The sequence below is a fragment of the Anabrus simplex genome, chromosome 4, assembly GCF_040414725.1.
Source record: "Anabrus simplex isolate iqAnaSimp1 chromosome 4, ASM4041472v1, whole genome shotgun sequence".
Lineage (NCBI taxonomy): Eukaryota > Metazoa > Arthropoda > Insecta > Orthoptera > Tettigoniidae > Anabrus > Anabrus simplex.
Genome location: NC_090268.1, coordinates 422,545,993 through 423,504,870, shown reverse-complemented (window position 1 = coordinate 423,504,870; position 958,878 = coordinate 422,545,993). Strand labels below are relative to the sequence as shown.

General features: G+C 40.8%; 2 protein-coding genes and 1 non-coding gene across 3 annotated transcripts; 1 reads left to right on the top strand and 2 right to left on the bottom strand.

Moving 5' to 3' along the window:
• Positions 1-194,746: 194,746 nt before the first annotated feature.
• On the bottom strand, positions 194,747-687,655 carry LOC136872059 (uncharacterized). Its single transcript, XM_067145916.2, has 14 exons — positions 687,535-687,655; positions 410,387-410,458; positions 287,760-287,994; positions 284,185-284,390; positions 273,577-273,826; positions 266,112-266,377; positions 264,201-264,648; positions 251,945-252,268; positions 245,549-246,181; positions 243,921-244,228; positions 230,794-230,930; positions 223,319-223,496; positions 204,781-204,916; positions 194,747-200,975 (listed from the first exon to the last, which is right to left on the bottom strand). The coding sequence occupies exons 3-14, from the start codon at positions 287,982-287,984 to the stop codon at positions 200,829-200,831; spliced, it is 3,258 nt and encodes a 1,085-aa protein (XP_067002017.2). The 5' UTR covers positions 287,985-287,994; positions 410,387-410,458; positions 687,535-687,655; the 3' UTR covers positions 194,747-200,828.
• On the bottom strand, positions 535,592-535,710 carry LOC136872966 (5S ribosomal RNA). Its single transcript, XR_010860119.2, has one exon. It is a non-coding gene; the product is annotated as a 5S ribosomal RNA (ribosomal RNA).
• A 73,172-nt stretch (positions 687,656-760,827) lies between the features above and the next one.
• On the top strand, positions 760,828-957,002 carry LOC137500506 (trichohyalin-like). Its single transcript, XM_068227425.1, has 14 exons — positions 760,828-760,896; positions 764,490-764,641; positions 790,476-790,728; positions 799,917-800,081; positions 805,702-805,849; positions 827,976-828,076; positions 837,435-837,516; positions 861,678-861,739; positions 867,956-868,066; positions 884,542-884,679; positions 894,276-894,316; positions 902,079-902,172; positions 930,346-930,553; positions 956,718-957,002. The coding sequence occupies exons 1-14, from the start codon at positions 760,828-760,830 to the stop codon at positions 956,918-956,920; spliced, it is 1,827 nt and encodes a 608-aa protein (XP_068083526.1). The 3' UTR covers positions 956,921-957,002.
• Positions 957,003-958,878: the final 1,876 nt, after the last annotated feature.

The following is a 958,878-nucleotide window of genomic DNA, read 5'->3' as shown; positions in this document are numbered from 1 at the left end:
TACAGGAGTTTACCCATTTCACATCGGATAGTAAAATTATATTCTGTGACGTTTGCAGCAAAGAGGTGAGTGAAATTTGTTGTATATTTCCCCCCTAAGGAGTTATTATCAATTTAGCAAAATAAACATGGTATTTTAATTGATGCCTACTAAATTACCTAAAATTGAAGCTGATAAAAATATTTTAGAACCTATTTGAAAATCTATTTTAACATTTAAAAATCTAAAAATTTCAGGTCTAGTAATCACTATTGCATGCTTTTGTGGTGGTTGGAAGTGTAGTTGTTGTCCGAATATGAAGAGAAAAATGTTGGAACAAACACAAACACCCAGTCCCCGAGGCTGAAGAATTAATTAGATGCGATTAAAATCTCCGATTCGAGTGGGATTCGAATCCGGCACCCTCTGAACAGAAGGTCTCAACGTTGACCATTCATCCAAGGATTCGGACAAAACGAAATCATTATTGAGTTTCATTATTTCTATCAGTATTAATATTTAACTTTCGTAGTAGAAGAAAGCAAAGATCATTATTTAGTTTAATTTTCTATCAATTTTAACATACAACTTTTGTAGTAGAAGAAAGCAAATATCATTATTTATTTTAATTTTCTATCAATTTTAACATACAACTTTTGTAGTTTCAAGCTTGCCGCCAAGTGCGCCACTGTCAACATGTCTCTCAGTTTAGTACGGGAGAATACGGAAGTTTCCAGTATTGTCTCCAGTGTATTTGGTAGTATTACTGAAGAGTGCTGAAGGTATAATAATAATAATAATAATAATAATAATAATAATAATAATAATAATAATAATAATAATAATACTGTGAGATGAATCTGTCGTGGCGGGTTTTTATGACCGGATGCCCTTCCTAACGTCAACTTTATCAGAGGAGTTAGTGAGATGAAATGAATGACGTGATATATGATAGTAGGGAGAGGGTGAAACCCTGTGCCGGAACATAGCCTACTCCTGTCGAATAGCACCAAGGGGTTTGCTCAAGGCTCAACGTCCCCATCCGACGGACGAATCACTATCAACAGCGTCATGGTCTCACTCCATATGAGCACTGCGGAGACGTTTGGAATTTAATCCAGGCTTTTAGCACGCAATCTAGTGATTAGAAATTGTATACCACCACCTCCCCTACTCTGCCGGCCAACATTCTGATAGAGAAATTTTTTTCGACCGACGGGACTCGAACCGGCCAACCTCGGTGTCAGACCGTTTAGACTTCAGCGCCTTAACGATCATGGCCACCAGGCGGGCTAATAATAATAATAATAATAATAATAATAATAATAATAATAATAATAATAATAATAATAATAATAATATAGTTATTGCTGGCCTGGTGCAGCCTTTGAATGGCAGACCCTCCAGGGAGGGTGGATCGCACCCGTTGTGTGTGAGAAACTGCGTGTTGTTTTGGAGGATAATGTTCTGAATTGTAGTGTTGACTACTGAGTGCATGACTCGAAGCAGTGTATCGATTCATTCAATTGTCCGAGTGAATCAATTTATATGAACGGCGAGCTCACGCCACACGATTCAGCTGACTCGCATTAGACAGTGCAGAGTGGTGCACTCACGGATCAGTGGAACACTACACACACACGGTTCACTATCGGTACATTGGCGGGGAACGGAACTTCCGCTGCAGCGAGACATACAGAGCCATAGCACACTGAAAGAATAGTACGCTATAACGGACTTAGCTCATTTGAAAATAATACCCACTTTCATTCCCTGTTCTCTTCTTACAGGTAGGTTCAAATACTAAACGGATTTATTTGCAGTGTTAAAGGTGACATGCACAGCGTCCTTGAATGTGATAGTTAAGGTTTGGGTATTAAGGAAAGTCATATTTCCTTCATGAGCTCACTTTATCCTAAATCTGAAAAATAACTATAAATGATAGGTCCTTGATCCCATTTAAAGCAAGTTCATGCTGCATATAAATGCATATATCGGCCATTTTTATTCTTTTGGTCATACTTCGCTCATTGTAATGAAAAAAGGTCATATTTGGTTATATTTTGAGCATTTTTGTTGAAATTGAGGCGTCGTTTTTACAAGGTACATATTATCTGTGGTGACTCTAATGTGCTATGAATCGAATCACTACATCGATTCAGTAACGTGAACGGAATCAAATGAATCGATTCAGTAGAATGAATCAAATATCCCATCACTAGTGTGCTGTGAATGAGTTGTGAGGATGTTGGGGACAGCATAAGCCCGCAGATCCCGGGCCAAGACAATTAACAATTGAAGATCAGGCCGGGAATCGAATCAGTACCCTCTGAATCGCAGGCCAATGTGCTAACCATCCAGACAAGAAGGCGCGCAAAGCTCATGGTGAGGAGGGTAAATCAGATCACAAATGAAGATATACTGAATCTGGTGACAGGAGCACGGCTTGTAAAAATTTGATAAGAAACAGAATGATGGACCACATCTTATGACAGTGGTGGTGGCGAATTTTTTTTTTTTTTTTTTTTTTTTTTACGTCGCACCGACACAGACAGGTCTTATGGCGACGATGAGATAGAAAAGGCCTAGGAGTGAAAAGGAAGCAGCCGTGGGCTTAACTAAGGTACAGCCGTAGCATTTGCCTGGTGTGAAATTGGGAAACTACGGTAAACCCTCTTCAGGACTGCCGACAGTGGGGTTTGAACCCACTAACTCCCGGATGCAAGCTCACAGCTGCGCGCCCCTAACCGCATGGCCAGCTCGTCCGGTGATTATTGTTTTAAGAAGTGCAACTAGTTAACCGTCCTCTCTTAACACTAATCACAGGGTAATAACAGAAGAGGTCCGACACTTCGAAAAATGAATATATCGGAAAAAGAAAGACAAGTTTCATGAAGGGCGAGAAAAGAAACTCCTAGTACTCGTAAACCTAACACAGTCGGGGTCGGAAAAGAATAAGTCGGGTGGCATGGACGAAAGTGAGGAGGCTGACACAAGTTAGTGGAAGGAATGCCAGGGCTCACCTGAGGGCCACGTGGTCGCCAACCCACGCTCCAAAGTTGAGAGCTCCAGATCCCTCTTTCAGTTATCTCTAACAACAGGGAGGGCATACCATGGATATGTTCTACAGCTCCCATCCACAGACACCCAAGACTTGTTCAGGTACTTCTGAGGGTCGTGTATACCCTATGTATAGGCCTAATAAGAACGTTGGAGGTAGACCAAGGCATGAATATAACAGTAGTAGATGTCGTTGTTACGTAGAAATGAAAAGGCTAGCACAAACAGGGTGCCAGAAAGCTCCATCAAATTAGTCTACGACCGGGCGAGTTCGCCGTGCAGCTGTGAGCTTGAATCCGGGAGACAGTGGGTTCGAACCACACTGTCGGCAGCCCTGAAGATGGTTTTCCGCGGTTTCCCATTTTCACACAAGGCAAATGCTGGGGATGTACCTCAATTAAGTCCACGGCCGCTTCCTTTCCACTCCTAGGCCTTTCCTATCCCATCGTCGTCATAAGACCTGTCTGTGTCGGTTCGACGTAAATCAAATTGTAAAAAAAAGTCTACGGACTGATGACGCAAGTAATAACAATATGCATGTCCTTGTCTGTGGTGTAATGGTTAGCATGATTAGCTGCCACCACCGGAGGCCCAGCTTCGATTCCCGCCTCTGCCACAAAATTTGAAAAGAGGTACGAGAGCCGGAACGGGGTCCACTCAGCCTCTGGAGGTCAACTGAGAAGACGGGGGTTCGATTTCCTCCTCAGAAATCCTGGAAGTCATTTTCCGTGGTTTCTCACTTCTCCTCCAGGCAAATGCCGGGATGGTACCTAACTTAAAGCCACGACCGCTTCCTTCCCTCTTCCTTGTCTATCCATTCCAATCTTCCCATCCTACCACAAGGCCCCTGTTCAGCACAGCAGGTGAGCCCACCTGGGCGATATATTGGTTCCCCTCCCCAGTTGTATCCCCGACCCAAAGCCACAGACACTGGACACTGGCCTTGAGGCGGTAGAGGTGGGATCGCTCACTGCGTTCAAGGGAAAAACCAACTCTGGGGGGTAAAGAGATTAAGAATGAAATAAATAATAATAATAATAATAATAATAATAATAATAATAATAATAATAATAATAATAATAATAATAATAATAATTTTGCGTTCCACTAACTACAGTAAGTCCACGAGTTTCAGAGAAGCAAAAGTACCGGAATTTTGTCCCGCAACTGTTATTTTACGTGGCAGTATATCTACCGACACACAGCTTACGTTAGAGTGACCAACTGTTGAAGGAAGGAATTAGGGACAAGATAATAAAAATCGGGGGACCATCCCACAATTTTGGGGGACAGCCATATTTAGGCTGCAATTTTCAAACACAAAAATTGTTATATTTTCAAAAGCACTGTGTTGCCGGTTTTATGACCAAGAGTACTCTTGCTAAAGTAAATCATCTTTATTGATCAATTTCTTTTCCAGACTGTGAGTTAAAAACACTTCATCCATGAAAAAAAACTGAACCTCTTCTTGCAAAGTTTACAAAACGCCTTGTGGACGTTACTTCGATCAGGAGATAAGTATGACGAGTTGGTTTCACACTTCTCATTGTTTGCACATACGCGTTTATTATTCCCTTTTACCTTCTCGGGTTTACATGATGACTTTCTTTTTTGTGACGAAGTAGAAGTACAATCATCACTAACCGACGCCGAATTGGTTTCAAAAATGATAAAAATTTAAAGAACTCCAGTTAATACAACGCGTCTATGATGATGCGCTTCGTGCTACAGAATGGCCATGGACTGACCGTAACCCGGAAGTCGGAAGGTACTGTGTAGAGATGAGAAGAATGCAAGAATGAGGAATGTGGCCTGCAAGCACGAACTTCCTGTTCTGCCCAGACAGATCGGCTCCTATCTGCTACACGAAAACATTGACTCACACTTTGCAGTTTGCTGGATTACAACTGACAAGAACGAAGAGCTGCCAGTAGAAGATAATATAAAGTCGCCTGGATAGTAGCGGAGTTGCTATGGTAACCATTGCGTTAGTGGCTCTGCTGGTGAAAACCCCTTCGCCCCGTGCCTCACCGGTCATGTGCGTTCTTCTCATCTCCCAACAGTACATCCGGAATGCTTCTCCAGTGATGTTATAACCTGATTCTTTGCAATTATAAATCTCATACTGTTGGCAATGGTTACGCTGTGTTTAATTGAAGCTAGATGGCAGGGCAATTGCGTATTGTGGAAATTCATATCGAAAATCGTTCAGATGGAAAACGAAACAATTGCGGCACAAATGACGTCCCGCGCGGGACATTTAAAAAATACCTTAAAATGCGGGACGGTTGGTCACCCTAGCTGACGTGCACGTCTTTGAGCAACTACAAATACCACGGGACTGAGCCGTGATAGAATGTTCCAATTTAGACTGATGAGGGCTCCATATACTGCATTACTTGATTCGAGAAGTGGAAAAAATCCAAAGAAAAGCAGCTCGATTTGTTCTGGGTGATTCCGACAAAAGAGTAGCGTTACGAAAATTTTGCAAAGTTTGGGCTGGGAAGACTTGGGAGAAAGGAGACGAGCTGCTCGACTAAGTGGTATATTCCGAGCTGTCAGCGGAGAGATGGCGTCGAATGACGTTAGTAGACCAATAAGTTTGAGTGGTGTTTTCAAAGTAGGAAATATCAAAATATGAAGATAAATTTGGAAATCAAAAGGCAAAATTAGGACAAATATTCGTTTGTAGGAACAGGAGTTAGGGACCGGAATAATTTACCAAGGGAAATTATTTACGAAAAGACTGGGTAAACAACGGATAGGGAACCTGTCACCCGGGCGACTGTCTTAAATGGAGATCAGTGCACTGCTCCTTAGTAATCTGTCACATATTTACTTCAATATAATTAATTCGCCTTGTGTTCGGTATTATTTGCCATCATGGCTACCTGTAAATGCCGCGGGAAGATCCTGATATATATATATATATATAATAAGAGTTTTGTCCGTACATTGTTCAGAATTTGAAAATAATGGTATTTCTGTATTGGTCATGTCCACAGTACAAGGAAATGTACTTTTTACTTTACTGTAATGTCTGTCTGTCTGTCTGTCTGTCTGTCTGTCTGTCTGTCTGTCTGTCTGTCTGTCTGTCTGTCTGTCTGTCTGTCTGTCTGTCTGTCTGTCTGTCTGTCTGTCTGTCTGTCTGTCTGTCTGTCTGTCTGTCTGTCTGTCTGTCTGTCTAGTGAAAATCGGTATGTAAAGTCGGGGGACGAGCCACTACAATCTAGGCTATTCACGCTGAGTGAAATGGTAGTTTAGGGAAGGCCTAACATGTAATTCTCAAATATTTATATTAACAGTATTCCTATCAATAAATATTACATACATACATACATACATACATACATACATTATCATTATAGACTGTTATGCCTTTCAGCGTTCAGTCTGCAAGCCTCTGAGAATTTACTAAACGTCGCCACAATCCTCGATTTGCAACTAGTGTTGTGGCCTCATTTAGTTCTATACCTCTTATCTTTAAATCGTTAGAAACAGAGTGTAACCATCGTCGTCTTGGTCTCCCTCTACTTCTCTTACCCTCCATAACAGAGTCCATTATTCTCCTAGGTAACCTATTCTCCTCCATTCGCCTCACATGACCCCACCACCGAAGCCGGTTTATGCGTACAGCTTCATCCATCGAGTTCATTCCTAAATTAGCCTTTATCTCCTCATTCCGAGTACTCTCCTGCCATTGTTCCCACCTGTTTGTACCAGCAATCATTCTTGCTACTTTCATGTCTGTTACTTCTAACTTATGAATAAGATATCCTGAGTCCACCCAGCTTTCGCTCCCATAAAGCAAAGTTGGTCTGAAAACAGACCGATGTAAAGATAGTTTCGTCTGGGACCTCACTTCCTTCTTACAGAATACTGCTGATCGCAACTGCGAGCTCACTGCATTAGCTTTACTACACCTTGATTCAATCTCACTTACTATATTACCATCCTGGGAAAACACACAACCTAAATACTTGAAATTATCGACCTGTTCTAGCTTTGTATCACCAATCTGACATTCAAATCTGTTGGATTTCTTACCTACTGACATCAATTTACTCTTCGAGAGGCTAATTTTCATACCATACTCATTGCACCTATTTTCAAGTTCCAAGATGTTAGACTGCAGGCTTTCGGCACAGTCTGCCATTAAGACCAAGTCATCAGCATAGGCCAGGCTGCTTTTTTCCACCTAACTGAATCCCTCCCTGCCATTTTATACCTTTCAGCATATGATCCATGTAAACTACAAACAGCAAAGGTGAAAGATTACAGCCTTGTCTAACTCCTGTAAGTACCCTGAACCAAGAACTCATTCTACCATCAATTCTCACTGAAGCCCAATTGTCAACATAAATGCCTTTGATTGATTTTAATAATCTACCTTTAATTCCATAGTCCCCCAGTATAGCGAACATCTTTTCCCTCGGTACCCTGTCATATGCTTTCTCTAGATCTACGAAACATAAACACAACTGCTTATTCCTCTCATAGCATTTTTGAATTACCTGGCGCATACTGAAAATCTGATCCTGACAGCCTCTCTGTGGTCTGAAACCACACTGGTTTTCATCCAACTTCCTCTCAACGACTGATCGCACCCTCCCTTCCAAGATGCCTGTGAATACTTTGCCTGGTATACTAATCAATGAGATACCTCGATAGTTGTTGCAATCCTTCCTGTTCCCTTGCTTATAGATAGGTGCAATTACTGCTTTTGTCCAATCTGAAGGTACCTTACCAACACTCCACGCTAATTTGACTACTCTATGAAGCCATTTCACCCCTGCCTTCCCACTATACTTCACCAATTCAGGTCTAATTTCATCTATTCCTGCTGCCTTATGACAATGGAGTTTATTTACTATCCTTTCCACTTCCTCAAGCATAATTTCACCAACATAATTTTCCTCCTCCCCATGAGCTTGACTGTTTGCAACACCACCATGATGATTTCCTTTTACATTGAGAAGATGTTCAAAATATTCCCTCCACCTCTCCAGTGATTCCCTGGGATCTGTTATGAGTTCACCTGAATTACTCAAAACACTGTTCATTTCCTTTTTCCCTCCCTTCCTAAGATTCTTTATTACTGTCCAGAAAGGTTTCCCTGCTGCTTGACCTAGCCTTTCCAGGTTATTACCAAAATCTTCCCATGACTTATTTTTGGATTCAACAACTATTTGTTTCGCTCTGTTTCTTTCATCTACGTACAAATCCCTGTCTGCCTCGGCCCTTGTTTGGAGCCATTTCTGATAAGCCTTCTTTTTACGTTTACAGGCTGCTCTCACTTCATCATTCCACCAAGATGTTCGCCTTTTCCCATCTTTACACACAGTTGTTCCTACGCATTCCCTTGCTGTTTCTACTACAGCATTCCTGTATGCCACCCATTCACTTTCTATATCCTGAACCTGCTTACTGTCTACTGTTAGAAACTTCTCACTAATCATATCCATGTACTTCTGTCTAATTTCCTCATCCTGGAGATTTTCTACCCTTATTCGTTTGCAGACAGATTTCACTTTCTCTACCCTAGGCCTAGAGATACTTAGTTCACTACAGATCAGATAATGGTCTGTATCATCGAAAAATCCCCGAAAAACTCGTACTTTCCTAAAAGATTTCCTGAATTCAAAGTCTGTTAAGATATAGTCTATTATGGATCTGTTACCCCTAGCCTCCCATGTGTAGCGGTGAATAGCCTTATGCTTGAAGAATGTATTTGTAACAGCTAAACCCATACTAGCACAGAAGTCCAGCAAACGCTTCCCATTCCCATTAGCTTCCATATCTTCCCCACATTTACCAATCACTCTTTCGTATCCTTCAGTTCTATTCCCAACTCTCGCATTGAAATCGCCCATTAGCACTATTCTATCCTTGCTGTTGACCCTTACCACGATGTCACTCAATGCTTCATAAAACTTGTCAACTTCATCCTTATCTGCACCCTCACATGGTGAATACACGGACACAATTCTTGTCCTAATTCCTCCCACTGACAAATCTACCCACATCATTCGCTCACTTACGTGCCTAACAGAAACTATGTTGCGTGCAATGGTATTCCTGATAAAGAGCCCTACCCCAGACTCTGCCCTTCCCTTTCTAACACCTGTCAAGTACACGTTATAATCTCCTATCTCTTCCTCCTTATCTCCCCTTACCCGAATATCACTTACTCCTAGCACATCCAGATGCATCCTCTTTGTTGACTCAGCAAGTTCTACCTTCTTTCTTCCATAAGCCCCATTAATATTGATAGCTCCCCATCGAATTCCATTTCGTTCGCCAAGTTGTTTCCAAGGAGTCCCTCGTAACTAAAATTATATATTGCCATTGATGCTTTTACGGCCCGTACTTATAGACATTATATAGGCTTTTGAGTTTATGCCGTGTCAAGAAAACAAGATGAAATTCTTTACGTTTCTCAGAGAACTGTGCTCTGCGTCATCAGAAGAAAATCTTGTCTGTCGTCGAGAAAGACTCCTAAAACAAGACAGTCGAGATTTTCTTAATACGGCATAAGCGCAAAAGCCTACATCATGTCTAAAGTTATATATATTTAAATTTCCAATCATTTATGTCTTAGGCCCAATACATTTTTACCGTACCGGCTATGATAACAGATATTCGTGAATTTGTATTTTTGTTGCTAAGTCCATATCAACACCGAGCCACGAGAAAATGGGTAAACAGAATTGAATGAAAATCGGTAATATAGAGTCGGGGAATAACAAACTACAGTCTAATCTATAAACAATTTTATTTACCCTGGATGAAATTGTAGTTTTAAAAGTACTACATAACAAAGATTATAAATAATACAATTTTCGATCATTAAGGTTTTATTCAGTCCGCCTCTGTGGTGTAGTGGTTAGCGTGATTAGCTGCCACCCCGGAGGCCCGGGTTCGATTCCCGGCTCTGCCACGAAATTTGAAAAGTGGTACGAGGGCTGGAACGGGGTCCACTCAGCCTCGGGAGGTCAAATGAGTAGAGGTGGGTTCGATTCCCACCTCAGCCATCCTGGAAGTGGTTTTCTGTGGTTTCCAATTTTCTCACCAGGCTGTACCTTAATTAAGGCCACGGCCGCTTCCTTTCCACTCCTCGGCCCTTCCCTGTCCCATCGTCGCCATATGACATATCTGTGTCAGTGCGACGTAAAGCAACTTGCAAAAAAAAGAAAGTATATTGTCGCTCGCACCGCAGCATTTTTATGAGCAGTATAGATGGCATTTCATAAAAGTGAATGACTTGATAATTGATATTACTTTTAAATAAGATAACATCATTTGAAAATGATGAAATGGCGCATAATATATTAAACATCTAAAGTTTAAAATTAATTTCTAACGGAGCTTCAAGGCTTACTTCAGTATTTCCTATTTGTACTTCAGCTCGATACGACGGCATCTTGTGGCATCAACAATATCTATCACAGCATCGTAGAAATTAGGCCTCTTCATTATGTCACTCAGAAATTTCTTCTCAATCGCAATCAAAGAAAGTGCAGAGAGCCTGTCCTGTACTTGTGAATTTCTTTGGAAGGTGTGTATCTTTTTTAAGGCCGAGAATTTTCTTTCAGCGGAAGCGCTAGCTGCTGGGATGGTGAGAATGAGGTCAATCAATTTCGTTGCTTCTGGATATGCTTTTTTAAGACCACTGGTGTGCAAATATTGGTAGAGGTCATATGCATTATTTGTCACAAGGTCCGGCTCCGTGTAGAGGACACAGACAGTTCACTTTTAAGTTTCATGCAGTCAAAATTTCGTCCATAGGTCTTCACTAACGACTGATAGGCACTGTTCGTGAATTCCTTCGCGAAATTGTTAAACTGGTCAATATCAATAAACTGAAGGAACTCCAGCTTGTTAATGTCAGAAAATCTATCTGATAGTTGCATGCATATGATGTCAATTATTTCCAAATACAATCGGAGATACGGTGTTTTGTCAGTTCCTATAAAATCAGTTCTCTGGCTCTTTTGAGGGTAATCTTACCTCCCTTCATATTCTTGCAACTTTGACCACATAGTTTCAAAAGTGTTTCTGGTTGTCTGCAAAAACCGGCCGATGACCTTCGATGTTAGGCCCCTTAAAACAACAAGCAACACCATCATCATGTCTGCAAAAACGCTTTAAATTGCTGGATCTCTTTGGAGAAGAAGGCAATATCACATATTTTCTTCTGAAGGATCTGATACGGAACATCAGATTGAGGAAGCACTTCAGCAAATAAATTTAATAGGAAATAGAAATCAAAGTCTTGCAGGGTGACAGAGTAACCCTTAGCTTGAATTCTCGTTCCAGCGTCCCATTCGTCTGCGTTATCTTTCATTTCTCTGAAGAGTTCAAGGAGATCTGTATAGAGGAAGGACACAAGTTCAACGAGCCTACCAGCATATATCCATCGGGTAGGCGCTACTGTTGGTAATCGTCTCTGTATTACTTTGTTAAGAGCAGCGGCCCTTTTACAGGATGATAAAAAAGACCTGTTAACCCGGACAAGATCTGAAAAAGCACTTTACATTCCTTGATGTGGTTAACAGATCAATCAATCAGTCACTACTGATCTGCATTTAGGGCAGTCGCCCAGGTGGCAGATTCCCTATCTGTTGTTTTCCTAGCCTTTTCTAAAATTATTGCAAAGAAATAGGAAATTTATTGAACATCTCCCTTGGTAAGTTATTCCAATCCCAAACTCCCCTTCCTATAAATGAATACACTGACTGACAGAGCAAATCCAACACCAAGAAGGAGTGGTCAGAACTTTATGCCAATTGCAGGGTAGACTGACGTCACTGAGGTATGCTCATGATGTGAAATGCACCGCTGTGCTGCGCACGTAGCGAACGATAAATGGGACACGGCGTTGGCGAATGGCCCACTTCGTACCGTGATTTCTCAGCCGACAGTCATTGTAGAACGTGTTGTCGTGTGCCACAGGACACGTGTATAGCTAAGAATGCCAGGCCGCCGTCAACGGAGGCATTTCCAGCAGACAGACGACTTTACGAGGGGTATGGTGATCGGGCTGAGAAGGGCAGGTTGGTCGCTTCGTCAAATCGCAGCCGATACCCATAGGGATGTGTCCACGGTGCAGCGCCTGTGGCGAAGATGGTTGGCGCAGGGACATGTGGCACGTGCGAGGGGTCCAGGCGCAACCCGAGTGACGTCAGCACGCGAGGATCGGCGCATCCGCCGCCAAGCGGTGGCAGCCCCGCACGCCACGTCAACCGCCATTCTTCAGCATGTGCAAGACACCCTGGCTGTTCCAATATCGACCAGAACAATTTCCCGTCGATTGGTTGAAGGAGGCCTGCACTCCCGGCGTCCGCTCAGAAGACTACCATTGACTCCACAGCATAGACGTGCACGCCTGGCATGGTGCCGGGCTAGAGCGACTTGGATGAGGGAATGGCGGAACGTCGTGTTCTCCGATGAGTCATGCTTCTGTTCTGTCAGTGATAGTCACCGCAGACGAGTGTGGCGTCGGCGTGGAGAAAGGTCAAATCCGGCAGTAACTGTGGAGCGCCCTACCGCTAGACAACGCGGCATCATGGTTTGGGGCGCTATTGCGTATGATTCCACGTCACCTCTTGTGCGTATTCAAGGTACGTTAAATGCCCACCGCTACGTGCAGCATGTGCTGCGGCCGGTGGCACTCGCGTACCTTCAGGGGCTGCCCAATGCTCTGTTTCAGCAGGATAATGCCCGCCCACACACTGCTCGCATCTCCCAACAGGCTCTACGAGGTGTACAGATGCTTCCGTGGCCAGCGTACTCTCCGGATCTCTCATCAATCGAACACGTGTGGGATCTCACTGGACGCCGTTTGCAAACTCTGCCCCAGCCTCGTACGGACGACCAACTGTGGCAAATGGTTGACAGAGAATGGAGAACCATCCCTCAGGACACCATCCGCACTCTTATTGACTCTGTACCTCGACGTGTTTCTGCGTGCATCGCCGCTCGCGGTGGTCCTACATCCTACTGAGTCGATGCCGTGCGCATTGTGTAACCTCCATATCGGTTTGAAATAAACATCAATTATTCGTCCGTGCCGTCTCTGTTTTTTCCCCAACTTTCATCCCTTTCGAACCACTCCTTCTTGGTGTTGCATTTGCTCTGTCAGTCACTGTATTTGCCCCAGTTTGTCCCCTTGAATTCCAACTTTAGGCCTATCTTCATATTGTGAATATTGCTGTAATACCAAGTTGAGCCTATGACCTTAGCAGTGAACAAATATAGCCTGGTCGTCCCTGACTAACTTCTGCAACCCACTGTGCTGTCCTACCATCACTGCTGCGCCGTCAAATGTTTCTGCTACTAACTTTTCACAACGCTGAAATTCTTGTGACACTCCAAAGAGATGTTTAGAGAGAGAAACAGCAGAACGATCACCGCTTACATCACTGAGTCTCAGAAATCTATCTTGAATTTTGCCTTCGGGACTAACATAACTTATCTAAATACAGTCGAGAGTTGCTCTGTTAGAAACGTCTGTACTTTCATCATAAAAAAAAAGTAATAAAGTTTGCTTTCTTAACCTCGTCTGTAATTTCGCTAGTCATAAAAGTAGCTATGGCTTCAATAATATCATTTTTTTATATCGGATGAAAGTCCTGAGGAAACTGTAGATGTTTCTAAGTGGTGCCGAAATACGTCATCTTTCTTAGCAATTAATGTTTGTAACTCCCTGTAATTACTTCTGTTATCGGATTCTTCAGTTTCTCGATGACTCCTGGAAGGTAATCCTTGCTTTGAAAGAAAACACACAGTATCTATTAAGTGCTGACAATATGTCTGTTATTTTTACTAGCTTATTATGCTCGTCAATTTTCTTTCTGTAAGCTGTACTCAAACAGAACTCTATTCTGGACATTCCGAACTGAATCATATCGGTAACGGCGTTGATGTGGGTTTGAGACACCTCATGGAGTCTCTTTAAAACTCTGAAACTATCTAAATTGTCCACACCGTCTTCATTCCAAGCATTATTTTCTGAGAAATATAAAATACATGGCCAACAGTACAGTTTATTAATTTTTGCACAACCACATAACCAGTCCAGATTTATGTACCACGAGTCATGAAAATATCGTACTGTTCTTTTCGATTCCTTGAATAAATTGTTAAGAGAAGGCGTGGGTCTACCTTTTTCAATTGTGTTTTTCTTTTCTTCAAAAGTTCACAACGAAAACGGCGTGTTCATTAAGCTTTCCATTATACATGAACATTCTGGCCCCGCCAATTCACTTATTTTTGAGGTGGAAGCGACAGCACTCATTTTAATGTTTAATACGTTGTGCAGTCCTATAGGCTAGGCTATCCTTATCTATAATATAAATTCACACTTTAACAAGAGAAGTCACATCGTATTATAATAGAAAACAATAACACAATAATATAACAATGCACTGTTGAGCGCGGCGGAACGAACGGACGGAACAGCTAGCACCGACGTTATAAGCTTTTGTTTCCACTTTCCACTGTGGTAATACGAGCGGAGAACGTAGTAGGATACAACCCAGTGTCGAGGGGAAAGGGGCCTTGCTAGGCGCAGGCGCAGTGATACTCGCCTACCTGTAACAAGAGATTCAAAGCGTAACCAGTGCATGGAGTCGTAACAGCCTAACGCTCAGCTTTGACGGTGGCAGACTGCTGCGATAGAGTTCTCGTGACATGTCCAGGCGAAGAAACAAAACTATTAAATATTAATATTAAAGAATATTCTATTTTTATATTTTCAAACTGTTACCAGTTTGGTTCATGAACACATTGGTTCATCATAGCACTCCAGCTACTTGCTGTTTTGAATGAGCAGTGTGCACACTTAAGGCAGAGTCTCACTTAGTAGTAGTATGACTTTTTCTAGAATTACAATTTAGGCCTATTCCAAATTATAGCACCACAATTCACTAAATAACTCAAAATTCAACTCTGAAAGTCGTTTCTAAAGAAAAGCTTCTTCCTCTTAACTTTTATTAAATTCTATTTTCATTTTATTCCAAATTAGAACTAAAGAGAGGGTTTCTCCTCTGGTCCAAGTCAGATAGATTTTTCCGCTGCCGGTGAAGTGAATTGAGATTTTCCGACTCATCGGGTACTCCTAGGACACAGATTAGTAAAAGGGCATAGTTTTTGCCCTGGGACTCTCCACTATTCGACCGCCATAACCCCCCCCACCCCCTCCGCCACCGAGGAGTGTTCACTGATCACGGCTGTCTGCGGCTTGGTCATTCTAGCTCTGGAACTTTGGACTGTTAGATCAGCAGCATAGTAGGCCCTACTGTTCGTCAAAAGTGAGAAAATGTGTGGTTTTTCATTTGATCGACTATTTCATATGAAAGCATTGCTTTTAATCGTGCCATTCCTACTGACGTGATTGTAATGGCCTATGTTCATTTCAGTTGGAAAAACCACTAAGACTGTCTTTCTGAGGATGTAAAAAGGCAGGTGGAGAGTGAGTGTCTGCCACTATAATGAAAACTCTCCAACCTGATTGTGACTGATGGTAGGAGAGCAGGCCTAACACTACAATGTGAGAAAAGACGTTTGCTGACTTCTCCGTCGCGTTTCTAGGGTAACGTTAAGAGCAAGGTTCTTAAACACTACTAAAGGTTGGGCCCAACGCGAGACGAGCTGCTATTGGTTAACGAAATGACGTCGCAGAAGGAGCAAAGCAGCCAAGCCCATAGCGCGCAGTTCAGTAGGAATCTCATAATACCAGCAAACATTACAGTTTCTAAGAACTAATTGCACACCAGACACAAAGTTTACTGCTGTTATAAGATTGAAAGAAAGTACAGCATAGTAAGTTTCATTATTTCTGTTACGAATAAGACGTAAATGTAACGTGACGGCACACTGACCAACGCTCGAAATTTATTAACAAATCCAAGTTCCTCTATTTAGTTTGAGGAAGGTTACGTGCTCTCAAATCTGTCAACATAAATATTTAGAGATACGAAATGTTTGTAATATTAAATGTTGACAGCAGAAGTTCCGTAATGTAACTACCGCATGTTAACACACGATATATGACTCACTTCCGCAGATATCGAGTTTAAAACTTAACACATATTATAACAGCAGCAGAAGTAAGTTCATGTTCGAAACCTTGCATAGATATTCCTACTTTTTAAAATTAAATAAGAAAGAACAGGAAAAACACTTAATTAGAACACAGTCCTACCTGTGAGATCAGATGTCATGAAGTGGTTGCTTTTGAAGATAAAATCTACTGCCGTGCCTTTCGCCGATGAGCTGCTATGGAATTTTCAGTCCCTTTCCGAATGTTCATTTGTCGTATGCGTATAAATGTTCTCGTCCTAACATACATTTTTACTATTTCTGGTGGTACAGCGGGGAATTTACTGCTAATTATTTGACACACTTTGCGTATAATATTAGGTATGCGTGACAGTTCAGCACGACCGTGAAAATTAACTCAAATTTCTTTACTTGGTTTAGCCATTCTTCCGGTGGAACGAGTAGACCTCCCCGAGATAACACTTCTATCCATCCCACAGGGGCTGTACCAGAAGATATGGAAAGCATTTCCCCAGTGGGATTTCCCATTGACCTATCATATTTTCTTCCACGGTAGGCGATGTAGCCGGCGAGGTACCGAAATCCCTCTGCTGAACAATCAGGTGTCGCTGTAGATTGCGGTGAATCATTAACGGCACGATTTTCTATCGCAATGTCCGGAATTTCTGTCTCACCTTCAATCATGCGTAATGCTTCAGACATATCCGGTAGTAAATCTACAAGTTTAGATGTCAGTATCACATTATCAGTTTCTGAAATCACTGCAGCTTTATTGGATAACGGAATATTTTCTGAGTTCGCGCCCAGAAGTAACAGTCTCAATCTAAATTTCACCTCGGTTGGTAGCGGATGTTCATAGAAATGCCCGAGTCCTCTTATCTGAGAAAATAAATTTTCCAGACAGTCTTGGTTTAATCGAGCAGTCAAAATGTACTTTATGTTGAGATATTGGAGGTCACTAAAAAGGCCAAATAATGAACGGATGGTCGTCATAAAACCTTTCTGAAATGGAAGCAATTGACTCGATTTACCAACACATAAATTTCCTACGCAGATATATACACTACAATTATACTATGAACACAGAAATTTCATTCCAGCTACTATTACACTCTTCACGCAACTGACGAAAAGAAAATAACTGCACGAAAATACAGTAGGCCACTATAGAAACCAATAGCAATATACGGAAAGAAACTAAGTATAGATATTACTTGGAAATCCTTTCTTTATAAGGCAGACAGCGATAAACAACGAAATAAGATACACGTGCGGTTGTATGCTACACAGTCACTGTGCTCCTTTGATGACGTCACGCGCAGGACGAGAGAAAACTAACATCTACTGCGCAGCCAATCTGGGCCACCCGTGACGCGTTAAGAGCTATGCAATTTATAGTCTTCACCGTTACTGGTTTCTAAATGCAGGCGCCTCGGAATGGCCGCGTCGTTGCTGAGACGATGTCTCGAGTTGCTCCAAGGTCTCGGATTTATGTGATAGGAATCTAATTCAAGAAGACAAACCGACGAACGTCCACAATTGACAGGTAAAATATAATTTAGCTCATATTGCAAGTGATTGTTCCTACGGAAGAGTGGGCCACAATCTGTCTGAGAGCGATCGTGGCATCCTTTGCAACTGGACGCCCTATCGTGAGAGTGGGACACAGTTTTGTTGAGTATAACCTTGAAATGAACTGTTTAAGACTCTAAGTGTCTTAGCGGCGCCTTGTTGCTCTCACATAGGAGAGGAAATATACTCTTGCATGTACTGTGGTGAGTCTTTCACACACATAGGGGATGAACGTTTGGCAGATGCGCTAAATTAATTATGAATCAGTGTTCACAAGATTTTCATTAATCCTGTTCAAGGTGAATTGTAGATCTGAGGTAGGCATAGTGATTGGAATAGTATTACCTTATGCATCACGTATAGTAAGGTATTTACACATATCACTCACACAGGAGAGGAAATATATTCATGCACGTACTGTGGTGAGACTTTCACACGCACAGGGGATGAACGTTTGACAGATGCGCTAAATGAGGATACGCATTCAGACACTGAAAAGACAAATTTATGTAGTTAGTTAGAGAACATGTTGGCACGTGGATACGAACAGTGAATTATGTGATAGGAATCTAATTCAAGAAGACAAACCGACGAACGTTCGCAATTGACAGGTAAAATACTGCTAACATCTGACATCCAGCAGATACATCATGCCAACCAACAACTACCAAACAGATGAAGAATGTTTTACCTGTACAAAAGCGATCCCTACTGACGAAATTACGGTGGAATGCGACCGCTGCAACTCACACGTACACAAAGACTGCTCAACCCTAACACAAGGAGAGTATGACATTCTGAAAAGGAGAAACCGGAAACTCATGTGGTTCTGCACCGCCTGTAAGCGTGCTGCCCAGGTAAAAGAACACGGCTGCATAAACCTAATCGAAGATCTCCAAAAGAGGCTCGACAATTTGAGGGAATACTTGACCCAGCAAATGGAAACCGAGCTAGAAAAGCGAATCAGTAATGCCGTCAGGGCTGAGCTGGAAAACACGATGGGGGCCCACCGCCTATACCAAAAAGAACCAACTGAACCAGAAGTAACAAAAAAGGGAAGGGAAGGAAGTGGAACCAACACCCAAATCAACCATGGAAGAGTCACAACTGCAGTCACAAGGCACAACGAAGCGGAGAAGGAGACAATGCAACAAACCATGCCAGAGGACAAAGTGGTGCGCCACCAGATGGACCAGATGGAGGATATGAATAACAACGGCCAGGAGGACAACGGACACAACAATGCGAATAGTGCAAAAGAAATAAATGACATCTCGCCAGCGGAACAGATAATAATGAACTCGTTCGTAACAGCAGCCAAAATGAGCACGAATGGAGAGAAAGGGAATGGCGATCGCGATAACACGTGGAAGAATGGTGGGAAAAGAAGAATGCAGAAAATGGACGAAGATAGTCTTGTACACAAAACCTCAGACAAGAGCGGGATAGACAAGTATAATACTCAGATGACATGGAAGCCTAGACCAACACCTCTACGAAGGAGAAATATGCAAATCCGCCGTCCTAACGAAGCACAAGCAGAAACACCGCCGAGAAAGGAATATGAGTTGGTGCAGGTAAAAACTCCAGACCTGGAATATGCCAATTTTCCGGAGCAAGTTGCCAGCAAATCAAGTAGACAGCAAACTAGACAGCAATACGCAATGATAAGCACAGGTCCAAGAGTTGAAGAATTGCAAGCGGCAAAGAAGAAAGCTTGGCTCTTTATGGGGCGTTTGAGCCCGCACACAACCTCCGATGTCATAAAGAAATACCTAGAAAACAGAGGAATCAAAGACGACGTTACGTGTGAAGAAATAATAACCAATTACGACACGAAAGCTTTCAAAGTGGGGATTCCATTTGATCTAATGGACAGGGTATATGAAGAGGAATTCTGGCCGAAAGGGATTACAATCAAACGTTTTCAATTTCGATCCTTTCGCCCCATGCGAGACAATGGACGCTCCTTCGAATAATTCGGAAAATAAAATAGTTGAAGGAAGAAACCAAAACTTAAAAGACGCTTCAAGAAGTCTAAGAATCATGATGTGGAATATAGAAGGGCTAAAAGGTGCAATGAATATGAGCCCGGAAAACTTTCTATTAGGGTACGATATAGCAATTTTATTGGAAACATTCGTCACTGACGACTGGCAACACCCAGACTTCTATGGTTTTCATCTTACAGCTAGACAGGGAGAAAAAGGAAGACCTTCTGGGGGGATAACTATCCTCATAAAACCACACCTAACCCCAATATTATCAACAAGGCAACAGAACCATACCCTACTACTGGAAATAGGCGGTCTCGTAATTATAGCCGCTTACTTCCAACCGAACATAACAGCTATCGACATAATGGACGAGCTAGGCCAAATGATCACTCAGAGCAAGCAAGATAAACCAATAATTATAGCAGGTGACCTTAACTGCAGACTGGACATTCCGAATTACAAAGCAAAGCTAGTCCTCGAGAAACTGGAAGAAGAAGGCTTCATCCTGCTAAACAACCCCACTATCCCTACATACATCTCACATAATGGAAAGAGCACAATAGATATTGCACTTACGAAAGGACCAATAACAGGCATCATGACTACAATATGGACAACAAACCAAGCCGTGATTAGGAAACACTTACCAATTGAAATACGTATCCAAGGGGAGTGGGAAAAACTACAGAAAAAGACAATTCACCCCCTTTCAAGGAAAATAGATGTTGAGAAAGTTAAAGAAATGCTAGATTCAACTACACATCTAGACACATTAATAGATAATTCAAAATTGGTTGATGCAACAGGAATAATAGAAGAAATCCTACAGAAGGCCGCCATTCCGCGGGCCACAAGAAGAACAAAGATATGGTTTGATAGTGAGTGCTATAGGCTGAGGAGGGAGACCCTAGACAAATTGCAACAATTAAGGCAGAACTTGAATAATCAAAGTCTAATATACATATACAATGAGAAGAGGAAACTCTACAAAAGAACACTGAAAGAAAAGAAACGCGCCTACTTAGAATCGGAGAGCAAGAAGCTAGCAGAGGAAGCCAAGAAAAATCCGTTCATAGCCCTACACCCAAAGAAACAACAACAGACGCACTACATAGACATGGAAATCTGGGAATCGCACTTTAGTAAGATTCTCAACATCGAAGGTCCAGCGCACCCCAGAAAAGATCTACATACCACTACTCCACATATACAATTAGACTGGGTACCCCTGACCATAGAGGAAACTAGAACCGCTATAGACAGCACCAAAAACAAGAAAGCCGCAGGTCCGGACGGGATCTATAATGAATATGTAAAAGACACTGCACACCTGCTAGCCCCTATATGGACAAAATTATATAACAAATGTATAGAAACTGCTTCCATTCCCGACCAGTGGAGAAAGTCAATTGTAAAAGTTCTATATAAAGGCAAAGGAGACCCAAGAGACCCCAATAAGTACAGAGGCATAGCACTGGAAAACTGCCCCTTCAAAATATTCACCAAAATTATAACAGGAAAAATAAATGAGGAAATAAATGAGCATCTGCCAGAGAACCAATTTGGTTTTAGGAAGGGACGATCTACCCTAAACGCTATTGAACTCCTGTTAAACCAAATCTGGGATGCCTTAGAAGACAACGGAAAATATTACACCATCTTCATAGATTTTACTAAAGCTTTTGACCTGATAAACAGGAAGCTAGTGATAGACAAGCTTAAGGAGATGCTAGGCACGAACAACATATGGACCTATCTCATTACATCAATACTACAATGGAACGAAGTACGAGTTTCGGATAACCTCACTCTATCAGATCCAATAGCTCAATCAAACGGGGTCCTACAGGGTGACCCACTGAGTCCTTTGCTGTTTATAGTTGCAACCGCAGATATCCTAAGAATTACCCAAAAGGAGGGAGTATTTTCTTGCGCGTATGCCGATGATATTGTAATTGGCTCAAGAGACATAACAAAATTACAGGAAACTGTAAATGACGTCCAAAACTGGTGCTCCGAAAACAAGCTGTTCATAAACATCTCAAAAACAGACACCATGGTGTTCAGGAAAGGAGGGAGAGTACCCGCCTCAGCAGAGACCTTCATTCAGGATAAAAAAATTAAAGATAGTATCAGACTTCAAATATTTAGGCATCACCCTGCAATCGAGCGCATATTGTTTCACGAAACATGTCACAGAAAAGGCAACTCAAGCAATGATGGCAATGCATGAAATAAAAGACATTAGATCACTTAGTCTGGAGACAGCAATGTTGCTATTCAGAGTAAAAATTCTTCCAATAATGACTTATGGCATTGAAATTATCTGGACACATTTAACAACGAGGAACTTATCAACCTTGGAAAAGGTGAAAGCGAACTATATAAAGAAGGTGATAGGTGTATCAAAAACGACACGATCTAGACTTGTATATCTCCTCGCAAGGGAATCATTTCTCATAGAAGATCTCAGGACAAGTATGCCACTACCGAACACCGGTGCATCAAAGAAACTGCTAGCAAATCTGACGGAGAAGAGAGAAGATGTCCAACCAGACTTCTATGGCACAGGGGCAATGATAGATCGCTCGTGGACAAAAGCTAATTTTGAATTAAGACATGTCATTACAAGATTAGCAGTTCACGGTTTTCATCACCTACTCTGCAAATCAAAACACTTCCATGACCCAAGTATAGACTGTGAGTGCAAACTATGTGGAAAAACGTGTGAACAGTACCACATTGAATTCTGTACAAGAAGAACAATGTCTATACGTGACTATGCAAATATGTAACCCATCAATGTAACCTATATTCTCTGTTATGGCTATTTGGCTGCATTAAATATATTAATTAATTTATAGTCTTGCCGTCCACACTACCTAACCTAGAATTCTGTATGCAGCGAAGCGCGGGTACTTCAGCTAGTACAAAATCAGTAAAAGTAATGGTAATGGATTTGTTTACTGGGATTACCAATCTTGACCAATTTATTGCTTAAATGGCTAAGAGCTCAGCCATATATTTCATTTCGTATTGTAATTTTCAGTGTAATATATTACCCAACGTGTCAACTACAACACTGTAATTTAGAAGAAATTTAGAATTATTGAATAAATCAAACAATATAATTGAAATTGCCAGAAGCTGCAGCTCATCCTGGCCCTAACTATGCTTTCTAAGTTTAAGTAGGTGCTGCCAGCTAGGGGCAGATCCTTGAACATAGTTCTGAACCTTCTGTTGAGAGTTGATTAATCCTAAATTTTCACTCCGTCCCTTAATGCCATCTTTCAGGCCGGGGAGATTTCGTTCGGTGAAGGGGGTGTTCTCATACATACCTGAGTACAGATCTGGAATCACAGAAACGGATATTTCCGGAATGTTATATTTTATAGAGTAGTAGGGCCTAGATGAGTTGCAGTTTTAATTATTGTGGCGATGGGGTGAATGTACCTCATAGAAAACAATATATACCTATGTTTTAATATAAGGAATGATTTTCATTGGGGTAATCATATTAACGAAGTAATTAAGAAAGGTTACAGATCTCTTCACATGCTAATGAGAGTATTTAGGGGTTGTAGTGAGGACGTAAAGTAGAGGGCGTATAAGTCTCTGGTAAGACCGCAGTTAGAGTGTGGATCCACTGTTAATAATAATAATGTTATTTGCTTTACGTCCCACTAACTACTCTTACGGTCTTCGGAGACGCCGAGGTGCCGGAATTTAGTCCCACAGGAGTTCTTTTACGTGCCAGTAAATCTACCGACACGAGGCTGTCGTATTTGAGCACCTTCAAATACCACCGGACTGAGCCAGGGTCGAACCTGCCAAGTTGGGGTTAGAAGGCCAGCGCCTTAACCGTCTGAGCCACTCAGCCCGGCAGGATCCAGTGTATGGGACTCTCACCTTGATACGAGAACTGGAAAAATATTCAAAAGAATGCAGCATGATTTGTTCTGTGTGATTTCCGACAAAGTAGTAGTGTTACAAAATGTTGCAAACTTTGGGCTGCGAAGACTTGGAAGTAAGGAGACGAGGTGCTCGACTAAGTGGTATGTTTCGAGCTGTCAGTGGTGACTTAGCGTGCAATGAGATTAGTAGAAGAATAAGCTTGAGTGGAGCTTTTAAAAGTAGGAAATCTGAAGATAAAATTGGAATTCAAGAGGACAGATATTGCGGCAAATATTAATTTATAGGACGAGAAGTAGGGGATTGGAAAAAAGATCAAGGGGAATGTTCGATAAATTTCCAAGTTCGTCGAAAATATTTCAGGAAAACTAGGTGAACATTTTCTTTTTTTACAATTGGCTTTACGTCGCACCGACATAGATAGGTGTTATGGCGACGATGGAATAGGAAAGGACTAGGAGTGGGAAGGAAGCGGCCGTGGACTTAATTAAAGTACAGCCCCAGCATTTGCCTGGTGTAAAAATGGGAACCACGGAAAAGCATCTTCAGGGCTGCCGACAGTATGGCTTGAACCCACTATCTCCCGAATGTAAGGTAAAATATTATGAATAAATTTAAATATGGGGTAAAAAATCGATAGGGAATTTGCCACGTGGGCGACCACCGTAAATGCGGATTGATTGATTGATTGATTGATTGATTGATTGATTGATTGATTGATTGATTGATTGATTGATTGATTGATTGATTGATTGATTGATTGATTGATTGATTGATTGATTGATTGATTGATTGATTGATTGATTGATTGATTGATTGAAAGGGTTGGTGGCCATGGCCTATACTAAGAACACTTCCGGCATTCGCCTTAGTACAGGAGAATGGAAAACCACGGAAAACCATTCTCAGGGCAGGCGGCGGTGGGAAACAGCCCTTGCCCTTCTTCCGAACGCAGAGTTGTAGAGTCACGGTAGAGCCGTGGCCAACGGTAATCCTAAACCTACGTTTACAGTCACTTACTTGTAGAAGCTGGCCTAGAGTGATCAGACTTCCCGCTTGTAACGGGATTGCCCTTTCTCTTAGTGTATGTCCCGTTGTCTCGACAAAAATTTAGAACGTGTAACATTGATCAACAAAAATGAGTCTCGGTGAATACCTTATTATACAACACACGTCCCAAGACAACTGAATCATATTGATTCAAAACATGCAAACCATTAGTCTCTGTCACCGACTGTCCTTGAGATATGGGATATCAACCATTTACATATCAATCAATCAATCAATCAATCAATCAATACTGATCTGCATTTAGGGCAGTCGCCCAGGTGGCAGATTCCCTATCTGTTGCTTTCCTAGCCTTTTCCTAAATGATTTCAAAGAAATTGGAAATTTATTGAATATCTCCCTTGGTAAGTTATTCTCCCTTGGTAAGTTATATGTTAAACATGGTGTCAAGGAAACCAATTCGCAGATAGAAGTTTAGCTAGAGCACTGCAGTACCAATGAACTTGGCTTTAGATAATATTAGTGCAAATTTAAGACTGGATGTAATAATAATTTCTTATGGCTATTTCTAGCCGAATGTGGCCCTTATAAGGCAGACCCTCCGATGGGGGTGGGCGGCATCTGCCATGTGTATTGTGGTTTTCAACGTGTTACTGTGGTGGAGGATAGTGTTGTGTGTGGTGTGTGAGTTGTAGGGACGTTGGGGACAGCACAAACACCCAGCCCCCGGGCCATTGGAATTAACCAGTGAAGGTTAAAATCCCCGACCCTGCCGGGAATCGAACCCGGGACCCTCTGAACCGAAGGCCAGTACGCTGACCATTCAGCCAACGAAGACTGCATTATAGAGGTTACATGTTGAATACCACTGATTGTTTAGTGTGAATGGTGACGCATGATAGATCGTGTGATTGTGGTAGGTAGGCTAGTAACATTGTCATTTTACTGTACAGCTGAAGAACACTGTTGTTTCTTTTCATTTATATTCAATCAGTCAATCAATCAATACTGATCTGCATTTAGGGCAGTCGCCCAGGTGGCATATTCCCTATTTGTTGCTTTCCTAGCCTTTTCCTAAATGATTTCAAAGAAATTGGAAATTTATTGAACGTCTCCCTTGGTAAGTTATTCCAATCCCTAACTCCCCTTCCTATAAATGAATATTTGCCCCAGTTTGTCCTCTTGAATTCCAACTTTATCTTCGTATTGTGATCTTTCCTACTTTTATAAACGCCATTCAAACTTATTCGTCTATTAATGTCATTCCACGCCATCTCTCCGCTGACAGCTCGGAACATACCACTTAGTCGAGCAGCTCTTCTTCTTTCTCTCAGTTCTTCCCAACCCAAACACTGCAACATTTTTTTAACGCTGCTCTTTTGTCGGAAATCACCCAGAACAAATCGAGCTGCTTTTCTTTGGATTTTTTCCAGTTCTTGAATCAGGTAATCCTGGTGAGGGTCCCATACACTGGAACCATACTCTAGTTGGGGTCTTACCAGAGACTTATATGCCCTCTCCTTTACATCCTTACTACAACCCCTAAACACCCTCATAACCATGTGCAGAGAGTTTGAACCTTCTTTTTCATTATGACTTTGTTTCTCTCTTTTTTTCCTTTATGTTTTGGATTTATTTTATTTTATTTTACTTCATTTTATTTTATTTCATTTTGCTTGCTGAAATTTGCTTTCTTTCTTCATTATATGTTGTCCAAATCTGTAATTTTTAACTTATGCTTGACTTTATAATAGAATAGAGATTGGATAACGAATAACACAAAAGAAAAAAAACAGCTATAGAAACTAGAGTGCACAAAATGGAATGGATGTTTCACATGACAAAAAATGTATATAACAAAAAATACTTATCCTGGAACAAAAAACTGAAACACTACCAAGCAGTAGTCAGACCTGAAAATTTACATGCGGCAGAAACACTTAAACTAACAAGAACTGGAGATCTCGAAAAACTAGAGAAGGTTGAAAGAAGAATTTTGAGAAAAATACTGGGAGCTAAACAAAATAATAATGCAGAATACAGAGAGCTATATCTGAAAATTGAAAAACTAACTGACGTAATGAGGAAAAGGAGACTACAATTGTTTGGACACGTTTACAGAATGGACGACAACAGACTAACCAAGCGCATCTTCAACCTTCTGAATAGTTACAAATCTAAACCCACATGGTTCATTGAAATGAAAAATGCTGGAATTAAAGCAGATACAATCAAAAACAGAACACTTATTAGAGAAGCAGTTCAAAAGGCAGCGTTTCAGGAGCGGAAGAAATCACCAACTAGAAGAAACTGGACTCAAGAAGAGAAGGAACGACACTCTCGAAGGATGAAAGAAATTTGGAAGCAAAGGAAATCGAACACAATGAAAAGTAACCAAAGTTGATTCATCGTACCCTCCACATGGGTTATTAGAAAGAATAATAAGAAGAATAGTACTTTTATTTTATATATGTATCATCTGTAAATAAGGTGGTTAAATCTAAGATAGACCACCTCCGTGGTGTAGTGGTTAGTGTGATTAGCTGCCAAGCTGGGTTCGATTCCCACCTCAGCCATCCTGGAAGTAGTTTTCCGTGGTTTCCCACTTCTCCTCCAGGCAAATGCCGGGTTGCTACCTAACTTAAGGCCACGGCCGCTTCCTTCCCTCTTCCTTGTCTATCCCTTACAATCCTCCCATACCCCACAAGGCCCCAGTTAAGCATAGCAGGTGAAGCCGCCTGTGCGAGGTATTGGTCCTCCTTCCCAGTTGTATCCCACGATCCAATGTCTCACGCTCCAGGACACTGCCCTTGAGGCGGTAGAGGTGGGTTCCTTCGCTCAGTCCGAGGGAAAAACAAACCCTGGAGGTAAACAGATTAAGAAAGAAAGAATAATTCAAAGAGAGAGCTAAGAGCCGCCATTGTTAAGGTCAAATAAATAAATAAATAAATAAATAAATAAATATAAAAATAAAAATAAAAATAAAAATAAATAAATAAATAAATAAATAAATAAATAAATAAATAAATAAATAAATAAATAAATAATGTGCACTGTCATGGACAATAAAGAAAAAGCAAATGAAAATATTCGGTTTTGCATCAAAAATAACGAAAAAAGTATGAAAACAATTCTCGATAAACGCTGTTCCATGAAAAATAAAACTTTGTCAGCATCTTCTAAAACCTGACGTGATAGCGAAAAACGGTTTTCAGATGTGAAATCAGCATGAAAAACTGCACTGGAAACAGCAAACATCATGACAGATACCTACATCTTGTAAATGAGAGTAATTGTCCTGTTTTATTTTTTTCCCTCATTAATTGGAGATGAAAAACATTTAAAACATCTACAACCGTAAATTGGATTGGTGCCACACTCTGTTGGAAGTTTATTTTAACTACGAGGGCTATAAATAAAATAATGTCAACATTGATAGAAAGTAATATGTAATGAACTAACAAGTACAATTGCATTACATTCACTGTAGTCACCCGCACAGCCTGCCAAATGTGGGGACTGTTGGCAAGGCGTTCTCTGTTGCACTGCCTTCGTGATGTAAAGCCCGTACTGTACTTCCGATGACGTCACACAAAGAGGCGAACTGTTTCCACTGTTCGACCCGTGTAATGCAAGGACATGATGCGTCTGTACCTTTTTTAATTATGAAATATTTACAAATGTTGTATTAATATTACTGGTGGGATCACTAAAACCTGTAATCGCATGATAACTCGTAAGTCAGGTCTATGTAATTTTAGGAGAAGTAGGTTTGAAGTGCGATCTACGCGATCAAAGCTTCAGTGTTTTAGTCGTCAATGTACCCAACAAATAATTATTATTATGCATTAATACTAATATGGAGACAACAAACATGCAATAATAAACTGTACTTCCATACCTCTAGATGGCCATACATACAGTAGGTTTCCTGTGTTTTTGTTGTTGAGACTTCTGGCACTATCCTTCGAAGAAATTCTTGAGACCCTTTCTTTTATACAAACATTTGTATCATTTCTTGTTTAGGAATAGCCCATGTTTTCCCAAATATTAATGCACTGATCATCCGGATGTTTTAGTTACTTCCCCACATTCACGGGAACTGCCGAGGAATGGTTTCTATTCGCATTTATTTTGGGGAGAAAATGCAGCGCGTACTCAACATTACGAACCCAAGAAATAACCACACGTAGGTTCCATTGGTTACTGTCCACTTGCATACTTGTTCTGCATCAGCAATAAAACGCCCTGCTGTAAACCTGTGTAACATGAATGTCAAAAGCAAAACTCATAATCAGCTCTGGGGAAATTAATGAGACATACACCCTTATTCTTCGTAACAGGTATTTTTTCGGTTGAGATTTTCGTTTTTCATAAAGGTAACCTGCCCCCATACGAATAAAATGAAAATTTTAATGTTAATGTCTATTTACTTGTATAGTTGTATTTTCGCCGTGTTACGCACAAGTTCTTAGCATTGTGGCAAATGCGTACTTTCACACACTGTATTTAAATTTGTAGCACATTATATTTCCACAAAAACGTGTTTTCGTATAACAATTAAGTTAATAATTTACACGAGAAGTATTACGTCCCTGGAATTTACATTACTCACCACGTGAAGATACCATGCCTAACCTGAACTATAAGGTGTCATTATCTTAATAACAGCAGTTTACGTAAATCCTGATGTGATAAGAATGCCACCAATTGTTATGGATTACATTCACAAGTACAATTTGTAACATTCACTTAGCTCGCCCCAATTGATCAGCTGATGGGCTTGGCGCGCTTTCTACAGTACGGCCTGCATATTACGAAGGCAGTGTCTGTTGACAGCGACGGAGCGCTCTAGTGCGCCGAGTACAGTCGCCACGTCAGGAAATCGACAGCCTCGGAGGGTTTCCTTCAACTTCGGAAACAGCTCGAATTCATAAGGACTCATGCCTGGTGAGTATGGAGGATGTTCCAAGACCTCTCAATGCCACCGTTGCAATAAGAGCTTGACACTATTTGCGATATGACAGCATCGTGCAACCGTCATATACGGTAATGCATTCTTACGTCAGACTTCACGTAATCCCCGATAACATCCTGATGCATTTTTGCCACAGGCAACTTCGATTTTGAGTGGTACCTTTAAAAGTAGGAAAGATCACAATACGAAGATAAAGTTGGAATTCAAGAGGACAATTTGGGGCAAATGTTCGTTTATAGGAAGGGGAGTTAGGGATTGGAATAACTTTCCAAGGGAGATGTTCAATAAATTTCCAATTTCTCTTAAATAATTTAAGAAAAGGCTAGAAAAACAACAGATAGGGAATCTGCCAGCTGGTCGACTGGCCTAAATGCAGATCAGTAGTGATTGATTGATTGATTGATTGATTGATTGATTGATTGATTGATTGATTGATTGATTGATTGATTGATTGATTGATTGATTGATTGATTGATTGATTGATTGATTGATTGATTGATTGATTGATTGATTGATTACTGTGTAAACAAGGGTTTTACAAATATATATCTCCGTTTTATTCACTCCACAAGTCTTGTTTTTACAGCAATCATTATCTCCTAATTTACTTCGAAATGTATGTAAATAGACATAACGATACGGTGGAGGTAGCCCTTTGCTCCCAGAGAACCTGGAACACTTGTTCCCACTCCTTACAGCTTTCAGATGTTTTTCTTCTTTTTTTTTTTTCCTAGTTTAATGTGCTGTTGTACAACAAATTTCCTTTCCGCACTCACTTTAACACTGCATAGTTTGCAGAACAAAACACGCCCATCTGTTGTAAACATGCCTTTTCCAAATTCATTCACTCGCTGAATTAAAAATACACTTTGCGGTGGCATCACTTTTGGCATTTTTTCTTGCACAGAACTACTATCGAGAATAATTCTGTACTGAAGCCGCAAATTATGTGCATTAATAACTCCCGAAAAGGGAGACATCCTCTATCAGGAATACACACCGGCTAACCGATGGATCGACACCCTAAATGGACTCTCCGGATCAGAGTGCAAAAAAGACGCACTGTGGTTCCTGTGCGGGCCCTCCCTGAACGTAGCCGGGATGGAGTTCACTGCTGACCCTAGCTCACGTTCTTGGTTCATGTCCACATGGGGAGTTATTTAGGAATGTTAGCCACAACAGAATAAAATCTAGAATTACAGCAGCATTCTCCCAGAAAGATTCCGAGGTACATGAAGAGGTGCTATGTGTTGCTGACGCTGGAAGCAACCGGTAAATAGATACAATCGCAACTGACCAAGAAAAGGACTTTGCATATATTCTGGACCCCACCATTATATGAGGTCGACTACAGGCAACCAGCAGAGGTAGACGCGGAGAAGCGAGCAATCTATGAACCAACCATCAGCTGCTTCAAAGAATCATACAACATCTCCTATACGGTATAAGGGTTGAATGACTTTTGATCGGAGCAAGAGGAACCATATCACAATTCTTAGTTGAGGTATTCAAAAGTGTGGACATTCCCAAAAATTTGTACTGTGATTTCGTGCTGGCTATTAAAGGCTCCGCCCACATTGTTAGAAATCACCTCTATAGTACTGCATACGAGAAGGATTAACTCCAGAAAACTCTTCACGGTAAACATACATTCAATCTTTAAGTGCTATGGTATACTTTGTCAGATTTAGGCAGCCTATCATTGTAGGAAGAACAAATAAATAAATAAAAACTGCTGTTTCCAGTCACTAATCGTTTCCATTCATTCTTGACCTTGGCGCGAGGGTGAGTGAATGACTGTTGGGGCGGGTGCCTGTACTTGAGACTCGTTAGGAAATATTTTCTTCTTTTAGAGTTCTGTATTGAACAGGGGCGAAGCGTCAGGGGAGACAGGGTAGACAGCGTGTACCCTTAACATTTTGTGAACGAAATATTGTCCAGTTAATTCAATTACTTTTTAGAACATTCATTATTTCCACATTCGTGACATTATTGTATCCCCGCTTTACTTACTTTCGGCTCACTTCGGCAATGCTAGGGCTCGGATCAGTTACACGAAGCACGTAGGCGGAAGTAGACGCTGTCCATTCTGTGTACTTTCCCTTTGATTTTCAAAGCTTTCAGGTAGAGCAACACTAACGCTATCTGTAGATGCTGACTGTGGAACTATGACTTTTAACCGACTTAACTACAGCGAGATATCTCCTGCGTCTCTTCTTGCTCTCATTGGCTAGTGTTTGGATCTCACTTATAAAGGTGCTCTTATTGGCTACCATCTCAGACATGCTTTTAATGTAATTAATTTGAATTTACTTTATTATAAGACACGTCTAAAAATAAAATAACAATATTCAAATATGAAGTATAGCAAACGTACACCTAATAAATGAATGAGAGCATCAAGTACATGCATTTCCTTGCCCGCCAATATTAGTTACGGTATTATAATCCCAACAACTATTGGCTTACATGTTTAATAACGAACTCCAGAATATGCATACGGAAACAATAAAATTGCTTAACTTGATGCTGTATACTCCGTTAAGGTCAGTTTCTAGTGAGCGCGCTATGAGTGCCTTCAAACGAACTTCAACGTATTTAAGAAATTCGATGACCAACTAGAGACTGTCTAACTTGGGATCTCTAGCTATAGAGAAGGAATTGCGTGGAATCTTAGCAAGACGCCTGACTTCAAGACGAGAGTAATAGTCATAGATATAGTTGACGAAATGAAGGACAGGCGGATTAAACTCATTTACAAGGATATTGTTTAAGGTAACTTGTACGAAAAACTATTTATTTCTTATTTCTCTTATTAAACCTACATAACAATGAAATATATTGCTATTTTTTATTCTAAAATTATGTAATTATTTGACAACTTCCGCTGCCTATTTAGTCTATATTTAAAAATAAAGCAAGGGTACGTAGGGTTAAAGGTTGTTACAGGGTTTGGCTTAGTTTCAGAGTCATTAATATAATATTGAATACAGATCTGTATGCATCGAAAACAAAATTCCATACGGTATAATAATATGACAAAACGAGTTTAATTAAAAAAAATCTCTGTCTACCCCATTACTTGGTTCACGCTTCGCCACTGGTATTGAGTTCCTGCACATATCTTGGAAACACAAGACTCACAGTTACAAATCCCTTCCTTGCAATATTAGTCACCAACTACTGCTGGTCAGTTTACTTGGTCATGGAAGATAATTAGCAAATTTAACCGCAATTAAGAAAAATGTATAATACTCTATGTTATCACTTGTGCACTTTTATCAGTCTGACAATGAAGTATACAGACATAAATTAAAATGATCTAAAAAAATTTCAAAGTGCTATATATTGACCTAAAGCTTTCTTGAAAGTTAAAATAATGACTGATCCTCCGAATCGTAAAAATTACAAAAAAAACTATTATTGTCGTTTGTTACATTGCAGAATGAAGTTCTATACTACTGAGCAATGTCCTAATGCAAAAGGGAAAAATATGACATTTCAACAACATACGCCCCTTATTATTATTATTATTATTATTATTATTATTATTATTATTATTACTGAAAATGAAAATCCACAGCCTGTTTCCAGTCATTCAACCGGGTTAGGAATGGAATAAATGAAGCACCATCTTAGCGGCGAGGATAGGAATTGTGCCGGCTGCCGAAGCCTGTCGCACTCCTCTGGGACAATGATGAATGACTGACATATGAAATGAAATGATATTGGAGATTGTTGTTGGAATGAAAGATGAGGGAAAACTGGAGTACCCGGAGAAAAACCTGTTCCGCCTCCGATTTGTCCAGCACAAATCTCACATGGAGTGACCGGGATTTGAACCACGGAACCCAGCGGTGAGAGGCCGCTGCACTGCCGCCCAAGCCACGGAGGCTCCATTATTATTATTATTATTATTATTATTATTATTATTATTATTTCTTTCTTACTACGTTCACCTTCTAGTGTTGGTTTTTCCCTCAGTGAGGGATCCCATCTCCACCAACTCACGAGCAGTGTCCTGGAGCGTAAGACTTTGAGTCGGGGGATACAACTGGGCAGGAAGACCAGTACCTCGCCCAGGCGGCCTCACATGCTATGCTGAATAGTGGCCTTGTGCGGGGATGGGAAGATTGGAAGGAATAGACACGGAAGAGGGAAGGAAGCGATCGTGGCCATAAGTTAGGTACCATGCCGGCATTTTCTGGAGAAGTGGGAAACCAAGGAAAACCAGTTCGAGGATGGCTGAGGTGGGAATCGAACCCCCCCCCTACTCAATTGACCTCCCGATGGGAGTCGTAATTCTTAGTCTGCACAGATGGTATTTTAAGAGAATATTTCGTTAACATAACGTCCAGATTGTCAATTTTGTGACAGGAAAAAAAAACATGAAAACTTCGCGCTGGTGTATTTTCTCCGTTACACGAAAAAGTATAGAATTATGTATATGTTTTTGGGCTTGGAAGATCAGAAAGCGAGTACAGATTCTTGAGCTGCTCCCCTCTTAGTAGCCTCTTACGATACACAGAGGATACAGATAACGCATCTCTTCTGACTCCATCCCACCGAGCGAGTTCGCCGTGTCATTACGGGCGCGCAGCTGTTAGCTTGCATTCGGGAGATAGTGGATTCGAACCCGACTGTCGGCAGCCTTGAAGACGGTTTGTCCGTGGTTTCCAATTTTCACACCAGGCAAATTATGGGACTGTACAATTAAAGCTACGGCCGCTTCCTTCCCGCTCCCAGCTCTTTCTTAGTCCATCGTCGCTATAAGAACCAGCTATGTCAGTGCGACTTAAAGGCAATTGTGAATTCATATTTTAAAAACTCTACCCACAAGAGAGATTAAAAAGTTCCGATAAATCGAAATAAAATGAGAGAGTCTATAAAATAATGGTAAGGATCATGAATTGTGAAAAAAGGGAATTATATTCTTCTTTTATTATTATTATTATTATTATTATTATTATTATTATTATTATTATTATTATTATTATTATTATTATTATTATTATTTTGCTATTATTTGCTTTACGTTGCACCGACACAGATAGGTCTTATGGCGACGATGGGACAGGAAAGCGCTAGGAGTGGGAAGGAATACAGCCCCAGCATGTGCCTGGTGTGAAAGTGGGAAACCACGGAAAACCACCTTCAGGGCTGCCGACAGTTGGGTTCGAACCCACTGTCTCTCGGATGCAAGCTCACAATAGCGCGCCCCTAACCGCACGGCAAACTCGTCCGGTAATTACATTCTAGAACTCGTGTATATAATATTATTATTATTATTATTATTATTATTATTATTATTATTATTATTATTATTATTATTATTATTATTAGCTAACTATCTCTGCGGTGTAGAGGTAGCGTGCCTGTCTCTTCCTCCAAGGTTCTGTGTTCGCTCTCCGGCAAATTCAATGATTTTAATTTTCGACTGAGAAGTAGAACGAAGTTCACTTTGTAGGAGATTTTCTCAAGCTCTTAGTTAGAGGAAGTCCGCCTCGATGGCTAAATGGTTGCGTTGTGGCCTTTGGTCCAGAGCGTCCCGGGTTCGATTCACGACCAGATCGGGTATTTTAAGCTAATGTGTTCATTCGTCTGGCTCGAAGGCTGCGTGCGTGTGTGTGTGTGTGTGTCGTTCTCATCATTAGAAATCGTCTTAGGTAGGAGCCCATCCTCACAGATATGCAAGTCGCCTATAGGCTGTCTACTAGAAAGAGACCTGCAGCAGGTCTCTCCGAAGGCCATGCGCCATTATTATAGTGTCAGGACCAACCTCGATACCAGCAGTCGCTTAAGTGCGGCCAGTATCCAGTATTCGGGAGATAGTGGTTTCGAACCCCACTGAAGATGGATTACCTAGTTTTCCATTTTCACACCAAGCAAATGCTGAGGATGTACAGTACCTTAATTAAGGCCACGGCCGCTTCTTTCCCACTGCTAGCCTATTCCTAGATCGAATCACGAATGAAGAGATACTGAATCGAATTGGTGAGAGGAGATCGATTTGGCTAAATTTGACGTGAAGAAGAGATAGAATGATAGGACACATGTTAAGACACCCAGGACTTGTTCAGTTGGTTTTTGAAGGAAGTGTAGGTGGTAAGAACGGTAGGGGAAGACCAAGGTATGAATATGACAAGCAGATTAGAACAGATGTAGGATGCAATAGTTACGTAGAAATGAAAAGGTTAGCACAATATAGGGTGACATGGAGGGCTGCATCAAACCAGTCTATGGACTGATGACTCAAACAACAACAACAGCCTATTCCTGTCCCATCGTTGCCATAAGACCTATTTGTGTCTGTGCGACGTAAGAAAGAATAGTTCCTGGAAGAAAACGCTCAGTGAGAAGATGACACTACTGACTAGTGCTGGGGACGGAGCGGAGCGGAGCAGTTGTTGTGACGTCATCACCGGGTAGTACCGAGTGAACTACCAAGTGAATGTCCTGACGCGGGACGTTTAAACACGTTATAGGTATGGCACTGCGAAGGTATTGCATCCCCCTATTAATACCCTTCTCTCACAACGTAACAACTGTAAATAACTGCATATACAGTATATTCACTATAATTGTTATATACGTAACTGCTAGGGAGTAGGAGGTAGTATGTGGAATAAATGCTAGTAACTGGTATAGTTAACTCATTCGGATAGTGAAACAAAGTATGGCGCATACCTACCGAAAGGGTTTGTATACAAGGGGATTGGAAGTTAACAGAAAAGTAATGTATTAAAAATTATTTCGTAAGTTCATGTGATACGGTACACTGTTAATGAGAAGAATAACCTGAATATAAAGAAATCAGAATATAATGAAAAACACTGACATAATTTCATCTACAGGATGACAAAAGTAATTACGTAAATGAACGTTGACTGGAATGTCCTTCTTTGCAAATGTGATTACAAAACATATCTGACAACATACTACTACACGTCCCAATGCCAAACAGCTATCAGTAGAATGCTTCTATAAATACAGTTATTATATATTATATTATATTATATTATATTATATTATATTATATTATATTATATTATATTATATTATATTATATTATATTATATTATATTATATTATATTATATTATATTATATTATATTATATTATATTATATTATATTATATTATATTATATTATATTATATTATATTATATTATATTATATTATATTATATTTGATGTGCCACCACCCGTCACATATGTGCGGCCACAAAATTTGCATTTTGCATGTTTCCTATTATCAGTGATGTCAAAAAACTGCCAGGCATCCGACGGTTTTCGTGGCATTTGTGGAACAACGTTCTGTAAAAATTTCTTTAAATTCCTTTAAATGTTCTAAAAATATAACTACTACTGTATCTACGAATATGTTTAAATATCACACTAACACCACAAATATAATCTAACAGACTTTACGTTATCTACAAAACATAACAAGCGTAGGAAATATATACGTACATTCGAAACACACAGACTGAATACAGGTACTTTCGTACGTGTGTTGTGCGCTACACTGTGCTCAGGTCCTCCGCGAGTACTCGCAGTTGTAAGCGGAGGGGATCGGTGGTGCGCTCTACCGCTACAACCGGATTACTCATCGGTATTACTCGCTCCGTCCGCACCTCTACTACTGACCTAATAAGACATAGACGAATATTGGTTGGCATGGTTGCGGTGGTGGTGGTGGTGGTGGTGGTGGTGGTGGTGGTGGATATTGTTTTAAGAGGAAGTACAACTAGGCAACCCCCATCTATTAACACCAATCAGAGACAAATGGAAGGGATCCAACACTTCGAAAAATGAAGGTATCGGCTAAAGGAAACAAGGACGACGAAGGTTGTGAAAATGAAAGACTCTCTGAGCCTCGCAACCTAATACCGTCCAGGTCGGAAAAGGACAGGAGTTTACGAAGGGAGGTCCGATACGATAGATGAAAGTGAGAAGCCTAATTCCAGACAGATTCCAGCCCGAAATATATCGATGTTATGAAGTGTGATAGATTTACTGGCAAGTAAAAGAACTTCTGTAGGACTAAATTCCGGCACCTCGGTGTCTTCAAAACCGTAAAAGTAGTTAGTGAGACGTAGAAACAAATAACATTATTATTATTATCATTATTATTATTATTATTATTATTATTATTATTATTATTATTAAAATTAGTGTCGAAAAGAGAAAGGTGAAAATCCTGAAGATTGATAAAATGAAACACAGTGGAACCTCAATATCTCGAATCACCTCGTGAGCTAAATTTTATTTCCAGTTATCGAAATTTTGAGATATAGATAATACCGTTTTTGAGCATGTATAGCACATAATTGAATCATATGTACCCACGGGCTTATACTGAATACTTTATTCTTAACGGTGTTTTTGAAAATATACAAATTCTATTTTACTGCATTATTTTAATTATAGCCCTTATTGTAGTAACTTTTTAGAAGACAGGCTAGAGTGCATACAGTAGTGAAACAAGAAGCATACCTCCGTCAACACCTTTGGACAAATCCCTTAGTCCCTTCTGTTTGTTACTGTTAACCTTTCCTCCCTTCACGTTGAAACTTCTCGTCAGTACCACGCAGCCAAGATTCGTAAATGGAGCTTGTCATCCGCGACTTCGGGGGTTACTTTCGTACGTGACCGGTAATTAATTCACGCCAGAGAAACAGCGAAGATTCACCGATTTTCCGATCATAAGAAGTTTTAGTTTTTCGATTCCCGTCATATTAATAGCTCCCAGCATCAGTGTAATCCTTTCTTTACTTGTTAACTGTTCCTCACAAACCACAAATGCCGTATTGCACAGATAATGTTGCATAAAATTCGAATTACAGAGTATTTTTTGCTTTAAAGGAGGAAATAAATACACGTGAAGAATAAAACAAATAGCCGGGAAATTTAAGTTACTTCGAGATACTGAACATCCGAGTAGGCCCTAATGAAGGTTAGAGATATTGAGGTTCGGCTGTACTTTGCAGGCTTCAAGATTACAATATAGTGGGGGCCACAAAACAACAAAAGTTAATCGAGATAAGACCAGAAGTAAAGATGAAAAAGAGGAGCCTGGTACAATTATTGGACCCAGATTAGGTTCTGCCATTGCAGGAATCCCTTTCGAGAGGGATGGGTTATTTCTAGAATTTGTAGAATTATCCTAGGGGCCAAACTAGGCACCCTTGTGTAATAAGAATGTCTTACCTTGTACTGCTATGGTGTGACACTGAGTATGACACCATCTCTCAGAGGCTTTCTTATATAAGACAGCGGGATCGCCCGCCACGCTGTACGATCTAGAGTCCAAGGGCCGTTCGCACTTGGTCCGTTCTTCGTCTCCCACTCTAGGAGCTTCACGACCAGGTAAGAACCCCTTACCTTTTTTTTTTTTTTTTTTTGCTAGGGGCTTTACGTCGCACCGACACAGATAGGTCTTATGGCGACGATGGGATAGGAAAGGCCTAGGAGTTGGAAGGAAGCGGCCGTGGCCTTAATTAAGGTACAGCCCCAGCATTTGCATGGTGTGAAAATGGGAAACCACGGAAAACCATATTCAAGGCTGCCGATAGTGGGATTCGAACCTACTATCTCCCGGATGCAACCCCTTACCTTGCGGTTCAGAGATCAATTGCCATTCCATGAATATCAACTAATTCTCAACACGATATTTATTCTTTACTTTACAGAGCAAGTTGGCTACGTGGTTTGGGTCACATAACTGTGAGCTTGCATACGGGAGATGATGGGTTCGAAGCCCAGTATCAGCAGCCATGAAGATGTTTCTTCCGAAGTTATCCATTTCCACACCATGTAAATGCTAGGGGTATACCTTGATTAAAGCCACGATTGCTCTCTTCCCCACCCCATCGTCGCCATAAGATCTGCCCTGTCTCGGTGCGACGGAAAACTATAGTAAAAAACACAAAGTCTTAATTTTTTTTAGTCAGTCAGTACATTATCTCAACCTCATTGGGATGGTTGATTAATCGCTGACTTTCTGATAACAAGGGAGCGGGTTCGATTCCACCTCACTTCAGGCGGTTTGCAGTGATGGGAAAAGTACAAAGAGGAAGGCATTTGGCTGAATTGCAGTTACCTGAGTAATATTTTACTCAAATAAAATTACACATTACTTTTTCAAAAAAGTAATCAGCAAAATTACAATTAAAATTACAATTGCTTCACAGAATGCCAGCCTTATGAAAATCACTGATATTTTTTCTATAAATGGAGCTGGAAGGACACCAAAGTTTGCAAGGAAAGAGGTATTACCGGTATTCGCCTTTGTGTCTTTTTAGCATGGAGACATTAAGTGACACTAAACATTTAAAAAATCCGAGAATTTTTATTTTAGTTTGGCACTTTGAGCATTTCTAATATTTTTCTTCCTTTATTTATTTATTTCATTGCAAATGTTATTTCCCCCCCCCCCCCCCCACGAACTCCACGAGGGATACCACCTCTACGCCTCAAGGGCAGTGTCCTGGAGCGTGAGACATTTGGTCGGGGATACAACTGGGAAGGACGATCAGTACCTAGTCCAGGCGGCCTCACTGCTGTGCTGAACAGGGGCCCTGTCGGGGATGGGAGGACAGGAAGGGATAGACAAGGAAGAGTGAAGAGAGCACCGTGGCCTTAAGTTAGGTGCAATCCCTGCATTTACCTGCAGAAGAAGTGGAGAAACCCCGGAAAACCACTTCGAGGATGGCTGAGGTGGGAATCGAACCCCCGTCTACTCAGTCACCTCCAGCGGTTGAATGCACCCCTTCCCAGTCGTCTACTACGTTTCAAATATCATGGCAGAGCATGAAATCGAACCCGAGCTTCCGGGGAAGAGGCGGATATTCAAATAATTTTCCATTTATTATGCAAAGCCTCCGTGGCTCAGATAGCAACGCGCCTGCCTCTCACCGCTGGATTCCGTGGTTCAAATCACGGTCACTCCATGTGAGATTTGTACTGGACAAAGCGAGGGCGGGACAGGTTTTTCTCCGGGTACTCCGGTTTTCCCTGTCATATTTCATTCCAGGAACACTCTCTAATATCATTTAATTTCATCTGTCATTCATTAATCATTGCCCCAGAGGACTGCGACAGGCTTCGGCAGCCGGCACAATTCCTATCCTCGCCGCTTGATGAGGCTTCATTCATCCCATTTCTGACCAGGTCGAATGACTGGAAACAGGATGTGGATTTCCATTTATTTTTCAAAATAATTGGTCCTTAAAATTCTCGTCGTTAAGCCTCGACTTCATGGAGAAAAGTACACCTTTGCATTTTCTGCAAAGACGGTCTACAGGGGCACTTGAAGGAATACCTATTTTTTAAATTTTAAGAACATCCCCAACAGCGACGGAGGTAATGGTGATGGTAATTATTGTTTCAAGAGGAAGTACGACTGGGCAACCATCCTTTATATAACACTAATCAAAGTGAAAAAATTGAAGGGATCGACACTTCGAAAAATGAAGGTATCGGTCAAAGGAAGACAAGAGCCTAGAAGGGCGTGGAAAAGGACGACTCCCTGGGATCGCAACCTAATACTATCGGGGTCGAGAAAGAACAAGAGTTGACCAAGGGAGGTCGGATAGGATAGACGAAAGTGAATAGCTTGTCAGAAGTAGTGAAAGCAGTTCTAGAACTCAGCTGAAGGCCCCGTGGTCGCCAACACACTTTCTCAAGTTAAGAGCCCATGAGGATCCTCTTAGTTGCCTCTTACAACGGAATGGGAATACCGTGGGTGTTATTCTACCACCCCCACCCGCAAGGGTGTCAGTAGCGATGAATATTGTAGGATAAGTTTGAGGTCTTTGGATGGACTGGAGATGTAAGAAGTAGGTCTACCTATTCAGCACTGGTAAGGCAGGTGGTTTGTTGCCAAACTCTCGATGCGATGTATATAGATTACTTCAATGTACAGGTTACAAGTTAAAGAAACCACTTTTCTCTTTATGAAAATCAAGTGACCATACGTCTCTTGGTCATGGCCATCCATCAATGGTTGCTAATTTCAGATGGCAATCAGCCATAAGATATAGTCTGCACGGTTGCTAGGTAGCATTGTCTGACGATCCATCCACACCTTACATCACTGCCTGCACGGTTGCTAGGTAAAACTGTCTGACAATCCATCCATACCTTACATCACTGCCTGCACGGTTCCTAGGTAACATTGTCTGACAATCCATCCATACCTTACATCACTGCCTGCACGGTAGCTAGGTAACATTGTCTGACAATCCATCCATACCTTACATCACTGCCTGCATAGTTGCTAGGTAACATTGTCTGACAATCCATCCATACCTTACATCACTGCCTGCACGGTTGCTAGGTAACATTGTCTGACAATCCATCCGTACCTTACATCACTGCCTGCACGGTTGCTAGGTAACATTGTCTGACAATCCATCCATAGCTTACATCACTGCCTGCACGGTTGCTAGGAAACATTGTCTGACAATCCATCCATAGCTTACATCACTGCCTGCACGGTTGCTAAGTAACATTGTCTGACAATCCATCCATAGCTTACATCACTGCCTGCACGGTTGCTAGGTAGCATTGTCTGACGATCCATCCATAGCTTACATCACTGCCTGCACGGTTGCTAGGTAACATTGTCTGACGATCCATCCATACCTTACATCACTGCCTGCACAGTTGCTAGGTAACATTGTCTGACAATCCATCCATAGCTTACATCACTGCCTGCACGGTTGCTAGGCAACATTGTCTGACAATCCATCCATAGACTTACATCACTGCCTGCACGGTAGCTAGGTAACACTGTCTGACAATCCATCCATACCTTACATCACTGCCTGCACGGTAGCTAGGTAACACTGTCTGACAATCCATCCGTACCTTACATCACTGCCTGCACAGTTGCTAGGTAACATTGTCTGACAATCCATCCGTACCTTACATCACTGCCTCCACAGTTGCTAGGTAACATTTTCTGACAATCCATCCGTACCTTACATCACTGCCTCCACAGTTGCTAGGTAACATTGTCTGACAATCCATCCGTACCTTACATCACTGCCTGCACAGTTGCTAGGTAAACATTGTCTGACAATCCATCCGTACCTTACATCACTGCCTGCACGGTTGCTAGGTAACATTGTCTGACAATCCATCCGTACCTTACATCACTGCCTCCACAGTTGCTAGGTAACATTGTCTGACAATCCATCCATAGCTTACATCACTGCCTGCACAGTTGCTAGGTAACATTGTCTGACAATCCATCCATAGCTTACATCACTGCCTGCACGGTTGCTAAGTAACATTGTCTGACAATCCATCCATAGCTTACGCCACTGCCTGCACGGTTGCTAAGTAACATTGTCTGACAATCCATCCATACCTTACATCACTGCCTGCACGGTAGCTATGGTTACACATCCAGCACACATTTTGTCACGTTACGTTACACATATGTTGAAAACATTTCTTAGCGGACAAAATAGGGGTCTCCATGCTACAAGAACGTGTCAAGCAATTTCCTTCAATTGTGTCGAAAGTGGAACGGCTACAGAGCCCGGAAAGGTTTCAAATTGTGAGTCTTGGATAGCTCTATCAAACTTTAAAAAGTAATCGAAAATCGCTTCCGGCCTAAATGCAGTTCCAGAAAAACAGCCTAAAATCGCTTGTTTCTTTACTCATTTTCTTTTTTTTATTCAAATCCTAGCCAAATTAACTTATTCACATAATATTTTCTTTAATGTGTTCCTTGGTTCAATACCCTCAGATGGTTTTTGATTTTTTGAATAATGTCCACGTCGAATGTAGTTGTAAGGGCTTAAGTGAAACTCTGCATTGACTTACATTAGCGCTCGTAGTGATACTGAAGTGAAATAATCCATTGACTCACATTAGCTCTCCTAGTGGTGGAAAAAGGAAAACTGCTTATCTAATCGACCGGAGAACTATGATTAAGAAAAGTATTGCAACGTTTAAGAATAATAAAAGAATACATTGTCATACTTTATTATATTTTATTTTCCTAATATTCGTAGCTCATATCGCTAGGATGTTTTCAGTATTGAGTTGCTTGCCTGAAGCGCTAGAACTGTGGATTTTCGGATGACTCCGATCCATAAAACATAGTTATGTCAAACTCTGGGTGTTTAATTATTTATTTCTAGCTACATGTTTAACGAGGTGCAAACACATCTAAGGTTATAGGCCTACAGTTTAATTTCGTTGGCTTTCAGGACATTAAAGAACTCATATCTCTTAAAAATCCACAGTTCTAGCCCTTCAGGCAGGCAACTCGATGTTGAAAACATCCTAGGGATATGAGCTCCGAATTTTAGATAAATGAAATATAATAAAATATGAGAATATCTTCATTATTTATTCCTAAAATTGGCAATCCTTTTCTTAATCATCGCTATTCGGTCGATTAGCTTAGCGGTTTGCCTTTTACTACCACTGCGAGAGCTAATGTGAGTCAATGCATTGTTACACTCTAGCACCACTACGAGCGCTAATGTGAGTCAATGCAGAGTTTCATTTAAGCCCTTATAACTATATTCGGTGTGGAAATTTTTCAGAAAATTAAAACATGCCTGAGGGTGCTGAACCAAATAATACATTACAGAAAGAATTATGTAAATAAGTTTATTTTGGCTAGGATCAGAATCAAAAAGAAAACGAGTAAGGAAACAAGCGAATTTAGTCTCTTTTTTTTTTCGGAATTGCATTTAGGTCGGAAGTGATTTTTCGAAATTTGATTTTTTAAGTTTGATAGAGACATTCCAAAACCCACAACTTGAATCCTTTCCGCATACTTTAGCCCTTCAACTTTCGGCACAATTGAGGAAAATGCTTAATTTTACATTTTTCATAGTATGGTGACCCCTACATTAAACATTAAAATTAAACATTGTCCGGCTCCATGGCTAAATGGTTAGCGTGCTGCGTTTTGGTCACAGGGGTCCCGGGTTCCATTCCCGGCAGGGTCGGGAATTTTAACCATAATTGGTTAATTTCGCTGGCACAGGGGCTGGGTGTATCTATCGTCTTCATCATCATTTCATCCTCATCACGACGCGCAGGTCGCCTACGGGAGTCAAATCAAAAGACCTGCATCTGGCGAGCTGAACTTGCCCACGGACACTCCCGGCACTAAAAGCCATACGTATTTAATTTAATTCCATTAAACATCAGGCAAATAATACTGTAAAGCATAATGAGCTTATTACATAATGAGGAAAACAAACTGGCAGAATAGAAAGAATAATTATCAAAAAAAAAGTAATCGTATGTCGTGAGATACAGGGTGCAGGAAAATTAACGACATTTAGGCTGCCTGTGTGTCAGTTTTGACGTTCCGTTGTACTCTACCAGATGACCAAATAAACCGGATGACTCTTGGATAATCTATGCTGCGATTTGCTTTACGCCGCACCGACACAGATAGGTCTTATGGCGTCGAAGGAAGAGGAAAGGCTTAGGAATGGAAATAAAGTTGTCTGGCCTTAAATAAAGTATAGCCCTAGCGTGTGAAAATAGGAAACCATGGACAACCATCTTCAGAACTGCTGACAGTGGGCTTCGAACCGACTATCTCTCTAATGCAGGGTGATAGCTACGTGACCTAAACTGTGCAAACACTTGCTCGGTGAGTTTTAATTAATCCAATCCCTGTCAGAAAAGAAGTAAGGCAAGAATATCCTCCCTGCCCAACTCTGTTTAATGCTTTTGGTGAGTTTAAGATGGCGGAAGCTCTAGAAGACACAAGTGTAGGGGTAAAAATCAATGGAATACTCATACAAATAACTAAGTGTGCAGATGATCAGGCCATTATAGCTGCCAGCCATGGGCGCCCGCAAGGGGGGGCAAGGGAGGGCGCTTGCCCCCCCCCCCCCTGAAATTCTAAAAAGTTGATGTTCAATTGTTTAATATCATACCAGATTATTTCATAAACTGAACTTACTGACAGTCATCTAGCATCTGTAATATTCGCAAATTTCTGTAAAAAATTTAATGTTGCTGACGTTATATTGGTATTTATATTCAAGAAAATTGTTAATGTGCCCCCCCTTGGAAAAGATCCTGCGGGCGCCCATGCAGTGCCAGCCCATCAATCAATCACTATCAGTCACTACTGATCTGCATTTAGGGCAGTCGCCCAGGTGGCAGATTCCCTGTCTGTTGTTTTCCTAGCCTTTTCTTAAATAATTGCAATGAAATAGGAAATTTATTGAACATCTCCCTTGGTAAGTTATTTCAATCCCTAACTCACCTTCCTATAAACGAATATTTGCCCCAATTTGTCCTCTTGAATTCCAACTTTATCTTCATATTGTGATCTTTCTTACTTTTAAAGACACCAATTAAACGTATTCGTCTACTGATGTCCTCCCACGCCATCTGTCCACTGACAGCTCAGAACATACCACTTAGTCGAGCAGCTCGTCTCCTTTCTCCCAATTCTTCCCAGCCCAAACTTTGCAGAGTAGCGTTACAAAACTCTTTTGTCGGAAATCGCCCAGAACAAATCGAGCTGGAGAGATCGAGAAGGCAGTGACTGATGATGTTCGCGAGTAAATACCTTGCTCAAGTTTTGGTATTTAATAGATGTTCATAATCGTTACATTAGTGTAAGAGTGATCAGAAGTAAATATTTAGATCACCTACTACATTCTTGTAAGTAAGATACCTGACATTATTTCCGTGGTCCTTGTGTGAAGTGACGAACTATAGAGATAACCTAAAACCCTTTGTTGACCCACTCAAAATGGCCACCTCTCTTGATAGAGGTCGGCATTTATCGAATTCAATGAATGAAAAAATCAATGATATTTTTCCTCAACAGACACCATGCAAGCCAACAAATAATAATAACAACACCGTAAATAACCCTCCACATTCTAACAGTGCATCAGGTAACCAAATGACAACCGTCACAAGTAGGCCTAGTAACGAACGTAATTCAAGGTTAAGCTATTCTGCTGAAATACAGTCGTATCCCTCCAAAGAACAAGCTATTGTAATCGAATCTCATGACGGGATCAGTATCAAGGATTATGTGCTAGCTATAGGTAAACTTACAACCCCTAGCAACATTCGGTTTGTTTCACGTATATCGAACGGAAGGATATGCATCTTTCTCTCTAGTAAGAAAAATGTCGAAGATCTGATATTGACAAACCCTAAGATCTTAATAAACAATGTATCACTGGAAATACGACCCCTTCTAACAAAAAACAAGCGTATTATATTATCCAACGTCTGTCCTGTGATCCCAAACCATGTTATTGAAGAGGAATTGTTAAAACTCGGTGTGAAAATCATGTCTAGGATTACTCCAATCAGAGCAGGTTTGTCAATTCCTGGATTCTCCCACATTTTAAGTTTTCGAAGACAAATGTACATTCAGAATGAAGACTTTGATAAACTCCCCGAATCCCTTCATCTCGAATACGATGGTACAAACTACTGGATTTACCTATCATCCGACTCACCCACTTGTTTTCTTTGCCATACCGAAGGACATCTGACCAAAGATTGTCCTAACAACGTATCACTTCCAAAAGATGAATCCTCTTCCAATAATTTTCCTCAGCTCCAAGAGATTTCACAAAAGTCACAGGTCGAAAACCCCAAAACAAACATCGGTACTTCTAGCTCTTCTAGCTCACTCCCAAAAGATAGGCCTACTCAAGAAGCCACTTCAATGACCAACCCTGACTTAGCACTTAGCCAAGTCTGTAATGATCCTCCCTCCTCCAGAATTCAAATTGAGAGAGAAATTGCAGCACCTATGGAAACACACGCCACCCCTACAACAGTGAATTTTCCTGGATGTAAAAGGCCAATTTCACTAGCTGGCAGTGAAACAACTAATCCAAATCATCCTGATGGCAACAAATCCATACTGGCCTCTCCTGAACAAATAGAAAACCGTAAGACAAATCACACTTCCAAGAAACCCAAGACAGACACGCAAAAATCAATAAGTGATATGCTCCTGCCAGTAAAACAAGTTTTGGAAGCCGACCCATCAATATTCCCCCTCAGCTACCTACAGCTCCAGTCCTTCTTTGAAAATACAGTTGGTGCCAAGGACATATCAGAAATTGCTTCAAACTACACACAAGACTTAGAAGGTCTTGCTAAAGCCCTTCAAAACTCTATACTTACTATACCGATAAAAGCATAAAAAACAAAAGCACTCGAATAGTAAAAAACTACTGAAATCCGCCAGTCAAAGTGAAGACCCAACGCATATCAATGTAACGCCAGACTATTCCGGCGACGACAATTCCTTCCCAGTATAACAATGGAGATAAACCTCGTTCTGCTTTTGGTCATTATTATGGCAACATTACTCCAATGGAATCTTAACAGTTATCGATCACAGTTAGAATATCTACAACTCCCAATTAACAAACACCAACCATCTGTTATCTGTCTCCAAGAAACAAACTTTCAGAACGACTTTGCTGCCAATCTAAGACTCTACAGTGTCTACCACAAAAATAGAACTAATGTGAATCATGCGAGTGGAGGAGTAGCTACTTATATCAAAAACAATATCTATGCCAAAGAAATTACTGTTAACACTAATTTGGAAGCTGTAGCAATTTCAGTCCATCTACCACCTTCTCTATGTATCTGCAATGTTTATATTCCAAACAGTTATTTGTTTCAAGGTGACGATCTACGAAATCTTATCCACCAACTACCTAAACCATTCATCCTAGTAGGAGACTTCAACAGCCACAACACGTTATGGGGTAGCCATAGTTCTGATGCAAGAGGAAAAGAGATAGAAAAGATACTTGATGAATTTGATTTAATTCTAATGAACTCTACTGCTCCAACTCGCTTTGACATAGCCCACGGCACCTGTAGTAGTATAGACCTAACCATCTGCACACCGGACGTAGCAACCCTTTTCAGCTGGTCTGTTTATTCAACACTCCAAGGAAATAGTGACCACTTCCCGATACTAATCAATAATGAAAATTCTTCTTTCAACTCCTCATTTATTAACAACTCCAAATGGAACTTAAATAAGGCAGATTGGACAAAATTTAGGCAGACAGTCAATAAGCACTTAAAAGACTTAACCCCTCCAAATGATTTCCCTTCTAAGCACATAAATATCATTGTTCAAGATTTCACAGAAGTTCTTGTTAAATCTGCAGACATGAGTGTTCCAAAAGTAACCTCAAACTCCTTTAAGAAAACAGTACCTTGGTGGAATGACACTTGTAAGGAGGCTATTAAGAATAAGAATCATGCTTTCTACCTCTACAAAAGAAAACCCACACCTGAAAATAAAGCCCAATTTCAGAAATATAGAGCAATCTCTCGAAAAGAAATTAAACTCAGCAAAAAGAATTCATGGCTATCATTTGTCTCCTCGCTAAGTTCCCAAACCCCACAAAAGGAAATGTGGAATAAACTTCAAAGAATAAATGGCAAATATAATCACTTCTACATTACTTCCCTCAGAAACTCTGTTGATGGAACCTTCATAAACAAACCTCAAAACATCGCTGATAAATTAGCTGACACATTTGCCGAGATCTCTAGTGACAAAAATTATGATCCTGAATTTCTCCATACAAAGAAATCCAGTGAATCCGTTGATCTAAGGAAAGCTATCACTGACCCTAACTATAATCTAAACGATACTTTTCAACTGCAGGAAATAATTACTGAACTTGACAAATGTGGCAAATCTAGTCCTGGCCCAGATACGGTCCCTTATGAATTTCTAAAACAGCTTCCACTAAGTGCAATAAATTATCTTCTGGCCATTTTCAACCACATATGGAGCTCTAAGACATTTCCTGACCAATGGCGAAATGCCATTGTAGTTCCAATAGCCAAACCAGGGAAAGACAACTCAATTGCAGAAAATTATCGCCCTATTGCATTAACTAATGCGATGTGTAAACTCATGGAGAAAATAGTCAACAAAAGATTACGCTGGTATCTCGAGCACATAAATTTCTTCAGTAATGTGCAAAACGGGTTCCGTAAAGCACACTCCACAACAGACACTTTGATAAGTCTGGAATCTGAAATACAGGAAGCGTTTCTCAATAACCAACACCTAATAGCAGTCAGTTTAGATATTAATAAGGCATATGACATGGTATGGAAAGACTATGTAATCAAAGTTCTAATGACACATAATATATCTGGAAATATCCTATATTTCATTTATAATTTTCTCCAAATGCGCCGAATTCAAGTTAGAGTAAATGGAATGCTGTCAAAGGAAGTAGTAATCAACAATGGAGTCCCACAAGGATCAGTTATCAGTGTAACACTGTTTCTTGTGGCAATTAATGGTATAGTCTCTAACATCCACTCACCAGTTAAGTGTTGCCTTTTTGCTGACGATTTGATAATCTTCTGCCCAGGGAAAAACATTACAACGACTGAACTCCTATTACAAGAATCAATTGTAAATATTCAAAACTGGACTAAAACCACAGGATTCAAATTTTCTAAAACTAAAACCAAATGTATTCTCTTCTCCAAAAATAAACATACTATCGCTAACCCTGAATTATATATGGAAGACCATAAAATTGAATCAGTTAAAACTATTAAAATTCTAGGACTTCTATTTGATAACAAGCTCACCTGGACCCCATACCTTAAAAACCTTAAAGACGAGTGTCAAAGAAGAATGAATATCATGAAAATTCTCTCAGCAAAAAACTGGGGAGCAGACTACCATGTCCTAATGAACACATACAGAGCCACAATCAGAGCCAAACTGGATTATGGCAGTATAGTATATTGTTCTGCCAGACCATCTACTCTTAAGATCCTTGATACCATCCAATCTTCAGCTCTTCGAATTGCCCTAGGAGCCCACCGCACCAGCCCCATAGCTAGTATAGAGATTGAAGCCAACGAACCACCACTTGAAATCAGACGTAAACAGCTGAGTTTGACATACGCACTCAAGATAGCTGGTACAAGTAACCAACACTTAAAAAAACACCTAATTTCAAAGAGACATAAAGGAAAACTAACTGGATCTCAACCCCAACCCTTTAACATCAGAATATCCAATCTTCTCAAAGAAATAAACCTCAGCCTTCCACCCATTTTATTTCCACACAACTCACTAGATACCCCTCCATGGAAAACTCATTTGCCTCCAGTCAACTGGGAATTGAACAACAATCTTAAAGCTCAAACTGACACAGCAAAATTCCAACAGTTATTTAATGAAATTTGTAATAGATACTCATCATATAGTGCAATTTATACTGATGGATCAAAACTCAATGAGAGAAATGGTTGTGCAGTGAAATATAAAGACTATAGTAAGCTATACAGATTACCAGATCTTTTCACAGTGTTTACAAGTGAACTGTATGCTCTTAAACAGGCCATGATTCATATTTCAAAAGCAAGCTACAATAACTCATTCATAATATTCTCTGATTCCAAAAGTGCATTAACTTCAATACAAAATCCATCAACAACACACCTACTTGTTAAAGAAATTCAAATGCTGTACCACAAGATCAAGATCGCAGGAAAAAATGTTATTTTTATGTGGATACCATCTCACAGAGGAATACCAGGCAATGAATCAGCTGATCAAGCAGCAAAAGAAGCTACTAGTCTCCCAATCAACGACCGTCAAATTGCCACGCCACATTCTGATATCATCGCTTATATCAAAATCAAACTACACGAACAATGGAAAATGAACTGGCTTAAAACTTCCACTAGCAACCTCCAAAAAATTAAAATGACATCTACAAGAACATATCCTCTCCAAAACCTCACCAGACATGAACAAGTCTTAATCTCCCGACTAAGGATAGGACATACGAAGATCACCCACAACTATCTCCTAGAAAAGAAACAACCTCCCACCTGCAGCAAATGTAACTGCTCTCTCACTGTCAAGCATATCATCTCAGAATGTCAACTGTATGACCATTGGCGCCAACACCACAACATACCTAAAGGAATGGAACTGACACTGTCTTCTCCAGCACTGAGTCATCAAGTCATCAACTTCCTCAAAGACACTGGCTTGCACTCCAAAATGTAATTACATTATACTTATTTTTTTTCTTTACATTTTTATAATTACAATATTATTATTATTATTATTACCATTATTCTGTAATCATATGTAAGAGTCGCGATAAGACCTTGGAGTTAAAGCGACTATAAACAACCCTAATAAAAAAAATAAAAAAATCGAGCTGCTTTTCTTTGGATTTTTCCAGTTCTTGAATCTGGTAATCCTGGTTAGGGTCCCATACACTGGAACCATAGTCTAGTTGGGGTCTTACCAGAGACTTATATTCCCTCTCCTTTACATCCTTACTACAACCCCTAAATACCCTCATAGCTATATGCAGAGATATGTACCCTTTATTTACAATCCTTTGTATGTGATTACCCCAATGAAGATCTTTCCTTATATTAATAATACCTAGGTATTTACAATGATCCCCAAAGGGAACGTTCACCCCATCAACGCAGTAATTAAAACTGAGGGGACTTTTCCTATTTGTGAAACTCACAACCTGACTTTTAACCCCGTTTATCATCATACCATTGCCTACTGTCCGTCTCACAACATTATCGAGGTCATGTTGCAGTTGCTCACAATCTTGTAACTTATTTATTACTCTGTACAGAATAACATCATCTGCGAAAAGCCTTATCTCTGATTCCACTTCTTTACACATATCATTGATATATATATATATGAAAACATGAAGGTCCAATAATACTGCCTTGAGGAATTCCCCTCATAATTATTACAGGGACAGATAAAGCTTCGCCTACTCTAATCCTCTGAGTTATATTTTCTAGAAAGATAGCCACCCATTCAGTCACTCTTTTGTCAAGTCCAATTGCACAGGTAATGCTGTCAAGAGTCCCATCAGCGATGTTGAAGTACGGCACGAATATAAACAACTCAAAAAAAAATATATATGACAGTCTCGAAATTCGCAAAACCTCTTCGCTTAAAGATTGATAACTCAGATATAGAACAAGTCAAGTCTTTTGCTTACCTAGGTCGTAAGATTACAGAGGTGGGATGATGCACCATTGAATTTAAATACCGTCTAGCCTCAGGCGAAAACAGCTTTTATGCCCAAGAGGAAATGACTGTGTACCAGTCAACATGGTTTTCCCCTCCAAATGAGAATGCTACATGCGTTTGTATGGATAGTTGCACTGTATGCTGCGAAACGTGGACACTAAATAAAAATGAAAAGAACGGTCTTGAAGCCTTTGAGATGTGGTGCTATCGTATGATGGTAATGTAACCTGGAGAGATAAAACACCAGACTTCTAGACTCTGTGAACCAACGGAGATTCTTTCTCACAATCCGTAACCGTCGTCATGCATGGTGAGGTCACACGATAGGCAATTCCAGTTTAGTGAGAACTCTGGCAGAAGGCTTCACTGAAGTAAAACATCCACGAGGAAGACCTAGAAATACTTTCCTCAAACAATTCTAGTTGACATCCATGCACAGAATTATGTTTCAATGAAGGAATCGGCAAGTGAGAGGATATTCTTGATTTTGTATGCCAACTGATGAGTTTCAGGACCGTAAGTACCAATGACGATGATGATGATGATGATGATGGTGGGTAAACACTATATCTGTTACCAGAGATCTTTTTGATGCCAACGTCGTAGGACCTGGGTGGAGTGTCCACTTGACTTTTTCGCGGCTTTGGCCCGTTAGCTTATCATCCGAACGCCGACAATGGACCGCTCTGCTCCACACCTCACAGCTCATACTGAGTCCGCTAAGTTAGTGAGTACAAACTATGAAAAATGAAAATCCTCAGCCTATTTCCAGTCATTCGACAGGATCAAGAATGGAATGAAATAAGTCTCCATCTAGCGGCGAGGATAGGAACTGCGCCGGCTGCCGCAGCCTATCACACTCCTCTGGAACAATGATTAATGGCTCATAGATGAAATGAAATGATATTGGGGAATGTTGCTGAAATGTTTTTTTTTTTTTTTTTTTTTTTTTTGCTAGTTGCATTACGTCACACCGACACTGACAGGTCTTATGGCGACGATGGGATAGGAAAGGCCTAGGAGTTGGAAGGAAGCAGCCGTGTCCTTAATTAAGGTACAGCCCCAGCATTTGCCTGGTGTGATAATGGGAAACCACGGAACACCATCTTCAGGGCTACCGACAGTGGGATTCGAACCCACTATCTCCCAGATGTAAGCTCACAGCCGCGTGCCCCTGACCGCATGGCCAACTCGCCCGGTGCTGGAATGAAAGATGACAAGGAAAAACGAGTTCCTCGGAGAAAAACCTGTCCCGCTTCTGCTTTGCCCAGCACAAATGGAGTGATGACCAGGATTTGAACCACAGAACCCAGCGGCGAGGCGTCGGTGCGCTGTCGCCTGAGCCATGGAAGATCACTGAGTACAAACTGTATGAAGTTGTAACTGTAGAAAACAGCGTAATACACTACCTCCCTGAGTAGTCATTCTAGTTTAAAGACGCTGTCCAAGGCTTTCGATATAGTGAAGCGGGGCCGATGACCTTCGATGTTAGGCCCCTTTAAACAACAAGCATCATCATCATCAGATATAGTGAACCATGGAGAATCTGAGAGCAAAACTGAGATACTCGACAACATACGAGAGTGATTGAATTTCTGGCTACATTTCTGAAAACAGAACCCAAAGAATTAGAATAGATGACGCTATAGTGATTAAGAGGAAGGGGGATTTCCTCAAGGCAGTATTATTGGACCTTTAGGTTTTATTATGTATATAATGTGAATAAACAACTAGAATCACAGAAAAGGCTTTTCGCGGATGATGTTATGCTGTGTAGAGTACAGATCGAGCGACTGCATTAAAAGACGTCGACAATGTTGTGAAATGTTCAACAGACAAAGGTTCCCTGTGATTAGAGTGACGAACCGTCCCGCATTTCATGTTTTGTAAATGTCCCGCGCGGGACGTCATTTAATAATGTTATTGGCTTTACGTCCCACTAACTACTTTTACGGTTCTCGGAGACGCCGAGGTGCGGGAATTTAGTCCCACATGAGTTCTTTTACGTGCCAGTAAATCTACGGACACGAGGCTGACGTATTTGAGCACCTTCAAATACCACCGGATTGAGCCAGGTTCGAACCTGCCAAGTTGGGATCAGAAGGCCAGGGCCTCAACCGTCTGAGTCACTCAGCCCGGCGGGGCATCATTTGTCCCGCAATTGTTTCATTTTCTTTGTGAATGAATTTTCGTGTTATTGTCATCGGTACGAATTTTCATAATAGACAACTGTCCTGCCATCTAGCTTCAACTAAATATAGCCTAACCGTTGCCAACAGTTGCAAGTGCAATGAGCAGGTTACAGCATCTTTGGAGAAGCGTTCCGGCTTCCGAGTTACCGTGCGGTCATTCTGTAGCAGGAAGCGCATACATTTTTGTGATTGTTGAAAAGGGTTCAGCTTTGGATAGTGATGACTGTATTTCTACTTTGTCACAAAAATCCACAGTTCTAGCCCTTCAGGCAAGCATCTCAATGTTGAAAACATCCTACGAATATGAGCTACGAATTTTAGGTAAATAAAATATAATAAAATATGAAAATGTATTCTATATTTATTCCTAAAAATTCCAATCATTTCCTTAATCATCGTTATCTGATCTATTACATTAGCAGTTAGCCTTTTCCTAACACTAGGAGCGCTAATGTGAGTCAATGCAGACTTTCACTTTAGCCCTTATAACTACATTCGGTGTGGACATCTGTAAAAAAATCAAGAAAACCCCTGAGGCTATTGAACCAAAAACACATTACTGGAAGAATTATGTAAATAAGTTAATTTGGCTAACATTTGGATCGAAAGGAAAAAGCGATTTTAGGCTGCTTTTCCGGAACTGCATTCAGGCCGGAAGTAATTTTTTAAATGTATTCTTTTTTAGTTTGATAGGGCTATCTAAGATTCACATTTCTTCCCTGGCCCATTAGCCCTTCACCTTTCGGCACAACTGAGGAAATTGCTTAATTTTACGTCTTTCGTAGTATGGGGACCCCTACTTCGTCTGCTAAGACATGTTCTCAGCATAAAAAGAAAGCCATCATTTAAACCCGAGAAGGAAAAAGGGAAGAACGAACGCGTATATCCATATTAATGTAAAGCGGGAAACCAACACGCCATACTTATCTCGTGATCGAGGTAACGTCCACAAGGCGTTCTGTAAACTTTGCAAGAAGACGTTCAGTATTTCTCATGGATGAACGGTCTTCAGCCCACAGACGAAGAGAAATTGTACAATAATGATGAGTTACTTCAGTAAGAACACTCTTGGTCAAGGAAATGAGGAGAAACTGGCAACACAATGCTTTTGATAATGTTGATATTTTTGTCGGTTTAAATTTACAGCTAAAAATGTAGCTGTCATCCAAATTTGAGGAATGTCTCCCTTTCTTGACTGCCTTGTTCCTCATTCCTTCCTTCAACAGTCGGTCATGCTACCTGTGATGGTAAATGGGGTGAAAGAAGTTATACCAAGAGGAAAAGTCCTCACAGTTTAAATTGTTGCGTTGATATGGTGATAGTACCAACTGAGGATGAGTCTGTCTGTCTGTCTGTCTGTCTGTCTGTCTGTCTGTCTGTCTGTCTGTCTGTCTGTCTGTCTGTCTGTCTGTCTGTCTGTCTGTCTGTCTGTTATGTCATCAGCCCAGAGGTTGGTTGCATTACTGAGCCGAAATAGGGAAAAATTTTCTTGCCATGAGTGGGCGACTACCTTTTTCCTGAAACGAACGCTTAGTCCCGCGGCGTCTTTCTCCTTTCAAGCTCTACGAGTGGGTAACAATTTTTTTCTTGCACCGTTCTTATGGGTGACTATTTATCTAGAGCCGTGCTACAGTGCCTATACCACCTTTCGGTCCTACTCAGCAATGAAGAAAATTCAATGTTCGAACATTATCTCAGGGAATAAGTTACATCAGCATTCTTTTTTTTACCGTGAATCCGACTGGGATTACCCTCTCTACCTTTCATTATATGCGAACATCAATTGGAATATTTGGTCATGAAGACTCGGTTTCAAACTCAATTACCATCATCAGGTAAGATATTACCTTAAATTAATCTTATAATCTATAAATAATATAAAATCACTTAAATTCTAAATTATTAATATTTATTCAAAATTATATCATATTTTCAGATGAGCTAAATGTTTTCTAAATATTTTGTATGTACATTGGTATTTCATCCAAACAAAAAAAATCTTGAACTAGTCCTTGAAGTCCATGATAATTAATCAAAAAAACTGCCTCATTATTGCCTATGGTCTCATCCTACCAAATAATTCTTCTCCTAAAATTTTTCATGGATTAAGATTGTTCGATGAATTCATCCTGACTTATTATGAATTACAATCTATCTTCATATTCTCATTCTCTTATTAAAAAAATTATAATTGTATAGTTCTTTATATTGACATTTATAAATTAATTAGATTAATGAATTAGCTTGAAATTGTGTAAATGACACAACAAGAGTAAAATAAAAGTGAAACTTTCATGAATAAAGTCAAATTCTCGTGAAATATAAGATTCTACTGTTAAGCTCCAGCAGAATGTCGAGTTCTGACATACATCCAGTTTCGGTTATTGATATTTTACAAAGTTTCAAACTTAAGAATCCGAGAATATTTTTTTTCTGTTTTTTTTTTTAAACTTTTGGTAAGTAAGCTTAATTATCTGTCTGGGCTCTTCAACTAACTTTATCTTTCAGAAAACACACGCAGAATAAGAAATGTTTCATGATTGTAGCTCGTAATAGCTACCTACGTTAATATATATATAAACACACACACACATATATATATCATTATTCATGACTAGATGTGATCAAAGTATTCCTATGAAACCTGTAAAATCTTCAAGATAGACTCAACACATTTGCATTCAGGTTATAATATGTCGCACCGCTTAATAAATCCAATTATATGTTTGCAATAAGTCAAGGAATACCTTAGATGACAGTTCCTAAGCCATTAATAGTGATTAGCTAACATTACGATGACACTAATTTCATACCTGCCGACACTAATCTAGTGTTTCAGCTTAAATCAACTTAAATATCAAATAGGATGTGGAAATTTTCTTTGAGGTTGCCATAATAGCCTGAGTTGTAGGTTAATTGAGATTAATTTCCGATGACCATACTTCATTAACATCCTGTAAACCCATCTTCAATTTGCCAATACGTCACATATAGATTATTCGAGGTTACGTCGCTTTAAGCATTAAATAAAACCTTAATTCTACACTACGTTACATACACTCTCATTAATTACTTATACGTGAGATTCTTTCCTCAAACGACCTTCCATTTATTATCATTCCCCAAACAAATATTCAAGGATGTCTATTATTTATTATTCGCACTCCCTATCTCATATTTCCATCATATCCTTACATCACCGCATACATAAACTTCATTTGATCTATTCAATGTAACGCTCGATTTGAATAATTCCATATCCCAATGAAATTACAATATTATGGATCGACAACATCTATTTTTGACAATATGCACTTGATTTATCAAAATATATATGTATAAATATAACCCATATTTATTCACGTTTGGCAATAAGTTGGTATTAATGATGATCTAGGTAACCTACGATTCGATCTGCATTACCGGTATTTACTTACTCCAAGTACATTTGAACGGCTTGATTATGGCATAACTCTTTGAAAATCGACTGACAAGACGTTATTATAGTGCTTCATTGGCGAATGCGACATTTCCTACATATGGAAGTTCTTATCTGCTTTTGAAGATTACCAAACACCTTCATCTGAACAGCATTATCAATACGTTCGCGATGAAACTATCTTTATAAGTCATCTCTCGAAGATACATCGATCCATTCCTTACATCAACACAACCAACAAATTACTACATGATACTACACAAATATCTACTTTTGAAAAAAAATACAGTTTTTAAACTTATCTTATTCTGCCTGTGTTTTGGGCTGGGACTGCTGTAATTTCGTCCTCTTATGTGGCGATCATCTCTGGTTTATATCTGCGGCATCTCCGAGTCTTGATCGCTGGACTTGTGTTGTCGGGCAGGGCCGGTTCGGTTCCCGTCTGTCGCCAATCCCATCTCCATTTAGCAGGCCATCACAGCGTTTTCACGTACATGCACGAAAAACATAGATAAATATAACATTAATTCCACGGTCTCCATAGTTATAAAGCCTTCTTATATTCTTTAGGATCTTATGAGGAGAATATGATGACGTAAATTCAACTATTGCAGTTTTAACAACACGAATTGCAGTGTAATTTGCCTATGACCCTATATCTTTACGAGAAATATAACATTTGGACTTCGTATTTTTGTTAATTCTTCCGATAATGTTAGTATCTTCTCTCTAAAATCTGCTATTTCTTTATACAGTAGCTTCTTGAAATCTTCTGTGTATATTCTTCCTTTTTACGATCTTCGAATGTTCCTACTGTTGTAGTGATGGGTAGTTCGCGAACGAACTAGTTCTCGTGAACTACTTCACTCCCACGAACTGTGAAGTGTTTACTTGTCTCTCGAGAACAACGAGCTAGAAAGAGGACTCTTTCTAGCTCGTTGCTCGAGAACCACTTCTCGAACTGTAGAACTTCACGAGTGTGAAGGGAATGGGAAAGAACTTGTTCGCGGACGAACTACTTCAGCGGTTGCAGATTACTCTAGCGGGAAAGTTAAACATTTTGAAGTAGTTGGTGAAGTAGTTCATGAAGTAGTTCTTTCTTGGGAGCGAGAGTAAATGAACTAGTTCCCACAGGTGAACTGCTCCTTCCCATTACTATACTGTTGGTTTATAGTGAACTTTTCTTATATCACGATTACCTGGATTCCGTTTGCCTGTATATTTTCCTTTATGTTAGCGGCCACATGGATTCCATTAGTCTGTATTTCATTACTTCGAACTTTCTGCCGCACGATTTACGGAACTTTACCGCTATTCTCGGCAAATGACGATTTCAATGTCGCGATTCTAAATGACCAGGGCAATGAAATGGTACAATTACCAATTAGCACCACCAATGACTATGCAGTTAGAGGAAAACCACAAAAACCAATGGCAGCACCAAAATGAGGCGTACTAGGGAAAATGATTAGTGAGGTAGTTTGCCATTGCTTTCCCTACTGGGTCTGACAGTGCTATTGTGCATGACTGACCCTATGAACAACACCTTTCATAATAATATTCAGACGCACTGGTTGTGTTCCAAATGTCGTTCGTAAGGCTCAGAATTTGAAGACGTATAAATTGTTTTTAAAAAAAAGCTATATTCGAAAGAGGACCCAAAAACAGGAAAAATGGACTTAAAATGCAGTCCAAGTTCATTAAAAATTTTAATTTAATTTAATTTTAATTACATATTTAATGAAGGAATATAATATTGACAACTGCAAAATTTTAGTAGTATGCAAAAATATATAAGTGTAATACTTCTTTCAGACAGTATGCATATAAAAAAAGGATTTACGTGTTTGTTAAAGAAGTACTTGCTGAATTTAGAATAAAATATTGGTTTCTACCTAGACTGAATTAAGCGAACCCGCAATGGACATCCTGGAGAAAGAAAGTGAAATTAGTATAACTGGAATCATATTTGCTTAACACACTAGGGTTACAGTAACTGGAATTCGGAAATCTTACCTCAGTTGGCTTTGAATTATATCACAGTAGTCACCTCCAGGTTCTTAGGTGTAAAGGATTGTCGGTTTTCAGACACTACGATGTGAAACATCGAGAAAGTTGTCCCACATCAACGGATGTTAAGGGAAGGGTTCATACTTGAAGCAAGTGAGATCTACTTCTTAAAAAACAATCACTTCAAAATTTTGTCCTTTCAGTATTTCCCTTATGATATCTTGCATACAATTTTATACCCCTGTTTTTTCAAGCATTAGTTTCATATTTCATTCTTTCATTTAATTTTCTCTTTTACTACAGAAAATACGTTTAAGAAGTGATGGATGAACGAATGATGATTCGAATTGAGAACGGGCAGTACAAATGTAGTCTAAAGAAGGTGAAGTTGCAAAAACAAAGCCGTTAAGACCTAAAGAGGCTAAAAAAGGAGCTATAGGCCATAAAACACAAATTACATAGTGAAGTACACAACGCACTGATTCCACCTTAGCTACACTTTAATTTTGCATCACAATTATCGTTACACAAATATACAAAACCAGCTCACTCCATCTTTACATTTTCTGCCGCCTTTCTCTCTCGGCAAAGATCGGTTATCTTCGGTTTTTAGTTCAGTCAAGTCCACTACTGGCTGCCTACAGACCTATAGGCCAGAAACGCCGAAAAAGCAACAATAACAATAACAATAAAATCCACCATTTTCTGGCCTGCAATGACCCAGAAAAAAACACATATTATGTTGGGCCTCGTCTTCGAATACTCGAACCCATACCCCAGCATCTTCCATAGTGTCGCAGCCATGGATGAGACTAGGACTACGCTGCCGTATTAGGTGAAGAGGCGATACTCCCACGTGGTGTGTCCGACGTGGCGGATAGGAGTGTCCTAACCGACTTGCCGGCTGACCTGAACACCATAAAATAGCTCTCGCGGACCAGACACACAGCCTTCTGTGGGTGGGGTCGCAGACGAAGAATACACCCACGGTACCCCCTGCCTCTCGTAAAAAGCAACTAAAAGGAGCGACCAAGGGATGATGAAATTAGAACCATGAGACTGTTTGTGATTAGTACCACAATGTGAGGAACGCCATGGATCTACCTTACCAAGGAGTAGTACCCTGGGCGGGTCTAGGCATTACCTGTGGTTAGTACCCTCGTGTTTATCCCACCGTGCCTGGGGGGGGGGATCACTCAGTTTCGCGGACTAATGTCCATGTGAGTAAAGGTGCCGCACGGTACGCTGGAATATGTGCCGGTTCCCCTGTGTTCAGAACGGGTCTGCGTTACCTATGAGTAGTACCACGACACGAAGAACGCCATGGGTCTATGTTGCCCCTGATTAGTACCACTGTGTCAGGAACACCATGGGTCTGCGTTGCCTGGAAGTAGTGCCATTAATGTGAGGAACACCATGGGTGTTTGTTGCCTGTGGGTTCTACCATAATGTGTGCTACGCCGTGGGTTTGCATTGCCTATAATTAGTACCACTAGGTGAGCGGCACCAAGAGAATACGTGACCTGTGATTAGTTCCAGTATGTGAAGAACACCATAGGTCTGTGTTGCTTGCGAGTGGTGCCCTTACGTGAGAAACACCATGGGTCTGTGTTGCCTACGAGTGGTGCCATTATGTGTAATATACCATGGGTCTGATTAGTACCACCATACAAAGAACACCATGATTTTACTTTATCCGTGATTAGTACTTCTATAGGAAGAACACCATGGCTCTGCTTTAACGCTGATTAGTACTATTATGAGGGGCCCGTGACCTGCATGTTGGACCCCTTTTTATAACAAGCATCATCTCAGAAAAGAAGGCAGTAGTGATGGGCTAGCTACGGGATCGAGTAGAATCGAGTAATGTGCTCTTAGAATCGGTATACTCGACTCCAGACTCGAGTCCAAGCATACTAGTGTCGCTATCTGTGGACATATCTTAGAACTGTAATCTATTGTATTGGATTGCACGGCATTCAGGGTCATCATCATCATCATCATCATCATCATCTGTTTACCCTCCACTTAGCGAGGGATCCCACCTCTACCGCCTCAAGGGCAGTGTCCTGGAGCTTCAGACTCTTGGTCGGGGGATACAACTGGGGAGTATGACCAGTACCTCGCCCAGGCGGCCTCACCTGCTATGCTGAACAGGGGCCTTGTGGAGGGATGGGAAGATTGGAAGGAATACACAAGGAAGAGGGAAGGAAGCGGCCGTGGCCTTAAGTTAGGTACCATCCCGGCATTCGCCTGGAGGAGAAGTGGGAAACCACGGAAAACCACTTCCAGGATGGCTGAGGTGGGAATCGAACCCACCTCTACTCAGTTGACCTCCCGAGGCTGAGTGGACCCCGTTCCAGCCCTCGTACCACTTTTCAAATTTTCGTGGCAGAGCCGGGAATCGAACCCGGACCTCCGGGGGTGGCAGCTAATCACGCTAACCACTACACCACAGAGGCGGCCATGCATTTAGGGTCACCCACATAATATTTTTGTGATGTGGATTGCAATATGTTTACTGCTGATGATTGGTTTTATTGAGTCATCGGTCGTCAATAATTTGATTGTTACGATAATTATTATCATCATAGGCAAAATATTTATGACTTACTAACAAACCGTCAACTTGAAAGAGACACGTAGGACCGAAGGAATGCAGATCAGTATTGATTGAAGATGAGCGTAGGATGGGGACAATTTCCACACTGTGGTGGGGACCTTTTCTAACGTCGATAAAGGCAGCGTTCTATTATTATTGATATTATTATTACTTGTATTACTGTGCAGCCTGGAAGTAGCCACCAGGGATTTGTTGATAGCTATGAAATATTATTCCCGCGACGTCCTTGTAGGAAAACGTGTAATAATATTGTGCGAAATAATGACAATATTACTACCAGAGAATTTATTGTAAAGATACATGTGTAGGGCGTTCAGAAACATACATATGCTGTAATATCACTCATCGATACTGTCTAACTCGTTGGCTGAATGGACAGAGTACCAGCCTTCGGAACAGGAGATCCCGAGTTCGATTCCCGTCCGGTTCGGGATTTTTTATCGCTTCTGATTAATTCTCCTGGCTCGGGGACTGGTTGTTTTTGTCCATCCCAACACTTTACTATTCATATTCACACAACACACTACACTACAAATCACCACAGAAACACAAAGTTCGGTTAGAGGCGCGCGGCTGTGAGCTTGCATCCAGGAGATAGTGGATTCGAATCCCACTGTCGGCAGCTCTGAAGATGGCTTTCCGTGGTTTCCCATTTTCACACCAGGCAATTGCCGGGGCTGTACCTTAATTAAGGCCACAGCCGCTTCCTTTCACTTCCTGGGCCTTTCCTATCCCATCGTCGCCGTAAGACCTATCTGTGTCGGTGAGACGTAAAGCAAATAGCAAAAAAGGAAAACAAAATACTGCTTACATCCCGCCGCTATTCTTCGACCTTCGCTCAACTTCTAAAGACTACACTCGGTTTTGTTCCTTTGCACAGTCATGTGCTGCAATGATAAACGTCAAAACGGAGGGTGTATTTTGTTCATTGCGTTCATTGTTTAGCTAGAACAGAACCACGTTCTGTCTGATGATTTGCTTCGTGTACATACATCACATTCCGGACGCCTAATCTTAATACCCTACATTATATCTGCCGAAAGTATGATGTAAGTATAAACTATTCACCTGTCCCCTCGGACGATTGTAGACAGTGAAAAAAATGAAATGGCGTATGGCTTTTAGTGCCGGGAGATTCCAGGAGGGGTTCGGCTCGCCAGGTGCAGGTCTTTTGATTTGACACTCGTAGGCGACCTGTGCGTCGTGATGAGGATGAAATGATGATGAAGCAACACATACACCCATCCCCCATGCCAGGGAAATTAACCAATGATGGTCCCGACCCCGCCGGGAATCGAACCCGGGACCCTGTTACCAAAGGCCAGCACTCTAACCATTTAGCCATGGAGCAGGACACCGTGACAGTGATTTTAAATAATAATAATGTTATGAGTTTTACGTCCAACTACGTACATTTCTATGCCGAGGTGCCAGAATTTAGTCACTCAGGAGTTCTTTCATGTGCCAGCAATTCTACCAATACGAGGCTGACGTATCTGAGCACCTTCAAATATCATCGGACTAAACCAGTATCGAACCTGCCAAGTTGGGCTCAGAAATCCAGATAACTATGCTATCATTATTAGAATAGATGGCATATTCAGTGGAGTGGGTGAGAGACGCCGTGAACGGATATTTTCATACTCTATTATGCGTATGTAGTTGTAGTATTATCTTTCGCAAGTCATCATCAAATTCAGATTATTTATTTTGCTCACTCATTAAGAATATTTATATCGTACCGGTCTATCGCAATCCCATAAAACCTCGGCGACCACTTGTACATCCAACAGCGGGCGAGAGAGCGAACGTGTGACGTCATGCTGTCATCGAGTCTTCGCAAGTGAAACGAGCCCGAGCCTGGACTCGAAAGAGTCGAGTACCGCGATTCCAGGCATCACTCGCGCACATCACTAGAAGGCAGTGTGAATTGGATCCACTGATAGTTTTTGATTCACGGTCATTTTTTCATCAGTATTCGTTTTATGTTTTAGTCAGTGGATACAATGAAGGTTAAAATCCCCGACTCGGCCGGGAATCGAACCTGGGAATCCTTGAACCAGAGGCTGGCATGCTAACCATGGAACCGGACCCACGAGGTTGTAAATAAGGGTTACAGACCTCTTCACACAGTTATGAGGGTATTTAGGGGTTGAAGTAAGGATGTAGTTCACCTCTGTGTTGTAGTGGTTAGTGTGATTAGCTGCCACCTCCGGAGACCCGGGTTCGATTCCCGGCACTGCCAAGAAATTTGAAAATTGGTACGAGGGATGGAACGGGGTCCACTCAGCCTCGGGAAGTCAACTGAGTAGAGGGGGTTCGATTCTCACCTCAGTCATCCTCGAAGTGGTTTTCCGTGGTTTCCCACTTCTACGCCATGAAAATTACTGCCTCTGTGGATCGGTGGTAGAGTGTCAGCCTCCAGATCCCAAGACAGCGGATTCAAACCCGGCAGAGGTAGTCGGAATTTTGAAGGGCGGGAAAGGTCCATTCGACAGTCATTGTCGTACGATGTCGGCATGTAAAAGATCTCTGGTGACACACTTGGTGTTTACCCGATAAAATTAGTTAAATCTCAGCCATAGACGCCCAAGAGAGTTTCGGTTTACTTGGTCTGCCATATAGTAGGCCTAGAGTAAAAATTGAGGAGCAGGCAGCCAGATGGCGTCAAATTGAAATGTCTGCACACGGTAGCTGATGTACCCTCCAAGGCTTCAGTACATAAACAAGTTACCGTGTTTCAGAAGTATGATATTAGAATGGAGCACCTCCGATGAGCTTCGAACTCAGCCCGGTTATCGAAGCCTCACCTTCCCCTACTAGAATGATTCACTAGCTGAGTCGGTATTGCATTTCGGGTTTGACTGGTACGTCCGATGGGGCTATAATTTTCTAATAATCTCAATCGTAGGGGAATGTTAATTATGAGAGGAACACTATTTCATTACTAATGAGAAGAGAAACAATATCTTGTATAACAACTTTACTATACTAGTGAAACACATATTATTCACATGCATATGCCATACAAACACTTTACATATGGTATTGAAGGTGATCTTGACGTTTAAATGTTCGGTAGTCTTTCTCTACACTTCATTATACGTTCAATTATTCAAACTTAAGAGGCGTTCCTTCTTGAACTATTTACACTATCTCAGACTTAGAGAGGCGTTTCCTCTTTAATTATTTTCACTCTACACTTACACTTATCACTTTACGCACATATTTAATCAGTATGGGCATACCCTGCTATAATTCTGTTTACCTGCAGAGAGTTAATATATTCAAATTATATCAAGTTATGATATTGGCCTACTAACATCGAATGAACTGAAATATACGTATGTTACTTATGTGTACACTCCCAATCCTTTGAAAGTCGTATCACAGCATTTCTCTAAGTTAATCATTGCTGAATAGACAATGTAATAAACACGATCGTTTCATTAGGGTTTCTATCAATACACATATCAGGACATTATTTACACAACGTTGCTACCTGTGGACAAGCGTAGAGCGACTCGAATACCAGACATCATAGACAGAGTATCATAGCACTACCTGTAAGAGATGGACAAGAACAAATGCACTTCAAACATACACAATGAGTCACAGATGGTGCAAGTCATTTGCTGCTGGTGACAGTAAATATAAGCTTTCACTGTCTCCTGGAATGAGCCCAGGATCTTCTGAGACGGGGTATATCTAACCTGGAACTCCCTACACGCTGCAAATAATTAAGGAAATAAATTGGAGGGATACTTCTTTTAATACACATCGGAATCTATGCGACGTTGGCAATATTTAAATTGACGCACGTAATCGCTGTGCCGAGAGGAATGAACCAGCTACTTGTATTCTGTTCCCTCTCAACGGAGCAAACACTTTCCTTCGTCCCTTTGACGGGCTCGTTAATCTCCCAGCTGTAACCCGCCCACGACCCACTTCCAACAGCGGGCCACGGGGTCCTTTCATACACTTGCTTCACGACAATTAATCTCATTCTTTCTTTCCAGGCCACAATGGCAGCACATTAAATATCGGCTCTATATCCGGCCGTAATCATCATCCTCGTAGCGCGGTATCCACTTCGCACATATTAATAACAGATTCCAGGGAAACTTTACATTTTTACTGCACAATATACTTCAGGGCTACAGCCTGCCTAGCCATCACGTTCCACCTTTCGGTACCTCGACTACAATGCTGTTTAATGATGAACCCCTGCCACACGGGTCTAAATTACCTCACGCATTCACGAGCTAAGTAGTTTAACAATATATATATATATATATATATATATATATATATATATATATATATATATATATATATATATACCCCAATGTCTCCATCCACTGTTTCACAGCAGCCTTAATTACTAGTAAGGAGGACTCTTTACCAGGTGTGAGGTGGAAAAAAAAAAGTAAATTACTGAAAGATCTTTGACGACTCATATTTGCTATATAGAAGATGATAACTGGAGTCATTCTTACAGAATATTTAAGCCCTCTTTACTTGACAGCACTTCACACTTAATTAATCTAAACTCCTTAGAATTACGTCATGCATTACGAAACCCTTATATAAAAAATGGAAGTAAAATATGGTCGTTCCAAACCATGATGAAGGTATTCCATAAAAGACCCAAAATAAAAATGAAATTATTATTATTATTATCCCTTTGAAATAGCATATTGGCGATCTACGTTACATCTACATGCAAATTTACTCTATATTTACATTAGGAAACGACTTTCAAATCTACTAATGGTTGGAAATGTACTCAGCCTTCAGGATACCACGAACACAGCTTTACAGGAGGGCACGCCCATGTATTTACTCTGCTCTCATGAGGTCATCAGCGATGTGAAGTCCTTTGATGACCAACTGGCAAGTCACAAACATGATGGCTTGATCTCGTGCGAAGTTCCAGACGATCTCTGCTACACCAGGCGAAATTCTGGCAGGCAGCTAGATGTCTCGTTCTCTCTGCTACACAAGGCAAAATTCTGGCAGGCAGATAGATCTCTCGTTCACTCCGACGTTCTTGTAGACTCCTTATGTAAATGAGGGGAAGTTATCTCATGTGAATGCGTTAATTTCTATTACAAATCACAGATTAAATATGTGGTTGGGTCTGCTCAGTAACACAAGCATCAAAACCTAACGTCGGTTCTGTCCCTGAAGCCCGACATTATTCCCTTCTCATCCACCTATAATTTTAATTAACAGCTACTCTAAGTCCTGAAGCTCCACTGGTTCACTTAGAACGTCACTGGTTAGGCCACTAATGTGTTAGCACCCTCGTTTTACACAACAGTAACTCAGGCATACTATATTGCACTTGGTCATACGTAAGTCGGGCTCTCTACTGCGTTAGGGATCGATCTGATGTGGCACTGCCCTTAATCATGCCGACAATGAGCCGTTCATAATACAAATATATAATACAATACAATCAATACAGATCTGCATTTAGGGCAGTCGCCCAGGTGGCAGATTCCTTATCTGTTGCTTTCCTAGCCTTTTCCTAAATGATTTCAAAGAAATTGGAAATTTATTGAACATATCCCTTGGTAAGTTATTCCAGTCCCTAACTCCCCTTCCTATAAATGAATATTTGCCCCAGTTTGTCCTCTTGAATTCCAACTTTATCTTCATATTGTGATCTTTCCTACTTTTATAAACGCCATTCAAACTTATTCGTCTACTAATGTCATTCCACGCCATCTCTCCGCTGACAGATCGGAACATACCACTGAGTCGAGCAGCTCTTCTTCTTTCTCTCAATTCTTCCCAACCCAAACATTGCAACATTTTTGTAACGCTACTCTTTTGTCGGAAATCACCCAGAACAAATCGAGCTGCTTTTCTTTGGATTTTCTCCAGTTCTTGAATCAGGTAATTCTGGTGAGGGTCCCATACACTGGAACCATACTCTAGTTGGGGTCTTACCAGAGACTTATATGCCCTCTCCTTTACATCCTTACTACAACCCCTAAACACCCTCATAACCATGTGCAGAGATCGGTACCCTTTATTTACAATCCCATTTATGTGATTACCCCAATGAAGATCTTTCCTTATATTAACACCTAGATACTTACAATGATCCCCAAAAGGAACTTTCACCCCATCAACGCAGTAATTAAAACTGAGAGGACTTTTCCTATTCGTGAAACTCACAACCTGACTTTTAACCCCGTTTATTAACATACCATTGCCTGCTGTCCATCTCACAACATTTTCCAGGTCACGTTGCAGTTGCTCACAATCTTGTAACTTATTTATCACTCTATAGAGAATAACATCATTCGCAAAAAGCCTTACCTCCGATTCCACTCCTTTACTCATATCATTTATATATATAAGAAAACATAAAGGTCCGATAATACTGCCTTGAGGAATTCCCCTCTTAATTATTACAGGGTCAGATAAAGCTTCACCTACTCTAATTCTCTGAGATCTATTTTCTAGAAATATAGCAACCCATTCAGTCACTCTTTTGTCTAGTCCAATTGCACTCATTTTTGCCAGTAGTCTCCCATGATTCACCCTATCAAATGCTTTAGACAGGTCAATCGCGATACAGTCCATTTGACCTCCAGAATCCAAGATATCTGCTATATCTTGCTGGAATCCTACAAGTTGAGCTTCAGTGGAATAACCTTTCCTAAAACCGAATTGCCTTCTATCGAACCAGTTATTAATTTCACAAACATGTCTAATATAATCAGAAAGAATGCCTTCCCAAAGCTTACATACAATGCATGTCAAATTTACTGGCCTGTAATTTTCAGCTTTATGTCGATCACCCTTTCCTTTATACACAGGGGCTACTATAGCAACTCTCCATTCATCTGGTATAGCTCCTCCGACCAAACAATAATCAAATAAGTACTTCAGATATGGTACTATATCCCAACCCATTGTCTTTAGTATATCCCCAGAAATCTGATCAATTCCAGCCGCTTTTCTAGTTTTCAACTTTTGTATCTTATTGTAAATGTCATTGTTTTCATATGTAAATTTTATTACTTCTTTGGCCTTAGTCTCCTCCTCTATCTGGACATTATCCTTGTAACCAACAATCTTTACATACTGCTGACTGAATACTTCTGCCTTTTGAAGATCCTCACATACACACTCCCCTTGTTCATTAATTATTCCTGGAATGTCCTTCTTGGAACCTGTTTCATTTCCTTTCCTTATATTTCACATTCATATCGAGTACACACGTTCCACGCACTTAGTTAAATACGTGCCTATTTATGTTAATTGAGCTGTCTTAGTTTAGGCATATATGAGGCTCGATGCACGACCCCTTCGACACACGGACAGCGGTCATTACGGTTTCGTACCGTTCCTACTATATTAATTAGCGGCACACTGTACGCGTAGACAGCTTACTCAGATTGTGGTTATTTCCACATATATTCACAAACTTTAATAAATCACTGCATTACACTGCTCAAATTACAGAATTATTTTTCATAAACGACTCACACACAAATCACGACGAACTAGTAACGAACTGACGTTGAACTGGAAATGAACTGGTGGGGTCTGCTCTTCAGCTCCTTACTATATAGGCGAGATGCCCTGAGACCTAGAGTGAGGGAAAAACGCAACACCTTCTCAAAAAGTGCTCCGGTAATACGCAACGTAGAGTGACGAACAGGATATCAAGTTGTAGCTCCTGTATTTCCATTTTCACTGAGTGAATATTATTAAAATAGCTTCGTAGATTCTCACGCAATCTTAAAAGCGTCCTTTTGTCTCTGTTGGTGAATGATGACGAGCACTAGGGTAATCCTTCAGCTCGCTGCCACGGTTGGGACTCAACATATGTTAACCATTAAGACGCGCCTTTGTTACGGCGTAGCTACCGTTCTTTCAATAAAGTAGAGCACTTCTCGGTCTCATAATTATGTATAAAATTCCCTGATTCAAATGAATGTTTGTATGTGACTCTCCGTCGAGTATCTTGCGATTTATAAAAATTATCAGGAGAAAAACAATTGAACTCGATGAGTTGGCAGTGGTGAATGAATGAGGGAAATAGGTTAGTTCTCACGTTGGATATACTCCCTGAGCTCGGCTAGTGACCTAGATTCTCTGTCACGTGATAACGCGTCTCCTTTCATCTCACTCGCGGTGGGAGTGAGAAAACTTCACGTACCAGCGCTCTTGCACCGCCTCGCTGCTAATTTCCAGCAACTAGAGAAGGGTCGCGCGAGTCAGCATACTCCAATCGTATCCCGGAGCGGGTGGAAAAATTCTAACTTGGGCAGTTTTTGTCGTAGAATGACGCTGAAAACGGCATATTTCATCTCCTGGGTATCATGACATACTATAGGTGACGTTGTGAACGGTCACACTGAGGCCATATGATTTAATAAATAAAACCAGGCAAATGCCGGGATGGTATCTAACTCTTCCTTGTCTAACCCTTCCAATATTCCCATCCTCCAACATTACCTCAGTTCAGCATAGCAGGTGAGACAGCCTGGGCGAGGTTCTGGTCCTCCTTCCCAGTTTTATAGCCTCGACCCGAAGTATCACCCTCCAGGACACTGCCCTTGAGGCTGTAGAAGTGGGATCCCTCGCTGGCTCCGAGGGAAAACCAACCCTGGACGGAAAACAGATTAAGAAAGAAAATAAAGAATGTAAAGGAGAGGGCGTAGGCCTATAAGTCACTGGTATGACCCCATTTAGAGTATGATTGATTGATTGATTGATTGATTGATTGATTGATTGATTGATTGATTGATTGATTGATTGATTGATTGATTGATTGATTGATTGATTGATTGATTGATTGATTGATTGATTGATTGATTGATTGATTGATTGATTGATTGATTGATTGATTGACATGCAGAGTGTTTTGAAACATTACCGCCATTGGAAACTGGGATATTTTGAGACTCATCGTCCAGGTAGCAAACTGGTTTGTCAAACTGTCGTCTGGAATTCGGACATATCGAGACACCAGGGGCGTACGATATATCCCCCTCCCCCCTTGAAATGTTGAAGTTTAGAATTTGTGATTAATTGTGGCAACCATGTATATGAAGATTTTTAGGTAGCTCATAGTTTTGCTTTTAATTTGAACTACGTATCTGCCAAAAATGTGCTGATGCTTCCATTAATAAATATTACAGTGAGCTTGATGTGGAATTTCACCTTCAGTCTGTGTTATAGGGCCTATTCTGCAGTTGTTAATACATCGCAGTTCGCAGGTAATTCCCATACGTGTTAGCAAAAAGGGACGACCTCTGTGCGGTCTTTTGATTTTAAGAGAAGGGTTTCTTACCCTTACCTTTACCGCCAGAGTTGAGTGAGAGGAAGTGTGGACATGTGGAGAAAGGGTACAGTTTACACGGAACTGAATGACCCACAGCACGAGGCTTTGTGAGCAGTGGATGACACGAACAAGTGAAATATTTGTGATGCGACGAATTTAGAACTTCAAACGGAGAGAGTCAGACACCAGGCAGTACGCTTTAGGAAGTAAACTAATGATGTCGGTTTCTGTGGAAAGACATTGTTATTACTGATGTGATGTGTCTTAATTAGATAATTTGTGTTATTTTGAAAATTTTAATATAGTGCTTCTAATTTCACAATATGTATCCAACATTATTTTATAGAAAACCTGAAATTTTAATAAGTTATTTAATATCCCCTCCCGAAAATAATTCCTGCGTACGCCCCTAAGAGACTCGGATGTTTTGAGACGCCACCACCACCTCGTGTTGTGTTCATGTATGCCTACTCTGAGTGTCATGCTTTTCAAGACATATGAACATTGTATGCTAGCACCGTACAAATGTGAGGGAAAATATAATTGCCATGACTTATGCCCCAAAATAATGACGAAACCGAGCAGAGTGGCAACGTGTGTTAACGCGCTACGGCTATGGAGCTACAGTAAGATTTGCGTTCGGGAGACCTATGGGTTCGAACCTCACCGCCGGCTGTTCTGAGAATGTTCGTTTGAGTTTTCCTACTTTCACTTCTAGGCAAATGCCGGGAGAGTTCCAATTCATAGGCCACAGCCAGGGACGTAACGCCTGCAGGCGGACCCCGGTCTTAAACAAAAAACAAACAAACAAGAATATACAGGGTGGTCGAAAACAACGTGAACTAGGTATATGAGTATTACAGGGTTGGTCATACTGATAAATAATTTGAAAAAACTTATTCAGTATTCCCCGTCATTGTCATTTTATCCGCCGCTGAATTTAGCCAATCAGATCGCTACGCCGCAAAATTCAAAGGGGTTTTTCGAGGCGGTGTTGCTAAATTTGCATGTAACTTAAGACCGGCTTGACCGGGTGAGTTGGCCGTGCGGTTAGGGGCGCCCAGCTGTGAGCTTGCATCCGGGAGATAGTGGCAAATCCCACTGTCGGCAGCTCTGAGGATGGTTTTACGTAGTATTCAATTTTCACACCAGGCAAATGCTGGGGTCTGTACCTCAATTGAGGCCACGGCCGCTTTCTTCTCGCCCCTTCGTCGCCATAAGACCTACCTGTAACTGCACGAAAAGCAGGTTGAAAAGAAAAGTGTAGTTATTATTATTATTATTATTATTATTATTATTATTATTATTATTATTATTATTATTATTATTATTATTATACCGGGAGGTACACCCCAACGCCGCGCATTTAAATCTAGCGCCTAAAGGAACTCCTCTACTGGAGAAACTGTGCAGTTGAAACTAGACCAACCATAAAGTTACTCTGAAGATGTCACCGCTAAAAAATGATATAATTTTGCTATTATGAAGTTTCCTGAACTGTGTGAATTTCTACTTGTTTTGTTTTCCATTCATCAAGAAGTTTGGACATTCTCTCATAGATCTCACTGCTAAAAAAAGTACGATCATGCACCCTGGTGCGAAGTGAAAGAACTTTTGATTTGAAGAAGTTTTTTATTCATAAGGTTTGTTTTACTAATTGATGTTCATTTATTTGTGGGTTGGCAATATTTATCTTTTCTTTCAGACAGTTTTGAATCCAGCCAATCCCTAATTTCGGTAATTAATTTTCAACCTATCACTGCCTTCTTCGATTTTGAGTGTAACTTTTGAATTGACCAATAAATTGAGAGGGTGTGACTGGTTTATTCGTGAAATGTCTCGAACTTTCCCCGAGGGTTTATAAACTGCGGATTTTCTCGTCTCTTGGCCATTTGATCGTCATCTAACTAAGTGTGTGTGTCAACCAGGAGGCGGGACACGCCTCTTTCATTAGGCAGCCGTACACCGACAAGGTAATGGCCATTTAACATCTTTATTTCTTGCTAGGTCTGCAGTTTAACCCGAGGGAAAGGTCCGAAACTTTAACTATGTAACCTACTTTTCTGAAAATGTAACTTCTGCCGGCTTATGTAATAACTTCATAATATCTTTAACTGTAAATCGGGGATAGAGAGTGATGTGTCCTCTCGAGCTCCCCTTTATATTGGTTTGAGGTGACTACGCTTTGTAACTGGTTTTCTTCCTTTCCGTAATGTCTTAATTTATTCTTATACGAGTCGCCTCCATAGTTTAGGAATATCCCCTGTTTCATCGGTCTAATGCCCTTTAGGTTTTAAGAATTCCTATCTAGGAGTGCAAGTACACACCTCCATTCAATTTGTGTTTCGGGCCATTTAATTAACCTGTTCTGTTCCATGAAGACCCAATAGGTTGGGTATTAAATACATCTGTATTATCCAGAAATTGCAAGTTGATGTTGCCTCGAATAGGCTTGGGAAACTGAGGGCCTCTTAGCTCCTTTTCAAAGTAAGATTACTGTATGCCTCTTGAAGGCTAGATGTTGTATGTTGGGGAGCAAGTGCTCCGTGAATTAGGGGATTTCTGCCCTTGTGTGTCTTGTAAATTTGAGCTCGGAGCTCAAGAATTGTAAAATTAGGGGCTTGCAGCCCGAGAGTGTTAAAGTTTTGAAAATCTTGGATTTTTCTAAGTCTTGTACCTGAACTGTCATTGTTATCTCACTAAGTGAAAAGTTGTTAAGTATGTTGTCTTAAAATATATAACCTGCAGTTTAAGTTTTTAAATACTTTTCTTGACATTGTAGTTAGACCCAATCATCCCGGCACCTTCTATCACCTCTGTTGGTCCACGAATACCCCGGAACAATTATTATTATTATTATTATTATTATTATTATTATTATTATTATTATTATTATTATTAACAAATACATTGCAAATGGAAAATATCCCAGTGGCAATGGTCACTTACTGTAATGTAATAATAAAGTAAAGTTAACATAATTACTCAACAACAACAACAACAACAAAAACAAACAAACAAACAAACAAACAAACAAACAAACAAACAAACAACAAGAGTACAACAAGCAAATATATGGAAAGGAAATATTACAAGAATTTCTACTAGTTTAACATTCTAAATCCAGCCTAATGGCAACAGTATGCAGTAGAGGGTTAACATTATAAGTGATAATAAAGTGAAGTTAAACTGTAATTACCCTACAACAACAATAATAATAATAATAATAATAATAATAATAATAATAATAATAATAATAATAATAATAATAATAATACAAGCGAGAAATACTACTAGTTTAACTTTCTAAATCCAGCGTCATTATATACAAGTTCGCACACAACTTATGTACTTCCAGTACTTAACACTACGAATTACAATACTATAGATTGAACTTACTACTAGCTTAACACTACAAGTGATAATAAAGTCAAGCTAAAAACATACTACCCAACAACTACAAAAACTCGAGTACAAAATGCAATTCCATGGAAAAAAATTATTACAAGAAATACTGCTAGTTTAATATTCTAACTCCAGCATCATGTACAGTTTCATAGACAATTTAATTATTTCCAAAACTTAACACTATGGCTTACAAAACTATAGTTTGAGTTTACTACTAGCTTGACGTTACAATGTTAATAAAGTAATGTTAAAAACATTGGTAATTACCCAACAATAACAACTACAACTACCACAACATGAGTACAACAAGCAATTCCCTGGAAAGAGAATACCACAAGAAAAAAACTCCTAGTTTCACAAACTAAACCAAGCAGAAAATCACAAATTCAGTGTCCGTAATTCACAACTTTTACGTTTTACTTTTCACTAGCACTAATAGTCTTCATAAATGACTTGATACCGGAAGGGAATCTATCAAAGACTGCTGCAGGTAATTTATTCCAATCCCTTATGGTCCCGTTAACAAAGGAAAACTTGCCCACGTCCGTATGCTGGTTTCTGGTCCTAATTTTACGCTACTGATCATTCAGTCAATCAGTCAATCAGTGAGATCGTCTGTCGGGAAAAGGGCGTCTTAAAGAGGGTGAAAATACATTGATCTTAAGAGAAAATCATTCCATGCTGGATTAATGTGGTCAGGAATAAGGGTGGTGGAAGGGAGTGGAAGCTGGGACGAATTAGGTTATCTTATTCATAAGTTCGAAGTAACCGACATTAAAGTAGCGAGAATAATCGCTGGTACAGATGGAAACAATGGCAGGAGGATACTGTATACGAAATGAGGAGAGAAAGGCTAAGTGAGGAATGGACTTGATTGATGAAGCTATTCGCATAAACCGGTTTCGATGGTGGGCCATGTGGTGCGAATGGAGGAGGATAGGTTAACTAGGATAAAAATGGATTTGGTTATGAAGGGTAAGAGAAGTATAGGGACACCAAGACGACGACGAAGATTAGAGTCAGCTTGTAATGATGTAATCATAAGAAGTATGGACCTAAACGAGACCACAGAGATACTGTAGTTACAAACAGAGGATCCTGGAGGTGTAAAATAAATTCACGGAGAGTTGCAGACTGAACGCTGAAATGCATAACAGTCTATAATGAAGATGTATGTACGTAAGACGCTTCAAAGTGAAAAAATGGATCTGTGAACAAACTCTCCGTATCGTCATCAACAAACATCGATAAGCCTAGCAAATATTTTTCTTTCCTGTTCATGATTCATTCTCCGAAGGAGGCGAGCTCATTTACGTGTGATGCTTGACGTTCGCATGAGACAGAGCTCATTCGGGGAAGACGTGGAACTGCGGTGTATGACGTCTCTCCCGCCGTTCACGTATGTGACGTAACGAACACGTCATCGCCTGACCTTCGGAGATCTCCCATTTTAACACTATCATCGAGGGCTAGATTGCAACATGGTAGAAATGAGTTGGGGATATAATATTTGGATCAGCTGAGGAGGGCGGTTAGTTAGGTCGTCCACTACTCTACTAAAAGTAGCGGAATCTCGTACGAGGGTTTTTTTTTTCTTTTTCCTTCTTTGTTACAATTTGCTTTACGTCGCACCAACACAGATAGGACGTACGGCGACGATGGGATAGGAAAGGGCTTATGTACAGCCCCCAGTATTCGCCTGGTGTGAAAATTGAGTACTACGTAAAACGAACAGGTCAGGAATCGAACCCGGTACCCTCTGAACGGAAAGCCTCAACGCTAACCATTTAGCCAAGGAGTCGGAGTCTGAGCCTTTTCCCAAAAAAGTAGGATGCTTCAAGCTGCCTCTGTGGATCAGTGGTACAGTGTTCTCGGATTCACTCCCGACTGAGGTAGCGGATATTTGAAGGACGATAAAAATCCTGTCTTTCCATGACATATTCTCCACCGATAACATTAAATTAAATCACTGTCTTCGTAATATACAGGCCGTACTGTAGAAAGTGCGCCCAGCCCATCAGCTGATCTATTGAAGCGAGCTAAGCGAATGTTACAAATTGTACTTGTGAATGTAATTCATAGGTATTGGGAGAATTCTTTGAATAACTGCGACTGTTGAAAGATAGAATTTTATATTTAAGTATATTGCATGTTTCTTTAAATTTATCACATCAGGATTTACGTAAACAGCTGTTATGAAGATAATGAGACCTCACACCAAATACAGTAGAGACAATACGCGACACTGAGTGAGATATCGAGGGACAGCTATTGGAGCTCTCTCTAGCGAGTAGACCTAAAAACTACTGATTCTGTCATAAGAGCACGTGCAATTTTGTGTGAAGTTTTTGATGTTATTTATGCGTTTTCAGTGAGTTGACATAATTAAATAGTTGCGTGTGTCATTCCTTGATATCTCTTCTCAACATGAGGGGAAAGGTATGCGCTGTGTTTGGCTGCAGTAACTATGAAGTAGAGAAGAATGCGCGGTCGTTCTTCAGGTTCCCTCGTGACAAGAAAATCTAAGTAATATTGTGTTTGCATATATATTCTTCCAGTGACAGAGATTTTTATAGTACTTCATATTCTTCTGACCTGCTCGACCCATATTTTAACTGGCTTAAAATGTAATACGCATATTTTATTGTATAGTGCAGCAGTTAACCTTCAATATCGATGTATTTTTGTAGGTGTGATCTGTGGGTTTTGAAATGTCGCAGAAGTGATTTGGATAAGGTGTACAAGAAAGAAGGGACGTTACGCTTATATAAGAATTATCAGATCTATTCAGATCACTTCCAAGCCAGCGACTTTAAAAATCCTCGACTATACAGCCAAGGGTATGTTACATTTTTGCTCTAATTGTACGTAAATATTCCTCAAAATATCACTATCGACAACATTTTCATACTTTTCTTTCTTTTATCCCTCTTCTCAGATTAAAGCCGGGATTTTATAGATTTTCTTTTTGTTAGTAGGCTTCATGTTAAGAGGAAAATTGTCCAGCTATTAAATGTTAATTCATTGCATCATATGTGTAAGGAATGTGCCGATATTTTTATTGACAAGTGTCTTAATGTGATGATACAATGTTTTTAAATGAGAAAAAAGACAAATCCAACCGTAAGAGTTCAGGCAGGAATGATAAAGCTAAAAAATTAATGCGTAAATGAAAGATCAAGCCATTTCACAGCAGTCCATTTCACACCTTGTTTATATGTCTAATTTCAGTCTTTGAATAATAAACTTATAATTCTTCATTCATTTATCCAGAATTGCTTTAGCAACTTCGAAGTTAATATCTCAATAACACTTAGACGTAATTTATTTATCCATTTCCGTATATACATTTCCAATGATATTTGAATTTAACGCGATTTTTCAGGTCAAGTCACTAGGAGCGCCACCGTCGAATTGGCTTCCATTTTAGCAAGGCTAAATCCGTAAGTGTCGCGTATTGTCTCTACTGTATTTGCTCACATTTTAGGTTAGGTATGTTGTCTTCACGTGGTGGGTAATATAAATTCAACGGATGTAAGTAGTATAATAGACGGGTTCGGCGGCCTCCTCCTCCTCCGGCTCTCGGAAGAGGCCTCCTCCTCAGCCAGTGGCCTCTCACCTCCTCCTCAGCCAGTGGCCTCCCAGTGGCCACCTCCTCCTCCTCCTCAGCCAGTGGCCTCCCAGTGGCCTCCTCCACCTCAGCCAGAGGCCTCTTCCAGTGCTGCCAACTTAACCTAACTAGCGCGAGATAAACAAAGCCACGTGCTTTTTGACAGACAACAACGCACCGCTAACCTCAGTACTGCCATCTTGACGGGCCTAAACCTCAGTAGTGCCAACTTAACCTCACAAGCGCGAGGTAAACAAAGCCACGTGCTTTTTGACAGCCACGTGCTTTTTGACAGATTTGTAAACAAAGCCACGTGCTTTTTGACAGCTGTCATCGACAACAACGCATCGCAAACCTCAGTACTACCATCTTGACGGGCCTAAACCCCAGTAGTGCCAACTTAACCTAACTAGCATGAGGTAAACAAAGCCACGTGCAGCTGTCATCCGCCATCTTTGAGCACAGTGCTGCCCTCTTTAGCTACTTACCTTTGAAATGTGGTGGCGGATAATTTGAAAAATGCTTTTTTGACAGCAGCCATATTGCATCGTGCTGCCCTCTTTAGCTAGATACCTGTGGTAGCAGACAATTCTACGTGACAGCAGCCATCTTTGAGCACCGTGCTGCCCTCTATGTGGTGACGGCAAATTCCACGTGCTCTTGTTTGGAAACAAACCCACGTGCTTTTTTGACAGCTACCATCCACCATCTTTAATCAACAGAGCACAGTGCTGTACTCTTTAGCTAGATACCTTTGAAATGTGGTGGCGGCAATTTGAAAAATTCTATGTGCTCTTGTTGGGAAACAAAGCCGCGTGCTTTTTTTTGACAGCTGTCATCCGCCATCTTTAATCAATAGAGCACTGTGCTGCGGGCAATTTCGTTAGCTGTCATCCGCCATCTTTAATCTAGAGAGAACAGTGCTGCACTCTATGTGGTGGCGGTAAATTCTATGTGCTTTACAAACCTATGTGCTTTTCTGACAGCTGTCATCCGCCATCTTTAATCCAGAGAGAACAGTGCTGCCCTCTATGTGGTGGCGGCAAATTCCACGTGCTCTTGTTTGAAAACATACTCACGTGCTTTTTTGACAGCTGTCATCCGCCATCTTTGAGAACAGTGCTGCCCGGTGACGGCAAATTCCACGTAGAAACAAAGCCATGTGCTTTTTTGACAGCTGTCATCCGCCATCTTTAATCCAGAGAGAACAGTGCTGCCCTCTATGTGGTGGCGGCAAATTGAAAAATTCCACGTGCTCTTGTTTGAAAACATACTCACGTGCTTTTTTGACAGCTGTCATCCGCCATCTTTGAGAACAGTGCTGCCCTCTATGTGGTGACGGCAAATTCCACGTAGAAACAAAGCCATGTGCTTTTTTGTCATCCGCCATCTTTAATCACCGTGCTGCCCGGTGACGGCAAATTCCACGTGGAAACAAAGCCATGTGCAGCTGTCATCCGCCATCTTTAATCACCGTGCTGCCCGGTGACGGCAAATTCCACGTGGAAACAAAGCCATGTGCAGCTGTCATCCGCCATCTTTAATCACCGTGCTACACTCTATGTGGTGACGACAAATTCTAAATGCTTTACAAACCCATGTGCTTTTCTGACAGAGCTGTCATCCACCATCTTTAATCACCGTGCTGCCCCGGTGACGGCAAATTCCACGTGCTCTTGTTTGGGAACAAAGCTTTTAATCCAGAGAGAACAGTGCTGCCCCGGTGGCGGTAAATTCCACGTTCTCTTGTTAGTTCGCGATTTAAAATCTAAGCTAGCTGTAAATCCCCGATTCTCGACAGATTCTTAATCCGAGTTGTCAGGAAGGGCAACCAAGAGCTTAGATACTGCTAGTTTTGCATCAGGGAGGGCGACTAGTCTTAAAAACAAATTCTTGCGATTTAAAATCTTAGTCAGGAAGGACATCCGGCCGTAAAACAATAGTTCGTGATTTAAAATCTAAGAAGTGCATCTAGCTGTAAATCCCCGATTCCCCGTGTTAGACGTTGTAAAACAGATTCTTAATCTGAGTTGTCAGGAAGGGCAACCGGTCGTAAAACTATGAGGTTAGATACTGCTAGTTTTGCATCAGGAAGGATAACTCAACACATTCATGTGATTTAAACACATTTTTATCCCCAAGAGAATCGAACCCGAGACTACCGGGTGAGAGGCATGCATACTGTAGGCTATAGATTTGTTCTACAGTCCTCGAAGTATCAGCACAGTCATTCTGAGCGAGTTGTGTAGAATGCATGTGTTAGCTGAAATTGTACACGTATCTTCCGGCTCGACCTTGAGCTAGGACACTGATAAGCGGCTTGTAACTCGCGAACGTCTTCTTATGTGAGTACCATTCAAGCTCTTAAAACACAGTACTAATTAAGGTTGTAAAATATTCTGAAATAGTCCACCTCTGTAGTGCAGTAGTTAGCTGCTACCCTCGGAGGTCCGAGTTCGATTCCTGGCTCTGCCACGGAATGTGTAGCATTTAGCCTATGTAAGTTCCTAACGTAAACTATCATGATTGTACGGAGAGGTTAAAACACACACAGTGCCTACTCCTATCGAAAGAACCTGCACGGTACCGGCATGTAGGCTTCTCCTGGTGAAGGAGCTTGCACATGGTTTAACGCCTCCTATCAACAGCCGTTACTTAATGCTGGCTTTTTTTGCACACCCCGCCTCACACCATACGACCGGCTGCCCTTCCTGACTAGGATTTTAAATCGCAGTATACGTGATAAATTTGTTGTAGCGGGTTTTATAACTAGATATCCCGGTACCGATACATAGCCTACTCCACTGAAGAAGCCTGCACAAGGCTTATTGCCTCCATCCGACAAATGAATCAGCATCAACACTCTTGTACTCAAAAAAAAATCATTTTCGAAGGAGTCTGCACAAGGTTTAACGTCCCCATCAACAGCCCTTACTTATTGCTAGCTTTTTTGCACACCCCGCCTCACATCATACGACCGGCTGCCCTTCCTGACTAGGATTTTAAATCGCAGTATACGTGATAAATTTGTTGTAGCGGGTTTTATAACTAGATATCCCGGTACCGATACATAGCCTACTCCCGACTAGAAGAAGCCTGCACAAGGCTTATTGCCTCCATCCGACAAATGAATCACTGTCAAGTCTTGTACTCAAAAAATCATTTTCGAAGGAGTCTGCACAAGGTTTAACGTCCCCATCAACAGCCCTTACTTAATGCTGGCTTTTTTGCACACCCCGCCTCACATCATACGACCGGCTGCCCTTCCTGACTAGGATTTTAAATCGCAGTATACGTGATAAATTTGTTGTAGCGGGTTTTATAACTAGATATCCCGGTACCGATACATAGCCTACTCCTGACTAGAAGAAGCCTGCACAAGGCTTATTGCCTCCATCCGACAAATAAATCAGCATCAACACACTTGTACTCAAAAAATCATTTTCGAAGGAGTCTGCACAAGGTTTAACGTCCCCATCAACAGAACTTACTTATTGCTAGCTTTTTTGCACACCCCGCCTCACACCATACGACCGGCTGCCCTTCCTGACTAGGATTTTAAATCGCAGTATACGCGATAAATTTGTTGTAGCGGGTTTTATAACTAGATACCCCAGTACCGACACATAGCCTACTCCTGACTAGAAGAAGCCTGCACAAGGCTTATTGCCTCCATCCGACAAATGAATCACTGTCAAGTCTTGTACTCAAAAAATCATTTTCGAAGGAGTCTGCACAAGGTTTAACGTCCCCATCAACAGCCCTTACTTATTGCTAGCTTTTACACACACCCCGCCTCACACCATAGTTTTATACGACCGGTTGCCCTTCCTGACTAGGATTTTAAATCGATATCCCGACATAGCCTACTCCTACCGAAGAAGTCAGCTTAACACCTCCATCCAACAAATGAATCACCCTCAAACACTCTTCAATAATTCTCGCTACTTCGGAAGATAGCGGGTTCGAACTGGAAGCCGTAAATGTTAGGCGAGGGACCTGCGTGATCGTCATTGCATGATCTAGCCGGATGCCCTTCCCGACGGTATAAGTTGCCAGGATTTGAATCGCGTACCCTGACTAGAAGAAGCCTGCACATAGCTTAACGCCTCCATCCGACGAATGAATCACCCTCAACACTCTCCAATCATTCTCACTACTTCGGGGATAGCGGGTTCGAACTAGAAGCCGTAAATGCTAGGCGAGGGGGGCCTGCGCGATCGTCATTACATGATCTAGCTTTAGCTCAATACCTACAGGTAAGGAATACCGCGTATGTACCCTCGAGAAGTCGAGGATCGCACGCTAACTTTCCAAGGATTGAACTCTTAAATTCTGACACCTCGGTATCAACAGGAGGTTTGAATACGTCAGCCTGCAGGTAGGAGCTCTTGTTTGCATTCGTTCCGACTGTACCGCAGTTGTCAGCTCAGCGATTATCATATCCGCTTGGTAACAAGCAGAATATTTAGCCGCAGCAGTCTGCGCGAAGTGCTCACAGTTCTCTGTATGCGTTTATTACGTACACACGCATCTCCCGTCTGCAGTGAATATTATTCTTCAGCTTAAGGTAAGGTAGAACTGTTAATTACCTTTTTTTTTATTTGCAAAGCAACTTCTACGCTAGACATCTACATTCATATATGTTCTTTTCTTTTTAGGTACCGTTCGAAAGTACGCAACAATATTCATCCCAGTAACAGCCTGCAGCACGTGCATTTTTTTTAAAGGTATGTTTTCGAACTTTGAGTTGTAAAGATAATTAGGTTAGATGATGTACCCTACACTACATTCATATATGTTTTTTCTTTTTTTAGGTACGACCAGAATATTATCATTCGAGTTTCAGGCTTGAACGCACGCATTTTATACATCCGAGTAACAGTTTGCAGCGCGAAGATTTTAAGGTATGTCTGACCTCTATTCGTTGAAACTTGGTTTCTTCTAAAACATCGTAACTTTAGTCTATTGATAAATAGTTGTTCTCTTTAATCCTCACGCTATAGACGAGGTGCGTACATAGCTATGTCTGCCCTCAACAGGCTGAAACTTGGTTTCTTCCGTAACTTTAAGCTAATCATAAATAGTTGTTCTCTTTAATCAACATACTATAGACGTGGTATAATTTCAAACACGTACACATAGCTATGTCTGCCCTCAACGGGTTGAAACTTGGTTTCTTCCGAACATCGTAACTTTAGTCTATTGATAAATAGTTGTTCTCTTTAATCTACATACTATAGACGAGGTGCGTACATAGCTATGTCCGTCCTCAACAGGCTTAAACTTAGTTTCTTCCGAACATCGTAACTTTAGTCTATTGATAAATAGTTGTTCTCTTTAATCCTCACGCTATAGACGTGGTATAATTTCAAACACGCACACATAGCTATGTCTGACCTCAACGGGTTGAAACTTGGTTTCTTCCGAACATCGTAACTTTAGTCTATTGACAAATAGTTATTTTCTTTAATCTGCATGTCATAGAAGAGGTTAATCTTATAATTTCAAACACGCACGCATAGCTATGTCTGACCTCAGCAGGCTGAAACTTGGTTTCTTCCGAACATCGTAACTTTAAGCTAATCATAAATAGTTGTTCTCTTTAATCAACATACTATAGACGTGGTATAATTTCAAACACGTACACATAGCTATGTCTGCCCTCAACGGGTTGAAACTTGGTTTCTTCCGAACATCGTAACTTTAGTCTATTGATAAATAGTTGTTCTCTTTAATCTACATACTATAGACGAGGTGCGTACATAGCTATGTCCATCCTCAACAGGCTTAAACTTAGTTTCTTCCGAACATCGTAACTTTAGTCTATTGATAAATAGTTGTTCTCTTTAATCCTCACGCTATAGACGTGGCATAATTTCAAACACGCACACATAGCTATGTCTGACCTCAACGGGTTGAAACTTGGTTTCTTCCGAACATCGTAACTTTAGTCTATTGACAAATAGTTATTTTCTTTAATCTGCATGTCATAGAAGAGGTTAATCTTATAATTTCAAACACGCACGCATAGCTATGTCTGACCTCAGCAGGCTGAAACTTGGTTTCTTCCGAACATCGTAACTTTAAGCTAATCATAAATAGTTGTTCTCTTTAATCAACATACTATAGACGTGGTATAATTTCAAACACGTACACATAGCTATGTCTGCCCTCAACGGGCTGAAACTTGGTTTCTTCCGAACATCGTAACTTTAGTCTATTGATAAATAGTTGTTCTCTTTAATCTACATACTATAGACGAGGTGCGTACATAGCTATGTCCGTCCTCAACAGGCTTAAACTTGGTTTCTTCCGAACATCGTAACTTTAGTCTATTGATAAATAGTTGTTCTCTTTAATCTACATACTATAGACGTAGTATAATTTCAAACACGCACACATAGCTATGTCTGCCCTCAACAGGTTGAAAGTTGGTTTCTTCCGAACATCGTAACTTTAGTCTATTGATAAATAGTTGTTCTCTTTAATCAACATACTATAGACGTGGTATAATTTCAAACACGCACACGTAGCTATGTCTGTCCTCAACAGGTTGAAACTTGGTTTCTTCCGAACATCGTAACTTTAGTCGTTCTCTTCAATCCTCATGCTATAGGCCTAACTCACAGCCATGTCCAACCTCTATAGGTTGAACATCGCAACTTTAGGCTAATCTCTATTGGTTGTTCTCTTTTCAGAACTTGTTGCATACGCTGTTCACCTAAACACTTTATTCGAAGAAAGAGAAGACACTATGTTCCCATGCGAGCTGTGTAAGGCAATGTTCACAAGACGTGACAACCTTGCACGCCATGTAAAAACAAAACATCATCAGCTATCTGCTTGCGACTATAACCCAACTATGTTCCCCTGCGAACAGTGTAAGGCAACGTTCGTAAGACAGGATAACCTCGCACGTCATATAAAAGCAAAACACCCTAGCATAACATCTGCTTTATGTGATGTTTGCGGGCTGTACTTCGCTAATGTAGAGCAATACCAGGCTCACTTAGCAGAGGTACATCAAATATCTACTTGCCCTCAGGTAGTAGTAGGGAAAAAGCGTGCAGCTACTGATGTAGCTGTAGAAAGTACTAGTAGTAAAAAACCTAGGAAAAATGAACTTCAAACTATTCACTGCGAGCACTGTAACACTGATGTACCATCTTCGCATTTTCAGGGACACTTACGGAGTAATGCGCATAAAAATAATGCGTGTAGAAGTGGTAGTAACGCAAACATCGAGGAAATTAATACAGCATTTTAAAGTAGGATTGCTAGTTACCGAATTCGCACCAGTCAAAAGTTTCAGAGCACTTCAAACTTTTTAAATTGCGTTCAACCGGATGTACAACAGCTTCTTGCTAAATCTTTGTCCAATCATAGTTTATTTAAAGTTAATTTTGAACTTTTCGCCTTGTACATTAAAAGCACGGATGAATCCGAAATAACGGACATTAAATCATTTAATACGAAGAATTTTGTCATAAGTCAGTCGACTAATTTTGGTGATGTACTTAGGGATGTCTCTAACATTATTTCAACTAAGAGCGAGGAATTTCAGGAAAAGGAATCAGGGTGGGCTTTAGTTGAAATAATGTATCTAGAAGTTAACATCAATAAGTACAATCCCATGCGAGGTTCATCGTACATCGAGCTGCCGACATGGATTCAGCGAAAAGAAGCTGTTGTAAACATCCAAAACAATGACGAAGCATGTTTTGCATGGGCGGTGATGTCGGCTTTAAATCCTGCGAAATCAGACGTAGCTAAGAGAACATCATCCTATCCACACTATTCAACGCAGCTAAATTTCGATAGTATAGAATTTCCCGTACAGTTAAAGGATATTAAGCGCTTTGAGGAACTAAATAACATTAGTATCAATGTGTATGGTGTAGAGAAAAAGTCTGTAGTAGGTCCTCTGTATTATACATGTCATAAGAGGAGTACTCACGTTAATTTACTCTATATTGAAAACAGTGAGAATAGCCACTTTTGCTGGATTAAAAATCTGGGTAGACTTGTTGGTAGTCAGTTATCTAAAGATAAGTGTAAAAAGTGGCTATGTGATGGATGCTTGCAGTATTTTAAAACTGAAGATCAGTTAACGAAGCATTCCAAGAATGACTGCAATCATGTACGTACAGAGATACCTACTACAGGCAATAATGTTTTAAAATTTACAAATTTTCACAAGCAGATGTGGGTACCGTTCGTGATTTATGCAGACTTTGAAGCCATCCTCACGCCATGCAACACATGCTCACCTAATCCTGACAACTCTTTCACTAATACTACGCACATGCATGTCCCGTATAGCTTCGCGTATTACATCAAGTGTAGTTACGATAGTACGCTTAACAAGTTAGAGCTGTATCGAGGACATGATGCTGCTAAAGTATTTTTAGAAAGACTTGAAAGTGATGCAGTTCGTCTCGGTCGTATTCTGAATAGTAATATTCCTATGAAGCCACTCACCGACATTCAGTTAAATGATCATGAACGTGCTACAAAGTGTAGCATTTGTGATGGGGAATTTTCCGAAAATGACCCTAAAGTTTTTGATCATGATCATTTAACTGGTTTCTACAGATGTGCCGCTCATTATAGCTGTAATCCTAAGTATAGAGTTCCTAAATTCATCCCTGTAATTTTTCATAACTTATCCGGTTACGACTCTCATTTCATCATTTCACAATTTGGAGCTTCGGATGAAAAAGTAGATATAATCCCTCGGAATAAAGAGCGGTACATTGCGTTTGCAAAGTCTGTAAAAGTAGATGCTGAGCATTCTATAAAACTGAGATTCCTTGACTCGTTTCGCTTTATGGCGAGTAGCCTCGATAAACTTTCTAGTCATTTACAGCCTGAACAATTTACGGAAATTCGACGCGTTTTCCCTGAAGAAGCGCAGTTTAATTTACTTCGGCGTAAGGGTGTTTTTTGTTACGAATATCTCGACTGCTTAGACCGCCTCGAAGAACGTGCCTTACCATCGAAACAATCCTTTTACAGCTCGCTGAATTCAGCAGATATTAGTGATGATGACTATTTACATGCACAACATATCTGGGAGCAGTTCCACATTCAAACGCTGGGTGAATACTCCGATTTATATTTAAAGACAGATGTACTTTTGTTAGCTGATGTTTTTGAAAATTTTCGCTGTGTTTGCAGGAACACCTACAGCCTTGACCCATGTCAGTATTTTACTGCACCTGGGTTAAGTTGGGACGCGATGTTAAAATACACGCGTGTGAATTTGGAGCTGCTAACGGATATCGATATGGTGCACTTTATAAAAGCATCCATTCGAGGCGGTCTGAGTCAGTGCAGCGGCCGGTATTCGAGGGCTAATAATAAGTACATGCCGAGTTTCGATTCCAGTCAGGAATCTCGGTATATCGTTTACCTCGATGCTAATAATCAGTATGGGTGGGCGATGAGTCAGCATCTACCGGTGAGTGGTTTCCGCTGGCTGACGCAGTGCGAAATTGATGCTTTACAGCTACACGCCCTAGGTGATGAAGCTGATAAAGGTTATTTCCTCGAAGTTGACTTACAGTATCCGAAAGAGTTACACACTTCTCATAATGACCTACCGTTCTGCCCTGAAAATATGAAGTCCCCGTACATTGCATCAACGACGAAAATGCTCATTGCTAATTTATGCGATAAATCTAAGTATATCATTCATTACCGAAATTTAAAACAGTGTTTGCAGCATGGTTTGAAGTTATCCAAAATTCATCGCGTACTAGAATTTAATCAGTCACCGTGGCTAAAGCCATATATCGATCTGAACAATAATTTAAGAACGAATGCGGTTAACGAGTTTGAAAAAGATTTCTACAAGCTCATGAATAACAGTGTGTTTGGTAAGACTATGGAGAATGTTGACAAACGCGTTGATGTAAAATTGATTACAAACTGGGATAATATTAAGAAAAGGTATGGTGCTAACTATTTAATAAGTAAACCAAATTTCCACAGCTGCACCATCATACACGAGAATTTAGTTATTATACAGATGAATCGTGTCAAGGTTAAGTATGACAAACCTACCTACGTCGGCTTCACAGTACTTGAATTGGCTAAAACACTCATGTATGAATTCCATTACGATTATATGATGAAGAAGTACGCGCATAATGCGCAATTGCTCTACACAGATACCGATTCGTTTATTTATCAAATCAAAACTGATGACTATTACAATGATATAAAGCCTGACTTGGGTAGGTTTGATACGAGTAACTATCCTGCAGATAATCAATATCATCTACCGCTAGTGAACAAAAAGGTTCTAGGTAAAATGAAAGATGAATGTGCTGGGAATATTATCGATTCATTTGTAGGTACTAAATCCAAGTCATATTGCATAAAACTCTTAAATGAATTACAAATAAAGAGATTGAAGGGGGTTAAAAAGAATGTCGTTCAGAATCAGCTAAGTTTTGAAAACTATAACAATTGCATTAAAAGTAATCCACCTGTTTTGCATAAGCAAATGTCTGTCATTAGAAGCAAGAAGCACCAGTTGTACACTCATTTAATTAGTAAGGTAGCCCTTAATAGCGATGATTGTAAACGGTTTGTCATTCCAAATTCTACCAACACGCTAGCCTGGGGGCATAGTAGTATTGATAAGTACTACTTTACATAAACATTATGCTAGAGGTGTGTGTACTTACGTTACGCTGTCTTACATCACAATTCGGGGAGGAACGCTGGTACGACAAGTCTAAACTTGTACATTCAAGAATTGCATCGAGAAGTACGCTAGGGTGAAATGATTCGAGATAAAACTTGTACATACAAGATGTAAATAAATAATGTAGAATTGGCATATTCTTTTATTTTAGGTTAGGTATCACCTTCCTCCCGCAACTTATTTGCAGGATAGAGTTTTTGTTTATTACTCATAGAAGAAAGAAGGTGATGAGCAGTTTCGTGAGTATAGTTCGGTAAGTATCTCGAGAGCAGAATTTTTTTTGTCAAAAAAGCACATAGCTTTGTAAAGCACGTAGAATTTGCCACCACCGGGGTAGCACTGTTCTCTCTGGATTAAAAGCTTTGTTCCCAAACAAGAGCACGTGGAATTTGCCGTCACCGGGGCAGCACGGTGATTAAAGATGGTGGATGACAGCTCTGTCAGAAAAGCACATGGGTTTGTAAAGCATTTAGAATTTGTCGTCACCACATAGAGTGTAGCACGGTGATTAAAGATGGCGGATGACAGCTGCACATGGCTTTGTTTCCACGTGGAATTTGCCGTCACCGGGCAGCACGGTGATTAAAGATGGCGGATGACAGCTGCACATGGCTTTGTTTCCACGTGGAATTTGCCGTCACCGGGCAGCACGGTGATTAAAGATGGCGGATGACAAAAAAGCACATGGCTTTGTTTCTACGTGGAATTTGCCGTCACCACATAGAGGGCAGCACTGTTCTCAAAGATGGCGGATGACAGCTGTCAAAAAAGCACGTGAGTATGTTTTCAAACAAGAGCACGTAGAATTTTTCAATTTGCCGCCACCACATAGAGGGCAGCACTGTTCTCTCTGGATTAAAGATGGCGGATGACAGCTGTCAAAAAAGCACATGGCTTTGTTTCTACGTGGAATTTGCCGTCACCGGGCAGCACTGTTCTCAAAGATGGCGGATGACAGCTGTCAAAAAAGCACGTGAGTATGTTTTCAAACAAGAGCACGTGGAATTTGCCGCCACCACATAGAGGGCAGCACTGTTCTCTCTGGATTAAAGATGGCGGATGACAGCTGTCAGAAAAGCACATAGGTTTGTAAAGCACATAGAATTTACCGCCACCACATAGAGTGCAGCACTGTTCTCTCTAGATTAAAGATGGCGGATGACAGCTAACGAAATTGCCCGCAGCACAGTGCTCTATTGATTAAAGATGGCGGATGACAGCTGTCAAAAAAAAGCACGCGGCTTTGTTTCCCAACAAGAGCACATAGAATTTTTCAAATTGCCGCCACCACATTTCAAAGGTATCTAGCTAAAGAGTACAGCACTGTGCTCTGTTGATTAAAGATGGTGGATGGTAGCTGTCAAAAAAAGCACGTGGGTTTGTTTCCAAACAAGAGCACGTGGAATTTGCCGTCACCACATAGAGGGCAGCACGGTGCTCAAAGATGGCTGCTGTCACGTAGAATTGTCTGCTACCACAGGTATCTAGCTAAAGAGGGCAGCACGATGCAATATGGCTGCTGTCAAAAAAGCATTTTTCAAATTATCCGCCACCACATTTCAAAGGTAAGTAGCTAAAGAGGGCAGCACTGTGCTCAAAGATGGCGGATGACAGCTGCACGTGGCTTTGTTTACCTCATGCTAGTTAGGTTAAGTTGGCACTACTGGGGTTTAGGCCCGTCAAGATGGTAGTACTGAGGTTTGCGATGCGTTGTTGTCGATGACAGCTGTCAAAAAGAACGTGGCTTTGTTTACAAATCTGTCAAAAAGCACGTGGCTGTCAAAAAGCACGTGGCTTTGTTTACCTCGCGCTTGTGAGGTTAAGTTGGCACTACTGAGGTTTAGGCCCGTCAAGATGGCAGTACTGAGGTTAGCGGTGCGTTGTTGTCTGTCAAAAAGCACGTGGCTTTGTTTATCTCGCGCTAGTTAGGTTAAGTTGGCAGCACTGGAAGAGGCCTCTGGCTGAGGTGGAGGAGGCCACTGGGAGGCCACTGGCTGAGGAGGAGGAGGAGGTGGCCACTGGGAGGCCACTGGCTGAGGAGGAGGTGAGAGGCCACTGGCTGAGGAGGAGGCCTCTTCCGAGAGCCGGAGGAGGAGGAGGCCGCCGAACCCGTCTATTATACTACTGATGTAATACTTCCCGTGGAATTTATTCATTTAATTGTTATCGTATAACATGTTTTTGCGGAAATACAATGCGTTGCGAATTTAAATACGGCACAGTGTGTGAGAGTTCGCAGTTGCCATAAGAACTCGTGCGTAGCATGACGAATATACAACTATAGGTACAAGTAAATATACACTAACATATTCTTCGTATGAAGGTAGGTTACCTTTATGCAAACGAAAATCCCAAAATCCCACCTGAAAATGTACCTGTTACGAAGAACAAAGGAGTATCTTTCGCTCATTTTCCCGAGCTGATGATGCGTTATGCTTTTGACTTTTTTCTTACACAAACTGACGGCAGGGCGTTTTATTGTTGATACAGAACAAGTATAAAAGTGGACAGTAACCAATCGAACCTGCAAATGGTTATTTCTTGGGTTAGTAATGTTGAGTAGGAGCTGCCTTTTCTCCCCAAAATTAATGCGAGTAAAATCAAAACCACCCGTCTCTGTGCTGTAGTGGTTAGTGTGATTAGCTGCCACCCCCGGAGGCACGGGTTCGATTCCCGGGTCTGCAACGAAATTTGAAAAGTGGTGTGAGGGCTGGAACGGGGTCCACTCAGCCTCGGGAGGCCAAATGAGTAAAGGTGGGTTCGAATCCCATCTCAGCCATCCTGGAAGTGGTTTTCCGTGGTTTCCCACTTCTCCTCCAGGCAAATGCCGGGATGGTACCTAACTTAAGGCCACGGCCGCTTCCTTCCCTCTTGCTTGTCTGTCCCTTCCCATCTCTCTATAAGGCCCCTGTTCAGCTTAGCAGGTGAGGCCGCATGGGAGAGGTACTTGTCCTCCTTCCCAGCTGTATCCCCCGAGCCAATGTCTGGCGCTCTAGGACACTGCCCTTGAGGCGGTAGAGGTGGGATCCCTCGCTGAGTCCGAGGGATAAACCGAACCTGGAGGGTAAACAGGTTAAGAAGAAGAAGAAGAAGAAGAAGAAGAAGAAGAAGATCAAAACCAAGTCTAAACATGTAGAACTAAATGCACTTTATTAAATCTAACATTCTGCTAAATTATTTTAGCATTTTTCTGCATTCATTTTAAAATTTTAAAATTAATCCATTGCTGGTAGATAAGATTTAGATGTTGGAAGCGATGCACTTTACTAATTAAGTAATTTCAACAGCCGTAGCCGTGTTGAAATCCCGGATCCCGTGGGATCTCCGAATTTAAGCAACATAGGGCGTGGTCAAGCTTTGGATGGTTTGCCACGTGCTGTTGGCGGGGGGTAAGGGATTGGAGGAGTGGATAGGAAATTGCCACTCTACCGCACGTAAACTTTGGTTCAGGCACACCCATGCGGAATTTCGGACCTGCCTTCGGACAGAATACACCCTTACCTTTAATACTTAAATAATAATTAAGGAATTATTCCTCGGCAATTTCCGTGAATGTGGGAAGTAACGAAGATAACTTGCTGGTGAGTGCATTAATATTTGGGAAAACGTGGGCTATTCCTTAAAAAAATACAAATGTTTTTGTGGAAGAAAAGGTCTCAAGAAAGTCTTCGAAGAATAGTGCAAGAAGTGTCAACGAAAAAACAAGAAAGCTGCTGTATTTATGACCATCTAGAGTTATGGAGTTACGGTCTATTATTATTATTATTATTATTATTATTATTATTATTATTATTATTATTAGAGGAAGAGGTGGGAATATGGAACTCCACTTTGTTTTTAAGCCATATATATTAGACGATAAACTCGATTCATGCAAATGTATGGAATTTTGTATCCATAATCTATTGACGTTCAATCCCTTAATTAATTCTTTGGTATACCAAACAAGGAATTTTATATTTAAGTTTTTGTGAATACACAGCAAACTCGTTTTCACATTTAAGGTGTGGGTAATATGGACCCCAAAGGTGTCATCTGGAAAACTTCAAATTAAACACATAAAAATATTTGTAAATGGCGTTTATTCACAAAATATTGTTAGAATTGTGAGTTTTGATGACAAGCACAGTAGAAATTATAAACTGATGACTGCCAAAAATGATTTACAGTAAGTTCAAGACTGTTGTCCTTTTAACGGCAATAGTCACACACATACGTACTTCTTTGAGCTCCAGCACAATCATTGTGAGCCCATATCTCACAAATTATACATTGGACCCACAATTCCCCTTTTCTGTCATCAGAAAATCTACCAGAACAAACAAGATGCATCTTCTTCATCAGTTTGAGACTCGCCGATGGGCAGTTCCAAAGAAGAATCAGAGGGATCTGAAGGAAAGTTTACAGATTCATCGCTTGAATCCTCACTTGCGGATTTATCCTGTCGAGTCTGTTCCGCTGTTCCTCCTCGTCCAGATCCTTTACCTCCAGGTCCCTGTCCTTTACCTCGACGTCCACGTCCTCGGGCTGTAATTGGATTTTGTTTTTCACTTATTTTCTTAACTGAGGCCTCTAAAGGAGCTTTGTACGGTGATCCAGTTACAAGGGTTGCGGGGCATGATTTTCCACGCCTTTTTGATTTCTTCTTTCTTGAAAATGGCACAGGGCGGATATCACTAGGTGAAACTGGGAGAGCAAGAGAGGATACTGGTGTTTCGTTGGGTAAGGAGTGGTGTGAACATCCAGGAATAGCAGGATCCGAATGCACGAGTTTCATAGATGGAGCAGCTGTGGTGAGTTCTTGGTCTGGTGGAGGAGGTTCTTGTCTTTCGGCTTCTTGCTCGGTGGCGAGAAAGTCAGCGTCAGTGAAGATCGTTCGATTCAAGGGCCAGATTCGTGTTACCTTAAAGCCATTTACTGCAATGGCACCAGTTATACACTGCAGGTAGGCTTTCCCAAAGAGTTCTGCAATATCATAGGGTCAAAAAGGTTTTTCATGGTGTACCATCCACTGCCGAATGTGTTCACTGTAGTGTGCTTTAAGGGGACCCATGAATTTACGGTCCAAATGTTGGAGTTTATGGGTCATATGAGACAGCAGGTAAAGTAGATGGACGTGACGTCTTCCAGCCATGTCGATTATGTCAATGTTTCCCGTATGTGAATAATGTGCATCGATGATCAGCAAAATTGGAGACTTCTCTGCTGGCACAGTCTTCTCAATAAAGTGTTCAAACCAAACTGTGAACAGCTGGTTCTGTACCCATACTGAGGGATGAGCCCTCTAATCAGAGTTTCAGTAATGCTTTTTCTGGGAAAGATAATCATTGGTGGAATACATGAGTTCCCGCACTCATCGAAAATATCACTGTGACCAAAGAGCCTCGCTCAGCAGCAGTAAGAGCGCATATTTGACGTTTCCATTTCAACCCAACAACTTGGGGAATTTTATTTTGCTCTATGCTCAACCCAGTCTCATCCACGTTCCATACTCTGTCAGGGGGAAACCCGAACTGATTACACAGCGCCTCTAGTAGATCATAAAATACTGCAACAGTCTCGCGGCTAAACCTCTTAGCTCGTGCATACGACGTCCCAGTTCGTTTCCTGGTGGCCAGCTTATCACAATGACGACGCATGAAATGGTCAAACCAGGCTCTGCCAGCACATTCGTCTGCAAAAGGATTCTTCACACCATTTCTGACTGCTAGCTGGAATGCCATTTTACAAACATCCATCCGCGTGAATCCATAATATTTGGCTTCCATTAGAAGGAGGTAATTCACACATTCATTTTCTATACACTCTGTAAGGATAGGTTTCCTTCCTGGTTTTTTCACTACCACATTCTCCGGGGAAAGCACAGTATCGAGAGCCAGTCACCTTAATGTTGCTTTTGGAACACGAAACTGCTTCGCCGCTCTCTTCAGTCCCATTTTCTTCTCCCGTACAGCCATAACAGCCTCTTTCATCTCTTCTTTATCCCATAACTTCCTTTCTTTTACACTATTTCGTCTGAAGCGATGTTCGTGGCATATAAAAAAGTGTAAAGAACACCATTCGGATGGAGTTAAAAAATGTACTGTAGTATACCTGTAATATGGAACCCGGTTCCATATTACAAGCATTGAAGGGTTCCATATTATCGACATCGGCATTCTGAAATGAACACTATATATGACATCAACAAATACAACTATAACATTTGGAACTACATAATGAAGTTAATTAAAGCCTGTGTAACAAGCATTCACATTTAAAAGATAGTTGAAAAACGCAAAGACAAAGATATAAACAAAACTTTACGTACCTTTTAAAGTTTTATGAGGAGCCGAAAAATACATCTATTACTCAACTGGCGCCGCCAGCAGTTCCACTAACCATTGGGCAAGTAAACAACTAGTTCCGGCTGTCACCGCTAGGGAGCACCTTATTGTTCTCCAGATAATTAAGGGTTCCACATTACCAGCAGGTTTCATATTACCACTTCTTCCTCTATTATTATTATTATTATTATTATTATTATTATTATTATTATTATTGTACCGGGCGGTACACCTCCACTCCGCTAATTTAAAATGTGCGCCAGTTGAAACTCCTCTGCTGGAGGAAGTCTGAACTTTATCTACGCTATTAATTCTCTACTTTCTCAGAAGATGTCACCACGTGGAAAATTTTGAGTTTTTGAACTGTGTCATTTTTGATGTGGTTTTGTTTCGCTTGAAGTAAGAAGTGTGAACTTTCTCTTCTAGAGGACACTACTGAAGATCAACAATAGTGCAACCTAGTGCGGAGTCAAAGAACTATTTTGTTGGAGAAATTTTTATTTCAAATGTTTGTTCTTTGCTAAATTTTTTCAGTCTTTGGTTAAGTTGGCAATATTAACCCCTTCTTCCCCCTTGTTTTAAATCTAGCCTATCCCGAATTTCTTGAATTAATTTTCCACCAATTATGTGTTTCTTCTTAGTATTGTGTAGGGGGTTTATTGATCTACCAATAAAATCATCGCGGGAGGGTGTTTTCATTCCCCTAACGCCTAGAACCTTCTGCGAGAGTATTTAAACTGCTGATTTTAGGGTCTCCGGGCCACTTCTGTTCCATCTTTCAGTGTATAAAGTACATAGCAGGAGGCGGGAAGCGCCTCTTTCCTCGGCAGCGGTCATCAATAAGGTAATGGCCGATTAATAAATTCTTTCTTTGCTAGCTCAGCAGTTTAACTCTCGGGGCGGGTGCGAAGCGTTCCTCCATGTAACCTTTTCCTAAAATGTAACGATCTTCTCTTCTATTCTCTTTTAAGCTGCATATTGGGATAGAGAGTGCTAACCCTCTCGAGCTCCCACTCACATTGTCTTGAGGTGAACTTATTTTCTCAACCTATTCTTCGTTAATGTAAAACAAATTGCTCTTTTCTAAAGTCACCTCGGTAGTATGGGATTAGCCCTTGCATTAGTGGCCTAGAGCCAGATTAGGTTTTTAAAAACAAGTGTATTAGGAGTGCAAGATCGCCTCCTCTCAAATTGTTATTTTAGAGGTCATGTAATTGCCCATTTTTATTTAATAGACCTCAGTAGGTTGGGTATTTTACCCCTGTGTCTATGTCCAGTGAGGACAACTTGAAGGTGGAGTTTGGTGTGGCCTGGGAGAGGCTTAAATTTTGAGAGCGAGTGGCTCTTTTGAAAATTGAGTGTTGTATGCCTCGTGGAGGCTTTTCTGTGTAATTTGGAGCAAGGGCTCCTAGGTATGAATGGGGTTTTCTGCCCCTCTGTTAAAACTCGTGTTTGGGGTAAAACTGAGCTGATTGCCCAAGCAGTGTAAAATCAGGGCGCGAAGCCCAATTCCTGTAAATATTGTAACTACCCTTTTTGATTTGCTACTTTGTACCTGCCATGCTTGTTATTTCTTTGTTTTTGAAAAGAAAATATAACCTTGTTAAATTTTAAATTAATTTTGCTTTCGTAGCTGGAGACCTATTCACACCCGCACCTTCTTTCACCTCTACCTACCACGGAAAACTCCGTAACAAGTGGTAGCAGAGCGTGGTTGAATGGGTCTCAATTTAGCCCCTTTTGACGGCTAAACATTGTTTGTTCCGAACTCTAACTATTTTCCCAGTTGCTGGAATTTTTTGAGTTTTTCAAAATTGTTCTGTCACCATGCCCGGCCCTCGCGATGTTCTCCATCTTAACTATTTGCGCAAGGAGGAGTTGATCTATGAATTGACTATTAGAAATGTACAATCTGGAGGCACGGTTGCAGTAGACACAAACAAGCTTAGAGAGTCCCTAGATTTGCCCATTTCCATCCCCAATTTGGGAGAGAAAGAAATTGACGACTCTCTTTCCACGATCACGGAGAATATTACTGGGCTAGCTTCTGTAGTTAGTTTTTTTGATGAAAATGATCCTTCTCCTAATCAAATTAAGCGTGTGCAAGCTAGGCTATATCATTTTTCGAATAGGGTTAACGATCTGTTGTCTCTAAAGTTGAATGACGTTCAGAAGAAGGAAGCTAGTACGCTGCTTGAAAATATGTCTGAATTATCTAGCAAGGTCACTCAATTGTTAACAGGGGAGGTTCCTCCCAAAAGCGATCTACCCACCACAGTGAATGCAGGTAGTGAGGAAGCGCCTCCCAAGGGAGAAGTTAATAGGATAACCGTTGCTGCTCAAACTATCCCTGCCCCATTGGACAACGAATCTGAACGTCGTGCATCATTGAGTAACATCCGTTCTGAATTAACTTCCTTGCCATTGAAACCTTTACCTACTATGTCACCCGGGTTTAGCAGCTTGCCTCATCCATTGGCAATGTTGCTCAGAGGTATCTCTAAGTTTTCCGTTAATACCACCAGTGATGTAATTTCTTTTTTAAGATTTCTAGTTGAATTTCAGGATCATGCCCTTGTGTTTTCTCTTTCTCCATGTCAAATTTTGCAAATTATCTATCCGTATGCTATTGGTATTCTCTCAGATAAAATCGTAAGAGCCATTGCCGAGCAATCATCTATTGAGGATTTCCATGCCCATTTGCTAGCTAACTTCATCCCGGCTAGGGCCAGGTCCTCCCTTATTCAGAAGTACTATTACCGTGTACAACGCCTGGATGAAAACTTGGCTGATTTCATACAGGACATTAAGTTTTATACTAGGGTGTTTGCTCTTCATTTCCCTGAGGATCAGATTGTACAAGCTATTGTGGAAGGGATTTCACCACCCTACAGGTCATATTTGTGTTTCGCGGCGTGCCCGCAAACTTTCTCTGAACTTGAAGCATTGGCCGTCTCAGCGGAAGGAGTTAGATACGCCGATTCTTTGCGTGTCGCGAAAGAACCCCCGCCTTCCTTTAGTAATACTCGGCCTCCACCTCGCCGACCAGTCAATCCCCGTAAATGTTATGCTTGCGGGTCGCCTGACCATCTGCGCAACAAGTGTCCACTGATCAAGTCAAGTGGGACAAGGAATGGAGCCGGGTCATCACAAGGCTGTTTTAAATGTGGGGCTTTCTCACATATCGCCAAGAATTGTCCCAATTCCAATAGCACCCCCTCCTGCTCAACTTCTGGTGCCAATTCCACCTATGCCAATAATAAAAAGTGACTAGTGGCTTCGGCTGAGTCGACTAATCCATCTTCCCGAGACTCAGCCCCGGGTAAACAGGTTGTAAATTCAGGGAACGAGCAATTTTCAAATTCATCTTTTGAAGGTCCCAAAGAGTGTCTTAGGATTGCGGCGGATTCCCCCGCACCGGTCCCCTTTCTCAAAATTGAGTTAAATAACGAGCCTATAACAGCTCTCTTAGATTCAGGTAGTGTTTGTTCTATTATTTCGGCTGATTGGTATTCAAAATTGAAATCTGTTTGTAAGCTTCCTAACTATTGTTTGTCGGCGATCCAATACGTTTCGGCTAATTCCTCTCCATTAGAAATTCTCGGTTCCTTATATGTCAAAATTCGTATTTTTCAATTCACATGGAAAGTTAAATTGTTTGTGGCCAAGCATTTGTCTTGCCCCATTATATTGGGAGCGGACTTTATTTCTCACACTGGTCTTGTGCTCGATCTTCAGAGTAGGTCTTGCACTTTCAAATTTGCCTCTAATTGTAATTTCCCTCTATTAAAGTGTAATTCTGCATCATGTTCTTCTATTTCGCCTACCCAGGATGAGATGTTGTTAGACCTTAGACATCTACCTGAGGAGCAGGCTGATAGTATTCGCAAATTGTGTTAGTCGTTTCCCGAGGTGTTCTCTGATACTCTTGGTGTTACTGACCTTATTGAATACAAAATTGAGGTCACGGATTCGATTCCTGTCCGTTTTCCACCTTATAGGCTATCTCCACCTAAACTGAAGGCTCTAAAAGAAATCATCGATCAGATGTTGAAGGACGGTATTATTAGGCCCTCTAAGTCAGCGTATTCTTCGCCTATTTTTTTATTCCCGAAACCCCAAGGAGGCTTCAGGCCTGTCATTGATTACAGGGCTCTCAATCGGAAGGTGGTGTTACAATCTGTGCCCCTTCCCGACCTTCATTCTTGTTTTTCATGGTTTCGTAAGGCCAAGTTCTTTACTATCTTGGACTTGAATCAGGCCTATAATCAAATTCCCCTTGCCGAAGAGTCTAAACATCTTACAGCGTTTGCCACGGACTGGAATTTATACGAATACAACCGCGTGTCTTTCGGGCTCCCCACGGGAGCAGCTGTACTCACTAGGCTACTAGATAGGGTCTTCTCCGACATCAAATTTGAGTACTTATATCACTACTTGGACGATGTCATCGTATTTTCAGAGACTTTTGAAGAACATCTAGATCATCTGCGAGAAGTTCTCGATCGCCTTCGTAAGGCTGGGTTAACTGTTAAGTTGTCCAAGGTTGCCTTTGCTAAGCCCTCTATGTCTTTCCTAGGGCATATTGTGTCACCGGATGGTGTAGCAGTCGATCATTCTAGAACACAGGCCATCCGTGATTTTAAACCTCCCAAGGACATTAAAGGTATCGCCAGGTTCATTGGTATGGTGAATTTCTTCAGGAAGTTTATTCCTAACTTCGCTAATAGAGCGGCGCCCTTGAACCTTCTTCGTAGGAAAGGCATCAAATTCGAGTGGGGACCTTCTCAACAAGCCGCTTTTGAAGACCTTAAATTAGCTCTTTGTAATGCCCCTGTACTTGCTATGCCTGATTTCTCGAAGAAATTCATTGTCCAAACCGACGCCTCGTCGTCAGCGGTAGCTGCAGTCCTTCTTCAAGAGACTGAACTAGGGAGGCGCCCCATCGCCTATGCGTCTAGGATATTGTCGGCTCAAGAAGCCAAGTATTCCATCTATGAGCTCGAAGGTTTGGCAGTCTTATTCGCCTTAGAGAAGTTCCGTCTCTATCTGGAACATGTCAAATTCGACCTGGAGACAGATAATCAAGCCTTAAGCTGGGTCTTAGGTAGGCCGCGTCGTACTGGTCGTATAGCCCGCTGGGCCATCCGTATTTCTGCCTTCCAGTTTGATGTTAGACATATCAGAGGTACCGAAAATGTTGTTGCTGACGGACTCAGCCGTATGTTTTCTAACGACGTCGAGACCCACGAACCGGTCGACAGTTCATCACCTTCCGAGTCCATACTATCTAAGGTTAATGCCATCCTAACAGATGCTCCCATGCTCTTTAGGGATATCGAGAAATACCAACGTGAAGATCCGACGCTGGCTCCGATAATGGAAACCCTTTCTTCTGGAGAACATGTTGTCCCTTATGTTCTGAGGAATGGTGTTCTATGTTGCCCTTCGAGGCATGATAAGATGATGAAAGTTGTTGTTCCAGCGGTTCTTGTACCTATGATCTTCAAGTATTATCATGAGACCCCATTAGGAGGGCATCTTGGTATCTATAAAACTCGTGAAAAGATTCGTGAAATGTTCATCTGGAAAGGTATGGACGGTGAAATCCGTGAACTGGTAAAGGCTTGTAAATCCTGTTTGCTTAGTAAACCGACCATGTCCACCAAGGTAGGCCTCTTGTCGTCTCAGCAAGCGTCGCGCCCCATGGAACGCCTGTATATTGATTATGTAGGACCATTCCCCCAGTCAAAGGGTAATGCCAACAAGTTCATCCTTGTGTGTGTAGATGGTTTTACCAGATTTTCTTGGTTATTTCCGACTAAGCTGGCTACCGCTCAGTCTACCATTACTTGCTTAAATTCTATTTTTGCTTCTTTTGGTCCGTGCCATTATATTGTATCTGATAATGCTAAGGCTTTTACATCTAACTTATTTCGTAAATTCTGTTTTGACTTATCCATCTCTCATGTAACTACTTCTGCTTATTACCCTCAACCATCTCTGGCTGAACGGGTTAATCGTAATCTCAGGTCCGCACTTATTGCCTATCATCATGAAGATCATTCCAGGTGGGACACGTCCCTGCATTGGTTAGCTTTTGCTTTGAATTCGGCGGTTCATGAATCTCATAAGTTCACTCCAGCTTCCTTGATGTTCAAGTTTGTTCCCAACACGCCGCTCTCTAACCTTTGGTCTCTGAGTTACATTCTACCCGAGACAATAGATCCGGATAATATTAAAGATCTTTGGAAGAAGGCGAAAGCCAATCTTAAGGTATCTCATGAAAAGGTTAGGGAAAAGTATGATCGTGGACGGAGACCCACCACTTTGAAGGTAGGTGACCAGGTGATGGTCAAGAATTTTGTTCCCGCGGGCAAGCTTGCCCCCAGATTTCACGGGCCATGCATCATTCTCGATTTTCTTACGCCGGTTACATTGTTAGTAAGCAATCCAGCCACCGAGATGATATTTAGGGTTCACCTGTCCCAGGTGAAACCGGTGTAAATTTTGTGTCAACTTGCTTCATATAATTTGATAGGAATATGAAGGTTATATTTTTTTTTGAGTTCCACTCTTAAGGCATTCTGCTCCTTCTATTTTATTTTATAGGTAAGCATTTCTGTGAAACCTCCCCCGATTTGTTAAACTGCCATCCTGTCCTTGCTACGGCCATTACCACGCTCCCGTCTCCTGCTCCACTACACACAGTGGCTGGCTTAGATGAAATGCCATGGATATCTGCACGCCGCTGGCCCCTCAATCTCTCTGCATGCCTGTGCCCTCAAAAGAAACATGATGGTACAACACAATTCTGCCGCCTAGCTTTAATGTTTCAGTGCCCCCGCAGCCGCGCGGCGCCGCGCCGCAACTGGGTTTGAGGAAGGGCCCCCTCGGCCCCAGCGAGGACGACATGTGCACGGCGAGCCGGAGCTCTCCTCCCGGCCAAGACTGATGTGCGGCGCACGACCTGCTACTAGCCCGCAGCCTGTATATGTTCACCGCGGGCGCGGCGTGTTTCAACACCTCTGCTCCCCTCATAGTGCGGGCGAGCGGTATCTCAGGGTACTTGAGGGGTCCGAGCGGCCTCCTTTGGACGCAAGCTGCAACGGCCGGTCTGGCCATCCAACTTCATCAACCTCAACTACATGGACAGTTACGATAAGCAATGACTACACTCGGGAATTCAACAGCAATATTTGGTGGACATTGCAAAATTTTTCATCACTTTTAAGTATTAAAAGTTTATCCTCAGAATTCTACTTCTACAAACTTAAAAACTATTCTTCATTTGCAACAACAAAATTTTGAAACTAAATCAAACCAAATTAAGAAAATCTTATACATTTTTTTGGCAATTAATCCCCATATCTACATCAAAACTTGGACCTTGTTTTCAAACATTTCATGTGTCACCCCGGGAGGAACTTTTGGGGGGGGAGGTCTGTACCGGGCGGTACACCTCCACTCCGCTAATTTAAAATGTGCGCCAGTTGAAACTCCTCTGCTGGAGGAAGTCTGAACTTTATCTACGCTATTAATTCTCTACTTTCTCAGAAGATGTCACCACGTGGAAAATTTTGAGTTTTTGAACTGTGTCATTTTTGATGTGGTTTTGTTTCGCTTGAAGTAAGAAGTGTGAACTTTCTCTTCTAGAGGACACTACTGAAGATCAACAATAGTGCAACCTAGTGCGGAGTCAAAGAACTATTTTGTTGGAGAAATATTTATTTCAAATGTTTGTTCTTTGCTAAAATTTTTTCAGTCTTTGGTTAAGTTGGCAATATTAACCCCTTCTTCCCCCTTGTTTTAAATCTAGCCTATCCCGAATTTCTTGAATTAATTTTCCACCAATTATGTGTTTCTTCTTAGTATTGTGTAGGGGGTTTATTGATCTACCAATAAAATCATCGCGGGAGGGTGTTTTCATTCCCCTAACGCCTAGAACCTTCTGCGAGAGTATTTAAACTGCTGATTTTAGGGTCTCCGGGCCACTTCTGTTCCATCTTTCAGTGTATAAAGTACATAGCAGGAGGCGGGAAGCGCCTCTTTCCTCGGCAGCGGTCATCAATAAGGTAATGGCCGATTAATAAATTCTTTCTTTGCTAGCTCAGCAGTTTAACTCTCGGGGCGGGTGCGAAGCGTTCCTCCATGTAACCTTTTCCTAAAATGTAACGATCTTCTCTTCTATTCTCTTTTAAGCTGCATATTGGGATAGAGAGTGCTAACCCTCTCGAGCTCCCACTCACATTGTCTTGAGGTGAACTTATTTTCTCAACCTATTCTTCGTTAATGTAAAACAAATTGCTCTTTTCTAAAGTCACCTCGGTAGTATGGGATTAGCCCTTGCATTAGTGGCCTAGAGCCAGATTAGGTTTTTAAAAACAAGTGTATTAGGAGTGCAAGATCGCCTCCTCTCAAATTGTTATTTTAGAGGTCATGTAATTGCCCATTTTTATTTAATAGACCTCAGTAGGTTGGGTATTTTACCCCTGTGTCTATGTCCAGTGAGGACAACTTGAAGGTGGAGTTTGGTGTGGCCTGGGAGAGGCTTAAATTTTGAGAGCGAGTGGCTCTTTTGAAAATTGAGTGTTGTATGCCTCGTGGAGGCTTTTCTGTGTAATTTGGAGCAAGGGCTCCTAGGTATGAATGGGGTTTTCTGCCCCTCTGTTAAAACTCGTGTTGGGGTAAAACTGAGCTGATTGCCCAAGCAGTGTAAAATCAGGGCGCGAAGCCCAATTCCTGTAAATATTGTAACTACCCTTTTTGATTTGCTACTTTGTACCTGCCATGCTTGTTATTTCTTTGTTTTTGAAAAGAAAATATAACCTTGTTAAATTTTAAATTAATTTTGCTTTCGTAGCTGGAGACCTATTCACACCCGCACCTTCTTTCACCTCTACCTACCACGGAAAACTCCGTAACAATTATTATTATTATTATTATTATTATTATTATTATTATTATTATTATTATTATTATTCCTTCGTTGTTTCCATATTTGTATGAATGCATAATAATTATTTGTTGGGTACATTGACGAGTGAAACACTCAAGCTTTGACCGTGTAGATCGCACTTCAAACCTACTCCTAAAACTACATAGTTCTTACTTACGAATTACGATGCGATTACATGTTATATTAATACAACAATTAATTTCATAATTACAATTTACAGATGTATCACGTCTTTACATTGCACGGGTCGCACGGAGGAAATAGTTCGCCTCTTTGTGTAACGTCATCGGAGTTACAGTACGGCCAGTACATCGCGAAGGCAGTGATTAAATCAAACATGGCATCTGCTCAGAAAAATTTTGCTTTCGTTGCCAGATAGCAGCACAATTGGAGTGTCGAAATTGGAAGGCAGGCTATCCAGATGGCACCACTTAATAAAACATGCACCACGGTAGCTGAGACCATAAGATGATGATGATTATTATTATTATTTTATTGGCTACTTGAGATTCTGAAGATGAACGGGATCAGATACAGAAAAAGGATTACCTACAATCTGAACAAAATATCTGCAGTGATAAGAATCGAGAGCTGTGAATAAAAGAAGTAATCCAGAAAAGAGTGAGTCAAGAGTGCAGCTTGTAGCCTTTCCTCTTCATTGTTTATACAGAGCAGGTGGTATAGGAAATCATGGAGGAATTTGAAAAGGGAATCAGAATCCCAACAAAACTCTGAGATTTGCCGATGATAATGTTATTTTATCACAGTCTGTAGAAGATCTAGCGTCTTGGAGAAGGCGTACAAGATGAAAATAATTTCAAAAAATTCGAATCAAAGGTAATGGAGAGCAGCTGAAGAAAGTCAAATGATCCAAGAAATATTAGATTACGAAATAAAATCTTAACGAAGTAGATGAATATTGTTACTTGGGTACTAGAATAACGAAGATGGCAAAATTAAGGAGGGTATAAAGCAAGGAAAGCCTTCCTTAAGAAAAGAAAGTACTTCACTTCAAACATTGATATAGGAATTAGAAATATTTTTCTTTAAGGATTTCATCTAGAGCGTGGTATTTTAAATTATTTCTTCACTTCTCAATATCATCTGTTTTGCGCTACTGATCGTTCTGTCTCGGAAGTAGACTGTATGTGATTCTAGTACACTGAAGAAAATGGAAATTGCAACACCCAGAAGGAGTGGTGCTACATTGTTACAATTAAACATGCAGGACGAGTGTTCGGTTGTTCATCGATGATTACACTTTCAGGTCCCTCTGACCGCAAGTTTGGACAACAATCAATACAGGATGTGCCCACCACGAGCTACAATAAATTGATGAATTCGTCGAGGCATGGAGTCAATAAGGCCCTGGATCGCTTCCTGAGGAATTGTGGCCCATGCTTGCTGCACTGCACGGGTCAGTTGTTCCAGAGTTGTGGGTGGCTGAGGACGGTTGGTCAGTTGTCGACCCATCATGTCCCACACATGCTCAATAGGACTGAGTTCCGGGGATCTGGCGGGCCATTCTAAGGTTCTGATGTCGTGGAGAGCTTCCCTGGAGATGCGTGCAATGTGAACCCGGGAATCGTCCTGCTGAAACATCCCATTAGCTATCTTCGCCATCATAGGGACAACCACTGGATTGAGTACCCTACCAACATACTCTTGAGCAGTCATAGTGCCCTCAATAAGAACTAACTGTGATTTCACATTAAAGTCAATTGCTCCCCAGACCATAATGCTTGGTGTTGGCCCTGTGTGTCTCTCGACAATAAGATCTGGGCGGCCCCTCTCGCCGGTACGTCGGTGCACACGATTCCGGCGATCACTGCGGGCAAGACAGAAGCGCGATTCATCACTAAAGACGACCCTATGCCATTCGTCGACCCACGTCGATCGTTCTCGACACCAGGCCAGCTTTACACGTCGCAGTTGGGGGGGGGGGTCAATGGAACACCTTCTGCATGGACACGGGCTCGTACGCCAGCTGCACGCAGGCGATTACCAACTGTTTGTTGTGTAACGTGGGGTGCCACAGCTGCTCGAATTTGCGCTGCTGTTGCATGGGGTTCCATCCGGGCCATCGGAATGATGCGGCGATTCTCTCTCACAGTTGTCTGTCGCGCTGGGCCTGTGCCAGGTCTACGAGTGTGGGTACCTTCATTTGACCACTGCTGCCATACACGTTGTACCGTAGATGCCTGTCGGCCAACACGTGCAGCGACAGTCCAATTATCCAAGCCCTCTCAAACAGCGACAGTTATTGATAGCGTGCTCTTCTCTGTCGTCGAGGCATGTTTGACGGGGAACACTTCACTGCACAGACGCAAGTCAACTACGCTACACCAGAGTCCGTATACTGGAGTTGATTCCTCCACGACCAATCACATGGGGAGACCTGTAGCAACAATCCAACTGGTCTGAAACTTTGATCGTTTACATACCTACATGGCATCGTTCCACATCTTGAAAATCAATACAAACGACCTATGCCTTCATGGTGTTGCAATTTCCATTTTCTTAATGGTTAGTTGTTGACGAATCATGTTCATACATGCAACAGTGATTTTCCCTACCATGTTGCTTTCATCGTGTTAAATTACTGCCAGTGATATAATACGTACGTTATAATTTCGTGTTAATTACAACAGCTGAGCCAATAATACCGCCATGATTTTTTATGTTACGCACTAAAAATGTTGAAACAATTTACGAAAATATGCACTAAAAATAAAACAAAATACACTTACCAAACGCATTATTTAATTTTAACTCAGTGTTAAATTTATAAACATGTTTCATTCCTTGCAAAATGATGCATGGTAGTAGGTTATCTACAGGTTTTTAAATGTTTCCAGGGATCAGTGACTTTCTCTTGTTGCAAAGAATTAATTTATATGCTGAAAATTATTGTTCTACGTCGACGGTAGTAACTGGACAATACTTGTACACTGGCACTGACTACTCGGAACATTCTTCTGGCAAAGACTGCCTGATTCCACTTATGTAGATGCTTATGGATTGAATCTTCTTCAGGGATTTGAGTCCAACACCGCACTGAGTTTCCTTTTAACCTTTTCTCCAGTTTCACCAGGGACACCATTTAAAGAACTAATGGTGTTTTGAATTAACTGAAGGGATTCCTGTAGGGGTGCACCGCGAGTTTCTAAACGTTTAATCGCCTTCTGCACATGGACGAAACTGATATCTTTATGTATTGATACTCAAATGCGCACTTTGCTTCACGAACACACGCAGTATGACTATCGTCAAAACTTTTAACGACATCTTTCACTTGATTAAAGTTCTGCTGGTAGAACGATACTGCGGATAACCAAGTTCCCCATCTTGTGAGAACAGGTTCCGGTGGAAGAGGAACCTGAGGCAGATGACTTTTGTACAACTGTACACGAGCCGGTGCTTTCAGGAACAGTCTTTCCCTCCTTGAAGTCACTTTGTTGACAGATGGCAAGAGGGTACGTATCTTTTCTGCAGTATGATGCAATCCATGGGCCAAACATATGACATTGATGCGATTTGGAAAAATAGGCTACTCGAAGAGACTGGCCAGCTTTCATCATATACGAAGCTGCATCTGTGACTAAAAGGCGCACTTTGTAACAATCACTCTTCGATTCACTAGGCCAAAGAAGTCGCAGGGAATCGTTAACAAATCTTGCAACTGTAGCGTAGTTGGTTTCGTCTAGACCTTTGCACGAAAGTAAATGAGGTTTGCCGGGTTCATCTGGATATAATTTACCCACTATGAAGTTCGCAATGTATCGACCACACGAATCGGTTGTTTCATCTACCGACATCCTGTAGTGTACTATCGATATATAGGAGATCGATATGTGTGTTGTAAGATCAGAGAGAAGAGAATTGATGTTTATGCTTTGGATGTAATGGCGACTGTCAATAAAGAGGTTGTTTATTTCGTATAAATCGCTAATTATTCAGTACATTGGCGCAGTCGGTAAAATCCATTGGTTAAATCCGTAAACTAAACCTTCAGAAGATATTAAAATGGAAAGAAGCAACACTAGCCCTATACCAATTTTCGATGTAAATGGAGATGTCACCAGCCTTGCTTCTAGATGGAAAAAATGGAAACGTTCGGTCGAACTGTATATTGCCGCAAAAGGAATAACTGATTCTGCTAGAAAACAGGCAATTTACCTACATTCTGGTGGAGAAGGCTTGCAAGACATATTATATTCCATCCCTGAATACAACACTATTCCTACAGGTAAAGCAGTGCATGAATATACTTTAGAATTGTTAGATAAACATTTTTTAGCGAAAAGCAATCCGCTATTTGAGCGGCATATTATGAAGTCTATGAAACAGGATGTTAGTGAAACATCTGACGCCTTTATACCTAGGTTGCGTCAACAAGTTGTCAAATGTGATTTTAAAGATACCACAACAAAAAAAGTATTAGAGGACATGTTTATATGTGACCAGTTCGTAGAGGGTTGTAAATCAGCTGAAGTCAGAAAGAGAATATTGGAAAAATCCTTTGTCACAGTAGACGATTTGGTTGACATTGGACGGGCTCACGAAATGATAAACATACAGACATCACATTTTAGTAAGGACGACGGTTCTGAGCAAGAGGTGTATAGTATGTCAAATAGGAAGAAATATGGGATTTCACAAAGAACTATTTCCAATAGTGGCAAAAACACTGGTGCTCCGCCGAAAACTAGTTATAATATTTATCAAAATAGAGGAGAAAGGAAATGTTATCGCTGCGGGGAAACAAATCACTTAGCAAGTGACCCCCAGTGCCCTGCAAGAAACAAAGTTTGCCAGGCTTGTAATTTAACGGGACACTATCGGAAGTATTGTAGAACAAAAAGGACATATACGTTAGAATCGGGGGAGTCAAATGTTGATGACGAAGTTTCTTACGTGGGCAACGTCAAATATGAAGTCGGCCCTGGATGTAGTAGTGATTTAGACTACACCTTTCTTACAAATGACGAAAAAAACGGGAGACAACGGGGAAGACCACTTGTCTATTGTCAGGGATACCCTTTGTTTTTATTATTGACTCAGGATCTACTTGCGATGTTATTGACCAAGAAACTTGGAAGGAATTTGAAAGGAAGCAGGTAACCGATAAAGTAAAATTACTAAATAGTTCGAAAAGACTTTTCACTTATGGTAGAACCGATCCGTTGGATATTTTAGGAGAGTTCGAGGCGGACATAACGCATTCCAATAGAAAAATTAGTACCACTGTTGTAGTTATTAAAGGTAGGGGACCACCTATTTTGGGACGTTCCTCGGCTATGAAACTAGGAATATTACAAATTTCTGAGCACGTTAACCAGATGGTGGTTTCTGACACATCGAGGGTGGGCAAAATAAAGAATTTTCAGCTTAAATTACCAATCGATCCGAAAGTCCCACCAGTTATTCAACCTCTGCGGAGGGTGCCATTGGCATTGAAACAAAAAATAGCAGAACGTATCCTTGAGCTGGAGCAAAATGACATAATTGAAAAGGTTGAAGGACCGTCAAGATGGGTTTCCCCTCTTGTACCAATTCCAAAAGGTGACAGCGTTAGATTGTGTGTTGAGATGGGAATGGCAAATAAAGCTGTACTAAAGGCTAGTCATCCATTACCAACCATGGAAGACCTACACCCTGAAATTAGTGAAAGCAAATACTTTTCAAAGTTGGAAGTTAGGTCAGCTTTTCACCATGTGGAGTTGCATCCAGACTCACGGGAGATTACCACATTTAGCACATATTTAGGCTTATATAGGTTCAAGCGGCTAATGTTCGGTTTGAATCGCGCAGCTCCTGAGTTCCAAAAGATAATGGAGCATCTGATAAGGAACAAGATTCCTAAAGGAGTTTACGTATTTATTGATGACATTCTGGTGTGTGGGGAAACTAAAGAAATACATGATTCAAGATTTTAAAAGGTTCTTGAAGTTTTTTCGCGAGCACGGTATCGAACTGAATCAGGAGAAGTGTGAATATGGTAAAACTTCAATTAAGTTCTTGGGTCACATAATATCAGGTAATGGCATTAGGCCTACCGAAGACAGAGTGGCGGCTCTGAAGAATTGCAGAAGACCACAAAATGTGTCTGAGCTGAGAGGTTTTCTAGGCCTACTGAACTATGTAAGTAGATTTATTCCGAACATATCAACCATGACAGAACCACTGCGACAGCTTACACATAAATCTACACAGTTTGTATGGAAACAAGTACACCAAGAAGCTTTTAATGAAATAAAAAAGTACTTACATCTAGTTCAGCTTTAGGATATTTCAACCCCAAGGACGAAACGATAGTGATGGCAGACGCTGGGCCAAAAGGACTTGGTGCGGTGCTGATACAACGGAACAATGAAGGGATTCCACGCATAATTTGCTACGTTAGTCGCAGCCTGTCGGATGTCGAACAAGGGTACTCTCAGACGGAGAAAGAAGCACTTGGGATTGTCTGGGCGTGTGAGCGTCTAAGGATTTTCCTGACGGGTAAGCAGTTTTGCCTGTATACGGACCATAAACCACTAGAGGTAATTTTTGGGCCTAGATCAAAACCCTGCGCGAGAATTGAACGTTGGCTTCTGAGACTCCAATCTTTTGACTTCCAAGTTAAGTATGTAAAAGGGAAAAATAACATAGCAGATCCTTTATCACGGTTAAGTGAGAATTCAAGTGGTGAAGCCGAGAAGGACAATTATCTGATGCACTTGGCTACGTATTTGGCACCAGTTGCATTATCTTTGGAAGAAATAGAGGAAACTTCAAAAATTGATCCCACTCTAAAAAAGGTCCGGTCACATTTACAAACAGGGTGTTGGGATCGTAATGACGTCCATCTCCTTCCATTTCGGGCGATGATGTCGCAATTATGCGTCATGGACAATATATTACTGAAAGAAACTAAGTTGGTAATTCCGAAAAGTTTACAAACTAGGGTCCTTAGTTTGGCACACGAGGGTCATCCAGGAATTTTGGAAATGAAAAACAGACTCAGATCTAAAGTATGGTGGCCTGCAATGGACAAAGCAGCGGAACGGACAGTAAGAACATGTCTGGGTTGTCAGATTACCAGTAAACCCGAGAAGCCCGAAAAAATATCTCCGACAGTAATTCCTAAAATGCCTTGGGATCGAATAGCTGCTGATATTCTGGGTCCTTTCCCTAATGGGGTACAACTATTGATCGTGATAGATTATTTCAGCCGTTTCATGGAAGTAACAAAACTAAGTAGTACTGACTTTAAAAGCATAATAAAGGCCCTAGATGGTATTTTTGCAAGATACGGGTATCCTGAGGTTCTCTCAACAGATAACGGCACGAACTTCGTCAGCGCAGAGACGGAAAATTACCTGCAACAGTGTGGAATTCATCACCACAGAGTTACCCCGTTATACCCACAAGCAAATGGCACAGTGGAAAGACTGAACCCAGGGATAACTCAACGACTACATATTGCCAATGCCATGAAATTAGATTGGGAGTTAGAGCTAAACAAGTACCTACTGATGTACCGGAACCATGAGCACCAGACTATAGGGGTTAGTCCGGCGGAGTTATATTTTAACATAAAATTGAGGGACAAAATTCCTGGTCTGGCCCCATAAAAGATAGAAAAAAATATTAGAGGAGGTTGTGGAACGAGACCTTATTCAAAAGTTTAAAAAGGGAGAATACGCGGACATTAGACGTGGGGCCAGAGAAAATAAATTATCAGAGGGCGACAAGGTTTTGATGCGTAACCCCAAAGTAAACAAATTTTCAACCACATTTTGACCCACACCCTTTAAAGTCGTCAAGAAGAATGGCAACGCTGTGACAGTAGAGACTTCGGATGGTAGACAAATAACTCGCAACTCTACCTTCTTCCGGCCTTTTCATGAGCTGTTGTCTGAGGACGAGTCGGGGAGTGTGAAAGAGCAACCAGAGGAATCAGAAGAAGAAGAATATCAACCAGAGAAGAAAGAAGAAGAAGGGAGTCAAGAATCGGGACCGAGACGAAGTCAACGGGAGAGGAAACCCCCAGAATTTTTGTCAGACTACGATTTAAAGTTAAAAAAAAGGAGTGATGTAGTGTACTATCGACATATAGGAGATCGATATGTGTTGTAAGATCAGAGAGAAGAGAATTGATGTTTATGCTTTGGATGTAATGGCGACTGTCAATAAAGAGGTTGTTTATTTCGTATAAATCGCTAATTATTCAGTACACGTCCAGACACAGTTACCTCCTACGCCAGATCGAATCGAATCCACGTCAGAAGCGTGCACTGAAAGTAAATAATTCTCCTTAAGGGTAGATTCATCTGGTATCCTTTGATTAGCAGAATACTTTTCAAGAAGCGAGTGTAGATGTTTTACAAATATCAGCAGGATTTGTACTAACTTCACGCCGCGTTTCCACATCGGTTAAAAGTAGCTGTTGCGTATTCTTAATCTGTTCTTTTGATCTGAGATGTAAAGTTGTTTTCGAATACTGTTCAGTTTGAAATTTTTATCGCACTTTGCACTCTTGTGCAACACATGACAGTAGACTACATGAGCGTCACTTGTACAGTCACTATTGCCTGATATCCACAGTTTAATTAAAAACAGACCTAGAGCTCTTATCTTTACGCATTTTAATTTGGTATATCACTGCAAATCTTGGGAGGCTACTGTAAGGAGGTAGGAATGTCAGAAAGAAGGAAATAGCTGTTGTGAAGACACGACACTGAAAGTACTTTCCTTGGTCAGGGAAGGCTTCTCGTCTTGCCAAGGGATGTACAATATAGAGAGTTCATTAGATTTTTCATTTCGTCAAGAAATCTTAGATAATCGATCACACATAAGAGAAAAATATATCTGTATATGCACTAACGTTCAAAATATGTATCTGCATACTCGAATATGCATTTTTAAATAATACGGGCCATAGTTTTTGGTCTAAAACATAGGTGAGCAATGAGAGAAACCCGCTCCTTGAGCGCTAACAGAGCCGAGAGCAGATAACTTCTAATAGTTCGTGCCGTAAACACTAGATGGCGATATGCGGAGTCAAGGCGCAAGCAAAACCACAGCAATATAATCGTACAGTTCTTTGTCGTTCATTGTTTATGCTGTATTCCTAAACAATCTTTACTGCTGGCCTGCACAGTGGCATATGCTTGGATCAAGATATGGGCTACCACTAGACTTAGCTTATGCCCTTTTCAATCGTTGGTTTAGTGAACAACAAGCCTTAAGCGTTCTGAGCCACAGCCAATAGCCCACGAAGTAGCCAGCTATGTTGCCAAGGCTGCTTCACAAGCTACTGCCCAGGTCTCTCAACACCTGATCAGTGGAGATGATACCTAAGGTTTAGCAAATTATTGTCCGGCTTTGTGGCTAAGTGGATAGAATGTTTCCTTTGGTTCGATGGCCCCAGTTCAATTCTCAGAATCAACCCCCCTACTGTTAATTCCCCTGGATTGGTAACTGATGTGTATGAAGTCTTCGCCATTCATTACATCCTCATTAGTTCACCACCAAGCCTACTCAGACGCCATGCACCATTATTACTATTTATTTTTATTAGGTCCATTATTAGGCTATTATTAAATAAAATGTTTAATTTTATAGCATTACCAGCGGTCGTACGCATCGTTCATTGGTTTATTAGATTCCTCGGGAGATCAGTGGTGCTGTCCGACCCATGATCACGAGTTCAATTCCAGTCAACTAGAGAGCACTAAACCTGAAACCTGAAAGATTGAATTTCAATTTAGCAGATCTACCTATAAATACAATATATTACTCCTATATTACTTCTATATATTACTCCTATAAAAGCAGCCCTTAAGTGTCTTCCTACAACGATGTAGAAGTAAACAATACCTACAGAAAACTTATTATCTTTCTTTTCAGAACCAACACAACAAATATCTAACAAGAGGAAACGAGAAATGGCAGAGGTGTTTAGAAGCTCTGTTAATTCAAAAACAGGCGAGAAAGGACTCCCACTTCGTAAAAGACTGCCATTGAAACTCACACCAACTACAAAGTTTTGAGGGTAGGCTAGCCTTTACAATTAACATCCCACAGCATACGGTAGACAGAAATTTTATACAGCTCAAAGAAGAAGCCGTAGCTTCAATAATGAGGTTACCTTTGAAGGGTCTCGAACCCTGATCCACACTTTACAATTTACAGTTTACAATGGCCTCAAGGGCCTCAAATTTACGTACAGATTTGCAGAAAAGACTTTACGTTAATAACCTGCTGCTGATAAAAGATCGAACAGCTTTCACACTATCTACCCCAGTACACTTAAAAAATGGAAATTGCAACACCATGAAGGCATTGGTCGTTCGTGTTGATTTTCAAGATATGGAACGATACCATGTAAGTATGTAAACGATCAAAGTATCAGACCCATTGGATTGTTGCTACAGGTCCCCCCACGTGATTGGTCGCGGAGGAATCAACTCCAGTATACGGACTCTGGTGTAGCGTAGTTGACTTGCAGTCTGTGCAGTGAAGTGTTTCCCGTCAAACATGCCTCGACGACAGAGAAGAGCACGCTATCAATAACTGTCGCCGTTTGAGAGGGCTCGGGTAATTGGGCTGTGTGAGGCTGGATTATCGCTAAGGACTGTCGCTGCACGTGTTGGCCGACAGGCATCTACGATACAACGTGTATGGCAGCAGTGGTCAAATTAAGGTACATACACTCGTAGACCTGGCACGGGCCCAGCGCGACAGACAGCTGTGAGAGAGGATCGCCGCATCATTCGGATGGTCCGGATGGAACCCCATGCAACAGCAGCGCAAATTCGAGCAGCTGTGGCACCCCACGTTACACAAAAAACAGTTGGTAATCGCCTGCGTGCAGCTGGCTTACGAGCCCGTGTCCCTGCAGAAGGCGTTCCATTGACCCCACAACAGCGACGTGTAAGGCTGGCCTGGTGTCGAGAAAGACCGACGTGGGTCGATGAATGGTATAGGGTCGTCTTTAGTGATGAATCGCGCTTCTGTCATGCCCGCAGTGATCGCCGGAATCGTGTGCGCCGACGTACCAGGGAGAGGGTCCGCCCAGATCTTATTGTCGAGAGGCACACAGGGCCAACACCAAGCATTATGGTCTGGGGAGCTATTGGCTTTAATGTGAAATCACAATCAGTGCTTGCTGAGGGCACTATGACTGCTCGACAGTACGTTGATAGGGTACTCAATCCAGTGGTTGTCCCTATGATGGCGAAGATTGCTAATGGGATGTTTCAGCAGGACAATGCCCGGGTTCACACTACACGCATCTCCAGAGAAGCTCTCCACGATATCATAACCTTAGAATGGCCCGCCAGATCCTCGGACCTCAGTCCTATTGAGCATGTGTGGGACATGATGGGTCGACAACTAGCCAACCGCCCTCAGCCACCCACAAGTCTGGAACAACTGACCCGTGCAGTGCAGCAAGCATGGGCCACAATTCCTCAGGAAGCGATCCAGGGCCTTATTGACTCCATGCCTCGACGAATTCATCAATTTATTGTAGCTCGTGGTGGGCACATCCTGTATTGATTGTTGTCCAAACTTGCGGTCAGAGGGATCTGAAAGTGTAATCATCGAAGCACAACCGAACACTCGTCCTGCATGTTCAATTGCAGCAATGTAGCACCACTCCTTCTGGGTGTTGCAATTTCCATTTTCTTCAGTGTATTACAATGAAATCACATTCAGGAGATGGATCGAAAAAACCAGACATTTTACAGGAGCCGAAGCTCATACTACACGGCCAAGAAAGAAAAAACAAAGGTTAACAATAAAGGCCGAGAACAAAATGAAAATGGAGGCTGAATATACTCAAACTCTCAGAGTTTAGTACAAAATATAAAACCTAACAGGGCATAGGGCCCGATGGCGCAGTGGATAAGCCATACTACTTGGTGATTTTTTAACCCGAAAGAGAAATAGAGAAATTTTTAAAAATCGAAAACTTAGTCGCCAGAAAACAAAGTGAATAAGGGAGACGAGGGTACACACTCGTGCGTCCTTACATTTTATAAAGTCCCCATTTGGGGTGATTACGTTAAGTCCGTAGACTGCCTAGAAACCTACATCTCAAATTCAATACAGAAATTAAAATTTAGGAAACGCAGGTCGACCTAATTTTCACACGTTAAAGAAAAACGCTGAAATCGTCACTTTTTCACACGTAGATAATGTTCACATAATTAGATTAAACTATTGCCATTATCTTATACTGTCGCTTGTTAACGCCAGCCCCAACCTCTGTATCTCCCGAGGAACATCTCCTCGGTTACGTAGCATCCTTTTAGTTTCGATTAAGGTTGACAAATTCGATCCAAAATTCGTAGTATTAATAGGACACTGGCTGACAGTTCTAGAACAATTATTATTCAACGAACGGTTTGATAGGTGGAATCTTGCATTAGAAGGCAGTATCTGATTGGTTGATAATTGATAAAATTTAGAACAGTGGTGACAACTCCAGAACAAATTAAGAAAACAACAGAATGGAGGTAGGTATCAAACGCTAAAACATAAACTTTCTTTATTAATTTGATTACACTACATTCCACTAGGTGGTGCAACAAATCAACAGTGAAGACATCTTGTGAATATACTTGAAATCCTTGGATATGGTAAAGTATCTGCCTCAGGTAGATTTCGCTACAGTCACACGGTATAGAGGGGCTTCAAACTTCAACTCAGTTCAACTATTACCACAATAATAATAATAATAATAATAATAATAATAATAATAATAATAATAATAATAATAATAATAATAATAATAATAATAATTATTGTTACGGAGTTTTGGTGGATCAGCAGAGGTGAAAGAAGGTGTGGGCTGGAATGGATCTAACTACAAGTTCGAAAGATGAATTAAAATTTCAACAAAGGTTATATTTTCAAAACTTAACAATGGTGATATAGAATTTTGAGCGTAATAACAAAGAACAAAATAACAAAATCAGGTACCAGAGTAGCTTTACAAGGAAAGCCCGATTTTCGGATTCTTACCAGTTCTGGGATTCGTGCCCCAAGTTACAATTCCTGAGCCGTCACCTCACAACCACACGTACCCAACGGGCAGAAAACCCTGAATTACATGGAGCTCTTGCTCCCACATTACATCTCAAGCCTCTCTAAGGCCCTTTCATCACAACACCATAAAGAGCTGACCCGCTCTAAATTTTACAAACCTATCAAAGGCAACAACAAACCTCACTCCTAACTGCCCTCAAGGCACACATACATTGAAACAGGGGTATCTAATACCCAACCTACAGGGCCTTTGCATGAAGAAAACAAAACATCAGGACGAGATACTGGCCCAAAGTACAGAAAGAACTGGAGGCTTGAACTTGCACTCCTAAATACACCTTTTAAAACCTAAATGGCTCTAGGCCGATACACAGGGGTTAATCCCAAGCTAGCGAGGTGACCCGTATGAGTAAACTTTTATACATTAAGAAAGCGTAGAAACGGTTATGAAAACGTAGTCACCTCAATTTCAAAATGAAGGGGAGCTCGAGAGGTTAAAGCACTCTCTATCCCCGCTTTACAGTTAAAGAGATTTGTAGTTTTTACATAGACAGAAGAGGAATTTACATTTTAAAGTGGTAGGTTACATATTAAAGGTTTCGAAACCCTCCCCGAGAGTTAAACTTCTCAGCTAGCACGAAATAAAGATGTTAAAAGGCCATTACCTTGTTGAAGAGCTGCTGCTTGAAGAAGGAGGCGCTTCCCGCCCCTGCTACATATCCACACACTGAGTTAGATGTTTTACTAGTGGCCCCGAGACAAGAAAATCAGCAGTTTTTATACCCTCGTGGAAAATTCGAGACCTTTCAACAATGAGTAGACACACCCCCTCAAATTTTATTGGACGACAATGAATTACACATGCAAATTTGAAGAAGAAAGCTATAATTGTAGGAAAATTAATTACAGAAATTCCTGATTGGCTACATTCAAAACAGGTGGAAAGAAAGGTTTAATATTGCCAACCCACAAATGACAGAACAAAATTTAGTAAAGAGAAAACTTATGAATACAAAATTTCTCCAAGAAGGTTCATTCCTATCAATCAATACTGATCTGCATTTAGGGCAGTCGCCCAGGTGGCAGATTCCCTATCTGTTGCTTTCCTAGCCTTTTCCGAAATGATTTCAAAGAAATTGGAAATTTATTGAACATCTCCCTTGGTAAGTTATTCCAATCCCTAACTCCCCTTCCTATAAATGAATATTTGCCCCAGTTTGTCCTCTTGAATTCCAACTTTATCTTCATATTGTGATCTTTCCTACTTTTATAGACGCCATTCAAACCCATTCGTCTACTAATGTCATTCCACGCCATCTCTCCGCTGACAGCTCGGAACATACCACTTAGTCGAGCAGCTCTTCTTCTTTCTCTCAATTCTTCCCAACCCAAACGTTGCAACATTTTTGTAACGCTACTCTTTTGTCGGAAATCACCCAGAACAAATCGAGCTGCTTTTCTTTGGATTTTTTCCAGTTCTTGAATCAGGTAATCCTGGTGAGGGTCCCATACACTGGAACCATACTCTAGTTGGGGTCTTACTAGAGACTTATATGCACTCTCCTTTACATCCTTACTACAACCCCTAAACACCCTCATAACCATGTGCAGAGATCGGTACCCTTTACTTACAATCCCATTTATGTGATTACCCCAGTGAAGATCTTTCCTTATATTAACACCTAGATACTTACAATGATCCCCAAAAGGAACTTTCACCCCATCAACGCAGTAATTAAAACTGAGAGGACTTTTCCTATTTGTGAAACTCACAACCTGACTTTTAGCCCCGTTTATCAACATACCATTGCCTGCTGTCCATCTCACAATATTTTCGAGGTCACGTTGCAGTTGCTCACAATCTTGTAACTTATTTATCACTCTATAGAGAATAACATCATCCGCAAAAAGCCTTACCTCCGATTCCACTCCTTTACTCATATCATTTATATATATAAGAAAACATAAAGGTCCGATAACACTGCCCTGAGGAACTCCCCTCTCAACTATTACAGGGTCAGACAAAGCTTCACCTACTCTAACTCTCTGAGATCTATTTTCTAGAAATATAGCAACCCATTCAGTCACTCTTTTGTCTAGTCCAATTGCACTCATTTTTGCCAGTAGTCTCCCATGATCCACCCTATCAAATGCTTTAGACATGTCAATCGCGATACAGTCCATTTGACCTCCAGAATCCAAGATATCTGCTATATCTTGCTGGAATCCTACAAGTTGAGCTTCAGTGGAATAACCTTTCCTAAAACCGAATTGCCTTCTATCGAACCAGTTATTAATTTCACAAACATGTCTAATATAATCAGAAAGAATGCCTTCCCAAAGCTTACATACAATGCATGTCAAACTTACTGGCCTGTAATTTTCAGCTTTATGTCTATCACCCTTTCCTTTATACACAGGGGCTACTATAGCAACTCTCCATTCATCTGGTATAGCTCCTTCGGCCAAACAATAATCAAATAAGTACTTCAGATATGGTACTATATCCCAACCCATTGTCTTTAGTATATCCCCAGAAATCTGATCAATTCCAGCCGCTTTTCTAGTTTTCAACTTTTGTATCTTATTGTAAATGTCATTGTTATCATATGTAAATTTTATTACGTCTTTGGCCTTAGTCTCTTCCTCTATCTCGACATTATCCTTGTAACCAACAATCTTTACATATTGCTGACTGAATACTTCTGCCTTTTGAAGATCCTCACATACACACTCCCCTTGTTCATTAATTATTCCTGGAATGTCCTTCTTGGAACCTGTTTCTGCCTTAAAATACCTATACATACCCTTCCATTTTTCACTAAAATTTGTATGACTGCCAATTATACTTGCCATCATGTTATCCTTAGCTGCCTTCTTTGCTAGATTCAATTTTCTAGTAAGTTCCTTCAATTTCTCCTTACTTCCACAGCCATTTCTAACTCTATTTCTTTCCAGTCTGCACCTACTTCTTAGTCTCTTTATTTCTCTATTATAATAAGGTGGGTCTTTACCATTCCTTACCACCCTTAAATTTACAAACCTGTTTTCGCATTCCTCAACAATTTCTTTAAACCCATCCCAGAGTCTGTTTACATTTTTATTTACCGTTTTCCACCGATCATAGTTACTTTTTAGAAACTGCCTCATACCTGCTTTATCAGCCATATGGTACTGCCTAACAGTCCTACTTTTAAGACCTTCCTTTCTATCACATTTATTTTTAACTACCACAAAAACAGCTTCATGATCACTAATACCATCTATTACTTCAGTTTCCCTATAGAGCTCATCTGGTTTTATCACCACCACATCCAAAATATTTTTCCCTCTGGTTGGTTCCATCACTTTCTGAATCAGCTCTCCTTCCCATATTAACTTATTTACCATTTGTTGGTCATGCTTCCTGTCGTTCGCATTTCCTTCCCAATTGACATCTGGCAAATTCAGATCTCCCGCTACAATCACATTTCTTTCCATGTCGTTTCCCACATAGCTGACTATCCTATCAAACAATTCCGAATCCGCATCAGTGCTACCCTTTCCCGATCTGTACACTCCAAATATATCAAGTTGCCTATTATCTTTAGAAATGAGCCTTACACCTAGAATTTCATGTGTCTCATCTTTAACTTTTTCGTAGCTTACAAATTCTTCTTTTACCAGAATGAAAACTCCCCCTCCCACCTTTCCTATCCTATCTCTACGATACACACTCCAGTGCCGTGAGAAACTTTCTGCATCCATTATATCATTTCTCAGCCATGATTCAACTCCTATTACAATATCTGGTAAATATATATCTATTAAATTACTTAATTCTATTCCTTTCTTTACAATACTTCTACAGTTTTACAATACTTCTACATTCCTTCACACCAGAGCGCATTATCATAGTTTTTGGTCGAGACATCTGTTAGAGAATGTCCACACTTCTTGATCAATGACAGACAAAAGCAAATCAAAATTCACACAGAGCCATCTTCGGAGAAACTGTTGAGTTAATACAGTTTTTTAAAGTTCAGGTTTTCTCCTGTAGAGGAGTTTCGATTGGCCCAAGATTTGAACTTGCGTCGTCGAGGTGTACCGCCCGGTACAGGCCTCCACCCCTCCCCCAAAAGTCCTTCCAAGGGGTGACACAGAAGAAAACATTTTTTTTCCAAAGCAAAGTCCAAGTTTGTTGCTGATTAGTTGAAAAATTTATAACTTTTCAGTAGTTGGAGGTCTCTAAAGTTGTTTGATATAGGTGGGCGCGACTAGATGAAGTTCAGTTTTAGAATTTCTTTGTAGTAGTAGAATGGCGAAACAAAAATTAATTCATGGAAGAAATGTTGTTCTAAGTCCACCAAAAGTTGATTTGAAGCCAAAAATGTATTAATTACAGACGTAGAGTGTTCATGTAGCTGCAGAAGTGCATAGCTGCCGATTACATTTGATGGCAAGACCTGCCGCGGTTGCCAAAGTTCAGTCGAGTTCGTCCGGACCCCTCAAGTACCCTGAGATACACCTCTCCCGCTACTATGTGAGGGGTAGTCGTGGTGAAGCGCGCCGCAGACGCGACGATTGTTTACAGTCCTGGAGCAGTTTGCGGGTGGTGCGCCGCACATCAGCCTTGGCCGGAAGGAGGGTCCGGCTCGCCGTACACTGGTTGACCTCACTGGAGTGGAGTGAGCCCGTACCCCACCTCAGTGGCGGTACGGCGCCGCACGGCTGCGGGGGCACTGAAAGAGTAAGATCTCGGCTGCAGAATTTTTGTAGTAATATAATGTTTTAGGGTACTGTCTTTGTGGTGAGGCTGAGGGGCCAGCGGCGTGGAAACTTTTATTTTATTTTATTTTAATGCCACTGGCGTGGTTTAGCAGGAGACGGGAGCTTGGTAATGGCCATACGGAGAGGACAGCAGAGTACCCTCAGAGAAGGTTTCACAATATTTATACAGAGCAGATTTAAAAAAACGAAATGTAAAACTATAAGGGGCAGAAGGCCTAAGATTTCGAGAAAAATATAACCTTTGGGGTTCTTACAAGATGTTAAAGATCCAATGAGCAAGTAATTTAAACAGGTTTAACCTAGGACAGGTGAACCTTAAAGATTCTCTCGGTAGCTGGATTGCTCACTAACAATGTCACCGGCGTTAAAAAATCCAAGATGGTGCACGACCCATGAAATCTGGGGGCAAGCTTGCCCGTGGGAAAAAAGTTTTTGACCATAACTTGGTCTCCTACTTTTAAATTGGTGGGCCTCCGTTCCTGATCATATCTTTTCCTAACCTTTTCATGAGAAATTTTAAGATTGGCATTAGCCTTCTTCCAAAGATCTTTAATATTATCTGGATCTATTGTCTCAGGTAGAATATCACTAAGAGACCAAAGGTTAGAGAGCGGCGAGTTGGGTACAAACTTAAACATCAAAGAAGCTGGAGTAAACTTATGGGATTCATGAACCGCCGAATTCAAAGCGAAAGCTAACCAATGCAGGGACGTGTCACACCTGGAGGGGTCGTCGTGATGATAGGCAATTAGAGCCATCCTCAGATTACGATTGACCCGTTCACCAGAGATGGTTGAGGATAGTAAGCAGAAGTAGTCACATGAGAGATGGACAGATCAAAACAGAATTTACGGAAGAGATTGGAGGTGAAGGCTTTAGCATTATCAGAAACAATATATTGACACGGACCAAAAGAAGCGAAGATGGAATTTAAACAGGAAATGGTGGACTGAGCGGTAGGAAGCTTAGTCGGAAATAACCAAGAAAATCTTGTGAAACCATCTACACACACCAAAATGAATTTGTTGGCGTTCCCCTTTGACTGGGGGAAGGGTCCTACGTAGTCGATATAAAGACGTTCCATGGGGCGCGACGCTTGATGAGAGGACAAGAGCCCTTGCTTAGAGGACATGGTGGGTTTACTAAGCCAACAAGTCTTACAAGCTTTTACCAATTCACGGATTTCTCCGTCCACACCCTTCCAAATGAACCTCTCTCTGATCTTTTATCGAGTTTTAAAGATCCCTAGATGCCCCCCCCCCAATGGGGTCTCATGATAGTACTTGAAAATCATGGGCACAAGGACAGCTGGAACCACGACTTTCATCATCTTATCATGCCCCGACGGGCAACATAAAACACCATTCCTCAATACATAAGGGACGACATGTTCCCCAGAAGAAAGGGTTTCCATGATAGGGGCCAGCGTCTGATCTTCACGTTGATATTTTTCAATACCCCTAAAGAGCATGGGAGCATCGGTTAGAATGGCATTAACCTCAGGAGGTATGGACTCGGGAGGTGAAGAACTATCAACCTGTTCAGGGGTCTCTACATCATTCGAAAACATACGGCTTAGTCCATCTGCCACAACATTTTCAGTTCCTCTTATATGCCTAACATCAAATTGGAAGGCAGAAATTCTGATGGCCCAGCGGGCTATGCGACCTGCACGACGTGGCCTACCTAAGATCCAACTTAAGGCTTGGTTATCTGTCTATAAGTCGAACTTGACATATTCCAGATAGAGGCTGAACTTTTCTAAAGCAAATAAAACTGCTAAACCTTCAAGTTCGTAGATGGAATACTTGGCTTCTTGAGCCGAAAGAGTCCTAGATGCATAGGCGATGGGTCGCCTTCCTAGTTCGGTCTCTTAAAGAAGAACCGCAGCCATTGCCGACGACGACGAGTCTGTTTGGACGATGAATTTCTTCGAGAAATCCGGCATAGCAAGAACAGGGGCATTACAAAGAGCTAATTTCAGGTCTTCAAAAGCGGCTTGTTGAGAAGGCCCCCACTCAAATTTGACGCCTTTCCTACGAAGAAGGTTCAAGGGCGCCGCTCAATTGGCGAAATTTGGAATAAATTTCCTGAAGAAGTTCACCATACCTATGAACCTGGCAATGTCTTTGATGTCCTTGGGAGGTTTGAAATCACGGATGGCTTGTGTTCTAGAGTGATCCACTGCGACACCATCGGGCGACACAATATGCCCTAGAAATGACACGGAAGGCTTAGCGAAAGCAACCTTGGACAACTTCACCGTTAACCCTGCCTTACGAAGGCGGCTCAGGACCTCTTTCAAATGATCTAGATGTTCTTCAAAGGTCTCAGAAAATACGACGACATCATCCAGATAATGATACAAGTACTCAAATTTGATGTCGGAGTAGACCCTGTCTAGCAGTCTCGTAAACACGGCTGCCCCGGGGGGAGCCCGAAAGGCACGCGGTTGTATTCGTACAAGTTCCAATCTGTGGCAAAAGCTGTCAGGTGTTTAAATTCCTCTGCTAGCGGTATCTGATTATAAGCCTGATTAAGGTCTAAGATGGTGAAGAATTTAGCCTTTCGAAACCATGAAAAACAAGAGTGAAGGTTTGGAAGGGGCACAGATTGTAACACCACCTTCCGATTGAGAGCCCTATAATCAATCACAGGCCTGAAACCACCTTGGGGTTTCGGGACTAGAAAAATAGGCGAAGAATACGCCGACTTAGAGGGTCGAATAATACCATCCTTCAACATCTGATCTATGATTTCATCAAAGCTTTCATTTTAGGTGGAGACAGCCTATAAGGCGGAAATCGGACTGGAATCGAATCCGTAACCTCAATCTTGTATTCAATGAGGTCAGTAACACCAAGAGTATCAGAGAAAACCTCTGGAAACGACTGACACAACTTACGAATACTATCAGCCTTCTCCTCAGGTAGATGTCTAAGGTCTAACAACATCTCATCCTGGGTAGACGAAACAGATGAACATGATACAGAACTACATTTTAATAAAGGGATATTGAATTTACTAGCAAATTTGAAAGTGCACGACTTGCTCTGAATGTTGAGCACAAGACCGGTGTGTGACATGAAATCCGCTCCTAGTATAATGGGGCAAGACAAATGCTTAGCCACCAACAGTTTAACCTTCCAAGTAAATTTGGCAATTCTAATTTTTGCATACAGAAAACCTACACTTTCTAATGGAGAGGAGTTTGCCGAAACGCATTGAACCAAAGACGAACAATAATCAGGAAGTTTACACAAAGATTTTAATCTGGAATACCATTCAGCCGAAATAATTGAACAAACACTGCCTGAGTCTAAAAGAGCAGTTACGGGCTCATTATTCAATTCAATTTTGAGAAAGGGAACAGGTGCGGGTGAATCCGCCGCAATCCTAAGACATTCTCTGGGACATTTAAATGGTAATGTAGAACAGTTCTGACTTTTCCCTGAATTTTCGTCGGATTTAACCTGGGCTGAGCCTTGAAAAGATGGGATAGCCGACTCAGCCGAAGCCACTAGTCACTTATGATTGTTGGTGGAAGTTGCCCCCGACGTTGAGCAGGAGGGAGTGCTGTTAGCATTAGGGCAGTTCTTGGCAATATGGGAAAAAGCGCCGCATTTAAAACAGCCTGCTCCATTCCTGGTCCCATTGGGTTTAATCAAGGGGCACTTTTTCCGAAGATGGTCACGCGACCCGCAAGCGTAACATTTACGGGCAGTGAAGGTTCGGCGAGGTGGAGGCCGAAAATTACTAGAGGATGGAGGGGGTTCTTTCGCGACACGTAAGGTGTCGGCGTATCTAACTCCTTCCACTGAGACAGCCATAGCCTCTAATTCGGCAAAAGTTTGAGGACGCGACGCAAAGCACAAATATGACCTGTATGATGGAGAAATAGCTTCCACAATAGCCTGTACAATTTGATCTTCTGGAAAATGGAGGGCAAATACTCTGGTGTAGAATTTGATGTCTTGAATAAAGTCGGCAATGTTTTCATACAGACGCTGTACTCGGTAGTAGTACTTTTGAATTAGTGATGACCTAGCTCGAGCGGGGATAAAATTTGCCAGAAGGTGTGCATGAAACTCTTCAATAGTCGATTGTTCGGCAATTGCTCTAACTATTCTGTCAGATAGCACACCAATTGAATAGGGATAAATAATCTGCAGAAATTGACTCGAGGAAAGAGAAAAAACAAGAGCATGATCTTGGAATTCAACAAAATATGAAATAACGTCACTGGTAGAGTTAACAGAAAACTTAGAAATACCTCTGAGCAACATTGCTAAAAGATGGGGCAAACTGCTGAAGCCAGGTGACGTAGTAGAAAGGGGCCTAAGTGGCGGAGAAGCAGATTCAGAAGGTGCATTATTCAACAAAAAGGGAGGAATGGAGGTGCGACTAACGGACTCAGTTTCTAATGGAACAGAAGTTTGTCGGACTTCTACAGTTTTCCTACTTTCTTCCCCCGCGGGAGAATGCTCCTCGCTGACAACGTTTACCAGAGTGGGTTGGTCGGATTTTGGGGGGATTGCCCCAGTTAACAATAGGCTAACCTTACTGGACAATTCAGAAAGGTTTTCGAGAACAGCACTAGCTTCCTTCCTTGGACTGTCATTTAACTTAACAGACAATAGATCAGTGACCCTATTGTAAAAATGAAACAATCTAGCTTGCACACGTTTAAGTTGATTTGGAGAAGGATCATTTTCTTCAAAAAAACTAACTACAGACGCTAGCTCAGTAGTATTATCAGTGATCATGGAGAGAGCGTCGTCAATCTCTTTCTCTCCCAAAGTGGGGATGGAAATCGGCAAATCAAGGGACTCTTTAAGCTTCGAGGTATCGGCCGCAACCTTACCTCCTGATTGAACATTTCTAATTGTTAATTCATAAATCAATTCCTCCTTGCGCAAATAGCCGGGATGGGGGTCATCGCGAGGGCCGGGATGATGACAGAACTTTACAAATTTAGAAAAAAATTAAAAAAACAGCGATTGAGAAAATTGTTATAGAGTTCAAAACAAAGCAAGTTTTAGCCGTCAAAAGGGGCTAAATTGAGACCCATTCAACCACGCTCTGCTACCACTTGTTACGGAGTTTTGGTGGATCAGCAGAGGTGAAAGAAGGTGCGGGCTGGAATGGGTCTAACTACAAGTTCGAAAGATGAATTAAAAATTCAACAAAGTTTCTATATTCAAAACTTAACAATGGTGACATAGAATTTTGAGCGTAATAACAAAGAACAAAATAACAAAATCAGGTACCAGAGTAGCTTTACAAGGAAAGCCCGATTTTCGGATTCTTACCAGTTCTGGGATTCGTGTCCCAAGTTACAATTCCTGAGCCGTCAGCTCACAACCACACGTACCCAACGGGCAGAAAACCCTAAATTACATGGAGCTCTTGCTCCCACATTACATCTCAAGCCTCTCTAATGCCCTTTCATCACAACACCATAAAGAGCTGACCCGCTCTAAATTTTACAAGCATATCAAAGGCCACAACAAACTTCACTCCTAACTGCACTCAAGGCACACATACATTGAAACAGGGGTATCTAATACCCAACCTATAGGGCCTTTGTATGAAGAAAACAAAACATCTGGACGAGATACTGGCCCAAAGTACAGAAAGAACTGGAGGCTTGAACTTGCACTCCTAAATACACCTTTTAAAACCTAAATGGCTCTAGGCCAATACACAGGGGTTAATCCCAAGCTAGCGAGGTGACCCGTATGAGTAAACTCTTATACATTATGAAAGCGTAGAAACGGTTATGAAAACGTAGTCACCTCAATTTCAAAATGAAGGGGAGCTCGAGAGGTTAAAGCACTCTCTATCCCCGCTTTACAGTTAAAGAGATTTGTAGTTTTTACATAGACAGAAGAGGAATTTACATTTTAAAGTGGTAGGTTACATATTAAAGGTTTCGAACCCTCCCCGAGAGTTAAACGTCTCAGCTAGCACGAAATAAAGATGTTAAAAGGCCATTACCTTGTTGAAGAGCTGCTGCTTGAAGAAGGAGGCGCTTCCCGCCCCTGCTACATATCCACACACTGAGTTAGATGTTTTACTAGTGGCCCCGAGACAAGAAAATTAGCAGTTTTTATACCCTCGTGGAAAATTCGAGACCGTTCAAGAATGAGTAGACAAACCCCCTCAATTTTTATTGGACGACAATGAATTACACATGCAAATTTGAAGAAGAAAGCTATGATTGGAGGACAGTTAATTACAGAAATTCCTGATTGGCTACATTCAAAACAGGCGGAAAGAAAGGATTAATATTGCCAACCCACAAATGACAGAACAAAATTTAGTAAAGAGAAAACTTATGAATACAAAATTTCTCCAAGAAGGTTCATTCCTTCACACCAGAGCGCATTATCATAATTTTTGGTCGAGACATCTGTTAGAGAATGTCCACACTTCTTGATCAATGATAGACAAAAGCAAATCAAAATTCACACAGAGCCATCTTCGGAGAAACTGTTGAGTTAATACAGTTTTTTTAAAGTTCAGGCTTTCTCCTGTAGAGGAGTTTCGATTGGCGCAAGATTTGAACTTGCGTCGTCGAGGTGTACCGCCCGGTACAATAATAATAATAATAATAATAATAATAATAATAATAATAATAATAATAATAATAATAATAATAATAATAATAATAATAATAACAATAATAATAATAATAATAATAATAATAATTGTTACGGAGTTATCCGTGGTAGTTAGAGGTGAAAGAAGGTGCTGGGATGAACAGGTCTCAATCTACGAAATTAAAGTTAATTTAAAATTTAACAAGGTTATATTTTCTTTTTAAGATCAAGAAATAACAAATATAACAGGTACTTAGTAGCCTAGCAACAAATCGAGAATGTACAATTACAGTGGTTACAGGATTTGGGCTCCGAAAGCCAGACACACAATTCTTGAGCTATAAGCCCAACTTAACCCATATACAAGATTCAACAAAGGGGCAGAAAACCCCAATCATGCCCAGGAGCTCTTGCTCCCAATTACACAGTAAAGCCTGCTCGAGTCACACAGAAACCAAATTTAAGAAAGAGCAACCCGCTGTCAAAGCTCAAGCCTATCAAAGGCCACACCAAACTCTACTTTCAAGTTGTCCTCTAAGGACATAAACACAGGGGTAAAAATACCCAACCTACTGAGGCCGATTTAGTAAATAAACAGGAAAATTACAAGGCCCCAAAATACAAACTTGAGTGGAGGCGAAACTTGCACTCCGAATATACTTTATTAAAACCTAATTTGGCGATAAGCCGCTTATGCAAGGGCTAATCCCATACTAAAGAGGTGACTTATATAAGGAAACGATTTACATTACATTAGAAGGGAAGAAACGGTTGTGAAAAATAAGTTCACCTCAAAGCAATATGAATGGGAGCTCGAGAGGGTTAAGCACTCTCTATCCCCATATGTAGTTACAGAGGCAGAATTTAGATCAAGAGTCTTTTACATTTTAGAGTAAGGTTACATAGTAAAAGGTTTCGAACCCGCCCCGAGAGTTAAACTGCTGAGCTAGCAAGAAAGAAGTTATTAAAAGGCCATTACCTTATTGATGAACCGCTGCCCGAAGAAAGAGGCGCTACCCGCCCCCTGCTACATAGCTTACACACTGATAGATGTTACTGAAGTGGCGCAGAGACCCGAAAATCAGCAGTTTATATACCCTTGCGGAACATTCGAGACCTTTCAGGAATGATAACACCCGCCCACAATCATTTTATTGGACGGCCAAAAGATTACATGTCAAAACTGAAGAAGAAAACCAGGATTGGTGGGAAATTAATTGCAAAAATTACTCATTGGTCGAATTCAAAACTGGCGGACAGTGAAGGGTTATACAGCCAACCTAAACAATGACTGAAAGAAATTTAACAAAGAACAAACTTATGAACACAAAATTTCTCCAAAAACACAGTTCTTTCACTTCGCACTAGGGTGCATAATTGTAGTCCTTCAGTAGTGCCATCTAGAAGAGAATGTTCACACTTCTTACTACAGGCAAAACAAAAATACATCGAAAACGACACAGTTCAGAACACTTCAAAATTTACAAGTAGGGACATCTTCTGAGAAACTTGAGAATTAACACTGTAGTTAAAGTTCAGGCTTCCTCCAGTAGAGGAGTTTCAACTGGCGCAATGTTTGAATTAGCGGAGCGGAGGTGTACCGCCCGGTACAATAATAATAATAATAATAATAATAATAATAATAATAATAATAATAATAATAATAATAATAATAATAATAATATGTGAGGATCGTCATTAATCGACCATTGCTGATAGAGTTTACTTACAGGTTACCGTACGATAATCAACACACAAGCTGTCCACTTCCTTGAGATATTTCTCTTGCAATCTCCTCGTACACTGGGTCTCGGCCCACAAGTGGCCACGGTTTGTACGTGGTCCGACAGCTCTGCACTTCGACTGGCCAACCGAGCAGAGGAGGTTTGACCTCGGCTCTACCGTGGCTGTACGCCTCTGTATTCCTGAGACGGAGAGGGGCTGATGCCCACCGTCTGCTGTCCTGAGAATGGTTCTCCTGCACTAAGGCGAATACCGGGATAGTTCAAAATATAGGCTGCGGCCGCCGACCCTCTCACCTACAAATACCGCCGGGCTGAGTGGCTCAGACGGTTAAGGCGCTGGCCTTCTAACCCCAACTTGGCAGGTTCGATCCTGGCTCAGTCCGGTGGTATTTGAAGGTGCTCAAATACGACAGCCCCGTGTCGGTAGATTTACTGGCACGTTAAAGAACTCCTGCGGGACTAAATTCCGGCACCTCGGCGTCTCCGAAGACCTTAAAGAGTAGTTAGTGGGACGTAAAGCAAATAACATTATTATTAACCTACAAATACCCTGGCCTGAGAGACGGCGTCACCGTCTAGGAGGCCCACCACCCTGTTCAGCGGAGGAATGAAAATATTTAGTAGAGGTAGTAGTAGTCCTCGTATGCTGACTTTTTATTCATTTTCTTGTGGTACTCTACGCAGCCACTGAACAAAGGCAGGGTTGCGTCTCATACTTAGCAATCAATACACGCACAACGTGGCTCGTTCTGAAGATTCCCATCAATCCCAGCATGGTGGTGGCGGTGGTGATTATTGTTTTAAGAGGAAGTACAACTAGGCAACCATCCTCTATATAACACTAATCAGAGGGAAAAATGGAAGGGATCCGACACTTCGAAAATTGAAGATATCGGTCAAAGAAAGACAAGGGCCACGAAGGGCGTGAAAATGAAAGACTCCCTAGCCCTCAGAAACATAATAGCGTCGGGGTCGGAAAAGAACAAGAGTTGACCAAGTGAGGTCGGATAGGATAGATGAAAGTGAGGAGCCTGGCAAAAGTAAGTGGAAGGAATGCCAGGACTCAGCTGAGGGCCCCGTGGTAGCCAATCCACGCTCCAAATTCCAGAGCCCCTGGGGCCACCTTTAGTCGCCTCTTACGACAGGCAGGGGATACCGTGGCTGTTATTCTACCGCCCCAACCCACAGGGGGAAATCCCAGCATGCCTAGCGGCCTAGCGCGTAACGTTAATGCTCGAATTCCATTGGTCAAATATTTCAAAGATTTGTCAATTCTTTGATGGATTAGAACATGTTCTAATTCACGTTCAGGAACTTTGAAGTCTTCACAAGAATTCTCAAGTATTGCAAGCAATTTGACAAGTAAACTTGTGAAGTATTGAAAAATTCTCGTGAAGTCTTCTGAAGTCTTGAATACAACAGGCTTAACAAGCATCAGTATGCTAACATTTTGATTACTGTATGTTGTCCAATACTTATAGCGTATGTTTCTAGACAACAGTCTGTGCTTCTTTTTTTTTTTTTTTTTTTACGTCGCACGGGCACAAATAGGTCTTATGGCGACTATGGAATAGGGAAGGGCTAGGAGTGGGAAGGAAGCGTCCGTGGGTTTAATTAAGGTACATCCCAGCATTTTCCAAGTGTGAGAATGGGACACCACGGAAAACTATCTTCTGGGCTGCCAACAGTGGCGTTCTAACCCACTATCTCCCCTGCGCGCCCCTAACCACACGGCTAACTCGCTTGGTGGTCTGTGTTTCAACTGAACAATCCCTATACCTGCTGCAGCTCACAAGCAATTGTTTATGCATTTCCTCCTAGATCGTAGCTATGCCAAATTATTTTCTTAATCGTACATCGGAAATACAATACAATCTGTTACCGTGGTTTGGTGGACCAGCAGAGGTGAAAGGTGCCGGGATGAATGGGTCTAACTACAAAGTTAAAGTTAATTTAAAATGTTAACAAAGGTTATATTCTCAGAAGAAACAACAAAATTATAACAACTTTTCACTTGGTGAAATAACAATTTGGAAACAAGACTTTAGAAAGATCCAAGATTTCAGAATTATAATACTCTTGGGCTACAAGTCCCAGTATTATAATTTTGAGCTCCTAGCTCAACTTTTACAGGCGAGCACAAATTGTTCAAAGGGCAGAAAGCCCCAAATACCTGGAGCACTTGCTCCCAAATTCAAATATAAAGCTTCCCAGAGGCACAGTTACCACACTAGAAGAGAGCTGACACGCTCTCAGTTTTTCAAGCCTATTTAAGGCAATACCAGAAACTTACAATTATTTGCCATCAAGGCACAACTTACAAAAAAGAAACAGGGGTATCTTGTACCCAACCTACTGGGCCTTAGCAAAAAAGAACAGGTTAAGTAAATGGCCCGAAACACCAAATTGAATGGAGGCGTGTATTTGCACTCCTAAATATGTATTCTTAAAACCTAAAAGTCACTAGGCCGATGAAACAGGGGCTATTCCCAAACAATGGGGGTGACTCGTATAAGAATAATTTAATACATTACGGAAAGGAAGAAAACCAGTTACAAAACGTGTTCACCTCAAACCAATATGTAGGGGAGCTCGAGAAGGTAAACCACTCTATATCCCCGAATTACAGTTACAGATTTTATTAAATGTTCACATTAGCCGGCAGAATTTACATTTTAGAGAAGTTGGTTACATATTAAAGTTTCGGACCTATCCCTCGGGCTAAACTGCGGAGCTAGCAAGAAATAAAGATGTTAAACGGCCATTACCTTGCTGAAGAACTGCTGCCTGCTGAAAGAGGCACCTCCCGCCTCCTGCTTCACATACGCACACTTAGTTAGATGTTGATCAAATGGCCAAGAGACGTAAAAATCCGCAGTTTGTAAACCCTCGGGTGGGGGGGGGGGGGTTCGAGACCTTTCATGAATAATCAAGCCACACCCTCTCAATTTTATTGGACCATACAAAATTTACACTCAAAGTCGAAGAAGAAATCCAGGATTGGTCGGAAATTAATTCCAATAATTAGCGAGTGGCTGGATTCAAAACAAAAAGAGTTCTTTCACTTCGCACCATGGTGTATGATCATAGTTTTGTAGTGACATCTGTTGTAGAAAGTCCAAACTTCTTGATAAATGGTAACCAAAACACGTTGAAATTCACACAGTCCTGGAGACTTCACAATCACAAAATTACGGTAGTGACATCTTCTGAGTAAAAGTTTAAGGAGGTCTAGATCCAAGTTCACTGTTCCTCCAGTAGAGGAGGTTTTATTGGCGCAAGATTTAAATGTGCGGCATAGAGGTGTACCTACCGGTACACATCTATTGACGATGACTGACCATCTCAATATCTTTGTCACCGGACGAGTTGGCCGTGCGGTTAGAGGCGCACAGCTGTGAGTTCGCATCCGGGAGATAGTGGGTTCGAATCCCACTGTCGGTAGCCCTGACGATGGTTTTCCGTGGTTTCCCATTTTCACACCAGGCAAATGCTGGGGCTGTACCGTAAGTAAGGCCACGGCCACTTCCTTCCCATTCCTAGGCTGTTCCTCTCCCATCCTTGCCATAAGACCTATCTGTGTCAGTGCGACGTAAAGCAAAGAGCAAATATATATACTGCCCCCATTTTTCCCGAGCTAAGCCCAGCCATCGAGCGATGAGTCCCAAGGTGGACCGTTCGATCGTTGGCTATCACTTTCTAGAGGCATTTAAGGGTTGTAAGGATTGATGACCAAGCAGGATAAAAAGAAATATTAAAACAACACTCTGACATTTATTCACATAAGCAAATAAACAACAAAATATTCTTGATGATATTTTTCTTTAACATAACAAAGCTTTCATAATATCGGATTTCTTCCTCGATTTAGAGTGACACGTGTTCATATCTCCAGCTCTACTGTGCTGTAAATGAAACCAAAGAAGTAATTAGGCCACTTGCCTTTTTAAACCAAACATTTGACTGAAAGAACTAAATAAATTAACATGTGTTCAAAGTTTCACCAATTTAAAGTCGTCTCAACACGTGGTTTTTACAATGTACACAACTGAATTAGTCATTTACAGTATTTAATATTGATCAATGACACCAACATGAACTTCAGTAGCAAAGAAAAACTGTTTCCAAAACTCTCAAAATTAATTAATTATTATCTTGATTATTATTATTTTATCATTCAGTTAACCTGTTTCATTGTCACACGATCGTGTTCTTATTAATTCTCCACCGCATCATTTACCTAATGTTCATCATTAGCATTTCAGAGTAATGATTTTTAATTAATTATTAATGACTTATTTTCACAATGTTTCAAAGCAATCATGCGGCTGACAAATTTCTACCTTTGATCTTTGCATTTCATTTCTATTCAAATTAATCTTAAAGTATTTCAGATTTTTAGAAATTTACATTACCAACGTGTGAGCTAGTTAAATAAGTTCTGTTTACAACTCGAGTGCCTTCACAAAGTAACGAGATGATCTTTCCTTTTAAATCTCGCTAATTAAAAAAAAATTAAATTCATTCCTAGTCTTCCTTGACTTAATTTAATTAAACTTTCCCTTAAGGGCATGAAATTATTTCTTAAGGCAACACACAACGATGAATGTGATCCGCGTCACGGCGAGTGCGCGACCAGATCAAAATTAAATGAAATCAACATGGCACAAGAGAAATATACACATTTATACACACACATTCACACTAGGGAAACACGTTTTTATGTACACTATTTACAACGAATCCTGATTTGACAATTTTATTTATGATTTTTATCGATGGTCGGGACGCGTAATGTCTCGCAGAAATAATCCGTGTACAGAAATTCTCCTACATTTATGGTAGCTAGTGATCGAAGTCATGGGTATCACTTGGTAGAAACACATTTCACATATCAGCGCAAGTTCATCTAATTCATGAGATAATAATAGAAGATTCTAGTAAAATCCATAAGCACTACCATCGTGTGGGCTACAGGTTGAATTTACCGCAAGCGTGAGCCTTACTCGCATTATTTTTACTTCCTACCTGTGAAATACACTCGCAAACACGTGCTCCACAAATTATAATCTATCTTGCGCTCCAAATACACAAGAATAAATCAATATCACCACTAATTCATCATTTACTCAATTATGCAACAAATATCCCTCAGGATAGGCCCTATTCCAGACCCTTCATGAACAGAGCACATTCTATCTCACATTTAGGAACTCTACAGTAGTTTTATGGCTCACGAGCGTTTACATCTGTTTTACCCGATCTTTAGTCAATATTATTATTATTTAAGTGATTATTACATCTACTGATTCTCCTGGAATGTCGTAAAATTAGATGACTTCATCATAAAAACAACAAGTGATTTTAAAAGACACTAGGTTCGACCCTATTCACTCAAAATGCACACGCAAATTTTCCGTCCGGTAACTTTCAATATTACAAAGAAAGTAGATTTATCGTGTGGTCAGTGATTATTAAACTTAAGCTCCTTAAGCATGGGAAGTCATTCAAAGACAACCTACATGTCTACTCTAATAGATTCCAAAATTTCATTCACACGTACCTAGTCTACCACGACACCTTAAGAAGTAGGAAAATGAAATATTTCTAACTACAGCAAACTGATAGATCTACGACTTAAGAAGAAAGACCTCTAGTTGTACAAAAGATAAGACAGATAAATTAAATTAAAAGGGTACTCAAGTTTTTGTAGAGTTCGATTCCCGTCGACAGTCAGTTATTTCAGCATACTCCGGCCAGTCTCCTTCCAATTACCAGAGACGCCTTACATTTTTACAGCTCCATGGAGGCTCTGCGATGGATGTCCCTCGATGAAATGATGTTGGTAATTGCGGAATTCTTCATCTTGAGACGTTCAATTCCAAGACGTCTTCCGTTGATTGCTGGTCACAAGCTGTAACTGAGATGACAAAATTAAGTATTTTGCACAAGCACACGCAGAATATAAACAGCTCGTCTACACTGTCACACTTAACTTGGCTCCTAGGCGTTTTTATTCCACAGAATTCACTAATTATCAGACTAAATTCTGGTAGAACGGACGTCGACTTGACTTGAAAATTTTCCTTCCACGTGGTCCGGTAATGTGATGTCTCACGCAGCGAACAAGCATTAAGAAGAGCATAAAGCATTAAGCATTAAGAGAGCGATTCACTCGAAGCAAGGCCTTTTATCTAATTAGCCCAGGGAGGTGTGTTCTTCAGCGAGAACGGTAATTGGCTGATGATCACCTTTAATTTGCGCAGACTATTCCAGAAACAAGCTGGGTCGCGCGTGCGAAGGCAGTCACGTGGTTAGCTATAACCTTGGCACAGTCTCGCTGATGACGTATCGCACCCCTCTGAACGACAAAAAAACTCGTTCTCGGCTCGCCACGACTTCCCAAGTGATGTGTTGCGGCTTCAAGCAGACAATAAAATTTTTGCTTTCCACTTGTTAAAATATTCGTAAGATCGCCAATTTTCACGGGGACATCTCTCCCTTGGTTGGAATATAATTTCGTTTGTAGATGAAATTATAACATGACAGTGTCCATTACTATTGTTCCGGAAAATTGGCTGTCGAATCACCTGGTAATAACTTAATTGAGCTCGCGACAGGTGTGAGACTCGGAGTTCTTCGTTCCGCTCCTGGCATCCAGTAGCCTAGTCTCTCCATACAGGGTGTTCCTCAAGTTTTATTTCCATCTTCAGTAACTTATTTTTCCCTTTTAACAGATGGTTACACGGTGTCAGCTAGTGGTGTAGGTGTTCGGTAGAGTCTATGCGTCGACCTGTATCGCACTTCCTTCTTGAAGTTTGCTGATTTTGCCTTCAGGATTCGTTCTATCTCTTCTCATTGGAGATGAGGTCTTTTCTTAATGGCACCTTGACTGTGCTCCTGACTCGAGTTGTTATGTTGGCTTCCCCGAGCCTTGGCCTCTTGATATTGTAGGCTTTCCGCCCCCACGATATCAGGGTTGGTATCCTGGGTTTGGATTGCTCTTCGCCATCGTTCGTTTTCCTGCGTCGAGTTTTGAAGGTCCTTTAGATATTTTTCCTTTTCTTCTTCTCGCCAGTCTCTCCTTCCTCTTGAGTGGCGGAAGTCCTGGTTTCGCTTCCAGCTCCTTCGGTAATCTGAGTATGGACGCTTCCTCTCGTTACGTCTGGAATATTCCCAGTTTCTAATGGGTCTATTTCTGCGTACGGGCGATCGATCACGAGGTGAATCTTGCCCTCCAGGGTTACGTTTCCACGTTCTCCCTTGGTTGACTGATTTCGATTCTTCCTCCTTATTCGTTGTTACCTGATGGATCTGAGGTTCCGAGTTTCGTCCCTGACGAACTGGTTCTTTGGACGTCATGTCTAATTGTCTTAATAACGCCTCAGCCTGGATTGCAGATTGTGTATTTGAGGCTATCATGATCCTCTGCACATCTGGTGGTAACTGTCGTGTGATCAACTTGACCAACTCAGGTTCTGATGGTGGTGAGTCTAGTTCCCTTAATTTTCTTAATTGGCTGGACAGGAAGTCCGCATATCTCGTGGGCGTAGATGATGCATATTTCCTGGCGTATAACTCCGTCCTAAGGTTGTATTGGACGTCGCTATTCCAGTACTTCTCCAGGAATGCTTTTTTGAAACTTTCGAAATCGTCAAACGAAAATCGAAATGCGACAAACCAGGTATGAACTGAGTCTTCCAGGAATTTTTCGGTGACTCTTAGCTGCCTTTCTGGTGGAATTTTCGCATCGCGAAAGTAATCCTGCAGTTCCCGAATGAAGCCTTTCGGAGTCACGTTTCCTCTAACGTTATTGAATTTCTTGGGCTGGTCTTCGTGAAGACGAATTATATTTACTATTTGCGTCTGGCCGGTTGTATTCATTTGAGACGCGTTTACTGTCGGCTCTGAAGAAATGTCAATTGTATTCGCAGCGCCTGTCCCTGCAGTTGCAAGTGGAGTTGACGTCTGACACGTGCCGGTTACACGTTGCTCCAGTAATGCCTGCTTCTCTAGCAATGAGTTGGTGACCTTGCTAGTGTTCTCGTTCTGGATTTTCAGGAGATGCATTTCATGTACAAGCTCCTTAATTCCATCCGTGTACTCCTTTCGAATCCCTTCGGTTTCAGTTTTTGACTCAGTCGTGACCTTATGTATGGCGTTCATCAGGGTGGGTTTGATGGTTTTTATTTCGCCCCAACTATCCTCCAGTGACTCGTGGATATAATCCATCCGTTCTGAGCTATCGACTTGGGATGTCTCGATTTTGTCGAGAATGCCCTTTTCGACTTGTTGTAGCTTTTCGTTTAATCCAATGAATTTCTTCGCCCAAGCCGTTTTCGTAACCTTAAGGTCCTCTGAATTTGTGTCAATCTTTTCCTCAATATTCAGGAATGATTGTTCAACTTCGCCCTTGTATTTGTCGATTCCAGTTAATATGTCCTGCTGAACGTTTGCCAGTCGTTCACTGAATTCATTGGACATGCCCGCCATAGACTTGGCAATGTTTTCGTTTACCTCCTTTTTCATAGTAGCGAAATCATTCTTGACTATTACGAGCTCGCTCTGCATTGAGGCTAGCTTGCCGTTAAAAAGTTTAATGTCCGAACATATTTTTCCTAAACCTTCTTCAGTTTGGTTTTTAATGTCCGTCAACTTTTCTTCAATAGCTTCCCCGAGAGATTTTTCGAGGTTTATTTGTGCGTCACTGAGATCACTAAGTCCTTTTTCTAAGTGTACCTGACTATTGTGGAGTTCAGAGAGTCCTTTCTCTAAGTTTTTCTCTAAGTTAGTTTGACTATTATTGAGTTCAAAGAGTCCTTTCTCTAAGTTTTTCTCTAAAGTTTTCTCTAGGTTGGCCTGATTTCCGCTAAGTTTTTCCTCTAAGTGAGCCTGATTTTCATTAAGTTTTTTCTCTAAGCTTTTCTCTAAGTTAGCATTGATCCTCTCCTCCATTGCCAACAACATCTGCCTTAAGTCCTCCATAGTTACAATTATTCATTAAATGGCTATTCTGGTATTGGAAGGATTCTAACCGGACTACTGAAATATTGGGAATCGAACTCCATCAAATTTGTGAAGGCACCGATTTGTCGATATCATGAAAGTTCCAAATTTTCACCAATATCGGTCGCAATTATGAATCTAACTTTAATTAATTATCATCGCAGCAAATTCAAATTTCTAATTACCAGCAAGAATCTGTTTTTAACAATATTCATACAAGTTACATGTAACATGTGCTTATGTTAGCCACAAGAATTTGGGCGAATAAATGTGTCAGAGTCAGCCTAATTTACTTGGTCATCTGATCTTGTCAATGTCATAAACACTGGACAGCACAAGATCATTTTCGAGCTTGGATAAGCCAATCTCGAGCCCCACGCTTGGATTAAGCCATCTTAAATGCCCCCATTTTTCCCGAGCTAAGCCCAGCCATCGAGCGATGAGTCCCAAGGTGGACCGTTCGATCGTTGGCTATCACTTTCTAGAGGCATTTAAGGGTTGTAAGGATTGATGACCAAGCAGGATAAAAAGAAATATTAAAACAACACTCTGACATTTATTCACATAAGCAAATAAACAACAAAATATTCTTGATGATATTTTTCTTTAACATAACAAAGCTTTCATAATATCGGATTTCTTCCTCGATTTAGAGTGACACGTGTTCATATCTCCAGCTCTACTGTGCTGTAAATGAAACCAAAGAAGTAATTAGGCCACTTGCCTTTTTAAACCAAACATTTGACTGAAAGAACTAAATAAATTAACATGTGTTCAAAGTTTCACCAATTTAAAGTCGTCTCAACACGTGGTTTTTACAATGTACACAACTGAATTAGTCATTTACAGTATTTAATATTGATCAATGACACCAACATGAACTTCAGTAGCAAAGAAAAACTGTTTCCAAAACTCTCAAAATTAATTAATTATTATCTTGATTATTATTATTTTATCATTCAGTTAACCTGTTTCATTGTCACACGATCGTGTTCTTATTAATTCTCCACCGCATCATTTACCTAATGTTCATCATTAGCATTTCAGAGTAATGATTTTTAATTAATTATTAATGACTTATTTTCACAATGTTTCAAAGCAATCATGCGGCTGACAAATTTCTACCTTTGATCTTTGCATTTCATTTCTATTCAAATTAATCTTAAAGTATTTCAGATTTTTAGAAATTTACATTACCAACGTGTGAGCTAGTTAAATAAGTTCTGTTTACAACTCGAGTGCCTTCACAAAGTAACGAGATGATCTTTCCTTTTAAATCTCGCTAATTAAAAAAAAATTAAATTCATTCCTAGTCTTCCTTGACTTAATTTAATTAAACTTTCCCTTAAGGGCATGAAATTATTTCTTAAGGCAACACACAACGATGAATGTGATCCGCGTCACGGCGAGTGCGCGACCAGATCAAAATTAAATGAAATCAACATGGCACAAGAGAAATATACACATTTATACACACACATTCACACTAGGGAAACACGTTTTTATGTACACTATTTACAACGAATCCTGATTTGACAATTTTATTTATGATTTTTATCGATGGTCGGGACGCGTAATGTCTCGCAGAAATAATCCGTGTACAGAAATTCTCCTACATTTATGGTAGCTAGTGATCGAAGTCATGGGTATCACTTGGTAGAAACACATTTCACATATCAGCGCAAGTTCATCTAATTCATGAGATAATAATAGAAGATTCTAGTAAAATCCATAAGCACTACCATCGTGTGGGCTACAGGTTGAATTTACCGCAAGCGTGAGCCTTACTCGCATTATTTTTACTTCCTACCTGTGAAATACACTCGCAAACACGTGCTCCACAAATTATAATCTATCTTGCGCTCCAAATACACAAGAATAAATCAATATCACCACTAATTCATCATTTACTCAATTATGCAACAAATATCCCTCAGGATAGGCCCTATTCCAGACCCTTCATGAACAGAGCACATTCTATCTCACATTTAGGAACTCTACAGTAGTTTTATGGCTCACGAGCGTTTACATCTGTTTTACCCGATCTTTAGTCAATATTATTATTATTTAAGTGATTATTACATCTACTGATTCTCCTGGAATGTCGTAAAATTAGATGACTTCATCATAAAAACAACAAGTGATTTTAAAAGACACTAGGTTCGACCCTATTCACTCAAAATGCACACGCAAATTTTCCGTCCGGTAACTTTCAATATTACAAAGAAAGTAGATTTATCGTGTGGTCAGTGATTATTAAACTTAAGCTCCTTAAGCATGGGAAGTCATTCAAAGACAACCTACATGTCTACTCTAATAGATTCCAAAATTTCATTCACACGTACCTAGTCTACCACGACACCTTAAGAAGTAGGAAAATGAAATATTTCTAACTACAGCAAACTGATAGATCTACGACTTAAGAAGAAAGACCTCTAGTTGTACAAAAGATAAGACAGATAAATTAAATTAAAAGGGTACTCAAGTTTTTGTAGAGTTCGATTCCCGTCGACAGTCAGTTATTTCAGCATACTCCGGCCAGTCTCCTTCCAATTACCAGAGACGCCTTACATTTTTACAGCTCCATGGAGGCTCTGCGATGGATGTCCCTCGATGAAATGATGTTGGTAATTGCGGAATTCTTCATCTTGAGACGTTCAATTCCAAGACGTCTTCCGTTGATTGCTGGTCACAAGCTGTAACTGAGATGACAAAATTAAGTATTTTGCACAAGCACACGCAGAATATAAACAGCTCGTCTACACTGTCACACTTAACTTGGCTCCTAGGCGTTTTTATTCCACAGAATTCACTAATTATCAGACTAAATTCTGGTAGAACGGACGTCGACTTGACTTGAAAATTTTCCTTCCACGTGGTCCGGTAATGTGATGTCTCACGCAGCAAACAAGCATTAAGAAGAGCATAAAGCATTAAGCATTAAGAGAGCGATTCACTCGAAGCAAGGCCTTTTATCTAATTAGCCCAGGGAGGTGTGTTCTTCAGCGAGAACGGTAATTGGCTGATGATCACCTTTAATTTGCGCAGACTATTCCAGAAACAAGCTGGGTCGCGCGTGCGAAGGCAGTCACGTGGTTAGCTATAACCTTGGCACAGTCTCGCTGATGACGTATCGCACCCCTCTGAACGACAAAAAAAACTCGTTCTCGGCTCGCCACGACTTCCCAAGTGATGTGTTGCGGCTTCAAGCAGACAATAAAATTTTTGCTTTCCACTTGTTAAAATATTCGTAAGATCGCCAATTTTCACGGGGACAATACTGAACCCTTTGGTCCATACTGAAGGATACCTACCATTCTTACCTATCAGACAAAAGTTCATGAAATCTGTCTCTTGGGTCGTATCGGGTTCTTCGTCACTTGCTGAGATGAAGGTAGGATTCAGTAATTCTAATCTATCTACTCAAATGAAAGGTTTGTTTAAAAATGTTCCTATTTATACAAGTATTTCATGAAGCATTTCTGATTTATCAACGATATCATTTAACTCAATCGTGTCCACCGGACACCACAATTATTTTTACACAGAGGAGTCAGAACACTGGTGTGAGCTTTTGACGTAACTGCCTGATGGGCATCCTTACTAAAAACCATTGTCTCAATTATTAATTAAAAACAGGAAAGTATGGAAATCCTTAAATTCGGCTTCCATGTGAGACTACATGTACCATCATAGTGATTCTTTATGGTCCAGCCCTCGTAACACGAACTCTGGGCTCTGGGTATAATTAAGGCAGTCCAATCGGTGTGTGCCACACAGTGGTTATAGGGCATGGACCTTTAATTGAATCGATGTGACCTGCGACTATGTCATGGACCGACATCTAAACTTCTAAGTTACTTTTAAGTCATTGTGGATGATGACCGCAAGGAAAATGAAGATACAGTGGCATATGGCCCTAATCCAAGTCACTGAGGTTGATGATCCCCTGACCATCCAAGTTTCTAAGCTGAAGGCTAAACACTTAAGTTACATCGGTTGATGACCAAAGTTTCCACTTTACTATTCCCAGCACATTCACTGCTCAATCAAACTCATGTAATACAACAATAGCTATGCTCACAATACTTTGTGGCAGTAAAATCCATTACCTTCGGATATGTCCTCTTAATCGTTACGTTAACATTTACACATTCCCCAGAAAACAAACTAAGATTTCCAGAATGCATCTCCAAGTTATTCGCTTGATTTAAAGTTATTTCAAAATGCGGTTTTCACTGAATTCAATAATTGAATAAATTTAAATGATTTAATGAAATCTTAAAAACAACAAAATTTTATTTCCACGGACGGATGGTTTCTTCACAAATTCCTACACAATGCGACGTAAAATTTTTAATCATGTGATGTTTATATGTTGATTCCTGTATCTGGAAAAGAACTATTACATCATTCATGTCCAGTTTATATCTTGTTTCATGACCTCACACTTTAAATCTAATCTAACCCTAGCCATTATTAACACTTGGATAACCCTAATAATTTACGTACAAACCAAAGTAATTCACCGTATAATGTAAGCCAATTACGATGTCATATCTCGTCATAACATTCCGTAAAGTTTGCGCACCCCTCACAGACAAACAATCATCATTACCATCGCTCTATATTTTGGACAACCCTGAATTTGGCTAGTCTTGCTCATTATATTCTAAGTTCGTGGTCTCAAATGCACATTACGTTCTCAATTAAACAAATTTACCGTGTCTAATAACACACACGTTATTCCCGGATGAACATTTCAACTAAATCCAACATTTAACGTTATCCTCTGCCGAGAAATGCAATCTCAATTCAATGCGTAACACACTCTGTATGTTTCGTTATCCGGGCGGCGAACCCCTATCAGCTGACGGCATTTCGCCCCAACCCTCGCTTGGCAGTGATATGAGACATCTTGTCGTTCTACCTGACCGGCCTCTCAGAAGGCAACCTTTAAACTCTGCCGACATAATTACACAAATACGGTATTCTAACCAAAAAAATGCACATAGATTATACTTCAAAATGCCCACAATAATTGTACACGTCGCAAATTAATACCGGCGCGGATTCTTGTATACTGCTTTCCATTCCCAACATTATAAAATCTTCCTCGGACTTCCACAAGTCCCGGCTTCATTAACAGGTCTCCAAAACCTGATTCACAAATCACATTTCGACTCACTCGACAAAACAAACCTCTGTTTCCCAAACTCACGACTATCACTGACAAAAGAACTGGAATAAAATCCTTACTAGAATCCACGACGTCTAATAACGCACAGTGCTTTAATAATGAATAACTTCGCATAAAATGATATCGTATTTAATAACTGGATTTTCACAAAAATGACTGTAAAATTCTACTAAATCTTTTTTTTATTGTCAATCAGACACAGTTTAAATGGGCCTAGAAAAAACGTTTCACTCCGTGACCAAATTCATCACTCTATACTCTCAGCCGACAGCGCACTTCCACTCGATTGAAAATGGGTAACTATGGATTTCTTAGATTATTTACGTCAAAATTCAGACAGAAAAATTTTACGTCGAATGAACATCTTAATTTGACATTACAAAATATAGGCAATAAACACACGGAAATGACGATCTACATTGGACGTGATATCACTTCGAAACTCTATTTAATAACTTTTTACAACATCATACGGCACTCGCAAGACTTCAAAATTTTATCCAAGTGGAAAATAAAACAAATGACCCTTTTTCGTCGTATTCTGACATTTACAAAAACCACATAGGGACGACCAACTGCGTCGTATATACCCCTTTCAAATACATGTAATTTAGACATCATGAAACAAGATATAATAAGTGGTAAGGTGGAAGTCACATACCTTAAGTCACGCCAGCGCTCATCATAGGGCTCACCTGTGACCCTGGCATTTTTGTTTAGCCATTTTTACATTTCTCGCTGTACAGATCATTTTATTCTTCCGGTTTCCTGGAAATAAAGAAAAAAAGAAAATGCCCTTCACTTGTTCTTGTTGAGCGCACACGATGGACTGTAATTATTTCCGCACACGAATTACATTCTTTATTACATACAAATTTATTCGGTACCTTGACCGTCCTATTTGGTACAGTTATTTCCACTTAAGAAAACTATCTCCCCATGGAGTCAAGACCCCAGCCACAACGACTAAAATCTGTTGGTTGGACTTTTGCCGTTCGATTTTACAGAGCAGCTCAACCCTCTGTCTTCAGCCTCGTGATACAAAATGCAGGGGCTTCATCATGGCGTCACTTCTTATTTATAGAAACTTGCCCCTCTCTCCGGGCATCACCCTTTGCCGCCAAGAAAACTTCTGTAACTTTTCTGACTTAACTAAACTGTAATTACAAGAGTTCCGAAGGTGACTACATACTTGCTACATTTCCGGCGGTAGTGTTCATGGACATTTAAAATTTATACATATTAAATTAGCTGGATAAATGACCTCATTTGATATGCACTATATTTTGTCGACTTGGCTTGGGCACGCCATACACACGCGCTCTTCTGAAATAGCCCCCAAAATGACTTAAGATTCTTCCGCCGTCGACACGTGCGAATGACGTCACGTACCCCAGAGCGTGGGACAGAAGGTAGCCACCCCCTCGCCACGTGTCAACTCCGTGCTATCAACTATCGAACTTCTTATTCCAATTGACAATTTAATACATAATATTCTTATGGCACAAAGGTCATGGGTTCAATACATATATCTCTGTCTCCGTGACACTTAGGCAATCATCATTCTGCAGCATAGCGTTTATCGGGACGAACGGTGGTGAGACAGATCTTGAATTTTGGGTGGTCTTTCAACCCGTGAGCGGCCGTCGTCCAACACAAGTTACAAATTTCTTGGAGACGTGGCGTAATGGGCGATTTCCGACAAAAGAGTAGCGTTACAAAAATTTCGCGAAATTTGGGCTGGGAAGATTACGAGAAAGGAGATCGAGCTGCTCGACTAAGTGGTATGTTCTGAGCTGTCATTGGAGAGATGGCGTGGATTGAAATGAAATGGCGTACGGCTTTTAGTGCCGGGAGTGTCCGAGGATATGTTCGGCTCGCCAGGTGAAGGTCTTTTAATTTGACTCCCGTAGGCGACCTGCGCTTCGTGATGAAATGATAATGAAGACAGCACATACACCCAGCCCGGGTGCCATAGAAATTAACCAATGATGGTTAAAATTCCCAACTCTGCCGGGAATCGAACCCGGGACCCTCTGAACCGAAGACCAGTACGCTGACCATTCAGCCAACGAGCGTGGAATGACATCCGTAGACGAATACGTTTGATTGGTGTCTTTAAAAGTAGGAAAGATCACAATATGAAGATAAAGCTGGAATTCAAGAGGACAAATTCGGGAAAATATTCATTTATAGGAAGGGGAATTAGGGATTGGAATAACTTACCAAAGGAGATGTTCAATAAATTTCCAATTTATTTGCACCATTTAAGAAAAGGTTAGGAAAACAACAGGTAGGGAATCTGCCACCTGGGCGACTGCCCTAAATGCAGATCAGTAGTGACTGATTTCTCTTTTCTAAATATAAACTAGGCATAATTTTTCTTGTAAATATTACCTGAAAATTAATTATCCCTGAAGCCCAAATCTTCTACTGATGAGATATAATGTTTACCATGCTCTATTGTCCGGCTCCATGGATCCCGGTTTCGATTGATTAATTAATTCCGATGGCTCGGGAGCTTGGAGTGTGTGCCGTCTTCATCTTTAGAATTCATCATGGGATGGACCCCATCTTTACAGAAGCGCAGATCGCCTATACGGTGTTAAATCGAAAGACCTGCACCAGACCACGCGCCTCTCTGTCTTTTGGTATGGGCTAGAATAAGTTTTACCTGTCTGCCTCATCCTTACTTTTGACAACGTGAAAGTGACTGTTGGTAGTAATGCCTTTCCTTATACAGCCACTACCTGTTACGACTGGTATGAAAGTGTTGCGCGTAGGGTGGATGTGTATGTGGATTTCAATGAGCTTGCCAGAATGATATGCAATAGCACTTTCTGATTCAGTTAGGAAAACACCGGTAAACTACGTGGCTTTTAATTTCTCTAGCACGCCTCTTCATTGACACCTACACTGTTTATGACAGCTGATGGTGGAGGTGTTGACGATCCATCCAGTCCCCACTCCCAGGACACAACATAGATATTTAAAAATTGAGACTTATCTGTATGGTGAAGGTCTACTGGAAAAACCCCTGTATCTGATAATCTCCAGAACATCACGACTTTGGATTATTCCGGACGGTCATAGCTCATTTCATAAGATCTAGTGTGGAATACATTCAATCATGCGTCGTACTATTATATCCACTCAGTAGCAGCGATTAGGGAGTGGGGAGCGAAGGAGCCCTCCCCACTTTGTGGAGAAAAACACATTTTTATTCTATTTTAGCTGCCCGAAACTATGAATTATAAAAAAGAAATGTGCAAACCATGTTGTCTTTTCAACTAAGCCTTTTCTTTAATTTATTTAATTATGAAGAAATATCTTCATAGGAAATATGCACAAAATGTCGTTCGTCGCAGCTAACCGAATTGTACCACAGTCTAATATACTATACCCATATATACAGTATAACCCCGTTTATCCGAAATAAAGGGAGCGGGGCCACTTCGGTTGACGCGCACATGGTAAATATTTTTCGGAAGTTAAATGTCGAAATAAAAATGCATAAACTCTGTTAAGCAATGGTGCATACTGTACATTAACATTAAAATGTTTACATAATGTCATTGTATAAAATCAGCGATTTTCTTCTGAATTTTCTGGGTGCATTGCTGTCGCGCCACCGTTTAATCAACAATACATCAGCTGGTGTAGATTCACTGCTTTGTTCAACAAAGCGCAAAGCAATCTGAAATAATTAAACATTTTTTTGTTACTACTGAACTGAATACTGTATACATTAATGTTATTATAGTACTGTAATTAAAGCGTTTGGTACTGTATTTTAATAAAAATTCGAAATCAATCTTACCTCCAATCCATTAAATCCATCACCTGCTGTAACTCGATTCTCAGAACTGCTATTGTCAAGGTCGGATTCATCTGCATAATTTTCATGACGAATAATACAGTAATAATAATTCCTGCTTGTTCAAAAAAAATGTATCATGGAACGAACTAGAGGATAAGAAACTGTTCTGTTTTATGCTACATGTGCATTCTGGCATGTCATAATACAAAAATAGGATTTGCCCAGTAGCTCTCAGCACATGTATGTATGTTCAGTCCGTCAGCGATGCCGATGGTGGGATCCTCAACAGCTCTGCCATCAGCTGTCATAGATGGCCTAGGCATCACTGAAAAGGCGTACTAGAGAAATGAGGAGTGAGGTAGTTTCCCGTTGCTTTCCTCACCGAGCCAGAGTTGCTATTACATATCAATCTGCCAAGCCCACTGAAATGCATACACCAACCGACCCTATGAACAACATTTTCACACCATTCATTGCAGGGACTGGAACGAAAAACCATCGGAAAATGTGCATTGGGATATGACAATCCAACGTGCTGTCACAAAGATTATATGCATAGAGTCACCGTCGCTAGGCAACGTACATAAGGTAGGTAGAGAACACGAAGGTGGTGGTGGTGGTGGTGGTGGTGATTATTGTTTTAAGAGGAAGTACAACTAGGCAACCATCCTCTATATAACACTAATCAGAGGAAAAGAATGGAAGGGGTCCGACACTTCGAAAAATGAAGATATCGGCCAAAGGAAGACAAGGATCACGAAGGGCGTGAAAATGAAAGACTCCCTAGCACTCGCAAACCTAAAAGCGTCGGAGTCGGAAAAGAACAAGAGTTGACCAAGGGAGGTCGGATAGGATAGATGAAAGTGAGGAGCCTGGCACAAGAAAGTGGAAGCAATCCCAGGACTCAGCTAAGGGCCCCGTGGTCGCCAATCCACGCTCCAAAGTTCGGAACCCCTGGGGCCCATTTTAGTCGCCTATTACGACAGGCAGGGGATACCGTGGGTGTTATTCTACCGCCCCCATCCACAGGGGGAAGAGAACACGAAGGAGCCATTTTACGTCCACGGCGTAGGAAGCCGTTTTTGGTCTTATATGATATGGTGTGAGGGCATATGACGCTGTTGATGGTGATTCGTCCGTCGGATGGGGACGCAAAGTCTTGACCTATTCGAGAGGAGTGGTCTATATGCCGGCGACGGGTTTCATCCTCTTCATTCTTACCATCATTATCATGTCATTCATTTCTTTCAACAAGCAACGTTTACAAGAATAACCCGATGTTCTACGCAGTTACAAGTCTATCGACTACATGGCAGAGCTTTGAAAGACTTGGAGTCACCTGGAGTACCCTCGAACATCTTAGAGCGGACGATTGTGGCACCAATTATCCTTCTTAATTAAGAATACGAGTAGTATAATAAGAGGGTTCTGCCGCCGCCTCCGCCCCCGCCTCCGGGCTCCCAGGGGCCCCTCCACCTCCGCCTCACGGGAGGCCCTCCCAGAGGACCCCTCCGCCTCCGCCTCACGGGGGGCCTTCCCAGAGGCCTCCTCCGCCTCCGCCTCCCGAGGGAACTTCCCAGAGGCCTCCTCCGCCTCCCGCGGGAAATTTGAATTGGTAAACAAAGCCACGTGCTTTTTGACAGCTGTCATCGACAACAACGCATCGCTAACCTCACTGCTGCCATCTTGACGGGCCTAAACCTCAGTGGTACCAACTTAACCTAACTAGCGCGAGATTTGAATCGGCAAACAAAGCCACGTGCTTTTTGACAGACAACAACACATCGCTAACCTCAGTACTGCCATCTTGACGGGCCTAAATCTCAGTGCTACAAACTTAACCTCACTAGCGCGAGATATGAATTTGTAAACAAATCCACGTGCTTTTTGACAGCCACGTGCTTTTTGACAGACAACAGCGTATCGCTAACCTCAGTACTACCATCTTGACGGGCCTAAACCATAGTGGTACCAACTTAACCTCACTAGCGAGAGATTTGAATCGGTAAACAAATCCACGTGATTTTTGACAGCTGTCATTCGCCATCTTTAAACCACAAAGCACCGTGCTGCCCTCTTTATCGCAGTAGCTGCAAATTCGTCACCTGTCATCCGCAGTGCTGCCATCTTAACGGGCCTAAACCTTAGTGCTGCCAACTTAACCTTACTAGCGCGAGATGTGAATCGGTAAAAAATCCACGTGCTTTTTTTGACAGCTGTCATCCACCATCTTTAATCCATAGAGCACAGTGGTGCCCTCTTAAGCTACTTACCTTTGAAATGTGGTGGCGGATAATTTGAAAAATGCTTTTTGACAGCAGCCATCTTTACTCCAGAGAGCACCGCGCTGCCCTCTTTAGCTAGATACCTTTGAAATGTGGTGGTAGGCAATTCCACGTGACAGCAGCCATCTTTAATCAAGAGAGCACCGTGCTGCCCTCTTTGTGGCGGTGGCAAATTCCACGTACTCTTGTTTGGAAACAAACTCACGTGCTTTTTTCTGACAGTTGTCATCCGCCATCTTGCATCACAAACCTCAGTGCTGCACTCTTTAGCTAGATACCTTTGAAATGTGGTGGCGGCAATTTGAAAAATTCTATGTGCTCTTGTTTGGAAACAAAGCCACGTGCTTTTTTGACAGCTGTCATCCGCCATCTTTAATCAGGAGTGCACTGTGCTGCTATCATGCGGGTAATTTCGTCAGCTGTCATCCGCTATCTTTAATCCACAGAGCACCGTGCTGCTCTCTGTAGTAGCGGGCAATTTGAAAAGTTCTGTTAGCTGTCATCCGCCATCTTTAATCAAGAGAGCACCGTGCTGCCATCTTTAGCTAGATACCTTTGAAATGTGGTGGCGGCAAATTGAAAAATTCCACGTGCTCTTGTTTAGTAAACAAACTCACGCGCTTTTTGTCAGCTGTCATCCGCCATCTTACATCGCAAACCTCAGTGCTACACTCTTTAGGTACATACCTTTGAAATATGGTGGCGGATAATTTAAAAAGAAAAATTCTACAGCAGCCATCTCTCGACGCTAATTGCACAAGATGGTGGCTATACATGACTCCTTAAAGGTGCTTATGCAAGATGGCCGCTATACATAGGTTCTTATAAGACTCCCTTGGGATGCTTGCGCAAGATGGCGTTATACAAGGCTCCTTATGAGACGCCCTAGGGATGCTTGCGCAAGTAGGCGGTTGCTCTTATGAGGTGGCTTAAGGGTCCTTGCACAAGATGACTAGAGGCGCCCTAAGGATGCTTGCGCAAGATGGCGGACGCAAAATGGCGGCTATACACGATTCCTTATGAGACGCCTTAAGGGTGCTTGCGCAAGATGGCTGCTGCTCTTATGAAGAAAGCTAGCTTAGAGGCTAACGTGTCATGCTAGTTCGATTCATTAAATTTGGGGCTTAAATGCAAAATGTTAAATATTTCGAAAACGGTGCATCGTAGAGCAAAACGGACAAAAAATTTTCTGCCCAATACCTCGGTTCGCAGTACGAGGAACATGATAGCATAAGAAAAACATAATCTAATGATGATATCAACGGTTCGTTTCCTACTTAGGCCGTTTGGCATTAGCTCTGTTTTAGTTTGTATTGAAGCAAGTCTTCGTAACATGATCAGGTCTAGCTATGATGGAGGGTATAACGTGCCGTGCAGGTTCGATTCATTAAATTTGGGGCTTAAATGCAAAATGTTAAATATCTCTAAGACGGTGCATCGTAGAGCAAAACGGATAAAATTTTTCCACCTGATACCTAGGTTTTCAGTATCAGGAACATGATAGCATAAGAAAAACATAGTCTAATGATGAGATCGACGGTTCGATCCCTACTTAGGCCCTTTGGCATTGGCAGCTATCTAATTCTACAAGATGGCGGCTATACATAGCTTCTTATGAGGCAGCTTAAGAGCGCTTGCACAAGATGGCTGCTGCTCTTATGAGACGCCCTAGGGGTGCTTGCGCAAGGTAGCAGCGACAAGACGGCGACTATACACAGCTATTTATGATACGGCCTAGAGGTGCTCACACAAGATGGTGGCTGCTCTGATGAAGAAAGCTAGCTTTGCGTCGTGCAGGTATCTTTACAGCACTAAACCTCATACCTTTGAAATGTGGTGGCGGGTAATTTGAAACATTCTACGTGCTTTTTCTTAACAGCAGCTATCTTTAAACAATAGCGGCTATACATAAGCTGTTAAGGCCTCCTCTTATGTCAAGGCATAGCTCTATCGAACAAGTTTAAACCTGCATCGGAATAGCTAGAGTAAGCACGTGCTGCAGTGATGACGTCATTATGCATGTTTAGACTTGCAAATCACTAAAGAAACATAACAAGACTAGAATCGAACACTGCACTCTATGCCGTTAACTTTATCATGTGATCGGAACATTGATTGCAGTGTTTAGAACACTAAATAAGTGATCAAGACTAAAATAGAACACTGTACTCGATACAACATGTGTTTAGAACATGTCAGGGGATACCTTTGTTCTAAGAAGATTAGATTACAGCACATTTCTTGTAGGGCTAATAGGCTAAAGGGCTAATGGGCAAAAGGGCTAATGGGCAAAAGGGCTAATGGGCTAAAGGGCTAAAGGGCTAGGGTGCCTCTCCTCTCTTTATCCGGGCTTGAGACCGGCTCTACAACTAGAGGCGGAGTTAACACCCTAAGGAAGGGAGAATGTTGGGAAATAATCTATACGAATATAGCTACTCGATCGACTATATACTACAGATGGATGACTTAGGTGAGGGTAAGCGCTTACTTAATAATACGTACACGACGTAATTCATGCTCTATTTCAAAAATATATTCTTTGTACTGTGTGTAAACAGCATCATGATAGGCTCTTAGCAGTTGTAAACGTTTTACCAGTACGTTGGGGTCTTTACAGTAGCTTATATGTACATAGGGTAACAGAGGCTCGTTGTGAACTTTGAGTCTATATGCAGACAGTTGATGTGTAGGGACTTGTTTTGATGTAATACGTGCTTCAGCAGTAGCGTTTCTAGGTACAAACTTAACTTGTTTCGACAGCGATGAAGCGTTGAAATTTCCTTCTTCTTTACCTTGCATCTCTTCTTGAGATGTTTGCACTGCGACAGAACGTGTAGTAGGCTTAGGAAATGAAGTAAAATCATCAAGCTGTAATGGCAATGAAACATTAAGATTTTCTTCTTCTTCTACTTTCCCTTTACTACTGTTTTGAACAACATCATATCCTTATTATAATAATCATGATCTTGCCTCTCTTTATCTTGAAGTTTGTGCTTAGTAACAGAACTTGCAGCAGGCCTAGACAACAAGGGAGAATTAAAAATCTCTCGCAGAGGTGTACTTTTTAAACATAAATCAGTGTTCGCTGGAAAATGGTTGAGCTCTTTGTATTTTGTTCCCGATGAAGCTACATTACACGCGGCTTCATGACGTTGAGCGTTGTATGCGTTCTTGAACTCTCTTCTACAATGTTTGCATTGAAAAATTGTCCTACATGATATCTCATGACGTCTCCTGTGATAGCTTCGGGAAAATGCTTTTCCACACTCTTCGCAAATATATCTAGATATAGGTTTTTCCATGACGGACTTTTATCTTCTGCTAACAGATTCTTCTTTGAATCTACTTGACATTTGTTACTCTCTACTTCGATGATGCGAACAGCTTAGCGATTAACAGTAAACTAACACAAAAGCATATAACCAAGGTAGCAACAGTAAGGTTTAAGCCCATCAAGATGGCAAGAGTGAGGTTAGCGACGTTCTGTTGTCGGATTTTAAATTCCGCGCTATAACATGCATAAGGTGGCAGCCTTGAGGTTTACCGCCGTAAAGATGGCATCAGTGAGGTTAGCGACGCTCTATTGTCCTTCAATGTGAGGTTAGGGTCCGTCAAGAAGACAGCTGTCAAAAAATCACGTGGCTTGGTTTATTAAACAAGAGCACGTGGCAGTGACGTCACGGTCACGTAGTATGCTGCTTCAGCATGCAAAGTTCAATGTCTACACCTGCGTAGTTAACACTCTGCTATGTTCACAAGATTTTTACACATAACTATTCTTTATGCTTTAAGTTCGTGCACATAGGTTATGTTAAGATAGCAGCACAAGTACAAGCGATGGTGGCACGCTCTGGTAAAAGATGTAGGCATTATCTTAAGGTGATATGTACACGCTTTTAAACCTTGCTATTCTTACTGCTACTATGTTCGCAAGATTTTCAAACATCGCTAATCTTTGTGCTTTAAGTTCGTTCGCATAGGTCATGCTAAAGTAGCAGCGCAAACACATGTGAACGTTGTACATTCTAGCGGGATGTGTTAATACGATAGTTGATGCATGCAAAATCGATAGGTGTTGTGTACACACTTTGAAACTTAACTATTCTTCGTGCTTTAAATCCGAGTACATAGGTTATGCTAAGATAGCAGCACACTCTAGCGGGAGAAGTTTTGTACTCTAGTTGATGCACGTATAATCGATAGGCAATGCGTACACTCTTTTAAAACATTGCTATTCTTACTGCTGCTGCTATGTTCACAAGATTTTTATACATCAGTATCTTTTATGCTTTAAGTTCATGTGTATAAGTTATACTAAGTTAGCAGCATACTTATAAGGTTGTCGTACACTCTAGTGGAAGAAGTTTAATACGAAAATCGATGCATGCAAAATCGATAGGTGATGTGTACACGCTTTGAACTTGGGAATTCTTTGTGCTTTAACTTCTTGCACATGGGTTATGTTAAGATTGCAGCACACACAAGCGATGATCGCACGCTGGCGTGGAAGAAGTTTAGTACGATAGTCGATGCATACATCATCGATAGGTGATGTGTACATGTTTTTGAACATAGCTCTTCCTTGTGCTCTAAGTTCGTGCACATGGGTTAGGGATACACAAAAGCGATTGTTACATGCTCTAGCGGAAGAAGCCTAGTACGATAGTCAACGCATGCATCATCGATACGTGATGTGTACACGCTATTATTTATGCTTTAAATTCACGCACATAGGTAGCAGCACACAATTGCGATCGTTGTACACTCTAGCGGGAGAAGTTTAGTACGATAGTCGATGTATGCAAAATCGATAGGTGATGTGTACGCGCTTTGGAATATAGCTATTCTTTATCCTTTAGTTTAATACACATACGTTAGCAATACACATATGCGATCGTTGTACACTCTGGTGGTAAAAAATAGTCGATGCATGCAAAATCAATAGGTGATGTGTACACGCTGTTAAACATCGTTATTTGTTGTGCTTTAAGTTCGCGCGTATAGGTTATGCTAAGATAGCAGTACAATCTAGCGGAAGAAGTTCAGGGTGATGTGTACACGCTTTGAAACATAGTTATTCTTTGCAATTTAAGTTCATGCACATAGGTTATGCTAAGATAGCAGCATAATCTAGCGGAAGAAGTTTTAGTACGAGAGTCGATGCATGCGAAATCGATAGGTGATGTGTACACGCTTTGAAACATGGCTATTCTTTGCACTTTAAATTTATGGGTATAGGTTATGCTAAGATAGCAGCACAATCTAGCGGAAGAAGTTTAGTACGAGATTCGATGCATGCAAAATCAATAAGTAATGTGTACACGCTTTGAAACATGGCTATTCTCTGTACCTTAAGTTCATGCGTATAAGTTATGCTAAGATAGCAGAAGAATCTAGTGGATGAAGTTTAGTGCGATATTTGATGCATGAGAAATCGATAGGTAATGTGTACACGCTTTGAAACATGGCTATTCTTTGCACTGTAAGTTCATGTGTATAAAATTATGCTAAGATAGCAGCACAATCTACCGGAAGAAGTTTAGTACGAGAGTCGATGCATGCAAAATCGATAGGTGATGTGAACACGCTTTGAAACATGGCTATTCTTTGTACTTTAAGGTCATGCGTATAGGTTATGCTAAGATAGCAGCACGATCTAGCGGAAGAAGTTTAGTACGAGGGTCGATGCATGTAAAATCGATAGCTGATGTGTACACGCTTTGAAACATGGCTATCCATACTGCTGCTCTTAACGACGTAGAGCTAAGGATTGATTACGTTACCGTGACGTCACTGCCACGTGCTCTTGTTTAGTAAACCAAGCCACGTGATTTTTGACAGCTGTCTTCTTGACGGACCCTAACCTCACATTGAAGGACAATAGAGCGTCTCTAACCTCACTGATGCCATCTTTACGGCGGTAAACCTCAAGGCTGCCACCTTATGCATGTTATAGCGCGGAATTTAAAATCCGACAACAGAACGTCGCTAACCTCACTCTTGCCATCTTGATGGGCTTAAACCTTACTGTTGCTACCTTGGTTATATGCTTTTGTGTTAGTTTACTGTTAATCGCTAAGCTGTTCGCATCATCGAAGTAGAGAGTAACAAATGTCAAGTAGATTCAAAGAAGAATCTGTTAGCAGAAGATAAAAGTCCGTCATGGAAAAACCTATATCTAGGTATATTTGCGAAGAGTGTGGAAAAGCATTTTCCCGAAGCTATCACAGGAGACGTCATGAGATATCATGTAGGACAATTTTTCAATGCAAACATTGTAGAAGAGAGTTCAAGAACGCATACAACGCTCAACGTCATGAAGCCGCGTGTAATGTAGCTTCATCGGGAACAAAATACAAAGAGCTCAACCATTTTCCAGCGAACACTGATTTATGTTTAAAAAGTACACCTCTGCGAGAGATTTTTAATTCTCCCTTGTTGTCTAGGCCTGCTGCAAGTTCTGTTACTAAGCACAAACTTCAAGATAAAGAGAGGCAAGATCATGATTATTATAATAAGGATAATGATGTTGATCAAAACAGTAGTAAAGGGAAAGTAGAAGAAGAAGAAAATCTTAATGTTTCATTGCCATTACAGCTTGATGATTTTACTTCATTTCCTAAGCCTACTACACGTTCTGTCGCAGTGCAAACATCTCAAGAAGAGATGCAAGGTAAATAAGAAGGAAATTTCAACGCTTCATCGCTGTCGAAACAAGTTAAGTTTGTACCTAGAAACGCTACTGCTGAAGCACGTATTACATCAAAACAAGTCCCTACACATCAACTGTCTGCATATAGACTCAAAGTTCACAATGGTCCTCTGTTACCCTATGTACATATAAGCTACTGTAAAGACCCCAACGTGCTGGTAAAACGTTTACAACTGCTAAGAGCCTATCATGATGCTGTTTACACACAGTACAAAGAATATATTTTTGAAATAGAGCATGAATTACGTCGTGTAGGTATTATTAAGTAAGCGCTTACCCTCACCTAAGTCATCCATCTGTAGTATATAGTCGATCGAGTAGCTATATTCGTATAGATTATTTCCCAACATTCTCCCTTCCTTAGGGTGTTAACTCCGCCTCTAGTTGTAGAGCCGGTCTCAAGCCCGGATAAAGAGAGGAGAGGCACCCTAGCCCTTTAGACCTTTAGCCCTTTAGCCCATTAGCCCTTTAGCCCTTTAGCCCATTAGCCCTTTTGCCCATTAGCCCTTTAGCCTATTAGCCCTACAAGAAATGTGCTGTAATCTAATCTTCTTAGAACAAAGGTATCCCCTGACATGTTCTAAACACATGTTGTATCGAGTACAGTGTTCTATTTTAGTCTTGATCACTTATTTAGTGTTCTAAACACTGCAATCAATGTTCCGATCACATGATAAAGTTAACGGCATAGAGTGCAGTGTTCGACTCTAGTCTTGTTATGTTTCTTTAGTGATTTGCAAGTCTAAACATGCATAATGACGTCATCACTGCAGCACGTGCTTACTCTAGCTACCCCGATGCAGGTTTAAACTTGTTCGATAGAGCTATGCCTTGACATAAGAGGAGGCCTTAACAGCTTATGTATAGCCGCTATTGTTTAAGGATAGCTGCTGTTAAGAAAAAGCACGTAGAATTTTTCAAATTACCCGCCACCACATTTCAACGGTATGAGGTTTAGTGCTGTAAAGATACCTGCACGATGCAAACCTAGCTTTCTTCATCAGAGCAGCCACCATCTTGTGTGAGCACCTCTAGACCGTATCATAAGGAGCTGTGTATAGTCGCCGTCTTGTCGCTGCTACCTTGCGCAAGCACCCCTAGGGAGTCTCATAAGAGCAGCAGCCATCTTGTGCAAGCGCTCTTAAGCTGCCTCATAAGAAGCTATGTATAGCCGCCATCTTGTAGAATTAGATAGCTGCCAATGCCAAAGGGCCTAAGTAGGGATCGAACCGTCGATCTCATCATTAGACTATGTTTTTCTTATGCTATCATGTTCCTGATACTGAAAACCTAGGTATCAGGTGGAAAAATTTTATCCGTTTTGCTCTACGATGCACCGTCTTAGAGATATTTAACATTTTGCATTTAAGCCCCAAATTTAATGAATCGAACCTGCACGACACGTTATACTCTCCATCAGCTAGACCTGATCATGTTACGAGGACTTGCTTCAATACAAACTAAAACAGAGCTAATGCCAAACGGCCTAAGTAGGAAACGAACCGTTGATATCATCATTAGACTATGTTTTTCTTATGCTATCATGTTCCTCGCACTGCGAACCGAGGTATTGGGCAGAAAATTTTTTGTCCGTTTTGCTCTACAATGCACCGTTTTCGAGATATTTAACATTTTGCATTTAAGCCCCAAATTTAATGAATCGAACTAGCATGACACGTTAGCCTCTAAGCTAGCTTTCTTCATAAGAGCAGCAGCCATCTTGCGCAAGCACCCTTATGGCGTCTCATAAGGAATCGTGTATAGCCGCCATTTTGCGTCCGCCATCTTGCGCAAGCATCCTTATGGCGCCTCTAGTCATCTTGTGCAAGGACCCTTAAGCCACCTCATAAGAGCAACCGCCATCTTGCGCAAGCATCCCTAGGGCGTCTCATAAGGAGCCTTGTATAACGCCATCTTGCGCAAGCATCCCAAGGGCGTCTCATAAGAACCTATGTATAGCGGCCATCTTGCATAAGCACCTTTAAGGAGTCATGTATAGCCACCATCTTGTGCAATTAGCGTCGAGAGATGGCTGCTGTAGAATTTTTCTTTTTAAATTATCCGCCACCATATTTCAAAGGTATGTACCTAAAGAGTGTAGCACTGAGGTTTGCGATGTAAGATGGCGGATGACAGCTGACAAAAAGCGCGTGAGTTTGTTTACTAAACAAGAGCACGTGGAATTTTTCAATTTGCCGCCACCACATTTCAAAGGTATCTAGCTAAAGATGGCAGCACGGTGCTCTCTTGATTAAGGATGGTGGATGACAGCTAACAGAACTTTTTCAAATTGCCCGCTACTACAGAGAGCAGCACGGTGCTCTGTGGATTAAAGATGGCGGATGACAGCTGACGAAATTACCCGCATGATAGCAGCACAGTGCTCTCTTGATTAAAGATGGCGGATGACAGCTGTCAAAAAAGCACGTGGCTTTGTTTCCAAACAAGAGCACATAGAATTTTTCAAATTGCCGCCACCACATTTCAAAGGTATCTAGCTAAAGAGTGCAGCACTGAGGTTTGTGATGCAAGATGGCGGATGACAACTGTCAGAAAAAAGCACGTGAGTTTGTTTCCAAACAAGAGTACGTGGAATTTGCCACCGCCACAAAGAGGGCAGCACGGTGCTCTCTTGATTAAAGATGGCTGCTGTCACGTGGAATTGCCTACCACCACATTTCAAAGGTATCTAGCTAAAGAGGGCAGCACGGTGCTCTCTGGATTAAAGATGGCTGCTGTCAAAAAGCATTTTTCAAATTATCCGCCACCACATTTCAAAGGTAAGTAGCTAAAGAGAGCACCACTGTGCTCTATGGATTAAAGATGGTGGATGACAGCTGTCAAAAAATGCACGTGGATTTTTTTACCGATTCACATCTCGCGCTAGTAAGGTTAAGTTGGTAGCACTAAGGTTTAGGCCCGTTAAGATGGCAGCACTGCGGATGACAGGTGACGAATTTGCAGCTACTGCGATAAAGAGGGCAGCACGGTGCTCTGTGGTTTAAAGATGGCGAATGACAGCTGTCAAAAATCGCGTGGATTTGTTTACCGATTCAAATCTCTCGCTAGTGAGGTTAAGTTGGTACCACTAAGGTTTAGGCCCGTCAAGATGGTAGTACTGAGGTTAGCGATACGCTGTTGTCTGTCAAAAAGCACGTGGATTTGTTTACAAATTCATATCTCGCGCTAGTGTGGTTAAGTTGGTAGCACTGAGATTTAGGCCCGTCAAGATGGCAGTACTGAGGTTAGCGATGTGTTGTTGTCTGTCAAAAAGCACGTGGCTGTCAAAAAACACGTGGCCTTGTTTACCGATTCAAATCTCGCGCTAGTTAGGTTAAGTTGGTACCACTGAGGTTTAGGCCCGTCAAGATGGCAGCAGTGAGGTTAGCGATGCGTTGTTGTCGATGACAGCTGTCAAAAAGCACGTGGCTTTGTTTACCAATTCAAATTTCCCGCGGGAGGCGGAGGAGGCCTTTGGGAAGGCCCCTCGGGAGGCGGAGGCCGAGGAAGCCTCTGGGAGGGCCCCCCGGGAGGCGGAGGCGGAGGGGGCCTCTGGAAGGGCCTCCCATGAGGCGGAGGCGGAGGGGCCCCTGGGAGCCCGGGGGCGGAGGCGGCGGCAGGACCCGCTTATTATACTACTACGAATCCTGCCCTCTGCAATGAACACGACTCTGAATCTGATGACTAATATTATTGAAGCCATTCTCATGATTGAGCATGCCGCGAGCGAAGTAATATTCATTCCTCGGATTCGAATAATTTCTTCGGATATACAGTTTAAGTTTAGATGTCTGCAGTGTTCAAAATAAAATTTCTCTATTGAATAATAAAGCAAGCATGATCTTCTTCTTCTTACTATATATAAAAATGGATGAATGCATGTATGTGTGTGTAAATGACACATCTCCTCCTGAACAACTGGAGCAATTTCAACCAAACTTGGTACACTTATGACTTACTATCTCCAGACAAGCACTGTGGGGGTAAGCCATCCGTAGCTCTCTTAGGGGTGGGGGTCAGGCGGGGGCAAGTCATACAAATAATCGAAAAATGTCGAATCCACAGTTTTCGGGAACGCTGAGATGAGCCGTGACACTCCCAATTTTTCAAAAGTTCAGCTCCCTTTCGCATGGGGGACGAAGGGGCAGTGATATATAAAATGAAACGAATATAATGTCGAATACATAGTTTTCGGGGGTTGCCGAGGTGAATTGTATACTCCGGATTTTTAGTATCAGGAGACAAACCAGGCAGGGGTAAGACAGCCCAGGAACCCTTAAGGGTGGGGGGTCAGATATATAAATTAACGAAAATACTGCCGAATCCATACTTTTTGGGGTCGCTGAGATGAATAGTGACACTCTGGATTTTTTAAAGTCCAAGTTCAGCCCCCTTTGGGGTGGGTGCGAGGGGGGAGTGATATATAAAATTAAACAAAAGTATCGAATACATAGTTTTCGGGGTCGCCGAGGTGAATTGTACACTCCGGATTTTTAGTATCAGGAGACAAACCACGTGGGGATAAGACAGCCCAGGAACCCTTAGGGGCAGGGGAGGCGAGGGGGCTGAGATATAAAAATCATCGAAAATAGTGTCGAATCCATATTTTTCGGGGTCGCTGAGATGAACAGTGATACTCCGGAATTTTTTTAAGTCCATGTTCAGCCCCCTTCGTTGGGGGGGGGGGGGTGGCAATGGGAGAGTGATGTATAAAAATACTCAAAAATAGTGTCAAATCCATAGTTGTCGGGGTCGCTGAGATTAATAGTGAGACTCCGGATATTTTATGAGTCCAAGTTCATCCCCCTATGGGATCAATGGCGAGGAGAGAGTGATGTATAAAATTAAACGGAAATAGTGTCGAATACATAATTTTCGGGGTTGCCGAGGTAAATTGTACACTTCGGATTTTTAGTATCAGGTGACAAACCACGTGGGGGTAGGGCACCCCAGGAACGCTTAGAGGCGGGGGGGGGGGCGGGGGTTATATATAAATATCATCGAAAGTAGTGTAGAATCCATATTTTTCGGGCTCACTGAAATGAATAGCAACATTCCGGAATTTTTTAATGTCTAAGTTCAGCCCTCTTCATGGTGGGGGGCGTTGGAAGAGTGATGTGATATATAGAAATAATAGAAAATAGTGTCGAATACATAGTTTTCGGGGTCGCTGAGATGAGTAGTGACACTCCGGATTTTTAGTATCAGGAGACAAACCACATGGGGGTAAAACACCCCAGGAACCCTTAGGGGTGGGGGAGGGCAAGGGGACTGAGATATACAAATCATCGAAAGTAGTGTCGAATCCATACTTTTCAGGGTCGCTGAGATGAATAGTAACACTCCCGATATTTAAAACTCCAAGTTTAGCCCCCTTTAGGGTGGGGGAGGGGGCAGTGAGATATAATTATAATCGAATATACTGCCGAACCCATAATTTTCCGGGTCGCTGAGATGAATAGTAACATTCCGGATTTTTAAAGTCTAACTTCAGCCCTCTTTGGCATAGGGGGTGAGAAAGGGTGAACAAATAAATTGTCAGAAATGACCGAGATAATGGACGTATGTATGTTCCAGTATGACTTTCAAGTATGACTTACTACCTGGAAAACATACTGTGAGAGTAAGACGCCCCTAGAACCACTAGGGAAGCGGGTGAAATATAATCCATATTAATAAATGAATGAATGTTTGGCGCGATCTATATGTACTGTATTATACATGTATAAATTAAGGCATAAAAATGAAAACAGACGTGAATTAGTGAGACCATTCTAGGCATCTTAGAAGTTTAAAACTTGGTACCAGACTAGCTGACGACTTCAGGATCCCTAGAAAAATCCCAAATTCTCATAATTCTCTGAGGGGTACACGCTGGGAGTTTCAAATCTGCATAAGAACACAGTCGGTGATATTTATCCAGAACCTACAGGTTTTATGGGCTTAAAAGTTTCCTGACAGTCCTGATTTTTAACCCACTCTCCCATATCAAGATGGCAGCACCATCTCCCAGACGAGTTAGAAAATTGAAATTTTGCAAAATTATAGCTTTTAGCATGTAACCGACGGAAAATTTACGAGATGTTTAAAAAATTTATTTTTACCCCCGAAAAATATCGAAATATGGAGCCAATTTTAATGACGGTGCAGTCCTTCTTTTCGATGTATTTCGTGGATAAACGGTAAGCCGTATCACAAAGCGGATGGCACAATCTCCGTTCAATTTGGAGTGATCTACAACTTTGGTCCTATGACCTTTTGTCGTATCTCTATCCCGTATACATGAATTTTTTCTCTATTTCTGGGTTTACCTAAATTTTGCACTTTGTACACGTATAATTGATGGTTTGATTCACTTATAAGAAAGATGGGATCATCAAATTCTACACGAATATTGGCTCACCCAGTATCCATATGTGAGCCAAATTATGTTTGAAGCTGTCACATAAGTATCTGAAAAGTAATTCACTGTGTGAAAATCTCACACAAATTTCACCTTATTCAACGTTAGACAAGTGCATCTGTCGTTATCATCACAACTCCACAACTCGCACTTTACATTGGAAACAACGTCTGCGGACCTCTCTATGCTTTTTCTCGGATAACGCCAATTTACATGCAATTTAAAAATTATTCACTTCATGTACAGTAATTTACTTCGATATCCGTATACAATTTGGAATACCGTAGCGAAGCACGGGTACAATTGTTAGTATTTATTAAAGTACATTTTTCAGACCAACTTTGCTTTACGGGAGTGAAAGCTGGGTGGACTCGGGATATCTTATTTATAAATCAGAAGTAACAGACATGAATGTAGCGAGAATGATTGCTGGTATAAACGTGTGGGAACAATGGTAGGAGGGTATTCGATATGAGGAGATAATGGCTAAGTTAGGAATGAACTTGATGGATGACGCTGTACGCATAAACCGGCTTCGGTTGTGGGGTCATGTGAGACGAATGGAGGAGGATATGTTACCTAGGAGAATAATGGACTCCGTTATGGAGGGTAAGAGAAGTAGAGGGACACCAAGACGACGATTGTTAGACTCACTTTCTAACAATTTAAAGAGGTATAGAACTACTGTAAATGAGGCCACAGCACTAGTTGCAAATAGAGGATTGTGGCGACGTTTAGTAAATACACAGAGGCTTGCAGATTGAATGCTGAAAGGCATAAAGGTCTATAATGATAATGTATGTATGAAACGGAACCTGTTAGTGAGTATAACATTGTCTTCTTATCTACATTCTGTTCTTTGTGATTCCGCAAACACAGTTTGGAGCAGTCGCTTCACATTCTCACCCACGTGATGAGGAACTTCTCAACATGCTACTTCCAAAGGTTACAATTCTAAGTAAACATGAACTGAGGAACGGTGCATTACACTTCGAAAAAAATAAGACGGTAAATAAGCAAAACGGACTGGCTTGCTCCAGTTAGTTCCGTCATGTCTTGAACTTTCCCCGGTAAACAACAGCTGCGCTTTTGGCCCAACTCACACGAGGGCGAGATAACGGTAAGGTAACGGGCATACCTAAGATAAATTTCCGGAGATCAAATCTCTATTGTTCACTTTCTTTCTTAATCCATTTATATTCCACGGTTGGTTTTTTTCCCCGGACTCAGCGAGGGATCCCACCTCTACCTCCTCAAGAACAGTGTCCTGGAGTGTGAGACTTCGGGTCGAGGGAAACAACTGGGAAGGAGGACCAGTACCTTTCCCAGGTGGCCTCACCTACTAAGCTGAAAAGGAGCTTTTAGGTGGGATGGGCAGGTTGGAACGGATAGGCAAGGAACAGGGAAGGAAGCGGCAGTGACCTTAAATTAGGTACCGTACCATTCCAGCATTTACCTGTAGAAGAAGTGGGGAAACAACGGAAAAACACGCCCAGGATGACTGAGGTGGGAATCGAACCCCTATACTAAGTTGACCACCCGAGGCCGAGTGGACCCCATTCCAGCCCTCATACCACTTTTCAAATTTCGTAGCAGAACCGGGAAGGGAACCCGGACCTCCGGGGTGGCAGCTTATAACAGTAACCACTACTGTTGTTCACTTACGTGGAATAGGCTTGTTTGAAAAAGGATTAGGAATGACTGTTGATCTTTACGTAGGTTTTATTAAACAAGTCTCAGCATATAGATATGACTCTATGTTATGTAATACATGAACTAGGTTAACAATAAGTCAAAGAGCATTAAACATCCAAAAGTTCTAATTAGCTACATTCCGTGTAACTAACTTCCATAGAAGTTATATCATCACATTCACCCCCTCCTCAGAACTGAACAAAGTCCTTCAAATAAGCTGGAGGATGAGGGATGTGGCTGCAGCGACGTAGTGGTGTTTCGTCTTGAGTACGAACCAGGGTTCGAAGCGGACTATCAGGAGTCACAGGGATATTGACCTGAGTTGCAGGGCTCCCTTCATTGGAAATCTCATGATCCTCGGTGGATTCACTAGGGTGTGGGGCTGGTCCATCATTCGCTGTGGGAGTGTCTTCTCCTCTCGGTGCCAGGTGCCTAGTAGATACCGTACACTCTCAGCCGTCAGGATACCGGATTAGGGCATAATCGTGATTACCATTTAGGAGGGTAACTTCTTCAACGAGTGGTTCAAATTTAGATTGACGATTGAAGCGATGGAGTAGCACAGTTCCAGGTTTCAGTAGCCATGCACGAGTAGAGTAGCCATTGCTACTGCATCGTGGGTGGCCAAATATGCGCTCATGAGGAGTAGCATTTGTGGCTGTGCAGAGGAGAGACCGAATGGTGTGAAACGCTTCTTGAAGTATGGATTCCCACTGGGTGATTGACAAACTTTTATCTTTAAGGGCAAGTTAAATTGTTCTCCAGATTATCCCATTAAATCGTTCAACCTGGCCGTTACCCAGTGGGTTGCAGGGTGTTGTGTGGCTGGTGGCCACTTCAAACGAAGCGAGAAAGTTCTTGAGATCCTGAGACATAAATGATGAGCCTCAATCCGTATGTATGTAGGATAGGGCTCCAAATATGTTGAAAAGTTGAGTTAGGCAGGAGATGACTGTCGAAGAACTCGTGTCACGACAAGCGAAGGCAAATGGGAAACGAGTAAATTCGTCAATTACGGTGAGAATGTAGCGATTTCGAGTCTTAGTAGGCAACGGTCCCTTGAAGTCCAGATTTAAACGTTCAAAAGGGGCTGTGACTTTGATGTCTTGATGTCTGAAAAACTGAGGTTTTACCTCAGCGCATGTCCTGCATGCAGATGTGACACGCCGGATATCTTCTATTGAGAAGGGAAGACTTTTAATCCGTATCCAATGACCCATTCTTGTGATGCCTGGGTGACAAAGAGATTGATGAAGAGATAGTAGCTTTTCATAATCTGTATTATGATTGATGGAACCGACTCTCGAGAGGGCATCAGCAGCTTGGTTCTGGTTGCCTGGTCGATATAAAATGTCATACGAATAAGGAGATAATTCCAAACGCCAGCGCATTACCTTCTCATTCTTTATTTTTTCCGGAATGTTTTGAATCAGACATGAAAGTTACGGAGCGCTGGTCTGTGATATGGTGAAAATGACGGCCCATGAGGAAGTGTCTCCATTTAGGAATGGCTTCCACAATAGCATAGGCTTCCTTTTCGATCGGTAAATGGTAGCGCTCAGAACCTGAGAGTGTTCGAGAGAAAAATGCAACAGGGCGTTCATTTTGGGAGAGGGTAGCAGCAATAGTAGAATCTGATGCATCAGTCTCAACTGTGAACGGGGCATTTTTGTCAATGATACCAAGCGCGGCATTTACTATAACAGACTTGATAACTTTAAAAGCTTTAACAGCAGTGGCAGATATAGGTAGTGAGGCTTGGCACAGAGGTTGAATTCTTGCCTAAAAGTTTGACACGAAGGGCGAATAATGTGAGAACATGCCAAGCGCTCTCCTAAAAGATTGGTGGTCACATGGAATAGGATAATCTTTGAGCGCTTTCAATCGATCAGGATCAGGCCTAATAGTCTTGTTACTGATTGTATGTCCTAAGAGTCTGATGCATTCTTGTGAGAAGCAGCTTTTCTCAGAGTTGATTATTAGATTATACTTGAGGGCCGCTTTAAGGAATTTATCGAGGTTCACATCGTGTGCATCTTGGTTTGCTCCACGTACTGTAACATCATCTAGGTAAGCGTAGGTATCCGTAAGACCTTCAGCTTGAATGATCTCATCAGTTACTCTCTGGAATGCTGCTACTCCATTTGTCACACAGGATGGTATTTGATGAACTGGAACAATTTTTCACAATTCACGAAAGCGGTAAAGGGACGATCATGCTCATGGATGGGTACCTGATGGTAAGCACTACGTAAATCATGGTACTGAAAACTTAATATCTTGCCACCTGTGTAATTATAGTCTATCGTTGATTTGTAGCAGGGGCTAGGCATCCAAAAGGATGAACTTATTAATAGTCCGAGAATAATCGACTACCTTGCGAGGTTTGTGATTAGATGTCGATACGACATGAACCTGAGCTATATAAGGGGGAATACTACTCTCAATTACACATTCCTTCAGTAGTTTTTCAATTTCAGCTGCAATGAACTGCGAATCACTAGCAGAATAGCGAAGAGATTTAACAACTATAGGTTTACAATCAGGCGATAAGTTAGAAAATAGTACAGCAGGCTTAACTTTGGCTGCCTCTAGTCCTCAAATACGGAGAGGGGGCTTTAGAACCTTCAAAGTCGAACTGGACAGAGGAGTGCATCTTCATTAAGTCACGACCAATTATCAGATCCCAACAGAGGTTAGGCAGGACTGACAATACTATTTTTGAATAATGGTGTCCACACATTTAATATCTACGGTACATTGACCCCTTTAAGGCAGAAACAGGTTCCAAGAAGGACATTCCAGGAATAATTAATGAACAAGGGGAGTGTGTATGTGAGGATCTTCAAAAGGCAGAAGTATTCAGTCAGCAGTATGTAAAGATTGTTGGTTACAAGGATAATGTCGAGATAGAGGAAAAGACTAAGGCCAAAGAAGTAATACAATTTACATATGATAACAATGACATTTACAATAAGATACAAAAGTTGAAAACTAGAAAAGCGGCTGGAATTTATCAGATTTCTGGGGATATACTAAAGACAATGGATTGGAATGTAGTACCATATCTGAAGTACTTATTTGATTATTGTTTGGTCGAAGGAGCTATACCAGATGAATGGAGAGTTGCTATAGTAGCCCCTGTGTATAAAGGAAAGGGTGATAGACATAAAGCTGAAAATTACAGGCCAGTAAGTTTGACATGCATTGTATGTAAGCTTTGGGAAGGCATTCTTTCTGATTATATTAGACATGTTTGTGAAATTAATAACTGGTTCGATAGAAGGCAATTCGGTTTTAGGAAAGGTTATTCCACTGAAGCTCAACTTGTAGGATTCCAGCAAGATATAGCAGATATCTTGGATTCTGGAGGTCAAATGGACTGTATCGCGATTGACATGTCTAAAGCATTTGATAGGGTGGATCATGGGAGACTACTGGTAAAAATGAGTGCAATTGGACTAGACAAAAGAGTGACTGAATGGGTTGCTATATTTCTAGAAAATAGATCTCAGAGAGTTAGAGTAGGTGAAGCTTTGTCTGACCCTGTAATAGTTGAGAGGGGAGTTCCTCAGGGCGGTGTTATCGGACCTTTATGTTTTCTTATATATATAAATGATATGAGTAAAGGAGTGGAATCGGAGGTAAGGCTTTTTGCGGATGATGTTATTCTCTATAGAGTGATAAATAAGTTACAAGATTGTGAGCAACTGCAACGTGACCTCGAAAATGTTGTGAGATGGACAGCAGGCAATGGTATGTTGATAAACGGGGCTAAAAGTCAGGTTGTGAGTTTCACAAATAGGAAAAGTCCTCTCAGTTTTAATTACTGCGTTGATGGGGTGAAAGTTCCTTTTGGGGATCATTGTAAGTATCTAGGTGTTAATATAAGGAAGGATCTTCACTGGGGTAATCACATAAATGGGATTGTAAATAAAGGGTACCGATCTCTACACATGGTTATGAGGGTGTTTAGGGGTTGTAGTAAGGATGTAAAGGAGAGTGCATATAAGTCTCTGGTAAGACCCCAACTAGAGTATGGTTCCAGTGTATGGGACCCTCACCAGGATTACCTGATTCAAGAACTGGAAAAAATCCAAAGAAAAGCAGCTCGATTTGTTCTGGGTGATTTCCGACAAAAGAGTAGCGTCACAAAAATGTTGCAATGTTTGGGTTGGGAAGAATTGAGAGAAAGAAGAAGAGCTGCTCGACTAAGTGGTATGTTCCGAGCTGTCAGCGGTCAGATGGCGTGGAATGACATTAGTAGACGAATAGGTTTGAATGGCGTTTATAAAAGTAGGAAAGATCACGATATGAAGATAAAGTTGGAATTCAAGAGGACAAACTGGGGCAAATATTCATTTATAGGAAGGGGAGTTAGGGATTGGAATAACTTACCAAGGGAGATGTTCAATAAATTTCCAATTTCTTTGAAATCATTTCGGAAAAGGCTAGGAAAGCAACAGATAGGGAATCTGCCACCTGGGCGACTGCACTAAATGCAGATCAGTATTGATTGATTGATTGATTGATTGATTGATTGATTGATTGATTGATGATTTTTGCTGTATGAGTGGTAGAAGCAAGGCCCACTTCTACAGAGGTAGGATGAATTTTTTAATTCAGTTCTCGAGCGACACGGTTGTCTATAAAAGCTCAGATTACTACCAGAGTCGAGCATGCCCGAAAGAGAATGTCCGTTAATTACCACGCCTGTCTTAACCTTAGATATTTGAGAAGATATGCAGAACGAAGTGATCACTGACAATGGGGCAGTTTGTTTTAATTTGCTAGGTTTAACCGAGGTAGACCTGCAAACTGTAGTCCAGTGTCCACGTTTTCTACAGGAACTGCAAACGGAATCTTTGGCAGGGCATTTGCTCCTGTGATACCTATGTAAACCACAAAAGTTGCGTTTAGAAAGCGATGTTGCCAGACGTGAGATCTCCCGAATGCAGGGACGCGGAGCCACGGTAGAGCCGTGGCCACCCTTTCTCTGCTCGGTTGGTCGGTCAGAGTGCAGAGCTGTTGGACCACGGAGCAGTCGTGGTTACTTACAGGCCGAGACCCACTCTGCATCTACCGACCAGCGTTTGAACCTCCCTCGTCATTTACAAATTCCGGCTTGGTATGCAGTCCTACGAGAGCCTCTGTTGTCCTAAGGAAATATTTCCGTGGATTCAAACGTGGACAAGCTGGCTGGTGATCATACAGAGAGTGAAATTCAGATGTATCAACTTTTTTTCTCGCTCTTTGCCACTATCTCCCGACGAATGTCAGGAGGTGCAATCCCAGCAAGGCAGTACATTTTTTCCAAAGGCGTAGGCCGTAGGCAACCAGTGATGATTCGACGTCTCGTTAAGAGCAACGTCTACCTGTTCGGTGACAGGATCTATACCACACCGCGCACGCATGTTCGGCAGCAGAATAACACATCGTAAGTGAAGATGCCCTCAGGGTGCTTGGCTCTGCACCCCATGTGGTACTTGTCAGTTTCCGCACCACACTGTTCAGAACTGACACTTTCTGCTTGATATTGAAGCAGTGCTTCTTAAAGGTCAGAGCACGATCTAAGCTCATTCGCAAGTACTTTGAGGTTGTACCGTGATCAAGAGCGACTCCTTCGCAGGAGATATGGAGTGGTCTAGTAGCTTCTCTTGTCTTAAGATGAAAAGCGCAAACTTGAGTCTTGTTAGGATTTGGTTTCAACTGATTCACCCTGTAATAGGTAGTAAGTTCTTCCAGAGCATCAGACAGCTTGACACCTGTTACCATAGTTGACATTTAAGGATAGGGTTGTCATGCTTCCTGAAAAAGCGGGATTGTCCTGAATTTGAGCATGTGTCCCGACGTACTGACTGAATTTTAAAAAAAATCCCTAAATGTCCTGAATTTTAAAAATCAGAGCAAATTATTTAAAATTTTGCCCAAATGTTCTTGAAAGGGAATGGAATTTTTTTGGTTGGTCATACTGAGGAAGAGTCTGATGTCAGTACCTGACGTTGTCATGGTAACAGGCTTGACCTACGCTGACGCTTTCTATTTCCGCCCGGGAGCAGCGTGTTGAATAATAATGTAAATTATTTCGTATCCATGTTAGCTACTGTAGAAATAAATGGGTTCGGTTTTTAAAGCGATGTGAATCCAGTGAGCAATAATGTGAATTGCTTAAATTGGTTCAGTTCTATTTTCTTTTACCTGACCATAATGCATGCGTGGATAGAAGTTTTTCTTTAATGAATTCACAGAAATAGACTGAAAGTAGAATCTGTTAAATCAATATTATTGCTGCAATACAATTTTAAAGAAATATCTTGGCAGGAATTTCATTATTACACTTTTAAAAATGATGAGTTGCTAAAAAGTGTGTCAAGTTCGGAAAAGTATGATTGGTATCAGCATCAGGACACTTCTGTGTCATAAATATCTTTACGCAAAGTTAAATAAATGCTGTTTTTAGTTTTCACTTATCCATGTTATTGAGAAATGAGCAATTGCACGTGAGCTCTCCCATCTGTTACTTAAAAATCAATGCAAATAACATTGAATATTATATAGTTTTGGAGTGGACTGTAAAATAAGTGTTTTACGTTAAGTATGATTTATTATTTCTCTATTTGATTTTTAACATTAACATCACATATCAAGTGTGTCTTTTGGTAACGGACGGGACAATTCATATGGAATTACCCAAATGCATTCGCTGGAACTGTAGGCGCCGACTTTTGGTCTTGAGTACGGGGGCGAGGATGAAGATATCAAATATCCTTACGGGAGCAAAAACACGATTGCGTCCCCGTACCATTATGCATGGGAACAAGTGCTTCCGTGGAGTTGGCGCCTATGGTTGGAACTTGTCGATGTTGGTGTCCTGAATTTCATCCTGAACCTTATGGCAACCCTATATAAGGATGCCCCTAGCAACCAGTTTTTACTATCCAAAGCAATAAAAAAGACGGGGTCGGAAAAGAACAAGTTGACCAAGAGAGGTCGGGTAGGATAGATGCCATTGAGAAGCCTGGCACAAGTAAACGTGAGCAATGCCAGGACTCAGCTAAGGGGCCCGTCGTCGTCTCAACCCACGCTCCCAAATTAAGAGCCCCTTTTACCCACCTCTTACGACAGGCAGGCGATACCGTGGATGCTGTCTACCGCCCCAACCCTCAGGGGGATCAATTGATCAAGCCACGAAATGAATATGAAGCAAACTTGAAACAAATTAAAACTGGCAACTCCGCTTCCTTCTCCTTCCATCCCACTCACTTCTAGGCAGCGCTTTGAGGTGCTTTTTTTTATTTTTATTTTTTACAATTTGCTTTACGGCTTTATGTCTTATGGTGACGATGGGATAGGAAAGGCCTAGGAGTGGGACAGATGTGGTCGTGGCCTCTATCAAGGTGCAGCCCCAGAATTTTCCTGGTGTGAAAATGGGAAACCACAGAAAACCATCTTCAGGGCTGCCGACAGTGGGATTCGAACCCACTATCCCCCGCATGCAAGCTCACGCTGCCCTAACCGCAGGGCCATCTCGCCGGGTATACAGGTTTTTAACCTATAAAGGCTGAGCTATGCAATGCTAAACATTTTCTTATAAACCTAGACTGGGGACATTTAATGCAGATACAATTCCGAACCAAGTGTTAATGACCTTTAACATTCATCTCGCTATCTTTCCTTTTCTCAGTAAAGATGAGCATATTTTGGCTCTGAACACATGGCTTCATTTATGATACCGTATCGATAATCAAGAAGGAATGAATGTTCAAAGTACAACACATTCACTTTTTTAAATTGCTGTAAAGACCAATGTTCACAAGTACAGTATATTAATTGGTAATCTCACAAATGTTTACATCTACATCAGTACACCGGGAATGACCCTGAAGTTATCTGGACATCAGGAGGCCGGTCTGTTCATAGTCCACCAACTGGAAATATTTCCATTATCAGTACATGCTACAAAATATTTACAGAACTCTAGAATTGATATTCAAACATGTAGGTGGAGTGTAGACACTTCTCCGTCTTTAGTAAGAATGCAAAGAAGAGGGCATGTAAGTCGCTGGTAAGACTCCAACTAGAGTATGGTTCCAGTGTATGGGACCTTCACAAGGATTACTTGATTCGAGAACTAAAAGCATCCAAAGAAAAGAAGCTCGATTTGTTCTGGGTGATTTCCGACAAAAGAGTGGCGTTACGAAAATGTTGCGAAGTTTGGGCTGGGAAGACTTGGAAGAAAGGAGATGAGCTGCTCGATTAGGTGGTATATTCTTAACTGTCAGTGGAGAGATGGCGTGGAATGACATTAGTAGAGGAATAAGTTTGAGTGATATTTTTAAAAGTAGAAAAGATCACAGTATGACTATAAAGTTGGAATTCAAAAGAAAAAATTGGGGCAAATATTCGTTTATAGGTAGGGTTAGTAATTGGAATAATTTACCAAGGAAGATGTTCAATAAATTTCCAAATTCCTCGGAATCATTTAAGAAATGGCTAGGACAACATCAGATTGTCCTAAATGCAGATCAATGTTGATTGATTGATTGATTTAAACGTTGACCACTACACTTAATTACTGATAACCCAATTACGTGATTATTTTGTTCAAGTAGAGTATATTTCCTCTCGGTAATCTCCACTTGAGTAATATACCTCCCTGTAAGGCAGAGATTTCCTACCGGATTACGACAGAATGCTCGGATTACGTGACGCAATGATAGCGGTTCCGCAAAAATTGCATTAAAATATGTGCTTATCTATCGTATGGATTTTATGCCTAGATTATTATTACAGTATAGTCTCGCTCAACCGACCTTCGCTTATCCGACATTCCGTGTGATCCGACACTGGTAGGCTTAATTTGAACGCAATTTGGACGCAATTCTGGGACACCCGGTGTGGAGGGTGCGACCGTGGGACAAGCACTGTCAGTCATGCGGTAGGCCCGGGTTTTTCTCAAGGACAGGTGCAGCGAGTTTTCAGTCATTGTTCAGTGTAATATTGCTTGGGTGCAGATGTTATAGTTTTCATATACCGTATATCCTCTGTGAGTATGGCGAGTAAACGGAAGAAAGTGATTGTTTCTGTGGAAGACAAGTTGAGTGGGTAAAAGAGATTGGTAAAAGGGAAAACTTTTCAAAAGGTGGCTCCAAATTATGGTGTTAGACGTGTTACAGTGGTAGACTGGAAACATAAGAGAGAAGAAATTGAAAAGTGGTGTTCTACCAGGGCAACAAGTGATGCACTGAAAATTAGAAAAACAGTGAAAAATGTGAGTACGAAAAAGTAAGTAAAGCACTATTCCCTTGGTTAACTCAAAACCGGGAAAAAGGCCTGTCAATATCTGGCCCCATTCTGCAAAAAATGGCGGTGTATTTCCAGAAGGAGTTTAAATGAAGGGGGCGCTAATTTTACTGCCAGTGCTCGTTGGCTTGATCGGTGGAAAAAGCGGTACAGCATTAGGCAGCTTAATATCTGTGGAGAAAAACTGTCAGCTAAATCCGATGAGGTTGTGAAATTTGAAACGGAAATTCAAGAAATAATTCTTGCTGAAGGATTAACCGGTGATCAGATTTTTAATTGTGATGTGACTGGGCTGAATTTCAAGATGATGCCATCGAAACTCTCGCAGCCCAAGCCAAGACGTCTACACCTGGCTACATGCGTAGAAAGGAAAGAGTTACTGTTCTTGCCTGTAGTAATATTACTGGGAACTTAAAAGCAAAATTGCTTATTATCGGTAAAGCAAAGAAGCGTAGGACATTTAAACACATTTCTGTTAATGTTCCTGTTCATGTTCCTCCCTCCTAACGTGACGTCATTATGCCGCCAATGGACCAAGATGTGCTGGAAACATTGAAGAGGAAATATCGGCGGAAACTCCTTTCATCCCTGATAGAGAAAATGGACAATGGCAACGACATGATAGAAAAGTTAAAACGAAACCACATGAAAAACGTGGTATACTGCACATAGCGCAGTCTTGGGAAGAAGTTGAAACAACGACATGAGAAAGTCTTGGAACATATTGTTCAGTGAGGTTGAACATCGAGAGGAGGTGGTACAAGAAGACATGGAAAACATTGCTCCCTTACTGAATTGCATTCCTGGCTGTGAGGATGCTACGACTCAAGATGTAAGTGCTGTGCACAAGATCAGCTGTTTGAACAAATGGACCCTCATATTATTGGCCTTGTGAAAATTAACGAAAATGAGGATGATGAAGAAGAAGAATGAGGCATTGCAGAACAAAAAGAGAAAACGGTGACTCACAGTGAAGGATTATCGTCGAAGGCGGGATCTCGCACGAAGAAAACGTGAATCAGAAGGCAAGCAGACATTGTTGACATGGTTCTTTTTATAAGACATTTGGAATGTTTTCGTTGAATACAGCATCTACTGTACAATTGAATTGATAAATCAAGAAATAGAGTACCGTAAAACATAGTAAGACAGTATAGCCTCCTTGTGTGTTTTAGTTCATTTTCACAGTTGTTCTGTATTATCCGACATTTTCGGTGATCCGACGTATTCCAGGTCCCGTTTAGGTCGGATAATCGAGACTCTACTTATTATTATTATTATTATTATTATTATTATTATTATTATTATTATTATTATTATTATTATTATTATTATTATCAAATACATCGCAAATGTGAAATATCCCGGTGCCAATGGTCACTTACAGTAGTGTAATAATAAAGTTAACATAATTACCCAAACAAAGAAGAAGAAGAAGAACAACAACAACAACAACAACAACAACAACAAGAGTACAACAAGCATTTCTATGGAAATAAAATATTACAAGAAACACTACTAGTTTAACGTTCTAAATCTCGCATCATCATATACATATTCATACACATCTTGTGTAGTTCCATTGCTTAACACTATGTCTTACAATACTATAGGTTGAGCTTAACATTACAAGTGATAATACACTGAAGTTAAACCATAATTACTCTACAACAACAAGAACAATAGTACAACAAGCAATTCCATGGAAATAAAATATGACAAGAAGTACTACTATTTTAATTTTCTAAATCCAGCATCATTATATACAAATTCACATATTTCCATTACTTAACAATAAGCGAAGCAAAGCAAAGTCATCTCCCTACAGGCCATGAAGGCCCTTGGAGTATTGGAAGGTAAAGGCTTCCACTATCCCTAACCTCGGCACTTGATGGGGTAGAGTGGTTAGCTCTGGTACTCATTTTTGGTGTAGGCTGAGTGAAACTCAGGGTCATGTGCACCTCCAATTGGAAATCTCGTTTCTTAAATTTTACGACTTCCTTCCGGGTGAACCGAGTAACGCCTTTACCGCCCCGGCTAGGCAGCCCGTAGTACTTAACAATACGGCTTACAATACTATAGGTTGAACTTACTATTAACTTAACACTACAACTGATATTAAAGTAAAGATAAAACATATCTATCCAACAAGTACAACAACAAGAGTACAAAAAGCAATTCCATGAAGATAAAATATTACAAGAAATACTACTAGTTTAACATTCCAAATCCAGCAGAAAATCACAAATTCGGTGTCCGTCGCTAACAGATTTTACTTTTCACTTTACACTGGCACTAATCATCTTCTTAATCGATTTGATACCGGAAGGGAAATGAAATGAAAAGGACTAGCGGAAGGGAATCTATCAATGACTGATGCAGGTAATTTATTCCCATCCCTTATGGTCCTGTTTACGAAGGGAAACTTGCCCACATCAGTACGCTGGTTTCTGGTCCTAATTTCATGCGTGTGATCATTTCTCGATAAGTAGGAGAGAGGTTCCAACATATTCCTAATACTACTCTAGGCAGCCCCTCCCGTGTAGTTCTTATAAAGACCACACGGTCGTGCTCTAGTTCTTCTAGATTCAAGAGTTTCCTAATGAATGGTATTCTTCCTATTCCCGTTTTCCAAACGCTCTCTTTGAACTTTTTCTATGGAATTTATTAAGCCCACCCTGAACGGATTCCAGCACGCAGACCCGTATTCGAGAATCGGTCTTACCAAACATTGATAGCTTTACTTTTGGTACCAGAATTAGCTTTCTTGATATTCCGCATAGTAAAATGCAACCATCTCCAGGATTTCTTAACTAAATTTTCCACTTGCTCTGACCAGTTTACGTCTTTTCTAATAGTAACACCTTGTAAAGTTCCTAACTCCTTTACTAGCTTTACCAACATACTAATCTGAATTTAAATAGAAAAATCTGAAAATTAATATTAAATAAAATAAACAATCGTCGGACCTTGTACTCATACTTAGTTCTTACCTGCTTACTCACACATACGTTATTTGAAGGGCGCCAGGTACAACTCAGTGTAGCAATAACAGAATGAGATTCTTGAATATCTCTAGGGTGTGGGGTAATAAGCTTACTTTTGACAACATACCATATAAGTTCTGGGAAAAGGAGATTGGCGTTCGGTTTCCCCATTAAATTCGAGTTTATCTAATTCTGTCATTGAAATAATACTATGAATTCATTTGATAGAACAAAATATATTCTTTAAATTGTATTAAAAAAATAGTAAGTCTTGTTGCGATAAAACAGATGAGAATATGGAATTATTGCATTGCAATTGAAAGAAATTAGGCATGAATTTGAATTCTTCTTGACCGGACATTTAACAATTTTATACGAAATATATCCCACACTTGTTCACTTGACTGTACCTTCAACACTTTGAGTGTAATTACGACGTATTCCTTTGATCTGGTGTTTACTGTAGATGTGTCACGCCTAATTTGGTGATGTATCCATGTGACTGCTTCTTCTCCATATCATATGACTTCTTGGTAAGTATGTACGGTATGACTTCATCGCAAGTGTATCCTTCTATGACTCCATGGTAAGCCTTCCCGTCCCTATCTTCAACTAAGTGACCGACCAACCGTGGCCTCACTCTCTCAATGACCAATGACTAATGGCTCACTGAGTCTTCTCTATCTCGCTCACTCTCGTTGACTCTCGTTGACTGACCGACTGAGGCCTCTGCATCCCTATGACTTCTTCACTGTTCAGCTTCCGTTTAACTAATGACTCTTGACCGACTGAGGCCTCTCCATCTCGTTCACTCACTGACCAACTGTGGCCTCTCATTCCAATTGAATGATGACTGACGCTACAAGATACAGCCACCTTTTATAGATATTGGTTGAGACAACTACGTAATCTCCAGAAATACCTATGATCTACACCCACATCGCGACAAATATTACACCCTATGGCGAAATCCCCCGCGGCACCCAGTAGGTAACTCCCAGACCGTGAGCTCATCGCTAAATGCTCACGATGGCGTAGCAAGGACTTGGCATTAACGCCAGCAGTATTGCACAATGTAGCAATGTCATATCCACATCTGATATATAGCAATTCATACTGTACATGCTTTCAGTGTTAATCTACACACACGTTTAACTACAATCACGCAAGCGACAAGCATTGCAGAATTGAATTGAATAATAATTATAATACAATAATAGTAATCTCACAGGTAAAATAATAATAATACGGACATAATAATAATAATGATTCAGTAATAATAATAATAATAATAATAATAATAATAATAATAATAATAATAATAATAATAATAATAATAATAATAATGATAATAATACAGATATCACCTTATAACGGGATTTGAACCGTTACAACCTAAGTACTTACAACTATCAACTTCAACAACACTTCGCCCCTCCCCAAGTCCATAATATCTCTTTCCTGTCTACACACACATATATATGCATACATTTAACTACAATCACGCAAGCGACAAGCATTGCAGAATTGAATTGAATAATAATTATAATACACAATTTCTTGCTTTTTCCGCTGTGGATTTTCATTCGATTTTCACGCGCCCATTTCTCAATCGTATCTAAATCCTGCTAAAGCAATAGTTCGTCCTCCTCTGTCTTTATCTCGCGGTATATGACGCAATCATCAGCAAAGAGGCGCACTTTCGATTTTATCGAATCCGACATATCATTCATGAAAAGTATGAAAAGAATTGGCCCAATAACGTTACCCTGAGCTACACCAGACGTAACCTTTAGTGGAGAAGGTAGCGTTTCTCCCACGCGCACCCTCTGAGATCTTCCATTGAGGAGTTCTTATATCCGTTTCACCACTCTGATGCCAATGTCCGTACGCGCTATTTTCTTAAGGAGGATGTCATGTGGCACAAGATCGAACGCCTGAGGAAAATCAATTACTACTGCATCAGTCCTTGACCCATTGTAGAGCTTATCCGCGATATCTTGACGTACGGAACACAGCTGGCTTTCCGCGTTGCTCTGAGCTTGCATTCAGGAGATAGTCGGTTCGACCCCCACTGTTGGCAGCCCTGAAGATGGTTTTCTGTGGTTTCCCATTTTCACACCAGCAAATGCTGAGGCTGTACCTTAGTTAAGGCCACGGACGCTTCCTTCCCACATATCCCATCGTCGTCGTACGATCTATCAGCGTCGGTGCGACGTAAACCAAAAATTTGTAAATAAAGAAAATGGAAAATAAATTACTTTTGCGAGAGTAGGGAAAGCTGGAATGAAGTCATCTCCGCAGAGTGGCCCTATCTAAAGGGGACATTTGGAATTGTTTCTCGATAGGGGACTTGCTGGTCTTGTGCAACTCCCTAAGACCGATACTAGCGGGCGTGCTACCTGATGCTATACAGACTTAGACTCGTCCCTGCTGGAACTACATTTCGCCACTCTGTCCGCTTGGGAGTTGCTGGAGGAAAGCAAACCCTCTGAGTTTGATTCGAAGCCGGCAGAGTTTATTGGTCCGTTACGAAGCATTAGTACATTGAACGACCATGGATGCTTGATTTTAATATATTTTAGGATATGTTAGGTTTATTAAACTAAAAGTTTAGAAGAAAAGACGACAAATGAAGTGTAAAATGTTTGTGAGTTTGCAACACTGCAACAATACCACGCACCGCCCCTGGGTATTGCCAAATCTTCACGTGGCTTATGATCGGTTTGAGAGCGCCAATAGAAGAAATAAACTTCTCCAGCGGAGAGACTTGAACAAGAACCTCCCTGCTGATAGGCTCGCTCCATAGCAAGCACGCTGCGGTGGTACTGGATGAAACCCACGCTGTGTTAGTGTTTGATGCTCATTTCTCGGCATGGCTCTTAAGCCCGACTAAGCCACGTGCAGATTTAGCAAACACCGCCTCCTAAAGCACATTTGAATTCGCCCGCCAAGCGATCTGGTTGGCTAACTTCAGCAGCTGATAAAAATGACAACGGCACGAGATATCGACGTATTTCTTTTTTTTTTTTTTTTTAATCACTTGTTAGTTGGACCAACTCCCTAACGCTCATGTGCTCGGTCAACGTTGTTTCCGACCACTCTGTATAGTAAAAATGCTTTTGGTGGTGAGACTTAATGTTTACAGTGCACTAAGTCTTCTGGCGTGGGTTAGAACAAATTTGCTACTTACCGTCATTGACTTGTCACCTTTGACAACATGAAAGTGACTGAGGTATGAGCGATGCTGGCAATGCCATTCTTCAATAATAATAATAATAATAATAATAATAATAATAATAATAATAATAATAATAATAATAATAATAATAATCTTATTTGTTTTTACGCCCTACTAACTACTTTTACGGTTTTCGGAGACGCCTAGGTGCCGGAATTTAGTCCCTCAGGAGTTATTTTACGTGCCAGTAAATCTATCGACGTATTTGAGCACCTTCAAATACCACCGGACTGAGCCAGGATTGAACCTGCCAAGTTGGGGTCAGAAGGCCAGCGCCTCAACCGTCTGAGTCACTCAGCCCGGCAGTACCATTCTTTATGCAGCCAGTCCCTGTTATGAAAAGTGTGAAAATGTTGCTCATAAGGTCGGTTGGTGCATGCATATCAATGGGCTTGGCAGATTGATATGTAATAACACTTTCTGGCTCAGTGAGGAAAGCAACGGGAAAGCACCTCACTCCTCATTTCCCTAGTACACCTCTTCAGTGACGCCTGATTTCTGAACCAAAGTAAAGCAAAATCCAACTCCGTACAGACCATTAAGACCTGTGGAGTAGTGTAATCTTATTTCTAAGTGAGATAAGAGTTATTAACTTTCAGTCATTGCTCCCAGGAATTAACCTGGTGCTCATTTTTGGTGTAGGCTGAGTGAACCTCAATGCCTTTTGCCACTCCAGAAGTAGAAATCACATTTCAAGCATTCTTCTACTTCCTGATAGAGAATCGAACCCATGTCTTTCCGGGTGAACCGAGCACGCCTTTACCGCCTCGCCCAGGTAGCTTCTAATGGACTAATACAACTAAGAGAAATTAACAGAGGCCTCCAAGGTTCTGATGGTAAGTGGACATTAACCTTAGCTTTTTATGTATGCATGTATCGATGTAAATGACAGCAGATGGCGGAGCTGTGTTGGATCAAACCAGCTTTCGGGCTGAATACTCAACATAGGTACATACATATAGCGAAAATAAAAAACCTACCCCGATATTTTTATCTTCACAGAAAATACAAAAAAAAAACTGAAAATTATTCAAAACAGAAGGGAAGAGTAAATTATAATATCGATATTGACATTCTGGTATCGGTTAATATAATTTTATCAGTCCCAAATGCAATACACTTCCTCAAATATTGACTATGACACAAATGCTGATAAGAGTCCATGTGGGTGTTGCAGTCCTCAACAGAGTTCAGGTTATCACAAACTGCCAGGGAGCGAAGTCCTACAAGCTGTTCGAAGATCACAAGTCCATCTTTACTGAGCTACGTCATCCAGTTACAGCAAGAAGCAAAGAGAAACAAACAAGTGATCTTTGATCCCGGATTAGCTTCACAGTATAATGTAAATGAGGAACTTTATTTTACGTGTGGTAAAGTAAACTCGTGTCCTCATCCAGAGGTGGTGCAGCTCTTTTCAGGCACACCCCCATTGGAGGTGAGCTGCATGTACCATTTGAACCACATACCAGCCCTCCTGCCATTCTTAAATTTCTGGCAGTACCGGGAATCGAACCCGGGCCCCCGCGGACGGCAGCTAATAACACTAACCGTTACGCTACAGAGGCGGACTTACGTGTGGTGATAGAACGTGAGAGGCTCGCGTATAAACGAAGATTTCAAGAGGACTAAACTAACCATCAGGTTGACATTATCAGAAGTAGAAAATATAAGATAGAAAAGAGGAAATTCTAAATATCAGTTAACAATAATAACAATCGCCTCTGTGGTGTCGTTAGTGTGATTAGCTGCCACCCCTGAAGGCTCGGGTTCGATTCCCGGCTCTGCAACGAAATTTGATAAGTGGTACGAGGGCTGGAACGGGGTCCACTCAGTTTCGGGAAGTCAACTGAGTAGAGGGGGTTCAATTCCCTCCTCACCATCGTCGAAGTGGTGTTCCGTGGTTTCCCCACTTCTCCTCCAGGTAAATGCTGGGATGGTGCCTAACTTAAGGCCACGGCCGCTTCCTTCCCTCTTCCTTGTCTATTCCTTCCGATCTTCCCATCTCCCTACAAGGCCCCTGTTCAGCATAGCAGGTGAGGTCGGTTGGGCGAGGTGCTTGTGCTCCTTCCTAGTTGTATCCCGGATGCAAAGTCTTACGCTCCAGGATACTGCCCTTGAGGCGGTTGAGGTGGGATCTCTCGCTGAGTCCGATGGAAAAGCCAACCCTGGAGTTTAAACGGATTAAGAAAAAAAGAAAATAATAATAATAATAGTAATAATAATAATAATAATAATAAATAATAATAATAATATAAATAACATAAATAATAAAAACCAGCCAACCCCATCAAAACAAACAAACCAGTGAGCCAAAACCTGCCATCTTCTCCTCCAAATCGCGATGAAATCAAACGCCACATAAAGAGACTGAAAAATAACAAGACCCCATGAAGACTCCATGATTGCAGAACTATGGAAACATGCCGCGGAAGAAGCAATTGACAACCTACACCAGACGATTGTAGATATATGGGAAAATAAACAACTACCAGAGGACTCGAAGCTAGACTAGCCTTGATCCATCCTTTATACAAGAAAGGAAACATAAGAGATGTGAACAATTACCGTGGAATTTCTCTTCTGTCAGTAGCCTACAAGATCCTGTCACTGTCCATCCTTGAAAGACTAGAACAGCAAGTTGAACACAAACTCGGGGAATACCAAACAGATTTTCGGAAAGGCCGATCAATCAATCAATACTGATCTGCATTTAGGGCAGTCGCCCAGGTGGCAGATTCCCTATCTGTTGCTTTCCTAGCCTTTTCCGAAATGATTTCAAAGAAATTGGAAATTTATTGAACATCTCCCTTGGTAAGTTATTCCAATCCCTAACTCCCCTTCCTATAAATGAATATTTGCTCCAGTTTGTCCTCTTGAATTCCAACTTTAATTTCATATCGTGATCTTTCCTACTTTTATACACGCCATTCAAACCTATTCGTCTACTAATGTCATTCCACGCCATCTCTCCGCTGACAGCTCGGAACATACCACTTAGTCTAGCAGCTCTTCTTCTTTCTCTCAATTGGGAACATGCATCATTTTCAAAAATATTTTTTTTGAAAAGTACACCAATGAAATAGTACGTAAACGTATTACATTGTGGTATGTTGCCTTGTTTTCTACCATTAAAAAAATATTTAATAGTGCCTTTCCGCAAGGCGAGTGAAACGGCCTCTGACGTAAGCGGCGCGCTGTGACGTCACGATCCCGTATCGCATGGAGCTCTACCAGCCGTTGTGCATCAGCCGTTGCTAAAAGCCGATTGTTTATTATTCATGATCGCGAATAACTTCAGAATGACAGAAGAAAGGTTCAAAACAGCACAATCAGACAATCTATCATGTGTAGATGTCATCATTCTTGAAAAATAGTGACTTTTGTGGCCGCAGAATTTCGCGGATAAAAAGCAAGTTTGTAAGTGGCATCTTTTATATACGTGCAATGTACTGTAACCCATAGTATTAGGATAACAACTGAACCTGGATAGATATCACATCACTTTCAACATTTCCTTCTAGACTGATTCCCCTATTAAAGAATAACATTACATTTTCGGGCTTTCAGCATTAGTAAAGTAAGAAATCGGATTTCAGCACTAACATAAACATATAGGTAGCATTATAGTACTAGTCCGCTTCTGTGGTGTAGTGGTTAATGTGTGCCATTCCCGGAGGCCCGGTTTCGATTCCCGGCTCTGCCATGAAAGTTGAAAACAAATAGTACGAGGGCTGGAACGGGGTCTACTCAGCCTCGGGAGGTCAACTGAGTAGAAGGGTTTCGAATCCCACCTCAGCCATCCTCGAAGTGGTTTTTCGTATTTTCCTACTTCTCCTCCAGGCACCTAAGGCCACGGCCGTTTCCTTCCCTCTTCCTTGTCTATCCCTTCCGATCCTCCCATCCTCCAACAAGGCCCCTGTTGAGCATAACAGGTGAGGCCTCTTGGGCGAGGTAATGGCCCTCCTCACCAGTTTCATCACCATACTCAAAGTCTCACGTTCCAGGACACTGCCCTTGAAGTGGTAGAGGTGAAATCCCTCGCTGAGTCCGAGAGAAAACCAACCCTGAAGGATAAACTGATTAAGAAAGAAAGAAAGAAGGAAAGAAAGAAAGATCATAGTACTATAGGGCTATAATCTATCATTCCCAAAAAAATATATATTTATGGTTGGGACAACTGGCCTACCCACTTCCGGGGCCCATGAAAGAGAATTAAATATCTTTGTGGAGGGAAAAAGTTAAACATGATAAAGGTAAATATGACTTCATCTAGTTTTCACAAGTCGGGCGGAGTGGTTCAGACTGTTGAGGTGCTGGCCTTCTGACCCCAACTTGGCAGGTTCGATCCTGGTTCAGTCCGGTGGTAGTTGAAGGTGCTCAAATACGTCAGCCTCGTGTCGGTAGATTTACTGGCACGTAAAATAACTCCTGCAGGACTAAATTCCTGCACATCGGCGTCTCCGAAAATCGTAGAAGTAGTTAGCGGGGCGTGAAGCCAATAACATTAATTACATTTGGCTTTTAACAAGCTGAGCATATCAGGAAAGAAAAGTGTCCTGGTGACATTTTAGTCGTTCAATACAGGAATGTCTTTGGGTGCTGTGACTTTATTTTTTTTTCTGTTTGCTTTACGTCACACCGTCACATAATGGCGACGATGGGACAGGAAAGGCCTAGGAATGGGAACAAAGCGGCCGTGGCCTTAGGTACAGCCTCAGCATTTGCCTGGTGTGAAAATGGGAAACCACGGAAAACCATCTTCAGGGCTGCCGGCAGTGGGGTTCAAAACCCACTATCTCCCGGATGCGAGCTCACAGCTGCGCGATCCTAACCGCACGGCCAACTCGCGCGGTATTTTTACCCTTCGGTTTATTGACTTGGCTTGTATAACCTAAAACTTAGGCTATGTTGGATTATATTTTAAACACCTACATCACTATTTTCACCTGTGTGCAATTATGTTATTTATTTCATTAATATTATGATAATTATTATAATTGAGCATTGTTAACTTATAAGACTCCAACAGACAAGCATTGGTTTTGTGTAGAGTTATACATTTGTTAAATTCACGTCGTTTCCTTTCATGATGTACACGCCTATTCTTTGCTACATTATAGGGTATTTAGACATAGCCTAAATTTCTTTACCAATTAAGCTCTTCAATAAAGACATACATAACTGTCCCATGCCAAGATATATTGGTAGAATTAGAGCTGTCAAAATGGTTCATAACCCCTTTGATTTATTATCTTGACATGGATCACCCAAAACATAGGTTAGGTTTGGAGAATACTTTAATAATCAGCATTATTTAATGCACCGTTTATTACTTTCATATTCCAAGATGTAATTGAAGCATTTAAATAAAGCATCATACATTAAAATTTAAAGTTTTACCACTAGAACAGCTGACATGGAAAAGTGATTTGAAAATTCAAACAAATTCATCTTACGTTAAAATCTTCAAAGAAATAAACTGTAGACTTTTCCGATATATCACCAGCATTTCTCCAGCTCGCCAAAATCCATTTCTCCCTAGTTTTAGCGTCTTTGGAACGTTTATAAACAATTTGTTTGGGATGGTATGCGATGTGCTATTGCACATCGGAACTCTACACCATTTATAAGTTTTCTGCCTCACTGTCTGCGCAGGATTCATTTTAAGTCTAAAATATACCACTCAGATTATTATCCAATGTATAGACCTCGAATTTAACCATCCTAGACACTAACGTAAAGTAGAAATACGCGAAGTGTATCCTGCTTCTCACAGCACACTGTGTTATTTCGTCTGCTAATTCAGTCAACCTGTACGATGACGTCAGGCCAATGAGATCGCGTCCTTGCGTGACGTGACATTTTCGTAGATTTTTATCATGTTTGGAGTTATTATTTGTACATTCTGATCACATTTTTGAATTCTGCATGCAATTTTGTATCAGATTAGCATATTTTTAATTAAAACCCCGGATCATGCATGTTCCCTATTCTTCCCAACCCAAACATTGCAACATTTTTGTAACGCTACTCTTTTGTCGGAAACCACCCAGAACAAATCGAGCTGCTTTTCTTTGGATTTTTTCCAGTTCTTGAATCAGGTAATCCTGGTGAGGGTCCCATACACTGGAACCATACTCTAGTTGGGGTCTTACCAGAGACTTATATGCACTCTCCTTTACATCCTTACTACAACCCCTAAACACCCTCATAACCATGTGTAGAGATCGGTACCCTTTATTTACAATCCCATTTATGTGATTACTCCAGTGAAGATCTTTCCTTATATTAACACCTAGATACTTACAATGATCCCCAAAAGGAACTTTCACCCCATCAACGCAGTAATTAAAACTGAGAGGACTTTTCCTATTTGTGAAACTCACAACCTGACTTTTAGCCCCGTTTATCAACATACCATTGCCTGCTGTCCATCTCACAACATTTTCGAGGTCACGTTGCAGTTGCTCACAATCTTGTAACTTATTTATCACTCTATAGAGAATAACATCATCCGCAAAAAGCCTTACCTCCGATTCCACTCCTTTACTCATATCATTTATATATATAAGAAAACATAAAGGTCCGATAACACTGCCCTGAGGAACTCCCCTCTCAACTATTACAGGGTCAGACAAAGCTTCACCTACTCTAACTGAACCCTTTGAGATCAAGACAGGCGTTCGACAGGGAGATGGGCTGTCACCTCTTTTGTTCAACTGCGTATTTGAGAAGGTAATACAGGAGTGGCGAAAGGCGTTAAAAGAAAGAAACCTTTACAAACCCGTAAGGATTGGGACAAAGCAAAATGGAGTGGAAATAGATTGCTTAGCGTTCGCTGATGATATAGCCCTTATGACAAAAGATTTCGAAAGTGCAACAGAACAGATCAATGTGTTGAAGGAAGTAGCAGAACAAACAGGTTTACAAATTTCCTTTCAAAAGACAGAAGTAATGTCAAATATCAAAGATGATACGGCACAACCAAACACCAAATATGGAACGATAAACCGTGTTAGTAAATGTAAATACCTTGGGGAATGGATTCAGCAAAATGGACTTGACAAAGAGGCCATAGCAGCAAGAATCAAGAAAATGGAAGTCACTTTCCAAACCACCCGCAACATATACAACAAAAAGTGCTTTTCCCTGAACACAAAAATTCGTCACTGCAACACTGTCATCAAACCAGTATCACTGTATGCATCTGAATGCCTTATCCTGTCCGAAAAATGTTTGCTTGCGGATTTAGAGAGAAAAGAAAGAAAGATCCTACACACCATACTTGGTCCAAACTACAAAAATTGTATCTACATTAGGAAATCCAGGCAAGAAGTATACTCTAAGATAGAGAAGATCACGGACACAATGAGTAAAGGCAGAGTTCGTTTCTACGGTCATATACGACGGATGATCGACTCTCGATGGACGAAACGTATCTTCAGTGTATTTGACTCTAAACCAAAAACGGCAATGCCATGGTACGTTAATGTCAAGAAAGATCTCAAAGAACTGGGCCTACAAGCAGAAGATGCACTAGACCGAAATCTTTTCAGAGCAGCCATCAAGACTTTTGGGACTTCGCCGGGACGAAAAACGGGCAACTGGTGCTAAATGGACAGAAGAACGTCGTGCTAAACACAATGAGCTAATGAAGACGATGTGGATCAAGCGAAAAATGAACAAATGCCAGAATGTAAAGTGAGGCTTATCGTGGTCCCTACTTGGCCGATTAGCGAAGTTGAATGAATGAATGAATGAATGAATGAATGAATGAATGAATGAATGAATGAATGAATGAATGAATGAATAATAAAAAAATATTATTGAATAGATTATTAAATATAATGATTATTATTAGCACTGTGCATTGAAGCAGCTGAGCAACAGATTGAGGAACTTTATCATCATGCAGAGTCAATTTAAAAATCAAAATATGTTTGGGTCATCAGTCCATAGACAGGTTTTGCAGCTCCATTTCACCCTAGCCTGTGCTAACCTTTTCATATCCATGTAATCAATCAATCAATCAATCAATCAATGCCACTTACCCTTTTGAGATTCTCTAACCTACCACAACGATTCAAACTTCTAACTTTCCATGCTCCGACTTGCTGAATGTCAGTATTTATCTTTCTGTTGATTGCCCCTCCCGTGTAGTTCCCACCTGGAATTCCAAATGGAGGACTATTTTACTTCTGAAATATTTCATCAAAGAGGAAGCCATCATCAGTACATCATTCATACATACAGAAAGAACTGCATGTCCTCGGGAGTTATTTATGGCTGTGGTTTCCCGTTGCTTTCAACCATGTAACAGAATCAACACAGCTAAGACATGTTAAATATTTTTATAAGGTCATTCAATCAATCATACAGACTGCCATCCTTGCAACTTTTGAAAGCTGCTAACACGCCCCCCCCCCCCTCCCTTCGATGAACCATTCGTTAGTCTGGTCTCTTGACAGATACCTATCTGATCACCTACGAGTCGGCTGTCTGCTTCATTGGGACGTGCAAGCCTCTCCACTGAGACAAGGTCACATGTTTCACAAAATATATGATCAGTCCGTTTAAGATAAAAAGCAACACAAGGTGATGTTCAAAAGGTTTGGAATTGAATCGAGGCTTCTGGCACACAATCTAGTGATTAGAAATTCTATACCATCGACTATCCTACCCCACCAACTAACATTCTGATGGTGAAAATTTTCCACCAACGGGATATGAAGTGGCTAATCATGGTGTCAGACCATAGCAACTAGATGCTAACGCAAGTGTGATAAACTGATATAACTTGAAAACAATAGTCTTTAACCCATGGATAAGTAATGTAAGTATCAAGCTTGAATTATTATTATTATTAATAATATTATGACTTGTGAGGTATGGCTATGAAGTGTTTTCATCCATTTAGTATTAGTATCATTATTATTTATGATCACATTGTTTGTGAGGTTATGTCATGAAACGTGCTGTATATTTATATGAATTTAGTTAATATAAAAACCTGTAATTAATAGTATATACAGTAATTTATTACCTGTATAGGGGAGAGTCCTACAGTACCGGCCGGCTTGCAGAACCGGCCAATGCTGGTTCTCATTTTAGGTGCTATATGGCAGTAGCTTATAGGTAGCATATGAAGGATGCAACATTCCCGCTTGTCATAATTTGGGGGTTTCGTTTAACGTTGTGTGAGATGTGAATGTTGAACGTTGGCCGGCTTACGATCAGGCGCAAAAAGTTATTTTCAAGCCCCAGTTACTCCATTTCTAGGTAAGCTGTTAATTTTGTTTTTACGTATATATTATATACATTCTTTGAGGATGCTATACCTGGTAAGAGTTTCACGACATCGTCTATTAAACAATATACAGTAGGGGAAGTTCCTTCATGTGAGTTTTGTACAGTACCGGCCAACCATATATCTTCCAGTACCGGCCAATTGGATTTTTAAAGAAATAAAATTAAGATGTACAATATAATAGGTTAGGATCCACCTTTCAATACTCCGTAATAAGATGGTAAGAAGTAGTTACAACCTGTTTAATGGGACCGGTTTCAACACATTTTAAGTGTCATCATCAGCCAATTTTCGAAGATCTTAAAACAACTAGCACATTGAATACAGGCAAAAAATTAACAATGTATCATAACGTAGCAATTCAGTAAATGTTCAAAACACAATAATCACAGTCAAGAGAGTAAACAGAACATCACTATCTTGCGCCGAAAACAAATATAGCTGAAGTTCATAAGCAGGTCAAATATTCGCTTATGTAAAGTCGTTGCTAGGCAGGTCTTGTAGGCATTTGTTTTTCCGGCCGAAGAGCAAAAGGTGACGTGAATGAAGTCTTAGGAAAACAGTATAGGATTTAATTTCGTCAAATTTCAAAGTGGATATATAGGTTTTATAAAATAATTTAAAACGTTAAAAAAGAATAAAGCCAAATAAAAATATATTTAAAAAAATAGGGAGAAATAATGAAAGAAATACGAGGTTCAACTCGAAACAACTTGCCGTAGTAATTGATAAAGAAATGATAAATAGAGAAAGGGGGGACGTTAATTAGAGGGTGGTGATGGTGGTGGTGGTGGTGGTGGTGGTGGTTATTGTTATTAGAGGAAATATAATTTCCTCTAATAACAATAACCACCACCACCACCACCACCACCACCATCACCACCCTCTAATTAACGTCCCCCCTTTCTCTATTTATCATTTCTTTATCAATTACTACGGCAAGTTGTTTCGAGTTGAACCTCGTATTTCTTTCATTATTTCTCCCTATTTTTTTAAATATATTTTTATTTGGCTTTATTCTTTTTTAACGTTTTAAATTATTTTATAAAACCTATATATCCACTTTGAAATTTGACGAAATTAAATCCTATACTGTTTTCCTAAGACTTCATTCACGTCACCTTTTGCTCTTCGGCCGGAAAAACAAATGCCTACAAGACCTGCCTAGCAACGACTTTACATAAGCGAATATTTGACCTGCTTATGAACTTCAGCTATATTTGTTTTCGGCGCAAGATAGTGATGTTCTGTTTACTCTCTTGACTGTGATTATTGTGTTTTGAACATTTACTGAATTGCTACGTTATGATACATTGTTAATTTTTTGCCTGTATTCAATGTGCTAGTTGTTTTAAGATCTTCGAAAATTGGCTGATGATGACACTTAAAATGTGTTGAAACCGGTCCCATTAAACAGGTTGTAACTACTTCTTACCATCTTATTACGGAGTATTGAAAGGTGGATCCTAACCTATTATATTGTACATCTTATTTCTCTATTCAATACGGAACAATAATGAAGTTTTTAACTTGAAATAAAATTATATCCACTTCTTATCACTTTACAGTGTGAAATGACCGAGAAAAGGGGTATAATAAAATGAAAGTGTACCGAGGATGCAATGAAGATGGCACTGAACTAAATTATTTCTAACAAAATGACTGCAAGGCAGGCTGCTGAGACTTTTTTTTGCGCCAAGAAGTACGTTAGGAGATCGTCTGAGAGCACTTACAGTTGGTGTGGCTGTGGATCTAACTCCTCAAATGGGACGAATTAAAAAATCCTTTGATTACGACATGCAAAATCACTTGGTTACTTATATAAGATCTAGATAATCTTCATGTCCCTGAGCAGGAAAATAGCTTTTACTGCCTGAAAGCAGTTTTATTATGATTATGTAAATACTAATGAAATGGAAGAAAACACATTATGCATTATGTGTTGTGAGTCATTGGATCAAGAATGGGTGCAGTGTACCAGACGCAAAAACTGGGCGCATGTTAGATGTGTAGACCAAGGGAATATTTTGTATTTTACTTGTAATTATTGCAAAAATTAAACCAGACTTGAAGTTAGTCGATGTCAGTTCCAATAATTATGTGTTGTCGAGTTCATTCTGTATTTGTTTGATGTTAGTAATTTATTAGACATAGATATCTTAGAATATGGTAACTGGCCGGTACTGGAAGAAGATTTTTGCAGTCCTTGGAAATTAAGCTTTGTTGTATTTTTAAATATTATAAACTTTTGGTAAGATTTTATGGAAATCACACCCTGATCTTGCAAAAGCATTGAATGAAGCACAAGATCTCATACCGTACAGCATTTTATTTTTTATAAGGGAAAACGTTAAGGTGGCTGGTACTGCAGGACTCTCCCCTATATGATGTATATTCCACAGTAACATTGTGCAACATATTGTAATATCCAGAATAACACTAGGTAAGATGAGAACTATGGAGAACATTCCTTCCAATTGTAACTATGTGTTAAGCACTCTAGAATTTACTAAAAGATATGCTGTGACATATCCTTCTAGAAGCTTGGCCAGGCAACATATATAAGGAAGCAGTCTTGATGGTGGAGTTATAGTTTAACAGATGTTGTACTTGTGAACTCATGTTGTGTTTAGGCCGACATGCTAATGTAAGCAGTCAGCAGTCAACTGTTTCAAGTTTGCAATCTCCATGTGCTTCGTGATAGGTAGTTGTTAAAAATGTTGGTTTGCTGATGTGTGACAAATGTTTAACAGTTTGTAAATAAAATTATGTGTATGCAATTTGACAGCATTTTGTGTGCGTATTTGTGAATACATCAATGCCTTATCAATCATGGCCAGCAAGCAGGCATTTATTTCCATGGCAAACTGTAATTGACTTTTACCAATAACTTGCCCTTGAGACTGTGATCAGGAAGCATCAAATGAATGTATGAATGTCAGTTTCACTACCATATTTAGCTTCAATATTTGACTGTAGCATTGACATTCTGGTGTCCCACACAAAATAAATCCTTAACTAAAAATAGTTTCTCCTTGATTCTCTTTTATTCAACCCCACTGCTATGCAGCCTGATGTTTGGTAAACTAACTTGATGTGCATTGTACTGGGTTCCAGCCATGCATTTAATTGTGTTCACATCAATGCATTCAAGTTCAAATGCAAATTGTTGCATAAATTAATTTATGATAAAATAAATACCAGTAACCATAATTATGAAAAAGGTAGTGCTGAAGATATTAAAGAGCTGTTAATTTTCTAATGTAAATGCAGGCCTTTTGACCCCACCTAGATTTGGAGAGGGAATATTATCTGGAAATCAGGACTGTATCATTTGAGAAATCAAATAAAAACTGATCACTGTTAATATATTTTACAATCTTTAATCAATAATAGTCTAAATCTTTTTACAAACATGTTTAGTACACTGTCAACCCATTCATATTTACAATTTGTTTTGTATACATCAGAAACTATAAACAAAAATAACAATATATGAATACATTTCCATGTTATTGCACAGATTATAGCAGTAATATCAATGTTAATACACCCAAAACCCTGAGAGTTTCAAACAGTGTTTTGTTTTGAGTACAAACAGAACACAGCCAATCTCATGTTTGTTCACTGAGTAATCACATCACATCAAATAAGTCAGTTTTAATAATAAACTATTGGCTGCAAATTATATTCAGGTCTACTTTGGTAACTCTGGCCGATCATTCTGAAAAGGCATTTTCTTTTGCTCATCAGTATAACTTCTGGGATGCTACCTTAAGCATAGTTGATTCCACATTTACTTTGAAAAGTAATATTTAATTATTATATTTAATACATGGCCTATGTACCGTACTAATTTATAGCTCAAAGACTGTGTTTTTAAGAAAAGAAGTGAGATGTTGAGGCAAGAAATTGAGAGGGGCAGAGGAAGGGGAATTAATTGCAGGATCAAAAGTTTTACAAAATCTACAGATGAATATCCATTATGGCAAACTGTTAAGATGAACCGAGTCAAACTTACAACATGTTACTTTGTAGGAAATTTTGAGACTGCAAAGGAAATTACGATCTAGAATAGAGAAATACTACATGAAATTCCTTATTAGTTTGGACAGCTTATTAATTTAAGCAATGAGAAACACTCCTTAATTGGTAATGAAACATAAAAGTATTAATGGTGATCATTTAAAAAACTAATAAGAAACTAAAATAGACATGAAATTAATGACAGAGAAATACAAAGTCATACACAGTAAATTAAAATCTTTGGAGAAATAAACAATGTAGATGCTTTGTTTCCTTATGAATCATGGGTTCGATTTTTATACTAAAACATCATGTGGTATCTTGAAATGTGGTTAAATCCAAAAATTAGTCAGAGTGGGCAAAGAAAATTTCATATACTACAAACTGTTGATAATGGAGAAGGGAAAGTTTAAAAATTTCAATAGGCAAATAACCATCTTCAGACCCAGCAGAGTTAATTGTAATATTTGTTATAAAATAATCCAATGAAGATTACTTTCTATATTGTTATTTACATTAAACATACTCATATTTGTAATTAACAATTTGATGAGGTATTTTGTAAACAATATTAGAAGTGATTTCCCTGGATCTAAGGTTGATTGTTTTACTGATGTGTATAAAACCCCTTTTTCTCCCCTTAACATTATGCTATGGCCTCTATTCCAGATGTTTATAATTTTTAATTGTGTCATTTATTTCATCTCTCATGCTATTTTGTATCTTTGATTTTAGTTTCTTGTCATTTTATTAAAACACACAACATTACTAACTTTATGTTTTATACCATTTAATAGGAGTATTTACACTGTTTAAATTGAAAGGTCTGATGCCAGAGTGAACTGACTGTATATTTAACATTTTCCATTATTAGCCTATCTTTTTAATTAATTCTGAAGAATGAAGAAAACTACAATTTGAAAATTTTCTATATTCATATATCACTGGTACATTATTCTTGTTACCTTCAAGTTCACAGAGATGTCTGGGCTCCTTATATTTTGCAATTCTGTATTTATAAAGGTAACAGATAAATTCCAATTTTATACCCGGTTCACTTTGGCATGAGACCCTCCAAATTATCACCTGTTCAAAATGAATCTGGAAATTTATCATGTGTTAATCAACTGCAATGTCCAAGTTAATTCACTACAAAAGCTCCTTAAACAAATCTGATGATGGAATGGTACTAACTCATGGGGATCACTGCAAGTACAGTAAAACCTCATTAATCTAGACTAATTGGGGTTCTAGGTTGTCCGAATTAATGAAAGTCCAGTTTAAACAAAAATAACTTTTGAAATAAACCAAGGTACTGTACATATTTAAACAATTTATTCAGTAAAAAGGAATGTGTACAGTACAGTATTTTAAATTTAAGAAATATAATGGTTATTTAGTATTTTTAATTGTTTACTCAACAGCAGGAAAAGGTACAGTAATGGACATTCCTTATTAGTATTATAATTTAATTACAGTCAACCAAAACAATTACTTCAATGTAAACTACTGTATGAGTCATTTTTTACTTTTCAACACCAAATGTCAACATTTACTTATGCAAAATTTTAGTTATTTGAAATCATGTAACCCTCCTTCGTTTTGGTTAATGCAAGTTTTATACGGCACCACACCTCGACACTTAGCCAACATTTGGAAGTGTTTCCAGCTATCCATGGAGGACACTCATGAAATAGTTACAATAGATCTCCGAGGTTCCATTAGCCTCCTGAGGCATCACATATTCAGTGCATAATGTTGTTACAGACAAGCACTTTCAAAATTATGTAATTTCTGTGTTTATACCTTTGTAACATCTCTATCATCCAGCACTGCGGGCAACGTGTCCACCTGTCTCCTGGCGGCCCTAAGTTCGATTCCCGGGCGGGACAGGGTTTTTAATTGTAACGATTAATATCCCTGGCCTGGGGACTAGGTGTTTGTGACGTCCTTAATTTTCCTTTCCTCACACACAACATTCCACACTATTGCCATTCCAATTACATGCAGTTTCATACAACATGGTGCCAGTAGAGGCAAAAGATTGACATGGGTCGACGCCCCGAATAAATAGCATTTTAAAAAAAGTCTATCACATGTGATCCGTATTACCTTGTCATTCATGGCAACCTATTAATACAGGAGGATGGTTTTTGTTTTTTTATATAATAAACCTGTATTTACTTTCTGATGATATAGTGAAAGAAAATACGTGACAGCTTGTTGGACACCATGAAACTCAAGAGAACTCTCAGATTTGAAGCAGATGCACAACAGCCCATTGAAGTCGATGAAGGAAAAAAGAGGATATATTCACTAACCATTCCATAATTACCTCAATAAGTACAACCTTGAGGACATCGAGGTCATAGGGCTCATGCATAGTGCAAGGGGCACCATTCCTGAACTACTGGTCACCTACTTACGAAGCTTTGGTGTGCCGAATGAGACCACTGTGAGGTGGGACATACAAACATTGAAAGCCTCGACAGCAATCTTGAGGCATCACCTCTACCCTCTATCCACTTAGTTACGTCAATTAAAGTAATTATTTACCTGCTGCTTCTTTGTTTTCTCCACATTATCCATAGAATGATTGTTTTTTATTCAGTATTGTAATTAGATTAGGTACTAAATTTATATTTTATGATGTTCTTTATTGGTTTGGCAACCTCAATCATTTGAGGAATAATAATAATAATAATAATATATAGTGATTGTAAAAATTTCACTATCGTCTGATAATATTAAATGAAATATGTTGTTTGAGAGCTTTCAACCCACCTCTGTACAGCTATAGTCAATTGATAAGGGCAGCTGTGTAGAGGGTGGTTGAAAGTGATCCAACAAGGTAATTCATTTACTGTTATCAGACAGTAGGAAAATCAGTATAATTCCATGAAATTTGTAAAGTATAATGAAATGATGCACCAGAACATTATATCGAGCTGCTTTAATTCTGACGGCAGCAGTGAGTCAAAGAAAAGTGAAACAGAATGCAGTATACAGGGTGTATCCCATGTATGAGCAAATGCACCATTGACAATTTTGAATAATTTGCTGGGTTGATGAGTCATTCACAGAAAGTATTTTTATGCCTGTTATTGCCTGGATTATACATTTATCACTCCCTTGGCTAAATGGTTAGCACGCTGACTTTTAACTCTATATGTTGTATAGACCCTCTTTTCTTCCATAGCCACCGACCTCTATACGTTGTATAGACCCTCTTTTCTTCCGTAGCCGCCGACCTCTATACGTTGTATTGACCCTCTTTTCTTCCGTAGCCGCCAACCTCTATACGTGGTATACACCCATACATGGCTTCGCATTTACGGCTATAGCGCGAAGAGTTTTGGAGTTATGGATTTGCAAATTGTTTCATTTCCAAGAAGAAACGTTGGGGTTTATCAGTGTTGTGACTGTTGTAAAATAAGAATTGAAGATCGTTAAACTGTAGTTGTTTCTGCGAGGGTAAGTATTTGTCAAATAAGTCTGAGCACTTGTAATCTCTGCCTGTTTGCTTCATTCTTTCCCACGTAATAAAATAAAGAAATGATGATCGGAGAAGTTTGTATTTTCACGTGATGTTCTTTGCTCTACTTGTACGTTGAGGGTGCGAATAATTTATTGTATTGTCTTTATTTCTCTGCTTGTAATATTTTCGTAACTCTCCACGAGCGCTCTGTGTAGCATCAGTTAGTGCTGCTTTCTGTCATACGATACGAGAACCAGTTGTTCATGGTATATATCTCGCTTGAAAGACGATGTCTCGACCTTTTATCTGAAATATGTATCGAGTTGGTTTGTTTTGTCATGAATGTTATTCCTCTCATTCAGTTTCGTCCTGCAGCAGCTTCATCAGGCCGTGTGACGCGCCGCGCTCAGCCGTGGTTTGACTGACAGTAATGTGCTTGAAATATTGTATAATTCAGACGAAAGTTTAGTCGGAAGTAGTAGTGACAGTATAAGCAGCAGTGATAATGAAATAAATGATGCGGCTGTGGCGTATGCAGTGATAAATGATGAGAGTGACGATGAGGAGGAACCAGCACTTGGAAATTTCGTGTAGGAGACTATTGATAATTATACATGTCAAAGGGAAGTTTTCAACAGTGAATTTGGATTCCTAAATTGCCTAATAATATCCAGACAAGTCACAGGGACAAACACTGAGCAGTTAGGCCTATCTTATCGGGTTCAGCTGGAGGAAGGTTTGTTTACAAAATAAGCTCGCTCGGACGAGGAACGAAATATTCAAGGCCGGCGCGCATCAGATAATACAGTTCCAAGGTTGCAGGAAAGACATTTTATCATGAAATTATCACCCAAGGGTGAGAAATACAAACCTCAGAGACGTTGTATCGTGTGTTCAAAACACGGCAAAATGACAAAGTCGGTGTACTGCTGCCAGGAGTGTGACGTGGGTCTCTGTCTAGAAGAGTGCTTCGAACTCTATCACATGAAACTAAATTACTAAGGTAATATGAAACAATTATGCCATTATATGCATGTACATAGTTCTGTCATAAGGAATTCAAAATTTCATAAATATCGGGCTACTCTTATACTCGTAGTAACGCTTTAAGTGAATCAAGGTATTTCAGTCGAGCGTAGTTGAAATCTCACCCGGCCGCGGGGTAGGAAGCTCCTAAAATGGCTGCGACGCTGAGGGGTTAATACTCTTATTATTAAAGATCATTGGAAAAAAATACGTATGAAAGAATTTCAAAGAATTTCAAAGTGAGAATTTATCATAGTTCAGTGGCAATTGTCAGTGAGAAAGGGGTGAAATTTCTTAACAAATGTTTAAATTGTTTAGCTCTTAAATTTGACTGGATGATGTTTATGTGAGTTACCCAGTGTTGTTCTGTCTTAAGAGCAGATGGAACTGCACTAAAAATTACATAACATAATAAAGACTAGTTAAATGCATAACATACATTTACTGGCATTAACCAGAGATAAAATTAATGTACTGCCAAATATATAGACAAGACATTTAAAAGAGACCCAATACATTCATAAGACTAAACAGGTTGTAATAGTAATAAAAATAAGAATGATAATAATATCTATAGTCTGCAATAAACATGTGGGGTCAACTTTGGCTCCTTTCTCTAAAAGGAATATTGTTCATTTGGCACTGTTAATAGTTGAATTAGTATTTCATAGCTGTTATTGCTACAAAAATATATATATATATCCAAATAGATTTCATAGCTGTTTTTGCTGATAAAAAAGAAGGCAATATCCAAACAACATTGCAAATAACACAAATAAATAAAACAGATTTTGTATTCCAAAGAAGCCTCTGACATATGAACACGTAATTAATTAAACATTTTAACAGAAATGTTTTATCAGTTCAGTCTCTCCTTCACTAACACATGTGGGAGTAATGTAAAAGGCACTTGATACACCTAACTAACTGGTTGAGCAACTTTGTGGGACGAAGAATTCCCAGGATTGAACACAATAGGACGATAACCTTTGTTGTTGCGAACAAACGGCTGGAGTGATGTGAAGCCAAACCTGCTATGGCCATCGCCAGTGGGAGATGAGTGCTCCTGCAATAAAAAGAGTTACCTGTAAGTTTCTCCATATAAAGATCAGATTGTATTTCTCCTTTCAGAAGATTTTGATGGAATGACATAAACAGGACAACACAGTATCTCTGTTCATCATGAAAAGGATCATTTTGTTTCACAAAAAAACTGTCCATATCTATATCTTACAAAAACATCACGTTGATTTGTGACACTCAGCATATACTGCACTTAATCGTGCAATTTTTACTACTTTCTTTTAGCATTTCTTAACCTCAACTCGCGTAATTTTTCCAATTTCCTGGAATTTATTAACCTCAAAATATGTGTGTGGGGGGAATCAATCAATCAATCAATCAATCAATCAATCAATCAATCAATCAATCAATCAATCAATCAATCAATCAATCACTACTGATCCGCATTCCTAGGCTTTTCTTAAATGATTGCAAAGAAACTGGAAATTTATTGAACATCTCCCTTGGCAAGTTATTCCAATTCCTAACTCCCCTTCCTATAAATTAATATTTGCCCCAATTTGTCCTCTTGAATTCAAACTTTCAAATTCCAAATTCCAAATTTATATTTCAACCTATAACTACTGATGGATACCTACTTTTTTAAATTTTATTTTATAGTCCATCTGCAATCTCTGGCATTCCTTGTTTGAAGAGAAAGGTTGTTCCCCTTCAAGAATCTACACAGCCACTTTCTGCTTGGTTTGAACAGCAAGATTCCCATATTATTTTTCTTTGCAAAACTTGAGTGCCTTTAATTATTTTGTGCAAAACTGAATAGTCATTATTTCTTAATACAGTTGTGTATTTTAACAGTTCTTTTCTTTTTCAATTGCTGGGCTGAGTGGTTCAGACGGTTGAGGAGCTGGCCTTCTGACCCCAACCTGGCAGGTTCGATCCTCGCTCAGTCTGGTGGTATTTCAAGGTGCTCAAATACATCAACCTCGTGTCGGCATATTTATTGGCATGTAAAAGAACTCCTGCGGGACAAAATTCCAGCACCTTGGTGCCTCCGAAAACCATAGAAGTCATTAGTGGGACGTAAAGCAAACAACTTTTCCTTTTTTTTTCAATTTCTGGACACAGGCCTGATTTTCATCCCTAAAATAATAAAAGCCATTTTCTAGGAATGCTGTAACTGTTCTTTTAGTTCATGCCAGTAGCACAGGGGCCAGCCCTCTAGTGTAGGGATAGCATGTGTACCTCTTACCCAGAGACCTTGAATTGATTCCCAGCCAGTCCAAGGATTTTAATTCTAGACCGAGGTTCTCTCAGCCCCGTGAGATGAACTGAGAGTTATGTGACATGAGAGGCAGCACACCCAATGATGGAAGCCAAGTAATATAGCTGAGGATCTCTTTGCACCGACCATGTGACACTATCTGGATGAGCAGCAGTTGCCTGAGCAGGCCAAGGGCCTCAATAGCATATATGCACCATGAGTTTGTTTGTTTTGTTTTCAACATGAGGTAACTGTGAAGAAATATTTAAACCTGTACAATTTTTTTTTTTTACTTCATCCATCTACTCTCCAAGGTTGGATTTTCCCATGGCCTCAGAGAGAGATTCCACCTCTACCACCTCAAGGGCAGTGTCCTGGATTGTGAGATATTTGGTCGGGGATAAAATTGTAGATGATGACCAGTACCTCACCCAGGTGGCCTTACCTGCTATGCTGAACAGGGGTCTTATTAGGGGATGGAAATATTGGAAGGGATAGACAAGGAAGAAGGAAGGAAGCGGCCATGGCCTTAAGTTGGGACCAGCCCAGGATTTGCCTGGAAAAGAATTAGGGGAAAACACAGAAAACCACTTTGAGGATGGCTGAGGTGGGAATCGAACCCCTCTATTCAGCTGACCTCCCGAGGCTGAGTGGATCCTGTTACAGTCCTCGTACCAATTTTTTAATTCCTGGCAGAGCCGGCAATATAACCCAGGCTTTCAGGGGTGGCAGCTAATCACACTAACCACTACACCACAGAAGTGGACTATCATCTACATATCTTTTCAGTCTGTCAAACACATAGCAAATACAATGTAAATTAAAACACTAAAAGCATATCTGTAAAACACACACTAACATACAAAGAATGACATGTTTCGTTCTACAAGAACATCCTCAGATTCTATCAAATCACTTAAAATAAGCTTATATATGTACAGTATTGTTTACGTAGCGTAAACTTGTCAATGATAGAGAGATGAGTGATAACATGAAACAGTAATGACAAAAAATAAATTATATACAATTATAATATAGTGAAAAACTTACGTATTTATCTAGACTGCCGATGTTAAGTCTGTTGTCACCAAACACTATTTCAGGACTGTCCTGAAACACATATAGCTATCTCGATCGGAAGCCACATATTTGTATCTTCATGATGATCATGGTGTCAGGACTGTCCTGAAATAGTGTTTGGTGACAACAGACTTAACATCGGCAGTCTAGATAAATACGTAAGTTTTTCACTATATTATAATTGTATATAATTTATTTTTTGTCATTACTGTTTCATGTTATCACTCATCTCTCTATCATTGACAAGTTTACGCTACGTAAACAATACTGTACATATATAAGCTTATTTTAAGTGATTTGATAGAATCTGAGGATGTTCTTGTAGAAAGAAACATGTCATTCTTTGTATGTTAGTGTGTGTTTTACAGATATGCTTTTAGTGTTTTAATTTACATTGTATTTGCTATGTGTTTGACAGACTGAAAAGCCTTTGCTACATTTAACTAAGTCAACACTGGAAAACATGGCTTCATTTTTAACAAATCTACATATCTATAACAACCCATCCTGCCGAAATAGAAAGTGAATATGCATCATAGTATATTGCATTAAAAAATGTGCATTTATCACTTAACAAAGAAAATGAACAAGAAAGACATTCTTGAATGTCACAGGACAGAGAGTGACTTCACAAAGGGAAAGGGAGTCCTCTTTCTTCAAATAAACTTTGCAGATTAGAGTATATCACACTAATTATTACACCACAGAGGCGGACTAAATCTGTAAATCAATGGGACAAAATCTGAATGTCAACAGTCTCTATGTGGCATCATTCAATAACTGTATTATTACAGTTTTTGTGAAATACTAGTACATATTTTTATTATTCAGGAAACTTAACCGACAGAAATTACCAGTGTTTCACCCCAATGCGGCATGGGCTCATCAGTTGAATACCGCACCTTCCCAAGACAGTGGCTGGCAAGCACGCTGGTAGTGACACCACTGCAAGATATACATGTGATAAGCACAATGCATGCTATATTGCCCCCCCAGGCTAGCAGGACCAAAAATATGGCTTCCTTAGCTATCTCGATCGGAAGCCACATATTTGTATGTTGATATAATTGTGATCTGTACTCTAAAGAGCACTCTTACACTGACTACTACTTCTTACTGTTGAAGATATACCATCGATATCTTTAATTGTCATATGATATAATCTTCATGATGATCATGGTGTCATCTTCAAGTTTTTTACTACACACTTATTTTAACGTGTTCTCTTCCATTTGGATGTTTCTGTGTATTTCAATGTTTTATTGTGCCAATTTTCAAATATACAGTATGTAGCTGATGATGGTCCAAGTTGGTTGAAATTAGTACTATAATATAACTAATATGGAAATATGGTCATATTTATCATTTGCCTTTGTACTGAATAGGTGGACCCATTTCACCCTATCAAGTATATCTTTTCTTGTTCCAGTCTACTATCAATGTAACTCTTTTATCTTTTGCTAGATAAACCAAATGACGAGGATTGTCAATAAATAGAACTCCTTACCTGAGGCAAAAATCCACCATTGATTTTAACTTCTTCCTCACTCACTAACGATGTAATTTCCTGCTGCTCCCCAGGGACCGAGTCATCTGGTAAGTTGGAGGATGGACTGGAGGGTTCCCTGACAGGACTCACCGATCTGAAAGATTTATGAACTATGATATAATATTTTGAAACTCTAATCAAGTTAATAAATTCAATATTAAGTATGACATTAAAAATAGGTTTTGAATCTGCTTTCTATGTTTTTATATTCATTATAAATTTCCTAATAGATTTTATCTGAAATTGTAGTCTTGTTTACAGCTTCCACAGAGGTAGCTTGATTTTATTTTCATATTTAACAAATTTCTTTTGAACACATATCTACAGTTGTAGTTCTTAAACTATTTAAAATCATTTTCATCAGTTCCTTCTAAAAGCACCTATTAGATGATACCCACACCAGGACTACTTGATACGAGAACTGGAAAATATCCAAAGGAAAGCAGCACGATTTGTTCTGCGTGATTTTTGATAAAGGAGTAGTGTTACAAAAATGTTGAAAACTTCAGGCTGGGAAGATGTAGGAGTAAGGAGACGAGATGCTGGACTATGTTAGAGTTGTCAGTGGAGAGATGGCTCGGAATAACAAGCTTGAGCAGGGCTTTTAAAAGTAGGAAAGTTTGAATTCAAGAGGAAAAACTGAGGCAAATATTCATTTATAGGACGAGGAGTAAAGGACTGGAATATATTATCAAGGGAAATATTCAATAAATTTCTAAGTTCTTTGAAAACATTTTTTAAAAAGCTAGAAAAACAATTGATAAGGAATCTGCCACCTGGGTGACAGCTCTAAATGGAGACCATTAATGACTGTTTGATAGATGAGCCGCCATGGTGATTTAAGAACAGATATCTTGGCAGTAAAATAATAGCTGAAGGAAAAAGTAAAAGATATACCAGTGATATCTCTTATTGTTACTTTTGTGTCCTCTCCAATATAAACCAAGTGAAAATGATGCCAACCACATAAGCCAAGCCAAAGCAGTCTTCAATAAGAAACTCTTTTCACACCCAAAAATATTGGTTAGGTTAAATATGTTGAATATACTACAGTGTTGAAGTAAAATCTGTACCCTTGGCGTGGATGAAAGAAGACAGATTGCACTGTTTCAGACGTGGGGCTACTGAAGAATGTTAAAGACTTCATGGGTGCATTGGAAAAGTATGGGGTCCATGCCGAAAGATTTTAGCAGTGTCTAAACCATGAATCCTTGGACAATGACATTGCTTTCATTCAAAAGAGGTTGTTTCTTCATCCCTAGAACCTTTGCCTGAGGCACACAAATGCCCCTCCACTCAGACAAGGACCAGCGAGTTGAAAGACACACATTTGTGAATCAGATATTGTACTAGATGGACCTCTTGCAGCGTAATTTCTGTATAATGATCAACTATGATTATTTTAAAAATGACTGAGTGCCCAACAATACCACTCATCATTGTTATGTGTTTTTGGTGAGTCTGCCCCTTTTAGAGCCACAGTTAGTAATTGGTACCGCTAATTTTCCGGAGGACAGGGGTCTCTTGAAGACGAGCCTTGCCCACCAATGGCAATGACCCAAGAAAATCCTGATGCTGTAAGGAAGATGGTCGGAAAAGATCCTCAAATCACGTTTTCAACAATAGAAAAAATCCTTAATATTGTGTCAAATAAAACACAAACCATACCTCATGAATATTAGTCTCAAGAAGCGATGTGACCTTATGGTGCTCCATTCTCTGAGAAAGGGCCAAAAGGACTGTAGGGTGGATTGATATCATTTTATGTTGGAGAGATTTGATGGAGGATAGTCCATGGGCATCTATAACATTATTTCATAATAATTCCAAAACCAAGAGGTGCTTTCCATATATGGACACACCTGCAAAAGTCAGAAGAAGTCGCAGTTCTGCAAAGAAAATGGTTGCTACTTTCTTCACTAAAATGGGACATCTGATCGGTGTGACCATGGATGCCAAGTGGCATATGAATGAATGTCTGCCCAAAGTCATCACCACTTGGAATCCTAAATATCCAAGATCAAAGCCGGGACATCGTCTGTTCCACTACGACAATGCTTCGGCCAACAGGGCTGCAAGGACAAATTTTCAAGTTATGTAACAGCACTGGAAATTTCCAGCTACCTGGTAAGTAACACACACATTCCAGAACATTCAGGAGATCCCGCAGTGCTTACATTACCCAGAGAGGGGTATCGAGTGGAGATTCATCTCCGGTATGCAGTTATCAGACTGTGCCTCTTATAATGGGCTTCTGATAAGTTCACCTGCATACACCCCAGCGTCAGTGGGTAGGGTTTGACACATCCCACTCTGATGAGTCTAGTGTCAGACCTAAGACGAAATGCTGGTTAATAGAGCAAACGCCTGAAAAGCCTTACATCTGATCTGTTTTTGACATGCTCTATTGGTGAAAAATATCTAATTCCCTCCATGGGAATTTAGAATTTTCCATTCAGAATTGCTAGGCGGGCAATAATTCCATTGTGGAGATTTATCTCCTGTATGCAGTTATCAGACTGTGCCTCTTATAATAGGCTTCTGATAAGTTCACCTGCAACTGCGTCTGGCGATCCCGTGCCTGCTCCACCACCTACGTCTTTCAGCTGTGTTCTTCGTGGCGTTGACCTGCTATTGCCGAACACGACCTCTTGCACGATCTTCACCAGGCAGGAGTTCCGGTACGACGCGTCTTCCGCATCCTCAACGCTCAAGGCCCGACGTATATGGTTCGCCTTCAGCTGCCCACCAATGAAGACGTCCACCACCTGCTTACTGATGGCGTTCATCTTCACCGGTGAACCTATCGTGTGGAGCCTTCTCGTTCCCCTCCCTGCACCGTCCGCTCTCCTCCCCACCCCACCCTTTCTCGCTTACTCCCTCCACCGCCACCCACCCAACCGCCGCCTCCTTCCAGCCTCCCGCCTCTCTCTATCCTGGAAATTCTCCGTCTCTTTGCCACTTCCATCACTAACGTCACCACCAACCTCTATTATCTCCTTCTCCAATCCTACCCGTGTCCTTCTCCCTATACCTTCCCCCCCACCACCCTCCCCGTCCCTCCACACTCAAAGTAAATACTATTGTACATATTCACTGTAACAATCTCTTTCTGTAATGCGTGCCCGAGATACGTTACTCTTAATAAAATTCTCCTCTCCTTTCCCTCTTGTGTTTGCGGGGGTTTGCCTGCGCAGGGTTCTTTGGGGGGCTTCGCCCTGGGTCCCGGCTTGTTGTGATGGTGCCCTTACGCCAGATTCCTTAACTTTTTTCCTTTTCCAGTGTGTACGACACACACCTAAGTTTTAAGTTTCTACCTCTTCTATTTTTCCCGCTCTACGGCCTAAGAGCTCCTAAGTAGAGCTGATGGCCCGCCCCTCCTCGCTTGAGGAGAGGAATGAAATAACTTGTTTACGTTATGTTATGTTCACCTGCATACACCCCAGCGTCAGTGGGTAGGGTTTGACACATCCCACTCTGATGAGTCTGGTGTCAGACCTAAGACGAAACGCTGGTTAATAGGGCAAAAGCCTTACATCTGATCTGTTTTTCAGTCAACTCAACAAAGAATATACCGAATGAGTTGGTGAGCTGGCTGTGCGGTTATGGTCGTGCAGTTGTGAGCTTGCACTTGGGAGATAGTGGGTTCAAACCCTACTGTCGGTAGCCCTGAAGATTGCTTTCTGTGGTTTCCATTTTCACTCCAGTAAAAGCTGCGGCTGTACCTTAATTAAGGCCACAGCTGCTTTCTTCCCACTGCTAGCTCTTTCTAGTCCAATGTCGCCATAAGACCTATCTGTGTTGGTGTAACATAAAGCAAATTGTAACTGACAAAGAATACTGCAATGTATTCAAAACATCAACAAGCTGTATGGGATGTACAGAAAACAACAACATGATTCAACCTGGAAGAAGAACTAGATAAGATATGATGGTGATTGGTTTACTTCAAAATATTCTCATATGATATTCCACTGCAACTTTGACCTCACCATTGATTTATAACTTACTTCCTTAACACTTCATGTGGTAACAAGCATACTACTTGTCAAAGCCACACAATTTTTATAGCTACAGATTCTTGGAAGATGTCTCTTAAATATAGACACAGTGTGGTTCTTATAATGCTGACACAGTAATAGCATTGCCAACTCGATTTTTTGTTAATCTTAAAGATTTGTTTACCAACTGAAGCTGAAGTGCAAGCATGCCATGCAAAGTGTTAGTAGCAAAGCAGTGGTCATCTTCATCATGCACGACTTTCACAGAGCTGTTCTCTAGATCAAAACAAAGAAAGCAAAGGCATTTGAAAATATTTCATGAATATCTGTTAAGATAATAATAATAATAATAATAATAATAATAATAATAATGTCATTGCACAGCTGGTGCAGCCCTTGTATGGCAGACCCTCCGACGAGTGTGAGTGGCATCTACCATGTATGGGAAACTACATGTTATTGTGGTGCAGGATAGTGTTTTGTGTGGTATTTGACTTGCAGACATGTTGCGAACAGCACAAACACCCGGTTCCCGAGTCAAGGGAATTAACCACTTGGGATTTAAGTCCCCAATCCAGTCAGAAATCAAACCCGGGGCCTCTGAACCAAAGGCCACTATGATGACCATCCAACCAAGAAGCTGGACATAGATTTGGCTAACAATTTGACAATATACTTCTGTCACACAAGTATTTTCAGGTAAAATTCTTACAAATTTTATTCTGAAAAAAAATTTAACTCGTAACCTCCACAGAAAAATAATTGTTTAAATGACATTAGCAATCTCAACAAAATAAAATATAATGTACTCTAACATGACAGGTCAACTGGGTGATAAATGAAAACACAAATAGAAGCGTTTAATACTCAGGCAACAATTTATTCTACTGCTATTACCTACACACTAACACAGCCATCACAGTCCACAGCTTACACACTAAACAATTTCACAGTCATGCAAATTATGTACTGTTTGTCTCAATAAGCCACTGGCATTCATTTGTCAGTCGTATGCTCCAAAGACATGACATAACACTCATGAAACGCACACACTAACCCAACTTCACTATACACAGACTGGAGAGACAGTTTGCTGACTTTGTTTGGCATATATAGGCAAGCTTAGTGGTTCGAAATTATTCCAGAGAGTGGATGCATCTGGAACACACTTGGTTCAGCCCTCTAATGGCTTCGAGGCTGACACTGTCCTTTCTGAATGGTGGACGGTGCAAGCGGCAGGCCAATAGTTTGGCTCACAGACTATCTCACTCCTTCGACTTCAAACCAAAATGGCAGACATCCCTCAACAATAATTTATTGGAAAATTTTGAAGTGAATTAAACAAAATTATAGAGCTATTTTCATTACACTCATTATGCATCCAAAAAAAGGAACTAAAGGACCCATGGTACAAACACAGTTCTTTAATTTTTAAATTTAATCAGTTTACCCTCCAGGTTGATTTTCCCTCGGACTCAGCGAGGGATCCCACCTCTACCACCTCAAGGGCAGTGTCCTGGAGCGTGGGACATTTGGTCGGGGATACAACTGGGAAGGCAGATGAGTGCCTCGCCCAAGTTGCCTCACCTGCTATTCTGAACAGGGGCCTTGTGGGTGATGGGAAGATTGGAAGGGATAGACAAGGAAGAGGGAAGGAAGCGGCCATGGCCTTTCATGTTAGGTAACATCCCGGCATTTGCCTGAAAAAGAAGTGGGAAACCACGGAAAACCACTTTGAGGATGGATGTGGTGGGAATCGAACCCCTCTCTACTCAGTTGACCTCCTAAGTCTGAGTAGACCACGTTCCAGTCCTCGTACTACTTTTTCAAATTTCTTAGCAGAGCCGCAAATCGAACCCAGGCCTCTGAAGGTGGCAGCTAATCACACTAACCACTACACTACAGAGGCGGATACAGTTCTTTAAAACAATATGTAATAACTCCTGCCATAAGCAATCTCATTTGCACTAGTGGCCTGCAAATCAGAAGAACTACTAGCTGATGCTTAACTGTCTAAATCTCTCATGGTTCTCACGTCCATAACTTTTTCTTCATAGCCATCAACATGAGCTTAAAATGTTACATTCAATAAATGTTGAGCAGAAAGGCACAGATCTTTTCCATCTACCTAAAATCGGAGCCTCAAGTTCAAATGAAATTATGCTTTTCTCTCTCATGAGTGTACTGGGAATACCATCTTTATTCCCACTCACATAAATATGTCTATACAATTTGCTGTGAATGGAAGAGCAAACCACCTCCTTGACTGATCAGGTTGGCTGAGACATCACAGTGTGTTACCGCACTTGTGTGCTGCATAATGTACGGAGTGTGATTATTTTTCTCAAAAGGATCATGAGATGCATCTAGTCAGCAAGACATTGAGAAGTTCTTGAGAATCTCATGACATGCACTCTCCTTCCCCATCTCTATGAAATAAAGTGAGAGGGAAAGTGCAAACATGGAATTTCTTCCACCAATGTTCTTGTGCTCCCAACATGCAATGTTAATGAAGGCCACTATATTAGTAAACAAGCCACAAACCTGTGTTGTAGCACCTAGAAGCTGTCTCCTTTGTGATGTTGGTTTGTTGACTAGAGAATTAACGAAAAGCTAGGGCAACTTTACTTCCTGCATGAACATACAATCCCAGGTTAGATGATATATGTGCACTATAACATTCACAGTGTTAGTCAACTTTCAGCACCATATACCTCCCTTGATCTGGCTGAACTGAGGAGTGGAAGTCAAAAATAGTGATCAGGAAACTTCAGTAAATTTAAAAGTTCAATCTGGCCAAACAAATCTAATCCAGAGAGTATTTCCAACATTTTTTCACAGAAAACACCACAATTGTAGCTGATGAGAAGACCTTGGATTGTTCCTCATTGATATACATAGGCCTAAAAACAAAGTTATATGTGGTCAAAATTGGTGGTTTCATGAAGCCACGTATTTTCCCCTGTTCTACATATTAAGCTTTGGAATAACAACTTGTAAAAAAAAAAAATAGTAAAATAATTTTTTCAACAAGAGTTTGTTATTTAAAGCTATACCGGTATTCAACAACAGCCCAACTGACAGAGAGTTGGTCATGTGGTTAGGGGTATGCAGCTGTGTATTTGCATTCAGGAGATAGTAGGTTCGAACCCCACAGTCGGCAACCCTGAAGATGGTTTTTCTATGGTTTCCCATTTTCACACCAGGTAAATGCTGGGGCTGTGTCTTAATTAAAGCCACGGCTGCTTCCTTCCCACTCCTAGCTCTTTCCTATCCCATCGTCACCACATGATCAATCTGTGTCAGTGTGACATAAAGCAACTTGTAAGAAAAAAAAGGGGGGAGGGGGCGGTAGTGGTATACAATAAAATTATTAGTCACTACACTGGGTTCCAGAAATGCTTGGATTCAATTCCAAACCTGTCTGCAGTGTTCATAATGAATAAGGGCTTATGATTCTTTTGACAGGAATGTGTTTGTCAGGTGGAGACATTAAGCCTTGAGCAGTCCCCTTGGTGTCATTTAATAGGAGTAAGCTATGTGCCAACGCTGGGTTTCACCCTCTCCCTACCTCAACCTCATCTGACGTTCAGACACGCAGATCGCCTATGGGCGTCAAAGTGAAAGACCTGAATCAGGCGAGCTGAACATGTCCTCAGACACTCCAGGTGCAATACTGCATATGATAAATAAATAAACAAATAAATAAGTAATTATTCAATTATTAAGATGGACATTTATTTTTACACTAGTAATTTTTGATTGGCCTCTGAAGCTGTAATAAACTAATACAACAACAAAAAAATCGTCCCACTCTGGAAGTATTTGAAGTTGTTAAGTGATACTAGGTGGTATACCTCCCACAGGAACATAATAATCAGAAATTTTAAAGTAAATATGTTTGGAGAAAGTTTACAAAACTAGTTCTGACATTCATGCCAGTAAAATATTTCACAGTAATTGTGCATGTGAAAAATATTGTGCTCCAAGTCACCTGTAATTCAGCTGTGGATATAGGAGTTTCCCAATTTCACAATGGATGGGAAAAATAAATATTATGACACGCAACAAAGAGATGAATTTAAGTGAAACTATTACACTCTGCATAAAATGGGAATCATGTTGACCTCAATAGGTTATTCAGAATTCAATATCACTTGCATCAGGCCAAAATATTTTTACATTAAAACTGACTACAGCAGAAACACTTTCCCATTTGGGAGGCACTGTAATATTAGGCATGTAAGTGCCTGTATGAAACTTTTAATTTTAAAATATAAAAATACCATTCATTTGTAGTAACACAACAAAAAAAAAATGTTTTTTTTATAAAGAAGTCTGTAAAGGTATATTTCAAGGAACATTCTATTATTAATATTACTTTAAGTATACCACTTGCTTCTGGAGGATAAAATTCTCTGTGTTACATCTTAAATTATTATATTTCAACTACTGTTAAATATAATGAGAATTTTGACAGCCTGTTTTCCCATTTTTATAATCAATATTCATTGACACAGATACAATTTTATTTCAGGTACTGGTACTTGAATTATGATTTTTAGAATCTAGAAATTCGAGGTCTATTTGTGAGTCTCATAGTATTTTGTGAAGTGATAAATATTTCAAGTTTAGTAATTAAAAATGTTGTTCTTCAACCTCAAAATTAATACCTTACAAGAAATAGACAGTACATTTTGGCTGCAACAATACTGTAATATGGCCTACACAGTACAGACCTTTCTCTTAGGGCCATTTGTGTTTACATTCAGATTAACACCTTGGTGATCAAGACCCACAAATACTGCACGGTAGGTGATACTCTGTTAAAATCCTTCCCCTGTCATGGGGAATAAGTAGTATACTTTCTTACTGAACACATGGGTTTCTCTAACCAAAGACACAACCTAAACCTGACAATAATTCAATCTCATATTAGTCGAAGGCAAGACAACCGCTGATTTTGTAATTTACTTTATGGCTGAGAGTTAGCATTATCGAAGGGTACAGAAAGGTCCACCTATTCAATACCATTAGTTTAATATAGTGTCCTATATCACTGGTACTAGTTTCGACCCTACATACATTGGGTCATCTTCAGCCATGATCTAATTGGAAACATATTTTACATACAACCGATAATAAAGAATATAATTTAATATGTCTTAATTTAAAATCTAAGTCTAAAACATTGATTAAGACTGACTACACATTTAAAATTTAAACCAAAATGACACATCAAAACTGCTGTAGTTGGTGTTGAAAAATGTCATCGTTCTTATAGTAACCAACCGAATTTAAATTTAATTTATAAATCAAATGGCTCCAACTATACAGATAAAGAACACCAACTCCCAGATCGACTCAAGAACATTTGGTTACTATAAGAACGACGACATTGTTCAACACCAACTGCAACAGTTTTGATGCGTCATTTTGGTTTAAATTTTAAAAGTGTAGTCAGTCTTAATCAATGTTTTAGTCTTAGATTTTAAATTAAGGTATACTAAATTATATTCTTTGTTATTGGTTATTATTGGCTATCCGGCAAGAGCTGGATAAGGGGAAATGATGATGATGATTATGATTATTATTATTGGTTGTATGTAAATATGTTTCCACTTAGATCATGGCTAAAGATGACCCAATGTATGTAGGGTCAAAACTAGAACCAGTGATATAAGACACAATATTAAACTAATGGTATTGAATATATGGACCTTTCTCTACCCTTTGATAGTAATCAATTGTCAATACGGACCATAATGAAATTCATAACTTATGGGAGTTAGCATATTAACGAGTTCTGAATTTCAAGTATTAGTTTATCTAATATTTGATTATTATTCCTATTCTGGTATTAAGTTTATAATTCTATTTAATTCATTTTTTAAAATGATTTCAATGAAATTTTTTTTCCATGAATGTGTTAAGGGGACTTGATTATCCAATTTTTTTCTCAAAACAACAAACACCGTCACCATCATCACCTGCCATGGGGAGGTCTGGCTGGCAAGAAGAGACCTGAACCAATTCTCTCTATGACAAGCTACAAAGAATGAAGTGCTTCCTGGAGGCTATCCTTTATACCAGCACCTATATAAAATACTGAAGCTCATATATTTCAATAAAACACAAATCACAATATACATAACTAGGGCCCGAACGTTTATGACCTAAAAATGTATTAAAACATAACAATAAATATGAATTAAAAGTTTATTGGTCACATTTTTAAAAATCTTTAATGTTTATATTAACATTATATTGAAAATATACTTTTCAAATCTAGAATATTCAATAACAATAAATAGGTAATTACATTCATTTTATTATTATATTTTGAATTTATTTAATTACTCAGAGGTAACTCGCAACTTTGCACAAAATGAAATATTGTGTAATCTAACATACATTTTAACATAAAAAGTTGGCGTGAATTAAAATCTGACTAAGGTCAGGTATGGTATTATTAGGCCCTATTATTATTATTATGGAGGAATATCACACAATGTGCATACATGAAATAAAAATAAATTTTACACACATGAAACCTACTACTGAGATGCATTTAGGGCAGTCGCCCAGGTGGCAGATTCCATATCTGTTGTTTTCCTAGCCTTTTCTTAAATGATTGCACAGAAATTGGAAATTTATTGAACATCTCCCTTGGTAAGTTATTCCAGTCCCTAACACCCCTTCCTATAAACGAATATTTGCCCAAATTTGTCCACTTGAATTCCAACTTTATCTTCATATTGTGATCATTCCTACTTTAAAACACACCGCTCAAACTTATTCGTCCATTGATGTCATTCCATGCCATCTCTCCATTGACAGCTCGGAACATACCAATTAAATACAAAGTATGTTATAAGTGTTATTTTTAATATCCACCTATTCAATACAAAGAGATCTAGTAAATTAGGAATTAAATCTTATCATAAAAAGTTACAAAGGACATGTTTCACCCATTTTAAGGGCATCATCAACCTCAAAATCAAACCTGAAAGGTGAATAATCAGGATTTTGATTCTTCTTACAAGTTGTAAAAAAAGGTATGAATGTAGGTGTTTGTCAAACATAAAATCATTAGAATGTCCTTGGTTAAAATCGTAGTATCAAGCTGCATGTCACAAGATTACACTCTCCAGAGCGCTGAGTCAATGCGCTCAAAACCTGTTGAGGTTGGGCGAAACATGTCCCTTGTAACTTTTTATGATAAGATTTAAATCTTAATTTACTAGATCTCTTTGTATTGAACAGGTGGATATTAAAAATAACACTTGTTACATACTTTGAATTTACGTAACTTCAATACGGACTTAACATGAGAATTAGTCTAGTAGCTCGTCTCCTTTCTCCCAAGTCTTCCCAGCCCAAACATTACAACATTTTTGTAACGCTACTCTTTTGTCGGAAATCGCCCAGAACAAATCAGGCTGCTTTCTTTTTTGGATTTTATCCAGTACTTGAATCAAGTAATCCTGGTGAGGGTCCCATATACTGGAACCATACTCTAGTTGGGGTCTTACCAGAGACTTATAAGCCCTCTCCTTTACATCCTTACTACAACCCCTAAATACCCTCATAACCATGTGCAGAGATCTGTACCCTTTATTTACAATCATATTTATGTGATTACCCCAAAGAAGATCTTTCCTTATATTAACACCTAGGTACTTACAATGATCCTCAAAAGGAACTTTCACCCCATCAACGCAGTAATTAAAACTTAGAGGACTTTTCCCATTTGTGAAACTCACAACCTGACTTTTAACCCCGTTTATCAAACATACCATTGCCTGCTGTCCATCTCACAACATTATCGAGGTCATTTTGCAGTTGCTCACCATCATGTGACTTATTTATTACTCTGTACAGAATAACATAATCTGCAAAAATCCTTATATCTGATTCCACTTCTTTACACATATCATTGATATATATACCGTATATAAGAAAACATAAACGTCCAATAATACTGCCTTGAGGAATTCCCCTCTTAATTATTACAAGGGCAGATAAAGCTTTGCCTACTCCAATTCTCTGAGTTCTATTTCCTAGAAACAGAGCCACCATTCAGTCACTCATTTGTCAAGTCCAATTGCACTCATTTTTGCCAGTTGTCTCCCATGATCTACCCTATCAAATGCCTTAGATAGGTTAATTGCGATACAGTCCATTTGACCCCCCCCCGAATCCAGGATATCTGCTATATCCTGCTGGAATCCTACAAGTTGAGCTTCAGTGGAATAACCTTTCCTAAACCCAAACTGCCTTCTATTAAACCAGTTATTAATTTTGCAAACATGTCTAATATAATCAGAAAGAATGCCTTCCCAAAGCTTACATGCAATTCATGTCAAACTGACTGGCCTGTAATTTTCAGCTTTATGTCTATCACACTTTCCTTTATACACAGGGGCTACTATAGCAACTTTCCATTCATTTGGTATAGCTCCTTCATACAAACAATAATAAAATAAGTACTTCAGATATGGTACTATATCCCAACTCATTGTCTTTAATATATCCCCTGAAACCTTATCAATTCCAGTTGCTTTTCTAGTTTTTAACTTTTTTATCTTACTATTAAAGTCATTGTTGTCATAGGGAAATTTTAATACATCTTTAGTATTAGTCACCTCCTCTATCTGGTCCATTATCCTTGTAACCAACAATCTTTACATACTGTTGATTGAATACTTCTGCCTTTTGAAGATCCTCGCATACACAACCCCCTTGTTCATTAATGATTCCTGGAATATCCTTCTTGGCACCTGTTTCTGCCTTAAAGTACCTACACAAACACTTCCATTTTTCACTAAAATTTGTATGACCGCCAATTATGCTTGCCATCATGTTATCCTTAGCTGACTTCTTTGCTAGATTCAATTTCCTAGTAAGGTAAGGGTGTATTCTTCCTGAAGGCAGGTCCAAAACTCCGCAGAGGTGTGCCCGAGTCATAGCTTACATACGGTAGGGTGGCCAGTTCCTTTCTGCTCCTCCATTCCCTTACTCCACCAACAACGCGTGGCAACCCATCCAAATCTTGACCACGCCCAATGTTGCTTAACTCTGGAGATCTCACGGGAGCTGGTGTTTCAACACAATTATGGCCGTTGGCAATTTCCTAGTAAGTTCCTTCAATTTCTCCTTAATTCCACAGCTATTTATAAATCTAATTCTTTCCAACCTGCACCTCCTTCTTAGTCTCTTTACTTGTCTGTTATAATATAGTGGATCTTCACCATTACTTACCACCTTTAAAGGTACAAACCTATTTTCACATTCCTCAACAATTGCTTTAAACCCATCCCGGAGTCTGTTTACATTTCTATTTACAGTTTTCCACCGACCATATTTACTTTTTTAAAACTCCCTCACGTCTGTTTTATCAGCCATATGGTACTGCCTAATAGTCCTAATTTTAATATTTTCCTTTCTATCACATTTATTTTTAACTACCACAAAAACAGCTTCGTGTTCACTAATATCATCTATTACTTCAGTTTCTCTATAGAGCTCATCTGGTTTTACCAGCACCACATCCAGAATATTCTTCCCTCTAGATGGTTCCATCACTTTCTGATATTAACTTATTTGCCATTTGTTGGTCATGCTTCCTGTTGTTCGCATTACCCTCCCAATTGACATTTGGTAAATTGAGATCACCCACTACAATCACGTTCCTTTCCTTATCGATCCCACATAGCTGATTATCTTATCAAATAATTCTGAATCAGCATCAGCGCTACCCTTTCCCGATCTGTACACTCCAAAGACATCAAGTTGCCTATTATCTTTAGAGATGAGCCTTACACCTAGAATTTCATGTTTGTCATCTTTAAACTTTTCGTAGCTTACAAATTCTTCTTTCACCAGAATGAATACTCCCCGCCTACCATTCCTATCCTATCTCTACGATACACCCTCCAGTTCCGTGAGAAAATTTCTGCATCCATTTTATCATTTCTCAGCCATGATTCAACTCCTATTACAAGATCTGGTAAGTATATATCTATTAAATTACTTAATTCTATTCCTTTCTTTACAATACTTCTACAGTTCAGCACTAAGATTTTTATGTCATCCCTGTTTGACTTCTAGTTCCCTGCCCCCTTTCTGGAAATGAAAATGGGAAGCCACAGAACACATTCACAGGACAGTCGAAGGTGGGGTTCGAACCCACTCATCTCCCGAATGCAGAGGATGGCTCCACAGCCATAGTACATTTACATGTGCGACCGTTCCACGTGGTTCTTTTGTGTACTTATACTGCCAAAATATCATCAATATCAAAACTTGTGGGAAATGATTCCTAAACTTTCACTTCCACTCCTCAGATACGAGTCAACATAGATAATATGTGAAAAATTCACCTTTTTAAACTAATACAAAATACAATAGAAAAAATAAACATCTGAAAGTACATTTTGTCGTCATCACAATTTGAGGTGGTATTGTCCATTGTAGTCTGGCTTATATAATTTTATGTAGGAAACATAAGTCAGTCAGTCAATAATAATCAATAAATGAGAGAGTCCAATTGTCTTATTCATGTATTTCTAACAGAGTACATTAACAAAACAAAATTCTTTAGACAAAGAGAATAAAGAACTGACAATTCACAATACACTCCTTAGAAATAAACTAAATATGTATATATTTTTTAATGCAGATAATACTTTCCTCATTTTGTAAGTTTTATTATGTCCAGTGAACAGGGTATAGATATTTATTGTATTCAAGTCATTTGTAGGGGCTGCCTGGCCGAGGCAGTAAAGGTGTGCTTTGGTTCACCCTGTCAGGAAGAAGAAAAATTTCAGGAACAAGATTTCCACTTCTGGAGCTACATATGGTCCTGAGGTTCACTCAGCCTACACCAAAATTAAGTGCCAAGTTAATTCCTGGAGCAAAGGTGGCCAGGCATAGAGCTAACCACTCTACCCCACCAAGTGCTAAGGTTAAGGATAGTGGAAGCATTTACCTTCCACCCCTCCAAGGGACTTCATGGCCAGTATGGAGATGACTTTGTTTGACAAACAATTTGTAACTTGGCTAACATCCTAAATATAGGAAGTTTTTCAGTTTGTTATATTCATTTAGAATAGTTAGACAGATTTCTCTAGGTACAAAATACGCGTACCACCAACACTTGTATTATGAACTTTTAAGTCAAAGAAATTAATCTGTGTACAGTAGAGAAAGGAAAAACCAAATTGGATGGCACTACAGCCCCAAAGGGCCATGGACTACTAAGCAACCGCTGCTCACCCAAAGGCCTACAGATTACGAGGTGTCATGCTCAGCACGACAAATCCTCTCAGCCATTATTCTTGGCTTTCTAGTCTGGGGCCACCATCTCGCTGTTAGATGACTCCTCAATTGTTATCACATAGGCTGAGTGAACCTTGAACGAGCCCTCAGATCCAGGTAAAAATTGCTGACCTGGCTAGGAATTGAACCCCGGGCCTTCAGGCAAGAGGCAGGCACACTACCCCTACACTGCAGGGCTGGCACTGTAGAGAAATAGGTACTCCTTTATACCAGACAGAACAGGTAGCACAAACCTATAATGCAGTATAATAGGAAGGATTTGTGTTTTGTTCAATGAAGTGAATGTACTCAAAGCCTAATTTTAAAGCTGTCACTACATTTGGAAAAAATAAATAAAATGTGTATTTCAGAAGTTTACTCTCCCAAACTTCTCACCACTAAAGAGAAAGTCCAATTCTTCTTGTATGCAAAATCAAATCAGAAGAAGTTGCATCATGCTACATCATGCCAGTAGATTCTCTCTTGTTTAGGAGGAGACAACACTAGCACCCCTCAATTGTCTGTATAGTCTTCTTGGCTACAATCACAATATCAATGGTTGCATAAAATTATAAGGTTTTGTCTGGTCTAGGGCAAAACCATTGAAGGAAGCAAGAAACCTGGAATCTTGAAAGTGTGTATCATATACGAAATCTTTCCTTCACCACTCTTGGCCTCCACTGTTCCTGTATTTAATCTACAATTCAAAGTAAAAATTACAATATATGTTGTTAGATTTACAACAAATCCAAACAATCCAAGTTAATGCCTAAATGCTGATGGTGGGACTTAAACTCTGGTCGCTGGGATGGGTAACTGATGCGCTCCCACAAACACTAAGCATACTCTAACACATACGTGTAATGTGTAGTGTATTTAAACCAAAGCAAAATTTTTAAATCTATATTTCTTAAAGAAAGGGGAGTGTCGTCTTAATATTTTGACCTGCAACTCTTCTGACAAAGCTGTGAAACTGCACCAAAAAATTAACCAAATCCCAGATGGCAAGTGCATAATGTCTCATTGTAACATCTTTTACATAACAACATTATACATCATGGAGTGTGGAATGGACTTTTTCCACCTTTTAAAAAATCCGATTACCTCTCCTCGGTTTTAACCCACGATCTTGGGATCTGCTGGCTGACACTCTACCACTGACCCATAGAGGGAGCTGGTTTCTAAGTAACTGTTTTACATGCGGTGAAAAATCTTTTTGGTGGTAGAAGCTGAGTGCGAAAAGCACATTATATAATTTAAAGTTAAAAACTTCATGATCGTTCCGTATTGAATAGAGAAATAAGAAGATGTAAAATATTAGAAGGATCCACCTTTCAATACTTCGTTGTAAGTTGAACTAAAAAGAAGTCACACCTTGTTTATTGGGACCGGTTTCGACACATTACAAGTGTCATCATCAGCCAAATAGTATTAGTTGTTTTAAGATCTTTATATCTTGCCCTACTTTACTGGAATGAAAGATGACAGCAAAAACCAGAGTACCCAGAGAAAAACCTGTCCCGCCTCTGCTTTGTACAGCACAAATCTCACACGGAGTGATGGGGATTTGAACCACAGTATCCAGTGGTGAGAGGCCAGCACACTGCCCCCTGAGCCATGGAGGCTCTTTTGAAGAATGTAAACATATGAAATTCAATATAGCATGAAATTTAAAAGCAGAAACTATCAGTATTCAGAATCTGCTGTTGAACATAAAACATAACAGGGTAAAATTCCAACCATGCGGACACAGAGTAGCTTTTGGCCTACAAGTGGCCATGGCTCTACACCTCTGCATTTGGGAGACAGAGAAGGGCTGGATCCCACTGTCAGCTATCCTGAGAATGGTTTTCCATGGTTTTCCATTTTCCTGCACTAAGGCGAATGCTGAGACAGTTCATAGCATAAACCACAGCTGACAAACTCCTGATGTTCACCACAAATCTTCTCCACCACCAAAAACCTCCCAGCTTGAGAGACGGCATCGCGATCTAAGAGGCCCATCTCTCCCTCTCAGGGAAGAACAAAAACAATTTAGTAGTAGTAGTAGTAGTAGTAGTAGTAGTAGTAGTAGTAGTAAGCCTCTGTGGTATAGTGGTTAGTGTGATTAGCTGCCACCCCCAGAGGCCCGGATTCGATTCCCAGCTCTGCCACGAAATTTGAAATGTGGTACGAGGGCCGGAACGGTGTTCACTCACCCTTAGGAGGTCAACTGAGTAGAGGTGGGTTCGATTCCCACCTCAGCCATCTTGGAAGTGGTTTTCCATGGTTTTGCACTTCTCCTCCATGTAAATGCTGGGATGGTATCTAACTTAAGGCCACGGCCGCTTCCCTCTGTCTTCCTTGTCTATTCCCTTTCAATCTTCCCATCCCCCGCAAGGCCCCTGTTCGGCATAGTAGGTGAGGCCGCCTGGGCGAGATACTGGTCATCCTCCCCAGTTGTATCCTCCGACCCAGAGTCTGAAGCTCAAGAACACTGCCCTTGAGGTGGTAGAGGTGGGATCCCTCGCTGAGTCCGAGGGAAAAACCGACCCTGGAGGATAAACAGATAAAGAAGAAGAAGAGAAATGGCGTTACCATCTAGGAGGTCCACCGCCACCTTCAGGCGCAGAATGAAAACTTGTGTTGTTGTTGTTGTTGTTGTTGTTGTTGTAGGGCCTGCCTGGCTGAGGCATTAAAGGTATGCTCAGCTCACCTGGAAGGACGTAGGCTCGATTCTCCAGCTGGAAGTCAAGAAATTTAAGAAACAAGATTTCCATTTCTGGAGGCACATATGGCCCTGAGGTTCACTCAGCCTACACTAAAATAAATACCAGGTTATTTCCTGGGAGCAAAGACGGCCGGGCATAGAGCAAACCACTCTAACCCATCAAGTGCCAAGGCCTGTACTAAGATGACTTTGCTTCTTCTTTCTAGCAGTAGCAGTCATAGTCATAGTAGTAGTAGTAGTAGTAGTAGTAGTAGTAGTAGTAGTAGTAGTAGTAGTAGTAGTAGTAGTAGTAGTAGTAGTAGTAGTAGTAAGACTGTATTGCATTTCTTGTTACAATATACCTAAAATATAAACTTTAATAATGTCTTCGTCTGGAAAGCCACGTCATTTGGTCTGAGTAAACTATAACTGCAGTGGAATGTGTCCAAGTCACTATATACTTGTAGTAAAATCTTTCACTGACCTGCTACGTTGATGCCGCAAGTGCCCAGGTCTAAGATTTCCCTGCGACAGCTCTGAGTCGCTGCTTGCATTAGAACGACCCGGAGTGATCGCTCCATGAGCAAAAGTACGTCGATAGTTGTCGGATGATGAGGAGCGTGGTGTAGATACACTGCGATCTTGTTCTGTGAATCCAGAACCTGGAGAAAAAATCAGACACTCAAAGCAACAGATCAGGATATAATAATATTTGTATTATTTTTGTGCTCTGTTTCAAAACTGAACAACATGTATTCCGCAAAAGTCTTTCTTCACTTAGTTGACCTACAACTACTCACATTTAGGAAAAGTAACTAATCTTATTTTCTGAGAATTCAAGGCCTTCAATGGGAAGAATATTTTTAAAAAATGTATATTTCATTGAAGTTATGTTTTGACTGAAACTGTAGTAAATATTTATATATGTCTATGCTTTCTTAAGAATCCTCAACCCATGTATTTTCAATCCTCAGCCAGAAGGCAGGTTGGATCCTCAACAGCTCCACCATTATCTGTCATACATGGAAGAGGCATACTAGGGAAGTGAGGAGTGATGTAGTTTCCCATTGCTTTCCTCACTGCAGACTGATACGTAATAGTAAGTTCTGGCTCAGTGAGGAAAGCAATGGGAAACTATATCACTCCTCACTTCCCTATTACCAGGTAGTCCTTGCAGCATCTTGAAGCTCTTTATTGGTAGCGAAGCGTTGTCTACCTAACCATGCCGTCATTTCACGAAAGAGGTGATAGTCACTGGATGCTAGGTCAGGACTGTAAGATGGGTGGTCAAAGACTTCCCATTTGAACTTTTGGAGAAGTTCTTTTGTCACATTGGCACTATGCGGTTGTGCATTGTCATGGATCAGAACCATGCCAGATGAAAGCATGCCTCTTCGTTTGTTTTGTATTGCTCTCTGGAGTGATGCAGGGTCTCACAGTAGACTTTCTCATCTGGCACAGATTGGCGGCAGACTTCTTTGCAGAGGGTATAGGAGCGCTGATCTCTCCTTATGACAAATGCCTCAACCTTCATGGTGACTATGTAGAAAAATAAGTAAGAATGTACAAATCTTCTGGTTATAAAATTATCTTGTTATCTCAATACGTCTATTATTTATGGCCTATCGGAACTTGAAACAAAACAGTCTTCGTAGATTTTTACCAGTGACTTTGGTGTAGTATTATAGTGCAAAGAGTTGAGTATAATTTTGTATAAGCACTTAGGACTGATGACTATAAAACATATAGTCTGTAAATAAATTTAATTCTATGTTAATACTTACAAGAAAGAGAGTTTGAGAGAGAGAGAGAGACTAACACAGATAGGCTAGTTTCGAGAAATCGGCTAGTTCCATGGCAAATTTGGTTGGTATTTGTCTGGATACAAATGACCATTAAATATGAATATGCACAGTGGTAAATCCAGGGAATTTTGCTACTGTATGAAGCTTCCCTTCCTAGACCAGCTCCAGAACCTCATATTCCAACATGATAATGCTCACTCATCTACAACACGGATGTCTCTCAACTTCCTTTGTGATGTTGCTACAATCCCCAGACCTTTCAGCAGTTGATAATTTTAGGACCAGATGAACCTTCACGCAGCGTAGGTAAAAGGTATTTAGAATACCAGTTGCCAGCCCTGCAGTCTAGGAGTAACATTCCTGCCTCTCCCCCGCATGATCTGGGTTCGAGTTCTGGCCATTTCAGGGATGTAAGGGCTAGTTTGATATCCACTCAGCGTATGTGATTACAATTGAGGAGCTGTCTGATGGTAAGATAGGAGTCCCAATCTAGAAAGCCTAGAACAACATCCAGGAAGATCTGTCGTGTTGACCTCAATTCAAGTCATAATTTGCAGGCCTTTGGGCTGAGCAGCAGTTGCTTGGTAGGTGAAGTGCCCATTATGACTGTAGCTCCAAGTGTTTTTGTTTTTTCCTTTCAGCATCATTTGCAACAGCTGTGGCACATTCACTCTTCCTCAATCAATCAATCAATCAATACTGATCTGCATTTAGGGCAGTCGCCCAGGTGGCAGATTCCCTATCTGTTGCTTTCCTAGCCTTATCCGAAATGATTTCAAAGAAATTGGAAATTTATTGAACATCTCCCTTGGTAAGTTATTCCAATCCCTAACTCCCCTTCCTATAAATGAATATTTGCCCCAGTTTGTCCTCTTGAATTCCAACTTTATCTTCATATTGTGATCTTTCCTACTTTTATAGACGCCATTCAAACCTATTCGTCTACTAATGTCATTCCACGCCATCTCTCCGCTGACAGCTCGGAACATACCACTTAGTCGAGCAGCTCTTCTTCTTTCTCTCAATTCTTCCCAACCCAAACATTGCAACATTTTTGTAACGCTACTCTTTTGTCGGAAATCACCCAGAACAAATCGAGCTGCTTTTCTTTGGATTTTTTCCAGTTCTTGAATCAGGTAATCCTGGTGAGGGTCCCATACACTGGAACCATACTCTAGTTGGGGTCTTACCAGAGACTTATATGCACTCTCCTTTACATCCTTACTACAACCCCTAAACACCCTCATAACCATGTGCAGAGATCGGTACCCTTTATTTACAATCCCATTTATGTGATTACCCCAGTGTAGATCTTTCCTTATATTAACACCTAGATACTTACAATGATCCCCAAAAGGAACTTTCACCCCATCAACGCAGTAATTAAAACTGAGAGGACTTTTCCTATTTGTGAAACTCACAACCTGACTTTTAGCCCCGTTTATCAACATACCATTGCCTGCTGTCCATCTCACAATATTTTCGAGGTCACGTTGCAGTTGCTCACAATCTTGTAACTTATTTATCACTCTATAGAGAATAACATCATCCGCAAAAAGCCTTACCTCCGATTCCACTCCTTTACTCATATCATTTATATATATAAGAAAACATAAAGGTCCGATAACACTGCCCTGAGGAACTCCCCTCTCAACTATTACAGGGTCAGACAAAGCTTCACCTACTCTAACTCTCTGAGATCTATTTTCTAGAAATATAGCAACCCATTCAGTCACTCTTTTGTCTAGTCCAATTGCACTCATTTTTGCCAGTAGTCTCCCATGATCCACCCTATCAAATGCTTTAGACATGTCAATCGCGATACAGTCCATTTGACCTCCAGAATCCAAGATATCTGCTATATCTTGCTGGAATCCTACAAGTTGAGCTTCAGTGGAATAACCTTTCCTAAAACCGAATTGCCTTCTATCGAACCAGTTATTAATTTCACAAACATGTCTAATATAATCAGAAAGAATGCCTTCCCAAAGCTTACATACAATGCATGTCAAACTTACTGGCCTGTAATTTTCAGCTTTATGTCTATCACCCTTTCCTTTATATACAGGAGCTACTATAGCAACTCTCCATTCATCTGGTATAGCTCTTTCGGTCAAACAATAATCAAATAAGTACTTCAGATATGGTACTATATCCCAACCCATTGTCTTTAGTATATCCCCAGAAATCTGATCAATTCCGGCCGCTTTTCTAGTTTTCAACTTTTGTATCTTATTGTAAATGTCATTGTTATCATATGTAAATTTTATTACTTCTTTGGCCTTAGTCTCTTCCTCTATCTCAACATTATCCTTGTAACCAACAATCTTTACATACTGCTGACTGAATACTTCTGCCTTTTGAAGATCCTCACATACACACTCCCCTTGTTCCTTAATTATTCCTGGAATGTCCTTCTTGGAACCTGTTTCTGCCTTAAAATACCTATACATACCCTTCCATTTTTCACTAAAATTTGTATGACTGCCAATTATGCTTGCCATCATGTTATCCTTAGCTGCCTTCTTTGCTAGATTCAATTTTCTAGTAAGTTCCTTCAATTTCTCCTTACTTCCGCAGCCATTTCTAACTCTATTTCTTTCCAGTCTGCACCTCCTTCTTAGTCTCTTTATTTCTCTATTATAATAAGGTGGGTCTTTACCATTCCTTACCACCCTTAAAGGTACAAACCTGTTTTCGCATTCCTCAACAATTTCTTTAAACCCATCCCATCCTCAGGAGCACATTAGACATTCTCTCTCTCCATGGCTAACTGTAGCACCATATGGTTCATTACAGACAATGAACCTCATGTTAAATCCATATTGACGGTTGAACTTCTTACAAAATTTTACAAAATTATTTTAATTCTATTTTTACTACTTTTTAATTTTAAACTATTTTAAAACAAAATGAAATGTTAGTTAAATATTTTTTTAAACAACGTGATGACTTTACAATAAAAAGTACTTATAAAATCCTCCTTGTCAATACAAATCAAATCATCTGTTAGAAGGAACAGAGTCTACACATGTTTCAGCCTATTCTCAAGGCCTTGAGAAAGTGATAACCGTCAATACGGAATGAGATTTATAACTTGCAAAGCATGATGAAAGTTAAAAAAAAAACCTGTGAATTGTTGATTGTTAAAACAGTCTTGAGCTGGAGGTCTTTCTGTTTCAATGTTTTTGTTGTCCTTTGGTGTGGTTCAACTGGTATCTGTATACTGTTGCCTTAATTGTTGTGTTCCAACATGGGCTGATATACATGAGCATTATTGAAGTTGAACTGTCTGATTGTAGTGTTACGTAGCCCGCTTGTATCACCCGTGTTCTCCGACTACGGAGTCCAGCTCTCGACTGACTTGCTTCCATAGTCAAGATGCAAGACATGTTGCTACAAGGAAGTTAGCTGTCGTAGATGGCCTAAGCATCACTGAAGAGGCATACTAGGGAAATGAGGAGCGAGACAGTTTCCCATTGCTTTTCTCACTGACCCAGAACATATCAGTCTGCCAAGCCAACTGAAATGCATGCACGAACCGACCCTCTGAGCAACATTTTCACATCATTCATAGCAGGGACTGGCTGCATAGGAATGGCATTACTAGCATCGCTCATACCTCAGTGTTTCCTATGTCTTAAAATCATCCTGATATCTCAATACATCTATTATTATGGCCTATCAGAACTTGAAAAAAAAGCCCACCTTATCAAAGTTATTTATGTAATTTAAGTAATTCATAGACTTTATGCCTATCCTCCTCCCAATATACTTTAAATAAGTTATAATTAAAATACAAGACTTGTCAACTAAATGAATTATTTAAAATTAAATAAAACCCAACATTTTGCATAAAATAAGCATCTCTGCTTAAAATTATAATTATGTCACAAAAAAATAAAGTCTGCACCTACAATTTGAATTTGTATTTCAGCTCCTTCTGTTTGAAACTTCCTTTGAATGGCTGATCTCTTTTTGGTCAGGTGTGATTTAGCTTAACTCCTTCCGGGCAGTGGGCAAAATTATGCTCAGGCCACACTGCGGCCATAGCCCGTAGTAAGGTTTTACAATTCACTAAAAATCGAGAACGAGCTATGCATGCATTCTGTTGGTTAGATCGCGTTTCTTCATGTATTAGTTACGTGAGTATTTAAGCAGATGGCAGTATTATATGTCTAAGTCAGAGAATTTACGATATTTTCGATCAACATGCATCAGTAGATGTTGTCACTCAGTGAGCTCTAAGACATGGCTTCTCGCGGCAAACATGTGCTTGACGAAAGTGATATTTTCAATATTTTATGATATATTATAAGTTTATGGTCAAATGAACATATTATTGACATATGAATTCGAAACAACTTCTTACATTTCATTACGATTGGAGTTCATTTTATGGCCTAGCGCATGTTCCCACGTATATAAAATTTGCGTGAAAACGTAAGATTGTCTACATATTAGTAAAGTTGTCTGTATAGAAGACTGTAATTTCCCTTTCTCAGAAGTCTTCTGTGGTAAATGGAACAATATTTTTACATTCAAGTAACTTTTGACAAAATTTATCAATTAAAATAAAATGGCATAAGAGCTCCCATTTTCATTATTGTAATGCAAAATGCAAACTCGTGTCCTCATCCCGAGGTGGTGCAGCTCTTTTCAGGCACACGCCCATTGGAGGTGAGCTGCATGTACCATTTCAACCACATACCAGCCCTCCTGCCATTCTTAAATTTCTGGCAGTACTGGGAATCGAACCCAGGCCCCCGAGGACGGCAGCTAATAACACTAACCGTAACGCTACGGAGGCGGACATTGTAAGTATTATTATTGTTTTTATTATTATTACGAAAAATGATTATTTTTTATCATACTCATTATTGTTGTTGTTTTGTAATTGCAATGGTCATTTTATATTAGCAAAATAGGGTAAATATAACAGTATTTCAGAAAACTGTACTTGCTTAGTTATCCGTCAGACCTTTTTTCCATTCGCAAAATATGGTATAATATATAAACAATTTTAAAATCTCAAGTGATAGTTGACATAATACAAACAGCGTTTTTCAAAACTAGATGCACAAACAAGCACAAAGAAAAAATAATCATGCAAATATCTCCTACAGGTACAGAGATATAATGTTTTAAATATCATTCAAAATGCCCAGTCCAGAACGTTTGTTAGGGATATTAAGGCCCAGACTAGAATGGGTTAATTATTTGGTGAAAATGTTTGCTCGCTGACGAAGGGAACAAGAGAGGTTCTTGAAACATGTATGGCATTTTACTGATTTAGATTAAATAACTTTTTATAACACTGACAAGGTGGACAAAGATTTTCACCAGTGACAGTGACAGTGACAGTGACAGTGGTGTATTAGTTTTAAGTCAATACAGTCTAAAATCAAACCATAATGGTTAAAATAATACTATAAGGAAGACAGCTTGAGCTGTGCAGGATTAATCTTAAGTTTGAGGCTTTATGATCTAATCTTATGTGCTGTTCAAATCAATGGAAGATGGCTTTCTAATATTAAAAATATCACTTGCAATGAACACGATCCAAACCACATTTACAATGATGAGAAGCTACTAACACAGTCACAGTCAGCTCTCATGCCTTACTCTGAATTTTAGTGGCACATACACTGTCACAGCCCTAGTCCTCTTGTCTAAAGGTGGATTTCCTTTGCAGGCAAGATGTAGTGTTTACAGTGCACTGTGTCTTTTGGTATAGGCTGGAATAAAATTATTACTTTCATTGACCTGTCTCAGTCTTATCCTTGGCTTTGACAATATGAAAGTGGCTGAGGTCTGAGTGATGCTAGTAATGCCATTCCTTATGCAACCAGTCCTTGCTATGAATGGTGTGAAAATGTCGCTCATACGGTTGGTTGGTGCATGCATTTCAGTGGGTTTGGCAGACTGATGTGCAATAGTAACTTCTGGCTCAAGTGAGGAAAGCAACGGGGAAACTACCTCACTCCTCATTTCCCTAGTACGCCTCTTCAGTGACACCTAGGCCATCTATGACAGCTAATGGTAAACCTGCTGAGGATCCAACCGGCCTTCGGGCTGAATACCCAACATATATACATACATAGATGACTTGGAACTTAACTCTGTTCTATCTAATCTGGATACAGACTCTCACCTGTTCCTCCATTGCTCGGATGATGGCTAGTGATGTACACCTGCATGCTCTTTGGCATGTCATATACGACTGGAGGATGTACCATAGCTCGCTTGCTCTCCATGTGAGGCACTGGTTCAGGTCCTAGCTCGTTGTGCCTGGGGAGAACAACACAGAACTAAGTAAACTGTCTGAACATTTACTATGGTTTAACAGGGAGGTAAGGCAACACAGAGGTATAATGAGTACCATTACGCTACAACATATCATTGAATCTGATTCATAAAATATAAATTCAAAGCTGGGGGCATAAAAAAAAAAATACCAACAGAAAGACATAGTTACAGGCATAGTTTTTTCGCATTAATTTATGTTTGATTTTACGAAAAGGAAACAATTTTTCGTATTATTTAATGAAATAGGACTGACCCCATCGCTTTAATCCTTTCCTAAAGTTATTCATAAAAAGATTAATTTATGAGATTTGTGAAGTATTTATGTGAAAGATAAATAAAGAGAAGCAATATTGATAATCATTCATTGTTTCTTATGTAATCTTGATTAGAACTATAATATAGCCCTAATCATGATCACATAACAAATTACCCTTTCACCCTACATAGTCAGAGCTTTCACCCTATATGGCCATACCGTTAAGGGATTTTATAGAATAACTAGCAAATGTACCCATGCTTCGCTATGGTATTCTACATTGCATACGGCTATCGAAGTAAATTACTGTACATGAAGTGAATAAAACATTTTAAACTGCATGTCTCTTGACGTTATCCGAGAAATAGCATAGGAAGGTACGCAGACGTTGTTTCCAATGTAAAGTGCGAGTTGAGGAGTTGTGATGATAATGACAGGTCCACTTGTCTACCGCAATTCACTATGCGTAACATCAGTCACATTTTGATGGGTAAATTTTTCGAGAAGGTAATTATACATTACAATTATACACAGGCGTTGGAGGAGGTCCCCATTCCTACTGCCAGTTAAAGTCGATGTGGGGAGTACTGATTACAACAGCAGACGCCCTCCAGCTGACATTCACTATTGATTTGTAAAGTATTAATTACAATGTCAGACACACCCTCTTCTAGATCGCTACAAATCGACTTCAATGAATAAACGTAGATTGACATACGGAAGTGTATGCATGTTCACCTTCCAAAGTATGTTTTCCAGGTAGTAAGTCATACTTGAAAGTCACACTGGAACATACACACGTCCACTATCTCGGTCATTTTTGACAATTTATTTTCTAACCTCCTCACCCCCTATGCCGAAGGGGGCTGAAGTTGGACTTTAAAAATCCAGAATGTTACTATTCATCTGAACGACCCGGAAAACTATGGACTCGGCAGTATATTCGATTATTTTTATATCTCACTCCCCCCTCCCCCACCCTAAATGGGGCTAGTGTTAGTATTCATCTCAGCGACACTATTTTCGATTATTTTTAAGTTCAATCCCCTCGTCCCCACCACAAAGGGGGATGAACTTGGACTTATAAAATATCCGGAGTCTCACTATTCATCTCAGCGACCCTGACAACTATGGAGTCGACACTATTTTTGATTATTTTTATATACCACTCTCCCATCGTCCCCCCATCACGAAGGGGACTCAACTTGAAAAAAATTCTGGAGTATCATTATTCATCTCAGCGACTCCGAAAAGTATGGATTTGACACTACTTTCGATTATTTTTATATCTCAGCCCCTTCGTCCCCTGCCCCTTTCCTGGGGTGTTCTACACCCACGTGGTTTGTCTCCTGATACTAAAATTCAAAGTGTACAATTCTCCCCGGCGACCCTGATACTATGTCTTCGACACTATTTCCCCAAAGGGGAATGAACTTGGACTTATAAAATATTCGGAGTCTCACTATTCATCTCAGGGGCCCCGACAACTATAGATTCAAAATTATTTTAGATTATTTTTATGTATCACTCTCCCATCAACCTCCCCACCAAGAAGGGGGCTGATCTGAGACTTTAAACAATTCCAGAGTGTCACTATTCATCTCAGCGACCCCGACAAGTATAGATTCGACACTACTTTCGATGAATTTTATATCTCAGCCTCCTCGCCCCGCCTGACCCTAAGGGTTCCTGGGGTGTATTACCCCCTCGTGGTTTGTCTCCTGATACTAAAAATTCGGAGTGTACAATTCAACCTCGGTGACCCCGAAAACTATGTATTCGACACTATTTTCGATTAATTTTATATATTACTCCCCCCTCGCCCTCCACCCTAAAGGGGGATGAACTTGGACTTATAAAATATTTGGTTTCTCAATATTCATCTCAGTGACGCCGACAAATATGGATTCAAAATTATTTTAGATTATTTTTATGTATCACTCTCCCATCAACCTCCCCACCAAGAAGGGGGCTGATCTGAGACTTTAAACAATTCCAGAGTGTCACTATTCATCTCAGCGACCCCGAAAAGTATAGATTCGACACTACTTTCGATGAATTTTATATCTCAGCCTCCTCGCCCCGCCTGACTCTAAGGGTTCCTGGGGTGTATTACCCCCACGTGGTTTGTCTCCTGATACTAAAAATCTGTTGTGTCACTATTCATCGCAGCGACCCAGAAAACTATGGACTCGACACTATTTTCTATTTTTTTTATAATTATATTACCCCACATCGCCCCCACCCCGAAGGGGGCTGAACTTGGAAATTAAAAAATTCCGGAGTGTCACTATTTCAGTGAGCCCGAAAAGTATGAATTCGACACTACTTTCGATGATTTTAATATCTCATCACCTCGCCCCCCCTGCCCCTAAGGGTTCCTGGGCTGTCTTACCCCTACCTGGTTTGTCTCGTGATACTAAAAATCCGGAGTGTACAATTCACCTCGGCGACCCCAAAAACTATGTATTCGACACTATTTTCATTTAATTTTATATATCATTCCCCCCCTCGCCCCACCCCAAAGGGGGTTGAACATGGACTGTAAAAAAATCCGGAGTGTCACTATTCATCTCAGCGACCCCGAAAAGTATGGATTCGACACTATTTTCGTTAATTTGTATATCTGACCCCCTCGCCCCCCCATCCATAAGGGTTCCTGGGCTGTCTTACCCCCACCTGGTTTGTCTCCTGATACTAAAAATTCGGAGTGTACAACTCAACCTCGGCGACCCCGAAAACTATGTTTTCGACACTATTTTCGTTTAATTTTATATATCACTCAACCCCACCCCAGAGGGGGCTGAACATGGACTTTAAAAAAATCCGGAGTGTCACTATTCATCTCAGCGACCCCGAAAAGTATGGATTCGACACTATTTTCGTTAATTTGTATATCTAACCCCCTCGCCCCCCCATCCATAAGGGTTCCTGGGCTGTCTTACCCCCACCTGGTTTGTCTCCTGATACTAAAAATTCGGAGTGTACAACTCAACCTCGGCGACCCCGAAAACTATGTTTTTGACACTATTTTCGTTTCATTTTATATATCACTCACCCCCCACCCCAGAGGGGGCTGAACATGGACTTTTAAAAAATCCGGAGTGTCACTATTCATCTCAGCGACCCTGAAAAGTATGGATTTGATACTATTTTCGTTAATTTGTAATATCTGACCCCCTCGCCCCCCCCTACCCATAAGGGTTCCTGGGCTGTCTTACCCCCACGTGATTTATATCCTGATACTAAAAATTTGGAGTGTAGAATTCAACCTCGGCGACCCCGAAAACTATGTATTCGACACTATTTTTGTTTAATTTTATGTATCACTCCCCCCTCGCCCCCCACCCCAGAGGGGGCTGAACATGGACTTTAACAAAATCCGGAGTGTCACTATTCATCTCAGCGACCCCGAAAAGTATGGATTCGACACTATTTTCGTTAATTTGTATATCTGACCCCCTCGCCCCCCTCACCCGTAAGGGTTCCTGGGCTGTCTTACCCCCACGTGGTTTGTCTCCTGATACTAAAAATTCGAAGTGTACAATTCAACCTCGGCGACCCCGAAAACTATGTATTCGACACTATTTTCGTTTAATTTTATATATCACTCCCCCCTCGCCCCCTACCCAAAAGGGAGCTGAACTTTGACTTTTAAAAAATCGGGAATGTCACTATTTATCTCAGTGACCCCGAAAACTGTGGATTTGACACCTTTTTCAATTTTTTTTATACCTTGCCCCCCCTGACCCCCCACTCCTAAGGGAGCTACAGATGGTTTACCCCCACAGTGCTCATCTCCGGATAGCAAATCATAAGTGTACCAAGTTTGGTTGAAATTGCTCAAGTGGTTTAGGAGGAGATGTGTCATTTACACACATACACACATACATCCATTTTTATATATAGTAAGATGATACGAAAAGATACTTCTGTTGAAATGAGAAATCCTTATTCTGTCTTCTGTTCCCTTCACACATGTGATATTGGAATACAATTTCAAGATCGTTATTTTCCATGAATTTTGCTTCATAGTTACACTTATTGCAAAATAAGTAAATTTTGCTTCAAACTGGACTTCGTTGCTTTAATTTGCTGTAATTTGCAAAAACAAAATCTCTAATTTCTTAACCAGAATCATTTGATTATTATTATTATTATTATTATTATTATTATTATTATTATTATTATTATTATTATTATTATTATTATTATTATTATTATTATTATTATTATTATTATTATTGATTCGTAAAGATATTTCAAAATCGCGTGGTTTTTTTTTTTTTTTTTTTTGCATTTATCGTTCATGCAAAAAAAACTCTAGACATCTGGTAGTCCATACATACAGCAGAGCTCTAATTACCCAATTCTCAATTATTTGAGTTTCATAGTGGAAAAATTGCTTGTAGAATGTGCCATAGCATGCAGTGGAGACTACACATATCTGTGAGGGTGGAAAGTGGTGTACATGTCTGTTGTCAAGGCACATCAGTCACAGGGCACAAAATGAGCCAGTGTCGGTCAGTATCTTCTGCCATACACATGTTTTTATTGACCTGGCAATAAATTGTGCTTCATTTTAAAATTAATACTTGAAGACTACAGGAAAAACCAAGCAGTTATGAAATCAAATCCACAGCCTGTTTCCAGTCATTTGACCGAGTCAGGAATGAAATGAATGAAGCTCCCATCTAGTGGCAAGAATAGGAATTGTGCCAGCTGCCGAAACCTGTCACACTTCTCTGGGGCAATGATTAATGACTGACAGCTGAAATGAAATGATATTGGAGTGTGTTGCTGGAATGACAGATGACAGGGAAACCCGGAGTACCCGGAGAAAAACCTGTCCCGCCTCCACTTTGTCCGGCACAAATCTCACATGGAGTGCCCGGGATTTGAACCACAGAACCCAGTGGTGAGAGGCTGATGTGCTGCCGCCTGAGCCACGGAGGCTTTTGGGGAGAAACAAGCAGTCAAAAAAGCCTAAAATAGAGAAGGAAAAATTTTAATGTTTTTAATTTTGTGTACGGCACAGTCTTGTTTAAAACCTAAAAATAGTATTGAAGAGTTTTCTAGTTGTTCTTTATGTTGATTGTTACCAAAATAAATAAACCACCATTTGACAAACAGTCTAGAAATATCGACTTCTGGAAATGTTCTTGCAATACTCTAAATGGAACACATCCGAACATACAAGAAACAATTGATCGACCAGCCTCTCGACTGGAGTAGATCAAACTTGAATATTCTAATACAGTTTACAAACACTCATGGATAAGTCTACAAAATTCCTTATGTTTCTAACATGGGTCTGGATAATGAATCATTATAGTAAGTTTCCAGAAACCTCCACATGTATCAGAATGATAATCCAAACCTCGTTAATCCGAAAGTCCGGTTAATCCGAACTGAAATATTCAATTTTTTTTTTTAAAGTTCTCCTTATTGAAATGAAAGAACATATTATAGAATGAAGACTTACTTGCACTTTATTAGTCATATTTCACTAGAATAACTTAATGTAAATATAATTACACATCATAAACCATCAATTACTGTGCGTTTATCTTTACAAAGTCTGTTAGTTTCTTTTGCTGTAGTGATTGGGACCTACTCGAAGATGCAGTGTTAAACCAGAATCTCATAAACATCACATCAATGGGCGTAGTAGCGGAGTGTTGCTCGACGTAGCGTACGGTAAGTTCTACAGTTAAAATTGAAATAATAAATAAAGAGGTTCAACCTATTCAATACAAAAGAATAAGAAATGCAGTGATTACATTCTTATTTAATAATAAGTAGAAGTGGTACCAGTTTCGACCCTAGTCCAGGTCATCATCAGCCGATTAAAACATGAAAAACAATGCATAGAAAAAAGAAAATAAAAGATCAAGTTCACTCCGGATCAGTAGAAGAGGCGATATAAAAATGACAGGGTAAACACTGTAAAATTCAGAAGAAGTAAAAGGTAAGTCACTTAAAAGAAACAGTGCGTAATTTTCTGAATGGCAGTATGGCACACGCAGTGTTAGGCAAAGTCTTATAATGGTTATAAAAGTGGAGAACGGTTAAATGAGCTAGCTTGTATACACTGTCAGGCACAAAGTCATAACATAATCGAACACATATGAAGATCCATAATCATGTTGAAGCTGAAAATGAGTAGATCAATTGAAGTAACTTGCCAGCTCCCGGTGATCAGCGTGATATATTCAACAACAGGCACTGTGGTTTCAAACGCCAACGTAAAATGAAGAATAGCTTAATGATCCAGTATTTGCTTCAGTTGCGGGAATGTAAGTATATATAGATACATATAATATAATTCCTGAATAAGTAATTGTGATCCTGTAGAATTTGAATATGAGACTAGTGTAACCCGTTACCATATTTTAGCAGTTTTAGGAGACAAGTTTTAACCTAGTTTTAGTCGTTTTCTCCTCTACGGGTTCTTAACTACCCTACTGTAATTTCATACAGTATTTTATTAATGTAACTGCTAAATAATGGGTATTTCAAATTACAGCATGTACTGTATTGTAGAAACTATTTTCCTCAGACGGTTGAGGCGCTGACCTTCTGACCCCAACTTGGCAGGTTCGATCCTTGCTCAGTCTTGTGGTATTTGAAGATGCTCAAATACGTCAGCCTCATGTAAGTAGATTTACTGGCATGTAAAAGAACACCTGTGGGAGAAAATCCCGGCACCTAGGCATCTCCGGAAACCATAAGAGTAGTTAGTGGGACGTAAAAACAATAACATTATTATTAGGAAATATTTTCCAGTTAATCCAAAAATTTCGTACTCCGAACAGACTGCTGTCCCAATTAGTTTGGATTAACGAGACTCTACTGTATACCCACTATATGAATATTACAGAACTTTCTATAGTTTTCGACTATACAGATTTTGACGTTAGACATATTCACAATACATATTTGAGAATATACAATTTTACAATACACTTAGCATTTAATAAAACAGATAATCTATATATTAAAAGCAGCTTTGGCAAATCTTTCCATTCATTCTTTGGACCGATTTGCTTCATTTCTGTTTTATCTCTCCGGAATTACCCACCGGTGAATCATAAGACATTGATAGGTCTTTAAGTTCAGCCAACATTGAGTTATCATAAAATAAAATAATTAAATGATCACTGCAATAACTGAAGGCGAAGGCTTACCCTAGTCCACAATACGTTCTGTACTTAACAGGTTGCTAAGTGACTAAAACTTTCATTAATATTCTGATATATTTGATTTTCATATTTACTAATATTATTGCATGCAGCCATGTTTCATTACTACCTGTCAAGCAAGAGAGTATACACTTCTGATGATAGAAGAATACTATTCTCTGCTAGATGCTCTTTGATTCTCTGACCTTCTCCAGCTTCTGAATATACTCAACAGGTGGCAGAGAGTTCCTAATAGCTTACATGCTGCTAAGAGAAAAATGTCTGCGTACAAACAGACCCCATCATGACATATGCCTCAGACATTATCTGGGAACACCTATCGAAGGACAATCTAACAACACTAGAAAGAGTGAAGGCCATGTATCTTAAAAATGTTCCCTGTCTGGCAATAAACGCTCCTTAGAAACTAACTTATGGGCTCACAAGACAACGATACTATATAAAAGAACTGCAATTAAAAATACCATTGCCTTCTAGGACACAATACCATGCTTTACATCAAGAACTGAAGGATAAAAACGCGAATATGTGGATAGATTTTTACCAAACTGACGGCATGATGGCATCAGAATGGATGAATTCTGACTACGAACTGTGGCATACACTTCTTACTAAATGTTTATAAAACCATTGAAAAGGACTGGCTAAAGAATATGACTGACAGGCACATCTAGACAAGTTATTGAACTATTTATAATGAGTGTTGTGGAGCAGCATGGGTCCTCTAGTTAAAATATATTAAAATATATTTAGGTTATGTGTAGGATGGCATACATACAACATTCTCCACTAGAAAAACACACAGTTCCCATACATGGCAGATGCCGCCCACTTTCGATGGAGGGTCTGCCTTACAGGGGCTGCACCAGGCTAGAAGTAGCCACACAAAATTACTATAACAATGAACAGCCCATTCATTTGTCAAAGTGACCACAGCCAAAATATCAATAAAGCTCAATTTTCTTCATAACCCTTACAGTTACGAAGAAAATTTATATGATGTTCCTTACAGAAAATGGAATTTCAGGGCCACATGGTGCACTTCATTTTCTTTATAGGGGCAACCGTTTACCTGCTATTTTTATTAATGTAGGGCAAAAGTTGCCCAAATGTAGGACATACCTCAGTAAAATTCCTTACTACTTGGAGATGGTAAAATATATCTAACTCTAAAGTATTCCTTGTGTGACTCAGGACTTCAAGCTATATCCTCACCAAATTTCACCTCAATTGGTCCAGTAGTTTTTAATTGTATCCAGAACAAACAAACAAACAAACAAACAAACACACACATCATATCATTTTTATTAGTAGTATACTACAGAAGTATAGATATAATGGGTGGTTCACCAGCCCCCTTATTTTTTTGGAGATGTTGTTCGAGTCATCAGTCCATAGACTTGTTTGATGCAGCTCTCTATGCCAGCCTACACTGCGCTAACCTTTTCATTTCTACATAACTGCTGCACCCTACATCTGCTCAAATCTGCTTGTCATATTCATACCTCAGTCTACCCCTACTGTTCTTACCCCCTACACTTTCCTCAAAAACCAACTGCACAAGTCCTGGGTGTCTTAAGATGTGTCTAATCATCCTATCTCTTCTTCTCGTCAAATTTAGCCACAACGATCTCCTCTCACCTATCCGATTCAGTATCTCTTCCTTCATGATTCAATCTATCCATCTCACCTTCAGCATTCCTCTGTAAGACTACATTTCAAAAGCTTCTAATCTCTTTCTTTCTGAGCCAATTATCATCCATGTTTCACTTCCATACAATGCCACGCTCCAAACGAAAGTCTTCAAAACCATTTTTCTAATTCCTATATCAAAGTTTGAAGTGAGCAAATTTATTTTCTGAAGGAGGCCTTCCTAGCTTGTGCTAGCCTGCATTTTATGTCCTCCTTACTTCTGCCATCGTTATTTATTTAACTACCCAAGTAACAATATTCATCCAATTCCTTTAAGGCTTCATTTCCTAATCTAATATTTCCTGCATTACCTGACTTCGTTCGACTGCACACCATTACTTTTGTCTTGGACTTCTTTATTTTCATCTTGTACTCCTCACCCAAGACTCCGTCCATACCATTTAGCAACTTCTCCAGATCTTCTGCAGTCTCAGAGACAGGCAACCCAAATAGTGCGTATAACCTAAAGAACCTCATAATTTAGTTTTATGAACACCAAATAACTTGAAATTTCTCCTTATGGTCAATAAGGCTCTCCCCTACCTGTGTGTCATCACTGTAAATTCATCCATGGACCTAGGGAATGAAAAACTACTATGTGCATTTGCACGCCAAATACCAAGAACCATTCTGCAAACATGTGATTTATTGCACCTTGAAATAACACAGGCACCCATAATAGACCGAACTAATAGGTTATGCCACATGTTCTGGAATGTAAAGAAGTTGACTGAACACTGTAAACCATCGTTGAAGACTTTGAAACGGATATTAACTTTTGAGGTAGAACGGGTATACTTACCGGTAAGTACTAAACCTCTAGCAAAGATCATGTATGTTGACTTCATGGCTGAACCCATTAAGGGCTGAAGCACAAGGTGTGTATAGGCAATGTAGTGGTTCGAATCTAGCACGAAGACAATTTTTTTGAACGACAGAGGTGCTCCATTTTAGCTGGGATACAATAATCAATATTTATTTGGTACTGGTTTTGAGGCATGTACGCCTCTGTGGTATTGCGGTTAGTGTGATTTGCTGCCTCCAACAGAGTCCCAAGTTTGATTCCATGAAACTTGAAAACTGGTACGAGGGCTGGAACGGGGTCCACTCAGTCTGGGCAGGCCAACTGAGTAAAGTGGGGTTCGATTCCCTCCTCAGCCATCCTCAAAGTGGTTTTCCATGGATTTCCATTTCTTCTCCAGTCAAATGCTGGGAAGGTACCTAACTTGAGGCCACTCCTGCTTTCTTTCCTTTTCCTTGTCTATCCCTTCCAATCTTCCCATCCCCCAACAAGGCACCTGTTCAGCACAAGAGATGAAGCCGCCTGGTCAAGGCACTGGTTCTCCTCCCCACATGTATCCCCTCGACCCACAGTTTTCCGCTCCAGGACACTGCCCTTGAGGCGGTAGACGTGGGATCCCTTGTGAGTCTGAGGGAAAAACCAAGCCTGGAGGGTAAACAGATTAAGAAGAAAGAAAGAAAGAAAAAAGATTTTAAGGGATGTGCTCTGATTTGGCAGCTTTCCCCTAAGGATGGGTGGGGTAAGGATTGGGAAGGAAATCGGCCTTGGTCTTTTATTAAGGTACAGTGCCTGATGGTGAAAATGGAAAAAACTGAGGAAAACCATTTTTAGGACAGCCAGAATGGGATTCGAGTCAACAACCTCCCGAGTCCAACGCACACAAATAATAATCCACACCTACCAAGTCACATCACAACACTTACGTATTTCCTCACAAAGTTTCCCTATGAGAAGAACATTGAATTGTTGGTAATTTAAGAAGAAAGTACGGTTGAAATAATATGTATGCCAGGCGCTCCATAATGGTAAAATGTTAAATGAACACTGTAAAGCATTATTGAAGACTTTGACACAGATATTAACTTTCGATGTGAAAAGGCCATACATAACTAGTAATCCCTTAGCAAGTGTCTTGTATGTTGAGTCAGTTAAAGGCCCATGATGCAAGGTGTTTGAATACCAGTAATGTAGTGGTTTGATTCTAACCTTATGCATGTATTTTTTTTTCACTGACAGATCATGCCCGATTTTAACGGACACACATTGTTTATGCATACTTATCAGGTCACATCACAGCATGCATTCATTCACTCACGATGTATTCCAGTGACAAGTATGTTGATATATTGCTCATTTATGGGGAAAAAAGGCAGAATGCAGTCCAGTCGCAATGTCTCTATCATGAGCATTTTCCTGACAGAAGACTACCGATTACCAATACGTTCCGAAACCTTGAACATAGATTGTGGTCAACTGGGACACTTGGAAGGGTACCTTCTGTTAGAGATGCTCCTATAACATCTGGTCCAAATGAAGAGGCTGTTTTGGACGCTGTCCAGAATAACCCCTATATTAGTACACGGACACTTGCACAACAGACCAACATCAGCGGGTCATCAGACATGTGTATACTGCATAACAATACATTTCACCCATACCATTTGCAGTTACATCAGGAGTTCCACAGACATGATTTCGATGCTAGAGTAACATATTGTCAGTGGTCATTATGCAATGTGACCAATAATGCAGCCTTATAGTCAAGAGTCCTGTTTTAAGACGAATCACGATTTCACAACAATGGCATTGTGAATTGGCACAATATGCACTATTGGAGCGCGAAGAATCACCATTGGGTAAGACAGGGCCCATTTCAAGTGCAATGGGGAGTAGATATCTGGTGTGTGATCTTGGAAAACTATCTCATCGGAGCATATTTTTTCGACGGACATCTAACAGGAACACGCTACCTTCATTTCCCTCAACATGAACTTCCATGGTTGCTGGAGAACGTACCACTGCGTAAGCGATTACGAATGTTGTTTCAACAGGATGGGGCCCCACCTCACAGATCAGTAGTCGTCCAGAACCAACTTCCTACTTCATATCCAAATAAATGAATAGGAAGTGGGGGACCCATTCACTGGTCCACTAGACCAGCTGATCTAATGCCACTTGACTTCTTCCTGTCACTTAAAGCAGGTAGTGTATGCACAGGAGCCTAAAGATCCTGGTCACCTTCGGCAACTGATCACTGAGGCATGCCAAGCTGTTACACTTGACATGTTACAACGTGCAAGAATGTCTTTACAATGTCGTGCTGAAATTTGCATAAACCAAGGTAGTCAACATTTCGAGCAATTGTTACACTGAATATGCAGGGTAGTCTACATCCTACCTTCAGCATGTCGTAGTCCAACCTGGCTATGTAACATCGGATAAAAACTATCCTTTTCAGGGCCAAATAAAAACTCACCATTTGGAACAGGATGATATGCAGCCATATTACAGTTACTGTAAACGGTGTTAATCAAACAAAAAAAGTGTACCAGCCTGTGAATCAAACCTACTAGCAAACAGGTTGGCTGATGCTACAGCAGTGATGCATGATTTAACCACCTTAACTACCGTGAAACATAGTGTATAGCAAGCACGTTGTAGTCTTTATAGACACTTCCTGTCCAAGCATAAGGTAGTGTCATTCACAGCTTTGATCGTTTTACACGTTCATTATAGTTTAAGTAATAGAAATATCACTGCAGCTAATATTTTCTACCATATTCCTGAGCATTATATAAATGGTATAGTTGTACTAAGGCCATAAATAAGTAGGTAGTAATGTTTCTTGGATGACTATGATATATGCGTTAGTTGGGTTAACTACCTCCATAAAAAATAAGGGGCTGGTGAACCTACTCATGTTTCTATCTTTCAATATAGTTCTGTGGTAAATCTATCAAAGTTGAAGTATTGTTCAGACAAGACAGTTCCACTATCTTTTGACAAACAAATCTCACCTCGCAGGCCGGTAGTCACGGTAATCCCTCCTTGGCTCACGGAATTCAGACAGCACTTGAGTGGTCTGAGTCTTCAGCTCGTTGCTACCGCCAGAGCCCTGCCTATTGGCAGGCACCTTTCCACCACTGTGAGCAGAAGAATGCGATGCCGGAGAGGACGATGGAGCCCCGTCAGGCTCTGCCCTCGTCCCATCGCCCCATCCAGTAGGCAGAGAAGAGTACAAGTTCTCGTCCAAGCTGAATAGTCGTAACTGTTGCCTGATGTTAGCCTTTTCTCGAGCTCGCTTCCGTTGAAACTCTTCTTCCACCTTAAATCATGGGTTTAATGACATTTCATTTATTACCTAATGGACAAACTAACAAACAAATTTGCAAACAAAGTAAATACTCTCTAGTTATAAAAATTAAGACAATAATGCCCTTTTTATAAATAAATTACTAAACTGGAATCAAATATTCCACAGCTATTAAATTCTTTACGGAGAGCAATTAAAGAAACATACTTTAAAACAAAAATTAGGATTTAATGAAATACAAATTAAATAATTCAATGATTATTATTATCATAAACATGAGTGCTAGTACACAGAATGCACTAATATTAAGTTGACGAAGTTTTGTAGGAGATGGGTTCACTGCATTAGCTTTGCTGCACCTTGACTAGTACCATCCTAAGTAAAATACTGCTTACTACATTTTCTCTCAATTGAATCCCTCCTTGCCCTTTTATGCCTTTCTGCAAATGATCCAGGTGAATGATTACAGCCTTGTCTAACTCCTGTAACTACATTCTACAATCATTTCGCACTGCAGCTCTATTGAATTGGTCACTTAATAAACAACATGAGTAAAAATTTACTACTTTTGGAAAATTGAAAAAATATTCCTGGCACCTTTCAGTTTCATTTTAAAAATTAAAAAGTTACAAAGCACACTTCATACATTTTCCATAAGTACAATATGAATTAGAAAGCAATTGTGTCTTCTAGTTAAGAGGAAATTGCTTTTTAAATTATTGATGGTTGTTTCTCAAATTGATTGATGATTTCAAGTAGATCATTAAATTCTGAAGATCTCTGCATCATGTTTATTGCTAAAGAACATGTAAATACTGTACCACTTCTATTCTCAACCTAACAGCTCATGTCTGTAGCAGATTCCTTACTAAAGGTTGAGCATGCTAAAATCTCTTGGTGAAAGTGCTGAACATCATGTTATTGTACACTTAACCTTATTTTTGTCAAATTTAGGATTGTATTTCTTATTTGAATATATTCATTTCAAACACCTACATCATTTCAGCTACAGAGCAGCTATAAAAAGTATAACAAGGGATATAAATGCTGGGAATACAGAAAATTATTTTCTATTATTTATACTTTATGTTATAGATTTTACATCCCACTGACTACTTTTATGGGGTTTGAAGAAGATGAGGTCCCAGAATGTTATCCCACATGAGTTCTTTTACGTGCCAGAATCTCTACCAATACACGGCATGTTTGAGCATCTTCAAATACCACCAACATGGGCTCAGAAGGCCAGCTCTCCTACCGTTTGTGCCACTCTGTCCAGCAAACTATTTTCCAAATTGATAAAGTACTCAGGTAAATGAGAAACAATGTTACCTGCCGCATGGCTTCTAATTCAGTAAGTCGTTGTCGTTCCTTGAGTTCTGCCTCCTTAGAAAGTTTCTCTGCCAGACGTCTCCTCTCGATCTGCCGTACCGTGCTCTGGAACGTGAACCGCCGGCCTTTGCTCCTCTTCTGGGTGTTGCTGTCTTCCTTCTCCTCTGTGATAATATTAGGACTGACACTGTCTCTGTTCCTAATTCCCATCATGTCAATAATCTCTGGAGATGGAGTCCTACCAATCTGCCTCATCTCTGATACAGAAATATTTTCACACGACTTGGACAGATGCGAACTAGAACGTAGGTTTCTGAGTCCCACACCTGCACTGTATGAACGTCCACGAGGCGTTGTACGATCCAGCTCTGGATCTATTGTTGAATACTGTGGTAGATACATGACATGCCCACCGTTGGCAAGATACGAGAAGTCGGGTGATGAAGGAGAAGTTGTGCTAGAGCTCGCAGGATGTTGGGGAAGATTTGGTACGCTGCGGCTCAACACCCAATTACCATCTAGTGCATCACCTCGCTCGTCTTCACGGCGACCTCCAATACCCGTTCCCAATACTGACCGCTTCAGCTTCTTGAGACTGTTGAAGGATGGTGGAGTTTCTCGCCGTATCCGAGTCTAAAATAAAATTTTGATAATATGAAAACAAAAATTGGTTAAGAAAATAAACTTTATCTAATAAAAGATGGAAAATATGTAGTTTAAAATGCCATGAGCTAACAAATTGGAATAAGTCTTCCTTCTGCCATTTTCAGTTTGAAGGGGAAAAAGAAGAAGCAAGATGTGTTTTGTTGTCAAACATTCTATGTTCTATTAGTATGTCCAACCCTTGTCCCGTTCCTCTGTGGGGTTGAGTATGAAGTGAGATGAAACTTCGTAGTGAGTTCTTATGACCAGATGCCCTGACTGATGTCAATCTTATCAGAGGAGTTAATGAGGTGAGATGAATTGAATGACGTGATATATGATAGTAGGAAGGGAGAGAGTGAAACCCGGTGCCAGCAGATAGCCTACTCCTGTCAAACAACAGCAAGGGGTCTGCTCAAGTCTTTATGTCCCCATCCAATGGACAAATCACCATCTGCAGCGTCATATACCTTCATTCCATAAGAGCACTGCAGAGAAGTTTGGAATTTAATCCAGGCTTCTGGTATGCAGTCTAGTGATTAGAAACTGTATACCACCTCCTCCCCTACCCTGCTAGCCAAAATTCTGTTGGTGAAAATGTTTTCAAGCAACTGGATGTGAACCAGCTAACTACAGTGTCAGACCATATAAGCTTCAGCGCTTTAATGATCATGGCCACCAGGTGGGTTTCTCTGTTCTATCAGTATTTATTAGAAATACTGCATTTGGTTACGCCATGGTCTAGATTCCTGTCTTTAAAAGTAGTATACCGGGAACTTTCCTAAGTTCTGAAAGAGCTTCATGGTATGAAATCTTAACCCATTCACCTTGGATGATGAGGCAGGCCTGCCACATCTAGCATGGCCTTCAGTGCTTATGACAGATATCATCTGCACAGCACAGGCAGTTATATTTCTGCTTGTAGTTTGGATACCCCTGCAAGTTCCTCCAATGTTTAATGCCCTATGAATAGCTTAAAACTGCAGATGCTGTTACATTTTGTTCCTTTAAGTGTTAGAATTAGCAGCAATATTGCTTTAGTTCGCATGCAAATATGAATGCATTAAGAGTCTACTTAAAAATGTTTTAGATAGGAGTTCGGAAGTAAGAGAAGAGAGTGTGCGTGATAATAATCATTCAAGTGAGATCGACAGCTTATCCTCTGAAAGTGAGAGTGGGATTATGGTTGATGTAGTAACACCATAAAGAAAAAAAAGGGACGAAAGTGACTGAATATGGATGATGGGAAAATCTGTTAATTCATTCATTGGAAAATGTGAAGAGTCTGACATTTTTCAGAAAAAGTATTAGGATTGTCTTCCATAAAGTTTTCAATATCTTAAGATCATATGTTCAGTAATTGTATGCAAAACAAATGATTACAATTGTCTGATGCCAATAGAAGGAAAAATGGGCAGGTGATTTATGGCGGTTCACTACTAAGGAGGATGAAATACAGCCTTATTTAGCTCTCTGTATTACTGTGGCACACTTTTGAAAGCCCTGTATTCAAAGTGTTTTGAGGTTTATCACACTAAATCATAAAGGACAGAAAAAATCATCTGCATTAAATACAGCATGGAAATATTCCTATTGGGTAAGTAAGTAAACTCGTGTCCTCATCCCGAGGTGGTGCAGCTCTTTTCAGGCACACCCCCATTGGAGGTGAGCTGCACGTACCATTTGAACCACATACCAGCCCTCCTGCCAGTCTTAAATTTCTGGCAGTACCGGGAATCGAACCCAGGCCTCCGAGGACGGCAGCTAATAACACTAACCGTTACGCTACGAAGGCGGACTTCCTATTGGGTGATGGTCTGTGAGAAGGTTTCTTCTGATGAGCACTATAGTGCAAGGCAGAGTTTTCAACTCCTTAGTCACAAGTTTTTGAGTAACCACAGAGGCCTTTTAAATATGAGGCAAATGGTGTAAAAATTCCTGTACTGGTACTTTCTGTTTTACTAAATATTATCACATTATATATCATTTTTATTTAGTCATGCAAGTGATAAATATTTAGACTGTCCATCCGAGGTAATCGTAAATATGAACACAACACTGCTAGTCTGAATTACAGGCCCTTCTTCATCTAAGGAATTGCAGATACAATATATATACCATCATCATCATCATCATCATCATATGCAGTTTCCAGCTGTTGGCTGAAAATATATATACCAGGTGGATACAATTAAACTTTCCCTAGACAACAAACTCAATGTAGAAAATAAGCAATCACATATACAGGAAACATACAGCAAACAAGGGCATAGATAAGAGAAGTAATTAATAAGCAATTGCAACAAAACACTTTATTCTTCTTCATTTCTTCATGGGGTCTCTAAATATTAGTTCCTAATTAGCGTCGACCTCTAAGATCTTTTGCTGCCATGTTTTTCCTTCATTCCAACCTAGATATACCTGCTCCCTTCACAAAGCTGCAGGTTGTTCTTATTGGGTCTTCTTGGATTTTTTTCTCTCTTTTCATCTGGTAGTCCTAGAGTGGAGAGTCTCATTCTACGCAGCGCACCACATTCGAAAAGTATGTGTTCAACTGATTCCTCTGCTTCATTGCATTTCCTACATATGTTGTCTCTTATTACTACAATTCTATGTAGGTGTTTTAGATGTTGATTCCCATAGGGAATCTGAAATATTTGTCCTGAATGAGTAAATTTATAATACCAATATAAATGGTCCGTTATTGGACATTATAAATTTCCAGATAACTCATTCCATGCCAAGCAGGCATCAATTTTTGGTAGTGAGACAAGTCTTTCATAGTGCATTGGCACTGCCGGTGGCTTCAAGTAGCCTGCGCAGTGGCATCCACAGTGTGCACTAGCCATGCGTCTTGGTAGGTGTGCTAGGTACCAACTGATGAGCCCAACCTAGCACATGAGGGCAAAATGCTGGCAACCAGGAATGAGTTAGCTGGAAATTTATAATGTCCAATAACGGACTATTTATATTGATATTATGTAGGTGTCTTTTCAGATGGCAGTGTCCTGTCAACAGTCCTACTACCCAACTTATATTTTCTCTGCTGAGTTTCAACAGTTCTTTAGTATGCTTCTTGTTTGGTCCTTTTATCAGTTCCTTTGCAAGCCTGCATCCTAGAGTATTTTTCCAATTTTCCATTTGTTTCTTTTGTAGCCATTTTCTTATGTAGTATCGGGCTTGTCCATAGGAAATCTCGCAAACAGGTTCTGGGCCTACAAAATGTGTTTCTGCCCCTTTTCTGGCCAGTTTATCTGCCTTTTCATTTCCTTCTGTACCTGCATGCTCTGGTTCCCATACAAAACACTTTAAATGCATTGCCATAATCATATAATATGCCCAGATTTTGTGGATGTCGTTTCTATCACACTACAAAGTGTGCTCGAAATGGCACCTATCTGTGTCCATGATAATCTCAAAGCATAGGACAACTTGCTGCATGGCTGCACTAAGCATGCCCTATACTTCTCTTGACATGCTTCTCTTTAAATCAGCAAAAGCATTCTCCTGATAAATCTGTCTTTCAGGTGCTGGTGAACTGTGCAGTCTCGTAGCATGTAATCAGGATATCAATTTTTATTTTATTTTAACCATTATGGTTTGTTTTTGGCCCATATTGACTTATACAGGGTGTATTAGAACTATGCCGACAAAGAAGAATCAGGGATGCTCTTCGTGTTGTGTTAAGAATAATGGTGCAATCGGATTGGTGAAGAAAAGTTTTCTTTTCAAGAAAATGAGGTTACTTTGAACTCTCTGTATTTGCTACGTCAAAGCACAAACCGCTGCCGTGCTTCAGGGAAGAGAAGGGGAGGGAGCGGAAGTGGGGTGCATGATGAAGACAGAGATAATGCTCTGCACGTTTGTACAAGTTTCCTCATTCAACGTGCACAGGATTGTCCCTGTCTCACAACATTTAGATTAAGTTATATTGTTCCTGTTAGTTACCATTTTTCCAACCTTAATTCTATCCGTATTATCAATTTTACTGAATAAAAATCAGACGGTTCAACTTCAATAATGCTTATGTATATCAGCCTATGTTGGAACACAACAACTAAGCCAATAGTATACAGATACCAGTTGAACCACACCAAAGGACAACAAAACATAGAAACAGAAAGACCTCCAGCTCAAGACTGTTTTAGCGATCAATATTTCACAGTTTCACAGTTTTTTAACTTTCATCATGCTTTTTAAAAACTCTTTACTAACATTTCATTTTGTGTGTTTCTTATGATTTTTATGCATTTTACATGTCTTACTGAGGACGATCCAATGCCGGGTCAAAACATCTTTTTTTTTTTGCTAGTGGCTTTACGTCGCACCGACACAGATAGGTCTTACGGCGATGATGGGATAGGAAAGGGCTAGGAGTTGGAAGGAAGCAGCCGTGGCCTTAATTAAGGTACAGCCCCAGCATTTGTGTGGTGTTAAAATGGGAAACCATGGAAAACCATCTTCAGGATTCGAACCCACTATCTCCCGGATGCAAGCTCATATTACAAGTGATAAAAATCATTTTTGTCCGTATTGAAAGTTTCATAAAGTATATAGGGAAATGCCAACATCTTGTATTGTATTGAATAGGTGGAAATAAATATTAAATATTTTCCTATATACTTTTAGCAAGCTCTTAGCCGCGCACCTCTTGAAATTTCATCTTAATTGGACGTAAAATATATAGTACTGATTAGGAGGATTAAAATAATTTTGTGCAATTTTGTAAGAAGTTCAACTGTGAATACGGATTTAACATGAGATTCATATTCTGCATTCTATATTAATAAAATGTTGTACATATTTCAAGAACCTCAATTATCCACTTTATCAGTGACGATGACCCAATGCCGGGTCGAAACTTGTCTTTTTTTGTTTTTATTTGCTAGTGGCTTTACGTTGCACCGACATAGACAGGTCTTACGGCAATGATGGGATAGGAGAGGGCTAGGAGTTGGAAGGAAGCGGCCGTGGCGAGCGAACATTCCACCAAATAATTTACAGGCTTGATTCAAAACCTACTAACAATATACTCTAAATAAGTTATAAATACAAAATTTGTCATCTAAATAATATATTTAAAATTACATAAAGAACTATAATTACAATAACCAATATTTTCTTCTTAAAATTCTGATAATGTCTCTAAAAACATTGTGTTCATCTAAACTTTAAAATTCTGTATTGCAGCTCCTTCTGTTTGTCTGTTGAAAACGTCTCCAAAATGGCTACCAACATTCTAGTCAGGTGTCATGGAGCTTTCCGTTACATAAAAAACAAAAGGAAATTCAAGTCTTATTTGCAAGAAAAAGGAAAAAGATCCTTGAATTAAAGGTTGAAGTCGAATTAATAAATAGACTTGCTGTTGTGGCTGCTTGTTTACATATCAAATCATAAATACCGGTACACGAAGCCAACATTGACTCATGAATAGATGGCTTTCTTCCAGAAACATGCAAGTCAGTTTTTGTAAATTATTGCTTGTGCCCTATAAACCCGAAAGACAAAATCAGATCCATGGTGTAAAGAAATGAAAAGAAGAGCTTTTTAGTAGTACTGACAAGGTTGACATAGATTTTTACCTGTTATTTTTCAGTGTTGTTATTATCTGGATGTCATTTGCACCGAGTTTGGTACACATGCCACAAATAGCTTCCTGTCTAGAGTGGTTTAAGTAGAGAAAGTTTGATTGTAACCACCTGTTATATATGACATTAGCTAAACTGTGGCTATACAATACCACTGAGAACTTACCATCGGTGAGATGAAGTTATCATTGTCATTATACAGTGCAAGACAGAGACGGTCGTCTCGAGGTAGCGAAAGAGAAAAGACGTGTGAGCGTGGAGAGAATTTTGGCTGCAGCCCTATCGTTGAGACCGGCTGCTGCACTGCATGAAGGGCATCCACACCGCCATCTGAGCTGGATTCTTCTTCCAGATCCTGTTGCGGGGTCCAAGCGTGCTGAGGCACATTCTTACGCACGGCGGGGGCCTCCGATTCCTCAGGACAGCCACCGGGACTGGCGTCACCCGAGATACCAGAGTCTCCAGACTTGTCATGACTGCTGCGTGGAGCCTTGCAAAGGAAAGAGAAGATAACTTGAATCATGAATATGTCTGAAGTAATACAAAGGAGTGATAATACAGTGAGACCATTTGAAGTAAAAACTATTGGGAAGCTTGTCAGTCACTGATGAATGTCAGCAGAGTTCAGCACTAATGCATGAACAATTTTAAGAAGTTTGTTACTTACCAATTTTATGAAAGGGGATGATTCATCATTCACACATTTTTGACACTTCTTTAAATCATTGGGCCCGAGCCACGGAACCGTTCCGTGCTTCGTCTCCGTGGACCAAATGCCGGACCACGGAACTGTTCCGTTGTCTCATTTTACTACGTAATTCAACTTTTCCTCAAGAGATGGCAGAGTGAGTTGCATTTGTGATGTGTGTAGGGACTCTTTCTTTGCAATGTTATATGTTCTTTGCTATGCTTGGTAATATTAGTTTGAAGTGGGCTATCTCTAGCTTTGAGATTTGCTTGTAAACAAGATGGCTGCCACTATAGAACTGATATTTACCGATATATAACCCGCTTTAGGAAGTAATGATGATTAGGAAAGTAATTTTTTAAGTGAAATTAGTAGTAATATTAGTACTAGTGTGAGCAGCACTCCTGAAGAACAAATAGATGTGGAAATCGAAGAGGAAGTGCAAAGAGAAAACTGTGTTACAGCTCACCAGGCAGGCTGAGTACGGCCCCGTGATGCTAATAAAATAAAATGTTTTACAGTATTCCTTGTTCTGCAGTTTGTGGTATGAAAGCCTTTTGTTTTCATGTATATTAAAATCTTTAATGTTCTTGTAAGTAAGAAATTTCTCACAATATGAAGCGACACTATATTTCCTCCAAAATAATCCCAGCGCCAATGCAGTTTCAATCCAACAAATATGCAGGGCTCAGTGGGTTCAGAAGCTTTACATTGCTCACTATAACTTAGTTCATTTTGCATAATGTCAGTTTCCTAGAAGATATTTGGTTTCAGTTCTTCCAGGGTGTATTCGCATAACCGTGGAGGTGAAACCAGCCTTCATGTATGTCCAACCCTTGTCCTGTTTCTCTGCGAGGTCGGGTATAAAGTGAGATAAATCCTTGTAATTCACAAAATTGACCAATTTTAGCCTTATGCTGGTGCATATTGACTAAGCTCATGGAAATAACTACACCAAGTTGTTCATGGGTCCGCTCTGTCAATACTTACTGTATTATAACTTCATTAATTTAATCATCGTACATGTTTCAAGAAATGTCCATTCTCTTCATCAGCAATAATAACATCATAAGCAAAATCTCCTTATTATCTAAGACCCTTTATCATTAATTACAATTACAACATAAATTGCTGCACTGGATGAAGGGCATCCATACCGCCATCTGAACTAGATTCTTCTTCGAGATCCTGCTGCGGGGTCCAAGCATACTGTAGAATGTCTGATCGATGATTGATTAATTTATGAATTACAAGATATTAGAATTAATTATTAATGGAAATGCCATCCAGGCAGGTAAGAAAGCTAACCTTTCTTGCAATCTAAATATACAGGTTGCCAAATTAGGGCACGACTTATCAATAAAACCCCCAAATTTTTAAAATTCACCAAGAAAACTCATAGGAACAAAGGAAAAACTCACGCAACTCAGCTTAAAACTGATAAAATTTGGAAGATGGCTCAAACGAGTCGAAACTTGTTTGAATTTTATTGCTCCACCTAATGATGGATTTATGTTTTGTATCGAATTAGGAGGACACATTTAATTTTTCCTTTGTAAAGTAAATTAACAAAGTTATAATAAATATTGACAGGGTGGCCTTTGGTTGTAGCATCATATACAACCATTAACTCGGCTCAAGGGAGACAGGGCCACCTTGCCTGTCCTCCACTTGAGTAATTCTTGCCTGCCGCATCCACGTCACGGGGCCAAGCATCCTACACTCCAGTAGGCCGGAGTGATAGGATGGCTAAGTTCAGACAGCGACCCAATCCCGTGGGATATATCACGGAACCCATGCCCAGGATTACGGGTGAAGACCTCAATGGCAGCAAAGGTAAAGATGATGATTTGGTACGGCAGAGCTGGTGAAAGAGGCACCCCATCCTCTGGGTTAGTACAGATGGAACCCACTGCCTTGTGGGATGAGAAGGGATTCTCAAAGGTTAAGGGAGTAAAAGCAAAGTAAAAAGCAAAGTCATCTCCATATAGGCCATGAAGGCCCTTGGATGAGTGGAAGGTAAAGGCTTCCACTATTTTTAATCTCGGCACGTGATGGGGTAGAGTGGTCAGCTTTACGTGCGGCTACCTTTGCCCCCAGGAATTAACCTGGTACTCTTTTTTGGTATAGGCTGAGTGAATCTCAGGGCCATATGCACCTCCGGAAGTGGAAATCTCATTTCTTAAATTTTATGACTTCCTGACAGGCTAAGGGAGTAAACCCCGAAAGAAAATCCTTCTTTATGTTAGGCCCAGCGAGCCAGTAAAGAAGTAATTATTTCATTGCTTTCAACGTCCGGACAAGCCTCGGATCGAACATACCAGAAAAAGACTCCATTTCTGGCACTCACTTCAGGAACTAATGATGACCCTAAGAAAGTTGATTCTTACCCTGAAAATGCAAGAAGTTATACCGATCAAAGACATAACAACCGGAACAGACCTTACCAAGAAACCAAAATGAGAGTAGGAACCCTGAATATAATTACACTGACCAACAAGTGTGAAGAGATAGTTGACCTGATGGAAAGGAGGAAGATTGATACATCAGGAATGAGTGAGACAAAATGGAAGGGGGTGAAATCAAAGAAACTGAGGGAAGATTACAAGCTATACTGGCATGGTAACAAGAAGAAAACAAAGAATGGAGTTGGATTTGTGCTACATAAAGATATTGAAGCCATAACAGCTATCACATATATAAATTAAAGAATAATCAAAGCCAGTGTAAAACTTGGCAGTAACAGTCTCACAATAATCGAAGTATATGCTCCGCAGACAGGATATAATGATGACGAAAAGCAAGAGTTCCTTGAGAATTTGATGATGATGATGATGCTTGTTGTTTTAAGGAGCCTAACATCGAAGGTCATTGGCCCCTCCTTGAGAATTTGGAGGACTATGTACAAGAGGATAATATTATGATAATAGGGGATCTAAGTGCCCAAGTTGGAGTAGATAGAACAGGCTATGAAGAGGTAATGGGGCCCTTTGGGTATGGGGAAGGAATGCTGAAGGTGAGAATGTCCTAGATTTCTGTGCCAGAAATAACATGATAATAAAAAACACCTTCTTCAAGAAATAAGACAGCCATAAAATAACCAGATACAGCTGGGATAGAAGAACTAAAACAGTCATTGATAATGCAATAACAGATAGAAAAAGTGGAGAAGGCGTGAGAGATGTAAAAGTTATTCCCAGTGAATGTTTAGACAGCGATCACAGGCTACTAATAGCTGACTTGAACTATAAGGTTGTACGAACACAGAAAATACCAAGAATAAAAGATTGGAAATTGAAAGATGAGGCAAATAAAAAAATCTTTTCAAGAGTTAGTAATAGAAAAGGTACCAAAGAATGGAACACAAAGTGCACAGGAAGAATGGAACCTATTTAAAACAACATTAGTGAGTTGTGCAGCAGAAGTATGTGGCAAAACAAGAGGAGGAAGAAAGAAGAGAGACCAGTTGGTGGAGTGAAAAGTAAAAGAAGCTATTGAAGACCAAAATATGGCAAAGAAACATAAAGATGTTGAGAAGCAAAAACAAATGCAAGGTGTCTTTCCAAAAGATAACCAAACAAATAGCTGACCTCAAACAAATATATGGAGATAAGAAATTATTAGTGAAGAGAATTGTGAAGGAAGAGAAGGATAAGAGTAGGGGGATGCTTACACAAAAACTAGAGGAGGACTCAGAAGGGAATCAAAAGATGCTGTATGGAATATTGAAGAGTGGGAGATCAGACAATGAGGATATTAAAGCAACTAAAACAGATGATGGAATCCTAATCTGGAATATAGCAAACATCAGAGAAGGAATGGGAAACTATTTCGACAAGTTGTTAAATGGCAGTGAAGAAGAGAAGCACAAAAACAATGAACCTATCAACCATAGAGAAGAAGAAAGACCAATTACACAGTCAGAAACAGAAAATGCTCTGAAGCTTATGAAAGGAGGAAAATCACCACGAGGAGGTGGATTATCTGCAGACAAAATCAAAGCGGCAGGCATACATCTCCCAACTCTTATCCTTCTCTTCCTTCACAACACTAGGAGTAATCTGGAGAGAAAGTAAGATACCAGATGAATGGAAAAAAGGATTGATCATACCAATACTGGTATTCAAGAAAGGAAGCAGAAGAAAGTGTACAGACTACAGAGGAATTACTCTGCTACCACACTGCCTTGAGATATTGGAAAAGATCATAGTGAAGAGATTAAGAACAAGGATAGAACATCAGTTTGAAGAAGAACAACATGGCTTCAGAGGCAACAGAGGAACAACAAACCTAACTTTTGCTGTTAGACAACTAATGGAAAAGTACTGGGAAAAAGGGAAAGATCTGATAGTAGTGTTCCTAGATATAGAAAAAGCCTATGACAGTGTTCCAAGGAGCAAAATATAGGAATTTCTGCATAAACTAGGGTTTCCAAATTCTCTAATTGGTATGATCCAACTGCTATATGAAAACTGTGAAAGTAGTGTACAAATAGGGAATGGTAGATCTGAATGGTTCCAAACAAAGAGAGGTGTACCAACAAGGCAGTGCACTACCTCCACTACTTTTCCTAACACTCATGGATGTAATCATTAAAGAAATTAAAGTTGCAGAACCTGGAGATTTGAATGCATTAGTGTTTGCAGATGATGTTGCCATTTGGGGAGAAAAAGAGCAAGGAGTCCAAAGGAAATTAGATTGCTGGGTCAACAAATTTAAGGAATATAAGTTAACTGTGAGTAAGAAGAAAACAGTAGCAATGAAATTGAGTAGAACATCCAACGAATGTGACCTCAAACTACTTTATGGACAGAGAACTGAATGTGTAGAAAGCTTCAGCTATCTTGGAAGTATTGTATAGAACCAGGGGAGTGCTAAATTGGAAATCCAGAACAGAGTGACAAAAGGTTCCATGTTCTTCTATAAGGTATGAAATCTAGTGTGGGACAAAGGAGTTCCCATAAAAGCCAAACAAACAATGTTCAAATCTTACCTCCTCCAATCATGACATATGGTTCGGAGACCTGTGTGTTATTGAAAAGAGACATCAGCAAACTGCAAGCATGTGAAATGAAATTTTTACGATTTGCTATGCAAAAAACAAGAAGAGACAGAATTAGAAATGAGTGCATTAGAAATGACATGCAAGTGACCTGTACGATGCATGGTTGAAATGGTTTGGGCATGTGCAAAGGATGGAAGAGACTAGAACCCCCAGACAATACTTGGAAATGGCAGTACCTGGAAGGAGACCTGTTGGACATCCCAGAAGAAGGTGGCTGCACCATATAAATGCAGACTTTATCAAGAAAGGAACAACACTGCAGGATGTGAAAGGAGAGGAACTCTATAATGACAGGAACCGATGGAGGCATATTGTCCACAAAAGTCCTGCCCAGCCTGCTGGAAGGATACCCAGATGATGATGAGGGTGGACCCATTACCAACCCGGTGTACTTATTTCCATGAACTTTTGTACAAGCTTTTATGATCAGAAGCCATTCCTGACATCAACCTCATCAGAGGAGTTAATAAGATGAAATGAATGATGTGATATGTAATAGGTAAAAGCACTTGGTTGTGGTGAAAAAGTTTACCTAATTTTGTCATTTAAAAAACTATATTTTGGTATATTTTTTGCTATTTTTATTTTGATTAATCAATAATTTTGCTAAATTTTGTTTCCATTTTTCAGCAATAAAAGCTAAATCAAACATAGTTGATAGCATACTTGCAGTAAAACAACACATTTTATTTTTACACAGAAACATGAGAGTTAGGCTTCTGATGAAAACACATATTAGGCCCTACAAGTGTCAAAGTATGGATGTTTGAAAAAAAAAAAAATCTTACCACTTTAAGAAGCAGGGTCCAGCCTACGTATATCATTTACACATAAGTCTGAACAGAACAGAGGTAACATGAATGACGAGGTAATACAGATCACATGTGGTAAATTGAGACATTACAAAGGCATAAACACGAAAACTATGTAATTTTGAAAGTATAATATAAATTTAAAGCCTCCATGGCTCAAGCGGCAACCCGCCAGCCTCTCACCGCTGGATACCGTGATTCAAATCCTAGTCACTCCATGTGAGATTTGTGCTGGACAAAGTGGAGGCAGGACAGGTTTTTCTCCAGTTACTATGGTTTTCCTTGTCATCTTTCATTCCAGCAACACTCTCCATTAACATTTCATTCCATCTGTCAGTCATTTATCATTGCGTCAAAGGAGTGTGACAGGCTTCAGCAGCCGGCACATTTCCAATCCTCGCCGCTAGACAGGGGCTTCATTCATTCCATTCCTGACCCTGTCGAATGTCTGGAAACAGGCTGTGGATTTTCATTTTCAATATAAATTTAAATAAGGTAATGTTTTGTCAGTAATGACATTATGCACTGAATATGTGGTGCCTCAGGAACCTAACAGAATCTCTGAGAGCTATCATAACTATTTTGTGAATATTCTCCATGGTTATCTGGAAACGCTTCCATGTGTTGACGAAGTGCTGAGGTAGTGCTATGACCATTAATCCTATTATTTCAGTTTCTTGAAGATGGTATTTAGATTTGTAATAGGGGATTGTGGGTTCAAAAATCTCTCTTTTGCCTCCTCTGGTTGGCCTCTGTGGTGTTCAATCCGCACAGTTGGACCTTTAGGACTGTGTTCTCTGAAGGCTTTCATACTGATACGACAAGAACTGCCATTCATGGCCAATCTGTGAACTTCTTCATGGACATTGAAGGTTTTCTTCCTCAGTTCTTTGGCTATGAATGATGTTATTTTATGGTGTCGAGTGTTTTGCAGAAGCTCTGTGTGTTTGCAAGATCCTAGGACATGAGCAAGAGTTTCTTTCTCTCCATGGCAGTGCCGACAGAGGTTGTTGTCCAGGGATCTACCGTGCACAGAGCGAACTGCATAAATGTTTGTTATTTTTATCACCCCTCGCCACTCATTAGACAGGCCAATGTGATTTCTGACCAACAAATTTGCTGGTGTATACTCTTTCTATAGTTCTACTCCGAGTCTTATTTGAGTTAGTGAATAGCAGGAGGAGAATTCATGATGTCTTAATTCTTGACAATTTTTTTTGTATCATACACACCATTCTGAGCATTTGTGGTTTTCTGGGCATAAATATCAGAAATATTCATAAGTTTCAAACATTCCTTAGTTTCCGAATGATAATCTCTCAAGGTGTGAGCAATACAGATTATTATTCTTAAGGAGTATGTTACATGAGTTATAAGTTTCCTATGATATTTTGGAAAGCCCAAGGCCTTTGCACTTCTTTTCTGAATAGATCATGTTGTCTTGATGTCTGGTATTTTAATGAAATTTCTTCAACAGTTATTAGCACCTAGTAACTTCTTTCAATCTGTTATATTCACTATGTTATTAACATTCCAGCATTCACTTTGGATTTAAAGTAACACAGTGTTGAAGAGTTGAACAAGGGAAATGTGGTGCAAGGTAGTTTCCTGTTACTTTCTTCACTTAGTAAGATGTTGCCCAAGGTTAGTATATAACAGGTTACCCACAACAGCTGGCTTGCAGTCATTGACTATTTGAGCAAGACGTCACACGGATACCTGCTCTCTGATTGCGGGAGCGCTTTCCAAAGGAATTGCGATATGTTTTAACCAAACAAATATTAGCTCATGTGTCCCCTATACCTGCTCAAACTGACTTTGTAAATAGTAAATAACGAACACAATAATGTACAATACAAGTGCTAATTGTGTCACAAGACCGTAGTTATTACTAATAGGATTTTAGTGGCCACACTACGCTACTGAAATCCAATAAAGTATTCTGAGTTAAACAGAACTGAGCATTACATATGACCAATAAACAAGCAAGCAAACAAAAGAATGAACAAACATTTCTATTATGATAAAAATTAATCTTACCTTAACCGGTAAGTTTCTTCATTTTCTGTATCTTCTTGACTTTCACCTGCATAACGTTGACATGTTCGCTTCCACTTTTTCCTTTTTCCTCATGTTTGTTAAAAAAATTTATACGAGCATATGTCCTCATTTTCACAAATGCGGCCACCAGATCACTACATAAATTAGGATCACTTGCACATATTAAAGAAACTAGGTTCTGTATTACTTCTAACCCTCTTCAGACTGTAAGTTAAGTCCGTGATAAGAACAGAAACGTTTTTCCATATCTCATACAGTTTGTGACCACTCAGCTGTCGGTTCTCGTATGACAGGCTTCGAACCCAGGACCCCAAACAATATGTACTGTTGTATGTTCCTCCAATGTCTGTTTGGGAACCTAAGTGTGGATGAGTGCTTTCGTGGTTTTTAGCCATCCAACCCGCAATGCAATTCAAACCTTCGACCTCCATTTCAGTGTCAGTTTCACCAACAAATACTGGAACAGTATCATATTTGCCTTCTTCAAAATAGCTTCCAGCAGGAGAATATTCTAACTCACAAGACATTATTCTGCAGTTCCTCAGCATTTGTGATGAGATATATTCAGAGGTTTCTGTTCGCGTGTTCTTGTGTTTCTCTATTTTACTGGCATCATTTCTGAGAATAACCATCTGAACATGATAAAGAGCATTCAGTTTTGTAGGGTGGTTGTATAATCCTCCTTGAGAACGGATCTGGGAGCCAAAATTTCTCGAGTGAATCTTGGTTCAGTCGGTGGGATTTCTTCATTCCTAGATTCTGAACTTCTGAGATCAGATATTTCAAGGAGGAGATAGCCACGAGGATAGCTTTCTGGAACACTTGCTTACCTTTCTTCCCCTTGTTCATAAGGCCACATATTTTATCTAAAATTTCGTCTTGTTGTTTTAACTGAAGACCATACGCATTTTTGCTAAGGACTTTAGAAATTGCCGGACTGTAGGAATTCATGAGATCGTATCAATTATTAACAGTTTGAATTAATTCACTTGTGCTTTCAGCAACAGTTGCATCAACTCCTAATTTGAAATGACGTAACGTTGTAGCTACACTGTGTGACATTAATTCTGCAGCTTTTCTTACATTCGTCCTTTCTGTACCCCTACAGTTTAGATGACTGTACTTTAATTTCATGGCTGTCATTCTTAACCAGAGCTTCCACAGGTTCTTTTGAGACAACTTCACCATCAGAAAATTCCCAGAAAATTTGAAGCCGGTGTTGGGAAACCAGTTCCTAATTAGTTTCAACAGATGAGGGGTAACTGCAAAGAAGTACACTTTTTCTGATGTCCGTGGGTTCAAAAACCATATTTTTGTTTCATTGATTCCATATGCTTTCCACTAGCCTTGATTTGCTACCCCATGTCACACACACATGCTATTACTTTGTGCCCTGTTTCTGAAAGATAAGAAATCAAATTGTCTAGTATGTCTTTTGTCATCGTTTTATCGAAATCGGCATAAGTTACTTATTTCCAATTCTTGAACAGTCCTCTCACCATCACAGCTTGGAATTGTGAACTGGGGCCTATAATTTCATCCTTCACGGGATCATATTCAAAAGCACTTTTAACGTGCATTTCGTCAAACTGAAGAACTGAAATTTTCTCGTGGTCTTTATAAGAGACGGCAGCAATCTTTATCATACGCAGAATATCTTCCAGATTTCCACTTCCATTTCGCATGTCAATTTCTGAAGCCCATTTTTCCAACATTGAAAGTCCAGGCAGAGGGTAATGCAGTTTTTGTCTCATATAAATGTAAGTTTTCTTCCCTACACACGTTAAAGTGATAGCCACTGATATGTCTTCATTCGTCCAATTAATGTGTTTGTGCTGGTTTGAGTATCTTTATTTAATTTTCAGTAAAAATTCCTTTCAAACCATTTGCCAGTTTTGTATGGATGCTCTGAACAGAATTTTTTTACCTCCTACATTTAATTAACTCCTTACGCAAATTATTTATAGATACGCGGTTTTGATGTAATTTGCTTTCTGCTGTCTCTAATTTCAGCTTAAGGATGTCGTTAGTTTTTCTTTTGTCATTTGTTTTTTTTCAATCTTTCAATTTCTTCAATCAGGGCCACAGTATTATTACAGACCTGGGTAGGTGGAGTCGCTGGAGAAGGTGGTGAACTTGCAATAGTCATGTTATGTTCTGAATCTTTTAACAATAATTCGTCAGCCATTATCCTACTGCCTCTCCTTTCCTTCTTTCTTAATCTATTACATGACACTTGTTCTATGCTATGCAAAAACCCAAATTTCTAGAGGGAACAGCGTCTTTGTTGAGCACACGTTTGGGAGGAAGCCATAACTATTCGCCCTTTCAAAATCGCTATCAGAAAATTGTTCGGAACACACCCAGCACAAATATGCGTTCCACTTTCCACCATGCCTCAATCTTTGTATCCACTTTTTCCTTAGTTCCTCATTTCTTGGGGAACTGAAGTATTTGAATGACTCTTGGAGGGATCTTTCCTGGTTTTCGCCCAGCTGTTATTGCACACAGCAACCATACACCTCGTACAAGGCATGTTTATATGCAACCCGAGACAAATCAATTCAAGTCAAACACAAAATAACACTGGCATAAGAAGGCAGCTATTCACCACAAGGACGAGTCATAAAAAGCACAATGAAAATATAGAATCAAAACTGCACATATTAAGAAACTCACACTCTACTCACAAACAGTATTACTGCACAGACTTTTAGAGAGACTGGCGGACAAAGTTACTAACCTTGGCACTGAATAACTGGCCGACATCATAACCGAGCATAGCCGAAGCTCTCCGAATGCAGAAACCCCTGTTCTGGGCAACCTGTTTTATACTATCCTTGGATGTTGCCATTACAAATCAGTCTACCTAATGTTGGGAATCTAACCAGTCTTTAGGCTGAGGATCTAACAAACGCACATCCCTGCTTTTATACCTGTACAGACAATTTTGGATTTATATACACTGCCTTAACAAGTCCGAGTATAGATCGGGCATTCTAATTTCCATGTCTACCTCAAGCTTCCTGAAACCTTGTTTAAGATACTGACATTCTGCAGGCAGAACACCAACAGCAAGGTCGCAGGAAGCAAGCCCATGAGGACTCAAGGGAACATCATACATCTACCATATTTCACACAATAGACACAACTTGTTATTCTACAGTTCATATCTACACAAGCTATAGGAAACCAATCAACAAAATCTGAGATGTTCCCTCCTGGTCAAAACTACTCAAAAAGCAACAACAACTAGCAAGTAGGCCATTACACATCACTCCACATCTAGACATAAGATAGAATAATTGTGCTTCACATGTGTTTGACTGGTGCAAACAGTTTTAGTAACCTATTTTACTATGGCATTGATTTAGAACAACAGGAAGGTTAGATTGTGAATTTACTACATTATTTTAAGAGAAGAAGAGTGATATTTAAACAGCAGTGATTTGCTATTTTAGTTATTAGTAAAACAATGTATCAGCTGAAGATGATCTGTATATATCAAAACTAGTCCTGTGATGTATTTTTAGAACTTAAATATGTATATTTATCATTATGCACAGTATTGATTGGGAGGAAACATCCAACATTTATATTTGTGAATTGTGGAGTCATCAATAATACGGGAAAATGAAACTACTATCATAAGAGATTGAGAGTCTTGAGCAAGCGCAATGGCCATCACTACCTCCGGGTAAGAGGCAGGCATAACATCCTAGACCGCGGTGTCGGCAATATGTTCCTAACTTCCTCCGGTAATGTAGTGACATTGATAAATAAGTAATATCTATACCTGAGCAGCAGCTGGAAGTGGAGGAGGTGCGACAGGACGAGCGAGTCTCTGTATTCGTTCCTCCAACAAAACAGGACTCTCCTCCACAGTGGTGGTAGAGCTAGCTGGGGCGTGAGCATCCAAAGCAGAGAGTAAGCGCCACGCTGCTGTGGGAGAGAAGCGTGGGATCTCCAACTGTTTCTTCGGCAGAGTTGGACGCAGCTGCATGGCAATACCACCACGTGTCCCGCCGAACTCATCACCCTCCTCCTCGCTCGATAAACTGCTAGAAGTGGTCGTAGTAGCAGTTGTTGGAGTAGTTGGGTTGGCGGCGTTTGCAGGACGGTGAAGGGAGGCTGCGAATTTCTCCACTGCTTCTCGTTCTCCCTGTTCCATACCAAAGTAGAAGGTCTTTGCAGGCACATCACGGTCCCGCCTTTCTGAGTTTCGTGTTACAGGTGGGGGGATTCTGAAATACAGCAGACAAATTATACTTTATAAGTATCACCATTGCTAGTATCATCATAATATCTACATTTTTTATGTGGCTAACTGATTGTTGTTATTCATAACTGAAATTGTTAAAAATGAAAGGTAACATGCTGCCATTTCTGTATTACTAGTAACTCTTATGAACTTTAGAGAGAAACACTGTCGATTCAGGCCAGGTAGCCACGAGCTTGCACTCAAGAGATAGTAGATTTGTACCCCACTGTTGGCAGCCTTGAAGATGGTTTTCTGTGGGCAAATGCCGGGGCTCTACCTACAGTATATTATACTATGGTTACAGCAAATGGGACCCTCACCAGGATTAGTTGATTCAAGAACTAGAAACAATCCAAAGAAAGGCAGCACAATTTGAACCAGGTGATTTCTGACAAAAGGGTTGTGCTATGAAAATGTTGCGATTTAGGCTGGGAAGACTTGGGAGTAAGGAAATTAGCTGATCGACTAAGCAGTACGCTCCAAGCTGTCAGTGGAGAGGTGGCGTGGAATGACATTAGTAGATGAATAAGCTTAAATGAAGATTTTAAAAGTAGTTAAAATCATAACATAAAGAAAAAGTTGGAATTTGAGAGAACAAATTGGAGTAAATTGAGTTTTAAGAAGAGGAATTAAGGATTGGAATAATTTATCAAGTGAGATGTTCAATAAATTTCCATCTTCTTTGAAATCATTTAAGAAAAGACTAGGTAAACAACTGATAGGGAATCTGCCACCTGGGCGACAGCCCTAAATGCAAACTATTGATTGATTGATTGATTGATTGATTGATTGATTGATTGATTGATTGATTGATTGATTGATTGATTGATTGATTGATTGATTGATTGATTGATTGATTGATTGATTGATTGAAACCCAACATTGTCCTAATACAAGCTTTCAACTACACAATTCATACTGCATAGTTCAATTAGCCTTCTTTGCTTTTCTGTATGATAAACGGATTTACAATGTTTTGCCTACAGTAATATAAAATCATTAAAAAATATTTAACTAAATTTAATAAATAAATCTCTCCACACTCTGTTTAATAATAAACATAATACCGGTACCAATGATGAAACTACACTGCTGGCTAGTTTGGAGGAAGAGCTGGCAAATCTTCTACAGGTTCAGTTAAGAAGGTCTTAAATTGAACCAAACCAAGTGTTACTTATTGGTAGTGGACAGATAGGATGAATTACCTCATCTATTCCAAGTTATATGAAGAATAGATTGCAAGTAAATGTTCCTGTTTTCATTTCTACAGCTGATTGGCCAACTGGCAGTCTTTATCTCCATCATTTGTATTACAAACTGTGGTCATTGCTTGAGGAAATCTATTGATAATATAAGTTAGACAAAAGTATAGACTAGGTATTTTCATTTGTGTACTGGTATTTAAAAAAGCTCTGTTTTCTGATAGTCTCTCTATATAGAACATACATCTCCCAATGTTTCTCTGGAGACTTCTGCTGTGGTGGGGCAGGTTTTCTGCGTGGTGGAAGCTGTGGAGCAGGCTCTATGGGTGGAGTGGGGGCAGATGGTGGCGGGGGTTCCGGTGTTGACTCACGACCCGATCCATCTCCTCGAGGAGCAAGGGCAGCTTGACCAACAGGTGCCTCCCTCTCCCTGACCGACCGATAAGGAGATGAAGGTGGTGCCTCTACCACTGGTGGCCGTAGTCGTTGTGCTGCCTTCAAGAGTTCCTCCTGAAAGAGTAAAACATATAATTAAAGTAGGTCATTAATATATCCACAAGGTGAAAGCAAAAGGCGATATAGGAAATGGAAGTAAGAGGAATTGTTATTTTAGAGAAGGTAAGTTTATTGATATGAGCAATGTTATATATGCAGTGATGAGATACGCACAAAGAAACAGTAATGGGGATGAAGTACAGTTACCGCACTGAATGTCAGTCTTAAGAAAATCACTGTGTTTTTTGTTTTTTCATAGGGCTGGAATGATACTGAAATTTGCAAAGAAAAAAATATTACCTCATTTTTCAAAATACTAAGATGGCTATCATCACTACACAAGATTACATTTTATACACTGGAACTTTCCAGATGATTTTTTTTCCCATAAGAGAGATATAAGTCTAAAATGGGATTGAGGAGAAGAAAAGATGGAAAGAATATAAAGAGAAAAGTGTTTTTAAAAAAAAAATTTAAAAAAAAAAAAAAGAAAGGAAGGAAGGAACTAAGTAACAGCTGTACATAAAAATATAAGACAAATTCAGTTAACCATCTAGTGCTGAAGAGAGTACAAATTTGGAAAACTGAAGCAAAACAGATACTCTGAAGGATATGGAAGAGAACTACCTCTGCAAACTTTTTAAGAGCTAACAACCAGGTATTCCTTAACTGATAGTCAGTGTCCCTGTTAAAATTATTGAGATTTTTGCACTATATATACCAGTCTAAAATCAGATTATGCCTACTGGGATATGGAGAATGTTTCTGAAAATTTAATGAGATGCGCCAGGTAATTGAAAAATGCTACGAGAGGAATAGGCAGTTGTGTTTATGTTTCGTAGATCTAGAGAAAGCATATGACAGGGTACCGAGGGAAAAGATGTTCGCTATACTGGGGGACTATGGAATTAAAGGTAGATATTAAAATCAATCAAAGGCATTTATGTTGACAATTGGGCTTCAGTGAGAATTGATGGTAGAATGAGTTCTTGGTTCAGGGTACTTACAGGAGTTAGACAAGGCTGTAATCTTTCACCTTTGCTGTTTGTAGTTTACATGGATCATATGCTGAAAGGTATAAAATGGCAGGGAGGGATTCAGTTAGGTGGAAAAAAGCAGCCTGGCCTATGCTGATGACTTGGTCTTAATGGCAGACTGTGCCGAAAGCCTGCAGTCTAACATCTTGGAACTTGAAAATAGGTGCAATGAGTATGGTATGAAAATTAGCCTCTCGAAGACTAAATTGATGTCAGTAGGTAAGAAATCCAACAGAATTGAATGTCAGATTGGTGATACAAAGCTAGAACAGGTCGATAATTTCAAGTATTTAGGTTGTGTGTTTTCCCAGGATGGTAATATAGTAAGTGAGATTGAATCAAGGTGTAGTAAAGCTAATGCAGTGAGCTCGCAGTTGCGATCAGCAGTATTCTGTAAGAAGGAAGTCAGCTCCCAGACGAAACTATCTTTACATCAGTCTGTTTTCAGACCAACTTTGCTTTATGGGAGCGAAAGCTGGGTGGACTCAGGATATCTTATTCATAAGTTAGAAGTAACAGACATGAAAGTAGCAAGAATGATTGCTGGTACAAACAGGTGGGAACAATGGCAGGAGGGAACTCGGAATGAGGAGATAAAGGCTAATTTAGGAATGAACTCGATGGATGAAGCTGTACGCATAAACCGGCTTCGGTGGTAGGGTCATGTGAGGCGAATGGAGGAGGATAGGTTACCTAGGAGAATAATGGACTCTGTTATGGAGGGTAAGAGAAGTAGAGGGAGACCAAGACGACGATGGTTAGACTCTGTTTCTAACGATTTAAAGATAAGAGGTATAGAACTAAATGAGGCCACAACACTAGTTGCAAATCGAGGATTGTGGCGACGTTTAGTAAATTCTCAGAGGCTTGCAGACTGAACGCTGAAAGGCTTAACAGTCAATAATGTATGTATGTATGTATGTATGTATGTTAGAGAATGAATGGGATAAATCTAAAGATCTAATGATAACAGTAACAAAACTACAATACTTTACAGGTGACTTTAGGATAAAAATACAAAGAATAATGATCACCTTATAGAGACTCTTGTTTTCTCTGTCTTAAACAAACCATGAAGGTCACCAACATCAATTCTCAAACCTGGGATACACTTGCAAAGGATCATTCACTCTGGCACCAAACCATCTCTACTGCTGTTGAACTGTTTGAGCAAAAGCATTGCAGGCATGAAAAGGTTAAAAAACAACAGTTATGCATACTCCGTCAGATGCAGCCTCATCCTACCTCATCCATTGAGTCCAATCTGTGTGGATGCATGTTTCATGTACAACTAGCTTGTTTATTCATCAGAAATACAAGCACAAATAGCACTGAGTGTTAGTGGATTGTTAGGAGGAGAATTTGTATACTCAGAAACAAGTAGCAGCTGATGACGACCATGGGTAAGCCAGTGATACCTTTGAAATACAGTGCTGGCAGAGGGTTTTACATGTCTCGTGGATGGAAAAACGTACCAATATATCAATCTTAGAAGAACTAAAATCTTCAAACACTTATATACTAGGATTTATCAGAGAGTACTGCAGTTCTTGGGCCATGCCATGACATGAGATGGAGAGAACATTGAAATGATTACTGTGAAGGGCAAAGTCAATGGTTAAAGACTGCATAGAAGGATAGCCTTGACAGTAGATAGACCAAGCAAAGATGATCACTGAAGAATCCCTTTTGAATTCATTGATGAGGGTGAAAAACTGCAGTGGATGGTAAAGTTACATTAAGAACATGAAGATCATCATTCCTCATGGTTACCTTTGTTTCACTTCTATTTTCTGTCATTCTCTAGATTTCTTCTTATCCTACACTTGCGTCTTCAAGACTGAAGACCTGTTACGTTGGTCTCTCAATGAGCATTGAAGCTCACCTTCCTAATGAAGCTGGGAAGTAGAAACAAGCTCATTGGGGCTGAGAAGAGATAGGTGTAGAAGATCTGTGATTGATGAGGAGAAAGTCTATTTTTAGAAGATGTGGTGATTGTCCTTGTTCTTTTGTGTTTTCGTGGCTGTCTTTATTCTATTTATCCCTCTCCAATGCTAACCAGAAATAATCCAAAGAAAAGCAGCTTGATTTGTTCTGGGTGATTTCCGACAAAAGAGTAGCATTACAAAAGTGTTGCAAAGGTTGGGCTGGGAAGACTTGGGAGAAAGGAGACGAGCTGCTCGACTAAGTGGAATGTAATACCAATATAGTTGGTCTGTTATTGGTAGGTGTGTTATTTACCAACTGATGAGCTCAACTTAGCACACTGGGGCAAAACGCAGGCAACCAGGAATGAGTTAGCTGGAAAATTTGTAATGTCCAATAACCGACCAACTATATTGGTATTATAAATTTACTCATTCGGGACAAATATTTCAGGTTCCCTATGGGAATCAACATCTGCATCATAAGTTGTATGTTCTGAGCTGTCAGTGGAGAGATGGCATGGAATAACATCAGTAGACAAATAAGTTTGAGTGGTGTCTTCAAAGGTAGGAAAGATCATACACAATATGAAGATAAAGTTGGAATTCAAGAGGAAAAATTGGGGCAAATATTCATTTATAGGAAGAGGAGTTAGGGATTGGAATAACTTACCAAGGGAGATGTTCAATAAATTTCCAATTTCTTTGAAATAATTTAAGAAAAGGCTAGGAAAACAACAGATTGGGAATCTGTCACCTGGGCAACTGCCCTAAATGCAGATCAGTAGTGAATGACTGATTAGTCATCATCATCATCATTATCATAATCATCTTGTACTATCTCCCGTTGTCCGGGTATGGTAAATGAGCCCCCTCCATCCCATCCTGTCCTTGTACCATTGTTCTTCCACTAACTTGTCCCAATAATGATCTCTCTGCAGTATCTACTCCAATAAATACACACGTGATATTTAAAATCAGCCTTGTCAATACCAGTACTTAGTTAATTATTTGTTATCACCTAATACACCATACATGTTTCAAGGATCTTATTGACCTCTTACTCAGTGGTTTTTTCACACTGCCAAATATCTCTTAAACCTTTTTTCTTATTATTAAACACCAAACACCAAAGTTCTAAACATCTCTTAATTGAAATCTAATATGTGTGATAAATAAAATAAATCATAAATGTCATAAAAGTACACTAAACTACATAATTCTATTTACAATCTTCTTAAAATGTCATCCTTATCTATTACCTAAAAATTTAATAAGTTTATTAAAATTAGAATCTCTTAAAATTTTACTAAAATCTTCCAATTCAGAGATCATGTCAGTTAGAATTGCTGGTATTTCCATCTGTCCTTGAACACTCCCTGTTGTGCATACATAAACATAATTGGCCTTGACCTTAACATTGGGCAACATACCTGTCAGTAGAACATCAAAATGAGGATCAATATTTTTTCCTCTATTAGCAAATTGAGCAAAGATTATTTTTGATACCCAAATCTGAATCTGAAACTCTGTCATTTGTTCTATTTAAAGTTAACTCATTCACTTTGCCCTTGACCTCCATTCGTTTTCATTCGAATCACTGTCAGTAGTCAATACAGACCATTACAAAATAAAACCACAATGGTTAAGTTAATCATCTCTGCAGTATGTCATTCTTTGACTAATCTATCCACTTCTTTCATGGCCTTCCCACTTTTCTACTAAATTTCTTCTTTGCAGTTCTGTTTGCCGGCATTCTCTTCTTGTGACCAAACCACTTCAGTTGATACCTAGATCTTATTGAGGAGTGAATCATCTATTCCTACTTATTCTCTAATCTTCTCAATCATGATTTTGCCTTTCTTGGTTTTCTGAATCAAGTACGGAGGAACTTGATTTCAGCTGCGTGGAGTTTAGAATTATCTCTATTGGTCAGTGTTGTGGTTTTGAGACTGTATGTAAGAACTGGTGTATAAGAGGACTTGTACAATGTCTTTTGTCATGTTTGTTATATTTTATCATGAAAGTTTACATTTATTAATTAGTCTGTTGACAGTGCAAGTGAAATTTGCTCAGTGTAGCTGTATCTTGTGCTTCGTGACTAAATAAATAAATAAATATTTGTTTTCATGGGTAATTGTTGATCCCACAGCAGATGTCTTGCTTGGTGGTAAAATTGGATTGCCTTATTAATTTGGTTGTTTACCTCACGTTTTGCTAGGTTGTTGTTTGACAGAATACTGCCAAAATACTTGAAATCTGGAGCACTATCCAGCTTGGCTTCACTTAGCATAACTAACAGTTCTGCTCCTTCTTATGCTCTGCCATCGCCACCATCTTGGTCTTTGTGATGTTTAGACCATAGTTCTTAAACTCCTCATTCCTCTTTTCAATTTCTCTCACACTTTCTCTTCTGATTCTCTCCAGATCACAACATCATTTGCAAATGTGAAGGCTTTAATATCAGCGAATTCTTAACACATTTTGTAGATAGCCTACTTCTCATGCAGCAGTCCAATGGATGTTTAATAATGAAAACCTTCTTCGTATGGTTGCATTGTAGCTTTAATGCTGACCAGACAATGTATTATTTCCGTTTCCCTTTTCATGTGAGTTACACTACCGCTCATTAATTTCAATACACCCTGGTATTTGAGATTTAAAACACAAATCAAATGTTATTTCTCACAAAAGATAATTATATTAATTTACACATATATAATACAATCACAATCATTATATTTTACTTTCATCAAAGTCTCCTCCTTTGGATTTAATAACTGCCTCACAAACTCGAGGCAAGTGGTCAATCAGTTTCTGTAGGTATCGTGAATCTATATGATTCCACACATCCTTAACAATATTCCAGAGATATTCATTGCTGGATATATTAACTTCCCTGATACGTATGTCTACTTCATCCCAGACCATTTCAATGGGATTACAATCGGGCCTTTGGGACGGCCATACCATATCTTTCAGTACTTTCTGTTTTTCCTTTGATGCAATGTAGTTTGTACAGTATGCCGACCAATGTTTTGGGTCATTATCCTGTTGTAAGGTGAACCCTTTCCCTATTAAGCGCAATCCACTTGGTACTGCATGATACTGAAGTATGCAGTGGTACTGCTTCTGATCCATACATCCTTCTATTTTCATAATGTCGCCAACTCTATCTCTGGCAAAACATCCTCAAACCATAATAGAACCTCTGCCATGTTTAACTGTAGGTATAACACACTGCTGGGCTACCCTTTCCCCTACAAATCGGCGAGCAAATATTCTCCTTCTGGTTCCAAAAATCTCGAACTTCGATTCATCGGTGAATAACACCTTCGTCCACTTTTCCGATGTCCAATTATGATGTTTTCTAGCCCATTCAAGTCTCTTCTGTTTATTTATGGGCCTTAGAAGGGGTTTTCTTCCTATGACACATCCTTTCAAGCTGGCTTCAATCAGTCTCCTTTTTACTGTTGCAACATATATTTTTGTTGTATTCATTTTTACCAATTCTGAACAAATTTGGGGTGCTGTTTGGAATCTATTCCTCTTACTGGTAATTCTGATATATTTATCATCACTTTTAGTTGTTTTACGAGGTCGCCCTGGTCATGGTATGTCCTTATTGCAACCTGTTGTCTTCTGACGGTGAAGGGTGTATTGCACTCTCCTATAGACGCTCTACACTGTTTCGCAATTTGGCAAAGAGATAAACCTGCTTGGCTAAGTACTACAATTGCAGCACGTTTTTCTATGGATATCTTCACTCGTAGAGCCATACTAGCGATGTGCACACTTCAACTGTCACGAAGGAACTGACAGGCAGGAACCACATGTTATGTATCGTAGCAATGTTTGCCGTTCGCTGCAGATATCACATCACTACAGGGAACAACACAGATGCACCAAATGCGGCGTCCGACAGCAAATAGGTAAACAAACATATCCGATAGGTACACAACATTTATGTACACAACATTGGTTGTTGGGTACTATTGTATCTCGATAACCACAAACAAAAATTATGTCATGTGTACAACTGTTGTACTATTCCTTTGCTTCCTCAACCGGACCCATGGTATTAGACCTTATCTACAGAGAACGAGATGTCAATTATTGGGTGTATTGAAATTAATGAGCGGTAGTGTATATGAGCCAGGTTAATCAGAGAATGAACAGGCAACTGTATGATCAATTGTTTCCTGCAGTAATAAAAACTATTCTAACAGAAAATCTTTACATTTGTACAAACCTGAAACTCTGGTGATGACAGGCTTCTCTGAAGTGGTCTGGGGGATGAAGCAGGGAAATGAGTGAAGCGACTAGTCATTACCGGAGACTTGTGCTCCATCTGGTGCTTCTTAGTCTCAGCACGGGTCTTGAAGAGCCGCATACGCCGTGGTGGATCCATCTCCCAGTGGAAGGAGTCAGGTGAAGAGCTGTCAGGCCCATGGGACTCTCCACCAGGGGGAGGAGGGGGTGCCTTGTACTTTTTACGAGACCTGCAATATATATGAGACAATCAATGCTTACATGTAGAGGAAATATAACCCTCAGAATACAAAAACAGAATGGGATGACTTAAAAAAAAAAGGAGAAAATTCTGACTTTTTAACATTGGTTCAAAATACTGTCTACAAAATATATAACCAAACCAAACCCCAGCACTACAGCCCTTGAAGGGCCTTGGTCTACCAAGCGACCGCTGCTCAGCCCGAAGGCCTGCAGATTGTGAGGTGTCGTGTGGTCAGCACGACGAATCCTCTCGGCCGTTATTCTTAGCTTTCTTTACCGGGGCCGCTATCTCACCGTCAGATAGCTCCTCAATTCTAATCACGTAGGCTGAGTGGACCTCGAACCAGCCCTCAGGTCCAGGTAAAAATCCCTGACCTGGCCGGGAATCGAACTCGGGGCCTCTGGGTAAGAGGCAGGTACGCTACCCCTACACCACGGGGCCGGCTACAAAATATATGGAAGAACAAATTAAAGATATGAATCCTCTAGCATATTGCAGGCAAGCCATCTTTCCTTCACAAAATGCCTGAAATGATTGATAATTTGGTATGTGTAATTTTAATTTACAGAACTTAAAACTATTAAATTTCATATAATAATAATAATAATAATAATAATAATAATAATAATAATAATAATAATAATAATAATAATAATAATAATAATAATAATAATAATAATTTATATTTTATGTGGCTACTGCTAGGCTCTCCATTGAGGGTGAGCAGGATCTGCATACCAAAGGATAGTGTTGTGTGTGGTGTGCATGTTGTAGGAATATTGTTTGGAGTGTGAAGAGCTAGGATAAGAAAACAGAGATTTATCTTTTAGAAACAACCATTTTTGAAAGGTGGTTTTATTTCAACAGATGAAAATTATACAGCTTTTCTTTGCAATCCTGAATCATAATGCAATCGTACAGAGAATATTTTCATTATTAAAGACCCATTGGATTGCTATGAGAGAAGCAGGGTGTTTACAAAATGCATCAGGAATTAATTGATTGCCTCCTACAATGGCATCAGTTATTCTCAATTGAATGGCAGCATCAAATGTAGAATGAATTTCTTTAGAAAGTTTGAAGGAGTGAGAAATTTATTTATTTGAAAGGTAAACAATGTTCAAATGAAGAATGTGTACAGTTAGCCTATTGTTAGAATAAAGGATGTATTGAATACATCCTGGTGGTATCATTTTGGAATGTAATAACCTACCACTCTCACTGTATGTTTCTCCTTTTTTTTCCTCGTCTACAGGCTGATGAGAATTTCCAGTACTTTTTGCATTATGGTAAATCTCCTAATTTGTATTTGTTTATTCATAATGGCACCTAGTTCTCTTGCGGGTACGGTATGCAAGTTCAGTGTGTGGATACAAGAGCTCTCGTTTACACCATTCAGCATGTGGAAAGAATGCAGACGATTTGAGGATTCGCCTTGCACAGAATAAAAATTCTTTGAATTTTAAATTTTTATATAGGTGTACTAAGTGTATAATTTTGAACAAGTTTTAAGATTGGTTTGTTTAATGTACTGCTAATTCTTTTTCTTGCCCTTCTTCCTAATTTCTCGGGGTCGGGTGTGGATTTGGCCCTGTTTTACGCCCGGATGCTCTTCCTGACGCCAGCTCTATGTTAAGGGATGTATTCAATAGTGTGTGTGTTTATCAAATATGTCTTACTAGGGTTGCCACCTGTCCCATATTGTTTTTTTTTTTTTTTTTTTTTTTTTTTGCTAGGGGCTTTACGTCGCACCGACACAGATAGGTCTTATGGCGACGATGGGATGGGAAAGGCCTAGGAGTTGGAAGGAAGCGGCCGTGGCCTTAATTAAGGTACAGCCCCAGCATTTGCCTGGTGTGAAAATGGGAAACCACGGAAAACCATTTTCAGGGCTGCCGATAGTGGGATTCGAACCTACTATCTCCCGGATGCAAGCTCACAGCCGCGCGCCTCTACGCGCACGGCCAACTCGCCCGGTCTGTCCCATATTGTACGGGAGGACCAGGGTGTATTCTTTTCTCCCTGGGGAGGACGGCGGTGGTACGGGATATCCCGTATTTGAGGTGAAAATTTTGCGTCTCGTATTATAAACTGTTGTGGTATAAAAATAGGCATTTGTTTTTTCACTAAATATTTTAAAATCCGTATTTGAGTTGAGCGTCTTTGAAGTTCAAAGTAGCTCTATTATTTTTTTCTCTTTGGAGCCTCAGAAGAAGGAAATCTGGTGATGTCTCACCATTTCCTGGTAAAGCTAAGCATGCTGGGTTATTTACCTCGTCTTCTGCCACGTACTTCCGTACGACTTCCATTTCAATTTCTAACGTGACTGTTCATGCTGTTTGAGATAAATCTACGTAAATAGGGAACATGCATAATTTTCAAAAATATTTTTTTTGAAAAGTACACCAATGAAATAGTACGTAAACGTATTACAATGAGCTAAGTTGCCTTGTTTTCTACCATTAAAAAAATGTTCAAAACTGCTTTTCCGCAAGGCGAGTGAAACGGCCTCTGACGTAAACGGCGCGCTGTGACGTCACGATCCAGTACCGCATGCAGCTCTACCAGCCATTGTACATCAGCCGTTACTAAAAGCCGATTGTTTATTATTCGTGATCGCGAATAACTTCAAAATGACAGAAGAAAGGTTCAAAATAGCACAGTCAGACAATCTATCATGTGTAGATGTCATCATTCTTGAAAAATAGTGACTTTTGTGGCCGTAGAAATTCGCGGATAAAAAGCAAGTTTGTAAGTGGCATCTTTTATATACGTGCAATGTACTGTAACTCATAGTATTAGCATAACAACGAACCTGGATAGAAATCACATCACTTTCAACATTTCCTTCTAGACTGATTCCCATATTAAAGAATAACATTACATTTTCGGGCTTTCAGCATTAGTAAAGTAAGAAATCGGATTTCAGCACTAACATAAACATATAGGTAGCATTATAGTACTAGTCCGCCTCTGTGGTGTAGTGGTTAATGTGATTAGCTGCCAACCCCGGAGGCCGAGTTTCGATTCCCGGCTCTGCCATGTAAGTTGAAAACAAATAGTACGAGGGCTGGATCGGTGTCTACTCAGCCTCGGGAGGTCAATTGAGTATAGGGGTTTCGAATCCCACCTCAGCCATCCTCGAAGTGGTTTCTCGTATTTTCCCACTTCTCCTCCAGGCACCTAAGGCCACGGCCGTTTCCTTCCCTCTTCCTTGTCTATCCCCTCCGATCTTCCCACCCTTCAACAAGGCCCCTGTTGAGCATAGTAGGTGTGGCCGCCTGGGCGAGGTAATGACCAGTTGTATCATCATACCCAAAGTCTCATGCTCCAGGACACTGCCCTTGAAGCGGTAGAGGTGAAATCCCTCGCTGAGTGCGAGGGAAAAACCAAACCTGAAGGATAAACTGATTAAGAAAGAAAGAAAGAAAGAAAGAAAGAAAGAAAGAAAGGAAGAAAGAAAGGAAGAAAGAAAGATCATAGTACTATAGGTCTATAATCTATCATTCCCGAAAAAATATATATTTATGGTTGGGGCAACTGGCCTAACCACTTCCGGGGCCCATGAAAGAGAAACATTAAATATCTTGGTGGAGGGAAAAAGTTAAAACATGATAAAGATAAAGATAAATATGACTTCATCTATTTTTCACAAGTCGGGCTGAGTGGTTCAGATGGTTGAGGTGCTGGTCTTCTGACCCCAACTTGGCAGCTTCGATCCTGGTTCAGTCCGGTGGTAGTTGAAGGTGCTCAAATACGTCAGCCTCGTGTCGGTAGATTTACTGGTACTTAAAAAAACTCCTGCAGGACTAAATTCCTGCACATCGGCGTCTCCGAAAACCGTAGAAGTAGTTAGCGGACGTAATGCCAATAACATTAATTACATTTGGCTTTTAACAAGCTGAGCATATCACGCAAGAAAAGTGTCTTGGTGACATTTTAGTCGCTCAATACAGGAATGTCTTTGGTTACTGTGACTTACTTTTTTTTTTTCTATTTGCTTTGCATCGCACAGTCACAGATAGGTCTTATGGTAACGATGGGACAGGAAAGCCTAGGAATGGGAAGGAAGCGGCCGTGGCCTTAATTAAGGTACGACCCCAGCATGTGCCTGGTGTGAAAATGGGAAACCACGGAAAACCATCTCCAGGGCTGCCGACAGTGGGGTTCGAACCCACTATCTCCCGGATGCGAGCTCACAGCTGGTGCTCCTAACCGCACGGCCAACTCGCCCGGTATTTTTATCCTTCGGTTTATTGACTTGGCTTGTATACCCTAAAACTTAGGCTAAGTGGGATAATACACTGACTGACAGTGACAATGCAACACCAAGGAGGAGTGGTTCGAAAGGGATGAAAGTTGGGGAAAAAACAGAGACGGCACGGATGAATAATTGATGTTTATTTCAAACCGATATGCAGGTTACACAATGCGCACGGCATCGACTCAGTAGGATGTAGGACCACCGCGAGCGGCGATGCACGCAGAAACACGTCGAGGTACAGAGTCAGTAAGAGTGCGGATGGTGTCCTGAGGGATGGTTCTCCATTCTCTGTCAACCATTTGCCACAGTTGGTCGTCCGTACGAGGCTGGGGCAGAGTTTGCAAACGGCGTCCAATGAGATCCCACACGTGTTCGATTCGTGAGAGATCCGGAGAGTACGCTGGCCACGGAAGCATCTGTACACATCGTAGAGCCTGTTGGGAGATGCGAGCAGTGTGTGGGCGGGCATTATCCTGCTGAAACAAAGCATTGGGCAGCCCCTGAAGGTACGGGAGTGCCACCGGCCGCAGCACATGCTGCACGTAGCGGTGGGCATTTAACGTGCCTTGAATACGCACTAGAGGTGACGTGGAATCATACGCAATAGCGCCCCAAACCATGATGCCGCGTTGTCTAGCGGTAGGGCGCTCCACAGTTACTGCCGGATTTGACCTTTCTCCACGCCGACGCCACACTCGTCTGCGGTGACTATCACTGACAGAACAGAAGCGTGACTCATCGGAGAACACGACGTTCCGCCATTCCCTCATCCAAGTCGCTCTAGCCCGGCACCATGCCAGGCGTGCACGTCTATGCTGTGGAGTCAATGGTAGTCTTCTGAGCGGACGCCGGGAGTGCAGGCCTCCTTCAACCAATCGACGGGAAATTGTTCTGGTCGATATTGGAATAGCCAGGGTGTCTTGCACATGCTGAAGAATGGCGGTTGCCGAGGCGTGCGGGGCTGCCACCGCTTGGCGGCGGATGCGCCGATCCTCGCGTGCTGACGTCACTCGGGCTGCGCCTGGACCCCTCGCACGTGCCACATGTCCCTGCGCCAACCATCTTCGCCACAGGCGCTGCACCGTGGACACATCACTATGGGTATCGGCTGCGATTTGACGAAGCGACCAACCTGCCCTTCTCAGCCCGATCACCATACCCCTCGTAAAGTCGTCTGTCTGCTGGAAATGCCTCCGTTGACAGCGGCCTGGCATTCTTAGCTATACACGTGTCCTGTGGCACACGACAACACGTTCTACAATGACTGTCGGCTGAGAAATCACGGTACGAAGTGGGCCATTCGCCAACGCCGTGTCCCATTTATCGTTCGCTACGTGCGCAGCACAGCGGCGCATTTCACATCATGAGCATACCTCAGTGACGTCAGTCTACCCTGCAATTGGCATAAGGTTCTGACCACTCCTTCTTGGTGTTGCATTTGCTCTGTTAGTCAGTGTATTTTAAACACCAACATCACTATTTTCACCTGTGTGCAATTATGTTATTTATTTCACTAATATTATGGTAATTATTATAATTGAGCATTGTTAACTTATAAGACCCCAACAGACAAGCATTAGTTTTGTGTAGAGATATAACTTACATTTGTTAAATTCACGTTGTGTTCTTTCATGATGTACACGCCTATTTTTTGTTATATTATAGAGTATTTAGCTATAGCCTAAATTTCTTTACAAATGCGAGCTCTTCAATAAAGACATAAATAACTGTCGCACGCTAAGATAAATTGGTATAATTAGAGCTGTCAATATGGTTCATAACCCCTTTGGTTTATTACCAAGACATGAATCACCCAAAACATAGGTTAGGTTTGGAGAATACTTTAATAATCAGCATTAATTAATGTACTTTCATATTCCAAGATGTAAATGAAGCATTTAACTAAAGCATCATACATTAAAATTCAAAGTGTTACCACTAGAACAGCTGACATGGAAAAGTGATTGAAAATTCAAACAAATTCAACTTACTTTAAAGTGATCTTTAAAAAAATAAACTGTATACTTTTCCGATATATCACCAGCATTTCTCCGGCTCGCCAAAATCCATTTCTCCCTAGTTTTAGCGTCTTTGGAACATTTATAAACAATTTGTTTGGGATGGTATGCGATGTGCTATTGCTCATCGGAACTATACACCATTTATAAGTTTTCTGCCTCACTGTCTGCGCAGGATTCATTTTAAGTCTAAAATATACCACTCAGATTATTATCCAATGTATAGACCTCGAATTTAACCATACTAGACACTAACGTAAAGTAGAGATACGCTAAGTGTATCCTGCTTCTCACAGTACACTATGTGTTATTTCGTGTACTAATTCAGTCAACCTGTACGATGACGTCAGACCAATGCGATCGCGTACTTGCGTGACGTGACATTTTCGTACTTTAATTTAGATTTTTATCATATTTGGAGTTATTATTTGCACATTCTGATCACATTTTTGAATTCTGCGTGAAATTTTGAATCAGATTAGCATATTTTTAATGCATGTTCCCTATTGTGAAGTTATCAAAGCTCATCGACGACATCAGTGTTAAGATGTCAGATGCATTGATTTTCTAGTTCTTATGAACTGTTCCTTATTTTTGTGAAAAATTTTTTAGATAAATGTTCCGTATTTCTTATATCAAAAAAGTGGCAACCTTAGTCTTATGGCTAGTGGTCATCTGAAAATTTGCGTCACGAAATTAGCAATACAAAATATGTGATGCGATGTTACCTAGCAACCGTCGCAGGCTGTCATGCGAAGTACTGATGCATGGCCATGGCCGAGAGAAAAAAAAAAAAGCTCTGTAACTTTGTCAAATATTGCAAATAAATTAATCGTTATCGTTTCATTTACTGAAAAACATATTTATGATTTTCCCAAAGGGAAATTGGACGCCATTTTTATTTGGTAGTAATAGTGTATTGTGTGTAGATGAAGAGATGTGGATGAAGACGAACACAAATACTCAGTTCCCGAGCCATAGGAACAAACCATACGTAGTTAAAATGCCCGTCCCGGTTGGGGAATTGAACCTAGGGGCCTATGAACCGATGCCCCTGTGGGTGGGAGTGGTAGAATAACACTCACGGTATCTCCCGCCTGTCGTAAAAGGGGCCCTACGGGCTTTAAACTTGAGATCATGGGTTGGCAACCACGGGGCTCTTAGCTGAGTCCTAGCATTGCTTCCACTTACTTGTTACAGGCTCCTCACTTTATCTATCTCACCTCCCTTGGTCAACTCTTGTTCTTTTCCGACCCCGACGCTATTAGGTTCCGAGGGCTAGGTTTTCTTTCATTTTCACGCCCTTCGTGGCCCTTGTCCTTATTTGGACAATATATTTATTTTTCGGTGTGTCAGACACCTTCCATTTTTTTCCTCTGATTATTGTTAATAGCGGATGGTTGGCCGGTTGTACTTACTCTTAAAAAAGTAATCACCACCACCACCGAAGGTTACTACGCTAACCATTTTCAGCATTTCTAGAAGTTCGTCCACCCGACTGAATGAATCATTCATCTAACTAGGTAAGTCCAGATTCGTCCTCGTTACCTTTTCTACTCATCATGGTACGATAAATAAGATACGATATTAGCATATCTCAGTTTCTTTCCTTTTCCCAATAGGGGTACAAAAGAACCCGCACGCTATCATACGGAACTTCCCTGGAATTAACGAATATTAGATAGCCTACCATAGATCGTTGGCCTATGCATGTTTTGCGGTAGGCACCACTACAGCGAAAGATCAACTGTTCTACTTTTGATTCTGAAATCTCTCTCATGCCTCCTCTTTTTTGTGAGTTAACAATAATGGCACGTCCTTCATATCCTCCAAATCTCTCGCGGATTTCATCTTGGCTAACCGCAAATCACCCAACCACTTTTCATGATTTCTTATGTTCTACTCCATTCCAGTCACGATTGAAACCTGATGTATGTATCCTAGCATTATAATCAACTTATTACTCTTGGACAATTTGCCAAGGTTAGCGGCTTGAAAATTGAAGAAGAAAACAATAATTCTGAGGTACCTACCGGTAAGCTACAGTACATGTAGACCTACAGTACGAGGGAAACAAATTTCAACACATTCACTTTTCAGTGAAATGTAAAAACTCAGGTTCATATATATAATTTCGTGAAACAATGGTGAGATGCCTTCTCCATGGTAAAATTTCAATGCAGAAGTAAAGACAAGTGGAGATTATAACCGAAGAGCAGTGAGATATACACCGTAGAGATATAGGAACAGGAAGCAGCACTGTTTGAGATTCGAGGTTCATATTTCTGTACTCGTAACGTTCTACAAGTTACGTAGTCTGAGTAGCTATTTTCTGTTGTGAAATATTCCCAACCTCAGAAAAAATTATTGCGAAGTTCGGTGAAATTGAGCGTAGCTATCAACAGGCCCAGTTTTCTCAAAATGCGTAAGCCTAAAGCACCATTTCCGCTGTGGAAGCAAAAAAAGAAAACCAGGTTTCCCTTCGCGAAAATCAAATGATCATAAATACGTCTACCGGCCATGGCCATCCATTAACGGCTGCTAATTTCAGATGGTAACCAGTCATAAGTCATAGCTTGTACGATTGCTAGGTAACAATGTCTGATCATCCATTCATACCTTACATCACTGCCTGCACGGTTGGATGCAAGAACCAGGCAGCTCCATTTTTCTAACTTTTCAGGAGCAAAAAAAAAAAAAAAAACTGTATAAAATAATTATGAATTATGAATGATCATGATGTCAGTATGTTAATTATGACCTCCTTGATACATTTAGTCTGTACTGTAGCAGAATTTTCAATTTTCTTGTCTTTTATAACAATAAATTAATTTTGGAGCCACCTGGTTCTTGCATAGAAAATATTTAATTCAATGATTTGTGTGGTTTTACTTACCAAAAACTGTATTTTTGCTAAATAAATGACCGCATTTCAATATGCAAACACTTCATAATAAGTCACAGAAATTTTAAGAACCTTGAATATTAAGTGTATCCACTATTACAGTATGACAGTTGATGTTATTCACTTCCAGATGAGGTGTTCACATTATTTTCTCTTGAATGGCTGGTTATGTTATTGTAATACCACTTGTCAGTGGGAGGTACATAGCGTTCGGCCAGTGCCATTACATCCCGAAATTTTGCTTCCTTGATGTGCAGGGCTTCTGGATACAGTTTCTGACTCACGTGAGGAAACTTTGGAGTACTGTTCTTTTTCAAGAGAGAAAACTCTTGTAGAGAAAAACCTGATGCATTCATTGAACATTTAACAGTTCCACAAAATTCTTCACTATGAATAAACAACCGATATTTTGAAATGGAGAACTTCTCTTTACCTACACCACTAACATTCTTCTTGAAGGATTCTTCAAAAGTACCTTTATAGTCTAGAAAGCTCTCTCAATTTGTTTGACAACAAATTTTGAGCTTGACCCTCTTATGAGGTTTACATAGTCATTAGGAACATACAGTCTTTCTCTCTTCCGTTTTTTCCTACTATTCCAAAGCTTCGCCACCAGTGACGATGCACTGAACTAAAATCGATAGAAGAACCAGGTGGCTCTTGGAGCTGCCTTATTCTTGCATTAAAATCATGATGAATGCTATCTCCATGTGGCTCCTTTCCTTTCCTATCGCCAATGGAAGTCATTGTAGTTGCATGGTTCTTGCATAGAAATGTGCGCCTATTTGTTTACATTCGATATATATGAAAATGTCCATTTTGACGAAAAGTGGAACTGCCTGGTTCTTACATCCAACCCTTCAATTTTCGGATGAACCTCAGCCATAAGACGTATTTATGTTAAAACTGGTTTGATTTTTATATATCAAAGATCAGACGCCTAATCAGTGAGTAAGCAACTGATATAAGAATTTGATATTGGTTTTATATCCCAGTACGGAAATACGTAAGATAAGTGAATAACAATTAATGATCTGCAGATTAATTGTGGTACCAAAAGTTCAGTGTCGATACACGTATTTCTCCTCTTTGAAATCTGGTAACCCTATGCAGAAGTCTTAAAAAAAAACTATGAGCCCAACATTGCTCATCCTTACCACAAAAAACCTGTGACTTGCCTCTGGACGATGCGCTGCTTGGAGGGGCTGTCATGGCCGTGTTCTCGCGGGAACCGTAGGTCGGGCTCGCTCCCGAAACGCTTGGCCTGCATCGCCAATCCATCCCTGCTAGGGAACTGCTGAGGCTGATGGTGGTGCGGATGATGGGTGGACGTGCTGCGAGAGCGCAGCACCCGAACACCCGTCTGAAACAAAATGATGAGTACATGAAAGCTATTGTAATGTTGCAGGGCAATGGTTGAACGTGTTATATGAGACCGCAGCACCCAAGCACCCGTTCGAAACAAAATGTTATTGTTATTGTAAGGTTGCAGGACGGTGGCTGAACGTGTTGCACGAGAGCGGCAACAGCACACCCGTCTGAAACAAAATGATGAGTACATGAAGGTTGTTGTAATGTTACTGGGCGATGGCTGAACGTGTTGAAAGAACACGGCATCCGAACAGACGTCTGAAACAAAACAATGAGTACATACAAGTTGTTACTGGGCGAAGGCTGAACGTGTTGCAAGAACACGGCACCCGAACAGACGTCTGAAACAAAATAATGAGTACATACAAGTTGTTACTGGGCGATGGCTGAACGTGTTGCAAGAACACGGCACCCGAGCAGACGTCTGAAACAAAATAATGAGTACATACAAGTTGTTACTGGGCGATGGCTGAACGTGTTGCAAGAACACGGCACCCGAACAGACGTCTGAAACAAAATAATGAGTACATACAAGTTGTTGTAATGTTACTGGGCGATGGATGAACGTGTTGCAAGAACACGGCATGCAAACACACGACTGAAACGAAGATTTCTTATAAGTGAATACCCGATAGCTGCTGAAGTTGATTATGTTGTGTGATGATTGTTGAATATGTTACTAAATATCAGCTCGTGAAGATCAGTCTAAACCAAAATATAATACTTGATAGCTCCCGAATATCACAACACCGACGGGTTTTGATCGAACGCACACTGCTACAGCGCAACACAACTACAGTATACTGTATCTGTTTCAAACTATACGCTACGTAGGCCTAATTGAATACTCGATAACTGCAACAATAGCTCAATTCTTTCGTTTATGAACATAGCTGTTCTTTAAATGAATTGCTTAATCTCTTCATTTTAATGTATTACGAAATAATAATTGTGTTATCATTCAAAGGACTTTCTGGGTAGCTGTTCAAACAACAAAAGCTGAAAGCAATCTTACCTAAAATCCGATTTTAAAAGTTTCATGTGATGCATTTAACTATAATCATGAAAAGAAGGGACAAAACGAGTAAAAAAGTACATAACTGCGACTACTTGCTCAAAAAGCAGTGTGTTCTCGATTTGATAGGCTCGATATTAATCTTTCTGTCGTACTTTGGGCATCTTAATTATATATTTCTAGGCCGAGTTTGTTCATTCATAATAAAATATTGTCGGGCTGAGTGGCTCAAACGGTTGAGACACTGGCCTTCTGACCCCAACTTGGCAGGTTCCATCCTGGCTCAGTCCGGTGGTATTTGAAGGTGCTCAAATACGTAAGCCTCGTGTCGGTAGATTTACTGGCACGAAAAAGAACTCCTGCGGGATTAAATGCCGGTACCTCGGCATCTCCGAAAACCGTAAAAGTAGTTAGTAAGATGCAATGCCAATAACATTATTATTATTAAAAATAACAAAATATTTGCCACTTAATCGCCGTTATGCGGAATATCTTGGCAATCCTTTTCCATGCGAGCAACTTGCCTCTTTCTGAATCAGATACCATCCAGGCGGCATGTATAGGCCTACCACTGGAGAGAAGAGAGGGAATGCACGAGTGATCGATGATTAGGTTTGCAGATGGATTTTTCAAGGTCGTTCAACTCGAATAAGTAAAGCTGATGTTTTTACATGATAATGCCACACACGTTTCTATTGCACTCAGCTGAAAAATCACTCAATACACTTCTGAGTATGTTTATCATGAGACGTGTTTCCAAATCGTGAACACAAATTTTTAGCATGAAGCAAAATTTGTAAGAATATTCTTCTTAAATTTTAAAAACGTTACATAGAAGATCTCCGATTCAAACTACACCTGCCATCTACCCTGCAAATGGAGAAGGTACTTGAGCAGAGGCATCTGAAGCAACAGGACATACCACTGGATTTTTACGCAACGGAAGCAATGACCGATAGACGATGGACACAGGAAAATCAGGAACTAAGAAACTTAGTCACAAGACTCGCCGTACACGGCTTCCATCACAACATTTGCAAAAACATAAAATATCATAAACCGAACAAAGAATGCATATGTTCTCTGTGTGAGAAGCCATGCGACAAATACCACATAACACTGTGTAGTAACAGGGAAAAGAGCATAGTTGACTCTAGCAAAGACTAAACCGCCTCGAGCATCTGTAAATCGCAGTATGTTGTGCGACAATATTTCAAACTTACTTTGTAACCTTGAAACCTATTGTTGAATCCCATTATATGGCCATCTGGCTGCAATAAATGCTTATTATTACAAACGTTTATGTTGGATGAATTTACAGAAATAATTTTCTAGGATGTTGAGTTTCATCGGCGCTGAAGTGAGCAAACGCAGAAAACTTCTGGAGATATTAAATATTTGATAGATACTGTCTATGCTTTGCAGTACGTAACGGTTTTGGTAATATCTTGCATTTGTAAGTTATTTAATCTTAATCACTACTGTGTGAATCAAGGGCGCCCATACACGGGGGCAAGGTGGGGCCGCGGCCCCCCTCTAGCTGTCAGGGAAAGGCAAAAATCTAAAGTAGTCAGGTGTTTTCCTTTCAAGAAAATGATTTAAAAGTCATTATTACGTAGAAGTGGTATTACCGTCTCCCACCAATAGGCAGGGTATACCGTGGATTATTCTACCGCTGAATACAAGTCGCCATTTATCTTCCAAAATATTAAAAATACTACGAACCCCCAGGTCTAGCCCCCCCCCTTACAAACTGTCATATGGGCGCACATGGCGTGAATATCCAAATTAATGCTTGAATTCTTTTACTTTACGATAATACTCCTTTCATATCAACCCTATCGGGATAGAAAACATTTTAAAATATTTTTACTTAAAGGGATTTTGTAGGTAGCCTATCGGAAATATTTGAAGTGTGATATTATTCATATTTTCAGTGTATAAGATATTCAAACGGGAGTAGTGCGTCAGCAACAATAATCAGCTATACAGAGAAGCTCTCTTAACTGCCAGCTAGCATCTTCCAGAATCTGATATGTTTTCTTAAAGAGTAGTCTAATATTTAACTATTCTTATATATTAAATCCGCTTTCTTTAAAATACTTTTGTATAGGGGCCTATCTAACTTAAATTCATAAACAGAACCTAAAACATACTGTACATCTTACTTTAAACACTTCGGAAGACTAATCTCAATCGGAATTGTGTTGTTGGATTTAAAAATATATAATGTGTAAGATAACACACAAACCTGCTCATTATTATACACGTTGCCTGACAAAATATCACAATAGATCATAGGAAGACTATTAAGACTGACAACACTTGGCTAAAAATGGACAATACCTGGTCGTCATCCGAGTAGTGAAGGTTAGCAGGCAGTGTCTGCCGACGGCCACTGATAGTGCCTCCATTTTGTAAGATGGCGCCGTTATCGGTGACGCGAAGCCTCTGACCTGGGATCCTCTCAGGTAGGACCTTGAGTCGACTGGGCTCCCGCGGGTATGAGTTGGTCCACTGGCGCTCCTGGTGGGATGGGGTCTGCGCCGACTGGGAGTTGTTATTACCCATGGCGAGTCATCTGCAAAGACCAAACATTACGTCATTCATGGCGCTATACGTAAGATGTTTGGGAAGGATGGATAGGTTTGCCGTTTTCTTTATGGGACACATATGAGGTTATCCACGGAGCTATGAGGAAAAAATGTATTGAGGAATTATAACTGTCCCTACAACATAAACAATCAGAACTATAACAACCATGATAAAATCGTATTTTACAGTACCATGACAAAATCGATTTAATTTAAATACTCCGTTCGATATGGTTCTGTCCTTTGCTGCCACCAGTCATCCAAGGGAAGCAGCCTTCTCATGGGGAAGTTGTATTAATCAATCAGCATAAACTCTCATAACTTTTATTTATGTATCTGCACTTTAAAAAATGTTCCTAAAAGTATCCAACAAAGTTAGTTGCTTCGAGGCCGATAATCTCTTGCGTGCTGCGAAGTTTCGCTGGAGCTTGACGACAAGAAGCTGTGCAGGATCGCATTGCACTGTCATGAAAATCGATCCGGATATCTGACGTTTGGATTATTGGAGTTATATTGCCGTTCAAATTGTTTCCCCTAGATTAAGTATAAACCAGATTATTACTGTATATTTGTTTCGAATTCATTCGGTTGGATTCCAGATCACCCTCAACTTTTTAACATATAAGGCACTGGTTACATGTGTTGAAGAGTTCGCACCCGAGACCCTACCAGGCCGTGGTAAAAGCGGCAGAAGGTGTCTTAGTGCCTGATACGACTGTTACTGTTATGGAAGTTAGATTTACTTTGGTGTACCTATATTTTGAAATGAAATGCTTCATGATGATGATGATAATAATAATAATCATAATAATCTTCTACCAATTTTCCCACAGCTGTAGAGTTGCGGATGCGAACTGTGTCGCACATGTGTACTAGGCCCTGTTTTATGGCCGGATGCCCTTCCTGACGTCAACCCTATCTGGCTTACTTGACTTAATTCCTCTCGTTCCCACTAGAACATAGCGCATCCGTGAATCGTCTCCATTGTGGTCGTCGACTTGTCAATGCTGTAACTTCCTTCCAAGACTTCCCTGCTTCCAGAGCCTCCTCTATAGTCCTCCTCCACGTCTTCCTAGGACGACCTCTCCTCCGTGCCCCTTGCGGATTCCATTTCAATGCTGTGCGTTCTATAGATCCCGCTGGCTTTCTCGAAGTATGACCCATCCATTTCCATTTCCTCCTCTTGATTTCCACTGCGACTGGAACTTGGTTCGTTGTTCCCCATAGCTCGTCATTGGATATAATTCCACCAACCCTATATGGAGGGACGTAATCACTATTGCGTGTTCTTGTGGTGTTTGGTAGTGCAATGTGTTGTCTGAATATGAAGAGGAAAGTGTTGGGACAAAGACAAACACCCAGTCCCCGAGCCCGAAGAATTAATCAGACGCGGCCAGGAATCGAGCACGGGACCTCCTGAACCGAAGGCCTCAACGTTGACTATTCAGCCAAGGAATCGGATGATGATGATGATAATAATAATAATAATAATAATAATAATAATAATAATAATAATAATAATCGTATGGCCTCAGCTACTGTGTGCAGGCACTTTAATTTGACGCCATCTGGCTGCTCGCTCTTCAATTTCGACGTTCCGTTTTATTCTGGGCCTGCTAGATAGCACAGTAAACCGAATCTTTCTTGGGCGTCTATGGCTGAGTTTTAATTAATTTTTGTCGGGTGAACCAGAGCTCATTTACAAGTCGACATCTTATGATATGGAATATCGAATGGAATTTTGTCCGCCCTTCAAAAATCCGATTACCTCTGTCGGGTTAGAACCCGCTATCTTGGGTTTCGGAGAGCGACATTCTACCACTAACCCACACAGGGAGCTAATATTGTTATTGCTTTTACTTCTTCATTTGTGTACCGGCCCCGTGGTGTAGGCGTAGCGTGCCTGCCTCTTACCCGGAGACCCCGGGTTCGATTCCCGGTTAGGTCAGGGATTTCTACCTAGACCTGGGGGCTGGTTCGATGTCCACTCAGAACTGAGGAGCTATCTAGAAAGCCAAGAATAACGGCCGAGAAGATTCGTCGTGCTGGCCACACGACACCTCGTAATCTGCAGGCTTTCGGGCTGACCAGCGATCGTTTGGTAGGCCAAGGCCCTTCAAGGGCTGTAGTGTCATGGTGAGGGATTCATTTGTGTAACTATGCGACTGCATAAGACTTGTTTTCTATGACGTTCTCGAATTTCCATTACGGTGACTAAGTTTAGCATCACTCTCTCGAATAATATGCGCGAGTAACTCAGATAATGGTTTTCTGCTTATAACACAAGTAATGGGAATGGGGAAATTTCTCTTTCACTAATGGAAATTGCAACATAGGAAATATTGTGATCTGTTGGAGTGTATTGCCATTGTTGGCAACATTAGACTAGGTTATTTTACATTAGAATTACCTTTTAATTCGTTTAACGAAGCTAATATCAAATAATAATTACGTACCGTCAATTATGAGAAAACAAGCTTCAAGTTTTACCTCACTGTTAATCTTATGATCGTATAAGTCACGGGAACTGTACGTGGAATTCAAATTATAGGGATTTGTCAATTTTCTATCAACAAATTTCATACAGACCTTAAATGTCTAGAAATAGAACAGTCAATGAAGAAGCAATGGTTAAGTGCTTCTTTTTAAAATTTGCTTTATGTCGCGTCGACATATATAGGTCTTATGGCGACGATGGGATAGGACGACCAGCCAGTCCTCAACAGTTAACCAGAATACAGAAGATCATCAATGAACAGTGAAGATTGTGAGCAACTGTAAAATGACGTCGATAATGTTCTGAGATGGACAGTATGCAATAGTATGATGATAAACGGGGCTAAAAGTCACGTTGTTAGTTTCAAAAATAGGAAAAGCCCTCTCAGTTTAATTACTTTGTTGATGGTGTGAAAGTTTCTTATTAGGAATCATTGCAAGTACCTAGGTGTTAATATAAGGAAAGATCTTCATTGGGGTAATCATGTAAATAGGATTGTATATAAAGGGTACAGACTCTGCACATGTTTATGAGGGTGTTTAGTGGTTGTAGTAAGGATGTAAAGGAGAGGGTATATAAGCCTGTGGTAAGACCCCAACTAGAGTATGGTTCCAGTGTATGGGACCCTCACCAGGATTACTTGATTCGAGAACTGGAACAAAATCCAAAGAAAAGCAGCTCGATTTTTTCTGGGTGATTTCCAACAAAAGAGTAGCATTACAAAAAGTTGTAAAGTTTGGGCTGGGAGGACTTGGGAGAAAGGAGATGAGCCGCTCGACTAAGCGGTATATGCACGTAATAAATCTCATTTTTGATCCGTATTGAATGTCAATAAAATATTAAAATATCAATATATATTTTTTTTTAAATGTTCCACATCGTAATTGGGACATGTTAGGATGTTAGTAATAATGTATAAGTCCTAATTATAAAAAATAATATATTGTACTGAATAGGTGGAGCAGTTTTTGAAAATATATTGATATTTTAATATTTTAAGCGGTATGTTCCGAGCTGTCAGTGGAGAGATGGCATGGAACAACATTAGTAGATGAATAAGTTTGAGTGGTGTCATTAAAAGTAGGAAATATCAGAATATGAAGATAAAGTTGGAATTCAAGAGGACAAACTGGGGCAAATATTCATTTATAGGAAGGGGAGTTACGGATTAGAATAACTTACCAAGGGAGATGTTCAATAAATTTCCAATCTCTTTGATATCATTTAAGAAAAGCTAGGAAAACAACGGATAGGGAATCTTCCACCTGGGCGACTGCCGTAAATGCAGATCAGTAGTGACTGATAGAAAATGAAAATCCGCGGCCTCTTTCCAATCATTCTACCGGGTCAGGAATGGAATGAATAAAGCGGCGAGGGTAGGAATTGTGCCTGCTTCCAAAGCCTGTCGCACTCCTCTGGGACAATGATTAATAATATTGGAGAGTGGTGAGGGAATGAAAGATGGTAGGGAAAACCGGAGTACCCGGAGAAAAACATGTCCCGCCTCCGCTTTGTCCAGTACAAATTCCACATGGAGTGACCGGGCTTTGAATCAAGTCACCCAGCGGTGAGAGGACGGGGCGCAGTATCGTAGTGGTACTGACCAGACCGTGAACGTGCTAAGACCAGTCTGGAGTAGCTGGTAGGGTTTTATATTGGAATATCAGACAACGGCACAACTCATGAAGATATAAGAAAGCACATTTCAGGAAGCGGCATAGATGACGTACGAGATATCATGTCCTTAAACTCCAAAGGACAGAACAAGGCATTCAGAATCGCAGTCCCATTTACTAAAATGGACACTGGACAATCTTGGTCTGAAGAGGTGACTTTTCACCCCTACAAATTCTACTAACAAAGCAACTATAAGATTTTTTTCCTCTTTCAGTAAGATCTTTTTCAAAGCATAAATTTAATTATAAGTACTGTAGTTATAAGTACAATAGAACTGCAATTAACCGGAGAATTGCGGACTGGCATGATCTGATCAGTATGAAATCTATACTGTACTCTGGAACTGCAGGAAGCATGAAGGTCCATTAAAGAACAAAATTCTCAAATATCTGAACACAAAAGTATTCCTAAATACAACATACAATGAAATATTAAAAGAAGCTCTTCATATTACACTACATAAAATAACTTTTATTTGTGTATGTACACTCTTTAAAAAAAAAAAAATTTAAACATATCCAACAATGTTAGTTGCTTCGAGGCCGACAATTTCTTGCGTGATACGAAGTTTCGCAGGCACTTGACGGTAAGAAGGTGCGCAGGATCGCATTGCACTGTCATGAAAATCGATCTGGATGTTTGGCGTTCAGATAATTACAGTTCTATTGTAGTTCATTTTGTTCCCTTGAATTACGTATAAAGCAGATTTTTACTGTATCTAAATCCAGTTGCGCCGATTGGGAATTAGAAGTGGCGGAGGGGTATAAAATGTTATGGACACAAAAAGTACTGGGGGTCTGGGGAATAAAGTTTGGGGTAGAAAACAAACTTGACAAAAAGAAAAAAATACACCTACAAAATGATTTGTTCCTTAAGCTCTCTGAGCGAATTTCGACAGAGAAGTAAAGTTTGACAGTTTACTAACTTAACTGCGGTAATAATTTATTTTCGAGATTTTGATTTAATACTATGCAATAACTCTCTCACTAAAGGAACAATTGCACATGTACGTAACTCAGGTTTTGTGCAATCAGGTAGTAATCGCACTTCTACATGCCACTGCGCGAGTCTCCACTACATGTTGTGGCGTTGAAAAGTCAGTTAGCAGCGTCGAATGACATTTTGCGCGTATTCCCGCTAAGTATTTTTTCAAGATTTAAAGAAATTAAAGGAAAAATTAGACAATAGACAACAGGGTTTGTATAAATTGCTGTGTTTATAATTCCTAGTTTTAAGTGTCTAAACTGGAACAAACATTTATTTTTTCTCCACAAGGTCGTTGGGGGGGGGGGGACACACAGCCTCCCTCGTCCACCCTCTGATCGTCACCACTGTCTAAATAAACTAATAAAAAGCATTTTCCTCCTCAACGATTAACTTCCATAAAAAGTAACGTTCTTCATTATACACAAGTATAGATATTCATACTCACAGATAGAGGGCTTATGTTCTACAAGGAATTGACGGATATATTCTTAGCTCTGATATGTTACTGGTAGAAATAAACTGAGCTCGGTCCTTGGTGCACTGTGCAAGAATTGACACTAAACGGCACACACACACACGCACACACTCCCTCTGTCTTTCTCTTAACGCGGTATGAAACGTAAAACAAACTTTCGTCAGTCCTGTACAACTATAGAGCTTGCAGAATCACCTGTTGTACGTAGAAACTGTACATTCATCAAATTGTGAAAGCTAGACAATTGATTGGAGAGTTATGAACAAATATTACCACTCCACCTGAAGTTTTACCAACAGTCTGTCGCCAACTCAGCAAGCTGAATGATATGCAGAGACCTGATCACGTTTAACTCAAAGGTATGAACAGAGTCATAACATCTTTTATGTCTCTTTGTGTACTCGAGATTAATTTCGCCCGTTAAATACCACGGATGACAATGACTTACAGGCACAGGCGTAGCCAAGACTCTTCATTAGGGCGTGCTGAAGCTCATTCAACCAATATTAGAAATATTTGTAGTTAACAGCGAGTGACGTCGCTCAAAATCAACCAGGCTCTTGAATTCGTCAATCACACCGTTAGAATCAACGGAACTTGTAATGCCTCTCTCTGAACTTCATACAATTAAGGACTCGAACCTGTGTTGTGTTTGGGTAACCCGCAACTTGCCCTTCACAATATTCCGTTCTGAGAACACTCTTCGCAGGAAGAAGTGTTGGGTAGAAAATGTTAACACAGTTGTATAAAAGGCACTGCGAATTTTGTGTTATCCATCCTCACCAAGCACATGACACCATTCTTCTGCAGTGTTATTTGAACTATCCGTCACCACAGCGACAGATGAGTCAGTTTTCAGAAATCTTATGTCTGCTGCTGCACTTAGAAACTTCAACTCCTAAAAATAGCCCATCTATAGTTGGGTCCACGACAGTTGGAGTCTGACATTTGAGCGGCGAAAGCAGTAACTACGAAGTATGCTGCGTTGTCATAGTGACCTCCATCTGCGGCATATCACCATTTCATACAGGCTGAGTGTAGGACTAATGCAATTCAATAAACTTCGATCCGTTCCTAAGCTCCTGCTAATAATTCCAGCATTTAAGACAAAACACGTCATTGCCGATAAATATGAGATTTCATAATCACTAACAAAATCATCAGTTTCCGACAATAACCTCCACAAATGCACGTGTTAAATACAGAATTGAACTGTACAGCTAGCCACTGATTAACTTATAAAACAATAAACTAACAACAAAAATAATATTCCGAAAACAAACACGTAAATACATAACGCAGCAACAGCTAACACAGTTGTAAACTAACACCAGTCCGAATAATATCACAAAACGACTGAGATCAAGCCAACCCACGTGGCGATAACTTCCTTAAATATAGCATCGCTGTTATGGTTGCCATAGCAACAGAACATTTTCGAGTAGCGTTACTCAACTTTTTCACGCCGGTGGCGCTAAATGTCAGACTTCAAATCTCGTCTAACGTCAGAGTCCAACTCTCGTGAGTAGGCCTACAGGTCACTGCTTTAACAAGTTCTTGTTCATAGTGAATTTCATGTGGTTATTGTTTATAAAGCTTTAAGCGAAAAATATAAGGTTGTGCCCAAGCATAGCCCGCAACAAAGCCTATGCTTACAGGGATATTTTTTTAATTCTTGTGATTTCTAGCGAGATGCACCCCTTGTAAGGTAGACCCTCCGATGAGGTTGGGCGGCAACTCTCGTGTACGAGTTGCAGGAATGTTGGAGACAACACAAACACCCAGTCCCCGAACCAAGGGAAATTAACAATTCTGAAGATTAAAAACCTCGACCAGGTCGGGAATCGGACCCGGGGCTCTCTGAAACGAAGGCAGCTACTCTGACCATTCTGCCAAGGAGCCGGACAGAGATAAAGAATAAAATTATCAGAATGAATGAAAGCACGGACCGTTCAGCCCGTAGCTAGCCTATGCTTACAGGGGATAAACGGTCAGCCAATGAAAGAGGGAAGCGACTTGAGGAAAAGCACACTCCCGTGTAAACACAAATTCACTAAATAGCCTGACTGCTATTTTCTTTTTCCTTTACAGAAATGTTATCATAGCATTTTCCTATCTTTCAATCAACCAATCGATTACGTCACGACAAATAGGCTTGAAAAGACATTAAGTAAAATATATAATTTACTTTACGTCGCGCCGACACAGATAGGTCTTACGGCGACGATGGGATAGGAAAGGGCTAGGAGTAGAAAGGGAACGGCCATGGCCTTAATCAAAGCGCATCTCCAGCATTTGCCTGGTGTGGAAATGAGAAACCACGGAAAACCATCTTCAGGGCTGCCGACAGTGGGGTTCAAACCCACTATCTCACAATTGCGCACCCCTAACCGCACAGCCAACTCGCCCAGTAATATGTATATTTTAAAAAATCATTATTTTGTGTTCTTAGGCAAACCCACTTTTGGTCCTATCGAGTAAATATTACATAAATGTCTATCTATCTATCTATCTATCTATCTGAGGGGTATATTTATCGCAGCATTTTATCTTCAGGGAGTGAGGGGAAAGATTCACATTTAGAATAACCACTTTCAGGGCTGGTATCCGAACTTCAAGCGTCCGAATAGCGCAGCTTCTCAGTCATGTCGTGGGACGTAAGTTAACGCGTTCAGCTTCAAATGAAATACAAGAAGAATCTGTAAGTTTCCAATGTATGATAATGCATGATTATTAACAAAAAATTCGTCAAACAAACTCTTAAACGAGAAGTCTCTCTTTGAGAATTCCAGACATCGGAGTATCTCAGTCCTAATTCTGATGGTGACAGTGTTGTTAGCCCACCAATTTGTAATAGTGAAAGTCCACAGCCTGTTTCCAGTCATTTGACCGGGCCAGCAATGAAATGAATGAAGCCCCTTCTAGCGGCGAGGATAGTAACTGTGCCGGCTGCCGAAGCCTGTCGCACTCCTCTGGGGCAATGATTAATGACTGAAAGATGAAATGAAATGATAGTGGGGAACGCTTCTGAAATAAAAGATGACAGGGAAAACCGGAGTACCGGGAGAAAATCCTGTCCCGCTTTCGCTTTGTCCAGCTCAAATCTCACATGGAGGGATCAAGATTTGAACCATGAACCCAGCGGTGCGAGGCCGGCGCGCTTCCGCCTGTCCCACGGAGGCTCTTTTGTAATAGGTTCAAAACACGAACGAACAGCAGATATCTGTGGAATTTCGATTGAAGAGAAGTTACGTTTTCCCTTAATATTAGCAAATTAATATAGATGTTTGCCTTACGAACTTGTTGAGATAAAAATAAATCAGACATGAATTCAAGATGTGAAAGAAAAGGACAAATCTGTTGCCCCCAACAATTTCCTTTTCGTAATAATGAATTTTATTTTAGGCTTCTTGAGCACTGAGCTCGTTGTATTAAAGGGACGGCACTGAAACTGGTGTAGTAGCTGTTTCTTTATTTTGATTTGATGTTTGTAGCCATTCACGGTTTGTGGTTTAGAGAAGCCGTGTAGCACACTCATGAAACATTTGGCACGTCCAGCGGCACCAGAGCGTGCTAGTTAAAGCCAATTAGAACTCGGGCAAAAATTTACACAACTTTCGAAGAGGTCGGCTGGCGGCCAGCGACACTTCAAAGGAGGCTTCCAAAATTTCATCGAGTTGGTGTGAGATTGTGATCATTCGTCTAGATGAATGGTTATCACAAAGGCAGCCGACGTATTAGGAATTTTTGAAATAACGCTCATTTCGTGTGGCTATTGCTAGTCTGGTAAGCAGGGCTGTAGTCGAGGGTATACGACCACAGCTTAACTCCACTCGTTAGAGTATACCTTCTGCTTTGGTTTCTTTTCGTTTTAACTTCGCCGTTCCGTCAGTGAGTTTTTAGCTTGATGAATAACATCATCAGTCGTCACTTATTTGAAATCATCAATCTAGCAGTACTGGGAATCGAGCCCGGGCCCCTGAAGATGCTAACCGTTACGTGACGCAGGGGGGCGAAATAATGATGAGATACCATCACTCGCTGACAAGTATGATTGTCTTCTCTGGGTGCCTGTGTACTCTGAGGCGGCTGGAGAAATCTATCCTAGAAACGTGATCGTTACCGTGCGAGTTAGTCATGCGGTTAGGAGCGCGCAGCTGTGAGCTTGCATCCGGGAGATAGTGGGTTCGAACCCCACTGTCGGCAGCCCTGAAGATGGTTTCCCATTTTCACACCAGGCAAATGCTGGGGCTGTACCTTAATTAAGGCCACGGCCGCTTCCTTCCCACTCCTAGCCCTTTCCTCTCCCATCGTCGCCATAAGACCTATCTGTGTCGGTGCGACGTAAAGCAACTAGCAAAAAAAGCGTGATCGTTAAGGTCAATTCTATATGATCTGACACCGTGGTTAGCTGGTTCGAGTCTCGCTGGTGGAAAAATATCACCACTATGCTGCTGGCCTATGATGTATAATCCAATGCAACATTGTGCAACAAACTGTAATACGCCCAGAACAACGCAATGTGTGGCTAGAATTGTGTAGATACTTCCTTACATTGTGAATATGCTATTGGAGAGGTGCTGGTATACAATTTCTAATCATTAGATTCCGTGTCAAATGCCTGAATTAAATCCCAAACCTCTCCGTGGTGTTCATAAGAGTGAGGGCATATATTGCGTTGTTGATGGTGTTTCGTCTGTCGGATGGAAACGTTAAGCCTTGAGCAGACCCTTGGTGTTTTATGCGATAGGAGTAAGTTTCGTGCCGACGCCAGATTTCACCTTTCCCTTATTATCATCACCTCCCACCCAGACGCGCAAGTCGCCCATGGTTGTCAAACTGCACCAGACGAGCCGAGCATGTTCTCGGACACTCCCGCACTAAAAGCCACGAAATACTGTAAATAAATAATAATTAATTAATTAATAAGTGCACTTCTGTAGTGTAGTGATTAGTGTTATTAGCTACCACCCCCGGGTTCGATTCACGGCTCTCCTACGAAATTTGAAAATGGTACGAGGGCTGGAACGGGGTCCGCTCAGCCTCGAGAGGTCAACTAAGTAGACATGTGGATTTCCGTGGTTTCCCCACTTCTCCAGAAAAATGCTGGGATGGTACCTAAGTTAATTCCACATCCGCTTCCTTCCCTCTTCCGTGCCTCTCCCTTCCTAACTTCCCATCCCCCCACAAGGTCCCTGTTCAGCACAGCAGGTAAGGTCACCTGGACGAGGTAGTGCTCCTCCTCTCCAGTTGTATCACTCCAACCCAAAGTCTCACGCTCCGGAACAATGCCCTTGAGGCAATAGAGGTGGGATCCGAGAAAAAGCCAAGCAAGGAGGGTAAGCGGATTAAGAAAGAATAATAAAATAAATAAAGACAGTCTTTTCAATATTAGTGGCACACACTGTCAAGGTCAACAGCCAGTTCTTGAAGGTACTTTCTCCTGAGGAGCGCCTGTTCTTACCCACTGTAAGCAGTTTACACGTGAGTACTATTCCTGAAGAACTTGCCTACAAATACGAGTTGCCACGTTACAGACATTTCAGGAATGTTCAGAGCTGCAATTGAGGAATTAAAACGCGTACCTGGATATCTGCCAAATAATATTATTAATAATGGCCCACACATGCGGCGAGCTCATCTCATTCATGGCCCGACACAGGTGGCAGACACTCAACTTTCTCACGCAGGCATGTCGGCTCCTCCTAGGAGAAAGTGGCGCGCTCGCTGTGCTGAACGGCAGGTGTGGTCCCTAATAGGGTCATCTCCCCGCACGCATCTCTCTCCAGTCATTTACATACGTAATGCGCGCTCCGGGTCGCATCGCATCGAAAGCATGAAAGCGAACACTGACAGCTGATAATTAACTTCTACACATATCATCTCCCAAGAATGAATACATAAAATACTTTCGGTATCGATATAGGAAGCATCTACCTCTCCTTCGCCCTGCGACAGCGGCTGGCGTGTTATGTAGCAGGGCCGTTTTAATGTAACACCAATGATGTTTAGCCCGCCTACCCTCCTCCGTATTCTCTAATTTAAAAATAATAAATAAACCAAACACATTTTCAATGCTCGAGATGTGTCGGTAAAAATATTACGAAACCATGATAAAACTCGATATCACGTATTTTATAAAAATTCTTATGAGGAAAACCCGTATAACAATGTTGAAGAGCTGGATTGTCAATTTCAAACTCCAATTAAATAATATTCTTTTTAAAGACGCCAATTTTCCTTTTGGGACAATCAAATGATCATAAATACGTCTTTCAATAAATGAAACAAATGTATAGCGATTAATTTATTTGCAGCCTGCCTCTGTGCTGTAGTGGTTAGTGTAATTGGCTGCCATCCCCGGAGGCCCGTGTTCGATTTCCGGCTATGCAAGGAAATTTAAAAAGTGGTACGAGGACTGGAACAGGGTCCACACAGCCTCGGAAGGTCAAATGAGTTGAGGAGGGATCGATTCCCACCTCAGCCATCCTCGAAGTGGTTTTCCGTGGTTTCCCACTTCTCCAGGAAAATGCCGGGATGGTACTGCACCCATACCTCTTGGGTTCGGTACCTAACTTAAGGCCACGGCCGCTACCTTCCCATCTTCCTTTCCCATCTTTTCCAAATTGCCATCCGCCACAAGGCTCCTGGGCGAGCTACTGGTCCTTCTCCGCAGTTGTATCACAGACCAAATTGTTCACGCCCCAGGACACTGTCCTTGAGGCATTAGAAGTGAGATCCCTCACTGAGTTCGAAAGAAAAATCAACCCTGGAGGGAAAACTAAATAACTAACTAACTAACTAACTAACTAACTAAATAAATAAATAAATAAATAAATAAATAAATAAATAAATAAATAAATAAATAAATAAATAAATAAATAAATTAAATAAATAAATAAATAAATAAATAAATTTATTAATTAAAATAAAATAAAAAGTTTAAATAAATTTATTTATATCTAACGAATTTTTTTCGAGAGACATCTGTATGAAATCTGGAGTCGACAATTAGTGTAGGATTCAGTTGATCGAAACGGAGAAACTGACTCAGAGCCTACGAAACTATCACGAATGGAATAATCAGTTCTCTGGAGTGTGACGAGATGAGGTCTCTTTGATGAGAGGATTCTCTCAGTCATGACCACCCACCAATACTTCACATAGTCCGGCTCCACGGCTACAAGGGTTAGCACGCTGGCCTTTGGTTCAAGGTGTCCCGCGTTCGATTCCCAGCCGGAAATTGCCAGGTATCGGAGTATCTCAATCCTAACTCTAACTTAATGATGTAAAATGAATAATAGTATAAACAGTGTTGTCAGCCCACCAGTTTATAGTAGTAGTGAAATTTCGACTAAACAAAAGTTGAATTTCCCATTAAGTGGAGATGTTAATGAAAAATAATACAAATGACATTTTTATTTAAATTTTTATTTGAAGCGTCATTGTCCAAAGAATGAAATTCCAAAATTTCGTAGTGATATTTTGCTGGAAAGTGCCTCAAAACAATTACACATGGTTGGGAAGTGGAGAGACATGCCCCCTCTTATGGTAATGGCATGACTCGTTGGCTGAATGGTCAGCGTACTGGCCTTCATTTCAGACGGTCCCGGGTTCGATTACCGACCGGGTCGGGGACTTTAACCTTCATTGGTTAATTACAGTGGCCCGGGGGCTGGGTGTTTGTGCTGTCGCCAACATCCCTGCAACTCACACACCACAATAACACGCAGTTCTCCACACATGGCAAATGCCACCCACCCTCATCGGAAGGTCTGCCTTACAAGGGCTGCACTCGGCTAGAAATAGCGACACGAAATTAAAATAATGGTAATGGCATACACTACTGTAGGTCTCCTTATATCGTACTCCGCATGATTTTCTTCTAATTTTGTATGAACTGTTCTTAAATAGTGTTCTCCCTTCCTCACTGTACATGCAGATTATAACACTACACATACAGAAGATAGTGACTTGTGTTTACGAAGTTTCAATTGCTGAGTTTTGAAGAAACCAACAATCCCAGCTAGAGAGGACGATAGAATATTATTCATGACCCATAAAGGTACGTATAAACATTAAAACAGGCATGATAATGAGGCTAATGACGCACTTCCACGCACGTTAAGTACGAGAACATGACATCATTAAGATTTCTAGAAAAATAGAAAATTCCCACAGATCGCCAAGGGGCCGAGATGGGGATTTCGAAGGGCTCAGAGGCTAAATTGAGTAAGTACGCAATCGTAAGTATTATTTTCACCCAGTCGGAAATTATTTGTATTGATTTAAACCTTTTGTGGGCTTAAACGTGTCCGGAGAGTACAAATTATTTTAGAATCAAATGTCGAGAATGTATAGAGGAAAAATTTCCAGATATTAAGGATGTAATGATACATAATAGGTGAATAAAGTGATATTGTTTGTTGCCAGTAAGCAAGAGGGCCCGCTATAAATACAGTATAATTACAATAACAGATGCAGTCTGAGATAGTGAGTTCGAACCCCACTGTCGGAAGCCCTGAATAAGGTTTACCGTTTTTCCACTTTCACACCAGGCTACGGTGGCTTCTTTCCCTCTCCTAGACCTTTTCCATCCCATCGTCACCATAGACCTATCTGCGTCGGTGCGATGTAAAGCAGACAGTAAAAAAAATGATAATAATTGTAATTAGATTAACTGGGTCCCGGTTCATCTGTTTCTCAATATTATTATGTAAACGGATCCTTGCATTGGTAAAATATATTTGTCGTTGAACTTTTACTTACAATTATTATTTGCATATACACGAATACGCACAGTCACCACTGGTAAAATATAAAATATTGCCATTTGATTTCGAATTGTCAGCGAATTAAGGTTGTGCATTAACATGATATTTCACAAGTGTGAAATATATTTAACTAACTTGTGATAGGGTTAATTATAAGCTTTCTTCAGTTCATTTAAGCCAAGCGATTTGTCTGATAGGATCGGGTCACGTAGTCGAGAGTTTGCACTCGGGGGATGGTGGGTTCGAATCCCACCATTGGCAAATGGTTTCCGTGGTTTCTAATTAAGGCTGTGGCCGGTTCCATCTCAGTCCTAGCCATCTTGCAGCTTTGCGTCGTCAGAAACTTTCCATGTGTACATGCGACGTTAAATTCTAGCATAAATAAATAAATAAAAAATAAATAAATAAATAAATAAATAAATAAATAAATAAATAAATTCACTAAAGTTAATTTTGAAGTATCTTGATGCCACAGAATTTTTCGGGGGGAAATTCGACCCTAGGATTCGAATCTCAGCCATCTGGATGGAAAAAGAACAGCTAAAACACAGCATTAAATGTGTGTTCCCCGTAATTTTTGATAAAGTGACCTCCATTAAGCCGCATCCTAGCAATGGAATCTTTGATTAAATTATCATGGGGGACAACATTGTCACTTACCTTCGTTCCCTTGAGTGTTAACTCGCGCTTCAATGGGGGGGGGGCTAGAATCCAAAGTTCGAACTCCAATAATGGCCGCAGATGTGCAAACAGTATCCTTCCGCCCTCCCGGATCTGTCCATAGCTACTCCACTGAAATGCTGTTTATAATACAACACTTCGAGATCCAGTAAATTTTAGGCCCAAACAAACTCAGTCACGCACACACGACAAAACTCACAGTAGCAGGTTATTAAATGTTTTTTTTTTGTTTTTTTTTTTTTTTTAATACAAGTTCGTGAACGCGATAAACAATGCTGTCGTGTGGATCAACGGCAGTGTCACGGAATGCCAGTAGCTCTCTACAGAGAACTCATGTGAGCAGAACGTGGCGAATGCAGTGCTTGAGTGCACTGTGGTCTGTTGACGGAACTAACCACACACGTCACGTCGCGAGCTACTGCCGTAACGTAGCGCACGCGTGGCTGACGATACCTGTCTTCCGGGCGACTAACAGGTGATGACCGTTCCTTTTCTCAGCTGGTAGAGCACACGGTAAACAGAACAGCTGCTGTGTTGAAGAAGGTAGCTTATATTTAAGGGCAATCAACAACCCCAACTGTTATGACACACGGTAAGCAGTACGTATGGATTTTTGTTTACAAAGATAATGTCAAGATAGAGAAGGTTACTAATACTAACGAAGTACTGAAATTTACCTACGATAACAATGACATTTACGATAAGATACAAAAGTTAAAACTGGAAAAGCAGCTGAAATTGATAAGATTTCTTGGGATATACTAAAGGCAATGAGTTAGATTATAGTACCATATCTGAAGTACTATAATAATAATTTCGTGTGGCTATTTCTAGCCGAGTGCAGTCCTTGTAAGACAGACCCTCCGATGAGGGTGGGCGGCATCTGCCATGTGTAGGTAACTGCGTGTTATTGTGTGGAGGATAGTTTTATGTGTGGTGTGTGAGTTACAGGGATATTGGGGACAGCACAAACACCCATCCCCCGGGCAATTGGAATTAACCAATGGAGGTTAAAATCCCCGACCCGGCCGGGAATCGAACCCAGGACCCTCTGAACCGAAGGCCAGTACGCTGACCTTTCAGCCAACGAGTCGGACATCTCAAGTACTTATTTGACTATATCAACCATATCAAATAAATGGAGAGTTGCTATTGCAGCCCCTGTGTATAAAGAAAATGGTGGTGGACATAAAGCTGAAAATTACAGGCCAGTAAGTTTGACATGCGTTGCATGTAAGCTTTTGGAAAGCATTATTTCTGATTATATTAGACATGTTTGAGAAATTAATAACTGGTTCGATAGAAGGCAGATCGGGTTCAGGAAAGTTTAGTCCACTGAAGCACAATTTGTAGGATTCCAGAAAGATATAGAAGATATCTTGGATTCAGGAGGTCAATGGACTGTAACGTGACTGACCTATCTAAGGCATTTGATAAAGAAGATCATGAGAGGCTATTGACAAAAATGAGGGCTATAGGACTAGACAAAAGAGTGACTGAATGGGTGGCTATATTTCTAGAAAATAGATCTCAGAGAGTTAGAGTAGGTGAAGCTTTATCTGACCCTGTAATAATTAAGAGGGAAGTTCCTCAAGGCAGTTGGATCTTCATGTTTCCTATATATATAAGATTTGAGAAAAAAAAAGTGGAATTAGAGATAAGGCTTTTTGCGGATGAGGTTATTCTGTATAGAGTAAGAAATAAGTTACAAGATTGTGAGCAAGTGCAAAAAAGACCTCGGCAATGTTGTGAGATGGACAGCAGGCAATGGCATAATGATAAACGGGGCTAAAAGTCAGCTTCTGAGTTTCACTAATAGGAAAAGTTCTCTCAGTTTTAATTGCTGCGTTGATGGGGTGAAAGTTGCTTAAGGGGATCACTATACAAAGTAAATGCCTAGCTTTTAATATAAAGGAAAGATCTTCATTGGGGAAATCACATAAAAGGGGTTGTGAATAAAGGGTACAGATCTCTGCACATGATTATGAGGGTATTCAGGGATTGTAGTAAGGATGTAAAGGAAAGGGCATATAAGTCTCTGGTAAGACCCCAACTAGAATATTGTTCCATTGTATTGGACCCTCACCAGTATTACTTGATTCGAGAACTGAAAAAAAATATCTAAAGAAAAGCAGCTCGATTTGTTCTGTGTGATTCCCGACAAGAATAGTGTTAGGAAAATGGCAAAGTTTGGGCTGGGAAGACTTGGGAGTAAAGAGACGAGCTGCTCGACTAAGTGGTATATTTCGAGCCATCAGTGGAATGATGGCGTGGAATGATATCAGTAGACGTACAAGTTTGAGTGGTGTTTTTAAAAATAGGAAAGATCTCAATATGAAGATGAAGTTGGAATTCAAGAGAACAAATTGGGGAAAATATTCGTTTATAGGTAGGGGAGTTAGGGATTGGAAAAACTTACCAAGGGAGATATTCAATAAATTTCCAATTTCTTTGCAATTATTTAAGAAAAGGCTAGCAAAACAACAGATAGGGAATCTACCAACTGGCCCTAAATGTGGATCAATGTTGATTGCTTGCTTGCTTGCTTGCTTGCTTGCTTGCTTGATTGATTGATTGATTGATTGATTGATTGATTGATTGATTGATTGATTGATTGATTGATTGATTGATTGATTGACAGTACAAATTTGTTAGAATGTGCGACGTAATCTATTTACAGTATATATGTTCGTCTTTCTGTCCTTACTTTTGTATATTAAACTGACTATTGGTTTAAACACCGGGCCGAGCGGAGTGGGCACAAGTGTAAATTCTACGGCTATAGAGCCAAGCTCTGCATTCGGGAGGCGAGTGAGTTCGAATTATTTTCTTTACGATTTGCTTTACATCACAGGGACACCGATAGGCCTAGGTCCTATGGCGATGATAAGGTAGGAAAGGGCTGGGAGGAGTGAAAATGAAGCGGTCGTGATCTTAATTAAGGTAAAGCCCCGCCATTTGCCTGGTGTGAAAATAGGAAACCACGGAAAATCATCTTCTACCGACACTGGGGTCGGAACTCACTATTATACAGCGGCGCGACCCTAACCGCTCGGCGGACTCAAAAACCTACCGCCAGCTGTCCTGAGAATGGTTTTCTGTGGTTCCCCATTTTCATTTCTCAGGCAACCCAGTTTCTTTCACCATCGTCCATTTCATCTTCATTAACACCTGAGTTGCAATTAAGGTCAGGAAGGCATTCGGCCGTAAAAGGTGACATGAAATATCATCTCACCTCACCCCCAGCTCCCTCTGTGGATCAATGGTAGAGTGTTAGCTTTCGGATCGCAAGAGAGCGGGTTCAAACCCAGCAGGGATAGTCGGATTTCTGAAGAACGGAAAAAAGTACATTGGACGCTGTGCGTCGTACGAAGTCGGCACGAAACAGATCTCTGGTCACACATTTGGTCTTTACCTGACAAAATTCATTAAAACTCAGCCATGCACGCCCAAAAGAGATTCGCTTTACTCTGCCATCTAGCAGGCCTAGACTAAACCGGAACGTCGAAATTGACGAGCAAGCAGCCAGATGACGCCTTAAATATAAAATTTGATGCTTTTCTTTTACAGTCGATTTTACGGAAAAATTACACATGACAAAATATATTTAGAATATTATTTACAAACTTTCTTTTGTTATACACCTTGCTCCGACAAAGTGAAAAATAATGGACATATCTGTGTCGGTCGTGTGAACGTTCAAGTTCAAGAGCCGGTAAATACAATAATTCTATGCAAATCATCCTGGTAATGTTTAGAGGGTTTGTACATCTGTCTGTACTCTACGTTTTAAAAAATATCAACCTGATACTTGGTTTTTAGGCCAGAAGAAAGATAAGAAATCAAGAGCAGCAGCAATACAAAAAAGATGGAACTGCGAAGAACCGCAGAACCAGGAAGCCTCTGACAGTCGCACGTACACATACGTCCCTCAGAATCTGCGGAACAGCTTGAGGAGTCGACAAAAATGTAACCATGCACCTATAAAGTGATTGCCCTGTCCTATGTAATGGCGAGTTCCAAGTCCACCGACGGTAGTCGTAAGAATGTTTTTTGGTATCCCATTTCCACACTAAAATCACATTTTTTAACGTCGCTCAAACACGCCGGAGGTTTACGGCGACACAAGGTGGGAAAAGGCTAGGACTGCGAAGGTGGCGGCCGTGCCCCTAATAAGAAACCGCTGGAATATATCTTCAGGGCTTTCGACTCGAATCCACCATCTCCCGAGTGCAAGCTCATAACTACGCGGCCCCAACCGCGCGGCCAACTCGCTCGCTTTTGCCACTTTAAAAAATACCAATATTTCGTTTCCAACCTGAGGTGTGCAGGCACAGTAGAAATTCAGCACAACATTCGAGTGATCCTATTAATCCTGAAATCAGCAATCCTTTATTGAACTGAATTTAAAATTTTGTGTAGTTTGCATATTAATCACTAATTCATCTATTCAGGATCATGCAACACGGCGATCTGGGATCTTACATTCCTAGAATGAATACAGTTAGTATGGAACTAATGGTGTATTGCGTTGTCAGCAAGTGTCGATGAGATATGGTATCCGTTTTCATGTGGCGAGGCTGTTCGCTGCGTCATCTGATTGGTGGGCTTGTGTTTCATACTGGGGCTGACACAGCGACCAGTCTACTACATATTTTAGGTGGTGGGTAGGAGTAGGTGATTCACGTAGTTGGTAGTGCGGTGGCATCCTGCATGTGTGCTGGTTATCCGCGCACGTGTGGGATGACACTGAGTAGATGTAGAGGTAGTTAACTGAGTTAAGTAGTTTTAAGAGAGATGTAGCGGCTATTGTTCTTTTTTGTTTCGTTCTGTCTTTATTACCTGTAAGCCGATGGTGTATACTGGGGAGGGGGGCAATAAAGATATGTATGTATGTAAAAAAAAAATATTGGTGTATTGTATAGGGCTACATTTAATTCCATTCCAGACTCGATAAAAGCTTATCAGAATTTCAATAAATTCAAAAGAAACATTAAGAACCATTTATGGATACAACGTAATACTCTTCGATTTAGTTTGTTTAGATGAAATTATCAGGTTTCAGTTCGAGCTGTATGGTGATGTTTATATAAACTTTTAAACACACAATTGTGTTCTTGAAAAAAAAAAATTCTCTTAACTTAGCAAGTTTTGCAAGCAAGCTACTTTACGTCGCATCGACACAGATAGGTCTTATGGTGACGATGGGACAGGAAAGGGCTAGGAATGGGAAGGAAGCGTCCGTGGCCTTAATTAAGGTACAGCCCCAGCATTTGCCTGGTGTGAAAATGGGAAACCACGGAAAACCAACTTCAGGGGCTGCCGACAGTGGGGTTTGAATCCACTATCTCCCGAATACTGGATACTGGCCGCACTAAAGCGACTGCAGCTATCGAGCTCGGTAGCAAGTTTTGTCACCGGTATATTGTCTCAACTGCGATGCATTTGTTAATACAGAATAATGAATGAAATTCTACAGCCTGTTCCCAGTCATTATTATAAATATTTATCAGCTCTGTATTATCAATAATTCAATCTGTCTTTAATATTGTAACTGTGCCAGCTCTTTAATGTACTGTCTCAATACGAACATCAACTCATGGGATCTTTGAAACAATACAATAAATAAATAAAATAAATAGTTACAGTCATATAGGACCTACAAAAACGTTTGACAGTCTTCATAACCATATTCGTAAGTATAACTTCATTCAGTGTGTTTCTCTTCTGATCTATCTTCTTGTTCTTTCCCCACCCTGTGCATGCATATTATAATTCAACAAGATTCTCTCCATCACAGATTTTATACTTAGGTTTGTGTTGTTTATTCTATTTCTGTCACAAAGTTTGTTTAATCTACCGACGTGTCTCCTAGTGTACCCATGCTAAGGAGGATATTCCTGTTGTACCGGATAATAGTAGATCAACAGATCTGGGACGTAAGGCAGTATTCCGGTAGTGTGCAGCGAGTATGTGGGTCCTGTCCCGCTTCCTCCATATTCTAGTCGTGTGCGCCCTTGAAAGCTGCGGCCAATTGGCAAAATAAGATGTGGTCACAGCGGCCTACTTAGTGAGAGAATTCAGAAAGTTGGGAGACTGAACTGCTGTAACTAAACCTTACGTCACCTAGAGAAGACTCCACACTGTCAGCAGTGCTGCCAAACGATACAACCCTGATCGAATTGTATGATTAAAACGATTTCTCTTAATTCATTCGTTACACAACTCGTGAGTAAAGTGTAATTATTATCTATTTTGTGTTTCTTGGATTAACAATTTCTTTTGTTATTCTTATTTTTTCGTTACCTTGAAATTACTTTTTGGATGTCATTTCTAGTAATATTTTAATGTCATTATTTCTTACTGTTATGTAATTTATTTTAATTTAGGGTCGTTGTTATGTTATGCCACACTTAGCAAGTTTTGCTACCGGTATATTGTCTCAACTGCGATGCATTTGTTAATATAAAATAATGAATGAAAATCCATAGCTTGTTTCCAGTCATTCGACCGGGTCAGGAATGGAATGAATGAAGCCCCCATCTACCGGCGAGGATAGGAATTGTGCCGGCTGCCGAAGCCTGTCGCACTCCTCTGGGTCAATTATTAATGAATAACAGATGAAATGAAATTATACTTGAGAGTGTTTCTGGAATGAAATATGACGGGGAAAACCGGAGTACCCGGGGAAAAACCCGTCCCGCCTCCGCTTTGTCCAGCACAAATCTCACATGGAGTGACCGGGATTTGAACCACAGAACCCAGCGGTGAGAGGTCGGCGCGCTGCCGCTGATCCACGGAGGCAAATACATAATAATAATAATAATAATAATAATAATAATAATAATAATAATAATAATAATAATAATAATAATAATAATAATAATAATAATAATAAAGTTGCAACAGAATTCGAATACAAACCAACTATATTCACCACCATATGATGGAAACCTCAATAAATCAAAAATCAAATAATCATTGATCTGAATTTAGGTCTGTCGTCCAGATGGCTGTGATGTGAATTATTGATGGATGCCCATGACTGCTCTTTTATCAAAGAGGCCTCATTTCATCATACTCGAGAGAACTGGTTATTTTATTCGTGGTAGTTTCTTAGGTATCCGCCTCTGTGATGTAGTGGTTAGCGATGCTGCCACCTCCAGAGGCCTGGGTTTGATTCCCGGCTTGCCACACAGTTTGAAAGGTAGTACGAGTGCTGGAACGGGTTCCACTCAGCCTAGGGAGGTCAACTGAGTAGAGGGTGGTTCGATTCCCTCCTCAGCCACCCTCGAAGTAATTTTCCGAGGTTTCCCACTTCTCGTCCAGGCAAATGCAGGGATGGTACGTAACTTAAGACCACGGCCGGTTCCTTCCCCCTTCCTTGCCTTTCCCATCCAATTTTTCCCATACCCCCCATAAGGTCCCAAAGAGGAATTTGGCGCCATTTATTGGTTTATTTTTGGGTTCAAGAAAGATGATTTTTTTTAAAGAATTAAAAAAAGAGAACTTTTGACGTGTAAGTGCCCTTGGAGAGTTGATCATTATTATATTTCTGTGGAGTTAAGGTGGAGCGGATGATTGAACACTGATCTGGCCAAGTCACGCCTCAGTTGTGCGCTCCAGCATGGCGTAGTTCCGCTCGCTATTGCGGAAAAGAAGCTCTTCAAGTCTTTTGTTCTCGTCTGGAGCGTGGTGAATCGGAAAGTTAAAATTAAATACTGAAACAAACAGTTCTCCTGAGGTCTAGACTGTAGGCGCGTGGCGGTGAAGAACCCTCAATTTTCTCATACGGAATGAGAGTTAGTTAGATGCTGTCCAACTTTCAGTACTCGCTGACTTTTCCTTAGAAAATAATCTTCTTCTTGACCTTTTCTCAATTACTTGGGAGTCGCGCCGAATTGTGGATTTGGCTCAGTTTTACTGGTAAGTCACTCACTTCCCGAACCCAAGCCTATTCGGAGGGGAGTGTTCGCCATTGCATATTTTCGTGATGGTTGGTTGTGTGGTGTGCTGTGTGGAAATGAAGAAGTGTATTTAGATGAACACAAATGTTCTGTCCCCAAGTCATAGGAGTTAACCACACGCAGTTAAAATCCAGAGCTCGACCAGAAATTGAAAGCGTGGTCCTCTGAACCGAAAGTCACCACGATGTCTATTCAAGTGAGTAGCTCGGCTATGTTCCCCAGAAAGTGCAGGCAGATTATTAGGAGTAAGACGAAGAGCACAGATTCTTGAAGAAAGGAGGAAGAATGAAGATATCTGGCTTGAATTTTATTCAACTCATGCCATGCTGGAGAGAAAATGGACGAGCTCAGACACGTGCAAACAATAATGGCTATACACGGGTTTCGTCATAAATTATGTGCGACCGCACGTCGTCATCCCGTGAAAGACGATTGCGTGTCTACCTAAGAACAGTGGAGCGGGGGGGGGGGGAGGGAGGGATTTTATGTTATTTTTTATGTAGGTACTTAATTGGCCATTGGCTGCAATACACATTTCAAATATTAGGAGTAAATAATCCAGTTTTGACATTAAAATGTCTTACGGCTGGGTGTCATCTGAAATTACCGGTACAAAAGTCTGACGCGATGTTACCTAGCAACCATGCAGGCTGTGATGTGAAGTATCGAGGGATGGCCATGACTGAGAGACATAAAGGAGGCTCTTTTAATCAAAGAGGCACCATATTCTAGAGAAGTGATTATTGAATTCGTGGTAGTTGCATAGGCTTTCGATGCAATGAGTCCTAGACTTGTCGACTTCAATTTCCATACAGATCTCGAATACGATTCATTAGATGCAAATAAATTTTGCCATTTGCTTTACGTCGCACCGACATAGATAGGTCTTATGGCGACGATGGGACAGGGAAGGGCTGGGATTGGGAAGGAAGCGGCCGTGGCCTTAATTAAGGTACAACCCCAGCATTTGCCTGGTGTGAAAATGGGAAACCACGTGCAAATAAATTAAACGTTACCAATATGAGTTTCGTTAACTGAAATGAAAATTTGTGATTTTCCCAAGGGAGAATTCGACATTTATTTTCGTGTCCTCATCCCGAGGCGGTGCAACTCTTTTCAGGCACACCCTCAATGGAGGTGAGCTGCATGTACCATTCTGACCACATACCAGCAATCTACATCCTGTTTCCAGTCATTCGACCGGGTCAGGAATGGAATGAAGGCCCCATCTAGCGGCGAAGCTAGGAATTGTGCCAGCTCCGAAGCCTGTCGCACTCCTCTACATCAACCCTGCCATTCTTAAGTTTCTGGCAGTACCGGGAATTGAGCAAGGGCCCCCGAGGACAGCAGTTAATAATGCTAACCGTCACGCTACGGAGGCGGATTCCAAATTAATGACAAGGTTGGTGTAGCATTAGCCGGCCCCGTGGTGTAGGAGTAGCGTCCCTGCCTCTCGCCCGGAGGCCCCGGGTTCGATTCCCGGCCAGGTCAGGGATTTTTCTCTCAACCTGAGGGCTGGTTCGAGGTCCATTCAGCCTACGTGATTAGAATTGAGGAGCTATCTGACGGTGAGATGGCGGCCCCGGTCTCGAAACCCAGAATAACGGCCGAGAGGATGCGTTATGCTGACCACACGACCCCTCGTAATCTGCAGGCCTTCGGGCTGAGCAGCGGTCGCTGTGCAGGCCAAAGCCTTTTCAAGGGCGTCAAGTGTCGTGGGGTTTGGTTTTTGGGTTTGGGTAGGAGTAGCATTGGTTCGGAGGAATAATTCTGGTTGAGGCGAGAACAGTGCTGTTCTCCGGAACTTTCTAGTCATCAGTATCACCAAGAGAGTTGTGGTAATGTCAGTAACCATTAAAAGTTCGATAAGACTTAACAACTTGAAAGCCCATTCAAGAGATACGAGCGTATCGCACCTGGAATGCCTGTGACCATGCATTGCCTGGTGCAGAGAAATCGACGCGAGAAGCAACTTCAAGCGAGGTTTGAGGAATGCTTGTACTGTATCAAACAAAGTCTTGTGAATTAATATTATTTCTACGTTTTATTCCATTTTACCAAATAGTAGTAAAGAAAATATAGCAAGCATCGGGTCTAATAACATACTTATTGGATATCATAGTTGAAAAGACGCAACGCTTCTTATGGATATTGTATTTCTTTTTGCCGTCTCCGAAAACCGTAAAAGAGTAGTTAGTGGGACGTAAAACAAATAACATTATTTATTATTAGTATTTCTTTCTTTCTTTCTTTCTTTCTTTCTTTCTTAATCTATTTACCGTCCAGGGTTGTTTTTTTACTCACTTCTACGGCCTGAAGGGCATTGTCCTGGAGTGTGAGCCATCTGGTCAGGGGTATAACTGGGAGGAGGACCAGTACCTCACCCAGGCGTCCTCACCTGCTATGCTGAACAGGGGCCTTGTGGGGGTTGGGAAAATTGGAGGGAATAGGCACGAACATGGAAAGGGAGCGGCCGTGGCCTTAAGTTAGGTACCATCCCGGCATTTGCCTGGCTCTTTGTCTGAAAGGTCAGCGCCGCGGTCTACGGTTCTTAGGGTTCCAGGTTAGTTGCTCGACCGGGTCGGAGATTTTAGTCGCGCCTGATTAATTCCCTCCGGCTCGGAGACTGAGTATTTGTGTTTGTCTCAATACACAAATCTTGATATACACAGAACACTACCAGCCACTACAGAAACACGCAACAATGAATACACGTAGGGTGAGCACCAATTTGTAATAATAATAATAATAATAATAATAATAATAATAATAATAATAATAATAATAATAATAATAATAATAATAATAATAATAATAATAATAATAATAATAATCGCATGGCCTCAGTTATCGTGTGCAGACATTTTAATTTGACGCCATCTGGCTATCTGCTCGTCAATTTCGACGTTCTGTTTTACTTTAGGCCTACTAGGTGGCAGACCGAGTAAACCGAAACTCTCTTGGGCTTCTATGGCTGAGTTGTAATCCCTTTTATCGGGTAAACAGCAAATGTGTCACCAGAGATCGTTTACATGCCGACATCGTACGGAATGGAGTGTGGAATGGAATTTTTTTCCGTCCTTGAAAAATCCGACTACCTCCGCCGGGTTTGAACCCGCTATCTTGGGATCGGAAGGCCGACAATCTACCACTGATCCACAAAGGCAGCCCGTAGAGCAAGGCGAAGTTCTTGCAGCTGTGATCCAACCAGCACAAGGAAAAATATATTCCAATCAATCAATCAATCAATCATTACAGGTGTCGCCCATGTGGCAGATTCCCTATCAGTTTTTTACCTAGCCTTTCCTTACATTTTTGAAAAACCTGGGACTTTTATAGAAAATTTTCCTAGATAAATTATTTCAGTCCCTTAATCCTCTTCCTATAAATGAATATTTACCCCTATTCGCCCTCTTAAATTCCAACTTTATATTCTTGTTCTTCTTCTTCTTCTTCTCCTTTATCTGCTTAACTTCCAGGGTCGGTTTTCCCTCAGACTCAGCGAGCGATCCCACCTCTACCGCCTCTAGGGCAGTGTCCTGGAGCTTCAGACTCTGGGTCAGGGGATACAACAGGGGAGGATGACCAGTACCTCGCCCAGGCGGCCTCACCTGCTATGGTGAACAGGGGTCTTGCGGGGGGATGGGAAGATCGTTTTTTTGTTTTTGCTATTTCCTTTACATCGCACCGACACAGATAGGTCTTATGGCGACGATGGGACAGGAAAGGCCTAGGAGTGGGAAGAAAACGGCTGTGGCCTTAATTAAGGTACAGCCCCAGCATTTTCCTGGCGTGAAAATGGGAAACCACGAAAAACCACTTCCAGGGTGGCTGAGGTGGAAATCGAACCCACATCTACTCAGTTGACCTCCCGAAACTGAGTGAACCCCGTTCCAGCCCTCGTACCGCTTTTCAAATTTCGTGGCAGAGCCAGGAATCGAACCCGGTCCTCCGGGGTGTGGCAGCTAATCATACTATCCACTACACCACAGAGGCGGACTTTATCTTCACACTCGTATTATGATCTTTCCTACTGTTAAAAGCTCCATTCACGCTTATTCTTCTAATATCATTCCATGCCATCTCTCCACTGTCAGCTCTGAATATACCGCTTAGTCGAGCAGCTCGTCTCCTTACTCCCAAGTCTTCCCAGCCCAAACATTGCTACATCTTCCTATCACTATTACTCTTTTGTGGTGAATTACCAAGAAGACTCGTGCTACTTTCCTTTGGATCTTTTCCATTTCTCGTATCAAGTAGTCCTGGTGTCGGTCCCATACCCTGGAACCATTCTCAAACTGAAGTCTTATCAGGAACTTATACGCCCTTTACTTTACATCCTTACTACAACCCGTCATAACCATGTGAAGAGATCTGTAACCTTTATTTACGGTCTCGTTAATGTGATTAACCCAGTAAAGGTCTTTCCTTATTGTACCGGGGGTATAACTTCTCCGTCAGTTAAACTGCGCGCCTTCTATAAGGCCATCTATGTTATTGAACTTGAACTAATGTTATTCAGGATAGTTGTATTTTCTATCACTAGATGTCTCTATCATCGGTTTTGTTGCTCCCCCTAGCAGGTCGAACACTAACTAATTTATTAAGAAATTGGTATTGTGATAGATGGCAAACCTTTATGTTGTGAAGGTGGTTTGTTCTTATGTCAAAGTTGTTAACACTACTACTGCTTCCTTCTTCCTTAGTTAGCAACCAATCAGAAATGTTGTGAATATTTTCTCTAGCCAGTTAAAATTGGGGGTGTGTACAGGCATCCATCCTATCTGTAAAGAGTTCCGGAAACTTCCCCTCGAAATGCTATAAAAGCTGGGTGCTTTAAGACTTTATTGTCATCTTCATCGCTCCAGTTCAGTGAGTGCGGCGTGTTATTCGGAGGAATGGGTCACAGGTCGGCGCTCGGAAGGTCCCAGCTATACAAGGCAATGGCAGGATTTTCTTAAACATGTGATAGCTCCGGCAGAAAACTTGAGGGAAAGGTTTCAAACCTCTTTCATTTTATGTAACGTTCTAATTTAAAGTTCTAATTTCGGCAAGTCTGAAGACACTGTTTAAGTCTCGGCGGGGAAACATGTGAACTACGGGAACAAAGTTTGATTATCCTCTGTTGATTCCCATTCAACGTGGGAGGGGGTGACTAAAATTTTGTAAATTTCTAAATTCTTAACACACTTTTGGCATTTAATATTTCTCGTTTAGTCACCCCTCTGTAGAATAGGTTTAGCCTCTGTAATTTCGGGCCATAATCCCACTTAGGGGTTTAAGAGCTTTATTAAAGGGAGTGCAAGTGTTTTGCCTTGTTCATGGCCAGATGGAACCTTTTCTTTTTACTTTATGGGCACTCGTTGCCCCTGTTTCAATTGTAATTATTTACAGACCAGCGCGTAACAAACTGTCGAGCAGAAGTGACCTATAAATACATTACTTGAAGTTTGTCAAGCATAACCCTGTAAGAAACGTGTGCCTCTGAGAGGCTGGACTATGTTTGAAGCTCAGACTCCTAGGCTATGTAAATTAGTGGAGCAAACATGTTCGTATAAATAGTATACCTGTTTAGGGCTGTAATGCTCACCCCCTTGTATATTATCTTGTTGATAATTCTCTCTAATTTTGTACCTGATTTTGGACTTTAAGTCGTTGTTGTGGGAGCTGACGAGTTAATTTGTTGTTTATTCATTTTAAAGCAATAATAATAATAATAATAATAATAATAATAATAATAATAATAATAATAATAATAATAATAATAATAATAATAATAATAAATAATTATTTATTATTATTTATTATTATTATTATTATTATTATTATTATTATTATTATAAGTGTGTGTGGGGGGGAATAAAATTTCAAAAGTTAGTGCTTAATCTCATACTCTGGTCATTTTCTTGTCCGCCCATTCGCCCCGCCACCTTCTTACACCTCTGCGTTCCACGACATCCCCGAAACACTTATATTAACACCTATGTACTTACAGCGATCCCCAAGCGATCACCTCATCAACACAGTAATTAAAACTGAGAGGACTTTTCATCTTGGTGAAACTTACAGACTGACTTTTCATCCCGTTTACAATCATACCATTGTCTGCCGACCATCTCACATCATTGTCGAAGTATTTTTGTGGCCTTTTTGACAATCAGCGAAGTAACAGTATTCTGTGGACACAGTTAAGTTATACAATGGTCAACACAAAAGCTACTCGGACTGTCGCGTCGCCCAGCGAATTATAGGTTCCTATTCGAAAGTTGTTTTATATCGAGCTCTCTATGGACTGCTTCAGTTTCCTTTTGAATCACTACACATGTTGGTGGTGTTACTGCTGTTGTTTGAATTATCAGTCCATAGTTTGATGCAGCTCTCAATGCAACCTTATTCTCTGCTAACCTTTTCCTTTCTACGTAACTACTACATACTTTAATCTGTTCGTCATATTCATGCCTCGGTCTATCCCCTACCGTTCCTACCTAGTACACTTCCCTCAAAAACTAATTGAACAAGTCCTGTGTGTCTTAAGATGTGACTTATCATTCTATCTCTTCTTAGTGAGGCTGTACTTTTATCGAGGCCACGGTCGTTGCCTTCCCACTCCTACTCCTTTCCTATCCCATCGTCGCCATTAAGACCTATCTGTGTCGGTGCGACGTAAAGCAATCTGTATGGTGTCTTAGGATGTGGCTTATCATTCTATCTCTTGTTACTGGGGCTGTACCTTAATCAAGGCTACGGCCGCTTCCTACCCACTCCTAGCCCTTTCCTGTCCCATCATCGCCATAAGACCAATCTGTGTCTGTACGACCTAAAGCCAATTATTGTAATATATCGTAGACAAGATGTGTAGACCCGACTTCGGAGGTATGGCCACGTAGTGCGTAGAGAAGGTTCATCTGTTGCACAGACGGCACTTCGCATCGCACCATCTGGAAATAGGCCACACGGTCGGCCCAAGAAACGCTGGCTTCATCGCCTTCAAGAAGACATGAGCTATGTGCATCTTGTTTCAAATGATGCCCTTAATAGAACCAAGAGGAGAGGGGCTTGCAAAACAGCGGACCCTGCTACACTGCGGCAAAACACCAAGGAGAAGATGATATCTTCTTCTGGTTAAATTTCATTCATTCATTCATTATTTATTTATTTATTTACCATAAACCCTTACAGTATATATGGAAGGCCAGGGGAAAAGGACAAGCCCCCTACACGTAGTGCCCCCTGACCTTTGAAATAATTACCTAAATCCTAAAGTAAAATAGTCATATACACTATTCACAGGTAAAGTAACAAAGTATAGCCTAATATATATATATATATTTCTCATTTATACAACCTTTCACTCCCTCGTTCATTCTTCCACATATTCACATGCATTTTCTCACCGTATGTGCTTCCTAACATAACATTTAACTATATTTACATTTCTACATTTAATGTTGGCGGGTAGATCGTTCCAAAGCCGCGCTGAACGAGCAAAGAAACCTAGTTCGTAGGACTCAGTTCGCGCAAAGGGGGGTATAAGACATGCCCCTTTGCCTCTACGGACGGAGCTGTAAGATAAGGAGAGTCGAGGGAATGGTGAAAGGTGAATGGCCCCTAAACCGTTCTCCTCTCTCCAATTGAATTCAGTATCTCTTTATTCGTGAATCGATCTACTCATCTCACTTTCAGTATTTCTCTGTAACACTACATTTCAAAAGCTTCTATTATTTTTCTTTCTTTCTGAACTAGTTAGTGTCCATGTTTCACTTCCATAGAATGTCACACTCCATAAGAAAATCTTCAAAAAGTCTTTCTAATTCCTATATCAGTGTTCGAAGTGAGCATTCTACATGGTCATGAACAAAAGGCTAGAAGACGAAACACTTGCCCTCCTTTAGAAAAGCTCTTAAAAACCTAAATCGGATTATGGCCCGAAATTACAGAGGCTAAGCCTAATCTACAGATGGGTGACTAAACGAGGAATATTAAATGCAAAAAATGTGTTAAGAATTTAGAAGTTTACAAAATTTTAGTTACCCTCTACCAAGTTGAATGGGAATCAACATAAGGTAATCACACTTTGTTCCCTTAGTTTACATGTTTCCCCACCGGGATTTTAACAGAGTCCTCAGACTTGCCGAAAATCTACATTTAGAATTTTAAATTAGAACGTTACATAAAATAAAAGAGGCTTGAAACCTTCCCCTCAAGTTATCTGCCGGAGCTATCACAGGCATCCAGCCTATCTGTAAAGAGTTCTGCAAACTGCCCCTCGAAATGCTATAAAAGCTGGGCGCTATAAGACCGTATTGTCATCTTCATCGCTCCATTTCAGTGAGTGCGGCGTGTTATTCGAAGGTAGGGGTCACAGGTCGGCGCTCGGAAGGCCCAGCTAAACAAGGATTAAGAAAGGCCTACATTGCTTCGGCTAGTCTGAATTCTGTGTCCTCCTTACGTCTGCAATCGTTAGTTATTGTACTACCTAAGTTACAACATTCATCTGCACATGTTACACTACATATATTGTTATGGTCCTAAGTGTTGACATGATCTTATGTTTAACGCTGTACATACGCCACTGTCTGCAATGGATGTCGGAACTTCCGTGGCGTTGAGTAGAGTATCCTGTTTATATTCATATCTGTGAAATCACACTATACTGACATCCTTACCATCTGAGCTATGCTACTAAAAATTGTATCCATGGCCATCCATCAACACTTCACATCACAGCCTGCATGATTGTTAAACAACTTCGAGTCACGCGTTTTCTTTTGCTAATTTCGTGAAGCAAATTTTCCAGTTTCCCCCTACCAGAAGACGTAAGTTATTTGTGTAAAAAAAAAAGAAAAAAAGAAGAAAAAAAGAAAAGAACAGAGCGATCAGAGAACGCTGTGAAAGCTAGGTCATATTCATAGAAGGATTTGTAATCCTAATACAGCATCACTAAGGTTTCTAGTCATCCAATCTTGCATAATAGGAAACGACTTCCGCACAGGATCTTCTTTGTTCTGAATTAAATGAGCGTGATTCCTCAATATTCATTAAAATGCTATATCTTCGCGTTCACAGTGTGACGGGGGAAACCTACTTTCACTTTGGCTGTCACCTTTCATGTATTTAAATACACAAAAAAGACAAAAAGTCACCTCCGTACAGGCCATGAAGGCCTTTGGAGGAGTGGAAGGTAAAGGCTTCCACCACTGTTAAACACGGCACGTGATAGGGTAGAGTGGTTAGCTCTACGCCCGACCGCCTTTGCCCCCAGGAATTAACCTGTACTCATTTTTGGTGTAGGCTGAATGAACCTCAGGGCCATATGCACCTCCGGAAGTGGAAATCTTGTTTCTTAAATTTTACGACTTCCTGACGGGGATTCGAACCCGCCTCGGCCATGCAGCCCCTGATTTAAATATACGTTCCATGGATACTTCACGGGTTTGTCTGTTCCGACCAGAAGTGTTATATTCCGTAGCAGAGCGACGAATATCTCGTGGAGTAAGATCAAAATCCCAAAACATTAAACCAGAGGTGACAAACGTACGGCCTACGGGCCGAGCGCGGCCCGCGACATCATTCCCAATGGTCGCTGGCAAAATTTGAAGTTTTTATTAAGTCTGAGCGTAATTTGTTACGGTTTTGTTTAAGGAGTTGTAAGAAAAGATATAGTCCGCCTCTGTGGTGTGGTGGTTAGCGTGATTAGCTGTCACCCCCGGAGGTCCGGGTTCGATTCCCGGCTCTGCCACGAAATTTGAAAAGTGGTACGAGGGCTGGAACGGGATCCACTCAGCCTTGGGAGGTCAACTGAGCAGAGGTGGGTTCGATTCCCACCTCAGCCATCCTGGAAGTGGTTTTCCGTGGTTTCCCACTTCTCCTCCAGGCAAATGCCGGGATGGTACCTAACTTAAGGCCACGGCCGCTTCCCTCTTCCTTGCCTGTCCCATCCAATCTTCCCATCCCTACACAAGGCCCCTGTTCAGTATAGCATTTGAGGCCGCCTGGGCGAGGTACTGGTCATTCTCCCCAGTTGTATCCTCCGACCCAAAAGTCTGAAGCTCCAGGACACTGCCCGTGAGGCGGTAGAGGTGGGATCCCTCGCTGAGTCCGAGGGAAAAACCGACCCTGGAGGTAAACAGATTAATAATAATAATAATAATAATAATAATAAGAAGAAGAAGAAGAAGAAGAAGAAGAAGAAGAAGAAGAAATATAACTAACTAAATAATAAGTAAATAAATAAAACATTAAACCAAAAGCAACAATTTCCTGGTTTGCTAACGTTAAGAAAGGCCTCGAGGAAATTGGCCTACGACTTGATGACGTACACTAACGAGACCTTTTTAGGAAAAGCATCATGACGTTTGAGACTTTCCGAGATGATAAATGGACAACTGGGACAAAGTGGTCGACTCACCGAACTAATGAACATCTACTAGACAATCGAAAATTGGGTAAACGCCAGAATGTATAATGAAACTTATCGTGGTGCCTAGTTCGCCGATTAGCGAACAACAAATCTTATCTTATAATACATAAAAATTAATGTTTGTTTGTTCGTCTCGAGTGCACTCAATAACTACTGGACCCATTTCGCTGAAAACTTTACGATTTGTTCTTATTACTCTTGAGAGGGTTTAGGAAGTGGTTTGAACGAAATCCGATGGGTAGCTTTGTTTAATGATAATTTTATGTAATTAGTTTAACTGCAAATCCGCACCAAGATTGGATCGACTTGATGGACAGACTGTCGCTAAACCACTCCTCCTAAACCACTGGAGCAATTTGAACGAAACTTGTTACACTTATATGACAAACACTGTGGGGGTAAATTACCCTTATCACACCTAGGGGTGAGAGTGGGAAGGGGGGAATATAAAACTAATCTAAAATAGTGTCTTTTTTTTTCTAATTGCTTTACGTCGCACCGACACAGATAGGTCTTATGGCGACGATGGGACAGGGAAGGGCTAGGAGTGGGAAGGAAGCGGCCGTGGCCTTAATTGAGGTACAGCCCCAGCATTTGCCTGGTGTGAAAATGGGAAACCACGGAAAACCATTTTCTGGGCTGCCGACAGTGGGGTTCGAACCTGCTATCTCCCGAATACTGGATACTGGCCGCGCTTAAGCGACTGCAGCTATCGAGCTCGTTAAAAATAGTGTCAAAGGGGAGGGGACGAAGTGTAAAAATAAGCAAAAACGACCGATATTAGAGTCGAATCCATTGCTGAGAGGAATCGTGATACTCTGGATGCCGTTTAAGTCCAATTTCAGCCTCCATCGACATGGGGGTCCAAAATGACCGATATTTGTGTAAAGTCCACAGTTGTTATTTTTTCGCTAGTGGCTTTACATCGCACGGACACACGTAGGTCTTATGGCGACGACGGGATAGGAAAGAGCTAGGAGTTGGAAGGAAGCGGACGTGGCCTTAATTAAGGTTCAGTTCCAGCATTTGCCTGGTGTGAAAATGGGAAATCACGGAAAACCATATTCAGGGCTGCCGGCAGTGGGATTCGAACCCACTATCTCCCGGATACAAGATGCAAGTTCACAGCCGCGTAACCTTGACCGCACGGCCAACTCGCCTGGTCCACAGTTTTTGGGGTCCGTAGCCTGAATAGTGACAGTCCCAGTGAGAGTTGGAATCGTGTGCATCATATCTATAGCGCGAACCCTGAATACATACAGATATAACTTCTTTAATTATTTGTTTGAAAGGATCAGCTACTTACCAGACCATTTGGGCTGCCACAAGGAAATAATTTAACGCGAAATTATAATCTCAAACTAAAACTTAAACACATGTCAATAACTCTAAATTTACAAGATTTCTTAAACGTTCAGTCAACGTCACAATAAATAAATCTACAAAAAATCACTTCACACAGTTAATACAAATCCTAAAATTAAACATAATATGAGTGCCTGGGAAAAGCCGGCTACAACAGCTACTATACTTAAAAAATGGATTACCGTTTTTGGCAGGAAATAGTAATTAATTTGCCTAGAACAGGACACCACTCATTTAAAATAACTGAATGAAATTAATTACTTCGTGTTGCATTCTACTGTCAGAGGTAGTGTGTTCGCTCCTAAAAAAGACGAGCAAAAAGACGCAAGCCGGGCTGAGTGGCTCAGACGGTTGAGGCGCTGGCCTTGTGACGCCAACTTGGCAGGTTCGATCCTGGCTCAGTGTGGTGGTATTTGAAGGTGCTCAAATACGTCAGCCTCGTGTCGGTAGATTTACTGGCACGTAAAAATTACTCCTGCGGGACTAAATTCAGGCACCTCGGCGTCTCCGAAAACCGTACAAAGTAGTTAGTGGGACGCAAATCAAATAACATTATTATTAAAAGGACGCAACACTTCAGTCTTTGCAGAGTAGATTATTTACTTTATTAAATTCAGTGACCAACTGTGTGTTGTTGTTGTTGTTTTGATTATTATTATTATTATTATTATTATTATTATTATTATTATTATTATCTTTATGATTGGCACTTAGTTCACTACCACTGACATATCCAGAACAATTTCTAATGGGAGAAATGAGAGTTTACAGCAAATAATTCTCAGAGGTAAAACGTAGCAACATTCACCCTTTCATGTATCAACATTTAACAATGTTTAAAGACTTTCCATTTTAATTTACTTTCACTCAAATATTACGGTATCGGGCGAGTTGGCCGTGCGGTTAGGGACACGTGGCTGTGAGCTTGCATAGTGGGTTCGAATCCCACTGTCGGTAGCCCTGAAGATGGTTTTCCGTGGTTTCCCATTTTCATACCAGGCTGTACCTTAATTAAGACCACGGTCGCTTCCTTCCAAATCTAGGCCTTTCCTATCCCATCGTCGCCATAAGACCTAACAATGTCGGTGCGACGTAAAGCCACTAGCAATAAAAAATATTACAGTTATTATTTCTCTACATTTCCGCACCATATCGCATTTTGAGAAGCGTATATTTCATTTCAATCTACACTCACTCACTTATTCTTTGAGGTGTGACTCAGAATTTTGATCTGACTGCCCTCGCACGACGCAAAGTTCTTGAATCTCTCCTTCAGTTAAGATACTTTACGAACTGTCGACTTCACAAAGAAAATAAAACCCACTGAAGATAAGGCTTTGAATAACACATCCTGGTTGATTCTATTTTCTCTCAAAGTAGGAAGTAAGAACTGTTAAGTCTTGTTCGCAGTGTTTGTTATTGGTAGAGGGCAATAAATTTAATAAGCACAGAAATAATTGCAAGCCGTATCAGGCACCGGTGCAGAAGACACTACTTTCTAGCAAGCACTGTAATCCGAGAATGCACTTACCGCTACATGCTGAGTCTGTGTGTGTACGATGGTCGGAACGCAACTCACTGTTGAACATGCGTGTCTTCTCAACGGGGTGAGATGTTTAGAAAGTGGACTGACAGGTTGATCTTCCCGTTGTACTTTACTGAGAGATATGTTCTTCACAGGAGACATTCATCTACTTGCCATTTTCTAATACTTGAGCTGCTTTCGCCTGCTTCATTGCTCGTCATAATTCAACATTAATTCTCATAGAAGTATTCCCAGATACCACTCCTCAATATACATACTAGCTCAGTGGATCAGTAGTGGAGTATCGGATCTGAATATTGTGAGTTTAAACCAGGCAGACACAGCTGGATTGTTAAAAGATGGGGAAAAAGTGCATCCATGCTGGATGCCGGCGCGTAAAAGATCTTGGGTGATACATTTAGTGTTTACCCAAAAATAATAATTAAAAATCAGCCACGAATCGCCCTATAGAGCTCTGGTTTATCTGCCATGTGTATAACAAACCCCACTCAGCCCAAAGCCTTTTTTTTCTTTACGTCGCACCGACACAGATATGTCTTATGGCGACGATGTTATAGGAAAGGCCTAGGAATTGGAAGGAAGCGGCTGTGGCCTTAATTAAGGTACAGCCCCGGCATTTGCCTGGTGTGTAAATGGGAAACCACGGACACCATCTTCAGGGCTGCCGACAGTGGGGCTCGAACCCACTATCTCCCGATTACTGGATACTGGCCGCACTTAAGCGACTGCAGCTATCGAGCTCGGTAAAAGCCTTCAGATTGCAAAGCAATGCGCAGTCAACGCGACGAATCCTCTTGGTTTATTCTTGGCCTTTTAGACCGGGGCCGCTATCTTAGCGTCAGATAGCTCCTAAATTGGACTTCGAACAAGTCCTCAAAATTATCTTTTAAAAAAAGATATGTGTATTTTCTCGCTAAATTAAAAGCATAGAAGCTAGGCTTAGAAGAATGGAGAGCGAGTAGTTGTTGCCCTCTTAGCAGCCTCTTACGACATGCAGGGGTACAGATTATCACTTTCCGTGCGCGTAGAGGCGCGCGGCTGTGAGCTTGCATCCGGGAGATAGTAGGTTCGAATCCCACTATCGGCAGCCCTGAAGATGGTTTTCCGTGGTTTCCCATTTTCATACCAGGCAAATGCTGGGGCTGTACCTTAATTAAGGCCACGGCCGCTTCCTTTCAACTCCTAGACCTTTCCTATCCCATCGTCGCCATAAGACCTATCTGTGTCGGTGCGACGTAAAGCCCCTAGCAAAAAAAAAAAAAAAGATTATCACTTTACGCCACACATAGGGAGATGAAGAGTTCTAGGATCTACGTCCAACAATATGGCAGCTGATCCGGCACACAACGTCACAAGATCTACGACCTGCAAAATGGCCGCTGATTTAGCACACAATCTTACGGTCATAAACATTAGCAAGATACGTATTATGAGAAACAGGACAATCATTCACTACTGATGTGCATTTAGGGCAGTCTCCCAGGTGGCAGATTCCCTATTTGTTGTTTTCCTAGCCTTTTCTTGAATGATTTCAAAGAAATTGGAAATTTATTGAACATCACCCTTGGTAAGTTATTCCAATCCCTAACTCCCCTTCCTACAAACGAATAATTGCCCCAATATGTCCTCTTGAATTCCGACTTTACCTTCATATTGTGATCTTTCCTACTTTTAAAGACACAACTCAAAATTTTTCGTCTACTCGTGTTATTCCAGGCAATCTCTCCACTGACAGCTCAGAACATACCACTTAGTCGAGCAGCTCGTCTCCTTTCTTCCAAGTCTTCCCAGCCCAAACTTGGCAACATTTTTGTAACGCTACTCGTTTGTCGGAAATCGCCAAGAACAAATCGAGCTGTTTTTCTTTGGATGTTTCCAGTTTTTTAATCAAGTAATCCTGATTAGGGTCCCATACACTGGAACCATACTCTAGCTGGGGTCTTACCAGAGACTTATATGCCCTCTCCTTTACATCCTTATTACAACCCGTAAACACCCTCACAACCATGTACAGAGGTCTTTACCCTTTATTCACAATCCCATTTATGTGATTAGCCCAATGAAGATCTTTCTTTATATGAACACCTAGATACTTACAACGATCCCCATAAGGAACTTTCACCCCACCAACGCAGTAATTAAAACTGAGAGGACTTTTCCTATTTGTGAAACTCACAACCTGGCTTTTAACCCCGTTCATAGGTAAAACGACTAGAGAGAGGTGGAACAAAAGGGTTGTATAGATTCCACAAAATTTCTGCACCAGAGTTTCTTTCAAAATTTATATTTTTCTCAAGCTACATTAAAATGGGTAATTTTCCCTCATTTGTTTCACACGTGCTGCAACGTTGCGGAGCGAGCTGTTGGGGTGAATAATCTTACTTTCACTCAGCAGATGGCATTGTAAAACATTCCTGTAGTCCGAGCAAGTGGCTGTGAGGTTTGGCTCACGTAGCAATCAGCTTGCATTCTGGAGGTAGTGGGTTCAAACCCCACTGCCGGCAGCCCTGAAGATGGTTTTCTGTGGTTTCCCGCTTTTCACACCAAACAAATCCCGGGAATGTACCTTATTCAAGGTCACGGTCGCTTCATCCCCATTCCTATCCCATCGTCGTCATAAGACCTATCTCCAAGTCAAGACCCTAACAACCTATTCCAACCTGTACTATTATTAAACCTCCTTACTACCCAGTATTTTTTTTTCTATTTGCTTTACGTCGCACCAACACAGATAGGTCTTATGGTGACAATACTACCCAGTATAAGCCAACCCCAGTCCCACCAACCGCCGTATAAAAGAATAAGTCCAAATCAGACTCACTCCCCCCGCCCTCATACGTACCCAATCTTCCCGTCAAGTTATGAAATTTCTCACTTTCTACAACATCCAGCCTTCAAAACCTTCAAAGCATTGGAACAAAGCAACCATAGGCGAGGTTGACTGTCACACGCTGCAATATTCAATGCTATGTTCAAATTTAACTTCCGCACACTCACATTAACGTAAACGTCCCAGTATACGAAAATGTGACAGTCACTGCGAAACAACCCGATACAGTCCCATTGCTGTACCTAGGCAACATTGGACGTGGACAGTACCTGGATGGGCGATATGGGCGATCACCCAGAGCTGCCACAACCGACACGCATTGTACGCTGTGCTAGCCATATACTCAACGCTCAAGCTCTTGGTCACTTCCTCGCAAATATTTAAAGCATACATAATGCTAAACCATTATACTCATCATATCAGTCTTATAACATTAACATTTAAAAAAAACATATACAGTAAGAAACATATAAAGACCGACAGAGGAGCGCAATTAAGCGCACCGGTATCGGTACGTTACAAACCACCTAGGGCCTACCTCTTCGGAGATAGGTGAAACATAAGGATAACCAGAGTGGCCCAGAACAAGTCGTTTTACTGTCTTTTCATCTTTTCCAGTTCTCATATCAAGCAATCTTGGTGTGGGTCCAATACACTGGAACCATACTCTAATTGTGGTTTTACCAGCGATTGTCTGGCTCCATGGCTAAATGGTTAGCGAACTGGCCTTTGGTCACAGGGATCCCTGGTTCGATTCCCGGCCGGGTCGGAGATTTTAACCTTAAATGGCTAATTGCCTTGGCTCGGGGACTGGGTCTTTGTGCTGTCAACATCCCTGCAACTCACACTCCACACATAACACTATCCTCCACCACAATAACACGCAGTTACCTACACATGGTAGATGCCACCCAACCTCATCGGAGGATCTGCCTTACAAGGGCTGCATCCGGCTAGAAACAGCCATAGGAAATTATAATTATACCAGCGACTTACCACCCTCTCCTTCATAGCCTTACAAAATGAATAAATATATATTGTATATTATTCTTCACGTGCATTTATTTCTCTATTACTTGAAATTAGGTTATTCGAATTTCTCGATTTCTCTAAGCAAAAATTTCGTCCCTTGAAGTAAAAAATACTCTGTGACTCGAATACTGTGCAACACGGCATTTGTGGAACAGTTAACAAGTAAAGAAAGGGTTACAGTGATGCTGGAAGCTAATACGCCGGGAACCGTAAAAACTAAATCTTCTAGTGATGGGAAAATCGGCGAAGCCGCGCTGTTTCTGGATGTGAATTAATTACCGGTCACGTACGAAAGCAACCCGCGAAGTCGAGGATGACAAGCTCCATTTACGAATCTCGTCTGCGTGGTATTGACGAGAAGTTTTAACGTGAAGGGAGGAAAGGTTAACCTTAACAAACAGGAGAGACTAACGGATGTTTTCCCAAAGGTGTTAACGGAGGAATGTTTATTGTTTCACTACTGTGTGTTCTGTATCCTGTCTTCTAAAATGTTACTACAATACGGGTTATAATAAGAGCGGTGCCGTAAAATAGAGTTTGTTCGTAGGCCTATATGTTTGAGTACTGTTAAAAGATAATGTATGCAGTATAAGCCTGTTTACACACATGATTCAATCATGTGCTGTACAGTACATGTTGAAAAACGGTATTCTCTGTATCTCGAAGTTTCGATAACTCTAAATAAAACTTAGCTCCCGAGGTGATTCGATATATCGATATATTGAAAAGATCCGTAACCTTTGTTGACAATATTGTTACTGTGATTACCCCAATGAAGATTGTATTAACGCCTGTTAGATACTTACAGTGATCCTCATGAGGTGCTTTCACACCATCAACACATTAATTTAAACTAAGAGGACGTTTCCTCTTGGTAAAACTTAGAACCTGACTTTTTATGCCAATTTACCATCATACTATTTTCTGCTGTCCATTTCACAAGTTAATCGAGATCGTTTTTCAGTCACTCACATTCCTGTAACTTATTTATTGCTCTATAGAGTATAACATAATCCGAAAGAAAATCAAAAGTGGCGTGAGGTAGGTCAGCAGACATGACTTATTTTCGCAGTAAAAGGATTTTGGAGCTCAAGCTTCACGTCCACTCGGACTGCCATTTGCTTTTCCTGCCTTGAAAATACATCGCAGTACTTCTGTGATTTTGTTCCGCCCCATAAAGTACGCACTTGCTAAGTCCGTGCCGTCTTGAATGTACAATTAACTAGCAGTAACTTTTCTTTTATAGCCCGTAGTCACTTATCTCACGGCCATCAGAATTAATGGTCTTCTCTGTAGGTTAACAAGGACCAATCAACCTAACGGAGAGGCTTGAATAACGATTTAAAACAACTGACTACACAGAGCGTCCTTGGAGCAGAAACACTCCATTGTTTGAAAATTTATTGACTTTCATGTCTCGGAAAGCAAATTTCATAGAGCATTTCTTATTTCTCTGTGATATTCTCTGCTTCGTTTTGTTTATTTCTTTCAGGATTGAGGTATCTTCTATTATTCACTTTCTTCAGATCAGGATTTGGAGGATCGCTGAGAGGCTTAAAACTACCGTACTAAGAATTAAGCACCTGGCATTGACAATGTATCGACCAACTTGTGTTGCGCAGGAGGAGGTTCTCACTAGGTTGCTAGGATGCGAGGAGTCTAGACTTTCAAGAAATTTAAGAATGGCAGGAAGGCTGGTGAAAATGAAAACCTACAACCTGTTGTCCAGTCAGTGACCGGGTCAGGAATGGAATGAATGAAGCCCCCATCTTGCGGCCAGGATAGGAATTGTGCCGGCTGCCGAAGCCTGTCGCACTCCTCTGGGGCAATGATTAATGACAGTCGGTTGAAATTGAATGATATTGGAGAGTGTTGCTGAAATGAAAGTTGGCAGGGAAAACCGGAGTACCCGGATAAAAATCCTGTCCCGCCTCCCCTTTGTCCAGCACAAATCTCACATGAAGTGACCGGGATTTGAACCACGGAACCCAGCGGTAAGAGGCCCACGCGCTGCCGTCTGAACCACGGAGGCTACAGAGATGCTAGTATGTTTAAAATGGTACATGCACCTCACCTCCATTGGGGTGCCTGAAAAGAGATGAACATGAGTTGAGCCCTGCTCCATTGACCTTTGATCCAGGGGGCCCTGGGTTTGATTCCCGACCGTGTCGCAGATTTTAACTCATTGGTTAATTCCGAACTACCTCACTCCTCGTCTTGCCTAGTATGCCTCATTTTGGTACTGCCATTGGTTTTTGTGGTTTCCCAATAACTGCATAGCCTTTGATGGTGCTGTTTGAGGATCCAACCAGCCTCTGGGCTGATGACCTAACAGACAGACAGGTTAATTCCGATAGCTTCGGGCCTGGGTGTATGTGTTGTATTCATCATTAGAATTAATCACATGTAGGGCGCGCAAGTCTCCTATACGGCTTCAATTCCAAAGACCTGCACCAGGCCTCTTCGGAGGCCACATGCCATTAAATCAGGCGACCTAGTGTTATATTTGAGAACATTACTTCTGAGTTTGTTTTTATCATATACCTTGAAAAGTGCATTATAAATATATTTGTTCACAACTGTCATGACGGACAGTTTGACAAAAAGTGGCCTTCAATGGGTAGGAAGGTATAAGGGATTTTGTTATAATGCCTTATGCGCGAGCGACGCGATCTCCACATGCTGTCCCTCCTCCATGGAGCTCTAAATTCAGGTGTATCAAATTACCTTTCTTCAGACTTCAATTACCTCTCCTGCTATCGTAACCACAATACACCATCTGGCTCCTCTCCAACTAGACTACATATCTTAGTCACTCCACTGCTTACAGCTGCTTCTTCGTAGTCACTGATGCTAGGCTGTGGAATAACCTTCCTGACACTATTAGAGGTTTATGTTCTTGAAGGAAATTTAAGTTGGATCGCCGAAATCACTTGCTGAGTACATCCAGCTAAATCGTATGATGAGTGACTGAGCGTAGCATAAACAAAAAAAAAAAAAAAAAAAAAAAAAAAAGGAATATACTTGCTATAGTTGAGCCCACGAGAGTTGAAGTCTGACATTTGAGCGGCGAAAGCAGTAACTACGAAGTATGCTGTGTTGTCATAGTTACCTCATTCTGCGGCTTATCACCCTTTCATACAGGATGAATATTATTAATCAACTATGTTGGCCTAATGCAATTCAGTAAACTATGACCCGTTCCCAAGCTCGTGCTAATAATTCCGGCTTTTAAGACAGAACACGCCATTGCCGATAAATATGATATTTCATATTCGCTAAACTGACAATAACCTCAACAAAAACACATGTTAAATAGAGAATAGAACTGTTCAACCACCCAACGATTAACTTACAAAAAAATAAACAACGAAAATAATGTTCGGGAAACAAACACTTAAATTATTACATAAACCAGCAACAATGAACACAGCTCACACAGTGCCACTCCGAATAATATAACAAAAGCGACTGAGAGCAAGCCAACCACGTGGTGATAGCGTCCTAAAATGTTGCAACTCTGTTATCGTTACCAAAGCAACAGGCCATTTTCGAGCAGCGTTAGTCAACTTTTTCTCGCCGGTGGCGCTAAACGTCAGACGTAAACTCTCGTGGGTCTTAGTATAGTTAAAGGTTTATACAACAATTCCTTATTTTTGTTGTTACTGTTTGTATAATTGTTGTTTCCTTCATTATTACGTATAATACTATGTATCCTATAAGTAGTGAGAATTATCACTAACTTATCTGTATTCTTTTTGTATGAGAACTACTATATTATTTATTTTTTCTCGTAGTTTGTTATTTATTTTACTTTCTTTCTTTCTTTTTTTCTTTCTTAATCCGGTTACCCTCTAGGGTTGGTTTTTCCCTCGGAATCAGCGAGCGATCCCACCTCTACCACCTCAAGGGCAATGTCCTGGAGCGTGAGACTTGGGTCGGGGATACAACTGGGAAGGAGGGCCAGTACCGCGCCTAGGCGGCCTCACTTGGTATGTTGAACATGCGCCTTGTGGGGGAATGGGAAGATAAGAAGGGATAGACAAGGAAGAGTGGCCGTGGCCTTAAGTCAGGTACCATTTAGTGATGGGACATTCGATTCATTTTACTGAATCGATTCATTTGATTCCGTTCACGTTAATGAATCGATACAGTGATCCGATTCACGGCTCATTGGTCACCGCTCCTACTGCATCTGTGTAGTATGTGCTGGTAAGACAGCAGCAACAGTATTCAGTGCTCGTAGCTGCCATCTGGTCTTCATACTATGAACTCCTTTCTTAGAAAAAATGCTAGTTACTCCACTGTAATACATCGAAGGTTTCCGGCGACGCAGGGTGGGAAAGGTTAGGATTAGGAAGGTAGCAGCCATGGCCTGAATTAAAGTACAGTCCCAGCATTTCCCGGTGTGAAAATGGGAAGCTACGGAAAACCACCTTAACGGCTGCTGACGGTGGGATTCGAACCCACCATCCCCCGAATGCAAGCGCATAGCCACGCGATATTAACCGCACGACAACTCGCTCAGTCATTTTTGAAAATATGTATTTTTCTATCAGCTGAGGATTTTTTTAATCGTCATATTTTGTATAGGCTACCCGAGATGTACAGTAGCCCGCTGGTTTTCTGATTCAACATACTGTTACTACGTATTGCGTCTGTCCACATATGATTGAAGTCTTGTGCAACGATGTGACATATGAATATATAAAACAGGTACTTTTGAGTGGTCATGAGCATGACTCATAGTCATAGGGCAGGCTAGAGTCGAGTTTAATTGTCAAATGTCCACTAAATTATAATACTAAGATTCATTAAACTAATAAATAGTATAACCTAATGGCCTACCTACTTACTAGCTACTGCAGAATTATGTTGTGACTACCTCTTTAACACTGCAAATAAATCCATCTATTATTTAAACCTCCCTGTAAGAAGAGGACAGTGAATGAAAATGGGTATTATTTTCAAATGAGCTGAGCTCGAGAGTCCATTATAGCATACGATTCTTTCAGTGTAGCATGGCTCACTGTATGTCTCGCTACAGTGAGCCGATAAGCAGCCGTGTGTATCTTGTGTCTCACTGAGCCGGCTCGTTCACGATTCTTTCGGTGTACCATGGCTCACTGTATGTCTCGCTGCAGCGGAAGCTCGGCTCTCCGCGTGTCCAGTGAGCCGATAAGGAGCCGTGTGTATCATGTGTCTCACTGAGCCGCGCTCGTTCACGATTCTTTCAATGTGCCATGATTCACTGTCTCGCTGCAGCGGAAGCTCGGCTCCCCGTCAACGTCCAGTGAGTGCGCCACTCAGCACTGTCCACTGGGAGTAAGCTGAATCGTGTGCCGTGAGCTCGCCGTTCCTGTGAATCGATTCACTCGGACACTTGAATGAATCGATACACTGCTTCGAATCATACATTCAGTAGCCAACACTAGTACCATTCCGGTATTTGCCTGGAGGAGAAGTGGGAAACCACGGAAAATCACTTCCAAGATGGCTAAGGTAGGAATCGAACCCCTCTCTACTCAACTGACCTTCGGAGGCTGAGTGGATCCCGCTCCAGTCCTAGTACCACTTTTCAAATTTCGTGGCAGAGCCGGGAATCGAACCCGGGTCTGCGGGGGTGGCAGCTAATCACACCAACCACTACACCACAGAGGTGGGCTGTTAATTTTACTATTTCTATTAAATCATTGTATAATTCGAATTGTCTAAATTTTAGAGACAGACGAATAGTACAGTATACGAATTCTATAAAAACGAAAGAGACATCATACACCTAAGTGATGAAGTACAGGAGGCTTACAAACAGAAAGGAGTACGACGGGAATGTAATTTGTCACCAGTTATGTTCAGACTGTATATTCAGAAAGGCATCGAGGAATGCAAGGAGGATATGGAAGGCATAAAGATCAATGGAGTGGAAGTCAGAATGATTAGATTTGCTGATGACATAGCTGTCATTCAGGGAAACGAAGAAAAACTACAAAAAGCATTAGCAAGAATGAACAAGATATTGAAAGTGATAACATGAAAATTAATACAAAGAAGACTGAAATTATGGTATTCAAGCGCCAAAATATTGCAGTCGACATCAGAATGAGTGATTTGCAACTCAGACAAGTAAATGCCTTTACCTAGCTAAGTCCGTAGTCACCAACGCGAGTAAAGCTTTTATCTTGGTTTAAAGCTAAGATAACAGTTACATTTGTGTTCACCAACAACATTATGTCGAATAACGGATATTATCTCGGTTTAAAATGTTACCGAAGAAAGGTTGATGTATCCACAAAGACGCACACAAAATGCTATCAATTGGTAGACTTATTTATTCAGAATTAATTATTTACACAATAACACGCATAACCTTAATCACTGCCGTCACAAACAAAACACGACTACGGAAACATCAACAAACCACCATTCTAACAACTGCCTATCACTAACCACATGGAGACTGCAACCTTGAAACAGTTGACTGCTGACTGCTTACGTTAGCATGTCGGCCTTAAACACAACACAACTCCTGTTAAACAATAACTCCTCTCCACCATCCAGACCGTCTCTTTATATAGGCTGCCTAGCCAGGCTTCTAGAATGATATGTCATAACATATCTTCTAGTAATTTCTAGAGTGCCTAAAGCCTAGATATAATGTAAAGAATATTCTACATCATATATACAAGTAATAATAAATTATATACTATTAATTACAGGTTCTTGCATTAACTAAACTTATATATACATATCTATACATCACATGTTTAATGACAAAACCTCACAAACAATGCTATCGTAAATAATAATGATACTAATAATAGTTAGTGGATGTACGTCACAAGTCATAATAGTAATATAAATAATAATAATAAATAATATTAATTCGAGGTCGATACTTGCATTATTTACCCATGGGTTAAAGGATATTGTTTTCAAGTTACTGTATATCCGTCTATTACACTTGCGTCAAGGTTGGCCGTTAAAACAGGAAATCTAACATAATAGTCTTTCAGGATAGCAGCTCGTAGACAGCTGGAATATTTAACTGAAAGAGAAAATCACAGCGATGTGAAATATGACCAATATTATGCAATAAAACGTCCAAGGTGGATAAAAATAACGCGCTACACATTTAGAAAACTACGATGAGACCGATTTTGAAACACGTTTTAGGTTGTTTAAAGCTTCGACACTAAGTTATATCCGTGATCGAGCATAACCTGGAATTCCCAACACATACTGTAGGTGGGTTTAAAATGAATTCTCTACTGTAGCTTATATCTTGTACGGTACACAACTGGTTGATTTTTTAATGACGAACTAGGGAATATTGCCTTTTTTCAGTGAAATATACAATATGTAGGCTATAATTTGTTTTCTTGTTCTCTATGTTGTTAATGCTTTCTGCTACCAAATTCAATAACAATTCCATCGCTTAGAACGTCATATGAGGCTACTTTTCGTTTCTGGTTAATAGTGGACAATAATTTAATATCAATCATTTGCAAACATCGAATGTAATTACAAACTTGTTTACATTTCAATAGTGGCGACAGCAAGTAGTCATTTGCTTTCCGTGTGTCAGTATGAACAAATGTAAGATTCAGACTGAAAGTAAAACTTAGTTTTGGTAAACCGAGATAATAAATTCTATGGTGAATACAGAAGCGAGCATTATCTGAGTTAATGATATTATGAGAGTTTTGGAAATCTAGGAGGGTAACATCAAAAGTAACTGACGGTTGTGGATACAGGTCTTAGGAAGTAAAATCACTTCAGATGGAGAAAGTTCAGTCGACACAAAGAGCAAAATTGCACGGGCAAAGGTCGCCTATAACAAGGAAAGGGTGCTGGAGGAGGATGGAAAAGATCTCATGGACAGCAAATATCACAAATGTAGAAATTGAGGAGAACAGGTGAAAAAAGATCTTTATTATCAAGAATATGAGAGAGAGGAGACCAATTAATTGGCTATATGTACAGGCAGAACAGTTCTGTAGTTAATGTCATGGAAGGAATGATTCAGGTTAAAAGAGGAAGACATATAATGCAATACTCTACACCAGGGCCTCTCAAACGCCCAAAATCTCACGCGTGCAAATTGAGGCGCAAAAGCTCCGTGTACTGTGCATCGGTTCCACTCGGCTCGGCTCGGACCAACGCTTCGTCTCTGGGCTACTCGGCTTCACTCGGCTCAACTCGGCTGGGATTTGGAGCGCTACGGAGCAAGTGAGGAAGAGGGAGACAGGCGGAGCGAGCGAGACAGGCGTGGGGAAGAGAGAGACAGCGCTATTGCTCCAAATCTAGGAGTGGGGGTCTGCACTCTGGGCAACCAAGCGAAGTCGTCTTTTGCACCGTGCACAGTGCATGCTCCAGGCGCATGCACTCTGAGAGGCCCTGCTCTAGACAGATCAGAGAAGATGAAAGAACAGGCTCATATGAGGACATGAAGAGATTAACAGATGGCAGAGAGGAGTGGAGGAGAAGAATTGCTGCCAACCAATCTTCGGATTGAGAATTAAGAAGACATTCTAAATGAAGTTTCTTATGGCTTTTAGTGCCGGGATGTCCGCGGACATGTTCGGTTCGCCTTTGTATTTGACGCCCATGGCCGACCTGCACGTCTGGATGTGACATGATGTCGATGATGATAATGAGGTAGGGAGAGGGTGTAAACCGGTAAACGGACGGATCACCATGAACAGTGCCATTGCCTTCACTCCACACGAGCAAAGAGAAGAGGTTTGGAATAACTGAGCGCAGACTTTCGGTACGCAATCTAATTATTAGAAACTGTATGCCACCACCTCTCCTACCCTGCAGGATAACATTTCTGTAATGGTGAAAGTTTTCCAAACAACGGAAGTCGAACCAGCTTACCACGGTGTTCAAAACGGTTCGTACTGCAATATGTTGAATGAGTTTTATACGATATCCCTGTGCAGATAATTGTTAATTATCCATTTAAAAATAGTTAATAGTCAAATTACTGATAGTTTTCTGTTTTGCTATTTGTTCATGTTGTTCTTGTGACTGCACGCCTTAACTATCATGGCTACAAGGTGGGCTCTTAAATTAAGTGGGTGTAGACCTAAGCGAGGGCCTTTAGCAATAACTTCGCCACGACTAAGGGCGTTATTTATCCAAAGCGGACCGGCAATGCATAACCAAATTCATACGCTCGTCATCTTACAGAATTGATTGTAGCGTGGATTTAAAAAAATGGTTGACCTAAATGATGCGTTATCTACACAAACACAATTGACCACATGTATATATCGAGATGCCTTTAGTATTATGTTACTGAGATTGGTACACAGCCTCTTTCCGAGATTAAAAAAAACTTGCTTGTGTGCAGACATTTTGTGTAGTAAAATAATGTCTTTTATAGTTTGGGTCATATAGTAGAATGTTCCATCTACGTTACGTTTGAACTCACATCTAGGCGAAGTGTTTATTCCCATATTATATTAACAAGAAGGTATATAATATACAATTTTACATGTTTTGGGCTCGTAGTGAATGGCCACAAGCAGATCCTCGCGGTGGCTGTGCGGGAAAGAGAAACTGAGTTAAGTTTTTTTGCCGAGTCGCGCATGATGAATGGTTCCTGAGTACCGTTAAACTTGTGCTCGCACCTGTGAGATACGACAGGGTTAGGCTAGGCTGCCGAGTACTGGTAAGTTCACTCCACCTGAAAGTCGCGACTGCTCTAGACAGTTTTCACCATTCTTGTATTTAAATACTGTGCGTACTTCCTAGTTGAGACAATTATGAAGAGTTTGATTCATCCGGAGTAAAGTGGGTTAGCATAAAGGAGATAAAACTAGCTAAGAGTCTATCATCTCCCATATGGCCTTGGTGTTCAATCAGCCTACAGCTATCCTTTTTAAAACAGTTCGCACTGTAATATGTTGAGTGAGTTTGATATGATATCCCCATGCAGACTAATCGTCAATTATGCTTTTACAAAATAGTTAATGATCAAATTTTATTACTGATAGTTTTCTGATCCTTGGTGTTGATTGTTGTTTAAGGGACCTTAACATCTATGTCATTCGTTTTACGTCGCACCAATTACAGGTCTTACAGCCGACGATGGGATAGAATTGGTAAGTAAGAAACCGTGGCCTTAATTTAGGTACATTTGCCTTGTGTGAAAATGGTAAACCACAGAAAATCATCTTAAGGGCTGCCGACAGTGGGGTTCGAACCCACTACCTCCCGAATGGGTAATAGCACATTTCTTCCTAAAATTACTTTTAATACAAAGAAAGCCTTTTATAACTGCCAAAACTCCATCACAAAGCATTCTATCCTATTTCGATAAAGGACACAAATAACACATCATACCAGGTAATTTACCAAGCCCGCCTGGTGGCCATGATCGTTAAAGGTTGAAGTCTATATGGTTTGACACTGTAGTTAGCCGGTTCGAATCCCGTTGGTCGAAAAAATGTCACCATCAGAACGTTGGCCGAGTAGGGGAGGTGGTGGTATACAATTTCTAATCACTAGATTGCGTGCCAAAAGCCTGGATTCCGTTTCAAACCTCTCCGCAGTGTCCATATCACACTGTTGATGGTGAATCTTTTTTTTTTTGCTTTACGTCGCACCGACAAAGATAGGTCTTACGGCGAGGATGGGATAGGAAGGGCCTAGGAATTGGAAGGAAGCGGCCGTGGCCTTAATTAAGGTACAGCCCCAGCATTTGCCTGGTGTGGAAATGGGAAACCACGGAAAACCATCTTCAGGGCTGCCGACAGTGGGGTACGAACCGGTGATTCATCCGTCGGATGTGGACATTAAGCACTGAGCAGATCCCTTGGTGATATTCGACAGGAATAAGCTATATGCTGGCGCCAGGTTTCACCCTCTCTCTTTCTATTATCATAGGCTATATCACGTCATTCATTACATATCATTAAATGCTCTGGTGAGATCGACGTCAGGAAGGGCATCCTGTCGTGAAAATTAAATATTAATTCTTTCTCACGGAAGTTAAGCAACACTGGGCGTGGGCAATACTTGGATGGATGACCGGTTGGGAACACCACGTACCTTGCGCCCACTCTACAGCTGTGACGGCAGCAGTGCTGGACCTGTAGCTTAGATACTTTTCAACAGAACAAATATATCCTAGGGCAGCATAGCTAAACTGGTAAGAGCATCCGACGCGAAATCAGAAGGCTGTGGGTTGGGATCCCTCTGGTGTCCCGTTGGTCATTTTTTCTATACTTAAAATCCCATCGGTACACACTGTATGGGCTGAACACGACCTAATACTTAGAAAGTTTATTTCCAGTACAATACGGTCGTGACAATTCAATATTCATTGAATTCGCCCGCAACAGGTAAAATCGGAAGGTTGTGGATTCGAATCCAACTGGTCGTAAAGTCTCGCCACGGAAATTCATCTCACTTCATACTGTACCTGACCCCGTAGTGAAACGGGGCAAGCGCTGGATAAAATACGTTGAAAGTTTATTTCGACTATTACAACACTCCACTACGGTGGCATTCTCTCGACATTCACTGCTCAACAACGACAACACTGCTATCCGAACTCCCAACAAGCCGAGACTGCCATGTGGCGGTCTTCTTTCCGGCCTTCGCGAAGAGAGGCTGTAGTTTTATATAGGCTGAGGATTGGTCATGGAAGATCTACGCACTCTTACCTTCTGCAGAGGGAAGTCTTCCCCAGTGTGTTCGTGTGTGCCGAATTCACCGTGGCCCACGTCCTCACAGGGTGTGCAGATCTCTCTGGACTAAGACGCAATCTCGATCTGCAGGAGACATTCCAACTCATACCAGCCGATGACAGGAACACTGCTGATCTCGTCATTCGCTTTATGTATGAGAGTAGATTAATTAAGGGGTTCTAAATTTCAAATTTTTTGTGTCATTTTCGGCTTCATAAAATGTTTTTAATACATTTTTAAATCCCTCCGTTTAATGAATAGTTTTAAATTTTTTTTCATTTTTGTTGGCACTTAATTTGTTGAGAGAGGATGATTACCTAGTTGTTCTTCCTGTTAAAACAACAATCACCACCACCTGCTAACACTACTCCAATAATTATTACGGCGCACTATACTTGTTCGTGGCGAGGCTGCTTTTATGTATCTGGTGAAAAGTTTCGGTATCTTCGGGGTGCGGCCAGAGTACGAACATTATAGTTTCGCCTTCCAGAAAATCCATGGAGACACCAGACGAAAAGCACAATGCAAGCAGAGGACGTCCCATACCCTCAGGCCGAGCGGCTGCCTCATCCCTTCCAGAAAATACCAGAGGGGCTGGCAGTGGCATGAGCACGTAACAACATAAATATCGTGACGGCATCCGCCGTCTCAATGTGCAACTATGGGACGGGGTAAGCTAGCCACCTCTAACCGCGAGAGACATTAGCATCTCGATACTACAGATAGTCTGAGAGGAGTCAGTCGTGCAATTAGCCTGGCCCCGTTGCCATTTCTGTCATAGGACGTTACGTCACTAGAAGCCTCTTGACCGTGTAGAAACGACAAGAACTGTGTACCAGAGGATTCAAATTCCGGAGATTCTCAGGGGCATCCACTCCCGCGAAGCGTCTGGAAGGGCGGCCTCCCTATAAAAGACACGTCGGACTAGGGCAAGATGGTTCAGTTGGTGCTCAGTCAGAGACGAAACGGTTCAGTTCTGTGAGTAACAGCGCTATGGATTGAGTGCTTCGGAGCACTGGAGTACTGTTGTGAGTGACCTGACGGCGAGTGTGAAAAGTGCAGCTTAGAGGCGGCAGAAAACAGTGCAGCGGAGCGACGTGGATCATTGGTAGACGACTGCTGGGTGAGTGTGAACCTGGTACTGTACCACGTATGGACTTGCGAGACTGTGTGCGTGAGCGTAAACTGTGAAGTGTGCAGCAGAGAGCATTGTACACTGAGTTGATGGTGAACCTGTCCTAGAGTAGGAAGTGACAGCTACAGGAGAGTGTTTATTGTAATTATTTTAGCTCGTATGCGTTAGAGTGAATTGCTAGTGCGACTAGAGAGAATGATTGTGTGACTGAGTAATTATACAGCATATTTTGGTTAATAATAGAGTAAACGCTACCAGTTGTGTTAATTTATCTGCTACCCACCTACATCTGACAATATTAATACTGACAATAATATAACTACTGTATAAATATAAAATAAATTTCAATGTTGAATAGAGAACAGCAACGCTTATTTTGCCCAGATACGAAAAATAAACACCTTTTCCCTTTGCGAAACCGAAATGATCATAAATATGTCCCCCGGCCATGGCCATTCATCAACGGCTGCTAATTTCGGATGACAACCAGTCATAAGACGTAGCCTGCACGGTTGCTAGGTAACATTGTCTGGCCATCCATCCATACCTTACATCACTACCTCCACGGCTGTTAGGTAACATTGTCTAGCCATCCATCCATACCTTACCACTGCCTGCACGGTTGCTAGGTAACATTGTCTGGCCATCCATCCATACCTTACCACTGCCTGCACGGTTGCTAGGTAACATTGTCTGGCCATCCATCTATACCTTACATCACTGCTATCTGTACGGTTGCTAGGTAACATTGTCTGGCCATCCATCTATACCTTACATCACTGCTATCTGTACGGTTGCTAGGTAACATTGTCTGGCCATCCATCTATACCTTACATCACTGCCTGCACGGTTGCTAGGTAACACTGTCTGGCCATCCATCCATACCTTACATCACTGCCTGCACGGTTGCTAGGTAACATTGTCTGGCCATCCATCCTTACCTTACATCACTGCTATCCGTACGGTTGCTATGGTTACACTTCTGTTACACATTTTGTTGCGTCACGTTACACAAATATTCGGATGAATACCAATGGGCTATTCATATAAATCAGCTGTGAAGTCAAATTCAATCACGTGAATGAAAAACGGTCCGCCTCTGTGATGTAGTGCTTAGCATGATAAACTGATATCCCCGGACATAAGACATATTTATATCAAAAGGATATAATTTATTGATGGAGACTGAGAAGAGAACCGACGATAGAACTCTTCATAAAAGCTTCTATATCAGTTGGTTTAAAAAAAAGAATCATTTTAGCAATAACATGTAAACGTCAGAAACTGATTATTGGCAGATGATACATCACCTTTATCATGAAATTTTAAATACTGTATTCTGTTGGATGGAAATTAAAAAATCCACGTTTCCTATTTGTAGCATTAGAACTTCCGTTAAATTTCAATGACTTTCCTAAGCACTAATCTTCTAAGGAAAGAAATTAACGCTACTTCTATCCGGGTTAGTTCTTCAATATAGTATCATTAGAAGAGGCAACCAGAAGCGATACCAATTTTCAAGATTACATCTGGTTATAAATATGAAAAAAGAGAAAAGTAATGCCTACGATCGATATACTGTATTTTCATTCATATCCGACAGAAAAGACATGGTAAAATATTTTCTTACTCACAGTAATTTATCTGTATTGTACATGAATGTAATCAGGAACATCTTTTCTGATGACCTGATAAATGACTGAAATATTACAGGCCTTGAGGAGCTTGCCTGAACTTAACAGGTTAACTCCCTTAGAATATTTCTATAATTATACAGGAGTGCGTTCTTCCAGATTAACTACTCATGAATCAATCTCAAAACTTCTGATATATATTTATGGTCGCATTCATTCGTAGCCCAGAATAGTAACGTGAATGAGCATGAGCATGATGCAAGATCAATCAAAAGTATTCGCCGCAAGCCAATGAAACTCACCAATATGATGTTAGGGGTGTAGGTATCATCCGTCTCCTTAGACGTCACATACTATATACTGGCCGTCAATGAGTAAACATCTTTCATATAAACTATTTGTATGTTCAACCATTGTCCCGTTTCTCTTCGGGGACGAGTATGAAGTGAGACGAATCTTCGTAGCGAGTTTTTATGACCGGATGCCCTTCCTGACATCAGCCCCTAAGAGAAGGTAACGAGGTGAAGTATGATAGTAAGAAGGGAGAAGGTGAACTCCGGTGCAAAGCCAAGCTCAATGCCTAACGTCTCCATCCGATGCACGAATCACCATCAACAGCAGCATATGCGCTCACTACATAAGAACACTGCAGAGAGGTTTGTAATTGAAGCCAGGCTTTTGCACGCAATCTAGTAATCAGAAATTGTAGGCTATACCACAATCTCTCGGACCCTACCGGCCAACATTCTGACATTGACCGCTGTTTCAACCAACAGGACACGAACAGACTAACCATGGTGTCAGACCATGCCAGGACGGCTGAGGTGAGAATCGAACCTCCCTCTACTCAGTTGACCTCCCGAGGCTGACTGAACCCCGTTCAAGCCCTCCTATCATTTTTCAAATTTCGTGGCAGAGCCGGGAACCGAACGCGGGCCTCTTGGGGGTGGCAGCTAATCACACTAACCACTACACCACCGAGGCGAACTAGAACCGATAGTCTAACTATAAATTGGAAAGTGAACACAACTTCCCCTTCCCAGCTTTGTTACCAACCTATGAAGGTTATGAAACATGTAAGCATGGTACCAACTTATGAGAATCAAAACATTCAATTTGTGAACACAGTACCATCCGCTTAAATATTTTTAAAAATTGCTCCGTCAATAAATGGTAGTTATTTTAAAAATTGAGGGAAGAAGGTGCCGGTACTGCGTACCGTCCCGTACAGGCAGAAAAAAAAACACTGTAGTATAAAAGTTCTTGGAAAAATGAGTATCATTAGATCGACGCAGATAACACAAAAAAAATTCTCGCGAAGTCTACGAACTTGATTGAGATATCTACGACGAAATATTTATTTGTAGTCGTTCACGCATTACATACGGTCATTCACCAATATATCTGATTAATTCATGCTTTAATGGGAATTTACATTCACACTCAAAGATCGCCTACTGCTGGATTGATACTGCCCCGCCGACGAAACCAGTCGCCGGCATAAGGTCACTTTACAAAAAGCATCCGGGTTCCCTTAGGCATCTTCCAGTGAAAAATTGGCAGTGATATTAAAAAACAAGAACCTTGGACGGCGCATTGCAAGGCCGCGGAACTGGCTGCTCCGTAACGGTACCGGCAGGGGGGAAAGTTGAAGGTTGAGCGAGCCGGCGCGGCGCGCCTATCCTTGTAGTTTATGGCAACAATACTTGAGGTCACTGACACCTCTGTAATCTCGCTGCATTCCACGGTGTTTGAACCTCGCTTCTCTCAGTAACATGAGTAGGAGCATATTTACATTATCTAATACGGACTGCTAGCAGGATTTCTTCATGCTATTACATACAGATATTCTAGTAATGAATTCAAACCCCAAGATTATTATTATTATTATTATTATTATTATTATTATTATTATTATTATTATTATTATTATTATTATTATATTCGTCTCAGACAAATGTGTGCAGCGATTACACAATTCCCTCCGCTTTCACATTTTATCTTTTAATCTTCTTTCGCCAGTCTTCTTTCATTCTGTGGCTCGTTATTCTTCCGAGAACAACCTATTTGTTCCCCATAGCTTCTCTTTGGACAGATCCCTTATGGGCCGCATTTTCCTTCTAAACACGTTTCTGTTTGCTATAATTGTGCTCCGCTTTGATCCCACACTTTTGTATATCTTGATGGATTTCCTTCATCCACAGAACTCGTTTTTCTGCTTCAATCCATCAAATCAGTCAATGAATACTGATCTGCTTTTAGGGCAGTCGCCCAGGTGGAAGATTCCCTATCTGCTGTTTTCCTAGCCTTTTCTTAAATGATTTCAATGAGATCGGAAATTTATTGAACATCTGCCTTGGTAAGTTATTCCAATCCCTAATTCCCCTTCCTATAAATGAATATTTGCCCCAATTTGTCCTCTTCAATTCCAACTTTACCTTCATATTGTGCTCTTTCCTACTTTTGAAGACGCCACTCAAATTTATTCGTCTACTAATGTCATTCAACGCCATCTATCCGCTGACAGCTCGGAACACACCACTTAGTCGAGCAGCTCGTCTTCTTTCTCCCAGTTCTTCCCAGCCCAAATTTTGCAACATTTTTGTAACGCTACTCTTTTGTTGGAAGTCACCCAGAACTAATCGAGCTGCTTTACTTTAGATTTTTCCCGTTCTTGAATCAAGTAATCCTAATGAGAGTTGCATACACTGGAACCATACTCTAGTTGGGTCTTACCAGACACGCATTAATTCTCATTAATTCGGGCAGGGGACCAACTTTAACAAATGAACAGAGCATTTAGCCATTATACTCCTTACTACAACCCCTGAACACCCTCATAACCATGTGCAGAGATCTGTATCCTTTATTTACAATCCCATTTATGTGATTACCCCAATGAAAATTTTCCTTATATTAACACCCAGATACTTACAATGATCCCCAAAAGGAACTTTCACCCCATCAACGCAGTAATAAAAACTGAGAGGACTTTTCCTATTTGTGAAACTCACTTTTAACCCCATTTATCATCATACCATTGCCTGCTGACCATCTCACAACATTATCGAGGTCATTTTGCAGTTGCTCACAATCTTGTAACTTATTTATTACTCTGTACAGAATAAGATCATCCGCAAAAAGCCTTACCTCTGATTCCACTCCTTTACTCATATCATTTATAAATAAGAAAACATAAAGGTCCAATAATACTGCCTTGAGGAATTCCCCTAATAATTATTACAGGGTCAGATAAAGTTTCGCCTACTCTAATTCTCAGAGATCTATTTTCTAGAAATACAGCTCTCCTGGATGGCCAAGATTTTGTTTTAGTCCTTATCGGTGGCATAGAAAGCCAACCATATGTTTAAATTTCTTGTTTTCATGGGGAATGCAAATTCGCTGGTTATTATTTTCCTATTTCTGATAAACCATTCAGTCAGTTGTCTCTGGAACGTACAGGCATTCTGGTTTGACTACTGGACTGTGATGTCATGATATCATAATTGTATGTATTTGTACTATTTTACTTTGAGATTTTCAGTTGTCAGCGCTTGGTAAAGTTTCTCATTAATTCGAGCACGGGACCAACTTTAACAAATGAACGGGAGACTGGATCCGATACATTTGATGGAGTTTAATTTCGACATCTCCATCCCGTTTTTTCCCGGACGTTACAGAACTTACACGGGACAAAATTCCGACACATCACCCCTCAAAGTCTTCAACAACTGAAGTCACGTTAAAGAAATCTGTGGCTTGGTTCTAAAAGGGCCAGTGTCAAGAAAAAAAAAGTGTTTTTGAACTATGACCATTTGAAGTTTTTCTGATAATTTTGCAACTAATATTCTCATAAACTATTTTAAATACGTGGAAATCATATGATTAAACACTAATTTTTAATCTATTCTTTAAAGATTCCCAGGTCTGTATTCTTCGTCGGTAACCCAACATAATTGACAAGGGCTTGTTTAGTCAAATTTTAACTGTTCGTTTAATAATAATCACAGAGATTGGTCCGTAGCCCAGGAAAAACAACTTTTGTGTCTCATATTACCTCCAGTTACAATTTGTTTAAAATGGCAATGGTCCTTTTAGAATCAAGCCACTGATGTTATTATTATTACTAATATTATTAGAGAGGATAGAAGCATGTAGTTCTCAAGAATGTTGATATCGTAAATATAGCCACGAAGCCCCCAGTTTCACCTGAAATTCGAACCACGGTAAAATTAATTTTAATTTCATGAATCCCACGTGCATTTGATGGGATTCGAACCATGGTCCCCTTGCTGAGAGGCCTGTGACGAAGCTAACTGGATAAAATTACTCTTCTTTTTCTTTAATGAACACAATAAAAATATGAATAAACCTTCAGAGTATAAAAAAAAGAACAACTTTATTGACGTCGTCCATGAGTCGGTACGGCCTGGAGGTCAGTTCACCCCTGCGGGAAGTATCGCGGCTCTGATCTCGAAAAATGAATGGGGAGGGGGGAAACACCTTGACCTTGGATGTGGAAGGTACTGACAGCTGGGAACGCAAGTGCACAGCAAAAAGCCAACTGCTCGTTAACAGCTGTGTGTCTCACGCACATACAACATGCTTCTTGGAACAGGACACTTTTGTTTTGCTTCCTCCTTCTTCCTAGGTTTTAAATTCATTTTTTTTCTTATTCACACAAACAAAAACAGAATACATAAGTTTCGCTCTGAATGAGAAGGTCATTCGGAACACCTATGACGAAGCACTTTGCAAATAACAATAACAACAGAGTGGAATGCAACGGGAAGTATTGAACCCGAGTGACTTAGGCCCATAGTCAGTCATGATTTGATCGGTAAAATAATATGGTACATTTATTGAAATACAGAGGAGTGTATTTGAAAATATTTCGTTTAGGTAATGTCGAAATCAGAGCGAAGGAAGGACGACAGACTGGAGCCTGACGGATTAGCTCAACCCGACAACTTTTAGCTACTTCACAGCAGGGAATATCATTAGTTGGCGTACAAGGAAATACAGAGTCCACAAATAAGTCTTGGTCAGAAAGAGGAAGGGGGGAGAGTCATACAAAGAAAACTCACCACATGAGTAAGACCTTGGGATATTTTTGGTAGGACGGAAATTCCATGACCTCATGGAAAATTACAACGGCTGAGTGTACGTTCGCTAGCCTAAGTTCGAGCAGGTGGAGATTTAAATCACGTGACCGCTTGCCGGCCAATAGTAAAAATTTGATGGGAGACTCAGTGATACCATCTTAAGGAATGATGGATGAGATATTTTCGTAACTACAAAAGTAATCAGTAATAAATTAATATGAGTACGCGGATGGATGTAATGAATTTATTAGATGTCACGCATGGAAAAATAATCAATACTTATTGGCAAATTAATTAAATTGAAGGCTGGATTTCTTGGAAACCGGACAGCTTGAATCTCATTGGCTGAAAGAAGACCACGTTGTCAGGGACGCTTACGAAGGCGCGAAATGTGAGGAGCGAAATCCACCCATATCTCCTAAATCTGTGATCACCTGGAGTTCATATTTTATCCAGCAGATATGCTAGCGGAGTGGATTAATTTGATGTAAATTTTAACTTCCAATTCGGAGTGCAAGTACCGATATTAAAAATCCACCCCCTCCCTCAGGGGTATGACGTCAACAAATCCGCGGGAAAAGGCTTCATCCATATATACGGAGCTGAATTGATCATCGCCAGCCACTTGTCTTGAATCGTTGGAGCTGAATTGACGGTCGCCAGCACACGTGAATTGAATATCGGGAGCTGAACTGTTGGTCGCCGGTAACTTAGAATTCTACGGACGTACAGTCATTTAATGGCGCGAGCATCCGCCAGTGTTTGTAAAGTGTGATCGCGCTCAAGCAACATGTTAAATCTGGAAATAGTTAACGTAGGATAGTGTTTGTTATTTATGAATAATCAGTGACGTAAAGTAATTACCCTGCAAGAGAGTAGTGTAAAATATATCACTATAAGTACGTACATAATAGACTGTGTGACGAACAGTACTTTAAGGAAGTAGTAGCCTGTACTTAGCTATACCGAACCGATGTAATGAACACGTCAAGAATGCCGTATAAATCGGGCGTATCGCGACGGGCGAAATAGTTGACACCTCGTCGTACGTGTCCAGGTCCATTGTGCGGTAGGTGGACGAAGATTAAATAGTGTAAATATATTATATTCTTGGGTCGAGGATAGAAATTTGTTGTATCCAAATTAAAGTATACAGTGTTAACGTAGTAAATGGTGAAGGTTTGTGGTAATCAAGATATGAGTGTAAAATAATAATGCGCCAGGAAATCTTTTGTGAAACTACGCCATCAAGGATGGAGGAGTAAAACGCAGAGAGGGGCTGGATGAAGCCTCTCGTCTGCAAAGCTGCAATGGAATACCGATAACTAAGATGAGTACTAAACTGTAAAATATATTTGGGAAATGTTATCGTGATGGGAAAAATGGGAATAATTTGGTCATACTTGGTTACCTTCTGTAACAAGATGGGTCGCTTAACGACCCCATCCTAAATTTGTAGCACGGACAGTAGTAAATCATAATAATGTAAATAATCGGGTCTTTTATGTATTCAGTTTGTTGGAGATGTAAATTTGTATATATACAGTACCTAACAAAAGTTTAAGACCACTAGCCTATTTCATATAATAATTTCCTGGTCTTATAATTTTGTTAGTAATCTTTTGATGAATATTCTGTGCATAGTTTAGACACTTATACATCTAAATATGTCATTAGAATTGTGATATGATTTTTGTTTTATTAGTTATGATTTTTTTATTACTTTGATGTAACTGAAAAAATCCTACATTTTTGATTATGGAAAAATTTATTAACTTTAAACCGTCTTGTTTATGTTAGTAGTAATTTTTTTACAGTATTGTGTGGGGTGTAGGATCATATTGACACAAGAACAAGAGATCTCAAACATGTTCCTGTCGTTTTATAATTTTTTTTGTACTTTAAGTGAACCTTTAAAAAGTTAATAAATTCTGGCATTTGGTTAAATAACTTTAGCGAGATAACTAATTGAGCCAACGAGACCGAACTTGCATGAGTATTTAGTTCATGTTCTCCTCAACAGATGGGATATAACAAGAGAACCTGCTACGACCCCGACCTTGAATGGGAAACCAGTTTCTTGATACAAGTGACAAGAGCAGGTAGTGGGTATTTCGCAAACTGTGAAAATGGGGGAAAAAACTGTGTCAGAGACATTGAAGTGGCAAATAATTGGAATGAAAAGATGCGGAAAGTCACATAGAACAATCGCATTAGATTTGGGTGTAAGTAAGACTTGTGTAACGAACACAATAAAAAAATTTGAAGAGGGAGGTGCAGTGGCTGACAAACTACGCAGTGGCCGACCTCGAGTAACATCTGTGCGCGAGGACAGAATCATTTGTAAAGCTTCGAAGATGAACCGGAAATTGTCTTTACCTTCACTTAAGCGGGAATTCGAAGACTCTACAAATAAGAACGTATCAGTAATGACCATTTCGCGCCGCCTAAGGGAAAAAGGACTGAAATCCTACGTTCCACTAAAGAAACCGTTATTGAACAACGCACACAAGATGAACAGAAGAAACTGGTGCAGAATAAAGAAAAATTGGTACATGGAACATTGGGGCAAAGTTCTGTTCAGTGATGAATCCCGATTCCAACTGTACAGTTCCAGAAAAGTGCAGGTTCGGAGGACGGCAACGGAGAAATTTCTCCCACAATGCATGGTGCCAGCTGTTCAGGGAGGTGGCGGTTCCGTCATGATCTGGGGTTGCATGTCTGCACAAGGTACCGGAGTATTAAGATTCATCAATGGAACAATGAATTCAGAACAGTACATTGAAACCATGCAAGAAAACATGCTGCCATCCGCCCAGAAACTTCACGGTGGATATTTCGTTTATCAGCAAGATAACGCTCCATGCCACAAATCAGCGACAACAATGGAGTGGTTTGAGGGAAAAGGCATCACATTGTTGGATTGGCCAGCCAGAAGTCCAGACTTAAATCCAACTGAAAACCTCTGGAACATCATAGGCCTTCGTGTAGCTGCAAGGAAACCAAGAAGTGTCCAGGAACTTCGTGAGAAGATTTCCGAAGTTTGGAACGAAATTACGCCCCAGGAATGCCTAAAATTAATCCAGAGCATGCGAAAACGTGTGAAAATGTGTTTGAAAAATAAAGGAGGTGCTATTGATTATTAAGACGAAAATTAGTGTATAATAAGAATGATTTTTTTATTTAAATTTGTTACCAGATGACTTGAAAATTCTAACCAAAAATTCAAAATTTTTGGTAAAAGTGTTCTTCAACCTCAAATACATGGTGAAAATTATAAGGAGAATTGAACTGTAGTGTTATATGTATAATAAAAGTAATTTTCAATGAGTAATTGAATAAAAAAATAATTTTGTTTAAAACTTGATTTCGTAATTTTTAGTCCATTTACATGGTTCAGGGAAAAGTAAACAATGTGGCCACTAACCTTAAATATCTGAAGAAAAACTTTCAGTAGCATTAGACGGTAGTGCCAGATATACTATAAAAGTGATTTTATTTAAAAAATAGTCCTATTACTTTGTTGCTTTTAAAAAAGTAGATCAACCATGAGGGTGGTCTTAAACTTTTGTTAGGTACTGTAGTGTAGTACGTTAAGTCATGCATGCATTCATATTTTCTTTGTAGTCGATAATTTTCTTTACATTTGATTTTGATTATGCTAGTTAAATAAGACCCGATATGTGCTTTTATGTTTTGTCATTTTAACGAGCCATTTAATGACATGGAAGGAAAATCCAGCTTCGCCATACCAAGAGTGTTTTGTTGAAATTAATATGGTCATATTTTCAAAGTGAAGTTGTTAAATTTGTGAGATGCGATTAATAAAATATTTCCAAGTAAATCATATCTGGAGTGTTTAGTGCCAGAATGAATCGAGTTTGTAAAAGGGGTTATGCGTTAAACCATAAGAGTGGACTACCGTATTACAGGCGAAATTATTATTTTTTTTAAATATTAATAATAATAATAAATGAATAATATAACTATTTTTTTAAAGAAGATATTTCTTTTTTAAATATGATTTGGAGATAATAATAATTTATGTGATCAAGTGTTGAGTTTATTGGGAATCATTTAATGACGGGAGGTCGTTTTAATTTGGAATTAAAGTGCGTGATAACTTAATTTGATCGATTAATAATATTCAAATGTAGATCGGTGTTAATAATCCGTACATGTTAATGAACGTGTGGTTTAAATTACGGTCCAATATTTTTTTACGTATAAATGTCGCGTTTTGAAGTTGCGATTCATTAGCCGGAACATGTAGTGCTAATATTACGAGACCATGATTGTCAAATTTTGGTAAATATAATTTCAAGATGTTACGATTATTTGTGGAGAATGAACTAAGGCATAGATCCAAATGAGATAGAAAATGTGAAAGAATTTGCAGTCAGATAATAAAAGGTCGTACGATGTCCGAAATGAATAAATAAGTCAGTTGATAATTCTGTGAGGAATAAATAAATGAATCGAGGAATATTGAGATAGAGAGGAAAATAAATTCCGTACGAGAGACACTTAGGATATTGATATGAGTGTAAAATGTACGGGCAGTGTCACAGAGAAATACTGAGTTACGCAGCGGGTAGAATTCGAACCCGTGACAGCATGTACGAAATAAATAGACTGCACAGCTGTTCGTTGAGATACAACGGATCTAAGGATAATGAGAGTTCAGATTCCACAGAAATGGTCGTATATTGTATTCATTGTAATAACGAGTGAGGACAATCATGATGTCGTGATAATAATAATAATAAATATTGCAGATAAAGGATTGGACCGCCTTAATTAATTGAGCGTTGATAACGATGTTAAACGGGAATCTAATTGAGAATATGCAACCGATAATAATAACAATGTAAGGACGATGTTAAATCACCGCGGTCGGATTAATAATAATTGTCATAATAATAACTGTAATGATGTCGTTGGTTGATCAGTGAATTGTTTGTAATTGCACCGATATCTTAATATATATAATTTGGCGGAAGTGACCGGTCCATTAATAATAATAACCTCTTAAGTGACGTGAATAATAATAATATCTTGAGTCACCTATTAATTAATAATAATAATAATCACGAGAGGGATATAATAATAATAACAGTAATAACCATTTGTGTTTGCATCCCGCATAATAATGATGATATTAATCAAACGTGACAGTGCCAGGAACCGTTGAATAATAATAATAATAATAATAATAATAATAATAATAATAATAATAATAATAATAATAATAATTTCGAGGATGATAATTTTGTGGATTAAATTATTTGGTGACGATATCCCTCTATTCGTATGTTTGAATAATGAGAGTGGTAATATTTGAATCATTTTTTTTACCGCGTTATTGTACGGTTTCCGTATGGGACGATGTGACAGTCATACTTGCGTGTTTGTTTACTTCGCTCGCGATGCGAGGGGGGTCACTGGCACGGTATTTCCCACCGCTTCTCGTTATCTCATCTGTGTCAGTAGTCTACTGAGGCTAACTGGTGACAATTCAGATCACATGTAAATAAATGTAAATGCTAATTCATTGGTATGGCATCAGCTGGATATCGTAAGATAGGAACTGTCCGTGGAATCCAGTTTTCGCACTTCACGAGAAACATTACCCAGTCCGAGTACCGGTCTCGGAAAAATGTACATAGCCGGAGTACATCATCTTAGTTAAATCGGGAAGCCGACCGTAACATGGGTTATGCTCGGGCTCCCGATAGAAGGAAGCTATATCCTTGAGTAACGGTTCGATTCAAATGGAATCGATCCGTAAATTATACCTCCAAAATGTCATTTTATTTCAGAAGCAACGCAGCAAGATATTGATACCACTTGCGGTGTGGCAAGTGATTTATATATGTAACATGTGTGTAAATTCAAATATTGTTGCCACGTGTATCAAAGTTTTATACGTCAAATGGCGTAATAAACCGCTCCTTCTGGCAAATTATTTCAAAGGAAACCACTCTCATAATCTTTTTATTGTAGTTAGATAATGCCCTTTTTAAAGTAACAGTCACTTCCTAGTCCTATCATGGAGTCCTTAAATTCAAGTTTACAATCGAGCCTTCCCCCTCTTTATTTTAAGTTGCTCCGTTCATCCCCGTGTTCTATTATGCCGTTATATTTATATTTGATGATTTAAATAATGAACCGACACCCCTGAGATAAATGCTAGTCTGGGACTCGGGAGGTGGACGGGTGCAGTATGAGTGTTATGTATTTACTGCGATTCCGCCAACAGAAATATGGAAGGTCTAGTGATAAAGGGCGAGCCCATGTATATGGATATACAATGCTTTGTAGAAGAATTATTAAAAACCGAGCGAATTGACCGTGCGGTTAGGGGCGCACAGCTGTGAGCTTGCATTTGGGAGACAGTGGGTTCGAACCCCACTGTCGGGATCCCTGAGAATGGTTTTCCTTGGTTTCCCATTTTCACACGTGGGAAATGCAGGGGCTTTACCTTAAATAAGGCCACGGCCGCTTCCTTCCCACTCCCATCCCTTTCCTATCCCTTCATCGCCTTAAGACCTATCTGTGTCGGTGCGACGTAAAGTAAATTAACAAAAAATAAGTAAAATGTAATATTATTTACAATATTTACATGGTTTACTAAAACAATAAATAATATGTTATTTAAGCTCCTAAGTCACTTTTTAAAAAATATGTTATTTATGTATTGTATTTAATCCGTTTATCCTTCAGGGTTGGTTCCCCTCCCCTCCACCGGACTCAGCGGACTTCACGGGCAGTGTCATGGAACGTCTCGTGAGACATTTCGTCGGGAGGGTACAACTGGAGAGGAGGTCCAGTACCTCGCCCAGGCGGCCTCACCTGCTACGGTGAACAGGGGCCTTGTTGGGATGGGAAGATTTGAAGGGAGTTAGGTAACATCCCGGGATTTGTCTGGAGGAGAAGAGGGAAACTACGGAAAACCACCTCGAGGATGGCTGAGGGGGGAATCGAAACCCCTCTACTCAGTTTACCTCCCGAGGATGATTGGACCCCGTTTCATCCCTCGTAACACTTTTCAAATTTCGTGGCAGAGCTGGGGAATCGACCCCGTGCCTCCTGGAGTGGCAGCTAATCACACTAACCACTACCCACATAGGCGGACAATAAATAATATGTAAAAATGTATATTTATAAGTTATTTATGACTGTCCATTCACTCTCAATCAACGAGATGACTAATCAGTTTGTCACCCATTCATGTGCTCATACTTCCTCTCACTCTACTCGTCATTCACTCATTCTCTCACAGACACATGCACCAGTTCCTTAATCATGTTTTTCTTCATACAGTCGTTGGGCCTACAAATCCACTATGTTATAATATTTCAACTTAGAACTCTGACCAGAAAGTTTCTGCCATCTAAAGTTCAGTACTGCATGGACTATATCAATGAATTTTCGTTCTTAAGTAATACATGTGCTGTGGGTCAAAATTTCTCCCCTCAACTTTGTCACATAATGGTATTTTGAGCCGGAACGACGATATGCAAGTGAGCTTTCGGAAAAGGCAAGTTCTTGGTATCCCCCGAGAACGAGTTGCGCAGCTTTGTGGAGCTTTCTGGACGGCAGAAGTACGGGCGAATGGCAAAAAAATGGTGGCTCCTCCTCTCTGAGTTGAGCGATATGCAACTGATAAAGGATGGAGGGCATCAGTATCTAGAGAGGCAGAGACGGACTTGCAGGTCAGTTTGTTTGGTTGTTGTCTCAATGGAAGGGGGCCTTCTTGAGTGGGACGAAAAGTCACGTTGTAAGCTTCACCAAGAGGAAAAGTCCTCCCAGTTTTAATTACTGCGTTGATGAAGTGAAAGTACTTCATGGGGATCACTGCAAGGACTTAGATTTCGTTGGGGGTAACCACACGCACGGGACTGTAAATAAAGGTTACAGATCTCTTCGCAATTTAGGGGTTGTAGTAAGGATGTAAAGGAGAGGACGTGTAAATCACGGCAAGACCCCAATCAGAGTACGGTTCCAGTGTATGGGACCCTCATCAGGATGACTTGTTACGTGAACTGGAGAAGATCCATAGGAAAGCAGCACGATTTTGTTCAGGATGATTTCCGACAAAGAGTTCTGTTGCGGAAATGTTGCAAATGTTTTGTTGGGAAGACTTAGGAGTAAGTAGACGAGCTTCTCGACTAAGCGCTATGTTCCGAGGTGTCAATGAAGAGGTAGTGTGGAATGCCATTAATAGGCGAATAACCATGAGTGGAGCTTTTTAGTGCACATAAGATCATAATATGAAGATAAAGTTGAAATTCAAGAGGACAGATTGAGACAAATATTTATTTATAGGAAGAGGAGTTAGGGACTGGAATAATGTATTAAAGGAAATGTTCGATAAATTTGTTCTTGAAATAATTTAAGATAAATCTAGGTAAACATCTGATAGGAAATCTGGCAACTGGGTGGCAATTCTAAATACAGATCAGTGTATGTATGTATGTATGTATGTATTGTACCAGGATTGATCGTACTTAAAGTATTTCGTAAGTAAAATACGTCATAAATAACTTATAACGTATTCGTGAGTGTATTTTCAGCGCTCATACTAACAAAGTCTCACAGGAGCAGGTAGTCAACCCGCACAGCGCTAGCTTCTTCATCACACAGCCAGCATGGTGTCAAGGCAGGTTGCATCATATGATCTGGAAACATCCAAGCAAGAAATGTTCTATGTATATTAAGCCAACTGAAGTATCGGTTCGGAAACAACGGCACCTTGTAGTGTACATTTTAAACGCCTCCTGATGTTAATTTTTCCAAAGTTGATCCAGGAATTACGGAAATATTCAAGATTTTATAAAACATTACGTCAGAGCTAGATATGTATTAAAAAAATCATAACTCTTCGTCCTGTCACTTCAGTTCACACCGGTAACACGACGATGTTGGCTCGCTGCATGATACGGAGTCAGCCTGTAGGGCGAGATTATGACGAATAAGTTTGAGTGGCGTTTATAAAAGTAGGAAAGATCACAATATGAAGATAAAGTTGGAATTCAAGAGGACAAACTGGGGCAAATATTCATTTATAGGAAGGGGAGTTAGGGATTGGAATAACTTACCAAGGGAGGTGTTCAATACATTTCCAATTTCTTTGAAATCATTTAGGAAAAGGTTAGGAAAACAACAGATAGGGAATCTGCCACCTGGGCGACTGCCCTAAATGCAAATCAGTATTGATTAATTGATTGATTGATATGCCCAAGTGACGTGCGAGTTGTGGAACATAGAATAATTTCGGCGTTACTTTTTTGCTATTTGCTTTACGTCGCACCGACACAGATATGTCTTATGGCGACGATGGGATGGGAAAGGCCTAGGAAATGAAAGGAAGCGGCCGTGGCCTTAATTAAGGTACAGCCCCGGCATTTGCCTGGTGTGAAAATGGGAAACCACGGAAAACCATCTTCAGGACTGTCGACAGTGGGGCTCGAACCCACTATCTCCCGAATACTGGATACTGGCCGCACTTAAGCGACTGCAGCTATCGAGCTCGGTAATTTCGGCGTTACGGTACTTACAAACTTTCAGTAAGTTGAACCTTGTTGAGGGACTTATAAATATTGAAGGTGATTCTAAGACTTGATGACTTAACATTTACGTGTATGCTAGAAGTCATAATAGTTATTTTTCCAAGTGAACTCGACTTAAACTTTAACATTATGATGTAAATAACAGAATATTTTGAGACTTTACTTTTCGTACAAGTGATTACAAATTCTCTCACCGAGCTCGATAGCTGCAGTCGCTTAAGTGCGGCCAGTATCCAGTATTCGGGAGATAGTAGGTTCGAACCCCACTGTCGGCAGCCCTGAAGATGGTTTTCCGTGGTTTCCCATTTTCACACCAGGCAAATGCTGGGGCTGTACCTTAATGAAAGCCACTGCCGCTTCCTTCCCATTCCTGGACATTTCCTATCCCATCTTCGCCATAAGACCTATCTGTGTCGGTGCGACGTAAAGCCAATAGCAAAATAATAATCATAATAATTAATAATAATAATAATAATAATAATAATAATAATAATAATAATAATAAAAATCGCTAGAGAGAGCTCTAATAGGCTAACTGTCCCTCGATATCTCGCTGAGTGTCGCGTATTGTCTCTACTGTATTTGATAGCACCAAGCAGTCTGCTCAAGGTTTAACGTCGCCATCCAACTGGCGAATCACCATCAACAGCGTCATAAGCCCTCACTCCATGTGAACACTGCGGAGAGGTTTGGAATGGAAGTGGCACACAATTTAGTGATTACAAATTGTATACCACTACCTCTTCTACCCTGCCGGCCATCATTCTGATGGTGAAATATATCGTCGTTGCCGGGACAAAACATCCTATGTGATATTAACTTTAGGAGATATACTGACCCGCAGCACATACATTATGAAGAGCGAGAATGCCTTGACAATATTCGCACAATATTGCACCTTAGATGACACAACCTTACCGAGCAAAGTTCTAAGCTAACATATTTCACATAGGAGGTTTTGTCCCCAGCAGCGACGATATTCTACGAACAGGACTGCTTGCTATTTGCTTTACGTCGCACCGAAACAGATATGTCTTATGGCGACGATGGGACGGGAAAGGTCTAGGAAGTGGAAGGAAGCGGCCGTGGCCTTAATTAAGGTACAGCCCCGGCATTTGCCTGGTGTGAAAATGGGAAACCACGGAAAACCATCTTCAGGGCTGGTGACAGTGGGGCTCGAACCCACGATCTCCCGATTACTGGATACTGGCCGCACTTAAGCGACTGCAGCTATCGAGCTCGGTCGAACAGGACTCGAACCAGCTAACGACAGTATCACACCGTATAGACTTAAGGACCATGGCCACAGATCAATGATGATTGAAACATTAAAAAAGAAAGAAAGGAGAATTTCAATACGTGCAGTATGTTATTTTTTCACCCTATTACATATTGAGAGTACCCGGCGAGTTGGCCGTGCGGTTAGGGGCGCGAAGCTGTGTGCTTGCATTCGGGAGGTGTGGGTTCAAATCCGCCGTGGACAGCCCTGACGATGGTTTTCCATGGTTTCCCATTTTACACCAGAAAATGCTGGGGTTGTTCTTAATTAAGTCCACGGCCGATACTTTCCCAATCTTAGCCCTTTCTCATCCCTCCGTCACCGAAAACGACATGTTAGTGTGACGTTGAAACCACTAGCAAAAAATGAATCACTTTGTCGGTTTGGCGATTCTGATAGGATGAAGAATAAAAATGCCCGATTTAGGATACGAGTGTTCTTTTTGTGTGAGGAGCTTCGTTAGCATATGATCGATCCTGTTATCTTAAGGCTGCTTGTTCGTGATGTACTTCCTGAGGTGAGGTGTTTCAAAGTGGCCACTAACAGTTAATTACGATCATTAGGAATGAGTAACACGAAGAACGTGAGCATAATTATCGCTGAAAACATGCACAGAACTATACATTCAATTACATGCACTTGAGGATGAGAGAAATTATTTACACGGCTTGAGAGTTAGCAATGGTCACATCGTTCTTATAGTCTGTCAACTCACTGTTGTGAATGATATAATTATTTGGTACGTATGACTATAGTTTGGATGTTTGGGGCCTAAAAATTGCCCACATATGGAGGCAAATACACTAATTAGCCAAAAGTCACGGGAAGGGGTGTCCCATTAGAAAACGTGAGCGTTGCGGCTAGCTGCGGCGTAGCTGAGCAGTGTCACAGACACCACTGTCGTGAAGATGCAGCCCCTGTGTGCGCTGCACCCATTCGAACCTGCATTATTGGCGGAGATTCAAACTTCAACTGCCATACGAGAGAATTCACTTCGCTTCTTGCCTTGCTGAATGAAGATTTTATTTTAGAAATTTTAGGGAATGTTGATGAACTTGACTTTTATGAGTATAGTGAAGATAAGGTGCAGTAAAACAAGTCGTAGACAATTATCACGCCAAATTCTTGTAAAAGAGCCAAGAGGAAATTTGCTCATGTTGTCGTTACATGACTGCTCAGTAGCTGCGTAAATACAAGGTATTTTTAGCCAAGTATGGGGCAAGTATAAGAACTTGGGAGTGGAAAGACTACTCTCTATCATAAATGTATTAATTCTCAATCATTAATAATTAATTTCGTGTGGCTATTACTAGCCGAGTGCAGCCCTTGTAAGGCAGACACTCCGATGAGGGTGGGCGGCATCTGCCGTGTATAGGTAACTGCGTGTTATTGTGGTGGAGGATAGTGTTATATGTGGTATGTGTGTTGCAGGGATGTTGAGGACAGCACAAACACCCAGCCCCCGGGCCACTGGAATTAACCAATGAAGGTTAAAATCTCCGACCCGGCCGGGAATCGAATCCGGGACCCTCTGAACCGAAGGCCAGTACGCTGACCATTCAGCCAACGAGTCGGACGTTCTCAATCATTGAACTGCGGTCAGTGCCGAATATATTTTTTAATTAATATTGCAGTCTTACACAATGGTGACAGAGACCACATCCCTGTTCCTGCAAACCAATAAAAGTCGTGTTAGTTATCGGAATTTAGAATGCGCCGACAGCCGCCGTGGGCACAAAATATTTAATTGAAATAAAATATATAAAAAGAAATAGGTCTACATACGTCTTAATCCGAATTCATTTAAGCATTTTGTGTCACGCTTTGCCGTTGGGCGTTAAAACGTTTTATACTTTAATTTCGCACACTTTGCAGAAGATATTACTCTAGAACTTACCAGGGGATATGAACATTATTTTGCGCTTTGCTATAGTAGTGGTGAATGCCAATTAGAAGTGGGGGGGGGGGAGAGAAACTTTATTGACAGCAAAATGTACCGGGATTCTGCAGGATATGATGGGGGTGGGTGTGGACAATATAATTGAAAAAAATTATGCTCTCTGAGCGTATTTCGGCAGAAAAGTTAGTGTTGACAGTTTACCAACTGTGGTGATAATAGTTTTTGAGATTTTGATTCAATACTATACAATAAAACTTTCACCAAAAGGAGAATTACTTTATAAATAAATAGAAGTACGGCACAATTATACAACAGAAAAGCTATTTAGTATTTTACTACACGGTAAGTAAGGAAACTGCATAGAACTACACAGACACATCGACTGAATGGGACTGCCAGATTGTCGAATGCGCGCGGCATGACTTCGGCAAAAATATACCCCTGTTTCATCTTCCTCACAGCATATGCTAAAAGTGCAGTTAATATCTGAAGGTACCAACCTGCACGAAGTCCCGATCTTGGAGGTGAAATTGGGGGAAGGTAGGTAGTGGAGGGGTGAATACTACTGAGCTATTTGGAGCGAAATAAAGCCTTGTCACCCTAACGTAGTCGCAAAGAACCGATATGAACACTTCAAAGTGAAAATGCCTTTCTCACACACGCTGGAGCACATGGACTCGCAATTAAGCTTTTGTGACATTGCCTAGTAATCGCACTTGCTGCTGCGCGAGTCTCCACTATTTGCTGTGACACTGTACGTATCGGTTAGCTGCGTCGAATGACATTCTGTGCGTATCTACGCTAAGAAATGAAAAATGAAAACTTACAACCTGTTTTCCAGTCATTGACCGGGTCAGAGATGTAATGAATGAACATATATAGGCTGTTATTACAATGGGGTCGCCACTCCCAAGGTGATTTATTAATGAGTGATAAATGCTATGAAATGATAATGGAGAGTGTTGCTGGAATGAAAGATGACAGGGAAAACCGGAGTACCCGGAGAAAAACCTGTCCCGCCTCCGCTTTGTCCAGCACAAATCTCACATGGAGTGACCGGGATTTGAACCACGGTATCCAGCGGTGAGAGGCCGACGCGCTGCCGTCTGAGCCACGGAGGCTCTCGCTAAGAAATATTAAAATAAATTTAGAGGAAATAATTAGGTGATACACAACAGGGTTTGTGTACATTGTCTTTTTTCTTGATAATTCCTACATTTAGATGCCTAAAATGGAACAAAAATGTACGTGTTTCTCCATAAATTGCTTTGATATGCTGCATCATTCTCATATTAATATGCTTTTATTTTGTTGTGGTGTTTGATTAAGTGAAAATTGAAGAAAAAGTCTGTGTTACGTAGAGCAGAAAAACCGAGATATTCAGAGAAAAACTATTTCATTCTCTTTATGTAAAAGTAGCGAAGATGCATTTTGTTTATTTGTGTTTTCTTTTAGTCCGCTTCTGTGGTGTAGTGGTTAGTGTGATTAGCTGCCACCCCCGGAGGCCCGGGTTCGATTCCCGGCTCTGCCACGAAATTTGAAAAGTGGTACGAGGGCTGGAACAGGGTCCACTCAGCCTCGGGAGGTCAAATGAGTAGAGGTGGGTTCGATTCCCACCTCAGCCATCCTGGAAGTGGTTTTCCATGGTTTCCCCACTTCCCCTTCAGGCAAATGCTGGGATGGTACCTAACTGAAGGCCACGGCCGCTTCTTTCCCTCTTCCTTGTCTACCCCTTCTACTCTTCTCATCCCCCGCAAGGCCCCTATTCAGCATAGCAGGTGAGGTCGCCTGGGAGGTACTGGTCATCTTCCCCAGTTGGATCCCGACCCAGATCTGAAGCTCCAGGACACTATCCTTGAGGCGGTAGAGGTGGGATCCCTCACTGAGTCTGAGGAAAGAACCGACCCTGGAGGGTAAACATTTAAAGAAGAAGTGTTTTCCTCTATGTTTATATAATACGAATGTCGAACCCTTGTCCTGTTTCTCTGCCGGGTCGGGTTTAAGATGAAGTGAAGTCCGTCCCCACGGTGTAGGGGGCAACACGTCCGCTTGTCATACGGCAGCCCCAGGTTAGATTCCCGGCCGGGTCAGGGGATTTTACTGGTAAATGATTAATATCCCTGGCCTGGGGACTGGGTGTTTGTGTTGCCTTTAACGTTCCTTTCCTCACAATGAACACTCTACACTTCCGCAATTCCACTTACACGCAGGTTCCTCTCATATGGTGAAATTAGTGGCAAGTGATCTACAGAGGTCGACGCCACGAACAAATATCATTTTTTTTAAAGGTGAGATGAAGCTTCGCAGCAAATATTTACGACCGGATGCCTTTCCTGACGTGAACCTCATCAGGGGAGTTAATGAGATAATGTTATATATGATAGTAGGGAGGGAGAGGGTGAACCCGTTACCGGCACATAGCCTACTCCTGGCGAACAGCAACATGGGGTCTGCACAAGGCTTTACGTCGCCATCCGACGGACAAATCACCATCATCAGCGTCTTATGCCCTTATGAATACTATGGAGGGATTTGGAACTGAATCCACGCATTTAGCACGCAATGTAGTGATTAGAAATTACCGAGCTCGATAGCTGCAGTCGCTTAAGTGCGGCCAGTATCCAGTATTCGGGAGATAGTAGGTTCGAACCCCACTGTCGGCAGTCGTGAAGATGGTTTTCCGTGGTTTCCCATTTTCACACCAGGCAAATGCTGGGGCTGTACCTTAATTAAGGCCACGGACGCTTCCTTCCCACTCCTAGCCCTTCCCCGTCCCATCGTCGCCATGAGACTCGTCTGTGTCGGTGCGACGTAAAGCAAGTAGCAAAAAAAAAAAAAGTAGTGATTAGAAATTGTATACCATCTCATCTCCTACTCTGCCGGCCAACATTCTGATGGTGTATTTTTTTTCGACGAACGGGACTCGAACCGACTAACCACGGTGCCAGACCATATACACCTCTCGCCTTAACGATCATGGCCACATGGCGGGCTTTTTCCTGTGTGCTAGGTAGTTTTAGAAAAGAAAAGAGAAAAAAGCTCAATCTAAACAAAATGTACCGAAACCTACATCTGTACATTAATGTGTAAATAAATGTGTGTTTCATTCCATCAGTAAACTTATATTTCTTCTTCGCGAAAAGTACTACACTCCTGTATCTATTACAGATACTCGCACTTCGAACTCGTACATTTTCTCTGCTACAGGGAAAAGTATAGAGTTGTGGATAGGAACTCGTTCTCTCCTCTGCTAAGCCCAAAAACATACCCATGATTCTATACATTTCCGTATTCTTGTAGAACTCGGTGAGCCAATTTTTTTACAAGCTGCTTTACGTCGCACCGACACAGACACAGGCCGTAGCCTAAATTAAGGTACAGCCCCAACATTTGCTTGGTGTGAAAATGGGAAATCACGGAAAACTATCTTCAGGGCTGCCGACAGTGGGATTTGAACCCACTATCTCCCGAATACTGGATATTGGCCGCACTTAAGCTCGGTATGAGCTAAATTAGGTGGTGGTGATTACTGTATTACGAGGAAGTACAACTGGGCAACCATCGTCTATTAACACTAATCAGAGGGAAAATATGAAAGGGGTCCGACACTTCGGGAAATGAAGATATCGGCCAAAGAAAGACAAGGACTACGAAGGGCATGAAACTAAGACTCCCTAGGCCTCGGGAACCTAATAGCGTCAGGGTTGGAAAAGAACAAGAGTTGACCAAGAGAGGTCCGATAGGAAAGACGAACAGGAGGTGCGTGACAATACCAGGACTCAGCTAAGAAGCCCGTGGTCGCCAAACCACAGTGCCAATTTTAGAGCCACTGTGGCCCCTTTTAGTCGCTTCTTTCGATAGGCAGGGTATACCGTGGATGTTATTCTACCGCCCCCACCCACAGGGACTGAGTCAAAGCATATGGCACCTCATATGAACTTACTGTAGATCTACTAACTGTTGATCGCTCGGAACGGCAATTTTAGTACCTCAAGATGGCGGTGCTATCGCATCGCCCGATGACGTCATACCGCAGTTAGATTTGTTTTTTTACAAGTTGTTGTACGTCGCACTGATGCAGATGGATGTTACAGCGATGATGGGAGAGGAAAGAGCTAGGAGATGGAATAAAGGTACAGCTCCAACATTTACCTGGTGTAAAAATGGGAAACCATGGAAAACCAACTTCAGAGCTGCCGACGGTCGGGTTCGAACCCACTATGCCCCGAATGCCAGCACACAACCGCGTCCCTAACCGTACGGCCAACTCGCTCGGTAAGTTAGATTTTTGTTGCAGGTACAGACCTTCTTGTTTGCAATGAGGCATTGAACTCCTTGGTTACACGTTTTGCCTCGAAATTATTGCATTTTGAAACTTTTATGTATTTTAACGCTGAGTAGCTCAGGCGGTAGAGCTCTGCCCTTCTGAGCTCAAGTTGGCGGGTTCGATCTCGCTTGTTTCTATTTGCTTTACGTCGCACCGACACAGATAGGTCTTACAGCGACGATGGCGTGAGGAAATGCCTTGGAGTGGGAAGGAAGCGGCCGTGGCCTTAATTAAGGTACAGCCCCAGCATTTGCCTGGTGTGAAAATGGGAAACCACGGAAAACTATCTTCAGGGCTGCCGACAGTGGGATTTGAACCCACTATCTCCCGGACGCAAGCTCACAGCTGCGCGACCCTAACCGCACGACCAACTCGCCCGGTAGGTTCGATCTCGGCTCAGTCCGGCGGTATTTGATAGTGCTCAACTACGTCAAGCTCGTGTCGGTAGATTTACTGGCACATTAACGGATTATTCAGAGACAACATTCCGGTCCGAAAATCGTAAGTTTAGTTATTTTTGTAACGCTTACCGGCCAAAGTACAGTTCTGAAACTACTGATTTACTCTACATGAAAACAATCATATTTCGTTGCTTGTGTACCGACGATATTATTGCTCTCTAATCAGAAATGTCCAGTCGTGAACCGCAGGGTACTTGTGTTTTGTGTTTATTGGGTTCCCCTTAATGTGAAGCACTACACTGAATTACTCTACTTTCTAAAACAGTACTAGTACATTCTCAACACGGAAGCTCTCCTTCACTAACCCCCCAGAATTTCCATCAATAAACTGGTCTTAATTGCGAGTTACAGGTGTTGTAATATGTCAACTACCGAACGGCCTCCACAAGTACGCGAGGTACTTCCGCTTGGGCATTGTACCCTACAATAACAACAGGTCATTTGTACGAGACGGCGATACACAAAGGGAAAGTTGTTTTGTTGCGACAGCACTTAAAATGTCAGGGAGGGGCTGGAATATGGCAGAAAACTACGCCCAAACACTAAGACATATAAGGTGTTTCGAAGATCCCTGAACGAACAAGCAGATCCATCCCACTCCTTCAGGAAAACATGTCATCATCTCACTAACATTTTCCACGATTCATATCAGGCATGCATCTCTTGGGAGTAAACTGGGCGATAATACACCGTGAAAAATGGAAATGCCTTCTTAGAAAGTTACTATTATCGTAACAATAGTGTTGATAATAAAAACCAGGGGCTGAGCGAAAACAGGGTGTATGTCGTCGTCTTCACGATTCACGCAACCAAATCAAACCCACAGACACTATACAACAATAATAGACAGTTTTCCAGTTTTCAGTTCAATTTTATTTTTATTTTCTCTTTTTTTGACAAGGCTGAAAGTTTTTTTTTGCTAGGGGCTTTACGTCACACCGACACAGATAGGTCTTATGGCGACGATAGGATAGGAAAGGCCTAGGAGTTGGAAGGAAGCGGCCGTGGCCTTAATTAAGGTACAACCCCAGCATTTGCCTGGTGTGAAAATGGGAAACCACAGAAAACCATCTTCAGGGCTGCCGATAGTGGGATTCGAACCTATCTCCCGGATGCAAGCTCACAGCCGCGCGCCTCTACGCGCACAAGGCTGAAAGTGATTCGAATATAGAGGTGTCTCCTTTAGGAAGAAATGAAACAACTTACTCTGAGCTGGGAAATAATCCCGTAATTTAAACCGAAGAAAACTAGTGTCTAAGCAACTATGACACACACACACATACACGCGCGCGTGTGCGCCCTTTGTGTAGAATATAATGCTACTTAATCCGTTTACCCTGCAGGGTTGGTTTCCCCGCAGACTTAGCGAGAGATCCTATCACTACCGCCTCAAGGGCAGTGTCCTGGAGCGTGAGATATTTGGACGGGGATACAAGTGGGGGGACGTACCAATACCTATCCTAAGTGGACTCACGGGGAAGGGATAGGAGTGGGAAGGAAGCGGCCGTGGCCTTAAGTTAGGTTCCATCCCAGCATTTGCCTGGAGAAGAAGTGGGAAACCACTTCGAGGATGGCTGAGGTGGTAATCGAACCTCTCTACTCAGTTGACCTCGCGAGGCTGAGTGGACTCCGTTCCAGTCCTCATACCGCTCTTCACATTTTTATGGCAGAGCCAGGGGTAGCAGCTAATGATACTAACCACTACACCACAGAGGCGGACATATAGCGCTATACGGCAGTGAAGCCTGAAAAGTGAGAGCAACTGTCGGAATAATTTGCATGGAGACGTTTGGTATTATCCGACAGGAGTAGACTATGTGCCAGCTTCGGGTTTCACCCTCTTGCTATCTCATCATCATAACCTCACAGCCAGACGCGCAGGTCCCCTACGGGCGTCAGATATAAAGACCTGCACCAGACGTACCGAACATGTCCTCGGAGAGTCCCGACACTAAGGGATACTCGCTAAATGAAAAAACAAAGGTGTGTTCCGTATTTGTAAAACTATTTTGTAATAATTAAATATGTATTCACGCATTACCCTTTGATTTCTTCTTACTTCGATGTAATTCAAGGGTTTCTTTAACTCGCTTAAGTGCGGCCAGTATCCAGTATTCGGGAGACAGTGGGTTCGAACCCTGAAGATCATTTTCCGTGGTTTCCCATTTTGACACCAGAAAAGTGTTGGGTCTGTACCTAAATTAAGGCAAAGGCCGCTTCCTAGCCCTTTCCTGCCCATCGTTGCCATAAGACCTATCTGTATCAGTGCACGTAAAGTAACATGTAAAAGAAGGAAAAAATATTATTATTATTATTATTATTATTATTATTATTATTATTATTATTATTATTAGGAAGCTCACTTCACTCCTCAGAAGGATACTTCAGTTAGTCTTTCCCCAGCAGCGGAAGAGTGAAGTTATCTCCTGATCCTGAAGTGTTTAGTTAGAAACGACTGTCAACGAGAAAGGCACAGCTGAACTGCCTGCAGCACATTTTGTTGGCTTTGACCTCTAAGGAACAAATAGGATCTCTTACTATGGTTGTACGCCGAAAGTCTTCTTGTCCCAGATTCGAACCTCTCTGGTTAGCTCCCAACATTCGGAGCGCAAACCACATCTGAAGAGGCATTCTGTTTCCCTTCACCACCCAACTCACGTGTACCAGGTCAGCGAAGACACACCTTAGGTTAATCTTATACTTTCATCGTATGAATTTGAGAACCATTTTATGAACCATGAAGTTATGCAGCACATCGCGTGCGTGGCATGCCCTTTCTCCTCTCTACCCTTTTCTTTTATGCAAATCGCTCGATTTTTCGCACAATCGACTCGCAACTGGTTTTTAATATGGTTGTTCTAATTCAGGTCACTTCATATACTCTGTTTAACTTTTGCTCCTTGGGGGCGTTAACCTGATCCCGGGCCTATTACCAAGGCTATGAATTAATTAGCTGTACGTGACAAAGCTTCTTGTCTTACTTTCCACTGCCATTGGAGTCAGTTTCTATTATTATTGCTGTTGCTGACGAGGAGATAAGTAAGAGTGAATGACTTCTAGCCTCTTTCTTGCGGCAATGCCCCTTGACATTACCATCACGTTCTTCGGCTCTTCACAGTAAGAACCGGGCTGCTTCAATGGGAAAGTCAGATGATAAAATACGATTACTGAAGCACGCACAGCCAAAACGGTTCTTTATTACGCTTTCTATAGCCCGCTATAATAAGCACAACAGCACTCGCTAATAGTAGGCCTAACGGGCTGCAATGCTGCAGAGGACCTTGAAAATTTCAGCAATTTTAAATCCTTTTGCATCATTCTAGTTCGCCTCTGTGGTGTAGTGGTTGGTGTGATTAGCTGCCACTCCCGCAGGCTACGAAATTTGGAAAGTGGTACCAGGGTCTACTCAGTCTCGTGAGGTTAAATGAGTGGAGGGGTGTTCCATTCCTACCTCAGCCATCCTCGAAGTGGTTTTCTGTGATTTCCCACGTTTCCAGGCAAATGCCGGGATAGTACCTAACTTAAGGCCACGGCCGCTTCCTTCCCTCTTTCTTGTCTATCCTTCCAATCCTCCCATTCCCCCGCAAGGCTCCTGTTCAGCACAGTAGGTAGGGCCGCCTGAGCGAAGTACGATCCTCCACCCCAGTTGTCCTCCGACCAATGTCTCACGCTCCAGAACACTGCCCTTGAGGTAGTAGAATTGGGATCCCTCGCTGAGTCCGAGGGAAAAATAATTATATCATTCTGGCTTTTCCGTTGAACTATCGCCAAAAAAGATATGAATTATTTACGTAAATGAATCATGACTCAAATTTATTGTGAGGTACAGTTTAAAGAATTATCAGTATTCTTAAGTCCATGAAAGGTTGCTTAGTCGAGGCGATAAAGGCACGTTCGGTTCAACCGGCAGAACGAGGGTTCAATTCCGTATCAATTTAGAAATACCGGGCGAGTTGGCCGTGCGGTGAGCGGCGCGCAGCTGTGAGCTTGCATCCGGGAGATAGTAGGTTCGAACCCCACTGTCGGCAGCCCTGAAGATGTTTTTCCGTGGTTTCCCATTTTCACACCAGGAAAATGCTGGGACTGTACCTTAATGAAGGCCACAGCCGCTTCCTTCCCAGTCCTAGTCCTTTCCTATCCCATCGTCGCCATAAGACCTGCCTGTGTCGGTGCGACGTAAAGCAAGTAGCCAAAAGAAAAAAGTTAGAAACGACATTTTCACTTCTGGAGAAGCATGTGGCCTCGAGATTTACTCAGCCTACACCAAAAATGAGTACCAAGTTAATTCTTGGGGTAAAGGTGGCCGGGAGTAGATCTAACCATTCCTTCCAACTTTGGCCAAGGTTACGGATAGTGGAAGCCTTTACATTCCACTCCTCCAAGGGCCTTCATAGCCTGTATGGAGGTGACTTGCTTTCTTTTTACTTAAGTTCACTATCCCAGTGGTTCCCAAATTTCGTGCCTCGGCTTTCAAGGGCGCCGCCAAACTATGATAAGGGTGCCACATCGAGGATACTGTCCTATGCATATTCAGTGTTTAGAAATGATAAAATGACAATTTAATCTATTCTAGTACATGATCGAGTTCCTACGGGATAGTTTCAGTTCTGCTGTCTTACATTATCTTGTATTTCCTGTCAGAGAGCCCAACAAATAAATTTCATTGAATATAAGGGGAATCCACACGCAAGATCTTCCACACTCGTGATAGTGTTCCCTGTTCCTACACTCTGTGCGCCAAATCACCAAGAAAGCACTCCGTGCGTTGTGTTCGCTGCCGCTTACCTTTGTAAACGTGGTCTCTCTACAACAGCTGTAACTATTGCGAAGTATAGAGTTAAACTCGAACACCGGAAAAAGCAACGTGTTTCAAAGTCTAAAATTATTTAAGATAGTATGAACTAGTTAACGATAAACAGACTCGTCTTTCTGTTTAGATTAGTGAAACAGAATTCAGACAAGGAGCCAGAAAGTTGGTCATTCATTTCAACATTGCAAATACAGACATGGAAATCTAAGGACACGTATTCAGTAATCAGTAGGAACAAGATATTGATTGGGTTTTCTAATTTAATTCCTACCGTAACTTGCTGAGAGCAATGTGCCCCTTGATACCAATTAAAAATGACCAGGGTAAATCTCCACGGTTTTCCAACTTCAGATGATAAGGACAGTGACCTCCATGCGCCCTGATCGGTATTTACCTCCCAGAGAAAAGCAACCAATGGAGGAAATTGCTCCAGTATTCATTTTTGCCGCTGTTGGATTTTTTTTTTCTATTGGCTTTACGTCGCACCGACACAGATAAGACTTACAACGACGATGGGACAGGAAATGGCTACGACTGGGAAGGAAGCGGCCGTGGTCTTAATTAAGGTACAGCCCCAGCATTTGCCTGGTGTGAAAATGGGAAACCACGGAAAACTATCTTCAGGGCTGCCGACAGTGGGGTTCGAACCCACTATCTCCCGAATACTGGATACTGGCCGCACTTAAGCGACTGCAGCTATCGAGCTCGGTGGTGGAATTGTTTAGGAGCCGACTAAAAGGTGAGAGCAAGGGTAATACTTTACCGAGTATCGAATGAATGTTTTTATCCTTGGGAAGCTAATTTCTTACTGGGTGAGTCCCGAAAATTATATTCCTTATCCTATTTTCAATTGTAAGTGCAGTACAATCACCAATTAGAGAAAAAGCATAGGCCTACGGGCCAATTTTGTGGAATGAAAATTCGTAAAAAATTTCCACACCTACAAAATAACGCACGACATCAACCGAGACACAGTAAATGAAGAATGAAAATCCACAGCCTGTTTCCAGTCATTCGACCGGGTCAGGAATGGAATGAATAAAGTCCAGATCTTGCGGCGAGGATAGGAATTGTGCCGGCTGCCGAAGTCTGTCGCACTTCTCTGGGGCAATGATTAATGACTGACAAATGAAAAGAAATAATATTGTAGAGTACTGCTGGAATCAAAGACGACGGGGAGAACAGGAGAAAACCTGTCCCGCGTCTGTTTTGTCCAACACAAATCTCATAATATGGAGTGACCAGGATTTGAACCACGGAACCCAGGCTTCTATCAAGAACGAAATATGCCCTTATATTTTCATTAAGTTGTTTCTTTTTTCAGGTATTTATTCAAAATTTGTTTCGACAGACTGAAAACGTAAGCGTTATAAATAACAAAATAAATACATACACAACGCACGCAATATACAGACACACAGGACGCGCCAAGATGTCAGGTCGGTGGGTGCACAGACGGCTTCGGCCGTAACCGTGGCTCTACAGCTCTGCACTCGGGAGACGGAGAGAGGCTGGTTCCCACTGTCAGCTGTCTCGAGAATGGATTTCGATGGTTTCCCATTCTCTTGCGCTAAGGCGAATATCGGGACAGTTTCTCGTATAGGTCACGACCACCAACCTGTCACCTTCCTCGCTCCAAATCTCCTTAGCCTGAGAGAATGCATCACCTTTTTTCTTTTTTGCTACGGGTTTTACGTCGCACCGACACAGATAGGTCTAATGGCGACGATGGGATATGGAAGGCCTAAGAGTTGGAAGGAAGCGGCCGTGGCCTTAATTAAGGTACAACCCCAGCATTTGCCTGGTGTGAAAATGGGAAACCACGGAAAACCATCTTCAGGGCTGCCGACATTGGGATTCGAACCTACGATCTCCCGTATGCGTCACCTTCTAAGAGGCCCTCCTTACCCCTTCAGGGCATGGTATGAGGACAATTTTAGTAGTAATAAGATTGCACTACGTTAAGATCGAGTGCTACCGAAACTAAAGAAACGACTATCGAACGATCGCTCCTTCGACTTATAAGCAACTTGATGGTAGGAACAAGTGTGATTACCGAATGTACCGAACTACGTTTCCCTTCGAGATCTATCGACCACCTGCATGCGAATATTTTGATGCGATTTCAAACTACAAGTTTCGATTGAGGTTCTTAAAATAGTATATTTTATACGGTGTATCCGTAAAGACGTAAAAATACAACGTTCTCCTATATATTTAATTTACGTCGCACCGACACAGATAAGTCTTATGGCGATGATGGGAATGGAAAGGGCTAGGAGTGGGAAGGCAGCAGCCGTGGCCTTCATTAAGGTACAGCCCAAGCATTTGCCTAGTGTGATAATAGAAACCGCAGAATACCATCTTTACGGTTGCTGACAGTGGGGTTCGAACCCACTATCTCCAGAATTGAAGCTAATAGGTACGTGACCCAAACAGCGCGGCCACTTGCTTGGAACAACGTTTTCCATATTTTAGGCACAAATGTCAAAAGTATCAAACACAGAAATCACTCATCAGACGGATCTCACGCATACTGTATACACAGTACAAGCACGGGTCAGATGACAGCGATGTCCCTATCCCCCTTACGAAGAAACAAGGGGGGTAATTTACAGCGAGCAGCTACTGCCCAACAAAGTGTTTTGCTAACAGATATTAGTTACGGTAGGTTGTTGAGGCAAGCTTCACATCCGGTGTTTATATGATGAGATTTTTTACGCCATACGATTAGCATAGCTGAGGATTCTGTTGAGTCAACAAGCACGTTGGATCGATGACAAGGAGAGGAGTTCATTATCTGCCTTCAACCGGTACCTCACAGCTGGTCCTCTCAGCTGGGGTTTGGTTTGGATTGGGGCAACAGTCACTTCATTCGTCTGCCTACGTGGTGTAGTGGTTAGCGTGATTAGCTGCCACCCCCGGAGGCCCGGGTTCGATTCCCACCTCAGCCATCCTTGAAGTGGTTTTCCGTGGTTTCCCACTTTTCCTCGAGGCAAGTGCCCGGATGGTACTTAACTTACGGCCACGGCCGCTTCCTTCCCTCTTTCTTACCTGACTTCAAATCTTCCCATCCCTCCACAAGGGTCCTTCTCGTCATAATAGGTGAGGCCGCCTGAGCGGGGTACTGGTACTCCTTCCCAGTTGTATCCCCGAAACAAAGTGTCACGCTCCAGGACACTGCTCAAGAGACGGTAGATGCGGGATCCCTCGCTGAGTCTGAGGGAAAAACTAACCCTGGAGGATGAACGGATTAAGAAAGAAGTCTCTTCATTCCCAGCCCTAGTCATTCCCAACACTACCGTTCCCAAAAAGAACCTGTCAGAGTAGGTACGACTTTTAACCACTAGCTAAGAAAATGGCGGTAGGCTGTCATTACTGTAACGGCCGAAGGGTTTTCATGGTGCTGTAGACTTACTTATCAGAAATAAAGGACAAATATGTGCATAATACATTATATTCATTAGAACGTGGTACACGTGGAATAACTCGCTGTAGTATGGGACTGTGATATGAGAAATAGGCCTAATATTACGAGGGAAAGTAAGATAAGTCCACCTCTGTGGTGTAGTGGTGGGCGTGATTAGCTATCACCCCTGGAGGCCCGGGTTCGATTCCCCGCTCTGCCACGAAATTTGAAAAGTGGTACGAGGGCTGGAACGGGGTCCACTCAGCCTCGGAAGGTCAACTGAGTAGAGGTGGGTCGATTCCCACCTCAGCCATCCTCGAAGTCGTTTTCCGTGGTTTCCCAATTCTCCTCCAGGCAAATGCCGGGATGGTACCTAACTCAAGGCCACGGCCGCTTCCTTCCCTCTTCCTTGTTTATCCCTTCCATTCTTCCCATCCCCCACCAAGGCCCCTGTTCAGCATAGCAGGTGAGGCCGCCTGGGCGAGGTACTGGTCATACTCCCCACTTGTATACTCCGACCTAAAGTCTCGCGCTCTAGGACACTGCCCTTTAGGCGGAAGAGGTGGCATCCCTTGCTGATTCGCAGGGAAAACCCCACCCTGGAGGGTAAACAGATTAAGAAAGAAAGAAAGAAAGAAAGAAAGAAAGAAAGAAAGAAAAGTCAATAAATGAACTGCCCAATGCGTTGGAATAGTTCAATCAATCAATAAATCAATACTGATCTGCATTTAGGGCAATCGCCCAGGTGGCAGATTCCCAATCCGTTGTTTTCCTAGCCTTTTCTTAAATGAGTTCAAAAAATTGGAACATCTCTCTTGGTAAGTTATTCCAATTCCTAACTCCCCTTCTTATAAATGAATATTTGCTCCAATTTGTCCTCTTGAATTCCAACTATATCTTCACATTGTGATATTTCCTACTTTTAAAGATGCCACTCAAACTTATTCGTCTACTAATGTCATTCCACGCCATCTTTCCGCTTACAGCTTGGAACATACCTCTTAGTCGAACAGCTCGTCTCCTTTCTCCCAAGTCTTCCCAGCCCAAACTTTGCAACATTTTTGTAACGCTACTCTTTTCTCGGAAATCACTCAAAAAAAATCGAGCTGCATTTCTTTGGATTTTTTCCAGTTCTTGAATCAAGTAATCCTGGTGAGGGACCCATACACTTGAACCATACTCTTGTTGGGGTCTTATCAGAGATTTAATTCCCTTTCGTTTACATCCTTACTACAACCCCTAAACACCCTCATAACCACGTGCAGAGATCCGTACCCTTTATTTACAATCCCATTTATGTGATTACCCCAATAAAGATCTTTCCTTATATTAACACCTAGATACTTACAATGATCCCCAAAAGGAACTTTCACCCCGTCAACGCAGTAATTAAAACTGAGAGGACTTTTCCTATTCGTGAAACTTACATACCATTGCCTGCTATCCATCTAATTTTTTCTTTTCCATTATTAAATTTGTTATTCTATACAACGACAGCTAACTTCCAACTGAGCGCTCCAATCAACACAGCGCCATCTTATAACAGAGTATGCGTGTGACGTCACGTATTTAGCACAAATTTGGCCTTACCTTGAAGCGTTATTTCATTAAACCTACTTTTAGACTTTTTTATTTTCTTTTTCTTTTCTTTGAAAAAGGTAGCCTCCTCTGTTATCTGTCAATTGAGACATTAAAGATAAATGTAAGTTACCCTCGGCGATACACCCGTTCTACCGTCTTAAAATATGTCCTACCCGTTGTTGAGGAACGTAAATCTCCGTGAATAAAAAACACACTTTTCTTTTTGCGAAAATAAAATGATCATAAATATGTCTCTCACTCATGGCCATCCATCAACGTCTGGTAATTTCAGATGGCGACCAGCCATAAGACATAGCCTGCACGGTTACTAAGTAACATTACCTCACATCACTGCCTGCATGGGATACACTTTTCTTTTCTTAGCCTGTTTACCCTCCATGGTTGGTTTTCCCTCGGACTCAGCGAGCGATCCCACCTCTACCGCCTCGTGGGCAGTGTCCTGGAGTGTGAGACATTAGGTTGGGAGATACACCTGGGGAGAATGACCAGTACCTCGCCCAGGCGGCCTCACCTGCTATGCTGAACAGTGGCCTTGTGAGGGTTAGGAAGATCGGAAGGGATAGGCAAGGAAGAGGGAAGGAAGCGGCCGTGGCCTTAAATTTGGTACCATCCTGGTATTTGGCTGGAGGAGAAGTGGAAAACCACGGAAAACCACTTCGAGGATGGCTGAGGTGGGAATCGAACCCACCTCTACTCATTTGACCTCCCGAGGCTGAGTGGACCACGTTCCAGCCCTCGTACCACTTTTCAGATTTCGTGGCAGAGCCGAGAATTGAACCCGGGTCTCCAGGAGTGGCATCTAATCACAGTAACCACTACACTACAGAGGGGGACCGGGATACATTTCCGTAACGTAAATTTTCAGGTGACCCCCCGCCATAAGACATATTATACGTCCAAATATGTGAATACATTTCACTGTTCTTTCTCAAGGTAAGTGATGTACCCCTATTCGGTCTGAGCACCGGGCATAGTAGGCTTCGGCGAAACGACGGTCAGTTTTACTAGCCTTTGGTCGGCGGTTGCGCAGTAGACTTCAGCCTGCAAGTGGCCCCGGCTCGTCGATGGTCCGACAGCTCTGCACCGAGCAGAGGACGGGTAGCCATGGCCCTACCGTGGCTCTACACCTCTCCATCCGGGAGACGGAGAGGTGTTGGTCCCCACTGTCGGCTGTACTCAGAATGGTTTACCGTGGTTTTCCATTACCCCGCATTAAGGCGAATGCCGGGAATGCTCCTAGTATAGGCCACGGCCGCCAACTCCCTCACCTTCTCTATACATCTCCGTCACGACCACAAATCTCCTGGCCTGAGAGACGGCGTCACCATCTAAGAGGCCCGCCTTCCCTTTCAGGGGAGGAATGAAAAGAATTTAGTAGTAGTAATATCAGCCTCCTCCTCTGCGAACCATGTGACCTTGCCGCGGTGGGGAGGCTTGCGTGTCCCAATGATGCAGATAGCCGAGCCGCAGGTGCAACCATATCGGATGGGTATCTGTTGAGAGACCAGACTAACGAATGGTTCATCGAAAGGGGGGTAGCAGCCTTTCGGTAGTTGCAAGGGCGGCAGTCTAGATGATTGACTGATACGGCCTTGTAATAATACTCAACATGGCTTAGCTGTGTCGATACTGCTACACGGCTGAAAGCAACGGGAAACTACAGCCGTAACCACCTCCCGAGGACATGCAGCTCTCTCTGTATGAATGATGTACTGATGATGGCTTCCTCCCGGGTAAAATATTCCGGAGGTAAACTAGTCCCCCATTCGGATCTCCGGGTGGGGACTACACGAGAGGGGGCGATCATCAGGAAGATGGATACTGACATTCTGCGAGTCGGAGCGTGGAATGTTAGAAGTTTGAATCGTTGTGGTAGGTTAGAGAATCTGAAAAGGGAGATGGATAGGCTAAAGTTAGATGTAGTTGGTATAAGTGAAGTACGTTGGCAGGAAGAACAGGATTTTTGGTCAGGCGACTACCGAATTATCAACACGAAATCAAACAGGGGTAATGCAGGAGTTGGTTTAATAATGAATAAGAAAATAGGGCAGCGGATAAGCTACTACGACCAGCATAGTGAAAGAATTATTGTCGCCAAGATAGACACCAAACCAATGCCCACCACAATAGTGCAGGTCTATATGCCTACTAGTTCAGCGGATGATGAAGAAATTGAATGAATATATGAGGAGATAGAAGATTTAATACAATATGTCAAAGGTGACGAGAATCTAATTGTGATGGGAGACTGGAATGCAGTGGTAGGCCAAGGAAGAGAAGGTAGCACAGTAGGAGAATTTGGATTGGGACAAAGGAACGAAAGAGGAAGTCGGCTGGTTGAATTCTGCATTGACCATAATTTAGTCCTTGCCAATACTTGGTTCAAACACCACAAACGACGGCTGTATACGTGGACGAAACCTGGAGACACTGGAAGGTATCAAATAGACTTCATTATGATTAGGCAGAGATTCAGAAACCAGGTGTTGGATTGCAAAACTTTCCCAGGAGCAGACGTGGACTCTGGCCACAACTTGTTGGTCATGAAATGCCATCTGAAATTGAAGAAATTGAAGAAAGGAAAGAATGCAAAAAGATGGGATCTAGACAAGTTGAAAGAAAAGAGTGTGATGGATTGTTTCAAGGAACATGTTACACAAGGACTAAATGAAAAGGACGAAGGAAACACAGTAGAGGAAGAGTGGAGAGTCATGAAAAAGGAAGTCAGTAGGGCTGCTGAAGAAATGTTAGGAAGGAAGAAGAGATCAACTAAGAATCAGTGGATAACTCAGGAGATACTAGACCTGATTGATGAACGACGAAAATACAAGAATGCTAGAAATGAAGAGGGCAGAAAAGAATACAGGCGATTAAAGAATGAAGTGGATAGAAAGTGCAAGGTAGCTAAGGAGGAATGGCTGAAGGAGAAGTGCAAGGATGTCGAAGGCTGTATGGTCCTGGGAAAGGTAGATGCTGCATACAGGAAAATCAAGGAAACCTTTGGAGAAAGGAAATCTAGGTGCATGAATATTAAGAGCTCAGGTGGAAAGCCACTTCTAGGGAAAGAAGACAAAGCAGAAAGATGGCAGGAGCATATCCAACAGTTGTATCAAGGTAACGATGTAGATAATTTCGTTTTGGAACATGAACCCAATTTTGAGGTCAGAGTTTGACAGAGCTGTGAGTGACCTAAATAGGAACAAGGCACCTGGAATTGATGATATTCCCGCTGAATTACTGACTGCCTTAGGAGAAACCAGCATGGTAAGGTTATTTCATTTAGTGTGCAAGATGTATGAGACAGGAGAAGTCCCATCCGATTTTCGGCAGAATGTTGTTATACCTATTCCCAAGAAAGCCGGTGCTGATAGGTGTGAAAACTACCGCACTATTAGTTTAGTATCTCATGCCTGCAAAATTTTAACACGTATTCTTTACAGAAGAATGAAAAAACAAGTTGAAGCTGAGTTGGGGGAAGATCAATTTGGCTTCAGAAGAAATGTAGGAACACGTGAAGCAATCCCGACTTTACGTCTGATCTTGGAGGATCGAATCAAGAAGGACAAGCCCACGTACATGGCATTCATAGATCTAGAAAAGGCATTTGATAATGTTGATTGGACCAGGCTATTTATGATTCTGAAGATGATAGGGATCAGATACCGAGAACGAAGAATTATCTACAACCTGTATAAAAATCAGTCTGCAGTGATAAGAATCGAGGGCTTTGAAAAAGAAGCAGCAATCCAGAAAGGAGTGAGGCAAGGCTGCAGTTTGTCCCCTCTCCTTTTCAATGTTTACATAGAACAGGCAGTAAAGGAAATCAAAGAGAAATTTGGAAAGGGAATCACAGTCCAAGGAGAGGAAATCCAAACCTTGAGATTTGCCGATGATATTGTTATTTTATCTGAGACTGCAGAAAATCTCGAGAGTTGCTGAATGGTATGGATGAAGTCTTAGGTAAGGAGTACATGATGAAAATAAATAAGTCCAAAACAAAAGTAATGGAGTCCAGTCGAACGAAGGCAGATGTTGTAGGAAATATTAGATTAGGAAACGAAGTCTTAAAGGAAGTAGATGAATATTGTTACTTGGGTAGTAAAATAACCAACGATGGCAGAAGTAAGGAGAACATAAAATGCAGACTAGCACAAGCAAGGAAGAGCTTTCTTAAGAAAAGAAATTTGCTCACTTCAAACATTGATATCGGAATTAGAAAGATGTTTTTGAAGACTTTTGTGTGGAGCGTGGCATTGTATGGAAGTGAAACATGGACGATAACTAGCTCAGAAAGAAAGAGAATAGAAGCTTTTGAAATGTGGTGTTACAGAAGAATGCTGAAGGTGAGATGGATAGATCGAATTACGAATGAAGAGATACTGAATCGAATTGGTGAGAGGAGATCGATTTGGCTAAATTTGACGAGAAGAAGAGATAGAATGATATGACACATCTTAAGACACCCAGGACTTGTTCAGTTGGTTTTTGAAGGAAGTGTAGGTGGCAAGAACGGTAGGGGTAGACCAAGGTATGAATATGACAAACAGATTAGAGCAGATGTAGGATGCAATAGTTACGTAGAAATGAAAAGGTTAGCACAGGATAGGGTGGCATGGAGAGCTGCATCAAACCAGTCTATGGACTGATGACTCAAACACAACAACAATATCAGCCTTGCAGAGCGGAGGCGGAGGCGCTTATCCCCACCGGCTATTGTCATAAGAGTCCCGCTCCATGGCTAAATGGTTAGCGTGCTGGCCTTTGGTCACAGGGGTCCCGGGTTCAATTCCCGGCAGGGTCGGGAATTTTAACCTTAATTGGTTAATTTCGCTGACACGGGGTCTGGGTGTATGTGTCGTCTTCATCATCATTTCATCCTCATCACGACGCGCAGGTCACCTATGGGTGTCAAATCAAAAGATCTGCATCTGGCGAGCCGAACATGTCCTCGGACACTCCCGGCACTAAAAGCCATACGCCATTTCATTTTTACTGTCATAAATCCCGAATGGGCATGTGGACTAACTGGTTTTGTCTTTTAGTTTTTGGGATATTCGATGGGGCAGAGCCAGAAATCGAACCCGGGCCTCCAGGGGGGTGGCAGTTAATAACACTATCCACTACACCACAGAGGCGGACCGGAATTAACCATACACAGTTGAAATCTCCAGCGCAGCCGCGAATCAAACCCGGGGCCCTCTGCACAGAAGGGCAGTAAGCTGACCATTCAGCCAAGGAGCCGGACTAAAACAGCAGCCTCTTAAAAAAATGGAAGATGTGTAGTTTGACTCGAATACAACTGACTACTGTTGGCGCAGAAAGTACGTGCGTTCGAGTTTAAACGCGAATAAAATTTGAATCAGTCCACCAATCTAAACTATAATCACACCATCGTAAAGCTTATTTTATTCTACGTTCTTTGGTGGTAATCGCATATTTTATTATATTTCTTGTGAAAGTTATATTTAGGCGGAATGCAAAAGAGTACCTATTTTCTTGCCCGTTTTTTGTAAACAACAACTTTATAGTACCACTACATGAAAACGCACTGTCCGATTTTCATGACATTTAGATGGATTATGTAATGCACTATTATAAATATAGTTCTGAAGTTTAATCCCTTTACACACTTTTGCAGAAACGTTGTTGTTGTTTTCGTAAAAGACTGTCCTTTTGATACTGGGTGGTCTTCCGAAATCGAGATTGCGTTCATCAGAAATGTCTGATTTTTTTGTTTTAAATCGTTGTTTAATATACAGAAAACGTACAATGATTTCTGTATTTTGTTACCTGAAGGCACTGTATTTCGCATTTGCTGCGATCATTGACCTTGGGATGTTCCGATTGCTAATCAAGGTTGAGAGCAGTTAATGTGTGAGCGCGTGTTGAATGGCAATGTCCACACTCATTTCGTGCATGTTAACCTGAAGACGATCATCTCCCAACACCCACGGTTAGACGATTACATTGCAAATAAGAATGAATTGCAGGAACTCGGCTTTCTACACACACAAACATACACCTGCCTCCAGCTTTCTCATCGTCTGGGGCGGAACAAGTAGGCCTGTTCTTGACCGCCTTCTGCCTTCCCACGTGTATGCACTTCTACCTTCAAACTACATCAAACACTTGACCAGTGACCTTTTAAAGTCACACACTACACTTGGAATGACAGAATATAGAACTATTTGTTTCTTGTATCATACCGATAGTGCTGTAAGCTGCGAAGTCAACGGCTTTCAGTCAAAACCATGAATTGTATGTCAGCAGGGAATATAAATAATGTATTGGAACAATGACGGCCCGTTTTCATCTTCTGAGATTCTATGAGAGAGAGAGAGATTCATTTTGTCGACCGGTTCACTGTCTCCGTATCAGAAGGTGGTATCCCTTTCCAATTCCAGGTGAACACAAATATATATTTTGACATGAATATGTCCCAGGTCTGGGATTCATCCGAAAATTTGCGCGACGTGACATGACGATACGTGTAGCAACAAAATGTGTAAAGGAAATGTCGTTACAAAATGTTTTGCCCAGCAATAGTGACCTTGAGATATGCACGGGCTGTAGATTTGTATAAATAGTGTGTGTTGAAATAGGAGCTAGTTTAAGATATGTAGTGTAATATCACTACCAACGCTGTAACAAGTCGCCCGTGGTAGTACTAACATTGAAATCAATAGCCTCCATCTTACGCTGGGCTGAGCAGCTCAGGCGGTTGAGGCGCTGGCTTTCTGACCCCAACTTGGCAGGTTCGATGCTGGCTTAGTCCGGTGGTATTTGAAGGGGCTCAAATAAGTTAGCCTCGTGTCGGTAGATTTACTGGCACGTAAAAGAACTACTGCGGGACTAAATTCCAGCACCTCGGCATCTCCGAAAATAATAAAAGTAGTTAGTGGGACGTCAAATCAACAACATTATTATGCTCCCTCTTACGGTACACGCTGTGGAACTAATATGTAAATCCACAGCCTCCTGTTTAGGCTATGTTTTATGGCTGAAATTGGCAGCCGTTGATGTTTTACTTAGTAACAGTGACATTGGTCCGCCTCTGTGGTGTAGTGGTTAGCGTGATTAGCTGCCACCCCCGGAGGCCCGGGTTCGATTCCCGGCTCTGCCACGAAATTTGAAAAGTGGTACGAGGGCTGGAACGGGGTCCACTCAGCCTCGGGAGGTCAACTGAGTAGAGGTGGGTTCGATTCCCACCTCAGCCATCCTGGAAGTGGTTTTCCGTGATTTCCCACTTCTCCTCCAGGCGAATGCCGGGATGGTACCTAACTTAAGGCCACGGCCGCTTCCTTCCCTCTTCCTTGCCTATCCCTTCCAATCTTCCCATCCCACACGAAGGCCCCTGTTCAGCATAGCAGATGAGGCCGCCTGGGCGAGGTACTGGTCATACTCCCCAGTTGTATCCCCCGACCAAGAGTCTGAAGCTCCAGGACACTGCCCTTGAGGCGGTAGAGGTGGGATCCCTCGCTAAGTCCGAGGGGAAAACCGAACCTGGAGGGTAAACAGATGATGATGATGATGATGATGAACAGTGACATTGAGTGGTGCACGGACTGTAGATTTCATTTTTTTTAAACTTCCGTGCCTTCTCTGTGAAATGATGCAAATAAATACTTCGTTATCATTATTTGAGGAAAAAGTGTACATTAAAAAAATCGTTCTGAAGGTCCAACATCCTTTTAATGTTGTAAACCTTTCTTAACAGACAAAGTAGAGGTCCCCATACTATGAAATATACCGAGCTCGATAGCTGCAGTCGCATAAGTGCGGCCAGTATCCAGTATTCGGGAGATAGTAAGTTCGAATCCCACTGTCAGCAGCCCTGAAGATGGTTTTCCGTGGTTTCCCATTTTCACACCAGGCAAATGCTGGGGCTATACCTTAATTAAGGCCACGGCCGCTTCCTTCCCACTCCTAGCCCTTTCCTGTCCTATCGTCGCCATAAGACATATCTGTGTCGGTGCGACGTAAAGCCAACAGCAAAAAAAAAATCACTTCCGGCCTAAATGAGTTCCGGAAAAACAGCTTAAAATTGCTTGTTTCTTTACTCATTTTCTTTTACATTCAAATCCTAGCCAAATGAACTTATTTACCTAATTCTTTCTGTAATGTGTTCCTTCGTTCAGTACCCTCAGGTGTTTTTTTAAATGTCCACACCGAATTTATTTATAAAGGCTTAAGTGAAACTCTGCATTAGCGCTCGTAGTGGTAGAAAAAGGAAAACTCTAAATCCAATCACGGCCGACTGGATCCCTCGCTGCGCGGAACTAGCTAGAGCGACGCATCAAGTCGGGCGTGATCTAATCGACCGGATAACGATGATTAAGGAAAGGATTATAATGTTTATGAATAAATGATGTAATCCGGTACTCTATTATATTTCATTTACCTAAAATTCGTAGCTCATATCCCTAGGATGTTTTCAACGTTGAGGTGATCACCCTAAGGGCTAGAACTATGGATTTTTAATACTAAGCTCTCTCAGTTTCTGTTCCGGGTAGGTAAGGTAAGACACGGTTTTGTCGACGAGAATCGCAACGAGACGTTACAACAAATAATGGATTCAAAGTAGCACGTTTCCAGTACTATATTGCCCAACAGCAATCGGAAGTTGGGGCGGCGGCGCGTACAATGTACACAATCAATCATACGAGGCGATGTATGATTTATTAAGCCTGGGAATTGGCACATGTTCACGAGAGAACGCATACAATACATTGCGTTTTGTTTATGTCACTCGAGAACGCATAATATGTTAAAATTGACAACCCAAAATGATAAAAATAATAATGTTATTTGTTTTACGTTCCAGCAGCAACGTCTGACGGTTTTCGGAGACGCCGAAGTGCCGGAATTTTGTCACGCAGGACTTGTTTTACGTGCAATAAATCTACCGACACTGACTGAGGCTGGCATATTTGAGCACCTAAAAATAGCACCGGGCGGAGCCAGGATCGAATCCACCGGTTGGAATCAGAAGGCCAGCACCTCCACCGTCTGAGTCACTCAGCCCGGGAACTCAAAATGATAAAAGTTTCACTGTTAAGCACATAAAAAAAATACCGCAAGGAAGACGCAATAGGTTATATGATAATTTAAAATGCTGCATAGGCCTTTCTTAATCAGTACATTGACAATATTATTGGATATGTCTTCTGGTATAGGCTACAGCAATTTTGTTACTTTCATTGAACTGTCTCTGTCTTATCCTTGACTTTGACGAAATGAAAGTGACTGAGGTATGAGCGATGCTAGTAATCCCATTCCTTCTACAGCCAGTCCCTGCTGTGAATGGTGTGAAAATGTTGATCATAGGCTAGGTTGGTGCATGCATTTCAGTGGGCTGGGCTGACTGATATGTAATAGCAACTTCTGGCTTTGTGTGGAAAGCAACGGGAAGCTACCTCACTCCTCATTTTGTAAGTACGCCTCTTCAGTGATGCCTAGGCCATCTATGACAGCCGATGTCAGAGCCGGTGATGATCCAACCAGCCTTAGGGCTGAGGACTAATCATACATACACATTGGAGGTAAATAAAAGTAGCCGGCATGTTGAGTAATGCTGGCAATAGAATTGTGTCCATCCCAAAAGATGGTTTAGATTAATGTCACCAAGGCTGGAGGATTGAAGCGTAGTACTTTAAATTCAACAATGCCATGTGCAAGGAGCCTTTTACTTACAGAAGGCCATTCAAGGCAAACAAGTTCAATTACAAAAAATGGAATGGAGGGAATTATTCATTCCTCATTAAGTGTACAGGTATTCTAATTACGAAGTTCTTTAGAGTATTTCCAAGGAATATTATGGAATAGTACCTTATCTGTACACTGAAAAAATGGAAATTGCAACATACAGAAGGAGTGGTGCTACATTGCTGCAATTGAACATGCAGGACGAGTGTTCGGTTGTGATTCGATTATTACAATTTCAGGTCCCTCTGACCGCACGTTTGAACAACAATCAATACAGGATGTGCCCCCCACGAGCTGCAATACATTGATGAATTCGTCGAGGCATGGAGTCAATAAGGCCCTGGATCGCTTCCTGGGGAATTTTGGCCCATGCTTGCTGCACTGCACGGGTCAGTTGTTCCAGAGTAGTGGATGGGTGAGGACGGTTGGCCAGTTGTCGACCCATCATGTCCCACACATGCTCAGTAGGACTGAGGTCCGGGGATCTGGTGGGCCATTCTAAGGTTGTGATGTCGTGGAGAGCTTCTCTGGAGATGCGTGCAATGTGAACCCGGGCATCGTCCTGCTGAAACATCCCATTAGCAATGTTCGCCATCTTAGGGACATCCACTGGATTGAGTACCCTATCAACGCACTGTCGAGCAGTCATAGTGCCCTCAACAAGAACTAATTGTGATTTCATATTAAAGCCAATAGCTCCCCAGACGATAATGCTTGGTGTTGGCCCTGTGTGCCTCTCGACAACAAGATCTGGGCGGCCCCTCTCCCCGGTACGTCGGCGCACACGATTCCGGCGATCACTGCGGGCAAGACAGAAGCGCGATTCATCACTAAAGACGACCCTATTCCATTCGTCGACCCACGTCGATCTTTCTCGACACCAGGCCAGCCTTACACGTCGCTGTTGTGGGGTCAATGGAACACTTTCTGCAGGGACACGGGCTCGTAAGCCAGCTGCACGCAGGCGATTACCAACTGTTTGTTGTGTAACGTGGGGTGCCACAGCTGCTCGAATTTGCGCTGCTGTTGCATGGGGTTCCATCCGGGCCATCCGAATGATGCGGCGATCCTCTCTCACAGCTGTCTGTCGCGCTGGGCCTGTGCCAGGTCTACGAGTGTGGGTACCTTCATTTGACCACTGCTGCCATACACGTTGTACCGTAGATGCCTGTAGGCTAACACGCGCAGCGAGAGACCTTAGCGATAATCCAGCCTCACACAGCCCAATTATCCGAGCCCTCTCAAACGGCGACAGTTGTTGATAGCATGCTCTTCTCTGTCGTCGAGGCATGTTTGACGGGGAATACTTCACTGCAAGTCAACTACGCTACACCAGAGTCCGTATACTGGATTCCTCCGCAACCAATCACGTGGGGAGACCTGTAGCAACAATCCAATGGATCTGAAACTTTGATCGTTACATACCTACATGGCTACGTTTCATATCTTGAAAATAAATACAAACGACCAATGCCTTCATGGTGTTGCAATTTCCATTTTCTTAAGTGTAGTTTCGAGGCTATTTTTCCAAGCCTAGCCCTGAATATACAATTTTGCTTCTACTGTTAACACTATAACATCTGAGAGCGTAGCTATGTGTACAGTATCTGTAAGCTTACTTTCGAAAGTTTGCGGTTCGAACTCCACCGTCACTAGTCCATTTTCACATCAGATAAATTCCTTACCGCTTCCATGCCATTCGTACCCCTGTTCTACCTCAGCGTCGTCCGGCTCTATAGCTAAATGGTTAGCGAACTGACTTTGGTGCAGAGGGTCCCGGGTTTGATTCGCGGCCGGGTCGGGGATTTTAACCTTCATTGGTTAATTCCGATGGATCCGGGGCTTGGTGTGAAAGCTATCTCCATCATTATTAGGCCAACGGCCGTAGCCGTGTTGAAACACCGGATCCCGTGAGATCTTCGAAGTTAAGCAACATTGGGCGTGGTCAGGAGTTGGATGGGTTGCCATGCGCTGTTGGTGGGGGGTAAGGGAATGGAGGAGCGGAAAGGAACTGGCCACCCTACCGCACGTAAACTCCGGCTCAGGAACACCTCTGCGGAGGTTCGGACCTGCCTTCGGGCAGAATAACCCTTACCTTACCTATCATTATTAGGGCCCCATACTCATAGACGCGCATTTCATCTATACGGCGTCAGTTCAAAAGACCAGGCCTCTTCGAAGGTCATACGCCATTATTATTACCTCAGCGCCAAGGACAACTTGTGTGTGTCACACATCGTGTCGTTAAACCGCTAGGAAAAGCACCAAAACACGTGGAATCGAAGTCGGCGGATGCAGGGATGGTCTCGGCCCACAAGTGGACACGGCTGGTCCGTGGTATGACAGCTCTGCACTCCGACAGAGCAACCCAGCAGAGGAGGGGTGGTCACGGTTCTATCGTAGATCTACGCCTCTGTATTCGGGAGACGGAGAGGGGCTGGTCCCTACCGCCGGCTGTCCTGAGAATGGTTTTCCGTGGTTTTCCTTTCTCCTGCACAAAGACGAATACCGGGACAGTTCCTGGTATCCTATAGGCCGTCAACCCTCTCACCTTCTCCGTACATCTCTTCTCCGATACAAATCTCCTGACCTGAGAGATTACGTTGCCATCTAGGTGGCCCGCCTCCCCCTTCAGGGGAGGAATGAAAATAGTAGTAGTAGTGCCGGCCACGTGGTGTAGGGATAGCGTGCCTGCCCCTTACCCGGAGGCCGCGGGTTCGATTCACGGCCAGGTCAGGGATTTTTACCTGGACCTGAGGGCTGGTTCGAGGTCCACTCAGCCTACGTGATTAGAATGGAGGAGCTATCTGACGGTGAGATAGCGGCCCTGGTCTAGAAAGCCACGAATAACGGCCGAGAGGATTCGTAATGCTGACCACAAGACACCTCGTAATCTGCAGGCCTACGGGGTGGGCAGTGGTCGCTTGGTGGGCCAAGGCCATTCAGACTGATACCAATAAGGAAAAAAATGGAAAATGATGGTGATATTTGTAATGTCGGCCTCGTAACAGACCAAGTAAACCCAATCGTCGGTAGCTGCTTGTTGTTCGATACACGCAAACCCATTACAAGTATGTGAGAATGCACTTGGACATTATGTCATTTACTTGCTATAGGTGAATACGGACGTGATAGACGAGTGTTCCCGTCGCTGGCTTCTCATCAAGGTTGTCATCATTCAAAACTCAACCAATGCTTATGGGATTCTAAAAATAAAATGGCATGTTCCTGTCGTTCTGATTTCATTTCCGTAGCTATGATCACGATATTAATAGCCGCGTAAAACCGAATGCTTGTTTCCTATCTTAGTTTGAAGTGCATTAAAATAACGAATGCTAACATATGTTACCAATTATAATTAATGAGTTAATGTACGGTTCTCGACAGTGATTTCAATAGGTCAGTGTATTTAACCTTTGAAATTAGCTGTTATAGGTGCTTGCGGGTACAGCACTTCCTGCTTCCTGTCCAACGTACTAACCTGCTTATTACCGCCTATTACACGCTCACATCCCCACCTTAGGAGTTCAGGTGTATGACCCCAAGACGGGCAGGGAAAGTTCCTTAAAAGTATCGTCCTCTATTCGTGATCATCAGTGGCACCGTAAGCGACCGTTAGACTCGAAAGGTCTCTGACTTCCCATACCACTAATTCAACAGATTCCAGAAAGGGGTATATTACAATGATGAAGGGTATTGGCCTATGCCCTTCACATTTTTTTTCTAGTGGCTTTACGTCGCACCGACACAGATACGTCTTATGGCGACGATAGGATAGGAAAGTGCTAGGAGTTGGAAGGAAGCGGCCATGGCCTTAATTAATATGTGAAAATGGGAAAACACGGACGATCATCTTCAGGGCTGCCGACAGTGGGATTCGAACCCACTATCTCCCGGATGCAAGCTCACAGCCGCGCGCCGCTAACCGCACGGTAACTCATTTTAGAGAACATATCCAACTGTGAGATTGCATTCGGGAGATAGTGGGTGCGAATCCCACTGTCGGCGACGATGGAATAGGAAACGTCTAGGAGTGTGAAGGAAGCGGCCGTGGCCTTAATTAAGGTACAGCCTCGGCATTTTCCCGGTGTGAAAATGGGAAACCACAGAAAATATCTTCAGGACTGCCGACAGTGGGGTTCGAACCAGTATTTCAAGAATGCAAGCTCACAGCTGCGCGTTCCTAACCGCACGGCCAACTCGCTCGGTGAAAGCAATCTAACAGTTTCGTGACCCAAATCGCGTAGCCAACTCGCTCGGTTCAGTCAACGAGCCGGACATTATAGTGAAGAAAGATCAAACCAAAGAATTCATTAGTATGAAATCTTCGCATATTTTGCAAGTAATAATAATTTGGAGTGTCTATTGCTAGCCTGCTGCAGGCCGTGTAAGTCAGGCTCTCCGATAAGAGTGGGCAGCGTCTATTAGGTATGGCAAACTGCGTTTAGTGCGGTGAAGGTAGTGTTCTGTGTGATGCGTTAGTTTCAGGTAGGCTGGAGACACCTAAAATGCACAGTCCCCGATCCAACGGAAATCCCGTGACCCAGTCGGAATTCGAATCTAGACCCCAGAGGCAGGACATTGTTCAAGTAAGCCAAGTAATCTCAAAACATATTTTTAAAATCTTTTCTTCGGCTCTGCATTACCAAACACAGACGTTTACGAAGAAACTATTGGCTGTAGGCTGTCACTATTTTAATGTTATGTTGATAATAAATTCTATTCAGTACAACGTCGTGCACTTAGAATGCGGGTAATGACTCGGTGTAATGTGGGTCTGTGATATGAGAAGTAAGAGTCGTAATTTAAGAGTCCGGGAGTAATATTACGAGTAAAAGTAAGATCGTCCGCCTCTGTGGTATAGTGGTTAGTGTGATTAGCTACTACCCCCGGCTCTGCCACAAAATTTTAAAAGTGTTTCCAGGTCTGGAACGGGGTTCACTCAGCCTCGGGAGATCAAATGAGTAGACGAGTGTTCGATTCCCACCTCAGCCACCCAGGAAGTGGTTTCCCGTGGTTTCCCGTGGTTTCCCACTTCTCCAGGCAAAGGCCGAGATGGTACGTAACTTAAGGCCACGGCCGATTCATTCCCTCTTCCTTGTATATCCCTTCCAATCTTCCCATCCCCCCACAAGGCCCCTGTTCAGCGTAGCAGGTGAGGCCACTTGGGCGAGGTACTGGTCATTCTCCCCAGTTGTATCCCCCGACCCAATGTCTCACGCTCCACGATACTGCCCTTGAGGCGGTAGAGGTGGGATACCTCGCTGAGTCCGAGGGAAAACCAACCCTGGGGGGTAAAAAGATTAAGAAGAAAAAGAAGAAAAAAAAGGAAAGTAAGATCAATAAATGAATTGCCCAATGTGCTCGAATAGTCCCTCGGCATAATCAAATATTTCTTTTCCATTATTAAATGTGTTATTCTATACAACTGACCACGGTGAATTCGGAACGAAAGCTAACCTTCATCTGAGTGCGCGAGACAACACAGCACCATCTTATAACAGAGTATGAGTGTGACGTCACATATTTAGTACAAATTTTGCCTTACTCTGAAGCGCTATTTCATAAATGAAATGGCGTATGGCTTTTAGTGCCGGGAGTGTCCGAGGACATGTTCGGCTTGCCAGGTGCAGGTCTTTTAATTTGACGGCCATAGGTGACCTGCGCGTCGTAATGAGGATGAAATGATGATGAAGAGTACACATACACCCAGTCCCCTTGCCGGCGAAATTAACCAATGATGGTTAAAATTCCCGACCCTGCCGGGAATCGAACCCGGGACCCCTGTGGCTAAAGGCCAGCACGCTAACCATTTAGCCATGGAGCCGGACGCTATTTCATAAAAACTAAGTTTCAGATTTTCATTTTTTACTTTATCAACAGGTAGCTTCATCTTTTATCTGACAATTGAGACAGCGATATACGCATTCTTCCCAAACACTACAATCGTCTTAACATTTTCCTTTCCATGTACCCATTCTCAAAGAACGTAAGTCTACGTTAAAAAATGCTGTGGGAGTTCGATGGTTACTTAGAACAATATCTGCATTAATAGTACAAATAAAATTACAGCTGCACAAAATTGTACATAACAGAGACATTTAAGTGGAAATGATGACAGCGTTTTCTTTAATCTCTGAGGCACAGTGATTAATCATTGAAATTACAACATGTACGTAAGGCGCGTGTGTTGCTGGCAGACGAGGCTATCGTCTCTCCAACTTCCGCTCTTTTAGTGGGCACTTCGCCATACACGTACAGCATTCCATCTAAGTGACCGGAGCCCAGTAACAGAGAAGAATGTGTTGTAGGTCAGATCATTGCTCACAGTGTATCAAACGTGCGACACATGCCATGAAGTATCTACCAGATAGGTTGGTGTTATACCCAAGCATTAAAGTCTCTCAATGTAATTTAACGGGTTCACTTTATTCTGAGTACGTTTCACACTTCGCCTTACGTTCTGTTTACGTATATACAGTATATATTCTTATAGTTTCGGTATAGCACGTATTAGTCTCGACTGCACCGGTCAAGTTGCTGTGCGGTTTGGGTCCCGTAGCTGTCAGCTTGCATTCGGGAGATTGTGGGTTCGAACTCCACTATCGTCAGTCCTAAAGGTGGTTTTTCGTAGTTTCCCACTTTAACGACAAGCAAATGCGGGCGCTGTACCTTAACTTAGACCACGTCCGCTTCCTTTCCACTTCTAGCCCTTTCCCCTCCCATCGTCGCCATAAAACTTTTCTCTGTCGGTGCGTTGTAAAGCAGATTTGTTAGAAAAACTATCCATTCCTCTGAATTATTATTTTTCACAATGCGGGTGTACCCAATTAAATAGTGTTTTGTTATTTCATGCTGCCGACATCGCAAAAGAGACAGAGAGAGAGAGGGGGAGGCAGGGGGGAAGGAATTATCCTTGTGAAATACGCTCAGATACAGAGTGTCATAAATATAAAATAACATTTTCTTTCTTTAGGTAACACATCTTGTACATGTCCGGCTCATTGGTTGAGCGGTAAAGATCGAGGTATTCGGTTTATTGGGCCCCGGGTCGAGACCCGGCCGGGTCGGAGATTTTAGCCGCGTCTGGTTAACTCCTCTGGACCTCTGTGCTTGTCTGAAAAAACACATTTTATACATATGCAACACATCACACTACCAATCACCAGAGAAACCCGCCATAACGAACACATCCGTCTGAAGAGGGTTGACGTCAGGAAGGGCAGTCGGCAATAAAATAGGGTCATTAGCCACATTTCGCAACCATGACCCGAGTAGGACGTGAGAAAGGGCGTGTAAGAAAATACTTTGCATATCATTTACATGATGAAAAATACAGGTTTTAATGGCTACCAATGAATAGTGATGGTGAGGAAGTAACCGCAGCTGTTACGGTACGCGGAGGTGCCGGAATTTAGTCCCGCAGGAGTTGTTTTACGTGCCAGTAAATCTACCGACACGAGGCTGACGTATGTGAGCACCTTCAAATACCACCAGACTGAGACAGGTTGAACTTGCCACGTTGAGGTCAGAAGGCCAGCGCCTCAACCGCCTGTGCCAGTCAGCCCGGCTTATTTGATTCCACTATGAAATTTAATGTATACCATATTACACAGAATGTAACAATAAAGACCAGCTCCTCCACTTTCAGAATGTAGAGCAGTATGGCAAAAACTATCCGAGTATCTTCCGGTATAAGAAGATCCCCTCTACCAAGTGCCAACAGTCTCCTTGAGGGTGGATGAGCGGGTAGAGGTTAGGGTACTCTATTGTCCTTGGGACAGAAAATGGTCTCAAAAGTCGGAAGAACCTACAACTGGTCAACGGCATTAGGATGAGGAAGGCAACGGGAAACCACTGCATTAAAGATCCTGAAGGATGTCCCTTTAAGTTCATATGGCATGGCTCTGTTTAACGTAAAATTATTATCCGGAGTTTCTATTCACCAATTCGGATCACCGCCTCACCGGGGGGGAATGCTTTGAACGCTGCTATGACCAGAAAGCCCGGCAGTTTTGGAAACATCAAAGTGTATGACAACAAAGTTCGAATTGAAGGACATCCGAAGATGGCACAACTGCACTTCAGCGGATGCTTTCCATGCTGCAACATCACGTTCGGAGCTGGCTATGTGGACCGCCAACCTCCGCTTGGAGAAGGCGCCTCAAGAAGAAGTTAAACCGAAGTCCATTCTACTCGGTTGGTTTAGGATGGGAGCATTTAATTTCTCCTACAGATTCTACGCACGACTATGAAGTGGGTTTAATGCCCTATTTCACACAAGAAGCATTTTGTATTATATGATTGATTTAAACAACTTATTTTTATCTGATGGTTTATGAAAGAATAATATCGAGAGTGCTTGCGTGAGAACCTACGTCCTGTGAACATCAGTAGCTAAAGAACGGTGAACTGGAACGTAGCGATCACATTTCTTGCCAACCTTGATGCTTGTGCGAATGAAGAGAATGATCACAGGCGTGAGCTAACTTTATCACAGATTTTAAGAGATGTAATTAGCGAAAAATGGCGTGGATATCGGTAGCTGATCGGAGTAGAGTTCAGTTAGTTATAAGGTAGCCATGAAGGTTTTTGTGAACCAGTAAACTTCGTGGAATGTGGAAATTAATATGCACGCTAAAGATAGCAGGGGCGACCCATCCAATCGTCGCTCAGTGGTCGGACCGATCATTTCAAATTCCTCTCACTTGGACCTAAAACATGTGTCTTTGAAGGTCCTATTTGTTCCAAGACCAACAAACTTTGCCTTCCACTTAACATCTACTAAGGAAAGAGTTTCTTATTTAATCAGTTTACCGTCCAAGGGGGGTTTCTTCTCCGGATTCAGCGGGGGATCTCATCTCTACCGCAACAATGGCAGTGTCCTGGAGCGTGAGACGTTAGGCATGGGAGGAGAACCAGTGCCTCTCCTAGGCAGCCTCACCTGCTATGGTGAACAGGGGCCGTATGGGAGATCAATAATAATGTTATTGACTTTACGTCCCACTAACTAGTTGTACGGTTTTCGGAGACGCCGAGGTACCGGAATTTAGTCCTGTATGAGTTATTTTACGTGCCAGTAAATCTACCGACACGAGGTTGACTTTTATGAGCACCTTCACATACCACCGGACTGAGCCAGGATCGAACCTGCCAAGTTGGGGCCAGAAGGCCAGAGCCTCAACCGTCTGAGCCACTCAGCCCGGCCTATGGGAGATAGAAGACTAGAAGCAATAGGTAAGGGCTAGGAGTGGGAAGGAAGCGGCCGTAGGCTTAATTTAGGTTCCATCCCAGCATTAGCCTGGAGAAGTGGGAAACCACGGAAATCCATTTCAAGGATGGCTGAGGTGGGAATCGAACTCCCTCTACTCAGATGACCTTCCGAGGCTGAGTGGACCACGTTCCAGTCTTCGCACCACTTTTCAAATTTCGTGGCAAAGACAGGAATCGAGCTCGGGCCTCCAGGGATGGCTAAGACGAAATGCATGCATAATATCAACTATCTATATCCCTTAGTTCATTAATACAGATGAAAATAAGCAACAAATCACATTAAAAAATTCGTTTGGCGGACGCAGAGAAGGTTTCGGTTTACAGGTGCCCATGGCTGGACCGTGGCCCGACAGCTCTGCATTCCGTCCGACCAAGCAAGGAGAGGAGGGGTTTCCACGACTCTAAAGTGCCTCTACACCTCTGAGAATGTTTTTCCGAGAATTTCCATTTTCCTGCACTAAGGCGAATACCGGGACAGTTTCTAATTTAGGCCTCGGCCGCCAAAGCCTGACCTTCGCCACACATCTCCTTCACCACCACCGCCACCACGGCGTCACCGTCTAAGAGTCCCGCCTCCCCTTTCAGAGGAAGAATGAAATCAATTCAGTAGTAGAAGTAAAAATTCAAATGTGTGCCAGAACTTCAGGTATAACTTTCGCGGAAGATATTAATTTATGAGTCGTGGATCATTTTGTGCAAGTTAATTACTTTAATATCTACAATAAAGACTTACAAATGTATCCAAAAATTATTTTACCCCATTAAAATTTGCTATTAAAGAGAACACTAGAGCCATAAAATGTATATTTTAGAGGATAATCTATTTTTCAAAGTTTCCGTTGTAGCTTTTATGGTTCCTAAAACGTGTACATATGGATGTTAAATAAAGGACACGGAAGTGACTGTCATGGAAGACTTATTTAATACAATAGTGGGAAGCGACATAAAGGGAATGGAAGAAGTAATTTGATATTTTGTATATGGAAAGAGGAATGAAGAGGGGGAGGAGCACTGGGCGAGTTGGCCGTGCGGTTATGGGCGCATGGCTGTGAGCTTGCAACCGAGACGTAGTGGGTTCGAATCCCACTGCCAGCAGCCCTGAAGATGATTTTCCGTGGTTTCTCATTTTCACACAAGGTAAATGCTGGGGCTGTACCTTAATTAAAGCCACGGCAGCTTCCTTCCAACTCCTAGACCTTTCCTCTCGCAACGTCGCCATACGACCTATCTGTGTCGGTGCTATGTAAAGCCACTAGCAAATAAAAAAAATGTGGGGGAGGAGCTGGTTGATGTTTGTATGAGAAATGGGTTAAGTAGAACCTCCGTGGCTCAGGTGGCATCTAGCCGGCCTCTCACCACTGAATTCCGTGGTTCAATTTCCGATTACACCATGTGAAATTTGTGCTGGACAAAGCGAAGGTGGGACAAGTTTTTCTCCGGGTACTCCGGTTTTCTCTGCCACCTTTCATTCCAGCAACACACTCCTATACCAGTTCATATGTCAGTCATTATTCATTGCCAGAGAGGAGTGCGACAAGCTTCGGCAGCTGGTACAATTCCTATCCTCGCCGCTTGATGAGGACTTCATTAATTCATTCATTCCATTCCTGACCCGGTCAAATGACTGGAAACCGGCTGAGGATATTCATATTCAAATGGGTTAAGTGTGAGTAATACGTGGTTCAGGAAGAAGAACAGTAGAAATATTACAAGATATGGATAAGGACAAAGACAGTAATTGATCATTCTTGGTAGAAAGAACAAATCGTAGACAGTTGTTAGATGTAACAGCCTTGCCAGAAATCGCCTCTAATGGAAGCCATACAGTAGTGGTAGCAAAATGACTAGGAAAAATAGTGAACAAGAAAAATGTAAGAGAGAAGAAAATAAGAGTATGGAAATTAAAAGATATCGAAGTAAAAGAAAAATGATACCACCTTTCCCTTTGCGAAAATCAAATTATCATAAATGTCTCACCACCCATCAACGGTTGCTAATTTCAGATGGCAAGCACCCATAAGACATAACCTGCACGGTTGCTAGATAACACTGTCTGACCATCCATCTCTTTCTCACAAAACGGCGCATTACAAATCTCGGATCCCAGACCACCTTGGTGTCAAACATTAGTGGGTTACAGCTTGTTACAGCAAACTTCCTTCAGTTTGGCATAAAGGAGGCATAAACTGCTGAAGACATTTTTAGACGGAGCGGAGTGCCCGCGAATTCCATTTTATCTTCAAGACAAATGCCGAGATAGTTCCTATTCTTAGGCTACAACCATTTCCTCCCAGCTCCTTACCCAATTTCATTCCCATCATTCATTTTATCATCGTTAGCTCTTCAACTGAGGTTGGCGTCAGGTAGGACATCCGGCCGCAAAAACATGACATATAATTTCATCTCATCTCATCCCCGACCTTGTACCAGGAAAATGGACTATTGGGTAGTCATACATAGAACGCATTTTAAGATGAAAAGGGAGAAATACATATTTACTGCATTAGTTTGAGAATCTTATTTTGCTTGCATAGTAGTCTTGTACTGGACCTACTCTGAGCTATTTATCTTATTAGAAACACTACAAAATACTTTTGATTTGAGATCACACTTCTCATTGGAGCAAATTCTTGGGTGGGGCATTTGAATGACTGTCCGAACATACTGTAAGGCTGGTGATATAAGCAAGGAACAGTGATGAATGATGATTAATGATGTTATTCATCAAGCTTCGATGTTCGCAATTACGACCGTAGTTGCAGATTTAAAACTCACTGACGGAATGGCGAAATTAAGAATAAATGAAGCGAAAGCAGAAGGTATACGTAAGAAATCAGAAAGCATACTCTAATGAATGGAGTTAAGCAGAGGACACACGGCGTATAACTTCGACTAGAGCCCCGGTATTAACACACGAAATGAATAGTTTTGTGGACAATGATTTAGTGATGCTTGTTATCCAGAAGTGTCTCCTAACGTCTCACCTCGTAGAGATGAACAACTATAAGTACCGTAGTGTATCTTCTCCCAAAACTAACTCTTCCATAAATCAGCGGCTAAAACAACGCACCAAGACACGTAAACTTGTTCTTGACTTCATTTACAGCACGGCTGTAAGAAAGTAGTGCACGCTTGTACGTCACTCATCACACTCTTCAGATTATTCGAAAGTCCAAGTTTGTTCAAGGGAGAAGAGAGGAAACAAGAACAATAATGCTGAAGATTTTCAGTTTTTGAAGAGAAAGAGTTATACGATAAATTGGCTACTATGTTCAACCTAACTGCACTCCGAATTTATATTATAAAAATTAGGCCTTTTCTACACACTGAAATAAATGTATTTTATTGGACATCTATAATTATAAAAGGAAGTGCTTGTCTGTCTGTGTGTCTGTGCGCGATGGCCAGCAAAATATACAGTACGCAGAGATCTGAAATTTTGAACACAGGTAGATGGAAAGGGGCCCGAATCCACCTCGAAGCCGGAATTTTCATTTTCGCTTTCGTTGGTGAGTTATGAACGAAAAACCATCGGAAAACGTGCATTGGGATATGACAATCTAACGTGCTGTCACCAAGATTAAATGCATAGAGTCACTGTCGCTGGGCAACGTACATAAGATAGGTAGAGAACACAATATTCAAGGAGCCATTTTACGTCCAGGGCGTAGGAAACCGTTTTTAGTCTTATATGGTGTGAGGGCATATGACGCTGTTGATGGTGATTCGTCCGTCGGATGGGGACGTAAAGTCTCGAGCTATTCGAGAGGAGTGGGCCGGCGCTGTATTTCATCCTCTTCATTCTTACAATCATATATAATGTAATTCATTTCATCTCATTAACTCATCTGATTAGGTAACGTCATGAAAGTCATCCAGTCGTAAAAATCCGCTACGAAGATTCATCTCACTTCATATCCAAACCCCGTAGAGAAAGGGGACCAGGGTTGGGCACTTATACATTTAGAGGAAACATATATAACACAAGATAGACGATAATAATAAACAAGGAATAATACATATATCAGTCAGGATGCCATTGTAAGACCGTGGATTAGGAAGCCATTTGCCTTCAATCCATGATGTCTGTCTGTCTGTCTGTCTGTCTGTCTGTCTGTCTGTCTGTCTGTCTGTCTGTCTGTCTGTCTGTCTGTCTGTCTGTCTGTCTGTCTGTCTGTCTGTCTGTCTGTCTGTCTGTCTGTCTGTCTGTCTGTCTGTCTGTGTTCATGTGTGCGATGCCCAGCCAAATCCACGGCAAACAAAGATCTAAAATGTTTGTCATTGGTGGGCATAGGTTTTCACCTAAGACGCATGGCCGTGTCTGAGAGCAATTCTTGCACCAAGACATGAAGCTGTCAACGTCATCAACAAGCAACACTTACAAGAATTATCCGGTTTTCTATAAATTGAAAAGTTCATCAACACGACATGTCATACAGATGAGGCTGTCAACTACACGACAGAGATTTTGAACAATTTGGAGTCATGTGGAGTACCCTCAAACATCTTGGAGTGGACGATTGTGGCACCGATTATCCTTCTTAGGAATATGAATCCTTCCCTCTGCAATGAACACGGCTCTGAAACTGATGACGAATATTAATGAAGCCACCAGCATGACTGAGCATGCCGCGGGCGAAGTAGTATTCCTTGGACTGTAAGTCCATTGAGTAGGAAGCCATTTTCGGCCCGCGACACGAGGAGCCATCAGCCCGTAATATTCGGAAGTGTTTGTGTGTATGTATGCGAAGTCCAGTCAAATCTACGACACACAGAGATCTGAAATTTTGACATAGGACAATCGCTTAAAGTTGTAGGACTCCATCTTCGAAAACGGTGCTTTTGCCATTGTAAACTGTACGTGGATTGTTCAAGAGTTCGAAAGGCAAACACAATACAGTATACATCTTACCTCCAAATGGAAGGACATTAATATAGTTTATTCCGAAGCTCCAAGGAAACAATATATTTTGTTTTATATAACATGGTCTTTACATGGTTTTAATATTATTTGTATCATCCATCAATCCGGTATTTTAAGCATTGAAAGTAACAATAAAATAAAAATAAAATAATGTATTTCATGCAGTTTACGTCAAAAAGATGTGAGTTGATAAATATAGTGCTATGATGTGCTTTTAAATAAAGAGTTTAGAAACATCTAACGGTTGAATTACTAAACGCGGGAAAAGCCGCAGGCACATGTTAGTATGCGATAAAGTAAATTCACCGTGCACTTCATGGCCTACTGTATTGCATCACTGCCTTCACAATGTATCTACATCGTGAAGTTTGTGATTATTTCCTGTTCAAATACAAATAGAAGGTAAAATATTATAATGTGGCAAATAGTTTACAGCTACAACATAAAGGAAGATATTTCAAGTAATTATACTTTATACATAACCTTATCCAGGTTATTAAAACAGGCCTATGTATTCACGAAATAATAAATTTTCTTTTGGGAAAATCATAAATGTGACTTTCAATGACATATTTGACGCGATGTTACCTAGCAACCGTGCAATCTGTGATGCGAAATACTGATGGATGGCCATGACATACAGATCCACAGCCTGTGCAGCTCACAAGGTACTGTTGCTAGGTAACAGCTCATCTCACATTATGTTTCATGGCGCTATTTCGTTACACACACTTTCGGATGACCCCCAGCTGTAAGACACATAAATGTCAAAATCCTAGAATAACATTATGTGACTCAGCTCATGAAAATTGCACACTGAAATCAACGGCAATTCCTTGACAGCACGGCCTCCGTAACATCACCCTACCAGAACTGCGAAGGCACCAAAGAAGAGAAGAAATTTGATGATGATGATGATGATGATGATGATGCTTGTTGTTCAAAGTGGCCTAACACCTATTATGTCATAGGCCCCTAATGGTACGAAATGAGACAAAATGTAATTGCAATTTAAAAGTTCAAAATCATTCACTGACCAGAATTTTAAAAAACGTGATGGTGAAGAACGAATGAATGGATATAAATTTATAACAATCAATGGTTACGATCCAGAAACTATCATAAACAATAGTATTATTGACCAAGGGACTGCTTCTAAAGCACAATTCTGAATCGAGGATTCTTGTTGTCTAAAGGGGTCCAAAATCAAGGCCAACGGCCCCTTACAATGTACTTATCGCTAGTAAAGTAAAACCATGGTATTTGTCATGTTGCAGTACTAATCAAAATTACCGTAGACTCACGGTGTTCCACGCATTATGGTACTACTTACAAGTATTGTACGTTGCACAGGTAACGCAGACCTATCGTGTTTCTCACATAATGGCGCCATTCGTAGGCAACGCAAACACATGGTGCACCTCATATAGGTGTACCAATCACAGGGACTCGTACTATCCCGTGATACTAATCACAGGCGCCGGTATTCCCGCGGTGTCCCTCATATAGTGGTACTAATCACAGGCAACGCGCACCCACGGTGTCCCTCATATAGTGGTACTAATCACATGCAACGCCCAAACCCCTGGTGTTTCTCACAATGGTTCTAATCACGGGTACCGGAAAACCCATATAGACTCACCTTCTGTTGTTACTAATCACAAACCTATTGTGTACCTAATACAGTGGTACTACTCGCAAGTAAAGGCGACCCATGGTGTTCCTCGCGTGATGGTACTAATCACAAGTAGTTTCATGGTTCTAATACAATCATCCCTTGGTTGCCCCTTTTAGTCGCCTCTTACGACAGACAGGGGATACCATGGGTGTATTTTTCGTCTGCGTCCTCTATGCACAGGGGGTAGAGAAATTTGAGAAAGGTACAGTTGCCCCCACGGTAATAAACATAGAAGCAGCCCACTTCCTTGAGACATTTCTTTTGCAAACTCCTAGTACGCTACCGTTTTCATTTTATTACGGTAACTCGAAGGATCCCACTGAATATAGGCAAGGATGTGTCTCATACTTAGTAATTAATACACACACAATATCCCTCGGTCATGAAGATGAAGCCAATTTTGTTGTTTTGATTCCCGGCAATCCCAGCATGCCTAGCGGCCTATCGCGTACCGTTAATACTCTAATTCCATTGGTCAATTCTGTCAAAGACTTGGTAATTCTCTGAGTGATTAGAACATGTTTTAATTCACTTTCAAGACTTATGAGGACTTCTCAAGACTTCTCGAGTATTGCAAACGATTTGACAAGTAAACTGGTAAAATTTTGAAAATCGGGCGAGTTGGCCTTGCGGTTAAGGGCGCGCAGCTGTGAGCTAGCATCCGGGAGATAGGGGGTTCGAATCCCACTGTCGGTAGCACTGAAGATAATTTTCCGTGGTTTCCCATTTTTTTGCTAGGGGCTTTACGTCGCACCGACACAGATAGGTCTTATGGCGACGATGGGATAGGAAAGGCCTAGGAGTTGGAAGGAAGCGGCCGTGGCTTTAATTAAGGTACAGCCCCAGCATTTGCCTGGTGTGAAAATGGGAAACCACGGAAAACCATCTTCAGGGCTGCCGATAGTGGGATTCGAACCTACTATCTCCCGGATGCAAGCTCACAGCCACGCGCCTCTACGCGCACAGCCAACTCGCCCGGTGGTTTCCCATTTTCACACCAGGCAAATGCCGGGGCTGTACCTTAATTAAGGCCACGGCCGCTTCCTTCCATTTCCTAGCCCTTTCCTATCCCATCGTCGCCATAAGACCTATCTGCGTCGGTGCGACCTACAGCCACTATTAAAAAGAAGTTTTGAAAATTCTTGTAAGGTCTTGAATTTGACAAAAATTTGGTGGTGAACAACATTAGCCGTCTCCATGGCTAAATGGTTAGCATGCTGGCCTTTGGTCAGAAGGGTCCCGGGTTCGATTCCCGGCAGGGTCGGGAAATTTAATCATCATTGGTTAATTTCGCTGACACGGGGGCTGGGAGTATGTCGTCTTCATCATCATTTCATCCACATCACGACGCGCAGGTCGCCTAGGTGCGTCAAATCAAAAGACTTGCACCTTTCGAGAAGAACATGTCCTCGGACACTCCCGGCACTAAAAGCCATTTGACGAAATATAGCGGCTCCATAACTTAACATTTCCGTTCATCACTGCAGCAAATTTCTAGGTCTCCCATGATCATCACAGCCTTCCCCCAAAATATTATCAACGATAACCTCAAACACGTGTCCCCATCGATTGTTAATTCCTGTCATCACGTTCTTCTGCTGATGTGGGTTCTTTGATCACGTAGTCGGAAACTCTGTACGTTTCTTATATTTCCGCTCCGTCACATTTCATTTGCAACTCTTCATGAATTATATGTTACGGATATTTCCATTAATATACATATCTTAGTTTTTTAATCTCTTCAGTAAATTTCTACTCGCCGTTGATGGCTATCAATTTAAAATTCGATACGTGTGAAACGTCTGAGAAGAGAGAGTGTGTCAAATTTAATTAAACTGGGGTGAGTTGCTCGAACGGCAGAGCGCTGGGCTTCTGAGTCGAGCTTGGCAGGTTCGATCCTGGTTCAAATAATTTTGCTAGGGTATTTTTCTGGCTGTTTCCATCAGCAAAGTAATGATTATCAACATCCTTATCTCAAACTGGTAACTTTTTTCTGCGGGAAAAACTTTGGCACCTTGGCGTAAAAGTGGTTAGTGGGACATAAAACGAGTAACATTTATTATTATTATTATTATTATTATTATTATTATTATTATTATTATTATTATTATTATTATTATTATTATTATTATTTACAACGTTTACTCTCCAGGGTTCGTTTTTCCGCCGGACTCAGCGAGGGATTACACCTCCACCGCTCTATCTATGCTGAATAGGGGCCTTATGGGGGATGGGGAAATTAGTGTGATTAGCTGCCACCCCAGGAGGCCCGGGTTCGATTCCCGGCTCTGCCACGAAATTTGAAAAGTGCCACGAGGACCGCAACGGGATCCACTCAGCCTCGGGAGGTCAACTGAGTAGAAGGGCTTCAACTCCCACCTCAGCCATCCTCGAAGTAGTTTTCCGTGGTTTTCCACTTCACCTCCAGGCAAATGCCGGGATGGTACCTAACCTAAGACCACGGCCGCTTACTTTCCTCTTCCTTGCCTGTCCCTTCTAATCTTCCCATCACCCCACAATGCCTCTGTTCAGCATAGCAGGTGAGGCCGCCTGCACAAGTACGGGTCCTCTTGCAAAGTTGAACACCCGTACAAATGTCTATCGCTCCAGGACACTGCCCCTGGGGCAGTAGAGGTAGGATCGCTTGCTAAGTCCGAGGAAAAACGAACCCTGGAGAGTAAACGAATTTAATAAAAAATAAACAACTATATTCCCGAAATCTTTCCTTTTACAAACGAAGTATTTTTTGCGTAATGGGCACAAGCAACATATTCTTTGCTCTTCTTTTCACTGTACGTTTATCCCTTAGTCCCATCTCCTGATACGGAGTTGGAGATGAGGCGAGATTAAATTATGCGGCATATCTTTACAGCCGGATGACCTTCCTGACGCAAACTTCAGTTGAGGAGCTAAAGAAGATGAAATGAATGAACGTGAAGAAAACTGGGTAAGGTTAGGAGGTGAAAGGAATCGGATATGACCTATGGATTGGAACTGCCCTGGCATTTTCCTGAAAGTAAAAATGGTTAACCACACAAAACCTTTCTCAGGGCAGTCGAACCTACTCATCACCGGAATACAGAGCTTGGGCGTAGCGTGTTGACACGCGCGACCACTTTACTTGGCCTTCGCTTTCATTTCACTAAAATGGATAATAAATGCGAAGTCTGTGTTATATTATAGCAAATATCTAACAGAATTTTGTGAACAAGCTTCAATAACTCCAATTTCAGGCCTCGTTTTTACAAAACACACATAAGCTCCTTTTCTCTGTAAATGCACGGTTTTGTGGCATGCACACCTTTTCCACTGGACACATCTATATCTATAAAACAACATGTTCTAACTGACTGACTGACTGATTGATCGTCTGATTCATCATCGCCCAGCCAAAACTACTGGACATAAAGATATGACATTTTAGAGATACATTTATATTGCCGTGTTCCTGCTCACTAAGGTAGGAATTTTGGATATTCCGTTGCTAAGGGGGTGAATTGTAGGCCCCGGTCGATATCTCCCGCCTCTGTGGTGTAGTGGTTAGCGTGATTAGCTGCCACCCCCGGAGGCCTGGGTTCGATTCCCGGCTCTGCCACGAAATTTGAAAAGTGGTACGAGGGCTGGAACGGGGTCCACTCAGCCTCGGGAGGTCAACTGAGTAGAGGTCGGTTCGACTCCCTCCGCAGCCATCCTCGAAGTGGTTTTCCGTGGTTTCCCACTTCACCTCCAGGCAAATGCCGGGATGGTACCTAACTTAAGGCCACGGCCGCTTAGTTTCCTCTTCCTTGCCTGTGGCTTCCAATCTTCCCATCCCTTCACAAGGCCCCTGTCAGCATAGCAGGTGAGGCCATCTTGGCGAGGGACTGGTCCTCCTCCCCGGTTGTACCCCCGACCCAATGTTTCGCACTCCACTGCCCTTGAGGTAGTAGAGGTGGGATAACTCGATGAGTCCGAAGGAAAAACCGAAAAACCGACCCTGGATGGTAAACAGAATAAGAAAGAAAGATGTCTATATCTCAAAAACTTAACAGTTTAAAGCCGTGAAAATTGGTATTTGGAATCTCCTTCAAAAATAAAGAAACACGTATTTTTTCGTTAAAATAAGTAAAGAAGGGGTTGAATCCTTTTTATGAGGATACATGTATCTCAAAAACTGAAAATGTTACAGGCGTGAAAATTGGTACATGGAATCTACCTTAAAAATAAAGAAACACGTAATTTTGTTTTTCGGAAAATCTATTTAAGGGGGGTAAAAGGAAGTGAAAGTCGGGTGAATTTTTAAAATGAGTACATGTAAAAAACATAACATGTTATCGACGAAAAAGATGGTATTTTTAATCAATTGTAAAAATAAAGAAGTATTTTTTTTTGTTTTCGGGAAGTCCACTTAAGGGGTGGGCGATAAAATTGTCTGAAGTTGGGGTTGAATCCTTTAACGGCGATACTTGTGTTTCAAAAACTGAACATGCTAGAAACGTTGAAATATGCATTTGGAATCTCCTTTAAAAATAAAGAAATACAAACGTGGTTGACAAAGAGGTTCTGGGGTAAATGAAACCAATTTTTCGATTAGTTTTTATAATACATTAGGGATTTTAGGATAATGTTTTAGTGCAGTACCGAGGAACGATTACTTTTATCAAATTAGGAAATCCACGCGGCTAACTGCTAGTCCTTTAATAAAGTAATAAAAATTGTGAATGTACTTTAATGTTAAGGGAGAAGTAGATGTCCTCAAACAGAGTGGATTGACCTCTCCAGCGTGTTGCAGGTGGCCCAAGTGCCCAAGAGGCTCAGTGCAGCCTAAGACATGTGCGCAAAAATGACGAATTAATTCAGTCGAAACTCGTTGAGAGTACATGATTTGCATACTTCCCACATGCGCTGTGGAACACAAAGCAGGGCGGGGCGGCCTCTCAGTACAAAACGTTAAATGTAAAGCCTGGGCAGTGCACTTCTGTATTTGCATGATCACAAGTCACCCCTCAGCTTGAGATAACCCACCTCTGCGCGGTTGAGTCTGCCAGTGGATTTGGTACGCTTTGTTAAGGAGCGACCACACCACTAACAATGTTTATGATCATTTTTTCCTTTCTTAATCCGTTTACCCTCCAGGGTTGGTTTTTCTCTCGGACTCAGCGAGGGATCCCACCTCTACCACCTCAAGGGCAATGTCCCGGAGCGACTTTGCATCGGGGGATACAACTGGAGAGGAGGACCAGTATCTCGCCCAGGCGGCCTCACCTGCCATGCTGGACAGGAGCCTGGTGTGTGGGGCAGGGGGGAGGATTGGAAGCGATAGACAAGGAAGAGGGAAGGAAGTGGCCGTGGCCTTAAGTTAGGTACCACCTCGGCATTTGCCTGGAGGAGAAGTGGGAAACCACGTAAAACCACTTCGAGGATGGCTGAGGAGGGAATCGAAACCCCTTTACTCAGTTGACCTCCGGAGGCTGAGTGTACCCCGTTCCAGCCCTCGTAGCACTTTTCAAATTTCGTGGCAGAGCCGGGAATCGAACCCAGGCATCCGGTGCGGCAGCTAATCACACTAACCACTATACCACAGAGGCGGACTTTTCTACTGTTAATAAACAAAATAGCGTGATCGTAAACGTTTCTCTAACTTTTTTTTAATGAAACTTTTCATTAACTTTTCGCCTAACATTATTGGGATCGCACATGCTCAAAGGTTCAATTAGAGCACGCAAATTCGTAGCGCGGAATACGATGTTTCTTTGTATTTTTTCTAAAAATCGTCTATCGCAAGAGACTCGTATATTGCACGGAATTACGGAATACAAAGAAGCACACGACAATATCTTCTTTTGATATGGAGTGGTCTAATGAGGTCTTGGCACTGATTGATTTATACAAAAAATATTGCGTTTAATGGGATAGTCGGCATCCCAATCATAAGGACAGGAAAGTTACGAATATTTAAGTTATACGTAGCTTTTCATTAATAGAGATGTCTTTCAGATAATTTGTATCATTTCTTGCAGGTGGTGGTGATGGTGATTGTTGTTATAACAGGAAGTACAACGAGGTAAGCATCCTCTCTGAACAAATAAAGTGAAAACAAAGTAAAATTTAAAACTATGTATTAAACGGAGAGGCATATAAACGTAAGTCCACTGTCATTTTATTTTTATAGCAATAACATTATAATTCACAATTTTAGTGTAAATTATATTAATGAATGTGTTCAGTGATGAAAATTACACCAAAAATATATCAAGAACAATGATGAACATTTATTACCTAAGTCACAATGCAGCAAAAATGCTCCACAACTTATGTTTTTCCTCTGTCATGTAAAATGATTAAATGTGACGTACGTTGTTTCAGCTCTCAGGTACAGAATGACCGCGCGAGTTAGCCGCGCGTTTAGGGCGCGCGACTTTGAGCTTGCATCCGGGAGATAGTGGGTTCGAATCCCACCGCCGCTTCCTTCCAGCTCCTAGGCCTTTCCTATCGCATCGTCCCCATAAGACCTATCTGTGTCGGTGCGACGTAAAGCCACTAGCAAAGGTACAGAATGTACAGATCTGCCGACAGTGGGGTTTGACCCACTATCTCTCGAATGCAAGCTGACAGCTACGTGACCCTATTATTATTACTGTATATTATTATTATTATTATTATTATTATTATTATTATTATTATTATTATTGATGTTCAAGAAGAGAGAAACTAAGTACATGTACATTCTGTATCTGAGAGCTGAAAGTTTAAGTAAGGCCTGAAGCAGATGTACCAGTTCGCAGCTTTATGTACACGCCCTGGGAGAGAGAAAATTATCATGCTTTATTAAAATTTGAGGAATCCAATTAGGTGAACTCTGGCGCCCATACTATGGACTTTTCGATTAATTATTTTTATTAATTCATTTTATTTTTATTATGTTATTAATTTATTTCAGTTTTTTATTCATATATAATGTATAATATTTCAACTGGCGCCCAGCGTGGGGCAATTATGTATTCTATTTTATTCATATTTTATTATTTATTGCAATAGTTATTAATTATTATTATTATTATTTAGTCAGATTACAACACCTTGATTATAAAATCCCCGTAGACACGGTGCTCGAAAGATTGATCCTCCGTTTTGTTACCAGTACAGCGATCCGAACTCCCTGGAGACTGACCCCAACAGCATCTAAATTAATATGCATAATACATTGGCTTTGTGAAAAACAAAAATGCGCAACGTTCCTTAGACTTCGGCCACTTAATCAATTTTGCATCTTTCCATCTAATGCAAAGAAAAAAAGAGAAATTGTCTACCGATGCCTTCTTCTTCCTTTTATGCACTGTTTGTCACTTCTAGTGGTGGGGTCCGTTACATTTAGTTCTGTCCTGCGCCATGTCACTCTTCAGTTCTTTGTGAAGAGTAACAGCACATCGTTGTTTAGGTCGACCCTTTGATCTCTAAACAACCCCGTCTCTGCGATAATATCGGACCCAGTCCTTCTACATGTCCAAATCATTGTAGACGGGTGCTGGGATGCGAGTATATGAGCACGAACATGTACGCAAAGGGCGTCGGTGGATGTAGAGTGGGTCTCGGCCCATAAGTGGCCACGGCTGGTACGTGGTCCAACAGCTCTGCACTCCGACCGGCCAACCGAACAGAGGAGGGGTGGCCACGGCTCTACCGTGCCTCTACGCCTCTGCATTCGGGAGAAAGGACAGGGCTGGACCTCACGGGTGGCCCCAAGCGTCGCCTTTCCTGAAAATGGTTTTCTGTTCTTCAGTAAGGCGAATGCCGGGGCAGTTCCTAGTATAGGCCACGGCCGTCAACCCCCTCACCTCCGAGCATCTTCTTCACCGTAACAAGTCTCCTGGCCTGAGAGACGGCGTCACTGTCTAAGGGGCACCCCTCCCCCTTCAGGGGAGGAAGAAAACATTTTAGTAGTAGTAGGCAAGGGGATTAGTGTGGCGGTCGTGTCGTGCGTGCGTTAAATACGACCATGTGAACTATGACGTCCAAACAGGACCAACGTGCTGTTATTCTGTTCCAGGATGCCGAAGGACAAACACTGTTCATCCATAGAAGAATGAAGACTGTGCACGAGGTTCCGTGCGGGTCGCGTTTCGACACAAGACACCGGTCGATCTGGGAGGCCAGCCTCATCCATTACGGACAACAAGTGGACGGTGGAGGCTTCCTGTCGGACGAAGTTGTGCAGCACGCGGTCACGTACCACACGGGGACCTTCAACATGGTGGGTCGGTGGGATGAGTGCCTCCATGCTCAAGGTGGGGCCGATGGCGTTCGATGTTAGGCCCCTTAAAACAACAAGGAAGCAATACTCAAGGCGATTTTGCCTGATTGGCATCACGATTCAGGACTGAACGGCTATCATACGCCCTCGCTCCAGGTTTTAAAAAATGGTAATTGTTCGGGGCGTCGACCTATAGAGATCTTTTGCCCCTGCTGGCATCATGTGATATGAACCTGCGTGTAATTGGAATGGAGGAAGTGTAGACTGTTGAATGTGAGAAAAGGAACGTTAAGGACGACACAAACACCCAGTTCCAAGGCCAAGAATATTAATCATTCACAATTAAAAGCCCCTGACCCAGCCGAGAATCGAACCCGGGGCCGCCGGGTGACAGGCGGACGCGTTACCCGCTACACCGCGGTGCCGGACCACTCCAGGCGCAGAATTGAACTCAGGCATTTGGCACGCAATACAGTGATTAGAAATTGTGCACCAACACCTCTCTTACCCTGTCGGCCAACATCATCATCATCATCATCTGTTTACCCTCCCGGTTCGGTTTTTCCCTCGGACTTAGCGAGGGATCCCACCTCTAACGCCTCAAGGGCAGTGTTCTGGAGTTTCAGACTCTTGGTCGGGGATACAACTGGGGAGTATGACAAGTACCTCGCCCAGGCGGCCTCACCTGCTATGCTGAACAGGGGCCTTGTGGAGGGATGGGAAGATTGGAAGGGATAGGCAAGGAAGAGGGAAGGAAGCGGCCGTGGCCTTAAGTTAGGTACCATCCCGGCATTCGCCTGGATGAGAAGTGGGAAACCACGGAAAACCACTTGCAGGATGGCAGAGGTGGGAATCGAACCCACCTCTACTCAGTTGACCTCCCGAAGCTGAGTGGACCCCGTTCCAGCCCTCGCACCACTTTTCAAATTTCGTGGCAGAGCCGGCAATCGAACCCGGGCCTCCGGGGGTGGCAGCTAATCACGCTAACCACTACACCACAGAGGCGGCTGGCCAACATTCTGATGGTGATATTTTTCCCAACAACGGGACTCGAACTACGAGTGTTAGACTGTAAAGATCATAGTCGTCAGCAGAGCTTAGGTGAAGTTGGTGATGCACTCTGCAGAAAATCAAACACTTGAAGAAGAAGAAAAAGAAGAAAATGTCCATTTTCAACTAATTTTTTAATTTTACACAATCATATGGGTGCAAGGTAATAAATCTTAGTCCATGGCGCGTTGCATTGAGCATGGTGAGTCCGCCCTAGTGATCGCTCTTGTCATGAAATATTACGCTTGATCATTTGGAAGTGCTCCAAGGATTTTGTAAGAGTGAAAACCTGTTGAGGATGGATTTGCGCAAGCGCTGTATACACATACCTGAGCTTGAGCGGGCTATGCCAAGTAGTTACTTCATCGCAGAGTAAAGACGCTGCATCCCAAATCAGTCATCTGAAACAAGGAAAAGAAATGGTGTTCACTTAGTTCTAGAGTAGCGACAGTAAAAACAAACAATTGATTTGAGAAAAGGCTCAGAACTACGGGTAAACTCAGCTGTACTTTAAACAGTTTCAGAATCATATTACCTTGTTTTTATTTATTTATTTATTTATTTATTTATTTATTTATTTATTTATTAAGAAATCATGAGTCCTAATCAGAAGGTTCACAACGATTGTTACAAATATGTAAAATGTTAAACAAATGTATTCTTTAAATCTTAAACGAGGTTAAAATAATATGAAATAGAACACAATTCTAAGATTAGAATAAACACAAGCTGCCATTGTTAACTAGTAAGAAAATATAAAATGTATTATTTCTTCTTGCTGAATCTGTTTACCGTCCAGGGTTGGTTTTTTCCTCGAACTCAGCGAGGAATCCCACCCCAACTGCCTCAAGGGCAGTGTCCTGGAGCGTGGGCCTTTGTGTTGGGGATACAACTTGGAAGAAGGACCAGTATCTCACTCAGCTGCCCTCACCTGCTATGCTGAACAGGGGTCTTGTGGGGGAAGATTGGAAGAGATAGGCAAGGGAGAGGGCAGGAAGTGTCCGTGATCTTAAGTTAGGTACCATCCCGGCATTTACCTGCAGAAGAAGTGGGAAACCACGGAAAACCACTTCGAGGATGGCTGAGGTGGGAATCGAACCCCACTCTGAGTGGACCCCGTTCCAGCCTTCGTACTAATTTTTACATTTCGTGGTAGAACCGGGAATGGAACCCAGGTCTCCGGGGGTGGCAGCTAATCACACTAACCACTATACCATAGAGGCGTTCATATGAGATTTATAGTATTTTAAAATATATTAAAATAGGGTATCCCACTTGTTATGGAGCCTCCGTGGCTCAGGCGGCCTCTCACCGCTGGGTTCCGTGGTTCAAATTCCGGTCACTCCTTGTGAGATTTGTGCTGAACAAAGCGGAGGCGGACAGGTTTTCTCCGGGTACTCCGGTTTTCCCTGTCATCTTTCATTCCAGCAACACACTGCATTAACATTTCATTTCATCCGTCAGTCATTTATCATTGCCCTAGAGGAGTGGGACAGGCTTCGCACCCGGCACATCTCCTATCCTCGCCGCTAGCTGGGGGCTTCATTCATCAATCAATCAATCAATCAATCAATCAATCAATCAATCAATCAATCAATCAATCAATCAATCAATCAATCAATCAATCAATCAATCAATACTGATCTGCATTTAGAGCAGTCGCCCAGGTGGCAGATTCCCTATCTGTTTTTTCCTAGCCTTTTCTTAAATGATTTCAAAGAAATTGGAAATTTATTGAACATCTCCCTTGGTAAGTTATTCCAACCCCCAACTCCCCTTCCTAGAAACGACTAATTGTCCCAATTTATTTATTTATTTATTTATTTATTTATTTATTTATTTATTTATTTATTTATTTATTTATACATTCATAACAGGGTACATCCCCAATTACAATGGATGTACAAAATATATTCAATAAAAAATTGGTACCTACATCTACAAAATAATATATAACAATTAAGAAATCAAGACTGCCATTACTAAATTAAGAATTATTTAAACATATTTTCAATAAAACATACAAACATATAAAATTTCGAAGTTAAAGGAGAGAAGACAAATTAGTATAGAAAAAAGAAAAATATTCATAAGAATAGTAAATACACAAACACATATACATTGGCAAAATAATAGTGGCATTACATACGAAATATTTCAGTGCTGAATTAATTTCCTCCACTAAATTATTCATTTTGATGTAAATATTGCTTTAACATTTTTGAAAATAAAGAAAGTGATAAAGCAAAATCTATTTGTCTGATGTCTGAAGATATTCTGTTATATACTTCGCACTTGCCTTTGCTGGCGGGATGTAGTGTTTACAGTGCCCTATGTCTTCTGGTATGGGCTATATCAAATTTGTTACTTTCATTGACCTGTCACAGTCTCATCCTTGGCTTTGACAATATGAAAGTGACTGAGGTATGAGTGATGCTAGTAATACCATTCCTTATGCAGCCAGTCCCTGTTATGAATGGTGTGAAAATATCGCTCATAGGGTCAGTTGATGCGTACATTTCAGTGGGCTTGGCAGACTGATATGTAAGAGCAACTGCTGGCTCGGTGAGGAAAGCAACGGGAAACTACCTCACTCCTCGTTTCCCTAGTACGCCTCTTCAGTGACGCCTAGGCTATTTATGACAGCTGTTGGCGAAGCTGCAGAGGATCAAACCAGCCTTCGGGCTGATTACCCAACATACATACATACTTCGCACATTTTTACAACAGGTGAATTTTTATGATATGAGGTGCTTGAGAAGGGGCTGTAAAATGTTTGTCTCAAACGTATAGCTACCCTCTTGGTAATGAAGTTGATTCCTTTAAGAAACTGTTGGTTATCTAACATTCCATTAACTATCTTGTAAATAAATATCTGTTGTGGTAATATTCTACGTGTACTGAGCTGCATAAAGCCAAATTCATGTAATAGAGTTCTATAAGAAACTCTTTGATGATATGATGATCGGTTATACTTCTTAAAATATAAATATCGCAAAAATTTGTTTTGTATTTTTTTCTATTTCGTTAATTGTACACATGTACTGAGGAGCCCACACTACACATGCATATTCAAGTTTATGTCTAACAAGATGACTGAATAAGATTTTAAAAATATATTCCTCCTTAAGTTCCCGAGTATTTCTAATAATAAACTCTAATTGTTTAAATCCATCATTTGTAATTTTATGAATATGACTGTTGAATGAAAGTTCTGAATCAAGCATAACACCCAAATCATTTGCTAAATTACACCTCTGCAAAATCTCACCATTTATCCTGTAGTTATGCACAGTCACATTCTTATTACGAGAAAATGTGATCACAAAACACGTTTTAGTATTGAAAAAAAGCCTGTTTTCAACACACCATTTTTAACAGTTGTTCAGATCGGCTTGAATTCCAACTTCATCGTCATATTGTTATCTTTCCTACTTTTAAAGACGCCACACAAACTTATTCGTCAATTAATGTCATTCCACGCTATATCTCCGCTGACAACTCGGAACATACCACTTAGTCGAGCAACTCATCTTCTTTCTACCAAGTCTGCCTAGCCCAAACTTTGCAACATTTTTGTAACGCTATTCTTTTGTCGGAAATCACCTATAACAAATCTAGCTGCTTTTCACTGGATGTTTTCCAGTTCTTGAATCAAGTAATCTTGGTGAGGGTCCCATACACTGGAACCATACTCTAGTTGGGGTCTCACCAGAGTCTTATATGCCCTCTCCTTTGCATCCTTACTACAACGCCTGACCCGGTCGAATGACTGGAAACAGGCTGTGGATTTTCATTTTCATCTCACTTGTTATGCTATCGAGTAATATCATTTCCAAAGTAGCTGATGCTCCAATATTTTACACCACTGTCGGCAGCCCTGAAGATGGTTTTTCAAGGTTTGCCATTTTCACACCATACAAATGCTGGTCTTTGGGCATCCTGCGCGTCTGTGAGAATTGAGAAATCTAGTGATGAAGGTGACACACTCACTCAGCCCCCGAGACGATGGAATTAACCAATAAAGGTTAACATCTTCGACCCGGCCGGGAATCGAAGCCGGGACCCTCTGGACCTAAGGCCAGCATGCTAACCATTTAGCTATGGAGCCGGACCCCGATGAAGGTTAAAACATTCGACCCGGCCGGAGTTGAACATGGGTTGTATCGAAGGCCAGCATGCTAACCACTTAGCCATGGAGCCGGATGAACACAGTATGCTCAGTTCAGGACCCATCATTCAAGCAGTCGACACCATCCTAAAACGAATCGATATCATTAATTTTCTCTACTATTCTTGAAGCAGACGATATAGGTGTCTATTCGGTCACATGACGCAGTGTGTGTTCATCTGGTGTGTAACATTCGATCGCTCGGATCTGTGGTGTAGTAATTACTGTGATTAGCTGACATCGCTGGAGGCGCGGGTTCGATTCCAGGCTCTGCCACGAAATTTGAAACGTGGTATGACGACTGGGACTAGCTCTACTCAGCCTCGAGAGGTCCAGTGAGTAGAGGAGGTTCGATTCCCACCTCAACCATCCTCGAGGTGCTTTTCCGTGGTTTTTTCACTTCTCCTCCAGGCAAATGCCGGGATGGTATCTAACTTGAGGTCATGCCTGCTTCCTTCCCTCTTCCCCGTCTATCCCTTCTGATCTTCCCTTCTCCTCTGCACAGCAGGTAAGGGGGCCTGAGTGAGGCACTGGTCCTCCTCCCCACTTGTATCCCCAACTGAAAGTCTCACCCTCCAGGACACTACCCTTGAGGCGGTAGAGATAGGATCCCTCGCTGAGTCCGAGGGAAAAACTAACCCTGGAGGGTAAACGGATTAAGAAAGAAAGAAAAAAGAAAAAGAAAACATTTGCATCAATTTCGCATATTTTCACTGAATGGCTGCTACCCCAGCTTAGTGAGGACAGCGATTTCATACTGCAAGGAGATGGCACTCCACCACTTCTTCTTCTTCTTTTCCTATCGCTTCTCCCACACCTGTGGGGTCGCGAGTGCGAACTGCGTTGCACATGTGGATTTGGCCCTGTTTTACGGCCGGATGCCCTTCCTGACGCCAACCCTATATGGAGGGATGTAGTCACCACTGTGTTTCTTTGGTGGTTGGTAGTGTAGTGTATTGTGTGAATATGAAGAGGAGAGTGTTGGGACGGACACAAACAACCAGTCCCCGAGCCAGAAGAATTAATCAGGAGCGATTAAAATCCTCGACCCGGCCGGGAATCGAATCCGAGACCCTCTCAACCGAAGGCCAGTGCGCTGACCATTCAGCCAACGAGTCGGACAAATGGCACTCCACCATATACTTGTATTATTGGGAGGTCAGGGTATTTGTGAGAAACAGTGTCATACAACAAAATGTGTGACGGAAGTGGAACCTAACAACCGTACAGCTGCGACGTAAGGTATGGATGAATTACCAGACAATGTTACCAGCAACCGTGCAGCTGTGACGTAAGGTATGAATGAATTACCAGACAATGTTACCAGCAACCGTTCAGTTGCGACGTAAGGTATGGATGAATCACCTGACAATGTTACCAGCAACCGTGCAGCTGCGACGTAAGGTATGGATGAATCACCAGGCAATGTTACCAGCAACCGTGCAGCTGCAACGTAAGGTATGGGTGAATTACCAGACAATGTTACCAGCAACCGTACAGCTGCGACGTAAGGTATGGATGAATTACCTGGCAATGTTACCAGCAACCGTGCAGCTGTGACGATAGGGATGGATGATTGCCAGGCAATGTTACCTAGCAACCGTGCAGCTGTGATGTAAGGTATGGATGAATTGCCAGGCAATGTTACTTAGCAACCGTGCAGCTGTGATGTAAGGTATGGATGAATTGCCAGGCAATATTACCTAGCAACCGTGCAGGTATGTCTTACAGCTGGCGGTCATCTGAAATTAGCAACCGTTGATAGATGGCCATGACCGATATACAAAATTACGTGTGCACGTTCAGTCTTCAGCCCGTAGGCTGGTTGGATCCTCAACAGCTTCACCATTAGCTGTCATACATGGCCTAGGCATCACTGAAGAGGCGTATGAGGGAAATGAGGAGGGAGGTAGTTTCCTGTTGTTTTGTCACTGGGCCAGAAGATATGACATATTTATATTCATTTGATTTCCACATTGGGAAATTTGACACCTTTTTTAAAACCAGCGCTTGCCGTAGAGATGGATCGGATGTGCGACCGACAGTAATCAGATGCTCTTGTCTTGGCCACCTCGTTCACCGGACCTAACACCATGTGAGTTTTCCTGTGGGGTTATGCCAAGGAACAAGGCATTATCCCTCCTCTACCTGTGACTATTCCAGATATGAAGGTGCGGGTCAGAACAAACTTTCACAATATCACGTTCTGAGGCGTGTGTAGGACGAAGTAGACTATCATGTAGATGTCTGCAGAGTGACAAAAGGCGCACACATTCAGCATTTTTAATGAGTGTACTAAAAAATTTAATAGTATTGTACAAATAAACAAGTATTATATTAAAACATTTGCAATCGATGAAATTAAATTATGATTTCCTTCTGGGAACTTCATTTTTGAAGTTCAAGTATAATGAAGTCAATTGTGATACTTCTCGTCTCAGTCAGTTCAGACTGGCCTAGGAAGTTGCAGGCTGGAGGTTAGCATGGTACTCTCGTGTCAGATCACAGCCTACCTTATTGAGCGCCATGTTGTGTCCACGAGTAGCGGCAATAAACCAAGGAACAATAAGCTCTAAAGATGTTATCCTGTTTGTCTCCAATTAGCTTGTAGCCCACTTCACATTCACGGCCGAGGCAGCACTCATTAACCCATTCACCGCGTCCACTGACCCGTGCACTGCAGTCCTACTTGAGCACGAGAAGAATTTCCGTTCTTTCCCTTCCGTGGAATTCCGTGCAGGTACTTGTGTGGTTTGTGCGGAAGTGTTATATGGTTACTGGCTGGTGATCCATATGGAGCAAATTCTGCAGCTATGAGTCACACTGCTGTCGAACGGTCTCTTTTGGTAGTACGGTGAAATCCATGAGATCAGATTTGAGCGAGTAGTGGAGGATGCTACGTCAGGTGAATGATCGTGGCACTGTAGTCACGAGTGCAGGGAAGAAAAGTGATGCAAGCATTATACATAGCTCTGGTGGCAGGATCCGGCCGTAAAACAGGGCCAAATCCAAGTTCGCACCCGCGACCCACAGGTTTGCTAAAAAGTGATATAATAATAATAATAATAATAATAATAATAATAATAATAATAATAATTGTTGTTACGGAGTTTTCGTGGATCAGAGAGAGGTGAAAGAAGGTGCTGGTTTGAATGGGTCTATCTACGAGAGTTAAAGATTAATTTAAAACTTTAAAATAAAGGTTATATCTCTTTTCAGATATTAAATTTTAACAAACAATAAGATTTCAGGGACAGGGCTAGTTTTGTACAAAATAGAAAAACGTAGAAAAGGTAGTTATAAAATTCGAGCTTCCAGCTCCCTATTTACAAGGTCCCTACATAACTAATGTTGCGTTTAGACAGATAGACAAGGAGACGAATCTCATTCAATATTCACACAAATATATTTTACATTTGAAGAAAACAGCCTCAACGTTCTATATTTCTTTTTTTGCTACTATTTGCTTTACGTCAAACCGACACAGATAGGTCTTATGGCGACGATGGAATAGGGAAGGCCTAGTAGTGGAAAGGAAGTGGCCGTGGCCTTAATTAAGGTACAACCCCAGCATTTGCCTGTTGTGAAAATGGGAAACCACGGAAAACCAGGGCTGCCGACAGTGGGCTTCGAACCCACTATCTCTCGGATGCAAGCTCACAGCTACGCGACTCTAACCGCACGGCCAACTCGCCCGTACTCTCTCTATATTTCTACCAGGGAGACTGCGCTCCCAAACCCTTACAGCCTTTAACTTTTACACTTGTGATTAGAGCATCTTGCCCAATAAAATTTACACTTTCTGGCCTCTCTAAGCACAACCTAAATTTAACAAGACTGTAGCAGTTCTATTTTAAGAAATAATACAGGGGTATCGAGTACCCAATCTACCGGACCTTCGTGAAAATGTACAGGTCAAAGTTACTGGCCCAAAAATCAAAATGTATTGAGGCGGAAACTTGCGCTCCTTGAAATTAAAACCCTACTTGGGCTTGTGGCCCGACGATGCAGAGGCTAATCCCACACTACTGAGGTGAATAGATGGAAGTAATTTAAGTTACAAGGCTACAGATAGGAAACGGTTACAAAAAACATAGTCACCTCAAATACAAGTTGAGAGGGAATTCGAGATGGTGTCTATTCCCGAATTTCAGTTAAGTACACTTGATTCACTCGAAAAACTTTTAAATGAGAAGAAAGAGAAGTTTACATTTTATGAAATGGACTATTACATTGTTAAAGATTGGAATCTTCCCCTCGAATCAGCTTGCGAAGATAACTATTCAGATAGAAAAATGGTGGCCATTACTTTAGCTGATGTTCTGCCTGCCGATGGATGAGGCCCTCGCCTCCTCTCTTAGCACACACACTCAATAGCACGACGATCAATAAGACAAAACTTGAAAAAGCGTCATATTTTATACCAGAGAGGAAGGTTCGAGAAGGCTCTGACTAAAACCAGACACAGCCTCTTATTTTTATTGAGCAGTCGAAACGTTACAAGAAGCCTGTGATTGGCAGAAAAATAAATACACAAAATTTTTGATTGGCCAGACTCCAAAGCTGGCAGGATGAGTAAGAAGTGTTGCAAACCTTGAAATATCAAAAACAAATCAAGTCAATTCAGTTCAGAAAACCTATAAACACAAAATTTCTTTAAATTTCTAGTTGCTCCACTTTGCACCAGAGTATCTGACATCAGTTCTTTAATAGAGATATCTCTCGAGAAAAGTCCAAACTTCTCGAAATAATTATTGCAAGCTGTGATACACAAAAAAAAAAAAAAAAAAAAAGAAAAGAAATACAGCCAGTTTAGGAAACCTTAAAATAGCACATTACTCTATCACTTTAGTAGTGACATCTGTTGATCAACATCCCACCTTCTTGCACTAGTTGTTTCAATTTTTATGTGATAGTTAACGTTCTTCAAGGCACTTCATTTAAATGCACGGGATAGAGGTGTACCTCCCAGTACAATAATAATAATAATAATAATAATAATAATAATAATAATAATAATAATAATAATAATAATAATAATAATAATAATAATAATAATAATTGTAATAATAAGAAGAATAAGAATAAGAATAAGAATAAAAGGTACACGTAAATTTCTCCGCTACACAGAAAGGCATAGAATCAGGCATATGTTTTGGGCTAAGAAGACAAGAGTACAGATTCTTTGGTTCTTCCCCTCTTAGTAGCCTCTTACGACATGCAGATGGTACAGATAATGAAACCTTTCACTCCACCCTCAGGGAGATAAAGTTTTCTGATAATTCGAATGAAATATGTAGCGCCATGATCTCGTCCAACAAGATGGTCGCTTTTTTTTTTTTTTTTTTGCTAGTGGCTTTACGTCGCACCGACACAGATAGGTCTTATGGCGACGATGGGATAGGAAAGGCCTAGGAGTTGGAAGAATCCGGCCGTGGTCTTAATTAATGTACAGCCCCAGCCATTTGCCTGGTGTGATAATGGGAAACCATGGAAAACCATCTTCAGGGCTTCCGACAGTGGGATTCGAACCCACTATCTCCCGGATGCAAGCTCGCAGCCTCGCGCCCCTAACCGCACGGCCAACTCGCCCGGTGATCGCTGATTTAACACACAATAAATATTCGCAAGATACGTATTATAAGAAATCCTGCTGCCTTCGGTGATGTTACCGTGTGTAAGGGGCTTTGCTAAAGCTGCGGCCACAGAATTAGGCGGCTGTGGAAAACCTGCGCTGTTGTCAGATATGGGAACGACAACGTGACAGATGGTCCAGATTCGCATACCTCTGAGCACGGTTTGGGAGCGCTGTTACGTCGAGGCCAGTACACTCCCGGTCGACGTATTATCTTTTCTGTATTACGGTGCTCAATATATGTTGTATTCAAGTATTTAAAGTTATATTGTAAACCATTAACAAATAAAGATATTTTAATAAAACTGATACAGATGAATACGTAATCCGAAAGTACGTTCCGTGTCCCGCGTCCTCTGTCCTGCGCTGGCGCGCGCGACCCGAACGACCTCAGGTAACGACATTTATATTAAAAGTGTGCACAAAAGTTTTATAAAGAAAGTTTTAAATCTTTTGTATTTGAGACATTTTTCGCGGAAGATATTCATGAATTTAAATATTTTAATTATTTCATAATCGGCGAACATCTCTGGCTTAGAAATATTCAGTCGTTGTAGTAAAGAGTTCAACGGTGGTGGTTGTTGTTGTCAAGCTTTTTATAAGATGCTCATCAACCTCTATTCATAATGAAAGTAGGAAATGCGAGGGAATTAACAGTCGAAGAATTAGGAGAAAAGAATCATGTCAAAAGGAATGGTGCTAACCTTATGATTTACTTGTTCAATAACCGGTCAGTTAGTATAAGTATATATTCCACTTAGGAGTAATTGAATTAAATATATCTGTGTTTCAGCGAAATGGTTCTATGGTAGGCTGCGTAAATGTAATAGTATTAGGGCCGTTCACTAGGGTTGAAATGGATCCCCTGGTACATCCACCAACATTCCTCATCGGCGAACGATACAGGAACTTCCTGTCAGACGATGTCCATACATTAGTTATCATCCAGCAACCTGCGAGAGACCTGTACCTACAGCAAGGCAATGTGCTGACGTATCACTCCCGGATTCCGGCCGATTGGTTCGAAGAATACTCTAAGGACATGAGGATTCTTGCCTGGTCCACAAGGTCTCCGGACCTCAATCCTACAGAGCTCATCCAGTATGCTGTCGGGATGAATGTTCTAGCCCTGGGCCCTTCTCCCAACAATCTCCGTTTATTATTAGAGGCTGTGCAACGGACATGGATCGATATGGCCCACCAATGCTTCCAGTGTCTCGTCGATCCCATGTCTCACTATCAGGACGAAACGGATGTGCTACACGCTACCAGCCAGTTATCTCTAATTCAATTGCTCTTCGGTTATATCATAATTATTTTTATAACATTTTGTTGTTTGGCTTGGCGAACGAAATGGAATTCAATGAGGAGCTTTCAATATTAACGGGGCTTATGGAAGAAAGAAGGTAGAACTGGCTGAGTCAGCTATGAGGATGCATCTGGATGTGCTACGAGTAAGTGAAATGCGGGTAAGGGGAGATAACGAGGAAGAGATAGGAGTTTATAAAGTGTGCTTGCCGGGTGTTAAAAAGAGAAGGGCAGAGTATGGGGTAAGGCTGTTTATCAGGAATACCATTGCACGCAACATAGTTTCTGTTAGGCACGTAAATGAGCGAATGACGTGGGTAGATTTGTCAGTTGGAGGAATTAGGACGAGAATTGTCTCAGTGTATTCAGCATGTGAGGGTGCAGATGAGGATGAATTTGAAAAGTTTTATGAAGCATTGAGTGACGTCGTGGTCAGGCTCAACAGCAAGGACAGAAGGACGATTTCAATGCGAGAGTTGGAAATAGAACTGAAGGATACGAAAGGGTGATTGGTAAATGTAGGGAAGAATGGAAGCTAATGGGAATGGGAAGCGTTTTCTGGATTTCTGTGCTAGTATGTGTTTAGCATTTACGAATACATTCTTCAAGCATAAGGCTATTCACCGCTACACATGGGAAGCTAGGGGTACCAGATCCATAACAGACTATATCTTAACCGAATTCGAATTCAGGAAATCTGTTAGGAATGTACCGGGTTTACGGGGATTTTTGGATGATATAGACCACTATCTGGTCTGTAGTGAACTAAGTATCTCTAGGTCTAGTGTAGAGAAAGTGAAATCTGTCTGCAAACGAATAAGGGTAGAAAATCTCCAGGATGAGGAAATTAGACAGAAGTACATGGATATGATTAGTGAGAAGTTTCGAACAGTAGACAGAAAGCAGGTTCAGGATATAGAAAGTGAAGTGAATGGGTAGCATACAGGGATGCTGTAGTAGAAACAGCAAGGGAAATCCTAGGAACAACTGTGTGTAAAGATGGGGAAAAGCAAACATCTTGGTGGAATGATGAAGTGAGAGCAGCTTGTAAACATAAAAAGAAGGCTTATCAGAAATGGCTCCAAACAAGGGCCGAGACAGACAGGGATTTGTCCGTAGATGAAAGAAACATAGAGAAACAAATAGTTACTGAATCCAAAAAGAAGTCGTGGGAAGATTTTGGTAATAACCTGGAAAGGCTAGGTCAAGCAGCAAGAAAACCTTTCTGGACAGTAATGAAGGGAGGGAAAAAGGAAATGAACAGTGTTTTGAGTAATTCAGGTGAACTCATAGGTAGATCCCAGGGAATCACTGGATAGGTGGAGGGAATATTTTGGACATCTTCTCAACGTAAAAGGAAATCTTCGCGGTGGTGCTGCGAACAGCCAAGCTCATGGGGAGGAGGAAAATTATGTTGGTGAAATTACGCTTGAGGAAGTGGGAAGGATGGTAAATAAACTCCATTGTCATAAAGCAGCAGGAATAGATGAAATTAGACCTGAAATGGTGAAGTATAGTGGGAAGGCAGGGATGAAATGGCTTCATAGAGTAGTAACATTAGCATGGAGTGTTGGTAAGGTACCTTCATATTGCACCTATCTATAAGCAAGGGAACAGGAAGGATTGCAACAACTATCGAGGTGTCTCATTGATTAGTATACCAGGCAAAGCATTCACTGGGATCTTGGAAGGGACGGTGCGATCAGTCGTTGAGGGGAAGTTGGATGAAAAACAGTGTGGTTTCAGACCACAGAGAGGCTGTCAGGATCAAATTTTCAGTATGCGCGAGGTAATTGAAAAATGCTACGAGAGGAATAGGCAGTTGTGTTTATGTTTCGTAGATCTAGAGAAAGCATATGACAGGGTACCGAGGGAAAAGATGTTCACTATACTGAGGGACTATGGAATTAAAGGTAGATATTAAAATCAATCAAAGGCATTTATATTGACAACTGGGCTTCAATGAGAATTGACAGTAGAATGAGTTCTTGGTTCGGGTACTTACAGGGGTTATACACGGCTGTAATCTTTCACCTTTGCTGTTCGTAGTTTACATGGATCATCTGCTGATAGGTATAAAATGGCAGGAGGGATGCTGACGACTTGGTCTTAATGGCAGATTGTGCCAAAAGCCTGCAGTCTAATATCTTGGAACTTAAAAATAGGTGCAATAAGTATGGTATGAAAATTAGCCTTCGAAGACTAAATTGATGTCAGTAGGTAAGAAATTCAACAGAATTGAATGTCAGATTGGTGATAAAAAACTAGAACAGGTCGATAATTTCAAGTATTTAGGTTGTGTGTTCTCCTAGGATGGTAATATAGCAAGTGCGATTGAATCAAGGTGTAGTAAAGCTAATGCAGTGAGTTCGCAGTTGAGATCAACAGTATTCTGTAAGAAGGAAGTCAGCTACCAGACGAAACTATCTTTTATATCTGTTTTCAGACCAACTTTGCTTTACGGGAGCGAAAGCTGGGTGAGCTCAGGATTTCTTGTTCATAAGTTAGAAGTAACAGACATTAAAGTAGCAAGAATGATTGCTGGTACAAACAGGTTGGAACAATGGCAGGAGGGTACTGGGAATGAGGAGTTAAAGGCTAATTTAAGAATGAACTCTATGGATGAAGCTGTACGCATAAAAGGGCTTCGGTGCTGGGGTCATGTGAGGCGAATGGAGGAGGGTAGGTTACCTAGGAGAATAATGGACTCTGTTATGGAGGGTAAGAGAAATAGTGGTAGATCAAGTCGAGGATGGTTAGACTCAGTTTCTAACGATTTAAATATAAGTGGTATAGAACTATATGTGGCCACAGCACTAGTTGCAAATAGAGGATTGTGGCGACGTTTAGTAAATTCACAGAGGCTTGCAGACCGAACTCTGAAAGGCATAACAGTCTATAATGATAATGTATGTATGTATGTATGTCTGCTTGCTGTCATTTCTTGATGGATACAGTACTTTTGCATCCATCTCTTGACACAGGCCAGAGTAAAGTGTAGCTTCCACCGAAGTCCCAGTCAACATCCATGGCTGTGACAATATGGAAGCTGCTGGGGTATGGGTAGTGCTGAGTAATGACATTCAGAGCACGACTAGTGCATCTGAGTGTTATGAAAGGTGCTGCTCATAGGTTCCGTCGTGCTGCAATAGTACTTTCTGACCCAGTGAGGAAAGCAATGGCAAACTACCTCACTCTTCATCTTGCCTAGTAAGCCTCATTTTGGTGCTGCCATTGGTTTTTGGGGTTTCCTTATAACCGCATAACCTTTGGTGGTGCTATTTGAGGATCCAACCAGTCTCTGGGCTGATGACCTAACAGACAGACATGTATGCATGTATGTATGTATGTATGTATGTATGTATGTATGTATGTATGTATGTATGTATGTATGTTGTTTGGAATGCCGTGACAATGAAGACCGAGAGCGAGGCGGCAGGCAGAACGCAATAATGCGGTAACAAGTAGACGGGGGCAGCAGCGAGTAAAACAATGGCGCCGGCCATTTGTTGAAGCAAACAATGAAGAAGCTCCTAGAGGAATGAATATTGATAAAGTTAGAACAAGCTGCAAGCTGATTAACAATGGAACAGGCACGCAGATTATATGGAAGGGGGACTACTAGAATCTTCTGCGCGCCTTTAGAAAGAGCTCACGTGGCGCCAATAGCGAGTGAAAGTAAGCAGTTAAAAGAGACGACCAGAAAGAAAAAGAAAAAAGATGAAGAAATAATCACGTGGTTGTGGGAAACAGCACCTTGAGATGACTCACACTACTGTTCATTAAGTCTTCCTAAACCACATGTCTTGTCTGTAGCGGAAGTAGTAACAATGACGTGACGTAACACCCCCATGTATAGCGAACAACATCCGGCGCAGAAAGTGACATGCATCATCAATTGTATTGTACACGATGCATGTGTAATATTGACGCAATAGTGAGAGGCCCTTCCACAATATACATCACAGTCACCTTCCATATGTCGTACTGGACGTAGGTGCACGCCATTGTGATGTCGGAGTGAGAATGACAACATCTTCTTCTACGATCGGAATCTTCAACAGGTCTCATCTGACGATACAATCTCATCGTGTCCAGAATTCAAATCTATTCAGGACAGCTGTGGTGGAAAGTGAAGAAACATTGTGGATTCTAGATCACTGACAAAACATCGTTTCGAAATTTGAAATGATAAATTGTCAACTCAGCCGGCCCTCTGGTCTAGGAGTAGCGAGGTCCCGGGCTTGTTTCTCGGCCAGGTCAGGTATATATACCTGAATATAAGAGCTGGTTCGAGGTCCACTCAGCCTACGTGATAACAACTGAGGAGCTATCTGACAGCGAGATAGCGGCGCTGGTCTAGAAAGTCAAGAATAACGGCGGAGAGAACTCGTCGCGCTGATCACGCGTCACTTCGTAATCTGCAGGCCTTCGGGATGAGCAGCGGTTCTTAGTAGGCCAAGGCACATCAAGGATGTAGTGCCATAGGGTTTGATTTGATAAAAGGTCATGGTGGGGTTTTACCTAAATTAAGACCACGTCCGATTTCTTCCCACCGAGCTGGATAGCTGCAGTCGCTTAAGTGCGGCCACTATCCAGTATTCTGGAGATAGTGGATTCGAACCCCACTGTCGGTAGCCCTGAAGATGGTTTTCCGCGGTTTCCCATTTTCACACCAGGCAAATGCTGGGGCTGTACCTTAATTAAGGCCACGACCGCTTCCTTCCCAGTCCTAGCCCTTTCCTGTCCCATCGTTGCCATAAGACCTATCTGTGTCCGTGCGACGTAAAGCCAATAGCAAAAAAAAAAAACTTCCATACCTGCGTTATTGGGTTGTAGAATAATCATTTTAAGAAAATTTGACCCTTAGAAAGGAGACATATTGAAAACTATTTTTAAATGAAATATTTTCCATTTTAACGACATTTCGGCATGTCCACGGTCATGTACAAAATGGAATAAAAGGTTTCATTGGCTATTCATGACAATGCGATACAGTTTCAAGATAGCTGCCTGTTCTATAACTTTAAATTATTATTTTTTTCCTTTAATTCCAGATAATTTAAACTTCCTTTCTTGGTGTTTGTTTAGCCATGCTTGTAAGATGTCAATAGCTTATTATTTTACTTTCAACAAGTCCTGACACTATATTACCAAAAGCAGGAGCATATAAGTTCATGGGCTCGATCAAGACCTTCCAGAATTTGTAAACTGAGATGGACCTTTCGAGATTTATACACAGAGCCAGTTGGAGTACATTGCAGTATACACTGGAAGATAGAAATTCAAAATGCTTTATTATGTCTATAAAGTCTACTCTCAACGCTGAGGAATTCATCGGTCCGTATTTCAAAGAGTTGTACATCAGCCTTTCACTCCTACATTCTATCTTCAAGCGTCGATGAATGCATATAAAGTTTGGGTTAGATATATTGAAGGATGTTCTAGCTCCCTTGAATGCCTTCGGGTTCCTCTGTTTCTCAATTATTTGATATATCGCGCCTTGAAGGCGGCTACATCACTGACTTGCCACTTGACTCGTAGATTCATATCAAGTAGATTTAGGTTGAGACAACAAACAGAGGGTCAGCCTGGTTCACAGATATTTCTTTCTCTAGTAAACACTGGGTAATATTTTCGACGTATCCTGCCAGTGAACGTCCTTGGACACACATTTCTCTTCCGTAGTAAATATTAAAATATTCTGTATTACGACACAAGACGTGTCGAGTATTTTGGAATGGAAAGATTAAAGAGGCCGCATCATGGGATCTACAGGCAGTCTCACGATCATTGTTCTCCGGCAACACCGTACATTTCCGCTGCTCCATTTCTTGCGGAGACCAGTTACAAATTCCACTTCTGCCAACAAGTGTCTGGAGATATCAAGATCAGATAAGGCATACGAAAGGATATATTTCTTAATCGTTTGCAATGTCCAGGCACGTCAACATGCATGTGTGAAGCAGTGATAACAAGACTTCGGATTTTCAGACAGTAACAGGTTAGCATGCAAACTAGTTCCGGTCTAAAAAGCCAAGAATAACGGCCGAGAGGATTCGTCGTGCTGACCACACGACACCTCGTAATCTGCAGGCCTTCGGGCTGAGCAGCGGTCGCTTGGTAGGCAAAGGCCCTTCAAGGGCTGTAGTGCCATGGGGTTTGGTTTGCAAATTAGTTTAGTTATTAGGAAGTGTCGTCTAGCCTGCTTTCCCGTAATGTATCAAGAGTAACCTAAACTGTAGGGTTCTGATGGCTGTACCTCTTAATGTTTATGCAAGGCTCATAGCATAATCGTTGTGCAGGGTAGGCTACACTTGTTACCCGCTTCAGTAGACCCTGATTTTTAGATAGTAATATGTAATAAGGATCGACGGCAAATTTACTGAAGCGAGTAACAAGAGTATCCTGTCTTGCACAACATTTGTGCTAGGATATTTGCATAAGCAGTAGGGGTACGGACTATTAGAACCCCCACAACTTATTACTCACGCTACTTTACGGGAGAGCGGGCCAGTCCACTCACTAGCCTAATTACTTTGCATACTATCCTATCGCCGCCTAAAAATCTGGTCTCCAGTGATAACGCTAAAGGACACGAGATAGCCGAGTGGTTTTGTCAACAGGGTGGCCGGAGTTTTAATCCCGGCATTGCTAATGGGATTTTTGAACCGAAAATTCATGTCTCCATCATTCGGAATCCACGTAAATCTGGAGCTCGTTATGACTATGATCTCCATATTGACAGTCACGCAAAAGCAATTCCATAGTTAACTGGTTAGTTTGCTCGCCTGCGGTGCAAGAGGTCCCGGTTTGGACTCCCGGCGGGGAATTTGGTTGACTTCTACGATTGGCCGACAGGCTAGGAGAGGTGATGGTGTACTATTTTCAATCAATAGATTGCGTGCCAAAGGCTGGGCTCAGTCGTAAACCTCTCCACAGTGTTCTTATGGACTGAGCTCATATGAAGCTATTGAGGTGATTCATCAGTCGAATTGAGATGTCAAGCTTTCAGCAGACCCCTTCGTGTAATTCGACTGGAGTAGGCTATGTGCCAAGGCTCGCTTTCACCCTCTCCCTACCCCTTTATCAACTTCGTCTCACACCCTGGTGCGCAGGTTACCCACGGCAGTCAAATATAATGTCCTGCACCTGGCGAGCCGAACATGCCCTCGGACACACCCGGCACTGAAAGCCATATGATAAATAAATAAATAAATAAATAAATAAATAAATAAATAAATAAATAAATAAATAAATAAATAAATAAATAAATAAATAAATAAATAAATAAATAAATAAATGTTGTGTTTTTTGCATTTTCGAATTTCATCGATAGGTCATGCCAATTCGTCAACCATTTTGCACCGACCACGAAACACCAGCCACAGAGCATCGACTGTCCTTTCAAAGCGAACGTGTCTGTTCTTACAAGCCAATCGATGTCTGATGCTCACTGTTGATTCCTGAAAATCACTGCTGTGTGGCTGTTTTGGGTGGACTATATTGGTTCATTTCTTTGGTCGACTGATCGCAGTCGTTCGATCGATTCGGTGTGACAGTCCCTTAACTCAGAAGAGATACGCAGAGAAGAATAAGGCGCGGTGCTGTGCCAATGGCTACTCTAATGAGGTCACCGTATGGCACGAAATCTCTTCTCTTCTCCGAAGCGATATCTGTCAAAACACAACACAACTTTATGAGTCTTGTCTAGCTCCAGTCTGTGTGTCACTAGGTAACATAGACAAGTGAAGAGAAATTTCCACACGGAACTACAATGTATCGCATTTAGAGGCGCTCATTGCTTCCGGTGAATTTTACTAACGAAGAATTTGCATTTCAATGCATTAGTCAGAGTTCGTCACCGAGGCCAACGAGCCCATTTTCGCAGCGTCTACATAGATTTATTTATTCATGTACAGCGGAACCTCGATATTTCGAATCACCTCCGGACATAGATTTTATTTCCAGTTATCGAGATTTCGAGACATAGAGAATACATTATTGTAACAGTATTTAAAAATATACAAACTAACTCCTTTTTTATGCCATCACTTTAATTAAAACCCTTTTTACAGTAACTTTTTAGAAGACAGGATACAGTACATACAGTAATGAAACAGGAAACATACCTAGGTTAACACCTTTCAAAAAAATCCGTTAGTCTATTCTATTTGTTACTGTTAACCTTTCCTCCCTTCACGTTGAAATTTCTTGTCAATACCACGCAGCCGAGATTCATAAATGGAGCTTGTCATCCGCGACTTCGGGGATTGCTTTCGTACGTGGCCGGTAATTAATTCACATCCGAGAAACAGCGAGGCTTCGCCGGTTTCCCGATCATGAGAAGTTTTATTCTTTCGGTTCCCGTCATATAAGCTCCCAGTATCACTGTAAAACTTTCTTTACTTGTTAACTGTTCCTCACAAACCACAAAGGCCGTATTGCAAAGTTAATGTTGCACAAAATTCGACTTACAGAATAATTTTTTTGCTTCAAGGGAGGAAATGTTTGCTTCTAGAAATCAAGAAATTCGTGTAACCGAATTTCGAATAATAGAGAAATAAGTACACGTGAAATGGCCGGGAAGTGTAAGTTACTTCGAGATACTGAAAATTCGAGTAATGGAGGTTCGACTTATTATTTATTTATTTATTTATTTATTTATTTATTTATTTATTTATTTATTTATTTATTTATTTATTTATTTATTTATTTGGGAAACCTAAACAGCGAGAAGCCGAGTTACAGAGTTCCCCAATGAAAAAGATATTTACAATAGAGTAAGCACAAGACAAACACAAAAAACATTTGAAGAACAATGAGGAAAAAACATCTAATGATAAAAATAGAGGAAAAAATTAAAAACTAACAAAATTACTGTAGAGACACAACAAGTAACAACAAAACATAAAGGCAAAAGAAACAACGAGGAAAATTAAAGAGTGAATGTAAACGAAGAGAAGAACTTATAGCTAGGTGCAGTTACGATATAGCCTATACATATGTAACACATAAGTAACGGTATAGTACAGCAAAATATATATATAAATAAATATTACATTGTGTAAAATAGAGGGGACAGCAATGAGAAGAGAAAAAAGGAATATGAAGAAAATGAGCTACGTTAAGTTAAGGAAGAATCGATTAAAGGAGGCATACGAAGAAAAAACGTCCAAGTGCCTGTCAAAAAGATACTGCCAACTTGTCCCATATATCGGCCAAGAATTGCATGTAATGTATGTAAGTTATACAACAGTGAAGATATAGTTTCTAAATTTAGAATAATGTTTTTATGAATTTTGTGTATGGACCTACAGTAAAATTAGCTCTTTAAATACTTACAACTTGCATTACAACTATTAGGAAATGACTGCGGTTTAGAGTATAAGTGCACGCATATTTCCAGAGTTCTTAGGTTATAATAATAATAATATTCCGAGCCTTAATGATGATGCTGGTGATGATGATAAACGACGAAGAATAATATTCCTTTTTTGTTATATATTTTATCTTACTTTATACTTCCCAGGAAAGGAACTGAAGGAAATAAATTTTTTGAAACAATTTTCAAAGTATTGTAACTGAGCAAGTATTGAAAATAGGACACAGCACCTCTTGGGGAACAATGTAAGAACCTAGGTGTTAATATAAGGAAAGATCTCCATTGAGGTGATCATATAAACGAGGTTGTTAAGAAAGGTTACAGATCTCTTCATATGGTTATGATGGTATTTTGGGGTTGTAGTAAGGATGTAAAGGTGAGGGTGTATAAGTCTCTGGCAAGACCCCAATTAGAGTATGATTCCAGAGTATGGCACCCCACACCAGGACTACTTAATACCAGAACTGGAACAGTTCCAAAGGATTTGTTCTGGACTATTTCCGACAAAAGAGTTGTGTTACGAAAATGTTGCAAACTTTGGGCTGGAAAGACTTGGGAGTAAGGAGACGAGCTGCTCGACTACGTGGTATGTACGGAGAGATGTCAATGGAGAGATGGCGTGGAATGACATTAGTAGGCAAATAAGCTTGAGCGGAGCTTTTAATTGCAGGAAAGATCAAAATAAGAAAATACTGTTGAAATTCAAGAGGACAAATTTAGGAAATTATTTATTTATAGGGCGAGGAATAAAGGATTGCAATACATTATCAAGGAAAATGTTCCATAACTTTCCAAGTTATTTAAACGTTCAAGCAAACGCTAGGTAAGAAACTGATAGGAAATCTGCCACCTGGGCGATAGTCCTAAATGCAGATCATTGATGACAGACTGACTGAAAATGTTTTGGTCAAAATGTCTTCATAGATCGATCCGAAAGTAGGGGTCGCCCTGTAGAGGGGATCAACTACTGGAAATAATTTTTGCTACAAAAATATCAATGTTTCTTTAACCTACGTATTACGAATATTTTCATTGTTTTGGTGGACCCTGAAGGGGGGCCGCGGGCCACTTAGCCCACACCTTGGGTTGTCTCTACGAGTTCATTTCTAACCACAGAAACTGACTTTTTGTTAGATCAGGATAGGAATTAAGTAGAACTAAAGGAGATTTCTCTCAGTCTTCATACCTGGGCAGAGCATTGCATGTTACGGAAAAAATCACTTCCTGTATTAGAACTTACTTTGGTGTACCGGTAACAAATATCACCAGGACGTAATTATACATCCAAAGTTGTAAACATTGCCAGTCTAACTGTACTGTACTTCATTATCACCATGGTTACGCACTCTGCTCCGCAGACGGGAACTAATGAAACTGGTTTTTATGATCTCTACACAAGGCAAGGAGAAACTTCTTCGAGAAATACATAGCGTAATTCAATAAGAGTTCCACTGACCTCAAGGATGATACTTCAAATGGCATGACTGCTGTTGTAATCATGCAGCAGTCTTTATTGGTTTTTCCACACTGCATGCCTTTGAAGGTTACTGAAACATGACTTAATGGCGTAACAAAGATTGTATATATATGCCCCCAGCACCTGCTGTTGTTTGTTTGGAATTCAACACTGCACTGGTCAAAAGTTTCAGACCACATCTGGATAACATAAGACCTGAAACGTCTTCCCTACGAATTCGGTGATTTCTTCTCTGAACACCTCTGAACTGTATCACTTGTAATGTTAAGCTCAACCTATAGGATTGTAAGCCGTAGTGTTAAGCACTGGAATTACTTAAGTTGTGTGTGAATTTTTACATGATGATGCTGGGTTTAAAATGTTAAACAAGTTGTATTTCCTGTAATATTTTCTTCCCATGGAAGTGCCTGTTGTACTCTTGTTGTAGTTGATTTTTTGGGTAGTTATGTTTTAATTTTACTTCATTATCAAACTGCTGTAAGTGATCACTGCCACCGACATATTTCCCAATTGCGACCTATTCATTAATAATAATAATAATAATAATAATAATAATAATAATAATAATAATAATAGGTCGATAATTTCAAGTATTTAGGTTGTGTGTTCTCCCAGGATGGTAATATAGTAAGTGAGATTGAATCAAGGTGTCGTAAAGCTAATGCAGTGAGCTCGCAGTTGCGATCAGCAGTATTCTGCAAGAAGGAAGTGAGCTCCCAGACGAAACTATCTTTACACCGGTTTGTTTTCAGACCGACTTTGCTTTACGGGAGCGAAAGCTGGGTGGACTCAGGATATCTTATTCATAAATTAGAAGTAACAGACATGAAAGTAGCAAGAATGATTGCTGGTACAAACAGGTGGGAACAATGGCAGGATGGTACTCGTAATGAGGAGATAAAGGCTAATTTAGGAATGAAGTCGATGGATGAAGCTGTACGCATAAACCGGCTTCGGTGGTGGAGTCATGTGAGGCGAATGGAGGAGGATAGGTTACCTAGGAGAATAATGGACTCTGCTATGGAGGGTAAGAGAAGTAGAGGTAGACCAAGACGACGATGGTTAGAGTCGGTTTCTAACGATTTAAAGATAAGAGGTATAGAACTAAATGAGGCCACAACACTAGTTGCAAATCGAGGATTGTGGCGACGTTTAGTAAATTCACAGAGGCTTGCAGACTGAACGCTGAAAGGCATAACAGTCTATAATGATAATGTATGTATGTATACTAATAATAATAATAATAATAATAATAATAATAATAATATGGACCCCTGCATCTAATTGCATATATATCTCCGAATTTGTCCAAGTAGTGTACAAGTTAACTCTTTATAAATATTAGAAAATTACTCCAAAACTGAGCGTCCGACACCTTGGCCGAATGGTCAGCGTTGAGGCCTTCGGTTCAGAGGGCCCCGCGTTCGATTCCCAGCCGGGTCGGGGATTTTAATCACGTCTGATTCATTCCTCTGGCGTTTGTGTTTTTCCCAATACTTTCTTCTTCATATTTAGACAACACACTACACTGCTAGCCACCACAGAAACACGCATTAGTGATTGCGCTACATCCCTCCTAGAGGGTTGACGTCAGGAAAGGCATCCGGCCGTAAAACATGGTCAAATCCACATGTGGTGCACATTTCGCACCTGCAACCGCACATGTGTGGGAAAAGCGGTAGGCGAATAAGAAGATTCGAAAACTAAGCGGCGTTACCGCGCTACAAGTATGGAACCAGTCTCTGCATTCGGGAGACGAGTGGGTTTTAACCCCACCGTCAGCTGTCCTGAGGTTTGTCATGTTCACTTCCAGGTAAATGGCAGGACAGGTCCACAACGGACATTGGCGTCAGGAAGGGGGGAATCGAGTTGTAAAAACATGCCATATAATTTCATCGCATCTTATCCCCGACCAAAAGGAACTAAGGGTAGACAAACATACAGATTATAACTCCTAAATATGGTCACTATTAAAGAAGTACTGTAATTCGTTGCAAGTGCTGTCAAGAAGAATGTCAGATGTGGAACTAGATGAAACTCTCTCTGAGATAAAATCAAATAAATCGATAAAAATGCTGTACCGATTTTTCTTTGTGATTTTATAACATTTCAAAGCTTAATTGAAATGGGCTACTTGTCCCATTATTTCTCATGTTAACCGTGAAGTCGCTGAACGAGTAATCGGAGCAGGCTTCTTCCCCGCAGATAATTATAATTGTACTCTCAGAGCGCATAATGAAACTTATTTCTGTAGCACTCGACTTGGCAAAAGTTGCTTTACGTCCCACCGACAGATGTCTTATGGCGACGATGGGATAGGAAACGGCTGAGAGTTGAAAGGAAGTGGCTGTGGCCTTACTTAAGGTCCAGCTCCAGCATTTGCCTGGTGTGAAAATGGGAAACCACAGAAAACCATTTCCAGATCTGCCGACAGTGGGGTTCGAACCCACTATCTCCCGAATACTGGATACTGGCTGCATTTAAGTGACTGCAGCTCTCGAATTCGGTGCCGAATTATCAATAATGCGCTTATTTTACCGGATGATTGGTGGTGGTGATTATTTTTTTAAGAGGAAGTACAACTAGGCAGGTCATGTGGTAGATTCTTGTTCAGGAAACCAAGGAAATTAGAAATGAAATTTTCACTTGTGGAGTCACACGTGGACGTGGGTTTCACTCAGCCTTTACACACGAATGAGTATTAGATTAATTCCTGGGGATAAAGGCAGCCAGGCATAAAGTTAACCCCTCTATTCCATTCATGCGGAGGTTACGGGTACTGGTAGTCCTAACCTTCCACGCCGGCAAGGGACTTCATGATCTGAAAGGAAGCCTTTAGGAATCAACTTCATTTGGAAGGTTGGTATCTAAACCGAGCATAGTTTAGAGTATTTAATGAATACTGATTCGAGACGTTTAACATACCTAAAAAATATTCGTTGCCATTTCAAGTCTCACTAGTCGATCATAAAGCGAAGTTAACATCTTCCAATGCTTGAAATCTGCAATGTAGCCGACAGAAAGCGGCAGTTCGCTAATTCTGTTATTGCCCGGAATTTCTGACTTCAAGTTTAAAAGGAGAGCTAGCAGGCAGCTTGTAGGAATTGTATGACTGTTCATATCGTGACCATGGTCACGGAATCCTCAGTTTTATGTCGAACTAACTGGTGTACACGAGGCTCGCTACGGAATTCTACATTGTATACAGAATTCTAGATGAAGTCGTGTACACGTTGTGAATAAGATTTCATTAAAATGCATAGTAACACAAAAACCAAACCAAACCTCATGGCACTACAGCCCTTGCAGAGCCTTGACCTACCAAGAGACCGCTGCTCAGCCCGAAGGCCTGCAGATTGCGAGGTGTCGTGTGGTCAGCACGACGAATCCTCTCCATAATAACACAGGTTCTGAAAAATTAAATCTTAGACGCCTTCTCATAAACTACCATTTCATCCAGAGTGAATACAGTTATTTATAGCCTAGACCGTAGTGCATTTTACGCCGAGTCTACAGTACATACTGATTTTTATTAAATTATGTTCACCCATTTTCTCGTGGCTCAGCTTTGATATGGACTTAGCAACAAAAATTGAAATTCATGAATATCTCTGTCATCATAACCAGTACGGTAAAAATTGTTAAGACATAAATGATCAAGAACAGAATTCTATACAAATTTAGTTACTGTGTGTAGTATTTATCGATAGGACCACTAATAACATAGATTTTTGGGAATTGAATTTCAGGTCTTCCGCTAAACTACCATTTAACTAAGTGTGAATATAATTATTTATAGCCTAGATTGTCGTGCCTTATTTCCCGACTTTACATACCGATTTTCATTCAATTCTTTTCAGCCATTTTTTCGTGATTCGCGTACATACATACATACATACATACATACATACATACATACATACATACATACATACATACATACATACATACATACATACATACATACATACAAACAGAGATGACGGAAAGTTAAAAAGTGCACACTCTTGTTACTTTGGACATGACCGATACAGAAATACCATTCAGTTTAAATTCTGAGCAATGTGCAGACTAAACTCTTTATTTCATATATATACTCGTAGACTGAAATACAGGGACATGATGTCTGATTTCAAAAATCCCAAATGCATTGGGCAGGATTCAAACCATGGTAATCTCGGTGAGAAGTGAGTTATCACCCTTCCCTCGATTTACAAAGAATTTTGAGGCCTCTCTACCTATTGTCCGCTTATCCGCTTTTCCAACTTCCCTCGCCGATAGCATATGGCAAGCAATAAGGATGAGGCCAAACACTGAACAGTGGGCTTTTACGGTCGACCTTTGAAGAGATGACTAGGAGGTGGCCTCACAGGACAGTACCCGTGGACTGGAGGTCACAGACCCTGCATCCAACTGGAACCTCCTTGAGCGCTTGACGGCAACCAGCCTTGCTCCTTCTGTCAGGGAAACGGTAAATGAGCAGTACAAACTTATGTACCGATTCTTAATGAGGGCTGCCGCTTGACAAAATGATGTGTTCTTCTGTTCATCCACAGTAATATTTCACAACCTTCGGATGTAACACGACTCCAGATCTCCTTTCGATCAGCTTAATTCCATAGACTCTCTCGGGGGTTGGACAAATTTTAAAGTAGACTTACGTTACTTAACAACTGGTACATGGAAAGAGAAATTTTAAGATTATTTTTGTGTTTGGGTAGAACCCGTATATCGCCGAGAATATTTAACTAGATGAAGGAAAAGTGTTTGTGGGTGGTTCTCTCGAGATGTCGGGCCCGCAGCGGCGACCTTGAGGTTCCGTTACTTATATTCGGCCAAAACTGAAAATCTGAAACGTAGTTTCCATGAAATGCCGGTCCCGCGGTGTAGGGGTAGCGTGCCTGCCTCTTAGGCCGGCTGCAAAATGAGACGCAGGGTGACTCACGGTGAGTTGCTGCGAACCTCAGAACTGACTGGACCCGCGCATGTTACGGCGCACCCTGCGGACCGCAGTCTCTCTTCCGCAGTTTCCTGCAAGACTCACGGTGATTTTGGTTGCTCATAATTTGTTTTGTGGTTCTAAATGGAAGAAAAACTCATTGAAGCCGTGTGTGATCGCGAAGTTCTGTGTGATACAAGCCACGAAGATTACTTGAAAACGAAGCTGAAGGCTGCCCTCATCTATATAACATTAATCAAAGGAAAAATGGAAGTGATCCAACACTTCGAAGAATGAAGGTATTGGCCAAAGGAAGACAAGGGCCACGAAGAGTGTGAAAATGAAAGACCCCCTAGACCTCGAGTGCTATAATACCGTCAGGACCGAACTCGATAGCTGCAGTCGCTTAAGTGCGGCCAGTATCCAGTATTGGGGAGATAGTAGGTTCGAACCCCACTGTCGGCAGCCCTGAAGATGGTTTTCCGTGGTTTTCCATTTTCACACCAGGCAAATGCTGGAGCTCTACCTTAATTAAGGCCACGGTCGCTTCCTTCCCACTCCTAGCCCTTTCCTGTCCCATCGTCGCCATAAAACCTATCTGTGTCGGTGCGACGTAAAGCAATTAGCAAAAAAAAAATACCGTCAGGGTCGGAAAAGAACATGAGTTGACCAAGGGAGGTCGGATAGTATAGATAAAAGTGAGAAGACTGACACAAGTAAGTGGAAGCAATGCCAGGACTCAGCTAAGGGCCCCATGATCGCCAACCCACGCTCCCAAGTTAAGAGCCCCTGGGGCCCCCTTTAGTCACCTCTTACGACAGGCAGGCGATACCGTGGGTGTTATTCTACCACTCCTACCCACAGGGGGACTCTTTGTTAACCTTCCATCTGGTTGTTATTAAAACTCCCGTTGCTAAACCATTTTACTGGCTCAAGAATTCTATTTGAAAAATCATATTAAATGTACTTTTGTCTAAACAACATAAACTATATATTGTGTATTGAGGAAGAAATAATATACAATATAAAGCAACAAAATAACAAGTTATTGCAGTTAAATGTTTTATCTATTGATGAATGCAAAAATAATTGTTTTGTAAATGAGAAATTCAAACAATAAACTCATCTGACAAATACAAATTATTTTTAATGGCTAAACTGAGATATATAAATTGAAAACAACTTATTTCCACACACAAAAAGTGAGTTTAGTGAGCCAGAGGGGCAGTTCCGTGGTAAACTGCGTGCTGAAACTGCGATCCAACTTGCGACGACTGTCGCCGTGACTCACTCTGTCGTGAAGAATTCAACGTGAGGTCACCCTGCGTCACCTCACGGACCTGCGCCTCATTTTGCGCCCGGCCTTACCCGGAGGCCCCGCGTTCTCTTCCCGGCCAGGTCATGGATTTTTACCTGCACCTGAGGGCTGGTTTAAGGTCCACTCAGCCTGCGTGATTACAAATGAGGTGCTATCTGACGGTGAGATAGCGGCCCCGGTCTAGAAAGCCAAGAATGACGGCCGAGAGGATCCGTCGTGCTGACCACACGACACCTCGTAATCTGCAGGCCTTCTGACTGAGCAGCGGTCCCTTGGTAGGCCATGTCCCTTCGGGGCTGTTGCGCCATGGGCTTTCGTTTGGTTTGGTTTAGTTTTCATGAAATAGCGTGTGAAATGTCACACGCATACTCTGTTAAAAGATGGCGCTGTACTGACTCCTGCGCTCAATTGGAAGTTAGCTGTCGTTGTGAATACATCGTGGTGAGTCGTACAGAATAACAAATTTAATAATGGAAAATAAAGATTGACGTCACATGCATATTCTGTTATAAGATGGCGCTGTATTGATTCCCGCGCTCAAATGGAGGTTAGCTGTCGTTGTGAATACATCGTGGTCAGTTGTATAATAATGGAAAAGAAAGATTTCATTAGTATTCGGCAAAACGTGCAAAAGAAAGAGTTGAAACAAGAAAAGTGAATGATGAAGGAATAATAGGACCGGGCGAGTTGGTCGTGCGGTTAGGGGCGCGCGGCTGTGAGCTTACATCTGGGAGATAGTGGCTTCGAATCCCACTGTCGGCAGCCCTGAAGATGGTTTTCCGTGGTTTCCCATTTTCACACCAGGCAAATGCTGGGGCTGTACTTTAATTAAGGCCACGGACGTTTCCTTCCAACTCCTAGTCCTTTCCTATCCCATCGTCGCCATGAGACCTATCTGTGTCGATGCGACGTAAAGCCACTAGCAAAAGGAATAAAAGGAAAGAAACGAAAAGAGCGTGATTGGCGTTACTATGAGAAAACGAAACAGAGAAAACAATTTATAAGAAGTAACTACTTTGAAGTTAGTCGTAATATTACTCCCGAACTCTTAAATTGTGTCTCTTACTTCTCTCGTCAGTGACCCATACCACTGTATACCGAGTTATTCCAAGTATATCACATTCTATTGAATAAAATGTATAATATTTGTATTTTATTTCTAATTAGTAATTCTACTAAACCCTCAAAAACCTGCGGCCGTTACAATAGTGACAGCCTACAGCCAATTATTTTTTACATGCCACTCTGTGAAGGAATAACGACGTAACGTGCTCATTAACACTAACATAAATCAGAAAAATAATACGGTAACTAGTTCTTATCAATTACCCCCTGTGGATGGGGGACGCAGACGAAGAATACACCCACGGTATCCCCAGCTTGTCGTAAGAGGCGACTAAAAGAGGCGACCAGGGGATGATTGTATTCGAACCATGAAACTACTTGTGATTAGTACCATCACTCGGGGATCACTCGCTTTTACTTGCGCGTAGTACCACTACAGTATGTTAGGTACAAAATAGGTTTGTGATTAGTACCACTTTAGGAGCGACACCATGGTTCTGGCTTGCCTATGATTAGTACCTACGATATAGCAACGGGAAACTACCTCACTCCTCATTTCCCTAGTACGCCTCTTCAGTGATGCCTAGGCCATCTATGACAGCTGATGGCAGAGCTGTTGAGGATCCAACCAGCCTTAGGACTGAAGACTGAACATATGCGGAACACCACAGGATAGTGCTAGACCCTGTGGTTAGTACACGTATGTGATGAACACCACACGTTTGCGTTGCCTGTAAATAGCGCCGCAATGTGCGAAACACCATAGGTTTGTATTACATGTGGGAATTTCATAACCTGAGAGTAGTACCATAATGTATGGAACACCGCGAGTCTGCGCTATTTTAATTAGTACCGCAACATGACAAATACCATGCTTCTACTCTCCTAGCGATAAGTACCATTATGAAAGGCCGATGACTTGGATGTTAGACTTCTTTGACTACGAGCATCATCGATTCAGTATTATGCTATAGAAGCAGTCCCTTGGTCATTAATACTATTGTTTTACGTCAGTTTCTGTGAATGTGAGACATTGCGGTTCGGATCCACTGATTGTTTTAAATTCATATCCATCCATTCATTCTTTGTCCTCACGTTGTAAATTCTGGTCAGTGGAGGATTTTGGACTTTTAATTTGTCATGCCATTTCGTCTCATTTCGTACCATTAGGGGCCGATAATCTAGATATTAGGCCTCTTTAAACAACAAGCATCATCATCATCAGTTCTTGTAAATTTGCTTTCGGCAGATGGTGCGTCCGCAGCCCTGAAGATGGTTTTTCGTGCCTGTGTACTACCTATTTCAGAATATCTGAAGACACAAAATGCACAGTAATATTGTGCTGTTAAGCTATCACATTAAATACTGCTTTGAAAGTTATTTTTGTGTCATTATACATAATGGTCCCAAACTTCTGACCGGTACTGCACGCCTTTTATGCGAGTCAGTAAATATCACATCTAGAAAGTTAATAGGCCCACATTTAACTTTCATATTCATTCGCTAATAATAATAATAATAATAATAATAATAATAATAATAATCGTGTGGCCTCGGTTACCGTGTGCAAACATTTTAATTTGACGCTATGTGGCCGTCTGCTCGTCAATTTCGACGTTTCGTTTTCTCTAGGCCCGCTAGATGGTAGATTAAAGTGAATCTCTCCTGGGCGTTTAAGGCTGAACTTTAATAAATTTTGACGGTTAAATACCAAATGTGTTCTCAGATGTCTTTTAAATGCCGATTTCGTGCGAAATGGAGGATTGGATCGATTTCCTGCAAACGTTCAAAATTCGACTACGTCTACCAGGTTCGAACTCGCTATCTTTGGATCCGGAGGCCGATAATCTAGCAATGAACCACAGAGGAAGCTAATTCGCTGATAATAATAATAATAATAATAATAATAATAATAATAATAATAATAATAATAATGATGTCTCTATGGTTTAAAAACATCCCATTTCTAATAGGAATGCAGAGATCGACGACACCGAGAAAGAGAGAAAATCATAATGACAATTCTGGACCGAAAACAAAAAAAAAAAAACACTGACTCGGAAATAAACAAGAAATCAAACAATACAAAGACATTCACGGTGACATTAGGCCAATCAGATTCAAATTTTATGGAGACGTCAAGAGAACAGACTCTAAAAAAATCTACAAAAGAAATAGTCTAATTATGCGAAAATATGAGTCAAGTCATAACAAAATTGACAGGAATCACAAAAGAAGGCATCCAAATCAGGGAGATCATTAGATCCAAAACCCGTAAATTGAAAGTCAACGAAGAGGACAAACCGAGAAAACGTCGGTAACAAAATGGGCCAAAAAGAGAAATGAAGCCCACAGAAAAGGAACACAATAAATATAGGTGCAAATAAATAGCAAACAATACTTTGCATGGTCCCTATTCGCAACTAATAATAATAATAATAATAATAATAATAATAATAATAATAATAATAATAATAATGGAATTTATTTGTATGGCCAGTTGGTCTGAATGAATGCAGAAAGACTGACTAAAGAACATTTGACCATTTTAACAAAAATCACAAAACACAAATACGTTGGTTCATCGATGTGGAAAAGGATTTAGCGGAAATGATGATTGCGAAAGCACAAATTCCAGACAGGCGCATATGTTGCAACAGGATTAGAAAGTTCGAGAGTTTTCAGGAAAAAGACAGAAAGCGTGCAAATGTAAGGGCGGATGGAAGAAGAAAAGAACAAGAATAAGAAGAACAAGAAGAATGTTCAAGAATACTGGTGAGATCGAAAATCAAGAAAGGAGACAAAAACATGGGGGACTTACTTTACGTGCTCCACAGATGGCCTAAATCGAAGTAATAATAATAATAATAATAATAATAATAATAATAACAATCCAGATTTTCAGGCAATAATAGGTAAGAATGCAAACTAATTTGGATATTAAATAGCGTCGTCTTGCCAGCTCATTCGGAATGTAGCGTGGGTAACATAAATTGTAGGGGTTCTGATGGGCCATACCCCTCATTTTTATGCAAAGCGCATAGCATAACAGTTGTGCAGGGTACTTGAAAGGCCTATTTGGTACTCGCTTCAATGTTTGTATTCTAATACATGACTACATAAAAATCCTGGATCTAATAATAATAATAATCATAATAATGAACTTCCTTCCGCCCTTATGGAATCCGACAACCTCTGTCCGGTGTGTACTCACAAGGGGGCTAGTTATTTGATTATTTCATGAATTTATTATAATACAAATGTGATACAGTTCCTGTTACGGATGCCGATAAAACACCAAGGCGCACTTAGCAGGCTGGCCGACAGCGACAGAGTCAAGACAGAGCAGAACCTTGTAGGAATGCAGCACTTTCTCACCTAGCTTGCAGGTATTCTGTAGAAGAATGTTGGCTATGAATCTATAAAAAGAACTCTCGCTTGGATTAGTTCGTAATATAGTGCTAACTTGTGACGGATGTGACGACAGATTCCCACGACGAGCAACGGTGTTTCGCTTCTGAGCGCCAGGCCGTTCGAGCGTGGCAAACAAGAGACCGGGCTGCAAACAGTTCCGCTCCAGGTTTTGTGAGTCCCAACGGGCAAGAAGTGGTTGTTATTCTCGTAAAACATTGTAGCTAACGTGATACATCCCCGATAGGGTATTAAGTTAATTACATTTGATGTAGTCTTTTTCCCACCAGGGCTGTCTTTATCAAGACAAGAATCGGGTTTGTCTTTCGCACTATTCATGCTTAGCATAAAAACCCAAACCTCCTTCTCCAAAGTGCAGACCGCAGTCTCCCAGAAACTCGCAATCTTTACTGCTAAAGTTTCGCGGTGTTCTGTGACAGCGTTTTCAAAAACGTACACTGGGGGCTTTTGCTTTTGTTTTTCCCCTAACTGTGCTTAGATCCCGGTGATCCTACCGCCGCGAAATTGAGTGGATGTTGACACTGCGTCATTGGTGGCTGGGTTTTCGCTTCGCGCACTAAATAGAATTATTACTATGACCCGCTTTTTATTATGCATATATTTTCATTATAGAATAGTATATCCTTCAGCGTTCACTCTGCAAGCCTTTGTGAATTAACTAACCACTTCCAAAATCCTCTACTTCCAACCGGCTCGTTGGTCTTATTTGGTTCCACGCACCTTATAATTAAAAATCGAATCTAACCATCGTCGCCCCGGTTTACCTCTATTTCTCTTACCCTCTATGGCCAAGTCCATTATTCTCCCAGGTAGGAAACCTCCACTTGCCTCACATGAGCCCTCCACCGAAGCCGGTTTTTGCTTTGTATTATTGCTGTAATGCCCACCTTTGTGGTGTAGTAGTTAGTGTGATTAGCTGCCACCCCAGGAGGCCCGCATTCGATTCCCGGCTCTGCCACTAAATTTGAAAAGTGGTACGAGGACTGGAACGTGGTCCACTCTGCCTCGGGAGGTCAACTGAGTAGACGGCGTTCGATTTCCCTCCGCAGCAATCTTCCAAATGGTTTTCCGCGGTTTTCTCCTTCTCCAGGCAAATGTCGGGATGGTTGCTGACATAAGGCTATGGCCGCTTCCTTCCGTTTTCTTTGCCTAGTCCTTCCAATCTTCCCATCCCCCACAAAGCCCCTGTTCAGCATAGTAGGTGAGGACACCTGGGAGATTTTTTAAATTTTACTCAACTACATTAAATTATTCACCCACTTTTAGCACTACAAAGCAAGTTGAATATCAATATTACTTTTGAAAATAGCAAGAAGCTAACCCACTGTCGGCAGCCCTGAAAATGGTTTTCCGTGGTTTCCCATTTTCACACCAGGCAAATGCTGGGGCTGTACCTTAATTAAGGCCACGGCCGCTTCCTTCCCACTCCTGGCCCTTCCCTGTCCCATCGTTGCCATAAGACCTATCTGTGTCGGTGCGACGTAAAGCAACTAGCAAAAAAAGAAAAAAAAGAAACTAACCCTTTTTAATTCAAAATTGGTAAAAATTTGAAAGTCTACAACCTGTTTTCCAGTCATTGACCGGATCAGGAATGGAATGAATGAAGCCCCATCTTGAGGCGAGGATAGTAATTGTGCCGGCTGCCGAGGCTTGAGAGTGTTGCTGAAATGAAAGATGACAGGGAAAATCGAAGTACCCGGAGAAAAACCTGTCTCGCCTTCGCTTTGCCCCGCACAAATCTCACATGGAGTGACCGGGAATTGAACCTCGGAACCAGCGGTGAGAGGCCGACGCGCTGCCGCTTGAGCCACGGAGGCTTACAATTCAAAACCGGTATGATGACGTAATGCTATTCTATTTCGTAAGTCACAACTCTAAACGTAATCAAGACATCTACAAAAAGTCACTGAAAAAAGAGAAAAGGTGGATCTTAAGAAGAACTAATTTCTTCGCTCTTTCCCATCGAGCTTTATACTGTCACCTGCTACCAAAATGTTCTGCAATTATATATTTTTTAAAGTTTAGAAAGTGGGACGAAATGAAAAGCCGACTGGACGGTCGGGGCTACAGAAAATAAGGAACGTGTCGTCACATTGATACATTTCTTTTTCAAGGATAGACGATGAATTTTTATTACAAGGATCTGTAGTAGACGTGATGTGGCCGAAGTAATGAACAGCAGACCTCGTAAGTTAAACTGAATGATACTATGATATTCTTAAATAAACATGATGTTACCTCATGCCGGTAAAATATTTGGCAAATTTTTATACTAGACACTTTGAATATCAAACAAAATGCTACACTTACCAATCATGTTTTCATGCGATAACACAGAAAAAGGTTTACATAATAAACCACTGACACTATGCACCGTTATTCACTGCGCCTCACAGAACTCATAACCTTCTCAGACAGCCTTCTCTTATGCCGTCGTCACCGGAAACGTATACGAGTTTGTGCGATGTTAAAACAAGAAAAGAAATTAAAGCCATCCCCTTATAGGATATGAAGGCCTTTGAAGGAGTGGAAGGTAAAGGCTTCCTCTATTAGTAACCTACATACTAAGTAATAAACCCTTTGCCTGCAGGAATTTACCTAGTACTTGTACTTTTATGGTGAAGGCCAAGTGAACCTCTGAGGCAAGTATGACCTACGTTCTCAGATGTGAGAGTTTCGTTGCTAATTGTTTGATATATATGTATGGCTGGGTTCATCTGAAAATTTGCGTTGCGGTAGTTAGCGTGACGAAAGTGTAACCATAGCAACCGTGCAGGTTGTGATGTAAGGTGTGAATGGATGGCCAGACAATGTTACCTAGCAACCGTGCAGCAGCCGCTGATGGATGGGCATGATCGAGAGACATGTTTATGATCATTTGTTTTGATTTTCGCTTCCCAACGGTGAAGTAAAATAATGTCCTTCTGGATGAACATCTCGGCCAGGCAGCCACTAACTCAAGGGTGATCGTGAATTGAACATGAGCCCATGTGTTCCTGAATCCATGCGCCCTAACACTCGTACTTGCCGGAGCTTGAATAAGGCGAACTACTTTGATCTGACCCCTACTAATTCTTCCTTACCTGCTTTCTTTGGCTTAATAGCGTCTCCACAAAAGCGTGATTGTTGCAATATAAATCAAGCAGCAAAAGGTTATCGTGACATCTATAATAAGATCAATTACAAAACATACAAAAAAAACCAGTTGCAAAGAAGATTGCGTCATGTGAATTCGTAATGAAATACACATCGGTCCCGAAAGCAACGATAATGACAGGTTCCAGTCCAGCATATGGCAAATCGGGAAGGTAAGGAAACACACTGACATGTGTAAGTAAAGGTTCGGTCTCATTAACATGTAGTTCCAATAATAATAATAATAATAATAATAATAATAATAATAATAATAATAATAATAATAATAATAATAATAATAATAATAATAATAATAATTAGTTTTACCTATTTCTAATCAATAAATCAATCAATCAATACTGATTTGCATTTAGGACAGTCGCCGGGGTGGCAGATTTCCTATCTGTTGTTTTCCTAGCCTTTTTTAAATGATTTCAAAGAAACTGGATATTAATTGAACATCTCCCTTGGTGAGTTATTCTAATCCCTGACTCCCATTCCTATAAACGAATATTTACCCCTATTTGTCCTCTTGAATTCCAACTTTATCTTCATACTGTGATCTTTCCTTTCTTTTAAAGACACCACTCAAACTTATTCGTCTACTAATTTCATTCCACGCCATCTCTCCGTTGACAACTCGAAACATACCACTTAGTCGCGCAGCTCGTCTTCTTTCTCCCAAGTCTTCCCAGCCCGAACTTTGCAACATTTTTGTAACGGAAATCACCCTGAACAAATCGAGCTGCTTTTCTTCGGATTTTTTCCAGTTTTTGAATCAAATAATCCTGGTGAGGGTCCCATACACCGGAACCATACTCTAGTCGGGGTCTTACCAGAGACCTGCCCTCTCCTTTACATCCTTACTACAACTCTTAAACACCCTCATAATCATGTGCAGAGATCTGTACCCTTTATATACAATCCCATTACCGGGCGAGTTGGCCGTGCGCGTAGAGGCGCGCGGCTGTGAGCTTGCATCCGTGAGATAATAGGTTCGAATCCCACTATCGGCAGCCCTGAAGATGGTTTTCCGTGGTTTCCCATTTTCACACCAGGCAAATGCTGGGGCTGTACCTTAATTAAGGCCACGGCCGCTTCCTTCCAACTCCTAGGCCTTTCCTATCCCATCGTCGCCTTAAGACCTATCTGTGTCGGCGCGACGTAAAGCCCCTAGCAAAAAAAATTACAATCCCATTAATTTGTGTGATTACCCCAATGAAGATCTTTCCTTATATTAACACCTAGGTACTTACAATGATCCACATAAGGAAATTTCATCCCATCAACGCAGTGATTAAAACTGAGGGGACTTTTCCTATTATTGTTAAACTCACAACCTCACTTTTGACCCCGTTTATCATCATGCCTGTTGTGCATCTCACAGCATTGTTTTCTCAATCCTTGATAGTTTCCAGCTCTTCTTAAAGCAGAACAAACCAAAACCATTGGTGCAACAGCCATGGCCTACCAAGCGATCGCTGCTCAGCCTGAAGGCCTGTAGCTTACGAGGTTTCGTGTGGTTAACACGCCGAGTCCTCTCGGCCGTTATTCTTGGCTTTCTAGACCCGGGCTGCCATTTCACCTTCAGATAGTTCCTAAATTGTTATCACGTAGGTTGAGCGAACTTCGAACCAACTCTCAGACACAGGTAAAAATCCCCGACCTGGCCGAGAATCAAACTTGGGTCCTCGCGGTGAGAGGCAGGCACGCTACCGCTACACTGACGGGCCGGCACAGCTCTCCTTAAGGTCTGTTGAAAATGTAAACCAGTGAGCTTGTAAATTTGAACGGCCCATCTGCACGCTGTCCTTTCCTGTGGTCTTGTACACTCGACCTTCCCTTGCTTGAAGAAGATTTCAAGACTTTTGATAGAAATATGTCTTATGGCTGAGGGTCGTCTGAAAATTTCTGTTACAGAGTTAGCATGACGGAAATTACTGTGACGGAAGTGTAACCATAGCAACAGTAAAGGCTGAGATGTAAGGTATGGATGGATGGCCAGACAATGTTACCTAGCAACCGTGCAGACTATGTCATATGGCTGGTTGTCATCTGAAATTAGCAGCCGTTGTTGGATGGCCATGACAGAGAGACACAGAGGAATTTCCTTTATCAACGAGGCCTCGCCTATTCATACTCTAGAAATGAAATGGCGTATGACTTTTAGTGACGGTAGTGTCCGAGGACATGCTCGGCTCGCCAGGTGCAGGTCTTTTGATATGACACCCGTAGGCGACCTGCGCTAGGATGTGTTGAGGATGAAATGATGATGAAGACGACACATACACCCAGCCCCCGTGCCAGCGAAATTAACCAATGATGGTTAAAATTTCCGACCCTGCCGGGACACCTGTGACCAAAGACCAGCACGCTAACCATTTAGCCATGGAGCCGGACCATTCGTGGTAGTTTCACAGGCACTGGCTCAGTTTCCTCCTTTCGATGCACTTGTCGACTCCAAATTCCACACAGTTATCAATTTGATATTTAATTAATTGGAACACATATTTATGATCATCTGTTTTTTCCAAAGGGAAATTTGACACCATTTTTTTCATCTCTTCTCGTGGCGTGCCCAAGGAACTGGATAATTTACCGATTAACACGGAAAGAAAGATGTTGGGATAAATTACGTTCCTTGATACAATTTCGTACGGCTGTTGCTAGTCTGGTGCAGCCCTTCTGAGGTAGAACCTCCGCGAGGGTGGCAGCTACCATGTACGGGAAAATGTGTGTTATTGTGGTGGAAGAAAGTGCTGTGCATGGTAAATGAGTTTTAGGGATGTTAGGAACAGCAGTTCCTGAATCATGAGATATAACGATTCAAATTCAAATCCTCGAGCCGGCCGGGAATCGAAACCGGGGACCTCTGAACCGAAGGCCACTTCGTTGATAATTCAGACAAGCATCCGCACAACATTTCATGTCCTCGTCTTGAGGTTGTGCAGCTCTTTCCATACAGGTGATCAGCATGTACCTCATCAACCACATACCAGCCTTCCTCCCGATCTTAAATTTCTGGCGGTGTCGGGAATCGAACCCAGGCCTCCATGCGCGGAATCTAATAGCGCTAAGCGTTACGCTACAAAGTCAGGCAGTTGCTTGATGATGTTTACTCTTTTCTTAGTTCTCTGTACACAAACCTTTTTGTAAAAAACCACATGCGTTGTTTGTCACTGTGCTTTGAAGTCCTTGTTTCACATCCATTTAGAAAAGACGGACTAAACAAGAGTTTATTCATGGATCGAGCCAGCTGGCCGTGGAGTTGCTGTAAAATTGCATTCAGGAAATAGTAGGTTCGAAACCCACTGTCGACAGCACTGAAGATGGTTTTCCGTGGGTTACCATTTTCACACCAGGCAAATGCCGGGGCAGTACCTTAATTAAGGCCACGGCCGCTTCCTTCCCACTCCTGGCCCTTTCCTATCCCATCGTCACATAAGACATATCTGTATCGGTGTGACGTAAAGCAACTTACAAACAAAGGGTAAGTCTCTTTTCACTTTTGATCCGAAGTATACCCATAATGGAAAACTCAAATTCCATGGGTGGAAAAGAAATCCATCTGGATCTACAAAAGTGGGCGATCAGAACAGAAAACACACGAACAGAGAAGTCTTTAAAAAAGTTGCGGAGATGAAGGATCTGTCCGACGAGGAAGCGAGAAAGAACTAAGTATTGCCGGGAGAAGTTGTTTGTTTTTTTTTTTTTTTTTTTTTTTTTTTTTTTTGCTAGGGGCTTTACGTCGCACCGACACAGATAGGTCTTATGGCGACGATGGGAGAGGAAAGGCTTAGGAGTTGGAAGGAAGCGGCCGTGGCCTTAATTAAGGTACAGCCCCAGCATTTGCCTGGTGTGAAAACAGGAAACCACGGAAAACCATTTTCAGGGCTGCCGATAGTGGGATTCGAACCTACTATCTCCCAGATGCAAGCTCACAGCCACGCGCCTCTACACGCACGGCCAACTCGCCCGGTGCCGGGAGAAGAACGAGCACGAGTAATCCAATGGGTGAAATATTAATAGCGGAAGAGGAAAGAGATAGAGAACTTGAGGAAATGATGAGGTCTATAACAGCAACCCACAAGTGGTTGAAACGAAACGAAGAAGAAGAAGAAGAGGGCACCCAGGAGGGAGATAAACAGGAAAGAACAGACTTTAGGAAGAAAATTGCGGGAATGAGGGATGCACTGGAGAAACTCGTCAAATCACGCAACATCTCGGTTAAAGAGCGATAAAGGGAAAGTCTAAGACTTAAGAACATCTGGTGGGAGTGCAAAGAAAAGGGACTAAGTTTAATAGAGAGAGAGAGAAGATTTGGTAGGTTGTGTAAACGTGGTCCATAGATGACCGTAACTAATGAAATAAATACATTCATTAATTAATTAATCATAATATAATAATAACTAAAATAATAATAAGATAACCTTAAACTCATTCCCGCCTCATAAGGAATCAAATAATGAAGTCAAGGGCAATGCGGACTGGCAAGGACGACAACAGTTTCACATTTCCAGAACAGATAGAAGAGGCTTCTTAGCGAGCATTAGACTACTGGAATGAAAGTGATAGCAAAAGCTGTACTGCTTTCAGGTTTCTAGCATTGAAGGTTATATTATGTCTATTTTAATAATAAGAAGAAGAATAATCGCATGGCCTTAGCTACCGTGTGCAGGCATTTTAATTTGATGCCAGCTGGCTGTCTGCTGGTCAATTTTGACGTTCTGTTTTTCTCTAGGCCCACTAGATATCAGACCGAGTAATTGAATTAATTATGTCGGGTAAACTTGTACACATCCTCCAATACCAAGTCCATACCATTCCGGAATTTCTCCACATTTCCTGCAGATTTAGATGATGGCAGTGGTTATTTAAAGGAAAATCAATAAGAACTTCTCGTACGACTGAAAGAGAAGTTAAGGTGTTGATACTCTTGATTCACATTCAGTTGACTTGGATTCGTCTTTCGAACATATCATCACACTTACTTCAAACTGTTGTAATTAGGGACACCATTAATTTTTAATCCTCGGGATGTCTAGCTCGTTCAAGGATTTCAACAATTAAGGAAGATATTCAATACAAATTATAAACAACAAACACCTGAAGACTGGTATACAATGACATAGACTTTCATTCAAGTACAAGTATTTTTTTTTAATGTGCCTCACCATAGACGCTTTAGGATATTTTTAAATATATTTATTAGAAAAGAAGGTTTTTAACATCATTGTAGACGGGAATTTTAATTAAGTATTTATTCTTCTCACGAATGCCTGAAGATTGTTACAAACACTGACTTTTTATTCATGTCACCTAGTGTTATAACGAAAGTATTTCACCGTAGACGCTTTTAAATATTTTAAATATGCACTTTAGTATATAAGTTTTTAAACACAATTGTAGACGCGAATTGTAATTTAAGTATCATTCACACATATTTCCTTACCCACAACCCCCCCCCCCCACTCCCTCCTCTCTATTCATTTAAAGCACCTAGAACAATAGTTTTTAGGATCCCATGGGACATAGATTTAAGGTCTAATGTGCTTACTGTCCAAATGTTCTCATCTAAGATATTTATATACAGCTGAAGACGACCACTAAGTGGTCGAAACATGTTCTGTGTGTGCTAATATATTTTTGATTTTGCCTAAGGCAAAAGAAATAAAGTATCGATTAGGTGGCTTTTTAGATTAATTTGTTGATTTTACTCATCGATACGGCCATGAAGTGGACAGCTTGCAATGTAAAGAAAGGGTTACAGTAATGCTGGGAGATAATATGACGGGAATCGAAAAACTAAAACTTTTAATGATCGGAAAATCGGCGAAGCCTCGCTGTTTCTCGGGTGTGAATTAATTACCGGTCACGTGGAAAAATAACCCCCGAAGTCGTGGATGAGAAATTCCATTTACGAATCTCAGCTGCGTGGTATTGATAAGAAGTTGCAACTTGAAGGGAGGAAAAGTGAACAGAAACAAACAGAAGAGACTAACGTTTTTTTTTAAAGGTGTTAACCGAGGTATTTCTTGTTTCACTACTGAATGTACTATCATAAGGGTTATAATTAAAGTGATGCTGTAAAACAGAGTTCGTTTTTATATTATTAAATACTGTTAAAAATAGTGTAATCAGTACAAGCCCGTTGATGCATCTGATTCAATTATGTGCTATACATGCTCAAAAACGGTATTATCTATCTCGAAATTTCGATTATTCGAAATAAAATTTAACTCCCGAGGTGATTCGAGACATCGAGGTTCCACTGCATGTACCGCAAGACTTGGTTACCATGTGGCATGACAAGTCTGAACACAAAGCCCCATAAAACAACTGAGAAGAGAATGCACCTTGCCATTCTAGAAATGATTGCCAAAGACTCCAAGTGAAGGCCGGAGTCAGAATGTCACAGGTAAGTAGTCCAAATCTCGTATCCATCGCTAAGTACTGGAGTCATTATGGTACTGGAAACTTATAGTTTGGTCTGGACGGCTCTGGGTAGTACGACTGCCAAGGTAAAGAAAGTATTCGATCGCATATGGGGTATATGGGTATAGACGAACTTCATGGGAGCAAACATTTTAAATTATTAGGTTCGATTGCTTTGCGCTCCGTATGGCTACCGCATGCGGCTTATCCAGAGTGAAGCGGCAGGAGATCTAGGCCTGTGGCACTTCGTATTCCAAGTTGCTGACTACCATGTCACAACATACTGTATGTACGAGAAGAATGACGTGAGGGAGATGATTGTATAACGTGCTCATGAGAACTTGTTGCTTCCATGGTAAAAGAATAAAAGATCGAAGAAGGCGTCTGTAATAAAAGTAACATTGTTTCTTAAAACCAAACCAAACCCCATGGCACTACTTGAAGGGCCTTGGCCTACCAAGCGACCGCTGCTCAGCCCGAAAGCCTGCAGATTACGAGGTGTCGTGTGGTCAACACGACGAATCCTCTCGGCCGTTATTCTTGGCTTTCTAGACCGGGGCCGCTATCTCACGGTCAGATAGCTCCTCAATTCTAATCACGTAGGCTGAGTGGACCTCGAACCAGTCCTCAGGTCCAGGTAAAAATCCCTGACCTGGCCGGGAATCGAATCCGGGGCCTCCGGGTAAGAGGCAGGCACGCTACCCCTACACCACGGGGGCCGGCACATTTTTTCTTACTGACCTTAATTATCATTCAAATAAAAAAGATGCTTCTAACTGATCCGTATGGTAGGTAACCTGATGTAACAAAAAGCAAAACTGCTGGCAACATACATAGGTCACCTGCGGAATTACACATTAACGGTCATGAGTTCGTAAGAAAATCTACAGTTGTAGCCCTCCAGGCAAGCAACTCAATGATGAAAACATCCTATAGTTCCCTCCATGTTAAGAAAACAGTATTGCTCTTATGACAACAGGGTTGCCATATCGAACGACTCTGCTCAGTACCATCACGGGAAAACGGCAGCGCATAAATTTGCGAAATTCAGTATTTAAGTTCAAGATAAAAAGCGGAAGAAATTAAGCTGCAAATTACTTTTATGAACTAAAGGGGACGGGGGGTTTACAGGAGCTATTTTTGATTTGTACGGAGTCTGAGGTACACTACGGCACGTAAAAAACCTCACCATTGATTGATGTGTAAGGCAAATTGGGGCAGAAAGTAGAAGAAGAATATTTTTATGGGCTCGAGGGGTGAGGGATGCATTTAATTGCATTTGATAAATTTCCCCCAGACAACGCGGGGTACTACAGTGCTGTCGTATCGCTCACAAAAACAATAGTAAACATTCAATGTGGTCGTAAAAAGTGGTAAAATTAAAATGCGCTTAAGAAAGAGCAGCTAAATAACAAAACCAAGCACAAATAAAACAAACGGCAATTTGTTTAGCAGTACAAGTTATGCCATGACGTATCGCTGCACACCACAACACCAAAATATTCAGTAACAACTTCTGTACACTACGAAAGTAATTGAACAAACCCAAATACTATACAATGTACAATCAACTCTCACTCAAGACAAGACAAGACAAGTACGCACTGATTTAAAGCCTAAAAACAAACACGCAACAAATAAATACTGTAGATGACTTTACTACAAAAGTGAGCTGCCTGCGGTTTACGACTACAGGAGGTTTGTACCAGAACAACACAAAAGAAGGAAAATGAAGGAAGGCAACGAAGCAATGGCTGTTCCCGTCATTGTGCTTCCTCCCTACGAATATACTTATGGAAAAGAAAACATTATGTAGTTATTTTAATAACTTATGGGCAAAAATGCATCATCCTTTTTATCTGTCTTTCATAATGCATTACCAATATATAATATCCCTTAATAACGAGTAATTGAGGGTGTCTCAGAGAGGGTATGTTCACTCCTTGTAAGTCCGTAAGAGCAATAGTGTTTTCTTAACGTGGGATCTTCTTTACGTCGCACCGACACCGATAAGTCTTATAGCGACGATGGGACAGGAATGGCCTAGGAGTGGGAATGAAGTGGCTATGACCTTAATTAAGGTACAGCCCCAACACTTTCCTGGTGTGAAAATGGAAAACCACGGAAAACCATCTTCAGGGCTGCCGACAGTGAAGTTCGAACCCACTATCTCCCAGATGCAAGTACACAGCTACGCACCCCTATGCAAACGACCAACTCGCCCGGTTAGAGATATGAGCTACGAATTTTAGGAAAATAAAATATAATAAATTATGAGAATATACTCTCCATTTGTTCCTAAAAATTACAATCCTTTCCTTAATCATCGTTATCTTGTCGGTTAGATTAGCAGTTTGCCTTTTTCTACCACTACGAGCGCTAATGTGAGTCAGTACATTGTTTTACTGAAGCCCTCATAATCTACCTTCGGGGTTGGTATTTTTCAAAAATCAAAAATCGCCTTTGGGTATTGAACCAAGGAAAACACTACAGAAAGAATTATGGAAATAAGTTAATTTGGCTAGGATTTGAATAAAAAACGAAATGAGTAAAGAAACAAGCGATTTAAAGCTTTTTTCCGGAACTGGATTTGGCCCGGAAGTAATTTTCGAAATTTGTTTTTCTAGTTTGATAGAGCTATTCAAGACTCTGGTGACGTCATCACGGATCCGATTCCTCCCATGCGACATTGAGTGCGACCTCGGAGTCGTAGAAACCGATTTTCGCGATTCCAGGCGTCATTCGCTCACATCATTACTGCAAGGCAAGAAATATGGCTCAGGAAGTCGCCATGCTGGCCATGTGATACTCCCATATTTACAGGTCATCTGTTTCGGCAGCAGTGTCGTCTTGGCTGAGTAGTTCAGAGAATAGAACACTGCCCTTCCGAGCTCAAGTTGGCGGGTTCGATTCCGACTCAGACTATTGGTATTTGAAGGTTCTCAAATGCATTGGCCTCGTGTCGGTATATTTACCGGCACGTTAAGGAACATCTACGGAACCCAATTCAGGCACCTCGACGTCCCCGGAAACGGTGAGAGTAGTCAGTTGGACGTAAAACCAGTAACATTATTGATGAATTAATTAAATTAATTTTACACATTTCTATTCTTCTAATGGTTTAACGTCGAACTAACATATCGTAGAGATGGGAAAGGGCTAGCACTGGGCCATGGCCTTAATTAAGGTATAGCTCCAGCATTTGCCTGGTGTTAAAATGGAAAACCATGAAAAGGCATATTCGGGGCTGCCGACAGAAGGAGTAACCCACCATCTCCCGAATGCAACAGATGCTTATTGAAAATTACTCTATTTCGGCCAAGTACTCTTTTTGGTTCCCGTGACATGACGCTTTTGGACCTACCTTCGCTCGAAAATCCTTACTTGCAACATTTCCAGATTTTAAAATCTTGTGTTATTCCCTAGTCCTCGTTATCGTCTAATTATTCACCATTCTCTTGCTTTGGGCATTTTACCACGTCCTTGGCAGGAAGAGCAAGGCCATTAATTTCTTTGTTGTGCATGTGAATAACCGCTAATTACAGCAACACCGAAAATTCTCACAGTTATCTTGTAATGAAGATATTGGGGGAATAAACTTTGCCACATGATAAAACAAGGTCAATGAACTTAATGAACATTTATCACAGTTTATTCAGTGCTAATTAAAAATGATAATTCGTAAACAACGCATGCATCTTACCTGTTAAAATTTACTTCCTAGAAATCACGACTAACAAAGGCACAAGCTCCTTAAAGTTCCAACCCACCAAGGAACGTGGGATGCTGGGTATCAATCTCAGCGACAAAATTCGAGCGGAGGAAATACGAAGAACCGGCCGAGTTGACCGTGCGGTTAGAGGCTGAATGGACCTCGTTCCAGACCTCGTACTACTTTTCAAATTTCGTGACAGAGCCGGGAATCGAATCCGGGCCTCCGGAAATGGCAGCTAATCATACTAACCACTATAGCACAAAGGCGGACTGTTAGTATTATTATTTGATTTTCTTTTTTTTTTTTTTTGCAAGTTGCTTTGCGTCGCACCGACACAGATAGGTCTTATGACGACGATGGGATAGGAAACGGCTAGGAGTGGGAAGGAAGCGTTCGTGGCTTTAATTAAGATACAGCCCCGGCATCTGCTTGGTGTGAAAATGGGAAACCACGGAAAACCATCCTCAGGACTGCCGAGAGTGGGGTTCGATCCCACTATCTCCCGAATACTAGATACTGACCGCACTTAAGCGACAGCAGCTATCGAGCTCGGTATTTGAATTTATTATATCATCTGTAATTGGAGACGTAATGACTCAGCTGATGATAAACAAATCAAGTCAAGTCAAGTCAAATCATTTTTCCTCTTCCAGCTGCTTTATTTTGGAAGGTAGCTGTTCAAACTTGAAAGAAATGTACGTGACACCACTGAAAATCTTGGGGTTGGCCAGTGCAGGGTGGAGATTCATAGCCAGCTAGTCCAAGCAGAATCAGAGGACAGAGAAAACGCTGTTGTCCTTTAATCGCATTTAAATGCCCGTCTTTGGTACCTACGTGCAAAGAATGCCTGCTTTGAGCGGCTATCTGGTAAAAAAAAAAAACCTAACAAACATGATATGGGTGAAAAATACGATTTTAAAAAAACATATTTGGCCTTTTAAGTACTTAACATGCAAATATCTTCAAAATTGGCATTGATGCAGGAAACAGGCACTTACTGGCACTATAAAACTCATCTATTTTCTTCACAAATCGACTGAAAGAGATTCTAGATTATGAGCCTACAATTCTGGGTTGAGAATAACAAATAGGCATTTATGACGAAATCCTCGCCTTAATCCTCACAGAGACGCGCAACAGTGACTACAATCACATAGGCTTAGCGTCAGGAAGGGCATCCGTCTGTAAAACAGGTTCAATTCCAAATGTGCGACACACTTCACCGCTGCGCCCCATCAGCGTGGGGAGAAATACAGTGGAAGAATAAGAATATTCCTGCACAGAAGTACTGTGAAAGAAATCTTATTAAGGAATTAAAAAGCAACTGTAATGAGATATTAGTAGGGATGGGGGAAAAGGAGAGCGAACTGAAGTAAAATGACTTACTCGCTGTACAGGATCGAAACAGGGTTGACTTCCGGCAGATCTGATTCCTACATAAGAGTTATGGAACTTAATAACTCCTATTTATATCGAGCTCGATAGCTGTTGTCGCTTAAATGCGGCCAGTATCCAGTATTAAGGGGCTGCCTGGCCGAGGCTGTAAAGGCGTACTCGGTTCACCCGGAAGGACGTGGGTTCCAATCCCCGTCAGGAAGTCGTAAAATTTAAGAAATGAGATTTACACTTTCGGAGGTGGATATGGCCCTGAGGTTCACTCAGCCTACACCAAAAATGAGTACCAGGTTAATTCCTGGGGGCAAAGGCGGCCAGGCATAGAGCTAACCACTCGACCCCATCAAGTGCCGAGGTTACGAATTGTGGAAGCCTTTACTTTCCACCACTCCCAGGGCCTTCATGGCCTGTAGGGAGATGACTTTGTTTTGCTTTTAGTATCCAGTATTCGGGGGATAGTGGGCTCGAATCCCACTGTCGGCAGTCCTGAATATCTTTTTCTAAGGAATTTCTATTTTCACACCAGACTGGGGTTGTACCATAATTAAGGCCACGGCCGATTCCTTCCGACTCATAGCCCTTTACTGTCCCATCGTCGCCATAAGACGTAATACAACTTATAAATTAAAAAATGTAACTCCTATTTCTAAGACGTTCAACAGTTCGATAATAATAGGCCTAATAATAAAAATAATAATCATAATAATAATAATAATAATGGAGGAATAATAATGGTACTCACTGGAAGAAGTCATGTGTGGTGGAGCTCCGAGATATTGACATCTTTTCTCGTGTTCTGTGTGGTGTTGGTGGGTGTCGGGGAGTGTTTGAACATTTAATAGGTGTGGTGGTTGTATGAACGTGTTTTCTTGGAAGTCTGGAGCTTATTTTAATTGATTTGAGGGCAAAATTTTGTTTCATTTTATGGCCCTAAGTGCCTCCATGTTGGATTTTTCTACAATTTCTCCATAGATAACATGCTAAGAGTGTAATTTGGTTGCTAACCTTGCCCTAACAACCACCCACTTGCTAAATTTTCTTGGTCTCCATAGATACTAATAACTAGATGTATAACTCCACTCTTCCATTAAGGCGTTTTTAAGGCAACAGATCTTAGCCTACTGCTGGGAGCCATCTTGGTGGTCTGTGAAAATATAATAAACTAAAGAGAAAAACGGTCAACGGCTTCTGAGGCGGACGAAGATGGTTTACATCATCCAACGGCAAGGAAGGCGGAAGAACCGCTGTGGGGAAGATTGGTCTCCGTTATAAGCCTGGGAAGGCAACCAGTCTAAGGGAGAAAACCCTAAATAAACCTACCGGAGCTCACAACCTCGGTAGTGTCTCGATCAGGGGGTTTAACCTCTGGTCTCCTAAGACAATTTTCAACTAAAGCATGGAGGACAAACTCACGGAAGTAACTACCCCAGGTGGTATCAAATCCACCTCCGCCTTTGGCGGTGTTAGTAGGCCTTCGGATTCCGGGGAGCCCACACCAACATGCTTTGAGGACGAGTCGGAGCATCCTGGAACTACTAGCAATAAGATCCGATATAAGGAACATAACTATTTCGCCACATTGAACATCAACTCACTACTTAAGCTAGGCAAACTGAAGCATTTAACTGACACTTTGACTCACCACAAGATACTACTCACAGCAATACAGGAAACCAGGTACACAGATGAGCATGCCTCTGATTCGCAGGGGTACCGTATTTTTAAGGGAAAGGTAGGGCGCAGGAGAATGAAGAATGTGCCACACCTGGGGACTGGGTTCATTGTAAGCCATAAGATACTGGACTCGGTAATTGACTTCAACTCGCCCAATAGTCGAGTATCCCTTCTAACCTTCCGGTGCACAAACAAGATATACACTGCAGTAAATGTTCACGCGCCTATCAGTGAGGACAATAAACGTAACCCTGAAAGTACCGACAAATTTTGGGAAGAACTAGAGGACATCATCAGCAAAGTCCCAGAGCGTCATACAATCATTCTACTCGGGGACTTCAACGCACAGTTAGGGAAAGAGCGCAAATTTAGAGACATTGTGGGAGAATACCCAGCTCACTTACGAACAAATAGAAATGGGGAGCGTCTAGTGGGTCTCTGCAAAGCCTTCAACCTGGTAATGAAGTCAACGGCCTTTAAGAGACTACCAAGGAAACAGAAGACCTGGACGTCACCCAACAACCTTTTAGGGGAATTTCAGATAGATCATGTTGCCATTGCAAGGAAAGCCCATAGAGAGATCCAGAATGTAAGAGTGTTTAGAGGAGCGAATTTGGACTCCGACCACTACCTCTCCAAAATAAAGCTGAAATTTATACCTAGGAACACTAAAAGAACCAAGTCAGTTAAACTTACTAAGTTTGATTTAGAAAAACTTGCAACTTGCAAACAGTTTACAGAGAAATTGGAAAGAATAGAATGCAGAGATTGGGATGAATTGAGGAAAAATCTAGTAAAAGTAGCAACAGAGACTGCGCCATTACTAAAACAGAAGAAGCATGCCTGGTGGACAGCTAGATGTGAAGAAGCGGTAATGCAGAGGCAGATGGCCTGGTTAAAGTGGAACTCACAGAAGACACAAGACAACAGAGAGAAGTTCATAGAGCAACGGAAGATAACTGCCAATATTATCAGACAAGTGAAACGGCAATTCACAAAAGACCAATTGACACAGTTGGATGATGACTTCAAGAAGAACAATACCAGAAACTTTTACAGAGGCTTTAAACGGAACGTTAGTTACTACAGTCCACCCAGTCTCCATTTCCGTGGACCAGGTGGGAAGATAGCCTATAATGGCACTGACAATTGCCACCTTCTCGCCAAGTACTTCGAGGATCTCCTTAATTGTGAATCACCTGATACCTTTTTGGTTTACCAAGACAACATCAAGCAACCAAACTCGCAACCACCATCCAAAGAAGAAGTAATACAAATCATCCAGTCTCTGAAAAACAACAAAGCATCCGGAGAAGATTCGATAGTAGCCGAACTATGGAAGCAGGCTGGAGACAAGACTGTAAGCAAGCTGACAGAAATTCTACAAAACATCTGGGAGACCGAAACATTACCTAGTGACTGGACCACTGCATTGATTCATCCCTTGCACAAGAAAGGAGACTTGACTGACATCAATAATTATCGAGGAATCTCATTGGTACCTGTCACATAAAAATTTTTCTCTAAAGCCTTATTAAATAGAGCCGAACCACAACTAGACCCACAATTAGGAGAGTACCAGGCAGGATTTAGAAAAGGACGCTCTTGTACAGAACAGATACTCAATCTGCAATCAGTATTACATCAAGCAAAAATGGCCGGTAAGAAATACGTTGTCATTTTCGTCGACTTTACAAAGGCGTATGACTCAGTAGACAGACCTACTCTTATGAAGATTTTGCAGGAACTAGGACTTGATGAGAAGACCCATAACCTAATCAAACAGACTTTAAGCAACACCAGGTCACGAGTAAAGTTCAGAGGAGTCATATCAGAAAGTTTTGAAATTAAATCAGGAGTGAGACAGGGAGATGGTCTGTCCCCTCTCCTCTTTAATTGTGCGTTGGAGAAAGTAATAAGAGAGTGGCGAAAGGAGTTAGCTAGAATGGAGATTCCAAGTGGCATTTATTTGGGACATAAGCGCAATGAGCTCAATGTTGACTGTCTGGCGTTTGCCGATGATCTGGCCCTGATATCTAATTCAATAGAAACTTCAGTGAAACAACTAAATGTTCTCAGACAACAAGCAGCAAAGGTTCGGCTACATGTGTCTCTCGAAAAAACACAATTCATCACGAACATCGGTGAATCTCCTTGTACGTTGCATCTGGAACAGGGAGAGATCAGGAAAACCAACAGGTTTAAGTACTTGGGAGAATGGTTGGAATCCAATCTTTCTGAAGGAACAGCTTTGTCAACTCGAGTTAACAGGCTTGAAATGGCCTACCAACTGACCAAGAATACGTATAATAAAAAGTGTCTCTCTCGTAATACTAAGATGAAGCACTACCAGACAGTCATCCGCCCTGAAGCTTTATATGCTTCAGAATGTTAAACATTCAACAGGAAGGGACTCATGGAAAAACTTGAATTCCAGGAAAGAAAGATAATGAGGAAGATACTGGGGCCAGTCAAGGAAGGGGACAGTTATAAAAGACGGCCTAACCAAGAGCTCTGCAAGTACTGTGAAAGAATAACGAATGTAGCAAGGAAGAGACGCCTAGCATTCTATGGGCACGTCTACAGGATGCATCCTACCAGGTTGACCAACCGGATTCTCAGCTACTGGCATAATAGGAAGACCAAGTCACCATGGTTGATGGAAGTGAATAACTGGGAATAACAGAAGGAATCTTAAAGGATCGTACAGCACTCAGGAAGATGCTTAAACATAAGAAGTTCCAGGACAGATTACCAACAAAGAAGACTGGCGCCCTTTCGACAAAGGAGAGGAAGGAGCAACACAGCCTGAGGATGCGCAACTACTGGGCAAACATCAAAGCCCATTCCAAAATGCAATAGTTGAATGTCGTGGTCCTTAGCTGGCCTATACGAAACAAGAAGAAAGAATAATAATAATAATAATAATAATAATAATAATAATAATAATAATAATAATAATAATAATAATAATAATAATAATAATAATAATAATAATAATAATAATAATAATAATATTTGGTTTAGGTTCCCCTAACTACTTTTACGGTTTTCGGATACGCCGAGATGCTGGAATTTAGTCCCGCAGAAGTTCCTTCACGTGCCAGTAAATCTACCAACACGAGACTGGAATTTTTTTTAGCACCTTCAAGTACCACCGGACTGAGCCAGGATCGAACCTGCCAAGGGGTCAGAAGGCCAGCGCTTCAACCGTCTGAGCCATTCAGGCCAGCTCAGCAGTTCGCAACCATTCCTGAACCGTATTCTACCAACGATACATTTCTCCCAGCAATTCCCACGTTTTCCTGCCTAACCTCAGCACATCCCAGACAAAGGAGTTAGGATATTAAAAACTTATGTTACAAATATGTTCAAAAGTAAGCAGTGCTCTTTTTTTACTTGACGATAAGACCTGTTGCGGTATTTTTCCTATCCGAGAGATGTTGATCGAATGTGCGGTTTCTGACCGCTATAAGAAACTTAGCTTGCCTTTCGGAATGCTGAACTCAATAAATGTAAAGTGTTTTGGCACTCAGTATAAGAGAAAAAGGACGGAAAATTAGGCAGGTTTTGTATAAAGTAGTTTTATTATGTAAGGTGGGTGCTTTGAACTGCACTAGAATACTTGTGGTTTACATCGATTAATTCAGGGAAAGTCGCATTCCACGCTGACTGAACTGGCTTAAACCCGCTGGTCAATTATTATCATTGCAGGAAAAAAACGTTCCTACTGAATTTGCGATCCACAATAGAATACATATTTAGTGTAAACCTAAACATCACGGAATAATTCTATAATTCTGTGAAATTTGTGTGAATGTTACGCATACTATTAGCTGGATTTCGCGGAACTTGTTAAATGCCGAAAGAGAGAGTATTTTACTACATAACCTCGTTTTTGCTTCAAGAAATATTTAAATCTTTATCTAGGGACTTTAAGATGTGTGGCCGATCGAGTTCCCTTCGCTGTTAGGGTCCCGTAGCTATTTTTTTGCTAGTTGCTTTACGTCGCACCGACAAAGATAGGTCTTATGGCGACAATGGGATTAGGAAAGACCTAGGAGGTGAAAGGAAGCGGCCGTGGCCTTAATTAAGGTACAGCCCCAGGTGTGAAAATGGGAAACCACGGAAAACCATCTTCAGGGCTGCCGACAGTGGGATTCGAACCCACTATCTCCCGGATGCAAGCTTACAGCCGCGTGTCCCTGACTGTACGACTAACTCGCCCGGTCGTAGCTATTAACTTACATTCGAGAAATGGTGGCTAGCTCAGAATATGGCTTTGCGTCATTTCCCATTTCCACACTAGGTGAATGCTGAGATTGTAGCTACACCATTTGAGCTCCTCAGCCCGGCTTGCACTCGCCTTTTATGCTGGAGGTTGTGAAATCGAATTCCAGCACAGTCCGTTAGGATTTGAATGACAAGCAAACATTCTAATGCGGGCAGATAATAAAATTAGTTGTTTTAATTTCATTGCATTTTATTCGTCTTCTTCTTTATCTGTTTATCTTCCAGGGTCGGTTTTTCCCTCGGACTCAGCGAGGGATTCCACCTCTACCGCCTCAAGGGCAGTGTCCTGGAGCTTCAGACTCTGAGTCGGGGGATACAACTGGGAAGGATGACCAATACCTCGCCCAGGCAGCCTCACCTGCTATCATTGCATTTTTTAAATATAAAAATATATGTAGGTTCTACTCAAACCAATTTTTGCCACTTAAGCGCTACAACTTCAGGAGATACATGGACTTAATGAATGATGTGAGGTGAGTAAGACTTCCTTTATTAATGAGAAGCAATCGAAATCATTACTTGAATTTATGTTTCGTTGTGTCCATAAGACATCTACAACTGCGACTAATCATGAATTTAGGCACTGAAGTAGTGGTAGATAACAAAAAAGTGTGTAAAGCACACCAAATATGGCCCAATTTTAAGGTCGGTTGCCCTACCTGACTGCTACGTGTTTCTGTAGTGGTTGGTTGTGTGGTGTTTTGTCTGAATATGAAGAAGAGGGTGTTGGCACAAACACAAACTCCCAATGCCCGAGCCAGAAGAATTAATTAGAAGCGATATAAATCCCCGAACGGCCGGGAGTCAAACCCGGGACCTTTCAACCGAAGAGCAGAATGCTGACTGTTCAGCCTACGAGTTGGACTTCCGCAATAATACAATGACTTTCAAATCCTTGGACTACGTCCAAATGCTATTCTAAGATTAAATATTACTATATTTGTATTTCGCCCGACTCCTTGGATTAATGGTCAGCGTACTGTACTCAGTGCAAAGGGCCTCGTGTTCGATTCCTCGCGGAGTCGGCTATTTTAACTGCTTGATTTAATTCCGTCCGCCTCTGTGGTGTAGTGGTTAGAGAAATATCTGCGACCCCCGGAGGCCCGCGTTAGATTCCCGGCTCTGCCACGAAATTTGAAACGTGGTACGAGGTCAGGTCAACTGAGTAGAGGGGGACTCGATTCCCACCCCAGGCGTCCTTGAAGTGGTTTTCCGTGGTTTCCCCACTTCTTCTCCAAGCAAATGCCGGGATGGTACCTAACATATACTAAGTCCACGGCCGCTTCCTTCTCTATTCCTTCTAAGCTTCCCATCCCCCCACACGTCTCCTGTTCACTATAGCAGGTGAGGCCATCTGGGCGAGTTACTGATCCTCCTTACAAGTTGTACCCCCGACACAAAGTCTCATGCTCCAGGACACTGCCCTTGAGGTGTTTGGGATCCCTCGCTAAATCTGAGGGAAAACCAACCCTGGAGGGTAAACGGATTAAGAAAGAAAGAAAGAAAGAAAGAAAGAAAGAAAGAAAGAAAGAAAAGAAAGAATCGTTTAGAATGCAAACTAATATGGCTAGTGGGAAGCGTCCGCTAGTCCGTTGTTCCCAAATGTACCCAGAGTAACATAAATTGTAGGGGTTATAATAGGCCGTACCTCTACCGTTTATGTAAATTTCATAGCAGGACCGTTGTGCGGTTGGAGTACACTTGTTACGCACCTCGGTACGTTTGCGTTCTAATCCATATATTACCGTACCACGTACAAATCCGGGCTCTAATCATCATCATCATCATCAACAGCAACAACAACAACATCTATGTAAGAACATTTCTGAGAGTTCCTGTTCTTCTAGTCACCATCGCACTCTCAGCCAATTACAAGCCTCTTCTGAAATGCAGACGAAGAAGTGTTCCTTGTCGTCGCCATCAGCCCACCTCACACGTACGGGTTATGCAGTACAATGGTTCAGGCCGTCATGTGTTACTGCCTGAATTGGCCTCAACGCGTTGAGAAACCTTTATTAGGGAGGGGGGAGAGAGATATCGCCTCTGGAATCAATAATAAACATTCCATACAAGGTCCCGAGGTCAACATTGCGTCACCGATAACGTTAGATCTTACTTTCTAAAATGCTATTGCTAGAGACCCAAGTGGTTTACTAATTAGTTGTCACGCAACATGACACAGCATTGTGATCCCCATGACTGCAATAAAATGTTCTGTTTGTGGTGATCAAATCAATAAATCAATCAACCAATAAATCAATTAATCATCAACGAACTGCATTTGGGGCTGTCTCCTAGGTGGCTGTTCCCCTATCAATATTTGTGTCCGAACCCTTAGCTGAATTGTCAGCGTTGAGACCTGCGGTTCAGAGGTCCCGGGTTCGATTCCTGGCCGGGTCGGCGATTTTAATCGTGTCTGATTAATTCTTCCCGCTCGGAGAGGAGGTGTTTGTGTTTGTCCAAACACTTTCCTCGTCATATTGAGACACCACACAACCATTCATCACAGAAACACGCAATAGTGATTACATCCCTCCGTATAAGGTTGGAGCCAGGAAGGGCATCCGACCATGAAACGGGGCCAAATCCTCATATACTACACAGTTCACGCCCACAACCCCGCAGATGTGGGAAAGCAGTCGAAGAAGAAGAAGAATAGTTTTTTTTCTTAAATGATGTCAAAGAACTTGGACATTTATCGAACATTTTCCTATATAAATAGTTATTCCAATCCCGAATTCCTCTTCCTATAAATTAATAAAATTCCTCAATTTGTCTCCTTGAATTCCAAATTTATATTCCTATTATGGTCTTCCTACTTTTAAAAGCTACTAACCTCAAGCTTATTCATCTACTAATGTCATTCCATGCCATCTCTCCACTGACAGCCGGGAACATACCGCTCAGTCAAGCAGCTCGTCTCTTTACTCCAAAGTCTTGCCAACCCAAAGTTTGCAACATTTTCGTAACACCACTCTTTTGTCGGAAATCACTGAGAACAAATCGCGCTGCTTTCCTTTGCACCTTTCCTAGTTCTCGTATCTGGTGTGGTGTCCCATACACTAAAACTGTACTCTAATTGGGGTCTTACCAGAGACTTATTTGCCCTCTCCTTTACATGCTTACTACAAACCCAAAACAGTCTCAAAATCACAATCGTCATGCAAAGTACAGAGCTTCGCTTAACATTCACTGTGTATAAATCAGAGAATACATAATAAGGAAAAGAAACCACATATCCTTTTACGAAAATCAAATGATCACAAGTATATCTCCCGGTCATGGGCAACCATCAAGCGCTGTTAATTTCAGGTGACAACCGGCCATGAGACATAGCCTGTACGGTTGTTAGGTAAGACTGTCTAACCATCCATCCATGCCTTACATCACTGCCTGTACGGTTGCTAGGTAACACTGTCTAACCATCCATGCCTTACATCACTGCCTGTACGGTTGCTAGGTAACACTGTCTAACCATCCATGCCTTACATCACTGCCTCCAGGATTGCTATGGTTACACTTTCGTCACACGTTTTGTCGCGTCACGTTACACACATTTTTGGATGAACCCTAGCTATAAGTCGGTGCGACGTACAGTAAAACCAATATTTAGAAAAGAAGTTAAATCTACATTAACACAGATAACACAACAACCAATGTCATTAGAGAATTACCTCCTCCAAGATATCCGTAACCTCTAAAATAAATAAAAACTATGCTAACGTCCAGGTTTCACACCCATATCTCAAGACACTGCGTATAAAGCTTTTTAGAAATCCCTTCTTAGTGTGGAGTTTGATGTACTTGTTCAGCAGAAGGTTCTTTTTATTCTCGAAAGCGTTCTTGGGGAGTAGTATTCTTCTCTTGATTTCGTTGGGACATCTAATGATTTTTGTCAACTTTTCTACCCTTCCTGATGCTCCGGGTATCTCAAAAATCAAATGTTACATTACATATCGTCATTGCACCTGCAAGAACCACTTTGTGAGCAATTTTAGCTTAGAACTTTCACAGGTAAGTTTCTGTCATCAATACTGTTCGAATATTGTCAAGGAATTCTCACTCTCCATAACATGTGTGCTGCGGGTCAGTATTCTTCCAAAAACATTATCGCATAACGGTTCTCGCAGGCGCAGTTACGAAATTTCAAATGATTTTGTTAGCTTTCTTCTAGTCTTCTAGTCAACGCGGCGCTCTCAGCCAATTACGAGCTGAGTATCAAACTCATGAATGCTATCAACAAGTAAATTCGTAATTTCTTCTTCTTCAAGCAGAGATAAGGACGGCCCAAACTATAAGGCTCTTTAAAACTGATACTGAAAAGCCACAAACCGTTTAAAACTAACCCCATGGCACTACAGCCCTTGAAGGGCCTTTTCCTACCAAGCAACCACTGCTCACCCCAAAGGCCTGCAGATTACGAGGTGTCATGTCGTCAGCACGACGAATCCTCCCGGCCGTTATTCTTGGCTTTCTAGACCGGGAAACACAGTTTATATCAAAGCAAAAGCTGATATGTTCTGACGGGTAGGTATAGTCAATTTGGCGTTCCTCACTGTCAGCAAAATAACTGCAGAATGAGCATACTATGTTACGCTATTTCAAGTCTTGCTGTAGTTTCATCAATTCTCTTCGCAAGAAAGCTACCGTTAGATATACAAGAAAAGACACCAGAATAACAAAGGCGCGCTTAGTTCACTCGGAGAACGTCGGCTCGCTTTCCCGGCAGAAAATCGAGAAATTAGCAACGTCATTACCTTATATTGAGATCACCGTGGCTGCGGCCTGCCTTCTAAAGAGAGGATTACCCGCGGGCAAAGGTGGCCGGTTTTAGAGCTACGTACAACATCCCACATATTGCCGAGGTTATTGATAGTGAAAGACTAGTAAAGAGGCCTTCATGAACTATATGGTGGTTTCTCTCTTATTTTATTTCCTAGATAAAAGCAAAATTGCACAGATATTTCTCCCTTTTGTTTGAGAGAATATTGGTTTGCTCTCCAGCAGGTATTTGGTGTCAACAGGAAGCTGCGCTGCCCAATCATTGAAGTCTCTTATTTAGGTATTGTGTTTTAGAGAGCGCACTTTCCAACAGCCATGACCGACTGGCGATAGCATCGCTAAATCAAGATCCCATTGAATTCAAATCTGCACAGGTCTCTACAATGGAAGTAAGGAAGGACTTATTCTTTATAGACCACAGTGAAGTGACTTGAGATTTCCTCCCGGCATATCGAGTACTTGAAAACTGAAACTAAATGTACCTAATAACTGTCCATTTTCATAGTGCAGCTCACAAAGGTGTGCTCTATGTGAGAACTGAAGTGTTAAAGCTGACAAGTTTGAGAATCCTCTTCCCCCTTTCCCCAACCCTCTATCAATTACGATAATTTTCAGCGGTTATCTTAGGTGTCCGTTTGTTTACTTGATCCTAGGATAGTGAATTGTTACTAGTTTTTGATCACCTGCCTGAAACCTAGTCTGAGATAGTTAAATCTTTGACCGAGCGAGTTGGCTGCGAGGTCAGACCGTGTAGCTGTTAGCTTGAATTCAGGAGATAATCAGTTCGAGCCTCATTACCAGTAGATGCGAAGATAGTTTTCCGTGTTTTTCTATTTTTACACCGCATAAATACTGGGGCTGTACCTTAATTAAGGCCACGGCCACTTCCTTCCCAGGCTTAGACTTATTCTATCCCATCGTCACCAAAGGACATATCAGAGTCGGTGCAACGTAAAACCAATATTTTAAAAAGAAGTCAAATCCATATTTACACAGATAACACAGTAACGAATGTCATTAGAAAATTACCTCGCCCAGGATATCCGTAACCTCTAAAATAAATAAAAACTATGCTAAGTGTTTTACTTAATACAACCGAAATTTCTCTACACTTTCGAAGCTCCACGACAGCCATATTTCAATGTCATTCTTCTTCTTCTCTTCTTCTTCGTCTTCTTATTATTACTGGTCTGTTTCCCAATGTATTGTACCCGCACTTGTTGCGCCTAATTTTATGGCTGGATCCCCTTCCTGACGTTCTAACATTATTGACTATTGCGTGTTTATGAGCTGCGTTGTAGGTACAGGGTGTATCCGTGATTATGTTAGAAACTTTCAGTGAAGATGGAGGTCGAGAAATGGATCAATTTGAGATAAGAAACCGTAGTCAAGTAACGCACGAGTCAAACGTTATTAATAATCCAAGTTGTTTAACATCGCTGTTCAAACGACACTGGGAATATTCGAAAGGGTACGACAGAACTTTGTCCGACGATGCTATGCCTGCATTGACGCAGGAAGACGCCATTTCTAACATTTATTGTAAATGGAACAGCTTGTGAAACTTGTGCAGGTAAACGGATTTAAAGGAGTAGAATTTTGCTTAACTTTTGATTCGATCGTTTCCAGAATGTGTTTTCTTATCTTAAATTGATCCGCTTGACGTCCTCCATCATCCCTGAAACTTTGTAACATCATCACGGATACATCCTGTAGATAAAAATAAGTGCATTCAAATGAAGACGAACACCCAATTTTCGAAGCAAGAGAATTAATCACGCGCATTGAAAATATTCCAGCTCAGCCGGAAATCGAACTTGCGGTCCTCTGAAATGAAGACGAATACTCTCAGCATTCATCCACGCAGCCTGACAAGCAGCCTGACATGTCATGGTCTTCCATAATTTCTTGCCTGGCGCTTCAAAACACATTAATTCAATACATCCTTCCCCAATAATTTGTTAATCTTCTTCTTTGAAGCGTCTAAAGCCTTGTCTTTGCAGCCGTAGCTTCCTTTCCTCAACAGTACTTTTCATCTCCAAGTAGGAAGAACACCCTATTTCACTGAACATGTTTTTAAAATATGTTCTTGGCCATCCTCCTGTTTTCTTCCCTAATAGTTTGCCTTCTGAAATGTTTTAAGAAAGAGTATCACGCATAAGCAACTATCCAATGAGGTTTGTGTTTGGTTTTCCTAATTTTTAGGTTGTCTTTCCTCTCGTATTTCTTGCAGAACCATCACACTGCACTTCCTGTCAGTCCAGCTAGTTCCTCCAAAGCCACATTTCTTCTACCTCGAGGCGAACTTTCTCCTGTTTTGATAACGTCCAGGTTTCACACCCATATCTCAAGACACTGCATGTAAAGAGTTTTACAAATTCCTTCTTAGTGTGGAGTTCGATGTACTTGTTCTTTTTATTCTCGAAATCTTTCTTGGCAACTAGTGTTCTTCTCCTGGTTTCGTTGGGACATTTATTGTTTTTCCTCAACATTCCTACCCTTCCTCACGTTCCGGCTAAGCTACTTCCTCGGGTCACTCTCTGCCTATTCTTACATCAATCCTCCCTACATCTCCCTTTTTGTCTGTAACCATGACTATTGTCTTTTGGGTATTCGTTTTAGTTTAGGTTTCGTTATCTCTTAAGACTCCAAGCATTTTATTTAGTCCACCTATGTGGTGTAGTGATTAGTGTGATTAGCTGTCATCCGCACAAGCCTGGGTTCGATTGCCGTCTCTGCCACGAAATTTGAAAAGTGGTAGGACAGTTGGAACGGCGTCCACTCAGTCTCGGGAAGTCAAGTGAGTAGAGGGGGGTTTGACATCCACATCAGCCATCCTCAAAATGGTTTCCTTTGGTTTCCCATTTCTTTTCCAGCAAATACCGGAATGGGACGTAACTTAAGGCCACGACCGTTTCCTTCCCTCTTCCTTGTCTGTCCTTTCCATTCTTCCCATCCCCCACAAGGCCTCCGTTCAGCATAGCAAGTTAGGACGCCTGGGCGAGGTACTGGTCATCCTCCCCAATTTCATCCCCAACTCCAAGCCTCAGGTAAAGGACACTGCTCTTGAGGCGATACAGGTGGGATCCCTCGCTGAGTCCGAGGAAAGAACCGAACCTGGACTGTAAACGGACTAAGAGAGAAAACATTTTACTTAGCTCGTGATCAGTCTGTCATTATTGCAGTGTCATCGGCAAATCTGATGCAGTGAATATGTATTCAATTAATTTTAAATCCATTCGTCTTGTTTTCATAAACTTGTGGAGTGCTGTAATGTTTGGAAACTGAAAAAGTACGGTTAAAACATACATATAATTTAGGGTCGCATTAAGAGCTTAGAAATGCACCAATTTCTATGGTAAGTGAAGATTAACCACCGTGTATTAACTAGCCAAGCAATCTGTATCATACTCTGCTTCTTTCTTTGACCAGATCTTATATTCGGGAACTCATAACTTTTTTGTGACAATAAAAGTATATTTTTATGCATGTTCATCATTTGTTGTTCTTCTTCCTCTACTACGAGTATTTTAGAATTATGACCGGCCCCTGGTCAGTGTACTAGCCTTCGGCTCAGGCAGACCCTAATTCGAATCCCAACCGAATCCACGATTTTAACTGCATAAAGTGAATTCCTCTGGCTCGGGGACTGGGTTTTTATGATAGCCTTAATGCACATTTCATCTACATACAACACATCACTCTACTAACCACCACAGAAGCACGCAGTAGTGATTACATCCCTCCAAGTAGCGTTAGCGTCAGGAAGGGAACCAGCCGTAAAACGGATCTTAATTCACACCAGCTATGACCCCAGATGATTGAAAAAAAGGCAAGGAAATAATTATAAATGATATGCTTTTAATTTTTCTCTGTAATTGAAATTAGCAGTAACAGTACGCTTACCATTCAGTCAAAGCGCGAATCTCGAGGCAAGTATTTTTATCTTCCTGAATGTACTAGAAAGGTGCTACAAGTAGGTGTTTATGAAATTTTGATAGTTGTGGCGATTATTGTTTTAAGAGGAAGTGGATCTGGGCAACTACTACATATTATATTTCTATCGTGTGGATATTCGTGGATATTTACAGCAGCATCACACCGAAAAACAAATGAAACAGATCAAATGATGAGATCAAGCGAGTTCACTCACTGTAAAGCCCTTGAAGTGGCATTGATTATTTCATTCCATCTGCCGTTATATCGTCTTTTGAATCATTCATTAATGATGTGTGTTATGCTCTGATCTCAAGTTCTACAATCACACAGTGGTGCGTCTGTTACTCCCCAATTATGCAGCATGGACTTGGCTCATTCATGGCAATGTTTAACTCTGTTCGACAGTTAAAATATTTCTACGAGAAAACGGGAGTTCTGATGTGCACGTGAGGTTGTCAATATTGCAGTGAGATAGACTTCTATCACTTCTCCTTCCACACCTCATCAATCTTGAATGACTGCATTTGGCAGGCAGCCTGGAATGGTCAACCCCGGTACTTCCTTCTACCCCGGTACTTCCTTCTGAACTTCAACTCTTCCCTTTGCATTTCACCTCTTCCTTCACTTATCTATTGTCTCACATCCATCTTTATAATAAGTATACTTGTAAGCACATCATTGTATTTATCATACTCAATAAAGCACCATAGCATTACACCACTCTTAGCCAAAAGGCCCCTTAATCTCTATCTCCTCTCCTTTTCACACCGCCAATTCCCATCTCCTTCTTCTAAACACTTCTCCACAACCCCGTCACCTCTCCTCGCCAGAGAGAGGGCGTTACCTTCTAGGTGGCCCGCCCCACCCCTTCAGGTTGGGGAATGAAAACTTATAAGACGATGGAATGGTCTCCTGGATTTTAAACGTGTGTTTTGGTGGGCTGAGCATGATCTTTTGGATCGATAGCGGCTGAGAGAACTTCACGTTGATGTATTTCATTCACGGAGCACTGCTGCTTGTCTTGTCAGTTTTGAAGGCGCAACTATCATCTCTTAACACTACTCAGACGAAAAAAAAATATGCAAGAGCAAAGCAAGTGGCTGCGGGAAATGGGTCACGTATCCATCTAATTGCATTCGGAAAATATTAGGTTCGAACCTCACTATCGGCAGCCCTGGAGATGGTGCGAAGCAAAGGAAATTCTAAAAAAAAAAACATCCTTCAGGCAAGCAACTCAATGTTAAAAACATTCTAGGGATATGAGCTATGAATTTTAGGTAAAAGTAAAGTAAGGTAAGTATGAGAATATATTCTTTATTTGTTCCTAAAAATTACAATTATTTTCTTAAGCATCATTATCCAGTCGATTAGATTAGCAGTTTGCCTTTTTCTAAAACTACGAGCGCTAATGTGAGTCAATATAATGTTTCACTTAAGGACCACTACGAGAGACAATGTGAGTCAATGCAGAGTTTCACCTTCTTTCTTAATCTATTTACCCACCAGGATTGGTTTTTCCTTCGGACTCAGCCAGGGATCACATCTCCACCGCCTCAAGGGCAGTGTCCTGGAGCATGAGACATTGGGCTGGGGTATACAACTGGGGAGGATGACCAGTAACTCGCCCACGCGGCCTCACCTGCTATGCTGAACAGGGGCCTTGGTGGGGGATGGGAAGATTGGAAGGGATAGACAAGGAAGAGGAAAGGAAGCGGCCGCGGCCTTAAGTTAGGTACCATCCCGGCATTTGCCTGGAGGAGAAGTGGGGAAACCACTGAAAACCACTTCCAAGCTAGCTGCGGTGGGAATCGAATCCACCTCTACTCAGCTGACATCCCGAGGCTGAGTGGACCCCTTTCCAGCCCTCGTACCACTTTTTCAAATTTCATGGGAGAGTCGGGAAAAGAACCCGGGCCTCCGGGGGTGGCAGCTAATCACACTAACCACTACACCACAGAGGCGGACAGAGTTTCACTTAAGCCCTTATAACTATATTCGGTGTGGACATTTCTCAAAACATCAAAACTGCCAGTATCCAGTAATCGGGAGATGGTTGGTTCGAGTCACGCTGTCGGCAGCCCTGAAGATGGTTTTCCGTGGTTTCCCATTTTCACACCAGGCAAATGACGGGGCTGTACCTTAATTAAGGCCACGGCCGCTTCCTTCCACTTTCTAGGCCTTTCCTATCTCATCGTCGCCATAAGACATATCTGTGTCGGTGCGACGTAAAGCAAATAGAAAAAAAAATCAAAAAACGCCTGAGGGTATTGAACCAAGAAACAATTGCATAAAGAATGATGTAAATAAGTTAATTTGGCTAGTATTTGAATAGAAAAGGAAACGATTAAAGAAGCAAGCGATTTTAGGTTGTTTTTCAGGAACTGCATTCAGGCCGGAAGTGATTATCGAAATTTATTTTACTTTTACTTTGATAGAGCTTTCCAAGACTCACAATTTGAAGTCTTTCATGGCCTTTTAACCCTTCAACGTTCCGCACAATTGAGGAAATTGATTAACTTCAGGTTTTTCGCAGTATGGGGACCTCTACATTGTCTCCTAAGAAATGTTTTCAACGTTAAGAAAAGTCCGATTCGAGGAAGAATCAAGGTCTCGGAAAAAGGTATCGAGTGAAAATGAAAGACTCCCTAGGCCTCGCAAACCTAATACCTTCGGAGTCGGAAGGGTTCAAGAATCGACCAAGAAAGGTCGGATAGAAAAGATGAAAGTGATGCTCTTGGCACAAGGAAGTGTAAAGCAATATCAGACTCAGCTGCGGGCCTTGTGGTTACCATGAGAAATGTTAATGCCAGCTTTGCTAGAGGCACATTCCCTTGTGACTAGTATGTGTTTCCCACAGTTCGTACATTTTCAGGACTGCTTTTCTGTTGTGTTTTGTACTGTCATAGCTGGCTGGCTGTTTTCCCCGTCTGTATCAGAACCTGTATGAGGCAGGATGCTGTATCCCATTGTTTGCTGTGCTCCACATGTCCCAGTAATTAGAACAACTACTTTCATCTACATGTGGGCCGTACAACTTTTCCTTTTACACACATACACAGCGCCGACTAATTAAATGGTAATATCCGAGACCAGTGAGCCGCTGGACAGTTCTCAGGCTATCAGACTACGGGAGATAAAACGGAAATCTTCTCGCTGAGTTCACTGTCATAGAAATATCCGGAACACCTACTGAAGGATTCACTTCAGAATAGACTGGTGCCAGGTCTAAGATCTATCACAACTGAACATGCCGATAAGAGAAATCCTAAACCAGGATATACCCCTGTGGCTGGGGGACTGTCAAATAGCACCCATGCTAGGCCCTGAAAGTCTTAAGAGGCGACAAAATGGGGCCCCATGTGCTCTCAACTTGGGAGCGTGGGTTGGCGACCACGGGGCCCTGGCACTGCTTCCTCTTACTTGTACCAGGCTCCTCACTTTCAGCTATCCTATCCGACCTTCCTTGGTCAATCCTTGTACTTTTCCGTCCCAGACACTATTAGGTTGCGAGGGGTCTTCCATTTTCACTCCCTTCGTGGCCCATTTCTTTCTTCGGCCGATACGTTGATTTTTCGAAATGTCGGATCCCTTCCAGTTTTTCTATCTGATTAGTGTTATATATAGGATGATCGCCCAGTTGTACTTCTTAAAATAATAATCACCACCACCACTAGTACAACCACCAAACAGGGATAGAAATGAGCACTTATTACAGTGTAAACTAGTTATATGGATTCCTCCTTTATTACAGAATGAGTTTTATCTCCAGGTAAGTGAAACCGAGGAAAATAGTAGAAAATAAAGAAATCCGATGTCCATGTAGCCCGAGGAGGACGTTGGGTCTTCCAAAACAACCAGTTTAAAGTTACAAAGCCTGGTCAACATCATGATATTTCAATCCTTCAAAATCGAGTCTCGTAGCATCGATTAACCTCAAGAAGCCGATGACTTGTTTCTATATTCAGACCAAAACTGAAATCTTCCGACATGCCAGGAGTAGAAAGTGGCTCTCTTGGTGATTACTACCTCTCCCTCATAGAGCCGGTAAGAATTTTAAAAAGAATCCCTATATATAAATGCAATCGATGTATGATAGCAATATAGAATATAAGCGTTCGGCGGATGGAGGACGTCTGGTGTTGTGGTTAGTGCGACTAGTTGCCACTCTCGGAGGCCCGGGTTCAATTCCCGGCTCTGCCACGAAATTTTAAAAGTGGTACGAGGGCTGGAACGGGGCCCACTCAGCCTCGGGAGGTCAACTGAGTAGAGGGAGGTTCGATTCCCTCCTCAGCTATCCTGGGAGTGGTTTTCGGTGATTTCCCACTTCTCACCCAGGAAAATGCCGGGATGGTACCTAACTTAAGGCCACAGCCGCTTCCTTCCCTCTTCCTTGTCTATCCCTTCCAATCTTCCCATACCACCACAAGGCCCCTGTTGAGCATAGCAAGTGAGGCCATCTGGGCGAGGTACTGGTCATCCTCCCTAGTTGTATCCCCCGACTCAAAGTCTCACACTCCAGGACACTGCCCTTGAGGCTGTAGAGGTGGGATTCCTCACCGAGTCCGAGGGAAAAATCAACCATGGAGGGTAAACAGATTAAGAAGAAGAATTTGTTCATGATCTCTAATGCTTAATTTACTCATTTAAGAAAACCATCTTACTTTAATTTGTCCTTATATACTATTATCTCGTTTAATCTACTAAACATTTTGCTAATTTTGTTCAGTTATATTTTTTGTTAACTGTGTAGCACCCGTTACAATTCCTGTACCACCAGTGAATTCAAAATTGTGAAATAAAAAGAATAACAGTGATTGACCTTTTTTTAAATTATATGTTTAGTTTTTTTAGAGTTTCTTTGGTCTGCAATAAAATTTGCAAGTTTCCATTAGCTGTCATACTAACACCCGTTACAATGGAATGCCTGTTCTGTAGTTCAGTTAAGAATTGATGAAGACCTGGAGGATGCCGTCCCACGACCGATTTTAAGCGATATTGCTATCCCCTTGAAAGGTTTGTATGTCCTGGAAAGCCGTTGAAGTACTGAAGGGCAAAAGCGAGTTGGCCGTGAGTGCAGGGGTGCTCAGTTATGAGCTTGCTTTCTGAAGATAGTGGGATTGAACCCCACTGTCAGCAGCCCCAAATATGGTTTCTCGTGGTTTCCCATTTTCACACCAGGCAAATGTTGGGTCTGTACCTCAATTAAGGCCACGGCCGCTTCCTTCCCACCCCTAGCTTTTTTCCTATCCCATCGTCACCGTAAGACCTTTCTGTGTTGGAGCAACGTAAAGGTATAGTACAAAAAGCTATTCACTGGTGTGTTTTGCGCATATTTTAAGAAGTAGTGTTGAAACTAACTTTGGGAGCAAATGGTAAAAAATATTAATTCTCAAGGCAAACTATTTTGGTCATGACAATATTCCTTTTAACAATGCAGTCATAGAAACGGCTTGCAAAGATCTAATTTCAATGCGTGTACAATATAAGATATGTACTTTATACTAACCCTTTTCTGGAAAAGTAGCATCGGAATAAAAACGAGTTGGGAAAAAATATGGGGAGAAATACGGAGTAGGAATGGAGTTGGAACTTGAGACTTCGTGGGAATATTTAATTTAGGGAAAAAGATTGGAAAAACTGCCCTTAATAAAACCTGCATATATTTCGACAATGTTAAACAGATAGCCAAAAATATGATCAAAGGTTGAACATACTTCTCTCTTACGATACATATTGTCGTTCCTTCCTCTCAGACACAAATAAATACAGAATCTCAAAATGTATATGGTTAAGATTAAGATCAATACTGTTGCGGCGCCATGTACCGACTGTCTGAAAGCGTCGACTATTTTATATGTACTGCAGTTGGTATTGCTTATTGTACAGCACATCCAAAAACTATATTCACACTTTGAGGGACAATAAAATTTTGTGGCTAAAGATACAAGATTAACAGTGGAAATGAAAGATGTTATAGAACAGTACCACTGCAGGAAGAAAATTAACGTAAACAAATACAGGAAAGGCAATTAGTATCGCGCCTTCTGCGAGCACTCAAATCTTCAAACTGAAAACGTCTCTTTCGAGACAGCAGGAAACGCAGACCAATGGATTTAATAACGTTACGAACTATTTCATGTGGACTTGAGAGACATTGTCCATCTACTGTCTCTTTCCACTGTTCGACTTTTGCTGGTTGGGTGGCTTAAACCTTATCTCTCACCGGGAGAGTTAGCCGTGCGGTAAGAGCCGCGCGGCTGTGAGCTTGAATCCGGGAGATAGTGGGTTCGAATCCCACTGTCGGCAGCCCTGAAGATGGTTTTCTGTGGTTTCCCATTTTCAAACCAGGCAAATTCTGGGGCTGTACCTTAATTAAGACAACGGCCGCTCCCTTCCAACTCCTAGGCCTTTCCTAGCCCATCGTCCCCATAAGACCTATCTGTGTCGGTGGGACACAAAGCCACTAGCAACAAAAAATAAGCCTTATCTCTGAGGTGTTCCCATAAAAACAGCCCATTAGTGCGAGGTCGGGAGAACGCACAGGGAATTGATTGCAATCTCTTCATCCAATCGATTCATTTGGATTTTTTAAGGCACTGAGTTATAGCCATTTAAAGAGCAAGTCAATATTTTTAGGGCACATTGCATATTTAAGTTCTGGAAAACTTCCCAGGACTCACGTAACTTAACATCCCAATATGGTGGAGGACCTATGAATTATGGTGATCAAACTTGGCGTTGCCCCAATTCGAAATATTGAACTTTAAGTTCCCTCACAGCATGACTCACCATTTGCGGGCTGGAGAAGTTGACAGGCGGAGTTTCATTCCCCTATAGCATGCCCGAGAAAAACTAGAACTGATTGCTGTTGGACTTGCACACTCTTAAGCTCTATCAAGGTCCGCATACTTCACGCGTCATTACACCGGAGGCACGTTGTTAACTAAAAATTACAGCTGCTACACCACAAACAGGTAGTGCTGCCAATCTCAAACAGTTCACACAATAGCGGAAGCATATGTAGGAGGCTTTGGGGGTGAGCATTTTACAAGATAAGGTTCGTAAACATAGCGTACGGAGTGTCCGCGCGTGTTAACACGCTACGGCTATGGAGCATTTTGGAGGTGAGTCGGTACGAACCACATCGTCGACTGTCCTGAGAATGGTTTTCTGTGCTTTACCATTTTCACTTCCAGGCTAGTGCCGGGGCAGCTGCTATTCGTAGGCCACAGCCGATTTATTCCCCCTCGTTACCCAATTTCATTCACAATCATTCATTCATCCATCACCACTAGCTCCCCAACTAAGGTTGGCGACAGGAATGACATCCAGCCGTAAAACATTTCATCTCACCTCATCGCCGACCCCTTAACAGGAAACGGGACTTAGGGGTAGAATTACATAGGATTCTTAAATGTCATCCCACGTTCGTCTGCGTGTAGTACTTGTCAGACAGTCTATTTTATATTGGCAACAGGAACAACAACAACCACAACATAATAATAATAATAATAATAATAATAATAATAATAATAATAATAATAATAATAATAATAATAATAATAATAATAATAATAATAATAATAATGAAATTAAATAGCGTATGACTTTTGGTTTCGGGAGTGTCCGAGGACAAGTTCGACTTGCCAGGTGCAGGTCTATAAAATTGACGCTCGTAGGCGATCTGCGCGTCGTGATGAGGATGAAATGATGATGAAGACAATACACACTCCCAGCCCCCGGGCCAGCTGAATTAAACAATTATGGTAAAAATTCCCGACCTTGCCGGGAATCGAACCCGGTACCCCTGTGACCAAAGGCCAGCACGCTAACCATTTAGCCATGGAGCCGGACATAATAATAATAATAATAATAATAATAATAATAATCTATATATATAAAAGCAAGTCGGGCTGGAGCGATGTATATATAAATATTTAAAAATGAAAAAAGACGTGAATTAATGAGGCACTTCCAGAAATCTCATAAATTTGAAACTTGCTACGAGGGAAACTGATGACCCCAGGATCCCTAGAAAAATCGGAAATTCTCAAAATTCCCTGAAGGGGGCACGCTGGGGGGGCTCAAATTTTGGGCTCAGCATAAGAACACAGTCGTATAGTATATCCAAAACGATAACCTATAGGTTTCGTGGGCTTAAACATTTTCGGGAATTTCCTCATTTTTATCCCCTATCCCCCCAAATCAAGATGGCGGCACAACCTGCCAGACGAGGTAGACAATTGAAATTTGGTGAATATATAGCTTTTGGTCCCTAACGGACGGGAAAATTCCAAGATGTTCAAATTTTTCACTTTTTACCCCCAAAGATATCGAAATATGGAGGCAATTTTAATGACTGTGCAGACATTCCTTTTGAGCTCTTTTTTGGCTAAACGGTAAGTCGTATCACAAAACGGATGGCACAATGTCCCTTCAATTCGGAGTGATCTACAACTTTGGTCCTGTGACATTTTGTCGTATCTCTCTCCCTTATACGTTAATTTTGGCCGTATTTCTGGATTGTTCGTAAATTTGGTGATTTTTACAAGTAAATTTCAATGTTTGACACACTTATAAGAACGATAGGATGATCGCGTTAGGTGTGCACATTGGCACGATTAAGGGACATATGTGTACCAAATTTCATGATTCTAGCTTATACATAAGTAGGCAAAATGTAATGTAAAATGTTAAAAATGCACCCAAATTTCACCCTATTCAACATTTGAACTCAATTTACCCCCTTAATATGGGAGATACGAGGATATGGTTTAGAAACAAACATTTAGAGCGATAAATGGGGCGTCTGATGGCGCAAACCGTTTCTTAATATCATAAACCGTTTAGGAGATATGAATCTCGAAGTGGAAATCTGCACTTTTCAACGTGCTCATGCTTATCCGTCATCTATATATATAAAAGCAAGTCGGGCTGGAGCGATGTATATATAAATATTTAAAAATGAAAAAAGACGTGAATTAATGAGGCACTTCCAGAAATCTCATAAATTTGAAACTTGCTACGAGGGAAACTGATGACCCCAGGATCCCTAGAAAAATCGGAAATTCTCAAAATTCCCTGAAGGGGGCACGCTGGGGGGGCTCAAATTTTGGGCTCAGCATAAGAACACAGTCGTATAGTATATCCAAAACGATAACCTATAGGTTTCGTGGGCTTAAACATTTTCGGGAATTTCCTCATTTTTATCCCCTATCCCCCCAAATCAAGATGGCGGCACAACCTGCCAGACGAGGTAGACAATTGAAATTTGGTGAATATATAGCTTTTGGTCCCTAACGGACGGGAAAATTCCAAGATGTTCAAATTTTTCACTTTTTACCCCCAAAGATATCGAAATATGGAGGCAATTTTAATGACTGTGCAGACATTCTTTTTGAGCTCTTTTTTGGCTAAACGGTAAGTCGTATCACAAAACGGATGGCACAATGTCCCTTCAATTCGGAGTGATCTACAACTTTGGTCCTGTGACATTTTGTCGTATCTCTCTCCCTTATACGTTAATTTTGGCCGTATTTCTGGATTGTTCGTAAATTTGGTGATTTTTACAAGTAAATTTCAATGTTTGACACACTTATAAGAACGATAGGATGATCGCGTTAGGTGTGCACATTGGCACGATTAAGGGACATATGTGTACCAAATTTCATGATTCTAGCTTATACATAAGTAGGCAAAATGTAATGTAAAATGTTAAAAATGCACCCAAATTTCACCCTATTCAACATTTGAACTCAATTTACCCCCTTAATATGGGAGATACGAGGATATGGTTTAGAAACAAACATTTAGAGCGATAAATGGGGCGTCTGATGGCGCAAACCGTTTCTTAATATCATAAACCGTTTAGGAGATATGAATCTCGAAGTGGAAATCTGCACTTTTCAACGTGTTCATGCTTATCCGTCATCTATATATATAAAAGCAAGTCGGGCTGGAGCGATGTATATATAAATATTTAAAAATGAAAAAAGACGTGAATTAATGAGGCACTTCCAGAAATCTCATAAATTTGAAACTTGGTACGAGGGAAACTGATGACCCCAGGACCCCTAGAAAAATCGGAAATTCTCAAAATTCCCTGAAGGGGGCACGCTGGGGGGGCTCAGATTTTGGGCTCAGCATAAGAACACAGTCGTATAGTATATCCAAAACGATAACCTATAGGTTTCGTGGGCTTAAACATTTTCGGGAATATCCTCATTTTTATCCCCTATCCCCCCAAATCAAGATGGCGGCACAACCTGCCAGACGAGGTAGACAATTGAAATTTGGTGAATATATAGCTTTTGGTCCCTAACGGACGGGAAAATTCCAAGATGTTCAAATTTTTCACTTTTTACCCCCAAAGATATCGAAATATGGAGGCAATTTTAATGACTGTGCAGACATTCTTTTTGAGCTCTTTTTTGGCTAAACGGTAAGTCGTATCACAAAACGGATGGCACAATGTCCCTTCAATTCGGAGTGATCTACAACTTTGGTCCTGTGACATTTTGTCGTATCTCTCTCCCTTATACGTTAATTTTGGCCGTATTTCTGGATTGTTCGTAAATTTGGTGATTTTTACAAGTAAATTTCAATGTTTGACACACTTATAAGAACGATAGGATGATCGCGTTAGGTGTGCACATTGGCACGATTAAGGGACATATGTGTACCAAATTTCATGATTCTAGCTTATACATAAGTAGGCAAAATGTAATGTAAAATGTTAAAAATGCACCCAAATTTCACCCTATTCAACATTTGAACTCAATTTACCCCCTTAATATGGGAGATACGAGGATATGGTTTAGAAACAAACATTTAGAGCGATAAATGGGGCGTCTGATGGCGCAAACCGTTTCTTAATATCATAAACCGTTTAGGAGATATGAATCTCGAAGTGGAAATCTGCACTTTTCAACGTGCTCATGCTTATCCGTCATCTATATATATAAAAGACTTGGTACGAGGGAAACTGATGACCCCAGGATCCCTAGAAAAATCGGAAATTCTCAAAATTCCCTGAAGGGGGCACGCTGGGGGGGCTCAAATTTTGGGCTCAGCATAAGAACACAGTCGTATAGTATATCCAAAACGATAACCTATAGGTTTCGTGGGCTTAAACATTTTCGGGAATTTCCTCATTTTTATCCCCTATCCCCCCAAATCAAGATGGCGGCACAACCTGCCAGACGAGGTAGACAATTGAAATTTGGTGAATATATAGCTTTTGGTCCCTAACGGACGGGAAAATTCCAAGATGTTCAAATTTTTCACTTTTTACCCCCAAAGATATCGAAATATGGAGGCAATTTTAATGACTGTGCAGACATTCTTTTTGAGCTCTTTTTTGGCTAAACGGTAAGTCGTATCACAAAACGGATGGCACAATGTCCCTTCAATTCGGAGTGATCTACAACTTTGGTCCTGTGACATTTTGTCGTATCTCTCTCCCTTATACGTTAATTTTGGCCGTATTTCTGGATTGTTCGTAAATTTGGTGATTTTTACAAGTAAATTTCAATGTTTGACACACTTATAAGAACGATAGGATGATCGCGTTAGGTGTGCACATTGGCACGATTAAGGGACATATGTGTACCAAATTTCATGATTCTAGCTTATACATAAGTAGGCAAAATGTAATGTAAAATGTTAAAAATGCACCCAAATTTCACCCTATTCAACATTTGAACTCAATTTACCCCCTTAATATGGGAGATACGAGGATATGGTTTAGAAACAAACATTTAGAGCGATAAATGGGGCGTCTGATGGCGCAAACCGTTTCTTAATATCATAAACCGTTTAGGAGATATGAATGTCGAAGTGGAAATCTGCACTTTTCAACGTGCTCATGCTTATCCGTCATCTATATATATAAAAGCAAGTCGGGCTGGAGCGATGTATATATAAATATTTAAAAATGAAAAAAGACGTGAATTAATGAGGCACTTCCAGAAATCTCATAAATTTGAAACTTGGTACGAGGGAAACTGATGACCCCAGGATCCCTAGAAAAATCGGAAATTCTCAAAATTCCCTGAAGGGGGCACGCTGGGGGGGCTCAAATTTTGGGCTCAGCATAAGAACACAGTCGTATAGTATATCCAAAACGATAACCTATAGGTTTCGTGGGCTTAAACATTTTCGGGAATTTCCTCATTTTTATCCCCTATCCCCCCAAATCAAGATGGCGGCACAACCTGCCAGACGAGGTAGACAATTGAAATTTGGTGAATATATAGCTTTTGGTCCCTAACGGACGGGAAAATTCCAAGATGTTCAAATTTTTCACTTTTTACCCCCAAAGATATCGAAATATGGAGGCAATTTTAATGACTGTGCAGACATTCCTTTTGAGCTCTTTTTTGGCTAAACGGTAAGTCGTATCACAAAACGGATGGCACAATGTCCCTTCAATTTGGAGTGATCTACAACTTTGGTCCTGTGACATTTTGTCGTATCTCTCTCCCTTATACGTTAAATTTGGCCGTATTTCTGGATTGTTCGTAAATTTGGTGATTTTTACAAGTAAATTTCAATGTTTGACACACTTATAAGAACGATAGGATGATCGCGTTAGGTGTGCACATTGGCACGATTAAGGGACATATGTGTACCAAATTTCATGATTCTAGCTTATACATAAGTAGGCAAAATGTAATGTAAAATGTTAAAAATGCACCCAAATTTCACCCTATTCAACATTTGAACTCAATTTACCCCCTTAATATGGGAGATACGAGGATATGGTTTAGAAACAAACATTTAGAGCGATAAATGGGGCGTCTGATGGCGCAAACCGTTTCTTAATATCATAAACCGTTTAGGAGATATGAATCTCGAAGTGGAAATCTGCACTTTTCAACGTGTTCATGCTTATCCGTCATCTATATATATAAAAGCAAGTCGGGCTGGAGCGATGTATATATAAATATTTAAAAATGAAAAAAGACGTGAATTAATGAGGCACTTCCAGAAATCTCATAAATTTGAAACTTGGTACGAGGGAAACTGATGACCCCAAGACCCCTAGAAAAATCGGAAATTCTCAAAATTCCCTGAAGGGGGCACGCTGGGGGGGCTCAGATTTTGGGCTCAGCATAAGAACACAGTCGTATAGTATATCCAAAACGATAACCTATAGGTTTCGTGGGCTTAAACATTTTCGGGAATTTCCTCATTTTTATCCCCTATCCCCCCAAATCAAGATGGCGGCACAACCTGCCAGACGAGGTAGACAATTGAAATTTGGTGAATATATAGCTTTTGGTCCCTAACGGACGGGAAAATTCCAAGATGTTCAAATTTTTCACTTTTTACCCCCAAAGATATCGAAATATGGAGGCAATTTTAATGACTGTGCAGACATTCCTTTTGAGCTCTTTTTTGGCTAAACGGTAAGTCGTATCACAAAACGGATGGCACAATGTCCCTTCAATTCGGAGTGATCTACAACTTTGGTCCTGTGACATTTTGTCGTATCTCTCTCCCTTATACGTTAAATTTGGCCGTATTTCTGGATTGTTCGTAAATTTGGTGATTTTTACAAGTAAATTTCAATGTTTGACACACTTATAAGAATGATAGGATGATCGCGTTAGGTGTGCACATTGGCACGATTAAGGGACATATGTGTACCAAATTTCATGATTCTAGCTTATACATAAGTAGGCAAAATGTAATGTAAAATGTTAAAAATGCACCCAAATTTCACCCTATTCAACATTTGAACTCAATTTACCCCCTTAATATGGGAGATACGAGGATATGGTTTAGAAACAAACATTTAGAGCGATAAATGGGGCGTCTGATGGCGCAAACCGTTTCTTAATATCATAAACCGTTTAGGAGATATGAATCTCGAAGTGGAAATCTGCACTTTTCAACGTGTTCATGCTTATCCGTCATCTATATATATAAAAGCAAGTCGGGCTGGAGCGATGTATATATAAATATTTAAAAATGAAAAAAGACGTGAATTAATGAGGCACTTCCAGAAATCTCATAAATTTGAAACTTGGTACGAGGGAAACTGATGACCCCAGGACCCCTAGAAAAATCGGAAATTCTCAAAATTCCCTGAAGGGGGCACGCTGGGGGGGCTCAGATTTTGGGCTCAGCATAAGAACACAGTCGTATAGTATATCCAAAACGATAACCTATAGGTTTCGTGGGCTTAAACATTTTCGGGAATATCCTCATTTTTATCCCCTATCCCCCCAAATCAAGATGGCGGCACAACCTGCCAGACGAGGTAGACAATTGAAATTTGGTGAATATATAGCTTTTGGTCCCTAACGGACGGGAAAATTCCAAGATGTTCAAATTTTTCACTTTTTACCCCCAAAGATATCGAAATATGGAGGCAATTTTAATGACTGTGCAGACATTCCTTTTGAGCTCTTTTTTGGCTAAACGGTAAGTCGTATCACAAAACGGATGGCACAATGTCCCTTCAATTCGGAGTGATCTACAACTTTGGTCCTGTGACATTTTGTCGTATCTCTCTCCCTTATACGTTAATTTTGGCCGTATTTCTGGATTGTTCGTAAATTTGGTGATTTTTACAAGTAAATTTCAATGTTTGACACACTTATAAGAACGATAGGATGATCGCGTTAGGTGTGCACATTGGCACGATTAAGGGACATATGTGTACCAAATTTCATGATTCTAGCTTATACATAAGTAGGCAAAATGTAATGTAAAATGTTAAAAATGCACCCAAATTTCACCCTATTCAACATTTGAACTCAATTTACCCCCTTAATATGGGAGATACGAGGATATGGTTTAGAAACAAACATTTAGAGCGATAAATGGGGCGTCTGATGGCGCAAACCGTTTCTTAATATCATAAACCGTTTAGGAGATATGAATCTCGAAGTGGAAATCTGCACTTTTCAACGTGCTCATGCTTATCCGTCATCTATATATATAAAAGACTTGGTACGAGGGAAACTGATGACCCCAGGATCCCTAGAAAAATCGGAAATTCTCAAAATTCCCTGAAGGGGGCACGCTGGGGGGGCTCAAATTTTGGGCTCAGCATAAGAACACAGTCGTATAGTATATCCAAAACGATAACCTATAGGTTTCGTGGGCTTAAACATTTTCGGGAATTTCCTCATTTTTATCCCCTATCCCCCCAAATCAAGATGGCGGCACAACCTGCCAGACGAGGTAGACAATTGAAATTTGGTGAATATATAGCTTTTGGTCCCTAACGGACGGGAAAATTCCAAGATGTTCAAATTTTTCACTTTTTACCCCCAAAGATATCGAAATATGGAGGCAATTTTAATGACTGTGCAGACATTCCTTTTGAGCTCTTTTTTGGCTAAACGGTAAGTCGTATCACAAAACGGATGGCACAATGTCCCTTCAATTTGGAGTGATCTACAACTTTGGTCCTGTGACATTTTGTCGTATCTCTCTCCCTTATACGTTAAATTTGGCCGTATTTCTGGATTGTTCGTAAATTTGGTGATTTTTACAAGTAAATTTCAATGTTTGACACACTTATAAGAATGATAGGATGATCGCGTTAGGTGTGCACATTCGCACGATTAAGGGACATATGTGTACCAAATTTCATGATTCTAGCTTATACATAAGTAGGCAAAATGTAATGTAAAATGTTAAAAATGCACCCAAATTTCACCCTATTCAACATTTGAACTCAATTTACCCCCTTAATATGGGAGATACGAGGATATGGTTTAGAAACAAACATTTAGAGCGATAAATGGGGCGTCTGATGGCGCAAACCGTTTCTAAATATCATAAACCGTTTAGGAGATATGAATCTCGAAGTGGAAATCTGCACTTTTCAACGTGTTCATGCTTATCCGTCATCTATCTATATATATAAAAGCAAGTCGGGCTGGAGCGATGTATATATAAATATTTAAAAATGAAAAAAGACGTGAATTAATGAGGCACTTCCAGAAATCTCATAAATTTGAAATTGGTACGAGGGAAACTGATGACCCCAGGACCCCTAGAAAAATCGGAAATTCTCAAAATTCCCTGAAGGGGGCACGCTGGGGGGGCTCAGATTTTGGGCTCAGCATAAGAACACAGTCGTATAGTATATCCAAAACGATAACCTATAGGTTTCGTGGGCTTAAACATTTTCGGGAATATCCTCATTTTTATCCCCTATCCCCCCAAATCAAGATGGCGGCACAACCTGCCAGACGAGGTAGACAATTGAAATTTGGTGAATATATAGCTTTTGGTCCCTAACGGACGGGAAAATTCCAAGATGTTCAAATTTTTCACTTTTTACCCCCAAAGATATCGAAATATGGAGGCAATTTTAATGACTGTGCAGACATTCCTTTTGAGCTCTTTTTTGGCTAAACGGTAAGTCGTATCACAAAACGGATGGCACAATGTCCCTTCAATTCGGAGTGATCTACAACTTTGGTCCTGTGACATTTTGTCGTATCTCTCTCCCTTATACGTTAAATTTGGCCGTATTTCTGGATTGTTCGTAAATTTGGTGATTTTTACAAGTAAATTTCAATGTTTGACACACTTATAAGAATGATAGGATGATCGCGTTAGGTGTGCACATTGGCACGATTAAGGGACATATGTGTACCAAATTTCATGATTCTAGCTTATACATAAGTAGGCAAAATGTAATGTAAAATGTTAAAAATGCACCCAAATTTCACCCTATTCAACATTTGAACTCAATTTACCCCCTTAATATGGGAGATACGAGGATATGGTTTAGAAACAAACATTTAGAGCGATAAATGGGGCGTCTGATGGCGCAAACCGTTTCTTAATATCATAAACCGTTTAGGAGATATGAATCTCGAAGTGGAAATCTGCACTTTTCAACGTGCTCATGCTTATCCGTCATCTATATATATAAAAGCAAGTCGGGCTGGAGCGATGTATATATAAATATTTAAAAATGAAAAAAGACGTGAATTAATGAGGCACTTCCAGAAATCTCATAAATTTGAAACTTGCTACGAGGGAAACTGATGACCCCAGGATCCCTAGAAAAATCGGAAATTCTCAAAATTCCCTGAAGGGGGCACGCTGGGGGGGCTCAAATTTTGGGCTCAGCATAAGAACACAGTCGTATAGTATATCCAAAACGATAACCTATAGGTTTCGTGGGCTTAAACATTTTCGGGAATTTCCTCATTTTTATCCCCTATCCCCCCAAATCAAGATGGCGGCACAACCTGCCAGACGAGGTAGACAATTGAAATTTGGTGAATATATAGCTTTTGGTCCCTAACGGACGGGAAAATTCCAAGATGTTCAAATTTTTCACTTTTTACCCCCAAAGATATCGAAATATGGAGGCAATTTTAATGACTGTGCAGACATTCTTTTTGAGCTCTTTTTTGGCTAAACGGTAAGTCGTATCACAAAACGGATGGCACAATGTCCCTTCAATTCGGAGTGATCTACAACTTTGGTCCTGTGACATTTTGTCGTATCTCTCTCCCTTATACGTTAATTTTGGCCGTATTTCTGGATTGTTCGTAAATTTGGTGATTTTTACAAGTAAATTTCAATGTTTGACACACTTATAAGAACGATAGGATGATCGCGTTAGGTGTGCACATTGGCACGATTAAGGGACATATGTGTACCAAATTTCATGATTCTAGCTTATACATAAGTAGGCAAAATGTAATGTAAAATGTTAAAAATGCACCCAAATTTCACCCTATTCAACATTTGAACTCAATTTACCCCCTTAATATGGGAGATACGAGGATATGGTTTAGAAACAAACATTTAGAGCGATAAATGGGGCGTCTGATGGCGCAAACCGTTTCTTAATATCATAAACCGTTTAGGAGATATGAATGTCGAAGTGGAAATCTGCACTTTTCAACGTGCTCATGCTTATCCGTCATCTATATATATAAAAGCAAGTCGGGCTGGAGCGATGTATATATAAATATTTAAAAATGAAAAAAGACGTGAATTAATGAGGCACTTCCAGAAATCTCATAAATTTGAAACTTGGTACGAGGGAAACTGATGACCCCAGGATCCCTAGAAAAATCGGAAATTCTCAAAATTCCCTGAAGGGGGCACGCTGGGGGGGCTCAAATTTTGGGCTCAGCATAAGAACACAGTCGTATAGTATATCCAAAACGATAACCTATAGGTTTCGTGGGCTTAAACATTTTCGGGAATTTCCTCATTTTTATCCCCTATCCCCCCAAATCAAGATGGCGGCACAACCTGCCAGACGAGGTAGACAATTGAAATTTGGTGAATATATAGCTTTTGGTCCCTAACGGACGGGAAAATTCCAAGATGTTCAAATTTTTCACTTTTTACCCCCAAAGATATCGAAATATGGAGGCAATTTTAATGACTGTGCAGACATTCCTTTTGAGCTCTTTTTTGGCTAAACGGTAAGTCGTATCACAAAACGGATGGCACAATGTCCCTTCAATTTGGAGTGATCTACAACTTTGGTCCTGTGACATTTTGTCGTATCTCTCTCCCTTATACGTTAAATTTGGCCGTATTTCTGGATTGTTCGTAAATTTGGTGATTTTTACAAGTAAATTTCAATGTTTGACACACTTATAAGAACGATAGGATGATCGCGTTAGGTGTGCACATTGGCACGATTAAGGGACATATGTGTACCAAATTTCATGATTCTAGCTTATACATAAGTAGGCAAAATGTAATGTAAAATGTTAAAAATGCACCCAAATTTCACCCTATTCAACATTTGAACTCAATTTACCCCCTTAATATGGGAGATACGAGGATATGGTTTAGAAACAAACATTTAGAGCGATAAATGGGGCGTCTGATGGCGCAAACCGTTTCTTAATATCATAAACCGTTTAGGAGATATGAATCTCGAAGTGGAAATCTGCACTTTTCAACGTGTTCATGCTTATCCGTCATCTATATATATAAAAGCAAGTCGGGCTGGAGCGATGTATATATAAATATTTAAAAATGAAAAAAGACGTGAATTAATGAGGCACTTCCAGAAATCTCATAAATTTGAAACTTGGTACGAGGGAAACTGATGACCCCAAGACCCCTAGAAAAATCGGAAATTCTCAAAATTCCCTGAAGGGGGCACGCTGGGGGGGCTCAGATTTTGGGCTCAGCATAAGAACACAGTCGTATAGTATATCCAAAACGATAACCTATAGGTTTCGTGGGCTTAAACATTTTCGGGAATATCCTCATTTTTATCCCCTATCCCCCCAAATCAAGATGGCGGCACAACCTGCCAGACGAGGTAGACAATTGAAATTTGGTGAATATATAGCTTTTGGTCCCTAACGGACGGGAAAATTCCAAGATGTTCAAATTTTTCACTTTTTACCCCCAAAGATATCGAAATATGGAGGCAATTTTAATGACTGTGCAGACATTCCTTTTGAGCTCTTTTTTGGCTAAACGGTAAGTCGTATCACAAAACGGATGGCACAATGTCCCTTCAATTCGGAGTGATCTACAACTTTGGTCCTGTGACATTTTGTCGTATCTCTCTCCCTTATACGTTAAATTTGGCCGTATTTCTGGATTGTTCGTAAATTTGGTGATTTTTACAAGTAAATTTCAATGTTTGACACACTTATAAGAATGATAGGATGATCGCGTTAGGTGTGCACATTGGCACGATTAAGGGACATATGTGTACCAAATTTCATGATTCTAGCTTATACATAAGTAGGCAAAATGTAATGTAAAATGTTAAAAATGCACCCAAATTTCACCCTATTCAACATTTGAACTCAATTTACCCCCTTAATATGGGAGATACGAGGATATGGTTTAGAAACAAACATTTAGAGCGATAAATGGGGCGTCTGATGGCGCAAACCGTTTCTTAATATCATAAACCGTTTAGGAGATATGAATCTCGAAGTGGAAATCTGCACTTTTCAACGTGTTCATGCTTATCCGTCATCTATATATATAAAAGCAAGTCGGGCTGGAGCGATGTATATATAAATATTTAAAAATGAAAAAAGACGTGAATTAATGAGGCACTTCCAGAAATCTCATAAATTTGAAACTTGGTACGAGGGAAACTGATGACCCCAGGACCCCTAGAAAAATCGGAAATTCTCAAAATTCCCTGAAGGGGGCACGCTGGGGGGGCTCAGATTTTGGGCTCAGCATAAGAACACAGTCGTATAGTATATCCAAAACGATAACCTATAGGTTTCGTGGGCTTAAACATTTTCGGGAATATCCTCATTTTTATCCCCTATCCCCCCAAATCAAGATGGCGGCACAACCTGCCAGACGAGGTAGACAATTGAAATTTGGTGAATATATAGCTTTTGGTCCCTAACGGACGGGAAAATTCCAAGATGTTCAAATTTTTCACTTTTTACCCCCAAAGATATCGAAATATGGAGGCAATTTTAATGACTGTGCAGACATTCCTTTTGAGCTCTTTTTTGGCTAAACGGTAAGTCGTATCACAAAACGGATGGCACAATGTCCCTTCAATTCGGAGTGATCTACAACTTTGGTCCTGTGACATTTTGTCGTATCTCTCTCCCTTATACGTTAATTTTGGCCGTATTTCTGGATTGTTCGTAAATTTGGTGATTTTTACAAGTAAATTTCAATGTTTGACACACTTATAAGAACGATAGGATGATCGCGTTAGGTGTGCACATTGGCACGATTAAGGGACATATGTGTACCAAATTTCATGATTCTAGCTTATACATAAGTAGGCAAAATGTAATGTAAAATGTTAAAAATGCACCCAAATTTCACCCTATTCAACATTTGAACTCAATTTACCCCCTTAATATGGGAGATACGAGGATATGGTTTAGAAACAAACATTTAGAGCGATAAATGGGGCGTCTGATGGCGCACACCGTTTCTTAATATCATAAACCGTTTAGGAGATATGAATCTCGAAGTGGAAATCTGCACTTTTCAACGTGCTCATGCTTATCCGTCATCTATATATATAAAAGACTTGGTACGAGGGAAACTGATGACCCCAGGATCCCTAGAAAAATCGGAAATTCTCAAAATTCCCTGAAGGGGGCACGCTGGGGGGGCTCAAATTTTGGGCTCAGCATAAGAACACAGTCGTATAGTATATCCAAAACGATAACCTATAGGTTTCGTGGGCTTAAACATTTTCGGGAATTTCCTCATTTTTATCCCCTATCCCCCCAAATCAAGATGGCGGCACAACCTGCCAGACGAGGTAGACAATTGAAATTTGGTGAATATATAGCTTTTGGTCCCTAACGGACGGGAAAATTCCAAGATGTTCAAATTTTTCACTTTTTACCCCCAAAGATATCGAAATATGGAGGCAATTTTAATGACTGTGCAGACATTCCTTTTGAGCTCTTTTTTGGCTAAACGGTAAGTCGTATCACAAAACGGATGGCACAATGTCCCTTCAATTTGGAGTGATCTACAACTTTGGTCCTGTGACATTTTGTCGTATCTCTCTCCCTTATACGTTAAATTTGGCCGTATTTCTGGATTGTTCGTAAATTTGGTGATTTTTACAAGTAAATTTCAATGTTTGACACACTTATAAGAATGATAGGATGATCGCGTTAGGTGTGCACATTCGCACGATTAAGGGACATATGTGTACCAAATTTCATGATTCTAGCTTATACATAAGTAGGCAAAATGTAATGTAAAATGTTAAAAATGCACCCAAATTTCACCCTATTCAACATTTGAACTCAATTTACCCCCTTAATATGGGAGATACGAGGATATGGTTTAGAAACAAACATTTAGAGCGATAAATGGGGCGTCTGATGGCGCAAACCGTTTCTTAATATCATAAACCGTTTAGGAGATATGAATCTCGAAGTGGAAATCTGCACTTTTCAACGTGTTCATGCTTATCCGTCATCTATCTATATATATAAAAGCAAGTCGGGCTGGAGCGATGTATATATAAATATTTAAAAATGAAAAAAGACGTGAATTAATGAGGCACTTCCAGAAATCTCATAAATTTGAAATTGGTACGAGGGAAACTGATGACCCCAGGACCCCTAGAAAAATCGGAAATTCTCAAAATTCCCTGAAGGGGGCACGCTGGGGGGGCTCAGATTTTGGGCTCAGCATAAGAACACAGTCGTATAGTATATCCAAAACGATAACCTATAGGTTTCGTGGGCTTAAACATTTTCGGGAATATCCTCATTTTTATCCCCTATCCCCCCAAATCAAGATGGCGGCACAACCTGCCAGACGAGGTAGACAATTGAAATTTGGTGAATATATAGCTTTTGGTCCCTAACGGACGGGAAAATTCCAAGATGTTCAAATTTTTCACTTTTTACCCCCAAAGATATCGAAATATGGAGGCAATTTTAATGACTGTGCAGACATTCCTTTTGAGCTCTTTTTTGGCTAAACGGTAAGTCGTATCACAAAACGGATGGCACAATGTCCCTTCAATTCGGAGTGATCTACAACTTTGGTCCTGTGACATTTTGTCGTATCTCTCTCCCTTATACGTTAAATTTGGCCGTATTTCTGGATTGTTCGTAAATTTGGTGATTTTTACAAGTAAATTTCAATGTTTGACACACTTATAAGAATGATAGGATGATCGCGTTAGGTGTGCACATTGGCACGATTAAGGGACATATGTGTACCAAATTTCATGATTCTAGCTTATACATAAGTAGGCAAAATGTAATGTAAAATGTTAAAAATGCACCCAAATTTCACCCTATTCAACATTTGAACTCAATTTACCCCCTTAATATGGGAGATACGAGGATATGGTTTAGAAACAAACATTTAGAGCGATAAATGGGGCGTCTGATGGCGCAAACCGTTTCTTAATATCATAAACCGTTTAGGAGATATGAATCTCGAAGTGGAAATCTGCACTTTTCAACGTGTTCATGCTTATCCGTCATCTATATATATAAAAGCAAGTCGGGCTGGAGCGATGTATATATAAATATTTAAAAATGAAAAAAGACGTGAATTAATGAGGCACTTCCAGAAATCTCATAAATTTGAAACTTGGTACGAGGGAAACTGATGACCCCAGGACCCCTAGAAAAATCGGAAATTCTCAAAATTCCCTGAAGGGGGCACGCTGGGGGGGGCTCAGATTTTGGGCTCAGCATAAGAACACAGTCGTATAGTATATCCAAAACGATAACCTATAGGTTTCGTGGGCTTAAACATTTTCGGGAATATCCTCATTTTTATCCCCTATCCCCCCAAATCAAGATGGCGGCACAACCTGCCAGACGAGGTAGACAATTGAAATTTGGTGAATATATAGCTTTTGGTCCCTAACGGACGGGAAAATTCCAAGATGTTCAAATTTTTCACTTTTTACCCCCAAAGATATCGAAATATGGAGGCAATTTTAATGACTGTGCAGACATTTCTTTTGAGCTCTTTTTTGGCTAAACGGTAAGTCGTATCACAAAACGGATGGCACAATGTCCCTTCAATTCGGAGTGATCTACAACTTTGGTCCTGTGACATTTTGTCGTATCTCTCTCCCTTATACGTTAATTTTGGCCGTATTTCTGGATTGTTCGTAAATTTGGTGATTTTTACAAGTAAATTTCAATGTTTGACACACTTATAAGAACGATAGGATGATCGCGTTAGGTGTGCACATTGGCACGATTAAGGGACATATGTGTACCAAATTTCATGATTCTAGCTTATACATAAGTAGGCAAAATGTAATGTAAAATGTTAAAAATGCACCCAAATTTCACCCTATTCAACATTTGAACTCAATTTACCCCCTTAATATGGGAGATACGAGGATATGGTTTAGAAACAAACATTTAGAGCGATAAATGGGGCGTCTGATGGCGCAAACCGTTTCTTAATATCATAAACCGTTTAGGAGATATGAATCTCGAAGTGGAAATCTGCACTTTTCAACGTGCTCATGCTTATCCGTCATCTATATATATAAAAGCAAGTCGGGCTGGAGCGATGTATATATAAATATTTAAAAATGAAAAAAGACGTGAATTAATGAGGCACTTCCAGAAATCTCATAAATTTGAAACTTGCTACGAGGGAAACTGATGACCCCAGGATCCCTAGAAAAATCGGAAATTCTCAAAATTCCCTGAAGGGGGCACGCTGGGGGGGCTCAAATTTTGGGCTCAGCATAAGAACACAGTCGTATAGTATATCCAAAACGATAACCTATAGGTTTCGTGGGCTTAAACATTTTCGGGAATTTCCTCATTTTTATCCCCTATCCCCCCAAATCAAGATGGCGGCACAACCTGCCAGACGAGGTAGACAATTGAAATTTGGTGAATATATAGCTTTTGGTCCCTAACGGACGGGAAAATTCCAAGATGTTCAAATTTTTCACTTTTTACCCCCAAAGATATCGAAATATGGAGGCAATTTTAATGACTGTGCAGACATTCCTTTTGAGCTCTTTTTTGGCTAAACGGTAAGTCGTATCACAAAACGGATGGCACAATGTCCCTTCAATTCGGAGTGATCTACAACTTTGGTCCTGTGACATTTTGTCGTATCTCTCTCCCTTATACGTTAATTTTGGCCGTATTTCTGGATTGTTCGTAAATTTGGTGATTTTTACAAGTAAATTTCAATGTTTGACACACTTATAAGAACGATAGGATGATCGCGTTAGGTGTGCACATTGGCACGATTAAGGGACATATGTGTACCAAATTTCATGATTCTAGCTTATACATAAGTAGGCAAAATGTAATGTAAAATGTTAAAAATGCACCCAAATTTCACCCTATTCAACATTTGAACTCAATTTACCCCCTTAATATGGGAGATACGAGGATATGGTTTAGAAACAAACATTTAGAGCGATAAATGGGGCGTCTGATGGCGCAAACCGTTTCTTAATATCATAAACCGTTTAGGAGATATGAATCTCGAAGTGGAAATCTGCACTTTTCAACGTGCTCATGCTTATCCGTCATCTATATATATAAAAGACTTGGTACGAGGGAAACTGATGACCCCAGGATCCCTAGAAAAATCGGAAATTCTCAAAATTCCCTGAAGGGGGCACGCTGGGGGGGCTCAAATTTTGGGCTCAGCATAAGAACACAGTCGTATAGTATATCCAAAACGATAACCTATAGGTTTCGTGGGCTTAAACATTTTCGGGAATTTCCTCATTTTTATCCCCTATCCCCCCAAATCAAGATGGCGGCACAACCTGCCAGACGAGGTAGACAATTGAAATTTGGTGAATATATAGCTTTTGGTCCCTAACGGACGGGAAAATTCCAAGATGTTCAAATTTTTCACTTTTTACCCCCAAAGATATCGAAATATGGAGGCAATTTTAATGACTGTGCAGACATTCTTTTTGAGCTCTTTTTTGGCTAAACGGTAAGTCGTATCACAAAACGGATGGCACAATGTCCCTTCAATTCGGAGTGATCTACAACTTTGGTCCTGTGACATTTTGTCGTATCTCTCTCCCTTATACGTTAATTTTGGCCGTATTTCTGGATTGTTCGTAAATTTGGTGATTTTTACAACTAAATTTCAATGTTTGACACACTTATAAGAACGATAGGATGATCGCGTTAGGTGTGCACATTGGCACGATTAAGGGACATATGTGTACCAAATTTCATGATTCTAGCTTATACATAAGTAGGCAAAATGTAATGTAAAATGTTAAAAATGCACCCAAATTTCACCCTATTCAACATTTGAACTCAATTTACCCCCTTAATATGGGAGATACGAGGATATGGTTTAGAAACAAACATTTAGAGCGATAAATGGGGCGTCTGATGGCGCAAACCGTTTCTTAATATCATAAACCGTTTAGGAGATATGAATGTCGAAGTGGAAATCTGCACTTTTCAACGTGCTCATGCTTATCCGTCATCTATATATATAAAAGCAAGTCGGGCTGGAGCGATGTATATATAAATATTTAAAAATGAAAAAAGACGTGAATTAATGAGGCACTTCCAGAAATCTCATAAATTTGAAACTTGGTACGAGGGAAACTGATGACCCCAGGATCCCTAGAAAAATCGGAAATTCTCAAAATTCCCTGAAGGGGGCACGCTGGGGGGGCTCAAATTTTGGGCTCAGCATAAGAACACAGTCGTATAGTATATCCAAAACGATAACCTATAGGTTTCGTGGGCTTAAACATTTTCGGGAATTTCCTCATTTTTATCCCCTATCCCCCCAAATCAAGATGGCGGCACAACCTGCCAGACGAGGTAGACAATTGAAATTTGGTGAATATATAGCTTTTGGTCCCTAACGGACGGGAAAATTCCAAGATGTTCAAATTTTTCACTTTTTACCCCCAAAGATATCGAAATATGGAGGCAATTTTAATGACTGTGCAGACATTCCTTTTGAGCTCTTTTTTGGCTAAACGGTAAGTCGTATCACAAAACGGATGGCACAATGTCGCTTCAATTTGGAGTGATCTACAACTTTGGTCCTGTGACATTTTGTCGTATCTCTCTCCCTTATACGTTAAATTTGGCCGTATTTCTGGATTGTTCGTAAATTTGGTGATTTTTACAAGTAAATTTCAATGTTTGACACACTTATAAGAACGATAGGATGATCGCGTTAGGTGTGCACATTGGCACGATTAAGGGACATATGTGTACCAAATTTCATGATTCTAGCTTATACATAAGTAGGCAAAATGTAATGTAAAATGTTAAAAATGCACCCAAATTTCACCCTATTCAACATTTGAACTCAATTTACCCCCTTAATATGGGAGATACGAGGATATGGTTTAGAAACAAACATTTAGAGCGATAAATGGGGCGTCTGATGGCGCAAACCGTTTCTTAATATCATAAACCGTTTAGGAGATATGAATCTCGAAGTGGAAATCTGCACTTTTCAACGTGTTCATGCTTATCCGTCATCTATCTATATATATAAAAGCAAGTCGGGCTGGAGCGATGTATATATAAATATTTAAAAATGAAAAAAGACGTGAATTAATGAGGCACTTCCAGAAATCTCATAAATTTGAAATTGGTACGAGGGAAACTGATGACCCCAGGACCCCTAGAAAAATCGGAAATTCTCAAAATTCCCTGAAGGGGGCACGCTGGGGGGGCTCAGATTTTGGGCTCAGCATAAGAACACAGTCGTATAGTATATCCAAAACGATAACCTATAGGTTTCGTGGGCTTAAACATTTTCGGGAATATCCTCATTTTTATCCCCTATCCCCCCAAATCAAGATGGCGGCACAACCTGCCAGACGAGGTAGACAATTGAAATTTGGTGAATATATAGCTTTTGGTCCCTAACGGACGGGAAAATTCCAAGATGTTCAAATTTTTCACTTTTTACCCCCAAAGATATCGAAATATGGAGGCAATTTTAATGACTGTGCAGACATTCCTTTTGAGCTCTTTTTTGGCTAAACGGTAAGTCGTATCACAAAACGGATGGCACAATGTCCCTTCAATTCGGAGTGATCTACAACTTTGGTCCTGTGACATTTTGTCGTATCTCTCTCCCTTATACGTTAAATTTGGCCGTATTTCTGGATTGTTCGTAAATTTGGTGATTTTTACAAGTAAATTTCAATGTTTGACACACTTATAAGAATGATAGGATGATCGCGTTAGGTGTGCACATTGGCACGATTAAGGGATATATGTGTACCAAATTTCATGATTCTAGCTTATACATAAGTAGGCAAAATGTAATGTAAAATGTTAAAAATGCACCCAAATTTCACCCTATTCAACATTTGAACTGAATTTACCCCCTTAATATGGGAGATACGAGGATATGGTTTAGAAACAAACATTTAGAGCGATAAATGGGGCGTCTGATGGCGCAAACCGTTTCTTAATATCATAAACCGTTTAGGAGATATGAATCTCGAAGTGGAAATCTGCACTTTTCAACGTGTTCATGCTTATCCGTCATCTATATATATAAAAGCAAGTCGGGCTGGAGCGATGTATATATAAATATTTAAAAATGAAAAAAGACGTGAATTAATGAGGCACTTCCAGAAATCTCATAAATTTGAAACTTGGTACGAGGGAAACTGATGACCCCAGGACCCCTAGAAAAATCGGAAATTCTCAAAATTCCCTGAAGGGGGCACGCTGGGGGGGCTCAGATTTTGGGCTCAGCATAAGAACACAGTCGTATAGTATATCCAAAACGATAACCTATAGGTTTCGTGGGCTTAAACATTTTCGGGAATATCCTCATTTTTATCCTCTATCCCCCCAAATCAAGATGGCGGCACAACCTGCCAGACGAGGTAGACAATTGAAATTTGGTGAATATATAGCTTTTGGTCCCTAACGGACGGGAAAATTCCAAGATGTTCAAATTTTTCACTTTTTACCCCCAAAGATATCGAAATATGGAGGCAATTTTAATGACTGTGCAGACATTCTTTTGAGCTCTTTTTTGGCTAAACGGTAAGTCGTATCACAAAACGGATGGCACAATGTCCCTTCAATTCGGAGTGATCTACAACTTTGGTCCTGTGACATTTTGTCGTATCTCTCTCCCTTATACGTTACATTTGGCCGTATTTCTGGATTGTTCGTAAATTTGGTGATTTTTACAAGTAAATTTCAATGTTTGACACACTTATAAGAATGATAGGATGATCGCGTTAGGTGTGCACATTGGCACGATTAAGGGACATATGTGTACCAAATTTCATGATTCTAGCTTATACATAAGTAGGCAAAATGTAATGTAAAATGTTAAAAATGCACCCAAATTTCACCCTATTCAACATTTGAACTCAATTTACCCCCTTAATATGGGAGATACGAGGATATGGTTTAGAAACAAACATTTAGAGCGATAAATGGGGCGTCTGATGGCGCAAACCGTTTCTTAATATCATAAACCGTTTAGGAGATATGAATCTCGAAGTGGAAATCTGCACTTTTCAACGTGTTCATGCTTATCCGTCATCTATATATATAAAAGCAAGTCGGGCTGGAGCGATGTATATATAAATATTTAAAAATGAAAAAAGACGTGAATTAATGAGGCACTTCCAGAAATCTCATAAATTTGAAACTTGGTACGAGGGAAACTGATGACCCCAGGACCCCTAGAAAAATCGGAAATTCTCAAAATTCCCTGAAGGGGGCACGCTGGGGGGGCTCAGATTTTGGGCTCAGCATAAGAACACAGTCGTATAGTATATCCAAAACGATAACCTATAGGTTTCGTGGGCTTAAACATTTTCGGGAATATCCTCATTTTTATCCCCTATCCCCCCAAATCAAGATGGCGGCACAACCTGCCAGACGAGGTAGACAATTGAAATTTGGTGAATATATAGCTTTTGGTCCCTAACGGACGGGAAAATTCCAAGATGTTCAAATTTTTCACTTTTTACCCCCAAAGATATCGAAATATGGAGGCAATTTTAATGACTGTGCAGACATTCCTTTTGAGCTCTTTTTTGGCTAAACGGTAAGTCGTATCACAAAACGGATGGCACAATGTCCCTTCAATTCGGAGTGATCTACAACTTTGGTCCTGTGACATTTTGTCGTATCTCTCTCCCTTATACGTTAATTTTGGCCGTATTTCTGGATTGTTCGTAAATTTGGTGATTTTTACAAGTAAATTTCAATGTTTGACACACTTATAAGAACGATAGGATGATCGCGTTAGGTGTGCACATTGGCACGATTAAGGGACATATGTGTACCAAATTTCATGATTCTAGCTTATACATAAGTAGGCAAAATGTAATGTAAAATGTTAAAAATGCACCCAAATTTCACCCTATTCAACATTTGAACTCAATTTACCCCCTTAATATGGGAGATACGAGGATATGGTTTAGAAACAAACATTTAGAGCGATAAATGGGGCGTCTGATGGCGCAAACCGTTTCTTAATATCATAAACCGTTTAGGAGATATGAATCTCGAAGTGGAAATCTGCACTTTTCAACGTGCTCATGCTTATCCGTCATCTATATATATAAAAGCAAGTCGGGCTGGAGCGATGTATATATAAATATTTAAAAATGAAAAAAGACGTGAATTAATGAGGCACTTCCAGAAATCTCATAAATTTGAAACTTGCTACGAGGGAAACTGATGACCCCAGGATCCCTAGAAAAATCGGAAATTCTCAAAATTCCCTGAAGGGGGCACGCTGGGGGGGCTCAAATTTTGGGCTCAGCATAAGAACACAGTCGTATAGTATATCCAAAACGATAACCTATAGGTTTCGTGGGCTTAAACATTTTCGGGAATTTCCTCATTTTTATCCCCTATCCCCCCAAATCAAGATGGCGGCACAACCTGCCAGACGAGGTAGACAATTGAAATTTGGTGAATATATAGCTTTTGGTCCCTAACGGACGGGAAAATTCCAAGATGTTCAAATTTTTCACTTTTTACCCCCAAAGATATCGAAATATGGAGGCAATTTTAATGACTGTGCAGACATTCCTTTTGAGCTCTTTTTTGGCTAAACGGTAAGTCGTATCACAAAACGGATGGCACAATGTCCCTTCAATTCGGAGTGATCTACAACTTTGGTCCTGTGACATTTTGTCGTATCTCTCTCCCTTATACGTTAAATTTGGCCGTATTTCTGGATTGTTCGTAAATTTGGTGATTTTTACAAGTAAATTTCAATGTTTGACACACTTATAAGAATGATAGAATGATCGCGTTAGGTGTGCACATTGGCACGATTAAGGGACATATGTGTACCAAATTTCATGATTCTAGCTTATACATAAGTAGGCAAAATGTAATGTAAAATGTTAAAAATGCACCCAAATTTCACCCTATTCAACATTTGAACTCAATTTACCCCCTTAATATGGGAGATACGAGGATATGGTTTAGAAACAAACATTTAGAGCGATAAATGGGGCGTCTGATGGCGCAAACCGTTTCTTAATATCATAAACCGTTTAGGAGATATGAATCTCGAAGTGGAAATCTGCACTTTTCAACGTGCTCATGCTTATCCGTCATCTATATATATAAAAGCAAGTCGGGCTGGAGCGATGTATATATAAATATTTAAAAATGAAAAAAGACGTGAATTAATGAGGCACTTCCAGAAATCTCATAAATTTGAAACTTGGTACGAGGGAAACTGATGACCCCAGGATCCCTAGAAAAATCGGAAATTCTCAAAATTCCCTGAAGGGGGCACGCTGGGGGGGCTCAAATTTTGGGCTCAGCATAAGAACACAGTCGTATAGTATATCCAAAACGATAACCTATAGGTTTCGTGGGCTTAAACATTTTCGGGAATTTCCTCATTTTTATCCCCTATCCCCCCAAATCAAGATGGCGGCACAACCTGCCAGACGAGGTAGACAATTGAAATTTGGTGAATATATAGCTTTTGGTCCCTAACGGACGGGAAAATTCCAAGATGTTCAAATTTTTCACTTTTTACCCCCAAAGATATCGAAATATGGAGGCAATTTTAATGACTGTGCAGACATTCCTTTTGAGCTCTTTTTTGGCTAAACGGTAAGTCGTATCACAAAACGGATGGCACAATGTCCCTTCAATTCGGAGTGATCTACAACTTTGGTCCTGTGACATTTTGTCGTATCTCTCTCCCTTATACGTTAATTTTGGCCGTATTTCTGGATTGTTCGTAAATTTGGTGATTTTTACAAGTAAATTTCAATGTTTGACACACTTATAAGAACGATAGGATGATCGCGTTAGGTGTGCACATTGGCACGATTAAGGGACATATGTGTACCAAATTTCATGATTCTAGCTTATACATAAGTAGGCAAAATGTAATGTAAAATGTTAAAAATGCACCCAAATTTCACCCTATTCAACATTTGAACTCAATTTACCCCCTTAATATGGGAGATACGAGGATATGGTTTAGAAACAAACATTTAGAGCGATAAATGGGGCGTCTGATGGCGCAAACCGTTTCTTAATATCATAAACCGTTTAGGAGATATGAATCTCGAAGTGGAAATCTGCACTTTTCAACGTGCTCATGCTTATCCGTCATCTATATATATAAAAGCAAGTCGGGCTGGAGCGATGTATATATAAATATTTAAAAATGAAAAAAGACGTGAATTAATGAGGCACTTCCAGAAATCTCATAAATTTGAAACTTGGTACGAGGGAAACTGATGACCCCAGGATCCCTAGAAAAATCGGAAATTCTCAAAATTCCCTGAAGGGGGCACGCTGGGGGGGCTCAAATTTTGGGCTCAGCATAAGAACACAGTCGTATAGTATATCCAAAACGATAACCTATAGGTTTCGTGGGCTTAAACATTTTCGGGAATTTCCTGATTTTTATCCCCTATCCCCCCAAATCAAGATGGCGGCACAACCTGCCAGACGAGGTAGACAATTGAAATTTGGTGAATATATAGCTTTTGGTCCCTAACGGACGGGAAAATTCCAAGATGTTCAAATTTTTCACTTTTTACCCCCAAAGATATCGAAATATGGAGGCAATTTTAATTACTGTGCAGACATTCCTTTTGAGCTCTTTTTTGGCTAAACGGTAAGTCGTATCACAAAACGGATGGCACAATGTCCCTTCAATTCGGAGTGATCTACAACTTTGGTCCTGTGACATTTTGTCGTATCTCTCTCCCTTATACGTTAAATTTGGCCGTATTTCTGGATTGTTCGTAAATTTGGTGATTTTTACAAGTAAATTTCAATGTTTGACATACTTATAAGAATGATAGGATGATCGCGTTAGGTGTGCACATTGGCACGATTAAGGGACATATGTGTACCAAATTGCATGATTCTGGGTTATACATAAGTAGGCAAAATGTAATGTAAAATGTTAAAAATGCACCCAAATTTCACCCTATTCAACATTTGAACTCAATTTACCCCCTTAATATGGGAGATACGAGGATATGGTTTAGAAACAAACATTTAGAGCGATAAATGAGGCGTCCGATGGCGCAAACCGTTTCTTAATATCATAAACCGTTTAGGGGATATGAATCTCGAAGTGGAAGTCTGCACTTTTCAACGTGCCCATGCTTATCCGTCATATATATAAATAAAATCGTAACGACCGTGTGTCTGTACATTGATTCTTTTGGCGAAATCTCCGTACAGTTATCCGCTTCAGGTGTAATAATGACCATCTGCATCATTTTTAGCTTTGGTGTCTGTTTGTCTGTTTCTTTGTCTGTTTGTCTGTTTGTCTGTCCTTCTATAACTTGAAAACTACTGGATATATTTCCACCAAACTTCATATTTAGAATCCACCTGTCCTTGGGTAGGTTTTAGCGCAAAAAATAAAATCGTAACGACCGTGTGTCTGTACATTGATTATTCTGGCGAAATTTCCGTACAGTTATCCGTTTCAGGTGTAATAATGACCATCTGCATCATTTTTGGCTTTGGTGTCTGTCTGTTTGTTTGTCTTTTTGTCTCTTTGTCTGTTTGTCTGTTTGTCTGTCCTTCTATAATTTGAAAACTACTAAATATATATTTCCACCAAACTTCATATTTAGTATCCACCTGTCCTTGGGTAGGTTTTAGCGCAAATATCGTTTCTAAATCCCTGAACTGAGTGGGGATTTTTACGAAACCGAAACCGTGATTTTGCACTCCCTCAAAGTATGCACAACCGAACTTAATGGAAATCAACCTGCCTTAATGAAAATTAATTTCTAAACCTTTTTTTCTCATGTGCATCATTTCGATTACAGGATTTAGTAAGGGAGATATCATTAACGGACCGTTTTTCGGTACAAATCCCAGCGGACTTTACGCAAGAGCGGGTGCGTGTAAAGCGTACTTCTTACAACTTGAAAACTAACAAGATATTTGAACCAAACTTTATATATAGCATCCATCTGTCCGAGGGTAGGTTTCCTTGGTGTCAGTTAGTTAGTTAGTTTGTTTGTTTGTTGGTCTGTTTGTCTTTCTCTAACTTGAAAACTACTGGATATATTTCCACCAAACTTCATATTTAGAATCCACCTGGCCTTTGGGGAGCTTTTAGGGCAAATATTGTTTCTAAATCCCTGAACTAATTGGGGGTTTATACGAAACCGAAACCGTGATTTTGCACTCCCTCAAAATACACACAACAAAACTTAATGGAAATCTACCTGCCTTAATGGAAATTAATTTCCAAACCTTTTCTTCTCTTGTGCATCATTTCAATCACTTACAGGAAAGATAGTATGATCAAACTCTACACGAACATTGGCCCGCCCAGTACCCATATGTGAGCCAAATGCTATGTCACATAATTATCCGAAAAGTAATGCAATGTAAGATATTCTTACACAAATTTCAACCTATTCAACGTTTCTGATTCAATCTGACCCATGAATAGATTAGATGCGAGAAAATATCATAGGACCAGCCATTTAGATCACTAAATACTGGTCCTTACGGTACGGTCCTTTGTCGATATGACGTACCGTTTAGCAGCAGTTAATCTGTAAATGAAGGTCCGCAATATTGTAAACATTCATATACTTTCGGATGTCCATCTGTATATATTCATTGATGTCGATTTGTAGCGATCGAGAAAGGATGTGTCTGCTATTGTAATCAGTACTCCCTACAACGACTTTGACTGCTGGCAGTAGGAATGGGGTCCTTCTCCAACTCCTGTGTAACTGGCATTAGTAAGGAGGGCCTACCATTTTAATGAATAATTCACTTTTCGATTTGTCTTGCAGAAGGCAAGGGACCATGCAGTTTTGTTCGAAAGTCCCCTACTCTATTGTGTTTCGCTCTAGGCCAGGGTGCCCGCCATTATAAACAAATGTTCCAATCTAAAATTTGACTAGCATTAGGCATAGTGGCCTGCTATTTTCATGGAAACTCACTAATTCTGTGTGACTGGCAGTAAGCTGGCTAGCAGCAGTAAAAAGGGACTGTCATTATAATGATAACTGCACAACTCAATTTTGACTGGTGGTAGGGAAGTTGCCTGGTATTATAATAAAAACTCCTCAACTGTAACCTGTCTGAAAGTAGGAAATGGGTCTGCCATTGTAACTAAAACTCCCCAAATCGATTGTGACCGCGCAGTAGGCATTGGGGCCTGCAATTATAATGTAAACTTGCCAACTCGATTGTGAATGGCAGTAGGCAAGTGAGCCTGGCGTTATCATCACAACTCCGCAACCCTCACTTTACATTGGAAACAACGTATGTGGACCTCCCCATGCTATTTCTCGGATAAGGCTAAGAGACATGCAATTTTAAAACAATCTCATTTGCTGCACGCACAGTATTTACGTCGATATCCGTATACAATGTAGAATACCGTAGCGAAGCACGGGTACATTTGCTAGTAATAATAATAATAATAATTTTTTTTTGCTAGTTGCTGTACGTCGTACCGTCACAGATAGGTCTTTTGGCGAAGATGGAATAGGAAAGGGCAAGGAGTGGGAAGGAAGCGACCGTGGCCTTAATTAAGGTACAGCCCCAGCATTTGCCTGGTGTGAAAATGGGAAACCACGGAAAAACATCTTCAAGGCTGCCGACAGTGGGTTTCGAACCCGCTATCTCCCGGATGCAAGCTCACAGCTGCGCGCCCCTAACCGCACGGCCAACTCGCCCGGTGAATAATAATAATAATAATAATAATAATAATAATAATAATAATAATAATAATAATAATAATAATGGTTTTACGTCTTAATAAATGTCTATACAATTTTCAGAGATGTCCAGACGCTGGATTTTTGTTCCGCCGGATTTCTTTTACGTGCCTTAAATCTGCCGAAGCGAGGCTGGCATATTTTGTGGCAGTGATTATTGTTTTTGGAGGAATTATAACTAAACAACCATCCTCTTCTAATAATAGCAAAGCAAAGTCACCTTCATACAGGCCATGAAGGCCCTTGGAGGAGTGGAAGGTAAAGGCTTCCACCATTGTTAACCTCGGCACGTGATGGGGTAGAGTGGTTAGCCCTACGCCCGGTCTCCTTTTCCCCCAGGAATTAACCTGGTACTCATTTTTGATGTAGGATGAGTGAACCTCAGGGCCATATGCACCTCCGGAAGTGGAAATCTCGTTTCTTAAATTTTACGACTTCCTGGCGGGGATTCGAACCCACGTCCGTTTGGGAGAACCGAGCACGCCTTTACAGCCTCGGCCAGGCAGCCCCTCCCTAATAATAATCAGAGGTAAAAGGGAAGAGGTCCGATCCTTCGATGAATCAAGGTGGCGGTAAAAGGAAGAGAAGTTCCATGAAGGCCGTGGAAAATTAAAGACTCCGTGAGCCTCACACACTTAATACCGTCGGAGTAGATAGAAAAATTTCAAAGTGAGGAACCTGGCACATGTAAGAGTAGGAAATGCCAGGCTCAGCTCAGGAAACTGTGATCACCAATCCACGCTGCTAAATTCAGAACTCTTTGTCCTCCCCCCGCCTCTTGCGACATACAGAGCATACCGTGGACAGGCGACACTGCTGGCGAATTTGAGCTCAGAAGGCAGAGTGAGTGGTTAATTACTGTATTAGGATACTGCAAATTCCGGCCCCGCAGTGTAGGGGTAGCATGCCTGCCTCTTACTCGGGGGCCTCGGTTCTATTTCCGGCCAGGTCAGGGATTTTTACCTGGATCTTAGGATTGGTTCGCGGTTCACTCAACCTACGTGATTACAACTGAGGAGTGTCATCTGATGGTGAGATGGTGGCCCCGGTCTAGGAAGCCAAGAATAACGGCCGAGAGGATTCGTCGTGCTGACCATACGACATCTCATAATCTGCAGGCCTTCGGGATGAGCAGTGGTCGTTTGTTGGGCCAAAGCCCTACAGGGACGTTGTGCCATAGGGGTTGGTTTCGTTTGGATACTGCAAATAGTGATAACTAAACTGAAAATTAAAGAAAGAATTATTCTAGTATGTGTTTTGAGTGCGTATGTGAATCAACGAACTGAAGAAGTCTGCCCACCTATATCTTGATCCACCTCTTCTTTGTTTCTCTCGTCTTGGATCCCAAATTGTTACGGCGAAGTCCATTCTCGCGCAGTCTAGTCTTGTGACATGTCCTCCTCACCTCAGTTTCATCAGCTGCGCCTGTGATACATGTCTATTAAGTTACTTCTATTTTGTTCTACATTGCTTACCGTGATAGAAGTCCCGCTGAGTGGCCAGTGTATAACCCTTCAAGTCCTAGAGCCTCGGCTTGGATTCCTGGATGGGTCTCCGCGTTTTAATCGTAAATTACTGAATCTCTTGGATGAAGGATTAGGAGCTTTTGCTTCCCCCAACTTTCCTGCAACTCGAAACACCTCCACAACTACACGCTGGTTCCCATACATAGCAAGCGCTACCTTGCCTTACCGGCGAGTCTGTCTTGCAGGGGCTGCAACCGGCTGTAATGGAAATAATAATAATAATAATAATAATAATAATAATAATAATAATAATAATAATAATAATAATAGCTTTATGTCCGACTAAGTACTTTTACGGTTTTCGGAGACGCCAAGGACTCGGACTTTTGTCCCGCAAGAGTTGTTTCATTGGGCGGTAAAACTACTGATACGAGGCTGGTGTATTTCAGCACTTTGAAAAGCTCAAATGCCACCTACTTGAGACGGGATCGAAGCTCCGAAGTCCAATGCTTTACCGTTTGAGTTACCCAGCTATCATCATCATCATCATCATCATCATCTTCTTCTTCTTCTTCTTCTTCTTCTTCTTCTTCTTCTTCCGACTCCTTGGTTGAATGGTCAGCATTGAGGCCTTCGATTCAGAGGGGTCCCTAGTTAGATTCCCGACTGGGTCGGGGATTTTCATCATGTGTGATTAATTCTCCTGGCTCGGGGACTGGTTGTTTGTGCCTTTCCCAACACTATCCTATTCATATTCATACAACACACCACACTACCAACCACCAAAGGAACACGCAATAGAGATCACCCACCACTTAGGGTTAGTGTCAGGAAGGGCATCGGCACGAAAAACAGGACCAAAACCACCTGTGCGACACGGTTCGCACCGGTGACCCCACAGGGTGTGGGAGAAGTAGATTATTATTATTATTATTATTATTATTATTATTATTATTATTATTATTATTATTATTATTATTATTATTATTGGATGTCCTCCTCTATGGTATAGTGGTTAGTGTGGTTAGCTGCCACCCGGGAGGCCCGGGTTCGATTCCCGGCTCTCCAACGAAATTTCAAAAATGCTACGAGGTTCACTCAGCCTCAGAAGGTAGACTGAGTAGCGGGGGATTGGATTCCCACCTCAGCCATCCTCGAAGTGGTGGCTTTCCGTGGTTTTCCACTTCTTCTCCAGGCAAATGTAGGGAGAGTACTTAAAGCCACGGTCGCTTTCTTCCCTCTTCCTTGCCTATCCCTTCCTAACTCCCCATCCCCTGCCCGGCCTCATGGCTAAATGGTTACCGTGCTGGCCTTCGGTCACAGGGGGCCCGGGTTCGATTCCCGGTAGGGTCGGGAATTTTAACCATCATTGGTTGATTTCGCTGGCACGGGGGCTGGGTGTACGTGTCATCTTCATCATCATTTCATCCTCATCACGACGCGCAAGTCGCCTATAGGTGTCAAATCTAAATGCCTGCACCTGGCTAGCCGAACATGTCCTCGGACATTCTCGGCACTAAAAGCCATACGCCATTTCATTTCCATTTCCCATCCTCTCACAAGGTCCCTGTTCAGCATAGGAGGTGAGGCCGCCTGGATGAGGTACTGGTCCTTCCACCTAGTTTCATCCCCAGACCCAAAAGTCTCGCGCTCCAAGACACTGCCCTTGAGGCGGTAGATGTGGAATCTCTCACTGAGTCCGAGGGAAAGGATTATGAAAGAATTATCATTGGGTGACCCGGTATGGAACTAACTTCTCTATCTCCCACCGAGGTTAGAAAATGTCACTGTACATTCTGTTCTTTCAGGGGCAGGTAGAAGTTGTAGCACATGACTGATGGAACAAACGACATGAACTTTTTATTGTTATGCGTGAAGAATTTATCGTTTGTACGTGTTAAAGAACTAAAGAGCTAATATAGCCTCAAGTTCCCGTATGTCTATGAACTCATTTGCATGTGTTCTCACGAAGAGGCGGCGATGACAGGCGAGCAGGTGAAAGGCGCAGGTCAGGAAGAAGAAAGTTCCGCCACACCTGGCTACAAGTAGGTCCCAAGGAAAGTTTTTACTCACCTCCCTAGATGAGGCAATTAAATGGTAGTAAATATTTGGGTCCATCTGGGTGGCACAGTTAAGGAGATCACTTCGAAAGTGGAGTGTCTCATCACCACCAAGGCTCGTAACCTTGAGGGAACCAGTTTTTGATTCATAAATTTCGACCATCTGACGAACTGCAGATCATGTACGAGAACCGCTCGACAGTTCGACAGAAGTGAAAACAAACACCGCGTTTCTCAAAACACAGTGTTGTTATAAATCGCAATTTTGAAGAATGTCGTGAAAAGCTGTTAAGATACACCGGGGTGGCGGAAATTTTGTCCTTCAGGAATTCTTTTAGGCAGCGGTACTATTTTACAAGAAGTGCAATATATGTATTACAATCTGCTTTACGACACAGATAGGTCTCATGGCAACAATGGGACATGAAAGGGCTAGGAGTGCGAAGGAAGCGATCGTGGTCTTAATGTAAGGTACAGCCTTAGAAAACACGGAAAAACCATCTTCAGGGCTGCCGACAGCGGGTTTCGAACCACTATCTCCAGAATGCAAGCTCACAGCTGCGCATCTCTAACCGCACGATCAGCTCACTCGCTAATTTATATTCTTCTTTTTCGTATACTTCTACCGCTTTTCTCACACTCCGCTGAATTAGCGGGTGCGAATTGACTCGCACATGTGGTTTGAAGAGACTCTACCGAGCTCGATAGCTGCAGCCCTTTAAGTGAGAAACTTTTAGGGAGAAAGTTGGTTCGAAACCCACTGTCGGCAGCCCTGAAAAATGGCTTTCCGTGGTTTTCCATTTTCACACCAGGCAAATGCTGGGGCTGTAGCCACGGCCTCTTCCTTTTTCAATTTTTTTCATTCCCCACCTTGAAGGGGTGGGGCGGACCAGGAGAACTGGGAAGAATTGAGAGAAGAGGGAGATGGGTAAAAGGCGGTATGAATAAGTAAAGGAGATAATAATAAAGGACGTGTAGGTTATCTACACTACGAGCGCTAATGTGAGTTAGCACGGCCGTGGAGTCAGTGTATTGTTTCGCTTAAGCACCGCAACAAGCGCTAATGTGAGTCAATGCAGAGTTTCACTTAAGCCCTTTATAACTACATTCGGTCAGGACATTTTTCAAAAAATCAAGAAACGCTGAGGGTACTGAACCAAGGAACATATTACACAAAGAATTAGGATAAATTAGTTAATTTGGCTAGGATTTTTATCAGAAAGAAAACTGCTACAGAAACAAGCGATTTTAGGCGGTTCTTCCGGAACTACATTTAGACCGAAAGTGATTTTCGAAGTTTGTGGTTTTTTAGTTTGAAAGAGCTATCTAAGACTCAAATTTGAAACCTTTCCGGTCCCTTTAGCCCTTCAACTTTCGGCACAATGGATGAAATTTCTTAATTTTACGTTTTTCGTTGTATGGGGACCCATACCTTTTCTACTGAGAAATGTTTTGAACATTTAAAAAGAAGAGGCTTTATTGATGAATGATATTTTAGCAATTAATTTTACGTCGCACCAATTCAGACTGTTCTCATAGCGATTATGAAATAAGGCTGGGAAGGATGCGACCGTGGCCTTAATGAGGTAGCGTAGTGGCGTGAAAATGGTCAACCATCCTGAGGGCTGCCAATAGTGGAGCTCGAAACCACCATCTGATGAAAAGGAATCTCATGTGTGTAAGTGGGAAGCAGCTTTTACTTCTAGAATTCCACATTCCGCTATTACCTAATCCGGGCGTTGCTTTTGTCTGAACTATGCAGTGAACTTAGTAGTATGTTGCAGCTCACACATTCATGTACTCACCTTTCGGCCTCATTCCATCAATGGCATTCCAAGCAGCATATTATTTTTAACGATTACCGCATGGTTAATTTTCGAGTTGAAGACCCACTTCGATCTCACATTGGATTACGTCTCTTCATGGTGCGTTATGTCGGCAATTACATGTAACATCGTAACTCTACTTAACAGAGAATGTTGCAAGACTCGGTCGTGCTGCTCCTGGCCACGCTTTGATTGGAAACATTGCAACCAGACGAGTAAAGTGTCTTAATTCTTGTTGCTTGGGTCATCATAACAAATACCGATTTTAGGTAGTCCCCATGCTACCCTAATCTACGTATGTCATTATTTTTATATAACTTACTAATAAATGTTATTGGCTTTACGTCCCGCCGATATGCTAGAAATTAGTTCCCTAGGCGTTCTTTCACGTGCCTTAAATTTACCGATACGAGGCTGACATTCAAATTCGAACGGACTGAGCCAGGATCGAACCTACCAAGTTGGGGTCAGAAGGCCAACGCCTCAGCAGTCTGAGTCACTCAGCCCGGCCCTTTTCATATTTGCATAACAACTAACGACATATGCGGAAAATAATATAACCCTTAAAACTGAAAATATCCAGATTATTCTGCCGCCTCTATAATTGGTTTTCATCTGAAATGTTGCAAACTTTGTGATAGGAAGGCTTGGGAGTAAGGAGACGAGGTGCTCGACTACGTCGTATGTTATGAGCTGTCAGTGTCCGGCTTCATGGCTGGCCTTTGGTCACAAGGGTCCCGGTTTCGATTCCAGGCAGAGTCGGGAATGTTAACCATGATTGGTTAATTTCGCTGGCACGGGGACAAGGTGTATGTGTCGTCTTCATCATCAATTCATCCTCATCACAACGCGCGGGTAGATCAAAAGACCTGCACCTGGCGAGCCGACGTCCCCGGACACATCCCGGCACTAAAAGCCATACGCCATTTCATTTCAGCTGTCAGTGGAGAGAGTGTGCGTGGAATGGCATTAGTAGACGAATTAGCTTGGGCGGGCCGGACTGAGTGGCTCAGACGGTTGAAGCGTTGGCCTTCTGACCCCAACTAGACACGTTCGATTCTAGTTCAGTCCGGTGGTATTTGAAAAAATTCATCAGCCTCGTGTCGGTATGTTTACTGACAGGTTAAAGAACTCCTGCGGGACTAAATTCCGGCACCTCGGCGTCTCCGAAAACCGTAAAAGTAGTTAGTGGGACGTAAAGGCAATGACATTATTATTGGCTTGGGCGGAGCCTTTTTTAAAAAAAGTACGAAAGATCATAATATGGAGATAAAGTTGGAATTCAAGAGGACAAATTGGGGCAAATATTCATTTATAGGACGAAAAGTAATGGATTGGAATACTTCATCAAGAGAAATGTTCGATAAATTTCTAAGTTCTTTGAAAATGTTTAAGAAAGTGTCAGGTAAACAATAGCCAACTGGGCGAGAGCACTAAATGCAGATCACTGATGATTGATTGATTGATTGATTGATTGATTGATTGATTGATTGATTGATTGATTGATTGATTGATTGATTGATTGATTGATTGATTGATTGATTGATTGATTGATTGATTGATTGAAAGCCACGGTCACTTCCTTCCCAGTCCTATTCCCTCGTCACCACGAGACTGTCCGTGTTGGTACGACGTAAAGAAATGGCAAAAAGAAGAAACGAAAACCTAAAGCAGTAGTTGGATAGCAGTGTCATTCTCTGAGGTTAACTACAACACTACCTCATTCAAGACTTCTGAACAGTGTATCAGTACTCATCTGGTGAGTGATGACTCAGCTCTGTTACAATGGAGCCGTGATGGGAAAGTTGTTGAGCATTCAGCAGGTTGTTCATTGTATGACCCCAGTAACGGAGAAGCGAGAAATCTGTCTGGCACTTCACTCACGCCGTAAGTTATAGAATGATTTCGCAGGCCTATCACCATGAATAAGGCGTGTCAATAATTTTTGACAAATAGCCATAGAATTTAATGTACACAGAATGTATTATCCTGAAATATATTTTAAGAGTAGGTTTACACTATAAATGAATAATAAAGCTAAAAGTAGAATGCAATTATTTTTAAATTATTATCAATACAAGAATTTAAAATAAAATATAATTCCAAAGTAGTAGAGTAAGCGAACGTCCCCGCGACACTTGCAACATTCCCGTCACTGGATAGCGATGTCGATGCGCTGCCAGAGATATTCAGTAGCACGAGAATCACCTGTGAGATCCTGTAGCAGTTTTCTGTCCGACTCGTCGGCTGAATGGTCAGAGGGTCCCGGTTTCGATTCCCGGCCGGGTCGGGGATTTTAAACGCTTCTGATTAATTCTTCTGGCTCGGGGACTGGGTGTTTGTGTCCGTCCCAACACTCACCTCTTCATATTCACACAGCACACTACACGACCAACCACCACAGAAACATGCCATAGTGATTACATCCCTCCATATAAGGTTGGCGTCAGGAAGGGCATCCAGCCGTAAAACATGACCAAATCGACAGTTCGCACTCGCGAGCACACAGGTGTGGGAGAAGCGGTAGGAAAAGAAGAAGAAGATCCTGTTTCGGAACACCATGGCTCAGACGTTTCAACAGCAAACGTGACAATGTAATTATCACCTATGGATCGATATTTATTCCGCTGTAAAAGAACGGCTGCTTCTGCTGCTGACCCAGCAACTTTAGAGATGGTAGGTAAATGTGTAGCTGCAGCTGTATCGACGCAAGTTGCATCCCATATTAGGAATTTTCTATCGTTCCAAGATGTGATTTTTAGGCCATCAGGACGTTTGCCCTCAGATCGACTGGTCCCAGAAGGTTCCAAAATAACCGGAACGCTCGCCGAAGTTGGTGCTCTCTTGATAATGTTATTCAGGGAGAAATGTCTTGGAAATCTTCCGGATCTTCTAGGGCAACTTGAATCCGGCCCCGCGGTGTAGGGGGGCAACGCGTCCGCCTGTCACCTGGTGGCCCCGGGTTCGATTCCTGGGCGGGTCAGGGGTTTTTAATTGTAAATTATTAATATCCCTGGTCTGGGGACTGGGTGTTTGTGCCGTCCTTAACGCTCCTTTCCTCACATTCAACACTCTACACTTCCGCAATTCCAATTACACGCAGGTTCATATCATATGGTGCAAGTAGGGGCAAAAGATCTCTATACGTCGACGCCCCTAACAAATAGCATTAAAAAAGGCAACTTGAACCAAGCTATCTTAGTTGATTCACAATGCCACCACATGTGCAGATATGACACACAGAGCAGTATTTTGCAACCCAAGCGTAAGACTACAGCACAACACCGTATATCCAACAATTGGACCAGACAAATATTCTTCTTCTTTTTCCTCCTGATCGTCTGCCCATTTCATAGGGGTCAGCACATCATGTGGATCTGGCCTAGTTTTATGGGACCATCTGAAATGAAGATAATTCAATCAAGGAGCAGGACTCGGAAATCATACATAAGAAAAAAATATTCTTCCTTCGTTTTGCCACTCGAACAACGATTTTTACTCAGACCTTCAGTTGTGTTAGAAATATCCGGTTCGTTGGCTGAGTGGTGAGCGTAGTGGCGTTCGGTTCAGAGGGCCTCGAGCTCGATTCCCGGCCGGGTCAGAGATTTTAACCTTAAATGGTTAATTTCCTAGGCTCAGGGACTGGATGTTTGGGTTATTCCCAACATCCTTGAAACTAATACATCAACATAATACTATCCTACACCGCAATAACACGCACCTTTCTATGCAGAGCAGACGCCGGCCACCTTCGTCTGCCTTATCAGGCTAGCATTAGCCATACGAAATTATAATATTTATAAATACATTTAGTGTAATATTCACAGTAATGTATCACCAAACCCAGAACATTGAGGTCGATGTATTCATAATAAATAATTAATAAAATATAAGTTCATCATCATCATCATCATCTGTTTACCCTCCAGGTTCGGCTTTTCCCTCGGACTCAGCGAGGGATTCCACCTCTACCGCCTCAAGGGCAGTGTCCTGGAGCTTCAGACTCTTGGTCGGGGTATACAACTGAGGAGTATGACCAGTACCTCGCCCAGGCGGCCTCACCTGCTATGCTGAACAGGGGCCTTGTGGAGGGATGGGAAGATTGGAAGGGATAGGCAAGGAACAGGGAAGGAAGCGGCCGTGGCCTTAAGTTAGGTACCATCCCGGCATTCGCCTGGAGGAGAAGTGGGAAACCACGGAAAACCACTTCCAGGATGGCTGAGGTGGGAATCGAACCCACCTCTACTCAGTTGACCTCCCGAGGCTGAGTGGACCCCGTTCCAGCCCTCGTGCCACTTTTCAAATTTCGTGGCAGAGCCGGGAATCGAACCCGGACCTCCGGGGGTGGCAGCTAATCACGCTAACCACTACACCACAGAGGCGGACAAATATAAGTTATGACTAAATAAATAGAGTTTTCTAACCATAATAATCTTTTACTACTTATTATTTGCCTAAAACTACTACGGTCGAGGGGTAGCGTGCTTGCCTTTCACCCGGAGGCCTCGGGTTCAATTCCCGGACACATCAGGGATTTTACCTGGACCTGAGGGTTGTTTAGAGATCCATTTCACCTACATGACTACAACTGAGGAGATAGAATATCTGGCGGTGAGATGGTGACCCCGTTCTAGAAAACCAAGAACAACGGCCGAGTGGATTCGTCGCCCTGACTTCACGACACCTCATAATCTACAAGACGTCGAACTCAGTATCACTCGCTTGGTAGGCCAAACACGATCAGGGCTGCAGCGCCTTGGAGTTGGGTTGTTTGTTATAATGTTATTACCTCTGTGATAATTTTTTAGCCTATTCCAGGTGCATAAACGCTGATTCACAAGTGCCTAAGAATTCAACTTATTCATAAACCACATTATTAAAACTGACATCCGACTCCTTGGCTGAATGGTTAGTTCAGAGTGTCCCGGGTACGATTCCCGGTTATGTCGGGGAATTTAATCTCTTCTGATTAATCTTATGGCTCGGGGACTGGGCATCTGTGTTTGTCCCAATACTCTCCTTTTCATATTCAGAAACACAACACACTGCCAACCATTACAGAAACACGCAATAGTGATTACATCCCTCCGAACAGGTTTGGCGCCAGGAAGGGCATCCGGCCATAAAGCAGGAGCAAATCCATATGTGCGACACAGTTCACACCCACAATCCCACGGGTGTTTGAAAATCAGCATGATAGGAAGGAGAAGAAAAGAAGAAGAAGAAGAAGAAGAAGAAGAAGGTTAAAACTGACCTTACTGATGACTGTTATGCTGGTGACCAAGAGTGCATCTGAGAGTTCTGACAGAGATAGGTTGTGTAGTTTCAGCTGCAAAACACAAGACGTATTGCTGAAAAGCGAACGCTTCCGATATCAAATGGCGCACATCACGAAGAATATCTTGGCTGTAAGAAGGAACTTATAAAATGCGAGAAGTGGAATGGAACAGTGCCTGCTGTCTGTCCTCGATTCACGATACAGGAGACTGTACTGTAGTGAAGGTGACACACTTCAGTAGAATGATCGCCGTGATACCTGCTCCTAGCTTGTCTCTCCACGGCCATCCTCATCTGTTAGGTGGAACCCTATCCACATTCTGAGCCGAACTTATTAACCATGATACGACTGCGACGCTGTATAGTTGTAAGGACGAAGTTTGAATAGCCATTTTAACAGCGGCTATCCCGATTGTACTTTCACCTCAACTTCTTCTACAGTATTAACAGAAAATAAACAGCTTATTTTATACAATTTATTTTACGTCGCACCGACACAGATAGGCGAGTTGCTTTACGTCACACCGACACAGATAGGCAAGTTGCTTTACGTCACACCGACACAGATAGGTCTTATGGCGACGATGGTACAGGAAAGGCCTGGAAGTGGGAAGGAAGCGGCCGTGGCCTTAATTAAGGTACAGCCCCAGCATTTGCCTGGAGTGAAAATGGGAAACCACGGAAAACCATCTTTAGGGCTGCCGACAGTGGGGTTCGAACCTACTATCTCCCGAATAATGGATACTGGCCGCACTTAAGCGACTGCAGCTATCGAGCTCGGTGACACAGATAGGTCTTATGGCGACGATGAGATAGGAAAGGCTTAGGAATGGAAAGGAAGCGGCCATAGCCTTAATTAAGGTACAGCCCCAGCATTTGCCTTGTGTGAAATGGGTAACAAGGAGCTTTTAAACAGCTTTTAAACATGCCTGTGTCGAAATGCATGAATCATTAAATTATGACCAAAAAACACCTCCTATACCGCCTCTCCATCATTATTTCCCTCTCCCTTTCACAGTTCTTCTTTTTCTTCATCACTTTCTTCCTCTTACTAATCCTTCCCTTCCCCTCTCAACTGAAGGCGATATTTGGCTGTACTGTAGAAATATATATATTTTCGAAACTTTCTCTTAAGTAGTAGTTATAGTACTCATTATTCATATATTCTTAATGTACTCTACGTACGATTTATATTATATAGATGGTATGATTATTTTTAAGTGTGATTACTTTTGTTAATACTATTACTGTTATTATTGTTCATATTATCATATTAATATCATCAGTAGTTATTATTAAGTGTTCTAGGTTAAAAATGGTTAACTGTAAGAAAGGAAGTACATCCCTAACTTTGCCAGGATAAATAAAACATATTATTATTATTATTATTATTATTATTATTATTATTATTATTATTATTATTATTATTATTATTATTATTATTATTATTATTATTATTATTATTATTATTATTATTTAAGGCCACGGCCGCTTCCTTCCAGTCCTAGCTCTTTCCTCTCCCATCGTCGCCATAGGACCTATCTGTGTCAGTGCGACGTAAAGCAAAACTGTAAAAAAAAAAAAAAAAAAAAAATCAGCAACAGAGATATGAAAAACAATTACTTGTAACTGTGAATGACATAACTATATTTAGAAGCCGTATGTTTACTCAGGTCCGCCTCTGTGGTGTAGTGGTTATTGTAATTAGCTGCCACCCCCGGAGGCCCGGGTTCGATTCCCGGCTTTGCCACGAAATTTGAAAAGTGGTACGAGGGCTGGAACGAGGTCCACTCATCCTCGGGAGATCAACTGAGTAGAGGTGGGTTCGAATCCCACCTCAGCCATTCTGGAAGTGGTTTTCCGTGGTTTCCCACTTCTTCTCCAGGCAAATGCCGGGATGGTACCTAACTTAAGGCCACGGCCGCTTCCTTCCCTCTTCCTTGTCCATCCCTTCCAATCATCCCATCCCCTCGCAAGGCCCCTGTTCAGCATAGTAGGTGAGGCCGCCTGGGCGAGGTACTGGTCATCCTCTCCAGTTGTATCCCCTGACCCATAGTCTGAAGCTTCAGGACACTGCCCATGAGGCGTTAGAGGTGGGATTCCTCCCTGAGTCCGAGAGAGAGACCGACCCTGGAGGGTAAACCGATACAGGAGGAGAAGAAGATTAATCGTTTTTTTTTTTAACTTCTAGCGGCTCGATAACATGAAGATATTTCTATATGTTTATCGGAACTTGCTCTTATTAAGAAAGATTAGGAAAGAAATGTTTACTCAGAATGATTCGGAAAAATACCTGCATAAACATTGAGGCAAGGGATTTTATTAACGGCCCTCTGCCATCCATGCAGCTCCCGCTACAGGTCCGTAATATGGGAAAGAAGATCCCTAGAACAAGATGATGATTACAATCGCATGCAAGTTCAACCCCAATATTATGATGGAGTAGACGTCTTTAGCTAATACTAGTTATCTTTGGCTACCGAGCGAGTTGGCTACGTGATTTGCGTCACGTAGCTGTGAACCCATTTTCACATCAGGCGAATGCTGGGGTTGTACCTTAATTAAGGCCGCGGTCGCTCCCTTCCACTTCAAGCCCTTTACTCTCTGTATCGATGCGACATAAACTAAATTGTTTGGACACCCACAACAAAACTAAAAGTCTATCAGATGAAAATAAAAACCCACAGCCTGTTTGCAGTCATTCGACCAGGTCAGGAAAGAAATGAATGATTCCCCCATCTAGTGGCGAGGATATGACTGTGCCAGCTGTAGAAGCCTGTCGCACTGCTCAGGGGCAATGATTAATGACTGACAGATGAAATGAAACGATATTGGAGAGTGTTACTGAGTTGAAACATGGGAACGCTCGAGTATCTGTCTGTTTAATGGAGTCCATAACTCTCAGCCTGAAGGTGTCCGACTCGTTGGATGAATGGTCAGCGCACTGGCCTTCGGTTCAGAGGGTCCCGGGTTCGATTCCTGGCCGGATCGGGGATTTTAACCTTCATTGGTTAATTCCGATGGCTCGGGGGCTGGGTGTTTGTGCTATCCCCAACATCCCTGCAACTCACACGCCACACATACCACTATCCTCCACCACAATAACACGCAGTTACCTACAAATGGCAGATGCCGCCCACCCTCATCGGAGGGTCTGCCTTACAAGGGCTGCACCCGGCTAGAAATAGCCACACGAAATTATAGCCTGAAGGTTAAGACGCTTCTACTTTGAATCCCAAGAATGTTACATTTAGCAGGGTCCAAAAATATCGTTTCCATGCATTGCAAACTGACGTGAACTGCTACTACTACTACTAAATGTTTTCATTGCTCCCCTGAAGGGGGAGGCGGGCCTCTTAGACGGTGACGCCGTCTCTCAAGCCGGGAGGTTTGTATCGGAGAAGCAGTGCGGAGAACGTGAGGGGGTTGGCGGTCGTGGCCTATAACAGAGCTGTCCCGGCATTCGCCTTAGCACAAAAGAACGGAAAACCACGGAATACCATTCTCAGGAGAGGAGCAGCCCCTCTCCGTCTCCCGAATACAGAGGCGTAGAGCCACGGTCCCGCGGCCACCCCTCCACTGCTCGGTTGGCCGGTCGGAGTGCAGAACTGTCGGACCACGGAGACGAGACCCACTCTGTATCCACCCCTGACGTGAAAATGGCTGTACCCTTTGAAATGTTTCCGGGCTAATCACGTTAATGTTTACAAAATACTTGCTTTAAAGAATGTTTCTCTAATCTCTCTCTACACCACGAAAGCACCCAGCGTATTCTTTCATACCTAATCACAAGTCCTCTGTACATGGCAATTCCTCCGCAGTTGTTGCAATTCCTGAATGGAATAATCTGCCGCAAGGCGTTGATGGAATATCAGCGTCCAAGAAAGTTAAACATGCATGCACAACTATCTGATGGAAATACAGAAGTAGCAAGGCAGTAAGATCACTTTCCTACTCCCTCGTTCTCTTCTTTTATCCTCCTCATCCCGTCAACTTTATCCTTCCCTGCACCTTTCTCAACTCAGGTGTAAACTCACAGTACAAGAGTTACTTTTATTTCACGAATATTTAGAATTCTACTTTGTTTCGTAATTCACTTTTGACATAAATATGTCTTGCAGCTGAGGACCATCCGAGAATTTGTGTAATGTGACGCGACAAAATGTTTGACGGTAGTGTAACCACAGCAACCGTGCAGGCAGTGATGTAAGGTATGGATGGATGGTCGATCGGACAATGTTACCTAGCAACCGTGTAGGTAGTGATGTAAGGTATGGATGGATGGTCAGACAATGTTACCTAGCAACCGTGCAGGCAGTGATGTAAGGTATGGATGGATGGTCGGTCGGACAATGTTACCTAGCAACCGTGCAGATAGTGATGTAAAGTATGGATGGATGGTCGGACAATGTTACCTAACAACCGTGCAGGCTATGTCTTGTGGCTGGTGGTCGTATGGAATTAGCAGCCGTTCATGGATGGCCATGATCGAGAGACATATTTATGATCATTTGTTTTTCGCAAAAGAAAAAGTGGTTTTTTACAACGTTAGTGTTTATGTATATCTTAAAAACTGTACTAGTTACATGTTACACTGTGTTGTATTTTCTTGACATTTATGCCATTTAATGTACAAGTAGTTAGCGTTAGCTATAGTTCAGCAGTTTTACGTAGTCTAAGTTTATGTATGGTTGCTTTAAAAGAAAGATTTGTAGTTAGTTATTTATCAATCACGAAGCAACTTCAAAAAGTAAGTTATGCATGTCGTCCCACGCTAAGAGCATTGCGCAACAAGAGTGACGCATTGTCATAAGAGAGTACCGTACGCGCACCTTTTAGCGATACATGGACACCCTAGTGCTATTTTTTTTTTGCTACTGCATTTACGTCGCACCGACACAGATATGTCTTATGGCGACGATGGAACAGGAAAGGGCTAGGACTGGGAAGGAAGCGGCCGTGGCCTTAATTAAGGTACAGCCCCAGCATTTGCCTGGTGTGAAAATGGGAAACCACGGAAAAACATCTTCAGGGCTGCCGACAGTGGGATTCGAACCTACTATCTCCCGAATACTGGACACTGACCGCACTTAAGCAACCGCAGCTATCGAGCTTGGTCTAGTGCTAAATAGGTCGACCTCGGGTATCTTCGAGATTCGTATTGGCAACCTTTGAAACACAAACTATGAATCACTTATGCATCGCTGTGTGTCATCTGGCGTACACTTTACGTACTAGTACTGTTGTTGTTTACACAGCAAATCGAAACTATAGAATTCATGCTGGGAACAAGATTCGCATCGAGAAATGTTATATAATGTGTGTATGACACAGTTGTTGGCTTAAGATAATAAAGGTTTAGAAAATTCATATCGATCGATCATATTATCGATTCAATTCAGATTTCATTTCCATTCAGTTGGCAGTATTGCCGGAACCGGAAGAGCTTCCTCCTTACTCCTCCTCCCCGTACAAAGAAATATCGCTAAAAGGTGCGCGGATTATACATGTTCCGGGCTTCCAACAGACAGTTCTGCAGTTCTGCTGCGGTACTGATAACAGGTACATCACAGTATGCGAGTGAAACGGCGTGTCAACAGGAAACGTACTCCAAAGTTGAAGTACGCGGGACAGTACGCTACGCCATGAAGCAGAAGAGGCGTTGGAAACAAAGCAAAGGCATTGTTCTTGTGGACGACAACGCTACACGCCACACTGCACGCACAACACAAGCTTTGCTTCAGCGTTTTCGGTGGGACGTATGGAAGCATCCGTTGTACATTCAAGATCTTGCACCATGAGATTTCCATCTTTTCGGCGAGCTGAAAGAACATCTGGGGGGAAATAGATTTACCAGCAATGAGGAAGTTCACACAGCGCTTCTCGAGTGCCTCCGTGACCAAGGAACGTATTTCTATGTCGAGGAATTGAACGATTGGTAGAAGGTTCAAACAGTTGTTTACAGAGACTTGGTAACTATGTTGAAAAATAGTGTCATGTATCTGTGCCACGTTGTAGTGTAATGCAGCATTCAATAAAAGTTACTTGGCCTGCTATAATAATGTGCAACTTACTTTTTGAAGTCCCCTCGTTACTCTGTTATTGGTTAAGTTAAAGACAGGGACACCTGACCATAACTTTGCCAGGGTAAATAAAGTATCATCTATCTATCTATCTATCTATCTATCTAAATGTACACACACCAGCACTGTAGTAAGATGGCGACGATATCGAGGAAGAGCAGTTATTCAAACCTGGTGCTTGTACCCCAGAACTGGAAGTCAAAGATCCTCGAATAACGGGCCGAGTCGAATGGTATTTCCTGAAACATCTGCCGGCCTTACTCACGAGAATTTATGTGACAGTTCGACTTCTCGACCAGCTACGGTTCATCCACTACGAGCTCAGTATTAGTGTGACAACTCTGGCGAACAGCCACACGACAAATTACATCAGACACAGTCCTTAAAAATGGATATAAGAGAAAATTAAAACACAGCAGAAATACAAAAAACTGTAATTATAAATATTGTGGCTAGTCTTTCTCTTCTTCTTCTTCTTCTTCTTCTTCTGTTTTTTTTTTAAATTGCTTTATGTAGCGCCGACACAGGTAGGTCTTACAGCAACGATGGGAGAGGAAAAGCCTAGGAGTAGGAAGGAAGCGACCGTGGCCTTAGTTAAGATACAGCCCCAGGATTTTCCTGTTATGAAAATGGGGAACCACGGAAAAATCATCTTCAGGGCTGTCGACAGTTGGGTTTGAACTCACATCTCCCGAATGCAAGCTCACAGCCGCGCCCCTAACCGCACGGCCAACTCGCTCGGTTTTTTGCTGATTTTATTACTTGCCCGGTGCGAGCTACCTATTACCCGGAGACCCCGGATTCAATTCCTGGCAAGATCAGGTATTTGTACCTTAATCTCAAGGCTGGTTCGAGGTCCACTCAGCCTACGTAAGATCAACTGCGTTATTATTATTATTATTATTATTATTATTATTATTATTATTATTATTATTATTATTATTATTATTATTATTATTATTATACTTTATTGCTAGTTGCTTTACTTCGCACCGACACAGATAGGTCTTATGGCGACGATGGGACAGGAAAGGCCTAGGAATGGGAAGGAAGCGGCCGTAGCCTTAATTAATGTAAAGCCCCAGCATTTGCCAGGTGTGAAAACGGGAAACCACGGAAAACCATCTTACCATCTTCAGGGCTGCCGACAGTGAGGTTCGAACCCACTATCTTCCTATGCGAACTCACAGCTGCGCGCTCCTAACCGCACGGCCAACTCGCCCGGTATTATTATTATTATTATTATTATTATTATTAATATTAATAATTAATAATAATACTGGCATTACGTCCCACTAACTACTTTTACGGTTCTCGGAGACGCAGGAGGTGCTGGAATTTAGTCTCCCAAGATTTCTTTTACGTGCCAGTAAATCTACCGACAAGAGGATGACGTATTTGAGCACCTTCAAATGCTACCGGGCTGAGCCAGGATGGAAACCGCCAACTTGAACTCAGAAGGTCAGCAGTCTACCGCCTGAGCTACCTTGCGTGGAACGATTGTGAATGCTTGTGAAACAATACGTTCAGCACCAGGCATTGTTGAACGTACTCGGAACGCAACGAGACGATGAGCAGATCCCTGCAGTGTGGTTGGGGTGGGCACTGCGAACACTTCTTGTATGCTAATCAAGAGAATACTTCATTATAGAAAATTCAAACTTAATTCCATTAAATGACATTCCAGCTTGTGGTATTTGAGTGTATGACAGCTCAGTAATTACGAAATGATGGTGATGATAACTGCCGCTTAAAGGGGCATAACATCTAGGTCATCAGCCCCTAATTACTAAATATGACGAACGTTTATATTAACTTTTTGTCTCCGTTCCATATGAGGTATCCAACTCCGCAATTTTGGCTCATATTTTTTTCAAACACTCTATAAAAAGTGAATTTAGTTCCACACCACACTTCCTAGTTCGTTAATCTGATTACTCGTGAACGTGACGAACTCACACATCTGGACCGTAGCAAAACTCTTGATCATGTTCCTGGAACCTGATTTCATAAATCATTCTGATCTGAATAGCTTAGAATAAGTCTCAGAAATCAGGAGCGTTTGCAAGTAACCCGCTAAGATTTTCATATGTGAAGGTAAATTGACTTTCAAGTGTATCGATCAACAGGAAATTTAGAAGATACGGTCTTATTCATTGTTTGAATCTGACCAGGAGATGGACACGATGTGACTGACAGTGCGTTTCTTCATGTCTTCAACCCCACATTTATAATAATAATCATACCAAGAATTATGTTTCTGACTTTTGAAGCCCCAAATGGGGTACCTATGTAAATGTATTTTTCAATTGTGTTTCGGCTACTAAGTACCTGTTCTATTTGTTGTTACCTAATTTTGAAAAGAAAATATAACCTTGTTAAATTTTAAAATTAATTTCACTTTAGTAGCTTGAGATCTATTCACCACCCAGCACCTTCTTTCACGCATAACTACCACCAAAAACACGGTAACAATAATAATAATAATAATAATAATAATAATAATAATAATAATAATAATAATAATAATAATAATAATAATAATAATAATAATAATAATAATGGGTTCCAAACCCACTGTCGGATGACTTGAAGATGGTTTTTTCTGGTTTCATATATTCACAACAGACATGTCTAAATAATGGGAATGAACCTCAAAGCCCACTGTTCTCAGTACGCGTTCAGTTAAATGTCACGTAATCTGTGACTGAAAAGAACATAAGTAACGTAAGACTGGTCAGTGCCACCTGCTTCCACATTCCACAAAGCTCCTCTCTATATATACAAGGAGAGATGAGCGATTAGCAAACATGATAAAACCTCAGCTATTTAACACTCGTAGGCCTTTCCTGTCTCATCATCGCTAGAAGACCTATCTTTGGAAAAATCAACTGATTATAAATATTTCTCTCGGTTATGGCTTATCATTAGGCCCCGGATCCATATGCACTAAAATGTTGTAAATATGCAGGAAAATAAGAACTAAAAATAAAACCAAATGCACTTACCAAACGCATTATTTAATTTTAAACATGTTTCATTCCTTGTAAAATGATGCATGGCAGTAGGTTATTAAGAGTTTTTCAATGTTTCCCGGGGTCAATGACCTTCTGTAGTCGGACAAAATTAATTTATACGCTGAAAATGTCGACGGACGTAACTGGGCAGTACTTGTACTCCGGCACTGACTGCGTAGAACATTCTTTTGGCAAAGACTGCCTGATTGCACTTATGTAGAATGGTCATTATCCGTCCGCGACACTGAAAGCTCTTTCCTTCATCAGGGAAGGCTTCTCGCGTTGACAAGGGATGTACAACATATGTAGACTTAATTAGATTTTTCATTTGGTTCAGAAATCTTAGATAATCGATCACACATAAGAGAAAAATACATCTATATACGCATTAACGGTCAAAATATGCGCTAACGTTTAAAATATTCACTTGCATATGCACAAATGCATTTTTTAAATCCGTGCCCTACTTATCATCAACGGCTGATAATTTCAAATGATGACCGGCCATAAATTTAACGACTAGACAGTTCCTAGGTAACATTGTGTGGCCATCCATCCATACCTTACATCATAGCCTGCACGGTTGCTACGTAACATTGTCTGACCATCCATCCATACCTTACATCACAGCCTGCACGGTTGCTAGGTAACACTGTCTGGCCATCCATCCACACCTTACATCACAGCCTGCACGGCTGCTAGGTAACATTGTCTGGCCATCCATCCATACCTTACATCACAGCATGCACGGAAGCTAGGTAACATTGTCTGGCCATCCATCCATACCTTACAACATAGCCTGCACGGTTCCTAAGTAACATTGTCTGGCCATCCATCCATACCTTACATCACAGGCTGCACGGCTGCTAGGTAACATTGCCTGGCCATCCATCCATACCTTACATCATAGCCAGCACGGTTGCTAGGTAACATGTTCTGGCCGTCCATTCATACCTTACATCATAGCCAGCACGGTTGCTAGGTAACATGTTCTGGTCATCCATCCATACCTTACATCATAGCCAGCACGGTTGCTAGGTAAAACTGTCTGGCCATCCATCCATACCTTACATCACAGCCTGCACGGTTGCTAGGTAACATTGTCTGGTGTTCCATCCATACCTTACATCACAGCCTGCACGGTTGCTAGGTAACATTGTCTGTCCATCCACCCCTTACATCACAGCCTGCACGGTTGCTAGGTAACATTGTCTGGCCATCCATCCATACCTTACACCATAGCCAGCACGGTTGCTAGGTAACATTGTCTGGCCATCCATCCATACCTTACATCATAGCCAGCACGGTTGCTAGGTAACGTTGTCTGGTCATTTACCCACACCTTATACCACAACCTGCCAGGGTTACACTCCGTCAAACTAACTTCCGTAACGCTAACATCTGTAACGCAAATTTTTAGATGACCCCGCAGCCATATGACATATTCATGTTTAAAAAAAATAAGATGGATATCGTCTCTGCAGCGTCAATACTACCAACCCTCTCAAACGGTGACAAAAACAAATGTACAGACGGACTCTACATTTTTATTAGCAGTAAGCTGAACCTACCAAACTCGGAAATGGTGCTGCCTGGTTGTCGCTTGTCGCTGCCTAGTGTGCCCACAGACCGTGAAATGATATAGCGGACAAGAGATAGTATCTCCTCTAGTCAAAGGAACGGATTATGCGAGATGTGCTTACAGTAACGATACAGCTTATGATAATATGCGCACTAAAGTGGACGAGCTTTTCTCCCTCTCTCCGACTTCAGTCTCAGTACGTTAAATGTAATGCAAGATCGTTTTTGATTACCAGGGAACGGATTTGTATGTAAATACATACCTATTTAGGTAACTAAAATTAATTATATCTTGTATTTTATTTCGGAAGTGGCTACCTGGCCGAGGCGGTAAAGGCGTGCTCGGTTCGCCCGGAAGGACGTGGGTTCGAATCCCCGTCAGGAAGTCGTAAAATTTAAGAAACGAGATTTCCACTTCCGGAGGTGCATATGGCCCTGAGGTTCACTCAGCCTACACCAAAAATGAGTACCAGGTTAATTCCTGGGGGCAAAGGCGGCCGGGCGTAGAGCTAACCACTCTACCCCATCACGTGACGAGGTTAACAATGATGGAAGCCTTTACCTTCCACTCCTCCAAGGGCCTTCATGGCCTGTACGGAGGTGACTTTCCTATTATATTTCGGAATCATGACGTGTGGAGTTGAAAATCACTGCATTTAATTTCCATATTTTGGAGTTTAGTACATGTATGTTCCATATTCTTAGCCATTAAAATCAATATAGTCCATATTTTGGCTAAATCGTCTCTTGTTGTGTAGTTATTTTCAAACGGCCCTTATTTAAAAAAAAAACAGGCCTCGAATATCAATATTTTTGAGAAATTCGGCTAAAATCACATACACTCTCTGGCACGCTTGTTGAAAATGGAGAAACAAATTAACCATTTATGTATAAGTATTTCATATTTTAACTTGTGTATAACTCAACTATCGACAGTGTGGAAGTGGTTTCCCTATTATTTCGTAATTCGGGTATCCCTTTAACTGCTTCATGGGATTCTATCAAGAACGTTCTAAATGCCATGGCCTGAAGATCCAGCCTTAACTAAACTGCAAAAACAGTAATCTGTGATAAGTGTGAGGAATTACCTAGGTTACATTTAGCACAATTTATCATGCATCACAAAAGCACTCACAAGACTCCAGAACCTTCATGTCATTTTTTCAAAGTTTTGAAAATGTGAATAATACTGTGGAACAACTGAATTGTAGTACAGAAAAAGCTGCAGATATAGCAAAAATGAAGATGGACACTGTACTTTCAAACAACCCTGGATATGAAGAAGTCGGAAAGGTTGCTGCAATATTGTGTAGAAACTTAAATGTGAAGTTAACGTTGGACTTAACCCCAGCAGGCATTGTGAAGTTCAAACAAGCCCCCATTACCTCTCCTACTGAGCACAGTTTCAGTCAATATACTATAAATCTGTCCTCAGAGAAAACAGAATATTCACTTGCCACCACTTACATGAATATTCTGTTATTCATTGTTTTGATAACAGAGAATAAAGTATCGTGTTTTCTTCGAGGTTCATATTAAAATGAGAAATGAAACATTATGTTTCATTTATGCCTCCTTTGCTTAGCTTCATTGAACTTTAATATAGAATGGAAGTGATAGTTATTGAAATTTTAAAGTCCATATATAATTCAAGTCCGCCTATGTGGTGTAGTGGTTAGCGTGATTAGCTGCCACCCCCGGAGGCCCGTGTTCGATCTCCGGCTCTGCCACAAAATTTGAAAAGTGGTACGAGGGCTGGAACGGGGTCCACTCAGCCTCGGGAGGTCAACTGAATAGAGGTGGGTTCGATTCCCACCTCAGCCATCCTGGAAGTGGTTTTCCGTGGTTTCCCACTTCATCTCCAGGCAAATGCCGGGATGATATCTAAAGTAAGGCCACGGCCGCGTCCTTCCCTCTTCCTTGTCGATCCCTTCTAATCTTCCCATCCCCTCACAAGGCCCTGTTCTGCATAGCAGGTGAGGCAGTCTGGGAGAGGTACTGGTCCTCCTCCCCACTTTTATCTCCGACCCAATGTCTCACGCTCCATAACATCGCCCTTGAGGCAGTAGAGGTGGGATCACTCGCTGAGTCCGAGGGAAAAATCAACCACGTCCGAATCGAAGCAACAGAGCATGGAATGGAGACGCACACATTCGTCTGTAAAGGTGAAGGCTAAACAGTCTCTGCCCCAGGGCAAGATCATGGTTATCGGAGCAGGCGGCAAGTTTCTATGAAGAGGGTGTTCAAAACTTAGTTGGAAGGTATGATAAGTGTTTAAACATACTTGGTGGCTATGTTGAAAAATAGTGGAAAGTATGTAGAATCTGCAAATAAATGTGGTGTTTGAAAATCGTCTCTTGTTGTGTAGTTATTTTCAAACGGCCCTTATTTAAAAAAAAACAGGCCTCGAAAATCAATATTTTTGAGAAATTCGGCTAAAATCACATACACTCTCTGGCACGCTTGTTGAAAATGGAATTCTAATTTTAATCAATTTTGAGAGCATTACTGTTCGCGCAGCGCTGTACTGTACTTTGAACGAACAAATACAACGTGATTCAAATCTGCGACACACGGAGGGTCCCGCTCATACGTGGGAGAGTCCAACATTTTTATACGGTAGACATAGTTGGCATAACAGTGTGTACCGAGTCTCATGCTTATCAGTGATGTGATGTGACCGTCTGGCGAGTTTGATGCTGTCGAACCATGGTTTTAGCTTGAAGTGTAGCGTAACATCGTCCTTTGTGCAGATCCTGTGTATTCCAATTCCGTTAATCATTTTCTTTGAGCTTTCATACGGATTATGGGGAATATAAGTAGAACTTATTTGGAACAGCATCTAAATTAACTTTAGAGAGAAAAATCATCCGTAGTGTAGAATCGCTAGATGAAGAAAAATGATCTGAATTGTAGGATCGCTAATTGTTATTAATACAACTTCCCCGACGAGGAGGCTGCCACAAGGACAAAGTATATCAACTACACAGTATTTTGTCTTCTTAGTTTGCTAGTATGCCCGATAGAAATACCCATCACAAGGCTCAGGAATAAGTTTGGAATGAGTTTGGAATATACTTGTTGAAATGCCCTCGCATGCCAGCGCACATGTGTTCTGCTCGGAAAGGAAATAAAAGCGCTCGTATAAATTTCCGCTTGAGAGCCATCCGAGATGTAGAGCACAGTAGAAATCTGGGCACAGTGATGTAGAACTTGCCATGCCATTTCCCGGAATAGGCGAGTTACTACTCGATGACACCCTCACTGCCATGCCATTCCTTTGACAACTTCAGTGTGGAAAGAGTAAAAAGGTCAGTCAGGAGACTGAACGGTAGTGTACTCGTGATCCTGAAGTAAACACCTGCAGTTAAGATCGTAGAATGCATACATGTCGTCTGGTTCCTTCGCTGAATGACCAGCGTACTGGCCTTCGGTTCTGAGCACGCTGAGTTCGGTTCGCGGTCGGTTCAAGGACTTTAACTGGTTATCATCGTTAATTCCCTTCGTTGTCCGACTCCGTGGCTGATTGGTCAGCGTTGAGGCCTGCAGTTCAGAGATCCCCAGGTTCGGTTCGCGGTCGGTTCAAGGACTTTAACTGGTTATCATCGTTAATTCCCTTCGTTGTCCGACTCCGTGGCTGAATGGTCAGCGTTGAGGCCTGCAGTTCAAAATATCCCGGATTTGATTCCCAACCGAGTCGAGGATTTAATCGCGTCTGATTAATTCTTCTAGCTAGGGGACTGGGTGTTTGTGTTTGTCCCAACACTCTCTTCATATTCAGACAACACACCACACTACCAATCACTACAGGAACACGCAATAGTGATTGCATCCCTCCATATAGCGGCATCAGGCCGCAAAACAGGGACAAATCCACATGTGCGACATAATTCGCACCAGCGACCCCATAGCCATCGGAAAAACGGAAGAAGAAGAAGTTAATTCCTTTCGTTCGTTCGGGGACTGGGTATTTTTTTCAAGTATTTTAATGTCGGTTTGAACGTTTTCGGCCACGCAAGAATGGGGAAGGGCCGTTGCCTTAAATAAAGTACAGCTCCAGCATTTGCCTCGCGTGAAAATGGGAGACAGCTGAAAACAATTTTCAGGGCTACTGACGGTGGGATTGGAACCCACTACCTCCCCAATGCAAGCTCACAGATGCGGGAACCTAACCGCATGGCCAATACTCGTTCGGTCATTGGATTTCCAAGCTGCCCATGAAATACAAAGAATTCTCCTGTGAAGCCACATTTCAAATGCTTCAATTGAGCTGACCGTCACCGCTTTTAGTGCCCTGACTTGACACTCGTACAACACTGATAAATTTCTCGTCAACCTCAAAACTAGCTACCGTAGCACAATCAAGAGCCTAATAAAAATAATCACTTGCATACTGAAAGGACAAAGATTGTTTTTTAGTATGTGATTAATCTCTCCGTGAGCAGAAAGGAACTTTGACGTACTGTACGTGAAAAGATCGATGCCCTTCCTGTGAAACAACAAATGTCGCTACGGGGCGTAAACATAAAGAAGAGTTCAGGAAGGAGAAATTCTCGCTACTGACATACAGAGAGAGAAAACTCTTCAGCCAATATTTGAGGAACAATCTCCTTATTGAGGTCACACAGCAGGTGCGACCTTTCAGAGCCGTATATAATTACAGATAAGGCTATTGTCTAGTCCACAGTTCGACACAAAGGAGTCACCGCTCATACCATCAATTGACTTTCTAATGGCAGACGAGCGGAGCGACCTTCTATACAGTTCTGTGAGCAGGAAAGGCCTTGCGCATCAGGTATCGCCTGAAGTCTTGACTCCAGACCGCTCCCCTAAAACAGAAAGTCGAGATGGACCTCAGGTCGAAATCTAGACAGCAAAGTCATCCCTGTGCGGGCCTAGTGGTGCAGCCAGGAACTGAAGGGGGCCTCGCTGCCTAACTTAAATAAAACATGTGTATAATGTTGGCCTGATAGCATCTAAGGATTCACAAATATATGTAGGCCTATATACATTTTTTAATGATTTGCTTTGCGTCGTACCGACACAGATAGGTCTGAAGGCGACGATCGGATAGGAAAGGGCTAGGAGTGGGAAGGAAGCGGCCTCGCCCTTATATTAAGGTACAACCCCAGCATTTGCTTGGAGCAAAATGGGAAACCACGGAAAAACATCTTCAGAGCTGGCGACAGTAGGGTTCGAACCCGCTATCTCCCGGATGCAAGCTCACAGCTACGCGCCTCTAACAGCACGGCCAACTCACCCGGTCACAAATGCGAGTAATTACTGTAAGTACCTAGATATTAATATAAGGAAAGACCTTCATTGGGGTAATCATATTAACGAAGTTGTTAAGAAAAGTTACAGATCTTTTCTCACGGTTATGAGAGTATTTATGGGCTGTATTAAGGACGTAAAGGAGAGGGCGTATAAATCTCTGGTAAGACCACAGTTAGAATATGGCTCCAGTGTATGGAACACACACCAGGACTATGAAAACTAGAAACAATTCAAAGGAAAACAGAACTATTTGTTCTGGGTGATTTCCGACAAAGGAGTAGTGTTACGAAAATGTTGCAAACTTTGGGCTGGGAAGACCTGGGACTAAGGAGACGAGCTGCTCGACTGTGTGGTATGTTTCGAGCCGTCAGTGGAGTCGAGCTTCAGTTGAGCTTGTAAAAGTAGGAGAGATCATAATAGTCCGCCTCTGTGGTGTAGTGGTTAGCGTGATTAGCTGCCACCCCTGGAGATCCGGGTTCGATTCCCGGCTCTGCCACGAAATTTGAAAAGTGGTACGAGGGCTGGAACGGGATCCACTCAGCCTCGGGAGGTCAACTGAGTAGAGGTGGGTTCGATTCCCACCTCAGCCATCCTGGAAGTGGTTTTCCGTGGTTTCCCACTTCTCCTCCAGGCAAATGCCGGGATGGTACCTAACTTCAGGCCACGGCCGCTTCCTTCCCTCTTCCTTGTCTATCCCTTCCAATCTTCCCCATCCCCCGCAAGGCCCCAGTTCAGCATAGCAGGTGAGGCCGCCTGGGCGAGGTACTGGTCATTCTCCCCAGTTGTATCCCCCGACCAAGAGTCTGCAGCTCCAGGACACTGCCCTTGAGGCGGTAGAGGTGGTATCCCTCGCTGCGTCTGGGGGAAAAACCGACTCTGGAGGGTAAACAGATGATGATGATGATGATGAGATCATAATATGAAGATAAAGTTGGAATTCAAGAGGATAAATTGGGGCAAATATTCATTTATAGAACGAGGAGTAAGGGATTGAAGTAAATTATCAAGGGAAATGTTCTATAAATTTTCACGTTCTTTGAAAATGTTTAGGAAAAGGCTAAGCAAACAAGTGATAGGGAATCGGCTACCCGGGCGACCGCCCTAAATGCAGATGATTGATGACTGATTGACTGGTTGATGCTTTTCTTACATGCTATTTGTTCGGGGCGTCGACCTAGAAAGATCTTTTGCTCCTAAAAAGGGAATTGAGCCAACAGCACGTGCTGTTCCCAAGCGGTCACCCATCCAAGGACTTACCATGCCCAATGTTGCTTAACTGCGGTGATCGGATGAGAACCGGTGTATTCAACATGGTATGGCCGTTGGCTGATTGGTACTTACTGACGAAACTTTTATGTCCGTGAGTCTGTCCGTATCATCCGAGTTTTCATTTATCCGAGGTGGCCTCAGTCCGCATGACCTCGGATAACCGGGGTTCTTCTGTACTGTACTATAATTCGGTTTCAATTTTTTACCTCAGCTGATGGGCTGAACGAGTGTTGTGGATAATTTGCTTCTTCTCTCCCAAAAAAATCACGTTATTAAGCACATCTCAGGAAGGACGTGGAGGAATGCAGTGGTGAGGTCAGCCTTGTGACCCGCTCGCACGCAAGAGTATGGGCTCATCAGTCCCGCAGCAGCGAAGGTCGCTTTTAACGGTTCATCTGGACCTCCTGCTGCTTGCGTTACGCACCATGATGGACAAACTGGTTACACGTTTAATGAGCTGAGGGTATTCAGACAAGGTTCAGTATTAAGAGGCACTGTTCACACCGCAATGTATCCGATTACACCCCCTGTGGGTGCGGGGACGCAGACGAAGAATACACACACGGTATCTCCTGCCTGTCCTAAGAGGCGACTCAAAGGGGCAATCAAGGGATGCTGGAATTGGAACCATGAGAACACTTGTGATTAGTACTGGCGTCCATGCGGGAGTAGCTGCCGTGCGCCGTGCTGAATAGCGTTGGTTCCTCTGTAAACAGAACGGGTCTGCGTTACCTATACATCGTACCGCTATACAGAGTGTATCCGTGATGATGCTACAAACTTTCAGGGATGATGAGGATGGCAAACGGATCAATCTGAGATAAGGAACCGTAGTCCAGAAACGCTCGAGCCATCATCATGATCATCATCATCATCTGTTTACCCTCCAGGTTCGGTTTTTCCCTCGGATTTGGCGAGGGATCCCACCTCTACCGCATCAAGGGCAGTGTCCTGGAGCTTCAGACTCTTGGGCGGGGGATACAACTGGGGAGGAGGACCAGTACCTCGCCCAGGCGGCCTCACCTGCTATGCTGAACAGGGGCCTTGTGGAGGGATGGGAAGATTGGAAGGGATAGGCAAGGAAGAGGTAAGGAAGCGGCCGTGGCCTTAAGTTAGGTACCATCCCGGCATTCGCCTGGAGGAGAAGTGGGAAACCACGGAAAACCACTTCCAGGATGGCTGAGGTGGGAATCGAACCCACCTCTACTCAGTTGACCTCCCGAGGCTGAGTGGACCCCGTTCCAGCCCTCGTACCACTTTTCAAATTTCGTGGCAGAGCCGGGAATCGAACCCGGGCCTCCGGGGGTGGCAGCTAATCACGCTAACCACTACACCACAGAGGCGGACCGTTTGCGAAATATGGTTCCTTATCTCAAATTGATCCATTTGCCATCCTCCATCATCCTGAAAGTTTGTAACACCATCAGGGACACAACCTTTGTGAGGAGCACCATGGGCTTGCGTTGGCTGTGCGTAGTGCCTTTATGTGAGAAACACTATGAGTCTACGTTATCTGTGGCTAGTACCGCTATAGGAGGAACACGATGGTTCTGCTTTACCAGCGATTAGCACAGATATGAGGAGCCCGTGACCTGGATTTACGACAGCAAGCATCATCTCATGAAGTAAGGTATTGTGAACTGGATCCACTGATTGTTTTGGATTTTCATCATCATTCGTTTTAAATTTCAGTCAGTGGATACATTCGTTTCATTTCGTTGCACATTGTACCATCAGGCGCCCATGGAATAGCTGTTAGCCTCCTTTAAAAGACAAACATCATGACCGTCGTCATCATCATCATGATGTCCGACTCGTTGGCTGAACGGTCAGCGTACTGGCCTTCGGTTCAGAGGGTCCCGGGTTCGATTCCCGGCCGGGGGGATTTTAACCTTAATTGGTTAATTCCTACGGCATGGGGGCTGGGTGTATGTGTTGTCTTCATCATCATTTCATCCTCATCACGACGCGCAGGTCGCCTACAGGTGTCAAATAGAACGACCTGCACCTGGCGAGCCGAACCCGTCCTGGGATATCCCGGCACTAAAAGCCATACGACATTTCATTTCATCATCATGGTACCCGATTACGAACTTCGTGGACATATTATACGACGTAAGAGCCCGCATCGTGAAACTAAAATCCTGTAAGCTTATCCCAATTATTTCTGCGGTTGGGTTTCGGCTGGCGGATTAAGGAATTCCGTCCCTGATACCACGTGACTTTGAGGTGAAAATATCAACCCGTAATCGACCGGTATTCGAACCTCAGCCGTCAGGGTGATTATCACGCCCCCAGTAAAATCTACACCAGCCCAGAGGTCTAGGGGTAGCCCGTCTGCCTCTTACCCGAAAGCCCCGGGTTCGATTTTGGGCTAAGACGGGGATTTTTTTCTCTCTCGAGACCCACGTAGCCTACGCGAGAAGGATTGAGGAGCTATATGATGGTGAGACAGCGGCCCGTCAGGACTACAGTGTCTTGGTTACTTTTTAGCAAAATCTATACACTTACTGTTCATAACATTGAGTAGCTCAGTATAAAAGACAGACAAGTTACTCAATTACCAAGAATAAGCGCAATAGAATTTTACCGCGGTTTGAACTGCATTTCTGTTAGTTATGGTTGTTTTAGTCCAAGTCCGACTTCTTGTCTCAATGATCGGCGTTGAGGCCCAAGGTTCAGAGGGTCCCGGATTCGAATTCCGCTGGGTCAGGTATTTTCATTGCATCCGATTAATTCTTCTGGTTTGGAGACAGGTTGTTTGTGTTTGCTCCAACACTCTCCAACAACGCACTACCAACAACCATAAAAACACGCAATAGTGATTACATCCCTCCACATTGGGTTGTATCAGAAGAGGGGCAAATCCACATGTGCGACACAGGTCGCACCCCTCATCCTCAAGGTCTGGGAAAAACGGTAGAAAAAAAAAATTGTTTTATTCAAAACAGATATTATAAATTCATTAAACACATAAGTTTCAAAAGTGAACTTTTGCAATCTTTGTGGAATGGTATCTGACGTACGATCCACTAGGAGTGCTCGAATTCGATCACGTGGTCCACGAAATTGATGGTGGGTGCGATTATAGTTTAACAGGGAGTACAATTGGGCAGTCATCCTCTATTGACACCAATGAGAAGGAGAAACAATGAGGTCCAACACTGCGAAGAATGAAGGTGGCGATAAAAGAACGACAAGGGCCATGAAGGTCACAAAAATGTAAGACTCCCTAGGCCTCACAAAGCTAATACCGTTAGGGTCAGAAAGGAACAAGAGTTGACCAAGTGTCGTCACATAGGAAAGATGAAAGTGAGGAGCCTGGCACAAGTTTTTTTTTTTTGCTAGGGGCTTTACGTCGCACCGACACATATAGGTCTTATGGCGACGATGGGATGGGAAAGGCCTAGGACTTGGAAGGAAGCGGCCGTGGCCTTAATTAAGGTACAGCCCCAGCATTTGCCTGGTGTGAAAATGGGAAACCACGGAAAACCATCTTCAGGGCTGCCGATAGTGGGATTCGAACCTACTATCTCCCGGATGCAAGCACACAGCCGCGCGCCTCTACGCGCACGGCCAACTCGCCCGGTCCTGGCGCAAGTAAGAGGAAGCAAGGTCAGACTCAGCTGGGGGAACCGTGGTCGCCAACCTAAGGTCCCAAACTCACAGCCCCTAGTCCCACTTTATGTCGCCTCTTACGATAGGCTGGGATGTGTTCTACCATCTACCACACACACAGGGGACTCCATGAAATTATGCGGCACTGATACTCTTTGTTGTCGTTCTTATAATTTTACGAATGTCTTCTAGAAAGGATTTACAATATAGTCAACGGAGCCTCCTTTGGATAAATTTTTGATGCAGAAACGAACAAAGCACAAAGTTAATTTCGGAAGCGGATAATTTTCTTCATTTCAGTCTTCTGGACAAACAAATTAACCCTCGAATATATTTACTGTGTTCACGAAGAAAGGAATAAATAAATCTCAGATAATTGACATAAATTATAATTATTCGTATGGGAAATACTATAATGTATCTGAGAAAAAAGTATTGTGGATTCACAAGTCCATCATTGATCCTAAGCTACTCAATTAATTGTACGTCGCACCGACACAGATAGGTCTTATGGCGACGATGGGAGAGGAAAGGCCTAGGAGTGGGAAAGAAGCGGCCGTGGCCTTAATTAAGGTACAGCCCCAGCATTTCCCTGGTGTGAAAATGAGAAACAATGGAAAACCATCTTCAGGGCTGCCGACAGTGGGGTTCGAACCCACTATCTCCCGGATGCAAGCTCACAGCGGCGCGGCCCTAACCGCACGGCCGACTCGCCCGGTTATTATTATTATTATTTTTATTATTATTATTATTATTATTATTATTATTATTATTATTATTATTATTATTATTATTATTACTATTAATTGGCTTAACGTCGCACCAACACAGATAGGTCTTATGGCGACAATGGGATCGGAAAGGTGTAGGAATGGGAAGGAAGCGGCCGTGGCCTTAAGGTTCAGTCCTACCATTTACCTGGTGTGAAAATGGGTAAACAACGGAAAACCATCTTCAGGGCTGCCGATAGTGGGACTCAAACCTACTATCTGCCGGATGCAAGTTCACAGCTGTGCGCCCTTAACCGCACGGCCAACTCGCCCGGTTATTATTATTATTATTATTATTATTATTATTATTATTATTATTATTATTATTATTATTATTATTATTATTATTATTATTAAGAAACTTTTAAGACGCCGGCGTATACGAAGTCTCTAATCCCTAAATGAATAGGTTAATCAGCAATTAACAAACGATGCACCAATCGTCCCCTACAGTTAATATTTTTGGTGCGGCGACCATGGCCTCGTTACGTGCTTACTTGACAGCTACATGCACTGCAGACGTCATTCTCCTTACTTACAGCAGGCTTAGGAATGTGCGTGTATGTGGCCCTGACACTTTTCCGCACAGAAATGGGAACAATGTGAACAACACCATACGAACACAATATCGATGTTGAAATAGATCTCTTTTCCTTCCTCCGTCGGATGGTTTGCAAAGACCTCGCTAAATTTTCACAAACGTATTTGACGGATTATAATAGTATACAAGCACTATATGTGTATTGTAGAAAATGTTTTCATGAAACTATGTCTGGCTTTGCTGTTATTGTCACGAACTAAAAGAAGGTGGTTATTTTGCGTTGTTAGCAGTTAATGCGTCGACATATGTTGCCAGCTATTTCAGTATATCAAACATTACATCTGGAAATGAGGAAACCATCGCTTATACACACACATACCATCAGAATTACTGACTGCCTTAGGAGAAACCAGCGTAGCGAGGTTATTACATTTAGTGTATAAAATGTATGATACACGAGAAGTGCAAACCGATTATCGGCAGAATATTGTACTACCTATTCCCAAGAAAGCTGGTGCTTACAAGTGTGAAAACTACCGCACCATTAGTTTAGTATCTCACGCCTGAAAAAGTATTATTCACAGAATAATGGAAAGACGAGTTGAAAATGAGTTGGGAGAAGATCAAGTTAGCCTCAGAAGAAATGTAGGAACACGTGAAGCAATCCAACTTTACGTCTGATCTTAGAAGACATGGCTATCGAAAATCTAGAAAGAAAAAAAAAAAAACATTCAACAATGTTGGCTGGACCAAGCTATTTCAGATTCTGAAAGTGATCGAGATTAGATACCGAAAAAGAAATCTACAGTCTACAAAATTCAGTCTCCAGTGATAAGAACCGACGGCTCTGAAAAAAGAAGCAGCAATCCAGAAAGGAGTGAGGCAAGGCTGCAGTATGTCCGCCCAACCCTTTCAAAGCTTATAGGCCTATAGAGCAGCCGATAAATGAAATCAAAGAGGAAATTGGAGAGGGAATCACCATCCACGGAGAGTAATTCAAAACCCTGAAATTTGTCGATGAAATTGTTATTTTATCTGCGTCTGCAGAAGATCTGGAGAAACTGCTGAATGGTATGGACACGGTCTAGGGGAAGGAGTACAAAGTAATAATAAAGGTCCAAAACAAAAATAATGGAGTGCAGTCGAACGAAATCACGTGATGCAGGACCCCTGGTGTTTGAAGTTCAACTTTCAAAAGTACTATCAGATAAGAAAATCTAACTCCTGAACGAAAGTCTACACATTTTTAGAAGAAATCTGAGAGATCCTGCCAGCCACGCCTCCAGTTATATGAAATGTTCCTGGCTGGCGACACGAGAGAGAAGATGCTAGAGGAAGAATTCATTATGAAACTTTCTTTCCAAATATAATGTCCCATTTACCACTTACTTTCACATATCTGAGACAATTTTAGACATACTAAAGCTGTTTTGCCCCTACTGCATTCATCAAGTCAAATTAAAACGTAACCATGATTTAGAGGAACCAGTTCAACTCTAGAGAAATGATATAACCGAGCTCGATAGCTGCAGAGTTCGAACCCACTACCTCCCGAATACTGGATACTGGCCTCACTTAAGCGACTGTAGCTATCGAGATCGATGCCTCACCTGCTATGCTGTGCTATGCTTCTGGAAGGGGTAGGCAAAGAAGAGAGAAGGAAGCGACCGCGGCCTTGAGTTAGATATCATCCCGCCATTTGACTGGAGAAGGAGTGGGAAACCACGGAAATCCACTTCGTGGATGGCTGAGGTGGGAATCGAACCCCCTCTACTCATTTGACCTCCCGAGGCTAACTGGACCTCGTTCCAGTCCTCGTACCACTTTTCAAATTTCGTGACAGAGTCAGGAATCGAACCCGGACCTCCGGGGATTCCAGCTAATCACACTAACCACTACACCAAAGAGCCGGACATTATTATCATTATTATTCATGAAGAATCTACAACGTGAGTTATCTGACGAAGTGCTGCCGGTAATAACTTTGCAATAGCGCCATCGTTGTATGGTTAAGATTCTTAAACCTCACCATCAGTTTTTCCAACTCTGATGACAGTGAGGAAGAGGGTATGTCCCTCACGACACTCGAGTATCCTGACAAGTATTGTTCAGGGTCGAGGTTCGAACACCATTGACCAAGTTCACGGCCCGTTACGTTTGGGGAAGGCCACACGCTGCCCTCCGGCCACAGGAAGTCTCACGTCAGCTCATTCCGAGGAGAGTCAGTGAAGGCGACAGGAGCCTGTGTACTGTCCGTACGGTACAGTCCAGGGGCTGGCCAAAGGTTCTCAACCTCCACGAGAGCGCAGCCCACACAGGAAAGGTGAATACACTAAAATTTCGTTGGTACGCTATTCTCTGGACCCTTGAATTCTCCCTTTACAACCTTCGGAAATATTCTGGTATAAAAACCTATCCTTATTTCAAACAACTTGCTTTACGTCACACCGACACAGATAGGTCTTATGGTGACGATGGGATAGAAGTGGAAAGCAGTGGCCTTAATTAAGGTACAGCCCCAGCATTTGCTGGTGTGAAAATGGGAAACCACGGAAAACCATCTTCAGGGCTGTATGCAGTGGTATTTGAATCCATGAATGCAAGCTGACAGCTACGCTGCCAACTCACTCTATAATGTAGTAAATGACCAGGTTTATAGTTTTACATTGAATCCTAACCACTGGAATGTGACCTTTCAACATCAGTATAAAAACCTCACTTTCAATGACCAAGATTCGAACGACGACAGCCTTGGTGAGAAGCTAGCGACGAAAATACTTGCTAGCAGCCGAACGAGTCGGAATCATTTTTTTATCCTCTGAGGATGCAGTATCACTTCCACTGTCCGTAGCAATATTCTCGGATCCCCTATACTCTGAAAAATAGTCAGTATATCTAAGCACATTACCCAGTTTTTCCTGTCAGCTGGTGCAGTGCCACGTAGAGGTCTTTGGAGCCCTAGAATTGTGGCAGGAATTTGTCTGATATAAGTCAAAAGTAAGACTGAAGTAATGAGTCACCTTGTGGGTATTTAAGTGACTAGGTGCACAAAACGTTTATATTCGAGTTTTTAATTTTATTTACTGTATACTGTTCGGCTGCCTGAATATTCTCTAGGCTTTTATTTTTCTGAAAACTTAGAAACCCGATATAGGCCTACATCGAAATTTTAAGCAGGTTAAGGGAACATATGAAAGCAGTGACTCATCAAGAATAAAACTTTCCTCAGCTCATCTCAAACATTTCTTAGGTCATGGAACCACCAAGACTCATTTCCTTATTTTTATTTTACAATTGGCTTTACGTCTCACCGACACAGATAGGTCTTATGGCGACGATGGGAGAGTAAAGGCCTGGAGTGGAAAGGAAGCGGGCATGGCCTTAATTAAGGTCCAGCCCCAGCATTTACCAGGTGTGAAAATGGGAAACCACGGAAAGCCATCTTCAGGGCTGCCCACAGTGGCGTTCGAACCCACTATCATCTCCCGAATGAAAGCTCACAGCTGCACGACCAACTCGCTCATTTAGATTTTGGCCACAGGTTTAAGATTTGATGCTCTCCCTGACACCGCGTGCTTTCTGAGATGAAAATCTGAACTCATAATCGACGCGAGATATCACGAATGATCGTGGTTAATAGCGCACACACAAAGATTTGCGATAGGTATACTGGCTGCGCTCACGTATGAGACTGAGGTCTGACAGAGTGGAGATAACTTCGTGCTGATGTATAGTAACCCGAAAGAAGATACGCTCTAGTAAGTTCATCTCCTGCCGAATTATGACTTCCTGAATTCCCAGGAAGAGAAAGAATGCCACATACACTCACACTTGATTATTCCACTCCATTCCAGGTAACGGTACACGGTTTTCAGAAAATACTCTATCGCCACAAGAATACCTATACCTTTTTTCAAACAGTTCTTTTGACACAAACATATCTCATGGCTGCGGGTTGTCCGAAAAATTTGTGTAACGTGACGCGACGGAAGTGTAACCGCAGCAACCGTGCAGGCAGTGATGTAAGGTATAGATGGACGGTCAGACAAAGTCACCTAACAACCGTGCAGGCAGTGATGTAAGGTATAGATGGACGGTCAGACAAAGTCACCTAGCAACCGTGCAGGCAGTGATGTAAGGTATAGATGGACGGTCAGATAAAGTCACCTAGCAACCGTGCAGGCAGTGATGTAAGGTATAGATGGACGGTCAGACAAAGTCACCTAGCAACCGTGTAGTCCATGTCTTATGGCAGGTTGCATCTGAATTTAGCAGCCGTTGATGGATGGCCATGATCGGGAAACATACTTGTGATTATTTGATTTTTGCTAAGGGAAAAGTAGGTTTTTAAAATTTTTAAGTAGATCTACAACCTTTCGGGTTCAATGTGAAATACATTTACGAAAAAGCAACTTTATTCCATACTATGATGTAATTGCCTTCTTCCCGTACTCAAAAGGGTACAGAAAATGACACTTTACCGTACTGTTACTGCTTTTCGCACTGTTTCATTACACATCGTCTCTGAATGGCTGAACTCCACTTCACAGTAGTGTGAATTAGGATAGTCAGGAAGATCATGGAACACCGAGCTGTCAGTGGAGAGACGGCGTGGAATGACATCAGTTTGAGTGGTGTCTTTAAAAGTAGGAAGGATCACAATATGAAGATTAACGTAGCCACACAGACGCACACGAGATGCTATCAGTTGGTACAATACATTTATTTACATATATTTACAAAGTAATACACACATAACCTTAATTACCGTATCACAAAACAAAAACACTTCACTTGTAGGATATCAACAAAACCGCCATTTTTAAACAGTTGACAACTGACACCGAATACCACAGAGGTTACACTTTGAAACACAGTTGAAAACAGATGACTACCGACCAATTCAACATGGAGAATGCCTGGCTCGGCATGTCAGCCACGTGCTACAATAACTCTCTTCCAATAAACTCCAAAACACAACTAACCACAACTAACTTTCAACAACTAACTTCACCGTCAAGATCGTCCCTTTATATATATCCTGGCCAGGTTTCCAGAAAGATACACTACAAAAAAACTACCTTCTTGAATATTCTAGAGTGTGTAATATATAGGTCATAATGTACAGAATATTCCCAATTGTTCCAGCGCCTATACTATTCTGGAAGTTACAGTTTGTTTCACAATTATGGATTAGAATTTATATACGTATATATACAGGTAAGAATAAATTATAATATTAATTTACAGGTGTTTACATTAGCGGAACTGATATTAATGTCTATGCACAACACATGTTTCATAACCTCACACACAATACGATCATTCGACTACGTAAATAATAATAACACTAATACTTAATGATATAACCTCACACACAACACGATCGTATCGTAATAATAATACAAATGCTAACATGATGTGCCAACGGCCGTAGCCGTTGAAACACCGGATCCCGTGAGATCTCCGAAGTTAAGCAACAATGGTCGTGGTCAAGATTTGGATGGGTTGCCACGCGCTGTTGGTGGGGGTAAGGGAATGGAGGAACGGAAAGGAACTGGTCACCCTACCGTACGTAAACTCCGGCTCAGGCACACCTCTGCGGGGGTTCGGACCTGCCTTCGGGCAGAATACACCCTTACCTTACGTAACATGATGTAACACGTCACAGCCATACATGCAAGTAATAATAATAATAATAATAATAATAATAATAACCATAATAAATCGTGCTCGATATCTGCATTAGTTACCCATGGGTGAGAGAATATTGTTTTCAAGTTATACCTGTTATCGCACTTGCTTCAAGATAAAGCTGGAATTCAAGAGGACAAACTGGGGCAAATATTCGTTTATAGGAAGAGGAGTTGCGGATTGGAATAACTTACCAAAGGAGATGTTCAATAAATTTCCAATTTCTTTGCAATCATTTAAGAAAATGCTAGGAAAACAACAGATAGGGAATATGCAACCGGGGCGACTGCCCTAAATGCAGATCAGTAGTGACTGATGTATAACTATGTTGAAGTGTTTCTCCGCCTGATTGCAGCACTGTGCATCAATACCCATCCACACAAAAAGTGGCATCCCTGCATTGCCAGCTCAAGTAATCTGCCGCTATCGCAATACTGATTAATGTATAGGTTAATTCATTTCCAAATGATAAATATCGCATATCATCAAGTTCGTATTACCTTAATTAATCACCATGTTTACGATTCTGATAATTTAGTGGACTGTTCGCTGCTTCAAATAGCATTACATTTGATGTTTTATTAATACATAACCCCATACAAACACCTCTTATGTCTTTCATAGCGAGACATGAATAACTAAACAAGACAACATCAATGCATGGATCAAACATGGACGATTAGCATTGTGACGAATCAAAATTATTTACCATGTAGTATCATGTAGAATACACATGTAGAATGTATTCTACATGATTTAAAATAAGTAAATTCACTATTGTATGAAATAAAATATTGTACACAACAGCCACTAAAGTGACAAGTTTTAGTTAGTTACTCGTTTCTGCCGCTCGTAATGTAAAAGACCACTTTCCGTGACAATAATTCGTACTGCACGCTTTCATCGTATGCCGAATAACGACACTGCCTTCACGAAGTACCTACATGATGAAGTTAGTGACAATTTCCTGATGAAATACAGATGATACTGAAGGGGGCATTTTAAAAACAAAAAGCAGGCAATTATGACAAATAATACTCTAAGAGTTCGCGTCTCCAGTGTAGTGGTAGTCCGCGTTCGATTCCCGGCTCTGCTACGAAATTTGAAAAGTGGTACGAGGGCTGGAACGGGGTGCACTCAGCCTCGGGAGATCAACTCAGTAGAATGGGGTTCGATTCCATCCTCAGCTATCCACGAAGTGGTTTCCCATTCCTCCTCCAGGTAAATGCCGGGATGGTACCTAACTTAAGGCCACGGCCACTTCCTTTCCTCTTCCCTGTGTACCACTTCACATTTTCCCATCCCTACCACAAAGCCCGTGTTCAACATAGGAAGTGAGATAGCCTGGACGAGGTACTGGTCGTCCTCCCCAGTTGTATCCCACAACCCAAAGTCTCACGCTACAGGACACTGCCCTTGAGACGGTAGAGGTGGAACCCCTCGCCGAGTCCGGGAGCAAAACCAACCCTGGATGATAAACGGAATAAATAAATAAATAAATAAATAAATAAATGAATAAATAAATAAATAAATAAATAAATAAATAAATAAATAAATAAAATAAATAAATAAAATACAGTAATACTATAAAGAACTTGAATGTACCGTACAATCTTACTGCAGAATAAGAAGGTAAAGGAAACCCAACAAATTCTAATGAATTATACATAATCTTGTTCAGGTTATTGCATACACAGCAGGTATTTTTATTATGCGCTCACCAAATACGAACAATATATTGATCACAACACAACATTCGTAAGCGTCCGTGGCTGAGGCGGCAGCACGCCGTCCTATCACCACTGGGCTCCGTGATTCAAATCCCGGTCACTTCATGTGAGATTTGTGCTGGATAAAGCGGAGGCGGGACAGGTTTTTCTCCGCGTACTCCGGTTTTCCCTGTCATATTTCATTCCAGCACCACTCTCCAATATTATTTCATTTCATTAATCATTGCCCCACAGGCGTGCTACAGGCTTCGAGAGCCGGCACGATTCCCATCCTCGCCGCTAGAAGGGGGCTTCATTCATTACATTCCTGACCCGATCAAATGACTGGAAAACAGGCTGTGGATTTTCATTTCAACAACATTCGTGTTCCATGCATAATATAAACTGTGGACTTATTACGGTGATAGGCTACTATTTGGCTCCATGGTGAATGGCCAGTGTTTTGGCAATCGGTTAACAGGGCTCCAGTTTCGATTCCCGGCCGTGTCGCGGATTTAAATCACGTTTGGTTAATTCATCCAGCCTGGGGGTTGGATTTTTGTGTTCATCTTAATATACATATTCACACTACCACAGCAATACGCAATATGAATACATCCCTCTACGCGGGGTTGGAGTGAGGAAGGGCATCCCACCGTAAAACTGGGCCAAATCCTCCACAAGTGCCAACCCCAATAAGTAGGTAAAAGACCAGGAAGAAGGATTAAAGGCAGTCCATTTAACTACTCATCTATTCCATAGACGCGTACGCATTTTTGCAGCAGCAAACTTAATATTATATTCCTGAACTTAATCTGGTACACTTTCACTAATGTCAGGCTCCATGGCTAAATGGTTAGCGTGCTGGCCTTTGGTCACAGGGGTCCCGGGTTCGATTCCCGGCAGGGTCAGCAATTTTAACCATCATTGGCTAATTTCGCTGGCACGGGGGCTGGATGTTTGTGTTGTCTTCAACATCATTTCATCCTCATCACGAGGCGCAGGTCACCTACGGGAGTCAAATCGAAGGACCTGCACCTGGCGAGCCGAACATGTTCTCGGGACACTCCCGGCACTAAGAGCCATACGCCATTTCATTTCATTTCATTTCAATGATACAGTCACTCATTTTTGGCTTATATTATTATTTTATAAATTGCAGTCGCGTATCAATTGTATGTAATTCCCTAGAAAATACAGTAATTATTTACTTATCAGCAAACAGCAGCAACGATATTAAAGTTATCATCTTCGGGCACGATACTATAATCCACGGGCATGACCACGAGCAAGCCAGGAAAGTGTTTCAATTAAATTATTTAAATATGTTTTTTTTGTGTTAGAATTTATATTTTGTTGTATTATTTATTTTCTTACTACTTTAGTGCCGACGGTGTCTGAGGACATGTTCGACTCTCTTGGTGCAGGTCTTTCTATTTGACTCCACTGAGTGACCTGAGCGTCTGGGTGTGGTATGATGATGATAAAGAGGTAAGGAGAGGGTGAAACCCAGTGTCGGTACGTAGCCTGTTCTTGACTAATAACATCAAGTGGTCTGCTCAGGGCTTAACGATCAAAAGCGCCATATGCCCTCAGTCCATATAAATGCTGTGGATAGGTTTGGAATTAAGTCCAGGCTTGGCCTACCAAGCGACCACTGCTCAGCTCGAAGGCCTGCAGATTACGAGGTGTCGTGTGGTCAGCACGATGAATCCTCTCGGCCGTTACTCTTTTCTTTCTAGACCGGGGCCGCTACCTCGCCGTCAGATAGCTCCTCAATTCTAATCACGTAGGCTGAGTGGACCTCAAATCAGCCCTCAGGTCCAGGTAAAAATCCCTGGCCTGGCCGGAAATCGAACCAGGGCCTCCGGGTAAGAGGCAAGCACGCTACCCCTACACCACGTGGCCGGCGGCACACAATCTAGTGATTAGAAATTGTATACCACTACCTTTCCTACCCTGCCGGTCAATATCCTGATGATTAAATTTATGTAAGCAACTAGTGTGCGGGGTGAACTACTAAATGTTTCCTAGACGGTGACGCCGTCTCTCAGGCCAGGAGATTTGTATCGGAGAAGGAGATGTGCAGTGAAGGTGAGGAGATCGGCGACCGTAGCTTATTTAGGAACTGTCCGGCATTCCCCTTAGTGCAGGAGAATGGAAAACCACGGACGGTGGGGTCCAGCCCCTCTCCGTCTCCCGAATACGGAGGTGTAGAGCCACGGTACTGCCGCGGCACCCCTCCTCTGCTCCCTTGGCCGGTCAGCGTGCAGAGCTGTCGGACCACTGACCAGCCGCGGCACCCCCCCTCTGATCAGTTGGCCGGTCAGAGTGCAGAGCTGTCGGACCACTGACCAGCCGCGGCACCCCTCCCCTGCTCGGTTGACCGGTCAGAGTGCAGAGCTGTCGGACCACTGACCAGTCGCGGCACCCCTCCTCTGCTCCCTTGGCCGGTCAGCGTGCGGAGCTGTCGGACCAGCCGTGGCCACTTGCGGACCGAGACACACACTGCATCCACCGACCGAACTGTTTTGCACTCGCATAATTTACGCACTCAGCTAATGCCTTGCAGCCAAATCTTTCTACTCGTGGAAAACTGTCCACTTTATGCACTAGCTGCATCAATAAGTATCTTTTGCCTTTTTCGGAGCTAATTGTTCACTATAAAATCATTTAGTAACAACATTTCAGAATGTGGTTATTGCTCTCCGGTTGCTACCAGAGGCCCATTTCAAGAAATAGACGAAACCATCTGAAGGAAAACTGACCGAGCAACTTGGCCGTGCGGTTAGGGGCGCGCAGTTATGAGCTTGCATTCGGGAGACAGAGGGTTTGAACCCCACGGTCGGCAGCGCTCAAGTCGTTTTTCCGTGGTTTCCCATTTTCACACCAGGCAAATACTGGGGCTGTACCTTAGCTACGGCCACGGCCGCTTCCTTCCCACTCCAAGTCCTTTCCTATCCCATCGTCGCCATAAGACCTATCTGTGTCGGTGTGACGTAAAGCAAATCGTAAAATAAAACCGAAGCCTTTGACACTCAGGGTGTGATAACTGTGACTGTTGATTACAACCACGGGAATTTCAGCTTTATGTGAAATTAGAACCAATAGGATGTGAATTTCCATTTCAAAAACTGACATACATTGGCCGGGATTCGAATCACAGCCATCTTCGTGAGATGCAAATGACGATCCACTCAGCTATGAAACTACCCAGAACATTACTTCCAAATCTGGCTGTAGCAAGATGTTGCCTCTACTGTGCAGGTGAGATATTTCGAGTTTTCGTCTGGTATCACTGTGTGTACCAAGCCACCTGTCGTGTCTGTTGTTTGTAAACTCTTCGGTCCGTCGCTAGTAACTCATGTCGAAGTGGGCCACGCTGGCGATGTTTACCGTTCAATGGCGAAGCGCGTTAAGCTACGCCGGTATTACTTAATAACTCCGGCTACTTTTGAGACGTTGGTCTAAGAACGGTTGTGATAACGGTGTTGTCGATAATCTCTAAGATATATTTGCCCATCACACTCAGGAGTTACTTGCCTGTTAGTGTCCGGTCAATAACGGCATCTCGTGACGCCACTTTGTGGGTCTAGAAGAAGGCCATCACCTCTGACCTCCGGTGCTGTAGCTACTAGAGGCTAAGCCAGCTAAATTACTAAAGAGCTGTCTCCAGTCTGTAGTTTTATATAGGACCACAAGAAAAACACCGAGTGGTTGCGGGCGTGTAGATGTTGGTTTGCATTCAGGAGATAGTGGGTTCGAACCCCCCGCATCTCCACCCCCATTGTCGGCAGCCATTAAGATGGGGGGTTTTCGTGGTTTCCAATTTTCACACCAGGCCACACCTTAATTAAGGCCACGGTCGCTTCCTTCCAGTCCTAGCTCAGTGGGTGGGGATGGTGGAATGCATCCATGGTGTCCCCCACCTGTCAAACGAGGCGAATAAAAGGGGAACCAGGGGATCTGAACTTGGGAGCATAGGTTGGCGACTATGGTTAACCTAGATTTTTTTTTTCGCCTTTCATGGGTCTTCCCTTCTTTTTCTCTATGAAAATGAAATTAAAATCCACAGCCTGTTTCCAGTCATTCGACCGCGTCAGGAATGAAATGAATTAAGCCCCATCTAGCGGGAGGATGGGAATTGTGTCGGCTGCCGAAGCCTGTCGCACTCCTCTGGGCCAATGATTAATGAATGACAGATGAAATGAAATGATATCAGAGAGTGTTGCTGGAATTAATTATAACAGGGAAAACCGTAGTACCCGGAGAAAAACCTGCCCGCCTCCGCTTTGTCCAGCACAAATCTCACATGGAGTGACCGGGATTTGAACCGAAGGATCCGATCTCTTCCATTTTTCTCTCTGATGAGTGTTAACAGAGGATAGTTGCCCAGTTGTACTTCGTCTGAAAATAATAATCACCGAGCCAGTTGGTCATGCGGTTAGGGTCGCGCAGCAGTAAGCTTGCTTCCGGGAGATGGTGGGTTCGAATCCCACATTCGGTAGCCTTGAAGATGGTTTCCATGACTCCCCATTTTCACACCAAAAGAATGCTGGGACTGTAACTTAATTAAGGCGACGACCGCTACCTTCCCAATACTAGTCCTTTCCCAACATTTCGCCGCCGAAAAATTTCGATGTTTTAGTGCGACGTTAAACCACTAACAAATAAGATCATCACCGCCATCTAGTCTTGACCTCTCCCATCGTCAACGAAAGGTCCTGTTTTAGTCGGTGTGACGTAAACTAATATTTAAAAAAGCAAGACTCTCTGGTCAGCTTTCGATAAAAGATTCTTAAATATCTTTCCTTGGTACGGATCCTCTTGGGAAGGTCTTCGAGGAGGAGTAAGAGCTAAGCAAAGCCTTCTCCGTACAGGCCATGAAAGGCTTCCACTACCCGTAACCTTGGCAGTTGATGGGAGTAGAGTGGTAAGCTCTACGCCCGGCCGCCTTTGCCCGCAGGAATTAACCTGGTACTCATTTTTGGTGTAGGCTGAGTGAACCTCAGGGCCATGTAAACCTCCGGAAGTGGAAATCTCGTTTCTTAAATTTGACGATTTCCTGACGGGGATTCGAACCCACGTCCTTCCGGGCGAACGGAGCACGCCTTTACTGTCTCGGCAAGGCAACCCCTCGTCGAGGAGTGCACCATGAAAATAAGAAGATTAAGAAAATAGAGTGCAGTCGAAGTCAAGTGATGCAGGAATTATTAGATTATATTAGGAAATGACGTCTTAAAGGAAGTACATGGATATTCTTACTTGAGTAGTAGAATAGTCCGCCTCTGTGGTGTAGTGGTTAGCGTGATTAGCTGCCACCCCCGGAGGTCCGGGTTCGATTCCCGGCTCTGCCACGAAATTTGAAAAGTGGTACGAGGGCTGGAACGGGGTCCACTCAGCCTCGGGAAGTCAACTGAGTAGAGGTGGGTTCGATTCCCACCTCAGCCATCCTGGAAGTGGTTTTCCGTGGTTTCCCACTTCTCCTCCAGGCGAATGCCGGGATGGTACCTAACTTAAGGCCACGGCCGCTTCCTTCCCTCTTCCTTGCCTATCCCATCCGATCTTCCCATCCCTCCACAAGGCCCCTGTTCAGTATTGCAGGTGAGGCCGCCTGTGCGAGGTACTGGTCTTTCTCCCAGTTGTATCCCACGACCAAGAGTCTGAAGCTCCAGGACACTGGCCTTGAGGCGGTAGAGGTGGGATCCCTCACTCAATCTGAGGGAAAAACCGAACCTGGAGGGTAAATAGATGATGATGATGATGATGATGATGATGATGATGATGAGTAGTAGAATAATTGACGATAGCAGAAGCATGGTGACATAAAATGCAGACTATCACGAGCAAGGAAGACCTTTCTTGAGAAAAGAAATTTGTTCACTTCGAACATTGATAAAGGAATTAGAAGTGAAATATGGACGATAACTACCTCAGAGAAAAAGATAATAACTTACAAGTTTTTGAAATGCGGTGATGCAGCAGAATGCTGAAGGAGAGACGGGTAGATGAACAGAAACCGAGTCGAATTGGTGAGAGGAGATCGATTTGGCGAAATTTGGCCAGAAGAAGATGTAGATCCGCCTCTGTGGTGTAGTGGTTAGTGTGAATAGCTGCCACTCCCGGAGGCCCGAGTTCGATTGCCGGCTCTGCCACGATATTTGAAAAGTGGTACGAGGGCCGGAACGGGGTCCACTCAGTCTCGGGAGGTCAACTGAGTAGAGACGCGTTCGTTTCCCACCTCAGCCATCCTCGAAGTGGTTTTCCGTGGTTTCCTACTCCTCCTCCAGGCAAATGCTGGGATGGTACCTAACTTAAGGCCACGGCCGCTTCCTTCCCTCTTCCTTGTCTATCCCCTCCAATATTCCCCCCCCCCCACAAGGCCCCTGTTCAGAATAGCAGCTGAGGCTGCCTGGTCGAGGTACTGGCCCTCCTCCCCAGTTGTATCCCCTGACCAAGGAGATGTCGGAAGCAGTAGGTACGTATAAATGAAAAGGTTTGGCGCGGGATGACACGGTAAGCTGCATCAAACCAGTCTAGGGACAACACCGCATGGGTCCTCTACTTTAATAATGACGATAATGACGATGATGATGATGATGTTAGTTGCACGTCTCATTAACCACTTCCACGATTTTCAGAGAGCAAAGTGGCGATATTTTCTCTTTTTTTTTTTTTTTTTTTTTTTTAATTGACAGAAAATCTACCGACCCGAGGCTGGCATATCTGATCACCTTCACACCTCGCCTGCCAAATTGAGCTCAGAAGCCCTGCGCTCTGCTCAGCCCGGCAATGCATTGTGTGTTCTCTATATACCAGCTGTCATCTGACACGGAACTTCCATCAGTGACTGTAGAAAATACACGTGCAAAAATATGTAAGACATGATAAAATCACGTACTAAAAGCTACAAGCGCCGGAAGGGAACAAAAACAAGATCGACGTGGGCAAGTGATAAAATCATATGAAGAACTGATACATTGTCACACAATGAGTATCATTTCCTGTATCGATTGTAATGTTCGATTATCGAAATGCAAGCGTATAAAGAATCAGCCTTGGTACTGTCTCAAGTATGTTCCTGGCGAACAATTTCTCAATGTGGAAAAATCTACTCCGAACAGGGCGAATTGGCCGTGCGGTTAGCGGCAGCTGTGAGCTTGCATCCGGGAGATAGTGCGTTCGAACCCACTGTCGGCAGCCCTGAAGATGGTTTTCCGTGGTTTCCCATTTTCAAACCAGGAAAATGCTGGGGGCTATACTTTATTTAAGGCCACGGACGCTTCCTTCCCATTTCTAGGCCTTTCCTATCCCATCGTCGCCATAAGACCTCTCTGTGTCGGTGTGACGTAAAACAAATAGCGGGGCGGGGGGCGAGGGGGGGGGGGAATCTTCTCTGACATAAAAGTGCACATACCCCCATGGTACTACAGCCCTAGAAGGGCCTTGGCCTACCAAGCGACCGCTGCTCAGCCCGAAGGCCTGCAGATGACGAGGTGTCGTGGGGTCAGCACGACGAATCCTCTCGGCCGTTATTCTTGGCTTTCTAGACCGGGGCCGCCATCTCACCGTCAGATAGCTCCTCAATTCTAATCACGTAGGCTGAGTGGACCTCGAACCAGCCCTCAGGTCCAGGTAAAAATCCCTGACCTGGCCGGGAATCGAACCCGGGGTCTCCGGGTGAGAGGCAGGGACGCTACCCCTACACCACGGGGCCGGCATAAAAGTGCACATTCAGATAGAATTTACTCTGCACTCTAATTTTGCAAGCGATTTCGCACTTTGAGTTAAATTCACAATTTGCCGCATTTTAAAAACAGTGAACAAGTATTTCAGTCCACCTTACAGATAAAGAAAGCTGATATATAGCTGGTAAGTACAAAATTCGTTGGTTTTGCAAATACAAAATCTTCAAGTTTTTAGTGAGCACGATCTTATGAAGGATTTTGTTGTGAATTACAACAATAGTCATGTCTAGCATCATTCAACACTGGTTCTCTAATACTGGTTTATGTGATGCATAGAAACGTACAGCACTTTACCTTTCTAGATTGAATGGTCACAATCACAGCATCGTTTCACCTACCTGCAAGCAAAGAAATAAACATTTCATTAATTTCAAAATACTTTTAAAAATGCAAAATACAATGTTTCCTTAACGATACAATAATATATTTAAGCAAGATGGCAAAGTGAAAGGGAAATACAGCTTGTGACGTACGCAAAGGGATGTTCTATATCAGGAAGTAGGAGCATACGTTAGTGGTTTCATTTTCAGCCACTGCAACTTAATAAACTATTTCTTTCTTTCATTATTTTTCTTTCTAATAATAATAATAATAATAATAATAATAATAATAATAATAATTTTATTTAGATTTACGTTCCACTAACCACTTTTACGTTTCCGGAGACGTCGAGGTGACGGAATTTTATCCCGCGGGAGTTCTTTTACCTGTCAGTAAACCTACCGACACGAGGCTGACGTATTTCAGCACCTTCAAATACCACCGGACTGAGCCAGCATCGAACCTGCCAGGTTGGGGTCAGAAGGCCAGCGTCTCAACCGTCTGAGTCACTTAGCCCGGCAAATTCTTTCTTTCTTTCTTTCTTTCTTTCTTAATCCCTCCAGGGTTGGGTTTTCCCTCGGACTCAGCGAGGGGTCCCACTTCTACCGCCTCAAAGCCAGTGTCTTGAAGAGTGAGAGTTTGGGTCGGGGCGACACAACCAGGAAGAAGGACCAGTACCTCGCCCAGTACCTGCTATGCTGAAGAGGGGCCTTGTGGGAGGGACGGAGGGAGGGAAGATTGGAAGGGATAGATAAGGAAGAGGAAAGGAAGCGGCCGTCGCCTTAAGTAATGTACCATCCCGGCATTTGCATGGAGGGGAAGTGGGGGAAAACACGGAAATCCACTTCGAAAATGGCTGAGGGGGGAATCGAACCCCCCTCTACCCAGTTGGCCTACCTAGGCTGAGTGGACAGAGTTCCAGCGTTCGTACCATTTTTCAAATTTCGTGGGAGAGCCGGGAATCCGACCTGGGGCCCCGGGGGTGGCAGCTAATCACACCAACCACTATACCACACAGGTGGACTAATACCATTTTTGGCAGGGAAATCTTTGCTTCGAGTCTCTGGGGGCAGCGATCCTAATTCTCGGCTCAAATAAATATAATAATTAACATTTTATTTTCATAGTTTGAAGCGAGTGTGAATTATCAATACATCTTATTCCGTATTATGTTTTAGTTATTATACGTAGAGTACATTGATGAGAAATTGAATTTGCCGAAATGGTTCTGCTGTAGACTAGGTGCATGTAATTGTACGGGGACCGTTCACATGGAACTTCCTGGAACTTCTGCCAACGTAGGTCATCGGCGAAAGATGCAGGAACATGCTCTCAGATGATGTCCGCCCATTCGTTCACCTCCACGAGAGACCTGTGTCTAAACCAAGACAATGCGCCTGCGTATCAATCCCGAATTGTGATCTATTGGTCCGATGAACGCTCTAAATACATCCGAATTCTAATCTGGCCCTCAAGGTCACCGGAGCTCAATCAATCAATCAATCAATCATTGATCTGCACTTAGGGCTGTCACCCGGGTAGCAGATTCCCCACTAATTGTTTACCTAACCAAACCAAACCTCATGGCACTGCAGCCCTTGAAGTGCCTTGGCCTACCAATCGACCGCTGCTCAGCCAGAAGGCCTGCAGATTACGATGTGTCGTGTGGTCAGCACGACGAATCCTCTCGACCGTTATTCTTGGCTTTGTAGACCGGGGCCGCTATCTCGCCGTCAGATAGCTCCTCAATTCTAATCACGTAGGCTGAGTGGACTTCGAACCAGCCCTCAGGTCCAGGTAAAATTCCCTGTCCTGGCCGGGAATCGAACCCGGGGCCTCCGGGTGAGAGGCAGGCATGCTACCCCTGCACCACAGAGCCGGTAATTGTTTACTTAGTCTTTTCTAAAAATGATTTTCAAAGGACTTGGGAATGTATCGTACATTTCCCTTGATAAATCATTCCAATTTATAATTCCCCTTCCTACAAATGAGTATTTGCCCCAGTTAGTTCTTTGGAATTCCAACCTTTGAAAGCTCCACTCAAGCTTATTGGTTTACGAATGCTCCTCATATGTTATATCCTGGGGTATCATCAAACCTGTTCTCCCACAGAGCTGGTCTGAATTTGTCAAACTTAAGGTTTTCAGTAGCTAAACTTCTCCATCTTGTCTTTGATGGGTACCTAGATATCCACATATTAGGCAAGTTTCGCCTTAACTACTGATATTTGTCCTTTATGGATGCTACTTCTCTCTTCGGATACACGAGGGCGGAGTATCTGATATGTCAAGTAGTAAACAGAACATTTCTATTCAGGCGCAAGTCTCACCTTCGTCGAAGAGATGGGTCTGACGTGAGTGTTACAAAAGATCATCCTTGAGGCGAGGATGAACTGGCTGTTAAAAGATCAACCAGTATTCACTGAGTCCTATCTGATCCTCGTGCGCCCTAAAAAGAAGGAAGTGTGGAGAAAGCAGGTCCCGAGGTAATTCAGCATACGCCCACACTTCGCGTGAGATTCGACAAGGAAAGTAACGTGTGTTGTATATCATATAGCTACTTTCTGACTCGCGGGAACAGCTGACAGAAGTTATCCGCACATCTCTCAGGCAGTGTTGCCAGGTCTTACGAAATTTCAGGAGATCTTCCGATATTTTGGCAACACACCACAAAACCCGACAAAACAAAAAATCTTCCGAAATTTATTCTAATCCATACTTAAAGAAAATGAATAATAAGAATTAATGGTGCGTAATAACTCTTTCCTCGTCTAACTGCATGATGTTCTATCGATAACATCACTCGTTAGGTACTTCCCCGCATTCGTTTTAGGCTGGAATTGCGTAATCGCTCCCCTCTTATTGAACTCAAAACTCATGGTTGACTGCATCATTCGAAGGGAAATCCCCAGCCGCACATAGAATACAAAATCTGCATCCTGATACGACTTCAAAATTGGCACACAATTTCTACGCCTGATGAATAACTACATCTACAGGAAGATTGGAGGAGAAAGAGAAGAAGAAGCAGAAGAAAAACAATAAGAAGCACAGAGTGGCCAGAAAGTACCGGTGAGTAAAATTGTATATATTTCTGATAATAACTTCAAATGACTATTGCATTCTTTAATTTAGTTATAATATAAAATTGCAGTGCTCGAGAAACTACCGAAATTTTCACTAAAACTCCCGAAATATTTACGTACAATCTACCGATTTTTTATTTGTAGATCTGGCAACACTGCTCTCAGGTCCAGCTTTATATAGGGCGTCCTCGTGTTTCTTTCGGTTGAAGTTAGAATAGTTACTAGTTTTAATGCACTAATATACCGGGTGTTAAAAATCGGGAAGAATTAAAGCATTGATTTGTCACATGAGGAATACAAAAATGAGTTCTACCAATATAGGTCGTGAAATGCTTTACTCCTGAATTTACCGAGTAAGTGGCTGTGTGGTTTGCGTCACGTTGCTATCAGCTTGCATTCGGGAGATAGTGGATTCAAACCCCACTGTCGGCAGCCCTGAAGATGGTTTTCCGTGGTTTATCATTTTCACACCAGGTCACGATCGCTTCCTTCCCTCTCCTAGCCTATCCCATCGTCACCATAAGACGTGTCTGTGTCGGAGCGACGTAAAGCTAATTGTAAAAACAAATCTGAGTTATCCGTCTTCCAACATAGATCTTTATGTACTCCAACATCGTTATTTATTTTAATTAATAGAAAATCTCTTGACTTGAATTTATTTAAATGTTCAAGTTAGACAACCCCTCCCTAAATACAGAATTCAGTTTGTGTCTCATTCAATTTTGAGCACGCTCAACACCCTTGGGATAGTGCGTAGAACTTTTTTTTTAAACATGAATATGTCTTGTTGCTGGGGACTCATCTGAAAATTTGCGTTACGAAATAGCGACACAAAATGCGTGACGCGATGTTACCTAGCAACCGTGCAGACTGTGATGTGACGTACTGATAGATGGCCATGACTGAGAAACATACAGAAGGCTCTTTTATCAAAGAGGTCTCACCTCATCATACTCGAGAGAAATGGTTATTCATTCGTGACGCGCTGAGTCAGTTCTTCCCTTTTGATACACTGAATCGTAAAATTGTCGACTCCAAATTTCATACAGATGCAAATAAATTAATCTTTATCAATTTGAGTTTAATTTATTGAAAGAAATAATTATGATCATTTGATTTTCCCAGAGGGTAAGTGGACACCATGTTTTCTAGGACGAAATGTTTTACGTCGCACCTACTGTTTTTTCTTCGCACATTTGGCATATTTGGCTGATACATAGTGGTATCGAAAGACAGAAAAAGAAAGGAAAGTAACTTTAAAAAGGCTACTATTAACCAAGGAAAGTAAATAAAAGTTAAGCATCATTGCAAAATTTATCTCCTTTTGGACATGGGTTCCTCAAACTTGCCACACATAATATTTAATTTGTTACAGTCTCTGGTTATATACGTTACTACTGTAGTACCCTATTTTCTTGACAACACATTTAATAAATGTTAGTCAGGTTTTACATGTAGGCTCTTTCTGCCTATGTGGTTTTTCCCTGACCCTTCAATACCACACCTTAACACTACCATTCCAACACAAACTTTGCTGTGGTAGCGAGTCTAACTCGGAAACCGGCAGATACTCCTTGTATCACTTCCCACTCTTCCCTGCTATCTTTTATCTACTTAGAAACTAATAGCATGTCGGAGGCAATGTAGATTGAGTTGACTGCCACGGCGGGGGAGCGGGCTACGGGGGTCCCCCGTATAAAAAAAAATGTTAGTAACTAGTCATTATAACAAAACAAGATATGTTTCAACATTAATTCTCATGTTATACTATAACGGAAGACATTGACAACTTACGTTTCACACTACTAATGTGCGAACTCCTTATGAATAAGAAATGAATGAGGCATCATTTGAAAGATTTTTTCACTCCGGTTTGAAGAATTTAGATACTGTTGTTTTTAAATAAATATTTGGGCTAAAAAACGAATAGAAAGAAAGGAGGGGAAAATCCTCTCCCGAAAATTCTTCACCCTTTGTTCTACACCATGTTTTACGGCACTTACTCGAATTCGATATTTGGCGAAATGGGGACAATTTGAAAGCTCGAATTCGACGTTGCGGCTTTGCGCTTTCCGGTGATACGCCCCTATATGTGCGGCGGTTAATCGAAAAGAAATCCTATCCAATCTTTCACTTTTATCCTCGCTAGACGACTTCTAATAAAAAAACATTGTCGATATCGGATTTCGTGCAGCGAAATACATGGAAATTAATTTCTATTTTTTTTTTTAACATTCCCATGAGTCGTAGATTTCGTCAATCGGCCTAAAAGCCAATTGGGATGTTTGAGTCTCGAATTTGGAGGTTCATAACTTCCAAACCACTCATCCGATTTCGATGTTCTTAGAGTTCCTCTGAATCTATTTCTTTTCGCCGTCGACATAAAATACTTGAAAAGGAAAAGCGATCCAAAACCGAGTGAAACGAAACATACGGGTTCGTGCCGATTTAATACTTTTCCGATGCTTCAATCAAGTCACCCATTTTTCAGTCGTGCTGTATGTACTGTTCATGAAGGGAAATGTATTACGACAAACACAAACACTCATTCCACGGGCAAGAGGAATCAACCGTAGGCAGTTAAAATCCTCAGCCCCGCCGAGAATTGAACCGAGAGCCCTCTGAACCGAATGCTACAGAGCGGGACTCATATAATTAGTAACCTAGAAGTATATTTAAACCGAGCGAATTCGCTACGTGGTCCGAGCGTGTAGCTGTTTGCATACGTTCGGAAAATGGTGCGTTCAAACTCCACCGTCGGCAGCCCTGAGGATGGTTTTCCATGGTTTCCAATTTTCACCCCAGGTTTCTTAATTAAGGCCACGGTCACTACCTTCTCAATCCTACGCCTGTCGTATCCAAATTCTTCTTCTTCTTCTCATCTGTGTCGGTGTGATGTACAACAAATAGTAAAAGAAAAAGATATCGAACTTACTTTACATAGTTTTCGAATCACGTTTATGTCCGGCGCAAATGATCACATCGAAAATAAGCACAAATACACATAGGCCCTAGTTCAAAGCCGTCCATTGACGGCTAAATCACATCCAAAATTATCCATGGTTTTTTTTTTAGTTTCAAAAACATCACAACTCTCAAAAAGTCCAAATATACTGATCAAAATCCTACCAGTCCATCTCTGTGGTGTGGTGGTTAGTGTGATTAGCTACCGCCCCTGGAGGCCCGAGTTCGATTCCCGGCTCTGCCACAAAATTTGAAAAGTGGTACGAGTGCTGGAACGGGGTACACTCATCCTCGGGAGGTCCACTGAGTAGAGGGGCTTCAATGTCCACCTCAGCCATCCTTGAAGTCGTTTTCCGTTGTTTTCCACTTCTCCAACAGGCAAATGTCGGGCAACGGCCGCTTCCTTCTCTCTTCTTTCCCTATCCTTTCCCATTTTCCCATCTCCCTCAAGGCCCCTGTTCAGCATAGCAGGTGAGGCCACCTGGGCGAGGTACTGGTCCTCCTTCCCATTTGTATCCCCGACCCAATGTCTCACGCTCCAGGACACTGCCCTTGAGGCGGTAGAGGTGGGATCCCTCGCTGAGTCGGGAAAAGTTAATCCTGGAGGGTAAGCCGATTAAGAAAGAAAATCCTACCATTTAGTGCCGCAAGTTGATGTATCTTTATTACTCCCAATTATGAGAATCTACCGGCATCTGGTTCATAGTAGGTTGTAAAGAGCTCGAAATTTGTAACTTAGATGTTTGCGATAACCGCAATTGGATCATATTGAGCAAGTAGGGTGAGAAGTGCGTTTCGTGCTCATCTCAGAGAAACGACATCAGAACATGACAGGATTACACTTCAGATTTGCCACCTGTGTAGTCTAGCTTAACCCATGAACTTACCGCCGGAATAGCTCGGGATCGATTCCGAGCTTTGTCACGAATTTGAAGCAAACAAAATCATAGTCTATGGACCTCCAGTTTTACGTCGAATCCGAACCACAGAGAAGTGATTTTTCATTTTAAAAATCCCACATTCATTGGCCGGGATGCGTACTAGGCAGCTTGGTGAGAGGTGGTGGTGGTGATTATTTTTTAAGAGGAAGTACAACCAGGTAACCATCATCTACACAGTACCAATCAAAGAGAAAAAATGGAAAGGATGTGACACTTCAAAAAGTGAAGATATCGGCCAATAAAAGACAAGGGCCACGAGGGCGTGAAAACGAAAGACTCCCTAGACTTCGAATGCTCTAATAACGTCGGAGTCGGAAAAAACAAGAGTTGATCAAGGGAGATCGGATAGGATATATGAACGTGAGGAGCTTGACACAAGTAAGTGGAAGCAATGCCAGACTCCACTCAGAGTCGCCAACTCACGCTCCAAGTTCAGAGCCCCTGGGGCAGATGCTACCGTGGGTGTTCTTCTACCACAGGCGGTGCTTGCTGAGAAGCCGGTCACGAAGTCACACGATTATCACGCCATCTTCTCGAATGCGAGACTGATTTGTGGGCCTGAAACTCATTCTCCCTCTCTGAACAATTTTAATAGTGGTTCGCTGTTATCTCTCACCACCGCCGCCACATCAACTCCATGTGAATGCCGGGATTGTACCTAACACATCAGACTCGATCGCCTCTTTCGTAATCAAAGGCCCAGTTAAGTACATACACAGACACCGCAAAAGATTTAGGTTTAAAAAAAAGTTCAAACACACACACTAAGTACACGAATGACTGTCAAGGGTTAAAATTAAATATTAATTACTGACCTTGCAAGTAAAAGAGTTTGGACGGCCCTGAGTAGAGCATCACCCCGCAACTACAGCGGCCGCCACGCATTCTCCACTGCGTAGAACTCAGAGGTGACCGGAAGCTCAAGGACGTTTCGAGCCAAACCTGTAGCTAACCTGAGGAATCTAATGATATTCACTGCGTTGTGTTTACATTCCGTTCTCTGTTGTAACACGTTCTGAAGAGCCCAGCTGAGTAGCTCAGAAGGCAGCGCGCTGGCCTTCTGAACGCAACATACAGTAGCGGGTTCGATTCACTGGCACATAAATGAACTCTGCGGGACGAAATTACGGCATCTCGGCATCTCTGAAAGCGGTAAAATGTCGGTAGTGGGACATATAACTATTATTATTAACAATGGATATGATTTTGGGCTGGAAATAGTGTAAGCAATTTAGCGTGGACACCGTCGTAACCAGGCAACGAGTGAACGTCGTATGGATGGAAGATCGACGCCATTTTGGTGGACGGAAATATTTACATGGCCGTATTAGATCTCTAAAGAGAGGGTGTAAACAATGCAATGACGAATAATTTTAACGGGAAAACAATAATTAATATTATATACTGTGCGGAAGGAAGAGAAGATTATTTATTGCACTTAAAATAATGCGGCCTGGACCAACAGCAGGTGGTATTTTTAATTTTCTCGTAATTACATCGTTCTATTATTTGCAGCTCTACCGTTACTTCGTGATTCCCTCCACCAAAATAGCGTTGTTTTATCATCAATTGTCTATCAATGTTTAGAATTTCATTTTTGTGACTTTGTTGGTAACACAAAGAATTTAGAAGAAGATACTAAAGCGCAGTGCTATAGCTAGGTAATGGTCCCATAAATGGCAATCATTCGTCATCTATGTATATTACGTGAATAGCATCATCTAGAAAATGAAATGAAATGGCGTATGGCTTTTAGTGCCGGGAGTGTCCGAGGACAAGTTCGGCTCGCCAAATGCAGGTTTTTTGGTTTGACGTCCGTAGGCAACCTGCGCGTCGTGATGAGGATGAAATGATGAAGGCGTCACATACACCCAGCCCCTGTGCTAGCGAAATTAACCAATTATGGTTAAAATTCCCGATTCTACCGGGAATCGAACCCGGGATCCCTGTGACCTAAGGCGAGTACGCTAACCACTTAGCCATGGAGCCGAACAGCATCATCTGTACGTTGCTGTAATAGACTGCAAGCTCTTAGTAACGTGGTTTTCGTCTCCTTATAATATTTCTTTCGATTTATTGGAACTCTCTATCTCCCCTGTGGGTGGAGTGAAAGAATGCATTATAAGTAGACCCTGTAAGTCGTAAGAAACCACACTCGCTCTTTTGTTTCTTAGCCCCAAAACATATCCAAGATTCTATGTTTTTCCGCATAGCGGAGAAGTTTACATGTCTTCTTCTTCTTCTTCTGCTTCATGATGATCCGGTTCCTTGACTGAATGATCAGTGTACCGGCCATTGGTTTAGAGGATCCCGGGTTCGATTCCAGGCCAGACCGAAGATTTGAACTGTTTATGGCTAATTCCTTCGGTTCGGGCACTGGGTGTATGTGTTTGTCGCGATACATTTCTCTTCATATTCGCACAACACATCACAATTCCAACCACCACAGAAACACGCCATAGTGATTACAACCCTGCACATAGGGTTTTTCGGATTTTAACCTGTAGTGAGGCGCGCTTAATTCGGTAACGCTAGTAGTCGCTTCGCCGCCCCTGGTTCTTGTGTCGAAATTTCTGACAACATTATAATACTGTACATGGTTAATCGAGTCTTGTGAGTCATAAAGAGGAGTGAAAAAATGAATTACAAACTGTTTCAAACAGTGTCACTATTTATTCTTTCTTTTAAGATTGTTATCGCCCCCGCCACCTGTGTGCGTAATGAACTGGAACAAGTTCATGATAAAACAATTGTGTGGTCCACAATTTGTTCAGAATGTCGTATTATTATCCTTTCCTAAAACGGAAGTCCCTTCGGTATCTGATAAATCACTCCCAACGTTAGCTTCCTCATCAGAAAATTTATTCTCGGTGTCCATGTCCGTGTTAGGACACATTCTTGCAAAGTATCTCCTTCCCGCGCCTCATATTCACAAATTTCGTTTTTATCAACGATCTCTCGTTAAGGGTTCATAAAATCGACAAAGTCTGACAAATATAAAGAAAATGTACAACGTAGAATTCGGAATTGCAGAATGAAAACACTCCATCGCTACAAAAATCTCACCTTCCTTACAAGGTGCGCCACGGTCTAAACGACCGACCCTGTGTTTGTCAACACTTCACTTATGAACAAAGCAGAAAATATAAATAATATCGGCCGCCATTTATAGTTTAACAAAGGAACAGAAGCTACAATGGGAAAAAGCACTGTAGGAGACATAAACCAGTGTTATCAGTGGATGAAAGGTAAACGACGGCGAAGGGACTGACGCGCGACCAACTGGGGGTTAACTCCCATTTAATCCCGTAAAGGATATTGTTTATTTTTAAATATTGTCTATTTAACGTCTAGAACAGAAAAGCGCAACCAATGTGTGAAATTTCATCTTTGTCTAGCGAACGATTTTGTAGAATTGAATACTTTGGTGTTCGGGGTTTACCCAAGTTTTATCTCCTTAGCAGAAGAATATCTTCAAACGCTATTTAGCGAGTATCTGTTGCATAAGGGCAGCCACTGTGCGAAATTCGAATTTCATTTTGTGTTTTAAGAATGGCTTATCCCTCTGTGGGTGGGGGGCGGTAGAAAAACACACACGGTGCCCCCTGCCTCTCGTAAGAGGCGATTAAACGGGCCCCAAGGGCTCTGAACTTTGGAGCGTGGGTTGGCGACCACGGGGCCCTTGGCAGAGTCCTGGCATTGCTTCCACTTATTTGTGCCAGGCTCCTTGGTCAACTCTTGTTTTTCCGACCCCGACGCTATTAGGTTTCCGAGGGCTCGGAAGTCCTTAATGTTCACGCCCTTCGTGGCCCTTGTCTTTCCTTGGCCGATACCTTCATTTTTCGAAGTGTCGGATCGGATCCCTTTCTTTTTTTCTCTCTCTCTGATTAGTATTATATGGAGGATGGTTGCCTAGTTGTACTTCCTCTTAAAATAATTATCACCGGGCGAGTTGGCCGTGCGGTTAGGGGCGCGCAGCTGTGAGCTTGAATCCGGGAGGCAGTGGGTTCGAACCCCACTATCGGCAGCCCTGAAGATAGTTTTCCGTGTTTTCCCATTTTCACACCAGGCAAATACTCGGGTGTACCTTAATTAAGACTACGGCCGCTTCCTTCCCACTCTTAACCCTTTCCTATCACATCGTCGCCATAAGACCTGTCTGTGTCGATGCGACGTAAAGCAAATAATAATAATAATAATAATAATAATAATAATCACAACCACCACCTTAAGAATGCCTTAACCTCAGCTCTTGAACTTTATTTTATTTTGTTCAACTGACAAGAATTACTTCTTCGCTGTTAATAAAGTGACACTGAAAACCGTTACTTCTAACCAATCAGATTTCTATCTCCATAGTTTCTTTTATAACTGGCCAGTGTTCCAATCTTAATAACGCCACTGATATGATGACAGTTCGATATATAATGTTTCTGGGCAATAAAAATCCACAGCCTGTTCCCAGTTTCAACCAGGCCAGGAATAGAATGAACGAATCCCCTATCTAGCGGCGACGATAGGAATTGTGCCGGCTGTCAAAGCCTGTCGCATTTCTCTGGCGCAATGATTAATGACTGACAGATAAAAGGAGAGTGTTGCTGGAATGAAAGATGATAGTGAAAATCAGAGTACCCGGATAAAAACCCGTCCAGCCTCCGCTTTGTCCAGCACAAATCTCACATGGAGTGACCAGGATTTAAACCATGGAACACAGCTGCGAGAGATCGGCGCGCTGCTTCCTGAGCCATGGAGGCTTTTATTTTTACGCAATATCAATTATAATTTAAAACATTCATACAGCTTTTTAGTTAGTCTCTCCTCAATCGTGACGAAATGAGTGATCAAAAAGAAGAAAGTTCTAACAAACAAGGCGAGTAATTTTTAAAACATTATTTACGCAGTCAAGTTTGTTTCCAAGACAGTTTCTCTTTTTAGTCGAGACTACAATTACGCGAGCTCCGCCCTCCTGGGAACGAAGTGAGAAGCGTGAGACTCCGCAACGAACCACGCGGTGTAGGTATACGTGCGGGGTGTCTCTCAATGTAGCCATGACTTCATACAAAGCCTGGTACGTTAGGGTAATTTAAAAACATAGCTCTATCATTTCGTTAATTTCCATGTCAATATAATAACCAACTTGAAAGGAGGAAGGTCCAAAGGGTCTACCCAAACAGAATTTAAGGTCGGATGGCGTAATGGTGAATCAAAACCCAATCCCAAACCAATCCCAACCAAATCTTAACCTATTCCAAACGCAACCCCAGCTCAATACCAAGCCAATTCCAATGCAATTCCAACCCAATCACAACAGAATCCCTAGTCCATCCGAAACATACCCCAACACAATCTCGAATGTATCCCAAACAAACCACAAACCAATCCCAACACATTCCAACCCAATCTCAACTGAATCCCAACCAAATTCCAAACCAAATACCAACCAATTCCATTGAAGGGATCCGACACTTCAAAAAATGAAGGTATTGGGTAAAGAAAGATAAGGCCACGAAGGGCATAAAAATGAAAGATTCTCTACGCCTCAAATGTTCTAATACCGTCGGGGTCAGAAAACAACAAGAACTGACCAAGGGAGGTCGGATATGACAGATGAAAGTGAGGAGCCTGACACAAGTAAGTGGAAGCAATGCCTGGACTCAGCTGAGAGCCCCAGCGCGGGTGTATTCTTACCGCCGCCATCCACTGGGAGATACCCACGTGACGTAGCTCATTCTACGCCCAATCTCCAGAAGTGGAAAAATTTAGAAACGGAATTTCCACTTCAGGAGATGTATAGTCGGTAAAAGGTGGGGGTGGGGGGAGGGGGTATGAGCACATGGCATTGTAGCTAAAATTGACAACATATGTAGTTAAATATGCAATAATTAAAAAAATACGTAACTTAATATATAAGCTTTATGTAAGGTATTCTTGTACAAAGGAAAGGAAACAAACCCACAAAAAGTTAAAAATGCAGACGTTATTCAACCTCAAATTTTCATTTTGGGGGTGCAATTAAAAACTAATTTTTTTCCAAATTTTCTGCGGTCATCGAATGCCTTTTTTTTGCTTTAAGTTGCACCGGCACAGATGGGTCTTAGGGCGACGAAAGGATAGGAAAGGGCTAGGAATGGTAAGGAAGCAGCCGTGGCCTTAATTAAGGCACAGCGCCAGCATCTGCCTGGTGTCAAAGTGGGAACCACGGAAAACCACCTTCAAGGCTGCCGACAGTGGGGTTTTGGACCCACTATCTCTCGGATGCAAGCTCACAGCTGCGCGCCCCTAACCGCACGGCCAACTCGCCCTGTCGAATGCCTTCTCTCTGTTAGGATGTTATACGAATATAGGTACATGTACATATAGAAAAAGACCTTTCACTTCGCATGAAGTCACTGGCGCGTATTTCAAATAAAGAATTATATTGGAAAATACGTTCTCATTTTCATGGAGATGAACCCAATACGTTTGTCATGTCACTGACCCATCCTTCACACTGTACCGTTACCTCTAAAAGGGATGTACAAACCATCAACATGCGTTTCTTTGACGGAACATTTCACTTTATATTATTAATTATTTTCGGATGTTAGAGACGTACAGACTTTTAAAACTATTTTCAAGTGTTTATTTACAAACTTAAATCGATGTAAAATTAGTGAAAAAAGGAACTGTGTTTTCTTTCAGACGCGCAATATCGTTCAAAATAATTAAAATATGTAATACTTAACAAAATATTTACTATGCATCGAAATATGTAAAAATATGTAACTTTGAACTCCTTTTAGTGTGATTCGTCGACATTTTAGCTTTTCTTGTAGCTACATATATGGGGACAGAATATGTAATTACATATAATTAGGGCTCTAATAATTACATATTCCCTTCCTTTACTTGTACAAAACTGGAACCAGCTCGATAGCTGCAGTCACATAAGTGCGGCCAGTATCCAGTGTTCGGGAGATTGTGGGTTCGAACCCCACCGTCGGCAGCCCTGAAGATGGTTTTCCGTGGTTTGCCATTTTTCCACCAAGCAAATGCCGGGGCTGTACCTTAATTTAGGCCACGGCCGCTTCCTTCCCACCCCTTGCCCTTTCCTCTCCCATCGTCACCATAAGAACTACCTATGTCGGTGCGACGTAAAGCAACTTGCAAAAAACAAAAAACAAAAAAAATTGAAAACTGAAAATGTAATATGTCCGCGAATTGTGGTTCTGATATGGTTAAACCTGTGTTTCATTTTACATATTCTTAGTAATATTACATATTTTACATATTATATGAATAATGTAACTTTTTTGTACCCATTTAGATAATTATTTAAAACAAATGTGTCAGCTCGTTTAGTTTTCAGACCAGAGTAAAATAATTGGCGAATTTCGTATGAAATAGAATATACTTAAATTCCTAAAGTTGGCTTTAAATTTCCTTTTTTACCGGGCGAGTTGGCCGAGAGGTTAGGAGCGCGCAGCCGTGAGCTTGCATGCGGGAGATAGTGGATTCGAGCCCCACTGTCGGCAGCCCTGATTATAGTTTTCCGTGGTTTCCTATTTTCACACCCGGCAAATGCTGGGGCTTTACCTTAATTCCGCTTCCTTCCTACTTCCAGGCCTTTCCTATCCCATCGTCACCATAAGACCTATGTGTGTCGATGCGACGTAAAATTAATGTTAAAAAATTCCTTTAAAACGGGGATTTCTAACCCTGTGTCTGTGAAGTACAGTAGGTCCGAGTGATTCATCTATATACAACTGCACCAATCGTTTGTCAGAATCTGGGATGGCTAAGTGCCTTTCATTGGTCAGAGTTTCTAACAAACTCCATGCAGTCTTGATACGAAATCCAGGTTATTCAAACTCTCTATCTGTTTGCAAGATCATTACTGGCGAACAAGAGGAGCCCCCGAAAGATATGTCGCTACTATATCACTTCTGAAGCAAAACGTCATGTTTTTATAAACTTAAAAAAAAGAAAACTGGTTATGATAAAAGTTGCATCTCTTCTAACAACCATGTTGATACAGAAGTACACAAATACACACACTAACAAATTACTGCGTTAATCGTTATTTCACAGCCTACGCAGCTCAATGTTTCAACCATTACTTGAAGACCAAAAACGGGCGACTGAAGGCTATCACCGGCAGCGTGCACAGCCCTGAGTCAGCAACGTGGAGACGTACATGCTGACTGAGGGGATGCGACGGGTACTGCGCTTACAGAGGGCAAGCTTTGAAACCCGTGTCCTAAATGGATGAGACTGATAAAACATGACAACAACAACAACAACAACATGAAATAATATATAATAATATATAATATATTTAAGAGGAGTAGTTAAAAATAAATGTGATAGAAAGGAAGGTCTTAAAAGTAGGACTGTTAGGCAGTACCATATGGCTGATAAAGCAGGTATGAGGCAGTTTCTAAAAAGTAACTATGATCGGTGGAAAACGGTAAATAAAAATGTAAACAGACTCTGGGATGGGTTTAAAGAAATTGTTGAGGAATGCGAAAACAGGTTTGTACCTTTAAGGGTGGTAAGGAATGGTAAAGACCCACCTTATTATAATAGAGAAATAAAGAGACTAAGAAGGAGGTGCAGACTGGAAGGAAATAGAGTTAGAAATGGCTGTGGAAGTAAGGAGAAATTGAAGGAACTTACTAGAAAATTGAATCTAGCAAAGAAGGCAGCTAAGGATAACATGATGGCAAGCATAATTGGCAGTCATACAAATTTTAGTGAAAAATGGAAGGGTATGTATAGGTATTTTAAGGCAGAAACAGGTTCCAAGAAGGACATTCCAGGAATAATTAATGAACAAGGGGAGTGTGTATGTGAGGATCTTCAAAAGGCAGAAGTATTCAGTCAGCAGTATGTAAAGATTGTTGGTTACAAGGATAATGTCGAGATAGAGGAAGAGACTAAGGCCAAAGAAGTAATAAAATTTACATATGATAACAATGACATTTACAATAAGATACAAAAGTTGAAAACTAGAAAAGCGGCTGGAATTGATCAGATTTCTGGGGATATACTAAAGACAATGGGTTGGGATATAGTACCATATCTGAAGTACTTATTTGATTATTGTTTGGCTGAAGGAGCTATACCAGATGAATGGAGAGTTGCTATAGTAGCCCCTGTGTATAAAGGAAAGGGTGATAGACATAAAGCTGAAAATTACAGGCCAGTAAGTTTGACATGCATTGTATGTAAGCTTTGGGAAGGCATTATTTCTGATTATATTAGACATGTTTGTGAAATTAATAACTGGTTCGATAGAAGGCAATTCGGTTTTAGGAAAGGTTATTCCACTGAAGCTCAACTTGTAGGATTCCAGCAAGATATAGCAGATATCTTGGATTCTGGAGGTCAAATGGACTGTATCGCGATTGACCTGTCTAAAGCATTTGATAGGGTGGATCATGGGAGACTACTGGCAAAAATGAGTGCAATTGTACTAGACAAAAGAGTGACTGAATGGGTTGCTATATTTCTAGAAAATAGATCTCAGAGAGTTAGAGTAGCTGAAGCTTTGTCTGACCCTGTAATAGTTGAGAGGGGAGTTCCTCGGGGCAGTGTTATTGGACCTTTATGTTTTCTTATATATATAAATGATATGAGTAAAGGAGTGGAATCGGAGGTAAGGCTTTTTGCGGATGATGTTATTCTCTATAGAGTGATAAATAAGTTACAAGATTGTGAGCAACTGCAACGTGACCTCGAAAATATTGTGAGATGGACAGCAGGCAATGGTATGTTGATAAACGGGGCTAAAAGTCAGGTTGTGAGTTTTACAAATAGGAAAAGTCCTCTCAGTTTTAATTACTGCGTTGATGGGGTGAAAGTTCCTTTTGGGGATCATTGTAAGTATCTAGGTGTTAATATAAGGAAAGATCTTCACTGGGGTAATCACATAAATGGGATTGTAAATAAAGGGTACCGATCTCTGCACATGGTTATGAGGGTGTTTAGGGGTTGTAGTAAGGATGTAAAGGAGAGTGCATATAAGTCTCTGGTAAGACCCCAACTAGAGTATGGTTCCAGTGTATGGGACCCTCACCAGGATTACCTGATTCAAGAACTGGAAAAAATCCAAAGAAAAGCAGCTCGATTTGTTCTGGGTGATTTCCGACAAAAGAGTAGCGTTACAAAAATGTTGCAATGTTTGGGTTGGGAAGAATTGAGAGAAAGAAGAAGAGCTGCTCGACTAAGTGGTATGTTCCGAGCTGTCAGCGGAGAGATGGCGTGGAATGACATTAGTAGACGAATAGGTTTGAATGGCGTCTATAAAAGTAGGAAAGATCACAATATGAAGATAAAGTTGGAATTCAAGAGGACAAACTGGGGCAAATATTCATTTATAGGAAGGGGAGTTAGGGATTGGAATAACTTACCAAGGGAGATGTTCAATAAATTTCCAATTTCTTTGAAATCATTTCGGAAAAGGCTAGGAAAGCAACAGATAGGGAATCTGCCACCTGGGCGACTGCCCTAAATGCAGATCAGTATTGATTGATTGATTTAGTCGTCGGTCTCTGTGGTGTAGTGGTTAGTGTGATTAGCTGCCACCCCCGGAGGCCCGGGTTCGATTCCCGGCTCTGCCACGAAATTTGAAAAGTGGTACGAGGGCTGGAACGGGGTCCACTCAGCCTCGGGAGGTCAACTGAGTAGAGGTGGGTTCGATTCCCACCTCAGCCATCCTCGAAGTGGTTTTCCGTGGTTTCCCACTTCTCTCCACGCAAATGCCGGGATGGTACCTAACTTAAGGCCATGACCGTTTCCTTCCCTCTTCCTTGTCTATCTCTTCCAATCTTCACATCCCACACGAAGGCCTCTGTTCAGCATAGCAGGTGAGGCCGCCTGGGCGAGGTACTGGTCATCCTCCCCAGTTGTATCCCCCGACCCAGAGTCCGAAGCTCCAGGACACTGGCCTTGAGGCGGTAGAGGTGGGATCCCTCGCTGAGTCCGAGGGTAAAACCGAGACTGGAGGGTAAACAGATAAAGAAGAAGACCTTCGTAGTCACAATCGAAAACCACTGCTTCACTTCACTGCCAAGCGTGTTTTTTGTACCATTCCTTCGCTGTTTTTCTTTTTTATTTAAGGACGAGACACACACCCAGTCCACGAGCGAGTGAATATAACCCATTGAGGTTAAAATTCTCGACCCGGCCGGGAATCTAACCAAGGGCCCCTGGAGAAAAAGGCCAGCACGCTAACCATTTAGCTGAGCCGAACAAGATAGTTATGGAATTAGCACAGGTTACATTACGCCACTATCAGAATCAAGGAGACATTAACATTATATACGTCTCTGTGTTAATTGAGCCAGACCAAACATACAAGATCCAGAGAAAGATGAATGCTGAAAATGATTACAACATAGTGCAATTAGCCGACGATGTTCCTTCTTGATGGGCGACAAGTCAATCAAGCTGCCAGACGAGTAGTGCTAAATGACTGTCACATTTCAGCGGCATACGCATTTACAATTACAACGGCTCCTTGTATTCCCGGTATTCCAAGTGTGTGTCTACTAATATCACCGTACGTCCTCTCTCCGTATTAGACCATATCAATATGTTATGTACAGTCACTCAAAGAAAAAAAAAAAGATAAAAAGAGAACGCACTCACGCACTCTTGACAACGGTAACAAGTCCCAGTGGCGGTTTACATGAGAACTTTTACAGCAGAGTCAGACATTTTCCCGCTGGCTCCGCCCGCAATGTACAAAGTATGGTGTTGTTCGTTACTATCCTCACGGATGTATTTGAAAAGTTTTGAGTTAATGAAATAAAGCACATGATCTGCTGTAGAAATAGAATGTAATATTATGTCAACAAAACACTTGAAAATACATCACAAAAAGAAATTGAATTAAACGTTCCTTGGAACAACACTACGCGCCGAACTGTTAAAAAGTCCTTCAAAGATCCTCGTCATAGAGACAAATGTCTCGTAAATTTTCTCAGAATCTACTAATTTAAGTTGTTATGTATGAATGTCCAGTCTTCAGCCCTAAGGCTGGTTGGATCCGCAACAGCTCTGCCGTCAGCTGTCATCACTGAATAGGCGTACTAGGGAAATGAGGAGTGAGGTAGTTTCCCGTTGCTTTCCTCACCGAGCCAGAAGTTGCTATTACATATCAGTCTGCCAAGCCCACTGAAATGCATGCACCAACCGATCCTATGAGCAACGTTTTCACACCATTCATAGCAGGGAGTGGCTGCACAAGGAATGGCATTACTAGCATCGCTCATACCTCAGTCACTTTCATATTGTCAAAGCCAAGGATAAGACAGAGACAGATCAATGAAAGTAACAAAACTGCTCTAGCCCATACCAGAAGACATAGTGCACTGTAAACACTAGGTCCTGCCAGCAAAGGCATAATTTAAGATCCACTGAGTGTTTTTAGACCAAAACGAACTGTGTACCTCAATTAGAACGAAAGATATGATTGCTTCAATGAGAAAAAATGTTGAAGAAATGAGACGTCAAATTGAATGTGCACTCATAACTTTCCTCAGGATCAACCAAATTGAATAGTTACGAGCTGTAATGAAAGAGCTTGATCCACTGAGTGTTCTTAGGCCAAAACGAACTCCGTACCTCAATTATAACAAAAGATATGATTGCTTCAAAGAGACAAAAAATTGAAAAAATCAGATAATTTGAGGAAGGCGGAAGTTAAGTGATTTATAGTACCTGATGACAAATCTGTGCATGAATACCTTTCAGTTTTTAAAAACATTAGAAAATTGACCGGATAGAATGACCGGACTTACTGACTTTATTTTTCATAATTTTTTTAAATATAGACTGTAGATAAAGAAGAATACATAAATTTATTTGAAAACTGAAATGCTTTCAGGCGGTATTAGAAAAAGGAGATTACCTATCGTGGCCATCTGGTCCGGAATAAATCCAGAGAGGTCTACCAAGGCCATATCCATGATTTTTTCGGAGGGGGTTAGGATAGGGTGGGGGGCTTCCGAAAACAAAAATTATAGTGACAAATAGTTTTAGAGCAGTACCTTTTACAACTCAACGGATGAAGTACAGAAGAAAGGTAAATTCATAGCGGTCTGGTGGGCAGAACACGCTTTAACATGTGCGTGTAGTGCGACACAAAGATTTCTGTCATTTGTTTAAAAATGGAGGTAACAATAAGTTTAACTGCCAAGTATTAAATTATTTAGAGGTTTGTTTCATTTTTTGTCCGCCTCTGTGGTGTAGTGGTTAGTGTGATTAGCTGCCATCCCCAGAGGCCTCTGCCACGAAATTTGAAAAGTGGTACGAGGGCTGGAACGGGGTCCATTCAGCCTTGGGAGGTCAACTGAGTAGAGCTGGGTTCGATTCCCACCTCAGCCATCCTGGAAATGGTTTTCAGTGGTTTCCCACTTCTCCTCCAGGCAAATGCCGGGATGGTACCTAACTTAAGGCCACGGCCGCTTCCTTCCCTCTTCCTTGTCTAACCCTTCCAATCATCCTATACCCCCGCAAGGCGCCTGTTCAGCATAGCAGGTGAGGCTGCCTGGGCGAGGTACTGGTCATCCTCCCCAGTTGTATCCCCTGATCCAGAGTCTGAAGCTCCACAACACTGCCATTGAGGTGGTAGAGGTGGGATCCCTCGCTGAGTCCGAGGGGAAAACCGACCCTGGAGGTTAAACCGATACAGAAGGAGAAGAAACAGATTCATTTTTAAAAAAACTTCTAGGGGCTCGATAGCATGAAAATATTTCTATATGTTTATTGGAAATTGTTTTTATGGTGCAAAATATATTAACAACATTAAAAAAAGCAATCAGTATATATCATCTAAATTAAAATTTCCATTTATGTTTTCAGGAAATTTGTTAACCATATTCACAGAGAAACATTTAAAGATGGCACAGATTTTATAGGTTAAATTCTATTTGAAAAGGCTTGTGTTTATAATACTTCTAATTTTTTGTAGTCTATTTCAAAATACGTATATGCTGTTTAAATTTGTCAACTTCACTTTCATTTCGGAAGGGGTTTGGCCCCCTACCCCCACCCCGTAATCTCCACCTGAATATGGCCTTGAGGTCAACGAAGATCATATTTGATCATTTTGATAAGAAATAAACCACTTTTCCCTTTGCAAAAATCAAATGATTATAAATATTTCTTCCGGTCATGGCCATCCATCAACGGCTGCTAATTTCAGATGTTGCCAGGTAACATTGACCATCATTCCATCACTGTCTGCACGGTTGCTATGGTTACACTTCCGTCACACATTTGGGCGCGTCACATTACACAAATTTTCGCGCGATCCCCAGCCATAAGACATATTTATGGCAACATCCCAAAACACATATGCGATGGTTCATCGAAGTTGGGTATTATAAGAAAACGAGATATTAGATGAAGCCATTTTCATATAAAAGGATGAAGCAGTTTGCGCGAGCGGTAAAGGGGGCGGGGGGGGGGGGGTGACTTGCAGGAGAAAGAGTAAAGGAAAAAAAAAAAAGAAATGGTGTATGGTTGTTAGTGCCGGGAGTGTCTGAGGACAAGTTCGATTCGCCAGGTGCAAGTCCTTTTGATTTGACTCCCGTAGGCGACCTGCGCATCGTGATGAGGATGAAATGATGATGAAGACGATACATACACCCAGCCTCCGTGTCAGCGAAATTAGCCAATTATGGTTAAAATTCCCGACCTTATCGGGAGTCGAACCCGGGAACCCTATGACCAAAGGCCAGTATGCTAACCATTTAGCCATGGAGCCGGACAAAATATAGGAAATCTGTCTGGACGGAGGAAAGGAGGGAACATCAACATAGTGAAACAATAAAGAAATACTGTAAAGACACGAAGGCAAGGAAGGGAAAAAAATCATGCAGTTACTGTACTTCACGTGGTCATCAGATGGCCAAGATTGAACTAATAATAATAATAATAATAATAATAATAATAATAATAATAATAATAATAATAATAATAATAATAATAATAACCCTTAAGGCGAATCAACTTGCCGGTTCATCCGTGTCTGAAAGTGGTTGTCCTTGCCACTAAGCGTGCCCATACCTATCAGCCGGTGAGCTGTAATCACACATTCCTCACACTGTGACCTGGCAAGTGAGCGTGTATGCCCGGAGGATTCTCTGTGTACAGCACGCACACTATTCCATTATAAAATGTTGTATTGCCTTTCAGCGTTCCGTCAGCATGCGGCTCTGCGAGTAAACGCTTAGTGTTATCCCTATGGGTGCCTCTCATCCAAGCATGAAATGTTAAAGCTCAGTTTGTTCACAGACAGGCAAGAATTCTACCCCCCATTCAAAGTTATGTCCTAATTTATAATTGTTTTAAGGTGCCTAGGTCATCGACCCTACGATCTTTTCATTTCACCATCTCATCGAATACAATTTCCGTAACCTAGCCTTGATATCTCTATCCACGTGACACTGAAACTACTGGAAATTGGTGTGCCGCGTAATGCAGGAGGTTGGATATTAACTGAAAACTGAGATATCTGAAGCCATCTCTTTTCAGTTTCGTGTCTGTTAATATAACTGATAGGTTCTTCACCGTCGACCTCTGTGGTGTAGTGGTTAGTCTGATTAGCTGCCACTCCCGGAAGCCCGGGTTCGATTCCCGGCTTTGCCACTAAATTTGAAAAGTGGTACGAAGACTGGAACGGGATCCACTCTGCCTCGGAAGGTCAACTGAGTAGAGAGGGCGGCTCGATTTCCACCTCGGCCATTCTCGAAATGGTTTTCCGTGATTTCCCACTTCTTCAGAAAAATGTCGGGATGGTATCTAAATTAAGGCCACGGCCGCTTCCTTCCCTCTTCTTTTTCTATCCTTTCCAATCTTCCCATCCCCCTACAAGGCCTCTGCTCAACATAGCAGATGAGGTCACCTGGGCGAGGTACTTGTCCTTTTCTCCAGTTGTATCACCAACCGAAAGTCTCACGCTCCATTCCCGGGTCTACCACGAAATTTGAAAAGTGGTACGAGGACTAGAACGAGGTCCAATCAGCCTCTGGAGGTCAACAGAGTAGAGGGTTTCGATTCCCGCCTCAGCCATCCTCGAAGTGGTTTTTTGTGGTTTCCCCAGCTTCTTCTCCAGGCAAATGTCGGGATGGTACCTAACTTAAGGCCACGGCCGCTTCCTTCCCTCTTCCTTGCCTATCCCTGCCAATATTCCCATTCCCCACAAGGCTTCTGCTCTGAGGCCTGGGTGAGGTACTCGTCCTCCTCCCCAGTTTAATCTCCGACCAAAAATTTCGCGCTCCAGGACACTGCGCTTGAGGCGGTAGAGGTGGGATCCCTCGCTGAGTCCTAGGGAAAAGTCAACCCTGGACGTTAAACGGACCAAGAAAGAAAGTGTGCCAGCCAAAGGCTACCGGATGCGGTGTGTCTCCAGTTCCTAAAACATTTCCATCATCGCAGGATCTTAAGGCTTGAACGAATGTTTCGATCTCACCGCATCGCCTGCAGTGAATACCGACCTTGGATCTGCCTAGAGAAACTCGGATTTCAAACACTTTCCTTTAACATAAGTGGTCAAAGCAATGCAAGGTTTACAAGTTAGAATCGTCTTCGAACCTTCCTTTCCTTTCCTTTCCTTTCGTTTTTATTTCCTTTCTTTTTTTTTTTTTTTTTTCGTATTCCCTTAAAATATGTTCTCTTATAATTCGTACTTTTTGTTTTAAGTGTGCGCTATTGTTGACACAATACGTTTTGTAGTAACGTATAACAATACTACAGCCGAGCGAGTGGTTGAGTGGTTTGGGTCACCTAGCTTACATTCGGAAGTAGTGGGTTCGAACCCCACTGTCGGCAGCCCAGAAGATGTTTTTGCGTGGCCACGATCACTTCCTTCCCACTCCTAGAATTTTCCTTTCCTATCGTCGCCATAAGACTTATTTGTATCGATGCTACGTAAAGCAAATAGTAAAAAAATCAATAATGGGTTAAATGCTACCTTCTCAAAGATGTTATGTTTTACAGTCAGACACACCACATCATTTCAACTGGTTGTAATCTAACAGTGACTTTATAGGTGCTGTCATATGTTTTAGATGGTTATACGCACCATACATTTAAAATTTGCCTTAGTTGGTCCATTTAAATGTTGTATATAGATACGCCTTATGTTCTACAAACCCCAAGCTGGACTACTTTCTCGTGTATCATACCCTAACTATTGTTACCTTCTCTGTTTTGCTTTCATTGTTTTCACTTTTGACAATTTAGCTTTCAACATTAATCCTTGTATTTGCCGTCATGTGTTTTATATTTCAACTAGTCATAGTTAAACATTTGTCTTGTAGGTGATATCATGTGTTATATGTTGCTATTCGATAAGTTGCATTTTGCTCAATTGATTTGTTGGCTGATGATGACGCGCAATGAGCCTCGAAACTAGTACCAACCTTCTCTAGACGTTATGTGATATATATTCACATCAATAAACATTCATGGTATTGAAAAGGTGGACCTTTAACATTTTACTGTAATCCCAGTTCAATACGGAACAAAATGAAGTTTCTAACTTTCAAACAGTGGCGAGCTGTGACAAAATTTTCAGGGGGTTCACAACAACATTTTTGTACACGTCTCAAATGAACCAAAATATTCTAAAACGTTAATCAGTAAAAAAGAATATTAAAACATAGGTACTTATATCATTTTCATTTCACAGAAAGTTCCGTTTACGGTTCCTTCTACATTCACAAAATGGTGGAACCCCTATAACCATGGATTCATTTTATCCGAGACTAATCTGGGAGTGTACAGCAAAACTAAAATTACGTCTACTACCAGCCCATCTCTTCCCGAATGCAGACCTGAAAATACACTGTAAAATCGTAATCACTGTTAACCGAAGCTACTCTATTCAGTGAAACCAAAATGCATAGCAACTTTGCTACCGTGCTGTATTGTAGCGATCATTAAAAGATGGGAGAACTATTGTTGGTTTTTGTATAGCACGAAGTTGACAAGAAGCATTAAGATATTGTGTACCTCTTTTATATATACTCAAATTTATTTCACTTGACACAATTCGTCACCCACAACGTGAACCAAACTTCTTCATGCGATTACAAATACCTGTTTAGATTTACTAGCGACATCTTCCGGCAATGTAATGTAACAGTAACTTCTGAGAGGCTGTAGCTCTCAGTAACAGGGAAGTGGTGGACCCTTGTGCTCAACTGTAATAAAATACTATCCTTGTCTTTATCTCTGGTTAAAGGATGGTTGTAGACGAAAAGACACATGCCTCACCGTGCTCCTCATTTATGGGCATATCTGTGCATAAACCATGACGTCATTTGCTTGCGCGTGCGTATAGTCTCCAGCCTCGTAGCACAAGATCCAGTGTGCTCCCTGCATTATCAGTAAAAACGATCTGTTGTTAGTGTAGCGAAGCTTCGATATAAGTCGAATGCTTTCTATCGATTGATAAAATCAGGTCGAAGGTCGAATCGAAACGAAGGAAACTGTTTTAAATTATCCATGAAAGCATAGATATGCATTAGAACCTGCTCCTGAAAGCCTACCACCACCAAATGTTATTCTAGTAGCCACTCGTGTACCACTCACTGAGTATGATGTTATAGTTAACCATTAGAATTAAAATGTTTAAGAATATGACATATATAAGGAGTACGAATCATCTTAAAGTTTAAATAAAAACATTCTGAGCGTGCTCGATAAATTTCTGTGAATTATGTAGCTACCCTACTTACACATAATTGAAGTGCACTGTTTCCACTCGGACGGTGTATGAACAACTAGTGTATTGGATAGTCGTAATTGCCTGAGCACAAGGAGGGCCACGACCCAGAATATGTCCCAGATGACCACTCCTATTCAGTAGTAACTGGTATCCCGATTCTCAGGACTACTTACTTCGCCACTCAGCCGTTGCCCATGATTCACGAGCTAGACGTGACTACAGTAACCCACATCACGAACAACAGAGGCTAGCGAAATGAACGCTGAAAAGCGTAATTCACTAAAATGAATATGTATGTATTAAATTAAATATGGCATTATACGGACTCAAACTGATGCACTTTAAAACTGGGAAGCCAACGCCGTGATTACTTTACTATGAGAAATACTGTCTAAATACTGCGTTATGTAACGGCTTATAATTGGTGGCAGAACACTGAAATGACAATTACAGCCACACTAGCCTAACCCTCGTAGTGCATTCATATTCGATGGAGATGACAGTTGAGTGTAGTTACGAAGTCTCAGTGACAGGATCGTGCGGACAATGAAGGTCGACAGAGAGTGCTGTTTGCCAACATTCCAGAGCACATACAGCACACGATTATGCCAGCAGCAAGGCCTCCTACTCTCTTACAACTAGCCGGCTTTCATTTCCAACTATCCTAGAAGGAATGACGGAAATGTTTGTTAAAGGAGCATATTGTGTAAGTGAACTACTGTTTCCTGTTAATTCTTGAAAGTATTATGCTAGTGTTGTACATATACCGATCTCAAGAGCCAAGAATAACGGCCGAGAGGATTCGTCGTGCTGACCACACGACACCTCATAATCTGCAGGCCTTCGGGCTGGGCAGCGGTCGCTTGGTAGGCCATAGTTGTCCGGGGCTGTTGCACTATGGGATTTGTTTGTTTGGTTGTGTATATAAAATAAATCTTATAGAACACGCTAGTTCAATGTCTATTTGCTTAGGCTTCTAATAACTGGGATTATTACTATTATCTCACAAGAATACATAAGTAAATAAAAGCAACAAGTATAAAGTTAAACAATGCAGTTAAATATTAATATCTCTATTTTACAACACGATCTGCGCCTTTGGTGTCACAGTATGAAGAGTCTCCAACCCATCTCCGAAAGCTTTAAGTGGAGAGTTCTCCACATCGTTCTTTTGTACCACAGTTGAAAACAGTCCCCACGTTTTCATCATTCTAATTCAGTTTAGCTTGTCATTCGTGGCGATTGAAGCCCTAGGTTATTTTCTGACAGGATATTTGATAAGGCGGGCATTGTGAGGTGGATGCCCTTTCCAACATTCTCTCCATTTGGTATTTGCATGGACAGTTTCCATGCTTGTAGATCTGTCCATCGCGGTTCATGAAAGAATTCACGGCATTAATTATTTTACATTTTATTGAATACAGCTTGTAAAACACGTTAAAATATGCATAATAAAACTCGAAAACATGTACAATGAAACCTAAATTTGAAATATATGCACCAATCTGAAATATATATATACTAGCATGTGCCCGCGGCTTTGTCCGCGTTTAGTAATTCAACCGGTAGATGTTTCTAAACTCTTTATTTAAAAGCAAATTAACGCATTATATTTATTAACTCACATCTTTTTGATGTAAATTGCATGAAATACATTATTTTATTTTATTTTTATTATGTTGTTACTTTCAATGCTTAAGATGGTACAAATAATATTAAAACCATGTGAAATACCATGTTATATAATACAAAATATATTGTTTCCTTAGAGCTTCTGAATAAACTAAATTAATGTCCTTCCATTTGGAGGTAAGATGTATACTGTATTGTGTTTGCCTTTCGAACTCTTGAACAATCCACGTACAGTTTACAATGGCAAAAGCACCGTTTTCGAAGATGGAGTCCTACAACTTTAAGCGATTGTCCTATGTCAACATTTCAGATCTCTGTGTGTCGTAGATTTGACTGGGCTTCGCACACATACACACAGACACTTCCGAATATTACGGACTGGTGGCTCCTCGTGCCGCGAGCCGAAAATGGCTTCCTACTCAATGGACTTACAGTCCGAGGAATACTACTTCGCCCGCGGCATGCTCAGTCATGATGGTGGCTTCAGTAATATTCGTCATCAGTTTCAGAGCCGTGTTCATTGCAGAGGGAAGGATTCATGTTCCTGAGAAGGATAATCGGTGCCACAATCGTCCACTCCAAGATGTTTGAGGGTACTCCAGGTGACTCCAAATTGTTCAAAATCTCTGTCGTGTAGTTGACAGCCTCATCTGTATGACGTGTCGTGTCGATAGACTTTTCAATTTATAGGAAACCGGATAATTCTTGTGAGTGTTGCTTGTTGATGACGTTGACAGCTTCATGTCTTGGTGCAAGAATTGCTCCCAGACACGGCCACGCGTCTTAGGCGAAAACTTGTGCCCATCTATGACAAACATTTTAGATCTTTTCTTTTTGCCGCGGATTTGGCTGGGCATCGCACACATGAACACAGACAGACAGACAGACAGACAGACAGACAGACAGACAGACAGACAGACAGACAGACAGACAGACAGACAGACAGACAGACAGACAGACAGACAGACAGACAGACAGACAGACAGACAGACAGACAGACATCATGGACTGAAGGAAAATTGCTTCCTATTCCACGGACTTACAATAGCATCCTGACTGATATATGTACTATTCCTTGTTTATTATTATCGTCTAGCTTATGTCATATATGTTTCCTCTAAATGTATAAGTGTCCAACCCTTGTCCCCTTTCTCTACGGGGTTTGGGTATGAAGTGAGATGAATCTTCGTAGCAAATGTTTACGGCCGGATGACTTTCATGACGTCAACCAAATCAGATGAGTTAATGAGATGAAATGAATGACATTATATATGATTGTAAGAATGAAGAGGATGAAACACAGCGCCGGCCCACTCCTTTCGAATAGCTCGAGACTTTACGTCCCCATCCGACGGACGAATCACCATCAACAGCGTCATATGCCCTCACATCATATAAGACCAGGACGTAAAATGGCTCCTTGAATATTGTGTTCTCTACCTATCTTATGTACGTTGCCCAGCGACAGTGACTCTATGCATTTAATCTTGGTGACAGCACGTTGGATTGTCATATCCCAATGCACGTCTTCCGATGGTTTTTCGTTCATAACCTAGCAACGAAAGCGAAAATGAAAATTCCGGCTTCGAGGTGCATTCGGACCCCCTTCCATCTACCTATGTTCAAAATTTCAGATCTCTGCGTGCTGTAGATTTTGCTGGGCATCGCGCACAGACAGACAGACAGACAGACAGACAGACAGACAGACAGACAGACAGACAGACAGACAGACAGACAGACAGACAGACAGACAGACAGACAGACAGACACTTCCTTTTATTATTATATTATATATATACTATTAAACTTAATCATTCTTCCAATTTCGGCTTCAAACGCACTTCCTTATCGGTTTTGGAATTCTACATATCGGCAAACAAAATTTGATTTTGTATACAAATCCTATGTCTAGTAATCACTATTGTGTCCTTCTGTGGTGGTCCGTAGTTTGTTGTGTTGTCTGAATATGAAGAATGCTGGGAGAAGCACAAATACCCAGTCCCCGAGCCAGAAGAATGAATCAGACGCGAATAAATCCTAACGTATCCTCCGCACGATGAGTTCCAGACTCCCACGCCAGGACCGTAGAAGGGATCACTTAGACAGCAAGCTCGTGATGGATAAAGACGAGCGCGCTCCATTTGCATATACTCTGACCGCGAGCTCCTAAGAGAGAAAACCATACACTTATCATCTGCAGGCCCACTTCTGTTATGATTTACTCGGCCTGGGTCACGCAACTGACACATGAGAAAGTGGTGACCGAGTCTGGAGCTCTGACAACAAACTTCCATGGCTTTTACAGCTCCAGCACACTGTAACGTATTAAAAAAATTTGCCCAAATGAATCTGGGATTTTGGTTGGATTCTGTAGTGGTTTCTTGTTTGGAATGTACATACAGAAAGTAAAGACTGATGTATGGGTGATATTTCTGTCCAAATATAATAGGCTTGTTGGTTCAAGCAGTGTCCCAGAGCTCTACTACTACAGCATGGAAAACCATTTTCACGGCTGCCAACAGTGCGGTTCGAACCCACTATCTTCCGAATACAATATATAGTTATTAAAGGGAGGTTAAATATTATTATTATTATTATTATTATTATTATTATTATTATTATTATTATTATTATTATTATTATTATTATTATTATTATTACGTGCGTATGGACCCAATGGATCACGCAGACCTCTAACGATTCTGTTTTCTGAGTTGCCAAACAGCTCTCATCCTTTCTCCGTGGATCCTTTTTCGTTCTTCCGTCCACTTTGCTCCAGTCTTCTTTTTCACTTCGTTCTCTGGTTGCACTTTCCATCCATTAATTTTTTTCCTATAGAGGTTTCTGTCCGCGGTGTCATTTGAGTTCATCTGGGCTTTTCCAGATCCTTCTTCACTTCCAGTACCCATGGAATATTTTTTAGATGTTCTATGTAGGTGAGAATCTTGTGTGTCAGTCTACTTGCCGGCAGTCTGCGGACATGCCCATAAAATTTCAGACGACTTTTCGGATGTCTGCTGCAATGTTGGAAAGCTCTCCTGTCACTTTGCGTGACCTCAGTCTATATCCAGCTTCTGTTATTATTATTATTATTATTATTATTATTATTATTATTATTATTATTATTATTATTTAGAAAATAATAAATTCAGCTGAAGTAGTTCCAGTAGTTCTGATACTTGCCAGGAAACTGTCTGAGTTGTACCAGATCGATTGAAATGATACTTGGTAGTGGATGTCCAGTTAAGACATCAGAACATCCCTGCACGCCTGCCGTTGTTACAGAGGCTGTCCATAGCATGAAAAAATACGTGATTATGAAGAGGAATACAGTAGTTCCTTAGTCTGTGCTAATAAATATGTTTTCTTAACAAGTTGCTATACGTCGCACCGACACGGATAGATCTTATGGCGACGATGGGATAGGAAAGGGCTAGGAGTGGGACAGAAGCAGCCGTGGCCTTAATTAAGGTACCGCCCCAGCATTTTCCTGGTGTGAAAATGGGAAACCACGGATAAAGAATATTAACAACATGCACGTTTGTATATGGAGATGACTAATAACCAAGATTTCATACCAAATATTTTACTTGCATTATAAACGTTACAGAAGCACTGAAACTCTAATGTCCTTTAATATATTCATATACCGTACTTGTTAGTAAAATAGGATTCTGGAACGGGAATTTCAGCTAGTCTTGCCAAAATTTCATTTTCGGTACAAAGCGTTTTATGTAACTTAAAAACAGAATCATCGGAATATTTCTACCGAACACTAGCTAGATCAACACCAGCTTAATTGCTCCCAACCTCCTAGCTATTTTAATACGGATATATTATGGAGAGAGCCTTCGTGGCTTAGGCGGCAGCGCGTCGGCCTCTCACCGTTGGATTCCGTGATTCAAATCCCGAATCCCGTTCACTCCAAGTGAGATGTCTGCTGGACAAAGCGGAGGCGGGACAGGTTTTTCTCCGGGTAGTCCGGTTTTCCCTGTCAGATTTCATTCCAGCAACACTCTGCAATATCATTTCATTTCATGTGTCACTGATTAATCATTGCCCCAGAGGAGGGCGACGGGCTTTGGCAGCCGACACAATTCCTATCCTCGCCGCTAGATGGGGCTTTATTAATTTATTCCATTCCTGACCCGGTCGAACGGCTGGAAACAGGTTGTCGATTTTCATTCATGTCTAGGGGCTGGAGGTCTATCAGGATTTAGTGTCATCAATTTAGTGTAGACAGTTTTGCGTGGACAGAAGACCGACAACGTGGTAACCAGGCAACCAGTGTTCGTCATCTGTCTATACTAAGCCTTCGTCATTTTCCTCACGTTATTACCGTGTGCCTTCTATACAGGGTGGTCGAAACAACGTAAACCGAGTATATGAGCGTTAGACCGTTGGCCATACTGATAAGTAATTTGAAATTATCAGCTGCTGAAGTTAGGCAATCAGATCGATTCGCCGGCGTATTCAAATGGGCTTTAGGAGGCGGTGTTGCTAAATCTCCACGTCGTTTGTTCGGCCTTTAGAGCCATGCCGAGAAATGAGCATCAAACAATAACACATCGTGGGTTTCAGCCAATGCCACCATGGCGTGCTTGCTGTGGGCCAAACCTATCAGCAGGGAAGTCTTTCTTCAAGTCCCTCCCCTGGAGAAGTTTATTTCTTCTATTGGCGCTCTCATGCCGGCCATAAGCCACGTGCAGATTCAGCGACACCGCCCCGCAAAGCCCATCTGTAGACACCCACGAAGCGATCGGATTGGCTAATTTTAGGAGCTGATAAAATGATAACGTCGTGAGATATCTAATTACTTTTTCCCAATTATTTATCTAACGCTCATGTATCTGGTTCACGTTGTTTCAGACCATCCTATATACAGTAGGTACAAATGACGCCGTGTTTTAAATAACGTTCGTCTGTCTGTGACTGGCGTTTCGTCTAGGTCACAGCAAAGCCCCCTTCTAGTAATCCATATCTTGTAAGTATTTATGGCCATAAAATCGTGTTCTAAATTAGGGACCATTTTGTTGGACATAGATCATGATGCTGCATATTTCTTTTGATTTATAAAAACTGTTTATCTCCCATGTAGGTGTAGTCTACTGCATATTGCCGAACATCTGCTGTATATGAGTTTATTTAATGTAAGAGTACGTAATTAATAGTCCAATGCAACATTGTGCAACACACTGTAATATCCAGAATAACGTGGCTTTGGCACCAGATAGTATAGAAAATTCTTTACATTGTAACTAGGCTACTGGAGACTCTCGAATTTATGAGAAAATATGTTATGTCATATTCTTCTAGAAGCCTGGCCAGGCAACGTATATAAATAGACAGTCTTGAAGATGGAATGGAGTTGTTTTAATGAGACTTGTGTGGAAGTCGTGGTAGCTGAGTGTTTGAAGTCAAGTATGTGAATTGGTTTTGTTGGGTTGGTAGTTGAAATGCAACTGTTGCAGTCTCTCCTTATCCTTATTCGTCGTAGTAGTGTTTTGTTTTATGATGGCAGCTTATTATTTTGTGTGTGAACACCCACAAATAATTTGTAAATAAAATAGGGTACACAACTGACAGCATTTTGTGTGCGTCTTTCTGAATACATCAGTATCATAAGGGGGTACTAAGAGGCAAACGACTTTGAAGGAAAGTTTGGAGAGCTAGATATGCTGTACTGTTACAAGAGACAATATGACAGAGATGGGCTTTGTCTTTCCAAAAGGAAATATAACTTCACGTTAGTTTGTTTGAATTTTCTGAGCTGAACTCGGCATGCTTACACGCAAGCTACGTGTACATGATCGTGAATGCCAGCATTATTATCTCACGACTTTCAAGACACGATTATTTACACTACATTCCAGGAAACAGCAAAAAAGTAGACACATTTGTAAAAGAACTGTTTCTAGATAACGGATGACAATTCTTGAACAGTGTCCCTGTTCCAAGAATTTCTAATGTCGGTATAAATCATAGAATCTATCTGAGAAAGCACATGCTTTCAAATAAATAATAAAAGAATCTTTCTTTACTGGAGTTAACAAAGGATGGACACAGAGTAGAAAGCACAGCAAGAGCTCAAAATATCATCTAGTTCCGTTCACTTAAACGCGACCGTCTCCTGAAGGTAAACCGCTCTGTGACACGCGTGCCAATGGAGATGTGTCTTGCACTCTAAACGGCCTTGTGCCAATACTTGAGCGGGGCGACAGCATGGGTGATCACATCATGCGAAACCTAACTCCCGATTACAAGGTTTAAATAGCCGAAGAAGGCGAGGATAAACAAATACACTTCTGTTTAGGATGAGACAGTGAAGACACTTTTGGTTCACACGAAAGGACGGGTGTTCTATTCTTCGGCGACGCCTTTTCTCCCGAATGCAAACCCCAGAAAGTACGCATGCCAAAACGGATAATCACCCGAATTGCATCACCCGAATCGAAATACCCTACGAATTTTCTCTGAATAAAAAGTTCTAAAGGGTAGAAAGCCCGGAGGTGTTGGTGGTGGTGGTGGTGGTGATGGTGGTGGTGATGGTGATTATTGTTTTAAGAGGCAGTACTATTAGGCAACCGTCCTCTATATAACACTAATCAGAGAAAAAAATGAAAGGACCCGACACTTCAAAAACTGAATATATTGGCCAAGGAAAGACAAGGACCACGAAGGGGGTGAAAGTGAAGACTCCCTAGGCCTCGACACGTAATACCATCGGTTTCGGAAAAGAATAAGAGTTGGCCAAGGGAGGTCGGATGGGATGGATGAAAGTGAGGAGCCTCACACAGGTAAGTGGAAACAGTTCCAGGACTCCGCTCAAGGCCCCGTGGTCACCAAACCTATTTCCCGAGTTGATAGCCCCTGGGGACCCTTTTAGCCTCCTCTTACGACAGGCAGGAGATACCATGGATGTTATTCTACCGCCCCCACCCACAGGAGGAATAGCCACGAGGAATCAAATAAGAACCACCTTCGCCCAAGCCCTCAGAAGAACCGGATTCACCGTCCATGAAGAGATCTATGGATTGGCAGAGAATGGAAGCACTCGAAGGATCGATATACTTGCCTACAAGGACAACAATTTAGGATATATAATCGATCCTGCTGTGCGCCTCGAATCCTCCGCGAGTCAACCTGACGAAATTGATCGTATAATAATTTCGTGTGGCTATTTCCAGCTGGGTGCAGCCCTTGTAAGGAAGACCCACCGATGAGGATGGGCGGCATCTGCCATGTGGAGGTAATTGCGTGTTATTGTGGTAGAGGATAGTGTTATGTGTGGTGGTGAGTTGCAGGGAAGTTGGGGACAGGACAAAGACCCAGCCCCCGAGCCAATGGAATTAATCAATGAAGGTTAAAATCCCCGATCCGGCCGGGAATCGAACCCGGGACCATCTGGACCGAAGGCCATTACTCTGAATATTCAGCCAACGAGTCGGACCAATAACTGAATGAATCGTGCTGACTGTATCTCCAAAATGCAGCAATGTGTTGCTCTTTTTAAACCCGTTGATGCATAGTATAAACATCTGGGAGAACAAAACAATACGCTTTGCAGATGTTCTGAGTGCAAGTCATGTATAAAAGTGCTCGAAATTATCGAGCAAGTGACTGCACGGTTTGGGTATCATAGCTATCAGTTTTCATTCGGGAGAGAGTGGGTTCGAACTCAACGGTCGGCAACCCTGAAGATGCTTTTCCGTGGTTTCCCATTTTCACACCGGAAAATACCTGGGATGTACACTGACTGAGCAAATGTCATGGGATAGCGAAGCACTGATGCGCAGGTGTGTTTTCTGTGCACAGCACGCCCCCTGTGCCAGCGGCAGTTGTATAAGAGACCTTGTGAGCAGTGGCTGTGCATTTAACAGGTGTAACATGGAACGTCGTCGTGAGCTGACACCGTTCGAACGGGGTATGGTGGTCGGTGCCCGACGAATGGGAAGTGCGATTTCGGAAGTGGTGCGGGAATTCGGCATCACACTATCAACCGTGTCCAGGGTGTATCGTGAATGGTCGAATGCAGAAGTCACCGTCCGTTCAGCCACCGTCGATGACCGTGACCGGCGACAGCTGAGACGGATTGTCAATAGTGACAGACGGGCAACCGTGCAACAAATCACGGCTCAATTCAACATAGACCGTGCTAGACACGTCTCCCAGTGGACAATCCGTAGGAACATGGGTTCTATGGGTTATGGGAGCCGGCGCCGCACACGGGTGCCACTGTTAACCCAAGGTCATCGGGTACAACGACGCGCATTTGTCGCCAGTCACCAGGGATGGACACTGGAACAATGGCGTAACGTGATATGGTCGGACGAATCACGATTTCAACTGCACCACGCCGATGGGAGGCACCGTATATGGCGCAGACCACATGAAGCGATGGATCCCGCCTGCCTCGAAGGTGTGGTGCAGGGCGCTGGTGTCTCTGTTATGGTCTGAGGTGCATTTTTCTGGTATCGAATGGACCCCTTAGTTGTTCTGGAAGAGAGTTTGAATGGTACGCGGTATGCTGAGCTGCTCGGAGACCATCTCCATCCATTTTTTGGCCTTCCGGCGCCCAGACGGTTCTGGGGTGTTTCAAGATGATAACGCGCCGCCACATCGCTTCCACGTCGCCCGGGAATGGCCTCAAAAACATGTAGCGGAGGTCCAATGACTGCCATGGCCACCCAGGAGCCCCGATATGAACCCTATCGAACATATCTGGGATGTCCTGGAACGCAGGCTCCGTGCGATGGATCCTGCACCCACGAGCAGACCAGCATTGGCGGCCGCTCTGCAAACGATTTGGTGTCAGCTGCGTCCAGAGGACTACCAGGGACTTGGCGACTCACTTCCACGGCGTCTCACTGCAGTTCGCAGAGCCAGAGGAGGCCCCACACGCTATTAAGTGACTATCCCTTGACATTTGCTAAGTCAGTGTATCTTAATTAAATCCACGGTCACTTCCTTTAATCTCCTAGTCCTTTCCTATCCCATCGTCGCTGTAAGACCTTCCATGGTAGGAAATCGAAGCCACGTTCTTCCGTGGCCTCAAACACGCTTTTACTGCCTCGACTAGGGAGCCACCCTTGGAAGGAATGTCTTTCATTAATTCAAATGTAACGGCCATCACGTATCAGACAGAGACGAATGTAATGTGATGGATCCGGGACAGCGCACAAGTGATGTTGGTCGCGAGGTCGGTGAAACTCCGCTCGACACAGTCTGATCAGTCAGGAATACAGACTCAAAGTGTTTGTGGTTAACAACAGATTGTGTGGCATATACCCTGGATACATTTATCATTCAGAAATTAAGTAACTAATCATCAGAAAGTAAGTATTATAACCTAACCAAACTAACTCCATGCCATTACAACCCTTGAAGGACCTTGGCCTACCAAGTGATCGCTGCTCAGCCCGAAGGCCTCCAGATTATGAGGTGTCGTGTGGTCAGCACGACGAATCCTCTCGGGCGTTATTCTTGGCTTTCTAGACCGGTGCCGTTATCTCACCGTCAGATAGCTTCTCGATTCTAATCACGTAGGCTGAGTGGACCTAGAACCAGCCCTCAGATCCAGGTAAAAATCCCTGTCCTGGCCGGGAATCGAACCCGGGGCTTCCGCGTAAGAATGAAATATTTCTAGCAAAATTAGGAGTTTCGCTGTAAACCTTTACAAGGATTTATTGTACATATAAGAATAAGTGAAGTGAATAATGATGTTAAGAAACATGAAGTAAATCAATCAGTCAATCACTACTGATCTGCATTTAGGGTAGTCGCCCAGGTGGCAGGTTCCCTATCTGTTGTTTTCTTAGCCTTTTCTTAAATAAAGTTCTAGCCAGCCTCTGGAGTGATGACGCAATACATTTTATCTTTACTTTTTACTTCAACTCCTCTTTTCTTACTCGCTAGCCGAATGCGTACGTTGAATGAGATAGTCTCAGTTACTTGAGGTCAGCTATTACTATTACTAAAACGTTTTCCTTCTGTCCCTGAAGGTGACGGTGGGCCTCCTAGACGTAACGCCATCTCTCAGGCCAGGGAGATGTTCGGAGGTGAGGGGGTTGGCGGCCGTGGTCTATACTAGGAATTAAGGCCACGGCCGCTTCCTTCCAACTCCTAGGCCTTTCCTATCCCATCGTCGCCATAAGACCTATCTGTGTCGGCGCGACGTAAAGCCCCTAGCAAAAAAAATAGCTATACTAGGAACTGTCAGGCATTCGCCTTAGTGCAGGAGAATGGAAAACCACGGAAAAACCAGTCTCAGGATAGTCGACGGTTGGGACCAGTCACTCTATGTCTCCCCAATGCAGAGGCGTAGGGCCACGGTAGAGCCGCGGCCACACCTCCTCTGCTCGGTTGGTCGGTCGGAGAGCAGAGCTGTCGGACCAGGACAAGCCACGGCCATCTATAGGCCGAAGTGCACTCTGCATCCGCCGGCCTTGGGGTCAGGTCTTCAAGTAGTAGCAGTAGTAGTAGATCTCTGGTAAGGCCGTAATTACAGAATGGTTCCAGTGTATGGGAACCACGTCAAGATTACTTGACATAAGAACTCGAAAGTATCCAAAGGAAGGCAACACAATACGTTCTGGGTGATTTCCAAAAAAAAAAAAAAGTAGTGTTGCGAAAATATTGCAAACTTTAGGCTGGGAAGGGTTGGGAATAAGAATACAGATGCTCAACTAAACGGTATGTTCGGAGCTGCAAGTGAAGAGAAGGCGTTGAATGACAATAGTAGACGAATAAATTTGAGTGGTGTTTTTTAAAGTAGGAAAGATCGTAATATGAAGATAAAGTTGGAATTTTATGCAAAAGGACAAAATTTGGCAAATATTAATTTATATGAAGAAGAACTAGGGAATGGAATAATTTACCAAGGAAAATGTTCAATTAATTTTGAGGTCCTTTGAACTCATTTAAGAAAGGACTGACAGGGAATCTTCCACCTGGACGACAGCTTTAAATGCGTATCAGTGATTGATTGATTGATTGATTGATTGATTGATTTGATACGGCCTCCTGACCTTTTAAAACCCTATTCAACCTACTCAACTGGTTTGTTTTTCTATTGGTGGTCGGAAGTTTTGATTTTTCTTGTGGTTTAACGTCATAGGAGGTTTTCGCGACACAGGGATGGGGAGAGGCTAGGAAGGGAGAGGAAATGACCGTGGTCTTAATTAAAGTTGCAGCTCCAGTATCTGCCTGATGTGAAAATGGGAAACCACGGAAAACCACCTTCAGGGCTGCCGACTGTGGGATTCGAACTCATCTCCCGAATGCAAGCCCACAGCTGCGCCCCCCTAACCCCACGGCCAACCTGGGAGTGAACAGGTTAAGAAAACTAATAAGGATGGACGAGGAAGACTAGGAGGTAGTAGTTTTCGCGTAAGAAGAGCCATCTGTACCACGTCTCACGTAATGACTTGCCGCACAGCATTCAGGAAGGCCATCTCTTTAACGATATGCAATTATTTAAATTACTCAAAGCTACAGGAAATGAGCAGTTTAGACCTGACGAGGGTTTCACATGGGAATAGGGTCACTCTGTCTCATTGTCAACATGCCGGCACGTTAAGAAGTGAAGGATCCACCCACTTTGAGGAAGGAAGCCCTGATGAAAATACTTTTTTGTTTGTTTGCTAATACGAGTTGTTTAAAGCCGCACTGACACATCGAATGTTTTCGGCGACGTAACGATGGGAAAGAGCTTCGGCTGAGAAGGGAGCGTCCGTGGCCTTCACTGCGGAACATCCCCAACATTTGCGTGGTGTGAAAATGGTGAACCATGGAAAACCATCTTCAGGGCTGCCGACGGTGGGATTCGAACCCACCATTCTCCAGAATGTAGGCTCACAGCTGCGCACGGCCAACTCGCTCGGTCCCCTGCTTCTTCTTCTTCTTCTTCTTATTTCTTTTTCTTCTTCTCGTGAACCGATAGGTTGGTGGGTGACATGCATATCTTCTAAGCGTCTTATTTCCTTAGCCAATAGCTTCAAGTGGCAATAGGTGTATTTGCCTTTAATACCGTCTACAAATTGAGTTCTTGGTCCTCCTTTACTTCTCCTTCCTTCCAGTTTCCCTTCAGTAAGGGTGGTGCACCAATCAGAATGACGAATTAAATGGCCAACAAAGCTATTTTTTCTTTTGTTCAAGGATTCAACCGAGGTGCGTTTCTCACTTACTCTTTTGAGAACATTCTCGTTTCTCAGTTCAAGGTATCTTCACTATTCGTCACCAGCACCACATCTCAAATGTTCTGAGTTCAAAACATCTGCTTTTCGCAGGGTCCATGTTTCAGAGCCATAGCTTACAATACTCCATATAAAACTTTTCACGAGGTGCTTCTGCAGCTCTAAGTTAATAATAATAATCGTATAGCCTCAGCTACCGTCTGCAGACATTTCAATTTGACGCCATCTGGCTGTCTGCTCGTCAATTTCGACGTTCCGTTTTACTCTAGGCCCACTAGATGGCAGACCGAGTAAACCGAAACTCTCTTGGGTGTCCATGGCTGAGCTTTAACGAATTTTGTCGGGGAAACACCAAATGTGTCACCAGAGATCTTTTACATGCCGACATCGTACGACATGGAGTGTCGAATGGACCTTTTTTCCGCCCTTCAAACATCCGATTACCTCTGCCGAGTTTGAACCCGCTATCTTGGGATCCGGAGGCCGACACTCTACCACTGATCCACATTCTTGGATGTTAGTAGAGACTTCTTTTTTGAGAAGGCTTCTTTCGCCTGTGCAATTTGAGCATTTACTTACCTCATACATTTTCCATTAGATGTGATCAGGCTCCCCAGATATTTAAATTCCTTTACTTGGACTAATTTATCTCCATCCATTTACAGTTTCGTCACCCTCCACAGTGCATACCATTACCTTGGTTTTCTTTTCGTTTATTCTCATACCGCGCCTGTCTTGTAGTAATTCGTTTATGTGATTCAGTGCCTTTTCCATTCCTCTCTTATTCTCAGCTATCAGGGCTATATCATCTGCAAAACGTGTGGTATTGAACATTTCGCCATTAAATTTTATACCATGACTGTCCATAGCTAAAAATTCTTTAATGGCTTCTTCGATGTAGATGTCAAATAAAAGTGGCGATAATCCACATATCTGTCTTACTCCCTTCCCAATTCTTACTTCCACTCTTTCTTTGCCAATGCATGATGTCCCCTAAACAGTTCTAATCAACTCAGCAAAATAAAACTGGAATTTTAATTGATAAACTCGTATTAAACTATGTAAAATTGAAGCTGCCTAAGGTATACTTTATAAGCCATTTTTTCATATTTGACAGCTTATTTTACGCACCTGAAATTCAAATTTTATCACCTAAAAATGCGAGATAAAGTGATCATGCACGTGTTTTCAATTTATAAATTCCTGCCTTTGATTTGAACTTAATGGCAGACTGTTTTCCGATCTTGAAAAAAGGAGCAGCGCGTATGATTTGAAAATTAACATTTCCAAGATTAAGGTTAAGTCAGCAGAGAAGAAAGGTAAAATGAATGAATGTCTGGCGGGAATACAAAACTAGAACACCTAGATCATTTCAAGATTTTAGCAAGTGTGTTCTGCCAGGATCCGGCCCCGCGGTGTAGGTGTGCTATGCCTGCCTCTTAGCCGGAGACCCCGGGCTCGATTCCGGCCAGGTGAGGGATTTTTACCTAGCCCTGATGGCTCGTTCCAGTTCCACTCAACCTACGTGATTACAATTGAGGAGCTATCTGACGGTGAGATAGCTGGCCCGATCCAGAAAGCTAAGAATAACGACCGAGAGGATTCGTCGTGCTGACCACACAACACCTCATAATCTGTAGGCCTTCGGGCTGAGCAGCGGTCGCTTGGTAGGCTATGGCCCTTCGGGGTTGTTGCGCCATGCGGTTTTGTTTTGGTTTTATTCTCTTAGGATGGTAGTATATTGCGTGAAATTGAATTAAGGTGCAGCAAATCTAAGGCAGTGTGATCAGCAGTATTCTGTAAGCTTTCGGACGAAATAATCTTTATACCGGTCTACCTTCAGACCAACTATGCTGTACAGGAGTGAAAGCTCGGTGGATTCAGGATATCTTTTTCATAAGTTAGAAGTAACAGCAGGTACAAAGAGATGGTAACAATTCCAGGAGGGTACTCAGAATGACGAGATAAAGGCTAAATTATGAATGAACCCGTTGGATGAAGCCACATGCATGAACCGGCTTCACGTGAGGCGAATGGAGGAGGATATATTAACAAGGAGAATAATGGACTCGGCCATGGAGGGTAAGATAAGTAGAGAGAGACAAGACGAAGATGGTTGGACTCAGATTTAATGATAAGAGGTATGGAACTAACCCGGTCTCGAAAGCCAAGATTAACGGCCGAGAAGATTCGTCGTGCTGACCACACGACACCTCGCAATCTGCAGGCATTCGGGCTGAGCAGCGGTCGCTTGGTAGGCCAAGGCCCTTCAAGGGCTGTAGTGCCATGGGGAGGAGGTATGCAACTAAATGAGGCCACAGAGCTAAATAGAGGATTGATTGTCGATTCTTCAGGTGGTGATTATTGTTGTAAGGAGGAAGTACAAATGGGCAACCATCGTCTCTTAAAACTAATCAGAGGGAAAAGTTGGACACTTCGAAAAAAGAATCAACTAAAGAAATCCAAAAGACACGAAGGGCGTGAAAATTATAGACTGCTTAGATCTCAACGCCTGATAATGTCGGAGTCGTAAAAAACAAGAGTTGACCAAAGGAATGTCGGATAGGACAGATAAAAGTGAGAAGCCTTGCATATGTAAGTGGAAGTAATGCCAGAACCTGTAGTCGCCAACCCAAGCTCCCAAGTTAAGAGCCCCTGGGACTTAAAATAAAGGATTTGTGGCAACAGTAAATTCACAGAGCCTTGCCGACTTAACGATGAATGGCATGACAATCTATAATGAAGATGGATAGAAGGTCGTATCATGAAATTCTGCCTTGACTTCCGCTGTTACTATATCAAAACAAAACGCAAAAAGATGCCTGATGAACATTAACCTGACTGCTTAGCAACAAGCGGTGTTGCTAGGTAACGACGTGAGTAACAAGCCCCATCAAAGCTAAGTAAAGTCATCTCCATACAGGCAATGAAGGCCCTGGGAGGGGTGGAAGGTAAAGACTCCCACTATCCGTAACCTCATCGTTTGGTGGGTCTGAGTGGTTAGCTCTACGCCCGACCACCTTTGCCCCCAGGAATTATGCTGGCACTCATGTTTGGCGTAGGCTGAGTGAACCTCAGGGCCATGTGCACCTCCGGAACTAGAAATCTCGTTTCTTAAATTTTTCGAGTTTTTAACGGTGAATCGAACCCACGTCCATACGGACGAACTTTTACTGCCTCCACCAGGCAGCCCCTGATTTTAATATATGCCTGAAAATATTAGTTGAACACTAAAATAAAGAGTGAGAAAAAACACATCTGAAATTTTACAAAATGATGGCCGTATCTACTCTTCTTTACGGCATCGAGAGATGAGCAATTAATATGAGCTATAGGAATGAAATACGATCATCCTAAATGACGACTACTGTTATTGGCTTTACATTCCACTAATTACTTTTACGGTTTCTGGACACGTCGAGGTGACGGAACTTTGTCACGCAGGAATTATTTAACGCGCCAGTAAATCTACCAGCACGAGGCTGACGTATCCGAGCACCTTCAAATACCACCGGACTGAGTTGGGATCGAACCCGCCAACTTGAGCTCAGAAGGCCAGCGCTCTACCACCTGAACTACCCAGCCCGGCTATCCGAAATGAATTTCGTCAGTAAAAGGATAAATCCTACAAGATAAATTAAGAAACGAAAATGTAAAAAAAAAAAAAAAAGCAACTGCATTTATTTCCACCTCCAGAGAAAAATAATAAGATAAACTTAAAGAACCAGCACTCGGGATGAACAAAGACAGAATTCCTGCCGGAATGACGTTTCTTCAAGAGATGGTAAGGCATCTGAGGTCGGGACAGAAAGACAGCGTATCCACGAAGAGGAATCTTGGTGTATGGCCTACAGTATTATAACCCATACTGCTTATGCAACTCCCCCTACACAACAGTAGAACGGGCAAGAGTATATTTGATACTCGTATAGTTCATTTTGGGCCTTGGCTTGTAAAGATCTTCTGCAGAGATAAAATACTGTAACAATATCATCGGCAAATCTCAGTGTTTTAATGTTGAAAAATTTCGTAGGAGACATACTACGAAAAACGTAACATTAAGCTATTTCCTTAATTGTGCCAAAAGTTGAAGGGCTAAAACGCCCAGAAAGGTTTCAAATTGTGAGTCTTGGATAGCTCTATTAAACTGAAAAGAAAAAGAAATAGAAAATCACTTCCGGCCTGAATGCAGTTCCGGAAAACAGCCTAAAATCGCTTGTTTCTTTACTCGTTTTCTTTTTTAATCAAATCCTAGCCAAATTAACTTATTCACACCGAGCTCGATAGCTGCAGTCGCTTAAGTCCGGCCAGTATTCAGTATTCGGGAGATAGTGGATTCGAACCCCACTGTCGGCAGCCCTGAAGATGGTTTTCCATGGTTTCCCATTTTCACACCAGGAAAATGCTGGGGTTGTACCTTAATTAAGGCCACGGACGCTTCCTTCCTATTCCTAGGCCTTTCCTGCCCCATCGTCGCCATAAGACCTATCTGTGTCGGTGCGACGTAAAGCAAATAGCAAAAAAAAAAGCTTATTTACATAATTCTTTCTGTAAAGACTTCCTTGGTTCAATGCCCTCAGTCGTTTTTTGATTTCCTGAAAAATGGCCACACCGAATGTAGTTATAAGGGCTTACGTGAACTCTGCATTGACTCGCATTAGCGCCCCTAGTGGTGCTTAAGTGAAACAATGCATTGACTCACATTAGCGCTCGTAGTGACAAAAAAAGGCAAACTGCTAATCTAACCGACCGGATAACGATGATTAAGGAAAGGATTGTAATTCTTAGCATTTAATAAAGAATATATTCTCATAATTTATCATATTTTATTTACCTAAAATTTGTAGCTCATATTCCTAGGATGATTTTTTAACATTGAGTTGCATGAGTACTGTGGATTTTTCCTTGGACTGTGATTCTTTTTCCAAATTCAAATTCAAATGATGACTTAACAGACAGGAAATATTTATGACTTCGGTCAAAATTCATAGTTCATTTATAACATCCTTAATTCCAGGAAATAAATAATCTTCGTAACTTGGCCTGTCACTACGGACAAGAGAATTATGAGTCGAGTACTGAAGTAAGTGGCACCCTTTCTGTCGCAACTGGGAAAGTGAAACTCGCGAGCAGGAAGGGGAAGCTGTCGGAGGAGGTTCGTGTTTCTTTGTTGCATGTTCCGGCCACAAGTAGCTCGCTGCAACCGGAATAGCCGTTCCATTTGCAGCAGGCCGTGGATGACCGCTGACCACAGCATGACCTACCGGAATGATTTGCTATTAATTCACCAAAGAGCTTCAACTGCAGAGGCAAGCTAGATATAGTGCAGACAAGTGCACGCGCACATGCTCGCGGTAACAAACCGCACTGCTTGGCATATAGGAAGCAAAGTATTCTTTTTTTTCTGTTGAAAACATTCCTTGGCACACTATGAAAAACGAAAAATTAAGCTATTTTCTCAACTGTGCCGAAAGTTGAAGGGCTAAAACGCCCAGAAAGGTTTCAAATTGTGATTTTTGGATAGCTATATCAAACTAAAAGAAATAATTCGAAAATCGCTTTCGGCCTGAATGCAGTTCCGGAAAAACAGCCTAAAATCGCTTGTTCCGCTACTCGTTTTCTTTTCTATTCAAATCCTAGTCAAATTAACTTATTTTTATAATTATTTCTGTAATGTGTTCCTTGGTTCAATACCCTCAGGCGTTTTACGATTTTTTGAAAATATCTACACCGAATGTAGTTATAATGGCTTAAGTGAAACTCTGCATTGGCTCACATTAGCGCTCCTAGTGGTGCTTAAGTGAAACAATGCATTGACTCACATTAGCGGTCGTAGTGGTAGATAATGGCAAACTGCTAATCTAATCGATCGGATAACGATGATTAAGAACAGGATTGTTTTCAAAATTGAGTTGCTTGCCTGAAGGGATAGTTTTTTTTTTCAAATTTTACTTTATGTCGCACCGACAGTGATGGATCTTATGCCGAAGATGGGATAGGAAAGGCTTAGGCGTGGGAAGGAAATGGTCGTTGCCTTAATTAAAGTACAGCACCAGCATTTTCCTGGTGTAAAAATGAGAAACCACGGAAAACCATCTTCAGGGCTGCCGACAGAGGGGTTCGAACCCACAATCTCCCAGATGCAAGCTCACAGCTACGCGCCCTTAACCGTCCGGTCAACTCGCAAAAATATTCAGAACTACTCATATTTTGACTTCGATGATTATGATGATGACGAGGATGATGATGATGATGATGATGATGATGATTAATGTTCTTTGAAGGGGCAGTGTGGTGGTAAGGACTCGCATTGGTATCGCTAAAGAAGCCTTCAACAGGAAGAAGAGACTAGAAGCATTTGATATGTGGTTATGGAGAAGGATGGAAAGTATATCCTGGGTGGAAAGGATACGGAACGAGCAGGTATTGGAGAGAGTTGGAGAAAAGAGTAACTACAAACCATGCATAAAGGGAAGAGGAACTGGCTTGGGCATTGGCTACGAAGAGAGTGTTTGCTGATGAATGCTTTAGAAGGATCGGTAAATGGAAGGAGAAGAAGACGGAGAAGGTACCAGATGGTGGACAGTATCAAAATAGCAGTACAATGCGAAGAAATTAAGAGGATGGCTGCAGACAGGACTGCATGGAGAGCGGCTGTGTGAAGACCTGCCTAACGGCAGAACACTTTGTATTATATTACATCTAGCTCATTGGTCCCTTTTGACTTTGAACTCACAGATATTTTAAAACATATCTTTCTGATAATTATACATTATTTTTCGTAGTAAAAAATTAATTTTTTGAAATAATACATTTCACTTTAAGCCTTAAATGTGAAATATTTCCAAATATTAAATATTAAGTGTTAAGGTTAAAGTGAAACAATTGTTCAAAAATAATTCCTATTGAGGTCGAGTAGTAACCTTCTTTTCATGTACCTCTGGAGTTTTTACCTTCGTTGTCAAGATGACCTGGTCGATTGTGAAGTTATCTGAAGTGCCGTAAAATTGTATAAGGTGAGTCTAAAAATGTGTATGATACCATAACATAGAGAAAACAGAAGTTACAAACAAAGTACCTTTATTCGCCTTCTAAGTACTCTGCATTGGCCACAATACACTTCTGGCAACGTGTATACAACTGCTGGAAACTGGCAACGAAGGCGTCTTTTGGAATAGATCCAAGCAGTGATGTCACACGTCTTTGAATACCCGATATGTCAGCATAACATGTGCTTTTCCGGATTTCCTTACGGCCGGGGAACAAAAAGAAGTCTGCAGCAGCCAGCTGGAAAGTATGGTGGATGTTCAAGACGTGGCGCATCAACAAGAGTTTGCTGTCCATCCCGAAAGCGTTTGAACGAGCCGTGAACACATCTTCTATAGTTGGGCCCACGAGAGTTGAAGTCTGACAGTTGAGCGGCGAAAGCAGTAAGTACGAAGTACGCTGCGTTGTCATAGTTACCTCCCTCTGCGGCGATATCACCCTTCCATACAGGCTGAATATTTACTCAACTATGTTGGCCTAATGCAATTCAAAAAACTTTCACCCGTTCCCAAGCTCGTGCTAATAATTCCGGCTTTTAAGACAGAACACGTCATTGACGATAAATATGAGATTTCATATTCTCTAAACTGGCAATAACCTCAACAAATACACATATTAAATGGAGAATAGAACTTTACAACTAGCCACTAATTAACTTACAAAAAATAAACTAACAGCGAAAATAATATTCAGGAAAGAAACACTTAAATTATTACATAAACCAGCAACAAATAACACAGTACCACTCCGAATAATATCACAAAAGCGACTGAGAGCAAGCCAACCCACGTGACGATAGCATCCTTAAATGTGGCATCTCTGTTATCGTTGCCATAGCAACAGACCATTTTCGAGCAGCGTTAGTCAACTTTTTCTCGCCGGTGGCGCTAAACGTCAGACGTAAACTCTCGTGGGCCCAACTATACTTAATGTTGTCGGTTGCTATTGTCCAGCTTCTTGCCTCAGCGGTCAACGTAAAGGACTACGGTTCACAGGGTGCCGGCTTCGATTCTCGACTGGGCCACGGACTTTAACCACATCTGGTTAATGCTTCTGATTCCCACCAGAGACACAGCACATGCCATTGGTGTTCCATAAAGGACCAGAATAAAAAACGTCATAAACTCATAAAAGTTCCTTGAAAGGATTAAACTAGCGTTCGTGTTGCTGACCAAACCTTGCAGTACCAGGCTGACAGGTACCACTTCCTGGCGGTACACAAAAGTAGAACCTTTATTGGCAGACGAGGTGACCGAGAGAGAGTTACCGACCTCATTCTTAACGATAATCTCATTGGCCCAAGGACGCTGCTGCAGATGAAGTCTGATCAGCCCACAGCGAAAACACTCTCTCCTCGGTAACACCAATACCGAGGGCACAAAAAAATCATAATTGATAACTAATAATACATCGGATTTCCAGTCTATTGAAGTTCCAGGTAATCTGAGCGGGCGATCCAGTTAAACATTGGTGGAAACAATCGCTAGGTAGAAATGAAACAGAAAGTGAAGACGATTGTTCAACTAATTCACTTGTAAGAGAGCCGGGCTGAGTGGCTCAGACGGTTGAGGCGTGGCTTTCTGACCGTAACTTGGCAGGTTCGATCCTGGCTCAGTCCGGTGGTCTTTGAAGGTGCTCAAATACGTCAGTCTCGTATCGGTACATTTACGGGCACGTAAAAGAACTCCTACGGGACTAAATTCCGACACCTCGCCGTCTCTAGAAAAGTAGTGAGTAGGACCTAAAGCCAATAATAATATTATTTATTATTTGTAAGAGAAAGACATATCGCTAAAGGATATAAGGTTACACTAAAAACGATCGGTTTATATCACGTAGCTGTGAGCTTGCATTGGGGATATGGTGGGTTAAAACCCCACTGTCGGCAGCCTTAATTCTAGACCGGGGTTCACTCAATCACTGAGTCCAAGTGAAGCGCTGTCTAATATTAAGTGATTTTTTAAATGTCACCTACGATATGGTTACACATTTTGGAGTTAATAACGTAGTCCGACTCGTTGGTGAACGGTCAGCGTACTGGCCTTCGGTTCAGAGATTCCCGGGTTCGATTCCCGGCCGAGTCGGGGATTTTAACCTTAATTGGTTACAACCAATGGCACGGGGGCTGGGTGTATGTGTTGTCCTCATCATCATTTCATCCTCATCACGACGCGCAGGTCGCCTACGGGAGTCAAATAGAAAGACCTGCACCTGGCGAGCCGAAGCCATCCTGGGATATCCCGGCACTAAAAACCATACGACATTTTACCTCTCCGTGAAAAACCGTTGTACTGTGGTTTATGTAAAACAACTTCTTACAGAAGTTCTGTACCGAATCATACAAGGTTGATTCGTACATTATTTTCTCAAGGATGTTCATTTCAGCTCTTGGCGAAGGCTTTCTCAGCATGACAGGAGGGAGCGATGGCTCACTTCTAAAACCTCGTATGTCGCGATGCTCTTCCTATCCATAATGATGTGCACGAATGACGCCTGGAATCACGAGAATCGGTTCCTACAACTCCGAGGTCACACTCAATGTCGCATGCGAGGAATCGGTTCCGCGATGACGTCGTCAGAGTGTGCTGGGCGTACTCATCCCCGAGTCGTGCGTATATAAGTGGGGCAAATTCGAACGTGCGATATTTACTATTTGTTTTGTATACAGTATAGTATGATATAACATCCATTTAAATTAAATGTCCTATTGGTAGTCATGAATAAATTATGGTTGCCCAGTTGTACTTTCTCTTAAAACAATAATCACAACTACCACCACTATGCCACATAATAATGAAATAACAATTTAACCTCGTAGTCTGGAAACAACATTACACATTTCGACACTTAGTGTATTAATCGAGATTGTTATTTATGCTTATAGTGTATTCTGCTTCTAATCTGCTTTTCAAATAACGCTAGTATAACTTATTTGTATAAAGTCTGTGGAATTACATTTCTAATAAGTACATAACTTGTTTGGTAGCGTACCGGTCTTCCGTTACATGCAATGAACATTTGATATTATTATGAGAAACTGTTAGAATTACTATTTTTGTGTTTATCGCTGCTTAACACTAGATAATTCTCTTCAGTACAATTGTATTTTGATGAAATAGCAGAGGTGCCAACTTTGAAGTGGATTATCAGTAATTGCCCTCCGCCCCCAAGAAAAATTTCGAGTCAAGTCCAAAGCATACGCCTTCCTTCTTGATAATGACACACCCCTTTTGCCCTTCCCTCTAGCAATCTATCGAAAAGTATATCATATTACACAATAACATTTGCACGCAACCTGTTGGTTCTATGATAAAACATTCCTTGTAGCTTGTTTCTCACGCAGCAGCTGCTTTTCAGTGTAGTTTTTCTTCAAGCATCCTTCCAACTGTGATGACATTCTCGTTTTCCGAACCATAAGCGATACCAGTGCAGTGCAGATCTTTCTGTCAACTGTCAGGTACACTTAACACAGCAAATACAACATTACTGAAGGATTTGTAGTGGAGCTCCTTCATTCACAATTAATTTTACAATGCTTATGGGTAGCAAAAGGAAGTCACGATCGAATAAGTAACGTTGCCAACTCACAAGCACTGAAATAAAGTCGATTTAGGAGAAAGGCTCGAAAGGACTCAACATTTTTCCTTTTCTTTTGTTTCCGTCAAAAATTATTTTTTCGTGATAATGTCAGCTTTTCCGTAATTATTTCCCCTTTGACCGTAACTCCGTAATTGTGAGGTGAAATCCGTAATAATTACGGACAATCCGTAATAGTTGGCACCTCTGAAATAGTAATGTTATATTATGTCATAATCCCCGTGTAAGTTCTGATTTATTGACAATTCCATACAATTTGATTAGTTTCAAACACAGAAATATATCGTCGATGCCGGGACAAAACCTCCTATGTGAAATATTTTAGCTTAGAACTTTGACCGGTAAGGTTCTGTCATCTAAGGTGCAATGTTGCGTGAATTTTGTCAAGCCATTCTCGCTTTTCATAATGTATGCGCTGCGGTTCAGTATATCTCCAAAAATATTGTCACATAGGAGGTTTCGTCCCGGCAACGACGATGTTTTCTGATCAAATTACAGTTGTATTTGAGTATATAACTCCAGGACACTACAATGAGAGCAGGCATGAGTTGTAAAATAACCTTATTGTAAACGAAAACGATCTGGCATTACAGAACACATTCGTGCTGCACATGTTTACGTATCTGCATCATAGATGGTGCTACTAGTTCCTCGGAATCGATTCCAGTATCGGGTGCCCGATTTCCCAGGGATATGGAATCGACTCTTTGCGATTCCAGTCGCAACCAATCACTACCTACGCATTATATTCCTTAAAACTGGTTACGCCTCCCCGCGATATGTGGATTTGCAACCCATCAGAACAATTTTCGTTGTGTTCATTTTCCTATTGTGATGTGTAAAGGAAAATGAACCTTAAATACAGTATATTATACTGTAGGGGTGCGTGAATTCGCTTGCACACAACATCCATATAACACGGTACGGTAAGGTCTATTTTCTTTTACACGTCAGTACAGGAAAATAAACACAACGAAAATTATTCTGATGGACTGCATACAAATATGTGGCTGGGAGGTGTGAACAGTCTTAAGGAATACCTATAATTGGTAGGAAGAGCATTGCGACATACTAGATTTTAGAAGTAAGCTTTGATATGTAAGAAGTCCGGGAGATTTGTTACGGTGAAGGAGATGTGCGAAGGTGAGAGGATTGGTGGCCGTGGCCTATACTAGGAACTGTGCCGGCATTCGCCTTAGTGCAGGAGAATGGTAAACCACGGAAAACCATTCTCAGGACAACCTGACGGTTGGGTGTCTCGTCTCCCGAATGCAGAGGCCGGTCAGAGTACAAAGCTGTTGGACCACGGACCAACCGTGGCCACTTAAGGGACGAAACCCAGGGGCCGAAACCCACTCTGCATCTACCGATCCAGAAGTGTCACTACACGTGCCATACACCTTTGATAAAGCTAGTCTGAGTCAATGTCAGCCTACGCGTAGATATTGATGATATTGTTGTATCTAAACGTGCCATATACCTTTGACTAACCAGGCTGAGTCAATATTAATCCGTGAGGAGTGTCATGTGGTCCTACCTTTGATCAAATAGAAAGTGTTTAAGTCGGCGTTGGGTGTAGATACTGAGGAGTGTGTAGTCAGCTTGTGATGTAGATAATGGGGAGTGTATAGTATTCGTATCCAAACGTGACGTGTGCCTTTGATCAAACCGAGCGAAATGACTTCCATTGTTCTCATTTTCACGCTAGGCAAATGCTGGGGCTGTATCTCAATTAAGACCATACTCGCTACCTCTTCAGTCCTATTTTTTCCTGTCCCATTGGTAAACAATTTAGTGCGACGTTAGACAAGAAAAACAAGAATAAAGGATACCTTTGATGAACCAATATATGTAAAAGTCGGACTGGGATATAAATTCTCATGCGTTGACCAACCAAGCTGCTAATAAATAATTTACAAAGAAACAAATCATTACACAGGATACAATAACATCCAGGACTCCACATAACAAGATAATGAAACAATGATCCCAACATTAAACACGAAGAATGGCATGGTGATATGGTCGCTGGTATCTTAACTAGGAGGTCATAGTTAGAATTATAATCAATACAGGCTGGATTTTGAAAATACAAATTCACGTCGTTGCTCTGCGAATTTACCATAATAGTAGAGGTCCTGGGGATAACTATGGGCACTTTGGAGAACTATTAACGAGACTGTTCCTAATAAAGTGTACAGTTACATGAAAGAAACCATTCTAGGAATTCGGATAGAAAGGATATGGGGTCATCGGTTCAAAAACTGTCATTAGTTATACATACTGAAAATTACTTAATCTATAATCTTTGCTCTAACATAATACATGCAGTCGCTTAAGTGCGGCCAGTATCCAGTATTCGGGAGATATTGGGTTCGAACCCCACTGTCGGCAGCCCTCAAGAAGGTTTTCCGTGGTTTCCAATTTTCACACCAGGCAAATGCTGGGGCTGTACCTTAATTAAGGCCACGGCCGCTTCCTTCCCACTCCTGGCCCTTTCCTGTCCCATCGTCGCAATAAGACCTATCTGTGTCGGTGCGACGTAAAGCAATTTGCATAAATATAGACCGTTATGCCTTTCAGCGTTCAGTCTGCAAGCCCCTGTGAATTTACTAAACGTCGCCACAGTCCTCTATTTGCAACTAGTGCTGTGGTCTCATTTAGTTCTGTACCTCTTATCTTTAAATAGTTAGAAACTGAGCCTAACTATCGCCGTCTTGATCTCCCTCTACTCCTCTCACCCTCCATAACAGAGTCCATTATTCTCCTAGGTAACCTATTCTCCACCATTCGCCTCACATGACCCCCCACAGAAGCTGGTTTATGCGTACAGCTTTATCGAATGAGTTCATTATTAACTTAGCCTTTATCTCCTCATTCCGAGTACCCTTCTGTCATTGTTCCCACCTGTTTGTACCAGCAATCATTCTCGCTACGTTCATGTATGTTACTTCTAACTTATGAATAAGATGTCCTGAATCCACCCAGCTTTCGCTCCCTTAAAGCAAAGTTGGTCTGAAAACAAACCGATGTAAAGATAACAACGACCTTAAATTGTAGGGTAAAATTAAGGAATATATTGTTCAGAGATGGTCATCAGAACATTCCTCTACAATCATTGAGTTAATAACAGTGTATCATTAACTACTGACGTGACGATAACCCATGCACTGTCTGTGTAGCAATTTCTCCACACATATCAATCATTAATAACTCATGTCATTTCAAATCTTAATGCACTCTACCTTCTAGTTTGCCCGCCCCTCCCCTTCAGGGAGGGGGATGACAACTTGTTAGCGAGCGAATGCACTCGGCTTTCCGTAAGAGAAGCGTAACTGAGCAATAATTACAGGCACTACCGTACTTCTCTGGTTAATGATTAAGTTCGACAGAGTGAAGCAACAGAAGAGACGAACTTGTCCAACGACGAGGTAGAGAAGACATCGCTCGAGGCTTACAAATTAAATCGCACTATCTAGAAAGTAACACTAATGGTACAGTAAAATTAATATTACTGGAATAAATGCACCGTGTTCCTCATTTTTAGAGAACTGTTGCAACAACGTGGCAGTTATCTTAGGTTTGCTGAAATGAAGGCATTTTAATTTTCATAGCGCGTTGGTTGCTACATGCAGTGAACCAACAAAGATTGACTTAAAAATTACGAATATTAGAAACAGGTCTCACATCGCTGAGATAATCAGCAGTGAGCATGTATCTGTAAGGATCAGCGCGGTCAGAGCATACAGATAATACAGTCCTGCCTGGTGATGGGATAATCGAATAATTTTAATAATCGAATAACCTCCATCCGATTATTTAGATAATCGATTAAATAATCGAACAAAATAATCGAAAAATATTCGGATGGAAAAATTATTCACTATTCGATTGCCTCAATGATTCGAATGGAGTTTCGAATAAATAATCGGAAAATAATCGAATGAAGAAAATCACTATTCGATTGTCTCAATGATTCGAATGGAGTTTCGAATAAATAATCGAAAATAATCGAATGAAGAAATCCCTATTCGATTGCCTCAATGATTCGAATGGAGATTCGAATAAATAATCGAAAAATAATCGAATGAAGAAATCCTTATTCGATTGCCTCAATGATTCGAATGGAGTTTCGAATAAATAATCGAAAAATAATCGAATGAAAAAATCACTATTCGATTGCCTCGATGATCCGAATGGAGTTTCGAATGAATAATCGAAAAATAATCGAATGAAAAAATCACTATTCGATTGCCTCGATGATCCGAATGGAGTTTCGAATGAATAATCGAAAAATAATCGAATGAAAAAATCACTATTTGATTACCTCCAATGATTTGAATGAAGTTTCGAATGAATAATCGAAAAATAATCGGATAGAAAAATAATTCACTATTTGACTGCCTCATTCATTCGAATGAACAATCGAAAAATAATCTAATGGAAATTTAATCGAATAATCGAATATATAATCGAATAATCGATTATTTTTATTCGATTATTCATCACTAGTACTACCATGCGATTGGTTGAGACGGTGCAACAGGTGGCCTTCTCTATCAATAGGATTGTTACTTTAATTACAGAAACTGAAACGAACTGAATTCATTTTTTAACAATTTTTCACTATGTCTAATGAGCCCTAAATATAACGTATGCATTTAACACAACCACACAAAAACTGGTCGTCGCAAAAGATGACTTTTGAAATAGGAGGAGCATATTGTGCAGGTGATATCGACCACCGGCTATCCAAAGTTTACACGTATCCTCGCGTTTCGAGAATGTTTAACATTAAGTATTTCTTGGTAGGTGGTTGAGTGTACCACGATTTCACAACGAACTGAAAGAGAAAAATAAACTAAATTCTTAAATATATACAAAATACAAAATTTGTTATTTATTTGGCCCCAAGTGGATTTTCCAAAGCGACATGGAATAACTAAGTTGATTTGATTTAAAAAATAATTACTTCTAAAAAAAATTAACGATTCTCATGTAATCTATACAAATAATTTCTTAATGTCTCTAAATAATATTTTCCAAGCTTGGTCACAATATTGTATTGAACATAATTTTTAGAATACTAGCTGGTGTACCCGTGACTCGCTACGGAATCCTACATTATACACAGAATTCTAGATAAGTCGTGTACACGTTGTGAATACGATTTTATTAAATTGAATAACAACACGGGTAATTAAAAATTAAATTTTAGTCACCTTCCCCTAAACTGCAATTTCATCCAGCGTGAAGAGAGTCATTTATATCCTAGACTGTAGTGCTTTATTCCCCGACATTACATACCGATTTTCATATTAAATTCCCATTTTCTCGGCGCTCGGCACTGATATGGACTTAGTAACATAAGTCGAAAATCATGAATATCTCTGTAATCATAGCCGGTACGGTAAAAATGTCTGTCTGTTAGGTCATCAGCCCAGAGGCTGGTTGGATCCTCAAATAGCACCACCAAAGGTTATGCGGTTATAAGGAAACCGCAAAAACCAATGGTAGCACCAAAATGAGGCGTACTAGGCAAGACGAGGAGTGAGGTAGTTTGCCATTGCTTTCCTCACTGGGTCAGAAAGTGCTATTGCAGCACGACTGACCCTATGAGCAACACCTTTCATAACACTCAGATGCACTAGTCGTGCTCTGAATGTCATTACTCAGCACCACCCATACCCCAGCAGCTTCCATACTGTCACAGCCATGGATGTTGACTGGGACTTCCGTGGAAGCTACACTTTGCTCTGGCCTGTGCCAAGAGATGGATGCAAAAGTACTGTATCCATCAAGAAATGACAGCAGGCAAGGTAAAAATGTATAAGACATAAATGATTGGAAAAGCAATTCTATATAACATTAGTCATGTAGTATTTATCCAAAGGACGACTAATAACATACATTTTTGAGAACTGATTGTTTTTTTTTCCTATTTGCTTTACGTCGCACCGATACAGATAGGTCTTATGCGACGATGGGATAGGAAAGAGCTAGGAGTAGGAGTAGGAAGGAAGCGTCCGTGGCCTTAATTAAAGTACAGCCCCAGCATTTTCCTGGTGTGAAATGGGAAACCACGGAAAACAATATACAGGGCTGCCAATAGTGGGGTTCGAACCCACTATCTCCCGGATTCAAGCTCACAGCTGCGCGCCCGTAACCGCATGGCCAGCTCGCCCGGTGAACTGAATTTTAGGCCATCCTCTAAACTACCGTTTCGCTCAGCGTAAATAAAATTATTTATAGCCTAGATCGTAGTGCCTTATTCCCGACTACACCTACCGATTTTCATTAAATTTTCTTAAGCTATTTTTTTTCGTGATACACGTACGTATATGCGTATGTACGTAGGCACGTACATACACTGCCAGCCAAAAGTTTCCGGGCAAAACATATGTACCCGCACGAATATGTTTAATGATTGTTTAATGACAAAATATATTACTGTAACCAAGTTTCGAAGGCTTTCGGACAACGACGATGAGTTTGTGTTGGACATTCAACAACGCAAAAAATGCATTCTAATGTATAACACTTATAGTGAAACATGGAGGGGCTCTGTGATGGTTCGGGGTTGTTTCACATTTAGTGGAGTTGGTAGACTGCACCGAATTCAAAGGACACTGGACAAAAACGGCTACCATTCCATCCTATCTCGTTATGCTCTTCCGTCTGGACAGCAACGTGGGTTTGTCCTCCAAACAATGACCCCAGACACAAGTATCGCTATTGCATGAATCATCTTCAAAACAAACAAAGCTCCGGGGAATTGATTTTAAATGGAATGTCCCCCTCAATCACCGGACATTAATCCAATTGAGCTGCGTTGGGAGGAGCTGAATCGGCAAGTCCGAAAAGAGTGTCCTTCTTAATCGGAAAAGATGTGGGACATCTTGCAGAATGCCTGGCAAAGTATACCTGCATCAGTGTTAGGGAAACTTGTTCTGAGAATACCGAGAATATTTAAAAGTGTACTTGCAGCAAAGCGAGGTTTCCTTGATGACAAGAGAGTCTGATGTGTTCTGGTGGTCTGTGGTAGTAAGTGTGTACATACTGTATATTTCCTGTTCAGATGTAGTGTAAAAACGTCGTTTAATTGTAAAATATTAGTTTTAGAATATATATTTGCCAGTTCGTTGCATAGGTACCGGTATGTAGTTTTCTTTTAATCACAGTCCATTCTTTAACAGTTCAATGATTGTTCATAAACTTTTGGTATTGTACATACATACATATAAACATACATACATGCATACATACATACATACACATAAACTTCCTTGTTACTGTGGATACGACCGAAACAGAAATACCATTCATCTTTCATTATCATCAATCAATCATCAATCAATACTGATCTGCATTGAGGGCAGTCGCCCAGGTGGCAGATTCCCTATCTGTTGCTTTCCTAGCCTTTTCCGAAATGATTTCAAAGAAATTGGAAATTTATTGAACATCTCCCTTGGTAAGTTATTCCAATCCCTAACTTCCCTTCCTATAAATGAATATTTGCCCCAGTTTGTCCTCTTGAATTCCAACTTTATCTTCATATTGTGATCTTTCCTACTTTTATAAACGCCATTCAAACTTATTCGTCTACTAATGTCATTCCACGCCATCTCTCCGCTGACAGCTCGGAACATACCACTTAGTCGAGCAGCTCTTCTTCTTTCTCTCAATTCTTCCCAACCCAAACATTGCAACATTTTTGTAACGCTACTCTATTGTCGGAAATCACTCAGAACAAATCGAGCTGCTTTTCTTTGGATTTTTTCCAGTTCTTGAATCAGGTAATCCTGATGAGGGTCCCATACACTGGAACCATACTCTAGTTGGGGTCTTACCAGAGACTTATATGCCCTCTCCTTTACATCCTTACTACAACCCCTAAACACCCTCATAACCATGTGCAGAGATCGGTACCCTTTATTTACAATCCCATTTATGTGATTACCCCAATGAAGATCTTTCCTTATATTAACACCTAGATACTTACAATGATCCCCAAAAGGAACTTTCACCCCATCAACGCAGTAATTAAAACTGAGAGGACTTTTCCTATTTGTGAAACTCACAACCTGACTTTTAACCCCGTTTATCAACATACCATTGCCTGCTGTCCATCTCACAACATTTTCGAGGTCACGTTGCAGTTGCTCACAATCTTGTAACTTATTTATCACTCTATAGAGAATAACATCATCCGCAAATAGCCTTACCTCCGATTCCACTCCTTTACTCATATCATTTATATATATAAGAAAACATAAAGGTCCGATAACACTGCCCTGAGGAACTCCCCTCTCAACTATTACAGGGTCAGATAAAACTTCACCTACTCTAACTCTCTGAGATCTATTTTCTAGAAATATAGCAACCCATTCAGTCGCTCTTTTGTCTAGTCCAATTGCACTCATTTTTGCCAGTAGTCTCCCATGATCCACCCTATCAAATGCTTTAGACATGTCAATCGCGATACAGTCCATTTGACCTCCAGAATCCAAGATATCTGCTATATCTTGCTGGAATCCTACAAGTTGAGCTTCAGTGGAATAATATTTCCTAAAACCGAATTGCCTTCTATCGAACCAGTTATTAATTTCACAAACATGTCTAATATAATCAGAAAGAATGCCTTCCCAAAGCTTACATACAATGCATGTCAAACTTACTGGCCTGTAATTTTCAGCTTTATGTCTATCACCCTTTCCTTTATACACAGGGGCTACTATAGCAACTCTCCATTCATCTGGTATAGCTCCTTCGGCCAAACAATAATCAAATAAGTACTTCAGATATGGTACTATATCCCAACCCATTGTCTTTAGTATATCCCCAGAAATCTGATCAATTCCAGCCGCTTTTCTAGTTTTCAACTTTTGTATCTTATTGTAAATGTCATTGTTATCATATGTAAATTTTAATACTTCTTTGGCCTTAGTCTCCTCCTCTATCTCGACATTATCCTTGAAACCAACAATCTTTACATACTGCTGACTGAATACTTCTGCCTTTTGAAGATCTTCACATACACACTCCCCTTGTTCATTAATTATTCCTGGAATGTCCTTCTTGGAACCTGTTTCTGCCTTAAAATACCTATACATACCCTTCCATTTTTCACTAAAATTTGTATGACTGCCAATTATGCTTGCCATCATGTTATCCTTAGCTGCCTTCTTTCCTAGATTCAATTTTCTAGTAAGTTGCTTCAATTTCTCCTTACTTCCACAGCCATTTCTAACTCTATTTCTTTCCAGTCTGCACCTCCTTCTTAGTCTCTTTATTTCTCTATTATAGTAAGGTGGGTCTTTACCATTCCTTACCACCCTTAAAGGTACAAACCTGTTTTCGCATTCCTCAACAATTTCTTTAAACCCATCCCAGAGTCTGTTTACATTTTTATTTACCGTTTTCCACCGATCATAGTTACTTTTTAGAAACTGCCTCATGCCTGATTTATCAGCCATATGGTACTGCCTAACAGTCCTACTTTTAAGACCTTCCTTTCTATCACATATATTTTTAACTACCACAAAAACAGCTTCATGATCACTAATACAATCTATTACTTCAGTTTCCCTATAGAGCTCATCTGGTTTTATCAGCACCACATCCAGGATATTTTTCCCTCTGGTTGGTTCCATCACTTTCTGAATCAGCTGTCCTTCCCATATTAACTTATTTGCCATTTGTTGGTCATGCTTCCTGTCGTTCGCATTTCCTTCCCAATTTACATCTGGCAAATTCAGATCTCCCGCTACAATCACATTTCTTTCCATATCGTTTCCCACATAGCTGACTATCCCATCAAATAATTCCGAATCCGCGTCAGTGCTACCCTTTCCCGATCTGTACACTCCAAATATATCAAGTTGCCTATTATCTTTAGAAATGAGCCTTACACCTAGAATTTCATGTGTCTCATCTTTAACTTTTTCGTAGCTTACAAATTCTTCTTTCACCAGAATGAACACTCCCCCTCCCACCATTCCTATCCTATCTCTACGATACACACTCCAGTGCCGTGAGAAAATTTCTGCATCCATTATATCATTTCTCAGCCATGATTCAACTCCTATTACAATATCTGGTAAATATATATCTATTAAATTACTTAATTCTATTCCTTTCTTTAGAATACTTCTACAGTTCAACACTAACAATTTTATTTCATCCCTACTTGATTTCCAGTTCCCTGTTCCCTTATCACCGCTCCCTAGGCCACCCCGTTTCTCTGAATGTACCTCTTTATTACCCTTCCAAACAAATTTCCTAACTTATGCGTACCACTGCGGTTTAAATGAAGGCCATCCGAGCGCAGATCCCTATCTCCTACCCACCCATTAGGATGAACAATGTACAGACAAAATTCTTATTTTATATGTATCGATTCCCAATTTAACAAAATATTTCGTGACTGTTCCCCAATAGCCGAAAGTTAGACCGGGCACATTAATGTATTCGATTTGAATATTACCTAAAAGGTATGGCATAGCTGGCTAATAAATAATCTTTTTCTTCGTCATCTTCTCCTTACATCTTAGGTCGAAATATCGGATCAGTTATTTCTCCAGTCCTCTTCTAACAATTTATGGTAAAATGTCTATTTATTTATTACTTCCGTCGTGAGACAGATATTGCAACTCTCCAAAGATTTCTAAACATTGGTCAGTATCTCGTGTGCTGTGCTTTGCCTTTTAATTAACCTTGAGGAATCTAATCACAAACATAAAAGAGTAATTTCGAGCTGAGCAAAGGTATATAAATAAACATTTAATTACAGGTAGTTAATATCAAGTATTGCAATGATGGCGGAGATTGTAATGGGCTAAATTGTTTGCAGTAAGGAACTATGAGAACGTGAGGCACTTCATAACATAACGAATCTATTTTAAAATTTTTTTCAAATTCTGCTTCTATACAACTATGTTTTAGCAAACGCAGGATACACAAAATTTCTTCATAATTTCGTAGACTGAAAAATACTAAGAATACACAGTTCAAGTATGTACTTACTAAAAACTATTGTATTTGTCCAGGAAGTAGGTTGTTAAGTGTTTCTGAGAGGCGTGTGTTAGCAAAATTCGTGAAGTGGTGAAGTTCAAAAGCTATTTAAAGCCATGATGCAGAGCGGAGGAATGTAATAATGTGGAAGTGGCAAACTGTGAGCATTGTATAATGACGTTAGAATCCCAGTGGATTCTCCGTTGACATTTTTACCTGAGAAATCACGAAGCGCCGGGAAGAGCGTTAGTCCTTAAACCCGGGCAAAATCTCAAAATGAGCTAGGGTAGCTCCTACGACCCTACAAATGTATTGGGGTAATCTGACGAAAACAAAAAGTAAGTAGCTATCAAAACTGATTATGTTTTAAAGTAATTGGTGGTTACTCCAGTAACGAAAATATACTCTCCTTTGTCACCATTTTTGCTCTAAGTGTGATATTTTGCCGCCTGTGAGTTAGAAGATCAAAACTAAAGAACTCATCAGACTAATATAAGAAGGGAGTAATATTCGTGAACAAAATCGAGAGCAATGAAAGAAAGACAAAGACAGGAAGGAATGGGATTGAGACGACGTTGAAGACGGAAGCCAGTATAAAATACAAAGGGGGACAGAAAGAATGGAAAGAATTCTGTATGCAAGGCCGACATTTTTAAAGATGTCGGCCTTGCATCACATTTTTAAAGATGTGACTTTTTTTGGTGAAATTGAGATATTTTATCACAGCTGGAGATAACAGATATGAAGATAACGAAGACGATTCCTCGTACATACGTATGGGAACAATGGTAGGAACGTGCCCACACTGAAAGTATAAAAGGTAAGTGAGGAAATGATCACGTTGGATGAAACGTGCATATGAATTGGCTTCGATTGCAGGATGATGTGAGGCAGTAGCAGTGTACGCAGAGGGAGGGTAAGATAAACAGAGGGTGTCTAGAATGACTCGCTTTCAGTTATTTCAGGCGCGGAAAGAAATTAAGTCTCAGTGCTGGTCTCTCTCACAGAGGTCTTGGGTTCGATCGCTCGTCCCGCTATCCAGGGATACCAAGCCTGTCTCTCAATCAGAGTCCCTGGGTTTGATTCCCGACCAGGTCAGGAAGATTTACCTGGATCTGAGGGCTGCTTCAAGGACCAAGCAGCCTTTGTGAGTACAGCTATCTGACGGTGAGATTGCGGGTCCGGTCCAGAAAGCCAAGAACTGCGGCTGAGAGCATCGCATTGACCACGCGTCACCTGGTAATCTTCAGGACTTCGGGCTGACCAGCGGTCGCTTGTTAGGCCAAGTACCATCAGGGCTGTAACGCCATGTGTTTGCTGGCCTGCTCGGGTGTAATCCCTGGTTCGTTCAAGGATTGTCATATTATACTGAAGGTTGAAACAAGAGGCATTCAGTCTCGTGAGAACAACTCAATAACTGTCTGACAGGAGACGTGGACTCCGGTTATGAAATCAAGCGATGCTGACCACGTGGATGGGCAGCAGTCACCTTGATAGGCCCAAGTTCTTAAAAGGCTGTATATGCCACCGGTTTAGACATTTTAGAAAGTGTGCTGTTGTATCTGCTATTTCGTGAAAATAATCTCGCATACAGACATCCTTCTGTGAAGACGGCTCTTAACGGACATCGCCGTTGCAAAGCAACAAACTTTACCGACGAAAGACCAGCACATTCCATCTTTAAGCGGTTGATGACCTTCTTTTGTCTCCCTCCGTTAATCGATAATTAATTAGCAAGACAACAAACAAAACATATTGCTTTTTAAGTGAAGTTAGTGTGGAAATGTTGACCATCATAGCTCATTTCGCAGTCATCGACAAAGATCCAATGACTTGCCTAATGGTGAGGCTTGATTGTCCTGCAGATCACAAACACACCACGTTCTCTATAAGAGTGTGTGCGGCTTTTGAATCATTGTGTGCACTATACTTCTGGAGCTACTGAAGTATCTTTAGGACTAGGGACTAAATCGGATCTTAAAACTAACTTGTTCTCGTCTACATTCTTTGGTTTGAAACGGAGTCAGGTATTATACTGCTAATAATAAGAGATGGTTTGTGACATTTCGTAGAGGGAGGTCCGTTTACTTGCTGCCGAGGCGGGATAAAGGGAGTGGCTGTGTGGTTGCCATGGAAACGAGGGTGGGGCGACTGCGGTTGTCATGGAGATAAAACTTCTGGGAGGCTCGTCTTGCTGGGAGTTGCCAAACCTGTCACTGCCACTGATAAGAACCTGAATGTTTGTATAAGAGTGATCGCAAATGGGACGACACCGCCTGGCCAGGTAGTCTACAACAGATCACAGTGGTCAGATTGAAGGAGGAAACAAGTGAGCCGGAAGCGAGGGGTAAGAGCATGTAGAAAGGAATGCTGGAATGTGGCAACATCGTGAAATGGCACGTGCAATGCTCCTCCCTCCAACCTTACCTGTCAGACGCCAACTTTAGTTAAGTCTAGTATAGTATGTTGCACAAAGAGATTTATGCTATGAGAATTGATTCAACCCTTGCATTAAAGAAATGTTATACATCCATGCCGGTTACCTTTTGCTCCGTCATATTTTCTTTTACTAGTACTGTGTTTTCGTTTGAACCTAACCAACACAGATTCAGAAATATGAAGCTAGACGCAGCCAATCACAAGCCAGGACAAAATAGTGAATGGAAAAGCAGAAGAATACAGTAATGTAAAAAGTTGGAATTCTTCTTTCTTTCTTTTCTTTTTCCCCCTAGGATTCAGCGAGGGATCCCAACTGTACCTCCTCAAGGGCAGTGTTCTGGAGCTCCCAGATGTTGGGTCAGGGGTACACATGGGAAGGAGGACCAGTACCTCGCCCAGGCGATCTCACCTGCTATGCTGAACAGGGGTCTACTTAGGGGATGGGATGATTGGAAGGGATAGATAAGGAAGGGGGAAGGAAGCGGCCGTGGCCTTAAGTTAGGTATCATCCCGGTATTTGCCTGGAGGAGAAGTGGAAAACCACTTCGAGGGTGGCTGAGGTGGGAATCGAACCCCCACTCAACTGAGTTGACTTCTCGAGGTTGAGTGGACCCCGTTCCAGTCTTCGTACCACTTTTGAAATTTCGTGGCAGAGCCGGGAATCGAACCCAGGCCTCCGGAGGTGGCAGTTAATCACACTAATCACTACACAACAGAGCGGGCAAGTTGGAATTCAAGACGACATATTGGCGCAAACATTCGTTTATAGGTAAAATACAAGTTGCTTTACGTTGCATCGACACAGATCGGTCTTGTGGCGACAATGGGATTGGAAAGGGCTAGGAGTTGGAAGGAAGCGGCCGTGGCCGTTCTGAAGGCATAGCCTCAGCATTTTCCTGGTGTGAAATGGGGAAAAATAATTCACCAAGGGAGATGTTCGATACATTTCCAGCTTCTTTGAAATTATTTAATAAGAGAGAAGGTTAAAAAAGTTAGGATATCTGCCACCAGGACGACGGCCGATCAGTGGTAATTTGTTGGTTGGTTGGCTGATTGGAAACAAGAATGTAGAGGGTATTTTCGGCAGAAAAGTAGATCCATAGTGTCTGATTCCTTTGCTGAATAGTATTGGCCTTCTGTTCAAAGGGCCGAATATTTCAGCCACGTTTGATTATTTCCTTTGGCCTGGAGGCAGGATGTTTGTTTGCGTCTTAGTTCACATCTTCATGTACAAAGAGCACACCGGAAACAAAAAAATAGTGAACACATCCCTCCACATACGATCGGCGCCAGCGTAAAACTGTGCTCAATGCACACGCAGTGCCAATCGTAAGGGGCTGGGAAAAGTTCCGGAAGAAGATCTATAGAAAAGCGAGGACAACTCAGATCTCGTTTGTAGTGAATGAAAATAAAAGCTGCGACCTGGTATAGTATACTACTAGAACACTGAACACCTACCCCGTGGAGTAGACGTAGTGTGCCTGGCTCTTACCAGAAGGCCTCACGTTCGATTGCCGGCCAGAGCGGTGATGTTTACATGGGCTTGAGGGCTGGTTAGAGGTTCACTCTTTACAATTGAGGAGCTATCTGACGGTGAAATGGTGGCCCCGGTCTAGAAAGTCAATAATAACGGCCGAGAGGATTCATCGTGCTGATCAGGCGTTACCTCATAATCTGCAGATCTTCGGGCTGAGCAACGGTCGTTCGGCAGCGTTCGTAGCGCCAGGGAGAACACATACAACCACAGGCACCCAACTATGACAGTATAAAGCCTAAAGGAAGTCAGCCACTTTATCTGGCTAACATGGGCAAGGTTACTGAAGACCCTGGTTGGAAGTACTGCAATGTATTCAGGGACTACACAGGGAGGTTGCTTGCAAATGGAAGAGAACTCGACACCCGGAAGGTAAGAGAGGAAAGGAAAGAATGAGACTGGAATACGAGGAGTGCACTGACATGCTTGCCAACGGAGCGGGGAAGATACAACGAGAAATAGAACACATCCCACAAAGTAGAACTGAGCTCAGAACGTGGCTGGAGAATTTTAATCGCAATAGATAGACTCAAGGGTTCCACCTAATGAATACATATTTATTTATTTATTTATTTATATGTGACTATTTATATATATATCACATTGTGGGACTAGTTTCAGTCATATGATGATAATTTTCAGCCACTTATAACTAAAAAATTACGAAGTATTAGACTCTGTATGCATGTATGTATGTATGCATAACACAATGACAAATCTTATACATTAAACCTTGGTTAATGTGCTCAAATTAAAATCGCTTCTAATGACAATCACATGGATAAAATGGAATAATTGATGAATGTCAAATTCATCCCATTTAATTAGTTAAGTCCGCGGAAAGTGCGTCTATGAGAAATTCAGCATTCATATATTCACGAATTGCCACACGAGTAGAGTCAGTTGAACCCATAAATTCGGTAATAAAATGATGCCAAAGGAGAAATTGGCAGGTTTTTTTCTTTTTCTTTTTTTTTTTTGCTAGTTGCTTTACGTCGCACCGACACAGAGACGTCTTATGGCGACGATGGGACAGGGAAGGGCTAGGAGTGGGAAGGAAGCGGCCGTGGCCTTAATTAAGGTACAGCCCCAGCATTTGCCTGGTGTGAAAATGGGAAACCACGGAAAACCATTTTCAGGGCTGCCGACAGTGGGGTTCGAACCTACTATCTCCCGAATACTGGGTACTGGCCGCACTTAAGCGACTACAGCTATCGAGCTCGGTCAGTTTTTTCTTAAGAGAACTTCACTAGAGTTGATTTGTTTAATTTAATTTGTGAATTTTTATCATTTTCCGGAAGTTTGAACGAAAATGTATACCTGTAGTGACGTCACCGGCGCTAATTTTACCTTTTTAAGAAACATCAAACAACTCATGAGCACATCAACCAAGTTTTAATAATAATAATGTTATTTGTTTTACGTCCCACTAACTACTCTTTTACGGTTTTTGGAGACGCCGAGGTGCCGGAATTTAGTCCCGCAGGAGTTCTTTTACGTGCCAGTAAATCTACCGACACGAGGCTGACGTATTTGAGCACCTTCAAATACCACCGGACTGAGCCAGAATCGAACCTGCCAAGTTGGAGTCAGAAGGCCAGCGCCTTAACCGTCTGAGCTACTCAGCCCGGCAAAACCAAGTTTTAATGTATAGGTTTTGTCATTGTTTTATGCATATGTACAGAGTCTTTGTCAATTTTTAGTTATAAGTGGCTGAAGAAGATCATTATATGTCTGAAATTAGTCTCACAATATGATATACATAAATAGTCTATCTACTATAATTGTATCAATAGGGACCCATATGAAGGTAATTGCAAACGTGGCTGGAGCCCAAGAACGAACTGTAAATATGAGAAGGAAGAATAAGGAGAAGCAGTTGTATACGATGTGTGCTTATATCGTAATGCTGCGAATTCGAGCATGCGGAGTACTGCTTGAATGCCATTTTACATGGCTGTTGATGTCGTAATCACATGATATCCAGTTTAACATAGAATCTGAAAAACAATGACGTAACATTACATTTCAAAAATCCTATATGTATTGACTGGGATTCAAAGTGTGACCCCATTGATCATGCCATTCACTATTAAATTATATTATTTACTTATCGTACGGCTTCTTTCTTTGTTAATCCGTTTAGCATCCAGGGTTGATTTTCCCCTCGGACTCAGCGAGGGGTCCCACCTCTACCGTCCCAAGGGCAGTGTCATGGAGCGTGAGACTTTGTGTCGGGGGATACAACTCTGAAGGAGGACCTGCCTGTACCTGCTATACTAAACAAGTGCCTTGAGGGAGATGGGAAGATTGGAAGGAATACACAAGGAAGAGGGAACGAAGCGGCCATGGTCTTAAGTTAGTTACCATCCTGGCATTTTCTTGGAGGAGAAGTGAGAAACCACGGAAAACTACTTGCAGGATGGCTGAGGAGGGAATCGAACCCCCCCCCCCCACCTACTCATTTGACCTCCCCAGGCTGTGTGGACCCCGTCCCAGCCCTCATACCACTTGTCGAATTCCGTGGCAGAGCCGGGAATCGGAACCCGGGCCTCCAGAGGGGTGGGTAGCTAATCACACTAACCACTACACCACGGAGGCGGACTTATCGTACGACAATAAGTAAAAATACTTACGTTGTCACATAACGGGTGGACTTAGATATAATATACTGATTCACTCTAGAACTTCAGGAGCTGCTAATAGAAAGTCGAATAAGTCTCCATCATAAACCTTTATCTTGTATTCGGATAAAATTTGCTGAATAGTCTGTATGGGAGCGGACAGTGGAACTTAGAAGATGGAACTTTGACCCACTTGTAAAGGGACTCAGTAAAGATTCTACGACTGATCCGAATCCTGTTAAGGACAGTACGTGTTTACTCTGACAGATCAAAGCCAGGTGTAAAACTGTCTTTATTTAAATTGAACCATAGTGAGGGCTAATGTTCATGCTACGCTACACTTTCCAATCAACATTTGCATCAAAATAGCTCTCTGTTAACTAACGCCACTCGATTATAATGCCGAATGGGACAATTACATGTCGGCAACTGCTGGTCGAGAACAATTCTTTTATATTTATAATAATAATAATAATAATAATAATAATAATAATAATAATAATAATAATAATAATAATAATAATAATAATAATGTTATTTGCTTTACGTCCCACTAACTACTTTTTAAGGTCTTCGGAGACGCCGAGGTACCGGAATTTAGTCCCGCAGGAGTTCTTTAACGTGCCAGTAAATCTACCGACACGGGGCTGTCGTATTTGAGCACCTTCAAATACCACCGGACTGAGCCAGGATCGAACCTGCCAAGTTCGGGTTAGAAGGCCAGCGCCTTAACCGTCTGAGCCACTCAGCCCGGCTTTATATTTGTCATAAACATTATTACACTATTTTACGGAGCCTAATATCTAGGTCATCTGCCCCAAGAAAGATGAGAGCAGGCCACCTGCAGTCTCCGTCATGACAAATCACGGTGATACGGCTCAGGTGGGATGTACTAGTTCAGAATATCGATCTTGTACAATAAACATGATTCAGTATTGTAAAGAAATTAACAACCGGTCCTGAAAGAAATTAACCCTCCTCCATTGTAACTTTCTCGTGTACTGACTAAGATTTAGCCGAACTGAACACGAAGGATGTTACGTTCAGTTCGTATTTCACCCTACTTGCGAACATCTGCAAGTCATTACACCGAAGTCACCAGTAAAGGAGCAAAAGACGCAGAATAATGTCTTAAAAGAGAGAGACAGAGGGGTCAGTCTCACTTGTTAGAGCCAGTGTTGTGTGACGAACACATTGTTGTGTTTGATAACTAGAGCATGAGAGGATGAATAAGACCCATCTGCTCTCTTTTTTACGAATGGTCTTGTTTTCCTTTTATTTCATGGCTTCAATCTATTGCTCTCCTATCCAAAAAATATTCTTCATTTTATTCTTCACGTATTTCCTAAGCCCTCCATTTTACAGTTCGGCTTCGTTCTAACCTTCTGTGAAAAATTATTTATTTTACCATCCTTTAAGTGGTAGGCGTAGTCTTTTAGCGTGTGATAGTTTGCAAGGGTTTTAGTAGACCGACTGCAATGAAACTTGTTAGTATGATCAACTGAGACATCATAAACTTAATCAAGAGATACATACCATTTCTGATACGAAATCTGATATGAAAATTACTGTATCTTAAAGTACAAGGGCGGCCGAAAGGAAAGAGTGTGTTATTATAGAGATTAGGTTATTTGAAAATATAGAGCAACGGATTGTGTGCATTTAGTGCTGTCACCCAAATGGTAGATTCCCCACCAATTGTTACCTAATCTTTTCTTACATCATTTCAAACAATTTTTCGCACATCTCCCGTGATAAATTATTCCGTTCCCTAATTCCTCTTTCAGGAAACGAATATTTTCCCCAATTTTTCCTCTTGAATTCCAACTTTATCTCCATACTATTATCTTTCCTATTTTTAAAAACTACAATCAAGCGTATTCGTCCACTAATGTCATTCCACGCTATTTCTCGACTGACAGCCCGCAACATACCGCGTAGTCGAGCAGCTCGTCTCCTTACTCCCAGATTTTCCCAGCCCAAAGTTTGCAACATTTTCGTAACACTACTCGTTTGTTGGAAAACATCTAGAACAACTCGCGCTGCTTTCCTTGGGTTCCTTTCCAGTTTTCGAATCAATAATTAATCCTGAAAAGAGTCCCATACACTGTAACCATATCCTAATTGGGGTCTTGCCAGTGGCTGACATCCTTATTACAAACCCTAAATACTCTCAAAACCATGTGGAGAGATCTGTAACCTTCATTTTAAATCCCATGTGATTACCTAAATTAAAAACTTTCCTTATATTAACAACTGTGTATGTATACTGAACCCCTTGAGGTACCTTCTCAAGGCCAGTTAATACAGATAGGTTACCTACACTTTATCAGTAAACGTGTGCACTTGTGTGTTTCCAACCGAGTTTAACTGATAATATTCGCTACGAATGAGATACTTATCAGCAGAGATGTGCAAAGTGCTAAATATTAAAAATCTTACATTTTCCACCGGAATGGTGCAAAGGACCAAGGACCATTATATATCCTAGGGGCTAGGTGCAGAGAAGACTTTTAAAGATTCCTAAAACCACTAAAAATAACAATGGTCCTAAGTCCCCAAACTCGCTCATATGAAAAGTGCAATGTGTTATTTATTTCTTTTGATTAGTGTTACTCTTTCTGGTAGAAAATGGGTTATTTGAAAATATAGAGCAACGGATTGTGTCAGTGAACTATATTCGTTCCTTGTGATTCTGATTTTCCTCTAATATAGAGAAATGAAGTAGTCACAAAGCACAATAATGTTTCCAGTGATAGTGGAAGAAGCTAGGAGAGTAAAACAGCTGAAAGTAATTCCTATGAGTGGTACAAATTTCTCTGATGTCGAAAATGTGGCAGATAATATTGCTAACACAAGAACTTTGAATGTTACCAAAGTTGTCAGCTATGACTCATCAGAATTGGTACGAGTTAGATCCTTGACACGTTCTATGTCACTCGAAAAAAAGCTATTTGTAAGCCATGATTCCCTCCTACTCTGCCAAGGAATAATGTAAAAGATCATTATTATCAAATCTGTGAATTACAAATGTAACAAAACTCGTATGAAATGTTTGCAGGACTTAGTACCTTTCATAAATTGTGGTTTGTGTTTATTTCTCAGGATAGTAATTTTAACTTTATCATCAATCTATATTTAAAGATCGATCAAACGCTGTCATTTATTCCTTTGACTTAATTCTCGAAAATTAAATTCCCTTCAGTTGTTCGGCAGAGACATTTCTTATTAATAATTTACTGTTCATAAATTTGGCACTTTGCATCTTTCGACTGGTTAAGTATGCACTTGTTGTAAACACACGCTGTCGCCTTTCAATCGTAATATAACTATGTCAGTTCCTTGGCAAAGTGCGTACTGGACAAAGAATATGCTACAACAGACCATAGCTCAGCACAAGTTTAACGCTGATTTTCCCTGCGAGGTCTTACTTAGTTTTTGTCCACACGACTGTGTTCTTATTCGTGTAATTCTTTACAAGTTGACTTGGAATCACTCCTTCGACTTTCTTACTAACAGCATTACACGCCTTTCATCATGTGAGATTGATAATGAGGTTGAACACCACAGACTGCAACAAGTAGGAAACTTTTAAGAGCCTTGTCTAATTGTAAAGAGAGTTTTTTTTAATAAGTCAAATTTCGAGGCTGACGAGTCATTTACACAAGATTAAGCATGTAAAATCATAAGATCGTTCTCTATTAGACCTTCACCTGAAGAACAGAAGGCTCTCCTTAAGAGGCGTGGGGAGAGAAATGTTTGAAAGGCTGGTATTGCAGCCTAAGTACCTGTTGTTCTACTTTCAAACTATTATGAATAGAACGTTAAAATCATTCATTCAGTAATTTGAAGCCTGTACATGGACCCTTCCCACAGCTGCCAACATTCCAACAACACAGCGTAACTCCCATCATAGGAATGCAATCTTTTAACCAGAGAAAGTGGGTACAGAGTTCGTAGACTTATCGCATACAGTGGCGTGGCTTTAGTAGGTCATTCTGGTAATATTCGCTCGTACTTTTCATCACTCCGTTCCTCCGCTGCCTTCTAAGGCTAGAGTGACTGCCCCTCCCCCCTCAACACGTAGATGTGATCGATAGCCCATTAACTTGTTTCAAACTCCTGTTATATTTCCTATCCCCCATGATCTGGAAGTCAACCTTTGTCCTCTACCGGTACAGATTTTCTTCTCGCGAGTTTATTAGGATTGCGAGCAGTGCCGTTAAGACAGCAGAAAATTTCCAGTGGTATGAGAAGCTTTTCACTCTTTAGGAGGCTGTGTCGAAGAGACAATTCTTCGAAAACTAAAAAAAAAAAGTAAAGTCATCTCCCTACAGACATGAAGGCCCTTGGAGGAGTAAAAGTGTACAGGCTATCACTTTTCTTAACCTCGCCACTGAGTGAGGTAGAGTACTTAGCTCCACACCCGGCCGCATTTTCTCGCAGGAATTAACCTGGTACTCATTTGCCATGCAGGCTGAGTGAACCTCAAGACGATGTACCGCTAGAGAAGTAGAAATATAATTTCTTGAATTTCCCGACTTCCCAACGGGGAATTGAACTTATGTATTTCCGGGTGAACAGAGCACACCGTTACCGCTCTTTGAAAAGTAGTACACAAATATTTCCAATTCTGAGTCCTGAAAATGTACTTAAAGGAAAAGAAACGTTGCACTAATGAATACCAAAATATATAAAATATTCTCTCTGGGAAAATCAAATGATCATAAATATGTCTTTCAATAAAATGTGTAACGCGATGTTACCTAGCAACCGTGCAACTGTGATGTGGAGTACTGATGAATGGCCATGGCATACAGATCCACGGCCTGTGCAGCTCACAAGGTACTGTTGCTAGGTAACATCGTATCACACATTTTGTTACATGACACTATTTCATTATAAAATTTGTGGATGACCCCTCGCTTTAAGGCATATTTATGTCAAAACAGTCACTCAAATATCGTGTTCGGGACGCCAGAATGAGTAGCTCAGACGGTAGAGCCACTAAACCACAGATCTTCTTAGTGGAAGTTGGTGAGTTCGATCCCGGCTCAGTTCAGTGGTATGTAATGGTGCTCAAATACGTCAGCCTCGTGTCCGTAGATTTAATTGCTCGTAAAAGAACTCCTGTGGGACTAAATTTCGGCACCTCGGCGTCTCCGAAAACCGAAAAGCTAGTTAGTGGGATGTAAGGGAAACAGCAGAATTTTCATAATAGAAAGGTGCAGAGGAGAAAGAATTGTTATATCAGAAATCTTTCTCCAAGCAAATACAAGAATGTCGGAATTTATATTTATTTATTTATTTATTTATTTATTTATTTATTTATTTATTTATTTATTTATTTATTTATTTATTTATTTATTTATTTATTTATTTATTTATTTATTTATTTATTGCCAATGGCCGTAGCCGTGTTGAAACACCGTATCCCGTGAGATCTCCGAAGTTAAGCAAGACTGGGCATGGTCAGGAGTTGGATGGGTTGCCACACGCTGTTGGTGGGGGTAAGGGAATGGGGGAGTGGAAAGAAACTGGCCACCCTACCGCACGTAAACTCCGGCTCAGGAACACCTCTGCAGAGGTTCAGACCTGCCTTCGGGCAGAATACACCCTTACCTTACCCTTTATTTATTTATTTATTTATTTATTTATTTGATTAATTTTTCAACAGGCATTTCTGCCCACTCACAGAACATTTGCATTTCTTATTTCTAATATTCTAAATAATTTACGATAAAAATTATAATATAAACCTAATACTATACTTATGAACTATGGACAGTGGTAAGTGTGTGTTTCAACCTAATTTATCCTAAAATATACGTTGTTAGTCAAAATTAATCTGACTAAACTATTCATGGTACACAAGTATCATACGCTTTTTAATTTATGTCTTCTCTCTGTGTGAGTTCCCCTCTGACTGACCTTAACAAGACACTCTCCTCGTGAAATATGTCCGCGTTTGGCATTTTATTAGTTGACTGACATTTCTGTTTAATGAGGAAGTCATGTGGTGATTTGTGTTTGACTTTCTAATAAAGAAAGTTAAATTGTTTCTATTACTTGCAAACGGTACATACAGGTTTATTTGGTGGAGTAACTCTCGGTTATCTGCTTTACCTTTGAGAATCCTATGGGGGTATTTCACACTCGCTAAGTTCTCCTAGTATGCAACTTACCTATCCCAAAATTTGTTATTACCGGGAGAGTTGGCCGTGCGGTTAGGAGCGCGCAGCTGCGAGCTTGCATCCAGGAGATAGTGGGTTCGAACCCCACTGTCGGCAGCCCTGAAGATGGTTTTCCGTGGTTTCCCATTTTCACACCAGGCAAAGGCCGGGGCTGTACCTTAATTAAGGCCACTGCCGCTTCCTTCCCATTCGTAGGCCTTTCCTATACCATCGTTGCCATAAGATCTATCTGTGTCGGTGCGACGTAAATCCAGTTGTAAAAAAGAAAATTAATAAGTCACTATATGCCACATATTTTGCACTAGTATTAGAGATAAACTACAGAAATACATATATCTTAGAAATTTAGCTTGAACATTTTCTCTATCTATACACTAGCATGTGCCCGCGGCTTTGCGCGCGTTTATTAATTCAACCGTTAGATGTTTCTAAACTATTTATTTTAAAAGCAAATTAAAATATTATATTTATTAACTCACATCGTTTTGAAGTAAATTGCATGAAATACGTTATTTCATTTTTATTATATTGTTATATTCAATGTTTTAGATGCCGGGTTGATAGGTGGTACAAATAATTATATAATACAAAATATATGGTTTCCTTATAGAACTACGGGATAAACTATATTAATGTCCTTCCATTTGGAGGTGCCAACGGCCGTAGCCGTGTTGAAACACCGAATCCCGTGAGATCTCAGAAATTAAGCAACATTGGGCGTGGTCAAGATTTGGATGAGTTGCCACGCGCTTTTGGTGGTGGGTAAAGGAATGGAGGAGCGCAAAGGAACTGGCCACCCTACCGTATGTAAACTCCAGCTCAGGCACACCTCTGTGGAGGTTCGGACCTGCCTTCGGGAAGAATACACCCTTACCTTACCATTTGGAGGTTAGATGTTTACTGTATTGTGTTTGCCTTTCGAACTCTTGAACAATCCACGTACAGTTTACAATGGCAAAAGCACCGTTTTCGAAGATGGAGTCCTACAACTTTAAGCGATTGCCCTTGTGCCTTCTTGATGCACATAGCGAAACTCGAACAAACGGGGGAAACTGCAGTCATCTAAATTGAACCGATATATCCGAAGGAATTACGTGAATCCGGCATGTCCAGTCAATAATATTCGGCGTCAGTTTCTGGACTGGGAGTCGTGTTCCGTTGCAGAGGGAAGCAGGATTCATATCCCTGAGAAGGATAATTGGTGATACATTCATCGATTCCAAGATGTTTGAGGGTACTCGAGGTGACTCCAAGTTTTTGAAAAACCTCTGTCGTGGAGTTGGCAGCCTCATCTGTATTACATATTGTGTCGATAGACTTGTACATTTGTAGAACCCCGGGTAATTCTTGTAGAAGTTGCTTGTTGATGACATTGAAAGCTTCACTTCTTGGAGCAAGAATTGCTCTTTGACACAGTCATGCGTAATTGGTGAAATGTTGTAGCGACGAATGCTAAAAATTTCAGATCTGTGCATGTTGATTATTATGTACCTTGTGTACTGTATGTTTCCTCTAAATGAAATAATAAGTTAAAATGTAAGACTGAGTTAGTTGAAAGAAATTATGGTTCACGATTTATTTCTGGTATAGCAAAATCCTTGTATAGCCTAAAATTTTAAGTGAATGAGGTGAATATCGCGTAAATATGAAATAAGTAAGTAAATACATAATTAAAACGATTAAAGTAATAGAAGTAATTATTGAAAGCAGGTCTCTGCCTGCATAAAGATTCATCTCAGAATACGCCTACGTCAAGATTTCAGACCTCTGTGTGTCGTGGATTTGACTGGGCTTCGGACACATACAAACAAACACTTCCGAATATTACGGGTTGATGGCTCTTCGTTTCGCGGACCGAAAATGGCTTCCTACTCAATGGACTTTCAATCCGAGGAATACTTTTTCTCCCGCGGCATGCCCAGTCATGACGGTGGCTTCAATAATATTCGTCATCAGGTCCAGAGTCGTGTTCATTGCAGAGGGGAGGATTCGTAATCCAGAGAAGGATAATCGGTGCCACAATCGTCAACTCCAAGATGTTCGAGGGTACTCCAGATGACTCCAAATTGTTCAAAATCTCTGTCGTGAAGCTGACAGCCACATCTGTATGACATGTCGTGTCGACAGACTTTTCAATTTATAGAAAACTGGATAATTCTTGTGAGTGTTGCTTGTTGATGACGTTGATAGCTTCATGTCATGGTGCAAGATTTGCTCCCAGACACAGCCACGCGTCTTAGGTGAAACCTTGTGCCCACCTATGATAAACATTTCAAATCGTTGTTTGCCGTAGATTTGGCTGAGCATCGCACACATGCACACTGACAGACAGACAGACATCATGGACTGAAGGAAAATGGCTTCCTATTCGACGGACGTAAAATGGCATCTTGACTGGTATATGTATTATTCCTTGTTTCTCATTATCGTCTATCTTTCGTAGCGAGTGTTTACGACCGGATGACTTTCATGACATCAACCTAATCAGATGAGTTAATGAGATGAAATGAATGACATGATATATGATAGTAAGAATGAAGAGGATGAAACCCGGCGCCGGCACATAGCCCACTCCTCTCAAATAGCTCGAGACTTTACGTCCCCATCCGACGGACAAATCGCCATCAACAGCGTCATATGCCCTCACACCATATAAGACCAAAAACGGCTTCCTACGCCCTGGACGTAAAATGGCTCCTTGAATTGTGTTCTCTACCTATCTTATGTACGTTGCCTAGCGACAGTGACTCTATGCATTTAATCTTGGTGACAGCACGTTGGATTGTCATATCCCAATACACGTTTTCCGATGGTTTATCGTTCATAACTCACTAAAGAAAGCGAAAATGAAAATTCCGGCTTCAAGGTGCATTCGGACCCCCTTCCATCTACCTATGTTCGAAATTTCAGATCTCTGCGTGCTGTAGATTTTGCTTGGCATCGCGCACACGCAAAACGCACACAAACAGACAAACACTTCCTTTAATTATTATAGATTTTATTTCGGATTTACTCTGGATATCACTTTCATGGTAACATGGGGGATACTTTATACATATAAGAATAACTTCACAGGTGATTCTCATTCAGCCATTACAGCTTAATAAGAACTGAAGCCCAATCATTCTATTATCTTATTACAAACTTCTCACATACTTTTCATTTTTGCTACCTGTTTAATGTCGCACGAACACATCGAAGGTTTTAGGCAACCGGAAGGATGGGTAAGGGCTAGGATTGGGAAGACAGCGGTCGTCGCTTTAATTAACGCACAGACCCAGTATTTTCCTGGTGTGTAAATGGGAAACCATGGAAAACCATCTTCAGGGCTGCCGACCGTGGAATTCGAGCCCACTATCTCCCGAATGCAAGCTCACAGCACTCCGCATACTTTAATCTATCCACAATTATGTCACGCGTCAATCATTGCAGAAATACCTGCTTACAGTTCGATGATAGAGCACGTCCAATGTTGTTTAGCGGAGAAAACACGGTCGATTAGATATTGCTACCAAATGTAGAGTTCTCGCTTGGCAGGTAGGCCAAGCTGAGTCACGAGCAGCACAGCGTCCCAACTTAACAGGTCTGTAACGGAAGTAAGTGCCAAGGTACGCTCGATTCATCTGGAACGACCTGGGTTCGATTTCCCGCCAAGCAATCCAAAAATTAAGAAATGAGATTTTCACTTCTGGGTGGCACTTCCTTACTCAGATCGCATGTTTAATAATAATAATAATAATAATAATAATAATAATAATAATAATAATAATAATAATAATAATAATAATAATAATAATATTTGCTTTACGTCCCACTAACTACTTTTACGGTCTTCGGAGACGCCGAGGTTCCGGAATTTTGTCCCGCAGGAGTTCTTTTACGTGCCAGTAAATCTACCGACACGGGGCTGTCGTATTTGAGCACCTTCAAATACCACCGCACTGAGCCAAGATCGAACCTGCCAAGTTGGGGTTAGAAGGCCAGCGCCTTAACCGTCTGAGCCACTCAGCCCGGCGATCGCATGTTTAGGAAAGAGGAAAATCGCAGAAAAATGACGTGAAGCGATACCCGAAGTATACTTATCAGGGACCCACCAACCTGCCCGAACTAAATTGTACAAGAGAATTAAAACTGTGTAAATCTGTGAAATGCTGTCATTTTCGGCCTTCCTTCGGTAATGACAGGATGTGATGAAGTGAAGTTTCCTATTGTCTCCGATAGAGCTCGCATTCATCATGTCTAGCCATAGGACAGCCACATTCCGTGAAAATAAGGGGAACCGCCAAATTTGCTCTATCCCCGCCGTGTCTGCATTAACCAAAGCAGCCTAATGGTATTGTCACTCGCGGACCTAACCAAAAACAGACCAATGGTCCTGTCACTGCCCCTTGTTGTCAATAGGGGATACCAGAGGCCTGCAAACGCCCCATACCACCTCTGTTTGCCGTGCAAGTTAGAACCTAATATTAACCAGAGCAGAATAACGGTCTTGTCACTCGCCGGACCTAACGAAACCAGTGATCTTGTCACCGTTTCTTCTTCTGAATGCCCTATGTACGAGGGTACAGTTCACACAATAAGAAACAAAAGTGACTCAGTGTGCATTAATTCGAGTTTTACCCACTCTCCAGCGCAGAATGCGCCAACGTTGCCAAGCCTGTCTAATTTGCATGGCCCTACTCACAAGTCTCAGAGAGCTTGAGACTAAATATAAACACAGCTTAACGACGCGTGTAAAGTGCTACGAGTTTAGCGAAAACGTTCGTTCTTCAATAATCCGACACCATCTGCCAGGTTTGAACCAGTGATATTCGGAAACAGGTGTCAGTACTCTAGCACTGATTCGTAGAGGGAACACCGAGCTCGATAGCTGCAGTCGCTTAAATGCGGCCAATATCCAGTAATCGGGAGATAGTGGGTTCGAACCCCACTTTCGGCAGCCCTGAAGATGGTTTTCCGTGGTTTCCCATTTTCTCACCAGGCAAATGCTTGGGATGTACCTTAATTAAGGCTACGGCCGCTTCCTTCCAACTCCTAGGCCTTTCTTATCCCATCGTCGCTATAAGACCTACCTGTGTTCGTGCGACGTAAAGCCACTAGCAAAAAAAGGCATTTCCACGTTACTGCTACATCCTACACCTACTCTAATCTGAGTGCCGATGATCTATATGTTAGGCCTCTTTAAACAACAAGCCAGAACTCTAATCTGTTTTTCATATTCATACCTTGGTCTATCCCTGCCATCCTCACCGCCTACGCATCCTCAAAAACTAGCTGAGCAAGTCGTAGCTGTCCTCCGAGCTAGTTGGCAAAGGAATTGAGCCAACGGCACGTGGTGTTCCCAAGCGGTCACCCATCCAAGTACTGACCACGCCCAATGTTGCTTAACTGTCCTATCATTCTGTCTCTTCTTCTGGTCAAAGTTCGTGAAATCGTTCTCCTCTCACCAATTAGATTCAGTATCCCTTAATTCGTGATTCTATCTACCCAGCTCACTTTCAGCATTCTTCTGTAACACCACATTTCAAAAGCTTATATTATATTCCTTTCTGAGCTAGTTTCAGGTTCATTTTTGTCCTCATTACCTCTGCCATTGTTAGTTATTCTACTACGCAAGTAACAAAATTCATCTACTTCCCTTAACACTTTATTTTCTAATCATATTTCCTGCATCACCTAACTTCGTTCGACTGCACTCCAATATTTTTGTTGAGAAGTAAGATGAAGACTAAAATGTCCAATAAACAACTGCGTTCCATCAAGTTTCACTTTAATCAGAACACCAGTCTACTAGAGGATGTTAAATACACACACAAGATGACCCTTTAAGCCCCATGCTCTTCATAACAACCTCTGCAGCAGTACCAGAAGAAATAGCAACAGAAAATGACATAAATACACCTACACAGTCGACACGGTAATCGTATCCCACGAACTTCAAAATGCCCAAGAAGCCTTCAATAAACTTGTAGCGTGGGCCGGAAAAAAGGACGTGAATCTAAACGAGAAGCAAACAGTGAAAATGGCATTAAGAAGGGGTGGAAAACCGACAGCGAACGACTACACCCTGTATAAAGGAAATCCATTGCGAAACGTATCAAACTTCAAATACCTAGGAATCACGCTGCAAATCCGAGGGAACACTTACGACCAACACATCCCAGAACGCGCCTCAACAGCCAGGATGGCAGCAAACAGTATAAAGAATCTGAGAAAACTATCTTTGGAAACAGCGACGATCACATTCCGCCTGAAGATCGCCTCCAATTACGCCCTACGGATTAGAACCTAAACAAGAAAAATCTAAAAGATATAGACAAAGTAAAAACGCACTTCCTGAAAATAGTTCTAAAAAGTCTATCGAAGTACACTCCATCACGCCTCACCTACGTACTAGCAAAGGAACCGTTCTTTTTAGAAGAACTTCGCCTAGACTGCTCCTTCCAGCCACCGAAGCCTACAAACATCTACTAAGAGAACTCACCAAGAAGAAACAAGAGATATGGCCGGAGTTCTTCGCCACGGATGCGATGATCTACAGGAACTGGACTGAAGCCAGATACAACCTACGACACATCATGACGAGAGTAGCGATCCATGGGTTTCACCACCGACTATGCGCAACAGAGGAATACCATAACCCAGAAGACAAGTGCAACTGCAAGCTATGTGGTCAAACTGCCACCGATGCCATGTACTGTTGTGTAAAAACAGAGGAACCTCACTAACAGACTTCTGTAAGACATAAAATGGACTAAATATAAAAAACACAGTTTACTCGATATTGCATCTTGGAACATAATCTTACACCTGTATAGCCACTGGCTGCAATAAAACATATTATAAATACACATATTACAATTGAAAAAATTCAGACATGATTCCTCTGAAACAGTCATACGCCCACTGAAGACACACAACAAGGAACATCTTCTAAATTTCCACAGAAATGCGAAGGAAAAATGAAATGAAATGTCATATGGCTTTTAGTGCCGGGAGTGTCCGAGGACATGTTCGGCTCGCCAGGTGCAGGTCTTTTGATTTGACACCCGTAGGTGACCTGCGCGTCGTGATGAGGATGAAATGATGATGAAGACGACACATACACCCAGTCCCAGTGCCAGCGAAATTAACCAATTATGGTTAAAATTCCCGACCCTGCCGGGAATCGAACCCAGGATCCCTGTGACCAAAGGCCAGCACGCTAACCATTTAGCCATGGAGTCGGACAATGCGAAGGAAGTATGATACCTTAATATTTACCTACAAAAGTATAATTGATAGAATTGATGGTTCTGATTTCATGGCACTCTTAAAATTTCATTCTTATGGTTAGTAGTAGCAGAAATTGAATATTCCAAACCGAAGAGGTAAGAACAGCCGCTGATTCAAATTCTCCTCTCCACACACAATGAAGTGCCTACAACAGTGCAGTTGGTAAAAATGCATTTTCTAGTTTCAGTTCGAATATTAAAACCTTAATTTTAAATTTCAAAACATAAAAATAAAATTTAAAGCACATTTAATCTATTTACAATGTTAAACAGTTAAATAAATTGATGTATGTACGAATGAATGAACATATGAAACGAAAACACGAGTGCTTCCTATCGCGCATGCATAAAAGTGCATGAGAATATCATTCCGTGTCTGAAAGCGTGTTACTTACAGATCATCTTCCTAGACGTTCTCTCGCTAATTGGGCTATAAACAGTTATTGCTAGAAACTGACGACAACCTTGAGAAACGTTGTTAATGTGAAAGTGTAAAATTATCCTGTTAACAGCATTCATGACCAAGAAACTACACTAACTTTGTAGCTCACCGTTCAAACCTTCTGAAATACTTCTTGTCTTTGTGGAAACTGAAAACGACAGGACATTGTAGGCCAGTTCCTTTCACTACAGGTATAATACGAATTATTAATATGGTATGTTCTTGAATGCGTCGAATTCCACGTACCGGTATAGCTCAATATTCACTCGATAGTGTAGTCAAAGATGTGAATTGTTTTGGATGCCATATGAAATGATATACTGCGTAAAGCTCCTGATTCCCGTGGTTTCCCATTTTCACACCAGGCAAATGCTGGGGCTGTACCTTAATTAAGACCACGGCCACCTCCTTTACACGCCTGGCCATTTCCTGTCCCATTGTCGCCATAAGACCTATCTGTGTCGGTGTGGAAAAGCAAATAGTAAAAAATGAATAAAGCTCCTGATGTTTCGCGAAGAACCTTATGTTGCTTCTTCATAAGAAATTAGATAGGAATGGTAGAGCCGTTGATTCTTCTGAGGAAAGGATACAAAAGATTTTACGATACGTCTAGTTTTATGGACAGTTTGTCTCTTTTCACACTATATAAAGCCAGTAATAATAATATAATAATATGTTTAAAGGTCTCTTCAAAAACTATCGTCTTAATGGACTCCGGAGTGCCATAGGTTTGACCTGAAAAATAAATCCTTCCGTGCCAGTAAATATTATAGGCATGACTCTGTCAAACTCACTTAAATGTCAAGTGATGTTGCCGGGATTCGATCCAGAAACGTGAGCAATTATTTATTTATTGATCGTATGGCTTTTAGTGGCGGGAGTGTACATGGGTATGTTCGGCTCGCCTGCTGCAGATCTTTCTATTTGACTCCCATTGGTGACCTGAATGTCTGGATACGGGATGATGATGATGACGATGAGGTAGGGAGAGGGTGAAACCTGGTGTCGGCATGTAGCCTACTCCTGTCGAATAACACCAAGGGGTCTGTTCAAAGCTTTACGTCTCCATCCGAATCACCCTCAACATCGGCATATGCCCTCATTCCATATGAACACTGCCGAAAGGTTTGGAATAAATCCAGGCTTTTGGCACATAACCTTATGGTTAGAAATTGTACATCACTATCTCTCCTACCCTACCGGCCAACATTCTGATGGCGAAATTTTTTCTACCAACGGGACTCGAACCGACTAACCACGGTGTTAGACCATATATACTTCAACGCCTTAACGAACATGAGTAATGTTAGTAATGAAGACAAGCGTCGAACCAACAACTCTACGATATGTCGATATCACGCTCATCTCTTTACTGAGTGACTCTTTCCTTCTTCCAACATTTACTACATCTACTAAATTTGTCCGGCTCCCTGGCGGAATGGTAAGTCTAGTAGCCTTTGTTTCAGAAGGTGCTGAGTTCGATTCGTGATCTAGTCGGGGGATTTTATCCGCTTTTAGTTAATTCCTCTGGCTCGGGGGTTATGTGTTTGTTATTCTTAATGCACATAATTTACGTACAACACATCGCAAATACACACCTCCACACAAACACTCAGTAGTCAATACATCCCTCCACACAAAGCTGGCGTCAGGAAAGGCTTCCGGCCGTAAAACTCGACTCATTCCACATATGAGAAGCTTATTTCCAAAACGCACCAAATCCAAAAGTAAAATTTTACAGGAGAGAGGAAAAAAATGCTCAGAGTGAAAACTTTCAACTGAAAATTCATGTTAGCACTTTTATTAAGTTCAGATAGAATAAATGCCTTACTATACAGAGTATTTCTGCTAAAACTTTTGCAGTTTAAGAAGTATGCAAAGAAAAAAGATTGATTTGGTCCTTTTCGGCACAGATTAGTTCAATAACTCTTTCTTTCTTTCTTTCTTTCTTTCTTTCTTTCTTTCTTTCCTTCTTTCTTTCTTCCTTAATCCGTTCCCTTCCAGGGTTGATTTCTCTCTGAGACCCAGCGACGGATCCCACTTCTACCACCTCCAGGGCAGTATCCTTGAGCGTGAAACTTTGGGAATAAAACTGGGGAGGAGGACCAGTACCTCACCCAGGCGGCCTCACCTGCTGTGATGAACAGGGGCTTTGGGGGGGATAGGAAGATTGGAAGGGATAGACAAAGAAGAGGAAAGGAAGCGGCCGTGGCCTTAACGTAGGTAGGCCTATCATCCCTTCATCTGCCTGGAGGAGAAGTGGTAAACCACGGAAAACCACTTCGAGGATGGCTGAGGTGGGAATCGAACACGCCTGTACCCCGTACCAACCCTCGTACCACGTTTCAAATTTCGTGGCAGAGCTGGGAATCGAAACCGGGCCTCCGGGGGTGGCTGCTAATAATGTTAACCACTACACTACATAGGCGGACGATTTGATACTTTCTGACATGAAACATGATTTTCAACGCTCTGGGCTGTTTTGACGATCCATTTTTCTTTCATGTTACGGAGCTTCCTACCAACGTATGTTTTCCATCACCATCCTGACCATCATCATCATCGTCTCAATTTCGAAATTTTTGGATTTGGTACCTTTTGAAAATAAGCTTCGCATACAGTGCCGACCACAGACAATTGGGGGAAGGTCAAAAAGAAGAATAACAAGAAGAAATGTGCTACTAAATTTAATTGGCCGATTTGTTTTACCCTACAATAACTATATGACAATTTGGAATGAATTGGTAGGCCCTGTTGGTAGGGTTATGTGAGGTGAGGTGAGAATGATAGGTTAACTAGTATAATGATGATCCCTAAGACCTGTCTGTATCAGTGCGATGTAAAGCAATCTGTAGAAAAAATGGATAATAATGAATTGAGGAGTAAAAGGGGATAATCAAAGTGATGGTAAAGCTCGAATTTTAAGGATTTCTAGCTGAGATGAGTGGAGACAGACGAGGCCACAGTGTCAGCCGCTAACAAAGCTTTATGGAAGTATTACTGTATATTCAATCAAACAGCTTGCAGACTCAACGATGAAATGCATAACAATGAATAATTAATATTTATACGTATGTACATTGATTCACCATCTCAGATCTCCGATGTCATTCTCGAAAGGCAGAAAAAGTATAGGGATGTTTGTGTCTTCGTCTTATCTATCATCACGCAAAAGAATAAACTAGCATTACAGAATTATAAGAGGTTTATAAGGAGTGCGACACTTTATTTTTCTCGCATGGTATATCAACCGTGATGTTTGCCTCCTCATTGATATGGAAATGGTGGTGGAGATTTTTGTTTTAAGCGAAAGTACAACTAGTTATGCATTACTACTGAGTTCTGAAGGAGTGCTTTATATATTATATGCCAAATGCGTAGCCGTGATGAAGCACCGTATCCCGTAAGATCTCCCAATTTAAGTAACACTAAGCATGGTCAACACTTCGATAGCAACTTACGTACTGTTGGCTGACCAACTGCAAGGAAGATGCCTCGGCAGTGGCATCTGGCCTAGCTGAGGAAACGAATAGGTTGGCAACGTTCCGCTTTGGATAAAGCACTTCGTTGTTTTATAGCATGTTCTTATTTCCTGACGGATACAGCATTTAGGAATCTATCTCTTGTAGCAGGCCAGAGCAACATATAGCTTCCACTGAAGTTTCAGTTTCATTTAAGACTGTGACGGATATAAGATGCTGAAGTATGGGAGGTGCTGAGTGACGACACTCGGAGCACGACTAGTGCGTCTATTCTGCTAATAATAAGAGTTGGTCTATGACATTTCTTAGAGGGAGGTCCGTTTACTGCCTGCCGAGGCGGGATAAATGGAGTGGCTGTGTGGTTGCCATGGAAACGAGGGTGGGGCGACTGCGGTTGCCATGGAGATAAAGCTTCAGGGCAGCTCGTCTTGCTGGGAGTTGCCAAACCTGTCACTGCCACTGATAAGAACCTGAATGTTTGTATGAGAGTGATCGCAAATGGGACGACACCGCCTGACCAGGTAGTCCACAACAGATCACAGCGGTCAGAATGAAGGAGGGAACAAGTGAGCCGGAAGCGAGGGGTAAGAGCATGTAGAAAAGAATTCTGGAATGTGGCAACATCGTGAAATGGCACGTGAAATGCTCCTCCCTCCAACCTTACCTGTCAGACGCCAACTTTAGTTAAGTCTAGTATAGATGTGATAAAAGGCGCTATTCAATAGATCAGCGGTGCTTCAATAGCACTTTCTGGTTTCCCTATAACCGTATAACTGTTGGTGGTGCTTTCTAAGGAACAACCGGCCTTCGGGCTCAAAATTAAACAGTTACCTTATGTATTAAATATTGAATATACTTTATTAATTTAATTGCTAGAGATAGTTATCATCCCCGTGAAAATAGCAGAATCCGATAACTCATAGCACAGGTGTTTAAAATTGTGTGCATTACTGTAATGAACGAGGCCTGAAGATTGAAATTTGAATTAAGACATTTTCCCACCATTTTCCTACAGTTTGCCGTGTATGAAAAACTGGGAGAATAAAATAGCCAAGATTGCCACCGAATACCACTGTAGTACAAAATTGAGTGATCTTCCTTTGGTTCCCCAGTGCTGTAATAAAACAAGCACGCTCGTTAGTTGAGTCGAGCTCAGCAGATACCGAATGTGAAAGAATTGGTTCGTAACTTTGTCTGAAATATAGAGAATATAATTTACGGAGTTGAGTGGAGGAACTCTTCAAAGAATAACAGTGGTTCAATGTAATTTAATCTCAGCCCTGAAACCACTTTGAAATTTACACGAGGAAAGCGCGTATAGTAAATATCCGACGAAATTGCATGTTTTGAGACGCTTCCTAAAGTCGAATTGTGACCTACAAATATTTGATGAAAATTATAAACATGAACGAAAGCAGGAAATAGCCCAGATAAAACACCATACGGGAAATAATGAATAAGTGTGAAGAGACTTCAATGAGGGATACACACAGCATCACTTCGTACTGTTCGAAAATTTCGTGACTTTACAGATAATAAATCCAAAATTGGTTGGATTCCTTAAAACAAACCATACGGCACCAAAACTGAACAAGTTTCGGAAGGCCACTTCCTTTACCCCATAGAAAGTGTTACAGGTAAACAAATTTGTATTTCTTAGACGTTGGATGTCGAATACGATGTCCATACGTACACAATAAAAGCGAAGAGGGCTAAACCATGGACTATTAATAATAATAATAATAATAATAATAATAATAATAATAATAATAATAATAATAATAATAATAATAATAATAATAATAGCCGTGTGCTGGCATTTTAATTTGATCCTATCTAAGCTACTTGTTCGTCAATTACGACGTACCTATTTTCTCTACCAGATGGCAGAGTAAACGGATCTCTGGAAGGGCGATCCATGGCTGAGTTCTATTTAATTATGTCGGGTATACACGAAATGTGTCACTAGAGATCTTTTACATGCCGGCATCATATGACTTGGAGTATCGAACTGACTTTTTTCACCCCTTAAAAATTCGACTACCTACATCTGCTGGGATTGAACCCGCTTAGGATCTGGAGGCCGACACTTTACCACTAATCCACAGAGGGAGGCACCATCGACTCATACTACTACTGTAGCTCGTCTGTAACACGATATTTCTTTTTGTTTTTTTCTTCTTATTATGTGGAACTTTCCATCTCCTATCATTATTCTTACCCGGCAGGTGCATACAGATACTGGCCAGATATAAGAAATTTGTCTACACGTTGAAAACCTTTCTTCATGTCAATTACAAGTGATATACAGTATGTAATGGAAAATTACTTTCCTAAAACCTGTTTCCTGGACAATGAGAAACAACACAGGACTTTCACAGAGGTTTCCATGTTCACCTTGATGTAACATTCCATGATCAATATGGGTGGCACCCGCCATAGGACAGGTAATCATCATTTCCAGTTTCAACCTTCCCTAATTATACCCTGTGGTATGTAATTTAGTTCTTTACCTATCGTGTGATGTGGTATGAGTTTCTCACATTTAAATTAGAGGCTGGGGAACAGAATTCTCGGAAAGCGTTCCTTCGCTTTCCCCGCCATCAATCGCCGACGACAAACAAGGAGGTGCGATAAACACACTCCCACGAGACAGTTTACGAATTGGAGGAGAGAGAGTATAGTAAATAACACAATTGACAAAAATGCGCTAATTATACAAGAAGCTTTCTCGGTGAAGAGGAAAAGTGACCAAGACAACAGAACTGCCTTTGTTAGTCCAACTTTCTTAACACACACAACGGAGTTCTCACATACGTGTTGTTCTTAGTTTCTTCAACATGCACACGCGTATCAGTACATCTACAAGAAGAAACAACAGCAATGTACCCATGTTCCAAGATGCAATGGTACGTGATAAATTGGAAACTATTTCCGATCAGATTAGGAAAAAGTCTCCTTTTCTGAAAGTCTACAACTATAACAATAATCCCTGGTGGTGGTGGTGGTGGTGGGGGCGGTGCTGGTTATTGTTTTAAGAGGAAGTACAACTGGGAAACCATACTCTATTAACACTAATCAGAAGGGGTCCTACACTCCGAAAAATGAAAATATCAGCCAAAGGACCATGAAGGGCGTAAAAATTAAAGACTCCCTAGGCCTCGATACCTAATACCGTCGGGGTAGGGGTCGGAAGAGAAGAAGATTTGACCAACGTAGACCATATCGAATAGATGAAAGTGAGGAGCCTGGCACATGTATGTGAAAGCAAGACTTGGACTCAGCTAAGGGACCCGTGGTCGCCAACCCACGCTCCAAAGTGAAGAGTCCCTTTTAGTCGCCTCTTAGGACAGGCAGGATACATCGTGGGTGTTATTCTACTACCCCCACCCACAGAGGGTCAAACGTGTAAGATCCTACAAAGTCGACCGGAGTTTTCTTTCTTCATATGACACTACCGTCATGTTAAGGATCAAAAAAAATGTCGGTTCAATTCAGTGTGAACTAATAATAAGTCTACTGTTTTCTTCAGCCGATCTTCTTCTATGCCGCAGAAACTGAGAGGTAGGCACGCGGAACTATTAGTCAGTCATGTGGTGCATGCACGATGACGAAGTGGTTTTGACAGTATGTGCACCGGGAGATGCAATATTAACATTACGGTTTTTAACAACTGTAATAGCAGGCCGGTTACCGTTCTCCGGAGGTAATGGGTGCTCTGCTCAGAGCGTGTCAAGTGAATAGTTCAGTTTGATTGTGCGAGAAGTTTATAACGTTCAACGTTTATCCAAGCAATTCGCTAGAGGAATGCGGAACTAGCAAATGGGAAAGTGCGGAGTGTAAATATTTGTAACAATTCACCTTATGAGTAATAAATATAGATTAAGGGATACCATGCATTATTTCAAACTAAAAAGCCTTAATTCAAACCCAGAACTATCTCTCGTATCGAGCAAGCTGGCCGCGCGGTTAGGGTCGCGTAGCTGTGATCTTGCATTCGGGAGATGGATTCTAATCCCACAGTCAGTAGCCCTGAAAATTGTTTCTCACTTTAATTAGGCAAATGCTGGGCCTGTACCTTAATTAAGGCCACGATCGCTACCTTATTCTCAGCCCTTTCCCAACCTTTCGTCTCCAGAAACCTTCGAGGTGTTAGTGCGACGTTAAAAATCTCCCTCTCGCTAATTATATTGTATATGGAACAGTACTTTTTTTGATACGGTTAGAATAAGTTCGTCACCTTTATCGACTTAGAATTACCGTTGACTTAAACGATATGGAACTCCCTATGTCATTCGTCGTGCTTCTAGTACCCTTGGTTACGGAATCGACTGCAGTCGAAGTTTTGAATTTTTCTCAGTGAATAAAAATAATAATAATAATAATAATAATAATAATAATAATAATAATAATAATAATAATAATAATAATAATAATAATAATAATAATATCTGAAGTCAAGAAAGATTTGGAAAGAAGGAACATAAGGAAGGAAAAAGCAACGACAGATTTTTAGAAAGACAGTCTTAAAAATGGAAGGGTTCCAAGGTCGGTAAGGAAAGAAAACAGGCTCAAAATGGTATGAGGAGAGGAAAATCAGGCATAGTGATCAGACGAAGGAGCATTGGAAGAGAAAGAAGGAACAACAAAGGATGAAGCATTGAAATTGTCTCGTGGTCTCGAGAAGACTCTAATGGAGAAAGAAAGGAAGAATATCTGTTTCAACGTTCTTTCAATTTTCGCAACTTTTAAGAGACGTCAGTGTGACGAATGTTCGTCGTGCAGGAGTTCTTTAAAGTGCCGGCAGTTAATTACATGTAGTTATCGCACAGAAACAGGTGGTGGTGGTGGTTATTGTTTTAAGAGGAAATACAACTTGGCAACCACCTTCTATTAACACTAATCCGAGGGAATAATGGAAAGATTCCGACACTTTGAAAATGAAAGTATTGGTCAAAGAAAGACGAGAACCACGAAGGGCGTGAAAATGAAATACTTCCTAGACCTCGGGAATTGAATACCGCCGGGGTCAGAAAAGAATAAGAGTTGGCCAAGGGAGGTCAAATAGGATAGATGAAAGAGAGGAGGTTGGCACAAGTAAGTGTAAATAATGCCAGGACTCACCTAAGGGCCCATTTTAGTCGCCTCTTACGACAGGCAGGGGATACCGTGGGTGTTATTTTACTGTCCCCACCCATAGGGGGTTCGCATTGCAACACCCTCAAATGCTGCTGACATCAGTTGGAACCGAACCCGCAATCTTAGATGCATAAGGACAACAGTTTACCGACTGCAGTATTAAGTCGGGGTTTATCTATCCGGTGTGATCTAATACCTGACATTTTCCTCCTTGCGAACAATATTCATTGTATTATACCTTCTATCCAATGACGTTACTAAGAACTGTTATCCGACTTTACGTAGCCAAGCACGATTCCTTTTCTTTCATTCACTTAGACTACATGAACATGAGCAGGCATGAGCGTGCGTGAGATCCACGTCACTGATAGCTTGAAGACGTGTGCATTCCCGAGTTTACAGCACATACTCACTGATATTCACAACTCCTACATTTCGAACTGACAATAAAGGTGATAAAACATGCCAATATTTTATTCCACGACCGATCACCCTCCCCTTACTTGTACTTTTAGCTAACATGCTGAATCTGATACATGAATAAAATATGAGATCTGCCAACGTGAAGAGATAAATTAATTTTTGGGTTATGAATATAAAGTAAAAACATAGAACGAGAGAAAAAAAGTCAATGCACATTGTAAACATGTAGGTGGATTTCACCGGAAAGAACTGCAACCATTTTCTGCTTTCTAAAATAATATGTGGCAAAAGAAAATTGCAGAAAACTAAACTAAACCCAAACTCCATGATCAAACAAGCGACCGCTGCTCAACCCGAAGGCCTGCAGATTATAGACAACAAAACTAGCACTAAATTAGTCAATGTATGGGTAGGATACAAGCTTGACCCAGAATATGTAACACTTAAAAATCTAGGACAAAAGAAGAATAGAAATAATTGGCAGTAGAGGCAATAATCACCATTGTATTTAATTAATATAGTAATAGATAAAATTAGTTCGCTTCTGTGGTGTGATTAGTTGCCGCCCTCGAAGGCCCGGGTTCGATTCCAGACTCTACCACGAAATTTGAAAAGTAGTACGAGGGCTGGAACGGAGTCCACTCAGTCTGAGGAGGTCAATTGAGTAAAGGGGGCCATCCTCGCAATGGTTTTCCGTGGTTTCCCACTTCTCCTCCATGCAAATGCTGGGATGGTACCTAACTTAATGCCACGGCCGCTTCCTTCCCTCTTCTTCGTTTATTACTTCCAATCTCCCCCAACCCCCACAAGAACCCTATTCAGCATAGCAGGTAAGGCACCTGGACGAGGTACTGGTCCTTCTTCCCAGTTGTATCCACGACCAAATGTCTCACACTCCAAGATGCTGTCCTTGAGGCGGTAGAGGTGGGATCCCTCGGAAAGTCAGGGCAAAAACCAATCCTGGAGAGTAAACGGATTAAATAAATAACAGATACAATTTTTTTTGCTATTTTTTTTATATCTGCTTTACGTCGCACCGACACAAATATGTCTTATGGCGACGATGGGATGAGAAAGGCCTAGAAATGGGCAGGAAGCGGCCGTGGCCTTAATTAAGGTACAGCCCCAGCATTTGCCTGGTATTAAAATGGGAAACCACGGAAAACCATCTTCAGGGCAGCCGACAGTTGGGTTCGAACCCACTACCTCCCGATTACAGGATAGTGGCCGAACTTAAGCTATACAATTTTTAGAAATGTATCAAAGGAAATCCAATGAACCTTGGGCCACTAAAAGTCGTGGGTTTAGTATGTATGTATGTACTGCAATAAATGAACTCTCCCTCCCCAGTTTCAGATGATTCCAAAATGGAGAATGGAAGTATTCTATTGAAACAGGCTATCTCGAAATATTGAAAATGCCGAATAAGGAATTGTGTAAACACCTTGCAGTGCGAAATTGTAGTTAACGTAACAGCTGTGTTAAATGTCTAATAAAGACTTTTTTATGAGGAAGTCCCCTTTAACTTAAAATGTTGTTAGAGGAAGCTATAATTCTTGCTGACACTTCATATGCCTGATGGAATGCACATTATTTCCAGGCCTATACTGCAAGCTAAGCTTCCCTGCAGGATGACTTAATAACGCGCAGAATTGTGATGAAAATAGTTTCACGGCTGACGATTCTACAGTACACAGAAGCATAGTCGTTTGTCCTGACCACAGAACACCGGCCTAAGTGCTGCCGTGACACATGGACAGATCTACACTCTGGATCAGATCCAGCGACTACGGTGCTTGACACTTGTACGCGAGGGAATTTATCCGAGCTCACTGCCAGATGTAGCCAGTAGCGGCGATTGGGAATTAGAAGTGGTGGGGGGAGGGAGTTGGGAGGGCAAAAATGTACAGACAACAAGAATTACCAGGATTTGTAGGATAGAACAGATGGACGGAGGTATATATAACTGTAAAAAAACCACTACAAATTGGTTTTTTGATGCTCTCTGAGCGAATATCAACAGAGAAGTAAAGGTTGACAGTTTACCAACTTAACTGCGGTAATAATAGTTTTTTAGAGATTTTGATTCAATGCCATAAATGAAACTTTCACCAAAGAAACGTCCGGCTCCACGGCTAGATGATTGGCGTGTTGGGCTTTGCCCACAGGGGCCCCGGGTTCGATTTCCGCCAGGGTCAAGAATTTTAACCATCATTGGTTAATTTCACTGGCACGTGGGCTGGGTGTATGTGTAGGGAAGATCGTAATATGAAGATAAAGTTGGAATTCGAGACGATCAATTGGGACAAATATTCGTATATACGAAGAGGAATTAGGGATCGGAATAAATTTCCAAATTCCTTCAAATCATTTAAGAAAAGACTAGTTAATCTGCCACGTGGGCGATAATCCTAAATGTAGGTCAATGGTGACGCCTTGGTTGGTTGATTGATTTACCGTTTTTAATATTCTTAAGATTCATGTCAGTATTTGTTAGGACTTGAAAAATGACTCCCACGGGGAAAATTTCGGAACTTCGGCGTTTCCGAAAACTGTGACGTATGTCGGAGTAGAGTAAAACTATTAACATTTTTATTAATACTACAGATCTAATAATAAGGGGTGCAGAGTCTGGGCACCAAAATATTGCCTACAGGCAACTACAGGCGTACGCTAACGTTAACTATGCAATTTACTGGTGTACCTTCAGGTTCGTATGCAAAATAAAAGCCGGAGCTCTGTTCATTCGAAATTGAATGTGCGAAGCTGTACATTGCAACAAAATTAGTGACTCTCTTCTTCTTCTTCTTCTCCTTCGTCTTCTTCTTATTATTATTCTTATTCTTCTCCTGACTCATTTTCCACACCCTGGTGGAGTCATGGGGGGGAACTGTGTCGCACACGGAGGGTCTTGGGCCCATTTTCGGCCGGATGCCCTTCCTGACGCCAACTCTATGTAGAGGAATGTACTTACGATTGCATATTTCATTGGAGGTTGGTAGTGTATAGTGTTGTGTGTATATTAGATGTGTGTTGGGGTGAACAGAAATAGCCATCCACGAGTCAGAGAAAATAATCAGAAGTGGCTAAAACCCATGTCTTAATTTGAACGACGGGCAAATTTCAAGTTCTGGCAACTCCTCTAGCGAAACGTTTGAGATGATCAAGTCGACATCGCCCGGATCATCACGACGGTAAAAAGACGCGAAAAGGCAGGTCGAAAGAGTATGTGATCCTTGAACTGTTAGCGCCAGTCCACTAAAATATTGACTGTAGTACGTAGATAGGTGTACACTCTGTTGCCTACACTGTAAGCGCCATTCCAATAAGTTGTAGGCTGCAGTACATGAATGTATGGCGTATTGCCTACACTGCAGGCGCCAGTCCACGAACATATTAACTGTACAGTAGTGCGTACATAGGTGTACACTGTGTTGCCTACACTGCACGCGCCATTCTAAGAAGTTGTAGACTGCAGTACATGAATGTACACCGTATCGCCTACATTGTAGGCGCCAGTCCACGAACTTACTGACTGTGGTACGTACATAGGTGTATACTGTGTTGCCTAGACTGTACCCGCCATTCTAAGAAGTTGTAGACTGCAGTACATGAATGTACACCGTATTACTTACATTGTAAGCACCAGTCCACGAACTTACTGACTGTAGTACGTACATAGGTGTATACTGTGTTGCCTACACTGTAAGCACCATTCCAACAACAGTCTAAGCTATAAACAAATGTATTTACTCGGGATGGAATTGTAGTTTAGGGGAAGGCGCCTAAAATGTAATTTTTAAATACCTATGTTATTGGTGCAATCGAAAAGTATTACATAACAAAAGTTATACCCTACCGTGGTATTTCAGAGTCGGAAGAAAACTAAATGTGAAGACCTACAATATCAAAAGCGCATAGCATTGATTAACCATTGTTTGATGTGATGTTCTTTGCCTCGTATGCTGCCTCTCAACTCCGATAGATGGGATTACTGCTGCGTACCGAATATAACAGCCTGACAGAATATTAGCGGGAAATAGCTGGGGAGTTAGAAAACTTTCTTCTTTAGCATGTCATTCCTCTGGTTCACACATTTTCTGATACAGCTGGTACGTAACACACAGGTTCATCATAGTATTCCAGCTATGCGATCCCTAATCTGACGCGCTGTTTTGAATGAGTAGTGTGCATACTTAAGGCAGAGGCTCATTTAGTAGTAGTAGTAGTAGTAGTATGGCCTGGTACAGAATAACAATTTAGGCCTATTCCAAATTATAGCACCACCATTCACTAAATAACTCAAAATTCGACCCTGAAAAGAGCAGTTTCTTAATTAAAGTTTCTTCCGCTTTACTTTTATTAAATACTACATTCATTTTATTCCAAATTATCAGTGAAGAGTGTTTCACCTCTTGCTTGGAGAAAAAATTTGTCTCCAAGTCAGATAGATTTTTCCGCCGCTTCTGTAGTGAATTAAGATTTTCCAACTCATCGGGTACTACTAGGAAACAGATTAGTAGAAGGGCATAGTTTATGCCGTGGGAGTCTCCACTATTCGACTCTCTCCCTGCCGAAAAAAGACGAAGAGTGTTCACGGATCACGACTATCTGCGGCTTTGATCATTCCAGCTCTGAAACTTTGGACTGTTAAATCGGCAGCGTAGTCCTGTTCGTTAAAAGTGAGAAAATGTGCGGTTTTTTATTTGATCGAGTATTTTATATGATATAATTGCTTTTAATCGCTATTTTCCTACCGACGTTTTTGTAATGACTTATGTTGACTTCAGTTAGGAAAACCACAAGGGCAGTCTCTCTGAGAATCCAATCCCGTACTGAAGCACGGGTACATCAGCTGGTTATTTATATATAAGAAAACATAAAAGTCCAATACGACTGCCCTGCGATAGTCCCCGCTTAATCATTGCAGATCAGGTAACACTTCACCTATTCTAATTCTCTGAGTTGTCAGTTGTTTTATTTGCACTGTGAGGTTCCATTTACATATTCAGGAAGCGTACTTACGGACCGTAAGAGCATTGCTCCTTAATGGCATAATAACGTTCTGAGTAGTCTAATCAAACTATTTACTTGTCTTTTTTTCGGTATTCTTGGTCATCGTAGCAGCCTGCAAATGATGCACAGAGATTCTGAAATTAAATAACCAATTATGATCACGCCTCTAATATAAATGAACATAAACATTGAACATTTTCTCCAATTTCTTATGTTGTCTTCAGTGTTTCTATTTTATTCACGATGACTCTTATTTTTAGAATGGTGAGAAACTCTAAACCTAGATGACTGCGTATAAGTCAGTGTTAGGGAGAAACTTGATAGTTTAGTTAAGAACTTTCTCTACTGTTAGCTGCATGACGTATGTACAATAGCTCACTCTATCAACACTCCACATTCACACGGAGAACAATGAGTGATGAAGCACGTGTGAAGTGAAGTATTGCAGTGGCTTCCGTCCTGCTGCAGATCGGCGCATCTACGTTCAAGACTTGTATATACTTCAGAGTACAGTCTTCAAGCCCTCGAGAGGAATCTTACTTCATACACACTCTCTTACTAGCATCTAAAGTCGTAGATTCATTTAATAATAATAATAATAATAATAATAATAATAATAATAATAATAATAGAGATGGGGTGATGATTGTGGTGATGATGTGACGTTTACCGAAATATGAAGTTGGAAAGAATTTTTTTTTCTTTTTTTGCTAGGGGCTTTACGTCGCACCGACACAGATAGGTCTTATGGCGACGATGGGATAGGAAAGGCCTAGGAGTTGGAAGGAAGCGGCCGTGGCCTTAATTAAGGTACAGCCCCAGCATTTGCCTGGTGTGAAAATGGGAAACCACGGAAAACCATCTTCAGGGCTGCCGATAGTGGGATTCGAACCTACTATCTCCCGGATGCTGGAAAGAAAAGAAATACAATGAAACATCCAAGAATATATATATATATATATATATATATATATATATATATAGTTGGCCTATATATACACTACATATATATATATATACTATCTGCTTTACGTCGCATCGACACAGGGAGGTCTTATGGCGACGATGGGACAGGAAAGGCCTAGGAGTGGGAAAGAAGCGGCCGTGGCTTTAATTAAGGTACAGTCCCAGCATTTACCTGGTGTGAAAATGGGAAACCACGGACAACCATCTTCAGGGCTGCCGACACTATCTCCCGGATGCAAGAATAAATATAATGCAAGATTAAGAAGCACACGATATCATCATCATCATCATCATCATCATCATCATCATCATCATCTGTTTACCCTTCAGGTTCGGTTTTTCCCTCGGACTAAGCGTGGGATCCCACCTCTACCGCCTCAAGGGCAGTGTTCTGGAGCTTCAGACTTTGGGTCGGGGGATACAACTGGGGAGAATGACCAGTATCTCGCCCAGGCGGCCTCACCTGCTATGCGGAACAGGGGCCTTGCGGTGAGATGGGAAGATTGGATGGGACAGGCAAGAAAGAGGGAAGGAAGCGGCCGTGGCCTTCAGTTAGGAACCATCCCGGCATTTGCGTGGAGGAGAAGTGCGAAACCACGGAAAACCACTTCTAGGATGGCTGAGGTGGGAATCGAACCCACCTCTACTCAGTTGACCTCTCGGGGCTGACTGGACCCCGTTCCAGCCCTCATACCACTTTTCAAATTTCGTGGCAGAGCCGGGAATCGAACCCGGACCTCCGGGGGTGGCAGCTAATCACGCTAACCACTACACCACAGAGGCGGACAGCACACTATATAAAGAGAAAAATATAAACGTAAACCTACGATGCTACCAATATACGGAATTTCAATCAATAATAATGTTTTATTTATTTGTTTTGAACAAATAAAACACAAGTCATCGAAACCGATTTTCAACCTATTAGGTCGTGTTACGTACATTCAGTACGTGTTGAAGAGATGTTAAGTATAGAAGAAAAATGGATAACCGGACACCAGTGGGATCCGAACCCACCATAGCTCAATTGGTAGAGGCAACCGACGCGAAATCGAGAGGTTGTGGGTTCGGATCCCACTGGTGTCTGGTTGGCCATTTTTGTTCTGTACGTAACACGACCTAATAGGTTGAAAATCGGTTTCGATTACAATGCGGTCGTGAAAATTCAATGTTCAAAACACAAGTCCTTCACTTGCCGATTCCCAGCAGCGGCAAAACACAATAATATGTCACTAATTTGACGATAATATGAGGAAATCTGAAAATAAAAGGTAATATAGTTGAGCACGTTTCCTCCTCCAAACACTCGGGCACGATGCTGAACGATCAATAATACTCCAAATGAAAGACAACATCTAGAATTGAGCAGGTCAGGAAATAATTAATTACCCAGAAGAAATTCTTTGTAAGGTCAGATCTCGGTCTGCAGCTACGAATCCGAATAATATGCAGCTATATATTCTCCTGCATGGACGTGAAAGCTGGACCCTGGGTCCAAGAACTGAAAAATGTATCGGCCTTTGACATGTATCTGTATCGCCGTCTCTTGCGCATACACTGGATACTGAAATTATCAAATGTCGAGATCCTTCATAGAATGAAAAAGCAAAAAGTACTGCTACTTGTTGCAGAACAGAGGAAAACGCAATACCTAGGATAGTTTATGAGAGGCAAAAGGCATCAATTATTGCATCTAATTATTGAAGCAAATGTTGGGAGACGAAGACAATTATGGCTAAAAGACATTCGAAGATGGCACAGATGTACATCAGAAGAAGCGTTTTATGCTACACTGTCAAGATCAGTGCTGGCTGCGTGGATGGCCAAGCCGTCGTTCGGAGACGGCTTCATGAGAAGAATTTGACGATAGGTGTTAAATAAATTACAGAAACACGTGTAAAAATGAATTAAAGGTCCTAAGTATGAATAGGGGATCTCTGCTTACTGTGAACACTAATTTCGATGTGTGAGAGTAGAACATTCCACCTGTGATGATGGTTGCTGTTTAAAGGGGCGTAACAAGTAGGTCACCCTGCCCCATTCCACTTGCCTATTACATGCTGATTACTTTAAAATATTCCAAACTATTTCTTCAAGTAGTGAGTGAGACCTTTTAAATCTGACTTGAACAGCGTGTTACAGTGGTCTGTTGAAAATAAATTACACTTTAACGTCTCTAAATTAATTTCAATGTCTTTCACACGAAGAAAAAGCCCTGTGTTTTCACGTACAAAATAAGAGTCCATGATCTACAAAGGTAAATGAGGTGAAGCATTCTGGAATATTATTTGGCAAAATTTCACTCCTCATTTACATAACATCATAAATGCAGCATACAGAATCCTTAGTTTTGTACTTAGGAACCTAAAAATATTTAAAGAGGTAAACACGTGCATTCGCTTGTACAATGTCTTAGTGAGACCAAAATACATGTAAACAGAGCTACACAAAGTAATTCGGTTGAATAAATCCTGCCGTGTGCAAAATAAATAAATAAATAAATAAATAAATAAATAAATAAATAAATAAATAAATAAATAAATAAATAAATAAAATGTTGGGATATGGGCATTTCTATCTCCGGAACGTCGTATTTGGTCTTAAAATCCACTGTCGGCTCATACAGTAGATGTTCTTCGTTTCATTGTTAACTTCTTCCACCTGGCCACTTGACTGATGTCGGACGCCTACAGTTCATTCCATGTTAAGAAAACAGTATTTGCTCTTAAGAAAACAGGATTGCCATATCGAAGGGCTCTCCTCAACAGCATCACGGGAACCCCGTGACATATATATTTGTGAAACCCAGTACTTAAATTCAAAATTAAAAGAAGAAAGAAACTATGCTGCAATTGTTTTTATGATCTAAAGTACAGGGGTATAAAGGGTCTGGAGGGGGGTAAACATGGATAAACTGCTGCACATACAGAACCTCAGTATTGAAGTTCAAGGCAAACTGAGGGAAGGTAAACAGATAATTTTATAGGCTCGGGGTGGGGTGCAGTTAGTTGCATTTGATAAATTTGCCCAGGCAACGCTGGGTACCGTACTACTGTGCCGTCATATCGCTCCAAGAAAAGAATAGCAACAATTAAATGCGCTTGTCAAAAAGTTGTAAAAATGTGGGGGGGGGGGGGAAATAAAATGCGCTTAAAAACAAGAGCTAAATAACAAAACCAAACACAGATAAGAAACATAGCGAATTTCTATATCAGTTTAAGACATGCCGTGATGTATCGCTGCACACCACAGCATCAAAATTCTCAGTAACAACTGCTGTTGATGATGATGCTTGTTGTTTAAAGGGGCCTAACATCGAAGGTCATCGGCCCCAACAACTGCTGTACAGTACAAGAATATTAGAACATACGCACAAATAAATAGATGACTTATCTTCAACAGTGATAAGCTACCGGCGATTCATAGCGTAACGGATTACGTGTAACATGTACCAGAGCAACTCAGAAGGAAAATGAAGGAAGGCAACAAACCAATGGCTGTTCCCGCTATTGTGCTTCATCCCTTCGAATGTATTTATGAAAGAGAAAAGATTCAGTAGTAAGGTATGAACATGACAACCAGATTAGAGCAGATGTAGGATACAGCAGTTATGTAGAAATGAAAAGGTTACCACAGGATAGGGTGTCGTGGAGGGCTGCATCAAACCAGTCTATGGACTGAGGACTCAAACAACAACAACAAAATTTAGAGACATAATTCAGAGACATAATACTGTAGAACGAACAGATCTGTCCAATCTATTTTCTAAGATGCCTAGAAAGTTGAATTTTAGACTGTAAGCAGAACATACAGTACATACCATTCGCTGTAAAATTGTTGATCATAATCGTACTGCTCTTGTTCTGTATTTTAACATTAGATTTTGAAGTGTACTGAAATCTGAACATGAACTAATAATAATGTTATTTGCTTTACGTCCCATAAGCTACTTTTACGGATTTCGGAGACGCCGAGGTGCCGGAAGTTGGTCCCACAAGAGTTCTTTTACATGCCAGTATATCTACCGACACGAGGCTGACGTATTTGAGTACCTTCAAATACCACGGAACTGAGCCCGGATCGAACCTGGCAAGTTGAGGTGAGAAGGCAAGCGCCTCAACCGTCTGAGCTACTCAGCCCAGATGAATATCAATATAATTCACTTGTATCAGTGACCTTAAGTCTTCCATGCGCGCACTACACCAGCATCTTCATTGTGTTCTATCATAATTTCGCAGTCCGGCTCCATGGCTAAATGGTTAGCGTGCTGGTCTTTGGTCACAGGAGTCCCGGGTTCGATTGCCGATGGCGTCGGGAATTTTCACCGTAATTGGTTAATTTTACAGACACGGGGACTGGATGTGTGTCGTGTTCATCATCATTCATCGTCATCACGACGCGCTGATCACCTACGGGTGTCAAATCAAAAGACCTGCATCTGGCGAGCCGAACTTGTCCTCGGACACTCCCAGCACTAAAAGCCATAGGCCTACGCCATTTCATTTCTAATAATAATAATAATAATAATAATAACAATATGTTTTATTTATTCTGGTAAAGTTTTTTTTGCTAGGGGCTTTCCGTCGCACCGACACAGATAGGTCTTATGGCGACGATGGGATAGGAATAGCCTAGGAGTTGGAAGGAAGCGGCCGTGGCCTTAATTAAGGTACAGCCCCAGCATTTGCCTGGTGTGAAAATGGGAAACCACGGAAAACCATCTTCAGGGCTGCCGACAGTGGGATTCGAACCCCCTATCTCCCGGATGCAAGCTCACAGCCGTGCGCCTCTACACGCACGGCCAACTCGCCCGGTTCTGGTAAAGTTAGGGGTGTAGTCCGCCTCTGTGGTGTAGTGGTTAGTGTGATTAGCTGCCACCCTTGGAGGTCCGGGTTCGATTCCCGACTCTGCCACGAAATTTGAAAAGTGGTACGAGGGCTGGAACGGGGTACACTCAGCCTCGGGAGGTCAAGTGTGTAGAGGTGGGTTCGATTCCCACCTCGGCCATCCTGGAAGTGGTTTTCCGTGGTTTCCCACTTCTCCTCCAGGCAAATGCCGGGATGGTACGGTACCTAACTTAAGGCCACGGCCGCTTCCTTCCCTCCTCCTTGTCTATCCCTTCCAATCTTCCCATCCCCCCACAAGGCCCCTGTTCATCATAGCAGGTGAGGCCTCCTAGGCGAGTTACAGGTCATTCTCCCAAGTTGTATCCCCCGACCCAATGTATCCCGCTCCAGAACACTGCCCTTGAGGCGGTAGAGGTGGGATCCCGCGCTGGGTCCGAGGGAAAAACCAACCCTGGAGGGTAAACAGATTAAGAAGAAGAAGAAATTAGTTAGGGGTGTACTCCCTTTCTTACTCTTAACCAGTCTTAATCTGGATCACTTAATAATAACTATTGATGACAATAATATGATAATATTAACAATAATAACAGTAATAGTATTAATAAAAGTAATCACACTTAAAAAATATCCTCTATATAATACACATCGTGTATAGAGTACATTAGAAATATATGAATAATGAGTACTATACCTACTACTTAAGAGAAAGTTTAGAAAATATATACATTTCTACAGTACACCGAAATATCGCCTTCATTTTGTAACTATAACACACAGACACACCCATCGGCCGATCCTGGATATGCTACCGGGCTAGACATACGGAGTAGGTGTAGAATGCGATATTTACGAAGAAATAAAGAGGTTACCCCAGGCTAAAGTGACATGGAGCTATAGACTAGCCTCCCAAACCGCAACAATAACAACAACAACAACAACAAACGACAATAGACTGCGTTAGAATTTAACCCCAGAAACCTCGAACATAGAAAGTGAGAGCCTCAGCGACTACATGTTCAGTATCGACTCGAACATCTGGTCTTTATGTGGCTACATTCTACATTGTTATGAATTCCACAAACAGCTAAGTCCTGCTAGTCCACATCCACAATTGCATTCTCTAAAAGTGAATGAAGCCTCAGACACACCTCAGTTCTGAATAATACACTTGTGATGACATGATAATGGAGGCAGGAGAAATGGGAAAGCTGTTTCCGTAGTAAAAAAAACCTAACAACTCAAGGTCGAGTGTCTGTCCTCCTTGACTGATAGTGCCGTGTTTTCACTTACCAGCCGCCTGCAGACAATTCAGCTTTCTCTGACACGGTTCTTCAATCACATGAGATGAATATAATTAATCGTTTTAATAAATCAGACTCTCTAGAAAAAAATATCGGCCGCGTTCCCATTTTGCGACGTAATCATTATTCACTTCGCGTCGCATCGCTTAATAGTAAATAATGAGTCAGAGGCTCTCAACCTGAACTATGAGAAATCCATGGGCCTCCGACCATTCCAGAAGGCACTCGGCAGTGTCAAAATAGTAATTAACGTTACAATGGCTGAATGAGGTTTTCCCGTGAGACGTGCTTTCATCTTCGGAAACAAGTGAATATCTGACGATCTCAAGTTCAAACTGTAGGACAAGTACACGTAGGCCTATTGTACGTTTCCCAAAGAAATTCACGCAGCAAGCCCTGTGTTCTGCTCCCATTTTACAGTCCGAGAACGTAATGGATAGTCTCATGGACGGGTATACACGGTATATACAGAATGTTTAAAAATACACGGCATAATTTCAGGATTAGATTCCTCACATATAGAGAAAGAAAATATGTATATATACAAGGTTCCTCAAATTCCTACTTTCTTGGCCTCTGCGATCACCTGATCTAAATCTGTCGGACTTCTTTATGTGGGGTTACGAAATGTATCTGGAGTAACCGACTGCTGTGGAGGATGAAGCAACACTTCTTGGCAGAGCTGTACGGTCCTTTCAAACAATATTTACAACACTAGGCATATTTGAGCGTGTTCGTAAGTCCATGCGACGATGAGCACAAGGCTACAGAATGACAGGTGATGGGCATTTTTAACTTTTTCAAGGTAATGACAGGAGTACATCAGTATATGCAAGATATCCCACAACACCTGAGGTTCGGACCCACGACAGAGCCTGATATCTCGGAAAGTACGCGTTTCCTGAACCGCCTGCACATACACTTTTTCCTTCTTTATGTGAGAGGAATCCAACCTTGAAATTATGTCATGTATTTTTGAAACACTCTGTATTCATCAGGCTGCAGGACCAAAGGCTCTGCTTAATGACATAACAGCAATTTAAAGAATACACTTTAATTCAAACCAAGTCCTGCTTGAAGTAACCGACGGAAACGTTCTACGACAAGGGAATACTCAAACAGGTTTGGAGGTTCGACAAGTTTCTACACGGTGGAAAAGTAAGATAATGAGTAAAATAACACTTGTATACTGAATTTTTTCTACCCAGATCCATCTCAGGTGAAATTTAGTGTTTGGAGAGAACTGTTTGTTCAGGTCATGGTTAGATCAGGTTTCATTTCCCTATCTCAGGCGCATCCCCATATGAAAGAGATAGGTAAGTTGTTTATGATTTTGAGGGAGAAAGTTTGAGGTGGTATGGCGATTATTGTTTAAGAGGAAGTAAAAATATGCAACCATTCTCTATTTACACTAATGAGAGGGAAAACATGGAAGGGGTCCGACACTTTGAAAAATGAATATATCAGCCAAAGAAAGACAAGGGCAACGAAGGGTGTGTAAGACCCCCTAAGCCCCGCAACTTAATACCATCGGGGTCGTAAAGGAACAAGAGTTGACCGAGGGAGGTTGGATTGGATAGATGAAAGTGAGGAGCCTGGCACAAGTAATTGGAAGCAATTCCAGGACTCAGCTAAGAGCCCCGTTCAGCCGGGCTGAGTGGTTCAAACAATTGAGGCGCTAGCTTTCTGACCCCAACTTGGCAGGTTCGATTCTGACTCATTCCGGTGGTATTTGAAGGTGGTCAAATACGAAAGCCTCGTGTCGGTAGATTTACTGGCACGTAAGATAACTCCCGAGGGACTAAATTCCGGCACCTCTGAGTCCACGAAAACCGAAAAAGTAGTTAGTGGGACGTAAAGACAATAACATTATTTAAGAGCCCTGTGATGGATAAACCACGCTCCCGAGGTTGGAGCCCCTGGGGGCCGCGTTTAGTCACCTCTTACGATAGGCAGGGGATACCGTGGACATCATTCTACCACCCCACTCACAGGAGGTGTAAATGAAATAAAGAACGTTCGTCTTTAATACAGTACGCTTTTCTTGACACACTCTTGTGAAATCCTTATGCAGTGTTGCCAACATAGCGGATTTTCCGCTAAATTTCGCGGAATTAGAAGACTGTCGGCGAGAAATATATCATTTAGCGGAAAGCGGATTTTTTGGCGGAATTCTAGATTTATTATAGCGGAATGTAGTGTTTTATCCATTTTACATCTTTTTAATTTGTACTCCAGTCTGTCTTCAAGCTATTTCTTATCACTTGCTAGCAGTCACATGAGGAAAACATATTATATGGATTTGTACTTTTCTCTTAGTAGACGAATGACGACAGATAATGAAACTGTAAGAGAGTAGCATTTATATGTATGCTTTGAAGGAAGACCGTTTAATGAACTGTCATGTTTTGTGTGTGGCCCTTGAGGTAGGGGATTCACCTAGTTTGCACCCGGCACTGAAACGCCTACAAGTTTTAGCTCGCCGGCTCGCAGGCAGGGGTTAATCCCAGATCAAGTGAGTGCAGGCATGTATTGTTATTATTATTGTAATTATTATTGTACCGGGCGGTACACCTCCACACCGTTTATTTAAAAGTTGCGCCAGTTGAAACTCCTCTTCTGGAGGAAGTCTGAACTTTATCTACGGTCTTAATTTCCAAATTTCTCAGAAGATGTCACTACCTGGAAATTTTTGAGTTTGTGAACTGTGTCATTTTCGACGTACTTTTGTCTTGCTTGTATTAAGAAGTGTGAACTTTCTCTTCTAGAGGACACTACTGAAGATCAACAATAGTGCACCCTAGTGCGGAGTCAAAGAACTATTTTGTTGGAGAAAATTTAATTTCAGGAGTTTGTTCTTTGTTAAATTTCTTTCTGTCATTGTTTAAGTTGGTAATATTTACCCCTTTCTTCCCCTTGTTTTGAATGTATCCAATCACGAATTTTTTCAATTAATTTCTGACCAATCTGGTGTATCTTTCCCCAACTTGAATCTGTTGCGGGGTCCTACCCAATAAAATCTTTGTGGGAGGGTGTTTTCTTTCCCCTAACGCCTAGAACTTTCTGCGAGAGTATTTAAACTGCTGATTTTAGGGTCTCCGGGCCACTTCTGTTCCATCTTTCAGTGTATTAAGTACATAGCAGGAGGCGGGAAGCGCCTCTTTCCTCGGCAGCGGTCAACAATAAGGTAATGGCCGATTAAGAAATTCTTTCTTTGCTAGCTCAGCAGTTTAACTTTCGGGGCGGGTTCTAAGCGTTCCCCTATGTAACCTTTTCCTAATATGTAACTTCTCTTTTCTTCTATTCTCTTGTAAAGCGACATATTGGGATAGAGAGTGCTAACCCTCTCGAGCTCCCACTCACATTGTCTTGAGGTGAACTTATTTTCTCAATCTATTCTTCCGTAATGTAATGTAAATATTTCTTTTTTAAGTCACCTCTGTAGTATGGGATTAGCCCTTGCATCAGTGGCCTAAGAGCCAAAATAGGTCTTAAAGACAAAGTGTATTAGGAGTGCAAGTTCGCCTCCTCTCAAATTGTTACCTTAGAGGTCATTTAATTAACCCTTTTTTTTATTTCCTAGACCTCAGTAGATTGGGTATTTTACCCCTGTGTTTAGGTCCGCTGAGGACAACTTGAAGGTTGAGTTTGGTGTGGCCTGGGAGAAGGCTTAAATTTGAGAGCGTGTGGCTCTTTTAAAAATCAATTGTGGTATGCCTCGTGGAGGCTTATCGGTGTAATTTGGAGCAAGGGCTCCGAGGTATGAATGGGGTTTTCTGCCCCTCTGTTGAAACTTGTGTTTTGGAGGTAAAACTGGGCTGATTGCCCAAGCATTGTGTTTTCGGGGCTCGAAGCCCAAATTATGTGAATATTGTGACTCCCCTTTGATTTGCTACTTTGTACCTGCCATACTTGTTATTTCTTTGTTTTTGAAAAGAAAATATAACCTTGTTAAATTTTACATTAACTTTGATTCCGTAGTTTGAGACTCATTCACGCCCGCACCTTCTTTCACCTCTACCTACCACCAAAACACGGTAACAAGTGGTAGCAGAGCGTGGTTGAATGGGTCTCAATTTAGCCCCTTTTGACGGCTAAATATTGTTTGTTCCGAACTCTAACTATTTTCCCAGTTGCTGGAATTTTTTGAGTTTTTCAAAATTGGTCTGTCATCATGCCCGGCCCTCGCGATGTTCTCCTTCTTAACTATTTGCGTAAGGAGGAGTTGATCTATGAATTAACTATCAGAAATGTGCAATCTGGAGGCACGGTTGCAATAGACACTAACAAACTTAGAGAGTCCCTTGATTTGCCCATTTCTATCCCCAATTTGGGAGAGAAAGAAATTGACGACTCTCTTTCCACGATCACGGAGAATATTACTGGGCTAGCATCGGTCGTTAGTTTTTTTGATGAAAATGATCCGTCTCCAAATCAAATTAAGCGTGTGCAAGGCAGGCTATATCATTTTTCAAATAGAGTTAATGATCTGTTGTCTCTAAAACTGAATGATGTTCAGAGGAAGGAAGCTAGTACGCTCCTGGAAAATATTTCCGAATTATCTAGTAAGGTCACTCAATTGTTAACTGGGGAAGTTCCTCCCAAATCTGATCAACCCACCATAGTAAATGCAGGTAGTGAGGAAGCGCCTCCCAAGGGAGAAGTTAATAGAATAACCGTTGCTGCTCAAACTATCCCTGCCCCATTGGACAACGAGTCTGAACGCCGTGCATCGCTGAGTAACATCCGTTCTGAATTAACTTCCTTGCCATTGAAACCTTTACCTACTATGTCACCCGGGTTTAGTAGCTTGCCTCATCCATTGGCAATGTTGCTCAGAGGTATATCTAAGTTTTCCGTTAATATCACCAGTGACGTAATTTCATTTTTAAGATTTCTAGTGGAATTCCAGGATCATGCCCTTGTTTTTTCTCTTTCTCCATGTCAAATCTTGCAAATTATCTATCCGTATGCTATTGGTATTCTCTCTGATAAAATCGTAAGAGCCATTGCCGAGCAATCATCTATTGAGGATTTCCATGCCCATTTGCTAGCTAACTTCATCCCTGCTAGGGCCAGGTCCTCCCTTATTCAGAAGTACTATTATCGTGTACAGCGCTTGGATGAAAACTTGGCTGATTTCATACAGGACATTAAGTTTTATACTAGGGTGTTTGCCCTTCATTTTCCTGAAGATCAGATTGTACAGGCTATTGTAGAGGGAATTTCACCTCCCTATAGGTCATATTTGTGTTTCGCGGCGTGCCCGCAAACTTTCTCGGAACTTGAAGCATTGGCCGTCTCAGCGGAAGGAGTTAGATACGCCGATTCTTTGCGTGTCGCGAAAGAACCCCCGCCTTCCATTAGTAATACTCGGCCTCCACCTCGCCGATCAGTCACCCCCCGTAAATGTTATGCTTGCGGGTCGCCTGACCATCTGCGCAATAAGTGTCCTCTGATCAAAACTAGTAGGGCAAATAATGGAGCTGGTTCATCACAAGGCTGTTTTAAATGTGGGGCATTCTCACATATCGCAAAGAATTGTCCCAATTCGAATAGCACCCCCTCCTGCTCTACTTCTGGTGTAACTTCCAACAACAATCAAAAGTGACTAGTGGCTGCGGCTGAGTCAACTAATTCTGCTTCCCAAGGCTCAGCCCCTGGCAAAAAGGTCGAGAATTCAGGGAACGATAAGTCTTCGAATACATCTTTTGAATGCCCCAAAGAGTGCCTTAGGATTGCGGCGGATACCCCCGCACCTGTTCCTTTTCTTAAGATTGAGTTAAATAACGAGCCTATAACAGCTCTCTTAGATTCAGGCAGTGTTTGTTTGATTATTTCGGCTGAATGGTATTCTAAATTGAAAGCTGTTTGTAAACTACCTGACTACGTCTCATCTCCTATTCAATATGTTTCGGCTAATTCTTCTCCATTAGAAATTCTAGGTTCCGTACTGGTCAAAATTCGTATTTTTAAATTTACATGGAAAATTAAATTGTTTGTGGCTAAGTACCTGTCTTGCCCCATCATACTGGGAGCGGACTTTATTTCTCACACTGGTCTTGTGCTCGATCTTCAGAGTAAGTCGTGCACATTCAAATTTGCGTCCAATTGTAAAATCCCCTTGTTAAAGTGTAATTCTGTGTCATGTTCATCTATTTCGCCTACCCAGGATGAGATGTTGTTAGACCTTAGACATCTACCTGAGGAGCAGGCTGATAGTATTCGTAAATTATGTCAGTCATTTCCAGAGGTGTTCTCTGATACTCTTGGTGTTACTGACCTTATTGAATACAAAATTGAGGTCACGGATTCGATTCCTGTCCGTTTTCCACCTTATAGGCTATCTCCACCTAAAATGAAGGCTCTGAAAGAAATTATCGATCAGATGTTGAAGGATGGTATTATTAGGCCCTCTAAGTCGGCGTATTCATCGCCTATTTTTCTAGTCCCGAAACCCCAAGGAGGCTTCAGGCCTGTCATTGATTACAGGGCTCTCAATCGGAAGGTGGTGTTGCAATCTGTGCCCCTTCCTGACCTTCATTCTTGCTTTTCATGGTTTCATAAGGCCAAGTTCTTCACTATCTTGGACTTGAATCAGGCCTATAATCAAATTCCCCTTGCCGAAGAGTCTAAACACCTTACAGCGTTTGCCACGGACTGGAATTTATACGAATACAACCGCGTGCCTTTCGGGCTCCCCACGGGGGCAGCTGAGCTCACTAGGCTACTAGATAGGGTCTTCTCCGACATCAAATTCGAGTACTTATATCACTACTTAGATGATGTCGTCGTATTTTCAGAGACCTTTGAAGAACATCTAGATCATTTGCGAGAAGTTCTCGATCGCCTTCGTAAGGCTGGGTTAACTGTTAAGTTGTCCAAGGTTGTCTTTGCTAAGCCCTCTATGTCATTCCTAGGGCATATTGTGTCACCCGATGGTGTAGCAGTCGATCATTCTAGAACAAAGGCCATCCGTGATTTTAAACCTCCCAAGGACATTAAAGGTATCGCCAGGTTCATTGGTATGGTGAATTTCTTCAGAAAGTTCATTCCTAACTTTGCTAATAGAGCGGCGCCCTTAAACCTTCTTCGTAGGAAAGGCATCAAATTCGAGTGGGGACCTTCTCAACAAGCCGCTTTTGAAGATCTTAAATTAGCGCTTTGTAATGCCCCTGTCCTTGCTATGCCTGATTTCTCGAAGAAATTCATCGTCCAAACCGACGCGTCGTCGTCAGCAGTAGCTGCAGTCCTTCTTCAAGAGACTGAACTAGGGAGGCGACCTATCGCCTATGCCTCTAGGACCTTGTCGGCTCAAGAAGCCAAGTATTCCATCTATGAGCTCGAAGGTTTGGCAGTCTTATTCGCCTTAGAAAAGTTCCGTCTCTATCTGGAACACGTCAAATTCGACCTGGAGACAGATAATCAAGCATTAAGCTGGGTCTTAGGTAGGCCGCGTCGTACTGGTCGTATAGCCCGCTGGGCTATTCGTATTTCCGCCTTCCAGTTTGATGTTAGACATATCAGAGGCACCGAAAATGTTGTTGCTGATGGACTCAGCCGTATGTTTCATAACGACGTCGAGACCCACGAACCGGTCGACAGTTCATCACCTCCCGAGTCCATGCTATCTGAGGTTAATGCCATCCTAACAGATGCTCCCATGCTTTTTAGGGATATCGAGAAATACCAACGTGAAGATCCGACGCTGGCTCCGATAATGGAAACCCTTTCTTCTGGGGAACATGTTGTCCCTTATGTTCTGAGGAATGGTGTTTTATGTTGCCCTTCGAGGCATGACAAGATGATGAAAGTTGTCGTTCCAGCTGTTCTGGTACCTATGATCTTCAAGTATTATCATGAGACCCCACTAGGAGGGCATCTGGGTATCTTTAAAACTCGTGAGAAGATTCGTGAAATGTTCATCTGGAAAGGTATGGACGGTGAAATCCGGGAACTTGTAAAAGCTTGTAAATCTTGTTTGCTCAGTAAACCCACCATGTCCACCAAGGTAGGCCTTTTGTCTTCGCATCAAGCGTCGCGCCCCATGGAACGTCTGTATATCGATTATGTAGGACCCTTCCCCCAGTCAAAGGGTAATGCTAACAAGTTCATCTTTGTGTGCGTAGATGGTTTTACCAGATTTTCTTGGTTATTTCCGACTAAGCTGGCTACCGCTCAGTCTACCATTACCTGCTTAAATTCTATTTTTGCTTCTTTTGGTCCGTCTCAATATATTGTATCTGATAATGCTAAGGCTTTTACATATAATTTATTTCGTAAATTCTGTTTTGACTTATCAATCTCTCATGTAACTACTTCTGCTTATTACCCTCAACCATCTCTGGCTGAAAGGGTTAACCGTAATCTCAGGTCAGCACTTATTGCCTATCATCATGAAGATCATTCCAGGTGGGACACGTCCCTGCATTGGATAGCTTTTGCTTTGAATTCGGCGGTTCATGAATCTCACAAGTTTACTCCAGCTTCTTTGATGTTCAAGTTTGTTCCCAACTCGCCGCTCTCTAACCTCTGGTCTCTGAATGAAATTCTACCCGAGACAATAGATCCGGATAACATTAAAGATCTTTGGAAGACGGCTAAAGCCAATCTTAAAGTGTCTCATGAAAAGGTTAGGGAAATGTATGATCGTGGACGGAGACCCACCCCTTTGAAAGTAGGTGACCAGGTTATGGTCAAAAATTTTGTTCCCGCGGGCAAGCTTGCCCCCAGATTTCATGGGCCATGCATCATTCTCGATTTTCTCACACCGGTTACATTGTTAGTAAGCAATCCAGCTACCGAGAGGATATTTAGGGTTCACCTGTCACAGGTGAAACCGGTGTAAATTTTCTGTCAACTTGCTTCATATAATTGATAGGAATATGATGGTTATATTTTTTTTTTTTGAGTTCCACGCTTAAGGCATTCTGCTCCTTCTATAATATTTTGTTTTATATGTAAGAATTTCTTGTAAACCTCCCCCGATCCGTTATACTGCCATCCTGTTCTTGCCACGGCCATTACCACGCTCCCGTCTCCTGCTCCACCTTACACTGTGGCTTCATAAGATTAAATGCCATGGATATCTACACGCCGCTGGCCCCTCAACCTCTCCATAATCCCTGTGCCTTCAAAAAGACGATGGTCCAACACAACTCTGCCGCCTAGCTTTAATGTTTCAGTGCCCCCGCAGCCGCGCAGCGCCGTGCAGCAACTGGGGAGGGGGATGGGCCCCCTCCTCTCCAGCGAGGACGACATGTGCACGGCGAGCCGGAGCTCTCCTCCCGGCCAAGGACCTGCTACTGGCCCGCAGCCTGTATATGTTCACCGCGGGCGCGGCGTGTTTCAACACTCTGCTCCCCTCATAGTGCGGGCGAGCGGTATCTCAGGGTACTTAAGGGGTCCGAGCGGCCTCCTTTTGGACGCAAGCTGCAACGGCCGGTCCGGCCATCCAACTTCATCAACATCAACTACATGGACGGTTACTATAAGAGATAACTACATTTGGGAATTCAACACCAATATCTGATGGACATTGCAAATTTTTCCTTCACTTTTAAGTAGTAAAAGCTTATCTTCAAATATTCAACTTCTATAAACCTAAAGACTTCACTTCACCTCCAACAACAAAATTTTGGAACCGAATTAAGAAATTTCTCAAATACTTATGCAAGTTACCTTAATATCAACATCAAAACTTGGAACTCATTTTCAAACAAAAGTTTATGTTCTTCTGTGTTACCCCTTGGAGGAACTTTTGGGGGGGGGAGGTCTGTACCGGGCGGTACACCTCCACACCGTTTATTTAAAAGTTGCGCCAGTTGAAACTCCTCTTCTGGAGGAAGTCTGAACTTTATCTACGGTCTTAATTTCCAAATTTCTCAGAAGATGTCACTACCTGGAAATTTTTGAGTTTGTGAACTGTGTCATTTTCGACGTACTTTTGTCTTGCTTGTATTAAGAAGTGTGAACTTTCTCTTCTAGAGGACACTACTGAAGATCAACAATAGTGCACCCTAGTGCGGAGTCAAAGAACTATTTTGTTGGAGAAAATTTAATTTCAGGAGTTTGTTCTTTGTTAAATTTCTTTCTGTCATTGTTTAAGTTGGCAATATTTACCCCTTTCTTCCCCTTGTTTTGAATGTATCCAATCACGAATTTTTTCAATTAATTTCTGACCAATCTGGTGTATCTTTCCCCAACTTGAATCTGTTGCGGGGTCCTACCCAATAAAATCTTTGTGGGAGGGTGTTTTCTTTCCCCTAACGCCTAGAACTTTCTGCGAGAGTATTTAAACTGCTGATTTTAGGGTCTCCGGGCCACTTCTGTTCCATCTTTCAGTGTATTAAGTACATAGCAGGAGGCGGGAAGCGCCTCTTTCCTCGGCAGCGGTCAACAATAAGGTAATGGCCGATTAAGAAATTCTTTCTTTGCTAGCTCAGCAGTTTAACTTTCGGGGCGGGTTCTAAGCGTTCCCCTATGTAACCTTTTCCTAATATGTAACTTCTCTTTTCTTCTATTCTCTTGTAAAGCGACATATTGGGATAGAGAGTGCTAACCCTCTCGAGCTCCCACTCACATTGTCTTGAGGTGAACTTATTTTCTCAATCTATTCTTCCGTAATGTAATGTAAATATTTCTTTTTTAAGTCACCTCTGTAGTATGGGATTAGCCCTTGCATCAGTGGCCTAAGAGCCAAAATAGGTCTTAAAGACAAAGTGTATTAGGAGTGCAAGTTCGCCTCCTCTCAAATTGTTACCTTAGAGGTCATTTAATTAACCCTTTTTTTTATTTCCTAGACCTCAGTAGATTGGGTATTTTACCCCTGTGTTTAGGTCCGTTGAGGACAACTTGAAGGTTGAGTTTGGTGTGGCCTGGGAGAAGGCTTAAATTTGAGAGCGTGTGGCTCTTTTAAAAATCAATTGTGGTATGCCTCGTGGAGGCTTATCGGTGTAATTTGGAGCAAGGGCTCCGAGGTATGAATGGGGTTTTCTGCCCCTCTGTTGAAACTTGTGTTTTGGAGGTAAAACTGGGCTGATTGCCCAAGCATTGTGTTTTCGGGGCTCGAAGCCCAAATTATGTGAATATTGTGACCCCTTTGATTTGCTACTTTGTACCTGCCATACTTGTTATTTCTTTGTTTTTGAAAAGAAAATATAACCTTGTTAAATTTTACATGAACTTTGATTCCGTAGTTTGAGACTCATTCACGCCCGCACCTTCTTTCACCTCTACCTACCACCAAAACACGGTAACAATTATTATTATTATTATTATTATTATTATTATTATTATTCATTTTATTGCTCATTATTTGAGATCGGATTTATTGGTGGAATTTTAGCGGAATTTTAGTAGTATTTAGCGGATCTTGAAAATATAAGTTGGCAACACTGTCCTTATGTCAAATATTCCACCTTTATTTTTATTAATACAACTTCCCCCATGAAGAGGCTGCCACAAGGACAAAGTATATCGATTACAAAATATTCTGTCTTAAAAGTCATTGGTGAATTTATTATAATGTGTCAGGAAGAGCAAAGAACACAAGGCTCAGAAATAAATTAGGAATCTGAAGGCACAACGATATTATACAGAGCTCGTAACCTGCATAACCCTCGCAGTCAAGCAATCCTCAACACCGGAAAACAGTAGATGAAATAGAATAAAACTAAAGGATAGCACCAAAAGACTGATCGAAGAAAGATAACGTTTGAAACCACAAGCCAAAGGAAACGAACGCAAAAAGTTGGAATATACATAAATCAATAAACGAACGAAAAGGCAAATCCGAAAAGACATCAGAGACCACAATACGGAAGCGGTCAAAGAAATCATGAAAAACACAAAATTAATAAAAAAAAGATTCGGAAGGAATTAACTCCGGACAAACATTGGATACTGGGAGTGAAAGACAGCAATAGTAAAATGCAAGCCACGAGGGAGCAGATAATGACACGAGCGACAGGATTCTACAGGAAATTAAATATATAAAAGTAACTCCCAAAACGGCACACAGTATCACAAGACGCCAATAGAAGACATTGAGGAAGAAATACCACCTATTCTACCCAGTGAAGTAAGAACAGCAATAAGAGAAGCAAAGAATGCAAAATCGCCAGGGAAAGATGGAATCTAAAATAAATTCCTAAAATGGGGTGAAGAAGTCATAACTCCACGCATCACTACCCTATTTAACAAGATACTCGAATCAGAAGACATGCCAAGGGAGTGGAAACAAAGCATCATCATACTCCTGCCCAAAAAAGCAGCCAAAGACGATATAAATAACTACAGACCGATCAACCTAATTGTAAATCTTTACAAACTTTTCATGAAGATTCTAAACAAGAGAATGATGAAGACACTAGACGAACAACCAGCGACACAAGCAGGATTTAGAACAAATTACAATACATCAGACCACCTACAAGAAGTTTACAGCTGGCTGGTAACTTCTGTTTTAACTAGTTCTGTTGTAACTAGGATATTAAATGAAATTTAAACATTGTCACCATCGATTTACCATCATTTCCGGCTAAATTTGTAAACGACTGTGGCACTGAGATAAACAAAAGTTCAAATGTAGATAACTCTGAGATAAATTAAATCTGCATTATTTTAATGATCCTACAACATTCGCTCATTAAGTTCTAGAGCTCGGGATAAATACAATTTCTAGCCATTATTAGTTTGATAATGATTATATGATAAACTTAGAAGCAAAACAATTACTTTCTTTCGAACTATACTATTAGCGAATATAGACAGAAAGATTAAAAATAAAACTAATAGAAGAATCAATGGATACGTTGCAATGAACATTTTGCTGTGCATGAAAAAACATATTTTCGCAAAGTTACACTAAAATACTGTTAGGAACATCTGCGGAAGAACGTACAGGATGTAACGTCGTTATAAGCACGCCTCGTTTGTCACGGTCAGGCCTTCAAATCTCTCTCAAGTTCTTGTTACCAAGAATTGTACAAGTGTTCAGTGTACAGAACTATCGCTGGTTCGACCACCGACTCGTAACAAAGAATTTCTCCTCCTCGGCTTTCCTATCTCGTGCCAATGAACTCGCTTCAAATGGTATATTTTGCAATAAAAATGCACACGCACAAATTCTCACCTGTGCCTAATATGGCCTATTTTTGAAATATTCACTGTAGCTCGCTTTGAAAATCTACGAGTATATTTCACTTGTCACCATTCTTACTGATTAAAGTAAAATAGACTGTTTCCGTGGTTTCACATTTTCACACCAGGCATATGCTGGTGTCGTACGTTAATTAAGGCCACGGCCATTTCCTCGCCACTCCTAGCCCTTGCCTAACCCATTCGGCACTTCATATCGTAGGATGTTTGTTTGATTGTTTGTTTTTTGTTTGTTGAGCAGTCGGCCCGAAGGCTGGTTGGATCCTCAACTGTTCAGCCATCACTTTTGAAATGAGGAGTGCGGCAGTTTCCTGTTGCTCTCCTCATCGTAGGACCTAATCATGTAAAATATCTCTGGTGACACATTCTGTGTTCACCCGACAAAAGTAATTAAATCTGAGTGATTGATCACCTAACGAGAGTTCCAGTTTTTCTGCCAGTTGCTTGAGTTAAGCGAAACGATTAAACCGGTATGCAGCCTCCCACATGGCATCACTTCAAATTTTCTGCACACTGCAGCTGAAGCTATGCGGTTAATTCATTATTATTATTATTATTATTATTATTATTATTATTATTATTATTATTATTATTATTATTGCTGTTGTTCTTGTTTTTGAAGACTTGCGCATGGAGCGTGGCATTGTGTGGAAGTGGAATATGGGCGACAAGCAGCTCAGAAAGAAATAGAAGCTTTTGAAATGTGGTGTTACAGAAGAATGTTGAAGGTGAGGTGGATGGATAGAATCGCGAATGAAGAGATGCTGAATCGAATTGGTGAGAGGAGATCGATTTGCTAAATTTGACCAGAAGAAGTGATATAATGACGGGGCACATCTTAGGACACCCAGAATTTGTTCTGTTGGTTTCGAGGAAAATGTAGGCGGAAGAACGGTAGGGCTAGAGCAAGGTATGTATAGCTTATGGCAAGTAGAGTAGAGCATATGTAGGATGTAGCAGTTACATGGAAATGAAAAGTTTAGTACAGGACAGGGTGGCATGGAGAGCTGCATCAAACCAGTCTAAAGACTGATGACTCAAACGTCAACATTATTATTATTATTATTATTATTATTATTGTTATTATTATTATTATTATCCTAAACTTTTATAGAACTCAGGAAAAATTTAGTACGACCGAATACAAGTAATGTAGGCCTACTGATTCCAACAGTTAAAACTTACACTGAAGGTTTTCATTATCATTACATCAATAAGTGAATAACTTTAGTGGGCGAACTGCTGTGATCTAGTGGAGGGGGAGAATGAGATAGAACGCCCCCCCCCCTCCTCCACAGGTTTTGAGCAAAAATAACTAATTTTGTATTTCACAAAGTCTGAAACTATTCTAACGACAATAAACAATTAACTATTTTCTTTCGTGAAATGAAGCAACATAAGTATTAATGAGATTTATAAATCTATTAAATAGGGTATGTTTATGACATTTAGAAGATGGAAACCTACAACCTGTTTTCCAGTCAGTGGCCGGGTCAGAAATGGAATGAATGAAGCCCCATCTAGCGGCGAGGATAGGAAATGTGCCGGCTGCCGAAGCCTGTCGCACTCTTCTGGACCAATGGTAAAGGACTGACAGATGAAATGAAATGTTAATGGGGAGTGTTGCTGGAATGAAAGATGACAGGAAAAACCGGAATGGCCGGAGAAAAACCTGTCCTGCCTCCGCTTTGTCCAGCACAAACCTCACATGGAGTGACCGGGATTTGAGCCACGCTATCGAACAGTGAGAGGCCGGGGCGCTGTCGCCTGAGCCAGGGAGGCTGTTTATGACATTAATATTAGTCATAAAATACGCCAATGTCACATAGCATTTTGTATTTAAAATCGCCCGCAAAGGGCCTCAAAACTAGCCATTTTGTTTTCAATTGTCAAAAGTTTTCCGATGGAGGTCCTTCAGACCAAATTTACCACTATATCTACGGAGTGAAATCTATTCACATTAACTGTCTCTCAAAGAACGGTAAGAATTTAAAGAGCTACTTGCCCAGTTTACTTAACAGGAACTGACGACAAGAGAAAACAAATATTGGAAGTAAGCACGTTTTATGCACAAACTAGTTAAATGTGTTAAGGAATTAGGGCTAAAAATGATTTGCAACTCTCTGTTTACCAATCACCTCACGCACAGAACTCCTTACACTTGAATCGGGTGGAATTAATTACGTTCGAGTTCACAAAATTGTCATAACGGACGCAAAGTTATTCTTTAGGTTACATCATGAGCACCTATAAGGTAATAAATCACTCTTCTGTTAGCGACCACATCAGCAATTACGCAGGTCATCTTCCAAGATCATAATTCAAAATAATTCGGCACTTTTATCAGCGGACCCCCACGGCTTCCTTTCTGTTCATAGACCGCAGAAGAGAGATGATGCCGAACAATACCCATGAGGGTAACCGGGGCGGAACCCGGACTCTCCTCAGGAGGCGTAGGTGTGAGCTGTCATGCTCTCGGCGTTCACTGAACCATCCCGGATGAGAAGTGTAGCGGCTGAACCTCCAGCTCAAGTAGTGGTAAGAACAATGGTGTTCTTTTAAATTTATCAGGACCTGAGTCGAATAAGTTTGGCTGGTTACATCTTCCCCATGATCGTACACCTCTCAGTTAGAGGCGGCACAGCTGGAGGTTCGTATCATGGAAATGACACGACAATGAAAACATGTTTAATACTGAAAACATTTTAGCAAAATACGCGTCCCCACACTACGAAAAAGGTAAAACTAAGCAATTTCCTCAACTGTGCCGAACTTTGAAGGGCTAAAGGTTTCAAATTGTGAATCTTGAAGACTTCTATCAGACTTAAAAAAAAATCGAACTTACGTCCTAAATGCAGTTCCAGAAAAACAGCCTAAAATCGCTTGTTTCATTACTCGTTTTCTTTTTATTCAAATGGTAGCCAAATTTTCTTTCTTTCTTTCTTTCTTTCTTTCTTTCCTTCTTTCTTTCTTAATCTGCGTACCCTCCAGGGTTGGTTTTTCCCTCCGACTCAGCGAGGCACACCACCTCTACCGTCTCAAGGGCAGTGTCCTGGAGCGTGAGACATTGGGTCGGGGGGTACAACTGGGGAGGCGGACCAATACCTCGCCCAGGCGACCTCACCTGTTATTCTGAACAGGGTACTTGTGGGGGTGATGAGAAAATGGTAAGAGATAAGTAAGGAAGAGGGAAGGACGCGGCCGTGGTCATAAGTTAGATACCATCCCGGCATTTGCCCGGAGGAGAAGTGGCAAACCACGGAAAACCACTTCAAGGATGGCTGAGGTGGGAATCGAACTCCACTCTATTCAGTTGACCTCCCGAGGCTGAATGGACCCCGTTGCAGCCCTCGTACCACTTTTCAAATTTCGTGGCAGAGCCGGGAATCGAACCTGAGGATCTGGGGGTGGCAGCTAATCACGCTAACCACTACACCACAGAGGCGGACAGACAAATTACTTAAGTACTATTAGAGTTCAATTGAAATGGTAGGATAGGATATAATCCTAGGTCACAGGACACATTTACTGTACCACACAAAAACTTTACATATATCTTATCAAATGGATGCCACAATAACAGAGATTACTGAACAACATTTACACAATTAAACGCATCAAATTTATAACATGTACTTTCTGACAATATAACAAACGCACAATATTTTCTATCAGATCTCTATCATTGTACTATTGTTCTCTTCTGACACTGTAGAACCGTACAATGAGAAGAAAGTCTTTCGATTCCGGTTTTATGATCCTACAACTTTTCAATCCCATTCACCTTAATCACGAAGTTTGATCTTAATCACATCAAATTTGCTAACCTTCCCTCTTTTCTTCCACATGTTTTATAGTCTCTGCCCGACATTCACTCTTCTAATGTTTCTTTCCAATGGACATCACTTGAGTCTTAGAAATGCATTTGAGACTCGCTCCATTTCTGCTCTGGCTCCAAGATACTAGTTGCAGGCTTTCAGCACAGCCTGCCATTAACACCGAGTTTCGGAATAGGCCAAACTGATAACTACTATTCCGTTCAAATGAATATAATGTTATTGGCCTTTACGTCCCACTAAATACATTTCTATGGTTTTCGGAGACGCCAAGGTGCCGGAATTTAGTCACATTGGAGTTATTTTCCGTGGCAGTAAATCTACCGACACGAGGCTGGCGTATATGAGCACCTTCAATTACCACCGGACTGAGCCAGGATCGAACCTGCCAAGTTGGGGTTAGAAGGCCAGCGCCTCAACCGTATGAGCCATTCGGCCCGGCCCTTTCAATTGAATCCACCTCTGTCAATTTAGACCATTCGGTAAATGGATTAATAAGGGTGAAAGAATATGAAGATAATGCTGGAATTTAAGAGGACAAATTAGAGCTAATATTCATTTATACGGCGAGGAATAAGGGATTGGAATAACTCATCAAGGAAAATGTTCGATAAATTTCCAAATTCTTTGAGAACATTAAATAAAAGGCTAGGAAAACAACTGATAAGAAGTCTTCCACCTGGGTGACAGTCCTAAATGCAGATCAGTGATGACCGATACACCCTTGTCTAACCCCAGTAACTACTTTGAACTAAGAACACACTCTGTTATCTCTTCTCAATGTGGCCCGATTGTCAAAATAAAACTACTTATGAGTGGTAGTAGCTAAAGAGGCATAGTATTAGGCCTATTTATTTTTTCTATAACATGCCATCCATCGGAGATAATCGCACAGAAATCATTCTAGAGGCTTATAAATTGTGATAGGGTTATATGGCAGCGGTTCTCAACCTCTGAGAGACTGCGGCCCGGTAAATTATTTACCCATGTGATGAGGGCCCAATCCCAACAAATTTACTTGTAAATAATTTTCCAAGAATGATGTTATTTCTTTCAGTTTTGAGAAGTAGGGATTCGCCGCCCATTTTTGTAATCGGCTCGTAGGCAATTTTCACAGGTGGTGGTGATTATTGTTTTAAGGGAAAGTACAACTATGCGACCATCTTCTATTTAATACTAATCAGATAGGAAGAATGGAAGGGATCCGACACTTCGTAAAATAAAGATATCGGCCAAAGAAAGATAAGGACCACAAAGGGCGTGCAAATGAAAGACTCCCTAGCCCTCGGGAACCTAACAGCGTCAGGGTCGGAAAAGAACAAGAGTTGACCAAGAGAGGTCGGATAGGATAGACAGAGTCTGGCATAAGTAAGTGGAAGTAATGCCCGGACTTATAAATTGGCATAAGGCCTAATTGGCAGCGGTTTTCAACCTCTGAGAGACTAAGGCCCGGTAAATTATTTACACCCATGTGATGAGGGCCCATTCCCAACAAATTTGCATGTACGTTGGGTATTCATCCCGAAGGCTGGTTGGATCCTCAACAGGTTCACCATTAGCTGTCATAGACGGCCTAGGTGTCACTGAAGAGGCGTACTAGGGAAATGAAGAGTGTGGTCGTTTCCCGTTGCTTTCCTCACTGAGCCAGAAGTTGCTATTGCACATCAGTCTGCCAAGCCCACTGATATGCATGCACCAACCGAGCCTATGGGCGACATTTTCACACCATTCATAGCAAGGACTGGCTGCATACGGAATGGCATTACTAGCATCGCTCATACCTCAGCCACTTTCATATTGCCAAAACCAAGGATGAGACTGAGACAGATCAATGAAAGTAACAATTTTATTCTAGCCCATACCAGAAGACATAGTGCACTGTAAACATTACATCTTGCCAACAAAGGCCACCCAACAAATTTACTCGTAAATAATTTTCCACACCAGATGTTATTCCTGTGCATCGAACCGCAACCTACAACAGATCGTTCACTATCACCGCCACGAGCTGGTGGAATGAACTCCCCAATGACATCAGGGAAGCTAAATCTAAGACAAAATTTAAAATTCTTTGCCAGCGTCATCTTTTAAGCACTTCCAGTCTTTCTTGAGTGTGAATGGGATGCATGAATGAGAGTGAATATGGTTGTTTATTGCAATGTGTTCCTGTATATAATTTAGTTATACTTTACTCACCTTAGTTTAGTTAGTGATACTTTAGTTGCTTTAGTTATACTTTAGGTTGTAAAGATTTCATATGTTTAAATTTTATGTAAAATATACATTGTATATACATGAAGTGGTTAAGTGTAAGAAAGGGCCGGGAGCCCTAACTTCGCCACAATAAAGACGCTTTAATAATAATAATAATAATAATAATAATAATAATAATAATAATAATAATAATAATTTCGTTCGATATTGAGAACTGAGGCTTCACCGCCCATTTTTGTGATCGGATCGTAGGCAATTTACATAAAACCAAACAAAAACCAAAGCCCATGGCAGTACAGCCCTTGAAGGGCCTTGGCCTACCAAAGGACCGCTGCTCAGCCCGAAGGCCTGCAGATTACGAGGTGTCGTGTGGTCTGGACGACTAATCCTCTCGGCCGTTATTCTTGGCTTCCGAGACCGGAGGCAATTTACAAAGCCGGTCAAAGACAGTGTATTCCCTTTCCTGAATGTTGAAACATTTCTATGCCTAAAAATTCCCGATCATTCAAAAATAAGTGTCGCGGTCACTGACATTTGCTATACAGATGTTTGATTTTAGATTCTAGAGACAACTTGGTATGCACTTTTTTTTTAACAAGTTGCTTTACGTCGCACCGACACAAATAGATCTTATGGCGAGGATGGGATAGGAAACGGCTAGAAGTGGGAAGGAAGCGGCCGTGGCCTTAAGATACAGCCCCAGCATGTGACTGGTGTGCAAAAAGGAAAGTATAGAAAACCATCTTCAGGGCTGCCGACAGTGGGGTTCGAACTCATTATCTTACAAATGCAAGCCGATAGCTACGTGACTCAAACTGCACAGCCACTTCCCCGGTATTTTTTAAAATAAGTGCCACAATGGCTCTGTGCAATCACAGAGCATGAGTACAAGGAGTTCTCGTTTCATTTCCCACCAATTTAGAAAATGACTGGAACAATATAGGTACCATTTCGATAATTCCAGGTCAGAAAATACGTATTTATAGCCGTGTCCATTCTAATACTCTCTCTCATACACTTCTAAGCTGCTGTAAATCTGCTAAAAGTTTAGAAATAAGAAAATGAAGTCCTTATAAATTGGAATGATTTCTGATTGAAGAGCAGACGACGAATAGAACGGCTCATCCACTGATGTTCAAGCAAATATTTTCGGGTGTTAAACTAAGTAATTCAAGTCCCCCATTCTTCAAACATAAACTTGGGAAAACTTCGTGTTTTTAAATCATTAATTTCAATGATTAAATTTAAATATCATGATCCGTGAATGATCATTTACTGGAGAATTCAGCCTAAATGTATTTAATTCAATACGCGAATTACCTTTTCCTGTGATTTTGGTTTAGTGACATCTCTTTATTGTAGCATAACGTTTTTATGCCAGTGTTAAATACTATTGATGTAGCCGTTGGTTTAGGGACAAATTACATTTAAAATATCAAATAGGTTGTAGGCCTTTGGACTTCTTCCGTGTCAAGAAAAACGTTGGAATTCTTTACGTCTCGCAGAGAACTTTGGTGCGCGTCTTCAGAAGAAAGTTCTGTGCGAAACTTAAAGAATTTCAACATTTTTCTCGACACGGCATAACTCCAAAGAGCTATATCATATCTACAAGTACGGGCCGTGAAAGCATCAATGTTAACATCAATTAGGTTGCAAAACACTGTGATTGTCAAAGCGACATCTCACTCAACCAACACTTCACAGTCCAAATAACGAACTCCAGACAGTCATGTCTGTCAACTTAAAGAAACCTTTCTCCACAAATTCAAAATTGGCTTTCGCGGCCACAGATCTTACGATCACGAGAGTAGAACCAGCTTTTGGGTGGTTAGGCCTAACTACGCAAAAGCTGGTTCTATTTCCTCCACAAATTAATGTAAACCGTAGCCTTCCAATAAGCTCGGTTTTATAACGGCAAAATTTTTAATATAAGCATGTCAATTATCGCAGTAATTTCCATCAGAGGAATTTAATAGATAAGAAATAAATGTATCATTTCAACCGAAAAAAATATTACATTTCTTTCTAAGTTTAAAAATGTTGATACAGTAAAACCTTATTTATTCATATAGGCCCCTACCGTTAATATTCTATTTATCAGGAATAACTGTATAGATATTATTTCTACATTCAATTCACATGCCTTTGGTGGCGGGACCTAGTGTTTACAGTGCACTATGTCTTCTGGTATGGGCTAGAGCAATCTTGTTACTTTCATTGATCTGTCTCAGCTTTATCCTTGGCTTTGACAAAATGAATGTGACTGAGGTATGAGTGATGCTAGTAATGCCATTCCTTCTGCAGCCAGTCCCTGCTATGAATGGTGTGAAAATATTGCTCATAGGGTCGGTTGGTGCATGCATTTCAGCGGTCTTGGCAGACTGATATGTAATAGCAACTTCTGGCTCGGTGAGGAAAGCAACGGGAAACTACCTCACTCCTCATTTCCCTAGTACGCCTCTTCAGTGATGCCTAGACCATCTATGATAGCTGATGGCGGAGCTGTTGAGGATCCAACCAGCCTTCGGGCTGAGGACTAAACATACATACATTCAATTCACTCATTAAAATAATCATTTTTAAATCTAAGGTGAATAATCCTTTCAACTTAAGAGGATTTAATTGAAAATCCACAGCCTGTTTCCAGTCACTCGACCGGGCTAGGAATGGGATGAATGAAGCCCCCAACTAGGGGCGAGGATGGGAACTGTGCCGGCTGCTGAAGCCCATCACAATCCTCTGGAGCAATGGCTGATGACTGACAGATTAAAGAAGATGATATTGGAGAGTGTTGCTGGAATGAAAGATTCCAGAGATAACCGGAGTACCCGGAGAAATCCTGTCTCACCTCCACTTTGTCCAGCACAAATCTCACATGGGATTTGAACCACGGAATCCAGCGGTGAGAGGCCGGCGCGCAGCCGCCTGAGGCATGGAAGCTCTAGGATTTCATGGACAATAGAAACTTATTTTGCAAGTGATTGCTCTGACATTCTCTGAAATATTCTGAAATAACTTCCACTTTAAAACTACATTAAGGATTCTTATTTGTCGATGAAATGCTGTTCATTTTAAGAGTGCTTTCTTCGTTATCCTTGTTTTTGAAAAACAGGCGTGGTCATGTTGACTGAATTAACTTTGCAACAAAAGAATAATTTATTTTGCGAAAACACCTTTCTACTCGATTAGTTCTTGTCAGGGGGCCGATGATCTAGATTTTAAGCCCCTTTAAAAAGCAAGCATCAAGTTTTTGTCAGCGCGGATGTTAAAATAGGTAAGACGGCAAGTTGGCCGTGCGTGTAGGAGCACCCGGCTGTGAGCTTGTATCCGGGAGATAGTAGGTTCGAATCCCACTATCGGCAGCCCTAAACAATGGTTTTCCGTGGTTTTCCCATTTTCACACCAGGCAAATACTGGGGCTGTACCTTATTTAAGGCCACGGCCGCTTCCTTCCAACTCCTAGGCCTTTCCTATCCCATCGTCGCCATAAGACCTATCTGTGTCGGTGCGACGTAAAGCCCCTAGCAAAAAAAAAAAATAGGATTCGTATTTTTCTTCCTTAATAGTGGTGTAACAGTATACGCAAAGTATAATAACGTGTACGCCCATGCCTTTAACTAACGAATTACCCGGATTATCCCGTTAAACGGGGTTCCATTGCATTCTCGAAGTGTAGCGTGCCATTTCCCCTTAACACAGGTTAGACTCGAAAATTCTCCTACATTTACAGTATTTATCTTCCCAGTGCTTACGGAAACCAGGCCTCTGAATTTGCTCTACAACGGGAATCGTGCATGTCTTGTTCCGACCTACTACATCCCAAGGGCATCATGTACCATGAACAGAACTCATAAAAATATAGTCTTTGGTTATGGAAACCTTCAACCTTCAATACTTAAAGAGTTATCTTCTTAGCTGAAATTAATTTTTCATTCACAAACTGTCCAGAAATTTGCGTGCACATAAAATAACTCCTAGGAACTAACGACCAATTTTCTTATATTTTTATCGTCCGTTTACAATAGTACGGATTGTAAACCACTCCCGTTATAATATTTTTGTACATATCTCACGCGTGCTGTCAAGCCACGATAAGGCTTTCTGTTCAGAGGGTCCCTGGTTCGATTCCCGACCGAATCGGTAAGTTTAACCGCGTTTGGTTAATTCCTCTCAGTGGGAGACTGGGTGTTTTTATCTGCAGCAATACACACCTCTTCGTTTACATTCAACATATCACGCTCCCAACCACCACAGAAACGAGCAATAGCGAATACATTCATCCCGATATGCCGGGTGCCAGGAAGTTTTGGCACCTCGACCTCACCAGGATGTGGGAAAAGCGACAAAAAGAGAAGAAGAGGTTGCGAGGCCACGACAACACTTGCATTAGCTAGGTAATTAAACCGTTTCTCTCCCATAAAGATTAGCGTACTGCGATAACAAGTAAGATATATGACTATCCTCGGCATTAAGTTCAAAGCCTCCTCAAACCAGCAATCCCAGCAGAGCTTAAATACAATCCTCCATCTTATCCCAGAAGTCTACTGTGATTGTTTAACTTAAAACACGGAGGAGACTTCCAGAGGAATGTGAGTTCTGCATGAGGAATACTCAGTGTTAATATTTGGGGCGAGTTGTATTAGGAGTGAAACATAAACAACCTTCGGATGGTATTTCTGGAAAATCACTTATTGAACTCTCTACTGGTAAGAACAGAAAGAGGAGAGCCTGAGGTAAAGGGAACCGGGAAGTGTGAAACGATAGAAAAATGTAACTTCCGGTGTTTGGTTGCATATCTCAGAAACTAAAAGAGGTATTTCCTTGAATGTCCTATTGATATATTCAGAATGCATTTATCATTATTTGGGTGGAAAGTGAAGCTTCTATGTGTAATATTTTGTGTCAGAAAGAACATTATAAAAATAATATTTTTAAAAATATTGTTAAAAATTCCCTCACCTGATGTACCTTTTTCTGAGAAAATACTCAAACTAGAACCAAGAAAATTTCATGAAGAATATTTAAACCTTTTCTGAGCTGCTGAAGTAAAATTATTCTCCTATTACTTACAAGAGTTGAGAAATTATTTTTTATCCTAGGCCTAGTTGAAAACTGAAATTTTCTGTAAAATTAACAGTGCTCTTCAAGCTGGCCTCTATGAACTAATCAAGATATCTAATTAAATTTACGTCCACAAACAGATCAATATGCTGTCTAAGAGGCTACTAAGTTTCAAAAAATATGACTTACGGAGAATAAAAAAGAATGATATTCAGCGTGAAGAGTTATGTTTAAACCTAATTTTATTGCCTCAAATATAACTTCAGCACAATAATTGATACACTAAACTCTTCAGGAAAGATTGGAGATTTTTAATCTAAAAAACGAAAACTGACATTTTCGAGCCTATCACACTTCCCGGTTCCCTTAACAACGATTGTATTAGTGTATTTGTTTAACGTTCTTTCAATTGCTGTGGATTTTAAGATAAGTCCGGATGCCTGAATTTTGCCCCACAGTAGTTCTTTAATGTGCTGGAAAGCGAAATACACTGAATTGTCGCATTTAAATACCCTCAAATGCCATTTACCTCAAGCAGGATGAAACTTGCTACCGTAATAATAATAATAATAATAATAATAATAATAATAATAATAATAATAATAATAATAATAATAATAATAATAATAATAATAATAACAATAATAATAATAATAATTAATGGCATGCGGCCTGCGTATAGGCCTGGTGCAGGTCTTTCGATTTGACTCCCGTAGGCGACCTGCGCGTCGTGATGAGGATGGAATGATGTTTAAGACGACACGTAAACCCAGTCCCCGTGCTATAGGAATTAACCAATTATGGTTAAAATTCCCGGCCCTGCCGAGAATCGAACCCGTGACCCCTGTGACCAAAGGCCAGCACGCTAATAATTTAGCCATGGAACCGGACGAGAACAAGAAGATAACACCAAACTGACTGAATCATTGAAGGAGTTTTAAAGATATACTGTACAACCGTAAAATTATTTCCAGTAACTCTGGAGTGGAAATCTATTATTTCTTCTCTAGGTTTATACAAATTTTCAAGGTTCCGCGATCCATATTCTAAGAAAGTTAATTTCTGTTATCTTTGTGTCGATATTTAGTTACTGAGTATTTCAGTCGCCAACATAAGGAACACTAAATCTGTTCGAAATGTGGTTTTGCAAACTGCACATGAGTTTCAGAGAACAATGAGACTATCCAACATGGATGAAGTTTGTATATTTAATATCTGTTATGTTCAGTATCAGGGGATGCTGAGCCGATGTGGTAAAGACGTTTTCGGTTCTCCTGAAAGGACTGAGTTCGATTCCTCGTCAGTCGACAAATCTACAAACGAGATTTTCACTTCTGGAGAGGCACCTGGCCTTGTATCTCACTCAGTGTACACCAAACATGATTAGCAGGGTAATTCCTGGAGCCAAAGGTGGCCGGCAGAGAGCTAGCCACTATCCACACTTTAGTGAATATTACAAGCCTGTACTTTCCACTGCGTCAAGAGTTTTCATGGCCAATACGGAGATGATTTTGTCTGTGTGTTGAATATCAGTTAAGACGTTTCATCCCACTGCTCTGAACATCAAATGGTTATAGAGCAAAACCTTCATGCATTCGAAAACAAAGTCCATATAATTTCTCTTTGAACGTTTTCAGTACCATTTCGTGCGCACTGGTATTTAAGAGTGTATGTCAGGACACCTATAAATTCATTGCCACCTTAAAGAACTGCCTTCAGGGCAAAATCCTCACACTCTAAAGACTCTGAACACCGGTTATGTTCAACATCGATAAAGAAGTAATGCATTCAACTTCTTTGAGCAACACAATGATCGTGAGGGAAATTCTGCACAATATCAATATTATTACTTCTGGCGCTTTAACGTCACACTAACACAAAGAAGGTTTCGGAGACGGAGGGATGGGAAAGGGTTAGGATTCGGAAGGTAGCGGCCGTGGCTTTCTTTAGCGTACATGGTATGAAAATGGAAAACCAAAGAAAACCATCTTCAATGGCTCAGTGATCAGCCTTTTTTGCTTTATGGCCTCTTCAATTCCAGGCTGGATCGTGGGATTTTTTATCGGAAATGGCCGATCTCCTTTACAAGGGCTGCACCCGGGTGTGACAGCCACATACAATTATTATTATTATTATTATTATTATTATTATTATTATTATTATTATTATTATTATTATTGTTATCATTATTATTGTTCTTGTTGTTGTTCTTTGCTTATAACATCCCTTAAATTGCTTAGATTTTTAAAAGAATACATTCTCGATATTTGGCCCCCTTAAACAACCATCCGGGAGATAGTGGGTTCGAACCCCACTGTCGGCAGCCCTGAAGATGGGTTTCCGTGGTTTCCCATTTTCACACCACGCAAATGCTGATGGATGTACCTTAATTCAGGCCACGACCGCTTCCTTCCCACTCATAGTCCTTTCCTGTCTCATCGTCGTCATAAGACCTTTCTGTGTTGGTGCGACGTAAAACAAATTGCAAAAGAATCGTCATCAGGAAAGAGACACCAAGATGATGAAATTATTGCCTCGCAGGAAATAGTCTTTTTAAATACATTTTTATTAGAAGTCAGAAATGTGAAGAAATTTAAAGACCGTCAAATATCACTGACTCAGTCGGGATCGAACTCAGTATCTCGCGCAAAGAAGGCCAACGACTAACTGGTTGTACCACTGAGGATAATAATAATACTGTTATTGGTTTTACGTCACACTAACTACATTTACGGTCTCTTGGAGTCGCTGACGTGCCAGAGTTTTGTCCCCTAAAAGTTCTTTAAAGTGCAGGTGAAGCTACAGACATGAGGCTATTTATCACCTTCAAAGACAGTCGGGCTGAGATCGGAACGAACCCACCAACCTGGACTCAGAAAGCCAGCGTTCTATCAACAGAGTCATTTAGTCCAGCGATTGCGCCAATGAGGTGGTATTATCATTAGTAGTAGTAGTAGTAGTAGTAGTAGTAATAATAGTAGTAGTAGTAGTAGTATTAATTTATATTTTCATGTATAATATTGCGGGCTGCAAAAAAATTCTTCCAGAAATGCCTTACAGTTACTTGACGTGGTCTCTAATGGCCCTAAACGAGAATAATAATAATAATAATAATAATAATAATAATAATAATAATAATAATAATAATTTCGTGTGGTTATTGCTAGCCTAGTGCAGCCCTTGCAAGGCACATCTACTGGCGAGGGTGGGCGGCGTCCGTTGTGTATTACGAAACTGTGCTTTATTGTGATGGAGTGTAGTGTTGTGTGTGTTGTGCACAAGTTGCAGGAATGTTGGCGGCATGACAGATTCCCAGTCCCCGAGCGGAATTTAACCGGCCGGGAATCGAACTCGGGGCTTCGAGGACGGTAGGCCAAGACCCTGTCCACTCAGACACGGAACCAGTTCTCCAGTTCTTAATATTATTATTATTATTATTATTATTATTATTACTCACTTTCAAAGTACCCATAAATTCTTGTCGATCTATAAGAAAGAGTTGTTCCAAGGCATATTTTTCGCTGCTGCTCTTGCATTGTTTAGTAGCTGAAGACATTGCGATCAGCAGCCGTCTACACTCCACAAGTGTACATTTGGTTGTTGTTGTTGTTGTTGTTGTCGTTATGGTGGTGGTGGTGGGGGTGATAATGGTGTGTAGGCTATACCAGTAACTGAGGACTATTTGAGACTTCTAAATCACTTAACATCCAGTCATCCAATAGGTGACCGAGGAGACTTGTAGAAATGTCTAAATAACCATCAAACACCTCGGTCTGAGTTCGAACCAATGAGCTCTAGCTTTGCAACCTCTACACGGTACTCGGCACAGGTGAGAATTGTACTTTACGTAGACGTCCGAATTGTTGTATCTGGACATCTGGTTGTTTGAAATACCGTACCACAGGCGAGAAAAGTCGCAGAATGGTAACATGGCCAAAGAGTGAGTACGAACCCACAACGATATTGTATTCCTTCCGCTAGACTCCAAAGATGAGGAAACACCTTTCTAATTCTCTTGACACACAACGTACAATAATGCAATTACTTGAGAGAATGCTTGAGCAGCAGTGCGAAGAGATGAAACTAGGAAATGGAGATCTGACATTTATAACACACTTACCGTGAGACTCTATAGCGGTAAACTATTTTTTTTAAACACACACACAACCACACTGTACAATTGGCACCAACAGTTCCCAGAAATACTGTAATTCTACCGTCGAACTTGATTACGCTTCCGGAGATCAAACACGCGCTGAGAAAAATATGTGCGGAAAGACTTTCACATTATTGAAGAAATAATATAGGGTATTCTTAAGGCGCCTTACCTGGTGTTCAAAATGCCATGCACACTGGCACGATTCGTATTAATCCCACACTATAATTCACTTGGGCGAGCACTTCCAACAGACACCACAATCACTTCACAGCGAACCTGGTCCCAACACCACGCAATGCAGTCTGGTTCCCTTCACGGCAAAGAACAGGTGAACTTGTTCTGTTGGCGGCAGGCCGAGTCCATTACCTCCACGAGGGGAGTCCGCCTATACTAGAGCCACCTAGCGAGCGCACGGCAAAGTGAAAAGAAAATGAAGGCATTAATATACAACAATGGTCTTAAAAACACCATCGTGACGTAAGTAAGGTCATTAAATAGAGGCACTGGAATGCTCTCGTCGCTGTAAAAGATCCATTTCAAACAAGAACTTCAACTTTATGGCTATTCGAGTCTTCGAAGCGCCATGGTTACGAGTTCGACGTCGCGTAGTAAAAACAAAGCTCATGACAAGAAAATAGATCATATTATTCACTAATTACTTCATTTATGTTTGACTCCATAGCTAAATTGTTAGCGTGCTGGCCTTTGGTCACAGGGTTCCCGGGTTCCATTCCCGGCGGAGTTGGGAATTTTAACATCATTGGTTAATTTCGCTGGCAAGCGAGCTGGGTATATGTGTCGTTTTCATCGTCATTTCATCCTCATCACGACGCGCAGCTTGCCTACGGCCGTCATATCAAGAGACCTGCACCTGGCGAGCCCAACATGTACTCGGACACTCCCGGCACAAAAAGCCATCGCCATTTCATTAGTTTATTTATTTATTTATTTATTTATTTATTTATTTATTTATTTATTTATTTATTTATTTATTTATTTATTTACTAGTATATGACCACTGGTCATGGCAGTGTGCGTGCCAAATTTGATGATTTTATATTTCCTAAAAGTGCGTCGAACTACAGTATAAAATACACGTGTAAAAAGTACAAAATGTACTTAAAAGCTAACGTATAAGGGTTACAGATACGACTAAAAGTAATTGTAGATCTCTTCATGCTGGGTGTGATTGTGTTATCTGCACCACTTACCGTTTAGCCTCCAAAATACCTCGAAACAAAGGTTGGCACCGTCATTAAATTTGCCACCATATTTCTGTAATTTTTGGGGGTAAAAAGAGACACATTTAAACATCTTGGAATTTTTCTGTCTGTTACAGGCTAAGAGCTATAATTTTTCAAAATTTCAGTTTTATAGCTTGTCTGGCAGATTGCGATGGAGGGGGGGGGGGGGAGGAGGAGGTAATTAGGAATTTTAGGAAACTTTTAAGCCCGTGAAAAGGATAGATCATAGCTTTAGAAAAATACATCCCACTGGGCGAGAGAAATGCTTACATCATCATCATCATCATCATCTGTTTACCCTCCAGGTTCGGTTTTTCCCTCGGACCCAGCGAAGGATCACAACTCTACCGCCTCAAGGGCAGTGTCCTGGAGCTTCAGACTCTTGGTCGGGGGATACAACTGGGGAGTATGACCAGTACCTCGCCCAGGCGGCCTCACCTGCTATGGTGAACAGGGGCCTTGTAGGGGGATGGGAAGATTGGAAGGGATAGGCAAGGATGAGGGAAGGAAGCGGCCGTGGCCTTAAGTTAGGGACCATCCCGGCATTCGCCTGGAGGTGAAGTGGGAAACCACGGAAAACCACTTCGAGGATGGCTGAGGTGGGAATCGAACCCTCCTCTACTCAGTTGACCTCCCGAGGCTGCGTGGACCCCGTTCCAGCCTTCGTACCACTTTTCAAATTTCGTGGCAGAGCCGGGAATCGAACCCGGACCTCCGGGGGTGGCAGCTAATCACGCTAACCACTACACCACAGAGGCGGCCAGAAATGCTTACACGTACGTTTATATACTGAGCCCCAAATTTCAAAAAAACGAAAAAAAACAGCCTGGCCCCCTCGGGGACTTTGAGGAATTTTCGATTTTTATAGGGATCCTGAGGTCATCAGCTTCACCCGTAGCGAATGTTAAGTTTCTAAGATACCTCGAAGAGCCTCATTAATTCACGTCTATTATCATTTTTTATACCTTTATAGATCGCTGCAAATCGACTCCCATTTAAACAGATATATTTCATTTTTCATCATCATCATCATCATCATCATCATCTGTTTACCCTCCAGGTTCGGTTATTCCCTCGGACTTAGCGAGGGATCCCACCTCTACCGCCTCAAGGGCAGTGTCCTGGAGCTTCAGACTCTTGGTCGGGGGATACAACTGGGGAGTATGACCAGTACCTCGCCCAGGCGGCCTCACCTGCTATGCTGAACAGGGGCCTATATTTCATTTTTACCGGTATTTATTTATTTATTTATTTATTTATTTATTTATTTATTTATTTATTTATTTATTTATTTATTTATTTATTTATTTATTATGGTAAAATCGGTGACTGCTGTATTCTTGCCGTACGAGAAATATTTTAACAAGAACAATATTAGTTTAATAAGTTGTTTTTATTTAATTTATTTTTAATACATTTTGTGTGGCTATTGTTAGCCTGGTGCAGCCGTTGTAGCCTAATTAAAGCAGAACCTCCGACGAGGGCGGCTGGCATCTGGCGTATATGGGCAACTGCGTATTGTTGTAGAGGAGGATAGTGTGGTGTATGAGTTGCAGCGACGTTGGGGATATCACTAACACTCGGTTCACGACAGAAGAAATTTAACCATTTAAAGTTAAAATTCTCCGAGAACCGAAGACCACTACGCTCGCCATTTAGATAAGGAGCTGAATACGACACTCTGTATTGCAATGATTGAGAGTGTCGAAAAGGACAACGGAGATTATCTTCGGATTACACAACGTAAAAGGTGATAACGTAGGTATCTCATAGTTAACTTGTCTCTTTGGAATTAATGAAAAGTTTATTATATTTATTGTGAGGGTTCCTATAAGAATCGCGATTGAACTTTTTACCTGATGTCTTTGCACTTTTCTTGTCCCGATCTTCTGGCCAGGTTTTGTTGGTGGTAGTGCTTGGATGATGTTTAAAGCTGTGATTGTCGACTAATTTTCTGAACTTAGATCTGTCTAACACAATATCATCTGTAATGCCTGTTTCCTGAAAATTATTTCCAACTTCGACCAGCCATTGTTTTTCTTTCATTGATAGGGCAAGGTTTAGAATGATTTTGATCAATCTGTGATTACTCATTCGCCAACGGTCGTAGCCGTGTTGAAACACCGGATCCCGTGAGATCTCCGAAGTTAAGCAACATTGGGTGTGGTCAAGGTTTGAATGGGTTGCCACGCGCTGTTGTTGGTGGTGGGTAAGGGAATGGAGGAGCGAAAAGGAACTGGTCACCCTACCGTACGTAAACTCCGGCTCAGGCACACCTCTGCGGAGGTTCGGACCTTCCTTCGGGCAGAATACACCCTTACCTTTTGATTACTCATTCTGAGAATATGTCCGTAAAATTTCAAACGTCTTTTCCTGAATGTGCCTGAGATTTTCTCTGAATGTTGGTACAGCTTATGAGATTTCCTTATCATTCAGATTACCCCTGTACACACTGGTCCAAAAATTTTCCTTCAAATGTTTCTTTCTTGCTTTCCTACATCTGTAATCAATGATCTTCCCCCACTCATCACTATTTCAGATGTATTTATTATTATTATTATTATTATTATTATTATTGTTACGGAGATATCCGTGGTAGGTAGAGGTGAAAGAAGGTGCGGGTGTGAATGGGTTTCAAGCTACGAAATTAACGTGCAATGTAAAATTAATTTAAAATTTAACTAGGTTATATTTTCTTTTCAAAAACAAGAGATAACAATCATAACAGGTACAGAGTAGCAAAAATGTAGGTACAATATTACTGGATTCGGGCTCAGTGCCCTTACTTCATAACTCTTGGGCAATCAGCCCCGCCTTACTCCAAAAAAATTTTTAGCCAAGGGGCAGAAAACCCCATTCATGCCCAGGAGCACTGGCTCCAAACATTACACATAAAGCCTGCACGAGGCATACAGAAACAAATTTCAAAGAGCGATCCGCTCTCAAAATTGTAAGCCTATCACAAGGCCACACCAAACTCTACCTTCAAGCTGTCCTTCTAAGGATGTATTCACAGGGGTAAAATACCCAACCTACTGAGGTCTATTACATGAAAGAAGGTTGATTACATGACCTCTAAAATAACAATTTGAGAGGAGGCGAACTTGCACTCCTAATACACTTTGTTTTTAAAACCTAATCTGGCTCTGGGCCACTAACGCAAGGGCTAATCCCATACTACAGAGGTGACTTAGAGAAGAACACTTTACATTACATAAACGAAGAATAGTTTGAGAAAATAAGTTCACCTCAAAACAAATGTGAGTGGGAGCTCGAGAGGGTAGCACTCTCTATCCCAATATGTAGCTTTACAAGAAAAAGATGAAAAGAGTAATTACATTTTAGGAAAAGGTTGCATGATGGAAATGCTTCGAACCCGCCGCGAGTGTTAAACTGCCAACCTAGCAAGAAAAGAAGTTATTAATAGGCCATTACCTGGTGTTGAACGGCTGAAGAAGAAAGAGGCGCTTCCCGCCTCCTGCTATGTACTTAATACACTGAAAGATGGAACAGAAGTGGCCCGGAGACCCCAAAATCAGCAGTTTATATACTCTCGCGGAAGTTTCTAGGCGTTAGGGGAATGAAAACACCCGCCCACAATGTTTTTATTGGATAGGACCCCGCAATCGATTCAAGTTGGGGGAAGATACATCTGATTGGATAGAAATTAATTTAAGAAATTCGGGATTGGCTACATGCAAAACAAGGGGAAAGAGAGGGGTATACAGCCAACTTAAACAATAACAGAAAGAAATTTAGCAAAGAACAAACATTTGAAATAAAAATTTCTTCAACAAAATAGTTCTTTGACTCCGCACTAGGTTGCACTATTGTTGATCTTCAGTAGTGTCCTCTAGAAGAGAAAGTTCACACTTCTTACCTCAAGCTAAACAAAAACACATCAAAAGTGACACAGTTCAAAAACTCAAAATTTTCCACGTGGTGACATCTTCTGAGAAAGTAGAGAATTAATAGAATAGATAAAGTTCAACCTTCCTCCAGAAGAGGAGTTTCAACTGGCGCAACTTTTAAATAAACGGTGTAGAGGTGTACCGCCCGGTACAGACCTCCCCCCCCAAAAGTTCCTCCAGGGGTGACACATGAAATCAGTTTGAAACAAAGTCCAAGTAATGATGTTGATACGAGGATAGATAGCAGAAGTATTTACAAGATTTCTTAATTCAGTTTCAAAATGTTATTGTTGCAGGTGAATGAAAGTCTTTATGTTTGTAGAATTTGAATTTCTGAAGATAAATTTTTAATACTTAAAGGTGAAGAAAAATTTTGCAATGTCCACCAAATATTGTTGTTGAATTCCCAAGTGTAGTTATTGCTTATGGTGACTGTCCATGTAGTTGATGTAGATTGAGTCGGATGGCCAGACCGGCCGTTGCAGCTTGCGTCCAACGGAGGCCGCTCGGACCCCTCAAGTACCCTGAGATACCGCTCGCCCGCACTATGAGGGGAGCAGAGGTGTTGAAGTACGCCGCGCCCGCGGTGAACAGATACTGGCTGCGGGCATGTAGCAGGTCGTGCGCCGCACATCAGCCTTGGCCGGGAGGAGAGCTCCGGCTCGCCGTGCACATGTCGTCCTCGCTGGAGAGGAGGGGGCCCATCCCCCTCCCCAGTCGCTGCACGGCGCTGCGCGGCTGCGGGGGCGCTGAAACATTAAAGCTAGGCGGCAGAATTGTGTTGGACTATCATCTTCTTTGAGGGTACAGGCTTGTGGAGAGGTTGAGGGGCCAGCGGCGTGTAGATATCCATGGCATTTACTATTATGAAGCCACAGTGTAAGGTGGAGCAGGAGACGGGAGCGTGGTAATGGCCGTGGCAAGAACAGGATGGCAGTTTAACGGGTCGGGGCAGGTTTTACACAAGGCTTACATCTAAAACCAAAATATTACAGAAGGGGCAGAATGCCTTAAAAGTGAAACTCAAAAAAATATAACCTTCATATCCTTTCAAAATAATATGAAGCAAGTTAACACAGAAATTACACCGGTTTCACCTGGGACAGGTGAACTCTAAATATCCTCTCGGTGGCTGGATTACTTAGCAATAAGGTAACCGGCGTAAGAAAATCGAGAATGATACAAGGCCCATGAAATCTGGGGGCAAGCTTGCCCGCGGGAACAAAATTTTTGACCATAACCTGGTCACCTACCTTCAAAGTGGTGGGTCTCCGTCCACGATCATACCTTTCCCTAACCATTTCATGAGACACTTTAAGATTGGCTTTAGCCTTCTTCCAAAGATCTTTAATGTTATCCGGATCTATTGTCTCGGGTAGAATGTCATTCAAAGACCAGAGGTTAGAGAGCGGCGAGTTGGGAACAAACTTGAACATCAAAGAAGCTGGAGTAAACTTGTGAGATTCATGAACCGCCGAATTCAAAGCAAAAGCTATCCAATGCAGAGACGTGTCCCACCTGGAAGGATCTTCATGATGATAGGCAATGAGTGCGGACCTGAGATTACGGTTAACCCGTTCAGCCAGAGATGGTTGAGGGTAATAAGCAGAAGTAGTTACATGAGAGATGGACAAGTCAAAACAGAATTTACGAAATAAATTTGATGTGAACGCCTTAGCATTATCAGATACAATATATTGGCACGGACCAAAAGAAGCAAAAATAGAATTTAGGCAAGTAATGGTGGACTGAGCGGTAGCCAGCTTAGTCGGAAATAACCAAGAAAATCTAGTAAAGCCATCTACACACACAAAGATGAACTTGTTGGCATTACCCTTTGACTGGGGGAAGGGTCCCACATAATCAATATACAGGCGTTCCATGGGGCACGACGCTTGATGAGAAGACAAAAGGCCTACTTTAGTGGACATGGTGGGTTTACTTATCAAACAAGATTTACAAGCTTTTACAAGTTCACGGATTTCACCGTCCATACCTTTCCAAATGAACATTTCACGAATTTTTTCACGGGTTTTAAAGATTCCAAGATGCCCTCCTAATGGGGTCTCATGATAATACTTGAAGATCATAGGCACAAGAACCGCTGGCACGACAACCTTCATCATCTTATCATGCCTCGATGGGCAACATAAAACACCATTCCTCAGAACATAAGGGACGACATGTTCCCCAGAAGAAAGGGTTTCCATTATCGGACCCAGCGTCGGATCTTCACGTTGGTATTTCTCGATATCCCTAAAGAGCATGGGAGCATCTGTTAGGATGGCATTAACCTCAGATAGTATGGACTCGGAAGGTGATGAACTGTCGACAGGTTCATGGGTCTCGACGTCGTTAGAAAACATACGGCTGAGTCCATCAGCAACAACATTTTCGGTACCTCTGATATGTCGTACATCGAATTGGAAGGCAGAAATACGGATGGCCCAACGGGCTATACGACCAGTACGACGCGGCCTACCTAAGACCCAGCTTAAGGCTTGATTATCTGTCTCCAAGTCGAATTTGACATGTTCCAGATAGAGACGGAACTTTTCTAAGGCAAATAAAACTGCCAAACCTTCAAGCTCATATATGGAGTACTTTGCTTCTTGAGCCGAGAGAGTCCTAGATGCATAGGCGATGGGGCGCCTCCCTAGTTCAGTCTCTTGAAGAAGGACTGCAGCTACCGCCGACGACGACGCGTCGGTTTAGACGATGAATTTCTTCGAGAAATCAGGCATAGCAAGTACAGGGGCATTACAGAGAGCTAATTTAAGGTCTTCAAAAGCGGCTTGTCGAGACGGTCCCCACTCGAATTTGATGCCTTTCCTACGGAGAAGGTTTAAGGGCGCCGCTCTATTAGCAAAATTAGGAATGAACTTCCTGAAGAAATTCACCATGCCAATGAACCTGGCGATACCTTTAATGTCCTTGGGAGGTTTAAAATCACGGATGGCCTGTGTTCTAGAATGATCGACTGCTACACCATCAGGTGACACAATATGCCCTAGGAATGACATAGAGGGCTTAGCAAAGGCAACCTTGGACAACTTAACAGTTAACCCAGCCTTACGAAGGCGATTGAGAACTTCTCGCAGATGATCTAGATGTTCTTCAAAGGTTTCGGAAAATACGACGACATCATCCAAGTAGTGATATAAGTACTCAAATTTGATGTCGGAAAAGACCCTATCTAGTAGCCTAGTGAGCACAGCTGCCCCCGTGGGGAGCCCGAAAGGCACGCGGTTGTATTCGTATAAGTTCCAGTCCGTGGCAAACGCTGTAAGATGTTTAGACTCTTCGGCAAGGGGAATTTGATTATAAGCCTGATTCAAGTCCAAGATGGTGAAGAACTTGGCCTTACGAAACCATGAAAAGCAAGAATGAAGGTCGGGAAGGGGCACAGATTGCAACACCACCTTCCGATTGAGAGCCCTGTAATCAATGACAGGCCTGAAGCCTCCTTGGGGTTTCGGGACTAGAAAAATAGGCGAAGAATACGCTGACTTAGAGGGCCTAATAATACCATCCTTCAACATCTGATCGATGATTTCTTTCAGAGCCTTCATTTTAGGTGGAGATAGCCTATACGGTGGAAAACGGACAGGAATCGAATCCGTGACCTCAATTTTGTATTCAATAAGGTCAGTAACACCAAGAGTATCAGAGAACACCTCGGGAAACGACTGACACAGTTTCCGAATACTATCAGCCTGCTCCTCAGGTAGATGTCTAAGATCTAACAACATCTCATCCTGGGTAGGCGAAATAGATGAACATGATACAGAATTACACTTTAACAAGGGAATTCTACAATTGGACGCAAATTTGAATGTGCACGACCTACTCTGGAGATCGAGCACAAGACCAGTGTGAGAAATGAAGTCCGCTCCCAATATGATGGGGCAAGACAAACGCTTGGCCACAAACAATTTGATCTTCCATGTAAATTTAAAAACCCGAATTTTGACATGTAAGGAACCTAGAATTTCTAATGGAGATGAATTAGCCGAAACATATTTAACAGGAGATGAGTCATAGTCAGGGAGTTTACAAACAGATTTCAATTTAGAATACCAATCAGCCGAAATAATGGAACAAACACTGCCTGAATCTAAGAGAGCTGTTATAGGCTCGTTATTTAACTCAATCTTAAGAAAAGGAACAGGTGCGGGGGTATCCGCCGCAATCCTAAGACACTCTTTAGGGCATTCAAAAGATGAATTTGAAGGCTGGTCGTTCTCTGCATTTACAACCTGTTTACTAGGGGCTAAGTCTCGGGAAGATGGATTAGTCGGCTCAGCCGACGCCACTAGTCACTTTTTATTATTGGCATAGCTGGAATTTGCACCAGAAGTTGAGCAGGAGGGGGTGCTATTTGAGTTTGGGCAATTCTTGGCGATATGTGAGAAGGCCCCACACTTAAAACAGCCTTGTGATGACCCTGCTCCATTCCTTGTCCCACTTGACTTGATCAGAGGACAGTTATTCCGCAGATGGTCAGGCGACCCGCACGCATAACATTTACGGGGATTGACTGGTCGGCGAGGTGGAGGCCGAGTGTTACTAAAGGAAGGCGGGGGTTCTTTCGCGACACGCAAAGAATCGGCGTATCTAACTCCTTCCGCTGAGACGGCCAATGCTTCAAGTTCAGAGAAGGTTTGCGGACACGCCGCGAAACACAAATATGACCTGTAGGATGGCGAAATACCTTCTACAATAGCCTGCACAATCTGATCTTCAGGAAAGTGCAGAGCAAACACCCTAGTGTAGAATTTGATATCTTGAATGAAATCAGCCAAGTTTTCATCCAAGCGCTGTACACGGTAATAGTACTTCTGAATCAGGGAGGACCTGGCCCTAGCCGGGATGAAGTTAGCTAGCAAATGGGCATGGAAATCCTCAATAGATGATTGCTCGGCAATGGCTCTTACGATTTTATCAGAGAGAATACCAATAGCATACGGATAGATAATTTGCAAAATTTGACATGGCGAAAGAGAAAAAACAAGAGCATGATCCTGAAATTCCACTAGAAATCTTAAAAATGAAATTACATCACTGGTGGTGTTGACGGAAAACTTAGAGATACCTCTAAGCAACATTGCCAATGGATGAGGCAAGCTACTGAACCCAGGTGACATAGTCGTTAAAGGTTTCAATGGCAAAGAAGTTAATTCAGAGCGGATGTTACCCAATGACGCACGGCGTTCAGATTCGTTGTTCGATGGGGCAGAGATAGTTTGAGCAGCAACGGTTATCCTATTGACTTCTCCCTGAGGAGGCTCTTCCTCGTTACCTACATTCACCGTGGCGGGTTGATCAGTTTTGGGAGGAACTTCGCCGGTTAGCAATTGAGTGACCTTATTAGACAATTCAGAAATAGTTTCAAGGAGCGTATTAGCGTCCTTCCTCTGAACGTCATTCACCTTTAGAGACAACAGATCATTAACTCTATTTGCAAAGTGATACAGCCTGCCTTGCACACGCTTAATTTGATTAGGAGACGGATCGTTTTCATCAAAAAAGCTGACTACAGATGCTAGCCCAGTAATATTCTCGACGATCGTGGAAAGAGAGTCATCAATTTCTTTCTCTCCCAAATTGGGGATGGAAATGGGCAAATCAAGGGACTCTCTAAGCTTGTTGGTGTCGATTGCAACCGTGCCTCCAGATTGCACATTTCTGATAGTTAACTCGTATATCAACTCCTCTTTGCGCAAGTAGTTAAGGAGGAGAACATCGCGAGGGCCGGGCATGATGACAGAACAATTTTGAAAAACTCAAAAAATTCCAGCAACTGAGAAAATTGTTAGAGTTCGAATTAAAGCAATGTTTAGCCGTCAAAAGGGGCTAAATTGAGACCCATTCAACCACGCTCTGCTACCACTTGTTACGGAGATATCCGTGGTAGGTAGAGGTGAAAGAAGGTGCGGGTGTGAATGGGTTTCAAGCTACGAAATTAACGTGCAATGTAAAATTAATTTAAAATTTAACTAGGTTATATTTTCTTTTCAAAAACAAGAGATAACAATCATAACAGGTACAGAGTAGCAAAAATGTAGGTACAATATTACTGGATTCGGGCTCAGTGCCCTTACTTCATAACTCTTGGGCAATCAGCCCCGCCTTACTCCAAAAAAAATTTTAGCCAAGGGGCAGAAAACCCCATTCATGCCCAGGAGCACTGGCTCTAAACATTACACATAAAGCCTGCACGAGGCATACAGAAACAAATTTCAAAGAGCGATCCGCTCTCAAAATTGTAAGCCTATCACAAGGCCACACCAAACTCTACCTTCAAGCTGTCCTTCTAAGGATGTATTCACAGGGGTAAAATACCCAACCTACTGAGGTCTATTACATGAAAGAAGGTTGATTACATGACCTCTAAAATAACAATTTGAGAGGAGGCGAACTTGCACTCCTAATACACTTTGTTTTTAAAACCTAATCTGGCTCTGGGCCACTAACGCAAGGGCTAATCCCATACTACAGAGGTGACTTAGAGAAGAACACTTTACATTACATAAACGAAGAATAGTTTGAGAAAATAAGTTCACCTCAAAACAAATGTGAGTGGGAGCTCGAGAGGGTAGCACTCTCTATCCCAATATGTAGCTTTACAAGAAAAAGATGAAAAGAGTAATTACATTTTAGGAAAAGGTTGCATGATGGAAATGCTTCGAACCCGCCGCGAGTGTTAAACTGCCAACCTAGCAAGAAAAGAAGTTATTAATAGGCCATTACCTGGTGTTGAACGGCTGAAGAAGAAAGAGGCGCTTCCCGCCTCCTGCTATGTACTTAATACACTGAAAGATGGAACAGAAGTGGCCCGGAGACCCCAAAATCAGCAGTTTATATACTCTCGCGGAAGTTTCTAGGCGTTAGGGGAATGAAAACACCCGCCCACAATGTTTTTATTGGATAGGACCCCGCAATCGATTCAAGTTGGGGGAAGATACATCTGATTGGATAGAAATTAATTTAAGAAATTCGGGATTGGCTACATGCAAAACAAGGGGAAAGAGAGGGGTATACAGCCAACTTAAACAATAACAGAAAGAAATTTAGCAAAGAACAAACATTTGAAATAAAAATTTCTTCAACAAAATAGTTCTTTGACTCCGCACTAGGTTGCACTATTGTTGATCTTCAGTAGTGTCCTCTAGAAGAGAAAGTTCACACTTCTTACCTCAAGCTAAACAAAAACACATCAAAAGTGACACAGTTCAAAAACTCAAAATTTTCCACGTGGTGACATCTTCTGAGAAAGTAGAGAATTAATAGAATAGATAAAGTTCAACCTTCCTCCAGAAGAGGAGTTTCAACTGGCGCAACTTTTAAATAAACGGTGTAGAGGTGTACCGCCCGGTACAATTATTATTATTATTATTATTATTATTATTATTATTATTATTATTATTATTATTATTATTATTATTATTATTATTATTATTATTATTATTATTATTATTATTACAACGAATAATTGAAGAGAATGAGGTGAATGAACACAAATTTGGTAAAGTAGACAGATTTATAAAAATTAAATAATACTGGGAAACAGCAGGGTGGATCATGTCAGTACATCAGTACATTCGGAGTACATTTCGGGTAGCGCCGATTGCCGAGAAAATGCTGGAGTTTCGTCTGCGATGGTACAGGCGTGTTTTGAGAAGTTATGACAACTCAGTTGTGAAGGCGGCACTGGATCTGAATGCGCAGATATCCGCACGCATGCAGGGCTCTGCTATCTCGATATTAAAAGAGTTTACTAAAAACAGCTTTGGGCCCGCCTGGTGGCCATGATCGTTAAGGCGCTGAAGTCTAAACGGTCTGACACCGAGGTTAGCCGGTTCGAGTCCCGTTGGTTGAAAAAAATTTCACCATCAGAATGTTGGCCGGCAGGGTAGGGGAGGTGGTGGTATACAATTACTGATCACTAGATTGCGTGCCAAAAGCCTGGATTAAATTCCAAACCTCTTCGCAGTGCTCATATGGGGCGAGGGCATTTGACGCTGTTGATGGTGATTCGTCCGTCGGATGGGGACGTTAAGCCTTGAGCAGACTCCTTGGTGCTATTCGACAGGAGTAGGCTATGTGCCGGCACCTGGTTTCACCCTCTCCTTACTATCATATATCACATCATTCATTTCATCTCATGAACTCCTCTGATGAGGTTGACGTCAGGAAGGGCATCCGCCACGACAGATTCATCTCACCTCATACCCGACCCCGTAGGGAAACGGTTGGACAAACAATAAAAATAACAACTAAAAACAGCTTTGGCAAATCCTTCCGTCCGTTCTAATGGACCGAATACTCCGGAATTACCTGCGGGTGAATCATGAGACACTGATAGATGTTTAAGTTCATATAACTTTGAGTAATCATCAAATCAAATCATTAAATGATCACTCCAGTAATTGCAGGCGAAGGTTTACCCTAACACGCAATACATTCTGTACTTAGCAGGTTGCTAAGCGACTAACACTTTCATTAATATTCTGATATATTTGATTTTCCTGCTTAGTAATGTCCTTGCATGCAGCCATGTTTGATTACTACCTGTCAAGTTATATTAGTATTGTTGTCATTTTTTAGAGCGGTATATACTTTATATTTATATGCTTATAGTCAACATGGTATAATATATTCTGGGATTTACTCTTGTTCAAGAGGATATAGTCGTGAATTTATTTTGCTACTGCTTCATTGATTACCATTAAATATTTTAGTATGAAAGGGAGATTTATGTATATTATGATTGTGTTTAAATAGTTTAATGTAAAATGTTGGTTTGTGATACCAGTGATGTAGGTAACTACTTTAAACCATTTTAAGAACATTGTCTATTTGTTTTTTAAGTTTTTAATTTTGTTTATTGTGGCGATAATTTTGGTAATTATAGGATTTTATTTTATCATACATGATTTAGTAATTTTTATTGAGTGAGAAGTATTAAATTTGAATAGAAGTTCAATTGTTATAACCTTTCTGTTTGATTGAATATCACTTTTGTTTATAGGGTTTGTATTGTTTATTTCAGCTTAGTAATTTTTATAGAGATGAATATATACATGGTGATTTAACTATCAATCGATTTATTATTTTGGTATTAATATTTGTATTATCGATAATATTTTTGATTATTAGACCAAATTTAATTAGAATCTTATTAGGATGAGATGGATTAGGGCTTGTTTCTTATTGTTTAGTTATTTATTACCAAAATGTTAAATCTTATAATGCGGGGTAATTAACAGCCCTATCGAATCGAATTGGGGATGTAGCGTTATTAATAGCTATTGTGTGAATAATGGCATATGGCAGTTGGAATTATGTATATTACTTGGATTTCGGTAAGGATTCTTTTATTATAGTTATATTAGTTATATTATACACTTCCTCTGATCACGGAAGAATACTATTCCCTGCTAGGTACTCTTTGATTGTCTACCCTTTCCCAGCTTCCAGATATATCCAACAGATGGAGAGCGTTCCTAACAACTTACATGCTGCTGAGGGCAAAACCTCTACGTACAAACAGACGCCATCATGACACATGCTTTAAGACATTATCTGGGTAAACCTATCGAAAGATAACCTAGCTATAAGTTACTAGAAAGAATGAAAGCCATGTCTTTAAAAAGTTCTCTGCCTGGAAAAAAACACGATCTTTCGAGACTAACCTATGAGCTCAAAAGACAAGCGTTTTATATAGAAGAACTGCAATTAAAAATAGCATTGCCTTCTATGACTCAATACCGAGCTTTACATAAAGAAGTGGAGGATGAAAGAAGCGAATATATGGATAGATTTGTTTACCAAAAGATAACATGATGACGTCAGAATGGATGAATTCTGACTACGAACTTCGGCGTACCATAACCCACTTCTTATTAAATATTCATAAAACCATTGAGGAGGGCAGGCAAAACAATGTGACCACGACAGGCATATCAAGACGAGTTATCTGACCTACTTTTAACGAATACTTGGGAGCAGTACGGGTTTTCTAGATGTACACTAAAATGTCCTGTTCTAGATTTGATCAAAAATGTTTTAAACTATACTAGACTTAACTAAAGTTGGCGTCTGACAGGTAAGGTTGGAGGGAGGAGCATTGCACGTGCCATTTCACGATGTTGCCACATTCCAGTATTCTTTTCTACATGCTCTTACCCCTCGCTTCCGGCTCACTTGTTCCCTCCTTCATTCTGACCGCTGTGATCTGTTGTGGACTACCTGGCCAGGCGGTGTCGTCCCATTTGCGATCACTCTCATACAAACTTTCAGGTTCTTATCAGTGGCAGTGACAGGTTTGGCAACTCCCAGCAAGACGAGTTGCCCTGAAGTTTTATCTCCATGGCAACCCCAGTCGCCCCACCCTCGTTTCCATGGCAACCACACAGCCACTCCCTTTATCCCGCCTCGGCAAACAGTAAACGGACCTCCCTCTAATAAATGTCATACGCCAACTCTTGTTATTAGCAGAATAGTGAGGACAATTCTGGAGGTAAACGATCGTAAATGCATAAACGACGATTTTGAGGGTTTTTTTTATCGTATGTAACTTATTTTGGCCGTGTCTTCTTATGGGTACACTATTGTATGCTTCGCAGGAATGAAGATAAGCTATGTGATACTGTCGAAGACCAACTCCAATCCTGAGACCTTGATGCTACTCTCGATCGTTCCAAGGTGACGAATATAGTAGCCAGACTTGTTGGAAACGTGGGTTCGTTGTTTTTGTATGCAGTCTGTGACATTTCATGAAAGTTGACGATAAGTATTATATTCTTTGTACTAAGTTATATACTTGTGCGAGTGTATTCATATGAGTCGGAGGACACTTAGGATCTGTAATTATACGCAGTAATGTGACAACGGACCGATTGTAGAAACGATGACTAGTTTTAAGCCTTAGACAACGTCTAAGTCGAACACGATCTTCCATTACATAAACAATGTTCAGAGGGTTTAGCTAGACATCGTATAAAATTTCAGTATTGGTTCGAAAGTGGAAATAGAAGTATCTTTCATGCAACTCTTCGCTTGTCGCAACCAATGAATTTCGTCGGTGCGTGCGCCAAACATTAGTCAGCTGTCGTCTTCTTACACGTTACTCAAACATGGCAAAGCATGACTTGCCCACAGATAAGAATATTGCTTTCGATGGAAATAAAATCTCATTATACTATCGACACTAAAGCTGCACGCCACCGCAGGAGTAAATGTAGCTTTGATTATAATGTTGTTACGGTCAGTGCAATCAAAATAGCTCCTGGGAAGGGAAGACAAAACTATATTACTGTGTAACCGAATGAGTTGTACGAGTCATATACTGTAGATGTAGCTTGCATTCTAGAAATCATACGTTCGAAACGCACCATCAGCAGCCCTGAAGATTGTTTTCCGTAGTTTCCCGATTTTTATATGAGGCAAATACTGGGTCTGTTATTATGGCCACAAATCTTTCTTCCCAGTCCTTGGCTTTTCGTATCTCATAGTTTCCGAAAACTTACTTGAATGAATTACCGCGAAGACTATCCTTAAAAAATCATGCACACACACACAACCTACTTTTTAGTGCCACTATTATGTGTGTCCGTCTATTCTAGTAGAATATATCATGTGATTTCCATACGTGCAACTGTGATTTTTCCTTATGGTGTGACATGCATCATGTTAAATTACCGCAATTGGTATAATATGCACGTGCTATTTTCTTGTTAGCCAATACCAGCAGTCGAGCTACTTCGGGCGCCATTTTTCATCAGTGTTTCTTAAAACAATAATCACCACCACCACCCTCATCTTTCTTCAATGTTACGGTCTGAGTCTTGGAGTAATTATAATGGTATTTGCTTTACGTCCCACTAACTACTTTTACGGTTTTCGGAGACGCTGAGGTGCCGGATTTTTGTCCCGCTGGAGTTATTTTACGTGCCAGTAAATCCATCGTCACGAGGCTGACTTATTTGAGCACCTTCAAATACCACCGGACTGAGCCAGGATCGAACCTGCCAAGTTGGGGTCAGAAGGTCAGCGCCTCCACCGTCTGTCAATCAATCAATCAATCAATCAATCAATCAATCAATCAGTCAATCAATCAATCAATCAATCAATACTGATCTGCATTTAGGGCAGTCACCCAGGTGGAAGATTCCCTATCTGTTGTTTTCCTAGCCTTTTCTTAAATGATTACAAAGACATTGGAAATTTATTGAACATCTCCCTTGGTAAGTTATTCCAGTCCCTAACTCCCCTTCCTATAAACGAATATTTGCCCCAATTTGTCCTCTTGAATTCCAACTTTACCTTCATATTGTGATCTTTCCTACTTTTAAAGACACCACTCAGACTTATTTGTCTACTGATGTAATTCTTCGCCATCTCTCCACTGACAGCTCGGAACATACCACTTAGTCGAACAGTTCGTCTACTTTCTCCCAAGTATTCCCAGCCAAAACTTTGCAACATTTTTGTAACGCTACTCTTTTGTCGGTAATCACCCAGAACAAATCGAGCAGCTTTTCTTTGGATTTTGTACAGTTCTTGAATCAAGTAATCCTGGTGAGGGTCCCATACACTGAAACAATACTCTACTTGGGGTCTTACCAGAGACTCATATGCCCTCTCCTTTACATCCTTACTACAACCCCTAAATACCCTCATAACCACGTGCAGAGATCTGTACCCTTTATTTACAATCATATTTATGTGATTACCCCAATGAATATCTTTCCTTATATTAACACCTAGGTACTTATAATGATCCCCAATAGGAACTTTCCCCCCATCAACGCAGTAATTAAAACTGAGAGGACTTTTCCTATTTGTGAAACTCACAACATGACTTTTAACCCCGTTTATCATCGTACCATTGCCCACTGTCCATCTCACAACACTATCGAGGTCACCCTGCAGTTGCTCACAATCTTGTAACTTATTTATTACTCTGTACAAAATAACAGCATCTGTAAAAATCATTATCTCTAATTTAACTTCTTTACACATATCATTTATATATATAAGAAAATATAAAGGTCCAATAATACTGCCTTGAGGAATTCCCCTCTTAATTATTACAGGGTCAGCTAAAGCTTCGCCTATTCTAATTCTCTGAGTTCTATTTTCTAGAAATATAGCCATCCATTCAGTCACTCTTCTTTCTAGTCCAATAGCACTCATTTTTGCCAGTAGTTTCCCATGATCTACTCTATCAAATGCCTTAGATAGGTCAATCGCAATACAGTCCATTTGACCTCCTGAATCCAAGATATCTGCTATAACTTCCTGGAATCCTACAAGCTGAACTTCAGTGGAATAACCTTTCCTAAAACCGAACTGCCTTTTGAGCCATTCAGTCCGGTGAGTATTGGAGTCGGTCGGGGTATGTGCAAGGGGAAGCGCGATTAACAGCGGTAAGTGAGCATACAACAGTTCATCCTTATGCCGTCCGCCGCACTCCTTATCGTATTGGCTCTTACGACAGTCTATCATGGTCATAACTAGGGAGCGGATTTTTATGTAATTACATTTTTTTTTTGCGTAAGTTTTATCGCAAGTTACGAAGTTCATTATTCCTATTGTGCATCCCCAAGTGTAAAAACTGAATCTTATTACACATAAAAACACATATGTTCACATTTTTTAAATGTAAATACATATTTTAAGAAAATCTATAATAAGCACATAAATCGGCAATATTTGTTGATCAATAAAATTTAAAATGCTTCTGTGTTATAAAATAATGCTCATATTTTCATTTTACGATTACTGTATTGTTTTTAACAGTGTATTTAACATAATGTATCTGAATGTTTCGGCTATTTGTGGACTTCCCTCCATAAGTTCTAAAACTTACTGGTCACTGGCTACGTCGTTACATATAGACAGCGATTTGATTTGCTGCACAAGATGTTTCCTTGCATGATGTCATTCCAACTCTTTATGAGTCAGCCCTCTCGGGTTTTGTTTATAGAATATCAGCGAAAAGCAATCACGGAGAGATAAGGTGATGTAATTCCGTTACGACATGGGAGACTCGGAAGAATATTGCCCCACCATTAGGTAGTGGAATTTCATCACTCCTAAGAGTAAGGTTAGCTGTTCGGGTCCATATCATTCCCGTGGTCGTGTGATTTTGTATGGATTTATAAGAAATATTTCCTTCAGTGTCCGCTGCTATTCTTTTTATTGAAACAGTGATTCACCGTAAACACGTGTGTCGTAACCTACAAAATAATGCCAAAAGAGAAGTCGAGTACAAGGTCGCGTCTTCAACAATATGTAGTGGAATTTAAAAGCATTTTCACTACCGATGGAAAAGTATTATTTTGCCAACCGTGTGGTAAAACAGTACGTGCAGATCAACGTTCTCAAGTAATCCAGTATTTGTCTGGAAATAAGCATACTGCGTCTGCTTCGCGTGTGCGTTCGCGATAATTACTAATAGCTGAACCAGCTACTTCAAATGCAGGCCCATCTAAATATTCCCAGTATTACTTAGATGTGTGCAGAGCATTTGTTTGCGCCGACATTCCTCTTGGTAAAATAAATAATCCGGGACTGAGACATTTCCTAATAAAGTACATTAATTTTGAGCTTCCAGACGAATCCACATTAAGGAAAAACTATCTCCCAAAATGTTACGAAGAAACTTTACAGAGAATTCGGGCAGTATGTGATAGCGAAAAACTGTGGGTGATCATTGACGAAACCACTGATTCAAGTGGCAGAAAAGTAGGAAATGTTGTAGTTGGTGTGTTGAATGACAAAACTGCTTGCAAACATTCTTATTTGCTAGCGTGTAAAGAAATGATTGCTGTAAACCATGTCACTGTAGCTAGTTTATTCAATGAAGCTATGCATTTACTTTGGCCAAAAGGTATAAAATAGGACCATGTATTGCTTTTCCTTACTGACAGTGCAGCTTACATGTTCATGCTCTACACAGGTTATGCGAAACTGTGCGGGCTCAGTATCCTCAAGTGGATAAATTAGTGTCTAATGGCAAAAATGTCTTCGTAAAAGCACCCTCAAGAATCGACCTCTTTAAAGAGAAAAACCCGGATCTTGCGCTTCCTCTTCTGCCTATTGTTACGCGGTGGGGTACCTGGCTTAGCGCTGTGGTATACTACGCAGACAATTTCGAAAGTTTTGCATCCGTTGTGAACGTGCTAGATAAAAACGACGCGTCGTCAATTGAGACTCTTCAAGAGATACTAAAACACAGCTCTTTGAAAAATGATTTGGCGTTTATATCTGCCAATCTAAGCTTCTTGTGTAAAACTATAGACATACTTGAAAAATCCACTAACCTGTTGTCCGAAACAGTGAAGGAAGTGCGCGCTGTTGAAAATAAATTTGACTCGCTTCCGGCATCGCAGGTACAGGGACTGTTAAAGGTCAAATATCAAAATTTGTTCAGGAAAAACAGAGGATTTTAAACAATGTGCCAAATTTCTAATGTATTAGAGGGTGCTCATGTTGGCGAAATTGATGGCGTTATTGTTGGTGACATTCCTTTCTTTAACTATGCTCGTCTGACTTCCTGTGATGTGGAGCGATCGTTTTCACAGTATAAGGCGTTCTTTAGAGATAATCGGCATGCATTTGTGATGGACAATTTGGAGATGACCTTTGTTGTTCACTGCAATTCTGAGACTACTTCTAGCAACGAATATTCCAGCGTGTGATAGGTGAGTACGAACTGGTACTATTTTTTCAAAGATGATAGGGTGCTTTTGCCATATTTAAACAAATCATTACCTTTAAAAAATAACCATTCATAATATCTATTCTGGAATATCAAAAATTAATATACCATACAGCACGTTTCCATACACAGACATCATTTTGCCTTAAGGAGCACGTTTGGTAGCACCATATTCTAATACAAAACATTATACTTATTTACTTCTTGAGCGCGAGTAGTTATGTGGTATTTAAAGGAAAATAATTTCAATTTTTATCACATATTTTAAAGTTTTTCAGCACATAAAAAAAATATTTTTCACATTTTTAGCACATAAAAATCCGCTCCCTAGTCATAACCGTCTATTCGACCTGCCTTAAAGGCAATAACGTATCCGCCTCAGCAGCTTCTTTCTGCTCTCTTGTTAAGTTAGTGAAATGTCGCGATAGTTTACCTCCGGCGTCCAGAATTCTTACTGCTAAAAGAGGCAACAATTCTGATGTTAATAATCAGTGCCCAGCCACGACATGTTCCCTGCTTAGAAGAATTTTCGAGGGGATTCTTGAATGCAGATTGCGAAGCTATGTCTCATTGCATAACAATCAGACAGGGTTTTCTTCTTGGACAGGGACGGATATTAACATTGCACTTTTCAATGGCATCTCGAAACCTGTAAAATCCAGGAAAAGGAACGTATCTACTGTATTTCTAGATATTTCAAAGGCATTTGATTCAATTGGCCATATACAGTACACATAGAATAGACAATATAGGTCATTCCATGATAAGAAAATAGTATTGCTCTTATGACAACAGGGTTGCCGTATCGAACGACTCTGCTCGACAGTATCACGAGAAAATCCTGACATATATATTGGTGAAACTCAATGCTTAAGTTCAAAATGAAAGAAAGGAGAAAGAAAGCTGCAATTTTTTTAAATCTAGGGTACAGGGGTTGTAGGGCGGGGGAAAGGTTTATTTCAACTTTTACAGCAACATGAATAAACTACTGCACATACAAAACCTCAGTATTGAAGTTCAAGGCAAACTGGGAGAAAATAGACAACAGACAATTTTTATAGGCTCGGTGTGCGGGATGCAGAAAATGCATTTAATAAATTTGCCCAGGCAACGCCGGGTATTACTGTGCCATCATATCGCTCCACGAAAAGAACAGTAACAATTAAATGCGCTTGTAGAATAAACTGTAAAAATGTGGCAAAATGAATTGCGCTTAAGAAACACAAGATAAATTACAAAACCAAGCACAGATAAACATCATAGTGAATTTCTTTATCAGAACAAGTCATGTATCGCTGCACGCCAGATTATCAAAATCTTCAGTAGCAACAGCTGTACAGTACAAGAATATTAGAACACACACGTAAATAAACAGAGGACTTCTTTTCAGCAGTGATAAGCTGCCAGCGATTCACAGCGTAACGGATTACGCGTAAGGTAGCGTACCAGAGCAACTCAGAACGAAAATGAAGAAAGGCAACAAAGCTATTGTGCTTCCTCCCTGCGAATGTATTTATTAAGGGGCCCATAGACGTGCAATATTACTGCGCAATATCGGGGTTTGTGCAATATAATTGATAGTGTGTATTTAATATTGAAGGGTTGTGCAATATATTGTACGAAATCAAAACAGTTTGAAATATATTGCGCAAATCGCAAAATACTACGCCGTGTGTTGGCAATATTGTGCAATATTGCGTCCTCACGCCAGTTGGTATCAACAAGTGGAGGAAAACGTATCGTGATGGCAGATAAACAGGCGGTGAAAAAGTTTATTTTGGAGTTTATCGAAGCCTTCCGGCTCTATGGGACGGTAAGAGCAAAGATTACAGTAATCGCATTAAAAATGGTGAACAGAACGATGTGCTTATTGAGAAATATCGCGAAAAATACCCGAACGCTGACAAGCAAGAAGTTATTGTAAAAAAAATCAGTTCTCTGCCTACAAACTTCCGGAAGGAAGTGAAGCGGATTCGTGATACACCAAACAAAATACCGGCATGGACTGACTATATATTGCCACGAATATTATGTGTCTATGACCGCTTTTGCACAGTATATTCCACAACCATCAATATTATCTCCACATGATTCTACTTATTGCACAAAGCCGATTGTTGGTGCAATAATATTGTATGTCTGTGGGCAGCTAACAATATATTGTACAATCCATTTTGCACAATAATAATTGCACGTCTATAGGCCCCTTTAAACAGAGAATGTTAAGTAATTAGTTTAATAACTCATGGGAAAAAGCCAGCCTCATCCATTTTCTTTCTTTCATAATACAATACAAATCGCATTATAATATTCCTTAATCAGGAGGAATTATGTGTGTCTAAGAGCAACGCTGTTTTCTTAACAAGGAATGAGCTATAGACACTCTTCCTCTCCAACTTAAACTGAAACGATTCATATTATCTCTTCATCAGGGTAACAGTACAGTAATTGAAAGTAGTCGACATAAAGCAACACCAATATCATGATGTTTTACAAGGGCAGCCCTTTCTACAGCTTTATATGACGTAGCTACCGACTTTGTGCTTGAAGAACTATCTGAAAACGCCATATCTAATGAATTCTGCTTCGTGTTTGTTGAAGTCCTCCTTAAAATAACATGTAGCCTATGGGTTTCGCCGATAACATGGTATTCGTAGCAACTAACAAAGAGCATGCTGAATTGTTGACTAACATAGTGAGGCAGCGCTTCGAAGAAATCTATTGCTATCAGTATTTTCAAGCGCACACTTGATCAAACTGATATAAGCTGTATTATTCGATCGCTGACTACAGGGGAGAGAATTCTCTATCTAAGCGTGGACTTCCAAGATTATTTTCTCCTTGACCAAGCAAAACTTAATTAGTGATCTCAAACAAAACATCAACTTACTGGCTGGAAGTCCGTTATTTAAACATGAACAGAAGTTCGTAGTCATCAGTTAGTTTCTGTGGGCTGCTCTTACTTATCCCCTGAAAAGTGCGAATAACACAAGAATACCACATACGTTCTTATTGAACATTGACAAAATTATAAGAAATGCTGTGAAGGAAATTCTGCAATTACCAGCCAATACCGCTGATGCAATGCTTCATTCCTTCTCCAAAGTAGAAGGCTTGGGTATCTTTAAAGCCGAATGGGAAGCTAATTTGCAAAATGCAGTGCAATGCTGCTCCAGTAAGAGTTCTTCATGGGCGAGGCCAAGGCGAGACCGAAACCTTGACTATGTCCTTGGCTTTTGTCACCACGGTGAGCATTTAAGAAATAGCCGACACCATCTCATGCGGAAGATGATCGCTATAGCATTCCTTTATAACAACTACGAAGTTCATGAAACGGTATTCAGGGGCGTACGCAGATGAAGGGGGGGGGAGGGGATTGGGGGGATAAATCATCGCTCCCCCGAAATTTTGAAGTTTAGAAATTTTGATTAATTGTGTCAACCATGTAAATGAAGATTTTAGGTAGCTCATTGTTTTGTTTTAAATTGAACTACGTATTTGCCTACAATGTGTTGATGCTTCCATGTTTTATTTTTCTGTTTTTTCTTTACAATTTTCTTTTTGTAGCACCGACACAGATAGGTCTTATGGCGACGATGGGATAGGAAAGGGCTAGGAGTGGGGATGATGCGGCCGTGTCCTTAATTAAGGTACAGCCTCAGCATTTGCCTGAAGTGAAAATGGGGAAAACCAGGAGAGTTGGCCGTGCGGTTAGGGACGCGCAGCTATGAGCTTGCATCCGAGAGATAGTGAGTTCGAACCTCACTTTCGGCAGCCCTGAAAATAGTTTTCTAGGAATAATGATGACACATGGTCATATTTTCTTAAATTACATATAGTATACGTATATCTCACGCATACATATTAAGCGTGCTGTAGCCTTACGGATAGTTCTAGCCTCACATCATTTAAAACAATATCATAATAGTCAAAATGTATCATTAAAAGACTTTCGATTAATTTCTTTTCAAGTTGTATTGTTATAATAACGATCTTATTGTTTTTACGTCCCACGAATTACATTTTCTTATAGTTTTCGGAGACGCCAAAGTACCAGAGGTTTGTTCCGCAAAGGTCCCGTAAATCTACCGACACGACCGAGCTCGATAGCTGCAGCTGATTATGTGCCGTCACTATTCAGTATTCGAAAGATAGTGGGTTCGAACCCCCACTGTCGTCAGCCCTGAATATGATTTTCCGTGGTTTCCCACACATTTTCCCGTCCCATTGTCGCCATAAGACCTAGCTGTATCGGTGCGACGTAAAACAACTTGTACAAAAAAATTTACCGCTACAAGGCTGACGTATTTAGCACCTCCAAATAACAACGGACTGAGCCAGGATCGAGCCTGCGAAGTTTCGGTCAGAAGGCCAGCGCCTCAGCCGACTGAGCTACACACCCCGTAAAGTTTTATTATAAACAAACGTCTATATTTATACAGTATAAAGAATGTAGAGCTGATAAAACTTGGTGGTGGTGATTGTTTGAAGACGAAGTAGGCTACTGTACAACTAGGCAACCATCCGCTATACAATACCAATTAAAGAGGAAAAATGGAAGCGATCTGACGCTTCGAAGAATGAGGGTATCGGCCAAAGAAGGACAAGGAGCATGAACGGTGTGAAAATGAAAGAAACCTAGGATTCGAATACGGTACTCTAATACCGTCAGGGTAGGAAAAAACAAGAGTTGACGAAGGGAGGTCAGATAGAACAGATGAAAGTGAGGAGCCTGGCGCAAGTAAGTGGAAGCTATGTGAGGACTCAGCTAAGGGCTACATGGTCGCCAGCCCACGCTCCCAAATTCAGAGCCTCTGGGGCTCCTTTTAGTCACCTCTTACGGCAGGCAGGGGATACCATAAGTGTTATTCTACCGCCGCCATCCACAGGGGGATCATTTTATCTGTCAGTCACTCATCACCCCAGAGGAGTGTGATAGGCTTCGGCAGCCGGCACAATTCCTATACTCGCCGCTAAATGGGGATTCATTCATTATATTCCTGACCTGGTCGAATGACTGGAAACAAGGCTGTGAATTTTTTCACATCTATAACTTTAGTCCAGAAATTGGAGGGCATCCCAGAAAATGGACCGACACATTTTTAGGTGAAGTGTTTTTACATCTGTAATTTCTAAAGTACAGAAGGTAATCCAGCGAAATAAGCGATGATCGACAGAGGAAGAGGCCTTGAGTTGGGGTAGGCGACGTCATCTAGCGATACACGAAGGGAGGAATCTGACTCGCGAATTGGCTGATTGGGCGGGTGCCGAGGTACTGTAGTGTAACTTGAGGATGTTCATAGCGGTGTTAAACGATCGGTAACGAAACAAGATAAAGTTTAAAAAGGCCAGTAATTAGAAGTCGAGAAGTGGAATTGGTAGCATTCGCGAGTGAATTTGAGTGAAGAAAGATTTTTTTTTTTTTTTTTTTTTTTTTTGCTAGTTGCTTCACGTCGCACCGACGATGGGACTGGAAATGGCTGGGAGTTGAAAGGAAGCTGCCGTGGCCTTAATTAAGGTACAACCCCAGCATTTTCCTGGTGTGAAAATGGGAAACCACGGAAAACCATCTTCAGGGCTGCCGACAGTGGGGTTCGAACCTACTATCTCCCGAATACTGGATACTGGCCGCACTTAAGGGACTGCAGCTATCCAGCTCGGTAAAAGAACATTTACATTGTTGATCAGTGAATGTGGACGAGTATACCGATGTGCTCCAAGCTCTTGAACACGATCATCATCATCATAATCATTATCATATGTTCTGCCAACAGACAGGTTTTCACACGGCAGCCCTCCATACCCCCCTCTTTTCTGCCATCCTCTTCAGATTCTTGTAAGTTCCTCCTTCTTTGATATCATCTCTCATCTTGTATCATTTCCTTCCTCTCAATCTCCTTCCGAAAACTAACCCTTCCAGTATTACCGTTAACAAGCATTCCTGTTTCAGTAAGTGTCCCATCCAGTTCTTCTTCCTTTCTCTTATAACTCACAACAATCTTCTCTTCTCACAAACTCTTTCCAATACCTTTTCATTTCTTCCATCCAGCTTATTCTCTATATTATCCTCTACATCCACACCTCAAACGCTTCTAGCCTTTTATTTCATCTCCTCTTCTCAATGTCCACGTCTCTGCCCCATATAATACCACACTCCAAACAAAGCATTTACCAAGTCTCGCTCTCAAATTTTTATCCTGGTCGTAATATTGAAAGATGCGTTCTGACGTTTCTTAGAAGGAGGTCCGTTTACTGCCTGCCTGGGTGGAGGGAAGGGAGCAGGGTGTATGGTTGCCATGGAAACGAGCGCGGACTCACTGCGGTTGCCATGGAGATAAGCCTGCTGGTCGGCTCGTGTTGCTTGGAATTGCCAAACCTCTCACTTGTGTGTTACATACATCAGAACACAGCGGTCTGAACAAACGAACAGGTGAGCCTGAAGTGAGGGGAAGGAGAAAGGAATGCAAAGAAGAGGCAACACACTGCAGTGGGACATGCAATGCTCCTCTCTCCAGCACTATCTGTCAAAACGCTTCTTTTTATATTACGCGTATAATTTGCGTATGTATTGAACGCTTCCTTCACTATAGCAGTGTGGGGTTTTATCTCCTTATAGCATCTCATGTCTCCATTTATTGTACTTCCAAGATTTGAAAACTCTTACTTAGCTGATATTAACTTGCCCTATCTTGATATTTACCTGTTTTCTTCCATTATCATAGGTTTGTTTTTGACGTATTGATTCTCATCTCGTACTCCTAAGCTTCCTTCATATATTTTAGCATTTTATTTAAAGTTCTTTCACTTTTTGCTAATAATACAATGTCATCAGCAAACCTTATACATTCAATTCTCTTTCCGTCAATACCCACTCCTCTACTCCCATCCAAGCAGGATATGATAGACAAAATTCAGGAAACTCAATCATAAAATTACCAGTAAGATATGGGGTCATCAGTTGGAGACCTCACCTTTCCAAGGCACTGGCCGACACCATCACTACTACTATTACTAAATTATTGTCATTCCTCCCCTGAAGAGGGAGGCGGGTAATGCCGTCTCTCAGGCGGGGAGATGTGTGCTGTAGATGAGTTGGCTGGCAGCCGTGACCTATTCTAGGAACTGACCCGGCACTCGCCTCAGTGCAGGAATAGTGGTAATTATTGTTGTAAGTGGTGAAGGTGGTGGTGATTAATGTTTAAAGAGGAAGTATAACTAAGTAACGTGATATCACGAGAGGCTATTCACTTGCTATATATGCCCTTCCGGGCTAGCCTAAACAAAATTTGTGTCTTCCGATTGAGGTAACTAAAAACAATTCAGGAAAGTCAATCGCAAATTACCAGTGTTTCCCCACAGTGTGGCATGGGCTTATGAGTTTCATGAACTGTATTTAATTACCTGAATTGGTAGCCATAATTATTGGTCACTATATGATAGACTTTGAGGTTATTTCAGAGATCAAAATTCGAGAGACGATTGAATTTCTTGAGTGCACTCTACCTGAGGCCGTTGGAGATAAATTCATCAACCTCCCATGACGTATTCGCGCAAGAAGCTTACGAGACAGCCTAGCCTGATATTTTAATCTAGTAATTTGAGCGAATTTTGGAAATAAGCCTATATAATTGACAGTCCTAAGTCTGCAGGTTGGTGGGGAAAATGTGGTTACAGTGGCGTATTTAAAAACGGGAAGTGCGTTTGTTCCTTCAGTTAAAGAGCTGACAATTTACGTAACATAGCTCATTTACGTATTTTTTTTTAATTATTTGGCGCGGCTGTTTACCGTCTTCGGTATTGTATCCTCCACCCATGTGAGGTATTCTCTATATGGTTTCTTCCCGTTAGCGACGATTCCCATTAGCTACGTATCTTTAAGTGATCATTAAATGTCTCATTAGCGCCCAACTATGAATATTTATAGTCCTGAGTTTCCCATTAGCAATAGTATGTTGACTAATTTCGATAACTCACTAGAAACCTTTTGTTCGAGAACATCCGTGAGATATAGGGCCTAAGTGTCACCCCGTTATTTGATAACTCGTCATTATGTGTCTAACTTAATTTCAGTCCGGTTCATAATTAATTTCGTGTGGCTATTTCCAGCCGAGTGCAGCCCTTGTAAGGCAGACCCTCCGATGAGGGTGAGCGGCATCTGCCATGTATAGGTAACCGCGTGTTATTGTGGTGGAGGATAGTGTTATGTGTGGTGTGTGAGTTGCAGAGATGCTGGGGGACAGCACAAACACCCAGTTCCCTAGCCAATGGAATTAACCAATGAAAGTTACGGCCGGGAATCGAACCCGGGACCCTCTGAACCGAAGGCCAGAACGCTGACCATTCAGCCAACGAGTCGGACAGTCCGGTTCATTAAGGAGTTTATTTGAACTAAGAGAGATAACTTTTACCTTATATGTGAGAGTTACAGTGTATATAGCTATACAGTAGGTGACTGAGGCAAAACAAAGACGAGACTCTGATCTGGCTGCGTGTCAACGGAGAAAATGTAGCGGTAAATGATATTAACAATGGCAATGAGTCCGCCTCTGTGGTGTAGTGGTTAGTGTGATAAGCTCCCACCCCCAGAGGCCCGGGTTAGGTTCGCAGCTCTGCCACGAAATTTAAAAAGTGGTACGAGGGCTGGAACGGGGTCCACTCAGCCCCGGGAGGTCAACTGTGTAGAGTTGGGTTCGATTCCCACCTCAGCCGTCCTGTAAGTGGTTGTCCGTGGTTTCCCACTTCTCCTCCAGGTAAATGCCGGGATGGTGCCTAACTTAAGGCCACAGCCGCTTCCTTCCCTCTTCCTTGTCTATCCCTTCCAATCTTCCCATCCCCCCGCAAGGCCCCTGTTCAGCATAGCAGGTGAGACCGCCTGGGCGAGGTAGTGGTCATCCTCTCCAGTTGTATCCCCCACCCAGAGTCTGAAGCTCCAGGTCACTGCCCTTGTGGTGATAGAGGTGGGATCCCTCGCTGAGTCCGAGGCAAAAACCTAAACAGATAAAGACGAAGAAGAAGAAGAAGAAGAAGAAGAAGAAGAAGAATGACAATGACACTGTAAATGTAACGATGGTGCTGGATGGTCTGAAGCAACGTGAACCGTATATATGAGCGTTGTTCATACTCAGGGGGTGTCTTCCCGCATCGCGCTAACTTGTTTCTCTCCCTGGCCGCCTTCTGTGTGACGTCATGTGGTATGAAGACCGCACTCGCGCCCGCCCGGTCGACGAAACACGTGCTTCTACTGCCGGTCTGACTCCGTAGCTAAATCGTTAGTGTGCTGGCGTTTGGTCACAGGACTCGCGGGTTCGATTCCAGGCCGATTCGAAGATTTTAACCTTAAATGGTTAATTCCCTTGACTCGGGGACTGGGTATATTTGGTGTCCCCAACATGCTTGCAACTCACACACCACACATAACACTATCCTCCACCACAATAACACGCAGTTACCTACACATGGCAGATGCCACCCACCTTCATCGGAGGGTCTGCCTTACAAGGGCTGCACCCGGCTAGAATTAGCCACACGAAATTATTATTACTGTCGGTCTTTTCAGTTTGATTTGCTTTATGCTTTGGTCTGGTGTGAACCCGTGCAATGTAATAATAAAGAGTGGAAACGATAAAAGTCGTATTTATTGTGCTGTGGCGCAGTGTCGTAATTATGGATTTAAATGTACCGGTGTTAGTATCACAGGTTTCCATAAATGACGAGTTCAAACGTTCGTGAATTTATCGCTGTAAACAAACTGATAAGATTAATCCGGACAATTCTCGCGTATGTTCTGTTCATTTCCTTCCAACAGATTACGAGCGGGATATTAAAAATGAGCTTTTAGGTTTGCCCACTATGAAAACACTACGCCCAGATACTGTTCCATCTCAATCTATTCCCAACTGGCATGAAGGTTTTACTACTGAAGGACTTAGTACAAATGAAACTATGTCACAGGTAAACTATGTATTCTTTACTTCCATATCTGTCCTCTAATCTAATGGTATAAGCTGCTTTGAAAACTTTGGCCTAATGGTGTCCAAAACACTGTTCTAAAACACGTATGTACTGGCATTCCACAAGTCTCCACTGAAGAGATATACTGCACGAAGGCCGAAATATCAGGAAATGGGTGATGTCTACTCTCACTGCATTATCCCCTGAGAAAAGGAAACTCGACTAGACAACTATTACTTACACTATTTAAGACAATAAGGATGAAGAAATAGAAAAACTTCAAAGACAAGTTGAAGCATTTAAAATGAAGTAGCTGAAAGCTACGAAGGACGCGCTTAAAAAATGTAGAGGTCCAAGGTATGTCGTATCAGTCAAAAAACGACCGTCACCACTCAAAGTGACGTAACATGTTATCAGAAAAGAGGTAGAGAAAATACTGTCAAAATGGTTTGCACCAGGACAGATACGGTGTCTTGTAAGCGCGAAGAAAAGATTGAAATGGTCCTTAGAAGACATTGCGAGTGCTCTTGCATTAAGGGCACTTTCTAAGAAGGCTTATACGTACTTTAGAAAGAGAAACACTCCTTTACCTGCAATATCGATATTGCAGAAGTGGATACGAAAACTTGAATGCAAACCTGGTATTAAAGTATCGCGCAGTAAATGTTCAAGGACTGGAAAAAATATGCAGTCTTGAGGTTTTTTTTTTGCTAGGGGCTTTACGTCGCACCGACACAGATAGGTCTTATGGCGACGATGAGATAGGAAAGGCCTAGGAGTTGGAAGGAATCGGCCGTGGCCTTAATTAAGGTACAGCCCCAGCATTTGCCTGGTGTGAAAATGGAAAATCACGGAAAACCATCTTCAGGGCTGCCGATAGTGGGATTCGAACCTACTATCTCCCGGATGCAAGCTCACAGCCGCACGCCTCTACGCACACGGCCAACTCGCCCGGTAGTCTTGAGTTTTGATGAGCTGAATATTGACTCTCATATTTGTTATGATTCAACGGATGCCATACTGGGCCAGCACAGGAACATCCTTGTAGTCATGGTTCGAGGTTGGTTTTCTCAATGGAAACAACCTGTTTATTATGACGTTGACAAGGCCATGACAGCCGAACTTCTGCACGACATTATTATTGCAAACATTGAAGCTTACCACATTAATGTGGTCGCCGTAACTTGTGATATGGGGCGGAAAACGGTAAAGTGTGGCAAGAGCTGCATGTAAATATGACCAACACGTTCTTTTATAATCGCATGGACAAATTAAGAAAAGTGTGGGTTTTCTGCGATGTGCCTTATCCTTTAAAGTTTTTGAGGAACCATTTCAGATGAAGGTCTTATGCTGCCCGAAGGAACTGAAGTAGGCCTACGTAGTGGTATAATACAAGAATTGTAAGCACACCAAAGTGGGGACCTAACGCCAACGTAGCATATCAACGATGCTCAGCTGAGTGTAACTAGGCGATCTCGTCAAAATGTACGATTAGCCGCACAGCTGTTTTCTCGCCGTACTGCTAAAGCCGTTAAATACTTCCCGCATAAAGACCATGAAAGTACGATCTTCGAGCTGGTTAATGACGTATTCGATGTATTAAATTCTAGGATCCCAAAGGACCATAAAACTCCTCTCAGAAGTGGCTACAGACATAATCTTCACAGCCAAGAAAGTACTCTGAAAAGATTTCTGGTCTTTACCTCCCAAGTAGGGGTTGGCGAAAGAAACAATCTACTACCTTTCAGAAGGGATTTTTAATTTCAATTAAGCCATTACTCGGACTTTCTGAGAATCTGAAAGGGCAAGGTATTTCTTACATACTAATATCGCGCCTAAACCAGGATTGTTTGGAGAACGTTTCTTCTCGTGTTCGTGGGTTGGGACCTTTTTATAACAACCCAAACCCATTTGAAGTGAGAAATCGAATTAGGCTGCTGTTATTATCGGGAAATGCAACTTCAATTCCTTTACCTGGAAACTCGTCGGTCGGAGAAGATTTCAATGGTCCATCAACAAGTCTTGTGCAACCCGAGTCCGAAGAAAATGTAATGGACTTTGTCACAAATGAGCAGTGCATTGACATTGTTGACGAGTCTCCAGAGACTGAAATGTTTGTCGAGGACGTCAAAACCGAGTTGTTAAGGTAGGAGAGTTCATGTCAGTCGGTAGGAGGGGAAGATGTCACCCAAGATTCCCCAAAATACTTCGCAAGTTATGTGGCTTTCAAGTGTCGCTCGATTGATGAAATACTTAGTGCCTCGAAAGAAAACTGTTCACTGCCGCGAGAAGAGACATGTGCCTGGATTTCGGTTATTTCAAAAGGGGGCCTCACACATCCCAGTCATGAGTGGTTACAAAACATAGCGCAGCTCGAAGTTATATTTGGTGTGTTTCACGGTCAGACTATCTAGATGTAAAATTGTAATGCAAACTCTTATTTCTATTATTAAGTCAAAATTTCCAGTATTCCATGACAAAATAATTTGTCTCTATGTACATTTATTAGGATACGAAATTTAAATGCCAAGAGTAGAGCTACCAATGGGAAAATATGCCAGTAAGAAGGCTAAGTTTTGGGCTGCTTCATCAACTAATAAAGTCTCCTGACACGTAAGTTTTAGTACTTTAATGTAATTCCATAAAGACGTCGATATGACGCACATGTTCCTATGCCATTTGATCTAAATATTTACTTCATCAAGAAAGAAATTAATAATTTCGAGTTGCATGGCAATATTTTATTTCTTACCGTATTATAAGTAATGTATTTCATAGTTTATTTTTAATAGCAAAGTATGTGACGAAATTTAACGCATTTTCACTCAGAGTATTATTTGATGAAAGATTAAGAAGATGTTTCATAGGCGCGAGAATTAACAGGCTTGCTGTATTGTGACTGTGTAACCTACCCGCTATCGTTCGCACCGCGTGACGTCATAGCGCTCCAGCCAATGGGAGCTTCAACCGCTGGAGTAGCCTACCTGGTAGTGTAGTTACCTCGGTTCATACTGATAAGTAATTGGAAAAAAAATAATTAGATATCTCTCGTTGTTGTCATTTTATGGCCTGCTGAAGTTAGCCAATCAGATCGCTTGGCGGGCGATTTCAGATGGGCTTTGCGAGGCGGTGTTGCTAAATCTGTACGTGACTTGTGACAGGCTTGAGGGCGCCAATAGAAGAAATAAACTTCTCCAGGGGAGGGACTGTTGATAGGCTCGCCCCATAGCAAGCACACTGCCGTGGCACTGGCTAAAACCCACGGTGTGTTAGTGTTTGATGTTCATTTCTCGGCGTGGCTTTCAAGCCTGACCAAGCCACATAAAGATTTAGCAACACTGCCTCGTAAAGCCCATTTGAACTCGCCCGCGAAACGATTTATTGGCTAACTTCAGCAAGTGATAAATTGACAACGGCGCGAGATATCGAGGTATTTCTTTCAAATTACTTATCAGTATGACCAACGCTCTCACGCTCATATGCTCGGTTCACGTTGTTTCCGACCACCCTGTATGTGTGAAAATGACAAACTAGGTCGTAATACTGAAACAATCATTATGACATTTTCTAGAGGGAGGTCCGTTTATCGCCTGCCTCGTTGGGGAGAAGGGAGTAGGGTTGCCATGGAAACGTGGGTAGGTCCATTGTGGTTGCCATGGAAACGTGGATAGGTCCACTGCGGTTGCCATAGAGATAAGCCCGGCTCGTGTTGCTTGGAGTTGCCAAACCTCTCACTTCTGAGCGGTCTGATCGAACGATCAAGTGAGGGAAGGAGAAAAGAATGTGGCATCACTGTGCTATGGCAGGTGCTATGATCCTCCCTTCCGCTTTATCTGTCAGAATGCTTCTTTCAGTATTACGGTACAGGCCTAACATTTAAGGCCGAGTACGTTAAAACATGCGGGTCAACAGCGTCCGCAAGTTTTCTGACCCCTGTCATATCGTGAGGATATGTATGGTCTGGCAAACCTGGTGCGAATCCGTACGACAGACCCGCGTCAAATAATAACTGTGACATGCTCAACGAAAACTGGGCACGCAGTTCTGGTTAGCGCTAACAATTGATCTTTTCACATTTCTTTTCTTGTTAAGTTTTATAGCATCATAAACATTTCGTTCTTAGATTTCTTCTATCACTTGTGTACAACGAATTGCATACTCGCAGTGCTGCACAGATATTCTGTCAGAGCTTCAGCGTTCAGCGGTATTCCTTTGTACTCTACGGGCACTGTGACTCAACTGTCGTAACTACTGTCTCTCTCACCATGTTTGACAGTCGAAGTATGCAATCTGTGCGAGGTTTCGTTTCAGGAACGTACTCCCTTACATGAACATTTACACAAAAAATTAACGTTGCTCAACTTACGTAGTTTGTAAGATTTCTTTTCTTTTTTTGCTATTTGCTTTACGTCGCACCGACACAGATAGGCCTTATGGCGACGATGGGATAGGAAAGGCCTAGGAATTGGAAGGAAGCGGCCGTGGCCTTAATTAAGGTACAGCCCCGGCATTTGCCTGGAGTGAAAATGGGGAACCATGGAAGACCACCTTCAGGGCTGCCGACAGTGGGGCTCGAACCCACTATCTCCCGATTACTGGATACTGGCCGCACTTACGCGACTGCAGCTATCGAGCTCGGTTTGTAAGAAATTTAACAAGCCATATGATGCTTTTGCTCATTATTAGCAATATAATTTGAGTATTTCTTATTCTTCCCACATGTATATGCAAATACGTTTTTTAAAATGCTATTTGTTCGGGGCGGCGACCTAGAAAGATCTTTTGTCCTCACTTGCACCATATGTTAGGAACCTGCGTGTATTTGGAAATTGCGGAAGTGTAAAGTGTTGAATGTGAGGAAAGGAACGTTAAGTACGACATAAATACCCAGTCCCCAGGCCAGGGATATTAAACATTTACAATTAAAGACCCCTGACATGGCCGGGAATCGAACCCGGGGCCGCCGGATGACAGGTGGACGCGTTGCCCCCTACACCGCGGGGCCAGACTACAAATACGTTACATCTCCAAGATATAGGAAGACAAGTCACTTGATGGAAGAGTTTGCGGGATACGTTTCGCAAACATTGTTCTGTGAGCCCAGCAGTGTTGCCAACTTATATTTTCAAGATCCGCTAAATACTACTAAAAACCCGCTAAAATTCCGCCAATAAATCCGATCTCAAATAATAATAATAATAATAATAATAATAATAATAATAATAATAATAATAATAATAATAATAATAATAATTCAACACCTTGGCTGGACGAACTTCGAAAGGACCTCAAAAGCGCAAACATATGTGCAACAGACATTTTAGAAAGAGACACCTTCAGACACAAAGTCAACAAGTGGGAAGTTACATCAGAGCAACCAAAGCAAGGACGGTGCAGACCGAAATGGTCGGAAGAACGTAAACAAGCCTTCTCAGAGAGAATGAAAGCCTATTGGAAGAACAAGAAGAACCCAAAGAAAGCTTGATTGAGTTGTTTGCTTAACGTCTTCCATTATTGGGAGAATACGCTAATAATAATAATAATAATAATAATAATAATAATAATAATAATAATAATAATAATAATAATAATAATAATAATAATAATAATAATAAATATTAAAATATAATAATAATAATAATAATAATAATAATAATAATAATAATAATAATAATAATAATAATAATAATAAGACAATGCTCTGCACTAAGACAGAAAATAAATGTATCATGTCTGACACAATTAAAATTGAACGTGGTATATTTCAAGGAGATTCATTAAGTCCTCTGTGGTTTTGCCTTGCAATGAATCCCCTATCCAATCTTCTAAAAGCTACTGGTTTTGGATTTGATATTAAATATAACAATGGGAAACACAGAATATCTCATTTGTTTTATATGGATGATCTGAAAGTGTATGACCACAACGAAACACAAATGAACGCCCTGCTGAATATAATAGACTCTTACTCATCTGATGTGGGAATGACGTTGGGAGTAAATAAATGCAAGCTGCTAACAGTTGAACGTGGTCGGTACACAAACTCCCAACCATATGAACTCCATACCGGATCTTTAATTGAGGGAATGACACAAACAGAGACATACAAGTACCTTGGATTTGCTCAGAATACAACTCTGGAGCACAAGAAAATCAAACAGGAACTCACTGATAAATATACATCGAGGTTGCATCAGATTTTGCGCAGCTACCTAAATGCCAAGAACAAAATTAAAGCAATAAACACGTACGCTATTCCAACCCTTGTTTATTCATTCGGAATTCTGAAATGGTCTGCTACAGAAATAGACAGCATACAAAGAAAAACGAGAACTTTGCTCACCACCTATAGATTACATCATCCCAATTCATGCATGGAAAGGGTCACTCTCCCACGAAAATTGGGAGGCCGAGGAGTACTGGATCTTCAAGTCATGCTCCTGAATCAGATAAAGAACCTACGAAGATACTTCCATAAAAAGCAAGAAAACAGCCTTCTCCATAAAGCTGTAGTACTTGCTGACATGTACACTGTTCTGTATCCATACAATGCCTCTGACCCACATACAAATCACCAAGTATCCCTGCAGGAGAAAGAAAGGACATGGCGAGAGAAGACCCTCCACGGAAAATACTACAGCAATCTAAACCAACAGAGCATAGACAAGAATGCGTCGTGTATGTGGTTACGAAGTGGGCGCTTATTTGGGGAGACAGAGGGATTTGCAGTTGCTATACAAGACCAAGTAATAGCAACAAACAATTACAAAAAGTACATCATCAAATACACCAGCGTACTCTCCGACAAATGCAGACGATGCTCTGTTCATCTCGAGACCATCGACCATATCACTGCGGGCTGCCCAGTACTTGCCCCCGTAGAATACACGAGACGACACAATCTTGTCTCGGGAATCATACACCAGACACTTGCTCAGGAGAACGAGTCGATTAAGCTTTATTGGGACACTGCTGTAGTGACAGACAAAACAGTCAACCATAACAGGCCAGACATCATACTGGTAAACAAGAAAACTGGGACGACTTTCATTATTGACATCGCTATCCCCAATGACACCAACATTGACAGGAAGTACAGTGAAAAAATCTCCAAGTACAAAGAACTTGCAGAAGAGATAAAGAGGATATGGAAGATGAAACTGGTACGAATAGTTCCTGTGATTCTGTCAGTCAACGGCCTCATTCCACATACACTTCACAAGAGTCTGCGAGAACTGGGTCTTCCACCGAACATCTACAAAATTATGCAACATTCTGTCCTCCTGTCAACATGCAACATTGTGGGATCGTTCCTCTCGCAAGAATGAAGATCCCATGATCTACAGTTTTGTACGTACCTGTACATCAACGTTTGTATTATAATGTGTAAATACTTTAATTATGTAAGGCACTTGGTGCATCCCGTGCCCCATTACTACCCATATTTCCTGTGGAGAAATGTATGAATAATAATAATAATAATAATAATAATAATAATAATAATAATAATAATAATAATAATAATAATAATAATAATAATAATAATAATGCATGTCTGCACTCACCTAATCTGTGAGTTTTACTGGGATTAACCCCCTGCCTGCGAGCCGGCGAGCTAAAACTTGTAGGCTTTATAGTGCCGGGTGCAAACTAAGTGAATCCCCTACCTCAAGGGCCGCACACAAAACAGGCCAGTTCAATAAACGGTCTTCCTTCATAGCATACATATAAATGGAACTCTCTCGCAGTTTCATTATCTGTCGTCATTCGTCTACTAAGAGAAAAGTACCCTTTCCCCACGCATTACAAATTTATGATGCCATGATCTTATAACAACAAATCCATATAACATGTTTTCCTCATGTGACTGCTAGCTCCTGATAAGAAATAGCTTGAAGACAGACTGGAGTACAAATTAAAAAGATTTAAAATGGATAAAACACTAAATTCCGCTATAATAAATCTAGAATTCCGCCAAAAAATCCGCTGTCCGCTAAATGATATATTTCTCCGCGACAGTCTTCTAATTCCGCCAAATTTAGCGGAAAATCCGCTATGTTGGTAACACTGGAGCCCAGTAGTACAGTGTTTGCTGATCCAAATCACATGTTAATTGAAAGTGCAAACGTCCGTGAAGTGTGTGTGTGTGTGTGTGTGTGTGTGTGTGTGTGTGTGTGTGTGTGTGTGTGTGTGTGTGTGTGTGTGTGTGTGTGTGTGTGTGTGTGTGTGTGTGATAGAAAGAGAGAGAGAGAGCCGTAAATGTAAACTATTTGTGAACCAGACCAGTTAAACATAAAATATAAAAAAAGGAAAACCGCTAACGAGTGGCGAGAATACATTTGCGTTAAAGGTATTTTCCAAATTTCGTGAAAAAAATCCTGGAGGTACGTGCAGAGGCCGATGTAACAAGTATTTCTATGGCGAGCATTTACCTTGCTAGGAAATAATGTAAGGTTGATAGGAAACTGGTTACTCCTAACAAAACACGTAAAGCGACAAAGCTAGGCGAAAATACTACAGATTTACAAAAGACGGTACCCGTAAAAAATTCACTACTTATTTTTAAGAAATGAAGAAATGAAGTACCAACTCTCAATAAAGTATTAGCTTCATTTATTAGTGACGATACATTGCCTACATTTTCTCGTGCAACTCTTCACAGACTTTCGAAGATTATGAACTCCACTTAAGTGTGTCGATGTCGCCAGTGGACACTTACAGAAAAGAATGAAATTATTTTGTGGAGAAGGAAGTATTTACGTCAGATTAAGAAATTTCGTGAAGAGGTTAGATCTATTTGTTTTCTTGATGATACGCGGGTAAATACAGGGCACACTACTATGAAAATTTGGAAAGATGATACTACAAAATCTAGTAAATGAAATGGCGTATGGCTCTTAGTGCCGGGAGTGTCCGAGGACAAGTTTGGCTCGCCAGATGCAGTTCTTTTGATTTGATGCCCTGCCCTGATGGCCTGCGCGTCGTGATGGGGATTAAATGATGAAGACGACACAAACCCCCAACTCCCGTGTCAGAGAAATTAACCAAATTCGCGACCCAGCCGGGAATCGAACCCGGGACTCCTGTGGCCAAAAGCTAGCACGCTAACCATTTAGCCATAGAGCCGGACTACAAAATCTAGTAAAGATGGTAAACGGCTTATCGTTCTCCACATAGGATATGAAAACAGTTTGTTCAGACAAACAGTCTAATGAAGGAAATGTTCAAGAACAGGTAGTATTTCAGAATATACGTGCTCATTATTGCTTTCTTAGACTCTCAAACATAATAAGACAGAAAGTAGTTACACCCGCTATATTCCGGCTCACACGAATTTTTTACCTGCTCAGCATCCGAGCTCTGCAACTTGCCCAAAACTGCCCTTACCGCCAGTACACGAACTCTGCGACTAACAGCAGACATGTGATCTTCCCTTGGTCATTTCACGCAACACATCATAAGCCATATAATAACGAGCTTCAGTTGCAAGTAAGTCTTACTTTTATTCGGAAAATATTTTTAAGCTAACGATAACATTTAAACTTTATACGAAATACATTTCAAAGAGTACAATCTGTCCATTTCACCATTTTCCAAGGCACAGTTTTCTTCCAGACAACGTTCTTTGGTTTTCTTGTCAGTTTTTAGTACGGAACTAGAGGCGACACTATTTAGCCGAATGTAAGAGTCTGTTTGTATTGTTCTCAAGAAGGATCATTAGAGTGATTTCCTACGCGTCTGGACAAAATATGATCGCTCCACGGTGTTGAAAGTTTGCTAGTGAAGTTTTCCTTCTTCGAACATCTCCAACCCTGTTCATCAGTAGATTTCACTTTCCTATAATGTCTGAGTGTAAAGTTAAAAAAAGGGTGTGTTTGACCCCTTTCGTTATACATTACTTTTACACTGTTCTTCACTTTCAGTGTACCAATATTCCAGTAGGGCTAAAACAACTAACGAGGGAACGGTACGAAGTCGGACGGCGAATTTCGATTTCATTTTTACATATTTGTGAAGGTCTTTTTAAGCTGAAACAGGTAGTAGAAGTCTAATTTTTTGCTGGTCCTTTTTAAGGGAGTTTTGGGAGCTCAAAGTTGGCGGTGCGCGCAATGAATTGTACAGTACATGCCGGCACACGTCAGCGCTCACATCCAGCGGCTGTCTTGCCTCGCCTTCCGTCTCCACTCCTTCGGTTCTCCTCTCTTCCCCACCACATACGGCTGCCTACAGTTGTAAACAGGGGATGGCTGGTGAAGACTGACGTTAGTTGGGACATTTTATTTACAGAGATGAATTCATTATGGAATAAATAAACAATAAAAATTGTTTACAAATCACTACAACATACAAATAATACATAATCAAATATCATCTGCATCATCATGACATTCAAAGTTTTAAGAAATGTCTTTATTCTAACATAGTCTGGCATTGGTCCATTGTTCATGGCATGATAGTGAAAATCTAACACAAAATATGAATAACAAAACACAAGACAGCAATGTGCGCACCTTATGAACGAAAAATTGGTACAATCATTTCCAGCACACTTTGTATCAGTCAAATCATGAAGATTCGTTTGTGAGACAGTATGAAATTGTGGTATATTGCCAGTACTGGAATAACCACCCGCTTTCCAAGCATATTTCAGCATTGGTACAAAACAATCACCTTGTAATTGGTTATGCGCTAGTATTTGACTAGTTATAATGAAAAGTCTGTTTTTGGGTTTTAATTTTGACTGGCCGTGTAAATTCCTTACCCGGCAAATATTTTCCATTCGAGGGACTAAACATTTTAGTTGTCGGAAGAGTCCAAGATCATATGGCTGGCAAAGATACGTAGTTCCTTTCGGTATGCATTCAATGTGTACATGTTTGTTCGTCAGGGATTTAAATTGTGCATTTTTTGTCCTGGCCACTGAATGAATCTATGAGAAGATTATTTCTTCCGTCTGCCTGTAATTGCGGATGAAAAAGTTTTGAAACCAGTCACGTACATGCCCTTTCCCCATTTTCCCGGAAGATGAACAATCAATTACGACATACTTAAAGGCATCCATGTAGGCTTTGATACTTTCTTGTACTCTAGGTCCAAACTTTCCATTAATTTCTTGGAAAACGATCAAGAACAAATGTCCCATTTCTCCGGCTTTAGAAATGTGATATTGCACTGTGTGGGAGTGCGTAAAACTATTTCGGCAAACAAGCGTAGCAAGAACGTCTTTCACACCACGAAAATCATAATTTCTCTGTGTTGCCATTTCGTACTCAACTCGGGACTGGTCCGAATTCCAGATATTGGCATCCAGGATCTCTTTCTTTTCTTGCAATTCATTAATGAATGTTACAAACTTTTTAGCCACTTCGTGTCGTACTTCTTCGTCTGTTTTAAACGTTTTACTGACTAGTTTGGTTACTTTTCGGAACCGAATTTTCAAACGCCTTTTAAGGTTTGTCAAGTATGACTCGCATTGGAGAGAGTGTTTGGGGCAAAACAACTGTCTACCCTCACCAATCCAACGCTCAATGTCCGATTTTGTGACATATAAATAACGCATCATTGCCTTGGTGAACTCTTCTTTCACATAAGCCCGAACCATCGCACATTTCCTAATTTCTCCATTGTGTTCAACGTGGTTGACGATTCCATAAATTTGTCTCCGAGTCTTCTTATACTTCCGTACGGCGTACATAGGTCCTCGTTCCTTTAATTTTTGATACATGTCCAACAATGATTCGGGATCATAATCTTCCGCTGACTTACAGGGCCTTCCTCGGCCATCACAAGATTGTTATCTTCGTTAAACTGATCTCCGTGTTTGCATTTTTTCGGTGTTGTTGTCCCCTCCTCAACGCCATATTCGTCTTCTGAATCAACGAAAACGGCTTCTTCCTCCTGAATAAATCCGCATTTTCCCTCCAAAATTGCATCAAGCGTTGTCTTTATTTGTTTATACATAATTTGCTCTTCATCAGAAAGCTCTGTAGATTCCTGAATATTACCACCGTAGGCATTAATAAGAGCTGCAATATAGTTGCAAGCGGCCATAACAAAGTAAAGAATCCAATGCGATCTCCTGCATGTGGAATAGCCGTCAGTCGTGGAGAACTTGACCGAATAAAATAGGACTCGTTGTCTCATATACAGAACTGTGGTGGGGGACAGAGGAGAACCGAAGGAGAGGAGAGGGAAGGCGAGGCAGGGCAGCCGCTGGCCGTGAGCGCTGACGTGTGCGAGCATGTACTGTACAATTCAGGGCGCGCACCGCCAACTTTGAGCCCCCAAATGCCCCCTTAAAAAAGACCAGCGAAAAATTAGACTTACACTACCTGTTTCAGCTTAAAAAGACCTTCACAAATATATAAAAATGAAATCGAAATTCGCCGTCCGACTTCGTACCGTTCCGTCGTAAGTCACAGAGCGAGTAACTGTCGGGAGATACCGGTAGTGGGCTCGAACCCCACTGTCGGCAGCCCTGAAGATGGTTCTCCATCGTTTACCATTTCCACACCAGGCAAATGTCGGGATTGTACCATAATTAAGGCCATGGTTGCTTCCTTCCCACTTCTTGCCCTTTCCTATCCCACCATCGTCCCCGTAATCAATCAATCAATCAATCAATCAATCAATCAATCAATCAATCAATCAATCAATCAATCAATCAATCAATCAATCAATCAATCAATCGCTACTGATCTGCATTTAAGGCACTCGCCCAGGTGGCAGATTCCCTATCCGTTGTTTTCCTAGCCTGTTCTTAAATGATTGCAAAGAAATTGGAAATGTATTGAACATCTCCCTTGGTAAGTTATTCCAATCACTAACTCGCCTTCCTATAAGCGAATATTTGCCCCACTGTGTCGGTGCGACGTAAAAAGAAAACTATAAAAATGTAACAAGGAACTAAGCCTGTTTGAAGCAGCGCAGTACGTGATGAACCTGCTGGTGTCCCATATTTCAGTTTCTCAGAGCGAATGTGATGCATGACTGAGCATATTGTTAAAGGTATCATCATCGTATGTAAATAATGGTCCAGCTTATCTGGCCAATTGGTCATGGAGGATGCTTGCAAAGATCAAACGGTGCTTCTAGTCTTTATCTCAGTAATTCATGTTCATTTGTGCTCAAGGAAACAGATGGTTATGAATAGGGAACATGTTATTTTCCATTTACTCTGGAGAAGTTACTAAAGAAATGATTTGTTGTATAACTGGAATAATCGCTCTGTGGTCTGTTGTGGTGATACTGATCCTTGTTCTAAGAGGATGGTGGTGGTGATTATTATTTTAAGAGGAAGTATAACTGGGCAAGCATCCTCTATTAGCAGTAATTAGAGGAAAAGAATGGAAGGGATTCGAAACTCTGAAAAATGAAGGTATCGGTCAAAGGAACACACGAGTCACGAAGGGCGTGAAACTGAAAATAAATACTCCCTAGGCTTACATACGTAATACCGTCGGGGTTGGTAAAGAACAAGAGTTGACCAAGGGAGGTCGGACAGGATAGATGAAAGTGAGGAGCCTGGCACAAGTGGAAGCAATGCCAGGACTCACTTAAAGGCCCCTTGGTCGCCAAGCCACGTTCCCAATTCAGGATCATTAGGGTCCCCTTTTGGTCACCTTTTACGACAGGCAAGGGATAATAACGTGGATGTTATTCTGCCGTCCTCAAGCGCAGGGGGATACCACCGTACGCTCCGAATACGACGAATTTTTCATGTTCCGAGCGAAACTGTGCTACGGAGAATGAATAAAGGAATGGAGACCACAGAAAGAGCGAAGAAAGCACTTAATGGAGAACTTACCAAATTCAACATGACGACCGCCTGATAAGAGTGGTGGTGGTGATTATTGTTTTGAGAGGAAGTACAACTAGGCAACTTTCCTCTATTAACACTGTGCCATTGCATGTAAAAAAATGTTGCCTAATGGTTGAATAAAGTTACGCGAAATGCAATTAGGCAGAGCGAAGGTGAACAAGAGTATGATTTAGAAGCTAATACGGGCCTAACTTCGAGAAGAAGGAGAGCGCGATCAAACTGGCAGTGGAGAAGAAGACAAAGAAAAGCGAGCTACATTGTTAAAAAACGAATTGCAAGACCACAACATCGCCGAGATATATTCAAGAAGAAAGAAGAGAAAATAGACATTTATCACGGAAAAATAAGCAGATTGTTAAAAACTGATCATCTTGGAAATGAACTATAGATTGGGAGCAATACCAAGATTCTTGGTACAATTCAGAGCAGTCTTACAGAGAACATCAGAGTCGGAAAAGCAATATATACTATCTGTTGTATAAGGATATCGATATGAATTCCCGTATTTCATCTGTATATTTCTTCTTTAACATTACTTCAAACAAGAAGATCGTCATGAATTCCAGTTAAATGTGCAGTGGGCGGCCCTAGAGATGTGTTCGACACCGCACGATCGGTCCCGCCTGAGGGGGAATGAGAAGGCGGAGGGTCGTTGGTTTTCCGAGCGGCCGAGAGAATAACAGCCCAAGGATGGATGGCAGGTGAGTCGCCCAAACCGGAGAATGATTGAGCTAAGTTCCCATAAATTAGAATTCTTACTTGAAATAAAATATATTAAAACATGTCTGTAACCTAAAAACGTGTAGTTGTAGTGTGGATATACGAATATATTCAATGTAAAGTAAATTTTAAATTAAGCTCTCGCATATTAACCTAAATTAGAGTCTATTGATGAGGATGGAGCAGTTTTCAATGTCTATAGAATGCACACGATGCTGTAGATATGCACATGTCGCCTTGATAATAGTGAATAGGTAAAATTTACTACGTCAGAGAACAGCAATGTTTGAGAACTAGATGTTATAACGTACAAGGCAACCTAATGTTTAGCATGAAAAGCATATGTAGGGTTAAGTATGGATATGCAGGCAGATATGTGTTTTCGTTGTCATTGAAAAGCAAGGAGTAATGTGTTGGTAAACTCGGGAGTTGGTTGTCCTCGGAATGGAATAATATATGACCAAGTGTAATTTAAATAGCTATAGTTATGTATGCCTCGTTGAGGGAAATGTATCTATAAGAAGAGATTGAGACATTTAAGAAGAAATGAGCATATACAGAGAGGATTAAAACTGAAATATGTAAGCCGCGAGTTGTACTAAATGAAGTGTATAATCATCGAAGAGAATTAGCATTAGCAATGCACTGAAGAAATAGTTTGGGATACGAGATGTAAGTAGCTTAGATTGGGTCATGTACAGACTACACTGAAGTACTAAGGAATTTCATCGAGGGAACATAGAAGTATATGAGGACATATGTGACTGAGAATAGTGAATGCTAAGCCTGGTCCAACTTATATCCATGCAATAAAGATTAACATGTTAGGTGATACCTATATCGAACATCTCATGTGCGTCTAATACTATAATATACTGAGAAAAAGGTTGAAATAATTTAATGTTGTTGTGCGATAGTCGTAGTCAAGCTGTTCATTGATTTTAAAGAGCTGTATACAGGCAACGGAGTGTTACACTACATTGATGTTGGAGCACGATTTTAAAATAAAAGCTGTAATCAAATAAGAATTGGCAGAATTAGAAGTCAGTTAGAACTTTTCATTTTTGGAGAATATGGTATGATTGAAATATCCCAGTAAATTAAGATCAGGTTAGTAGATGCAAGATTTTGCTGTTTAGGGAGAAGTGGAACTTAGCACGACATTTCGAAGGTAGTCATAAGGAATAGTCATGAGGATAGAAAGATAAGTTATGGTCTAGTACACAAAATTAAATTAGGAAATTCATAAATATTCATATTGAAAACAGTTTTGTTTCGAGTAATCTACATATTAGTGGATAAATATTGAAAAGGAAGTGAAGCTAATCATTACGAAATATGTATTAAATGATGGTTGGCTAATCTTAAATAAAGTGGATGGTCATACTTAGAAGATAAAGGACTACTGTATTGTAAATAATATTTTCCATGAAATTTATTTGAACATTAAGTATTATGAAATGATTTTATATCACAGTAATTTTTCTCTTTCCAAGATATTCTAGTTATTTAATAAACCATTTTAGTTAAAAATGTACCATATGGCAAGGTTATTTATAGATAGATGTTGTAAGTCAAGGATCTAGATTTAAGTGAATTGCGTTTTCTTGTTATCTTTCGCATCGTATGGTACGTGGGTGGAGACGGTCCACCTGAGATAATGATAGGTCACAGTTTTGTAACACCGTACCCTTTCTCTGACCCCACGTTAAGCTTAGATTCGTCAAGATATACCCTGAGATCATCATAAGTAGTCGGAGTTTTCTTTCACTCTCCTACTGGACGCGGTAGATGGGTGCAACACAGTGGCGGCGCGTGACTTTCATCACTGGGGGTTCAAAAGAAGAAAAAATTGCCTCCCACCCAACCTCTCCTCTCCCCATCTCCGCCAGCTTCTCTTCCATCGTGGGCCGTAACCTCCTAAACTAAGGTGACATACGTTCTAGAAATGTGATCAAATACGAGAGGAGCAGAAAATACGGTAGGCCTACATGCCGAGTTTTACCACATGCAAAATAAGAAATAACTGCTTCATTGAAGTCCGCAGAGTCTCGAACAAAGTTCCTTTCAATTGACAACATAGCAAGAGCAATAAGTCTATCCTCGGTCATTGTGCTGCGCTAGAAAATCTTTATTCTCTTCAGGGTAGAGAAACACCTTTCTGCTTCCGATGTCATAGGAATAGTAACAACTATATTTAAAAGTTTTCATTGGTATTACCTTGCCGCTATTCTTTGCCTCAATGATTTTTGAGTTAAGTTTCTTTCCAAAAGGTAATTATTCCAAAGAAGGCAAATTAGTAGGTGTTTAGTAAGTAATTATATATTTGGGACAAGATATTAATTGGAATTTGACAGTTTAATGTGACTTTTGGTAGTAACGATGCTTTTCAACACTAGCGCTAGTTACGTGCACTATTCCCTGTTGCCTAGTCAAATTCCCGCAAGGCCAACAGATGGCAGGCACATACCCCAACCCCAACCCCAACAACACGACTAGCTAGTCTTGAGACAGTGGCCTACTGCGCATGCGTAAAGAACAGAGATCCGTTTCTGAGATATCCTGGTCTTGCCTTAGTGCTGGCTTTCGTCCCCCCGCACCTCGCCACTCCCTTCGCCTATGTACGCAAGGAGAGATCACCTTTGCAAGGGGGTTCATTCCAGACAAGTATCCAGCCACAGACCTTGCGCAGCTCGCATGAATTGAAAGCCAGTACGAGTATATTACGGATAGAGGGACTTGGCAAGAGCTTCGAGATTGACAAGGGAGCTATGAAAATTACGTAGTTGAGTACCATTTGATATAAACTGGAGGTTCATTGCTCCACTGCGCTATACCAGAAACCGCCACTGGTGCAACACTAATAAGAGAGAAAAATGAAGGTGAGGTTGTGGTGATTATTGATGATGATGATGATGATGCTTGTTGTTTAAAGGGGCCTAACATCTAGGTCATCTGCCCCTTATGGTACGAAATGTAATGACAATTTAAAAGTTCAAAATCATCCACTGACCAGAATTTAAAAAAACGTGATGATGAATGAATGGATGGATATGAATTTAAAACAATCAGTGGATCCGACCCCCAATACCAGACTTTTCCAGAAACTATCTCAAACAACAATAGTATTACTGACCAAGGGACAGCTTCTAAAGCACAATTTTGAATTGAGAATGCTTGTTGTCTAAAGGGGTCCAATATCCAGGTCAATGGCCCCTCGTAATGGTACTTATCGCTAGTAAAGTAGAACCATGGTATTTGTCATGTTGCGGTACTAATCAAAAGTAGCGTAGACTCACATTATGGTACTGATCACAAATAAGCCATTGTACGTCGAACGGGTAACGGAGACCTATAGTGTTTCTCGCATAATGGTGCCACTCCTAGGCAACGCAAACCCATGGTGTTCCTCATCTAGGTGTACTAATCACAGGCGCCGGTATTCCTGTGGTGTTCCTCACGTAGCAGTACTAATCACAGGCAGGGGCGGTGCGTGGTACTGTTGCAGGGTTGCACAACTCCCAATAATTTTGCACTTCATTTGTCGTCTTTTCTTCTATTGTTTTAGTTCAATAAAGCTAACATAATATCAGTAGCGGCTGATGTATCTGAAGCTGGGTGTTGCACCAACATATTCATTGTCACATTTTTATAGCTTACAGAAATAACAAGGAACTCTATTATCGTTAAGTAATGAAATACATTCGTACCAAAACTGTAATATATCTGGCAATTACAACCCAGGAAATAAGAGGCTAATTATACTCTGTAACTACAGTTACTCTTAATAATAATGTTATTGGCTATACTTCCCACCAGGGGCGTAGCCAGGGGGGGTTACTGGGGGTTAGAAACCCCCCCCCATTGAACTTTCACAAAAAGAAAATAAATAGAAACTGACAGTAAACAATAAACTTCTTTTATGTGATCAAGATAAACTCCCTGCAATCTACTGCTTGTTGAGAGTGTTTGCCACCCTACCTGTCACCACTGCAGCCAGTGAGAGATCATTTTCAACATTAAGACGCCTTAAAACCTACCTCAGAAATACCACAAGTGAAAGTCTTCAACGGGTTGGCTCCCTTGAACATTCACAGAGACATAGTTGTAAAACCAACAGATGTGTTAAATTTATTTTCTAGGAAGCCTCGAAAATTAGATTTTAGATTGTAAACTGAACATACCGTTTGAGATAAAACTGCTGACCTCGATCATATTGTTCCTGTTCTGTATTTTAAAGTAAGAATTTTGTAGTGTATTGCAATCTGAATATCACATACAGTAATTCACTCTTGTATCAGTATCCTTATGACAGTCATGCATGCGCGTACCAGACACGCACAAGCACAAGCACTTTCATTATGTTATATCTTAATTTTGTAACTGTAACCCCCCCCCCCCCCATTGGCCGATCCTGGCTACGCTACTGCTTCCCACTAACGATTTTTTACTGTTTTCGGAGATGCCGAGGTGCCGGAGTTCTTTTACGTGCCAGTAAATCTACTGACACGAGGCTGAAGTATTTGAGCACGTACAAATACCACCGGACTGAGCCAGGATCAAACCTGCTACGTTGGGGTCAGAAGACCAGGTCTTCAACCGTCTGAGCCACTCAGCCTGGCACAGTTACTTTTGCCTCACACGAATTGAAAATCTGCCGTCCTGTTTTCCATTGAAGCAAGATGTTGGTAATATTGTGGGTGGTCTGGTATGGCGTGGAAAAGAAATTACGTAGCAAGTTGGCCGTGCGGTTAGGGTTGCGTAGCTATGAGCTTGCATTCGGGGTATAGTGAGCTCGAACACCACTGTCGGAAGCCCTGAAGATGGTTTTCCGCGGTTTCCCATTTTCACACCAGGCAAATGCTGTGGTTGTGCCTTAATTAAATTCACGGTCGCTTCCTTCCAACTCCTAGCCCTTTCCTAGTCCATCGTCGCCGTAAGACCTATCTAAGTGGGTGCAACATAAATGAAATTTGTCAATTTAAAAATTGGAAATGAATTACCTTTGCGAGAGGAGAGAAAGTAGGAATGAAATAATCTCCGCAGAGTGGCGCAATATAACGGGGACATTTGGAACTGTTTGTCGGTAGGGGACTTGTTAGTCTCGTGCAACTCCCTGAGACCGATGCTGGCGAGCTTGCTACCTGTTGCTATACAGGCTTAGGCTCGCCTCTGCTGAAGTATACTGCACCGCGCTGTCCGCTAGGGAGTTGCCGTAGGATAGCACACCCCCTGAGTTTGATTCGAAGCCAGCAGCGTTTGTCGGTCCGTTACGAAGCATTAGGACAGCGAACGACCAAGGATCGTTGATTTTAACATGTTTTCGAAAACATGTTAGGTTTATTAAACTAAAACTTTAGAAGAGAAGACGACAAATGAAGTGCAAAATTATTGGGAGTTGTGCAACCCTGCAACAGTACCACGCATCGCCCCTGCATAATATTCGAAAACATGTTAAGATCAACCATCTTTGGTCGTTCGCTCTACTAATGCTTCGTAACCGATCAATAAACGCTGCTGGCTTTGAATCAAACTCAGGGGGTTTGCTTTCCTATGGCAACTCCCTAGCGGACAGCGCGGCGCAGAGTACCTCAGCAAGGACGAGCCTAAGCCTGCATAGCATCAGGTAGCATGCTCGCCAGTATCGGTCTCAGGGAGTTGCACGAGACTAACAAGTCCCCTACCGAGAAACAGTTCCAAATGCCCCCGTTATATTGCGCCACTCTGCGGAGATTATTTCATTCCTACTTTCTCTCCTCTCGCAAAGGTAATTCATTTCCAGTTTTTAAATTGACAAATTTCATTTATGTTGCACCGACTTAGATAGGTCTTACGGCGACGATGGGCTAGGAGTTGGAAGGAAGCGACCGTGAATTTAATTAAGGCACAACCACAGCATTTGCCTGGTGTGAAAATGGGAAACCGCGGAAAACCATCTTCAGGGCTTCCGACAGTGGTGTTCGAGCTCACTATACCCCGAATGCAAGCTCACAGCTACGCAACCCTAACCGCACGGCCAACTTGCTGGGTCATTTATTTCCCACGCCATTCCAGACCACCCACAATATTACCAACATCTAGCTTCAATGAAAAACAGGACGGCAACTTTTCAATTCAAGTGAGGCAAAAGTAACTGGGCCAGGCTGAGTGGCTGACACGGTTGAGACGCTGGCCTACGTGGCAGGTTCGATCCTGGCTCAGTCGGGTGGTATTTGACGGTGCTCAAATACGTCAGCCTCGTGTCAGTAGATTTACCGTAAACAGTCGTTAGTGGGACGTAAAGCCAAGAACATTATTATTAAGGGTAAGTGTAGTTACAGTGTAGAATTAGTCTCTTATTTCCTGGGTTGTAAGTGTCAGACATATTTCAGTTCTAGTAGGAATGTAGTCTATTACTAAACGATAATACAGTTTCTTAATACTTTCATAAGCTATAAAAATATGACACTGAAAATTTTGGTGTAACACCCAGCTTCAGATACCAGCAGCCGCCACTGATCACAGGCAACGCCCAGACCCGTGGTGTTTCTCACAATGGTACTGATCACGGGTACTGGAAAACCCACACTGATTCACACTCTGTTGCTACTAATCACAAACCTACTGTGTACCTAACATAGTGGTACTACTCGCAAGTAAAGACGACTCATGGTAATACAATCATCCCTTAGTCGCCTCTTAGGACAGGCAGGAGATACCGTCTGCGTCCCCCACCCACAGGGGGTGTGGTGTATATTATTTTGAGATGATGTACAACTAGGCAGCTATCCTCTAATAACACTAATCAGAGAGAAAAAATGGAAGGGATCCGACACCTCGAAAAATCAAGATATCGGTCAGAGAAAGGCAAGGGCCACGAAGGGCGTGAAAATGAAAGTCTTCCTAGCCTAATAGCGTCAGAGTCGGAAAAGAATAAGAGTTGACCAAGTGAGGTCGGATAGGATAGATGGCACAAGTAAGTCGAAGCAATGCAGGACTCAGCTAAGAGCCCCGTGGTTCATCACCACGCTTCCTAGTTAAGAGCTCCTTGGGCACCTGATAAGACATTGCCATTGGTGCACTACTCTACCGCATGGATGTCCTGAAGGCATCCAGTGGAATACCCAGAGTGTAATTCCTCGATACATCAGACAAGGACGATCTGATAAGGAAATCAAAGAATGCAACCAATACGCTACTTCCATACCATCCTTTGAGTTAAGGAGATTATGACGACCAGTGCGGAATGAGAAGTCTCATCACACTATTAAAGGAAAAGCCACAGGTGAAAGAAGACCCGGGGGATAGTAAACTACCTGGTCAATATTCGACAGTCATTGGACCTGAAATTTTCGCAGCTGCTCCGAGCTAGTATCGACTTTGTAGAACAAGATGACCTCCAAAGTCCATTAAAGACAAGTCTTCGAAGAATCCATTTCTCCTCTTTGTTTATTTAGCGTAAGATGCTACAATTGACAATCGACTCTATGTACACGTAAAAAATAATAGAGACCGGACGAGTTGGCCGTGCGGTCAAGGGCATACAGCTGTGAGCTTGTATCCGGGAGAATAGTGGTTTCGAGCTCCACTGTAGGGCAGCCCTGAAGATAGTTTTCCGTGGTTTCTCATTTTCACATCAGGCAAATGATGGGGCTGTATCTTAGATAAGGCCTCGGCCACTTCCTTCCCACTCCTAAGCCATTCCTATCCAGTGGCGGCTAGTGCAGAAAATCAGTTGTGTGCTGCAACCCCCCCCCCCCCTCCAAAAAAGTACGTAGAAAAATTCGCGGTTTTCAAGAGGTTCTCCGCTGATTTTTCCATACTGAACAAATACGCAAACAACCCTAACACATGTACACACTCCTCATACAAAACTAATTAAACACAAAATACCTGCAATTAAAAAACAATCACGAACTCAGAAACACTTGGAGTGAGCGCGCAAAAGTAGAACTTCTCAAAATCATTGAAATAAAACCAGCAACGTCGTAATGCAAAATTTATGTTATCTTATAGTGAAATTTATGAACTAGACATTTTGTAATTATTTTTTGCTAATTGCTTTACGTCGCACCAACACAGATAGGTCTTATGGCGACGACGGGATAGGAAAGGCTTAGGAGTTGGAAGGAAGCGGCCGTGGCCTTAATTAAGGTACAGCCCCGGCATTCGCCTGGTGTGAAAATGGGAAAACCACGGAAAACCATCTTCAGGGCTGCCGACAGGGGGATTCGAACCCTCTATCTCCCGGACGCAACCCCACAGCCGCATGCCCCTGACCGCACGCCCAACTCGCCCGGTATTTTGTAATTAAAGGAAATCACAATATCATGCCCTTAGTTAAAAGTGCAATTTCTATAGTTCATCGATTTACCAATTTGGCTGTGGAATAGGTAAGTTAGGAGTATTAGAAGACCTAGCGGGACCGGCTCATGGTTTCCTCTGCAGCGTTTTGTTTTCCCGTCTGCTTTGAGCGATCCCCTCTTAAATACTACCGCTGAGTCAAGAAAGGTGGCACCTGACACGTTCTCATTTTAGTCGAAATGCAAGTGTGACCAGTGCTGCCTCTCTGTGGTCGAACGAAACACTGTGAAGTGATGTCTTGGCTGTTGTTTCCACAGCACATCGGAAAAGTTGGGCACGCAGGTGCAAAAGGCAGAGTGCCTGCTGTCTGGCAAATTCTCGCTGAGCTGTGATCTGCACAGCACCCGGCGTGGAGCACACGACTAGTTACCTGGATGTGAGGGGAGTTGAATGATTCCCTATTCTTTGCCTGGCATATTTTACAATGCAATGATTGTAGATAATATTATTAAAGTAATATATTTTTCAAACAGACAATATGCTGCAGCACATAAGGCACGGTCGCGTCCCTTGCAGACGAATGTTCAGCCCTTCCAACCAAGAGAGTGCCTCAGTGGTCATCGATGGAGCCATCGAAAGCTCGCAGAGAGCGGTCCTTGAGAATGTGCGCGATGGTTTGCAGTTCAGCACCACAGTCTCAAGATGGAGAGTCTTTCCAGTTCCACTGATGGAGAGGGCTTTCAGTCTCTTACAGACGAATGTCCAGCTCTTCCACCTGGAGCAATGAAGGTTGAACTCAGGCAAATTTGTAGTAGGATCCCTGATGTTGACAAGGCCGTGAGAGTGCGATTGAGACCATTCATGTTTCCATGTTTCATCAGGTTTAAAATATGAATTGACCAATTCCTTTGCAGTCTTCCAGGCAGATTTCCGTGATTTCAATCTCGTTGCGGCATTTTCAACTGTATCCTGATTTATTGGGAGATAACTGCTCTTAAGTATTCTAATTTACTTCTCTGATCAGTGCTAAGAGGGAGGGGGAGTAACTAGCTCAGTGGCGTAGCTGCTGGTTTCCCACCTGGAGGACTGAGGTTCGAATCTCGGACGAGTCTGGGTTGAGGTGTCCTGAAGGACACCCGACCTTAAACCCCTGGGTGCTCCAGTGACCCCAGAAACAACAGTGATAAGATGATCAGTGGCTTTTTTGCTAGTGGCTTTACGTCGCACCGACACAGATAGGTCTTGATAGGTCTTATGCTGACGTTGAGATAGGAAAGGGCTAGGAGTTGGAAGGAAGCGGCCGTGGCCTTAATTAAGGTACAGCCCCAGCATTTGCCTAGTGTGAAAATGGAAAACCACGGAAAACTATGTTCAGGGCTGCCGACAGTGGAATTCGAACCCACTATCTCCCGGATGCAAGCTCACAGCTGCGCGCTCCTAACCGCACGGCCAACTCGGCCGGTAGATCAGTGTTAAGAGGGGGTCCCTGTGAGTGGGGCGGTAGAATAATACTCACGGTATCCCCCGCCTGTCGTAAGAGGTGACTAACAGAGGCCTCAGGAGCTCTTAATTTGGACGCGTGGGTTGACGACCACGCAACCCTTAGCTGAGTCCTGATATTGCTTCTACTTACTTTTGTCAGGCTCCTCACTATCATCTATCCTACCCGACCTCCCTTGGTCAACTCTTGTTCTTTTCCCACCCTGACGGTATCAGGCTACGTATAGAGGCGTAGGGAGTCTTTCTTTCCTTTTCATGCCCTTCGTGGCCCGTATCCTTCTTCGACCGACACCTTCAGTTTCAAAGTCTCGGGTCCCTTCCATTTTTTCTTCCTCATTTCTGTTAATAGAAGACGGTTGTCCAGTGTGCTTCCTCTTAAAACAGTAATTACCACCACTACCATAGACCAACTTTCCCCTGTGGATGGGAGTGGTAGAATAACATCCACGATATCCCCTGCCTGTCGTAAATGTTGGTGATGGTGGTGAATTTTGTTTTAAGATGAAGTACAGGAAGGTAATCATCATCTCTGAAGAATTTGAGTGTAAAAGAAATTAAAATAAAACAAAATTATATTTCGAAATGAATTACAAAATAAAACAAAAAATATTGTATTACGTCGAAAGGGTAACTAACCAGTCAAAAGGGAACGTAAGTTTCGTGAGTAACAGAACACTTGAAACTTAGGCGACTAAAAGGGGCTCCATGGGCTCTGAACTTGGGAGTGTGGGTTGGCGACCACGATTCCCTTAGCTGAGTCCTGGCATTGCTTCCACTTACTTGTACCAGGCACATCACTTTCATCTATTCCATCCGACCTCCCTTGGTCAATTCTTGGTCTTTCCCGACCGTGACGGTATTCGAGGCCTAGGGAGTCTTTCATGTCTTATTTTTACGCCCTTCGTGGCCCTTGTCTTTTTTTTCGCCGATACCTTAATTTTTCGAAGTGTCGGAACCATTCCATTTTTTCCGTCTGATTAGTGTTATATTAAGGACGGTTACCCAGTTGTACTTCCTATTAAAACAAAAATCACCACCACCATCACCTGTTAAGTGGGGGTTCGCTGTCACCACGACCAGAATATTTGCCACCTGAATTACGCGTGCAGAGGAGAAGTAAATAGGGTGTATCCATAGATACACTCAATTATAGTAATTGTTAATTATTTTATATGTTAACTCACTCCTCCATCCATATAGGATTTAATGGGTTTTACAATTTCTGATAGGTAATTTATAAATTACTCGTGTCGTTCTTTCGTGACACCATTCACCATGGATTTCTACGAACATTGTGAGCTGTTGTGTCTACACCTCCCTTCGAAGGTATCGGAGATGTGCGATAGCGTTCCCAAACCAGATAATTCTGTTCCACCGGTAGGCTTACCAATATGGAACGAGATGCAGTTAGATGCCAAATTGCCCGTAATGACGGGGCCAAAGGGTGCCAACGTCTTCTCCAGGGATAAACTCGGACAAAAGGTGAGGCCAAGTGTAAACATAGTTAAATTTAAGGTAATGATTATGTAGGTTGCACTAGCGGCTGGGGAATTACTGACAGGAAGGGCTGTAGACGATATTAAACCCTAGCCTGTCTATCAAAGTTGTTGTTGTTTGAGTCTATAGACTAGTTTGATGCAGCTCTCCATGCCACTCTATCCTGTGCTAACATGCTCATTTCTACGTAACTACTACATCCTACAATATGCTCTGATCTGCCTGTCATATTCATACCTAGGTCTACCGCTACCCCAACTAGAGTATGGTTCCAGTGTATGGGAACCTCACCAGGATTACCTGATTCAAGAACTGGAAAAAATCCAAAGAAAAGCAGCTCGATTTGTTCTGGGTGATTTCCGACAAAAGAGTAGCGTTACAAAAATGTTGCAATGTTTGGGTTGGGAAGAATTGAGAGAAAGAAGAAGAGCTGCTCGACTAAGTGGTATGTTCCGAGCTGTCATCGGAGAGATGGCGTGGAATGACATTAGTAGACAAATAAGTTTGAATGGTGTTTATAAAAGTAGGAAAGATCACAATATGAAGATAAAGTTGGAATTCAAGAGGACAAACTGGGGCAAATATTCGTTTATAGGAAGGGGAGTTAGGGAGTGGAATGACTTACCAAGGGAGATGTTCAATAAATTTCCAATTTCTTTGAAATCATTTAGGAAAAGGCTAGGAAAGCAACAGATAGGGAATCTGCCACCTGGGCGACTGCCCTAAATGCAGATCAGTATTGATTGATTGATTGATTGATTGATTGATTGATTGATTGATTGATTGATTGATTGATTGATTGATTGATTGATTGATTGATTGATTGATTGATTGATTGATTGATTGATTGATTGATTGATTGATTGATTGATTGATTGATTGATTGATTGATTGATTGATTGATTGATTGATTGATTGATTGATTGATTGATTGATTGATTGATTGATTGATTGATTGATTGATTGATTGATTGATTGATTGATTGATTGATTGATTGATTGATTGATTGATTGATTGATTGATTGATTGATTGATTGATTGATTGATTGATTGATTGATTGATTGATTGATTGATTGATTGATTGATTGATTGATTGATTGATTGATTGATTGATTGATTGATTGATTGATTGATTGATTGATTGATTGATTGATTGATTGATTGATTGATTGATTGATTGATTGATTGATTGATTGATTGATTGATTGATTGATTGATTGATTGATTGATTGATTGATTGATTGATTGATTGATTGATTGATTGATTGATTGATTGATTGATTGATTGATTGATTGATTGATTGATTGATTGATTGATTGATTGATTGATTGATTGATTGATTGATTGATTGATTGATTGATTGATTGATTGATTGATTGATTGATTGATTGATTGATTGATTGATTGATTGATTGATTGATTGATTGATTGATTGATTGATTGATTGATTGATTGATTGATTGATTGATTGATTGATTGATTGATTGATTGATTGATTGATTGATTGATTGATTGATTGATTGATTGATTGATTGATTGATTGATTGATTGATTGATTGATTGATTGATTGATTGATTGATTGATTGATTGATTGATTGATTGATTGATTGATTGAGCGATCACACCGCCCACACTTCTCTCATAAAGCAACTCAACAAGTCCTGGCTGTCTTAAGATGCGTCCTATAATTCTGTCTCTTCTTCTGGTCAAATTTACCGGGCGAGTTGGCCGTGCGCGTAGAGGCGCGCGGCTGTGAGCTTGCATCCGTGAGATAGTAGGTTCGAATCCCACTATCGGTGGCCCTGAAAATGGTTTTCCGTGGTTTCCCATTTTCACACCAGGCAAATGCTGGGGCTGTACCTTAATTAAGGCCACGGCCGCTTCCTTCCAACTCCTAGGCCTTTCCTATCCCATCGTCGCCATAAGACCTATCTGTGTCGGTGCGACGTAAAGCCCCTAGCAAAAAAAAATCTGGTCAAATTTTGCCAAATCGACCTCCTCTCACCAGTTCGATTCAGTATCTCTTGATTTGTGATTCAATCTACCCACATCACCTTCAGCATTCATCCGTAACACCACATTTCAAAAGCTTCTATTACCTTTCTTTCTGAGGTGAAAGTTCCTTTTGGGAATCATTGTACGTACCTAGGTGTTAATATAAGGAAAGATCTGCATTGGGGTAATCGCATAAATGGGATTATAAATAAAGGGTACAGATCTCTGCACATGGTTATGAGGGTGTTTAGGGGTTGTAGTAAGGATGTAAAGGAGAGGCCTTACAAGTCTCTGGTGAGAGCCCAACTAGAGAATGGTTCCAGTGTACGGGATTTTCACCAGGATTAATTGATTCAAGAGCTGGAAAGAATCCAAAGAAAAGCAACTCGATTTGTTCTGGGTGATTTCCGACAAAAGAGTAGCGGTACAAAAATGTTGCAAAGTTGGGGCTGGGAAGAATTAGGAGAAAGGAGACGAGCTGCTCGACTAAGTGGTATGTTCCGAACTGTCAGCGGAGAGATGGCGTGGAATGACATTAGTAGACGAATAAGTTTGAGTAGCGTCTTTAAAAGTAGGAAAGATCATTATATGAAGATAAAGCTGAAATTCAAGAAGGTTAAATTGGGGCATATATTCATTTATAGGAAGGGGAGTTAGGGATTGGAATAACTTACCAAGGGATATGTTCAATAAATTTCCAATGTAATTGAAATTATTTAAGAAAAGGCTAGGAAAACAACAGATAGGGAATCTGCCACCTGGGCGACTGCCCTAAATGCAAACCAGAATTGATTGATTGAACTATGTATCGTCCATGTTTCACTTCCATACAACGAAACGCTCCAGACGAAAGTCTTCAAAAACAGCTTTCTAAACCGGGAGAGTTGGCCGTGCGGTTAGGAGTGTGCAGCTGTGAGCTCGCATCCGGGAGATAGTGGGTTCGAACCCCACTGTCGGCAGCCCTGAAGATGGTTTCCCATTTTCAAACCAGGCAAATGCTGGGACTGTACCTTAATTAAGGCCATGGCCGCTTCCTTCCCATTCCTTGACCTTTCCTGTTCCAGTGTCGCCATAAGACCTATCCATGCAATGCTTGAATCAAATGATGGAATTCACCATTAATTATTTTCCCTCCAATTTCGCGTGAACAGAATCTTCTCCTCTTTCTGTTTCATTCTCTTCCGTCGTCTTCCGCGAGAGTGGCCAATAAAAAAGTCTCCTCTTCAATTAATCCGCCATCTTTAAACGGCTGCCTAACATAATTCAGCTTAGCTTTTTATTCATGACACAGCACAACATAGCTTAGCATTGCTTAGCATGGCGTAGCTTAACGTAGCTTTCTGTGTGCGGCTGCCTTGAGGTAATACAGTAGATGCATGATATTGCAGAATGCGTGAGTCAAAAATCTCCCCAACCCTCGCAATCTCTTATGCTACAGTCCAACTCATTAACGTAGTTCACTACATCTCGGACCAAAAATATTAATTTGTCATATGCATTAAAGAGTTGATCTCCGGAAACCAGGCCGGATATGAGAGGTTGTACTGTATTGCAAACGGTCTTGACTTATGATGGTGTGTACGTAATGTTTTAGCTATGGAAGAGTAATCCTGACCAGGACTTCATCCTGTACGACCCCAACTGTTACGATGTGTCCTATAAGTACGAGCCACTCCACGATGAGAACCTGCGAGTCTTCTTCTCCAAGAAGAGGAACTTCACCCGGGTGTGGGACCTTGGGCTCATCACTCCCGACAGCAGAGCCATCTGTACGCTGAAGGAATTCAATGAGTACCGGCGATACCTGAAGAGGCTCTATCTGGACAGCGTCCACAAGGAATGGGAGTTTCGGGTGCGTACATAATGATTGAAAGTAATTTAAAGCTAATTTTGAAGGCTGTAGGAAACACAAGGTAGCTTAGGGTAAGAATTATGCGGTCTATAAATAGACTTTTGCTCCATTTCAACATCAACAGTGTAATATTTATTTACTAAATGTCGTATTTTACATGGCGGGACTCGGGATAGGGTCCGACTTTATATTCAACTGCATTTGAAATATGACAAGTGACTTTACTTACAATTATACCTACAACTATAGTGATCTTCTGACTATTCTAATTTAGTATATATATATATCCGTTGGAGGTCAATTCAAGACCGTATCCGTGATTTTTATTTTTCGTGTCGGTTTGTTTGTTCCACCATCACGGTGAAACGGCTGGATAGATCTCGAATAAACTTCATATTTAGAACATACTCATCCAGGGGAAGGTTTAGATATGCATATGATTTAAAAATCACTGGACAGACTGGGGGCTTATAGGGAAAACAGAAGAGTTTTCTTTCATTTCTCTTATACGATTGATTTTTCTGTAAAGTCCGTGGACTACATGTGAAACGTACCTTCATGTTAAACAAATTTTGTTATGTACATAATTTCGCTTACTCATCAAATGACGAAGAAAAATTACTATTTCTGCGGCTTCCATACTCCGCGTCGAGTGGTCGACAGACGGACAACGAACCTAGCGGTTACCATGGCAACGTCTATGCTTGCCAGTAGGGAAGTAAATAACGCCATTTTGTTAATCATTCCTGTAAACTCATGGTTGTTCCTTGTGTTGAAAGCGAGACAGGCTGGTAATATTTGAACAGTACCGCAGAGTGTAGTCCATTATTTCACATCGTAAGGTGTTTTTTGGCATCTCCTATAATTTTTACTGTATTTCTCTTCTACTTCTGTTTTCCGCTTTAATTTCTTGCCTATTCCTTGCCTCTTTAGGCTTAAGTAATAACACCGTAAGTCATCTTCTCATCTGTTAACGTAAGAATCCCAGCGTCTAAATTTCTCCTCTGTTAACGCTTTCATATATCGTACTCATATCTTCACAATTTAGTGACGGGCATTTCATTTTCCAATACATACAATTGGTATTTACATATTTGTCCTATCCGGCTGTCCTCGGTTATAATCCATTTTCTTTGTTTTATTTTCAACTTACTTAACTGTATTACTTTCTTCTTCAATTACTCCGTATGTATGCGAGTGCTAATCCCTAAATCTGGATGCTCTTTCTTTTGAGGAAAAATTCCAAGCTGTTTAAATGTAGGCTATAACTACCCGGAAAATATCGGAATACGGATGCAATTTTAATGACGGTGCAGAACTTCATTTCGAGGTAATTGGTGGCTAAACGGTAAGTCGTATCACAAAAAGATTAAAAAATCGCCTCTCAGTTTTTAGAGATCTTCAACTTTGGGTCTATGATTTTTTGTCATATCTCGATTCTTTATACGTTAGATAGGGGTTGAGAAATGAAGACTAAAGATTTGGCTACTGAGTAGGGAAATAGTGAAGAAACGGATGAGATTTTCAACTGTTGGTGGTGGGAAAGGGAACGGGTGGGTGGTGTGGGCATGTCTATGGTTCGAATAGGGGCTATGAGCTCAGGTTTTTTTTTTGGGGGGGGGGGGGGTTAGGGGGTGAAAGACAGCGGCTGCATCGGCGTGTGTGCTGGAAGGTTACGGTGTGATACAGGGCGGTCTGACGAGTGTTGGGGCATCTGGACGTAGAATGGTGTTGACTGCAATGTTCATACACCAGAGATTTTACTGTGCACTTAGTGGTGCGATAGCTGTGATATACCAGGTATTGCTCACACTCGATAGATTGCGGCGGAGGGTCTTGGGATGGCTCCACTTTGTGATGGTGTCTGTAAATGCAGACCCCGTTGGCCAACACTCGATCCACGTCTTCGAGTGTCGGCAGAAGAATCAATACCATGTAGGTGGGACCTGTTGAATTCTTATCCGGAACGGTTTTGTTTTCAAGGATGCCTTCTTGGGTTGAGTTCCGAGGGGATGTTGTCGTCAGTAATAGAGGGGTCAAAACCTCGTATTACACAGCTGAAGAGTCTGTAGCGCGGAGGGGGAGGCGGAGATTTAATGAGTGGGGTTGAAGTGTGGTGCTTGATCTCAGGTGCTGAGAACTGATTGTAAAGATGAACAGATTGACTGCGGCGTCTCCATTAACCTGGATGACGAATCCGGCAATAGTTCTTCTCATGTCGGCAATGTTCCCCCTGTGCATGATGAATCGAAATAGAGTAGCAAATATGGCGTGAGGTGATCGGCATTCAGAGGAGGGGTGGAAAAGTAAAAAAATAATGTGTGCCTGATGGTTGAAGGAAAAGGGAGTGATTAATTGGGCGTCTGGTGCCGGACACAGTGAAGAAGGTGACTAAGGAAGGAGTGATGGTGGTAGCAGGTGGAAGTTGGTTCTGCGTATTGACATCCATGCGAAATGACTGGTCACATGACGTGGCTGGGGGCGGTGCCGGTTCCGAGTCCATCATCAGACGTCGTGAAGCTTCTTCCTGTTTCGGATCATAACGTGGAGTCAAATTCGTGAATTGAAATTGAAGTCTTGAATTATCCAATGGTGGAGGTGGTGTCGTGGGAATAAACCTGGCTTGATAATTTGGAGCAGAGTAGATGGACATTACTGCCGAGTGGTAGACAACTGCGGCTGCTTGACTGAAGTCGTTGACAGTACTGGCGGTGGCCGGAAATATCACAATATGACGACAAAGTTGGAATTCAAGAGGACAAATTGGGGCAAATATTCGTTTATAGGATGTAACGATCACTCACCTATTTTCGGCTACCGTCATCTTGAACTCCACCTATTTTCTTATACTCGCCGCTACTTCACTCATCTAACCGGCCTTGGACTTTCTCTGCTGCCTCGCCGTGCATCCGTCCTGGTGAACTGCTGACTACACACTGAGTCTCCTCTGGGTTACGTCACCCGCTACGTCAGTGTCCGATATTTCTCGACATTTTGTGTACTTTTTTCCGGAACTTTCTGCAGCGGTATAAAGGCTTCCCCCACATACTCGGTCTTCAGTCCAGCACTGATACCGAGTGTGGTTGGAGGATCGTCTGAGGACTTCCCAGTATTTGCTGGGAAGCTCCACTTCTTTTATTTGCTGTATTGGGTGAGCAACAGAGTATTTATTTTATAATTACCACTATTATTCTTCTCCTATGGATTTTGGAGTTATCTTCATTGCTGTGGCCGGTTTTCTGTTAAGCTTGATATGAGTGATATTGTTCCTTAACAAATGAACATCGAGTAATATGCAATTTCAAGAGTTAGTGAGTGATTGAACTTGTGGCCTGGACGGTACAACTTATCACATAAAACTGTTCCTGCATTTGGCAATGTTTATACTCAGGCGACTCCCATTATTGTGATCCCCGTCCTTGGTCTTTCCCGTGCCTTTCTTTTCCCTTTGTTTACCTTTTTGGAAATCTGTGTCCATATTCTCCGAGGCTTATAGGTTACCATGTTCATTTGATTAGTCACATATTATAACTTGTAAATGATCTAGGGATTCTATTCTAATGTACGTCATTCACGATGAGTGTTTTCTTTTGTGTGTCAGATTACAAAATTTTGAGTTGTAAAATTTAAAATTGATTTCCTTGTAGAAACAATATACTGTTTTGATTAACGTTTTCTCTTCTTCTTATTACATCCACTAACCTCCAATTGGTCCCAGCTCTTTTCTCCTTGAACGTCTTGTCAAAGAATCTTAATCAACCAATACGTTGTTGTTTTAAATCGTCACAAGGAAGGGGCGTTAGAGATTGGAATAACTTACCAAGGGAGATGTTCAGTAAACTTCCAGCTTCTTTGCAATCATTTACGAAAAGGCTAGAGAAACAACAGATAGGGATTCTGCCACCTGGGTGACTGCCCTAAATGCAGATCAGTATTGATTGCTTGATTGATTGATTGATTGATTGATTGATTGATTGATTGATTGATTGATTGATTGATTGATTGATTGATTGATTGATTGCGATTGGTTTAAGAGTGTAGAAAACCGTTGGACGGTGAAGGATGGGGTGAATCATCATCATCATCATCATCATCATCATCATCAAGATATTTTCATTCCCCAGTTTGAAGGGGTGGGGCGGGCCACCTAGAGGGGTAAGCCTTCTCTCTGGTAAACAAAACTATTTTCAGGGCTGCCGACAGCGGGGTTGGAACCCACTATCTCCCATATGCAGCTACGTGACTCAAACCACGCAGTCACTCTCTCGATATAATATTTTAATATTATTAGATAAGCCTATCGTATTAAAGTTCGGTGCTTTTGAAACCAATTGCATTATGCCTTAATAAAGGACATTCTCATTTTAGGATACTTACAAATCCATATCTTTGAAAAGAATTTCGTCATTTTCCTACGCCCGTTCTGTTTGTAACGCTGTGCTGAGGGTTGCGTAGTAACCGAAAATAGGGGTTCAAGCTCCTATTCCATGCGGCTAGTAACAATGCACTCTAAAGGAGAATGTTTAAGTTCAGGTTCCTTCTACAGGAATTAGTTTTTGTGAAAATAATCGAGGACACATCAGCGCAATTTCCATAACTTCGAATTACGGAAAGAAAAATATGTACATTGTACATCTGGGCTAGAAACACCTTTCGAGATATCTAAACAATGGAGTTAAGACGTTCGAATTTTAGAAAATACGAAGCATGTAAAATATAAAATATGCCTTGGGGAAACGACAAGTCCTTCGAGATATCGAAAATTCGAGTTATAGACGTTCGAGTGTTTGACTAGACGTAATCATTTTGCTACTGGAGTGATGTTTAACTTAGTGACCTAGTTTATGGCATCATTAGAATTATTTGTAATATCTGAATACAACCATTTTTAGTTTCGACTGAGGTATCTGTTAGGTTCTTCTGTCTGCCGAAACTAACTTTGAGTAAATACATTTAGAAACTTTCTGAAAGAGAAAACATATGGTAACAATATCACACCTGAAATAATAATAATAACAAAAACGGTAATAATGAAGGAAGCGCTAAAAATACTAAAACATCTAAAAGTATGTTGTTACCACAAAGACGCACACACAAAATGCTGTCATTTGAGTACACTATTTTATTTACAAATTATGTATACATAGACATGATACTCTATAGGCTTTTGGGCTTATGCCGTGTCAAGAAAATAAGGTGAAATTCTTTACGTTTCGCAGAGAACTGTGCCCCTGCGTCATCAGAAGAAATCTAGACTGTCCACGGAAAAGGGCTTCTTAAACAATGACTCTTTAAATTTAGACTTTATAATAGAAGTGGAAATGGTACACTCATTCGCCAGCAGATGGCTCCCAGGACGCGCCACAGCGCTAGCGTTCGAAGTCGCCATCTGGTGGCGAATGAACGTGCCATTTCCACTTCTAATATAACGTCTAAATTTAAAGAGTCCTTGTTTAAGAAGCCTTTCTCGTGGGCAGTCGAGATTTCTTCTGATGATGCAGAGCACAGTTCTCTGCGAAACGTAAAGAATTTCACCTTATTTTTTTGACACGGTATAAGCCCAAAAGCCTAAACAGCATCATGTCTGTACCGGGCGAGTTGGCCGTGCGGTTAGGAGCGCGCAGCTGTGAGCTCGCATCCGGGAGATAGTAGGTTCGAACCCCAGTATCGGCAGCCCTGAAAATGGTTTCCCATTTTCACACCAGGCAAATGCCCGACTCGTTGGCTGAATGGTCAGCGTACTGGGCTTCGGTTCAGAGGGTCCCAGGTTCGATTCCCGGCCGATTCGGGGATTTTAACCTTCATTGGTTAATTCCAATGGCCCGGGGACTGGGTGTTTGTGCTGTCCCCAACATCCCCGCAACTCACACACCACACATAACACTATCCTCCACCACAATAATACGCAGTTTCCTACACATGGCAGACGCCGCCGACCCTCATCGGAGGATCTGCCTTACAAGGGCAGCACTCGGCTATAAATAGCCACAAGAAATTAAATTACACCAGGCAAATGCTGGGGCTGTACCTTATTTAAGGCCACGGCCGCTTCCTTCCCATTCCTTGGCCTTTACTGTCCCATCGTCGCCATAAGACCTATCTCAGTCGGTGCGACGTAAAACAAATAGCAAAAAGTATCATGTCTATAAGTACGGGCCGTGAAAGCATCAATGGCAACATATATTTACATATTCTACACACACGCACGAATAAACTGCCATCTTCAGCACTTGACTACTATGCTCTTGAACAAAACACTGTTACGAAGATTAAGAAAAGTGCTACTGTAGCATATTAATGTACTACCAATCACAAGCTGAATTCACATACTCGATTAACGACTTACACTCACAACTCTTGTTAAACAACTTCCCTCAACCCTCACGAATGTCTCTTTATATACATTGCCTGGTCATGGTTCTAGAAAAATATAACACAACATGTTTTCTCATAATTTCGAGAGTCTCCACTAACTTATTCACAATGAATGGAATTTTCTGAAACTCTCTAGTTCCAAAGATACGTTGTTCTGGACTATCACCGTGTGTTGCAATACATCATATTATATACAGGTAATAATAAATTATATACTATTCATTACGTGTTCTTATATTAAATAAACTCATATTATTATACAGACAGCAGTTGTTTCAGGACATAACCTCACAAATGACACACAAGTAATAAGACCACGATTTATACCAAATAAAGTCCGGGCATAACTACATAAATAATAATACTAATAGATGTAAACAACTTCATAGCAACACCTCACAATTAAATTGAAATAATAAATATGGTAGTTCAACCTATTCAATACAAGTAAATAAGAGATGTAGAGATTACATTCTTATTTAATTAAAAGTGGAAATGGTACCGGTTTCGACCCCAGTCTGGGTCATCATCAGCCGATTATAACTCGAAAAACAATGCATAAGTAAGAAAGAAGTTAACGGTCAAGTCCACACAATATCAGTTGAAGAGGTGATATAAAAATGACGGGGGTAGGCACTGTAGGCACATAATTAAGATAAATTCCAGATTTTACGTTCCTAAGTATTAAAAAGAAATAAACATAACTATTCATTTCTAAATTAAACCTGGCCTCAAAGAAGGTTGTATATCAGTATTTGGACAAGTTGAGGTTTTCATGGAATAAGGTTGTACACTGAGTGGCCGAAAGTCACGGGAAGGGCTATCCCATTAGAAAATGTGCTGTGTATGACCCCTGAGCGTTGCGGTTAGGTGCGGCGTACCTGAGCAGTCTGTCACAGACACAAGTGACATGAAGATGGCACACATCACGAGTCAACCGACTTTGAACGTGAGATGATCATCGGCGCACGGCGCATGGGTCATAGCATTGCGGAGATTACACGCGAATTCGGGTTTCCGAGGTCAACAGCTTCGAGGGTGCATCTTCAATATCGCAGAGAGAATGTCACCACCCGCGCAAACCGCCGCACGGGAAGACCACAGGTGTTTAACGAACGGACATCACGTCGTCTTCGCCGATCCATACTGGGCACTCTAAGGGCTACTGTGAGTCAGATCACCTTCCAGATGAATGTTGGGAGTCAGGAACCCATTTCTACCGGGACTGCCATGGAACAGTGGCGGCGTGTGGTATGGTGTGATGAATTCCAGTGTCAGTTGTATCGAGCTGATGGGCGCGTGAGTGTGTCGCGCATGCCTCATGAAGCTATGGATCTTGCGTGTCAACAAGGTTGTGTCCAGGAGGGAGGTGGCTCTGTTATAGCCTGGGCAGCGTTCTCATGGTTACAGTTAGGCACCATTGTCCGGCTGTAGGGAGCGCTGAGAGGTGCACATACTTTCAGACCATCTGTATCCCTTTCTGGTCCTAGAGTACGCTGATGGAGATGCGATGTTTCAACAGGACAATGCGCCATGTCACCGCTCTGTGGTGGCACGCAGGTGATTGGAGAAGCACTCCAGTGAAATTACGACCATGGATTGGCCAGATTCCCCGATCTAAATCCAATCAAGCATTTTTGTGATGCTGTTGATGCTGGTGTCCACTCCATGAACCCCGCACCAACTAACAAAAACCAATTGTGGGTAGCAGTGCAAGATGCGTGGGTCGAGATCCCTCCAGAACGATTCCGACGCCTTATAGAGTCGATGCCTCGCCGTAGTGCTGCCGCTTTGAGGGCTCACGGAGGAGCAGCTCGCTATTAACATCACATTCAGTGCCTTCCTATGACTTTGGCCAGTCATTGTATATTATCTAAGGAATATCTTGTCACCAGAAGGTTAACCTAAATTCAAACAAGTCAGAGATAAATTTTTGTTTGAAAACTGGTTCCCCTGCAAGAACATTGTAGGCTACATCAACAAACATGGCTAGTGTCGGTGATAGGAGTGTGTCGCCTCGATCGATGTTAACATTTAACACTGAATAAGCACAGGAACAGAAAGGTTAATCAAATGAACTGAAAGAACAACGAACACGAACGATAAAGGGATAGCGGAAGAAGCTGTACATCAATATCAGGGCGTGTAGTGGAAGAAAAACAACGTCCAACGCAGGAAACGGAAGAACGTTATATGTCACATAGCTGCTCGTTTAAGGACTATATTTTGCGTAAAACGTACTTTTCATAACAATATGTTAGATAATACGTTTACTATTTAGCAAACTAGTTTATTATCGAAATATTAATTTCCTTTCAGACCCAGGTGTACAATCCCAAAGGTAGTTTTTTAAAAGGAGTGATATGCCTGTATTTCAAGGCCATTTGAGTTAGAACAGTACGCATGTTCTTTTCTTCATACTGTTTTTTTTACAAAAGCAATGTAGGCTATATTTCGAGTTGTCATGTATTTAAAACACAAAAGTACTACAGAACTTACGATGTGATATACAACGTTCTAACTATTTGGTGATATACCAGGTGCCTCACGAGCGCCGTACTTCCTACTTATAAATATCTCGCATGCACAAATGATGAATGGGATGTCTACCAACTAATTTTCACAGGGAAACTACTGCCAGCGGGCGGGTTACGTCAGAAAATGAAGAGGTAAGAAACGGAGTGTCGCTCGCAGCATGTTACTCAGCGCTACCGGTCTAATGCACCCCTTGCATTAGTAAACATCGTTTTCGACCGCATAGTTCTAGGCTGGTGTATGGTACAGCCACACTATATTTGCTGTCTGAATATCAGCAATGGCTAGTGTGATCAGCAGCGGTGAATACATAGAGATTATTTTAAGCTGGACAACCTGGTCGGAGTGCAACAGAAGCTCGAAATAGATGTACGCCTTCTACACACATATTTCGCCGAACAGAATTAGTTTTTTTTCATACAAGCAACTCTTCGATCGTGTGGAATGGCTACACGTGTATAAATTAATAATTAATAATTAATTAATTTCATTTACTGCATCTTTGGCGTGTCTACAAAGAGTAGCGGCGGTTAGGGGGTGGGTGAGGAGGGACAGTCGCTCCCACCCCCACTTTATAGAGTAAATATTACATTTTATTCCACTTGAGCCAGCTGGAACAGGGAATTATTTTTAAAAAGCTATTTGTACAAGCCTTGTTGTCTTATATCCTAAATCTTTCCTTTATTGTACAGCGCTACGGCAAGTTGTGGAGACTTTGCATGTGCTGTGAGGAAGGGTTGTAGGGGTACATATTTTTTTGCCGAGGTTGTGGCCACTGAGTTATAATTCACCCGCTTGCCGCGCGCATTCGTCAGTATGGCAGTCTCTTTAGTGTCTGTTAGTTTCTTAGTGAGTATTCAAATACTAAATGATTTTTAATTGCATAATCATGCCGTACTTCTATTTAGTGATACCGGGCGAGGTGGCCGTGGGGTTACGGGCGCGCAGCTGTGAGCTTGCACTCGGGAGATAGTGGTTTCGAATCCCACTGTCGACAGCCCTGAAGATGGTATTCCGTGGTTTCCCATTTTCATACCAGGCAAATGCTCAGGCTGTACTTTAATAAAGCTCACGGCCGCTTCTTTCCCATAAGTTCTATCTGTGTCGGTGCGACGTAAAGTCAATTGTAAAAAAATAGATATATTTAATTGTAATTGTAATTTCAACGCGAGAGAATACCAACTTTACTTTCACCGGACTAAATTATTTCGTTTGTATTATGTTATTTTATCCCAACTTGGCAGGTTCGATGATGGCTCAGTCCGGTGGTATTTGAAGGTGTTCAAATACGTCAGCCTCGCGTCGGTAGATTTACTGGCACGTAAAAAAACTCGTGTGGGACTAAGTTCCGACACCTCGGCGTCTCCAAAATCCGTAAAAGTAGTTAGTGGGAAGTAAAGCAAATATCATAAAAAATAAATAGAGAATGTTTTTATATGTAAATGTAATTAATCTGCCCCGTGGATTATTCGCAACAATAGCTTTTTGAGGTTTTGATTCAATGCTGCATAATAACATTTTCACGAGGTCTCACAAACATACTACAGGGCATTTACTTAATAAATGAAATGAAATGGCGTATGGCTTTTAGTACCGGGAAATCCCAGGACGGGTTCGGCTCGCCAGGTACAGGTCTTCTGATTTGACGCCCGTAGGCGATCTGCGCGGTGTGATGAGGATGAAATGATGATGAAGACAACACATACCCCCAGCCCCCGAGCCAGGGAAATTAACCAATGATGGTTAAAATTCTCGACCCTGCCGAGAATCGAACCCGGAACACCTCTGACCAAAGGCCAGCACGGTAACCATTTAGCCATGGAGCCGGACATTTACTTAATAAATAACACAAAGAAATAATTTAGGAACGTTGGTATTAGCTCACGTTGAAATACGATTACAACTGAATCCTTTTTTTTACAACATTGGCTTTACGTCGCACCGACATAGATACGATTTATGGCGACGAAGAGACAGGAGAGGGCTACGCGTGGAAAGGAAGCGACCGTGGCCTTAAAAAAGGTGCAGCTCCAGCACTTGCTTGGTGTGAAAATCGGAAACCACGGAAAACCATCTTCAGGGCTGCTGACAGTGGGATTCGAAACTACGATCTCCCGAGTGCAAGCTCAGAGCTGTGCGACCGTCACCCCACGGCCACCTCGCCCGGCATGATTATGCATTTAAAAATCATTTAGTATTTGAATACTCACTAAGAAACTAACAGACACTAAAGAGACTGCCACCGGGCGAGTTGGCCGTGCGCGTAGAGGCGCGCGGCTGTGACCTTGCATCCGGGAGATAGTAGGTTCGAATCCCACTATCGGCAGCCCTGAAAATGGTTTTCCGTGGTTTCCCATTTTCACACCAGGCAAATGCTGGGGCTGTACCTTAATTAAGGCCACGGCCGCTTCCTTCCAACTCCTAGGCATTTCCTATCCCATCGTCGCCATAAGACCTATCTGTGTCGGCGCGACGTAAAGCCCCTAGCAAAAAAAAAAAAAAAAAGAGACTGCCAGACTGATGAATGCGCGTGGCAAGTGGGTGATTTATAATTCAGTGGCCACGACCTCGGCAAACAATATGTACCCCTACTACCCTTCCTCACAGCACAGGCAAAGTCTCCATTACTTGCCGTAGTGCTATACAAATTGGTTAGCCGCGACGAACAGCATTTGTGCTTATGCCCGTCAATAATTATGTTAATAATTAAAGAAAGTAAACGAAGGAATTAGCAGATAAGATAACAAGTTTTGTACAAACAGCTTTTTTTAAATAATTCCTAGTTCCAGCTGGCTAAAGTGGAATGAAAATGTAATGTTTGCTCCACAAAGTGGTGCGGGGGGGGGCGACTGTCCCTACTCGCCCCACCCCCTAATCGCCGCTACTGTTTGTAGACACGCCAAAGATGCAGAAAAGGAAATCTAATAACTTATTAATTTATACAGGTGTAGACATTCCACACGATTGAAGAGTTGCTTGTATGAAACAAAAATGAATACTGTTCGGTGAAATACGTGTGTAGAAGGCATACGTCTGTTTGGAGCTTCTGTTGCATTCCGACCAGATTGTGCAGATTAAATGTCTGTGTATTCGTCGCTACTGGTCACACTAGCCATTGCTGATATGCAGACAGCAAATATAGCGCGGCTGTACCATACACCAGCCTAGAACTATGCGGTCGGAAACGATGTTTACTAATGCAAGGGGTGCATTAGACCAGTATCGCTGAGTAACATGCTGCGAGCGACACTCCTTTTCTTATCTCTTCATATTCTGGCGTAACCTGCCCGCTGGCAGTAGTTCCCCTGTGAAAATCAGTTGGTAGACATCCCAATCATCATTTTTGCATGCGGGACATTTATAAGTAGAAAGTACGGCGTTCGAGAGCCACCTGGTATAACTTTCTTCCAGTGAGATTTCTGTTTTCTCACAGTAATTATTATTATCAGCGAAAATGCGCAGAATGCGCAAACTACAAAAACTATATTACATTACTCTAGTCCTAGTTTGGTTATTGATATATGCATTGTACTGCAGATACTGGCGTAATATCTTTCACAGTGTTCGTTGCACAATTCACACTCACACAATTTTCATTCCGGTGATGAAATCTCTTATTTCGATAGAACTTACGATGAAAACCATGTGTTTCATTTCGCGTTATTACGTGTCGAAGCTCGTAATTTACTTGTTTCCAATCATCCGTCATTATGGCGCCTGTTGAATAAAAGTCGTTCCAGATATAGCTGCGTTTTTCTATTAAAATTTGGGATGTATTCTCGTATGCCTTAGTGCTTGGCGGTTGTATCTGCATCCTGGTGTCTTCTATGAAGAACGTTTCTTTTAGTAAGACATAGGTCAGTCTTGATGGTGCTGTCTTCCCGATACTCAGGATTCGTTTCGTATATATTCTATGATAAGTTTTATTTACAGAAAGAATTAAACCCAGACCTCCATTATAAAAAGAACTACCTGGTTTTTTTTCATTCCTGCAAAGTCTCCAAATGTGATATACAACTTTCTTTGAGGGCAGGCTTAAAATGTTTGAGTGTGATTTGATAGAACCTGATGATGTTCATTCAAGAACGAAACCTACAGTTTTAGCAGTTGTTAGTTGACTGCCAGTAACTCAAATTTCTGAAATAATCTGACCTGAAATGAACAATCGAATATCAGCATTTTTAGAACTCAAGGTAGGGAGTGGCTGCCTTCCTTGCAGATGCCCATGTTTCACTGGCAAACTCTTCAGAATAAAACCTCCCAGATTTCTTTCAATTTTAAATTTAGAACCGGCCGGGCTGAGTGGCTCAGACGGTTGAGGCGGTGGCCTTCTGACTCCAACTTGGCAGGTTCGATCCTGGCTCCATCCGGTGGTACTGTATTTGAAGGTGCTCAAATACGTCAGCCTTGTGTCAACAAGTTTACTTGCAAGTAAAAGAACTCCCCCGGAACTAAATTCCGGTACCTCGGCTTCTACGAAAACCGTAAAAGTAGTTAATGGGGCGTAAAGCCAATAACATTATTCTTAAATATAGAACCATTATTGCTCGACTTGTCACAAGTTTAAGGTATATGCTCATTTTAATAGGATGTCGAAAATGCAATTCATGGGTGAGAATAAAAAGAAAAAATTCCACTTATTTATCAAATTAAACTGAGATAGCCATTATATAACGTATAAACACTTGCATCAAAAAGTAGAAAGAAGGAAAAGAATGAACGAGTTTCTAAGGCACTATTTGAGATTGAAGTTCGGAGTTCTGTTTTAAAAGGAAGGCGTTCGGGGAATATTTTCCTTCTGAAACTCAGCTTGTAATCAATTTGCATTTCTAACGTTAGGAGAATATGGTAATATTATCATAGAGACAAAAATGATAGCACAGTACCAATGAAGAAATTAAGGACTACAAAAAAAGGTGGCCTAAGAATACGTCTAAGAGATTTCTCAAGGCTCGAAAGAATCATTCAAAATAAGTAAGTACAAACATTGACTTTCAAAGTAGAGGAGCCAGGGATGGAGCTAAGGAGTTCATTGACGGCTTGCTTACTGAAAGATTTAGACTGTTTAGAGGAGGAAATCTGAACCTTCCTTTGCAAAATACATACGGCGAAAAAGTTCCCATTGAGGTGAACAACAAGATGATGTCGTGGAAGTTATACCATATATACCTGATTAGCACAAACTGTTTTATGGGAACATCTTAACTAGTCCACCAGCAAGTGCTCCGAGGGATGATGACTGTGTTACAAAAGACATACTAGAGATTCTTCGTATGAAATAAACAGTATAGCGTAGTAAAAAATAATGTTTTACGTTACGAATATTGTACAAATATTAGATGTGTGTAAAAAGTAATGATAATATTTATTTAAAAAGTAAATTTCTAAATTAGGTTAAATTTTTGGTAAAGTATATTGCAGTTTGGTGACATACAAACAAGTATGTAATTGCACGTTTTTCAATTTGAGTAATAGTTTTGCAGTAAAACAGAGTTTTTTTAGTTTTCAGAAAACTACTGCGAGTGAATCGTTGCCGAGGTGCCGGAATTTAGTCGCGCAGGAGTTATTTAACGTGCCAGTATATCTACCGACACGAGGCTGCCGTATTTGAGCATCTTCAAATACCACCGGACTGAGCCAGGATCGAACTTGCCAAGTTGGGGTCAGAAAGCCAGCGACTCAACCGTCTGAGTCATTCAGCCTGGCCTTTTTAATCTCACCCATTCATTTAGTACCCACAGCATACAATGCTGCTCATCCAGTCAGGCAAAAAAACAAAACGAAGCCAAAGGACTGAAATCACTCAAAATCAAAAGCATTTTTGTCCTAGACTGGTGAGAAGCGAGGACTTCATTAAGACAGTTCCAGAATTTCAAGTATTTAAGACTTTAAACTGAGCTTAAACATACGTTTTTATACATTTCTTAATATTTCTTAATATTTCGAGTATGGTTTGATATAATATGATGTTCTTCCAAAAGCGAAACATGTCACTGTGTTTTTAATTATTTGTTTCTTCTTCATTCGGGAGATAGTAGATTCGAATCCTTCTGTCGGCAGCCCTGAAGATGTTTTCCGTGGTTTCCCATTTTCACACCAGGCAAATGAAACTGGGGAGGGAGTAATCATTTATTGTAATCCAAATGTGTTTGATGCCTGCATTCTTTTCCTTATTACTATGAAACTTATTAAGTATTTCAACTCAATTTCTGAATTTGTAGTTGTTTAATAAAAATGTATTTATTTATTTATTTACTAGCAGAGTTATATAGTCTAGGACAAACCTGTATCTTACCCTCCCTAAGTTGTATTAATGCTACCTTTTGAGTCATCAGTCTTTATAGAGTTATCCTACAACTACAACATACATTTATGAATGAATGAATGAACGAACGAATTAATGGAGAATGAATGATTTCATGATTGAATTGTGTTCGTGTATGAGTGAATGAATAAACAGTATTTTCACCCAGTCACTGATAGCCACAAACTGGGGAGATAGCATTTATTAATGATTGATTGATTGATTGATTGAAATAAATTGAATTGAATTGAATTGAATTGAATTGAATTGAATTGAATTGAATTGAATTGAATTGAATTGAATTTAATGCTGTCAGCCTAACGCTGTGAAACCCGGCAGTTATAGAGAGAACATTCCATTCTCTATGACTGACTGACTGTCTCATGACTGAATGAATGAATGAATGAATGAATGAATGAATGAATGAATGAATGAATGAATGAATGAATGAATGAATGAATGCATGGACCATACAAAAATCCTCTCTCCCAGTTACGGATAAACCAGACAAATGCTGGGACTGTACCTCTATTAGCCAACGGTCGCTTCCTTCCCCCCTCCTAACCCTTTCCTGTTCCATCGTCGCCCTAAGACCTATGTGTTGGTGCAACGTAAAGGAAATTATATCCTTTTAATGTCGAGAATATTTCTTAGCACAAAAAGTAGGGAACCCTTTACCACGAAAACTTAAAATTAAGCAATTTTCTAAATTATGCCCAAAATTGAAGAGATTAAGGGCCCGGAAAGATTTCAAACTGTGAGTCTTGGATAGTTTCATCAAACTAGAAAAAAAAAAAAAAAAAAAAGCAAATTTCGGAAATCACTTCCGACCTAAATACTGTTCCGGAAAAGCAGTCTAAAATGGCTTCTTCCTTTACTCGTTTTTTTTATTGAAATCCTAGCCAAAATAACGTATTTGCGTTATTCTTTCTGTAATGTGTTCCTTGGTTCAATACCCTCCGGGGTTTTCTTTAATTTTTTGAAAAACGTCCATACCGAATGTAGTTATAAGGGCTTAAGTGAAACTCTACATAGACTAACATTAGCTCTTGTAGTGGTAGATAAAAGCAAACTACTAATCTAATCAACCGAATAACGATGATTAAGAAAAGGATTGTAATTTTAGAAATAAATAAATATATTATCATACTCGATTATATTGTATTTACCTAAAATTCATAGCTCAGGAAGTTTTCAACATTGAGTTGTTTGCCTGAAGGGCTAGAACTGTGGATTTTTCAGGTAGTTTGTAAATGTACTCACAAATTTGCTTCAAAAGACAGAAGAACCTAACAATTATAACATTTTGGAAATCGTACTATGGACCTGTATATTTATGGACATTCCAAATGGACTGTATGAAAATTGGGCCTATCACTCTGAAACAAATGATTGCAGGACGAACTGGAAGATGAGCGGAGGAAGCTGAAAAAAGCCAGGGAGTACGCTGAACGTGACATACAGAGGGCTAAGAAGGCGGACTACATGCGAGAGAAGTGCCGACCAGCGAGGGAAGAACGGCTGCGGCAGGAGGAGGAGAGGAAGAGGAGGTAAAGTTAGGTGACTGCTGGTATTAGAACGTACAGGGAGTATAATTTAAGTCTTCGTAGCAGAGTACAGAGGAGTAGGAGCACAGGGAAGCGGAGACATCGAGCGTAGTGCCCGCAATGGGAGCGTCTCAAGGAAGCGCCATAACTACACTTATAGAAACTGAACTCACCAATTATATACATGCCCAGGACAAACACATAAATAAATAAATAAATAAATAAATAAATAAATAAATAAATAAATAAATAAATAAATAAATAAATAAATAATGTGACATGGACAGCGGGCAATAGTATGTATGATCTTCTTCCTTTTCTTTATCGGGTTACCCTCCACGCTCGATTTTTCCCTCGGACTCAGGGAGATATCCCACTTCTACCGCCTCAAGGGCAGTGTCCTAGAGCTTCAAACTTTGGATCGGGGATACAACTGGGGAAGATGACCAGTACCTCGCCCAGGCAGCCTCTCCTGCTATACTGACCAGGGACCTTGCAGGGGGGAATGAGAAGATTGGAAGGGATAGACAAGGAAGAGGGAAGGAAGCTGCCGTGGCCATAAGTTAGGTACCACCCCGGCATTTTCCTGGAGCAGAAGTGGAAAACCACGGAAAACCACTTCTAAGATGGCTGAGGAGGGGAATAGAACTCATCTCTACTCAGTTGACCTCCCGAGGCTGAGTGGGCCCCTTTCCAGCCCTCGTAGCACTTTTCAAATTTCGTGGCAGAGCCGAGAATCGAACCCGGTCCTCCTGAGGAGGCAGCTAATCACACTAACCACGGTTACTAGACTAGACGGTAGGGCTCATCCAACGAGCTAGAATAACATAGAGGGGTTGTATGCCTGACATCAGCGCTCCCTGCGGAAGCATGTTAACGGTTATCAAACAAAGCGAGTTGGCACGAGAACATAATATGTTGAGGTGACAGGGAGATTGTGCATGGCGATTTAATTTCGTGAGTTTTAAGAAATGAAAAGATAGATTCTCGCTTTCAAGAATGCCAGCCGTATGTCCAGCGCACGGTTGTACTAATCGGAGTAATAAAATCAAGGATATGTCTTATTTTAAGTATTACTGAATGATAGCCGAGATTCCGTTTTGTAATTTCTGTTTGCAATTAAACCCATTTAATGTTTACACAGCGAAAGCACTGATAGCCACGGTAATTATTACCGCATTGTGTTTCAGATTTCCTTTAAAGAACAAGGAAACAACGCGACAATGTGTTATGAGGACGAAAAGAGATAAATGGTAATCCACTCAATACTGTCACTTATATTTGGAAGATTAGTACATGTATGAAACAAATGATCTAGGGCGTTACTGGTAAATACCGTTTCAACCCTATTTAATTTTCTTTCGCATTTACAAAGAAAATGGAGCGCCAAGGAACGTAACCACTAAAATTCATCTATTTCGGTCAAACGTACACCAAGCATGGTATATAGAGTATTTTACTGCTGTATGTGAAATTTATGCAGCCTTTATTGTAGTTGTCAGTAGCACTGGTATTTAAAACTTGGCTACACTTCATAATGGACAATTTTCAAGGTTATCTTTCAGCTAGTAATCCCAGTATGATACGGCAATGGGAAGAAAATAATATGTCCCCTACATTATATTAACTAATTACATTTAACAATTATAGTGTTACAGTACTCATTGGGCTGCAGTACTTTAAAAAGTATGATCAGAATGAGGTTGTAACCTGTTGTAGGTCCATATCATTTTTTGGATTTCTGTCATAAATATTTATGTCTGCGGATTTTGTTCTAATTTACGCTTAACCACAACAGCCATGCAGGGTAACGCTCTTATTCCGATTTCGATGCCTATTCGTATGTCACAGTGCGACGATTTCGAACTGCCCTACAATCAGCTCATCGTAATGTTGGCCTCGTGCCGCAACATGATGAAGTGGCGGTATTCGCAGACTGTGATATTTAATGCTTTAAACTTTCGGCTAGCGGTCTTTAATTCTGCCCCTGTGATTCTAAAATGCGTATTTTTTACACTTTTCGCCATTGAAGAGCCACGCCGCCTTGTTTATGTGACCACAGAAAACATGCCGGACGTTCGTTCTATTAGCTTCACCCCAATTTGTCCTCTTGAATTCCAACTTTATCTTCATATTGTGATCTTTCCTACTTTTATAAACGCCACTCAAACTTATTCGTCTACTAATGTCATTCCACGCCATCTCTCCGCTGACAGCTCGGAACATACCACTCAGTCGAGCAGCTCGTCTCCTTTCTCCCAGTTCTTCCCAGCTCAAACTTTGCAACATTTTTGTAACGCTACTCTTTTGTCGGAAATCACCCAGAACAAATCGAGCTGCTTTTCTTTGGATTTTTTTTTCAGTTCTTGAATCAGATACACTGGAACCATACTCGAGTTGGGGTCTTACCAGAGACTTATGTGCCCTCTCCTTTACATCCTTACTACAACCCACAAACACCCTCATAACCATGTGCAGAGATCTGTACCCTTTATTTACAATCCCATTTATGTGATTACCCCAATGAAGATCGTTCCTTATATTAACACCTAGATACTTACAACGATCCCCAAATGGAACTTTCACCCCATCAACGCAGTAATTAAAACTGAGAGGACTTTTCCTATTTGTGAAACTCACAACCTGACTTTTAACCCCGTTTATCAACATACCATTGCCTGCTGTCCATCTCACAACATTTTCGAGGTCATGTTGCAATTGTTCACAATCTTGTAACTTATTTATCACTCTATAGAGAATAACATCATCCGCAAAAAGCCTTACCTCTGATTCCACTCCTTTACTCATATCATTTATATATATAAGAAAACATAAAGGTCCGAAAATACTGCCTTGAGGAATTCCCCTCTTAATTATTACAGGGTCAGATAAAGCTTCACCTATTCTAATTCTCTGAGATCTGTTTTCTAGAAATATAGCAACCCATTCAGTCACTCTTTTGTCTGGTCCAATTGCACTCATTTTCGCCAGTAGTCTCCCATTATCCACCCTGTCAAATGCTTTAGACAGGTCAATCGCGATACAGTCCATTCGACCTCCAGAATCCAAGATATCTGCTATATCTTGCTGGAATCCTACAAGTTGAGCTTCAGTGGAATAACCTTTCCTAAAACCGAACTGCCTTATATCGAACCAGTTATTAATTTCACAAACATGTCTAATATAATCAGAAAGAATGCCTTCCCAAAGCTTACATACAATGCATGTCAAACTTACTGGCCTGTAATTTTCAGCTTTATGTCTATCACCCTATCCTTTATACACAGGGGCTACTATAGCAACTCTCCATTCATCTGGTATAGCTCCTCCGACCAAACTTGTATCTATGTCATAAGTAACCGAGATACGATAAAATGCCTTAGGACTAAAAATATTGGCTACTAAAAGGACCGTCTGATCCCGCAATCCTTTTGTCGATACAACAGACCGTTCAACCACAATACATTTCCAAATGAAGGTCTGCAGTTATAAACGTGGACATATTCAATACTCATCTATATTATATCAAACCGTACGGCTGACTGACAGACATTAAAGACTGACCACTTCCAGATGAGGTGAAGCAATCCTGACTTTACGTCCGATCTTAGAAGATCGAATTAAGAAGGATAACCCCACGAACATGGCGTTCGTAGATCTAGAAAAGGCATTCGATAATGTTGGTTGGACCAAGCCATTTGTGATTCTGAAGGTGATCGCGATCAGATACCGAGAACGAAGAATTATCTACAATCTGTATAGTTATCAGTCTGCAGTAATAAGAATCGAGGGCCTTGAAAAAGAAGCAAAAGTCCAGAAATAAGTGAGGCAAGTTTGCAGTTTGTCCCTCTCTTTTTCAATGTTTATATAGAAGAAGCAGTAAAGGAAATCAAACAGAAATTTGCAAAGGGAATCAAAATTCAAGGAGAGGAAGTCAAATCCCTGAGATTTGCTGATGCTATTGTTATTTTATTTGAGACTGCAGAAAGTTTGGATTCTTGAGTAAGGAGTACAAGATGAAAATAAATAAGTCCTAAACAAAAGTAATGGAGTGCAGTCGAGCGGAAGCAGGTTATATTAGATTAGGATATGAAGTCTCAAAGGAAATAGATGAATAATGTTACTTGGGTAGAAAATAACTAATGATGGCAGAAGTACGGAGGACATAAAATTCAGACTAGCATAAGCAAGGAAATTCTTTCTTAAGGAAATAAATTTTCTCACTTCGAACATTGATATAGGGATCAGAAAGATGTTTCTGAAGACCTTCGTTTGGAGCGTGGCATTGCATTGAAGTGAAACATGGACGATAACTAGTTCAGAAAGAAAGAGAATAGAAGCTTTTGAAATGTGGTATTATAGAAGAATGCTGAAAGTGAGATGGATAGATCGAATTCACGAATGAAGGGATAATTAATCGAAATGGTGAGAGGAGATCGATTTGGCTAAATTTGACAAGAAGAAGAGATAGAATGATAGGTTACATCTTGAGACACCCAGTTAGTTTTTGATGGAAGTTTTGCAGGTATGAACGGTAGGGGTAGAGCAAGGTGTGAATATGACGATCAGATTAGAGCAGATGTAGGATGCAGTAGTTACGTAGAAATGAAAAGGTTAGCACAGGATAGGTTGGCATGGAGAACTGCATCAAACCAGTCTGTGGACTGATGACTCAAACAAGAACACATTATTATTATTATTATTATTATTATTATTATTATTATTATTATTATTATTATTATTATTCCGGGGATTTCATGGAACGTAGAGGTGTAAGAAGGTGCTGGCCTGAATGAGTGGACAGTGAAAAGATCACAGCAAAAGTTAAAGCACTAAATTTTTAAATGTTATTTCTTTCTTTCTTAGTTTAAAATTTGAGAGAAAATCTAATAAGCAACAACAATAATATAAGAAGAGATCGTCAGCTCCCACAATAACAGTGGCTTAAAGTCACAAATCAAGTAGAATAGAGAAGATTATCGACACAATAGTGTATAAGGAATGAGCATTATAGCTCTAAAGGCACACTATTTTACAAAGACATATTTGCTCCACTCACTTACATTCTAGGATCCCCCTGTGGGTGGGGGCGGTAGAATAACACCTACAGTATCCCCTGCCTGCCGTAAGAGGCCGCTAAAAGGGACCCGAGGGGCTCTGAACTTTGGAGCGTGGGTTGGCGACCACGGGGACCTTAGCTGAGTCCTGGCATTGCTTCCACTTACTTGTGCTAGGCGCCTCACTTTCATCTACCCTATCCTACCTCCCTTGGTCAACTCTTGCTCTTTTCCGACCCCGACGGTATTACGTATGGAGCCCTAGGGAGTCTCATTTTCACGCCCTTCGTGGCTCTTGTCTTCCTTTGGCCGATACCTTCATTTTTCGAAGTGTCGGACCCCAACCATTTCTCTCTGATTAGTGTTCTATAGAGGATGGTTGCCTAGTTGCACTTCCTCTTAAAACAATAATCACCAACCACCACCAGCTTACATTCTAGGAGACTGCGCTCCAGAAGTTACTACAATCCAGCCTCTCAGAGGCACCAGCTTCTAACAACATTACACATTATAAACTTCAAAAACGGTGTTTTCTGTCATTTCTGTCCCACAGTCTGTTACACGCCCGTCTGTCTACAAACACTTAAGGTTTAGAAACCTTGAAAGTTCCCTTAAAGGATAATTGTCCGTAATTCCTCCAGAGGGGGCACATACGCCGATAGTAGAGACATCTAAAGATTAAAGGTCCAAATATATTGTGACACACAGTTTAGGATTCACAACACAGATGGCCTTCTAGAAAGCGCGCAGTTCGACGGGACGGAGAAGGTGTACCCTCGGTACAATTATTATTATTATTATTATTATTATTATTATTATTATTATTATTATTATTATTATTATTATTATTATTATTATTTATAACTTCCAACTACTTTATAGGTAGTTATTTCGAGTGTCACAGGCAGGTTTATATACTAGTATTTATGTCAAAATCACTTCATCTTCTCACGTAATTCGGGAATATTTGTAAATGAGTCATCTGTCTTGAAACTGTTTCAACGTGTCCCAAATGTAGATATCTGGGACCATGAGATCCGGGGAGCAGGACCACTACGGGATGGAGTTCAATGACAAAAATTCGGGGAACTCCAAAGTGTAATTAGAGAAAGCTAAATGACTTCGCTTCATCTTGTTGCATGCATTGTCGTTGGAGGTGCATTCTTCCCACGTGACAAAAGCGATGCTAATTCCGCACGAATGAGTGGATAATGAAGTTTTAACGTGGACTTACGTCCCTCGACAATGGGTACATGGAAAGAAGAAAATTAAGACGCTTTTAGTGTTTGGGTAGAGAGCGTATATCGCCGACTGTATTAACTTACAATTTTGTTTAATGTCTCAATTGACAGAAAAAATAGGATGCTACCTGATGTGACGTCACACGCATACTCTTTTTTAAGATGGCTCTGTATTGACTCGAGCGCTCAGTTAGGGCCTGCCTGGCCGAGGCGGTAAAGGCGTGCTCGGTTCGCCCGGAAGGATGTGGCTTTGAATCCCCGTCAGGAAGTCATAAAATTTAAGAAAGGAGATTTTCACTTCTTGAGGTGCATATGGCCCTGAGGTTCACTCAGCCTACACCAGAAATGAGTACCAGGTTAATTCTTGGGGGCAAAGGTGGCCGGGAGTAGAGCTAACCACCTACCCCATCATGTGCCGAGGTTAAAGATGGTGGAAGCCTTTACCTTCCACTCCTCCAAGGGCCTGTACGGAGGTGACTTTGCTTTGCTTTGTTAACTAGCTGTTCCTCGACACTGCACTAAGACATTATGTGAAAATCCCTAAAGTGTAAGATGTAGCCGAAAATTTGCATTTCATATACACCAACCTCTTTGAAAACCACGTTTGTGCCATTGACTTTTGGGGCTAACATTACCAAGCTACTGGCAGAGCTAAATCTGGAACTTGCGACATACATGTGAGAAACAGTCCAAATACAAATGTTCACGCCTGTAACATGTTAAGTTTATGAGATATACTGTAGATATACTCATTTTAAAAACTGTTCCACTCCTTGGCTGAGTGGTCAGCGTTGAGGCCTTCGGTTCACAGGGTTCCGGGTTCGATTTCGGGATGAGTCTGGGAATTAAATCGCGTGTGATTAATTTATCTGGCTCGGGGACAGGTTGTTTGTGTTTCCTCTTCATATTCACTCAACGCACCACTTTACCAACCACAACACGGACACGCAATAGTAGTTATATCCCTACACATAGGGTCGGCGTCAGGAAGGGTATCCAGCCGTAAAAAGGGTAAGATCCACATTTCCGACACAGTTCGCACCCGCGACCCCACAGGTATATGAAAAGTAGTAGGCCCTAGAAGAGGAAGATACGCATTTTAAAAATTCACCCGCTTTTTTATTATTTCATCCCATTAAGTGGATTTTTCAAAAAAGTGCGTACATTTATTTTTAAAAGAGATTCCAGGTACCAATTTTAACGTCTGTAACATCTCCAGTTTCTGAGATATATGTATCCTCATATAAATAATTCAAATCCTTCCTCATTTCTTTTCTTTTCTTTTCTTTTCTTTTCTTTTCTTTTCTTTTCTTTTCTTTTCTTTTCTTTTCTTTTATTTTATTTTATTTTTTAAGGAGATTCCAAATACCAATTTTCATCTCTGTAACAAGTTAGGTTTTTATGATATTGGTAGATAATCTCGCTACTGTAGAATCTTGGAGCTGACGTTGGCATGGTTACGGTAGTTCATTTCTTTATCCGATTCCTAGAACAGGGGTAGTGTGGTGCCAATATCTCCATAACTGCTCTTTTTTTTTACAGACTACCTGGTCAACTGTTTTTGGATTCCATACTGCATCCTCGATGAAATAAGAACCCAATATTCCGTGCCGGGTTCAGTGGCTCAGAGGCTTGAGGCTCTGGCCTTCTGACTCCAACTTGGCAGGTTTGATCCTGGCTCGGTCCAGTTGTATTTGAAGGTGCTCAAATACGCCGGCCTTGTGTCGGTAGATTTACTGGCACGTAAAATAACTCCTGCGGGACTAAATTGCGTCACTTCGGCGTCTCTGAAAACCGTAAAAGTAGTTAGTGGTACGTAAAGCAAATAACATTATTATTATTATTACAATATTCCAGCTTCCGTGGCTCAGGCAGCAGCGCGTCGGCCTCTCGCCGCTGGGTTCCGTGGTTGAAATCCCGGTCACTCCATGTGAGATTTATTACTGAAATATCTGATAGTTTGTAATTTTCTTTGCAGTATGTAATGGTTAAAATCACCAAACCGGCCAGGGATCGAACCTGGTATCCTTTAAACCGAAGGCCAGCACGCTATCTATTTAGCAATGGAGCTGGACTGGGAACAACCGCTTTGTATGAACAAGTTCGCCGTGGTGTAAATCAAGTAGGCAGCCAATACAGTACGTCTGTACTGCGGATTGCATATATCTCGTAAATTCCTCTGTCAGGCAAAAAAGAAGTGTGTCTCTCTCTCTCTCTCTCTCTCTCTCTCTCTCTCTCTCTCTCTCTCTCTCTCTCTCTCTGTGTGTGTGTGTGTGTGTGTGTGTGTGTGTGTGTGTGTGTGTCTGTGTGTGTGTGTGTGTGTGTGTGTGTGTGTGTGTGTGTGTGTGTGTGTGTGTGTGTGTGTGTGTGTGTGTGTGTGTGTGTGTGTGTGTCTCGCGCATGCCATGTGACTCCCTTCACTTAGAAACGGAATACAGTAGTAGCGAAAACAGAATATTTATACTCGCAGTTTCCCGCTGGCTCCGCCCACAATGTACAAAGTATGGCGTTGTTCGTTACTATCCTCATGGATGTATTTGCAAAGTTTCGAGTTAATGAAATAAAGCACATGATCTTCTGTCGTAATAGAATGTAATATTATGTCAACAAAATACTTGAAAATACATCACACAAAGATATTGAATTAAACGTTCCTTGGAACAACACTACGCGGCGAACTGTTATAAAGTCCTTCAAAGATCTTCATCATGGAGACAAATATACTCATAACTTTTCTCAGAATATACCAATTAAAGTTGTTATTACCTCAAAAGAAAGCGCTTGATCCACTGAGTGTTTTTAGACCAAAATGAACTGCGTACCTCAATTAGAACGAAATATATAATTGCTTCATTGAGAAACAATGTTTATGAGATGAGACGTCAGACTGAATGTGCACTCATAACCATGCTCAGAATCAACCAATTTGAATAGTTAAGAGCTGAAATAAAATAGCTTGGTCCACTGACTGTTATTAGGCCAAAACGAACTCCGTACCTCAATTAGAACCAAAGATATGATTGCTTCAAAGAGAAAATAATGGAAAATCAAATAATTTGAGGAAGGCGGAAGTTAAGTGATTTATAGTACCTGATGACAAATCTATGCATGAATACCTTTCAGTTAAAAGAAATGAAGGAAATCGACCGGATAGAATGGCCGGACTGACTTGACTTTAGTTTTCATAATTTATTTTAATATATAGATTTTTGGCCGGCTGGTAAAGGGCACTCACAAATATGCACTTTTACAGAAGAGCTAAAATAATGTTCCTTCTGTGTTTGTTCCACTTCCCCTTCGCTTTATGAAAAGTTTCGTGAACTTGGTTTACATTATAATAGAATAGAAATATTGTTTGACTTTTTAACACTCTCTTCTTAAATTTATTTTGGAATGATACTGTACTTGGTGTCTTTTACCTTAAACTAGCTAGTTCACTCATTATCGCGCGTGGATAATAGACAGTGTTTTACATCCCGGATAAGAGTGCAAAAAAACATCTCAAAAACTCATTAACCTGCGATGCACAGAAATGCCTATGTAATTATTACAGAAAAGACTGAGGTTGTGCAGTGTCTCGTCTACAAGATGATATCCTGTTCAATGATACCTTTGTTCGCTGCCGTTCAAGATGAGGATAAAACTAGGAAAATATCACATGATATATTTTTATCTACATTACCGCTGTCGGCATCTGGATCACCACTGTGCCTAGGACGGAACAAACATCCAGTTCCTGAATTAATAGAATTAACCGTTCACGATCAAAATCCAAAGCCCCGACTGGAAATCGAACCCAGAATCCCGAGGCCGGGAGGCCAAGACGCTGACACTTCAGTCACGGAGCAGGACACGCCAGCGTTATCTGGGTTTTAGTATAACGCGAAGAAGCTAGCAAAATAAATCAGTATTATTTCTAAAAGCGAGAACGTTTTCGATTTAGATAGAAAGTGCCCCACATCTTCGGAATCAGGTGAAAAGCTGCTCACACGAAGACCACGGGTGGAGGCGGAAGGTGGGATCCACTGACTGTCGTAAAAGGCGACTAAAAGGGGCACCAGGGGCGTGAGTTGGCGACCACTGTTCGCTTAACTGAGTCTGGCGTTGTTCCCACTTACTTTTGTCAGGCTCCTCACTTTCATCTATCCTATCTGACCTCCCTTGGTCAACTCCTGTTGTTTTACGACCCCGGCGGTAATAGGTTTGCGAGCATTTCATTTTCAATGATTAAAATTTGTTTTACGTCGCACCGACCCAGATAGGTCTTATGGCGACAATGGTATAGGAAAGGGATAGGAACTGGAAGGAAGCCACCGTGGAATTAAGGTACATTTGCCCGGTGTAAAAATGGGAAACCATGGAAAACCATATTTAGCGCTGCCGACAGTGGGGTTCGAATCCCCTACCTCCCGCATAACAACTTCCTCGGTTCTTTAATTTTCACGCCCTTCCAGGCCCTTTTCTTTTGCCGATATCTTCATTTTTCTAAGTGTTGGATGTCTTACAATTTTCCCTCCGATTAGTGTTAATAGAGGATGGTTGCCCAGTTGTACGTCCTCTTAAAGCAATAGCCACCACCACCACCACCACCACCACCACCACCACCACCACCACCACCACCACCACCACCAGCACCATACGACGAAGCGTTGATGAAGTCGTTCTTTTGCTTCTTATAATTACCACCATCACTGTTCTCAGCAGTCAAATTTCACTTTTTTAAAAAATAATTAACAATTTACGAGTTTGAATTACAACAAAGCTTCTTCTTATTATTATTATTACTAGTTTGTCCCAATTTTTGAGGTATGCAATTGGTATAGAATTGGCTCAGTTAAACGACTGGATGCCCTACCTGACGCCAACACTATGTGAAGAGATGCATATTTTCTTTCTTTCTTAATCCGTTTACCATCAAGCGTTGGCTTTTTCCCTCGGACTCAGCGATGGATCCCACCCCTACCGCCTCAAGAGCAGTGCCCTGGAGCGTGAGACTTTGGGTCGGGGATAACACTGGAGAGGAGGACCAGTACCTCGCCCAGGTGACCTCACCTGCTATGCTGAACAGGGGGCTTGAAGGGAGATGGGAAGATTGGAAGGGATAGGCCAGAAAGAGGGAGGGAGCGGCCGTGGCCCTAAGTTAGGTACCATCCCGGCATTTGCCTGGAGGAGAAGTTGGAAACCACGGAAAATCATTCAAGAATGGCTGAGGTGAGAATAAAACCCCCCTGTACTCAGTTGACCTCCCGAGGCTGACGAGGGAACACATACATGTGTTACACTCGGATTCGGTTGAAATTTGGTAGGAATATTCGTGGCAGGCAGTAGAATGCTGAGGTGAAAACTGCATGTGCCCAGCGCAAGTTTAAACGCCAAAATTGAACAAATAAATAGTCGTAAAATTAGAAGTGCCGCGGGAGTACCGGGGTGTGGCGGAGAGGTAGGGAGGAGCGAATCTGCTGACGTGAAGCAACCAGACTGTAACGAGCTGCTCCAGCAGCTAGGCAGCGTATAGTTAGCGCGTTCCCCTTAACTTCCCGATCAGATGTGCAAAACGTAAATATGAATACAGCACATGAAACAAGTGTACAAAGGACGATGTTTGAACAACGATGCCAATAAGGTTTGAAAAATTACAACGAGTAACAAGAACTCGGGCGTGAATCTTTTAAACCTTATTGGCATTGTTGTTCAAACATCGTCCTTTGTATACTTGTTTCATGTGCTGTTTTCATATTTACGTTTTGCACATCTGATCGGGAAGTTAGGGGGAACGCGCTAACTATACGCTGCCTGGCTGCTGGCGCAGCTCGTTACAGCCTGGTTTGTTCACGTCCGTTGCTTCGCTCCTCCCTACCTCTCCACCACACCCCGGTACTCCCGCGGCACTTCTAATTTTACGACTATTTATTTGTTCAATTTTGGCGTTTAAACTTGCGCTGGGCACATGCAGTTTTCACCTTAGCATTCTACTGCCTCCCACGAATATTCCTACCAAATTTCAACCGAATCCGAGTGTAACACATGTATGTGTTCCCTCGTGAGTGTACTCCATCCCAGCCCTCGTACCACTTTTCAAATTTCTTGGCGGAGCCGGAGATCCAGTCTGGGCCTACGGTCCTGGCAGCTAATGACGCTAACCACTATACCACAGAGGCGGACAGCGTACGATTCACTATTGCATATTTCTCTTGTGGTTAGTAGATGATGTGTAGTAAGATGAACAAAAATACGTAGTCGTCGATCCAGGGGAATTAACCATGTGCAAAATCCCCGCCTGGCCGTTAATCGAACCCGGAACCCTGTGAGAAGATGATCATTCAGTTAAAGAGCCGGACCATAGCGACAAATCATACAATACAAAAACACTATAATTAAAGTGTGCGGTCAAGGAAATATTTCAGAATGTGATCATTAGGGCCCGGAAGTTGAATATCTATAAAATGCCTAAAAAAGATCGATACAAAGACCTGAAATATAAAAAAGGATTTAAAATCGGCAAAAAGGGCATAACAATGCGATCCAAATTCATTCATAATTTTAGTTTGAAATTACATATTTAATGAGGGAATATAATGTTTGAAACTGGAACAAACAGTGCAGTCTTTCAGACAGGATATTTTCAGGTTTTCATAATTTAAAAAAGGAATTTCGAGTAGCCTGCTTAGAAATGTAGAATTAAATATTTTTCCACCTATAATGAATTCAGTTTGTTCAGTTTGACGAGAAGAAGAATAGAATGATAGGACACATCTTAAGACACCCAGGACTTGTGCAGTTGGTTTTTGAATGAAGTGTAGGTGGTAAGAACGGTAGAGGTTAATTAATGGCGTATGGCCTCCGGAGAGGCCTATTGCGGGTCTTTTTCTCGTAGACGGCCTATTAGGCGGCCTGCATGTCTGTGAAGATGAAGGCCCTACCGAGAATGATTTCTAATGCTGAATACGACACGCACACACCCAGCCTCCGAGTCATTGGAATTAACCAATTAAGGTTAAAATCCCCGACCCGGCTGGGAATCAAACCTGGAACCCTCTGAAATGAAGGCCAGGTACGCTGACGATTCAGCCAACGAGTCGGACAACGGTAGGCGTAGACCAAGGTACGAATATGACAAGCAGATTAGAGTAGATGTAGGATGCAGCAGTTACGTAGAAATAGCACAGGATAGGGTGACATGGAGAGCTGCATCAAACCAGTCTATGGACTGATGAATCAACATCAACAATAAGTTCAGCGAGCCCGCAATGGACATCCTGCAGAAAGAATTTGAAATTAGTATAACTGGAATTATATTTGGCTTAATCACACTAGGGTTACTGAAACTGGAATTCGAAAAGCTTAAGTCAGTTGGCTTTGCAGTATATCACAAACAGTCATCTCTAAGTTATTAGGTGTACAGGATCGTCTGTTTTCAGACAGCAACTTCTCTCCTCATCATCGGATGTTAAGGGTTCATACTTGAAGCAATTGAGAGCTTCCTCTTCAAACACACATCAGAATTTTCATTATTTCACTTACCTTAAACATAATTTGATACTTCTGGTTTTTTCAACCAATAGTTTCATTTTTAAATTTCGTTTTATTTCCTCTGTTTTCAAATATGATACAAAAATATGTTTAAGAGTAGAAGGGTGTCCGGCTCAATGGCTAAATGATTAGCGTGCTGGCCTTTGGTCACAGGGGTCCCTGGTTCGATTCCCGGCAGGGTCGGGAATTTTAACTATCATTAGTTTATTTCTCTGGCATGGGGGTGTGTATGTCGTCTTCATCATCAGTTAATCCTCATTACGACGCGTAGGTCAAATACGGGTGTCAAATCAAAAGATCTCCATTTGGCGAGCCAAACTTGTCCTCGGACAATCTCGACAATAAAAGCCATACGCCATTTCACTTTTCAGAGAAGAAGGATGAACTAAAAGGGAGCTTAAAAAGACCAATAAGCCAAATACGTCGAAAAAGGCAGAAAAGGACAAATAAAACCCACAATTTTCTGGCCTACAATGACCCAGAATGAACATACAGTATATTATGTTGGGCCTCGTTTTCGGACACACGAAAAAAAAAAATTGTCCTCAACTTTCGAGCCCTCTAATAATACTCTAATGATACTCTAATAATGGTTCTCAAAATAGGACGGTCTGACATGAATGTGAACCAACTAAAACAAGGGAATTTATCTGTTCCCTTTAGAAATATAGAATTACAAAATATTGGTACCCAGACATCTCCTGCAAACTTAAAGGTAACGATAATAATGTACCGATGATGTATTGAACCCTTGAACTTACCGTTCCATCGTTGGTCGTCTCCCTCGGCCCCTGCGGTAGAACAATGTCGATTCTTGGATCTTGGGGTCGCTACGGGTTTTTTTAATCACTCACTTCATTGACCAGTGGATAGGGTTCAGAGCATAACTACTTCAAATCTATATATATAAAAGCAAGTCGGGCTGGAGCGATGTATATATAAATATTTAAAAATGAAAAAAAGACGTGAATTAATGAGGCACTTCCAGAAATCTCAGAAATTTGAAACTTGGTACGGAGGAAACTGATGACCCCAGGATCCCTAGAAAAATCGGAAATTCTCAAAATTCCCTGAAGGGGGCACGCTGGGGGGCTCAAATTTTGGGTTCAGCATAAGAACACAGTCGTATAGTATATCCAAAACGATAACCTATAGGTTTTGTGGGCTTAAAAATTTTCGAGAATTTCCTCATTTTTATCCCCTATCCCCCCAAATCAAAATGGCGGCACAACCTGCCAGACGAAGTAGACAATTGAAATTTGGTGAAAATATAGCTTTTGGTCCCTAACCGATGGGAAAATTCCAAGATGTTCAAATTTTTCACTTTTTACCCCCCAAAGATATCGAAATATGGAGGCAATTTTAATGACTGTGCAGACATTCCTTTTGAGCTATTTTTTGGCTAAACGGTAAGTCGTATCACAAAACGGATGGCACAATGTCTCTTCAATTCGGAGTGATCTACAACTTTGGTCCTGTGACATTTTGTCGTATCTCTCTCCCTTATAGGTTAAATTTGGCCGTATTTCTGGATTGTTCGTAAATTTGGTGATTTTTACAAGTATATTTCATTGTTTGACACACTTATAAGAATGATAGGATCATCACGTTGTGTGCGCACATTGGCACGATTAAGGGACATGTGTGTACCAAATTTCATGATTCTAGCTTATACATAAGTAGGCAAAAAGTAATGTAAAATGTTAAAAATGCACCCAAATTTCACCCTATTCAAAATTTGATTTCAATTTACCCCCTTAATATGGGAGATACGAGGAAATGGTTTAGAAACAAATATGTAGAGCGATAAATGAGCCGTCTGATGGCGCAAACCGTTTCTTAATAGCATAAACCGTTTAGGAGATATGAATCTCGAAGTGGAAGTCTGCACTTTTCAACGTGCTCATGCTTATCCGTCATCTATATATATAAAAGCAAGTCGGGCTGGAGCGATGTATATATAAATATTTAAAAATGAAAAAAGACGTGAATTAATGAGGCACTTCCATAAATCTCAGAAATTTGAAACTTGGTACGGAGGAAACTGATGACCCCAGGATCCCTAGAAAAATCGGAAATTCTCAAAATTCCCTGAAGGGGGCACGCTGGGGGGGCTCAAATTTTGGGCTCAGCATAAGAACACAGTCGTATAGTATATCCAAAACGATAACCTATAGGTTTCGTGGGCTTAAAAATTTTCGAGAATTTCCTCATTTTTATCCCCTATCCCCCCAAATCAAAATGGCGGCACAACCTGCCAGACGAAGTAGACAATTGAAATTTGGTGAAAATATAGCTTTTGGTCCCTAACCGATGGGAAAATTCCAAGATGTTCAAATTTTTCACTTTTTACCCCCCAAAGATATCGAAATATGGAGGCAATTTTAATGACTGTGCAGACATTCCTTTTGGGCTATTTTTTGGCTAAACGGTAAGTCGTATCACAAAACGGATGGCACAATGTCTGCTTTTGTAATCAGTACTCCCTACACCGACTTTGACTGCTGGCAGTAGGAATGGGGTCCTTCTCCAACTCCTGTGTAACTGGCATTAGTAAGGAGGGCCTACCATTTTAATGAATAATTCCCTTTTCGATTTGTCTTGCAGAAGGCAAGGGATCATGCAGTTTTGTTCGAAAGTCTCCTACTCTATTGTGTTTGGCTCTAGGCCAGGGTGCCCGCCATTATAAACAAATGTTCCAATTTAAAATTTGACTAGCATTAGGCATTGTGGCCTGCTATTTTCATGGAAACTCACTAATTCTGTGTGACTGGCAGTAAGCTGGCTAGCAGCAGTAAAAAGGGACTGTCATTATAATGATAACTGCACAACTCAATTTTGACTGGTGGTAGGGAAGTTGCCTGGTATTATAATAAAAACTCCTCAACTGTAACCTGTCTGAAAGTAGGAAATGGGTCTGCCATTGTAACTAAAACTCCCCAAATCGATTGTGACCGCGCAGTAGGCATTGGGGCCTGCAATTATAATGTAAACTTGCCAACTCGATTGTGAATGGCAGTAGGCAAGTGAGCCTGGCGTTATCATCACAACTCCGCAACCCTCACTTTACATTGGAAACAACGTATGTGGACCTCCCCATGCTATTTCTCGGATAAGGCTAAGAGACATGCAATTTTAAAACAATCTCATTTGCTGCACGCACAGTATTTACGTCGATATCCGTATACAATGTAGAATACCGTAGCGAAGCACGGGTACATTTGCTAGTGTAATAATAATACTATTTGCTTTACGTTCCACTAATTACTCTTTTACGGTTTTCGGAGACGCCGAGGTGCCGTAATTTAGTCCCGCAGGAGTTCAATTTACGTGCCAGTAAATCTACCGACACGAGGCTGTCGTATTTGAGCACCTTCAAATACCACCGGACTGAGCCAGGATCGAACCTGCCACGTTGGGGTCAGAAGTCCAGCGCCTCAATCGTCTGAGCCACTCAGCCCGGATACTTCAAATGAGGAGCAAAAATGTGCTTATAATAAATTTATTCAATGAAATCACGACAATTATATTTACTAAATATGCAAGAAAAATCAGTTAAATTTGTCACATGTTATAACATAGTCACAATGGATAACATGGGTGGTAAACATTTCTTGAAATTGTGTATAATTATTATTGTCTTCCAAAGAATGAAAACCCGATGTAGGATTTGTGCACAGCAAAACTAGAAAAAGAATAGAAAACCTGAAAATCGGACAACATTGACCCAAACGATAACTGATCCACACGATCCGTGGAAAAATCTGACCTTCAACAACTAGAATTCCAGATTTTCATTTAATTAAGGGTATCCACCAGTCGACTATCCTCTCAGATACTGGAACATCCCGCGAATGGATCCTTAATCGAACCAAATTGACAATCAGTTGCGAAATATTAACAGCAATTATCACAGTCTAAAATAAAATTCCACCGTGTCTTGTGATCTCCTGACACCCTTTAGTTAGACTATAGGTGAATCTCGATGCTGAAACATGCATCACCCCAAACAGATGTTCAGAATGAACCAACAACACTTGATCCGAGGGGATTGTACGTTAAATCGTTATGAAGGAATAAATCTGCGAAATAAAAGCAAACATTAATTCATTATGTGTTTAGACGAAACGCCAAACACTGAAGTTACATAAAAGTGAGAAATCACTGTAAACGTTTTCTCACTAAACCAACGTTCAGGTTAGGAAACTGTTACGTCGTGTAATTCGTTAAAGTACAAGTCCACAATATAAAACAAACAACATGAAATCTTTCCAGTTCTACGAAACTACAACTACTGATGATCATGATGATGCTTGTTGTTTAAATGGGCCTAACATCTAGGTCATGGGCCCAACTACAACTACATTTACAAATCTGTCTTCCTACACTTGTCCCTTAAACTAAGCTACAAGTAATCGGTACATCAACGTCTCACCTAAATAATATTGAGCCGTATCCTGCCGGCCCATAAGAGATACTCGGATTATTATTTGACATAATATGTAAATTTTATTGATATGAATTGCAGTCATATATGGTAAAGTAATGAATCGCAGGATAGCTGAGACCGGAAGTCTATGGAGCCATCACGTCGCTGGATATTGCCCAATACTTCCTCGGGACCGTGAATATGGCTCAGCGTCACTGCGAGTTGGCACATCTCGGCACGTGTACAAAGTGCTGACCAAGTGAAATATTCAGCCAATGAGAACGTGAGGATATGGCAAATATGGAGTCTACATCGCGCGAAGTCATAATCCCAGGTTGACCAACGTGTACAGTTGCTTCAGATAAATTCTGTTATTTGGCGGATTTCCACAGGTCTATAAGTGAAATATAATCAGGAATACGGTATAAAAATTATAGGAAGAGATTTGATATAATCTGAACTGTGTTTTATTGATATGTTATAATTGATATTGTGTCATTATAAATGGCAAGCATTTTTATTGGTGGTTTGTCTAGACAAGCGGGAATCCCATAGTTGCAACGGCGTTACCTACGCTTCCTTAACACCCCAAGCTCTGGAGAGCGTCACTCTGATCGGGTAGTTTGGAGAGTGTAGAAGTGCGGCTCTGATCGGGCAGTTTGGACAGTGTAGAAGTGTAACTCTGATCGTGGATACTGACGCGAGGTGGACGTTGTTCGATGTGCTCCGAGAATTGTACTTAAAAGTTGCCACGTGAATATATCATTAACAGAGTATATTTAATAAGACCAATAAACAGTGTTTCAGTCGTGCAGTTGAATAAAGTAACTGATGCAGATTTAATTGCAGATTATATTATCGCAAAGTTCACTACCAATATATAGACGGTGATAATTAGCCGCCGTGTAGAAAGTGCATGAGAGACGTTCCATTGTCTCATATTTTCGTGTCGGTCGCGTTTCGCGAGGAACTCTCGATTCGTACCGCGTGCCACTCTCAGAAAACAGTGTACATAAATCCTCAAGTGTCGGTGTGTTGGCTAAGTTGGTAGCCATAAAAAGGGTTGTTCGGCAGTGCAGAATGGAGCGGTGAAGTGGTATTCATCCAAAGCCTTCTGTGTTGCAGTGTTCAATAACTTTCAGCAAGAAGATGGCTTCGCCTATGGAAGAAGGAAGTGTATTTCTACGTGTTGAAGCAGTGTTCAACATGGAGTAGACACCCAGCAAGGCAGAAATGTGAGCTGCTGCCATGTATCCAGAGGGTCGTCCAAGATAAGGCGCATGTGTTAATTATGGAATGTTATATGGGTTATGTTAAAATACTAGTGCAGTTTAGAGTAGGGATTTTATTTAACGTAAAGTAAGCCTGACGGCATGTGTTTGTTTCACTTTGATATTGTATATACGGATAAAAGAGAAATGCATGTTCTCTTTATTTTTATTTTTATTTATGACTAGATAGTTGGGATAATTAGGGATTTCTTAGGATTATTTTGTTGTTCATTTATGCATGATAATTTAGTATAGTATTACTCCGCTCTTTTCTTGTATATTAGTGCTAGGAGGATTAGATTGACAAGTTCATCCAATTTTCAAAGTTAAACACTTGCTACGTTATTTTATTTTGGTCATTTAGAGAGACAGTAACAGTAAATTGCATGACGCATGGTATTTCAGAAGCTGTACGTAAGGATCTGCATAACACCGTTGAAAGAATAGGATCTTCGAATTTAGGTTGGAATCTGTTTTTGCCCAATGATTTTCATAGGAAACGAACCGGGTCTCATAATGTAAAAGGCTGATGAGATTTGTGAGAGATATGAGAAGTTATAATGCATGCGGAGTTATAAAGTGATAATGCAGGCCGTTTGCATGCCTGATAAGTGAAAGAATAATGTGCAGTGGATATGTACCTGCTATTGTCTTCTGAGAGAATATTAATTATCAGAATTGACGGAATTGATTCCAGACCAAAGAGTCTGATGTGTGTTAAATTGTCGAAGCATGCTAGGAAGGTACCTATACGATTGTACGTGAGTTTCCGTGTAGCCGACGAAAGATGATATCTCATTGCAAGCTGATATATTGGCCGTGGTGTTTTTTTTTTTTTTTTTGACGGCGTGAATGAGATGGTATTTCCGTGTTACAATCTTGGCGGACAGAATCCAAGCCTTAGTACAGTGTTGAGTTCCAACATTTCCTTTCAGCTCACAGCACACCAGGAAATACGTGACGGATGATCGCGCTGTTGAGTGCGCAAATGCAGCAGAAGAAGGCAATGTTGCCCATTGCTTTCCACATGAATATTGATTGGATAATTATATGTTTTTCTCTTACAGCAAGGTGTTTTATGATGTTTCGTGTTGTTTGAATATGTTGTCTTGTTGTTTAATGGGGAACAGCCCGAGTGCTGAGTTATATTGATGGTCAATCTAGTTCTCACTAGATCCTTTGTGGTGAACCGCGATTCACGTAGAATCTGTGTAGTGTGTGAGACTTTTCTCTTTATCCGATGTAAATAGATGTGATGTTTTGCTTATTTTTGTTCATTGTAAATATAGCGTAGGGAAATGCCACTAGTATTTTTCATAATTCATATCATCATCCCATTGCGTCTTAAATTTTCTTTTATCTTAGTTTTTCTTTTCATCGTAAATTTTCTTTATATTGTAATTTTCCTTTAACGTTTAATCTTGCGACGACTCTAAATTAAATTACAAACCCGTATCGATGTGATGCTTTCAAGTGTGACTCCATCCGAGATAAATACGTATCAGTATATGCGTACATATGTTACCGTATAACATGAACAATGGACAAGCAGAAGAAGATTATTTCTGAACGTATGCAAGTACTCAATGTTGTGCTTGATACTTCATTTCACTTTTGTTTCTTTGAACAATTAACGTTGTTAATGTCCAGTTATTTCTTTAATTTTAAGAATTTTGTAATGACATTTTATTATTTGATTTATTTGATTTTCGAGTAGTATGATTAGGGGATATTTATGAATAAACTCATCCTACCCCATATTATTGTTTCTCATTCGAGTTATACCTCCATTTTCCTGTCATTTACTTATATTTAAGTGTAGAACTTCGACTTTTAACCTGACCCAGTGACGACCACCCCACCCTCTGCCCAACCCTGAGTTAGTCGGATGTTCATACAGGAATGGAGGCATCGTCCTAGAGGGTATTTGCCCCTGGGTACGGTACAATATGAATAACGTAAAATGAAATCAAAATATAATAACAGCTGACGAATCGAAACCGCACTGGTAGTGTAAATCCTACAAAAACAAACTAAGTGTCCACACACTGCACTATCCTAACATACCATACACCCGAAGTAATGAAAAAGAATCAAACAGCAACGAAAGTTCATCAAACTTGAACGCACGCGGCTAAGTAGTAGGGATCAGTCTCCATTAGCCAGGTTTTCACGTGGGACAACCCAAACATTTATGCCGCTACTGATGCAACGATATATGGAAGAACCATCAAGCTAGTAAAGATTATGCCGACACATGGCCTAAATACACTCATGTTCATAAAAACACCTTGAAATACTAGAGATAGGAAGTTCATATTCACAACACATTTGCATTAATATGTTCTGAGAAATGGTTCGCATTGAGACTATGTCGGCCCTCAAGTTCAAGCTCCACACTGATATCTCGGCGCACCACCGCCAATTGGAAAATGTGCCTGCGGCTCTCGTATTCGCTACAAACCGAAAGTAATGGATCAGTGTGACTTAAGCAGACGTGCAGGATGCCTCGCAGACGTATGCGAGAACCGTACCGTCAAATGAGTGAGTTTGAAAGACGGCGCATTATTGACATAAGAAAACGTGATCCATCCATCCGGGAAATTGCCGCTCGTGTGGGGAGAATTGTGTCGGCAGTGCAACGGGTGTGTACAGAATTGTTCACAGAAGGCCGTAGAACACGACGAGATGGGTCTGGTCGCACCACCCAGAATACTCCCCGCGTAGTTCGACACCTCAACCGAATGGCATTGCAGGTGAGATCTGCGTCCTCCTCGGCCCTGGCGCAACAGTGGAACAGTGTAACACATTGTACACTATCAAAAGTGACAGTCCGTCGCCGTTTATTACGGTCTGGGTAACCGGCGTGTCGTCCACTCCTCCGCCTATCTTTGACTAATGTGCATAAACATGCTAGACCGCAATGGTATATGGAACGACGTCACTGGGGACAGGAATGACAGCAGATAGTGCTTTCGGACGAATCCAGGTTCTGTTTGTTTGAAAATGATGGCCGCATTTTGGTTCGCCGCAGACAGGGTGGGAGAGGTATCACATTGACTGCATTCGCACAAGACATACAGCGCCATCTCAAGGCCTAATGGTATGGGGTACAATTGGGTACAACCACAAATCACAGTTGGTGCGTGTCCATGGTGCTGTGACCAGTTTGATCTACGTAAATGACATTCTGCGACCCGTACCCACACCCTTTCTGCACAACACCCCAGACGCCATATTTTAGCAGGACAATTCGCGACCACATTTTGCTGCATGAATACGTGCCTTCTTGTTGTCACAGGATGTCAGACTGTTGCCCTGGCCCGCTCGATCACCGGACTTGTCGCCAATCGAAAATGTGTGGGATATGGTGAAACGACGTGTGCGGTGCTGTGACCCAATGCCAAGCCTCAAAAAGAACTGTGAAACCAGGTGAATGCAGGATGGATGGCTATACCCCCAGGACGCCATTCGCGCCTTATACGCGCCGATGCCGTCACGCATGGAACAAGTTATCAGTGCCCATGGAGGACCCAGAGTCTACTAGGCAACAGGACACGTGTTGAACCTAGATGACTGAAATGGTAATGGTTTCTGCAGAACATACTAATAAACATGTCCTGTGAATATGAACTTCCTATCTCTAGTCTTTCAAGGTGTTCTGTTTTTTATGAACATGGGTGTAGTACCCGCTAATATCTTCTGTATACGTTATTCAACAAGCCAGTAGTCAGTGAATATGCGATAACAAGAACAGCCTCCTTACAAAACTCTAAATACTGATGTTTCGAGCCTGTTTATAGCTTTCTGCAGTCAGTGTAGCAAAGTAGGCTTACAATAGACGGTTGAGTTGTAAATAGTAGTAAAGTATTTGTTCCTAGGAACGAGATTATTTCTTAACATTGTTGTGACCTTCAGCGTATTTTGTTTACTATAATAGGAATATACATTTCTTGTGTGTGTGTGTTCGTTCGTTCGTAATATATATGCGTATTATTTTATTCCTTCTGATTTTAAAACTAACAAGTGTTAACTTATTATTATTATTATTATTATTATTATTATTATTATTATTATTATTGTTGTTGTTGTTGTTGTTGTTGTTACGGAGTTTCCGTGGAACAGAGAGAGGCGAAAGAAGGTGTGGGCTGGAATGGGTCTATCTAGGAAAGTCAAAGATCCATTTAAAGCTTTAAAATAATGTTATATTTCTTTTCAGAAAATGAAATGTTAACAAATGTTTCCGGTACGGGTAGTCAGGTACAAAATAGCAATTTTGATACAAGAATAAGTAATTTACAAATTTTGAGCTTCAAGCTCCATATTTACAAGTTTCCTGAATCGCTAAAGTTGCGTTTTGATAGATAAGGAGAGAAATCTCCCAAAACGCAATTTTCAAGATCACTTTGCTCCAACTGTTAAAAATTACGGCCTTCCAACGGCATCAGTCAGTAGTACACATAAATCTATTACAGAACCAGAAAAGAGCGTACCGAGCTCGATAGCTGCAGTCGCTTAAGAGCGGCCAGTATCCAGTATTCGGGAGATAGTAGGTTCGAACCCCACTGTCGGCAGCCCTGAAAATGGTTTTCCGTGGTTTCCTATTTTCACACCAGGCAAATGCTGGGGCTGTACCTTAATTAAGGCCACGGCCGCTTCCTTCCCACTCCTAGCCCTTCCGTGTCCCATCGTCGCCATAAGACCTATCTGTGTCGGTGCAACGTAAAGCAGCTAGCAAAAAAAAAAAAAAAAAAAAATAGAAAACAGCTTACTAGCTCTACAACTTCGAAAAGGAGACTGTGCTCCCAACCTTTACAGCCTGATTCAGGCAACCTTTAAATTACATTAAAGATTAGAGCTTCTTTGCTCAATAAAATGACATTTCTAGGCCTCTCTAGGCGCAACCAACAATTTACAGCGCCGTAGTAATTACTTTTATATTACACAGGAGTATCTAGTACCCATACTACCGGGCCTTCGAGAAGCAGAACAGGTTAGATTACTGGCCCAAAATTAAAGTGTATGGAGGCGTACACGTGCGCTCCTTGACTACCACATTTAAAACCCTACTTGTGCTCGCGGCCCGATGATGCAGAGAACTACTGAGGTGACTAGAAGGACAAGTTAATAAATGATTTACAGGATGAAAACAGTTACAAGATCATCGTCACCTCAAGATAAACTGAAGTGGAATTCGAGAGGGTAATGTATTCTCTATCCCCGATTTACAGTTTAAGTCTTCATGAAATTTTACATGAGAAAGAAGAAAGTTTACATTTTATAAACAGACGGTTACATTGTTAAAGGTTAGAACCTTCCCCTCGGGTCAGTTTGCGGAGATAGCTACAGAGATAGAAAACTGGTTGCCATTACCTCGGCTGATGTTCTGTCTGCCGAAGTATGAGCAACCCCGCCTCCTCTCTTAACGCACACACTCAGTAACTCGACGATCAATAAGTCAAGTTAACTTGAAAAAGCCGCAGCTTTTATACCCGAGAGAAGAGTTCGAGAAGGCTCTGGACTAAATCCGGGCACACCCTCTCATTTTATTGGCGGAAATAATAGGTACAAGAAACGTTTGATTGGCTGAAAAAAAAATACAGAAAATTTATGATTGGTTAAAACCCAATGCTGGCGGGATGAGAAGGAAGTGTCGCAAACCTTGAAGTATCAAAATAATGAAAGTCAATTCAGTTGAGAAAACCTACGAACATAAAACTTCTTTAAATCTTTAATTATTCCACCTTGCACCAGATTGCATGACCTCATTTTTTTTCGTAGAGACATCTATGGAGAAAAGTGCAAACTTCAAACAAAAAAATGCAGTCAGTTTAGGAAACGTTAAAATAACATATTCCTCAGTTATTTAGTAGTGACTTCTTCTGATCAATGTTCCAACTTCATGCACTAGCTGTTTCAAGATTTGTTCGGTAGAAAGCGTTCCTTAAGGCGCTTCTTTTAAATGTGCGGGTTTTAGGTGTACCTCCCGGTACAATTGTTATTATTATTATTATTATTATTATTATTATTATTATTATTATTATTATTATTATTATTATTATTATCATCGTCGTTGCTGTTCATTATAATAATATACAACCTTGTACAACAAAATAAACTTGTAACTTTCCTTATCAGGAAAGAAGGGGTCAATTTTCAATTATTGCCTTGGGGTGGGGGCGAGCTTCTTAGCGCCGCTACTGCCTGAATACCGAAGCGGGCACAAAAGTCACAGAAGAAGAATGTGGGAATGTTCCCTTACATCCAACCAGAAGCTCTATGAAAGTAATGTCTTTGATGTTTTTTCAGGGAGGAAATCCGCCGAGAGCGGAACGAAAGGTGCCAGAGACACTTGGAAGAAAAGAAGAGGCTGCTCGAAGCCTCCTTGCAGGAGAGGTTCCGAGCCTTCGAAACGAAGATCCGCCACCGCGTCAACAACGCAAAACTGATCGCGCGCTACCGCAAGATCCTGACGCTCCGACGCTGGAATGCCAGCGAACAAGAGAGGAAAGAGCGACAGGAGCGCGAGATTCTGGAGAAGAAGCAACAGAAAGAGCGATCCGTGAGTCACATATTTTACTCATATTCCCAAAGTCTCATAAGTTCTCTAAGCATATTATGGCGATTTACAGAAAAATACAAAAATTGTGAACCGTCGTGTCAAAAGGGAGCCAAAGTCGGTAGTGGAAATTTGGCAACAGAGATGAACAAATGTGTCTGGGGCATAAACATTACATTACTTTGTTTTGTGCTGTTGTGCTACCTATGGGTCTTATTAACAAACTGAGTCACGCAGCATTTCGAGACTTCGCCACTCGATGTCATGAAAACTTTGTACAATTGGTAAGAAAATTAGTAAAAGTTGTAATGAAATTTTATCAAAATACAGTTTTCTTAATAACAACATGTAACTTAAATGTATCTTGAAAGCTTTTCAGGCTGTCCAACACACAAGTTAAATATTACACTATAACATACCTGCAAAAGAACACACTATTAAACAATGAATGACATATTTTGTTCTTGGAAGAACATCATCAGATTCTATCAAGTCACACTCAAATACAATGATCAGCCAGAACACTATGACTACCTACCTAATAGCCAGTATGTCCAACTTTGGCACGGATAACAGCAGCGACACGTCTTGGCATGCAAGCAACGAGGCCTAGGTAGGTCGCTGGAGGGAGTCGGCACCACATCTGCACACTCAAGTTACCTAATTCCCGTAAATTTCAGGGAGGGGGGCGATGAGCTTTGACGTCACGTTCAATCACATCACAGATGTGTTCGATCGGGTTGAGATCTGGTGAGTTGAGGGGCCAGCACAACAATTGCAGCTCACCACCGCTCTGACACTGTGCCAACGTCCAGTGACGATGGTCACGTGCCCATTTCAGTCGTAGTTGCTGATGTCGTGATGTTAATATTAGCACATGCAAGGGTCGTCAGCTGTGGAGGTTCATTTTTGGGAGTATTCGGTGCACTGTGAGTTCAGACACACTTGTATTATGCCCAGCATTAAAGTCTGATGTTAGTTTCACTACAGTTCGCTGCCTGTCCTATTTTACCAGTCTGCCCAGCCTACGACATCCAACATCTGTAATGAGGGGTGGCCGCCCAACCCCTCGACATTTGGATGTGGTTTCACCTTGGTTTCGCCACTTGTTGAAGACACTCACCACAGCACTCTTCGAACACCCGACAAGTCGTGCAGTTTTTTAAAATGCTTATGTCAAACCTCCGGACCATCACAATCTGCCCTCGGTCAAACTCCGATAGATCGCGCACCTTCCCCATTCTACACATGAACATCACACTCACTGATACTACAGTAAGTGTGTCTGACTAACAGTCATAGCTCTTCAGGTGATGCTGCTATCGAATGGATGGGTTTATATCGATAGTAGGTAGGTGGTCATAATGTACTGGCTGATCAGTGTATTTAGAATGAAAATCAACAGCCTGTTCCCAGTAATTCGACCAGGTCAGGAATGCAATGAATGAAGACCCCATCTAGCAGTGAGGATAGGAATTGTGCCAGCTGCCGAGGCCTGTCACACTCTTCCGGGGCAATGATTAATGACTGGCAGATGAAATGAAATGGTGGGTGTGCTATTTACCAACTGATCAGCCCAACTTAGCACACTGGGGTCATACGCTGGCAACCAGGAATGAGTTAGCTGGAAAAATTATAATGTCCAATAATGGACCATTAATGTTGCTATTATAAATTTACTCATTTGGGACAAATATTTCAGTTTCCCTATGGGAATCAACATCTCAACATCTATATCACATACCACTTAGACAAGCAGCTCGTCTTCTTTCCCCCAAGTCTTCCCAGCCCAAACTTTGCAACATATTTGCAAGGCTACTCTTTCATTAGAAATCACCCAGAACAAATCAAGCTGCTTTTCTTTGGATTTTTTCCAGTTCTTGAATCAAGTAATCCTGGTAAGGGTCCCATACACTGGAACTATACTCTAGTAGGGATCTTACCAGATACTTATATGCCCTCTCCTTTACATCTCTACTACACCTTCTAAATACCCTCATGCCCATGTGCAAAGATCTGTACCCTTTATTTACAATCATGTTTATGTGATCACCCGAATAAGACCATTCCTTATATTAACACCTCGATACTTACAGTAATCTCCAAAAGGAACTTTCACCCCATCAAAGCAGTAATTAAAACTGAGAGGACTTTTCCTATTTGTGAAACTCACTTTTAACCCCATTTATCATCATACCATTACCTGCTGACCATCTCACAACATTATCGAGGTCATTTTGCAGTTGCTCACAATCTTGTAACTTATTTATTACTCTGTACAGAATAACATCATCTGCAAAAAGTCTTATATTTGATTCCACTTCTTTACTCATATCATTTATACATATAAGAAAACATAAAGGTCCAATAATACTGCCTTGAGGAATTCTCCTCTTAATTATTACAGGGTCAGATAAAGCTTTGCCTACTCTAATTCTTTGATATCTGTTTTCTAGAATTATACCAACCATTTAGTTACTCTTTTGTCCAGTCCCATTGCACTCATTTTTGCCAGTAGTTTCCCATGTTCCACCCTATTAAATGTTTTAGACAGGTCAATCACAATACAGTCCATTTGATCTCCTGAGTCAAAGATATCTGTTATATTTTGCTGGAATCCTACAAGTTGAGATTCAGTGGAATAACTTTTCCTAAACTCAAACTGCCTTCTATCGAACCAGTTATTAATTTCGCAAACATGTCTAATATAATCAGAAAGAATGCCTTCCCAAAGCTTACATGCAACGCATGTCAAACTTACTGGCCTGTAATTTTCAGCTTTATGTCTATCACCCTTTCCTTTATATACAGGGACTACTATAGCAACTCTCCATTCATTTGGTATAACTCCTTCAACCAAACAATGATCAAATAAGTATTTCAGATATGGTACTGTATCTCAACCAACTGTCTTTAGTATATCCCCCGAAATCTTAACAATTCCTGCCGATTTTCTAGTTTTCAACTTTTGTATTTTATTGTAAATTTTAATACTTCTTTAGTATTAGTCACCTCCTCTAACTGGATCTTATCCCTGTAACCAACAATCTTTACATACTGCTGACTGAATACTCCTGCCTTTTGAAGATCTTCACATACACACTCCCCTTGTTTATAATGATTCCTGGAACCTGTTTCTGTCTTAAAGTACCTATACATAACCTTCCATTTTTCTATAAAATTTGTATGACTGCCAATTATGTTTGCCATCACGTTACCCTTGGCTGACTTCTTTGCTTCTTACTTCCACAGCCATTTCTAACTCTTTCTTTCCAATCTACACCTTCTTTTTAGTCTCTTTATATCTCTATTATAATAAGTGGGTCTTTACCATTCTTTACCACCTTTAAAGGTGCAAACCTGTTTTCACATTTCTCAACAATTGCTTTAACCTTTTCACTGCCGAGTTTTTGATGACCAGGTGAGCCCTCTGGGCCGGGATTTTTTAAAGGAAGAAGCACTTTTATAGATATATTTTTACCAATACTACAGTATTAAAGGAATGCATATCATCTTCTTAACCCTGCAGCCCAATACGGCGTCGGGGATGAAGTGAGATTATATTTTACACCATATTTTTACGGACGGATGCCCTTCCTAATGCAAACCCCAGTTGAAAAGATCATGAATATGAAATGAATGATGGTGAATGAAACTGGGTAAGGAAGTGGAAGGAGGCTTTGGCGTATGAATACGAACTGTCCCGACGTTTGCTTGGAACTACAAAAGGGAAACCACACCACCAAAAAAAAAAAATTCTCAGTACAGCTGACGGTGGGGTTCGAACCCACTCCCCTGCTGAGTGCAGAGCTTGGCTCCATAGCCGTAGCATGTTAATACGTGCGGCTACTCTGCTCAGTGATACTGTTACTGAAATATAATGTAAAATTGGTGATCCAAGAACGGGTATTATCAAAATCTTTTACAATTGGGGAAAGAAGTATTTATCTGAGGAGGGGGTGATAATTCCGCATGAGATTCATCATTGCTACTTTAACTCACACTTTCTTGTAGTTCAGTATCGCCACTTAGATATTCTCCATCTTCATTATCAAAATATAGCTCTCCAGAATCACTATTTATGAGGAAAGATTCAATTTCTTCATCAACAAGAGATGAATGTATACTTCAAGACGCCATGGTAGCTACACGTAAGCAGGAAAGATGTTCCACTCCAACGAAGCTGAAATAACACCAGATCGCTTTCAAAACACGCGAAATGGAGAACTTCTTTCAGCATTTACATGGAATCTCAAAGCATGACACTATATCGCGTTCATTCTTGAGATCGGTGAAGTACACACTGCACAAAAACGTACATATACGGGTTTGGCGGACGAGGCACGGCGTTCAATAATGTATATATACCGGTTTGGCAGTGAATGGGTTAAATCCATCCCAGAGTCTGTTAACACTTTTATTTACCATTTTACACCGATTATAGTTACTTTTTAAAAACTCCCTCATGCCTGCTTTATCAGCTATATGGTACTGCCTAATAGTCCTACTTTTAAGATCTTCCTTTCTATCACTTCAGTTTCTCTATAGAGCTCATCTCGTTTTACCAGCACCATGTCCAGGATATTCTTCCCTCCAGTTGGTTCCATCACCTTCTGAATCAGCTGTCCTTCCCATATTAACTTATTTGCTATTAGTTGGTCATGTTTCCTGTCGTTTGCATTTCCTTCCCAATTGACATTTGGTAAATTCAGATCTCCTGCTACAATCACATTCCTTTCCATGTCGTTTCACACATACCTGATTACCTTATCAAATAATTCTGAATCATAGTCAGCGCTACCCTTTCCAGGGCTGTACACTCCAAATATATCAAGTTGCCTATTATCTTTAGAAATGAACCTTACACCTAGAATTTCATGTTTGCCATCTTTAACTTTCTCGTAGCTTACAAATTCTTCTTTCACCAGAATGAATACTCCCCCTAGTACCATTCCTATCCTATCTCTGTGATACACACTCCAGTTCTGTGAGAAAATTTCCGCATCCATTATATCATTTCTCAGCCATGATTCAACTCCTATTACAATAACTGGTAAGTATATATCAATGAAATTACTTAGTTCTATTCCTTTCTTTACAATACTCCTACAGTTCAACACTAACATTTTAATGTCATCCCAACTTGACTTCCAGATCCATGTACACTTATCACCACTCCCTAAACCACCCCCTTTCCCTAAATGTACCTCCCTATAACCCTTCAAAACAAAGTTCCTAACTTATACATACCACTGCGGTTTAAGTGAAGGCCTTCTGAGCACTGATCCCTATCACCTAACCACCCATTAGGATCTAGAAATCTCACACCCAGTTTCCCTCATAGCCATTCTATAGTCTCATTTAAATCCTCAATCACCTTCCAGTCAGTATCCTTCCAACACAGTATTCCACTCATTACAATCTCTGCTTCCTTAAACTCCACCAGTGCTGCATTTACTAGATTCCACATATCCCCAACTATGTTGGTACTTATACCAGCTTGCTTTACATTATTGGTACCAATGTGAAACACTACCATCTTCTCCTTTCCCTCCTCCTTCTCTTTTACTTTCTTCAACATCTACCTCAACCTAATTCCTGGATAACACTCTACCCTGGTTCCCTTTCCTCCACACACTTTCTGCACATGTCTAACAATGGAATCCCCCATGACCAGAGCATCAACCCAACCCACCTCATTTGTTCCCCTCCCCTCCTGGTCAGCCTTATTTTTACTGATAGCTGCAGAAGCTACTTCCTCCTTCCTTTTATCCCTCCCATGACCCTGTTCCACCTGACATTTTCTATCCTCTACTCTACATTCCCTTTCCTACCATTTCCCTTCCTCCTACTTCCACACTTCTCAACAACAGTTCCCTGTTCCTCATCCTCCCTCTGTTGTTCTACCTGCAGTGACTGGTACTGATTTCTCACAGACACGTGTCCTGAATTCTGATCCTGAACAGAGTCCTTAGCCTGCAATCTCCTTCCCCTTAGAACATTAGACCACCTGTCTTCTACAATTCCCCCCTTTCCTTCCCATCCCTTTTTTTACACTTAATGCATCCTGTACATTGTTTGAGGTAGGCCCACCTTCCTTCCTGTCTTCTGAGAGAATCCTAATTATCTCCCTCAAACTCTCCAACTCCTCCCTCATACTCCTTAATGCCTGGCCACACCCACAGTTCCTACACTTGCACTCCTTAGCCATTCTTTATGGAAAAATGAAATGAAAAGGAAAAATAAAATAATTATCAAGTGCAAAAAATGTGAAAGGAAAGAAATATTGTCTAGGATAGTACACAAAGATTACACGAAAATAAGTTAAGTAATATACTACTACACTACAATAATACTTAATTGTACTCTATTTTAATACTACAACATCCTAAGAAAATAAAAACTGCCGTTAATTACTGAATACCAAAAGGAATACACAAGAATTACACAATTCTAAGCTGCAGTAAAGCCTACCATAATTATAACAGCAGAATTCTAGTAAGAGAGTTTCTATGTATATCTCTACTATAGGCCTACTACACAAATATTTTACAATAATAGAATAAGCATGCTAGTCCGCCTCTGTGGTGTAGTGGTTAGCGTGATTAGCTGCCACCCTCCGAGGCCCGGGTTCGATTTCCAGCTCTGCCACGAAATTTGAAAAGTGTTATGAAGGCTGGAATGGGATCCACTCAGCCTTGGGAGGTCAACTGAGTAGAGGTGGATTTGATTCCCACCTCAGCCATCCTCGAAGTGGTTTTCCGTGGTTTCCCACTCCTCCTCCAGGCAAATGCCATGATGGTACCTAACTTAAGGCCACGGCCGCTTCCTTCCCTCTTCCTTATCTATCTCTTTCAATCTTCCCATCCCCACCACAAGGCCCTTGTTCAGCATGGCAGGTGAGGCCGCCTTGGCGCAGTACTGGTCATCCTCCCCAATTGTATCCCCCAACCCAAAGTCTCACGCTCCAGGACACTGCCCTTGAAGTGGTAGAGATGGGATCCCTCGCTGAGTCCAAGGGAAAAACCAACCTTGGAGGGTAAACTGATTAAGAGGAATAAGCATGCTAATTTCTAATAGATATTACTCATATACTACAGTACACTACAATAAATTTAAACTACATTCAAACATATCCTAATTATAGTACTGTATGTCTCTACTAAGCACAAACAGAAATGGGGGTACACGGAAAATACCTTCACGAAGATTATAAAGACAATCGGGCGTACCCTGGGCAATGTTGAGGAATCCTCAGCGGCTGATTCTTCCATCACTGAAACACTAACTTATTAGTTATTATGAACTACAAATGGCATTTTTCAATGCCAGCTTTAGTAATAATCTCAATTAATATAGAGCAAATTTCACCAGAGAAGGAAGCCTTATTATCTGACATTTGCACAAAACATAATTGTGATATCCTACTGGTTCAGGAGACACATAGAGCGTCAAATGATCACCGACCAAAGGTGAACAGAATGAAACTTGTCCTGGAAAGACCTAATGAACAATATGGGAGTGCAGTTTTCATTAAACAGGGCACCAACATTTTATCTGCAGTCTTGACCTGTGTAGATGACATTGAAATGCTGACCATTGAAATTAAATCCTGCACTATCACATCTATCTACAAGCCACCACATAAAGAATATAAATTTACAGAAACTTCCAATTTCCATTCTCAACCAACAAAGCTAGTCAGCGGTGATTTCAATTGTCATAGTATGTCTTGGGGATACAAAGAGACTGACACAAATGGCCAAAATTTAGAAGAATGGGCCGAATGCATGGGGCTTAAACTAATACATGACCCAAAGTTATCCTATTTCTTTAACAGTGGTTGATGGAGGCGAGGTTACAACCCAGACAACATTTTTGTCACAGAACACATTGCTCACCAAACCAAGAAACAAATTGCAGAACCATTTCCAAGAACACAGCATTGAGCTCTTATATGTACCGTACAGGCAGTTGTTAAACCAGAGAAAGTTATGTTTGAAAGACAGTTCAACTTCAAAAAAACTCAGTGGAATACTTTCTCTCAAAATCTGGATGATGAAGTAGCAAAAATCAAGCCTGATCCAGTAAATTACCTAGATTTTGTAGAATTAGTAAAAACCATTTCCTGTAAACATATCCCTAGGGGTTGTAGAACAATGTACATACCTGGACTTGATAAGAACTCAAAATCCCTCCTTGATAAATATGAACAGCTATTTGAAATTGACCCCTTCGCAGAGGGTACAATACAAACAGGAGAGCACCTCCTCGAAGCTCTATCAACATCAAGAAAAGAAAAATGGTGTAACCTTCTCGAAAGTTTGGATATGAAACGCTCAAGTCGACAAGCCTGGAAATTACTTAAGAATCTTAACGGTGATCCTACAGTCTCACCCTGTGAGTTGAATAAAGTTACTCCTGATCAAATAGCCCATCAACTATGGATGAATGGCAAAACCACGAGAAGATACAGAGAAGTAAAAGTCCAACGGTATGAAGAGGAGAATGACCACCTTGGCACACCATTTACGGAAGAAGAACTGAGAACTGCCATCAAATGTATGAAAAATAACAAAGCTGCCAGCTTGGATGACATAAGATCAGAGCAAATACAACATTTTGGCCCCATAACTATCAACTGGGTTTTGCAACTGATGAATGTGTGTGTGACTAGAATGCTGATTCCAAAGATCTGATGCAAAGCAAAAGTTGTGGCCTTGCTGAAACCAGGAAAAGAGCCAAATGACTTCAAAAACTTCAGACCCGTATCTCTTCTCTGTAATCTTTTCAAAATTCTGGGAAGGATATTGAATCGTATTTCTGATTCTATCGACAGAAAGATTATAAAGGAACAATCAGGTTTCAGACCGGGGAAGTCATGTTCTGGTCAGATACTTAATCTAACCCAGCATATTGAGGATGGATATGAGAGGAAACAAATAACAGGAGTTCCTTTTATTGATCTCACGGCTGCTTATGATACAGTGCATCATAAGAGAATGACAAGGAAGCTGTATTCAACAACCAGAGACTATCGACTAACACAGTTTATTCAATGCCTGCTCCAGAACAGACAGTTTTTTGTCACTCTGAAGGACAAGAAAAGCCGATGGAGATGTCAAAAGAATGGCCTTCCCTAAGGAAGTGTGTTGGCTCCAATATTATATAACATCTATACCAACGATCAGCCACTTAACACCAGAACAAGGGCTTTCAGCTATGCAGATGACACAGCTCTTGCTGCTCAAGGAGTGACATTTGAAGAAGTAGAATTAAAACTGACATCTGCTCTTGAAGAACTAGCTGTCTATTATGATGAGAACCACCTGAAACCCAATCCGGAGAAAACTCAGGTATGTGCATTCCATCTGCACAACAAGGAAGCAAGAAAGGAGTTGAATGTGACCTGGAAAGGACACAAATTAAACCATTGTGATCAACCCAAATATCTAGGGGTAAAGCTGGACCATGCCCTAACTTATAAACAGCACTGTATAGATACCAAACAGAAGGTATGCAGCAGGAATAATCTCATTCACAAACTCACACACACAACATGGGGAGCACAGCCTAATGTCCGACGTACATCTGCCCTTGCCCTGTGTTTCTCTGCTGCAGAGTATGCTGCTCCAGTCTGGAGGAATTCCACTCATACAAATCAAGTGGATGTTGCCCTCCATGAGACAGGTCGCATTGTTACAGGCTGCTTACAACCAACTCCTGTTAATAAGATCTTTCCACTTATGGGAGTAGCACCTCCAGATGTTAGGAGACAAGTTGCAGCAGAGATTGAGAAGAAGAAGCAAGAAACAGATCCAAGACATCCAATGTTTGGACTTCACGCCCACCCATCAAGATTGAAATCGAGGAAGAGCTTCCTACAAACAAACAACGTCAATCCCATCATCAGCCGAATCTCGGCGAAAGGAGCTCTGGAGAAGGAAGTCGCCTGTAGGATTATGGGACGTGAAAGAGAAGCCAGCTGCAGGACGTCATCTTCAGTATGGATATGGGAAGACACTTAACAGATTAAGATCTGGAGTGACATGTTGTAAAACCAACCTGCAAAGGTTGTGCGAGTGTGGTGAAAAGCAAGATCATGGACACCTTCCCACCTGTAGAAATCTGCCTAAACCATGTCGTATGAAGGATTTGGTGGAAGCCAATGAATGTGCAATCTCGACAGTTGAATACTGGAGAGACAAAGTGTAAATAGAGTATTTGTAAATATATTGTAGTGATTTCAGACACAGATAAATAAAAATAAATAAACAAACAGAAATGGAAATTACAAGTTTGAAATTTGCAAGGACTACTCAAAGATTACCAACAAAACTAAATTCTGAGACAGATTATTATTAGCACTATTTTATCTTATTATGCTCTAATAGATACAAACAAAAGATACACACACAGAGATACACACAAATATAGTGGGCAAGATATGGTGCTATCTAAATATAGGTACCATATCTACACTACAATTTATTATTGAAGTGAGCACTTCCAAAAATTCATCAAGCCAGTATCCCCAATGGACCGAAAGTTAATTACACACCCAGTCCTTTATATAAAACCCACAGTTCATTCTGAGATTCTTAAAAAGAAATCACCATTTTCTAGCCAACAAATCTATTAGAAACACTAAAGAACTAGTTGACAAAATCAAACTTGTAAAAATCAAACCTGACCACTCTATCCATTCATTCCATATCATTAACATATATCCTAGCATCCCCATATCTGGAGTTTGTCCCATTATATAGTGAAATAGAATTTAACATAATACAGTAACTTAAGTTAACTTTAAATTCCTGAATTTTAAAATTTGTTTTAAATAACAATTACAATATTTTAGTTTTATCAACACTATACACCAATAAAATGGTCTATCAATGGGATCACTGGCCTCAGAAACCTTAGCTGAAATCCACCTTGATTATTTAGAACATACCAGAATTTTTAACAATAATATTTTCTACAACATTCAATTTTGGGTCAGATACGTAGATGTTACTATAGTTATAATGGATGAGAACTTAGTTTACACCACCACCACCCTTTCAAACTTAAACACAGTTGATCCATACATCAATTTCACTCTAGAATCAGAAACTGAATATAAAATCAATTTTTTAGACTTAACTATCTCAAGACACCATAACTCCCTTAGCTACAAAATTTATAGAAAACCTACACAAACCATAAACACCATACATCAAGTCTCTTTACATCCCCTTCACGAATGTGCTACATACTACAGCATGGTTCGTTGTGCATTCAATATCCCAATGTCAAAAAGATCTTATACAAGAGTTTAAACACCATCAGAAACATAGCCAGGGCCAACGGATATAATGAATATTTCATTGAAGGAATAATAAATAAAGTCCCACATCGACTTTCCATTATCTCATCAAAGAAGAAGAAAATTACAAACTTTTTTTTTTTTTTGCACTTTCACTTTAATAATCTACAGATAGGCCTACACAAGATTTCCAAAATTTTCAATAAACATGACATAAAAATATCTTTTAAAACAGACAATAATAATGTATCAATTCTACACAACATAAACTCAGTTAATAATAATAAATTCTATAGATCGTGTGTTTATATGCTTAAATATAGTAGCTGTCCATCCACCTATATCGGTCAAACAGGTAGAAACTTCGACATGAGGTACTTAGAACATGTAACTTCATGTAAATATAATAATTTTCAGCTTGGAAAAACATATGATGGACTCAATCCATAAATTCACGAATATTGGTCAAGATCTAAATATCTTAAAAATGGTTAATAAGGGTTCTCTGCTCAATATCTTCTAGAATAGCCTATTGTTTCATCCACCTGGATCAATTCTTTAATTCCAATTTCAACCTTAATGAAATATCTGAAAGAACAAACCCTTTATTTGATCTATTAATTCCTGTTTTCAATAAAAAGAAATGAATTACTCTAAACCCTCTTCTTTCCCTACAGCAATCACCCACCTTTTCACATCCCTCAGCCCCACCTTAGACATTTTTCTTTTTTTCCATGTTGCAAACAAATGAACATCTCAACACTTTCCCATCAACATCATTCTGTTTACACTTGTTTCAGCTGAGCTGAGTTCTAGAAGATCCCTCAAGTGCTGGTATTTTAGTGTTGCACCTGGTCTCCTGTGATGTGCATTCTTCAAATTGGAGGAAAGCTGAGAGCTTGCACAGGACACATAATTGTGATGAGTGCCTTTAAAATCTTTCCCTTGACTTGCACTGAATTTCATGCTTACTTCAAAAATTGTATCTATATTCATGTCTTGAATTAACTTTGATTTTGACTGATGTTGGTCTCTGGTAAGATGGAAACTAGTTTCAACAAATATATGTCACTTTTTTTAACCTTACAACAAATAGTACTGAGTAGGTAGAAACCTTTAGCTTTTGTTTTACACTATATTGCTCTTCAATACGGATCAATATGATATTTATTACCTATGATTTGCCAACCAGTCTGCGTGAAAGTGCCTCATGTTATCTGTGTACGGCTCAGTCACAAATACATCAAAACCAAAACACTTCCTCACTGACAACAGAGTACCGGTATTTCTGTATTTCTTTATGAGATTATGAGGGTCCATTATGCAAGTCCTGTTTCTTCTTTATTCTTAAAGATCATAATGCTTGTCGTTTAAAGGGGCCCAACATCTAAGTCATCAACCCTATTTGTAAAGAAATTAGGGGGTCTTATGAGGAAATACGATTAAACAGTAAACATGACTATACATTATTAATAACTTCAAGGCAGTTCAAACATTTATAATAATAATGTTACTTGCTTTACGTCCCACTAACAGCTTTTACCGTTTTCAGAGAATTTAGTCCCTCAGGAGTTCCTTTACGTGCCAGTAAATTTCTGACACAAGGATGACATATTTGAGCACCTTCAAATACCACCAGACTGAGCCAGGATCAAACCTGCCAAGTTGGGCTCAGAAGGCCAGTGCCTCAACCATCTGAGCCATTCTGCCTGTAACTTTCAACATTGTCCAACTCCTCAGCTGAATGGACGGTGTTTTGGCATAGGGACACAGGTTTGAGTTACTGAGTTTGGGAATTTTCATTACACTTGGTTAATTCCTGTAGCTCAGGGGCTGAGTGTTTGTGTTCGTTTCAACACACATCTTCATTTACATTTAACACATCACCAGAGTCTGGCCGTAAAATGGTCAAATCCATAAAAGTTCCAACTGCAGATAATTGGGGAAAAGGCCAGGGAGAAGCAGAAGGAGTTCCCAACATTGGTATGGAGTGAGATATGAATTAACCATAATTATATTTACATAAAAGATTCACCAGTCCCAGCCAAGTCAGGAGCTTTTTTTTCTATTATCTTTATGTCGCACCGACGCAGATAGCTCTTATGGCGATGATGGGACAGGAAAGGGCTAGGACTGAGAAGGAAGGGGACGTGGCCTGAATTAAGGTGTGGAAATGGGAAACCATGGAAAACCATCTTCAGGGCTGCCGACAGTGGGGTTTGAACCCACTATCTCCCGAATACTGGATACTGGCCGCACTTAAGCAACTGCAACTATCAAGCTCGGTAGTCAGGAGTTTTTACCTGGACCTGAGGGCTGATTCAAGGTCCACTCAGCATATGTCAGAACAACTGAGTAGCTATTTGACAGTAAGATAATTGCTTCACTCGAGAAAGCCAAGAATAACGACTGAGAGAATCTAATTATTTTATGCATCATGGTCAACTATCTTAGGTCCATATTGACTTAAAATTAATCATACATTTATTTAAACACCTTGTTCCACGTTGTCAATACTATTAACAATTTTTGTTGTTATTAAAAGCTGTACATATTTCGAGAACCTTAAATTGTTCTCTTCTTCAGTGGCATAAAATTACCAGCCATACTTTTGGACTTGTTACATCATTACAATCCTAAATTCTTAATTTGTTTTGATTTGAACAGCAGATTAAAGTGATACTGCATGCCATAAGTTTGGTCTATCCAGCTAACAATTGATTGATTAAGAGGAGGATAGTTGTATTTGGCTTGCGTGTTGTCCATGTGAATAAAGGTCAAGGTCCTATTTTGTTTTTCGATTAATTGACAAGCAGCTTTTTCAAAAGACCGACCTCAGTGGCTCAGACGGTTGAAATGCAGGCCTTCTGACCCCAACTTGGCAGGTTCGATCCTGACTCAGTCCGGTGGTATTTGAAGGTGCTCAAATACATCAGCCTTGTGTCAGAAGATTTACTGGCACGTAAAAGAACTCCTGAGGGAATAAATTCTAGCGCCTTGGCGTCTCCGAAAACCGTAAAAGAAGTTAGTGGGACATAAAGCAAGTAACATTATTATTAATGTTTTTAAACCATTTAACCAATGCATTTCAATGGTTAAGCAAACAAAAATTCAAGAATTTTAATGTTGATTAAAGTGTTTTACAATGTATTTATCCTTTTAGCTCAGGATTTACAAACCCCATTTTATTTAATGATTGTGTCTTTATTATTTAGTTAAACTTGTGTAAATGAATAGCTGAAGTTGACCAAGTCAAACGGTCAAAACCAGTCCTATTTGTATAAAATATATGTATGATTAGGTGGAATAAAACCTCAAATTAGGAACCAAGATTGTGAAAAGTGAATTTCAACAGTTAGTATGGATGTTTAAAATTATTTTAATGTGTCAAGTTAAGAATTTGGGATTATAATAACGTAACAAGTCCGAGAGTATATTTGGTCATTTTACGCCACTGAAGAAGAGAACAGTTTAAGTTTGTCAAAACATGTACGAGCGGATTCATCGTGCTGACCACGCAACACGTTATAATCTGCAGGGCTATAGCACCACTGAGGGAAGGGGTTAGGTATATAAAAGTTTCAATAATTTACTATGTGATAATCTTGGTCAGTTGCAGCTGTGCATTGTTTTAACAGCAATGAAATTATTCTATTCTGTTCCAGGATCTGGAACGATGGTACGCAAAGGTACAGATGCAGACAGAGAGACTGAAAAGAGAGAAGGAGATAATTAGGGAGAACCAGCGACAGATTGCAGTCAGAGTGGCGGAGAGGAGCAAAATGGTGGAGCGAGAACGCGAAAGGATGGATGGTGAGGAGTCTGAATTCCTTCACAAACTAGAATTTATAGATTAGTTTATTGTTATCAGTTGGCTGCAGTGGTAAGAGCAGTGGTGGTTCTAGGAGAAGAGAATGATCAAATTGTTTCTGAACAATGCACTGCCTGCCTTTTTGGGAAATATTTAAAAAATTGCCGGCAGGCTATCACTATTGTAATGGCTGCAGGGACCTGAGGGTTTTGTAGACTTATGTATTAGAAATAAAAGACAAATCCTAATCAACTCTTTCTTTCCCATTATTAAATTTATTATTCTATATAACTGACCACGATATATTCAAGATAGCTAACCTCCAGCAGAGCACGCAAGTCAACACAGCGCCATCTTATAACTAAGTATGTGCGTGATGTCAGTCTTCCATTTCCATTATTAAATTTGTTAATCATGTTGTATTCACAATGACAGTTAACCTCCAACTGAGCGTGCAAGTCAACACAGTGCCACCTTATAACTAAGTATGTGCGTGATGTCACATATTTAGCACAAATTTTGCCTTCCTTTGAAGCACTATTTCGTGAGAGTTTTCAGATTTTCATTTTTTTTTTCAGCAGGTAGCCTTCTCTTATATCTGTCAACTGAGACATTAAACATAATCGTAAGTTAAATATTCTCGGAGATATACGTGTTTGGCGCAAACACAAACAGCATCTTAACATTTTTCTTTCCATGTATCCATTGTCAAGGAATGTAAATCTACATTAAAAATTAATATGACTCTGCTGTATTATAAACATATAAAAGAATTATAAATTATACTTATGCTATATAGTAAACTGAACTAGGCGTGCTTTGTGTAAGGAGAACTCATCAATGATGGTATTTGGTACACGTACCGTATAAAGTGGTAGGTTTTCTCTTTAGCAACTGAAATCACAGCAGATTACCAAGGTATTGCCTGGTCAGTGTCATTCTCAGGTACTGTACACTACGATAAGTTTCATTGTTAAGATACTTCACTTTGGCATAGCAGAAGTTGTAGGAAAAACTAACAGATTTAAAGAAACCTTTAATCTGCTTGGAAAATATCTCCATATTGCTAATATCTGAGAATAGTTGAAGAGCGATACAGTCTATTTGACCTCCTGAATCTGAAAATATCTACTAAATCAGGCTGGAATCCTACAAGTTGGGCCCTCAGTGAAATAACATCTCCTAAACCCAAACTGCCTTCTATCAAACCAGTCAGTAATTTTGCATGTCTAATATAATCAGAAAGACTGCTTACCCAGAACTTACATGCAATACATGTCAAGTTGACTGGCCTATAATAATTATCTCCTTTATGTTTATCACACTTTCTTTTGTACACTATCCCTGTAGGTGGGGGATGCAGATGAAGAATACACCCATGGTATCTCCTGCCTATCGTAAAAGGCAACTAAAAGGTACCCCAGGGGCTCTCAACTTGGGAGCATAGGTTGGCAACCATGGGACCCTTAGCTGAGTCCTGGCATTGCTTCCACTTACTTGTGTCAGGCTCCTCACTTGCATCTATCCTGTCCAACCTCACTTGGTCAGCTCTTGTTCTTTTCTGACCCCAACGGTATTAGAGCATTTGAGGCGTAGGGAGTCTTTCATTTTCATGCCCTTCGTGGCCCTTGCCTTTCTTCATCCATTACTTCATTTTTTGAAGTGACGAATCCCTTCTTTTTTCTTCTTTTTTTCTCTGTCTACCCCCTGTGGGTGGATAACGCAGATAAAGAATACACCCACGGTATCCCCTGCCTGTTGTAAGAGGCGACTAAAAGAAGTGTCCAAGGGGTGATGACATTAGAACCGTGAAACTACTTGTGCTTAGTACCATTACGTGACGAACACCATGGGTCGGCGTTGCTCGCCGTTAGTACCACCATGTGAGGAACAACATGGATCTATGTTACCAATGAGTAGTGCCTTCGTGTGAGGAACACCACGGTTCTGTGGTTAGTAGGGTCTACGATCGTGTATATTCTACTGAAGCAGGGTAGCGGACACTCCGCTGCGCAAACTAATGTCTATGTGCCGTAACGCTGTGCTGGAATGTGTCGGTTTGCCTGGGTTCAGAATAGATCTGCACTACCTATGATTTGTGTACAATATCAATACGGAATGAAACTTATAGATTACGCTACCTATGAGTAGTACAACTTTATGAGAAACACTATGGGTGTAGGTTGCCTGTGATAATTACCACTATGTGAGAAAAACCATGGGTTTGGCTGATGTCCGTGGTAAGTACCACTATGTGCGAAAACCATGGGTGTGTGTTACCTGAGAGTAGTTCCATTATGTGATGAATACCATGGGTTTGATTGCCTGTGGTTGGTACCATCATGTGTCATACACCATGGGTCTACATTGCCTATGATTAGTAGCACTATATGAGCAACACCATGAGTATACGTTGCCTGTGATTAGTTCCACTTAGTGAGGGACACCACGGGATTAGTCCCACTATGTGCAGAGCACCATGGGTCTGTGTTGCTTGTGAATAGTACCCTTATGTGCGAAATACCATGGGTTTCTGCTACCTGTGAGTGATGCCATTGTGTGTGACATATGATAGGTCAACATTTCCTGTGATTAGTATCACCATTAGAGAAACACCATGAGTCTACATTACCTGTGTTTAGTATCACTACAGGAGGAACACTGTGGTTCTACCTTCCAGTGATTAGTATCATTATGAGGGGCCAGCCACCTGGATTTTGGACCCCCAGTAATTCAGGATTTGTGAATTGGATCCACTGGTTGTTTTTATTTCACTATCATTTTTTCATCATCATTTGTTTTAGATTCTAGTCAGTGGATAAATTTCAAAGTTTTAATTTTTGTTTCATTCACCTCTTACCATTAGAGGCCAATGACCTAGCTGTTAGGCCCCTTTAAACAACAAATATCATCATCATCATCAACCCTTTGTACACTGGGGCTACTATAGCAAATCTCCATTTATTAGGTACAGCTACTTCATGCAAACAGTAATCAAATAAGTACTTCATCTTGCCTAGTACAAAGGGTATGCATCATTCAGGCACTGACGTCAGTTTTTGCCATTTCCCTTTAACCACCACAACCTCTGGTGGTGCTTATTGAGGATCCAACCAGTCTCTGGCTTGATGACAGACAGACAGACAGACAGACAGACAGACAGACAGACAGACAGACAGACAGACAGACAGAGTGAGTCAGTTTGCAGCTACACTATGTAGTCACAGTGCTGTAATTCTAATAATTTTAATAACTAATTCTTTCCTATAATTGCCACTACCTCCTCAACACATTTGTGACCGCTCGGATATGGGTAACTGTTACTGTGGTGCTGTAACACTTTTATGCTTGCTTACTTACTTACTGGTCAGCACTACAGTCCTTGTAGGTCCTTGGCCTCCTTTATCACCTGCCTCCATTCATCTCGGACCTCAGCTTTTCTTTTCCAACATTTAACTCCTAACTTTCTAAGGTCATCCTCAACATCATCAATCCATCTTTGCCTGGGTCTTCCTCTCCTCCTCCTTCCATTTCCTTCTCTTTAGCTGTTTTTCTCGCCGGTTCATCACCAAGTTTTCCAGTCCTGCTTTATTCATTCTTAAGATATCCGTAACAATTGTTTTTTTTATGAGGTAGGGGAGTTAACCCTATGCTCAACCCCCAACCTGGAGGATCAGGGTATCACTCTTAGTCTGGATCATCACCTTAGACCTGTCCGGCTTGGGTGGCCCTACCAGGAGCAGATGCTCCTGCCGGCATAGCTCTAAGGATCATTTGACCACGCAAGCCTCCAATAAACACCCGGCAAATATATTTTGCCTTCGTCAAGGTGGTGATACCTTCGGGAGGACTTTTATACTTAATGGAGTTTATTTCTGTGTCCTTATCCATTTTAGATTATCATTTAAATTATTTCAATAATATTTCTTTGCATGGGAGCCATGACGCACACGGTGAGCCACCGGCAATACCGATGAGCTTTTCGTCTGCAGTGCTGTTAGAAGCTGCGTACGTGTCATGACAGTGGAATCGGGAAAATAATGTTTTGTTCGGTTGTAGGTATTCAATAACCTTCCTACAACAGATAGACACGTGTTTAAACATTTCTGGGAAAAATTCTGCTAGGTAAAATCTGTGTTACTGCTGTGTGAACAATCACTGTACAACGGAGCTAGTCAATACAGTAGCCTCTAATAGTGCGCTGCAACAAACGCTGGTATATATAGCAGTGTTTGGAGTCAATTACTTCTTTCTTTTGTGGAATTTAATGAAATATTGCTTGAGACACAAGCCTGGCTGTCCTGGACATACTCTCTACAGTAGAGCATGAAGTCCTGCGCTGCACTTCTGTGATCTACGCCCATTCTCCTTAGCCACATATTTACTGCAAAATGTGAAAATGTGTTCCAGTAGGCAGTTTTGATAGATTTTAGGAGCCTACAAAGTGGTGTTTCTTCTGATGAGAAGGCCCAGTAACCTCACTATTCTCTGTTGACATCGCAGAAAATGATGCCGAATTGTAACTGCTACAATTATAGTAACAAATAATCAACCTGATGCGCACTTGGAGCATATCTTTAACAACAGCTTAACAATGCACAGACAAGAGATTCGCTTGTTGAAATAAGTACAATATGAGTGGAAATATGAGCTTTAATAAGTGGTGCAAAGTTTGACGCAAGTGTGTTGTCATCACCACTAAGTGAAAATGGAGTCATGACACACGTGTCGTCAACGACCACACCTTAATTGGATAGTAAATGAAGAAACATTTTCTGGCCTTGTGTCAGTAGGTAACCACGCGGTGCAGTACAGTTTAGTTTTAGACATATTTTCTTATCTCCGTTTATATCAGTTCAATAATATCCCAAATTTTCTGAATCACTTTCTTGATTTGGTTTTCAGTAACTCCAGTTCCATTGAAATAAAATCTAGTACCAGTAATGAATGTATTGTCCCCCTCGATAGACACACGCAGCATTAGAGATTTCTTTACCTATAAATGAGCTATCAATTCCTTACCGGCTGATAGTTTTTATTTTGACTTTTTAAATGGTGACTATAATGGACTAAATTATTACCTGTCACATTTCAGCTGGAAGGTGATGTTTCAGAATGTGTCAATTGATAAAGCAGTAGAAACATCAAATCAAATCAAATCAAATCAAATCAAAATCTCTTTATTTGCAAATGAGGTGTCTACTTTGGTGGCAAATGGTACACTAAAATATATTATTGTCAAGCACTAAATATTAAATTAACAAGAGAAGAAAATTTTCCTATAATACAATATTATACAATTCACGCTAACAATTTTTTCTATTAAACACACAGCTCATCCTTAATAAATTTATATTGTTTACAAAATTCTACTTATAATATCTCCTGTACTACTTACAAATATAGTCAACTGATATACAGTATGTGGAATTACTTCAAATGATACTATACAACTGGTATAAGATTAAACTTGACATTGCATTTATTAATTTTTTTTTTTTTTACCCATTCTGGAACCTAAGTAGCATAACGATCTGCTGCGTCTTAACCAGAGCCCCTTTTGCCACCACTTTTCAGAGTTCCTGAAGGGCCTTCACAGCTACCGTAGCGGTCCCAGGGCCCTCGAAGTCCCCACTGTACTTCACCCCTACAGGCAGTCCGCTACTTTGGCTGTCCAAACTCCTTAGACCAGGGGATGGAATTAATTTATTCACACACATTTCTTTTATTTACAATAACCTGCACTGGTCGAATGCCCTCTAACACTTCATTTATTTTCTCTGTTGCTGTTTATTCTCTTCTTGAATATCTGTACAGATTTTGGAAAAGGATCAAACACTACCCCTGGTAAACTGTTCCACTCCTTCATACCCTTCCCAATGAATGAAAATTTACCCCAATCGCTTCTGCTAAAATTCCTTCTAATTTTATATTTGTGGTCTGTCCTGCCGATATAATTATTTTCCAACTGAAGCCTCTCACGGATATCTCCCCATGCTTCTTCTCTTGTATAGGCTCTATATAATCCTATAAGTCTAGTTTTCTCCCTTTTCTTACTTAAAGTTTCCCACCCAAGTTCCTTCAACATTTCTGATACACTACTCTTTCTCCTGAAATCCCCTGTTACAAATATTGCTGCTTTCCTCTGCACACTATCTATTTCTTTTATTAGGTATTCTTGGCGAGGATCCCAAACACTGTTTGCATATTCCAATAATGGACGAACCATACTTAAGTAACTTTTCTCTTTTAATTCTTTGTTGCATGCTTTAAATAGCCTCATCATGACATGTGACGATCTGTATGCTTTCCCAACAATGTCGTCAACATGACCCTTCCAGTGCAAATTACTTTCAAATTTCACACCTAAGTATTTGCACTTGCCATCTTTTGGGATAACTACCTCATCCAAAGTATATTCAAATTCATTTTTAAAGCTCCTGTTTGTGAAAGTTGTAACAATTGATTTGCCTGCATTAACCTTCATATTATTTTCTTCAACCCATTGTTGGATACTTTCAAGATCCCTTTGTAATTCTGAACAATCCTCAATGTTATTTATTTCCCTATAAACAATTATGTCATCTGCATACAATTTTATTTTTGATGTTACTATTGTTCCCTAAATCATTTGCGTATATTAAGAAAAGTAACGGACCGATTATACTACCCTGTGCAATTCTCTTCCAAACTTTCTCTTCCTGCGATACATTATTTCCAACTTTGACTTTCTGAACCCTTGAATTTAGAAATGTTTTTATCCAACGTGTAACCCTTACGTCCAATCCTATTCTCTCCAATATCTTTAATAATATTCCATGTTCCACTCTATCAAAGGCTTTCGAAAGATCTATGGCTATGCAATCTAACTGACCTCCTGAATCCAATTGATCTGATATGTCCTGCTGAAATCCTACCAGTTGTGCCTCACAAGAAAATTTCTTTCTAAATCCATACTGGCTCCTCATGAACCAATTTTTATTATCACACTAGCAAGATACCCGTGCTTCGCTACGGTATTATACTGAAATTTATATTTGAATGAATTGAAATTCGCGATCTGACTCGTTTTCTATTATTTTACGGCACGTTTCCTCCCATTTTTCAATCTTCCTTTCCAGCAATCAATTTCGTACTTCCCGGGCTAGGCTCAGGTATTCCTCCCGGTCAGTTGGGTCCGTAAATCTTTGCCATCTTTTCCTATAATCATTTTTAATATGGATAAAATCCTTCAGGAGATCCGGCGTGGTGTCATATTGGGTGCCTTGGCGGCACTGAACCCGCGGCCGGACTGCATTCTTAGTCATTACCCGTCCAGGAGCCGTTTCTAGCGCGGTCCGCACATTTGACGACGGTCTGGAACATTATTATTATTATTATTATTATTATTATTATTATTATTATTATTATTATTATTATTATTATTATTATTATTATTATGTATTGCTGAAATGGCTGATGACAGGGAAAACCGGAGTATCCGGAGAAAAACCTGTCCTGCCTCCCTTTTGTCCAGCACGAATGTCACATGGAGTGACCAGGATTTGAACCATGCAGCCCAACTGTGAGAGACCGGCGTGCTGCCGCCTGAGCAACGGAGGATCCTTATAAGTACATTAATAACAGTAAAATCAATTGGTCTCACCTCCTTCTACACCCCACCGCCGTTAAGTTTATTTACTGCCAAACCCCCCCCAAAAAAAATAATTAAAAGAAGGCTTGTTTCTTTATGTTTAAGGGAGATTCCAAACACCAATGTTCACGTCTATTACCTTCAGTTTTGAGATATAAGTATCCCCATAAAAATAATTTACTTTTATCACTTCATTTCAAACTACTACCCCTCCCCCCCCCCCAAGTGAATTTTCCCGCTAAAATACTTGTTTCTTTAATAGTACAGGATCTTCTAAATACCAATTATCACGACTCTAACTTCTTCAGTTTTTTATTTTGGTGTCCTCATGAAAGGAATTCAACTCCTTTACACTCCCGCCCTCCAAGATGGTTTACCCCCCAAAACGCGTTTTTCTTTGTTTTTAAAGGAGATCCAAATACGAATTTTCACGTCTGTAACAACTTTAGTTTTTATTAGATGTTTGTATTCTCATACGATTAAGTCAATTAATTTTTCAATTCTTTCACCCCCCCTCCAAACTTCATTGTATTTTCTGAGAATATATGTTTCTTTACTTTTAAAGCAGATTGCAAATATCAAATTTCACGTCTGTAACATCTTCATTTTTGAGATATCATTAGCCTAATTAAAATAATTCAACACCATTTTCAGTCACTTTTACCCCCCTCCACCCAAGTGGTATTTCCGAAAACTAAAAATACACGTTTCTTTATGTTTAATAGAGATAAAAAATACCATTTTTCACTTCTGTAACATGTTAAGTTTTTTAGATATACTGTAAAAATTCTCATTTTAAAATTTCACCCCTTTTGAGTTCCCCTTGTGTGGAGTTTCCAAAAACAAATCACCTATGTTTCTTTACATTTACAGGAGATTCCAAACATCCACTTTTTACGTCTGTAACATTTTATGTTTCCAAGATATTCTGTAGATATAGTCTTTCAAAACATTCACCCCAATTTGTCACTCCTGTTTAACCGCCATTAATTGGATTTTCCAAAACTAAAAAGTACGTGTTTCTTTATTTTTAAAGGAGATCCCATATACAAATTTTCAGTTCGTTTCTGAGATATATGTATCCTTTTTAAAGGCATTCAACCCATTTTCACCATTTACCCCTCCTATTTGGATTTACAGGAAACAAAAAAATATGTGTTCCTTTATTTTTAGAGGAGATTCTAACTACCAATTTTTACATCTGTAAATTTTAAAGTTTTAAGATGTAGACACACTCATTTTAAAAATGTCACCCCCCTTTTCACCCCCCCCCCCAATATTTGGATTTTCCAAAAACGAAAAAATACGTGTTTCTTTACTTTTAAAGTAGAACCCAAATACCAATTTTTAGGTCTGTAATATCTTTAGGTTCTGAAATATAAGTAGACTCATGAAAGGCATTCGACCCCTTTTTCAACCTTTTTCACCCTTCCTATCAGGATTTTCCGAAAACAAAATATACGTGTTTCTTTATTTTTAAAGGAGATTCTAAATACCAATTTTCACATCTATAACCTTTAACAGTTTTGAGATATAGATACACACATTTTAAAATATTACCACCTTTTCATCCCCCTTAATTGGATTTTCCAGAAACAAAAAAATACGTGTTTCTTTATTTTTAAAGGAGATCCCAAACACCAATTTTCAGGTCTATAATATCTTCAGTTTCTGAGATATAAGTAGCCTCATTAAAGGCATTCAACCCCTTTTTCACCCCTTTTTACTCCCCCTATTGCGATTTTCCGAAAACAAAAAATACGTATTTCTTTATTTTTAACGAAGATTCTAAATACCAATTTTTACATCTGCACACTTTAAAAGTTTGGAGATATAGATTCACTCATTTTAAAAATTCACCCCCTTTTCACCCTCCGATTATTTGGATTTTCCAAAAACAAAAATATACGTGTTTCTTTATTTTTTAAAGAGATCAAATGTACCAATTTTCAGGTCTGTAATATCTTCAGTTTCTGAGATATAAGTACCGGTATCCTGATTAAATGCATTCAACCCATTTTTCCCCATTTTCACCCTTTTTCACCCCTCCTGTTGGAATTTTCTGAAAACAAAAAAAATACGTGTTTCCTTATTTTTAAAGAAGATTCTAAATACCAATTTTTACATCTGTACACTTTTAAAGTTTTGAGATATAGGTACACTCATTTTAAAATTTCACCCCCCCTTTTCACCCCCTTAATGATGGAATATCCAAAAATCCTCTCTTAGCGAGCACCTACATCTTAATATGAATGTATCCACAAAATTTCATTCCTTTATGTCCAATAGTTTTGGCTCGGCGATGATGAATCAGTCAGTCAGTCAGGACAAGTTATTTTATATATACAGATATCCCTCTGATGTACTTTGATATTAAACTCTCCAGTATTTTACAAACTATACTGGTCAGGCTGATTGGTCTGTAGTTCTCTGGTTTCCTTTTATCACCCTTTCCTTTATAAATTGGTATTATTATAGATTCCTTCCATTCTTTTGGTATTACACTATTATTTATGACATAGTCAAAGAGAAATTTTAAATAAGGCACTATGTACCACCCCATTGTCTTTAATACTTCCCCAGTAATTTGATCACTTCCTGCTGCTTTTCCTTGCTGAAGCAGTTGGATTTCTCTGAAAATATCTTCATTTGTGAATGAGAAGCTTCTTGCCTCTGTGTCTCTCCCTCTCTATCTTCTGTTTCGGTTTCCAACTCCTGACAATCATCTACTGAATCTCTGAATTCCCTACTAAATAGGTTTGCTTTTTCAGTATCTGTTAAATAGTGTTCACCCCCTTCTCCCACCATTGTAGGAATTTGGATTCCTTTTCCTTTTTGATTTCTGATATATGAATACAGCTTTTTCCATTTCCCTTTGTGGTCATTACCCTCTTGAAGTATGCCATTCATTTAATTCTCTTTTGCTTCCTTTTTCACTCTATTCAGTTCCCTCATTAGCTGTTTTCTAGTTTCTCTATTCTCCCTACCCTCTTTGATTTTCCTGTTTACTATTCTACATTTTCTTTTTAATTTTCTTATTTCCCTTGTATAATTAACAGGGTCTGAAGTCATTTTACCCTTCTTAACAGGTACAAATCTCTTCTCTCCTTCCCAAATGATTCCTTTAAATTTAGCCCAAAGTGTATCCACATTACTCCCTTCACTTATCCAACAACTGAATTGTGATTTAAGGTAAGTCCCAAATTCATCAACTTAAGTTTTTCTGTACAATTTCTTGTCTTGTGTAACCCTCTTATTAAGCCTTTTTGGTACAACTCCTACATCCATTATTACAGCCTTATGGTCTCCTATTCCTTCAATTACCTCAGTTTTATCAACAATTTCCCATGGTTTAACCAAGAATACATCTAGTAAGTTATTGAGACGAGCCGGTTCTTGTATTACTTGTGTAAATCCTCCCTTCCAAATTAACTTATTTGCCAGTTTTCAGTACTACATTATGGCATGGAATTTTACATCCTTGTACAGAATTTTAAGGTTTCCAAATTCCCAAGATGGTATAATCATAAACTGAAGACCCTGATTATTAAAAAGAAGAAAGCACACAAGTGATACAAAACGTAAGGTCTCAATAGTGATTATCAGCATTTCTCAAAATTAATAAATTAATGCAAATCTGTATCCAAATCTTGCTATATAAACTATGTCTCTAACTGTAAACAAAGTATTAGTTCCAATTCACAGAAATTCTCCCAAAATTTAAGTTCTAAAAGGTCATGTAATAATATTCCTTCAACAATGCCTCTTAATGATGTTACAGCAGATACTGGAGAAAACATTGTCAATCATTATGCTAAACACTTTTCATCTGTTTAATTTTCTTATCAGAATAGTAATAGTACCGATATGGCACATGATTATCCTTTCCTGGTCAATATGTTCGTTATCAACATTAGTAAGGCAGAAGTATACAACAAAGATGTCTCTGGAATTAAAGAAAACTGTAGGACCTGATGGTGTTACAACTTACCTGCTCAAGTACTGCTTATTTTATATCACGCACTCTTTCATATGTTCAACTTATCATTAAACCAAGGTGTTTTCCCAGAGGAATGGAAGAAAGGATTTGTTAATACAATTTTCAAAAATGGTGATAAAACTGACATAGAACAATATAGACCTGTTATGATTTCTTCTCATATTTCTCATATTTTTGACTCAATAATTCTTGACAAGATCACACCTCTCTTTAGAAACATCATCATTGATGAGCAACACGGATTCTTTTCAGGACGGTCAACCTGTAGCAATCTTCTTTTATTCTATCAGTTCCTCTTAGATGCAATAGTGAACCACTCTCAGGTGGACTGCATTTATACAGACTTCTCAAAAGTTTTTGACACAGTTGACCATGATATATTGCAGTGAAAACTAACAGGTTACGGAATTAATGGACCTCCCCTCTCCTGGTTTGAATCATATCTTAAAAATCGCCTACAGATTGTTAAAATAAAAAATAATTTTTGCTGCGCCTATAATTGTTACCAGCGGAGTCCCCCAAGGGTCTCACCTTGCTCCCTTACTTTTTACTCTCTACATAAATGATATTAAAAATATACTTAAGAATTCAGAATTGCTTTTGTTTGCTGAGGATGCAAAAAAAATTATGCAAATTAATTGATTGTTTAAAACTTCAAGAAGATTTACATCATTTGGAAAAGTACTGTATTCAAAATGGGTTGACACTTAATCATGAAAATGTAGAAATAATATCTTTTTTTTTTTAACAAGAAGAAAATATCATTTCAGTACAAATTTAGTTAAAACAACATTCTATCTCCTGTTTCACTAGTTAACAATCTTGGTATATTATTCAGTTATAACCTATCATTTAATGAACTTATTGAAAATATTTGTAAGAAATCATTGCAAAGACTGGGGTGCATTACTAGATATTTTCAAACTTAGCTACCTATAGATTGCTGTATGTATCTATGATATGCCCTATACTTGAATACTGTACACCTGTATGGAACCATTCTCACCAGACTTCTAACTGTAGGTTAGATTCAGTACAACTTAAATTTCTTCATTCATATTCATTTAGAGTAGAATTCTCAAATGAAAATGTTGATTATACAGCCCTACAACAGACTTCAAATCTGCATAGCCTGTCACAATGCCGTGAATTCCTGGATATACTTTTCATTTTTAAATTGCTTCCCTCCTTAGTGAATTGCCCACAACTCCTTGAAAACATTAACTTACACATACCAGACAGACACATGGTGTTTAAGAATACATTGTCTACAAATTGGGCCAATTGAATGAATGTCAAGATTTCTAAACAAAGTGGAAATTTATATATTTAACTGCTCATTGTAAAAATTTAGAAATCACTTATACAATCTCCAGAAGTGAGTATTACTTTCCTGCGCTTATTTGTGTTATAAGTTGTGTATATATTTGTGCATCTTTTTCTTCTTATATTACACTGACCTTTCTTTTTAGTGAGTTTCTTGTTGTTTTCCTCTACTGTGTGTAAAATGGTATTACCGTTAATAAAGTATTATTATTGTTATTGTTATTATTATTATTATTATTATTATTATTATTATTATTATTATTATTATTATTATTATTATTATTATTATTATTATTATTATTATTATTATTATTATTATTATTATTATTATTATTATTATTATTATTATTATTATTATTATTATTATTATTATATATAATTCGCTGGGGCCATCAAGGACCACATTAAGTCTTCTTGCTTTTGACACTGAACTTGGCCTTCTTTAGAGCCCAAATTTCCCTCATTCTTTGTGAGTGGGCCTGCTTATGCTCCTCTGTCCAAGGGGCACCGTGTCTTCTCTTCGGTTGCTCGTCTCGATTTAGCCCGTTCGTCAATATTTTCTTGCGGAAGAGATTTCTATTAAGGGCGTCTTCAGCTGAGATATGTAGCATTTGCAGGTCGTCTTTGGTATTTCTAAACCAGGGAATTGTGGTTTTGGAGTTTGAATCAAAAAAGTGAAAGATTTCTTTAGTTAACTTTCTTCCGTCCATTCTTTTCAGATGACCGTAAAATCATGCCCGTCTTTTTCTGATTGTGTCCGTAATTTTCTCTATTTTGCTGTAGACTTCCTCGTTGGATCTCTTTTGATGGATTCCATTTCTGTACTTTGATCCCATGATTCCTCTCACAATTTTGCGTTCTCTTTTCTCCAGTTCTTCAAGGAGTCCTTTGTTGGAATTTAGAGACAGTGTTTCGGCTGCATATAGAACTACTGGCTTCAGAACTGTTTCATAGTGATGTATCTTGATGTTTTGGGAAAGGCATTTTTTGTTGTAGATTGTGCGGGATGTTTGGTAGGCTATTTCCAGTTTGCGTACTCGCTCCTGAAGTGCTTCTTTGTCCAGTCCATTTTTCATGATGATCTCACCCAGGTATTTGAATTTGTCTACTCAGGTTATGTCCCCGTATTTTGTATGGAGTTTTGGTGGAGCCTCTTTGATGTTAGTCATTACTTCTGTTTTCTCAAACGATATCTGCAAACCAGTTTGTTCAGCAATTTCCTTTAAAATTTCAACTTGAGCTCTAGCAGTTTCTATGTCATTTGAGAGAACAGCAATATCATCAGCAAATGCTAAGCAGTCTATTGCAATCCCCTTGGATTTGGTTCGTATTCTCAATAGACTGTAGTTGGTTTCTTGTAATCTCACCCGCCAGGTTCTGATCATCTTTTCAAGAACACAGTTGAAGAGTATCGGGGATAGCCCATCACCTTGTCGGACTCCTGTTTTGATGTCAAAGGAATGCGAGAGACATCCGTGGAACACCTTGGATTTTGTATCGGTCAGGGTGGCTCTAATTAATGCCAGCAGTTTCAAATCAACTCCAAATTCATTTATGATGTTTAGCAGGACTTCCCGGTCAATGGAGTCGTACGCTTTCTTAAAGTCCACAAAGACAGACACATACTGCTTGGACCTTAGTGTACAATATCTGATGATCGTTTTGAGATTTTGGATCTGTTCGGCTGTTGAGCGACCTTTTCTGAACCCTCCTTGGTATTTGATGTTCGACTTGTGCTTCCAAACGCTCCAGGATGGCAAGTGATAGAATTTTGTAAGTCACAGGTAGCAAAGATATTCCTCTGTAGTTGTTGATGTTCTTCATGCTGCCTTTTTTGTGTAATGGATGGATCAAAGCTATTTTCCAATCTTCGGGTAGGGTCTCCTTGTTCCAAATTTCTTCTATTTGCTTTTGCAAGATATCAAGTGATTCCTCTGGGGCATATTTCCATAGTTCTGCTACTACTGAGTCTTCCCCCGGCGATTTGTTATTTTTGAGACAGGCAATGTGACGCTTGATTTCATCTCTGTTGGGTGGTCTGGAATCTGGGTACCTGAGTAAGGGTTCCTTGGTCTCAATGGAGCTTTGTGGTTTAGAACAATTAAGTAAATTCTTGAAGTAGTCTGCCAGAATGCTGCAATTTTCTTCATTTGACATCACCAGTGTGCCGTCCTTTCGCTCAAAGCATAGAGATGGTGGTTTATAGGCAGTGAGTTTGCGTTTGAAGGCTCTCTAGTACTCCCTGCTTTCATTCTTCCTAAAGTTTTGTTCTATCTTTTCAATGAGAGATTTTTCGTATTTAATTTTCTCAGTTCTGAACACCCTAGCTGCTTGGGCACGTTGGGTTTTGTAGGTTTCCCAATCATTTTCTGATTTCGTAGAGTAGTACTCTTTCCACGCATTGAGTCTTTCTTGGAGGACTGATTCGCAGGTACCATTCCACCAGGCATGCTTTTTGCTTCTCTTGATTTCTGCAACGTCTTTGGCGGCCTCAACAAGGAGACTTTTGGTGTTGTTAAAGTCACAGTCATTTGGTCTAGCCTTCTCCTGGAACTCCTCGACCCTTTGCCGAAGTTTATCATTGTCGAAGCGTGTGATCTGTTTGGTTGTCTTCCTTGTGTTTGCGGGAATTGGTTTGAATTTGATAAGAGACATATAGTGATCTGAGGCTGCAATGATGCCTTTCTTTACCTTGACATTCATAATCTCAGGGCTGTTTCTCCTGGAGATTGCAACATGATCAATTTGGAACTATCCGATGGTTTGGACGGGAGAACGCCAAGTCATTTGCTTTCGGGTAGGTGGCGAAAGTGGATCGACATGACCTGCAGGTTGTGATTTTCACAAATGGACACCAGTCTTTTGCCATTGGGATTGGTTCTTTTGTGAGCAGGGTAATTTCCTATAACTTTCTTGTACTTCTGTTCACAACCTAGTTGGGCAATGAAGTCACCCAAAAGAAGCTTGACATGGTGTTTGGGGATTTTGTTTAATTTTTCATCCAGTAGGTCCCAGAAATTATCAACTTCGTCTGGATCAGACTTATTCTTATTGTTTGTAGGAGCATGTGCGTTAACTAGGGTGTACATTTTGTTTGCACATTTAATTGTGAGTATAGACAATCTGTCATTCACAGGTTCGAAATTTGCAACCGATTTAAGTATCTTGATTATTATTATTATTATTATTATTATTATTATTATTATTATTATTATTATTATTATTATTATTATTATTATTATTCCGTCAGCAGTATGTAAAGTTTGTCAGTTAGAAGGATAATGTCCAGATAGAGGAGGTGACTAATACTAAAGAAGTATTAAAACTGACCTATGATAACAACAATACAAAAGTTGTAAACAAAAAATCAGCTGGAATTGATAAGATTTCTGGGGACAGTAAAGACAATGGGTTGGGATATAGTACCATATCTGAAGCACTTATTTGATTGCTGTTTGCATGAAGGAGCTGTACTAAATGAATGGAGAGTTGCTCTAGTAGCCCCTGTGTATAAAGGAAAGGGTGCTAGACGTAAAGCTGAAAATTACAGGCCAGTCAGTTTGAAATGCATTGCATGTAAGCTTCGGGAAAGCATTCTTTCTGATTATATTAGACATGTTTCCAAAATTAATAACTGGTTTGATAGAAGGCAATTTGAGTTTATGAAAGGTTATTCCACTGAAGCTCAACTTGTAGGATTCCAGCAAGGGATAGCAGATATTTTGGATTCAGGAGGTCAAATGGCCTCTATTGCGATTGACCTAGATAAGGCATTTAATAGGGTAGATCAGAGGAGACTAACGGCAAAAATGAGTGCAATTCGACTAGACAAAAGAGTGACTGAATGAGTGGCTATATTTCTAGAAAAAAGATCTCAGAGAATTAGAGTAGGTGAAGTTTTATCCGACTCTGTAGTAATTAAGAGTGGAATTTATCAAGGCAGTATTATTGGACCTTTATGTTTTGTTATATATATAAATGATATGAGTAAAGAAGTGGAATCAGAGATAAGGCTTTTTCTGGATGATGTTATTCTGTATACAGTAATAAGTTACCAGATTGTGAGAAACTGAAAAATTACCTCGATAATGTTGCAAAATTGACAGTAGTCAATGGTATGATGATCATCATCATTAGTCGTTGTGCTGATTACTGAGCGTCGTGACCTCATAACTCCATCATTTACTTGTTGAAACCTTGACAAGATGTCTCCATCCCGAGCGGTTTTTACATTTCGTTAATATGACCTGAAGTGGTAGCCCAGTGATCTTCTTTGCCTGATCTATCCATCTGCTTGCTGTTCTTCCTCATGGTCTACTGCCTTCAATTTTGCCAATTTTGCCTTGTAAAATTACCTTTTCCAAGTTCTCTCCATCTCGTCTTAAAATGTGGCCAAGGAATTGGAGGTAAACGGGGTTAAAACTCAGGTTGTGAGTTTCACAAATAGAAAAAGTCCTCTCAGTTTTAATTACTGTGTTGATGGAGTAATGAAATGTCGTATGGCTTTTAGCGCCGGGATATCCCAGAACGGGTTCGGCTCACCAGGTGCAGGTCTTTTTTTATGACCTGCGCATCATGATGAGGATGAAATGATGATGAAGGCAACACATACACCCAGCCCCCATGCCAGGGAAATTAACCAATGATGGTTAAAATTCCCGACCCTGCCGGGAATCGAACCCGGGACCCCTGTGACCAAAGGCCAACACGCTAACCATTTAGCCATGGAGCCGGATTGTTGATGGAGTGAAAGTTCCTTTTGGGGATCATTGTAAGTATATAGGTGTTAATATGAGGAAAGATCTTCATTGGGGTAATCACATAAATGGGATTGTAAATGAAGGGTACAGATCTCTGCACATTGTTATGAGGGTATCTAAGGATGTAAAGTTGAGGGCATATTAGTCTCTGGTAGCACCCCAACTAGAGTACGGTTCCAGTGTATAGGACCCTCACCAGAATTAACCGATTTAAGAGCTGGAAGAAATTCAAACAAAAGCAGCTCGATTTGTTCTGGGTGATTTCCGACAAAAGAGTAGTGTAACAAATTTTTTTGTAAAGTTTGGGCTGGGAAGACTTGGGAGAAAGGGGACAAGCTGCTTGACTAACTGGTATGTTCTGAGCTGTCAGTAGAGAGATGGCATGGAATGACATTAGTAGACGAATAATTTTGAGTGCTGTCTTTCAAAGTAGGAAAGTCACAATATTGCCCCCATCATGCCGGGCTCAGCTCGCCGGTGAGCGAGAGTCTCAGAGGTAGACCATTCGCTTATCGGCTGTGCAGAAAATTTTAAAGGCAGGAATAGATGAAGGACTAGCGACAAATGAAAGGAAACTAAAATTGGTTCATACATTTATTAAAAACTAACACTCTTCCAATAAAACAATTAAATTTACAAAATCTGGGATTAATTCTTGAAATCTCTTCTCCTCGTGCTATCGTCTATAAGGAATCTTGATCAAATTAAAGCTCAATGAATGTTCTTGTCTGTAATAATAATAATAATAGGGATCATTAATTTACTGTAAAATGGATTGAAAATCAAAATAATATCTGGTATCACTCTCTCCTATAATGATAATCAAATTGCTTAAACTAAAATATTCCGTCTGGATTTCATTTATTTTTACAAGAAAATGATCATTTTCTCTTCCTTATTAAAATTATTGAAAAATATTTAATTCAAGAAATTGTGGTTAATAAGTCTTCCTTAGACTTTCCCTTCATCAATTAATTCATTTTTATAATTATTAAGTGAATAAACTTCTTATAATAAATTCTTATTTGAACTCATATCAACCTAAACTTTACTCATTTTTATGCAATAAGTGACTGTACAATAACTAATAATTCAGTCTCGTGACATCAATCCACGGATGTTGTCTTCTCTTATTCACTTTACTTTAGTGAATTAGATCCTAATCTACCTTAAATTATAATAAAATCTTCTGAAGATTCATAATTCATCAAATCACGGACACGCGAAAATAACGTAAATCGGTCAAAATTTGACGCGCACAGTGGAGAATATCATCATAAAATCATTCAAGAAATATTCACAAAACACAGAACATAATCAAATCACACATCACACATTCACACACAGGTACACGACAATATTACAATATTATTTACACGAACACTAACCCATTATTATTAAATTTTGGATTTATTCCAAATTAGGGAAATCATTCTCTAGATGACAATATCACGTATATTCCAGGTATCGATTTAGAATGTGATAGAGTTGAGGTTATCACTTTTATGCAGAAATTAATTATACAAAGATGTTCAAGGGAATCTTTTACACAGAAATCATCCAAATAAGCAAGTAAAATACCTACAACACAGGTCAAAATATTAGAATACGCGCTTACGGTACATGAGTTGCGGCATTTATTCTTATTCTCCTACTATATCGTGGCTCTCGATTAATCTGCACTCAAGCTCGAAGAAATCATGTCCTCCAAGAACAAACCAACATTAAACCCATGACCTTATTCAAATTTTAGCCCGTAATTAGGTTTAATTATTTTTACTCATTATTATTATTATTATATTTATTGACCGTGCCTAATCACACTTGCAAAGCTATCGTACGAAATTATTCAGATGACTCTAAACGAACTAAAGTCCACAGAAATGTCATATAATTGTAGAATGAAATTTGACACTTAGAAAAACACTAGAACACTGTCCTAATCTGTCTCAATTAATTTTCAAACTATTTCAAAATCATTCAAGATTAACGCGGAGGTCATTTACTTTTATTTCTCCTGCCATCTTAAATTTTTAGGACAGTTGAGGTCTCTCTCGATGACATTCACTCTTATCTCTAACTAATAGAACCGAATACACATTCATTCCAGAGCACAAACTACCTCCCACCGAGGAAAGAAGAATGAAAAGTCAAACTACTGCTAAACTAATAGAAAATCTAAATGAATAAGGTAAGGCTACGTTTTACAGACATTTTACAGAAAGATAGAAAGATGAATTCTTAAAGAATACTCATGTGGCTGGTGTTAACTGGATTCTGGCTGATGACCTAGTACGTGGTCACATCACCTTCCATCGAACAAAGTCTTGCCCATGTCCGACGCCTTACATAATTAGTGACTCATGGAGGAGATGAAGGTGCACAGGAAACAGTAGGATTCATCTCGGAAAGGGATAGCCATCTTGAAGCGAGCTCGAACCAACGACCTTCCTTCTTTTGAGTTCTCGTAGAAAAGCTGAAACTAATAAAAGTCTTAGCAATAGTCCAGGATACACACGCGATGTTTAATAATTTGGAGATGGACACTTATCTTATGACAGTCATAAATAAATCGTAGAGAAGTTTTTCAAATGCCTGAATTGCAGTTTATTCAGTCCTCAGTGCCTTCTCTAATGCAAAGTCTCCCAGTAAAGTAAACGACGTCCAGTCTCGACCGTAGCTGCATTCAGAGTAACGCTCAAATCAAGTGTTTAGAAGTAAAAACCCTCTATAAAATTTCCTTTGGAATTACCATAAATTCACTGTCTTAAGACGGAGGTGTGCCTCTTGATTACATCTGATTGGTGGATCTGTTGCATTCCTGTGAAGGTTGTCATTTTTATTGGCTGCCCTAGTTTCACGTCACACGACCTTGCAATTATTGATCGATTATAATCACGCTGCCCGCCCGATCACGTGGCACCCACACACATGTGTCTGAAGGACACCTAACAGGAATTTCACCCTGCTTCCTCGTTCTCTTGGTAGGTTGGGAAAACCGGTTCGCAGCCGGCTTGTTCGCAGGCGGCTTGTTCACGCTAGCACGTGAATGTAAAATCTCACCCTCCTGGCGATCGAAATAATGTTTCAACTCACTGATGAAATAAATCATTCTCCCTTAATAAAGTATTTCCACTTTTGAAGGGGACAATATGAAGATAAAGTTGAAATTCAAGAGGACAAATTGGGGCAAATATGCATTTGTAGAAAGGGGAGTTAGGGATTGGAATAACTTACCAGGGGAGATGTTCAATAAATTTCCAATTACTTTGCAATCATTTAAGAAAAGCCTAGGAAACCAACAAATAGGGAATCTGCCACCTTGGCGACTGCCCTAAATGCAGATCAGTAGTGATTGACTGATTAATTGAAATTTTCCCATCATAACCTGTCTGCACTTTTCCTGAGTTGTATCATTGTATCTAGGTGTTAATATAAGGAAAGATCTTCATTGGGGTAATCACATAAATGGGATTGTAAATGAAGGGTACAGATCTCTGCACATGGTTATGAGGGTATTTAGGGGTTGTAGTAAGGATGTAAAGTTGAAGGCACATTAGTCTTTGGTAGCACCCCAACTAGAGTACGGTTCCAGTGTATAGGACCCTCACCAGAATTACTTGATTCAAGAACTGAAAAAAATTCAAACAAAAGCAGCTCGATTTGTTCTGGCTGATTTCCGACAAAAGAGTAGCGTTACAAAAAATGTTGCAAAGTTGGGCTGGGAAGACTTGAGAGAAAGGAAACGAGCTGCTTGACTAAGTGGTATGTTCTGAGCTGTCAGTAGAGAGATGGCATGGAATGACATTAGTAGACGAATCATTTTGAGTGGTGTCTTTCAAAGTAGGAAAGTCACTATATGAAGATAAAGTTGAAATTCAAGAGGACAAATTGGGGCAATATTCATTTGTAGAAAGGGGAGTTAGGGATTGGAATAACTTACCAGGGGAGATGTTCAATGAATTTCCAATCATTTCAGAAAAGTTTAGGAAAACAACAAATAGGGAATCTGCCACCTTGGCGACTGCCCTAAATGCAGATCAGTAGTGATTGACTGATTGATTGAAATTTTCCCATCATAACCTGTCTACACTTTTCCTCAGTTGGTAGAATTTCCTATTGTTCCTTTCCAATTCTTATAATTACAGGAAAATATCTAACATCAGGGCTTGAAATATCCTTCAAGATCCAGGAATTTGAGTGATAAAACTCTACATTCTTGTAGAACTGTGACTTGGACTGCTCAGAGAGCAACAAACAAGCATCATACAGTGACATGTGCGAGTGTTGCTGGCTGTGGTGTGCTTCATTAAGATTTACCATTCGATCGGCCCACCGCAGCTTTCAAAACTTGCAGCTCTAGGCATACAAATTAAATGTATTATAATACTGACTTTCATTTTTCACAGAACTGCTCGTGGAGATCAAGAAGAAGAGAAGAAAGTCTGATGAAAAAAGGAAATCTCTAGCACTTCTGAGAGCAATAACCAAAGTTCTGGAAGAAAAGAAGGTACGGACATTGAAACTTTCACGGCCCGTACTTATAGACATGATATGGGATTTTGGGCTTATGCCGTGTCGATAAAGCAAGGTGAAATTATTTACTGTTCCTGGGGAAGTCGTCTACAATAATAAAGGTTTGAATTTAAGAATATGTTAACATTTGAGAAGTGTAGTGGTATGCTATCCTTTACCAGGTGGCTCACTGTATGCTGGCACAGTGCTCGAAGCGGGAGCCGGTGACAACATTATGCTCTAATTAAGATGTTCTATCACACCATGTTTGCTTGAGAAGTATGAAGGTAATCCCAAAAATAAGGTCTCCTATTTTTTTATAAATACATAGACCTGTTTATTTCTACGGTGGTTTACATGATTTTACAGCTTGAACATTTAGCTATTTTTCTACATAATCACCATTTCAGTCGATGCATTTTTATAGACGCTGTGACAGTTTTTGTATGCCCATGTCATACCAGCTCGCCGCCATGTTGTTCAGGAAGTTGTGAGCGGCGCTTCGGGAAACATCAAGAACCAAAGTGCAGAGATCATCCAGGGTGATGCACCGATCTTCACGCACGATTTGCTCGACCTTCACGACTGTCTCTACGGAAACTGACGGTCTCTCGCTACTTTGTTCGTTCGCCATGAATTTCGGTCCGACTGGCTGCAAACTCTGTACACCACTTACAAATATTTTTGACATTCATGCACAACTCACCATACACTTCCATCAGTTGGCGATGGATTTCAATCCGTTGAGTACCTTTTGCATTCAAAAACGGAATAACTGCACGCACTTCGCACTTGGCGGTAACATCCAACGGGAGCTCCATTCTCAATGGCTGCCAAGCCAAGACTGAATGCCTCAGTGTGGCGAGCGCATGTTTATATGTGAGTGCGGGAAACACTCTTCACAATATTGTGACCAACAGCCACACGAACAGAGTTCTGTATTTGTAAAAATATAGGAGACCTTAGTTTTGGGATTACCCCCGTATGAGAGAGGACATCGCATGAATCAGGAAAAAATGTTGTAGAAGAAAACAGAAAGTAATAAAATAAAAATAAATACAACAAAAGACACCAGGATAGAATAGAACAGAGGTGGAGAATGGAAAGAAAGTATGTGAAGATTCTTACCATCCTCTGGTTTTCTCCACACATTTCCTTTCCATTCTTCAGCTCTGTTCTATTCTATACTGGTGTCTTTCGTTGCATTTATTTTATTAGTTTCTATTTTCTTCTACCACGTTCATCTCTGATTCGTCTGATGTCCTCTCTGATACTTCTCACGCACATACGGTGTAATAGAACATCTTAATTGGAGCTTAATGTTGTCATCGTCTCCCACTTGGAGCGCTGTGCCAGCATACAGCGAGCCACCTGGTGACGGGTGAGCGTACCACTACAATTCTCAAATTCAAACCCTCATTATTGTAGAAGACTTCCTCATGAACAGTGGAGATTTTCTCTGAAGATGCGGAGCAAAGTTCTGTGTGAAATGTGAAGAGTTTCACCTTGTTTTCTTGACATGGTACAAGCCCAAAAGTCCATATCATGTTTATAAGGTGTGGACAGTTAATAGTAAACAACCAGTCAATTAGATATTTTCTAAAATTCAAAAAGGAAATGGTAAATGAACTTAAAGGTACTAAATATATATTGTTATGTGCTCAAACGGCCATCAGTTCTGTTGTAGCCCCTTTCAGTGTTTCCTGGAGGAGATTATTGAGTCAGATCGTAGACCTCCCAGCCGACCTGGAGGGCCTTCTCTTTGCTTTCTATAACATGAAATGAGAACCCTTCCTCTCTAGCAACAACACGAAGTTTCCAGAACTTCATCATCCGAGATATAAATACAAGGCAGTTGTAGACATGATAGTGTATAGGCTTTTGGGCTTGTGCCGTGTCAAGAAAATAAGATTAAATTCTTAACATTTCACAGAAAACTGTGCTCTGTGTCCTCAGAAGAATTCTCGACTGTCCATGAGAAAGGCTTCTTAAACAATGACACTTTTGAATTTGGAACGTTATAATAGTAGAAGTGGAAATGGTACGTTCATTCACCATCAGATGGCCCTCAGGATGTGGCACAATGCTAGCGTTCGAAGCGGAAGCTGACCGAACCATCACAATCAGACTAAGCAGTTCACATAACGTGTTTTGCGTAACATATGACAGGTGTAAGACATAGACATAAGCCTGGAATGAAACATCTGGCAACGAGGAACATGCGAATTTGGAAAACACCGAGATGGCATAACAATAGTAAAGGAGCAGGGAAGGGAACTACCCACGTAAATTCTTAATGGCTGGCAACCAGGTATTACTTAATTGATAGCCAGTATCCCTGTTGAAATTGTTAGGATTTCTACTTATTTCCACAGCTTCCCCTATAATCCTGGACCTGTAGTGTCAAGTGTGGGTAAGAGCTCGAGCATCTTGGAACATGACATCATTACCTGACGTAGAGCGTGCTCAGCTATTGCCAATTTGTCAGGTTGGTTGAGACGAATATTACGTTCATGTTTTTTGATACGAGTTTGGCCGATGTATACTTTATCGCACGTACAAAGAATTTTGTATACCCCAGGATGTAAAAGTGGGGACAATTTGTCGCTGGTTTTACTCAGACTGTGAGCACTTTTATTAGTGGTGCCAAACACGGTTTTTATATTGTGTTTGCGGAGGACCTTGGCAATTCGATCTGTGGTATTGTGAATGTAAGGCAAGTAGGCAGTTCCCTTCACTTCTTCCTTTTGTGAGATTTGCTTGGTCATTTCTTTGGGATGTAGGGCTCTATGAATCTGCAAATCACTGTAACCATTACCCTTAAATGCGAATTTGAGCGTGTCCATCTCCATCTGGATATGTGATGGCTCACAGATTCGTCTCGCCCTCTTGGCGAGTGTCGTGAGGATGCCTTGTTTTTGTGCTGGATGGTGGTGAGAATCTGCATGAAGATAGCAATTTGTGTGGGTAGGCTTACGATAGATGGTATGTCCCAAGGAGCCATCCGGTTTCATTCTTACTAGAACATCCAAGGAAGGAAGGCATCCGTCTGACTCCATCTCCATAGTGAATTTTATTGATGGATGTTGCTGATTTAGGTGGTCTAGAAATAGATGAGGTTTCTCAGGACCTTTTGTCCAGATCACAAATACATCATCAACATACCTCCACCATATCATAGGCTTGACGGGCACCAAAGCAATAGCCTCCTCCTCAAAATGCTCCATAAAGAAATTAGCCACTACAGGTGAAAGTGGACTTTTCATAGCCACTCCATCCGTCTGTTCGTAAAAATTCCCACCCCACAAGAAATAGCTGGACATCATGCAGTGGTAAAATAGCTTAGTAATGTCCTCAGGGAACAGGTATTCAATGAGAGACATGACCGATTCAATCGGCACTTTAGTCAAAAAGGACTCCACATCGAAACTAACCAAAAGTGCATTAGGTTGAAGGGTTGTAGTTGACAGCTTGTTGACGAAATACCGAGAGTCCCTGACGTATGATTCAATATGTCCTATGTGTGGTTGAAGCAATTTGCTTAGGTATTTAGCCAGAGCATACGTAGGAGAACCTATCGCACTAACAATAGGTCTGAGGGGAACGTCTTTTTTATGGATCTTAGGCAGTCCATATAATCTAGGTGGCACTGCATCACCCGGGGACAGATGTTTAGCCTCCTCTTTTGGAATTGAAGATTGCCTTAAGAGCTTCGCGGTTGCATTGGACACATGAGTGGTGGGGTTACGTGAGCTTAGTCTGTAGACAGGCTCTGACAATATAGCTGATATCTTATTCTTATACTCGTCAGTGTCCATAATCACTGTCGCATAACCCTTATCAACTGAGAGAATGGTCAGTTCAGAATCATCTCTAAGTTCCTTCAGAAGTCTCCTTTCGCCTCTTGTTAAATTGGGCGCGGGTGCAACAGCGGACCTTATGAGTCTCACACATTTCTGTCTTAACTCCTCAGCCTCATCCGTAGGTAGTTTGTGGATGGCTGCCTCAACGGAAGTAATCATTCCAGGCTTATGTCTATGTCTTACACCTGTCATATATTACGCAAAACACGTTATGTGAACCGCTTAGTCTGATTGTGATGGTTCGGACAGCTTCCTCTTCGAACGCTAGCGTTGTGCCACGTCCTGGCGGCCATCTGGTGGTGATACGGCACAAGCCCAAAAGCCTATACAATATCATGTCTATAAGTAAGGGCCATGAAAGCATTAATGGCATACAAGGCAGTTGTTGTGTAGGAGTTCAGTCCTTTGAACTGGGGCGATTCTAATGCTGGCTGTCACCACAATTCCACCAGATTCCAAACACAGAATTGCTGTTGTGTCAGAATGTTCTTCACCGGGTCATTAGCTACTTGGTGAAATAGCCTTTGGCTAGAATCTGTAGGTAATGACTTCCAGTATCCAATTTCAATCAAATTACCCATCAATGTTCTGCATTTAGAGCTGTTGCCAAGATTCCCAATCAGTTGTTTCCCTAGCCCAGTGTCCACCAACTGGCTGACGTGAGGTTGAAGAGCATGTGTGAGGTAAGAGTGCAGAGCGGTCAGGCGCTTCAGTCATAGAGTGGGATGAAGGGACTGCGTAGCTTTGAAGTAGGCACATGCAGTGCCGTACATAGTGGTGTTAGTAGGGGTACAGTACAGTACTCCTTACCAGCTAGAATTTAACATTCCTTCACGAATTCACCATCACTGAAAAGTTAAGTTTCTTTGAAATTAAATATGGACTGTTAAAACTCAATCAAAGTGTTGACTCACTGATTGAATGCTAGACAGGGTTATTTAATTTTCCTTTCAGTTCTGCAATTACACGTACCCGTTCTTCGCCTTGATAATGATCATAATCTGTAGCGTGACACAAACTGTGCCGGCCCCGTGGTGTAGGGGTAGCGTGCCTGCCTCTCGCCCGGAGGCCCCGGGTTCGATTCCCGGCCAGGTCAGGGATTTTTCTCTCGACCTAAGGGCTGGTTCGAGGTCCACTCAGCTTACGTGACTAGAATTGAGGAACTATCTGATGGTGAGATAGCGGCCCCGGTCTCGAAAGCCCAGAATAACGACCGAGAGGATGCGTCATGCTGACCACACGGCCCCTCGTAATCTGCAGGCTTTCGGGCTGAGCGGCGGTCGCTGGGCAGGCCAGAGCCCTTTTAAGGGCGTTAAGTGCCGTGGGGTGGGGGGGGACACATACACAAACTGTATTGGTGTTGTAAATCATATTTTTTTTAATATACTGTAGCTCTTTTCTACAAACAAAACATTTAGCTGTAGTATTCCTATAATTTTGAACAAATAAGTATAGATCTTCCCATAAGGATAAAAAGATCGGAAGCATAGAGAGCTTGTCCCTTCGTCACACTCTATGACTGAAATGCCTGACGACTCTGCACTCTTACGTCACACGACAGCCAGTTGGTGGACACTGCCCTAGACTTTTCTTAAATGATTTCAAAGAACTTGAAAAGTCAATGAAGATTTCCTTTGATAAGTAGAGCCTCCGTGGCTCAGGCGGCAGCGCGCTGGCCTCTCACCGCTGGGTTCCGTGGTTCAAATCCCGGTCAAGCAATGTGAGATTTGTGCTGGACAAAGTGGAGGCCGGACAGATTTTTCTCTGGGTACTCCAGTTTTCCCTGTCAGTTTCCATTCCATCAACACTCTCCAATATCATTTCACTTCATCTGTCATTCATTAATCATTGTCCCAGCGCAGTGCGACAGGCTTCATTCATTCCATTCTTGACCCAGTCAAATGACTGGAAACAGGCGGTGGATTTTCATTTTTACCTTTGATAAATTATTCTAATCCCTTACTCCCCTTGAATTTATCTGAACCCCCCCCCCCCCCCATGGCACTACAGCCCTTGAAGGGCCTGGGCCTACCAAGTGACCGCTGCTAGCGTGAAGGCCTGCAGATTATGAGGTGCCGTGAGGTCAGCACGACGAATCCTCTCGGCTGTTATTTTTGGCTTTCTAGACCGGGGCCGCTATCTCACCATCAGATAGCTCCTCAATTCTAATCACATAAGCTGAGTGGACCTCGAACCAGCCCTCAGGTCCAAGTAAAAATTCCTGACCTGGCCGGGAATCGAACCCAGGGCCTCCGGGTAAGATGCAGGCACGCTACCCTTACACCACGGGGCCGGCTGAATTTTTCTGACCCTGCAATAATTAAGAGGGGAATTCCTCAAGACAGTATTACTGAACCTTTATATTTTCTTATATATACCGTATAAATGATATGAGTAAAGAAGTGGAATCAAAGATGAGGCTTTTTCTGGATGATGTTATTCTGTATGGAGTAATAAATAAGTTACAAGATTGTGAGCAACTGCAAAATGACCTTGATAATGTTTTGAGATGGATAGTAGGCAATGGTATGATGATAAAGAGGGTTAAAAGTCAGGTTATGAGTTTCACAAATACGAAAAGTCCTTTCAGTTTTAATTACAGTGGAACCTCGATTATCCGTTCCCGGAAAATACGTTTTCCCGGAATATGCGTTCAAATTACGTGGTCCCGCGAGCATCGTAATTAAATCACGTTGTAAAAGTCCCGCATAATCCGTTCCTCGAAGAAACGATTTCCCGGATCAACCGTCCAGAAATTCCAGTCCCATCAACGCTAAATCCTCGGTCAATCGTTTTTTAATAAACTGTATCTCACGAAAAGACGGTTATGGCATACTTGTGGATCTTGGCGTTAATGCCCCGTCATTGCGATGTTTAGTAGAGTAAGTACTGTACCGGTACTGGAACAGCGATCGGCGGTCAACTTGCATAAGGGACCATCTTAGCATCGCATTCGGGGGGTATTGTTTAGAGAATCTCGTAAAATCATAAAGCAGACAGTAGCCACAACAATTGTAAGTAGACACTGCGCATTTCGACAGCTCTGCTTGAAGACGGAGCGAATTTCGTCAAATGTTCGCACTTATCAAACGCCCATATTATGTCCAGGGTTAGATGTTTATATTTTTACACTTTTTCGACCGTACTGCCGAACAGGTTTTCGGCACTTTGCTCAGGGCCATGTACAGTAACTGGGCTTTCAGGCAGGAATCGAAACTGCTCCTTCTTAACACAAATTCAGTACTTTTTATATTATCGTACATGATTATGTTAGCGAGACCAGAACAGATGTTGCACCTTATATTGAAAAAGAAAGCCATGGGAGGTCTTAGGATTGCCTATTACCGTTTAAGTCCTAATGTAAGACTGGGAATTTTACGTTTTCGTGTTAAAATACCAAAAACCGCAGTCGTTTTATTTGCGCACGTTACATTTAAAACGGTTTGCAGCGAGCGCGGTTTCCAGATAACCTCAAGGTCACGAATAATCGTAATTTCTGAAGTTGTGATGATATTTCTTTTATCTTTCCAATTTGATTGGATTTGTGACGGGCAGAATTGAATATAATGCATTCGAGAACTTTTAAGGATCGATACTTACATTCGCCATGTTTTCGAGTTCAACATAACCTTTAAAAGTCGATGTAGGCCTAATTTGCGCGGTACGAGATTTCCAGAAACTGACTACGATCAGTATACCGGAGACCAAATTACAATGACAGATTAAGAAATGAAGGGATTTCGCCATCATGTTGGGTGCTTTTGTATCTAATGTGCTTTACCGTATTTTATTAGATGAGAGGATTAAAAACTACTTGTGGTCGATTATCGTTTGTCTTGGCGTTATTAGATTTTTCAAGAGTTTGGCTAGCCTAATCAAAGTTGCTGACCTGAAAGAAGTTTTCCCCGATAAAACTCAATGTAAAGTATCGAGATTTTGACTCGCGTACCGGTAATTAATGCGGTTTCGCGGTCTAACATGCCTGCTTCTCATCCAGAGGGCCCGGGTTCGATTGCGACCAGGTCAAGCAATTTTACCTGGATAGAAGTCTGGTTCCAGGTCCACTCAGCCTACGTGATTACCTTTAATTGTGGAGCTATCTAATGGTGAAATGGCGACCCCAATCAAGATAGCCAGGAATATCGGCCGAAAGGATTCGTCGCACTGACCATGCGTCACCTCGTAATCTGCAGGCCTTCGGGCTGAGCAGCGGTCACTTGGCAGGCAAAGTCGCACTGGGGCTGTAGTTTGGTTTGGTTTAGGAGATTTGGAAGATTATAATTATACATATTCCATTTTTGTGATGTTTAGCCAAATTGTTGATGGTTTTCATTCATTCCCGGACTTTCCGTTTTCCCGTGTTGTACGTTTTATTTTCATGGTCCCTCGAAAAACGGAGAATCAAGGTTTCACTGTACTGCATTGATGGGGTGAAAGTTCCTTTTGGGGATCATTGTAAGTACCTAGGTGTTGATATAAGAAAAGATCTTCATTGGGGTAATCACATAAATGGGATTGTAAATAAAGGGTACAGATCTCTGCATATGGTTATGAGGGTATTTAGGGGTTGTAGTAAGGATGTAAAGGAGAGGGCATATAAGTCTCTGGTAAAACCCAACTAGAGTATGGTTCCAGTGTATGAGACCTTTGCCACTATTACTTAATCCATGAACTGGCAAAAATCCAAAGAAAAGCAGCTTGACTTTTTCTGGGTGATTTCCAACAAAAGAGTAGTATTACAAAAATGTTGCAAAGCTTTACCTATTCTAATTCTCTCAGATCTATTTTATAGAAATATAGCCACCCATTCAGTCACTCTTTTTCTTTCTTTCTTTCTTTCTTTGTCAGTGGTTTATTATTATACTTGCACATACTGTAGTCTGCAGGTTTACAGTATTGGTTATACTGGAAAGTGTTAGGGCTATGAAGGTAGAAGATAGCAGCTATGGCCTCAATTGTTAATATTCTGGCAGTTATCGTACCAAGTGTAAAACCTGAAAATTATAGAAAATCATCTTTAGAGTTTCCAATTGTGGAACTCTCCAAAATGCAAGCTTTCAACTACATTGTGTACTGCACTGCATAACCATCTCACTCACTATTGTGAATTTGTGTACTAATTTGTAGATTACTTTTATTATTAAGTAATGAACGTAGGTTTTTATGGCTCATAGTATTAACGTAAATAAATAAATGATTACTGGATTAAAGCCACTATGTTTATTTAATGAAGCCGAGCTTTCAGCCAAATTGCATTGACCTTCATCAGGGCAAGTTAAATTCTGCTTCCGACAGTGAGCAAAGAAATTTACTGTCGGAAGCAGAATTTAACTTGCCCTGATGAAGGTCAATGCAATTTGGCTGAAAGCTCGGCTTCATTAAATAAACTTAGTGGCTTTAATCCAGTCATCATTTATTTATTTATGTTAATACTTTTATTACTGTTGTAATATTACTGAAGATTATTTTATTCTTCTCTTTGTTCCTTAGGGTACAGCAGAAGCCCCTGCTACCCATCTGGTAGAGAAAACTCTGCAGCAAACACTTGCTGAATTGAGAAACTTACCTGAGGGTAAGACATACTGTAGATACTGTATTCACATTATGAATAATGATTGCCTTCATACCAGTTGAGATACAATAATATGTGGCATATAAGATAATGAGACATAAACTTTCCAGTCTGTCAAAAACACAACAATTTCAATATAAATTATAACACTTTAAGCATACCTGTAAAAATACACACGCACCGAGCTCGATAGCTGCAGTCGCTTAAGTGCGGCCAGTATCCAGTATTCGGCAAGAACATCCTCAGATTCTATCAAATCACTTAAAACAAGCATATATATGTACAGTATTGTTTAGTTTATGAAACATAAACATGTCATTCTTCCTATAATAGTGAGTATTTTTACAGGTATGTTTATAGTGTTATAATTTATATTGAAATTTTTGTGTATTTTACAAACTGGAAAGTTTTTGTCTCATTTAACTAAGTCGACACAGGAAAGTGTGGCTTCCTTCTCAACAAAGTGTAAGATAATATGTTTTTAACTCAATGTGAGTCACAGCACAACATATTGCATCTTGCTGTAAGTGACTCTGTGGTTATGATGCAATATATTGTGTGTCGAGGTTCCAAGTGTCATATTCTTGTTACCAGATGACTTTGAGCAACGATTCAAAAGCATACAATACCTCCCACAGAATGTCGACCCAGCACTTCTTTGGTTGCCCTCGTGGTCTGCGGTCCTCAGGACTTAAGTTTAATGCCCATCTCGCAACTGAAGAATCGTTTCTGCATAGCACGTGGCCATACCATTGGAGATGATTCTCTTGGCATTTTCTTAGAGACTGGGGCTACATTAAATGCCATCCGAACATCCTCATTTCTGATGTGTTCCAGTCTACTGAGTCCCATTGGCCAGAGAAGCATCTTCATCTGCATGACATGCAGCTGTTTCTCGTGTCTTCTTGTGGCTGGCCAACACTCAGTTCGATACAGTGCCTTTGGTCTAATGGTGGTTCTATAGATTTTGGATTTGAGATACATTGGTACCCTCCAATCAAAAAGGACTCCTGTGACTTGGTGCCAATTCATCCAGGCAGCGTTGATTCTACTTCGAACATCTGGGAGCATGTCTGGCTGGATAAGTGATCCCAGATATTTAAATTGAGATGTTTTGAGAAGTTCAACGCTGTCAATGTTAATTGACCCATCACTTTGTACCCCACACTCTAGGTACTCGTTCTTCCTGACATTAAGTCACAGGCCGTATCTGTCCAAGGAGTTTTTGAAACATTGTACTAGTTGTTGCAAATCTTGACAGGATTCAGAGGCAACCATAATGGAATGCAAACATTATTAGAGAACGGATCTTGTATATGCAAAACTTCAAAGACGTGAATCTTCAACTTTCCTTGACCTCTGGCACTGAACAGATTTGGATGTAATGGATGCACAAAGAAAGGCATCTTGTGCTTCCTTAGTAGGAAGAGAATTGAACTGCATTATTATTTCCTGTTTTTCTGGGTTGTCCAATATGTCTACACATTTTCCCTTACATTTACAATTAGGACCAGTTTTACGAGCTGTAACTACTTTTCCACTGCATGTGGTATATGATTTACCATGTGTTCTTTTGATTTTATCTTTTTTTTTTTTTTTTCATTCAGGCTACTGGGATCACGCTTTCTTTCCTTGAACTATACTTTTCAATTGCATCAATATTGCTGCTTGAGTCATCAGATGATATGTTTAAAAATATATCAAAAGCTCTCAAATAATAGCTAAAACAACACACTACTAACTAGATTTTCCCTCTCTATATTCTCACTAAGTGGCCATGTTGTTAACAGAAACCAGCTGTTCAACTTGGTGCTGTCATCTGTTGGTGCAAAAACAAAACAAGACAAGGCAAGTCTTGGACTTACCAGATTCTTCCCCCAATTACAACTAACTTACAGCTATGTTTGCAACTAAGTGTATTTCCTTCAGATAAGTCCGTACAAGTCTGGTTCATGCACCAAAACACACTCATCATCACTGATATATATTATGCGTGTTTTATCTTGTTTATGACCAAAGTGGACTTATCTAGTTTTTGCACCAATGCCCTCAATTCCTCTTCCTATAAATCAGTATTTGTGCAATTTGCAATTTATCCATTTCAATCCCAACTTTATCTTCATATTATGATCCTTCCTTCTTTTTAAAACTCCGCTCAAGCTTATTAACGTCACTCCACACCATCCCTTCACTGACAGCTCAGAATATACCGCTTAGTCGAGCACCTCGTCTCCTTACTCCCAAGTCTTCCCCCCAATGGCACTAGAGCCCTTGAAGGGCCTTGGCCTAGCAAGCGACCGCTGCTCAGCCCGAAGGCCTGCAGATTACGAGGTGTCGTGTGGTCAGTACGACGAATCCTCTCGGCCGTTATTCATGGCTTTCTAGACCGGGGCTGCCATCTCACCATCAGATAGCTCCTCAATTCTAATCACGTAGGCTGAATGGACCTCAAAACCAGCCCTCAGGTCCAGGTAAAAATCCCTGACCTGGCCGGGAATCGAACCCAGGGCCTCCGGGTAAGAGGCAGGCACGCTACCCCTACGCCACGGGGCCGGCCCCAGGTCTTCCAAGCTTGCAAATTTTTTTAATGCTACTCTTTTGTGAGAAATCACTGACTACAAATTATGCTGCTCTCCTTTGGATCTTTCCCAGTTCTCAAATCAAATACGGTAATCCTGGTGAGGGTCCCATACACTGGAAGAATACTCTAATTGGGGTCTTATCAGTGACTTATACGCCCTCTCCTTACATCCTTACTGCATCCCCAAGTACTCTCTTGACTATATGAAGAGATCTGTAACCTTTATTTACAACCTTGTAAATATGATAACTGGTACCCCAATGAAGATCTTTCCTTATATTAACACTTACAAGGGGGGTGTCAGAAAATAACTGGAATGATTTTCTAGGGTTTCTTGCTTGTTACTTGACGCTTGTTGTTTATAGGGGCCTAACATCGAAGGTCATGGGCCCTTTCTGGGGTTTCAATAATCCCGTGCTGGAATTTGCAGGTGGTAGTACTGGACAGGGCCAACCTTGAGTGATACAGTGCAAAGCACGTCACTCTCCTTCAGGCTTCTCAGTTGCAGGGGAGCATCCGAAGAAGGAGGCCATGTTCGCTGTACCCAAAATGGATCTGAAGTTGCAGGAGGGAGCCTCAATTAGATTTTGTGTTCTCCTGAACAAAACTCCAACACAAACAGTGGAAATGTTGCAGCAAGCTTACAGAGAGGAAGCCATGGGAAAGACGCAAGTTTTTGCGTGGCACAAATTGCTTTAAAGAGAGTAAAACATCTTGAGGATGCTCCACGTCCCAGAAAGCCCTCAGCTTAAATAACTGACATCAGTATGAACACAACTGATGACATGTTACAGGAAGCCCGCCGTTTAAGTGTTAAAGGGGCCACTGAAAAGAAAAATTACAGAAAAAAGACCAAACCTTGCTCAAACGGGATGAATCCTGCACCAGAACAATGCACCCATGCATCAGGCAATCAAGACACAGGATACAATAACCAAATTGGGCACTTAGGTGATGCTACATCCACCTTATTCACTGGACCTAGCACCATGCGACTTCTACCTACTTCCTGCAGTAAAAAAGGAACTTCAGAGTCATCATTTTCAAAGTGAACAAGAAGTAAACAACGCAATTTCAGGTACACTCTACAGACTATCAAAAACGGGCTTCAGAGCATGTTATCAACAGTGTAGTGAATTCCAGAACCATTGTATTGTGTCTGAGGGAGAGTAAAGGTAGCCAGTAACTGGCTGTAATAAAATCATAACGGTAAATTTTGACACCCCATTGTAGGTTCTTACAGTGGTCTCTGTGAGGTGCTTCTGCTCCATCAGAACAGTGATTAAAAGTGAGATGTTAATTACCAGGGAACGGATTTATATGTACTAATAATTATTGAAATATGTACATATATATTTAGTTATTTTAATTGAAATTTGGAATTATATATGGACTTAAAATTACACATACAACATTAATTTCGATTTAATATCAAAGTTCAAAGGAGCTAAATAAAGTTTTAATATATTTTAATATATTTGAAGAACACACAATATTTTATTCTGTTACCAAAACAATGGATTACAGTGCTTGAAAGTGAATCCTCTCCTATTATCTCTAAGGACAGATTTATACTGACTGAAACTGCGTTCAACATCGGAAGAACTAATGGGGGCATAATTCAACTTCACAATATCTGCTGGGGTTAAGTCCAGTGTTAATTTTACACTTAAATCTCCACACAACATTGCAGCGACCTTTGTGATTTCTTCATATCCAGGATTGTTTAAAGGTACAGTGGCCATCTTCATGTTTGCTACATCTGCAACTTTACCTGTACTACGATTTAGTTGTTCCACCGTTTTATTCATAAATTCACAACTTTCGGAAAGTGAGAGATGCGAGTTTCGAAGCCTTTTCAGTGTTTTTGTGATGCATAAAAAATTATGCTGAATGTAACATAAGTCATATCTCACACTTGTATCGCAGCTTCAATTGAGGCTGCATCTTCGGAGTCCATGGCATGCAGAACACAATATTCAACACAATATTCAACCGCTTGCAGCCACGTGCCCCACCTAGTTAGAATCGGCTTAGGCGGCAATGGACTCGCTTGGGTACATTTCTTTCAAAAGATGAACTCTTCTGTGAGCTTTGAGAAAAACTTTTTTCACTGAGGAAATCAATAAATCTACTATGGGGTAACTGTCTCTTATCACTTCTGCCACACGATGAATGGCATGTGCTACACATGTTAAATGAGTCATTTTAGGATATACAACACATGCTTCTCCGGCTTTTATCATATAAGGTGCGGAATCACTAATAAAAAGTAACTCTTTATTATATTTAACGCCCTGTGGCCAGAGGATACCCATAGACTCATTGAAAAGTTTTGCTATAGTTTTGTTATCGCACTTTCGTAGAACATCAGAGTGTAAGAGAATCCATTTACAATAATCATCGCTTAACAAACCAATGATGATGTTGCCAATTAGCCTGCCTTCTTTGCCTGTTGTCTCGTCAATGGAAACCCAAATTGGACCGTCTTTAATCTCTTGCCTTATCTTCCGAACAGTTTCATCGTATATGACTGAACAGTACGTTTTTATGAATGCTGACTCATACGGGCTGCATCGTTTAGTATATTTCTCGAGGAATTCCCCTGAAACACTGATTATTCAGTTTGAAGAGAGATATGTCAGCAGAGATGAGAGAACGGCAGAGATCGTTACGCTGGAAGTTGCTAATTGTGTCAGAAACAACTGTCTCTGCTCTGTCTCTGTCTCTGCTTGGAATCTCGTTGTTTGTTAGCCTGGTGTTTACTGGTTGAAACGTGCTGTTGCACAAGGAACCTTTGAGTAGATGTCACTATACAATGACACAAATTACAAAATAATTTCTTACTGTCAGTTGATAAACCATCTTCTTTAAGTTCTGATACATAACTTTTCAGTTTTAAACTGGTTGACTGACCTACTTTAGGCATATCTTGACAATGTTAATGTCTTCAATGAATATCGATATACAATTGCATACACTGAACGTATAAGAACACTATGATCCATCTCATTGTTAATTCAAACTGTGAATGACTGGTAGTGAATTAGATGGCCTTATAAAGCAATCAGAGGGAATGCCCGAATTGCGAACTAATCCGGAAACCACTAGCACATCGTCGATGAAAGAGATTTCCTTAGTTACGAAATTATGGCACAGACACAGTCGATGTTATGTAATGCAGCTGATCAGTGCTGTAAATGTGATTCAGATAGTCACGGTACTGACCGGCTGATCTCCACCACTTCTGCGCTCAATCTGTCTCTTTCTTCGCACCGTTTATCAGCTTATTTTGTCAGCCCAGACGTGGACAGGCGTCCACTGAATATAGATTTTTAATTTATTTCTCCGTTATTGAAAGGACTGCTAATTTAATATAATTTAACACTTTTTAGCCGAAATATGGACTATATTGACTTTAATGACGAAGAATATGGAACATATATGCTAAACTCCAAAATATGGAAAAATATGGAAAATGAATACTCCATTTTTCAACTCCACATGGCATGATTCGTAAAGATAATGCAAAATGTAATTAATTTTAGCTTCCTAAAGAGATATGTATTTACATATAAATCAGTTCCCTGTTAACTACTTACACTGATTAAAACAAACTCCAATTTGAAAACTCTCCATCTGACACCACAGGAACTTGGAAATTATAGGGAAGAAAGAGAACAGGCTACCAGAGGACTGGATGAAAGGGATCATTATCCCCTATGTAACCGCTGTTGGGATAATTATGCCTACACATATTAATAATAATAATAATAATAATAATAATAATAATGCTAAAATAAAAATAATAAATGTTGACATAAAATGTGAATGAAGAAATTGTAAAATGATGCAGTGGCAGTGAATTCACATCAGAGCATGGAAACGTGACAATACCGGCACTCAAAATTAAATCAAATACAAGGGAACAGAGGAGAGTGGAAGGTGCTGAAACGAACACACAATTATTTGCGAAATGGTAGAACAGATACAGCATGGCTACCCAATTTTTGGACCGTACTCAGTCTAGAGGATCCCATACATCTACAAATTGAGTACATAAATTTTTGAAGACACGAACCCGTAATGCAAGAAACTTTTCATATCGATAAAATCGAACAAGACAATACAAACAGGAAAATTAACTGACTAGCTTAGCTAAATCGCGATACCTTCAAACTTTCACCAGTGACAACTTGAAAATAACAGAAACAAAAATCTTGGCAACCTGCACACCTACTATGAATTTAACAACAATTTATAGCTCAGCATAAGGACACCGAAATGAACATTTGCAGAAAATCTCCCTAGCATTCACACAATAACAAGGGACATTATTTTTCATCTAGGCACCTAACACCAAGAAAAAGATTACCGGTACAAAGAATCTCATACCAAACGCACCAGATTTCAAACATATCACGAGCACAAGTGCAGATCCATAACCCGTCAAAATGGGCCCAAAATGGGCCTCAGCCTAGCTGGTCTATGAATATCGTTAATACGTTTCGCCCTACAAGACTATCACAGTCAAAGTAGTACCCTTCCTAAGAACTACAGGAACACATGGGTAAATAAATATACGTGACAAGGGAACAGACACTTACACGATGGAAAAGCACAAGACAAACTAGGAAACTTTCGAATTTAGCAGCTGGTCTGGAACCCGCCCCCCAAATAGTCCCATACCTACTCAGAAACGAACCCAAACACAGCAACAGACCAAAAACAACACCACATGACCCGGAAATTTAAGTACATACCGAGCTACGTACGACACCATAATCATTTTAAAATATCACACACGTGGATTACTGCCAAATAAAATATAACAAGCATTAAGGGACAAAATTTTGAAAACAATTTACTATAACACCAAATTCACGAACAGCAAGACACTCAGAGATCGATTAAAAGTTACGAACTTTAACCTCAAAATTTGCGAACAGAAAAATCACCGAAGAAATAGACGAAAATTTACGAACATTAACCTCAAAATGGTTGCCGAAAATTTACGAACCCAGAAATTTGAGAAAACTTTAATGAAACATCATGCTAAAACTCGACCAAAACACACTGGTCACTCTGACAATTCAAACTACAATTTACGTGGTCCAGAAGTAAAACAAGCAAAACGCGACATGCGATATCTTAGGATGTAGGGTGTGTATATACACTTCGCAGTGGGTCAAACGCTCAGCTGTTTTCAGTCCGTTCGTGTCTCTCGTACGGTGCGGATCGTTCTTTGGTTGCAGTCTGGTGTTTGCCTGCGGTGACAAGTAGTGTGTGACCGTTTGGCGAGTGTGTGTCTGTGTACGCCTTGGTGATGGATACTGATAGTGGAGGAGATGAGGCACCGGATCCCTCATCTAATGCCAATGTTGGTCGTGAAGAAATTGTGCCGATGCAAACCGATTTGATTAATCTCACTTCAAATACGAATTCATTACAGCAGCCTTTACAACCTCAACAGTCTAATGCCGCTCAGCCGCCTCCTCCACCTCCCCCACCTCCTGAAGAGTTGGAGGTTTATCCACAGGCTCATTTTGGCCCATTTATTGTATTTGTTGAATCAACTAAGTCGAAAAATATTGGTGGGCTACATCCCATGGCGCTTGGGCGCTTGTTTTACGATAATGATATTTTTGTGAAAGGTATAACGCCCAAAGGACGCAATAGATTATTGGTGGAATTTAGTTCCGCGATCCAAGCTAATTCCTTTCTACGTCATTCAATACTTGCAACTCACTCCTTGAAAGCATATATTCCCAGTTCCAATATCTTTCGTGTTGGACTTATACGCGGTGTGGAAAAGAATGTTTCTGATGCTGACATTCTTAAATACCTCAAATCTGATGTTCGGGTCAAATCGGTCAAGCGGCTTAACCGTAAGGTTGTGGAGCCCAGTGGAGTGAACTACGTTCCTACTGGAACAGTTAAGATTGTTTTTCGCTCTCAGACTCTTCCTCAATATGTCTCTTTGTTTCAAGTGCATTTAGAGGTTTACCCTTTCATATTTTCCCCGATTATCTGTTCAAAATGTCAGCGATATGGACACACGATTAAAAACTGTCAGGCTAAGTCACCCCGATGTGGACATTGCGCGTTACATCACCTTACATCAGAGTGTCAGGAAAATATTCGCCGCTGTGTTCACTGTCATCAGGAACATTATACTGGCTCCTCAAACTGCCCTACTCATCAACAGCAAACTGCCCTTAAAAAGCTTATGTGTACAGAAAATCTATCCTTTTCCGAGGCGTCTGCTAGAATACCCTCGACCCAATTTGACATGTCCAATAATACCCATCTTTTTCCACCTCTTCCTTCTACTAGTTCCACTTCACCTGTGGAAACCCCGAGGAAACGTAAATTTACTCAGGTGGTTATGACAGAGCCCCGTCCCATTCCAACGCCTGGTTTCGATAAGTCTGGGTATCTTAATCTCATCCGACCCACTCCAGTGTCTTCACATACCTCGGTCTTTCCATCCACTTCATCTTCATCCTCCCCGATTCCGTCTACGTCCCGTAATTCTCAGTGTTTACCTTCAGCTCCTTCTCAATCATCTAGTTCCCCTGTACTACGCCAAAAGGCGTATCTCCAAAGTGGTATTCATCAACTATTTCTACAACTTATTCAATTATTAGGGGACCAGCCGCATGTCGCACATACACTTTATAAGCTTCGTGACTGTGTGCACACTATGTTCTCTTTAGATGCTACGTATCCTGCAGTGGAATGCTAGGAGTATCTCTTCTAAACGGTATGAGTTACAATTTTTGATAAATGAAAATGTGGTACTCTGAGTGCTGATGTAAATCATTTATTATTCCAATGCCCTGTGTATGATTCTTTTCGTCCGGCTTTTATTTCTCGTCTTCTCAGTCTTCAGAAAGCTCTCCCCACCAATGTCTCCTGCTTGCTTCCCGATATGTCTCCTGCTCTAATACATGCTATCCATCACTATTTGGATGACTCTCATATTCATTTGTAAATTACTGTCTGTTTCTTGTTTGCACCGTTACATACTCCTGCTTCCACTGTTTTTTGCTTCTACGCACTTCCTTTGTTATGTTTCGCGTTACGTAAGATGTGCACATAGACCTGATGCTCAACTGTTCTTGAGACCTTCGTAGTGAACTAATTGCGTGTGATTTAACATTATAAGTGTAATATCACGATAATAAGTGTAGTGGCTGGGTGAAATAATAGAGCCCATAACCTCTCCGACAACAACAACAGCTCAGCTGTTTTCAACACACTTCAGCTGTTCAAGAGATAAACTTGAATTCAGACACGGAAGTACAGTACTTAACACAATATCACGACGTAGTTTAACGCAACAAACAATCACTCAGATGTTAAGATCCAAAACACACATATCGAAGAAAACGTGAAATAATCAAACATACCTACCGAAATTTACCAAAAAAGACTTTCGGACGCGAACACAGCACACGAAATGTGAAGATATCACTTTACTACAAAACACGTGGTCAAGCGGAAACCTTGCCACACAAGAAAATTAATTAAAATTAACGAAAAAAAAAAACTTGTTACAAATAGTGACGCACCATTTCCTCCAACCGTTAATTACAAGTGAAACACAGCAATACAAGACTACACATCGCGGAACGAAAAACACGCGGTGCGTAAAACTAGCGCAAGAATCATAAAAAACAAGAACTGGGAATTAAGAATACACACGAAACAATTACAACCTATATTCAAACTTAAGATTGAAAATTAATTTTAGAAAAGTTAGCCGAGAGTGATCATTGTAAATCCTTTTTCCTTTCATAACCTACGCTCTGTTAACAAATGTAACCGCTGTTGGGATAATTACGCCTATACATAATAATAATAATAATAATAATAATAATAATAATAATAATAATAATAATGTATTGTATTGTATTTTATTTCGTCCAACTGATCATACAGTGATATGGGACACGTCAATAATCATATTTACAGTAACAAAGGATAAAACAGTAATATACAAACCAAGATAAATAAAGAGAGATATACAATGTGGTAAAGAGGCACAGATTAAAAAAAAAAGTGATACATAAGTTAATTTTCAAGAGCTAAGTATTCTTCAATAGAATAAAACAATGGTTAGAAACAAATTTGAATAATTCTTTCTTAAATTTTGAACATGGTTTTATCTGCTTAATGTAGTCTGGTAATTTATTAAATAAATGTACTCCTGCATAACTCAAACTTGATTCATATAGCTTAGTTTTGTGTGGTTCTATGTGCAGACTGTTTCTATTTCTAGTATTATACCTATGTACATCAGAGTTTATGGTGTACCTGTTTACATTCTCCTTCATATATACAAGTGTATGGAAGATATAAAGGCTAGGCAATGGTAAAATAAAATAAAGTTTAAAGTATTTCTTGCAGCTTGTCCTCCTGCCGACACCGGCCATTCCTCTAATTATTTTATTTTGTAACTTGAAGATGACTTTGCTATATCGTGAATTCCCCCAGTAATTGATTCCATTGGTTAGTACCGGTATGGGATGGACATATGAAAAAAAAATACATAATTTGGCAAGCCTTTAAATTAAAACTATTTTTCAAAGATATTATCATGAAATAAATTCTACTAAGCTTTTTCCCTATAAACTCTGTATGTTTTTCCCAGGTTAATGATTCATCCATCCACGAGCCACGCAACTTTGTTGACGATGAGTACTCAATTATGGTCTCTCCAAATGATATTGGACTATTTTCCGTATTTAAATTAATCTCATGGTGAAATCTAATCACAGAAGTTTTTTGTTTACTTAAAATGAATTTATTATCTTCAAGCCAGCTCAGGATATTACTCACTATAATGCCTGCCTTCAATTCTAACCCTTCAGAATTTTCATCAGCTACAAAAACAGTAATATCATCTGCAAACAAAGTTAATTGCACTCCTTGAATATCATCGACAATTTGGACGATATCATTAATAAATACTAAAAATAATAATGGTCCTAAAACTGACCCCCGTGGAACACCATGATCTATGTATCTGGCACAGGAATACACATTCTTAATAATAATAATAATAATAATAATAATAATAATAATAATAATAATAATAATAATAATAATAAATGCTAAAACAAAAATAATAAATGTTGACATAAAATGTGAATGAAGAAATAGTAAAATGACGCAGTGGCGGTGAATTCACATCAGAGCATGGAAACGTGACAGATAACTATCAATACCGGTACTCAAAATTAAATCAAATACAAGGGAACACTTACAGGCCTAAAAATGACAACTAAGATAGGAGAGTGGAAGGTGCTGAAACCCTATGAGATCCATGGCAAAGTATGACGTTATGAGGGAGAAAAGACTTACAATCATCACCCCGAAACTCATCATATTAACATAATCAAAACTAAAATTACAAGAAACAAGATCATGAAATAGAAACGGATACCGGTACCTATTCACAAATGAAAGGTGTTTCAAAGACTTTACATACTTAAGTAACTTAATATATAAAGGTGATGCTACATTACAATGCATACTTTAAAACGAAAGTAAGTGATAGAACTGAAATTACGGCAACGGGAACCTAGGGTAAACTCGGACACGTTAAATTAAAAACTTTAAAAATTACATTAAGGAAATACCGAAATACCAAAGTAATTAAATGGAATCAAACGAAACCAGAAAACATTGAGAATAACATTGAAATAACACTTACCAATAAAAACTGGAGTTCCCGAGGGGAGGCCCCGAGTGCACGCGCTCGGATGTAGATGACGCTGAGCACACGCATCACTTTTCCGAAGCCGGCGGAAGACCGGAAATAGCCCGATCACAATTAACCAATAAGAAACAATTTCCACTACGTTCGCTATCTTTTCGCCAATAGGAAATCTAGTTATTCTAGCGAATGAAATTGCATGACCATATATGGTCATATTAAGATAGTTAGCAACTTCTAGAGATTTCCTATTGCGACACCCTATTTCAACAGCAATAACCGCACATGCGGTATAGGGTGTTTTACAACTAAAGCCCCTTTACATTTTCATCAGATTACAATTTTGACGTACAGAATTACAAAAATTAATTTTCAAATAATTCTTCAAGAAATTCTTCAGGTTAAAATGTCCCAAGTGTCTTTTCCTCATGCTTGCTGACATTAATTTGAATGATCAATTACATAAAATTTACATACAAAAAAAATCACTGTTTGCATCTTGCAATGTTCATACTGTTCAATATATCTTGCCTATTGCCTAAAAAAAATTATTACACACATATTTAAATTAATATTTCTTGCCGTTACATAAAATAATTCCAGTAGAGTCCAGAGTTCGTATTTCTTCATTTTTCACAATACAAAAATATTACCAACAAAAATGAAATCCTGCTGTTCTTCCTTGATTACCAAATTGCACTTCTGCTGTTCTTTCTTGGTAATACACCTGCCACACCCTATATAAAAGGAGAGAAAGGAAAATTGTGGAAATTATCGGGGCATCGCTCTACTTTCTCGCTCACTTAAACTTCTGGAGAAGACACTGTAATTGAAAGAAGAGTCAGTATTATACTAGAACTGTGAATGGAGGAGAGCAACTCACATTCAGGAAGAGCTGGCAGACCTGATATTTGTCGTCATAATGCTAACAAAGAAGCACTGTGAATGTGGTAAGGTCTTAGTTATAGTTTTCATGAACATCGGTGTGCCTAGGGAGATAATCTGGGAATGCCTAGAAGATATAGGGCCTAGGTGTGCCAAACTTCCTGATTGATAAAGTAAAGATGCTCTATCAAAAATGCTTTACCTGTGTCCATGTTTGAAACCAAAAGAGGAGTCCAACAGGGAAGTGCCTTGTCACCACTCTTGTTCACTGTCATGGATTGGATCATAAAATCAATCAAAGAACATTGCAAAGAGCTTGACACTCTTTTTGCAGATGATGTTCTGATCCGTGGAGAAAATGGAGTAAAAGTACAAGAGAAAGTAAACATTTGGAATGGCAAGATTAAAGCATATGAACTAAACATCAGTAAAACAATAACTGTTGAAATGACTATCAATAGGAAAGATACAGATTCAAACATTTTCCTGGAGGGAACTCTGTAACAATCTGCTTTTAAGTTCAAATACCTTGGGAGTATCATTTCAAAAGATAACACAATAAACCAAGAAATACTTAACAGGACTGAGAAAACTTCTCAATTTTATTTTTAAGTGGGATATCTAGCCTGGGATGGGAGAATATCCCAGAAAGCAAAATTGACCATGTTTCATACCAACTTCATTCCAGTTCTCACCTATGGATTCAAGCATGTACTCCACATAATAAGGCTAATAGTAAAATCCAGTCAACAGAAATAAAATTCATCAGATCAAGAAAGACAAGGTTAGAAATGAAGCAAACAGGAAGGAGGCTGGTGTTACTGAGCTTTGAGGATGACACAAGTTAAAATGGTGTCCACAAATAACTTGCACCTCCTTTTCAGTTCCTTGAGAATAATTTTTTGCATCCTTCTGAAGATATAGAGTTTGATGAGATCTGTTGGCAGGTCATACAGGAACTTTCTTCTCAAAATATTTAGGAAATCCTGTTCTTTTTATAAATGGGCTGAAACAGCAGTTTCCAAAAAATGCAGTCAGTTGTTCATCAATCCACAGGAACTCTTCAGGCTTGAAACACTTTTGGCAGTTTGAAAATGCCAAATATTTCTCTGATTGGTGCAAGCTTGTTTACTGCCATTTATTCTTCCCTACTGCTTATGCCATTGAAACATAACCTCTTTGTTGGTGGAGGATGAGAGACCTACTAACCAGACATAAAATGCTTCTGCCCTTGTAGGGTTAATGTATGTACTTTATAGGTCATTATAGGTCATTCCATCCATTGATAACAACCTTATTTATTCAGAATTAATTTTGGAACTTAGTATCATGTGATACAAACAATATGTTAAAGAATATGACAGAGCTTCCAAGAAATTTCTAACTGCTTACATCTCTTTATGTACTCAACCACTTTTGTTGTCTGTTGCCTCCACTCCTGTTTCGTATGAGTAGTGGACACAGACTACATCTGTGTAATCAGGGCAAATCCCTTTGAAACATGTATGGCAGGATTTCCAGGTAGTTTTGTTGTGACTTCTTATGCACACGTAGCAGCATTCTCATGCTTCGACTTATGAGGATGGACAGAAGGAGAACAGCAAGGAATTACTTTGACAGAGAAGTAAAAGGACAGAGGACAGTAGGGAGGCCAAGGTATCGATGGATACATTGAAATCGGAGGTCAACAAGAGGAAGGTCATGTGGGAGAACATAGAGGAACAGAAACTATACTTTGACAGGAAAAAGTGGTGAGCGCTTGTACACCACACTCAGGAAACTGGAGCAGGAAAATGATGATGAGGGGCAAAAAATCTCCATCAAAATAGTTGTATCCTCTAGTTTCTTATAGCAGTGGCAGTATGATTAAAGTGAACTCATTATCCATCAAATGTTTCAAGAATGTGACCTCTCTGTTTGTGTGTGTGCATTCTTCTTGCAGCCTGATGTGGCTTCTACACAAAGAGATATTAAAATGTTTGACTTATTGAAGTGATATTTCTTCATTGCCACTTAAATCTCACAGCACTTATGACAACATAACTTACATTGTGACAAATGGACATGTGTATTTAACACTGCGGTGCTCATGCAGATGACTGTTGACATCCAGGAGCACAATTTTCTTAGTATTGTATACATTTTACAAAATTTTGTGTGAGTGTTTTATATAATCTGCAAAAAAACAATTGCTAAAGATCCAAAGTTCAAGGTTAATATCTCTAGATTTTTCCATTATTATGAGATCTAAGCAAGTGGATGACAATAGTCATCCATGTGAATACTGGGGTCTAACTTTGTTGTTTAACTTACCTATAACTTTTATCATATTGTTACAAATGAAACTCAATTTGTTTCATTACTCCAGTTTACTTTAGAATGACCCAATAAATGCACACACACAATTCTAATAAAACATGAATGGCCACACTCACTAATTGCTATCTGTTTACAAGTGCCTCTCACTTCCTTATGGCACAGTAGGCGGTCCAGCCCGTTGCTTTACCTGCGGACGCTTAATCCTTACCTTCACTTCCCCAAGTCCAGTCACCTCATACAGAAGCTGTGTGTAGACGCTGGATCTGAACACAGGGCTACAGACCATTCGACACACAATAACTGTTTGTTGGTTCGACTCCAGAGACAGTCCAGTAATTCATACAGTTAGATGCAGTGAACAACTAAACAGCTCAACAGGATTCAACAGCAGAATGATACTCACAACAGCAAACATTAGCACAGGTCCATTTACCTTCACACTCGTGATAGCGCTCGTTGACTCACGCGAGCCTCAGTCCACAGAAATACATAAACACACGGTACAGTTTTCCGTTCCATTGTCTCCAGCTCATTCACTCATTGGTCTCTCCAACACCACAACATTAGTTATCTCACGATAATTTTTGATTAATCAACTTAATAAGATAATTTGAAATCATTCGCCTTTTTCCTGGCCACTATTTTTTAGCTCCTGTGTTTTTCATAAAAAACAGAATTCAACCTCAGCTTTTGTGTATTGTCATACCATTCTTGTCTATTGAAGACTTGGGTTTGACATCTGACCCCCAAGCGATGCGTATGCTCAAATTTCTTACGAAGGGGATCCACTTCAGTGTTGGACATTGTTAGGTACATTTTGGTGTAAAATGTCACAAAATATCACACTTGTGGCCAGAGCTTACCAATCCCCTTTTAGAAGAGATCAAAAAATGAAAGGTCGATTCCACTATATCGCCGAGCGTTAATAGAAATGGCTTTCGCAAGTATCAAACTCAAGATCGATGCGTAAGAGGCAGGATGCTCCAGTATACAAATTCTAACTCACAAGGCAACAAACTCAGCAGAGCGGAGCGCAGAGGAAGGTATAATACACAAAGCCATACTTCGGAACATTAAAAAAAAAACATTAATGGTGGGCCATACCCAAGAGGAGTTATCGTGTTAAGTGCATGTTAAATCATAGGAAAGGAATACCAGATAAGGGAACTCCCAAAGCACAGAATTCTTTTTTTTTTAAAGATAACATATATATTGAATAAAGTTTTCAAAATAACAGGATATAGATCCACAAAAAAATATAAAACAGATCACGAGGGACTATTTCAATGGTCAATAATCTAGTTTAGATAGGCACACACAATCACAACAAAGGGTAAAATGACCCGTAAAAATCAACATTATCTTTGGTTACAACAAGGGATAAAAACCCCGAGAATTACAACTGTCTTTGAGGTACAACCAAGGGGTAAATGCCCCGTGAATTACACATATCTTGACTTGTACAAATTCGAGTAAAAAGGTTAAACCTGAGCAAATCAATGTTCTTGTTTACATACAAGCTCCCATAGGAGGGCCATTTGATGAACCGGAATACAACAATTGGCAGTAATTTTAATTGAAGAGAGGTTTACAATACAAAAAAAGGGGAGTACTTTGCAAGATACTACCACCATCTCCCAGATTCATATTTCAGCTTAGACAATATAGGAAAACATATGAACATCGAACGTACCTAGTGTAGATAGATCATAAAAGGGTTAGCAGACCGCGATACACCATCTTAAATAACAAAGGTAAACAAAAGGACAAAAATAATAAAGGAAGGGAAAGGCAAAAGGAGGGCAATGAGGCGAAGAAAGAAGAAAAATCAGGAGGGATAAGGAGACAGAGTACTGATCAGGCCGCGAAGCTCCCACATCACAGGAATGGAAGGCAAAGTTCACACATCACACATCGCGAGTCCAGTCCACATTCTCGATTCACTTTTCTATCTTAAGTTCGGAGTTAGAATTTTACCAGAGTGTCAATTTCATAATGCCCTTAAAAAAAAGGACTAAAGTTCGGATTCCAATTAACAAGCTGAAGAAAAGGGCAAAATAGAATGAATGTTAATATGAGGAGAAGTATGAAGTCTGCTCACCCAGTACGTTGAACGGAGAAATTTTAAAACCAGTATGTACACGGGCCAGCCGCGCACACTTCCAGAGCTTCCACTGCCTATCACAACATTTGATCGACACCTGAACATCGAACAAGCACACGCAGCCCGTATATATACAGAACCGAGGTCGCCGTGGAACATGTGAGAAGCGATGACGTCATAGGGCCTCGCGTGGAGCGATGAAACAGTCCAGACAGTCAAGTGGCAGGCGTGAAGGCAGACAGTTCGTGTAGCGAAACGATGCATTGGGTTTGAGCGTAGAAGAAAAATAAGGTAAGCGATTTGAACACGTTACAACATGTGTTGTTTTTAGAATTAATATGACACAAAATTCTTTTCTTTTTGGACAAACATTTTAAAATGTTTAAAGTCATTTTAGCATGTGTTGTATATGTTATGTCTCAACACCTTTATTTTATAACAACTATTCCACAGTGTCATTACTTTTAAGAAAACACAGTTCAATTTTTATAAGTTATAAGTGATAATGTCCTCTGACCAATGCTTGTTTTAAGATTAAATAAGGCTGATGATGCCCAATAAAAGAAGAAAGAAACATGTCCCTTTAAATTTAGTAATGTTTATTTAACCACATAACCATGGAATTAATTGTATTGAATAGGTGGGGTAATAAAAATACTCCTTTTGTAAACTTAGAGAGACCGCAACAACAACTCGCTCGCAGGGGCTTGTATTTATACCTTTATGTTGGGCCACTAGAACATTCAGGGTTTTGCTGGAGATGGAAATTCCCTGTCGTATCTTCCAGAAATCGCATTGGGAAACTAGATGAAGGGAACAATAGAGTAAGGGCCATGACATTTACTCGGGCGGGCTGGGAGGTTCCCCGAGCTGGCTTAGTCATCGCCTTTCAGATAATACCGAAGGGGCGTTGACAAGACTGACGGTCGCCTGAACATGTAACAATATTCACAAAGTTTTTCAGAGTGATTATAATATGGGACATTTCCTATACAGAGGGAATTAAGCTCTTGATCCATCTTTTCTATGAAACATGCGCTTTCCACCCAAGTCCACCAACAAAGAGGTTGCGAGATGCATACGATTTGATGGCATAAATAGTAGGAAAGAACAGATGGCAGTAGACAAGCTTGCACCGATCGGAGAAATATTTGGCATGTTTTTAACAAACTGACAAAAGTGTTTCAAGCCTGAAGAGTTCCCGTGCATTGATGAGCAACTGACTGCATTTTTTGGGAACTGCTGTTTTAGGCAATTTATAAAAAACAAAAGGATTTTCCAAATATTTTGAGAAGAAAGTTCCTGTATGAGCTGCCAACAGATCTCATCAAACTCCATATCTTCAGAAGGATACAAGAAAAGATTCCTAAGGAACTGAAAAGGAGGTGCAAGTTATTTGTGGGAAGTGAAAATGATGAGAGACCTGCTAACCGTCGTTAAGTCGAAGCACAAGAACGCTTACATGCGCGTAAGAAATCACAACAAGACCAGATGGAAATCCTGCAACACATGTTTCAAAGAGCTTTGCCTTGATTACACAGATGCAGTTTGTCTCCACTATTCATATGAAACAAGAATGGAGGCAACAGTACACAGAGAGATGTAAGCAGTTAGAAATTTCTTGGAAGCTCTGTCACATTCTTTAACATATTGTTTGTAGCATGAGACACAAAGTTTCAAAATTAAAATATATACTTTTCTTTAAAGTTGTTATTAATAGATAAAATGACCTATATAGTACAATATATTAACCCCACACAGGCAGAAGCATTTTATGTCTGTACACGGACCAAAAATATGGCAAATTAAAACTCATCCAGAATTATCGAACGCTAGCTGTAAACATACATATGTACATAATGTTAATTACTTATCTTGATTATAGGATCTAATTTACTCTACCGCAGAGGTCTGTAGGGTATTATCAAATTTTGTGGCAGCATGTTAGTGCAAAAAGGCGTAAAAGTCATTCCACAAATAAGTTATTACGCCAATCATATCATATAGTGCTGAAGATGACCAATCTTTGATTCTGCATCTTCTACTTCGAGGTGTTGCTTCTTGTTTCCATTTGTTTCCCTGAATTACTGTTTCATGGTGAATTATGTCACAATTTTTGAATTAAGAAATAATGAATAATACTCTGTAGGCTCAGTTGCCATGTCAAAATATGACTATAAGAATTGGTGGTTAATTAATATTATATATTGGAATGGTAGTTGAAGGTCCTGGGTCGAAGTTACTCACATCAGTTCTTTCATCAGCTGTTTCATTCTCCGGGGCACTTGACTTGCTCTTGCACTGAGAAGACTCACTACTTGAATTTTCGTTTTTGGACTCTTCAAATGAAAAGTCACTTCAATTTATATCCGTAGAGTCCAAAATTGAAGCAATCTATTGCTCACTGACTCCGTTCTTTCTAACCATGTTGCAAAATAGCTACATAAATTACAAAAAAGCCGATCTCAAAACTTGCGATGCATGCTTGACTGAATGATTGTAAAATGGGGATAATTCCATATAATCATTACTGCTTATGAAAAGTACAATATATTTATGCTTAAAAATACACTATTTTTGCAGTACCGGTTTTGATCTGCATCGATCATCCTCAGCTGCATTGAGAACATGAGATAAAATGACATGTACAAGTCATTGGATATTACTTGGTTTAAGAATGTGATTAAAAAGCACGATGAACAACATTAAAAACAAGTTAAAATCAATAAAATTTGAAATGTGTCCATAGGTCCCTTATAGTGCCTGTCAATCAATCACTACTGATCTGCATTTAGGGCAGTCACCCAGGTGGAAGATTCCCTATCTGTTGTCTTCCTAGCCTTTTCTTAAATGATTGCAAAGAAATTGGAAATTTATTGAACATCCCCCTTGGTAAGTTATTCCAATAACTAACTCCCCTTCCTATAAAATAATATTTGCCCCAATTTGTCCTCTTAAATTCCAGATTTATCTTCATACTGTGATCTTTCCTACTTTCAAAGATACCACTTAACTTATTTGTCTACTGATGTCATTTCACGCCATCTCTCCGCTGACAGGTCGGAACATACCACTTAATACCAATGTTGTTGGTCCATTATTGGACATCATAAATTTTCCAGCTAACTCATTCCTGGTTGCCAGCATTTCACCCCAGAGTGCTAAGTTGGGCTCATCAGTTGGTAAATAGCACACCCACCAAGACGCATGCCTAGTGATGTCCAATAACGGACCAAAATATTGGTATTATAAATTTACTCATTCGTGAAAAAAATTTCAGGTTCCCTATGGGAATCTACATCTATATCACATACCACTTAGTCGAGCAGCTCGTCTCCTTTCTCCCAAGTCTTCCCAGCCCAAACTTTGCAACATTTTTGTAACGCTACTCTTTTGTCGGAAATCATCCAGAACAAATCGAGCTGCTTTTCCTTGGATTTTTTCCAGTTCCCGAATCAAGTAATTTTGGTGAGGGTCCCATATGCTGGAACCATCCTCTAGTTGAGGTCTTACCGGAGACTTATATGCCCTTTCCGTTATATCTTTACAACAACCCCTAAATACCCTCATAAACATGTGCAGAGATCTGTACCCTTTATTTACATTCATATTTATGCAATTACAGTACCCCAATGAAGATCTTTCCATTTATTAATTTCTAGGTGCTTACAATGATACCCAAAAGGATTTTTCACCCCATCAATGCATTAATTAAAACTGAGAGGACTTGTGAGAATTTGTGAAACTCACAACCTGACTTTTAACCCCGTTTATCAACATACCATTGCCTGCTGTCCATCTCACAACATTATCAAGGTTATTTTGCAGTGGCTCACAATCTTGTACAGTCTCACAATCCTATTACAGATACTGTTGGAGATGACCAATCTTTGATTCTTCATCTTCTACTTGGAGGTGTTATTTCCATTTGTTTCCCTAAATTACTGCTTCCTGGTGAATTATTTCAAAATTTTGGTATCAAAAAGAAGTGAAAAACACTTGGTAGGATTGGTCACCTGTTATAAGGGACCTATGGCAGAAGTAAGGACATAAAATGCAGACTAGCACAAGCAAGAAAGAGTTTTCTTAAGAAAAGAAATTTGTTCGCTAAACATTGATATAGGAATTAGAACAATGTTTTTGAAGACTTTCATGTGGGGCATGGCATTGTATGGAAGTGAAACATGGATGATAACTAGCTCAGAAAGAAAGAAAGAGAATAGAAGCTTTTGAAATGTGGTGTTACAGAAGAATGTTGAAGGTGAGATGGATAGATCGAATCACAAATGAAGAGATACTGAATCGAATTGGTGAGAGGAGATTGATTGGGCTAAATTTGACGAGAAGAAGAGATAGAATGATAGGACACATCTTAAGACACCCAGGACTTGTGCAGTTGGTTTTTGAAGGAAGTGTAGGTGGTAAGAACGGTAGGGGTAGACCAAGGTATGGATATGACAAGCAGATTAGAGCATATGTAGGATGCAGTAGTTACATAGAAATGAAAAGGTTAGCACAGGATAGGGTGGTATGGAAAGCTGCATCAAACCAGTCTATGGACTGATGACTCCAACAACAACAACATATAAGGGACCTATGGACACAATTTAAATTTTAATGATTTTAACTTGTTAATGTTCTTCATCATGCTTTTTAACCCTTTGACCGCCTACGTCCGATTGATCGGACGTTCCGGAAAAAGTACTTTCCAAGTTATTTATTCATTTTAATAATGTATAATACATGTTTTGGACTAGTTCTGGATTAAATAAGACTATATACAACAAGTTTAGTTGAGGAACTTGCTGCCGAGTGGCTTGGTGGCCAAGCAGCAATTCAGCTCCCGCGGGCGGGTAACGACCCCCGTACTATTTTACCGAAGAAAAAAAAAAGGAACATAACTGTTCCGTATTCAGAAAGAGTAGTACTAGTCAAGGTGGTAAATGGAATAAAGACCAGATACATTTGTAGACAGTGTAAGAAGAGTATACACCCTGTGTGCTTCCCTAAGCACATTTGGTAGAGCATGTCATAAACATGTGTAAATATTAGTAAATAATTTCTTATATCATATTTTTAAGGCAAGAAGTGAATTTTTGAGCGTTACGTATGTGTGAAATATACATCAGTAGTAATTTTTTTAATTAAACGAACCAGGAACTGCAGCATTTGCATATAATGTAAGATTAGAAAATTTCACGTTTATGTAACAATAATAATAATAATATTGTAAACGTAATATTGTACATAAGGCTCTATCATTTTATATATAGCATAGGAAACACCACCTCTCTAAAATAATGCAGCTTTTGATAGTAAAAATATTTTTTTCTTACCGGTTTTTGATGATGAAATAATTTTTTTTCAAAGAAAGGAAATATTTATTTGAATTATCACTTCATAAAATAAAAGTTTTAAAAATAAAGGTGCATTAATTTACATCAATAAAATGTCCAAAGCATTACCTTCGAAACAAAAAAAATGCCCATCCAATTTACATGAATTGAACAGAAGTTATTACGAATAATTTACTGCAAGGTAAAAAGTGCTCATTAGGCCCTGGCGGTATAGGACATGGACACCACATATAAGGCTGGCGGTCAAAGGGTTCATCACATTCTTAAACTAATGATTTATACATGTTGTTTTATCTCATGTTCTTAATACAGCTGAGGATGATCGATACAGATCAGAACTGGTACTGCAAAAAATAGTGTATTTTTAAGCATAAATATATTGTACTTTTAATAAGCAGTATTGATTAGGTGGAATTATCCCCATTTTATATTTGTGAACTTTATCAATATGGACATGAAAACAATAAACTATAATGCTTGGCTGAACACGATCAAATCAATCAATCAATCAATCAATCAATCAATCAATACTGATCTGCATTTAGGGCAGTCGCCCAGGTGGCAGATTCCCTATCTGTTGTTTTCCTAGCCTTTTCCGAAATGATTTCAAAAAGGCTAGGAAAGCAACAGCCTCTTACAGCTTGTGAAAAGCTAGCAGGAAGATAACACAACTCAATTCGAGGTTTCCCCTTTTAGTCAGACCTGTAAGTGTCATTTACTGCTATCTGTTGATTTTTTTTATTACTACATGTACCGGTGATGCTGGATCTCTGACCATTTAATATATTAAATTCCGCTCGTGGATAACCTGTTATGGAATTTAATATATTAATACTTAGGATAGAACAACAGAATTAAATGGATAAGATGTGCCATCCACACAAGCACTTGTGTTAGAAATCACAGCTCAAACAGCGCAGTGTGGAGCAGTCCACGTCAGTATTTTGTCGTATTTCTTTACACTGACCCAGTAATCATCTTTTAGTTACAGCAAACCATATGACATCTTTTACATTTTCCATACTGTTAGTGTAGCCTTTGACAAGCCCATTACTTTTCAGTTTCCAAACACTGTATTGACAAAATAATAGCAACTACCAGTACTTAAGTGTAGTAGTGGTAAATTAACTCACCTGTGACCAGAGTCAATATGCAATTAACAATGAATTTCACGTGCCCTCTTTGCAGGTAATGAACCACTCGTTATTCTTTCAAATACCCGTGAGAAGCTGGAGAAAGAAGCTGGATTGGTAAGACATAATTTCTGATACAGTAGAATTAAACTAAAAGAAATCGCTGCAATATGATTGTGATTATAAGATACTCAACATTTCCTCATGTACCGGCAATAAATTCCATAACTCTCATTCAATATCTGAAAATTTGTACAGAGTAAATCTACCTTCCATTTTTAGTCAATCAATCAATCAATCAATCAATCAATCAATCAATCAATCAATCAATCAATGATCTTCATTTAGGGCTGTTGCCCAGTTGGGAGATCCCCTATCAGTTATTAGCTAGTTTTCTCTTAAAATGATTTCAAAGAATTTAAAAGTTATTGAACATATCCCTTTGTATTTTATTTTATATTTTGAATTCTTCCTACATCAAATGCAGGCTGCTATGGACAGAGACTTATACACTCTCTCTTCCACTTCCTAACGACAAACCAATACCCTCATAACCATGTGAAGAGATAGGTAATCGTTCCTTACAACCTTGTTTATATGCTTACCCCAATGAAGATCGTTCCTTATATTATCAAGAAGGCACTTACAGTGTTCCACATCACCCCATTTATACAGTAATTAAAACTGAGAAGAATTTTTGTCATGGTGAAACTTAAAACATGACTTTTCATCCCATTTACCATCATACCATTATCTGCTGTCCATCTCACAACATCGTCCAGGTCCCCCTGCAATTGTTCACAATCCTGCAACTCGAGGGGGAGTTATCATCACTGTAGTAGGTACAACTTCACATTCCAGTCAAGTTATTGAACTGCCTGAACACTAACATACATGTATGTACTTATTAGTTTCATATTACACAATGTTTTATTTATTCATGTATGATTCACTTAAAGTGCTAGAATGGCATAGATAAAGCCAACTAAAAGTGTCCATTGCAGGAAAGTTATTTCATAATTTGGCGAGGATACTTTTTCTGCAGATGGTCAGATGCCTTTCTGAGAAATATGCACAGTGAAAGGGGCAACAGATATAAGATTTACCATTCAGTAACACGTAGGTCATGACAAAGAAGTGGTATCCATGACACTCACACACGTTCAGGCTATGCTCAGCTCTCTATCAGTGCAGGGCATATTTAGTAGTAGAATTTTTGGGAAAAGAGAAGGGAAGACATGTCATAACAGAACTAAGTAAACATAATAAAATAAAAAGCTTCACCACAAATGAACATCAATGACCAAAAAATTACTCATTGACTCACCCTAGAGCAGGTACAAGATAGGTAGAACCCCAAAATAATGGAATCTTGAAGAGACCCACCCCTCAAATAATTTTAAAGGAGTGGATAAACAAAAGGGCATACATTCTTCTTGAAATCAAGTGAGAACAACACATAAAATTAAACACAAATTTAACCCGGCATTACTCGCTAGGTCTTTACATGTGCCATTACTCACTAGTGAGCACAGCACTCACCTCTAAGTTTAAAGGCCATAATATGCCCATATCAAGTAGGAGGTATTTTTAATACGTAAATTTGAGATATGTATTTATTTAGGAACACGGAAGAGTGGATTGGCTATGAAGCCAACTGTGTATTCGGGAGACACATGAGTTCAGACCCCACCGTCGGCTGTCCTGAGAATGGTTTTCTCTGGTTTCCTGTTTATGCTTCCAGGCAAATGCCAGGGACAATTCCCATTCATAGGCCACAGCTGATTCTTTCCATCTCCTCACCCAGTTTCATTCACCATCATTCATTTCCTCTTGATTAGCTCTTCAATGGAAGTTGAAATCAGGAAGGGCATCCAGCTGTAAAACAAGGGACATACGAAGGTCAATCAAATATGAATGGGATTTTTGTTCCTGAGCAGTTGGTAGGACTGGCCCCACACTTCTGCTATGCTTAGGCGGGACCATTAGGAGTGGGGAGAGTGTGCTGTTAGATATTTCCCGCTGTTTTTCAGTAACACTCACAATGTCGGTGCAACAGGTGCACCCCTCCACTGCGCAACGCATAATTATAAACTTTCTTGCTCGTGAAGGAGTTACAGCTATGGAAATTTGTCAGCGATTGACTGCACAGTTCGGTGAGCAAAAATAGTCAAGGACGCATGTGTTTGCCTGGCATAAAAACTTCAAAGAAGGATGAGAACTTGTGGAAAATCAGCAACACGATCGCCGTCCTCGGACCAACAATGCAGACAAAAACATTTGTTGTGACCGGGCGAGTTGGCCGTGCGCGTAGAGGCGCGCGGCTGTGAGCTTGCATCCGGGAGATAGTAGGTTCGAATTCCACTATCGGCAGCCCTGAAAATGGTTTTCCGTGGTTTCCCATTTTCACACCAGGCAAATGCTGGGGCTGTACCTTAATTAAGGCCATGGCCGCTTCCTTCCAACTCCTAGGCCTTTCCTATCCCATCGTCGCCATAAGACCTATCTGTGTCGGTGCGACGTAAAGCCTGTAGCAAAAAAAAAAAAAAAAAAAAAAATTGTGCAGTTAAAGACATTATTGACGATGATCAAGGGGCGACAGTATCAGAAATTGCAGAACAAGTCAGAATCAGTTATGCAAGCTGTCAAGCAATCATCAGAAACGACCTACAGTTCCCTAAAGAGTCTTCCTTTTGACCAAAATCTGAAGTTGAGACATTTGAAGATATATCAGAGGCTTATAGCAAGGTTTGCAGAAGAAGATTATGCATTTTTGAGTTGGATCATCACCTGCGACGAAACATGGATCCACCACCACACTCCTGAATCCAAACAAGCTAGTAAGGAGTGGCGAAGGAAAGGGGAGGCAGCACCAGTGAAAGCCAAGACTCGACTGTCAACTGGCAAGGTTCTTGCAACTATTTTTCTCAATTGGCAAGGCATTTTGCTGATTGATTTTTGAATGAGCGATGCACAATCAATGCTGCTTACTACTGCGAGCTGTTGAACAAGGCGAGGGTTACATATCACCGCAAAAGACAAGACCAACCGATTCGACAGGTCAACCTCCTCCACGACAATGCGTGGCCCCATACTGCAGCTCTGTCTAAAAGCTACAGGAAATGCACTGGACTACACTTGATCATCCTCCTTACAACCTGGACTTATTGACTTGTGATTTCCATTTCTTCAGACCACTTAAAGAAGCTCTAGGTGGGCAATGATTTGAAGATGACAAGAGTGTGGAAGACTTCATGTGCAACTGGTTGATGACACGATCCTGTTCATTTTGTGTTGAAGTCATCAAAAAGCTGCCCATATGCTGGGACAAATGCATTTCCAAAGCAGGAAACCATGTGAAAAATTAAATTGTAATTGCCTTGTGTTTTTCAACAATTGGATTGAAATAAAAAATAAAATCTCATTAATATTTGATCCCCCCTCATAAATTCATCTCATCTCATCCCCGACCCCCTGTCAAGAAAGTGGACTAAGGGGTAAACAAACAATATTTTAAGGAATACAAATGTTTAAATTTAAACAAATTTGAGGTAAGAGGAGTATGCTTGTTATGAACTAAATAATGCAAACATAATCCAGCAAAATAGGAAACAAGTATTTTACATAGTCATTACTTCTGTTGTTTTCAGTATCCTTTGTGGAACACTATTTGCAAATTTTGTTTCAAACATTTGTAGCAGGACCATGGTTATTCCATCCTTTCTTAAAACAAATGGAATATAGCCTTCAATCTACGAAAGTGCCTCTTCTTTCTCAGAACTTGCAGACACTCTATTTCAGAGTTATGATCAGTTTTGTGAATGTCATTTGTTTCATTACCATCACTTTCGTTGTTCAAGTCCATTTCCTCCACCGTTGCACCCAAACACAAAAGTATCCGATCAGTGGATGCCATTATAACTTATATAAATGCACTTACTTTCATTGACCTGTCCCAGTCTCATCCTTGGCTTTGACAATATAAGTGACTGAGGTATGAGTGACGCTAGTAATACCATTCCTTATGCAGCCAGTCCCTGTTATGAATGGTGTGAAAATATCGCTCATAGGGTCAGTTGGTGCATGCATTTCAGTGGGCTTGGCAGACTGATATGTAATAGCAACTTCTGGCTCGGTGAGGAAAGCAACGGGAAACTACCTCGCTCCTCATTTCCCTAGCATGCCTCTTCAGTGATGCCTAGGCTTTTTATGACATCTCTTTGTGGAGCTGTGGAGGATCAAACCAGCCTTCGGGTTGTATACCCAGCACACACAACATACAACAACAGTCACAATATAAACATTTCACATTAAACACAAGCATAAGACAAAGCTTGACTTATTACAATGCACAAAATGTGAGTAGCACTGTTACTCGCTACTGAGCGCACCGCTCACCAAACATGCACTGTCACGCCTAATAATGGATTGAGGGTCCTGGTTTCTAAACATAATGGAAATGACTACTGTAACACATCCCCTTCCTAACAATCTGATTGTAAAGTACAGGAGTTCCAACAGTAGAGGTCTTGTAAAATTCCTACAAAACACAATATACTACAAAGGTGAGTGCCGCGCTCACCATGAGAGTAACCGCGTGTTAATGAAAGAATAAATTTTGGTACAGAAAAAGGAAAATATAATAATATAAAACAAAATGACATAAAGGAAGAAATAGCCTGAATGGAATGTCTGAGCTCCAAGATCAGTAATTAAATTGAAAAGATTTACAGTTTAGAAAGGTTTTAATAAAAGGATGTGATTGAATTAATAGAGTACCCCAGTAACCAAAATGTAATTGATATGATAATTAATGTAGTTCTGAGCACTGGCAATAACAAAATGACAATGCCATGTTTAAAACACTGCTGTAGATTCACAATACAATAAAAGAAGATAAACATGGTTTATATCAGCACATATCACATTACTTTGTCAAAACTGGTTGCGGAATTAAATTGCATCATCAGTAACACACCCATACATAATTTTTCTGTTTACAATTTCTAAAACATTTCTAAAGTATCTAAAATATCAACATAAAATGTATCGGTACAAATTGGTGAGCAGGTTGGTTTTGTCTGAGAATGGTAGGAGGACTGGTATCAGCCTGCTGTCCATATCATAACATTCTTGAGGTCATTTTGCAGTCACTCACAATCTTGTAACTTATTTATTACCCTAGTGTATTTCCCTACCCCATTTAACTGTGTACATACACAAAAAAATGTGTTTATGATCAACTATACCTGCATTTTATAAATATTATAAGAAACAACGTACCGATGTGTTCAAAATAATACCAAAAGAAATATTTTAAAGTGTTGTAGTAGCTTTGTCAATTGGAATATTCTGAAAAAAAATGTTTAGGATCAATACATAGTGTTTTATACAGATACAGTATTACCTCAATGGAATTTTAAGACATATGTGCAAATATATCAAATTATATAGACTTTAAAGTTAATGAATGTAAATAGTTTGTACATACTATATGTGACAGATTAAGTTAACTGTGTATGCATGTTAAATCTTCCCCAAACAGTGTATCTATGCTGAAGATGACCTAAAAGAAAGGTAGAAACTAGCCCCGAAGTATAATAAATAATAATAATATTATAAGATATGGTATTGAATTGGTGGACCTGTCCATCCTGTTGAGAGTACCCTGTACAATATTAAACACAGTATAACATCATCCACAGAAAGCTTGTCGCTTACTCAACTCATGTCATTATATACTCTTTTATAAGAACACATAAAGATCCAATAATACTCCTACCCCCCCCCCTAATCAGGATCACTTTCTCTAATTCTCTGAGTCTTGGTTTCCAGAAATATAGCCGCTGATTCAGTCACTCTTTTGTCTAGTCCAATTGCATCCATTTTTACTAGTAGTCTCCCAAGATCTACCCTATCAAATGCCTTAGATAGGTCAATCATGATATAGTTCAAGTGCCCTCCTAAATCTCAAATATTTGCTGTATCTTGCTGGAATCCTACAAGTTGAGCTACAGTCGAATAACTTTCTGCAGACCTTCAGGCTGAGCAACTGTCACTTGATAGGTCAAGGCTCATCAGGACTGCAAACACCATGATGTTGAATTTGCTTTCTGTTATACTTGTAGAATGATAGGAATATGAATGGAAACATATAAGAGGATGAGCTCAATGACTCATAACTGTGGGAAGAGGGATCAACAGAAAGAGGAGGTGAAGAAAATCTCCACATCTTTGTACATCGTACATTTTCCACATCTGGTGTTGTAAAACCTATGTACAGTCTTTGTTATTTAGAATAATATTAAAGAAATGTGTCTTGGATTGTTTCAGCCAGAAGAAGTTACAAATGTCATAGATGAGCTGCTGGGTAGAGCATTGAAGGAACACATCCGAAGGACCCTTCACAAGTTGTTGTCGAGCACAATCAACAGAGCCATGGAGGTAAATTACCTGATACATACAGTATAATTACACTGAACTCGTTGGAAGCTTTTGAAATGGTAATTAAACTTAAAAATTTGAAGACCACGCCCTTAAGATCCCACTGGGGCAGGCTGACCACCATATTTGGAAGAATTTTATAGAAATTAGTAGGCAGGTTGCAAATGCAACTCTTCATCATCATCATCATCATCATCATCATCATCATCATATGCAGTTTCCGCTGTTGGCCAGGTCTGCTTGGAACATACGCCTCTACATCTCCTCTTATCTTCCCACCGCTTCTCCCTCGTCACTCTTGCCCAGTCTTCTCCTCTCCTCTTCTCTGTACACACTCTTCCACTCCTTTTATCCACCTGTCTTTTGGTCTTCCTCTTGGTCATTTTCCTGTTATCTCCATTTCATGAATCCTCCTCAGTACCCTTTCCTCTGTCATTCTCTTCATATGTCCATACCATACGAGTCCAGATGCCTCTATCCTGTTCTGTAGTGCTCTTCTTTTACTATATCTCTAACCTTCTTGTTTCTCATCTTATCCATTCTTGTCACTCCTATCCTGCTTCTCAGAAATTTCATTTCACTTGCCTGTATCCCGGTTAAGGCTTTCTGCCTCATTACCCAAGTTTCTGCTGCGTACATCAGAATAGGTGCATAGTACATCCTTGAAATGAATTGAAATGGTGTGTAGCTTTTAGTGCCAGGAGTGTCCGAGGACATGTTTAGCTCGCCAGGTGCAGGTCTTTTGATTTGATGCCCGTAGACGACCTGTGCATCATGATGAGGATGAAATGATGATGAAGACAGCACAGGCACTCGGCCCCGTGCCAGAAAAATTAACCGACGTTGGTTAGAATTACTGACCCTGCCGGGAATTGAACCTGGGACCCCTGTGACCAAAGGCCAGAACACTAACCGTTTAGCCATGGAGCCGGACATAGTACGTCCTTATTATGTCATTATTATTATTATGAAAAAATTAGAGGTGTCTATTTTACAGATTTAAAAATTTCATTAACATACACTGAATAAATTTCACTTCACTAATTTTCCAAGAGTATTCCTTTAGCAAAAAAAAAAAAAAAAAAAAAAAAAAAAAGTGATGACAAAGTCGCATCTACCTCTTCTGCTGATCTAGTGTCATCAAACATCTCTTTTAACATCTCTGCAATTCCACTTTCACTCAATGATCCATCTTGGTAGCAGAAACAAATCGTAACACACTTTGAACAATATTTTTTAAAAGTGGAATATACGGGCTTTGAGCAGCTGGAAGCATGGAGTTTAGAATCATATACACACATAAATAAGCTGCTGTAAGTTTGAGAAAACAATGACAGGACAGGAGCACATAGTACAGTTGTTGTAGAAGTTCTACGTAATTAAAATCGAGAACCTTCCACCTTTCAATGCAATTTTTTTTTATTATGTTATCAAAGAATACCACTTGTTTGTAAAGATATGTTTCATCTCTTAATATGAGACATCTTCAGATTAGTAATATATAAAAATGAGAAGGGACACACTAATTAAAACCACTTCCAGCCTAAATGCAGTTCTGGAAAAACAGCCTAAAGTTGCTTGTTTCTTTACTAGTTTTCTTTTTTATTCAAATCCTAGCCAAATTAACTTGTTTACATAATTCTTTCTGTAATATGTTCCTTGGTTCAATACACTCAGGCATTTTTTGATTTTTTAAAAATTGTCCACACTGAATGTAGTTATAAGGGCTTAAGTGTAACTCTACATTGACTCACATAAGTGCTCATAGTTGTGCTTACATGAAACAATGCACTGACTCACACAAGCGTACGTAGTGGTAGAAAAAGGCATAACAATGATTAAGAAAAGGATTGTAATTTTTAGGAATAAATAAAGAATATATTCTCATACTTTATTATATTTTATTTTCCTAAAATTCGTAGCTCATATCCCTAGGATGTTTTCTGTACTGAGTTGCTTGCCCGAAGGGCTGAACTGTGAATGTTTATGCCCCCCCCCCCCCCTGTCCACCACCTATGGAATTTCTACTGAGGTAAAAGAAACAGAAACTGGCAATAAATTAAATAAACATTCACAGAAACGTAATTGTGAAATCAGCAGATCTGCTGAATCTATTTCCTAAGAAGGCCAAAAGTTAGATTTTAAACTATAAACTGAACATACCATTTGCTGTAAAACTGTTTACGTTGATCATATTGTTCTTGTTCTGTATTTTAATGTAAGATTTTGTCCTGTATTGCAGTCTGATGCATGACTGTCATTATAAGGAGAATGATACAAGTGAATTATGTTGATTTCAATGAGTTTATATTGATTTCAATGAGTTTTTAGAATCAACTTAATTCACTTGTATCAGTGCCCTTATAACGACAGTCATGCATGCATCACCACATATGCACAAGCACCTTCTTTATGTTCTATGATAATTTTGTAACTATAATTCACCCCCCCAATCAGTCAACCCAGGCCATGCTACTGCTGCAAATAACAATGAGTAACAATAGGACAACAGCTCTCAGAGCTTCATCAACAATAAGGGAGAATAGGGCTCCCAATTTCCAAGGCCTATGAGCCTTCACATATCCTAATAAATCTAGTGCATTCTTGTTGCCCTTTTTGTAGCATCTTGTTGTAAGCACGTACACAAAATAAAAATAGTAAATAAAAAACAGAATTAGGAAAATATCAGTGTAGTGGCTGCTTCATATCTAGACAGGGAAATGAGATGGTTAACTTATCAAACTACATAAAATCAAACCATACGCGAGGTGAACATAACTTACAGGTATAACACACGACAACTACGGAAGGACGTAGAAGATGGAAGGAGCCCTATTGAGGACCGTGGGAAAGGTATGACGTTACGGGGAAGAAAAGGTTCTCGATAATCACCCTCAAACTTTTAATTATTAACAAAATATAAATGTTTACAAAATTAAAACAAAGAAGACAAAAGACAATAGTAGGTGACAATTTAGAACACTTAATTCAAGATGTATTTAAATAAACTATTAAACCAGAACTATAATCTAATCAAGTTCTTATAGAATTGACACTGAATGACATCACGCAACCTCAGATGAAATCAAAACTTTAATATGGCAAACAATATCGCTATTCAAGAGAGAAAGTTAGATTTACATCAATTACAGAATGCTAAGTCTGAAAAGAGAATTGCCTCCAAAAACCAAGATGCTGATATGGCTGTCCATCGAGGTACAATCATTCAGTAAATTAAAATTTTAAATGTGGAAATCTAGAGGAAAACTCCAACACACAAAATAAAATTTTACATTACCACGGAAAGTTACGTTAAATGAGAAGAGGCTGAAACACAAGAATGAATTTAAATTAATTAAAAGGCAACATAGCGCTTACCGTGAGAGACCAAGGATCCAAGGCGCTACGGGTGCAAAATGCGTTCGCCCACTAAAGCGATCCGAATTCAAAGACTCAGACAGAAGACTTAGCTCTCACGAGAGGCCCGAAACAGGAAATCGTGTGATCACAAGTAGCCAATAACAACACTCCAGATCTAGCCACCTTCACCAATGAAGAATGTTAATATACTGACCAATTAGGAATATTATTATTTTGGCCAATCACAAGGAGCTTCTAGAACAATCTTTTCTGCTGAACCCACATATTAGCGGATGTTAATAAACTACAGGAAAAGGCCACTTACATGTGACACACCCTGCCTCGCAAGTTAGGTATCAAAATGAACATACTTTTATAAAATAATCTTCGCGTAATGCGAACTTAAGATTGAGGAATTAAATTGCATGCAGTCCATTTGATGTTAAAATGTTCATTTCATGTATATAATAATAACCATTTGAATTCGACAGTACGAGAGTATAGAATCACAGACATTAAGGAATGTGAAGCCAATTCATCAAACAGACGAGAAATTTTATATTTATGACTTACAAGAATTCTCTTGTTACATATTAGAGTTTTAATATAGCATAATATAGATGTTTAGGATTTAACTAGTGCAATATTCTATTGTCTGTATATATGTATATTAAGGAGTTAAGTATGACAATATGTTGTTTAAAGTTCAGATCACCAAGTTTTTTCGCACTTGCTGAGTAGCTGATGATGGTGTCAAAAATTGAACACCAAAACATGTTCTGTAATAAATAATGTTGTAAATATCATCCAACAACATTGTATTTTATATTGAAAAGGTGGAACCCACTAGATTCTAATTTAATTGTGATCTCAGTTCAATACGGACAAAAAGATGAAGTTCCTTACGTTTAACTCAAAATTATTGCTGAAAATTTATGAAAACAGATGTTTCGGGAAAATCTAATGAGACTCTGGGCTAAAACTAAACCCAAACACGATGATTACAATTTACATCATCTGGAAGAAGAACAAGAAGATTATGACATGAGTAAATTTATGATAAGATGGAATTGAACACTCGGGGAGTTGGAGTAGGTATTCTTATTCTTCCTGAGGGGTGTGGTTGGACTAAAGGACTATCATCCAGTCACAAAACAGATTAAAAACAACACACATGTATCACTTACAAGAAACAATAATGGTGAATTCAACATAAAACACAAATCACTGTGTCACAGAATCACATGATACATAGAAAACAGACATAATAAAGAGGATAAGGTGACCTGCATCTGATCAAAATTGATGAAAGATATTTTGAAATGGAAAATATCACACAGCAACTGTAGGGGAATTTATAATACAATATGTGCATCATGAAGAAAGCGGTTTAAGCTGGTAATGAGGGCACGAGTGAGAGAGGATAATAAACACAAGATACTTGAAGGGAAAAGTATAGTGAGTTGAACTAAACAGGATAAAAAATTGCTGTCGGGGGACATCATAAGCAGGTTATTGATAGAAGAGGGGATTAACACAGGCACAGAGAGTAGGGCGAGAAAGGTGAAAACGTGTTTTGTGTTGAAGGGTAAGAGCATGATTAAAACATAAACGGATGATAGATGTGATGTGTTGTCGAGAATACGTGCCATAAAAATACCAAGGTTTATGAGGAATAATGGGTTACAGCTGATAATAAAAGTGTCCCTTGGTACTTGACGAAACATTCCACTCAGACTGCACTCATTGCCAATAATGCCAGCGTGGCCGGAAATCCAGACTAATGTAATATAAACACCGGAACGGTCTAGAGTATATAATAGGTATTTAACGTTATACAAGTACCAATTATGAGAAGAAAAAGGAGAGCACAGTGCGTGAAGCACATTTCGCACATCCGTGTAAATAGTAGCCTTGATATACGAATTAGACTTCAAAAAAAAAAATCAAAATCTCTTTATTTGCAAATGAGGTGTCTACCTCGGTGGCAAATGGTACACTAAAATACATTATTGTCAAGCACTAAATTTTAAATTAACAAGAGGCAAAGAAAATTTTCCTAGAATACAATATTATACAATTTACGCTAATAATTTGTTCTATTAAACACATACATCATCCTTAATAAATTTATATTGTTTACAAAATTCTACTTATAATATCTTACAAACATAGTCAACTCATATACAGTATGTGAAATTACTTCTAATAATAATATACAACTGGTATAAGATTAAAATTAACATTGAATTTATTTACATATTATATTTTACCCATTTTGGAACATAAGTAGCATAACGACCTGCTGCGTCTTAACCAGAGCCCCTTTTGCTACCACTTTTCAGAGTTCCTGAAGGGCCTTCACAGCTACCGTAGCGGTCCCAGGGCCCTCGAAGTCCCCACTGTACTTCACCCCTACAGGCAGTCCCCTACTTGGGCTGTCCAAACTCCATAGACCAGGGGATGGAATTAATTTAATCACACATTTTTTATTTACAATATCCTGCACTGGTCAAATGCCCTCTAACATTTCATTTATTTTCTCTGTTGTTGTTTATTCTCTTCTTGAATATCTGTACAGATTTTGGAAAAGGATCAAACACTACCCCTGGTAAACTGTTCCACTCCTTCACGCCCTTCCCAATGAATGAAAATTTACCCCAATCGCTTCTACTAAAATTCCTTCTAATTTTGTACTTGTGGTCAGTTCTACCAATATAATTATTTTCCAACTGAAGCCTCTCACGGATATCTCTCCATGCTTCTTCTCCTGTATAGGCTCTATACAATCCTATAAGTGTAGTTTTCTCCCTTCTCTTACTTAAAGGTTCCCAACCAAGTTCCTTTAACATTTCTGATACACTACTCTTTCTCCTGAAATCCCCTGTTACAAACCTTGCTGCTTTCCTCTGCACACCATCTAGTTCTTAATCAGAAGGAGAGCCTGTCAAATAGCAAATAATTCGGCACTGAAGGCAGAACAGGCAGGTGCAAGGGGGAACTCATGAAGAGTATAAGGGTGGGGGATAAAGTAGGCAGCTCCAGTGCCTTGTACCAATTTCGATCCATCAGTGTAGATTACTGATTTCCTTGTTTGAGGGTGAAAGCCGTATACATTTAATTTTGTTATGGGAAGGAGAATAGGTGCTAGCTGGACAGGCAAAGGATGCAGGCGAAGAAATAATGACAGAAGTTCGAAAGTACTGACTGTCATACGAGATAGAGTACATGGGAAGCGTAGGTAAATGGAGAAGGTCAAATTCCCGCAAGAAAAAGGACCTAAAAGCAGTGCACAAAGCAGGGACGTGATTGCCATGAGGAAGACTGGTAGAATAATATGTATGTAAACGATGTAACTTACGAATAAGCGGTGGCAAATTGTTTAAGAACATACTTAGAGGCAAGGGACTGACGACGGATTTTTAACAGATATTCTCCTGCTTTGATCAGTAAGGGATTAGTTGGGGTAGTTTTAAGAGCTCCAAGACAGATGCGTAATGCACGATGTTGTATTACATTTAAGTGTGCTAGGGTAGAAGCAGAGGCGATATCAATAAATAATGCACAATAATCTAAAATGGATCATATAGTAGCTCTGTACAGAAGAAGAGTTGTGATCATTCATAAAATTGTTATAAAACTGTCAGTTTTATGCTTAAGCATTAAAACATGAGGAGTCCATGTTAATTTATTATCTTAAGATCATTCCAAGGTAAGTATGCTGAGCAACAAAGGGCACGGAGAAGTTGTCAATGATGAGACCCGGAGTAGCTCAGTAATCAGCTGTCTTCCACAGAAACATACATCAACTGTTCAGAAGATCAAGAAAGTCACACAAGGAGTACAGCACTTAACATAATTTCATGACATATCGGTAGTTCAAAGCAATATTTGATCACATAGACGTTACGATCAGAACACGAATCGAAGAAACTAAGTTAATGAACACACATTGAAATTTATAACCAAAGACTTAAATCAAAACACGGTACATGCAATGTGATAATATAACCGTAAGGAAATACGTGGTCAGCAGAAGGCTTGCCACGAAGAAAATTTAATGAAAATCAACAATGAAACTGAAATAATTTGTTATAGATAGTGACTTACCATTTCCTCCAACCGTTAATTACAGGGTGAAACACAGCCACACAAACTGCACATCGCAGAACGAATAACATATTTGACTGCCTCATCTGGAAATAATAGGCAGTTCCCTCATGATGTCTTGAACACGAGCAAGAATCATGAAAAACAAATAAACAGGGATTAGGAATGCACACGTAACAATTACAACCTATAGAAGAAACATTTCATCAACTAAATTTACACTTCTCACCATTTACAACAACATCCACGTGGTCATAATGACTTGAGACCAACAAATATAGCAAGGAAAATATTCAAAATTTTAATTTAAAAATAATTTTACAAAGGTTAGCTGAGTATGACTATCATTAACCTCCCCTTCTTCCATAACCACGCTCTGCTACCAATGTAGTACCTTGTTGTAAGCGCGTACACAAAATAATAATAATAATAATAATAATAATAAAAAATTAAAAAACGGAATTAGTGCCAAAATCAATAAATCATCCGCAAATAGCAGTCCAGGTATTTCCTGTTTGTTTATCCAAGGACATTGCCAGCCCTCACCTCCATGACCGTCTAATATATTGTTTATAAACAATAAAAATAATATCGGTGACAGTTTACAGCCTTGTCTTATTACACCCCTCTTGGATTCAATATGCTTGCTCAATTCACCCCCTTGTAATTTAATCATCACCATTACTTCCTCGTATATTCCTTCTATTGTCATTCTCATTTTCTTTGATAGCCCGATATCCCTTAACCTAGTAAACAACGCCTCCCTATTCACTGTATCGAAGGCTTTCTCCAAATCTATTGCTGCTACATATAATCTCATCCCTGCTATCTTGACATATTTCATAATTAAAGTATCCAAAATCCATATATTATCCACAGAATTTCTCTCTTTTCTGAACCCATTTTGATACTCCAAAATCCTTCCATACTTCTCTGCCCAATTTAAAATCCTATTTGCTAAAATTCCTGTGTATACCTTCAATAACGAGTCAAGGAGTGTTATTCCTCTGTAGTTATTAGGATCACTTCGACTGCCTTTATTCTTGTATATAGGACATAATACTCCTTTTCTCCATTCACTAGGAAATTTCGCCGATTCCCATATCTTGTTAAAAAAATTTACCATCACCTTCAACATCGATTCGTTTGTCCCTACTTCCTTCCATACTCAATTGGTAATACCATTCGCCCCACTCGCTACTTTAGATTTTATTTTACTTAACACACTAATTATTTCTTGGATTGTTATTTCCCCATCTAGTAACTGTACTCCTACTTGCAAATCTCTTTGGATAAATGTCCTACTTTTTCCCCCATGCCAATCTCCTCTCCCACTCAAAAGACCTGCAAAATATCCTACCCACTCGTTTTCTTCTATGCTTGCTCCCTTCCCTGTAGGCCTAGTTCTCTTAAGTTTTTTAATGGTTTCCCATATCCTTTCAAATCTTTTCTCTTTGCAATATCTGTTCACTCTTTCTGCTTCCGTCTCTCTTCAGCATTTCTTTTTCTCATTCAGTAGCTTCTTGTATTCTCTTCTTAGTTTACAATATTCCTCTCTTTTTTCTTGTTTTCCTCCTTTCTTAAACTCTGCTAGTGCTGACATAACTATCTCACGTTCCCTCTTACAATCTTCATCAAACCATCCCGTGGCTCTGATTTTGTCTCCCTCTTCTCTTATCTTTACTTTCTTTCCCACCTCCAATACAGGATGCTCTATTATTTTTAAGGCTTTATCTATGTTCTCTTCTTCTAGCACTCTTTCAGCTTCTACTCTTATACTATCTCCCCTCTCACTTAACTCCAATCTCAATTTCTCAATCGTAGTTTCATTCCAAATATACTTCCATCTCTCTTTATGCCTCATCCTATTTCCTAACCCTCTCTTTGCTTCACCATTTTCCTCTCTTAATTTTATCCTAATGGGCATGTGATCTGTTGACCCACATTCTAACACCTCAAAACATTATTTTCCTTAAAGCTGTTTCCGAACTTACTCCTATGTCTACCACACTTCCTCCCTTTGATGCGATGAATGTCAGTTCTCCCCTAGTGTCTCCCTTCATCCATCCATTTAAAATGTGCTTTACACCATTACTATTTATCTCTTTGTCTTTACTGTTTCTTTTGTACCCTCTCACTTCAGTATCCTCCCTCCCATAATTAGAGTACCCTATTACTCACTCTTGCATTCCAATCTCCTATTAGTATCATTCCATCTTCCATATATGTATCTTTAATTTTATTTATTTCTTCAATCAGATCTCCGAAAAAAAATTAATTCGCATAAACTGAATCCTTAGGATGGTTGTACAAGAGAGCTATACAAATTGCCTCTTTCTCTTCTCTTCTCATTTTAACTCTAAACCACACCACCCCTTCTACCTCATTTTGTATTCTCTCTACTCTCCCTACTATCTCATTTTTTATTAAGACTGTTATCCCTCCCGGATTCCTTCCCATCCTTCCTATTTTCTTCTTTGTGACGTTGACTACTCTATACCCATCCCATTCGATTTCTATCCCTTTCCCTAGCCAGTCTCTACTAGGGCAATGATCTCAAACTCTTTGACTAATTTCTCTATTTCTTTATTTCCTAGTTTCCCCATCAACCCCTCAATATTCCACAACCCTATTGTCATCTCTAGTTATTTTTTCCCTCCCCCTCTCTGCTTCTGTACTTCTCCACTTCCACCCCTATTCCTTGTCACTCTTTCTTGTAATTCTTCTCCATCTCTATCCCCTCCTTCATTCCTCTCGTCCTCCTTCCCTTTCTCCGTGCCTACGCCTTAAAAAAAGGAATTAGGAAAATATCAATGTAGTGGCTGCTTCACATCTAGGCAGGGAAATGAGACAGTTAACTTATCAAAATACATAAAATCAAACCATACACGAGGTAAACATAACTTACAGGTATAACACACGACAACTACGGAAGGATGTGGAAGGTGGAAGGAGCCCTATTGAGGTCCGTGGGGAAGGTATGACATTATGGGGAAGAAAAGGTTCTCGATAATCACCCTCAACTGTTAATTATTGACAAAATGTAAATGTTTACAAAATTAAAATAAAGCAGACAAAAGAAAATAGTAGGTGACAATTTAGAGCACTTAAATCAAAAGATATTTAAATAAATTAATAAACCAAAATTATAATCTAATCAAGCTCTTATAGAATTGATACTGAATGACATCAGGCAATTTCAGATGAAATCAAAATTTTAATATGACATACAATATCGCTATTCAAGAGAGAAAGTTACATTTACATAAATTACAGAATGCTAAGTCTGAAAAAAGAATTGCCTCCAAAAACTAAGATTCTGATATAGCTGTCCATCAAGGTACAGTCATTCAATAAATTAAAATTGGTGAATGTGGAAATCTAGAGGAAAACTCCAACACACAAAATAAAATTTTACATTACTACAGAAAGTTACGTTAAATGAGGCAGAAACACAAGAATGAATTTAAATTAATTAAAAGGCAATAACATAGCGCTTACCATGAGAGACCGGGAACCCAAGGCGCGACGGATGCAAAATGCATCCGCCCGCTGAAGTGATCCAAACTCAAAGACCCAGACAGAAGACTTAGCTCTCGTGAGGAGCCTGAAAGAAGAAATCGTGCAGTCACAAGTAGCCAATAACAACACTCCAGACTGCCACCTTCACCAATAAAAAATGCTAATATACTGACCAATTAGGAATATTATTATTTTGGCCAATCACAAGGAGCTTCTAAAACAATCTTTTCTGCTGAACCCACATATTAGCGGATGTTAAGAAACTACAGGAAAAGGCCACTTACATGTGGCACACCCTGCCTCGCAAGTTAGGTATCAAAATGAACATACCTTTATAGAATAAATGATCTTCACATAATGAAATTGCCGAAAACAAACAACCCTAAAATCATTAACACACATACAGAAAACAAACAAATAGGTTCTTCTTAGTTTTTGTTCACTCTTTTAAATATTACGCACAGTCAATCTTGAGGGTAAAACCAATTTACACATTTTACACCTATTACACTTTTATTTCTCAGGGATGCAAATAAGAATACACACGTGAACAGGTAGAAACCACAACTGATCAGGAGCAGAGCTCATACTACAACTACAGGCAAAGTAAAAATTAACTTCCAAAAGATCAGTAAAATTTGGAAAATAGGCACCACACCAAAGTGGGAGGGGAAGCATAAGCAAAACTATAGAGTCCACCCTGCAGTGTTAGTAACATAGGGCACCAATACATGAAGTGACTGTTCTTTGTTTTCTTGTTTGTTTGTTTTTTTTGTTTTAAGTCACACCGACACAGATATGTCTTATGGCAATGATGGGATTGGAAAGGCCTAGGAATGGGAAGGAAGCAGCCATGGCCTTAATTAAGGTACAACCCCAGCATTTGCCTGGTGTGAAAATGGGAAACCACAGAAAACCATCTTCAGGGCTTCCGACAGTGGGGTTCGAACTGCCCTTTGTTTAATATTTAGGTTTCCACTAGTAGCACTGAGGTAAGTAGGGAAGAGTAGAATAGCACTGCTGCCAACTGTTGGTTGTTGGTTTGATATGGCTATATATTTTTTTCCTTGGTGTGCAGACAGTATGCGCTGCAGTGATAGAAAAGAGCCTCTCGAAGGGGGTTTAGCCCCGAAGAGGCCACTGTTCTCATGACGTACATTGTCCTGGATGTGCAAAAATACATTAAAGATAATAAATTAACTTTATTTCTTAGCGTAAGCCCAGAGATTAAAGGAGGAATTGAGAAAGTGTAAGGTTCCATCCGAAGTCATGAGACTTTGAAACTTCGCGGGACTCTTTAGTTCTTTTATTTTTTGCAGTGGTTGGTAATGTCGATCAATGCCCGTGATCCTTAGCAGAAGCAATCGATAATGGCGCCTGGACCACTACTTTAGGTTATAAAAATAAATATACATCCTGGGGGGGGGGGGTTGGACCCTGGCAGGTGTAATGAACACATCTCTCCTCCAGAATCATTTCTAGGTAAGAATAGCAGCATTGAAACTAACATATTATGTAATAATCCTTAAGGGATGGACTCTATATTTCTACTGAAGCAGAAAAGCACAAAGCGATCCCATGACATCACCTAAGAATAAAACTTAACGGTGCAGAAGGTCCAGTGAAACAGAGACTAGAAGAACTAATAAGAAAGAAAGAATTTTTAGTTTTATTCTTATGTACTAGTGTTATACTGCATGTATGCCTTATTTCTTGTACATCAAGCTGAAGATGACTTTAACACAGGTCAAAACATGTCCTTTAGGTATAATGTTTTGACAGGCCATTTAATTTGTGTGGTAATATTTTATTGTATTGAACAGGAGGACAATATATGTAAATTCTTACGAATAATTTTTAAATATGTATCAAGTTTTCAAGCATTTAACCATGACATGCCACAGATTTATCCTATATTGCAATTCAAGCAGGTAAGGCTTATGTTGCAGGACATAGATATTGAATGCAAGGACTAAAATAAGTGTATCATCAACATATTGACAGATTTGGAGTAGGATGTTATGCTGCAGAGTGTAATGGTTAAATAAATGACAGGTGTTCTGTATTAATCTACACTTTTGAATATCCTGCAGTCTGCAGTCTGCCATTAGGCTTGGCATAACAGTCCTTGAGTGACAGGCCCAACTGCAGGTGTCAGCACATGATGGAGGAGCATAATATCTGTGGACTACAGCATGTTTCTCCAATGGCTGTCATTAAGTGAGTTAACTGCTGACAGGCTAAACTTGTGACCAGAGATGAGACATGGCTCCATTGCTATGAACCGAAGACCAAGACCAAAGCCAAGTCAGTGCAGCGGAAGCATAAAGGGAGCCCTCCACCAAAGAAATTTCGCACAGTGGCGTCAGCAGCCAAACATAAACTGCCACCATCACTGATTATTGTCTACCAAGCGCTGACATACCACCGTATTCTCCTGCCCTTCTCATTACCATCTTTCTGGGACTTTGATGAAACCTGAAACCTCTCTTCAGGCATCATTTTGCTGACAAGGAAAGACAGCAAACTGCTGTCCTGGAGTGGGCTCCTTAAACTCAAACAGGTAGTTCCAGGAGGGCCTAGAGAAGTTGCCACACCACTGGAGAAAGTGTATACAGTTGAAGGAAGGCTACATTGAGAAAGCGGGCATATCTAGTGAAGTGTAACTGTTCTGACTGTATGAAAATAAAATACAATGTAAATCAATATGGAGTGCCCCAGTTCCAGATATCATTTTTTGTTTCCTAGTTTTATATCTTTTTGTAAATATCTTTATTATCATAGGTAAATTTCAGTACTTCACTTTTATTAGTCACTTCCTCTACCTGGACTTTAAACTTATGCCTAAATATCTTTAAACCTTGCACTGGTGACTAAATACTTCTGTCTTCTGTAAATTCAAACATACCAGTCACTCTTCTTGTTCATTGAGATTCATGGAATTTTCTTCCTGGGACCTGTTTCTGCCTGAAAGTACCTAAAAATCAATCAATCATTTAATCAGTCTTCACTGATCTTGTCACCCCTATCTCTGTTTCCTATAAATAAATATTTGCCCCAGATTTTCCTCTTGAATTCCAGTCTTCATATTGTGATCTTTCTTACTTTTAAAAGTTCCACTCAAACTTATTCGTCCACTAATGTCACTCCACAACCTCTCTCCACCGACAGCTCAAAACATACCACATATTCAAGCATATTGTCTCCTTGCTCCCAAGTATTCCCAGATGAAAGTTTGCAACATTTTAGTAACACTACTCCTTTGTCGGAAATCACCCAGAACAAATCGTGTTGCTTTCCTTTGTATCTTTTCCAGTTCTTGAATCAAGTAATACTGGTGTGGGTCCCATACACTGGAACCGTACTCTAATTGGGGTCTTAGCAGAGACTTATATGCCCTCTTTTCTACTTCCTTACTATAAATCCTAAATACCCTCAGAACCATGAGAAGAGACGTGTAATTTTGCTTTAAAACCTTGTTTCTATGATTTCCCAAATGAAGATCTTTCCTTATATTAATACCTAGGTATTTACAATGATCTCCAAAGGGAACTTTCACCCCATCAACGCAGTAATTAAAACTTGGAGGACTTTTCCTATTTGTGAAACTTACAACCTGACTTTTAACCCTGTTCATCATCATACCATTGCCTACTGTCCATCTCACAACCTTATTGAGGTCTTTTTGCAGCAGCCCAGAATCTTGTAACTTATTATTTATTACTCTATACAGTATAACAACATCCGTACTGGGCAAGTTGGCGGTGCAGTTAGGACCACACAGCTGTGAGCTCGCATCCAGGAGATAGTGGGTTCGAACCCCACTGTCGGCAGCCCTGAAGATGATTTTCCGTGGTTTCCCATTTTGACATCAGGCAAATGCTGGGACTGTACCTTAATTAAGGCCATGGCCGCTTCCTTCCCATTCCTAGGCCTTTCCTATCCCATCGTTGCCATAAGACCTAGCAGTGTCGGTGCGACGTAAAGCAATTAGCAAAAGAAAAAAAGAAAAAAAAAAAAGAAATACTATGGCCAAACCAAAACACTCACCTAACATCTCCTCACTCTAATTACTACATCTGTCAGTGATGCTGGATCTCTAACCATTTGTGGGCAACCTGTTACGGGATTTAATATATTTAATTCCACCCTCTAAGAGTTAATCAAAAGCATAAAATCATGGTAATATTACATAGTAAAGATATTTACGGCGTAACAGTCTTGTTGATATACACTGAGTGGCCAAAAGTCATGGGAAGACACTGAACGTGGTGTTAACATGAGATGCTCCTCCACAAGCCCTCAAAACAGCAACAGTGCAGCAAGGCATCGACTCTACAAGGTGTTGGAATCATTGTGGAGGGACCTGAACCCATGCATCTTGCACTGCTATCCAAAATTGGTCTTGTGTAGTTGGTGCAGAGTTCATGGAATGTACACGAGCATCGACAGCATCCCATAAATGTTCAATTGGATTAAGATCAGGGGATTTGGAGGGCCAAATCATGGTCATAACTTCACTGAAGTGCTCCTCCAACCACCTGCCGCCACCACAGAGCGATGACATAGCACATTATTCTGTGGAAACATGACGTCTCCATCAGGGTACTCCCGGGCCAGAAAGGGATGCAGATGGTCTGAAAGAATGTCCACATAACGTGCACCTGTCAGCACTCCCTGCAGGTGGACAATGACGCCAAACTGTGACCATGAGAATGCCGCCCAGACCAGAACTGAGCCACCTCCGTCCTGGCCACAACCTTGTTGACACACAGGATCCAAAGCTTCATGGGTCATACACCATACTCTCACGTGACCATCAGCTCGATACAACGGGAACAGGGATTCATCAGACCATACCACATGCTGTCACTGTTCCATGGTCTATTGCCGATGTTAATGGGCCCATGATGTTGAGCTCTGTGTCGCGGTGTCAGCAAAGGGACACGAGTTGATCTTCAGCTGGTGAAGCCTATGCAGTGCTATTGCCACCTTACAGTCCTGATAGAAATGGGTTTCTGACTCACAACATTCAACTGGGCGGTGATCTGACTCACAGTAGCCCGTCAAGGGCTGAGTATGGTTCTGCAGTAGTGACTGATGTCCATTCGTTAAACACCTGTAGCGGTTTACATGGGTGGTAACATTCTCTCCGCGATACTGAAGATCTTTCGAGACTGCTACCTCGAAAGCTCGAATCCGCATGTAATCTCCGCAATACTATGACCCATGCACCGTGCGCCGATGATCTTCCCACGTTCAAAGTTGGTTAACTCGCAACCTGTTGCCATCTTCAAGACACTGGTGTCTGTGACAGACTGCTCAGCTACGCTGCAGCTAGCTGCAATGCTCAGGGGTCATACACAGCACATTTCCTAAAGAGACAGCCCTTTCCGTGACTTTTGGCCGTTCAGCGTATGCTACTATCATTAAGATCTTGTCTGTTCATTTGTCATGCCAAGTGATTGATGATTCTGTTACAGCTGAAGACAAAGCCAAAAGAAGACGATAAGAAACTTCGGAGGCGTTCTGGAAGTCTCCTTACAACAAAACCTACGAGAAGTAAATCTATCACCATCTCTGAGAGACAAGCATCACAGCTCCTTTCAGAACGCAAAAGGGTACATGTGGACATTTTTCTTACCAGGAACTTTATACTTAATTTTATCTTCTTCCTATAAAAGACAGGTGTATTAGATTGCATTATATCCCTGTGTATGTGTCTCTCCCTCTCTGTTTGTTCTCCAGTTAATAACTTCCCAACAGCTGAATATATTTCCACTAAACCTTGTGTAGCTTTAACCCACTTAACACTTTCAGCACTATGCCCATACGGGATGTCCCTGGTTGTGAACGGCTATACGAGCGAGTTTATAGACATCTACATGTATCCCATACTTGCCTGGGGGTAGTAGTTTATAAAGTGTCCACTAGAATGCAGCAGTTATCAGGAAGTTCAAACTGAAATGATACATAGGGTAGTTTCTCTTTGTCGTGACCTCTACCGAAGCCAAATCTGTCACGTTTTCAGCTGTGTTACTATAAAAATATATCATCACGCTGGCTCATTGACAGTGATATCTTGGATATTTTAATGGGAGAAGCAGGTTCAGAAACAGATGACAGTGATGAAGACTCTGCTTACGAACCAGATCACATATCAAGTGATAGTTTGGGCAAGCTTTTTATTTGTTATGTCACTTTTGAACGCAAGTTTTTACCTGCATTATTTCACTCCAAATACCAATGATAGAAATACTTCACCCCTCCAGAAATTTTGGCATACATTTTTGTTTAGATGAAGAGACGCAGGCTGATGATTCACCTGTACCTCAAACAGAAGGTAGATGGTGGCGCAAGGAGTGCAAGGTGGTTGTACTGTGCATAGCCCAATGTTTTCAGGTCTACTATACCAAGACAAACCATTCCTGAATAAATAAATTTTGTATCATAAATATAATTATGTTTATTTGGGTTAAGTAGCCACATTAAATTATTCATTTTTATAGTTTGAGTAGGCTTATTCGTGTAACTTGATTGTAAAAGTCTTTTTCCCATACATTTTTTTATGTTTTCATAAGACTACAAAGGGTAGAGAAAGGTCCAACTATTCAATACCATTAGCTTAATATAGTGTCCTATATAATTGGTACTAGTTTACATCCTACATACATTGGGTCATCTTCAGCCATGATCAATTCTTTATTGTTGGTTGTATATAAACATAAGTTTCCAATTGGATCATGGCTGAAGATGACCCAGTGTACATAGGGTCGAAACTAGTACCAGTTATATAGGAGCTAATGGTATTGAATAGGTGGACCTTTCTCTACCCTTTGATAGTGATCAATTGTCAATACGGACCATAATGAAATTCATGTCTTATGAGTTTCATAAGACTATAATTAAATTAATTAGATCTGTACTTCCTGATTAGTATCTTCATTTTGGATGGCCGACACATTCATACAATACAAAAATCAGGTATGTATTATGTTTCACTGTTGTGTAGTAATGTATTAAAATTCAGGAAAAAGACACAGTTTACTGCCAGTGTCCATGTTAAAATATGGTAGCGTTGAAAGTGTTAACTCTCTTGGTGCCAGGCAGTTGTGGAAGCACCCGCCCTTTAAATTGCCAAAGCCGATCCGGTCAGCCTTTAACAATCCAGTCGGAAGTTGCCAGAGCCAATTACATCGGCCGGCTTAAAATTCTGTGATATACATAATTTTGAGGCAACCTATAGTGACGTGCATACTTTTGTTACAATCTGTAGTAAAGGGTCTACACATTATTGTGTGCCTGGCCTTGCTTTGGCAGTTCTAAGAGGGTGTTATACCTTTCACAAGAGTCGTTTCCTGTGTTTATAAATACTGCTAACCGGTCAGTAAGAGATTGCTCCTTGCAGTGAGTGGATTTGTGACAGAAAAATAGTAAGTTGTTCACGTGATACTTTTCTATCAGGTATTGATGACAATAAATTAATGCAGTATTTGGAACAATGCGAAGTTAACGCGGATAATTTATCGGATAGTGATAGAGAATTAGGTCAGAGAATAGTGATGAAATTATACAGGACACGTCCGCGGAATCACTGCAGCTAAAGAAGAGATGTTTAATTGTTTCTAACGGCACTAAATGAATATGGTGGTAGATGAAACTAGTGATAACGAATATGATGATGATGTCTCTGGAGAACATTTTGTGGAAATTTGTCCCAATGAACCTAACAACATTCCTCAACCTCCTGTCTACTTCAAGGCTAGTGCATATCGTGGAGGCCACTGCATAGGCTAGGTGTGCTAAGTCCCAACTGACGAGCCCAACTTAGCACACGAGGGCGAAACGCAGGCAACCAGGAATGAGTTAGCTGGAAAATTTATAATGTCCAATGACGGACCATTATATTGGTATTAAAAATTTACTCATTCAGGACAAATATTTTAAGTTCCCTATGGGAATCAACATCTATATCATCTGATGGCCAGGCAGGCATCAATTTTTGGAAATGAGACCCAGCTCTCATAGTGCATTGGCACTGCTGGTGGCTTCAAGTAGCCTATGCAGTGGCCTCCATGATATGCACTAGCCTTGAGTCTTGGGAGGTGTGCTAAGTCCCAACTGACGAGCCCAACTTAGCACACAAGGGCAAAATGCAGGCAACCAGGAATGAGTTAGCTGGAAAATTTATAATGTCCAATAACGGACCATTATATTTGTATTATAAATTTACTCATTCAGGACAAATATTTTAAGTTCCCTATGGGAATCAACATCTATATCACATACCACTTAGTCAAGCAGCTCGTCTTCTTTCTCCCAATTCTTCCCAGTCCAAACTTTGCAACATTTTTGTAACGCTACTCTTTTGTCGGAAATCACCCAGAACAAATTGAGCTGCTTTTCTTTGGATTTTTTTCCAGTTCTTGAATCAGGTAATCGTGGTGAGGGTCCCATACACTGGAACCATACACTAGTTGGGGTCTTACCAGAGATATGCCCTCTCCTTTACATCCTTACTACAACCCCTATACACACTCATAACCATGTGCAGAGATCTGTACCCTTTATTTACAATCCCATTTATGTGATTACCCCAATGAAGATCTTTCCTTATAATAACACCTAGATACTTACAATGATCCCCAAAAGGAACTTTCACCACATCAACGCAGTAATTAAAACTGAGAGGACTTTTCCTATTTGTGAAACTCACAACCTGACTTTTAACCCCATTTATCAACATACCGTTGCCTGCTGTCCATCTCACAACATTATCAATGTTGATGAACGAGTGAAATCGCTATTTGCTCTGTACTGGGTTCAAAATCAATGTAATTATATACTTCGTCTACATCATCATTGTCCGACTTGTTCGATATATCATCCAGACTATCTGCACTAAGTATTTTACTGCTTGATTTTTTGTAACGCCTTAAAAAAGAGAAAAGGAAACTCACAGCACTGCACATTTACATAAACAATCCATGCGCGAGATAGACAATGATTTTGTCACCGTACAAAGCACCCTTTACGTACCATATGGGGTCGCGCCAAAACAGGAATTGAGGAATGGAAGGTGGACTATGCGCGTACTTAAATAGATGACCAGCAGGTGGCAGGAAGAGACTTTATACAGCTTCAAAACACATACTTACTGCGCACCCAAATGGGTTTGCACAGTTCTCAATTTAGAACGAACGCAGGACCCCATATGGGGACGTGAAGTTCAAAAACTTAACTACTCTCACTTACCCAAATGGAATCGCTTGGCACTCAACGTGTTAACGTGTCATTTTAGTTTCAATTTTAAGTGTGTAGTCTGACATTTCATCACTGTTTGAGATTTAGATTTTACTTAAGACATATCAATTTTGTAATTTTTTATTTGTGGTTATATGTTACATGTATTTCCAATTTGGTCATGGCTGAAGATGACCTAATGTACATAGCAAGGTTGAAATTGGTACCAGATACTATATTAATCTAATAGCATTGAACAGGTGGACCTTTCTCTATCCTTCTCTCCCATTAACTACTTCTGAAGGTTTTCATAGATGCCAAGTTGCTGGATTTCTGTCACCCAGGAGTTCTTTTATACCAGTAAATCTACCAACATGAGGCTGACGTATTTGAGCACCTTCAGACTGAGCCAGGATTGGACCTGCCAACTTGGAGTCAGAAAGCCAGTGTCTCAACCGTCTGAGCTACTCAGCCCAGCATAGTTAAAACTCGCTGACAGAATGTAAAAAATTAAAACGAAAAGAAACCAAAGTAGAAGGTATTGTACCTGTCCAAGGCTTCAGTACATAAATAAATTATCATGGCCCTTAAATACAATATCAGAATGGAGCGCCTTTGATGAGACCTTCGAACATAAGCCCGGCATCAAAGTCCCATCTCCCCTACTAGAGTAACGTCCGCGGCTGAGTCGGAGAGCATTACAGGTCTATCGTGTGTTCGAAAAAGGGCAATACACTAATTATCTTTATAGTAGGGGAACCTTAACTGTGGGAGGAATACGACTACACTAATAAATGAGAAGAATGATTCTATCTTTCTAACCAAACCAAACCAAAACCAAAACCCATGGCACTACAGCCCTTGAAGGGCCTGGCCTACCAAGCGACCGCTGCTCAGCCGGAAGTCCTGCAGATTACGAGGTGTCGTGTGGTCAGCACGACGAATCCTCTCAGCCATTATTCTTGGCTTTCTAGACTGGGGCCGCTATCTCACCGTCAGATAGCTCCTCAATTCTAATCACGTAGGCTGAGTGGACCTTGAACCAGACCTCAGGTCCAGGTAAAAATCGCTGACCTGGCCGGGAATCGAACCCGGGGTCTCCAGGTAAGAGGCAGGCATGCTACCCCTACACCATGGGGCCGGCACTCTATCTTTCTAAACAAAAGTTTAATTACTAAGAAAACACATATCTAATATATGCACGGATATGCCACTTCACTTTAACACACAAAATATGTATATTGAAATTAATCTTGAGTGATTCAATGTCCGTTAGTCCATTCCTAATTTGCATTTTTCGCTCTGTAGCTTTGAAATCTGGAGAAGATGTTCCCTCTCTTATTAATTAACTATTAAAAAACACTTGCCACATTACGCACTATAGCACTACACACAAATAAAATTAAACATGAGCATATCCTGCAACAGTTCATTCTATTATGTCGTTACTTAACAAATTCCAAATGATAAGTTATGGTACCCTAATATCATGTGAACTGAGGTAAATAATAAAGTTATCATGAGTGCACTTTCAAACACATGAAGGTCGTATCACGGCATTTACTTAGCAAACTTATTTAATGGTGCTTGTATCATCGGGAAATTACTGAACATAAATAACAAGAAATGATTTAACATGTCGAGTGCCATGCGACCACATATGGGTACGTGAGAGTAGTCAAGTTTTTGAACTTCACGTCACCATATGGGGTCGTACGTTAGTTCTAAATTGAGAACTGTGCGAGTCCCTTCCTGCCATCTGCTGGTCATCTATTTAAGTACGTACATAGTCTACCTTCCATCCCTCAATTCCTGTTTTGGCGTGACCCCATATGGGTACGTCAAGAGTACTTTGTAGGGTAACAAAGTCATTGTCTATCTCGTGCACGGATAGTTTATGTAAGTGTGCAGTGCTGTGAGTTTCCCTTTTCCTTTTTAAGTTGTTACGAGTAAATCGAGCAATAAAAGACTTAGTGCAGATAGTTTGGATGATATATACAAGTCAGACAATGATGATATAGACGAAGTGTATAGTTATAGTGATTTTGAACCCAGTACAGAGCAAATATCGATCTTGAACGTTCAATCACATTGATGAATTACAGTCTTCATCATACAATTCCCCACAGTACTCTGTGTTTTCCAAGCCAGCTGTTGCAACAATTATGACCATCTTCAACGTTATAGTCACTGGTTTCCCATGGTGCACAACCATCGCTGCCAGGTTCTCTTACTCAAATTAAAAGCTATAGAAACAAAATTATATACTAACTACTAATTTTATTTATAACATTATTCTGTTACATCCTAATTTATCAAATTCACATGATTTTCACTACTTTATATAACTACATTTTATACAAAAATTTCCTAACCTAAAATAGGAAGAGCATCATTTACAAACATTTCCTGACCTAAAATTGGGGATCATATATTTTTACAGCTCCGTTATAAACAAGCTAACACATCTATCATATTCAAATATTCAACAGCATATAACGCGTCCCTGCTAAAAAAAGGTAAGTATGACCGAGCATCAGGACAGTAACTACTGTATAAGTGCGACTCCACATGGGGCCGCGTGTACGTGTACAATTCGTAATGACCAGGGAGCAATATTTTACCCAATATACATAATAAGTTAACCTAATAGATCATAAATACATCCTCATTTTAGCAATCGTATGCTTGGTTAAACCTGTGAACGTTTTGGCACCAGGGAGTAATTTGATGTTGTTAGCTCACGGCACTAGACGGCAATCCTATGAAATTCGGTCTGGCACTCAACGTGTTAAACAATGTTGCCTCCTGCGAACAACACATATAGTGACACAACAGCCAATACATCACGTAACATAAAAATTTAGCACTCTCTGAAAGAAAAAGACAAGGAAATATACACTTCACATTCACAAGATGAATCACAGATGGCACAATCCATCCGCATTTGACAACAGTGAGCATTAACTTTCACTGTTTCCTGTCAATGAACCCAAGATCTTCCGGCAAGTGGGGTATATTTTACCTGCAATTCCCTATACAATTTAAATAATTATGAATAGAAAATGGTGGGACTCTTCATCTAATGAACTATATACGACGACAGTAATCTCTAAATTGTTGCATGTAATCGTTAAATCGAGAAGAGAAAAGCAAGCTGCCTGCATTCTGGTTCCCAATATGATAACGCAAAAACTTCGCCCAGGCCCTGCCTTGCTGGGAGGCCATAAATCACACAGACCAGCTGACAGCCATCCTCAACTCTCACTTCCCAGGCATAGCAGAACATTGAAACCCCTCTTATTATTCACATTCTCGCAGAAAATAATTTTATCTCTTTAGTACCCTGGATGCTATCAGCTCTACATATTTGGTCTTAAAACATTTTCTCTTATCTCCCCTAAATATCAGTTTGATTGAGTTACAACATTTGAATGGGGTGAAATTTGGGCAAATTTTTAATATTTTACATTATTTTTCACATACTTATGTGGAAGCTAGAATCATGAATTTTGGTTTGCATACAGCCATTGGTCATGTCAATGTGCTTGCCAAACTGGATGACTCTATTTATCGTATAAGAATGTCAAACTAACTAACATATGTATAAAAAGCACAAAATTTACGAACAATCGGAATATAGAGCCAAATCTACCCTATTAGGGAGAGAGAGAGAGGACAAAATGTCACAGGACCAAAGTTGTAGATCACTCCAGATTGAATGGAGACCGTGCCATCCGTTTTGTGATAGGACTTACCGTTTAGCTGCGAAATACCTTGAAACAAAGGTCTGCACCATCATTAAATTGCCTCCATATTTCAATATTCTTCGGCATAAAAAGTGAAAAATTTAAAGATCTTTGAAATTTTCCGTAGGTTACCAGCTAAAACGTATAATTTTGCGTAATTTCAATTTTCCAGCTCATGTGGCAGATTGTGAGGCAATCTAGATTTTGGGCGAGGGGGGTAAAATTTAGGACTTTCAAAAAACTATAGCTAAAAATATGCAGATGGTCATTATTACCCCTTAAACAGAAAGCTGTATGAAAATTTCACCAAAACAGTCAATGCAAAGATGCACGGTCGTTATGATTTGATTTATTATATATATAAATAAGGAATCTGCTCCATGTATAACACCTTTTGGGCTATGTCTGTTTGACTTAGCCTGAGAAACCGACCTTTCATGTTATCTCCCTTATTAATCCTCCTGTTGGGAAAATGCACATTAGAAAAAAAAATAGAATTGGATTTCCATCAAGTTTGGTTGATTTCCACTCAGGTTGGTCTTGTACTTTATATATTGTGGGAGAAAAATATATAAGTAATAATAATAACAACGTAAACGTTTCCACCTTTTCAATACTACAATATATTCACAAAATTACAAATTACACGGTACTAGTTTCGACCCATCTAGGGGTCATCATCAGCCGTATTGGAGCAAAGATCATTTGTGGCGAAATCCTAAGACAATGTTATTTTAAAGAATAACAAGTGAAATGAGATGTTATGGTAATAGTTAATAATAATAATATATTATTCTCAGTTCAATACGGACCAAAAACATGAAATTCATAACCATCAATATTGTGGGAGAGTAAAATCACCATTTCGGTTCCCCATAAAACCTCAGTCCATACTGGGAATTTAAAATGGTATTGATCTTAAAACCTACCCTTGGACAGGTGGATGCTAAATATAAAGTTTGGTTCATACATCTTAAGTAGTTTTGAAGTTGTAAGAATTATGCTTTACATGCACTCTTGTGTTAAGTCCGGTGGGACTTGTACCAAGAAACGGTCCGTTAACGATACCTCACTTATTAATCTTGGTATTGAAATGATGCACATGAGAAAAAATATTTTGAAATTAATTTCTATTAAGACAGGTAGATTTCCATTAAGTTTCGTTGTGTATATTTTTAGGGAGAACAAAATCACGGTTTCAGTTTCATATAAACCCCCAGTCGGTTCAGGGATTTACAAACAATATTTGACCTAAAACCTACCCAAGGACAGGTGGATTCTAAATACAAAGTTTGGTGGAAATATATCCAGAAGTTTTCAAATTATAGAAAGACAGACAAACAGACACCAGAAAAACCTACCCTTGGACAAGTGGATGCTAAATATAAAGTTTGGCTCAAATATCTTCAGTAGTTTTCAAGTTGTAAGAAATGTGCTTTATACGAACCCGCTCTTGCATTAAGTCCGGTGGGACTTGTACCGAAAAATGGTTCTAAATATCCATCATATACTTCGCAACTTCAGTTATTATTATTAAAAACAACTGAAGACTGTGAGTTGGTACCAGTGAATATGCAGGGGAATTCACGGGGTTATACTGTTTCGTACAGTGAGACGACTTCCTGAGTCTAACTTGGTGACCTAGATTCATAGTCACGTGAGGTGTGCCTAGTCCAACGCATAAAAAGAGAGCGCTTTCCAAGTACAGGTGCATGTACTCACTTCTCCCTCTAATTACTTGCAATGAGACTTCAGTTGCATGAGGCAACAGAGAGCCACTCGTGTCCTGGAACAGGTGAAAAGTGCTAGTTTGGACACTTTTTGTTATAGAACTGCGTGGAAAACAGCATATTTCACTTCAGGATGTCATGACATGCTCTTGATGATGTCGTGAATGGTCACAGTATATGCAAGAAGTCACAAGACATACTCTAATGAGTGGAGTCAAGCAGAGCAGTATACCTGCGTGTACCCTTGACTACAGCCCTGCTTACACATCACCTATTTACACTTCCTTGTTATTTGCAGATAAAGTTCCTCACACTCTGGTAATATGCATTTCCCTACTGTATTTATTTATTGGTCTCCAAGCACTTGAATATTTCCACATTTTCAAGGCCTTGTCCTCCAATTTTTACTAAGTAGGTCTATCTTTCCCTCCTCTTTCTTCTCTAGTCAAAACAATACTTTTAATTATTCATGAATATATTGTTATTATGTTTCAGTCGGTGACAAGTGGTGACGTGAAGGTGACAAGAGGAGTGAGGTACTGTAACACATGTTAATCAACTTGTTCACTGTAACACAATTTGTCGACCTAATATAAAAACCGGGCTAAGTGTTAAAACATTCAAATTCCATTTTATTGCTAAAACGTGGGTTATGTGCCTATGCCTGTGCAGTAAAAACCAGGCTATGTGATGTTCAGTCTGCAAGTAGTTCAAACTTAAGCCACAAGAATTCGCCTGGGTCTAAGTGCCACCTACCATGTATCAAATCCGGGCTATGTGCCAAGAAGCGCCATGTGACTGGTTTTGTAGTTACATGATATTGCAGTTTAGTACCGGTTTTACTTAGAAACAGTGAGAAAATACTTTCCAAACCTAAGATTTTGGAAACCGAGGAAAGACACGTGTAATACTTGCGATTTGTTGCACAACAAAGTACAAAATGACCAAAGGAACAGCGAACTACACCGAACCTCACTGGAAATTCACCACAGGAAAGCAGAGCGAGCCAGAGAAATGATGAAACTAGATCACAAAGAATTAGCTGCTCCTGTAAGTGATACCTGTACAATTTGTCGATTTGCAGCAAGTGTTTTCTTTACCAACACTAACCCACTGCCAAACGTATTACTCACGACAATTGTCTTGTTTTAATCTGGGTTTGCACATGGCTGACAACAATCAGGGATTTATGTTTGTTTGGCATGAGGTTATGAGTGACCGGGGAGGCAATGAAATTGCCAGTTGCATATGCAAACAACTTTAGAAATTTCTAAGGTTGTTTGGGTCAAAGTCACCAAGAAAAATCCAGGAATTGTATACACACAAAAAAAACTTCCAGTGATTTTGAACTCTGGGCATAAACAAACGTGTTTAAAAAAGGGGTAACGAATGAAACTATAAAAAACTTTGAAGTGCCACAGTTGGGGATGACATCAAGATTGAAGCCTGAAAAGAAGGAAGATCTGAAAAAGATGATTCCTTACCTAAAGGAAGAAAACAAACCTTTTTACACTGAACTAACACAGTAGCCATGGTTTGAAGAACACCGTTTACGTATTAAAACTTTTAATATCTGTATAACAATTATTATAGCCAAAAGAAAAGTACTGTACACTACATCGTTTTCAAATTATGAATTTTTTCTACAATAAAGTTTTCAAGAGCACTACTTTTTACTTGGGGCCTACTATTATTATGACTTGAGTACTTAGTTTTTTTGTTTTCTTCTTCTTCTTCTTCTTTTATGACCACATAGGATCACTTTAGTCAGTCCGTCGTTCAGGTCTCTTTGAAGGGATTGTTCGGGCTTTGCGGTCCTCCCAGTACTTCTTCAGACGCTCCGATCTTCGTGCCCTTTCCTCAGTTGAAAATGTGCGTGTTGTTGGTTTGTTTTGTGTAAGGGTAAAGCGGAGGTTTGTATTCTTGAGTTTTGTATTCAATTTTATCTTATTTTTGGTGTCTTCTGTTGTAAGGCCTATTTCCTTCAGATCCTCTCTTACTTCTCTGATCCATTTACATCCTGTTGTGGTATTTTTTGAGACGAGATTGTGTTGTACTAGTTGTTTCAGAAGTCTCGAGTCCTGCATCCTCATGATATGTCCAAAGAATCCTAGTCTCCTCTTACGCATAGTATCTGTAATGGGTTCTAGCTCTTTGTACACGACTTTGTTAGGTATTAACCGCCACTGTCCATCTTTCTGATATTTTTTGTTGATACAGGTTCTTCCAATCCTCCTTTCAATTTTCTGAAGTCTGTCAGTCTTTGATTGTTTATTCAGGTAAAAGAGTGTTTCTGCTGCATATGTAGCTTCCGGTTTTATAACTGTGTTGTAGTGTTTTATTTTTGTATTTATTGATAGACATTTCTTTTTGTAGATATCCCATGTTAATTTTTGTGCTTTAGCTAATCTATTTGTTCTTACTTGGATTGAGATTTTTTCATTTAAGTTATGTGTTATTACTTCTCCAAGATATTTAAACTGAGTTACTATTTTGATTTTATTACCATTTATGGTGACTTCTTTTAGCTGTGTTGGTTTTTTTGTTTTATGAATAAAATTCATTTTAAAAAGATTTCCTCCTTTCTTTATCGAAATGTTATCCATACCTGTCGTTCGCTCACTCTTTTCTTGTAAATTTTGCCTTTCATTATTGTGATACTTTAACGACACTTAGCCCAGTTTTAATGGAACAAGAGTTGGCACATACCTCATTTCTTAAAATGTTCAGACAAAAGAGGTAATTATAATAATAGGTAACATTAAGCTTTCATGAGTGTTTATAATGTAAATGCTTCTGACTTTATTATGCTTTTTCAGAAGGAAAAAAACTGTGAAAATGACAATTTTCTTTTCTGTTTATCTCAGAATTTAGATTTTGGCACTTAGCCCAGTTTTTATATTCAGTCAACATTTGACCTCCCAGTTGGTACACTTTTCTTGATGTTATCACAAAGATGCAGACAAAATGCTGTCAATTGTGCACACAAGATATTTACTTGTATTCTGTACACATGCACTAATGAACTGCCATCTTGAAAAACATCTGACTGCTACAGTAGCATGTCACAACCAACTACCAACATAACGAATTCACATACTTGACTTCAAACACTCACCTAACATGACTTCCACACAAGTCTCATTAAAACAACTCTACTCTACCCTCAAGACTGCCTTTTACATACATTGCCTGCCCAGGATTCTAGAAGAATATGACATGTTTCTTGTAAATTGAAGAGTCTCCAAAAGCCTATTTACAATGTAAGGAATTTTCTACATAATTCGAGTCGCACATTGCATTGTTCTAGACTATTACAGTGTGTTGCACAATATTGCAGTGGATAGTACATCATATATACAGGTAATAAAATTACACTATTAATTACATATTCTTACATTAAATAAACTCATATTAATATATATACAGCAGATGTTTCATGACATAACCTCACAAATAATACGATTATGATTATACCAAATAAAGTTTATACACAACTACGTAAATAATAATACTAATAGGTGTAAACAACTTCATAGCCACACCTCACAAGTCATAATAATAATAATAATAATAATAATAATAATAATAATAATAATAATAATAATAATAATAATAATAATAATAATAATAATAATAATTCCATTATTTACCTATGGGTTAGAGAATATTGTTTCTAAGTTTTATTAGTCCCTTACACTTGCATCACGATCTAAGTGATAACACTCACACTGACATATTATTTTGTATGAAGTTATTAAGAAGTAGTCTAACTATCATTCAGTTACTGGTTTGAAAAATTTATTTTACAGGTACCTTTATGTCGCACCAACATAGAAAGATCTTATAGCAAAGATGGGAAGGGAAAGGTCTAGACCAGGTGAGTTGGCCATGTGGTTAGGGGCGTGGCTGTGAACTCGGATCCGGGAGATAGTGGGGTCAAATCCCAATGTTGGCAGCCCTGAAGATGGTTTTCCGTGGTTTTGCATTTTCACACCACGCAAATGCTTGGGCTGTACCTTAATTGGATGCCATTATGCATCATCAGACCAAGCACCATAAGTTGGTTTTGAGATATTCATGTTTAACTGTAGGTTTTTGTGTAAATTCGAGCAAACATAATTTTGTTAAATGTGGTATTCCTGGTCTTGTAGGATAATAGATTGTATCTTCTCACCAAGTTTCAACATTTTTATACTCACAGTTCATAGATTTTCTTGAAAAATGGTGCTTAGACTAATGATGCAATTTAAGGTATTTCTCACTGCGAATAATGCACCAAAATGCTACACCAATAACCCCTTACTGCTGAGTATCTACTGTGTAACAATTCAAAAAATATGTGAACACAGTCATGATTACAACCTGAATCTCCTACTGCGCTAAGTGCTTGAACCATCGTGAGCCACACCACAACTCCGGCACATTATTCAAGTTTTAGATGGAGAAACTTTAGAAGAGGAACCTTTCCCTAAAGTAATTGCTATAACCACTTACTGATTTGATGAATTTCAACTGATCTGAGTCAAATACAAATGGTAAGGAGTAAGCCATTGATAAGTTTTGTTCTGCTTTAGATGCACATTAGTTGCTAAGTAGAATGTCAGTCTCTCATACCATTAGGGGACATTGACCTAGATGGTAGGTGCCTTTAAACAAGCATCGTCATCATTATCATCATCATCAGAATGGCAGTCCCTTAAACTAAGTAAATGATATGGAGGCCGGTATATGTGGTTATGATTACCTTATTCCAAGACAAATAAAGTGATGCTGAAAGAAAGTATACAATTGTAATTACTTATCTCTGTCGAACAGAACAGGAACAGAAAATGTGATTAAAATATTTGCTTCTATAAATTCATATAAAGCATTGGACATGTAATAAGATTGTTACTCTCAGTTAATTCAATCTCGAAATCAGGATCTCCACTGAATCCATCTATTCTGTCCACGATGTCAGAATCTCCTTGAAGTTTCTGGTAAAATTAATTGGCATCTGCAAGTATTAGGTGCATCAGCAACTTCAGGTCTCCAAGTTCAGCTTCAGAGATAGGTTTTCCATTCGGCCACAAAGGTATTAATGCCTGATGAAAGTGAACTGTAGTTTCCTATGGTCATCCCAGTCTTAACATATTTAGATTTACTTCTATATATTCACCATCAAATTTAATTTTGATGTACATACAGAACAGCTGCAATTTCAGGAAGTGGATTTCTTTTAGTTTTGCCATTTTATCTTGCAACCATGGACATCTGTTTCCCGATTCATGATCAGGTTTTCAAGTTCTGCTGAACTGAAGAACGACGCATCTTCCATCTGGCAAACAAGAATGGGGTTTTTCTGCCTGCAGTTCCTCATTACGTTTACACAGTCCTCTGCAGTATATAAACGCTGATGAAATTTGACGGCACGCTAAATATCTGCTAAGTCACTGCATTCATTATTCTAATCTGGAATTCAATGATTTGGCACATCATGGCATATCATGTTAAAACACTGTTACAGTGAAGCCTTCGTAGCTTCTTCAAATAAATATATCAACACAGAAATATTACTTACATTGCAGACTACTGTATTAGATACTGTACAACAATCTCATTTTGATACTAACCTTAGAAAGTTCTTCTGGAATTATTCTCCAACGTAACAATTTTACCAAGTTGCAATAGCAGCATTATCCTTCTCCTTACTTTCAGAAGTACTTGATACATCACTGAACTCTGTCACTTGATAAACCACTCATCCTCACCAGTTGTATACCTTGACCCAATGTCTCATGCTCCAGGACAGTGGCCTTGAGTCAGTAGAGGTGGGATCCCTCGCTGAGTGTGAGGGAAAAGCTAATCTTGGAGGGTAAACAGATTAATAATAATAAGAACAAGATATATTTTAGTGAGAGGTATGAAAATTGTTTTCTAAATGCAGAGTTTTGTCAAACTGTGGCTCTATTGAATATATAAAATATCTTTCAAATGCTGATTGCTCAAGTTACCTCTGCATTTTGATTTTGAGAACTTCAACAAATCATTTACACATAAGAGCTTCATTTTTGGTCCGTATTGAACTGAGAATGGAAGATAGGAAAAACTAGAAAGGGTCCACCTTTTCAATACAAAAATGTTATAGTTTATTTATAACATGTATTTGCACTTGGGACTAGTTTCGACGCTGTGTTGGCGTCATCATCAGCCAAAAAATGGGAAAATAGGCCAGTGTGTAGGCATTCATATTACACAAGGTGTTACATTAAACAATACAAATCTTGCAAGGAGGTAAAAACATGGATGAATATAGAAACAAATGAATCGTTGAGAAAGCAAAAGTTATACATGTTAAAAATAACCTTAACCACACATCTTGCAGTGCGAAAATATTCTTCTTGAATGATTCCTGAGTATAAAACACACGCGCACACATTTCTGAAGAGCCAGCAGGCAGGACACAGTAAAGTGAAACCTTAAGAGTTCTTCTGAGAAGAGTTCATCATTTTTCTATGTTCCGATTAAATAATGAAGTCTCCCTTGAGTTCCTGATAAACATACACAACAGGAAATTCTCCTTCACTCTCAACAATAGCTATAAAGACCAACGGTAAATTTCATTTTTCAAGGACGTGAAAGCATGATCTTGAACGTGATGTAACTCCTTTCATTAAACCCATTTTTTACACAAGGTGTTACATTAAATAATATATCTCACGAGGAGATAAAAACAGGGACGAATGTAGAAACACATGCATCGTTGAGAGAGCAAAAGTTGTACATATTAAAAATAAGCTTAACCACACAACTTGCAGTGCGAAAATATTTGAATTTGAAAGATTCTTGAATAAAAGACGCACGCGCACACACTTCTAAAGAGCCAGCAGGCAGGAAAAAGTAAGGTGGAACCTTAAGAGTTCTTCTGAGAAGAGTTCATCATACTTTCAATGTTCCGACTAACTAATGAAGTCTCGTTTGAGTTCCTGATAAACATACACAACAGGAAATTAAACAATACACATCTTACCAGGAGATAAAAACAGGGAAAGCTGAAAATGAAATTTACCGTTGGTCTTTATAGCTATTGTTGAGAGTGAAGGAGAATTTCCTGTTGTGTATGTTTATCAGGAACTCAAGGGAGACTTCATTATTTAATCGGAAGCTTTCCCTGTTTTTATCTCCTGGTAAGATGTGTATTGTTTAATTTCCTGTTGTGTATGTTTATCAGGAACTCAAACGAGACTTCATTAGTTAGTCGGAACATTGAAAGTATGATGAACTCTTCTCAGAAGAACTCTTAAGGTTCCACCTTACTTTTTCCTGCCTGCTGGCTCTTTAGAAGTGTGTGCGCGTGCGTCTTTTATTCAAGAATCTTTCAAATTCAAATATTTTCGCACTGCAAGTTGTGTGGTTAAGCTTATTTTTAATATGTACAACTTTTGCTCTCTCAACGATGCATGTGTTTCTACATTCGTCCCTGTTTTTATCTCCTCGTGAGATATATTATTTAATGTAACACCTTGTATAAAAAATGGGTTTAATGAAAGGAGTTACATCACGTTCAAGATCATGCTTTCACGTCCTTGAAAAATGAAATTTACCGTTGGTCTTTATATCTATTGTTGAGAGTGAAGGAGAATTTCCTGTTGTGTATGTTTATCAGGAACTCAAGGGAGACTTCATTATTTAATCGGAACATAGAAAAATGATGAACTCTTCTCAGAAGAACTCTTAAGGTTTCACTTTACTGTGTCCTGCCTGCTGGCTCTTCAGAAATGTGTGCACGTGTGTTTTATACTCAGGAATCATTCAAGAAGAATATTTTCGCACTGCAAGATGTGTGGTTAAGGTTATTTTTAACATGTATAACTTTTGCTTTCTCAACGATTCATTTGTTTCTATATTCATCCATGTTTTTACCTCCTTGCAAGATTTGTATTGTTTAATGTAACACCTTGTGTAATATGAATGCCTACACACTGGCCTATTTTCCCATTTTTTGGCTGATGATGACGCCAACACAGCGTCGAAACTAGTCCCAAGTGCAAATACATGTTATAAATAAACTATAACATTTTTGTATTGAAAAGGTGGACCCTTTCTAGTTTTTTCCTATCTTCCAACTTCAACAAAGGAAATATTTTTTTCGCACCTGGAAAGGATAAGAGACTTAACAGAGTGTGTTGGCCATGCAGTTAGGGTCGTGTAGCTGTGAGCTTACATCAACCTACTGCTTTTGAAATAAAACTATACACGTCATGTAAATACAGAAATAAATCCTACATACACATATGTATTTGTCTTCTGTTTTAGCTTCGGAGGTGCTATTGCCATCGATGAGGCTGCAGAAGGTATAACAGAAGGAAGGGTGCCCTCATCAGTGAGAGAACGCCCACCTACACCTGTTGTGAGTATCTTGTAGTAAAGAGTTTACTGATTAGCATCTATCTATATTATACTAAATATCTACACTTTCTTCTGTAAGGCACTATTGAATGGGATGATTTCTAACCTTTAGAATGCCAGGCAATGATATATCATTGTTTGGTACTTGTGCCAGCAACAATAAATCATCATTTGAACAGCCACCTTCATATCCGCCTTTAGCGCGATTATGAACTGCAGATGGCAATATCTCACATTTTTCTATAGAGTAAAATATGTAGTTTCTAATTTTATCAGTACATAACGCATTTGTTCATTTGTTTACACACACTGGATTTCTGAATTTCATGTGTATCTCTGGGCATGTGATGATTGGCAGTTTTGTAACAGTACTTACCTACTGAACTATGGAACAGATACTTTTAAAATTTTCTGTTCTTATTTACTTGGTTAACTGCATTGCAGAAGGTTTACTATATTTAAAGTGTAATTTAAATTTTGAATTATTTTTATTGCTATTTTTAAAATTTGATTCTTTGTTTTCAAAGTGTTCAGAAAATACTTTTAAAAATGTTGAAACTTAACGGTATTGTAATCATTGTCAGTAGTAAATACATACTATCCTCTACATTTTCTGCATGTTCAAAGTCAAAATACTCAAAATTGTAAATTATATGATGTTTTAAATAGGGACTTGTGAAATGCTACTAATCAGCCTGGCATTCTTGGCACATTCTCAGCATGAGAGCATGGCATTGAGAGGGTTAAACCTTCAAGTGCTATATATTTCCTGTTGCATAAACACCCATGTGCTAAGTTATTTTAACAACACTTAGCCTCATTCTGCACCAAATTTTTATTGTGCAAGTTTTATCATTGGGGATTTGAACCACTTAGAAGATACTTGCTGCATTAATACCGCTACTCTGATTACAGAACATAACCTCACATTTGTTTTTTGTGAGATTTTTGTCTTTTACACTCAAATGAATACAAGGTGAGCATTTCGCTGTGAGAGGTAGTAACAGACTCTGTGCTTATTATACCATGAAAAAACTCTCTTGAGCGAGTCTCGTCTGCTCAGAGTGTGAGGTGGCGCTCTATTTGGAGTGCTTTGTGCCAATCCACCCAATCAATCAGTCACCACTGATCTGCATTTAGAGCAGACGCCTGGGTGGCAGATCTCTTATCTGTTGTTTTCCTAGCCTTTTCTTAAATAATTCCAAATAATTTGGAAATTTATTGAACATATCCCTTGGTAAGTTATTCCAATCCCTAACTCCACTTCCTATAAAGAAATATTTTCCCCAATTTATCCTCTTGAATTCCACCTTTATCTTTATATTGTGATCTTTTCTACTTTTAAAGACACAACTCTAAGTTATTTGTCTACTGATGTCACTCCATGCTATATCTCCACTGACAGCTTGGAACATACCACTTACAAGTAACAACTCTCATTACATTATTCTGTATTGAAGATGTCGCTAGGCATAGAATCTCAAGGATAATATAATAAAACCACCTATTCAATACTTTCCACTTTTAATATGGTTTGAATTTACATGAATGTATGTAGACCTATCAGGTCAGGTACATGTTTCACCCATTATTTGGGCATCTTCAGCCTGTAGACAACCTTTAAGTCAAGGTTTGGGACCTTTTTAACCATACATAGTATAGTATACAAACATAATAATTTCTTAAGACTAACATGCCATGATTTATTGTCAGGTCAGGAGTGATCCTGCTACCGTATGGGACAGTAGACGGTACTACCTGCGACTGTCTGGCCGAGGGTTGGGCGGCCGACACCAAACCCGACAAACTAGGGGAAACCAACAGCTACGGGTGGAGGAGTTTTCCCCTAGAAGGTTTGATGAGACCCTTGTGTAGGAAATGACACATAAATTCATCAGCTGCTGTCTTGCAGTGAGGTAGGGGCTGCCAAAGGCTAAGGGAGAATACCCCTGACAGAAAATCCCCAGCAGTGTTAGGCTTAGCAAGTCAACTGAAGGGTTATATCAATTGCTTTCAACTACAAAACGAGCCTCAGAACGCAAAAATACTGGATAGACACATCTTCTCAAACATCTGCAATGTATGGTGACCGTAAGGCTGATGTTCAAGTACGATGTTCTGAGAAGAAGCCCAAAAGAAAGAGTCCTAAACACAGAATTGGAACATTAAATATCCTGACCTTGACTGACAGAAGTGAGGAGCTGATAGATATGATGGAAAGAAGGAACCTCTGTATTCTTGGCCTGAGTGAGGCAAAGTGGAAGGAAAGAGGAACAAGAAAGCTAAGAAAAGGATACAAACTACATTGGAATGGAAATAAAACAGAAGCCAAAAATGGTGTAGGTTTTATATTAAGAGAGGACATTGATGTCATCAGTGAGATAATATATGTTAATGAAAGAATTATTAAGTTGAACATCTCTCTTAACAAGAGTGTGATGACAGTAGTCCAGGTGTATGCCCTACAGACTGGCTGTAACGAAGAGGAAAAAGAACAATTCAAAACTGATTTAGAAGAAGCTATAGAGAAGAAAATATCATAGTAATGGGAGATCTAAATGCTCAAGTTGGATCAGACAGGCTTAGATATGAAAATGTACTAGGTTCACATGGTTATGGAGACAGAGACCCAGAAGGAGAAAGTCTTTGAGATCTATGTGTAAGGAATGGCTTGAGAATAAACAACAATTTGTTTCAGAAGTCATAAACTAACAATATACAGTTGGAATGGAGATACTAAAACTCTGATAGATTATTTTATATAAGACAATGTAGCAGGAAAGACCATATGTGATGTCAGAGTTATACCAAGTGAAAGCCTGGACAGTGACCACAGACTTCTCCTCGCAGCAATAAAGCACATTGAAATTTATAGACCTCAGAAATACAGGAAACCAAAAATCAAGACATGGAGCTAAAGAAGGCAGAGAAACAAGTTGAATACACAGAAAAAGTGACCAATAAATTACCATCAGATGCATTACAAGAAGGCAACATCGAGTGGACTAGATTCAAAGAAAGCATTGTCGGAGCTGCAGTAGAAGTTTGTGGTAAAACTAATAGCAGAATGAAGGCAAAAGAAACTCCTTGGTGGAACAATCAGGTGAAGATTGCTGTGAAAGCAAAAAATGAAACCAGGAAAGCCAGAGACAAAGAAATGCAAAAAGGAAGTCAAAGGAATGAATCTAGAGTAAACGAACTGCAGCAGAAATACAGAGATCAGAAGCTACGAGTAAAGAAAATTGTGGCCGAAGAAAAACAGAAAGCTTGGACTGATTTCACAGATAAACTAGAGCAAGACAGCAAAGCTAATTCTAAACTACTTTACCGAACAATACGAAATATAAGAAGAGACAATGAATACATAGAACCATAGGAACCAGATGGTAACATAGTTAGGGAAGAGACAGAGATAAGGAAGATCATGAAATCCTATTTTGATAATTTATACAACAGTACTGGGAAAGACTTCAATGATGTAACCATGCAGGTCAGCTTAAGCTGCAATGATGAGCCTGACCTAGAGAGCCCGCTAACATGGAAGGAAGTAGAGATGGCCTTAATAGTATGCCCAAAGAAAGATCAACAGTATTTGATGAAGTCAGTGAAGATATGATCAAAGCAACTGGTGCAATAGGAATACAGTGGCTTCATAGAGTAATTAATGCAATATGGAAGGATAGGTGAGAGTTTCCTAACTGTCTGACTAACTTTACAAACATATATATCTGCATTTAACTTGAAAAATCTGAATATCTGCATTTAAAATGGAAATTATGAAAATTAACATTCATTAAATAAAATACACACTTGTTGAACCTTGTACTCACACTTACTTGTTACCTGCTTACTTACACATACATTATTTGAAGGGCGCCAGCTGCCACTCAGTGCAAATAATAGAATGAGACTCTTGACTATCTCTAGGGTGTGGGGTAATAAGCTTACTTTTGACAACATACCATATAAATTCTGGGAAAAGGAGATTGGCGTTCGGTTTCCCCATTAATTGTGAGGTTAAGATATTTTAATGTCAATGAAATGAAACTCTGAATTCGTTTGATAGAACAATATATATTCTTTAAATAATATATCAAAAAATAGTGAGTCTTGTTGCGATAAAACAGATGAGAATATGAAATTATGACATTGCAACTGAAAGAAACTAGGCATGAATTTGAATTCTTCTTGACCGGACATTTAACAATTTATACGAAATATTTCCCTCACTGATTCACTTGACTGTACCTTCAATACTTTGAGTGTAATTACGACGTAATCCATTGCTCTGGTGTTTACTGTAGATGTGTCACGCCTAACGTGGTGATACATCCTTGCGACTGCTTCTTCTCCATATCATCTGACTTCTTTGTAAGTCAATATGGTATGACCTCTTGGCAGGTCCAGGGTTGCCCTCTCTGACTCCATGGTAAGCCCTTACGTCCGTGTCTCCAACTGAGTGAGCGACCAACCTTGTCCTCACTCTCTCAATGACCAATAATTAATGGCTCACTGAGTCTTCTCCATCTCTCGTTCACACTTGTTGGCCGACCGACTGAGGCTTCTTGATCTAGTAGACTTCTTCACTGTACTGCATCCATATAAGTAATGACTCACGCTACAATATGCATCCCCCTTATATAGACGTTGGTTGACACCGCTACGTAATCTCCAGAAATAACAATGACATACTCCCACCTACGCGACAGATATAACACACAGTGGTGAAATAGCCCCGCGGCGACTAACTCCGTGAGCGCATATCTAAATAAATACAATGCCGTAGCCATGGCGCGGCGATGACTTGGCAGAATCGCCACTAATCTTGCACAATGTCCCAACGTCACATTCAATCTCTGATATATACAACAATTCTCACTGTACAGGTATTGAGTGTTATTCTACACATACGCATATACGCATACATGTAAGTACAATCTTGCAAGCAACAGGCAATTGCAAAATCGAATTAAATAAGACTGATAATTACAATAATAGTAACAATATCACAGATAACATAATAATAATACTGCCATAATAATAATAATAATAATAATAATAATAATAATAATAATAATAATAATAATAATAATAATAATAATAATAATAATAATAAAATACAGATAAAATCATACAATAATAAAAATACAGATATCATCTTGTAACGGGATTTGAACCTTTACAATTCGCCTCCCTCATAAATAAATCGAAGAACAAAGAATCGATTGATTTATGAACAACATAATATATATATATATATAACACTGACACATATAAACACTTTAAATGAGTATACAACAATAATTTTCTTTTTCAGCATCCATACATTTTATGATACATCACATATATGAGAATTTTTCTCGCACATTGCCATCGTAGATAACTGTTCAGTGTCCCATTCTCTTTTTCTCTCATACAAATCACAAGAGTACAGCACTTGATTAAACACATACAAATAATTTTAAATGATTACACTACATTCTTCTTCTTTTTTTTTTTAACATATCGAAACTTTTTGTGAAATATCACTTATATGAGAACTGTTCTCGCATATTGTTATCGCAGATAACTGTCCAATGTCCTGTTCTCCGTTTTTTTGTCACACAGTACATGACAATGTAGCACTTATTATTCCAATACACCAATACGACACTTGGTTCACACGCATATCGCAGATGTTAGTTTTATTTTGCCAGTTTCTCACAAAATTATTCATCTTACTCTTATTTCAACAAATCTCACGTGAAATACTTCTTTACATTCATTATACTATAAATACCGACAATATCCCCTTCCTGATCTTTATAAGAATATGCACACTCCCCGATACGGTTCACAATAGTGAAATACCCCTGATAAAAAAGAATAACTTCAACATATTCCCCGCCTCTGCAGATGATGAAAATGGAACTCTGAGTAGCACTCTGTCACTCAAACTGAATCAATTTTGCCCTTGTTAACTTACATATCTCAATAGATCACATCCTCCTTGGCAACAATAATTAAAGAATCAATACTATGGCTATAGGATGGTTCAATTATTCTGTAATCCAGTATAATGTTTATTTGTTCTTAGACGTCACTAGCATTTTTAAGTTGAATGGGGTACTTACCTCCCACAATGATGAATGGTCATGTACTACAAATTTATGTTTATATACGTGTTCTTCCTCACTTACCACTAAATCCATCTCGATGCTTACCTAACATCGAATACAATTACTCCTCCTGTAATTCACTCAAATTACCTCACGTCACTGCCTCATACCGACTATCCCTCGGATACTGGTCGTACAGGCACGTAACACACCCAACAAATTTCCTCTCACTAGGAACAACTTCACTTACCTCTCATATCTTTCAAAGAACACACGTCACCAACACACTTACCTCAGTCCATCATAATTAACACGTACTTCTTTGCTAGATTACTCCTAGAACAAACACACACTACCTAAATTAAAGTCTACTCTACTTCCATGATTTGCAACCAAGTTAGCTCCTAAAACAACTGAATACACAAGTTTTGGTACAACAAGGCATGATTGAAACTTACAATTATCTTTAATTATGATTGGTACCGCTATTATCTTATTTACTCACTATGACTTACCCAACGGCTGTTATAATATCTAATAGTGCCTTCACTTACCTTCTTCATATCACAATTTCCATCATCGGAGTTACTACCTCACTACATACATCATATTCTCAGTATTATAAGTACTTACATCACTTACCAGAACACTTCTTACGTCTAACTTACTGCTACCATTAATTACTGCATGATCTACGACTACGGCAGTACTTAAATATCTCACTTAACATTACTTAGGTCACAATCACACTATACTCTTAAATCTACTTTTACTACATAACTTCTTATACTACATACCTGTTCATCTTCTACCTTCAGCCTGTCCACATAACTTACCCGATTCCCTGTGAATCTGAAATACTCTGGCTCGATAACGACACCTTGATAACCTTATTTAGTATTAAAAACTTCATTTTTTGTCCATATTGACTCAAGATTTTACAATGCTTAGTAAAGCTAAAGGTTCCACCTATTCAATACGTTATCGTAATGGTCTATTTAGAACATCACATATTTATTTAACTTATCATAAAATACATAAGTTAAATAAATATGTGATGTTCTAAATAGACCATTACGATAACGTATTGAATAGGTGGAACCTTTAGCTTTACTAAGCATTGTAAAACCTTGATAACCTTCATATTAAGATCCCTTTGATAACTCAAATCCGTACGCCTCCCATCTTCCGATTCTCTCTGATTACTCTTCTGACCTTCTCTCTCATAACTCAAATCCGTACGCCTCCCATCTTCCGATTCTCTCTGATTACTCTTCTGACCTTCTCTCTCATAATTCAAATCCATACGCCTCCCATCTTCCGATTCTCTCTGGTTATTCCTCTGACCCTCTCTCTCACAACTTAATTCCATACGCCTCCCATCTTCCGATTCTCTCTGATTACTCCTCTGATACTCTCTCTCACAACTCAAATTCATACGCCTCCCATCTTCCAATTCTCTCTGATTACTCTTCCAACCACTATCACCATGAACACAACTATTAATCCTCTGCGGATCATGATCACTACCTCTTCTCTGATACACGGCTAACATTTTCCCCCCTCTCTCTACTATACTACTTTTACCAGACATCATGCGCTCTCTCTCTCGCCCCTGTAAACATTCTTCCCAAAGCCTGTCAATGAACACTTTAAACTCTCCTAAATTAGACATATTATTCCAGTATACTCGAAACCATATTCTACTTTCACCGATAAACACATTTGACAAGATTTCCAGTACGTATTCCCATTCAATAACATTATTCCTCAACTTACTTGCAAACGTTTTCTCAACTACTTTTACAAATTCTATAGTACTGAACTGTCTTCCAGAAAACTTGGTTAAATCACGATCCCTACTGAACAAACCACTCACTACTATCACCTCACCCGCCGACTTACCTTTCTGCCGTATCCCTCCCTGGCAGTTCTCAACGTCTTCTTCTTCTTCTTCTTCCGCTGCTCTCTCAGCATTCTCTTCCACTATTCTCACGTCTTCCTGCAATTCTTCCTCTCTCTTTCTCACCTGCTGTGATAGCGTTTCCTGTTCGTTCCGTAGTTCAGTGACCTCCACAAGTTTGCTTTCAATTTGTTCATTTCTACTAATCTGTTCCCCCATCTCTTCCCCAACTGCATTGCAAATCTTGTCCAATCTCTTCTCGACTATCTCATGAATTTCTTCCCGATTACTATAAATCTTATTACTTAACTCCTTGATGTTCTCTGTACAAGTTCCTTTGACATGCTCAATTTGAGTATGAAGCTCGCTCCGACTCGACTCCCTTTCTTCCCTAAGGTCAACACACTTTTCATTTGACTTACTTTCTAACTTAGATGTTTGATTATTTATCTCTAATATCTTAGTATCTATATTACTAATGATCACATTACAATTTTCTTTATTACTGCCAATTAATTCTTCCATCTGTTTCTTATTATTTTCATTACTAATACCAATCATTTGTTCCATTTTATTACTTAGAGAGTTAATCTGTTTATTGCAATTTTCATTATTAGTACTAATTAATTCTTTCATCTCTTTATTATTTTCACTACTACTACTACTAAAAAATTCCTTCATCTCTTTCATCTCTTTCTTATTATTTTCACTACTAGTATCAATCTTTTCCTCCATACGTTTTTGACTATTTTCACTACTACTAATAAAATTTTTCATCTCTTTATTATGTTCCTCCATTCGTTTCTGACTTTCATTACAGATCTCGGTAAATTTGGCCATCAGCAAATTTAGAAAATCTTGGTTCATTCCCCCCGCGATTTCCTTTTGGGTTTCAGTGTGCTTCTCAATTTCTACACTTTCCTGAATTATCCCAAAACCTTCCATCGTATTCACCTGCTCCCTACTCTGAATTTCACCTTGGATGTCCGCCGAAGCAATGACCTCGTCGTCACATGACTTGTTATTGTCTTCCTTGTCCATCTTTGGTTCACTAGTGATAGTACGCGATCTCAAATTAATTTCCCTCTTCAAATCCCTTGACATGTCCCCAAAATACAAATATATATCACAAAATTACACTCCTGAAATTTACCGGTAATAATTTCCGTTCGCTTAAATGCGCATACTCTCCCAAAATGAACCTATGATATGCTGTCATTCAGACCAAATTCTGAATTTCTTTGTGCACCACGTTGCGGGGCCAAAATGAGAGTTTCCTAACTTGCTGACTAACTTTACAAACATATATATCTGCATTTAACTTGAAAAATCTGAATATCTGCATTTAAAATGGAAATTATGAAAATTAACATTCATTAAATAAAATACACACTTGTTGAACCTTGTACTCACACTTACTTGTTACCTGCTTACTTACACATACATTATTTGAAGGGCGCCAGCTGCCACTCAGTGCAGCAATAATAGAATGAGACTCTTGACTATCTCTAGGGTGTGGGGTAATAAGCTTACTTTTGACAACATACCATATAAATTCTGGGAAAAGGAGATTGGCGTTCGGTTTCCCCATTAATTTTGAGGTTAAGATATTTTAATGTCAATGAAATGAAACTCTGAATTCGTTTGATAGAACAATATATATTCTTTAAATAATATATCAAAAAATAGTGAGTCTTGTTGCAATAAAACAGATGAGAATATGAAATTATGACATTGCAACTGAAAGAAACTAGGCATGAATTTGAATTCTTCTTGACCGGACATTTAACAATTTATACGAAATATTTCCCTCACTGATTCACTTGACTGTACCTTCAACACTTTGAGTGTAATTACGACGTAATCCATTGCACTGGTGTTTACTGTAGATGTGTCACGCCTAACGTGGTGATACATCCTTGCGACTGCTTCTTCTCCATATCATCTGACTTCTTTGTAAGTCAATATGGTATGACCTCTTGGCAGGTCCAGGGTTGCCCTCTCTGACTCCATGGTAAGCCCTTACGTCCGTGTCTCCAACTGAGTGAGCGACCAACCTTGTCCTCACTCTCTCAATGACCAATAATTAATGGCTCACTGAGTCTTCTCCATCTCTCGTTCACACTTGTTGGCCGACCGACTGAGGCTTCTTGATCTAGTAGACTTCTTCACTGTACTGCATCCGTATAAGTAATGACTCACGCTACAATATGCATCCCCCTTATATAGACGTTGGTTGACACCGCTACGTAATCTCCAGAAATAACAATGACATACTCCCACCTACGCGACAGATATAACACACAGTGGTGAAATAGCCCCGCGGCGACTAACTCTCTGAGCGCATATCTAAATAAATACAATGCCGTAGCCATGGCGCGGCGATGACTTGGCAGAATCGCCACTAATCTTGCACAATGTCCCAACGTCACATTCAATCTCTGATATATACAACAATTCTCACTGTACAGGTATTGAGTGTTATTCTACACATACGCATATACGCATACATGTAAGTACAATCTTGCAAGCAACAGGCAATTGCAAAATCGAATTAAATAAGACTGATAATTACAATAATAGTAACAATATCACAGATAACATAATAATAATACTGCCATAATAATAATAATAATAATAATAATAATAATAATAATAATAATAATAATAATAATAATAATAATAATAATAAAATCATACAATAATAAAAATACAGATATCATCTTGTAACGGGATTTGAACCGTTACATAGGAAAGTCCCAGAGATTGGAAAAAGGGAATAATAATACCTCTCTTCAAAAAAGGAAGCTGGAAGAAATGTAGCAACTATAGAGGGATCACTTTATTGTCTCATGGTTTTAAAATATTTCAGAAAATACTTGAAAAAGGGCTAAGGAAAATAATAGAACCACAACTACAGGAAGAATATGGATTCAGAGAACACCGATCAACTACCAATCTCATATTTGCACTTAGAATACTTTTAGAAAAGCATTGGGAGAAGGGCAAAGACTTAACACTAGTGTTTTTGGATCTCGAAATAGCATTTGATAGTGTTCCAAGGAAGACTATATGGGAATGTTTAAGAAAGAAGAATGTTCCCAAAGGGCTTATCCAGAAAGTTAAAATGCTTTACGAAGACTGCTGCAGTTGCGTACAGAACCACTAAAGGAGTGCAACAAGGCAGTACCCTTTCACCATTACTTTTTATCACTGTCATGGATGAAGTCATGAAAGAAATTAAGCAGAAGAACAATATGGACATCAATGCATTTGCATTTGCAGATGATGTAGTAATTTGGGGAAATACAGAGAAGGAAGTCCAAGAGAGGCTAAACACCTGGAATGAACATTTGAAAGCACACGGATTAACAATAAATAAATCGAAAACTGTTACTATGTCTGTCAACAGGCAGAAGAAGAAAGGAAAAATAATGCTGGAAGGTACACAACTGGAAACAGTAGACCAATATAAATATCTTGGGTGCATCATTTCAAGTGATAACAGAATACAGCATGAGATTAACAACCGCATTCAAAAATCAGCTCAGTTTTACCATCAAGTTCGGAACCTCCTCTGGAACGAACAAGTTCCCTTAAGATCAAAGCAGATTCTATTCCAATCATACTTCACCCCCATAATAACATATGGCCTAGAAACCTGCACAACAACCCAACAAGTGGACAGCAAACTTCAAGCCGCAGAAATGAAGTTCCTACGAACTATGGTACAGAAGACAAAAAGGGACAGGGTAAGGAATGAAAGAATAAGGGAACAAGCTGGTGTGTACCCATCCCTGAATGAAAAAGTGACAAGGGCCCGTTTGAAATGCTTTGGCCATGTCAAACGAATGGACGATAGAAGGACAGCAAAACAATGGCTACACACAGTCGTGGCCGGAAAACGACCGGTAGGAAGATCTAGGAAGAGATGGCTGGACCAAGTGAAAGAGGACATAGGAACAAGTAGAGTCAACTGGGATGTTGTCTTGAGAGAAGAGTGGTACATGGACAGACAGAAGTGGAGAGAGCTCGTAAACCACACCCGGGCAACTGGAGTGGAAAACTGATGATGATGATGATGAACATGCCAGGATAATAATTTTAAAAATGTGAACAGAAACAAAACATGTAATGGACTAAATTATTATCTGTCACAGTTCAGCGGGAAGGAGATGTTTCAAAATGTATCAATTAATAAAGCAGTAGAAATCTTCTATTCAGTACTACATTATGGCATGGAACTTTAATCCCTATACAGAATTTTAAGACTCCCAAATTCGCAAAGTTGTTCAATCATAAATTGAAGTCCCTGATTATTGAAAAGAAGAAAGCACAGAAGCAATACAAAATACCAGGTCTCAATAGTGATTATCAGCATTTCTCGAAATTAAGAAATGAATGCAAGTCTGAATCTAAATCTTGCTATACAATGTATGTCTCCAACTGTGAACGAAGTATTACTTCCAATCCACAGAAATTCTGGCAATATCTCAGTTCTAAAAGGTCATGTGATAATATTCCTTCAACAATGCATCTTAATGAAGTTACAGCAGATACTGGAGAAAATATTGTCAATCTTTTTGCTAACCATTTTTCATCTGTTTATTCTTCTTATCAGAATAGTAGTAGTATGTCATATGATTATCCTTTCTCTGTCAATCTATCAGTTATAAACATTAGTAAGGCAGAAATTTACAACAAACTGATATCTCTGGAATTAAAGAAAACTGTAGGACTTGATGGTGTTTTGACTTACCTGCTCAAGTACTGCTCATTTATTTTATGTGAAGCACTCTTTTATCTGTTCAACTTATCATTAAACCAAGGCGTTTTTCCAGTGGAATGGAAGAAAGGATTTGTTAGTCCAGTTTTCAAAAATGGTGATAAAACTGACATAAAACAATATAGACCAGTTATAATCTCTTCTCATATTTCCAAAATTTTTGACTCAATAATACTTGACAAAATCACACCTCTCTTTAGAAACATCATCATTGAAGAGCAACATGGATTCTTTTCAGGGCGGTCAACCTGTAGCAATCTTCTTTTATTCTATCAGTTCCTCTTGGATGGAATAGAGAACCAATCCCAAGTGGACTGCATTTATACAGACTCCTCAAAAGCTTTTGACACTGTCGACCACGATATCTTGCTGCAAAACCTAACAGGCTACGGAATTAATGGGCCTCTCCTCTCATGGTTTGAATCGTATCTTAAAAATCGCCTGCAGATTGTTAAAATAAGGAATCATTTTTGCGCCTATTATTGTTACCAGTGGAGTCCTTCAAGGGTCTCACCTTGCACCCTTACTTTTTACTCTCTACATAAATGACATTAAAAATATACTTAAGAATTCAGAATTGCTTTTGTTTGCTGATGATGCAAAAAAAATTATGCAAATTAATTGTCCACTTGATTGTTTAAAACTTCAAGAAGATTTACACCATCTGTATTCAAAATGGGTTAAAACTTAATCATGAGAAATGTAAAATAATATCATTTCTTAAAAACAAGAAGAAAATATAATTTCAGTACAAATTTAGTAATAACAACATTCTAACTCCTGTTTCACAAGTTAAGACCTTGGTGTTTTATTCAGTTATAACCTATCATTTAATGAACTTATTGAAAATATTTGTAAGAAAGCATTTCAAAGATTGGGTTGCATTACTAGATATTCTAGAGAATTTTCAAACTTAGCTACCTATCGATTGCTGTATGTGTCTATGCTACACCCTATACTAGAATACTGTACACCTGTTTGGAACCCTTCTCATCAGACCTCTATCCATAGATTAGATTCAGTACAACATAAATTTTTTCGTTTATATTCATTTAGAGCAGGATTCTCATATGATAATATTGATTATACATCCTTACAACAGTCCTTAAATCTGCATAGCCTGTTACAACACCGTGAATTACTGGATACACTCTTCATTTTTAAATTGCTTCATTCCTTGGTGAATTGTCCACAACTCCTTGCAAAAATTAACGTACATGTACCAGACAGACGCACAAGCTTCAAGAATACATTGTCTACAAATTGGCATAGAACTAACTACGCATTCAATGGGCCAATTAAACGAATGTCAAGATCTCTAAACAAAGTGGATATTGATGTATTTAACTGCTCATTGTCAAAATTGAGAAATCACTTACATAATCTCCAGAATTGACTGTTACTTTCCTGTGATTACTTGTAATATAACCTGTGTATATATCTGTACATATTTTTCTACTTATACTCCATTGAACTTTCTTTTTATTGTGTTTTGTTTATTCTTCTCTACTGTTATGTAAAATGGTATTACCATTAATAAACTATTGTTATAACTATGGGTAACAAATTAATGGTGCTTTAACACAATTAAAACTTGTCAATCCTATTCTATCTAACTTAAAATATGTCTAAAACTAATATGGATCTTCTTCCTCTATCATAAGTTTTGGGTAAAGAGGATATTACAAACCAGGGTTCATTTGACCCTCCTATATCATTTCATGTTCTTGATGTACTGTAACTAATGTCAGAATGTGTTGTCAACCACAAGTGGAGATTTAGAACTGATTGTTAGTTGTAGGCTGGTCACGATTACTGTGAATGAAAAATTTAAAATTTAAATTAACGGTGTTTTTTTTCACAGATAAAACTTGTCAGACTTGTTCTATTTAACTTAAAAATATGATAAAAACTAAAATGGATCTTCTTCCTCTAACATAAGTCTTGAAAAAAGAAGATTTTGATACTGGGGCTTATTTGACTCACACATTTCAATTTCAGTTCTTGACATAACTAATGTTGAAATGTGTTGTCAAACACTAGTGGAAATTTAAAACTGATTGTTATATATAGACTGGCCAAGAATGTTGTTTTGAATGAAACTGTAAGCGTCTTGACTTTGGGTCTTATTTAACGACACGGAATTGTAAAGAGTACAATATGAGGCTATTTCTTAGTTTTAGGCAGCTGCTTAATTGAGAAGGAGCATCCTAGATACAATCTTGACCAGCCTACAACTAACAATGAGTTCTGAATCTCCACTTGTGGTTGACAACACATTCTGACATTAGTTACGGTATGTCAAGAACATGAAATGATATAGGAGGGTCAAATGAACCCCGGTTTGTAATATCCTCTTTACCCAAAACTTATGATAGAGGAAGAAGATCCATATTAGTTTTAGACATATTTTAAGTTAGATAGAATAGGGCTGACAAGTTTTAATTGTGCTAAAGCACCATTAATTTGTTACCCATAGTTATGTTTTGTTTTTGTTCACCTTTTTAAAATTATTATCTTGGCATGTTAGTCTTAAGAAATTATTAACGTTTGTATAGTATAATATGTATGGTTAAAAAGGTTCCAAACCTTGACCTAAAGGTTGTCTACAGACTGAAGATGCCCAAATAATGGGTGAAACATGTACCTGACCTGATAGATCTACATACATTCATGTAGATTCAAACCACATTAAAAGTGGAAAGTGTTGAATAGGTGGTCATATTATCCTTTAGATTCTATGGCTTACATACCACTTAGTCAAGCAGCTTGTCTCCTTACTCCCAAATCTTCCCAGCCCAAACTTTGCATCAATTTTGTAACGCTATTCTTTTGTCGGAAATCACCCAGAAAAAATCGAGCTGCTTTTCTTTGGATTTTTTTATAGTTCTTGAACCAAGTAATCATGGTGAGGGTTCATACACTGGAAACATTCCCTAGTTGGGGTCTTACCCGACACTCTCTTTTACATCCTTACAACCCCTAAATACCCTCATAACCATGTGCAGAGATCTGTTCCGTTTATTTACAATCCCACTTATGTGATTACCCCAACGAAAATCTTTCCTTGTATTAACACTGATACTTACAATGATCCCCATAAGGAACTTTCACCCGATCAAAATAATAATTAAAACTGAGAGGACTTGTGAGGATTTGCGAAACTCACAACCTGACTTTTAACCCCGTTTATCATCATACCATTGCCTACTGTCCATCTCACAACATTATCGAGGTCATTTTGTAGTTGCCCACAACCTTATAACTTATTTATTACTCTGTACAGAATAACATCATCTGCAAGCAGCCTTATCTCTGATTCCACTTCTTTACACATATCATTGATATATATAAGAAAACATAAAGGTCCAATTATACTGCATTGAGGAATTCCCCCCTTAATTATTACAGGGTCAGATAAAGCTTTGCCTACTCTAATTCTCTGAGTTCTGTTTTCTAGAAATATAGCCACCCATTCAGTCACTCTTTTTCTTCTAGTCCAATAGCACTCATTTTTGCCAGTAGTCTCCCATGATCTACCCTATCAAATGCCTTAGATATGTCAATCGCAATACAGTCCATTTCACCTCCTGAATTCGGGATATCTGCTATATCTTGCTGAAATCCTACAAGTTGAGCTTCAGTGGAATAAACTTTCCTAAACCCAAACTGCCTTTTATCAAACCAGTTATTAATTTTTCAAACATATCTAATATAATCAGAAAGAATGCTTTCCCAGAACATACATGCTACGCATGTCAAACTGACTGGCCTGTAATTTTCAGCTTTATGTCTATACCCTTTCCTTTATACACAAGGGCTATTATAGCAACTCTCCATTCATTTGGTATAGCTCCTTCATGCAAACGATAATCAAATAAGTACTTCAGATATGGTAATATATCCCAACCCATTGCCTTTAGTATTTCCCCAGAAATCTTATCAATTCCAGCCGCTTTTCTAGTTTTCAACTTTTGTATCTTACTGAAAATGTCATTGTTATCATAGGTAAATTTTTATACTTCTTTAGTGTTAATCACCTCCTCTATCTGGACATTATCCTTGTAACCAACAGTCTTTACGTACTGCTGTTTGAATAACTTCTGTCTTTTGAAGATCCTCGTATACACATTACCCTTGTTCATTAATGATTCCTGGAATGTACTTGGAACCTGTTTCTGCCTTAGAGTAGCAATACATACTCTTGCATTTTTCACTAACATTTGTATGACCACCAATTATACTTGCCATCATGTTATCTTTAGCTGACATCTTTGCTAGATTCAATTTCCTAGTAATTTCCTTCAATTTCTCCGTATTTCCACAGCTATTTCTGACTCTATATCTCTCCAACCTGCACCTCCTTCTTAGTCTCTTTACTTCTGTTATAATATTTTGGAAATTGACCATTCCTTACCACCTTTAAAGGTACAAACCTATTTTGACATTCCTCAACAATTGCTTTAAACCCATCCCAGAGTCTGTTTACATTTTGATTTACCGTTTTCCACCGATCATATTTACTTTTTTAAAACTCCCTCATGCCTGTTTTATCAGCCATATGGTACAGTCTAATAGTCCTAATTTTTAATACCTTCCTTTCTTTCACATTTATTTTCAACTATGACAAAAACAGCTTCATGATCACCAGTGCCATCTATTACTTCAGTTTCTCTATAGAGCTCATCTGGTTTTACCACCACCACATCCAAAATATTCTTCCCTCTAGCTGGTTCCATCACTTTCTGAATCAGCTGCCCTTCCACTATTAACTTGTTTGCCATTTGTTGTTCATGCTTCCTGTCGTTCGCATTACCTTCCCAATTGACATTTGGTAAATTGAGATCACCTGTTCCTATCTCATTCCTTTCCATATCATTTCCAACATAGCTGATTACAAATAAATAAATACTTCTACAGTTGAGCACTAACATTTTTATGTCATCCCTACTTGACTTCCTTTTCCCTGTACCCTTATCCCCACTACCTGGGTAACCCCCATTTCTCTGAATGTACCTGTCTATAACCTTTCTAAATAAATTTCCTAACTTATATGTACCACTTCTTTTTAAGTGAAGGCCATCTGAGTGCAGATCCCTATCTCCTACCCACCCATTAGGATTTAGAAATCTCACTCCCAAATTCCCACTTACCCATTCCAGAGTCTCATTTAAATTCCCAATCACCTTCCAGTCAGTATCCCTGCTACACAGTATTCCACTGATAACAATCTCCGCTTCCTTAAACTTCACCCATGCTGCATTGACCAGATCTTAAGGCGGGATTCCACTGAGGCAACATTTGGGCGACATGGAGCATGCGACAGGCAACAAATGTTGCTATTTGTAGCATGCGGCTTGTCATCAGTGCGGCAGAAAAATGTGGCATGCCACATATGTTGCCGAGTGTAGCATGCGTCACTTGTGGAGACGTGTTGCCAGCTACAAACGTTATTCAACCAAGGCAACAGTTTCTCATCCGACGTTGACTGAGATGGATGTCTTTGCAGACTATTGCGGCAGCAGCGTACATTGTTTATTCAGCACGGTCGTAAGAGAAAACGGCCCCGGTGGTGGAGGCGAGAATTATTCGTTCGATCAAATCAAGTACAGCATGAATTATTTCAGAAGCTATTGGCTGACGACAAAGCGCATTTCAAAAATTTCACACGGATGAGCCAGGAAGATTTTGAATTTTTGTTAGAGAAGGTTGGACCGATCATTGCAATTTTCGAGAGGCGATACCGCCGAAAGTTAGACTGTTGCTTACCCTTCGATTTTTGGCTACTGGTGACAGCTATACTTCCCTGATGCACCTGTTTCGAGTTTCTGAACCTAGCATTTCACGAATCATTCCGGAGGTGTGCACGGCTTTAATAAGTGCCTTGAAAGACTTCGTAAAGGTAAGTACATTTAAGATTAATTACCCGTAAGAATCAAAATGTTAAATTATTATAATATTTATTTTTCCAGTTTTAATATCGTAATAAAATGTATCGTCAACTGGGTTAACTTTGTGCCAGAATGGAGAAAATTCGTGAAAAGTATAAGAAGTCATAAACAAAACTGTTTACTTCATAGTCCACTAGTAACTTGCAGTGTGACATCATTCTTCAAGTTACAATCCTTCTTTGGCAAAATTCTAAGCCGACATATCGGATTCTGAAGGATTCTAGCGTGTCACAATGTTACCCCAGTTTACGATAACACATCGATCACATGTAACTTGGAAAATCCCAAAACTTAGAATTGTTTTCCTGTTTGAAACCTTTAAGTGGATACGTACAGAATTCGGAACATAATTGGTGATGTGAGATCTTCGAGTCTCCACACAAACAGAGTTCAATAAGAAACAATTGACATTTTATACAAGTACTATAATTATTTTATCTGATTCAGGATTTAATGATCTTTCACAATATAATATACGTAGGATATACTAATGCAAATATGATATTATGGTAATATATGATTTACTCACAGAGTGCAGACATTCTCATAAATTTCACGTTACACGTTGTCGTCACTTAAATTGTATAGATACACCGCAAACACCAAAAATCACTTTTCACTTATTACCTATAATCCAAAGAACAAGAAAATAACTAGCGCAAACAGAAATAATCCTATAAATGAGAACGTGCAGTACACTTCAAATACCACCGGACTGAGCCAGGATCGAACCTGCCAAGTTGGGGTTAGAAGGCCAGCGCCAGTATCCAGTAATTGGGAGATAGTGGGTTCGAGTCCCACTGTCAGCAGCCCTGAAGATGGTTTTCCGTGGTTTACCATTTTCAGACCATGCAAATGCCGGGGCTGTACTTTAATTAAGGCCACGGCCGCTTCCTCCCACTTCCTAGACCTTTCCTATCCCGTCGTCGCCGTAAGACCTATCTGTGTCGGTGCGACTTAAAGCAAATAGAAAAAAACCTATCATTCTGCAACCGAATATTCCTGACTGAAGGTGTGAAATGTGTTGAGAAAGGCAAGGTCACATTAACAACAGCTCACATCACCAGTTAAAGAGTAAAATGAATGATAACAGAACCCAAAGCAAAATAAGCAGGATCTGGTCATCTAAAACATATACATTTATTAAGAAGAAAGGTTCGCCCGAATGGACATTAGATTATAAACTGGGTTTTACAGTGGTCACATTTATAATAACCCATAATATTCTGGAGTAACTGAGTCATTTTGTTCTATATGTTCAAACACCATTATTTAACTTTCAAGTTGTGGAGAAAGTAATTCCACGAAATCTGCTTGGCTGTCAGCAGTGTTGTCATCGCACCGTGGTTGTGAAATCTCGTTCCCATCGATGGATGGGAACGAGACAGAAGCATGCTCCTCAGGTGAACGTACAGGCGCCAGAGGAGACTGAAGTGTAGAATTTGATGTAGTTGAGGGTGACCCATAACTACTATTATTTGAAGGTAGGGTATCGATAAAATTTCTAGCGCAGCTTGGAGACTGAAAGTCGTAGTTTCCAATTGAGGCTTCGAATAAAATGTTATTAATCCTGTGCTTTGCTAGAACTTGTGCTCTTGGAGTTACTTTTCTCAGCTCATTTGCCACATATTCTCCATATACTGCGAACTCATCTCTCGTAATGGAAGACTTCAAAATACTATAAGCTTCTTCGACTCTTTCCTCTTGCAGATTGCATTTCCCTTTCTTACACTTTCCACGATTCTTGTCTCCAAGTCCAATTTCCTCAGCAGGACGCTGATTATTGTCCATGTTTTCTAATATCGGATTTGATGGGTCATCCACTGAGATTTCTGCAGAGTCTGGAGTTGCAGCGCGGAGTAAATCTTCAATTTCCAAAGTCTCCTCCTTAAATAAAGAGTAACAAATCATTGTAATATGAATAAATTAAGTCTATGTAACAATTAAATAATACTAATAAGAAAGTGACTGAGGTATGAGCGACATTAGTAACATCATTCCTTAAGCAACCCGTCCCTGATATGAATGGTGTGAAAATGTTGCACATAGAGTCGGTTGGTGCTACATGTTAGTGGGCTCGGCTAACTGATGTGTAATAGCAACGGCTGGCTCGGTGAGGAAAACAACAGGAAACTACCTCACTCCTCATTTTCCTTGTAAACCTCTTCAGCGATACCTATGCCATCTATGGCAGCTTAAGGTAGAGCTGTTGAGGATTCAACCAGCTTTCAGACTGAGTACTCAACATACTTTACTAATAACAAAATTATTGTCCTCAGGTTCCAAACAAACAAGAAGAGTGGGGAAGAGTATCACACGATTTTGAGACTTCATGGAATTATCCTCACTGCATTGGCGCGTGTGACGGAAAACATGTATTGGTGAAGTGTCCAAAAGGAAGTGGTAGTCAATTTTTTAATTACAAGGGAACTTTCAGCATCGTGTTGATGGCAGTCGCTGACGCAACATATTGCTTCCTGTACGCTAATATTGGATGTCAAGGAAGGATTTCGGACGGTGGAGTATTCCGGGAAACTGGATTTTACAAGGATTTATCACAAAACAAATTTTCTCTCCCAGCTCCAGAACCTCTTCCAGGAAGAGAAATATCGCCTTATGTTCTTGTAGCGGATGATGCATTTCCCTTACAAGAGCACATTATGAAACCATACTCTGGTTGTCACGACAAAGGCTCGCCACATAGAATCTACAATTACCGACATTCACGTGCTCGAAGAATAGTAGAAAACTGCTTCGGATTGCTGGCCAGTGTTTTCCGAGTATTTAGAAAGCCTATGGAGATTAGTGTAGAAAATGCAGTGACTGTAACTACCACATGTATTTATCTACACAACTTTCTCAGAAAACGTCCTACTTCAAGATCTCTTTATTCACCTCCGGGGACATTTGACACCGACACCCAAGATGGTAATATCATTCCTGGATCATGGCGCGGAGTGATCCAAGCTGATACAGGTATGGAGCCTCTGGGAAACAAACCACGTCGGAATTCTCAAGAAGCGAAAGCCATTAGGGATGAGTTTATGGAATACTTTATGTCAGATGAAGGCTGCGTACCATGGCAGGATCGGTATGCTTAGAGGTACGGGAAGTTTTAGAAGCTCCTTGTACATTGTAATTTAATCATTATCAAAATATATTAGTTTAAAGTACAATATCCTAACCTTATTTCGATTACTTTACCCCCTTACCGTTCACATTTCTAACAAACTTTTATCATTAAAATGAACTATGACACTAGAAGTAGACACATTGAGGAAGAAAAAGATTGTAGTGAAACAGTGTTGGAAGACTTTGCGCAATTAGAGTAGCGGCGAATGGATTTCTAAATGACAAGTAGATTATTGTTGTGTGTTAACAGTGTACAAAGGTGAAAAATTTGTTGTTATGCTAGTAAACGACGTATTTACGAAAAATCTACAGGGTTGCAAATGTCATACGGTACTGATACGTAGAATATTATATTATTATCATTAGTACTAGTATGATGTCAAATTATATTTTCATTGTTATCTCTATTTTTTTCTAGTACAAACTGTTCCGTTACTAACAACCAGAAAACCAGACTTTGAATAAATCACAATCTTACTTACAAAAGTTCATAATCAGTTAACTATTTATTAAAGGAAAACGGTGGCTTAAAATCAACTCACCTCACGTTCCCCAATGACACCTGACGTTGAAGTAGTTTTCCTCGGAGCATCGATGTCAAGAAGAAAGGTAAGTAGATTATACCCGAACCATATTTTTCCTCTCAGTGGAGAAGCACCACTCGTTTTCATTTTCTGAATTCTTTTGTGCTCCCGGTGGAAAGCTGTACGCAAATTTTTTATTTTCTTCTTCAGTTCCTGGACACTGCAATTATATTTATCTGAGAGCCGTTTCAACGTATCCATCTTAATACTATTGTTTTTATAGTTACTCAAAGTTACATTCCACAATTCCGAAGCATTGTGGTAATCCTCAATTAAATTCACAGTTTTTCAATAACCCACTCCATCTTGCCGCACGGAAATTGTAGCACCGATCCACACACTGTCGGATCCCAGGCAACACTGTTCAACAAGCACATTTTTGAAGCATGCGGCACCAGAGAGTGTTCGACAGATTGCGACATGTCTCATGCCACACAGCCGCACGCTACATGCCGAGCCGTGTTTCCTCAATTGAAGGCTGACTGCAGCATGCTTCACTGTCGCATGCTCCATGTCGCCCAAATGTTGCCTCAGTGGAATCCCGCCTTTACACATCCCCAACTATGTTGGTTCTGATACCTGCTTGTCTTACGTTGTTAACGCCAAAGTGAAACACTACCACCTTTTCCTTTTCCTCTCCTTTCCTTCTACTTTCCTCAACATCTGCTTCAACCTAATTCCTGGATAACACTCTACCCTGGTTCTCCTTCTTCCACTCACTTTCCCCACATGTCTAAACACGGAATCCCCCATGACCAGAGCTTCAACCCTACCCACTTCATTTGATCCCCTACCCTCCTGGTCAGCCCTATTTATTTCACTGCTGCAGAAGCTAATCCCTCCTTCCTTTTTTTCCTCCCATGACCCTGTTCCACTTGTCTTTTCCAACCACTACTTTACATTTCCCTTTCCTACCTTTTCCCCTCCTCCTATTTCCACACATCTTAGCAACAGTTCCCTATTCCTCTCTTCCCTCGGTAGTTCTACCTGCAGTGACTCATACTGATAAATCTTCAGTTTTTGAGATATCACTATCCTAATAAAAATAATTCAACCTCTTTTCAGTCCTTTTTACCCCCCGCCCTACCTGTAAGTTGCTTTTCCAACAACAAAAAAGGACATGTCTCTTATTTTTGTTTTTAAGAGAGATAAAGGTAGGTAAGTGTTGTTCTGCCCAAAGGCAGGTCCGAACCTCCGCAGAGGTGTTCCTGAGCTGGAGGTTACATGTGGTAGGGTGGCCAGCTCCTCCATTCCCTAACCCCCACCAACAGCGCGTGGCAACCCATCCAACTCCTGACCACGCCCAATGTTGCTTAACTTCGGAGATCTCACGGGATCCGGTGTTTTAACACGGCTATGGTCATTGGCAAGAGAGATTAAAAATACCAATTTTCATATCTGTAACAAGTTAACTTTACGACATGTTCTGTAGACATTCTCATTTTAAAAATACACCCCCCTTTTTCAGTTCCCCTTAAGTGGATTTTCTGACAATATATTATGTATGTTTCTTTACTTTTATAGGAGATTCCAAATATTAATGTTTATGTCTGTAACAGTTTACGTTTCTGCAATATACTGTAGATATAGTGTTTTTAAAAATCATCCCCTTTGTCACTCCTGCTCACTCACCAATGATTGAGTTTTCTAAAAACAAAAAAACAAAAAAATATGTGTTTATTTTTAAGGGAGATTCCAAATTCCAATTTTCATGTCTGTAACATCTTTGGTTTTTGAGATATAAGTATCCTCATAAAAGGTATTCAACCACTTTTCAACTCTTTTCACCCCTCTTAAGGTGATTTTCCAAAAACAAAAGAAATGTGTGTTTGTTTATTTTTAAAGGAGATTCTAAGTATCAATTTTTATGTTTGTAAACTTCTAAGTTTTTGAGATATAGATATGCTCATTTAAACAAATCCCCCCCTTTTCACCCCCTTAGCAATGGAATATCAAAAAATCCTCCCTTAATGAGCACCTACACTCTAATATAAATGTATCCCCAAAATTGAATTTCTTTATGTCTAGTAGTTTTGGCTTGGCGATGATGAATCAGTCAGTCAGTCAGTCAGTCAGTGAGTCAGTCAGGACATGTTATTGAATACTGAATTTTCACGACTGCATTGTAATCAAAACCGACTTTCAACCTATTAGGTCGTGTTATGTACATTTAGTACGTGTTGAAGAGATGTTAAGTACAGAACAAAAATGGCCAACCAGACACCAGTGGGATCCATACCCACAACCTTCCAATTTCGCGTCAGTTGCTCTACCAATTGAGCTATGGTGGCCTAGGCCATCTTTGTTCTGTTGGAAAGAATCTAAGCTACAGGTCTGGTACTATTACCATCACACTTTAGAGTGCGTTTAAGTTCCCCATTGAGGGCCAAGTCAATGAATATTGAATTTTCACGACTGCATTGTAATCGAAACCGACTTCCAACCTATCAGGTCGTGTAACGTACATTTAGTATGTGTTGAAGAGAAGTTAAGTGCAGAACAAAAATGGCCAACCAGACAACAGTGGGATCCGAACCCACAACCTCCCGATTTTGCGTCGGTTGTTCTACCAATTGACCTACGGTGGCCTAGGTCAGCTTTGTTCTGTTGGAAAGGATCTAAGCTACAGTTCTGGTACTACTACCATCACACTGTAGAGTGCATTTAAGTTGCCTGTTGAGGGCCACGTCAAAGAATATTTAATTTTCACGACTGCATTGTAATCGAAACCGACTTTCAACCTATTAGGTTGTGTTATGTACATTTAGTACGTGTTGAAGAGATGTTAAGTACAGAACAAAAATGGCCAACCAGACACCAGTGGGATCCGAACCCACAATCTCCCGATTTCGCATTGGTTGCTCTACAGTGTAATGGTAGTAGTACCAGACCTGCAGCTTAGATCCTTTCCAACAGAACAAAGTTGGCCTAGGCTACCGTAGCTCAATTGGTAGAACAACAGATGCAAAATCGGGAGGTTGTGGGTTCGGATCCCACTGGTGTCTGGTTAGCCATTTTTGTTCTGTACTTAACATCTCTTCAACACATACTAAATGTACGTAACACGACCTAATAGGTTGAAAGTCGGTTTCGAGGACGTGTTATCTTATATATAATGTATATACTGATATGTATATATATGGCTCAGGCAGCAGCACACTGGCCTCTCACCGCTGGGTCCCTTGGTTCTAATCCTGATCACTCCATGTGAGATTTGTGCTGGACAAAGTGGAGGCAGGACAGGTTTTTCTCCTGGTACACCGGTTTTCCCTGTCATATTTCATTTCTAGAGGAGTGCGACAGGCTTCGTCAGCCGGCACAATTCCTATCCTCGCTGCTAGATGCGGGGTTTCACTCTTTCCATTCCTGACCCGATCGCATGACTGGAAACAGGCTGTGGATTTTCATTCATTTCATGTATTGATTAGATGGAATCCTTATTTCTATTTATTGTAATAAGAAAACACACCATATTATTAATGAAACTATATCCATAAAAGAAAATAACAACGTTCTTGCAAATTACACTGTATTATTAAAGAAATGTATATCCATGAAACAAAATATGATTTTATCTAGTAAAACCCATTGTATTATTAAAGAAATATATATCCATGAAATGAAATACCAGTTTCTATAGGAAAACATACCACATTATTAAAGAAAAACAAATCCATGAAACTAAATACCAGTTTTTGAAGCAAAATACATTGTGTTATTGAAGAAAAATGTATCCATGAAACTCACAAAACACTTCTATAGGTACCAACAAAATGACTGTGCGTGGCGAACACCATGAGTTGCACACAGTGTAAAGGATCGTGTAATAAGACAATGCCTAGAGTCGCGCACGGTGGAAATGACCAGGCTTACAGAAAAAGCTTTCCACTGACTGGTGATGAAAGGGGGAGACAGCAAATGTAAATACATGTTGTGGACGAGTTCACTGAAAGGTACAAGAATGTAGAAAGCTTTATACTGGGAAACTATTCTGAAAGAGTAAAAAATGTATGCACTTGCTCTATGCTCTAAAAGACCATGACATAACCCCTCGCTGGTTAACAGAATGCGTATCTACAACCAGAATACTATTTTAAATTGTTTTTAATGAGTATACAAGTCAATACAGCACCTATTATGGTCAAATTTATTAACAGTTATTCTATATACGCACTGTAAAAACGAACTTTTTCAGCCATTCTATGAGCACAATGTCACCTTTACCGTTCAGAGTGGCATTCAGGTAAATTTTTTAATTCATTCATTCTTCCTATGATTACATGGCCAGCCAGGTAAAACAGAAGACCTATTTATATTTCTGTCTGAAAGTCAAAAATAGCCAAATTGGGCAAAGACATCGAATTTCTCAAATGGTGTATCACTCACAATTTGACACCCAACTTTCTTAAAAGCAAGTTTAAGAACCATCGTTCTTCTTTTCAAATTACTAAAACCCAAACTAAAACAAATAAGATTTGTCTGAGAGAGGAGATCAAATTTTTGTACAAGAAAAAGTCCTTTTTTAACCATATGTAGGTTATATGAGACTCATCTCGAAACTACAAGTTTACTTTCGGATGCTCATCGGAACCTGTTTCAAGCCCAAGTTGACAATAATAATCTATTCTGAACACAGCCATCACTACAACAGTAGAAGCAGAATTAGCCATCAGCAAACTGCCAGCAGATAAACAAGACGAAGTAAGAAATGAAGTAAAAAGAAAATTAAACACCATTCTTAACCTTGCCCAGTATTCTTGCATTTTCTGCCGGTGTAACCTTTCTTCCGGGACCATCTATCTTAAAGATTTGATATTCCCAGTTCTCCAATGTCCTTCTCAGGTTCTGTCAGCCAAGTGGTACGAATCTTCTTGTTCTGCCAGAAGATGAACAGTCTTTTGAGAGACAGTCTTATTATATGGCCATAGAAGGCAACTCTCCTTTTCATAGCACAATCAGAGAGCCTCTCTATGTGTTCGTAAAGCTCGGAATTGTGCCATCTACAGAATTCTTCTTCTTCCTTTACCGGACCTAAGATCTTCCTGTGAATTCTCCTCTCTCTCTGACTTCCAGTTGCTCCATCAGACTTCTTCAGTTCAATGAAAGACACTCCATGGCATACAGAGTTTCTGGTTGTATGACTGACATGTAGTGCTTCAGTTTCAGGTTGCATGACAGGCATTTTTTGTTATAAGTTTTCTTTGTCAGTTGATAGGCCAGTTCCAACTAGTTGACTCTCATGGATAATAATGCTCTTTCTGATATGTTGGGTTCAATCCATTCGCTGAGATAAATTTCTCAGTCCTCTTGATTTTTCCCCATTCTAGTAGTACCTCTCCACTAGCTTCTTTGATGTTGGTGAAAAAAATTATGTTTTCCCCCAAAACACTTGAAGACCCACTTTGGCTGCCTGTCTTCTGAGGCAATTAGTGCTATGTCATCAGCAAAGTCCAGGCAATCTCCAACCAGCCTTTCCTTCTTATGACCCAGGCATATCCCACTCTGGATTCATTCATTCATTCATTTACTTATTTACTCTTTCTGGGCAAGTCTGCCGGTCCCTTAAGCCCTGGACCTGCTTGCATTGCAGGCCTAATGTTATGCCACTGACAAAGAGCAGGTAACTTGTTCAAATGTTTATTGTTTACAAGGAGCATCTTAGCAGCTATGAGTAGCACTTAAGTTCTGTTTATAATGATCGTGTTATGTTTCTGCTGCAGCCTTCTCTGACGAGCTTAGCTGAGGCAGTATTTGAAGAACCTGAGTTCCTTGAGATTGTCAACACTTCTGAGGTGGAGAAAGAAAAGCTGCAGAAGCTCATTGTGAATCTTTCCAAGATCCTCTTCAGTAATGTGCTAGAGAAAACCAGTCGTGATGAGAGGAAATTCAGATCTTTCAGATCTTTCAGAAATGCTGCAGTAAACTTAGGTAGGTAACATGTTCTCATGACCTAGATTTAACATACTGAAGAATTAAGTAGTACACCATATTTGCTCGCATATAACTTGCCACCACATATATCTTGCACCCCATTTTTAACATTTGGAATTTATTGCATGAAAAAAATCCCTGTACATAACTTGCATTAAATTCTGATGTTGTCATAAAGACGAATGGATAGCGAGATGGGATGGGATGGTGTTTCTACAAAGACAGACTGTCAGCCTGAATTTTCAACACAGTGATTTCATCCTGTTTTTGAAATGTTATCAGACTAAAAACTTTTTAGTCTAGAGGTCCGCAACCTCACTGTTAGCACTTATTGTTTCATTTCCATCTGTTATCTTTTATTTTATTTTCTTCTTAGGTTTAGCACATTTTTTGGATTCAATTATGTTTTATATTAACCCTTTTTTCACTTATATCGGATGGGTATCTGTTGAGAGACCAGACTAACGAATGGTTCATCGAAAGGGGGATAGCAGCCTTTCGGTAGTTGCAAGGGCGGCAGTCTAGATGATTGACTGATACGGCCTTGTAATAATACTCAACATGGCTTAGCTGTGTTGATACTGCTACACGGCTGAAAGCAACGGGAAACTACAGCCGTAACCACCTCCCGAGGACATGCAGCTCTCTCTGTATGAATGATGTACTGATGATGGCTTCCTCCCGGGTAAAATATTCCGGAGGTAAACTAGTCCCCCATTCGGATCTCCGGGTGGGGACTACACGAGAGGGGGCGATCATCAGGAAGATGGATACTGACATTCTGCGAGTCGGAGCGTGGAATGTTAGAAGTTTGAATCGTTGTGGTAGGTTAGAGAATCTGAAAAGGGAGATGGATAGGCTAAAGTTAGATGTAGTTGGTATAAGTGAAGTACGTTGGCAGGAAGAACAGGATTTTTGGTCAGGCGACTACCGAATTATCAACACGAAATCAAACAGGGGTAATGCGGGAGTTGGTTTAATAATGAATAAGAAAATAGGGCAGCGGATAAGCTACTACGACCAGCATAGTGAAAGAATTATTGTCGCCAAGATAGACACCAAACCAATGCCCACCACAATAGTGCAGGTCTATATGCCTACTAGTTCAGCGGATGATGAAGAAATTGAAAGAATATATGAGGAGATAGAAGATTTAATACAATATGTCAAAGGTGACGAGAATCTAATTGTGATGGGAGACTGGAACGCAGTGGTAGGCCAAGGAAGAGAAAGTAGCACAGTAGGAGAATTTGGATTGGGACAAAGGAACGAAAGAGGAAGTCGGCTGGTTGAATTCTGCACTGACCATAATTTAGTCCTCGCCAATACTTGGTTCAAACACCACAAACGACGGCTGTATACATGGACGAGACCTGGAGACACTGGAAGGTATCAAATAGACTTCATTATGATTAGGCAGAGATGTTTTATATTAACCCTTTTTTCACTTAATTTGTCTCAGTGAATTATTTATTGCTCCATCTAGTGATGTAAATATTATATATTGTTATTATTTTTATTTCCGTCTGTCTCTTTTGCTTTTCATTTGTTCCTTCATTTTTTAACATATATTTAGCTTGTATTATGTAAATTACTTTAACCCCCCCCCCTCCTCTTATTTCACTGAGGATGGCTCAAACGAGTCGAAAAATGTTAGAATTTTATTGCTCCATCTAATGATGGAATTATGTTTTGTATTGAGTTAGAAGGATATATTTAATTTATTCCTTTGTAAAGTGTGCTGATTTTCTCATGAAAATACATAGGAAGTAATAGAGTAACAGTAATCAAATTGCTTACATTCTTAATAAATTTTACTTGTAATTGCTACTTTTTACAAAATGTAATTTTTTATTTACTTGAAATAGAATTGTAATCATTACATTCTTGTACATAATTAGTATACATGGCACAGAACCCCAAATGGGGCAAAAATAAATTATGACGTTATAATAACATTTTCAGTTCTAGTACAGCAGAACTAGTTCTGGTTGAAGTACGTTCAAAGACATTCAAACAATCATTCAATCAATCGACCACCACTGACCTGCATTTAGGGTATCACCCGAAGGGCAGATTCCCTATCTGTTGTTTACCTAGCCTCTTCTCAAATAATTTGGAAATTTATCAAAGGTCTCCCTTAGTAAATTATCCCCATCTCTAAATCCTCTTCCTAAAATTAATATTTGCATCAATTTATTCTCTTGAATTCCAACTTTATCTTCATATTGTGATCTTTTCTACTTTTAAAGACACCACTCAAACTTATTTGTCTACTAACGTAATTCAACACCATCTCTCCACTGACAGCTCAGAACATACCGCTTATTACAAGACCGGGCGAGTTGGCCGTGCGCGTAGAGGCGCGCGGCTGTGAGCTTGCATCCGGGAGATAGTAGGTTCGAATCCCACTATCGGCAGCCCTGAAAATGGTTTTCCGTGGTTTCCCATTTTCACACCAGGCAAATGCTGGGGCTGTACCTTAATTAAGGCCACGGTCGCTTCCTTCCAACTCCTAGGCCTTTCCTATCCCATCGTCGCCATAAGACCTATCTGTGTCGGTGCGACGTAAAGCCCGTAGCTTATTACAAGTTATACATCTCATCATTGGGTCCGTATTGAGCAACATATACCTTTCTCGATAAAGTTTTTTGAGAGTCCACCTTTTCAACAATATGATTTTTATTGATTTAATTAAAATACTTTACATTATTATGTCTTAACGGGACATGTTTTGCCCACATTTTTGGGCATCATTAGCCATTGTTCCTACACTAAACGATCAAAATAGCCAGGATTCTGGGTATTTGTTTCCTGATAAACTATTTAACTATTTTGATGTTGATACAGAGAAACTTGTTGGGAATTTTATTAGCCTGGTTGGCTGTAATATTACAAGTTATACATCTCATCCTCGGGTCCATATTGAGCAACATATACCTTTCTAAATAAACTTTTTTGAGAGTCCACCTTTTCAATATAATAGATTTTTATGGCTGATGATGCTCAAAAATGTGGGTGAAACATGTCCCGTTAAACATAATAATGTAAAGTTTTTTGCGTAAATCAATAAAAATATTGTATTGAAAAGGTGGACTCTCAAAACACTTTACTTAGAAAAACATACCACTTGGTCGAGCAGCCTAACTTTGCAGCATTTTTATAATGCTACTCTTTTGCCGGAAATCACCCAGAACAAATTGAGCTGCTTTTCTTTGGATTTATTCCAGTTCTCGAATGAAGTAATCCTGCTGGTCCTCTCCAGTACTTTCAAAGACATAATTATTCCAATAATATTCTTAAAATTAAACATAGGTATTCTTTCAAATGCCTCTGTAGGGGACAATGAGAATTTTACGAAGTAACTAGAAGATCTGAGGTGCTTCGCAGCATTCGTTAGAAATAGGTCAAACACACTGTCTTGATATGTAATTGAATGTTTACTTTCAGGATTTCTATCAGCTGTCAAATATGTGTCAAGTGAATTTTTGTAGATGTCTTTATTGTAACGTTCATTGCTATTTTTGAAACATTTTGTAGTTTTAGATTTACTGTTATGTGCTTAATTTTAAGTTTTACTTTTAGACTATTTTGTGATTGTGGCAGCTCAGATTATCTGGGAAGTAGAAGATCTTTTCATACAAATAATAAAAATAGGTGACAATTGTGTGTATTGTGGCATGGTGAGTCGCTGCGTCCGCCATGCCAATGAACAACCACGGGAAGTAGTGCAAGCTCGCCAACACCTACCGGACACTTTTCACCAAGGAAGGCCCACCCCTCCCTACTCCTGTCCCCTGGCGGAGGAGAGCTGCTTGCGGATTGGTTAGCACCCCGTCCTGCTCACTCATTGGAGGCCTCCAGCATTATAGAAGAATCTGGACAGTGTGTGGAGAGTATTCGCCACCGGGAAGACTCTGGGAGGCGAGTCCCATCTAGAACATCCCTATGACGTGGGCCCAGGTATTTAAGTCTGGCGTGACCTACAGAGTGAGTGAGTTAGTGTAGTTCAACCTGTGTAGCGAGTCCAATGTGTAGACTCAGCGAGTATTGCAGTGAGTGTGTTAGTGACAGCTTGGGCCGAGGACTTGTTTTTGTGTGCTTGTTGTCATGTGTGTGAATGTCTTGGATCAGCTGCTAGAAGAGAACATAGCCTGTCCTGTGTGGTGTGGAGGACAACACTGGGTGCCAACACGGGGCTGTGAGTGGAGTTCAATGGACTGAGTGGACAGCGGATACTATCCCGAGCTGCGAGACTGACGTGTGGACTGCGGACCGTGACATCGCTAACGAGTGTGCCTGAGTGGCTGAGTGAGTAGTGTACTATATGTGATCGAAGACTCTGTGTATGTATCATTGTAGATAAAACATGAGAAACTAAGAGAGAGAGAGAGAGAGAGAGCGCAAACAGGGTAAGTGAGTGTGCTGAGTACTTGTGTAAGTTGTGAGCTCAGCAATTGTGTGCGTGTGTGTAAATGTGTAGTTTTAGTGATTAGCTAATACATTTTAGAAATAGGATGCTACCAGGTTCGGTCTTATTTATTTACCTTGACAACACATTACAGTATTTATGCATTGTGCTATAGATATGATGTACACAATTCCAACTGTCATTGGGTCTGTCACCAATTAGCCTAGTGAACCCGAAAAATGTGGATTCAACACAAATCTTGGTGAGTTGGACATTTTCTTTCTCAACCCTTCTGACCTGCATGCCAATGGAGGCTGAGCTTGGACTTAAATGGCATCCAGAGTGTCAGATTTAATCTCAGCTACCCCGAAAAGTATGGATTCGACACGAATATTGGTTATTTTCGATGATTTTTTCATGTCACTCGCTCCCTACAGTAGGGGTGCTAGGGATGTCTTACCCCCACAGTATTTTTCTCCAGATAGTTACGTCATACTGTATGTGTACCAAGTTTGGTTGAAATTGCAGGTTTGCCGACAGATGTCTGTCATTTTTAATCGTTTAGCTTTGCCATTATCTTTTCGTAAAGATATTGCTCCTTAACTGTGGGCAACCTGCTAAGTACACGCAGTTAGCAATTTGATTTTAGGATTTCTCAAATAGGACTGATAATTCAGTGGCAGGTAATTCCAGACGGAATAAAAGAAGAATTAAGCACATCAGTCCAGTAGAATGGCTGGATGGACTGGGCAAAACTGTTTTTAATAAACATTTTTAATATACAGATTAATTGGTAAAGTACACAGTACTGCCATAAGTTCTGTCAGTAAAATATAAACACACTGTAGTATAAAAATTGTGAATGAGGAAGTGTGGCAACGCTATATGTCGTCATCCACAAGGTCACCTTCATGACTCTGCCAGTAACCGGCAGTGTGCCAACAGCAGGCAGCAGTGAAAGATGGAGTGGGGAGGATATGAAAATTGTATTGCTCTGTTGGCATTATTTCACTGTAGAAAGCGAGCTAAAGAAATTTGATATAGATGTTGATTCCCATAGGGAATCTGAAATCAGGTACCAACAGATGAGCCCACCCTAGTACACGAGGGCAAAATGCTGGCAACCAAGAATGAGTTAGCTGGAAAATTATAATGTCCAATAACGGACCATTTATATTGGTATTACTAAGGAAATTTGTTCTATGTTGAAACCTCTTGGTATGAATGAACGATTTGTGTTTCAGACAGTAGCATGGTTTAAACAAACGGGTGCAACTGTTGATCATGTCAGATCAGGCCGTCCTAAGAGTGTATATTGAAAAAAAGTTGTGAATGCTATTCATGCAAGGATTCAGCACAATCCTTTGCATAAACAAACAGTTTTGTCTCGTGAAATGAATATATCTCTATGAACTACATTACATATTTCGAAGGATGATTCACATTTTGGTGCATATAAAAGGTACACATGGCATTTACTAACTGAAAAATTAAAGGAGATACACTGGGTTCGAATCCAGCCTTTGTTAATGACGTATGGGGAGGGCCAGGATCAGTTCATCAGTGCTGCTGACTGGCCTAGTGGAAGTCCGGACCTCAGTACATTGGATTATTCCCTGCGGCAGAAGCTCAAGGACTTAGATGTTAAAAAATCAATCACGTCAGCTGTCAAAAACATCATTCCACTGGACATGATTAGTGCAGCTGGACTGGCCTCAATGTCTTTTCCACTGTGTTGCCACACATGGTGATCATTTTGAATAAGAGTATGTTCATTCTTTAGCATTTTTTGTGGTTTTTCAGAATATATGCTATTTGCAGATGATGTTGTGATGTGCAAAGAAGTGCAAAAACAACTAGCTGTACTGAACAAAAAAATTGAGATGTATGTCATGAAAATCAATACAGAGGAAAGCAAGACTATGGTGATGTCGAGAGGGGAAAGGCAAGGAAAGGGCACTGTGAAAATTGGAAGTCAGAGTCTGGAAATTGTGGACAGCTTGAAATTCCTAGGAGGTGAATTAATGCAAAATGCTAGGGTGGACATGGAGATTAGCAGGGAGGTACAGCAGAATAATACATTCTTCCAAAGTGTAAGAAAACTTGTTTGGAGCAAAGAAGTACCTAGGAAAAGTAAAGAGATAATTTACAAAATGTACTGTACCCACACTGAGTTGTGCAGCTGAGACTTGAACTTTGACTAGCAGGCAAGAGAGTAGAATTCAAGCCAGTGAGATGAAATTTCTAAGAATATGATAGGAAAGAAAAGGAAAGACAGAGTGAGAAATTAAGATGTTAGGAAGGAAGTTGGGATAGGAAAGCTAAGTGACAGAGTTGAAAAGAATAAACTAAGGTGGTTTGGACATGTCAAGAGGATGGAGGAGAAATAAAGCTGATGATGTTGCATATTAATGGGTTTGTGCAGCTTTATTTAGTAGTTATATGCATTGCAAGTACACTAGAGTCCCATTAACCCAAACCCCATTAATCTGAAAGTCTGGTTAATCCAAACTGAAATATTCAATTTTTTAAAATATCTCCTTATTGAAATGAAAGAACATGTTATAGAATGAAGATTTACTTGCATTTTATAAGTCATATTTTACTAGAATAACTTAAAGTAAGCATAATTACACATCATAAACCATCAATCACTGGTCGTTTATCTTTACAAAGTCTGTTAGTTTCTTTTGCCATAGTGATTGGAACCTACTTGAAGATGCAGTGTTAAACCAGCGTCTCATAAACATCACATCAGTGGGCGTAGCAGCGGAATGTTGCTCGACGAAGCATTTGGCAAGTTCTAAGGTGGCCACGGCATCTGAATGTGACACTAGTTATTCATTGTGGTCTTCGTTGTTACTCTCTTCCTCATCAACTCCAGATTCTTTCTCCACCATAGCTAGAATTCCTTGGTCTGTTTGTAATTGATGACAGTCAGCTTCCATCCACTCACTCATGTCATTTTCATTGTCGTTTTCTCCTCTACAGGTTCTTAAATACCCTATTGTAATTTTATACAGTATTTTATTAATATAACTGCTAAAGAATGGACATTTCCAATTACAGTATGTACTGTACGGTGTTGTAGAAATTATTTTCCTCAGACGGTTTAGGCGCTGGCTTTCTGACCCCAACTTGGCAGGCTCGATCCTGGCTCAGTCCAGTGGTGGTTAAAGGTGCTCAAATACGTCAGCCTTGTGTAAGTAGATTTACTAACACGTAGAAGTACTCCTGAGGGAGAAAATCCCAGCACCTAGGCATTTCCAGAAACCGTAAAACTAGTTATCGGGACGTAAAAACAATAACATTATTATTGGAAAATATTATCCAGTTAATCTGGAAATTTCATAATCCGAACAGACTCCGGTCCCAATTACTTTGGATTAATGAGACTCTACTGTACTGATGGAACTTATGGCATTACTGGGTAAATGGCAAATTGTTTGAACCGCTAAAAGTCGTTAACTAAATGGGAAATAATTATAATTTCATGTGGCTATTTCTAACCGGGTGCAGCCCCTGTAAGGCAGACCCTCCGATGAGGGTGGGCGGGATCTGCCATGTGTAGCTAACTGCATGTTATTGTGGTGGAGGATAGTGTTATGTGTGGTGTGTGGTGTGTGAGTTGCAGGGATGTTGGGGACAGCACAAACACTCAGCCCCCAGGCCATTGGAATTAACCAATGAAGGTTAAAATCCCTGACCTGGACGGGAATCGAACCCGGGACCCTCTGCACCGAAGGTCAGTACGCTGACCATTTAGCCAATGAGTCAGACAAAATGGGAAATGATAGTTTTGAAAGTTCCAAGGTACCATGTTTAGTCTCACCTGGTGATAATAGCCACTTTTCTATGCTAGGTAAAATAGCACAAAATAAGGTAACATGTTTCTCTTTCAAACTTTTGTGTGATTTCAGCCCTATGCAAAAATATCAGTGACTAGCTGATGTACCCATGATTTGCTATAGAATTCTCAGAATGACTGTTTTTGTGGTTTTCCCAACTGAAGTCAACATAGACCATAACAATGACATCAGTAGCACACTGGGGTGACACGCTGGCAAACAGAAATGAGTTAGCTGCAAAATTTATTATGTAAGATACGGGACCATTTACAGTTGAACCTGCTTTATACATAACTCTGTTCTGCGTAATTCATATTTGTACATTATTTCCTTTAGGTCCCAACAAAATGTAATTTAAAAGCTTGTTAATTAAACCTTATTTATACGTAATCCGTTTATACGTAATTTGTGTATAAAGGAAAGGGTGATAGACATAAAGCTGAAAATTACAGGCCAGTAAGTTTGACATGCATTGTATGTAAGCTTTGGGAAGGCATTTTTTCTGATTATATTAGACATGTTTGTGAAATTAATAACTGGTTCGATAGAAGGCAATTCGGTTTTAGGAAAGGTTATTCCACTGAAGCTCAACTTGTAGGATTCCAGCAAGATATAGCAGATATCTTGGATTCTGGAGGTCAAATGGACTGTATCGCGATTGACATGTCTAAAGCATTTGATAGGGTGGATCATGGGAGACTACTGGCAAAAATGAGTGCAATTGGACTAGACAAAAGAGTGACTGAATGGGTTGCTATATTTCTAGAAAATAGATCTCAGAGAGTTAGAGTAGGTGAAGCTTTGTCTGACCCTGTAATAGTTGAGAGGGGAGTTCCTCAGGGCAGTGTTATCGGACCTTTATGTTTTCTTATATATATAAATGATATGAGTAAAGGAGTGGAATCGGAGGTAAGGCTCTTTGCGGATGATGTTATTCTCTATAGAGTGACAAATAAGTTACAAGATTGTGAGCAACTGCAACGTGACCTCGAAAGTGTTGTGAGATGGACAGCAGGCAATGGTATGTTGATAAACGGGGCTAAAAGTCAGGTTGTGAGTTTCACAAATAGGAAAAGTCCTCTCAGTTTTAATTACTGCGTTGATGGGTTGAAAGTTCCTTTTGGGGATCATTGTAAGTATCTAGGTGTTAATATAAGGAAAGATCTTCACTGGGGTAATCACATAAATGGGATTGTAAATAAAGGGTACCGATCTCTACACATGGTTATGAGGGTGTTTAGGGGTTGTAGTAAGGATGTAAAGGAGAGTGCATATAAGTCTCTGGTAAGACCCCAACTAGAGTATGGTTCCAGTGTATGGGACCCTCACCAGGATTACCTGATTCAAGAACTGGAAAAATCCAAAGAAAAGCAGCTCGATTTGTTCTGGGTGATTTCCGACAAAAGAGTAGCGTTACAAAAATGTTGCAATGTTTGGGTTGGGAAGAATTGAGAGAAAGAAGAAGAGCTGCTCGACTAAGTGGTATGTTCCGAGCTGTCAGCGGAGAGATGGCGTGGAGTGACATTAGTGGACGAATAGGTTTGAATGGCGTTTATAAAAGTAGGAAAGATCACAATATGAAGATAAAGTTGGAATTCAAGAGGACAAACTGGGGCAAATATTCATTTATAGGAAGGGGAGTTAGGGATTGGAATAACTTACCAAGGGAGATGTTCAATAAATTTCCAATTTCTTTGAAATCATTTAGGAAAAGGCTAGGAAAGCAACAGATAGGGAATCTGCCACCTGGGCGACTGCCCTAAATGCAGATCAGTATTGATTGATTAGAATAATTCACCAAATATTAAGTGTCATTGAAATATAACTGAATTTTGCATAATTGTAATGAGCACGTGATTTTTTTAAAAGAAACTTCTGTATTTACAAAGTTTTCTCTTTGTCGGCATAGGCGGAAGTAGAGCGGTCAGGTTTTGGTGCTGAAACAGAAAACAAAGAGTTTCGCCGAGTGACATTGTTGACCCTTACTTACTGGTGGCTTAACAAAGACCAACCGACCGATTCCCCTTCTCTCTCTATCTCGTTCCTCCTCTACCTTCATCGTTCTTTACCTTCACAATGATGTCAAAGATTAAGATACATTACAAGCAAAGTGTGTGGTTTTGGTGTGGAAACAAAAGAAAATACAGTAAATTTGTTTGAATATGAGAATTTATTTCATGGTAACAACGGAGAAGTAAAATGTGCACAGTGCCAGTATCTGGTGTTTACCATTGAACAGTAGTTTTGTCATTCAGTTGCTTTTGATTAACCATGGAGAATAGAAAAAGGAAAAGTTATACCCTAGATGAAAAAGTAAAATTTATATGAGAAGTGGATGCTAATCCACACAAAACAAAAACTGAAATTGCTTTAGACTTAGGGATTGCTTATACCACGCTATGTACAGTCATCAGTAAAAGAAATACTATTTTGGATGCATTCTTAAAATTGGGTTCAAAATCAGCAAAGCAAAATCAGCAATTTCTTTGCAGTCATTTAAGAACAGGCTAGGAAAACAACAGATAGGGAATCTGCCACCTGGGCGACTGCCCTAAATGCAGATCAGTAGTGAATGATTGAAGCACAGCCATCGGCAAGAAGGAAGGTACGTAGATTTGGAGAAAGCACTTTTCACATGGCTCCAGCAAAAGTGGGCTGCAGCTCTACGTATTAGTGGCGATATGTTGAAAGGCAAAGGCAAAGGTAATGGATTTAGCTAAAATGATGAGTATCACTGCTGATTTGAAGGCTTCATCAGGATGGTTGCAAGGATTTAAAGATCATCATGGAATCACAGGGAGAACAATTTGCCGTGACTCAAAAGCTGTGGACGACGTCATGGTGCAACACTGGAAAGAAGAGGTTCTGCTGGGTATCGTAAGTGATTATCAGCCTCCAAACATCTACAATTGTGATGAGACTGGCCTATCTCCTTCCTAATAAGACACTAGCTGAAAAAGGTGACTCATGGCATAGAGGGAAGGAAAGTAAAATTCGTGTAACAGTACTTCTCGCTACCAATGCAGATGGATCTGACAAACTTCCTCCACTTGTGATAAGAAAATCAAAGAATCCGATGTATTTTAAGGGTGCTAAAACAAAATAACCTACGGAATATGAATCCAACAGAAATTCTTGGGTGGCTATGCTTCTAATGGAACAGTGGTTGAAAAAACTGGACATTAAAATGAAAAAGAAACGAAAGAAGATCCTTCTTCTTATGGATCGATGTGCGGCACATCCACCTCAAATCGTTCTGGAGAATGTTCGAGTGGAATTTTTCCCTCCTAACTGTACCAGTGTTCTACAACCGCTTGATTTGGGCATCATTGCAAATTTAAAAATGCGTTATAGAAAAATGCCAGTTCAACATTTAATAACACTGAGTGATGCAGGAAATGAACCTCTCTCCACTAATTTGCTACAAGCCATGGACTTTATTTTGGCTGCCTGGAAGCAGGTGTCATCCTCCACAATCAGCAACTGTTTCTGCAAAGCTGGTGTCTTACTAGAAGAGGCTGCCTCTAATGATGAATATGGGGACAAAGTTTTGTCTGGCAATGAGCTAATACTTCTGTGCATTTCGATGATAATATGGCTGTATGTGAAGAACTACCGAATGAAGAGATTATTGCTGATGTATACCTACAACGTGGTGGTGATCGACCAGCTACAAGCGATAGTGACAGTGATGAAGATGGAGATAATGACTTGAATCTTGAAACACCTCAACAGAGTGAAGTGTTAAGTGCAATCGATGTGTGTAGGCATTACATCAGTGCGAAAAGTTGTAGTGAAAATGCTTTGAATTCATTACTAAGTTTGCAAAAGGAGGTTTATACTCTTAATGCAAGTAAAGTGAAAAAAGCCAAACTATCTAATTTCTTTAAGGCTGGACCAAGTTCAAAATAATATTTTCTGTCTTAAAATATTTATTATTTGCAAGGATTTACACATGTAGGTCTATTCCATTGGTTTTTCAATAAATATGTGATGTATTGTGTGAGTCTGATTTCTAAGTAATTCTGAGTTGCAAGTTGTTTTTTTTTTTCTTCACCTTGATATACGTATAAGTCAGGTTCAACTGTATATTGGTATTTTCGAGTTACTCATTCGGGACAAATATTTCTGGTTCCCTATGGGAATCACTATCTATATCATCAGTAGGAATATAGCGATTAAGAGCAATGTTATCATATAAAATACTCGATCAAATGAAAAACCACACATTTCTCACTTTTAACAAACAGTACTACGCTACATTATTTATTTCAAACTTTTATTCGAAATGACCATCTTTTTCATATTTTTGTTCCATATTAAATCTTTACATTCTTATTGATTCTCTTAATGGGACATGTTTTGCCCATATTTTGGGCATCATCAGCCATGTTTCTTATCTCAGTGAATTAAAGTATCCAGGATCATGGTTATTTTTATCCTTATAAAAGAATCTTTAGAATTAATGCTATTTTGGAAGTTGTTTAAAAAATATGCCTTTTGTATAACTGTATGATGAATGTAGACATCTGACTAGTTTTTTAATGGCTGGTGAATTATGCAATACAATGATAATAAGTACACTTATTCTGCTAAAAAGTGAGCATTGGTTAAAACTAAATAGCTACCGTATTTCCCGGCATAATCGTCGCCACCGCGTAATCGTCGCATCCTTTATTTTCAATACAAAAATTGGACTTTAAACATTTAATTGCATAATCGTTGCACGTCCAAATTTTGTTCACCAATCTGGTTAAAAGGTAAATGGAACTGCAATGTAAGTTGCACATGAATGCTCAGTTTAAATACGTGTATGGTTTATGGGCAATTTGGCAACACAGTCACATTTGCGAGATGTTGCACAATGTATAAATACAGGAATATGTACGACGCATGCTTACCGGTAGGCTATCGGCAGTTTGACAACGTGGTCGTGAGATAGTGTACAATTTATTCACCACCTACATATTATGAGTTCTCATTTGAAATATGTAAGGCTGTAAGTTATCGCTTATCAGCAACGTCGCCAGGAAATACCGGTACCAACACACACTTGTCTTCTAGTAGACAAGAGGTCTGATAGAATTCTGCATTATTACAAGCACCCACCCTCCGGCGCAACAGTCGCGAAGGACCTTGGCCTAGCAAGCGACCACTGCTCAGCCCGAAGGTCTGCAGATTACGAGGTGTCGTGTGGTCAGCACGACGAATCTTCACGGCCATTATTCTTGGCTCTCTAGACTGGGGCCGCCATCTCACCGTCAGATAACTCCTCAATTGTAATCATGTAGGTTGAGTGGACCTCGAACCAGCCCTCAGATACAGGTAAAATTCCCTGACCTGGCCGTGAATTGAACCCGGGGCCTCCGTGTAAGAGGCAGGCATGCTACCCCTACACCATGGGGCCGGCTCCTGCGTTATTGCACACAAAGTGAAATCCAAGATGATAATGCAGATTTCCACGGAATTATACAGCTCACGGTCAGCCGAATTATTTACAATGTCTCAGTTGTCATCGCTAGATTCTTATCTTACTACTACGTCATAAGTGTCCGGGCATGGGATGAAAACTTTTACCCAAGCAGTCAAGATAATTATTATCCAATGGTATTAAAGTTTTATTTTATAAATTCGTCAGTAATGTAATGTAAAATCATCAATAACTGGGAAGAAATATTAACCTAATTACCATATGTTTAAAAGAAATTGAAAAAATGAATGCTTGTTACTGACGTCTTGGAACACGGTCAACTACAGTAGATCTACACCGCTCTAGCTAGAGCTATGTATGAAGACGTCCGTGCTCCGGTTTGCGAGCTTTGCACAAGCGCACTAGTGTGTCGCAACCAACGAGCTCAACTGATAACAAATTGCTGCATGCTTCCTTGCTGCCTAACAGTATTGGCTGCTCTGGAATGGACAGATCACAGATGCATTTATTTGTTTGTGACTGGCGTGATTACTGTAGACATGTGTGTGTGTGAGAATTTAAGTTTTTAATTTGTGTTTGGGGTATTTGTAGAAATAATTTGTTTTAATAGTGAACAATTACGGAATGTCATTTATATTGCAAAACATTAACGTGTGAAGCATTTATAAGCAATTATGGGTAAATATAGAAACTATTCTGCTGGCTTCAAGCTAAGTGTATTTGCCTTCGCTGAACATCAGGAACAGAGCTGCAGAAAGAAAATTTTCAGTGAGTGAAAAGTTGGTGCGTGACTGGCAGAAATTAAAAAACAAGATAAAAAGCACAAACCCTTCTAGATGCGCGTTTAGAGGCCCTAAAACAGGGAAATTTCCTATAAGTGACGAAGAAGTGTTTATGTACGTCATATGAAATGTTACAAATTAAGGGACGGGAGGTAGCGCGCAAACACAACATAACTCATTTTAAGGCGAGTCGTGGGTGGATTAAGGGGTTCATGCGACGACACAATCTGTCACTGCGAAGGAGAACAACACTAAGCCTAAATTTGCCTGCTGATTACACGGACAAGATTGTAAATTTTCACCGATTTGTCATACGTTTGCGCAAGGAAACTTCGTACTTGCTTTCTCAAATCGGTAATGCCGATCAGACTCCAATCCTTTTTGATATGTCTCACAAGAGCACTATTGCGCTAAAAGGATCACGGAGTGTATTGATGAAAACCAGCGGTAGTCAGAAGTTGCGATGCATGGCAATGCTAACCATTACAGCTGATGGAAGAAAGTTGCCGCCTTACATCATTTTCAAGAGGAAAACTATGCCTAAGAATATACAGCTTCCCCGTGGAATTCATGTACGGGTGCAACCAAAGGGTTGGATGGACGTAGAACTCATACTGGACTGGGTTAAAACTGTGTGGAATAGAAGACCTGGTGCACTACTAAAACAACCAGCTCTGCTTGTTTTAGATAGTTTCCGAGGTCACCTCGTAACAAAGTGAAGCAACTTCTCAGTAAAAATAAGACACGACAGATAGTCATTCCTGGTGGCCTAACATCTGCTTTGCAGCCACTATACATATGTATTAATAAACCCTTTAAAGACCACTTTCGTCGATTTTACGAGTGAATGATGAACGGCGATCAGCAATTGACGCCCGCTGGAAATATCAGGCATCCACCCGTGGACTTGTTATGCTCGTGGGTGATGAAGAGTTGGGATCTTATACCACCTGAACTAGTCTCCAAGAGCTTCAAAAGGACTGGGATTTCAAATGCACTAGATAGATCCGAAGATGACGTAGTGTGGCAGAGAGATGAAGAATCTGATACTGGTATTAACAGCGGTGAGGACGGCGCATCAGATACCGAAACGTGCAATAGCGACACAGAAGATTTGGAATAAATTGTGTACCGGTAAGTCCGTATTTTAGAACAAAGCAATAACTTTTTGCAGGTGTAATATTTAACTTTAATACTCAAATTAATGACAATTAACTTAATACGTTCATTTTTATTTTCAGGTTGGAAAAACGTTCGCCGAATTGTTGCGAATAATTATGAATTTTGTTTTAGACTAGTTTAATTATTTTTATGTATAAACGCGAGTATTATGTGCATCTTAAATTTGGATCAAATACAATTTAGTTATAAATAAATTTTTTGAGTACCGGTAATACAAATACTGGTATTAAAATTTCTTTGTATAATGGTCGCACACTACTATTTTTTCAAAAACTTTGGCATAAAAAGTGCGACAATTATGCCAGGAAATACGGTATGTTTATAATTTTTTGAAAGACTTTGGCAGGTTTATTTGCTCAGCCTCTACTGTCCACTAGTGTGTTATTTCATTATTGTGTGAACACGTACTCTTGAAGTCACAATCTTTGTGCTCCCATTGGAATATTGTCTAACAAGGATGTCACAATGAATAATGCCTAATAATTTTGTTAAAAATGTACGTTTACACTTGATAAACATTAAATAAAACCAATTGTTATGATATGTCATTAAGATATAAACATGTCTACATTAATCATATAGTTATATAAAAAGCATATTATTTAAACAACTTCCAAAATAGCATTAATTTTAAAGATTTCTTATAAGGATAAAAATAACCAGGATCCTGGATATTTTGATTCATTGAGTTAAGAAACATGGCTGATGATGCCAAAATATGGGTCAAACATGTCCCATTAATAGGATCAATAACACTGTAAAGTTTTAGTGTGGAACAAAAAATATGATGTTTAGAAAAGGTTGCCATTTCAAATAAAAGTTTGAAGTACAGTAAATAATAATATATTGTGGCTCAATACAGACCAAAAAATGAGATTCATAACTTGTAACAGTACAATGCTGCTGTTCTAACAGTCCAAAGTTCCAGTGTTGGAATGACCAGGAAGCAGACAGCTGCAAACACTCCTCTGTCATTATTCTGTAAAATGTGCACACTGCTGATTCTAATCAGTGCCTCAGAGTAGGGATTGAACAGCTGGAATGCTGTGATGAACCACCGTGTTATGTACCAGTAGTATCAGAAAATTTATGAACCAGAGGAAAGGTTTGGCAAGCTAAAGAAGAGAGAACTAACTCCCCAGCTATTTCCGACAATATTCATGTAGGCTGTTATACTTGGCATGCAGCAGTAATCCCATCTATCAGAGATGAGTGGCAGTAGAAGACACAAAGCACATCACAACACACAGTGGTCTATGTAATGTTATTGTTCAATTTTATGAGCTTCCTATATTGTAGGCCTTCACATTTAGTTTTCTTCCAACTCTATGATATTAGGGCATCTTATAAAATTATTTAATGTCCAGACTGTAGTTCCTTATTCCCCAACTTTGCATACTGATTTTCAGTAAAATCTGTTTACCCATTTTCTCGTGACTCGGTGCTTGTATAGACTTAGCAACAAAAATCTAAATTCATTAACATCTCTGTTATCATAGCTGGTATGGTAAAAATGTATAAGACATAAATAATTGGAAATTGAATACTATATAACCCTTGTGTTAGAGTCATCAGTCCATAGACTGGTTTGATGCAGCTCTCCATGCCACCCTATCCTGTGCTAACCTTTTCATTTCTACGTAACTATTGCATCCTACGTCTACTCTAATCTGCTTGTCATATTCATAACTTGGTCTACCCCTACCGTTCTTACCACCTACACTTCCTTCAAAAACCAACTGAACAAGTCCTGGGTGTCTTAAGATGTGTCCTATCATTCTATCTCTTCTTCTCGTCAAATTTAGCCAAATTGATCTCCTCTCACCAATTCGATTCAGTATCTCTTCATTCGTGATTCGATCTATCCATCTCACCTTCAGCATTCTTCTGTAACACCACATTTCAAAAGCTTCTATTCTCTTTCTTTCCAAGCTAGTTATCATCCATGTTTCACTTCCATACAATGCCACGCTCCACACGAAAGTCTTCAAAAACATCTTTCTAATTCCGATATCAATGTTTGAAGTGAGCAAATTTCTTTTCTTAAGAAAGCTCTTCCTTGCTTGTGCTAGTCTGCATTTTATGTCCTCCTTACTTCTGCCATTGTTAGTTATTTTACTACCCAAGTAACAATATTCATCTACTTCCTGTAAGACTTCATTTCCTAATCTAATATTTCCTGCATCACCTGCCTTCATTCGACTGCACTCCATTACTTTTGTTTTGGACTTATTTATTTTCATCTTGTACTCCTTACCCAAGACTTCATCCATACCATTCAGCAACTTCTCGAGATCTTCTGCAGTCTCAGATAAAATAACAATATCATCGGCAAATCTCAAGGTTTTGATTTCCTCTCCTTGGACTGTGATTCCCTTTCCAAATTTCTCTTTGATTTCCTTTACTGCCTGTTCTATGTAAACATTGAATGAACATCTCCCTTGGTAAGTTATTCCAATCCCTAACTCCCCTTCCTATAAATGAATATTTGCCCCAGTTTGTCCTCTTGAATTCCAACTTTATCTTCATATTGTGATCTTTCCTATTTTTATAGACGCCATTCAAACCTATTCGTCTACTAATGTCATTCCACGCCATCTCTCCGCTGACAGCTCGGAACATACCACTTACATGTAATAAATATCACATACCACTTAGTCGAGCAGCTCTTCTTCTTTCTCTCAATTCTTCCCAACCCAAACATTGCAACATTTTTGTAACGCTACTCTTTTGTCGGAAATCACCCAGAACAAATCGAGCTGCTTTTCTTTGGATTTTTTCCAGTTCTTGAATCAGGTAATCCTGGTGAGGGTCCCATACACTGGAACCATACTCTAGTTGGGGTCTTACCAGAGACTTATATGCACTCTCCTTTACATCCTTACTACAACCCCTAAACACCCTCATAACCATGTGCAGAGATCGGTACCCTTTATTTACAATCCCATTTATGAGATTACCCCAGTGAAGATCTTTCCTTATATTAACACCTAGATACTTACAATGATCCCCAAAAGGAACTTTCACCCCATCAACGCAGTAATTAAAACTGAGAGGACTTTTCCTATTTGTAAAACTCACAACCTGACTTTTAGCCCCATTTATCAACATACTATTGCCTGCTGTCCATCTCACAATATTTTCGAGGTCACATTGCACTTGCTCACAATCTTGTAACTTATTTATCACTCTATAGAGAATAACATCATCCGCAAAAAGCCTTAGCTCCGATTCCACTCCTTTACTCAAATCATTTATATATATATAAGAAAACATAAAGGTCCGATAACACTGCCCTGAGGAACTCCCCTCTCAACTATTACAGGGTCAGACAAAGCTTCATCTACTCTAACTCTCTGAGATCTATTTTCTAGAAATATAGCAACCCATTCAGTCACTCTTTTGTCTAGTCCAATTGCACTCATTTTTGCCAGTAGTCTCCCATGATCCACCCTATCAAATGCTTTAGACATGTCAATCGCGATACAGTCCATTTGACCTCCAGAATCCAAGATATCTGCTATATCTTGCTGGAATCCTACAAGTTGAGCTTCAGTGGAATAACCTTTCCTAAAACCGAATTGCCTTCTATCGAACCAGTTATTAATTTCACAAACATGTCTAATATAATCAGAAAGAATGCCTTCCCAAAGCTTACATACAATGCATGTCAAACTTACTGGCCTGTAATTTTCAGCTTTATGTCTATCACCCTTTCCTTTATACACAGGGGCTACTATAGCAACTCTCCATTCATCTGGTATAGCTCCTTCGGCCAAACAATAATCAAATAAGTACTTCAGATATGGTACTATATCCCAACCCATTGTCTTTAGTATATCCCCAGAAATCTGATCAATTCCAGCCGCTTTTCTATTTTTCAACTTTTGTATCTTGTTGTAAATGTCATTGTTATCATACGTAAATTTTATTACTTCTTTGGCCTTAGTCTCCTCTTCCTGGACATTATCCTTGTAACCAACAATCTTTACATACTGCTGACTGAATACTTCTGGCTTTTGAAGATCCTCACATACACACTCCCCTTGTTCATTAATTATTCCTAGAATGTCCTTCTTGGAACCTGTTTCTGCCTTAAAATACCTATACATACCCTTCCATTTTTCACTAAAATTTGTATGACTGCCAATTATGCTTGCCATCATGTTATCCTTAGCTGCCTTCTTTGCTAGATTCAATTTTCTAGTAAGTTCCTTCAATTTCTCCTTACTTCCACAGCCATTTCTAACTCTATTTCTTTCCAGTCTGCACCTCCTTCTTAGTCTCTTTATTTCTCTATTATAATAAGGTGGGTCTTTACCATTCCTTACCACCCTTAAAGGTACAAACCTGTTTTCGCATTCCTCAACAATTTCTTTAAACCCATCCCAGAGTCTGTTTACATTTTTATTTACCGTTTTCCACCGATCATAGTTACTTTTTAGAAACTGCCTCATACCTGCTTTATCAGCCATATGGTACTGCCTAACAGTCCTACTTTTAAGACCTTCCTTTCTATCACATTTATTTTTAACTACCACAAAAACAGCTTCATGATCACTAATACCATCTATTACTTCAGTTTCCCTATAGAGCTCATCTGGTTTTATCAGCACCACATCCAAAATATTTTTCCCTCTGGTTGGTTCCGTCACTTTCTGAATCAGCTGTCCTTCCCATATTAACTTATTTGCCATTTGTTGGTCATGCTTCCCGTCGTTCACATTTCCTTCCCAATTGACATCTGGCAAATTCAGATCTCCCGCTACAATCACATTTCTTTCCATGTCGTTTCCCACATAGCTGACTATCCTATCAAATAATTCCGAATCCGCATCAGTGCTACCCTTTCCCGATCTGTACACTCCAAATATATCAAGTTGCCTATTATCTTTAGAAATGAGCCTTACACCTAGAATTTCATGTGTCTCATCTTTAACTTTTTCGTAGCTTACAAATTCTTCTTTCACCAGAATGAAAACTCCCCCTCCCACCTTTCCTATCCTATCTCTACGATACACACTCCAGTGCCGTGAGAAAATTTCTGCATCCATTATATCATTTCTCAGCCATGATTCAACTCCTATTACAATATCTGGTAAATATATATCTATTAAATTACTTAATTCTATTCCTTTCTTTAATATACTTCTACAGTTCAACACTAACAATTTTATGTCATCCCTACTTGATTTCCAGTTCCCTGTTCCCTTATCACCGCTCCCTAGGCCATCCCGTTTCCCTGAATGTACCTCCCTATTACCCTTCCAAACAAATTTCCTAACTTATACGTACCACTGCGGTTTAAATGAAGGCCATCCGAGCGCAGATCCCTTTCTCCTACCCACCCATTAGGATCTAGAAATTTCACTCCCAGTTTCCCACATACCCACTCCATAGTCTCATTTAAATCCCCAATCACCCTCCAGTCAGTATCCCTCCTACACAGTATTCCACTAATAACAATCTCCGCTTTCTTAAACTTCACCCGTGCTGCATTTACCAGATCCCACACATCTCCAACTATGTTGGTACTTATATCAGCTTGCCTTACGTTGTTGGTACCAACGTGAAACACTACCACCTTCTCCTTCCCCTCCTCCCTCTCTTCTACTTTCCTCAACATCTGCCTCAACCTAATTCCTGGATAACATTCTACCCTGGTTCCCTTTCCTCCACACACTTTCCCCACGTGTCTAACGATGGAATCCCCCATGACCAGAGCCTCAACCCTACCCACCTCATTTGATCCCCTCCCCTCCTGGTCAGCCCTATCTTTCCTGATAGCTGCAGAAGCTACTTCCTCCTCCCTTTTCTCCTTCCCATGACCCTGTTCCACCTGTCTTTTCCTATCCTCTACTCTACATTTCCCTTTCCTACCTTTTCCCTTCCTCCTACTTCCACGCATCTCAGCAACAGTTCCCTGTCCCTCATCTTCCCTCTGTTGTTCTACCTGGAGTGACTCGTACCGATTTCGCACAGACACCTGTCCTGAATTCTGATCCTGAATAGAGCCCTTGGCCTGCAATCTCCTTCCCCTTAGAACATTAGACCACCTGTCTTCTACAACTCCTCCCTCTCCTTCCCCTCCCTCTTGTACACCTACTGTAACCTGTACATTGTTTGAGGGAGTCCTATCTTCCTTCCCGTCTTCTGTGAGAATCCTAATTATCTCCCTCAAACTTTCCAACTCCTCCCTCATACCCCTCAATGCCTCACCACACCCACAATAAGTACACTCGCGCTCCTTAGCCATTCTTTACGGGGGAAAAATTTTAAATTTAAAAAAAAAAATAACTTATTTGCAAAAAAAAAAATGAACGGAGGGATATATTGTCTGGGATAGTACACAACAATAAGGTAATTAATATACGACTACACTACAATACTACTTAGTCGTGCTCTATTATTTTTTATTTTTTTATTAACCTTGCCATGCTGGTTTCTCCTAAGGCAGTCAGTAATTCAGAGGGAATGTCATCAATTCCAGGTGCCTTGTTCCTATTGAGGTCACTCACAGCTCTGTCGAACTCTGACCTCAAAATTGGGTCTCCCATTTCATCAGCATCAACAGACTCATGTTCCAGAACCAAATTATCTACATCTTTACCTTGATACAACTGTTGGATATGCTCCTGCCATCTTTCTGCTTTGTCTTCTTTCCCTAGAAGTGGCTTTTCATCTGAGCTCTTAATATTCATACACCTAGATTTCCTTTCTCCAAAGGTTTCCTTGATTTTCCTGTATGCAGCATCTACCTTTCCCAGGACCATACAGACTTCGACATCCTTGCACTTCTCCTTCAGCCATTCTTCCTTAGCTACTTTCTATCCACTTCATTCTTTAATCGCCTGTATTCTTTTCTACCCTCTTCATTTCTAGCATTCTTGTATTTTCGTTGTTCATCAATCAGGTGTAGTATCTCCTTAGTTATTGTAACGGTTCAAATCCCGTTACAAGATGATATCTGTATTTTTATTATTGTATGATTTTATCTGTATTTTTTTATTATTATTATTATTATTATTATTATTATTATTATTATTATTATTATTATTATGTCAGTGTTATTATTTTATCTGTGATATTGTTACTATTATTGTAATTATCAGTCTTATTTAATTCGATTTTGCAATTGCCTGTTGCTTGCAAGATTGTACTTAGATGTATGCATATATACGTATGTGTAGAATAATACTCAATACCTGTACAGTGAGAATTGTTGTATATATCAGAGATTGGGTGTGACGTTGGTGCATTGTGCAATATTGTTGGCGATTCTGCCAAGTCATCGCCAAGCCATGGCTACGTCATTGTATTTATTTAGAATATGCGCTCAGAGAGTCAGCCTCCGGGCTATTTCACCACTGTGTTTAATATCTGTCGCGTAGGTGGGAGTATGTCATTGTTATTTCTGGAGATTACGTAGTTGTGTCAACCAACGTCTATATAAGGTGGATGCATATTGTAGCGTCAGTCATTACTTATACGGATGCAGTACAGTGAAGTAGTCTACTAGATCAAGAGGCCTTAGGTGGTCAGCCAACGAGTGTGAACGAGAGATGGAGAAGACTCAGTGAGCCATTAATTATTGGTCATTGAGAGAGTGAGACCAAATGGTTGGTCCGTCACTTAGTGGAAGACGCGGACGCAAGGCTTACCAAGGAGTCAGAGAGGGCAACCCTGGACCTGCCAAGAGGTCATACCATATTGACTTACAAAGAAGTCAGATGATATGGAGAAGAAGCAGTCGCAAGGATGTATCACCACGTTAGGCGTGACACATCTACAGTAAACACCAGAGCAATGGATTACGTCGTAATTACACTCAAAGTGTTAAAGGTACAGTCAAGTGAATCAGTGAGGGAAATATTTCGTATAAATTGTTAAATGTCCGGTCAAGTAGAATTCAAATTCATGCCTAGTTTCTTTCAGTTGCAATGTCATAATTTCATATTCTCATCTGTTTTATCACAACAAGACTCACTATTTTTTATATATTATTTAAAGAATATATTTTGTTCTACCAAACGAATTCATAGTTTCATTTCATTGACAGTAAAATATCTTAACCTCAAAATTAATGGGGAAACCGAACGCCAATCTCCTTTTCCCAGAACTTGTATGGTATGTTGTCAAAAGTAAGCTTATTACCCCACACCCTAGAGATAGTCAAGAGTCTCATTCTATTATTGCTGTACTGAGTGGCAGCTGGCGCCCTTCAAATAACGTATGTGTAAGTAAGCAGGTAATAAGTAAGTGTGAGTACAAGGTTCGACGAGTGTGTATTTTATTTAATGAATGTTAATTTTCATAATTTCCATTTTAAATGAAGATATTCAGATTTTCAAGTAAAATGCAGATTTAAAATATGTTTGTAAAGTAAGTCAGCGACTTAGGAAGTTCTCATTATCCACTTATTCTTAGTTGATCTTTTCTTCCTTCCTAACATTTCTTCAGCAGCCCTACTGACTTCATTTTTCATGACTCTCCACTCTTCCTCTATAGTGTTTCCTTCAGCCTTTTCATTTAGTCCTTGTGCAACATGTTCCTTGAAACAATCCCTCACACTCTTTTCTTTCAACTTGTCTAGATCCCATCTTTTTGCATTCTTTCCTTTCTTCAATTTCTTCAACTTCAGATGGCATTTCATGACCAACAAGTTGTGGTCAGAGTCCACGTCTGCTCCTGGGAAAGTTTTGCAATCCAACACCTGGTTTCTGAATCTCTGCCTAATCATAATGAAGTCTATTTGATACCTTCCAGTGTCTCCAGGTCTCGTCAACGTATACAGCCGTCGTTTGTGGTGCTTGAACCAAGTATTGGCAAGGACTAAATTATGATCAGTGCAGAATTCAACCAGCCGACTTCCTCTTTCATTCCTTTGTCCCAATCCAAATTCTCCTATTGTACTACCTTCTCTTCCTTGGCCTACCACTGCATTCCAGTCTCCCATCACAATTAGATTTTCGTCACCTTTTACATATTGTATTAAATCTTTTACCTCCTCATATATTCTTTCGATTTCTTCATCATCTGCTGAACTAGTAGGCATATAGACCTGCACTATTGTGGTGGGCATTGGTTTGGTGTCTATCTTGACGACAATAATTCTTTCACTATGCTGGTCGTAGTAGCTTACCCGCTGCCCTATTTTCTTATTCATTATTAAACCAACTCCTGCATTTCCCCTGTTTGATTTTGTGTTGATAATTCAGTAGTCGCCTGACCAAAAATCTTGTTCTTCCTGCCAACGTACTTCACTTATACCAACTACATCTAACTTTAGCCTATCCATTTCCCTTTCCAGATTCTCTAACCTACCACAACGATTCAAACTTCTAACATTCCACGCTCCGACTCGCAGAATGTCAGTATCCATCTTCCTGATTATCGCCCCCTCCCGTGTAGTCCCCACCCGGAGTTCCGAATGGGGGACTAGTTTACCTCCGGAATATTTTACCCGAGAGGAAGCCATCATCAGTGCATCATTCATACAGAGAGAGCTGCATGTCCTCGGGAGTTAGTTACGGCTGTAGTTTCCCGCTGCTTTCAGCCGTGTAGCAGTATCAACACAGCTAAGCCATGTTGAGTATTATTACAAGGCCGTATCAGTCAATCATCTAGACTGCCGCCCTTGCAACTACCGAAAGGCTGCTAGCCCCCTTTCGATGAACCATTCGTTAGTCTGGTCTCTCAACAGATACCCATCCGATATGGTTGCACCTGCGGCTCAGCTATCTGCATCATTGGGACACGCAAGCCTCCCCACCGCGGCAAGGTCACATGGTTTGCAGAGGAGGTATATAACCCTAGTTATGTAGTATTTATTGATAAGACCACTAGTAACATACAGTAAGTATTTGAGAATTAAAATTTAGGCCTTCCCCTAAGTTACCATTTCACTCAGCATGAATAAAATTATTTATGGCGTAGATTGTAGTGACTTATTTTGCAACTTTACATACTGATTTTCATTAAATTCTCTTCAGCCGTTTTCACGTGATGCATGTACATACATACATACAGACAGACTGGCTGACAGACAAAAATTATGGAAAATTAAAAAGTGCATTTACTTGTTACTGTGGACATGACCAATACAGAAAAGCAATTATTTTTAAATTCTGAGCATTGTACAGATAAAACTCTTATTTTATATATTATATATTTCCCTAAGACTACCATTCTGTAAAGTAATTGTAACAGAAATTTTACTGATTACTCATTGAAAAAATAATTTGTAATTGTAATTGAGTGAAATATTTGTCATGTAACTGTAATTGAGTCCAATCACTTTTTTCTTGTACTCTTCCCATCACTGCAGATGGTGTATGATAAGAGGTGTGGTACTAAACGAGTCCACAGTACTATTTGCAATTGTGGAGGTGTTTAGTCAGTTTACATAGGCTTGCAGACTTAATGGTGAGATGCACAACAGTGTACAGTGAAGATGTATGTGAGTCACAAATAATGGAATGATGAATGTGTTTGTTTATTTTTACAGATAAGAAGTTAAATGATGTGGTGACCAGGGTGACAGAAAAAATTCTGAAGGAGTCTGATGAAGAAGTCCTTGACAGTGATGAGATCCAGTATGCAATGGACTCGCTGTCTCGAGAAGTAGCCCGAGCAGTGCTACACCAGCAAGAGTTAAATCGGATCAGCTCCATGACCAGAACCCCTTCCATCATGAAGAGAAATGGTTAACAACTACAGAGGGGAAAAGTAAATTATGAGATCTGTCTGTATCAAAATTCCTATATCAAGCATGTTCACAATAAAGGTTGATCACTTTCACATCAACAAAGGAATCATTTATATTGAAAGCAATTGCAAATTAAGGTCTTTCAATTGTTTAGCTGTTTAACCCTGGAACAATGAGTTCCCCAGCGACTTTTAATTTGCAGTAATTTGGTGTTCGCAACCCCTATAGTCTCCTATCTCCGCGACTTATCTTTGACCTTTGTACTCTCTCAGCTCATGCACTAATTCTAATGAGACCGAGCTCAATTGCTGCAGTCGCGTAAGTGGGAGATAGTGGGTTCGATCCCCACTGTCGACAGCCCTGAAAATGGTTTTCCGTGGTTTCCCATTTTCACACCAGGCAAATGCTGGGGCTGTACCTTAATTAAGACCACGGCCGCTTCCTTCCCACTCCTAGCCTTTTCCTGTCCCATCGTCGCCGTAAGACCTATCTGTGTCGCTGCGACGCAAAAAAAAAAAAAAAAAATTCTAATGAGTGATGACTACTTGCATATCAGAACATATGTTTGGGGCATACAGTTCTCTGGTCGGTTAATGAAAATTTACTTCTTTATAGCAAGTTAATTTTTCATACCTTTTTAACACTTTCAATACTATACCCGTAAACGATATGGGTGCACTGCTTTCCTGCTTGTGGTCGGCGCCCGTATGCCATATGGGCATGATTTTCATGTGTGTTTATAGGCCGCTGCACGTACCTTATACGGTTCCTGTCGCGTGCTTGGATATAGTCGTTTATCTAGTGTCCATTAGAATGCAGTAGTTATCAGGAAGTTTAAATTGAAACAATAAAAAGGGCAGTTTCTCCGTCTCATGACCTCTACCATTGCACTCGATGTACCGGGTGCTGAGTGCACCAAATATGTTGCATTGTCAGCTGTGTTACCGTACTCAGCCGTATCCTGACGCCCATAAGAGATACTCAGATTATTATTTGACATAATACATAATTTTATTGAAATAAATTTCAGTCATATATGGTAAAAGTAGAGAATCGCAGGATAGCTGAGACCAGAAGTCCATGGAGACATGAAGTCGCTGGATATTGCGCGATACTTCCTCGGGACCGTGAGAAAGGCTTAGCGTCACCAGAAGTTAGCACATCTCGGCACACGTAGAAGATGTTGGCCAAGAGAAATATTCAGCCAATGACAACGCGTGGGTATGGCAACTATGAAGTCTGGATCACGCGAAGTCATAATCTCAGGTTTACCAACATGGACAGTTGCTTGAAATCAGTTCTGTTAGTTGACGGATTTCCACAGGTCGACAAGTGAAATATAATCAGGAGTACGCGATAGAAATAATCTGAAGAAATTTGATGTTATTTGGAGTGTGTTTTATGGTATGTTATAATTAATATTAAGTCATTATGAATGGCAAGCACGCTGATTGGTGATTTTTCTAAACATCCGGGAATCCCATTGCTACAACGGCGTTAGCCACACTTCCTTAGCGTCTCAAGCTTTGGAGAGCATCACTCTGATCGTGGAAGCCGACGTGATGTGAACGTTGTTCGGTATTGCTCCGAAACTTGTACGTGAACGTTGCCACGTGAATATATAAATAACAGTATATGGTTTTTAAGACCGATAAACAGTGTTTTCAGTTGTACAGTTGACTAAATTAACTGGTGCAGGGTTAAATTCCGATTATATTAGGGCGCAAAGTTCACTACAGATAAATAGACGGTAATAATTAGCCGCAGACTGGAAAGTGAAGAAGAGACGCTCAGTTGTTTCACATTTTCGTGTCGGTCGCGTTTCGCGAAGAACTTTTCAACCGTACCGCGGGCCGCTCTAAATAACTGTATATAGAAACCCTAATGGTTAAATTTCAAGTGTCTTTGTTTGTCAGTGTGTTGGCTTAGTTCACAGCTAACAAGGGTTTGTTTGGCACGT

What these genes read in the sequence shown, in the direction of transcription:
- LOC136872059 (XM_067145916.2), bottom strand. Translation starts at nt 287,984, where the DNA reads ATGGGTAATAACAACTCCCAGTCGGCGCAGACCCCATCCCACCAGGAG. An exon ending in ACTACTCGGATGACGACCAG is followed by an intron (nt 284,391 to 287,759) that starts GTATTGTCCATT and finishes ATTTTGTTTCAG; the next exon opens with ACGGGTGTTCGGGTGCTGCG. An exon ending in ATAACTTCATCTCACCGATG is followed by an intron (nt 246,182 to 251,944) that starts GTAAGTTCTCAG and finishes ATTTTATTTTAG; the next exon opens with ACTCGGATACGGCGAGAAAC.
- LOC137500506 (XM_068227425.1), top strand. Translation starts at nt 760,828, where the DNA reads ATGTTTGAGTGTGATTTGATAGAACCTGATGATGTTCATTCAAGAACG. An exon ending in AGCAACAGAAAGAGCGATCC is followed by an intron (nt 790,729 to 799,916) that starts GTGAGTCACATA and finishes ACCAACGATCAG; the next exon opens with CCACTTAACACCAGAACAAG. An exon ending in CAATCAACAGAGCCATGGAG is followed by an intron (nt 868,067 to 884,541) that starts GTAAATTACCTG and finishes ATTCTGTTACAG; the next exon opens with CTGAAGACAAAGCCAAAAGA.